The sequence below is a fragment of the Acipenser ruthenus genome, chromosome 26 (assembly GCF_902713425.1).
Source record: "Acipenser ruthenus chromosome 26, fAciRut3.2 maternal haplotype, whole genome shotgun sequence".
Lineage (NCBI taxonomy): Eukaryota > Metazoa > Chordata > Actinopteri > Acipenseriformes > Acipenseridae > Acipenser > Acipenser ruthenus.
The window spans coordinates 5212113-6293131 of NC_081214.1; the positions used below are offsets into that span (position 1 = coordinate 5212113).

Sequence of the window (1081019 nt, forward strand, 5' to 3'; positions counted from 1 at the left end):
AGTCAGGAGGCCTATGATGTCATCTTTGATCTTCACAACACTACCTCGAACATGGGGGGCACCGTGATTCTTGAGAGCTCAAAGGATGACTGTAACCTTCAAATGGTTCATTATGTTCAGGTAAAAACTGTAATTCAAGGTATTTAAAAGGGCAAATTATTAAATGAAAGGAATACACTTATTCTTAAAAAGAATACTTAAAAGGAAAACTTATTATCTGTTTAATATCCTATTATGAGTGTTTACTTCTGAAAAGACTCCTCAGGGCTGATTGTGGGGGTTCTTATCGGCATTGCACTGTGCACTGAAGACGGTGATTACTACAGTAGTACTGCAGTGTTTAATATCTATCAATATCTAGCTCCTGAAATGAGTAACGCATTGTTACTTTTTTCCCACTTAGAATGCCTTGATCCCAATGTCCTGCTCTGTGCTGCTGACTGAACACCCAACTCTGAAATATGCAGCATCACGATCAGTAGCTAAGCGTCCAGTAGGTCAGTATAAAGCACAGTGATCTTTGGAATTCTGTAAGGTGGAATATTAACTTTAAAATGACATTAGGAAGTTTCTCAACTAATCCCATACAGTGTCCCATACTGAATACAGATCATAGCTTACATGTTTTGAAGATATTTAGCTTGATCATTAATGAACATGTCATACCGCTTCTAAAAAAAAGTTGCTCAAACATGCAGTATCTCATTGCAAAGCAAAACTGTGCCAGGACTGTGGTGAAGGTACCCACTGGCAAGTATTGTATTTAATACTGATTACATGGTCCAGCAATCTCCCTATAGTTCTGTTTATGAAATGTCTCATATATGTGTTGTAAACTCACTCCACCCCCTCCAAAATGGCTTCTGAAGCTCTCTCTTAATTACTTAATTACTTTCCTGAAGAATATTCAGAAATGTTGGTAGAGTTTTATCTCAGAGTGTAAAAAAAGAATATTGAGATGCTTTATCTTTTTTTTTGTTACCGTTCAGGTGTGGAGGTTGGTCCGCAGCCTCATGGTACTATCAGAGGCGATGTATTGGACACTATGAAGAAAATCATTAAACATGCTTTGGATTTCATACAGCTTTTTAATGAAGGTTGGTAATTGTAATACTTTACTGGATTAACATTCCTATTCACTATTGACCTTTACACATAACTTGGCAACGTAGTGCGGAGACCTATTACTGAGAACTTCATTGTAACTTTAACCACAACAGAGCAGTCTGTATAGCAGCTGTAATACTGCACACAATACAATCAGTCTGATCCCAAGTTCAGCTGTCATCATTATCCCAGTGGTGGAGGGCCGCTAAGCTTAAAATCTTGAAGATATAATACCGCTAATTATTTCAACCATTTTCTGAATGTAATCAGATCTTATAACCCCTGGCATTCAAAAAAAAAGAGTCAAATCACTTAAGGAAAATCTTTGTGTCTCAACTTTGAAAAGTGAGAAATGTTTTTGTTCAGTATTTTTACTGACCACTGGACCAGTTTAAAATTGATTAAAGACCCAGAAACATTCATTCAAGTTTTGGCTGAGTTTCAGAAGTTTTTAATGAGATAAACACGCCTTTATTTTGAACAAAGAAGCTCTGTCAGGCATCCATTCTGTACACTTATTTGTTTGTGGGCAGTTATTTTGGCATTGGTTATGTTGGAATAATTCACCGGATAACAATTAACAATTTTTTTCTAACAGGTAGAAATAAATAAAACATCTTGCCAAGTTAAATGTTAAAATAAGCAGCGGCATGTTTGAAACTGTCCACTAGAGGTCAGCCTTGCACATTTGAAAGGTTCAAATGGTTCCCTATTAAACAACTACCAGTTTTCAATATAAAGGGCCCAGCACTGTGCACAGTTTGTAATGACTTATTTCTTCACACCATTATACATTACCAGTTTCAAACAGATTTGCTTAATAAAGGTACACAAACCAATACAGGATATGTTAGTAACTATTAAGAAATCAAAAAGTAAAACCGTGAGGTAATGCTGTGCAGAGGTGAACCATGTGACCTGTTTCATGATCATCTCTGTAGTATAGAAGGCCCAGAGCAGTCTGTCCTGAAATTAAGGCTTTGACATTGGCTTATCTAATTATTTTCTGATTCATCAAATGACTCATGTTTTGTGTCTTGTCTCGTAGGTAAGGAGTTCTCCCCATGCACGGTCGATGTGTACAGGATCACAGAGAGTGTGGATTACCCAAGGGATAAAGATGGGAACATTTCTGCTATGATCCACACTGATCTCCAGGTAACAAACAACAAGGAATTATAGTGAATTGTAAAACATGTAACATGACTGGTAAACACAGGCACAGGGTAATATACTTGGGTATACACAATTGTGTTACTCATATGCTTTCTTAAATTGTCCTATGTGTCTATGTCCAGATATAGTATAAGCACCCTCACTACTGAAAAGTCCACATGCAAGATGTGGGTGCTGAAACATATTTCCATTGCTATGTCATTGCATGGAAAGCAGTGACTGGAAATGACTATTTCAAAGGAGGTGGATTTCTAACAGAATGTAGCTTTTTATCCCCCATCAATGCATGCAAGCTCATACACTTATCTTGCATCTAAGTGCATTCCCCCCATACGTGCTTGCATGTGTCAATTTACTGTACAAGAAAATTTGAAATATTGAAGGCGGTGGATTAAGGAAGGGACTTCACACTGTGTAGGACATGCACTGTCAACTTAGTCTAACCTTGAATTAACCACATTTGTGAATGATAGTATGGTGAAAAAGGCAGGCAGAACTGTACTAGTTCATCTTGTTTTCTGTTTTTTCAGGATCGTGACTGGCAGGCGCTAAACCCAGGTGACCCAATGTTTCTGACATTCGATGGAAGAACTATCCCCTATGAAGGTGACAGCACAGTGTACCCTACCTTTATAAACGAGGCTGCTTACTATGAGAAACAGCAAGCTTTTGTGATAACCAGGAAAGAAACTTTAACTGTTAAAGGCATCAGGGTTTCCCAAGCATAGAAATGAAGTGCTACGGGGTTACAGTATCTAATCCATTAAAAGAAAACCGCCCTGCAAACCTTCCAGATATTATTAGGAAGAATAACAGGAACATACTGTGAAATTCTGTTTTTAGGCCACTACAATAAAAAGCTGATTTTGTGGTGGAAGGACATTTAATTTATGATTAATTTTTAAATTATGTGTTTTACAAACTTAACATTTCTGTGTCAATTTAAAAATGAGAAAGGAGCAGCATTTCAGTACCTCACATTAAAATACATTTCTTATATATTTAGAAACATGACACTAGACATAATTTTAACAAATCTCAGGTTGCATATTGCATAAGCACAGTCACTGTCTGGTCTGTTTGAAACAGTCCGGGTTTTTTTTCACAGTGTAATGCTGGAAAAATGGTTTGTCCGGATATACTTAAAAAAAAATTCTTACAGCTGCACTTAACATTAAATTGAAGAAAAGCCATTTAGATTTATAAATAGCTTTTTTTATGTGTTATACTTTTTTTTATTGATTTCTTAATAAAAAATATATTCAGTATGAATATTAGTGATACTGTATACATAGAGCTGCTAGTTTTCGGGTTTTATTTTTGATCACGTGATGTCCCTTTAAACATATTTTGAGCCAATTCGCTTCCTTAATCAAACACTAATTACCAAAGGAAGCTATTTCTTATTACCCTCATATCTTGATTGAGTTAACGAACGGCATGCATTGATCTCACCTGATTCTATTTGAACCTGCATTTCGTTCTGGCTCTAATCACCGAACTCATCTTATTAATTTCCACTGTGTTAGTTTCTAGTACTGCGTGTCTAATTTAAACAATCTGGCATTCAGTTAAGGCTTAACAACTATTAATTATTAAAAAACGAAAAAACTAGAAGCCCTATGTATACACCACAAACACTTTTAAACAAAGCCTTTGGAAACTTCAAAGTAAATATTAACATGAATACAAAGGTATATATATTTTTAATAGATGATACTTTATTAAGGTAATAGCTGTTTAAATTTTGAGTAAGGATAATATTAACATAATAACACCCCAGAGCTGTTTAATTGCAGGAAATTATTAAATTATTGATTCCTATTATTTTCCTTACTAATAGCAATAAATCTGCAAAAAAGGTAGCGTTTTTCTCAGGTTATTTGTTGATGTTCTTATCATTTTTAATCTGTTGTGTGTTTTTACTACTTGTACCTAAGAGTTTAATTGATGCATAAAATGTGTTTTGTCTAATGCAAATGACTTATTATTACATGTGGTACACAATCAGTATCTATTGTTTTTATTGAGCTTTGCACATTTTTAATAACATGTTTGATAAGAGTAATAAATACAACTTTCAAGTGTTTGGTGTCTCTTTGTGTATGCACTGGCTATGATTCTATATGATATTTGTCAATACATCAGCAATTTATATTTTTGTTCAGTATACTCTACACTCCCAAGAGGTCATTTTTGTTGATTTGGACTCACAAATTGCAACACACGGTTAAACCACTAAGGTAATGTCTGTATAAAGCTATAAAGTAATACAGGCTCATTTCCAAGGATGACTCAACTGCATAAAGTGTTTTTCTTTGTCACTAAAAAGCAATACTCATATCCCCGTGACAAAGTGGGCTGAACTGATGGAGACAGTGCATTCATTCACATTAATGAAACAAGATTAAGTGACTTCAGTAGTCTGTAAAAGACAGTGGAAAAGCTAAGTGCTTTCCTTTTAAAGGATACAAAATATTCACACTTCACTTTGGCTGTGGGGTGAGGGTGGGGTGAGGTGACGGTGGGGTGGATTAGGGTGGGGTGAGGGTGGATGGGGTGGGTGTGGGGTGAGTGGGGTGGGGTGGGGTGGTAGTTTCTGGATTGTAGATATCATGTCCTCTGTCTTTTGAGTTACATACTTCACTTCAATCCCTGAAATTGCAATAGCGCCATGATTTCATGTGAGAAGTTTTGAATCTACTGTAGACAAGCTCACGTCATCAAGGCATTATCACCAGGGTGCCCACCCTTCTGGGCATCCATTCAAAATAGCCAGATGGTCAAACAAGAACACACACAGCATTAGTCCGTCCATCTGTCCATTCAGTTAGTTGTCTGCATTTTCAACTCTGTAGAAACGGAATACATATACTTTGCAGTGCATTACTCTCCATGCTACATAAAAAAAAAGATTGCCGTGAAGAGAGCTAAGCACAGAACAGGAACACGCCGTTTAAACCAGTAAATAAACCTGTGTGATTACATACTGCGTAATTACTGTGTTCTTTTCTCTCATATAAAGCACATTGTTTAGCGAGTGATCACACCCATGATCGTCATGCTCTTTCCTTGCACAACACAAATCATGAGAATCACAAGGTGCCGTTCCCAGTTTCCTGTAGTCTTCCAAGTTGGCCTTAGGACAATACCTGTAAATGTTGTATTTGTATTATTGTTGTACATGTGCTACAGTGTCTCATTAAACATTGCCTACCAAAATATCATTGTCTACTATTAATGCCCTTATATCTTATACTATAAAACTCTGTTTAACAATAAACTCCCGCCTGCCAAGCTCATTCATTATTCTCTGCCTCCTGCAATCTTGAAACAGTCACGCTACACTCCTTGGTATACAGATGCAGTATGTTTTGATGGTATGTAAAAATAGATTTACTTTCAGTCAACGAAACAAGGAGGATATTACTGGAATTTGAAATACTTCCCCTTCCAGTTTCCCAATCTTGGCTGTATTTCAGAAGATGCAATCAGAATGACACTTCGATTGCTGAATTAAACAATTATGGAGGCGGCTAAAAGCCTTTGAACTTGTGCTCAGTAGATCCAGGGAACGACTCAGAGCTGCAGACTGAACCTTTATAAGGGGAGTATTACAGCTAAATCATTACAGCTAATAAAATGGCAGGGCATTTACTGGAAGTGGTATGATGTCTTGCTGGCTGCTTTTCAACCACCTGGCACTCTGAATGTATCAGATGACATAATGAGGTTTTTGGTGTATTCAAATGGGATGAGATGGGGGGGGGGGGGGTTACGCGCCAGTAATTTAGCTAAGTATAGTTTGGCCGGTGTGGCACAGGATACCGTTTGTCTGTCTGTCTACATAACCTTATATAGCTGCTGCATTTGCTCCCATTGCATTTGCAGCCATTGCAGTGTTTGCAACAGTTAATTTTTTGTTTTGTTTTTGGACAGATTGGTCCAGTAGCATAAAGCCGACTATGGCCATAAGCAAGAGATAAAGTCCATTATCCAGTATGAATACTGCAACTGGTTTGATCCCTCACCTTCTCCTACTGCAGAACTATGGGGTACCTACAGTAAAGACACATCGGAAATTACTGTTCATTTTTACTGTTTAATATGTAAGCAGATATGTACTGTAGTATTAGTGGGTGCCTCAGAAATACACTAATGTAACAATTTCAAAACAAATGCTACCTTATTTGATACCAGATGTAACACTTATGTGTACACACAACGTGATTAAGCAATCATACTGTTAATGTATTACTTTTTAAATCATATACCAGAGGCATAGGGCATGTCCACGGTTGTTATTTTGTTTGTTATATATTTTTTTCTTTTTTTTGCCTTCTCTTCAATGGTATCGTGCCTACGATTCATGTCCCTTTATTTACCATTTAATTCAGAGAGCAATGAAGTTTGTCCACATATTGTTTCTGAACTTTAAGGGTTAAATGAAAAATACAAGCGAGTCTTTCAACAGGAGGTGCACGAAGCCAAGCCCTGCTGCTTGAAAGCGACCGCATGCATGGAGTCGTTTAAACAGGTTGTATTTCTCATCTGCAGAAGGCAGTGCGCTCTGACAGAGAGAGCGAAGGCACCAAAGAGCGAGCTAGCTGACGTCACAAACCGGAAGCTAAAGCTTTTTTTTTGTATTTGTAAATTGAGATCAGTAAAACTAATGGTATGAGACATTTGCATGGAAAGTGTGGGTCTCAGGTCTGTGCGGGTTAAGTTAGCCGTTTGTCTTACCTGTTGTTGCAACAGGTATAGACATAAATAAACCGAACTGGGTCTTTGTATTGCCTTACTTTCGCAATGTGGGCTCCTGAAGAATTTGAAAAGCATTGGAAAAATGAATTCCCCGACGGGGAAGTTCCAAAGATGGACCTGAGTTCCATAGAAGATATTGAAAGAGAACTGGAAAAATGCAAAACCAACCTGAAAATATATCAACAGACCTTGTCAGAAGAGAAATTCAAAGTCATATACCTTCAGACGACTCTTGCCAGACACAAGAAGGCTTACGATAACCGGTGGGACTGCAGTGTGGAACTAAAGGAAAAGGTGGACGCAACGAACGACAAAGAAGCAACAGAGGAGAGCGGCGACAAAACGGGTGAAAAAACAGAAAAGGAGGACCAGAGATTAAATGAACACGACAGCACAGAAAGCGAAGAGCGTGGAGAAAACGTGACAGAAGAGAAGGGACGCACCAAGACCAGCAACAATGCAGCAGCAGGTAATCCCTACCGTGTCCCCTCGGGGTTCCGTTCGGTTCAAAGTGATGCTCCTCATCCGAACCCGACCGCCAGCAGTTCTGACCCGCACGGGCTGTATGCCACTGTGAATAAAACCAGTCATAGTAAGAACATCGCCAAACAAGAGAGCGCAGGGGAGGCAAGCGATCACGACTACGAAGACATCGATCTGAATGTGAATTTTGTCAAAAGTAACCTGATGACTCCTAAAATAAAACTCAGGGATACCCAGGTTTCTAATCCGCACAGGGCTGCGCTGAAGGTGTTCTGGGACAGCAGGAATTTTGACTCCAGCGATGATGGGAGGCTTTCCCCATCGGGCTGTCAGGACAAGTCGTTTGATCATCCCGACGGAGGGGGTAAGAAGTTACTGGCAGTGCCCCGCAGATCCCATCATCAGCACTCGAACCGCGGCTCCGGCTGCAGCACACCTGAGCGAGGTAGCGATGGGTATCTCAGTTCTGACCTGGAGGACTCGTCATCAGCAGGTAAGCAAAATACTACAAAAAATATAAATACAAAGTACAGCTGCCAGTCTTATCGTTTCGTGTTCAATACACTGCAAATGGATTTTAAAATGTTCAAATCCTTGTCGCCAGTGCTGGTTTTGATTTTCCCTTCAATCGCTTTGTGTCGATTAAAATAGCCTAAATTTCATATGACTGTGACAGCACAATGCAATTTCCGTTCATGAATCATGCATTTTGCAATACAGTCTCTTGTACATTTTTTATTTTTTTTTATTTTTGCATGACAGCATTATAACCATAGAGCACTTATGTGTTAATCACATGGACTGACATTTGCGATTGACAAATCATTTAAAACGTTGACTATTTGAATGCGGATGTGTTTATATAAGCCGTTCATTTCTTTGCACCTATGTCTTACTGGGATTGCTTCAGACTTTTGCTTTTACCGCACGGAGGTGTCAGATATGTACTTGTAAACGCATATAAGGCTGAAACATAGTTCACAGAAGCCTAATAAGCTGTTAAATGTTCTAGCTGGTTGATGAAGTCTAGCAAAAGATGCCTAAGAAATATTATTGCTTCTCTTATTACCGAAGAATCCAATACTACAAAGCAGTTAAGGGTCCTCAAAGGAACATAGAATTGAATGTGCCATTTTAATAGCATTTTTAGGTACATGTTGAATATTACAAGTTATTTTTAATCTAATTCAGATGTTTGGCATGCTGGACCATGTCTGTTTGGAGTGATGGGGTGGAAAGTTGGCTTAGGTGGAGGGGTGGCTGAATGAAATGTATACAAACTGGACTGTCAACCTTCAGATTGGGTGGAGTGCAGAGAAGGCTACAATGGAATGTGGTACATTAACGAGGAGCATGGTAGGACACGGCAGCTTTTAATGGCGCAAAAATCATTTGTAAAGGAAGACTTTTGATGATATTCTTTCTGTCGTGCCAGGGAGTCTTCTCTTTTCAGATATGTTTTGGCAGCCCGTATTCTGTTTAGTGTTTGCATTTGCATCAGATATAAAGCAGTTGTTTACACACATGAACCTTAGAGCAGTGGTTGCAGACAGTGATGCATAATATCTTCCTGGTGTATCCTGTTATTTTCCATGACAACCTTATTACTCCATTGAATAACAAACGGATTACTGGCATGTGTTGACCTTTTCCAGCAGTAATATGGTTATTTGTTTTATTCTAGACGGGGTAGATTACGTTGAAACTTCTGTGCTCCGAATATGCTGGTTGAAAGCTGGCTGTATTGGTTTTTGCTAATTCAACATTACTGTATATCCTGGTTTTCAGAGGGCTTGAAACTGACTCTGCTGTGGGAAAGACCCACAAGTATTCCTGAAATAGCCTTGCATTTATTAAAGCGGTTTCCTGAACTGTACCTGCTTTCATATCCCTTCTATTTTATGACGTGCTGTGTGTCAGACATGTTATGGTATTTATTGTACTTATTGAATAAAATGGTGGAAGTTCCAAGGAGTGTAATGTAACTTTAATTGCGGAATACTTCATGTAATTAATATAGAACTACATTTAAAATTCCCGTCCTATTCTGATAGCAGGCGCTTGGTTGGCAGGTGCTTCTGCATCTCAGAAATGATTACTCCATGGGCCATTCTGGTGAACAAACTCATAGATTTTCACCCATCTTCCATCTTGAGAAATGGTCACTATCCCTCCAGAACACATGGAGGCTGTGTGGTCCAGTGGTTAAAGAAAAGGGCTTGTAACCAGGAGGTCCCCGGTTCAAATCCCACCTCAGCCACTGACTCATTGTGTGACCCTAAGCAAGTCACTTAACCTCCTTGTGCTCCGTCTTTCGGGTGAGACGTAATTGTAAGTGACTCTGCAGCTGATGCATACTTCATACACCCTAGTCTCTGTAAGTCGCCTTGGATAAAGGCGTCTGCTAAATAAACATCATTGCCAGATATTAATAATGTACTTGTAACCCAAACCCTAACCCCTCCACTAATCACTAATTAGTAGTGCCATTGAGCCTGGTTGATGGATAGGGGGAGTGTAATTGTAAGAGATTTCAATTTGGTGGCCATTGTCGTAATTATTACATTAGGCTTTGGAGCTGTTTAAAATTCAAAGGGCTAAGTATGCTTCTTATTGGAGGCAAAAGGCTATTTTGTAGGAAATCCTAAAAATGAAATACTTGTTTTGTGTCTTTGGCTTAATAAATTGTGTACACAAAAAGCTTATTTACCACATTAAGTGCTGTATTTGTTCCCCCCCATAATGTTAACTTGGCAGCTAAATGATTGTCTAGATTTGTAATACTGTGTCTGGTTTTCAGAAATGATGCTCATTGCAATCAGCAGTGCACCGTGAAGCCACTAAGGTTTGATTTGTACACTACTGTACTGTATGATTAAAAGCACATTCCTCCCATGTGTGGTGTGGTTGCAGTTTGCTGTCAGGTGTTAGTTTTGGTACTTACATTGTTAAGCTTTCTGTGACTTCCTGCAGAATCTGCCCTCAAATCTTGTATCTCTGGAGAGCCACAGAACCCTGCATCTTGCTTACACTATGCAAAGTGTTTACCCAGTGTATAGCAAAGTGTTAAATACAGCAGGCAATAGACTCAAACTATTCTGGATGACCAGGTGAACCCTATACAGTGTTGCTAGTCCACCACCACTTCACTGAATGCTGTGTGTGAAGTTCAAAATCACACTGGTGCCATTATTGTCTACGAATAGATTAGTCTTTCCTCCGTGGCAGTCTGTCTGTCTTTGAGACTAGGTCTGACTTCAGCCTGGTATGTATGTAATAAACAGAAGTGCTTGTCTTGTGGCTATAGTGCTTGTTCTGGTTTATGGGAGTCAGACATGGTGGAAAGGGCAGCATGTCATATTGCCTTACCACTCTAGGGTTGCTAGGAGAACAGAACTCCTGGTTCCTAAATGTGAACGAGCTGCTATACAAGTTTATACAGATTCACCTAAAGTGACCACGGTAGGCTTAATGAAGCTACAATCCACATGGTTTTAAGAATGTTTTTGAATACAGATTGATATTCATGAAACTGTCAGACTGTTGTTGACTACTGGAACAGATTCATAAATACTGTGTCTGTGCACCACTGCAGGAAGTTTTAACTAGACAGAACAGCTGTGCTGTTAGAGGGTTTTTGGAATTCAATGAGTTGGGTTGACTGCTTTTTTTACCCAGCCCCATATGTAAACATATTTTCACATCACAAGGTGTGCACTGTGCAGTATTTAAATCCTAAACTATTTCATACGTACTAAATGCCGCTGTAGCTCCAGCTGTGTCTTTATTTATTTTTCTGTATCACATTTCTGCATCTTGTGCTTGGAATTTCTGTCTGCAATATACCGTATTCCTTCGAATTTAAGACGCCCTCGAATTTAAGACACGTCCCAAATCTCCCACCCTCAATTTGAGGAAAAAATAAAACAAAGATACAACCTCAGTTATGCATATGGAGGCAGTTTACGGTCGTCTGCTGTCACACAGAGCATTACCGTTATGTGCTGCTTCTCAATTCCAGTCGTGATTAATCACACCTGTTTGTGAACCACAGTATTTTTCCTTAGTCTCATTCCACACTCCAATACACTATAGTACAATGTGTTCTGGAGGGATACTGTTCCAAATTGCCAGCCTCTGATTCCTTAAGGGAAATCTGCAGTGGAGTCTGGTGTTCAGATGATCTCTGGAAGCTCTAGTAATTTGCACTGCCTTGGATACAGAAGCACATGCCAGCCAAGCATCGTCTGTCAGTGTCTGTCTTGCCCATCACGACTGAAAGTGCCCTGCGGCTTTAGTACTGCATATATTCCAGAATGCATGTTGGGGACGAATGTCCAGTGCTTAGGCAGGAGGAGATGTGAAGTGTGCCATGTGATTGAAATGAAAGCAACGGACATGCTGATAAAATATTGACAATGCATCATCAACTGTAAAATGGTATGCAAAGGTAAAGTCGCAATAAGGAACAGGGGCTTTAAACATGTGTACTACAAATGGCTGGTTATTCTAATGTATAGTCAAACTGTATCTAAAGCATAGCATAGCACTGAAGGTGTTAAAGAGGTTACTAAACCTGCTTGACTTCTTATTGCACAATTCCGTCTGTTTACTGTCTGCCATTCTATTGAAATCACTGATTTGGTATTATGAACAAATAAAGGACCACCAAAAACAATCCAAACCACAGAGGAACAGAAAGTAAAATACTGCCATTGTGTATATCTGCAGAGTTTGCAGCCTTATGAATAAGAGGAAGTTCTTAATTGTGATCTTCACAAGTTAGGCAGCAGCTTACCAAACTACCCTGCATGCAATCCACACTCCCAGCAGCTCTAAAACAATTCAAGCTCCAGTTTAACCCAGCCCTGTTTCATTTTAAACTAAATGCAATTGCTTGGTGCTCACTACATTACTTTATCGGTCAGCCTTCATTGCCCTTTTAGTATACATTTTACTTTTTTTAGTTCACCATGGTAGTTTCTTTTGAAACCTGCTTCCCACTACGTCACTCTGCGAGCCAAACAGATACTGGCTACTACTTGCTGCAGTAGGAGGTTATTATTAGGTATATCTTTCATTTCAACTTTACTTTTTCATCTGAGAACGGCTCAAAGGCTTTTATTATTTGCAGTAGAGTAACATTTTTACTGCAGCCCCATTCCATCATCATGTTTCTATGACACCACTAAGCCCTGTGAGCTATTGGATATTGTCTGTGGCTGCCGTGCCTTGGGTGAGGCGTTAGGTGGAGATTCACTGCATAGCATTAACCATTTCCTCTGTGTTTATGTAGTCTTGATGGAAATCCAAAAGATGCATAGAAATACAGTATGATTCCCCATCGAATACATTAAACTACATTACAGTAGCAATGAAACAAAGCAGTTTTAAGTCTGGGATACGAATCAAGTGCTCTTCTCTGCTTATAACTCACCTATGCTTTTGAATGTTGTATTTGAATGTAAACAATAACCCACAGCTTCCTTCGCATAAACAAACAAGTGAGGCAGAACTTGTTTGTGAAAATTAACGGTACTGAAAAAATCAACCGGTATTTGATTCCCTAAAACTGCTTCCCCATGACTGATTAATATCTGCTCATATCCTTTAATGCTAGAAGCCCCATTTTACATAATATACATTGAATTGCTTGCTGTAAGCATAGATAGTGACTATTTGTACTGTACATAGTTTAAAATGCTGTGTCCTTAATCACTAAAAATGGACTGTATCTAGTTTTGACAATACTGTGTGTGAGCATGAGAGCCCATTTTAACTGCTGCAACCTGCTTACCTTGATTGTAGTAGTGGCAATTGCTTCTGACTGATTATAATCTTTTATCATCTTTGCCATTCTGACTTCATGCCAATAAATCATTTCTGTTGAACTCACAACGCTTTAACTCGCAAGTAATTTCAAAGCCTGTTCTTATGAATAAAATACAATTTCATATTAAGAAAACCGCTGTACAAGAACAGTCCAAAAACTGTATTGTATTCATAAAAATCGAGTTAAAGATTTGTGAACAAGGCCCAATGATGTGTAATGATATAGCAACAAAAAGGCTGAAATGATGTGAACACCAAAGGAGAATTGAATCCCAGCTATTAATAGATAAGAGGAGAATAGCGAGCCATGCTGCACCTGAACTCAGTGTAGTGGTGACAGAGCCTTTACCGGAAACTGTGCTGTACATGGTTTCTTAGGGCCTTCTGTGGTCTGTGGATTCTCTGTACTCCTCATCCTTCCTGTCAAGCATGCTGTGAAGCTTGCTCTAAATTGACATTTAGCTGTCCTGAGAATTTACAGTCACACAATTGACCAGCTTCCGGAGTTGTTTGAAATAGTAAAATTTAAAAAAGGTTTAATAGTTTAGGTGGCACTAAAATGTGTTCTGGTGGCCTGATAATATATGCATCCCTGAGTAAACAAAAAAAAAGTAAATGTGCATTAGAATTAATAGACAAGAAACGTGGGAACATTAGAATCTAATTACAGGAAGAAGAAGCAGAGCAAGGGTGTCCAATCCCAGTCCTGGAGGGCTATTCCACTCCAGGTTTTACAGCTAAAATGAGATCATGAACTACTTCAGGGTTAATTGGTTCGATTAAACAATTTAGAACAGGGTTAGAACAAAGACCAGGAGTGGAAGAGACAACTTATTTTAGAAGTGAACCCTATATTTCATGTTGTGATCCCTAAACTACAAGGATTGTCAAAATGATGTCATCACTGTGTCTAGTTCAGTAATTGAGAGCTTAGTTGAAATGAAAACCTGCAGACACAGGGGGTCCCCAGGACCAGGGTTGGGAAACACTGCTGTACCGTACCGTACTCTATCCACACTACCAAAACATGGTGGGAATAATGAAGTATTCTACATAGGGGAGATGTGTGATCATATGTAGATCCACTGCTGCTTAGTTCAATAGAACAAACCTATTCACCTTCATGAGTCCTTTAATAAATCGTCTATTAATAATATGCTGTTTTTGTTGTAAAAGTGTTTTTTCCCTAGTTTTGAAATGGATGATTATGGCAACCTTTGCACAGACACAACATCACCACAATAGAGAAGTGAGTTGACATTTGCCATTGAGAGTGAAATATTGCTGAAAGAACAAAAAAAAAGTATTCTGAACTGCGATATTTGAGATTCAGTTAGTTTCTTGTGTACTGTCCGCCTGTTGTTTCTCAGATTGCAAACCCTAGTGGCCTCTTTAAGTGCTGTGCTAACATTTACATTGAGAGAATACATCTGTGATTTGGAAGTGAAACAATGAAGTAAACTGTGATGAAAATTCTAGCAACTGGAACACAGTGAAAAGACCTTGTTGGTTTTAATAGTCCACATACTAGGACAACCACACCATGACTTTTGTCTCAGTTGGGAGTGACAGAACTCCTTTAAGAAGGAGTTGGAGGGTTGTACAGGCCTTGCACAGGTTAGGGATGCTGGTGTTCTCGTTTCTGCAAATGCAGAGTCTGCAGCAGTTTTGAGTGGTTCAGCAGGTCATGCCTCACCCTGCCTTTTCTGTGGTCTGGCATATCAACAGCCCAGGTTACAAATGCAATGCTCAGCAGCCACACACTCACGGTGGTTGTTACATTCTGCCTCTGCTGGCATCTTCCATTAACAAAGAGGAGAGCAAGTGCCAGAACAAAGTTTTGTGCAGACCAGGAGAAGTTTTTAAATAGGCAATAAATTCCTGTTGATAGCCTTTTAAAAGCTTGCATGCATTATTGGCAGCGTGACATTTAAACATGCCGTTTGTGGTTTTCAAATGGCTTGAGATGCCCCTGTAATGCTGGTACAGGCTTTTAAGTGTGATTGAAATCAGACAACAACCTGAAGACAAACTGTTTGCAGCCTAATAAAGGCAAGTTCCGATGCTGTAAAACAGCATGGGATTGGATGTACTGCAAATGCAGAGGGACATTGAACCTAGATTTTGATTGGATGTACTGCAAATGCAGAGGGACATTGAACCTGGATTTTGATTGGATGTATTGCAAATGCAGAGGGACATTGAACCTGGATTTTGATTGGATGTACTGCAAATGCAGAGGGACATTGAACCTGGATTTTGATTGGATGTACTGCAAATGAGGACATGAACATGGATTTTCTTAGCTTTCCAAAAAAAATTAAAAAAAAAAAAACTTTGGTTGGAACTGAATCAGGTCCAATTTAAATTTTGTTAACATTTTTTTTTTAATTTTAATAATAAATAATTATCTTTCCCTCGTACATTACGCTCCTAATAGTATACTCACAATGAACATTTTATGTCCTTTTGCGTGAGTTGCATAGAAAGTTTTAAATATAATAATGCAGTGTGTTTTAAACACATTTTAATTTATCACTAGACCCTGTGAATGGCACAGCTAGTTGGTTTGTTAAAACAGCAGCCCCTGCTGATCAGAATTTCAATTGCCGGTGAGGATTTTGCTAAACTATGCTACAGTAGTGATGCCTGGTAAATTTGTGTGTGTGTGCGATTTGGTGTGTAATGACTGAAATAAATAAACACATTCTAGTCTACTGAACAGTTTCTCTCCTTTCTTTAATTGGTAGTTTGACGAGCTGTCGTGTTTATTTTTTACTCCTGAGTGAGTTGATACTCTTCCATGGTACAGCGTATACTTTTGTTTTCCAGCTAATTCAAAATGAACAAATATTTAAATATTTATTTAAATTTTGAAAGAATATTCAAACTCGAAAAACCCATGTTTTTAATTCTACTCTAACTCGATTGGCATTTAGACTGTTACATTTCCAACTGACTCCCACGTTAGCAAACCCCCCTGGGGGAAGATAAGCCTGAATGGAACTATTCAGTAACACTGTGAAAGCAGGAGCCCCTCAGACGATAGAAAGAAGGTCTATGTGTTGGCAGTTCAGAATTGAGTGTTCAGTGTCGCAGAGTCACTAAGGGAAAGGAACAGTATATTAGTCATTACAGGGATGTTCTGTATTGTCTTTCTCTGCAGTGTCTCACAATTGAACCACAGACGCATCTGAGGTGTAGACATGAGCTAAGGATAATGTAGGAGGCTTTGTGTGACTGAATGGAGAGGATTTATATGGTACTGCCACCCTATTGGTGATTAAAATGGACCTTCCTATGTAACAGGAGATTAACACCATAGGCATACCTGTACACACATGCCAGCACACACATTAACACATACTCACGCACACTGACACACACTCATGCAGTGTTTAAAATAAGCCATCCGTTGCATTGCAGTTTGAGACTTTCACGGTTTCACTTTTTTTTTAATTCTTTATAATTCCCCAGTTCTGTCTTTTCACGTCAGTGTGTGACTAAGAGGTGGGAAGTATAGCGGTTGATGCACTAGTTCTTTCCACATTATTTTAAATACAGAGTGTGTGAAAAAGCCCCCCGTAGCATGAAGGGCAATGTCATCACCCTCAGCGTTCCAGGGGACTGACTAATGTGTTGACTGTTCAGCAGGTGGCTACTGTCCTGACCGCACCAAAAAGGTTTAGAGGAAAGATTTAAAAATATGTCCTACTGAGATTACCATACATTTACTGTAATGTAATGTCACAAAAAACAACTTTACACTGTACTATGGGAATTGCAGAGAAGTGCTAACCAAAATCCATTATGGATCTCCATCAGCGTCAGCAGCATTATCAATGGTTCCTGTGTCTTTTATGTTGAAGGTAGTTTGATTCTTTGCTTTAGTTCACAATGTCCTGGAGGTACAGACAATAGTTAAGATAAAAGCAAACTGCTTCTCCCTGGTATATTCCAAACTGATACAAAGAGATAGCCAAACGATCTTCGAGTGGAAAAGGGGTACCAGTAATATTGCTTGTGCTCAGAGGTAAGGAAATGGCTAGCGCTCCTTTTGAAGAAGCTTTGGTGGTAAACTTTGCAATGCTGCTGACAGACAGTGGGCCCTGTTTTCAGTTCATCTGAGCTCTTTTGAAATGCTACTCTGGCGAGTGCAGTTGTCGCAGAGTGTAATGTGCTCGCTCTGTCCCATTGTTCTGTCACAGTGGCATTCTCTGCAGCAATCGAAAGATAATTTATTCCCCCGCTGTGCTGCTTTATATTAGAAAAGTCACGACTGGCTTTTTAAAATTCATGCTGTTTTTAGTGTAAGTATTCTTGAAAAGCAATCGTGACCATGCTGCTGTATTATTAAAAAAGAAAACACCTTCTTTCTTTTATTGGGATATTGTTCAGTTTTCTATTGTATGTGCAGCTACTGTAATTAGTTTGTCGTGTAGGGCTCTGTCTGTAAATTACATTTGAATTATCTTAATGATAGAGACAGGTTTATGTACATCACTGGAGTTAAAACAAGTAATAACACCTTAAAATGTGTTAGTTACTAAATTATAATTTCAGAAATGACATCTAGAATTTTCAATAAAGCTTTTTCTAAAATAACATTATGTAGATTATAGCTGAGAAAAACTGGTGTTATAAATGGTAAATACCACTGAATGGCCACTAAGGGGCGCCGTAGTGCTCTGTATTGAATGTTAATGATCTGCCTGGTTTTGTGAAACATACCATCTTTCATTTGAAATAGGGACTTGGTATTCTAAATTTTTAATTCAGTTATGACATTTGCAGTAATAATGCATACAGTGATAAATGTAATTCAAATATATATATGTATATATATATATATATATATATATATAGATATAGATATAGATATAGATATAGATATATATGCATAGAGTTGTTATATATAAGTATAACAAATACAAGCAAACGTATCTATTTTATTGCAGTGAAAGTTGTTTGGGACACCAGTATGTATAACCGCAAATGAAGTTTGATTATTTTGATTACTTATACGATATAGCATTCCATAGCCACAGCTTTTGTTGTTGCCATACTTTTCTCAAGGGAGCATGTGCCTGAAAGCAAACCGCGAAGGCATTGGTTTCTGTCACATGGTCTCTTGTTCGGTTTGTTTCCGTTCGAATAGCATCATGTTGATCAGTACAGCACATGCTGGGGTGGGGGGGGGGGGGGGGGGTGTTCAATTAACAGTGAGGCTGATTGAAAATCAAGCCCTGTCTAAATCATTTCACTAAGGCTCTGTGTACCAAGGCTACGACAATCAAAGAACTAACAGTGTATGGGAGTCTCTTTAGTGTATTTCTGTCTGTAGTCGTATATAGCGCCTGGGAGGATCTTATGTTATTGATTTAAACAACGTATTTAGACACCACTAAGTCCCATAAATGTGCAGACTGTCTTCCTGTAAAAACCATGATATTATATATTTTCTGTGTACCATATAGGTCTACCATAAATTAATTGAAGACACATCTTTACTGCTGAGCATTTTCCCTTTTATTAATATATTTATAATTAAATATCTTACAGGGTTTTTTTGCAGGCACTTTTTAAAGACACAATCTATGCTACCTAAAGTGATTTAAGGATGCATTTTCTTGATTTATATCATTTGTGGTCAACTGTGTAACAAACCTGAAATTTCATACACTTCCTAATTTGTATTCCTTTGTCTTGGCCTTGTGTGTCTCATCAGATGGATCTGAAAGACAGCAAGATGCCTGAGCTCCTCATTAAATACTGTGTGAAGCATAACATTTAAATGGTATGTGTCTGCAGAAGCAGCTTATAGCACTGGGTAAAGCTTTTGGTCTACATACAAATAGGTATAAAAATGTGTTCTGTTCAGTGAAGATGGAAGTATAATAACATTTCTGCGTTAGATTTTCCCCCATATATTTTAATGAAGAATACATACTGTGTGTAACTGAGAGAAGTTTCCATAGATAAGCCCTCTGAAAGTATAGTAGTCAGTGCAGAAAATGTGTGTCTGTGTAATGTTACAATGGAAATCATAAGTGTAATGAGGTCTGCTATTCAGTGTCTGAAGAATTAGAGAGTACTTCATGCATGCAACGTCTGACCTCAGTAGGTCAAAGTTATTTCAGACTGTGCGAAGCATCAACACGCACACACACATATGCACATACACACAGACACACGCAGACACATCCACAGCCTCATGCATGCACATACACACTGGCAGACAGCGAGGCCACACTCAGGTCTCTCTGTATCTGCCTGAGGTGGGAGCACTGGTTTTGTGAGATACAGCAGTAATACCACAGTGCTTTTATAAGATGATGAAGATGAATAAAGGCTCTCTGCTCGTAGCCAACTCTCAAGGCTACTGAATTGTAAGGGATTTGTACACTGGATGACATGTTTTAATAAAAACTAGACAATAATGAATTCTTGATGTTGATAAAGAAAAGAGAAGAGTTTCTTGAATTGAGAACGAGGGAAGACTAGAAAGGCTAGTGTCTTCGGGCGATGAGGGATACATGCTTCAACGGAGATACGACATAATTGGGTTGATGTGACCCACAGATTGCCTTGTAGTGCACTCTGGCTTTCCTTCACTGGCTGAATTAGGGAACGGAACAAATTCTGATCAGTTTAAACTCCTTCTGATAAAACAGGTGTTGTGCAACATGGTTCCGATGCATTGTTATCTTGACTGTAAGTATTGTTCTGTGATGAATTCTTGTGCTGTTATCTGCTGTGGTAACGCAGAGCAGTACTAAGCGGTCCTTTTGAGGAAATCAACATTAAGTGGTTCTGAATGCAATGGCTGGGATCTTTACTGAGGTCTGTGAAGGACAGCGATGTAGGATTAAATTAACTGTATCGGCGTACTCGAATAGTCCCTGGAGCCATGGGGGGTCGTTGCTTATCATTGCTTCAAAGCTGGGTTCCATAGTTACAACAATGAGCAATTAATATTGCATCAGAACATCTAATTTTGGTGTACAATCTGAGGCTTAGGGTCAGGTAGTTGAAACTAGGTTTAAAAGGAAACTTTTATACAGCACTTAACCACAGATTCACAGCAATACGATTTAAGCATATTTGAATTACCAGTATGTATGTTTGTATATATATATATATATATATATATATATATATATATATATATATATATTCTTTATCATTTATCCTCAGATATAGTACAATGGGCTATAGTTAATAAATAATAATAATAATAATAATAATAATAATAATAATAATAATAATAATAATAATAATAATAATTTAAAAACATATAACGTTTCTTTGTATTATTTTTGTATTTATTTTGGACAACCCTACATAATTTATCATTACAAAAAGTCCCCTACTGTGTGGTGTCTAGCCAGTAGAGTGAAAGGCTTTGTCCGAGCCAGCCACAGTTTCTTGTTGTATTTAATTTTTTTCAATATACAGGACTTGGCACAAACTGCTGCTAGTTTACAGTACAACTCCCTCAGCCCCTTGATCGGTTCATTTAGTAGCTCCTTCCAAGGTTGATAATTGACAAAACCCAATATTCATCTAAAACCTTGGACTTCAAACATGTATTTTTTCTATATTGTTTTCTCAGTATTATTTTTCTATTACGATGCCAAGGGCAGTTTTGGTAGTCTGCTGCTGAAGCCAGGATTGCGTTTGTGCTCTGAAACACTATTATATAAAGACTATATAAAGATAGATGAAGCATTGTGCACAGTACATGGCCCATCACAGTTGTGGAGTAAGTGAAGTTACTGCTCTGATGCCAGTTCTTATCATCTGGTTCAGGTCATCAAGCGTGCAGTACAGTACTGTAGCCCTGAATCTGGTCTGCCAGTATGTGAAAATCCATCCCACGCGTATTTCAAGACCATCATATTCAGACAAGCCTTTTTCTTCTCATCTGGATAAAGTCCATATGTACTGGCTGTCAATCGACTGAACGGCCGGCTCTGAATGACTCCCTTACTGCAAACTGGTTCTGGCACGTTGTGAATGGTTTCTAGTTACAGCCAGTGTGTGTTCGCAAAGTGCTACATTATTGACTAAACTGGTTCATAATGTTACATTGTGTCAGCAGGAACTTGACTGTGAAAACCATCTGCTGTTGTTTACTGTAAAAAATATACAGTGTCTGTTTGCTTTTGTTTCTTTTCTACTGCTGCTTCAAACGTTCAGTTGTTTCGACTGATCATACTTTAGGTCAGTAAATCCAATTTGCTATAAGTCTTACCCAAGTCATTTTCTTTTCTTCTTCAATGGGCTCGATCGCTCAGATCGCTGCCACTGACCTGATAATTTCAGTAAAAAAAAAATCTGATTCTGTGAAGGGCACCCATGTTATTTCACTTGCAACGTAAAGCTATTTTATAGCTGGGACCCCCATACAAGTGAGCTGGGTCTGGCATAACCCCAACCCCCCCATTCAAAAAAGCAATGTACTATTACATTAAAGCACTGCGCCACCTAGCCCTGAAGATCTTCTGTACTGACAGTGATTTACCTAGTTTAAAATAACCCATTCCATTAATAACAGTAACATGCACTGCAACTCTTCTGTAGCGTGCCCCACAGTGTTCATATCCTCAGACATTGAGCTCGATCAAACGAACGCAGATTGAAGCTCTCTCGACCTGCAATGAAACGATGAATTTAAATGTTCCGATAGCTGCCTCAAGGGATGGGGGATCAGGGCTTGGTACTGAAGCGCTGCGAGTTATTTTTCGATCACACATAGGCTGCACTGCGTAGGTTTCCTACACAAATTGCATTAGATCCATTTTGACATCTGTGATCCTTTTACCTTGCAGGCACTGACCATGTATGCATAATATTAGGAACCTGTATTAGCAGGCTCGGCACTCGGCCATCTGCGGAACATGCAGGGACTTGACTGGCGCAATCAGGCTTGCCCATTTGGATAATGACATGACATGGCGCGGCGAGTAGGCAACCAAGTAATGCTATTCTTATGCTTACATCTTAGAAGAAGTTAATCGAATTTTTCTAGGCTGCTTGAATAATTAGCATTTTTCTGATTTTGCTGATTGTGTTTTTTGTTTGCAGCCAGAGGCCTCGGATCTGTTACCCTTCAGAATGGTTAGTGGGGGTCTTTTGATAGACCTTCGAATAATAGTGTTGAGTAAACAGCAGCTAAAACGCTGGACGTTTTCCCTTGTTAAAGTGGACAGAAAGACAGACTCACGGTCACGCAGAAATTAGGTTTTTGTAAATCCCCGAACTGGATTTTGGAATACAGCTAAATGTTCTGAGAAAAGGTCTAGCACTTGTACTTTTTCGTTTTCTATGGAGTGTGAATGGCTTCCTTCTCCAGCTGGCTTATTAAACCACGCCATTGTCGTCAGACAATATGAGGATCTGTTTACTGACTGTGGGGATTAGGGGAGAGCCTCCTGTGTGGGTTTGTCTCTTAATAGATGTAGTTCTGCTTCAGTTAATGCCTGTGTCTCTTGTCTTCAGCACAAAGACACAATTTACGCTTGTGGCATTGAGCATCCATTTAGTCAAATATTTGACACCTATTTTACTTCAAATGTTGGTTTTGATGAGGTTAATAAGCCATGTTCTGGATTTTAGTGCAGTAGTTTAGATCTTGTGTCAATTAGCACGCAACGCAACCTCAGCCTAACACTGTGCGGCTATACTAGCTATTGTGTATTCGTGCATCACTGCTGCTGGCAACCTTGCCATCCGACAGATTTCATGTACAATTTGAATTTTGTACACTTCTAGTCATTTAGTTTCCTTTTTGATTACAACTTTTTGACGTGCTTCTATCTATACTGGGGCCATCTCTTTTATTTCCAAAACGACCATTAGAAACGACTGTTACTTTCTGATGTGAATATGTGTTTTACCCAGTGCCTAAACGCACTACAGTACAGTATGTAAGAACAGTGATGAACTGCAGGGTCACTTGTTCAGTACAGTTTTTTTTTGCCCTGAGGGGTTGGGTTACCATCTCTCGGCATATGTGTGTGTGTTTTTTTTCTGCTACGTCTAGCCAATCAGGGCTCCCGAGGGAGGGCTCAGGCTCCCAGCAGGTGCTGCAGGGACAGTGCTAGTATAGTGGACCCTGCTAATTACCATGTGAATCCAAGGGAAACCGTCCACACATCTGTCTCTGTCTTCTGCTACTCCCCTGCCTCCGTTACCACGCACAGCCAAACGTGAACTCATTCCTTTTGTTTGGCTTTCTTGAGCCGTACCTTCTTTTGATTGGACTGCTCATCTGCTTGATTGTTATGTCAAAGAGCAGGCTCCTGCTCTGGACAGCGTAGTAAGCGAACAGCTGACTGAATGGCACGGCTCTGAGAAATCACAAGAGGAAGTATTGCTTTCGGAACTTGTTTGGAATTGAGTTTTTCCTTTTTTTTTATTATTTGTGGAGCTTATTCAGCCGACACAGTTTACAGAAAAACACTGGGAAGCCTGTGACAGCCTATTAAAATAATGCCTCTCTGGAGAGAAAGGCTAATGCAGCATCACTTGTAAAAGACCAAGCAAGAGTGAGAGAGAGAGGAATAGAGGAAGGAAGGGAAGACATCTACTGTTTTTTTCCTGTTATTTTGGAGCATCTCTTGAAAAGACGGAGGAGCCTTCTGCTGACTGGAGAGTGAGAGAGAGAAAAGAAAGAGAGAAGAGATCACCTCCCTTGCTCTAGTACTCTGCTGCGTTGCAGCCAGACCCTCTTGTTTTTCGATTCTCGCTGGTCCCTGTGTTGGGTGATGTAAGAGAGCTGGGGAGTCTGTGAGCTCTTTCAGCTAACGGATACTCCTGCTCTTCCCTGCTGCCTGGTTTCAGAAGCTGGTGGATTGCTGTGCTCCACGGTCTTTGTGTTGTGAGATGAGTCTTGCTTTTCGAATCTAAAGGGAACAAGCGTGACAGACAGAAGGAACGTTGAAGCATGGAGCCTCCTAGTCACCGTGGCCTGCCCCGACTGTCCTGGATTGATACTCTCTACAGCAGTATGTGTAGATTTCTCTTTATTTCTTAATGTGTTTTGTATTAGGAGTCTATTTTACTGTAGGCAGTACTCAGAACAAATGTGCTTCATGAAGCATAGAATTAGGATTGCTGCAGTCAGGTGTGATTGATTCCAGAGGAAAACACAATACTGTTTTTTAGGATTTTCATTTCATTAGCTTTTGAAACTAAGTACTGTATTTCCTTTATTTGAGAGACACAGTTTTCTATTATTGAAAGTTTAATTTTTATGCCCAGTCCAGCAGGTAAACGCTCAGGGATTAATAGCAACTTCTATCTGCAGGAACGTTAACCTCTGAGTTGTATTTCAGAAAGGTAAATATTAGTGTTTGCCCTGGCTACACATTTCGCTATGCTAAATTGGCTTGCGTCGTATAAAGCTTCAGTAAATATACCTCATTCATTATATCTAGGAATTTATTTTGTTTCTGTTTTTTATTTATTTATCCTGGAATCACTGTAATGTTGCCAGATAGCATGATTGTGTTAGCTTACCTGTAAAATGAATTTCTGCTGGATTCTATGAGCTTGCCTGTATTTTACTGTAAACCTCTGTAGGTTACTTATGTAAACGGCTTTGGTGAACTATACTGAATCCACAATGGCACACTGCTATGCAGCTGTATACTGTAACCCCTTATGCCTTAACAGAACTCGTAGCACTAGGTTTTGGAATTGCTTTTATTGATACAGTTTAGACTGTGCAAATGATAAGTGTAATGGCACATTGTAAAAGAGGTAGATTGTGAAACAATCAAGCTGATTCTGAAGACCATGCTGCTTGCAACTCCGGTCTGAGGACATTAGGGTTAATCTTGTGTAACAGCTTGTTCGCACTTAATGTGTAATCTCTACAGCACAACGTGATGAGAGTTTGTGTATGGAGTTGTTTCACTTCTCAAGTTATCACAGAATTATAACCTCCTACTGCTGCATGTAATTGCAGCAGCGTCCCAGTCTGTGGCAGGCACTGTTTTAAGGCGAGAGGAGGCTGAGCTGCCAACAAGGTCAGTTTTATGTTTAAGTGGAAAGATAATCCGTGCAAGGATGTAGTACTGGAAGCAGACCCTGATGAATTATGTTTGCGTGTGAAATGGAACACGATTGTGGGACTCCTTTTTAATTATGTAATTTTAACTGAATGTCAATTCTGTCTGAGTGAATTTGATCAGTTGTACTGCTCTCTGTTGGCGGAGTTGCTGGTAAGTGTCCTTTGAGCAGTGAGACCTCAGTGCAAGAAAGGCTCTGTGGTATGTGGTTTTGTTCCGGTTTTTAAAAATGCCTATTTCTTTAGAAGCAGTTATTATACTGTTGAATATACACATTATAGAAGTAACACCTCAGTACAAAAAAAATCCAGGATCATGGGACTTTCAAATAAAAACTAACAAACAGGGGGCTCCCGAGTGGCGCATCCAGTAAAGGCGCTCCTCGCAGGATGTGCCCTATAGCCTGGAGATCGCTGGTTCGAATCCAGGCTATGTCTCAGCTGACCGTGACCGAGAGTTCCTAGGGGGCGGCGCACAATTGGCTGAGCGCTGCCCGGGTAGGGAGGGCTTAGGTCGGCAGGGGAATCCACGGCTCACCGCGCATCAGCGACCCCTGTGGCCGATAGGGCGCCTGTGGCTCTGCAGCAGAGCCGCCAGATCTGTGTTGTCCTCCGGCACTATAGGTCTGGTAGCATTGCTGTGGATCTGCAGTGCGAAAAATGACGGTTTGGAAGGAGCACGTTTCGGAGGACGCGTGTTTCAGCCTCCGTTTCCTGAGTCGGCGGGGGGGTTGCGAGCGGTGAGCCGGGGATACAGATAATAATTGGGCATGCTAAATTGGGGTGAAAACCGGGGTAAAAATAATTGGCGACGACTAAATTAAAAAAAAAAAAACCTAACAAACATAGTGACAGTTTACATCTTACTTGACCTAAAAGCGATTTTACAGAATGTTTGCATAACTTGCTTTCTGTCATAATTAGCCGCATAATTCAATATTCAGGATAAAACACCTGCTTTGCATTCTTTTTGTTTTTCTAGTTTCCTAATGATGCAGTTTAGTATATCTAGCCTGAAGCACTGTCTTCACTTCAGATTACATGCAGTTTGAGTGGAAATTGACCTTTTGGTCTCCCCAAGTGCAGTTTGTCCCTTTGTTACAAGTTAAGCTGATTAGCAGAGCAGAATATTTGTTAACCTATCTTTTGTACGCTAGCTTTGTCGCCACATTAAATGACTTAATTCATTCTGCTTTACGCCCCCTGTGTGCATGGATTAGCCAATCAATGATGAGTATTTTGACTGGTTTTCAGAAGGCTCCAACACCTGAAATACATGTGCATGCCCCACATCTTGGATTCGGATCTAGCAATAGAAATTCTGGGAGTCTGCTGCCCACACCTTTCTAGAGTCCATTGAAGCCATGCTCTGAGATCCCCTTACTCTCACTGTTAACGTCCAATGAATTTTAAATCAGAAATGTATTGGTGTCCAAATACAGTGCTTGATCTCTTGATAGCTGCATGCATTATGTCCCCAGTCTGACCCGTTCACTGGTGAGGTGAGTGGAGCCCTGCTACAGTAATCCTTTCCTCTGATGAAGTGGAGCTGCTGTTTTCGTGTAGATTTCATGGTGTGGGGATTAGCTGCCTTTCTAGCTTGCACTGTCAGCTGCTGGTTTAGAAGATCTAATGGACGCCCATATATCACACAATGAGCTGCATCTGAGCTCCCTTGTGCTGGGGAGACGGGGCTGTTACACTTGGAGCAGAATATCTGCAGGTGTTTTACAGCCCCCTTGCTTAGGTCCCCGGGGGTTAATAATTAACCAGCTGCAGCGTGTTTATTTGGAACAAATTGGAAATGCGTTCAATGTGATGTACCTGCTACAAATCAATTGTCACTTTGTCACTTTGTATGGCCCAGACTATTCATCAAAGTCCAGAGTGTTATACTGTAAGCATTATTTTCTCTGAAAGGGAAACCGACAGGGTTATATAAAACAAAAAAATAAAACAAAATGAGCTTTGGTTAGGACATGGGCATCAGCATTTTTTTTTTAGAGCAGTTCCATTTTTTTTGGAAGCCAAATAAATAACAACTTTAAAAGAACAGTAGAGGATGCAGCTATGGTATAGTGTTTACCATACTGACTTCATAAGGCCAAAAGCTTGACTTGAGCCATTTTTTTTCCCCAGCTAATATCTAAAAGATAAACAGTAGAATTATTATTAAAACGTTGTGTGCCCAAGTCAATGAACTCTTAGCTGGGTAAAGCTAAAGATCCACAATAACGTATTGTGCTGTGTGATGCTGGTTCTATAATAAGGTAATAAATTGGATTGTAAAACCTTGGTTAGCACTTGTTTAAAGGTTAAGTAAATCCAGCAAGTGCTGATCAATGAGTCTGTTGAAAAGTTCAACCTGATTGTGTTACCAAACACATCAATCCTGTGCAACCGTGGATTCCATCTTCCTTCCAGTGCAGCGACAGACTGCATGTGCTATGGAGGAAACAATTGAAAAGCTGTTCAGGACACTCCCTTGTACAATGTCTTATAGGTTTCTTTGTGCTATGGACCACCATAGACAGACGGCACAACAGTAGCAAGATCACTGACCTGCATAACTGTTGTTGTAGATCTTGTAAGACAGCACGATACTTAAATGTCCAATAGAAAATCAAACCAGGACCTGCGATCTTTAGTCTAGAGATGCAGTCCTTTTAAACAGTTACTGTACAGTATGAAGCTGGAGAGCCGGAGTACCTTTTTAAATCAGCTCTAAAGTAATAGCCTGTTGGGTAATTTATTTCTTTTGCTTTTTGGCTTACCTGCCAAGATTCTCTCATTGCTGTTCTGCCGGAACTGCCGGAAAACACAGAGGCAGCACTTATTTATGGTTCTGTTTTGAGCACTTCATTTGAGCACTCCGTGTTGGAAGGTTTTGACAGTAATTATGTTCAAAATTGAAGTGGAACTTTTCCTTTCTGACATAAAGGACAAGTGTCAATAATGCCTGCGGCTGGCTTGAAAACTGACATTTCTGTCAATTGATAGCTGGCAATGTTCCCTAGATAGAAAATAATCATTTGATGACTAGCTACAGCTGTAGCATTGTACTGTACTTGAAAGGTGGCGAGGCAACCTAGATTTAACAGTGGCTGTTTGGGGGTGAAAATGGCATAACTTTAAGGTGAGATTTGAAGCTGTCCTCTATTGATAACAGATGTACCGTTTTTAACAGACACTTTTACAGACAAAAAGATAATATGCATGCCATGGAGGATATCTTCAAATCTGAGCTCCAAGATAGGAAGGCATCCTTAAATCTCAAAGCAGATTCTGTTTTTCCCATGGAACCATTTTCCCTATATTAAAGTTAAGCCAGGTTCTACATAGCTAGAGAAAGGGATACATGCAAACATCTAATGTGAGATTTTCTACAAAGGGCATATATTCATCTTTCAATTGACACTTTTCACGCCAGCCTTCAGTTATAATTTTTTTTTTTATATTCCACTGCCATTTGTTCAGCAATAAAAATACATGAAAAGAAAGCAAAGGCACTGTACTCCAAACCTGGAGGAAATTGAGACTGCATGTAGGATTTTAAAGGCAGCGAGTCCTCAGCTGATAGGAAAGCGAGCGATTGCAATGGCTGGCCACATGAACGCACGGCTGCCTTTTGGAGTGCCTGTGTGGGACTGATTGTGGGGGGCAGCTGGGTTTATCTGTCAGGGAACAGAGATGGTGCTCGAGTTTAAAGCCTTTGTCATCCCCCTGCAAGGCGGACACTCTCTGGAAGAGAAGAAAGAGCAGCTGTCCCTCACCAGGGACAAAAAATAGCGCTTCTCAGTCCACAGCTGGTCAGGCCGCATGCCTAATGCACGGCAGGTGTGCGGCAGCCTGATCCTCTCAATGGGGAGGTAGCGAAATACAAAAGTAGCCTTTATCAGCCGTGTGATCCACTAGTACAGTATAAACCCCAGGACGGAACTGGCTGCTTCCGAGTTACTGTTCCACTAGAGTCCATGCTTTGCTTTGTTGCAGGGGTTGATCAGGTCATGTGAATCCGGAGTCCTTTAGGAGAGTCTTTTTAAAAGAGCGCTCAAAGCACCTCCTGCTGTAAAGAAGTCCAACAGCTCATCTGTTCGATCTGTCTGGCTCCTTGTCTAACACCTCACTCCATTAGGGAGGAAAGACCTTGCAGCTCAATTGGGTCCAGCGTCTGAGGAAACCGTAGCCCTGCCCTACACTTGTTTTAGTCAAAGAAGTCTAGCCTTTAGGTAGGGGAGCTACAGTAAGAGTTTAGCGTTTTAAATATTTAAATGATAGCCACATGTTAAACATTTAGAGTTTTGTCTGAATCGTTCATGAGAAACAGAGATGGCAAGTACTGTACCTGTTCTGCAGCCTGATCTGTTGTAAGCTTGGGTGAAAGATCAGAAGTAATCATAATGGATAGCTACAGTAATATATTAGCCAGTCTAGTTCTAGTGCATGGAAATGTGCTCCTGCAAGTGTACATTTATTTATTTGTTAGTATAATAATACGAATACAAAGCTGTGCCTTGACATTTACTTTTCCTAACATGCCTCTATTTTGACCTTTTGTACCAGGCTGAGAAAACAAAAATCAATAGTGTGTTGTTTCGACAGTTCTGAAGGAAGCCTGGTTAGATTCGAATGCACAGGTATGCACATCAGCATTCTGGTCTGTGTGTTTACCGTGGGCTTCTGAAGAGATGTCAGGTTGGGATCTGAACATCTGACAGGTTTCCTTTCTTGATTGGGAGTGTGTTTTTGCCACGACTGTACGAGAGGAATACATGATTTAAAGACAATCAAACGTGCCTTCTCTAGAGAACATCAAAAAGTAGTCGTCTTGTTTATATTAGAGCTAAAGACTAAGAATGCCTATTTGGCATGATTGACCCCCAGTATCTTCCTTCCAGTGATACAATATGCACTATTATAGGTCTTTTTAAAAGACACCACCAGAGTGCAATAGGGGAAACTCCTGGTGCATTGTGGGACACTGAAAGTGGTTCTCAAACTGGGGGTCGCGAAAGACCACATCACAAGCAAACATACTGTATAAAATGACTACAGTGCATTGCAACAGGTCTTTATAGAATATGTATATATAAAACTGCACGTAGTTGTTCAAATGTGGCAGGGCTGGTGTGTTAAATGTCTTGAACAGTTTTTGAACGAAGCAACCCCGAGGTACAGATTCCTCCTGGGAAATGGTAAACATTTTGAGCCTATATCTTTCCATGCTCTTCCTGACACTTGTTCTGCCACAGCTAACATGCTAATTGGCATATAGAGCAGCTGCCATGGTAACTGCGCAGCACTGTATATGTTCCATAATGCAAAGGGGCGGATTATCTCAACGTACAGGCAGCTTCTTTATCACAGGATGCCAAACGCAGGGGTCTTATTAAATCTGTCACTGGGACCAGCCTCTTGCTCTGCAACCTTCTACTGCAATGTATCACAGTTGAATTCATGTCTAATAAATGCAAATGTTAGCCTTTTTCCACTGAATCAGTCCTGTAACTGTTTGTTATTAGAAATACAGGCCAGGAACATTTGTAGTCCAGAAATAGCAATTACTTTGTAGTCATGGTTTGGTCATATTTCCAAACTTGAGTGTCCTTCTTCTTCTTCTTCTTCTTCTTCTTCGAATACATTGCCTGTCATTTTACATTTGGCTTTATTTTTATAGCAATGTGTACAAACTTACATACAGAATGACAGAGCACTGATGTCAAGCACTGGACACTGTGTAGCATATTGATTTGTTCAAGACAAAGGTCATTTTAGGCATATTGACAAAACACAACTTCCAGTGTTTCCAACACAGGGATGATCAATTCATTGTCAGTTAATCATTTTGATGACGTACATGATGTAGAATACTGTGATATCGGTGTGTATTGTGATCCAGGATCTAAAACCACAACAGTACATAGCTGGTTTATTATCTTGTGCCTTAAATGAGCATTTTACCTTGTTACGCATTATGACATCAGGACCCTCACCCGTACTGTAGCCTGCATGGTGGCACAGTATGTATTGTACTGAGCATGACCACCTCATTACATCCATAACGTAAAGACAGGCTAAGTGAGGAATGAAGATATTTTGCACCTTTTCCTTTTTAACAGGCGCGTAACCAACCGAAAGAAGGGTAGGTTTAATTTGTGCCTACCACTTTCTCATTGTGCTCCTTGTAACCATTGTGAAGCAGAGGGATACTTAATCTGCTGAACAAAAAAGCTTAAAAGGACCCGAGGGAATTGTATTCTCGCATTCACATAGCTGTTAAAAATGTATTCCAGGATGAATAGATAATTTTATGTTCTCAAAAAAAATGCAGTGTACCATATACATATTGGTAATTAAGAATGCATTGCGTGGTGCAGGTGTTCAGTTTCATTTAATCCATGTCCCCCTCCACTCTGTTAATACAGCGAGTATCTACAGTACTGATGGTGGTCACGATATCTTTCTAAAACTAGTGTGAAACAACCATTTACAGTACAAGTCCCTACATTTTGTATTTTTGTTTTGGTAACTTTATATTGTGTATTTTTTCTTTTCTGTTTAGCGTAGTGGATTTATCAGAGCTTTGTCTTGGCTTTAGTTCAGGAGGCATTGTAAAAGGGTTTTTTTTCTCATTCCGTCTCTTGCTGAAGATGTGAAATCTAGAGGTAATAGTTTAATGGATGGCTGGGCATTGGAAGCGAGGCATTAAATCAGTTGAGGTGTTTAGGTGATGTCATGAACAGCATTGAATTACAGCTTTGTAATATGTCAAGCTATCCATTATGGCTTTTGTTATATTCTTAAATAAAAAGAAAGCTGGAACAAATAGAATTAGCTGCTTCAATCTCGACTCATCTCCATCCAACTTCCTTGAGAGTTTTCTCACCCTCATGTTCTCGTTCTAGCAACTTTTTTGCTTTTTTGGGTGAGATTTGATTGGATCACAGAGGCAGTGCAGCCTCATACAGTACATGTCTAAAGTTGTTGGGCGGCCATAAACCTATATTCTTGCTTCATGTTCGTTACATTTTCCTTCCCTTGTATTACGGTTACAGTCCTATACTGAATTGAATCTGTTTTTCTCGGTTGAAGTTAGCTATTTTTTAGATTTGTTTTTGAGAGAAGAACTACTGTATTTGAAAGTTCAAATGCATTTCGAACTCTGCATTTCAGCGGCTTTGCAAAACCTTCTGATCAAAATAAAGATGCCGTTATTGCTGATGCCAGTGGAACATTTCAGATCTCCCGTTCATCTCTCTTACTGCTGCGCTGTTTCTGGACTCTAGCACTACTAATGAGCAAAAATAAAAAGAAACAGTGTGGCAGAATCTGTTGTAAGAGTCTACAGCTAGGGTCAAAAGTTTTGAGTAAGACTTATATATATATATATAATATATTTTATTTTTGTCAGTTTGTCATATGGAAAACTACAAAGCGGTATGTAATTCAATATGTTAACGTAACATTATTCAGCAGGTTTCATTTGACATTGTGAAGCAAGATTAGTTAATTCTATAGGGTGATGCAAAACTTTTGGCCAGAGCTGAAGTTCTGAGTCTGCAGTGATTGTTTTTTTATTCACATTCGTAGTGGATCTTGATTAATTTTTCATGTGTAATTGGTGATCAGCACTGTTGCTAAAAGGAATGCTAACGTAGCAAAACTGACGTTAATTGAAATAAAACAAGCCACCGTTCTGTGCTTCTGGGAATCTGCAACGTGGGTACAAACTCACATAGTGCTGCTGCTGCTGCTATGGATAAAACTGTTTCTAACTGAAACCAAGGATGCTCTTTATCAAGAAGGGTTGTGTGCTGTGTTCAGTTAGCATTGTCTTATTTAATGTCAGGGGTCCCCAAACTATCTTGTCAAGGCCACCCATGACATCCTGACAGAGGACCCTAAACGAATCAGTCCTTAGAAATGTGAAATGATCTTCCTTACAATCACCCCCTTTTGTACGACAGAGGTAGTAAGTGTTACTTTCAGAATACAATAACTGAACACCTACTGTAGGGGGAGCGTTTATGTAAATTAAGTTGATCCCCGCTTATTTGGGAGAATAAAATTAGCTGCGACCCCTCTGAAATCATCTTGTGGACCCCCTGGGACCCCCAGACTCCAGTTTGTAAACCACTGATCTCTTTGATGGAAGCCTTTCTCACAAACAAGATTGATGCTCACTTCAGTTTGTTAGTGCAGTAACACTGACAGGCTTCAGCTGCTCTGCTTCCCGCCTAAAATCTTGTCCTTTGGTGTCTCCACTATGGCGGTTTCCTTTCTCTGTGGTGAATGGTTTTATAACCACGTTATGCATTATACAGCAGGTTTATTCTTTAATACGCAGTTGATAGTCCAGGTCTTGATGGTATTTGACATAGCAGCAATTTGGTAGCACAGCTAAAAGAAATGAATGCGGGTTATCTCATGAAATCAATATTCATCTAGAGAACTGGAAAATGTAATCGTGCTGCACAACGAAAATAATCTGAGGAATGGACTTTGCAGTTTGATCTGCTGTGTGTTAGTTTGGATGGCAGATCATTTTAACTTGGATTTCTCTCCAGTAACATTTCACACATTGCTGATATTTGGTGCGTTTCACAAGTAACACATGCCCAATTTTATTGTTCTGTCTTCATTTCTCTTCTGTCTATTAAAATCATTATTTTGTTTCCACTGCCTTACCTCGGAGCGTGTTTGTAGCTTTTTAAAGCACCAATTCTTAATAAAAACAAATGCCTTGCTCTTCAAGTTTCAAGCATGTGACGTTTACCAATGTGTTCATTTATGGTACATTTGCGAAGCAAGCCTCTGCTTGCTGAGGCGCTGAAATCTTTGGACAGCTCCCAAGTTTGCCTCTTCAGTTTTCTACTCTTCGCACCGTACAGACATGCCAACACAACCATTCTCTCATTGATTTTTCAGTGTGTTGGTTTTGTTTTACATGAGTGTTTAAACGTTATGCCTTGGTTCCATTAACTAAAAAGGGACTTTGTTTGTACTTGAAGATAGCTGGAAGCTTACGTATCACTTTCTTAAAATATTGATACTGGCCTAGTAAGATGCTGTCTAATTTCACTTTTGGGATTCTAATTGCAGTAGAACCTGTCATATCCGATTTAATTGGTTCCAGGGGTCCATTAGATATGTGAAAATGTCATCTCTCAGTAGGAGTTGTTTTACTACATTGTAATGTCGAGGGCCTAATAAATTCACAATGTCAGGCACATCAGTGTGTCTTATTGCCAATTTACAAAACAGCATTCCGAAAACAGTTGTTAAACACAATAACAAAAAAGCACAAATTGGCTTTGGAGAGTAAAAATCTTGTTTTCAGTAATTAAATAAATCCTTTCGTTTCTTGTTTTCCTTTATTGAACATGGTTAAACTGGGCAGCTTGTTTTACGTAATGTGTCAGCTTGTAAAAAGTGAAACTGAATCCCCAAACGTACTGCAACTGAATCCATTCTGTCCTGCTAAGAGAGAGCTGAATGTAATGTGCATTGATCAGTTGCTAACCGCATGTGTAAGTGACACATGCCAGAGGTCTATCAGTAATTGCCACATTTTTACCACTAAGTGCATCATTCAAACTCCCACTTATTCCCAATTATTCTCCACTTAGAGCTATACAAGTCTCTTACTCCAGTTGCTGGTCCATTTAGTATACATGATCATCACATTTCTGTACAATCCAGTGAAATCTTGTACATCATATGCATTTGCACATTGTGCATAACTTGCCTTCCTATATGTACTTGGTACTGTACAAATGCTCTGTTATGTTTTTGTATTGATCAGTGTTGAGTTACAGAAAGAACCACACCTCCATTGTGTAGATTGGATGTACTGGGGTCTGGGAGTTCCTTATATGAAACTGCTTCAATTTTAGCAAAGTCAAACTTTCTGAGCGTGTAAAAAAAAAAAAGTAAAGCGACATTCTGTTCATTATTTAAAAAGCTGATGTAACTGTACATAATTCATAGAGCTGACTCAGGATGTCAAAAGAGTTTATTGGCAAAATGTTATCATAAATCATCCTTGAGCTGTCCCAGCAACATTGAGTCATGTATTATGTGTTTCCATGCCCTGAACAGTTTCGATATGCTGTCAGTTCCAAGGACTAGTACTAAAATCGTCTTAGTATCTAATTTTGGTGCAGTCAAATGGCATGAGCTGTAGGAGATTATAAATTAGAAAGCATAACAAAACTGCTGGTTCAGCCATAGAACTTGCAGTGACTCCAGTATGTGCTTCTTGAACACATTCTGCAGTGTATGGCATGTACAGTAACCTTTCTGAAACTGATACTTTCATTCTCAGTGAGAATCATCTTTTGCAAGGCTTATCTATAGAAGAAACCCTGGACAGAGTAAGAGTGTAAACCCACGGAGATGCCGCCCTCGTCAATTACATTGCACGCCATCCATCTTTTACTGTTGTGAAGCTGTTAACCAAGTCATAAAAAGCCCAGGACTTGTAACCAGAAGGTCACCGGTTCAAATCCCACCTCTCCCATTGACGGTCACTGGTTCAAATCCCATCTCTGCCACTGACTGACTCAGTGACTCACTGTGTGACCCTGAGCAAGTCACTTAACCTCCTTGTACTCCATCCTGCGGATGAGATGTTACATCAGTGTCCTAGTGTAAGTGACTCTGCATGTAATGCACAGTGCACAGCCTACCTCTGGAAAGCGCTTTGTGATTGTAGTCCACTATGAAAGGCGCTATAAAAATAAAAATAGTTATTATTATTATTATTATTATTATTATTATTATTATTATTATTATTATTATTATTATTATTATTATTATTATCCCAGTATTGAACAGCCTTATAATTGGTGCAACACACTATATTGCTGGGGTGAGATGAACCATCTAGCAGGCAAATAAATAACATCTAAGGGATGAAAAAAAAACCACCAGGTGCTTTTTTTAGCAGTGCGGTGGTGATGCTGGTTTCTGCTGAATGGCTTTCAAGCCCCATAAACCAGCCCAGCTCAGGGACTTTTATTGCTGCTGTAGAGTGACTAATATCATCAGGTGCCAGCACTCATTCACTCTCAAGTTAATTGAGAGCAGTTTAGAAATGGCAGCACGTGTAAACTGTAGACGCCTTGATATTATGAACATAATAATAATTCTGCGTCAGAAGCCGCAGTTACTTTGCACTGAAACCTCAAAGGTTTTATCCATAAAATAAGAGTTATAGGGGGTCTATTCAATTGATGTTAACTGCTGCATATCTCAGATACGGCACTGTTTGGATAAATAATATGGGACCCTATGAGTACCAACGTTATGGAAATCAAACATGTAACAGTGCATGTGAATCTCTATTGTGCACTTCAGTGTGTAAATAGCCAGGGAGGGCCCTAACTACAGCAGAATTTAGATCAATGCTATTTTTAGACACATATAATAAACCCCACAACATGAAATACCATATTGCAGCACACCTTTGTGTAAATCAAATTCTCAGTCTCCGACACTGTTGTTTAAAAAAATAAATAAACACCAGTAATACTGGTATAATAATAACTTCTAATTTTAATCAGTACATGTTACATGTGACATTTATAGTGCTGGGAAAATGTAAAGAAATATCTCATTTTAAATTGGCTGGAAAACAAAAGTATAAGTCTTACCATACAGTTAAAAAAAAAAACTCTCAAAAGTCAAATAAGCCTGTTACCCTCTTCTGTACAGTAGAATGTGTGTTTATTTCAGATGTCATTTGTGGATTGTTTTATGACGCACACAGTCATTTTTGTCACCAAATACATTTCAAGCAGTGCTTGTTTGAATATTCAAATATTTGGCCCAGCAAAAAAGATTAAGACTACTAATATGTAGAAGACGGTCGCCTTTATATATATTCATGGTTATTGAAAGCAGAAGCGATTTGTGCTTTTATTATTCAATAACGAGCTGCATGTTTCTAGGAAGGGAAGGGTACTCGAGAGCGTGAGGTCAGGCCAGGTTGCAGATGCGCTGGTGTAAATGGAAGAATTCAGTCCTTGATGGGGAAAATCAAAGACGTTTAGGGTCTGCTCATTTGCATGTAACATATCTCCTGGCGTATTACTTTGATGGCGTATTACTACATATTAAAAGTGCAGGGTTGCATGAATAATGTCTGAGACAGTTGTGTTGCTATGGCAGTCATATATACCCCAGGGGACATTGTATTTGGATAAAACACACATTATTTATTAAGATGTAGTACTGTGCAATACTACAATAGTTCATTAAACAGAATATTCTTACACCCCAAGTTTTTGTTACATTCTTTTAATGATTTCTTACACAGTGTACAGCAAAGGAAACATCAGCTTGTGTAATGCTGTGAACAGTGGACTCTTTCATAATGGATGCCCTCTGCAGACCATATTATAAATAATCTTGTGTCATATAGCATCTTGATACATCATGCTTTATAGTTCACAACCCCAACTTCCATTTGCATAATGTATCAATCTGGTAAAGTGCACAAATCCATTAAAAGCTTCCCTGCCCTTGATAAACAGATTAGAAAACATTCCAACCCATTTCCTGACTCAGCCATTACAATGGAAGGTTGCATTAGAGCAGAGAATAGACGCCTGCACTTGGAATAGGATACGTGCCCAGTTTCAAGAAGACATTTGGAACAGGGAGATTCACATTTTGATGCACACAAAGCTCTTGTAATGTATTTCAAGTCTTTTAATCTCCATTGCGCGAAGCATCTCCGAGTGTGTAGGCTCAGAGCTGGTGTTTCCTAAGAAACCGAAATCTAGACTTGGAAAGCTTTTCCAGGATTGGATTTAGGGATTACTTCATGCATGCAGAACCCCAGAGGCAAGACACACCCAGGAGCTGTAGGTGAGGTCGGCTGCATTTCTGAACACATTAGACCACTTCACTATGGAGGTACGCAGACCAAGAAATGAACAATGTAGGTACAACTGGATGCCTTTCTTCTTTTTGTGACATACTTTCTATTACTATTTTAATAATGCTGTCATTTGTTTTAAGCAGTGCTTTTACAGGTTTATCAGCATTCCAAATACATTCAAGTTTAAAATGTGTTTAATCTTGCAGTTTAAAAGATTAGGAAATGAAACACAATCTAACACCCATACTGTATGAACGTCGTTACACGTTGGACGCTGAACCGTGCATCTGTAACAAATAGCTGACATCTTTCCGTCACGTGTCACTGCTGTTTCTGTGCAGGAAAGGATGTATTCCTGCAGTGAAATAGGACTGATTCTCACCTCGGTGTTTCTCGCCCCATAGCTTCCTGTGGCAGCCGGCACGTAGCTGTGAGCTTGACTCATTGGACCAGCTGTCCACAGCACTCTGCTCAGTCAGTGGACTGGGCCCTGGAGACAGTGGCTTCAGCGCTTTTAAAGGTCTGAATCCAGACACTGGGGTACAAAGTAATACAAACTGTCTTGGTTTTCCGAGACCCTTTCATAACTGCAGATTAATTAGTCCAGTTACACAAGCAAAATGTTTTATGATTTGCTGATGCTCTCAATTGTCCCCGCTGATCAAAATGTGGAAAATGGCAGCACTGCCAAGTTTTAACTGGCGAGCAGATCCATGTGGGCCATTTAACAGGGTTGATGGCACAGTAAACCATTATTGATGAGCGCTGCTTGCTGATTGAACATCGGGCAAGGTAGAAAACAAGAATCTCCAGGCCATTTCAAATAATTTGGCATTTTATTTCCATCTTTATTATTTCACAACTGCAATGGCAAAAAAGGACAAGGTTAGGTGAATATTCTTAATTTTAAGTCACTGTTTTTTTTTTGTTTTGTTTAAACAGCTGAAGGGCTTTTTGCCCGAAACGTCCTGAAAATAAAATATTTTTTTAAACTTTTAAACCTTTTGTGTACGTATACATATACATACACACACACACACAGCTATGGCCAAGTTTTTTGAAGGTTTAAATCTTCAAAAAGCTTGTTTGGTTTCAGACTTCCATCACATACAGATTTTGTTTTGTATTCATGCCTTGTTTTAAGAGAGCTAAGCGGGCATTTTAATACATTTAATGTACATTGAACTGAAGTAATAAGACCCTAAAAAAATAAATCATAATAATGTTTCAACTGCAGTAGCAGCGCTCCAGAGAACTGTAAATGCACCTATTTCAAGGAGGAACACCATACACGCCTTCTTGCTCTCTTGTGCCACACAGTGAAGGAAGAGGCTAACCCACTGTGCCACTAACCACACTATGGTAAGCCAAATGGTACTGTGCAATACTTATTCATACTAATTCAATAGCTCTGGGTTGAGGTTCCCTTCACAGTGCTGGTTCTTCAATATTACAGACTACTCTCAATATCCAATATGCTTCCACATCCCCCCATAAGATGGGCCTCTGGCTCAACGATCCTGACTCGGACCACATTGAGAGCATTAGCTTGTGAGTTCCCTGGCTGGATCTGTTCACCTGTGTGGAGTGTGTGACTTGAGTACTGTTGTTTTGTATTTTACAATATACTGCAAGTGCTGTAAACAACATGCATCCAATAATTCTGCTTTGACTGCACCTGTTTGTGTTCAAATGAAGTAGGGAGGTGCTAGACCCTCTCCAATCCTGGAAAAGAGAAATATTTTTGTCATGGATTTCATGCTTAAAAAGTTACCTGAATTAGATTTTGCTCAGCAAACAGGACCATCAAAGCTAGATTTGATTGCCGCTCACGAGAGTTCTGAAGTCTGTGAAGCAGAAGACCTGTCAGCTGGCGTTCTCAAGGCGTATACATCCCGGTTCAATTACAACAGTTGTTTTTTTTTTTTACGTCCTAGAATTGTGTAAACAAATCATGTCTCGGGACAAACAAATATTCTTTCCTGTTGGTTCACTGGTGAGAAATCTGCGGACTGATCTAGTCGTACAGGAAAGACAACTCCACAAATAACCAGACCAGTAAACTCATCAAATACTCTAATATTGATATCCATGTCCATTTTAATCTGTTCTTCACTGGTAATCTATACTAACCTTACTAAACTCGGAACTGTTCAAATATACTTTAAAGTAGATGTACTGTTAAAAAAATTGTGGGGAAAAAAGAACTATTGGACATTATTTGCATAATGTTGTTTTTGTTGGTGGTAGTTTCGTTGTTGTTGTTTAACCTTGCTCTTAGCAATTTGACTAGTGTGTCGACCTACCTCTAGTGTCCACAGGCGTTTGCAAAGGATACAAAGGCAAACTCATTCTAAAAAGAAGTTTACACGCCTGTCTCTTTTGACTGCCGATCGCTACAGCATGGCTTTTTTTTTCGAAGCTGTTTGTTTCATACGTTCCCTGACAGCAGTGGATGGTAAGACTTTTCATTTTAGGCCTTTTCTGTTTGTATTTTACTATATTCAGGATTGAATTTACAGCTATGGCCAAACATTCTGCATGACCTAGAATTTTAAGTTTGAGAATATATAAAAAAAACAAAAAACTGTATGAACGTAATTTTGATCTTTTATTTAACGTCATGTAATCAAAGTACAAAATGATATCGCAAAAGTCTGCCGGAAGCCATAACAGTAGCACAGTATTTCATGTTCGATTTCAAAATGTCATATTTTTCAATTTTTTTCAGTGTTTCATTAAAACTACAAAGCGGTATGTAATTCAATATGTTAATGTGACATTTATTCAGCAGGTTTCATTAGACTTTATGAAGCGAGAGTTAATTCTATAGGATGACACAAAACAAAAAGATGGCAGGTGGCAGATCTTTGGTATGTAGCTTTGAATGATTGCCATACTTTCAGTGGACATTGAGCTAATCAAACTCTACTGCACTCTCTTTTTTAGCTAATAAGGACAACAATGTTTTTTTTTTTTTTTTTTTTGGTGACTAAAATACACTAGTTGTTTAGACCTCAAAGGTCTCTTCTTCAGTTGAGATGTGAAACTTGGGGGGTAAAGAACGTCGTCCTGTAGCTCAGATTAGCTTCTGCAATGAAGTAGTGGTAAACAGTTTTTGTTTTTGTTAGTAATGAACATAAATCATTTTCACAAAACAATGAGCAGGATGTCCTGGAGCAGAAACCGACCAGAGAAGGGAGGCAGTTGCGGTTTAATTCAGACTTGTTTCAAAGTGCTGATTGTGAAGGGAGATTAACTGATAGTTAAAATTATTAACATTTTCTGTTGACCAAAAACATGCTACTGTTCTTTCAATATTGTGTTCTAAATTGCTTATTTAATGGCTGTGCAAAATTAGCCATCATGTGTACATTTTAGAAAAAGGCCATATTTACTGTATGTGTTGAATAGCAATACACTTTGATTGTCTGAATCAATTTTACTAACGTACCTGTGCTTTATGACAAATATCATTAAAAAGTCTATTATGGATGGAGGAGATTGATTCACTGGGCATATAGAGTAGACAACAACATTCACGGTTCTATTGAAGGAATTAATTTCATTTCCAATAAAAATGCAATTGCTGTATGAGAAGAATACCTGTAGGGTGTTTCTGGGGATCAATGACTTTCTCGTGGTGCTATTTTTTTATTTTCAGTTTTTTTTTTTTTTTTAAATACAGTTTAAAGAGAAGCTTAGCATTCCAGGCCAACTGGACTGATGCATTGCAGGAGCTGCTGTTTCGCAGCAAAAAGCACAGTACACCTTATTACTGAATGGCTGTAAAAGTGATTCATTCCTCCTCACAAGGAGGTGTTGAATTCCAGTTTTTCATCTTGATTCACTGTTCTAAACCCTAATAGATGTGTGCTTCAATACAGTTTTCCAAGTAGGTATTTCTGAGACCGCTGGAGAGTTTCTGTGACTGAATGGGACCTTTCATTCTAGTTGTTAATCTAGGTTTGTTCCTTGTGGAACTCCCTCCCTCCCTCCCTCTCGTCCCTCCCCTCCCTCCCGCTGGTTTCCTTTCAGCTGTAATGGAACTGGTCCATTAATAACAACTTTATGAATTTACAGTTTTTAGACAACCTACTAAGTAATAAGTTAGAAGTCAGTTCAGTTTAGTATGAGGGCTGCGTTACTGGCTTGTAATGGCAGTTTTGGAGATGAAAATTCTGTCTACCAATCCAGTCCCTCCTCTTTTTGCAAGTATGATATTGAATCTGTGTGAATCTGGATTTCACATTATTATTTTCATTGACAGTTTTTTTTTTTTTTGACCATGTAACTGCACATGTGAAAACTCATTTCTTTGAAATACATATTTTATATAACTGAAAGTCAGTGTCCATGCATGTGTGTGCGGTCGAGGAGGAGAAAGGTTATCTTTTGCATATGCTTTGTATAATATACAGGCATCTTTGTTTCCTACTGCGTGTGTCTGGGATAAGAAGTTATAAATAGCACAAAAGATGTCCTGTTTACTGCTGTTGGCTTTTCAAAACACAGTTTTTCTATTGCATCCTAATAGTTCACCGAGTGCTGCAAAAACTCACTATTCTCATTTATGCTGTACCAACTGGACATGGCTGTTTTAGTTTCAGAAGTGAGGTCTACAATGTCACCACACAAGATAACCAGTGTCTATTCCTATACTCATGTTTGATTGGTGATTGATGCATTCCCCCCCCCCCCCCCCCCCCCGTCGGAATCTACTACCTTTTAATTCAAGCTCTTTCTCATTATCAAACACATGGCTGCTAATTGTTATGCTTCAGTCTGTACACATTTCCTTGGAGGGTGTTCTTCCGCAGATGGCTGCGACAATCCGAAGATGCAAGAGAGATGCTGTTGCCGAGTTTGCATTGACATGTGAGGGAGTAAAAACCCTGCTGGACAGTAATCTGCACCTGGCTTTTAATTTATTATGCTCTTCATCAACACAGAAAAACAGTGGGATTTTTCACTGGCTGACAAAGGAGAAACCGTAGATTACAGTGTCGTAATGTCAGTCGTGCTGTCCATGTGTGCACTAACAGGATACTGAGCTGTACAGAAATTGAATTGGAAAGTTTTAAAAAGGGTCCATTAGTGTGAGGTTTATAATTAATAGAGTATCGTATTGCTGGTTTATTAGTGGTAGAGAAAAACAAAAAAAAAGAACATCCTCTAGTATTATATGAATTACATACAGAACTTCAAAGCGTACTGTGTGTGAATACCTCTGTTCTGGCTCTATTCCATCTTTTGCTGATCGAGTGATGACTGATTTGTATTGTCTTTTTAATGGGATGCTTGTGTGTTACCATTACCGAATTCTGGAGATAATACTGGATCAAGTGGAATTTTATGCAAATGTGAAACGCAGGAAAAACAAATACTGAAATCTAACTGAATTTAATAGCTTTCATTTATCCAGCAAGACTGAGGATTACAAGACAACTAGATATGTTAGTTAATGATCCCTAAAAAAAGGGGTTCTATTGTCTGTGGGTTATTAGTAAGTGTTGATGGTACATTAGACAATACCCATTATGTTTTACTGCTTTCATAATGACCCAAACCATGACACAGATCAGACAGCAGCAAATATACTGCGATACAGCACTACCCTTATGATTGGGTAGTTGAATTTTGCATTTGTAATACATTGCAAATTCAATCCTTCCACCAAGGATATACTGTATGACTGCTTTAGCGTTTTTGTATCAGCCCTGTAAAAAATAAGTAGAGTGGGTCAAGTATATTTGCATTTAATTGCCTTATAGAGTATGTTTTGAATTGTGTTGCTAATGGTTATACCACAGTGTTACTAAGAGCAGTTGCATAAGAGGCATGTGAAACTACAGTATTTGCCTCAATCAGATAAGCTTTTGAAGAAATAGTTTATATAGGCATTCGTAGGTGCAAAAGTATACATAGGAAGACACAGTGTGGACTTTGCACTCGGTGCAGGGTGAGAATTATATTTATATATTGTAGGGGTACAGTATTTGGGCATTTATCCAAGCAGGGTTGGTGTCGCAGGACTTTGTGAAATGCCTTCTAATGACTAGTTTTTGTAGAACCCTGAATAGAGCCTGTTAGGGGTGCTAATAGTTAACAGTTAATAAACACTTTCCAAGTGCTAAACCTTTCACATTTTTCCTAAACAATTTTGTCAAAGATATGCATGTTAAATAGAGGTAGTGCTTGTAAAGTAGGATGTGTGCCGTGTAACGTTATTAAAAGTCACGTCCCCATTGCAACCTATTACCAGCAATTACACTTATGATTTCGCTGAGTGTTGATCTTGCACTCTTTGTATGACAGACACGTCTCTCTTCTCTTGTGGTCCTGACACGGCAGAGAGAGCCGGGGAAATGCACTCTCAGCTTGATTCGAGGAAGCCACCGAACACTTACAAACATACATTCAAATGGTGCAGCCGTGAAGTCTCAACCTCTCATCCATATTAATGTATTACGAAAGGTAGGTAAAGGAGTTTAAAATCAGGAGGTCTGAAAACAGCAGGTCAAGCAGTAACCTGAAAATGACATTGTCTGATAGCAGCCGGAGAGATGCCTCTGTGTTAGGCACCCCGCTTGTTTCTTATTACAGAACGCATATTGCCCTATTGCCTTCATAACCCTTGATCCATCAAGTGGGGGAAAAAACACATATTGCAAGTAACCAGCAAACAAATGGGCTAGGCTAGGTCATGCCCCTTAGCTTCCCAAGGAGGTTCTACACTACTTACTATTCAAGCAACACAGTAGTGATAGAATGCAATAAACTCCATCTCCGGTTGAGCTCTCCACTCTGCAGGCATGACAAGCAGCAGTGATGAGGGATGATCACTTATTTTGGCTTTACCGTATGGAAGTCCCATCTCATCCTCTGAACATACTGCTACATAATTCAAAGTGCTATTAAGCTTCAGTTAAAACTTACAGAAATACATTACAATGTAATTATAGCTCTTTAGAAAAATGCTTTAGCTGCAACACCAGAAGATTGTCTGGTAAGTATTATTTATATAGAGTATTTATTTGTAATATAGTATATAGTGTGTGTGTGTGTGTGTGTGTGTGTGTGTGTGTGTATATATATATAATCTCAATTAAGAAAACAACATAGAAAATGCAAAAATGAAACTCATGCAATCTTTCATGTCAGTTTACTGTATATTATTAGCATTACATTATTCTTATTAGCCCTGCTGTAGCTGTGTTTTGAGTAAGTAAAAAAATCAATATTGCAAGATGGATTTGGCTATTAATGATATTTTGAAATGGCTCAATTGATCCATGTGCTTGTATGATAAACTGGCTTTATATCAATGTGGGAATAAGACTACTGTCAATTGGTAATAGAATGATGGTGTCTAGGAAGACGCATAAATGTTAAACAGGGATCTTAAATGGGACTTTGGTGGATCAGGGATTGCCCGGTCGCATAACATCCAGAGGGTCTGAAATATCTCGCCCTTTGAGACAGCGCCACTCAGTGATCTAAATCTGTAACTGCAGCAAAAAAGGGAAAAGCCTAATGCATACTTTTCCATGAGGATAGCATTTTTTAAATGAAATGAATGTCCATAAGTACTGAATACAAATATATACATTTAATACCTTCTTTAAATTGCACACCGCACTGCGGTCTGCAGAGGGGGAAATAACACTGCCTTTCTGAAAGGATGTCTGTTATGTTCTGCCTTTAGCGCCATTCAATTCACAGTGGACTTTCAACCTGAATTCTTTTCACAGTGCATAAAATTGCTTCTGATAGCCTAGCTTCGATTCCTGATGCAGTTTTGCAGTGCACCAATAATACCTGAGCCTGCAACCAGAATTCACTTTCAAAATATTTTCTCCTACTGTCATGTCTAGTAAGATATGTTGCCTGTGATTCATAACCGTACTGTGGCCTAAATACTACAGAGCATGAAAGGGTTCAGTTTTATGTATAAAAACGCTGCAGGCTTGAGCTGCTTAAAGGTCTGTTTTGAGTTCATTACTTTTTTATAGGTGTGAAACACAGTGATAACAGTAGGTGTGTCTCTCTGTCCCCTAGACGGTTAGTGTCATACTGTATTTTCTCATTGAAAATTAATGATATCTCTCAGAATGGTTGCAAATGTTTTTTATCCACAGCAGCAATTAAAAAAATCACACAATAATAACAACAATAATAATAATAATAAACCAACACAAAATTAAATCCGGAACTGTCTTGGACACAATCTTAGGAAATGTTTCACTGCAAATGATTTCTTCTGTTTTTATACCTAGAAAGATACGAATACTTCAGTTTGTTGTAATATTATTGTTCTAGATGGTGTTAAACAGCAGGTTTCACTTTATTAACCTCCTGTCCTTGGGGCTACACTATCATGAGGGTGATTATCTCACATGCATTCTCCTTGGGAGCACACAGGTCTGAGATGAGTGGTACAAAATTATAAACACTGTCAATTCGGGAATGACACATATTTTCCTTGGGAAATACTGATTTCCCTTATTCTTTAGTGCGCTGGTGTAAATGCAAACTTTCTTTTGTGAACAGAGATGGCGAGAACATCCTGTACTGCAAAAAACTAAACATATTGGTTGCAAGTGAGCAAAACCTGCTTTTAACATGTGACCACACAGAGCGGATGTCTATTGTGTAATGTTTTTTTTTTTTTTTAGTTACCTGGACACTGCATTGGGAGATACTATTACTGGGTTTTAACTTTCTCTCTTGTTTTGTTTACAGTCTGATAATTCAAATCGGACTTTTGTAGTTGTAAATTCTCGCAATGTCTATTTCTGTCAAAGCTAAACTCGCAACTCCATTGTGTAAAATGATGCCTGCTATGGAATATCTTAAACCACTGTATCTTAAAACAGAGAAATAATAATTAAAAAGCAGGCTTCAGTGTGTCTGTATGTGTGCAGTCCACTGCTTGCTTTCAGTCTTGTCAAACAGCTCTATAATCTATGCAAAAGAAATGTTCTTTTTTTTTTTTTTTTTTAATGCCTTTTTATTAAATGAAGCAAGGCTGAGTTTGATTTAATCTCTGGAACCTAATTGGATGCTTAAGTGGAAATAAAGGCATTTGTTGGTTAATTGATCAATGAATGTGACTGCTGTACATTACTGAGCCTGTCAGTTCATTTTACACCTAAGGAAATGCAATGAGAAACACAATAACAGCTGTGAATATGCACCCAGAGGCATTTCTACATCTAGATTGTGTTCAGAGTCCAGGGGTCTTTTCAGGTATTGCTAACCTCTTCAGTGTCCTTAGGCAGACATGTAAGCATAGTAGTATCAGCAGCTTTAAAACTGACCAGAAGTTCTGCATATCAGATTCAAGCTTGTACAATATTAGGGAATTTATCCACCCACAATGTGCAAGCAATTGAAAAATAACAAATAAAAGAATTGCAAGATTTCCTGCTGTATACAGTTACATTTAATTTCAGTGAAACTAGAATCCAGCTGTTCGTTTGTGTTTTAATGTCTGGTGCGACACTCAATCTACACAGGCTTGGTGACTAATTTTCTTGCAGCCTTTGATTCTAGTAGAGGTGGGCTGTTGCGTATGAGGAAATGCACAGTACATGCAAGCAGATGACATTATATATATATATATATATATATATATATATATATATATATATATAATTTAAAATCCGAAGAAAGAAATAGATTAAAATAGCTTTTTTTGCAATGGAAATAGAGAATAAGAATGAGAGGCCATTCAGCACCTCAGTGATTGTCCATTAAACATGCCACATAGTTAATATAGATTTTAAAAAATAACCCCTTATGTTGCCAGGCTCAGGACCAGACCTATATTTCCTACATCTGTCTTGGCCGGCGGATACAATTTTATATTGTCTAGCTCCTGATATTTTCCAGAAAAGTGAAGGGCATTTATCATACAATAGGGATTTGAAGCGCTGCACCTTTTAATAAGAGTCCTGCAACACAATGGAAAAGATTATGAACACAATAAAACAGCCTTCAGAATAATTGAGAAAAGCCTGCTGACTAAATCTTAAGAAAAAACATGACCCTTTTTTCATAGTACCCATATTTCAGTTTCTCACCACTGCAGATTTTGTGTACTGTATACAAGTCAAGGATGGATAATTCCATTCAAAACAGCAGATGTGTAATAAATTCTATGTATTAGACCCTGACAATGTTAGGTATCCTGGGGTTGTCTTTCTGCACACAGAGCCCATTCAATGCAATTATAGCCAGGAAAGCTGGTACATGCAATAAAAAGAGTCAATGTGGACGACTTTTTATTTTGATTGGTTTAACACATTAGTGATGATAAATTAAAATCAGGTTAAGGTGGTGCAGTAATTTTAGTTTACAGCAGGGTAGCGGAATATCTACAGTCTTCGGGGCACAGACTCCAAACCTGGAACCAAATAATTCTACATTTATAATTAACAAAAGTTATAGGCTAGGTTTAATATTTCTGTTTTGCTTTGAATCGTATAATAGATTTGATTAGCTGGGCAAAAAATAGCTAAGAAGGGGGTTTCCGGTGGTAGCTGATGCTGATGCTGACATGATATTGTTCCTGCCGTCTCCAAAAAAATAATAGCTGGAAGAAAATCTTCAGGTCCCGACCAAATCCTTCGGCGCACATTGTGAGTGTGCACAACTATTGTGCAGCCATGGTTAACAGCTGAGTTCATATTGTGGGTTAGTGAAGTCATGCATGTGTCGTAGTGGTCAGGAGTTCTTTTGGTTTTCCACATGTTTCTTTCAAAAACAAAAAGCTTGCGCAAGCTCTTAACAAAGTTAGTTCCAAAAAAGATATGGCCAAGAAGTGCGTCCAGTGTTCCTTTGCTCTGAAAAGCCTTGTCAAAGGTACTCAGGCTCCCTTTCTGTTCCTCGTCACAGATTTCAACTACAACACTGACGGATACGATGGGGATGCCACAGACGAACACAAATCCCAGGACGGCTCAGAGACCATGCCCTTCATTGACGAGTCCCCCACCATGTCCCCTCAGCTCAGTGCTAGGAGTCAAGACAGCGGAGACGCAGTGTCCCCATCCCCGAATGACATCCTAGTGCCTGGGGTAGGTACAGTTTATCATGGGAATGAAGAATGGAGTGGCTGAGAGGTACATAACGTCATGAACCAGTGGCTTGCAGAGGGCTTTACTCCAATTACATAGAGATCTTAAACTGCTGTATGTATAAACATGGGAACTTTTTCAATGCTAGGTAACTTTGCAAAATGTTTAGGTTCTTACCTTTAAAGTTCATTACCTTCGACTGCTGCAAGCAGGTACCAGAACATGCCTGTTTGTCTGACTGGGTAGAAAATTGAATGTGATAGTGTGGCACGTACAGCTTTTAAAATGTACTGTTGTGTTCTGTTCTGTTTTGCTCAGTTAAGTCATTTCCATGTCATATGTTATTGGACTGTGCATCTTTTCTGTTCTTTATTTGATGTGTCTGCAGTGAAAATCTCTCAGTGTAATCACATTTCTACACCTGCATCTTGATTACATAAAGTGGTTGATTCAATTAACCAATGCAGTCTGTACTAGATGAATAGTATTGTTTTATTGCAATATGGCATTGACTCAGTTATCCAGTGATTTACATTACACAGTATTCACTGTAACATTGTCAAGGTAGACTGCTAGAAACCTGTCCTGTCAGTATAGCTGTAATATTTTTCTGTTGTGTCTCATATATACACTTGACCTACCACACACTGTATACAGGGGATGACTGAGTAAGTTGCATGAGGAATGTTGTGACTGAAGGAAACATATGTGATCATGAGTAAGGGTTATAAATGAAAGCCACAGGATTGCACAATGTCACTAAGCCATGTGAGCCCTAACCCCTTCCTGCACAATGATAAGGTCTAGGCTGCAAAGAGAGATTTCCCTTAACCTGACTGGTCAGCAGCAGTCACTAATGGCTAGTAAAGGACCTTAATGTTATCTTTCAGATACAGGATTGGGAATATTTCACAGTGAATGTCAAAGCAGTAAAACATGCTGATTTACATACTTACTATATTGATTGGTTGACGGTGGGTGGGTAGCTGCCTTCCACGTGACTGTGTTTAGGAGACTGGCACGCCCTTACCAGAGTAGATAAAGGGGTATTGCTGTATTGGCAGTAAAAGTTTTTGAGCTTCCATCGGTTCAATTTGAGCTGTCGTCAAAATAACAAACACACTGTAACAATTCCTTCCAACAGCTGCATTGCATGTTTTAGAAAAGTGCTTAAATATTTTTGGTCTCTTTACAACAGTTTATGAATAGTTTTAAAAAAATAAAAATCCAGTACAGTATCTGCAGATTATCTTATAGGTAAAAGAAAAAGATATACTATACCTGGAAGCTCATTGCATAACACCGGGTGCAATATTTAATCAGGGCCACAATAATTAATTATTATTCAAAACTACAAGTTCCTTGCAGGCTGCAAGTAGTTTTCAGTTTAATTGTTTGTCTTAAAACTGGTAAGGGTCATTTCCTGCTTTGAAATGCAACACATGCTTTGAAGACAGCAGTGATTAGCTGGCATACTTTGGTACATTTTAAGCAGGAAGTACTTGGAGCTGTAAGATGAGGGATGCTGTGGATTTATTATAATGTAAAGAATTTGACTAATCCCCTCAGACATGTCATGCAAGCTGAAGCCTTGTTCTGCCTGTATAGTTTTCATGTATTAAAGCAAGGGTAAGGGTTTGAAACTCCTGCATGCTACTGGATTTCATTCTGACAAGCTTTTCAAAGACACTTCAGCATTTCTTTGCTGCTTTTGTAGAATGTAACCAATGCAGTTGATGCTGGCACCATCTAGTGGAATACAGCAGACCTTACAAGCATTAATAAAAATAAAAAAAACAATGGTACAGGATATGCAGAATTACAGTACATGTGTGCAGTTATATATTAAAAGGGTATTTTGAAATGTTTTAGTGACATATATGAGTTTTGATCAAGCTGTACCTTTGTGATACAGTACAGCAGTGCATACATTTTGCAGCAGCATGGTGGTAGTTTGTTTTGCATGCACCATGCATTGCTTTTTGCAAAAAGGAAATTACCTTCTATTTATAAAATGCTGCTAAATGCTGATTGGTAACCAACAGTCCAGATATTACAAGTTTGTATAAAGGTCATTATCTTTTTTATCTTTGATCACAGTGAACTAAAAATCTACAGGCGCAATCTCAAACATGTCCTAATACAAGATTTGAGGTACGGTTCAATACAAGTTGTTATTGTCTGAACCTTTACACTAGGATTGTAGCAACGCTCTGACAATAAGATAACATTTAGACTTCGGACAGTGAACCGCATATACAGTATTTGTGCTTGAGCGTTATTTGTAAAATATGCATAACTTATAATCAGCATGGTAAACAAACAGCTGCTGTAGTGCAAGTATATGTTGAAGTAATTGATTGTGAGTGAGTGAGTGAGTGAGTGAGTGGGTGGATGGCTGAAATCCTCTTTAGTTGTATCCATTAGTGTATGATTGAACCAGCTGGTGAGAAAATGGCAGGATTTCTCAAGTGGGAAATGTATTGCGACCTGTCATTTTAATGAAAATAGCTTGCCGTGTAAGAGCTGTCATTCCTCTGGTCAGACAGGATCTTTGCTTATGTCTCAATAGCACTTTTCTTTGTGTTTCATAATCTTTTTTTTTATTGCATTAACACGCTTGACTTGTATTTAAACCCTAGTTAATGATTATTTTAACAGCGTTTGGTATACAGCACTGCTAGAGTAAGTCACCTGACAGGCCTTTTCATTAGCTGCTAGTTTATTTGTATAGTGTTCTTTCCACTTTCCTTGACCTTCCAACGTTGTAACACAGGGTGTTTTTATTATCGAAAGAGACTGGAGATAGTGTACAGTAGTGTGATTAAAATTAGCAAAGCCACTTACCGAAACCTGTATGAAACCACTAAGGTTGATAAGAAACGATGAGAAACGAGCAAGCATACAAACGGTTGCAATAAAAATATGCATGAGAATAGCTATGAGAAGTTGATTTATGTATGAAAAGGAACAGTGGCAGCACATCTTGTAAAAGTTGCCCCTCGCTTCACCACATCTCAGTCCTGACCTGTAGACCCCCTCAGACCTCAGCCTCTCTCAAGCAATCCTGGACTAGACCATACTTGACGATACTGTTACTTTGTAATCTCAAAGCACCAGTCAGTCCCAGTTTCAGAAGTAATGACAATTATACTGTATTGCTTATAGAAGTCAGCTGTGGGGATACTGCTGTATATCTCCAACCTCCTCTTTAGGACGTTGCTTTAGCTGAGAATCCACCAAAAGCTTTTCTTCTGAGGGCTGCCTGCCTGTCTGATAGCAGTTTACTCCCTGTGTTTGAAGTACAGACTTGTCCTGCAGTGCAGTGTGTCAGCTGACAAGGTGAATCATGATATAAGTTTATAAAGATTTGGATGTTTGTCACGTGTATGAACAAGTGCTCCGGATACGGAGTCAAACCTAAAAGTTGAAATAAAATGACAAAATAGTCAAATAAAATGATGACTAAAAGTATATAGTATTATTTAAAGAACGTTGCATGTAGGGTATGCTATTGTTTTGCTTTCTTTCTGTAAAGATTTATAAAAAAAAGTTCCTTGCTTCTCAAGGAACAGAAACTTTCCCCTTGACAAAGTATGTTGACGGTGGGTGGGTGCCTACCTTCCACGTGACTGTGTCTAGGAGACTGGCACGCCCTTACCAAAGTAGATAAAGGGGTATTGCTGTATTATTATTATTTATTTATTTCTTAGCAGACGCCCTTATCCAGGGCGACTTACAATCGTAAGCAAATACATTTCAAGTGCTACAGTACAAGTAATACAATAAGAGCAAGATAAATACAATGACTTTGGTTCAAGATGCATTGCAAGTTTTTGAGCTTTCATCGGTTTAGTTTTAGCTGTACAGTATTTAGTTAAAATACCAAACACACAGTAACAGTTCCTTCCAACAGCTTGTTTTTAGAAAAGTGCTTAAATATTTTTGGTGTCTTTACAACAGTTTATGAATATTTTTTTTTTATCATTTAAACCTTGTGTACATAAAAAAAAAACATAAAAAAACCCTCTTCATTTACATATACTGTGTGTGTGTGTGTGTGTGTGTGTGTGCGTGTGTGTGTGTGCCTGTGTGTGTATATATATGTCAAATAAATAAAGTTTAAGACTACTGTAGTGCTGTCATGTTTTTCCCATTTCATACATTGCCAATATCCCAAAAGTAGCAGTTTCAGTTCCTAAAATATGAAAGCTGTACCAGTTATTTTGTTGTCTTCTTCCTACAAGCAAAACACTACACTGTGTTCCTGTCTGTGTATTGGTGACTTATTTGATTCCCACAATGATTAACTGGAAGAAAAAAAAAATCCTAACAGATGTGTAATATATATATATATATATATATTTGCAATTAAACCCCCTTACAACATAAGACATGTGGTTAACTTTACAAGACAGACATTGTGGGTGTAGAACCATGTTGCCTTTAATTTGTCTCAAACTCCAACCCTCCCTCCGTTTAAAATAGCTCCTTTTAGAATTAGTAATGGAACAAAAACGTTGTACTCACACACAATGCCTACTGTACATTCTTTTCCCCCTATTCACACTCACTATGTTCCAGTCCACACGGGGTTAAGAGATTAAACACGCAGGGCTTCCACAAATGAGGAAAAGGCCTTTAAGGAAGTGGCTTATTTTATCTGACTGACTTCATGACATCTACAGCAATTTCTGAACACTGACAATCAGGAAGAATGTGTCAGTAGCTGCACAAGTAGCTGCAGAGAGTGAGGCAAGCCTGTTCATAGACAAGCTAGCTGTGCTGTGCTTTTCAAGGGAGACAGGGGGGGGTGTGTGTAAATATTTGCTGAGCGCCTTCTGAGTGACACGGAATATCAGAGAGAAAATCATAATAGGTTCTTTCATCGGGTCGGCGGCTGGCTTTCAATGAACTCGGGGAAGGCTCATGTGTTGGCGTAGGCCTCTGCAAGTGTAACAGGCTGATCACAAGGGAACACGGCAAGCCATGGAGGAGGAGGAGGAGGTGGAGGTTGTGATCGGACTCCTGGATAAAGTTCTGCAAGATGAAGATGTGTTTTATACGGGGGTCTATGACTTGGAAAGTCCCCTGACTCCGGAATCACCGTTTAAGGTGGGGAATACATTATAAAAAACTAAAAAAAAAGTTTTAAAGTTTTGGCAGCTGCACCGTGCAGATTTAATCCAGATGTAAGACTTGCATGATTGAGTTAAAACCAGAGCAGAATGAATGGTTTAAAAGCATGACCTGAATCCAGTTCTTTTATTTGTTTGTTTTATTTGTTTCTGCTTTTGTTTTGTCTTTTTAAACCTAAATTGTACTTTTTAGCAGGCTGATTTTTAACTTGTGTGGGGAAGGAAAAATCTAAATGCATTTTACATTCCGTTTGTTACCGGCTGTGCTAAAAATAAAGTTGTGCAGTTTTTTAATTTCTAGCTGTTTGGTTATGGAACCCACTGAGTGCTGTTAACTGCATAGTCTTGAACTGCATATCATTGGAAATGCAGACACCCGGCTTCAAGTCCCTTCTGATTTCTTTTTAGATTCCATGCCTCTAGTTTTGTCTGTTTTGTGCTGGTTTATTACTTGACTGTCCTAACATGTTGACACGATCCTATAGAAGAACCTGAAAACTTGTGATTCCACAGATAAGAAAAGCTATTTAGTCTTGGAGGTAGAAGTTAGCTAAAATGATAATGAAGGCATAAACCACAGTGTTTCTTTGCTTTACAACCTGTACATTACTCCAGAGTGTTACTGCTGTGAGTACAGTGAATACGGCATTGCTGTCTAAAAAACATGCAGCGGTTTCAGTAGCATTGTTATGAAAAGTAGAAACGAGAGCAGGGTGTGTTCACGCATGCTTTGTGGATTGAAAGAAGATCTGTTTTTATTATTGTTATTTGGCCTGTGTGGATTTTTCTCTGTTATCTCAGAAACATAACCCCTGTCTCCGCTTGTATCACTGGCACGCACATCTATGAAGATTATTAACCTAACAATACAAGACCATGAGGTGCATAAACAGGTATTATACTGTGTTAGATTTTTTCTATACTTTAAATAGAAAATGGTACTTCATGGATTGTATAGGTTCAAATTTATTAACTCGCCCAAACCACTTCCTCTAGCGTAACTGGATGCTGAAGGCGTGTTCATAGCCTCAAGGCACTAATTTTAAGTTTTGTCAGCATAGAGGAATATGTGGCAGACTTAACTTGGGCCGCTGCAGTTTCCTTTTATAACATCTTCTTGCACAAATTTGCCTAGCACAGTACTGGTGCCTGTATTTTGTCTACATTTGTCTAAAGTTTCAGTGTAATTGTTTAGCCAAGGTAAGTAATTGGAAGTGCTTCAGTGTATTACATTTCCATTGGCTTACCCCTTCAGTTGTACTGCTCAACGTGTCTGTCAATGGGATATTATTTATTATTATTTATGTATTTATTTGACAGGGACCACGTACAATTGTTTACATTTATGACATGTCATAAGATGTATTGCACCCAGATTTAGCAATGAGCTCATTTTCATTGGCAGTCCCTGGACAAACACAAAAAAAAACGGAAAAAGAAAATAATACAAATAAAGTAACATTTACAGAAGGGAATATATTGAGCATCAGATAACTAACCCAAGACAGCAGCAACCTCACCTCCTCCAAAACAACATCACTCCAAAAGACAATCTCATCACACACCCAATCCGGGATCAGAAACACCCACACCTCCACAATTCTGTAATGACTGTATACTATACAAAACATATATATTTAGATAACAGAAATACATTTTCTCCCAGTTATATTTAAAACATATTAAATTAAATTAAACTATCATTCACAGGCACTCATTGCTACTATGATGGCCATCTTGATTGTATAAGAAGGAAAAATAACATAGAAAAATAAGGATACTGAGAGAAATTGCAGATGAAAAGACGCAGCATACATATAAAAGCAAATGTGAAAACAACAACGTGCAGTGATGCGCTATGACACGCAGGGAACATGTGCAGTGACACGCTATGACACGCAGGGAACACGTGCAGTGATGCGCTATGACACGCAGGGAACACGTGCAGTGACACGCTATGACACGCAGGGAACACGTGCAGTGATGCGCTATGACACACAGGGAACACGTGCAGTGATGCGCTATGACACGCAGAGAACACGTGCAATGATGCGCTATGACACGCAGAGAACATGTGCAGTGATGCGCTATGACACGCAGGGAACACGTGCAGTGATGCGCTATGACACGCAGGGAACACGTGCAGTGATGCGCTATGACACGCAGGGAACACGTGCAGTGATGCGCTATGACACGCAGGGAACACGTGCAGTGATGCGCTATGACACGCAGGGAACACGTGCAGTGATGTTGTTATTGTTTGAATGATAATTGAAACAGAACAAAACAATAAACAAAAAAAAACACCCTTTTTGCCACCGGTCACTACATCCCCAATATAATTATATTAATAAAGGTGCTGCTATCCTTATAGCTGCCCTTTTTTAAAGCACTGTGATAAAAATCTGTTTTAGCTGTTAATTGCAATCCATGCAATACTTGGTTATGAAAGAAGCACATTTCCGGTGCGATCTTTTTTTTAGTTATTATTATTATGTTGGGGCTACAACAAGGATTAAATAAACTTTATATCATCCACATTTTCACGATATTCAGTTTCTTACCTGCTTATTATCCTGTTACTGCATGTCTGTCCTCAATGCTCATTCTCTATCGCAGTTTCTTAGATAATTATCCATCAGGCTCAAACACTGGTTCTGCTTCAGAAAATACTACTGAATTTATGAAGGGAATAAAATGCAATGACATGGATTATAATGACGGAATGCTCCTAGGTTAATTAATTTTCGTATGAAAAACATATAGTTTCTGTCAACACTAAACCAGCTCAACAGAATTCTTTGCACACCAGTTCTGAGCTGCAGGGTGCAATTTGGGTTTATATTCACAAACATTTTTTTCTGGTAAAGGTAGCATCTGCCTGACTGTCTTCCCCCTGTAGGCATGTTCACGTCCTACAGTGACTGTCACAGGCAGCGATACTAACCTGTGTGCTTCAAGGCCTCTGTGCAAAACAGGTTTTCCAATCGCAGAAACTCTTCCCAGCCTACACACAGTATTCCCCCGAGCAGGCCACTTGAAATGTGTGAATTGTCAATATGTTGACCTTTTTTATTGTTGAGTTTTTTTTTTTTAATCAAAATATTAAAACTCTATTTTGGCAAGGCAACCAGTAGGAGGTTTGTTTTAAACGCTTTGTGAGCCACAGGGGGACTGTGCTTCAACCCGTGATGACCTACAAGCAAACAAAATAGTTTCGTGGCGGTTGTGACCATTTCCAGCTTGAACCATTTTTCAGCAAGAAAAGGAAATTCCGTCAGCAGCAACTGTGACACCGTTGCACAGAAATGGCTGTTTCATGTCTTAGATTGCGATCTCGGTGTCTGCTGGGTGGATTTGTTGGTTCTGTCACAGTCACTTTATAATTTAAAGGGATTGTGTATACCATCTACATTTACCAAATATGTAATACAGTTTAATACCCTATTTTGTGTGTTCTGCATGATTCTCCGTTGTTGTTTCTGCTTATATGATAGATGATCATACTGATAAAACCCTCTGATAAAACCCTCAAGTTGTGGGGAAGCATATTGGCGTTGCACAGGTTTCAGTGCATGACGGATCACCTATTTAGCAATTTTTAAACTTGGCAAATGCTGGTCTATGCAGAAACAACATATAATATCCAATTAGAAACTAACATGAGGAAGAGTCTTATGTTAATGGCTGTGATCCTAGTTAACACAACGTGGAGTAATTAGGCCTGGATGGTGCCTTTCCGACAAATATTACTGCAGTGTGTGACTTCCTAATTGTGATTAAAAAACATCAACGTTTTGCTGTTTTAATAATCCTAAATCTTTTCACAAAGAAAACAAAGACATAATATGCTTTAGGAATTCGGTGCTGTGTCTTTAAAAAAAAAAAAAAAAAAAAGAACACTATTACTGATATTCTGTTTAAATGTATTCTATTTAGATATGATATCATTTGTAAGTAGTGTTTTGGTACAGAACACTAGGCATGAGAAACGCTATAGACCCTGAACTGGTTTGTTGTTGTACTGTAGGCGTGCCTTATTTGGGTGAGGGACCACACCATTTTCATATTGCTAAGAGAACAAAGGCTTGCTCTGAATGTTCAGTTGCATTTTGCAAAACGCCCGTCTAAGAACCACTGTTGGTTGTGGATTTAATCCTAGTTTACATGTATGCTGATTCTGTCACTGCAAGCTTTGAAGATACAGCCAAAAACACAATTTCCATCCTGAATATTCATCTTTGCATTTCGAAAGGGATTGACCTGAATATAATGCCAGCTCCCACTTATTCATTTAGAGGTGGAGTTTGGCTCCCACCTCTTTTGGCATTTTGGGACAGGCTGTCTGGAAAGGAAACAGAGATAGAACTGCACTGTTTGGATTTTTGTTATTAGTGTAATAGTGGTAGCTTTATTAGTTCTGCATATTTTTATATCGCGGTTATAAATACTACTGCATCTTTAAACTATGTGTTTCAAAGACATTGAGGTATTTACTCCAAATTGTCATTAGTATTATACTGTGAAATGCTATTTACAATTCTGTAGCAAATAAGATGTAACTCGGCACTACTCACAAGCCCCGGCACAAAGCTGATTGATTGAGACCCTTACTATCACACTGTACCAGTAATACGTTTTTTGTGATGGCTGTTGCCTAATACTGTTCATAGATTGAGCAACTCTGTAAACTGGCAACAATAAGCCTAGACCCTCTCCAGCATGGATTCTCAGTATTAAGAGTGCTTGAGAAGGGCCTGGTCTTCCTTCTTTTCAATATAACTGCCAGTTGAAAAGCAATCAGTTCACCCACAGATGGAGCTCTTTTCCTGGAATTTTCATTTGAATCTTATTTTGCGTGGCACCATTCCAGACAGTGTACCCCACATGCTGTAGCACTATTCTAAGGATCTAAACCAGTGGTCCTCATTGAAAATATACAGCTTTTAAAGAAAAACTGGAGCTTCGTAATTTCAGGCTAAGCCAGAAAAAGATCATTGAAATGAATGCGCTGCCAACCCAGTGGCTCGTGAGGTTGGGCACTACATGTTGTCAGTAACCTGCTGTAATAACCATTAACAGCCGATGAGGTTTGCAGTCAATCCCATACAACATACGGAAAAACATTGAAACCGTTGACCATTGTTCTTTTTGTTTCAGGGGGACACGTATGCAGAAAAAGGTCTGGAGATGAGAAAGTTGGTTCTGTCTGGGTTCCTGGCCAGTGAAGAGATTTACATCAACCAGCTGGAAGCCTTGCTCTTGGTAATGCCTCTGCTTCAGTCATTTGTACAGCGTACTCCTTAAGTAATTGTTATGTTGATTCCTCTATAGAAAAACGTACTGTAATCCAACACATGCTGAAGCATTTAAAACACCCTCCCCAGGATTCCACAAGGTCAACGATAGTGACCTCTCATTGTGAAAAGTAACACAGTATACTACTGAACTGTACAGTACTTACACATTTAAAAACACATGGCTCAGGAACAGCAGTACCAGTGTTTAAAAACTGTGACTTTCAAAGTGTGCAAATCAGCTGCTTACACAGAAAACAAATCGTCTACACTGTAGGGTCTTTACCGGTTCAGACTTGAAATAGGAAATCCCCTGTCTGACGTCACATCAATACCTTAATAGAGATATATTTTAAATAAGTAAGGTTTTTAATTTTATAGGATTTTTTTTTTTCTTGCTGAAAACACATTTTCTTTGGGATCCCCTTTAACCACGTTTCCTGCTTGCGCAGATGTTAGTAGATTTTATTTCAGCCCAGAGGTCTTTTTACATGGTCAGCATATCCACTTCAAAGCAGTTCTCTGGGGAAAATGCTATTCTAAGCAAACTACTGTGCAGACAGCAATACCCTCCAGTAAGAGACTTTTTTGGCCAATGCGTGGATCCATGAAAAACATATTTCCAGTAGGTGGGGAAGAACAAAATATATTTTTAAATTAGTTTTGCGTTTATAGACATGATACCATGCAAATCGTTTTCTATGTAGATATATTTTTCAGATTTTGCAATAAATATTTTCCTCAGTAGTGGTCTAATTCTTAAATAGTACAAGACAGATATGGCTTCTCTTCGCCGTCAGTGAAAAGAAACACATCTAGTTCAAGATAAAATGAAGGAGAGAGGCTTAACTTTCTATTTAAATGGAATAAAACAAAGTCTTTAGACCTCTCGGAATTTACTCTCCTCTAGTTTGTACTGGAACGTATTTCTGTCATCATGGCTGTAACCTATTTAAATAAACGGTATATTTAGGAGACGTCTTGTTTTCCATTTTATAAGATTTAATACAGGGTTTGCTGCTTGTTTAAATTTTAGAGAGAGAGAGAGCTGCTGTCTTGATCAGACCTAATCGCTCAGTCCTACTGGTTTACTACAGGGTAGACAGGCTTTGTAAGGCTGTACAGTACTGTTCCACTGAGCTGTATAGCAGGTGGCAGGCAAGTGGCTTGCCTATCAAGCCTCATTTTGCATGAACTGCAACACTTTTTCTAATCCCTAGCAGAATCTACAGAGCGAATGATTTTTCAGCTTACAATAAGGTAATACTGTGGGTCTCAAAGCCTCTGTCATACAAATACAGTGCCTTCCGTCTTTGTATCCTGTCTGTGTTGTTACAATGACATTAGCACCAATACACTGATTGGTAAAACATTTAGAGTATAACTTCAATATTGGATGTGACCACATAGCTCAAGGCGCATTGTGGCAATTGCAGTGCCTTATGATTTATGGTACTGTCGCGTATTACTATATGTTGCATCTTCTGCTTTCCCATGATCGTTGCTAAATAGTTGAACACAACTCTTGCACAGCTTATAGTATACATGTCCTGTGGATCACATGACACATGACCACATGCATTTCCATAGACGGCAGACCAGTAAAGTAGGGGGTTTTCTGATGTTCAGTGTATGACTGGACCCACGTGACCAATGCTGTCTGTGGTATGCACCTGGAAGCCCCTTGCATTGTAACTAGAGGCACACACACTATGCATGAGATCAGAGAGCTGATGTTTTTTCTAAAGCAGAACAACCCCACGAACTCAGAGAAATGCAAGACCACAGAACAGCCTTTCCGGTTTAATGTCTGGGGTTTCTCAAACGGCTAAAATACCGTTTTGTACTGTGAACCTGGAGCCAAGTAATAAATAATACCCAGTGGAACAATTAAGTGTCAATCATTGAGTGTTTAAGTTTCTTTTAGTATTTGTAAGTTTCTGTACCAGGTAAAGTCTAAATCCAAGACCTGGTCTCTGTAGAATGACCTGCATCAGTTTCTTTGCAGTTTTTTGTTTCCACAGTATAATTTCAGTTTCACATCTACATTGTCTGTGTTATTGTTCTTTGTGCTTTACCAATGACTGCCCAGGCTGCGTCTAAAAATAAGCTCTATTTCTGATGAGGTTACTGAGTCTCTAGAAGAGAAAACTGTTTTTTGTTTCAAGCTGAAAATCTTAATACCTAGCTCTCGCATAAGATTAGTATCAAAATCCTTCCTGTTAAAACAGTGGGCCTTGTGAGATAAATATTTGTAAATTAGGCTATACAATCGCAAAGGGTACATTTCCTTACCAGGAATGTGTATGTGATAAATGGGTGTCCTTATCTGAGTCTGTTCCTGTAAAAAAAAACAAAAAAAAAAACACATTTATATTTATTTTGTCATGAAGTGCAGGATTACAGGAGTGGTCCTAGTTCCGTACTCACTTGCCAAAGGGTGCCAACCCTAATATTTACAGTAAAATAAACTGTGAATGGTGTGGGATTTTAATTGTATGGTACTGATATGCATACAAAATACAAAAATAAAACCCCACTGTGGCTTCTCATGCAGCTCACAGAGAATTACTGAACGTTTTCTTTCATTAATCTGGTTTGGGGTTTTCAGGCGCTTCATGGTAGTAGACTATTTAATGTATGTTTTTTTTTTATTTTAATGCTCTGCGGTTTGCTCAACAATATTTTTTTATAATTTAAAATATTTTTATTATTTAAAAAAAAAAAATAATAATAACTGAATTGTATTTTTAAATGTAATACAGTAGGAACTGCCAAATTATTAATAGTCAGCTTTCAGCAGTTGGAAACAGTGGTGCCCAGCCTGCAGCTGATTTATCTTGCTTCCATTATAAATTATGAAAAGACACCTGTGACCTCCAGGCTTTTTCCGGGAGATGAGGTTGCTTGTCCATCTGAAAATATAATAACACTGAGGCATTTAAATTGAGCACATGAAAAGCATCTGTCATCAATTGTATCGGCCTATTCTACTCATGCTGCCCTGCTGGTGTGATTCCAGTATCTTCACTTGTGAAGTGCAAACTCAGGTTGCATTGGGTTGTGTGGTGCAGTTGCTGGTGACTCCAGAGATAATGAACAGGATCTTTTCTCATGCATTCCGTCATTAATGGATAATTCCAGTGTTACAATAGGAGGAATAAGAGAGATATTAATGTAGAAAGGCAATAGTAAAGAAACTAGCATATAGTGTTAGAGATGGTACACAAATGGCCATATTATAATGATCAGTGGTCTAGGAACCTCATTCAGTCATGTAGCTGTATTGAATGCACTGTTACAAGTTCATTAATTAACAAACTAACTTTCAATGACTGTACAGAATTGTTACAGTTAATAAGAATATGTTTAGGAAAGAAAAATAACAACACCCGTTCAGTGTCTCTGTCTTGTTTTCACCACACTCCTCTAGAGTGTTAAAATATTGAATCACAATCAACACGGATCGCATGCGGCTTGGGAAAATAGCATTACAATGAACAGAGGGGGTGAAACACAAGTGTTATTTAGAAAATGTGCCCTTTTTGCATTCTTTGTCGCATTAAAACTGGAGTTGATTTAGAGCTGTTTCTTAACACACCTGACCTTCCCTCACCTGCCTTGGGTTACAAGGTCAATGCCTGTCTCTGTGACAAAAAGGCAGGGCATACAGTACAGCAGAAAGGATTGATCCAGGAGAGGATCTGGTTCCCTTTTCCACTACGGATCGATGCCACCAGATAGATTGTAGTGTTTGTAGCTGATGAGTTACAGGACCTGGCAGTCTGTGACTAGGAGGAAGCGTGCAGGAGGCAGTGATCCTGAGTGCACCTCCATGCTGGTTTGCACTACCACTCAACGGGGGTTAGGAAGGCTGGTGGAGCTCTCAGATGTGTGTTCTAGAAGCAGAATTAAAAACGTCAAGGCGAGGAAAGACCGAAATTTGAAGAAGCGAGAATTCTGACACTTTTTTAGATTATTAAAAAAACTCTTTGTGTAGATTATGCAAACCAGACATCTATAGTAACTGTGCATGTGAGTCTCTCTTTAGTGTAATTCATTCTCGTATGGGAGGGAGGGGGCATATTGATTTGAAAAACAGTGGGATTTAGATTGATTGAATAGATACCTTAGCCTTTGATACCTTGTTGTACTGAATGTTGAGATCTTGAGTTGGGCCAGCGGAATACTGTAAAAGCATTTTTTTTTTGTGATGCAAGTAAGGCTATTCAAAGCTGCTTTTCTTACACTGAGACTGTGTCACTGTGTTTGGCTCAGCAAGTAGCACATGTGATTCGAGGTCAAATCCAACCTGCGATGTGGAACTGTGCGTGTACGTGTGCGTGTGCGTGCGTACATGCTTTGGTATCATACCCGCTGTTGTAAAAGGAGAGGAACATTTAAAGCAGCAGCACAGTCATCTTCAGAGCATTTTCCAGATAGTATTTTTAAGCTTGTAAATTTACAAAGCTTTTAGAAAATGTAATATTTTTTGGGACAGCTTTACGCCAAATCTACATGGCCAAATCTCTAGTCCTAGCCAACTCCAGAGATGCAGCAATTCTGAATCAGTTAGTAATCAGCATGTTTTATTGCTTTTTTTTCAAGCCTCAATCAAACATTAATTGATAGATTGTTAGCCCTTGTGCCATATTTGGAGGTAGCAGCTAGCTTACTTACATAGAGTAAAGCTCTTCCATTTGTGTTTGTTTTGTGATCAGAATTATACAAATCGAATGAATAAAAAAGTCTTCTTAGTTTTTAATGATAGTTTCCTCAGTGTATATATTCAGTTGTATTTGAGAGCTTTAGTGAAGTCATTTTGCTGCTGCTTTTTTGAATAAAATGTTCTCAGTGCATTGCCTATTGACAGTTATTACATGTCTGTGTTCCCCGCTATCAACTCCCAATTTTAACAATACACTGACCTGTAAGACTCAACCTTTTGCAAATGATATGCAATTGTGGAGACCACACTGCGGTTTCACAGCTAACTGACTTCGAAATTCAAATACCAATAGATCTTATGTGGATACCAAGCTTAGATACTGTAGATATTTCTGTATGTATTTTATGAAAAATAATATTGTTCCATAATACTTTTTTGTTTGAATATGAAACTAAATTCAAGTTTTTACTTTTATTTTCAGCCTATGAGACCCCTGAAGGCGACTGCCACAACATCTCAGCCCGTTTTGACCATTCAACAGATAGAGACAATCTTTTACAAAATCCAGGACATTTTTGAGATACACAAGGAATTTTACGACAACCTGTATCCTAATATTCAGCAGTGGGACAACAATCTGACCGTGGGACACCTCTTTCAAAAGCTGGTAAGCTTTCCATCTAATGTGCTTTATTACACCATCAAGCTGCTGGGTGTCTTTGCTTCACTTATCTCAATTACATATGGCATCTCATATCAAACTGGCCTACATGCGTTAAGCTGTTAGCTGAAAGATCCCAAACCCCTGGTTTATTAATGGTCTGTGCAGTGGTGCCTAATTAACTTTTTGGTTAGAATTAAAAAAGAAGATTAGTTTCTGTCAAGCAAAGCAGCACTTTCCAGTAACGGTGCATGTAAAAGGAGAATGATGATTTCTCCACTAAAAAAAAAGGACTTAAACCCTAAAGACTGGTTTCACAGACAACATTTAGCACTAATCTCTGACTACCTAATATTACGTTAGGCAGGGTAGTCCAAGACTAGTGCTAATCGGGGTCTGTGAAACTAGCCGTCAGTCATGGAAGATGCTAAATTATACAGACTGGAAAAAACAAGACTGCACGTTTCCAGTGACATGCATGGCTTTTCATCCTCTGATGCAGACTGACTTTGTATTGTTGTTGCTTGGTTCTAAGACCACAGTGTTTGACCACTCTTTCATTGCTGGCTTTTCTTTCTGTGTTAAAGCCTCTCTTTCCTTAAATCTCTGATGCACAAGTTAATCAGCATGAAAGGCATACCTGCAATGAAACAGCCCTTTTCAGTTCATTGCATCCGCAGATCTTGCGTCATGCATGTTAAGAAAAGTTGCTCAAAAGCTGTCTGGCCTGCTTAGCCTTGTGGTTAAAGGTGCTGAACTGGGAGGTCTTCAATATGAGCACATCTTCATACCATCCCCTCTCCTGTGCTTAGTTTGCATCAAACATTAGTGATCATGAAATGGTTATCTTTGAGTATTACTGTATCAACGATTCTTTAATCTGCAGTGGCATTTGAATGTGTCTCTAACAAGCATTTCCTTGTGCATTTCTTTTTGTCTTTTACATTTTACCGTTTGCATGCGTCACATTTATCCTAGACAGCCTTCTTTTTTTTGTGTTTAAAGATGTATTCAATGGGCCATATGGTATGTCACTGAAATGCAACCTGTTGCAAATTTACAGACATTTCATACGGCTCATTCATACAATTCACCAAATCAATACAAGCAATTTACAAATCAGTTTCCGTAGTAAAATTAATGCAATCAAAACTCTGATTAAAATGCAAATACAACCAATGCATGAATTTCAAATAAATTCCAAGAAGTAAAATTCTCATGCTATACATTAGTAGAATAACAGTATTCCACACAACACAGCTGCAGATTGTATTGGGATTAATTACTGTTGCTTTGAATGTAGTGGCATCAGTGAGGATCATGCATTCAAATCCGTTCTTTTGAGTCTCAGTGCTGCTGCCATTCCAAGTCTAGATTGGTTTATACAGTGAAGCCTCTCTTATCAAGCATCAAGAGACCAAAAAAATGTGACCTGAATAGTGGGGTGACCTTAATATTTACGGTATACTGTAGTAAGTCAGTGGAACTGGACTGTAAAACTAAGGCCTTAATTGCAGGGTTCTTTGTACCTAGTTGGCCTTTAAGCAAAGTTCCACTGTTTTTTAAGACACTGGTAGTTTGTGCATACAGATATCAAAAAAATGTAATAATTTTTTTTTTTTTTTAGTATAACCCAAGTAATGAGAGTGGTGTGAAAGTTGGGGTGTTAAATAAACCCTCTGGTTGAAAACAGTTGAGCATTTTTTCTGCTCGGGTTCGGCCCTGCTGTTTATCTAGATCCTCTTTTCTAAACAGGGTAGAGCTGGTAAATATTTCCCCAGCAGAGGTAATGTTTTGACAGCCCTGCTGAGCAGTCAGACCCATCTTGTGTGGTGCGAGTTGCTGTGAATAACTTACAGAAGAGCAACTCAAACCCTGCCTCCTTCCTCCGCTCAAGCTGAATGAAGCTTTGCTTGATATCCCTGGCATGGCCCTGCTGCCCGAGTGCAAACCATTCTCATTCCCCCAGGATGTAGCGACTGCAGCAGCCATAGCAGAATCTCTTCCTGCTAATACACTGGCAGATCAGCAAGCGCAGCCTGACTAATTCACAATCTTCTGCTGCCACTAGAGAGGTTGGGGATGGGGGCTGAGAAGAAATAAAGCTGTTCACAACCAAACCCCTTAAATGCCATTTTCCAGCTGGCAGAATTGCCGGTGTCCTTGCAAAGGTCTGTGCTGGGATGCGCTTTGTATGATGCATAGAAGAATCTAAATGCACATCACATAACCAGCCAAGATAGCAGCATTTTTTTTTTTAAAAACCAGACGAACGCAATAAATGAATGAATTGTAAACTAATTCAATTCATAAAAGAGAATGGGGCTGCTTACTACATGTGTAGCCTTCCACTATAAAGGAGCACATTCTTAACGTTCATACAGTGAAGTATCAATTTTGTGTTGAAACTATTGCAGTTTTAGGCTCAAAACATACACAGCAATGCATTAATGTACAGCAGGAGCTGGGTATCTACCATGTTCAATGTTTTTCTGCTTTGTCAGGATAACGTCATTAGTAAGGGTCAGGGATTGAGAGCAGTTGTCTTATTGATTGATGAGGTGTTGGGTTGAACGGGGATGCTGGAATCAATGGTGGCATTGCAAAGAGAGCTTATAATAGGGCTCGAATAGGAGATCATCTTTATGCTTGTTGCATGTATGTATGTATGTAGGTATGTATGTGTGTAGGTATGTATGTAGGTATGTATGTGTGTGTAAATGCAGAACATGGTTTGTATCTCCCAGTTTATATTTCACAGAGAGTGGGGATCATATTGATGCAGCAAAATAATTAAAATGACATTGATTCGATTAACCCTTTTAAACCATGCTTTAAAATGAATAAACTGTGGCAAGAACAGAGATGGAATTAAGACTCCCATTGCAAAGCAGTTTGAGTTTAATAAGACACACCTGAGCTTGTTGCCTATACACTGGAGCTAATTAAGCTCGTAGTAAAACCTGGAACAGGTTTTACTACAACAGGACAGTAGGAGTCTTATTTCCATCCCTGCAATAAGAATCTGGGGAGTGTTAGAACCTTCAACTGAATTTTTTTTTTTTTTTTTATAGGTTGTATTTGTCTGGTGTGTTTGAGCACATCATGAATACTGTACAGTCCTTGGGTCTGTTACAAACAGATAGCTGTGTTTCTACAGTGTAATGAAGTCAGACATGCAGTTTCTCTTTCTTGTTCTCTTATTAGTTTAGATCTGAGCAGAGCGGTTGCTAGGGAACCGCATACGTCACAGATACTAATCACTTCTGCTGTCTTAGGGGAGCCATCAAAGCATGGGTGTTACCTGCAAACATAATTAACTGGTTGAGCTAAATGGTGCTGAATCCCGTTTTGATACAGCCTGTGCCTTGAACCCTGGCATAAACAACTGAACTAAAATAGTGAGCAAATTGTTTTGTGCAAGAACCTCATTGGGAGCCTGTATAATATCTAGCACCATGAACATTGCGAATCAGGTTCATTTCCAATGCAGAGGATAGTGTTGTGTTTTAACAACACGGGCCACATGAAGAAGATTGTCCAGTGTTTATTATTGCTAAAGGGGACTTTTAGTAGAAGTGGACAGGGATGTTTTGTTTGCTGAAAGGACATGATGGAGCCCCTTGCTAATTGCTGTGTTTCTCATTATGAAAAGAACTGAGTCTTCATCTCTTAGACAAGCTACAGTAGTGTGTTTCCTTATCGAGGATGTTAGTTCATAAAACTGATAAGCAGGGTTATTTGGTTTTAGTTAAAAAATGAACCTGAAGTGTATTGAGCCTAAAAGTTGTAGTGAAGCTTGACATTATGGCAACATTAAATGGCACAATTTGAAAGTGATCTTCAGTGTATATGTAGTGTTGTGGAGGTACCTTTTGTTTGAGATTTGTAAGAAATCCTCACTCCACTCAAGCTGCATGTATAGTATGAGGTATCTTCAGTGCACTGTAATGAATTGGTGGTTGCTGTCAAGTTTGGGCTGCCTCGCCTGTATCCCTACATGTGTGTGCATGTTTCATACGCCATACCCAATATAGCAGCATGCCAAGCACTTCCCCACAGTGCCAGTACAATGCCCTGCAGGTTCTGTTGGGTCTGGAACCGTGTATAATTGCATACAGAAGACAAAGAGGCTGAACTGTGCCTCTCGAATTTCTTCTCTACTTTTCTCCTAAAACATTGATTTCTCAGTTTTGAGTTTCAAGATTGCATCACAAAGCAGAAGGCTGTTTAAAAAAAAAAAAAAAAATAGGTCACTTTTTATTACAGCTGCAGAAGGGATGCAAGCTTGATAATTAACATCACAGTAGCCAGAGAATCAAGCTGTGGCATTCCCCTCAACTCATTCTTTGTGCTTCCTTCCTTGCATTTAAGCTTAATTTAATCTTTGTGTTCTTAAACCAGCTGGTTGGACGTCGGCCGTGCTTTTTAATGAGTAAAAAATAATAATTTCAATGCTTAAACAATGCAAACATCGTGAGTTTTGAGATCAGATGGATTATGCACGTTGAACTTCTGTTTTTGGTTTTATAATTATCCAACCTATTTATCCCATATGTGCTCATAGGCCCCCGGTCGCACATCCCTGGTCTAACAATGATTGTGCTTACTCTGCTCTACTTCCATAGTTGGGTATATGTGTTTCTAATGAATGAGAAATAGCAGCTTACAAGTGCAAATTAGACTTGATTAAAGCAAAGTACACCACTCAATCGCATTGTTAACCAAACAGTATTGTATGCTGTACATCAGCCTCTTTTTATTAATCCAAGCCTTATGTATAAGCTTTGCTTTGATTTGTGTATTGAAGTACGTTATTAAATTGCCAATTCACTTACCTATGCTTGTCCCTATAGAAACTCTCAAGGATGTATGCTGAATTGGGGCTTATGTTGGTCACGGATGATAAAATTAAAATGACCCCCCCACCCCCATCTCTCCACAGCTGCATGTTTCATCCTGTCTGATTTAATATTTTATATTGTCCTTTTTTTATCAGGCCAGCCAGCTTGGTGTGTACAAAGCATTTCTGGATAACTACAAAGTTGCCGTGGAGACAGCTGAGAAATGTAGCCAGGCAAACAATCAGTTTCAGAAGATTTCAGAGGTAAGAAAACAGGGAGGTGGAACTTGCCATAGGGTATTGTTACTCTCCGGCCACCTAATTAATTCAAAATATTCTTATTTATTTTGATACATACATATACAGACACAAAGACATTTTATTTGACATAGATTCTGTTCTCCTGTTTACAGTTTTTGAGACTACTGTCTATAAAGATTGTTTGCGGGGTCGGGGAGGCATGTGGTCTGGTGTTTGTGTCTAAATAAAGGGATTATTAAACGCTTACGTGGGTTTTTGACATTTTTACTAAAGCAGTGGTGTGTGTTCAGAAAGTCTGGGAGATTTTATTGCATAGCACCACAGGACAGGGAGATGACTATTAGATTCCACAAACAAACATTATTCACATTATAGAAAATACCAAAGAGCATTAAAAAATGTAAACAATGGGGGATCATTAATCTTAATTCACCTTTCAAAGCATGCTTCTAATCCTTCTCCCTATTTCACAGTGTTTTGCACACATTTTGTGAAAGGAAAATACACCAGCAAAGTAACAACACTAACTAATAACAGATAACCAAGTCACTCTGTGTGTGTGTGTGTGTGAAGTAACGACTTTATCTTTGTAGAGAGCTTTGCCAACTGCAGGAAGGAAACGGTTAAGCTGGCTGCTAGCTAGTGCATGGCTGTGCTGTGTGTGAAAAGGGATTCTCCCATTCCGTCTGCACTGAGGTTTCCTCTATAGAATAATACTGTTGAAGCAGTATAGATCTGGAGATGTAGACCAAGACAAATCGGCTCATGGTTGGAGTTTAGCTTCCTGAACTGATCTCAACATGACAACTTAAACACAGGATCAGCTGCACAAATTGTGCAGATATTTACAGTATTAATTATCAACATTTTACATGAAACAGTAGATAAAGTCGACTTAATGCCTCTTTTCGTCATGAGAATGCAACCTTTTGCATGTACAGTATGCATGTACAGTAAAAGAAAAGAGAGAACTGTGAATGACATCGCCTCAGGTTCTTTATCTGGGGATTGTCCCAGTAAGGAAGCAGTATCTGCAATGATGGGGGGGGGGGGGGGGTTATTGTATTTAAATGCAGTTACTGAACCTCACTGCATTGCATTTTAATAATCTGCTAATAAAATTACAGTACACTAATATAACACAATCTTTTTAAAATAATAAAATAATAGTACATTGGCCTTTTTCTATTTGTTTTTTTGACTCCCATGTTTTTTCTATCACAGAACCTCAAAGTAAAGGGCCCTAAAGATTCTAAGGACTGCACCACCTCAGTCACAATGGAAGGTAAGACCCACACGTACACCACTGCCTTTGCTAGCCTGGCTTTTTAATCTGATGAGCCCCAAGCAGTCAGAGAACGGGAATGAGGCAGAAATACACTTTGCAGAAGGCACCGCACTGCTAGCAGCTCAGTAGATGGGTATTCCTTTGAGATACCAGCCCAGCCCCCCTCCCCTCTGTTTGTGTGTGCAGCGCTTGGTTGAGGTGGCTGATGTTCCGCTCCAGCCTGTGAATGTGGCTGCTTATGGAAGGTAGAGGGCTAGGAGAGATGGCTGTATCAGCGGAGGAGAGGTTGACATGGAAATGCTACTGATCCTGAGGCTCTGTTGTAACTGCACCTACGGTAAACTGAACAAGCCTTTTGATTTTACTGAAACGGACAGTATTGTTTTGCTTTTCTTTCTTTCTTTCTTTCTTGTATTTGTTAAGATTTGACTGCAGAGAGAGAGCTGTAGATTTATTTATTTATTTATTTATTTGGTAACCATCTCTCAGCTTTATTTGATGCTGTTGGTAGTCATGAATGGAGTCCTGTTTTTTTTAAATTCAAGTGGCTGTATTCTTTTAAAAGTTTTAAGTAGACTAGTCTTTTGTCATTTTTTATATAGTTTTTGTATCAATTTTTTCAGTACTTTGCATCTGGCTTTGAATGTTTTTACATATTATGGTTTTGTTAATAATATTCTGCTCTTCTCAGTTTGGGTGTAATGGTCTATTATTATTATTATTATTATTATTTATTTTATTTTTTTAACAGACGGGTAAAGAAAAACATATCTCCAAAAAGAATTGATTGATAAAATTGGCCACATGTTTCACATCTTCATTCTAGTGTCATGATAGATCCGGTATTTATTATTATTATTATTATTATTAGTATTTATTTTTTAGCAGACGTCCTTATCCAGGGCGACTTACAATTGTTACAAGATATCACATTATTTTTACATACAATTACATTATTTTTTTACACATTATTTTTACATACAATTACACATTTATACAGTTGGGTTTTTACTGGAGCAATCTAGGTAAAGTACCTTGCTCAAGGGTAGAATTTAGAATTACATGAATGATCATTTTGATTGTAAATATGCATGCCTGGGCTGTAATTTTAATAAGGGTGGAAACTGTCTAAAGCGGTTCTTTTAAAACCTCAACTGCCCTACAAAACAGATCAGCATGAGGAATGAGGTGGAACCCCAGGTGTGATCAGCCACAGCCCAGAGCAGCTTCCTGATCTTTCTTTCAAAAGTGGTCAAGTGCCACAAACAGATTTCAATAGTTCTAGAGGAGTGGATTAATGTCCCCCTTGCCAGTGCATGGGTATTTTCTTTGGATACGATTATATTTTTGTATTGCCCTGCTTGCCAGCAGCTCTGGTTAATGGGATGCAGACTGGGATGATTTAAAAACATAGTTGTTTTTGTGTATAACTTTTGAAAGTCATGGAAGTTCCCATTTGCAGCATATCTAACTGGATGTTCTCCAAAAATCTTTTTTTATGCCATTAGAAAACTAATCAGTGTTCTGTCTGTAATTTCATAGGGTGTGGTTTTCAAGATAACTATAATGTTCTGGGCAGAGCCATTTTACAAGCATTAACTGGAAGTGTTGTTAGTAATACCATTGTTTCACCCGCACCCAGAAAGTACAGGCGTAGGATCACAAAGGACTTCTTAGTCTAAACTGGATCTGTTCCTCCTATAGACACGGGATTTTTAAAATGAATGAAAAGCTTTTCATTTTGTAATGCTGGGTCTCCATTAGGATTCGTTTAGCATATTCTTTGTGGGAGGCACGTGGTCTGGTGTTTGTGTCTAAATAAAGGGATTATCAAACGCTTCCATGGGTTTCTGCCATTTTTACTAAAGCAGTGGTGTGTGTTCAGAAAGTCTGGGAGATTTGTTTGAATAGCACCACAGGACAGGGAAATGACATGTTTGCTGTGTTTTTGATTTTTGACCCCTATGCAGAAAATGACATCTCAATCGAAATGGAACCTCAATAAAATAAATGTACCTTTTCTATATTTTGATTAGAAACATTGCAATCTGCTATCCAAACCAAGCTATTTTATCCCATGAATGATAAAATAGAGGCTGTATGATAGACTCCTGGAGTTCGATACTGCGTGAAGTTTGGGAATGAAAAGTTGCAACATATATATTATTATTTATTTCTTAGCAGATGCCTTTATCCAGGGCGACTTACAATTGTTACAAGATATCACATTATTTTTACATACAATTACCCATTTATACAGTTGGGTTTTTACTGGAGCAATCTAGGTAAAGTACCTTGCTCAAGGGTACAGCAGCAGTGTCCCCCACCGGGGATTGAACCCACGACCCTCTGGTCAATAGTCCAGAGCCCTAACCACTACTCCACACTATATATCACAAACTAAAAAGTCAGTAACAGCTTGCTGGCACATATTTTGTCTTCAATTTTTAACATATTACCGTTTCTCTCAGACTACTCGGGCAGAGGTAACCACAACCAGAAGCCACACCTCTTCCCTGCCACCTCACCACTGACTAGACTGAAGAAAAAAATACATTTGTACTGTTTTACTTGTACAAAGGAATGCATTTTGCATTACCTAATATAGTTGTTTAGTAAAATCTGATCCCACTTTCTGTGATTTACACCTTTTTCATATTTTCCTTTCACTCCTAAATGACATTTATGGTACCTTCAAATCAAATGCTGCCATTAAACTCGGTTGTTTTAACTAAATTAAATGAACATTTTCAGCACGGCTGAAACCATTTTGGTTTTGCTTTTACCTTGTTTCAATCATTTAAAATGTTCCTTTTTCTGTGACTTAAACCTGAGTCTGCTTTCTCATTTCTGACTCCAAAAGTCTATGGAAGAAAACCGACACAAGAGATTCTGCGACTTCAGATATAGCAACTTCCTTTTCACTGTTATGCCACTGCGAACTAACTCTGTGATTCAGAAGCTGTTGAAGTCTGTTGTAGGAGGAGTGTCTTCTTCTGTCTCAAGACGATGTCACCATTTTGAGTACCATGTTTGGTTTAGCTTACAAGATAGCATAGCAAATGGTATGCTGCTGTTTTTTATGTGCTATTTTAAATGAATTGGATCCTGACTTAATTCTCTGCATGCTCATTAACTGCTGTTCAGAGGAGGGATGTGTTGGTGTACGCTGGCTCCTGGAGGTCTCCTTGAATGTATGTGTGAAGAATTCTCATTGTCAGAATGTACTGAGGTCATAACTGCAGGGGGCTCATTGACTAGAAGGGAGAGCGGTGCAGAGAGAAGTCAATACAGGGAGAGCTAATGAGATCCTTCTTTCATGTAACTCAAAGTGACCTTCAGAGCGCCCTTAAAGAGGTATTGTTTTTCCAATAATAAATTGCACTGCTCAGCAGAACAGCTCTTCAGTTTCCATCTCTTGTGGGGAACAGCCATCTACTTACCATTGAAAACCTTTTTTTTATTTTATAAATTCTTTTGATTGCGTCACAGTCTGCTACAGTATCATCGCAGGCCTCGACACACAGAACTGTAGAAACTCGCAGTGGAGGGTTACCCATCCCCCCTGAACGCGCTAATGAGCAGACAGCTTGCGATGAGAAAGAGAAATGTCTGCAGAGAAAGGAGAGATGCAGATCGCCTTCCTTCCAATAAAAACAATTTACAAAAACATCTTCAGAACCTGAGCTGATCTGCTCGTACTGCATTTTTATTACTACCAGTTTAAAGTTCACAGAGCTAAAAAAAAACGGATTCCACACATCTTGCCTCTAGCGCACTGCAGTGAATGATGGGGGCCTTCGTAATTAACTTATAGGCCTGCCCTTGGGCCCTCTGACATCCTGGGGCCAATTTCCCACTGTGGCCAGATTTCCCACTCCATACATTTGCTACAGGCCCCTGTGTCCTGCTTATTAACCAACTAGCTGTTGTCCCTAATGACTGACATGGCTGGAAGCTAATCGTTGAGATCTTACACCACTATTGCAGATGGCCTACATATCTTGTTATAATTCATGTTGGGAGTCAGCTGCCCTATACATATTGCTTCCAACTATAATTAATTGAATCAAAATTACAGTGTTAATGACTGTTAATAAGCAGACATCACCTGCATTGAGCCAAAGATATTACAGTGCTGATGTATTTACTGTATTGAGGCTTGGTACTGAACAAGTGTTTAAGAAAAGAGACACAAAATAAATAAGACCCCTTGCTTACTAAATACTCCGGTGTCTGAGTAGATAACCATCTCTTCTTTAAAAATATGCAAAATATTTTAATAAGCAAGACATTTCACAATCCTGAAATGTTTTCCTTTTTCTAGGAAAGCAGTACAGCTGGGGATGGAAAATTTGTTGTCAGATAACCTCACTCAGACTACTTGCTCACTAAATATCTTGGTAACATTCCAGAAAACCCCTACACCCACATACTGTACACACTGATTTAAAAAATGCTCAGCCTGAGGTGATGTATATAAATCAGAATGCATGACAGACTAGAGCTTCTGAGCTTGATAAATATGTAGGTATGTCTGGTATTGTGTGCATGTTAGGATGCTGACTGCCTGCTACATATATTTAGAAAAGAGATTCCAGGTGTTGATGGACAGTGTTGGCTATTGGCTATGTTAAATATTTGATGCATCACACATGACATTTCTACAGAAACTTACATTCAGCTGACAGCAATAGAATGATCTGATGTTTTTAAAGGGTGCCAGAATTCCCGTACAACGATTGAGTTGTTTTATAATCTGATGTGCGGCTTTGTAGCAACAGAAAGTAAAATCCACAGGTCTACACTAGCCACCACCTTTTGCCATCACATGGCCTCTGTTTCAGGGGTCTCTGATGGCTGTGCCTGTGCGTGGCATGGATCTAAAAGTTGTGAGTGCATTTGAATAAGTATTTTTTGACATCCTGCAGCAATGCTTCCTATGCAGGTGTGTGCACTCAGGAAAGTCACAGCTCAGTTTTCCAAGGCTGTGGGGCTGCTAAATTATGATTTAGAAAAAGCTATTTAACTGTCAGATTAATATGATTGCACACATTTTGGATTGACCTTGCAGCTGGCAAGCATATTAATAAAAGTATCATGTACCTGCATTATAAATTTGACTGTTGTTAATAGCTTTATTAAATGGAGTTAGAAGCCACTGGTCCTGTAACTGGTATTCAGCCATGAAGCGTGAATACATGAGAGGGAGACATGCTGGTGATATGAGGTGCAAGGATAGATTGGAGTATATGTTATTTGCATATGACCTTGGTTTCTGTTTTACTCATATCTGAGGAGCTAAGCATAGCTGGCACTGTATTATTATTTGTTTATTTAGCAGACGCCTTTATCCAAGGCTACTTACAGAGACTAGGGTGTGTGAACTATGCATCAGCTGCAGAGTCACTTACAACAACGTCTCACCTGAAAGACGGAGCACAAGGAGGTTAAGTGACTTGCTCAGGGTCACGTAGTGAGTCAGTGAGTGAGCTGGGATTTGAACCGGGGACCTCCTGGTTACAAGCCCTTTTTTTTAACCACTGGACCACACAGCCTCCCAGCACACAGATAAGTGACGTCCAAAGAAAATCAGCAGGGTCACACATTTTGGATTCAGGTATTTCATTTACAGTCTGGGCGGGGACTTGTGTGTTACTAACCGTACTTATTTATGGATTTCAAAGTCATGTTAATAAAGCTGACAAACACAAAGCTGCAACACTCATAAGTCATAAGTAAACCTAGCCAGTGAAAGCTTTAATAGGGATGCTCGTGAGAAGCCGTACTGCACTACATTAACCCAAACTGCAGAACTTTTTTATACTGTGTGGATCTGGTTTCTCTTCATCATTAATTCACTGACAGACACATGTCACAGAGGCAGGTTGTCATTTTCGTTATGGTGGTGCGGTGAGAGGTGATGTCATTTTCCATTTAATCTTCAGCCGCAGATGCAAGCTGGTTGAGCCGACGTGGCTGCAATCTCGTTGGGATTAATCTTTCCGTGGCTCTGTTTGTCTGAAGAATCGATTTGAAGCTGCACAGACTAGTTGTTTAATGCTGTGTTTTCTTGTCCTTCACAGCTTTGTTATACAAACCCATTGATCGGGTCACAAGAAGCACGCTTGTTCTTCACGTAAGTATATGACATTGTTGCAGGTGACTGAAATATAATACGAAACTGGTGCTGTTGAACGCTGTCTGCTGCGATGCAATTATCTTGCTTCTGCACGGGCAGCTTGGTAGAAAATTAAAGTAGAACTCAAACTGAGAGGCGTTCTGCTGCAGTTATTGTTGCAGAGCTCAAAAGTTAACATTCTTTTTTTTCCTTTGCTTTTTTTTCTTTGCATGAGTTCATTATCGTATAACATGTTATAAGAATAGCATTTCCCTTATACACAATGCCCAACATCTCACAGTTAACATGAGTACCTCCCATTTGATGAATATATTTTGTCTGTTTTCCTGATATCCATACAGTACCAAATAACAAACAGCTGTTTAAGGTCAACTGATTCTTTTTGGCTGTATATGCAGTGCTCAATAATTGCACACAGTTATCACAGTTGTTTTTGTATCATTTGGTATTTTTTTTTTCAATCTGCTAAAGGACAGCTGTGCCATAATTGAAATGTAATCCTAGGGTTATTGATAGACATTTACAACATTTTCATAAACTGAAGCAAGCAACCTTACACCCTTGTCCTGTTCAAAACAGTAACTAAAATGACCGTCAGCACCTTTGTAAAAAGGTCAGGTGGATAATAGTATCATTTAAATGCCAATATAGCAACAAGGCAGAACAACAGCTGCTTCACTATGTAATGTGTCAAAAGGTCATATGCTATCTGGGTTTGCTTGGTATCCAAATTGGATCACACAAATTCTGGTTGATTTCGTAATCTCCAGCTACTGTGTTATCCTATGGCAATAAAGGGATAAAAAAAGAAGGCAGTTGTGCATGCTACTGCTGAAAAAGTGCTTTCACTTTGCATCAGGAGCTTCAGCTTCAGCTGGTTCTATCCATCTACATGTGACTGGAAAATTGCTAATATTATATGAGTCGTAAAATAATGTGCACAGTAAAATAAATGGGTTTCAGTTTTAATGCTGAGCTTTTGTCCTACAACAGTTTCATTTAAAACTGTGGGGCAAGCCAGATTATTGCACACCTTTGGCCTTGGCATTGACCCCTATTGAATCAGACTGTGCCTGTCTGCCTATCAACAGCCAATATCGAAACCATTGTGGATAATTGGGTTAGTCCGAGAAATGTATATGGAAAAATGTGAATTCCCTGTATTCTGCACATACATACTGTACATTCATTGCACAGTATCCAGCCAGGTTTCTAGCTATTGAGGTTGTGTTTTAAATAATAATTCCATGTGATAAATGACTGCAATGGTTCTATGTTATGTGCATTGAATTAAACTCTTCTAATGTCTGACAGTGGTAAATTAAGCACCTTCAGCGAAATATTTGCCTTTGATGAATTAGTTACATTCACAGTGCCATTATTGTTCATGCAATGATTGCTACAGTGTGTTATTGGCTGAGCTAGCAATCAGGAACCAATGTCTAGGGGCATGTTACAGAAAATAATAATAATGTGTATTCAATACATGATGAAAGCAGGTATAGCCATTTTTTCACAAACAGATTAAATATGGAGTCGTCTGCCTTATCTAACGGAGGTCCAAACGAGGGGACTAGGATTCCTCCTCAACCTCGACTCTAATACGTTTCCCCCTCAAACTACTTTCGAAAGGGCCCAGAAATTCTGTAAACCACAGAGGCTGCAAGTGAAACCTGCCAACTAATATCCAATTTCTGAAGTGGTATACATGCACAATACTGACACTTCCTGGAAATAACTTCAGCGATATTTAACATTTAAACTTTGAAACAGTTTTTGGTATTTTATTGTTTCCTATCATTTTCTCACACTGTTCAGTGCATGATGCTAATCTTAGTTCCTGAGATGACGGGTGTAATCAGAAAGCACCAGATACCTGCAGTATACAGTCCCACCATTTAGCAAAACATGCCCCTGACTACAAAGATACAAAACTGAGCTTTGCAATACATATACTGGGTGACGAAGTGGCTTTCTAGAATCAGTGACACATGTTATTAGTCTAGTAATTTTTACTCATAAAGGGCATATACTGTGTAACATTTTGCATGCTTATCGTTTAATTAACTCCTTATACTTGAGATAAAAAGCAAGTTGATTTACATGTCCATATGTTCTATGGTCCCCTTAGCTTTATATGATGTTTGCAATCATTCTGATTGGTTCTTAATGTATTCTTTTACTTTTTGATAGTCTGTCTTAAGTGGACGTTGGTCATGATGATGAAAAAGGTTGCAGTGAAAAGGTCTTTTTTAAATACCCTGGTTACTGCATTACATGAAAATGTTTTGCATCGGTTACAGAGCAACACTTATCACGTCCATAAAGTGGACTTTCATTTTACTGTTTATAAAGGTGCTTTTTAAGATTAAGCTAACTTTGCATATTTGAAATAAGTGAGATTATCAGCAATTGCAGTTTGCAGAAGTACCAGTGTACACCCATCGCTAGGTTAATTGAGGGCTCGAACTCAGTACGGTTGCTGTGTCTATTTCTGAAAGCAGATTCAGTTATTTTCCAGCACTGATGCACTCTTTAACTCTGCACTTTGCGTTTCAGGACCTCCTGAAGCACACTCCAACAGACCACCCGGACTACCCCTTGCTGCAGGACGCTCTCCGGATCTCCCAGAACTTCCTGTCCAGTATCAATGAGGAAATCGACCCCCGCAGGACGGCTGTCACCACACCGAAGGGAGAGGTGAGTTCACACATGACCAGGGGGTCACCTGTCCCTTCAAGGCTAATCTTCAAGTAAGATGAAACCACCAATTTGTCTGGGTGTGTCTCCTAAAACCCCTGCTAGAAATTCAACTTGTTCAGAGACTGCATGTTCAAATGAAAGCTACCAGGTTATGTTACTAAGCCAGTAAATGTATGGATTGATCCAGGAGTAAAGATAGGCAGTTTGCAGATCCACATGGTTTAGATCATGAAAATGGACCCTCTCGTTCTTTGTGTTGAAAGGATGACGTGCCAGCGGTGGTTCACCAAGCTCCTCCTTTAACCCTTGTCTTCCTCTCAGGCCCGGCAGCTGGTGAAGGATGGTTTCCTGGTGGAGCTGTCAGAGGGGACGAGGAAGGTGCGTCATGTCTTCCTCTTCACTGACCTCCTCCTCTGTGCCAAAATGAAGAAGACCGCAGTGGGGTAGGTGCCTCTCAAACCAGGCTGAAATACACGTGATAGATCTGAGTTTTTCATTCATTTATTTTTTAACATTAAAAACATACATTATAGAGTATGGGGAATTTTCAAGTAGATAAGCCACTCCATAGTACATGTATGAAATGGGCAAATTGTCCACTTTGGAAAATCGAACCCAAGGTCTTCAAGAAAGAAGTCAAAAATGATTCCGCTAATAACACAATTTATATTTTTTACTAGAAATAATGAATAGTTCCCTAGTATCCTATGGGGAGACAAATACAAACAGGTTGTAAAGTCATATTTCTTAACTGAGAAGTGATCTTTCTAGTGACCTTTGGAATTCAGACATGCTCTAATGGAGCAGGCATGATGCATCTATTTTGATTAGCATGTGGACAGTGCCCTATTAAGAACAGAACACAAGTTTGTTTACAGGGAAAAGGGAAATAAAACAACAGTGCAAGCAGGAGAAAAAGAAGCATGCGGTAATAACTGCGAAAAATCAAATAAAAAAATAAATAATTGAGCCGTGAGGAATGGGAACGCCTGGCGGCAAAGAGAGTTGAAAGAAGCCCTCCGTCTGCAGGGAACACATGAAACAAGATGAAGAAACTGAGCTGGAGAAGGCTCTCTCCTTCGGGATGGAACGAAATCAAAAAGATTACAAAATAAGACCATGCTTTTTAAAAAAAGGACCAAATAACAACTCAAGCAACAGCTGTTAAAAAGAGCTAACCATTTATTTAGCCATTTAAAGCACTGAAATAATTAAAATGTATTACTGTTATTAAAATGTAACCCTAGAGTTTGCTTGCTGTATTGGGCTTGGTCTTGAAAATAATTCTGACTTGCAAAGAGTGTTGAACAGAATACAGATTTTTCTGGTTATTCCAACCAATTTCTGTTATCGTATTTAAATCGTATTGCAAGGACATATAAATAAAGAATGACCATGCATACTTTAAGACCCCCAGACAGTGAATGCTCTATCAGTACATTAGCACAAGATCTGCAATGCCTTATGTGCAGGTGAGGTGTTTAATATTGCTGGTTAGTCATTGTCCTATTGTATACATCATAGTGTTTACTGTAAAACATGTGGATGATGGTTTTGTAAATACCCATTCAACACTCTCTGAAATAAATTGGAGCGTTCAGATTCTCAAGCACAATGCAGGGCACCAGAGCCTACCATCCAATTGACAATAAAAGAGAAACATGCTACATATCTTTATATTTGAGGCGGTTAGCATCTAAGTGGGCTTTTTATAACAAGTAGACACTTACATTCATTCTCATCAAGGCCATACATTGCATTACTGGAGACAGGCCATCTGGATGCTAATATGGGACTGTGCAAACTTGGTAGTAAGAGGTTAGTTGAAGGCTCCAATATTCTGAATGCCCATTTTTATTCAGAATGCATTCCAGCTGACTTGACTCTGAAAGATAAAGCAAAAAGGCTCTGCAAATCCACGTTGTCAGAAAAGAGAGGCAAACGAACCGTATCTCCAACAGCTACAATACCAAATAGAAATCCACATTTTATTTTCCTAAGGAGACATTGACGTATATTAGATTTTTATTCCCCTGACCTAATTATTGCCCTGAATTCAAATGCTTTTGTTAACTCTGCTATCAAAGCTAATAAATAAACCTCTTGAGGGCCAGCTCAATAAAACTGCAGTAAGTCGAGAACATTTCCGTTTTATTGCCAGTGACAGAGTGGTGGGTTAATTTTCTTTATGACAGAGTGGTGGGTTGATTTTCTGTATGACAGAATGGTGGGTTGATTTTCTTTATGACAGAGTGGTGGGTTGATTTTCTTTATGACAGAGTGGTGGAGAGTCTGATTGAAACAAACCCAATGGCACATATGATCATAGTGTGGTTTTCTTTAAAGGGTGTTAAAGGGAAGCTGCTACAATAAAAAACATGACGGCCATGTTGGGTGACATCATCAACATACAAAACTGGCTTATAGAGTGCAGATAGGGCCATGGTTACAATGGAACACATATAGTAACCATGTATGCTCTATCAAAAAATGTCATTGCCCATGACCTTTAACCTCTCCTAAAGGTCAAATGTAAAACTGGCTTATAACTCATAATAGAGTGCACATATGTAAAAATAACATTTTGCACTATTTGCTAATGTGTTTGGTACTGTTACTGGCATTTTGCACTGTTTGCTAATGTGTTTGGTACTGTTACTGGCATTTTGCACTATTTGCTAAATTGTTTGGTACTGGTACTGGAAGCTGTAAAGTTGCTGGCAACTCTAGTTATAAATATAATTGATAGCAATACTGATACCAACACTCCAGTCATTTGAATTCTTAAACGATACAGTTGGCAGCAATAGTCTGCAATAGATATTACTGAACTGCTTCAGCGAGAGATGGGCAACTAATTACTCAGCAATCTGACAGTCACAGCTGCTGTTTCTGTGGGCTGAAAAACATTTGCAGCTAAAATTGGGATTTTAGTTTTTTTTCAATTGAAAATGCTCATTAATATTGGTGCTGTGCCAATCATGCATCTGCTGATAGATGCTTCAGGCATGTTCTACAGCTATGGCAAAACTTTTACATCAGCTAGAATTTTAGGGTTGAGACATAATAATACAAATAAGAAAAAAAAAAACTATAGGAACATAATGATATTTGATATTTTATTTAACATTATGTAATGTAATCAAAGAAACTGCAAAATGATATTGCAAATGTCTACTGGAATCCATAATAGTGGTACAGTATTTCATGTTAGATTTCGAAATGTCACAGTTTTTCATTAAGTATATGAAAAACTACAAAACGGTATGTAATTCAGTATGTTAACGTAGCATTATTCAGCAGGTTTCATTTGACTTCATGAAGCAAAATTAGTTAATTATATAGGGTGATGCAAAACATTTGGCCATAGCTGTATATTAATTGTGTTGCTTTCAAGACACTGTTCCTGGCAGCCTGTGGGATGCATCAGGGATGAACATAGGACTGGTGAACACTCCTAGTTTTACTGTGAGTTTAATCAGACACACCTGAGCTTGTTACCTATACACTGTAGCTAATCAGGCTCATATTAAAACCTGGACTGGGAGAGCCTTCTTATTTCCATCCCTGTGCATGATCACTGCTAACCCAAAGCTTTCTCTTGCCTGTTCAGGAAACAGCAGCAGTATGACTGCAAGTGGTACATTCCCCTGGCGGACCTGACTTTCCAGACCCTGGACGAGTCGGACACCTCCCCCCACATCCACACCATGCCAGAGCACGAGATCGAGGAGATGAAGATGAAGATTTCATGCATCAAGAGCGAGATTCAGAAAGAGAAGGTGAAAAAGGAGGGGGGGAGGGGGGAGTACAGCACAAGGGGTTTAAAATGGAATATATCAACATCAGTATTTTGCATTAAGTTCAGGGCTGATTTCATTAACCATTGTTACAAGAGGGAATTGAATCTGACTCTTGACAGCGCTCGCTGTCAGACCTCGTTCACGTTATCTCTTGAATTCTAATAAAACTGCGAAGCTGAATGTGCTTCAGTCACTGAATGCCATTGAAGCTCTTCTGTGAATTAATTTCAGACTTGGCTACAGTCCAGCTGACCCAGTGCTGGTACTTGGCTCCAACTACAGAGAGAACTCACAGTTCAGACAAGGAGGAAAGAGGAATTTGTGCAAACTGTGTATTGAAAAAAGCCAGTTTCGATTTAGCTGGGGGGTTCTGCTTTTAATGCACAAGGGGAAGGAACCGATAACATGAATTTATCTTTTTTTTTTCTTTTCAGTTTAAGATCACAGAGAATGTGCCACAGAACTGTTCTGGGAAAAGGCAAAACATCATTTTAATGAGTCAAGACATTGCAGTGATAATTTAAAGTTAGACTAAATAAATGCAACAGTAGGAACTTGATGTACTTTAAATATCCATGTGAATCAAGCATTTAATAATAACCTTGGAATAAGTTTAGTTTGTGGTTTAATAACTTTGATTTGGTGCCACCTACTGTTACATATTTTAACACATAATTGCACTAAGCTTTCTTCCCAGTGCATGATCCCATATGCAAGCAGAATTTGTTTCATTGCTACTGAAATGGTGCAGACGTTACAATCGGTAAACGTGGCCCTTCATTGTAACTTTTAACATAATGAGGTTTGGGCAATAGGATTTTGTCAATGTCCTTTCACGCTGAGCGCGATGATGTAAATCATTAGGACACCATGCTTTCTGAAATGTCACTGTCACATGACTGCAGAGCAATCCGGTTTGAATGCCACATGTTTGATTCATCATAAAAACTTGAAAGCGCTGCTCTTATGCTAAACCTTTTAAGCCAACAGATGGTTCTAATTTACACAAGACTTTGTCTCTTCATGAAACATTTGCTTGCTTTCTGTGCATCCACAATATTTCCAGTATGTTTGCAGTGGTTTCCAGCCCCACGCAGGAGTCAGTCTAGCACATCTTCAGTGTTTAATTCAAAGTAATTACCAGAAGGGCTTTGCTGTGTTTTTTCTTTTTATACATTTGTTCCCATGTCTGTTTAACCATGTCTCAAACGCCAAAGGAACCTCATACAAAGTGGAAACAGCTGTTTTGTGTTGCCTAGCAACAGTCAGCTCTCATCTTTGGAAGGTTTCTACAGTCTCATACAGCCAGCCTTATACATTATGTGACTTGATTGTGCAAGAGGGATCATGCAACATTTGTTTAGTGTGTAGTACTTTGCAACCCGTCACGTGCCATTTGAGATTTATTGCAGCCTTGTGAGACCTGTGTGTGCATGACATCAATCAGGTGCATATTGTCTTGTGTGTAAATTGCCATGAATAGTTTATGATTTACACTTTGCTCCTCCTATAGAGGATAGGGTGTAATTGAGTGATCTAAGCAGAAGCAAATCTTAATTCTTCTCATGCATTAATCCTGTCATTGACTTAATGACCAGCCTATTAACATTACTATGTACGATATTAAAAAAACAGTTAAATGGGGCCTTTGAAAAATCAGGTTTGGGCAACTTTTAAGTCTGCCTCGGTTTGATCATTAAAATAGAACCTATTATATAGAATGGTGACGTCATTGACTGTAGCATAGTAAGACGACAATATAGGATGCATAACTGTCATACAGTAGAGAACATATGCAAAAGCTGACTACATATTAGACAACTCATGTCTATATATGGATTACAAGTATGTGTCATGGCTACACATATGATAGTTTTCAGTACTGTCAGAGGTGAAAATCGCAGGTAGTTTCACAGGTGGTGAATAGTGGTCATATTTGTAAAGTGCTGGTGTCTAGTCAACTAGCTGCGCCACCTGCTGCCAAGGTGACTTTCAATTATTGTTTACTGCAGCAAGAGTAATTGGCAGCCCATTGTGGCTAATTGCAGATCTGTCTTTTTTTTCTTATTTCCCTTTACAGAAAGCATCCAAGGGCCAGAGCAGAGCTGTGGATCGCCTGAAGAAGAAGATGTTCGAGCAGGAATCCTATTTACTGCTGCACTCCCCGACCATCCCCTTCAGAATTCACAACATACACGGAAAGGTAGGCATTTTACTCCCCTGTGCGTTTCGAGGTATACAGTAAGGGTTCCTTTTCAAGCTTTTCTGTTTGTTTGATCTAAACAGTGCTGGTTCTTAAAATCCCACTGTGAGTCTCATCAATCAATAAATCAACCTTTTTTATATATAGCGCACTTTACATCCATAAAGGCGTCTCAGAGCACTTTATTTAATATAAAATAAAATGTGCATAAAGGAGAAAATATATACATAGATGTATACATCAGCCAGTCCATCGTACCTTTCTGTTCAATTGCATGATGGTGGGTGCATGACTAATAACAAGAAAGACATGTATTGCAACTGATAACAAAATGTATGTATTTCAGTATCCAGTAAGTACATACTTAATACTGTACAGGCATATATCCTAACGATTAAAGGTTTTCTTGCCCAGAGCTACTTGTTTCTTCTGTCGTCTGATTACGAGAGATCTGAGTGGAGAGAGGCCATCCAGAAACTGCAGAAGAAGGGTAAGTTATGGTCTGCGACATGCAGTATCTGAAGTAGGGGATCTCTAGCTGGCCTTTACTGTAGATCTGAAGTTCTTAAACTTTTTTTGCATTTTTTTTTTTTATTTGAATGGACAAATTCCATAAAAAAGAAAAAAAAAAAACCTGTACTCTCTTGAAATGAAATGTTTGGTTTATACAGCGATATGGTATAGCACTACCAAAGATACGGTAGAATGTAAATAAAAGCAGTTGTTTCTTGCAAACACTGTTGCTCGTGGGTGGTAAGTTTATTTCCCTTGAAAATAATTGATCAAGAATGAACCCAGGTTCTCGCTTCTGTTCCCAGATCTCCAGGCCTGTGTGTTGAGCTCCGTGGAGCTGCAGGTTCTTACAGGGTCCTGTTTCAAGTTAAGAACAGTTCACAACATCCCTGTTACCAGCAATAAAGATGGCAAGTAATCTCTTTTAAAGACCTAAGTGATCAATCCCCATGAATACATGCATTGTCATTAAAGGGAAATTGCAGTGGAAGGCCACAAGAGGGTGCTATAATCAAAGAAGAGCCTGTTCAGACACTGCATTAATAGTAGTACCTACTGTGTGTTTTTTCAGATACATGTTTTCTGCAGAGTACACATGTCCGTAGTAGACAAATAATGTATTTAAGGAACAGTCTTTTACAGCATGCATTGTACAATAAAACACATGCAAAAAGTGCAAAACAAAATACAATACCATACCCCATTAAAAATGCTCATATATTTTTTTTTTTCGTTATATTGAAAATCTCTGTAGACTTAATTGAAATCCTGATTGAAGGCAGTTTCATTGCACTGCTGTTTCCTGTTTAAGATACCTGATATTTCACTGTTTGGATTTTGTGGCATGGATCCATTTGAAACTGTTCAGGCTGTTCATAATATACTACAGTACCTGAATAAAAGCAGAAGAACCATAACTAACGGTCCCGTATATAATTTCCTAAATATCTGTTTCATTGAGGAACGAGGATGCATAGCGTCCGTATAGTACATGCCAATTACACCTTGAGATCTGCACTCAGTCATGATGAAACGAGGTATAGCACCCAAAATGTTCAACACAAACATGCAATTCAAGTGCAGGGATAAAGTATTCGAAAGAGACATATATCGGGATATAGTGAAGTGCGATAGTGATGTATTTTTAGCACAGAACAGAATATGGCATTTGCGATAGCAGGGGGCTGGTACTAAAAACACTGTCTTATATTCCTGTCATTATGCCTCAAACACATTTTTGATTAGAGGATTAGGTCACCAATGAAAGACAGCTGTTGAAAGAATGCCAGCCCGCACTGGTAGCAATGCCACTCCTTCCTATAAAATCAATTTCTTTTATTCCACTTGACAGAGGTGCGATTCTTTGAGGTGGACGATAAGGAATATGTTTTTTTGTGATTAAAACAAACGTGGGGATAAACTGGTACAATAATACAAACCAGCAATTTTACCGCAATTAAAAAAAAAAAAAAAAATGCTCTTCCTTTTATTCAAAATGGTGTCCTGTAATTAAAGGGAGTTCATTTTGTTAAGAATGTAAAAGCCACATAAGATAGTAACTGCATATTTGGTTCACGTATACAACAGACTTTTTGATGATCCTTTATTTTACAGCTGCAGTTTGTTCAATTCATCTCTCTCTAGGCTCTGTTATATCTTAGGAAGCCAAACAGGAATTTAGAAATGTTTCATAGTAAACACCAACAGAGCTGATATTTTAAACAAGGACTTCAACTAAGATAACGTCTTAACCCTTTAAGAGACGTTATCACATGAGCACATTTCATTAACCTGGGGGGAAAACACTCCAAACACGCCAGGTCCTTAAAGAAATATGTAAAAGCTAATTTGGGGGGCAATACTCTAATATTCTGTCAGATCTGCTGAGGTGCAGCATGTTGTTTGTTGTGTATGCATTTATACTGTATGTTTATGTATTAGCAAGGATACTAGGCACCTGTTTGAAAGAGAAAGGTCTTTTAAGACCTTGGCATAACTTCTCATGTAAAGCATGGCGCCCCCTAGTGCATCATAACAGATATTGGAGAGTTCTGACCCTGAGCAGACATCGCCCTCTGCTGAGCCTCCAGTAGAAAGGCTTCATCTGAAGAATGAGCTGTTGTGCAGTGCCTGCTTTGAGCGTTGTGAACAAGAGGGCAAGGTTTTAAATACCAGGAAAGAATCTGACTGTCTGATTTCAGTGACTGTTTACAATCTATACCGCATATTCTATAATAACTCACAGAGGTCTTTAGAACTTGACAAGGGACTCCCCGCTGAATGAAGAAAAATGCACTCAATTAACAGCGTAGTTGGGAAAGGTTTTGTAAAACTGATTGCACAGCTGCGTCTCCCCTCCCTGGGGGTCGAGAGTTCAGTGGAGGCCGACAGCAGCGAGAAGTGTGACGAGTGCATGGAGGCGTACGGAGAGAAACAGGAGTAAATAAGTTAAAACAACAGGAACTTAATTACGGGAGCCCTGACTGAGTTTGTATTGTCTGCCGTGTTCCAGCACCTTTGTCAGCAGGACTCGGCTTCTGTATTCTATTAGGATCTGGAATCCTTATGGGTAGCGACGCGCTTTGTACACTTCATTCAGAGGAGTGTCATTGAAAGGCAGGTCTACGGTAAAAGCACAGGAGAGGAAGTTTAAACTAAGCTAGAAAAACATGCAAACCCAACCTAAAGCGTTGATATTATGCGGCTCAAATTTAAAACGTCCCCACTGTGATGCGAAGGATGGTGAATGGAGACCACCCAAGGCTGTATTTGAACAGGTTGTGCGTTGTTTCTTAAATTAGCTAGGGTAATACATCCCAGATCTATCCAATTACATACACTAGCTGCGTATATTTACACACACACGCTGTCTGTGTGACACATGAGGAGGATAGAGTCAAAGTAGTTTGTCTTAATTCTTTTGCTACACTGGCAGGGCCTCAATGATAACACATCTGTAGGAAGGAAACTTTTTGTTTCGGAATGCAGGAGTGACATTTTCATACTCGGCCGATCTGGGTGTTCCCATCATTGATACAGTGCCTTACGAAAGTATTCGGCCCCCTTGAACTTTGCGACCTTTTGCCACATTTCAGGCTTCAAACATAAAGATATGAAACTGTAATTTTTTGTGAAGAATCAACAACAAGTGGGACACAATCATGAAGTGGAACGAAATTTATTGGATATTTCAGACTTTTTTAACAAATAAAAAACTGAAAAATTGGGCGTGCAAAATTATTCAGCCCCCTTAAGTTAATACTTTGTAGCGCCACCTTTTGCTGCGATTACAGCTGTAAGTCGCTTGGGGTATGTCTCTATCAGTTTTGCACATTGAGAGACTGAAATTTTTGCCCATTCCTCCTTGCAAAACAGCTCGAGCTCAGTGACGTTGGATGGAGAGCATTTGTGAACAGCAGTTTTCAGTTCTTTCCACAGATTCTCGATTGGATTCAGGTCTGGACTTTGACTTGGCCATTCTAACACCTGGATATGTTTATTTGTGAACCATTCCATTGTAGATTTTGCTTTATGTTTTGGATCATTGTCTTGTTGGAAGACAAATCTCCGTCCCAGTCTCAGGTCTTTTGCAGACTCCATCAGGTTTTCTTCCAGAATGGTCCTGTATTTGGCTCCATCCATCTTCCCATCAATTTTAACCATCTTCCCTGTCCCTGCTGAAGAAAAGCAGGCCCAAACCATGATGCTGCCACCACCATGTTTGACAGTGGGGATGGTGTGTTCAGGGTGATGAGCTGTGTTGCTTTTACGCCAAACATAATGTTTTGCATTGTTGCCAAAAAGTTCGATTTTGGTTTCATCTGACCAGAGCACCTTCTTCCACATGTTTGGTGTGTCTCCCAGGTGGCTTGTGGCAAACTGTAAACGACACTTTTTATGGATATCTTTAAGAAATGGCTTTCTTCTTGCCACTCTTCCATAAAGGCCAGATTTGTGCAGTATACGACTGATTGTTGTCCTATGGACAGAGTCTCCCACCTCAGCTGTAGATCTCTGCAGTTCATCCAGAGTGATCATGGGCCTCTTGGCTGCATCTCTGATCAGTCTTCTCCTTGTATGAGCTGAAAGTTTAGAGGGACGGCCAGGTCTTGGTAGATTTGCAGTGGTCTGATACTCCTTCCATTTCAATATTATCGCTTGCACAGTGCTCCTTGGGATGTTTAAAGCTTGGGAAATCTTTTTGTATCCAAATCCGGCTTTAAACTTCTCCACAACAGTATCTCGGACCTGCCTGGTGTGTTCCTTGTTCTTCATGATGCTCTCTGCGCTTTAAACGGACCTCTGAGACTATCACAGTGCAGGTGCATTTATACGGAGACTTGATTTCACACAGGTGGATTCTATTTATCATCATTAGTCATTTAGGTCAACATTGGATCATTCAGAGATCCTCACTGAACTTCTGGAGAGAGTTTGCTGCACTGAAAGTAAAGGGGCTGAATAATTTTGCACGCCCAATTTTTCAGTTTTTTATTTGTTAAAAAAGTTTGAAATATCCAATAAATTTCGTTCCACTTCATGATTGTGTCCCACTTGTTGTTGATTCTTCACAAAAAATTACAGTTTCATATCTTTATGTTTGAAGCCTGAAATGTGGCAAAAGGTCGCAAAGTTCAAGGGGGCCGAATACTTTCGCAAGGCACTGTATATACTTTGCTGTAGACTTCAGGAAGATCAGTGGTCCTTTGTGCTCTTTTACTTTACAAACTGGTTAGAAAGCATGCACCCTGAAAATTAAAACCCCAAAGAACTTGTACTCTGCCTGTGTTTTCATACAGTTGGTCCAGCACATGCTTTATCACAAGTCATGTAATAACACACTGCATGTGATACACTTGCTGTTCACATGCAGTTTTTGCAATAAAGCACTGATTCTATTCCTGAGAATCCCTGGAATGTATGAATCGTAGAAGTAGTGAGATCAAGCCTGTGCTTCAGGGAATTGCCGTCTTATTGACTGTCTATCTGTCGTTTGTGGTGCCTGATTCATGTACTAATAAATGAAGATCACACACAAGGATCCACGTGGTTTTCATTTTGGTACAGTGCAGGGAGATTAAAGAGATGTAGTGGTACGGTATACACACTGAGACACAAGTTTAAATGCTTTTATTCAAACTGCTTCCTCCGTGCCTTGTTTTCAGATCACGAATCGCCTGGGCTGTATGGATTCCTGCATGTGATTGTCCACTCGGCCAAAGGGTTTAAAGAATCAGCAAGTAAGTGAAACCAGTTCCGTTTGCATTCAGGAGTTTAAAGGCTTCCTATTTAAACTGGGTAGAGTGATTGTTTCCAGACTCAACAGCATAGTTAGACTACATTCATTTCCAACATTTCTTTAAAGGGATGGGATAACAAGAGAAATAGAATAACATGATATGTATATAATATTAAAAAACACAATTATAAAATAGAAATCTCAAATGCATCGCTGCATGCTTCAAATCATTCTGTGAATTACATCATTACTGAAATCCATTTTAAAGTGATCTATTGAAATGTTACAAGTGCAGAGGTCTAAAAGGCTGCACTCCAAAAAGTAGATTCACAGTGTAATTTCAAATCTAAAATTGTGCAAACAGATATGCTGAGCCCAATATGCTACCTCGTAAAATATATTGTGCAATATATTGAGTGCTGAATCTCTGTGCAATTGCATGTTTAAAAACAAGCAGTACTTTGTATGTAACTAGTCTCAGAAACCACATTGCATACTGCAGCAGGAGGCATTCAGTGGTATTTAAATCTGATCAGGTTTCACTTGGGAGTGTGGCTGCCAGCTATGGGTAAATTGCTGGTCTTTAAAACGACAAGCAGGGTTTACACTGTACAGTCAACAAAGGTTTCAGATTTACTCCCCACAGAAAACCGTTGCTGTATCCAAACTACATAACCCTATCAGTTTATATGTCTTCCAGGATGTGATATATGAAATCCTGTTAAGGGGAATGGCCTATGGCCTGCTGTTTATGAAACTTTAGCTTGACAAACGACCCGCTGTCAGAAAGGAAGTGGGGCAAACTTTGCAATGGAGAAAAAGCTTAGGAAATCCAGCTTGTATAGTGTTGTGTTTTTTTTTTTTTTTTTTTTTTTTTTTATGAAGGAAAAAATGAAATGCTAATGTTTCAGGACTTGGTTAGGCATGTGTATGAGCCTGTAAGTTATCATTCGTTTACAGTTATATCTTGTTCAGAAACATTAGCAGTTTTTTAATTCACTGAGACAGAAGCAAATCGACAAAATTCAGTAATACACACATTTCAGTAATAAGGGGCTTTTCAGTAATGTATCAGATAGCTGTAAACAGACTAGAAGTATTTTTTTAGAAGTATTTTTTTTTCAATTCAGTGAGATGTAATGTGCTAAGCAACCAGAAGGTGGCATAAGTGTATATTCTAATTCTGGAAACTGTATATTTAAAGACAAGCTACTGCAACTACAATGCTGTAGACAGTACTATATGGACTATCTGCAGATTAACAGAGATGTGAATGTGAATTCAAGGGCAATTCTTTCAGCATGATAAACCACGGGACTGATCAGGAAGCTCTTGTATATCAGTAGACATCACATAATATGTGAAATGATTTCTGCTTTCCATGGCCTGGGCATCTTCTTGTCATAAACCCTGCTTCCCACTGTTTTCATTTAACGCAATGCCATGCTAGCTCTCCCTGCTCCCTTGCTGGGAGTGGATACCTTTCACTTGTTCCTTGGAACCCCGTGTGTGTGAAACCCATTCAGAGCTCCAATCGTTGCACAAGCACAGGCTGACGTTTACACATTAGATATTTACACGTAACCTCCAGACTCAGATGTGCAGAGGAGTTATACCGTATTCCAGTCAGTTTGTGCTTTGTTAATGCCTGTAAGAAAATAGAAACCTGGTTAAATTAGTAAATGCTGGATATTTTATTTAATGTGTACAACCAGTATCCGTTCTCTCTTTTGTTGCTGTTGCATAAGGTTGCATTCATTGTTAATTAGGCAGGAGCTTTGAGGCATGGCAGAGAGTGCTGTTGATCTGTCAGTGATTTGCATCTCATCAAGTTTATTATGTAAATGGATCTAGAATCTTTGTAAGGAGTATCCACACAGTGCCTCGGCTATGAAGCAGGCTAGAAGATTGAGGAATATACTGGAGACTAATTTCGGTGTGGGGATGAAATAAAACAGATCACAATACTGGCAAAGTATGAAAAAAACAAAAAACAAGATAGCAATAATAAATCATACAAAACAACTGTAATTTTATGAGTAAAAAGAAATAGTATCTCACCCTATTCCCATACTTCCCTTTTTTTTTTGCAATAGTCTGTTTCACTGGGAGTATCACAGCCTAACCACATCCACCCCTATTTGCTTTATTATGTATTCCTCAAGTAGAACCAGTGCAGAGATACAGATAGCTTCTATCTATTAATCTATTAATCGATATCTATTAATACTGCTATTAATACTGCTTGACCATACATACTGTATTTATAGCAGCGTGCTAGATTAGAATTATTATTGTTATTATTTTTTAAAGTCATTTTTAAATTAGCTTTGTTAGTTTGACACCGGAGGTTGGATTTTTGGTTGAAAATCACCCAATAAAGCAACTAAAAAGGAGGCTTATCCAAACAGGAAAAAGTAGCTTAACCTTTCCCTGTGTAACAAAATGACCCAGGGCTGGAGTCAGGACAGACTATTTACTAAATTAGTAAATCATCCAGGTTAGTGGAGACGGGGATTAACCCCACATACCTGTGGTTAAATACCGGCTGTGCAGCCAAGCAGCCTAGAATAGCAGATCCATGAATACAGGAAGCAGTCAGGTTTATACAGCATGTATCTTGAATTCCCTGGCCCTGTCCTTTTGCTGGGGTGTCACCACCCATCAGGTAAACAGACACTCATTCTTAAAGCTGCAGTGTCCCTCGTTGATGTTCACTGGATCGGTATTCCCTGGTGTCTGTTACCCACAGTCCACCTGTACACGCCACTATCACAAAGCAGACCGTGTTCGTTTATATTCCCCACAAGTAGTTTTAACTATATGGACGCGAGCCTCCTTCTTTTTGCAATCTCAGTGCCTCAACACAGTGGCACAGACAGGTAGGCTTCCTCTACTGCAGTAGGAGGTTATACTCGATATCTTCATGATTTATTATAGCTCAGGAAGAAAAGGGCAATTAAAAGAAGCTGATTACAATGTATTAAAAAGGTGATATGCTCAACATGGGCACATATGTTTACAGCTTTCTTATTTATTTTTACCTTTTCGGAATTAAACCTAGGATTCAGGGGGGGAAAAACAAAAAAAACCTGTAAATGTCATTATTATAGTTGTTGTTACTTAGTACTTTATATGCCAACGTTAAAAAATAATCCTAGGGAAAGTAACTTTACAGGAAGCTGTGTAGTTTCAGTGTCTAATACTGAACAATAAAGAAAACATGTTCATAGAGTTAAGAGAAGCATATTAGTATATTCATTTACTGCTCTGCTGTCTTAAAGTTATCTTTCCCATACTGCAAAACTGAAATAGTTTTACTGGATTGGGACCTGGTTTTCAAGGACAAAAAAACATGACATTGTCTCAATCTGCTCCTCCAATTTGGCACGTCACTGAAGGGTTTAAAGTGAACTGCCATCCTGAATTATAAAAGAAGCAATATTGCGACACATGCAGATCCTTTTGAAGGAGACTTTGAATGGTCACGTGTGGCGTTTGAAATCTGAAGAGGGATACTATTCAAACTGGTAGTATACCACAGCTGCCTTGCATCAGTAAAGAGGGCTGACAAGAACACAGCTTAATAAAGATTAATACTGGACAGCAGAGAGCGGCAACCACACAGGGCAACATGAAGGGAAAATAAATAACAGCGCTGCTTTAGTTCCTTAAAAGACATTCCAATTCGGGACAGCCAGGTTTACTTCATGGAAGAAATGTTCCAGCATTCTAAAGAGCAGGGAGCATAAACACTGTCAGTGGTGCCTATTTCTTAAGGAACTGATATGCAACCACTGTGTCAGGAGTCTGTAAAGAATGTCAAAGTGTTGATCTCTGCACAGTCAGAAGCAATGGGTGAATAATGGGAAGGCTGCTGTCATTTTTTCTACAGCATGTTATTCAGTTAAACCCCCCTGGGGGGGTTATCCATACTTGTATGAGGATTCCCATTTTTCTGCAATGCATAGTAAGCAGCGAGTCATTAACGGCTTGACTTTATCCTCCAAGCCCCAAGGAATCATCCAGTACTCCGTCTCCATGGCAACTATATTGCCATGGTGATTATGCTAACACCTGACCCACCACTCTCCACAATTGTATTGTTACAATGTAATATATACACACACTTTTCCAGTTGAGATGAATCAGTTTTGAAGTGGATACATTAATTCTGGTTTGTTTATCCTTGGACCCAGTTTATGTTAGTCGAATACAGCTGGCTTATACTAAATCAAAAAGAGAGACTGCTTATGAATTCATGCGCCAAGCTGATGCAAAGCTCTCATTGAATACTTTTTTTTGGGGGGGAGGGGGGACCCTTTGGTCGAAAAGTTTTCCTGCTAAGTGTTTCACCACATTGTGCTCAGTTGGTTATGCGTTTTGAGTACTACAGCAAAAGATAAATTAGGTCATTGAACACAGTGTTGTTGGCTGGACTCACGGAAAACATTCTTCCAGGTTTAGAACCCCCAGTGGGTGCTTCGACCGTATCAAATATTGTAAATTTACTTTAGATACTGTCAGGTTAAGTTTGACTTATTGGATAACCAATGTTGTTTATAGCAAACACTGTACTTGCTTAGTCCAAAGGGTGTCAAACTAAGTTTTAGAAAGTTTCAGAAAAACTGTTAAGTTTCAGGTTCTTTGCATTGCAGCCACAGTGTAATTTACTTTCATTGCAATAACATGGTTTTGCTCTAGATTCAGATCTATTTACAGCAATTTATTTCCACTACATCACTTCTGTTCAATTGCTTCAGTGTCGGGTTGCAATATTATGTTGTATAGTTGTTTCTGACTAGCTTTCATTGCTGCAGTGTAATGCTAACTGACTGCACAGTTCCTCGTTGCAAGAAGTGAATTGATGCTTCGACAGTTCTGTACTAGTATAAGCTACACTATAGAGCAGATGGAACACTTCGAGTTGAATAGCCACAGCAATTCTAAAGGTCTCCTATGTACCTCCCGTATTCTGATTTGCTCAGTTTTTGTTTGACAGCTGACAGACCTGCTTGCTGCAGAGTTGATCCCAGGTAATTTCCTCCTTAGACCAGCAGCATGCCTAATTAACACGTTCGGTATCCACCTGTTAGAAAGAGTAGACCATCTTCCAGTAGCATGGTCTACAATATGAATCTGTGGAAAAGGTTGTTCACTGTTGGAATAGTGTTTTTGAGAGCTATACCAACCCCCAGCAACTGGATCTCTTGAGGTCGAAAGCACTTAAACAGAAACTTGAAAATAAACCAGTGCGAGGGCAGAAAGAAAAGCGAGCAGCTTTGTATCAATTTTAATGGCAGGTTGATGATTATAATTCACCAGGGTCCTTTACTTGTATTAATCTTGGAATAAAAATACAGTTACAAAGGAAGTTCCAGGTCCTATCCTGTGCTTTATTGTGTTTAAACCATACCAAAGAGCCCTGGCTCACACTGAGCTATTCATCATTAAGAAAGATATATTGGCTTTGGATCAGTCTGTTTAAACAGCAAAGACAAATGAGTCGTATTGAGATATGAGCTCAGATGAGGCATTCCTTATTGTAGATAATCTAGCTTCTATGGCAGCTTTTCAGCAATGCTTCTGTTTTCATTTAACATAAGCAAAACTCTAGCCTGACGACTGAGGCTGATGCCACACGATGCTGGCAGAAAGCACAACTTCCCTGTCATGTTGATTCTGCTGTTATTGTGTAACTTGATTTATGGTCACACATCAGTACTCTTTCATTTTGAATTCCTTGGAGACTGAATTTGCATCTGGCGCTGTTACACAAGGTCATTGTATGTATAGCTATGGTGAAAATTATGAACATAATTTAGATATTTTATTTAACATTGTGTAATCAAAGAAACTACTAAATGATATTGTAAAAATCTACCAGAAGCCATAATAGTAATACAGCATTTCATGTTAGATTTCGAAATGTCACATTCTTAAAAAGCGGTATGTAATTAAATATGTTAACGCAACATTATTCAGCTGGTTTCATTCGACTTTATGAAGAAAAATGAGTTAATTATATAGGGTGATGCAAAACGTTTGGCCATAGCTGTAGTTATGTGAAATGTTAGCATTAGAATTCATGTCGATATGCTTCTTGCTGTGATTTTGTAGATCCGTGCAACACAACCATTGTCAACATGAGAGATTGGAACCATGTAAAACATTATATTTAAAGAAACCTTTTTAAATCTTCACTACATGGTGTGATCCAGACTCTCAGAGTGGTGTTGAGCTATCTAATCACAATACATTAGGAATGGTCACACTGTGTAGTGCTGAAGGGTCCTGTGCTCATCGCCATGTCCAGATGTTGTGTTGTGCAGACAGGCTGTCCTTGGTGGTGATACCTCTGACATAGGTGGAAAGATCACCCCTTCCACTAATCCATCATTCTAGCATCAGGCTGCCATGGGTCTGACATCTGTTCTCCTTGCCTTGAAGACTGTTGCTTTGTCAAGCACATTAACCACAAGGAAACTTCCTGGCCACAACTAAAGCAACTCGTTCTAGCTGACCTGTCAAGCAAAGCTGACCTTTATTGCTACTAAATTACTTGACATCACCTGCAAATAGTTTTTGCCTGAAAGTGTTCTGTGGCAGTTAAAAGTGACACAAACCTATCAAATAAAACTTAATAGATCTGAATTGCTATTCTAGAACCAGCAGTGGCTTGTCGTATCTACTGCGTGGGTTCTGTCTGTGTTAAGCTTTGATGGCTTTCTGTAACTTGCAGCCTGATTTACACAAAACTATTCACATTCCCTATGATAAACCTGTTATCACAGGTAATACGCGCTTTTAGTCCCAGTGCAAGTATTTTTGTTCTTCGTTTTTTGCCTGCAATGGAAATAAAAAAATCAGAACCTCAGTATCTTTCTGTGTTTTTCTTTGTCTGCAGACCTGTACTGCACACTGGAAGTCGATTCCTTTGGGTACTTTGTCAGCAAAGCGAAGACCAGAGTATTCCGGGACACCACCGAACCGCAGTGGAATGAGGTGGGTAACCCAATACAAATATTCCAGAACTATACATGTACGGTATAGATTCAGATTCAAGATCAGTCATTCTTTTTGTTAATCCCGTTCTTCCCCCAGGAATTTGAGATTGAGTTGGAGGGTTCCCAGTGCTTACGGATCCTGTGCTACGAGACGTGTTATGACAAGTCCAAGTTAAGCAAGGACGACAACGAGATTGTAGACAAAATCATGGGGAAGTGGCAGGTTCAGGTAAGCACAGTGCAATCCTGTAGGATTTCTATTCGCTGGAGGGGATCGGTAGTGCTTGACACTTTTGAGTGGTATTTGTGAGGAATGTTAAACCCCAGGAATGGATGAGATGCACGTTTTGGATCATAAAAATCTGAACATTTCTGTTTTTTACATGCAGGTTGTGCGTTATGCATTATGCATGTTAGGGATTGACGTGTTATTGGGTTGTTGTACAGGGATTGTACAGGGAAGGGATGCAGAGCAGGTTCACCCATTCCAGGTTTTAATACAAGCTTGATTAGCCACAGTGTATAGGTAACAAGCTCAGGCGAGTTTATTAAACTCATAGCAAAACCCAGATTGGATCAAACTGCTATGCAATGGGAGACTTATTTTCATCTCTGTTGTATACTAAGGTGTTTTTGCAAGGTAGTGCTCAACAGGTGCACATTATACAAGAGGAGAGACAGATCTTTAAGCACAAATAAATATACCTTCCAGAGCATCAGTGTTTATTCATTATGAGCACTTCAGGAAATGCCTGTATGATGGCATCTTTGGATTGCATGCAGTTTTCGACAGAGCAGTTGCTGTACAGTATCCAAATCAGTTTACAGTGTACCAGTAAAACTGTTTGTCGATGTTGTCATGTTGTGAAAGCGCAATACAGTGTAAATTAAAATGTGCTGTTATTTACTTTAATTTTAATAAATAGATTTGTTTGATTTGAGTTGCATACCAGAACATTCCCAACAGTACCTGTGATCATTTTGAAAGCTGACAGTTGATACTTTCCTTTCATATAGCAAATTTAGCCTGACCCAAAGTGTAAAGCCTCATATTTATAAATGATAAGGAAAATGATGAAATATCTGCAGTGTGGTTCATCTGTGGTAAATCTGTAAGTGTTTTTTTTGTTTTGTTTTGTTTTTTTAATTTTAATTGTCTTGTATTCTCTCTGGTTATCTGTTTCAGCACAGAGTTACTGAATCAGAAAAAAAATTCAATAAAAATGCATTAGAACAGAGACTGTTTCTGTTGCCACACACGGTTTTAATCAAAAGGATAACTGAGGGGGCTTTGAGCATTGCAGGATAGCTTTCTTGTTGTTTATGCCACTAGTTTGAGTGACAGGGGGAATAATGTTAAACAATTCAGCATTGTTCAATACATTTGACTTTTGACTTTGTGGTATGACGAACATAAAAGCATCATGACAAAATCATAGCATTTTTTTTGCACATCATTAGTTTCGGTGCTCTATTAAAACAGAGAATTGTGTAATATATTCTCACAGGAGCATGGCTTCAGGGGAATCTACCATATTCAAACATTCACAAGTTTGATGTACCCAATACACACACAAAATACAATAAGGATGGGATTTCAGAGTGTAGATCTGTGCACAAGGGGTACTGTAAAAGCAGCCGGGGAGGAATAATTGTGAAAGGAATGTTATTTTAAATGTTTTTTTTTTATTAGTTATTTTACCTTAAATTATTGAATTTTAAAAAAAATGCTATCAATTTATTTTAGGAAGATATAATTCTTTAGTCTAACATTTTTTGTTTAATGAGAACCACAGCATTAAACTACTGTAATAGAGATGCAGGAACTCCCATTGCATAGCAGTGTGATCCATTCCTGAGTTTAATAAGACACAGCTTGTTACCTACTGTATAACACTGTGGACTAACCAAGTTTGGAGTAAAACCTGCAATGGGTGAAACTGCTAGGCAATAGGAGTGCTATTTCCATCCCTGGAGATGTCCTGTATTGCGACTTTTTTTTTTCTTTTTCTTCTAAATAAGGAGCCTTTGCCAGTAAACCTGGAATTCAGTGATCATTACAATGTCGTATTAATGCTACAGCCTTTTAACCACAGTCTTACTGCTCATGTAACACATGACTGGTGAGTTATTAAACAGGTTTTTTTGGTTTTTTTTCCCCTGAAAATCGTATGGTTCCACACACACGCACATGTTCATGACCGTGCAGTAACACAAGGCACCCTTGAAGTAAATGCCTTCCTTCCTGTGAATAAGTCTGTTTGGTGAAGCATGACTGCGAACGGTGAATTTCTCCTTTAATCTCAAAGTGGGGTGGGGGTGGGGGCTTCTCCGTCTGTAATTGGCTCCTTCCCCTTGGAAAGAACTTAGGGAGGAATGGTTGCTTTTAAAGTTTCAATCTGATAGCTCTGTTCTCCAAGCAGTTTTACTATTTTAAAAGGAGAGACCCCCTACACATAACTTTAACCATGCAAACCAGCACTGGTTTTATTTAAACATTTAATCATTTATCATGCGCCCCTTATATAAAAGCTAAAATGTGTGTTGTGTTGTAAGGCATAGGTTAGCATGGTAAAGAACTGAAGCAATGGGCTTCATTTGCTGTATTGTACACTGCGCACATTTTTAAATCGCATACTAATTTGTTGTCATGCTGGAATGTATTGTTTAGTTATTTAACTGTACTCTGTATTTTTTTTATTGTTTTGCCAAGAGCCTTTTTTTTGTTGTGGTTAGGACACACTGCGGGCTGTTCGGTTTGTGTTTTTAAATGTTCCTTGTTTACATCTGGAGTACATTGCCCATGAGGAGAAAAAGTGATTTTAGAATTCTGAAGTATTATGCATTTACATGGACTTACCCACCATTTATATATACAAAAAAAGTCCAACATGTTTGTTGCCATGTATTAAAGAAAATAAAAACCAGTTGCTTTTTCTGACTTCACGGCATTGCAATACATTATTGAACAATGGGGTGGTTAAAGGCATGATGAAATGTTTAAAGTAAGTGTAGCAAGCAACACAATTCCTTAATAATGTCTCTACCATGCAGATATTTTCATTTTACAAGGCTCAAATGTGCAGTTTTGAAAGAAACACATCTTATAGCAAACACGTATTTTCATTTCAAAACATGATATCTGGTAATACACTGGGTTAAAGAAAAGCCATGTTTTTAGACTGTCCTGTACTTCATAGGTCATTTCACCGGGAGAGTGAAATTGTCCCCCCCCCCTTCACTGGCTTCTTTCCTGTCAGTAACCAGTCAGCCCTGTTGACTGACAGGCTTTCAGCCTGTAACATGCTTTGACCCATAAGAAACCACTGAGCAGTTGCGCTGGAACAATTTGTATAGTAGGGATGCTGAAAGACATTTAACAAAACTGTAACCCCTGTATATGATGGAAGCCTTCAGTTGATGTTATGTTACAGCATCAACACCTGTTTATCTATTTAAGTAAAAAAAGAAAAAGAAAACGCTTTAACCACAGTCCTTGCTTCAATTTTTTACAACATTCTTAACATAAAACATTTAGAGCAAACAAATCGTAAAGTAGTGTAAAACGCTGTCATCCACTGAAGTACTGCAATTTAGAAATGTTTACTGTAAAAACAGGTTGAACAGTTGTATTTTATTTACAGTAGTCGTTGTACACAAGGACAGTCAGAAGGCTCCAAAGGTTGACTTGCGATGCTGATTATTTTTTTTCATGAGGCAATGGACATCTAGCATGTCCAGAATGTCACTTTGTCAAGCTGATTTTAGTAGGTGGTGCAAAAAAAAAAAAAAAATGGAATATTCTTTTTTGAGACCTTTTCAATAAGCCGCCTTCTTCTACTGTACACACTCGCAGTTCCAGTTGCTAATTAACTCTCGCGTGATTGCAACCGAATGATTTATAAAATATCCCGCCCTTGCTGTGACACTCGCCGCTGATTGCTCTGTCATAGTGTGTGGTCCAAGGCAATGTGAAAAGACGCAGTGCACTGCACACACACACAATACTCACAAGATTCAGAAACTAGCCGGGTTTATCACTGCACCACAGGTGCACAGCACCACTGTACTTCAAGCCAGGGGGGGCCCGCTCCCCCAGCACCCCTAGTGAAATGACACAGGACGTGCAAGTGCAAACAGATAATCCAAGAATAAGGCAGAGAAACCGAGAGCTACTTTTACCTGAAGTAGTACTAGGTATCATGTTTTAAAATGAAAATACGTGTCTTTCTTTTAACCCTGCACATTTGGACCTATGTGGCTAATCGAAGTGCAAAATGGCTAAGGGTTATGGAATTATTTTGTTAGCTACAATTACTTTAAATGCTTTGAAGACGTGCTCACCTATGGTTTATAATACATTTTCTTACCTCTTATTTGCTTAGTAACCTTATTGCTCTTACCCGTTTTTAATGTTTTTTTTGTTTTTTTAAAACATTTAATTTAAGAAATGAAAATGTTTCAAATGTAACACTACGGATAAACTTCTGCATCCTGGTATCTTTACTTTAGGTCACATGGTCTGTTGTCATGACCTGATTGGGTATCAGGAAGCAGCTGCAGCTTTTTATCTACATCTCTCTCAAAGTGTTGACTTTTTAAATAGTTGCATATTCCAAATAGAACTATAACTTACAAGCATAGAACTAAAATATCTCAAGCAGAAGAAAAGTGATAGTGTTGGCAGGACTAATAAGAGGTGAATCCTGTAAATGTGAAAGACGGCATGTTTTGGTGAATGGGTTTCACAACCAAAGGGATGTCTCAGATTTCAGATTGTTTGTCTAAGTCGTCAAGCTCCTTGGAACCAGCTGCAGGTTTTTGCTTTCCTCCCTTGGGAGTGTTTCTGATTTATTTAAATAGACGAGGTCGAAAATATAAAAAGTCCTTAAATGGTAATAATGCACAAAGATTTTTTTTTTTTGTAATGAAACATTTGGATTTGTGAAGTCAGCAGCAATGACATGGGATCTGATAACGGGTTTGACTGCTTCACTGTACATTTGACCACAGTCCTGAAGATCTTGATTAAAAATGTTCCCACATTAAAATTGACATTAGGTCAGTAATTAATAAATACAAAAAAAACAAACACGATGAATTATTATAGGAAATGTACATTGGTAAATGGATTTATTTGTTTGTGAGTAATTCTTAGTCATTTTAAATGCACAAAGTGCTTAGCAGTTAGTCATTCTTGTGTCTAGTTTGCTAGTCAATGCAATTCAAGATAAATAATCTAAGGTTCCTAAAGATCATGTTGTAGTAGAATAATGTATTACTGTTTTGGACACGTTAGTTGCTCAACCTGTAACTAAAAAGCGGTTGACAGAAGTCTGCTGTATGGCCTTTTAAATGAAAAGGTTACAAGTTTATTGCACAGCAGGTTGGTATTTTAAACCCTGTTAAGAGACGAATAGTGTTTCCAAGTCTTGAGCCACGGGTGACTAAGAGAAGGAGAGTCATCTGAACAGGAGCTCACTACTGATCTAAGGGCTTGAAGCTGATACAGGAATGGCCTTGACCGAGAGGAAGACCACGGGTACAGAGCTTCTCTTACAGTCTCCTCACTGCTTGAGGGAATATTGACTTTAGAGAAATGACCTGGAAACTGAACGCTCTTGTGACGTTCTTGCACCGCCTTCCAGTCAAGCCCCAATTGGTCACTACTACACAGCGGTCAAGCAGCTATGGTTTTACTGTAACAGTAAACACTTATCTGATGCATGAAGCAGTTATAATTGTTTCAACTGGTGTATGTGTTATCTACAAAAAGCTGTTCATTGCTTTTTAACTTGTTCAAGTGTGTCCTTAAATGACATTCTCTTCAACAATTTTACAAAAATAGCAGAGACTTCACCAAAGTCAAAATCTGCATTAGGCATGTTTCTGGACTCCTCCTGGATGATTTACTCAGACACTGCTTATAGTTTTAAGCCACAGTGTTTTACAACTTTTATGCGTTTGTCTATGCCCAGGAGAGCGAAGGGTCTCACGTCAGTCCATGAGAAAGTTTGTTTAGCCGATCTTTCCCGAGCAAACCTTCATAGTCATGTTGGTGACTGTTCCGTTGTGGGGGGTCTAGGTCCCATGACCACAGCAATAGCCTTGTCAAGATTAAGATCTGTTTATATCCCTGAGACAACCCTGAGTGTATCACTGCTGTGAGGAAATCGGAGGTGAAGGATCCACTGAACAGTGGAATTAGACAGTGAAAACCAAACCTGTTTCTTGGGCTTTTGAATGAGTATGTCATCTTTTCTAAGCACAGCTTTCCTATTTATTTTACATTTCATATATATATATATATATATATATATATATATATATATATATATATATATATATACTTATACTGCCACAAACCATAATTAGCTACATGATCTTAGTCATTGGCAAAGTCTGTTGAATCCTAGGCTTTCCTTTGTTTGAGACAAAGCACGCGTTTTATGTAATGTGCCTAAATAAGTATGCATTCAGTGTGCCTGTCAGTAATGGTGTTAAGACAGGGGCTCATCTATCATACAGTGTTTCTGATCAAACTGCATTGTAATGTGTCATGCCACTTTCAGACATTCCCCAGGGCCGGTGTCTAATGATAGTTCAAAAACAACGCTCTGCTTGTCAACAGTGATAGATGGGGAGAGAAACGGCATTGCAAGAGGTGGGGTTAACTCACCGCTTCCTCCACACAAGGGTACGTAAAAAAGGTGTTGCCACTGAGTAACTAATGGGTTCCAGAGCTCTCAGAGAGGCTGGTGGTAATCGCAAGGAACAGAGTAACAGAGGACCTGCTGGGCTCAGTTTTATTGCTGCACACAGGTTTGATTATGATTGTTAAACCCAGCGTGCCTCGATTCAATTCTAATATTGACTTTCCTAATGCGACAGCACATACTATCACATCAGGTTGTTCTCACTGCTGTGTTAGTTTCAGTTTGCATTGCTCAGAGGTGGTTAAAATGATCAAGACACTGGTATGAAACGCACTGAGTTTATTTTATTTAAGTACCAAAAACAGCATTGATTTAGCTGCTCCTGTCTGCATCTAAGGTGTTTAATATTAGCTCAATTTTTCTCTTCCTAAATGAATGCGGGTCCATTTTTCACATTTTTCACTGATTAGTTGCTTGCATGTTTGAATATCTGCTGTACATATAGAGATGTATATCTGACAAACTCCAGTCCCATGACCTAAACATTCCACATAGCCCAGGTTAAAATGCATTTGAATCACTATATTGCAATAGTGCATACAAAGCAGTGGATAATAAGTTACTTGTAAGCAGCATCTATGAAATACAAATAATTTACTACAAATGATTGTATTCTGTGACCATGGTGTTCCATACGAAATAGGGTGACGTTCACAAAGCTTTTAAACAAATGGTATTCTGGAAGAAAAAAAGAAAAAAAAACATGCTATTGTTTATTGGTAACGTTGCAGGAATGTTTCTATCGTCTGGAGCATTATACTGTGTCTTACCTTCACTTTTCAGACTGGTTGCTTAGCATGACCTTCAGAACGTTCTTACTAAACCTGAGGTTCATTTTGCAAAACAAAACCTATAAAGCATTCAGCTCTCTGTATCATACAACCGGGCTCCTTCTTCAGCATACATTACAAGAAATGAATTAGCCTGCTTGTGCAGAACACATGCAGAGGCCACGCTTAATAAAAGAGGCTGTCAGTGTGTAATAGCCCAGAGTCTCGCTCTCAACTTTGCCACCATCCAGCCGTGATGAAACGTAGGCGTCCCCTGTGTTCTCCATCAGTATCTGTATCCCTGAGGGACTCCAGGGCTACCTTTATAAAAGAGTATTGCATGGTCAAGAAGAACAGAGATCCCAAATCATAAAGGAGTTGACAGGCTGTGATGCCACCTGAATTACATTTAAATGTGTAGCCCCAAGGCAGAGAATATAGCTACTTGCTTGTAAATCAGATTGTAGGTTTGTTTGTCCTCCTGAGACTCAAATTGAAGACACTATCCTTGATGTGTGCTATTGGTGACCTTCAAGGGATACTTTATACCATCAACATTTCCCTAATATTTCATTTCTTACCTCTTTAATGTCATGTTATGTGCGCGCTGTATGATTCTCTATTTGTCATGCTTACAAACTATTCCAGCAAAAATGCTTTGAAAAAGACTCATTAGGGCTGAGTGTGGGGGCGTGAGGTGGGGAAGGGTATCAGTGTTGCACAGACTCCAGTGTTCAGTGTTCACCTGTGGGCTTCAGTATACTGCGCAACACTAATATGTTTCCCCACCTCACTTCTCTTAATGTAGCCCTGAGAAGGCTGTTTTGCTGGAATAGTTAATAAGCACATCAAATACTCATCTAGTAAGAAGAAACAACCATATAACGCCAGCAAGAAGAATATAATACATGTTGTCCCAACCTTCTGATAGCTTAATTTCAAACAGTGTGGGGCAGTGCTCGTCTACTCTCCAGGAAGTTGCAGTGTCCCAAATCTGGTTCACTTGTACACTGTAATATTATTACTTTTTGGCTGTGAATATTTCTTTTAAAAGCATGTGGTCACTGAGTCTTGTTCTTGTGCTCTCCATCAGAGACCTGTTGCCTCTACAGGCACAATGAGAAACCGTATTCCACGAGAGAGGAAATAGATAGCCTGGAGGACATTACCTTGTGCACCTGGAGTCCACATCACCTGCGTCTCCAAACGCTTGAGAGTCTGTACAGACTCAACGATGTCTCAGCGAAATGCCTGCAGGTGTTTGCTCTGTCTCTCAGACGCATGCCTTTCTGTTTTGATGTGATTCGTGGCTGAAGAAGCTCCCTTACTCATCCCATGGTTTCATACTCAGCCTTTATCCTAAAGCAAGTAAATCCTTTTAGCAGTCATTTGGTGCTTCTAGTTTGAAAACACATGGATTATGCATAGCTTCACGGCCATATGCACTTTATCTGTAGGAACACTTGTGCTTAGGGGCATGCTGACTAAGGATTACCGGATCTGTAGTGGTTATGCTTTTAAGATTTTTTTAAAGATTTTTTTCTCTGTACTTCTGGTAGAATTGATTACTGAGTCAATTACGTTGTTACAGTAACATAGGGCTATTGAAGTTTCTTCACTAACCCCAAGAGAATATCAGTTAATTATCATAGCGTCTTTTGAAAGTTCTAGTAGTATGTGAAACTTTGCATTCAGTCCTGGTCCTGCCTTCCAGCAATGCTGACCAACATATCTCCAGTAGGATCCTGGTATAATCCTTTTATTACTAACATTAGACATTATTATTAAACTGCGGGAGAACACATTTATTTAGCACCACTTTTATATACAGTAATGATTAATTTACACAAATAAATGATTATATTGAAAGAATCCCAAAAGTGACAAAGTGACTTTTATGTGATTGTATAGAAAAGAAAGAGGGTGTAGATTTTGCTGAATATGGTTATTTCTGCTTCACTGCAAACAAACTGCTGTCTAGTGCACACATCTAAAATATCCATACGTTCATTCTAGGGCAACTGTAGACCTGGGCGCACGGCACGTAATCTCAGTCAATGTTGGTGTATTGTGGCAGGAAGAAATTCTTATTAAGATCGAGCCAGTAACTTCTGTTCCTTATTTAATTCGAAACTCTGCCTTTCAGACAAATGGGTCTGACATCAATTAAATAGAGCAAAGTTCCTCATAACTATCACAGCTATATTATATCTGAAAGCTGGCAGCGAATGCTGTTTCTAATTGCACTCTTAACTTGGCAGCAGCAGTCCTGCCCACATGCTGCTTGTTTAATATGAACCTTCTGGATAAGAGATAATGTAGGAACTCAATAGCTTCAGTGTAACTGATGAAGCATCCTTTGTTGCAGGTACTGTAGGAGGAATTTAGAAATGTAAGAGATCTTGTATTATGGTTATTTTGCCTGACTATTTATTGAATGTCAGTAAAAAAAAAAAAAAACTGCTGTATAAATAATTCAACCACATTTTGATGGTAAAACTTACTGCCCGATGTGAGGTTATGCATAATGCATGTTCACCACAGTAGATGCTGTACCAAGATGATGGATTCAATAGCATGTGACAATCACATTAGACCAGTTTCTATATGGTGGATTTTTATTTCACGGTAACGGCCCTTTTGTCTGCATTGTCCTGGTGTTTGGCTCAGCAGGTATGCGTTTTCGGGTTGGAACACAAACAAGCAAGCCCTGATGATATCGTGCTGTACACATTGAAACATGTATCTGATTGTTTGCACAGAATAATGCTCTGCTCAGAAATAAACAATGCTGAGATTTGGAGCCTCGCTGTCCAGAACAAACCGAGCTATGGAAATTGCTGTCTGGCACCAGTTATGCTCTGATAGCAGGACCTTGGAAACAGATTATTCCTGGTTTTCTAAACATGGGAATCAAGATACAACAATCACAGCAAGTATAATATTATAAAAACACCCAAGACTGGAGACGATATTTATTTAAGCAATTATTTAATTAATAGCTTTTAACATTCTTTTTTATGTCCTCACTTTTAGCCAAAGCATATTCACCCCATATTGCTATCTATAGTCAGCGACAAAGTTTGGGAGGGGCTTATCATGAATACATCCTGTGATATACAAACTTCAGACAGTGCTATCATACACAATGGGAGCATGTTTTGTACAGTAATTATAATTTTAAAGGCAACTATATTTTAGTGCCTATATCTTGGGTATAAAAACATTTTAAGTACCATTCTACTAGTGTAGGTAGCTATTTAGCTACCTTATCTAAATGCCATAGCCTGGGTTTATTTTTACTTTTTATAAACAAAGGTGCTTGTTATGCTGTTGTAAAAACCCTGTCCATTCATTGAGCCTTTTGAAAAGTGAGAAGCAGGCTAGTAATTTGCCGTGGCTGTCTGTGCTAGTGAATCTAATGGTGCAGACGTAAACATTGTCATAGAAGCTGTGTGTGTCACCTCTGACCTGGAGGAATGCTGCAGTTTTGTAAACTGAGTGTGCTGCAGTCTTGGCCTGATTCATGATGATCTGGAGAACAAATTGTGCCTAAGGACTGTAGGAAATGACGGCTATGTTTACTCTAGGGTCCGCTGCAAATTAGACAGTGATTCAGAAATGAACCCTGACTTCAGACAGTTCACTATTTTTAAATACGAATGCCAGGAATTCTCTGTGTGTGAGCAGCTGATTCAGAACTCGTTTCTTGCTTCACTTCCACTTGATAATTCGTGTTTAACACAGAATTAAGAATGATTTTTTTTGTTTGTTTTTTATTCTGTTTTAGTAGGCTTGCTCAATTGTGAGTATACACATGAAGTTTAGAAGGCAGTTCTTGCGTTACACTTGAATTGAATGACTTTTTTTTTTTTTTCAACCAAGGGGACCCTTATAACCATTGGGGCGAACCTTTTTATTTAATTCATGTGCCTCATTCCATCCATCTACAAAGCTGGACTAAAAAAAAATACCAGTGAATTCAGATGGGTTATTAAAGGGTATATAATGACTTTTCATGATGCATGTAACACAATCTGAATATTTTCAGTTTTCATTTCAGTTGACTGATTGGAAAGTATTGCTGTAGCTCCCCTGGATCCTCGTTAAGCAAAATACAAACAGACCGCCAGAGCCATTTGCCTGAAGAACCCAGCCCCTTGTGAATTTACATCATTCCCATGTTTTCCCTGATCAAAGGAACACAGTCCCCAAATGCAGATGGAGCCCCCCCTCATTATGCTTTATTTATCAGTACTTCAGTGAAAGAATTCACTTATATAATAACACATTTACTGATGCATCTACATCCTGGCTCTAACAACACACAGGGTGGGTGGGTGTTATCCTTTTAACTGGAGGTCATATTTCTACTGTTTTATTAAACACGGTGCGTGGGTGTATTACACACATGCTGAATACTGTGTAGTACTATTCCAATGTATAAGAAAAACAAACACATTGATTTAAAGCTGTATTGCTCCACAGCCATGTTCAGTTCTAAACTAAAATATAATTTCTTGTTGCCTTATACAGTTTTATGTATTTCTTGTAACATTTTTCTGGAAACACCTATACAGCTGATATGATCAACATGGTACGGGTAAGAATATTTATGCAGCATCTTTAAGGAGTACAGGAGCTTCAAACATGTTTTGGTCTCAAAATATTGCACAGGCGATGGTTCTGCCAAGAAAAATGAACGCGTTACTCGCAGAGGGCAATCTCCGTTTTTGTATTCTGTAATTCGAGTCGCGTTCCTTCTTAATACAGGTAGAGAGGAGTGCATTAAATATGATCTGAAGCGTTGAAAAGCTGCATTAATGAAAGTCAGGAGAATAGTACTGGAGTCAGACTGTCTAGAGCTGGGAATCTTGGGAGGGGGTTAATTCCTTGTTCCTCAGTACTGAGTGAACTGCAGACTGCCTGAGGATGTAGCCACGCAGATCACCTTCAGGGTCCTAACCTGGGCTTTCACGCTACAGTGATTCCCCAGTGCCCCTGGGAGCAGCCCCAGAGCTTGAATATTCACAGGCAGGCCCCCTGATGCCAAGCAAACGCATTATGCTGCCAGCGCTGACATTAGAAACTCTAAAAATCTATTTGAATGTACTGTACAGATGGTGCCAGTTAGCTATAAAATATATATATATATATATATATATATTAAACCTGACAGGGCTTGATAGAGAAATAATAAAGAAGGTTGACGTATGACAATGAAAAATAGAAACTTGTTAACCTTAGTTCATTAATGAATGCAAATTGTATGCAGCTCTTTAGACATGAAACAACGCAGTGGGCAAAGGTTAGTAAAAAAAAAAAAAAAAAAGGAAAGATTAAGGTTGGCTTGACAGTCGGAGAGAAATATTGTTTTTGTATGATAATGCATGCAAATCAGAGGAAGCATACAGTTTCAACCAGCTACCAAGTTAGAAAGACGAGGACTGGACTTTTCTGCTTTTATTATTTCATTAATGTGCTTTAATTGCGCACAATAATGAACTGAAAGTTGAAGCTTGTTCACTGAGGTGTTTGTGGGGCAATGCTAAGGGACGTTCGGAGCATTGCAGGAGTAAAATAAACAGGGAACACCATCAAATTGCCATCTAAACAAAGGGGAGCTCTTTTGTTCAGTAAAAAGTCATACCATTTTGATACAGTGATGAATGCAAATATATGTTAATTTTAATCTCTGAATACATTTGCACTGTGTGTTGGAACAATCTAATATGTGTCCTAATGCAAGCTCAGTTACAGTATTTGTACAATGATAAAGGGATCTTCTTGTATGTTGTTCACAGTTCTGTCTGAATTTGCTTCTTTTTGTGTCAGTCTGGCTGTGGTGGATAATGTGTTTACTACTGCTTGTGATGCTTTATTAGTCAAATCTTCTGTGGTGCCTGTTCATAATTTGCTTTAGGTTAAAATGTCACTTTCATATCCCACAGGTGATGTCATGTTGGTTAGGTTTTACTAGAGATTATTTTTATTGAATTGAGATTGGATTGCATACAGTATGTTGCCATGACATCACAATAGGTTAGTTGGGCACTGAGCCTGTGGAATTAATGTTTAATGTTTTTTTTGCAGTTTGTTTCACTTCACTGAAAGAAAAAAACACATTTTATGACCAGTCCAAGAAAGTGTGCGTCTTTGGTGATGCAAGCTGTAGAAACACTTGCCTGATGAAGGCTTCAGTTGCCAACAAGGACATCGGTTTGTTTGTTTATTTTGGAAGAATTTTCGGGACTATGTAATGAAAGCCACAATTACTTCATATGATATGGAAGTAATTTAGCTGTCCCGTAACCCAGCCCATTAGCCCAAACAGAATACTGATCTGAGAAATTAGAAGTCGTTGTTTTTTGGGTTTTTTTTTGTTTGTTTGTTTGTTTGTTTTTTTTGTTTTTTTTTAATTTAGTCGTTGCCAATTAGTTTTTATTATTTTCTCCCCAATTTGAAATGCACAATTATTTTTTAGGCTCATCTCACCGCTACCACCCCTGCGCTGACTCTGGAGGGGCGAGGATGAACACACGCTGCCCTCCGAAGCGTGTGCTGTCAGCCGCCCGCTTCTTTACACTCTGCAGACTCACCGTGCAGCCGCCTCAGAGCTACAGCGTCGGAGGACAACGCAGCTCTGGGCAGCTTACAGGCAAGCCCGCAGGCGCCCGGCCAGACTACAGGGGTCGCTGGTGCGCGGTGAGCCGAGGACACCTTGGCCGACGTAACCCTCCCTCCCCCCGGACGACGCTCGGCCAATTGAGCGCCGCCCCCTGGGAGCTCCCGTCCACGGTCGGCTGTGGAATAGCCTGGACTCGAACGGCGACGTCCAGGCTAGAAGTCGTTGTTTTGGTTACATTTTGTGATCTATAGTAAAAGAGAAATACTGGCTTTCCAGAAGAAATGACTTGGAAAACATGCTTAATTTATGTTCTGAGTTATTATAAGATTTATATGCTCAGGAGGATGAGGCTGCTGTACATGCACTGTGTGCTCTCTAAGATATTTGTAAGAAAGGTGATTATTATAATAGTAATTTAGCAGACACCTTTATCCAAAGTGACTTACAGACAAGGGGGTGAACTATGAGTCAACAACTGCTGTTCCAACCACTTACAATAGGACCCTGGTTTTGCGTCTCATCTTGTATCACTAGAACACCCCATTGCCTCCATAGCTGTGACCCGCTGTGCACATGAAACCAAACCACCGTAACCGAACATCTTGGAAAACCACTGACTGTCCAATTCAATTGACGACTCCCAACAAAGGACTTTTTATTTTATTTTTGTGGTTTGTTATTTTCTGATGGATTTTGGCAGCACAGCGGCACTGGAAAAAGAAGCATGCTTTCCCCAGTAGTAAGTGGCGAGAGAGCAGCTCTGTTTGCATGTTCGAGTCCGTGGACTCTCCATAGACTGCCCAGGGCCCATTGTTCGTGGAACGTGCGGTGGATAACTGTCCACCAAGGGCTGAGTTGAGACCACCATGTCACACTTAACTTCCCAAAGCCAGATCTGAATCCAAGCATCCTGAGATGTATGGCTAGTGCATTAACTGACTGCACCACACAGCCCCCTTATGGTTGTCTTTGTTTCTGAGCTGTTTCATTGAATCTATCCTATTTAAGAGACCATTGTGTAGTGGAGGTGTCTGTACTGCATGTGTACTTATGTCCTATTTCTTAAGCACAAGTGATTTGCAGTATGATGGTAAATGCCTTGTCTGACCCTATTTGTCACACTTATATTTTCATATGTCTTTCTTTTGTTTGATGTTTTGCCCTTTCTCTTCGTATAAATAGAAGAATCCCATTCGTTTTTTTATAGGCCATCTGTCTCATGAGGAGGAATTAGGTCGCAGTTACAGAATTATACCAAATACAAAGCACAGGATATTAACAATACAGTTGAATCAATCGTTTCTTAAACAAGATTGTCATCAGAAGCACCACAACCCATCAGTGACCCATTTTAGACATCTTTCAAGTATTTATGAAGGTTTGATTACCAGTATGGTTTGGTGTGTTGCAGTGTTACTAGGCATAATTAGGAGAGGGTACAGTAAATACAATATATTAATCAGTTCAGCTGTGCTGTACAATATGGCAGCTCCAGGACATTTACATAAACGCAGTGACACAAAGACTTCAGTGGCAATGTTCAAAGAATATATTTGTTCTGCCAAAAAGATTGACAAGCCTGTGTTGAGTCTTAAAGAGATTTTGAAAACACTGATGAAAGACTGTGGGCTGTGCATGATCAAAGGGGTTGTTCTCTTGGGTATCCAGTGAATATTGTGCTTATTTGCATGAATCACATTGCCCTCCGATCACTAAATTCAGCACTTCGCCATGCATCGAAGAAACTAAACGCACACAGCCCTTATCATGCTAATGAGCACCTCAGAGCTATAGAGAATAACAACGGCACCCCCATTTCTATTAAAAGAATATACATACAGTATGATCACTAATTTAATTCCGGATATACCACAGGGGCTTGACATTCTTTACATATCTGGGCTACTACATAGGCTGATATTATGGCTACATTTTTCAGGTTTTCATTTGTCCGTCCTACTTCCTGGAAGAACACTCTCTTCTTATCATGAAAGAAAAAGTCATGCAGTAAAGGGTTGATTTAGAATAACATTAGTTCCAATGATTCCAGTCTCTGTATGTGAAGCTTGTGAAACCAATGGCTAGGTTTACAGAATGTGTATTGGGTCTTTTTAGTAAATATATTGGAATTGCTGTAGGAATTGTGAGGAGAAATGCAATCTGTCAAGTAGTCTAAGGGCACTGTGGGGGGAAGAATTTAAACCAGGTGCCATGCAAGCTTCCCCACAAAGCCAGTTGAAGTGCACTGGCTTTGTGAAGTGATCATGAAAAAGTCTTGGGCTTGCCAGTCGTTTTAATATTGATTAATCCAATGTAACAGTATGCTAATCTCTTCATTACTTCACAGTACATCTAGCACATTAACTGCATGATGTACACGCACCCTGTGCTTCCATTCCAAAAATGTATTCTTTAGCAAGACTTCCTATCGTAATTCTTTATATTAAAACAAATGCATGTATCCAAGATTAATTTAATATAACTGAATGTTTAAATAACTCTTTTGACATTCAAAATGCATGCCTAGGAATTCAATCTGCAAATTAGTTTGGTTAAATGTTTAAAGAATGCAACTGCTTTGAACTTAGTTTGTAAAACTCTTCTTGCAAAATAATACATTTTGATTCTAAAATGAATCCAGACATTAACAGAAAAACACTGTAAAAAGAATGCAATACGAATACAAAAATAAGAGTCCTTCTGGTAAACGTATCTCTTAATGGGGCAGTTTATATGTCGTAGCTTTGGTATTTGGAAATGAGGGCCCTAAACCCGAACACATTTCAGACATTGAACACAGCAAGAACCCCCTGGTTCTTAAAAGATCATTTAAATTCCTTGTTTTAAATATCCCTTCTGAATCTTAACCAAGAAACGGCTTTTGAGCAATCTGCCTTTCATTAAGGCCCCTTTCAGCACAGTAACGCATGTGTTCACTAAAGCCTAGAGTGAGCTGGGGGGGGGATCCTCAGGGATTTATCTATCAGTTATAAACTAGCATTGCGCCACCAATTAAGAGAGGTCAGCTCCACCGGGGTCTGCAAACAGGCAGAGAGGAACAAAGGTCTAATATGGGCTGTTTGCTTTATTTAAGAGCAAACAAAATAAAATAACTTGACCCACGAGTGAGTGCTTTTTAAAGTTAGTCTGGTTAACAGATGACACTAGGCTAGTTGCATTTTGCTTCCAGTTTAATTCAGTATGGATGGCATGGATTGTGGCAACAAAAAATCCCCCTTGCACAGAATTGGAATAATCTAATTGGGAAATAATTGAGAATGTTAAACTGGAAGCATTTCACGTGTGGCAAAATCTTTTTTTCTTTCTTTTATATTTGAAAGGCAGTGTGGTCTTGTGGTAGAGAAAGGTGTTTAGATCTTGGGTTCGCCCGTATTGTTTATTACTTGTTTTGCAACCAAAAATTGTGCAATTCACACCCTGGAGCTATAAGCTTTGAACAACATATCTTCTACCGCAAGTCTATATCACAAGAGAAATTATTTACATTATATATTAATCAAGGAGTTATATATTCCAGTTAGAGTATTTGAATGATAATACTGGTATACAGTACAACATAGCCTCAAGGTATTTGTTAAATATTATTTAAATTAAAATGAAAATGCTTATATTTGGTAGTATGGTGTGTGCGCTTTGTAACAATACATTCTGTTTTCTTTATGAAAATTGAATCTGTTAAACACAGAAAACCGTGCTTGTTGTGTTTGTCATGCTGGATCTCAAATCGTGCTTCGCAGTACTGTACTATGACAGAACAGCCTTTCAGAAGCCTTTGTTCTTAATCTGAAACTGTTATCCAGCTGATTAGGTTTGATTTCACCCCCACACAAGTCCCCAGGCGAAGACCATGTGAACTTGGTCTTGAAACACTATGGAAAGAGCACCCCATGGCCTGAAGACGTAAACAGTATAGCACAGATTCCATCAAAGGCCAGACCCGATACTGGAAGGGGAACCCTCCGTGCCAGACAGATTTATTGTTAACTGGACTATTGAAGCACCCAGAAACAAACTGTATACGATAAGGAAATATACATAATACCGAGGTCTCTGCTCAACATTTGATCAAATTATACACTGTGTGCAAGTGGCTCCTGGCAGTCTTTATCAGGCAGCTGTCACATGTCCTGTCACGGTTACAGTGCTTTTAATACACCATCTGAACAGTGCCTCATTTATTACAGTGTGGTTTTTGAATTTACTGTATTCTTCTTCAGTTGCTTTGTGTTGTTTTTTTTCCCTGTTCTGTTCAAGAATTTAAGAATTTAAGAAATTGCTTCTTAATATTGAGTTGATTCTACCTCTAAGGAGATGGCATGCTAAATAACTAACTGCATATTATTTTGTTTGTATAGGGACTAATGCATTATCATATCATTATTATGCTGTGGGTACGTCCAAATGGATACATTTTTAAATGCTGGTCTTGAAATAAAACATTTGAATAAGAAATAAATGATATATTGCAGTAACCTCATTGGGACTGGATTGCTAATAATGCTGGATCTATTGGAAGACAAATTGCTGATTGGAAAAAGTTGGTCACTCATTGTTAAAATTAAAATTGCTTGACTTGGACTGTATAATTCCACAAACGCTTGATTTATTAATTATAATAATACCTAAATGTTGCTAGCAGTGTTAGGAAGCAGGACACGTGCAGAAGGTACAGTACGTATGAGTGATTACTTAAGTCCTCTTGGCATTTGCCATCTGAACTGCCCGTCAAGAAGGAACGTTTTCTGACAACATTTAATGAAGCGTTTACTCCCCACTGCAGTGACGGGCCGCGCGAGGAGGAAAGCCTGTCTCGGGGAAATACGAAACTGTCAAAAAAGAGTCTTTTAAATGTTGCAGACAGAAAAGAACGTCTTGGATCAAGTGTTTTTCGCTAAGCTTTAATCACGTCTCAGAATGAAACGCATTTTAAGGCATCTCTTAAGGTCACGGTCTCTTTGAATCTGTGGAAACCCACCTCTTTAGATTCAAATGGAATTCCTTCTAAGACTGTCTTCATTGTTGTTGTCAAACCACAATTGCAATGGATGCCTAAAGGATTGTCAAAATATAGCGGTCCGTGCTTAATAGATGCACAATACAAAAGGATCTGTCAACTTCTGATCCCTAAAAAGGAATGAGTTGCTACAATGAATGCTGCTTGCAAAAAAAATATATATATATTCTAAAATGAAGCCAGACATGAACAATAACAGACAGCAAAATAAAAGGCATTATTCATTCATTTGTAATTATCAGATACAGATGCTTCATCTGGGATGCCTGTTTCCAATGCAAGTAAAAAATTGTGTAGAAGGTAGAACAGTCACTGAGACTATAATACCAGGGGCGCCCACACAAGTTATCATCCAGAGTACCATGAATGAGCAACCAAGCTGGCTTAAGTGGCCACATGTTCAGCCTCTGCGATGGCCAGTTAATTCAGGTGCTACTTTTATAAATGATTACATTATGAATATCATTAGCCTCATTTTGGTTTGTCATCCTAACATTGCCAAGGAAATCCAATGATTAATTGCATGTTTTGATGAGAAATAGTGATAGGTGTGACATTAAAAAAAGAAAAACCAGACCTTTTGAGCTTCCCATTCCACCTTCAGGGTTCTTCAGATCTGTATAATGAAGCATGTTTAAGAAAGGGGTCTGACTCTGTAGACCAATTAGCACCAATCCCCTCGAGACCTATCCTACAGGGCTGCCGTAGCACACACAAAATGCACTCCGACTTGCATAATGGGAAGAAAGTAGGTGAACTGTGCTCAGATTTGGTGGATGGAAATAGAGAGAGAGAGAGAAGGAGAAAGGAAAAGAAGGCTTGGTATCTGGATCACGACAGATCAGATCAGTAAAGCAGATTTTGAAATGCTATGAAACGATCAGGAAATGCGGGACTGTTTTAATTGCATAAGATAATTAGCAAATACTTGAAGATACAATTATGCTATGTTAAAAAAAAAATGGTGTGTTGAAGGGTTAAAAAAAGAGGTTAACATCTGGAACAGATTGACATCAGACCTGCTCTCCTCTCTCTCTCTCTCTCTCTCTCTCTCTCTCTCTCTCTCTCTCTCTCTCTCTCTCTCTTTTTTTTCCTTTTGTACTCACTTCCTCAAGTGGTGAGCTGTGAGTCTGAGCTAAGTCTGCTCCTGCTATCTGGTCATACACCACTGACTGTCATCAAACGCTTACAGACAGAGCTAGAGCAGTGAGTCTCTTTGCAGTAACACTACAGTACAGTAGCTCTCAAGAGTGTTATCGGTTCCTGGGAGTGTAGGAGGTGTGTTTGCAATCTCGGGCTTCAGCTGATTTCTTCATTTTCTTCTTGAGCTGGGAACAAGAGATGTTGGCAATTTACAGTGGAATTAACAGAAAAATACTGAAGAGGGGATTCCAGGCTGGTTTTATTTTCCTCTAGTTTACTGAATCATTTTAACACTGCTGAGCATATTTGTTTCCTGCGAGGGGAATAAATAGAATACATTTTAACCAAAAACTGGGTCATAAAGTTGGCCACAAGTTTTCTTTTTTTTTTTTCTGTTGCTGGTGTATATACAGCATTTGAGTGGCCTGCTGTTTTTCTTCCGAAGACAGGCTTGGGGATTTGTCCCCCTTTTTTTGTTCTCCAAGGCTTCCCCAACGGTGGGTGCAGTTGATTAAGGATGACGGATGTTCTGGTATCTGACTGTAACCTGAACTCTGTGTGCGAGCGTCTGGAGCATTGCTGTGTGGAGACGAGAGTCACAGAGCCTGAAACTAAAAGACAGCCAAACACCGGGGCCAAGCTGTGGGGTCGAGTACGGAACAAACTGCTCAGGCAAAAGGTCTTTATAAAAAATATCATTTTAATACAAATAATAACAACACTGGCACTACCTGACCGGGTCTTTGTTCCATCATGTTCTGAATTGTTTAATTGAGCCAGTTAATTTGAGGTTCAAAAGCAGTTAATTCATTCATTACAGTTAAACACGGCATAGAGTGGCCCTCCAGAACTGGAGTTGCTGATTATCAGTTGAGTATTGCCATATAAACATGTTGTGTTATTAACGTCTAGACTGTAGCGCTTAGGCTATTTATTTAGTGTGCTTTAAACACTACTCACTGCATTGCGATGTACGATGGGAGCAGTCAATTCATTCTTACTACAGACACATCTTGACTTGAACTTTCTCCAGCTTGTTTCATGGGGAAGTTGGGTTAACCCTGTACAGGGCTCAAATGCTGTATGGGACGAAAAAGGGTTTAATTTGTAAAGGCAGGAGGTCTTTTTATAAAACAGTTATTTTAAACTCCAAAAGTAGGACTAAGGCTATGCATATCTATGACATGTGGTTCTGAAAAATCATTTCTTAAAGCTTTCTTAATGTAAACTTGTGTTATTAATTTATAATGTTGCAAAAGAAAAAGAAACGTCTGTTGATTTGACATGTAGGCTTTGGATGAAGTGGTGGTCATGGTTGCTTACTAACCACCTGGGGTTATTAGAGTGAATAGTATAGTAATACAGAATGCCACAAGCGTATCGTAGCTCTCGTTAGGGATAGGATAATAAGGTGGGATATTAGAGCATGCCTTGGTAATGTTCTATAATTGCTATAATTGTGTTCAATTGTTGCCTTGGTAGTATTAAGCCTGACTGGTACGGTGTTTATGAGGCCCTGAACTTCTACATGCATGCATGCACATTATAGGCAGTCATTTCCTTCAGGAAAAAGGCTGGAGCTCTTGAATTGGACAATATAATAGGTTTAGGGCAGCTGAGGATGAAAAGGGTTAATTGCTAAATAGTATGTTACTGATCTAGTACAAATCTGTAGTTTTTATCATCAGTAAAGTATTGGGAATTAGTGGGGCATCTAAATAAACTTAAACGAATGAAAACCAAGCGTAACATTTCAGCCCATAGCTCTTACTGTCTTTCCATGGCTTCATTAGCTTCCAGGTTCATACATTTTATTTTTTTTTATTAACATATTACAATCATTTTTTTTGCATTATCAACCCATGTTGAAAATATCAGCGCTAACGTATCCTTTTAAGTTGTATTAGTAAAACCAAAAATGTTTCAATGAAAATGTCTGTTTTTCTTCCTGTTCTAGCAATGCTAGAGAATGTAGTGGCAGTAACATGCTGGACAGCCACTAGTGGACAGAACAGCTATGGGAAAAGGTGCCGACACCAATGAGCAAAGCCACCAAAATCAAGGACACCTCAGAGAGAACCTACAGCTTTCAGAACAATCAATACTTTAGAGACGTTTATTGCAAACCTTAATCCTTTAGCAGCATTATTTAGAGAAATCAGGGCTGTTGAGTAGCAATGGGTTTGTAATTTGGTAGCGAGCAAGCCTACTGACTAAACTGGAAGCGCACTGCATTCATTGTAGAGCGTCTGCATTGTATTTGTTAAGATCATTTTAACAGTTCAACCACATTATTACGTGATACTAACCACAGTGTAGTGCATTTCTGGCACATCGCCTGGTCCTGCCTAAGGAAACTAGGTATTTGTTATTATTTGCACCACCGCCCCTCAGTCTTAACTTTCATTCATGCATTTTGAATGTGACACTGTTATGCAAGCTTTTACATTTTTCTTTTGTGAATGAAAGCACTTGTCGTGACAATAATGATGCTTGATACTCAAAGGGAGTTTTTGTTTTTGAGAATTTGATACCTGTATGTATGTCTGTGAACTTGCTAAGTAGTTTGTAACTGAATTTTGCAGTAAAGAATGTGTGTGTGTGCACAGATATAGGGTGAGTATACTGTAAAGTCACTTTGCCAGTTCGCAATGCTGTTGTAGAAAAAACACAACAGCACATCCCCATAGAGCAACAGGATGTGGTAGCTGACACCTAAAGCTAATTTGCGTTAACTGTTATAACATTTTTAAAGAAGCTTAAGGTTTTATTACCTTTTAATGTTCGTCAATGCGGCCAAAACTGACACCAACATATTGGTTTATAGGTAATATACTTTTCCTAATTTGGATAAGCAAGTTAATAGGAGCAGGACTGGTGATATAAAAGCAAATCTGTTCAGCTCATGTGTTTTGAATGAAAAGCTGAATTTTTTTTTAAGTTATTACCCATAATTATGGGCTTTTTGGCTCAAAAGTTTCAGGTTCACTTAATTACATCAGCATGGAAAAGCCAGGAACGCATTGTGGTTTTGCTTGTTGGCGAGATCAAGTTTCATACGTTACATTTACTTTCGTCAGACACCATTATTGCATAAGTGTAGCCTTCAAGCCATCACCCCCTCCTACCATTCATTCTGCTAAATGTCACATTTAAATGATTGCAGATTGTTATGCAAAATAATGCATTCCCTTAGGAGGTTAACACAATGTCATTGTCCCTGGTATGCCTAATATTATGATTTACACTAAATAATTAGATGGAGTCTTGGTGCTTTAAATTTCAGAATAATTGCTTGATAAAAGACTCCACTTGCAGTAAGATGTCGAAAGCTGTCATTGGGGTTAATTCATTTTAAAGAAAGGTGCAACGGGGATTGGTACCTACAGTAGCAAGTTCAGACAGCATTGCTGTGGTGGAGAGAGAGTTATCTGCACTCCCAGTTTATTTATGTTAGATGTTGGGTTTGTGAGTGATCTTTTCTTGTAAGATAAACAAGAGTCTCAAGAGTCTGTGGTAAAATGTGAATTTTCTGGAAGTATTTGATAAGTCAACTGAAAATTCCAAAATCGAACGCTTGCTTTTGAACTTGGGGTCCAATTTTAGCCGTATTTTTCTTAGATTTAAAAAGCATTAATTCCGGATTACTTTCATTTTAGGATTCAATTTGTATTCAAATTGGATCCAAATGGGTGCCAAGAGGATAATTTTAATATGCAAAATACTGTACCAGGGATGTGAAATATGGCAGTATGACAAATTGGCAAGAATGAATGTTTAGTGAATCAATGTTGTGTGGAGTTGTGGAGTTATTTTACAGCTGCAAAAGAACACATTAATAATACAAACGTAATTCATCATCGTTTGTACATACTGAAAAAGAATGCAGAAAGAACCACTTTGATTTAAAACATATTTTTTCTTAATAATGAGTATGTAATGAGCAATACAATCCTCAAATCAATACGGAAATCACAAAGACTGCAAAAAGAATGGTTTATGAATGAGTTTGTGACCAGAAAAGTGCTGTTCTTTTAAGGACATCTTCAGGAAACTCCGGAGAGTTTCTTGCTAATTGAGTTAATGGTTCAGTAATTGCTGTGAAGTTTCCAGACCAGATCAAATATTCTTAATCAAAGGGATTCGTGCAGTCGCTGGAGGTTTGCATTTCCAGGAAAAGAAAGACCATGCCGCTGCTTTCACATGAGATCCATCTGCTGTCAAATATTGTTTTAAAGCTTTCTAATGCAAGACATAATGTTAAAACACTGACATGGCTGTAGGCACCCAAATTAGGTTAAATATAAAGCAAATCAAGACAGGAAGGGAGGGGTCATCATTTGGTCAGTAATGCCTTGACTCAGGAAAGAGTGCTGGAGGTGAATGTTAAATATGAGAGAGTGATTGAGGGAATGCCGAGCGGTGACAGATCAAAGACAGACGATGCTGAATGCACTAATTACATTCTTTCATTATTGCAGCGAGCGATGAAGAGAGTTTTTTTTTTATTTTAATATGCAAGAGACTGTCATCATATATAAATTACTGCAGAAAATGTAGAAAAATGTTATACAGCCAACCTAGCTTACTGTTTCATGCTACAAGTGTATACCTTCAGTTTCTGTAGTTCTCTAGGTTTTCAAAGTGTTACCAAATCCAAGGCTTCTGTGTATGTTAAAGCTAGAGCCAGACTGCCACATTTACATCGTTGTATTGAGCAGCACTTTTGGGCTGTGATAGTAAATAATATTTACAACAAATAGCTTTCTAACCACAAGTGAAAAAAATATTTTCTTTTGTTTAAAAGCTGTAAGAAATGTAAGCTAGAATCGGATGTCTCTGCCAGACTTGGCCTAAAAAAAAGAACTAATATTCCACTCATATGTCAGCTCAAAGTGCCACAGACGTTCCTGTTACAAATGTGTCAACTTTCTGAACTATTCACCTATGGAATAACCATCTTGATTTAAATCTGAAATGTATATTGGGCTGTATCAGGGTTTGATTAATTCCTAGTCTTTCCTAATCTTTTTTTTTTTTTTAACCATTTTATTTTATCAGAGAAATCCGTAATGGAAAATGCATTCCACATGCACAATTTTTTTTGTTTGTTTTAATATAAAATGTTGGAATTGTTCCCACTGTACTGAGTCATGCTTCAGCATTGAAAAGCTACCAGCGACCGACTCAGTGGTTACTGTCTGTACTTTTTCAAGATGTTCTTGTTCCATTTGAAAGAAACAAACAAAGTATTCACTGGGAAGGTTCAGCGCTGTGCAATAAAACCAGCTGAGACTCTCTCGTGAATATTTAGGGTGTTGTAAATTATAAGCTATTGGCTAGGCTGCACAGCAGGCTGGTTTAATAACCTTGCATGACTTTCACCTCTGGAAGTCTGAATCCAGCTCTGGCTTCAAGTGAACTTAGTTTTTGTGGTTTCCTTGCCTTAGTTTTTGTGGTTTCCTCTCCTTGGAGGCCAAGAATTAAATGTAAAACATTTTATGATGTTTTGAAGTTACTGCGAGTGGTTTTGGGTGTTGTTTCTTTCATTTTATTTTTTCTAAAATCTTCCTTACCCTTGGCTTTGAGCTTGTCCAGAGAATCCTAAAGGCAGGGACCTCATTCCTCATTCCATTCAAATACTCTTCCAAGCCCATCTACTTCACATGTATATTGACAGTGATACCAACTCGATTTAGGAGCACAGAACCCTGCATGAGTGCAAACAGCACGTAATAGTAAGGGCAATGTAAAGTCATTTGAAGCTGCTTTCCCTTTAACCTGTAACAAACACTTAGATCATCCGTAATAATACAAAAAGTTGTTGTTTGGTGTTGTATATTAAAATTTCTGTTTTATATCTGCTAAAGTGCCTGTTTGTCTTCATTGGAAGTGCATTCTTTTTTAAGCAAACAGAAGTGTTTCATGTCCGCATTCTTAGAATGTCTTAAATCCCTCGACAAAGTGATATGTATTCCAAGTATAAATTCCTTTAAGTTTTAATTGACTTACTGTGTCTAGTAACTGAGTGTGCATACTTTATCTGTCTCTTCATATGGGTCTTCTGTTGTATCACGAAAGATAACAAGTACCCTCATTATTCTAGTCCTATTTAACTGATCGTCCCTGGTCTTAAAAATAAATTAAAGTGAAGGCATCTTCTTATAATCGTCTTTTCTACTTCATCTTCAAAGGCTTTCTGTTGGCATTTTGTGTGTGTTGCTTCTCTTGCCAGCCTGATGATTAGTTTTTCAAGGTAATATAGTTTGGAATTAGGCTACTCAAAAGGCTTTTGTGGTCGAATCTTTTACAATTATTTTACAGGGGGGTAGAAGACTTCCTTTCTAAGACAATCTCAAAAAATCTAATTAAAGGGAATGATTTGAAGTACTAAGTGCATGTCAGAATGCGGTTCAGTTTTTAATGACCCTGTTGTACTCGATTTTATAGTTTCAACGGGAAGATTAAATGCAATTGGAAGAAATGACAAAAGGAAAATAAGAAGAAGTCTGCATAAAAGGTCTAGCAGGCCCAATATAAAAGGCTCCTGGCATCTTTCCTGAACTGTTCACAACAGTACAGGAATAGAAACTGTGTTCTGTTTCGTGTATGGGACTGCTTACGTCTACCTCCTGCAGTGCAAATCGGGATTAATAGAAACCGTGTCCGAGGAACTCATTTGAAATACTGTATAGTTGCAAGTTTAATAGTTTCCTGGCATGGAACAATAACAACACCTCAAATGTATTTCGGCTCTGAAGACCTGCTTGCTGTAAATAACACAGCCAGTTCCATAGGAGAGAGTGAGGCTGCTATCGGTTGCCATCTGGAGTCCCGCTTTTAAATCCTTCCATATCTAGAAGCACCTTAACTCTTTCTACACTGCAGAGGTCTAGGAAAGATAACTCCATTCAAAATAGCAGGCCAGTACATTAAACCAATATACCATGGATAAAAAACTATGCCTATTTATTATTTATTTTCCATTACTTTCCATACTTAGTGCCGAATAGAATATTTCAAAATGTATTTGTAATAAATTACTAACCATAAACCATCTGGTGCAATTATAAAACAATTTTCACATCTCTCTCTCTCTCTCTCTCTCTTGTGTGTGAGTCTGCTGATTGAATCAGCCCGGGGCTCTGGGAAGGGTTAAACAGATTTAATAAAGCAGCTTCTCTTTCCAAGCTTTAAGACGGCAATGATGATGAATTCCAAATGGTTTTGGTCTCTGCCTTTGGCTAGTGTTGGTGCTTAATGGCTCCCCAGGGTCCCTCTGTGTGCCCCTGGTCTCTCACCTCTGTGGCAGGGCAGTGGAGAGAGGAGTGGACAGGGAGGGGGAGCACAAGGGGCATGACCTGGAGCATTTAATTTGGTATCAATTTGCTAAAGCACCGTGGTGGACTTCAGACTTTGCAACAGAAATTCACTGAGGTTGCTACTTTTTAAGGCATATATTATGTGCATTCTTGCTCTCTTTCTCCAGTAATGTTTGACAGTCATGAAGTTACATTTTCAAAGTTGATGAAAATGTATTTGGTCTTCTCAAAATAAAGAATACAACCCACTTAGGGGGAGAGATTTGAACAGTGTGCTTTTTACTTTTATCTGCTTTTAGTACCCCGGAAATCCAATCAGGAAAATCTAGGTTCCCAAGGGTTATATATAGCCAGGCTTATCTGGGAAACATTCCCCCGACGGAAAATTGGTTCCCTTAAGCTGTGTTGCAAAAATAACCCAGATTCACTGAAGCGCTGGGTGGAAATTCTTAATAATCTCGCTTCCCGGCTCGACCTAAAACGCTGTGATAATGAAAGTTTCCAAAGATATTTGGCCACGATACATTTGGAAAGGTGCTTGCATAGAAACACATGGTCTTTTCAAAATATTTTGGACTAGGATTATCATATAGAGGTGGTGTCATTTTCAGATTATAACATGCACACATTGTTAACCGAGCAAAAGTATGAATACCGTAAAACGAGTAAACCTGTAGCCCAGAAATAGTGAATCAAGTAAAAATGTGCAGAACTGCAGTGTGGGTTTCATTCAGTTAGGACAGGAAGGGTTGTCGGATTATCAGTAGTGTATACACATGAGAAAGTTGCTAGCCATGTCTACTGAAGACTTGTCTTAATAGGACTAGGACCAGGACTGATTTGTTCCTTTCCCTCTCTCATAGCTGGACCCACAGACGGTGCAGTCCAAGAACTGGCACATGGACGTAATAGAGATGAACGGGGTAAGGAGAACTTTCATTCACTGTCAGTTTCTTTCAGGTAAGACGCGTTTTAAAGTGGCTGAACATGAGAAATGAATGATGGGGTTTGGCTTCATTAGGAATATGTGTGGAATTGGTTTCATTTTTTATGTACTGTAGGAACTCACTTAATGTATACAGTGGGTGTTAGTTTGCCATTACCAGTCTGCAGCTAACCAAGCAGAGCTCAGAAGTTTAGCAAGGGTGCTGCATTGGTGTTGATTGCTCAGTAGGGGGCACTCTTCCCATTGAGCCACAATACTGTACTGCAGTTTCTGCAGGAGGGTCTAATCTTCTGTCTACTCAGTGGACATTCAAGACCCTATTGACTTTATTAGTGGTGTTAAAAAATAAATAAATAAATAAATACATTTTGAATCAGTTTGATCAAATTCCTGCTGGGCTAACTCTCCAAAACAAGGCTTCAGTGTCCCAAACCCTGTAAACAGGGACCGGACATCCTTGAAAACGAGATCTCAGCAGATCGGTCCAGGTTATTTATCTGCAAAGAATGAAAAGAAGACTCTAGATTACTAATGAATATATCAGTTTGATTGCTTTCACAATATGCTCATAGAAGTCAGCGATGAGCCTAACCAGAGGCCTGAGAGCTGTTTGAAATGTTCTACTATTACCACCTGATAGTATTTTTGCCTATGTTGTCGATTTCGTGGAAGTAACCATTTATGTTTGTTTTTTTCTTTTCTTTAGATTAAGGTGGAGTTTTCAATGAAGTTTACAAGTCGGGACTTGAGTTTAAAGAGAACTCCATCGAAAAAACAGAGCGGAGTCTTTGGAGTCAAGATTAGCGTGGTTACAAAGTAAGCTTGTGCCTTTTCTTTCATTTTCTTTTATAGTTCCAGTCTGTAACGTATTTTTAGAAATGGGTTCTTGAGTTTTAAGCTTTTAAAGAATTCCCGCTTCATTAAAAATAAATGATATCCGTGCTGTTGTAAGTCTAACAGCTCAGTGTTAGGAAATTAATACTTTCTTTGGTGGGGTTTATTGAGCACCCATTAGGGGAGCAGTATACTGAGTGCTCTTTTCATAGCTCAATAGAGACGAGCAGTGAAACGTACATAGCCTGCCCTTTCCTGTTCTGCTGAAGCATGGAGTCCCTTGTCAACTTGCTTCATTCCCAGTTAATGCAGCTTTTCAGGGATGAGGCTGCTGGATAAAGACCCAGAACCTGAAGGTAATCAGACTCCCACTGCGTAAGGTTTGAGCCATTCTGCATTTTACTGGTAGCATATTTATGCCCACTGTATAAGGCAAACCATATAGCAAAAAGACCAAACTAAGCTTATAGTAAAATGTGGAATTGCTTAAACTGCTATACAACTGGAGTCATACCTCCGCAGGCTTGTCGGATAAGACATTAAACAGGGTCAAGTCTAAGTTAGCACTGGTGTCCTGTCCTAACTGCAAAATAAATAATAAAAAAACAACACCCTTGACACTGGTGCATTAAAATACTGTAAAGTATTCAATTTCCTTTAACTCAGTCTTGTGTCTTTCCATCCTTTAGAATTAGTATCTTCTTTCCTAGAATTCATATTCATAATAAAAACACATGGTCTTGGAAGTTGATCTTTCCCATTTTTTCCCTGTCGTCCTCAGACGGGAACGCTCCAAGGTGCCTTACATAGTCCGGCAGTGCATTGAGGAGGTGGAGAAGCGTGGAATCGAGGAGGTCGGGATCTACAGGATTTCTGGCGTAGCTACAGACATTCAGACTCTGAAAGCTGTGTTCGACACGAGTGAGTTCTGTTTCAGTGAATGTGCGCTGCAAAGGGATTTCAACTGCACGGCAGTTTTATATGGTGCTTAAACACTGAAGAAGAATGAACCTATATTTGGTGAAACGTTTGTCTTACCAGTTTCGTTTCGTATTACAATCCAGTGTTTAAAGCTCTCGACGGCAGATGGATCCTGCTGTAGGAAAAGCTTGACAACAGGGAACTCATTTTGGCAACAGCACGTTTTGTCAAAGCCAATATACAATTTACTATTATCCAGGTAGCTGTAAACTTTTTGAAAGGGTGCCTTCAAAACACCGCTCAGGTTTCACAGTAAAAGGCTTTATTAAATGCAAAGACCCACTGTGCTTTGTAAACAGCACTTACTCAAGGCAAGATTGTGTACCTGGGGAGAGTTAAAAAGAGAGAGCAACTGCTCAAAGCACAGATTGATGTGATATTACTGTAATTCTCTTCAAAGCAAATATGTTTGCTCTACGGCAATAGCTTTTGCAAATACAATCTTAATAGAAAAAAGATTTCATGGTGCTTATTTTTCTTACACATTTAGATCCATCAGTGATCAATGTGTAGCTTGTTAATAAAATCATTTCATTAATAAGACAGACATTGTTGTGGCTTAGATCAATAAAATAAGGTCCTTCATGTACCAAGCTTATACAACCAGGCCAAATAATTCAATATCCTGCTCTGAAGATTAATCAACACCCCAATATGTTAATAAGTGAACTGCAAACTAAACAGAAGTTTCAGAAGACACAGTTAGAATTGATCTTGCGTATTATATATATAAGCATGCATTACTCCAGTGTACAAATTAAACATTGATGAGGTCATGATTTATGCAACAGATCTCTTTTCTTCATCCTCTTCACCTGAACGGATAATAGCTATTGGAATGAATTAGATGTGTAATGCTCAAGAGACTTGCTCTGAATCATGCTGCTGCAATGCAGGGGCTGTGCTGATGTCCTCATATTTTGCTCATATAAGTCCACTTGTGCAACAGCAGGGTTCATTAAAACTTTCCATTGATACCATCAGCATTCCCGCTATAATGTACAGTACCAGGTATAATATCTACAGCTATACTACAGATATTTTAGTGGCGAAAGACACATAATTAAACTTATATTACGTAGTGTATGTTACATTCCTCCTCAGCAGCCGTTTAAGTTTGAGAATAAATGATCTCAAATTAATGGATAAATGGCACTCAAGGTAGCATTTTCTCATATACTAGTAAGTTATTCAGTCATTCAGTTGCTGGGCTCTGGCATTTTGAGTGATGTGGGTGATGGGCCCCTCTGAATGTGGTAATGTTGTGAGGTGTGCCACATGTACAGCAGTGCTGTGCTGTTCCAGTTGCTCTGTTCTGTGCTAATGTTCCTGTGTTCTCCCACTAGATACCAAAGATATCTTGGTGATGCTGAGTGAGATGGATATCAACGCCATAGCCGGGACTCTGAAGCTGTACTTCAGAGAGCTGCCGGAGCCTCTGCTCACAGACAGGCTGTATCTGGCGTTCATGGAGGGAATAGGTATGGAACTGCATTTCTAGTCCCAATGTTTTAGTACAGTCTTCTCTACCTCAACCTTTATTTAGGACCTGCTATTGACACGCGACAGAGGAGTATTTTCTTCCTTAAATCATGTTTTAATTGCTTTGCAAAATTGCCAATTGCCATTGAAATGCCATTGCTGGGTCTAAATAGGACAAAATGAGCAGGGGTCAAATGACACTTCCCCAGTTTGTTTTTGTGCGGTCACAAAGGTCCTGGGTAAATTAGCTTTCCAAAAAAAGAACCTCTTCAGACACCGGATGTCGTGTTTAAATGAGCACAAAAAATATTGACATTATAGTGTACAGCAATGTACCAGATTGCACATTAATTATAACTGCTAGACACTTTGCTTCCACTGGTAATGGTTAAACAGTCACTAAATATATCATACAGTGTTGTGTAAAGTACAAACGTTTGACATTATAAGCATAGACTAAACTTAAAGAATAGCACATGTGATCCTAATGTCGATCAAGGATTAAGCTGCAGTTATCAAGCCAGAATGCGGCTCCCAGTGCTGTGTTTGTGAAAGATGCTTTGCTGACGATCTGCTGCTTATATCCACACAGCTCTCTCGGACCCTGCTGCCAAGGAGAACTGTATGATGCACCTTCTCCGCTCCCTGCCCGAACCCAACCTCATCACGTTCCTGTCCTTGCTGGAGCACCTGAAGAGGTAAGAGAACAAACGGCAGTTAACAGGAAGAGTCCAGCTGGCCTGGCATCAAGGGTGCAACTCTCTGAACAGTCCAGTAGCCAGAGGAGGTAGGAGGCATTAGAAAGACAGCTGCTTCCTGGTACCTGATCACTTCATCTGTTCAGCTGAAGCTCTCTCTAATGGTCTAGCTGCAGTCAGACCGTGCAGATCTGTAGCAAAGGTGCCAGGATGCAGCAGTTTATCTGTAGCGTTGCATTTGAAACATTTGCATATCCTGAATTATTTATATCTGTGCTCGCTTTGGCAGCACACGCACTGAATTATCTAGATTCAATCCCAGATGTCATCCTGTTTAATTTGCTTGAGATGTAAATTCCCTGTGTGTTCTTTCCACAGCAGATACAATGAAATTGAAACTTGAAAGTATTTGAGTGCTGCAGTATTCCTTTATCTTTTATAAAGATTCCTGCATTTTTATATATACATTTAAGTACAATTTAATAAATAGCTGGAAGCTGTAGGATTTTTCGTAGCCTTTCAGATTTTGAGAGCAGTTCCTTGTTTTGGCTGGAGTGTATGTACTGGAAAAACTGAGTGCAGAGGGAAAAGCCATTAACTTTTCCTGTCTGGGAATTGGATATAGCATGTTCCCACATTGCTCCATTGGAACGACACCAGAAGATTATGATATACAAGATACGTTGCCATAGTCAATACATTGTATCGGTAAGAAACATTTTCATGGCAATCTGTTCAGATAAAGTCTTGGATAAACGATAAACGATACAGTGGAAATCTGATGAGGTGGATGAAACCTAATCCAGTGTACACACATACAGAGGGTACTCATAATCTGGGACTAAATCAGTCTGTATATCTTAGATATGTGAGAAGAAGAGCACAGTCACACATGAAAATACAATATTGTGTAAAATCAGGTTTATCGGATGGGAAGATGTAACACAACAAAAATAAAAAGGTCCTTATGTACCCTTTAATAATTCATCTTTTGTGGCAATTAAAAATGTAAATGAATTGCAATATGTTGGAAAAGTAAAGCATGCCTTGAAAGCAAACGTTTATTGTCTGTAATAAGCATATGGTTGGCTGTCATTATAAGCCCTTATAATCACTGAAGTTGGCTAACACCCTGAAAGCTGGTCTTCAAAGGGCTGGCCCGGATTCAACAGCCCCTGCTGTGTAGTGTAAACATGGCCACCTTTTTACCACAACACCACATTAACTAACTGAAACAACATGATGACAGATCTCCTGCACACATTGAGCTGAACAGTGCATATGAGAATTAACCCTATGCAGACAGTATACCCAAATATGTGATTGTCACATAAGTGTTGATTAGCCATTGGGATGACTAGTGAAGATACACACCTTTGAATTGACAAGCTGTCATTCACTAGATGGAGTTCCTGTTGGAGATAACTATTGGACCTAATAATACCAGGCAGCGGCATGAATCAGCTTCCCATCAGACAAACACTACCTAGTGTGGACACCTGCTGACAATGACTGGAACGCCACTAGTGCATTAATATCTAGTAATACCACGTTTGAGACCACTGTGTGTGATTCAGGAGGATTTTCAATGACATTCGGAGAGTGCTTTAATAATAATGTTACTTTTGAATAGCTGTCCTAACGCAAGCCGGCGCTGCAACTGTGTCTAAGGCCATTGCTTTGCAGTTGAGATTGCTCGCCCTAATGGGTCACTGCCCCAGTAACAATTTTGTTCCAAGGGCAGTACGTGCTTGGACAAAAGGTGGCCAACTGCTGCTGGAAAAAAAGTGTATTAATCGTGCTAAGCATGTGCAGCATTCGAATGGCATGAAGTAATGTCTGGAAAAGCAGGGATCAAACCGAGGCGTGGCAGCATACAGAACACTTGTGCTCACTTATTTTAGAAAGCCGCAACGAGGAAGATCAGTAAGACACAACGGGTGGAGCTGCCATTAAAATTCCTCCATAACAGTTGTCAGGAAGGCTGGACGCCACTTTCTTCTCTGTAGCCTAACATCTGCTGCCAGCTGTGCTTTTGAAGGTGGAAAAGGCAGAGGAACAAAGGCTTAGTGTATCTAACACCCCCTCCCTCCCCAACATACACTAACACAGTGCCCTCAAACAGCTGAACCCGCCTGCCTAGCCCAGCCTAATGAGTCTGCAAGGAAATGCTATGTTCAGGGAGCAAGGCTTCTGTGGATTCAGGACACTAAGGGGCTCAGAGCATCATAACACTACAGAGGCGTCTCTGATATTACAGGAAACGACTGTTCGTCATTAAATACAGCAGGGAGGGAAACGTGTTGGGTGTGCCGTAGAATGTCACGCACAAGTCTTTGGCTCAATGCAAAGTTTAGCATTTGTTTTGACTGAAATATTGCCTGATCCCAGTACTGTACCTGATCAGCACTTGGGTGGACATCAGATGCTATTGGGAGCAGTGTTGGTTGGTGGTCACCATGCAAAGTGGGCCTGTTGATCGTTTTGATTGATTTTTTTTTTTTTTTTTTTTAAAGATATTGAAATGAATAACGTTGTTTGTTCATTATCTCTGCAGAGTTGCAGAAAAGGAGCCCATCAATAAGATGTCCCTGCACAATCTGGGCACAGTGTTCGGCCCAACACTGCTCAGGCCCTCAGAAGTGGAACAGAAAGCACACATCAACCTGGCCTCAGATATTTGGTCACATGATGTCATGGCACAGGTACGCATTGTTCCATGTAAAAAATTTGTGTGCGTTTCAAGATTAATTTTTGAAAAAATGTAAATGTCAGTGACAACGCAGTCATAAACATATACTTAAGCATTCTTGACCCTTTTGTGATATAATAATGTGATTTAAAATGTATAAACCTAATGTATGTAGAGAGTGGGTTGAAAATCACCTGGAGGAAAACATCAGCAGGACAGCTATAGAGTTAAAAGTATTAAGATGCACTGGTGTTCATAGCTGTGGACCTCAGTGTGTCTTGTGATAATTTAATTTAAACACACACTGGTAGCCTTACAGGTGTAGGATTATCTCGTATAGCTTTTTAATGTTTGGGACACTGTTTATTGGGAAGTATGGAATAACAGCTGCGCCTTAAGTGACCACACTTTACATTTCTCTGGTCTGAAATCTAAACAGGAAACACAAAGATGAGTTCTCGCCAACATTCCTCAGCTTTGACTTTGATCGCTCTTGCTGTAGAGACCTCCTGCTGTCTATTCAAAGAAGTAGGGCTATGTGTCCTCCTCAGATCTATACACAATATCCAAGTATATCGTATACATCTGTCAGTACAGTGTGTGGTCAAGAGAAACTGTTACTGTTGATCTAGAGTGGAGGGTCTAAATGCAGCCTCCACCATTTCAGTATTAAAGTAGTACAAAAACTACACTTAAGAGACTCACACACACACACACTGTTCTAGGTTTTCTCAATGTTCCTTTCAGTGATTTAAATGTTTGCAGTATTTAGGTCTGCCACCTTTTTAGATCAGTTGAATAAACCCCATAGTCTGAGCCTTTTGAACAATTAAGGACTCTCTGAAAAGGAACTGTATGGTACATCCTGTGTGATTTTAATACACATTACATAACTCCAGACAGTAAAAACACTTACAACTTAACAGGAGATTTACAGCAGGGGAATGGTAAACGTTATTGGAGTGTAGCAAGGTCACATTATTGCAACGACTAGGCCTAGCAGCAGTTAACCTGTGTGTTTTTTTCTCTTCTTGCTTGTGATCCAGGTCCAAGTGTTGCTGTATTATCTTCAGCACGCCCCGATTTCCATCGCAGAGCTGAAACGTAATACACTCTACTACTCCACTGATGTGTAGACCCAGGGCAGGCTGAGAAGGGACAGCCCTCTCCGCTCGCACGGGCTCCCCGCCCGTTTTGACACATACTTTTTTGTACAGGTTTAATAGAAGAAAAAGAAACCGACACTGTGCTCCCTTTGCATTAGTCACGTCTAGTGTATTTTGTGTTGAAAGCACTGTTTCATGTCTGTTTCGTAAATGCCGAAGACTGACAAAAAGCAGCAGACTTTTCAGTTTCCTGCGGACATTATTGGCACTTGCATTGGTTTCCATCGTTCAGGAATCCAGAGTAGCTGAAGACATATGTTTTGGTTCCTGCTTTTAGCAGTTTGAGTTTTTCCATCCGATGTGTTTAACTCTGTAAAGATTTTCTGTGGTCAACTTTGAAGCCGGAAGTTTCCTACTCGCAGCTACAGCACCTGTAGCTTTTTTCATCTAACCTGGATCTTGAGGACAGCTGGGGGATGGCATTAAAATAAGGACCTTTTTCCTTTGTTGCAATGTCAGCGTTGATAACCGAGAATGATGTTTTAAACAGGTACAGTCATTCTCCCAAGATGGATGGGAGAGAATATGGTGTCTGGTAAATGTTAGTAGCATGGTGGTATAAAACCAGTTAGTCATTCCAGAATGTTCTGTTACTTGGTTTACTTCTGAGGCATTCCAGAAATTACATTTCATATTTTATAAATATTTTTTGTTAAATGGTTTATTTTGCTTTGTGCATGTGGGGTTGTGTGAACTGGTAGCCAAACTTGAGTTGTGAAATAATTCAAATCGAGTGGATTTTAACTGAGGAGTATTTTAACTGAAAATGTACGAGAACGGCATGGCTCTCTGTTGTGTATGTAAAAGCAAAATTTGCCCTATTTATTAATAAAATATTTGGATTAAAGGTTTTAACGTGTGCCTGTACAATCCAGAACTTCATTTGAAATCCTTTACAGAAACATTTCATTTTTTTTATTTTTGGTATTGAGTGTTAGAAGCTATTCTGAAGGTTGGTGATGTTGTAAGTTCAATATTGGCTGAAACGTACTGTAACATATCCATAAACAAACAAAAAGGAAATCCCAATTTAATTCAAATCTACTCCCTTATTTTTAAGTTTTTACAAAAAACATGATTAATGGGAGTTGTCATAGAAATGTACTCCCAGTCACTTCATTGTAATACAGCTCTTAATACTTCATAGCATTCTAAAGTAGCTATGGGGAACGATGGGTGTAGCTTTCCTCATTGCATGTACTGCTTCATTAGTAAGGGAGGAGGCTGGGTAACAGAAATCCTACAATTGTCTTGGTGTATCCTCATCAATGCTCTTTCACTGTAGAACCCTACAAAAGACTTTCTGATATCCAGCATCTGACATATCACAAAATAAGCAGTTAGATAGTAATACTATTTAATATTTTTTAATATAAGATTAAAGAAAACCAAGACTGTGCATTTTACTTCCATGGGAAACAAGAAGGATAAATGTTGATGTGAACTTTTTTTTTTTTTTTGGAAAATAAATAAAAATGTACTGAACACAAGTCGATATGATATTTTTGGATCTTGAGAATTTTCTTCTGCTTGCCATTAAAAGTATATCCTTCTCTTCTGTCACCGAGGCTTCAGTTCTTTAATTGCAGCGATGCACCGCACTGGAAGATGTTGAGACAAGGGTGCATTTCATTCATTTGTGATTATCTTGTGTACCTCTAGAATAGATTCATTTGGTAACAACTTGAATAAGATGTTGAGATATATTTTTTGTGTGATACTTCCAGTTCTGTAGATTACTGTAAGGCTTTGTGGACGAAACATTGTGAGTAATCGAGTCAATAAAGGGTAGCCCCTCAACATTTGTACAAAATGTCTTTTTAATCCTCCATATTCCAAAGTTTTAAATCTGTTAAATATGCCGCCACATTGGACCAGAAATAGGACTACAAGCAATCACATTTATAAGGGATATTTACTGGGTTAAGAAAACATCCATGGACACAAACTGCTTTGGAATACATTGAGCAGAGTTTATTTTTACAGTGGTATCTACAGTGCCTTGTGCAATATCCACAGGCCTATAGATGTCGTACAAAACGTCACAGACGCTTATTTGTCTTTCACAAGGTTTGTTATGCAGGGTCCAGGTAAATTGACCTCTGGTGCAGCACAAAGCAAATGCAAATATGGAATAGGTGCCCGTATTAGGCAAAGGATGCAATAACCCTTTCAGATATCAGCTACAGGGCCTTGTACTGTACTGTCTGACTTGTGGTGTCCCAGTATCTTTTTTCAGACATAATTTGGTGCCTGCACCTGCCAAGTTTAATTGATAAAAGGTTTCGACTTACCACAGTGCATTTCAGAACTACCATTGATAAGGTTACAAAGTGTCAGGCATCAACTTCTTACGTTTTGGAAAATAAGACATTCACAATAACTCAAAGATTTAATTTAATTGTAACTTCGACATTGAACACTTTGTTTTTGTTTAGGGTTTTTTTTTTTACATTTGGAGCTTTCCAAATTTTTCATATGCCTTTATATTCACTGACTAGTCACAGTAAATAAAATAAAAATACAAAAAGTTACCTTTCTGCTTTAGTTAAAGTCCAGTATTTTCTGTGGCTAAATCAAATCCATGAGTACGGAAAACTCAAGCCAGTTGCATACTTTTATACTGTGGGAACAGTGCCTGTATTGAACATACTGCATCCATGCAGCCGTAGCAGTGGGAATCTGTGTCACTGGAGACTGAACTGAAGGGACGTCAGCAGTGATATGCAAGGCGATTTCAGGTGTTCCGGCCCCAGGATGTCTCCGACACACTCCTGCCATGCGCTGGTCACTTCTTTTGAGCATCGCAGCAGAGAGAAGTCTATTCTGGATGTGCATTAATGCAGGTAATACTCAATTGCTGCAGAAAAAGCAGCAAAGCCTCCACATCCAAGGACTCCAGCTTTCAACCCAGCTGCAAAAAATATATATGGTTTTTAATTATTCTTAATTCGGTTTGTCTGAAATGTGACACTTTTTCGGTGCTATAATTATTTGCAGTCCAAGTTCACATTTCAAAAATAAGATCCTGGGGGATTTTGCAAAAAAATAAAATACACAGTTGAACCTCAAAATTATGAGCCACTTGAAACTAGAGACAGGACTCCTGTAAAAGCTGAACATCAGACTCTGGGGGTTTTAACAGTTAAACACAGCTCCCTTGGGTAACCTTTCGTTTGCTGTTTATTATTCTTCCACATGTTAAAGAAGTAGACGTTTTATTAATAGAGTACACACATGTTCAGTCATTAGACATAAAACACGTTTCACAGTTAAGAACCTTCTCTATAACTTTGGGACTCTAATGTATGATTCATTTGTTTATACAATTGTATATTCTGAAGGAAAAACATTAAAAACTACACCTGGGATTCCACCAAAGGTTTGTGACTCAATGAATGAATAACTAGCCTGTTGTTCTGCTCTCCCCTGTCATGTGGGAGAGTAGAACTGAACATGTGTTCTGCAAAAGAGCTTAGAGTAAAAAAAAAAAAAGCTTTAAAATCATTTGGATTCTTCAATATAGTCAAGAGACTTTACAGTTCTTGCACTGTCAAGGCAACGGTGAGAAGAGTCAGAAAAACAGTGAAGTCTACTGACAAGCTGCATTCTTAAAGACTTTGCCAACCCTTTGTAACTTTTCATACGCAATATTTATTTCTGTAAATACTTTGATCTTTCTCCCCCTTCATCTACATTTTTGCCTTGGTTCCAGTTTTCCTTTGAAAAGCAATCTGTTATTTTCTGCCCTGAAATATTCATCTCAATAACTCCCCCCACCCCCCCCTCTCATGTCTAATACCTTTTGATCATTTTTCAGACTCTCATGTGCCTGCAGGCACTGCCAAAAATCTCTAGTTTTAGTTTACATGTTTCTTTGTCTTATTTCCTCCCTTAAGTATCAATAGAGGAATGTGCTGTATTGCACTGACTCCACACTGAACCAATCTGGTCAAACTAAAATTATACTTGAGCGTGTTCATTTCCAATAGCCCCTCTCCACCATAGTCTGCAGTGAAGTTTGATAGGAGGCTTTTGTCGATCATGTTTAATAAAAAAATGGCTGGCTATGTAGAGAAGGCTTTGAGTCATTGCAATAAGAAGAGACGTATTTATTAGTAAATAAAAGCCAACTCTCTGGTTAAGGATATCAAAAAGGAACTTACAATAACTGATTGTTTTAAAAAGTTTCATATTTTTGTATTGTATATTAACATGTCCTTAAAGTGACAGGACTAGCTTTTTGCACGCCTATCTGGTTCAGAGACAAGTAGAAACGTGCTTTATTTTAAAAGTGTGCTCACTCACCTCTGAATCCAATGGCACCCCCTGTGACACATCCACTGAGAACAGCGTTCTTCCAGTCTGACTTCCCTCGGTACTGGACAGAAAAACAGACTTATTGCCAGGACTCAAGGCTGTACAATGTGCAATACTATAAGCTCATATGCAGATATTTTCATAGGATGAGCAATCTTCTACATGACCTACTTAGAGCAGAATAGAATTCAGAACATTTGGTCAAGCAGTTCTGACACCCTTCATCAGCCCAAGCAATGAGCCCTGAACTCAAGTAGGTCACAATGGCCTTGATTCTGACACCCTCAAGAATAATCTCATCACAATTGGAACCGTGTTTCTCAAGATTATATATAGTTCAATTCAAGAGTGACACACAATTTATTTCAATAAGCTGTCACAACATCTGCACAACCTGGGAAAACACATTTTGCAAGCAGGGCCACTGTAATTTGAATCTGCAGAAAGCTTGCAACATTGTTTCTGTCTGCAAACAGAGTAATGTTTTTATTTGTTTTTGTTTCTGTAACCTCCAATTGTCCAGCAGCTGTAGAGTTGCAGTCTATTCCATTATTCCAAATAGACACTGTCCCCATTAAAAAAAATTTGCAATACACAAAACGTCCAGAGGGGGGTGCTGTGTCCACATGAATTGGTCAGCCAAGTATACTGTTCAATATTCAAAACACCAAACCAATATACTGTCTTTCACAACACTCCCAATGCTATTCAATAATCATTTACAATTATTCATATAGTTAAAGTCACGTCAAATAAATATGATTGAAAAAATTTAAAAAATGTGGGCATTTAAATTTAAAATAGTGCCCCTCCTTGGTGTTTTATCCATGTTGATCACCCTAACAGAACCAGGCACAGTACTTACTGACTCTATCAAGCATTCTGAGCAGGAAAACATGGCGCCTACAATGGCAAAGTTTTTGGCATAAGACATCCCTCTTTGCCCCATGTCCTTGAGAACTTCCTTCGCTGTTGGTGTTCTTAACGGGTCCTTGGGGTCAAAGCCGACATTGGTATCAATACCAGCTGTAAACACACCAAACGCTCCGCCCAAAACAAAACCTGGAAGGACAGAAAGAATAATACGCAGTCAAGCGTGAGTTTAGTTTAGTCTGTACATTACAATTCATGTGCAAGCCTATACTTCTGTGCAATGTCAAGCATTCTTTTGACTACAGTAAAACATGTGACTGATGTCTGTTGCATCCAGATTGCATCTAGGGCAGAGGTGTCCAATCTCAGTCTTGGCAGGCCATTCCTTTCAAGGTGTATCAGGTGAAATGAGACTATGAACTACTTCAGGGTCTGGGTGCAGATTTAATTGTCCACCCCTGGTCTAGGGTTAGGCGCAGGAATCGAGCAAGTAGCATGCCAGCAGGGCTTTCATCAAAATGTTGTGGTGTAACACAGCAAGCTTCTGCAAATCAGGGGTCTGGTGCATGTATGGTGCTAACCAAAATCAGGGCTCGCTCACCAAAACTTAACTAACTTGCCATCCGTTTCCTAATAATCACACATGCCAAACCCAAACGCCACTTTACACAGACATTTATTTACAAACATAACAAATACACGGGCTGTTTATCACATGCCACTGTGAGGTATACCACTTAAGTTAAGCACAGGTTAACAGCTTTACTGAGATTCATAAAGAAGTCACACAGGTACCAGTGCGTAGGCATATCCTAGCAGACACAGGTGTGCGCTTAACGAATCCATACCTCGTCATATACTGAATGATCTGTGTTCTGTAACATACCAGACATGACGTGTCGTGTAGAATATGTATTTACCTCCGACGCATGCTAGTGCCGCTTTGAAGGCGCAGCTCTCCATGCCCCTCTCGATCATCTTTTGCTCCTCACTTTTGTGCGGATTTGGTAAACCCCCCATCACCGCGGGGTTCAGCTCCCGTGCCTGCCGCTTATCCCCGATCAGGTGATTCAGGATGAGGCTGTACTGCAGCGGGGCGTCCTCGGAACTCGACCCCATAACTGGGGGAGACTCCGGAGAGGTCGAAACGGAGCTGCTGCCTCTGTGCGCCGCCATGATGGTTATGCAGACAGTAAGCATTCGAGTAAATGTAGTTTAAGAACTGTGAATTCGCTTTTATCAGTATGCGGCATTTATGTAACTATAATCACTGGGTTTTATTCATGAGGTTTAAAGAGTCGATTTTAAAACGGCTGAGAGTACGAATCGATGGATTACTTGGAAGGAATATTCATAATAATAAATACCAAAAGATATTGTACACATTGGGAACTGCAGATTCGGCACAGCGATGCTGCATGCATGGGCGTATGTATCCTTATGCTGCGGTCAACCTGCAGTATGGAAAGCTGGGTACCAACCACGTCCGCTCAGTGTGTTAGTTCATTAAAAACAGTGCTTTTTACTACGTTAGCATTTTCCATTCACGTATGGTCTTAACGAATAGCGCATAATTAAAAAAAAGGGAGCAAAAATACTCTGAAGAAGCATGCTGTAGCTGTGAGCTGTTATTATTATTATTATTATTATTATTATTATTATTATTATTATTATTATTATTACTATTATTGTTATTATTATTATTATTATTAATCCACTGAAATAGACTGGAAAATGCATTTAGATGTATTAGAAGTCGTGTGTCCGGTAAGATACAAATCCATATGAACATAACCTTTACAATAATTGTTAGTAAACTGGCTTAATAAATAAATAGTCAAGTGTTGTTGTGTTGGGTTTTTTTTTTAAATTTGGCATTATAACAGTTTAAACTCATCTTTCATTGTATAAAAAACAAAGAATAGACACCAAGAATATATTGCCAAGAATGAACATGCTGCTGTTAGTGACTATTACTAGCGCAGAATTCTACGTTCATACACAATACACTGCGGGCACTGAGACCGTTGCAATGTGTATCAGCAAACTGTTATTAGAAAACAAAAAAGAGCTCTTTTAAACGAGATCAGACTTTGTTTCGACTAAATATGTTAAACCCATCAATCAAATCATAAATAAAATGGGATGTCATGACAGATTACTAAACTACAGTGTGTATTGCATAAGTAAAACGTATGGTTGCATTTTCACAGCTCCGCCTTACTCTGCAGCAAGCTATGCAAATCATACATTTTCTCGATTACGGTTTGGGTGAATTTGTCATTTTAATTTTGTTATTATGTTGGATAATTATACCACTAATCGCAATGCGAAATTGTGCGCCCCTGCCTCGTTCGCGCTGGATTACGGGAATAGTAGTCCAGAAGTACCTGTCGCATCGTCAATGAAAAAAGAAACCGAAGTTTAAAAGAACGTCATGTACCAGAAGCCTTTGCACCAGCTGCAGTCGCTGCGCAACCTCCCCCTGGTGGCCGTTTTGAAAACTGTCGATGATTATCAGAGAGCATCGCTGTAATAAGATAGCAGCTGGAGATACAGGTGAGTTGTCAGGTGTTTCGTTTTCAGTGCCTTCTGTTTATTAAATATATATCTCTGCATATCATTTTGAAGCATAGGAAGGTATTCTCTATATTTACGCCTTTAAAAAAAACCAAACGGAATTCATGTAAGGTGTGCGTTTCCTTTATGTCATAATACAAATTAAGTTTGGTACTGTATGGTGTAAATTTGTGTTATTTTATCGTTCTCGGAATGTTTTGCAGAATGTTTGGATTTGAAGTATAAACACACATAAACAGCGCGGTTCCACATTTGTGATGCTAGTTTGATTTTCAGTTAATATACAATTCCACAGTGCTGCCAAAAATCATAATGTATCGAGTTAAATATATACACAATAGATTGCGGTTGTACTGTACAATAATATTCAGTAGTCGTTCATATGCGCATCTGCGGGGCACCAGTACAGGAGACGGGGACATTGAATCATAATCATCAATTACTTGTACAAGGGGACGACGACAAAAATCAAATAATGTCATTAATGTACAGTTGTTAAAATATTTAAACGTGATATATCTAACGAGATACAAAACCTCATTTTCTGGTTTGCCCTATCTAGATGTATTAGGGCAAAAACACTTGTTGACTTATATTCGGCAGTGTCAGATTTGTTTTGAACTAATAATCAGCGTAAGCTACCTGTTTAAAACGTCTCTGCTCTTCTTTGCAATATGGTCATGTAACCTTCAATGTCCGCAGACTAGACGGGGTATTGGTTTTTGCAAAGAGCATTGTATATGCGAGACAGCGTTAAGAGTGAGATTGAAAACTTCATCGGTTAGTAGCCAAAATACTGTTCGCCTTTAGGTTTGGCATTACTTACTACCTACCCTTCTGTATTGTAACATCCTTACACCTTTTCCAGAAGGGTCCCAATATGCAAACTTGTGTCAAATATTGTACTTTTAATGTTACAAAATGCATTTGGTTAAATAGATTGGAGTCAATGCTTTGAAAACATGTACCAACTTTTTTTCGGAATACATGGGAAATATGTGTTTTTGTTAATTAATCAATTTTTTCCCGTGTACTGTACATTTTACAAGAATGTACTCCTTTCTGGCAATATCCTGGTATTTCACAGGGTACTTTTAGAATTCAAAACCAGAAGTGAAGGATCAACAATGAGATGACAAAAGACTACAAAAGTAGGTAAGCAGATCTGTTTAATGTAATTTAATTTAAAATCCCAATAAATTCTACCTCTCTATATATGATTGGGCCAAAAAGTATATTAAATTGGATTTCTTAATTTTAGGACATATTGACATGTTTGTTTAACAGTGGCACTTGTGTGATCCGCTATACAAAGTTCACCAGAACATATTGCTTTGTGAACTTGGTGCGAGACCAGTTGTTTTTTTTTTAGAATGAGTAAGAAACACATAGAAAATTTGAATAGACGGTATACAGAAAAGCTGGAAAATAGACACCTGACATTTAGCACAGGTACTCTGAACACCCCTTCATACAAACGTTTCCCCCATCCTTGAAGCAGGTTGGATAAAAATCCTACTGTACCAAAGTCAAGTCTCCATTACTTCTACCCACTGGTGAAACAGACAGCCTGTTCCCTGCAAGCTGTTCTGTGCTCTGTAATACAGTTCCAGTTTAAAAGATGATTTGTGAAAGGCATTTGTCGAGGAACCCCTTTTTGCTTCTTAAGACAGAACAGGTAAGCAAGTTAAGTATCCATTTCTAGAAGTAACTTACCTCTGGATTCATTCTATTTTGGATGCTGTTATTGATGTTGTGCTGCTTTTTGGTCAGTTATAACCTTCAATTAAAATGTCTGTGACATCCCTTTAGCGGTTGCATAAGTATTTCATTAAGGCAGGATTACACTGTGTGCTTTAACAAGTCACACAAGCATACAGCTGCAAAGTTAGGCTGTACTGAAGAACTTCACACACAAAAACAAAAAGATATATTTAGCCCGTTTTTAAGGTGAATTGGCAACTCTGTTCCATAATTGCAGTGCATGCAGCTGAAACTGTGAATGTTGCCAATTAAATACTGCTGGGAGTTTCTGATTGTAATGATTCACGTTCATTAGTTTACAAAAAGTGAGGTAAAAAAAAAGGAAAATCATAGAGAAGGGTACAGATCTTCAGATGACCCAGAATGCTGCAGCCGTGGTAGCAGAATATGTTCCCAAATAAAGACCACATGCATTTATGAAATACATTTGGCAAATAACTAATATATAGAAGGTGGTGCCACTTCATTAGAATACCTTGTATTGTTAAGGCTTCTTTCTTAGATTATTTTCAGACTTAGAGAATGTTTTGATAATAAGGAGGTCAACATTGGAGGCATAAGAGTTATAGTTGATTTAAATACTGTCTGTGTCTGTATAAAGATGATGGGGTGGGTGCCATTTAGTGATTTAAAGGACAGTGGTTTTCATTTAGATCAATTGAACAGACCGCTTTATGTTTCATTGACTGGGAATTTAAGGAACAGGACTAGGAGACCATCCTAGTTCATTCTGAGGATTTGGGTTAAAATGGCTTCAGTGCCAAGCGCTGGTGGTTTGCTGTTCCTAGGTAAGTCTCTCCTCGTTTTCCCATGTATTTGGAAAAGATTCTTTATATCATTTCAGTTTCTCATTGCTTGGTGTATTCCCGGGTGGATCAGGCTGTCCTAGAAATGGGACTCCCTGCCAGACCATGGATGAAGAACAAGTGTGTCAACACCGCACCAGCTCTGGCTGCAGTGAAATGTACTTTCCTCTGGAGCCATGTATAGAAATGGCTGCTTAGAACTGCATTCTCTCTATTGCTTAAGGTTATGTACAAGAAGTGAATCTATAAAACACTCAATAAACTATAGAAACGCTTCATAGTAGCACATACTGTGCAGCAATATCATCATTAAAGACAGTACATTTCAGAAAGAGTTCTAGTCAAAACGTTTGTCACAGAATTCAAGTTTCCTCTAGTATGACTATATGTAAAAGAAAAGCAACACATTTATACTTTTATTAATGACTTTAGGCTTTTACAGGAGTAGTCCCTACGGTTTTTCAGTCGGTTTTTATTTTATATATAGTATACTGTATTCCACGTTCATTCTTTAAAACAGGTGACAGATCATTAGGTTCACCTGATCTGGACCCATACAATGGCAGGAGGCTGGAGTGTTTGATCCTCTGAGAATATAAATGCTGGATTATGCAATATGCTTTCCGGTCACATAGCCTCCCACTGAACAGCTCATTTGAAAACCAAATACCGGGTGAATATAGAGCTGGAAATAGATCTCTTTCAAACGGCAGCACTAGTCCCGCTGATCCAAGCTATCGGAGTCACACATCCAGATGCTGTTTAGGCAGATCACGTATGTAACTGAAAATGGGTAGCATGCCTGGTCATCACAGGGATTTAAAAACGGGTGGCCGCGCTTCTCTATAGCATAGCCAGCCCAATCCAGAAATGTTATTTGTCAGGTTAAGAGAGGTGGAAGTATAATGCCGCCAGTTGAAATTAGGTTCTGTTATTTGCACAGGGATCGTCAGAGAGCAGTGAATAGCCTGGATGCTTGGATACACCCCCAGGTAAATGAAGGTCGATATAGTGTGTAGAGGGGTGAGGCAGATTCCATATTGACAGGAAATGAGAACACCTAATGTAATCCCAGCCTGTTTCACTTGAGTGTAGGAGTTTAAAATAACCATCTGTGCTAGTACTTTGAATAAATAAATAAATACAATAAAATACAATCTTCTGGTCTGTGGTTATACAGTACTAAGTTTTATTCTGACCAGATAGAATAAACACTGCTATGTGTGTGTGGTTTGATACTTTGACATTTCAGTTCTGTTCCCAATCCTTTTCAGGGATGGAATTAAGACTCCCATTGCATGGCACTGTGATCCATTCCTGGTTTTACTATGAGTTTAATGAGACATCCACGAGCTGGTTGCTTATACACTGGGGCTAATCAAGCTCTTATTAAAACCTGGCACGTGTGAAACTGCTATGCAATAGGAGTCTTATTTCCATCCCTGCTTTAACTTTCAAAGCAATAAGCTGCCAGTTGACATGAACTTGCACTGATGGCCTTGGTTATTTATTTATTACATTGTGTGTCAGGCACACACTTTGTGTAGTGCAAGCATGTGTGTTATAGGGCAGCGGGTGTATAAACACTTTGGGACTATAGTGTGCGATAGGCAGTGAAGGTCAGGTGCTGGGAATACACTGGACGATGTTTTATTTGCAGCCACCTTCACACAGATTGGTTACGCTCAGCAGCTTTTCCATATCGTGTGGCTCTGTCAGGTTACTGCCGTGGTGTATCTTAATCCTGAAGGGTTTTATCACTGGTTACAAATCAGGCTGTGTGCTCCAAGGGACGGTGATCACAGTATGAATTAAGTCACTTAAATAAGGGATTGTTCTTGATTTATCTGTCAGAGAAGAGGCGTGGCCTTTAAATATAATAAGCATTGAAGCAAGCTGTGCATCATTTTAAACCTTGACTTGCTTTAAATGTTGCTGGTACTGTATTTGAGTTCAGTACATCTGTTTTGTTTCATTCTGTGATTTTATTGATGCAGGGGACACTTAGGTTAGTGCTGTACAAGTCCTAACATATAGCATACAGTTTATATTTTACAGCATACTAACATTGTCACTTGTGATTGAAAAAATAGCAGACTGACTGTTAAGGGAGGTTCTGTGTCTCAGCTTGGCTTTAACCATACTGTTTGAATTAACCTCCCAGTTCCACCATATTCTGTTCCAGAACTATATTTCTGCTTGTGGGCAAACTCATGCTGTGTTCTTTAATGATAGCATTTAAAATGAGACGTTTTGCTGTGGGTTTGGTCCCAGTCCCAGTGGAACCTGTGAACTCAAACTGCCTATCCCTTCAGTAGCACGTCTCCTGCACTGCACTAATTGGGGAGATAAGGACAGCTACTGTTGGGAATCACTCAACTTTTGCAGCGTTTGATTGGATGTACCCATCCCCTTCGGGGGGGATAGAAGACTCATTGTGCACCTGAGAGGCATGGCTCTGTTTCCATGACAACAGATTTGTCCAGGTGCTCTTGTGATTTACTGTACCTGTACAGTATATGACGAGTGCTTTTGGAGAAACTGTAAGAAAGCTAAGTGGCTCAGTAGGTGTAGTTCTGTGTTTTTTTTTTTATTATTTATACCAAAGCAGTTTAGCAAACAAGAAATCATCTTTGACTTACACTGAAGGAATAGATTGTAGAGTTCTGCTCGCGACATTCAAAGCCCTAAACAGACTCTGACCTGACAATCTGCATTTATGTATCATCCTCCTACGCTCCTGTTTGCCAGCTGCTGTCTGCTGATGTTGGTCTGCACTTTGGCTCAAGTCCCAAGGTGACAAGAGTCTCTAGAACTCTCCTCCCAAGAGAGATATCTCTAAGTCCAGCCCCCGAATATAAAGTCTTCATTTAACCCTGTGTTGCACTGAATCCATATACCACAGTTAAATCACAGGGGAACCTGTAACCGGATGACAAAGGGACTGAACATTGTGTTTTTTTTAAGACCGGTGCTAACTGGACTGCTTAGGCAAGGTGTTTTTTTTAACCAGTATAATTGGTTTCCATGCTGTGTTATTGACCTTGCTTTAATGATGTTTCTCCCTTGTCACCTACATTTATTTATTGCTTGTCTAAGAAGGCGCTGTATAAGTACAGCCTTCTAGTCTATTTGACTTTCAGTCTTTATACAGTAAAGAGATTTCAAATTGCAGTATGTTAAAAACAAATGTGGAATTGAGTCTGTGTTTCACTTTATTACAAAACTTATCTACAGTAAGCAGCTCACAAATAGTGTTTGCCACTTGGACTTAATCATTAAAATATCCATACCGTTACAAATATCTGGTTTGTTTTAATGCATTTGTGGGTAAAACATTGTGCTCAGTGGTATACACTAGATAATAGCGTTTTTAAGAGCAGTTTGCTGTCGTTTTTTATGTTTGTTTTTGTTCAAGGGTTTATGGTGTTCCATAACTGATGCACCCTGGTTGCAGCACATGCAGAATTTCGTGAGCTTTAACGTAAAGGACTGGAAACCGTGCAATGATAACCATCCATCAGTTAGTAAAAATGAGACAACACCCATCCACTAGGAAATCTAATCTCCTTCCACAGCTCAATGCTGGAATCAGCCTAGAACGGTTTCCTTTATCACGTCCAGATCATGTCATTATACTTAAAATGACCAAGTACAGTAATCATCTTAGCTGCTGCCAATCCAGCCATGTTCATTTTCATCTACAGGCTTTAATGCAATTAACAATGGATTATTTTAGATAGTGCTCCAAATCCGTTTAGCTATTATACCGCCTTTAATACATCAACATAACATACATTTAAAATTGCGACTAAGTGGTATGTTATTTGTTATTTATAAATTGGACATTAATAATAGACCACTCGTCTATTACAAATCGCTACCTTTTCTGACAGCTGTTTCGGGCACTGTACTGAAGCCATATATCTGACAGGACAGCCAGTGTCTTGTCATACCATAGGGACATTAAGGGTTTGTTTAGTACTTAAAGATATTGCAGATGATAGTACAGGAAGTCTGTGGCGCTAGAGAACATTTGTGATAAGAAGAACAAGAATGTCAGTAACACACATACCGGCTACGCCTGTAAATACAACATTGGAGATCATAAAAAAGCAGCGCACAGTGGCCTAGGTTACACCCACTGCAGCCTGAAGCTAATGAAGTACTTTGCAGTGGTCTTGTCTTTAGAATACAAGAAACGTTGCCTTTAAAGACTTTTTTTTAAATCCACTTTAGTGTTTTTGGAGTTCTTTTTTTGTGTACCATACAATTTAATTTCTGTTCCATTAGGAGAAATGGAATGGTTTTCGGTCAGGTCAGGATCACATTGGAGAAAGAACGGTTAGGCGGGCTGTGTATTAACTTTTTGGAAGCCCCGTTGATGTAATGGTAGCAGAGATATGGATGCTAATGATGGTTTTTCAGCCATTAAAGTAAGCAAATTAAGGTATTAATAAATACATGTTTTAATGTTTGTGTGCATTAATGTATCATTCCTCGATAGCAGCGGTATTTATTTTAATTTGATTTAACACATCACCCCAAAGGTGTTCCACATTTGCTTCATGCATCTCATTGCAATGCAGTGGAGAACACAGCTGTAGTGAATTTAAAGTAAACCATGCTAGAGCCTTCATTTGATGGTGTGGAGCGGTTGCGTCACAGCCCAGATGGTAATGGCAGGGAGAGAGACTCGGACACAGAAGGCTGCAAATTAAATTGCGCTAATGTGCAGTTTTAATCACAAATAAGCAAAAATAACACAGTACAAACACTAACAAAAAACACACTTGGCCAAAGAAAGGCACAAGGGCCAAAATAAAAGGTTTTAAAAAAACTCACAAATGTAAACAGGCAGCACAACATGGACCGCAAAACACGGACCTCCACCTATGTCAACCTCATTAATTCTGTAATCCTCAAACACCCGTGAACACCTATTTTATACACCTGTGGCTGCAGCCTAATTAATCATTTGTTCAATTGTCAGCATTCCCCTGTGTTTTAGATAGAAATTTAACCCCCTCCCTGCCAACCCAATATTCCCAACGCAAACACACACTGGCAGGGCTTCCACCCTGCCACACTGCCACAGAGGGTCAGCCCACTCAAGCACCAAACACATCTGCAAAAAGGAAATGATTCTGAAACTGTCTGTGAAGCGAAGTTGTGTCTGGGGGGGGGGGGGGGGGGGGGGGTGAAGAGAATGGCTACTGCTTTATTTAATCACATGAGATACCCACAGGGCAGTTTCACTTCTGAAAGGTCTGTATTGAAATTACCGCACAGTGTTCCACTCTTGTAATCGGAAGCTGGTGACACAATGGTAGCCGACACCACAGAGTTCTCTAAATGAGGGTTCACTGTTCAGCAGCAACAGACAGGCATCATTTCACACTTCCTGATTCACTTCATCACTCGGCATCCATGACTTGGCAACTGTGATAAAAATATAGCTGATCTGAAGACACACATTTGTGCTACTAGTGGGCTGAGCAGATAGACAGAGGTGTGAGTAAATCATGTTTTTTTTTTTTTGTTTAGTTTTTTTTTTAATTAGAATGCACTGTAAAGGTAGTGGGCTAAATTACATTACCATAGAAGTCAGAGGTGCTTTAGATGTTAAAAACTATAGACTGTTAAAATAATGTTTGGTGGACTCTATTGTTTTGTATGCACTTATGCAAACGTCTGATATGAATGGCCAATGTTCCTGAAATGTATGTGTGAATGTTTTTCTATTTTGCCTGTGGTTTATTATTAGATAGCCTGTACCTACCCCACACTGTTGTACTTTGCACAGATCATGCATAATCATGGCTACTGGGTGGGCAATTCTCACTGGCTATGAAACTGAACCCACTACAGCATTAACTGTAAGTACTATAACTGAGAAGGTAAAGGGGATATTTTGTGGGGGCACAATACTGGTTGGAAGTAACATTATAAATATGCAAGAGAGAAGGGCCATTCCACGAAAATGGTCCATTTGTTATGCTGGTCAATGATATCAGACCGCTGGCAAGCCCAAGATTGAGGTCATGGGTCTACTCTGATCGTGAGAAAGTCTAGGGCTTGCTGGGAGTTGGATATTGATGACTTATCCATGCAGCAATCATTTCCAGTGGAACAGCTCTTGTAAAAAAAGTCACAAAAAGAGAAGAACCTCCTAATACAGAAGAGATGTGAGCCTATTTTCTACTGTACACTCACTCTTCTGAATAAGTGAAGGAGCTTTGCATTCCCAGATGTTTGCCGCTCCCTTCGTGTTTTTCATTAGCTGTGACAACTTAAATTTGCGGTAAATTTTGCTAAATGTGCTGAGTCTGTGAAGGTCGAACTCCAAGTGTAACTTTTTCCTATCGCACGTACTTAACATCTCCAAATTGCATTATGTGTGCTAAACCTGAGCAGTAAATATATGAGTTTTATAGATCTGTGGTTCGTAGTAAATTAAGACCACATATAATTAAACAGAAAAGGGCTTTTTTTCTGTGGAAAATCAGCATTCAAATTCATTAGTGCAGAATGTACTGTAGGTTTAGAGCTCTATAAAAAAAAGAAAATTAAAAAAAAGGCCAATATTTACTGAGTCAGAAAAGTATCAGTTTTAGAAGTTCAGAAAATGATTCTGTATGGCTAGACAAACATGACTTTACACAACGTCTTTATTAACATCAGTGTAAAGTGTACAAATATAGCTACGTATGTCACACTTGTGTATCTTCATAACCTGAGCTTGATGAAATGATGCATAGATACAGTATTTGTTACACACTCTGCCAATGGTGACCGGCCTTTTCAAGATACGGACTCTGGATTGGCTGAGCTATTGCAGGCTATAATCATGACTCTACTTGTCTGATTTTGATGAACATGAGCAGGATCAGTTGCTATGTTATGTAGACCTTGCCCTGGGTGTAGGTCATAGTGACCCACTCCTGCTTTGTTAAATGTCTCCTTGGCAGGGTTAAATCTGTCTTACTAACCCTGAGCATGACATGTGTCAATGTTTTTTGAAAAGTAACCATTTTTATAACAGGAAGCATAACGGCTTGGTGAGATGGAGAGGCCTTTATTTTTACATATTTCTAGAGAACTTTTTCAGAGAATCAATTGTGATGAAATTTGGTTTGTACATTCTTTTCTGCAAGTTATTGAGAGCATAGTAATCTGAGGATGCAGGTATGTCCGTATACCACTATTACTTTTTGCATGCGTTCTTTAATTTCCCTTTTTCATGCTGAGCTGTAACAGCGCTTCTAGATAATGTTTATAGGCAATCTTATTGTAGAAAGTAATAGCAGGAGCATCCCGTGTGCCAAGCTGGTTTCAAGGAAGGGAGAAAGCTGTACTTGGGGGATTTAAACAAACTGCAGTGCTGTCAACCAGGTTTGAAGCACAGTGAAAACTATAGAACAATGTTGTAAACAGGCACCCAATCGTTCTCCTGTGTGTGCTGTTTAACATGATTGCAGGACACTGAGGTTTCAACTTGCTGGGACACTGGCTGGTTTGACATCTGGAAAGGAAAGTTTAGCTATCTTTTTTTTTAAAGCTCGTTCTAGTAAGTTTGTATACATTTACCTCTGAGGGGAATATTAATCTATCGGTCTTAATAACCCAAAGTGAAGTCGATAGAAGTCGGTAGTACCTGGTGGATTCACAAAATCCAAATTGCTGGCAGAAATGTTCTATATCGCAGCCCAGTACTGAAAAAGCAGGATAGCATGAGAAAGTTTCCAAGCCAAGCAGAGGGTGGTCCCGCCGGTCCAGACTGCTAAATAAACAGTGCTGATATATACCTTGTCAGTAAATGAACAGCGCACTGAAAAGGACCCTCTTGTATAATAAAATGGCTTCAGGGATTGCACACATACACACAAGTTCAGTTACTGTAATAACCAATGCAGAGGAAATTGCCAGATTACAAAGATATACAGTTTTGATCAGCTATTGATTAGGGCTTGTTTGCCTATGGGTGCATGAACTACTCATAAGCAATGATCAGTTCAGGGCAGATATAACTGAGACGAAAGGCCATTTTAATAATAAACAACAGGGCTGGCTGCAGGACTAGTGTGAGTTTTTAACAGTTCCTTAAAAGCATTTGAAATATTGAACAGTTGTCAATTTTACTTTCGTTTGCTGCATTCTGCCCGTTTTGAGTCAATCCGGTTTCAGACAGGCATCAGCAAGTTATCAGAGATGTCTTCCTTCCTGTCTTTCAACCCACATCAATCCTTTTTATTTTTTATGAGACTGAATTTATTAACCTGTGTAAAGAATGCTGGTGTATATTTTTTATATACAACAGCATTGCTCTTTTCCACTAACCTTGATAATTCACGATTGCTCCATGGACCACTGCCACTGTCCTACCAGCTAGGAATATATGTTTATACACTACAAACTATACCACTATTGGCATCAGATGATGAGAGTTGTTTTTTTTTTACACGAAATGTAATTACAAATGTGATTGCATAGATATCAGCAATGAAAATATTTTTGAAGTATATACCCAGTAGCATGTTGCTAGGAGGCACTAAGTGTGTTGGTTGATATGCTGTTTTATTAGATGAGTAGCTGTAGCAGCTCAGTTAGATTTAATATTTGTTTTAATTAATAGAGTTGAAATACATTTTCCTGAGCCTGGCCAGTGAACAATACATTCCAAGCTCTGACATCAGTGTCTAAGTATGTTCTACTGCAAAAAAAAAAATAAAAAAAACAGATGTGCTGGTTCTGAACCTTTTTTTAGCAGTGCTGTTAAGGTTTGCTCGCTTCTCATTTGGAGAAGGTTTGGCCAGCGTTCATTTTCGTGGACAGGTTCGGGTATGCTGAAAACAGGTGGCCCTAAAGAATGGGAACTCTATAGTAAATGCGTAGCATAAGTATGGTCAGCTGTCGATTTTGATATGGGTTTTCTACATGTAAGTAATAACACCATTGACACCTATTGCAGTTCAAAGTAGAACAATTGCATCAGCAATTTAAATTCAGAAAGCAAAAAATAAAACCAGCAGAACGGTCTGACCAGTGATAGATCCGCTGTGCCTTTCTTGTTCATTTTCGATTCCTCAATCCTTCTGAAATAACAAGCCGAGCATTTTCTTCCCTTTTCTGGGTGTTTTTGAGGAAGAGAGCCTCACTTGCGCTCAAGCCAGCCTGCTTCCGTCTCTTAATCATTGCTGAAGCAGCAGCAGCAGCAGCAGCAGCAGAGCATTCTGTGAGTCTCTGTCAGAGCTCTGTGGTTTTCCTCTTGGAAAACACTCACCAGTCTGTGCTACAGATGCAGTCCCTGAAACCGGCAGTTGAAACTCACATATAGTCAATCACCAAGCCTGAGGCTACAACTTTGCTGTGAGTACTGTATTCTTTCTTTACTTTCATGCTTCTCGTTCCAGGGGAACGCTGCTCTGAAATAGCCACGTGCTGTAGATGAAACTCTTTTTGTGTGTTTTTTACAGTTTAGCAGATCTGTTCACAACCAGTGTATGGTAGATGGAAATTAGCAGTAGCTGAAGACAACGGTGTCATCATCTAAGGGTGTGTGGGCCTAGTATGGATTTAGCGTTTACATATTTAAGGTTATCTTATAAGTCAATGTGGAAAATATATTTTTCCATTGAAATATTTATAAATTGCTGTTATTTCTGACTGTGAATTCGATGAAGACGTAAGTTTCGATGACTAATGGCAGCATTTCAACCTAAAGTTCTTCAGCTTGCCTTGTGTAAAAGAAGCAGAAACATGCAATATGTAGCACATACTTTTTGTGAAAATCCTCTGCTCTTCACCTGACTGATTTGTTATGTCATGGAATCCCCAATATATGTTCGCTTCTTAATGTTGTAAATCAATTTCAGTAACGATGAGCATGACGGCAGATCTGATCAACTCAGAAAGATGACGAGCAGAAGGTTCTTGATTGGGAGGGGCTTCTGTATACAAGAATGGGCAAATTACTGTTGTTGTCTGTGACAGAGTTTCACCTTGTCCTTGATGCCCCTGGAGGTCCTATTGACAGTGTTATGGTGGGTGTTTCAACTTGCTGTTCAACCCCTGTATGTCTACAGCAATAAATGGCCAGCTAGATTTGGGGCAGTTATTTAGGGGATGCTGCTGTAGTTCAAAGCTTTTGATGTGTCAGTGCTTTTTAACCCTGTGTCCTGTTTTAAAATCCTTCCAGATGGAGTGGAACCAAACCAAACTGACAGAACCGTTTTATGTGGTGTGCCAGCAAGTTCTCAGATAGAGCTTTAGAAATGAAAAACCGTCCTTAATAATGCTTCGAGGCAAGGCATTTCACTATGAACATGCAAGTCGCAAGAGTTCAAGTCATGTACCGGTAATTGCTTAGATTGGGTTTGGCATATGCTCTTGTCATCTCAAGTAATCTGTGCTGAGTGAAACTCAAATATAGTCTTCGAGTGCACTTGTGCTTGCTTTGCAGTGACAAAGATTGTTTGAGGCACTATTAAGATGTAAGGCTTGGGTTGATGCCTGGTTGCTGCTACACTTGTTGTAGCAAAAAATATATGCAATGTGTTGTGCATTACTGCTTAAGGAAAGAGACTTTAAAAAATAAAAAATGACTTCATCATTGAAAAGAACAAAAATAACCAGTTCCTGTACTCATTTCCCTAAAGTTAACCAGTATTCACAACTGCCAGCTTGTTGTGGTATCACCTCTTAACAAAATGCAGTGTTAAGTCTGCACACGTTCCAGGGATAATTCATTTGCACCTTAATGTAATTGCAATGATCTCCCCTCCGTGCTCAGTGCCTCATCCTGTACATTGCACGCTTGTCATTGAGCCAGCTGCCAGGTTCATATGCAGGATGCTTCTCGTTTCCCTTCAGAGTGAAGGGATGCATACATATCCAGCTCCCAGGAGCTGCATGAGGCCGAGGCTTTAACTGCTCTTCTGGAATGATTCATTTTTGAGTAGCGCTGCGGTTGAACAGATTACACACACACCCTCAGCTCAGCAGGCACTTTGCACATGCCAATGTATTAAATCAGGACAAACCGGCACAAAAATACAATTCCTCCAGTGTTGTGCCTCCACAGACTATGAAGAAAGGGGGTTTAGGGTGGACCCTCTGGCAATGTTAACAAGCATTCCACTGGTTCAGTTTTGAATTAGCTGGGTCTGGGTCTCTGCTTACCTATGCTTTACCATGCTTTCACTGTGCTTTGTTACATCTTGCTTTTACTATGGGGAAACTTTTGTAAGTGCTGTTTTTTTTTCTTTTTAATCCATCAGTATTTTGAGAGGCTATAAAAGGATCCTTCTTCATTTTTCTTTTGAAATTGCTCTTTTGAATGACGGCAACAGGCAAGAAAGAAAGAAAACTGAATCATGACAAAGACATTTCAAAGCAAAGAGTGAGTGGGCATGTACAGTAGAGACAGTAGAATTTATAACCCTACACACGAGCTCAGGAAAAGAGGGTCAGACCCTTTTGGATAGTTAGGTAACATTACTTCTATTGAGCGGTGTCACTAGGATACTTGTAACTTTTTACGATTATTTCCCAAATCTTATGCTTCCGTTTGCAGGTTTTAAAAAAGCACATTTTAAAACAAACCTGTGTTTTCAATACTAAAAATTATATCTGATACCACGATATATTGCCTAACTTAGTTTATGGTGATTTCCTATTTGCACACTGCTAATTGCATTGCTAATCTCACAATACATGCTGTAATAAATATGCAGTTTGAGAAGGTTCCTGTTACGTTTATTCTTCCATAGACAACTTGCTCATTAGCATCTCAAATAAGCTAAAATAACTTTATATTCTAAGTTGAAATTTGATAGATCCTGCTGTTTTCTGGGGACCTGACTCAAAACTTTTACAGAATAGTTTCACATGGGCTGCAACGATATCATGCATTTAAAATATCCTTTAGCTTTCTAAACATTAGCACTTGTGGTATTTCTTGGCAGCTGGAAGAAGCCGGAATATTAATATTGTGTTATCCGTGTCTGCCAGGCGTGTGATTTGTGTGGATGTGGGTTAGCTGACAGGAGAGATGATGTATCTTTCTTTTTAAAAGCTGGGACAGCATTGCTCTCGGTGCAAACTGTGCAGCACAGCCTTCCTTAAAGCGTCACGATGGGTTCACACGCGGTGCAGGTCATGTCATTAAGAAAGAAGAAACCCCATACTTCAGGGTGTGGACGCTGGAGAGCTCAGCTGACATGCCACATTACCCACTTGCTCATTAAAACTAGAAGCTATGTACGTACAGGACTGAGTTTGTCCACAGCAACGTTTTTACACCGGGGCTGCTGTTTTGAAGAATCTTGTTTTCTGGCATTTCCTGATTGGGCAGGGATTGGTATTCTAGTTGGAGTTTCTTTGGGAGATATATGCACTGCCTAAAAAGATTACTGTGGAATAAATATTTGTAACTAAGAAAAATCTTAAGCCTACTTTTTCGTGGATATGTATTATAGTAAAATGTTTGTTACTCTTAAAACCGTGTAGTACTTTTAAAATATTTTTTGTTGTTTAGGATCCTCATTGAATACAGTATGTCTCAGTGTTTCCATCTATCTGTCTGTCATACTCTGTCATACCTTCTCACCAAACGTTTGATTCCTATAGGATTGCATTTGGGTACATTCCAATAAACCGTCGATTTTTATATGAATGTCACAAATATCACCGTGATTGTGAGATTCCTTTGTGTGTGCACTGACGTATCTCAAATTGATATGCATTATATTGCAGTAAACCAAAGTCTTCAACGTTGATCTAAGCAGGTTTAGCACTGCAGGCCCAGTTTATTTCATTTTTATTAAGCATGGGTTTGCTTTAAACAGAGATCCATTCATATATATGACAGCTAGGGTATGTTCCACCCACGACGGGTACATAGAAGTTATTTTATGTATTTGTAAAGCAGCAGAATCACATTTCAAATGATATTTGAATGCGCAGCTAAGCCATTTCAGTGTATTTCAGTGTACTCTTAATCTTAGGATTTAGGGTTTAAAGTCATGGATGAAATGCCGTCATACAGTAGTATAGTGGGCTTCTTTTTACTACAAACCGGCCACATGCCTCATAGGAATTGCTAGCTCTTCTGTTTTCAATGTACAAAGACTTCAGTTAATTTACAGCTTTGTTTGCAGTGTGCCGAGCCAGCACAGAGCAACCGTACCAGAATAATTCCAGTGTTGTTTACTTAACATTTCATTACAGGAAATGTCTCGGTCGAGTTGATGGCTTTACCTTACTGTTAGAGACTCGGCTGCATAGTTTGGCATCGGCAGCAATGCCATCAGCAACTTTAGAGATCGGTTTCATCTGACGGGGTTGCATGCCACTATGCAAGTGGCCAGAAAATAAAAATAACAACTCAATGAATAGATTGTAGGACCACTGTAGGCAGCCAGGACGACATGTGTGAGCATTCTTCAATGATAACTGCCTGGAATTCTTTCTGGGAAGTTTTGGATGGAAGTGTGTTCTAAAAAGTAGCCTGTACAGTTATAGCTTTTGAGACTTTTCCTCATGAGCGTTCAAGCTTTCTGTAAACAAGTACCTGCTAGGGTCAGCTGAGCATCAGACTGAAAGTGACTACACATAAAAACTGCATCTTTTATTTCATTTTTATAAGAAACTAATCAGTTATGGGGGGGGGGGGGGGGGAATTAAAAAGTACAGGCTACATATATGTTTTTTTTTGTATCATGAATTTAACTATTTAACTGTTACTGTCTATATATCCTGTATATATTAAAACCCTGGTACACAGGTTCAAATCCGGATGAACAGTATTGGGGGTTATGAGTCTGGTCCAATGTTAAATATACCTGTCTCTGTTTTCCAGGTTCATCGGGCTGAGCTGCTGAGACTAATAGCACAAGATGAAAGGAGCTGCAAAGGGAGGTCTGGCCAAGCCTGGGCTCCACTGTCCTGAGAAAGGGAGGCCAGTCCCTCCCACCACTGGAGGGATGAAGACCTCCAAATCATCCAGCTCGCTGTCTTCAGAGGTGCGGCTCAGCAAGGTACCCCACGGCCACGTGTTTCATGTAGTGCCTTCTTAGTGGTCTTTTCAGTTGTTTCATTTCTGTTTTAGAATTGTAATTGTTTGTTGAGGGATCAGATTACAGATTCATTTATTACAGAGCAGCGTTGGCACCAATTTTTTTTTTTTGTACAGATTTAGCAGTGAATAACAAATCTGTCTGGGGGGGTGGGGGCTTGGATAAACACACTGAATTATTTATTTAATGTTTTACAGCAATACCAGTTTTTTCTTTTTTTTTCGTTTTGAACAAATATGGTGCAAGAGTAGCACTGGAGAATATGTTTAGGGAATTCCTTTAGGGAATAGTCCTATTCACAAACTTTCATAAGTTTTTAAAAGAATGTTTGATAATCATGAAGCGAGATGACAGATTAGTATGCGTTTTTAAAACAGTTTTGAAAGTTAACAAACTTTTTAGAAAAAAAAAACACATTCTTTTAATAATGAGCTTTGTCAATAGAGCCCATTGATTCAATGTTTGTGTGCCTTAACTTTTGTGTCTTATCAGTAATGACACTGGATAAGTTCAGTTCATACTGGGGGGAAGAGAGTGCTACAGCTAACACCTTGCAGTTTAGGGGGTTCTTTCATAGCTTCACCCCCATTTTTCTTCCACAATGGCTTGGGTCTTTGAGGTGGCACAACTGAATCAAATCAGTAGGAACTGCAAGCACTTCATGGAGCAACAACTGATCTTCAGGCTTTTTGTCACCTGTTTTATCTGTTTAAATGCTATGGCCATACTTTTAAACTAGTATGGCCATAGATGTTTTTTCTTTTTATCACATCTTTTTATAGAAGTCAGGTAGGTTGGACTAATGTCTTCAACAGTGTAAATGTGTTCTACATTCTGCAGCTGAAGAGAGCCAGCAGTGATGACACGTTGGCTAAACCAGGGTTGGGTTCGGCACTGGCTACCTCCAGGATGAGGAAGACCGTCACCACTGGGGCGATCTCCGAGCTTGCTGAGGCCAGACCACGGGGTATCCCAGGTAAAGAGCCGCAAAGAGGGACAACTTATGGCCACTCAGCACATGTTTGTTATTTTGCAGTCTGACATATATTTTCAAAAAGGGAAAAAACAAACAAAAAAATCAAACCTCAATTGCACACTGTATAATATATATATAATATATATATTAGACAACAGGCCTCTGGCTTTGCACGTGCTTCAAATTAGGACCACATGTGGTGGTATAAATTGTGTACTGTAAGAAAATATAGCAGTGTGGTAAGTGGCCACTAGGGGGCCACAGTGCATTGCTGTTTCTCCACTGTTCACAATGTCAGAGCACAGTGCCTCTGAAACAGTTGGTAGATGTAGATTTTGCAGCTGGATCTGATCTAGTTCTATAGTAAAGGAGGTAGCTGGCATATGGATGCATCACACTGCTTCTATCCAAACCCCTACCTGCATTTTAAAGTTGTTTTGTTTTCAGTTTTTCCCAAGCTTAGCAATGCTTTGTTATTCAATCCCTGCACTTTAATACAATTTGCTATGATTTTACCATGGTGTCCAGTCATTAAACTGCTGTTGGGTTGGTAAGGGCGTGTGTGTCCAGGCAGTGTGATAGAGCAGGGGACTTGGTGTCCAGCATCAATGCACTGAATGCTAAAGAGAAAATTTGACAGCCAAGTAACTGCTTTATTTACATTCATGCCTTTAAGCTGGATGTGTTTTCCACTTGGGTGCTTTTACAAAGTAGATAGCATTGTCCTGCTCAAGTCACAGAAATCATATTGAACAACTGGAAAATGTATTTAAATAACTAGGATGTTAGATCTACTTAGTTCAAGAAACACGTTTCAAATCTGAGTAAGGATGTAAATTCAGTTGCCGTGGGTATGTGATCCCAGTCTGTACAGGGCTAAATAACAAAAGCATTGAGTAAGATTATATTTAGCTGAAAAGGCAATCTTATTGGTCTTTTTTGTTTGCTATAAGTCAATCCTTTGTCTTATTAAAACTGTAATTTTCTTGAAAGCAACTAACTTTGCACTGTGATGTCATTGGCACGCAGGCTGGCCTTTCAGTTGCTGTTAAACCTGAATAAGTAGTTTTGTGTTTCTGACTATTCCAACTTGACGAAAATCTCAAAGTGATTTTCAGAATTTCCATAGTACAGCACAGCACTTGAAAGTTTCTATGGTTTTTATTTCGGTCAAGTTCATTATAACTAGCAACACGATTGAACTGTGCAAATGTCAATGTGTGTCTGTTTTCACTAAGTAGCAGGCTTTGTGTTCTCTGTATTAAATTCCTTCTTCTAAATACAAAATATAATGTAACAACGACAACTGGTTCCTGAGTGACATCTCCATGGGTCAGCCACAGGGCAGTTTGAGTGAGGCTATGGAAAAATTGACAGTATTTGGGCTGAATTACACAAAGGCCAATGTGGTGAGCCAGCACGCTTTTCCTGCTTTCGCGATTTAATTCAGATGTATGTTTCCCATCAAGCCTCAGTCAACAAGGCAGGTTCATGACCTTTGACTCAATGCAGCTTGGCACAATTGAAAGCCAGTTGTTTTCCTGACGTGTGTATCAAAGGGGTTTCTAAATTGTTGTCCACCCCCAGTATATAGTAGTTTAGTCCCATGAACATGCATTTATTTCCACTGACAACAGCTTTCCTCTGTGATCAGCATTTGAAGCTGATGAGAAGCAATGGATTAGTTTAGAGATGCAATCTAGTTGCTGCAATTCCTTTTGTTTTTCACTAGGAAGATGTTGGCTCGCTTCCTTGAGTTGCATAGCCACTCTAAAGTGTTCCTGTGACCTTGGGATATGTACCCTTGGTGTCAGGATATTTCATCCTTTACACTGATCTTTCCTTCTAAATAAACTTTTAAAAAACATACCTTAACAATAAGAGATGAATGGGCTTACACAAAAACATCTTGAAGATTTATACAGCAGCTAGTTGTTCTTTTATTTTTGACATTTAGGTTGTATTTCTAGCCAGAGACAGCCTAAAGATGTTCTCAGTGGTGGAGCGATGACTCAGGATAAAAACAGTATTTAGGCAGTGACAGTATATAGTGGGGCTGCTATTAAAGTCATGGGGTGTTTGCTAAAGCTGTAAGTAATGGCCTGATATATGTAAGCAAAGTTAAGTCTTCCTGTGACCTTGGTGTTGGAGATAATAGATAGTTTCCTGTAAACAGACTGGGGTAATTTAGAGGTTCCCCTAAGCATAAATTGTTTTACTTCTACCAAAAAGGAATAAGATACTTCAGGAGCATAAATATGTCACTTCAATTCTTTAAAATTTCTATAGAAGGCACAGTTTCATACAATAACAATTAATCTCAATGACAGTGAATCTCAATGTTGCCATTGTGTACGAACAAAAATGCACCAAAGAGACTCTTCTGCATGGTTCAGGAGGGGAGGGGAGGGGAGGGGGGGAGGATCAACCACTGTTTATATCTATTAAATAGATCAGACACTCTTTTATATTCGTTTTAAATCAGCATCTGGAATTTAAATAGGTTCGTAATGTGATAGTAACACTTATCCCAATGGCAAGGCACCATTTAATGTTGATATATACTCTAGTATATTATTCTTATGTTCGCAGCATATTGCATTATGGGTTTGCTGTGTGACGATGCTGAATGCAGCTGATAAGGAAAGAGTTAAATACTAATGAAGGTTTTGCGTCCAGCAATCAGCGAGGGTGGAGATAACCACAAATATTTACAAAAGAAGATTAAAACAGGTTTTAATTTTTTTAGGGAGGGGCTTTTTATTGTCTTTCGGAATTTTGATTGCAAAACCAGTCCCATCACCTCTCGGGTGCATTGGAGAGATTAATGTAAATGATGCCCAAACTAGAACCCTACTCCACCTCCTGTACAGTACGCGGCTGTGCACCTGCAGTCACCATAGCTGTAGTGTGACATGTGAACAGTTAACACCATGCAGTCATTAAGCATTGCAGATTTCAGCAATCATAATCTCTTGTTCTCTTGCTGGAATGAAAATCTGTCATACCTGTTGGTTTGTGGTTCCATTTTTGTTTTATGCTTTCCCTCATTCCAAATGCTTGGTTACTTCATATCTTGGTAACCCAGAATAGATATTTATCCTGTCTTTGGATATATATAATCTGCTGTATTGTACCTCTCTGGGCTTTGCTGTGCTTTCACTATGCTTTTACTGTGGCAGATATTATAATTCTGCGTACCTTCACTTTAAATAACGATGACTGAGTGCAGCTAGAAAAGAGAGAGAGAAAGTGCAGCTTTATTTCAGTGCCAGTCACACCAGCACTGATGAATTCATATTGCAAACAGACATTATTCTAATCAAAGCACGCTTGTTTGTTGCTAGGGATGGAGAGAGTACAGTATTATGGTTTTCTGCTATGTTCCACCTCTTGGTTTAAGATCCAAAGAATGGTAATCATTAGCAAACATCACATCTGTGTGTATTGGGATTAAACAGTAAATATTAAAGAAGCATCAGCCGGATGAGTCTGTTTATTTTCTCACGTGGCTTGCTGTAGTCTTTCACACACACATTTACAGGCCATTTGGTCATTTAATCTGCCAACATTGTGTTGCTAGGCAACCTGAACAAAAAAGAACAAAACCAGAAATGAGTAATAGAATTCCAAAAGAACGGAACTGTGTCACGTCTCACATTCTTAAGTACAACATAAAAAATGACAGTGAACTAGAAAAACAATATAATTGTGTTTTTGCTTTTTGTACAATAACTTGTCAGAAGTAAACATTTGATATTCCTACCAGCTGCTTGCTTTTCAGCCAGTTTCTCATCTATTACTAGACTGGTTCTTGCAGCTATTAGAAGTTGATCAGACAACGCGACCAGGAAGAGGTGAGAAAATGTGAACTCTGGCGAACAACACTCCCAACAAGAGAGACTGATTGAAGTAGGAACCATCCTTAGGACTTGAGGTTAAAAGGTGTGGATTGTATGCTTTAAAACCTAGTTATTACACTGGAATTGTAGATTCTTGCATATGTTGTTGTTATTATTATAACAATTTCCAAAAGAACAAATGGCTAATTGCTAATGTCTGTTTTGTGTACTAGGCTACAAGCAGAAGTATTGGACAAGCAAGTCTGATGGACAGTCAAAACTAGCCCTTTAACTGTTGAAAGGCTTCGTCAAAATGTTACTGGGATGTGCTGACAAATCATTATTCATTTCAAATGCACACAAATGCCACGATCAGCTCTGAGAAAATGGTTCTTATCCCATATGTATAGAACATGCAATTTCAGTACAGTACACCCTCGCTATAACACCCTTCTATAGCAAACCTTCGGCTATAACTAATCTGGCCCCTGGACTCCAAATTAATAAAAACCAAAAAAGATAATATAAACACACACTGTCGGGTTGATTTGGAATAAAAGCTTATTTTGGGATTATTGCATGTTGGATTAAGATTTGGTGCACTTTGAAATGATTCACGTCAGATTGATTTTTGTATCAATTTAGCTTCAATTTGGTATTTTTGCTTTTTGTACTGCTTTTACGAATAGGATAAAGCAAAGGCAGGATACTGCATATTCTACTTTTATTCGCAATATCATCTCATTAACTTACTCCAACAGTTTATCGTTCATTTTGATTGTCCTTTCGCTATAACAAACAAAAGCCTTGGACCGCAACAGGTTTTTTATAGCGGGTGTACTGTGTTATGAATAGACTACCATACTACAGTACCTAATGAAATGGTTATCTTAGGCTAGGTTAGCACAAGGCACCTCCACGCCTTCCATTAAATTAATTTGGGTCAACAGTGGTTAAAAGCTGGAAGTGCAAAGAGACTCACTTGTCACTGCATGTAATTAATTGTACTCCGAGCCATTGGTTCACAATGCATCAACATCTACAGCAATGTTTTATTCAAATACTCATCCATTTTTAAACAAAGCATTAGCTGAAGAAGGACATCAGTGAACCAAGCAAGGTCCACGGAAGATTGCTTTTCGAACAAAAATAATGTACTTCACTCACTGGCAGGAAACTGTTCTGTAAAATTCATGTGCTCCATTATATTGAAAGCTCTGGTACCATATCGACTTTAAAACCTTCTACTGCTGAAGTAATAGCAGGCGCCAGTCTCTTTGGCTCCCAACAGTAGGATTTAAGGGGAGAGGTGAAGCTTGTGCCCCCAATCCTAAAACTCCCTTCAAGAAAAGTAAACAAACATGAAGGATGTGTTTGAAGAGTTGAGCAGTTCCAGACATTCATCATGTTCTCATGACTGTTAGGGAGGTCTGCGCCCTGCCTGCATATCCAGGCTGAACTGTGCAATTGAACAGACCCCAATGCATTTTAGTGAACACTGTGGGATGCTGTGTCTTTAAAAAGCTCTATACTGTACTTATAAAAGTATGGGCAAAGGTTCTTCTGGCACATGAAAGGTGAGTGAAGGACTGTTGGAAGCTGCCTTTCCTGGCTTTGGTCTCCCAGGCTTTTAAGCAAATGTTCTCAGAGCCTTTAATGTAACTGCGTGTTTGAAACCCAGCATTGCCGCATTCAAAGATCAATAGCCAGGGCTGAACTTTACGAGGTGTAAGCCTTGTTAATTACAAATACATTGTTCTGTATAAACTATTAAACAGCCCAGTAGGTGCTTTGAAGGGCCTGTCTGGCAGCCTGCCACGCTGGTCTCCTGGTCGGGCAGACCTGCGGAAATGCATTTGTTGTAGTTTTTGGCAAGTGGTAGTTCCTATTATAACTGCCTTGTTATAAAAACACAGACTTTCATAAACGTCTGCTATCGCTGTCAAGCCTTTGTGGATTCACATTCTTCCCTCCTGTGGTTTGTAGATTTGCATGCCAGCACCAGAAATCTGTGAGGGGGATCTTTTTATAACTTGAGCGGCCATGGGCCATCCTTTTCTATAGCATTTAAATGGCTTTCAACCTTTGTTTGAAATGGTTAAATGGTTGAGTCAGAATTTGAGCCAAAGGGATTGAATTGGTTTGATGCCAATGTTAGTGGTTGAAAAACATTTAACTCTGTACACGCAGTGCTGCCTGGAGATATTATTGTTTCAGTTAGCCCATTTATATCGACACATGAAGTGTAAGTTCAGTGAAACCTGAATTAACTGGGACTGGATAGGTGGTAGTTGTTTAATGAAGGTTCATCTGTCATTTACCTGGGGTTTAATGTATTATAATGGGATTTTTTTATAATATTTTTTTAGATAAAAGTGGGCTCACGCTATCATTGCACATATCGGCATGAAACCTAAACAGACATGAGTTTGTCTTGAGGTACAACATCTGCTGAACAAATCATTGCTAGCTACATTTATTACCTGTTTTACCAATACATCAAGAACAGGAGGTACTACGTAAGTAGGCAAATGTTTTGGATAATCCCCATACTGACAAAGGCATTGGAAGCTATTAAGCAAAGCATTTAGCTAAGGGGTTGATCAGTGTATAACCCACTGGGGAATCGCTCTGGGTTCTATTGTCAACCTATCCATGGTTATACTGGACAATTTCCAAGGCAATTTTCCTGGTGCTGTAAAAATTGTCTAGTTTTGCATAAGCAGGTACAGAAAAAGCATAGATAATACAGTATTGAATTTTCATTTCCTCTTTCTTTGGTGACAAGTGGCTTATCTGAAAGTTTTGTTTTAACAAGGGCAGCAGTGTGGAGTAGTGGTTAGGGCTCTGGAATCTTGACCGGAGGGTTGTGGGTTCAATCCCCAGTGGGGGACACTGCTGTTGTACCCTTGAGCAAGGTACTTTACCTAGATTGCTCCAGTAAAAACCCAAGTGTATAAATGGGTAATTGTATGTAAAAATAATGTGATATCTGTATAATGTGAAATAATGTATAATGTGATATCTTGTAACAATTGTAAGTCGCCCTGGATAAGGGCGTCTGCTAAGAAATAAATAATAATAATAATAATAACAAATTTAAAAATGACAGAAACCTCAAGGGGGAACATTGCAGTCCAGTTCCTGCACGTGGATTAAACGTGAGGGAGGGTTACCTTACAAAATGTGGAGTTTAAAACCCTCCACGCACCTTAATGCCAAAAGTCATAAGCTAGTATAAGTTTAATGGAATCGTGTGGGGAGAGACACATCAGCTAAAAGCAATGGTGCAGTGGGGGGTTATTCACCTAGCTGAATATGCCACATCAATTTATATCAAAGCTGAATTTCCGTGGCTTTTATAAGCATACATATTTCAAAATCCTGCATACTGTATGAAAGGAAGAACGCAGAACAGAGCCCTAGAGTACGGGGACAGTAATAATTCAGAGGGGGTTGTATTGGTGGCGCTACCATCTGAATTTTACGCTTCACAGAGAAAACACAGTGTGTAATTGAAGAAGACAAGTACTGTACAGAGAGCCTGTCTATCAGCTGCTCTGCTTCTCCTCCTACATGCAAAGTCTGCGGCTCTGTCTGCTTACCGTGGCCAGTGCAGAAGCAGCAGCAGCAGCAGCAGGAAGCCTCTGTGTGGCCTGCAAGGCACTCCCCTTTTCGTTACAGCACTAGTTGGCTAATTAACTACACACGGCTGTTTGCAGAGTATTGTCATCAGGCAGGAGGAGTGTCCGCAGCAGAAGTAACAGGCTGTCAGCAGTGCCAGAACAGGAAAGAATGTGCGTCCTTTTACTAAATCAGTAACTCTGTAGCCTACATATTGTGGATTATTTGATTCGATTCTCTAACTACTTGGGCAACTATTTACTGACTTACTTACCTGCTGCCCAGCAGTGTAGCCAATGGATTAACCTATTAACCAGATACAAGGTACAGCAACAGCAATGGGAAACCAAGCAGGAAGACTGGAGGAGCTGGAACAAGGTCTGGGATTTCTCTTATAGGCTTTTGATTTATAGAGATGCTTGTTGTAATGCTGTTTCGTTTGCTTTCAGCGAGACCTTTGTGTGTGTGTATGAATGTTACGTAAAATGCCCTTTCTCGAAACCATAAGAGAGGGTATTATTTTATACTGACACCTTTTTGTTTGACGATGTAAAAAAAAAAAAAAAATAGTGCATGAATTTGCCTGTAGCTACTTGATAGAGCTTGAAAGGCAATTGATTGTCAAGGTTCTGCAATGTAGTGTCTGGACTTGATTCTGTGGAAAACATATTTGCAAAACCTTCTTTATTGAGAGATGCTGCATTGGAAGGGATAATATCTCTGATTGCTTTAATGCCTGTGGATGTGTTTCTGAAATTGTTTTCCATTTTGAACTTTTTGCTCAGCCACCTTCCATTTCTAAGCAAGTCAAATTAGTCTGTCGCATCTGCCACTGTACCTCACTAATACCAGCAGCTTGTAAACTAGCTTTTAAATGCCAGTGGTGGTTCTCTCAGTCTGTCCTACGGCTCTCTTTTAATTTATGTAAAGTGAAGACTGATTCATTGTGTGAATATGAGCTTTTAATATTCTGAGCTCCACAGTATGTAAATCACTAGTCATTTTAATCGGGAAGTGATAGTTCTGTGGCAAGTTAGTTAAAAAAGTGTTAGACGGTGAGTATTATCAGCTCTGTACGCAGAGTGAACTTACACAGGCTAAATGAATACAAATCATTCCAGTCTGACAGCTGTATAGGATTATCTATGACATTCATATGGTTTCAGCCCCTTAATGTTGGCACTAACAGACACTCCCAAGCTGAAGGGAAGTGACAGACAGACAGACAGTCCTGTTCTGTCAGAACAGTGGCTCCACCTCCCATGGGAGATTAAAGGGATGTATTTTTATATCAGCTCTATTCTCATCTCTTTTCTTACCTGTTTATCTCCTATATGTGAACGATTCTCTGTTGGTGTTTCTGCTTGGAGGATTATCTGCAATGCTTACTATCTATTCCATCCAACATGCTTTTAAAAAGACTGCCCAAGGCTGTTTGTGGGGAAGCATATGAGTGTTGCACAGGCTTCGATGGACAGTGCTTCACAAACTGGCTTCAGTGGATAGCACTACATTAGTATGCTTCCCCTACCTCATTGTTCCACAACCATATTGGCTGTTATTACCTTGCGTGGTCTGTAAGTTTTGCTCGGTGGAGATTCACGTTGGAGTACATATTTGTGGCATCAGACACTTCTTTCTTCTGTACCAGCATGCACAGAAAAGTGAACATGTTCATGCTGAGAAGCTTTTTATCATAGCTCCATGCCACAGAAACTAACATTGGGACAAATACTCAATACTATTTTTTTTTTAATTGGCGGGATAATAAAAGTGGTGCTTATACAGCAATCCTTTATTTTACTTAAAATCTACAGGCTGTTGTAGCCCTAAAGGATTTATAAAGCGTGTACCAGATGTTTTATAAAATTGTCTGTTAGTCTACACATTTATTGTAATCTAAATAGGGAACATGCTATAGAAATGATATAGCCTGTACACTTTGGTTTTGAAGGCGTTCTATGTTGTGGATTCAGCTCATACAACATTCATAGATTTACACTGTTGGTTGATTGAGACTGCCTTCATCTGTAACTTGGGACAGTTGCTGAGAGAGCTGAATCATTTGCTTCCACTCTGTGGCTTTGCAACAAGAGTGGTGGGGAAGAAAATGGTAAGCTTAATTACAGGATTTAGCAACAGATGCACCCACGTATCAAACCAGTTGTGAAAATAAAGAAATTTCAAGAACACACACAAATACACAGCATGATGTTTTGTCATTCCATTGCAGAAGTACTACTGCACATCATATATTTCACACGGGAGATTTTGTTAGATATATGTGCTTCTCGTCGGAATTGTTTTAAATGCATGCATTATTGTAATTGGTTAATTGATTGTTCCTAAGCAGTTACATTCATTTGTGGCTAGTCAGCTTTTATTAGCAAGAAGATGTATTGATGATGTCTGATTTAATCTCTGAAAAGACAAACCATTGTATTGAAACAGTATCAACAGCTGAAGATCTTGGGCAGAAGTCCAGGGCAGGCTATAGAGAAAAGCCTTGTGTATGTAAAGGAGTGGAGGGAGGCTGACCTTTTAGCACAGGAAGTGATTGTGTACCAAGAAGTGAATGTGATACTTCCTGGGCGATAAGGATCTAATCACTGAATATTTTTATAGGGAATGGTGTGTGTTCTAACTGGCTAAACTGTACCTAATTCTATTGTAAACACCCTGCAGAACACCAGCATGCAAATTATCCACATATGCAGTAATTGTGTCCTCCCTGGCCTGTCATTTTCTAACAGCAAGGGTTTGTCTGCCTCTAAAACATGCTGTAACACGTGTAATAAGCTGCATAACCACTGTCCTTTCCAATAAATCAAAGCAGCGCCTGATTGTCAAATTATATACAAGCTACACACCCTGGTGCCCTTTTTAAATTATAATTGTTTTGCTAGAACATTCTTGGATCCATATGTAATGTGTACATGTACATCTGTGCATGTCATACGTACTTGTTAACTGTGTTGTTTTAGTTTTATGACTACATCCATGAACAAGTAATCTTTAGCTTTACACACAGAATTCAGAAGGCTTCATACAGTTGGTGTCCCCAAGCAGCTGTGTGCTCAGTCATATGCATTCTTTAATAATCTATACCTCATCTGTCTCTGTACATCATTTTAGGTTTACGGACATTTGGTATTTTTTGTATTTCACGTTTAACACATTGCATTGGCCATGGCTGTGAACCATGATTTTCATAAAATCTTTTTTCTTCGTCGTCTTTTTTTTTTTTTTTTTTTTTTGTATTGGCGTTGGCAACATTATTACTGCTCCCCTCAATCTTTCCGAAGGCATTTTTGTACCAAGAAGCCTCTTTTAATTCTGACGAGAACATTGGTTTATGTACAAAAAAAGATCCAAACATATCTAGCTTTGTTAACAAAACACAATTCATGTTTATTTAACATGTCCCCATGTGACTGTCTGTTAAGCTAATGATGAAGAATAGTTTTGTTTTGTTTTTAACAGGGAAAAAAAATTGCTGCAGTATGCATGCATATAAATGGCACCACATTGATCCAGGCCTCCAGATTTGTTCTTTCTGTTGTGCTTTCTTGGAAAGCTGAGGTCATTTTGCTGCCAAACCTAACATTGAAGTTCATGCTCTGTTTTTGCTTTATTAGCTCTCCTTCTTTTGATCATATGTGGCTTCAGATTTATCATCCCAGAACCCATTGAGAAATAATTAGAACGAAACACAGGCGTTGGTTACACTGCGGATTGTGTCTTAAACTTTTACTGTTGTAGGGAACACTTTTGAGGTATATGGGTTTGCAAAGCTCCTTGGCTTGGGTTGCATTACCATTACAGAGCATGAACTAACTGGTAAAGTGATTGCTATCCCTTCTTATTCATCTGTTCCCATAGCAGTTTCACAATCCCGCTTCCTTTTGATTGATTACCTGTAATATTCCGACATGCCTGTTCAGAACAGCTCTCAACACGGTACAGTAATTCTAGATTTGCCCCACCATAGAAAAGCCCAGATTTTCAGATTCCTGTTTTTGGGCTGAGCACGACAGTTGTCCAGTGAGATGCAAGAGACAGAATTGGAGCGCAACAAGAGCTAAAAAAGGACAGCCGTTATATTTGAACGCTGCGGCTTCCTGCATACCTGGCATGCTTTTAACGTCAGTAATACCCGAAAAACTGCCAACATTTTCTGGAGGATGCTAACTGTTTGTGGCAGCTGATTGAAAATTCAAGGAGAGCTAACTGAATGACAAAGCATATATAAAAAAAAACACTGGCTCAGTGAATTCTGTTTGAGCAGGTCATCCTTTCCAAGATTGAGGTCCTTAACAAAATTCAGAGAATTAGTTATGGTTATACATTATGTATGGTACTCAGGAGAAGAGAAAGACATAAGAATAACTCCTAGGAATTTAGCAGAAGCATTCATGGGGGTATGACCAAACTAACACAGGTGATAGTAAAACACAGATAAGGCAATCATGCAAATACAAGTAAATGTGATAGGAAATGGTTATAAACTCTGCTGGCTTATGAGTAAACTTGGGGATGTTTGTAATTGCAAAATTGGTTATTTAATAAACAGAATAGATGATTGCGAAGGACATGCATTGCAATCCCCTATGAAGTGTTGGTATTATGAATCTGCTGCCTCACAGAGCATGACAATCTTATTAGTCAGCAGATGTGCATGCTGTTATGAGCCACTATCCCTTATGACTGTCCATCCACATCCTTTTTTAGTCAAATCCTACCCCCGTTATCAAAGTGAGTTATGCTTGTGGTTTCAAAGTGCTTGTTTGAACACATTCATTTACAGTAGAAGGAACTTTTTTTGTTAAGACCATGAGTTATGATATGACGGAGAAACTGGAAGTAAATATATCGTGAAAGGCCTACGACACTAAAGTTGAACGATTGTGAAAATATTGAGAAGTTAAGACTCCATAACATCAGTATTCCACAACGGGCCACATATCCGAGCATGAATGTTGCAAGCTCATTATCTTTAATAATTGTGTTGGCAACACTCTTCCTCCGTGTTGGCTGACAAATCTTCTTGAGTGCTTTGGGGAGCTGAACATTTTGGCACCGTGCCTACAGGTATATTTATTACAGTCCGCAAAGAGGCACAGAGTATAGAAACGAAATGACGAAAGAGATAAATAATATATAATATGAAAAAACAGGAAACTCTATTCAAGTCTTCTTCTTTTATGATTTGTTTTGCATGTGAGTAGAGGGGTCCAGGGTTGGGCGAGGAGTGAGATTTCAGTGGTTCAGAGCAAACAGGAACAGCTCAATAGATCTAGTGGACTTGCTTTGGTACTATCATTTTCCTGGCAATACACAAGTCTGATTGGTTACTAGAGATTTCATTCCTCGTCCAAATATTGCTTTGCTTGTGCGGAACCCCGTACTCAAACTGATGGAGCGCTAGTCTTTTATTAGGATTAGCAGCAGTATCACCCCCACCCCACCAATTCTTTTCTTCTGTTGAAGATCTTTTGGTTCTTGTTTTTAATACTGATTTGAAGATATAGTTTTATATAAAACCTTTTTTTTTTCCTTCTCGTAATTGCTGCAAGACCATTGGAGTGAAACTGAACTCTGTACAGGGCTGGAAGCAACCTTTACTACTATAGCATTGTCTTTTGAAATCTCCTCATATTCGAAATTGGCGTACAAAATACAAGCAAATAACCAAAAGATCATTTGACTGAAGGATGGGGAGCAGTGATGTTGCTGTATTTTTCCTAACAGACTGACAGACGATTTAAAATCATTTATTCAAAGTGCTACCCACCTGAGGCTGAAGATCAAAAGGACATTCACGAGAAGTCTTGTATTTTTAATTACAGTGCATATGAATGAGCCCTTTTTATTTGTATTTTTTATATTATGCAAGACCTCTAAAGTGCAGCCGAGCAAATCCACATCATCAGATTTTTTTTTTATTCCCTCACCATTTTATGTTCAGTCATACCAAGTAATACTTGTTTCAGTTACTCAAATATTGCCTTTTCTTTTTTGATATAGTCTGAGCGAAAAGACATATGTAACTCTTGCTAGATCAGTCAAAGTTTAGTATATATTTAAGTTTCTGGAAGCAAAATGAAAGCCGCAGTTCAGAAGGTACAATAGGTAGTTTACTGTATAAAACACTCAATGGTGGAATATGTAGTAAAACTATCATTCTTCAGCCAAGTTTTAACATCATGACATTGAGAGACTTTTTGACAAAGAATCTCCTTTAGTTTAACTACATGTGTCTACTGAAAATGAAGTGCTGGTAAAAAGGAGGGTGGAACATAGATACAGATGTCGGATGGTTTTTTTAAATCTGGTGTTTAATATAATAACTGTTTGATTGAGACCAGACCGCATGTTGGGACAACAATTGGACCGATCTTGGCCTGCTAATGTTCTGTTGTGGATTCCAATGAGATGAACTTAACTTTTCTTGTGGTCTGGCTCAGACTGGGGTATGAAGGCATGATGGAACCGATACAAACAGTGTATCTCTCTGCTCTTTCCGAGGTCTTGAGGCTTCATTTACATGATATTGGAGACTGCATACCAGCTAAATGATCTGTTGCTTTAAAAGCCCCCTAAATCAGATATATACGAAATAGAAACATAATTGGACATTCCAAATTTGGGGGGGGGGAATAAATAAAAATATTAATTGGTCACTAATAAAAATAAAAAAATAAAAAATAGACTCATTTACTGAAGCACCAGACTAGCCAGTACAACACAAGCCTGCCATACTGCATACTGGAATTAATACCCTCTGCTACAGGCATTACCAAAGGTACACCTATAAATAGACAACTGTTATTATCGTGTTTAACATTGTTAACCATCTTGAAATACTCTCAGTACCCTGGGACACATGTCTGATATTCTACAATAGCACATCTAGCTGGCTTCCTAATTGAATCCCCATTGTGACCTATTGGTTGAGTGACATCACAATGGAGGGCTTGTCCAGTCCACTTGTGCTATCTGTCCACAGATAAGGTCTTGTGTTCTATCCCGGCTGGTGGGGGCCGACACAGGAAAGCACGCACAGGAGTATCCTGCTCCAGGAGGCATGGCTTTGGAAAACATGACTCTATTTGGCACTGCGTCCCAGCATGGCACTCCATCATGGTCATGGAGTAGGGAATTATCTGTAGTGTACAATTATAGAATTATGGTAAAGAACAAATGAATCTGCTGTTTCATGAGCACATAGTTTTTCCAATATACTGCTGTGGACTCAGTTGCGAAATAAATGGGACCAGGTTGTGTAATTTGCCTTATGCATACCCATGTACAAGTAGGTGACTTTTACCTGTGTGTACCAGTTTTTGCTGGCTTCCTAATTCTTGGAGAACAGAGATTTGAAAGTGTTAAAGTGTAACATTGCTTGTAACACATTAAGCATGCATAGAGGGTATGTTTTGTACGAGAGGTCTTGGCAGGATAGTCTAGATTAGATGGAGAGCATTAAAGCCACACATGGAATTTACTGCTTTTTTTAAAGCGGTCTCTTAAACAATGGTCGTGAAGGACTGGACTGAAACAGAAACCTCAAAAGATGCAGGATGCCATTAAATTAGGGCAGTACAATCGCTTGGTTAAGCTACAAATATCAGCTAAAAATAGGAGTGCCTGTTTATCAAGACAAGTCAAGGAAGATAACTAAAGAAGTAGGATGTTAAAATGGATCCTGCGTACAAACTGACAGCTCATTTATCTTTCACCCGTCATTGAGTTGAGGAAGAATTATTAACTAGCCTGTCTGATAATGTGTTTGTGTTTCTTGTGTCTGTTTTTCACATAATCTTTCAATGTCTCGGTCATTTAGCAGTTGCCAAAGAAAATTACTCAATTCAATGTGTTTTCCGTCTTATGTAAGTTTCATCTTTTTAAAGTTTTATTCAATTTCCTCCTAGAATAGCCTTAAGATCAAATGTTATTTTTTGACTAAAGGCACATAGAAAGTGCACTTTGGCATTCAATGTATTATAGATGAACAGGAGACAGCCACACTCTCTCTTCTTTAAGAGGAGCTCCTTGCTACTTGTTCTGATTCCATCCGTTTCATTCCGTCCCAACTTTTAGTTCCACATTCCAGTTCCTTCAGCCATACCATGTCATTATCTTTAAAGCAAATAACATTAGAAATCATTTAAAGAAGAATCGGTCTACCAAGTATGCATTGCAAATGCCAAAGTTAGTCCACGCTCCTTGATCCATATCCTGAAACCACCACTCAGGCAGCATTAAGAGTTCCTTTGTTATTTTTTTAAAAATCTTATATACTAATACTACATATTCTTTTGTTGAACTGTCCCTGTTCATGTCATATTAGTCTCTGTGACAGGGTGCGCGCTGCCAGGGAGACTCGGAGACCATAAACTGCTGTAGATAAGTGCTTTATTTACAAACATTTACAAATACAAAACAACAAATGGAGAACACCATCCACCTCACCATTCCATTCCATCACCAACACAATTCTAACTAACACCCGTGATCACCCTGTTTATACACCTGTGGCTGGAGCCTTAATTAATCATTTAAACATTTATTCAATTGACAGCTCCAGCTGTGTTTGCAGGGAGGATTGTAACTCCCTCCCTGCCACCCAGTACTCCCCACATATACACACCCATGCACTGGCAGGGCTCTCACCCTGCTGTGCTGCCACAGTCCCCCATGAAATCTGACCTAATGTGATGGATCACAATGGTGTTTACACTCATTCCTCTCATGATCCCCACCCTAATGTTGCAAAAAAAATGGTTAATAAGTTCAGTCCCGGTTTATGAATGGACAGTCCATTTTCCATAGGAAAGATACAAACATTTTAATATACACAGTATTATATGGATGTTAAATTGCTCCTTACTCTGCAGCTGTCAACCCCTTTGATCACCAACCAGAACCTTCTCATGTCTGTGATCCATAAAACTATAGAGGTTATTGTTAGGTGACATAACTAACGCCACAATGTACATTGATTTAATTGCTTTAATTGCATTGAAGCCATTTCACAAGATCGTTAAAAGAAAGGTATGGAAATGAATCCTTTATTAAAGGGAATCCTTTAGTAAGTCAAGTCCTGTTGCTGTGTTAAGCCTTGCTTAGTGATTGGCCCTGTCCTCAGAACATTCTGACCAATCAAAGAGTTCTACATAGACGTGCCTCTGTCTTTGCTGAAACATGAAGGTTACTTTCTATACCCTTCATTGTTTTCAAAATGTAGCGCTCGCTGTGTAGGAAGATTTTATGTATAGAAAGAAAGTATCATTCGAGTGTCTTAAAAACCAGCAGGTAACTTGCGTAGAGCTAATCAAAAGCAGCAGCTATGTTCTGAGCTAAGAGCTGGCATAGTGTAGACACATCTGCAGCAATCAAACCAGAATGCAGACCCCCTGGGTTACAAACCTGGTCTGCACAGTGTAAAACAAGAGTCTCCCGTTATCTGTCTGTGTGAGTGACTTCATTCCTTTATCAGTGTGTAACTACTAAGTTAGGTACTTGTCCAGCCACAGAAAGCCCTGCCTCGGTCACCTTAAATGGTTAAATACAGACCAGTGAATTCCTAATCTCGTTGTAAGAGACAGACGCAGTGTGTCATTGTTTGTGTTTAAATGTGATATGTTTAAGAGTGATGTAATGGCACAAAAAAAAGCATTGTTCCAAAGCTTTGGTGTTCAGCATATGTCTCTTTATTTTATTAGCTGCTAATAAATAGATCGGAGTAACATCCAAGGCAATGTAAAGGATTGTCTCCAGGTCTTGATCCAGGAATTAGTCAATCTAATGGCAACCAGTTATTTCAATAAAATCTCAATCCAAGTGTTCAAATAGTATTAAATATTGTGTTTCCTCTGGGAGTCTATTAGTTTGAAAATGCAAGAACTGCCCTTGTTTCTTTTGAGATGGTTATTCTAACACACATGGGGGCTCATGTTTCTTCAAGAGCTGCAGTAGTGATGCAAAGTCCATGATGCTAAGTAAATCGTTCTGAATATTAGCTATAGTTCACTGCCATTGCCTTTTGTAGGTGTTTAACTCTAGAATTTTAATGAAGGTTATTTTATATACATACATGCTATTCAGAAGCAATGTCATGGGATGTTTTTTGTTCTTCCTGAAGTCTGTTGCATCATGATCCAAGTTCATCTCGTGGATAAGGGATCATTAGCCACTAGATCAGCTTCAGATCATTTCAGTCAGAACTGCAAGAAATAGAATGCCACAAATTCCAAGACAGCTCATGGTAATCTATCTATGTCGAAACCTACGGGTATTTCATACCAAATATTTAACTTGCATATGAGTTCCAACCCCTTATCGATCTGAGGTAATAAAGGCTTTAACTTCAGATCTGTGAGCTCAACTTTGAAGTTATTCCCCACGCTGTGGGTCTCTCTGATCTGTTTTTTAACAGACTGCTGATAGTTAATCAACCCTGATCGGAAGGAATTCAACAGTTCTGAATGGGAGTGACATTCCTGCAAGAGCCGACTGGTCTCCTGGTGACATCATCCCGTGCCCGGAACTTCAATGGAGCTGCCTGTAGTCTTGAGTTCATAAAAAGCTGTTTTACACCTCAAACTGGAGCAGATCTTGCAGAAGTGTTTTTTAAAATATATAGGGATTTTCTTGTTGCCTTTTAAATGTAACTACCATTTCATTGTCGATGCAATCTAATGACAGTATCATTTATAATTACAAATAATTCACAGGGATCCATTAACTGCAGGCAGTTCGATCAGTCAAGACTGGCCCACTTTGCTCTGTGCTGTAGTTCACTGATGCTAAAAAAAGCTTGTGTACTGCCTAAGCTTCATGGGCCTTCCAAAAGTGTTCCGATGCTCTAAAAAACAAATGACATGGATTGCATTGATGTGAACATCACAGGATGTTCAAATTTAAATATTCAGGATTGCTTAAAAAAAGAAAAAGTAATTCATGTTTAAATTGCATCACCACGAAAATTAATTAGCATTTTTAATTCTTCTCTGTCTGCGCAATAGACCATACCTTAAAACTGATTAAAATTATATTGAAATATGAATAATTATAATTGAGAACTGTTCAGGTTAGTAATTTGTTTCCATCCATAACCAGACATGCCATCGTTCATGATGACAGAAAGCACTGTTAAAAGGTATTAGCCAGAATGTTGGTCTACTTGACTTGTAAAGCAATCATTTGTAATGTGGGATCATTTCAAATGTTGTTGTTGATAGTTTTGTAAGTCATGGAAGAGTACGATTAATCAAATTCTTTTGTGAGCTACAACAGTTACATAACGTGTACGTGTGTGTGTGTGTTTTTTTTTTTTTTTTTCAATTTAGTAATCGGCAATTGATTTTACCCTGTTTTTCTCCCAATTTGAAATGTCCGATTGTATTTTTAGGCTCAGCTCACCGCTACCACCCCTGCGCCACTCGGGAGCCCCCTCATAACATGTTTTAGTAACTTTCATATAACAAACCCAGTAAATAATGATGTAAAAGGAAGGATATAATATGTGTAAGGCCAACTCAAGGCAGCACGTGGTGTTCTTCTGAGAATTCTCTCCAAAGGAATTGCTGATAAGCTAGTCGTTTAAAAGCTGATTTATTAGAATTTAAATTACCGGTCTGGGGACTGGTGCTTTGGAATTAATTACTGTAGCTAAAAGGTCAGAGAACTTCAGTAAACACCAGCCTTTTTCAGATTTTTTTTTTTTTTACGTCTCTTCAGAACATGTTGCACTGCTGTCAAACTGTGGTAGCTGTTTATCTGTTTACAGTGAAGGGACACAGGCATGTGATGAATCCTGTTGAAACAGATACATTATAAGTTAATAAATACGCAAAAGTTATACTCATCATGAAAGAGTTCTGCACCAACAACAATTTCAACTAATTTCGACTCACCCCAGCACTTACACTGGGGTGTATGGACAATAGCACATTGTTATAGTACTTTTTCCATTCTAAAATTAGCAAATCAGATCCTGCCAATTCAAATATGATATTTTAGCTAAAAATAGAATCAGGAAACAGGCATTCTTGACCCTCCCGTTTGTTTATAGTCCACTAGCAAAACTGGCATACTTATGCTAGTACTCTGTATTGACACGAAGGCAATACTCATCTCCAATGTGTTCATTCTGACAACGCTAAAATATATGTTCCCAGCAGCGTACACTGGTATGGATACAAAAAGATCTGTTCTTCATCCTGTACAATAAAGCGACAGTCACCGCAAAGTGTGGTTTCAACAGGGAGATGTTTTGAGTGCTGCCCTGGGAGTAGCGATTCATGAGTGATTTCCATTTTGAACTTGACAGCTGTGTGTAACAAGCAGCAGAGGCCTGGCAGTGGGGGTCAGGAACTGCGCGCCTGGATGCCCGCTATCTCCCCTCACAGACAGTGCTGCTGATCTTTGTACTGCAGTGTACTGTGCTGCCTTTGTGTGTGGCTAATGGCTCTTTGTGGTGGATGGTTATGTGTGGCTAGGCATTGTCATTGTGGTAATAAGCCTGTGTGTGTGTGGTATGTGCTGATTACTGTGCGTCGCAATGAAGAATAAACCTTTGACGGACCACTGTTTACGTGGGACTTTTCTAAATGTACTGAATTCCGAAAGTACTGGAACACAAACATGATGGTGCCCACGCAAATGCCAGGCAAATGTCAGTTCCCATCTCGCTGTTGTGTTTCGATTACAGCAAAGGGATATGCTGTTAAATAAATACAATGCCAGATTTTAATTTAATAAGTAAATATTCAAGAACAAGAGACATGTTTCTTACCCAGCTCTAAAAAAAAATTAAAAAAACATCCTTCTTAAAATGAGACGAATATGCATGTTCATTTTTTGCAGACCAGTAAAGAAATGATCTAATTCCACTACCTTTACTACTCAAGGCTTTACAGAGAAACCTGAGTTATCCGGTCATGCAGGGGGACTGAAAGTCATTGGTGGATACTTATTCAAGGTTACTTGTTCATTCACCTTTTTACTGAAAAAAAAAGAAATCTGTTCTGGGAAATACAGCCTGTCGAGAGCAGGTGACCCCTTACTGTAGTCAGGCTCATTTTTGAATGAGGTATTAGCAGTGGTTTAGCAGTACACCAGTTGCAAGTCAGAAATACCAATGTAGAAGTCCTTGAGCCATCAATACGACAAGATTCAGTTTATTTTACTACTTGTACTTCTGAGATGGTGCATAAAGAAACTGTGCATCAATTTAATAGCACTTTCTGGTAAGGGAACAACTGTTGTCATTCAGTGATATGAAAGGTGAATCTTATTTGTTCTAATGATAGCTTAATCATTTTGGTTTATAAAAAGCATCTTTGTTCTACTGGCATTCAAATGTCTGTATAATACTTGAAACGGTGCAGCGAACACAGAAACAGGAATATAGTTTCTTGACAAGTTTAATTTAGAAAGCCTTTCAAAATTTGACTTGTAATCGGATAGAAAAGGTGACACTCTTGTCAGAGTCAGAATTATTATTATTATTATTATTATTATTATTATTATTATTATGTATTTTTCTTGTCATTTTCTTTTTGAGTTGATATTTTTTTGAGAATGACCAGAGATTTTAAAAACCAGATGGGATGACACACCTTTAAGATGCTGTTGACTTAACGGCTTAACGGTAGCACCAGTTGAGATGAAACTTGCTTTAGAATACTGATCTATCATAATCTGGGGGTGTATGAAAACTAGTCTGGTTAACAAGTCCACAAATCATGTGAAATATTGTACTGTTGTTGCAGTCATTATACAGAGTTGGATCAATAAATAAAACCTTGAAAAATGTTGACATGGATTATAAACTTTCTTTTTCAGGAGTTCCGTCTGCAAAGAGGTCTGGGATTCCAGCCCCTAGAGAAATACCGTCCACCATATCAAGGGACAGAGTTTCACTACGGGATCAGTTACGGGCATCTGGCACTAGGAAAATGCTGCCCAGCACTAGCACTTCAAGCATTTCATCACTGAGCAAGCACACCCGCACCCCCGTGAAAACGAAAGCGGACAACGAAGCGAATGACAAGTCGGTCCTGGAGTGTCAGGTCAAAGAACTCCTCGCCGAAGCCAAAGCCAAGGAATTTGAAATCAGCAAGCTGCGCACTGAGCTGAAGCACTTCAAAGACAAAGGGACGCCAGATGCAGAGTCCCCTGAGAGCCTGGATCAGGAGATGGATCAGGGTCTGTTGACCCAGCCTGCCGAGTTGCAGTCCCTGATAAAAATGCTGCGCGAGAAAAACAGATCTTTCCAGCATGAGCTTGCATTGCTCAGGGAGGAAAACCAGCGTGTAAAAGAAAAACTCTTAACGCTGGAATTGTCACCTCTCTCAAGCAGCGACGGTACCAACAGCTTCCCAGCCTCTTTAGGTAGCCCCACCAAGCATCCAGTAAATGGGGTCATTCTGGACAATGCAAGGCCTCCCGTCAATTGCAATCCTTTAAAGAACTCCACCTCTTCAAGCAGCGATATAACCAAGGGAACTCCTTCTCCCGATTCATCTGAGTTCGAGAACATAGTCCCATCCAGGACTTACTCAGTTAGCAGCGGTATCGGTAAGGGCAAATGCTCTAGCGGTCAGAATACGCCGCACTACTCCAGAGAGCTGTCTATGGAGTGCCTCACCGAGCAGATCCAGAAGATGGAAGAGAGCCACCACAGCACGGCCGAGGAGCTGCAGGCCACCTTACAGGAGCTCTCAGACCAGCAGCAGGTGGTGCAGGAGCTGACTGCCGAGAATGAGCGCCTGGCCACGGAGAAGTCCCTTCTACAGAGCTCTCTGAGCCAGCAGAGGGAGCGGGTGGAGCACCTGGCCCAGAAGAACGAGGGCCTGATGAGCCGTCTGCAGGAGCAATCCCAGAGCGAGGAGGCCGAAGCCAGAGCTGCAAGGATTAGCGAGCTGGAGCAGAGGTATTCCGAGCTGGTGGAGAGCTCCAGGTTCGAAAGAGAGAAGTTGGTTGACATCCAGCAGCAGCTGACAGGCAGCCTGAGATCTTTGGAGAAGGAGCACCAGGAAAGTCAAGGGCTCATCAAAAGCTTGAAGGAGGAGAAGGAGCACATTCAAAGAAAGCTAGAGGCAGAGGAAGAGGCCAACAATAAGGTTACCAGGAGGTTTGAGGATTGCACGGCCATCACAGAGGCACTGAAGGTGGAAAATGGGAAGCTGAAGGTGCAACTGGATGTTGAGAAGCAGAAAGTGGTGGAGCTGAAAGCGATGCGGAGTGCGAGTGATAATTCTGAGTTACAGAACCTGCTGAAGGCTGCGCACTCAGAGAAGGAGAGGTTAGACCTAGCTTGCACAGAACTGAAACAGGAGCTGCTGCAGGCCAGCGGGGAAGCAGATCGGGTGCAGGGAATGTTGAACAAGGTTGGCAATCCAGATTTGTTTTTTATAATTTCAATTGCTTTTTAATGCACCTATTGTAAATCTAAATTTAAAATGCACTGGGCTACGTTTAAGAATCATCAAGGGAATAGATGTTTATACATGTATAAATCTAAACACACAATACTATTATATCACTGTTAATACTATAATAAAACTCCAAGAACTCAATTACAGGCAGGAGCAATTACCTTATTGTGTTGAGGGGTTTCCCACTAGTCTTATGCTGTAGTTGTTTTATACTTTGCCAATGCATTTGAATTTACCATTTCACACTGCAGACCAGTATCTTAGTGTAGGTAAGGTAACTCCACTATAAGCAAACTGTTGAAACAATTTTGCTTTCTCTAATCTTTCTATGCACTATGTCTAAAACAGTTTGCACAAGTGGCATCATTATTTAACTACATGCAGACTGTCTCAATACTGTTGGAGAACCTGTAGTGTTCTCCAGGTCTCAAGCAAGGGTGTTGCACAGAGTAGGGAAAAGGTCATACAGAGACATGTGGACTCATTGTGAGAACATGCCTGAGGAGCAGTGCAACAGGATTCTTAGACTACCAGGGAGGGGTACTCTTCCTATTCAATAGGTTCTTGGGTCAGAGTTTCAGTTTCCCCTGGTAGTTGTGGTTAAAAAACAGATGTCTTTTTCCTCTGATTTCCGAATCTGGTAAACACCCCAAACCACATTTGAACAGGAGAGGAAGTGTCTTGTTTAATTTCTGTCATTCGTTCGTTCATCTTTGAGATTGTCCGTGGAATGCAGCTAATAATACAGAGATCGCCAGAACACTGACTTTTACAAACAGGACCATGTGCTTCAGCAGCTAATATCTCTGCACAAAGCAGGGACTCTCTGATGGGGGTCTAGAATGATCTCTCCTCACCATGCACCATTTCAGCATTCACCATTCATCAATCACCATTGTTCAGATAGAAACTCGTTTCGATGTGAACTCTGATGTTGAACTTTACAATTGCACGCTGCTAAAAACAATTACATTTTTAAGGTTTCTATAAGGATATAAATATATAAAAACTTTTAAGTATACAGACCACAAATATGTTTGTGGAATCTTATGATTAATTGATACTTGTCAAGCATTGTAATATCATTATTTAAAATAATCAACAACACAAATCAATCGTAAGGCTAACCTTTGAAACGAGCCACCTTGAAGTTTGATCTTGTCAGCTCTCAGAAGCTAAGCAAGGTTGAGATTTGTTCAGTGCTTGGATGGGGGTCAGGTATTGCTGTGCATGAGGTGGTGCTGGGTTCAGGGACACTCTTCCAAAGATCAGTTTAATGGTATCATGTGGCATCATGCTGTAGGAGGGGGCATTTTTATGTATTTGTCACTGTGACTGAAAATCCAAGGGTAAAGTGATGAGAGACTTGCACCAAAGTTACCTAATCCCTGTAAAAAGAGACTGGGCATCCCTATAAACTAGATGCTGCATTTCCGTTTATCTGCCCTTCCAGTAACTAAATGAAAGTCTCATTTTCAGAGGTGCCAGGACAAGTGGCAGCAAGTTACGACTCGGTGGAAATTTGTATCAGTTGCTTTGTGTCGTGTGGAACTTGGGTCCCAAGTTTACCCGTGCAGCCAGGCTAGGGAAAAGCTTGCCATGTGAGTCATTGTCTACATTTGCCATGTTCCAGCCATGCCTCTGCAATGTTATTTTATAGCAGCAGATTCTGAAATAAGTTTCAGGGATGACACAGAACCTGTAGCCACTGCTCAGGCAATATTCATCTCACACTTGGCAAACTGCTGATAGTTGCCTGAAGCCAAAAAGTCTGTTTTAAAATCAGTGCTTTCAAATCAGTTGTTTTGAATACCTGTTTAACACAGTTATTCTCCCTGTTTATAATGGCTGTCTTGTGTAATATTGAAATTAATCTTTCCATATATTTATTTTTCAGAAGTGCAAAACAAAAGAAAATCGACTGTGGTTCAAAAATCACTTTGGCGAACCTCACAGCACTTTTGACGTTAAGATTTATAAAAATAAATAAATTAAATAACAATTGGACTTAAAATCCCTTTTAACTGGGGTCCTGGCGGGTTGAAAGGATGTAGTGATTGCCAGTGGAAGTGAGCTCAGCATCCCTGTGGACCTTCATAGGTCTTATTCCATTCAGAGAGGTTCATTTTTCCACGCAGCTTGTTAGTATTTAAAAGGGTGTGGCAGCGTTGAGAAAGGGATAATGTCATACTTGCTAGAATGCACTGGCTGTGCCCATGTAAACCTGCTTACTGAAGGGTCAGCACATGGTTCTCATCACTCGGCTAGCTTGTTGGAAGTGACTGAGCAGGGCGTGCAAGTTGGAGGAGCGGAGGCTGCACGGGCAGTAAGCAGCTTAGAGGCAGTGTAGCCAGGGGCAGGAGAAGAGAGAAACTGCGCCTTAATCACGGCTATTATTTTAGAGACCCCTGTAGACTGTCTGGACGCCTGCCTGCAGGGTTGTTCTGTTTGGAACAGTGACACAACAACAATGCAGAATTAAGCAGAGATTGTATTCACGTAGCACGAGTGCAGTTGACATGTGTAATCAAATCGTGTCTCAAACACAGTGAGCACAAGGCTGGCTGCTGTGTTAGGTATCATTTTATTAAACTCAGCAGCTTACTGTTTTAAAAAATGGAAATGGAATAAATAGTTATTCACATGTTTTAGAGGGAAGTAGTAGAATATTGTAAAAATCTAAAATGAAGATCAGGAAACAGTTGGGTCAGAATAGCTCTAGTGTAGCCTCTTTCTAGTCCTGAGACTCCAGCCCTGTCTCTGGGTCTCCTGAATGTGAACTCAGCTGCATTCTATAGCACATTGTCAACAGTCTGGTGCACTAATGTGGTCAGCAAAAGCAATGCCTCTACTGACTAAGCATTCCTGGGGAAAAAAAACAAACTATGAAGCAGTTTTAATACCAATGTCATAAGCAAAGAGGGTTATTGCATGTGAAAGCCTTTTAATTTTCTGCTTATGTATGAAGCCAGTAAGTAAGTGGAGGAAATTAATACTACCGCTATTGAAAAAACAGCTCCCTGAAATGCATCTGTTGTAACAGAAAGAAGTATATTAAATGGGTTAACTAGCACAGTTGCTCCAGCATTGAGGAGTCCTTTTTGAGTGACTCGGATGGTGACGGTATTAAGATGCAACACTGAATTCAGCCTGCACCTATTACGACCACACTGGGGACTTTTGATCTGATTGTTTTGTGTCAGTTAGAACAGTGTTGCTTGCTGGTTGCTGGTGTGTGTGACTGTTTAGCAGAGCCCTGCAATTCTTCAAGGGCTTCTCATTTTTGAAATCCGATCCAGGCTCAGAGGCACGGAGGGCTAGTTCATTAACCCCTGGGTGCAGATCATTACTTGTGATTAATGGGAAAGCATGTGTCTTTATATAATGCCCGTGGGAGGAGCCATTTCTGCAGTATGACACATACATATATATTTAGTTTTCTGCTAAACATTTGGACAATCAGGCTTTCTCTGTTTTGACCTCCTGCTGTAGGTAAAATTAGCAGCAATTTTATGGAAATGTATTTAAGTACAGTAGACCAACTATAATTTGAACCACACTATCCTAATGAAATGCATGCTGATAGCAGATGTAGAAACTGAATTCCCACACAGATGAATTGTATCAGTGATAACAGTTGTCACCTCAAAAGTTATCTGAGAAGTCACCAACATTCCAAATAGGTTAAAGTTTAAACACATATTTAATCTACCAAAACATTTAGGAAATTATACAGAATCTAACACCTCTATTAATAACTCAGTGTTCTTGTTAAGAAAATTCCATGACATTTACAAACTGGATTCTCTAAATGTTCTCTAGAGTTTAGATTATATCTCATAATGCAAGTGCATACGTCTGCCCACCAGCGTGTCATTTCTAATGCTTTTTGCATCGCGTCCTACCCCGGTTGTTCCAGGTGGAGGTGGAGCGCCAGCAGCTGCAGCAGCTCTGTGACCAGCAGAGGGAGCAGCTGAGCAGCAGTGCCCACAAGCTGCAGGAGAGGACCTGCGAGAAGGATTCGGAGATCAAGGACTTGAAGGAGACCATCTTCGAGCTGGAAGACCAGGTGGAGCAGCACCGAGCTGTCAAACTGCATAACAACCAGACCATCATGGACTTGGAGAGTACGAGCCCTTCACACAGGAGGCTATATACACAGTAATTCAAAAACAAGAATACACATGGCTATATACACAGTAATTCAAACAACAATAATACACATGGCTATATGCACAGTAATTCAAACAACATGAATACACATGGCTATATACACAGTGATTCAAACAACATGAATACACATGGCTATATACAACGTGATTCAAACAACATGAATACAAAATGCTATATACACAGTGATTCAAACACGAATACATTGGTTAGATAACTGTCATATGGTAGACCTGACAAAAGTCAGCTGTGCTCCTGTTCTCATAAAATTAATAAATACATATCAGGAAAATGTAGATATTATAAAGTATCCCTTTTTAAATAAATTGAGTTTCAATAGTAGTCAATATGACTAAACCACAACAGTCATGATGACCCCGTCTTCACCCCATACAACTGCAGCATAACAATTGCTCCGACCTCATTTTACAACTGTACTCTGATAGGTCAATGCAAAAAAAAAAAAAAGTTCAAGATAAATCGAGGTTGTATCACTGTGGATTAATAGATTCTCCAGGAAAGGCTGCAGGAGAGCCGTGTGTGCAGGACTGGGGAATGCCTAACAGATGTGAAAGCTGGCAACACATTTGATTGATCTGCCATACATATTAATAACTTGCTGATAAAGCCCCTGGCGATTTGTTGTATATGAGTAACATTGGTTTCAAACATGTGTATGACATCATTCAAGTTCCATAAGTGCATGAGCTAGATATTCCTTTATCTAGACTAGTTGTACATGTCATTGTAAATGGTATGTACACTGTCTGTTCTGTTTTGTATAGGAGTCTCCCAGCTATAATTGTGACATATTATGTAAGTCGTTCTAGTCATTCTCAAGCTGTGACATGCAGAATGATGTGCTGTTACCTTTTAGGGTTGCAGGCTAATGTTCAATGCAGGCCACCTACAGTAACACATTACAGCACCTGTGCTAGTGAGCATTCTGTTTGGGTGAAATATTATCAATCCTCATTGCAATCACTCAGTCAATATTATTCCACCAGTCCGAAGCAGGGTAATGTACAGCAGTTGCTTCCCGCAGTATAAGTGATGAATGCCTTTGCTCTCTGTTTCAGATCAAGTTATGAAATTGGAAGAGCAAAAAGCGGATCTAGAGAAACGATTGAAGGCACTAAACAAACAGATGAAGGTACTGGGACCATTATTATTATTATTATTATTATTATTATTATTATTATTATTATTATTATTATTATTATTATGTTTTTTAAAAGATTCCAGGATGTAAATATTGCAGCTGTCTTTTTTTCAAGAATTTCAAGGGCGTTTAAGTTTGCTGTTTTTTTTTTTTTTTTAAATAATTGAATCAGTCTGTTGTCATAGTTGCACACTGCAGGTTTTGAGAGCCACCTGGTGGTGATATTTTGAAATGTCATTTTTTTCAATCAATATACTGACAGAACAGGAGAAAATTGGTGAAGTCGGTCAATCAAAATTTGAACAAACTGCACCAGAAGCTTAACGATCCCTGTGTGTATAACTGTACCATGTTAAGTTTCATATCTGTTTTTTCAAAGTCTTGGATGGGCAACTTCTCATAAATAGAGTTCACATACAAACAGTTTTTTAAAAAATGTGACAGAATCTGCAAATATGTAAAATAACTTTTAAAAGGATCCTCATCGGCGGTTTAAAATAGCCAGTTAACAGGGCTGAGGGGATCTGCCAGGTTATCTGTAAAGAGTTCAGGTAGAGATTGCTGAGCAGTGTCACTTTGTCTTGGGTTCCAGGAAGACGCAGAGGAGTGGAGGCGGTTCCAGGCTGACCTGCAGACAGCGGTGGTGGTGGCGAACGATATCAAGATCGAGGCTGCGCAGGAGGTGAGGGCACTGCGCAGGAGGCTGCAGGAGGAGCAGGACCACAGCGCCAGCCTGGCCCGGGAGCTGCAGGAGCTGCAGGGGAGCAGGTCGGTTCAGCAGGACTCCCGTCACACACTGCACCACGCTGCTCTCTCCTGTCTATTAACACTCTGACACACAGACGCACAGGGGCTGATTTGTAAATCGTTTTTTAAATCCAAAATGTAAATTTACTACATTTTTTCAAAAGTGGAAACCAACCTGTCAATTGGCAAAATGAGAAATATGTAACTTAATTAAACTGCTTTAAATGAAATACCTTCTGTGCCAATATTCGTGTTTTCCGAGTAATTGCCTTTTAAGAAGTATTTGTCTGCAGCTATTAAATAAATCCATTCATGTGTTGGTTTCAAAAGAAGAAAAGCTGACCTTCCATTGCCTTTACAATTAGCTTCCACTTTGAGTGTTTTAAAAACCAATTGGAAGCTAATTTGACTCTCTTCCTGGGCGCTGACATTTTAACTGCTGTATTGAAACCAGGAATTCACAATGAAAATATGTTGCAAAACAAGCAAATGCAACTGATTCGTCACGGAAATGTGACCTTTCCTTAAACCTAACTATATAAACAGCTACTGCTGTGGACACTGGGATATGTATTTCTTTGTAGAGTTTAATCAGATTTGATCTTGCCTAGGACTACAATCCCATAATTCACTGCAGAGATGATGCATTTCTAAGTAAGTGTGTATTAAATAAGTCATATTGTTATTTACTGATGCGTAATAATTGTGCAAACAAGAGAATTGTGCATTGTTTTGTGTTTACGTAATTAGCACGTTTTAATTAATATCCAACAACTTCACATTTCTTAAAGGTAATTACTCAGAGAATATGAGTACTGGCACACCCCTACTGTGTTTCTTTCTAGTTTTGTTGTTTTCTCCTTTTGAAAACATGGAGTACTCTCACAATGAAGAGAGTCGTTTCCTTGGCCCCGCAGTCCAGCCCGTTTTGTAGCCTGTGATGACTCTTTTCTTCCCTGCTCTGTCTGGCTCCCCAATCTGCCCTGTCTGTTTCAAAACTCTCCTAATCTATTTACAGACTGATGCACTTATTATCCTTTTTATATCTTAGACAGAGGGATTTATCCAACAGCGTTTTGACAATGTAGAGTGTGTCTAAAATTATTGATTGCAGGCATCTATTTATGCACCATTTCTTAAATTATTTGGAATTGATATGGCAGGTAAATTAAAATTCAATGACTTCCAAAAAAGTATAGTAAGGGAATACAAATAATCCCATTTTTTGTACACCCCCCCCCCCCCCCCCCCACTTTCCATGAAGTGTTCAAATAACTCAATCTAATTGTGAAACAAAAAAAAGGATATTTATGTCTAAAAACTTTAATATTAACACTGAACTGTGTGAATCTTGAAGCAATCAGGTTCCATGCATGTATCTTAGAGTGCAGTGGCCAAGGATTGAGCTTTGTCAGGAACACAAGTGTATGCTTTGGGACTTCAAACTAGTCTGGAATTCTACACTAGAATTCATCATTAGAGATGTTGAGTGTTAACAAGAATGGGATTTTCCTGTTCTTTGTGACATTGAATGAAATAATTTGCAGCAACAAGAAAACTGGAAGGGGTGGAGTGTACTTGACTCTCCAGGTGAAATGACCCAGGAGGTGGTACAGTCTACCTGAAGGTGCACCATACAAACTAAGATCTTTAACCTAGATAGTGAATACGCAAGCCACAAACATTCAGCTTAGTGACCGACTCATTCAGGTTACACTGTATATTAATTAGTGCTAACGACTGGTGAACGGTTATTTTTTTTTCAACAATGGATTAGTCGGTTTGCAACGTCCCCGGCTAAAGAAGTCTCCAAGATCCATCTTTAAGGATTTCTTGTCATGGCTCTACTCAATGGAAAGAGGTAAGTTTTACAGCTACTGCACGCATCCACTCATATGCAAATATCAGTGACATTAGCCTTTCTGTTCTTCATTTATCTGTATTGCTAAATCTTCTCTTTTACATTGCAAGTGTTTTGTGTGCGCTGCCAAAGTTTGCTACACTGCTTTTTTTTGTGTGTGGGTTTATTTTGCAACTGTGTTCACTACGATTTGTAAATCATTTTCACATTCTTGGTCAATCGGAAAGCATGGGGTGTATTTGTCATTGCTGGTGACTTTTACTCAAGACAAATGAGCATGTTCATGTTTTTCAAATGTGTTGCTTAACTCGGTGAGCACATTGAGAATAAAATGAAACAGAAGGTGGCTTATAATGTGAATGATGGCATGGTTTGGGGGCGAGGAGGTGTCTTCAGTTTGTTCAAGACCTGTACACGTTCCTGTTTAGTAGAACACAAATACATATACTAGCATGTTGTTATGTATTTTACCACTATGTAATCAAGCTCCCAGTAAAACCTGGAATGGATTAAACTCCCGTGCAGACTTCTTGAAAGCTGCTGTACGGAAAGCTATGTCAGAATTTAAATTGTGTGTTATATTAAATTGATATAAAAGTTGATGCTGTTTTAAAATCTATAAAATAGAGCCCTGTATGTTTAAAAAAAAAAAATTCTGAGTGTCTCTTGTGTATTTTGAAGCACAGTGCATGTACTGTGACAGAAGGCAGGGTGCTATTTACAAGTCTAAACTGTGGCTTTGAAATCTGCCCGTGTTTAGATTAATGGAATAGAACCCTGCGACTTTCTGTTCTGCATTTAACTACTTGTTTATTTTTTCTTTCAGATCCAGCCTCGGATCAAGTTAACCTGGAGAGGCGTGCATGTGTCTTATTACAAACTGAGCTGGTTTTGAACAGAAACAGCATTTTCACACAAGTCTTCATCAGTATTAAATGACAAAAATCATACCTCCTTTTATTATTTGTATGCCTTGTGGAAAAGACCACTGGAAGAGTAAATCAGTCTTGTGTGACTGTTTAGACTCTACCGAGTTTTCACTTTCCCCCGATGTACCTTTTTATACCAAATATATCTATTCACTTAAAAACAAACAAGAATTTTACTATTTTATATATTTTTGTGTATGTTACATTCTTCTATTTTTCTGAAACTCTGCTTATGTTTACTGCTTAAAAGTCACCTTAAATGATATTGTGTATGTTTGTGGATAGCCTTTCTAGATATACAGGGAATGTATACCATGTATATTAATGATGCCGATAATGCATTTTGTTCCATAAGATGTTGTGGATTTACCACTAGTGCTGTGACCCAGAGACACAAAGGTCAGCCTCTTAAAGCAGCTGAACCATCACAAAGGAATGCAGTGTGTGTTCTAAATGCTGACAGTTCACATAGAACTGTCAGGCTGATACTATGGAGATACTACCACTTGTATGTTGCTGGTTTCCTTTCACTTGTTGAATGTACAGTACCTGTGCTTATATACATATCTGGAATCAAAGTTAAAACATATCCATTCTTAACAATGCAGGTGAACATATATACAGTTTAAAAATTATGGTTTGTATTTAACTATCATTTTGAATACTATACTGTATAGAAAATGTTGCTCTTCTTAGAATATAACACCAAGCATTTGTGAATTTGGTGATGTAAAAATGTGTGTTCACAGGGATTGTTTGAACTAGTGGATTTCTTTGTGGTTTGTGACATGCTGCTTAAGAAACGATATTGTATATTCACTATATTAGGATAGACAGATATTACTTACTCAATGAAAAATAATACTTAAAGTATGTTAAAAATGAAAATTAAATTATTTAATTTATTGAAAGTACAATAATTATAAGAATCTTTTGAGTGTAGTATCAACTTATTCTGTTATAGTGACGGCTTCCAAAGCAGTCCAGTCTTTTTTGTTTGGTATACTTGTTGTAAACTTTATTAAGTGTAGTACACATTTTTTACCACTTGGTGGCACAGTCAGATAAAATCATTGCTAAACTGTATTAAACAGCCCTCCTGAAGGTTTTATAAGCCTGGGATGATACATGATGTGTGTTTTGCAGTTGTCTGAGAAGGAGAGCCACAAGCTAACTGTACTATAGATTTCAAACAGCTCCAAATTAACCCTGGGCACACGTCTTAAGTTATATATTTTTCTCTATATAAGCAACCCTGACATATGGCGAGGATCTCAGTCATCAGATCGTAATCGTATTTAATAGCTAATGAAAGTAATTTATCACCTAGCGCAGCCGTAACAGGTAAACAAATTAGGAGGATTAAAGATAGTACATGCTGTGACAGATTGATTATACACGTGATCAACTAGTGTAGCAGGGTATGACATGGACAGTCTTGTTTTTATCTTGGAATTGTACATGCAGAGGTGGCGGAACCAGTTTTTGCTTTATCATTAAATAGCTGTTTGTTGTTGTTTTTTTTATATACAGTTGGCAGATACGGAATCGATTCCCTGGTATATGTGCACAGAAATGTAGTAGCAGTAGCTGAATTGTATCCGATATTGGATATAGAATCATAACTGCCAGGCACAGCTTTAGGAAATCCTAGCAGAATTCATTACTGTTGCTGTTCTCCAGACATCATTGCTATAAAGCCCAGTACATGTGATGTAATTTATTTATGTAAAAGTATACAGAACCCTAAGGAGAGCCCATGTTGTAAAGATTTGAATAGTGGCGGTTTTCAGAGGTGCGTCCGTGTAAATTTAACAGTGGGTGCTGGTTCCTACAGGAGATTTAGTGCTGGCACACAGGGAATGGCTTTCAAATGGAGTTAATGACCTCCTATCTTTCACGTTAAGTCCAGAGCAACTAGTGATTAACGTGACATGGCCTGCCTCTGATCAGCTTCCTGTTGTTCTACCCCGAGCAAGTTCAATAGCTGTGATGTCTAGGGACTGCGGTGACCCTGTTATATACTTCAGCACAAGCTCCTTTTCTTCCTGTTCACATAACCTCTGAAGGGTGAAGGGTCATTCCCCAGAAAATAATTGGACATCCCCTTGAAGCTATTCTTGATGCACAAGAATATGATGCTTTAATGCACAAGAATAGGATGCCTTGAGAGTATCTGCTACTCAGTTTGATGTGTTAAAATTGTGTTTTATATACAGTGCTGTGCTTGAATGTTTCCTGCTGTAATTAATAATTTTTAAAATCTGTAGATGCATTTTTTTTTTTTTTTTTACATCGCCATTACTTGAGTGTTTCTTTGTGAAACGATTATCTGAAATGTGTAAGTTATACACATCTGCATTGTGGAATCCTTTGTGTATAGCAAAGTGTTATTGTGTAATGTTTTGATCATGTATTAATCTGTATTAATCTGTTTGTAAAATGAAATTGAAGCCCTCTGCGTGCCTTTAGACCAATACAATTGCACACAAGAGGCCCTCATTTTAATGTATTATCCAAGGACAGGGGTTTTGAAAGATTACAGTAAAGCCATATACCTACAAAGTTTGCTACCAATGTGCCACAATCGTGAATTGAAGGGTGAGAGAATTGTTTGGGCAGTTTGCCAGGGGTTGGCCAGTCCTTGAACTTGGAGCATGTGGAACCAAAGCCTTAAACTTGAAATCTATAAAGAGAAACGAAATCCCTGTCGACCACTGTGACACACAATCACTAGCCAGGGCTCTTACTGGACTACTCGAATACCCAATGGTTAGTTTTTATTTTTTTTTATGTTTTGCCAAAAAGAAATTTACAGGAAACAATGTTGTTGTTGTTGTTGTTGTTGTTGTTGTTGTTTTTTATCATTTATCGTTGTTATTCTGTACAAATGTGTACCTTTTTCAATGTAATAAATACGAAAATGTTTGTAACTATGTCTGTCTCTCTTGGTTTTTCTTTTCACAGTACTTATTAAAAATGGCCTGAGCCCTGTGTTATTGCGTTACACTCACACTAAAAATGTATTTTATTTAATTTCTGGGCAGCGGTGTGGACTCTTGACCGGAGGGTCGTGGGTTCAATCCCAGGTGGGAGACACTGCTGCTGTACCCTTGAGCAAGGTACTTTGCCTAGATTGCTCTAGTAAAAACCCAACTGTATAAATGGGTAATTGTATGTAAAAATAATGTGTAAAAAATAATGTAATTGTATGTAAAAATAATGTGATATCTTGTAACAACTGTAAGTCGCTCTGGATAAGGGCGTCTGCTAATAAATAAATAATAATAATAATAATAGCTTCTCAGTAACTACCAACACCCTCTTTTGTAGTTAGCCACTTAAAGCTTCAGTCTGTAGTTATGATTTGGCACTAATACAGTAATACTCACAAATAATATAAATACCTTTCACCACAAAGACCGAAAAGGTTTCTTGGTAATTCCATTGCAAATCTAGTGCAACCAGTTCAAAATACCAGGAACTGCACTGGCCTTTAAATAATAAGACTTTGTTTTATTATTTACATTTTTAAACATGTATGTCTGATTTATTTTATTTTGTTTTTTTTATACAAGAAACCATTAACTGTCCTCTAATAAATGATAGTCATAAACTTGGCTAGCTAGAAACCATGCCATATGGTCAAGGTCAATGAATAAAATGAGTACTGGATTTCATTATAAAGTCTATTTGAGGAAAATGTGTGTACAGAGGAAAACTCTGCTATAAATAGGGACTCTATGGATTATTGACCTTTTTATCCAGACAGAGCAGCCCTTAAGGGTCACTCCAGACCAGGGCAATTATTATAGTGAAATAGTTAACTTCTTTAGGACCTGGGTATATGTCTAATTGACGCCTATACATTTTGGGGGGAGGAAAAGGTCATTAACAACATAGAGCGACACAATACATTTCAGTCAATAGGTGGCACTGTGGTACTGCATGCTGGACACAAACATATACAGGATAGCACTGACATCACTGTCACTGTTGTGAATTTCACCTGTAAAAAGAAGTTTAGTAGAAGGGGTAGACATTGTTTTTGTTCATTGATTTTTGACGTTTCCTAAATAAAGTTTCTAGTAGTGGTAGTTTGTATAGACCAGGTCATTAGATAATTATGTTCTGAAAATGACTAATAGATTATAGAAGATTATTCATACTGCTATGATATTGTACCCTATGACCTAACAACTAAATACAATGTTGTCACCACATGTTTTGTTTTTGATGAGATTTGTACTCTCTTTCAGGTTGAAAATCGACGAGGAGGGCTCATCAGATGCAGACAGCAGTACTCACTGGTGTGGGATCTCACTCAGTCAGACACCAGTGACTTCCTCCGAACCCCCAGCCACTGTTAAATCACTCATCAAATCCTTTGACACAGCACCAAGTAAGAATGGATGAATCTGCTTAGCGTGGATTGACCTTTATTTATACACACTACACTTCCTAGGTATTCATTTGAAAGTTATATGACTCTTGAGCTGATGTTTGGTTCTGTTTTTTTTTTTTTTAAAAGAACATTTTAAGTTCAAACTGGAGTGCTTCAAAGACCTTGAATTATGTTACAGTAGCTTGTTAGTTTATTCCTACTGTAGTTTTGTAAAATTACAACATTCACCTTAAAAACAGGAGTTGATAAAAGGCAGAAATAATATAAACTCATAACTGCCAGGCACATCTTTAGGCAGTTGTGCATGAGATTATGTGAAGGGGTGTAGTGGTGCTGGACAAAGCACTGTGCTTTCCAGGGATGGTGTGCTGGATTATTCTGAACCTCGTTGTTAGGCCTTGCAGGTGGTCCTGGGCACCCAGTTCAGATCCACTCCATCCCCAGGAGCCCGTTGAGTGGGATCCCAGTGAGAACAGCCCCAGCTGCAGCCGTGTCTCCAATGCAGGTACATAACCACTCCCTACACTAAAGTAGAAATCACATCTTTCAGTCAGTCATAGGCAAAATAAGCAAAATATGTTTGGACCGTAACGTACAGTATACTGTCGTGACTGAGGGCAGACGACTTCATTAATTAACCTTTTCTTTTTTTCTTTTTAGAGACATTCGTCCACCAACAGTATCAAACCCCTCAGTAAAAATTTGGAAAAAAGAATTACCCTTGGGGATCTTCCGCATACCGGTAGGTGTGATTGTGTTGTTGCTTTCAGTTTTTCATTTACAGCACATTTAATACAGCCTCAGAGAGGTGTGAAGCACCTTTTATTTTCTTTACTTTCTGTTTGTATATAACGGTATTATTATGGAAATACACAAGTCAAGAAGGTGTATATTATAGCATCTTCCAAGCTGTGCGCGTTCAAGAGCTACACTTTAACACTAGTTGACTGCCATGGACATATGTAATACAGGCTAGATCAGTCAAAGTATATTAGTAAGCAGCAGCACCATCTAGTGCACAGCAGCGTATTGCCAGCAAAACAAAAGGAAACCTTTCCAAAGCAGCAGATCACTGGATGGCTGTTGTCTTACATCTAAACTCTGGGCACACTTTATTTAACAGGCAAAGGGTACACATCATCTTTGGAAATGATTTCAAGCAGTGCTCTCTGGCTTCATTCGCTGCTGATTCACTTGTTCCATTCTGTTCAGGAATAGCTTCTTAAAAACATATTAGCTCAGTCTTTTTGGTACACATACAGAACAAGCAGACCAATTCGATTTTATCAAGATAAAGATTTAACATCATTGGACCCTTGGGCTTTCCTTTAATTATCAAATAAAAGTCTCCCTTTTATCATTAAACACTGCAGCCACCCACCTCCTCCCGTAACACAGGCCAAATCCTTAGTCATTTCCCGTATGTTGTACAGTTTCAAGCTAAGCACTAAAGTTTAATCTGAGTCTGAGAGGAGGGGAACAGATTTAAGTGTTTTTAGGCTGTGTCAGTTGAATACTCTGTCCAGCCAAGAAAAGTTTCAGGGTTGTTGTAGAAAATAAATAGAAAAAAATATATATACATCCTCCACCATTGCCGTATATTCAAAATTAGATCTATTGATTTGTATAGAATAAGCATTGGTAATGAATAGTCTAATGAAAACTGGATACATGGTATTTAAGACCAAAATGTCATCAGGTAAGAAAATAAGATGTTCGAATCATGTCAAATGTAAGTGTGACCTAACCCCAATATATCCCCAGAATTGAATACTTCCAATAAATAATGCTACAAAATGTTTTGTCTCAATTGGATAAGCTGGATATATGGGGGAAAAAATATACTGTAAGTGTGCCTCTGCTGTGTCCATGTCACACCCTTTACACGACACACATCCATAACAAAAAAAACACTCGTAGATTATAAGTAAAATGTGTAAGACCCTAAGAGGTTGATTTGATCAGCCTTGACAAGCCACTGCCAGATTCAGTTTTTTGTTGCTCATTTTTCAGCATTGGGGGTCCACCTGAATTGCACACACACACATTTCCTTCCTACTCAGCTTAAGATAAGAAACAACGATCAGCTGATCGGTGTTTGAGGTCTATGCATACTACAGTCAGTAACTAATGAGGCGCTTTGGCCCTAGCAGCTCCAGTGATGTACGTTCTTTCAATAGGTAAACATTCAGTGTAGCTTACGGCTCTGGGGAAAAAAAAAAAAAAAAACACATCCATCTTTATGTTCAATAATAAAATAAAATCCTTTCTTTTCGACAAAATCTAATAATGCCTTTTAGCAATTTTACAAACATTGCTCTTAGATAGACTGCCATTACTGCCCAATGGATAACGTCCGAATTTTAAAGGCACTCAGTATTTCTATTGCTAGTTAGAAATAAAACATGGTTATTAACTTGCAATGCATTCTCTGAGACTACTTAATGGACTGTTTCATGTTTCCCAGGACACAGTGATAATATGAAACCAACTGGTTTAATGAGGAAGAGCCCCTCCTTGGAGTCTGTCATCAAATCCCCATCAGTGTTATCTGGGAGGAGCGCAGCAAGTACCCTACACTACCCCAAAGCCCAGAGCAAACTGAGGTGAGGAACTCACTATTTTAATAATTAGCTGCATTAAACTCTCCCTGGATATAGAGCTGCTTGCTGGTTTTGAATGATCTCTCTCTCACCGTCCCTCCCTAGCTGCAGGGGCATGTGGGCATCAGTTTAATGTCTTTCTTCCAGTTGATTTGTCAGGTTCTACGAAGTCTCTAGTAAGCTTTTTTTGATGATTGCCCCATAGTCATGTATATTTGCATATGATCTTCAAGAGTTTCTCAAACCTGTACAAGTGAATCATTTGGACTTTACACTGAGCTCTCATAGGGATGATTCAGCCCTTCTTAATTGAAACATTAGTATCAGCACAGTGTTTCAATCATTACTCTGATGAAGATACCAGCTGTAATTGTGACTGAAGTGAATGCGTGTTGATTACATATTCCTCTTAAACATTTTGCTATTATTTATATGGTAAACAGGAGAGGAACTGTCATAGTGACTTTCACTTGTTTCATATTAATAATACTCTCTCAAGCACATGCCCTCTGTGTCACCCATATTTCAATTGCACTTTTTCAACATATTTCCCTGATTATACATTTTTCCAACGATTCCTCTATTGAAACAGACCAGGGCTGCCATTTAGGGGGGTCGGGGGTCGGGGGGTTGGGCAGTTCTATTACAATTTCAGCATCAACATTGCTTTAGAAATTCTGATTATTGATAACGTGTTTATATACAGCAATAGTGTGCTCATTTCAAATAGAAGATAGCTGACAATGAAATGGTACTGACAGTGGTATTATTCAGAGCCCTGACTAGTGTGGGGCGAGTGAGGCAGATGCCCCCGGCGCGCAAAGCTGTGATGGGCGGAAAAATTACTGAAATGCATTGCCACTCAAGTAATAATTTTATTTTGCAGTTCTCAATGTTTTTTCTTGTCTGCTGTCAGCACCACCTAGCATAGTCTGAAGATGGCATGCGCCTCTGCACTAGAAAAGGGAATGCGTCACTTCCTTAGCAACGGTCTTAACAACCACTAACCTAGTTCTACACAAACCGTGCGATGTGAGAAACTTTCAATACAGAGTGAAAACGAAGAAAATAAATTACCAAGAGGCCTCCAAAGAAGCCAAATGGAGCCGAATTCAGAAAACAGAAGAGAGGGAGAGAAGAGGAAGCATGTAAGCTTTCTAAGCAGTGGCAGAATTGGCTGATAAAAGTCTCTAACTTGGGTGGAAGCTCAACAAGAACGTCTCTGTAACTTGGTGATTCTCTCCATCGAGCCTTAATAAACGTCGATGCTGTGATAGACGCAAATAGAATTGCCTGTCCTGGGCGCTAAAATGCCTAGTTACGGCTCGGGTATTATTGATCCGCCACATATGTGCAGTGTAATTAATAACGTTGCAATACCACGTTGTTGTGTAGTTTGGCTTTTTTAATTCACTTTTTTATGATGGACTTATTGAATTTAGAGGGGGGTTTTTGTTATAAAGTAGGTGCCATAGCTCGTCCTTTGATGGCAAGGTCAACGTGCAGTACCAAACTCAGCCTTTAGGTGTGCTGTGTGATGAAAGTTACAACGCCAATTGAGTATGCTTTGCTGTCGTGCAAAACCAACTACAGTGGACCCGTTTACAAAATATTGGCTGCTGCCAAATCAGCCTCCTACAACTACAGTACAATAAGAACCACAGGGGCCAAGAGAGAATTGGATTGTGAAGCATCTCATGGTTATTTTTCTGTTTTGATATTTTTTCTTTTTAAAGCAATTAGAAGGAGCCCCTTTTCACAGTCTATCATTCTACCAAGTAATAAAGTGGAATCGTTGTATGCCTTTGTCTTTTGTAGGTATTCACTTCAATTCAGGCCACTAAGATTTCCATTTACAAAAGCTCCCTTATTTTGAAACTCAGTGTTGACAGATATGCAGTACATATGTGTGATTTATCATACTTACACTCAGGAGTAAAACAAACGATAGGACAAATTGTTTTTTACAAAAAATAGCAATCTTGGTTTAATATTTGTTCTTAGTGTTTTTGCTAGTATTTTGACTGGCTTTTAGTTTGAGTAAACTAAATGCAGATTCAGTTTGTGTTTCTGACTCTTTCTGAGCACTCTTGTCTGATGTTACCAGGGGTGTGCTGATATTTGCATGTTCTGAGCAATTTGCCGGCAGGGATTAAATAAATCAAAACACACCTATTTGTTAATGAGTGGCTTTCAAAACCAGAAAAGCGGCCCTTCCCTCACCTTTACAATTGAGTACCAATCAATGGCAATTAACTTCAGCACTGAGTGTTTTGAAAGCCAGTTGGAACTGAATTTCACTCTCAGCTGGGGCATTGACATTTTGACTGCCATATCAAGGCCGTAAACTGAATGAAAATATGTAGTAAAAGCAACTGATTCGTCACCTCAGTGTGACCCTTCGTTAAACCGAATTCGTGCTACCGCTGTGGAAGCTGGGATATGTATTTCTTTGTCAAGTTTAATCAGAGATCACACCTTGCCAGAACTACAATCCCACAATTCACTGCAGAGATTTCTAAGGAAACTAAGTGAAAAAAAAAAAGATTTAATATCAAAAGGATAAAAGAAAGGCCAAAAATCTCTTCCAAAATATAAATGAGTTTTAGTCAGTTTGATAATGACAGGTTCAATATTATTGATTGATACCTGTGTAAACAAGGGAAACCAAAGCACCGCATTATTTTGTATTGAGTGATTAACACATTGTATTCTGTTTTTATTTAATAGCTGACCACTTCAAATCAAGTACTAAATACGGATTTCAGCACACCCCTTGACATAACTGTTTAAGTCCACATCCTGGCCAGCTCTTTTGTATATTAACTGTGACCTCTGTGTTTCAGTGTGGAAAGAAAGGACCCGTTAGCTGCACTTGCAAGGGAATATGGTGGATCCAAGAGGAACGCTCTTCTGAAGTGGTGCCAAAAGAAAACAGAAGGCTATGCGGTAAGAGACTGAGGCCAATGCCTTCCGCAGTGGTAGTCTTGTACAATAGGCTGTCCCACAGTTAAATGATTGTATCCTGTGAATGGAGATCACTGAGCCGAATGCAAAAATAGAGCGGAGAAGCATGGGAAAGGACATGAACTATAACAATTAACAGGTCTTTTTTCCATTCGCTTTGAGTTCTGCAATCCAGTAAGTAATGCAAAGGTCATCTACCCCAGAATAGCACACAACACAAAGTTTTGAATACATTTAATAAAGAGCTGCACGTTGCATTAATGCAGCACTGCTGTGTGTTTCTTGATCGGCCAGAAAGGGTTGCTTAAAACTGCTGAAAAGCTTCTGTTTGGTTTATCTGTCATGTGCAACTTGTTTGGGGATTTACTCTGAAGACAAGTAGAACAGTGTTCATGTTGTGTACTAAACAGGCGCTGAATCACATAGACCTTTGTACAGCATGTCGTCAATAGTATTAGATGAAACCTGGCCACTAGATTGTGCAGACTGCTGTTATAATGTCTGCTTTGAAAAAATGACCACTTGTTTAGAAGTTAAGGCTATTAACACGTAAGCTCTTAGTCAGAACCTTTGTTAATTCAGATAAACTAATAGTGTCATGTGCACATTGCAGAGCTGCTTCAAGTTTAGAAACAAGGGTTTCATTATGTTAAGTCCAGTCTTCGCAGCTGGGAATTAGCAAGGTTTTTACCCCAGAGGAATAGAGACTTGCTCCATTATTGCCTTGAATTGAGAAGTATAGTTAACAGTCAGAATGAACTCCTTGAAATGTTTCCTTAAGCTGTGGTTTCTGCTGTATGCAATTCATTATTAAAATACACATTTGTCTCGATGTTTCCCTCATTCATGTGTGGAAATGACTGGACCAAACCTGGTCTAAAGAAAAATAGGTTGGAATAAATGCTGTACATTAAATGAATCACTGCATCCACAGGGCTATAAACATATTTTCATGTCGCAAAACTCATAAACTTGTACTGTTCTGTGGCAAACATTGAGAAATACTACATTGTGTGTACCGGTAATGTTGTTTTAAAAAAAACCAATAACAGCTAAATAATAAAGATGTTTGGAAGAGAAAGGGGATCAATACCAGCACAACGCAAATGCTAATAAGAGTCATTGATGCTAGCAGCTTTAGTGTACATTGCAGACCTGAATTATGTTATTTACCCTGCTGTTGTCCAGTACATGCAGGGAACATGATTCATTCTATAACTCCTGCTTTCCAATATATTGGATTATTAATGTCTTTGCTTGAGAGACACCCAGGTCTGAAATAATGTAGACAGTATTGTTATCCCTCACCTTTCATGACCCAAAGTGAAAGTGAAAACTGCTTAATAGAATCACTGGTTAATAGAATGAACTGCATATTGTAATCAAAAACTGCATTTTCCTTCCATACAAACCCCACCTCTTTATGGTTTCACTGTTTTAAGTAAATTGCTGAACAATAAATTAGCTGTGAACATTTTGCCTCTTTAATATTTGAAGGGGCCTGCAGGCTGTGTCGCTCAAAATAAGCACAAATTCCCCCGCAAGGCCTTGCATAGAGAAAGGTTACCACCTGAAACACATCACGTCCGCCCTTAATTGAAATTGGTATCGGCTGGGAAAGGTCACAGCATGCAGAACAGACTGCTGCAGATTGAGTATGCCATTTAAAGAGATCCATCTTAGTTTATGAAGAAGAAATAATTACGGTTTATATAATACACGGTGGGGTTGAAAACAACAAAAAGTTCAACTACAGACTTCAGTGTCTGAAGAAACTGTGTAGAGAAAAAAGGACTGCTACAGTACAGTGTGGTGGCACCATCATACTTATATACCCTTATATACTGATCGTGTCTGTTGTCGGTTTGTCTCACTCTACATGGTGTGCATGATAACTTCCTTGAAATCCCACTAGTCTTGTCCAAATGTTTGGCACTCTTAGCTTTCTATAGACAGCATTTTACAACTATTTAAGCAATTAGAAGGGCTATTCATCTGTGCTGGCTCTGATTCCTTATTATATCAAGCCAATGGGAGCTTTTAAAATGTCATTCATGGTCCATCTTGGTCCCTATTGTGCAGTGCATTATCCTTGGCCCATCTCGTACAGGAAATTTCACAAGCACTTTGAAATGCTGTAATACAATTACTGGAAATGCATGTAACAGCGTAATGCATTAAGAGTTCTCATAAACCCAGTTGATGTCTTTATACCTCCATATGATTTGCTTTTCATCATATACAGTGTTTTAATATTTTAATTCACTTGAAATAAAAACATTTAAAATACAAACAAGTCCATGAGTTTGCATGGCCTCTGCTACCTGTCGCAGGATTCTATCATCGGACAGTACTGTAAACCGTAATCAAAATACGCAGTGATATTTTTAATAACGCAGTCACATTTGTAGTTACTGCACTTTGCTTTTGGTTCAATAATAATTCCACCAAAGTGCCCCATTCTTTACTCCAAGCAGCAGAGGTCTCGACATTGCTAGATACTGATAATAATCATCTGGCTTGTTTTCTGTCTCTTTTGGCCTTTCTCATCTCCAATTAAAATGTAATTACAAACAGGATTCCCTGATGGGCTCAACTAGAGGGTACAGACCTCAGGCTTAACCGTTGACATCATCAAAGGTCGCATAGACATTTTTGTTCTTTTATCTGGTGCTAATCAAGGGGATCAGTCTGTGTATTGACTCTTTTTAGCATCATGTAGTTTTCCTTTTCAAATAGGAACTGGTCTGTATTAATGTTTGAATGAAACAGTAAAAGAGCAGAGTGGGTTAGTCATTTACAGAATTATATATATATATATATATATATATATATATATATATATATATATATATATATATATATATATATATATATATAAAATATTGCTATTTCAGATTTATAAATGTTGTTGGATAATTCAGATTGACACAGTTTTACTGTGGCTGTAGGAATTCAGACTGTACTGGTATGGTAAAGAACAGTAATATCAGAAGGGGATAAGTTTTTAAAAAAAAAAACCCTACTAAACACTGCATGCAGTTCGGACATTCTTTTGAATTTCTTTCTTCATTGTGACCCCCTGGGTTTGCAGCTGTTCCTTTTAAAAGACATGCCAACCACAACAATACTAACTTAGGGGGATTGCAACAAGCGAGTCGGTTAACAGTGTCTGCTCTGTTATCTACACTACATGTCCTGCCACAAAAAAACAATGTGTATTTCCCTAAGACAACATTTATGTTATTAGCCACACTGACTATTACTGGCAATGACCTCTTTAAGTTGTGGCAGTTATCCCACAGACTCCTGCCCTGTCTCGATTTGACTTTGATAATTCGCACGAGCATCTCGTACAGTCACATTTGGTTTTGGGTTTCTGTATCCCTTTTTTCCCCCCACATTGCATTCATGCTATGAATGTTGCTTCTATACAGTGCAGAACTTGAGTTATTGAGCTTTTAAAATCATGCAGCATTATCATCTGGCAAAATGTATATTTTGTTACAACATTTGTCTAATTTTCTAACTGGATTTGTAGACACCCATAAAGGATTATGGATGCCTGTGAATATGAACCAAAAAAAATCTAAATGTTATTTAACCTTTATTTAACCAGGAAAGTCTCATTGAAATGAGAAACAAACTTTAGGAACTGAGAAACTTAAAACAGTCTGAGATCTACCAGAGGTAATTAACAATTTATTAAGATAATGTGGAATTTTGCCAAGGATAGTCTGATAAACAATTATGTACCAGTGTTTCAATCTTTGTGAAGATCAATGCAGTCTTCAAGAATAATAAATATTAGTACAAGTATTCATCTCATGCTTTGTCAGGATATGAGTCTTTTAGCTGTGAAGACGTCTGAAGATGTTTTGCTGATGGGAAGGTACAGTCAAACTTGCCAAGGAAAGCATTACAGTAAAGGTTAAACTTGCAGAAAACAAAAGCAGACGATGCTTTGTTGAACTTGCAGACACATCAATAAACACTACAGGAGGATACACTAGAACTGTGACCTATTTAATAAAAACAAATCAGATATTATTGACCTTTAGAATCACATTGCCTGCGCCATTTCATTTAAGGCCTACGTGGAAAGAATGCTCCACAGGGGAAAGAGGTTGAGGGTTCACATACAGATGTGCTCAAATTTGTTGGTACCCTTACAGCTCATTGAAATAATGCTTCATTCCTCCTGAAAAGTGATGAAATTAAAAGCTATTTTATCATGTATACTTGCATGCCTTTGGTATGTCATAGAAGCAAAGAAGCTGTGAAAAGAGATGAATTATTGCTTATTCTACAAAGATATTCTAAAATGGCCTGGACACATTTGTTGGTACCCCTTAGAAAAGATAATAAATAATTGGATTATAGTGATATTTCAAACCAATTAGTTTATTTAATTAGTATCACACATGTCTCCAATCTTGTAATCAGTCATTCAGCCTATTTAAATGGAGAAAAGTAGTCACTGTGCTGTTTGGTATCATTGTGTGCACCACACTGAACATGGACCAGAGAAAGCAAAGGAGAGAGTTGTCTGAGGAAATCAGAAAGAAAATAATAAAGGTAAAGGCTACAAGACCATCTCCAAGCAGCTTGATGTTCCTGTGACAACAGTTGCAAATATTATTAAGAAGTTTAAGGTCCATGGAACTGTAGCCAACCTCCCTGGGCGCGGCCGCAAGAGGAAAATCGACCCCAGATTGAACAGAAGGATAGTGCGAATGGTAGAAAAAGAACCAAGGATAACTGCCAAAGAGATACAAGCTGAACTCCAAGGTGAAGGTACGTCAGTTTCTGATCGCACCATCCGTCGCTTTTTGAGCGAAAGTGGGCTCCATGGAAGAAGACCCAGGAGGACTCCACTTTTGAAATAAAAACATAAAAAAGCCAGACTGGAATTTGCTAAAATGCATATTGACAAGCCACAATCCTTCTGGGAGAATGTCCTTTGGACAGATGAGTCAAAACTGGAGCTTTTTGGCAAGTCACATCAGCTCTATGTTCACAGACGAAAAAATGAAGCTTTCAAAGAAAAGAACACCATACCTACAGTGAAACATGGAGGAGACTCGGTTATGTTTTGGGGCTGCTTTGCTGCGCCTGGCACAGGGTGCCTTGAATCTGTGCAGGGCACAATGAAATCTCAAGACTATCAAGGCATTCTGGAGCGAAACGTACTGCCCAGTGTCAGAAAGCTCTGTCTCAGTCACAGGTCATGGGTCCTCCAACAGGATAATGACCCAAAACACACAGCTAAAAGCACCCAAGAATGGATAAGAACAAAACATTGGACTATTCTGAAGTGGCCTTCTATGAGTCCTGATCTGAATCCTATTGAACATCTATGGAAAGAGCTGAAACCTGCAGTCTGGAGAAGGCACCCATCAAACCTGAGACAGCTGGAGCAGTTTGCTCAGGAAGAGTGGGCCAAACTACCTGTTAACAGGTGCAGAAGTCTCATTGAGAGCTACAGAAAACGTTTGATTGCAGTGATTGCCTCTAAAGGTTGTGCAACAAAATATTAGGTTAGTGGTCCCATCATTTTTGTCCATGCCATTTTCATTTGTTTTATTATTTACAATATTATGTTGAATAAAAAATCAAAAGCAAAGTCTGATTTCTATTAAATATGGAATAAACAATGGTGGATGCCAATTACTTTTGTCAGTTTCAAGTTATTTCAGAGAAAATTGTGCATTCTTTGTTTTTTGTGGAGGGGTACCAACAAATTTGAGCACGTCTGTATATAATTTCTGCATTGTTACAGTCATTAAAACACTGAATTATGGACAAAGCCCTAAGGAATAGCAGTTCAAGCTGGAAACCGCTTCTAGACCTTCCTCTAGCAAAGCTGCTCTGCCTACGTGTTGAGTTCCACGTGGTGTCTTCTCTTTTCAGGTGGCCACAAATATTTCCACACACCTTGTCACCGAGGAGACAGGGAATGTGATGGTGTGTCAGGCCTCTTGTGTTGGTGTTATCTTCACAACACAATTGCCCTTTCAATTAGAAACAGCCACATTAAATAAGATAAGACTGAGGTCAGATTGTATCCAAACTAAACCTCATTCCGAGCTTTCACTCTCATGACTAGAGCAGTTTAGGACTAGATTCTCAAAACCATTTCTCAATAAGGACAAACCCAACTCATGAAATTATCAAACTAGAAATAAACAACTCAGACAATTAATTTAGGGCGTTGTGATTAAAAATAATAATACTACAAATCTTTAAAGAATTTTAATTGGTTTGTACTTCAGAAAAACAATTGTGCTAATGACACGTTCTGGGAGTCTAGCCCCTGATTTTTTACCCAATATAGCCAGCTATCTTTAAATATAATCTTATTAACAAAACAATTATTTGCTTTAGACTTTCACACAACAAGGCATAGTGCCGAATACTAACTTACTGTAAAGGTTGTATTTTTGAAGTGTTTTTTTTAACAATTCTAAATATAACTTGATTTGGTAACATTACAGCAAACACGGTTACACAGGTAGATTTTCAATAGGAACTTTGATGCACAATTTGACAGAATTGCTTGCTCTTTCCAGGCCCTGTAATCCATTCAATTGAGCTAAACTAGTGATAGTTCTAATACCATTGTCTCCTGAACCATTCAAAATGGCGTTAGACATATTTTTACTTTTTTCAGACAGAATGGAATACAATGGAATGCATGTTTTCAGCATCTACAATGTTGTTCAGTTTTTCCAGACGCTGCAAACTGGTCAAGGAAAAACAGAGTAATGTATTCAATAGTCAAATAAATAAATAGAACATCAATCCTCTTCTGTAGTCTGCCATACTGGTGAGGCTGGAAGAAACAAAAAGGTGTAATTCATTGGCATCATCTCGGTAAGAAATGCTAGCCCTTTTTTAACTGGTGCCTCTTATTAAAAGTTTCTGTGCATCAGTTCAAATTTCACGTAGTAATTCTTTTGTATCAAAAGCTATATTGAATAGTAAGTGATACTTTTTAAACAAACCAACTAAAAAGTTACGAAAACATATTTGTTGAACTACAGTACTATCTGTAAAGAAAATGCATCCGCAAGCTCTTTTGTTTTCTGAATCTGAACAAAATAAACGTTCATATTAAAGGTCAAAGGAAGAAAGCGGGGCTTTTAAAACTCCTTATTAGAATGGGTGCTAATCCAAGACAGGATGTACAAGAAAAACACTAGACTCTTCCAAATCCAACATGCTGCCCTTAAGACACTCTCTTAGTTCAAATGGTGGGAAATTTATCTTGGGGGGGGGGGGGAAATATGAAAGCATTTTACAATATTGTCATACGGAACATGCAATAGGTCACAGCAGTTGTTTATTATGCTGTCTCTGTGGGGTTTCTTCATAAGATATACATCTTCAACTATGCGTTCATAGCTATTAAAAACTATTAAAAAAAAGAAAAAGCAAGCAAGCCAAGTTGCAATCAGGTTGGATCCTATGGTTATCCAGTCTTTGTTATGGCGGGTGTTTTTGCTTTTCTGGAGTTAAACAGATTCCTACAAACTGGCAATGTCAATAATGTGTTTCTACTGGAAGAGAGATGTCAGATGTGCTTTCTTGCAGATCGTGACTGAATTACCATTTAACAGGGAGATGCACATTTTTTTTAGTGCCTTCAACTTATGTCCAACGTTGCGAAATTTAATTCTGTATCATCTAATCGTTTAATTTAACATCAGTAACCACCTTTTGGCTCATTACTGGCGGTTGTATACAATTCTTAAATACTCATTTCTAACTGTGGTTTCTTCTGGTAGTACCAGTATAGACTCTGGATATTCTGATTGCTTTGCAATCAACTGACAGAGGAGCAGAAATCAGAGGGGTTAGATACTCTGTCAGTATGCACAGTGTCTCTGGAAGAGAGAATAAAGGCCGGTAGATGTACCAAAGCCAAGAATGCTGTTTACACACAGCAGAAGGTTACACAGGGACCATGGGAGCCAAGCACATGTGCTCGTTTTTTGGTTCAGCACCTAGCACCAGGACAGGAAAAATACTGTGTTGTGACTTGAAAGCAAATGAGATACCTCTGGGAATGCAATGCAAGTGGCTTCAATTACTGGACAGTCAGCTGCAAATATTACATAACCAGCTAAGTTTGAATATTTCTCTCAAACATTTCCCTCTAGATGCTTATGTGTGTCAGTAAACCCACCACTTTAGAAACCCATCATTAAGAAACACCTGAGCTTGTTACCTATACACTGTGACTAATCAGGGTAATTTTAAAACCTGTAACGGGGGAAACTGCTATGCAGTAGGAGTCTTATTTCCATCCCTGCTCATGCACTGACCCTGTCTGTTTGTCTGTCACGCTCTACATGAACAGACTTTTCACATTGCATTATAGTTTTGTGTGTGATATTATTATTGCAATGGGGCAACAGCACTTTCAAATCTGTATTTGCTCACCACACTGTTGTATGTCTTTCAAACCACTTGCTTCAGCTCAGTTGATGCTTGAAATGTGCATTTTTGGTTTACTCCTAGTTTTCAATAAAACGCACACATCGCTGCTAGACGAAGGAGTCAGTCTGGCTGGACCCGGCTGTAATCAATAATCACTGAAGAGATGTGCGAGACGGCTAATTAGCTCCCGAAGACCGAGCTAGACGGATGAGGAAAATGCGACTGCTGTCGTCAGGAAGACATGTTGGCTCACTCTGGGTTGTTATAGCAGGAAATAGGCTTGAAGCCAGCGTGCATTGGGAAACTCATTTTGTTTCAACAGCAGGTGTACCTCAGATCATTGTGAAATGTGTTAATTGTGACATAAATCTGTATAGCTGTAAGGATGTGTGCAATGGACAGTTCCAGTGCAATAGGAAGGGGTGCTTTGATTAATGTGGCTGCATAGTGGTTGAAACGTTTAGTGGAGTCCTGTTGGTATGGTAGTGGTACTGATCATATAGAGACACATCTTACCAATGAAAACTGTTATAAACTGTCACTATATCTGTAACTGCAATAATGAAGTGATTTTAAAATCATCTATTTAAACACCCAGGTCAAAGTGAAAGAAACTTGTAGTAAAGCATTTAAGTTAAAAGTACTTTTATATATCCGCATGGAAATGATGTGTATTTTTGTAGGAGTGCGTCACTTGATGTTAAAAAAATAACTGTTCTGCGTAACAATTTGGGCAAAATCAAAAACGTGATTTTTTAAAACTTTTTTTGAACATTTTATATCTACAATCCAATTTTTTCATACTCACAAGACATCCTTTCTAGCAGTGTGAATTGTATTACGACTGCATTAGTCAGCTTACACTTTGAATAATTTCTAATGTAAATTAAGCAAAAACATATCTAAAATATATGTTAGTATTGGCAGTCTTGCTAACTTTTGTGGTCCCAGTGCAAACTTCCTTCCCTGCTATAATGACTGCTTGCACCCCTCCTGAAAAACTCCTCCCAGGCGCTTTATTGGCAGATGCTGTTAAATGCTGGTTTGTGTCTAAGATTAGTTTCTTGGAACTCATAAGACTTCAGTTCTGTGTGTGAGAGCCACACAATCAAATCGATTTTAGTAACATGCTTTTCCTTAGTGAATGGTAGTAAACCACATTAAGCAATTGCAAAACCAATATTAAATTTTCACCCAGGGACTGGAAGCCTATCACACTGGCTCTTGTACCTTTTCTGGATTACTCACATTGTCCATGACCTCTGATGAGGGGTGAATGTGCAAAGCTTTCTAAACACATGGTGTGGGATAAGCCTTGCTGATGCAAGCTGAATGATAATAAGTTGACAGTTGACTTGCTACTGACAAAGAACGGGGGCCTAAAGTAGGCAAATTATTGTGCCATCTGCCATCTGTGTTCCTTTTGTACGTGTACAGCACAATCCTGTGTGCCTCGTGGTCTGTGAACTAGCTTGGATTAGTGTGAATGGAATAGTGGTGTGAATCTGGTTCAAGTAAATTCTACTTTGGGGTGTTCTAAGTTTAGCCCCCAGTGGACATTAGTCATTAGTCACATATAAAGCTTCTGCAAAGTGTTGATAAATCAGAATTGAACATTGTGTTTTAATGCAATACCCAAGTTCCAATGGGTACTACCTAGAGAATACCATATTCCTAAAACCTAACCTTAAACCAATTCAAATGTTATTGATACAAAGTTGAGAGGGGGTAAAGATTTCTTAGGAAAAATCAATGGCAAACTGTAAAATAATAATCCTGGCTGACCCAGCCGCTTGTTAATGCAAAGACAATGTCCAGAGAGCGGGGCTCATTACAGCCTGGCAGGGAGGTCTGTGATGGCACTGCAGGGTACAGTAACAGATTAACAGCCAGAGGGACTAGATAATGGTTAGAATCCGGTGTACCAGCTGTGCTTGGTAATCAGACATGTCGTGTGAGAAACTGAAACTACAAAGCGGCTCTAATCAAGTTAAGATTACTGTGATATTTCAGACATAGCTTTAACATTTAACAGTCACATACAGTAATACGGTTGACAGCACTGTATTTATTTCAAATGTCAATGTTTCAACCTGTTACCAGAAGTTGGGGAATACAGTGTAATATTAAAGAAAAGGGAAACTGTTTAAATCTCTCAGAAACATCTGGTCAAATGCTGGCTTTGTAAAGAACCGTCTGCTTCCTACAGTTTGGTATTTAGTTTTCTTTGCAATACCCCGTCCCTGTGCACCCTCCCCTATTTAACATTTACTGCAGTCCCTCTAGGCTATGCAGCCAGCAGGCCCCTGTATGCATCAGACCATAAGAATGATACCTGACTAAATGAATCGTACTAATGAAAACGTACGCTTCTCCGTGCACAGCATTTGGCAGCGCTTACAACAATTCCAAATCTGTAATCGGGGATGTACAGTAAGACAGATACGGTTCCCATAGGGTCAATGGGAAATTGAGGAAAGAGCTGTCAAATGGTAATACTAACTGCTTCCAATGCCAGGGTATGAAAACAAAACACACATCTCATGCATTTGTCTTTTTGACAAGAACACATGAAAGGAGAAACCCTTGTTACTTGTTATTTGCTTAAGTTCTGTAGACAGCAGGACTTCAGCTGATGCACGTAGCATGTGGCCACCTGGGGAATGTAAGCACTTTTATCTGGCATTAAGCTTGTTTCCTCACTTCCGAACAATGTCCATGCATTGTGCATTTCTTTATATGTATAAGATATGATCAGGCATCATATCAGCTTCATAGACATAGCGCTTGCCTTACTGCCAGTAACAGTCCCCTTTACAGAATAAGCAGCTACTTGACATTATTAACACTGCAGTTACTTTTATATCAATCATTTCCTGCTGTATGTGGTTACTATGCATTGCAAATGAGGGATAACAGCAGCTGGGTTTAAATGATATGAACTATTGAACAGCATCCCTCTGTATCCTAGTTGTATGATGCAGTTATTCAGTGGATAAATGTATATTATGTTTGTTACTACTTTATATGCTTATTTATGAACTTTAGGAGGCTGTTTTTTTTAGGGTCCTTGTTAAAGAAATGGGGACCCTTATTGGTTGATCTTGTATGTCTGTCCGTCACACTCTTTACATTGCGAACATGATAACTCAATTTTATACAAGTGTTTTTAACTTTTCACGTACTATGTGCTTATTAAGACCCTCTGTACGTATGCGCGTGGCTGTGTAGTACAAGTGGATTTATGACCAACACAAATTTCTTTTGACCAGCAGCAGCTGTAGAAGTCTGCATTATAAATCTGTTTGTCAAGGTTTACTGCTGCTGGTTCACCTGGGGCTTTCCTGCAAAAACAGTTATTTTAATAAATAGCCCTTTTTTAAAATAAAATCTGGCATAAATGTAGCGTTCTTTTTATTTAACTTAAAACAATATACTGCTTCCTGGCTTTGCCTTCAGTTAAGAGCAGTGGTGTTACCCAGGATAGAAGTTACGTTATAGTAATCTAATTTAGATTACTGTATGTGTAGTATATCGGAGGACAAGAGGACACCGTTTCAAAGCTGACGTGGGATTCTGAACTTTGCTAGCTCTCTCTTAGCTGCCAAAATGTTTGTGCACCTGCTACTAATTGAGCACATGCTGACAAACAAGTGTCCAAAGCAATTGCAATGTGTTTGAGGTTTGGCTGTACCAAACAACCAATAAGAGGAGAAATGTCTTGTCATGATATGTATAGATTATCACCAAGTGAAAAAAAAGCAGCTTCTGTCTGTTACATACAGATAAAATCCTGCAGATTAACTTGACAAGGGTATTGACCTTAAAGCCATGGAGAAATTAGCCAAGAAGCTTTTCTGCCGTACTCAAGCGCAGAAGTCAGCAAAGCTCAAAGGAGCGAGAAACTATACAAAATAACTTATGACTAATAATGAGAACCAAGTTTGTGTCTGGCCATCTGAAGAATACCCCAAGGCTGCTGTGGTATTTTGGCCACTTTCCCGCTTCCCTCTTCCCAAGGAGAATGTCAGCCTCCAAGGATTTAATCCTGGTAATGGAAGTCTGTGGAATTAGTGAAAACAGATGCATCAGCCCATCTCGACGCAGCATCATGGCAATAACAGACATAATGGGAGAGATTCACAAAGCCTTTTACTCCGAAGTGTCATTAGCACCATTGAAAAACACCCTTTAATGTTTTCTAAAACCAGAAATGAACAACTCAAGAATAGCTAAGAGCTCTTGAATTAAACACCTTATGCTATATTTAAAGGTCTGCCTTTAAAAGATGGTGTTAGTGAACTTGATCCAAATACAATGTTCAAACTCAGAAAAAAGAAATCAGGCATTAATAACTTTTTTTAAAGAAGCATAATAAATGAATGCAAAAATACAACTGATATATGGGACTATTCACAGCTTTGTTTATTTTGTGTTATTTTTCTAGAGTTAAAAGGAAAAGACAAAGATATAAAGCATGCAGTGCTAGAATGTCTTTTTTTTATGTGTTCTAGAACATTGACGTCACTAACTTCAGCAGCAGCTGGAGTGATGGACTGGCCTTCTGTGCCCTGCTCCACACATACCTGCCTGCACACATCCCCTACCAGGAGCTGAGCAGCCACGATAAGGTAGGGCTCGGGCTGCATTCATACACTGCAGTGCTGTAAACTAAGAACTGTATGAGCTGAAGAAATGCTACAGTGCAAACCATGACTTTGATTTATTGGATCAATGTCAGGGGGGATTGTAATAAAAAAAAAAAATAATAGTAATTCCCATGTTATTTCCTTCATAACATTGAATATAAATAAATGAAGGCCTTTTTATATCCCTTTTCCTAATGCAGAAGTATGTTTAAAGAATGTTGTCTTATGCCCGGAATTTTGTTTGAATAGGAACATAAAAAAAGAAGTCTTGTCAGTCATATAGCAGCGCTGTATTACCCCAGCGTAAGGCTTTTCACAGACAAGCTTTTTAAATACAGTAACAGGTCCCTTCAACAGGTAACATGTGTTTTGAAAATAATACTAGCCCCTATGGAATTAAAGTCTTTGAAACATGATTTTATTACTGCACTGCCATCTTCTGTATAGCTTCCTATATGCTTGATGCAGCCTGCCCTTAACTTAACTTGCAGTAGTCTTGCATTCTGTGCCATTTTATTAAATCAGGCTGCACACAAATGAGTTAGTCTTTGCAAGCAGCTTTGTAAATGCGAAAGCTCTGAATTGTTTGTTAAACACTTCCGATGGTGCTGAAACACATTCTCATGAGCAAACAGCATTGTGTCTGTAAAGACAAGTGTCCAATCTGCAGCCAGTGCCGTAGCTAGTTATTTTAAGCACCACTTGAGGCAAAAGTCATTGTGTTTATGAATCATGATGAATTATAAAAAGAGGCCTTTTGTTTAATAGATTCAGCTGCTGGGTGTAGAAAATCAACATACCATATACTAAATTAAACACGACCATGGCATAGTCAAAGTAGTTTAACCAAAGTGGATTCATGACAAAGTACCTCATTTAAAAGAATGGAAAGCCAATGAGCTTTATTTTTAACCAGATGAACAGAAAAATGATTGCGATAAAAAGAGGGAGGTCTACATCGTCTCATCTTTGAACAGCTGCAAAAGGTTTTGAACTTCGACCACTTTGACCCACTTTCATTGAGATCTATTGGAATAAGCTTTTAGATAAACTGTGAGGCGACCCCCTTTCCTGTGTGTCTGTGCCCACTGAAAGCACAGCTGTTAATAAAAGCTGTGTTTGTTGTTTTACAGAATAGAAATCTAACGCTGGCTTTCCAGGCTGCCGAGAGCGTGGGCATCAAGCCGACCCTGGTAAGTCCCGTTTCTGGTAGGGCCGCAAGTTTCAGAATTGGTGTTTTTCCTTTCAGAACAAATAAATGGCGCTAATGACACCTTCGCTGTGGGTGGCAGAAACAGGGTTGTCTTTCTCACAGGCTGTTTGCGCTGCATGATTTTTGAGGTCATAATCTCATTCTGCATAAACACCATTTGAATAGTTTCAAATCCTAACTAATATAAAGTGAACGTGTTGGATAGGGAACATTCAAACTCAGAGTTCATGGGAATTGACTTTTTTGTGTTGCAGGGCCCCTATGAAAGCTATGTAAGTTAATGTCTCAGGCTACTGTAAGTTATTGACGTTGCCTCTGCTTCAGTCATTCCTCTTCCTCAGGGACAAATGAACAACAGATGCCAAAATACTGCACTTGGAATATCCTTACTGACATTCACCACTTGAGTTGATCACCCAATGTGTTTCACTTTCCATGATTTATTTATGTACATTTTTCACATAAGGATATACCATTGAAGAAGGAGCATATCACCATTTTAGTAATTGGTATGCAAGTTTGTAAAACGTTGCGTAAACCGGGAGTGTCCAATCACAGTCCTAGATGGCGATTCCACTCCAGGTTTAACAATTAAAATAAGATAATGAACTACTTCAGGGTCTGGGTGGAGGGTTAATTGGTTCAATTAAATAATTTAGAACAGGGTCGGAACAAAAACCAGGGGTGGAATGGGCAACGCTGGCCTTCCATGGCATTAATCATAATCGAAAAAAGCAAAAGGCCTCAGCATAGGTGCTGTTATAGTAAAATACTCTCGCCCATGCCTGATGTAGATCACACAACAGAGCAAAGCTCTCAGGGTCACTCGTTTTGAAAATGTTGTACCCCCCCCCCCCCCCCCCCCCGTGACATTTATGTTGATAGTCACCTTTGAAGTCTCGATTTGACCTTTTGGGAGACAGTTTCTCACCTCTGACCGTCATCTCGCTGATTGAATTATTACCATATCAACCATAGAATCCATAGGGACTAATATTGGTTTAGTGTTTTTTTTGTCTGAGCCCCAATAACAACACAAGGCTATGTGAGCCTGTATATTTTTAGTATTTCATATGTCCATACATCTGTCTGTCTGCCAGGCCTTGGGTTGGCTTGCATGCTCTTTTTCTATGTTAACGTTTGTTTGGTAAAAATGTTATTTTTTTTTTTTTTTTTAAATAATCTGTTGGTGATGAATGAAGATTTGGGAATAGGGTTTTATTCTAAGACTGTTAAAATCAATAGAATACATAATGGAGCCTGCATATTTCATATGATGTTTAGACTCTACGTACCCAAACCTCCTGGGACGGTCAACATAAAACCCTGGAAAAAGTTAAATAATTTAATAGCTTCTGTCTTGAAAAATCAAGACTTTTCTGGTACCGTATTTTACATATTGTAGTTAATGCAGATACAGATAAGTCTGACACAGAAAGTAAAAAGTATAGTAAGCCTACACATATGTGCTTTGGTTCTTAGAGGTCCCCATTAATTTTGTACCTTGCACAATGCTGGTATAATGCTTGCACCCATTGTTTGTTTTTTCAAGTTCAAATTTTGCAACTGCTTGCAAAACCCTTGCATGAAATCCCTCCTCATCCGTTTATCAACCTTACATGGTTCTTGCTTTAAACTGTCATTTAGGGTCTTGCATGTCCTTGTGTTGTGTATTGGTATGGGACTGACAAAACGAATCAAATACATTTTCACAAAGATTACTTGAAATGGTTTTAGCACCAAAGAGAGACACAGTGTTATCATTATGTTTGTTTTTTGTTGTTGTTTTATTTTATAAGCTAATGGAACGGATATTTAAAATAAAGTTTTGCTTTAGAGCAGAGGGGACATTTTTTATTCATACTGTTAAATGAATCTTAGGATGATGGAGCATGAGAATCAAACAGTAATTGAAGTTTGTTTATCGGGCTCAATGAGATATGCTCACATAACAAGGTTACAGGTCACTGTATTATAATCAGAGCCTCAGCCATCCTATAGATCGTTCTACCGTGTCAGTCAGCTGCCTCATTTAAAGATGATATTGTGATTCATGTTGTATTTTACTTGGAGCTCATGTGTTTTCATTACTTTGAATAAGATGAATCGAACATGGAATATATTGCAATCCAATCCATTTACTCAAACTTTATCCATTGGCCTTCTTTATTGATCTCAATGCGGGGCGGGGCAGGGGGTAAAATAGATTAATACAGAGTTTTAGATCCCCACTGTTCAAATCATTAAGAGACCTCAGAACTATACATGCTGTATACAGTGATATCTTCCTTCTGCTTCCATTTGCAGCCTGTAATGAACAGAAGGTTACAGGGTCACCCACCAGCCGTCTTTCTTGTTAAAAAATCTTTTATATCTAATGTCAGAGTGTTGCTTGACGCGTAATCTTCATGGCGCGGTTATTGATCTGTATGGCACATGTTTAGGAAAATCCATTAAGCTGTTCAAACAGAGATTGTTCGTCAAAAGAAAATTATTAGCATATCGACCTGTTTATTTTGTTCAGGATTGCTAATAATGTGCTTGTAAGAATCAGGGGTTAAAGTTCAGGTCTCCGAACATCAAAATACTGGATTCAATTCCAGCCCAGCCACTGACCAGCTGTGTGACCCTAGCACCAATCATTTCTCCTTGTGCCCTAGTACCTAATATGTTGCAATTAATTGGGTCGAAGCAGGAGCTGTATTGAAAAGCTCATCTTCACTTAAGTTCAAGTCAAGCTGATTAACCCTCGTCTGGATACAAGTTCAAAGTGTTAGTGGCCAATAATGCACTATGTCTGGTGGCTGGTAAACTTTAAGCTGGGGGCTTTCTGTAAAGTTACTGGTATAACAAAAAGAAGTCTATTAAAGTGTCCTATAAGTCAAGCACAAAGTTTTTTCATTACCAAGACTTGGGGAACCGTGCAGTCATTTTAAGTTACTTGCATACCAATTCAATAATAAATACCAGTTATCTGAAAATTCTTACTCTATACTTCTAGGGTTCTGAATTAAACACAGCTTCGTAAATGAATCATTTAGCTACCTTACTCCAGTCAATACCCTTATCATGAGGACATTTCTCAATAAGTCATTAACTAACGTTGCGCTATTTCTATACGGTGAGCTCCAAACAGCTTTCTCAAATTGCTGGTAATCTTACTTGTAAAGGCATTGCAGGTGACAGGAAATCAACTAAAGGTGCTCCAAGAGCTGTTCAACCTAATAAAGGAATTCTGTATTTTAAATTTACAACTCTGTTATAAAATTAGTATTTTCCATAAAATCTGTTAAGCAATAAAACGGACGTGGGGCCCAGTTCTCCAGTCTTTAGTTAACTGTTTTTTTTTTCCTAGACCCAAATAACTAAGTAATATAATTCAAGGGCCCTATTTTCCACTGTGTTCTACTGATACAGCACTGCTCATTTGATTTAGTAATGTCAAACGATACTATAATCACACATTTTAGTTTCAAACTTGATATTGCATGTCCCTTAAACTGGGATATTGAACTTAAATAAAGGGACATACCGGTATTCAACGCAGTTTAATAAGGAGAAGTGTAAACTCCAGCCTGGGGGGTGTACTCATGAGTAGTTTGCTTAATATTTTTGAAGATAGGGCCCTTGGATTGGTAGAAGTTCATGGTGATGTGTGCATCTGGAATGAATCATGGAATTCCAGTGGCAGTGTTGAAATGTATCATGGCTTATTAGAACCACTAGGGTGTGCTCTCACTGGCTGTTCCCAGGACAGTGTGGGTGGAGTGAGTGAGCTGCCTGATATAACCGAAAAATCTGTTATAGGTCCTTCAGTTTCACTTAATTACCCATGTGAGTAAAAATAATGGAAATGATTTACTGGGTTTAACCAATGCAGTGCTCATCTGAGCACGGCATTACTAGGCTGCAGCTGTAGATGGGTGGACAAAATCAAGCAGAAGCAATCACGTAAATATGAGCACAACCATAAAATATGTATGTGATTAGTAAATGTACTGAATGTAAGATTCAAATCAAGCAAGAAAAGGAAATGTGGGGATCCCCAGTGCAAGTGAGGTTCCAGTCCCAGTCTTGTAAGGAGCACTGTATTGGCCTTCAAGCTCCCGTAGATTGGGCATACACTAGTTCACCTTATTTAGCCACTGATCTTTAGTACTCTTAGATTGCTTAATGGGTTACAGTGCTGCGGTGACATGGGTAGAGAAACTGGGCTAAAATAGGAACAAAGAAAAAGACGTGCAAATGAATGTTCCTTGAAATATGCATTCTCACGTAACAAGGTGGGTATAGGTTTACAGTGATCTGTGCTTTACTGCAGTGCTTATTTTAAGCCATACACCTTATTGCTGGGACTTATCTTAAACATGTGACTCAAGCCTCTGCAAGATTAAGCCCCCAACAAAGCCGATTGAGAGGTTATCCCAGATGTGTCTGTTTTATATCCCTGAGCACTTGGATATAGATCCAGTGGTTTCATTAATTTATTTATTTGCCTGGTACATCTTATAATGCAGCACATCACTTAAAACAAATGGAACTAGGTTTGTCTTGCAAGGACTTTGTGACCCAATTCAATTCACTTTGTAGCTGGAGGGAAGCATTTTGGGGAAATGCTAAATTTGTAATCAAATTCTGGGCAAGGAGGATCAATATAATTCATGAATAGGTAAATGCAGGACGTTGGTTCCACATGAGAAAACAGAAGAGGTTTCTAACTGGAGGCGACTAGTCTCTGTGGTTTAATTGTGTTAGGAGCAGCTTTGTAATGCATTGGAAAGAAGACAATCCTAAGCATTGCACAGGAGATGAGAGAATGTTAGTTCTGGGAAAGAACTGGAATAAAATCCAAAAAGTATAAACTTGAAATCCCTTTCATGTTGGCTCACCAAAAGGTTTTTTCCGATGTAATGAGTCATCTGAAGAGTGGCTAGGTTAATAAAATAAAAAAATGTGCTTCTCATACCCATAAATCGGTGCTGGGATTAATGGTGTGATATGCAACCCATTTAAACAAAAGTATGTGCTGCATCGTGCATGTATATATTAATCAGGTTGCATAGGCAGCTGGTCCTCCTTTGTAGCTGGACTTCAGTACATGTTTGATGAGTTGATTGCTGTCATTTTGTTTACTCTGCACAGGACATCGCGGAGATGATGCGCACAGACCGCCCGGACTGGCAGAGTGTCATGCAGTACGCTGCTCAGATATACAAGTACTTTGAGACCTGAGACTGGCAGCCTGGGAGCGAGGGGATGAGGACTGCACAAGCACATTGCCACTTTCATAGAAGTCAAAGCTTTCATCACTGCCTTTCAGAGCATACCCAAGTTTACCATTAACTCTCTGTCTTGTGAAACTCTTTTGGAAGATGGCATTTGGTTTTATATTCCAAGGTTAAGAATTTCAGCACCTCCCGATCTAAAATAAATAAATAATACTAAAAATGCCACAAGACTGACGTGCAGTACTAAACAGGTACATGTATAGGTAGTTAAAGATGTTGCTTTTCAACTTAACTGATTTATAACTAGGGCTGTTAGTTTTCGGGTTTTATTTTTTATCGCATGATGTACCTTCAAGCACATTTTGAGCCGATTCGCTTTCTTAATCCAACGCTAATTACCAAAGGAAGTTGTTTCTTATTACCCTCATATCTTGATTGAGTTAACGAACAATGTGCATTCATCTCATCTGATTTTATCTGAACCTGCATTTCGTTCTGGCTCTAATCGCCGAATGCCATTTATTAATTTCCACTGTGTTAGTTTCTGGTAGTGCGTCGCTAATTTAAACAATCTGGTATTCAGATAAGGCTTACAACTATTAATTAAGGTTTAAAGGGAGTGAGGGAGATGGAAAATAAAAAAACGAAAACTAGAAAGCCCTATTTATAACCCACCATTTTTAAAGTGTTTGAACAATAGCAACTTCATTTACTAGCTCTTTGACATAGGAAGCATATATTTATTTATATTACATTGTATTGTTTAATAATTCTAAATATTATTAAAATATGAATAACTGAATGAATAATTGTCAGGTTTCTTGAATGGTTATTTAAAGCAGGAATTATACCTGAAGTCACAGCTGCTCAAAATGCTTTTGACCTAAACCTTTGTTAGCATTTCTGAAGGCCAATCCAAGTTGCAAGTTGAAGTGTAGTTTGTGTGTTTTGTTAGAGTGCTGCTAAATAAGAACCTTGCTTTGAGAGAAACCCCAACTAGCCAACCACACGGGGACATCTGCCAATTCTTCCTGCAGTTGCCATATTATTTTTTTTTATAATCTAGACCATCAATCTCTGACATCTTAATTAACATAAGGCCCTTCTCAGTCTGAGAGTCAGAGCCCAGATGCAAAAAGAAACCACAAACCACATAACCTACATTGCATACCACCCCTCACACAAAAAATAACATCATCCCTTCTCTCTCAACAGTGTTCACAAATCAAATAGAGAAGCAGCAGCAGCAGCCCTCCACCACTTCTCCCCTCTTCCACCTGGATTTTTTTATTTTTTTTTTAACCACCAGGGAGTTACTTGAGGCAACAAACCACAAAACCGTCTTCCATAATTGCACTCAACAAAACCCAGCACCCACCTTGAGGGGAATCTTCTGTCATCCACTACCCTCCAAGTCACGGGGTGGAACACAGAGAAGGGCTTGGGTGGGTGGTGCATTAGTCAGTCATTAATCAGCTCTCCACCTCAAAAGGGGGCTCCCCTCTAAATAGGAAGAAGAATTATTAGGCTCAAATGAGAATGAAAAAATCCCCAGTTTCTGCTCAAGTCAAACCCCACACAGTGTTAAGGGCCACTAGCCTGCCAGGATTGCTGCTAAATAGAGAGAGAGGATGGGGAACAGCTAGCAGCATAGGGTGGTGGGTTGTCAAACTTGTGTAACTGTCAAGAACTGTTAAGTGGTGCATTCACAAGTGTAGTACTATACAAAAGACACATGTAAACTCTCTCCTTCACTATATGAAGTCAAGAGCAATCTAGTGTGACACGGGGGACTAGTAAGAGTGGATTCCATAGAGTATACATGTCCATCTAGAGGCCATTGAAACTAAAATGGCCTGAGAAACAAATACACCCAAGTCCACAGATAGCACAGCCATAAATAAATACCTTAAAATCTGCTCCTCATTGCTGCATCTTCCTGTTGGGGTGACATTTGCCACCAATCTTTTTGGCTGGCAGCTTCTTCTACCTGACTCAGAAATGTCTTCATCTAGACAATGTGGGGAAGCTATAAAAAAGGCTAACAAGATGCTTGGATATATTGTGAGAAGTGTTGAATTTAAATCAAGGGAAGTAATGTTAAAACTCTACAATGCATTAGTAAGACCTCACCTAGAATATTGTGTTCAGTTCTGGTCACCTCGTTACAAAAAGGATATTGCTGCTCTAGAAAGAGTGCAAAGAAGAGCAACCAGAATTATCCCAGGTTTAAAAGGCATGTCGTATGCAGACAGGCTAAAATAATTGAATCTATTCAGTCTTGAACAAAGAAGACTACGCGGCGATCTGATTCAAACATTCAAAATCCTAAAAGGTATAGACAATGTCAACCCGGGGGACGACTTTGACTTGAAAAAAGAAAAAAGGACCAGGGGTCATAAATGGAGATTAGATAAAGGGGCATTCAGAACAGAAAATAGGAGGCACTTTTTTACACAGAGAATTGTGAGGGTCTGGAACCAACTCCCCAGTAATGTTGTTGAAGCTGACACCCTGGGATCCTTCAAGAAGCTGCTTGATGAGATTCTGGGATCAATAAGCTACTAACAACCAAACGAGCAAGATGGGCTGAATGGCCTCCTCTCGTTTGTAAACTTTCTTATGTTCTTATGTTCTTACCTGGGGTCTTAAGGATCAACACCAGAACACAAGGAGGGTCTTGAATTACAGGGGTTTGCAGGCAAGCAACCAACCAACCAACCAACATGTTTCTCTGAACTGGTGGATAAAAAAAAAACAGATTGTTTTAGTTTTACAGTATGTTTTCTCGGACCATGACAATAAATAAATATTATTCATTAAGTAGTTACTGGTAACTTCTATCAATACCAGACCTTGGAGAAGATTCACATTTGGTTGGGTTCCAAAATAGGTGAATAAGACACAAACACATTTGTGTAGCTACACTCCACTATCACAACCAATGTCAAGTAGAATTCAAGAGAAGGAAGGGCAACATAAACTATGATGTCACCCCCTCTTTCTGAATGATTGATTTCCTGTGTGCATAGCTAAATGGTTCAGTTTGTTTTTTTTACTGCTGCCATTCAATACAGGGCTGTTAAAGGGAATAAGAAAAAACAGACATACCTGGCCCCATTCACACTAACAGATGCAGTTTTCTCGTAGTCTGAAATATTCCAAGGTAAATGCACGGGTCAGGGTTGCCTTCAGGGTCAGGGCTCACTCACAGAGGCTCTATTGCTGCTGTTCTTTTTCACTTTTCTCTGTAAATGAAAAAACAACTCCATTCCAGTCAACAATTAAAAATGAACAAGCAAGTCAGTGATATTCACCCATTTGCCACAAGAGTAAATACAAAAGTAAGAGTGGTCAGTAACATCCAAAAGTCTATGCACACATGTAAAGACAGACAGCGAACTCTACAGAAACTGAAACCCTCAACAGCTTGTGCTAATGAAGGTCTAAACCATAACCCAACACAATTCAATGCAGCCCCCTCCAATATATCCCCATCACATAAGAAAAGATGACACCCCCCCCCCTCCACTCAGCAGCACCAGAACCACCTTCTACCCTGCAACATACATTCTTCTACAGGCAGGATGTCAGCTGTTGTGTCCTATACGAAGGCCTAAGACTCACTGTAACTCCATTCCCCCAGAGTCCAAGGCTGATTATTATTATTATTATTATTATTTATTTCTTAGCAGACGCCCTTATCCAGGGCGACTTACAATCGCAAGCAAATACAAATACATTCAAGTGTTACAATATAAGTCATACAATAAGAACAGGAAATACAATAATTCTCAAGTGTGACAAACCACAATTCAATAATACAGCAGATAATAGTGAAAGTTACATCAGGATATGATTAAATAGTGATAGTTACATCAGGATATGATTAAGTACAAAATACAGATTAAACACTTGGCAGATTACAATATTCTGAGGTACAGGATTAAATGCAGTAAAATAGGGGGCAGATAAGAGCATAATAAAGCATATTTAAATGAAGGGTGATAGTGTCCCAGGATACAACAGAGGAGTTCTACAGGTGCTGTTTGAAGAGGTGAGTCTTAAGGAGGCGCCGGAATGTGGTCAGGGACTGGGCAGTCCTGACATCTGTAGGAAGGTCGTTCCACCACTGCGGAGCAAGGGTGGAGAAGGAGCGTGCTCGGGAGGCAGGGGAGCGTAGCGGAGGTAGAACCAGTCTTCTAGTGCAGGTGGAGCGGAGAGGTCGAGTGGGGGTGTAGGGAGAGATGAGGGTCTGGAGGTAGCTGGGTGCAGTCTGATCAAGGCATCTGTAGGCTAGTACAAGAGTCTTGAACTGGATGCGAGCGGTGATCGGGAGCCAGTGGAGCGAGCGGAGTAGTGGAGTAGCGTGGGCGAAGCGAGGTAGAGAGAATTGTCCTGATTGTCCTGGCTAAAGTAAATCTGCTCCTGCCTTCAGTGGATCCTCAGACTGATGCTACTGCAATAAACCAAAAGATACATATACTTAAGAAAAGTCATTATTTCAGGAAAAGACAACTCGCCTTTAAAGTGAAACGTCACACCTGTAGATATTATTGTGCCCCATTCAGATTTGACATGACATAACTTTTTTTTTTTTTTTTTTTTTATTGTGGGAGCCTGTGCTGAACAGAACAAAAATATTATGGGTGGGCTGGGTATAAGAAAATTGAGTGAGGGGGGGGGGGGGGTTAGAAAATATATCCTGCTGTTGTCTACGTAAGAAAAAATGCTTCTATAAAATATACAGAAATACATGGAAGCCGCCTTTTGACCAACCATACAAGACTCAAGATTATTATTATTATTATTATTTATTTCTTAGCAGACTCCAGGGCGACTTACAATTGTTACAAGATATCACATTATACATTATTTCACATTATACAGATATCACATTATTTTTACATACAATTACCCATTTATACAGTTGGGTTTTTACTGGAGCAATCTAGGTAAAGTACCTTGCTCAAGGGTACAACAGCAGTGTCCTCCACTGGGGATTGAACCCACAACCCTCCGGTCAAGAGTCCAGAGCCCTAACCACTACACCACACTGCTGCACTGATTGATCAAACGGATCAATCATTTGAGTTGACCGCAAAATAAAAGATTGCTTCAGAAACTACTCAAGTTGAAAAGCGCATTCTAAACTTGGAAATACTTCATCATGTATATGGTATGCAATCTGACAGAAGAACAAATAATCTATACTCAGAACCCAAGAGGTTACAAATAGCAAGTGCTACTTACGACACTTGAATCGTGTTTCAAAAGCCATCAACAAAATCGCTGCATTTCAACTGATGAGCCAGACATAGGGGATACAAATTGTTCTATTGATTACATTTGAGAGTTAGCAAATAAATAACTACATTGATGTGCTTTGGAGACACTTCACTGGAGCTTTGGGAATTGCAATTCACAGCCAATATGCAAAAACACTATCTGTGCATGAGGATCGTGGTTGGATCAACTCCCACAACACAGTGTGCTTCCTGGATGTGGTTTTATGGTTAAAAAGAAATATTGGGTAATGGAAAAAAGCAAGCTTTCAATTTAGTATCTGTAGCAAAGGTATAATTGAAAGATGAAGAATTATGTTGCTATTATTTTACCCTGTTCTTCATAATGGGCCAAGATCAACCAATGCAATACAAATCACAAATTGCTTTACAATATATATATATATATATAAACGTGAACATAAGAGCAGGTAAAAAAGAAAATGTTTTAAGCCTAGGTTTCAAAACATTCAGAGTCTGCATCTCCAATAATTCAAACTTCAGGAAACCACAGGGAGACCAGACACCTGTCATGGATAAACTTTTAGGACCACAAAGTACTTTCCTTTGGTTATTCCCATACAAGTCTTATTTAGGTATTAAATAAAAAAAAAACATGGTCTGCATTGTGTCTGCCTGAGAGGTGAGTGAGGGAGTTCAGCTATTGGTAAAGAGTTGGCCCAGAGAAATCACTCAGCCACTTACAATTTTGCATAACTAGGAGTTTAGATACTGAAAATACTGTAGGTAATGTATATGGCTCACTGAATAGGAGATGCCAATAGTGCTGCAGTGCTTTCTTTATTAGGCCTTTAGGTAGCAGTGCATCTACATGTAAGCAATGCATGGATTGTTTGTTTTCACCTTTGCTTATATAAATCAATGCACTTTGAAATCATTAACCTCCAACCTACAGGAGTGACCATGAATATTTCACCACCTCAGATCTTCATCCATCCTGAAAAACAAGGTTCAGACAATACAATTTTGACTTTGGAAGATGTATAAAAATAAAAATAAAAATTCCAATAACCAGTAAAGTGCATTGCAATGGCTGTCTTATTGTAAATCAATTAGTTTATATGGCATTGATCACTGTGACACTAACGATGAGGAAGCAATAAGGGTTTCAATATTCTCATCATTTTGCAAAATACCTACAATCAGAGTCTCCTGGAGCCTTTATCTTCACCACTAGTTGTCTTTGTAAGTGTTCTGTTATATTTAAGTGATAAAACACAGGAGTATTTTATACATAGGAAAGGAAAATGTAACCAATTCCTAAGACCTACCCTACGTTTGAGCTGTCATCCTTCTGCCAGTTTGGAGTATGGAATGCACTACCACTTCTGGTCTGCAGACGGCTCCTCAGTTACTGAAGGGATTTCTAACAGCGGGCAGCCTCTCATTTACTGCAGTGCATATTCCATCCACTTGTTCTGTTCTCTGTTCTCAGGTTGGGATGGAAAGCACCTCCTAGCAATTTCTAGAAAGCCTCCAGGAACAAAGAGCACTACTTACTCTGTCTGCTTTTTAACTGCAATCCCATCTCCCCTGTGCTCTTGCAGAGGTGCACTGCAACAAGCTCTTGAACTGTGCAGGCTTTTGGACAGGTGACCGTGTGGTCCTGTGTATTTACATTACATTTCATGTCAAGGCGGAGACAATATTGTCAGGGGATTAACTCACACAACCTTACAGCCCAAAGACACCATTGCTGACCTCAAACCCCAGTGTTGTTGAACTGTGATCTTAAGTTTTAATAAAATTCCAATTCCCTGTATCCCTGCTGCTATAGTGCAAAGAACAAGAACTGTAATCAGGCATTCTGCAAGTTATATTACCGTGGTTTTTTTTTTTTCAGCATTAACTTTTTTTTTTCTTCAAACTACTGTACATTATAAGCCAACTCAATAAATTAGCAAGTGGGCTTGTAAATTCAATTGGAAAGGGCTATTGATTCACTAAGGCCAGATGTTCACTACCATTAATGTTACTATTCAGACTCATTGACTATCACTGATTACCACTGCATGGCTGAGCCAATTAAATAAATAAATAAATAAATAAATAAAAAGAAATGCAGTTTAAAAGAATGTGTGTAACTCTGAGCTTGCAAACAGCCACAGTGAGCTATCTTATCATTTAAATTTAAAAAAAAAGCAATTTAAATCCAATTCATCGTGATTGATTATATCAAATACCATGAAAGAGTTATCTGACCATGATATAAATATATATTTGGAGGTAATACACTGTACTATGCATCTATGCAAAGATAAGCTTTTTTAATTAAATTATGACGTGTAGCTATTACAGAGAGAGAGAGAGAGAGAGAGAGAGAGAGAGAGAGAGAGAGAGAGAGAGAGAGAGAGAGAGAGAGAGAGAGAGAGTGTTGTGGTTTTAAATTATAATACTGTATGTAAATCATCTGCTTCTTTGTGTGGTAATCAGAAAAAATACGGTACTAAAAACAGAAGAGGCGGGGTTATGTCGTTTTACGGAATATTTGACGCCTTGCTTTAAACCAAGTGCAGACGTGATAAATAGTGAGACAACTTCTGGCACACAGCAGGATCATCGGCTAGACAAGACTCCGTGGTGTATGCAGATTCAGATCAACAGTTGGATCTCTAGGATAAAAGTGAGTATATACACATCTGCCTCAAAATTTCAACAAGGTACTTATATTCAGACTATCATACAATACAGTGGTTGAGAAGTATTCTGAAGTCGTTCGGTGTTACTTATGAACTAAAAGCGCAATGAAAGCGTAATGTTATTCTGAGGATACCCGATTGTACAGCGTGCATGGCATGAAAACGGATTCATGTATAACTCTCACTATCTCTTTGAGGGCAGGTAACAAGTCTGCTGCAAACTTGTCCTTCAGTAGCTAAATCAAAGTATGTATATCTACATACAGTCTTGCAGCAGAAAGAATTATTTGCAGATTGCTAAGAGTTAAGCGCTCCTAACATTCTTCGTTGTACACCTTTGTATTTTCTGACAGCATGAACAAAATGTATTAATTTCCGCGTTTGCTGCTTTGTTTTTCATTAGTTTCCTTGTCACAAAGTGGGTACACGTGCCTTAAGATAGTACACTCTAATGTGCCGTTGCTTTCTTTCTCACAGATGACGCTTGGGCATTGCTGGTCCTTCAAGCACAGCAGAATGTTCCCTGTGGATAGAATGAGAACCTTCGGGATTTCAGGATACGAAGTCTAGCAACACAACATCAGAAGATACAGCATGGGTTTTATTTTCCACCCGACGGGATCCAATTTTTAAGAAGATTCATATCTGGCATGCACCACTTTGAAATGAATGCGGCTTACATAACTATTGAGTTAATTATTGCCGTTCTTGCCATCATTGGCAATGTCTTGGTGTGCTGGGCTGTGGCCATCAACACTACACTGAAAAACGCAACTAACTACTTTTTAGTATCACTGGCAGTGGCAGATATTCTGGTTGGGTTTCTTGCCATCCCCTTTGCCATAACAATTAGCATTGGGTTCAATACTGACTTCCACGGCTGTCTGTTTTTAGCCTGTTTTGTGCTGGTTCTGACCCAAAGTTCAATCTTTAGCCTGTTGGCTGTTGCTGTTGACAGGTACCTGGCCGTCAAAATCCCACTCAGGTAGGTTACTGAACTTGACCTTCGCATTCTTAAAATGTTTAAGAAAAGGCTGATGCTCATACTAGAATTGAAAACGATTTATGTAAATGTATATTATGTGCAGAGATTTGGCTTCAGATCTAAATGTTTTACTTCAGTGAAACTACCCACTTAGCAACAAAAACACCAGTAATGTTACAAAACAAGTAATAAAAAAAAGAATTAGAGATGTTTAACTACTGGTTTTAAAATATTATGATGACAAAAAACATTTTCCAAATCTGTAAATGCGTTTAGCTTCACACAATCCTGTTTCTCCATCTAGCCAAGATGATTTAGATTGGTATATGGTTATGCCATTCTTAATAGGTACGTCATTAACTAACTCGAACCAGCAAAAGGAAGCCATGGAAGTCTCAGAAAAAGCTTTAGTGACGCTGTATAGTAGCATCCTTGCATGATTTACTTAGGTGGTTTTCTTATATAAGGCTTTCCGTTCAGACACAGAAATACAGACCCCGATCTGAATACCTGTAACAAAAAGGAAGTTACCTTACGTGTGTAGCTGGGTTCAAAACCTAATTGTGATTACGCTCTTTGTTATCTCTATAAATGGTCAACGCGCACCTTCTTTGTATATAACAGCACTGTATGTAGCTCTTGTCTATAGAATGGATCATTAATAGTGATTACTTCTAGTAATTGATCCACGTTAAACTATTGTTACTGTATGAAGTCGAGCCTGTAGTTTTAGGTTGCTTCTGGCGTTAGGTCTTTGTTTTTTGAAGACAGTAATTATTTTCACATATTAATAGCGCTCTGTCATTACAGTAGCTGTAGTCAAAACAAACACTGCCCTTGATTTTATCCAGCTTAGGTTTTTTTTTTTTGTGTGTGTGATTTGCATGCGACACATTTCACTCGGTTTTCATTTCAATTTGAATAGTTTTGCTACAAAGAGATACCCAGTTTAACATGGGTTATTAAACTTCTCTTCTATTGCCATATTTTCATTATACTCATAGTCATGTATTTACCCAGTATTTGTGATATTTCTATTTGAAGATTTTATAATCGTTTACTGTATGACCTGGGACTGGTTAGTTTAAAAAAAGAATGATTCAGATGAAATACAAGATTTGGTCAATAGTGACCTATTCACTGTACACTGTACAATTACTATACCACTCTGGTTAAACTGGTTGTAAGTAAGATAGTTGATTTGTGTGGCTGGGTTTTTCATTAATGCAACACGCTCTTAAGCCATGAAAATCGCTAAGCTGTGGCAAAATACACCATTCCATCTTCTGTTGCAACGTCGCCTTTGTCGGATGTCATTTACAGTAATGTAACGAAAATTTTAACTACTGATCTATGAGTAAATGCAGATGTTCTGGCACTGTTTAGTTTGGATCTAATGGCTATGAAGATGTATGTTAAAAGCACAATGTCTTGTATAGGGCTTTTAATACAACTATAATCTCTACACAGAGAACATCAGCCATCATTAAAGCTGCACAGCATCGCAGGGCAATTCCATGTCTTTTTCCGTTGAACTGTGGTTGAATGAAACCTTTTTAAATGACCATCTTCTTAAATACTGCATACAAAAATAAGGATCGCTTACTAAATGATTATTGGAACTTTAAGAATCATTGCTTGGGTTAGGATGTTTTTTTGTTGAAAAGTTTCTGTTTTGTGCACACATAGGTTTGCACATGTTCTATATTCCATTGCACAGTTGTCTCATACACATAATATTGATATTATGTTATATATCACAGACCTCTAACAGAGTTGTCTCATGATGGCTTTTTTGATTGGTTAAAAAGATTCCCAAACATGTCAAAGTTTAAACACGTTAAACCTTAAAGTGTCGCCGTTTAGAAATGAAACAGAATTTACCATCCCTAATTTATTTATTTTTATTAAGATATTTTGTACCTCATGATGAGCACACAAAATATCTTTCAGCCAGTTAAAACGCTAATGTCAAACCTTAAATTGTTTCTTCTGGTATCGTGAGTTGATGCTCATGATCTCGCATGACATTTTATTCCCCCGTATAATTTTATGCAAATACACATGATGGGTTCATTATTTCTTTTGTGAATTTCACAATGGTATTAGAGGCCCATCATTCAGCCCAACTCCTGTTTACATATCATGAAGTGTTTATAACCTCGGCTTATGTTATGAGAGACAGCAGAGCTACATCTGTTGGATTAGTATAGCAAAACACTGAAACAACACCTGTGCTATATTTGTGCAGTGTTTTGAGACTCCACCGAAAGGATCATGATTTTTCTTTTAAACAAGGGCCAAAACAAAGATTTGCGTGGAAAAACTAGAAAGGTTTAATTAAAAAGTCTGCCATTTACACACGTGTGCACAATTATCCAGGCTGACAGTGAATCACATCTGGAATGGATATCCTAAAAATGTTCACTTCCCAGAACAACCAAATGTTTACATATCGTGAATGCTACAGATCACATTCCCACACTAATGTCACTAGGATTGGTACGAACAAGCTTGCGAATCATAAGTATCTGAAGCTCATTATGCACGATATGTGATTTACTGCATGCAACTAGGAGCATCAGATAAGTGTCTGGAGTGTACTGTACATGTATGTCAATGTCAAACAAGCAGCGTGCAATTTTCTGCATTTGAATTTAAAAGTTATGTTCTCCCTGGAGATTCCTACACTAAAAAGCCAGTTAGTGCTAAAGTTTGGTTAACTACTACTAAATATTTTCAACCACGCTCCTAACCACTTCATTATTTCAGTATAGTACATTAGTGTATTATTTATTTGCTTTGCCTTTTCTTGAACAGTATGGTTTTAAATACATTTGGTATGGGAGCACTGTTTGAATTACACATTTTACTCAGATCATCTGTCTTCTGCAGCGAGTCCCATTGCTGTAGCCTCATATTAAACCTCCCGAGTATACTGGAAAGGCAGGTTTGACTAATTGCAGCATAGTGTATGGTGGTTTTAGTGGTTGTGCCCCACAGTAGTCAGTAAAGAAAGGGCTGTCCCTTTCTTTCCCTTAGTCACTGATGGAAAATGGTTTAAAACGGTTTGTTGGACGTGCAGGTGCAGGTCATTAGTATTCAAAGATGCATAGTTTTATAATAAATTGTGCTGTGACTCATTTTAGCCTGTAAGGTACTGTATGGAGGTGGAGAGCTATTTTAGGTAACCACTATTTTATGAGAAAGCAGTGCACGCACAGAAACCGTGCTAAAGGTATTCGCATTAGTCAGCATCGTTGTCCTGGTCTCAGTTAACTCAAAGGCTGGAAGATACCCAGTCTGACGATATGTTAGTAAGAGGATGCTTGCAGATAAAGAGTACATTTAGTGTATTCTTGTATCTTTCCAAGCCAAACCTTGAATGAATTGCATAACTAATTGTATAATCATGTCCATTAGCGCACAAGCTTATGTATGAGTGGTGTGCTTAAACTCAAAACACATGTTCTTACATGCAGAGCTATTTTAGAAAAGGGATTTTTGTTTTTATCTATTAGAAAGGCTTTCAAGTTTCCGAACTAGTCATGCACATCTATAAACATCACAGCCTCTCGGGTGTCGCATTTGCACTCATGCATTCAACTACTGTTAGGTTAAGGTGTCCCACAATTCTTCTGCCACCTTGCAACTAGAGATTTGGTGCAACGGTTTATAAACACGGATTGGCTCTATTCTGCTCTTTTAAAGCTCAGTCCTTAAAGTCCTTTGACAGAACTGACAGTAAAGTAACACTTTTGGTAAGCAGTCCATCTTCACTTCTACACAAAATCGACCTGTGATAAATGTACAGACATTTATCAGTATTGCCCGCAGCAGTGCTGCTGCTGACTTGCTCCTAGGAGCCGTACTTTGTATATTGTTGAAATTGTTTTGGTTTTAAAAGCACCATCATGCAGCTTTCTAACTTATGATGTGTAAGATGGTATTGTTGCATAATATGGAAGTTCATGGGACATAAAATGCAGCAACAGGCAAATCCCCCATCTTTCTGCTTAGTGTGCAGTCAGCCTAAGATCGTGAATCCCCCCCCATAAATATCATGCCACTTTGTGTTTCATATTTAATGTGTGTTATGTATGAGTAGAGCGATAAAAAGAAATGTACTGGTGGGGAATATTAGAGAGGTTTCTGGTTGTAGTATAAGCATTTCATTACAAGTGGATTCTGCTCGAAATGGAAAGTGATTTTTTTTTGTTGTTTAAAAACAGAAGAAAAAATACTTTGTATGTAGATTTGGCAATTTGAAAAGTCTTTTCATTACTTTTTTAAAAATTAAATGACAAGCTATCCAGCAGAAGATATGCCTAGTATCGTGATGTTGTGTTACACATCCAGTTACCTGAATGCATTGTGACCGTGTCTCTGTGTGTTTAATGGCTGAGGTTTGGTTTATGAACCTGCTGCCAAGACTGACGTTCCCAGCGGAAACAGGAGAACAGTAGGGCTGTAAATGGGGATTATTGAGGAGTGTGAGGCGGCGTGCCAGTGTGTTGTTGTCATGCCATTATTAATCTGTTCATTCCATTCATCAGCCACTGAAAGAACCGGACAGGTTCGTTAAATAGCCATACCCGCCAACGGTGAACTGTCGGACTGCAACTCAACTGCGACATCACCATAGAAACTTGTGTTGTGGGAGAGCAGCCTTCTGCTGCAAGAGCTTGATGTCTGAGTACAAATTGAAAAGGGTTTACAGACAGTGTTACCAGTACCCAAAATGACAGCCACTAACAAATGTCAGACTTCAGACACTCCACATACCTTGGGTTTGTTTTTTTTTTTTTGGGGGGGGGGGGTATTTGGTAAAATGCACCCTTCTCAGAGTGATACTTTAAAAGCAGAACATGATCCGATACCATTTACTCATCCATCACTGTGGACATTAACAGATGCATTGAAGCAGTCTGGCCTGCTGAAAAGAACTGTGTACCAGTACATACCATAGTTTTGAACACTAGTTAAGGCTTTTACTTAATTTGCCTTTGTTCCATCCAGTTATATGCATGAATACCACATACAAGAAAAATACCTTCTGTAGACTACTGTATAATTTACTATACTGCACAACTCGCACAAACTCAAATGTAATAGTTTAATGGCTGCGGGTTTGAAAAATCGTATTTTCATTAACCGTTGCTTCTGGGCTCAGACAGTTAATCACATAAGTGCAAACTATTATCAGCACACATGTGACGCAATAACTATATGTGGGTAGAATTAACACATGCTCGGTGTCAGTCGGAAAATAAAAGAATCTTCAAACCTATTAACTTAACAGTGATTTAGTGGGGGGAAAAAATCAGAAAAAAATCTCTTCTATACATCTTTTCTCAGTATTTCCTTAGTCAATTATTTCCTGCCTATGCCACCACTTGTTTTGTGGCTTTGCCAGCGCACAGTACGGGCCAGCAATAGGCTGTCACCTTCCCGAGGTGCCTCAAACAGAGGGGCTTTTCATTAGACTTTTTCTCCAGACATCAAAAACCTGGAGATGTGCTTTCTTCTAGCATTATGAAAGTGATGAAAAGAGAGAGACCCTGTACAGCGAGCGACTGTGTGGAAAGCTCTATGGACAGTGTCAGACAAGTACAGTAGCAGCTGGCCAGATACTCTCTGGCCAACAATTAGGTTGTGAGGTACTGCAGCTGAATGATTTATTCTTAAACACAGAACTGACCAATTCTTACAGCTGCATGCAGTGTAGCTTGGAATAGCAAATACTGACAAATAAATTAATTCATACATAAATACTGTACATGCAGCCTTTATTATCCTAATCAGAGGAGCGATTACACCAGCGGCAGTCTATTTTTTCCATGTTCCCCCGACCTTGGTATCCAACTAAAATGGAATGTATTAAAATTTGCCAAATTCAGATATACAAATTGCGACATATTTTGAAATGTATGCCTCAATCCATGTGTGCCAGTACTCTTGCTTTGCAGATGGTGTACACAGTTCTTACAATTGCAGTGTATGGTACAGCAGCTCAGACGGGCTATTCTGGGAAAACATAGGCTTTCCTTTACACAGAACTGCATAAAGTAGAACCAACACACTGTCTGATCAACAGGAAGCAAAAACCACAAAAAAAAGAGGTGAGCTCACAGACTGAACATCACTGTTTATTAAGAAGGTAAAATTGTTAACCTGTCACACAGGCTGTGTGTCGTTATTGTAAAAATGGAAAATATAAATCAGGGTTGGAAATAGCTAGCCAGGCATTAGTCAAGCACACCCCATGCAGTAAACCTGATGAGGGTCATGACCTCACATGCACTGAGCAATGGGCGGGAGCTGACAGGTCCAGGTATTTTGTGCAATGGCCCTTTTTCTGTTCTGTGTGATTGAAGATGTAGGTTATCAAGGATGGAGTTCGGCCGAGGCATACATACAGTTTACACTAATGAGATCACAGTGACTTTTTATCATTTACATGAACTGTATTTAAATGATTGTAACAAAGAAAAAACAAAAAAAACCTTTTGAAATCCAATATCTACAGTGGTTTTGATTGTTTGTGTTGAGGCTTTCATGGACTGCAGAAAGGAAGCCAGTTAAACAGATACTTATACACAGTAAGACAGATAGACTAGACAAACAAACCATTGTCCTAAAAAAAAAAAACAGAGATTGTCTTTAAAGCTCATCTGAAGGCTTGTAAGTAAAAGTATATGCTGGATGTACAGCTGCAAAGACTGGGGAGTATTTAATGTCCAAGCCAGCTGCTAATGAATATCAGAGCAGGGGTACCATAGTAGCCTTGCTTTTACTTTTAGAAATAAATAAATAAATAAATAAATAAATAAGTACAATGAGATCCTAAGTTGCATTTATTGTGATAAAGTAGTTTAGAGTCCTTCCAAGTATGCCAGTTTGTTTCAGTTCAGTTTGTATTGTGTAATTCACAGATTACACTGGCATCTGCTTGATAAAACAATATTACTGTATAATCTCTATAGCAGTGCGCAGCACTGCCATCTGTGAGCAGCAGTAAAACCAAATATCTTTAACCTTACTCACATTGAACTGATGGTTAGCCAACATATAAAGAAATCCTTGAGAGAAATGTTTCAGATTTCTAGATAAGACAAACACAGTCTATTCACATCAATGGTTAGCTGATATTCAGTAATTACATACCAAACTCCATCTGCATATCAGATTTATCTTGCATTGCATCATTTACCGTTTAGCCATTCTAATCCAGGGCTCCGGAGGTGAAATTAACCTGCAAGCCTTCGTATTTATCTACTTAAGAAAAATTACTTCCATGCAGACCCCCTCCAAGCTGCCAGTTAATACATCTAGCATGTGCTACTCTTACTGCCACAGAGTCTGTCATTAAGGGTTTTAGATTGATTTGAAACTTCATAATAGGATACATAATACCTCCAACCCAAAATCCAAGAAAATTACCCTCTCTTCGCATTTGGAAAGTATACAGTATACCACGCTTACATACGGCGGCTGCATGATTAAACCTGAAACCCTGATGTAAAATAAAATTGATTATCTGCAACAGCTTAATGGAAACCTGTGGTTACATTAACTTGGTTTTTTTTGTTTCACTTTTCAAGTCAAAACAACATACATAACTTCAGCTGAAAGTACATCTTATCTGCAGGGCGCTGCTACGGCACTGTGCCTGCTCTAAACACTACTTGTGCAATCCGAACATTACTTTTCATGTTAGCATTTTTAGGAGTGACGAGGAACAGGAATTGAAATCTGTTGAATATAGCAAAAAGAGGATGCCTCTTGTAGCAGTTCTAAATACATAGAAATGTAGATGCATTTAGGCTAGGGAACACATGCCTTTGTGCCCACAACTTTCTAGTTGTGTCAAACTTCCTCAGTGCTCCAACAGAAGGATTTAAGCTCGATCTTGGATATACAGTCCAGTTTTACTGTATTACTGAAAGTATAGCACTTATGTTGGTTATTAAACCTGCTTCGTATGGCAATACATATACTCATATATATTTTTGTTTTCACTTCTGCAGGTACAAGGAGCTGGTAACCGGGAAGCGGGCCAGGGAAATCATCGCCGTCTTGTGGATTCTTTCCTTCGTGATTGGCCTGATCCCGTTCCTGGGCTGGAATAAGAAAGACGAGGCGTGCTACTCCAACACCACAAACCAGACCCACAGAAACGAGTCGTCCCACAGCAACGTCAGCTGCCATGTCCCGTGCCTCTTCGAGAAGGTGGTAGACATGAGCTACATGGTCTACTTTAACTTCTTGGGCTGCGTCTTGCTGCCTCTGCTCATAATGCTGGGGATCTACATCAAGATCTTCATGGTGGCCCGCAAGCAGCTGAGGCAGATCGAGCTCAATTGCATCAATGGGGACCACTCGCGCAGACGGCTCCAAAAAGAAATCAACGCTGCCAAGTCCTTATCCATCATTGTGGGCCTGTTTGCCCTCTGCTGGCTTCCTGTCCACATTTTAAACTGCCTCACCCTGTTTTATAAAGACTTTGTCAATACGAAGCCGGAATTGGTGATGTACGTGGCCATCATCTTCTCCCACGCCAACTCTGTGGTGAACCCCATCATATACGCCTACAGGATCCGTGATTTCCGCAACACCTTCCGCAAGATCATTTACAAGCACATTCTCTGCCAAAAGGACAAAGTGTACAAGAGCACCAATGGCAGTACATACAACAGAGACGGGATTGAGAGAAACACGACGGTTCTGTTACTGTAGTAAACCGTGACAACTAAAAACTCGTAACATCGTTCCGTGTGTTGTCGCTAAATGTTTACAGGAGAAAAGGCAGACATCAGGTGTCGTTTTGAAATAATGTGACGAGCTCAATGCCTTTTACTGATGGGTTTTAGTTTGTTTTTTCTGAAGTCTGAAAAACACAGCACAGACCCGTGGAGACGAGGAAGACTTTTTTTTTCTTTTTCTCTCATGACAACTGCATGTAGTCTCCTTTACATAATCTACCCCCAGATTCAGAGAGTCAGTGGTATGGAAGCTGGTGGTTTGCCCAGTCTAATTCGTTCAATGTTCATTCTGCCAACCCAACACTATCAAATTGTGTTGGGTTAATTAAAGGCATCTGTTTTTACTCTGAGCTTTAAACGTTTCAACACCCATTATTTCCAATGGGACCTAATGGTTCAATTCGAATGGAAACCCTGGCTGCCTTCCCCTATTCTTCAGTGTCTAATGACAGATATATTCAGTGTGGCTGCTGATCTGTGGCTAGTTAAAGCTGCAGTATCCCATAACCATGTTCAATTGTATACCAAAATATGATTCCATTGTGTCGGTTTACTACATTCTTCTGGGCACTATTCTTCATCAGAGAGCACTTCCTCCCTCTTTGGAGCCCAAACTAAACAATACAGACACAGTCCCGGCATCACTTGCAGCAGCACTAAGATATGGATATCATCTACCAGCTCTTCTGTTGCTCAGGAAAGCAAAATAAAAATCTAAACAAAAAGCAAAAATGGTATCACGTTTTTTTGTTTTTCCTCCCAAATGTTTTACATGAAGTGCCTACAAAACTAGTAAGGTACTGTCCATTAAAAAAAAAAATAATAAGAAATTGTAATATTGTGTTAAAAACAATTGGGGATTGAATATTTTAAAACTTGTATTATTTACTTTAGTACTTTAGAGTCCAGATGATGATATCCTTTATCTTCTTATAAGAATGTAAGACAGTAAGACTTCTTGGAATGATTCAGGGTAAGATTTGATGGAATCACTGCAGTAGTGCCATTTAAATTCCAAACGCATCATTATCTTAAGTCGTGGACTTAGAAAACCTTTGGGATAGACCCTTGACACTGCCGTATTACTGCAAGTCCTTCCAGTAAAAAACCTAAAACATAAATAAATACCTAAAAACATAAACTGTACAGCTTCCAGAATTGAGTGACTAAGCAGTTGCTGTAAACTTAGATGCTGCAGCTGAAAATTCCAGTTATAGAAAAAGTAAAACAGCATCACAACCTGTTAAAATGCGTGAAAGATCAACTGTTTTATAGGTTAACATTTAATTTCAGGTTATGTACTAAATTCAAGCCTTTCTCATATTGCAATGGTGGAATGATCTCCTGTGTAGCCAATAAGACAATAACCACGGCTGCCTTGTGGTCACAAAAATGAGTTCTCCTGCCAAGATCTGCAGTCCTTCAGCTTTCATTACATCTGACCAGAATACTTAATTATAACCCCATTATTCAACGCCCTAAAGCCAGTAATTCAGCGAGATATGCAAGAGTATACAAGAAGTTTTTTTGGTTTTTTTTAATGATTTACCATTGTACCACTTAACAGTTGTACCACTAAGATTCATATACTTTGTTTCGAATAAATGCGATTTATATTTCAATATATTTCTCTTACTCTACGCTAGTGTAGCAGTACAGACACGTCAATCCAATCTGTGCAAGACACATGCTTTTCAGTAGATGGGAAAGTGCTCTATTTTCCACACTCCTGTTTGAAACACACCCCTCTGCTGTCCAATACAGTCTGGTAGCTTTGTGTAGAAAACAGACCTGATCTGTGAATTGAAATGTCATTTCTGATATAAATATAACCAGAACAAAAAGGGATTTACAAATGAACCTGTGTCGACAGTATAAATGGAGGTGTTGGGCTTATTTTGTCGTCTTTGAGAAATGCTTCACAACTTTATAAAACGGTATCTATTTAAGAACCAACTGTCAGGAAACCAGAAAGCCAGAACTTCGTCCTGTATTAATTGAACTAGTCGAAACCAATACACGTGTCATACATAATACATAAATATTGTGAAAAGACACCAGTGAGGACGCACAGCTACTGCAAACTTAATCACTTTCAACATTACAATAAACATTAAATAACATTATTACTATTCCCTGTAGCTGTATGTAAATACAGGCCAGAACATTATATCATAAAAAATAAATTACACTTTGTGAGATTGGTGAATATCGTGCTAGACAGAAATTTTTCCTGTGCAAATGACAGTTTGAGTTTTCACCCGCTTCAGTCTTAGATCTCAGGGAGCTGTTGAAGACAATACAATATTGTCAATAGCTATAGGCTTGTGTTTTAGACAGTGCAGTATTATGAGCTGCACAGCTGTGCCTGTCACTGCATTGCAAGCTCAAGGCAATAGCTGCTAAATGTGTCAGCCCAGCTGTATTTTGAGGGGTATGTTTGGGTCTGGTTGCAGGCTCAGAACTGGCCCTGCCAGGCTTTACTGATATTGAATTTTACCAGGATACATACAGTAGGCAGTCATTCAAGGACAGCAAAAAGAAAAAAAACAAAGGCTACTTTTTCCACTTTTAAGTATGAAATTCAGTAGGTTTTCAAAAGGATCTTTTGATTCAATTACAAAAATCAGTATATTCTGAAAACTACAATATTGCACCAAATATAGTTTTGTTAAAAAATGTATTTATACTATATATGTATAGCCATGATTACACAGCTGTAAATGATGTTACATTGGTCCAATCTAAGGAAAAATAAAACAAAATATTGTGGCCCTCAAATGGCAACATTCGCCTAGGGATGCATATCAGAGACATTTCATGACCACTGTCAGGCTTGTAACTACGAATCACTTGGAGCTGTTATTACCCGTTCTTCTCTGGAAAGCTGCAGCTTCCCTTTCGGATACATTGTCTTATCTGTTTGCTTGCTGCTTGCTGGAGTGTAGTGGCTCTTAAGCCAAAGGGGGCTGAAATCCTTTTTGTGCTAATGATTTCCCGGGCTTCAAGTTGTACAGTCTCTATTCTGAACACTTCTTTACTCTAGTCTCTCTAGTTCAGGGAAGGAAATGTATATCCATTTTGTGCCTATTGTTGTCTATTGTTTCCCAATAATAATAGTAATACTATTTGTGTTGCTAATTAATTGGTATAATTCTCATTTATATGTGGTGACCGTTCACAACACAGGGCAGAGATCTTACTTTACCTAGTTTGGTCAGTTACTGGTTGGTATTAAAACAGAAGAGAAAAGGTTTTGGGGAATGTGTTTAAGGCACAACATACCACTAATGGAATAACAACTATAACTATAACAACTAGGAGTTTATGTTGACTCAGAAATGTCTTCATCTAGACAATGTGGGGAAGCTATAAAAAGGGCCAACAAGGTGCCCGGATATATTGTGAGAAGTGTTGAATTTAAATCAAGGGAAGTAATGTTAAAACTTTACAATGCATTAGTAAGACCTCACCTAGAATATTGTGTTCAGTTCTGGTCACCTCGTTACAAAAAGGATATTGCTGCTTTAGAAAGAGTGCAAAGAAGAGCAACCAGAATTATCCCGGGTTTAAAAGGCATGTCGTATGCAGACAGGCTAAAAGAATTGAATCTATTCAGTCTTGAACAAAGAAGACTACGCGGCGATCTGATTCAAACATTAAAAATCCTAAAAGGTATAGACAATGTCGACCCAGGGGACTTCTTTGACCTGAAAAAAGAAACCAGGGGTCACAAATGGAGATTAGATAAAGGGGCATTCAGAACAGAAAATAGGAGGCACTTTTTTACACAGAGAATTGTGAGGGTCTGGAACCAACTCCCCAGTAATGCTGTTGAAGCTGACACCCTGGGATCCTTCAAGAAGCTGCTTGATGAGATTCTGGGATCAATAAGCTACTAACAACCAAACGAGCAAGATGGGCCGAATGGCCTCCTCTCGTTTCTAAACTTTCTTGTGTTCTTATTCCAAAACTGAAGCAGCATCAAGAAATATATTCAAATACTAGGAATTATTGCATCGTGTTCAGCAAGATGTCTACACGTTTGTGTTTCTAATTTTATGCAGCTTTTCTGAACACACAGGACCCTACTTTAATGATCTGATACCGTGGCTGATCTAAATACATGCCATTGTTTTATAGAGACTTGTACGCACTGAGATTATTTAATTAGCAATCCCACCTACAGTATCCTCTTCTATACGATTAAGATCAGACTGGACTATAACCACAAAAAGAAACGGTTCATTAGTGAAAAATCCCCTTGTAAATTCTATTTAACTTGATATGTATCATTTAAATGTTTAATATGCGCAAGCCAGGCAATTTTATTTTTATTGGCTTTTATGGAAATATAAGCCACGGACCGAGCTGTACTCCTACCTAAAGTGGATCCCTCATCTTAAATGACTTTGTTATGTTTAACAAAAAAAACAGTCAAACTCCACCAAACATTGTGAGCATCACAATGCATGTTTTACATGTACATACAGTAGGTGTTCTTCATTCTTCTTGTACAGAACAAGTTCTGCAGTTACAGTACACTATGTAATGTGTGGGTATATTTGCTTGTCAAATAGTATGGAGCATTGACGTTACAATGATGTTAATGAATAAGATCATTTATTAAAAATGTTGTCCGATTCATTATCTGCATGTAAAATTCTTCTTTTATTTTATTTTTTTTAATGAATGCCATTCAGTAAATGTACAGGTGAACTGCAAATGACCCGTCCGGCAGGAAAGTATTTTATATGGCCTAAAAAGTACAGTAAAAACAGAAACTGCAAAGATTTCATTTCTTTGTGTAGTTTGGCTTCTGAGCGTTATCTTGATCAGTTATCCTAAAGATGCATTTCCTTTGCAGACATTTTAACTGGTATCACTCCAGAGACAGATCACAGAAGCCAAGATCAGTGTGGAGGACTGTGAAAGGGCAGCGTCACGGCCCAAGCTGGCTACCAGCAGGAATTAGACCCAGAGACAGAAAGCTGCAGTTTTAAGAGCGCACAAGGTCCAAAATAAAAGAATAACTATGTGTAGGCTGGGCATTAGCCTTCGCTAGCATGTTGATAAACAAGCACACTCACCCCCACCCAAAAAAAAAAAACTCCAAACAAATGCTTTTGCTTCTGTTTCTACATGTGGCCACACCCCAATTAGCATCAATTACCAAACTGGAGAATGGCCACACCTGTGACTGCTGGCAGGGACAGATTTAACCCCATCACTGCCTGCCTTACATTCCCACATGTACAACAGCAGGGCTTCTGCCCTGCCACAAGGACAGTACACTAGACATACACTAATTGATGTCAGTGAAATATGAATCATATTAACAGTAGTTTCTCAACAAGTATATATGTGGCTTTGTTAAGTTACCAGGAACATGCCACACGATTACTAAAAAACTACTCCACAGTATTACTGTACATACAGGAGATCTCATCACATTTAAAATGTTTTTCTTTCTCACCACATGTTATTTATCTGAATGTTCTTGTTTTATGATACACAGTCTGTTAATGCTCTAAACCAAGGTTGAGCAACCTCAGAACTTCCAGTACAGATCTTTATTCCAACCATCTCCTTAATTATTTAAATTGAAGTACTAAAGTAATTCATCACTTAATTATACCCATGATCGAAGTTACCTGTCTCTGATCGAAACATTGGCAGATCTAAATGCTGATCATATACAGACAGACATCTTTCCAATGTATTTTTGTACAGTATTGATGTTAATAAGAGGCAATGAATCACCAATGCTAGGGGAAAGCCAAGTGGATTAATATTGCATTCAAGGAAGGCAGTACTTAGAAGTTCTGAAGCTGTTTCGATAATTAAAATAAACCCTATCATAGATGCTACTGTGTAAGGGATACAACTAAAGAATAGTCTCTTTTTTTAATAATTACAAAGCTCCACTTGTTTTATTTTTCATAAAACTTTATGATGTCATTACTTTGGACTGTATCAAATGGTAAATTTTACAGATAGCGTAGTATGTATGTATGTTAAACTAGTAATGTATTGTTATGTAACATTTCAATATGCAATGGGGACTTATTTTGTTATTAAAATGTTTTGTATATAAAAAGAAAGTGTGTGTGTTTTTCTCTTAATATACTGAATGAACCAGTAACTAAAACAAATAAATTATACCATACACTGTATATTAGAGAATGAGACAGTTTTTATATGCAAATCTGCCAAAAACGGGGCCTTTATATTTAAAACAGGCTATTTTGAAAGGGTCGGCTTACTAGTTCCTTGTTCCTATAGCTTGCCAATGTTGTTTAGTCTCCACAAGGTTAATTCACCGAGTTAAATAGAATAGCATGGAAATGAACTGTATGCTGGCAAAAAATGTATTTAATAGACTGTCAACACTGCATGATGTGATGTATTGGCGCTTTTCCTGTTTAATTCATCATACAATTTAAAACTGTGAACGTTACATTATTATTATTTTTTTTAATAATGAAAAAAAATTGACTTACCCCAAAAGACTTAAAGCTGTTATTGCAGCGAAGAGTGCTCTACCAAATATTAATGTGTGGGGGTTGAATACTTATGCAAGCAAGATATTTCAGTTTTTTATTTTTCTTAAAAATATTTCCCAACATAAAACCAATGTCACCTTACAATAACTGATTTTGAGTTTCAGTGTTTTAAAATAAAATATCAAACAGAACGAAATTTCAATGTACCATTTGTAATTCAGTAATATGAGAGAATTGGTCAGGGGTCTGAATACTTTTGCAAGGCACTGTATATATATATATATATATATATATATATATTCTTTTTACAGGTTAAAAGTTGCCTTTGGTTCGTTCTCTGTAAACACATCCATTTTAAATTGGACAGTATGCAGTTCACGCTGTCCTCATTTCAGAGCTATTTTTATTGGGCTCTGAGTATGCAGCACATGAGCAGGAGAGAAATACAGAGAAATCGGCCTTTATTTGCCAAACTGTCAAAAATGCAAAGAATTTCCAGTATGCCGGTCACTGAAGACTCATCCAGCAAGTTAAAGTAAATAAAAAAATAGGTTTTGTAGAGGGTTTGCAAATGCAAAGTGGAGGAGAAGGCAAGTACCGTAGCCTTAATATGTATTCGATTGAGGACGCCCACTGTGTAGCGTTCACAAAACACTCACCTTCAAGGGGCTAGTAAACTACATGCTTTCCAAATCACCCACTTTTCATTTCGTTAGTAAAACAAAACCAAAAAAAAGTTATCAAAGACGGCTTAAAGCTGATATGACCTAAAGTACTTTGAAATGTATTTACTGTGCAATAAAGAATTAAGTCTTCTTCAGCAATAAACTGAAGAGCCATCCACTTAAAATTAGGATTTTTTTTTTTTTTTTAATGAAGTAGATTCTAAAAAGATGACCACAAGCACAACGGAACTGACACACACTTTCTGGTTACATGTTTATTTTTCATATTAGAAACATCTGCAAGTTAAAGCTGAAAGAAATAAACTGAAAAAAGTATCGCTGCTTTTGCCCCTATACACACTGGCTGTATCGGATAACACTAAACCATTATATCATTTATCAGTGGATTACAGTGTATCTATACACTCTCTTGGACTGGTAGTAGATTGCACAAACAGATTGTGTGATAATCAGGAAAGAGAATGTCATGCATATATAAAAACAAAATCTAATTTAAAATACTGTAAATTAGTTGTAAACATAGCGGGCATTGAAGATTTAGGATTTAATCTGTTTCAATGCCAAGCCTGTGGAATTACAGCTCTACAGGATTGAGTTCAGTCTTAGTTAATCTGATCTTTTTGAGCTAAAAAAAAAAAAGTTGCACAAAGGAGACTTAAAAAAAATAAATGTTGCACAAAGGAGAAAAAAAGCTTCAACTGTGATCAAACCCTGACTTGTAGCCACAACAGATGTGCATCACCAATTATTTTGCATCTGCATTTTGAAAATAAATCTAATTCAGTTTGATGGGTATTTCCTCTTGGAGTGACACACACAGAACAGCATTTCACAAGTAGAAAGTGACAAAGACCAAAACGGCAAAAAGTCATTCTGTTCCTTTAATAAGACAAATTATTGATAACTTGCTATGAATCTTATTACATTGAGGACACCTCTTACTGAGGACATATGAAATCTGATTAAAAGTGATATTTTGTTTGCATTGGCTTCTTTCTGGAGTCTGGTGTGATTTTCATTTTTTATTTAAGCAACAAAGTAATGTTTCGTCTTGACACTGTCCTGCAAACACATACACTGTTGTGTAATCCGACCGGGTAGCTGTCACTAAAACCACACAGCCACAATCAGTGAAGTTATGTTTTGTAAGACATCAGTAGAAACTGCAATGACCACATCATGCGAGGCCATGCCCAGTCTAGTTTAATGAACCCACTTTAAGAGGATAAAAAAAACCCTTCCAAACGAAAATATAAATATTCTGTCAGGTAATACTTTCAAAAGTTAATTAGATCATACAAGTAATACATAATTAAAATTATAGGTAGTGTCCCCTTCATATAAAACAATATCCCTGAACTCCCCAGTGCGGCACCAATTCCTGTTCAGGCTTCTACCTTTTCTCCTGTTTTCTCTAAGAGGATGTCAGTCAGCTGCTGATCCGACAGAGCTAGCTCCTGGCAGAGTCCCATTGCTTGGCTGAGGTAGGTCGCAAGAATGTGTTTGCACTGTGAAAAGAAAAGGGCGACATTCAGACAACATTTGACAGACGCATTGTTTATCTGTTATTCTATGTGCATATGGTGGGGGGGGAATCTCCAACACACCACCCCAGCTCAAGAATAATATTCAGGGGAGCTAGAATTTAAAAGGAGATCAGTCCAAATGTTTTCACCCTATAGAATTAACTAATTCTGCTTCATAAAGTCTAATGAAACCTGGTGAATAATGTTACGTTAACACACTGAATTGCATACTGCTTCGTAGTTTTCCATATACTTAACGAAAAAACTTAAATAAAAAAAGTGACATTTCGAAATCACTCTTCCATTACTGTACTACAATACTACTATGGCTTCTGGTAGACTTGCAATATCCTTTTGTAGTTTCGTGATGTTAAATAAAGGATCTAAATTATGTTCATTCATTATGTCTCAATCCTAAAATACTAGACGATGCAAAACTTTTTGCCAGAACTACAAATCAGTAGCAGCAAGATTGTTTTAGAAAACAGCCAATAAAGTTACCAATCCAAAGATGAAGTAAATATAAATTAGGGGCTGGTAGGTAGTTATTGTTTGTTTCCAATTATATTTTAATTGTTTTAGTTTTTTCCTTTCCGATACAAGTTGTGCTAATATGGACCTGGAGTATAACCCTTTGAGAATCTTCCCAGTCTAAACCAGGTACTGTATTCATTTGGGGGCCAGGCTGCTATTAATGTTGGTATTACTGTCAAAACTGGTATTACAGAACACAGATCAAAGACCTGCCTAAAGCTAATTCAGAGAACTGCCAGATTTTGTATCAGCTATTGCTTAACAGTTCATAGGTTCTCAAGAAACTCCATTTGAGTTTTTTCTGTGCAACTCCAATCCTAGTTAAAGAAAGAATAGGCTATTCATCAAAACTGCATTCAGGGAGATTATGAAACCAGGGTTGAGTCAGACCTCAGCTTTCTGCCAAAGGTTCTAGGAATTGTCATGCTGCACTGTAACATCCAGGTCACCCGTTGTGATGGAGCTGCAAAACATCTTTCATTATTACAATACCTGACCTTTAGCCTGACACAGTCACCTTGGATCAATTCACTACTATTCTGCATCCTAATGAGAAAACCGTACCCTTTTGGAAATGGCTTTGTGTCAGGGAGCCCATCATCTGAGAATTAGAGATAATATAATGAGGTAAAAACAAGTTGTTACCAGCAAGCTGTCATTCCTTCTCAGCACACAGAAAGCAAACGCAGGGCAAGGGCAGTAATGACAGGAGGAGTAACATGTGTATGACCTCCCAGAGCTTCCCACTACCTGAAACATGAAGGGATCACAAGGTAAATAAGCAACAAAGGCAATTTACACTGCTGTTTAAAAAAAAAAAAAACACCACACACAAAAGCCTTGCTGATCAAACATAACCTCAGTTAATCACAGAATCTTGATACGCAAACATCAAGTAGGAAAAAAAATGTTAAAGCTTTCTTCTTTTTTTACACTCACAAAACGTCTTAATCTGGACACTCACAAATCTAAAATTTTAGACTAAATGTCTAAATTGACTAACATTAGGGCTTGATACTAAAAGCTCTTCTCCACAAGTCAAGCCAGGTAGCACAATCTTTTTTTCAGAAAGCATAAAACCACTCAATAAGTTTGGTCTTTAGGAATGCAAACCACGTGTTGTAAAAACAGATTCATTCACTCAAACTTCCACAGGTATGCTACATGTATACTGTATCATGTTTTTTGTGAAGTATTTCAAGGTCACTCTTCCAAACTCAGCTGGCTTGACAACTCAAACCAAAAAGAGGAAATCGGAGTGCACACAAACCACTGCACACAAACCAAAATCTTTTTTTATTAATTTCTAATGACAAATTTTTGTTTTCAGACGAACCTTAAGAAGAAACAGATGTTTCCTCCACAGTTACTGTACTTCCCCATAATTAACTAGAAGACACAATAGTACAGTAGTACAGTATTTCATATTTTCGCCAGTTCTTCGTTAAGTATATGAAAACTACAAAGCGGTATGTAATTCAATATGTTTATGTAACATTATTTAGCAGGTTTCATTTGGCTTTATGAAGATCGTATTCCTTGTCATAAAAATGATTTTGTAATCCATCCTGGGGACCAAACAGTAATACAGAAGTCTTCTTCAGTTTTGTCTAAACGTATGTTTAACTTTATTTAGTTTCTTTAGTATTAGTGAATATTTTATTATGTGTGTTTGAAGTTATGGATGTATTTACATTCACATGTTATTAATATGCTTTACCATATCTTACCACGCTTTCACTGTGCTTTATTATAGTTTGCGGTGCAAAACCTATATAACAGGGGGTTGTGTATGCAGAAGTGCAGCAAGCTTCTCAGGCGTCTGGCATCATTTCAATATTACAGTTAGTCAGTTTTAAAATAAATAAATAAAAAAAAAGAGGGGTGGGGGGATCTTTTTATTTTTTTTCTTACCCACTGGAGACCTGCTGCTGTATCACAAAGTTTGAGAACCCCTGATTTGGAGATTTTTGCACAAAAGAAAGTTGATAGGTGTGTTAATCTTAGACTCCTGCAAGCACGCCATAACCCTGACCTGTACCCCTCTGCCTTTCAAGCTCTCCCTTGAGCAGAAGAGGATGATTGTGGAACGAAGTTACAGTGCTTTGAAACTTTACACACTTTCATCCCTTCCAAAAATGTGGAAACCCAACCCTACAGGATTGGCCTGACCATTTCTAAACAGTGTTGAAAGGAGAAGTGCAAGGTCAGTCAAAATTCAGGCAGTTTGTACAGCAGAATATACCAGGAAAGTGGTACTGTAGCTGAATTACTAAAGATGTTTGATAAAACTGAAACTGGCTAGATAGCGGTTTGTAAGAGAGCCCAGTATTCTATAGGGTCTGATGTTATTTGGCTTCCAGCACTATGATAAATAAGATGGAGAAGGGTAAAAAATTAAGCAGAACAATAAATCTAAAATGACAGTGATTAAGCAGCTGTAAATTCCAGCAGGGTTTTTTTTTTTTTTCTTTGCAAGCCAAGATTCTCTGCTAAAATGAGGATATATGGAGAAAACAGTTGTTTTACATTCAGCTCTGGGGAGGCAGGATTTGTTCCAAATAAAATAATTTAGAAACTGTCACACAACCTAATTCCATCTCTTGGTTATTCCTACATTTCCAGTTACGATTGAAATGATGAATTGACAAACGAACATTTTGATTGTATTCTTCTAGTTTTTGCATTATGCTTTTTAGTAAACTTCTGAGAGACCAAGCAACAAATGAAAGACGGAGTGGTAGCGAGAGCAAAACCTGATATTTTTTATTCAAGTGCTAACATATGCCAGCAATCACATCCCTATTAACACAATTGTCAGATCACCCAAACAGACACTTGAAATGATGGCACTGGAAGGCACAAGAACTAAACAAACATGTAATTGTGAAGCTAGTTTACTTGATCAACAATGCTTACAATATGTTCTCGCATTATAAGCACTCACGCTAAATAATGCAGAAATAAATATGACACAAAACAAACCAAGCCTTAGCACCAGCCTTGGGAGGCACTATAAATTAGCACATACTCATCGGCAGTGGCAAAGTCTGCAAGGTTCTGAAAAGTTGCAGTATCACAGTTCGGGTATCCATTCCCTTCCTAATGCAATTTTACCACCGCAGTAAGGGCATTTTCACACCTATTCACTTGCAAGTGATTCGAATCGTGGGTTCACTTCCAAACAAACACATTTTTTTTCCAGGTTTGCTTTGGTTCGTTTCACACTAGAAAAATATTTTCCCATGGAGTGTATATGGCACAATTATAATAAAGCCAGACGCAACATATGCGCTAAATAATTATTACATTTTCATTTCATATTTTCCCAATCCATTTTCTTTGAGTTGTGACAGTTTTGCTACGCTGCTTAAAGAACGCAATGCTGTAATAGTACATCTCAACCACTGGTATTAATTATTAGCTTCATTTCACTGAATAAGCCCAGAGTTGCGCCAGTTTGTAGATCAGCCCCACAAGTATTTTTTGTGATGTGCTGTTGTGTACTTGTGACATTATGGTGTTGTTGTCTGGTGTGTATGTTTCATTGTATTGTGTGTGTGTGTTTTGACAAGCCCTGCGTTGCGTATGTGCGACAGTGGCAAGACACTTTCTTTGGTGCTTGATGAAGTACGTCACTTCTGCAATTTGCTTCGCTGTCTGGAGCGGGTTCGTTTCCAAGTGAACTGGAATATATTAGGTTTCACATTGCAAAAAGTTTAAATGGAGCAATGTGGCAAACGTACCGGTCCAGTCCAGTTCCAAGCAAACCGAGACCTCGGTTCACTTGGTTTGATGCGCATCCTGGTGCGATTATGTGGTTCAGAGGTTTCACATATAACTCCAAGCGAACCGAACTGCACTTCAATCCACATCAAACGAACGAGGTGTGAAAGTAACCTAAGATCCGCTTGGATTTCTACACATGAATATGAATATTTTGCCAAGAGCAGCTACAAAGAATACACTACCCTCCAATAAAAATGGTTCCTGTAAGGGAGCGCTAGTGTATTGTATTTTGTTTGACCAAGCTTTAAAGAATTATTATACAAAACATGTCTATTGCTTACTTATATTTTCCTCTTGTAATGCACGTAAACTAATCCCTGGTGTCTTTATTCGTGAACACATACAGGAATAAAGACCATCTTGTAATGTGCGTTCTCAGGAAACCGCTTCCCCTGCAGTCTGACTGGTCTCAGTGAATAAAAATAAACCTACTGCAAGTTTATTATTAAAAACATGGGTTGCTTTGATATTGTTGCAGAGAATGATACTTTTGAAAGGCAGGTAACAACAGATTTCTGATGTCACTGGCTAAACTAGCTCAGTCTTGCAAATATTTAAAATCTGTAGACAGATAAATATAGATAAATTGCTGCATTCTGGTATGTGTGCCGTAGGCTACATGGTATGAAATGGTTAACCTTTCTCAAACATCCATGAATTCTAGCAAATTAAGTTGTGCTGTCTGTCACGCTTGGGGAGATGCCAAGCAACACTTTACAGCATTTTGGTTGTCTTTGTTTTGTTGTTTTTTCTTCTCGTAATTTACATTTCAGCAAAAATGTATAAAAGCCAAACCACATTCAAAAGGAGTCCGGTGGCCAGATTCCTCTGCCAAGCGTGAACGATTTTACTGTGTTTGTTCTTGCAAAGAATTTAATGACACATGAACTGTAACACCTGTACGTAACAATCAAACTGAAGGCTGAACTGACTTCTTTGACACCACCTCGTCTTCTGAGCGGTGTAAAAGAAGTGGCTACTCCCTTGAAGGATAATCATGTTCTCATACTGTACTACAGTACTCTGGACTAGCTAATCTAAATCACTGCTCCGATTAGTAATTTGTTCAGAGTACTGCTGGTAATCTGTACTACAAATGTTATTGGTTTATGTTTTAGATAGTTAGATTTTATCTAAAAGTCATTAACTACAGAGACGTCGGTTTCCCATCATGTGATACTGTTATATTGTTAGAAGGATGTTTTCAATACTCTAATGCAAAATGTTCTTACTGTCAATCTAACATCCCATTGGTTTCCAGTAAACCACATTTCAAAGCAAAAGATCATAAAAAAATAAACACCCTGCATCAATGACATTCACTACAGCCATTGGGCCATCTGCCAAGTACTACTTGCTGACATATTTATAACTTTCTACAAGGATTACAGTTTCGAGTTTGTTCCTATTTGGGTATATCTGGCAAAATAATCCTTCAAATTGCATGGTCTTTTGAAACAAGAAAAGTCGATTAAAATAATTTCCCACAGAATTCCACTGGTTTGTTACTCCTGGCCTGTGTGAATGAACTGGTAAACACTGCGCAACATGGCTGCAACCGTTTTTTTTTATTTTGTTTTTGCACTGCTTTACTTTATGCAAGGTCTTAAATCCCACTTCATGACCTGTCATTATACTTAAACGTTCAGAACTGATATTTAAGAAAAAAAAAAAAAATATATATATATATATATATATATATATATATATATATATATATATATATATATATATATATATATATATATATTTTTTTTTTTTTTTTTTGCTTTAAGCAGTGTTTTCATTAGGTAATGTATCATATTCTCATAAGGCCAGACATTCACCCATTCAACAAATAACATACAGAATAAAATGTAGTCAAGAATGTACAGATAAAATAGTCCACTTGCCTGAAACGCCCTTCTTCCGCTAGGAGATGTTACAGAAGTCACTGAACGCTGATCTACAAGGTCCAAAGCATGGAGAGCCGAAGGACCAAACACAAACTTCAACCTAGAAAATGCAAAATACTTAGAATTATCTTAAGAATATATAGTTTAAAAAACCTACATATATCTTTATATTGTACATAATGCATGAATACAAACCAACATACAATTTAAACATAATAAATTGTGGGTGATTAACACCCTGATTTAAATTTTTTACAAAACTACACTTGGTGTTTTACTTATTTTTTCAAACAGAAATATACTGTTAGCTGTTTGATTTGCAATACCTTGCTACACAAACAGAGTTAGAGCTTCCAGCCCAGGTACTCATTCCAACAATGTACTAAATTGTTCAATGTAACCAAATAAACCACAAGGCAGGTACAAAGTAAATTAATTCTGATTTTTTAAATTATTACAGAATGAATGTAATAGCCTTACATGGCTGCAAATAACAAAAACAAGAGGAATAATTACAAGTAAAGCAGAGGAAGCGACTTTTAACTGCGGTAACTTATTTATTCTACTTGCTTGGATCCTTGTGACTATCACAGCAAAACTATACTCAAATATTGATTGATTATTTTGTCATAAAGCTAATGAGAAGTAGCCTACTGGACAGATACCGTTATGACCTCATTTACGAAAATATAAGTGGATTGCAATGCCTTAATCCCTAAAGCGCTTAGCGAAAACATTGTGTGTGCTGTAATAACAATTACACATGCTTCACTAAGCTACAGGGAGGACATATAAATCTTTGATCCCATTCAAACAGCAGTTTCCTGGATGGTTCCCAAACATAATGTGTAGTATATCTGATGAGACCTACGCATATTTTTTCTCACCCACAGAGTAAATCTCCTCTATTTTTCCAGTTGCAAAGTACAGGGTGATTAGAAAGTTTACCACATCAACGCACCATATCACTGATATGATAAACTTATGTTCTATTCGTCCACGAGCATGCGGACAGGATGAATCATAAAATATTCTAGCCTGTTGCTAGACTGAAGCTATTACACTTAAAGCGGGGTTCCTCCAAAATGGCTTAATTTGACCACGTCGCAGATTTTAAGTTGAACATAACTGCTATATTTGTGTTTGATCATAGGCTTAAAAGACACAAAGAGGGATGCAGTGTTATTTGTCTTAAATTACTGTTTCAGAAATATATACATATTTAATATAATATAATATAATATATATTTTTAAAGCAGCCTCTTACAAAGAACCTGAACCATTATCCCTTGTTGACAAAAAATAATTATCTTTGGAATGAGAGGGGTTACTATTTTGAAATGGCACAAGGCAGCATTTGAAGTGATAAAGTGTTTTGAGGTAGCAAAGAATAAGTGGTTCTCAAACTGGAGGCCCAAAGAGAAATATCTTCCACTGAACATGACATCATCGAACAGCATATAACAAGAGGGGGGTGACTGTAAAAAAGAACAAAAATGTCTATACTCATTGCGTGGGGGTCTTGTGTCAGGATACCAAATGCATGAAACCCTGCTCTATATTACTGTATTAAAATAGAAACAAAAAACATCTGCAAGTTATACAAGTTTGTTTCACTGGTAATACTCAGCTTGAGGATGGCAAAGAGATCAAAGTTTATATCATGAAATACAAGCATCCTGGGACACTCGGACAGTCTGCTGCTCAGCTGAGCTTTAATGGGGAACAAGGGAGGTCGTACTTGGCTGTCCAATTCTGATATTGCTGGAAGCGGAAGACATTACCAACAGGAAATTAGCCTCATCCTGACTTGTTTCCAGCACCAGATTTGTTTGTGTATTGATGCCATTATTTATGTCCTAGAATTGTGTTTATTTTTACCCTTCGACATAATGAACTGGATACTGCACACCATTACCATTAATAACATTAATAATAACTTTGTATATCCCCAATCTAATTTAATAAATAGTAGGGGTTTTTTTTGTTTGTTTTTTTTAAACAGAAATGATTCAATCCCTTTTTTATGAATCACAACTTGTGTATTTGGTCTTAAAACAAATGAGTATTTCTTTAGGCTGTCATAGACACAAGTGTTGAGGGTTTAGAAAGCATGACATCCATTACCATTAAGGTTACTAAATCATTAAAAAGATCTGAGATAAAAAATACTTACGCTAACAGCAGTTCATCCGGAACTGTAAAAACAAGAACAAATACATTAAACAACAATAATTTATTCAACACTTTATAACATCTGTGAGTTATCTGGATATGGTTATTCTGAGATCTCCACCAATGTAGGAAGGTCATCTTTTATTTTTATTATAATACTGAATTCTTAAATATCAGATTTTTATTATATTATATATATATATATATATATATATATATATATATATATATATATATATATATATATATATATATATATAAATCCAGCTCAATTAGACCAAGGGTGGTTGCACAACGTCTTATGTCAATTCATGATGTTGGAGAGCCCTTGAAACACGCTTTAAAAATGATAATGTTATTGATCGTGGTCAGCTGCCACATTAAAAAAAAATAGATGAAAGGTCATCAAACTGGGCATTTTCACCACATAGAGACAGTGTCTGACCAGATGGCAGGCATACATTTGTGTTGTGAGCTATTCATTTGCATATGTGGTTTTTTTTATGGCCAACCACAAATGAAGGAAACACCTCTAGAGAGGTCAACTTGAGCTGGAGTGACCCATGAGCTACATTACAACTTCAATACACATACACTTGATAAAACAATGCGTAAACCCATGCTGTTACAACAAGGGACTTCCTCATTTCCAAATTTCCACACGGATGCTGCAATATTCTTTGTAATACTGTTTCATTAATGGAAACTTTAATAATCATGGAAACTTTAAAAAGTAAACTCCAGTAAAACGCATACCAATATGGCTAACTGGCAAGAAATAAACAGGAACAGATACAATTGTTAATTTCTGAGAAACTGCAGTCACGGACAAAAAAAAAAAAAAAAAAAAAAAAGCATGCTGTGCCCTTTATTGTTTTGAACTCTGTGGGTTCACACAGTCTGCTCCACAAGTTGAAATCTCAGCAGATCTTACAGATTTCCAATAAAACCCATGTGGCCTCCCAGGAGGGATTGAGTCCATACACTGAAGCAAACCCTGGCTGTGTGGAGCTTCCCGGCAACTTTATTAACATAAACAAAACAAATATCCCAAAGGATGGCCCCAAAATAGGCTTCCTCAGCTGGCACTGTTTTTACAATTGTACTCTCTCGGTTAAAATATAAGAGCACTTATCCCTGCCCTTTTATGTGCCCCATAGCTTTTTGTACAGCACCCTGCCCCTTCAGTGTCACTCTCTTATGATCACTGGATGTGTCTTTTACTGTTTCTGATTTACAACCAAACATTTAAACTGAATTAAGTCACAACTGCCCTGTCAGAAAACATCTGCATTAGACATTCCTAGAATAAAAATATGATGGAAAAATATAAAAACAAAAATGTGTGTGGAATAAATGTAAGTTATTACAAAATAATCCTATTTTGCTTATTAATTTGAGGGGAACCCATACTGTACATTTTTAAATGGTCTTCCATGTCTCCTGTCTTTGAATTGCACCAAAGTGACCTCTGCTGGCTGCTATGCCTTTTTCAAGGGCACTGTTTACACAGAATAACCTGACCAGGTTTACATCATATTCAGTCTGCAAGGTTTCAAGAAAGCTTAGTCTAAAACAGAATTTCAAATGGTGACAAATATGCCATAACACTGAATAGGGCAGCCAGGACAGCACTGATTCAATGGAGTCTGCAAGGAATTTAAACTGTTCAGGACAGAAAAGTAAAACTTTTGCCTCTGATGGTGTAGAAATCAGCAGCTAAGCCAGTCCTCCAGAACATCCCATAGCTGATTCTATGGCTGCGTACATCTTTGGGTAGGTGCAGTATGACCATTTCAGACCACCTATTCATTAGTTTCTCTGTAAGCCTAAAACGTGTCTGAAACTTTCACTGTAGTACAGTACTAGCACTTTAATCATCAACTACTCAAAGAAGCTACTGCTATAAAAACTGTATATACAGCACATACAGTACTTACAATTATAACATGTGGAGATGTTTAAACAAAGGAAATCAGCTTCAGTATGTTTATTATGAGCAGACTCCTCGGTTACATTTATTACCCACTGCAACCGATTCATGTCGCTGCGAATATCCAGAGGCAACGTTGCTCACTGGGACTTACAGGAAGTAGCATGCCTGTTTCAAACCACTGCAGGGGATATAGGTCATGTCTGTTTACATACAATAAGACAGATGACGCATGAGGTTCTAGCTGCGTCTTGTCTTTATATATACATCATTCCAGCTCAATTAGACCAAGGGGGGCTACGCAACATCTTGCGTCAATTTTTCTATTGCCGTCTGCAACTGACGTAGCTGCAAAAATTACTTTGTAGACCAGGGTTAGGCCCACAGTTGCTACAGTATCTGTACAGAGCAGTATATTGTATTGAGAAGTCAATCTGATGTGCCTTTCTAGTGTTCATTACATGGGTGGAAAAAAATACTGGGCCCCTGTCAAAATGATTTGTGAATATCGCAGCTGTCCGGTATGTGTTCCTTCATGGCTTACTTTGTGAAGTCTCCTGATAGGCTTTCTTAACTTCTTTTAAAAGTTCTTCAGCTACATTAGATAAAACTGGGGCCATCTCATCAGCCTGAAAAAGAATCGAAATTAAATAAATATATATAATAAAATATCTGGCAAATGCGTTCTGTCAATAACATAAAATTGCTGTAAATACAAAATTAGAAGTATCAAGCAAGCAATTAGTATCAAGAAAAGAAAAAAAAAAACTAAATTGCAAACTATTTTCCAAAATAGGATTGAATTATTATTTTTGAAATGTATTTTCATCCAAAATATGTTTACCATTAGAATTTCACTTAAAGATTATGAATGGAATTCCCAATATTTTACAGAAACAAAAGTTTGTCAATTATTATTTTTTAAACAAAACGATCCTGTGTTTTCTTTAATGTTTTACTACATGTTTACACTCAATCACTGTGCAAATGGATCATTGGACTAACAAAGTCCAGTATGCACCTGAAATGCAACATTAGCCTGGGTTTGGCACATTTCAAGCTGTATCATTTTCTTTTACTTGTTACTGAATACAACATTACAAATACTTTTTATGCAACCCCCAAATCTCATGAACCCACATTATTATCAAAATGAACACCGCTACCGTTGTTTTTATTAATTATAGTCCGGGGGAGGACATAAACAAACACCATGACAATTTAAAACCTTATTCACGTAACTGTTTACTCTTAACAAAGCAATACAAACGGAAGAGTTACACGTGTACATAAAAATCACGAATGTTAATTGTATTATGCAACAAAAAATACATCTAGAAAAGGTCTCGTATGTAATGTTTTCCATTAAACCTCATAGCTTTTAAATATTGTTATGGCTGATATTTGTGTGTTGCTCACCATAACCAAAAACTCCAAATAAAAAGGCGTTGTTTGTTTGTTTTCTTTACACAATTTAATAATATACTCAAATATTTACAATGTGCTTCGATACTCACCAGGAAGAATTTTGTTTTCAGCGCCCTATACAACTACGTATCTGTCCCCCGCAACTGCTTCTGGTGGTTGAAGTCTTTACGGGCTGTGTGGGTTGACAACTCTCTGAGGGACCTTCAATGTCAAAGAACTACAACACCCGTCGGGCTTGTTACTCTGCAGCTCCTAGGGTTGGACTGGAAGCGAGTGGTGTACTGAGACAGAAAAAACATTAGAGGTCCTCGCTTTTTTATAAATAATACAACAGAATTCTTTGTCCATGAATATACGTTTACACTGTGGTTTATTTTGACCTAAAAGCATTAAATACCCGCTATGCTTCTGTAAATAAATGGAGATATGTGGTGTACGGTAATTATTTACCATGTACTGTAAATAAATGCCATGTAGTAATTTACCAGTAATACTGTGTATATAAGCATCAGGTAATTATTAACTACTACCGTAACCTTGTAACATGATGACACACAGAGCTCCATTTGTTCAAAGTACTGCAAAAATCTAATATATTATTCCAGTTTTAAAGTAGGTATAATGTCTGGCTCCCTGTTGAACATAATTAAAGTTTTTTATAAGGTCATACTACCTGTTATCAATGATCTGATGCATACTGTCCTCTATTAATTATTGGGTTCTGTTTTACAACTTGAGATGTTATAATAATAATAATAATAATAATAATAATAATAATAATAATAATAATAATAATAAGCAGGCACTTCAGTTAATATGGTCAAGTTTATTAAGTTCAAAGTGTTACACAATATAAAAGAAGGATTTAGCACAGCTGTAAACAATTAATTCTAATAAAGGTTTTCTTAAAAGTTAATGAAGGAACACTATTTTAATAGAGAGGAGAACTGAAAGGGGAGCTATAGAGTCAGACATACAACAGCACAAGCCCTTAATTAAACTTTGTTAATTGTTTATCCAGCAGTCAGCAGTATTTAATAATAATAAAGCAAGGTTGAAATATAATTAAATGAACCATCTAAAGATACAAAAAAAAAAAAAATACACTTATAAACACATGGGAGAGTCAGACAAGCCCACTTGGTGTCCCCAAAAGAATTATAATAAAAACAGAATTAATAATCAAAAAGGCCAATAGTCCAGCAAATGATTAAATATTGCTAAACTGCACAACAAATCTAATTAAAATGACATGGTAAGTCCCCATGGAGAAGAGGCTTTCTCTATTTAATGTTACAACATTTTCTCAGTTCTACTAAGAACTAGTACATTTTGAGTCTATAATTCAGCATATATTACACTACTCCCCAAAAAAGAGAAAGTAAGACCAATATCCCTTTTACAAGTATTGCAATATTTCATCAAAAATGCTGAGCTAGTAACAAAATAATACATCACCATCATCCATAACAAGAATGACACTCAATAAGGTTACACTTGGAAATACCAAAAGAATCTAAATACATTCAAGGACAAACATTTTTACTAGAGTTGGTGTTATGTCTTGAAGACTGGTCAACATTTTTGCTGTTGAATTTATTTTGTTTCATTTTGTATTTCTAAAAGCATAATCCAAACGGTTTATTTAAAAGGCATGCTTCTGGCAACATCACATATGTGGTTATTCTGTTGTGGTGTGGTAAACAGAAACTGACATCTACAATGATGGTTCACTAAGATTATACATAAGAACATTTAAAAAAAAAATGAGTTGCTCTTGCAAAGGTTGAAAGCTATTACATTAGAAAACTTATTTTCTTACTTTAGCAGATAGTTTGATCTTATTTTATTATTCAAATAAGTATGTTAGAAAAACAAAGGATGAGACATGTTAGCGAAAGTAAAAAGGTAGTTACATTTTTTCTTTGATAAAAATTGAAAATCAATTACAAGCAATAATGTATTTATGTCAACATGCCCATCTTGTTTGCCTCCTATACAAACTTGACAAAGATGAATCAATAAAAACACTGAATTCCTTGAAATGTAATATAAAACACATTCTTAGAATGAACAGCAGAAAGCAGAGAGCAGGATACAGTTTATCATTGTAAAGACAGACCACATCATACCAGGGGACGCATCAGCAGCTTCTAAAGGAAGACCTGAAAAGATACAGCATACAATTAGAGTACAGGCAACTTTGCTCATCATCATCATTGCAAACTGTTAGTAACCACATGCTGCATGAAAACCATCAAAACACAAACAGGATGTCACCTTTTTAATCAATGAGAAATGCTGAAAGACAAAAAAATCGGTTCTTGATAATAAGAAAGATAATTGTCTTGAGATACACGTTTACCAAACTTTCATTGCCGACGCAGACAGTGGCACCAAAATGGTAATGCAATGGTTCACTCTCAATGACAATTAAGAAAGTGAAGAAATTCATACTGGCAAGCCACTGCAATACCATGATACCAGAACTACATTGCACGAATGCTTTTTTGGCTAGTATTGATTAAATAACTCGTATTAGATATATTATTTATCTTCATTGCATTTATAGCAATTTGTGAGGGGAAAAAAACGAAACAAAATACAATAAAACGATTTAACTAAGAAGACCACTCACTTTCCAGGAAATTAACTTGACGCACATAGAATAAAAAAAGTTTATATTTAATCTAACCACAAGATGAATGTGTTATTCAACTGAAAATCAAAGCAATTGTTATTATGTTTAAAAATATATTACATGGAGGCTATAAGATATTGCAGGAATACTGAACATGGGACCTCATCAGAATGTAATAAACAGAAACTAAAATAAACTGCTACTAGGTTCCCTAAAGCACCAGGGTTTTATAAAAACAGACATTTTTCATTTACTGTACCTGTTATTGTGAATTGAATCTCCTGCACTCCCAAACTGCAGTTAACACCATCATACAGCTCACACAAGTATATCCCTTGATCTTCTAACCGTGTTCTGTTGAGAAGTATGGAAAAGTTTCCCTCTTTCGACAGACCTGCAAAGGGGATGATTCTGCCCTGTCGTGCATTCCAGAAGGTGGGTGGTTTTGAAAATCCAATTTCGACTAGGTACTGTGATGTTGTTGTGTTGTTTTTTTTGAAAGTCCACACAACAGCTGTATTCCCCTGTGTGGCTTGACTGAGGAGGCTGCTGTCAAACTGGCATGGCATGAGGCTCTTGGAATCAAGAGTTCCATTGACTTGTGTCTTAACAGTAGCTTCCCTCTCACACTTACTGCTAGCTGGAAAAAGAACAAGAGTTACCATCACCATAGTGGATAACATCCGAAAATACCAGAGAAGAAAGCTAATATACTGCCTTTTGGGGGAAAAAAAGCCTTATATTTTCAGCTTCTCAATAATGAAGAGCTGGTAGCCTAATAGATATTTTACAGTAGGATTTTTTTTTTAACTAGAGAACAAAGAAATTTCCACTCGTAAGGGTCTTTACAAATCATATTGACTTTGTATTTGATTATTCTTGTTGTTTAATATTATCAGCATCCAATTATTTTACAAAGACTGACTTACATGAAAAACATCTCGAATTGCTTTACAACAGAGCAAACAGTGTAAAAGAGACAGCCTTTTGATTTATATACCACCCAAGTTTGATTCCATATCCCCAGAAAACTGCAGCAATAAAACAAATTATTAATTATAATATTTTAAATGAGGGATCAATGGTCAGGATCATTTTTGTACAGAAGAAAGGGTATTTTAAATAAGTGTTTTAAATAGAATAACTTAGAATTTGAAATGATGTTTTATTTGTTAAGAATATGATAAAATACAATTTCGTTTTTAAAGTTTTAGTATATTCATACCCTGATGTACACAATCTGGACGGACAGTTATCTACAATCAAACCCATTTTTTAGATAATTTTTACAGTAATTCAAGGACCCTCCACCCAAGCTGTTTCCTTACTAATTTTGTAACTCCGTAACTGTGTGTTTTCCCGCCACAAATATGACAAAAAATAATAATTGTTGATAGCTAAAGGCCATTGTATCAATTTATGTTTAATTTAGTTTCAATTTAAAATGTAAAGAAAGTATTAAACAAAAACAACAAAAATGAGCCTTCAAACGTAAACCAAGGATTTCAAGTATCAAACAGTCCTTTGCACATATGTTGTGTGTATTTGTCTTACCCTTCCAAAAGCATACTGCGTTAAACCTGAATAATATCATGGCATAACCTGGAATAAGAAATAGGAAAAGAGTAGTATTGTGTTAATCATAGCTAACCATGATACCGCACTGTGCAGATACAGCTTGCTCACCTTTTCCAGCCATCAAGCTTAACAACATCCATGCAACAAAAAGTCTGATTTTGTGAAGTTCCATTCTGGAATTCTGCAAAGCTGTAATATAAAGTTTAGAAGGTAAAACCATGAGCATGCCACGCATAGATTCAAGAAATGGTTAATCTTTGGTAACTAATACATCAACACAAATGTAAGCTATGAGAGAGTATTGTTCAAGTCATTTCCTGGATTTAAAACAAAAGACAGCTTCTGTATCTGTGTGGGTTTTTGTGAGGAAATATGTCATTCACCAGCAGGTATATAGTTTCACTGAAGAAGCAAAATGGCCCAGGCTATACAGCTCTTATTTCTATGAAGACACTGGCTGATCTAGCCTACAATATGTTACATACAGCTATGGCCAACAGTTTTGCATCACCCTATTGTAAGGTTTTATGTCAATTGTAATAATTGTATGTGCCCCTTTAAATGGTAAACTCTGAACATTGTGTGATTTTCCTGTGTTTAATGTAAGTTTTTATTTATTTTTTTAATCTACAAGATTTCCATCTATAGAGACCTGTAGGTTTTTACCTGCAGCTTTGTTTGCTCAAAATTGAACCTCCTGAGAACTGTGCTTACAGTATTGCTGTGATTGTGTTCTGTACTGTCTTTGGATTGGCTTTGTTCCTGAATTAAACTGTTTTGATTGAAGATTACCTCAAGAAGACTGAATTGTTATTTTTAAGAAGTAAACAAACCTTACAAATTACCGAGCCAAGCCCGGTGGAACTGAACCCCGACCGGAGGACCTTCAAAAGAGAGACGCACTTCAAGGACACGAACCCTGAAAAACCCTGGCTAAGAGACAGACTGTAAACCAGCCGTTCAGACAGTGTGAGTATATGGTTGCTTGCTACTGTACTTAAATAGAACGCTGAGATCTAAAGGGAAAATTGCTGTGTTTGAGTAGGACACGACCAACGCTTCCTGACTGAACAATTCCATCAGAGAAATGAAAAGACATTACGCTTTGATTCATAATTTCAGTCTGGTTTAACAATGGAAGTCGATCAATTTTTGTAAATCCTAAAGGATTCCTCGTAAAAGGGGGAGAGTGCACGCCCTGAATTAAACAAATAATTTGTACAATTGAAAAATATGTGATAATTAATAATGGAGAATTTTGTAAAGAAGACTGACTTACTATTTTTAAGAAGTAAACAAACCTTACACTATACAGTTAACTAATTTGGCTTAATAAAGTCGAATGAAACCTAGCGAATAATGTTACATTAAACATATGGAATTGTATACCTCTTTGTATGCAATTCCATATGTTTGACTGAAAAAATCAAAATATTTGATTTGAGTAATTACATAATAAGAACCACTGAGAATGATTGCAAATATCACAAACTAAGAAAAGGAAATTAAAAGCTACTTAATTTGGCTGCATACTCAGCAAAGAAAACGAGGGGGACTTGAATAAACATGGAACAAAATATTTCCATTAACATTGAATGATATTCCATACTGCCCTTACATTACATGGAACACAGTGCTGAATCCTGTAAGTGTTGCAAGGATCTTAAAGGATTTAAAGCAAAAAGGAAGTGAAAGTTTTTTAAACTTGTATATTCAGGTTGTAGCTGGTTGATTGATAATCAAGGGGAAAAAAATCACAGTCACGTGACTCATGGGAGACATAGCGATTGGAAAAAACGAAAGTTTCTGCTAGCTATAAGGAAAAAATGAAAAAATATAACCCATTTGCCAGTCAAATAGCTGAGATAAAAAAAAAAAAACAATCTAAAAAACAGACTATATTGGTGATTTGATGGTTACGATGCACCCCCCGCCCCCCTGCCCCCCGCACCCCGCCCCCATGCTCTCCACTGGAAACAGGGTTGAGCTGTGGTTATGCAGGCATTGTGACGTGTGTGTCTAGCAAAGTACTGATAAGAAATGTAGCAACATCTTAGACAAATATTTCAACAAGAAGTCTTAAAGGATATTCAAGATTTCTTTATAATATATATTGGATAGGACAGTATTTGAAGGTTCTCTGTTACATCATACTGTGCTTATAACATTTCAGAAGTACTGTAATGTAGTATGCACTTTTTCAGATTTTATTAAGTTATTTAAAATTAACACAAAAAACAACAATAGTGCAAAAAAATCATTAAAAATAGAAAAATGCAAATATCAACACTATACAGGGTGATTAGAAAGTAAGTTTACCACATCAATGCACCATATCACGCTGCACATCAAGCACGCAGTCCATTCAATAGGTGATTATATGTTAGATATATTATTATGATTCACAAAAATAACTGATGTGATGAAGCAGTCCAGTTAAATATTACAAAGCTTTGGTGGCATATTAGTTAACAGAGCAAAAAAAAAACGCCTTTCAATGCAATGGTATTCACATGAACTTACTTGCTAACTAAAGTGACTAGAGAGCAACTGTACCTGCTGACTGCATAGCCCACCCATTGTCTGTAGCACCACTGATTTTACTTCTATAGTTCCCTTTATCATGGTGAATGCACCAACAAGAAAATCCATTGTACTTTAATTACAGAAATGCATAATACATGCTATACAGAACAAAATGCATAATACATTAAATACAGTGGAAAGTGCATAATACATGAAATAGTAGCAGCAACACAGCAGCTAATAGCAGAGATCAGGCTTAAAGAGCATGGAAAGCATGAGAGAACAGGTGGGTCTTGAGAGATGATTTATTATGGCATTATGCTGTAACTAAATAGATATCATGCTTTGTAAACCTCGTAAGGCAGGGGTGGAAATAAGATTCCTGTTACATAGCAATTTCACCCATTCCAGGTTTTACCACAAGCTTGATTAGCCAGTGTATAGGTAACAAACTCAAGTGTGTCTTATTAAACTCATAGTGAAACCAGGAATGCATCAAACTGCTATGACATTAGACAGCCTGACTGAGGACCTCCACCCACTAAATCAATAGAAATGTGATTGTTTTTGGTCTTTACAATCATCCCCTTTTGTTGTACGTGGTACACACTGTTAGAATGAGCATGGAAATGAAGAATGATGTACGATGGGGTTGAAGTCAAGGCACTTAAGTGTTACATTCAAGTGAACCCCATTGCCTTGTCAGGTGTCAGGGGTAAATTGAGAGAATTAGTGCTCCAGCCTTTCGGAAACCGTCTTGCGCCCCCCAGGGATGCCCTGGCACCCCAGTTTGGGAGCCACTGATTTACACAGCTGTGTTTGCCATCCCTTCTTTCTTCCTATATTCGGTCAAGATGCTCACAGCTGTTGGCATAAATTGGATTTTCATAATTGTTTCCTGAAAAACAGATGAAGAGATCTATCAGAAAATGTCATGCTAAATATTAAATGGTACTGACTAAGCGTTGGCCGTATACAGCCAGAAAAACGTGATGTGATTACTAGCCTCCCAATGTATGGTTACGTATATCCTGAGAGATGCCTGGTGTTTCATGTTACAGAGAGAGCAAGCCCTTGATCCTATTATAACAAATGTTCCCTTTATTATTGTATGTGTGTTATCAATGGTGATGTGAATGGGTTAACACATTCAGATAAAGTGTCTTTATTTTAAGCGCCAGCGCCATCTAGTGAAAAGCAGGACACTGCCAGCAAAAAGAGAACTTGATCCAATGGGGCAGATTACTTACTAGATGTTGCTGGCTCTTCCAAAAAGACAATTTTGCTGATCTAGCCTACGTAGAGTATGTCTATGGCAGGCAACTACTTTTTATCAAACTGCTTGCATCATAAAAAGGAAAGAAAAGGATTGCGATCAGCTGCCCTCTTAAAGCACATGAACCAAAGCTGTATTGAAGCGTGAGTTTGCGCAATTAGATTTAAATAAATTATAGCGACTGTATATGCTTTAAAGGACTGAATGAAACCAAAGGTTATTAGGGCTACACAAATAAGTGAAATTGAGGTATTGATCTGTTAGGATGAGGCGAAAGAACAACACACTCACAACTTGGAATGATTTATTATATTATTCTTACTTGAGGGTTTACTTCGCTTCTTGGCAGCTTTTTTAACAGCATTCGTCTGGTAATCAGGATCGTGCATCCGATTTTCTTAAAAAAAATAAAAAAATAAAAATATTGTAGCGTGCACGGGGGAAGGCAGCAGGAGGGCTGGTAGGTGACGTAAATACGGGTACGCTATTTAAACTATTTAATGCACAACAAAATGATATGATCGATCACAATGCTTTGGGAAATGCATGTTGGGAGTGCATGCAGTGAATGCATCTGTATTCTGAAGTGTAGATGACTTGTCTATATTCTTTGCTGCTGTAGCATGTGCCACTGTTGTAAATAGGAACTCTGATGAAGATGACAGATCTTATTTGATAGGCAATGTAAAAAAAACTGCACATCGTTATCACAGTTCTTGTTAACTGGTACTTTAGACGCTATAAGGATAGCGCTGCCATAATTAAAATTGCATGCCAGGATTAGTTAACACGCATGACATCAGATACAGATACTAAGCAGTACTGTGTTTTAAAAGCATTCACTTGTCTTACTGAACATACGCAGTAATAACAATGTTACTCACCATACTCAACTTTTTCCACTTTCAGCTGTTTTTCTCCATCGTGGAAATGATTGTCTAAAAAAATGTTTGACATAATTCAGCTGTGGTTTCCTACAATCAGTTCCACACTTAATATAATTCATGGTATATTTATAAAATAATATTTTACACTGTGATTTGACCGTCCCTATTCTAGTTGGTTGTGTATTATACATTACGCAGGGTATAACACTGCTCCCCTTTAAACCGTCATTTTTTTCACATGATCCAAATACCATTAGGTATGCTCTCCTGCTACATCTGGCATCAGCAGGCGGTTCCAGCATTACAACGTCAAGATGCTAAAGACGATCAGATACTAAAATGCAATGTCTGATAATAAAATCGATAACATTGGATTTTTATAAGTATTAAGAGAAGGACTTACGTTGTGCAAGGCTGTCATTTCTAGGGACATCCAATTGATAACCTGCACCATGTAGTCCTGACTGATTTTCTAATGAAATGAAAATAGAAATATTAAATTCACTACAGTGTGTAGCCCAATGTGCTTAGAAAAGAAACCGAATATGAATTACTGTACTACTGTTATGGCTTCCGGTACACTTTTGAGATATAATTTTGTAGTTTCTTTGATTACGTGATGTTAAATTTTTTTATATATATATATATTTAATTATGGCTCAATACTAAAATTCCAGGTGATGCAGAACTTTTGGCCATAGCTTTAGGCTTGTGGAATCAGATATTGATTCTTTCAACCCACAAAATCCACCCTCAATTCAATGAATATGAAATGTAGAGCCACTCTAGTTACACATACAGTTACAGATCTTGCAAGGGATTCTATTCCAGTATAATAATATACAGTAATTATTATTAACTTTACCCACCAGAATGAGCTTTTCTGACATTCAGCTGCTTTTCTCCTTTGTGGAACCGACTGCCTTAAATAAACAAGGTTAGTATACATTTAACTTCAAAGACAATTCCAAATCTAAAAGTGGGCTCTATTCATAAAGCTTTGACTTAGGAGCTACTTAAATATATTTCTGTTAATGAAAATATTATTCATAAAAGCAGAGTCATTAGTTAAAGCTTTGTGAATTATTGTTTAATTTTAAACATACTTTATGAAAAGATTATGTCAACATGCATGTTAATATAAATCATGTATATAATGTTATATATACATAAGATAACCTAATATGTTTTTTTTTTAGGTACTGTAAAAACTTACTTGGATTCTCGTCCACTTTTCTAACATCCTGGTTTGATGGATTTTCTTAAAAAAAAAAAACCAAACACACTGTGAAATGTAAATCAGATTATACACAGGAACAAAATAACTATGGATATTCTATACTGAGTTTCCCATAGAGTCAGACATCATAGGTATAATTATTAATATTGCTTGTCTGTTTATTTCTTTCAGATGTGAAGCATCTTTAAAGGAGGAACTCATTCACATTTTGTTGGTGTGTGGTGCAGATAGGATATAGCGCCTGATTCAACAGAGAGCTTTCTGATCGGCATAATACATGAGACTATACTGTACTTATGGGACACCCTGTACTGTATGTACAAGGCTTGAATTCAAGCCATACTTTAAAATGGCTATGGGGCTGCCATAACGTTGATTAAATCCTGGCCCTAATTGAAGGGAAGACTAATGCGACTTACTTTGCTTATGATCAGCTTTTTTTAAGTCCACTTGGTTAATTTGAAACAGCTGATTTTCTTTAGATAAAAAAGAACAAAGAAAAAACAAACAGTAAAACACAGGTCAGTCATGAAGCCTGAGTATCTAGTAATTATACTGTAGAAATGGAATCTATTTTCAGCTGAGTTGAAATACGTATAATACACTCTAGACAGGGTTTCACTAGCTGATTAGAGACATTATAGAGGTATTGTGTTTCTTTAAACCAGCATGCAGGGTTCACTGAAGAAAAGCCTTGATGCTGAAGGGGGAGAAACTTGACAAAACATCCCTAACAAAATCTAAAACATATAAATATCCAACCTGTGTGATTTTACAACTTAGACAGCTGGGACCAAGAAAGAGGACTTAATACGCTTATCATTGAAAATACTGTAATGCTCACAAGGAATATTGTGCCACTAGATAGTACACATTATAGCATCGCCCTCGACTTTCTTTATGTACTGTAATTATTATTTAGCAATTCCTAAATTGCTCCTTCGGGTAGAATTGGATGTTGTTTTTGATTTTGTCCCTTTTTTTTTTACTGTACCATGATGTTGCATATCGGTTTCTGACAACTGGTGGGTGTAGGAGTCAGGGATATTACAGTAAGAAATATTATTTTTATTCTCCGAAAACAGTATTTGCCAATCAAGGGTTCCGTTTTTTTGCTTTCACTTCCATATTTGGAAATCTGGAATCTGGCTATCAAGATGAGAGGTTACTGTTGATGGTAATTTCAACAGTAGTCTGGAACTATGGCAGTCTAAGAAGTGCGATCTGGAATCTGTAATTAGAAGTCACCTCTGCTCCTTATTTGACCTTGACCTTTTTTCTAGAACAATAAAAAAAACGAATCTGCAAAGCTTCTTCCAAATGCACATAAACAATACACAAGTCTGATATTAGTCCTTTTTCAAATTACTGATTCAGTTGGTAAAAACCACATGTTCCCTTATCTTTGAAATTGTGTACTGCTAGTATACTGTTTTATATTAGTAAAGGTGTCTATTGATATAAAAAGTGCCGCCACTGAGATAATTCAACTTTGTGGAGGGGATCCTATTTAGTGTTTTAAAAGGACCGCAGTATTTAAATCTACCACTGCAAAGATCTGAGTTAAACATGAAATGATACATGCAATGAATAATTAGTAGACAATTACCTATGTTGTAGGTCACGTTGGCATAAATAGGTTCTTCAGCTTTGCGACCTGAAGTAAAAACAAGGAACTATTAAACAGTACATAACGTCTTTAAACTTCTCGAGAGATTTTTGGTGGATCTTGGGGTAAATCTGAACAAGCATCAACACATAAGCATTGCCCAGGTTTAACAGGGTTGCGTATTTAAAAATTATAATTCCTGACAATTAATACATAGAAAGAAAAATGACATTAATTCCAAACAGTAGATGGCGCTGATAACTGTACTCTGGCTTTCATACCTCAGTAACCATAGCAACAAGCATCCTCAATGAGTTGATTCATAGTGTAGTTTGTGTTTGGTGGTTTCAATGGATCGCTTTGTTGTGCGAGTTACAAAAGATGGAGGAAAGCCTTCTGTGCCTTCCAGTAGTACCGATTTGGACGATTTGATTTCCAATATGTGAGAGTAGGTGTTACAACTTCATGCTGATATTGGACTCAGCTCTCGCCAAGATAAGCACCAACTAAGACATAGCTTCTTTTACTGTAAACCAATGTGATCCATCTGCGTTTCCTTCCATCTGATGATGTAGATATCCTTCTGCCTGGAGTGTGCCACAAATCCTCGACAACCCATCTCCACTGGGTAAACCTGGACTCTCCATCCTCGCTTCAGCAGCTAGTTGAGCGTACCGAAGTTTACTTTATTGTACTCTTGTTCACTTTGTTGCTGGTGGATCACGGAGCTCATTGAGAGCCACCAAATGGATCTCAATACTTTGTGTATTGGCCATCACTGGTTTAATGCGTAATAACTATTCCTCATTTTGCAATATGTATTTATCTCTCTCATAATAGTAGAAAAAGACAGAACAGCCACTACATAGTTAATGGATACATTTGAAGCAAAAAAATTATGTAAACAGATACACTCTTCGAAATAAACAATGTTGAAAGCACGTATGATCATGAGAAAGGCATGGGAAAATTAACACGCACATTAACCTTGGTAAACGTTTTAAGGTGAGGTGGAAAGACAGCTGGACGGACAGACTGGCAGACAGAAAGACAGAAAGAGAGCGATTACCTTTTTTCTTCTTTCTTTCCACAACAGTAGGATCACTAAAAGAAATGAAATGCACTAAAATGATATAAGCTCTATTGGACATGTGAATAATTAATACATTACACTGTTTAACATCTTTATTAGATAAAAAAAAAACAAAAAAAAACACCTGGGCCTTTTACAAACTTAGATCCAAACAACTTTAATTGAGGGGCTCTTAAGCACGCTCTAGTTATAGTCTGGAATATTAATTAAAAACTGGAGAAAACAATAAAAGTATGTCCCAAGTGTCGATAATATATTTCACCAAAATAATACTTTATATATATATATATATATATATATATATATATATATATATATATATATATATATATAAATCAAATACGATACCTTGGTACTAATCCTGGGTCTGTCTTACCTTTAAAAACAATAAAACACTGCTTCATTAATATGAACAGCCACATAATTCCCGTTGTAATGTCTACATTTCAAAATCAATTTTCTTTTAACATGAGCTACATTATTCATTACCACTGGATCCACGTTTCCATAGAAAACACGCAAGCAGCAAGATCAGCAGCAGAATGACCCCCAGTCCTCCTCCTCCTCCTGTGATAATATACCACCTCATTTCAGAACGCACGACAGCAGCTTTAAACGCAAAAACAGGAAAGCACAATAAGAAAACCTCTCAGAGGTGTGATCAAACTGATGACCGTAACTTAAATTCAGAAAACATCTACTACAATGCAGGCAGAAAGAGACTGGCCTTTGCATAAAACAAATATAACACAGGATGTCACTATTTCTCTCTCTCTCTCTCTCTCTCTCTCTCTCTCTCTCTCTCTCTCTCTCTCTCTCTCTCTCGCCAAAAGTTTAGCATCACCTAGAATCTTAGATATTTAATAAATACATAAATAAACTACATGAACCTAATTTATGAACCTTTGATTTAACATCATGTAATCAAAGAAACTACAAAATGATATGGAAAACTACAAAGTGGTATGTAATGCAATATGTTAACATAACATTATTCAACAGGTTTCATTCGACTTTATGAAGCCCAATTAGTTAATTGTATAGGGTGATGCAAAAGTTGCAGGCAGTGGCAGCACAATGTCAATGCAATGGCTAAGTACTGAAGGGCACTACTGTTTTCTACAGTATGTTATAACAAATGCAGCCAATGCACACTGGAAATCCCCTGTCATCGTGCCGCATTAGAGTCCTACATGACCATATGCATTATTTGTTCCATATCCAATGGGCACATTTTGTAAGGGTTACTACACTAGTATAATGAATAGTATACCCTGATACTGATATGATACAGCCATCTGCAGTGTTGAGTAATGGTTAGGGCTCTTGACTCTTGACCGAAGGGTTGGTGGTTCAATCCCAGGTGGGGACACTGCTGCTGTACCCTTGAGCAAGGTACTTTACCTAGATTGCTCCAGTAAAAAACCAACTGTATAAATGGATAATTGTATGTAAAAATAATGTGATATCTTGTAAGAATTGTAAGTCGCCCTGGATAAGGGCGTCTGCTGAGAAATAAATAATAATAATAATCTGAAATGTCTTTGTATCAGATGGCTTTTATCAGCTAATTTGCATCCAGTGGAAGTTACGTCACATTAGGATTAGCTATCCAGTTTATTTATTATTATTTAACTATATATAATAAAAACTATAGTATAGGATACTGTAAGGTGGAACTGTTTTTCACCCACTCATGACCTCATGTGGGGTGGATAACAGCTTGTATCATATACAGTATTCTACATATAACACAGGTATCTTGATATTGTTCACATTTTCTATGGCGGTGCTTTCTCTGTAGAAGTCGTTCTGTTCCTCTCAGTATTAGTTTCATACAAGCACAGTGTTGCGTGGAGGAGGAGTGGTTTATAGACTGTGTGGTTGAACTTCCGAGAGCATGGTCAACAAGAGATTTGTAACCACTGTTTCACAGTCATTGGAAAAGATTATGTGTGTATCGTCTGTGCTTTTATATTCAAAGTGTGTTTTCATCATGTTTGCTCTCTAATACCCCTAGCACTTACACCAGCTCTGCAAGACGAAGGGTAGACTTTGTAAAAACGGAGCACTGTAACCAGTTTACAGCTATGGCCACAAGTTTTGCATCATCCTATAGAATGAACACATTTGGCTTCATAAAGTCAAATGAAACCTGCTGAATAATGTTACATTAACATATTGCATTACATACCACTTTGTAGGTTTCCATATACTTAACGAAATAGTGACGAAAATTGAATAATGTGACATTTCGAAATCTAACATGAAATACTTGGTAGACTTTTGCGATACCATTTTGCAGTTTCTTTGATTAAAAGAAGTTAAATAAAGTATAGAAATTATGTTTTTTTAATTTTTATTATGTCTCAATCCTAAATTTTAGGAGACGGCTATAGCTGTATACTATGTTTGTTAATGGAAACTAACATTTCAGTCTTAAAGGTTAGGATTCATTTAGGGACAAAAGCAAAACTATGATTTAGGTTCATGCGTAGGTGCTCCTGAAAGCAACGGTGTTCCTTGAGCATTTGGACAAATCTACAATGCGTTGGTACAAAAACAGACACACCAGAACTTGATTTGTCATTTACCTCTTATTGTGAGTTGAACCTCCTGCACTCCCAAACTGCAGTTAACACCATCAAACAGCTCACACAAGTATCTCCCTTGATCTTCTGACCGTGTTCTGTTGAGAAGTATGGAAAAGTTTCCCTCTTTCGACAGAGTTGGGAATAGGATGATTCTGCCTTTTCGGTTATCCCAGAACCTTGGAGTTTCTGATTCTCCAATTTCGACTAGGTACCGTAATGTTGTTGTGTTGTTTTTTTTGAAAGTCCACACAACAGCTGTGTTCCCCTTTGTGGCCTGACTGAGCAGGCTGCTGTCAAACTGGCATGGAATGAGGGTCTTGGAATCAAGAGTTCCATTGACTTGTGTCTTAACAGTAGCTTCCCTCTCACACTTACTGCTAGCTGGAAAAAGAACAAGAGTTACCATCACCATAGTGGATAACATCCTAAAATAACAGAGAGGAATTTTGAACTTAATGATTCCTGATTATATTGAATGTTGCATTTTTTATTTATACAGTACTGCCAAACATCTGTGACGTTCATTTGGCATTTGAAACCTTGCCTCTGCTTTCCTCTTCAGCGTATTCTGTAACGGAGCACACAGTCTAAAAGGATTCGTACAGGAACGAGGTTTCTGGTGGTAGAATACTATTGTGTAAAATCTAACGTGTGCTGCATTTGCAAATGGCAGCATGTGCTGTTGTTAGCCGTGAATGACTCATTGTAGAGCGATTGATATTTTATCATCTGTGGAATGGATAGATTGTATAGAAGGCACAGTGTCTGCTTGTTGAGATGCTGGGTTAGGTGTGTTATAGCAGGGTTGAGTGTGATCCTAGGAAGCTGCAGTATCAAAACTGGGGTACTTTTTCAGGACCCACCCTGGTTTCACTCACAGACCACAGGGCTCCCCAGATTGGAAACCTTTTTAACAGAGTTTATAATTCAGGGGTGGCCAAAGTTGGCCTTTTCACTCCTGGTCTTTGTTCCAACCCTGTTCTAAATTGTTTAATTGAACCAATTAAACCTCCATCCAAACCCTGAAGTTGTTATTTATAGCATTTACCTGTTAAACCTGGAAGAGATTGGCCCTCCAGGACTGTGATTGGACACCCCTGTTATAATGGCTTACATCCTGCATTGAGTTTCAAGTGAAAATGTGAAAATTGATATGCCGAAAAGCAGAAAGATATATCATTGCAAACTAAAACTAGAAGCCACCTTTTTTATCGGTTATTTTTAGTTTACATTTCCGGTATTTTTTTAATTGTGCTATTTAATTTAACAGTATTTTGAATGTACTCCCCTATTAAAATGTAACAATATGTGTTACTTTACGGCTTCATTTACTTTTTACAAATATAAATGTTTGCTCCTAAATGACAAAGTTCATCATATTTAATATGTAAAGTTTATTGAAGGCTACTACAGTATTTCTGGTTTGGGATTCAACAAACTCGATTGCTGCAGTATGTTTTAAATGTGGATATTATATAGCAGCACACTGCATAATCTTTTGTTTGGTGAATTATATTGCTTAAATAGTAAAAACAAAGAAACGTACAAAGGACCAGTTATCCACAATCATTTGAATCTTTTTAAAGTGTGTGAAACACCCGCAAAGATTCAAGAACCCTCCCCACCCAAGCTGTTTTCTTAATAGTTTTGTGTACTAGTATATTTCGACAAATTAGAAAAAGTAAAAAGCTAGTTAGCAGACATTTTATCTTTTTTATTTTCTTTTTTACAAATTTACTTTGTTTAAAATTTCTAAAACAAAACAGAAACAAGAAAATTCCCTTTTTAATCTGAATTAATAAAATGAACCTTGTGCAGATGTATTGGCCTGTAACAGTAAAACATGGATTTCAAGTATCAAACTCACAGCACATATTTTGTGTGTATTTTTTTCTTAAAGCCAACAGGGTTTTGCCTCAATAATAGCATAGCATAATCTAGTATATTAAACACTAAATTCGCAGTGCTGTATTAGTCATAGCTAACCACGGTATGCTTACCTTTTCCAGCCATAAGGTTCAACGACATCCACAAAACAAAAAGCCTGGTTTTGTGAAGTCCCATTCTAGACCTCTGCGAAGCAGTTTTACAGAATACAGTTCACAAGCCCCTCGTTGACTCAAGTGGTTCGTCAATTATAATAAGAAAACAGCAACCACAACATAGACCAAACAGAAAAGGAAGAGAGGGTTGGTCATGTCACTTCCTGCATTAGCAGAGTCAATCTCATTGTTTCTTTGTGTTAAAAGAAGACTGCACTAATTTAAAAGATGAGATTACCTTTATGGGGGTTTTGCTAAACTAAGAAAACCACCCCCCTCACCAGCTTGGTGGGAGTAATGCTGTGATCCAGAGTACCTGAGAGATGACGGGCCCCACCGAAAGGAAATCTGTAAGATACAGTTTCACTCTAGAAGCAAAATGACACATATAGCATGTGTTAAAGAGATGGCTCTTACTTCTATAAAGACATTGTGTTAGGCTACAAAAACATGGCAGGCAAATAAAACTGAAGAGCAGGCCCCGATCTCAGGTTAAAGAAGACCCTTAACACAGACTGCTCTTCTTTATTCCAGTGCAATAAATATCACTCAATGATTGCATACATCGAAAACCAAGAAAATGTAAAGCTAGTTATGCTAAAAGTGATCTGGAAGTGTACTCTCTCTCTCGGTCTGTCCAGCACAGAAAGCGAGGCAGACAAGCAGACCAACATGGAAGAGAATGTTGCACCTACAAGCAACTTCCAGTAACCAATATGTACAGACATGAGCGCAAAAATCCTAGAAATAGCATGCACTGTAAATGAACAATATCCACTTCATGGGGGAGGTTTCTGCACTGCTTAAAGGTAAGCAGTGCACAGTATTATATAAAACAACAAATGAATGGTGTTAACAGCATCAATCTTGATGGAATTACTGTAACATCAAATATATTCTATGATCAGTATTTCTTTGATTCATACACAGTAGTTTCCTGTTCTGCTAAATAGAGAACTGTGGGATTGAGTAGTGGGAAGAATGATACATGCATAGAATATCACACATGGTTTAGTGTTCCACTGCCTGCCCACATGGTTAACCTAAGCTATCAAAAAGATTGACTTGATATACAGCAAGTCCTACTCCACTTTATCACTTTTTAAGTTATGGATGATGCCCAATTACCTGTATAAATCAGACATTTTAGAGACGACACACTTAATATCTCTCGCCAGTGGATATTGTGGCAGTAAGCATATGTACGTCACACTATAGTTTTGTATTTATCTTTATCCGTCTGTCCTGTTGTAATGAAGCTGGCTTGGGACCTCCTTTGTTGTTAGCAGTTTAAGACCCTGATTAGCACTACTCTTCATTCAACATGATTAAAATACATTGTATATTCCTACTACAGGTGGTTTCACTGTTCCTTGATTAGGATGACACTCGGACAGGTCAAATTAGGTTGTCCTTGTTTCTTGGAATCAAGGGATAATCAGATTATCACTTGGCTCGTAGGAGACACAGCGACTAGAAAGATCTAAAGCTTCTTCTAGCTAGGATTTAAATATTTTAAAATGGTATGTACCTCTTCAGGTATGGCAGGTGTCATTTATTCCAAACAGAATACAAGTGTAATAATGTCATGAAAAAAATATAACCTAATTTGCCAGACAATTAGCCAAGATACAAAACAGAATTATACATGTGTTTGAATGAATATATACTGGTGACTTGATGGTTAAACTGCAGCTCCCCTCCACTCCCTTGGAAACAGGATGGGGCTGTGGTTACACAGGTTTTGCGATGTGACTTTAACACATCTCTGCAACCAAGAGACTTATTTCACTGACCACCATGCCAGTGTGAAATGTATTTTCCTGTGTTGCACTATTTTAACCCTCCTGCTATTTTTTCTCTCTCTCAGAAGCTATTTTAGATGTAAGGTTTTTCAGGTCTCATACATGGCTGGTTTCACAGACCCCATCTGTTTAGGGCTGGACATTTCTGCTCTAGAGCAATTTGTTCTTTAGTAGTTCTGGTTTTGTAACAACCGTTCCCAGGAAAAGAAACCAAAAACAAAAAGTCAAATAGAAACTAGAAACCAGGTGGAGAACTGATCCACTTTATTGATTGGTCTGAATTCTTGTCACTGACAACTAAAGAGAGAAGTGTGCGATACAAACTGAATTTCAACATGTGATGCATGTGGTTTTAATGTACCCAACTTTAACCACTAAAATTTTTAGCAAAGACGGAGGTTCAGTATTAATGCACCGAGTATTATGATCATTATAATTATCGATTTTAAGATTTCTGTTTTGTAAAGAAGCTTTTTTTTTCTTCCATGTTGTAAACAACATTACACTTAACACCCTGCTAAAAATACAGGATAAGATTGAAAGCGAGAAGGGAATTGGAGGTTACAGAACATCAGCTCTGGGGGTTTACAAAAAGAAACAAAACCAGTTTGATCCACAGAAAAGTCAGGCAGCAGGCACATGAATGCGTATCTAGCTTTTCCACACAACAAAGCAAATCAACCACTACCAAAAGCTAAGAAGTTTGGTTTTTATCATCTTGTACTAGTAACTGTATCGAAAAACAATATTTTAATAAATGTGACTTCTTCTGAAACAAAATAAGTTGCCACAATTCAAAGAGACAATCAAGGGATGCATTAAAGATAAGCAGCGGCACTACACTTAACTGTACCAGAGAGTTGCAGGTTATGATCATGTATTACTATTATTTATAGTAGCTATATTTAACGATGGATTTGTAGCAAGAGAAGTTGCTTCAATGCATGTCCAGGTGGGCTTTAATGCAACATAATAACTATAATATACTTGACGACCTTATCGTACAGGCAAGCATTACCTGTATATATTTTCTGTGAAAATAAAGCAACGAAAAAGTGCAACAACGGTGCATCGGTTTAATTTAATTATACAGAAATATTTCGACAGGAATCATCTGCTGTACAATATCAAATACATCTATCCACCCAAAACAACATTCGACCCTTCCATCAGCTTCTCTTACTTTGGTACTTCAAAAATAGCCCACATGGACAAGCCAAAGCTTTATATTGAGCTTGATCAGAAAACACAGGAGTGAAATTTTAAACAAGCACCCAGAGCTTCAGTTCTCAAATGTTGTCCGCTGTGTTCACGATTACATTCTGTTTCAATGTACAGATGTATAGGCTAGGGGGATGAGACAGCTTCTTAAATGAAAACTAATTCAAATAATAATTACTCAGCTCATAAATCTTCACTTTGGACAGTTCATGCCCAGTGTGCAGAACAATGTGGCAAGCCTTTCCTTTTTTCTGATAAAAAAAGAAACATAATATACCCATGCATTATTATTTCCACAGTGTTGCTAAATAATTTAAACTGCATTTCAAATTTACAATGAAGCTGCAATATGCATTGTGATTTGCTTTTTGGCAAGTAGGTGGCGCTGGAATGGCCTGTAATATCCACATGAAGAGTCCTGGGGGGCTTCTTGAAATGTGATTCGTGCCAAAGTCTTTTAAGTACTCTTTTGGGGTGCCGAAACCCCTTGTTGAATGCACCGATTTCCATAACAACAAAAAAAAAAACACACTGCAAAAAAAAGTACTCTCTATTTACATACAATGTTTTAAAGACATTAAGGTTTTCTTTACAAACAGAACTGGAACAAGTCTTTTTTTTTTTTGTCTTCCTTTACATTCGTTTTTTATAACAGTTCTTTCCACTGGCTTCCCATCTCCCTCAAGTTTGAGCTGAAGAGCTCCCGTTTGGCTCAATCTGTGTCCTGTCATCTCCCTTGCTTTCCCATCCTCAGGCCTGGTCACAGCGCCTCCCTCCCTGCCTCCAAGGGGTGTTTCCTGATGCTTTCCCAGCGGCTCAGTCGTCGCTGTCAGACAGGGTCTCGTACTGTGCGGAGAGGAGAGGTGCTGGCTCGCGGTCCCACATGCGATTCTGCTGCAGGCTCTGTTGGAGAGAGGCTGGCTGGGCCTGTATGCTGGGGGGAGCGCAGGCCATTGAGGTGGGAGGGGTGTTGCTCAGCATCCGCATGGTCAAGGGGTTGTAGAACTGAGTGGAACCTGGAACAAAAACAAGGATTTTGGGTGAGCCGCTTGTGTTTACCAGAGGTTTCAGACAGTTATATACAGTGTTGAGAGTGCTAGCTCCCGAATAACTTTTTCATATTTCGATACTGCGCTGAGCGAATGGTTTTTTACACTGGATCTCATTTTGGAATCTATCTGGATCGATCACCTCTCATCTATCTTTCATGATAAGGTTTGAAACTTAGGTACAGGAGGAAAAAAATGCCTGCCCCACACTTTATGTGCACCAGATACAAATAGGTAACTCATGTTTGATTCATTCTTATACCTCCATGTCCCCCATCTTTACCTCACGGTCTATCTAATCTGCTCAGGGGGCTCTACTGCCTTGTCCAGCTGGCCAGGGGATGGGCCTGCAAATAGGCTTGACCGAACCCGACCAAAACTGTGTTGAACACTCACCTGTGGAAGAAGGTCTATCCTCCCAGGCCCAGGCAGGGGTCTGCCTGTGATAGTCTCCCTCTGAATGGACCGAGGACACGGAAGAAGGCCTTTCAGCATAAGCCTGCCCAGGATTAGGCGACTTCGACTTTCTGCTGTTTGCTTTCCCAACTAATTTCTGCTTACCCACACCTAAGAATGAAAGTTCAGAATAAAAAAAAAAAAACACATTTGTTTGAAATAACGTTACAGTATGTTTCTGTAGTTGTACCTGTGATTACTGCTTGGTAAAATAAACAGAGTAAACATGTTAATGTGTGTAGCTATTTATGCATTTATAATTGCAATTACTGCAGCAAAATTGTAACTAACTGTAATTGAACAAAATAGCATTGTAACTGTAATTTCAGTAAACAATTATGTTGTAATTGTAAATTATAATTGAGACCATGTCTGGCAGTCAACAATCTGTACACGGCAGTGTAGTTCCCTGCCCCCCTGAATGATGAGGCTCTGACCGGGGTTGGGTGAGGGGTTGGCCTCCTCTCGTCGGGCCTCGTTCATCGCTGCCATGGAGCTAGGCGGGTGCTCCTCCTGCTTGTCGTCGAAGTTGCCCATCAGAGCTTTCCGGATGATGTCTTCCAGACCCAGATTGCTGGCTGGATCTGCAAAGGAATGACCCCTAGAGCTGACGCTGCCTGGGAGCAGGAAGAAATGAAACAAACAAACAAAAAATCAAGGGTATCAAGATGGGAGGGAAGGGAAGAGGGGAGAGAAAGAGAAAAAAATAAATAATGTGAGCGTTTCTGGACAAGCTGCATCCAGCATGTATCAAATTAAACATGTCAGCATTATTGAACATTCATTAATAAGCAAAGCATTGTCTACAAAGATGCAGTTCAGTATCCATGCCACCCTGGCACGGCCTTCAACTGTTCCGCTAGCTACTGCTCTCCTTTGCAATTTGAAATGCTGTTAAGATTACTACAGATTCAAACTAAAATTCAATTTTAGCTGGCTGGTTTATCGTCACTGATATCTGACAGTTTTATTATTAAAAGTGGGGAAACTCATCAGTTGCATTACAGGCTGGCTTCATCCTTTAAGCAGTAAAAGCAGCACCTAAAGGAACTTTCTGTATGTTAAAGCCCATCTATTCAACTTGCAGTGAGGTACGAATGTACAGAACCAACACGACAATGCAAGAAAATAGGCTTCATATATAGTGATGGTTTAGCAACTGAAAAAAAAAAAAAGGATTTAAAAACTAAAAATGTGATTAACTTGAGGTGTCTTACCTGAGGTGGTTACAGCTGGTAGATTAAATATTTCAGTTCCAGGCTGGGCACTTCCTGTAGAAAGACAGTGTGCTGCATTACTAAGAGACAATGTAATAGTAATACAGAAATGTACACAATAAACTTATCAGTTTAAAGAAACAGGGGCCTATTTCATAAGTGTTTACTCCAGTCTCCACTCATTTCTTTAAAGGAATAGAAACAAGCTTTCTCCTGTTGTTTGATCCTTGTTATGTAGCATTAACATGAAAACTATGGATTTAATTAAAGACTGGAACAAGTGCTTTGAAAATATGAACAACAGCGTTCTTGTGATGTAGTGTGTGTATATATTTTAGTATTACAACAGAACCAACAGTTCTGTCACCTCTATCACATTAATTACTTATGACAAGTTATATTCTTTATAAGCACAGCCAATGAAAAAATAATAATCCAAAACATGCCAACTGCAGGCAATACATTTTTATTAAACTGTTTACATCCTATGACATCCTTTTGGGGGCCATTGCATTTTTACAACAGAGCCACAAAACAAAATATCCATCTAAATGTGCTTTTACATAATTTCTGAAATTTTGTTTTAAAAGCAACAGTAAGTAACACGTTTATTCACTCAATGTTATCCTTTTGAGAAATGTTAAAAGAAACTTAATAAATCCAATGAGAAAAGTCATTGAGAAAGACTTGTAGTCGAAACGTTGGCCATTGAATTTATATATATTTTTAAATTCAGCACTATTGAGTGTTTAATAGCTATAGAGAATACATCTGCAATCCTGCAATTTAAGCCTTGTACTGTGTTGTCTTAACCTGGAACTTCAACTAATGGTCTAGCTGAAACAGTACATGACCTACAGCAAAGGCCCCAGGAAGCAGCTCACAACATTGTATTTGAAATATATGCATCCTCAATTAACATAACAGCACAATAAAGGGGGATCAGCAATACTTTTAGTAAGAGGTATGATTTATTAGTTAGCACCCATAACAGATCTTAAAACCCACACAATCTCATTCTACTTTTATTATTGATCAAGGTAAAAAGGAGGTAGCACCCCAGCATTGATACAGGGTTAAAAGGCTGCTGCCATGAGATTTAACATTAAAATCCACAAACAACTTATCTTTTTAACTTTCTCTGCAATGTTAGTGGAAATGAGAAAGGATGAGTAGAACAGCCCCACTTACCCATGTCAGAATCACCACCATCAGAGGAGTTCAACTTACGAAATATCTCCTGCTTTTTAGATTTCACCATTGGGGAGGTGTTTTCAAGTTTGGTAAAAAACGAGGGAAGGTAGCTTACACTGCCAGGAGAGCGAGAATCAGTCCTGAAATCAAACAACATGGGTCAGCAACCTCGCAATGAAGAGCCCTACCCTTCAGCAACACCTCTCAAAACGGCATATGGATACATTCCTAATTGTTACAACGTGCTTTAATATTTTAGCATGTCTATTCAGTATGCTGCTGATCCCAAATTAAGGTAAAGTTGCATGGAATCACATTAAAGAATTAGAAACAATTAAACAGGCATTACAGAGATTAATGTGTGAAGATTTTCACCTCTAATAATATTTCCGACTGACAATGGGGTTATTACAGTACATGCAGTTTCTACTCTCTTAGTTGCATTCCATTTGGTCGGCCTTGTATATGTGGTTGTGTGTGACGTAACTATGTGTGATGTTTGTCACCCTTACAGGGCTTTATCTGTGTGAAGCAGTCTGCCGTCTCCTGCAGCCCTGTACCTGGGCTCTGCATTCTCTGCATCTCGTCTCTGTGCTTGTTGCAGCAGGGCCTCCTGTTTCTCCATGGCTGAGAAGGACTGTGGGGGTGAAACGGGTTCATAAGACTCCATGTGCCCGCGATCAGGTGACTTGCCAGGCCTGGAAACAACAGGGACACAGACGTTACAAACAATTACAGACTGGATCGACGTGAACTTAGACAACGAGGAGCCTGAAGTCAAGATACTTGCCAATTTCTTCTTCCAAGTATCGCCAGTGTAGCGGTGCGTGTTGCATGCAAAAGATTTTATTACTTAAATGCAAATATGTACTGCAAATCAACAAGGGATTTGTATAATCTCATTTTGCCAAATGTCGTTAATGTCAATTAAATTAGACATGTATCTCATGTCTTTTTATCCAAAATATTTTAGTATATGAAATGTACTTTAACTTTTGTTATATTAGGATTGAGACAGTTTGCAAATATAAGTTTGCCTTTGTAAATCATCTCTTCAATTCAAAAACATTTCTGAGGGAACATTAGAAAATTATATGGAAATAGATACCAAAGAAAAAGAAAGTACCAATTACACTGATGGCTTTAAATAAAAAAAAATAAAAACAACATTAGGTCGCAATCCCTAATTGACTGCTGGGCCTACCTTCCCCTGGCTTTGTCAGAGGCATTCTCTGAGGAGACCCTGGACGAGGGCCTCTGGTGGTGGACTGGCTGTGCTTGTGATGACTGGCCCTGGTTCTCAGGGTTGTAGCGGCTTGGCACCTTCCCCCTGGAGGTCGAAGCAGGGGCCGCGGGGGCCGCAGGGGCTGCGTTCTGGAATGTAGCTACAGAGGATGTCTGTGGAGCTGCCTGGCTTGCGGACTGACTTCGGGCAAAGTCCTGGGTGATAATATGCTGCAAGGCACAGGCAGTATTTGGGTTAGATAAAGCTAAATTTTGCCTTGTATTTGCTGTAATATGGAGGTGATTTTTTTTTCTGCCACAAGTTGGCAGTGTTATCAAAGCTGTTTCTGTTTGATACCCAAATAAATAAATATATATATATATATATATATATCTTCATTGGGTCATCTTACATTACTTTAACAGATGAAGCAATCATACTGATGAAGAAAACAAAATCGTGTTTAAATAGTGCCTGAAGTAAAAGGGGCAACAACACAATGCCAGGAAGGCATTAAGAAAAGCATTCAGCTCAAACTTACACAGATATGGTCTGCCAAGGTGATGAGCCTGTGTGTTTTGGGGACCTGGCCGTACATCTCTGGCTGAGATGCAGGGGGTTGTGGAGGGGAGGGCGATTCCTGCTGGGCGCGGTACCGGCTCATCTGAGACTCAAAAGAACGCTGCTCACCTGCAACACAAAGGGTACCATCACTGCCAACAAAACTCAATTCAAAGACACCTTTTCTTGTTTTAGATTTAAGCACAGCCAGAACTGGACAACCCCACTAGCTCTGTACGCACAGTTACAGTTTACTAGAAACAAGCTGTTGAGACAGGAACGGTATAGCTTATAAGAAACTAATACACCATTTCTGCTAGTGCATTGTTCTGCACTAACTGAAATGGTTGTCTGCTTGGGGGGATGGGGGGGGGGGGGGGGGTTATGGGTGAGATTTGTTTATAGAACATCTTTATCTGCTATGACATGGTTATGATAAACAGTATTCCTCCCACGGTTTCCTGGATGCTGATAATTCTGATCAATTTTAATTTAGACACACCTTATATGATACATCTGGCTGAATGAATGAGAACCTACTTTCTGCCTGAGCGGAGTTAGGCACATCTTGCTGTAAGGATGTCTCTGGTTTCTCCTGTGTCTGTGCTGGAGAGCTGGCTGGACTGATGACATCAACAGCATCTCCACCCTGCCCTTCATAGCGATTTGAGGACACTGCAAAAAATACAAAACACAACACAATTATAAAAATAGAAAAACACAATAATTACCTAAACAAATTCTCTCAAATTATATATATATATATATATATATATATATATATATATATATATATATATATATATATATATATATATATATAGATTCATTGCATGTTTTATAATTCCCCTCGTTCTAATCAACTCCAATGTTCAGTAAAATCAAGTCTCTAAAGGAGACCAGAGATATTAGCACAAAGTCAACAAAAGCATCAGTAATTTGCCTAATTTTTTATATATCAAACTGTTTAAAGTGCTGACCATTTTGTATTGAGGGTTTACTTAACTACATTCAGTAAATATTTTAGTAATCTATCTTGTAATCCAGGGATGGATATAACTCTTATTGCTTAGCAGTTTGACCCATTCCAGGTTTTAATACAAGCTTGATTAGCCACAGTGTATAAGGTAACAAGCTCAGGTTAGTCTTGTTAAACTCATACTAAAACCATGAATGGATCTCTGTCACGGGAGTCTTATTTCCATCCCTGTTATCAATTACAAAGCCTTATCGGTATCGGTACTGTATACACACTGGTTAAATCTCAACGAGCAGTGAATTGAAACGGTGCTCACAGCTGCTGGAAGAGTCCGAGCTCTGGGAGCCCCTCTCCCGGTTGTCTTTGTCCGAGGTGATCTTGCGAGTGATGATGACGTCAATGAAGTTGGCCGCCGTGATGGTGGTCTTTCCTCGGGTCCTCAGCTCCTCTTCGATTCGGGACTTCGTGGGGGGGTCCTTGTCTTTACTGCTCTCCCCATAAGAGGAAGAAGATGAGGAGGATGAGGGGCCAGGGGGCTTTCCTCCGGGCAGAGAGACAGGGGGGTAAGGGGACTGCATGGAGCGGCGATCAGCTTCCATAGCTTGCTGCTGCTGCTGAAGTTGCTGAAGTTGAAGTTGCTGCTGTTGATGTTGCTGCTGGAGCTGGTGTTGCAGTTGTTGCTGTTGCTGTTGCTGGAGCTGCTGTTGGTGGTGATGATGGAGCTGCTGCTGTTGGCGGAGGTGCTGCTCCTGCTGCTGCTGCTGCTGCTGCTGCTGCTGCTGTTCACTCAACATTGCTGCCCGTCGGGATGCCAGCTCATCAATGCGGCCCGAATCCTGTTTGCCCTCTTTGGCTTTGGCCACATCCATCTGAGGGGCTGAAGCAGCAGCGTCCACCAGGGCAGCCAGGGCGTCGGCCGCAGTGCTGTACCGGGAGGTGGGCAAGCCCTGGGCTTGGGAGGAGGGAGCACTGGTAGCCATTTGCCAGGGGAAAAAGGGGAGACATTTATTTATTAACTTTCAAGTTTTGGTTTTGTTTGTACAGAGAAACAGAATTAGGTTTCTGTATGTTTGGGGGGGGGGGGTATGGTGTTCACCTAGGGAAGTTATTTGCTATAAAACTGATTAAAACACAAGATTCCACCTGGCACATAGTTTAACTTCAGGAGGTATTTCCTGGATTTTCCGTATGACAGACTGAATCTTATTCAAACCATACAGCACAGCGTCTCAATACAGCACCAGAAGTATGCTTTATACCTACAGTAAACTAGGACAATAGATTTGGCTCCTTTGTTTGATTTTGACGTCAAAACCATTGCGTAAAAGTTAAACCATAGCTAAGAAAAGACAGTATATAGCTATTTGTTATCCACCCTCTTATTAAGCAGCTGGTATTATGCGACTTAAATTTTTGCCTTCTAACAAAATAGTCTTTAATGAAGATTTTATCTCATTACTCCTCATCTCACAAAGTAGCCCATTATATGTATCGCAAAGTTAAATGTTCACAGATAGCATTGAGAAGCATTACTGTTCATTAAGAGATTATGCAGTCTTTACATAGCAATAGCCTGTTAACAAATGTTAATGATGTTTGTAGAAATGCCTACCGCTGGCAGAATTTATTTTTTTTGTCAACCTTGTTTTATGAGCGTTTTTTATAGGTGTGCTTATATCTTTGGGGGAAGAGTAGTACAGCTTGCAGCAGCATGATGTTCAGAAGGAAAAGACAGACAGCAGGAATTGGTCAAACTTACATGATACGTGAAGGGTCCAGTGGGGTAATGACACTCTTGCCATTTGTTCCCTGGAATATACTGGGTCTCTGTTGCACCATGCTCTCCTGTGACCTCACAGAGGGGGAGGGGGAACGCACGTACCCATGGCTACTAGGCCTGCCAGGCTGCTCAGGGCCTGTACAAAACAAACAGCAGCTTTTAGTACAAAATGGCTCTGAAGAGCTCTTGCAACAGAAACTATGAAAAACACACTGAATGTTTGCGTTCAATTTAATAACATTTGTGCGTAAAGTAAACCACCAAAGCACTAATGCCCTGGAGCCTGTGAGCCCGCACACCAAGCTTGATTGCTCTCAGGTCAGAGTGGTTCGCTCACCTGCCCGCATGTAAGCCATTTCATTTGAAGCCGCAGTGGCCACAGCTACCATCCTCTCCCGATCCCTCTGCTCTCGATGCTCTCTCTGCTCCCTCTCTCTCTCTCTCTGCTCCCTCTCACGTTGCTCTCTCTCCTTCTCCCTCTCCCTCTGCTCCCTCTCGCGTTCTCGCTCGCGCTCCCGCTCTCGTTCCACGCTGGCCGCGGACACAGCGAGATGGGCGGGGTGTCCTGCAAACCAAGGAAAAATAACTCTTCTTACTTGGGGGTAAAAGTCAGTGCAAATCGTTTCAAGTTGATATAAGCCCAGTAGTTTTATATATACAATGTATAAAACTCTACTGAAACGTATACTGTTTCAGTAGAGAATCCATTTAGCAAATGATCCCTTGTATACAATGGGATTACAATCAAAGTAGGCCCTCACTGTTATCATTATATTGGCGAAAGATAATGCAGGCCTTCATTCATCAGAAAGATGCTTTCAAAAATGCAGAACAGTTCAGTATCCTTTCCATAGACCTTTTTTTTACTTTGGGTTTCACCAATACAGCAAAAATGATTCCAACCTCACAAATGATATGGTATCTGCTAACAGTTGTTCTGTGTTTATCATACTAATGCAAACAGCTGTCACAATCTTATCTATGAACTTCCCCAGCTTGACTGACACAGTGCTTGCAAGGCTGATTTCTCACCTGGAGAGATGGAAGCTGGGTTGTAACCCCTAGGGGGGAAGGGGGACTGCGCTCCAGGGATGTAGCTGATGCGGTCCATGGGGGGAGTGCTTGTACCCCCTGGGTGAGGCAACATGATAGTAGGAGGCATCTGGGCTAGATCAATAATGCCTTTTCAGACAGAAGCAAAAAGGTCAGAGGTGCAAAAATTCACAAAAAAATTGTTAAATATGTACTATTATTGAGACTAGTCTGAATTGTATATACGTTTATTTTATATACTGTTTTTATAGTAATGGGTGTACATTTATCTCCCCCCATTAAAAACCAAAACGCTTGAAATATTTTAAATTAACTAAAGCAAATAGGCACAATTAAAACTAAAGTTTTTGCCAGTGGTCATTTGCAGCCGTAAAAGGCAGTGGCTATTCAGTATAATCCTGAAAATCAACATAATCCCAGGTCCTGAAAATGATGAGAAGCAGCTCTACCTCTCGTTCCAGGTGCATAGGGAAGAGAGATTTGCTGCTCCCGTGGCGACAGTCCCCTAGCAACATCGGGCCGTGGGATAACCTGCATCTGCTGGGAGGTGATGTAATCGTTGAGGATGGTCTGCCTCGTGTTCTCCATAGCGTACAGCTGATATGTGTTGTGATAGCCTGATGGGGAGGGCTGCCTTGGGAACAGGTATGCTGCTGGAGAAAACAAACACTTTAGAGACAGGCAGAACTTGATTGAACAGCCGTGGATCAGAAATCAAACACCGACCAATTTAAGATTCCTCTTCTTTACATTACTAAGTGAAACTGCCAGCTGCGTTATATGTGTGCCGTTCATTTTGTTGGAAGAACTTGTGCTTAGGGTGGTAAAAATGAAAAGCATCCTGATGATTATTAATGGTGGACAAGCAATAATATAATATACAGCAAATATTAATAAGGGTCAAGTACATAAAGAAAAATCTGAAAATCCTATAGGATTAAATGTGGGCAACAAGAACATGGAATATTTGTGTTGACTTCCAAAATAGTAGTATATGTAATTGAACTTAAAAGAAACAACATTTTTGTGTAAGGAAGGAGGATGAGACCTCAAACTTCAGGGGCAAACCACTGGGGAGCTAAAATGTATCATGGATCCCAGTCTGCACAATTCATTAAAATTAAAAGGTTTCTAATGAATGTTCATATACAATGCACTTGACTGTATAAAGTTGTATAATAACAGAATTTCTGGTGTGGCGAGATGGAGGACAGCCCACCTGGGTCGAGCCCCCTGTGGAATGCGATGGTGGGGTCGAGGTGGTGCGGGAGGTGGGCTCGGTACACCTCTCCTGGCACCCCCCCCCTGTGGTGAGGGTCGAAGGGGCTGTGCGGGGGCCCGGGCTCTCCTCCAGACACAGGGGAGTGGGCAGGGACACTCTCCCGCTGCGTCGGGGTCAGAGTGCTCTTCCGCTCGTGGCTTGTCTGCTTCCCAGACGGGATTCCACCTGAAAAAACAGAACAGTTATCAACGATTACCAGCCATTCAATGAGCGGGTCATTCACCTGGAACCCCAAGTCTACTCATGTTAAGAGCTGAACAATGCTTTAAAATCAATTTTATTATCTTGTTCACTTTAGTACTGTTACCAGTCCCTCCTTGAATTGTGCTATTTTGGTTCCTTTTTTATTATGTTAACTAATTTTTTAATAAACAATGCTGCAGATAAACTGCTATATCCCGGTGGTGTAGGTTACTAATTGCAGCTAAACCATTTAGAGAGACTTTGATCTTCAACACATGACTAGGTAAAAGAAGCAGCAGCAGCTTTTCATCTGGACATTTTTTTTTATATCTTACTATGAAAAAGATTAAAAGCAAATAAAGATTTTTAAAACCTAGTTTAGCATTAACACTGTACGCAAAAAAACAAGCACACTAACAAATCTGTATACGTTTTGCACAGATTGACCATTTGCATGAAAAACTAAAAGCTCAAAATGTCTTTCTGGCACCAATTAAAGCACAGGCTGTCTCTGTTACGCTATAGGAAAACAGTCTCCTCCTGGCCTACAATATTATAATTTTGTATATTCTATTACCTCCTACTCAGGATATAGTGCTGTTACTTTTTTACAATGCAGTACAATATTAATGTGAATGAGACGACATGTGTAAGGAAAAGAAATAGTAAAGACAAAAGGTTACACTGTACACATTCTACAATATAAACGCTACGTTAAACAATTAGCATCCCTGCAATAGACAATTCCGCCAGCAAGCATGAGTGAGCTTGACTCTATGAGCACCCTGTAACATGCTGGGGGTGAACAGGTACCTTCTTGCTGTCTGCCCATCATGGGCGAGCCCCTGGAAATGGAGCTGTAGCTGACAGGAGTCCTCCGGGTGCTGGAGTCTTCGTACATGCCGGGGCTGAGCTGGGACTTGGGGGCTTCATGCAGGGTGGAGCGGAGGACAGAGGGGCCGGAGCGCGCTCGCACGGGGTCCGACGTCTTCATGTCTTCATACTTCCCCCTCTCCGCCACCTTCATCCCCTCAGACATCATCTCCAGTTGAGGCATGCTGTGGCCCAGCTTGCTGGGTCCGATAATGAAAGACTTCACATTGTGTTTGATGGCCGGCTGGCTCACTCCGCTGCTTTCGTACTTGATTGGTGTACCCTGTCATTTGTAAACGATTCAAAATTAGTTTTGAAATAGTTTCACTAACACTTTGCCAGCTATGGCCAAAAGTTTTGAACCACCCAATAGAATTAACACATTTTGCTTCAAAAAGGTTGAATAAATCCTGCTGAATAATGTTCTGTTACATATTGAATTACATATCACTTTGTAGTTTTCCGTATAATTAAAAACGAACATGAAATACTGTACTACTATTATGGCTTCCGGTAGACTTGCGATATCATTTTTTGTTTCTTTGATTGTCTCAATTCTAAAATTCTAGGTGATGCAAAACTTTTGTCCATAGCTATACACATCCACCCTACACCAGTACACCAGGTGGGCAGCTGCAATAGTAGACATAGGACACGTATGAGATTGCTTGAAGACTCCTATGCAAGCTGGTTTCTAGATTGCTTGAAGAACCTACTTCTATGCAAGCTAGTTCCTAGAAAGGAGGTAACAAAATCAGGTACATGTAGAACTGGCTTTTAAAATACCCATGAAAATAAATCTTCAAGAGGGACAGTGAACATACCAAACTATGGAGGTTATTAAAATAATGGGCAGTGGTTACTGTGTTCTGTGGCCAAAGACACAGTCAGGCTTGGAAATCACTGCAAAACAGTTTGAGGTTTGTACTCCACCAGAGCTACAAGCCAACATCATCAATTGACCCACATTGCAAAGACAAAGACTCCTTTCACCCAATGGGGTCCATTGCCCTTTCAGTGTATGTTACATAACCAAAATCTACCCCGTCATGCACTGCTTGACCTCTTCCGAATTCAATAGTTCACTTTTTCTTCTGTCTTATTGATTACGATCTCCAGTTCTTACCTGGGAGATGGATCCCTCTATGACTGGCCTTGTGTTCTGTACGCCATCGGGGGTCTTGCGGTTATCCTGGCCCAACAGGTCCTGCCTGGGGATCTCATGGATGGAGCGGCCCATCTCTTTAATGGTGGTCACTCCTTGGCCCTTGGAGATGGGAGGGCTCTCCCGTTTAATCTGTTTGCCGTATTTGTGTCCTTCGTCAAAAGCTTCAACTGATGCCCTTGGAGTACCTTCAAACAGAAACGGATTATAGGACTTGAGATGCCGTCTAGTCTTAATGGAGGGCACGGCCTCAGAGAAACAAGCGCAGAGTAAACCCATTGCTTACCGTTCCCAGAGACTTATTTATCTACTGTAAGTTAATTACTTATTTTTATGCTTGATTTAGGCACTGGTAGATCACAGCCTTTCCTGTAAATAAGAAGCAGATGTTCATGCACGTACCTTGCATTATAGATCCAGTGAGGACTGTCCTCTCTTTTGACTCTGGTGCGTGTGGGCTGTCTCTTGGCAGCGCTCGGCTGATCAAACCTATAGCGGAAAACAGAAAGGATTTGGCAATTGGAACAGGAATGGCAGCTTTTCCACTGAATCCCAATATAAAAGGGGAGCAGATTTTATTGCATGTTAAGGCAAGGCGATTATTACCTTCGTAAGGTGCAGAGACAGAGGATTCCCTCACTGCGTGGCCTCTGGGTAATCCTCCCTCCATCATATCATAGGAACGCTTCACCCCAATGAATTCCGGGCCTGTTCTTGGGCTCCTTGTGCCTTCTCTTGCATTCTTAATAGCTGAGGAGGTGAAACAGTTTGATTACACAGTTATGTTGCATTATTAAGACCAGACAAGGGACCAATGTTATGTGGCCTTAGTCAGAGGCTGGACTTACTGGCAGATCTATGGCAACTGTGCATAAATCAGTTACAGTAAGGGCCTTATGGCACCCGGAATAAAAAAAAGAATGTTTTTGTTTTTTATAAATTTTGCCAAAAATGAGCCATTAAACGAATTCAGTGTGTTTTGTTTTTACTTGTACAGTTTATTTCAGTACTGTACATTATGTTTTGTTTTTCAAATGAGGCCAACGCAGATTTCAATTACACATACGAGTTTTGAACTGACATTCAGGAATAGGGCGACTTAAGTTAATGTTGCTATGTAATAAAACATAAAAAAATAATTAAATGGAGCGGCTAAAGCCTCTCATCTCAGTATAAATATTCATGGAACAGCAGTTGTAGCTCACTTAAAGCAGGGCAGACATTTGGATTAGCCAGCATGTGGATACTTACTGTCGTAAGATACGATGTGCCCACTCTTGCCTTCATAGATAACATGTCCTTTGGAAAGAGCATCCTCTCTGGCCTTTTCTGGGCTGCTGATGTCCTCAGTAGCCCGTTTGGTGATGGTGCCTTTCAGAAGCACATCAGAGGGAGTGCCTGAGTGGGAAAGAGCTGGAGTACCCTGTTGAATAAAAAAAAGAAAAGAAAAATGTAATCCAAACATGTTCAGCAGCCAAAGAACACCGTGTGACACTTACAGCACTCTCAGTTTTGGCATTTCTGGGGGAAGGTTGCAAACGTTCATTAAATTTCACTTGTAGATTTTTTTAATTTTGCCCTCAATTCCAAACAATGGATTTCAGGCTACTGGCAAGCTAATGGTGATGAGTCTATCCTAATACACAGAAGCAAAACAAGTTGCAAGCCATACTGAAGTACAAGGCAAAGCTGTCAAGTGCTGAAGTGGAGACCCAGGTTTACCTGAGTGATTGAGCCCCGGAATGGGAGGTCTGCAACCTTGGGAGCCCCTCGTGTGATACTTCCTTCCTGGATGGTAGACACTGGATTACCTACAACATCAAGAGGAAATGTATTGAAGAGGATCCACATTGTAACACACATAATATGTTGTTTAAAAACAGAAAGTATTTTCATGTTCAATTGTTGACATTTTTTATATATGGTCACTAGCAAGACAACTGAAAGGACCGTTTTCATCAAGGTGTCTGGAGCACAGAAGATGCAATCTGAAGATGACGCTTTCACTTTCAAGAGAATGCAAGAATCCTGATGAATGTTAATGCTTAAATGCTGCCAGGTGGCAATGTAGTGCAGGGGAGGTCACTTTAGCACAGAGTGAACATTTTTAGTATTCTTCACGTCAGTGATGTGCTCAAGTATTGTGGTGTCCAGTTTAAGGGAGCACCGAATGACGCAGAATCTTACCTCTCACCACTCCTTCATACTGCGCCCTGGACAGCAGGCCTTCTGGCTGTGCACTCTGACCTCTGGGAGAAAACTCTTCCTGCTTAATGTATGGCATCAAAGGTACTAAATATAAAGAAACAAGCCATCGTCACTGGGTGCACTCACACATGGCAACACAAAACGAATTCTGTTTTCAAATCCCCTGCTTACCTGTCTTTGCTGAGTCTTGTTGCTGTCTGGGTAGTCCCAGCGATATGGAGCCCACAGAGCTTTTGGCTGTCTCTTGACAATAAGCGCTTTGGCTGTGAGAAGGTAAATACGTTCCAGGAGTGCCCTGAAATTGAAAAACAGCAACAGCTGATCACTGACGCTTCAACAGCTGTAGAAGGCCCTAGAAGGCCCCGGTTGTTTATAACATGTTATGGTGTACAAAGGCAATGCACAGTGTGTACTGTACATGGGCACGAAATACGGTTCAGATAAGAACATTGTGTAGTTGGATCACTTTCAGCAAACATAACTAAGTACTTAAGAGGAATCTCCCCCCCCCCCCCCCCCCCCAATTCATTTTAAATTGCGAGAATAAAGTGCGCTTGGAGGAAATTAACAAGGCTTACTTACTCGTAGGTTAAGTAACCCTTTTTAAATGTTATGACGTTATTACCTTTGTCCTTGCCAACGCTGGCATAGAAATGGAAGGTCTTCATAATTAATAACCTTCCCTGATACCAACTGGAGGTTAAATCAGGTTGCTCCTAGCTGCTCAGGTTCAAGCCTAATCAACAAGCTGCCCTTTGCATTTCAGCTATAAAACATCCTACCAAGATTAAAAGATGTAGAGCTTCATTTTTTCCCCTAGTAACATTTTCACTACTACCGTTATCAGTGCAGTAGAACTTTTGAACATTTTAGTTTAAAAGAAACTGCATAGTTTTTTAAATTGCAAAACAATTTAAACAATTTAACAATTTCATAAAACGGTTGATACAAGCCATGAAAGCCACACAAGTTATGGTACACATTTCCTGTCATTATAACAAGTGCCAAGTTAATCTATGGAGTAGGATTCAGAAAACCATAGGTTACAATTTCTGTCAAATAGAAACTTAATTTGACATTCCTTTGTGAAGTTTGGTTCTTTCAGAACAACTCCTGTAGACAGTATCTAAGCGATGAGCTTCTGAAGACTTTCACGCAAACCTCCACACTGGAGCTCTTATCAGCTCTCCTCCTGCTCGGCCCTGCACTTACCTGTGAAATGGATCCTCCCATGATAAAGGACGGCTTGTCGGAAGATTTGGAGGATGGTATTAGCGGAGGAGGGGAAGGAATGTTGGGAGGCCTCACGTGTCTGGAAAACGGCACTCGTGCACCATCCGAGAGATTCTGAAGAACGTGATTTGGAGCAGGCTGCAGAACTGGGGGGGATGGGGGATGAGACACATACACACAGCATTACAATAAAAGAGAAACACAGAATATCTTCTCTTGGGAAACTTTTCTTCCAAGACCGTTTGTTCCAGTTGTAAAGGCCTGTTTTTAATTTAACATTTGGGAAACTTCACTTTCCAGAGCTATTCTAAATGATTGCCAAATGATTTTATATTTACAACTCATAACAAATCGTATCTTAAAAAAGGGGGGGGGGGGTTTAATGACAATGTTCTTGTGTTCAGCCAATGATTTACTCTTTTAGAATACATGGAGGGGTCAGAAAGTTAGAACACTGTTTTTTAAAACAAAACATTTTTTGCACAAGGAACTGACTACATAATAAGAACATGTTTAAGTCTTAAGAAAAAGTAATGCAGTATTACAGTGTTATATCCTCTTTTAAAGTATTTGTAGGTTGTGCTACTCGATTTTAATTTTAAAATCAGGAGATATCTGATACTGCATTAGTTTACAGAAAGTTCTCAGTTTCTATGCCTTATTCTCAGAAAGTCTGTTACTGACATATCTCTGCAGTGTCTCTAACTTAATGTCGTGCCAGTAATCAAGTTTTAAAATGGAAAACATGTTTGCTACATCTTTTATACATCTTTATACGTTTCATTTGCGACCAATATAACGGATGTAAGAACACAACAGGTGAGATTCATGAAATTATTTTGTGAGCTACAACCACTTTATAAATCATACACCAAACAAGAGGTTGCACTTCAGTTTTACCCATCCACTAAAATAAAACACAATGAATCAGCACAAGAGACAACACAGTGAGTTACGAGGCTAGATTACAGTGAGATAAGAGATGGGTTTAAAAGCACCTGTGTGTTGAGGGAAGGAGGAGGTGTCAATGGCTCGGACATCGTGGGGTAGGGGGTACCTGTGCCGGAGGTAGTTACCTGGTGGCACGCTGTAACGAGGGGCATTGACGTCAGGCTGAGGGGAGGCCCTGCTCCTGTAAGGGGACGCAGACCTGGCTGAGTTACTGAGGACCTGGGCTTCCTGCTCCATTGAGAGCTTCATCTCATAAGGCATATAGGCAAAGGGTTTACCTGCAACAAAACACGAGGCAAGAGGAAAGTCATCACAGGAAAGTGGGTTGGATCATCTGTTAGCACTTTCTATAGCCATAGCACCAGCCGTAGACAAGAAATCATAAAGAATAGTAAAAAAAAACATGTGGTCGTATTGTTCAAACAGAGGTTCAAATATGTGGCAGTGATAGGGTTCACCTAGACAATCAAAGAATAAAGCTGTGCCCCTTATATGGCAGCCATCTGAGCGAATGCTTAATAAATGGCCTGGAGCACTGGGTATGGAGTTTAAGGAGAAGCTCGCGTGTCTCACCCTCCCGGTCCACGATGCTGGGGCTCTTGGTACCGACTCGCGGGCTGCTGGCCCTGTGCCTGTCCTGGGGCTCCTGCTCATGTCTCTGCCGCTCCTCTTGCTGGGACGACTCCAGCACTGCTTTGATTTGGCGCTGGAACAAGGCCAGGCCACTCATCGGGTTCCCAGCCTGGACGTTGGCAGAGCCGTAGGTGCTCGATACCTACAGAGAGGGGGTGGAGGCAGCAGTCCACATTACCAGGGAGTAAAAAACACAAAGATCACAGGGCTCTAAAAACACCCGCTCCCAGGAAATATATTACTCCTCCCAATGAGACCCTCCTTTGATCACACTGTCTGGCTTGAAAAAAAATGTTCCAGAAAAGAATGGTGGATTTTTTTGTTGTAACAGCCATAAACGCTTCGCTAGCAGAGCAAGGGCAGTATCCTACTGTTTAAGATTCCTACCTAACATTTCTAACAGACCCTGATGACCACCGACTACCTAACTTTAGGTAAGGTAGTCTAAGATTACTATTGAATCAGGGTCTGTGAAACAATCCCCTTGTGTTTTAGCTGATCAGCTATTTCATAGAATCCACCACTCTCCACCTAAACGTTATGTCTACTGGATTAAGGTTCGAGAGTTATAATAGCCATTGATGAATTACTGAGAATTGACTGTTTGACTGTCCATAATTTGACGATCAGGACAGGGTTTAAAACCTGCACAGCTCACAAAACTGTAACATACTACATGCGGTTGTGAACATCGGCTATAAATTACAGTTGAAACATTTGTCAGCATTCTTGATTTTTGGGGGGGGGGGGTTATACACCAATCAGGGCAAAATCACATATACAGTATATATATATATTTTTTTGTTGTCGTTTAAACATCACATATCATCTTCAAATCCTTTATTCATAATCCTGTATTTTGTTATGTATTTAACTCACGTGGTTAGATGGTTGGTCTAAATAAGACATGATATTTTCACCCTGCTGACTGCTTCCACTTTTCTCCGATTTTGCAAATCTGATATGAAACTGGGGACCAGTATAATGACTGACCATGGGGGGAATCATGGCTGCCCGCTGCTGCAGCTGCTGCATGTCCATGTGTCCTTGTTTCACCAGCACTGACCCGGCAGGGTTGAGCAAGGACGGCTTGTCTAGACTGAAAATCCTGGAAGACACAAGCGATTTGAGAAGACAGTCACAACACACACACACACAGTACAGTCAAACCCTTTCAATGAAAACTTCAAAAAAAGACCCTGACGTTAAATGGACTTCACCAGGAGTTCACCAATAACCTGACAAAATACATGTGGACAATATTTGACTGTGGGACTTGATATATAGTACAGTACTAAGTATTCCACTGATAACAACAGTGTTTAATAATAAAATGCCTTGACTAATACAGCCCACGACATTGTATAAGTGGAACACATTGTGTTGTTTTGTCATTTATATCTGGGACATTTCAGTCCTGTACTTGGTTACGCATCACTGTGGTGATAATAAGTGGAGGTGACATTAAAAGGACTCTTATTATGTAGGTTGCACTGTACTTCTCAAAGAATACTTCATTCAGTTAGACACCGGAAATTCAACCTTGTGTCCGTTTCCTAATTTTCAACATCAGCTGCCTACTTGATTCTGTTTTCTCTTGAAAAATGTAAATCATAACAGTTGGCTTACAGGACATTGTCAAGTGGGGGAGTGAGTGCGCATGTTTTCATAGTCAGCAGTGACCTGACAGAGCATGATCTACTTTAATGGCCCTGCCATTTACTCTAACTTCATGGAAATATATATTTTTTTAGCAACAATGTCTTGGCAGTGCTTTGTTCAATTTCCATTACAAAAGGAAGCCTGGCTCCTGTGTTGAGACATGGCTCTGAGCCCTGAAGCTTTTCATACACTTGGCAAGTGGTCTGACTTTTAGCTTTGTTTAAGGGTGTTCTTTTTGTTTATTTTTTGGAATGTGCCAACAAGCTTTACGCATCAGTTTTATAACTGGAGGGGGGGAATGGCCTTTTATAGGCCGACTGCAATGTCCCCAAGAGAAACTTTAGTATGAAACATCAGTTTTCTAAACTGTTTTCTTCTTGTTCAGTCATCCCATCTTGGTGACTTTGTAAAACTCCTACATTAAAAGCCCTCCAGTGGCCTCAATATAATTCTTTTTAAAGAGTAAGTGGCGGGGTTCCGAGAAATATAGTGTTACACGTCCCCACATGTTGCTACAACTGTTTAAATAACATACCTGTCATTTTTCTTTTCATTGTTAACATCCTGACAACTTTTTACACTTTTAACTTTAAAGTCTGTTTTGAAGCTCTTTTCAAAATGTCCGCTGTAGTGCACTGATAGTGTAAGGATTAAAACAGGTAACAGCAATAACGGTCAAACAATGGTCAAACAGGTAACAGCAATAACGATCCACGATGTGGTATGGAACTGAAAAGCCAGAGCACTTGTTATGTTTTTTTTATTTTAAAATAAAATCTTCCTGCAGTGATTTAGGAGGACAGATCTCAAACCCCAGTACACTAAAACAGACTTAGTAATTTCTCTTCGGGGGGGGGGGCTGGTTTGATACATTTTGGGGGAGTCTCCAGTAACCCTCCTTTAGTCTCCGAGTTGCAATCACACCCTTGTCACTTTCTTAGCTTCATTGGGGCACGTCTCGTCAGGAATACGGGAAGGAAAAAAAATTACGCCTCCAGGACTAATCTCAAATCCGAGTTCACTAAGCAGACATCTTGAAAAGACCATTGAAACAGACTTTAAAATAAGTGTAAAACGTTTTCAGGAGGTTCAACAATGAAACAACACGTGGGGACGTATTTTTCGGATCCCCACTACTTACTCTTTAAGACCATCATTCCATTATTAAAAGGACCTTAAAAGGGATTTTACAGCAACTATTAATGTTACACCCAGAGCTGTCAGTGTACTTTGCATCTGTGTTGAAACAGAGCACACATTTGCAACGTAATTGATGGCAAACACTTCTAGCTATTACAGCTCCACAAGTGAACAGTTTTGTGTGTTTTACTGTGTACAGTCTGGCTAGGGACAGTCAATGTTATTACCTTTACAACTGGTACTGGCTGTAAAAGTTTATACTCGTTTTTTATCTGCTGCTGACTGGAGAACACGTCATCCAGCTGCACTTATGAATCCTGAAAACACACACCACAGGTGCAGCTGGGTTCAGTATCTCCCTGGCCTCATGCCTTTGTGTTTAAAGCTGTAGTGCCGTATACGGCTTGAGAAATATATTTTACATATTTAAAAAAGATATCTACAAGCCATGTTGACACTATTGTCTACTGAATAAGCATTTCCTTTCAAATGTTCGTAAAGCCGTAACAAACACTTATAAATGAAAATATTCATATAAAAATGCCTTCATAAACGATAATGTTCATTTTGGAATTAACATCCTGCATTTTCTTTTTGAAAACAAATACTACACAGTGTGGAATTGTAATGTAAAACATATAAGAAACAAAGTCAAGTAACTGGAAACAGTACACTGAAGGTACTAGCCAAAACATGTGTTTACTTGACTTTTTTACTTAGAAGTTTCTGAGTTTTTTAAAAGTTAAAGATGATATGTGGTAGTCTGAACCAGCATTTTTTTAAATGAATCATTAAAAAAAAAAAAATGTTATGAACAAGCCAACCTCTGCCTGTCTGGCTCCCCGTCCACATCCTCATCCGCACTGCAGGTGGCGCTGGAATCGTTGTCCGAGTGGGACTGACGCCTCTGCCCTCGCTGGGACAGGTTGAGCCCCATCTCCTCCAGCTCTCCCTTCTCCCAGTGCTTCTCCAAGTCCTTGTCTTTGGTATCAGCCTCCACTTTCACCTGGACGTCGGCGGTGGGCTTCATGTCCACGTCCATGGGCTCTGCTTTGGTCTGCACTTGGGGTTCGTAGGGGGGTTGGGCCCCCCTGTCCTGCCCTGAGCACTCGGCTGCCTCTGGGCTGGTCTCCTCCTTCACTTGCAGCTCACAGTACTGGCTCTCGTTGGGTTTAGAGGCTGCTGTCGTCGAGGGCGAGGAGGGGGTGCTTTTGGAGGCAGAGTCCTGTTCAGGGGGGGCCTCGCTGTTGGGGAGATTGTTGCTGGAGCTCTGCGTCGTCCCCTCGCCTGTCTTGCTGGTCTCCATTTGGGAAGGGGATGGAGCGCTCTCTGTGTCGGAACTGTTCTCAGCACCTGTGGGCACAAGAGAGAACACGTTTTGAGATTGGAGTGGTGGGGCAATTATTTGAATACTTGAACAAACACTGCTGGAAATGTATTGCAATAATGACCGCGTTCGTATTCGTTCTCATAACAATTAATAAATGACAGGATCAAAAAGATATCATGTAAGGGAAATCAATGCATAAATGACACCTGAAAAATGTATTCTACTGCACAGAACATTTTTTCTCTTCTTTCTTCAATAGGTCATTAGATGGGGTACCGTTTTTTTTTTTTTTTTACTGCAATATGGTACAAAATATGCCTTTGTTTTCCAGCCAATTCATAATTAAAGATTATCATCATATACGATTACATTTTAAAGAATATTCAGAGTTCAAAAACAAGACACACTGTGTGAGATTGGCGCAATTTTGTTTTTCTTCTCAGTGTCAGAAATGATGTGCTTAGTATAACGTTCAGGTTTTCTTCAAGTGCCAAGTGCACAATGACCTCCTTTTATAGTCACAAGGAAGGTCTGCTAATTCAATACGCTGGTGAAAACTTGTCATTCGGCGTGCCAGGCTGTGATGACTCACCTTCACTGTCTTCTGGGTTCTCTTCCTCATTGGAGCCCTCGTTCTCATCATCCTCCAGTGCAGACACTGTGGAGGCCATGCTTTCACACTGAGACACGTCACGATCCTCCCGGGACCTCCTGGAGCCCTGCAGCGGTACACACCCACACACATTAGCCCCATTCGGAAACTGCATCAAGAATCCTCTACATCCAAACCCCAGTGTCCACTGCACACTCGTTTTCTTAAACCCTCAGTAACTACACAATAGGCGCTTTGCACCAAACTGCTGTATTTGGGGTTGAGCACGCTGCTTTGCTAAATACGCAAATATTTCAAATACAACACGAGATCTGTGGTTCCCAACTCCAGTCTCCTTAAGGTCCATCAAATCCTAAAAATTAGCAAATTGACCCGGATCAAATTTAGTAATTTGGTACTTGGTTGGAATAAATATCTGGGCTGGATCTCAAGGGCCGGAGTTGTGAACCACTGGCAGAGATAAACTGCTGTATCCCGGTACCTTTGCTGTAGGTTACATCAGAAGGCAGCTTGACCACTGGAATGAGTTTGAACTCCGCTGCATAAAGTGATTAGGTACCACGAAGCAGCAGCAACGTTTTATCAATAGGATTGCATTTGGAATACGTGTTCAAAACTGAAGTGTAAAACACAAGAAAAGAACCAGCACAAGAAAATGGAGGTGTGATAATGTTAAAAGCGCGAATAAGAAAAAGCAACACCTTTAATTGGCTCAGACTGCTTACTTGCTTGTGCTGCTGCAGCAGGTTGTCCAGGTTGTGCCGCCTCTTGTAGTTGAAGTAGAAGTTCTTGCACTGGGCCTCGCTTTTGGTGCCCACCATCTTGGCAATGGATCCCCAGTTGCGCCCATGCTCCACCAATCCTGTGAAATGGAATATGTAGGTCAAGAGCTGTTTTGATGGGAGTTAATTAACCAAGCTATTTGTAATTTACCAACAACCCTCGGAAAATAATGAGAAAAAAAACAGTTAATAGTAAATGCAATCGTGTATAACGGTGTCAAATAAAAATACTAACAGCAAAACCAAGAACCTGAATATTGAGACTGTACGGGTAACCAGAATGCAAGTCATAGGCCTGCTAATTCATTACTGATGCTAACCCTTTTCCTCTTCAGATGGAATAGAATCGCAGGCTGAAGCACAATGAACAGGTTAATTACAAATCAGAGAGCCAGTCAGAGGTCAGCTCCTTCAAAACATTAGGTCACTCGTGACCTAGATTCACAGTATGGACAAATAAATGTCCATGCAAAGTCACTAGATTATTAGTTCTGAAGTTATCATAAACAAAAAACCGCACTGTGCAAACGGGCAGAAAACTTTGTGCGAACCCCCCTTCAGACAGCACCTGTGTCCAGACAAAGGACATGGCTCACAACCCACTGTCTGTCTCTAACCAAGACAGCTTTCAAACTTGCTCTGCTTGCCAGCATACATTCCTAAATCAGGTTTCAATAAACTGTTAAGAGCAGCTTAGCAACAGCTATCCAAGGTGGGGATTTGACTTGAGCTGCAGCTTAACAGCAGAGAACTTTGTGACCCCAACTCTTCCCCCTTGCATGGCTTCTCTCGGGAGAGTGAAGGATAAGAAGTAACATGTGGAGCTGTGAATTGGAGCACACAGTCCTAGGCGACAGCGGGATCTATGGACGTGTTATGAGACAGGTGTTTATTTTACTTTGTCTTCCATTGGTTTTTAGAAACGTATTGATTTCAGCACTGCAGCCCTGCATGGGGGTCTAGAAAAGACCACTCAACACGACAACTAACCAGTCTCGGATAGCCCATCTATAACAGTTTCATGACAGTGCTGAAAGCAAATGCAACAAATACATTGACAAATCAATGATTGCTCGCTATGGCTTTTATTTTGCAAGCCTCGATAAACATTCATGGATCAAATTTTCCTTATTTGGTGAAACCTATATTCAGCATTATATTACTAGCAAATGCATCTTTTCAGCTTGTTTTGAATTGATTATTGTTCGTTATTATCTGTCTGTAATCTGTGTGTTTCCCTTAAAAATAGTGTTTATAAATTCAAAGAAAACCACCTGTGTGTCCTTCACATTAGAGTAGTAAACAGCAGCATGTACATGCATACATTACTCTTAAACTAAAACATAATCCAGCATAATGTTAAGGAAAGACTTTAGTGCTGCTGTAAATCTTATTTATTTGGACTTCTCTTCCATCATAAATCCTCTTTATTTACAGTTTGTGCCATAGCCCCTCTACAGTTTGTGCAAGAACGTCAAGCGACTTAAAAAGGTAATGTATACAGCCTCCCACGGTTTCCAAGACACTTGTGTTGAAATTGTCTACAGCCACACTGGCCTCAATATCATCCCATTAACAGAGAGAGGCATCTATACCATAAACAGTGGCAACTCAACACCCTGGTAACCTTTAGTTCTGCATAATTGGCTCGGAACCATTAATTACAACTCAGGGAATATGCAAACCTTTCTCTGACCCCCACACTGCTGCTAACGTAACATTAACAAAGCCCCCCTCCCCAACATAAACCAGACCTCTTCTGTGAGGTTTTCACATTCTTCTTACTTACAGGTAGATTTCAGCATAAAAAGGAATGGCTTAAATGTTAAAATCCATTTTGTTTGCAGACATAAGGGCTCTTAAATAAAACCTGTTGCACCCAATTGAATTCCTTAGTGGCTGGGCTCCAACGAAAGAACCTAAGGATTTTAATAATAGGCAGTTTTTTAGACCAGTAGTTAAGCCCAGGTCGATAAAGCAACCCGCAAAGACTGCTGATGAAGAGTTTGCACTTTAAACTTTAGACACAGACCCAATTTGATATATGTGATGTTAATCCATACCAGATAAAAATCAGGTCTGCATGCAAGTCTAAGCTAAATTGCTTTAATTTGCCTGAACAAAATGAATTCATGGGAAATGCAAGCTCTTTAAACCACAAACCAAATTTCCAGTACAGTATGATTAGAAATTAGATTTCACTTCAGCCGTGAAAACTTGGACTGCATGTAAAAAAACAAGAAAAATCTACCTTTAGACTGGTCTATACAAAGTGTGTGAAGGTTGATATGCAAGTTATAAAACACAAGAAAAATCTACAGCATAACATTACAGTCCCCAACTCTTCATATCCGCAGTGTTCAAAGTGAAGGGAACGGCAGACCAACAGCATGTCCCAGAATAAAAGTCCAGTTAAAAAAAAAAAAAAGATAAAGAGCTGCTACAAATTGCTTCCATAAATTATATAAGAAAATCTTTCAGTGCAACCAAAACTGTCCGACTTCGTTATTTCCTAAAGGGGCCAGACAGGGCCAGTATATCAAGCAGCATGCACAACAGAGACTTCACAGCACAGCTCAAGTTAAAAGGCCAAAGACACACACACAGGAGTAAACCTGATTTGCAATGTGCCCCTTTGGTTTCAACTGGAAATTCCAGGAACATGCTGCACTAAATAATAAAGTGAAAAAACAAGCCGGCACATCCAGTGCAAGGACTGTGTTGAAGGGAAACAAGCCTACCTTTCTTGGCCACTTCCATTTCTTCCTCTGTCCAGCGGGAGGTCTCCACAGGCTCTGCAGAAGCTGCAATTACAGCAACAATCCCATCAGACAGCGAAGAGACCTCTTTCGCACTACTTACAATCTAATAATCTGTTTACACTGAGGGCTGCTCAGGCCATTCCTGAAAGCAGCAGGAAGCCGTCAGCAGATCCGTCTCCAAGTTTGGAGACAGAGAGAGAGACAGAGAGAGAGAGAGAGAGAGAGAGAGAGAGAGAGAGAGAGAGAGAGAGAGAGAGAGAGAGGGGGGGGGGGGGGAGACGACTGTTTGGAGAGAGATATGAGATTGTACTGTGCTGACTTCACTGTTCTATACTAGTAGCCAGTCACAAGATTTCAACCCAATACAATATACCTTTCAGCTATTGAGGCCGCAGCAAAATCAGTTTACAAAAGTTAAACTGTAATCAAAATACTAAAGAAATACATTCTTTAAAAATGACTCCATATTAAATGTGTTTAATCCTGAAAGAAAACTAAGTTCAGTTTCAATGCCAAACCACTCACGTCAACTCCTTAACTCGCCCACCCGAAACTTTTAAAACTCCAGCCACGGTTTTATGCACAAATCAACAACGACTTTGTTTTGGAAGATTTGTAAACTTATCAAACAACAGCTGAACAAACTATTTGTCTGAATGGACTGCAAAGCAAAACTATGAATAAAAAAACAAATAAAAATAAATAAAAATACTGCCCCACAAAAATGCTAGAGATATGTCTATGCAATCACCAGAATTATTTGGCAACTTCATTCAATGCATCATCCTCTCACGTCTAATAAAAGATTATTCTTCATATAGGAAAGCAGCAGTGGCCAGGGACAAGGGTTAGGTCGGCATGGGTGTACTTGGCTCACCGCGCACCAGTGACCCCTATAGCCTGGACGGGCGCCTGCGGGCTTGCATCAGCTGCAGAGTCACTTACAACAATGTCTCACCCAAAAGACGGAGCACAAGGAGGTTAAGTGACTTGCTCAGGGTCACACAGTGAGTGAGCCAGGATTTCAACTGGGGACCTCCTGGTTACAAGGCCTTTTCTTTAACCACTGGACCACACAGCCTCCTTCTCACTGTTAAAAGCATTCAAATAAAAGTGCTAACAAGTTTATGGTTGTCATTCGCAAATCCTATGCTGTATCTCAACGGTTTCAACCCATTACAGTAAATATTTGAGCATTCAAATAAAACCAGACGATTACTTGCTCATATATTATATGCAATGTCTACTATACGCACACAGATTATTTCAGGACGAAAACATAATGACGTACAATGAAACAGCAGCTGGCTACTCATTGACAGCTTTACACAAAGTTCACAGTCAAATACAACAATAGACTTACTGTTGTGAGCAATGTTTGAAAGGTTTGAAATCGGTATAGTTCTGTAAATGGCATTGTGGGTTTTGTACAGGAACAGCTTCAAAGCTGTGTAAAGGTGCGCCCTGTGTTCTGAACACTGCCAAACCGGTATCTGGGGGTGGGTATTGTATCTAGGAGACGTGCCAGAATGAAGAATCAACTGAGTTTATTTAGTACCAAGAAGTCAAAATATAATGTGGGGGAACGGCAAGAAAAATGAGCTTTACAGATTCCAGAAACACTAAACAAAACAAAAACAAAAAAAACACACATCAGATTCCAGGAAACCTGTTTTTCACTGTATTTGAGGATCTGGAGTAGGTTTCATTTCTATTTCAGTGTTATACTGTATAAAGAATGGCTGTCTTTGTGCATACAAGTTATGTAATATCCAAAGATATAGAAACCTTGCAATGAATTTAAACCTAAAAGGCCTCGATATAAATCGCTATTTCAGGTTGTAAACAGGTATCTGTCACCTACGAGAAATACTAAAAGAAACTAAATACATGTAATGCCAAATGTTTGGACTAGTCAATCTGTTGCCACTATGATGGACACAGGAGATTTACTAAGCTTAGCACTGTACATCTGCTAAGGTATTGTGAGGTCTGCGGTATTAAATCTATTATTAACTTAAAAGTTACACTGCAAGGTTAAGAATACAGGGTACTGAGAAAATAACCCAGTTGGGGACTTAATGACAGTTACCCTCTCCTGAACTCAGGTTTATTGAGTATTTACTAGAGGCTTGATTAGCCCCAGTGTGTATAGGTAACAAGCTCACGTGTGTCTTATTAAAAACTCTTAGTAAAACCAGCAAACTGCTGTGCAATGTGAGTCTTATTTCCATTGCTGATATTCCATGTATTACTCTTCACATTGGACCCTATTTACTGTAGGTGCTTATTTCAGTGACATTGAACACAGAAGTAATATTACAAAACTAGTGGACTTCAGACTTAATAAAACACAAATCTTCTCAGTTTTGTATATTATCTTGACTAACCTAGCAAGAAAATATATTTTCCCAATAAATAAACCTTGTTCTGAGTCGTTTTTCCACTCTAATATTATTTTAGAAAAAAATAGTATTTTGTCACTGGACTTACAGAGGTAAAAAAAACAACTAAACTAAATAGATGCCGTTGTGAATTGCTGCTGTTTCATGTTACAGTTACAGGAACTCCAACTCTTCCAATAAAAGAGGCTTCTGACACAGCATAAACAAAGAGAGTATATGTTCTAGAATATCTAGCATTCAGCATCACAGTATCCATTCCTGCTTTGGTTTGGTGAACCAGATTTGAAATTCAGATGTACCTCTGTGTGCCTGCATTTCCATGGCTCCCAGTGGAGCCTTGGGTTGATCCCGGGTGCACTTCTGCACTGGCTCAGTTTTGGGTGCTTGAAACATGTTGCTTTTAATTTCTTGCAGCACTGAAAAAATCAACAAGGAGAAAAAAATAAATAAAAAAATCAGGCACGAAACAAAAGAATCCTGCGGCCATGAAAACAGAGCAGCTCAGTATTAGGAGAGACAAAACAACAAAGAGCACTTTGAAAGAAAAGGAAGCTGCTCCATTAACAAGCATAGCATTTTACTGCAAGCGTGATTGACTATGATATATCCCTACACTGAAGTTTCATTACAGTCCAGTTCGCTTTTGGCACTTTGGGGTTAAAGAGTAGTAGCGGGGTCCGAAAAATATGGCGTTATACAGCCCCACGTGTTGCTAAACTGTTTAAATAAGGTATCTGTCATTTTTCTTTTCATTGTTAACATCCTGACAACTTTTTACACTTAGAACTTTAAACTCTAAAAACAGCTTTGAACATTTTAAAGTTGTAAAGTGTAAAAAGTCAGGATGTTAACAATGAAAAGAAATGACAGGTACGTTATTTAAACGGTTGTAGCAGAACGTGGGAATGTATAACCCTTTATTTTTCAGAACCCCGCTACTTACTCTTTAAGCTCCAGGTGTGCTGATACAGCGAGTGCAGTGATACAGTGTGACTCAGTCAGCAGTGTTCCTCACCAGGCTCTGGGGCGGGAGGGGGTGGGGGAGGGGGGGGCTCCTCTGAGGCCACTGCAGCTGCCTCACTGGCCATCGATCGAGTGATCCTGCCTTTGCGACGGCCCTGGCTGTTGGCGGTCTTCCTTCCTCGCGGCGTGGCCTGCTCCTTCCCCTCCTCTTCCTCTCCGGCACCGTCTGACTTGTCTTTGTCTTTGTTGATGTCCCTGAGAGCGAGTGAGTGAGAGAGTGAGAGAGAGAGAGGAGAGGAATAGGGATCCATTTTAGAAATGTTCTATAAAACCACAGCCAGGTGGCAGCATATTTTCATCAGCAGCACACTGGTTAAAATGTGCCTGTGCAGGAACCCACAGTGATGCTAACAAGGTAAGAGCAGTCACTTAAAGGAGCGCTTACCAATGCTTTAAAAATCTATTTTCTCACTTAATAGTTAAACTGGATTTTAAAACCATGGCTAGCACTCTTCAGAATTACTAACCTTTTGAGGTTATAAATTGCATTTTGGTAAAGAGTGAAATTCATATAGAAAATGGTACCCTAACACTTTTTGCACTTAACACTATAAATTTTTTTTTTTAAAAAAGGAGACCCAGAGACTGTTTTAAAATGCATTCTAAAGCAACCAGAGTTCACGTTTGCCCACTGATAGACAAGGCTTTGAATCGACATGGATCACAATTTAAATAGAAATTCTCGTACTTTGATTCCTCTTTATCATCGTTCTCCTCCTCTTCCCTTTTCTCCTCTTCCTCTCTCTTCTCGACTTTTTCGGATTTGTCCTCCTCTGTTTTTTCTTCTGCTTTTTCTTCTTGCGAAGGACGTGTAATTTGTTGCTGAAACACACAATGAGTTTTACAATGGATATACCAGTAAAAGACAGACCATTCAAAACAAGGGGTGGAGAAATCCATCCAATTTACTAAAACGATCTGAATCCTGTACTTGCAAAGCAGGCCCTGTTTTCCCTTTGTGGTTACCCGAGGCTTTCCCCAGCAGGTGATCAAGCAAGTCACTGCAGATCAGATTCAACAAGAGCTTGATTGCTCAGACTGGGGGTGTCTGATAATTTTAGAAACAAAGCACTTCTAATAAACAGGATGGGGTGGAGAACAACTGGATTTCCCCAAACTTGCAACCTGAGTAAAAGTAACATCTTCTGTAGACCTTGATCTTGATCAAAACATTTGGGCAGCTTCGCATACAGATGTGTTATCGCATCATACTGCATTTGTGGGTTTAAATTCCTGTGGGTTTGTGGGTTTAAATTCCTGCTCAGTGATGCTGTTTCATTTACCTTTTTTAGGAAGTGTAACGGCTAATATCAAAAGAATAAGAAGTTAGAATCATTAAAGAGTAAGAAGGATCACATGTCACTGAATAATTGACAACTATTGGAGCGACAGAACCCAGGAACACTCAAAATAATTACAAACTATCATCAAATAGCAAAGGAAATACAAGTAAGTGAAATTACATTTGACAACTCACTCTTTCTAAAACAATATTTACATTAGACTCTAAGCTGCAAAACGCCTGTCTGCGCTTCAATTCCAATGTGTCAGAAAAAGGGAACGTAAATTAAAATGCTCTTAGAAAACAATCCTGCAATAAAGACAAATATAATCGTGTTGCCCCGTGACTCCATGTCTGAGAAACTGGGGGCTCCACTTGCTATTTTATTAAGATCACATTATACATTTACATAGTGCCAGCTCAAAGAAGAATATTCTGATTTGTGACATGAAGACAAGCGAGATCACTGCGTAATTAAACAAAACCTTGACAATGATCTGCATTTATCCTAAGGAGTCCCCTCCCCTGAAAGGCATGTCGATAATACATCACCTTTGAGTCTAGTTTCAGATGCACTGTTTTACAGTACTTACTGTGTTAATCTCTAGTGGTGAATGAAAACATTTTGATCAGTAACGTATAGCAGTAAGTAATGCCAACAAAGGTTACATTATGTAAAACCAAGAGGCACTGTGTTGCTTTAGTTCAGAATGAGGAATTGTGTGCATTTTAACAAATTGTGCATAAGGCATGTACAGCAGTAATCAACGCATGCTCTAATTACAATCGATTTTTGTATCTCCTACTAGTGACCATTCTAGTATTGTAATTCTATAGTGCATCAGGGAAGGCAGGGACGACAATTTGTAAACTAGGAAGCAATCAAAATGGAATTTAAGCACATCACAACTTTCAAAAGGTTACATTGTTCTGCATTAAGGGTGAATAGGTCAAACACTTACGCAATGCACACACAAAAATTTTTTTTTTTTTTTTTTTTTTTAAATAGCTTGACTAATTACCCCAAAATTTGGGACTGCAGAGGAGGCATTTTGCATTCGCAGCTATAGGTAATCGGTTTCAATAATCTGTTCAATAATCAGTTTTGTAACTATGCTGTCAATAATATGGATCCGTTTTGATGAGCTTTGACTTCGGGTGACTGAGTGTTGAAAGTTATTTGAAGATGGCTTAAATCAGGATTTGCATCATAAGTCTAACAGCTGCTTGGGGATAACCTGGGCATGCTCAGTATAGTATCGAGCGAGGTGATCAACTGTTAAGAGGCCATTTGTGGCATATAATCCAGAGTACCTGCTTTGCAATTATTAATGAACCACAGGCTCTTACCAAAGCAATGCTACTAATTCCTGGTGTTCTGAATCCAAAATGTATTAAACTCTTACACCTCCTACAGCTGGTTTCACAGACCCTGATTAGCACAAATCCTGGACTACCCAAATAGTGCTACTCACGGTCTGTGAAACCATCTGTAAGTGTCTCAGATAATATACTTGTGTAAGTTGCATCCCCCAGAGCTACAATCACATTGCACAAAATGGCCACAGCAGAGTTCACTGAATCATTTAATAACGGACAGAAAGATACAGAATGATTTCAGCTATTAAAAGAATGTTGAAAGTGCTGTGCTGAACTTGTCAAGAGGGCACAATATAGTTTTTCTAAAATACTGGGAAATACATATTCTGAAAATAGACCTTTAAAATGAGCTTGCCACTTAAACCTAGCACTCGGTTTTTTTATTTTTTATATTAAAAAAACTAAAAAAAAAAACACACAACAAATGTGTCCGTGTTTAAAGCATTATGCAATAATATTACTGCCCCCATAAATGTGGCAGTCTAGCTCTGGGAGTGTGATATTGTCAACAGCAGACAACAGTTTGTGTCATTTTCTACGTAATGACACTACTAAAACAAGTGGGTCATGCCTTCATAGATTATGAGGAGTCCTGTGATATTTTCCATGTCAGGGGCAACCTCAGTAAAAGTCTCCCAAAAGAAAGACATTTGTTCTAATAAAACTTGTACTCTATCTGTGACATCGTTGGTAAGGAAATCTCGAATAAAGACCCCTTTTAAGCGGGCTCGTCAGCATCATCTTGTGTAACATCTCTAGACCCTTGAAGAATTAGAAATCAACAGTTTGTTTCACACTTGCAGTGGTCTAAAAGTGAGCTTAAAATTGATCTGTACTTGTCTTGTATAATAAAATGGGTCAGAGGTCATCATACATTATTTTAGCATGACGTGACTATTTCAGGAATTGGGCTGCTTTCACTTGGGTCTGGAAATTGGGAGTCGCTTGAAGACTATATTTACAAAACGTTCACTGAACTTTGAAACCTCTGGGGGAGTTCTATAGCAATGTAAGGAAAATATTAGGGGAGATGTGAAAAAGGGTATTTGAGTGAATAAATGGTGCTGAAGCGAATACTATTCTGGTTTAACAGTAAGCACATAGACATTCTCTTGCATTGACAGGCACTATGTTGCTAAACTATATTTCAAAGATTAAAGCGATCATCATAACCAAATGCAAATTAATTACAACAGTATCCTGTAAACAGACGCAGCTTCTGAGGGTGACCCAAAAAGGTTATTGGCAGGTGACAACAGTTTATCCCTGTACGGTATGTGACAAACTCACCTTGGCAGCAGGGAGAGACCCATGCCATCTTAAAGAACAGATTATTCTTTCCTAGTCCTCACCTTGTACCCACTTTTGGAATGCAAACATATCGAGCAACATTCCACAGGTGGTTCCAAAAAAATTTAAAAAATAGTCAAACTTTGTCAGTGGAAACTAACTCTTGCAACACACTGATAGCATTAAAAAGCTGCATTAGAACTTAAGCAAAAAGCTATACTGGCTAAGCATTAAATACTGTATTGTCTTGTGTGCTACAAGCTTTGTGCGCTATTCTCAACACAGGGCTTAAATAAAGGAACAACTGTGCATACATAAAATAGATCATCTTTGAAATGTTCCCCTGCTTTTAGAGATCATGATATAAACAGCATTGAAAGTATTGAGTTTGGCTCATTTTAAAGTGAGGATTAAAGATTGCATCATTTGTTACAGATTTTTGTATAGCTGCCCCAGGGCCATTGTTTTGTTTAAATCTGCCTGCTGAAACTATCAAATGCTTATTGGCGTAAATTTCAAAAACATTAACCAAGACTAATGAAATAAAAGACATCTTGTATTTTGGGGGGGACTGACGGAAGGACGGACGGACAGACCAGTCTCTAATGATATATAGACACCAGACCTTATTAAGCCCACAGTAAAGGGCTATGTGGTCTATATTCTCTTGGTGGGCTACATCCCACAGAGCTCCCAGAGGATAATGCAGTTTACCATTCTATCTGACTGAATTTGTGCTAATTTTGCCACCTGGGCCTTTTCACCACACACAAACACATATACTGAGAGATGCAATTCTAGATGAATAAAAAAGATCTAGATCCATCTATATCACATATATATGTTAGTGAGCTTGCATGGTGATTGGCACAACGACAAATACAAAACGTGTCTGCAATGACCCTGCTGAATTCAAAATACTCTACCAGTGCAAACGAACAGAGTACGAATACGTGATGCGAGGGAGCTAGAGGCAGCCTGTGAACTCAGAATGAATTTCAATGCAAGCAACTAACACACAACTGCAGTTTACATAAATAACACACAAAAAAAATGCTGGTATATGAGAAGATAAATGGGAATTACTTTCGAAGAAGGAAAAATGTATCATCACTGTTCCCCCAACTAGAGTGGGCTCAGGCCTTGCCAATGCAAATATCCCATCCTGTTACCAGATGGGCAGAGGAATGTGAAAACCAAATTGTGAGAGAAAGGAGATGTGCCAGGACCTGAGTTTGTAGAATAACATTATTACAGAAACAAAACAAGTGTCTGTATCCAAGCACAGGGCACAGATGCATGGGTGCCCTGCACCGTAAGGGAGCTGAAGGCTGTTCAAAAGGAATGAGAATCAGACTGTCATTTTTTATTGTGAATTGGGACTCTCTTTGGTATTCCAATAATGCATGTGACATTTATTAAGAACTGCACAGTGAACGCTGCATTTTAAATAAAATAAATAAATTCCCTGTAGGTTTTCAAACTGTTTTACATCCTTTCAAATTTCCAAAGGGGGAAAAGTATCTAAAATTAGCTGGAATTGGCAAATGTGTTCATTCTGCTTTATTTAATTATAATAAAGGTTCCAACCAAAGCAACATTTGTGTTTACTCTGATGACATTCAGTAAAATAAATAAATAAAATAGGATTACTTTTTATTATTAATGTTAAAAATCAGGACCCAACATGAAAATAGTCTGCACTGCTTGCTTTACACAAAACCAGTTAGACTCTGTCTTCACATTCTTCACCTATTTAAAGCAGACTCATTGTGTGCTATCATTGAACTCTCACAGCAGTGCTTAAAACCAAAACACTTCTAAAAGGAGCATGCTAACTGAATGACCGAGGAAAGGGTTAAGGTACACACACACACGCACACACTGCAACTTCAGTGTAGAGTGGCCTAAACTTTAGCCTACTGCATTAGTTAAGGTATGCAAGTCAAAGATCAGCAACAGCTATCACCGTTCACTGTGCTAAATATAAATCTAATATGCAGCTAAATAGTAGGCTTTCAGCTTGCTCCGGGAGAGTTAAATCATTTAATGAAACCACCCGGTCAGCACTGGAAATTCAGACTGCCACAGAGATCCATTTAGACGGCCAGAGTCACCTTTTTGTTTAGCCAATAACGTACCTGTACGCTCATCAGTTGGTTTCAAAGCACTTTGCCCTGACCAGCCCGACTATCTGCAGTGCCCAAGATAAAGCTCCAGAGGACAGAAGCGAAGCATCGCCGAGCTCCTTAGGAAGGCTGCACCCAGCACCCTGCATATTCCAGGAAATTGTGTCATCCTGGCGCTTAAGATGCCTGAAGAATCGCCCATCTCACATGCACACTCTAATCTATCAAGGGTCACTCAAGGTAATCCCTGCAGAGTGCTCCGTTTGATTGGCATTCACAGCAGCACAACAAGTTTTGGTCTAGTCAGATCACTGGGCCGTACCACCAGCTGCAGAGCTGAAGGGGTGGTCGAAGAGCTGCAACTAACTAGCAAGTGCAGGGGCGACGCAGACCAGATCCTTTCTGTTCTGTCCTGTCCTCACTCTCTGTGTGTGCTCTCTCCTCTGGCAGTATAACACACTCTTCCCTGGATTTCAGAGAGCATTTCATTTAATCAGTCTGCAGTCTCGCTCTAAAAGTGGATTACGCAACACGCAATTTTAGTTTAGAACGGATGTCTCTGCAAACAAGGGAAGCCTTTCAGAATTTTTTTTTTTACTTAACTCTTTGTGTGCAGCCTTGCTTGCTTGCAAGCAGTGCTTAATTATTAAAATGATGTTATTTTTAACTATTTAATAGGTAGAATTACTTTAACTGGCAGATGATGTCACAATTCTACAGGGCCAGGTCAGATTTCTACCTTATAGTTAAACTAATGAGCGTCACCATTAGGTGCACTTCAGATTTGCATTTTAGGTTTCTAACATTTACACTTCTAAATTATATTCAAATTAAACCACTGACAAAAAAAAAAAAAAAATAAAAAAATAATGTAAGCATGACCTTTTCATTTTATGCCTCGGCTGGTATAGGTTTATTTTAATTTCTCTGTAGCCAAAAGCATCCTAAGTAAACACAGTACTGCTACAGTATTATCATCTTTGCTAGCTTGATTCAGTACAAAAAGATTTTAGTCCCAAGACACATTTTTATAGTCGTCACTTCTTACTCTTTGGTGTTTAATAGCTGGCTGTGCTATTCTGCAAGCACAGATTTATACTACAAATCTTTTTAACCATTTTTCATGAGATGACCTAACTCTCCCCGTAGAGCATGTGTGATTTCTCACCTCTGCAAGACAGAATACCCCTTACTGGGCAGGATTCCAGAAACATGATGCAACTCCATCCCAACCTCAATACAAGTGCACTGGTACAAAGACATGCAAAAGATCACAGTTCCTTAACCTACTGTTATAATGACAATGTATGTATTAAAATACTGATGTCAAAAAAGTACATTAAACACCCTGCATTTGACCAAGTTGTTAATAACTACAACAAGCTTAAATACTCGATCATTTCCTTTTAAATTAAACTGACAATACCGCCTACAGTTCATAGACCACCTACACTGATGGTGTATACACTCACCTTCACAGCATGTAATCTCAGGATCTAAAACAAATCATTGCTAAAAAATGTGTAAACAGTAGCATGAAGAAATTTCTACTTGTATTCAATCTTCTGTTTTGTCAGGATCCCCTTACAGTATTCATCTTGTAAAATGGTCATATTTAAGAAACACAGGGGCTGCATAATTTAACCACTTTTCGGTCCTGTGTAAAAGCTATTACTAAAATTAGAGAACTCAACCAAGTTATACTTTAAGGGTTTATTGATGGAATCATGGCACAATCAAATTCCATATTATTCTTTTCCATAGAGTATATAGCTAGAAAAAAATATACATTTAAAAAAAAAATGGTACATTTAACACAGTTAAAAAGCTATGTATTACCATAGTGAATACAGCTTATGTCAACTAAAAGGCTCTCCCCTTGACTGTAATGTGAAGCTCCATAAAACTGCTCCTCTGCGGCAAACATCTGCTTATCTATCTCTCTGTATGTACTGAGCGAACATGGTGTAACCCAGACTGCCTCGAAACCATCCTCTCCTGTACCTCTCCGCTATACCCACACATGCTGGGAACCAACAAAAAGGACAATGTTTATCATCAGCTTCAGTGAAAGACACAACAGGAAGCTTGGCATGAATGTGGAGGAGATTCATTTCATTTTGAAATAGCAGCTATTGGAACACTTTCGTTACTGTAATCCTGACATAGTACAAAGCTGACAACCGGGATGCAAATAAGACTCACAATGCATTTACCATCGTTCTGAAACATTTTGAGAAGCAAAACTGGTAAATGTTATAGAATAGTAAGAACCACCTAACCGATAAAAGGCTTTGCGGTGTATGGCACCATTTCCCCTTTATGGCCACAGACGTTGTTTAAATGTGTTGTGGGACTCAGAGCATGCATCTTTGGAATTCTTAGAGCATTTCTCTGCTTCAAAGGAACTTTGGAATTACTAGCAACTAAGTATACAGTATCCAGTTTCAGATCAGATTAGAGATATCTCTTGCAAATTATACTACTGGCTGAGCAGAAGTCTTTTCTAGTGACAAGAATCAAGCACATATCCTTACTGCAGGTGATCCATTTTTTTTTAAACAAATAGAAAGCTAAAACTGTTGTACACTAGATGGCCACCAAGAGTCAGGCAATCAAAATGCTTGCTTCTCTACAGTGAGAAAAACAAAGGTTGTCTACATAATAGCAAACCGTTGTTTATTTTTTTAAACAAATTCTGAAAAGAACAGTTTCACACGTGATCAAATTAACCAATGTATTTTTACAAGACAAAAAGCAACAAATGCATGTATTCATCGCACTGTATATGCAATATTGTTGTTTATCTTGAGATACTGTGGTAATGGCTCCACGGTAAAAGTTTTCTTTAAAAATGTCCTTGTAAAAAGTATGAATTTATAAAATCATACTTTACACAGTGAGAACTGTAACACAGAAAGGTGTTCTAAAACACAAGTAGAATTCTTCACCTTAAGTGTGCGGCACAAAAAAAAAGTTAAAATCAATCAAAATAGAGCTGTCTAAAACATAGCAGTTTTGTATTACAGTATTAATATTTTCAATCCAACATGTTGGAAAAGACTAGGTTTACTCACCTGGTGGTTCCTTCCTCTACGTCGTCCATAGTTACGCCTTACCAGGGTCTTATAATTCTCATTCTTCTTTGTTAAGTAGTAATATAAAACACAGTCTGCTACGTTCTAAAAACAAATATAAAAAGAAGGCAGCGTTTGTGTTTAAACACAAAGGAAAAACTAAGACTTGAGACACACAGCCCAAAATGATGCTTTACAAACCAAGGATCTCAATTTACAACAATACAAACATTCATTACCCAAAAGAACAGGTTTATTTCATCTCCCCTCTTACATTTAGGGAAGGGACACTGCCACAAACTACAATACAGCACCATGCTGTATTTAATTTGGACACTTTTCAGTGCATTAAAAATGCATGGCTTGTACGGGTCCTTTCAAAATACTGCTGTAAACGTTGTGAAGGGTCAAACTAATAGCAATTAAAAACGCTTTGCAATGTAAATTAATTAGGTGTAAACATTTTAAATGTTTAATAAATAGTAATTAATGTTAACCACTACCCAAGCAACAACTAACTTATGGAAATGTACTGCCTTTAACTTTCAATATGGGATAAAAGCTTCTTCTGCTAAATCTTTTTCCTCCCCCAGAGTACATTTGCTTGTGTACCTGAATGGAACTGTTAGGATTAACTGTCACCCAGTGTCTGACCGAAAACACTAGTACTCTGTGTTCAGTAGCAGTAAATATCAAATTGAATTAATATTTTCCTAGGAACGTGTGAATTTGTTAGTTCCGATTTCCTGCCCACCTTTGGCTCCCAGCTTGGGGAAAGGAATGATTCGAATTTTAGTTTAATCATTCACCAATCAGTCCCAAGATTCTAGTAGTATCATATTCCGAGGCCTTGGAATTAATCAAGACTAAGTGCAATAAAACATGTTCTAGTTTATATAATCAACGTACCTTCCTCTCTAAATAAGAAGCAATGAGACTGAAGTTCTTTGGATGTTGCACAAACCTGGAAAACAAAACAGATTTTTCAATCAATATACATGCTACAGCAGCTGCAAACAAAAATCTAGCAATTTGGGGAGCAGCTGTTGCCCTTTCATTGTTTAAAATAAATATATCTTGCTACAATATTAAATAGACTAACTTTACAAGAAAGACAAGAACATGACAAATCTTGCTAAAAAATTGGTGTTGAAAAACAAACAAACTCCTGGGTACCAAATTATTATTATTATTATTATTATTTATTTCTTAGCAGACCAAATCCAAACCTTAAAGAAATACAGTGCTGCCAGACAAAACATATAATACAAAGTCATACACTATCCCAGCATATTTAACACATACAGCAAGGAGATAACACAAGCTAAAACAGCAGATCAGTCAACTTCTCTACTAATTTGTATATCTACACTCATGTTATTGATGGATAGCACAGAGGACAGTTTCACAACCCGGATTTGCACATATTCTTTGACTACTTTTTAAATGAGGTAGTCCAAGATTGGTGCTCATCAAATTCTGTGAAACCAGCCATATAGGTTCCATAGGTCAGGCAGTCTGTGGCACTATTTAGTTATCCTAAGATAGGCATTCTGTAAAGTTACTAAATCTTAATTAAAAGGAACCTATGACATCTTCATTCCATAGACTTTCAAACACTATACGCACTTTTCTTTAAAGATCTCCTTCTCGTGATCCGTCCAGACGTTCATAAAGTGGCGTGCCTTGTAAACCTTCATGGGATCCTCCATCAGTCCGTTCATGTTGATGAACCGGACTCGTCTCTGCTCAGAATCGTACATCATTGGGGGGATCACAGAGAGCTGACGCATCTGCTTCTCATTGTTCTAGAAAACATTTGGTCAACACCAATCAGTTTCCCATCTCCATTCCAGACCCATTCTTTTTATTAAAGGTTCATTTTCTCCAACAGCAGAATTAGTTCCAAAATATATAAAAGATGTATAAAATGGGCAATATATACTCGCCACCTACAGCCAAAGTATAATGCTGCAGTCTGGCTTTGTAGTAACGCATTAAGAACTGGACAGATTATAAGGCTCTGGAAAAGGAGCTATGATTCACAGGGGGCGGGGAAAAGATATACCTAACTAATCACAATGTGAACCTACACCATTCATGTTGAAATTATTGTCAGTAAAATAATGCAGTTTATGAGCCATTAATGTTAAACAGTACCATCCAAAATACATGGAAATCATACCTCCTGCTCAGACAGTCCATCGATGATTTCTGAAATCTCGTGCTCACTTCTAGCGATAGTTGCAGAAAGCCCAGTGCCTCTCTGGCCAACCCTAAAATTATTTACAGATAAAAAGTTTAAAACTTCAGTGAGACTGTACTGCGTTCACAGTTGCATTTCTTCAGAGTGTAAAACTGCACAAACTTAGCTTTTAAAAGATATATTTAAAAAAAATGCATAGCTACCGGTACTTTATATTTTAAAATATTTTAACATTCCTGAAACTATTTCAGAATACACAATGCAAAAAGCAATAGTTAAACTGGCCATTTTCATTTTAGTGTGTCTTTTTTTTTTATATCATTGCAACACCACCAATGCAACAAATAAATACTACTACGTACAGTAGAAGATACTAGCATTGAGGGATTCCCTCACACTCAGTACCTACAGTAGTTCTATATAGCAGAATAACTCACCAAGACAATGCCATTACAGTTCCCGGCTACTTAATACAGAGCATTACATTTATGTATATTGAGCTTCTTTCTTAGAAAGGGTTACTGTGCACATAATCAAACTGAATTTCATCTTTGTGTTAACTCATTTCGACTCCCTCCCTTGTTCAGTTGTGTCCTTGCCATCACCTCTGCAGCGTCAAAACCCCAACTTCCTGAGTAATTATACACAAAGCAGGGGAAAGATCAGGTCAGCCAACTACAGTCTTCCTTTTAAAGTCCAAATTTGGTGCTTTCTTCTCTTTCACCTAGTTTCCACAAGTTCAGTATTACACAGACTATTTTCAACAAGGCTTTTTCAATGGCCTTTTTAAAATGCACAGGAGAAACTTCCTGGTCTCGCATTAAATATAGTTTTCAAGAGCCCCTGTACAGCTTAGCAGGTTTGTCTTTATAAGCATCACTGAAAAAACTTACAGGCACAATTCTTCCCACTGCCCTTGCTGGGGATGACGGGAAGGGCTATTTTTCTGTAGTTGTGGTTATTTACCCAACGCATTCGCAAAGCTGGGTGTAGCTATTTGACCGGTGAATATAGACTAGCTGCGAGCGCACCTTTGAAATCGCTCCTGCTGTTCGCGCTGTTTTCTGATTTCAGGGAACTGCCTCTCGTAGTACTCCCTGGTCCTGCTCTCCTTGGCTTTCCTCCGGGGGTTGTTCTCAATCCGCTCCAGTTTCTTCTCCCACGCATCCATGAGCTGGTCGTAGCGCTGGCAGATGTTCTGCTCCTAGTTATAGGATACCAAAACTTAACATGTACCGTAGCAGCAGAAAAAACAAGCATTCTGTCACCTCTCGCTAGTAAAACAGCATTCTATTGGTTACTTGCTACCCCTTTGAATGTACAAAAACAAATACCGGTTCTAAAACAAGACAAGACAGTTATGTTGCTCCCAAGCATGATTGCAAACCACAGAACTTTATCAATTACAATCAAATGAAAGGTGCGGTTACTTTATTAGGATAAGCATTCATGTGAAAGTGATTTCTCTTTCTCTTCAACAAAAGCTACTTGGTAGCATGCAAGTGTCAGAATCACTGAAGAATTTTTTTTTTTTTTTTTTTAATAAATGATCTCAGTAATCACTTTTGGTTGCTTTAAAAACACACAGTTAAACCAGTCACTGCTCCATATAAAAACTTGATTTATAACTGTAAATCAAGTGCTAATGAACACTGTACCAGTCCTACCTACCTGCTTAGACTATTCACTGAATAGTACTGACAGTATGTTTGCACAGCTTCATTTACAACAGCGCCAGCATTTGCATAATATAAAATCAATAGCTCACTTACCCTTTGTTTCCGAGCATGATTCCTCCTTTTAAAGAACAGAATAAGCTTCTTTCGCATCACTTGGTTCCTGAAACAAAACACACATAAAAATTGTTTCCCAAAAAATCACACATTCTATTTATCAGAGAGTAGATCTCCTATGTTAACTGCCTTTTTACACCAGGGGTCTGGCAATACTGGTGCTTCTTGAAATGACCAGAGACAAAGAGACTCCCTTTGACATTCAGTGTTTTTGGTACCTGCTACAGGATAGCTATGGAAACTTTTGTTCTTAGTCAATGGGAGTGGGTTCAATCATTTTGTCATCCAAAAATCTGGATTTGTGCTACTAGGTATGAGAAAGAAATTTTAAGAAAGAGTGATTCTACCACACACACACGTTTGCTCATATTTTCTTATTATAAGTCTCCTCCTGTGGTTTCTACTATCAGGGTATACTTAAGCTCCGATAATAGATGCATGCCTCTCAGAGTCAGTGATGTAATGTTTAGTGACAGACTAATCTATCCTGAAAGCTTTTCATTGAGGAGCTGGGGACATCATGAAATGTATGCCATTGTTCTAATTTCACTACCAGTATACGACTCTTTCAGAGCCAGCTAGCTGTGTACCATTAACAGCCCACGCTGTTATGTGATTTACATGTTTTTACTTTAAAATGAGAAAAAACAAATAAAAGGCGGCTTAATCTCCATGCTACTAAACTCTGCTATATTTACCATCTTCTACGCCAAAAAACAAGGGTCACCAGGAAATGGTACCACGCCCCAGTGTCCTGCCCTTTAATGACTGCACTTCAACACAGATGTTTTGCTGCTCGCCAAGTAATCCTTTCATAGTATGCAGTGAAAGAAAACAGAATACTCCCACTGCATAGGAATTAAAACCGCTGCCAAGTATAGACAAGTTATGGGGCTAAAAACATAGCACTGTACTACATAGCACGCATCTCAATATTTGTGCAACATGATGTCTGTGCATTCCGGAGGACATCAGAATAGGCCCCCCCCCCATTCAAGGACACTGCAATATGACTTTACATTTAAGCAGAGGATCAACTAGTGTACAATATCTTAGCTGTGTTCCTTTCAAACAGTAAATTACAGAATTTGTATACTAGAATACTAAATGAGTTGTTTCTATTGTGCCGTGAATCTGAATAAAATCCGCTCAAGACTTAAATAGAAATCTATCCATCTATCACAGGGTCACATGGCTCTGTAGTTTTTATTGCATTCAACCCCAGGAATGCAATCGTTTTTTGATACACTAATTAAATAAACAGAATCCAACAGTAAAATCGAAAACATGCCTTGTAGTAGACAGAGCTAGTGTTAAAAGGTTCCGCTCTGTGAACTCTTTTACCTTGCTGTTTCTGCCAATGCACTGCATTCCCACAGCACAGGCTTTTGATAGCAATGTGGTTTGACGTGTCTTTATCTCATGGTATGCACAGATAAGAACCCCCCCAACCACATACTGTTTTTTTAACACTCTCAGTTATGGTAACTGCTAAAGAACTATGGCGCATGTCATTTAAAAACAACACCTGCATGGCAGTCCTCTGTCTTTTTCAAACTGACGTCTCATTGCAAAACCAAACAATACAGAGTAATCCCCACCTGTAATGCATACCATTTTTTTATTTTTATTTTTTTCAATTTCGTAGTCGGCAATTTTGTATTACTTTCTCCCAATTTAGAGTATCCAATTATTATTTAGGTTCAGCTCACCACTACCTCCCCTGCACTGACTCGGGAGCGGCGAAGATGAACACACGCTGTCCTGCGAAGTGTGTGCCGTCAGCCGACCGCTTCTTTTCACACTGCAGACTCACCATGCAGCCACCCGTGAGCTACAGCGTCGGAGGACAACGTAGCTCTGGGCAGCTTACAGGCAAGCCCACAGGTGAACGGCCAGACTACAGGGGTCGCTAGTGCGCGGTGAGCTGAGGACACCTTGGCCAACCTACCCCCCCCCCTCCCGGTGCGGTGTTCGGCCAGTTGTGCTCCGCCCCCTGGGAACTCCCGTCTAAGGTCAGCAATGGAATAGCCTTGACTCGAACCGGCGATGTCCAGGCTATAGGGCGCCCCACAATTTATTTAATTTTTTTTTTTTTTTTTAAACTTCAGCGGACTTCAAATTCCTTTTCCCTGTAGTTCAAGAGACTCTGACTGACCAAAGCAAGCCAGCACAGCTAGCATACTGAACAAAATATTATTATTGTTCGATCTAGCTTTCTGAGGAGTCTTTGATACACAATTGCCACCTTATACAGTATGCTTCACCCCTTAAAAATAATGTTGTTGTCCCCCCCCACTAAAAAGAACAAGTTAAATTTTCTACTTACGTTTTAATGTTGTCATGGTATACCTTGGTATCTGATGGCTGATTATAGAGGGGCTGAAATATAGTGGTTAACAATTAGTACAATACGGTCAACTTAAAGTAGCTTCTCTGAATTGATTTGTGTGTGCGTGTGTGTGTGTGTGTGTGTGTGTGTGTGTGTGTACGTGCAGGGGAAATCAATTATGAATCAACAATTTAATAGGATGTTTCGTTACTTACCAGCTCAACTTTTGGTCCCAGGCCTTCAAATATCTTATGAGCTTCTTCTGCTTTTTTCTACAAAGAAAAATATTGAGAAATGTTGAATTAACAGATTTCTCATATTCAGAAACTTTCTTTCAAATAATACCAAAAACAGAAATGTCAAGGCTGACTTAAACTCTATATGCCAATTAATTTACAAAGTACTCTTCTGTACTGACTACCTTAAGGTAAGGTTAGGTAGTCCAATATTAGTGTTAATTGGGGTCTGTGAAAGGTATGGATGACATGCATTTTAAGCACAATTTATCTACATATGTGCTACAATATCCTATGACTTATCTTTTTGCCTAGAGATACCTTGCTTGCAAATGTTATTCAGACTATGTCTGTTTAACATAAGCATTGCCATAAAGCTTTCCCTTCCCTAGTGCATTATAAACAATGTCCCAATTTTCTTCCAATATTCAGCATTATCTGATTTCCCTTTAGCCATCATGGGGTGGATAAACATTTTATTTGCCAATGCTTTCTTTTTAAATGCATGACTAAGTGTTATATGGCTTCCGTTATTTTCTCAGAAAACACTGGTTTGTTTTGTCTCCAAAAAAAAAAAAAAAAAAAAGGTCTCCTAGATTAATATTTCAGCCTTTTTAGGCCAAACCGTCTCCCAAAGACGCTGAACTTTGAAAATAGAAGTCCTTTTCCCAGGCACAGTATTCTAACCTTGGAGAGGAATTGTTTGAGACACAACAAAGCCAATTGGTCAGCCAAGGCAATGAGATTTTAAAAAATATGATTTTAACAAGCTCTACTTATATGCTAAAATCACAAAGAAAGAAAGAAAGAAAGAAAGAAAGAAAACAACGACTTGATATATCAATTCCTGATCCAGGATTGAATTCTTCAAGATCAGTAACACATGCAAATACTACTGGAAGAAAAGTTGCTTGAATTGTGAAATCTCTGTTTACAAAATAAAGCTGAGCTGTATGTCTGCTATTCAGTTTCATTGGCATGTGAAACACCACCTCCAGAATAGATGAACAACCCTCTGTCAGAGCCACATGACTCTGAAAGAGCAATGTGTGTAATCTGCATATGGCAGACAGCAAACTCAGCAAGCCCTCCCCACAAGTTGTGCTGTCACTCTATTTTTGTTTTCTACGATGCACTGCTTGCTGCTCAGACAGATTTGAATAACGGTTCCTAGTGTCAAACAGAAAGCACACATGCAAACCGTTGGTAAACACATTATCGTCAATAAATCGTGTTTCTGACAGTCATCTAAAGCTGAAAAGGTTTGGCTCCACTGCTGCAGAGATGTTTTGTTCCTCTCACTTCCTGTAAACTGATTTTTTCTATAGAGATGCTTGGAGGTATGTAATCAACTGGGGGACTTCTGCTGCGGGAGACAACAGTAAGCAGCCAAAAAAAATTGAGAGAAAGAACTACTAACTAGGGACAAAGTCGCAATTAATGGGTTTGAGTAATAAAAAATGTTTTAGCTTATCATCGATAACTGGACATTTTTATTGTCATCTAACCAAACAATCTTCATTAAACAACTCCCAAAATTGTATACTATTAAAAGTACAAAAACACAAAAAGGGTAATGCCTAGCTACCTGGAAACCCCCCAGCTGAAAAAAATATTACATGAGCGCTACTGTACTCAAACTAGAGAAACTGTTTAAAATAAACGGAACAGTGTTTATTTTAAAAGCAAGGAAGGGTTCCCGGAAACCAGCTAAAAACAACAAGTCAATCCCTTCAACAGCAAGGGGTTTTCCTGACATTTCTGCCCTCTTCCTGCATAAAGGGTTAAAGGACTGCTCCAACAGGACGCTGCTCCTTAATGACCTGTAAGCAAGGGCCTCCTGTGCCTTGACAGGCAGACTGAGCCAAAGCGTGAACTCCAGTAACCCCTGGTTGTGCTGTCAGCCGAAGGAGACATCTCTGTCCTAAATGTATTAACCTGGCATTGGCCTCAGATCTTGTCTTGTACATCCCTAATGGAAGAGAAGAAGTCGGAAGAATCTCTTATATAAACCAGAGGACCTTGGGCTACAGAAATAAGTGTCGGTTTCTTTATTGATTTAACATAAGCTGGAATATGCCTGCAAAAGCAATCTGAACTACATTAAAAAGTTAGTCGCCATCAGTTATATCTGCATAACAAACAAGTGGTTTGATGCAAAGTTTCTGTTGACCAAAAAAAACTAATATTGGGAAGAAAAAAAAAACAGTAAGGCAATAAAAATGTCAAAATTCAGTTATTCACAAATTCTGTTAATTTGCAGTTAGGCACTGTACAAAACTGCATCTGCTTACATGATTGTGTATGAATAAAGCATACAAGGAAAGTAAATGACAAAACAGCTGATTATTTTAATTGCCAATTATCATTTAGATTAAAAAAATACAACTTAGTGTTTTACTACACTGGAAGCTGCAGTCTTGAATCTCTCTTTTTTCCCCCCTTTTCTCTGCAGTCCTAACGTGTGTGGAATACACAGATCCGATCTCTCTTTCTGAATGAACGTTCAGCTCGTACCCGGTTCTCATCATAGATAATCTGAACAATGCTGCGGTGCTTCTGCTCCACCGGAGGCGGAGAGACGGGCTTCTCGGGCTCAGGAGGTTTAGCTGCTTCCTCTTCTAGTTGTTGCTGAGAGACAAGGATGGAGAGAAAAGCAGAACGGAATAAATTGCAGAACACATCAATCAGGCCTATTCTTGGCTTTGCTACCTGTATGTTCTACTTCACAAGCACTATCTGAACTGCCAGAAAAATAAAAAAAGTACATTCAGTGCCGATGAACTCCTTTTCATACACCAACGTCAGTTATATGTTGGTTTTGTGGGTCACTTTTCATTGATTGTCTGAGAATCTGGTGGTATTCCTGTTTGGAGTTGCTGTTGCTATACAAAATGTTAAAAAAAAAGACAACAAAAGGTTATAGCAAAAAGGCCATCAGCCCTGAAGATCCTAGCTTCATAAATCTTTTTTTTTTCTTTTTCCTCAGTCATGTGCATTCAGCACTAGAACTCCTGCCAACAAGTCTACATTAATTTAGTTTAAATAGTTTTTACAGATTTTCATAGCAGACAGGTTACTGTACAGCATCAACAATAAAATGGACACATATTTCCTTAACTCCCTATAGTCAAAGTGAAGTGTCTGAGTATTCAAAGGTTACATCTGTACTTTTAAGACAAGGCATAATTGTAACATGTTATCTTGCACCAGGGGTTCCCCTGGGTTCTAGATTTTTATAGTCACTAGTGACTAATATTTTCTAAAAACATTAGTCACTCCAGATATTCAGTAGTCACTACTGGCGCACAGCTCAAGTCTTCAAGGGTGTTATGAATCCTGTTTTTATTTTATACCTTAAATCACTGTATTGACCAAAACAATTATTTAATTAAACCATTTTAATAATGCTCTACAGTTTATGCTTACAGCTGTAAAGTTTTAGAACATTAAAACTCAAGAACCAGATTTATTTGCCCTGAAAAGCTACATACAGACACAGAATGCATTATGAATTACTTATACCATGTATGTCTTTTTACAATAAAATATACATCCCATGGAAACAGAGTTTTGCAATAAGGCTGAAACTTTGCTGCTTGTTTTCGATTTCTTTTATCTGACGCTTGTGAGCTTTGTTTGTTCTTTTTTTTCTGGTGTTCCGAATCCAAGTCTTCATTTTCTACAACTTGTTGTTCTGTTTGTTCTGTTTCACTCTTGCTGAAAAAACGAGTGGATTTTCTTCTGCGACATTTTACAGTATTGGCTAACAGTTTTGTTTTTTAATTCGCGCGCACAAGTTTACCGCAATCATGTATTTATATTGATGATAAAGTTATAGAAAAGAAGGCAAAGAAAAGTTCACTATCCACGCATCTCTACAGCTGACCTCATTACGAAAATATATTACTGGCATTTTTAAATTATTGCTGACTAAAACGTACAGCACCGATGCTAATTAAATAATAATAATAAAACACTTACCTAGTATCAGTGTAATGGATGTCCCTGCTTGTTACCACACAAATCACTGATGATGGCAGGGAAATTGGAGAGAGCTTCAGTCGCAAGACATTTTTGGCGTTTTTAATCTTTGATGGTATTTCGTCTTGATCGCCCTTTGTTAGTAATGTACTAGTATTGAGCAAACAATCCACATTTTTTCACTGGATTGAAAGCTAAAAACTCTTACTACTCTCACACCAGACGTAATGGCATGTCAAACTAGAACGCATGACAATACTGCGGTTTCTGACTGGCCATACATTCATTGAAACAAATAAATATCGACTTGCAGGCATGAACGCACACAGGAAATAAAATGAGTTAAAGACTAGGCTTTTAGTTTTTTAAAATGTCTTTTTTTGTATCCCAGACAGACTGCAGTAACCGCCCAACTGTTTATATTAAATTTAAACAGGGCTTATTTAAAATGTACATATTTAATATGTAGATTAGCCATGTGTGCACTGAACACTCTGTCACAGCACATCAGTCTGATGTTAGCGATTAAACATTGATTACATGACAAAAGTTTGCAATAGATTGGGAAGTGGTACTAAATAAAATGCGTTGTCTGCCATTTCAGAATTTTTCTCGAGTACCCCCAGGGGTACGTGTACCCCAGTTTGAAAACTGCTAGAAGAAACCACATTACCAACAGATACAGTTTAATAGTAGTAGTATTTAAATGCCGTTGTCCTGACTGGTAGATTCTTCCAGCTTCCCCTTTTAGTTTGACAATTTCCATATAAAAAATGTCATTTTTATCTTGACATTTTTCATTCTTAGTCATCAAGTAAATATTTTGGACAGTTTTCAAAACAATTGTTGCTTTATTTTGATAATATGTTGCTTTGTTGATAATATGATAAACGTGTATACCTGCTTCCAGTTAAACGATAGGCCCGTGTTACACAGAACACTACAAATAAAATGTCAAATATACACTATGTATTTCGTTGGTTTTGTGGATTTGCTATGTTTTTAACTTATTTTAATACTGCACATAATGATATAGTTTAGAAAATGCAACTTACCAAAACCATGCTGCACGTGAACTGTATTACATAATAATTTCCTTTATTCCGATTCCAGTGGTGTTTTCTCAATGCAAGATGTATTGTAGGCATATATACAGTGCCGTATAAAACCACATACACTGTATATATATATATATATATATATATATATATATATATATATATATATATATATATATATAATTTTATGGTGCTCGTTATAGGCCTACTGGCGAAATGGTCAAGAGACAGTTAGTGCTTAACACATACGGAATAATTTTGGCACTGAATTTTAGCATTTTTGGTCATAGAAAAGACACATTTCACATATTTTATAATGTTACCGTAGGCTACTTTTTTTTTTTTTTTTTAGTAAAAGATGCGTTTTCGTTTCACAAATCTTCTGCACACAGTATTTTTAAGCACAACTATAATAACCTCTATTTCAACAGTCATTGCTGAAGCTTATTACTTATTCTTCCTGAAGTAATGGACGGGTGTAACAGGGATACGAGTTTATATTTGCGCCGGGCCATATTGTTAACAAGCCTGATGACGCTGTCGTCCAGGATTTACTATGAAACTGACTGTAACCGGGGAGGGTGTGAGCGCATTCTTCTGGACTGGAGAATAATGGCACGGGAGTTTAATTATGAAAACGCAAGTGTAAACAAACAAGTAAAAAAAGATTAGCCTGTCGTCAGACATGTCATGGTAATACAAAATGCATTAATTTACTGCGTATTGGTATTGATTCCGTCTGGTCAGGGTAGGGGGACACACGGGGGCGTTAAGAGAATTTCAGCGGGACATTGGCGCAATGGCGCGGCCTAGCGCGAACACTGCGGATGCAAAGGTTTGAGCAGAACTCTCTGTAGTCGTGAAAGCGCAGCAGCAGAAGCTGTCAGATTGCAAAGAATAATGTGAGGCTGAAAGCTACAGCAGCTCCTAGTACAGCCTCGTGAAGCGGTCTGGGTTACCATGGTAACTGACACGCAACATGAAACTGAGGCGCTGAATGGCTGACTGCATTTACATCATCTACCACGGGATGAGAACGTTGCAGAGTCAATGAATCGAGAGGCTGAGGCGCTGATGGTTTAGCAATCCCTTCTTTTGAAGAACGAGACGTTGTGTGTGACTTTAACAAAAGGGATTTTTTTATAGTACAAACAGAAACGATCGTCACTAGTGACGGTTCCACATTTTTTTTTGTCGTCACTTTCAAAAAACATTCGCAAATTACGAGAGTGACGAGCGACAGTGAAACCCCTGTCTTGCACGATGTTCAAACTCATTACAGGTGCCAGTACCACAAGAATTAGTCACCGTGATCAAGGGTCTGTACAATAGCGTCTTTAAAAATAAAACACGTGCTTTGCTTTCATCAACATAGGACAAGTGGTACTCAACCTGCAATTAAAATAAGGATGCTATTTTGCAATTTAAATTTCCATGTTAAGTTTCATATTCAGGAGGAGCTGGTTTTACATTATTTTTCAATATTAAAATTTAATGGTGTAAAACAAGATTAAAAAGTACAACTAGAACCAGGGGTGGATTTATGAAACAGCATCTCTGGAGGCATAATGAAAGAGGAATTTCATCTCTGGCAGAATGGTTGGTCAACATGATGTAAAGTGGAGATGTGAAAAAGTATCCATCGTTGATATGGCCAGAGGGTGGAGCAATGTGGCAGTGCCATGGGTCATTCTTTACCTGCTTCTTCTTGAGTTTGAAGATCTGCTGCTCCACCTTGGCGATCTCTCTGTCCACACGGTCCATGCTCTGAATCAGCTCCTCCTTGGACAGTTTTGATGGAGAGGCATCTGGTTCATCTATCGGCTGGATTCCTGGGGAGGAGGGCGTCTCTGCTTTCAATGCAAATAAAGCCTCCTAAAAATGATGATAAAAAGTTTGGTTAGCTTTATTAAACATTATACTGATCACAAAGAACTTTGACAGAAGAGGGTCCAGTGTTAAAACTGCGAGCACTCCTTTCAGGAACACTGGGCTCCCCTGCATGGCCAGCCTACCTTTTTCACATCGCTGGCAGTCCTTAGCCCGTCTGACAGAGTTTGCGCCAGGGGCAGGACCCCAGCAGCAGAGGCCCGCTGGAAATGAGCCTCTGAAACCTGCTCGATTCGCGGGCGCTTTGACTCCAGAGCTTCATGGTCAGACTGTGAGGACACCACATGGAACTGCTGCTCATAGCCATGTCTCCTTTCAGGGGGTCTGGAGGAAACAAGCCAGCAGGGTTTACAATTCTCATTGTGTTTAGAAAAAGGTCACCGCGGTTTGTCCTTACAGTTGGAAGGAAACCAATACTGATGTGCTTCTATTTAAAGCAGACCTTGAAAGGCCTAGAATGTACATATGCAGAGCAGGAAAACAAACTTTTACATAATTATTTAGATGCAGAAAGTAACCAGTGGCAGTAAAACCAGCAGAAAGTTTGTGCTTACCTGTCAGTGCCAGGGTGGAACTCTGAGAGCAGCGAGGGTCTTCTCCGAAGCTGCTGCTGCTGCTGATGCTGGAGAAGCTGGGAAGCGTTGCTAACTTCCTGCAGATGAGGGCGATAATCTGGAACCGCAAAGTCCTGGAATAAACAGAAACAAGCTTTGTTTTTACAGAATAAGTTGGACTAAAAAGGGCTGACACAAACACATGGGGTTGTAGTTTAATGATCTAAACATTGGTGGATTTTAATACCACCTCCTTCAAATTTGTAAACCAGATTTTTTTGTAAACTTCACTTCTCTATATTTTGATATTATCCAGTATTAAGATATTCCCAAAAAAACCACTAAAGAGTTAGAGCAGCAGTATTAAGATCTGCCACTGTTTAGATAACTAAAATAGAGGTCATGCTCCAAAACAAAATACATTATAATAACTTATTAAAAGATCAATTATCTGGGAATAAATTACTTTGTTAATCTCCAAAAAAAAATACACATTGAACGTAACTGTGCAGTGTGTCTTCTTTTTAAGGACTCCATTACTGTAAAATAATTCCATCTCAAAACAGGCCCAAATTGAGACTAGTTTGCATGTTCCTTTATCTCCAAAATCTGTTTGCAACCAAACCGTAAGATCCAGGCTTATCTTTGGCAGGTCGAATTTTAGGATAGGTTTGAACAGACAGGATTCTTTATTAAACATGAACTCATAAGAGAAAGCATGGCCTAAATCCTTTAATTCTAGTTGCTGCTAAACTGTAACCAATGATCTGAAACGTAATAAAAAATGTATTGCTGTAACAGAAGATCTTCTTAATACTGGATACAATTTGACATGCAAAGACCCAATAGATTATATTCTGTTGCTGCACATTGTATAAAAGACTCAGTCAATGATATCGTTGAGTGATTTTTTGTTCTTGTATAATTTTTTGTACATTTCCTCAGGCCTAATTAAACTGAAAATTATCTCTGATCTTACATGCAAATTAAAATAACTATTTTCCAAGCTACTGTTTGCATCAGTTTTGCTTTTTTTGGGTTTCAGCAGAAGCAAGTGATCCAAACTGGCACCTGAGAATTCCATACACCCCAGTCAAAACTGAGATACGCGGAAAATAAAGCAAGCCAAGGGTAAACCAGTGAATACAATAGTGAGGCACGTACAGACAGTTTAAAAAAAAAAAAAAAAAAAGTTAAATATGGACACAAATCAACTTTACGATGCATCGCAAAATACATGGACTAAATTAGCTGACCTATGTTAGGTCTGGGATCAACACCTTTAACTAAAAACACAATTCTAAGTTAGCCTCACAAAAAACTTGCTACAGACACAGACATGAACATTCCCACAACTGAGAAAAAAATGAAACAGAGGTTGGCCAAGAATAATACATCCATATCATAAGACAACTATTAGAGTAATACAATTAACTCAAATAAAAGCTTCATCTGTAATTCTGTCTAGACCTGAAATACACACAGTCTTCCTTTTCATTGTCTTGTGCAATGCATTTACTATTTTTCATAATACAATACACTGGAATTAGAATTAATTTCCCCCTCATTAATATCCCCTGTTCTGAACTGTGATAGAGAGCCACATTTCTCACCGAATGTTCTGACCTTTTCTGTCTGGATGGGAAGTTTCTCACGGCCCGAAAAGGTTATCACTGAGAATTATCAAAGAACCATTCCGCCCAGTACTAATCTGTACTAAAAAGCCATGATCTAGGAATATTTGTATTTCTTTAACCTTGCAATAAAACACTACATTACTGAAGCACTTTCAATTCTGCAAGGAACAGACTCTGTGTCTTCCCTGTGGGTCTGCAGTCGGGCTATCCCAAATAAGAATGCACTGCAGAACAGTGCAATCAATGTAAATTATATTAAAATAAGGACTATATCCAGGAACTTCCAGAAACACATTATAGACGACACACTGAGAGAAGCTGAACAGCAAACAGACTTCTAAGAAAAGAACAGCATCATAGCAATATTGAGGTGTTTATTTTTAAAAATTCACTTTTCATTTCTAAGTCCCACTGAGAAACCAGGATGTTCAGTATAGTACAGTACAGTAGGTCACTCAATGGCAGTAGTCCAGGTTTTTGCTTCCTCTGCCTGCAATGGAAATGTTTGGTATGCTTTTACCTGTTGGTGCCGGGAGGTGGTGAAGGTGTACTGGACTGAGTGGGGAGGGTAGCGGCTCTGTTCTGTGCTGAACGCTCCCTGACTTGGAGGGTAGCCTGAGCTAGACATTATCAGAGATGTCTTCTAACACAGTCGTGAGATCAAGGCCACCATGTGATCATGTTTCCAGGAAACCACCTGGTGGGGAGAGAACAAACAAAAACAGGATTAGATAATATCATTCAAACCTAGTGAACTGAGATCACCATCCACTGTGCACTTACTGGTACTCCATTCAGCCAGTTAAAAGTCATTACAAAACAACAGGGTAAACATGTTTTTTTCCCCCCATTTACGGAGTTGAATGTCTAAGAGTCTGTGGACTCGGGATACAGCAAAGATAAAAGACTACAATCATCACTTCAAAGTGAATATGCACCCAAGAGTAAAGCAAATCCCAAATGTTTCTTTCTGTACAAATCGAGTACAACAATAGGAAATAGCAAAACTACACTTCACAAAAATAAAGCCACAAATACATATTATGGTTGCCGTGGTATCTGTCCACCTGCGCTGTGCAGAGTTCTGCGCATGATTTGCATACCGCCCCAAGAAGCATGTCATTGCAATGACTCAGCTGTTTCTTCCAAGCCTCTCAGTGGAAGCTGTGATTCCCCAATGCACTGTGGAGACCCCGGGCTATGCAGTGTCAAGCCTTTCATTCATATTAATGCAGAAAACAAAGCCAGTCTGTTAACACCCTTTGTAATTGTTGTACATGAAATTGCTCCATAGACATGCCGGGGAATAGGACCACACAGTACAGTACTGTAATGATTATCTGATTACATTTCAAAGCAGATTTTGTAGAGTGATGATATCATTGATGCTGGGTCATTCCAGATTTCTTACGCCAATTCGTAATTTTTTGTTGGAAAGCCCCTGAAATATGCTTTAAAAAGATCACATTATTTGGTCATCCACCCCCCCAACCCAACCCTAAATAGTTAAAACACCTGCCCTGTATTATCAACCTCAAATGGAGGATACACTTAATTTTGAATGGCCCTGCTTTTTTCTGTAAATACAAATGGTTATACGCACAAAGGTTCCTACTAACCAAGAAGACTGTACAGTAACTGAGAAACATACTGCCTTAAACTGCAGCAATTTCAGCAGAGGTGATAACACATGCACATAATCCAATATCACCACAAAACCAGAACTTCAAACCTAGTTAAGTACAGCAATGTATAGTCCACTGCAGCTATAAATACTGTACTGCTTCACCATGAGGAAACGGTTTCCCCATATATTCAACCAGGCAAGCACTGAATCAAACAAAGCATCTTTAATTCAGCACTTATCTGGTTGGCTATTTCTATGCTTTAATAAATAGTTCAGACATTGCCTCATCATGACGGAATGCCCTTTAAAGCCCTGGATCACAAGCCTGTGCCCAGATTAAGCCAGCTTCAAATCTCGGCCAAGGTACGAAAGGTCAGACACCGATCACGTACTTGCATATTATTGTGTATGTGTTTTTTGGACAATTCCCCCAGCAAACTGTGTAGATCAAACCGATAAAGAAGACTGATTTGCAATGCAATCAAAATTGGCATTAGGCTATTTACAACAAATGCTTAGCTAATCTAGAAACACCATAAAATCTACAGTGCTGGAAAAAATTCACCAATGCAGAGGAATCACAATGCTTAAATGTTAGAAAACATTTTGAACGTCTTCAGTTATACAATAAGCAGCCAGTAAGAATCCCCACACATGGCACGTAACAGGAGATCATTAAATGAAAACATTTACTTTTTTTTAATTTTTATAGATGAGAAATTATGAGGATGTGGTTTGACAAACCAGAAAAGAAACATAAAAACTACAGCATGCAATTCACCCAATGTGCTGAACACGGTAGGGCGATTAGATTAGTGAATCATACTTTACAACAAATAGAGAAAAAAATGATAGGCACCTGCCAAAACATTGTCAACAAGGTGCCACTGTGGGAAGCACAGCTGTGTGTCAATCAATTGTGTCTATTATCAATGTATGTCACGTATACTGTCTTGTCACCCTTGACTAACAAGACTTGCAACAGAGAGATATTGCAAAGAGATTGTTTAACAAATGAATCAGTCACATGACGTACAGCTCATTACAACACCTTAATGCACTGATCTTGCCTCCGTGTGCAATAGCTTTGAAAAATACATCCATTGGTTGCATAACTTTCTTGGCCATGAAAGCAGCCAGGCAGCAGTTTCTATTTTCTTGTTGTTAAATAGGAAACTGTCCTTGGTACAGCAAGGCAATAACTGGTAAAGTTATTGCCTTTGATTAGCATTCAAAAACGCTGAGGCTTCGTTCGACTCTTAACTGCCAAGATGCTCTGACGCTTAACAACGATTTCTCATAACATCTGCTGCACGAATGTTGTTGTCCATTACTTGGTAAGGCTATTGCTTAGTAAACACTGCCAACTGTTTAATTGAACTTACAACTGGGAGGAATAAACACTTCAAATGGCATACAGTATAATCCAGGAGGAAGAGAGATGAAACATTGAAGACTGAAGAAACCATAGTGTATATTTCATTGAATACACATTTTGGTGAATGGACCAGCAGGAACCAGGTGTTCTTGTTTACAATAAATAAAAGGAATCAAAACTAGGACAAAATTAGCATTGAAACTCTAACTCGACAGAACATTGTACCTGAACATTTTAACATTAAAATAGACAAAGAGAAGGAGAGGTGATACCTTTTATTGGACTAACTAACCAATAATTACATCACAAGCTTTCAAGACATTCGAGGTCTCTTCTTTTCTACTTTCTCCTTCTGTTTATCAGAACGTTAAAATATGAAAGTCTCTTTTGTTTCAACCCCATGCCTAATCAGTTTTGAAGTAAATATTGTATATTCTGCTGACAATTAACTCAGTAAATAGTGGAGATGAGAAACGGTCAAAATAGCATTAAAAAAACAACAACACCACCACCACCACCACCACACAACACTAACAATTTCCAATGCCAGAGCAACCTCAGTAGGGTTTGGGGCTAGTTTCACAAAACTACTGAGGTGATCAAACTGTCCTGACTGCTTTGAGGCATTCTTTGAAACCTTCCTTCCACCAGGATACTATAAGAGCCACACAATCGAGACATACCGTAAGCATGAGCTTGTTACCGATACACTGTGGCTAATCAAGCTCATAGTAAAACTACTCTTACTACACCATAATTCAAGGTAATAGACTAAGGACCAGCATTTAGTAACCTTTAACCACTTTCTAATAAAACAAAAATGCAAAATACACAAATAATTCATGACAAGTATTTGCACCCCTGCTTTAGTATTTCGTGTGCCCTCCTTTTGCTTTTATTACATGGCTATCAGACGTTTGTGATAATTCTTGACCAGTATGTTACATCTTGTTGGAGAAATCTGGGCCCATTCTGGTTTGCATATTTCCTTCAGCTGGATACACAATGCTTGGCTACAGCTTTTTTTCAGATCAGTCCAAAGCATTTCTGTTAGACTGAGATCTGGCGATTGAGAAGGCCATTCCAGAACTTGTATCTTCGTTTTCTTGATGAATTCCAGAGTTGACTTAGCCGTATGCTTTGGGTCGTCGTGTTGGAAGATAAACTATCTGCCAATCAGCCTACGAGCAGATGGTATGATTGTACTTCGCAGAATGTTTTGATACATGGCTGCATTCATTCGATTTTCAATCACATGAATGTCTCCAGTCCCTGAACTGCTAAAACACAACACATCATGATCGAACCTCCATGTTTAACTGCAGGTACAAGGTTTTTTTTTTCATTGGAGGCTTTCCTTTTTTGTCTCCAAACATACTGTGGTCATATTTTAGTCTCATTGAACCAGAGAGTTTTCTTTAAAAGTGGTTAGCAGCGAGGTCTGTGTCCATACAATTCTTCTGTGGTCACGCGTCTTTGTACAGTTCTTTCATGCACTCTTATGCCCAATGCTTCTACATCTTTCTTGAAGTCCTTGGCTGTTAATCTTGGAATTTTTAAAGACTTTTAATGTAAAAGTGCCAATTCTTCTGTCATAAACAAATATTTGAAATTGCATGCTTTGGTCTTTGTTATTAATTAGTGGCTAAAATGTTCACTTACTGTTTGCTTGTATTTAACATGTTTTCTTGAATTATCTTATATTAAGTGTAGGGTGCCAATAATTTTGTCTGCCACTTGCATATGTAGGCAGCCTCCACTACATCCCTGTCTAACAGGGTAAACACACAGAGGCCAGATTAGCAGTCATGTGCGTAACAAAGGTCAAAAGGTGGCATGACAGTAAATTTTTTGTTAGGCACTCTCTGACATTATTGAAATACAAATGCTGTTACGCAACTGCAGTAAATCCACGGATGTTTACTAATTCTTTATATCTAAGAAGAAACATCACATCCTGAGTAATAAATCAAATGTCTGGAATAAAAAAAAAAAAAAGATGACCACCAAATCAACTGTTCCTTGTCCAAGATTAAGAAATATTTAATTTCAGCAAACTCTTTTGAGGCTTGGTTTTGATTTAATAGTGTGGCCTTCAGCTACAGTACAATACAAATAAGTTCCAAATAGTTTTAGTCCCACCCAAAACATATCAAGGCATAGCTGCGATGATGCAAATGTCCCCTGTGTCACAAAGTCAACTGTGCCAGCGTCCCAGAAGCTGCCCACATCACGCCTCTGTAAAATATTTTCAATCAGGCTGCATGCTATGGATCCGTGCAAAAGTGTAAGCTGCCTTATTCAACAGTAACATTACAAAAGATGTGTTATGATCCAACATGTTGGCAGTTTAATATTTCTTTCTGTTTTTGTTCCCACTGGCAATAAAACATGGTTTCCTCATTCAGTTGTAACGCATTTTACTAGTGTGTGTGTATCCTGTATTTCGCTGGCAGGGTACTACTGCACTGTCTGGTCCGATTAAACTTCCTGCCCATATATCACCTTGCATTAGCACGCACAGCCCGTCACCATCTAAACTACAGTTTAAATTTAAAAAAAAACAAACAAAGTGTATGGATGTTTACATACGTAGAACTTACAGGATACTGTTATTATTATTACAGCAGTACCTTCTCAGTCAAATCAATGAAGTATAGTTAATTCGATAGTCTTCAGACAAGGTTAACTACCTCGTAGTTATCTGCTTGGTCACGAATCAATGGGACCACGACGTTTTAAAAAGGTGATCCACATACTTATATTTTAGAGAAAGCAGGCTTATTTGTCATAAATAATACATTCGTTCATCGTTTTACATACTGTACGTAAGATATTAACAATGTCTGTACTAATCGTTTGCATCAACACCTCTCCTTCAATGCAAAGACCAACAAAGAATTGAGGCACAACACAGCAGCAGTGGTTTTAAAATTAAATAAAATACTCCCCAATAATAGGACCCCTTAACTACCAAAATATTGCAATCCTGGCAACATTTTTTAGTCAAAAGCAAGCAAATTTCACCTTCTACATACAGTCTACAGCCGCCATCTTGCACAAACTGAGTGATCCCCAGTCAATGCAAAGCGACATTTGCACATCTTCATATTTTAAAGGCAATTACATTTATTTAAAAAACGCAAAACTCACCTCATTGCCGGACAAACTGTTCCTCTTGCTAAACGATTCTCTGTGTCGACTTCTGAGGATGGGGGTGTGTAAATCCGTTTCAATATAACGCCGTATCCCTAGCTGCGCTACAGTCCCCTCGAACTGCGGCACTAAACCCAGCGCTGTACGCGTGAAAGTCCTGCCTGGGATAGAGTACAGTAGAAATATTTTAAACCACACAGGTATAAAATAATTATTCCATGTTTTTAAAAAACATACTTATTTATTTTGTAATTTATTATACTCCAACATTTTACATGTTATTTTCGCTAGGAATAAATAAGGGGCGCTATTTTATTTTATACAGCAGACAGGACAAGGTAGTGCAACAATAAAGTTTTCCCCAAAAATATTTTTCTTTTGCTCTCCTCAATGTTTGTTTTGCCTTTCAGTGAATTCATCCTACTTCTCCACAATTTAACGTTCCGTATTATTTATTTAAAATATAAGCTGTATTTCTTTAAATTGAGTTTTATAGATTTTCTGTTTTAATTTAGAATTAAAATGGTTTATGTTTTGTGTTTTATTTCTTTGCTAACACTTTTGTTTTGGATTGAAACACAATACTGTACATTTTACATCCACATACACACAGCCAGTTAATTATTTAGCATTTAGAATACAAATATAGCTATATAAAACACAACTAGGCATATATAAAACATGATTAGCATTAGTGGGCTGTAATGATTGTAACAAATAATATTTCGTTGGTTTAGAGGACAGGGTATTGCTGAGTATCGTAATGTTGCTATATTGTTTACAATATGAATGCAGAACCTATGGTAGATCAACTGTATTTACAAGGCTCGGAACGTAAATAAACAGAGAGCATGTAGCCACCCGGAATGTTTACTATCTAGGTCGATCATGTTGTCAGTTGGGCTTGCTGTTATTCTGTCAATTGTTATTTATTTTGTGTGGCTAAAAAGAATATATCGTCAATACCGACAGTGCGTAGCACAGAATGGGACTGGATATATTGTATCATTAATCCAAAAGGCTTCTATTGCAAAAGACCCAGACGGAATTTGTTCTCACGGTAAACATAGAGAAGATGGATTACCATGGCCACACGCTGACGGGCAGGACCAAGTTTCCAAAAATCTCCGAGTGCTTTTTGTAACGGCGCATCCCGATGACGAGTGCATGTTCTTTGCTCCGGCTATCATACATTTTGTGAAGTTAAATGTTTCGGTGTACTTGTTATGCTTGTCGGCAGGTATGTGTGTATATATATATATATATATATATATATATATATATATATATATATATAAAACGCATCTCATGCACAGTAGCGTTACTTGCAAGCATCACTGTCGGTTTTGGGATTCCAAGAAACGTGCCTAAATAAAGAGATGGTCTCGAGAACTGGGCTGTCTGTCTCACAGTTAAGAATTAATGAACGCCTACTTTATGAAAGTGTTTTAATGGAGTATTGTGTGTCTTATTATTTTAATTCTTGTATATTAAAAGTCCCATGCTGACACCCTGCTGCTACACACAATAAATGAGATACACTAGTTATAATAATGTAATATATATATGTTTAGTTCTCAATGATGCATCTGAATGCACAACATTTGTTCTAAATAAATCTGCCTTGACTCGTCGATAAGAAGGCACAGATCTCCAGCACTGTGTAGTGTTTTACTGTATATGTCGTAGTAGGTCATTCATTCACAAATTCAAAACACTTATCATTAGAGAAAGAAAATGTAGGCTTTCTTTCTTTTTTCCCCCCCACAGCAGCAGCATGCTGTTTATTTCATATTATATTTATTCTCTTTTAGGAAATTACTACAATCAAGGAGAGATTCGGAAGAAGGAACTTCTCAAGAGCTGTGGTGTTCTAGGAATCCCAGCAGCTCATCTGACGGTCATTGACTGCAGGTAGACATATCTATTTCATAAATATCCTTGGTTAATCCAGTGCTAGACTCACGGAGCCTTTGATTTGTCACCCCCTCCTCCTGCTGACTGATGTCATAGATACTGCATTTAGCTGCTGTCATTGAAGTCACAGCACTACGCAAAGTCACCCTCTGGAGATGTCTTGTTTTGCAGGTAACCAAAATAGCAAACCTAATATGCTTACTGTACTCCCATCCGTACCTCTCTGAGAGGTTAAATATAGGTTAATAACGGGGCTGGGTGGTGCAGCATGCTAACATCTGAGTCCCGAGACGAAATGTACTAGATAGAACTGGATACTAAAAAGCAAACTAACATATAGATATGTGTGGTTCAGTGGATTACTGACCAATATTTTAAAATGCATTTTCATTGACTATTACTGGTGCCCCTTTTGTGCAGAGAACCTTTGGGTTCTTCACTTTTTAATGTTGATTCAGGATATGTATATTTCAAATACAGAATTCCCGGTAAACGACTGCATTCTTGCCCCTTTGCCGTAAATCACGTGGTCTGATTGCAGCTAGAACATTGGTGTACATTTAAACTACTATATGAATTTGATAGAATTGTATATGCCTTTTATACCAGCACAGGGTGGCTGTAAGTGGAGATGTTATAAAAATACTATATATTTTAACAACAGCAGACCAAAGCATCTGACATTATAAACCAGCCTGTATAACTCCCTAAAAAAAAGTATAGTCGGTTTAAAAATAGCCCCTATTCAGATTTCTGCATTAAAAGTGAATCATATTAAGGTTAGCAATATTCAGACCTTTGCTACATCTAGTCCTGGAGGGACTACTGAACTCTTAGTATGTTAGCATGGTTATCTGGAGAGATGAGAGAATGCAACAACACCATTGCATTTTATAATATTTGAGTGTAGAGATTATATATTTTAGTTGCAGAAATTGCAATTTGTATACAGAAAACACTCCACACTTGTAAAGATGTGCTGTATGGAAGAACATTACTTTCCTTTGTTTTATGCCATAAAAAACATTTTTTATTGCAGCAATGTTTATTTTCTTTGGAGAAGCTGGGATAGGTCTATTGGTAATTTAGACCCAAGCATAGTTAATCCTGTAATCCGTGTATTCTTCAGCATTCAGGATAACATGAAAACAAATCTTGTGAACTGCTGAAAAAAGGCCAAATCTGTGGCGACTATGCTTCTTGTTGTGTGCCATTGTGGCGCAGACACACATCCCTGTGCGTGGGTTTCTCTGCTCAGTTTTTTCACACAGAACTCCGAGACTTGTTATTTTAGCCTGCAGACTTAGGTCTGCCAATGACACTGCCATCACAAACAGGGCAAGTGATTTGATCTGGTCTAACTATCTTCTCACACAGAACCTTCCAGGTCACAAGATTCATTATCAAAGCCAGAACAGAATAAGAAACAGTGGTCCCCAGCTGAAAACACAAAGTATGTTAAAAAAACATTTAGTTGGGGAATTTACAGTGAACTCTGTTGATTATATGAAATTGATGTTATGTATGACTGCAGTGTTCCATAATTATGTTGGATCTTCTATGCACTCTACCTAATAGACAGTCCAGTTTGTTAACACTAAAACTTCACCAGTGCAGGGATGAATATCAGTAGCACCAGCACCATGTAATACATCTACTGTTTCCTGATGTTAGTGAAATATAACTAGCACTGTGTCCATAAGTTCTGTGCGTCTTGCAATAATTGACTGCTCACAATATAAATATAAAAAATAAGGGACACTGCTGCTGTGAATCAATAACAGACCCTTGCTGGATGTTGTCTTCCTGTGTCTTGTGCTGTCGTGGACTAGCTTATGTCCTGCAGCTGTTATAGAACATGTGTTGATTTAATAAAGCCTCTTATGCAGTGTTACGCCCTTGTGTGGCCTGTTTACTTAATCTTTGTAGTTTTGTCCGGCTGTATTCGGGAAAAGCTAGGCAATGCAGAATTTGCTGAAGGTGTTTCCTTACCCTTGGAACATATTCTGTATCTTTCCATGCAAACATGCTTCAAATGAATGTCATTATGATCATTCATTGTCAGTGTTTGTCCCTTTTCATTCAAGAATGAAACTCAACCCCTTTTGTAGTAATTGAAATGAGTTTGAGTTAACATTAGCATGTCGGATTTAAATACAGATTTTTGCGCCACTATCCTTATGTAGCAAATAACAATACTAACAACATGTGTGATAAAGATAACTGATGGCTTTACCATTAATAGGCCTACATTATAGTTTCAGCTATTTGGCACTTTTTAAAAACCATCATAAGGATAGCAGAGCCATAATTAAAATGTAGTTCTTGAGCATGCTCGTCAGTTATTAAGGGCAATAATGTTAGTTAACAAGAAAGGGTTTAACAGAGAGAGCCTATATTGGGTTTAATTACAGATGACTAGTATCTTATTTTGATTGGCAGATGTTCCTCAGGATTTCACTGCAGCTTTAGACTTAGGAACTAAAAGGTATGATTAAGACCAGATTGTAAAATAAAGACAGCGCATTTAAATGGAAAACAGAAAAGGTTGACATGAGCTGCAGAGGGTTGTGCAAGAACTGTAGCCTTCGTTTGGGGGCCGCACAGCTGAAGGTCTGGAGATCAAACAGGCAAACTGCTCCTGATTCACAGGCGGATTGAAAAAATGGGCTGAACTGCCTTGCTGGTACGAATCCAGGCCACCCCGCTGAACATTAATCAGGCAACCCTTTAACACCACAGGACTCCAGCTCCAGACATAAACAAAGAAAAGTGAGAATCTTTGTCTGAAAAGGCCCAGCGGGGACTGATGAAAAAAAACTCACCACAAAATTAGAAGTTTTCACATTTTTAGTACCGGGAAGGACCACAGCATTAGATGTTCAGGTGGTCTTTTTAAAGGTCTCAATGTGTAACCCACCCTGCTTTGGATTGTTGTCTGTCTATGTTTCAGATATTTTTAATGGCTTTTACCACCTAGAGAGCAGTGGCTATAATATTAGCTGAACAGCTATTTACACAGTCCAGGGAAGCAGCCCTACAATACTCACTGTATTACAGTACACCCATTATATGGAGTGCGGTTGCTAATGTGTCTGAGTCAGTAGATATTTGTATTGGACTATATTGTATGGGGTTATAGGATTCTAAGGTTATATATGTTTTTTCTATACATTAGAAAGCTGGGGAGCTGTCATTTTCAATATGGTTTGGATGGATATAAAAGGAGTATGTGTGTTTCTGTTTTCTATTAATGTTATATATATATATATATATATATATATATATATATATATATATATATATATATATACTGTATATGTATATATTTCTAAACACAATATATTCCAAGCACAGACACTGCATGCCTGTATGTAAAACGTGTCAAAATGTACACTACCTTTGCTAAACTATACAATATGGAAAAAAAACAAAACAATACTGAAATGTGTTTTATTGGGCATTGGGAATACTACAATAATTCACCTTGAAACTGTAAAACATTTCTTTTCTACAGGAGTATCTATTATGTATGTGGACTAGCTTCTATTTTATTTCCTTGCTGGGTATGTATAATTATTATTTATTCATCGACTCCAGTACTGTTTAGACATTCTGCTGAAGACGTGCACATCAGGTGAATTGTGTTATTGTGCAGTTTGAGGGGCTCTTTGCCTAGCATGTGGGGGAAGGGTATTACTGTTTCAAGCCAGTCACATGGATATGGTTTGCATTTAGCTATGAACTCCATTGACATGTAACATCGTCAATATCCTCAAACCAACATTTCCAAAGCCCAGGGGTGTGTACATTAGTCTGGCTTATGAAATAACGATCCATCAAAGGTTCTCGTGAATGATTAAGCTGCCTTGTTCTGAGGGCTGCTAAATAATTTGTAGGGTAAATGAGTTTCCATAGAAGGTGTTATTGCTTCGTCCAGTATGAACAATGTCCCCTTTGATATAACTAGCTGTAAACATGCAGACAGAGGTGAAAATAACTATCATGCTCCCCTGGCCCTTGTTGATAAACCGAAACAAACATCTGTCTAATTATAGTGTTATCTGTGCAATCTACAGTAATGGGTCACTCATAAACAACTCATGATTTGAGTTCTGGTACTTATAACCTCATACTGTTGCAAGTTATTAGCAGGATTCCAGCACTTCTCTGTACCTATGCATGTCACACTTTACATCTTTAAACTTTTGGGTTTTTTTTTTAGCAGTGAGCGCAAAATTCCTACAAAACTCTGTGTGCAAATAGTTATTTCAAACAGCAGTTGCATCCTTCTAAATGCTTACCACACACTAATGCATAGCCCTGTGGCAAGCCATTAATGGTGAGTAAGGTTCATTTCTGTGTACATAGTTGCAAAGAATTTGCCATGGATGAGCTTAGCGTTGCTTGGATAGAAAAACATTAGAAACCAAAGAAGCACAATTATTAAAGTATCACATTCCTTTTTATATTGCATCCTGATGTCAGATAAGCTTAGGGCATCATTTTTAATGGCTAGCATTATCCTTTCACTAGAGTATTCAGTCAGATGAGAATTTGGTTTTGACATATTACAGAATGCAATATTATTTCTATTATAAACTATTGTATTTTTTTACAACAGTACAAGAAACCCAGGCTTTATGAAAATAAAATAAAAAATGCTTTATATGTTACAAAATCTAAATGTTAAAAAGTGTACTGTGATGTTTTAAATACACACTAGCATTTTAATTATATTAATATATAATGTATATGCCAGTATTTGAAAACCAGAAATAAATACAACCGGATTTAAGGTGGTCTGGTAATTAGCATTGTCTACACCTGATTGCTTCCCCACCTCACTTCTCCACAATCAGCCTTTAGGATTCTGGAATAGTTAATAAACATAGCACATAAAGAGCAGCAGTAAGCATTAACATCAATACAGAACACACATAATGGGATTTTAAACAAGAATTACATTTTATACTTGAAAAATATATCATCTATAAAGTATCCCTTTAACGACTAGTGTTTGCACAGAAAACAAACCAGCTCTCCGATAAGGGTAACCCCGCTCGGAGTGTTTGGAAACTTTATTCTAGTTCTCAGACCGCGCACAGTGTTTGCATGATTGATTACTGAAGGTGACCTGTCAGAAGGGGCATGTGAACTTTACCATTGACACACAGTTCTCAGAATAAACTGGCTGCCATCCCAGACCGGCAGTCATACTTTGTTTTGTTGTTTTTTTTCATCCAGATGTTGAACTTTGTGTTAAGACAGCACTGGCTGCCTGTGCGCTGAACCCCTAACCTTCTGACTGTCTGGAGGGTAGCTTTCCAAAACTCCTGCATACCCAAAGCAACATTATCTAGCTCTTATTATTTGTGTGCAAAAGAGGGAGGGCTGACTGGCGCTCTTAGTACAGTGTATCTAACTCCTGAGAAAAGCCTGCCAGACTTTTTTTTTTTTTTTTTTTTTTTTACCAGAGCGATTTGGATTTTAAAGCTACAGTGTTTTGCACAAAAAGATAATGTTATGTGCACCTTAGCTTTATCAGAAAACAGACCAGTTATTTGTACCAAGCAAGGTAGTTTCAACTCAGGGATTTTAGGCTTGTATGTTTCTGATGTTTGAAAAATCCTAAAGGAAAAAAAAAGTACCCTGGTTCTCATTTTACCGCCAGCAAGATACATAGCCAGTTAAAATAGCTGCTAAATAGTAACTTAATACTGTATTTCGTGATCAACTGACTTTCCCTTGGCTCGAGACATTTATTCTAATTTAGTCCCAAGTGAAATTATATTGGTGGTGAGAGCTTAGCCCCCATTAGTTCACATCATAAAACCACCACAGAATCTGGCACAATTTGAGTTCTATGACAAAAGACATTGAACTGCTACTTTTATAAGCATTACATTCACACAAAAAAAGAAAGATAAAAAAAAAACATTAAAAAAAAATCTTAGTGGCAAGTTCAAGAACAGTCCGAAATGATCTTGTTGAAGGACAAGAAAAATAGAATTAATAATTATTTTGCGCACACAGTGGAGACACAGAGCACTGAGAACCTTGGCTTTTACTGACCAATTACACAAGACTAGGGATTATTGTGATACACAGTTACACACATGACCGCCTACATGTGACTGATGGCAAGAAATAGATCTACAGATTAAAGCAATAGCTGTTTTGAAAACTCCAAGGGGTATGTTAATCTGTGAGCAGGCCAGCAGACGTTCCAGCCCCTTGGGGATACCCTACCAGGGTGCTGTGGGGGTCATTGAGGGATTAGGAATATCATTTTTCTCCTTAATGAAACTCTGTCACTGGTATACAGAGCTCCATTGTCCCATGCTCCATGCCAGAGGAGTGCACAGGGTTACAGCGCATATGAATGAATAATGGGAAGGGCTTTGAGGAACCATCAAAGTAATGTATATCAAAGACTGTGGAAGTTTAAGATAGGAGATGCTAAAAGAAACAAACTCCTTGCATAACTTGCAGCAAACCAGTGTGGTCTGACTTACAGCCTTTTCATTCAATCTTAACACTGGAATCCTAACATATCACTCGTTATATGATAAACTGGGCTGGAGTTTATAATACTGCTTGGAAGGTGTGCTCAGGTGGTCTAGCCTAAATATATTATCAACAAGTTTACATTTCTCCTGGCCATTGCTACAGTACTGTAACATATACATATCTATCAAGTTTTATTTAAGAAATAAAGATACAAAGATACAATGGACCACACAAAATTAAATTATATTTATATTTTTATTTTTTATAGTACACAATGTTCAGACCACTAGATGCTGAAAGTCAACAGTATTAAAAGAGGTCTTTTGCATAAACCAGTTGGTTGTCTCATTTTAAAATGTTGTAGAAATGTACCTGTGCTTGCAAATGATATGGTTAAATTCCCTTTTTATAGGAGTGTAAATCAGTACTTTAAAATCAATGTCCTCACCTCTTGTTAGCTTTACATTATTATTACCAGTCCAGCTCAGAATCAGAATCTTTTTTTTTTTTTTTTTTTCTTTAACGTTAATTCAGGATATGCAAATATTTCAAATACAGAGCTATAGATAAACTGCTGCAGGAAGCAGCTGAAACATCTCATCTAAAGCATTGTCTTTAAAAACATCTGCATATTCCGAAATGAAGTAAAAAAAATATATGGATACGAAGAAAAAACTAAAAGATCTTCAACAGAAGAAACCAGTGGTAATGTTGTTTATGCAAAAAATGGATTTTAGATTCTTATAGATTTGAGTTAAAATTAGAACCTCAAATGAATCTATTTGGGAAAATGCATTCTTTGTATTTTAAGGGGCCAGGACCCTAATACTTTGAAGAAATATGGTCCACTTCTCCCTCCCTGAGTGCCTGATTCTGTGAGGACCTGGCAGGAACACATCAGAACTTAGTGTCAGCTCTGAATAGGACAGCTGTGTTGACAGTCACCCTGCCCCAAGGCAATGTGGGCTCTTTGTAATCAGCAGAGATCTGACCGCGCTCCAGTGCTTCAGCTATGAACTGACATGACCCTGGCGTGTTTTGCACGATAAAGGAAGTAAACGGGTTCAGCAAGCTGGCTACAGACCACGAGATCCTGTTAGTGCTCAAGCGAGGAGTGTGTGAGCCTGCTTCTACTGTGTCAAAGTTCACTCCAGTGTCAAATGCAAGAGATTTAAGATGGTACTCTTTATATTGTAATGGCTTGGGCTTTATAGAATTAAAGAGATATGTTGTTTTTCTCTAGTCCACGAAGCAAGAGTAAGCCAGATTAGTACATGTCGTTTTACCAGCTCTCTGCAGTGTAATATTTCTGTATCCACCCTATCCCCCTCCCCATAAAACAAAAGAAACAGGAAAGAGATGTGTTGTTTTTTTTATATCCAGTTACCTGATCTAAACACACAAGAATCTTCATGCCTTTGTAAGCTGCTAGATTCTGCACCAATGGCATTGTAGTTCACCAAGGGTCTTGTCAGACAAGCAAATCATGCTTCAGTAAAAAAAGGAAAGAGAAAGTATACATTGCATCATATGTGTGATTGAGGCTTTTATAAGCATTACATAACATGATGGAAAATACTATACTTAAAGTTAACCTATAGAATGCATAATATTAGAAAAGTGCATGGCAGTGACCAAAATTGCTATCTTTTGATCACCTTTCAATGAAGCATAACTTTTTTTGCTAAGATAGAAAAAACTGAGAGGGTCTTCTTTACACAGAAACGCACTTCAACCTGACATTCATTCAGAAGACAAAGTGGAGCGTCTAGCATGTAAGAGATGAGTAACGCTTCCCATGTTCACCAGAGTCTCTCTTTGGGAGGTGTGTCTTCTGTAAGATTAAAGCATGGCTGCATCTAGAGAATAGTTATGCCTTTCTTTTTTATCCTTTATCTCTGTCAACTCTTGTTAACATTTCTGTAGACCTCTTAGGTTAAAGTGATCTTAATACCATGTAGCGTTTTGAGTAGACTCCTTACTATATCTCTTGTATTCCTGCAATATATATTGTTGACATTTTATATTGTCAGCCACATAAAGCCTGTCCATCCGTACAATTACACAGTTAGATACAAGCTTGGCCCCATTCATTTTCAAGGGAATCTGGTAAGCGGCCTCGACCACTATCTTTCACAAGGCACAGGTGCCATAATGATTCTAGCATTCACATGTTAGTCATTTAACAGCTGGGGAATGCAGCCAAACACATTCCATATATGGAATCTTTAAAAAAAAAAAAATATATATATATATATATATATATATATATATATATATATATATATATATATATATGCAATGCAGTACAGTTTCTGTACTGGAAGAAAAATAATGCGAAATAGTTTGGCGCTCAGCCTGACCTAACAGTGATCCCACTTATATGTGGAGCCTGAGGGCTGAACATGTGCCTGCTAACTCAGTCAGTGAAACAGCTGAGTGCGGTGTGCTCTGAAACAAATGAGCCCCACGTCAAGCGCCATCTGATGGTCTCTTATGTCCCCTTACATTGTGGGTAGGAGCCTATATAAAACACTAACGCTGTTGATATTGCTTAGGGTCGGATTCATGTCGTTTTAACGCATTAATATTGATTGGGTGAGAATGGAAAGTTGATGGAAAAAGTCTCTTGAAATTTATGCACAGGACAACTTGAAATGATTCACTTTTATGAAACTCTTGTAACTAAAGCTCTTATCAGTTTTTCGACCATTAATAATTGCATTGATTTGGAACCCAGCTGAGTGAGTGTTTTTGACGCTAAGCAGTTTCTTCAAAAGTCAAACTGTGCTTTATTCAATTCATCTTGTTAATTGAAACAGTATCAACGGAAGAGAAAGACATTCTGTGAAAGATTAATTGCATGTGATTGCAAAAGAATGCAGACCAATAATATGTAATTGCAGGCTTATAAAATAACACCATCCTGTTTGTGAGTAGCTAATGTTTAATAGCTACTGCAGCACTATAGTTTGTATGACCTATAGAACCTGCCCCACAGTCGTTCTGGATCAAAGACTCACACAGTCATGGATATTAACCACGTTTCTTCAATATGTGATTTGATGTGTTCTTTTCCTGGTACTGAACATCAGGTAGAGCAGTAATTGTTTGTACAACAGCACAGCTTAATCTTAAGGACTGAGCGCATTCTGCCCACAGCTTGTCGCTCAGACCTTGTGTCTGTTTTTGTTTTCTTGGCAGTCATACGGAATGTAAATCATAAAAGCAAGGCAACTGAGGACACTGCATTTGTATTTTTTGTTGAACCCTAAATCCCTGTCCTAATTGATTTCTCCTCTGGATAAACAGTGCTTCTACTCAAGAATTAACAACGGAAAACAGCTCCCCACTAGCAGAAGAATTGAAAAACTTACAGTACTGGTATTCATTGGCATAGATTAGGCAATAATGTCTATTTCACCTTCGACTTATATCTGAGTGAACTAGTTCCTAACACATGGTAATACCTTCTGCATCATTGATTAGGACTAAGAAATATTGCACCCTTAAATTTCTTTAATATTGTTTGCCCCTTTCTAAACCTATGTACCTAATTGTTATCTGCAAAGAATGTTCCTAATATTCCATTTGAGTATTCCGACAATCCTTGCTCATGAGCTACATAGTAAATGTCAGTGGAAAATCAAACCCGCAGAGTTTGACAGGTGCCAGACGGAAATCTTTTTATTATGCTGCAGTACACTTGCGTGGCTGCAAATATTTATTTATTTTTAAAATGATAAAAAAAAAAGCAAATGGAATCATGTCATCAACAATTGCCAAATACTTATATTTTAGTCTAGAATTTGCCATGGCTATTGGACACTGGAGGTTTTAATTGTGGGCCGATAATGCAGCACCCTCAGACTTGCATCACATTACCCTCAAAAGTACATTGTGTATTCATTCTACACTCGCAAAAGACTCCATTGCCGTAATCAAATATCCATGGAAGAGTTAAACGGATTGTTGCTTTCGCCAGTCTACCGTGATCTAAGTAAACCAGACAGTATCTGTTTGGCTTCCATAGGCCTGAGCCCATGTGACCAGTACAAACAGCCGTTGTCAACCAAAACATGCAGATTCTCTAGTAGGGCAAAGTTCAAGAGCTGCCTGCAGAAGCCTGCAGGCAATTAGACATTTCCATGTGAAGCAGCAGGCAGCGGGGAGGTTACTCTGGGGCTTTCAGACTGTTGCCATAGCAAAGCCACTGCAGCATGACATTAGTGAATGGTACCTTTATAGATTGTTGCTGCAGGGCTATTACTTGGATGTCAGGAGCAGCTGAGTTAAAGTTAAAAGACAAATGCATTTGTTATTGTGTGGGTGGATGTGCGGACTGCGAAAGGGTTGTCCGGACTAGTTCCACTTTCACAAGAAAATATCATCTTTTCTTGAATTGCCTTGAGTTACAGTACTGTAAACAATACAACAGATATAGTATATGACTCAAGTTGAATAATGTTAAGTCGATCTGAATCCCCTTGTGATCCGTGTTCAGGTTTTATGTTTGTTTGAGTATAATCACAGGTTTCCGGAATTTTTTTTTTAAATTTTTGCTTCTACTTCCATTGACTGTTTAATGTTTATTTTCCTGTGGAAGCCATTCCAGGAAAACCTGACTAAAACTAATAACAATAATACACTGGGTGCACCCCATGAAAATAACATTAACTCACCCAAATAAAAACAATCCATCAAAAAACTTAAGCGAATTAAAGTAGAACAACATTTGGCTGGATTACATTGAGGAAGCCACTAGTTGGACCATGTGTCAGCTTTTTTAACATAAAAAAAAAAACGTGGACCTTTTTTGTTTTTATTAGAAGCAGACAGTCATGATGGGCAGGATCATATACAGTACAGTGTCTGTATGTAAGTCATGGGCAAAGTGCTCTAGTGCAGAAGAGATCTTCCAGGAAAAGCATCCAGACAGTCCGAAGCCAAGTCAAAGCAGTTAACTTACACTGTGTGTGTTCCTGTCCTCCGGGACTGTCTGCTTGTAACCCCGAAATCAAACAAATAAGACATGCACTTTCATAATGTTTTTATTAACTAGGGCATTGCTTATAAATCACTAAGTACATAGCTTTTTTTATTGCAGTGACATATCTTAGAGCACTTCAAAAAGTGGAACAGATCCAAGAAGCTACAGTGTATGTTATATAGCAGCAGTCACTTGATAATCCCACAGAGGGAACACTGGCAATGGGCAGCACTGATTCAAGTGATGTTTCAACTATTCTAAAGGGTTACTGCTTCTAAACCCCAGCAGTCCTGTCCATACAGTGTACAGTAATTACTCATCAGACATCTTCACCTACTGCCGTCGCTCCCGTTGTGACTAAAACTGCACCATAGTACAGAAAGGTCTTATAACAAATTATCCATAGGGGATCAAGCTATATATCCCAGGTGTCTCTGATCCTGTGTCCCTTTAGAGAGGATTTCATTTCCCTGGCTCCCCCGACTCCCCTCCTCCTCCTCCTCCTCCTCCTCCTCCTCCATGACCCCAGCAGCATGAGATTTGTACCCTGATCTATCGTGCAGCCTGGCAGGGGTCCCTGGGGGGGCGGGCTCTATTCATGCAGACTGAATGTGCTGAATTTCATTCCATTACACTCCGTTATTTGGCCCTGTGACCTTGTGCTAGAACACAGTGTTCTGCTCTGCACTGCGCTTTTAACCCCTTCAGTGCTGGGCGCTGATGGAAGTGTTGTTATTTTGAATAATAAATCCAGTTAACACCTAATTTAATTATTTATTTTTAGATCGGAAAAGGCACGTAGGGACGTCTATGCATTAAAACAAGTCAAAGTGGATTCTGTCTATTGAATTCACACTTACCATTGTACATACTGTGTATCTCAGATATTGATTAGCTTATTGCAAGGAAACATGATGAAAATGTATTGATCTGGGGAGACATGGGGATATGTCACTTATCCAGATGGAAATCCATTTTAAATTAGTTATTTATAATTTCTATAAATTAATGACCCTTTATGAAAGCCTCCTGAAATCAGTCTGAAGATGCAGGGATGGGAATACGACATTGCATAGCAGTTTGATCCATTCCTGGTTTTATTACGAGTTTAATCAGACACACTTGCGCTTGTTACCTATTCACTGAGGCTGATCACGCTCCATTAAAACCTGAAATGGGTGACACTGCTATGCAGAAGGAGTCTTATCCACCCCTGAGATGTTCTAGTTAGACAATGCTGATGCAGCCATGATAAATATTGTGAATTTATTATAAGCTGAATTTATGGTGGAATTGGCCCATTTCAACACATAGCAATGAGTTACAGTAATAGGAAAACAAGAATCTGTGACAATTATTGTGTGCAATTTTCAAATCCGCACTGTATCATTTACTGCTTATACAGCTCAAGCATTAAGCCTGTTGATCCAAAACAGTATTAAAGCTACAGAAGGAATGCTTTTCAGCCAGCAGTAAAGAAAGACGATATGTGGCAATAGGATCTCCTGTTAGCGAGTCGCAGTAGATGCTCCACTAAGAACAGAGCTGCTTTCTCTGAAGTGGTGACACTGTGTAATTCAACAAAACAAGCCTCTAGACCCATTTACTGTATATATGCTGCAGGATGATAGGGAATAAGAAAGATTTTACAATTACAGGGTAGTTTAGAAACCTGTGCTTTTTCTGCATTAAGCTGCAAGCGTGCCACCAGGGCTCAGCTAGGCATGAAATGAATGGAAGGTGGTGGAATTGTGGTGAAAACCAAGCATTAACGTCAGCAGCTCATTAAAGATTATCGTTGAACGTGCTGATTAATGTATTGAGGTATTGAACTAGAGGACTGTGACTGAGAGTCAATACGAGAGCCCTTATCTACACTGTTGTACAAGGTTAGTCCCATGTAGGAGGCAATACAAAAAACAGATTAGGAAACCATGGTGACAGATCTAAAACCTTCTGGCACAGGAACTGGCAGATTTTATTTTACCCCATAAGGACCAACTGTACTCTAAAAAAAGAAATGTTAGTATATCTAGGCTTGCTGTACTGTTGCTATAGAAACCGTTCCCATATATTTGTGTGTGTGTGTCTGCTGTCTCCTGTTGTTATTTTTTAGTTTTCTCATGTGGAAAAACAAACAGTAGCAGCTCTTAGTGTTTAAGGAATTTGTGAATGTGGCAGACAGAAAGGTGATGGCGATTAAAAAAGGGATATGGAAATGATGACTTTATATTATACTTGTGATAGTTTCATGTCAAATCATGAAGTAAGAATAAGGTTTCTAATACGATGCCTGAGCGCATTACTTGAACATGTTGCTGTCACATGCTTCCATTTTAATGCTGTTTCATTGTTTTCTCATTTCTTGAGTGACGTAAAGTAAACTACTTTACAGTTTCTTAACCTTTTTTTCTTTTTTTTTTTGCAATCCTGCGAACACGTCCGTTCTAGGGTGTCATAATGGTTGATCATTTCCTGTTGCACTTCATTCAGAAGGAGAGCGCGCTTGAGAAAGAATTTGATCCTGGCACTAAAAGTGCGAACTCACAAGAACAAAATCAAGCCATAATAATGTATTAATGTCATGAAAGCCCTTTTCACAAAGACGAGTTATTACGGCTGCATGTTGGGCTGTGTGAATTGCATGTAACGTATTTTATGACGGCTCTCGATCACGTCAGAGACAGTACAGACCCGTCTTAACTGTGTGAAGAGCTCTGCCAGTACTGAAGAACTATAGTGAGTGTGGATTAAAAGGCACAGTCCCATGTGACTGTATACCAGAAGCAGATAGACTGTAGTGTGTAGAGGATATGTCATGACTCATGAAAAACCAGGGTATATGGGCAGATGGGGCGATAACATAAAATGCTGTATGTCATGGTTTTTCATGACATATCTTGTTTATAGCATGAATGCTTACATCAATAAGAACATATTGTATACTGTATGCATATTTCATTTTGTTTTAACACATGCCATTGCATAAGAATTTGAGACATTTCTGAGATGGGCCAGTAACAGCATTTGTGTGTGAAAATGGTTTAAGTCATTAACAGGAGATTTTAATTCATGGAGCTGATCTTACAAGCAAGGAACAAGCAAAGAACTATGTCTGATATGTAGCCTATACTGTAGAACTAGAATTCTGACACTTTTCTGGACCCATGTAGGACACGCTGTTCGGTGTGTACGGGGTTAATCATTCTCACAAACTCAGAGGCTGCCCTGTGTCTAACGGTGCCAGGGCTCTGGGCTGTTGTTTTCATTTGAACTGTCATGACCTTTATCTGACTGAACTAGTTTGAACCTGCTTCACTGCCTCTCTTTCATAAATCATTGATGCCATTGGAGAAGAAGCCTTCCCCCAAAGCCTATAGTCACTGAAGGCATTTAAACTTTTGTCACAATGAGATATTAATGTGGTCTCCTGACCTCCTGTAGCCTGGTGGTCCAGCTGTTGGTTTTAGATGAGATTTTAAAAAGAATATACAAATAAGATAACCACGAAATGAATTGGCCAAGTTATTTTAAGGGAGGTTTTTAAATCTGTGATATATTTTGTTTCTCTGTCAGGTATTTGCTATCTTGTTTTCATTTCATTTTTATCAGCGACTGTAGGCTTCTCTTATAAAAGTTTCCAGTTAATTTGCACTTAATTGTAAACTTTTTCCATGCTATGCATCTACCATAGTTTACTATAGTTTGCCGTGTTCTTTTAATATGCTTCACCATATGTCTCTGGGCTTTATGATGCTTAACTGTGCTTTACCATGCTTTCAATAGGCTTTATTACACTTTATTATGCATTTGCTATGGCAAACTTCTATACAGTGAATATTGTAAAAAAAATGACAGCTACGTTCAATGCTTTCATATTTACATTTTTTTTAAATCGTTTTAATGTATGTTCAACCCTGTAAATTATTTATCATTGTGCCTGTAAAATGTTAACTGAACAGAAAAAAATGAAATTCCTGTGTGCAATACAACTGTAAAGCGAATTTCAATAATAATTAGGTTTGTGGTGCTCAAAGACTGGGAAACTTGGCACTGCAGTGCAACAAATTGCAAAGGAATCATGCAGTATCACCCATTAAATTGCAGTTGTACTTTGGGGAGAGATTTTGTTCCGAGTCTGCATTTTGTTGCCAAGATAGAAAAAAAAAAAGGCAAGCCTGGTTCCTGGAACTGATGAGAGACCAGCAGGGTTTATTGATTAGCAGATTGATGAACGCCAGCCTGTCTCACTTTATACATGTTTCAAAAGCAGACGCTCATATATAAAACGCTGGTAATCAAGTTGTCATGAAGCAACTGAAAAGGGTGTTTCAGCCCCTTGTGTGCCGTATGTAATAATTTTCCCCTGGTTGAAGTTTTTAAGCAAAAGCTATATTACCTTTAACCCTTCCAGAACCAGGTTCACACAACCCAAAGCAAAGCCTTTTAAAAGGGAGATTGAAAAGCATGTCTGATTACGGTCACAGTTATTTTAAGCAGTGCAGTTCAATTGTTGTTAGATCCTTTACAGTGTCAAAACTTTAACCCACAAAACTTTAAATCCAAAAGTTTAAGGACCAGCTTTATGAAAAAGTAATGTGTTATACTGAAGGTTGATCAGCTCCTCAGCACAACCCTACAGAGAACTTCTATAGTATACTAACTTTGTAGCAGCATAGATACCAGAATGCAAGGTGCCTTGTTTGGAGGGAGAACATATTAGATTACATTAAAAAAAAAAAGACTGTTTTACTTATAATTTAAAGACATGCTAATACCTTCAGCAGTGTCTCCGGGGTTTGGGGTAAAAAAAACGTGAACTCAGTGTTTACACTAGGAAATGACTGTCAGGCTTGCATTATGCTTGTCATGCAAACCAGAATTAGTCAGCCCCCACTATTTTGTGCAGTGCTTCAACTTCAAACGAAGAACAAAATCTTTAGGTCTGCAACAAGTTAAAGAAAGCCCTCTCCTCTTAGTCCTCTAATTCTTTAAGTATAAAGAGCAAGGCTATTTGCCTGTTGCCACCCACCTAGTCATTAAGATTCACAGGCACACACCTGTTTCCAATTTGGAGAATCCAGTTAAGTACTCTTTCAATGTATCAATAATTGCTCAACCTTTCCAACTCAACCCCTTGCGTCAGTGGCTTACTCCAATCTATTGTTTTTATGGTGGAAAGTCCTTGAAACAGGCTTATGCTGTGTATATAACACATGCATTGACACCCCTCTGGTGCAGTCCTGTTCCTATTGATAAAGCGTATCTGGTTTACCCCTTCACAGCGAGCTTCCGGACCATCCCAGAGTGCAATGGGACACAGACCTTGTCTCAACGCTGATCCTCAAGCAAGTAGAAGCCAGCGCTGTTAACCTGGTAAGATCAGTGCTCAGTCTGTTCGCAATGTTCAATCCCAAATTTACAAGAAATGTAAATTATCTTCCGAGGGTGCAATATGTTAGTGCACTAGCCTGGAGTTTGAAATCCAGCTCAGGTCTTGTGTTTGGTGCCCATAAAGAAAAGTGTGTCTACACCCTCTGCTGTGTTGACAAGATATGGAAAGCTGAAACATATACCATTGGCTTACTTTTATCTGTTGCTAGTTAGTTTAAATTAGTAAACAACTGAGATGTGCAAATATCCTACAGGATTTATTTATTTAAAAAATCGATGATATTGTATTTGCACATGCTATGTATTAAGGCACACAGTATACTGAGAAGTCTGTTATATCCCAGGTACAGAACTAGATAATAAAGGTGGCTGGTTGGGAGACATGCACACAGCTTCCTCAAAGTGACCTCTCTTGGCTTGGCTGGAGCACTCGATAATGATTTTCTCATATCAGCGAGGAAGCCATGTCATAACACTGAAGTTTGCCATATTGTGTTTTTTGGATGGCCCACTTCCTCGGAAGGAACAGAGAATCTGTCAAGAGGCAGTGTTATTCAGAGAATCTTTTTCCAAAACTTGGGCCTCTCCGGAGTTTCCCTTTTACAAGTAATTGAGTAGATTTCCTCCGCCGGCACTCTGGAAGCGATTTGGCATTTCTTGTTTGTTTTGGCTGCATTGCAGACTTCCAGCAATTAACGTTTTTGGGTTCCCTGGACCAGAGGTGCTGTAAATAACTTCTGCTGGCAAAAAAATCAGACTTGTACAACAAGGTTTTTAAAATGGGGCAAGGAGTTTCCTTTTATAAATGAGGATGGGCCACCTTTTGCTCTGATAACAGCCTTGACACTGGGATAGTCTCCACAAGAAAGGTGGGATGTTCAAGGTCAAATGGATTGAGATCCAGGAATTGTGGAGGCTAAGAGGGCTGAAGTTTCTCTCATTGCTTGTCAAACCATTCCCAATTCTAGCAGGTTGGATAGGGGCAATATCGTCTTCAAAGCAAGCATCGCCATCAGGGTACAAGTGCAACCTTTTTGGACTTGGTCCTTAGCGATGCTTGTTTCGTATCATTTAAGTAAAACTTATGAGTCATTGCAACTGTGAACCCCAGTGATAAAGGGCTAGATTTTCCACTTCCCCTTATTATGTGTTGAAAATGCCCTTCATTTAAGTAAAACAAAATAAGAAGCAGGAGTATTTACAGAATATGTGATTATAACATCACTTACTAAATTAATGGCTTTATTATTACAGCACATGGCCCATTGTTAGCAACTGTATATAATCAAACATATTTATGCTGAAAAATAATGGGGGTGGCCTGTGGACAGCCCTTTTTGTTTGGGGAACTGGCCCAAGCGTACATGCAAGAGGTAAAAATATTTTATTTGCAGACATCTTTTATTGATAAATGTAATGTGATGCATAACTGTATACAATTTTTTTTTTTTTCATAGTTTTTAGTACTGTAGCACTAAACCGCAGCAGCTGAATAATGTGTTTGAATCCAGGCTTAAAGCTGCAAAGTCATTTGCAGTTTACTAGCAAAACAAAATGGGAACAGCCTGGGCTTGTAATGTACAAGATGTGAGATGTGCTGTTTTATCAAGGCTCCAGATTCTCAGGACAGCTCACTCCCACTGACTTGTAATCGTAGCTCCAGTTTACAGTGGAGCCGTTCCATCGTTTTAAATCAATCATGATTGACACAAATAGACAAAGCATTCTGGAGGACTTTCCTTAACAACAGACCACATGTATCAAATCATGATTAAACAAGTGCTGCACACTGACAGCAAACTTGCCCTTCATGTTGACTGACAGTGTTCAAATGTTTACAGTAAAGTCAGTATTTGACTTGTCTTCGCAGGATCCATGGTTTATTTATATTACCCTGTATATACAGCAATAACAATTTTAAGACTCCCCCTTGTGTTTTTTATTCCACTGAAATGTACAGTAGTATCGTATAAACTTGAATTTAAACTTCCTTTACGTAATGTAAACAAACTGGAAAGCTGAAAAGGCTTCTTACGAACTAGCATTAAAAAACAACATGACCATGGGGCACTGCAGCTCAAATTATTATTTTTGTCTTGCCTTGTGCCAGAACAGTTGAAACATGAAACGTCTCTTTGCTTTTGCAGCTGCACCCCCCTCTCAGTGTATGTTTGCATTAGTTTTGTTTTCCTGCAGGTGCTGACTTTCGATAAAAATGGAGTAAGTGGCCATGTTAACCACATCACCCTCTACAGGTCTCTCAGTCTCTCAATACACATCAAGTGGTAGAAAAACAGGACTCTGCAGTTGAAAAACCAACAGAGCATGCTGAAATCGTTGTGTTCTTTCGAAGTTACACACAAAGATATTAAAAATGAAGTACCTGTAGATTATTTGTCCATTACCTTATCATAATTTTTTGAAGTCTGTGTTAAAAGTGCTGCTCTTTAGTTTTAGTTGGCTGCCATCGATACAACAGAGGTTTGATCAGCCAAAGTGTCTTTAGTGAAGCCAGCGCCATACTGGTTGTAAACTAAACACACTGTATTTGAGTAATTGCAACAAGAACCACTACATGCAAGCTTGTGCTGTAGCAGAGCCCTGACAGTGTTAAAGTGCAGTCATCAGGTTGGTTTGAAGCTCTCCTCTGCAGTGCTGGGTGCCTCTGCCCTGTGCAGTTCCTCCATGCAGTACCTGTTCTGAGTCCCCACTCCTGACGATCACCACCTTTACTCCAGTGAGATTTCACACACTGCGAACAGGCCTGCTCCAGCACAGCAGCCTTGCGTTCCATCAGAGTTAACAAAAACAACCCTCAAAAATCAATAGTGAATATGTCGTCTCCTCAGAGGAGCTGCCGTGTATTGGATTCGTGCGAGGATTGTGATGACTAAGGTAGCAGAAAATAGCACTTGAGCACAGCGTGACCCCCTTTCCTTAAAGCAGACGCGCCATTCTGTGAACATGATTGTTACATTGGATATTTCATCCATACCAGAGGACTGGCGTGCCCAAGACTTTTTGTTGGCCAGGCTTCTATGCATTAGGATAGACCCTTCATCTCAATGGCTTGCTATTAGTCTGATATCAATGACTTTACAAACGTACCATTTTCATGAAATGGCCCAGGTGCCCTAATTATGAAAATCTTACGCAGACTGATTTTTTAATTTGTTTTGGTAAGTCGCTTGCCATAGACGTATATTACCAAGGCTAGATCGGCCAATAAGCCAGCGCCATCTTGTGCGCAGCTGTGTAGTGTTAGATCAGCCAAGTGTCTTTGTAGAAGTAAGTGCCAGGGGAAGCTTTTCGTTAGATGGCTCTTACTTCTAAAAGGATCTAACGTTTGTTACATAGATCTATGGCAGGCAAATAGAACCAAAGAGCAGCTCCTGAACGGAAAGAGCTCAACACAAGCATCAAAATATTACTGGGACTAACAAATTGAAATTGGAAGGTGCTGGCCCTTTAACGCTACTCATGAGAAATAATATTGAAATGAAGAGAGGGTATCAGTAAATTATGGAGCACTATGGTGGTAATTCTTGAATCGTGTTACCCGTCAGTTGATGCTCCACTGGCTTCATGTCTGTGCAGTGAATTGTTTTTTCCCAGCAGTGACAGTTTAGCCACACTGTACACTTTTCAAGCCCTATCACATTACAGTGTCAGGGTTTAGTTTTTATTCTGTTTGGCTTGGGAACCGCCAGAAGTTTCGGCAGCCGCTGTCTGAACAGCGGCTTAGTATTATTTATTGTTTTTATACTTTCCATAAACGTAACCCCCCAAAAGGCTTATCATTATACCCTCGGCAGTCACACATGTGCAACTTTGCTTAAAAATGTTCACCTCCGCCCCACTTGGATCTGCGCCAGGAAAGCACATACTTTAGATTTCATAACTTGGTGTTAGTTGGCAAACTGTATACACATTGATTTATTCTTTGTTGTTGTTGTTGTAAAATTGTTTTATCAATCTTTTTTTAAAACCTTGGAACTACATGGTTACATGTGAAAGTAATTTGTGTTCATGCCCTCTAGTAATAAACCTTCTGCTGAAATATAAGCTGCGATATTGTTTAACATTTTTGTGTCTTTCCTTCAGGTATCTTTCTTGTGCAGGGAAATTACCAGAAGGTATATATTTACTAAAACCGTAAAACAAAAGCAATCACATCTATTCCAAACTTTCTTATCATCATTGTCTTGACGTCAGTTGATGAAGGCCAGAGATGTTTTGTTCTTAGTCAATTAGATTCCACTAAATCTCAGAAGAATGCAGCTTTAATGTAGTTTTAGTTTGTTTGTGTCCCGTTACATCATTGTAAAGATGGGGAACATGTTAATGTTAGCCTAGCCACCTGCCTGTCTCCCAAGACATTTAATTAAAAACAACAACAGCTAGCCTACACAGATGTTTTATTTCTCAGTATAAGGAAAGTAGTTATCTCCATGTGACTGGAATGTAAGTCAATAATTGTCTCCCTGTAAAACTATTAAGTTAAACATGAAGAAAGCTTGTCTGAATGTTCACAACATTACCAAATTCGTATTAAAGCATGGAATCAAATGGTTATTTTAAAATGAGTACTAAATCCTGTACTATACACGTGAAAAACTAATCATTCTCAAGATTTATTTTAAATAAAGGCTTTGTTATTTAATAGTAAGATACTGCTGTCACCAAGTCAGTGCCACATTTCAGTGTGATGCGCCATCTGCTGGATTACTTGGCACCACTGTTTTTTTTCCAGAAAATTACTTGGCACCAAGTAATTTTCAATATCCATAGTTTAGAAATTGTTTATCAAACTGTGGTACTATCTATTGCAGGTTACAGTAATTCTAAAAAAAAAAAAAGAAACCTTTTGAAATGTTACACCCTTGTGGTATATTTTCTTCAAAGTCTGTGTGTTTTTAATTCTTTATCTGAAATGAATGATCACTGTATCTAACAGATCTTTAACAGTAATCCTCAGGTTGACATTAAAATACTAACTTTGCATTGCTTAAAAGTTTCTGAAACAGATTCACACCCTGTATACGGCAACTCTTAGACGTGTGAACCTCCACATACATTAAAAAAAGAGTGACGCTTGGATGATTTTTTAAAATGTTCGTCCAAGACAATCTAAATAGAAAACCAGACTCAATGTTCCTTGAACCCTGATAATAAATGTGATTCTCATCACAAGAATTTTATAAAGACCAGTCATGCTTTTTTAACCGTGATTAATATTAATATTTTTAAGTCAAAATCCGACATCATTTTGAAGTTCAAATTCCCTCTTGGCTTTATCTGCAGTACACTTCTGACTGAGGGCTGAGAGCACAGAAAAAAAAGCCTTTTGTGGTATTTAAATGTTAAGGGCCAACATGAAAGCTGGACAGTCCATCATTTTAAACGATCCAGGGAGTGACAGCTTAATTAATGCTCCAGATTCCTCTGCCAATCTACAGGGTGATGGCAGCGGCTTGACCAGGGAAGCGTGTCTCTGGGATTGTACAGAGAGCACTATGGCAGCACTGTTCTTAATAGCTGGGTTTGTCTGTGGGCTTTTACACCTGAATCTCCACTTCCTCCAAATGGAATGGTTTGTTCACCGGCAACAAATAACTAGACAATTAGATCATTTCCGCTATTGAGAACATCATCTTCAAGTTAACATACTTTGATGTGAACTGTTTCTTGGGAAAATAACCCATTGACCCCCGGGGAAAGGTTGAACTGGTATCATTAAAGAGTAAAAAGCTACAAATTGGGCACTGACCTCATGCCCTAGCCAGGTTCTAGATCACTAAACTGGCCCATACTTACCACTAAGCAGAGTCTAATCCAATTCTCTAATCTCCAAAGAGGTCAAAAGCTTTGTGCTTGTGAGGAGATGGGTTATAAAAACTGGCACAGCGATTGGCTGCTCTAATCACAGTAACAGCCATCATTGGTAAGAGTCAAAATCTAGGGAGAGCGTGGCTTCAGTGCATTTCACAATCTGCATGGAGCTTTTTCAAGTATGATTTTGTTTTCAGGATGCTGCGCTCTTGCCTTGGAAACAGTGAATATCTTCAGGAAGTACGTCTCCATCTTCGAGCTGCCCATTAGCTGGTTCATTGCCTCTGACTTTATTTCCATCATATGGAAAAGGGAATACGGGCAAGCTAAGGTAAGAGTAGTAAGCGTATGCCTGCCACTAGATCTACAGCTGATAATCAAGACAACATAATGGAACATACATGCTAAGCATTGCTCTGATTTACTGAATCTGAAAATCACTTGGTTTTTATAACCTATCCATTGGCTAAAAGCTTGATAAATGTGGTTCAAAATCTTTAGTAACTGTGCGCTGCTGTGCTAGGAGAATGACTAGAAGGCGGTTTGATATAATCAGGAGTATTGTTTGTTTGCTTATTTCCCAGAGAGCCATGTGTTGCCATGACAGCCAGATGCTGTGGTTTCGCCAGGTCTACCTGCTGTTTTCACGCTACATGTTCATTAACACATTCCGGCTGATCTCGGAAGAACGACAGCGCTAGAAAACCGGAAGAACTGGCCTTTTATTTATTTTTTGTTAACACTGTACTGTTTGAATTGGCACACATGTAGTATCAGCACCCGACAGAATATTAGAAACATCTGCCATATCAAGTGAATCATTTGAGGGACGATCAGTTTCCAAAGCATGTGTTAAATATGGCAGGTGTTTCTTTTCCTGCTTTTATCCATCCCCTGTATATCTTTGTATCTTTTATTAGTGTGAATTTACTGTGCAACCATGTATACAATCAAATGACATAGTAATTACAGATCTCTATCAATTAAAACAGTAGTACCAAACTTTTCCTTTATGGAAGGATCACGCAGTTAACAGACTGTCTGAATGCCAACCTGCTGTACACGAGTGGTTTATACCTGTGAACCTTTGACCCAAAAAAAAAAAAAAAAAGCTTACAGCGCTAGAAGCTCTGAGCAGCACAGTGAACAGCCAGCATAATAACTATAGTGTATGCTCCATATCACCCCCAAAGCAGTTTCAATGGCGCTACTCATTACTTGGAAATAAGTTTTCTTTTCGTAGGTCATCCCAGGTTCCAATACGAGCTTTGCTAGACAAAGTATACACTGTGCATAGTAAAATCTGGACTGGCTCTATGAATGCTGCTGTACATTGTGAGTCTTTCATCCAATCTGTGTTGAAGGAATTGCATCACTGTGTGTACTATATGTACCTATCCTTGGCCTATGAGTGGCTATGAATCTCCAGTTCAAAGGAGGACAGATACAGTGTATCATATCATGTACTGTATTGGTGTTTAAGAAAACACATTTTGTTATATTGAATAAAATGTAGACAACGATTGAACTGAAATATGCATTTCTTCTTTTTTTTTTGTTTGTTTTTTTTGTGATCTGCATAACTTACAGGTGCTAATTCAATATTACCAGGGAATTGAAGAGTTTTGTTGAGGAATTCTTCAGACTGCTGAGTGGTCACTTTTTCTGCACACAGGCAATTACACAGGGTGATTAGAAAGTAAATCAATGATATGGTGCATTGAGGTGGTAAACTTACTTTCTAATCACCCTGTATATCACAGTTTCAAGATATAGGGACCTTGACATGAAAGTGGTGGCATTCAGAAAGTGTACTTTGGCCTCCCTTTATAAGCTGCCTGAAGAAATCCTCCAAATTCAGTTTTACTTTAAAGGAAACTTCAAAGATCAAATAGACGCACAAGTATAACAGTAACGAGGTTAGTGTAATAATAAAAACACTGTTCTGTATCTCTCTATTAGACCCTTGATTTTTCAATGTGTTTCGCACACAGTACAATGGCAGAGTGAATGAGAGGTTCACACTGTAGCTTATCTTCAGAAGCACTGACTAACTCGTCAAGCTTTGAGAGGTTTAGTGGACAAGCCATACAGCCAGCGTTTAAAATGGATTTATGAACTTGGGTATCAGAGTTGAAGCATTTTAAAGCATTTTTAATTACATAGCTACCAAGTCTGACAAGAAATAAGTATTTCTGATTCCTCTTGTATTTGATCTTCTATCATCATCATCATCACCACCTCTATCTGGGGTAGTATATTTCGATTTTTAAAAGAATTAAACTTTAAAATGCATTTATTTCAAATTTCCCAAAGGTACGAAAAGGTTAAGACTGGCAGTGAGTGTAGTTCAGTCTCCATGCTCATGCTCTGAGAGACTGCCCACAGAGGGGGAAATGGGTCCAGCACAACACATTTCACACATTCAGTTCAGGTCTTCGACATGCTCCTGATCGTCTGGTGCTGTCCCATGGCATTCTCCCACTCCTTTCCATTGAACTCCTCCAGTCTGACACTCCGCACTGTGCCCTCATCCAGGCAGTGCGGCATTACACCTGGAGACACACACAAAACACACACAGCGCTCAGGAGCTTGTGAGAAGCAAAAGGGTTTGGTCGAGACATTTGGAGCCCAGTTGAATTAAATATGTATTTCCCCAAACAATGTAAAAAAAATATTTGAACTCCCAACACTGTACACCTGTGGCCAAAAGCTTTGCATCACCTAGAATATTAAGATTGAGACCTTAATTTAACATCATTTAGATATTTTATTTCGCATCAAGCAATCAAAGAAACTACCAAATTATATTGCAAAAGTCTACTGGAAGCCATAACAGTAGTACAGTATTTCATGTTAGATTTCGAAATGTCACATTTTTCAATTATTGTCAGTTTTCGTTAAGTATATGGAAAACTACAAAGCGGTATGGAATTCAATATGTTAACGTAACATGATTCAGCAGGTTTAATTTGACTTAATTCTATAGGGTGATGCAAAACGTTTCACCATAGCTGTAGACAGTCACCAGCCCAGCACTAATAGAAAATGACATCCAAATCAAGTAGCACAGAAGCTGACAATTCCTCTCTTTCCCTGCTGCAGACCTGGCCTAGGAACGATAATGTCACACACAAGTGCTGACAGCTACAGTAGTTGTACAACATAGCCGGGCATTCAGAAGGGAGCGCAGCTCTTGGCTGCTTCTGCGCTCCTCGATTTGGATGTCATTTTCTATTAGGACTGGGCTGGTGACCCGCACAGCAGCCTGGCCTCTTCACAGCAGCGGGTGTTTATTAGTGATGTCACTTACCATATCCATCAGGGTTGGATCGAGGCCTGTAGAAGCTCTGCACGCCACATGTCTTGCAGAACATGTGTTTGGCAATGTGGGTGTTAAACGTGTACGTGGTTAAACTCTCAGCTCCCTACAAGGGAAAAAAATAAGCTTTTCAAATCCTTATATTAATCATGAAAGTAATTTCACTCCAAATAACGGAAGACATTTCAGATGTATTATTAATATCAGTAGCCAGTCCCTTAATAAATCATTCAGATGAGGAACACAACAGTTTTCTTTTCAAACTCTTTTAATGAGCTCCTTTCTGTCCGTTCTTTACACTTCGGAGCTCACAAACTAGGTCTGGCTTTCAACCTTCTCACAACAGGAGTAGAACCAATGATTTACTATGACTCAATTGTACAGTTACAGAACTGAATTCTAACGTGGTTCCCACTGTAAAATATTGACTTGAATAAACCAATTATTTATCTTTCTTCTTTTTTTTTTTTTTTTTTTACCTGTAACAGACTGAACCTTGAAGCTGGAACAATGAAATGATGGTTCTGTTTCTTGGTGCAAATGCTGCAGCTGTAAAAAGAAAAATGGCAGTCCATGTTAGCTACCACGTCAGAGAAATACACACATTCTCCTTGCTTCGCTCTCTTTGACCCCACTATAAAAGAAGCTTGGCATCTCACATGCTGGGATGTCACCATACAATACGTATCACGATATGCAGGTCGCAATACAATGCGTATCACGATACATGCGACGGCTCTCATGGGCTACTTGTATGACGCACAATAAGATCAAATTATCAATTAATGACAGACTGTTTTGTTAAAAGACAAAAATATAATGGAGTTAGGGAGAGTGTGTATTCATATCAGCAATAAACACAATTGTTCTACATTCGAGAACCGCTTGGTGATCTGGAATGAGTTGTGTTTAGCTTTTATTCTTTTATCACAATAGAAATGATTCGTACCTCTATTGCTAAACCTATACGATGTACCGTGTACAGAAATGCCGGGAGATAAAGTATGCTGCTCACCTGCAGCTGAAGATGTGCAAATCTGGCAAAGCCCACACCTGGAATCGGACCGCACCACAGTGGCAGCCTCCTGTATGCTTCACAAGTCCTTCATCATCACTGAAAGCAAGGCAGGGGGCAGAGGAAAAGTCACCTCTGATTTTAACTTTAAACACACATCATGCAGATTGTTACCATCTCAGCCCAAGAAAGAAAAACAGAAGAAATCCTAAAGGGAGCAGTAATACTATACATAATAATGTTTTCATTTACTAACTTTAGATATTAATAACACAGACTGTACCCACTTAGGAAAAGGTCAGTGACCACTCGCTCACTGAGAGTCTATCCTGCATGCAATAATCTATGTTATTGGTCTGGAGCAGTTCATAAAGTTTCATAAGTACAATGGGTTTCACGTGAAAATAATGCCACCTTTTGCCTGAAATGGTGTACTGACATGACAGGATTTTTAATTGGCTGTACTGCTTTTTGCTATAAAATTTGTAGCCACATATTTTTCAATTTCATTTCTAATTAATGATGCAGTTATTTCCTTTATTCCTTGAAATTTAGCTACAAGTCGCCATGACACAAACTATTAATTTATTTTGTAAGAACTAAACACATACATGTTATCGGTACATGAAATAATAACATACTACCGTAGTTATCCTTTCGTGCAATGTAACGTGTCTTAATTTAATAATAAATACTGCTTCATTTAAAAATAAAATCTATGTACGCTATGTTTTTTCTCCAGAAGTCCACCTGGATGTTTCTCGTCTTTCTCTGGTTTCGTTGTATTTTAGTGTAGTGCTGTTCTTTGCATTCTGTGTTTTCTCAATTGTGTTTTTTTTTTGTTTGCACACTAGTATTCTGTACCGCAATTGTATATTTAAATATATTTATATTTGCTTGCGTCTTTCCCGAGTATTTTCAGAGTTCGCCATATTTGCACAACTTTTACAGTATCTTACTGGTGTTTTAAACAAGACTCCTAGACCTAATACAGTTAAAATGACTTTTACTTATACCTCAGCATCATTAAGATTCATCAGGAGCAGTTACATTAAGGTTACTTTTTTTCGTTCCTGAAAAGCACACGACCTTAGCCCGCTGCGCCACTGCGCAGTTGTTTATTTAATAAGTCTCAACGGAAGTACCACCAAGTTGGTCAAAGTCTGATTTTACTGAACTCTCCAAACAAACAATGCTCAATTTTACCTGCAGGGGGCACGGTTGTAGCATTCCAGAATATAACCAAGAGACTTTTTTTTGTTAGTTTTTTTTACAGCGGTATGCTTATATGTTATTATTTTTCGTGACGTTTACGGGTGGATCAGAAGGTTAATTTTATATAATTATGCATTAGACGTAATGAAAAAAAAACAAAAAAACACAATAACTAAAAAGTGGATGTGGTCTCTTTTGTCAAAATGATGATCCATTTGTTGAGTAATACATTTAAAGGTGTAATTCCCAGGGTTTTAAAACCCTATGTTATCTCCAGTTACATTTTCACTGCTCCCCTGAGTTGACATTATAATTTCAAATGTATTTTCTTCAATTTGAAGGAAGTCTCTGAGGGCAGAACACTGCAGCTGTTGTCTGTTTATGGCTCATGGCGTCTCACCCAAACATGCCTGTGAATCCGTCTCAAAAGCCTGTGACAAGGTCAGACTGCTGTCAGAAGTCAATCTGAGTTCTGAAAAGTCTAGCTATGATTAAAACCTTTGCCATTAAAAAGCTGCTGCAGTTTATAGATCATGTATCTGCAAATACAAATCTAGAAGGTCTTCCTTCTCAGTACTACTGTGTGGATTCTACTGAGACAACAGCTGATTTTCAGACAAACTAAACTCCCTGTAGGCACAGAAGGGCAACTAGTCTGATCCCCGGTCTTTATGAAATGAGCTATGAAGACAGGTTAAAGAAATAACTTTTCAGCTTGGAAAAATTAAGGGAAAGAGGGAACTTTTTTCATGCTCTTATATTCTTATGCTTCATGTGTTTTGAAGTTAAAATGTAGGGTTACAACATGGTTAGGGGTTTAATAATGATAAGGGGGGGGGAAAAATAGCTTGTTACAACTTTGAATGTCAGTCACTTCAAATAGGTTCTGCAGAAAAAAATAACAGCTGATCTACAGATAATATGCAAGTTTGCAAGTTGGAAATGCATGTTGTGACACACCCCAAGTTCTGTTGACAAAAGCAGCTCGGGGTTTAGCTATGTGCTACAGGACAGTGAGAGCCCTGTATGGGTCATGTGAGGATCATATCATTAACGAGGCAGTAGGGAACAGTGATGCAACTGTAAAACAGCTTCGACCTAAACCCAAGAGCAACAGCATAAAGGAAATGTTTTTTTCAGTGGAAGGGCAGTACAAAGTTCAAATTCAAACAGAACATACTGTTCATATATCCTGCTAGAGTTCTGTGATGTTCAAAATTGATTTCAACCAGTTACTCTGGTGTTGCAATTTTATGAGGGCATTTGTTAAGGGTTATTGAACTGTGAAACCTGATGTTTCATAAAATCAAATGTAGTTTACAGATAAATGCTTCTATAAAACTAGAACAAAGCTTTTTTGTGGCATTGTTAAATCCTGTTTGAAAGTGTATTTTTGCACCATTTGTTCTGAAAGCTGGTAAAAGCTGAGGTTACTCAACTAACTTAGAAAATGAATTGCTTTTATATTTTATTTTGTTTCCTATTTTTTATTCTCCTTTCAGGTAGTTAAAAGCTTTGGAAACAAGCCTGTAATAAAGATGACACGACTTTCTGGAAATGGCCCACTTGTATTTCATGCTGAAAATACCTACAGTCATATATTTACATTGACCTGATCTTTTTTCTTTTTTTAAAGCCATGGCCACCACTTGTCTATCCCACCGAAATGAAGGCAGGATCTAGCTCAGTCAACTCCTCAGCATATTACAGGAGGCAGTGTGGTCTAGCGGTTTCACTAAAGGACCAGCGACCCAAGCTCCTGGGGGCCATTCACAGTTCATACATATGAGACCTCAAGCCGGTCAGGTGACCTCCCTGACCGTGCCCCAGTCACAGGGTTACACCTGGCTGACGGAGAAGGGCAGAAGCACACCACACCCAGACACAGGAGTTTCACTTAGGGTTGGACCATTTTGAATTTGCTTTGAGAGATAATGCCAAGCGTCAGGAAAGCAGTGTGCCATGTGCCTCAGTACAGTCTCCATGCCATAGCTGTGGGATGGGAATCACTTGACTAGAAAGACTGGTGTGCATGGTTTTCTGATGATTAGGAACAGACTGCAGCAGCAGCCTCTCCAGTCTGGTCAATTGATCGAAAAGGTGATGGATCTAAATAGCACCATTCAAAGAAGTAACACCAACATCTCCTTTCAATGTGTCCCAGTCTGTTTAATGTTTTTTTCTTTAATGTGTAAGGTTTGGTCCTAAGTTCACAGACCACACTGCCTTATTAGCAGGTGTTACAGTACCTCTGCTCATGTCTTTAACAAACCAGAAAGGATTTATTTTGCTACAAATACCAGTACCAAACCACACCATTCTCAATAATAATAATAACTGTGTTTACAATTATACCAGGCTGGTAGAGTACCAATGCTTGAAAGTACAGCTGCTTTGTAGTAGCATATCTTTCTTTTTTGCTCATATAAGGGTGCATCCTGTATAACTGTTCTTGATATAAGGCTCTGATACTCATGGTACTCTGACCTAAATTAAGAATCCCTAAAAATAAACCAGGACTCCCTCTCCCGCTGATGATCAGCCTTCAATACACAGCTCTAGCTGTCTCTGCGCTCTGTATTACAGATACATGACAGAAATTCATCTCATTGTAAAAACTGCAGTGTCTCACAACCATGCTCAATTTTACATTGACCTGAGTGTTATATTTTAACTACGTCACTGCAGCTGCAGCTTTTAAAAAGGACCTGTGACAAGGATGACCGAGGTTTGAGACTCGGAGACAGTTTTAAAGTTCAAAATAAAGCTTTTTAATAAACAAAAATACAAAATAAATAGGCACAAGGGCCAAACAAAAAGGTTTCAAAAACACAAAACAATCAACACAAAACAAAACTTACAAAATAAAGCTTCCAGGCTGGGCGTTGCCTTCACTGGTTTCAATAACGCAACACAAACAAAAACACTCTTCTTCTCCTTTCAGAACTCTGTTCCCAAGTGGGCGGCTGAGGCCTCCTTTTATGCCAGGTGGCTAAGTCCATAATTGAATAATTAATTGACTGATTGCTCCCACCTGAAGCAATCAATCTGGGCAGGGAGGAGAATTTAACTCCTTCCCTGCCAGTATTTCTAAGGGCAGAGCCCTGCTCTGCCACAGGACCACATAACAAAACAAACTGTGATATTTTCATACAGAGTTAGCATTCAAATAATTGCACCCAGCTGCCCCAGGGCTCACAATAACCCTATCTTCTAACATTGTGGATGTTATTGCTTGCCATTGTAGTGCCATTGCATTCAAGATCATTTGGTACAAGATAAACCTCCACAATCTCTGGATTTGAATGCAAGACTGGCAGAGTTAGTATACAGTAAACTAACATCTACTGTTCGTTTGTAGTAAAGCCATTCATAGAATCGTGTTACTGCCCAGTTTTAGGACTAGCTACAGTAGGTATTTGAACTGAACCATAATTGATGAATCCAATAACTGATTTTCCAGTTGAAAGAATTGTTTTCAGTTTTTGTAAAGATGTACTGCAAGGGTAAAGGAATGCTATCAAGCCAGTCTGTTGGCATTTGTTTCCATGGAAACTAAATGCAAAGAAAAATACTTAGATACCAGTATGTCGATAGCTTAACACTAAGGAAAAGAAAAAATACTTTTCACGTAGTTTTAGAAAAACGCCCTTACAGTAAAAACAAAAACAATACCATAATACCAGTGTTATACCCTGAAGAAACCCCAACAGAACCATCGCAGAGCACAGCATTACCAGCAATTGCAACACAATGGACTTGGGACAAATATGGCACATTGGGCACTTCAATTGATTACAGCTGTATTTAAACACTGATAACAGTAGCATTTCAGCTCTGATTTTTTTTACAGAATATAAAATATAAAAAAAGAACAAACTCAAAGTGAAATGTAAATTAAGATGAGGAAGTGAAACACGCATGTTAAAGTTTTTCCAATAGTTTTATATATAAAGAAAAGTGTAGAAAATGTGCTTTTAAACAGCAGTGTGTCGTACTGTATTTACACATCAATACAACACGGTCATCTATTGATCTTTTCATAACGTGGCTCAGAAGTTAACTAAACCTGCTCACTGATGAAACTAAACCCTGACTGAGATCCGTTGATCTTTCTGAGATCAGCCAGCTACTAGTCACAGGGCGGATGCGCACTAACAAGCTGAATCACCCCCTTTCATTCGATCATTTAGTTTTTTAAACCCCTGTCGAAAGTAACAAGCTTTGTAGGCACTCTGGTTCAGGAAGGAGGAAGCTGAAAAATAGACTGGAAAATCAACAGGGTGTTGTTTTTGATCAAGTAGAGAGCATAACAAGGTATTATATGGCAACAAATATAATAATAATAATTATTATTATTTTGTCCTGCTACACTTTCTCCAGTGAATATGCATTGGCTTGAACTCCAGCCAACTGACCTACTTAAGCAAGCAAACCTGCTGACTACATATAACATGTGACACGTTGCATTGTGTCTGAAGCTGGTGTGATACAGTACACTCAGGAAACAAACAGAAAGAGCCAGTGAATCACAAGTGAAACAGCAAGTGCTGTAGGTTATTATTTGTTTATTTAGCAGACGCCTTTATCCAAGGCAACTTACAGAGGCTAGGGTGTGTGAACTATGCATCAGCTGCAGTCACTTACAACTACGTCTCACCCGAACGACAGAGCACAAGGAGGTTAAGTGACTTGCTCAGGGTCACACAATGGTTAGTGGCTGAGGTGGGATTTGAACCAGGGACCTCTTGGTTACAAGCCCTTTTCTTTAACCACTGGACCACATTGCCTCCTCCTAAGGTTAGGCCTTACTGATAAAGGGCGTAGGTTCGTTTATCTAATCAACACAAGGTTGTTTCAACAGTTGGATCTAGAAGCTGCTGGGTCTGTTAAGATAATGACAGGGTGTGCTGAGTTATACAAAGTCAAACAACACATAACTTATGGTGCCACACGTAAACGCACTTTGTTCATTGCCATGTAAGGCATGTGATTTTTTTTTTGTAAGAGTAACTGGGATGAGTTTTGTAGCCATTTTACATAAAGCAGTTTGAAGCCCTTGGATTGAAGCACAAGCACAGACTCAACAAAGCAATACATTTGTCAATTGCATGAATCACTATTGACTCAATTTTAAGACAAAATAGTGGGACTGTGGAAGATGCATAGCAACTGTGATAAAGACGAGTAAAATCATGGAAAACCACACACAAGCAAGGTAGTCACGGAAACTGTGTAAACAAGACAGTAATACATTAGCAAAATTTCAATTTATTGCTAAAAGCGGTTCATCATTTTCCTCAGTCAGACACATGACATCCTAGGTTCAACACATTACTGTATTGAATTAATTGTGGGTACATTTGAACTTTTCCAATACTTCAAAACAAGACTTGAGCACTTAGGAAGTATATCATCCCAGATCTCTCTCTCTCACACACACACACACACATATATATAATGTACTATATCTAAATCTATAATCTATGTCTGTACCTGGTGTTTCAGGTTTCTAAAACACAAATAAAAACAATTATAACTGCTACTGGTCAGGTGTATTGGTGGAGTCTGTGTTAGGTTAGTATTTTAAACAGCATTGTAACAGAATGTGTCAATGACGTATGGCTAAATAAATGCACGATAGTTGAATCGTTCGTTAAATCTAAAAGGAAAGGTACTACTGATACAGGCAGTGCAGCAATGACAAGCACTGGTGTTAATGCGGGTCGAAACTGGTGGTTTGCTGTTTTTCAGCTGGTCGTGTTGATTCTGGAGACTTGTTTCAGTGAGTACAAGTAAAATCAGAGCCATTAAAAATCTCACTATACCTACCAGATGATGAAATGCACAATACGATTACAGTATGCCATCCATTTTAAACTTTGTGAACATGTAAAAAGAAAATCATATTAAAATAACAGCTAATCTAATTTTATGATGCAGCTTACCGTACAAAATACTTGGAAAAAGGACGACGTGTTATTACTTTACTCGTATATTTACATCAGTATTTTCTTAATAATGATATAATTAAATTAATCTCGGCACACCTAGAAACTGCGAGAAAACTGCAGTATTACTGGAACACCTACGAGTTACATCATAATCAGCCACTGAACATTCAGAAAAACAACTCTTTTGACCAATCACAGCTTGGGAGGCGGGCTCGCTTAAGCAAACAAGCCAGAACCTTCCAGACCTTTCTGTTGTAAAATGTACTTTTTCATATCAATGCGCGTCGAGTATTTTGGAAACTTCTTTATATTTCGAAATGATATGTTAAAAAAAATACCCATATTAAATATAGCACAGCTGTAGTTGATTTACATCACGCTGCATGAGTGAAATGTTGCAAAGGAATGTGAATCTACTTTTCTTAGCGGAGGGATTGTAGGTCATGTGTAGGGGGTGAAACGTGGCTGACGATAAAGCTATAAAAGTAAAACGCAGCAATCAGTGCGGCAGATTGAAGCAAGAGTTCAGCACAGCTACAATAAGAGGACGAATAATATTTTCGGAAGCTTCCCGAAACTGTAAGTTTTCTTTCAAGTTTATATAGAGATATATATATATATATATATATATATATATTTATTAATTAATATTACTGTAAGTTGGATAAATCACTTTTATTTATTTTAGATTTGAATGTTAACTAAAAATTGGATATCTCTCTGCCGCTGGTAGTTTGTCAATAAAACTACCGGGAAATTACTGTAAATGTCGCTAAAAAATGTATGAATGTTACATTATATGATAATAACTTTTACATTTGGACTACTTAATGGCAACGGTGTATTTCACCATCCGATTACTGAAGCCGTTGTATTAACTTGTATTTATATTTAGTGGTGTAATCGCTTTGATAATGGTATTTTTATTTGAAATGTACATTTTTCATGTTTACGCGTCGTTGTTCCTTTGTCGACTTGCTGAGTTATAAAATGGAAACAAAGGGACGGCCATTTTACAGCCTTGCGCCTCCTGTTGGCCTCGTGCTCCTTATGTAAACTGGTGGTGTTCAAGCTTTGAGTTTTGGCGAACCCTTTCACCGACCTTTTCTGGACTGAAGATCCAAAACCCTGTTCACATTGAATAAGCCTAACGTGTCCAAATTAAGTCTTTTTAACCGTTTAGAAGTTTAATTTATTTTTTGGTCTTTGTTACTTTTTTCATAAGGCTGGAGGAAGTTAGTTTTGTTATTTAGATTTTATATGTAGGCGTATTTAAGCCTGTTGACAAATGTTCAGACGATTAATCTTTACAATATTTTCACTAACACACTAACTAGTGTAGTCCCTAATGCGATTTATGCAGTGTGTTATATGGAATCGCAGGATTAATGTGAAATTACACGGTTTTGGGTATTCATAATAATTTCTAGCCATATATTTGCAATGGATTTGGATAAGAGTTTTGTGCGTTTAGAACTTGGCTTGCATCTGAACTGGTAACTTTTTTTTTTCTAAATATTGTCTTGTGTAATGAGTACATAACTTAAGAATATTCTTTTTTTAATAAAGTGCTGTTTAATATTTATCTACCTACTGCAGCTGAATATTGACTGTCTTGATAAAGTAAACTTTATTTCACTTTCTTAGACTGAAAGATGCAGATCTTTGTGAAAACACTCACTGGCAAGACCATCACCCTAGAGGTTGAGCCCAGTGACACCATTGAGAATGTCAAGGCCAAGATCCAGGACAAAGAAGGAATCCCCCCTGACCAGCAGAGGCTGATCTTTGCAGGCAAGCAGCTGGAAGATGGCCGCACACTGTCTGACTACAACATCCAGAAAGAATCCACTCTGCATTTGGTTCTGAGGTTGAGGGGAGGTATGCAGATCTTTGTGAAGACCTTGACTGGCAAGACCATCACCCTAGAGGTTGAGCCCAGTGACACCATTGAGAATGTCAAGGCCAAGATCCAGGACAAAGAAGGAATCCCCCCTGACCAGCAGAGGCTGATCTTTGCAGGCAAGCAGCTGGAAGATGGCCGCACACTGTCTGACTACAACATCCAGAAAGAATCCACTCTGCATTTGGTCCTGAGGTTGAGGGGAGGTATGCAGATCTTTGTGAAGACCTTGACTGGCAAGACCATCACCCTAGAGGTTGAGCCCAGTGACACCATTGAGAATGTCAAGGCCAAGATCCAGGACAAAGAAGGAATCCCCCCTGACCAGCAGAGGCTGATCTTTGCAGGCAAGCAGCTGGAAGATGGCCGCACACTGTCTGACTACAACATCCAGAAAGAATCCACTCTGCATTTGGTCCTGAGGTTGAGAGGAGGTATGCAGATCTTTGTGAAGACCTTGACTGGCAAGACCATCACCCTAGAGGTTGAGCCCAGTGACACCATTGAGAATGTCAAGGCCAAGATCCAGGACAAAGAAGGAATCCCCCCTGACCAGCAGAGGCTGATCTTTGCAGGCAAGCAGCTGGAAGATGGCCGCACACTGTCTGACTACAACATCCAGAAAGAATCCACTCTGCATTTGGTCCTGAGGTTGAGAGGAGGTATGCAGATCTTTGTGAAGACCTTGACTGGCAAGACCATCACCCTAGAGGTTGAGCCCAGTGACACCATTGAGAATGTCAAGGCCAAGATCCAGGACAAAGAAGGAATCCCCCCTGACCAGCAGAGGCTGATCTTTGCAGGCAAGCAGCTGGAAGATGGCCGCACACTGTCTGACTACAACATCCAGAAAGAATCCACCCTTCATCTTGTCTTGCGACTTAGAGGTGGTCACTGAAGTTCATAAAAATGAACATTTGTTCTTGCTAATTGTATGCTTTATGTGATTTACAGTTCTGTCTTGTCTTGCACTGTGAGTTAATTGAACTTTTATATATTCATAAGTTGCTTGGACTGTCTAAAATGTACTAATAAAGAAGTGCAGTTAAACCTGAGTATGTCCCTTAATACATTTTGTAGCTTTAGGTAATACATTTACATACACTCAAATCACAAGGTAAGAAACTCGGACATGTTTCCACTAATACCATCACTGCAGAACTTGCCATGATATTGTCCAATTCATTTAATTACATTGTACCAGAAATATTAAGAACAGACTAGTCTAACTTTGCAGTAAGTCTGTATAAAAACATACATCAAGCAGTGTTTTTATTTAAAATAGTTAAAATACATTCCTGTAACATATCATTTGTAGAGTTTAAGAAAGTCGCACTTTAATATAGTTTAGTATAGGGATAAAAAAAAAAAAAAACCTGGAATAAGAATTGTTAATCTGTTGGGAGAAATTGCTATCTAAATGATCAGTATTTGGCTATTCTTTTAATGGTTTACTTTCACTTACTGTTTGCTTGGAATGAAGTCACTCTAGTGCTAAAAGGTACAGCTTCTATTAACTTAAATATTAACCAGAGCGCAATAAAACCTACACGTTTTAGAGTGCATAGTGGCAATACAAGGTGATTTATCCATTGTGAGCCTTATGCTGAAGTCAGTTTCTTTGTATCCTAAACTTTTTTTTTTTTTTTTTAATTATTAATCTTGCCTAACATGGGAAACAAAGTCTAAAAAACATTTGTGTAAAAGTAACTAGCAAGTATTTTTAAACCAGTTTGCACACTGTATTTCAAGTAACTGTTGCACCCATGTAGGCAACTGTCTCTGCTAAAAGCAGCCTTGTGTGATTCTGGCTCTGTATCTGGCCTCCACTCTTCTGACTGCTGCTGCCAGCCTTATCCGCTTTTCTGTTCTACTTGGCTCTGGCACGTTCAATTCTTCTGGATCAAGGTATCGACCAAATACTTCAAGCTGTTGGTAAGGGTAAAATCAAAACTTTAAAGATATTCTCAGAAAACCAAATAACACAAAAAAATCAATTCTACATTTTGTGTACCTCTGCATTTTGTACATCTTGTCTGTAGCTGTAAAGATGATCCCTTGTCACTGAATTGAGTTTCTCTCGCTCTGTGTTTTGTCCATTGATGACTAGAAAAAAAAGAATTGCATAATACCTTCATCAAGTGAGTTATTAATATGCAAACAGCTATATAAATACTATGGCCCCAAAATTAAAATGAAATAACTAAACTGGTAGAACTTTATATATATATATAAAAGAACAATATAAACACATTGTAAAAACAGTATCTATTACAAATACACTAGTAGCAGTATGTAAGGGAGGACTTCTAAAAGTACCCCACATTACAACATGTCTTAAATCAATCATTGTGGCAACACTTTCATTTGAAAAAAAACATGAGTGTTTCTGATCACTGTTTACAGAGAATTCAGACTCACTTGTATCAGCTGTTAGCAGCATTCGCTGGAGCAGATCCTGGGTCACACTTTCTGCTGTACGTCCATTAATTTGTCGAGGTTTGGACATACCGTCAGGTAAAGCTGTATTGTCTAAAAAATACAGAATTACTGAACAGGTCAGTTACTCAAAATGGCAGACTCGCATCTCAGAAAACTTCCCAAAACTTGTGTATGACATTTCGTATTTGACATTTAGTTTGTCTTGAGTTATTTTTCTATATACAAAAGTTCACAACGTTCCAATGATCATTCTGTGGTGAAATTAACTGGTTCTCCTCACCTTGTGTTGTATTTTGCTGTGTTAAAGGTGATGGTAGCTGGCGGTCTTGAACAGGACTCTTTGACTCAATGGAAGGCGATGGGGTTCCAAAACTTTAATAAATGTGAATGACAGGTTAACAGAGGTGTGGAAGGAAACACTTTGAAGAAGGGTTCCAAAGTTGGATGCAGTATGGGTAGTTACTTTTAACTGGGAGAACTGCTGTGTATACACCCCTACATTATGCTATCTATTACATAATAATGCATTTCATAAAATAGCAAGCATCCCAAATACAGCATTTGTCAAACCTTAAAAATATATATACTGTATATGTATATTGTCTTACTTCCTATATTAGGTAATGTTTTGATTGTAATTAATGTACAAAGCTGATGTGTGTCACACTAAAAAGTAGTGTATTCTTTGCTTGTTATAAGCAAGCCTGATTACCAGCAAAATGGCAACAATGCCATCACTTTAAATTATGTGCCGGTGATTTTAGAAAACACATTACCTGTTAACAGTGAAAACATCAACAGAAGGCTACAAGAAAGAAAAAAAAGCAGTTAATACCAGTACATTTACATACCTGTATTTAAAGCTATTTCCAATTTAGCTGTGAAAATCCACTAGTACTCAAATTTCAAAATAATTGAAACCCCCTGATTACACAGAAGCCCCCTTTTTACCTGATCAAAAAGCCAATGAGGTCATTCTAACATTGTGTGCTCTGCTCATATTGGCACAGAGCAGAGTAGAAAGGGAGTGTTGCAGATTGCTTGTAATAATCAGACTGCTGCAGGGTTTTACTCGTCTGTCTCCCTTGATCTTCCTGATTTCCGCTTGCAGCAGGCCGATCTGCTCCTCTGCTTTCTTTTGAATGTCATAGCGATGCTGCCTTTCCTGTTGAAGACACATTTTACACGACAAAGTTATCAGACTTTCCTAAAATAATCGTAAATCTTAAAGGTTTTTGATATGCAGAGGATAAGGGGAAATTACTCAGTACTGTCAATATTAGCTCTGCATCTAGTTATGACTGGTATGAACTTAAGCGACAATGCAGAGGTTACAGGAAATGTTTTTATACTAGCGAGGGAGTTTTCAAGTACACTCATTGCATCCTCTAGTTACAAATATTATGTGTACTGCACCGTTTCCTGTAATCGTAGGATAATAGAATTGGGAATCCCAATGAAAGAGAAGATTCAAATCTGAGACAACTATAACTTGCAATAGAGTGTTAGATGAGGTTTCCTTTCTACCTCTGCATCTTACACAATGAAATGATAACTCTTTGCACAGGTAAACCCGGCACAGGTAAGCTATTCTAATGTCCCTCACCTCTGCCAGCTGTTCTTCAAGGTACAGCCTCTGCTCGTTATTGATCCGTTTCGTTTCTTCCAGCTGTCTCTGCAACCTTTCTTCCTGCAGTCTGCAAAATATCACAAGTCAATTATAATGATAAAAAAATGTGTTGCCATTCTACTGTAGATATTACACAGTATACAGTACTCCCTGTATATATTATTATTAATTTATTAGCAGACACCCTTATCCAGGGCGACTTACATTTGTTACAAGATAGCACATTATTTTTACATACAGTTACCCATTTATACAGTTGTTGTTTTTTTTTTTTTACTGGGGCAATCTAGGTAAAGTTCCTTGCTCAAGGGTACAGCAGCAGTGTCCCCCACCTGGGATTGAACCCACGACCCTCTGGTCAAGAGCCCAGAGCCCTAACCACTGCTCTACACTGCTGCCCTGTATCTATCAATGATATATTGTCTCTCTTGGCTATGGTAGATCGTTATCAGCCTTATGTCTGCATTTGGTTGTGCTCAATGCTGGAAAGTTGGCAAGCTGCAGAGTCAGAGCTGGTAAATCTCATACATTGTCACTGTGTAATTTAGACTCACATACAGTACAGTGAGTTTTATACCTGATCTCTTCTTTCTCCTTTAGTTTTCTATGCCGTTCCTCTTGTTTCATCTTCTCAATGTGAATCGTCCTCAGAGCCTCTCGTTCTTCCCTGGGAGCAGCAAAAAAAGACCATAATACTGTATTATACTGCAGATAGATCCTTTTTATTTATAATGTAATACATCAAGTACACCGCTAGATGGAGCAGTGTGGTAATGCTGAGTACTGCACTGAAAACTTCAATGTCCCACCATTATTTTCACATTGAAATGGAAGTCTTTTGTGTGTCATATACTACATATGTTTTACCTCAAGGCATTTTATCCACTTGTTTTAAGCTGAGGGAACACAAAGCCACTTTTTCAGGAACAGTGGCTTGAAACCTGGTTCCAGGAGACAAAGTCTGAGGCAACTTTGCTGTATCAAACCCCAAGTCTCCCCTGGTGTGCCATGTAGTGGCCTGAAACCTAGTCTCCTGAAACCAAGTTCCAAGCCACAAAGTGGCCTCGTGTTCCCTCAGCTTTAAAGTGTCTTTATATTCCCCTTTAGCTGCTGGGACACACACTTCCTTGCCACCAATCTGCAGCAGCAGAGGACTATAGGTGTAGTACTAGTCTGGGGCTTGTGGGGAGTAATTCTTACCTTGCCTGTCTTCTGTCTTTAGGTCGGGTTCTCAAAGGAATTTCATTGCTTGACAAGTGGGTCCACGGTGGAAACAATGCTAAGAAAATAGAGGGAATTAGGAACAGTAATGGAACTGGCACAGTAACGACATCAACAATACAGGAAGAATCCTTACTTTGAGTTGGATCCAGAACAGGGAAGCTCTCCACATTGTCTTTGGTTAATGTACTATAGAGGTCTCCATAAAAATATTTGCTGATGACACTCTGAAACTGACCAACTGTTAGCAGGGGTCCTTGAGTTCGCAGCGCTGCGGCCAGCTCGTCTTTCTACAAGCAGCAAGACGAGTAGAATTGTAAAATACATCGGTAACTGTTCCAGCCCAAGAAGCGAAACAAAACAACCTTAGTAAATAATGCCTTCTAGATTTTGTTTTGAGGGTCAAATCAATATTTTAATATATTCTCCTTTTCATTACACTGATTAAAAAGGGCATATTTGTATTTCTGTTTACTGGATAATAACTTTTAATACTGCAGCTGCATAACATTAATGAAGGGATCTGACAGGTTCAGAATTTAAAAATCCAATTTGGGTGTCAAAAATCAGGTTTTATTAGGTAAACAACAAAATCATGTTAAAAATAATATAGATTTTTAAACAGTCTGTGGCACTACACCTTTTAATGAAGCACATACGGCAGTCAGTAAAAACCTACTGTGCTACATTTCTGGAGATGGTCTCTCAGAAGATGCAGAAAAGCGAAACTCAATGCAGGCACGCAGTCGTAGGAAGGCTTATCAAGTCCGATGACATACTGATCCCAGATGTACAGTAATGTGGTCATGTTTAAATAGCCTGGCACAAAAAAAACACACATGAAAGGACAATCAAGAAACGTTGTTTACAACATTCCTGTGAATAATAATGATCGAGAGAAAAGAAGGACATGTCTTACCAGTATAAAATTACACATTTTAACTGACTTTCCTAAAGGAATAGCAAAGAAAAATAAAGTGCGTGGGACCAATTCTGAAGCCAACTTGCGCTGGCTTTAAAACCATACCGTTTTATAGCAGGGATTTCAATACACGACAAACACAGTGTAAAAACTCTTAAGCTTTGATTTCATTGTGTTTGATTTCACAGTTACATCATCAGGAAGCCTGAAATACTTCACACATTAGTGTTTCATTTCTCATTTCCTGAGATGCCAGTTCTTTACCTTAGGTAAAGGTATGCAACTAGAAATCAGCTCAAAAGAAAATGAAAGCATTGTGTCTGTCAATTTGAAACCAAAATTGAAGTCAAGCGTTGTACAATTATATTAGTAACATACAGTACAAAGAACATCCTACATCCTCACTGCTTTTTTGCTGTTAAGAATCAATTAACTGTATAAGGATGACACAGTAATGAAACCATGTGATGTCAACAGACTAATAACTGAGGTGGACTTTGTTCTCATTTTGTAGAATGGAAACTCCCTTCTGGCTGTTTAAGAACAATAGTCCTGCAGAGGAACTGAGAAAACACATGGTCCCATTGGCCTCAGCTTACTTGATCCTGCTAGTCCTATCACATGATCGCTATTCACAATGTACAGCAGACTAAGAGCAGTTGCCTAAACATCTGCAGGGGAAGTATATAGTATTTGATTAACCGTTTGCGCGCTGCAAGATAGAATCTGGTTAGGATGCATGCTGTTATGTGCATGGCCCAGCATTTTGTAATTCACATGCCTTACCCACAAACAGGACTCCTAGTGCTGCCTGCAGAACATTCTCTACACCTCTGCATAAGGATTCACCAGGCTCGTCACTTGTCACCATACAAATAACAAGGAAAATGATTACTACAGTACTTCGCCATGGATGCAAAATCAGCCGTTGAATATCTGAGTTTGTGTCTTACCCCTAAATATGTAGCACTTGTTTAGCATAGTTTGGTTAAGCTATATTAATATGCATTTGCATGCTTCAGTCCACATATCCTCATCTTGTTCCTAGTAGGTGATTGATCTAAAAACTTTGCCAAGTACCCCAATGAATCAGTAACCTCACCACTCTCTGTGTAAAAACGTGTCTCCTGTCCTCCACCTCATTTCCATCTGTGTCCCTTGGTCCTAGTTTCTGTGCTGTGCTTCAGGTACTGGCTTGGGTTTCAATGTGAAGAGTGTAAAGGCTTCTATAAAGTCTGCCCTACTTCTTTATTCTATATGCAGGTGCTCACTCTTCGCTTCCCTTGTGCTCTATTTCAATATTCCTTGACTTGCTTCAGTTTGATACCTTGTTGTGTGTATATTTTCTGAATCACATTGGACAGTTCCTTGTCCTTTTGTCCAAGCATCTGAGCCACTTCTTCAAACACAACAACCCCTTCAGTGTTAGCAGAAGCCTTGATGAGAAAGACAGACAGACAGACACGTCACTGTACTTTGGTGGCCTTCACATAACTGTGACTTTGGCCCTTCCACTCCTGGTCTTCATTTTAACCCTGCTCTAAATTGTTTATTTGAACCAATTAAACCTCCATCCAGACCCCAAGGTAGTTCATTACATCATTTTACCTGTTAAACCTGGTGGAATAGCCCTCCAGGACTGGGATTGGACACCCTGGGTCTATCTGGTGTCTTCTGTTGAGGTCATTAATATAGACCTCATTGTCTGTCTCAAAAAGTAACTTAACTATAACTGTTATTAATCTCTCATACAGTATATTCTCGGAATGAAGATAAGTAGTTTCAAAACCCCTTTTTCCAACTGCTGTCCTGTGGCTAGCTGTCATGCAAAGCAAGTTCCTTCTCTTGAATTAAAACCATGACTATTGTAAAATATATATATATATATATATATATATATATATATATATATATATATATATATATATATATATATATATATACTGTATATAGAAACTGTAATTGAAGAAATATGCTTACTATCCATAAATCTACTAAATTGTGGTGTCTAAGTTCCTCTCCAGATAAATCTCTTTGTGTGTTTATTTCCTTATTCTCTTTTCCAATGCTTTTGTTCTCCCTGCATAGACTGCAAGGCTCTCCATGTGGCCTCAGAGCGTGAGCCAAGTCTGACCTCTATCAGTAATCCAGGGAGACCTTAGTTCGTCCTGTATCCTTCCTTAGTTTCCCCTTGAGGGAAGTTCCTTGCTTCCCGGCCTTGGAGGTTGATCGGTTCAGCCTCACCTCAGTGATGGCGGTTCTCCGAGTAGTCAAGAGGAAACCCCAGTGCTGTTGCTAAAGTCACAAGCACTTAGTCTCTTCTAGTAGTTCCTTTATGCAGGCCTGGCTCCTGCCTCCTGCCTCGTGAAAGAATATTTAATCAACACATTTCCCTTTGCACTACAGTACTGTATGTTAACTATGCCGTTATCAAAAGATCTCTCCTATTCTGTGTAGAAAATGCTTGAAACAACAAAGTATATTTTTATTTTATTCTCTTACCCTTTGTGTTGGACAGAAAGAGTCTCCAAGCAACTTTTCTGATTTCTGAAGATAAAGGGTGATTGAAGAGGGCATGAAGTTTGTATTTCATGTTAGGCCACTTTTGTAAAAGATTGACCTTAAAAAATAAAAAAGACACGCCAAGAAATATATAAAAATAAATGCATATGTATCTCAGTACATTCAAATAAATTACATTACTTCAGCACTGTTCCAGCGACTGTTTTACATAGACCCAGTTTACCACAATGAAGTGTTTGCTCCTTTTGAATCAAAGTGAGAAGTCTGAAAAACTAACAATCTGCAAGAATGAGAAGGGACTTAAGGTGTTCTGCTTATGACAAGTAAAAATAGGGTTTTTAAAGCCTTACTGTAGTTATGAGCCATTGACAGGATGGCACCGCATACCAATACTGGTTAACTTATAGCGGCAGTACTCTTTTCAGAAACAGTATACTAGAGATCTACAGGGGGCGTGGTCGGAAGCATAGAAACCAACATACCATTCCATCCCGGACATGACTCTGAAAGCGATCTGATTTGGTAGACACGCTGCCACTCTCCTGCATCTCTATGGCAACACAGCTGCTCAGCTGATCCTCTAAGCAGGAGCTGATCTGAAGCACAACTTCTTTGTAGGTGATGTAACTTAAAAAAGAGGATGGTGAGTAAGTAGATTCAAGAAACTGCACAGAGTCCTTTTCTTCAGTCAGTTGTTAGGTTTATTGAAATATGCAGGGAGTCTGGTCCCAGGTACAGGACAAACAGAATACTCGTTCTTACAATTGTTGCATGACATTAAATACCCTTCTGCATAGGTGTCTCTCTCCTCCTCTTTCTCTGATACTTAACCAATAGAAAAGGTACAACTCATTATCATTATGTGTGTGTGTGTGTGTGTGTGTGTGTGTGTGTGTGTGTGTGTGTGTGTGATCTAGTGTGAAGATCTCTGAACTCAGTGCATTCTTCAGACCCTGGTGCCACAAAGGTCCATACATCTGGTTTTTGTCATCTTCCTTGTTCCTATCTCTCCGATTTGCCTAAGACCCTTTGATCCCAGTGGCACTATCTCTTTGGATCTCTCTGAAGTCTTAGAGCCTGGTCTCTTCTTTTGGTCCCCTTGAAAACTAGCTTTATGACCCCCTCATAAACCAGCTGTATTTTCTAAGCAAAAACCTGTTTAACTAGTTTTATACCCCAGTGGACTCCCCGAAGGGCAAGCTTCTTTCATGTCAGGGCTGGAGATCAAAGGACTTGTTTGTACAGCCGTGTGCTGCTGGCCAGCCATTTGCTTTGACACAAAAGAATCTTAACTTCTCTACCATATTGCAGCTTTCATCTATCACAGCAGTGCTTGCATTTTTGGAACTAACAGTTTTTTCTATCCAATGTTAAATCACTTTTCAGAAAAATAACATGAATACAGCCGTCATTCCTCATGCGTAGCAAACTGCTATTCAATACTTGTTCCATGTTTTCCAACAGTAGGCATTTCCTAAAACAAACACACTCACAGTTTACAAAATAATAAAGTCGTGGACTCTCAAAACACTGGCTGTGTTACACCAGGGTGGATGAGGGAGACAAAATTGTTCTTGAGTATGTAGGTTTTAACCACAACAGGATGTCATGTGCCTTTCCTATAACTGTTTTCACAATGCTTTGCTACACATTGCAATGCTTTTAGCATGTAGGTCTAGTGCATTGGGCTGGAGCCTTACCTCTGCGGATAGCTTTAGCGGCTCTCTCCAGAAACAGTGTTTTCTCTGCCTCGGAGAGATCAGTGAAGAAGTTAACATGACTCTCCACTAGCTGCTGTTGGACTGCATCAAACAGCTCTGCAGTGAAACCTTTCCACTGCTAACAGAAGAGAAAATAACACAGTAAAAACCTTGGTGTGTACCTGCAATATACACCAATCTAATACACAGTGTCACAGGCAGAAAATAAGAAGAAGCACCAAATATTAGCCCCTACAAAACTATAAAATATCAGCTAGCATCCAACAGGGCCGGCAGGAGAAAGCAGTTTATCTAAGTGGAGAGGAAACTGTGGTCAGGTCATGTTGTTGAGATTTAGCCTTAAAACAGTTCACCCCTGTACATTTGCAGGGTAATGTTTAAGTTTTCTATGCATTTTGCATGGTTGTAGTATGCATTAACCAATGGAGGTGTGTTTGATAAACGCTTTTGATTCAGAGACTTGCACACACAGGCATCAGACTTCACAAAAGTTTACCACGTTACTTTTACACGGTAATAACATTATTACAGCTTCCCCGTGAGCTTCCAATTGTTATGCAATGTACCATAGAGTACTATCGTTTGCATGCTTTTTTTATTTGCTTTACCACACCATCCATGCTTTACCATGCTTTCCTTCAACCTATACTTTGCTATATTTTACTGTGGTTTATTTAGCCACACACACACACAAACACACACACAGCCCTCTACAACAACCGTAAAAAGATGTCTGCGCTGTCAGTTGGGTGTTTGAGACTTAAACAACACTTTACTACAATTTGCAAGTTTTAATTTCGTGACACAGAATGCCACAGTCAAATGAATTCTGATACCTGTGAATGTTCAATGTTTTTTCTAGCGTTTATTATCCAATGTGGTGTGGCGCTGATGCCCTCCATTGCTCGAGATCGAACTAACTAACAACAACTCGTTGCTAAGCGCTGTATGCCAAGAACAAATATTGCAGTGGTCTGAGTTCGCATGGGGTTCATGGGACGCATTTGGTGGAGATGTTTCGGTGTTGTTGTTGGTTTTTTTTTTTTTAAATCAACTCACCTTGTAAATATCACTGTACATATTGTAACGATCCGTGTATTGTGTTTGTGTACTGTATTCCCTCTTGTTTCTACTGTCTGTTAATGCCGCTGTATTGTGTTCCTCTCCCCCCCGTCTGTATTACCTGTAGCTGCGGGTTCGCTCTGTCTCTGGCTGTGCGAGCTGCCCCTGTCATAGGCTGTTTGTTGTGTGTGCCCATTGGTCCTGGTGTGCGGCTGGGGACCAATGGGGTAGCTGTTCGCTCTGGCACCCGATTAACATAAAGGGGCGGGGCTCAGCTATAAAACTGGTCGTTGCACGCTCATTGGGGCGGTGGAGAGCAAGTGGCGAGAGCAGTGGGCTACAAGAAGTTCATAAATAAAGCATTAAATTTGAAAGCGGCGTGTTGTCTTTGTCTATCCTGCGCACTGCGAGGAAACGCTACAATATTATCAGACTTTAAACAGGAGCGCCTGGTAGCGGGGGAAACTTTCAAAACAAGGTCAACGAGTGAAGAAAGCGTTAACATGCCGATCTGTTCTTAAAATTGCAGTATAATAAGTATAATATTGCAAAACATCATCCATTTTAATATTTGGTAGGTATTTGTTTGCAATGCTACACATTCGGAATTAATCCAATATTATTCGTATACTTATTCTGATAAAATTGTGCCTGTTTAGCACTGGTACTACTGGAAGTAAAATATTTAAATATTTAAAATAACGAAGGCAATGGTGAAGATATTTTTTTATAATCAAAATACAAATTTTTAAAAAAAAAAAAATCATATGCAGACTAACGACAGTGGAGCAGGGAATAGGGGTAACATGATGGAAATGGTACGGTAATGAAAATGCTTTTCTGACAGCTACAGTAAATCATTGCATTGTAAGTCGGACTGCATGTGGTCAGTACTTCTGAAAACTAGACAACAGTGAAGCATTGAAATCCCAGCTTTGTGCAACATTTACAACGACGATTTAAGACACACATTACAATAAACATAACTAAGCAGAACATATTTCTTCTGCTTCTACCTCTGAGTCATCGTAATATATATATATATATATATATATATATATATATATATATATATATTGTGAGACAGCAGGGAGGGGGTTAAAACCTCTCTGCAGTAAAAACATGTGCGGAATGCACATTTGTCTTGATTTATTTGATTTGTTAATTGTTTTATTATTAATTATCCCCTGCACCTGGTAGCCATTGTTAAATTAGTACCAGGTGCAGGGTATTTAAGAGAGGCAGCTAGTTTTGCTCAGGGCTGCTGAGTAGAAGGAGGCAGAAAGAGGTACTCTGCTTCCCAGCAGTCGTGCAGAAACAGCTTAGCTGTCCCACTCGTAGTCTGGGTGTTCCTGTTTGTTTAGTTAGTGCTCGTAAAGAGCTAGGTGTTTGTTTTGTAGTTTGTTTATTTTGGTGTTTATTAAAAATAGCGCACCAGCGCTTAAAAATCAATTTCTTGTGTGCTGGGTCAATTTTTAAAGGGGCATCGAACCCGCGAGTGGGTGAGTTCGTTTACAATATATATATATATATATATATATATATATATATACACACACACACTACCGGTCAAAAGTTTTAGAACACCCCCATTATTCCAGTTTTTATTGAAATTTAAACAGTTCAAGTCCAGTGAATAACCTGAAATGGTACAAAGGTAAGCGGTAAACTGCCAGAGGTTAAAAAAAATAGTTTAGGTTTCCAAAAACTGAAAAATAATGTACATTTCAGAGTTATACAAAAAGGCCTTTTTCATGGAGCAAGTAATGGGTTAACAACTTACAGCTGTCCTGCAGCAATGGAAGTAAATTAAGCCTTGAAAGTTGATGCTAACAATTCCTACAGGTGTCCCAACTTTTGTTGATTACTTACAAACCCTCTGTCTGTATAAAAGCAGTGTTGGAACAGACTGTGTTACTACACCCTCTTAAGCATTATTTGGACAGTATTGTCCTGCAGGAAGTAGTATATTGCTCTCATAATGGTGAGAAAAAGGCAATTAACAAAGGAAGACAGACAGACCATTATAACCCTTAAAAGTGTAGGTCTTTCCTTTAGAGAAATTGCAAAGAAAGCCAAAGTGTCAGTGAGTACAGTTTCCTACACCATCAAAAGGCACTTGGAAACTCTGACAGGAAGAGGTCTGGCAGACCCAAAGCCACAACAGAATCAGAAGACAAGTTTTTTGAGAGTCAACAGCTTGCGTGATAGGCGGCTCACAGGACAACAGCTTCAAGCACAGCTTAACATTGGTCGAAGTAAGCAAGTCTCAGTTTCAACTGTGAAGAGAAGACTTCGAGCTGCAGGTTTGACAGGTCGAGTGGCAGTAAGAAAGCCATTGCTAAGATGGCAAAATAAGAAAAAGAGGCTTGCCTGGGCCATGAAGCACCGCCAGTGGACTACTGAAGACTGGAAGAAGGTCTTATGGACTGATGAATCAAAATTTGAAATCTTTGGTTCATCACGCAGGGTTTTTGTACGCCGTCGAGTAGGCAAAAGGATGATTCCTCGGTGTGTGACACCAACTGTCAAACATGGAGGAGGAAGCGTGATGGTCTGGGGCTCTTTTGCTGGATCCAGAGTCAGTGACTTGCACAGAGTGAGTGGCACCCTGAACCAAAACTGCTACCACAGCATTTTGCAGTGCCATGCAATACCTTCTGGTATACACATAGTTGGTCAGGGGTTCATCCTACAGCAAGATAATGAGCCAAAACATACCTCCAGGCTATGTCAGAACTACCTTAGAAGAAAAGAACAAGACAGTAGGCTTCAAATCATGGAATGGCCAGCACAGTCTCCAGACTTAAACCCCATCGAGCTGGTTTGGGATGAACTGGACAGAAGGGTGAAAGAAAAGCAACCTACAAGTGCAACACATTTGTGGGAACTTATGCAACAGTGTTGGGAAGAACTTTCCGAACAATATTTGATTTCCATTGTAGAAAGAATGCCACGAGTGTGTTTGGCTATTATATCTGCAAAAGGTGGCTACTTTGATGAGTAAAAAATTTAGATTAAATTTTGTTAAACAAAACGATTCCATGATTTCTTTTTTATCTCCAATTGTTTATTTGTTCTATGCTTTAATTTCAGAGTACATTGAGACATTAAACTGCGTAAATTTCAATAAAAACTGGAAAAATGGAGGTGTTCTAAAACTTTTGACCGGTAGTGTGTGTGTATATAAATATATATATATATATATATATATATATATATATATATATATATATATATATATATATATATATATATAGCTTAAGTTGCATGTTTTAAATTATTACTATTATTATTATTAGGATTATGAAGAAGCTCTACAGTATATAATGCAGTAACGCTGCGTCATAATATATTGTAATGCAGTCCAATGCAGAAATAATAATGTACCAGTAGTAGTTTTAACACCATCCATTTTTGGAACACACTTCAACAAGCAGGCTACAACCATATCTCCCAAGGTAGAAATATACACAAAGAATTTTATATGTAAAGACCTGTTTCACTTTTCACTGTAAAGTACAGTAATTGCTTTTCGGTGGCTCGAGGTTCATGGTTCATGAGCCAGAATAAATACACTAAAGAGGCTGTAAATATAGGTTCCTTCCTGTCTGAGTTGAGATGTACCACATCCTGTCTTCTGGTTTATCTGATTCACACACACCATCCAGCCCATTGTCTAGACGGCTTTAACGGGTAATTAACATCCTGATATGGCACTTAGATATATTTGTATTTGGATAACAAGTAAGTATATATATTTTTTAATTGATTTGTTATTTACTAGTTATTGTCTTTAGATTTTTTCTCTAGTACCAGAAATATAAAGTGTCACCATTTGGAAATGAGTATAGTCTGAAATGTGATAGGCGTAACACCATATGCATCCTATGACGTGAAATAACCTTAAAAGTACAATTTTTCCTTTTTTCCATTTCATAGATTGTGCATCAATTTTATAACCTGTTTGTATACATATTTATTTCATTTTATACTTTTAATTACTTTATTTATTTATTTGTAATATTATTTCCGCATTTGTCTTTATATATGAAGTTATTCTGTGATATCTGTATAATGTGTATAATGTGTATAATGTGAAATAATGTGATAACAATTGTAAGTCGCCCTGGATAAGGGCGTCTGTTAAGAAATAAATAATAATAATAATAATAATAATAATAATAATAATAATAATAATAATAATAATAATAATAATAATACCATTCAAAGGAAAACCTAAAATTAGATAACATGAACAATACTTTTTAGGCCAAGAAGACGACAAACCTTTAGGCTTTGTCTGTATAAGTATTGTATGTTAAAAAAAGGAAACACCCAAAGTGAGTTGTTCTTTGTCTTGGTATTTAACACCAGAATGTGTTATCGATAATTATTAGAGATTTGTATTTTTGTCAATGTTTATGCTTAAGCTATTTAACAGATACTAAATCAAAGGGTTCTTGTTGAAATAAAAGTTGATGGAACATGTAAAGGGCTGCTGCGTTCATGTGCGCTGAACTTTACTGCAGCACACCATCTCCATATAAGGGTCTGCAGCTGCTGATGGGGCTTGTGGTTATGATGTCTGTTTCAGAAAAAAAGTCACTTTTTAAATGGAAGTGTCTTCACACTATATCCCTTATAAAGTTTACTATAGTAACAGTTTGCAGTTGACCATGGTGCTTACCATGCTTCACCACTTATCAGTGATTTAGCACATGTGCCCGTGCTTCGCCATGCATTCACAATGCTTTTACAAGTGTAAGCTCCCCTACACTTTGTAATGTTTTTACCACTTGAAGCGTGTCATGAAAAACTTTTCTTATTTGAACTGCACACACAATTTAATATGACTTCAAAAGACAGGGATATATTTATTTCATATGTAGTATGCTGGTTTAACTGGTCTTAACATTTAATTTCACAGTGTAACTTATAATTCATTGCTGTTTTTATCACTTTCATAGCTTGGTTGGCTTTTTTTTTATCAGAAAACAGCCCTTGTTCACTGCCCAGTTTCTTAAAAGGTAGTTTTCATTTTACGGCTACATGATTTCCTACCTTGTAGTGGCAGGAGGTTAAAATGATAATTTTAAGCTCAGTTAAAGCTTAGGAGTTAATCAAATGTTTAAAAGATTTCTTTCTGACTGCAGGGGCAGACCAAACTGGAAATATTTTGACAATTGTCAGTTTTATTGATTGAGAAATATTGATACATATTGTCTTATCTTATTTGATTAGCTGTTTTGGGTGCTGTGGAATGTTTTAACATTTACACCAAACCCCAACACACTCTCCGAAGAGATGAACGCACATTGTATGGACAAACAGTCCTTCAGTACAATGATGGGTAAGTAAATGACAAAATACGAAGGAAAGCATCCTTTAATCTCTGTCTACACATTATTTCCTCTATATCTCTGTGTCCAGTCTGGATTTTGTTTCTGTAAATATCTAAATATGTATTGCAAAGAGATGTTAGTTAATGGTAGCTATAGTGCAATCCTTTACTGTGATTTGTTGAAATACTATTTAGCGATGATAATTACCAAATGAAAACACACTAACAAAAACTACAGCATTGACTGGTGCACAGTGACCCATTCAAATCAGTTACAGATGCATATTTCTTTTGCAGACAGATAACTGTTTCCTATTTTCACAGCTGCTGTATATTAACTTGTATTTACCTTGTTTTAACTACTGCGCAACAGGATTTTGGTTACAGCTCCATTGGACACCAGTGACAGAAAGCAGTATGGAAAGCTGTACCAGTGTGATTTGAAATCAGACTGTAACAACGTGAAGCTTGGAGGTACAAAACAAATAGGATTTTAATAAACCTAACCAAGGCGATTGGTATTGGGGGCTCCTATTCAAAAAAGCTTTAACTCAAACTACTACACTATTATTATTATTATTATTATTATTATTATTATTATTATTATTATTATTATTATTTATTATTATTATTTTTAATAAGTCTTTAAATAACTAAAGTTAAAGCTTTGTGAACTAGACCCTATTTTGTAAAATACAGTACTGTATTGTTCTAAACTATAATCAAATTCTAAAGTGCCTTGTTTCTACTTGATCTGTGTCTTTGTGTAGACGTTGGCATGTAGATTGTGACTTGCTGGTATCTGGCATCTCTTATGCATACAGGAAGCGCTGTGCGCATTCCCCTAAAGGACTAGCAGCAGGGTACTGTTTATATACAGAGATAAACAAAACTGATCTGACTGCCCGAGAGCATTAACTTGAAAACCTTTGATCCACACCTTGTTCAACTGCAAGTCAAATCTATTTCCCTTTTTTAAAATCACGCACTTGTTCCAGTGTATCACTTTGGCTACAGTCATTTAAACCACATACATCGAATGTAACTCAATTTGTGATTGACTAAGCATTCCAAATTCCATATGCCATAATCTGTTATGCTTGTTTAATGCCTTATTTTTTTTTAGTCCACTATATACAGTATGTGGTACCCTAAGTATCAATGTGGAGGAGTAGCTACATGTATAATCCTTCATAATCGCTTTGAAAATCATCACATGTATGTAAGCATTCATGAGATTATTTCATAACATGAAGATTCAGCACATCAGTGCATGTCTGTGACTCATAGCCATTAACTCTGCTACTAGATTTATAATTAAATAGTTCACGTCTGTTCATTTTACACCTTTCCTTTAATAGAAAGCGTGAAGGACTATATTCGACCAATCCTATCAGCAGCTAAGAGTTCGGAGGGATTGAAGTTCATGGTAAGAATGTCACTCTGTTCTCTGCATGGTTTGTTTAATTTTACACTGTGTGCGATACAGCCTCCCCCAAGACACTTGGCACATATTAGTTAAGCACATCTGAAACCACCAGCTGAGCCACAGTTTCCTCTTCTTTCTCTTAGTGACGGACGTTGCAGACAACAAAACATGATGCATTTGCTTTCAGCTCAATTTTGCTTCATAGCGATGGTGCTAAAATGTAGGGCAGGGCGGGTAGTTGGTAGAATCTGCAAGCAGCACTTCATATATCATTTAAGAAATTGCTCTTGCCATTGCACATGCTTCGGAGTAGGGCTTTTAAGTACTGGCTCTTTGATGGTACAGTGAATAATTGGTATATAACAAGTTCAACAGCCACAAGCACCCCCTGTCTCATTCGTAAATGTAATTTTTAATATTGTACACAGCAGCAGGTCCCAAACTGGGGCCACTAGATAGTTGCAGGAGGGGCACAGCACACCCAGAAACCTCCTAAATGACCCTGACACCTGACAAAGCAGGGTTCAATTCATTTGCATGGATGGGGCTTGGGATGGATTTGAAATCTTCCTTTCCAGTACCTGCTAACAGTATGTAGCATTGAAATGAGTCATTGAGAGGGGCCATGAAGTACTAAAAAAAAGAGAGCACAGCACAGACTGGACTGACGTGTTTCCAGTGGTGAGGTTACAGGCTGAACCGTCACTGCATTCTGAAGCACTCTTTACTGTCTCCCTCTGCAGATTTGTCAGCAGTACAGAACACATAAAGGAATAAACGAGGATTTGAATGGAGTCTGCGCTTCTTTCCTGTCCACTAACTTTGAAAAACCTCAAACATTTGCTCCTGCACCACTGGGTACTGATGAGTATTACGTGACGTCACCACAATTATACCACAATATATATATATATATATTAATCAGTAAAATTATCTTCAGTGTTTAGGATGCCCAGTGATTTTAACTGAAGCAGTTCCCTTATAAAGTTCTACTGTGGTGTGCACCATGTTAAAAGCAGAGCACAGTGTGGTAAAGGGCATACGAGCTTGATAAATCACAGATAAGGGAAAAGCAGTATAAGAAAAGTTCTTACAGTAAATGCACGGCATAGTAGAAGAACGGCAAAAGCAAGGAAACCGTAAATGACAGTGCAAATTTACCAGATTTTTTTTTTTACCCCGTTTTATATTTGTTTTAGTTGTGGAGCTCATGAAGAGAAATGATGCTAACAGCAACAATAACAACAACAACAACAACAACAACCACATTCAAAAAGTGGAATCAGCTACAGCTAAGTTAAAGGGTGTGTATTTATTATTATTATTTATTGGTATTATTTATTTCTTAGCAGACGCACTTATCCAGGGCAGCTTACAGTTGTTACAAAGTATCACATTACAAAGTATGACTTATAAGAACAGTTATAGAATACAATAAAATCAGTAATAAAAGCAAGTTCAAATGAGAGAAAATAGAAATGACAGTAAATAATTACGTTTGAGAGTGATTACGACTAACTTAAGTATTTATTTATAAGAGTAAATTCCATGAAGAGAGCGAGTAGGAAGTGCAATGAATGGATAAGAACATTTTCAAATATGAGCCATTTCAAAAAACCTGATTTGAAGTGATGGGAGCATATTTAATCACCGATAACCAACTCAGCAATATGTGCCAACAGTGCCCCCAATTCCTTAACTATATCTACTATATGAACATACTTCAAAGACACACGGTCACAGATTAGCCAGCAGTCCCGGTTTAGCACTGTGGGGTGCACAGGACCCTGGCCCAGTCTTGCAACTTAAACTTACCTCAGCAGTTAGGAGTTAGCACTCTGTTCCAGTGAATCAGTATCCCGCGGGAGCAGTAAAGGCACCCCCAATCCAAGGCAAAACTATAAGTAGCTTGAACTTATCAATATGTAAATGTGGGATTGAATTTGATTTGATTTGTGTTGCAGGGTTCAACAGTCCAACGGGCGCAAACAGTAATAACCATAACAATAATGCTGAAGATTTGTATCCTGATGAAGAGGAAGGTGAGATAGATAGGGAAGCCATGGCTGTCATTCGTGACGCTTTCTCAGTTTAAATTGCTTTAACACTGTGTGGTGTTAACCACCAATTCTAAAAGATAGTCATACAAATCTAAACAGGCTTATTTGAATACAATACATTAAAACACAAATATGGTATTAATGTGCTTTTTGAATGGTCTTTAAAATAGTCACATATGATGATAGGATAAATGTTTTATGTATTCTGGCCTAAACAACCTTATATAAAATACTGTATACTTTTTTAATGCATTGTAAATACTTTAAAATGAGGCTGGTTGTTATACACCTTTCATTGTTCAATTGAATTATTTGGTAAAATGGCCCCGTGATAATGGTGACTCTTGCAATGTTCACAAAACAAAACTGTTTTCAGGAGTGCTTTTTTAAAGACAGGGATGAACAATGCTTTGAAAAATGTACCGTCTCTAAAACCATTGAAAAAGGTTTCGTGAACAGCAAACTTGATTGAATTTATCAAAATGGGTTTTAAATAAACAGGCTCTAAAGTTTTGTGGACATCGGTCATTAGATTAAGCATCTCATGCATGCTTCAGGAGCTTCAGTTTTCTCATTGAGGGTTTTCTATTTTTAAGATGGTGGGACAGAAATTGCTTTTGTTCTGGATGGATCTGGGAGTATTGAGGCAGGCGATTTTCAGAGGGCAAAAGACTTTATCTCAAATATGACGAAAAATATATGGGAAAATTGTTTTAGTGTAAGTATTGGAACCAGTTCTATCTTAAAGACTATTTATTATAAACCAATCCCTGTTAAGGGTTTGTCAAAACGACTGTAATCTTATCTCATGCTTGGAACATACAACACAATTAATTTATTTATGTTCAATAGTAGTTCAAGATATGTCTTTCTTTATGTTCAATAGTAGATCAAGATCCATCTTTGTGATGTATAATATGCTCATTGTCATGTAGGTTGTATCTTATTATAAGAGACTTCATTTCGCAAAGTTTAGACAGCAAGCTTCACTTTGCAGTCGCCCGAACTGCACAAAAATCTTCAATACACACAACGCATGAATTTATATAAAATATAATTCTCTTACCATGTATTTATATATACCATTTATATGACAAAATTGTAATCAAACCACTACAACTTTGTTCTTAATTGTTCATTATTAATATTATTATTATATATCATATTCAATGTTAAATATTAAAATGGAAATTGCAAAAATGTAATTTTCTTACTAAACAGTGTGGATTTGCCATTGTACAATACGGAGAGGAGATACAAACTGAACTTACCCTGAATGAAAACAATGATACTGAGTCTGTACTGAAAAAAGTTCAGGATATAAAGCAACTTGGAAAGATCACGAAAACTGCATCAGCTATCCAGCATGTGCTGTAAGTAGAGAGATTCAGATGACCTGTGATTCTTGAAATGCCCTGGATAATAATAATAATAATAATAATAATAATAATAATAATAATAATAATAATAATAATAATAATAAAGTTTGGATACAGCTTGTCTTTAGATGTGTCTGGTCTCAAATGTTCCTGGAGCCTTTTTCAGAGGACGAATTGATAACCTGTTCACCTTGCCTTCTTAATGTGAAGTGTGGTCAATAGGAAATATATCTGAATATAACATGTCCTGTTTTTTTGACAGTGATCACATTTTCATTGAGGAAAAGGGATCACAAAAGAATGCAAGGAAGATTATTATTGTAATCACAGATGGAGACATATTTCGGGATCCGCTGGATATAGAAGACGTCATGAAATCACCTAAAATGACAAACGTCACTCGCTTTGCTATAGGGGTAGGTCCTTTGAGATCCAAAATCACTTAACAACATTTTTAATGAATGCATTCAACATGTAAAACAATATTTCATTCTAAAAGGAAATGACGGAAACTGGAAACATGAGAATTAAAAAATATGCTCAATCCTTCTGTAGTTTACATCAACTGGATTGTATTTCTCAATTAAAAGGTTGGAAAGGAATTTGAAACTCCCAAAATAAAAGAGTTGCTGCATAAGATTGCTTCGGAGCCAGATGAAGAACACGTATTTAAAGTGGATAACTACGCCGCTTTGGATGGTCTGCTTGCATTGCTAGAAAAAAGCATCACAGGAATTGAAGGTACGAGCAGCTATTTAAACCATGAAAACATAAATGGACACGACCACACTGCCTGGAGGAGCATTTACATTCATCTGGGTTAAGTGAAACTATGAAAGAGTTGGTTGAAACAAGATGTATGGCACTGTCATAGATGTGTTAGAGTAGTCATACTGTGCAGAAGTCCAAGTTCACTTAGGAGTGAGGACACGAAAGTTTTGGCAGTGGTTTAGCTGTACTTTTGAATGGCACTGGTGCTGCCATCATTTTAATTTAATCCAGAACTGAGTCATGGTTTGTGGCTGCCATTTTGTATTACAAAACCTGTTCATAAAAAGGTGCAGAACTCAAGAGATTGCATGGAAGGCTCATTGAAGCAAGTTCCAATAATTGACAGATGAAAATGAAACTGTGCCACATTCTTCCCTTAACCCCTGAAGGTACACAAGGAACTGAGCACTTGTGCAAACTGTTTCTTATTAAAATACATTTGAGAGCGATTCAAGTATCACGAGGAAACTGACAATTTGGATCCAACCTGTCCCTAAAACCTGTTTTGTGCATAATTTTTAGTTGTGGGACACATGTCCCTTGTACCTTAAAGGGTTACTGTCCTATTACAATTTACCCACCCAATATACTATCATAATATACATCAACATGTGTGCATGCTTAATTACTATTCTATACAATGTGTCTTATATGTTGACCTAATTACACATTTATATCTCATTCCAATATATGCACGACAATGGGGTGCGCTGTAAATGTATGTCATATGGGAAACGATGGTTGGTTATTATCTAATTATGTGCACCCCTCTTTTTAAAGGGACACAAAAGGGAACTGCTTTCCTGTTTGAGATGGCACAAGCTGGCTTCAGTACTCGGTTTGCAGCTGATGTAAGTTAAAGCGTTGTATTCTGTGCTGTACTTTAAACCCAATTAGTTCATAGACATTACATGACCGTTTTCTCTCACTCCCTTGTTCACTACATTGATTGAAGTGTTTTGATGTTCTTGGCAGGGAACCGTCCTGTTGGGTGCTGTGGGAGCCTACGACTGGAGTGGCGGATTAATCTTAAAAAGTCAAACTGACGGCAGCGTAAGGTTTCTGAATGAGTCATCGGCAACAGCAGCCAAATACTCCTACTTAGGTGAGACTTTAGAAAATTTTACACACACACAATGTTATAGTAAATCAAATAGACTTTTAACACTAGATTTACAACAAATTAGTTCAAATGTTTTCCCATTAGTTCAAAATGAAATCAGTAATATTCTTCGTAAAGTCTTGATTATAAGTACTGGCGCCCTTCTAGAATCTCTGATGCATTTGGTTTGACCTCTTTTGGATTTTGCACAACCTGTAGAAAACTTGTCACAGGATTACAAGCGTTTTGCACAAGTATGAGTGATTTTATTTGACAGTCTTCATAATCATAACAGATCAGTGTCTTCAATGCTCGATTGGATTTAGAACAGCTAGTGTTATCTGGCTGGTTTCACAGACCCCAAGTAGCACTAATCTTGCACTGCCTAATGGGGTAGTCCAGGACTAACTCTAATCAGTCTCTGTGAAACTAGCTGAAAGAAACAAACCATAATTAGCATTCATTACATACTACTCCAACAATATTGAAATTCATAGTCAATACTGTAAACAAATGTATAAGAGATACTGGATACACTTGCTACATTTATTACATGTAGTTTTCCTGTAGTTGCAGTTTACTTAGCACGCAATTCTGTGAACATGTATTTCATTTTTTTTCGTATTTTGTTTTACGTACATGTGTTAATAATGCAGTAGCAGTGTAAGTACAGTGTCACTAAAGTGTATTTTATGTACCTGTTTTCTGAAGAGTATCTGAGATACTGATCAGCAGTTCAGCAGCATGAAACGCCCATAATGCCATATTTTCAAAGCATTTACTCCTGTCTTTAATTAAGTCCTGTTTAATGAAAGGGGTGAAGCACCTGTTATTTCTTTTTCTTTGTTTTATACAAAACTAGAACCAAAGAATCAAGTAATATATTTCAAATCCTCTTAAGGACTCTCAATGTGCTTTGCTCTGTTTTTGCACATTAACTTGATTTTTCCTCCTTTCAAGAAGTAGAAGTTAACTAAAGAATGGGGGAAACATTTTGAAAATATGGCCCATCAGTCTTTATACCTACAATCAGATGGGGGTCCAGTTAGGTTGCATTGGAGCTATTCTGCATTGAAAAGTTGGTCTTACGCCTTGTTAGCAAGATGATAATAAGGGTTCATTCATATTGTGTCCTTCCACAGCATGCACTCTTCTTATGCATGTGCTTTCTTCTCAAGGCTACAGTGTAGTTGCTGTGAAGGGAACAAGTGGCAATCTGTTTGTGTCTGGAGCCCCTCGTCACAGCCTCACAGGGAGGGTGCTGGTGTTCGGTGGAGACACGTATGAAATTAGGCAAAATCTATCAGGGACCCAGGTGAGTGTGCTGAGCATCCTGTCCCTGGGCCTGGAGGCTTGGTAGTTCAGTGCTTAGAGAAAGGGGATTGTTACCAGGAGGTTCCCAGTTCAATCGCAGCTCAGTCACTGACTCACTATATGTGACCCTGAGCAAGTCACTTAACCTCCTTGTGTTCTGTCCTTCGGATGAGACGTAAAACAAACAAGGTCCTATTGTAAGTGACTCTGCAGCAGCAGTTGTTGATGCATAGTTTGCCCCCTAGTCTCTAAGTCGCTTTGGGTAAAAGATGTCTACAATTATTTATTTCAGCAATTATTTTGCAAAAAAAAAAGCTAATTCAAAAGTATTCATACCCTTTGATGCTATGATAGTATTATCTACAAGGTGCTAAAAATTTCAATATGATAATGCATATTCTAGAAATTAATTCTAGAAAAGTCTAGAAAATGCCGGATTGTAGATAAACATTCTTGGGCAAAAAATTATTTATTGTTATAAAGCTGGAGAAGGATACAAGAAGATTTGCAAGCATTTGACAATCCCAATTTCAACTATTGTTTCTATTAGCAAGAAGTACAAGACTCATGGTATTGTCACTACACTCCCTCGGTCTGGAAGAAAGAAGGTCCTTTCACCAAGAACAAGTAGAAGAATTGTGAGAAAGGTTAACAACAATTGACTGCCAAAGATATTCAAAGTGAACTGGCTGCAAGTGGCTGGGGTTTCCATTTCAACCATAAGTCGAGTATTGCAAGGTGAAGGTCTCAATGGTCGCAGGCCAAGAAAATTGCCACTCTTAGGAAAACGTCACAAGGACAATCACTTAAAGCGTACAAAGGAAAGAACACCATACCTACTGTCAAGCATGGAGGTGGCAATATCCTTCTATGAACACCATACCTACTGTCAAGCGTGGAGGTGGCAATATCCTTCTATGAACACCATACCTACTGTCAAGCGTGGAGGTGGTAATATCCTTCTATGGGGCTGTTTTTCCTCCAATGGCACAGGAAATTTAGTTCCAATACATGGTAAAATGTATTCCATATCATACCAAAAGATATTGGCCAATCATCTGAAATCCTCAACTGGACGTTCCAACACAACGATCCAAAGCACACATCAAAATCTACTTCAGAATGGTTAAAGAAGAATAAAATCAATGTTCTGGAATGGCCTAGTCAAAGTCCTGATCTAAGTCTGATTGAGAATCTTTGGTATGAGTTGAAGAAGGCTATGCACAAGAGAAGTCCTCGAAATTTGAAAGAACTGGCACAATTTAGGGTTGAAGAATGGTCAAAAATCACTAAAGAATCATGCCAAAAGCTCATTGACAAATATCTTAATCGTTTAAAAGAGGTTATTATTGCTAAAGGTACCTCAACTAGCTATTAATTTAATTTTCCTTGTCAGGGTATGAATACTTTTGAATGAGCATTTTTGGAGTTTTGTAAAAAAAAAAAAAAAAAATTGCTGAAATAAATAATTGTAGATATCTATTTTTCTATTTCTATCTTTATTTCCTCACACACAAAAGCAAAACTTTTGCTACAAAAGATTTTTCCGGAAACCATAATAGTAGTACAGTATTTCAGGATAGTCACATTTTTCAATTTGTGTCCTTTTTTTGTGAAGTATATGGAAAACTATAAAGCGGTATGTAATTCAATATGTTAACGTAACATTATTCAGTAGGTTTCATTCAACTTTATGAAGCAAACTTAGTTAATTCTATGTGGTGATGTAAAACTTTTAGACATAGTTGTAGCTTTTTCATTCTTTTTCCGAATAAGAATTTGGAGACGTGTAACAATGACTTTTTTGTTTTCTTGTGTGGCTGCAGGTTGGTTCCTATTTCGGCTCAGAGTTGTGTGCTCTAGATGTGGATCGGAATGGCATAACAGACTACCTACTGGTCGGGGCTCCGTTCTTTCACATACACGGAGAGGAAGGGAAGGTTTATGTGTACAAACGTAACAATGATGACATGGTAAGGCTCCATGCTGCTGCTGCTGCTGCTTCATCAAAATGAATTTATAAAGAGGGGCAGCAATGTAATTTCAATGTATACTCTCTTTATCTGAACACTAATGATATATCCATGGCATCAGAAAAGATGTTTCTATTATCATAGCAATAAAATATAATTTCACGTGTACAAGGCCATTTCGCATCCCAAAAAATGCAATACAAAATGTGTCATGTTATACATCTAGAAGACAATACCGGAACACAAAATATGTATAAGACCAAATTGTATTTAAAACGCAACATAAATTCACTAAGAAGAATACGCTTGTAACTACAAATAAAGGTTTTACAATAGTCCTGATTTTAGATTTCTTTTTGTTATTTGTGTTGCAAGTCTGGGGAGGCAGAATGATGCTGTGATTTGTGCTTGCAGTTTGAAGAGCCACAGCTGCTACAGGGAATGGAGGGCTATGATTTCGCAAGGTTCGGCATTGCCATCAGCAACATAGGCGACGTTGATCGCAATGGATACAATGACATTGCAATAGGAGCCCCCCTTGAAGTGGACTCCCCTGGATCCTCTGGCAGTGTCTACATTTATAACGGTTTCAGCGATGGCATTAGGATGAAGCACTCCCAGGTTGAGTCCTTATTATTCTTATTATTAACAAAATCATTCAGTGTGGCGACCTGCTGTATTTAAAACGCAGGCAATAGCACCACCTGGTGGCCAGAGGCTGTAGTGGTTTGTTAAAATAAGTTTATAGTATGCCCTCCTTATTTACCTATCTGGAATATCAAAGGGCAATGCATTAGTGAAATATGCACCATAGCACAGGGTATACTGTATATATATACAATTTGCCATCAACATGGCCTGACTGAGCTCTGCTGGGATGTTGGCTGAACGTATAGAGCAGGGCTTCTCAAACTCGGTCCTGGGGACCCCCTGTGTCTGCTGTTTTTCATTCCAACCGAGCTGTCAGTTTCTTAACTAGACCCTTAATTGAACTGATAATTTGCTTAATTAGACTTTTTTACTTGTTTTCAGCTCTTAGTCAGTTGTCGTTCAAGTTACTTATAAAATGGTATAGCCAACTTGAAATCTGCAACTGTTTAAAAGCTGAAAACAAGTAAAAAGGTCTAATTAAGCAATTATCAGTTCAATTAAGGGTCTAGTTAAGTGATTGAAAGCTCGGTTGGAATGAACACCAGCAGCCACAGGGGGTCCCCAGTGAGTTTGAGAAGCCCTGGTATAGAGCAAAACAGACTTCACTAGAAACACTAAAGTGTTGATTTGAACAATCTATACACACGCAGCAATAAGCAACAGCTGTTTTAGCGCATTTTACTGCACCAGGGAATGCACCTGGATAGCAACAACCCTATCTGTGGTTTTCCAAGGATTCCCACTGAAGATACGTGGTTGATGCGATCTAGGTGGATTCCCGGGTGTAAAACACTCTAAAAACCCAGCTGTGGATTATAGGTTGATCAAACCAATTCAAGCTGCTATCACTTTAATAAGTGCAATCTTGAGAGCATAACGAGTATCGGTTTCTTCTCATGATCATCTGATCTTGCTATCCATAGGTAACCTCAAAAACACTCGATCACTAACCGAAATGTGTGTCTGCTTGACCAAACCAGCGACATTAACTGTAACACTTTCTCTCTGTTTGATTTAGAGAATTGCGGCTGTTGATGTCAATGTAGGACTCAAGTATTTTGGCCAATCAGTTGATGGAATGACAGACCTCAATAATGATAGCTGGATTGATATCACAGTGGGGAGCCTCGGGACGGTCACTGTGTTTCAGTATGTATGACTGGGATTCCAGAATGTACTAGATGATCATGAACTAGTCATGATCATGAACCCGTCTCAGAACACTGGCTATGATCATCACAAAACTGGGCTTAAAATTAAATGGTGTGAGCCAGTTAAAATAATTTGTTTCTAATTATTTTATTCCGTTTTCCAGTACAATGTTCAGTTGATGCACACATGTAACATATAATGGTTACAGTACAGAGCTCAGTGATCAATTAATAATAAATCAGAGATACATATTATATAGATATATTTGAATATATGCAAATATATACATATTTTAGTTCCATATATTGAAATGGCTGTTTTTAACTTGGGGAGCTGGGTAAAAGCCCTGCACGTTTACATAAATGGTCAATTGAAAGTAAAATCCTAGATTTTGAAACAGCTGTTTTTGCATGCCACTGTTGGTGATGATCATTTGCCACTTAAGTTATTAATTCAAATCAAATCTTGATGGTTTTCCTTGCAGATCTTTGGTTGTCGTTAATATCACTGCTGTTGTGAAATTCGATCCTGAAAGGATTCCTTTGTCTTACCAAAGTAGCATGAACAAACCAAGCGACCCAGCAAACACAGTCGGGTTAAAAATATGCTTTCAAACCAAGTTAGACTGGAAAACCTTTGGTAAGTGTGCACCCGAAGGGGGTTCTACAGATTAAGAGAAGCCACTAAAGAAGTGTTGTAATATATAGTAGAGCTAGTAGCAACGTGGTACAGCCATCTGAAATGTCTTTGAATCAGTGTTATTATGAAAAAAGCAAATATGTATTCCATGCATTTAACTATTTGCAACCCTTCTCCTCTGCTCCTGGTCCAGTCTGTTATGGGGGTCTGCTGGTTAGGACATGGACCCCCTAACTAAGTCACATATTCCTTTAACAAATCTTTCTATTCAAAACTGTGTCTTGTGGGGTTGAACTACATCTCAATACACCAACACATAGTCCGACATGAGAAATACATTCAAGTCATTGATAGTATTTCACAACCTTAGCTAATCCTCTTTGGATATGTGACATGCACTGCATATCTCCTAGTATTCTCACACCATCTAACAGCGATATGCTAGGCAGACCTGAAGGCACATGGTTCCTGATGTAGCTGTTGTTTCAGGACACGCTGGACTGGCTATTGAATACAATGTGTACGTGGACACTGAGAAAGAGAATAAACGGATGAAGCTGGCTGATAGAGAGTCACACACCACAGCTTTTAAGATTACAGAGAAATCAGAGTGTTTACAGCAACTCACCCTGCAGTTCTTGGTGAGTAACATAATACAGTAGCATATCTGTTTTTCACAGTGAAGGGAAGGCTTTAGGGAAGTTCAGGGAAAGACAGAGTTAGAGAATTCTAATAACTTTATTGGAGCAACGCTAAACATTCTAAGATGATTATGTATTACAGTAACGTGAATGTTAAGAAACATTGGGGGACGTTTATGGAAGCATGAAGGCTCATGTGGCTCCAAGGGGTGTCACCTTTAACAAAGTGATAGAATTCAAATGTGTATTTCGTTGAAACAGCTCTTGCTGCTCTTGGCTTGAAGGAATAGTGTCTTTGTCTTGTAACAGGGCTGCCATGATGACTGTTTTTCACCTATAGCGGTCAAGGTTAATTTCACTCTCCAAAACAGCTCTGCTGAGCCCCCGCATGGAATTCTCAATGCTTTCAGTGACAATGAAAACATCGCACAGGTACTGTGTTGTGCAGATCTGTCTCCAGTGTTGTGATGAATTCAGTATTTAAAAATCTGTCTCTCCAGCCACAATATATTGTATTCATGTTTAGCACGGGTTGTATTTATTGATAAACTTCCACATGGTTTCAACAGGAAAGCCTGGTTTATTCAGCCTGTGCACACTGGAAGCAGTTATATCAGTTATATTGCACATATATGTTACATGCAGATGTCAATCTTTTATTTATTTTTTTTAGCTTCATTTTGAAAATAACTGTGGAAAAGATATGAAATGCATTCCTAATTTGTCCTTATCAACAAACATGACAAAGTAAGCATGCCTTGATTCATTCTTCCTTTATTTAACTAACAGTTTAAATAATGCTTGCACTTGGTATTCCCTTGGTTTTCTTTTGGGTTTTACTTTTTTTTAATATAATTTCCCTTTGCTGGGAGGATGGTTGTGTGGGTACTAGCATGCCTTTCCTCTCATTAAATTATTTGATTCTTGCCTTGGAAGAATAGTCTGTTGTATTTGCTACTTAAGCACAGAGCTCTTCAATGCCACAATCCAACAGTGCCTCCTGGTGGATTCAATTGGTACTATCCGGATAGCTTGTTGCTGTGTTTAATAAATGACTGTACTTTTTCCACTACAGTACTATGATCACATTTTGTTGATGTATTTTTGCAAATCCTGAATGAACTTTAAAAAAAAAAAAAAAAAAAAAAAAAAAAATTCTGAACCCAGGGCAGTAATAATGTTAATAAAGCTTATAAGAGGCTGGAAAGTGAATTTTAAAGAATTGTCTTGCGCTCTTTTGATGCACATCCAGGCCTTTAAAAGGCCATTTTTTATTTTTCCTTTTTTGATATAAAAATCTTTCTCTTTTTAACAGTGATCTCACACTGATTGTCGGTGGCAATAAGGAGATGGTTATAGCTTTTAATTTGCAGAACTCAGGGGAAGACGCCTACATGACAACTATGGAACTGATATATCCCAGCATTCTGCATTACAACAAGATCTCTTTGTTTCAGGTAACGTAATGAAAGCCTGCACACAAACAGCTGGGATTATAACACGAACCACCTTGACAAAGTCTTCTTGTTCAAACGTGTTTTTTTTTTTTCTTATGTTAGTATTACTGAGTAGAACGTCTAGCACTACCTGACTCGGCTTGTGTTCTTGTTTGCTTTTTTTTTATATAGGAAAATACAGGTACTTCCTGTGAAGATCCTGATTCATTAGGACCTTCGTTAACGAGATTACGTTGTAAAATAGGATTCCCGGTATTCAGAAAACAGTCACATGTAAGTCACTGCATACTGAAAGAAGAGAAATAACTTCACTAAGCTAGTCTCTAAAAGTCCATTTTAAACAGTGTTGCGTCTAAGTTGCCTTTTATTGCTGTATGATTGTATATTAATCAAAAAGGTGTCTAAACCAGGCATTCATCTTTTAGGGAGACAATCCTGGTAAAATCAAGGTAAATATTGTTTAGTCATTGAAAGAGACACTTGTTACGGGAGAATTAAAAATAACCTAAATGGGTCAAAACAATATTACAAAACTTATGCAAGGGCTAATGTATTAGTATTGTCTTTGTTTTGACCTCACATTGTTATGCATTGGTAATTGTTTTGTGTGTTAAACAGAAAAACTTCACCATCTCTTGGCAATTAGATTCTATGAAATCTGAGAAGAATGTAGCACTGATAAATATCAGTGTTAGCTGGTAAGTATCCTACTACATATGGATTTCTGTTCATTCAAAAATGTGTATTTAATAAAAAAAAATCTCAGCCCTGTATTGTAAAGAACATTGTTAGCTACAGTAATAGTATATGTTAAAAGCATGGGGACAGTAGTAACCAATCTTTTTCAAAGTGATATTACATTCTCTTTCCTTTAGTAAAAATGATGGCCTGAATCTTCTTGTGCAAGAAAACCACAGGATTTATGTGAAACATTCCCTGAAAATGAGTCTAACAGGGTAAGTATATTTGGACTGGCTAAGCTGAGGTTGAAATCACGGACGCTGCCCCAGTCCTGTGGTAAACCCCAGTGTCCAGCTTATCAATAGTGACCTCCAAATCCCTTTGAGACAGGGAACCACTGGTCAAAAACCAGTGACATCACTAATACCTTATAGAGGTGGCAGCAATGATTCATTCAAATTAAAAGTGGTTTTACTGAATCTTTAGTCTCAATATCGTTTTACCTAAGAACAAGCATGGTTTGGACAGTTTCAATGAAATTGTATTAGCATACTAGAGGCAATATTGTATATTGCATGAATCATGGGGTGTTAGTAATTCAATTGACAGGGGGACAGATAGGATGCTGTGTGTATTTTACATATATTAATTGTTTACTTTTTTGGTTTGTTTTTTCAGGGAGGCCAGTCCCTTGTTTCTGAATATAACTGAAGACATGAAAAGCAATAAACACCCACTGAAATACGTATTCAAGGCATGTAAAACTAACACTGAAACTACAGGGCCAAAAGTAATTCTCAGAGATGGATAGCAATTGTTATTCCAATAGACGCTGCAGTGCAGTTTAACATACTGTGCAGCAAGAAGTGTTCAGGCTGGAATAATGAATGGCAGAGTATAGATCGACCTCAAGTCAACTGCACTGTAGCTACATCATAGCTGCTGTTTAAGATCAATGCATTTACTTCATGAATGTAGGTACAGTGTTGTAATCAGGGATACAATGCACCTTATCTGCAGTCAAATAAGGCATTGCATAAGCAACATATTTAGTAGTTCCTATATAAAACCACCATACTGACTTAGTAAACCACACCAGGATAATATGCTGTGCATTTGAAGTATAATAAAATTATATTATATTATTGGATAGTAGCCACTTTTATCAAACCTCATATCTAAATGTAATATTGTGGATGAATAACTAATATTATTGTTTTTTTTTTGTAGATAAATGGTGAAAACCATTTTGGCGCTGTAGTTAAAGTAAACATATCAATTCCTTTGAAAAGTCAAGGTGGTGGAAAATTAACCATCACGAAAGTCAATTTCACAAAGGTAACTAATTCCAATTTTTTTTGGTTGCTCATTTTTGTATGCATAGAATGGGTTGTTCTTTAATTTATATCTTTTTCATATTTTCCAGAAAAGCACACATTGTACCTGGCACACAATCTCGGTAAGCTGACTTTTTTATATTACATTAGGAAGTCATTATTTGCTGTAATCACTATCCTGTGAAGATGCTGGAATGCGTGGGGCAAAACTAACCTCGCTTTCCTTTTGCTAATAAGAGGTAAAAGAATCATTTGAAAGCATAGATTAGCACTCCATTAAGTGCTGTTCACAAATCTGTCCATCTTCATGACAGATTGATGACACAAAGATTTTTGAAGGTTGTCCCCTCTCCTGATCACCACAAAAGAAACCTAAAGTCCATTTTTTTTTATTAATGTTTATAATGTTCCAGGAATTGATAACAACAAATATACAAGTAAAGCAGAAGACGTATACAGCATTAAGCTCATTTGCCATGAGCGTGTTTTAACATTAGTGTTGCTGCTCCTCTTTTAAGTATTTTCAAGCCCAGCCTTAAATGAGAAACTTTTCCTCTAAACCAAAAGAGCTGTCTTAGAGCTCAATAAGAGCCATGTATGGGTCAAGGGCCTTCAGTTAGACAGCTTTAAAACTTTCTAATATTGAAGAGCTGTCACTGGTCGAGCTCTAGCTATTAGGAATAATACCTACAGTATATTGACAGTGATTATGAAAAGAAAGCCGGCAGTTTGTATTTCTGTTTCTAATTTCACTTTGTTTTCAGCAAACAGACGTGCACACTACTGATTGCACTGTTAGAGATGAAGAGGAGGACATTACTATTGAGGCTGAACTGTTTATTGATGTTGAAAAGGTGAGACAGTGGGATAGTCATGCAGTATTTTTCCGATGCAGAAGAAACAGTATTATTATTATTTGTTTATTTAGCAGACGCCTTTATCCAAGGCAACTTACAGAGACTAGGATGTGTGAACTATGCATCAGCTGCAGAGTCACTTACAACTACATCTCACCCAAAAGACGGAGCACAAGGAGGTTAAGTGACTTGCTCAGGGTCACACAATGAGTCAGTGGCTGAGGTGGGATTTGAACCGGGGACCTCCTGGTTACAAGCCCGTTTCTTTAACCACTGGACCACACAGCCTCCTAGTGGGGGCTAATCGCAGCTGAATTAATACATTAAAGACATGTAATTGGATCATCCTCTAACATTAAATGTGCTTTGATGTGCCGTAATGAACTTGGTTGTCAAACCAATTAAAAATGATTTGTGATTGGATCATACCTCGGGGTCTCATTGCATGTGTAAGTCAATAAACATGTGGAATGTGCATTTTATCATTTATTTTGATTGATTTTACTTTTATTTTCATGTTCTTCCATGTTTTGGTTCGGTCAGCCTTTTTCTCTTATTTTATAGATAATTGTGGATAAGATAAAGGCTACCGCTGTTCTTGGTTTTGATAAAGATTGGTATGTCGCAGAAGAAACGGATCAACACATTAAAGAGGTGCAATATTAGCATTTCACTCCTGTAGCTTCTAATACAGCTCTGCTTGTTGTAATGTAACTTACCTAATACATAAAGCTCCTTCTTTATTGTCCAGTCGATGTCTCTGTCTCTTTTTGATTGTCACATTTTTATATGTAGGTGTCTGTCACTATTGAGAAGCTGACAGCGTATCAACCCATGGGCTTGATTATTGGTAGCTCCATTGGAGGATTTGTGATTCTGGCAATTTTGGTTTTTATCCTGTTTAAAGTAAGAAGTGATTTCTGTTCTTCAGTGTTACTGTAGGCAGTGTGAGTCAGAGATGCTCTAGACAGGAAACTGTAACGTCGCCTTGCAGTGATATACAATGATAATCACCTTGGTAATAAATTGATAATAAAGTAAAAGTAAAAATCGAATCACATTTTTGCATCATTACTTCAGCAATAAGCACAGTGGAAATGTCACAGTACTTGGTCAAATGCATTTTATAAGCAAAGTAAATGTACCACTGGCCAGGTCAGAATGTAATGTTAAAGAACTTTACAGATTGATATACTCAAACATAGCCATTTGCTACAAAAGGTTAATTATTTTCAACTGGATATTGACATAACACATAGCACCATCCGCTGGCTACATATTGTAATTTCTCTTAAATTGAAATGTGAAAATTCTGTCCACACCCTAATAAAAATCATTAGCTCCAATGACTTTTGAGCATCACTATTAAAAATCAGAATGCAACAACATTCTTACATGAAGACGCAGTTAATTTATTGTTTTGAGATTTTACTAGCTATTCCTTTCTGAACAAAACCAGTGCAAACTTTTCTCCTGGTTTCTGTATTTAAGCCATTTGTAATGTTAGTATATTTATGAGCGTGATTTTAAATCAGAAGCTGACAGCATTATGATGTTACACAGAGAAGCTGGGTTCGTCCCTTGATCCCAGGATTTTAATATTATTTCCTTTTTTCTTTTGTGTGTGTCATTAGTGTGGCTTTTTCAAGAGAGGTTACAAGCAGGACGTTCCAGAAGAGGAAAAACGATCGAGAGGAAGGAAGCCGTCCTAAATGTGTATCTCTGCCATGAAAAGAGTTACGAAGCAGAGGTTCTGAAGCAGATACAAACCCTGTCCAGTACAGCTTGTACAGGCATTTTCACAGAACATGTTTATCCTGCTCCAAATTTCTGCTCAATGTATCACAATATCCATTCGATTGGTTTCTCTTTAAAATGATGCCGTTAGTTTCTAAAGTTCAAACGAGCATAGCGCCTTCTCCCTTGCATTACTGTCAGCAGGCTGTAATTGTTTTAATACAGTATTTTATTTTCATTTTATACTTTTTTTTCTATAATCTTGACACTTCGCACATATGAAGCATATTATTATGGTTGAGTGTGAAAATGTTCATATTCTTTTAATAGACTCTAAATGACATAAATACAGCTTGTGTTGTGATTTAAAAAAAAATAAATATTAACTTGGTACTTAATGGGTTAAAGGGGGAGGTTTGTTTGCTTAATACTTGAAACAGCAAGAGGACAGCTGTCAACAGGAATGTGGAGAAGGGAAGAGCCCTGGATAAGTGGCCTCTTCAGCTTTGACTGTCTGTCTGACCCCTGGCTATATTCAACAGCTGATAACAATCTCTTGCTCTTTCAGTGTCACAAATGAATGCGCAGGTTTCCCTAGTTCAGCAAAGCCAAAATTAAAACCATAGCAAGCCACATAGAAACACCTAGCTCAGCAACGAAAGCCTTTGCCAGTTCATTTTCTCCTGAAAAAAAAAACAAGAAGAGTCAGAAAACCCCAGGAGCTGTTTTTTTTTTTATTTCTGGAATGTGAAGTAAGGTTAACCAGATCTACCCTTCACTATGGAGACGAATCTCTGATTACAAAAAATTTCAGTGCATTTAATAATATTATGCAGCTTTTCCATCTGCGCTATGAAACCTGTGTGGAAATTCGTTCCAATTTCAAACGGGGGCTGCAGCCGGTTCCATCTGCAGTCACAAAACCCGCCTCTCGAGTCCTTCGCATTGGACGCTCATTAGGTAACTTCAAATATCAGTTTGAGTTGGAAAGATGCAGTCCTAAATGGTCCCAGTTGAAACCTCTCTACTGCTGAAGGAGACAAACAAGTTCTAAATTCAGATCGCTTTCAAATCAATCCAAGTGGCAGATGGAAACGTGCGGCTTGTTACAGCGTCTGTGTTGGATCTCACCTGCTGATTAGCGGGCCAGTGTTGCCCGTTTCACCCGGCTCAGAACGCTTGCTGAAGTCTTGCTACCCTCGATCATTCTTGACTGGTTATTTCACTAACCGCGGCTGCTTGTTGCCTGTGCTGTGGCTCCGGTTTGTGTTGGATTGCAGTGTGACGTTGACCCAGGCAGCTGTTGTCATGAATGCTTATTCATCTTCATAGCTACCAAACAGCCACCCCCCTGGGACAGTGTCAGGTTATTTGATATTTTATTTTTAACCGTGCTCATGTGGTCAAATATATGACAATAGTCCTAGGCTAATAGTGACAGAGCAAGGCGTGTGGCATACTAAAATTAAAATCACAAAGGAAAGATGAGCAAAATAATTGACAGTCATATCAAATCCAGCTCGGTTAGTTTATGATCTCTTATTGCAGTGCAGTCCCCGGCTGATCACTGTGCTGACACAGTGGACGATGGCAGAAGGCACCTGGAAATCTCGATGCCTCTCAGTGTTCGACTACAAAACTGAAAAATATGTCATTGCCCAAAACAAGAAAGTGGGAGTTTTGTTCAGCTGGCTGTTTTGGGGTACATTATCGGGTGAGACAATTTCCAATGTGCTGTATTTCAAATATCCGACGCGTTTTAATCTAGACAGAACGCTGTGTCAACATTGTAAATCTTGTGACTTGTGCGGTTAATACTAAACCTGTTCATTTGTAACTAATATCTGTCAGATGCATCAACTGTTAAAAACAGGCAATGCGGGTTTGTCTGACCGTTAAAAGAACAGTAAACTTTTAGCTTAACAATAAGGACGATGAATGTACTTACAAGTAAAAGCAACAAAATACTTTTTTTTTTCAACAGTGTGTTGATTATAAACGAGTAGGCATTGATAATTATATAAGAATTAAGAACCCATCAGTGCATTGTGTCTGAAGCTGGTGTGATAGAGTACACTCAGGAAACAAACAGAAAGAGCCAATGAAACAGCAAGTGCTGTAGGTTATTATTTGTTTATTTAGCAGACGCCTTTATCCAAGGCAACTTACAGAGGCTAGGGTGTGTGAACTATGCATCAGCTGCCGAGTCACTTACAATTACATCTCACCCGAAAGACAAAGCACAAGGAGGTTAAGTGACTTGCTCAGGGTCACACAATGAGTTAGTGGCTGAGGTGGGATTTGAACTGGGGACCTCTTGGTTACAAGCCCTTTTCTTTAACCACTGGACCACACTGCCTCCTCCTAAGAGAGTAAAACAAGAAGAAACTGGGATGAGTTTTGTAGAGATTTTACATAAAGCAGTTTGAAGCCCTTGGATTGAAGCACAAGCACAGACTCAACAAAGCAGTACATTTGTCAATTGCATGAATCACTATTGACTCAATTTGAACTTTTCCAATACTTCAAAACAAGACACTTAAGCACTTATCATCCCAGATCTCACACACACATATATAATGTACTATATTTAAATCTGTAATCTATATCTGTACCTGGTGTTTCATGTTTCTAAAACACAAATTAAAACAATTATAACTGCTACTGGTCAGGTGTATTGGTGGAGTCTGTGTTAGGTTAGTATTTTAAACAGCATTGTAACAGAATGTGTCAATGACGTATGGCAAAATAAATGCACATTATAATTGAATCGTTCGTTAATTCTAAAGGAAAGGTACTACTGATACAGGCAGTGTAGCAACGACAAGCACTGGTGTTAATGACCTGTGTGAAGGGAGCAACAGTTGCTGGCAACAATATGCAACTTCCGGTAAGTCAGTCGGAGAGGGTCGAAAGCGTATTTCAAAATAAAAGTCCCAAATAATCTGCTAAAAGAATGCCTTACTGTATTTATCTTTATTTTTGTTTATATTGCTTATTGTATTTCTATTTGTTTATGTTGCTTATTTTATTTATATTTCTATTCTATTATATATGTTGTATGTAAAAATCTGTCATGTGTATATTTCATACATTCCTGAAAAAATTAAGGATTGTAACTCAGTAAAAAGGGGTGAACAGACTCATAGTGAATAGAAAATGAGGTTGGTTGTGCCAGATTTACGTCGCTGCTATTGTTGCTGGGGTTTTAGTAGTGTCAGGGCGCTGAAAACATGACATTTTGGCTGGGAGGTTGTGTATTTCAGTCAGTCCTGAAAAAATTAAGGATTGTAACTCAGTAAAAAGGGGTGAACAGACTCATAGTGAATAGAAAATGAGGTTGGTTGTGCCAGATTTACGTCGCTGCTATTGTTGCTGGGGTTTTAGTAGTGTCAGGGCGCTGAAAACATGACATTTTGGCTGGTAGGTTGTGTATTTCAGCCATTCCTGAAAAAATTTAAGATTATAACTCAATAAAAGGGGTTTAAATGTAATTAATTCACTCAAAAATAAAATAATGATTTTAACTGAAAACAATAAGGATTTTTTATTCCTTGTATGTTATTATAACCCTGTTTAAGCTCCCTGTTGGTAGGTGCCAGGAATACCATGGCTGTGCATGAAGGTCCGATACCTCTCAATATCTGAACACTTCCCCGTCACATGCTCAGATCTGTGGTGTACTGATGGTGTACATCTCAGTGATGACTGTGGCATGCCTCTCCTTGCACAGCTCATGTGGTGTGCAGCTTACCAGCAACTGTTTGCTGCACAAGAGACCAAACCAGCAACAACAGGTTTGCAGAGCAGTAAACCTGGCCTCACTCCACGTGTGGTTGTGAGAGGGTCAGCACCAGTGATCAGCAGGTTTGCAGAGCAGTAAACCTGGCCTCACTCCACGTGTGGTTGTGAGAGGGTCAGCACCAGTAATCAGCAGGAAGTAATCAATGGAAGTCTCTGAGGGCAGAACACTGCAGCTGTTGTCTGTTTATGGCTCATGGCGTCTCATCCAAACATGCCTGTGAATCCGTCTCAAAAGCCTGTGACAAGGTCAGACTCTAGGAGCTTCTGTCAGAAGTCAATCTGAGTTCTGAAATATCTAGCTATGATTAAAACCTTTGCCATTAAAAAGGTGCTGCAGTTTATAGATCATGTATCTGCAAATACAAATCTAGAAGGTCTTCCTTCTCAGTACTACTGTGTGGATTCTACTGAGACAACAGCTGATTTTCAGACAAACTAAACTCCCTGTAGGTACAGAAGGGCAACTAGTCTGATCCCCGTTCTTAATGAAATGAGCTATGAAGACAGGTCAAAGAAATAACTTTTCAGCCTAAAAAAATTAAGGGGACTTTTTTCATGCTCTTATATTCAAATGTAGGGTTACAACATGGTTAGGGGTTTAATAATGATAAGGGGGGAAAAAATAGCTTGTTACAACTTTGAATGTCAGTCACTTCAAATAGGTTCTGCAGAAAAAAAATAACAGCTGATCTACAGATAATATGCAAGTTTGCAAGTTGGAAATGCATGTTGTGACACACCCCAAGTTCTGTTGACAAAAGCAGCTCAGGGTTTAGATATGTGCTGCAGGACAGTGAGAGCCCTGTATGGGTCATGTGAGGATCATATCATTAACGAGGCAGTAGGGAACAGTGATGCAACTGTAAAACAGCTTCGACCTAAACCCAAGAGCAACAGCATAAAGGAAATGTTTTTTTCAGTGGAAGGGCAGTACAAAGTTCAAATTCAAACAGAACATACTGTTCATATATCCTGCTAGAGTTCTGTGATGTTCAAAATTGATTTCAAGCAGTTACTCTGGTGTTGCAATTTTATGAGGGCATTTGTTAAGGGTTATTGAACTGTGAAACCTGATGTTGTTTCATAAAATCAAATGTAGTTTACAGATAAATGCTTCTATAAAACTAGAACAAAGCTTTTTTGTGGCATTGTTAAATCCTGTTTGAAAGTGTATTTTTGCACCATTTGTTCTGAAAGCTGGTAAAAGCTGAGGTTACTCAACTAACTTAGAAAATTGATTGCTTTTACATTTTATTTTGTTTCCTATTTTTTATTCTCCTTTCAGGTAGTTAAAAGCTTTGGAAACAAGCTTGTAATAAAAATGACACGACTTTCTGGAAATGGCCCACTTGTATTTCATGCTGAAAATACGTACAGTCATATATTTACATTGACCTGATCTTTTTTCTTTTTTTAAAGCCATGGCCACCACTGTACTATCCCACCGAAATGAAGGCAGGATCTAGCTCAGTCAACTCCTCATCATATTACAGGAGGCAGTGTGGTCTAGCGGTTTCACTAAAGGACCAGCGACCCAAGCTCCTGGGGGCCATTCACAGTTCATACATATGAGACCTCAAGCCGGTCAGGTGACCTCCCTGACCGTGCCCCAGTCACAGGGTTACATCTGGCTGACGGAGAAGGACAGAAGCACACCACACCCAGACACAGGAGTTTCACTTAGGGTTGGACCATTTTGAATTTGCTTTGAGAGATAATGCCAAGCGTCAGGAAAGCAGTGTGCCATGTGCCTCAGTACAGTCTCCATGCCATAGCTGTGGGATGGGAATCACTTGACTAGAAAGACTGGTGTGCATGGTTTTCTGATGATTAGGAACAGACTGCAGCAGCAGCAGCCTCTCCAGTCTGGTCAATTGATCTAAAAGGTGATGGATCTAAATAGCACCATTCTCAAAAGGATCATTCAAAGAAGGAACACCCAACATCTCCTTTCAATGTGTCCCAGTCTGTTTAATGTTTTTTTTCTTTAATTTGTAAGGTTTGGTCCTAAGTTCACAGACCACACTGCCTTATTAGCAGGAGTTACAGTACCTCTGCTCATTTCTTTAACAAACCGGAAAGGATTTATTTTGCTACAAATACCAGTACCAAACCACACCATTCTCAATAATAATAATAATAATAATAATAATTATAATAATAATAATAATAATAATAATAATAACTGTGTTTACAATTATACCAGGCTGGTTGAGTACCAATGCTTGAAAGTACAGCTGCTTTGTAGTAGCAAATCTTTCTTTTTTGCTCATATAAGGGTGCATCCTGTATAACTGTTCTTGATATAAGGCTCTGATACTCATTGTACTCTGACCTAAATTAAGAATCCCTAAAAATAAACCAGGACTCCCTCTCCCACTGATGATCAGCCTTTAATACACAGCTCTAGCTGTCTCTGCGCTCTGTATTACAGATACATGACAGAAATTCATCTCATTGTAAAAACACAACCATGCTCAATTTTACATTGACCTGAGTGTTATATTTTAAATACGTCACTGCAGCTGCAGCTTTTAAAAAGGACCACATAACAAACCAAACAAACTGTGATATTTTCATACAGTGTTAGCATTCAAATAATTGCACCCAGCTGCCCCAGTTTGTGTTATTTGGTACTATTTAAAAGCAGCTATAATAATTCAAATGTCATTCTAGGTTTGGAGTCTAGAGACTGCATTCTTCTATTGTTTAGCGTCTGGAGACAGCCAGTGCAGATTTGGATTGCTTTTGGGTCAACTCACCTCACCTTGTATTGATTCCCCTTACGCTGTAAAAGGTGCCCAGAGTAAAAGCATAGCAAAGAGTGATAAAGCACAGTGAAAGCATGGTCAAGCATAGGCAAGCATTGTAAAGCACAGAGAGGTTAATGCGTTTGGGTTCAGTTGGGTGTGGTGATCATTATTGATTATGTATTTTTTTCCCCCCAAAGGATATCCTTAAAGGGCATGCTGGTGCTTGTGTGTGATGCGCTGCAGTGAAAGAAGAAATGCTCTCCAGGATCAAATGTTAAGCCGGGAAGCGTATCATGAAACAAGGATTTGGAGGAAAGGATTATATCAAGGGGGGACTTTGAAGAAACCTACACGCCAATCATAGTGAACCCTCATAGTTTTCCTTAACAGAATGGGATCACAATAACCCTAGCCATTGTAGCCATAGCCATTGCATTTAAGATCATTTGGTACAAGATAAACCTCCACAATCTCTGGATTTGAATGCAAGACTGGCAGAGTTAGTATACAGTAAACTAACATCTACTGTTCGTTTGTAGTAAAGCCATTCATAGAATCGTGTTACTGCCCAGTTTTAGGACTAGCTACAGTAGGTATTTGAACTGAACCATAACTGATAAAACCGATAACTGATTTTCCAGTTGAAATACAGGAATTGTTTTCAGTTTTTGTAAAGATGTACTGCAAGGGTAAAGGAATGCTATCAAGTCAGTCTGTTGGCATTTGTTTCCATGGAAACTAAATGCAAAGAAAAATACCAGATACCAGTATGTCGATAGCTTAACACTAAGGAAAAGAAAAAAATACTTTTCATGTAGTTTTAGAAAAACGCCCTTACAGTAAAAACAAAAACAATACCATAATACCAGTGTTATACCCTGAAGAAACCCCAACAGAACCATCGCAGAGCACAGAATTACCAGCAATTGCAACACAATGGACTATGGCACATTGGGCACTTCAATTGATTACAGTAGCACAGAATTACCAGCAATTGCAACACAATGGACTATGGCACATTGGGCACTTCAATTGATTACAGTAGCATTTCAGCTCTGATTTTTTTTTTTACAGAATATAAAATATAAAAAAAGAACAAACTCAAAGTGAAATGTAAACTAAGATGAGGAAGTGAAACATGCATGTTAAAGTTTTTCCTCCAGTTTTATATATAAAGAAAAGTGTAGAAAATGTGCTTTTAAACAGCAGTGTGTCGTACTGTATTTACACATCAATACAACACGGTCATCTATTGATCTTTTCATAACGTGGCTCAGAAGTTAACTAAACCTGCTCACTGATGAAACTAAACCCTGACTGAGATCCGTTGATCTTTGTGAGATCAGCCAGCTACTAATCACCGGGCGGATGCGCACTAACAAGCTGAATCACCCCCTTTCATTCGATCATTTAGTTTTTAAAACCCCTGTCGAAAGTAACAAGCTTTGTAGGCACTCTGGTTCAGGAAGGAGGAAGCTGAAAAATAAACTGGAAAACCAACAGGGTGTTGTTTTTGATCAAGTAGAGAGCATAACAAGGTATTATATTTCAACAAATATAATACTAATAATTTTGTCCTGCTATACTTTCTCCAGTGAATACGCATTGGCTTGAACTCCAGCCAATGGACCTACTTAAGCAAGCGAACCTGCTGGTGGTCCAGTGGTTAAAGAAAAGGGCTTGTAACCAGAAGGTCCCCGGTTCAAATCCCACCTCAGCTACTGACTCATTGTGTGACCCTGAGCAAGTCACTTAACCTCCTTGTGCTCCGTCTTTCGGGTGAGACGTAATTGTAAGTGACTCTGCAGCTGATGCATAGTTCACACGACCTAGTCTCTGTAAGTTGCCTTGGATAAAGGTGTCTGCTAAATAAACAAATAATAACATGTGACACGTTGCATTGTGTCTGAAGCTGGTGTGATAGAGTACACTCAGGAAACAAACAGAAAGAGCCAGTGAATCACAAGTGAAACAGCAAGTGCTGTAGATTATTATTTATTTGTAACCCTGTTTAAGCTCCCTGTTGGTAGGTGCCAGGAATACCATGGTTGTGCATGAAGGTCCGATACCTCTCAATATCTGAACACTTCCCCGTCACATGCTCAGATCTGTGGTGTACTGATGGTGTACATCTCAGTGATGACTGTGGCATGCCTCTCCTTGCACAGCTCATGTGGTGTGCAGCTTACCAGCAACTGTTTGCTGCACAAGAGACCAAACCAGCAACAACAGGTTTGCAGAGCAGTATTATTATTATTATTATTATTATTATTATTTATTTCTTAGCAGACGCCCTTATCCAGGGCGACTTACAATTGTTACAAGATATCACATTATACATTATTTCACATTATACAGATATCACATTATTTTTACATACAATTACCCATTTATACAGTTGGGTTTTTACTGGAGCAATCTAGGTAAAGTACCTTGCTCAAGGGTACAACAGCAGTGTCCCCCACTGGGGATTGAACCCACAACCCTCTGGTCAAGAGTCCAGAGCCCTAACCACTACTCCACACTGCTGCCTGGCCTCACTCCACGTGTGGTTGTGAGAGGGTCAGCACCAGTGATCAGCAGGTTTGCAGAGCAGTAAACCTGGCCTCACTCCACGTGTGGTTGTGAGAGGGTCAGCACCAGTGATCAGCAGGTTTGCAGAGCAGTAAACCTGGCCTCACTCCACGTGTGGTTGTGAGAGAGTCAGCACCAGTGATCAGCAGGTTTGCAGAGCAGTAAACCTGGCCTCACTCCACGTGTGGTTGTGAGAGGGTCAGCACCAGTAATCAGCAGGAAGTAATCAAAGGAAGTCTCTGAGGGCAGAACACTGCAGCTGTTGTCTGTTTATGGCTCATGGCGTCTCATCCAAACATGCCTGTGAATCCGTCTCAAAAGCCTGTGACAAGGTCAGACTCTAGGAGCTGCTGTCAGAAGTCAATCTGAGTTCTGAAAAGTCTAGCTATGATTGAAACCTTTGCCATTAAAAAGGTGCTGCAGTTTATAGATCATGTATCTGCAAATACAAATCTAGGTGGTCTTCCTTCGCAGTACTACTGTGTGGATTCTACTGAGACAACAGCTGACAAACTAAACTCCCTGTAGGTACAGAAGGGCAACTAGTCTGAACCCCGTTCTTAATGAAATGAGCTATGAAGACAGGTTAAAGAAATAACTTTTCAGCCTGGAAAAATTAAGGGAAAGAGGGGACTTTTTTCATGCTCTTATATTCAAATGTAGGGTTACAACATGGTTAGGGGTTTAATAATGATAAGGGGGGAAAAAATAGCTTGTTACAACTTTGAATGTCAGTCACTTCAAATAGGTTCTGCAGAAAAAAATAACAGCTGATCTACAGATAATATGCAAGTTTGCAAGTTGGAAATGCATGTTGTGACACACCCCAAGTTCTGTTGACAAAAGCAGCTCAGGGTTTAGATATGTGCTGCAGGACAGTGAGAGCCCTGTATGGGTCATGTGAGGATCATATCATTAACGAGGCAGTAGGGAACAGTGATGCAACTGTAAAACAGCTTCGACCTAAACCCAAGAGCAACAGCATAAAGGAAATGTTTTTTTCAGTGGAAGGGCAGTACAAAGTTCAAATTCAAACAGAACATACTGTTCATATATCCTGCTAGAGTTCTGTGATGTTCAAAATTGATTTCAACCAGTTACTCTGGTGTTGCAATTTTATGAGGGCATTTGTTAAGGGTTATTGAACTGTGAAACCTGATGTTGTTTCATAAAATCAAATGTAGTTTACAGATAAATGCTTCTATAAAACTAGAACAAAGCTTTTTTGTGGCATTGTTAAATCCTGTTTGAAAGTGTATTTTTGCACCATTTGTTCTGAAAGCTGGTAAAAGCTGAGGTTACTCAACTAACTTAGAAAATTGATTGCTTTTACATTTTATTTTGTTTCCTATTTTTTATTCTCCTTTCAGGTAGTTAAAAGCTTTGGAAACAAGCTTGTAATAAAAATGACACGACTTTCTGGAAATGGCCCACTTGTATTTCATGCTGAAAATACGTACAGTCATATATTTACATTGACCTGATCTTTTTTCTTTTTTTAAAGCCATGGCCACCACTGTACTATCCCACCGAAATGAAGGCAGGATCTAGCTCAGTCAACTCCTCATCATATTACAGGAGGCAGTGTGGTCTAGCGGTTTCACTAAAGGACCAGCGACCCAAGCTCCTGGGGGCCATTCACAGTTCATACATATGAGACCTCAAGCCGGTCAGGTGACCTCCCTGACCGTGCCCCAGTCACAGGGTTACATCTGGCTGACGGAGAAGGACAGAAGCACACCACACCCAGACACAGGAGTTTCACTTAGGGTTGGACCATTTTGAATTTGCTTTGAGAGATAATGCCAAGCGTCAGGAAAGCAGTGTGCCATGTGCCTCAGTACAGTCTCCATGCCATAGCTGTGGGATGGGAATCACTTGACTAGAAAGACTGGTGTGCATGGTTTTCTGATGATTAGGAACAGACTGCAGCAGCAGCAGCAGCCTCTCCAGTCTGGTCAATTGATCTAAAAGGTGATGGATCTAAATAGCACCATTCTCAAAAGGATCATTCAAAGAAGGAACACCCAACATCTCCTTTCAATGTGTCCCAGTCTGTTTAATGTTTTTTTTCTTTAATGTGCAAGGTTTGGTCCTAAGTTCACAGACCACACTGCCTTATTAGCAGGAGTTACAGTACCTCTGCTCATTTCTTTAACAAACCGGAAAGGATTTATTTTGCTACAAATACCAGTACCAAACCACACCATTCTCAATAATAATAATAATAATAATAATAATAATAATAATAATAATAATAATAATAACTATGTTTACAATTATACCAGGCTGGTTGAGTACCAATGCTTGAAAGTACAGCTGCTTTGTAGTAGCATATCTTTCTTTTTTGCTCATATAAGGGTGCATCCTGTATAACTGTTCTTGATATAAGGCTCTGATACTCATTGTACTCTGACCTAAATTAAGAATCCCTAAAAATAAACCAGGACTCCCTCTCCCACTGATGATCAGCCTTTAATACACAGCTCTAGCTGTCTCTGCGCTCTGTATTACAGATACATGACAGAAATTCATCTCATTGTAAAAACACAACCATGCTCAATTTTACATTGACCTGAGTGTTATATTTTAAATACGTCACTGCAGCTGCAGCTTTTAAAAAGGACCACATAACAAACCAAACAAACTGTGATATTTTCATACAGTGTTAGCATTCAAATAATTGCACCCAGCTGCCCCAGTTTGTGTTATTTGGTACTATTTAAAAGCAGCTATAATAATTCAAATGTCATTCTAGGTTTGGAGTCTAGAGACTGCATTCTTCTATTGTTTAGCGTCTGGAGACAGCCAGTGCAGATTTGGATTGCTTTTGGGTCAACTCACCTCACCTTGTATTGATTCCCCTTACGCTGTAAAAGGTGCCCAGAGTAAAAGCATAGCAAAGAGTGATAAAGCACAGTGAAAGCATGGTCAAGCATAGGCAAGCATTGTAAAGCACAGAGAGGTTAATGCGTTTGGGTTCAGTTGGGTGTGGTGATCATTATTGATTATGTATTTTTTTCCCCCCAAAGGATATCCTTAAAGGGCATGCTGGTGCTTGTGTGTGATGCGCTGCAGTGAAAGAAGAAATGCTCTCCAGGATCAAATGTTAAGCCGGGAAGCGTATCATGAAACAAGGATTTGGAGGAAAGGATTATATCAAGGGGGGACTTTGAAGAAACCTACACGCCAATCATAGTGAACCCTCATAGTTTTCCTTAACAGAATGGGATCACAATAACCCTAGCCATTGTAGCCATAGCCATTGCATTTAAGATCATTTGGTACAAGATAAACCTCCACAATCTCTGGATTTGAATGCAAGACTGGCAGAGTTAGTATACAGTAAACTAACATCTACTGTTCGTTTGTAGTAAAGCCATTCATAGAATCGTGTTACTGCCCAGTTTTAGGACTAACTACAGTAGGTATTTGAACTGAACCATAACTGATAAAACCGATAACTGATTTTCCAGTTGAAATACAGGAATTGTTTTCAGTTTTTGTAAAGATGTACTGCAAGGGTAAAGGAATGCTATCAAGCCAGTCTGTTGGCATTTGTTTCCATGGAAACTTAATGCAAAGAAAAATACCAGATACCAGTATGTCGATAGCTTAACACTAAGGAAAATAAAAAAATACTTTTCATGTAGTTTTAGAAAAACGCCCTTACAGTAAAAACAAAAACAATACCATAATACCAGTGTTATACCCTGAAGAAACCCCAACAGAACCATCGCAGAGCACAGAATTACCAGCAATTGCAACACAATGGACTATGGCACATTGGGCACTTCAATTGATTACAGTAGCACAGAATTACCAGCAATTGCAACACAATGGACTATGGCACATTGGGCACTTCAATTGATTACAGTAGCATTTCAGCTCTGATTTTTTTTTTTTACAGAATATAAAATATAAAAAAAGAACAAACTCAAAGTGAAATGTAAACTAAGATGAGGAAGTGAAACATGCATGTTAAAGTTTTTCCTCCAGTTTTATATATAAAGAAAAGTGTAGAAAATGTGCTTTTAAACAGCAGTGTGTCGTACTGTATTTACACATCAATACAACACGGTCATCTATTGATCTTTTCATAACGTGGCTCAGAAGTTAACTAAACCTGCTCACTGATGAAACTAAACCCTGACTGAGATCCGTTGATCTTTGTGAGATCAGCCAGCTACTAGTCACAGGGCGGATGCGCACTAACAAGCTGAATCACCCCCTTTCATTCGATCATTTAGTTTTTTAAACCCCTGTCGAAAGTAACAAGCTTTGTAGGCACTCTGGTTCAGGAAGGAGGAAGCTGAAAAATAAACTGGAAAACCAACAGGGTGTTGTTTTTGATCAAGTAGAGAGCATAACAAGGTATTATATTTCAACAAATATAATACTAATAATTTTGTCCTGCTATACTTTCTCCAGTGAATACGCATTGGCTTGAACTCCAGCCAATGGACCTACTTAAGCAAGCGAACCTGCTGGTGGTCCAGTGGTTAAAGAAAAGGGCTTGTAACCAGAAGGTCCCCGGTTCAAATCCCACCTCAGCTACTGACTCATTGTGTGACCCTGAGCAAGTCACTTAACCTCCTTGTGCTCCGTCTTTCGGGTGAGACGTAATTGTAAGTGACTCTGCAGCTGATGCATAGTTCACACGCCCTAGTCTCTGTAAGTCGCCTTGGATAAAGGTGTCTGCTAAATAAACAAATAATGACATGTGACACGTTGCATTGTGTCTGAAGCTGGTGTGATAGAGTACACTCAGGAAACAAACAGAAAGAGCCAGTGAATCACAAGTGAAACAGCAAGTGCTGTAGGTTATTATTTGTTTATTTAGCAGACGCCTTTATCCAAGGCAACTTACAGAGGCTAGGGTGTGTGAACCATGCATCAGCTGCTGAGTCACTTACAATTACATCTCACCCGAAAGACAAAGCACAAGGAGGTTAAGTGACTTGCTCGGGGTCACACAATGAGTCAGTGGCTGAGGTGGGATTTGAACCGGGGACCTCTTGGTTACAAGCCCTTTTCTTTAACCACTGGACCACACTGCCTCCTCCTAAGAGAGTAAAACAAGAAGAAACTGGGATGAGTTTTGTAGCCATTTTACATAAAGCAGTTTGAAGCCCTTGGATTGAAGCACAAGCACAGACTCAACAAAGCAGTACATTTGTCAATTGCATGAATCACTATTGACTCAATTTGAACTTTTCCAATACTTCAAAACAAGACACTTAAGCACTTATCATCCCAGATCTCACACACACATATATAATGTACTATATTTAAATCTGTAATCTATATCTGTACCTGGTGTTTCATGTTTCTAAAACACAAATAAAAACAATTATAACTGCTACTGGTCAGGTGTATTGGTGGAGTCTGTGTTAGGTTAGTATTTTAAACAGCATTGTAACAGAATGTGTCAATGACGTATGGCAAAATAAATGCACATTATAATTGAATCGTTCGTTAATTCTAAAGGAAAGGTACTACTGATACAGGCAGTGTAGCAACGACAAGCACTGGTGTTAATGACCTGTGTGAAGGGAGCAACAGTTGCTGGCAACATTATGCAACTTCCGGTAAGTCAGTCGGAGAGGGTCGAAAGCGTATTTCAAAATAAAAGTCCCAAATAATCTGCTAAAAGAATGCCTTACTGTATTTATCTTTATTTTTGTTTATATTGCTTATTGTATTTCTATTTGTTTATGTTGCTTATTTTATTTATATTTGTTTATATTTCTATTCTATTATATATGTTGTATGTAAAAATCTGTCATGTGTATATTTCATACATTCCTGAAAAAATTAAGGATTGTAACTCAGTAAAAAGGGGTGAACAGACTCATAGTGAATAGAAAATGAGGTTGGTTGTGCCAGATTTACGTCGCTGCTATTGTTGCTGGGGTTTTAGTAGTGTCAGGGCGCTGAAAACATGACATTTTGGCTGGTAGGTTGTGTATTTCAGTCAGTCCTGAAAAAATGAAAGATTGTAACTCAGTAAAAGGGGGGTTAAATGTAATGAACAGACTCATAGTGAATAGAAAATGGGGTTGGTTGTGCCAGATTTACATCACTGCTATTGTTGCTGGGGTTTTAGTAGTGCCCAGGTGCTGAAAACATGACATTTTGGCTGGTAGGTTGTGTATTTCAGCCATTCCTAAAAAAATTAAAGATTATAACTCAATAAAAGGGGTTTAAATGTAATTAATTCACTCAAAAATAAAATAATGATTGTAACTGAAAACAATAGGGATTTTTATTCCTTGTATGTTATTGTAACCCTGTTTAAGCTCCCTGTTGGTAGGTGCCAGGAATACCATGGCTGTGCATGAAGGTCCGATACCTCTCAATATCTGAACACTTCCCCGTCACATGCTCAGATCTGTGGTGTACTGATGGTGTACATCTCAGTGATGACTGTGGCATGCCTCTCCTTGCACAGCTCATGTGGTGTGCAGCTTACCAGCAACTGTTTGCTGCACAAGAGACCAAACCAGCAACAACAGGTTTGCAGAGCAAGAAACCTGGCCTCACTCCACGTGTGGTTGTGAGAGGGTCAGCACCAGTGATCAGCAGGTTTGCAGAGCAGTGAACCTGGCCTCACTCCACATGTGGTTGTGAGAGGGTCAGCACCAGTAATCAGCAGGAAGTAATCAAAGGAAGTCTCTGTGGGCAGAACACTGCAGCTGTTGTCTGTTTATGGCTCATGGCGTCTCATCCAAACATGCCTGTGAATCCGTCTCAAAAGCCTGTGACAAGGTCAGACTCTAGGAGCTGCTGTCAGAAGTCAATCTGAGTTCTGAAAAGTCTAGCTATGATTAAAACCTTTGCCATTAAAAAGGTGCTGCAGTTTATAGATCATTTATCTGCAAATACAAATCTAGAAGGTCTTCCTTCTCAGTACTACTGTGTGGATTCTACTGAGACAACAGCTGATTTTCAGACAAACTAAACTCCCTGTAGGTACAGAAGGGCAACTAGTCTGATCCCCGGTCTTAATGAAATGAGCTATGAAGACAGGTTAAAGAAATAACTTTTCAGACTGGAAAAATTAAGGGAAAGAGGGGACTTTTTTCATGCTCTTATATTCAAATGTAGGGTTACAACATGGTTAGGGGTTTAATAATGATAAGGGGGGAAAAAATAGAGTTCTGTGATGTTCAAAATTGATTTCAAGCAGTTACTCTGGTGTTGCAATTTTATGAGGGCATTTGTTAAGTGTTATTGAACTTTATAACCTGATGTTGTTTCATAAAATCAAATGTAGTTTACAGATAAATGCTTCTATAAAACTAGAACAAAGCTTTTTTGTGGCATTGTTAAATCCTGTTTGAAAGTGTATTTTTGCACCATTTGTTCTGAAAGCTGGTAAAAGCTGAGGTTACTCAACTAACTTAGAAAATGGATTGCTTTTACATTTTATTTTGTTTCCTATTTTTTATTCTCCTTTCAGGTAGTTAAAAGCTTTGGAAACAAGCTTGTAATAAAAATGACACGACTTTCTGGAAATGGCCCACTTGTATTTCATGCTGAAAATACGTACAGTCATATATTTACATTGACCTGATCTTTTTTCTTTTTTTAAAGCCATGGCCACCACTGTACTATCCCACCGAAATGAAGGCAGGATCTAGCTCAGTCAACTCCTCATCATATTACAGGAGGCAGTGTGGTCTAGCGGTTTCACTGAAGGACCAGCGACCCAAGCTCCTGGGGGCCATTCACAGTTCATACATATGAGACCTCAAGCCGGTCAGGTGACCTCCCTGACCGTGCCCCAGTCACAGGGTTACATCTGGCTGACGGAGAAGGACAGAAGCACACCACACCCAGACACAGGAGTTTCACTTAGGGTTGGACCATTTTGAATTTGCTTTGAGAGATAATGCCAAGCGTCAGGAAAGCAGTGTGCCATGTGCCTCAGTACAGTCTCCATGCCATAGCTGTGGGATGGGAATCACTTGACTAGAAAGACTGGTGTGCATGGTTTTCTGATGATTAGGAACAGACTGCAGCAGCAGCAGCCTCTCCAGTCTGGTCAATTGATCTAAAAGGTGATGGATCTAAAAAGCACCATTCTCAAAAGGATCATTCAAAGAAGGAACACCCAACATCTCCTTTCAATGTGTCCCAGTCTGTTTAATGTTTTTTTTCTTTAATGTGTAAGGTTTGGTCCTAAGTTCACAGACCACACTGCCTTATTAGCAGGAGTTACAGTACCTCTGCTCATTTCTTTAACAAACCAGAAAGGATTTATTTTGCTACAAATACCAGTACCAAACCACACCATTCTCAATAATAATAATAATAATAATAATAATAATAATAATAATAATAATAATAATAATAATAATAACTATGTTTACAATTATACCAGGCTGGTTGAGTACCAATGCTTGAAATTACAGCTGCTTTGTAGTAGCAAATCTTTCTTTTTTGCTCATATAAGGGTGCATCCTGTATAACTGTTCTTGATATAAGGCTCTGATACTCATTGTACTCTGACCAAAATTAAGAATCCCTAAAAATAAACCAGGACTCCCTCTCTCACTGATGATCAGCCTTTAATACACAGCTCTAGCTGTCTCTGCGCTCTGTATTACAGATACATGACAGAAATTCATCTCATTGTAAAAACACAACCATGCTCAATTTTACATTGACCTGAGTGTTATATTTTAAATACGTCACTGCAGCTGCAGCTTTTAAAAAGGACCACATAACAAACCAAACAAACTGTGATATTTTCATACAGTGCTAGCATTCAAATAATTGCACCCAGCTGCCCCAGTTTGTGTTATTTGGTACTATTTAAAAGCAGCTATAATAATTCAAATGTCATTCTAGGTTTGGAGTCTAGAGACTGCATTCTTCTATTGTTTAGCGTCTGGAGACAGCCAGTGCAGATTTGGATTGCTTTTGGGTCAACTCACCTCACCTTGTATTGATTCCCCTTACGCTGTAAAAGGTGCCCAGAGTAAAAGCATAGCAAAGAGTGATAAAGCACAGTGAAAGCATGGTCAAGCATAGGCAAGCATTGTAAAGCACAGAGAGGTTAATGCGTTTGGGTACTGTTGGGTATGGTGATCATTATTGATTATGTATTTTTTTCCCCCCAAAGGATATCCTTAAAGGGCATGCTGGTGCTTGTGTGTGATGCGCTGCAGTGAAAGAAGAAATGCTCTCCAGGATCAAATGTTAAGCCGGGAAGCGTATCATGAAACAAGGATTTGGAGGAAAGGATTATATCAAGGGGGGACTTTGAAGAAACCCACACGCCAATCATAGTGAACCCTCATAGTTTTCCTTAACAGAATGGGATCACAATAACCCTAGCCATTGTAGCCATAGCCATTGCATTTAAGATCATTTGGTACAAGATAAACCTCCACAATCTCTGGATTTGAATGCAAGACTGGCAGAGTTAGTATACAGTAAACTAACATCTACTGTTCGTTTGTAGTAAAGCCATTCATAGAATCGTGTTACTGCCCAGTTTTAGGACTAGCTACAGTAGGTATTTGAACTGAACCATAACTGATAAAACCGATAACTGATTTTCCAGTTGAAATACAGGAATTGTTTTCAGTTTTTGTAAAGATGTACTGCAAGGGTAAAGGAATGCTATCAAGCCAGTCTGTTGGCATTTGTTTCCATGGAAACTTAATGCAAAGAAAAATACCAGATACCAGTATGTCGATAGCTTAACACTAAGGAAAAGAAAAAAATACTTTTCATGTAGTTTTAGAAAACTCCAGCCAATGGACCTACTTAAGCAAGCGAACCTGCTGGTGGTCCAGTGGTTAAAGAAAAGGGCTTGTAACCAGAAGGTCCCCGGTTCAAATCCCACCTCAGCTACTGACTCATTGTGTGACCCTGAGCAAGTCACTTAACCTCCTTGTGCTCCGTCTTTCGGGTGAGACGTAATTGTAAGTGACTCTGCAGCTGATGCATAGTTCACACGACCTAGTCTCTGTAAGTCGCCTTGGATAAAGGCGTCTGCTAAATAAACAAATAATAACATGTGACACGTTGCATTGTGTCTGAAGCTGGTGTGATAGAGTACAAACAGAAAGCCAGTGAATCACAAGTGAAACAGCAAGTGCTGTAGATTATTATTTATTTGTAACCCTGTTTAAGCTCCCTGTTGGTAGGTGCCAGGAATACCATGGTTGTGCATGAAGGTCCGATACCTCTCAATATCTGAACACTTCCCCGTCACATGCTCAGATCTGTGGTGTACTGATGGTGTACATCTCAGTGATGACTGTGGCATGCCTCTCCTTGCACAGCTCATGTGGTGTGCAGCTTACCAGCAACTGTTTGCTGCACAAGAGACCAAACCAGCAACAACAGGTTTGCAGAGCAAGAAACCTGGCCTCACTCCACGTGTGGTTGTGAGAGGGTCAGCACCAGTGATCAGCAGGTTTGCAGAGCAGTAAACCTGGCCTCACTCTACATGTGGTTGTGAGAGGGTCAGCACCAGTGATCAGCAGGTTTGCAGAGCAAGAAACCTGGCCTCACTCTACGTGTGGTTGTGAGAGAGTCAGCACCAGTGATCAGCAGGTTTGCAGAGCAGTAAACCTGGCCTCACTCCACGTGTGGTTGTGAGAGGGTCAGCACCAGTAATCAGCAGAGCTGATCCTTTCCAGTGGGCAGAGGTGAAGCACGGTACCACCGAGAAGGCAGCGGAGGAGCTATTCCTGGAGATGATGTCTGTAAGTATTAAAACTTAATTTGTGTTGTTTTAATTTGATGTTCTTTGGCATTAGACAATAAAAAATGCAAAACAATCTGAGTGATTGTCAGTTCTGTGCTATTATCTGAATTACATTTCCTCAATGTGTAGCTGCATTACATTACATTAATGTGGATTGTATATTAAAAATAAAGTGAAGTAAGGGTGAACGGTCTTAGAAAAAAGGTGTCTAATAAGGAAGTAGGGCTGATTACAGATGAGGAGAAGGAAGTAGGTAGGACTACAGCTCAAGTGAAGGAGGGAGGTAAGACTACAGGTATGAAGCACGGAAGTAAGACTACAGGTGTGGTGAAGGAGGGAGGTAGGACTACAGGTGTGGTGAAGGAGAGAGGTAGGACTGCAGGTGTGATGAATGGGCAGCAGTGTAGAGTAGTGGTTAGGGCTCTGTACTCTTGACTGGAGGGTCGTGGGTTCAATCCCAGCTGAGAGACACTGCTGTTGTACCCTTGAGCAAGGTACTTTACCTAGATTGTTCCAGTAAAAACCCAACTGTATAAATGGATACTTGTATGTAAAAAATAATGTGATAACTTGTAACAATTGTACGTCGCCCTGGATAAGGACGTCTGCTAAGAAATAAATAATAATAATGAATACACTAAATATTACACTGAATATTACTAAACTTAAGGGAGGAAGTCCAACCCCAACCAAACACAAAAAATATAAAGGAAAAAAAGCAAATACATTAGATTATACAGTAATTGCAAATGCCATTCATGATGTTAAACAAAGCAATAAAAAAACAAACACATTTCAATTTTCAGGACTGACTGAAATAGACAACTTACCAGCTAAAATGTCATGTTTTCAGCACCCGGCACTACTAAAACCCCAGCAACAATAGCAGTGACGTAAATCTGACACAACCAACCTCATTTTCTATTCACTATGAGTCTGTTCATTACATTTAACCCCCGTTTTACTGAGTTACAATCCTTATTTTTTTCAGGAATGGCTGAAATACACACCCCTCCAGTTGCCAAGTACCATCACAAACTATTATTATTATTATTATTATTATTATTATTATTATTATTATTATTATTATTATTATTTATTTCTTAGCAGACGCCCTTATCCAGGGCGACTTACAATCATAAGCAAATACTAAAAAGAGATATATACACATAGATAATACATTATTAGCAATGCATTTCTGAAGGTATGTAAGTCACATAGATTATTTTCGTGTTTTCATTTGAACAGCTATACTGTATGTTTGTACTCATTCACTACATACCTTAGTATGTGTTAACAGAATCCAATAAGACACAACTTATTTCCATTAATATGCGGGTATACACCAGCAGTCATTAAAGGTACAAACTTGAATGAGATGGTTTAAAAAAAAAACATCAATACTAAAAAGAAAATGACCTTTTTATTTGCTCCAGCATCACCAGCAAAAATGGTTTTGTGGTGGTACCCAGTGAGTGATGTGGACCACTTTCTTGGTCTGTGGCGTGAACCACTGCCGTATAATGCAGAATCCATTGCTTACAATACAATAAGTTACTACATTATTTTCTTTTTAATGAGATTATTTAAGTGAATGCACTTTTAATAACAAAGGACCCACATTGTTATTTTTAAATCTTGTTTAAAAGCGTTTTTATATATATTATTTATTATTAATAGTACATTTTTCTATTATATATATATATATATATATATATATATATATATATATATATATATATATATATATATATATATATATATATATATATATATATATAATACAGGAGACCTTGGTCATTAATAATATTCTTAAAAATAATATTAATAATTAAATTAATAATGAATGGGGAGCAATGTATTAATGTACCTTCTTGCTGCAACTTTTACTTTCTCTTTCAACCGTTATATGATACTTTTATTTTGGAAAATAACAGCCGGTTCCGACATCGAGATGCGGAAGTAGCATTCCCCAGAAGTTACGCCAGAACTTGCAGAAGTTAAATTGTTGCTAGCTTCACGGAGATAAAATATAACGAGGTTCCTGTCTGAGTGGGGTTGAGTTGAGATGTACCACATCCTGTCTTCTGGTTTATCTGATTCACACACACCATCCAGCCCATTGTCTAGACGGCTTTAAGGGTTAATTAACATCCTGATATGGCATTTAGATATATTTGGATTTGGATAACAAGTAAGTATATATTTTTTAATTGATTTGTTATTTATTAGTTAAAGACAAAGCCTAAAGGTTTGTCGTCTTCTTGGCCTAAAAAGTATTGTTCATGTTATCTAATTTTAGGTTTTCCTTTGAATGGTATTATTATTATTATTATTATTATTATTATTATTATTATTATTATTATTATTTATTTATTTATTTATTTCTTAACAGACGCCCTTATCCAGGACGACTTACAATTGTTATCACATTATTTCACATTATACAGATATCACAGAAGAACTTCATATAAAAAGACAAATGCGGAAATAATATTACAAATAAATAAATAAATAAAGTAATTAAAAGTATAAAATGAAATAAATATGTATACAAACAGGTTATAAAATTGATGCACAATCTATGAAAAGGAAAAAAAAGGAAAGGAAACATTGTACTTTTAAGGTTATTTCACATCATAGGATGCATATGGTGTTACGCCTATCACATTTCAGACTATACTCATTTCCAAATGGTGACACTTTTTATTTCTGGAACTAGAGAAAAAATCTAAACACAATAAGTATTGTATGTTAAAAAAAGGGAACACCCAAAGTGAGTTGTTCTTTGTCTTGGTATTTAACACCAGAATGTGTTATCGATAATTATTAGAGATTTGTATTTTTGTCAATGTTTATGCTTAAGCTATTTAACAGATACTAAATCAAAGGGTTCTTGTTGAAATAAAAGGTGATGGAACATGTAAAGGGCTGCTGCGTTCATGTGCGCGCATTGTGCTGAACTTTACTGCAGCACACCATCTCCATATAAGGGTCTGCAGCTGCTGATGGAGCTTGTGGTTATGATGTCTGTTTCAGAAAAAAAGTCACTTTTTAAATGGAAGTGTCTTCACACTATATCCCTTATAAAGTTTACTGTAGTAACAGTTTGCAGTTGTCCATGGTGCTTACCATGCTTCACCACTTATCAGTGATTTAGCACATGTGCCCGTGCTTCGCCATGCATTCACAATGCTTTTACAAGTGTAAGCTCCCCTACACTTTGTAATGTTTTTACCACTTGAAGCGTGTCATGAAAAACTTTTCTTATTTGAACTGCACACACAATTTAATATGACTTCAAAAGACAGGGATATATTTATTTCATATGTAGTATGCTGGTTTAACTGGTCTTAACATTTAATTTGACATTGTAACTTATAATTCATTGCTGTTTTTATCACTCTCATAGCTTGGCTGGCTTTTTTTTAAATCAGAAAACAGCCCTTGTTCACTGTCCAGTTTCTTAAAATGTAGTTTTCGTTTCATGGCTACATGATTTCCACTACCTTGTAGTGGCAGGAGGTTAAAATGATAATTTTAAGCTTGGTTAAAGCTTAGGAGTTAATCGAACGTTTAAAAAGAGTACTTTCTGTGTGCAGGGACAGACCAAACTGGAAACATTTTGACAATTGTCCGTTTTATTGATTGAGAAATATTGATACATATTGTCTTATCTTATTTGATTAGCTGTTTTGGGTGCTGTGGAATGTTTTAACATTTACACCAAACCCCAACACACTCTCCGAAGAGATGAACGCACATTGTATGGACAAACAGTCCTTCAGTACAATGATGGGTAAGTAAACGACAAAATACGAAGGAAAGCATCCTTTAATCTCTGTCTACACATTATTTCCATGGTCTCTATATCTCTGTGCCCAGTCTGGATTTTGTTTCTGTAAATATGTAAATATGTATTGCAAAGAGATGTTAGTTAATGGTAGCTATAGTGCAATCCTTTACTGTGATTTGTTGAAATACTATTTAGCGATGATAATTACCAAATGAAAACACACTAACAAAAACTATGGCATTGACTGGTGCACAGTGACCCATTCAAATCAGTTACAGATGCATATTTCTTTTGCAGACAGATAACTGTTTCCTATTTTCACAGCTGCTGTATAGTAACTTGTATTTACCTTGTTTTAACTACTGCGCAACAGGATTTTGGTTACAGCTCCATTGGACACCAGTGACAGAAAGCAGTATGGAAAGCTGTACCAGTGTGATTTGAAATCAGACTGTAACGACGTGAAGCTTGGAGGTACAAAACAAATAGGATTTTAATAAACCTAACCAAGGCGATTGGTATTGGGGGCTCCTATTCAAAAAAGCTTTAACTCAAACTACTACACTATTATTATTATTATTATTATTATTATTATTATTATTATTATTATTATTATTATTATTATTATTATTATTATTATTATTATTATTATTATTAATAAATCTTTAAATAACTAAAGCAGTGTGGAGTAGTGGTTAGGGCTCTGGACTCTTGACCGGAGGGTCATGGGTTCAATCCCCGGTCGGGGACACTGCTGTTGTACCCTTGAGCAAGGTACTTTACCTAGATTGCTCCAGTAAAAAAAAAAAACCCAACTGTATAAATGGGTAATTGTATGTAAAAATAATGTGATATCTTGTAACAATTGTAAGTCGCCCTGGATAAGGGCGTCTGCTAAGAAATAAATAATAATAATATGAACATACTTCAAAGACACACGGTCACAGATTAGCCAGCAGTCCCGATTTAGCACTGTGGGGTGCACAGGACCCTGGCCCAGTCTTGCAACTTAAACTTACCTCAGAAGTTAGGAGTTAGCACTCTGTTCCAGTGAATCAGTATCCCGCGGGAGCAGTAAAGGCATCCCCAATCCAAGGCAAAACTATAAGTAGCTTAAACTTCATTATATAAATGTGGGATTGAATTTGATTTGATTTGTGTTGCATGGTTCAACAGTCCAGCGGGCGCAAACAGTGATAACAATAACAATAATGCTGAAGATTTGTATCCTGATGAAGAGGAAGGTGGGATAGATAGGGAAGCCATGGCTGTCATTCGTGACGCTTTCTCAGTTTAAATTGCTTTAACACTGTGTGGTGTTAACCACCAATTCTAAAAGATAGTCATACAAATCTAAACAGGCTTATTTGAATACAATACATTAAAACACACATATGGTATTAATATGCTTTTTGAATGGTCTTTAAAATAGTCACATATGAAGATAGGATAAATGTTTTATGTATTCTGGCCTAAACAACCTTATATAAAATACTGTATACTTTTCGAATGCATTGTAAATACTTTAAAATGAGGCTGGTTGTTATACACCTTTCATTGTTCAATTGAATTATTTGGTAAAATGGCCCCGTGATAATGGTCACTCTTGCAATGTTCACAAAACAAAGCTGTTTTCAGGGGTGCTTTTTTAAAGACAGGGATGAACAATGCTTTGAAAAATGTACCGTCTCTAAAACCATTGAAAAAGGTTTCGTGAACAGCAAACTTGATTGAATTTATCAAAATGGGTTTTAAATAAACAGGCTCTAAAGTTTTGTGGACATCGGTCATTAGATTAAGCATCTCATGCATGCTTCAGGAGCTTCAGTTTTCTCATTGAGGGTTTTCTATTTTTCAGATGGTGGGACAGAAATTGCTTTTGTTCTGGATGGATCTGGGAGTATTGAGGCAGACGATTTTCAGAGTGCAAAAGACTTTATCTCAAATATGATGACAAATATATGGGAAAATTGTTTTAGTGTAAGTACTGGAACCAGTTCTATCTTAAAGACTATTTATTATAAACCAATCCCTGTTAAGGGTTTGTCAAAACGACAGTAATCTTATCTCATGCTTGGAACATACAACACAATTCATTTCTTTATGTTCAATAGTAGTTCAAGATATGTCTTTCTTTATGTTCAATAGTAGATCAGGATACATCTTTGTGATGTATAATATGCTCATTGTCATGTAGGTTGTATCTTATTATAAGAGACTTCATTTCGCAAAGTTTAGACAGCAAGCTTCACTTTGCAGTCGCCCGAACTGCACAAAAATCTTCAATACACACAACGCATGAATTTATATAAAATATAATTCTCTTACCATGTATTTATATATACCATTTATATGACAAAATTGTAATCAAACCACTACAACTTTGTTCTTAATTGTTCATTATTAATATTATTATTATATATCATATTCAATGTTAAATATTAAAATGGAAATTGCAAAAATGTTATTTTTTTTACTAAACAGTGTGGATTTGCCATTGTACAATACGGAGAGGAGATACAAACTGAACTTACCCTGAATGAAAACAATGATACTGAATCTGTACTAAAAAAAGTTCAGGATATAAAGCAACTTGGAAGGATCACGAAAACTGCATCAGCTATCCAGCATGTGCTGTAAGTAGAGAGATTCAGATGACCTGTGATTCTTGAAATGCCCTGGATAATAATAATAATAATAATAATAATAATAATAATAATAATAATAATAATAATAATAATAAAGTTTGGATAGAGCTTGTCTTTAGATGTGTCTGGTCTCAAATGTTCCTGGAGCCTTTTTCGGAGGATGAATTGATAACCTGTTCACCTTGCCTTCTTAATGTGAAGTGTGGTCAATAGGAAATATATCTGAATATAACATGTCCTGTTTTTTTGACAGTGATCACATTTTCATTGAGGAAAAGGGATCACAAAAGAATGCAAGGAAGATTATTATTGTAATCACAGATGGAGACATATTTCGGGATCCGCTGGATATAGAAGACGTCATGAAATCACCTAAAATGACAAACGTAACTCGCTTTGCTATAGGGGTAGGTCCTTTGAGATCCAAAATCACTTAACAACATTTTTAATGAATGCATTCAACATGTAAAACAATATTTCATTCTAAAAGGAAATGACGGAAACTGGAAACATGAGAATTAAAATATATGCTCAATCCTTCTGTAGTTTACATCAACTGGATTGTATTTCTCAATTAAAAGGTTGGAGAGGTATTTGAAACTCCCAAAGTAAGAGAGTTGCTGTATAAGATTGCTTCTGAGCCAGAAGAAGAACACGTATTTAAAGTGGATAACTACGCCGCTTTGGATGGTCTGCTTGCATTGCTAGAAAAAAGCATCACGGGAATTGAAGGTAAGAGCAGCTATTTAACCCATGAAACATAAATGGACATGACCACACCGCCTGGAGGAGCATTTACATTCATCTGGGTTAAGTGAAACTATGAAAGAGTTGGTTGAAAAAAGATGTATGGCACTGTCACAGAAATGGTTTGTGGCTGCCATTTTGTATTCCAAAACCTGTTCATAAAAAGGTGCAGAACTCAAGAGATTGCATGGAAGGCTCATTGAAGCAAGTTCCAGTAATTGACAGATTATAATGAAACTGTGCCACATTCTTCCCTTAACCCCTGAAGGTACACAAGGAACTGAGCGCTTGTGCAAACTGTTTCTTATTAAAATACATTTGAGAGCGATTCAAGTATCAAGAGGAAACTGACAATTTGGATCCAACCTGTCCGTACATTTTAAACCTTGTTTTGTACATCATTTTTAGTTGTGGGACACATGTCCCTTGTACCTTAAAGGGTTACTGTAGAAACGAGGATTTGAATGGAGTCTGCTCTTCTTTCCTGTCCACTAACTTTGAAAAACCTCAAACATTTGCTCCTGCACCACTGGGTACTGATGAGTATTACATGACGTCGCCACAATTATAACACTATATATATATATATATATATATATATATATTAATCAGTCAAATGATCTTCAGTGTTTAGGATGCCCAGTGATTTTAACTGAAGCAGTTCCCTTATAAAGTTCTACTGTGGTGTGCACCATGTTAAAAGCAGAGCACAGTGTGGTAAAGGGCATACAAGCTTGATAAATCACAGATAAGGGAAAAGCAGTATAAGAAAAGTTCTTACAGTAAATGCACTGCATAGTAGAAGAACGGCAAAAGCAAGGAAACCGTAAATGACAGTGCAAATTTACCAGCTTTTTTTTTTTTACCCCGTTTTATATTTGTTTTAGTTGTAGAGCTCATGAAGAGAAATGATGCTAACAGCAACAATAACAACAACAACAACCACATTCAAAAAGTGGAATCAGCTACAGCTAAGTTAAAGGGTGTGCATTTATTATTATTATTTATTGGTATTATTTATTTCTTAGCAGACGCACTTATCCAGGGCAGCTTACAGTTGTTACAAAGTATCACATTACAAAGTATGACTTATAAGAACAGTTATAGAATACAATAAAATCAGTAATAAAAGCAAGTTCAAATGAGAGAAAATAGAAATGACAGTAAATAATTACGTTTGAGAGTGATTACGACTAACTTAAGTATTTATTTATAAGAGTAAATTCCATGAAGAGAGCGAGTAGGAAGTGCAATGAATGGATAAGAACATTTTCAAATATGACCAATTTCTAAAAACCTGATTTGAAGTGATGGGAGCATATTTAGTCACCGATAACCAACTCAGCAATATGTGCCAACAGTGCCCCCAATTCCTTAACTATATCTACTATATGAACATACTTCAAAGCCACACGGTCACAGATTAGCCAGCAGTCCTGGTTTAGCACTGTGGGGTGCACAGGACCCTGGCCCAGTCTTGCAACTTAAACTTACCTCAGCAGTTAGGAGTTAGCACTCTGTTCCAGTGAATCAGTATCCCACGGGAGCAGTAAAGGCACCCCCAATCCAAGGCAAAACTATAAGTAGCTTGAAGTTATCAATATATAAATGTGGGATTGAATTTGATTTGATTTGTGTTGCAGGGTTCAACAGTCCAGCGGGCGCAAACAGTAATAACCATAACAATAATGCTGAAGATTTGTATCCTGATGAAGAGGAAGGTGAGATAGATAGGGAAGCCATGGCTGTCATTCGTGACGCTTTCTCAGTTTAAATTGCTTTAACACTGTGTGGTGTTAACCACCAATTCTAAAAGATAGTCATACAAATCTAAACCGGCTTATTTGAATACAATACATTAAAACACACATATGGTATTAATATGCTTTTTGAATGGTCTTTAAAATAGTCACATATGAAGATAGGATAAATGTTTTATGTATTCTGGCCTAAACAACCTTATATAAAATACTGTATACTTTTCGAATGCATTGTAAATACTTTAAAATGAGGCTGGTTGTTATACACCTTTCATTGTTCAATTGAATTATTTGGTAAAATGGCCCCGTGATAATGGTCACTCTTGCAATGTTCACAAAACAATTCAGGAGTGCTTTTTTAAAGACAGGGATGAACAATGCTTTGAAAAATGTACCGTCTCTAAAACAATTGAAAAAGGTCTTGTGAACAGCAAACTTGATTGAATTTATCAAAATGGGTTTTAAATAAACAGGCTCTAAAGTTTTGTGGACATCGGCCATTAGATTAAGCATCTCATGCATGCTTCAGGAGCTTCAGTTTTCTCATTGAGGGTTTTCTATTTTTAAGATGGTGGGACAGAATTTGCTTTTGTTCTGGATGGATCTGGGAGTATTGAGGCAGACGATTTTCAGAGGGCAAAAGACTTTATCTCAAATATGATGACAAATATATGGGAAAATTGTTTTAGTGTAAGTACTGGAACCAGTTCTATCTTAAAGACTATTTATTATAAACCAATCCCTGTTAAGGGTTTGTCAAAACGACAGTAATCTTATCTCATGCTTGGAACATACAACACAATTCATTTCTTTATGTTCAATAGTAGTTCAAGATATGTCTTTCTTTATGTTCAATAGTAGTTCAAGATCCTTCTTTGCGATGTATAATATGCTCATTGTCATGTAGGTTGTATCTTATTATAAGAGACTTCATTTCGCAAAGTTTAGACAGCAAGCTTCACTTTGCAGTCGCCCGAACTGCACAAAAATCTTCAATACACACAACGCATGAATTTATCTAAAATATAATTCTCTTACCATGTATTTATATATACCATTTATATGACAAAATTGTAATCAAACCACTACAACTTTGTTCTTAATTGTTCATTATTATTATTATATATCATATTCAATGTTAAATATTAAAATGGAAATTGCAAAAATGTTACTTTTTTACTAAACAGTGTGGATTTGCCATTGTACAATATGGAGAGGAGATACAAACTGAACTTACCCTGAATGAAAACAATGATACTGAGTCTGTACTGAAAAAAGTTCAGGATATAAAGCAACTTGGAATGGTCACGAAAACTGCATCAGCTATCCAGCATGTGCTGTAAGTAGAGAGATTCAGATGACCTGTGATTCTTGAAATGTATTTTTGTTTATGACTGTAAGTCGCCCTGGATAATAATAATAATAATAATAATAATAAAGTTTTGATACAGCTTGTCTTTAGATGTGTCTGGTCTCAAATGTTCCTGGAGCCTTTTTCAGAGGACGAATTGATAACCTGTTCACCTTGCCTTCTTAATGTGAAGTGTGGTCAATAGGAAATATATCTGAATATAACATGTCCTGTTTTTTTGACAGTGATCACATTTTCATTGAGGAAAAGGGATCACAAAAGAATGCAAGGAAGATTATTATTGTAATCACAGATGGAGACATATTTCGGGATCCGCTGGATATAGAAGACGTCATGAAATCACCTAAAATGACAAACGTGACTCGCTTTGCTATAGGGGTAGGTCCTTTGAGATCCAAAATCACTTAACAACATTTTTAATGAATACATTCAACATGTAAAACAATATTTCATTCTAAAAGGAAATGACGGAAACTGGAAACATGAGAATTAAAAAATATGCTCAATCCTTCTGTAGTTTACATCAACTGGATTGTATTTCTCAATTAAAAGGTTGGAAAGGAATTTGAATCTCTCAAAACAAAAGAGTTGCTGCATAAGATTGCTTCGGAGCCAGATGAAGAACACGTATTTAAACTGGATAACTACGCCGCTTTGGATGGTCTGCTTGCATTGCTAGAAAAAAGCATCACGGGAATTGAAGGTAAGAGCAGCTATTTAAACCATGAAACATAAATGGACACGACCACACTGCCTGGAGGAGCATTTACATTCATCTGGGTTAAGTGAAACTATGAAAGAGTTGGTTGAAACAAGATGTATGGCACTGTCATAGATGTTTTAGAGTAGTCATACTGTGCAGAAGTCCAAGTTCACTTAGGAGCGAGGACACGAAAGTTTTGGCAGTGGTTTAGCTGTACTTTTGAATGGCACTGGTGCTGCCATCATTTTAATTTAATCCAGAACTAAGTCACGGTTTGTGGCTGCCGTTTTGTATTGCAAAACCTGTTCATAAAAAGGTGCAGAACTCAAGAGATTGTCTGGAAGTCTCATTGAAGCAAGTTCCAGTAATTGACAGATGAAAATGAAACTGTGCCACATTCTTCCCTTAAACCCTGAAGGTACACAAGGAACTGAGCGCTTGTGCAAACTGTTTCTTATTAAAATACATTTGAGAGCGATTCAAGTATCTCGGAAACTGACAATTTGGATCCAACCTGTCCGTACATTTTAAACCCTGTTTTATGCATCATTTTTAGTTGTGGGACACATGTCCCTATCATAATATACATCAACATGTGTGCATGCTTAATTACTACGCTATACAATGTGTCTTATATGTTGATCTAATTACACATTTATATCTCACTCCAATACATGCAAGGCAATGGGGTGCGCTGTAAATGTATGTCATATGAGAAACAATGGTTGGTTATTATCTAATTATGTGCACCCCTCTCTTTAAAAGGGACACAAAATGGAACTGCTTTCCTGTTTGAGATGGCACAAGCTGGCTTCAGTAAATGTAGTTTTCCTGTAGTTGCTGTTTACTTAGCACACAATTCTGTGAACATTTCAGTTTTTTTCGTATTATTTTGTTTTAAGTACGAGTTAATAATGCAGCAGCAGTGTAAGTACAGTGTCACTAAAGTGTATTTTATGTACCTGTTTTCTGAAGTGTATCTGAGATACTGATCTGCAGTTCAGCAGCATGAAACGCCCATCATGCCATATTTTCAAAGCATTTACTCCTGTCTTTAATTAAGTCCTGTTTAATGAAAGGGGTGAAGCACCTGTTATTTCTTTTTCTTTGTTTTATACAAAACTAGTTGTAATATATTTCAAATCCTCTTAAGGACTCTCAATGTGCTTTGCTCTGTTTTTGCACATGATTTTAACTTGATTTTTCCTCCTTCCACGAAGTAGAAGTTAACTAAAGAATGGGGGAAACATTTTGAAAATATGGCCCATCAGTCTTTATACCTACAATCAGATGGGGGTCCAGTTAGGTTGCATTGGAGCTATTCTGCATTGAAAAGTTGGTCTTACGCCTTGTTAGCAAGATGATAATAAGGGTTCATTCATATTGTGTCCTTCCACAGCATGCACTCTTCTTATGCATGTGCTTTCTTCTCAAGGCTACAGTGTAGTTGCTGTGAAGGGAACAAGTGGCAATCTGTTTGTGTCTGGAGCCCCTCGTCACAGCCTCACAGGGAGGGTGCTGGTGTTCGGTGGAGACACGTATGAAATTAGGCAAAATCTATCAGGGACCCAGGTGAGTGTGCTGAGCATCCTGTCCCTGTGCCTGGAGACTTGGTAGTTCAGTGCTTAGAGAAAGGGGATTGTTACCAGGAGGTTCCCAGTTCAATCGCAGCTCAGTCACTGACTCACTATATGTGACCCTGAGCAAGTCACTTAACCTCCTTGTGTTCTGTCCTTCGGATGAGACGTAAAACAAACAAGGTCCTATTGTAAGTGACTCTGCAGCAGCAGTTGTTGATGCATAGTTCGCCCCCTAGTCTCTAAGTCGCTTTGGGTAAAAGATGTCTACAATTATTTATTTCAGCAATTTTTTTGCAAAAAAAAAAGCTAATTCAAAAGTATTCATACCCTTTGATGCTATGATAGTATTATCTACAAGGTGCTAAAAATTTAAATATGATAATGCATATTCTAGAAAAGTCTAGAAAATGCTGGATTGTAGATAAACATTCTTGGGCAAAAAATTATTTATTGTTATAAAGCTGGAGAAGGATACAAGAAGATTTCCAAGCATTTGACTATCCCAATTTCAACTATTGTTTCTATTAGCAAGAAGTACAAGACTCATGGTATTGTCACTACACTCCCTCTGTCTGGAAGAAAGAAGGTTCTTTCACCAAGAACAAGTAGAAGAATTGTGAGGAAGGTTAACAACAATTGACTGCCAAAGATATTCAAAGTGAATTGGCTGGGGTTTCCATTTCAACCATAGGTCGAGTATTGCAAGGTGAAGGTCTCAATGGTCGCAGGCCAAGAAAATTGCCACTCTTAGGAAAACGTCACAAGGACAATCACTTAAAGCGTACAAAGGAAAGAACACCATACCTACTGTCAAGCATGGAGGTGGCAATATCCTTCTATGAACACCATACCTACTGTCAAGCATGGAGGTGGCAATATCCTTCTATGAACACCATACCTACTGTCAAGCATGGAGGTGGCAATATCCTTCTATGAACACCATACCTACTGTCAAGCATGGAGGTGGCAATATCCTTCTATGAACACCATACCTACTGTCAAGCATGGAGGTGGCAATATCCTTCTATGAACACCATACCCACTGTCAAGCGTGGAGGTGGTAATATCCTTCTATGGGGCTGTTTTTCCTCCAATGGCACAGGAAATTTAGTTCCAATACACGGTAAAATGTATTCCATAGCATACCAAAAGATATTGGCAAATCATCTGAAATCCTCAACTGGACGTTCCAACACAACAACGATCCAAAGCACACATCAAAATCTACTTCAGAATGGTTAAAGAAAAATAAAAAGGTTCTGGAATGGCCTAGTCAAAGTCCTGATCTAAATCTGATTTGAGAATCTTTGGTATGAGTTGAAGAAGGCTGTGCACAAGAGAAGTCCTCGAAATTTGAAAGAACTGGCACAATTTAGGGTTGAAGAATGGTCAAAAATCACTAAAGAATCATGCCAAAAGCTCATTGACATATCTTAACCGTTTCAAAGAGGTTATTATTGCTAAAGGTACCTCAACTAGCTATTAATTTAATTTTCCTTGTCAGGGTATGAATACTTTTGAATGAGCATGTGACAAGGATGACAGAGGTTTGAGACTCAGAGACAGTTTTAAAGTTCAAAATAAAGCTTTTTAATAAACAAAAATACAAAATAAATAGGCACAAGGGCCAAACAAAAAGGTTTCAAAAACACAAAACAATCAACACAAAACAAAACTTACAAAATAAAGCTTCCAGGCTGGGCGTTTCCTTCACTGGTTTCAATAACACAAACAAAAACACTCTTCTCCTTCCAGAACTCTCCCAAATGAGAGGCTGAGGCCTCCTTTTATGCCAGGTGGCTGAGTCCTTAATTGAATGATTAATGGGTTGAATTTAACCCCTTCCCTGCTATTTTTTTGGAGTTTTGTAAAAAAAAAAAAGCAAAACTTTTGCTACAAAAGATTTTTCTGGAAACCATAATAGTAGTACAGTATTTCAGGTTAGTCACATTTTTCAATTTGTGTCCTTTTTTTGTGAAGTATATGGAAAACTACAAAGCGGTATGTAATTCAATATGTTAACGTAACATTATTCAGCAGGTTTCATTCAACTTTATGAAGCAAACTTTTAGACATAGTTGTAGCTTTTTAATTCTTTTTCAGAATAAGAATTTGGAGATGTGTAACAATGACTTTTTTGTTTTCTTGTGTGGCTGCAGGTTGGTTCCTATTTCGGCTCAGAGTTGTGTGCTCTAGATGTGGATCAGAATGGCATAACAGACTACCTACTGGTCGGGGCTCCGTTCTTTCACATACGCGGAGAGGAAGGGAAGGTTTATGTGTACAAACTTAACAATGATGACATGGTAAGGCTCCATGCTGCTGCTGCTTCTTCATCAAAATGAATTTATAAAGAGGGGCAGCAATGTAATTTCAATGTATACTCTCTTTATCTGAACACTAATGATATATCCATGGCATCAGAAAAGATGTTTCTATTATCATAGCAATAAAATATAATTTCACGTGTACAAGGCCATTTCGCATCCCAAAAAATGCAATACAAAATGTGTCATGTCATACATCTAGAAAACAATACTGGAACACAAAATATGTATAAGACCAAATTGTATTTAAAACGCAACATAAATTCACTGAGAAGAATACGCTTATAACTACAAATAAAGGTTTTACAATAGTCCTGATTTTAGATTTCTTTTTGATATTGGTGTTGCAAGTCTGGGGAGGCAGAATGATGCTGTGATTTGTGCTTGCAGTTTGAAGAGCCACAGCTGCTACAGGGAATGGAGGGCTATGATTTCGCAAGGTTCGGCATTGCCATCAGCAACATAGGCGACGTTGATCGCAATGGATACAATGACATTGCAATAGGAGCCCCCCTTGAAGTGGACTCCCCTGGATCCTCTGGCAGTGTCTACATTTATAACGGCTTCAGCGATGGCATTAGGATGAAGTACTCCCAGGTTGAGTCCTTATTACTCTTATTAACAAAATCATTCAGTGTGGAGACCCTCTGTATTTAAATCACAGGCAATAGCACCACCTGGTGGCCAGAGGATGTAGTGGTTTGTTAAACTATGTTTATAGTGAGTATGTCCTCCTTATTTACCTATCTGGAATATCAAAGGGCAATGCATTAGTGAAATATGCATCATAGCACAGGGTATATATACAGGGTATATATGGCTGAACGTATAGAGCAGGGCTTCTCAAACTCGGTCCTGGGGACCCCCTGTGGCTGCTGTTTTTCATTCCAAACGAGCTCTCAAGACCCTTAATTGAACTGATAATTTGCTTAATTAGACCTTTTTACTTGTTTTCAGCTCTTAGACAGTTGTCGTTCAAGTTACTTATATAATGTTAAAGCTAACTTGAAATCTGCAACTGTTTAAAAGCTGAAAACAAGTAAAAAGGTCAAATTAAGCAAATTATCAGTTCAATTAAGGGTCTAGTTAAGTGATTGAGAGCTCGGTTGGAATGAAAAACAGCAGACACAGGGGGTCCCCAGGACTGAGTTTGAGAAGCCCTGGTATAGAGCAAAACAGACATCACTAAAGTGTTGATTTGAACAATTTATACACACGCAGCAATAAGCAACAGCTGTTTTAGAGCATTTTACTGCACCAGGGAATGCACCTGGATAGCAACAACCCTATCTGTGGTTTTCCAAGGATTCCCACTGAAGATACGTGGTTGATGCGATCTAGGTGGATTCCCGGGTGTAAAACACTCTAAAAACCCAGCTGTGGATTATAGGTTGATCAAACCAATTCAAGCTGCTATCACTTTAATAAGTGCAATCTTGAGAGCATAACGAGTATCGGTTTCTTCTCATGACCATCTAATCTTGCTATCCATAGGTAACCTCAAAAACACTCGATCACTAACCGAAATGTGTGTCTGCTTGACCAAACCAGCGACATTAACTGTAACACTTTCTCTCTGTTTGATTCAGAGAATTGCGGCTGTTGATGTCAATGTAGGACTCAAGTATTTTGGCCAATCAGTTGATGGAATGACAGACCTCAATAATGATAGCTGGATTGATATCACAGTGGGGAGCCTCGGGACTGTCACTGTGTTTCAGTATGTATGACTGGGATTCCAGAATGTACTAGATGATCATGATCATCTAGTACACTAGTCATGATCATGAACCCATCTCAGAACACTGGCTATGATCATCACAAAACTGGTCTTAAAATTAAATGGTGTGAGCCAGTTAAAAGAATGTGTTTCTAATTATTTTATTCCGTTTTCCAGTACAATATTTAGTTGATGCACACATGTAACATATAATGGTTACAGTACAGAGCTCAGTGATCAATTAATAATAAGTCAGAGATACATATTATATAGATATATTTGAATATATGCAAATATATACAAATTTTAGTTCCATATATTGAAATGGCTGTTTTTAACTTGGGGAGCTGGGTAAAAGCCCTGCACGTTTACATAAATGGTCAATTGAAAGTAAAATCCTAGATTTTGAAACAGCTGTTTATGCATATCACTGTTGATGATGATCATTTGCCACTTAAGTTATTAACTCAAATCAAATCTTGATGGTTTTCCTTGCAGATCTTTGGTTGTCGTTAATATCACTGCTGTTGTGAAATTCGATCCTGAAAGGATTCCTTTGTCTTACCAAAGTAGCATGAACAAACCAAGCAACCCAGCAAACACAGTCGGGTTAAAAATATGCTTTCAAACCAAGTTAGACTGGAAAACCTTTGGTAAGTGTGCACCCGAAGGGGGTTCTACAGATTAAGAGAAGCCCCTAAAGAAGTGTTATAATATATAGTAGAGCTAGTAGCAACGTGGTACAGCCATCTGAAATGTCTTTGAATCAGTGTTATTATGAAAAAAGCAAATATGTATTTCATGCATTTAACTATTTGCAAATCTTCTCCTCTGCTCCTGGTCCAGTCTGTTATGGGGGTCTGCTGGCTAGGACATGGACCCCCTAACTAAGTCACATATTCCTTTAACAAATCTTTCTATTCAAAACTGTGTCTTGTGGGGTTGAACTACATCTCAATACACCAACACATAGTCCGACATGAGAAATACATTCAAGTCATTGTTAGTATTTTACAACCTTAGCTAATCCTCTTTGGATATGTGACATGCACTGCATATCTCCTAGTATTCTCACACCATCTAACAGCGATATGCTAGGCAGACCTGAAGGCACATGGTTCCTGATGTAGCTGTTGTTTCAGGACACGCTGGACTGGCTATTGAATACAATGTGTACGTGGACACTGAGAAAGAGAATAAACGGATGAAGCTGGCTGATAGAGAGTCACACACCACAACTTTTAACATTACAGAGAAAGCAGAGTGTTTACAGCAACTCACCCTGCAGTTCTTGGTGAGTAACATACAGTTAACAATACAGTAGCATATCTGTTTTTCACAGTGAAGGGAAGGATTTAGGGAAGTTCAGGGAAAGACAGAGTTAGAGAATTCTAATAACTTTATTGGAGCAACGCTAAACATTCTAAGATGATTATGTATTACAGTAACGTGAATGTTAAGAAACATTGGGGGACGTTTATGGAAGCATGAAGGCTCATGTGGCTCCAAGGGATGTCACCTTTAACAAAGTGATAGAATTCAAATGTGTATTTCGTTGAAACAGCTCTTGCTGCTCTTGGCTTGAAGGAATAGTATCTTTGTCTTGTAACAGGGCTGCCATGATGACTGCTTTTCACCTATAGCGATCAAGGTTAATTTCACTCTCCAAAACAGCTCTGCTGAGCCCCCGCATGGAATTCTCAATGCTTTCAGTGACAATGAAAACATCGCACAGGTACTGTGTTGTGCAGATCTGTCTCCAGTGTTGTGATGAATTCAGTATTTAAAAATCTGTCTCTCCAGCCACAATATATTGTATTCATGTTTAGCACAGGTTGTATTTATTGATAAACTTCGACATGGTTTCAACAGGAAAGCCTGGTTTATTCAGCCTGTGCACACTGGAAGCAGTTATATCAGTTATATTGCACATATATGTTACATGCAGATGTCAATCTTTTATTTATTTTTTTTAGCTTCATTTTGAAAATAACTGTGGAAAAGATATGAAATGCATTCCTAATTTGTCCTTATCAACAAACATGACAAAGTAAGCATGCCTTGATTCATTCAACTAACAGTTTAAATAATGCTTGCACTTGGTATTCCCTTGGTTTTCTTTTGGGTTTTACTTTTTTTTAATATAATTTCCCTTTGCTGGGAGGATGGTTGTGTGGGTACTAGCATGCCTTTCCTCTCATTAAATTATTTGATTCTTGCCTTGGAAGAATAGTCTGTTGTATTTGCTACTTAAGCACAGAGCTCTTCAATGCCACAATCCAACAGTGCCTCCTGGTGGATTCAATTGTTACTATCCTGATAGCTTGTTGCTGTGTTAATAAATGACAGTATTTTTCCCACTACAGTACTATGATCACATTTTGTTGATGTATTTTTCCAAATCCTGAATGAACTTTAAAAAAAAAAAAAAAAAAAGATTCTGAACCCATTGCAGTAATAATGATAATAAAGCTAATAAGAGCTTTATTTTTCATTTTTTGATATAAAAATCTTTCTCCTTTTAACAGTGATCTCACACTGATTGTCGGTGGCAGTAGGGAGATGGTTATAGCTTTTAATTTGCAGAACTCAGGGGAAGACTCCTACATGACAACTATGGAACTGATATATCCCAGCATTCTGCATTACAACAAGATCTCTTTGTTTCAGGTATGTACTAAAAGCCTGCACACAAACAGCTGGGATTATAAAATGAACCACCTCTTCTTGTTCAAACGTGTTTTTTTTTTTTCTTATGTTAGTATTACTGAGTAGAACGTGTAGCACTACCTGACTCGGCTTGTGTTCTTGTTTGCTTTTTTTTATATAGGAAAATACAGGTACTTCCTGTGAAGATCCTGATTCATTAGGACCTTCGTTAACGAGATTACGTTGTAAAATAGGATTCCCGGTATTCAGAAAACAGTCACATGTAAGTCACTGCATACTGAAAGAAGAGAAATAACTTCACTAAGCTAGTCTCTAAAAGTCCATTTTAAACAGTGTTGCGTCTAAGTTGCCTTTTATTGCTGTATGATTGTATATTAATCAAAAAGGTGTCTAAACCAGGCATTCATCTTTTAGGGAGACAATCCTGGTAAAATTAAGGTAAATATTGTTTAGTCATTGAAAGAGACACTTGTTACGGGAGAATTAAAAATAACCTAAATGGGTCAAAACAATATTACAAAACTTATGCAAGGGCTAATGTATTAGTATTGTCTTTGTTTTGACCTCACATTGTTATGCATTGGTAATTGTTTTGTGTGTTAAACAGAAAAACTTCACCATCTCTTGGCAATTAGATTCTATGAAATCTGAGAAGAATGTAGCACTGATAAATATCAGTGTTAGCTGGTAAGTATCCTACTACATATGAATTTCTGTCTCAGACCTGTATTGTAAAGAACATTGTTAGCTATAGTAATAGTATATGTTAAAAGCATGGGGACAGTAGTAACCAATCTTTTTCAAAGTGATATTACATTCTCTTTCCTTTAGTAAAAATGATGGCCTGAATCTTCTTGTGCAAGAAAACCACAGGATTTCTGTGAAACATTCCCTGAAAATGAGTCTAACAGGGTAAGTATATTTGGACTGGCTAAGCTGAGGTTGAAATCACGGACGCTGCCCCAGTCCTGTGGTAAACCCCAGTGTCCAGCTTATCAATAGTGACCTCCAAATCCCTTTGAGACAGGGAACCACTGGTCAAAAACCAGTGACATCACTAATACCTTATAGAGGTGGCAGCAATGATTCATTCAAATTAAAAGTGGTTTTACTCAATCTTTAGTCTCAATATTGTTTTACCTAAGAACAAGCATGGTTTGGACAGTTTCAATGGAATTGTATTAGCATACTAGAGGCAATATTGTATATTGCATGAATCATGGGGTGTTAGTAATTCAATTGACAGGGGGACAGATAGGATGCTGTGTGTATTTTACATATATTAATTGTTTGCTTTTTTTTGGTTTGTTTTTTCAGGGAGGCCAGTCCCTTGTTTCTGAATATAACTGAAGACATGAAAAGCAATAAACACCCACTGAAATACGTATTCAAGGCATGTAAAACTAACACTGAAACTACAGGGCCAAACGTAATTCTCAGAGATGGATAGCAATTGTTATTCCAATAGACGCTGCAGTGCAGTCCAACATACTGTGCAGCAAGAAGTTTTCAGGCTGGAACAATGAATGGCAGAGTATAGATCAACCTCAAGTCAACTGCACTGTAGCTACATCATAGCTGCTGTTTAAGATCAATGCATTTACTTCATGAATGTAGGTACAGTGTTGTAATCAGGGATACAATGCACCTTATCTGCAGTCAAATAAGGCATTGCATAAGCAACATATTTAGTAGTTCCTATATAAAACCACTATACTGACTTAGTATACCACACTAGGATAATATGCTGTGCATTTGAAGTATAATAAAATTATATTATATTATTGGATAGTAGCCACTTTTATCAAACCTCATATCTAAAATGTAATATTGTGGATGAATAACTAATATTGTTGGGTTTTTTTGTAGATAAATGGTGAAAACCATTTTGGCGCTGAAGTTAAAGCAAACATATCAATTCCTTTGAAAAGACAAGGTGGTGGAAAATTAACCATCACGAAAGTCAATTTCACAAAGGTAACTAATTCCAATTTTTTTTGGTTGCTCATTTTTGTATGCATAGAATGGGTTGTTCTTTAATTTATATCTTTTTCATATTTTCCAGAAAAGCACACATTGTACCTGGCACACAATCTCGGTAAGCTGACTTTTTTCTATTACATTAGGAAGTCATTATTTGCTGTAATCGCTATCCTGTGAAGATGCTGGAATGCGTGGGGCAAAACTAACCTCGCTTTCCTTTTGCTAATAAGAGGTAAAAGAATCATTTGAAAGCATAGATTAGCACTCCATTAAGTGGAGTTCAAAAATCTGTCCATCCTCATGACAGATTGATGACACAAATATTTTTGAAGGTTGTCCCCTCTCCTGATCACCACAAAAGAAACCTAAAGTCCATTTTTTTTTAATTAATGTTTATAATGTTCCAGGAATTGATAACAACAAATATACAAGTAAAGTAGAAGACGTATACAGCATTAAGCTCATTTGCCATGAGCGTGTTTTAACATCAGTGTTGCTGCTCCTCTTTTAAGTATTTTCAAGCCCAGCCTTAAATGAGAAACTTTACCTCTAAACCAAAAGAGCTGTCTTAGAGCTCAATAAGAGCCATGTATGGGTCAAGGGCCTTCAGTTAGACAGCTTTAAAACGTTCTAATATTGAAGAGCTGTCACTGGTCGAGCTCTAGCTATTATGAATAATACCTACAGTATATTGACAGTGATTATGAAAAAAAAGCCGGCAGTTTGTATTTCTGTTTCTAATTTCACTTTGTTTTCAGCTAACAGACGTGCACGCTACTCATTGCACTGTTAGAGATGAACAGGAGGACATTACTATTGAGGCTGAACTGTTAATTGATGCTAAAGAGGTGAGACAGTGGGATAGTCATGCAGTATTTTTTTTAGTATGATTCGTGATTGGATCATACCTCAGGGTCTCATTGCATGTGTATGTCAATAAACATGTGGAATGTGCATTTTATCTTTTATTTGGATTGATTTTACTTTTATTTTCATGTTCTTCCATGTTTTGGTTCGGTCAGCCTTTTTCTCTTATTTTATAGGTAACTGTGGATAAGATAAAGGCTACCGCTGTTCTTGGTTTTGATAAAGATTGGTATGTCGCAGAAGAAACGGATCAACACATTAAAGAGGTGCAATATTAGCATTTCACTCCTGTAGCTTCTAATACAGCTCTGCTTGTTGTAATGTAACTTACCTAATACATAAAGCTCCTTCTTTATTGTCCAGTCAATGTCTCTCTCTCTTTTTGATTGTCACATTTTTATATGTAGGTGTCTGTCACTATTGAGAAGCTGACAGCGTATCAACCCATGGCCTTGATTATTGGGAGCTCCATTGGAGGATTTGTGATTCTGGCAATTTTGGTTTTTATCCTGTTTAAAGTAAGAAGTGATTTCTATTCTTCAATGTTACTGTAGGCAGTGTGAGTCAGAGATGCTCTAGACAGGAAACTGTAACGTCTGATATACTCAAACATAGCCATTTGCTACGAAAGGGTAATTATTTTCAACTGGATATTGACATAACACATAGCACCACCTGCTGGCTACATATTATAATTTCTCTTAAATTGAAATGTGAAAATTCTGTCCACACCCTAATAAAAATCATTAGCTCCAATGATTTTGGAGCATCACTATTAAAAATCAGAATGCAACAACATTCTTACATGAAGACGCAGTTAATTTATTGTTTTGAGATTTTACTAGCTATTCCTTTCTGAACAAAACCAGTGCAAACTGTTCTCCTGGTTTCTGTATTTAAGCCATTTGTAATGTTAGTATATTTATGAGCGTGATTTTAAATCAGAAGCTGACAGCATTATGATGTTACACAGAGAAGCTGGGTTCGTCCCTTGATCCCAGGATTTTAATATTATCTCCTTTTTTCTTTTGTGTGTGTCATTAGTGTGGCTTTTTCAAGAGAGATTACAAGCAGGACGTTCCAGAAGAGGAAAAACGATTGAGAGGAAGGAATCCGTCCTAAATGTGTATCTCTGCCATGAAAAGAGTTACGAAGCAGAGGTTCTGAAGCAGATACAAACCCTGTCCAGTACAGTTTGTACAGGCATTTTCACAGAACATGTTTATCCTGCTCCAAATTTCTGCTCAATGTATCACAATATCCATTCGATTGGTTTCTCTTTAAAATTATGCCGTTAGTTTCTAAAGTTCAAACGAGCATAGCGCCTTCTCCCTTGCATTACTGTCAGCAGGCTGTAATTGTTTTAATACAGTATTTTATTTTCATTTTATACTTTTTTTTTCTATAATCTTGACACTTTGCACATATGAAGCATATTATTATGGTTGAGTGTGAAAATGTTCATATTCTTTTAATAGACTCTAAATGACATAAATACAGCTTGTGTTGTGATTTTTAAAAAAATAAATATTAATTTGGTATTTAATGGGGTAAAGGGGGAGGTTTGTTTGCTTAATACTTGAAACAGCAAGAGGACAGCTGTCAACAGGAATGTGGAGAAGGGAAGAGCCCTGGATAAGTGGCCTCTTCAGCTTTGACTGTCTGTCTGACCCCTGGCTATATTCAACAGCTGATAACAATCTCTTGCTCTTTCAGTGTCACAAATGAATGCGCAGGTTTCCCTAGTTCAGCAAAGCCAAAATTAAAACCATAGCAAGCCACATAGAAACACCTAGCTCAGCAAGGAAAGCCTTTGCCAGTTCATTTTCTCCTGAAAAAAACCCAAGAAGAGTCAGAAAACCCCAGGAGCGGTTTTTTTTTATTTCTGGAATGTGAAGTAAGGTTAACCAGATCTACACTTCACTATGGAGACGAATCTCTGATTACAAAAACTTTCAGTGCATTTAATAATATTATGCAACTTTTCCATCTGCGCTATGAAACCTGTGTGGAAATTCGTTCCAAATTCGTTCTGCAGTCACAAAACCCGCCTCGAGTCCTTCGCATTGGACGCTCATTAGGTAACTTCAAATATCAGTTTGAGTTGGAAAGATGCAGTCCTAAATGGTCCCAGTTGAAACCTCTCTACTGCTGAAGGAGACGAACGAGTTCTGAATTCAGATCGCTTTCAAATCAATCCAAGTGGCAGATGGAAACGTGCGGCTTGTTACAGCGTCTGTGTTGGATCTCACCTGCTGATTAGCGGGTCAGTGTTGCCCGTTTCACCCGGCTCAGAACGCTTGCTGAAGTCTTGCTACCCTCGATCATTCTTGACTGGTTATTTCACTAACCGCGGCTGCTTGTTGCCTGTGGTGTGGCTCCGGTTTGTGTTGGATTGCAGTGTGACGTTGACCCAGGCAGCTGTTGTCATGAATGCTTATTCATCTTCATAGCTACCAAACAGCCACCCCCCTGGGACAGTGTCAGGTTATTGTATTTTTAACCGTGCTCATGTGGTCAAATATATGACATCAGTCCTAGGCTAATAGTGACAGGGCAAGGCGTGTGGCATACTAAAATTAAAATCACAAAGGAAAGATGAGCAAAATAATTGACAGACAATACTTTAAAAAAATGCGAATATGATGAATCGCGCGTGTGATGGTTCGATAAAGTGGCTCCACCTTTAAACGTGTTTTCACTTTCAGTCATATCAAATCCAGCTCGGTTAGTTTATGATCTCTTATTGCAGTGCAGTCCCCGGCTGATCACTGTGCTGACACAGTGGACGATGGCAGAAGGCACCTGGAAATCTCGATGCCTCTCAGTGTTCGACTACAAAACTGAAAAATATGTCATTGCCCAAAACAAGAAAGTGGGAGTTTTGTTCAGATGCATTCAGCTGGCCGTTTTGGGGTACATTATCGGGTGAGACAATTTCCAATGTGCTGTATTTCAAATATCCGACGCGTTTTAATCTAGACAGAACGCTGTGTCAACATTGTAAATCTTGTGACTTGTGCGGTTAATACTAAACCTGTTCATTTGTAACTAATATCTGTCAGATGCATCAACTGTTAAAAACAGGCAATGCGGGTTTGTTTGACCGTTAAAAGAACAGTAAACTTTTAGCTTAACAATAAGGACGATGAATGTACTTACAAGTAAAAGCAACAAAATACTTTTTTTTTTCAACAGTGTGTTGATTATACACGAGTAGGCATTGATAATTATATAAGAATTAAGAACCCGTCAGTGAATGGAGTGTACATGCAATCATAGGTTGATAAATGACACACTAAAGTTTGTTTTTTTTTTGCATCACCCAAACGGTGATCTTATTTTGCGGGTTGTGCAATGACTGTCTCAGGTCTGCGGAGTTTAATGTCAATTTGCCGGTAGCGCGCCGCTGTTTTTTTTTTTTTGTCATATTCCATTATTCTGTATTTTTGGGTATTTCAAAATAAGGTGGCTGCACCTTTAAAGTTTACTGCACCTACACTCTGACAGCCGTGCTTGTCGGATCTTGTTTTCAGTGCCAGTCCCTGTCTGATCACTGTGCTGACGGAATGGAGGATGGCAGAAGTCACCTGTAAATCTGCATTTCTCTCAGTGTTGGAATAAAAAACTAAAAACTATCTCACTGTCCATACCATGAAATTGGGGATCTTATACAGAGCCTATCAGCTGGCCGTTTTAGTGTACATTGTCGGGTAAGCCCAATGTTCCAGTGCCGAGTGCCGACTATTTATATATCGTAGCGCCGTGTTAACCTTGTAAGTTACTTGTGGTCAAGCAAAACCAGATATTGTTTACAAACAATTCTCTGACAACTGCTGGCCAGTCACGCATCTTGATCAAATAAGCCAATGCGTTATTGGATTTAACAGTGAAAATAGTAATAAACCTTTAGCCTAAATGTTGTGACAAGTAAACGCTGAATTATTAAACTAGTATTGCACTGTAAGAGCATAATAAACACATATTAAATACTATTCCTGCAATACCGGTAAGCATGTTTTTGTTATTGTGTCTCATACTGCTGTTTCTGCACGGGAAATAATTTAAATGCAGGACAGTACAGTGTGTTGATTATAACGGAATAGACGTTGATACTAGGATTATGAAATATCTGATGATATAATAAACTAGATTTCTTGTTGAATTGGTAATATCAATCTACTGTATTGTAACTGTTTTCTATCCTGATGATATTATACATTTTAGTAAGACTGAAATAAAATGCCAGTCCAAACTATTTACGCTGCAAACATTTTAGACAATGATTTATCTGCCCTAAATGATTAAAATTACATTTCGAATCAATAAAAAAAGTAAACAACATTGGTTAATCTAAAATTATATTATTATTAGTTTATTTAGCAGACGCCTTTATTAAAGGTGACTTTCAGAGACTAGGGTGTGTGAACTATGCATCAGCAGCAGTCACAACAACGTCTCACAAGGGAGCACAAGGAGGTTAAGTGCCTTGCTCAGGGTCACACAGTGAGTCAATGAGTGAGCCAGGATTTGAACCGGTGACCTCCTGGTTACAAGCCCTTTTCTTTAACCACTTGAACCAAGAACCCATCAATGAATGGAGTGTACATACAATCATAGGTTGATAATGACAAACTTCAGTTTTTTACATCACCCACATTATTTTGCAGGTTGTGCAATAACTGTCGGAGGTCTGAGGGTTGCAATGTCCTGTGCTTTATAGTTGAGCAATGTGTATTTAAAGTACATGATGTCAGAATGCGGGAACAATCAATGTTGAGAGGGCTATATGACTATATTTGTCAAATAACTTTGGTATTTGTGTAATTCATCACTTACCATTTATTATTTTCATCCACCCTTAACATATAGTTGACAATATTTATTAAAATGGCCCTGTAGAGAATTTTCATTGAACATAATATGAATTGATTTTATAAGCTTTATATAGTAACTACCAAACTGTAAAACAGAATGACATAGGAATAATGGTCATCCCATTCCATTGCCAGTGAAATTATGGTACCTAACATAATGCTTTAAAATCCATTTTCTTACATTATTATATTATTTACCTTTCCATTGAGCAACCCCCTAGTTGTATAATAACCCAGCATCTAGGGATCAAAATATCAAAAATCATGATACTGTTAAATGGTTCATTTTTTTTGTCTTAGTTTTATCTCTTAGGTGGAAGAACACTATGATAAGGAAGCAACTGCTGTTTGAGATTTGTTAATTAAAGGCTGCTTTTCAGTATTGGTGAAACAGTACTGGAAACAGTACAGTGCATATTGTGAAGTCTTACATGACGCGGCTGCTTTGCTTGCATGCAGATGACACACAAAGGACCAGCTACCAGTAATACCATTCCTAAAAATAGATTGCTGGACACGTTTTATATGCTGATACAGTGTTTGAATCTGAAAAAAAGAAAAAATAATACCTGAAAGTGAGAGGGAGTCATTATACTGTAGTTGTTTTGTTAACATCAGGGCATTATAAATGAACAATGTCAGGTACATCAGTGTGTCAAAAACACCAAAGTATGGAACTGCGTGTAAAGAAAATCAGTGAACATGACTGCAAAACAAAGCACAGCAACTCAATCCATTCTGTCCAGCTAAGAGCTGCATTTACTGTTTTATACCCCTAATAAAATGTGCATTGATCAGTTTCCATGTGTACCGTTCAGCTGGTAGCAGCATGTGTTAATGACACCTGCCAGATGTTCGTCGGTTATGGAGGATAGCGTATCTTACAGGATATTCTAGGTTCTACTGTACATAGAGGTATCAGAAATCCTGACTAGTGAAAACAGTAAAGGGATAGGCTCTTTCCCTGAGTGTACATAACTACTGATCTTTACACAAACCTAATGCAAATACCGCATTATGATCTGCTACTAACAACTATATGTAGATTACCTTTTCAAGCTATTTGCAACATGTGCGAAGGTCAAGGGGAAAAAAACCCTTAACAGTCTTGCGATAAGCAGCTTGGTGAACTAATGAAAACGATGCCTCAAAGTTCCCTTCAGTTCCCTGTCTATCAAATGTTCATTTTTGCAGGTGTATTTAGAGTCTCCTGCATGAAACACCTACATTTGCACATCGTCTCCGTCCTGATCACACTCATTTCGCTGTGGTGTTGCAGGCACGTTGCATTCTGCATTGATTTTGCAGTGAAGTAGAAAATCTGAGAGATTTTTCAAGGTCTTTACACCGAAATGCTATTTGTACTTTTTTTTTGTTGAATTAAAATCAAACTCCTACATCTTACAAAACCAGTTACGAAAAACTTATACATTTAAGGACGCAAAAGTGGTTGTTTGCTGATAGTTATGTAACATTTACAAAAATATGTTGATATTTTTGGAGACGCCAGGACTCTCAAAAAAAATTATTCTATATTCTTTAATACGTGACCACTGATGTGGTGTAGCAAAATGTTTTTCTATTTGATTTCCTTAAAAAACATTTTGATTAGCACAATTGCAATTGTCTTCTAGCTACACCTGATGAAGACACGCTGTGTGTCAAACCACGTCCGGTCCTTGTTGTGATCAAAATGATTTTACGGAAATGAAATCGCAGATACATCCTGTGACAGGATAGCGTGGGTCCAGGTGTTACTGGCAGGGAAGGAGAGTAAGAGGCAAGGAAACTGCAGTTTAACTGCTGGTGCACACTTTCAATAAACAACCAAAAACAAAACAAAAAGGCACACGGGCCAAAATAAAGGGTTAAACACCACCAAAATACTGTTCAGGATGAGCAGAGTCTTCACTGAACATTTACAAATAATACCAGAGGGAAAGCTCCATCCACACTGTACGCAAGTGCATAATTTAGAAGTCACTTCAGTCAAATTGTCACGCGACTGGAATGAAACTGACCAATCAGAAAAAAGGTCCCGCATTCACACAACTTGAACATGTGACTTAATTTTAAGATGTTTTTATTTTTGGTTTGTTTGTTTGTTTTTATGGTAAATAACGTTCTGTTCGCTAAATTGTTTTGTGCCACAAATCCGTGACAAGAAGAAGGTCTTTACATACGCATACATCGAAGTTTTGTGGAGATTCACCAAACAAACCAAAATATTATCGAGGTCCAACTATTCTATACGTTGTAAAACAAAGCCAGCAATACGTTTCTATGTGACACATCCCAACATTACCAAACTCATACATAGTTTTGAAGATTATGAGCTATATTTATAAAGCATTTTCTGTCACGTTCACTGGACTGTTTTAAAAGGAAAAACTAAATACAAGTAAATAATAATACAAAGTAAGTGGTCACCTGCGCAATTATATATAATTGTACCTGCATTTTACATACCGTATCTCCGTAGAATGGCATCTAAAAGCATGGTCTACCTTGCGTCACATAGAAGTGGGATTTGATTGGAGCTCCCCCCTACCACCCATGTTATAAACTGAACCTTCATATTCCTATTTGCTGTGTTTGCAGGTGGGTTTTCATTATAAAGAAGGGCTACCAGTATACTGAAGACTCAATACAGAGCTCAGTGATGACTAAATTGAAAGGAGTGACTTTAACCAACACTTCAGCTAATGGACCTCGATTGTGGGATGCGGTCGACTATGTTTTTCCTCCGCAGGTTAGTATGAAGATGCACATGGCTGTATATCAGCTTACTTTATTAGGGTTAAAGACTTTATACAGTACTGTGGGGAGCCACATTAATCGCGAGATTGTAGAACATATTTCCATAGTTTAGCCTACCCTGCACTCCAAAAAGCAGACCTTGTTGATCGTAAAGTTAGTTTGCATCGCATAACTGACTGGGAGAGAAATTACAGGCAAACTATAAAACTTTACAAATGCATGAGAAAGTTCTACTCTGCAAGATCACAGGTTATGAAGAGTTGACAGAAGAGGTACATTAAAACCACAAAAGCTGTTCTCATGGCAGATGTGAAAGCGTTAGATAAGTGCATGAAAACCACATACACTGTTCTGCTAACACAATGCATGTTTGGTTTAACACAGCGACGTTTTGAAACTGAGACCTATAAGGGTTATGGAAATGTCTAACCTGAGAACTAAGCCTACATTTAGAATGAATGCCTAATTCAGAAATTCACTTTGAAACTAATAGATTATACACCTGTTTCTTACTGCTGTGTCGTAGTTGCACAAAACACATTATAAGGGTTTCAGATCACCACAAACATAACATCTTCATATTACTACCATTGTACACTTTTTTTTAAGTCTGCCACTGAATACCTGTTTATAGAGAGACTTGATGAAATAGCAAGGAGAGATAAATTAAAGAAAGACACAAGATTTATTTGAATTGCATCCTACTGCTGCCAGCTTGCTTCTGAAATGTGACATATAAATATACTTGGGAAGAGTAGTAAAAATACAATACTTGGTTTAAGACCATTGCATAACATTGCCTTATTTCATTTAATAATAGTTTCTAATACAATAGCTACCCCCGTGTCTATGCTTTATATGTACAGTGTACATTCATGAATTTCTTTCTACTTTCATTTTTAGGGTGGCAGTGTCTTCTTTGTCATAACAAACCTGATTCAAACTCCAGATCAGAAACTTGGCCATTGTCCTGAGGTAAGAGAGACATATACTGAAGCTTGATGGATCTATGTGTTGAGCCACATCTTCTTTTAGGAGATCTTATCAAGTCTTTCATTTTTGCGTCTCAGTTGTACCGCTGTTTTTCATGAACTTTCTACCTCTCTGTGACAGGGTAACTGTCCCTGTTAGAAACTAAGTCATCTTTTGTTTCACACATCTGTGTGAAAAGTAAACTGGGGTAACTAATGTTAATCATTTTATTTTTCATGAGTACTGCCATTTCCCATTCTAAATCTGTTTGAGTGTATACACTACAATCAAATACATGTAAACAGCAATACTTGTATAATACGGTGTATACAAGACTGGACATGCTGGTGATTGTAGGGTGCCCAGACAGGAACCTGACTGCTTAATTTCAGCTGACCTTCAGAGCAGTTTTGTAATCTTGTGTTTTCCATTGCAGCTGATGTACCTGAGCCAGTCCTGATGTTTCATGCTTATTTTCTTCCATAATACAAAATGTCTTTTGGCGGCTCACTAGGCTTTTCAATGGTTATACTACGCATTTACCATAGTTTACCCTGACTTTATTACACTTTACTATGGTAAACTATAAAATATAAAATACAAGCAAACAGAGTCTTTAACAGAAGACCAATTCGAATATTGCCAGTGCTAATACCCTTGTTTAGTGCTTAATGGATTTAGGGGAGGGGCACAGTGTGAATAGCAGCTATATTTGTAACCCAGTTTTGTGGCCCTGCCTCTGAGTGTGTGTTTTGACCTTGTCAGAGTTCGAAGGTACCAGATGGCAGGTGTAGAACAGACGATGACTGCAACCCTCAAGAGGCTGTAGTAGCTGGCAATGGTAAGCAGTGTTGGAACCCTTGTGCCTATCGCAGCTCTATCTGTTTTTATTTGAGCATTTTAGAATGGCAATGTAGCTGAGCAAAGCACAGATGTGTGTTACTACTGTATTGCAAATCTAGATACAATTTGAAATGCAGGTGCATTAACTGTGCTGTAGCTACACTTTACACACAATTGTGTCACATTGTTTAATACATGTACCTACAGTAAAGTCGAATGAAACCTGCTGAATAATGTTACGTTATCATATTGAATCACATGCCTCTGAAAGGATTTGAGATTACAATATCCTGGCTTTGATGACCGTGACATATATCAATAGTATATACAGACTAGTACAGAACAGTTTAACAGAAATTGGATAAGTGGTAGCGATAGGTGTTAATATTATGGTATATTAAAATGACTGATTTATAGTATGTGGAATAACATCTTGTGTTGTCAACATACATGTAAAAATGGAAGTGTGACATACATACATACAGACAGACAGATGTACAGACAGAGAGACCTTCGTTATCCCCAGAGCCTAGAACTCTCAATAAATTATGCTAAATAATGTTAATTCCAGATTCCTTCCCCTACAGGAATCAAAACAGGCCACTGCATACATGAAACAGGCACCTGTGAGATATATGCATGGTGTCCTATTGAAAAACCCAGTCCTCCAATGTAAGAATCCCTTTTCTTTACTAGTTGTTATTGCTGTGAAACTGGAATGAAGCCAGGTAGCTTTACCCATTCCCTAAATAATCAAGTAGTTCTGCATAGATTACAATGGAGTTGTGCACAACCACTGTTTAGCAAATGAACACTGTGAAGAATCATGTATGAATACTATATACACAAGACATTAAAAAGTCACTAAATAATTATATGTGGGACACTGTTTTGAACTTCTATTTATGTTGCCTGCACACAATGCAAATCAGAAATTTGAGTTAGCCTTTTCCTGCCTGTTGAATAAAACTACTGACATTGCATTTCTTTATTCCAGACATCCCATTTTAGGTCAAGCGGAAAACTTTACTGTGTACATAAAGAACTCTGTGAAGTTCTCAAAATTCTCTTTTTCCAGGTAAGAACGTTTTATTTGTTTAAAAAAAAGCGTACCCACTCTAAAGTCACTTGGGACGGGTGAAGATGAACACACTCTGTCCTCCGAAGCGTGTGCCGACAGCCGCCCGCTTCTTTATACACTACAGGCTCACCATGCAGCTACCTCAGAGCTACAGCGTTGGAGGACAGTGCAGCACTGGGCAGCTTACAGGCAAGCCCGCAGGCGCCCGGCCAGACTACAGGGGTCGCTGGTGCGCGGTGAGCTAAGGACACCCTGGCCAACCTAAGCCCCCCCCGGGCAGCGCTCGGCCAATTGTGTGCCACCCCCTGGGAGCTCCCGTCCACGGTCGACAATGGAATAGCCTGGACTCGAACCATCAATGTACAGGCAATCGGGCGCCTTTACCGGATGCGCCACTTGGGAGCCCCCTCTAGTGTCAATCTTTAAAATATGTCCCAAACTGAATTTCTGTGTCAGGCTTCAGTTTAAACATACTGTAGCACATCTTGGTTTTGTTACTAAAGCTCTATAGCTCAGCCTTCAACCTGAGCTCACATTATCTGTCCTTTATAAAAGCACGCACTTTAATATTCAAAGCGGTGCATAAATGAAATAATCAAGCAGCCTCTTCTGGAAACTCTGGGAATGATTACACATGGCCAGCACAAAAACTCGCCTTTGGCTTCTGATTACCAGTGAACTCCTGGATATTCTTATCTCCTGCAAAAGGAGGACAAGCACAGAAATGCTAGTGCTGTTGTCTCTATGTGTATGTGTGGCCTGCTTCACAAGTTCAGATCCCTTGAATCATCCTTAATATCCAGCAAGTGGGGCACTGGTCCAGACATCCAACACCTCGCAGGCGCTGTAACCGGAGGGATTGTGGGTAATTAAATACAGAGTCACAGTCAAATGTTACTCCACAACAATACCACTTTTTAAAGAGATACTACACAAGGTTTTTTTTTTATCTTTATGTTTTCCAAACTTGTAATTAGAAACACAAAACAAAAAAGGAATTAATCTTTAATGCACAGAGTGTAAGGCATTTCTCAGGAACTGAGAAAATCAGAATTTTGTGTTTCTTTTCAATCGGATTCCTGATAAGTTTCTGTTCTGCGTATTCCATTTGCAGGTCTAATGTCAAGGACACAGGTGTTTATTTGAAGAATTGTACCTATGATGAAAGCAATCACCCCTACTGCCCTGTGTTCCGATTAGGAGACATCGTCAGCCGGGCGGGTCATGACTTTCAGGAAATGGCGATTAAGGTAATGGATCCAGACTTCTTAACAATTAGACTATATAGCTTACTGTATATATACTGTAGGTTACTGTATTATAAAAAGAATATCAGATCTTCTCTCGCAAAGGATTGGAATGAAATACAGCCATGGTACTGCACTAGGAGGTGTGCTGATAAATGTAAACAACAATAGAAATAAATAAATGAATAAATAAATACATGAATTGGGTTCAGACATTCATGTCAGAAACTGTCGCTATTTACTTCCTTTCTGGAATATTTGGTAGAGCTTCAGTTTCGAGTTTTGCTGCTGTGTTCACAGTACTATATAATGCTGCCACAGCTGTTCAGTGGTATAAAGAACGTCCTTTACTCACCTTGTTCCAACTGTTCCTCCCCCGACAGCACAATTTAGTCAGCACCAGATCCAATTCAGTCTCACTGTACACAGACTGTGTGAATACCTATGAAGACTAGAGAACAAGGACCCAATTTGGCTGCTATATGGTCGTCTAATGAGGTTTCCAGAAAAAATACTAGTTTGATATCTTAAATATCTAAATGTATCTTTACCTCAGGGGTGATTTATTGACCCACGTATTAACATTACAACATACAATAAAATACAGTGAAACTGAGGTTTATAAACCTTGCTGCTATGTCACTGATGGTCTTTGAGAAGCAGCTATCCAGATGTGATTGTGTGGTCTGTTCCAGGGTGGGGTGATAGGCATCCTTATCGAGTGGAACTGCGACCTCGACAGATCTTATTCCAAATGCATTCCCAAGTACTCCTTCACACGGCTAGATGACAACTCTAACAACACATCAGGGTATAACTTCAGGTAAAGCTGTACTGGAGATGGCCAAATAGGCATATTAGTGACTGTCTAATTTAATTGTTGACTTTAATAGGCCTCACATGCAATTCATTTAAAATAAGAGATTCAAGGAGGCTGTGTGGTCCAGTGGTTAAAGTCCAGGGCTTGTAACCAGAAGGCCCCCAGTTCAAATCCCACCTCTGCTACTGACTGACTCACTGTGTGACCCTGAGCAAGTCACTTAACCTCCTTGTGCTCCATCCTGCGGATGAGATGTTAAATCAATGTCCTATTGTAAGTGACTCTGCATATAATGCACAGTTCACAGCCTACCTCTGTAAAGCGCTTTGTGATGGTGGTCCACTATGAAAGGTGCTATATATAAAAAAATAAATAAAGATAAGGAACACATAGCCACGAATGGTATAATGCATGAGACTTTTAGAAGTTGTTTAAGATGCCTAATTAAAGCACAGAGTGGTCTAACATTTTCCCATGAGTGCCTATGGTTTCTATATCACCGGTTACTAACCGCAAATGTAAATTCTCACACCATCATGCAGGTAAGTATATAAAGGATATCAATGACAAATCTTGAGGTGTTCTAATAAATATGTACAATACTGAAATGTTTTCTTGTTATCTTTCACTTGCCTGTGTGTGATGATTGCCATTGTGTTGAGTGGTTTTGTCTGTCTAACTGTCTGGGACTGAAGACTTCCTCATTCCATTCATGTGGCAAAATGACCTTTCATCTTGGTTGCTCCTCCCTACTCACTCTCTATATATGTAGGCAGGGTCAGTTGAAAGGTCACATTGAATGGAATACAGAAATCTCTTCAGTAGAAGCACTTAGAACTCCCCAGACAAGCCAGACAGACTGATATAGTGAAAAATGATACTCACATTAGTATTTGTTTATGGGGCTTCTTGTAAAGTGACTGCTGAAAAATACCATTGTGGTTTTTTTGGTGTGTTTTGTTTTGTTTTTTAGATTCGCCAAGTATTATAAAAACATATCTGGAGAAGAGTACCGAACACTGACAAAAGTATTTGGAATCCGATTTGATGTCATGGTGAATGGGAAGGTGTGAATGCTGTACTATTTTGTTTATTTTTAGGTGCACTGAAATGATATAACCTAATTCTGGCATCAGTCTTCTGCAGTAGTTGATGTCTATACAAGAAACAGTATACTTATCAACTTACGATATTAGGAAAGGAGGTGAAAATCCATCCTGCATCACACCCACTGTGCTGTTCCGGTAAATCCCATGATTGACATGTTTCTGATGTCACAATCCACTGCAGCTGTTCTCTTAACCTATCAGCCGCCACTCGCTCCGGACAGCACACACCCACACCAATCAGCAAATGTCTTCTGGAACATTCCTTAAAGAGACATTCAGGGATACAGATGCTTCATATAGCCGGGTACCCACTGTCACTCCCATTCCAACCATTTTACAGCCAACTATTTAACAGCTAACTACACAAAAACAAGTGGTCCAGCTTCTTTCAATGAACATAGCCTACCTTATTTTCTAATAATACTTAACTTTTACCATTACATTTTCATTCCTGTCATTTGGTGTTCAATTTGAAGCTAAATACAGCATTATTAAATGATATAAATAATGAACTGCAATTTCAACATGTCTATAGAAACATTTATACAATCGTTTTTCCAGTTCTATTTTTGTCTTTTTAATGTGTAACTAAAAATACTGAATAGCTTTAAAACTGTGTGTACAGTATCACCAACATATTTGTTGTATTCTTTATTTAATCGAATCAATATTGTTCATTTATCTTTGGTTTCAGGCAGGAAAGTTTAACATCATCCCAACAGTAATTAATATTGGCTCAGGCTTGGCATTATTGGGTGCTGTAAGTATAAATCACAATGGCTTTTTAATAAGGAACTAACTTCTTTATAGTACAGTAAGACAATTGTCACAGCCTACTACAGATGTACCGTACTGTGCAATTGATAATTGTTTTAAAACATTTACAACAGGCTAAAAGGTAATTCATACCATGCTATCATAATGAAACGCAGGATCCACAAGGGGGTGCTGTAACAACATGGTCATTAGTTGGGTAGCATCAAGGGGACCTAGGGAGGAGACTGACAGTATTTCTGAATTGAACTGCACTTGTCATCTATGTATTACTGTGTGATACAGATTTTAAAATCACAAGTAATGAAAAGCCCATTGTCAAATCATTTGTATTGCCTGATCTTCTTACAGGGTGTGTTCTTCTGTGATCTGGTGTTGCTGTACATGATGAAAAAGAGCACAGTCTACAGAGCAAGGAAATTCGAATCAGTCAAGTATGACTCACTTTAATATTGTACATGAATATGCCTTACTGAAGTGGAAATAAATGATACAAATAATTTCACTTGTTACACACACCAACCTCCCTATTGCATAACTTCCTATTGGATAACTTACCAAATAGATACTTGGTACAATCAATATGTTGACAAAAATAAGATAAACATCAGATACTAAAAAAAAAAAAAGTACTTTCTTTCTGGATATTAACATAGAATGCCTATTGCCTATTATATACTTGCATCATAAAGTATAATTTTAAATTCTTATATTTTTGCCAAAACATCACAACTGTATTAAACACTTATTTGAAAGAATGGCTGTTTTCAGAACCCGACACTGTTTCAATCAAAGTGAATAAACCCCAGAATCTTTTATCCTACGATTTGTCTGACTTTATGCCCACAGGAAGGTAAAGAAAAATGAAACTGGAAAAGGGGATGGAAAACAGATCGTAGAAACCCAGAAATTAACAGACGTCCCAGCAGAGACTTAGAAGAAGAACTCAAAGTGTGCAACGCAGACTGCTAGACCGTATATAAAAGAAAGCTGACCAGACCCTGGTGATGATCAACAAAGCGGTAGTCTGAAAATGGAGGGAGCTCAGCATATCAGGCTGCAAGATCTCTGATTTATAGCCAGCTGAAAGGTGCTATGAGGAGATAACAATTTGGGTTTGCCGTTATCTGTTCCAAGCTACTGCAAAACTGGACAGAAGAGTCACCTTCAAACTAGTGAAATAAATAACTACTAAAAACATACTACGAACTCCTAATCAAATGGGACTCCCAGGGTGCTGTACTAATTATTTTAACACTTAACATACTATGAAGACAAATTAAAACTGCACTCCATGCTTTTGCAAGTAAATGCATGCACAAATTGATCTGAATTCATTTGATGCAAATATCTTGCCACTAGTCATGTTGTAACAATGCACTCAATGATTTTAAAACCTTGCATATAGCAACCTACACAAGTCATTCAGTTATAAGAAATTAGTAGCTTCTAAAAAAAATGGTAATTCTATCTTTTTTATGAATGTTTCCAAACACGTTCAGGCTATACTGGTAGCTTTGTGCCATTTAATTAAGATGCTTGCACTGTTTGGTACTGTATATCCTATACACATAATGTAGCAAATAAGAAAAACTCATAACATTATTTATTCAGACTTCTTAAAAGCAGGGTGCTTCAAAACAACTAAAGTAGGTTTTGAAATGATCATACATTTCTTAAAGTCCCCTGGGCCGGTTTTTCAAAACTCGTAATCTGGATAAATGTAATCCAGCAGTGACATTTTCTGAAAAAACAGATCAAAAAACGATCCAGATAAAAGTAATCTCGATCACAAAATATAGGATTACAAAATCCGGATCACCATTATCCAGATTACAAATTTTGACAAACCAGCCTCCGGAGATGGCAGATTCAACACAGATGCTTTTTGGAATCTGAATAGTCATTGCTTCTATATTCAGCAGGTACTGAAGGAGATGCTTGTATCATACAGTTGTTACTGTTTAGCTTTTGCCGTTGATTGATAGGAGGCTTTCAAAGCAATGGTTTTGTATTAATAATCAACTATAGTTGTATGATAGCCTTTGTCTTGCTATTCTAGCAGAATGCAGTAAGTACCAAAATGCAATCAGGCTGATTGCTTTAAAAAAAATTAAAAAGTGAATGTATTAATATTTGTATTATTATTTTAGAAGTCTTATTATAACTGTGACACAAATTTGTTCAAGAGTATTTTCTACCTAGGTGCTTTTTAAGACTTGGAACTGTTTGTTGTATTTTGTATTCACCTTTATAAATATAATTGTCATGTGTTTACTGTTGTTTTGAGTTGATAACTTTCATTGTTCATTTCATGGATGCCTGGTTTCATATCATAAAATTAAATACCTCAGTTGCTGTGGTTTCTGGCAGTATTGATTACCCAAAAAGTACATTTGAATTTTTTGGTGTGTGTGTGTCTAAAATACAAACCGGTTTTAAATGGAATTCTATACCCATGTAGAATCAAACCTGCTTCGATCTAATCAGTTTTACTCCAGGATATACACCAATTCGATTCTGTTAAAGAGGTTATTACGTTTCCATATTTAAGTAACCAGTCTTCTACTACCAACCATTGCATTTTTATTACTCATCAACTAATTGATAAAATATAACGTGCTATTGCTTGTATGCAAGTAAAGACTGTGTGGTCGATTAAAAGGGTTGGGGGTCATTTCCTGTTTTTCAATTCCAATTCCATTTCCTTTTTAAAATCGCTTTTCAATTCCCTTTTAATCAATTCCACCACATCACTGATCAAAATTGCAATTAGCAGTGTTCTGTTAAAATTAGCTTCTCAGAGTGGCAACAATCATTTAAATTGAAGTCACTGTTAGTCAATTAAATTGGCTTCAAATGAAAGCAGTTGAACAATGATGTCTCTAAAATATACATTCCAATTCTTTTGAAAGAATTGGATTTGAAAAACAGGACTTAACCCCCAACCCTGGCAATTACCCTGGAATAAATACTACGCTAAAGTTGCAGATTTAAGCAATTCATTAAAGTTTTGATTCAGAGTCCTCTGCTTGTTCACACTTTTTTTCAATCTTTTTTTTTTTTTTGTCTTTTCAATCAATTTAGCTTTTCAAGCAACTATACACACAGAATCACTTTGTATAAAAAAAGCATCATAGACATCATAAGCATTTATTTATTTCTCTTAATTTTACTAACCTTATTATTACTGTACTACTGCAGTTTCACATTTGAATGTAATGCACAAGATCAGGAAAAAAAAAAAGACAAAACATGTCAAGTTTGGTTTTAATTAGTAAAACCTACATGGAATACCTAACATATTATGTACTAGCAATTACAGGCAGTAAAAATGTACTAAAATCCCAAACTTAACGTGACCAACTGTCCTTACATTTGGTGAAGCCTGTGTATTTAAATGCTGTATGATTAGTACACGTGCACCATGCCATAAAGGAAAGTCCAGAAAAGGACGTAAGTGAAGAGGCCTCCCACAAGCCCCCCGGTGAACAGCAATCTTCTCGATTTGAAAGACTTGTTCCACTTTCGACCAGCTTTGAGTATAAGGAGGAGGGAGAGGAGGAACGAGGCAAGGAAGTAGAATACAAAACCGTACAATGCAGTCAGACCAAGAATGCCCGCTGTGGCTCCCGACAAGGCAGACACCGAGGTCCTGCAGTAATCCAGCACTCCGGCATTCCCCCTGACAGCCACCTCGCTGATGAACTGTGGTCCTTCACGTTTGGCTACCAAAGACGCCATGCTTTACTACGACTATGTTTCTGTAACAATAAAGGAAATATGTTAACTTGGGTCAAAGCAGTAACATTCACTAACCAATACAAATTACAAGTCGCCCCACGTTCCCGACATGAGATCTAGAGAGACTGAAATGTCTTCTGTTTAAAATCAATATTACATAATGGAACACGAGTCATAGCAGGAACCATTTGTATAGGTTACCAAAGAGATATCTGTACTCTTAAATGAGATGGGTGATGGGTCTGTACAAAATTCTAAATATTTAAGTTAGAACGACGTAGACAGATGTTTTCAGAAATGCAAAAATCTATCAATCTGTGGAATCTATGGAAAGGATATATGCAGTACATTAGCATTTCCTACAAAATGTTCAAGTTTCACAATAGCCTTCTATCCAGGCCCCCCTGGGGTAAGTAATGTCATATAGACATCTCGTTGAGGGGTTCAGTACATTTATTTTAATGTATACTGTTTCTCCACTCCTTACAGACATTAGAAGCGTGCTTGTTTTAATTTAAGACAGCAATCTGCGCTTTAAAGAGAAATTGAATGACAATTATCTGCAGGTTGGAACCGGGAAGGTACGAAATACTACGGTAACGGTATAATGATTATACGGCTAATGTAGTTTTAGCGTATTGTCTATTTTATACATACCATTTTGTTAATTGGTTCATGAAAGATTTCGATTAGTAAAATTAGGCCTAACTGCTGAAACCAACAAACCGCGCTCAGCGTAAATTATTACACTACACTCTTAATAAAAGCATAATTTAAGTGCATTGCTTACCGGTTTAAACAACAAATATAGTCGAATTAAATGCCACCACTTTTCGTTCTTCGCAAACAATTCAAATTGCCATGGTAATTGTAAATAAAACACATACGCTTTGTTTATGTAGTTTTTTTTTGACACAAAAAATATATATATTTTAAAATTGATAACGTTGTTTCTAAACGTAATTCAATAAATAGAAAATAAGATCAGTAACACTGAACCGAACACAAAGATTCGGCCATTTTGTGCTGCATTGAATGATGGGAAAGGGATGCTAAAATATTTATTTTTAAATATTTTAATTTGTTTAAGTATTAGTAATCATCACTTTACTTTAAAAATATATTTAATTTAAATTATGTTTTCCCTCCGTGTAAACAAATACTTTTGTAAAGTGTTCGAATACTAACCTTTGACCATGATACGGTGGCCTTTCAGGCCAAGCTTTGTTTTTCGCCCCGGTGTCGCAAGCTAAAGGACGTGAGTTTTATTTTAATACATAAAATTAATTTCTTACAACTTGTATTTATTGTATTAGTCTTTTGTCATTAAAAAATGAGCTATCTGATTTAGTTCGTAATATATTGTTTCTTTCAGTTCAAAATCGATTACTAGTAGCCTACATTAAATGTAAAGAAATATTTAAAAAAACTTCAGCAGTGGTTCATTGTCGTGGGCGTCCTGCCAGTGCACCTGGAGCCGAATATTGCAGAGGCTTCAGCGGCAGTGCCATTCTGTTGTCTAATGATTATACCCTTTCATTTTGAAAGCTTAACTTCCTGGAAATCTTGTGTTCTTGCACAAATTAAGGAATTTTCCATTTAAAGCAAAATTCGTAGAAAGGACATGCTGAATGCTCCTGAATAAAATAATACATGTTTAAAAATTGGGCACAATCGTTAATAACACTTTGTGGAATAGCGCGGCTATAAGTTTAACAGTAAAATGTCTTTGGACAAAACAAACCCAAACTAATGAAGCATACTGTATATAGTTTTAATTTAAAGCACTGCATTAAAATTTGCCCTAAATTTGTCTAACATATACAGGTTGGCCGTGGTTATTTGAATTCAAATACGCACAATGACAGTGTCTGGCACTGCCAACTATTGCAGCATACAAAACACAAATGAACACCTTAAAAATACATTCGTTTTATTTGGACCAGGTCCTTGACTCTGTGCTATACCTGCATGTTAAACTGACAGTTACAGTTCAGCACATAATAATGCACAATAGTTTATCTTATGTAGACAACCAAGTGGTGAATTCTAAACTTTAATACTGGAAAATAACGTTCAGTTTGTATATCAGGCTAATTTGTGCATATTATATGAAAGAAAGACTATTTAAACAAGACTCTCATTGCATAGCAGTTTGTTCCATTCCTGGTTTTGCCATGTTTAGTAAGACACACCTGAGCTTGTTACTCTACCTATACATTGTGGCTAATGAAGTTCATAGTAAAACCCTGAATGGGTGAAACTGCTATGCAATAGGAGTCTTATTTCCATCCCTAGATTGTGTAGCTGACAGGCTTTTTCGACTAAAGCATGCTTTCCAGGGAAGTATTATCCACAACCCTATTCACTTCAGTTGCCTGAATGTGTGGGCGCTGAATCCTGTTTTTGTTGTATTGGTCTGTTTCCCCAGACAGGAGATAATGGCCCAGGGCCCAGTGTCAGGCCAGTATGTACTGGGTATAGATCTGGGAACCACCTCAGTAAAGGCTGTGCTCTTGGAAACCAAAACCAACAGAGTGACCAACAGCCAGACCAGACAGACGAAAGCAGACATCAGCAGTGACACTGGAATACAGGTTCGTGAAGGACTGGCAATGCAAAGAAATATGCCACAATTATACCATGTGCACAGTCATCTTAATGGGCAGTGGTTGAGGAGAACAGATGAGCCATTCTGGGAAAATGGTAGATGTTTGTTACAGTGAAAATTAAGCCAGATTGGCTGGTTGGACATTGAAAAAAACAAGTCTTAGACTTTCCAGTAATGTCTGCTTTCTCTTGTCTTTATAATTGCTAATTTAGGCTAAGGAGCAAGATGCTGGGAGGATAGTTGACGCTCTGAATGAGTGCATTGCTGCCTTACCCAAATACAGGCTCCAAGGAGTCATCAGGATAGGTGTCTCTGGACAGATGCATGGGGTGGTGTTTTGGAAAGCAGGAAAAGGTAGACGTTTTGGATTTGAAATCACTAGCAATCAGAAATCGGGGAGAGGGGGGTTCTGAGACTAGATGTTGCAATGGCATCAGTACCCTATTGTCATTAACTCAGGTAAAATTCACTATTAAAATACAGGGAATTAAAAAGAATATGGCAGGTCAGATGATGGATTTAATAGATTTTTTTAAAGTGTGTTCTTGATCATAATAATGTTTTTGGTTTTGCTTTGTGACATACAGTAAAGGCTAATCTAAACGTTAGTGATGCTAGGTACTGCTAGGTACAAATGGACACGCTTCCTTTAATACAACCTGTTTAATTGTATTTCAGGCTGTGATTGGCTGAGGACTGGAGAATGTCACATGTTCCAGCCAATAGATGTCAGCCCTCTGATCACATGGCAAGATGGCCGCTGCACCAGAGAGTTTCTGTCTTCACTGCCTCTACCTGACTCCCACCTCAGCCTGGCCACTGGCTTTGGCTGTACCACTGTTTTCTGGTACCTCAAACACAGGTACAACCACCTTCACACTGTACTGTATATTGAGTATCTGACTGCTTGTAGAGCATTGTGTCATTCTTTCAAAAACGTTCTGTTACTCTTTTCCTGCCACATCATTTTAACAGGACATATAAATGATAGAGCTCTTTTTCACACTATCAATTTGACTTCATGTTCCCAAACTATTAAAGTTGATATGACATTCCCCTTTGATGTGGCTGTGTGAGCTCATTTTGTGCAACGTGATTTAAAGGCAGCGAGAAAGACAACCTTACCTTTTGACTAATCCATCAATTGCGTTTCTCGTTTCAACGCAGGCCTGATTTTCTGACCCCCTTTACTGCAGCAGGGACCATACAAGACTATGTGGTCACTATGCTGTGTGGCCAGGAAAGACCCATGATGTCTGTCCAAAATGCTGCCAGCTGGGGATACTTCAACACAAAGGCTAACGAATGGAATGAGGAAATGTAAGTGGCTTATGTTACATTACATTTGTTGCTGCTTGTTTCAGGGGGTTTCCAAAAATAGATAACATGCCATAACTATGATTACACCTCTTTACAAGAGCACATGAGTATAATACAAACATCTGAGAAGCAGCTGAGATGTTTTACTTCCTTCACCTGATTGAAGAGCTAAATCCAAATAATCGGTTCGCGCTGCACTACTGTCTAGTAAAAGCCTGCCAAGCTGTTAATATCACGCTCCAGTTTCAGGAAGGCTGGTTTCAAAGTGAAGAAACAGCTGCTTGGGTTTGTGTGGATTGCTGTTCTCCAGAGTCTCAGAAAAGCAGCAGTCAAGACAAACCCAAGCAGCTGTTCCTTCACTAGTTTCACTTGGAATGGTAATTGAGCCCAATCAACACCAATGCCCCTTGCCTGATTGAAAAGCTGAATCCCTATAATGGAGTATCCGTGCAGCACTGTTATCTGGTAAAAAGCTGTCATTGGTGTGCTCCAGTTTAAGGAAGGCTGGCTTCCCCGTGCGGCTGCTCCCGAGGGTAGTGGAGTCCGGCAGTATTGCAGGGGAGACCTCTTCAGAGTGGCACGGCGTCCCGGTACACACGCCAGTGGGAGTGGCACTGGGGGATTGTCAGTGTTCAGTCTATTCCTGCATGGTGGAGAAGACTGACGCGGGTAAAACATGAAGCAGTTTTGGCCAAAATTATAACCTAATGTCAAAAACGGTGTCTCATTTTTATAGATATTGAGCAGCAGGTGGCAGTAAATGCTGAATTATAATGCTTAGTTCAAGGCTCCCCACCCAGGCAGACTGATTGATCTCTATGGGAAGACACAGTCAGTCATCCCCAGAGGTTCCTTGGTTAGTTTTCTTTGACATGTAATTATCATGACTTTAGCAGTGTAAGGTGGGGTGAAATATTAATTTTTCCAACCTAAAAACAGATTCCTGACACATTGCTAAATTGTTACAAGGTTTTAGCAAGTGTAGGTAACACCTTAAAGTTTTCAATACTTTGGTATATTTCTTAGCAAGAAGCTACCGAAATAAATGTTGAAACTGTTATTTAACTGCAATTAAAAAAGAAATAGGACACACGTGGAACATATTTAATATGATTTTAACTGCAGTTCAATTTCTGTTCTTTTTTCTCCATTTAAACCCACTCACTAGTCAGTGTGTTACAGCACTACTGATTTGAGAAACTGATTGCTGTTTTGTTTGTTCTTAGTTCTCAATGTCAGCACCTCTGCCCAGCTGACCTTTGCCCTGCCCCCTACCTTCCAGCCTCCACAGAGGCCTGACCCCTCCTCCCCTCTCTCTTATTTCCCGTACTTCGACGGCTGTTATCTGGCGGTAGCTGCGTCACTCAACGGGGGCAACGTGCTGGCAACGTTTGTTGGGATGCTCACAGAATGGATAAGAGAATTAGGTAACCTGTTTTTGACTTTGTAAAGCTCTTACTAGTTTTAGCAGCTGGATACAAATAGATGAATAACTAGATTCATGTTAATTTAACTCAATAAAATATGAGAAACCTGAGTTTTTATATTTTAACAGACAGATATAACCTATAGAGTCTAGCATTAACTGTTAGATGGTAATCTCCGTACCCTTTATTAATCATGAAAACAGTATATATAGATCGACCATTATTTAGATCAATTGACTGCATACTGTGCTAGGTGTTTGGAACCAGCACAATTGTTACACTGCATTTTTATAACAGTATATTAAAGGTGTGTTGTCCTAAATGGTTATGTATCTATTTATTGTAAATGTTTAAGAATATATTGCATTGAATTTGCAAAACAAAACTCTCCAGCTATCAGTACTGGAGCATGCCTATGTAGCTCACAGATAGACACGTAGGTTTGTGTCACTATTGCTAAAACGACCTTTGGGGAATGTAAATAAACTGGAGTGCATAGAAGCTTAAACAATGTAAACTATTAAACATTATTTTAAGCTATGTCAAATTCAACCAAATTACAAAAATGTTCTGCTGTGGTATCTAATATTCTAGATTTCTACAAAGTGTGTCTGTTTGCTTTCCCCGTGTTTTTAGGCTTGGATATCAACAGTTCCAGTATCTACACCCAATCAATCCAAGCTGCCCTAAATCAACACAGAACCGACCTCCTAATATCCCCAACCATCTTTGGTGAAAGACACGCCCCCGATCACCTGGGATCAGCGTCCAGCATCTCTGCTGCCAACGTCTCGCTCGGTCACATGACCCGGGCGCTCTGCCGCGGCATCGTTCAGAACCTGCTGTCCATGCTGCCGCCGCGCAGACTGCAGGAATCAGGCGTGCAGAGGATCATGGGAAGCGGGAATGCGCTGTCCAGAAACGAGGTTCTAAAACAGGAAGTGGAGAAAGCATTCCCACTTCCTGTGGTGTATGGGAAGGATGTTGATTCAGCAGTGGGTGTTGCGATGATACTCAGTGACAGGATCTGATGAGTGTAAGATATGAGTTAATCAGTACATCACCATAGAACAGGGAAATACCATGGGCAAGTTTTTGATTTAATCCATCTACAGTGAATGCTTTAATGAGGCAGTTCTTCAACAGATGACACTGCATCCACTATGTAGAACCATTGTATATAATCGTATGTTGATCATATGTAATCGCATGAGCTCTCACACCTAGATCAGAATTATACAAAGCGTTTCAGACTGTGTTTGAATTGAGAAAGTGTGATGGAATTCGCCTGGGTTGGATGACAGTGGCATGGAGGAGATTAAGGAACCGCCGAGGGAGGAAACTTCTGTTCTCATTGTAACTTGCATTGTTTATTTACGACTGACGGTTCTCCAAAGATCTGCAAAAAGAGAAAAACTCAATCTAACAGTAAACATGTGACATTTTTTTCATAGCAGTTTCACCCATTCATGCCAGGTTTTAATAACAAGCTTGATTAGCCACACTGTAACAAGCTTGGTTGTCTCTTATTAGGCTCATCGTAAAAACCAGGAATGGATCAAACTGCTATGCATGGGAGTCTTATTTGCATCCCTGTATTGCTCTGTCAGTTAATAGCAATTCAATATCTGTGCATGTTTGACATATGATCAGGGTTATATAAAGCATGTGGCATTTCCAAAAATTCCAGGTAGTAAGACCATGGTAACCCATACTGGATCAAGAGATTATTCAAGGGATTTGTAATTTCATTAACCTTGGTTTGTCCTTTTGTTTGAGCTGTGCAGAAATGTCTCACTGAGTTTCTGTAATTCAGCGTAAATCAAACAGTTCCTTCCTTAAGGCAGATGGCTGTGACTCATCAATGTAATGGCATCCCTTCCTCTCATTGCCAGTAACAAGGGGAGAGTGTAGCTGATTGATTGTAGCATGATGTAATCCTGTGGTCTAGTTTGTGTTTTCCCATACACAATTCTGCATCAAGAGAACCCTTTTAGGATTTCATTTACAGGGGCCACATTCAGGATCTTAATATCTATTAATAGCCTAATAACTATTGATCTAGTTTGAGTGTCTTATTCAAACAGCTATACAGAAATGCTATAGGAGCATACTCAGGACTGGTTAACTGGTCTGCTGTGTTCAGTGTAGTTGTTTTGTTTTTTTTTTCCCAGAGATTGCACTAGCAAGCTGACATTAGGAGTGGAGTAAAGGTGACTTCCTTATTTTAACAATCACATTTAAGAACACACTTATTTTTCATTATACATTTGCATTATTCTCATCTGTCTGGGCAGCAGTGTGGAGTAGTGGTTAGGGCTCTGGACTCTTGACCGGAGGGTCGTGGGTTCAATCCCCAGTGGGGGACACTGCTGCTGTACCCTTGAGCAAGGTACTTTACCTAGATTGCTCCAGTAAAAACCCAACTGTATAAATGGGTAATTGTATGTAAAAATAATGTGTAAAAAATAATGTAATTGTAAGTCGCCCTGGATAAGGGCTTCTGCTAAGAAATAAATAATAATAATAATAGGGAACAACCTTGTGGTGAAACAGATTTTTCCCATTGTAAATGCTCCACCTAAAGGAACAGGAACTTCATTTAAAAGAACACCTTTTTGGCACCAATAGCAATTCGTTGCTCACCGATTCACAGGTGATACAGTACTGTTTTGTAACCTGATAACTCTTCATCATCAAACTCAAATTCAAATGTTTTATTTAATCTGATCATCATGAGAGTAACTTAGAGCTGCTGCTGCATTTTTTAACATGTGTGTGTAGGGCGGTGCTGTGTTGTTAATCATTGTGTTATAATTCATTCTCGTATTCATAATTACTGTTAGAGCCGCTGCTGCATGTTTGTCACTTAGTTTATTATTATAGTTTATTAACTTAAGCTTGCCTATTGCTTTTCTCTTATTCTGTTGATGCACGTGCGTCATGACATAAGTAATAAATACGTTTGTATTGATTCATATTGTGATTGTCCTTGTCATATTGTGTCTGGTGGTCAGCTCCGTCTCAGACAACACTTTGGCTAAGAGAAGACTTTGTTTGCTTCCCAAGGAGTGTCCTCTTAGCCAGAGCCTACTGTACCTGTATGTGCACTCCACTTTATCAGAAAGCACAGACCCTGTTGCTTGTGCAGCTTGTTTATATTCCATACAGGTAGTTTCAGCTGCAGTTTCCTCCTTGAAGCCTTCTCAACTCTAACCCATATAGGCATGCTCCTGATACTAACTGCAGCAACAGGAAACACCGAATGGGTATTTGCAAACTCAGCTTTTGCTAAGGGAAACAAAACAGAAATGTAAGCAAATGGGAAAAAAAGACGATCTTCTTCAACATGGTGCTTTCTGGTATACTGATAACAATAGATGTGTAAAGCGGCAATGTTTTTACCATAGACTCAGTGTAAAAACCTTGACTCTAGCCTGATCTCCTGTAAAGCTTTCAAACAACTGCGCTGTCTATATAATAGAAACTGTAATCTGTTTCAAACATAACTGGGCTGTGTTTGATTTGATTTGCCTGGATTTGTAATGCATCACATGGCAAAGGCATTGTTAATGCAGTCTCCCACAACAGATGGATTTCTAATGATTTTTTATAAATGTGAAATGCTAATGACAGAAAACAGCCTTCAGTTGGCAGTAAGTAAAAAGGGAAGCTGTACTGAGGTTCTCTTGTATAAATATCACACTTGGGTGTGGTCTCAAAAAGGAAGTTGTTAACAGATTTTTGAAAAAGAGAAAAACCTTTTGTATATTTCCGGTTATGCTGCAGAGAAGCATTTAAAGTCCTGTATAAAGTTATATGAATGTGAAAATGTATTAATAACTCATTCACATTTAGCTGTAGTTATTACCAAGTAATTACTATGCAATACATGTGTTATAAACATAGCTTAAAGTGGTACCCATATTGTATAATTTATGCAAATTAATCAGATGAAATATCTGATGAAATTAAAATGAAATGCTAAAAGACATGAGTTTACTTGGTAAAGAAGGATTTTGTTGGATAATATTGGAGATCCATGAAAAATATTCACATTGATATTAAAATGATTTAAAGGATATATTTTAATCTTTCAAATCCTGCTTTCAGGTAGCACACTGTATTCCATTGATTTAAACAGTGGCATAACCATATACCGTTTAAATATTCAAAATAGGAACAAACCTGGCATTTTAATTACTTTTAAAAGACACACATACACTAAAGCAACAAAAAGCATAACTGAATTAAAAATGTATGTTGCAAGTGTAACATGCCTCCATTATCAGCTCCTCACTCAGCTACACCTTACCAAATGAGTCAGAAACCAAGTTCTGGGGCATGGTACGGTAACATAAAGAAATAGAACATTTTGCTGTTGGGTTAAAGACCCTAAACTGCTTCTGTAGATTTTGCAGTATCATTTTGAGATCACATCCTGTGTGTGGATATCCTGTGCATCTATTTGTATGATGCCTACGGTGCCCACACATTGCAAGAGAACTGTTAACAAGACAACGAGATAAAACATGCAGCAGTTAAAATCTAAAACGATAAACACAAAAAACAAAAACGTTTTTTTTTATGCACATGGTACAAACGCATTAAGCGCGTTGTAGTTTTTGTAAAGAAGAACTGATCAAAACTATTTTACAGCTTTCTTTTCGTCTTCTTCAGAAGGGAAAGGTGCTTTTGTGTGTGGGTACCGTAACGTACTGCAGGTGTTAGGAAGAGAAAACCGCTGGGGATCACAAGCTGTGCGAACCTCTAGAAAAAAGGGTGAGGATTTTTATTCCCAACTTCATACTGTAAATGCAAAGCTGCTAATCTAGAACCATGATTCCAATCCGTTAGCATGTCTGTGATTTAACATTCTGTGTCTATTACACTGTACAGTAATAAAGTAAAGGAGAGACAGAAATATATCAAAATAGTTAGAAATAGATGCTCAAATGATACCAGCTTTGAGTCTCAATAAAAAAGGACTTCTGTTCTAGGGTAGGCAGGTGGAGATAAACCTACACAATGATTTGCATAAACTGTGACTCCAAAAACTATTCAACCAGTTGCCTAAAATGAATTGGCTATTGTTTGTAATTTTGTTTGGGTTTTCAGTTCAGGCTACACTGGGAGTTTATCGTCCTCATTTACTCACTGTCATTTCACCATTATTATTATTATTATTATTATTATTATTATTATTATTATTATTATTATTATTATTATTATTATTTATCCTTATCCAGGGTGACTTACAGTTGCTACAAAATACCACAATACAAAGTACCACATTGTAGATAACGGCAGTTATAAAGTACAGTAAAATCAGTAGCAAATAAGATTAAAATAAGAGCAAAAAAAATCCAGTAAATAATTACATTTAAGAGCGAATTCGTCTGAGAGCAGTTAAACTTACAGTAAAAATATTTGCTTCCCATGAATAATGAAGCACGAGTGATAGTGTGTATTGTATGTGGATGAACACAATCCCAGTGCACATATGTATATGCCCACCTGCAAGGAGACAGGGACCACTAGCACAGACAGCGGGTTGATTAACATGATCTCAAATGGATTGTGTTAAGGTCCCGTGGGACAGCATTTCTTGGAAAGCAGATCTGATGTACAGCACAGTGCTGCTTATTGAAGCACTGCCAACATCAAAGTCTGCTTTTTAATGGCACTGGATTTAATATGGATTAATTGCAGGTAACCGTTTTTTACGATATAGTTTAATGACACGCAGCTAGTTATATAATTCCGTCCAGAATATCAGTAACACATCACCTGCATCAATAGCACCATGAAAAAGTAGGTCAGTCACTATGACCTGTATCCACAGAGTGTGGGATAGCATTACATTACAAGTGCAGACCAAGCAGACTGTAATTTAATCTAAATCAGATCAGGGGTTTCCAGGTATAGATTAGGTGTGAAAATTGTGGAGGTATTGGGTTATGAGGTATAACAAGCAATGATGTCAGTGCATTGTGATGATGTCATTTTTGTGGTGCAGTGATGTCACTGCATTGTGAGTGGCATCATTGTTTTATATACAGACGTGCTCAAATTTGTTGGTACCCCTCCACAAAAAACGAAGAATGCACAATTTTCTCTGAAATAACTTGAAACTGACAAAAGTAATTGGCATCCACCATTGTTTATTCCATATTTAATAGAAATCAGACTTTGCTTTTGATTTTTTATTCAACATAATATTGTAAATAATAAAACAAATGAAAATGGCATGGACAAAAATGATGGGACCGCTAACCTAATATTTTGTTGCACTACCTTTAGAGGCAATCACTGCAATCAAACGTTTTCTGTAGCTCTCAATGAGACTTCTGCACCTGTTAACAGGTAGTTTGGCCCACTCTTCCTGAGCAAACTGCTCCAGCTGTCTCAGGTTTGATGGGTGCCTTCTCCAGACTGCAAGTTTCAGCTCTTTCCATAGATGTTCAATAGGATTCAGATCAGGACTCATAGAAGGCCACTTCAGAATAGTCCAATGTTTTGTTCTTATCCATTCTTGGGTGCTTTTAGCTGTGTGTTTTGGGTCATTATCCTGTTGGAGGACCCATGACCTGCGACTGAGACAGAGCTTTCTGACACTGGGCAATACGTTTCGCTCCAGAATGCCTTGATAGTCTTGAGATTTCATTGTGCCCTGCACAGATTCAAGGCACCCTGTGCCAAGCGTAGCAAAGCAGCCCCAAAACATAACCGAGCCTCCTCCATGTTTCACTGTAGGTATGGTGTTCTTTTCTTTGAAAGCTTCATTTTTTCGTCTGTGAACATAGAGCTGGCTTGTCAATATGCATTTTAGCAAATTCCAGTCTGGCTTTTTTATGTTTTTCTTTCAAAAGTGGAGTCCTCCTGGGTCTTCTTCCATGGAGCCCACTTTCGCTCAAAAAGCGACGGATGGTATGATCAGAAACTGACGTACCTTCACCTTGGAGTTCAGCTTGTATCTCTTTGGCAGTTATCCTTGGTTCTTTTTCTACCATTCGCACTATCCTTCTGTTCAATCTGGGGTCGATTTTCCTCTTGCGACCGCGCCCAGGGAGGTTGGCTACAGTTCCATGGACCTTAAACTTCTTAATAATATTTGCAACTGTTGTCACAGGAACATCAAGCTGCTTGGAGATGGTCTTGTAGCCTTTACCTTTACCATGCTTGTTTATTATTTTTCTTTCTGATCTCCTCAGACAACTCTCTCCTTTGCTTTCTCTGGTCCATGTTCAGTGTGGTGTACACAATGATACCAAACAGCACAGTGACTACTTTTCTCCATTTAAATAGGCTGAATGACTGATTACAAGATTGGAGACATGTGTGATACTAATTAAAGAAACTAATTAGTTTGAAATATCACTATAATCCAATTATTTATTATCTTTTCTAAGGGGTACCAATAAATGTGTCCAGGCCATTTTAGAATATCTTTGTAGAATAAGCAATAATTCATCTCTTTTCACAGCTTCTTTGCTTTATTCTATGACATACCAAAGGCATGCAAGTATACATGATAAAATAGCTTTTAATTTCATAACTTTTCAGGAGGAATGAAGCATTATTTCAATGAGCTGTAAGGGTACCAACAAATCTGAGCACGTCTGTAACTGCATCCATTAAGTTAGTGGGGGCTTATGTTTATTTTCTCCTGAGGGGAAAAGGGTTCTTATAATACATTACTTACATGTTTTTATGACACTGAATTGCTATTAACAATAATCTTTTTTAATGTCTTTAGAACTAGATGTATACTTTGTTATTTATCATTTCTAGTTTGTGATACGGCTTTATACAAAAGACAAAAGACAGTGGCTATCATGAAGCAACAATGCTAGCCTTTCAAAATAAGCGTAGTCATTTAGCAGCTTGACTAAGTGTAGTCATTTAGCAGCTTGACTAAGACCCAGAGCTAACTGAAAGTATCATTAGTTTATTAATACATATTGTGGTCAGGAAACCATAGGAGATATATGCTTTACATAAAAGAGGTTTTATTGCTTGTGTCTCAAAAGCCAGCCTCGCCTCGGGTACATAAACCACACATGAGTTTTGCTTTGTGTTTGTGAGTCACATGCATGGTAAAGAACAACGACAGAGGAACACGTTAGGCGTTGTTTAAAAAAAAGGACTTAAGCAGAAGTTAGTGTGAGAGAGACAAATGGTTTGAAATAACTACAGGGGTAAGAAAAGAGGATTCGACAAGACAGCATACATGGGTAAGTCAGTTATTTAAAAAAATATTGTTGAAAAAATATCTACAACTATACAGCTAATATGGGTCACAAATAAACACTAAAAGGAATTGCTAGTTTGTAGGACTTCTCCAATATGAAATTACAGAAGGAGGCTTCCTTTACAAGCTGATATTAACCAGACCCAAGACTCAGCTAATGTGCTCTGATATACTCTGGGGAGGAATCGCATGCCTCCTCCTCTCTCTCTCTCATTGAATTATGGAAGTCCTTGCCCTTTAGAGTGGCCATCCTCAGAATAAAGACAAACCCAGGTTAGCTCACAGCATCCCTCACCAGGCTGCCTGTATGGATCCTTCTCTTATCACTTCCACTTCGCTGTGGTCCGGGGAATGGATTGTTACTCTTTATATTCTACGCATGGACACGCTGTCTGCATTGGATCTCCTATGTGATCTATATGGATAATGCATATCAAATGATTGGAACAGTGCCTAGATTTTAATGTAAGTAGTTTTCTATTTAAATAAGCATGTTTTTTTAATTGCAGAAATGATGATAAAATATATATAATACTGTCACACTGTCACAGTTTCAGCCAATTGATATGTATTCGATCGGAATGCTGTTTGTTTTATTCCCAGTAGAATTTTCCCTCACTTGGCTATACGGACCATCCCTTTTTTTCCGTTCAGCTCTAACTGAGTTTACTGTCTTGTCACGAACACATCAGGCACTTGATTAAAGGAGATATGAAACTGAGAACCTGAGTTGCAAATCTGTTTATTCTAACCCTGAAAGAGCATTGAGACAGTGTTGATGATGATGATGCTTATTCTTCTTCTTCTTCTTCTTCTTCTTCTTATTATTACATACATATTGAATTCTTCAAATGCTGCAGACTTGTATAAAAGTCTAGGAAAGAGAGCCTCTCAAAACTGCAGACCACTCTAATACTACAGGGAAGGTTACTACACAAAACAGCAGTAAACTACTCTTATTTACATATATGTATATATTGTAAATGCACATGTTATTTGTTTTTCAGTACTAGACACTGAAACTATTTATTTTTGATAGCAGTTATCCTAAGGTCATATTACTGAAAGTTAATTACCCTTTGATTAAATTGTAATTATAGCGACACAGCGTACACCGAGAGTCCTGTCCGTGCTGTTAATTTAATTTGAGGAGTTCTCAGGATGTCGAATCTGATCTAGACTCCAGTACAGTACTTTGGGTAAATACTAAAAAGACCCTGTCAATTCAATCTACAAAAACAGAAATTATAACAAATAAAATACACCAAAAACCATTTTGAGATGTTATTTTATTTAATATAGGGTCACAGATGGTTACTATGGAGTCAGGTGACACCACAACCCCAGTGTTTCTTTTTCCTTTCATATATAATGGTTCAAATGCCAGTCTGAAGTAAACAGCTTTGATCAATAGAAGCCAGTTTTTGGTATTCATTTCAGTAAGCCACAAAAACTGCTAACCATGTCTGTTATTTCACATGAACTTTGAAAAGGGAAAATACAGCGAAATAATTTTAAACGATCCTTGTTTATAATAATACCCCAGATATACACACATTAGAGAACTGAGCCCCATGATTTAGAAGATAGTACATACCAAAGGAATATCCCCTTGAGCTCAGCTGAAAGGCTTGTTCCACAGCTACAGTATCTTTATGACTATAGTGTGTGGGGAAGCATGACCAGGGGAGGGGTCTGTCAGACACTAAAAACAAACCCAGACTAATAGACCAGTCGAAGGTTTCCTACATTGTACCGACATGGAAAAACATCATCTAAATCTGTTGAAAAGAATTATTATAAACCTCAGCTTAGTGAATGTTTTTAAATGCCCACATGACCCTGTAATTTCAGACCTTTTAAAATCACTCGGAGGATTACTTAGTTACTGTAGAAAATGCATTTTACCATCATTGTGGTTTTGTGTCTGAATGCAGCGTTGGCTATTATTAAATGCTAAATGCTTTGTTAAAGCTTACAATATTACAATTTTTCTCGCCACATCCTATTAAGGGAGTTCATTGCGGTTAGTAAAAAATAATGAGAGGCTTTGTTTGGAAGCTGTTCAGTTTCAGGTTGCATGCACAATAAACAGATAATGGTTCATGTTGATGTTACATTTGATAAAGTTACTATGTTCAGTTAACTAGCGGGCAAGGCCTGCTTAGTCAGATTGTAACAAAAACAGTAAAACCATGTGTCCATTCTGCAATTATTCGATGTAGTTACAGTGAGCCCTTGGATTTCCTGATCACCAAAGAGACTAGATATTTGCATCTAATTCTTCTGCTTCTGTATTTCTGCTAAAGGAAAGGTTAGTTTTTTATGCTAAAATAAATCCTGATATAAAAAGATTGTGAAAGAGGAATCATAGTGGTTGCAAAAGAGTCACCTACTGCAGGAGCTTCTACCCCTTTTCTGTAGCCTCAATCCTTCAAGTCAGGAACATATATATATAGTATTTATGTAAATAGCAACATGCCTTATTTGTCTCTTAACAGTTGCATAACAGCTGTGAAACCCAAAGCTCACTGCAAGCCATTCTTTCCAGGTGCTTTTGTAAAGTTCAGATTGGTGTGTAAACCAGAGACAGAACTTAACACAATTCCTGTACCCAGTCCTATATGATCACATGGTTTTAACCAGCTGTAGGTTTACTTTTAGCTGTTCATGCAGCTATAAGAGAGAAACAAATTATTGAACAGGGACCTGATTGATCAAACTGCTGGGTCGTGATCGTTTAAATAACGTACTCAAATAGTTTAATAATGTCCTTCTTCCTTTTTCCTTCTGCTCTTTTAATTGAGACATGTTTTAATGCAACAAAGGAACGTAGAAAATCTAGGCCTTTGACCAAACAAACCTTGTACAATATTTTTTAAGGTTGCGATCCAAAAAGCTTTTCCTCGTTAATGGAAACATGGTTGCTCTGCAATGGCCAGGAACAACTCTTAATACATGGTAGAACAAAGAGGCAGCTACAACAGTATGAGGCTGACATTGGTAGAATGGTACCTCAGTGTTAATGGTATCATCAAAGACAATGTGCAATATCCACTGGTAATGTCAAACACAAACTCAATGCAGAAGGCTTAACTTTTCTAACACTCCCAGGAATCAGATATTAGTATAAACTTGAGCATGACTGTGAGTGAATAATATCACTGTTTATAATATAATAAATAGTTGCTTTGTTGTACTGTTCTCTTATAAAATCACAAGACTGGCTGTTACAATGATTCCTCATGCTCATGATCTGGTCTGTGTGGTCAGACCTCCATGACAGTGTCTTCTTTATATAGAATATGCCTGCCACATAATGAGTCACTACAGTATCAGCCTTTTTATACCAGACTGTCATGTGGACAGTATTTGATAGCATGTGGTTCATTTTGCTGTTTGATATTAACACGCATTTGGTAGAAGTGGTTTTGATTATGCATAGTAACACAGACACTGTGTTCTATTTACAACATGATTTTCAAAAGGGATAAAACACAGGGTCATTTATTTATTTTAAAGGGTACATAAGGACCTTTTTATTTTATTGTGTTACATGTTCCCATGTGTTGCTACAACTGTTTACGTAAGGTGTGTGTATTTATTTTATTTTATTTTGTCCTTTTGACCACTTTTTAAAACTTTTAAATTGCGTTCACTACCTCAAGATGGCTTCCCATGTACATGCATGGACCTCTCAGAACTACATTTCCCATCATCCTCCTGCTCACATATGTAACTGAGATGGATTTACCAGTGAGCAGGGAATGCAATTTAAGAGTTTAAAAAAGTGGTCAAAATGTAAAAAAAAAAATAATAATAATAATTTAAAACAATACACACACCTTACGTAAACAGATGTAGCAACACATGGGAACATGTAACACAATAAAATAAAAAGGTCCTTATGTACTTTAAAAAAAGTGTTTACATTGTACAGCCCATAAACACCATGTAAAGGCATGACACAAACATGAATATTTAGTTTTTTCACTAACTTCGCACTGGAGTTGATGCTTGGATCATTTGCCACTTCAAGACTACTAGAGATCTTGTTTAAAATTACAGATACTTTTTTTTAACCCGTTGTCTCAGGTCTTTGGGTTACAAATATCCTTCAGGATCTCTCCTTGTTAAACTATAAAGCACACTACCTTGGAGTCATATATTTTAATTTCTGTATTCAAATGGATGTTGCTGTTCACCTCCAACACATACAACACATGTAAATTTCTGATTCTGTTTGCGATTTCTATTGCCAAAGTTTGAATTCCAACCATGAAGAGGTGTGATAGTGCAGACATGGAGCGGTCTGTCGCCTCAGAGACCACATTAACACTGGAGAGTGAGGACTACCTGAGCGAGGATGAGAATTCCCAACCGGCCAAAACCCCCAAGAACAAACCCAAAAGCCTGCTCCTGGGAAACGCCTTTGGGAATAAGGAGTCCGACAGCAGAAAAGCACCGATGGATACAGTTTGCCAAGAAGAAACGGCAGCAGTGAGAGTGAGGGTTAACAAAAATTTCGACCGGTAAGAGAAATATTTGAGATACAGCAGTGTGCAAATGTATTACAACACCTCAAGATTTGTCAATGATATTCTTTATATACATAATTATCATAAACAGAACTATAGAACTGAGTTGTTCGGCTTGGTTCGGTTTAAAGAACAGATGTTTTGTCTCCTTCAAAAAGTCGGAGTTAATTAAAGATGGCGTCAAGGCTTTGAAAATGTGACCCAATAAGAAGTGTCATGTGATGGGATGTGATTGTTTGAGTTTCTAAATATTTTACTGATACAAATGCTTGCTATATTAAATTGGAAGCATTTAACCCAGAGATTGTTTGGTATGATTACGTTTACCTGATTTACATTTTTATCAGCCAGTATTAATACTAACCACGGAAGCTGCTCTGCAGAACACACCGCAGATATCTATTCAAAATATCAGCAGTTTTTTTGCAGAGCTGGACTGCCTCCACTTATGGTACTTCATATAGTTTCTTCACTTCTGTGTAATTAATACCATCATTAATAACAGCTGTGTCTTGTTCCCACTATGCTGACCCAATCTGGAGCCAGTATTCATTTTAGGATGTTGTATTATAGTGGTTTCCGTCTTGAGCTCATGGCACAATGTGTATGTTTGTAATTAAAGGATGACTTCCGGGGATGCTGATATGAGCAGTAAGGACCGCTACCCACATGGCAGATTTGTTATGAAAAGACTGTTTGCTGTTGTTGCCTCTGGAGACGTGTCCCAACTGGATGGTTTGTATGATTACCTGCAGAAGTACCAGAAACACCTCACAGATTCAGACTTCATAGGTAGGACAGATTCATGTATCTAAGTGCCACCATTGAGATACTGTGCCAGAGCCTTACCAGCAAAGACAACACAATGCTGGAAGTAACACTGCTGTCTTGATATGCCTTATAAAGGTTTACCATAGTAAAGTGTAATAAAGCAGAGTGAAACCATAGCAAAGTGTAATAAAGCACAGTGAAACCATAGCAAAGTGTAATAAAGCACAGTGAAACCATAGCAAAGTGTAATAAAGCACAGTAAAGCATAGCAAAGTGTAATAAAGCACAGTAAAGCATAGCCCAGAAAAGTATGGTAAAGATATTTAAAAAACATAACAAACTATGGTAAATGCATTGTTTAACCATGGGAAAAACATGGCATAAATACTATGGTAAACTTTTATAAAGGATGGTAACACAATTTAGCATGTATATCATTAGAATGTCAAACAATGAAAATGTTACCACTGTGTTACTATTCTAGAAATGGCTCCTACCCATTGCTATTGCCATTAAACAGTACTTGGTAAAACAATTTGCTGGTGCTTTCTTTTACATGGCATCTGCATTTTATTGATATGCTATTACCCATGTATTGAACTTTAATTCCATGTTAATAAACAGTCAATAGATAAGAACAAGGTAACTGTAAAATGATAAGGTATCAGTAACATTCAAAACCTAGTACCCCAAATGATATATAGCATTAGCAACGGTTTTATTTAAAAGTTTATACAAGGTCTTGAAATGACGGCATTAGCAATAAAGGGCTTGGAACGGAAGATAATTCTTAGGCATAAATAGGGATGTTGTAACACAATTCAGCCTGGTCTGCACGGTGTTGAATTTGACACTAAATCAATAATTATGGGATTTCTTTATGATCCGGAATCATTACAAATTAAACAGAGCAGGCTTGTAATTCTGCTCATGAGAACATGAGTTTCTTTGAACTGGAAGATCTTTATTTAAAGTATCTCGTGATTTTAATTGGTTTCCTTGTGTATATATATATATATATATATATATATATATATATATATATATATATATATATATATATATATATATATATATACACATATATATATATATATATACATATATATATATAAGAAGGTTGTTACTGCGTAATACTACATTGAAAATATTCGCTCTATTAGATGGTTACTGGTTTTAGTTTGTAATTGATTAACACAGATAAAACACCCCCCCGAAACTAAATCTGAAAACATTGAAACACCACCAAAGACTGCTTATTGTGTCTTCCTTCACCACTGTTTTTGGTGCAGTTCAGGGTGCACTGTGATTATGTCAGAAAATCCTTCAATACTTAGTCTGTTTTGAACAGGTTGTAGATGTTGTTTACTGTATATGCTGTTACCTGTAGTTTGTTCTAATAAATGTCTTTTAGATCGTAGCAATGGAAAAACCTGCTTACTAAAGGCTCTGCTAAACTTAAAGAACGGAAAAAACGATACCATCAAGGTTCTTCTTGATATCGCAGAGAAAACAGACGACTTGCCAAAGCTTGTAAACGCAGTATATACTGACTGCTATTTCAAAGGTAAGATAGAGCTCAGAAATGTTCATTGTGCTCTAACAATATACAGTACATAGCAGACCCTCGTATTGATGTGATAGTTCTTTGTATTGGATAGTTTGCCTCAGATGGCTTGTAGCAGTTTGTATCACATGGAGATCGCATTAAGATTACTTATACTATTTAATTATTAAAAACAAACTGAAACTTGGTTCTGTCTGGAAAGTATATAATAAAACATGGGTCCCAAAATGCCACCCAAACAGTCATCTTACATATCAGTTGTATTTTGCAGGTTGTACAATGACTGTCGCAGGTCTGCAGGTTTTAATCTCAATTTGTGGTTCTGAGCTGTGAAATGCGGGTCACTTGGGTGCTCTGTAAAAGCATGATTACACAGGTTGAATTTGAATTTTGAAGCAGGGTAAATACTTGTGTTAACATGGTGTGCATCTTGGTGTAACATGCGTTTCTTCTGAATCACGCAGGACAGTCAGCAATCCATATTGCTATAGAGAGAAGGAGCAAGTTCTATGTGGAACTGCTGGTGACAAAGGGAGCAGATGTCCAAAGCAAGGCCTGTGGGAAATTCTTCCAACAAAAGAAGGGAAATGGCTTTTATTTTGGTGAGCTCTAAACTATTCTAGTTTTAAAGACAAAGATTTACACTGTAGATACTACAATACTAATATACAACCATACTTTTGTATATGCATAATGTTATTTTATGGAATATACTACGATACCCACTATTATAACTGTATTGCTATAATGTATAGTGAATTGTACATAAGCCTTTTATAGATTTTACAACGGTAAAGGGGCTAATATAACACCATATATGGTGATACACAATTAAATGTACTTAGGAAGCTATTTATTTCAATGCAAATTTGGCCGCTCATGTTTTTCACAATTCACAAGTGTTTTCATTTCTGGATATCTGAAAATAGAGCAAACTGACACTATGCAAGGTTCCCTACTAAGATCCACAAATAAAGTTGTATACTAAACCACCATCTAGAGCTAAGCCTGTCTTGCAGTTAATGGGTTAAAACCGATTAAAACCTGGATCCTTCATATAGGAAAGTCAAGGGATTTTGATAGTTTTTAAAAGCAAAGCATACAACAACATATTAATTTAGTATTATTGCAGTATAAAATATTGTAATGCATATAGTACACCACAGAGATACTACAGTATATACTAATCTATAGTAAGTACTATTGTATTCCATTGATATTTTTATGCATGTATATCCCATTATGTGTATGTTATGCTAAATGCGGTTCAATGTATGAATTCATGGGTTTCAAAGCGTCTTGACTGCACGATCTGCACATTGCCACAGGTGAGTATCCCTTATCGCTGGCTGCCTGTACTAACCAGCTCGACATCGTGACGTTCCTGATGGTAAACCCCTATCAAAAAGCCGACATCACCGCCCAGGACTCCATTGGGAATATGGTTCTGCACGTGCTGGTCACCATTGCTGACAATACTCCAGAGAACACCAGCTTCGTCACCATGATGTACGATGCGATTCTGTTGCGGGCTGCCAAGCTTCATCCAGAACTCAGGCTGGAAGACATTGCCAATAATGAAGGACTGACTCCATTAAAGCTTGCAGCAAAGACCGGGAAGATTGGGGTATGTTGATAGTTTTTACAAATATGAGCTTCTTAACGTTAACCCTTTATCCAAATGAATTGGGACCAGGATCGCGTTGGTAAAATTATTACTGTAAGATCAAATGACCTCCAAAAATCTACTGTAGCGTTAAACATGAAGAATGGGAAGGTACAGTACAGCTTCGGTTCGACAGGCGACAGAGAAGAGTGCGGTTTCTCATTCAACGACATGCCATCTCTCCATCTCTCAGATCTTCAGGCACATTATCAGGCGTGAGATTGACGATAAGGAGTGCAGACACCTGTCCAGGAAGTTTACAGAATGGGCTTATGGACCAGTGCACTCATCTCTGTATGACTTGAACAGCATCGACTCCTACGAGGACAACTCGGTGCTGGAAATCATTGCGCACGGCTGTGAAATACCAGTAAGACCTGGCATTACTGCTTTATATAAAACCTGTTACGCTGGTCCTGAAGGAAAGTGATTTCCTATAGCCTATAGCAGGTGGTCTTTTTGTGTGTAGATTCATACCCATATACTGTATATGTTTACCAGGCACATGCCATAATGTAGTTTACCATACTTAGTCCAAATCTATAATGAAATTCCTCGGAAATTGTGGCATTTACAGGCTCCCATGGAATTCGCAGTCTTCCACAGATTTTACTGAAAAAAATCTTTGATATATTAAATTGGAAGTACTTAACCCATGCATTGTTTGATATGATTATGTTTACTAGACTTACATTTTTATAAGCCATTGTTAATACAAATACTAAACACATAAAACACAAATATCTACTTGTAATTTTCAGCAGATCTGGACTCCCTCTAACCATACATTATCATACCGCTCTGTTATTTAAAACAGTTGCCTTTATAATTGTGCTTCACTACAAAAAAATGGTATTACTGCCCGTTATCTAACAGTATATTCCTCAGACATGTGTTGAATCAACTGGCCAATTCCAGGTTCATGATCAAGGACATTACATAGAAGCGCATGTACTGCAGATGAGATGATCAATGAATCCACTGAAAACATCCAGGAGAATCTACTGCGCATGAACAGCTCATTCTCCCCTCAGGATACCCCTGGAATCTTTTCCCCTTAAGCTAAATAATTGTAACAAGTGCAAGTGAAAAGGAATTAAAATGAACTCGACCCCTTCGTGACATTCAGTTTTTGTGTGGATGCCCCCGGAGTCGAGGATCCCTTCTTTTTCAGAGGATGAATCGATGGTCTCGCGATTCTATATGCTGTAAAGGTGCCTCTGATTCCAGTTCACTGTGTTTGTATCCTTTGTTTCAGAATCGACATGAGTTATTGCAACTGGAGCCTCTCAATAAACTGCTGCAGGAGAAATGGGACAGATTCGCTGGCTTTATGTTTTACTTTAATTTTTTCTGCTATTTTGTGTACCTGGTCATATTTACCACTGTTTCCTACTACAGACTGGAAGGAAAGGTAACATGTATTTAGAAATATGTTTGTTTTGAAATATTGTGCTAATATTTACTGTGGGGAGGTGGAAAGACCACACCTTAACATCTGTACCCCCCCCCCCCCATATAATCATACAGAAATGTTATATTTCAAGTACTGTATTTGTAAACTATGCCTTTTCAATTCATGTTTACATAATTTGTTAATGAGTCATACCTTTTGTTTTTCATTGACCCACAAACTGATGAAGACAAAATGCTTGCCTACTTGACTTTCTTTTACAGTAGTTTTAGCGCAGAGCTTTAATGAATTATTATTGTATCAACTGTTCCGAGCTGCCTTGCTCTGTTTTTTTGTATTGCAGCCGCCGTTTAAAATCGAGGCCACTGTGAATGGAAAATTACGTCTCACTGGACAACTAATAAGCGTTGCAGGAGCACTTTATTTTCTCTTCAAAGGGGTACGCTGATGCACACACACACACAGTATAAAACTTGTTTTGGGGGATGTACACTAAATATTTAAATGATTAAAAAAATATTTATTTCAGGACATTTCTAACAAAAACCCTTCTTCAGCTGTGTAAGATTTTTCAGCCCCTCACAAGACTGAGAAAGTACTGCTAAATACTTAGAGCTCAAAGAACATGAATGGAAATGTCGATTTGAAAGGGTAGTCTTTAGAGACTACAGTATTCAGATTCGATCAGGGTCTATGGATAAGAACAGCGTTTTTGTTAAATATGTTTTTTTTATCCTTATATATAATTTTTTTTTTTTTTTTTTTTTACAGATTAAAGACTTTGTGATTAAACGTCATACATTTCAAAGTTTATTGCTGGACGGCTACTGTGATATTCTTTTGTAAGTACATTTCCCTTGTAACTTAGTCTATTTTGGACTGAGGAAGCACAGATAGAGGCCAAGGGGCAAGCATTCCCATGGCTGTTGTGACAGCAAGATAGAGAGCGCTATGGAGAATATTATTAAACTCAATATTGGAGCACTGAAACCTAGAACCTCTCTGTGAGTTTGCACACCTAGTTAAAAAAAAAAAAAACTGCGTGGTTTACCCCCCTCCCCCCCCCTCATAAAACCAGGTTGTCAAGCTTAGTTTCAAGTACAGTAATATAGACAAGCATAGAATTCTTATTTTCTATGAAGGTCACATTGTCACCGATTCCTCCCTGTTGTCTAGTTTTTTGCAGGCAGTCATGTTCCTCACCTCCTCCGTGCTGTATACCTGTGGCATGGAGGAGTACGTCGCTCTGCTGGTCCTCTCTCAAGCTCTTGCCTGGATCAACTTGCTTTACTTCTCCAGAGGGTTTCAGCACATGGGCATCTACAGCGTTATGATACAGAAGGTAATACAAGTCTGTCTGAAAGTTAATCAAGCTACGTGTAATCTGTTACTCCCCAACACTGATCCTATCCCACATGCTTCTGTCTACCACAGATGATCCTGAGAGATATTATGCGCTTCCTGTTTGTCTATATGGTGTTCCTCTTTGGGTTTTCTACAGGTAATTCTTCTTTGTGTTCTTCTGTACTGAAGCACAGATATTCTGCTACATACAGTAACACTGGCCTTTGAGTTCCCGACTGTAATGGTCAGCATTCAAGTAATTTGTTAAGGGTTCCTGATGTTTGCCTTGCATTCACCTGCAGCTTTGGTGACCTTGATTGAAGACGATCCACCTCAAGGACAAAACGCAACTGAGGGAAATAAACAGGAAGACTGCAAAAGAGAAACGTACAACAATATCTATTTCACCACCATGGAGCTGTTCAAGTTTACCATTGGAATGGGCGACCTGGAATTCACAGAACAGTACAAGTTCAAGTTAGTCTTTTACTCACTGCTCATCTGTTACATCATCTTGACCTACGTTCTCCTGATCAACATGCTGATCGCACTGATGGGAGAGACTGTGGATAAGATTTCGAAGGAAAGCAAGAGCATTTGGAAGCTTCAGGTTTGTAACGTTAGGCTCTTGCAATGGGGTTGAAAAATGTGCAAATGTTTAAAATACAATCACCCTAGTGGTGTAGTCAAGGGTAAACTTAGTTTAACCCACTGCTCATATGGGGGAAAAAAACATTTATTATCTGCTCTCCTATGATAAGCAAATGTATATATGTATACTATGTATATCAAAGGTTAAAGTCAAGACATATACCAATGTATTATATAAAGCAACTTCATCCTTCAACCCACAATTCTGCACGACCACCACAAATGACATCAGGGAATAGAGTGCTTTGTGAATTCCAAGTATGGATACTGATGGTTTTGCGGTATGTGTTTCTACATCTAGAGAGCCATCACAATTTTGAACCTCGAGAAAAGTTTGCCAAACTGCCTGAAGACCAAATTGAGGTCAGGAGTGATAAAGGAGCTTGGTCACAGCGCTGGAGAAGACAGCAGGAGGTGTTTCAGGTAATTCCAGGTTGATCACTTCGAAAGCGGATTGGAGAAATCACATAGTATTTTTTTTAAAGCTTGATAAATAAAATTAGTTGTAATTATAAAAATAAATCAAAGAAAATGTAATGCATTTAGGCATCAGATGGTATACTTTTTCCATTTGTTCTTATCCCATCAGCAACTTTCTATGAGTTGTTTAACCTGTGTGGTTTTAAAAAGGTGAACTTCTAAATCCATTTCGAAAATCTTATTGTATTCCTATAGAATTACTGGTGTAACCTTATTTTTATTTAACTTATAAATAACCATGAAATAAGCATAAATCAGACTGTACAACTGTACAGTAACAGGATGCAACAGTTTATTTGAAATAATTGCAATCTTGAACTAAAGTTAAAATAACTTTAAGTAAAGAACCAAAATATTCTTAGCACAACAAAAGGCGCACAAGCAAAAATGTTAATAAGAGGCAAGAAACTGGATTTTAAAGCCGTGGTTAGCATTTCTTTAACTAGTACTATCCTATACGTAATGTCAAGTTTTCTTTTTCCTAAAAGCCTGGTATTATTATTATTTATTTCTTAGCAGACGCCCTCATCCAGGGCGGCTTACAGTTGTTACAAGATATCACATTATTTTTACATACAATTACCCATTTATACAGCTGGGTTTTTACTGGAGCAATCTAGATAAAGTACCTTGCTCAAGGGTACAGCAGCACTGTCCCCCACCTGGGATTGAACCCACAACCCTCCGGTCAAGAGTCCAGAGCCCTAACCACTACTCCACACTGCTGGTAAATATTAGAATTGCTGTTTGCTTTCCAAATGGTTTCATTCACCTCTGCATGTTTCTTAAACGCCTAGAGTTGAGGAAGTGAACTGGACTCGCTGGAACTGCAATCTGGGCATCATTAACGAGGATCCTGGACAGGGGACTGTTCCGAGTATCGTTTATCCAGAACCAACACTTAGAACTAGAGGTAACGGATTTCTTCTCAACGCATTGATTGTAGATTTATCATCCCACTCACTGACCTCATTAAAACATCACATTCTGATGTGCGATTCAGATACAGAACTGAGGAGGGAGTGCTGCAGTCACATTCAATGTTCCGTTTTTTGATTTTCTCTTTCAGAGCGGAGCTGGCGCAGAATAGTTCCACTGTTGAGGCAGCTGAGTCACCAGCAGCGCCCCCCTGGGAACCAGCAGCAGCAGCAGGAGGAGGAGGAGATGCTAACCATCCGTGCCTCCTCATCACAGAGCGAGCACAGAGACTAGCAGAGACTGGGTTTCCACTGCGCAGTATAACTGCACCGTCTCAACAGGTTTTGATGCACCCCACCATCCTTAAGACACTTCTTGGTACCACTATGTTACTACTGTACACACACCCAGTAATCACTGTCAAATAACTTAGAAGTACCAAGTTTTGCATGACCTGAATGGACCCATGCGCCAATGTAGGCGATCCAGGAGAACAGTTTTAGAAGGTGTTTTTAATCAGTGCAAAAATAGAACAAAGCTCTGCTTCAAATGCCACTTTATTTTTATTTTTTTTGTTTTACTGTTTTATAGTTCTGGTTTCTGTTGCTGCAATATTGAGTTCTTATTACCTTTGTCTTTACCTGGCTTTGAGCCGGTCTGAAGAATCCCAAGTGGTGGGATTCATATTATGGGACAATGCCACTGTCAGCCCCACCTACTTACTCACCAGAGAGCTGGGACCAGCAGCGTGCAATCACATTGTCACTTGATTTGAACATGGAAGAATGTTCAATACAGACACTTTGGATACTTCAGACAAGCTCAAAGCCAGCCTGGTATTTACCATGTTTGAAATAGAGGATGGTCTCCGGTTCACATCCATTCAGTGTTGTATGTAAAAGGACAGTATGTGACATTTTTACTTACCACTCAAATCCAGTTAGGTTGAGGTACATCTTTGGCATTCTATATAAATTCAACACAGCTGATTTCCCTGCAATAAATAATAAAACTAACATTGTATTTGCACGCAATTACCAAATAACATTTGATCTGCTCGTAATTCTATCTAAATAGGAAATGTTTATGTCTGCCTGTATATAATAATATGCAAATAAAATGAATAGGACTGAATACATCTTTGTTTATTTATTTTTAATCTTCTGTACCTCATATAGAGGATATCTAGATGTATAGAATGTTCATGAAATCATATGGCATGGCCAAATAAAAGCAAAACAGCACCCTCTCCTGGTCAAGTTCTTTAAATACGAATACACTTACATATATTAGCAAATACTATACTTTGATTTAATAAATTTGTATTTTTTGGCTTAAAACAATATTGCCTACCAGAAATGTCCTTGGGATTAAACAACGAAAAGTTGTCCTTGCTTACAACATGTTAGAGCTGGCTGCTGTGTATCGCTTGGCTGTTTTACTAATTTTAACAGCAGTTGTTCTTAATACAACCATCTTTAGATTTCCAACCCCTGCTATTATTTCACTTAGCTAATTCCATTGTATATTGTTTTAAATTATTATTACCTTTAGTGATGTTAAATTCAAACAAATTGCAGCGTTATTGATTTTTTTTCCCATTGTAACAATTTAACCAGCATTATTATTTATTTCTGTTAGAGATGTGGCAGCTTCTGCATTTTCGCAGATTTAACCAGAAAGCATTGAGCAGTAATGCATTCTCCATTAGTATTGCTTTTTGCATACAAGCATAAAACATATAATGTTTAAAATCAAACCATTTATTAAGAAAATATAATTGCCTACCTCAAAATGAAAACTTTTTTTTACTGTAATTATTTCCTTTACGGTTGTAAAGTGCAATAGTTCATGGTTCCGGGATCTGTTTCTGCAGTAGTGAGTTACTTTAATTTTTCTCTTATCTGTGTCCCAGCACTTAATATTCTTCAGACAAGCTCACAGCTGATATATATGGCAGCAACAGAACCCAGAAGCACTCGGAGTGGATGCAAACATCATAAACTTGCAAGTGAAATGTAAAAAATAAAAAATAAAAAAAAGATATATTTCAATCAGGCAGTGAAAATAGTACAGAAGCTAAATCAAGGGAATGGATGCTAGATGTTTTCTGAAAACTCCTCTAGGTCCAGCTACTAAACACACTTTCAAGTTTGTAATATAAGATTGAGACTGTGTTAACAATACATTCCAATAGCAATCCAACGCCCGGTGTAAACGACACCTTTCACGTGTCTGTCCTTTAAGCTGTTCATTTCAACAGCAGGGATACGGTTAAAATATTAGAAGTGGTTTATAAAACACCACAAAAAATGCAGCTTTGATTAGCTTTTTTGGTAAACCGCAGGCTGCTGCAGATAAACATCCTTCAGATTTTAAAAGTGAAGAAAATGAGTAAGAAATAAAAAGTACAAAAGAGCAAAATGATCAGGGACGGAGTGGAAATTAAGCTAATGGAAAAGGATTATAAAACCCAAAGGACCACTGTACATCTTTAAAAGTCACTCTGCCTAACCATGCATGAATCTATTCTTTATTGAAATAATTCAAGCAGGGATTCATGAATACGATATAGACATTTTGTTCTAGGCAGGTTAATGTGATAGTGTAACCTAAGTCTGATTGGAAGTGTGCTTAAAATAAACAAGATGTAATGATCCTTGAAATTGACCTGGTTCTTGGAACACAGAATCCATTAAGCAGCAAGGAATAAAACTCCCACAAGCTTCATGGCAGTGGATAATTTGTCACGTTTTTTGGAAAAGCTTTTTGTCGTACTTAAGGATTCTTAACTTGATGAGAGGTTGAGGGCAGAGTTATAAAATCTCAATAATGTGAACTCATCTGGCCATTGCATAAAGAACGGTAAAGAACATTGCAAAGTGTAGACCCCTTTGATGAGCACAATTCATATCATCACAGTGCAATATACTTAATAATGAAGTCCGAGAGAAATTAATTTAATTGAACTCTATATAAGCATGGGTGGAATACTCTTGGGCCACATCAAACAATGTCCCGCTTCAAATTTGCTTGGGTCAAATAATCAAAACAGTTTCAGAAAATATTTACCATTTGGTGAAGGCATTACCCTTTGTCTCAGCCAATAATGGGCATCTTCTTGGCGGTGGTCTAATCCTATGTGGTCCTTCAGAAAACCCATCTTGTGGACAGGTTGCTGTCAGCTGTGGTTCTGAGCAATTGCTCAGTGTATTAATTCTAACATTTAGCTATGAGTATAAAAAATACATTAGAATTAACTGATGTATGAATATGCATGTTACTCTATGCAAATGTATAACTAAATTAGAATACATGTATTATTCATGAATATTCATTTTAAACACTCAGAAAGAGCAAAGAGAAGCACAAAACAAGAAACTTACACAAGTTTCTTCTCTGTACTATTGTAAACACTGTCAAAACTACAGGACAAATGTAAACAAAACAAATCCTTCAGTCTCCAAAACTTTTAATTGATTTCAGTGGTTCCTACGGTTTCATCTCAAACCACCTGATTATTAGGAACACAATTCCAAATAATGAGGTACCACCCTTTATGACTGCTTTCTTCTGAGAAACGCCACAAGCACGCTGCGTGGGAGTGTGAATATTTAAGGGGCACAGCAGCTATTGCCCTAAGGAAGTTTAAATGTATTAGCGCACCAGTTCTACACCTACAGTAACCTTGAGATCAGATGGAGCTTGTCAAGGTGTGCAGGAAAAGAACCTGAGAGCTGGAAACACACACAATTATATACTCAATGTCAAGCTTAACACAGCCTTTGAATTGAGACATTCAATAAAATGTGACACTGGATCTAATCAGTACAATGACTACTGGCAAGTACAAGACTTATCAAACTGCCTTGTACTACAGTAGGATATTCATCACTGCATTAATAAATCTGATATCCATGATTTATCACTGTAAAAAAAAAAAAAAACACTAATTTTATGGAATGCCCCAATAGTAAAAACTAGAGAGAAAAAAAAGTAGCACCAAGGCCAGGAGATGAAAAAGTTTATAAAAGAACAGGTAAGATTTATTATGAGGTGCTTAAAAAGGGATGGTGTTTGTTCAACACAGCATGACCTTCTCAGACAGGGAAAATCATAAGCAGCAAGGAATCATTGTATGAAGAAAACATTTCATTTAATAGTCTTGATTTGGCAGAACAGAATTAGCACCTTCTGATGCCCTGGACATGTCTGTGGATGCTCTCTCAACATACCTGAAAATACATCAGCTCCACAACCTCAAGAACAACATAAAAAGAATGTGCTTGGATACAGACCACTGAACCCCACCCACCCCCTCCCTCCTCTTACAAGCCAAGTGCTCGAGGGCACTTCAGGGTTTGCAAATGGCCCACTTCCCCAATGGAACAAGGCTATTAACTTTGCAGTCTATTGTTAGTTTTATTTCATGTTCTTTTTATGTTTCTTTTTTTTTTTGTTTTTACAAAAACTGCCAGCGCATGAATCTGCGTCACTGGTTTATTTCTTTCTCCTGCAGACAAATAAAATTTACCCGTAGCACATCAGAAGCAGCTATATACTATTAACTGTAATTCTGTTTAATAAACACAGCAGCAGCAGTTAAGTATTTTTCTCCCTCCACAGTGGACTTTGCAGCAGTTTTTTCTTTTTTTCTTTTTCAAACAATGGTTTTCAGTCCAGCGGAGGCACTTCTTTCACATCATAAGCAGAAAACAAGTAGGTGTCAGTCTAACTATTGTTTCAGGCTGTAACAAACCTTTATATATTAAAAAGAAAAAGAAAAAAAAAACACACATGCTTCAAAGCTTTCAAATGGCAAACATGTACATAACAGTTTTTAGCCAACTAGTACAATTATTTAAAACACAACCCCTGTTAAATTTTCTCCAGATAAGTAACACTTCTATACTGTTACATAGTGCTTTAGAATCATCTCTGCAGGCTTGCATATAAAATAGATTTTAAAGGAGATAACATATGCATAAATAGGACATCTGTATGGCACTGCCTTCAAAGCATAAATTAGAACTTTATTTTATTATTACAATATTACAAAAGGGTAGCACAAACCTCACTCTCTCATCTTTGTTGACATAGCCACAGGCTTTTGCCCAATGCTGCTGCAGCAGGTAAGTCCCTATTTTAAAAAGGATCTCGTGACAGACAGCAATAGCAAAAAAAAAAAAAATCAATTTAAATAAGCAAATCAAGTAATATAAATAGTCACAAAATGCAAAAATGAAGCTTTGAAACCTGAAAAGATATTTGTTACAGCCCAGTACTACACATATCTATCAAAACTTAAATTACAATAAAATATTACTTTAGTCTTTTTCATTTAAAGAAACTAAATCATTTCTATCCAACTCTAGCGTCACAAAAAAAACAAAAAAAAAACGCTTGTTCCTTTTATACCATGCTCGTTTAAGGAAAGTTCAAGGAGCAAATACTTAAGGCTTCTTTTAAGGGCTGTAACAGAGGCATAGAGACTGCAGGTGCCAGTGGGTCCACTCATACACAACGTTACTTAAACCCACACCAACAGGCAACATTCATACAGAATTATTACACTTAAGTTACAGTAGTATAGTTTTTAAGCCAGTGTACAATAAAATAAACAATGCATGTTGCTGTTTTTACCCCCAAACCTGCATGTGATCAACACATTTCACAGATAACAATAAACCCTTCATTTGTATCATCAAGGGCAGGGATACATGAATAAAATAAAGAGACTTCGTAAACATTCAAAAAGCTTGGAAGAATTGTAATGGTATTAGTAGTGTTTTCCCCTATCCCTCTGCAAGAGTTTGTGATTCAAGTAGTAGCAGTAGTTGTACAAGCAGCTCTGTCTAATGGACTAGAAAATGCCAGTAATTCCATTTATTACCTTCAATTGTTCTCATCTTCAGAGTTTACTTTCCTCCATTAGGTCTCTAAATGGGAAATGAACAATCATGCATTTACTTGACTGGTGGCCATTTGTTTGGAGGTCAGCAAGACTTAATGGAATCTAATGAATGCAAGTAGTTGTGCTTGCATTATCCCAGCCTTCTATAGGCAAATAAAACGTCAGCATTTAAGCTTCTATTACCTACACATCACTTAAGAGGTTTCAATGACTGACAAAGCTGAAATTCTAAGAGCTATACAGAATTAGACACTTGTTAAATAGACCCACTTCCCAATTTTATATTAAATAAAAAGGGTGGGTTCCACTCTCCATTAAAGCAGATTAGGTTCTTAAACATCCATGTCACAGGGGTCATACAGCGTGTCCATATTAGAGGTGTTAACAGTTCAGTGTTTAAACGGTAGTAAAGAGTCCAACATTTTTAACTTGGCTTGATCGTTTAAAAACGTTGTAAAATGTGCAGGTGAAATATTAACAGGGTGTCTGTAAATAACGGCTACTCAGTTTTTTTTGTGGTCTACTTTCTCCCTTTGTCACGTAGCATCCTTGCCACTGGATATTCACCTCCCAATGTCCAGCATGCTTTTGCTCACGTGACTAGCAGTCATCTTTGAGAGCTCTAAGTAAGCAAAGCCCTGTCTGGGCATATTTCGATAATGTAAGCTGTGCAGAACTTCGTTTCAGCGGCAGTACGGGAACAATGTTAAAGCACATGATAATAAAGCTTCCTGTACATACGATATCTGCTTCTACTACTGGTGCTGGATCTAGCACAGAGGATGTGGCGCCCAGACAAACAACAATGCAAGTGTATGCTAGTAGTGCAGGAAATGAGATCAAACTCGGGCTGAAAACATATTTTTTGGTCTTCTTTTTTTTTTTCCTACTGCGGCCAGTCAGACAAGTACAAACTATTGCTATTAGTAAAATGATTTTTTGTATATATATATATATATATATATATATAAAAATAAACAGAATATTGGATCCTACAAATGTCACAAGTCTTTCTTTGAATTAGCGTGATACTGTAATTGGAATAGTCAGTTTGGTGTGAACATAACTAGTTATTGTCTCTTGTATACAGTAAGCAGGATAGGATTACAGATTTTAGCAGTGTTTGAAGACTGCATAACTTTTCTTTAAATAATGCAATTCATGCTCGCCCTCTAGTCAAAACAGACCATTATCGTACCCCCGATGCTAGTATTTTGTCACATTGCTTCACTGTTTTTATACATTTATTTATATATAGGGCTTATGATTTTTGGTGTTTTCCCCCGACTTTTCTTCTCAATTAAGAATTCAACTGATACCTGTTAAATCAATTTTACTATCAATGCGTTTCTCAGTTGTGATTGAGATACACAAATGGCTTAACAGATATCAGTTGAGAAAAGTGTGGGTAAATCAGAAGCCATATTTATTTTTAAAAGTTAAAACGTTTAATAAATTAAACAGACTCTAGCAGCCCTAGTCCGTATGTGTGTGTGTGTGTTTACACACACGTGTAGTACTAAAATCACTAACATTATGTTCTTACACTAGTGCAAGAGTTTAAAAAAAAAAACAGTAAAGAATTAACATAAAATATTTAAAAATAGTGCAGTTACAAGATAATCTATAAGTAGTATTCAGTATATTCAGGAGTGGGAACACAATTAAAAGGTTAGCAAGGTGATACTGCAAAGAGAAGTTGCTGCTCAGCTGGTGAAAGCACTGGAAATATTAAATGACAACATACCAACAAATAAAAATCAAAACAAGGATGCTTACACTATTACAACCAAGTAAAAGCAGATTTAAAAGATAAATGCAAAGCAAGTTCTATAAAAGCACCTATTGCCCTTATTCAGTTTGTCAAGGGGAGCAGGGAGAACGCAAAACAAAATGCCCACATATCTTCTGACAAACAGCACAGTACAAAACACCCAACATCACAGTCTGCTGTTCAGCAAATGCAATATTGATCACATGCAAGTTCGACAACAAAAACAACGCTACTAATTATAAACTTTTAAGACCAAAACAGATTGAGATTGTGTAGACGTGGCTGTAGCTTATCTGTACCCTGGATGTTGATGATGAGTATTTCTATTATCAGTTGGTTCTGGCGCCCTACTCATTGGAGGCCTATGCATTTTGCCCATCATCCCTAGATTTTGATCCCTAAAGCAAGGCTGCTGGTAGTCCCCGCCCAGGTAATCCATGGTCTGCATCACATTAGTCTGGTTGGAGGAACCTGTTCCAGCTCTGTAATGAGTCCCCGGGACGCAGTCTATCGAAGGCCCAGAGGGGCCTCCATGGAATGGCATAGCCAGATCCAGAGACCCGGAGCTGTCACTGTTTGGCGTTGGCAGAATGTTATTCCAGACAGGTTGAAAGTAGTGCCCGTTCGTGTAGGGCATGGCGCCAGGCATTCCATTGACTGGTGGGGAAGGCGTGGGCTTGTCCACCGGGGGTTTCAAGCTAAAGGGCTGGCCCAAACACAGCTCTTGGGGGTAGCCGAGGGTCTTGCAGGGAAATCCCCCTGGGAGATCCCTCGGGTGGTGCTTGCCGGGGTGCTGCCCCAGTCCATTTTCAGACATCTGCTGCAGGTGGGGCAGCAGGTGCTGGTTCCAGGAGCGCTGCTTCATGTCGTTCTGGTACCCGGCGGGCACTCTGTTCATGGCAGCCATGGCAGAGGGAGGGAGAGCGGTGGCTGTAGCAGCAGCAGAGGCGGCCGCCGCCTGGTCAACGGAGTTGATGATACAGGACGGCATGGGGGTGGGCATGTGGTGGGTGGACACCCGGGAGCTGGCATGGATCAGCAGGTTCCTGCTGATGGGGCTGGGGTTCGCTATCTGTCCCTCACAGACCGAGGTAGAGCCGAGGCCAGCCCGGGCCTGGCAGAACTGGTTGATCTGGTGCACGATGCTGCTCAGGTCGGCCGCTCGGTTTTGGTGCAGGCTGGCAGCCATGGAGAGCGGAATGGTTGAGGTAGACACGGTGACGTTAGGCGGTGCATCGGCATCCGGCATCTTCCTGTTCCCATGTAATCCCAGCGGTGGCTGCTGCAGTATCACATTTGGAGGGGCGTGGCCCATATTCTGGGTGTGGGAGTGGGGGTGGGGGAGATTTTGCTGTGGATGGGTTAGTGTCTGAGCTTGGGGCAAGCCCTGCTGTGGGTGTTGTAAATTCGGAGGCTGAGACATAGTCTGGGGGTGTCGCAAGCCTTGGGATTGCTGCTGCTGCTGCTGCTGCAGCTGCAAAGTCTGTTGGTGCTGCAAACTCTGTTGCTGCGGTAGGATTTGGGGGCGCATTAGTGCCTGTGGGTGGGGATGAGTCTGAGGGAGGTTTAAAGTGCTCGGTGTCATGTAGGGCCCGCTGGGGGGGTTCATGATGACTTCGGGTAACAAGCGTGTGCGGCTGCCGTCAAAGTCTTTGATGATCCCTTTTATGGGAACCTTCACGATGGCAAGCAACCCTGCTTTAGTGCTAGCCTGAGATGGGTAAGGACTGTATCGCTGGCCAGAAGTGTCTAGTCCGTTCACAGTCCGGCGAATGTGTTTCCTCTGGGGTACTTTGACGCTGTTTGGAAAGATTTTTATAGTCAGTGGATTGTTGGCAACTTTCTTAGCATAAGCATCCAATTCTGCTGGGGTTGGATATTGTGCAGATCTCATCTTCTGTGTAGTGTCCCCTGAGAAAATAAGACAAAGGAATCATCAACACCACCTATGTTAATGCTGGTAAAGGGCTAGTCAACACAACAAGCCTTTTTAGCCACAGTGATGGCATAAAGAAAAAAAATAAAAATCTGCTCTAAGTTCAATAAATGGTAACATGTTAAACATGATTTCGGGAGGCATTTTAAGTGGTCAACAACTCAAGGAATACTGAAATCAAAAGCAGCAGCTATACCACGGTGCAAGACATACCTTCAAATGCAGATAAAACTTTCTTTTTTTTAAGAATTTTAAGGAGAGAGTTTTGTTAGCAGTACGAAATAGTCAATGCAACTAGATATCACCTGGCTCAGCCGTGCACCACTGGGTTCTCAGTTGTACCTCCATAGCACCAGGTGTTTGATTTTATTTATAGCGCACACACACATACGTTCAAGGAGGTTAGTGCCATTATTCTGAAGTGCCAGGCTTATACTAGTTAAATCCATAATGCAGCTAATGTGGTTTTATCTAGGAGTTTGCAATACATGTTTTGCATTAATTTATTTTATTTATTTAATTATATTAATGTCAAAACAGTATATGTAGTATTTGCTGGACACACAGAAAATATTTAAAAACAGAAATTAAAATACCAACTAATTTATATTTAGGTGCACAAAACAATTCATTTAAATGAATCGCACAAAAAGGCAAAATGTCTCGTTACAGTATGAGCTACAGCTATAATCTCATTTACAAAATGGCAAAGAGACAACATTCAACAAAACCCTGGGCACCGCACTGCTACATTGCAAAATCTGAAAACAAAAGAAAAACTGCATCCTAATTTATTAAAAGCAGCTCAGATTAGTGCAACCATGCATTGTTTTGTTTTTAACACATTAGATGTTCCTGTAATACTGTTCCAGGACTAAAGAGATATTCTTTAAATTAGTTCTTCTTCCGCAATTACTGTAAAAACAAGAGGCAGGTTAATACTCCACTCGAGCCTGAATGCTGCCGAGGGGGGCAGGACTGAGATGACCCAGTGCTGGGTTGGCTGGAGCAGTGGAAACATGCCGATGAATCCCCTCTGTATTTGCAGTGAGGAGAACAGTCCACAAAATGTTTCGACTAACAACTTCACATACTGACTGGAGTCATTAGCACGGCTGTATTTTGGATGAAAAGGTCTTCACAAAGCATTTAGCTGAATGCTCTTGCTCAGTTTCTGACAATGAATCCAGCAAATACTTAAAACCTTGCATTCGGTGGTGAGCAGGTTTCTCGAAGCTGTTCACTGCAGACTCACGGCTAGTAAATAAGTCAGGATCTTGACACTTGAGCTCAGGGAGCATTTGAGAATGGGTTTAAATCACCCAAAAGGTTAGGGTTCTGGGGATTAGCTCATCACAATATAAATAGAGCTCAAGAGAAACCTAAAGGTTCCATCAGGGGAATGTTACCTTCACCGTTACACACAACCTCAGTCACAAACTCAAGTCTCACTTGGCACTACCGTCAGGAACATGTTAAATAAAACATTACCGTTCAAGCGAGGGAACATTTCCAGTCAGCTTTGAAATGCAGCTGAATGCCATCATTTCATCCCCGACACAGCCAAAGGGCATTTGTATTTATTTACATAACATTGTTGTTTTAACAGGAAAGAAAAACAAATGTCGCGTCCTCAAATCTCTCTGAAAACAAACAGTTCAGGGAACCTCTTATCTCAAATTTTGGTTGAATAAATATTAACATTTATATTAATAATAATATAAAAAGACAAACTAATTGAGAAGAGCTTTTTGCATAACAGCCTTGTTACAAAACAGGCAAAGATAAAATATGGTTGATAGGGCCAAATTACATAAACGTTGCATTTTTTTGGGATAGCTCCTGTAACATGATGTTGAGCGGTGGTGCATTTACTTTAGCAAAAATTCACTCCATAAATGTTAAGTATTATTGTTCTGCTGTAAGCATTTTTAAATCCCACCTACACACCATAACCTTTAATTAAAGACAGTCAATATGGTGCTATCTATGAAGGCACATAAATGAGTGTGATTGCCTTAACTGCTGACTATACTTTAAGTAAATGCTAATGTAAAACAGCCAAAACACTGAAGATTTAAGACTTTGACACTCCTGATAAAGCATTGTTAAATTTATTGAGAGCAAACACACTTTCATGAAGGTGCATGCAGCCCGAACAATACAAGTTAATTGAAGCCTCATGAATTCCCTGGGGAAGATCTTAAGCACCAAGGAGTGGCTGATATAGATTAAGAGATTATCTCTTGGGAACAGGCACCTCAGATGCAGCGGACTGATGAAAGATGTGCACAATAGGTAAACATGTACAAAGAAATTAAAAAAAATAAATAAAAAAAAATCAGAGCTCAACATATCATTAATTAAACTGTTCCAAGCAATATACCAACAATTTACTTGCAAGTCAGCATTTTATAATGCAAACAATTTCAAGCAATAAATTAACTTGTGCTTGCTGAGAAAACAACCCTGAGGAGATCAAGTGACAAACGTACGCTGCCAACAAGTTAGTTTGAAAGAATAAAACCTTCAACATAATCCATGCTGGAGATCTACAAATCCTGTATAAACAACACGCCCAGATCGCAAAAAGAAATCTGTCTTAAAATGGTTAGGGCAATAAACTCTAGGTCTAATTTTCAGAGACAAAAAGATGAAAAATTGAGCCCATCAGCTTGTATTAAAGGAATTGAAGCCTAAACCACATGAGCGCCCAATAAAAACTTTACAACCCGATATTAACTTGACTGAAGTTACCAATTATATTTGCATGTATTCTTCCGAGCTAAACAGCTTTGCTAGAAAAGCGAAACAATGCACTAAGCAGACGCTTTGGTGGCATTTCAAAAGGACCATGTCTAGATAATAACAACAGACTGTCAGTACAGAAGTGACTCAACAGAAGCATGGTCTTACTCGGCTTTAGCGCTGCATCTTTCTGTCTCTACGGATTAATTGTGACCTGTGAATACAGGAACATGAAGTGAAGTGTGTGTCCTCTTCTCAGGTTACAGCTAAATGATTTGCCACCGTGTAGCAACCTATTCCAACGCCGTTCTCTATGATACAGCACGACTACACACTTTTTATCCGGTCCACAAACATGTGCTCAGTTATTGCAGCTAACTGCCTGGTTTCCAAAGTGGTCTTTAAATTGTGTAGCTGTACCAAGGTGGACCAGGTTGGGCCAGTTTGCAGTTCTTTAAACTCTGAATAGCAGGTACTAATAACAGTGGAAAATGCAAAAGTAGAATTTGACTAAAGCTGAAACATTAAAAGGTCATTTTTGGGTTGAAATGTATTTTCATGTGGAAAGAAGTACCCTGGGTAAAGAATTTGGGTTACCTGATATTGAAATCGTTGCATCAATCCCATTAAAAAGATATCTCCTATCCGTGCATGGAGCTATGACAGAATTGCAGCCAGCCAGAGAATAAATAGATTAACACAGATGCTTAAATTAGAGTCTTTAAAAAGTGGAAATTGGTTAGCCAATTAATTTTAATTAGAAAGTGAGCCCCATTCTCACATTTGTCCATTGGTTCCATGAGACTATTTCTCATACTGAGGGTATTACTTTTCATTTCTTAAAGGTTTAGTAATACTGTAGCTTAAAACAAAACAAAAAAGACTATTTCCTGCCTTCTTTTTCACGTCGTTCGTATAAATCGCAATTTCTGAGGCCATAAAAAGAAAGTAATTACATGTCTGAATTGACCGATCACTTCAGGCAGGAAATGACTATTATAAAATCAGCAAGGGCTTAAATCTATGAAGACAGGTAAGCACTACCTTTTAACCGGCAGGTGACAAAACAGTGTTGAAGGTACTTACATTTCTGAAGTCCAGTGTTCATCTGCGAGTGAGAATGAAGCGGGAAGGATAGTTCACCTGGTCCTGGCAGACAGGCCAGCATTTCACAGAGGCACTACTGCAACATGGGACATTCGCTCCTCCTCACACTGCAACAACAGGAGTACAGTCAGGGTTAGAACAGATCAAAATGGACTCAGGAAGCAAAGCCACGTTTCTGTTTGCCTAGAGCAGTGGTTTACAACCTTTGGTACGTGACAGGCTTGCAACTGGTACACCGGCAGTTCTTTATGACGATGGGATTCCTCAACCACAATACTCCCTTAATCGGAATGTATCAATCTGTTTGTACCACTGAGTCACAGAGAAATTCTGATGAGAGGCATTTGTCGTGAACTTTCAAAGTTACCGACGGGGAAACAAAGCAGCCACTCTGTGTTGTTGATTGTCGTTACATTTTCAGTGAGAAAACTGGTTGTAATGGGCTAGGTGTCTGTTTCACAACAGCCATTTAAGATTGCACAGTTACTGGTACACCTGGTGGTCCCTGCTGGAAACACTGGTACTTGAGATGAAAAGGTTGAAAACCACAGACCTAGAGTATCAAACTTCTATGACCACATTGGTTCTGTTAACACGGAATCAGTGTCAAACTGGCACTATGATCGCAATGCAAAAAACCTAAAACACTTGAACAGCATTTAAAAGATCACTGGTTAAAAGCCAAGAGTCCACTTGCCATAAAATCTCCTGACACATCCCTGCAAACTTAGATCTAATTTGCCATGTTGTATCTTTTACAACTGAGCAGCCGCCCAAGGAGGTAGTCTGTAGCAGTTTAAATTTGTGAAAGGGCTAACTTTCTGCTTGTAATAAAATATCTGGCTGTTATTGAACCCTCCCCCCGACCCTGCATTAATGTACTAGATTATAACCTAGGCATAATGCAGTACCTTAAAAGTGTTCAAAGCTGAGTGCATTACATTGTCTAGAAGGGAGAATGCAGTGGACTCAAAAACCTCAAAAGGTCAGGTTGTCAGCTCATTTAATCCTTCTATAAAACACCACATGGATTTTAATTGTCCTTCTCACAAAGCTGTACACAATCTTGGTCCTTCTTATGGGATCCATATACATAGAGGGCATTAGAAAATGTCTTAAGATTATTCGCATCTCTGGGAATCCATCTTTACCTCTGGAATACAGTAGTGCCTTGCTACAAAATGTCAAAAACATTCATTCAAAGGAGAAACAGCAAAGGTCAGCATATGGTAATTCAGAAGACACCTTCACTGCTTTAGTTATAGTAAAGGTTAATTAACTGCTGGACATGAAAACCATGGGAGGTGTCCTGTTAAGAAAACAGCTACTATAAAGCACCATGTTGTTACCCCCAGTGTACAGTAGGCTATATATTATAACAATTCTAATCCGAGAGAGGTTTATGATACAGGAAGATAAAATAAATAATAAAAACTGGAATATCTACAGTGACATGTCTGTTTTTGCAGGGCTATGATATTTCACTATAGACGACTCTGAAGCCAAATGCTGACAATAAAACCCTTTTAAGGGCAGGTTTTACTGTCATTCCACATCCCTGTCAAAACTAACACACTTCAATAAAGCTGTCTTTAATGTGATGACTACTGAGTTTCCATCGCAGCTCTCTGCCTAGATACCAAAATGCACCCTCCAGGTTAAACTCTACTACTAAAAGCAAGAGCGAGTGCGAGAGAGAAAAGGAGGTTTCCACTTGTACAGTACAGGTATTCAAACCTTTATGAAGATTTGTGACAAATCCACATATCAAGAGAATTGTATAGGGTTATAAAATGCACCCCCACCACTCAAGCCCTCACCCCTAAAAACAAATTGGTCACACCCCACCCCCATTATTAAGTAGGCTGTGAAAATACCTTTGAAGTATCTTCTGAATGCGAAATGCAATGTAAAACTGAATTTGTATGCACTTTAGGGAAGATCATGATTTTAGACACAGCCGTCTTCCAAATTATTCACATTAAAGCTGGCCTGTATTTGTTATACTCTGGGTCCCCCTAAAACTACCAAGCAACTTCCTAACATTTTAGGAAAGAAAGAAAGACTGAGGACAAAAGGCATGAGTGCGAAGATATGGATCGCTTCCGTTTAGTCTTGCATTACATCCTAGAATTAAGGAGATATTATTCGAGATTACTGCTCTGTTTATTCAGATTACAGTAAATCTTCAAGTTTAGCACACAAGGCAGTCTGAAAAGAAATCTACGATCTTAAATTATGCATTTAGCAGGAGATTGCAGGGCTGTAAAAATGCACATAATCCACACCCAATGAATTTCTATACAGCACTTACATCCTTAATGGAACATTATGCCATTTTAACATCAAACGGCCCTCCTTCTGCATTCAAATGAGTCCATTTTATAAATTCCCTGCTTTGCAAGGCCTTTCAAATGCAAGCTGTACATTCTAATGTCAATTCCACCCCTACAGCATGAAGCCATAAATCTACACAAATAAATTAGCTGTCATTTGTTATATTTGGTTACCAACAGAAGCCTTACAGGCATGTAGCTGTTACTGTTCAATTCACTAACAAAGATCCTGATGACTTCAGCAGATCTGGAATGAAAGCTTATCCATGACTTTACCATAGGAACTCTCATCTATCAGGAATGTTATTTTTAAATGAACAGGGACTATATTCAACTACACAACACAAAAGGCTGCAGAAATAAATCTGCCAAACGAGGAAATTGCTTTTGTGAGACGGCAAGAGAAAAATACAGCACCCGTTAAAAAAAGAAATGCTGTTAGATTTAAATGAAATCAGATATCGTTTACAGGAACTGCATTCCAAGAGATACCAAAATACAAATCTAAATTACCTGCTAACGAGCTACAGCATACCTAGAATTGTAACAGGACAGATTTACACCTTTCTGCAAGGACCCGACTCTGCTAATTTGTTTTACCACAGGTTTCAGAGCAGTGTTGTGACTTGGCAGTTAATTGGGAACAGCACACAACTGTTTAAACACAGATTGGGGATTGGGGGCTTGTTTATGGAAACTGTTATGCTTAGAAAGAAAAAAAAATAAAAAAGTTCAAATTAACACATTGTTGTGTGCTTGATTTGGGACATTGCAGTTTATTTAAAAAATAAGTGTTAAATTAAACTGTTAAGATTAATATAAGAGGTGTGCAGCATATTTCGGGTAATATTCTAGCATACTTTGATAGGATTGTATAAAAGGGTTATATATTGATATGACTCTGCTCTGTCTTGCATATTATACAAAGGCTGTGCTTTTCATTACTCTAGAACTTTACTCATGTACAGTAATTGGATGACAGGGCAGTTTAGATTTGATTTGACTCAGGAGCAAAACCACCAGGAAGTAACACTCCCAAGAAATGTGGCCACATGTGCATTTCACAAGCCCCAATATTTCACATACTGTAGCTACACATCTGTTCTGCCAAAGACATAAACAGATTACTTTCTGTAACTAGTTTTCCAAGAATACTATGCATAATACATTCCTTTAAAACCTCCAGAATCCTACAGAAGGATGCAACAGAACATCTGCCCATCCCTCTGCTTATCTCCATGTGTCGCTGCTTTTCTGAGATTCAAACTGGAAATACAGGGTTGTAATAAACCGCAAAATGAACAGGCTAAGCAGATTTTACTGCAAGGTAGTCACGTGAACAACCAACTGGGGACAAAGCCAAGAGATACTGGTGATCACTGCTTGCATGTTAACAGCACCTGTCACCGGGCAGCAGTGTGGAGTAGTGGTTAGGGCTCTGGACTCTTGACCAGAGGGTCGTGGGTTCAATCCCCGGTCGGGGACCCTGCTGTTGTACCCTTGGGCAAGGTACTTTACCTAGATTGCTCCAGTAAAAACCCAACTGTATAAATGGGTAATTGTATGTAAAAAAATAATGTGATATCTTTTAACAATTGTAAGTCGCCCTGGATAAGGGCGTCTGCTAAGAAATAAATAATAATAATAATAATAATAATAATAATAATAATAATATGGGTTTCAACGACTTTATTAGCTCAGACTGTATGTGAAATAATAAAAAACGTCGGTTTAAAGTTTCATCAGTTTTGGGAGAGCGAATTCTGAAAATATAGGCTTCAGTAGCCCAACCAATTAGAGGCCAGACCTCGTGGTGTCAGTTTAGCACAATTTGCTTAAGCTGTTGTCAAGATTGAAAAAAAAAAAAAAAAAGTACAATATACTGCAGACATAATCAAAATGACGGTGCCTGTGAAGTGCAAAAAACAAAGAAAAACACACAAATACAAAAAGCACACAACACAACAGAAGTGATTTCACAACGGAAATATATCATGATGGAGGCCACTTCCCCAGATACCCCCAGCAGTCTCCACCTGTTTCGGGAGAACCTGAAGCCGTTTAGAAAGCACAAGTTGAGTCTTTAGTAACTTAGCTGGCCGTGGTATATTATTTATGTCAGTGTTATAATTGGTATCGAGTCAAACTTAAAGAAATGTTGTCCAACTAAAATAGTAGTTTTTAACCGCTATTACTGTACACAAACTAATTTATGGTAAACATGATACTTACCGTTGCAATACCAATTATAACAGAAATATACCACGACCAACTAAGTTAAAGACTCAACTTGCACTTTCTAAACAGCTTCAAGTTTTCCAGAAACAGTGGAGACTGTGCTGGAGTATCTGGGGGAGAGGCCTCCATTGTGATGTATGTCCATTGTATTGTGGGCATTTGTATTTAATTTGGATTTGCACTTCAGGGACACTGTGCAAAATAACTAAATACATAAATATTCACTTTGGAACAGTGACGAGCTTCTGTTTCCATCATACCATGCAGGAATCACAGAAAGCTGACTGAAAGCGAATGAGTAACTAGGGATACAAGCTCATGAATATTGGCTTAGTACAGATGTGTCCTCAATTGTATAATTCAACCATCATATGAGCTTTAAGTACGACCGTATCTCAAACCAAATACTGCTTTCAGCTTGATATAATGGCTTATTTAGCCTTGTCTCAAATCTCTATGACAGACAAAGATCAGCATCTGCTTCAGCATCCTGGAAACAAAGATTTCTCAACAGCAAGAACAAAAAAAAACAAAACAAACATCTGGGGTTCTCATGTTTGTGCCATCACATTCCTGCCAAACCATACAGCTGTGTTTAACGCAGCTCAATCCTCCTGCTGAAATCTGATTAAACTCTAGATGGATTCATCACAAAAAAGAGGTTTAACTAAGAGCTAGAAGGTGTTGTGGCTGATGTAGTTTTATAGTAAAAAAAAGTAATAAAAAAAAGCGACCTTGCAAAAATAAGCTGAAGAGTTTCCTGTAAACCTACACCTATAAAAACACCAACACCATTTGGAAAAGGAATCGATTTCTTCTTTCTAACTGGATGTTATTTATACTGCTACTGCTGGTAGTTGTAGAAGCATGCTTATTGTTCTTCTCATTTACAAGTCTGCCTTGTAATTATGAACATTCACAGTGCAGATTGTTTAAAAGAGCAAAAGTACTAATTTCCTTAAACAAACGGTAGGAATGTTAAATATTATCATTGACTTATATTATCACTGAATTACCTGGTGATGTCCTCTGTGCCAGGTATTTCTGCCTATTTAAACTCAATTTGGAATAGAGTACCTACTGTACAGAAAGAACATGAAAAGTAATGGAATACTACATGGAGGCTGTCAAACAGTGCACAGGTACAATTTGGATATGCTGATGCAGTTATTTATCAGTGCAGTATGCGCCGACTCCAGTTCTCATATCCTGCGGTAAAGTACAAATAAGAATTACCAACCCCCTGTGACTATCAGAACTCATTTAAAAAGGGTAGGTCATTTCCTAAAGGGGTCATGACTACATCAAGGAAGTTAATTAGACCCTAACTCAGGGCTGCAGTGTCTTCTCGCTTTCGTACCACCTCAGTTACTTAATTGGTCTAATTATTTGATTAATTGGACACATTTAACACTTCTTTCCAGACCTCAATATTTTAGGAGGTAGAGTACCTTGAATCAAGTGCACTTTTAAAATTAACTGTAAAGAACCTTAAATATATCCAATTGAACAAATAATTAGATTAAGTTAATTGAGCACTTCAAGTTGGAATGAAAACCAGAAGACCCTGCGGGCCCTCGAGGACTGGAGTTTGACTCCGCTGGCCTAACTGAACTGCTCTGACAGGGAAGAAGATCTCGCTGGAAAACAACTTGTTTCTGCTTGCGATGTACAAAAAGAAAAATGCTGACAATTTTGACGCAGAGACTGAACACACACCTGTGGTTTCTCCGTTGTTTGAGAGCACATGGTGGATTGCAGCAGCACCTGGACTCTATTTCAGCTTGAGCTATTTACTATTAATTATAGAAAGCTGACATGCACGGGTCTATGAAATGCATTACAGGCTCAGGAAAGTCAAAACAGAAAATGATGAATTGTACACCCTACATGCACATGAGAGATTGTGCTCCCCGTGCTTCCCCCTCCCAACACAGATGACAAATCTAAAAACCATGCATTTTTTCCCTCCGAAGTCATAAAGCACACATGGGAGCACATTGTTATACAAGTAATACAAGAGTGTCAGCACAAAGATAAAACTTGACATTTTCCCTTTAATGGTCCCTTATAAACAACCCCCTTTATGCGCATGCAGCAAACGGAATGGACAATTTTATTATTCACTGCAGAGAAGGTATGAAGGGAAATGGCCAAAGATATTGTAATCATGGATTGCTGAAAGATGTTGGGACAAAAGATGCTGAGCATAAACATGGCATACTTCCCCCAATGGCATCCATGTGTCATTCAACTCACAGGCAGCAGAAACACCCTGGAGACTTTAATGTATAGAAGAAAGAACACACTGCACCTTTTACAAAAGTCAGGCAACAGTCTTTTCTCTCCCCAGAAGAAGCTATTAGCAATTACCAACAGTAGCGTCAAGTGGAGCCAATCCACGTATGTGAACCATGCTACCATTCTTCTAAAGAGGCCATTATGGTAGCAACTTTGCAGAATAATGGATTTGACCACAGGGAAGACGTGGGCTTCTTATTAAACGTCAACCCAGGGACTGTGTCGCTGACATTCAAGCATTTTGGCAGCAAATTACAACTAGAGTGGTCATTCACATAATTTGCAGTAAAATGAGGCTACAGACCCAACGGGGTCTAATTTGTAACAGTGGATCTTTACTGTAGCTCTTGTAACTTTGTGATGTATTGACCCCCTTACATCACTACAGTATAGGCAATATAAAGTTGAAAGAGGTTTGATGTTCTGAGCATTTAACTGCTGTTTTGACCCTCTAAGCCCCTTAATTAGTTGCACTGTGTAGAGCTGAATCATGCAGCCAAAAGCAAAGTCAAAGATGCATTTAAAATGATCCGATCTAAACCCGCTACTGTACAAACTGCACTGCGAGATCAGTATATACAGCAAGAGCAGGGTTAATGGGTTGAAGATCATTAACAACGACCAAGGTGAACTTTCTGGACCTTCCACAAAAACCAATAACCATAGGAAAATACACACACAAAACTGCTCAGAAAATCTGATGTGTAATTCAATGGGAAAAAACGTCAAATAAACAATTAGTTTAATCGTCAAAAAAAAAAAAAACTTTTAAAGACGAAGCTAATTAAATGAAATATTGAAGCAAAAAAAATATGCAGGCACTAAACTTTCAGATAAACTGTCTGTAAACAGATCATAGATACTTCAAAATAGAGGCTGCAAAGCAAAACGTATCTGATCCCGCCTTCAAATCATCTGACACAGCTTCACCACCTTAACTAAACAGGAAAAAAAAATGTACAAAAGTATGCATTGTTCAATGGTTTCAGTAAAACGACCCTTGCCTGTTCCAGCATTTCCTTAGCATTGTGATGCATTGCTGGCTTGGTTAGCATTCAAAAAAGTTCCCGATTTACAAAGCGAGCAAGTTGTCAATCATTTCGGTTTGAAATCTGTGGCACAGCATTCCTTGATTGAAACTGAAAAAGAAAGGGTGGCAAGCAAAGTATTGTATTGTAGCAGTCAAGTTATCCCCTGCTGGCATTTAATACATCACCTGACCTCGCTCTACTATTCACTAGGAAAGTACTGTAAAGCCTGCTCAAGTATAAGCAAGCATTGTGACTTGATCTTAGACAGGAAAAAAAAAGAAATCAGGCTACCTTTTCTGGATTCATAATGAACCGGTGAACCCTTCGGCCTCAGGGATGAGACATTGGCAACTTGCTAAATTATTTGCAGTCCCGCCTAGTAACTCTGCTTCGAATACATGACATGAATGATTGATTTTCACCTTTCTAAATAGGTCAGGTACTCACTCTGCTAGGAACATCAATCTAGCTGCCCTCCAGCATTTCCCAGCTTATTTTAAAAGCTTCTAAATTAAGTCCGTCCTGTGTGAAATTAAAAGCTGCAGCATGTTATTTTAAGTGTATAAAACCTCCCCCATCCTCCCTACAGTACAGCCTAATGGTCAATCTGAACTGTGCTAGTTGTGTTAAATAGCCCTTTGCTTCTGTTTGCTTAAATGTTTTTTTTTTTTTTTTTTTTTAAACTAGGGGGTGAAGGGCTCAGAGTAGTTTATGGCAGGGCTCCCGTTATCACTTAATCTCGGAGTTAACAGATCTGCATGAAGTGCAGTCCTGTGACTCCAGAGTCCTGATGGGGCCAGACACCAACACCAGCTCTGCGAAAGCTATTCCAGTGTTGCTTTGCCAGCACGTCTCTGTATCAGCTCACACCGAGTTAGGGAACACATACTGCAGGTCATCCCAAAGTGCAGACCTGTAAAGTGAGATATTAAGGATTAAACTGATTGAGATACAATTTGCCTAGCAACCACTCATTACGCAGGGTTCAGAAACAGGCCAGCGATCCATTTTGCCTGCTTATCTGTGCTGTAAACAGATAACAGTCTCCGCCATGTCCTCTATGCTCCTTTCAGACTGAAACTGTAAACAGCTTCCTCAAAACTTCAGAGCCTAAGTAGCTAGAAAACAAACAAAAATCAGATTTACCATGCACTGATACGGGATCAGTTTCACATGTCTGCAACAAACTCCCAACGAGAAATACCAAAATGATCACTTTTTTTTTTGTTTGTTTTACTATCTGCAACTTTTCACAACATACCCCTTAAATATGGGAACACATTTTGCACTACATACAGTATTACAAAAATAAAGTCCAATAATACCCATCATTTTATTTAGCAATAATCTACTATTTTAACCAACTGCAGCTTGTATGAACTTCTCTAGAAAATATTTTAAACATGCAGAGTTTGCAAAATTTCATGTGATCTGCTACTTTTATTTTTTAAAAGCTATCAAAACCATTCCATGGATGCTTTTCCCCTTGTTTATGAACTACAAAGTTATCTGTACTCAACACCCAAAGGGGTTTTACTCCAATAAAGAGATGCACCAATTTGCAAGACATTTACTTCAGATAAATAGCTGCTTTGCAGAACACAAAGCTGTAATTATATTAGAATGCATATTTGCTCTGCCACCATCTTCTGTGAAAACCTTTTACAGCTTGCATGCTTCAGCTTGGTTGAACACAAATACAAAACCAGTACCCTGCTGATGAGTGACAGGACAGGGCTACATAAAATAAAAATAACAAGCAGCATCTCAAGCAATGCTGCTTAAAATAATACCCAATTAAACCTTACAAGACAGGTGGTGTCGCCGTTCACCACCCCCCAATCCATGTCAATGATGAATGACACTAGACAGGCTTGTTTGAACTATACTGAGAAATAAAGGCTGCTGCAGCAACACTCAGAAACAGAAATACTGACAGTTATTATAATACAGCACTAGCATGGGGCTATTGATTCTGCCAAGCATAATTGCCATTTGGGCAGGATGACCTTCTTGTACTACATTTAGTTCACATAACCAGCCAAGCACTTTAATTAATATTTACTAAAGTGCTTTGCAAGACTAAAGTGCCTTGCAAGAAATGTAATGGCAAACTCTCCTTATTATGCATTTTTATCTGCCCAAGTGATTAGTCATGCTAGGTCCTGGCTAATCAATTCAAGATAAACTGGTTTCAGACACTCAAAGGAAATGCCCAGTTACAATGGGGCTGTAGATAGCACAGCAATCTAATTAGCACATGCATTACAGGCCCCCTATACCAACACGGAGGCTTTGTGTTTGAAACGCAATTAAATTGAAAAATGTACATAGGTTCTACCACCCGATGATTAATTGAAAAACCCTGTTAATTCATTTCTATATATTAGTGTTTAGTAGATAAAGCATTAACAAGGCTACTTGTAATCTTATGATCAACAATCACATGCCCAAGACAGGGAGCTTCTAGAGCTAATTTGCTTGGGTCGCCATTTAAAATCTGATTATCTAACAGTTTACGTTACTTTGTTGCATTTTGTTAATCAACATGGCATTCTCCTTGTCAGCATTTTCAAAGGTTAAACCAGAACCAAAGAGAAAAAACAGTGGATTTCAGTGGTTTCCCATACCTACAGGTTCCATTTTTGCCATCCACAAAAACACTTTCTGAAATGAAATTAGGAGAATGGACTTTCTTTAATGAGCAGCCAATAAATACAATGTGAAACCTCATAACGAAAGTACACAATACTCTATACAAAGCTAAATAGACTAATTGAGGGTTATAAAAACAGCAGCACCTGTCCCTAGTAAGATATGCAATAAACATAAGCCTGCACCTGTTTGAATTACTAATATGTACTAGCTAATAGTTTACCCAGATAATCACAGATTAGGGAATGGCAACTGGTTAAAAGTAACTAAGGCTCTTCTCTAACATTTTATACACATACTGTACTAGTATTACTTTTAAAGCTCTTGGTCTGTTCAAAGAGAACACACAAATCACAAGCTTCTGTACACAAAATTCTGAACAAAACAAACAAATTAGCATAATTGCCATCAATTCCCACTGTAAGGTAGGTTATGTTACTCAGTAAAGTATGTTAAAATAATGGAATTTCATATGCCAAGAACTACACAGCACCTTTTATCAAAATAACCATGTTGCAATAAATCAAGTATTACTCCTAATAAAACAATACAGCGATGCTCTAAAATGAACACGGACAACATTAACTAGCAAGTACTGTACAGCAAGATGCTTAAAAGCTTTCAATAATTTACAGTATATTGCATTATATAATGCAATGGAATTATGGCGCTTTCTATTTGCATGTACTGTACTATACATTGTGAAGAAATTACGGTCAGTAATAAAAAGGAACGATAAGGATGAACCACGTTTCAAATATACCTTAAACACCGCAGAGATTAAATATTCTTTTTTTTTTTGAGGTCTTCAACGATCATTGAAATGAACGTGTCATTATAAACAAGCAGCTAAGCTATGCATGTGAACTCGTCTATAACAGATTAAATGTAGATTTTGTCAAATAGCTGCATAGCACAGCGATCGCGAACAGCTCGATTTAAAACCAGACATTCACGCTCGAAGTAATTACCTGAAATAATTACTATTTAATTATTCATCGTAAAAAAGCCTACACAGTACGGCCACCCTACTGCCTCAGCAATACCACCGATCAGCAAGACGAATCAATCGTTTAAGAGTGAAACACCCAAATCAGAAAACATATATGAAAGTGCAAACAAGTTATCTTTCTCAAAAGCAACCTTAACCCAGTCAAAATAATCTTACACAGGAATAATTACAACGAACAAAAAGCATTATCCTTACCCGCTATTGTATATTTTTAGGAGACAAACATTAAACGGAGGATCGTTTAACAAAATCCATTAAAAAACCATCGTTTCAAAGGAATTCCATCGCACCACTGGATTATAAAATGTCACTTCCAGAGCACCGTAACACCCTAAACCAGTTTGATCCTGGTTTAGGTACACTGGGCTACACTCCCTGCAAACTCAACCCACCGATTCTCCCTCAAGCCGGAAACCGGGAACAGGGAATGTTCCTAAACCCTCCGAGCCAATCGTAAACTGAGGCAGCGCTTCTGCCGGCTTCCTTCAACCAATCGGAGTTGGAGGCATGAGTTTAAGAGGAGGGAATTCCGCAATCGAGGTCAGACGACCGGATATGCAGCATGACGTCACCCTTTGTTACCTTGCCGACTTCTCAAATGAATTTAGGCAACTTGTGTTTCCCAAGAAACGAAAATCGAGTATTTCCAAGGAGCTGTGCTTTTAATGACAACAAGTATGGGGAATTTTTGAGTCACAACGCACGATCGGCTTCGGTATCATCCTCATGAAAATATACACAGTACGAAAATAAACAGCAGACCCATCAATTCGCAATATCCCCCCAGAGAACGAGAAATCGCAACGCACATTTAAATCTACTAAACCAATTCCTGTCGTTCGTCAATGCTTGTGATCATTTAAAAATTACCGTTAGCCATTGTTATATGACGGTAATTTAAATATTACATGAACCAGCACAAAACAGTCAACATGGTTCCCAGCTAAACTTAACCCAGAACGTAGTTTCCCGAATAGCCTGTAAATTTGGAAAACCAGAGAGAAACAACATGATCAGAATCATATTATACCCTTGCTACGAGGCCTAAATATCATAACACAACCAAAGCCCACTGCCCACCCATGCAGTAAAACGAATAGGCCTAACAGACTGCCCAGATCTCAATTGAGTTCACCGTGCGACGACACCCCCAGATGAATATCCATTCTTATTGTCTCAGTTCAAGAAATAAAGCCACGGTATGGGGTATGTCTGAATTAAAATGCCCTGTCTGTAAGAAGGCACCTACCTCCCACACATCATTTTTCAATTACTTGCCTTACACACAACTATCCGTGTTGTAAAGGTCAGACCTGCTGGAAAAAGACTAGATCCTGTGCGTCTCATTAACCAGACCCAAGACCCAAATGTCGCAATTTGTGTTTTGTAATGAAAAAAAACGAGGCAGTGTTAGTTGCATACCGATAGTTTCATATTTGCTTTACATTTGAAATGCCCAGACGGGAATTGCTTGGAAATCACTTCGCATTAGCTGTTAATATCAACCACGTTTTAATGCCGAAACCCTGACAATAACGTTTTGATCAACTGCGTGTATTCATGGAAACAGCATACATGGAGTTTACATATACTTAACACTGATAGTGTATAGTATTTGCATTCAAAAGCACACGTCATCGAGAATGTTACGGAACAAAATTTTAGCCTCAAAATTTGAAACACTCCAATAATTATTAAGGCACATGATTTAACATCTAATTAAACGGCCTTTTAAAAACTCAGTAAGTCATACACATACAACAAGCTAGTCACCCGTCTGCTGTGTGACGATTTCTTTGTTGCTGCCTCCCGGCTTCATAAGATAAGGTAAAGAGACCAAGCACCCGCGAGAATACTGCAATGTTTTTTAATGTATAAATGCTTTACTTACTCTCCATGAACCTGGGGAAAAGACATGCCTTAAAACATCATTAGTGTTCATTAATTTACTACGTATTTTTCTGTTGTTGCCAAATCACTGGCTGCTGCTGTCTGCGGCAGCAACTTCCGGCGCATGCGCACTCGTTCCAACCGGAGGAAGAAAAAAAAAAATCAGGCACCAAATTGGCCTCCCCTCTTCTGCAAAATTCAGAGTGTCTGCGCATCGCCTGACCAAAAAAAAACCCACAGATGATCAAGCATTTCATTATCTTTTGGTGAAAGTGTTTACAAAGGATGTCATTTTAATGCTGCAATCCTGTGATTCATGCTAGATCATTATAACAACGATACCCTGCAAATCAGTTCAGTTGTTGTTATGAAACACATTAAAAACATACTTACTTGTCATTTATTGAAATTATAACAGTAGTCCAAAATGGAATCCCCTGTCATTTTCACCCGAATCCACAATTTCTATTAGTATCAAATTTTAATCTATCTAATTATATTGCAATAACTTTATTATCTTGGACAAATGAATCAACACTGACAATATGTAGCAAATACCTTTTCCTAAATGTTTTACTTGTTAGGCATATAACATCCCTAACATACTCTGTAAAAGTTACATATCTCTTGTTAAGTTATTTGTAGTCACAAAGACCAAGACTAGGTGAGGGCTCATTGTAAGTGCTCTGTTGGCAGATGCTTCCCTTTCCGAGACAACACAACATTAATAATATCTGTCAAAGAACAGTCTCAAAAGTGACGACTGTGCCACTGCACAAATGATTTACACCCTGTCTTCCATAAAAGAAAGCTGTGAGGCTGTCTATGAGTCTAGATTTACAGCCTTACTTGAATCCAGCGTTCAGTTATTTTTCAATAGACATTGTTTTTTTTCTTTGTAACTATATAGGCACGTGTATGGTTCATAAGAAATGGACATTTCTACATATCCAGTTTGTATCTGAAAGAGAGAGAGATTAAAGAAAATAAATGACGATTGAGAATAGTCTATTTTCAAATCGTAAAACTAAAGAAAATTCATGATACTGGATTAGCCACATTGTATTACGGTTGAGCATGGACTTGATTTTTTATTTGTATTTCTATCAACATATTTATTGTATGTGCTTCAACCGGCTGGGTCAATTAAAATGACCTTCAAGTGACTTGCTTTTCCTATTGATTTTTGTTTTTTGTTACACTAAAATGACAAATTGTTACTGTGTGGAATGCATGCCATGTAGTGGGAGGCTGAAGGGGGCTAACCTTTCATGATAAATAACTGCACGCAAACTTTGTAAAAACACCCATTAATCTACATGGAAATGCAAGTCAACAAGGGTAGAGAGGTTACCGTCACACACTGCAAAACTGGAATGACATACTTTTAATCTCCAACATAAAAAAGATGGATCTTGTATCTATAACAAAATAAACCCCAGAAATAATCCACATTAAATCAATTCATTCAAGAGAATGGACAATGGATTGAAATAATATGATGATAAAGACAATACAAGCACACTATTGTCTGGGCCAGCTAAAGCTTTTTGTCTGTATAGTAAATCGTGCCATCACACAGTCCCATCACAGCCATTCCCATGGCAAAGGTTATAAAAATAATGAATGTAAAACTACTTCCATTGTTGTTTTTTCCCTCCAATAGAGTAAATGAAGAAATTCATCTTTTCGCACTCAAAATGCCTGCCAGGGAAGTGAAATACATACAAATTATCTCGAATGAATATTTTATGTATAATGTATAATGCAAAACAATTAGTCCACTTCAGCTTACTGTACAAGAATGTACAAAGAATCTACTTTGAATCAAAGCTAAGTAGGCCATTTGTATTCTAAGAAGAGACAAACACTGCAACAATAATATATATACTCTGGGCGAGCTGCAGGCAAATTGCCCACTCCATATTAAATGTAGGACATGGAAGATCAGGTCCTAGGAATGCAAAAACAGGATTCATATCTGGAACAGGTTAACTTATCTTTCAGATGATTGTTATTGCATACCCCAGTATTTCTGTAATTGCCTCCAATTCAAATATACTGTTGTTTGCATTCCATGGGCTTATCCTCCATGCAATATTATCTCTGCTGTCACTCGCAACTGCTCCCTAAACATCTTTAAAAACTGGTGAGCAGTTGTTAATGAAAATGACTTTGAGCTCTCAGTTCAATCATCAAGTTTAGTTTAGCCATTTATAACTTGCAGAAACACGTCACTTGTATGGCTTCACCAATTAATAAATGATTCACTATTTATCCACGTGTAACTAATGAAACAAACCGATGTTATACCCCTGAATGGTTTTTGCAATGCAATATGTAACACTCTGCCAATACTGTCATGTGTCTTGTGATTTGATGTAGTGTTTGCTGGTCTTTTCTGATCTGTTCAAATCTTTGGTCAAGGACTTATGTTTTTTGGCACACTGAAATAAATGACATCATTATAGTGCTCCACCAGGCTATTTCTCAGTATTGATTTATCTATATGTTCAGAACCCATAAGGAGAATATGGGTAAATTGTTAGAATATTCAGTTAAGGTGACTCCTAAAGTACACATTTTATGACATATTCTTGTAATGTGTGGATTAAGAAAAATTGTTGCAGTTGTCTACACTGTAAAAGTAAATGATTTTAAAAAACAAACATAGCTCTTTAATTTTAAGATGTAGTACCCCGAAAGGTATAAAAAATAGATTTTACACATATCAGGATGCAAATATCAGATTATCAGATTCCCCATACCTGAACCCTGACCTGAACACCCTTGCTTGCCAAGCTAATTGTAAAAGATCAGTGTTTTTAAGACCAATAAAGTATCTACGGTTCTGTTTTTAAATTGCCAAGGAGCTGCACTGTTCAGTATAATTATTCTCATTTAGTAATGCATAAATCAATCTTGTAAAGCAGAAAGTGACATGGTTTATGTCCGTTCCATTTAGAATGATGGTGCTTTGACAATGAAGGATTGTTATGTCCATTCCACACAATCACTACCAGCAGCTGATATATTTTATTATGCTAAAAAGCACAGCCACTTTCCAGAGAGGGAATCTGAAGGCCAGGAGGACTAACGTGCAATATACATGTCTACAGCCCCTTTAATACCAAACATCTGAAACAACGTCATATGAACCAATAGCATTGCAGAAAGGGAAGACTAGAAGTGCTCATTTTAGCATTGTTTTAGCTTGCACTGAAGCCTCATCTTGTGCAATTGTTCCGTGCTATCATAATCTCAATCCCAGGGAAGCATGCTGCAGCGGTTCCATCAGGTTAGAATACAAAGTTAATGATGCAGAATGGTGTCTTTCTTCATCCCTGAAAGAAGTCAATACAGGATGTTTAAGAACAGCATTTCTAATTCTACCATTTATATTCAACACTGGCATGATTGATGATTTTAAAGGAAAGTATTATTGATCCACTTCACAGACAAGTCACATTGATTCTATGTCTGGATGGAGCTGCACATTTTTTTTTGGAGTGGACGGGGTGGGGAGGAAGTGGGGTGCAGAATGATAAATGTGTGCTCCAGAAGCAAAAAGGAAGACATAATAAAATAGGCGTGAAACATGGCCTGGACACAGAGCTGCATACTTGAACAGGGGTCTGGACCCAGACATTGAACATCACAACTTTAAAAGCTTTTGGGATGTTACTCAGTTCTCTGTGCAAGTTAGGTCGTCTTAATTAGAGCTGGTCTTAACAGAATTCATCAGAATGGTCTTAATATTATGAGCTGGTCTTTATATCAGGAAAGAGTTCACTGTGCATTAGAACTTAGTACTGTATTGCACCCAGTCTGTTTTTCAGTCGAATGTTAGGAATTGCTTTTAATTTTCAATCCTGAGTTATCCAGAACTAATTACAGTATATCTAATAATATACAACCTCTGTACCTTTATGAATATAATACACAGACTGTATGTTATATGTTTAAAGGAGCAGGGCAGGGACAGGGGTTTGTATTGTAAAGCACTGTGCTGTAATTAAAATCGCATTCATTTTCTCTATAACACCACGGCTGGTTACTAGGATGATGTTTGGATAGTAGAGGTCTTGTTAAATCCGAAGGTCAGATCACCGTGGTTTTACTGAGCACAGTTAAACTGATGGGGAACTGTATACTGACATCACAATATGTTGTAGGCACTTGGATGGCAGGTGCTTCTGTAACCAATTAGTAACCTTTAGTATTACTTTATATACTGCCATTGAGAGTTTTTATAGTGGAGAAACGTACCCAAGTCTAATGACTGATGATTCACGAGGAACTCAAATTAGTCTATGTGATGGGCCGCTCTGGAGAGATTCTGCAGCAGATTTCCATCCCCAACTTCCCCGAAAGGAAATAGAAGCAGTAATTACTGAGGAATTGTCATGGTCTCATACACCTCCAGTACAATCAACACACTAACCAAGGGCCGCCCGGGCCCTATTGACAATATTACAGCAGATTTCTATTTTCTTATCCTCTGCTGTACCTTTTCTTCATGTAGCAATGCCACGCACGTACCACAAATACTTTTATTAAACAGTGGAACACATAGTGGTTGTATGTAAGGTATTAGGAGATCTTCAATGGTTAAGTGAGTGTATGGTGAGCCTCCCCCAGCTCAGTTCTATCATACTTATGTCTAGTGCAGTTGTCTTTCAATACCACTGTAGTTTCTTCCCAGCTGCAAGGCTGATGTGTTAATATAGCAGCTGTTTTACTGCATATCTTTTTGTATCCCTGAAAAAGCATGTGTAGAAATGAGACAGACCTCATTATCACTATATTTATAATTAGACAACAAAATTATAGTGCAGGGAGATTACAGTTGAATGGTATTGTTGCGGTTTGCTTGCTCTGTTTTTAGATAAGTAAACGTTGATTTAATTTTGTTCTGGTGAGTAACAAAAATGCTTCAAATTATTCTGTTCAGACTACCGGGAAGCAGTTGTCGAACAAGCGTTATAAATACATATTTAATCATGGCTCTGCAATTCTAATTCCTGATTTGTACCCCTGCTACACTGCCTATTAAGCACAGAACATGCCTTTTGTTCAAAGTACACTATTTAGCTTTCAAAAAGGATTAAGCTTATATGGGGAAATTAGCATAAGGACAGCTGAGATAGTGTGACACATGGAACATCCATGTGACCCGACAGTTCTCATATTCAGGAACGTTGCTTTGTGTCCCAGAAACCTGTGATATTTATTCCTGTAATGTGACTTGCCAAAAGCAGGATAAAGCAAACCTGGTACTGATCTGGTAATTACTCTGCATAAATCCTGTTCAATTTTGTCTTTTATCAGACACTTTATATAATTAGCCCACTGTTGTTTTACATGAGTCAGATTTAATGTAACACTACATTAATTTAACAAAAACACCCAATATATCTCAGCCTGTTCAGACTATTAAAAAAAAAAAGTTTTATTTGGGTTTTAAAAATAGAATTTTTATATATTTTTTTAAAAAGTTGTTTCTCGTGAAAATGTCAGCTTTATTGGTGTCTAAAATGTTATCAATATAATAAATAAACACAGCCTTCAGAGACAGAAAGCCTTCAAGAGGGTTGAATCATGCGTGGCTGCAGATTAAATTTCCTGTAGATGCTGTAAAGAAACTGGATAGTCAACAAGTCCATTGAAAAATATAGTGTACAGATGGGTAAACTATTAAAGAATGTAGTAAACACTAACCCAAGAATCAACATTTTAAAAAATAAAACTGAAAATGGCAGTGAGCTCTGTAGCTATAAGTTCAAGTTATTGAATGCAAGTCCGATCTCCCCCGCAAGTGTATGCTGGTGTCCACACGCAGCACAAAGTGTAATCACATACACTCCAATACATGTATGGTGGCCTTCAAAACAGGCATGACATAAATATCTTACACTTCTGTGTTTGTCCATCTTGGCTAACACTGCACCGTATTAGCTTGAAAGGTCAAGCAGAACGACACTGGCATTTTAATCCCATTTTCTACATGTAACCACTCAGTGGCACTCTGTGTGCTTTCTATTTGTGTTATGTATTCATGTCCTTATTGATACACATTCAAGTTATACCTCAGAATTTATGAGTTTGAAGTTCTGGATAGAATGGCCCATTATTTTGTCATATTTGTTATATCAAAAATATAACTGTTGATACAAAATGTTATTACTGACATCAACAAAATATTACTGACATTAATAATAGAATTGTTAATATCAGAAATAGAGGATAGAATGTTAGAATGGCTTGCTATTTATACACATTCAGTAGCATATCCAAATCCAATATGGAATATATTTTCTGCATGTATGTTGCTTTCACTAAGGCAATCTTGTCGTGCAATAACATCAAATTCTTCCTTCCTGAAACCTTAATGCTTTAAAGCATGTGTGAAAAAACACAGACGACAGCACCATCAGACTGACCCTTTTCACTATCACTGCAGTAATGCGCCTGCATTCAAAATGTAAGTTTACAATAACTGCAGTTTCAGCTCTAAACAACTCCAAAAGGTAGCATTGCTTTCTAACATGCTGTCTGTACCATGCACTCGCTATGCTTTCCTCCACTTTGAGTAATTTAAGTGTAACATTATTGTGCACGGTTTATACAGTTGTACTGCAATCACTCGCCATATACAGGGTTTTGACAGTGTGTACAAATAATTAACGCACAGTTTAGCCTCATCATAAAAGTCCAATAATATTGTGCTTACGCACCTCTTCTCCACTTGGCTGCGCTGTAGATTTATAGTGTCTTACTCGAAGTAGACTCGTTGTTTAAGTCAGCCCTTCTTCTTATAATATCCCCAAATCCTTTGCAAACAATATGGCTGCGTCGTGGTAGAAAACGTGAATGCATATATAAACAAACACGACAGCTGCACTAACCTTGGGGGGGAAAATATCTTAATCTGAAGTAAATGGCCGGAAGCCTTTGTAAACGCCCAAATAACAGACTCGAAGAATGGCTTTAACGCTGTGCAGCTCAGTGTTCTGTAGATATCTGCGTTACGCTGTGTCGCAGCGACTTGGCAATGCTTCTGCAGTGTTCCAATCGGGTCAGTAGTATGGATTCCTCGTAGGATTCGAGTAGATTTAAATGACTTTTTTTGTATTGCTTTTCTTTAGTGCTGCATGCAAAAAAATAAAAATAAAAATCTATTGTCTCCTGTGTTCTAAAATGGTCAAATAGATACTTTCAACCTATTTAGCAAAACCTATCAAATGTAAGTTATTAAATGTCTTCGTTCTTTAAGGTACCGTTTCCAGTCAGCTTAACAGGAATGCACAGCGTGTCAGGCATTTGCCAGCCTGTTTTATCGCAAGTGACTCAATGCTGGGTCAAGTAGTCGGTGGCAACAGAAAAGAAAAGGAAGACAGCTTTGGCCAGCACCCACCTGCAGTCTCCACAAGTAAAGGTACATGTCCTATGGGCTGTTCTCAGAAACTGGAACAGCAAATATAATTCAGTACAATTAAACACCTTCAAAATATACATCAGGAACACGGAAATGTATCACATCATGATCAGGGTAATAGGAGTCTTATTTCCATCCCTGTCATATAAAATTGCTGTTGAAGCTGCGTTAAGGAAAGCTGAAGCACAATTAAAATGAAATGTCACCCTGGTTGTTCCTTTAACAGTTCAATCACATTGAGGTGAATCTGTCATATTTACCTGGTTTTTCCTGTTCAGCTGAGCAGACCTTCTTGTTGATAAACCGTCCCGATCAGCCAGAGAACGCCAAGGTGTTGAAAGTAGCCATCATTGGAACACCAAATGCTGGGAAATCAACTTTATCTAATCAGCTCCTGGGAAGAAAGGTATAGTGCTAAACCAGTGCTGTGAAAACATGAATACTTAAAAATAAGTCATTCGCTGCAGAATAATGATACAGCAGTCTGTGTGCTATTTCAGTTAAAAAAAAGGGCTTTAAAGTGAAATCATTCTAATTTAAGCATTGATTTTACTTTCCCAGGCTTGCAAAATTAGCTGGAAGGATATTGCTTGTGTCAGTGTTGTCTCAATAATGTACGCCAGCCTCTTCTTAGCTGACCAAATATGGTACGAGCTGGGAATCAGTAAGTATTTCTTCATTGCATTTGGTTGAATCCAGGTGTTTCCAGTCTCTAAGAAGGTCCACACAACTCGGTCGCGGGCTCGGGGGATCATCACTGAACAAGACACACAGCTGGTATGCAATGAATGTACTGCCATGTCTCCATAGCGCTGCTGACGCAGAATTACCTGCACACTTCTTTACTAGCAGACCGTTGAATGCATGTCATGATCTCTGTAAAGAACATTCATGGAATTGTACTAAAATAAATGGTTACGTCTCAATACTGTGTATTCTAATTGTCATGGCTAGGACATGTCTCCACCATGTGTTGATGTTGAAGTTCAGTAATATTGAAATAGTCACTGTATATCGTATATATCAGTATGCATGTGTCGATCATGAATCTCCTGTTGAACTGCCCTGTCTCTGTGCAGATTTTGTTGGACACCCCTGGACTCACTAACCCTCTTAAAGGAAAAAGGTAACAACTGCCTCCTTTTAATGTCATTTTCTTTTATTGAGGAAACGTGATTGTTCCACGTGAAAAATAGTCAATGAGTGACAGAAGATGTAACAAAATGTGCTATTCTAGAAGGTAAAGGACTAGCTGTTGTGCAGTGAGGTGAGCTGTCCACTGCTGATTTTCCCCTCTAATCTGTGGAAATGCAAACTCTGCACTATCCAAGATGAGCAACTTGGCACAACCAGGATTCAAACCAGTGAGCTCCTGATCGTATGAATCGCCCAATACTCCTCCAAGCATTAGTGCCTTGACAGGATGGGTCACTGGGGAATACTAAAGCTTATAATCTAGTCAAGTAGACAAATGCATCGGGCCCGGCTAGTGCCTTCACCAGTGTTAGCCGAAACGTTTGTGTGTTGCTGAAGCTCTCATATTCCTATCAGAGCAGACCAGTATGTTTGTAAATGTGAAAGACAAGTGACCGGACATATCAGAGACTTCCCCTTTGTTTGTGCTGCAGGCATCAGCTGGAGAAATCCCTGCTCTTGGACCCATGGAGCTCGGTCCAGGAAGCTAATTTAGGTGCGTACACTGCCACAGTGCGGAGCTGACCCCTACTCTTAACCCAGTAGTGAAACACATTCAGGATTGTAGTGTTCACTGTATATTTGAGCAAAGCATTGTTGGAGTAACACTACATCAAACACGTCTGGAATAGTGTATATAGCCTTTCTGTTTGTTTGAGTCAAGCCAAGTTTCCCATTCACCATACATTGAAGAATTCGACTCTGTAGAAGCAGAACGGTGCAGTCTTTCACTTGTTTGTTTTAGTGCTGGTTCTAGTGGACGTCTCGGACCAGTGGACCCGCAACAAACTGGGTTTGGAGGTGTTGCAGTGCCTTTCCAGAGCTCCAGATATCCCTGCTGTTCTTGTGCTGAATAAGGTAGCAACCCAAAGCACCTTTATAGTGCATTTTTAATACATCAGTCTATAAATGGCTATAAAACCATTATGTTTCAATTCTAAGGGTACCACATTTAAACATGTACAAGCTTCAGTTTACTTTAATACCAAATCACTTTTATCTGTTATACCTAAACACATCTTTAAAATCTTAAATGGAGTTGACATAGTTAACCCTGACCATTACTTTAAGTGCAGTACAGAAACCAGGACCAGAGGAGTCAATAAAGGCTAAAGAGAAGTTTAGTTTACTCTAGTTAGTGAAAATGTTTGTCAGGCTTAAAACATTCTAGAGGGTTTCATAACGTGCTTTTGAAAAGCTGTCCTTTTTTTTTTCGTTTAGGTGGATTTGTTAAAAAACAAAACCCTGCTTCTGGATATTACAGCAGAACTCACAGAAGGGACAGTAGGTGGAAAGAAACTCAAAATCAAGACGCCTTATAAATCTGGGAAAAGGGACTCTACCAAGAGAGCAGACTGCAAAGAACCTGAGCTGGGACCAAAACAGCCTGTTCAATGGGACAGCATGGAGGGCACTGCCATGGATTCAGAGGGGCAGCTCAGCGACCAGGCAGGGAACCGAGAGACAGCAAAGAGCAGACAGGAAACGCAGGACCAGCTGAACAAAGAAACGCTGAAGGAACTGAAGGCCAGGATTGGGTGGCCACACTTCCGTGAGGTCTTTATGCTGTCTGCAGTGAATGGGGAAGAAGTAGAAACACTCAAGGTATCATTTTGAAATCTACAGCATTACAGGAATGTTCCATACGAGCTAGAAAGAAGTCTGGATCCACATTTCAATGACATGAAAGTCTTTTAAATACCCCTAAGTTACTGGTTGTAGCCAGCTCCTTCTGCTAAATTGCTTTAAAAGTGAATTATATCAATTGTTTCTAAGGAATGTAATAGAGGTTTGTATTCAGGTACTGGATATTTATTGAAATGCTCCAATTCTATTAACTGATTCAATATATTACAGTTCTTTGTGTTAGTAGAGAGAGTCTGATTTCCTCTCTGTTGCAGCGTTACCTGGTCACTATGGCTCAGCCAGGCTGCTGGGAGTTCCACAGTGGAGTGCTGACAGACCAGGACCCCCAGGAGATCTGCAACAACATCATCCGGGAGAAACTGCTGGAGTCCCTGCCACAGGAGGTGCCTTACAACGTGATCCAGGTAGCCTTCCGACAGCGCAGTGTGTGCACTGACTCCCCCAGCCTAGCTGAGTGTAGCGTCTTGCTTTGAAGTATCTGTCGGTTTTGCTGGGACACATTGCCCTTTTTGATTCCATGTCCCTAAGTGAATGCATTGTTATGTTCTTCTGAGGTACACATACGCATACGTAAGATGTCTGATAACATAATTGTGCATACACAGCTCAATCAGTGTGATACTGTGGGACTGTGTGACTCGCTGGAAATTGACCTTAATCTCTGGAAATTTATATAGTACCAGGAATAATGAAACTTTCTTTTTCTACAGTGTGGTGCTTGAAAAATCTACATATTCCCAATTAAATATAAAAACAAGTGAAGAACGTCTGTATAATGATTAGGGGACTATCGCAAATGTTTCTAGGTTTCCAATCCTAATTAAAGTGATTATTTTATACTGTTTTTACCTTAGTTTTAAATACTCTCATGTTAGGAATTGTAATTGTTTTAAGTATGTATTATGTATGTTACGCATTGCTGTGCAGAATTTGTCTAATTTTTTTACTTCATTTCTTATTTTTAGAGCATTGAGATGTGGGAGGAGGGAGAGAACGGAGAGCTCATAATTCTTCAGAAACTGTACATGAAAAAAGAAAGCCACGCGGTAAGTGAACCATTCAGACACCAACTATAGCTCTCTAGCCACAGTCATACACTGCAAACTAAAATGTAAAATCTTCCTGAGAATTATCTTGTCCCAATGTCGGATAATACTTCTTAATTCGGATTTAAATGTGTCTTTTTTTACTTCAAAGAAAAAAAAATATTGAAAACTAGACTTAAAATGTAATTCAAGAAATATAATGGCAGGGTAACTTTTAAATCAAATAAAATCAGGAAGATGCTACAGTCGTTTCTTTATGCAATAGTAAACAAAAATGTTGAAAGTTTTCTAAAAAGTAAAAGACCCTGTAGTGTTCCTGGCTAGCCTGGGGGGATGTAGCACATGGGCTGAGGCTGGCTCATTCATCCAGCACACACAGCTCCAGTTCAGCTGGTGTTTTTCACACTGCTCTGTCAATGGGTCTCCACACTGTCATCCCCACAGAAGAGTCCAGGCATCATGCATTAACCCTCTCCCTGTCTGCCTGGAGGTCATTAATCAAAGCGGTGGTTGTGGCAGGGAACTCGCTTTAACCCTAGATCAGATCACGTAAACGAAGCATATTTTAGGATATTTTGTCAATCGAATAGCAAGTTTGTTATTTGTCTTTTAATAAAAATTACGTCCAATGATCGGCAAGGAAAGGATTTATATCTTGCCTCAATCCATTATGCTGTCGTGCACACCCTGCCTATGGCTTCCCTACAGTCAGCCTCTCCACTTATCTGCAAGCTAATTTATGGGCAGGGGTACCTGGAAAGGCGAGTGTAAAATATGTATAATGGTGTGGTGCTGTCTAGTCTGTTGTAATAAATAATCTATTGCATGAGTTTCCTGACTGAAAGTGATTGACTGACGAGGGATTGAAATTGCTTTTTTGTTTTAAATGAATTAATCAAAGCATCTGCACAGGTCCCTTGTGATATTTGGATTTGTTGTTGTAGTAATAACCTACCTTGTAAAAATAATTTCACAGAATGTTTCTTTTAAAATGAAGCTCTGGTTAATACCAGGACAAACACAGCAGTCCCAGGAAATGCATTTTAAACTGATTTCAGATTTCATAATTTGGTGCCTTGAATTACAGTTAGACAGACCTGTAGAAACTTCAAGCATGATTTTCTTGGTTTGAAAAAGTAGGACTTATCAGTTACTGACACTGGTGTTTGTGTTGGTTTTAGAAAATGCTGATTGGACAAGGAGGTCAGCTGATCGGCAGGATAGCCCGGGAAGCTGGAGAAGACCTGATGAATGTGTTCCTGTGTGACGTCAAGTTAAAACTCTCAGTCAAAGTGAAGAAACAGTAAACGCTTTCCGTGACAAGGTTTTTTTTTGTATCTTAAAAGGGGGCTAATAATGGCTGTAAAATAACACTGGAAAACCAAGCTTTTCTGAAAATGCTTGTGTGCTAATGAGGCAGACATGTTCGTAAAGGTTATTACCCCCTGAAAGAGCACCCTCTGCTGGTCAAATGGGGAAGCTAAATACAGAACCGCCCTGACACACACTTGCTCAACAGCGCATTATTACAGTTTGCAATTTTGTGTTGCAGCATTTTTTTTTTTAATATCATAATATATTGTTACTGCGGTAAATGGCCGTCAATGCTGTTGTATTCAATTGATTTACGCAGTGACTGATCTAAATACTCACTTATCACTAAATAGGACCTTGCCCTCTGGCATTTTACACATTTCTACAGATAGAAATTCACAAAAGAAACACACATGCACTGTTAGATGTTTGATTTTCATAACCTTGGTACAAATTTGCTCAGTAGCAGCATTTCAATCTGCTGTTGTGTGGATCTAGACCCCAGTATCTTTTTAATGGAGTACAATCCAGTCCGATTCTGTATCGTACTGTTTCTGAATACAAAATAAGGCACTTACAGCCGCCAGATGAGGAAAGAAGGTTTAATAGAGAGCTGGTTATAACAGAGGCAATCTTTGATCTCCAGTTTGCAAAGAACTGACCTAGAGTGTGACCTTTTTTTTATCAAGCTTGGAGTTTAATCTGAATTCAGTTGGTTACTGTACTCCATTGAGGTTGTCAGCAGCTAGTCATTTAAGACCCTGTTTAATCGGTTTCTATTTAAAATGCTGCCTTTAGTGCTTGTAAGGCATTCGGCGCCCAGAGGGATAAGGGCAGTGGAGGCTGGGAGATAATTCTGTAAGGTGATTTTGTTTTATCTGTCATGTAGCAGACCTGGGGTTGATCCTGGCAGTAATAGCATCCAAGGGGCTTGGATGCCTGTAGATAAACCCGGGAATGACGTGGGGACTGGACTCCACCTATGTGGCCCCTCCTTGTTTTCAAAGCTTGCACGAGCTGATAACCAGCCAGGGGCGGAAAACTTGAATTCCTTTTCCAGCACGGCAGGGCTCTCTCTGAAACTAGGTCAGGTGGTTTTTGTACTGGGCTTTTGTCTCGATTGCCATTGAGATTGCAGCATCCCTCCCTCCCCACATGCTAGCAAGGTCATCCTGGTAGCACAGCAGCTTAATAGTCTGCTACAGCAAAACCGTGTGTACATTGTGCTGGCTGAGGGACTTAGTAATACCAAACATTGGTTCTTCTCCATCTTATTAAACACTTGCATCAAAAAATTAAAGAAAAGTTTGGTGAATCGTTTAGTGTGTAGTCGCTTACACCATATAATGTTTCAGGGCAAAACAGGACATGGGGGTGGAATTAGAAAAAGAAAGGTTTATGTTTTTAAAAATAACTCCCATTGTCTTTGCCAGTTTTACCGCAGCATAGAGAACTAGCAAGGAACTGTAGGTGTATGATGTAGGACCATCTGATTTGAGTCATTTTTTTCAAAGTTTATAACCTGTTTTCTAACATTTTGAACTGGGCATCCAGGCAAATGCTTTGGGAATCTTGCCAGTTGTATCTCAGGAGCTGGTCATACAAAACATTTTGTTGTGTGTCTTTAACACAGTTTATGATGATTAACTCCAGCAAGACAAAAACCTGACGGTCGTAAGTTTTGCCTCAATGTCGGTTTCTGCTGATGAAATAACCTTTAATACAGAGCAAATGCTTCATCATATCCTGCTTGCCTCATTTTATTAATTAGGGCAGAGCAGGGTTTATCTTGTTTACATATACAGCAGCTTAACCAGAAGATGACACCCAGGGCTGGAGGGAGGAATAAACCTGAATAGTCAAGGGGTAACACAGCACCACAGTGTAGCCTATGCAGCGACACAGTATCATAACATCACCATAGTACTTTTGATTATATTGGTTACTTTTAAGGTAACAGATTCTGTAAGTCTACCAAACAAAACACATTTCATTAAGGTGATTGCAATTTGAAGCAACAATCTTTGAGAATCTCATACTATAATAATGTATATCTGGGAAAAAAAAAAAAACATGCAGACGAATTATTGAAATATTAAACTTTAATATTTTGTTGTCCGAGTTCAATAATTTTTTTTTTAACAGACATCAATTAAATACCTTGAGGTGTTTCAATGCTACTGTTATTTATGCTTGGTTATATGTATTTTTTATAACATAGCTTTTTCAAATGTATAAAGAGTTCCGTCTGTATGTTACCTGTAAATAAACAGAATGACAACAAATAATGTTTGAAAAGTTTTTATTCCGTACAGAGTAAGTTTCTTGCATCGTAAGTCGTAGCCAACTCCTATTTGAAAAACATGCCTAAAGCTTTTCTACCCCCGTTATTAATGACCAAAATAGACTGAAAACTGGATTGTAAAATAAACTACAGCTAATGAATCAACGTTAGCCATGTCCACCGAAGTTTAATACATTCATAAAAAATAAAAAAAAAACACAATTTCAGCAAAATTTGGAAGGAAACAGATAACGCAGGTATCAGGACTTTGTCATGCCGTCGCTGTGAGAAGAAGCAAAGTAACCCTTACCATTACTAAAGCTCAGTAATGGTAACGGTTTGATCACAACCCCCTGAGATCATCGCCGCCTCTCTGTTTCCTCCGCACTGCGCTGCACTGACGCTGCTGAATGAAGCCCAGGGTAGTACATCATCTATACTGTAGTGTCGATATAGCAAACTTACAGTATAAGATGATATCCTATCCGGAACACAACGATACCGCAGACACGCTGTGCCTGAAAAAGAAAAGAAAGTCACTTCACTGGCTTTGCAATTCAGTGTTGCTTGAACTAGATTGGTCTCATCGCCCTGTTTGTCTTTGAAGACATTATTAATTATTACTAATGTATAATTACTGTTAATATATTGAAATGATTTAGTTGCCTGCTGACTAGTTTTTCACAGCATGTAACATAGAGGGTACCTTGCACTTCTCAAAATGAACGTCAAAACAGTAATAGACCTGCAGGGTGTTCTGTTTTTATGGATGCAACTCTTCTGGGTTCGCTAAATGGTGAAGTGCGTGCTTATTTCGTGTTGCTAAAAAGTGTCAAAACTAAAATAAATGACTAAAAACAAAAGGCTGTTAAGTGGTGAGTAATGCTAAAAATCAAGGGCTTGCAACAAGATAATGGTAACCCACACTTTTACATTAGAATTGAGATTATACAATCAATAACATGCCGATTGCAGTAGGAGGTGGCAATGTTGCACAATAATTATTTTGATTCCATTTTATGGACTTGCCGTTATCCGTTCAAATATTAAGATCAAGAATATGATTTGTAAGCAAAACAAAAAAGCCTTCTCAGCATAACCTAGTGTAATAAGAAACTAAGTATAGATCAACGCGAAAAGTCGTGTGTTACCAGCTTTTAACGCAATATAATGAATGTGAGTGCTCAAAATGGTGTTTAATCTAAATCTTAAACACTCACCCATTATCTTCACTTTAATTATTTCAATATTTTTTTAGGTTTTTACAAGAATGGAGAAGTGAAACCATTCTAACCATAGCCAAAGCCTAGATTTGACATATGCAGCCTTGTGGTAAAACTGTAAGACTCAGCCAAAATGCATGCAGGAAAATATATTCTTTCTTATAGAATTAAAACATCCTTTCCGGTCATCAACCGTCTCTTAAGCTACCGTTTTGAAGTGACGAAATGAGAGTATAATCTGCCTTTGTGTTAATGCCATATACAAATGCATTTATTTTTACAAACAGGAGTGCAGCTGTGAAAAGCTCCTTAAAAAAAGCAGCAGTTTAAAGAACAGAAGTGTATTACCATTTGCAATTAGGCCTTTCACAGGTTTCCAAGTTCCATTGACCATCTTAAACTGCTTAAGCCACTTACCCCTTGTTCTGTTTTTGTAGTCTTCCTTTAAAGGGTGTTAATGGCAGCTTAATGACACTTTTATAATGTGCTGCACCTTCACACTCCCGCTGGCTCCTTGACACATTGCAAGCAGCACGTCCCAAACCTGCCTTATAATGCTGCTGCTTCATTTGCATATTATGATGCGTTCAAAACCAGGCCTTCCCTTTTCAGCTTGCTATGTTTTTTTTAGCCAATGAGGAACCCTTTTAATATCAGTTGCTAAAAGTGACTAAACCCAGGCTCATCTTCTCTAAAATGCTTCTATAGTTCTTATATTGCACAGCCTTTCTGTTACATTCATGTTTTGTGAGGTTACAGTATTTATCCTGGGATGCAGTTTTATATCACTGCTGCTATAGCCAATGTGTTTCATCTACAGCTATGGCCAAAAGTTTTGCATTACCCTGTAGAATTTACACATTTTGCTTCATAAAGTCAAATGAAACCTGCTGTTACCTTAACATATTGAATTCCATACCGCTTTGTAGTATTCCATATACCATATACTGTGGAGTAGTGGTTAGAGCTCTGGACTCTTGACCGGAGGGTTGTGGGTTCAATCCCCAGTGGAGGACACTGCTGTTGTACCCTTGAGCAAGGTACTTTACCTAGATTGCTCCAGTAAAAACCCAACTGTATAAATGGGTAATTGTATGTAAAAATAATGTGATATCTGTATAATGTATAATGTGATATCTTGTAACAATTGTAAGTCGCCCTGGATAAGGGCGTCTGCTAAGAAATAAATAATAATAATAATAATAATACTTAACGAAAAACTGACACAAATTGTAAAATGTGACATTTTGAAATCAAACATTTTTTTATGTCTCAATCCTAAAATTCTAGGTGAATTGTATTAAAATATACAGGTAAACAGACTCCTATTTTGGCCCCCAGCCCCAGAAAAGATTTGGTAAAACAGTTTTTTGTTGTCTTAATAAAATTAAATAAAATAAAATATATGTTTTTTAATCCTAAGGAAAGCTAAGATACTGATTTGGGACCCACACAAGTTTTTTATTTTTTATTTTTTTTATTATCATTGTATTACAGTGTACATTTAACAAGTTTACTTTTCTTTAAACAGGATTTTGTGTTTGCAGGTGTGCGTTTTTGTTGCATGTCTTTGGATCACTTGTAATGAAAGATTATTATTATTAGTATGATTACTAAAGACAGCAATTAAGAAACTGTGCTGTGGTGCACACCATTATTTGTGAGTTTACCTCTTATTGGGATCATGTCTGTACACTTTCATTTTGATCACGCAAAGCGCTTGATTCAAAGAAGCATACTGGTTGAACAACATAGAGAATTTTTTATTACAATATGCGGCAGATTGAAGTAACCGGTGATTCTCTAAAGAGGTTTTCACTGTCCCAGTAACATTGATAAATGTGTTATAGATCCTACCTGGAAACAGTAACGTAGTGTTTATCACACTGTTTCGAGTTCTGTTAAATGGTTTCATTCCTCCCAGTAAATGTGTCTTTACACCACAGCCCATTGTCTTTTCAAATGTATTATACTGTGAGTCTGATTTAGAAGACTTGTGCCTTATTTTATATTTTAGAAAGTCTTCTGATAAAGTGTTAACATGTTAGGGAATTGTTAATGTCTTCCACTCAGCCTGATCAGATATAATAAGAACTCTTACACATTCTGACCTGGCTTTAAATGGCTTTATCATAAGTAGGACCTTAGTCGCTGTATGTATAATTGTATCATGTTAAATTTCTAGCTATGCAATGCTTTATAATGCTTTTTTTTTCTTGACAGGACAAGAAACCCTGTAGTGTTCACATAAACAGTCCTAAAAATGTAATAAATAAAATAAAAGCCTGAGCCAAACTGTGTCCTGAGATGGAGCTCCGGTTCAGTTGCCAAGGAGACCAGGGTGGGGTCTGCCCCTGTATCAATATGCTGGGGAAGGGCACTGATAAAAAATGGCTCGGTCTTATATCAGGGTAACCCCGTCTGCTCTCAGCCTTGCTTTTTATCAGCTTCAAAAATAAATGTCAGTTTCTATGAAAAACATAAAGAAAAACATTCTCAGAATAAAATTCGAGACCCTTTTGAAGTTGTTTTTTTTTTTATTTCTTATTTTACATTCATTGCCAGGTAAGCTATAAAGTTATGCAATTTTGCTGATTTTAAGGTTTTTTTTTTTTCCTAATTTGCATCTATTTTTTAAATGAGTGTAATATTTAAACAACTCCAGTCTTCAGTATGGTTCATTATAAATCATATTAAAAGATGACATTGTGCTCCCATTAAAGAATGGATGCAAAGCAGGAACATTTACCTTTTAAAATGAGCAAAACCGCATAAGTGGACCTGCATAGAATTCGATACACATGGGAAAAATAAGACTGCAGAGTAAGTTAAGTGAATTTCTGCAAATGTACCCGTGCGTTAGCTCAATAAAGGTCACGCTGTCTATAGGGAGAATTCCTGTCTTGTAGAACCTTGTCTCTTGGACTGGGCCTTTTTAATGTTTTTATTTTTTCAATATTATACATTTTACAATTATAAAACCACATTTATAATCTTTTTTTGTATTATTATTTCTGTTTTTATCAAATTCTGCATTGGCCTGTTTTTCATTTGAATGGTTTAATTATTCACTTTTTGTGAGAAGCGCTTTGGGGTCCTTGTGATGAAAGGCGCTGTAGGAAGGTGAATCGTTGTTGTTGTTTAATATTCTGTGATTTTTCTATGAAGTTGGTATATAGAAGCCTCCTGTAATCTGCAGCTGCTGTTTCCTCTTGCAAGTTTCACAAACTGTATTGAATATCCACACAGGAAGAGGGTTTGGGTTCTCTCCCAGGCTCTTTCCCTGTTCTGTTGCGCAAAGTATTTGAAAGTGAAACATAACCCGATTCACATACACAGAATGAGTATTACCCATTTCATTTTCACAGCCTTTATATAGCAAAACCATTTTCAATGTGTGACACCGTACTGAAAATCAGCTGCTACCACAGCAGGGAGAGGCAAGAGGGTGCATTGAATATTCTGCATCCTGCCCCTGTAAGTGTGCAATGGGCTCTATTCACAAAGCTTTAACTTGACTGGTCTGATCTGAATTAAGTTTGATATTCATGAAACGTAATGTAGACTGATGTCAGTTTCCTTACCAACAGTCTAAAAGCATTATGAACAGAGCCCTATCTTTTATTAATTTACCTTTTTTAATTATATGACACTACATGAATATTAATTCCCACTATGCATTATGTAAGCAATATAAAAATGTACCCCAGTAGAAGATAGTGTAAAAAAATGCAGCTTTTTTTTTTTCAAGCAGTAAACAAACACGTCTTATCGCATTCTGTCTACTTTTTTTATTAATAAAATACTTTTAAACCAATTAAACTGTTCAATGCTCTTGTTAGGAGTTTAAAAAACCATTCTTGAAATAACGCATGAGTAAAATCATTGCGTTCCCTGTTAAAATTGAAAAAGGGCAATTTTAAATGTACTGTATGCTAAATGCAAACTCAGCAGCACCCTCAAACTTAAAAAAAAAACAATATTAATATTACATGTGAAAGATGCATTCGATTAAGTGTGACTTGTGGGTAGAGCTAAAGGCAGTAAATACATCTTGCCTGGTTATCCTGTGTTATCTTCTCCATCCCATGCTAATGTAAAACAGGGTGCTTTCAAGAGCCTGATCATTATTACTTATTGCATCTCAGCTTGTCCATACAAAAAGACCAGAGACACTTCCAAACAGAACATCTATCCTTATATTTGTAGCACGAGACCCTGGCACAACCTCTATAAAGTACATGGTTTTCACTCCAGTAAAAACAGTTATGATAACCATGCTTAAACAAACGAGCATGGTTTAGAGTAAAATGTCCTATTTATATACAAGTTAATACAAAATAAACTATGTAAAGTGTGTTTTTGCTTTTTACATAGATGTATGCTACATATTGGAAAGTCAGGATTGTGTTGGCTGTTCAATTCAAAACTCAAGCCATACACACAGTCCTGTTCTTCAAAAGCTAAATCTGTGAGCACTTAAAAAATCACTAAATACAAAAATAAATAGAGACACACAAAAAAAACCCCGACTTTGTTGAACTGATCAGGGAAAGGTGGCATGGAATCCGTGGCTGCTTGTCAGGCTAATTCATTGAATATACACTCTGTCTCCACACCATTACCTGCTGTCTAGCCACTATGTTAACTTCCCCAGTGGAGCTACAGGCCTGCTTGCTTCCTGTAGTAATGTCAGGACAACTGTTCAGGTGATTAGCGCCTCTGGGACGGGTTTGAAGTGGAAAGGATACAGCCTCTGAAGTGACATGACAAGTGCCCATCCCACATGGCCATCAACACAAGGAGAGATCAAAGGCACTTCAAGGTAGGACTCGCATATACTTCACCTTACACCACAGGACCCGGAGCTAGTCTGGGTTCCAAAGCTGAGGGGGTGACACCACTTTTTAGGCCTAAAGACCGAACCCGAGCTGGGACCCTTCTCTTGGACATGTTTCTGCAGGACACAAGGCCGTTTTGTGATTTTCCGTTCCCTTTCACCCCTACGATGAAGAATTATTCATTTTATCCACCAGGTAAGGTATTAACATTTACACAATGATTGCATGTTTTGTTTATATGATCTCTGGTAAGATGTATGGCATCAGGTACAATCTTACAAAATGTGTTCATGTGTATCTTCTGAATTCAAGCATTGTGACCCTTCAGGTATTATATAGTTACATTTTACACGGCTATTCCCTTTGATTTGATGAGATTTAACTGTAAATTCAATTGATATTGTATTTCTTTATTAGAACATAGTTCTAGATCACAAACACTACTAAATCACATTATTACCTTACATTAAGGGTCATATATATCTCTCTCTATATATATATATATATATAAACTTAAATCAAGAAAAATAAATCTTAAATTTAAAAATATATGTTTTAATGAAAAATATATTTTTATTATAACAAAGACAAATAAACTTCGGAGGAAGACTTACAAATTCCTGTTTTTTTTTTTTTTAAAGCTTTAAACTGTTTATAAGAACAATGTAAAATTAGATGAAAACAAAAGTGAATGTGGTAGTACAGATTATTCTTGGCATGCATGTTAATGTTGCCTTTAGTCCTTTAAAAGCATAAAGTGGTCCTTGAATTAATGGTGAAGAACTGTAAGTATTTGAAAGCTCCACCTTGTGATTCTACCTTGTTTTTGTATTACAAGTATACAACATACTTTACATTCACTTACATTTTCATTATGCATTGCATATCTTGCCTAAAACTTAAATATTTTTGAGGTACAGAATAACCAGCTTGAATCAGTTTTACAGTTTAATACTACCCATTAGAGCCATTTCTAAAAGAAAAATAACCTCTCGGGCTGTGCAGATGTAATTTCTGTCCCCTCCACTGTGAGTTTGTACAGAGATTTTCTATTTTCTGGCTCGCAGTTCCAGGATCGAGTTGTTCTCAAAGTACAGCATGGCATACTCTTGCTTTACAGATTGTAAAGAGGCTGCTGTGCGGTGCCCAGAGATGCCAGCCCTGAACAGAATGCCACAACTGCCCATCACTTGCCCTTCCATCGAAACAGAGACAGAGGCTCAATTCTCCTCCGAACACATCCGTGTTTCCCTGCAGGACAGGGGGCTTTGGGACAAATTCGGGAGCCTGGGTACGGAAATGATTATCACCAAGTCTGGAAGGTAAGGAGCAAGAACAGCCACATGGGAATGCAGAGTGAACGGCTAAGCAGCAGTGTGTCTAATCTACTCCCTCGATCTGTCTGCCTAGTCATGATCGGACTGGCTGAAGCTTTTGCGAAATTGCATGGATGCTCCATCTCTTCTCTAATTTCAGATGCTGTGAATGCCATGTTATATAAATCTCCTTGGCTAAAGGTTACAGTTGCCATAGAGACAACTGAAGGTGCCCCATGGACATGCAAACCTCATTTTACACACGCGTCTCAAACTTGACACTTTAACTGGTAGGCTTTGTGGCTAAATGGCTGTTCGCTTCAGTTTAGGTGTTGCAAGCCAAGCTTTATTAATGTATGATTGACGCTCAATTATTTGTGAATAGCATCTGTATGAATATTTTATTAGATTGTTATTACTGTTTTGCAGGCGGATGTTTCCAGCGTGTAAAATCAGCGTGACTGGCCTAAATCCCAAAGTGAAATACCTGATGATGATGGACATGGTGCCCTATGATGACCATAAGCACAAGGTACACAAATCCCTAATCCCAATCCAGTCATAATGTCTGGAAGAAAGGGGGAGGCTGAGCCAGAAACATCTTCCACATGTTCCAGACTGCCAAAGGAAAAATCACTGATATTTGAATCACAGGACTCAAACATTGTGTTAAAAAAAAACATACTTTTCCACTTTAATGTGTTACTGTTTACCTTGTCTCCCAACGTTTTTCACCTGTCACAACTCCACTTTTCCCAGGAGAATAAAACTGATCTTTATCTCTAGGATTATATTTTATTTTGTGATACTAATTTCCTTATAGAAGTACCAAATAACAAAAACTATAGTGTGCAATTATGAACCTGCTGTAAGGATAGCAGTGCCATAATTTAAAGTAAGTCCCAGGGTATGTTCTATTGCATTTTACACTGCTAATGTGCTGTAGTTTCTATATTCACTGTGAGTAAAACTTGTTTGTCTGGTGGACACATTTCAACAAGTGTCTTTCTCGGTATCTGTTTCTTTTATTCATTTTTGGATATATTTGCACTTCATCTAAACACATCAGTTAATGCAAACTATTTGGTGTGTATATACTGTAATAGGTGTGTGTGTATATACTGCTGTATTAGGATTCAAACAGGGAAATGCTGTTTCTAATTGTACTCCTTGTGTTCCCAGTGGAGCCGGAATAAATGGGAAGTGAATGGCAAGGCTGAGCCACACCTTCCCAACCGACTGTTCATCCACCCGGAGTCCCCAGCGCTAGGGGAGAAGTGGATGCAGTACCCCGTCTCCTTCAACAAGCTGAAACTCACCAACAACACACTCAACCAGAACGGCCTGGTGAGACAAATTGACAGCACACGCACAGACAGACACAGACACACACGCACACAGACACACAGAGACACAGACACGTGTGCACACAGACACACACAGGCATCGCAAAGATCTGAAACACTGAGATACTTCACTCTGCTTCACGTTACCAACTAAGAAGATATTATTGTGACAAAATTGTCTTCCCATTACAGGTGTTATTCTTTTCCTCTATTCAATTCAATTCAAATATTCAAAATAGTTGCGAGATAAAAAAAAAAAAATACTGCAATTACTTGTATTGTTTGTCTTATAGAGGAAGTCCAAATCTAGTGTATATGTTATTTGATATGCAGGCACTGTAATGCATGCATCCAAACTGCTGCAGTGCAACAAGAAGCAGTACTAACGTACAGTAGAAGAGATGTTCCAGCAGAAGAAACCAAACATGAGAATATACATCTCTTTGTGATCATTAATTTCACTCTGAAAAATGAACCCATCACTGCTGAGGATTTGTATAGACATGGGGCACAGTTCAAAAGTTTTTCTTATTTTTGATAAGCGAGTGAGGTCTCTTATTATAACACAAATCAAATAATTTAGCAGCCCCCCCAAGCTGCACGAGATGACATCTCTTACAACGAGAGACGCCCGACACGCAGCATATTCACTTCTGAATGCACTTCTTCCTCCTTTCGCAGGTTATTTTGCACTCCATGCACAAATACCAGCCCCGCCTCCACATTGTCCAGGCGACCGATCTGTACAGCCAGCAGTGGGGCCCTTACCTCAGGTTCACTTTCCCAGAAGCTGCATTCATTGGAGTCACGTCCTACCAGAACAATGAGGTGGGGAGCCACCAGCACTTAACAATGATCACTGGCACATACAGACGCCCAATCAATCACCTAGAACTCTGAAAGCACTGTAGTTTATTAAATAAGTTAATTAATTAGACATAACTTATTATCTTTCAATGAAATACTTTCTATTGATAATTAATCCAAAAGTCTGCGTTAAGGTCCTACTTTTTAGTTCTAGTTGCCTGCCATAGACATATGTGATTTAGGCTAGATCAACCAAAGTGTCTTTATATTAGTAAGCGCCAGCGCCATCTAGTGCACAGCTGTGTATTGTCAGTAGAAGGTGTCGGCTCTTACTGCTATAACTAAATAGCAAAATAAATTTTCCTTGCTCAGTTGAAGTTGTTTCAGAAAATACTAAAACTGCTGTCAACACTGCCATCTTGTGTTCAGAAGGTAGAATGATTTCATAGGGCTGTCTCTACAGCTAACAATAACTTGGAAATAGAGAACATGGTTCTAAGTATAAAGATGGTAATTTTCCCTAAAAGTAAAAACTATCGGGAGTAGTTAATGTATATTTAGCTCACCCTTTACCTAGCATAAATTCATAACCTAATGTTACATGTGCTTTTTGTCACTGTAATAAATACTTTTTAAAAATATCATATTTTTCTTCTCCAGATAACAAAACTGAAAATTGATAACAACCCGTTTGCCAAAGGCTTTCGTGATTATGGGTTGAACAGCAAAAGGTAGGTGTCTCTTGATCTTAGAATGCAGTTTCTTTGCATTGACTGCACTGAAGAAAGAAACTTCATAGACTTTATCGTCAGAGATTTTAAAGTGAATTTTAAAGGGACTTTGTATCCCCAAGATGTTCTTAACATATCCTTCTATACGTTTCTGGTGAGAATTATTTAACATGCTTACTAATTATTCCAGTAAGTATTGCTTCTGGAAATTGCTTGTGGGGATGTGAGCTGGGTTATTAACATATATTAGCGCTGTGCTTGAAACTGAAGCCCCTTTGTAAAGGATTGTACACTGAAACCTGTGCAACAAGGATATGCTTCCCCAAGTGACAGTAATACTAAACCAACATGAAGAATGGATATCCTTTTCTAACTAATGAATAACTTGACAGTTCAGCAGCTGTAGGTTGTGATCTCATGTTTAGAATCCTGCATGGGAAATGGCCACTAAACATCACCTGTAATTGAATTGCAGGCAACGGGAAACAAGAGCTCAGAATTCCTGCAAAAGACCTTTAACAAGAGAGGATGAAGAGCCCTCGGAAAGCAAAGCTGGTAATTCATTTTTAACTTTGTGTGCTGGAAAATGATATAGCACAGCACTGCCAGTTATCTGCAGCTCAGTGACACCGTTGGGCTTGAAAATCTATTGGGAGTCAACATTCACACTGCCTTTCTTAAACCCATTTGAGTGTTTCCAGTTAGTTTTATAAAGCCAGGTGGATCATTCCTATTTATCTTTTTACAAGAGATTGTGTTACTGTTCTGGGTCATTATGTCACAGTTGTTTTTAAATCTTTGACTATTGTATATGGTGAGCTGGCTAATCAATGAAACTGCTTTAAAACCGTTGCTATATATGGAGATGATTAATTGTTATGTGTCTTTATTATTATACATTTCAATGTACTTGACCCATTTGCTTAGTTTATGGGTATAATTTATTAAGAAATTCCCAATCAATTCTTTATTGCAGTAGACTTTAGCAGAGCCTTGATTCCTCCTACAATCCAGTGCTCAGTTTAAGAGCCCTTGTTTTGTTCTGTATTACTGTGCTGATTTCTCCTGGAATAATTCAGTTGTGTTGTTTTCAGGACCAAGGCACTGGGAGGGTGTTAAGGGACAGCTAACTCCTCAGACAGATTTTGTAGTCTCAAGTACACAAGAGGAACCTGACAAAACAGGAACCAACCCCTTCATCGCCGCCTTCATGAACAGGAGCCACAGGGAGGCTGCGCGTGGTCTGGCAGAATGGATAGACGAGGACATTAAGGATCCATCTCCTGATAGCCCCAACCTGCTTACAGTCAGGCAGGATCTCAGGCAAGACAATAACCGAGTGTCGAACGTATTTGTATTTGAAGTAGCAGCAGATCACTCTAAAGTCTTGGTGAAAATCGCATGTCACCAGGAGCTAGCAGCTTCAAAATGAATGGTATAAGATTTTGTAGCCCTTTTGAGTGAGGTTTCATATATACCATGAAAGAAAGGGTCAGCCAGACATATTTACTTTGCATCTGTAAGTCTGCTTTATTGAAGTCTAGTAAACATTTTGGGTAGTGTCTTCGTGAGCGAGTTTTAAAGCACAACAAGACATACTGGAACGTTTGGGGAAACAAGCATTTGGATATCCTAAAAGCAACCAAAAGATCTTGAATAATTCTATCTGTTAACTCTTGTTTCCTCCTGGGCTCTGCTTATTGTGTACTTCTTTGTTTAAAACAGAACGACACTAGTGCTGTTTTTCTTTCTGCATGTCCTGGATATTAAATCACTGGGACAGCAGACATACCTCACTGTCGGCTTGCTATACTGGAGCCCGCTGCGTTTCAGGTTGCTGCGCTCCATTGTCTAAATGAAACCCCCCTGCTGTTTTTCTGTTTCTAAAAATGTGTTGCTTGCAGAGGGATTCTTTCCAAAACAATCCCGATCATGTTTCTAAAGGAATTGAAACACCACGCAGAGCACAGCAGGCAGCAACAGTAACCAGTGGGGATGACGTCAAGATTGAAGTGTTCTCTGCCCTCAATAAAATCAATGACACATTGTGTGATTAGAGTATGTAACTGACTTCCAAATAACCTTGTGGTCACTGTATTGTAAAGCTATGCCCAATAGTTCTGCATCACCTAAAATTTTAGGATTTAGACATAATTTAAAAAAAAACAATATGAACATAATTTAGATCTTTTATTTAACATCATCTAATCAAAGAAACTACAAAATGAGATTGCAGAAGTCATCTGGAAGCCATAATAGTAGTACAGTATTTTGTGTGGGATTTCGAAATTTTCAGTTTTTTGTCAGTTTGTTCGTTAAGTATGTAGGAAAACTACAAAGCGGTATGTAATTCAATGTTAACTTAACATTATTTCAGCAGGTTTCATTTTACTTTATGAAGCAAAATGAGTTTATTCTATAGGATGATGCACAACTTTTGGCCAGAGCTGTATATACAAAAAATAATTGAATATTATAGGCACCTGTTTTTACTTTGTTCCTGTAGTGCTGGTCATTACGAAGCAGCTAAACCAACACATCTCCAGTGTGTAGAAGAAGCCATGTCCAGGAACTCTTCAAGCTTCAACTCTGAGCAATCCCTATCTGAAGCCTCATCAGGTGGTCTCCTGCATCTCCCGCAAAGCATCGGGTCTCACAGAACCAGAATGAACGATCCGCAGGCCACAGTAAGCAGCTTCCCTCTGGTTTCTGAGCCCACCACTGAACCTAAGAAAGGCCATCATCAGCTGTCCCAATCGGCAGAAATCCACCACCCCCACCCTCCCAAGATCAGCAGGGTGAATCTAGCGGAAACCACCCTGCAGTCTCTGGAAAGTCTTTGCCCCAGGCCGGCACAGACGACCAGCTGTGCTCGACCGCTGCAGGATATTTTAAATAAGATCCAAGACAGAGCCGACTCCACCGAAGCCAGCCCAGGAAAGTTATTCCAAAATCAAGGGATCTGGCCCTCCATCGGTAAGGATTACCCGCTGCTTGCTTTTCACCAGGACAGCAACACGGCAGTTTTGAACCCATCTGGATTCCTGGGGTATTTGAGCATGAGGACAGGCAGTACTGGTAACCTCCCTATTGGTATGGACTCTCGATCCAAGCCTAGCATAGCTGGCCAGGAGTATCTCTATAAAGCACCACACGTGGACATGTATTCTGGGAACTAAGTTTTGAGATCACTAGTCATCCTCACTGTCAACACTATAAACCAGGGGCTCCCGAGTGGCGCATCCAGTAAAGGCGCTCCGCGCGGAGTGCAGGATGTGCCCTATAGCCTGGCGATCGCAGGTTCGAATCCAGGCTATGTCACAGCCGACCGTGACCGGGAGTTCCTAGGGGGCGGCGCACAATTGGCTGAGCGCTGCCCGGGTAGGGAGGGCTTAGGTCGGCAGGGGAATCCACGGCTCACCGCGCATCAGCGACCCGTGGCTGATAGGGCGCCTGTGGTTCTGCAGTGGAGCCGCCAGATCTGTGTTGTCATCCGGCACTATAGGTCTGGTGGCATTGCTGTGGATCTGCAGTGCGAAAAATGACGGCTTGGCAGGAGCACATTTTGGAGGACGCGTGTTCCAGCCGCCGTTTCCCGAGTCGGCGGGGGGGGGGTTGCAAGCGGTGAGCCGAGGATACAGATAATAATTGGGCATACTAAATTGGGGAGAAAACCGGGGTAAAAAATTGGCGACGACTAAATTTAAGAAAAAATAAATAAATAAATAAATAATAAAAAAAAAAAAAAAAAAAACACACTATAAACCAGACATCCTACAACCTCATGTCTGGGCATTGTGCTTTGACAATAGTGTGTTTAAAAGGTGTATATGTATATATTTGACATGTCCATGTTGTATTTTCTTGTTTGTAAGCTGATTTAAAATATCTGTAATACCTTTTTTAAATTGTATAATTTTTAAATTAAAGTCTTCATAAATTCATAAGCCATACTGTGTTTACACAAATGGTCCCAAATTACCATCAAAGAATGGTGAATGCTTTGGTTATAGGATTGGTATGCCTGATACGCTGATCAAACTTTCAATACGGGCAATAGTTTTCATAGCATTCCAAAATAATTCTGTAATTTAAAGCTACAGTGGGTCCCATTCATAAAAGTTTAAAGACTGTTTTTGTCTAATATTAAAAAAGGTCACAACAGCATTTGGAATTAAATACAAAGACAAATTTAGACCAAACTAGTTTGAAAGTAGTTTTTTTTTTTTTTTTGGTGGTTTTATACAGTTACAATAGTTTCTTTCAGAGAATTTGCACCAACCTTAAAATAAGACCCACAGTATGCCTTGTAGTTGGCATGGATCAAAGATGAAAGGAAAGAGCTGAATAGGTTTGGGGCACTTTAGGTGTTAGGCAAATTGTTTATGGCCATCCCAATTAAGCCCAACGACACCAGCATGTCTGCCTGTTAGGTCTCACAGAAGCAAGGAGGACACAGTAGTAACAAAAGGGTAATTACTGGAGGTGAAATCTTGCACTTTAGCTTATGGGCCCCGGAGCCGGTACACTCACTATCCTTTGAAGGTTAAAAACAGAACTGTTTTATTGAGCATTCTGGAACACGCCGAGCAGCTTGTTCCAGACAAAATGTGTAACAATTCTAAAAAGCAAGTAACTGGATACAAACATGACAAATATATCCTTGATCCTAAATTGTATTGGTTACCCACAATCCCTAAGTGCACTACCCAACCTGTAATTTTTGAGAATTTGAAACTTTAGGACAAATAGCCTTGGAAAAAGGATTTAAAATTCTCAACAGAGTGGGACAAAAGTCAGTATAAAACCATTTCAGAGCACGTTTAACACACACCTCCTTCCAGTACAGTCAGCTGATATTCTGAAGTGGGAAACCCCTCCAGCATTTTGTTTAAGTAAAACATGTAAATCAGCCATTAGCACTGTAATGACAAAAGACACAGCAAACGGGACAGGCTTTTCAACAAGCCATAATTTGCACAGACAGAAGACAAAAGCAGCCCTGATGTACTGTGATATGCAAGGAGCTGGCATGCCACCTTTTCCCCAGCCTTACCCTTCTCAATCAGCACACTAGATCCTGCTCGAATCAATACTGTGATGTGAGGTGGAAGAGACCTGTACAAAACAAGGGCCTAGTAATGTATTTTAAACTCTATAAGAGTGCTTCTTGTTGTGGGTTATCTGAGTGGTTAATAAAATGCAAAATATGTTTTTACACCACTAATGTTCAACCGTGTAAGGTGATCGTATTTTGCTAATAATAATAATAATAATAATAATAATAATAATAATAATAATTCCCCATAAACAGACTCAGAAGGTGATAGCAGAACATTTATTCCATGTATGTTATGTAACATTCCAATATGTCAGGGTAACAGCTACAAATCAATGAATGAACAACACAAGAGGCACAAGCAAATAGATGTACATGCAGGAGAATGATGACTTGAGTACATAACATTCTTCTCCATAGCGTTCACTTCACTGATACACATTTAGAATTACCTCAGTGCGCAAAGCAGACACAAACTCCTTGCTATGCCTAATTGTTTAAAAAAAAAAGAAGTGATTGACAAAATGTACTGATGGTCGTTCCTCCACATCCTTAAGCTCCTATATTGAACAGCTCGCTCCTTCTGGAAAGCACGAGTCTCTAAATACCACCCTCAACATGTAAGCAACGACACTGTCCAGTCTGTGTTCCGAATATATTTTGGTCAGTTTTTGGCACTAATATGAGGTCAACCAAGCGCACAACCAAAATAAAAATGAGTCTTTAAAGTAAAGCACCTATACAGACTAATAACATTTTGGATGGGACGCTTTAACAGGATCCCATCGCCTTACTCAATTCGCTTTTGAGAAAAGCTTGTAAAAAGCATATTTTCTGCAAATCAGATGAAAAACATAAAAGGCAAAAAAAAAAAAAAGGTGACACCCGTTCTTAAGGCGAACTACAATAAAATTATTTCAGCCATTGATTTAAAAAAAAAAAAAAAAAGAGCCAGAATGTGTGGATGGTGAGCGATTATTCACTTGCATGTGAAATACAGGTTCTGGATGATTAAACAACTGATTTACAAAATACAATACGATATACTAGTATATGCAGTATAGTATATGATAATCAAGTTTAAAAAAAATATATATATACACATTTAGAAACAAGCACAAAGTTTTCTTCTACCAAACTTGTAAGTTTTCCGCACTGCTTCAGTTTTTTTTTTCTTCATTTCATGATTGTTTTGGTTTTGCTCCTCTCCCGTGTGAAAGCCAGAAGGAAAAGGGATTAATAAAAAGCACAACGGTTTCGGAAGATTGATAGTAAAACAACCCTGGCTAGAAAAGAAGATCATTTTCATCCCGAGGCACTTGAAAAAACTGAGACCCGCGGTTTGATTGCTATGTTACAAAAGATAATATAGCACGACCGGTAGAAAAAAAGAAGTTAAATTCAAAAGACAGAATGACCCCTAATGATTCCTATCAGCCCTCTCTGCAGCATCAGTCTAGTGGCCACGGTCTGCTTTAGTGTTAACCTCTTCCTTGGGATGCTCGCCGGAAACTATTGGCTTACATAGTTCTCGTCTTTTTTAATTTCAAGGAGTTCAAACCTTGAGAGGAATATGAAGATAAGGAATATGTCACAGAATAATCACTGGTGTCTTAACCCATGTACTACTCAAATTATAATTTTTTTTATAAATGTTTAAAACATATTTTACTCTTACACCAATGCTACAGCCTCGGTCGTTAGTGGCAGTATATAGTTTATGTAGAGGCTCATTATAAAGACACCTGGCCACCATGACTAATGTAGAGAAATAGTTCTAATCAGACTGGACAGCAAGCGCTGCGTGGTCCCTATGAGAAACAGACGAAAGGTGGCTGTTTTTATTAGTAAACGCTGACACAGTAAGTGCTGGTCGTGCTCGACTCTTACTGCACATCTTTTGATTCCTGTCCAATATTAGAGCTTTGCAATGAAAGGTATTTCCACGTCAGCAGCACTCACCAAGTGGTCAAGCGACCGTGTAAAAAATGACAAACATTTGTAGTATTGATTGAACGTTTTCCCACCTACACGAACACTATAAATACTGCAAGACGCTATAATAAATACTCTGTAAGCGATAAAAAGTCACTAAAACAGTGGATTAGAAAGTTAAAACCCTACAAATTTTGTCCATGTCAAGTTGTAGTACTGTGATCCCAGTTATGGGACCCAAACCAATATACAGGATATAAGGGCAGCTTGAGCAACATTACAGCATACTCACTGGTCTGCTCCTTTAAGGCCGTTGAAACATTGTGATATGGCTTTACACATCGATATATCTACTGACTGGCTCTGCTATTTCTGATAATGTAACTGTCTTTTTAAGTTTCAGCAAATCGATTTTTTCCACAGAGATTTAAAACAAAAGCCTTGTGGTGGCCTATAATCTTCAGTGCCATTTTGTGTTTCAGAAAAATACACTGTACAAAGCAAACTTCTATCCTAAGGGTGACATTCCTCTTTTAAAAAATCTGCTTCTGTACATAATTTATTTCTGGAAGCAAAATATATATATAAAATTTTTTTAAAAATTCCACAATGGTGATAATGAAACCGTGACAAAGAAAGAAAGAAAAAAAAGGTTAAGTTAATTTACAAATTAGAAATCGTTTCTGTGTATCACATGCAATTTTGAGTTTATATAAAAAAAAGCTGCAGTGTCGTTTTTCAACCACCAGGTGTCACGTGGATCAAAAGGTACTGCAGAATCTTAAGAAATACAAACTGATAAAACAATAATAATAATAATAATAAAAAATACATAAAAATAACATTAATAATGGCTCATAAAACAGGCTGCCAGTTTTTTCACCAGTACAGAGTCAAAATAGCATGCCACTTCCACAGAAGTTAAACAAATCACTGCCCATGTTTTTTTTTTTTTTTTAAATGTAGAATCATGCTTTCTCAGCGGTAGTTGCTGCCGTTTTTAGTTTTCAACTGGCAGTAACATAGGTTGATAAGGTTGTCTAGATACATTTTATACAACAGCTAAAAGCAGAGATTGAAACAGTCACATGTACCTGGTTCCTTGGTTGCTCCACCAATAGATGACAGCTCTGATCTTCCATTGCTGCAGAAGTTAGAAGTAGACCAAGGAAGAAGGCTAACATGTATTCTGATCCCTGCAAAGAACACGCTTTTAACAGCATTTAAATCTGAATTTAATTTAAAAAAAAAATGAAAAAGGAGAAGTGTTGCATGCATAAAGTCTGGTCCTAAAAAATAAGGCACCAGAGGTTTTAAAAAAAATAAAAAATAAAACCACTTGTCTGTAGAAAAAACTCTATTTTCAAGTGTTTGAAGGCAGTCGACGTGAGAGTGCATAACAGACATATTCTCTAGTTGGTTTTGAGTTTTCATGCTTGTGGATTGGTCATTTTCTGGAGTAAGGGAATCTGTTGAGTAAACAAAAAATGCTTTGCATAAGTTGCCTGGTCATGCACAATTTTAACAACAGTGGTGCATGTTGCAATGATAGAAAATATGAAGCCCAGCAGCCCAGCTTTGTAAACTGCAAAAGTCTGGCTTGCATGGATACAGTTTTGGAGGGCCACAGGAATAAAAGTTACGGTAATAGCTGGAAATAGGATTATAAATCACATTAATACAGCAAGATCCCTGTATCTAGAGCTCCCTTTATTATGAAAAAAAGAAAAACCTCAATACAAGACACCTTCTGTTTAAGCAATGAAGGACAAGCAGTACAACTGTTGTATTGTACTGTCCATTCACTGCAATTTAAGTAAGATATTTAACAGACATAAGGAAATGATCTAAAATGAAAACCACTCGATTGAAAGGGTGTTTATGGTATCAAAATGTGGTATATATATATAGGCTAACAGACCATGATCATAGATCCTTTGCTATAGACACTGAAATCATTAATCCACACAACTATTTTAATTAAAATGTAAAACACACACAAAAAAAACAAACAAACACGCAGACAATAGTTTTGGCTAATGTCTTCATCCACACAAATGAAGGCCCAAGTCGAAAACATTTGTTTTACATTTATAATATAATTTTACAGATAAATTCCAACTAAAAACACAACAAAGCAACGCTCAACTCAAAAGGGTCAGTTTAGTCATTCTCATGGGTCACACAAGTAATTACACAAACTGGTCTATATTCTCAGCTCTTAATAGAGAACTGCAATACCAATGACACCGGGACTCAAAATATTGAGCTAGTGAAATGAGAGATGTGGGAATGGTATATGAAAATGGATTTTGACAGATATTAGTAGTTGTCTCTGCCTCATGTTGTATTACACAAATATTGAGTGGTGTTCAGTTGTGGAAAACCTTTGCCCCAAAAGTTGTTTCTTCAACCCAACAGGAACAGTTTTTTCCACTACAAGATGAAAACTGCAGCCAGTATCTATCTCTTTTATTAAACCGATGTCAGAAGGCTATTGTTCTTCAACTATCTGGCTACTGCTAGTGTGACTACTGGGCGGTTTGCAAGGCAACAGCACAAATTATTTTAGATCACGTGACACTGTATTAGCCAACTGGATTTTAAATCTGAGTGTTTAATAAGAATCAGGAGTCATGGGAGACCGGAGATGAGAATCTTACCTTCATCAAGTCTACGCCAGTGAGAGCGTGGACTGACACGGGGAGCTCAGCCAGTAAGCGGTTAACCTCTCCAGTCATACGGCTGCTGTCTCCACTGAGGATCACAATCTCATCTATCTTGGCAAGAGGAGCAGCAATCTTGGCAGCAATCTGCAGGGACAGAGAGGGGGAAGAGAGTTCACAGGCAGCCGCTTACTGTAGGAAGTATGGCACACACACACAGGAAGTTTCTTTAGTGTGAGAATAGGCTGGTAGATGATTTGTAGACGTGTGTGTGTGTGTGTGTGTGTGTGTGTGTGTGTGTGTGTGTGTGTGTGTGTGTGTTCTTCTCCATAACCGAAGATCATTTTGTCCTCCCAGTTGTAGAAAATATAAAAATCTATTAATAAAAGTTTGCCTTTTGTTAAGGAAGCAGGTTGAGATGCAACATCATCAGTGGTAGGCAAGTATAGGAGTTATTTTCATGTTGTGCCCTGTAAGTTATGCTGTTTAAGTAATTATGGAGTCATTTTTTTAATTGCTCTGTGAAAACAACCCCCAGTATGTATAGGTTCATTCCGTGTTCCTAATGACAACCACATCATCTCTGCTCAGAGGGCACTGCTACTCATTAATTTGAATCCTGAAATCTAAAATCTAAGCATCTTATTAACTAATAATGATGCATATCCAGTGTCTGTGTAACCCCCCCCCCCCATCATGGCTGTAAATCAAAAAATGTAAGTGTGCTGTATTTACAGAAACATTCTAATAATATCAATAACTTAAACTTGCTAAAATATCCTATCCATGATCATGATTCATCACAGCTGGATAAGCAGTAGTTATTTTATATGTAAAACTCTAAACTCGTACAGGTACCTCTTCCCTATATCTATGTTGCCTATTGAGGGATATTACATTATTTGTAAAAAATAATTATGGATGGTTATTTGCTTTATATGAATTCAATAAGAAATGTATTGAAAACTATAAGTTAGTCTATATGAAATCGTAAACCACAAAATGACAGAAGATAGCAGAATAAGCATAGAAATCATGATGCAATCACCTTTGGAAGAGCCTCCAAGACGAGGGCAGTCTTGGCTGCATCTCCGTACTGCTGATAAGCTTCAGCCTTCAGCTTCATTTTCTCTGCCTCTGCTTTGCCAATAGCCTCGATGGACGCAGCTTCTGCCTCACCAATCCGACGGATCTTTTCAGCCTCAGCTTGAGCGATTAGCACCTTTTTAATCCTAAAAAAAAAATTAGAATTAAAACAAATACATACATAAATAAATCACACATCACCGACTTATGAAGAGAGCTGGGAATCGACGCTCTTAAAACAGACCATATTCACTTCAATATCTTTTACTTGTACCCTGATCAGTGCAGTGGGTTCTGGCTAACATTTCAACATGAATCAACAGTCCATCGACCCAGTAATATATTTGACAGGTCATACACTGTATGCATTTTTTCTGCTAGTCCTAGCACAGTCTTGCTGCTACAATAAAGACTAGTGTAACAAACAGCAGTACTGTAATAAAACAGACTGTTTGCAATGCAAGTTAATATGTATAGTTGAGCCTGGTGCTTATGGTACAGTCTTCTTGTGAGCACTTTGTATTGTGGATCCGGTTTCTTGCCCACCCATATTGTAATTAAAATATGATTTATAATAATTCAAAAAACAAAAGAAAAAACCCAATGCTAATGCCGTTATCTGTGTCTTTAGAATTTCGGTCAGCTGGTATTCTACTGTGCTCTAGACAACACTTCTAGGTGTTGAAATATATTGAAAAGCTGGCGTTTTGACTGGCTGAGGCTTCATGATTAGTACGCTAAAGACAGACTTCCTCTTACTTCTCTCCTTCTGCTAGCTGCTGCATCTTGTAGGCCTCAGCCTCTGCAGGTCTCTTGACCATGGCGATGAGCTCCTTCTCTGTTCTGGAGATCTCCTTCTCCTCGATGGTGATCTGCTTCTTACGCTGCACCACCTCGATCTCCATCTCCTCCTGGCGAATCTTTTGCTGTTCCTTCGCTGCTTGCAGCTCGTAAGCCAGCTGGGCCTCCGCTTTCTACTCGGACAGCAGAAAGACACGCATATACATCCACACACATACCAAATCGAAAGACACGCACATACATCCACACACATACCAAATCGAAAGACACGCATATACATCCACAGACACACCATGTCGAAAGACACGCATACACATCCACTCACATACCATATCTAGGAATATTGGATTGGTTTTGTAACAAGTAATGAAGGAGTTTTAGCATCAAAATATTGATCAACGATTGCAAGTGAAGCATAAAGTACTTGCCACTTTGTGGTTTTCCTGACGGGTATAAAACTGACATTTGATTTGTCAGAGAATCAAACCTCTTCCAGCAGTACATATGACATTGTAATAGCATTTATTTATTTGTTTGTTGGGAGTATTTTAGATTCCTTTATCTCTTTAGTATCGTTGACCTTACAATTTAATAATAATAATGCCATACCTTCGTATTAACTTCTTGATTGAAGGACGCTTTCTGCATTTCTAATTCTCGCTTAGAATCTGCCATTTTAGTGTCAGCCTGGAACTTGATGTCCATCATTTCCTTCTTGCATTCTGCTTCCTAGAAAACATTAAAACAGAAAATTAACAGAGAACAGGTTGACTGGCTCATTGTATGTCTATGGCTATTACTATTACAGGAATGATAATGTCGTATTATATGTGACTGACTGCCTTTGCAGACTTAATCCATGAATCCACTATACGTAAGCTTGGGGCCTCAAGAATGTGTCTGAGCTCTTTGTAGCATGAAATTCATTAGCAGTCTGATGCTTCACATGATTAGGATATGGCAATATTTACTGTTTGACTCCCTCCATCAGGCAGGCGAATGTGGCTGCACTGAGGGAACACCAAAGAACGTGATCAAATTTGACCATAATTCATGCAGATTTAACCTGATCACATGTAGGCTTGGTGGTCCAGTGGTTAAAGAAAAGGGCTTGATACTAGGAGGTTCCCGGTTCAAATCCCGGCTCAGCCACTGACTCACTGTGTGTGACCCCGAGCAAGTCACTTAACCTCCTTCGGATGAGATGTAAAACCGAGGTCCTACTGTTAGTGATTCTGCAGCAGCAGTTGTTGATAGTTCACCTCCTAGTCTGTAAGTCGCTTTGGATAAAAGCGTCTGGTAAAATGACTAAATGAATTAATAATGTATAAAAGGCTAGTCCCCTTGTTGGCTCAGACAGAACTCCAGGTTAGGAGGATGTGTTCTTTGATATAGTACCTGTACTACTACAGTAGCTCTCAATCTAAGAGGCTGGGTAAAGCCTGTTATTATTATAAGAGTCCAGAGCCCTAACCACTACTCCACACTGCTGTTATAGGCAACTTCTATTTATTTTGGGTTCTGTCGAAGTAAATAAAAGCACTGAACTGCAGTGCTGCCAAGACTGCTTGGTCACGCTGTTACAGACTAATCTGTTACCCTGCAATGAGTTTAATGAGCAAGTGGAGCTGGTGTCTTACCCTTATTCCTGCGTCCCTCTCAGCCTCGGCCACACCAATATCTGCATCTCTCTGCACAGCAGCGGTCTGAGATTTCCCCAAAGAGCTCAGGTACTCCACCTTGTCATAGACATCCTATGGGAGAAGAAAATAAAGGCTTTTTCAAAATATATCAACATCAGCTCAAAGATCTGACAAGTTCTGTTTTTTCTTTGTTTTTTTTATTTTTATTTAAAAGACATCTCCCTTCCAGTGGGGTCCATTGTTCCTATTTTTTCATTTATTTCAAATGTTACCTTCATTTTCGTATACATTCAGTAACGGTTTACAATGCATCAACGTACTATAAATAATGAAACTTAAACTTTATTGAAAGTCTATGCAAGATGCTCTCAAAATAGTACCTATTACGGTTGGTTGAATACTGTGCCATTTAGCATTTTTATTTTTGGTTACAGAGCCTTTACATCCTTTTACCTAAATATTAATAACAGGCTGTGAGACGAGTACACACGTGGGTGTTAAAGGCTGGGACCCACCTTGATGGTGAAGCTGAGAATCTCAATACCCATGCGGCCCACGTCTGGAGCTGCCACCTCCCGCACCAGCTTGGCAAACTGGTCTCTGTCCTGATAAATCTGCTCAACGGTCAGCGTGCCTAGAAAGCGAGGGAGATGGTAATACAAGACTTGTACATTGTTTGTAAGGTGTCTTGTATTGTAGGAGAAATTATTTTGCATAGCTTGAGCAATAAGCTTTGTGATTCTAGCACCCCAAACCCCAAATCTACACAATGAGACATACAACATATTTACTTACAGGATGGGTCAGGTTGGCTAAACTGGTTAGTTGCCACCCCGTATAGTACGAATTGTCACTAAATGCTACGCACTTTTAGCTTTCAGAGCAACCCCGCTTGGTCATTATCCTTCAGCACTTACCCAGAATTGAACGAAGATGTCCCTCCAGCGTTTGCAACACAACAGCTTTGATTTCTTGGACATTTTTACCCAAGAACTGTTCACAAGCAACTCCTAGCAGCTCCTGGTCAGTCATTATTTTTACCTGCAAATAAAAAAGCAAAGCACAGCAATGGTGAAAGTGCAAGCCCAGGGTCCGCTATTCTAGCTCTGGGAACACTCTTTGATAAGCCTTGTAACGGCAAAATGCAATCTATGGAAGTAAAAACTAAAATAGCTGTAAAAAAAGATCTAACAAACCTACTACAAGGCGTCTGGGGTATAAATCTTTGCGTCAGCAGCTTTACTTACTTAAAAAGACATGGGATTATAAAACGGCCAAAATGTTTATGCGTTTAGGTCTATTTAGGCCAAGTTTTAGGCTTATAATAATGAGTAAAGAGTCAATGCCATGATTGAGCTGTCGATAATACTTTACATGGTTATACAACATGAAACCACCAATGTTTCTGTTACAGATTTACATTCCTTTTCTTGCTAAAGCTAACATCGTAGCTATAGTGGCTGAAGAGAGTTTTATCTTGTAAAAAAAGGTCAAATGTAAATCTTTTTTTAGGTAAATATTAGTTAAAACATCAAACAAGACAGTGATGTGGAACATAATAAACTAATCAGGACACATGCAAAGTATATAGAAAACCCTGGAATAGGATTTTAAAAGGACCAGTGGGTATGGGCAGAAAATATCAGAGTTAACGAATGTTCGTGTTGTTTAGATTTATCATTGGCTTTGTTCACAATGGCTTTCGGCACCTAGAACGTTCTTTTTCTGTAATTCTGATATTTTCATCAGCACACTATATTTTTCTAGATTTTGGAAATGTGGTGGCGGTAGGCCAATGCCAGTTTGATACAATTAACATCTTTCTTTTGTGGATCAAAATCTTTCAGGTTCAAGGGAGAAATTGAAGAATCGTCATTTTAGTGAGTCAGAAATACACTTCCTAATCTAAACCTTTGCTTTTGTGCTTTGAGGGATTTTTTTTTTATTTGTTAATTTAATAGTCGCCAATGATTTTTATTATTTTCTCCCAATTTAGAATATCCAATTATTTTTAGGCTCAGTTCACCGCTACCACCCCCGCGCTGACTCGGGAGGGCAAAGACGAACACACGCTGTCCTCCGAAGCGTGTGCCATCAGCCAACCCCTTCTTTTCACACTGCAGACTCACCATGCAGCCGTCTCAGAGCTACAGCATCGGCGGACCACGCAGCTCTGGGCAGCTTACAGGCAAGCCCGCAGGTACCTGGTCAGACTACAGGGGTCGCTGGTGCGCGGTGAGCCGAGGACACCCTGGCCAGAACATTTCTGTAATGCCACTCTAAAATCTTACACAGTCACCCTTTTTAATGCAATGCACGCTGAATTGAACTGTTCTTATGGTGTGTGACATTCAAAATATTAGCATAAACACTCCTTAATTACCATAAATTGACACCCACTGGCGCCAGGTCAAAATAAAAAAGGGCCAGGGTCAAGTTTACAGTACTAATAATACTAACCATCATAGCGTGCTACTTCTATTTGTGTTGTAAACATAGCCTTTGTTTCAGTCATCCACATCAATACCACATTTTCTCCACTAGGGGCAGGTTGCAGAGGGACAGATTAACGGTAACACCCACGATTCTGAGAGATCTACTGAGGACACAGGGGTGCTTATAAACTTCTGCGTTTTTATAAAGTCACCAGGACAATTGATTAAAAAAAGTAAATCTAAACAACATGAAGAATGTATTGGTTAAAATAACTGATATTTCCTACCTTTAAGACATGGCCATTCACAAAACAAAGGCATTTCAGCACTGTAATGTACGCTATCAATGCAAGCAAATTTGGCAAAGAACACCCATTACCTTTTGTAATGCATTTCTACTTCATACCAAGGCAGTACTCACATGTATACCCGTTGTTATAATTAAGCAGGGTCATTATTTGGACAGCAAATTGCATTTACAAACAAGTGTACTTTAGAAATGTTAAAAACATATGCCAGTACTTTAAATACCAGTAGACATTTTTCACAGCTCTGTATAACACATATCACCAGATTTAAAGAATCCTATTGTAATTTTTATTTTTTTATTTTTTTTACACAGTACTTATAATTTGGGTAAAAGGTAATTAATTGTGATTTGATAAACATTTGACGCAAGAAGGATGTTTAAAAAAACATATATATAAAAAAAAAAAAAAAAAAAAAATCTGTTGCTCTTTGTCACAGTGAATTAATCCAATTCCTCTTAATACAGGTTCCTATTGTAATAAATGAGCCATCCAAAACAGGCCAAAAAAGAAAATGGAGAGATCATATGAATTGAATTGCGTTTTTAAATGTCAAATGTCTGGACAAACTCAAGATGAATGAAGCCGTACAGGGTGCACTTCGGCAAGCAGAGCTGCAGGCTACTACAGGAAGAGAGGGCCAGTGCCAAAAAACACCCGTGCAAGCTTGAAACACGGTATCTTTCTGCAGACATACCCCCACCAAAGGAACTGCACCACAGAGTTTTATACGCTGGTTTTAAAGTCTTATCGACACAGAGACATGAAATATTTATAGTGAAATTCATGCTAAACAGCTTCAAGTAATTCATTTAATTTTTGATCCTGATTGATATCAGCTAGATACAGGAATTGCTTTGATGGAGATTACTAAATCTTTCGTTTTCTTCGATTCAATGAAACCCACATAATACCTAAATCCTGCTTTATTGCTGTCAAAATAATAGATGCAGCCAGTGAACTAATAAACATCCACGAAACTGTTTTAATTTGAGTTTGTCAGAAAAATAAAAAAAATGAAACAGATTGTTAAGTAAACATTCCATTGCATAAAAACAACTAACAGAATGGATCCTCCAGGTGGCTTAGTTCACCTTCACGAAGGGATGATTAAACTTCATATGAAAAAAACAATCAAATAAAAACACCAAACAAACTCACAAGCCACCAGCCTAAACCTGGTGCACGGTTGCTTCACAGCGTTGCATTAAAATAAGCCTGTAACTTGAGAACACCACAAAATGAAAATGATACTGCTGCACCCTTATCACATTTTATTAAATTAAACTTAGAGCTATAACTGTAAGACGGCCAGCTCAAGATACAAATTTGAAACTAATCGCCAGGCTCCAGTGAATATTAGGGCATCCCTTAATCTTTTTATTTTTAAATGTACACAACTCTGATCAGTGACTCCCAAGAGTCCAGTTTTAAAAGTTTTTATTTCAGATGCCTATTTATTTATTATTAAACCAGCATTGCTTTACAGTGCATAGAACATTTTCTACAATGCAAATTAAAAGGGGACACTCGACAAGACTTTAATAAATACTATACTCAAATCTCCCTTGTTCCTTTTAGAAGATTCACCGCATCAGGAGCTCACAGTGAACACTAAGGGCTTAACTTAGAGATGAGGTACAGAAGATCTGACAGAAGATATATTTTGACAGTACATGTGAGGATATGGTTACAGGAGGAGTTGGGCAGCTCATACAGTTTAGACTGGACTGATGGCCGGATCTACAGATCAGACATGAAAGGAACTGATTTATGGTGCTGCAAGGTGACCAACAACGAAGAAATGACTCAGGAAAATCTTCGACAGAGACAAATACACTTCACTGCCGCTGCGTCCCAGAGCTATAGATCATCCTTTTACAAAGCCGAATGGTAAGCCTTCATACAATTAATAAAGCTTATTTTTAATAAAGACAGCTGTTTTGTTAATTCAGCAAGCCACTGGTTATTCTGCATTTAAATTAGATTACATTTTGGGTGCACTCAGACAGCTTGTTCATATCTGAAGAGGAGACACATACCAGCGATCGGAGTGAGGTACAATGGGCAACAACCCAGTATGATCTATATTTAGATTAGTGTAAATGGTATGGAATGAATGTAACATGCGGTCTGCACTAGAGATAAGGCAGATTCCTTGCAGACTCATGAGCGATTCTTATATTAACAGCAAGGAAAGCCACAACAGTTGACAGCTCAATACTGTTTTCTCCCATTGGGGTTACATGGCGTGACTCCAAATCCAAGAAGATTCATAGGGCAAAAATAAAACTGAGCAATGCATGTCCTTGTCTCTATTCATATCCCTACTCAGTGCGAAGGATAGACGGGTATTTATATGACCATGCAGCTGCAAGTCAGTGTTCATGTTGATGATGAAGTATTGATGAAGTCTTCCATGACAACTTCATTTTTAAATTACTGAAAAGAAGTAATCTTTAAAGAATAAATAGGAATAGATATTCACCAGTTCTATTCCCACAAGTTTTAGACATGATTCAAGTTGTAGCTGTAATTGAAATGGTTTTTTAAATTGGTCAGGGTGATTTTTGGAGGCATTTTAAGTCAGTTAATAACATCCAAAAAAAAAAAAAAATAGGGTTCCCGGTATTCAACGTTAATTTTGAACGTATTTTTTTAATATTCGGTTTCTAAAGGATATGCTGAAAACTGAACAAGCCCCCAGTTACATATAAAACAGATCAGCCTTTTAATGGTTCAGGCCATGAAGTGCTTCGCTTGCCACCACATCACGCTGATTTAAACCCGACTGAATTTGCGTGGACGGATTTGAAAAAAGATATGGTTAAAAAAAAAAAAAAAGTATATTCAAAGTTGAAGATGTGCAGAGTCTCTGTGCTGATCGATTTGTCAGCTTCCTTTCCTGTTGAAGAGATGGAAGAGTTGCTGGCAGCATGTCATAGACACTGGAAATGCTTACTGGTAAAAAGATTGGGTTGTGGAAGATCAAACTGAAAAGATCATCGGTAGTCTTGGTGGAAGTGATAGCAGTGACTCATATTCACTGGTTTCAGATGCTTATCAGGACAAAGCAGAGGAAAGTGATCACGACAACAATGAAACCAAACGGTAAGTTACCTGTATTTACTGTGTTCTATTTATAGTATCAAGCTACAAACGAAGTAACAATGTATCCGTTTATCAACCGTGATTTCATCGCAAATGTCGTTTATGGGGAAATGCATGATTATGTTTATTAATAGTGTGAGCTGACATTGAAAACAGCGCTCATTCCAGAAATAGCACCCCTACAGAAAATGGAACAGTCCACCTTTTGTGGAATGTGACCAGAATTCCAGAGGTCGTGGACCATTTAAGTTAGGCTAGTAATATATTTGAGCTTTATCATCAATGTAGAGCTCAAATAATGGGTGAACGAGGACAGTTAAAATTAACGACTATTTCTACCAGCTACCTAGATTTTACTGTACAGACACATAGACAATATGTATTTACGATATTCATGCCAGGGTTTTCCCCCGTTATTTATTAATTTATATACAACATAAAGGTCATCTCAAGACTCTCAAGTACCTTTTCCATGCAGTTCAATCTGTAACAATTCCCCCCATATAAATTGAAATATTTACTCATTATAAAAGGTCAATTTTTCTCATTAAAAAATGTCAGTTTTGTCATCGAAAATCAATTTCTTACCCTTTTTTTTTTCTTCTTTTTACTCATTTTGTATTTATAAGATGATGCCTGATATTCATGAGGACTGTTTTGGGCTCATTTAGCAACACTTTAAAAGTGTTTAATGAATAGCAAACAGTATTTTATCCATGCTTTATATAACTCCTAAGCTAAGGCTTGGTGAATAGGACCCTATGTTTTTCTATTGGAAGAGTCTGTTGGTATACTTACTGACAATTATTACATTTATTCTCCTTGTCCATATGAGGTTCAACTTCTCTCCTTGTCCTTACCCCCTTCATTTATAAAAATCAGGATGGGATACTTCATTCTTGATTCTGATAAAAACGATCAATTAATATTTTTAAATCATAATCCTAAACACTGTGTTCCTGTATCAGCCGATCGCTTTAGACAAGAGACTGCAAACACAGGGCAATTCAATTTGGATCAGTAATAAAAACATTAAGAAACCAACAGGCAGAATAAAATGCAAGCATTTAAAAAAATATATATATATACGAACAAACTCATTTTTCTGGTTGGTAAAGAACATTTTTGTGATAAAGATTGACCTTTGTTATTATGAGTTCAGCTAAACCAAAGTTGATCTGCTATTTCAGCTTCCCAGGAAGCCTGGTAAAGGCTAAAGTTGAGTTATCTGCAAAATGCATATTCCCAGAATGTTTGAATTACCTGTGCCACCCCAGTGACAGTTAGAGCTACCCCCTCAGCAGTCTCTACATCCTCACACTTGGGCCCGAGGGTCATTATCTCAAGGGTAATCCTGTGAAAAACGTAAAACATTTGCATATTCTAGGTAAAGAAATGCATTTATTTTTCACCCCGCAACCTTATATCCTTGTACATTTTCAAGCTAAGGTAATGTACAACTTTCGTCTTTCTTAAAAACAAAACGACTTCTTAGTAAACATATTCAAATTATGAATGGGTTCACATCGCATTGTAATTTTGTACAGAACACTTGTAACTAAATATTACATACACCTACCGCTAAGAGCTTGGAAAAAGTCCCAGAAAAATAACCGGGAATGTTTCATGCAGAATACTGCATTACAAAAACTCTTTATTGAGTGGTACATTACCAATAATGCTATCAGTGCACTTGGATAGTGTTGGGAGGTGAAAGTGGCTGAACGTGTTGCTGTTGGTTAGTAACAGCTTCCCAGTCGCCTGGGCAGAGAGGGGAAAGGAGGGTGGAAGGAAGAAAGAGGAACACTTGGTTAGAAGCTTTTATTGTCTTATTTACCTGAGCGACCCCTGTCACATCCAAGGGGACACCCTCCGAGGTTTCGATATTCTCACAGCGACATAGGATGGTCATTACCTCCAGAGTCACTCTACACAGCAGAAGGCAGAGTAGGGAAGCAGGACAGCAAATACACAGAGCAGTTATCAGACACAGAATGGGTTGGCTTGCAGTAAAAGGAACCTACATTGCCCTGGGTAATTTGAGATCTAATGCTAATGTTTGTCATAGTTTTTATTCTCGATAGCACATCATTCTGAGCCATGCGTAACTTATTATATTAAGTTTCATATGATTTGCTTTTTTATATTTTGAATGATCTTAAAAGTTTATTTGGACATCTACTATATTAAATATTGAGATATTCAATTTGTTTTTATAAAATTGGCAATTTCTTTATCCCTTTACTGTATGCTGACCCAAATGCAACATATTTAGCCGCCAAAGAATGTAATAAAATCATTTTGTTACATAGTATGATCTTAAAAGCAACACATCTCTAAATCTCAAAGGGTAGATTATGTTGTTTTTTGTGTAAAAAAAGTGGTCTATGCACCTCCAAAACACTCTAACTTTGGTCAAAAGCATTTTTTGTTGATGATATATATATCTCATAATTTTCATACTAATATTATAAGAGAAAGAGAGTAGGACTCTGTTTTAAATTTAAATGTAATTATTATTATTATTATTATTATTATTATTATTATTATTATTAATTTCTTAGCAGACGCCCTTATCCAGGGCGACTTACAATTGTTACAAGATATCACATTATTTTTACATACAATTACATTATTTTTTACACATTATATTTACATACAATTACCCATTTAACACTTGGGTTTTTTACTGGAGCAATCTAGGTAAAGTACCTTGCTCAAGGGTACAGCAGCAGTGTCCCCACCTGGGATTGAACCCACGACCCTCCGGTCAAGAGTGTAGAGCCCTAACCACTACTCCACACTGCTGCCCGTGTGGAATGGTTTGTATTTTTATTTTAAACAAGCTTAACAAAAGTGAGAACTACCTTTTTTTTTTTTTTTTTTACTGCAAATCATGCGTGAGCCTGTTCCATTCACAAAATGGATTTCAGGCTTTGCACCTACATGAGTAAACTGTTTTTAGCTTCATTTTTTAAATTGCATGCAGTCGATTACGTTATGCAGCAAAATGGTATGCGACTGAAATTGATACAGCACATCCTCATAAATCAACTGCCCTGTCAACAGTCTCGATTTTAACACCATCACAAAAGCTTATACAAAAAAAAAAAAAGAAAATATTCATCTTGAATATTACGTTCCTTGTTCTTTGCTTTGAGGCGAAATATGTTTGGCAGCAGCAGTCAATTATTATGGCCTTGTTAATGACCACGGGTTATTTGAATTCATTGAAAAGAACCAACACCCACCAAATCTGTATTCCAACATAAGCAAGTCACTCTTCTCTTTGGTGGCCAAGCAGTTACTAACATACTGGTTAGTTACAGACAAATACAAGGATGGTTCACAAAGTTCATGCTGCTGGGTCTAGATTTTCAAATCGTACAAATACAGCAAACAAACCCCACCCCAACTTTCTCTTCTTCCTCTTTATGCAGCACTCGGGCAATTCCTGATCATATTGAAGCAGCCCTCATCACCTAAAGCAGCCCTGCTACAGCAGCTTCTTCTACTGCATCTAATCAAAGCCACGATCAGGGATCCACATCTACAGCACCACCCTAGAGCTGTCTTTCAGGGCATCCTTGCCTTTGTGCATCACACTGCTTTGTGTTGAGGGCTAATAAAGGTATTTCTCACACACCTTAGCACATCCAAAAGTGTATTGCTAGTAAAAAAGGAGGTCTACTATTAAAGATATATGTTTCTATCATAGGAACTACCATACAGACACAGCGCTATTAACTTTTTGAACCACCCTTGTCCTGTTACTCTCAAGCATGAGCTAAGAGGCAGCAGTGTTTTGCAGGAGCTTGAAAACCACTGCTTTTAGTTTTAAGTAGAAACTGAGCAGTAGATTTAGAGCAAAGTTAAAAATAATACTGTATGTTAGTAAACCAGCAGGCAAGCAAATTGTGTTAACATTGTGCAGTCAAAAGGAAACCATTTACATGTATCAATGTGACTAGTATGAACTAAAGATTTTCAATAAAAAAAACTACAAAAAAAAAAAAGATATCCTGATGAAACATAAAATCAAACACATACATGTTTTCTTTGGTTATTTTTTTTTCTTAAGATACTGGGGCAAAGTATGAAGATAATATTTTTGTAGTGTCAACAAATAATTGTCAACTCAATGTCTACTCACTTGATCTCAACAGCGGCGGATCTAAACACTGCCACTGTTAAATAATTCATAACAGGCTCAAATGTTATAAAGAAAATAAAAGTAAATAAACATATTCCAAAAATGCATTGTAGTTCATTTCTACCAGCAAACAAATGAAAATGAAACCCAGGAAGGTTCACATTTCAATTTCAATGATGGTGGTACTCAGATCCACAGCTGTGTAGATCAAATGAATAGACAACATTGTGTGCAAAGACATTCATTTTTATTTTTTAAAAAGCAGTTTGGACATTTTTAACACCATAATTGCATTGTTTTTTCATACCTCCATATCTAGGTAAAATTGACTGATATACAGTGGCCTCAACTGGAAGATTCCTCTTGCACAGGGATGGCCAAACCCAGGCTCGTGGGCTAGTGTGATCTTCTAGACCTTTAAATCCAGCAATCACATTTCTGTGCTAAGCTATGGTAAACCACAGTCGTTATGATGTTAGCAGACCACTTTGCATTGCACTATTATGCATTATTGATTGTTTATAATGGATCCTTAAACTAAAGTGTTTCCAAAACTTATAGGCAGCTGTACATGCCCCCTTTCTAAATGTGCCTTCAACAGCAAAGTTTAATTGCAAAGGGGACTAATGACTAAGGATCCTGCTGTATATAAAACGAACAATGCCTTTTACAGAACATTTCACACGATCCAGGGTTCTTCTTGGGCCAGTAAAAGCCGATACCCTTGGGCATAATGTTTGGCCACCCCTGTCTGTCTTTGCTAAAGCATGGACTGGTAAGCTGGACAGACCCTGTCTTTCTCCCTGCCTCACCCATCACAGCAGGGTAGTGAGGTGCTGTGTTCTCTAAGCAGTTCTGTTAGAAGTGCACTCAGGGTTCCGTGCTGCACTTTCCTATAAGCAGCATTTCCTAAGCCAGCTGCACATGCATTGATTCGTTTAGCTATTGCGCCACATGCTCTATTTAAAACAGTGAGATCCCTGCAAACCTAAAGCATATCAGAGGACCTACCTGAATTAATAGTTAAAAATAAATGAATTAATAAATAAAAACACCAAACCACAACTTTTAATTTAAAGCAAATATTTTAAATATTACCCCCAATATTAAACTATGACATTGCATAAATGATAATGCATACATGTTAGGCTACACAAGGTTCCCCACATTTGCATGAGAAAGGAGCATTTTTCTGCAATGTCAATGCACTCATAATGTAATCTAATACTGAAAGACATTTGTGTACCAGCCAGAGATTAAATTTGCTGCTGGTTCATCTAATTTAATACATTAAATGGCTGCTAAAAATAACTTGCCATGAACGTCTTCCCTGAAACATACCAAGATCTATTTTATTTAATTGGACTGCTCTGGCTAGTGTTCCAAGCTCAACCATTGAGATCTCCATGACAGATGTTTTGTAAGCCAGAACTAGGGGTGGGGCTACACTAAAGGACAAACACAGCAACACAACATCATCCTTTTATAAGCAGCACAATAATATGGCTCTGTATCAGGAAGCTGCAGCACAGAACCTGTGTGTGTGCCTTCAGTCCTGGGATCTTACCTCTGTGTGTCTGCAATGCACCACCAGGCCCAGGCCCATCCTCCCACCACATACTGTTTGTTGTCAGAACTACAGCAGCCACCTGAGAAAACAAAAACAAGATCTTAACGAATCCCTCAACACACAATAAAGAGCAGCAGAGACAACGATCCGTAATCTATTCATCTATTACTCCAATACTGATGGCCACGGCTTTTCTTTTCTTCTAGTCTCAATTAAACATTCCTTGATTGATTAATCTCCCCGGTGTCGTATTTGGATTGATTATTTTGCTCGTACATGCACGTTTTGAGGTGTCTTTTTCTTGCTTTTGAATACAATGTTTTCAATGCATTGATTATCGTTGATGATGATTTTTTGGGTTAGGAAATCGGTTTCAGATTGCACCTCTAAAGAGTAGATTGCAGGGCTGATTACTGTAACAATGCCTTAACATTTCCATGCTATGCATCCCCCTCACATTAAAATACCCAGATTATCCTAACATCTTCATTTTGGAGTACTTTCCCTCTAGCTCAACCGCCTACATTTAGAAGAAGAAAAAACTAAAAACTACCAATGATGTACTTGAACCAATGGCCATTTACCCTAAACACACACCATACATATATTTTTCTACTTTTTAAACTCCATTCTACAATGGGAGGAAAGTGGTTGGGAGGTGGTCAGGAATACTCCACAGTAATTGGCTCTAAGCTGACCTCTTTAAGGAGGAGAAGATGTATTAATGTACAAACAGTGACTGTTGAGAGGATTTATATTGTGCTAGCATTATTCTCCTGTTTAGAAGTGCAGGCTGACGAACAACCCCAGGATGGGGATCACCTGTTAGCACGGACCCTGGTTTAAATGGAGCTGCTGCAGGCGACTCCATCCATTTAATGTAAAACATTCACTTGCAGGACTGAAGAAACACACTACAGACATGTCTGTAAAAATGCAACAATTCTTCATTCCTTTTTAAAAAGACTTTAATGTCAATCAGCATAAACTACTAACATTTAGTCTATAGTCTTTGACATATCCCCTTCAGTCACAATCTTTAACTGTTAAGAGAAGTTGCCGTGCAAACCCTGAGAAACATGCATTTTAAAGTCCATACATAGATAGGCACATCACGGTACAATCTTACATGCAAGTCTGTACTGCTGAATAAGACAGTGGTAAACCATTTTGTGTTCTAGTTCTAAATTTATGAAACACCCACAGGTTGTGAGCTTCTGTTTCCCATCCAACTCCAAACCACACAAACAAAGCATTGTTACCATTCATATAGTTACTGAAATCAACAAACATAAAAGAAAAAAACCTTTTAAAACCAGTTATTCCAAATAATAGACCCAAGAAAAAAAAAGAAATAAAAACACTTTTTTTTTGGTGCTGCATTAAAGTCATACATCACCTTCAGGGCAACTGTTCAAGTTGTTAGGTGGAAGAGGTGCCACTGCAAAGTGCTAGTCCAATATGATTTAGCTATAGTATGCATGAACTTTGTAACACGTCTTTCAAGGGAAAACAATGTGAACTACAGGACATGCATGCTCAATGTACATTGGTTTCCTACATTTGCAATGCAAATATGCATGGTCAGTCAATTTTGTGGGTTATGTTCCTCTGCGCCAGGTGTGGCCAATCACGTTCCTGGCCACTCCATATTTAACAGGTCAAATGAGATAGATAGCTACTTTAGGGTGTGGATGGAGGTTTAATTGATTACATTAAATAATTTAGAGCAGGGTTGGAACAAAGGCCAGGACTGAAATGATCAACTTTGGCCATCCCTGCTCTACTGCAGCTGCAAAGGAAGTCAGGTTCAATAACCAGAGATGAGAAAACCCACAGAAGCCATTAACTGCAGCGTAAACACAGGAAATAATTCTGATGCTGGCTGGTGAGACGATGCCCCAGAAGCCGTGGGAGTGCCATCATTAACAGCAGATGAAAGAAAGGTGGTCTGCAGAGCAGTGAGCTTATGGTAAAGCTGCAGTCTCCCACATTCAATCTTAAAAAAAAAAAAAAAAAATGTAGGAAGACTTTTTTTAAGAATATCATTTTTACCTTGACATAGTATTTCTTTTCATTTTAATACCTGAAGTGCACAATTAGCTACCTATTTTGAGGAATTAAATCCTCTGTATGTCATGTAATAAATAATGGAAATTATTATTAAATTATTGCCCACCTGAGGGGTGAGATGCTACATTATCCAAGCATCCCACCCCGAGGGTGGGCATTAAATCATCATTTATCACACACTAGCGGTACCTCTTGCAGTACTTTTTATAATCGCTGCTAAGCATTTTTTTCCCCGGCTAAGAAGCGAGCGAGAGAAGACAGCAGCTATGCTAGGTACGCTTGGAATTCCTTTCAGTTTGAATGCTTGCTCTGAGGTTGTGCTCTGTTGCTGGACTTGAACGCCTGTTTCCCATAATAACCAGTCAGTTATTACAGGAAATATCAACTGGATGAGCCCATTGAAAAAAATGCTCAAATTATTAGTTAATAATGACCAGCTGCTTCATTGACCATGTGAAAGAACAAGGTACAAACTGACTGTAAGCCTTGTAGTGGGGCTGCTAGCAGGCACAACAGAATCTTCAGTCTTCTCAATGAAGGGAGTCAAGTGCAGCATCTATCTCTGCCTGTCCCTATATCACAGCAATACACAATGCCTTTCTCTTAGCCCAACCAACTGGAGGCCAGAACTCAGGCAAATACAAATACCAAGCATGCATCACAATTGGATAGGAGGTTCCCAAGGCAACAGCTGAAAATGGAAGCGTGTACAGTACCAGTTCACTATATTCCAGTCGAAAGGTGATTAATGGGAGGGTCAATCAAGACAAGAACACATGTCAAAAGTGCATTGTTCAATATTTAAGCCAGTACAGATTTATTACAGTGATCTCTGCATACTGTATGGCTGACTGGTCCAATTTTAACTGGATAATGAGATCGGGCTATACAATAAGCCTTTGGTAAAGGTGGGGGGGGGGGGGGGCATTCGGTAGCCATGTGACCAAAATCCAGCCACAGATTGCCATTCTTACTAAGAGTGTGTGAATAGGCTAAAGATTGCCTCTTGGAATGTGCAACACGAAGCAGCAGAGAGAAGGAGCAGAGATTTAGCCAACTGTTGTGCAATAAACAGAAGAGGGAAATATATATTTTTTTAAAGAATAAACACAAATTAAAATTCTAAAACGATTAAGAGGCCATTTAAGATTACTTGCAAGCCCCTGAATGACATGTCTGGATTATTCCTTTCTGGTTTGGTAACATATGTTCAATGCTTTTTTTCACCCCAATTCTGAAAAAAAATATGCTAAATGACGAGTTTGGAGTAAAAAGCTTTGATCCAGCTCATTGTAAATTGCCTGGTACAATACAGATTATTGAGCTTGAGATCTGTTTTATAACAGTTTTGAGTGCAATGTGTCCTGGTCTACTGTAATTTTTATTTTATTTTTTAGCCACTGCAGCCTAAACTACCATTTCATTTAGTGGAATCTTCTGCAATTGGGAATTGGCAGTAAGGAAAGAGATCCTAGTTTAGAAGGGATTCAAAGGGAAAAGGAGTATATTTAGGAATAGATTTGTACTGCAAAAAAATCTTTACAGTGTGTGCTAAACCATCCTTGCTCAAGATGTCCGAGTACTGCATCAAAACTATTCAAAAATAATAATAAATAATGGAACACCACAGAACATGGTAAACAATTGTAATCACTGCACCTATTAACCATGACGGACATTAAAACGCTGAAACACGCAGAAGACCCCATTCATTTTACTTGTAGCATTCTGAGACAATTACTTTATCAAAATGATGATCACCTAAAACAAAGTACTTGCACTGCCCTTTTAGTGCTTTATAAAATCAAAACGACATTTTACTGACCGTGGTTAATTCTCCACCAAGTGCCTCTTTTGCAAGGGCATCCTGTCAGTTACTGCACTTCAATAAGCAAAATGCAGAACGGAATACTATGTGGGCAGCGAGAAGAATTTATGATATGTGTGAAGAGGTGGCATCACAGCCAAGGAGATCTGCGGTTTAAGTGCCAGTGTTTACTTACAAAAAAACAGGAACAAAACAAAACACGGGAACAAAGAAAACTGGTTAAACAAACAAATCAAAACCCAAGCTTCGGCTATCAGGTGAATGTTACTGAACTTTCTCCCTCTGTTTAGGCAGGGCATCAGCCTTCACTGAACCCTCTCTCACACAAAGGATTTGGCTCTCCTTATATAACACGTGGCTGGGGCTTGATTGACCATCAATTAGTCCATCAAGACCCAGCCACATCCCACACGTGGGTCTGGCAGGGATGGAATTAACCCCAAACCTAAATTTAAAGTAATCAAACACAAAACACATTATTTACATGCAGGGCTTCTGCCCTGTCACATATAATAAAGCATTCTCATTGAAAACAAGTAACAGGTATATGCATATAATATAATGAGGCAATAAGTAGGTCATATGACTTGTCAAGGTAGCATGTGTTGAAGTAACAAACAGCACAGGAAGAGGTCTTCAGTTGTGGTCACTGAAGAAGAAAAAAAAAACACTGTACAGACACGCCAGTGTGAGGGGAAGTTAATGCCATTCCATATCAAGCTGCAACATTAAAACTGTACACAAGTACTGTACAGCACAGAGATGCAACAGCTGCCCCCTGCATAATACCATTTAGGCCCTGTCCACACTATGCCTTTAAACCGTATTAGTTGCATTTAAGCCGGCTTAAAAGTGCTAAATACCGTTTGCGTCCACACTACGCAGCATTTAATACCGTACTCGAGACCACCTCAGGAGTTAATACTAGTCTCGAGTCCGGTTCTAATTAGATCGCATCAGGTAGCGCGGTTTATCAGAAGTGTGAACGCTGTAATACCAAACTACATTTTTTATGTATCCTCCAATATCCCAAAATGCTTTGTGGTATGTTTGGCGAAATACTCAAGAGCAGGCGCCTGATGAAGGACTTGCTATCAGTGTACACTCCCTACCAGGTATTCATTTTTATGCTTCAAAAAATCTGTCAGGGCATCTCTGTTAAACTAGTGGTGAAAATAACAAAAACACAACGTTAAATTAGGCGACTGCAGAAATGAAATGCGAGTTAAAAGTAGGATCGGAGATGAACAAATTACGTAATTTGTCAGCTCTGTTTGAAATAAAATTAAGAGGACCCGAATTAGGCTCAGGCAAGATATGAAGGTAAAAACAATGATTGTTTTGTAATTAACAGCTTTTTCTGAGTTTAATTATGAAACAGAATCAGCTCAATTTGTTTAAAGGGACTTCACCTGATTAAAAATAAAACCTGAAAACTTCAAGCCCTACTTGTGTGTGTTCGGATTTACTTTTTCCGCAATACTTGTTATATTTCATTTATGCAATATGGACCTCTGTTAATATGGGGCATAACACATTATTTTAAAATAAAATACAGTGCAAGTTGGGATACTATCGTATTAATTTTCACGGTTCGTTGCGCTGCTGGGAATTGTAACTGAACTATTCTAATGGTGTGTGGACGCAATGGAAAAATGGAACAGAACTTCAGTGTGGACGCTGTGAGCTGGATTAATTAGAGCGGTTTCGATCGGTTATGTGTGTGGACAGGGCTTTAGTCACATGATATATGTAGCGTCACAATTGACCAAGAATCGTACTCCTTTCCCTTTTTAGACACCAGACCCCCACCCCTTATCACACTGATCACACGGAAGGCGTCAGACACGTTATCCACTATTACTATGCTATCAATTTTAGCCTTATCAAAAAAGCTAGTTGCCAGCTGTACTATGACTCACATTGTGAAATGTTACTGGCAAAAAGTGAGTTTCCACTTTGGTGTCTTCAGGCGTCAGTAGCAACTCCTCTGACTCGAGTGTTGTTAACGAGTACGACACTTACAGTACTTACGCCATTGACTGTCACGCGTTGCATTCAGATTGTGTTGTATTTGTTATGGCCCACATAAATCTTGTCAGACAGTACAACACTGGCAAACCACAAATACTACCATTATACTAAGCATACCAGCATTGCAGGTTGTAAAATAACATCGTTTTCTAGATCTTAATTTTTTTTTTTGGTCCGAGTTATTGATTTACCGTACTAGATTTTTTTTCCGCCACGAGTTTAAATAATTAATTTTACAGGAGTTGCTGATCCAGTCATACCCCAAAACAATCTTACTGCATTTACACTAAAACAAAAACAGTCTCGACTTCAGTATACTATATACACTTAACACACATTTAGCTACACACAATGTATCCCCATATAGATGTAAATGTTTATATATATATATATATATATATATATATATATATATATATATATATATACATATACACACACGGTTATATAAACATTCGTGTTTACAGTACCAGGAATAAAACAACACACCCCTTTTCCACAGCAAAGGATAACAGCAGTACTGTAACGCTAATGTGAAAATATCGCAATTTAATACACTTACCTGAAACAACCAGGGCTTCATTTGGTCCAACGGTATGACAGTTCCCCATAGCAAATGTTGCTTTTTTATGTGTATTTTTGTAATATTATGATTATATTTTGTCTCTATTTGTCACGACGCTATACTCCACTACAATACAAACCGCTTGCTACGCACAGCCTCCGCCCCGATCAGCCTGACGAAATACTCCAAAACACTGCGTATCCTGCTGCATCATGGGATGCCTAGTTCAGGGGCCGTGAGAAGAGCATGGAAGTTGACATTTCCAGTAAACCGTGAGTGAGGGCGTTGCAAATCCCAGAGCACCATCGTTAAATCGCTGAGGCTGTGGCCTCGTACAGATACAGCCAACATCATAGCTCCGTGTGTGTCAATTTCTGCATGCATGATTCCGACAGTATTTACTTTATAGCAAAACATATATTACAAAGGTGTCACAATACACATCAAAAATCCCTACAAAAAACAAAAAACAAAACTACTAGAAATTAAGAAACCCTCAAAAAAATAAGAAACCCCCAAAAAGGCAGCCCCCAGTCGATTTTCTGGTGCCTTGACTCTGGTGCATTACCTCAAGGTAATCCCATAATTCCTCCATAATTCCTTTCCCCTAGAATCTGAACACCCAAAGAGTACTCCTGTTCATTGACCTGAAAGCATGCCCATCTTAATGCATGCCCTGGGACTCCACACTGCTGGGATTTCTAATAGGGACCTTGCAGTAACGAAAATGATATGTATATCAATCAATCTTTCTCATGTCAACAGAACTCCATAACGGGTTTAGATCAGATTTGTTTCCGGTTCTTTGATTATCAGTCAGAGATGGAGTTGGCTACTTTCACCATGGATATGGAGTAAGTTAAGCAAGTTCAAATATTAGCATTTTAAATCCATACCTAAACTTTGGCCTGCAACATTTACATTTCAGGAACAATCAGATGACTTTCTATAAATATTGAATTGAGATGATAACCTTAAATAGACATCATGTTGTTTTAGAAGACGCTGTCAAATTTATTCCCTCTCGCCATTCCTGGGTTAATGCTGACATCTTGTGGAATAAAAAATGATTTGACTCCAGCATACATTTCCCTTAATGATTCCCATGAAATGGGGTGACATGTACCAATTAGAATAAAGGACTGATTCCTTATTCATTTTCATTCTTTTTATTGGCACTGGTCTCCTTCTCTTGTGTTAAATAGCTTGGATTCTTTGTTTGTTTTTTATACTTTAGTTCGGTTTCTGCCGATTTTTTAAAAATAACTTTCCAATTAAAAGTGGCCATTACTTCCTGTTGCTGTCAGTGCTTTTCTATTCAATGGTCTTTCTGCAATCAGGAAGTGACTAGATACCAGGAAGTACTTTAGCCTAGTCCTTCAAAAAAAAAAAAGTGAGAAACCGGATTTTACTGCAATACAGGGTTTGGCTAATTTCTTAGGACATATCAGGAAATGAAGATAGTACATCACAAGAGAGAGTGCGAAGAAGAGCAACCAGACTGATCCCAGGACTTGAAGGACTGAGCTACAAAGAGAGGCTGAAAGAACTCATTTAGCCTGGAACGAAGAAGAATCAGGAGGGTCATAATTGAAGTCTTAAATCTTAAAAGGAGTTTGTTACTTAGTTAACCCAAACCATTACCTTAAGTACAGGACAGAAACCAGGACCAGAGGACACCGTTGGAAATGAAGTGGAGATAGCCTTAGGACAGAGGGAAGTAGACACACAGAGAGGGGTGAGGGTATGGGCTACCTAGACAAGTTCTGAGATCAATCAGCTACCAGGAACCGGACAAGCTCAGATGGGCCAAATGGCCTCCACTCGTTCAAAAAAAACAAATGTACATATAGAAATGGGTGTTACGATGTACATATAAAAATGGATACATGACCAAATACATTTGTTCTGTTTTTCTTTTAAATACACCTCATTTTAGGTCTATTAAAACCATTTTCTTTTTCTTTGCTGACCCTCTTCCATAATCATTTCTCTATCCCACCTGTTGGGACAGATCACTAATGTGCTGTCTACATGTATATTTTCCCCTGGGGTTGTAAGAGGAGCTGCATTTGTGCTGCTTCAAATGGAAACTGCAACTGATATGTGTACAGCTCATGTGTTCATGAAATATTTCCTTCAACATTCATATAATCGAAGACCCATCCAATTGGCAAACAAAGAGTTTGATTACAGTGCATTTAACCTACAAATGATCTTAGAAATGCAGGACATTCATGGAATCAGCTATCGGTAATGCTGCTACACCTCTTCAAAGTACCACGCTATGTTGATATCAACAGGCCTCAAAACTCTGAAAGCATTTCGCTGCCAACTCTGCAATTATATAGAGTATTTCTCATTTGGAAAATAATCTCGGGGACAAACTGTACATACAATATCCAGGGCAGCCATTAAATGTCAGGAATGAAAAACACAGTTAAAGAAAGACCTGGTTAAGCTTGACCACTACAAGTAAAGTTTTGTAATGCAGGATAAAAAATATAGTCTAGTGAAATGATGGGCCTTATTCACAAAGCTTTTACTCATTAAATACTGTAAGTATGTATATATAGTATTATTTATTTCTTAGCAGACACCCTTCTCCAGTGTGACTTACAATTGTTACAAGATATCACATTCTTTTTTATTGCATACAATTACCTATGTATACAGTTGGGTTTTTACTGGAGTAATCTAGGTAAAGTATATTGCTTGAGCGTACAGAAGCAGTGTCCCCCACCTGGGATTGAACCCACATCCCTCCGGTCAAGAGTCCAGAGCCCTAACCACTACTCCACACTGCAGTTAGTTTACTGTTTGTAGTTGTCTTTTAATGCATTAACTTTTTTAAAAAAATCCTTGATGGCTGTTCAGTAAGGCAATTGTGAAATAATGTGGCTGGGAAATGTCTTCTTTAATTTACACAGTATTATGTGGTCACATAGATACCGAACATTGGCCCATATTTTCTGTAATTATGAGTAATTTAATTATGCTAAAAATACCCTCATAAACATTTACCATAGTAAAAGCATAGCAAAGTATAATAAAGCACAGTAAACGCATGGTAAAGCACTGTGAAGAATAACAAGGGTAGGTAAGGGTAGATGTATAATCTCACTTTCTGTAATTACACCTTCATATTTTCCCACAAATTACACATATTATATTGCATGTCTCATAAAGGAGGATAGAAGCAAAAAATTAAAATAAAATGAACACAAACTAGCAAGGAAAAGTGTAACATCCGGGTTACTGATAAAGCACAGCAATACCATGTGTTTTAAAACTTACTGCCCAAGCAGACCAGAAGAGGTCATTGAAGCTTGTATCTGAAAAATTACTTTGAACTTTCAATACCCTGAGCAAAATGGCATCAAGGACCACCTATTCCCTGTTGTAACTCATGTGTGAAAATGTGAAACCTTCATTTATTTAAACTATATTTACCTTTACAATTACGCCGTGGTAATCATTAATAGCAAAACAACCTTTAGCCTTGTAACCGTCTTCTCACTTATTCATTTGTAAGCGTCTTTGCCTTGTGAGCATTTAAGTGTTGCTTGCTGTCTGGTGGGCACAGTTACTAGTGCAGCTTTTACACCAGATGATCACACTCAAGCAAGAGGGACGATGGAAACCATTGAAGTTAAAGAAGGGGGATCCAATAGGCCCAAATGGAGCAGGCAGATAGAGTTCACACTGGCTGGGATCGGCTATGCTGTTGGGCTTGGAAATGTGTGGAGATTCCCGTATTTGTGCTACAGGAGTGGTGGAGGTAAGAAGATAGCACACAGCGTTCAAACTATACCAGACCTCTTTCCTTGATATATCCGTCAGTGTCTGTTGGTGTCAATGAGATTTCAACTCGCTGCTTTGGAGACGTAAAAACTGTCTGGCATTCTTATTCATATATAAACATTACAGTGAAACATCAAAAAAAAAAAACCAACAAAACATGACCTTCATAGGGTAGAGAGAATGCATTGTAAAAAAAATGGATACCATAGGAATTTGACTATTTAAAAAATAGTTTAGCCAATTTATATACGCTGATTATAACTTTAATTATTTTCAACAAAACTAAAAAGCAGCAGACTATTGTTATTTTAGTTCATCTTTAAAATGTATTCGACACACTTAAAAACGTAGGTACATGTAATTATTTACATGTAATTACACTGTAGTTCCCATTTACCAATATTTACTACATGCACTCAGCACACAACTCCAGGATTATTAGAATGGAACTCTGTACATTAACAACATTTTTCTACGTCTATCAAATAATGTAAAGACGTTTTAGCAGTATAGCTACTGGGTAGTGAATGTTCCTGCATTTTGAAGCGCTTCCAACATTTTTCTAGTTGATAAATTCTGCAAAATAAGTTTTCATTCTTTTTCAAAAGGCCAAAGTTAATGAATTTTTGCATCAGTAGAAAATGCACTGAACATAAACACTGGACTCTTCTAATACCCATGGAAAACCAGGCAACTTTCAGACAGCTTGTGAGGCAGGTTGTGACATTTTAAAGCATTTTTTTTTAAAATAGCCATAATATCTAAACAAGCATGATCTGAACTACTTACGGAAAACTGCTTGAAAATATGGTGTTACATGGGCTTAAAGTGATAAAGGCACGTTGTGTTAGGATCTGTCGACAGTATTGCTGTACAATCAATGCACACACTTACTAAACCCCTGGAGCAATGTCTATCAAACAGAACAACAGTTGAATTCACCCAGTTTTGATTCAGTTAACTTCAGTCCAGCTGGCAGTATCCTTTCATACAGTATGGAAATAAATCACCATGAAAACCACACACCCATGTGACAGGAAACTCCTCTGCTAGTGATATTATTGGTTGCAAACTAGTACAACCAGTCTGTGTACACAAACTATCACATCAGTGGTTATTATCAAATGTTTATTTAAAGTAGCCTCTTAACATGAATGTTGTTTACAAAAGTCAACATTTTACTAAACTAGATAAGAATGAATCAGGCCACAGTGACCGCTGTGACAGAAATATATACTAATAGGATTTTATGTAATGTGCTTTACGGTTTGCAAAATATTTTATTGCTGTGAAAAAGGTCTTTCTTTTAAAAATGTTTTAAAGAAAGATCTACTTTGTTCAGAACACTGTGCAGAAATGTTAAAGATGTTTATCTCTGCACATGTAAAGTTTGTTTTTTCTTTTCAAAATAAAAAGTCTGATGAGATGAGTACCCTGCTGCGAGACACTGCTGTTAATGATTAAACCTGAGCTTGAACCATTTTCTTTTTAAGTGAATGGTTAACTCAATGGTGAAAATGACTGCTTTAAAAATACAGTATGCATTTAACTGAATTAAACACAATTGGTCTGTTTACTTCCCCAGGAGAAATACATGCATTTAGCATACAGCTCATCTCAACCATGGTGATGAACAGTACCTGTATTAGACTTCATTGAGCCACTGTACATGAATGCTTTGGGTTGTCCACTTTAACAGTGCTAGAAAACATATTGTTGTTGTTATCCATAACTATATCTATAACTAAAGTATAAGGGCTGGTTTCACAGGCCCACATATAGGTTTAAAGTCTCGAGGGCTGGTTTCACAGACCATCATATAAGTTTAAAGTATAAGGACTGGTTTCACAGACCATCATATAAGCTTGACATCTAAGGCCTAGTTTCATAGACTGTTGTATATGTTTAAAGTCTAAGGGCTGGTTTCACAGACGCTCATATAAGTTTATCAATAATTTTAAACACTTTTCGCAAACTAAATACAAAAAAAATTTTATTAGACAAATATTTCAACATCAAGGGGTCTATTTTGAAGATCTAAAAAATCTGCTTTATACATTTAAGGGCAAAAGCTGTGCAGGTATTGTCCATTGTGGCTGCATGGCTGTACCATTGTGATCACGGTATCCTGTTTTTCTTCCCACAGGTGCTTTTCTCATCCCTTATTTCATAATGTTGGTATTGGTCGGAATCCCTCTTCTTTACATGGAGCTTACTCTTGGACAGTACTTACAGCTGGGACCCATTCATGCCCTGGCTAAAGTTTGCCCTTTGCTTAAAGGTACGATCTCTCTTTGCTTAGGCAGTCTTATCAGTCCCAATGACTTTTTAAACGTAAGGCTGTCACCACTCCACAGAAAAAAAGTCTTAAAGCTATTCCTGAGTGAAATTTTCATTAGTGTGATTTATAATAAGGTAATACGTCATGTGTAGGGCTAAGAGTTGAGCAGCCAGAACTGCATGAGATGACTTACACAATAAGAGACACTATTCACTTACATTGCATTGCATCAGCTCGTTCGTACTGTAAAGAAAGCATTTCCTTTGGAGGGGCTTATCATTCAGACCATTTCAGAACACACGGTTGGATTAGTTAGAGGATTATCTAACTTTATGTAAGGTTCAGCTGGAATCTATTGCCCCATCAACATGTTTACTGTGCCACATGACCTTTGTGTTAGCTTTGTGGTTACCTGCAACTCATTATAAAACAGCTGGATGAAATCCAATATCCTGGTTCCCTTGCATAAAAAAAGCTTTCCCATCAAATATGCAAAAGGTAAATGCAGGGGAGACCACGTTTTGTATTGCTTGTAAAAGCACCCGTCCCTTAATTCGTGTTATTTGATATCATCTTCAGTTTTATAGTTCTGTATTTGCTAACCATGACTATTCCAACAAATGTCTTTTTTTTTTTTAACCACTGGGTCTAAAACACATTCCTGGCAAGCTCAAAGTGATGTGGTTTGAAAAATGACCACTAAGAGTATGCAGCTGTAATTTCTGTCCCCTCTGTGATTTTATATTGCCATTGAACAGTTGCTGAGTGGGCAGACCTAACGGTTGCACACCTCACCTCATTCAGCTTGAAGATGTCTTCAGAAGTCGTCTGAAAAATAGATCTAAGCAGAAGCATCAATAGGGAATGATAGCCAACACACATAACAGGATATCAAACAGATAAGAAATGAAATATTCTGAAAATACAGGTATTGTACAGTATGAAGTATCCCTTCAAGTGGGTTGTGAACCCACCCTTCAAGCCAAGTCATGCTCAAGTTGTGAACCTGTGATTTCTCTCCTCAGGTGTTGGCGTGGCGACGGTGGCTATTTCTTTCATCATGTGTACCTATTACAATGTGGTCATCACCTGGGCCCTCTATTATCTCTTCAGCTCATTCCAGAGCCCGCTGCCCTGGCAAAGCTGCAACAACACCTGGAACGTTATGGAAAACTGCACAGACCATCTCTCCAACAGGAGCGCCGGCACAACCACAGCCAGCCAACAGTTCTTCAAGTAGGTAGCACCTGGGATCTTTGAGAGAGATACCACAAAGAAGCAAAGTTTAGTATTTACAAAAATCGCTGAATGAATGTGGAACCACCCTGTATATTCTTTTGTGTCTCTCTGCAGCTACAGAGTGCTGGAGAGGACTGGGGGTGTGGGTGAGGCCGGGACCCTGCGCTGGGAGCTGTTTTGCTTGCTGTTCCTCGCCTGGGTTCTCATTTATTTCTCTATATTCAAAGGAGTCAAATCTACCGGCAAGGTAAAAAGAACAGGAACCCTTGAACATAGACATATATCCTTTCTTACATAATTCCTGTTAGAGCTGTAGATTTTTTAAAAGGCCAATGTGTCACTTTCAAATTGAAAGGTTGCCTATTTACAGCTTTTATAGGTTTTCAAAAGGACACTCAGTAGGCTTTGGAAGAAGCAACAAAATCGATTTTAGGCTAGCAACATGTTTAATAAGCTTAATCTCTTTTACCCAACCAATGTAATGTACTGAGAGTAAGACATGATGTGCAGACTGCATGGCTTGTTTTCTGCTTCAGAGTTAAGTCACACTCGAGCGGTGTGATGCTATGGCTCTGTGTTTTGTCGTTTGTGTGTAGGTTGTATATTTCACGGCACTCTTTCCTTATGTGATATTACTGGCCCTGCTGATTAATAATGCACAACTCCCTGGTGCTATTGAGGGAATTAAATTCTTCATTATTCCTGAGTGGGAGAAACTTGCTGAAGTTGAGGTAAGAGATTTATTTTCTTAAAATTGGCTTTCTTTCCAAGCAAAGTCTCAAGAGCTTTCCCTTCTTGGGTTCTACTAGAACAAAGGCAGGGGTCTGGCATGTATATTATGTAAGCTAGCATGGTGTACAGTCCTTGTGTAATGTACTATTCCTCAGGTGTGTATATATTACACTGCCTGGAGACTGTTAGGTGCTTATTGTGCTCTTATTGGCTAAGAATGGGAAATTAGGTTGTGTAAACCAATCAATGCAATGGTGAGGTTTTTAAATTGGTCATGACAAATTAGAGTTCCCGGTTAGTCAATACCTTTACCATAATTTCTAGAAAGCAAGCCCATCCCTTATGAAAGCACAGCCAAGTGTAATAAAGCATAGCAAAAGCACATGCAAGCATCATGAAGCTTAAGAACTGAGGTATGATAAAGTATAAAGTACATGTCATGGTAGAGAAAAACAAATGATAACAAAAAAATGGTTCACCTTATTATGTGAAGCAATGTTGAGAAAACAAAGAAAATAAAAAATAATAATTTATAGCAACACCATACAGACCTGATCATTATAAATATGCACCATGCTGTTGGTTTTGTCAACAGCAACAGCATTGCAGTTTGGGAGCTTTGTTGTATCTGTTTTTTTTCTTGTTATTGAAGTATGCACTAGATCAAGTTTACCGTGGGGTTCATCATTGCTCCATGTGGTCTTTGGACCCCACACTGGTTAATGGGGGGGCTGTTTCAACCCGCTACTGTTGAGATCATTACTATAGACCCAACACTGCTGGGTTCAAGAGGCGACTAACAGCCTTACCTTGGCTCTGGTTTGCAGGTTTGGGTCAATGCTGCGGCCCAGATCTTCAACTCCATTGGAATATCCTTTGGTTCCCTCATTTCAATGTCCAGCTATAACACCTTCAACAACAATATTTTAAAGTAAGAAAGCTTGTGCATGCTCTGCTTGGTGGCACAGGTACTGGAGGAGGGTAATCTTCTAGGATGATTGCATGCTTGTTTTCCTTTAGGAGGCACATTTTACAGTACAAGCTTATGCATGCCTATTTACATTTGAATTGAATCGTCAAAAGCTATTTAAATAACATTGACATCATACTTAAGGGAGTTCAAATAAAATGTGTCATGCAATGAGGGCTGGGTTTATTCACAGAGGTAAGGGCTGCATTTTGTTTTTGTTGGTGTTCCTAATACATAATGTTTTCCTTCCCTTCAATAGAGACACCCTGGCGATCTCCATTACTAACTCTGTTACCAGTATCTTAGCTGGGTTTGTTATCTTCTCTGCATTTGGGTACATGTCCTACCTTCAGAATGTCCCGGTCAGTAGCCTCGCTGTTGATGGTGAGTGGACTCGGACAACACTTATTTGTTTATTAACTGTTTATAAAAGTGTCCCACAGTAACAGCATAGCAAAGTGTAATAAAGCACACTGAAAGCATGGTAAAGCATAGGCAAGCCTTGTAAAGACACGTGAGTTATGGTAAAGCATATTAATCAAAATGGCAAACCAGGGTAAACTATGGTAAATGCATAGTATAACCATGGGGAAAACATGATAGAACTGCAAAAATGACGTTTGGCCATAGCTGTAGTAACCTGTTTCTAGACTGTTAGGTGTACTGCTGTCTTTAAATATCCCTGCATTCTGATTAAACCCATAACCTCCATTAGTGCTTGTCCCTGCTGCTCTGCTCCTCTCCTCAGGCCCGGCACTGGTGTATGTCGTTTACCCACAAGCCTTTGCCAACATGCCGGTGGCTCCTCTATGGGCTGTGCTGTTCTTCATCATGCTGATCTGCTTAGGGCTGGACAGTCAGGTGAGCGCTCTTATTAAATGTATTGTTAACATGGTTGAGATCAGTTGCACAACTTGGACTACCTTCCCTTATCAATATCAAATGAGCATTGTTTGCAGTAATTCAGGTTTCCTACCTGAATGTAAAGTTATGTGAAGTTGCAGGCAGGGCACTAAATACACCTGCAAATATAACAGGATTGGCAGGAAAATCCTTGCAACCATCAGCAAAAATTAAGCAGACAGGATCTGTCACTCTCACACATATCCACCTTCAGTCAGTGGCAGCTACCAATCATTTTCAAGCCAGGTAAATGTAAACCTGCCTCTTTTTGCAGTCTGTGCCGTGCTTTGAGTTTACTTCCTCTTCCCCATCCTCAGCCTTGAACGTAACTTTACATTCACCCTCTTTATTTATGTGGGATTCATTCTAAAGGTCTTAGTATCAATATATTCCAACCCTGTATAGATCCCATTCATTTATACAGTATATACACCACAGTGGGGATGTCAACCCAGCTAGAGCTCTTTACGATCACATGATGAACCCTGCGCTGGGATATTACTGGGTGCTTTCCTTTTCTGTTTTGCAGTTTGCAATGGTGGAGGTGATGGTTACCAGTCTTATGGATGGTATTGGGAGCTGCATACTGAAGTATCTGAAACGTAAAGAGTTTGCTGTTCTACTCGTCTGCACCACAGCCTTTTTACTTGGCATTCCTCATGTCATGCAGGTAGCGATTAAGGTTTAGATCATGGAAAACTGGGTGGCAACAAATGCAAAATCCCTTTAATAGGGACCAGATCTGATTATGTCAAAGATAATATTGCAGCGTGCTAGTTTTTGGGCAATGGATGTTTAGAAACTAAATAGGATTTTGGCTCACTACAGCACAGTATGTTTAACAAATTGCTTTGCAAGCAGGTAAAACACATAGCACGGTTCAGTAAATCTTTAAGTATTCCACCGTTGCAAAAAAATATACATAGAAAGTTGCTTAAAATGTATTTATGCTATGCACTTACCAAAGCACTTACCATAGTTTACCATGTTTTGCCATGTTTATTAATGTGTTTTTACCATACCTTTCAGTGCTTTACAATGCTTGTATTTGCGTTACCATGCTTTCACTGTGCTTTAATACACTTTGCTATGCTTTTACTATGGGTAACCTTTATAAGTGAAGTACATTTTCTACCTCCTGAGAATGTTGTAAACTTCATATTAACCTCCCTGCTCTCATGGATATGAACAGCGAGAAAGAACAGTGAAAAGCAAACATACTGTCTATGATACAGCTTTCTGTTTACAGGCTGGGATTTACACCTTCCAGTTAATGGACCATTATACTGCAATAGTGTCTGTCATGTTCATAGCGTTCTTCGAAGTGGTTGCGGTATGCTGGGTTTATGGTAAGTGGTTACTGTATGTACAGTCGCTTTGCAGAATATCATATTTCTTTGTTTGTCACTGTACTTGACTATGTTTTACTGTCAGTGCCCTGGAAGAAACTGGAAAGAAGTGGTTCTGAATTTCAAATTATATTTTTTTACTGGTTTGGGGTTTTTAATTTTTAAGAAGCAGGTTTATTCTGGCTTCATTCCTGAACACACACCCAGTACAGGGTGAAACCTGGTTCTGTTTTATCAAGCAAATAAAACATTTACCTTTTAATATACATTCTATTAAAAACACCTATATTTTGACTAGGGGCGTGCCTCGGAGTTGCCTTTAATTAGCAGGTATTCAATAAATCCATTCATTAACGTATTGCTTTCAAAGCAAGAACAGCTGTCCTTCCTCACATTTACAACTGAATACCAATCAATGGCAATTAACTTCTGCATTGGGTGTTTTAAGATGTTTGGGATATTTTCCTCTCATCCGGGGCCATGGCATTTTTACTGCCATACCATACCAAGGCTGTAGGAAAATATTCTTCCAATCTCCTTTTAAAACACTTGGGCCGCTAATTGGTACTCAATTATAAATGTGAAAAGCTTCGACCAATTGGTTAGCTTTTTTTCCATCTCATGCTTTTACATTTTCCAGAAAATATTCCTTTGTTATTAAGTTTTTCCAGGACACCCGGTCTGACTTTCTCCACAGGTGTTCCGAGGCTCTCTCAGAATGTGGAGGAGATGTTAGGGAAGAAGCCGAATCTCTTTTTCAGGATCTGCTGGATGGTTGTGTCCCCTCTGTTTGTCACGGTACAGCATGTTGAATAAAAAACACTCTTCTCCCAATTCTAAGAATCTGATTCTGCTGCAAAATGCTGATTAATAATATGAAAGCAAATGGCGCGAGTACAATTTACATATAAGAAATATTACTCAAGATCATCAAGGTCCCGTGTTCTGAGAACAGTCAAAACTCTTCAAAAATTCAATGCAACATATGGGCTGCTTTTATATAAAAAGAGGACAGCACAGTGCCATCTACTGGGCATACTGTGACAAGAACATTACCGAATTAAAGGATGCAAATCTAAAACTTGACTGTTTCTCAATTATTCAAACCCAGCTATGCTATTGAAACACCAGATGCATCCGATAAACCTTGCATTACAAAACAAGACTATAATACAGCATGTTATTGTTTCTGTTCTGTTTTGCAGATAATCTTGGTTTTCACCGTTCTGCAGTTCAAACCAGCCCGCTATGAGGGTAATGTCTACCCGCCCTGGGCTCAGGGGATCGGCTGGGTGATCTGCATGGCGTCTATTATCTGGATTCCACTCGGCGCTGTCCATACACTGTGGACACTTAAAGGATCCTTCAAAGAGGCAAGTGTATTGTACTGTATCCAGGCATATTGTATAACAATTACAAATAATGATCCCCTTCAAAATAGAGGCACACTAGCTACACAAACTTACACTGGAGTTATGTTTTTGCTAATATTTACAACATGCACTCGGCACACAATTCTGTTTGCGATTGAAAGGCAGGAACTCTGTACATTAGCAACATGTATTTAAAAGTTATTTTCCTGATCATATCATCTGTATGAGTGTAAGCACAGTGTGGTTAATGCACCGGTATCCACTAATAATCATAACAACAAGAAAAGCTGTCCTCCCATTTAGAATCGAGTACCAAACAATGGTAATTAACTTTAGTTAATTGAAAGAACATTTTCCCATGGTGCTGACATTTTTAGTGCCATGAGTAAAACAGCTTTAGGGATACAATATGTGGTTTAATTTATTTGACTTTTTTCCAATGCTGTTTTATTCATTGGATTGAGATAGAGGGCTGTCAAGAACCAAAATAACCTCCACAATGGGGCAGTATCTCACACACACACACACACACACACACACACACAAACCAATGCTCTTATTAGGAGATACTTTTAAAGGAGTGAGAGCCAGGCCTTTAAAATCTTACCTCTTAGCATTGGTCCCTTATCCGTTGTGCTGAAGATATTTGTGTTTGTTTTTTCTAGAAGTACCACACCATAATGTTTAAGCCAGTGCTTCCTGGCCCCAGTGCTTTTCAGTACCCTGTGGTTTATGAAGAGTGATGTTCAAATGGGCACATGAATCCAGTCATTCTGGAGTGTGAAGCCTAACGAAACCTGTATCCGTTGTTTTCTTTGTCTTTCAGAGACTCATTAAGTCAGTCACTCCTTTCTCTCTTGACAAGTTCTCCAAATGGTCCAGAGAGTACTCAGGGCTGCACTCGCTGTACCCAGACATTGCTGTGATTTGCACATCATTCTCTGGGCTGAAGAGACCATCCAAAGACACGCATTTCTGAATGGAAGTGTTTCATGATAATAGGTCCTATTTACAACTGTGACGGATTTGACATGATTCCTGTGTACTGATGTTATCTCATCAGGACATGTTTTTTTTTTTAATATAGTGTTTCAGATCTTGCAGATGTGTAATATTGTTGTTTCTGTTTAGATCGTAAAAAAAAAAAACTATTCTGAAAAATGTGACGACATAAAGTATTTCTTTACTTATACAGAACATTTGTCACTGTACCACATCCTTTTATCTCCAATACTTTTTGTATTGTATTGTAAAGACAAATTGGATTTAATTCAAAATAAAGCAGCCTCAAACTTGTATTAATAAAACAACACTACGTCTTACAACAACGGAAACACTGAGCACGTATGTAACTGGAAGTATAAATTATATTCTAAAGGAGACAACATTGGCTCTTTAATGTCAGTATTAAGTGAGGTTTATTCACAACTAATGATGCACAGACTGAGTTGTTATTCCCTAATGAATTCATATGAATTGATTAGACCTGGCCCCAGGCATGAATAAACAGGGCTAATAAATTATTAGTTATTTAGATTTATTTTCTCAAACTCATACTGAAAAAAGACGGATAACAGAAAAAGGGCCACAGAATTACAATAGGGTTGAGTTTCTGTGGAATTTCACTGGATGTATACTTTTCTGTTAGTCCTAGTTATTTTAGTCTTGTGGATTGCTGTATTCTGTAGGTGGTGAAGTCACTTTGCATTTTATGCTTACTTACCATAATGTGTTCTAAAAACAATAAAAATCTTTCTTTTTTAATTTGATTTTTTTCATCTTGTTTGTAAGCCTGTTTTTATTATTTTGTGTTGTGTGAAGTGCCTGAGTTAGCAACCACCATTACAACATGCCTATCTACCCACTGGTGTAGGGCATGTGAGCTCACCAGCACCTACATCCACAGTAAAACTCCTGTTCTGTTTATCACATGTGCTACTGATTATACTGGGATAATCTGAGATTCTCCGCAGGCAATTCTCCATATTCAGCGCTTTCATTTCTGGTTTAAACTTCCTGGACTCTATTCTAAACAGTGATGTTATTAAAATCATTAAAAGGGGACTTCATGAAAAACAACATCTCTAACACCATGTGTGAGTCTCGGTAGTCCAGTGTCTGTTTAGACCAACTGAATAGACAACACTTTCTTTAACATGCATCGCTCCAAACAGAATACTCCATAAATGTGTTTTTGTGTTTATTTTTTATAGTTCAATGTAGTTTGGCAGGGACGATGTTTGCTTCTCGTCTCTGTGAGAATGCGTGGTCGACAGCTAATGAATTATTGACAAATTGGCTGTCGACCTCGCTCATTAAAAAACCTGTGCGGGATGTGGTCGAGGGATAAACGAGGTAATTGACAACCAGTTAATCCCTCGACAACTATATATACCAGCAGCTGTGTGCTGGAAGGGGTTGGAGAATATCACACACACACATATACATACAGTATAAACAGAGTTGAGTGTAGTGCTTCAAATGTAGAAAATATGTTTTAGTAGGTAAAGGATATGCTCTTGACTGTATTAGTTTATAGTCCAGTTATGGGATTGCAGTTGCTCTTAGTGCTAAAATTCAGCTTGCTATTATCTCTCTTTATCAAAATAAAGAAGTGACCTTTGTAAGGCATACTCCAGAGTGCAGTTAGACAAGAAAAACAAACGCTAAAGGGAACAGCATGCAACTACCAAGGCCTAAGAGAGCCACAGTTAAAACACAAGAGCCCCATTGCTTGCATATCAAATTAGATTAAATCAGATAATGGCTGACAGTATAGAAGGAGCAAATGGCCATTTCGGTGCTTTCAGAAACGCACATGGATTCAGAATTGCTGTTGTTGCATATATGTAGTTTTTCATTTCTTTTCCTTTTTTTTTTTAAAGCAGAAGCTGCAATTTGAAAAACAATTACAAGAGCTGCTCCACTGGCCTGATCATTATTTCTCCAACCTAGAATAATAGAAACAAAGTAGAGATCAATAGATCATACAGTTTGTTATGAGAAACACAAATTATGATCAGAAGTGGAATTTTTCATATGATCAGTTATGTTTTTTGAGCAGGGGATACAGAAGATTTTTTTGACATTGAAAATGCATGCCAGAGAAGGGCGATTTTGAAATCTCATTGATTAGTATTATTGTTTTACCAATGCAAACAAATGCCCTTACATTCTTTGCATTCTTTTCCGCAAGTCAAAATGGTGCAAAGAATCACTTTCAAATCAAAATTTTGCTAAAATGAACGCTGCTTGCAAAATATCCATGCTGATTCTGAAATGAATTCTAAATGACTTCAAAAAGAATGGATTAGCAATGCAAATTATTGCTGTAACAATGTGTAATCTTGGATAGCAATCCTGAACATTTCTGCATTGCTGACCACACTAAATAAAACATAAGATAATGTAATACCTGGACATGGGAGGGCGCTCCAAGTGCAAAAATGACAGCATTGGCAATATCAGTGGCCTGAAGACACTGCGAGAAAAACAATAGTCATTTACTGTAGCATCAGAGAATGAAAAGGAGTGTCTCTACTGCACTGCACAGTGTACGATTTAAATAGAGAAGGCATGTAATAGTTAAAACAAACAAACTCATTGCATTAGATACCTTTCTTGTATTTTGTTTGGTTCGGTTGAGTTTTGTATTGAAAGACAGAGGCTTGTTAGTTTAATCGTTTACCTTCAGCTTGGAGTACATTTGCACAGCTTTGTCAGGATCATCAGAAAAGGTCCTGTAAGCAAACTCAGTCTCCACAAGCCCCGGGGAGATGCTCTGGAAATAACAAGCACACACACACACACAGGTCACTTCAGCACCACAGCCCCTTCACAGCTCATCACAATTCCAGTAACAGAGACCACAGGCGCTGCCACACCAGGAGAAACACAGTCATTCTTCAGGAAATATGGCCTCTCCATACACATTCAGTCCTCAGTTACTGTACAGCACATGGTACTTTGGCTGAGCTTGGTTTAACAGAATGACTGTGACATATGTACTGTAAAGCCTACACTGTAAAATAAGTTTTTACATATTTCAAAAAGTTTACATGTTGAACATGTCAACCATAAAGGAGTTTTGAGAAAAAGGTAATCCTGTTTTTTTGTTTGTTCGTTTTCTTGTGCTGCAGCCGAGCGACAGCTTACTGTTTTTACAGCACATTGCTGTGGTAGCAAGAATATGCTATTATACAGGAGTGGAAGTTTGTGACCCTACAGCTATATCATTAGGCAAAAAAGTAAACCAACCATGTACAGAAGACTAAACTATGGCCTGATTTACATCATGCCGTGTATTGGGAAAGTGCACAAACAATATTGTGGCCTCCCACTTTAAGATGTTATTGCTTCCCTTGATTACAATGACAGCTAAATATAAGAGTTTCATAGTCAATGCATCTTTGTGAGTGTGGGCGGCCAGCAGGAATCATTCAATCGCAGGCTTACCGTCACCCTGATATGTGTCTTCTGATCCCGCAGCTCCTGTCTCAGTGACTCAGTCAGAGCAGTCACCGCGTACTTGGTTGCACCGTAGAAGTGGGCTCTTGCGTCAGGGTGGGACTTGTGACCCAGGACACTAAGATTCAAGAAAGAGACACTGTTCATGTGCATTTAGAGCAAACAGCAGGCGAGCCAATGCTTTACAAACCTTCTTATCAATTCCTATTGTGCTTAGGATCGTTTGGCCTAATTGCAGCTAGTCTTTTGGAAGCGAGTCTGAACTAAACCACCACACAAAAGTGATCAGGTACCAAAACTTGTCATCTACAGGATAGCATTGACTTCTACATGCACATCACAAAAAAAACCATACATTGCCGATTTGATGAATGTTAACAGATTTTTGCCAGTTCTTGGGTGTGTTTGATTGAGTAGCGTCACATGAGGCAAGTAGCACTGTGCATTTTTATTGAATCCAGCTCCTTTTGTCCTAGGATTGGGGATCCCCAATGAAAGCTAATGGCACAGAGATACCCCTTGTCATAGGATATGATCTATAACACAGGACTCCAGGTAACAGCAATCGGAATAATCCGTTGTTAAAACAACGTTGCACCTGCTATCTGTGCTTTACATCAAGTGACATTATCAGGTGGTGTAAAATACATTGCATGAATTCTGTTGGCTGCTAGAGAAGCCACTTTAACAATACTGTACTGCTACAGCAATAGGGTTTATCCACACACACTGCTCTCTGGGAATATACAGACCATTCATTTGTCACTCACTTTTCATACCCATGTCAAGTGCCATGATACTGCTATTTTAAGATGCCACAAAACGTAGGTCATGTTTTTTTTTTTTTGGAAATGCATACATTGATTCAGCACCCATAGTGAAAAATGTTACAAGATAAATCATGTCGTCAACTTCATTCGCAATACATTTCACCCTTGAACATGACAAACGCGCGATCCCTTGTTTTAACATATGCTAATATTTTTTTCCCTAGTTTTATATTCCATGACCGTAATGTTTTGTACATATATCGGCAGGTGATTCTGCTACAGTCATCAAGATTTATGAAAAAGAATGTCCGTACCAAGTTTAATCAGTGTTGAATACAATTATACAAGTGTGACTTCCATATGGGCAACAGAAATTGCGGAGTATGTATGTGTCTGTGTGTATAAACATGTACTGTATGCACGCATGAATGTGAGTGTATGTTGTTATGTATTTTCATCTCTAAAACAAACCAAGTTGAACAAAAACAGAAGATGTTCCAAAAAAAAGGAAAAAACTTGAGACAACAGGACAAAGCAGCAATTAAAAAATGTATTAATAATTATCATCATCATTACAATCCACAATTAAACAAAAAGTAGTACTTTTAATCATACAGTTGCCCATATGTGGGTTAGAAACAGTGACTAAATGAAAAGTTAGTATTGTGCTAACTGTCCAAACTGAATTAAAATGCAAGTCCATTATTATAAATTTTTGAATGGATGATTTACTACGGAGAAAAGGCAGGGGTTTAATAAACGTCTCTTCCTTTAATATTCAAGTTTATGAGCTGCATGAGACTATGGGGCACACTTTACACTTTCATACCGATTTCTTACAGGAGTATCAACCAGAGCGGTAGAATCAAATTTCTAACTTCTTTTTGTTTTCTATTGTATGTTGTCTACAATCATTCTAAGGATCTGGGTTCTGCTTCTCCAATATTGAGTTGACATGTTCTCTCTAAATCTGCCTTTACCTGGCTTTGAGCAGCATAGAGCTTGTCTGGCGAACCCTAACTCCCAGGATTGAACAAGCTTCCTCGTTCCATTCTAATCATGTGACAATCTGGCGAACCCTAACTCCCAGGATTGAACAAGCTTCCTCGTTCCATTCTAATCATGTGACAATGTGACCTTTCAACTGTGCCAGTCCCAGCTACTTTACATTTATACAGACAAAGATCAGCTGGAATGAGGACGTCTATTCATTCCCACCACTCTGGGCTCTCTAGTTCGAAGCCAGGTAAAGGCCGTTTTTTTTAAAAATAACGATAACAATATGGATATAACAGGACCCCAAATCCCTCAGAATGATTGCCGACAGCATAGAAAAGTAAGAGAAATGGTATTTGAAGCCCTTGACTCTTAAAACTGGCATTATTTGGGGTCCCAGTGTCTCCACTTGTAAAGGCGTTGACTCGCCTCACTGTATCACTCTTTGAAAGGACTAGAGCCCATACTGCACACAGCGGCAAATTCAATTTTAGAGTTTTAGATTTTACAAGCATTTCTATTCAGAGTGCCTTTGTTTAAATATTGAGCTTCATCTTTCATCTCGCTCACATCTCCTTCAATAAGGCAATACAAATGTAATGTTTGAGCAGCAAACCCTCGGAGAGTTAATGTGGCTCTGAAGCCATTAGTGTTTAATCGGCATTACGTTTTAAAAAGCAACACTGTAGGTAACCTATGCTGATCATAAACAAAAAGGAAAAGAATATTTATTAAACCCCTTCATTGATTTTATCAATACCATTAAGGAATAACCCACATCTAACAACACAGAAGGTCTAATATATGTCAAAGTTTTATGAACAATCAGTTTCATATAAGATATTATTTCATAAACTAAAAAAAACACACACCACACACACACACTTGTGTGCTTTACGGTTGTAATCGTTGCTGTCATAGCAACCGTGTATCACTCAGGAGCAGCAGCGAAACAATTTGTTTAAAAATTAAAACAAGGCTGAAAATACACCAAATTTGACATGTTCGATTCCAGCAGCATATCAGAATTACACTGTAGTGTTACGTCCTTTCCTTTCTTAAATCAGAGGGGCGATGAGCCACCTTCCAAGACTCCCAGAGAAAGGGCTTGCATCTCCCAAACGTGATCATAGGTTTTGTCCAGTAGAGGTCGCTGGGGAGTAACCTATACTGCTGGCTCTTCCTGCCGTTCCAGCTGCTTCCTCCTCTGTTGCTAGGACACCTGCTCTGTAGGTCTCAACTGAATGTCTCCAATCTAGATGTTACAAATAAAAAAAAAAAAGGCTGTGCTTCGCAACTGTGACATTCCACAACTTTTGAAAGCTCCTCACCACAACTAAACATGTCCAACGCACATATTTCAAGCATTTCTTTATTTTTTTATTTTTATTTTTTATAAACAGTTTGCTGTTGATTCAAAGAGACACAGCTACTTACCTGCACATGTGGCGGTGCGCTAAGGACATATGTGATGGCACTGGCTATATCTTCTCCTTTTAAACACTGAGAAACACAGAACAAAGAAAGAAAGTCAGTATCTCGTCAAAGTGTCTTAGCAGAAGGACAGCACTACTGCAGGCAAAGCCATGGACCGCTACACTAAGTTCTTGTTGGAGTGCATGTTTGACATGCATGTTTTTGACACTGGTTAAGTGCTTGAGAAAAGTCTGAACCGTTTAACACTGAGCTAATGATTAACCGTTCAAACTCTGGACAATTAACAACCCCAATCTGCTAGGCCACACTGCACTTTTGGGATCGAAGTTTAGCTCTGATTATTACACCATGTACTCTGAAAAGCGGTTAAACAAGACAGCTTTCAGAATTACGTTGACTGGTATTTGTCGAGTTCAGTTTTGGGGAGGATTTGGGGAGGTAATATACAGGACTGCTGACTAGTTAACAAAACTGTTTAACTTCAGAGTGATACTGTGGCGGAGTGTCCCGCCCCTATTTATTATTATTTGTATTTTTGTTTGCGGCGCGGGTAAAAGCGCCGCGTCTTTTATTATAATTTAAAAACCCCGTGAGGATGCATGGCTGATCAGCTACTGATTACTTAAATAGCTGACAGTCATGCATCCTTACCAAACGCGTGCAGACTCTGGCCGGGGGATAATAAGATAATTACCAACTAGTTAATCCCTCGGCCAGAGTATATAAACCTGCAGCTCTCTGCACTTGATGTTGGGGTGTTGGAGTAGAGAGTACGGGGAGCGGAGAGAAGGAATAATATTTAAAAAACAATTGCTAATACGTGCTGGATAATCCAGCACGGCACTTACTTGTTTGTTTATTTATTCGTTTGGCCCTCGTGCCCTTTTGTTTGTATTTTGTTTAAATATTTTGTTTGTTTGTTATTAAATACGCTGAGTGCTTTTGCACTCAGTTTCACCCGCCCATCCACTGTTTGGAGTCAGTTACTTCCTGGTCCGTGACGTCATCCATCCCACCGCTGCCACCATATGTGACAGTCTGGCTTGCAGTGGTGTGGTGGATGACGTCACGGACCAGGAAGTAACTGACTCCAAACAGTGGATGGGCGGGTGAAACTGAGTGCAAAAGCACTCAGCGTATTTAATAACAAACAAACAAAATATTTAAACAAAATACAAACAAAAGGGCACGAGGGCCAAACGAATAAATAAACAAACAAGTAAGTGCCGTGCTGGATTATCCAGCACGTATTAGCAATTGTTTTTTAAATATTATTCCTTCTCTCCGCTCCCCGTACTCTCTACTCCAACACCCCAACATCAAGTGCAGAGAGCTGCAGGTTTATATACTCTGGCCGAGGGATTAACTAGTTGGTAATTATCTTATTATCCCCCGGCCAGAGTCTGCACGCGTTTGGTAAGGATGCATGACTGTCAGCTATTTAAGTAATCAGTAGCTGATCAGCCATGCATCCTCACGGGGTTTTTAAATTATAATAAAAGACGCGGCGCTTTTACCCGCGCCGCAAACAAAAATACAAATAATAATAAATAGGGGCGGGACACTCCGCCACAGATACTCATTTAGTTTAGTAAATTAACTGCAGTGTTAGGTTTTAACAAGCGCTGATCAAACTGAATGTAGTGAATATCCATATTTATGGAGATATAAAATATATATATATATATATATATATATATATATATATATATATATATATATATATATATATATATATATAAAGGGCATCACCAAAATGTTGTTCTAAAATGTGCTTTAAAAGACTGTGGTTTGGTAGCAATGGCTGTCTATACAGTTAGTAATAGACAAGCATGTGCATTGCAGACACTGGTTCACAGCACTTGAACTGCGCTGTACTTGCACTGCCCTTCACACACTCCAGTTCTGGATTAGCTGTTTCCTATCAGAAGGAAGCACAAGGGCGATATTTTTGCACAAAGCTGGTTCAGACTTCATTCCTCACCCTAATGCTCTCGTATGTAGCAGCAGCTTTCTCTGGGTCATTGTTGTGCAGTCGAAAAGCAAACTCTGTTTCCACCAGTCCAGGGGATATACACTGAACAAAGAGGAAGAGGAGACTTAGTGTGGAGTATCCCAGGAGACAGCAATAAAGCAAGGGTCTGTACTCATTGTACACACGCGGACATGCTCCCAGTATCTCTGACTGCCTACGAATACTGGAATCTGGGTGTCACTATTCTCTGTGAATAAAAAATACCTTGCATGCAACGGCCTTGTAAGAGAGTTAGGACCTGTTTTCTGTTGCAGTAAGTTTTCATACTGATCTGAAATTCTCATAGCCACCTTCTTAAACTATACTGTATTTCCAACTCCTTATTAGTTCATATTTGTCAGTGCATCATTCGACAAATGCAATGAAATGTAGTGAAATCATCAAAGGCTCACCACTGTTTATTAAATATAATACAGTATGTATTTATCTGCATACTAACAAGAGATGATGCTTAGAGGTTGACTTGAGCATCTTATAGCCCGCTGCGTTAAGCCACAGCTGACTAATTTAACAGTACCTGGAATCCCACAGGGTGCCTGGCCGGTTAGGGGTAATCTCAGGATAAGCACGCCTAGGAGGCTGATGCAATCCAAGAAGACTCCCCCGTGCTGCCAGAAGGTTTTTCATTAATTCTTACCGTGGCTCTTATATGAGTTTTGGCTTCTCGGAGCTCCTGGCGGATTCCCTCTGTCAGTGCCGTCACAGCAAACTTGGAGGCGCAGTAGAAGTGCACAGCAGCTTGGGGAACTACCCTGTGGCCACTCATGCTGAAACCGGGACCAAAAACAACAGCAGACTGTCAAAAACACAGAGGAATTCATGCCAGAAACAGAGCTGCGAAAACAAAATCTCAAAGAAATATACATACCTAAAAGAACTACAGGATGGGTAATTAAGAGAATTATCCGTGGGTTATGAGATGGTTTGTGGGTTGAAATCAGTGTTTATTGGAAATGGAAATGAAAGAAAGTAAAACAAAAGTCCATGCGTCTTCTTAAAAAAAATGAAATAAAAATCATCGTCCTCCATTCACCTCAGAAATGAAACAGCCTCCAGTTTTTGTGGTTGTCTTCTGTGTGGATGTTATTAGCTGCCTTACAAAGTCATGCGGTGCCACATGCAAACTGAACCATGCCTACAGATAAACACCGCACCAGGCATTAGAAAATGGTTTAATTATAAACACGGGTGGATTTAGTTGCAGTTTGGTGAAAGAAGCCTAAAAGTGCTATATATTCTGGCTGTAAACCTATATTTCATAGAAGAAACCCTTTCATTTAAGTAGATGGTTCATTACTGTTTAAATTATTGTACGTTTTCAAATACATGTTTTAGCATTTATGCTAGTCTTTAGATTTCACTTCAGTGGTGTACAACAACTCAGTACACTATAATTAGGGCTTGAAGTTTTCAGTTTTTCAGTCACTTGTTTTTACCTTTATATCCTGACTGAGCCTGATTCCCATTCTGTTTTATTTCAAACAGATGTGACAAATTACATTAATCGCTGTTCCTAATTGCATTTCATTCTTGCAGTCGCCTAGTTTATCGTTGTGCTTTTGTTATTTTCACTCATTTAGTTGTCCCAACAGATTTTCTTTTCAGCATAAAATACCCAGTATGGAGTGTACACTAATTGCAAATCCATCCTTGATTTGTAGCGAAGAAAAAATTAATCTTAAACCCAGTTTTTAACTAATAGTTTTCTCTTCATTTGGATGCAGAGACAGCTTACCAACAACTAATTAACATTTAAAAAAGGGCGGTAGAGCATTGGAAAATAAAAACCGAAAAGTTCAAGCCCTAACTATCATGTATTCCAAAAATCTCTTAACAAAACAGAGCAATTGTTGGTTCAACATTTAGTAAAATATAATAGTGTTTAAAATTTTTATTTTAGTTTTCTGTTTACAGTACTAGTTTTTAGGGACATATTACAGTATTTAATTATGTCCGATATTTTGAAAAGAGACCAGGTATTTTTAATATAAACATGGACATCTCTCATCATCAGCACTAAAGATATGACCCTGACTAATGTCTTTAGCTGGAAAGGCTCTGTCTTATTCACATGGATCCCAATGTGCTTGAATTACCAAAGCCTTACACAACAGGAAATTTGATCATCAGAAAAAAAAACAGAAGTAAATTGCAAAATCTAAAATGTAAGAACATGGGCAGATAAGATAAAATGAAACCAGTGACCACCAAAAGATGACGATCGTGGTCCTTGGTCATATTGCCCTCTGATTTAGCAAAGTGATCTCAGGAAAGGACTAGTTAAGATTCAAAAGAACACGCAGTGATCCAACATTCTCCCCACTTGTACCACAAATCTCTGGTAGCAAATCTCCAGCCCTTCAAAAACATCACACTGCCTCAGTTTTGTGTTGAACAAGAACAGTGGTGGTGAGGGACTCACATATAGACAGAATCCTGTCGCAGTAAGACACAGATTTACTACAGACACTTAGAGCTGGCAAATCGTGTCTGTTTTCCAATTGATTTGACCAAAACAATGATGGCGTGCAGCCAGCAGCTAGAATCCAAGCATGTTCACCAGCCCTGCATTATAAACCCTACGACCAGGGGAATCCCAGCATGTTCACCAGCCCTGCATTATAAACCCTGCGACCAGGGGAATCCCAGCATGTTCACCAGCCCTGCATTAGAAACCCTACAACCAGGGGAATCCCAGCATGTTCACCAGCCCTGCATTATAAACCCTACGACCAGGGGAATCCCAGCATGTTCACCAGCCCTGCATTATAAACCCTGCGACCAGGGGAATCCCAGCATGTTCACCAGCCTTGCATTATAAACCCTACGACCAGGGGTGAAATTCTCAACAAAAAAGTGCAGGTTCTCGTATGCACAGCCGGGTGTAAACATTTTAAAAATGGAGACAATTTGAGTGAACAATTACTTTAAAGATGTATACATATTGGTACACGATACATTTATAAATACAAAATAAGCCTTAAAAAATAACTTATCAATTATAACCAATTCACCATAAACAAAGAAGCTGAAAATACTGAAAGCTTTGTACCCTCTGCTTGTATCACTCAGTCATGTACTGTAATATAACACTTAAATGACAAGCATTAAGAAATATTACACTATGCAATAACTGCTGTAGAGATGGAGTTTTGTTTCAAGACACCCTAAAAAGGGATGATGTTATAAAAAATGGTATAAAAAAAAAAACTGTGCTATGAAAAAATGATACAAAAGTGGTCTAAGTCAAATAATGCACAATAGGGGCTAAAATGCCGCTCAAATGTATTATGTAACAGACACTACTACTACTAATGGCCATTTTAATCTCCATTAGTATCTCTGAAATCATCCCCATACTTTCCAGACCCTGGGTACTCACCTACAACAGGACCTGGCCATGCTACAATAATAGCCTTGGATTAGAACATATATCCCTGTTTCTCTTATTTATTTTGTACTTACTTTACAATAATATATTCTGTGTGCTTCTCTGTTGTGTTTCTGTGTAGATGAAGCACCATGATCTATTCAGGCAGAAACAGTGTAAAAGTAGACTTTTTATTTTATCCCTGGTATTGTGGTAGACAGAAGTATGACCATGGTTCTGGGGTGTGGGGAGACCGTTAGTAAACTTCACCGGCCTCAACTCTTGAAGAAATATTTTAGCTGCAGCTGATAAAATTGTTAGGAGATCTAAGTGGCGCGTGAAAGCGATGCCCTAGAGAAAGGCTATTCCCTCAACTCTCACCGTTTATCAAATGGAAGAAATTGATTCCGTCACAAATGAGTGAACATCCAATTAGTTTCACGACTCAGAGCATCATCTTTACAACTGGATTTGATTTAGTGTCGCAGGCTATTTATCCACATAGTTAAATTCTGTTTCATTGCTGGTGTCTAGAATTACAGAGAAATTGATCAAATCCTAGGTCCATCACACCCAGCTACAGATTAGTATTAACACCATTAGGAGCACAATGAGAAGCAATGCAGTGTCCCCTCTAACTGAAATGAGCATGTGGGTGTGCATGTGTATTCTTAGATCCTTATGTTAAGAAGTCCCCATCTGGAAAATAACCTCATTAAAAGTGCATCAAACGTTTACCTAGATTTACATAGAGTTAACGACCATACAGTAAATAGAATAGAACGAGTCGCTGTATTGTAAGTGCAGACGGATGAATGTACTAAATAGGCACCAAGGAGTTTTTGGGACACTGCAGAGAATATAGAGATATAGAATTCTTCTTCGTGCAGTTTATGGACATGTCAGATGTTGGTTACCATAGACTATATTCTCTTGCTTTCCTTACAGGTTAAAAACTGACAGTAAAAATAGTAACCCATTAGTAATCCATTCCATTAACACAATGGATTTTGCATTAATAGGTGAGCTAACTGCTCCACTGAATAATGTGTTTGAACTATATAGGAGGCTGTGTGTCCAGTGGTTAAAGAAACACACTTGTACCCAGGAGGTCCCCGCTTCATATCCCGGCTCAGCCACTGACTCACTGTGTGACCCTGAGCAAATCACTTCACCTCCTTGTGCTCCGTCTTTTGGGTGAGATGCTGTTGTAAGTGACTCTGCAGCTGATGCATAGTTCACACACCCTAGTCTTTCTAAGTCGCTTTGGATAAAGGCGTCTGCTAAATAAACTAATAATAATAATAATAATAATAATAATAATAATAATAATAATAATAATAATAATAATAATAACAACTATTTAAAGATTTAAAGACTGAGCTGTTTTGGATGTGCATCATTGAAACAATGCGCTGAAACAGCTTTATTGGACAGCCATCCTCCATTGCCACTGAATACCTATAGCAGACTAGGAATATCAAAATATAACCACCCCAGCGCAACCACAATGCCGATTTCTACATGGGTTGAACTCCTCACATAGCTATTTATGAAAAGTCACCCCTTGTGACTGGATCACCATTAAGCCCACTCTCTTAGCCCCCTTCTATTGAGAGACAGTCAAGCGACCGTAATGAATTCGGTGATAGAGATGATTCAGCTCACTTCAACTATGGCACAAACAAGGCAAAGGCATGCAAGGGTAACATGATCAGCAACAATCAGTCATTAGGATTCATTAGCAGGTGGGTGGATGATGCAGTAGGCGACTCAGTGGCCTGACACCCCTACCTATTAATGTTAATGATATGGCCATCGTCGATATTCCTCTCCTTCATTGATTGGTAAGCCTCCCGGGTGCAGATGGACAGGGCGAGGACATTCACCTGAAACACAGAACAAAGAGCACTGTGAACGACACCTTTCAGAGACGCATAGTGCTGTTTTAATATTGCAAAGTAATGAAACCCAAAGATAAAAGGATCCTGAATGTCTTTTTAAATACTAATGTACAGTAATTTGTAACCTGTAATTCGTCTGGGACAGTCATTTTCTGGTTAACACTCAATAAATAACTACATAAATCAATGCAATGGTACTGGACTAAAGGGCAACAATAGCCCAAAGGCAGCTACAATGGGGTGACCCTCCCATTGGTAGGATGGTAGCAACAATGGGTTAATCAAGGCGTTGAAGACTATGGAAGTATAAGGAGACAAAAATGAATGTCTACTTTACTGTACATTTCAACGTGGTGGGATTCTCCAGTGCTAAATCATTGTCAAGTGATGACGTTTTGGAAATCAGGCTCATTTTGCTATGCAGTTCTAATGGCATCCCTGCTGCACAGCCAGCGATCCCCATCTCAAAACTGCCTGTCCTTGAGAGCAGCTTCTTTGGGCCTGTCTGTGTGCTACTCTCAGTAATCCCCCCAGGTCTTTGAACAACGTGACTGCGCCATTAAATTGACTCCCCTGCTGAGGAGATCTGCACTTACTGGAAATAAGTGTAACAATTTGAACTTTCTGGTAGACAGCATTATTAAGACAGTGTGTGTGCACGCTGCAGGGTGAGTGATAATTACCAGCAATGTCCTGCCATTAAAACAGGCTTCATAATAGTTACTGGCTGACTAGATCCAGCTCTGTCTGACACCTGAGTGATGAGAAACATGATGGACAGCACAGGATAACATTCTCATTTGAAGCCGAGGTCCCAAAGGCACCATTTTCAGGGCTCCTCTTGTCATTGTGTAGTGGAAGTTGTCACAATATTGACAGAGCTCAGTGTTTCTTGTGAAAGTTACACTGCCTTGCACAGAGAGCATTGGGGGAGTCCAATATCAACAGAGCTGATATTGGATTCCCCCAATGTTTCAATGTTAAAGTTGCTTTAAGATTGAAATTCTTCGAAGTAAGGTCACCTAGTGATCGGCTTTAATAAAATGCATGAAACCTTACCGTGGTTTCTGTACAGCAACATTCCTGGGTTGTTGGAGCTTTTCAGTTTCCATCGAGCAGTTTTAAAATGCAACCGGCAGTGCCCGCTGGGTTTGTGCATGCAAAGAATATGAACTTCAGTTACCCTTTAATCCTCACTGAGGGTGCCAAGGCATTTCCCTCACACAAAACCGTACTGTCCTGCTGTATAAATCCATCCCAGAGGCCTTCTGCAAGGGCCCTGAATCTTCCCTAACAAGGCTCAGTCTTAATTCAAGTTGTCAAGTGAACAACTGGCCGAGTCCCCATTACAAGAAGCGTCTCTTTAATGGAAATGAGTAACGGGTTATAGGAATCCTGTGCGAACACGTGCATTTATAAGGTCTGAAGGACTGGGCCTCCCTACTGCTAGCTCTTAGCAATATGAGCACTGGAGTCATTTACAGTATCACACACATGCAGTATCAGGGATGAGGAAGGGGGTAGTGATATTCATATACAGTAATCTTAATACAGACTGGCCTTACTACTGAAGGGGCATTTCATTTCAATTTCTTGTAACAAATGAACAGTACCATAGGATTTTCATTTATTTGACCAGCCAACATTTTATTGAACAGTTGATCCATTTTGATAAATGTACGTTTTTAGTTTCTAATTATTATTATTTTTTGCTCAAATTCAAATGCGCAAAGGAGTTACATCTGTTTTGTTCAGATTGTTTAAAAACGAGTTGAAACCTGATTAAAAAAAACTGGAAATCTGTCCCTATCTCCTCTTCACTCTCTCACAGCTGCTCTTGTATACAGATATTAAAATCGGCAAAAAGATTAGCAGCTATTATCAGAACTGCTCCTGCCAAGCCTTCTATCAAGTTCTATCCATCATATCCTGTAGCCCCAATCTCAACTCTCAATCTCCTTATCAAATGTACATGGGGTGGAAAAAAAAAACAGAAACACCTGCCATAACACTGTCAATATGTTGCATGCTGATTTCTTTTTTTAATTTAGTGTGTCAAATTATTAATTCTCCCAATCTGGAATGCCCAATGGCTTTTCCCCTCACCGCAGCAATTCCCCACATGGCTGAGGAGACCTGAAGGTTTAGTGGGCGTCCTCTGATCCCACAACCAAGCCAACTTCCTCTTTAACCCACGAACTCGAGAGCAAACGTCAGCTAGCTACCGACTGCTAGAGGACAAAGGCCAGCTCTGCATGTGTCCCTTTTTGAGCTCACTGGACGCCTGGCCAACAGGGTTCGCTGTAGCGCGATGAGACAAACAGTCCCTGCTGGTTTTGCATCCCTAACCCACGGGAGCGCCAGAGTCAATGTGATGTTCCTTTCGGCACCCCCAGTGAGTCCAAACCATGCACTGTCAAACTGACAGCTTGTGGTGTGACTCCCACAGTGCAGCGATTTGTCATTTTTGGTTTTCTGATGCTTTTATTTAGAGCACGAAACCTGATCGCAGGCTGTCCGTGCCCATGGGCCCAGCTCAACAGTGATTTTATACAATGATGGCTCTGGGGTTACATTAATTGTTTCGAGGACAGATCTCAAACCCCTGTGCACTAGAGCGGACATTTTGATAAGAGATTTGAAACAAACTGTGACAGGGTACGTTATTTAAACAGTTGTAGCAACACGTGGGGACGTGGAACGCTATATTTTTTGGAACCCCGCTACTTACTCTTTAACACAGACTCATCATCCCCAAACACAACACGCAGTTTCTGAGGACGACCAATGGGAACCACATCTAACAAGCTGGAGGTTAAGGGGTTAAATACAGAATTGGAACCAAACATGCTATCATTTTGGATTGTAATGGTCAGATAAAAAAAAAAATGGCTGGAGTTTTTACAAAAGGTTCAGCAGCTTTCAGTAGATTTGATTTCTGTAAGCAGCTCTGAAAAGCAAAACAAGCCTGGGAGCCTAGCAACATGGATAATAAGGTCCTACTGGCTGTCTTTTCAGTGCGTGTTTCCTTCTGTGGCAGTAGAGCGAACATGAAATGTGTGAGTGAAGTTTCTACTTTGTCCTTGACCTAGATCACTTTCTGTAAATGATATACTTTGAATGTTCCTCGAGTTCTAACCTGGAAGTTAGGGTGTCAAACATATTGCCAAAAAAAAAAAAAAAAGAAAAAACATTCTTCAAAGTCCTCAATAAGCTCAGCCACAGCTTCCTAAACAAAAATAAACAAACAAGAGCAGTCCGAAGCAGGTTAATATCAGATCCTACAGCATGCCACAGCACCAGGCAGACAGGTTCAAGCTAAAAACCATTGCATATGAGGAAAACAAGGTCAATGTGCAGATTAGGCTACTAAGAATACTTCAGTACATATTCCTCCCCGGTATCCATGGCAACAGAAGGTCTACAGAAAAAATGCATCGCTGAAGTGATGTGCTTTTAAGAAGTTCAATGGAACTGGAGTGATGAATCAGACGCTGTGTAAAAACACCTTATTGTGTGTGAACAATAGCTCTGCACAAGGGGTCCTCCCTGCTCTATTACTCCTCACTCTTTCATTTTAGATCATTAGCAACAAACCGAGGGGTTTGCAATTACTTCGATTACAAAAGACATAAAGCACCACAGCGTTTACTCCAGTCTTTAATTGACTCCTATTTTTTGGAAAATATTTGTTCATTTTTACAAAAATAGAACCAAAACAATTAAGTAATATTAAACCAAGTTATTTTAAGCACTCAAGGTGTTTGTTTCTCATTTTGTAACTTTTCCACGATTTATTTCTCATTTCAAAAAATAGGGGTAATTAAAGCCTGGAAAACTAGGGCCCAAAGCATTGTTTTCAGATACTGTGTTAGGGGGAGCGCAATTGTTGGGACAAACACAGAGAAATACCTGCCATCGCACTATCATTGAAATGCAGGACTGCACTGATTCAAGGTGACAAGTCTCCATGGGGTAAACTTCTTTTGGAGGGATATTTGGCAAGGATTGCAGCCTTGAATACATAGAGGGATGTTTCATATGAAACATCACTTAGTTTAGGAAGCACCTTCCAACTGATCTCCTGCTATCATGTTAAGTTTGGGATTTGCAGCTTTAAATTCAGCCTTGTGAGGAACAGCCAGTTTTTTTGTTTGGTTGGAATGAGCCCAAAGTATCAGACAGCTTTGGTGTAGGGATTCAGTTTGTCTTCCTTTCCTGTCATACTGTAGCTGGCTTTCTGTCTGTGTGATTTGGCTGTCTTTATCCTCTCTTTCTTGGTATTTTGCACTAAATTGTTTTCTTGGCAGTGGCAAGGACATTTAATCTGCATAGCCATTTTCTTCAAATTAATCAAAATAGCATCTAGACTACCAGTCACCCAAACAGCAACTGTTTTAAAGCAGGAAACATCAGTCCTGACAAACAGCTATTCTAGTGTGAAAGCCCAAGAGTACAGCAGATTAGCATGACCTGGGGAGCGAGGGGACTGCAGTGGTTAGAGAGAAAAGAGTTTTCATAGTGGAAGAAACGGTTGCCGCATTGTTCATGTTTGGGTGATGCTCGCTGAAGGAATTGTCAGTTTCAGCAAACAAGGTAATAAAATAAAATGAAGAAAAATCAATGCACGGAAGGGCTAACAGCGATCTCATGAGTTTACAGTCATTAAACACAGAGCTATTATTTACTCCGTTTGCATCAGTGCGTTTTTGTCGGACACTGCACTCAAGAACGTGCCCAGAATACTACTACAACTGCAGGAGAAGCGTGGGCAGACCGGAGCACGCCACTTAACTAAAGGACAGGCGATAAAGTGCATTTCATTTGCTGTGTCACAGTCCATTTATCCCTCTCCTTTTGACACCAGCCTGCTTTTATCTGACTGATGCACAGTGAACCTGAAGAAGTTCCTACTAGTTGTGGGAGTGGGTTAATGCAAGCGCTTTTCATCTCTGGAGGCTCAGGTTTGAGTCCTGCATGCTGTAGTTCACAAAAGGGCATGGCTGGTGTCAACTTGGGTGTGAAGGCAGTCTTCTCCAGGGGCTCTTTCAGTAAAGGCACTACAGCTGGGAGTGCAGAGCGAGTGATACCGTCAGACCGTGCTGTGCGCTCACTCAACCTGCCCCTGAGAATGCTTGCAGAGGGAGTGGAGAGTAATCATTGGAACAGTGTGCTGATGGGGAACGGTTGAAAGGTGTTGAGAACAGGTTTGAAGCAGTGGAAACGCAGCTCAGGAATGTTGTCCCTTCAGAGCAGGCATGCTTGTGGGCCCATGTGGGGTAGCTTACATTGCCACTGCTTGTGCAATACCTCTGTTTACAACATTTAGTTCCTACATTTTTCTTAAACTACACCAGAAACATCAACAGATTAGCTACAGTCTTTGCCAGCTGGAGTCTGATTAGATGTCATCTTCAAAATCCTTCCAAGCTCTAAAATGTGAGACATCAAGAAACTGAAAAGCAACAAAACCCTTGACGAATGCAATGACACATCCGAGTTAATTAATGACTGACTTGAGACTGCCACATGCCTGGGACCATTATTAGCAGAACATATTAACTAAAGCAGACAAGCTTCCTCTTGAAATCAGGTTTTCAGATTGTTTAGGGGGTGAAAATGTCTTGTAAAAGGCTTCTCATTTAAACTGTACAGTGCTACAGTGTCACTAAATGGATTTCATTGACCCATTTATGCAACTATCAGTTTATACAAAAGATTATATTACAGTACTGAATGCTTAATCACGTTAATGTATTCACTGTACTGTGTAACTTAAATTAACCATTAATTGGAAGTGTTGTCTATTTTTGTAGCGGTAACATCTTGACACATTTTTAAATGAGTTCTACAGCTTAATATACAACTAATTAAAGATGTGCTCCCAGTCGATAAATGCATTAGGCATCAGCATCAAGCCATAATAAAAAGGGGGTGGTGTTTGATTACAAAGGCTGTTTGATACAATGAAGGAAAAATGTGGGTTCCAGTTATCTTTAATTGGATTCCAGCTTCTATTAATTCTGGTGGCCACCAATTAGGACCAATTAGAAACCAATGCAATATTGCAATTTCAGTAAGAAAGGTCTCTAACCTTCCTGCTGAGTAGTGCTGGTATTTTAGTGCACATTTATTAATAGATAAATAGTTTAGTTATGCATACATTCATTTCACGCTTGAGATAGATTGGCCATCCTTATTAAAAAGCTTATCATGGTATTTGTGCTTTTCCCTACGGCTATTACTATGCATTTTGAATAGTTTACCCTGGTTTGCCATGTTTTTTAATATGCCATATCTTTCTGGGCTTTACATTGCTTACATATGCCTCAGCATGCTTTCGCTGTACTGAAATCCACGTTGACTTTGACTATGGGCAAGCTTTACAAGGGTAAAGCAGATCAGTTGTAGTAAGTAAAGGGATGCTCACGTCAATCATGTTCCTCCAGCCCTCGGTCTTGCCAGACAGCAGGGGCTCTGCTCGGGCCAGTCCGGCGTTGTTGATGCACACGTCCACCCCCTGGTGCAGGGTCTTGATGGCTGAGAACATGGACAGGATCTCCTCCTCGTTGGACAGGTCACACTTGTAGGGAATCAGGGTCCCGGTATAGCCGGCACTCTGGCACTCCGCCGCCAGCTTCTGAGGGGGCGACAAAGCAAAACAAGAGAGACGTCAAGGGACTTGTGGACTTACTCCACGTTCCCTGCATGACGTTTCCTGCTGGAACACAAGAAATGATTGAGCGTAACGTGTCACAGAACACCCTGCAGCGTTTAGAGGAAATGTACAACCTGCGCTGTACCCAAGCACTGGATTTGAAACAGAATCCCAGCGTGGCTGCAGGAGGGAGCGTGATCTGGAAACACTGCGATATTTTTAGGTGAAATGTTCTCTCTTTCTTGGCAAACAGTTAAGAAATGTACTCCCCAGCTGACCCATAATGTGTTTAAATAAATAAATATAATGCTCGAACAGTGCAGGAACAGGAATAAGACTCCTTTTTCACTGTACTGTACAGCAATCCATATTTAAGCTAACAGCAGGAGTCAGGTATAATTAACATTATTTTCACATGCTTGGGTAACAGCAAGAAAAAAAACAAAACACAAAACAAAACTGGTCTGTAAATTTTGATAACTGCTGAGAAACCAAACATTACACTACAGTACTACTATTACTGCAGAAGTAAACTATATTTATAATGTCTAAGTCATATAAGCTTGTAATGAATAACCAAAGGTCAACGTCAGTACCAACAATTGTGTGGCTCCAGTGTGCCTGGGGCCATCTCAGGAAAGTGCATCAACTTTTCTTTTACGCCCTCCCTCTCCTACAGAACTGTTCAGCAGCAAAGTCAACCACAGAATTAATTTTAATTCAAAGATCTCTATCTTGGGCAGGGAAGCAAGTGAAGGGACTTTAGGGAGGTTACTATTTCTTTACTCCCATTAAGGCAAAAGATACATCTGAAATGTGAAAACCGCGCGGCCCTCCCTTTGAAATCAGATAAACTGAAGACATCGGTTTCTAAAAACAACCCTAGACTTCGCAGACGTAGTTCTTTTCTCCCCCCCCCCCCACACACACATACCCCCCCACCACACACATACACAAACACCCACACACACACACAGCCCTGAAGGTAAGCCGTGCTTAAAACTGGTTGAAGCTGAAAGCTCCATTTTTTTATGAAAACATAATTCCTTAGTCTCGGTTTCATTCATTCACAGTTTGGCTTTCTATGAAGTCCACTTTATCAGAAAACAGTTCACTTTGTTATACTTCCATTGGTAATTTTGTGGGCAAAATGCACCAAATTAGTGATTTTGTAGTTTCTTTGATTACATGATGTTAAATAAAATATCTAAATTATGTTCATATAGTTTTTTTTAGTTTTTTCTTAAAATATGTCTCAGTCCTAAAATGCTAGGTGATGCAAAACTTTTGGCCAGAGCTGAAACAGTGCAGTTTACACTGGATGGTGCAAACCTGCACACTGGAGTCCACAGCCTGGACAGATTCTGTTCCAGATTCTTCTGCTAATGATTGGGGTTGTGCAAGGTAACTGTGATCCCAGGCTAAATGTGATTAGTACCTAAAATAGAGCTTTAATAGGATTTCAGAAGAGCTAGTCTCCCAATTAGTCCTGTGGATATCGAACTATTTAGACAAGATCATAATCTTAGCACAGCTTCCCCGAGCTCTTGAAATGTGTACAGTGGTGTCTATTTAAATGTATTTGTTTCAATGTTGGCAGAATCTGGCTCACAGATGGACAAGTAAGCGTTAAGTTTGTGTCCCTACAGCTACCTAAGCAATGCAAACCAACTGGACTGGCTTTCTGATAAAACAAAGTGCACCACCTCCTCTCCCTGTCTCTGTAAATGAAGAGTAGGTGGGGCTCGTATAGTTGAAATGTCAAGAGATGATTTGATTTCAGTCCTGGCATGTAGGATTCTCCAGACAAGCTCAAAGCAGCTCAAGTAAAAGCTGATTTAGAGATATGAGATCAACAGAACCACTTACAAATTATTACCAACATTGTAAAATAGAAATGGTGGTGTAAGAAATTAATGGCATTTGAAGCTACTGCAACAGACACAAAGGAATCAGATTTTAGAGAAAAAAAACAGAGGAGTGAATAATCACCCCGCCAGCAGCACTGCCTTGAAAAACAAGAGATGTCGACCTGCAGTTTCAGGATTTCTCTGGGAGCTCTAATGGGAAGCAGTGCCGAGCCCCTGACAGTGCGGCAGCCTACGGCACAGAGTGGCGGTCACATGATGTCTGGCTTGTGAAGCACCAGACGGAGGATGCGAGTGCATGCCAGGTCCCATGTGGCTCCCACACAGCGATGTGACATTTCGGCTGGTACAGGAAGCGCTCCGATTGGGCACAATTGCCACAGTTTATGAATAAGGAGGAACCTGCTGTAATCTTCAGTCTAACACCACGATTTGATGTCTTAAAATAGCTCAGCTGTCAGATGCTCTGATAAATCATTACAGAGATGCAGAGGCTTGCTTCTGCTGGCTTTTTTTGGCATTGTAGGGGTTGAACAAAAGAAAAACACCTGTGACATGCAGAACACACGTGTGTTTAACTGGGGTGTCACGGACATGGTATTTGCTATGTAAATGCAATATGCAAGGGCTGCATCTCCCTGCACAGATACTTCATCTCCTGCATTAAGTTTGGTGCAGACTAACAGAAATTTGAGATAGATGCATCAGAAATGTTATTAATTTAAGCAGTATTTGAAATGCACACTAGCCCTACACCCAGTCCTGGGTTTCAGAACGCCCCTTGTGTAGATACATTATTAAAAAAGAGTTTGAACAAATCAGGTAAATGTGCTCTGCACTGATCAGAGTTATCACAAATCAGTCTGTAGGTTTACCAATATGAGTTGTTCATATTGGAACAAGTTATTTTTACATCAAACCCCCGGCTGCTGATCACTTACAACACACTTAGCTGAATACTGAAACCCAGGCGCTGGGGTACTGCTAGCTGCAAGCCATGATGTTAAGCGAATAAAACCTTCTGAAACCTAATGTGTTCCTACACTTACTGGGCAGTGTTATAGCAACGTGGCAAATCTCATTTACGACACAATGGAGAGTTCTAAGCTCAAAACAAGGACAACACACACACACACACACACACACACACACACACACACACACCAGCATGTGGATGGCAGCCTGACAAAGGTTAGCTCTGAAACCCCACCAAGACTGCATTAATACTTCCAGAGTTCAGGTATTACCTGCCTTTACAGACAGAGCTGACTGTGCGCACAGCTCAGAACACGGAGAGGCTGGGCACTTCACAGGCAAGAGGCTTACTGCCAGGACCACAGTGCTGTAACTAGGGAGGCTGTCCCCAGGGAACAATCCACAATGACAGGGTGCCCTTTCAGGCTGGCAGGGGCTCAATACACTCAGAGAGAGAGAGAGAGAGAGAGAGAGAAGAGAAGAGAAGAGAAGAGAAGAGAGATGTGTGGCTATTCAGTGCAGTGTAAGAGTGTTTCAAAGCGCTTTCATTTCTTATTGGCTCCAACTGCCTCAACCTCCCTGAGGGACTCCATTTATAATGCCGCAGCCAAAGGGCAGGCAGTAAGGCTGGCATATGCAGACCAGGGCTTGCCCCTTAGGACTACAGTAAGTAACAACTATCCAAGTAACACACTGGTAGAGTACATAACCCTGGCCACTGCAGTAAATACCAAATCAGAGATGTCAGCATGCTGAAAAAGTACTGCAGATCACCATGCATGCAGAGCATGTATAGACGAGTGTAACGGGCAGTGCTGTGCGATACACTGCCATTACAGATCCTGTCCGGTCTTCTGTCGGGGAGATGAGATGAGGTTAAAAGCTCCAAAAAGGAGCTGTCACTTGAGTTCAGATTCTGCTCTTAGTTATTTGTTTATTTAGCAGACTTAGTTCTAGATGTCTGCCCTAGACTTATACAACCCAAGCTAAATCATCCAAAGTGTCATTTTAGAAGCAAGGCAGACATCTACAATAAAAACATAAGATCTGAGAAATGCAATCACAACAGAACACTATACAAAAATAATTATTTTTTGTTCAATGGCGAAATCAAAATGCGTCTTGCTTCGGAATTGAGAATCTAGAGTTATTTATTATTTCTGGAATATAAAATCGCTCGTAAGCGCTGGTAATGAAATAACTTCCTCCTATTATCTTTACTTCCCCAGCACCTTGAATGCACATTTTAATTTGAGCTGTCAGAATGGATTTCTGTCTTCATTACTGCATCCACTGAAGAGAGGTAATGAGGTAATAAAACATGTGACCAGGCAGGATACTGCAGAGATTATAGTCCAACTCATTTCTGAAGCAAAGGAAGAACACTGTGTAGCAATGGTAACCTCCACAACCTGTAAATTAATGGACAAAAAAAACCAAAAGCAAGCCTACTGTAGCTGATATAAAAACGCTCAACTCACAGCTAAATACCGAATGCTGCAGTTTTTATAAAATAAGATAAACAGAGCGCCCTTTAAATAATAAAGCCTTTATTTGTAGACACTTCATTCCAGGATACATAAAATGGCAATCACCAACTGATTGAAATGCACGAGACAGAAACTACAGAAAAAAAACTAGATTATATAAGTATATAACACACCAATCCCTGCAATGACATCAATCATATTTTAGGGCTGTGTTTTTTTACACAGTAAAAAATGGTTTATTTCACTGTCTAAAAATGGGTATTTCAAGATATTTCACTATTAAACGTAGGCACTAAAGCAGAAAAAAATAGCGTTGTCACATTCACCATTTGTGATAAGCATGAAAAAAATACAGCCTTAATCATATTCCATACAGGAATAGGAATTTTCCTTGCACAGATCTATAAAAGTACTTCGGAAAATTTGAGATTTTTTTATGGCATGTTGTAAACTTTATTCTCTGTGATTTCCTTGCATGTCTTAAAAACCTCTCAGTTCTCATCAATACCATGTTACACCTGTGGTGTAAGTCATCAATCAGAACCACCTTATATTTATTGTTGACCTAATCTTCCTGGAGATAACGCACTATTTAGAGAGCGCTGTATAATCTGCACTTTGGGGTGTGTGGCAGGGCAGATCCCTGCCTGGAAAAAAATGTGTTGGTGGTTGGCAGGTATTACCAGGTTTTACCTGCCAACCACCAACTCATTTTTTCCAGGCAGTGATCCGCCCTGCCATAGGTGCTTGTCGTAAAACTATAAAAAAATTATTATAATCCTGAGCTGCACAAGGAGTCTCTTGTAACATGTCCCCAATCAAGTCTTTTCTGTTTTGCTTCAATACTTGAAGTACACTTTCTTTAAGAATCCCATATCATTTGAAGGAAACAGTAAACCAGTGAATGGAAGTTCTGCCAGTAAACAGGAGCATGACAGTTATGCAATGCTGTGAAGTCCACCATTTTCCATTAAGTGGTAAGAGGAGCCAGAACCCAGGCACGAGGCGAGTGAATTATCTTCACGGCGCACCTTAACCCCTTCACAAACCTTTTTTCTGAACTTTCCATTTTACCGACAGATCTATTAAAATCCTATTAGCAGCCCCTTTACCTTGAGATAGATGATTCGTGCAGGGACACATGATACTTTCATTGACGTAAAAATGGATTTAAACGCTGAAAGCTTTTAGTGCAAAACACATGCGGCTGAACAGGTTAGTATTGATGAATGAAAGAAACTAATTATCAATTGGAGTCTTGAACGGCGGCTTTTGATTTTTCCAGGTGGATGTTTTTATATCAGGAATGTCCTTATAAAAATAAGAAAGTCCTCATAAAACTGCCTGCCATTCAATTTCATAAAAATGCAGAGGGCATAATGGTTTACATTTCCAGGTGGCTCTATAATATAGGACTGAATTAACTTGTTGTTTATGGCACTGCCATATCTGCAATTTTAATTATGGTGCAGCTAGCCATACAATTTACACAGTGTTATTAAATAAGTGCATACAGTTATTACAATTAAAATGTAATCCTCACTTTAGCAATGGGTTTGGCCGTGCCATATATTTGATTGATTTAATTCCAAATTATGAAAATATTAAGAATTCCAATTTGATTAGGCTAAAAAAAAAAGCCTGTAAAAAAAATTATCACTTGGCTGAAGTTATAAAATGACCACTTGTCATAACAGCTCATCATGCTTTATTAATATCAGGAGTAGAGTTACAGGCTCCTAAAATAACAAGAACAAACAGCTGGAAGCTTGCAGGAGTCAGTGTGTGCTGCAGGTGATCCCTGTGTATCGAAGCTCAAACACATCTCCAAGGATGTGGTAATGCAGTGGGGTGAGCCTGAAGACAGTTGTCCAGAGTGCTTGTAAGCATGATTGATGGTCCCCACTGATATTTAAAACTGGTGACAAGGGCACTTTGAGTTTCCAGTTACAATAACACAGTCAGGTGGAGTCCAGCCCTTCGAAGAGGATGAGTGGTCTACAAGTCATAGGGAGGAGCAGGCCTCTGTCCCTTCTGTCAGGCCGCACTCAAGCTGTCCTAATGGGGCTGTGCATCACAAGAAAGACAATCCCATCAAAGTTGAGGGACAATGGCACTGGCTACTGATGGACACATCGCTACCCCCTATAAAGGGCAACTGACCTGAACACCTCCTGTCTTCTCTCAAGCCAATTGTAACAGGGGTGACCCTGCGCACCGCAAGTGAGCATCTTAACTAACATGCAGAAGAGCCGGGCTGGTCTGCATTCGTGGTTTAAGAGCTTTTAAACTCATCTCACCGACAGGGAACAGAATCTGTAACGGCACACAGCACTGCCCGTTACACAATCATGCCGAATTGTATAGTGGTTTTGTGATAAACATGTGTTAGGTTGAGACTGCCAACACACGTTTCACTTGGAACGTGATTTCCGATTTGAAACCAGGCCTCCAGAGGAAGGTGAATTAGCCTACACTTACTGTACTGTAGCTGCATTTGTTATTTAGTGGAGGGTGGTTTTAAAAAGGTTACCTGACAGACACAGCCTAAAAGTCAATTGATAGTTCCTGTTGTCACAAATGCTAAACATGTTTCACTAGACAACGTAAATCAAAACATTACAGTGTGTAAGCTACAGCAGGATCCTTAGAGTAACCACTGAAGCAGAAAAAATGCTCTGTATTAATCTGTATTCATTTTTAAGGAAGGTAAAAGAAAACAAGATAGCTCTGTGGGTTACACACACATCCTCCTTTAACGGAGCGTGCAGAGGCTTAATGAAGACTATGCTTAATAAAAACGCATCTAAAATTCCTCAAGGGCTATTATTGTTTTAATTCAGCTTGATTTAAAAATGTTAAATCTATTTCAGGAGCCTTCAAAACAAATAATCAAAATATATTAAAATCAGGTGTTGAGAGGGAGAGCAAAAAATATTCGACTAGGGTCGACTCAACTGCATTCCTCATTAAAAAACACTTTTGACTTCCATCCCAGCCGATTTCAGCAAGAACAGTAGAAAATGAATATATTTTTCAAAGCTGAACTGCCCGGTCTTATTATTCTCCACTCTAGTCATGGATTTCAATATCATGTTGTCATTACAATGAGCGGCTTTCATCTGAAATAGGGCAGCTTTCAACACATATCAGCTTCAAATGCTTCACTGTAGTTTTGTTTTCCCAATAATTACAAAGGGATGTTTTTTTCTTTTCTTCATCAAACTTCAAACCGGCCATCTTGTTTTATTTACTGTTCCAGTCACTCTAATAACAGGATCACTAATGCAAACTTTTGGGTATATCTTAAGGCAGTAATAACAACTGGAATTCATTTTAGGGGAAATTGGACAGTGTCTACAAGACTGAATCCTTTTCATTACCGGAACGTTAAGGATTTCATGTTATCAGAGATGAAAAAAGCATGCGAAATATAGAAGTTTTTATACAGAAGTAACTACAGTATACAGTGCAAGGTAATGGATTTTATATTCTGTTTTTATTCATAGTCCAGTCCCTACACACACTAGTTTGTACATTTGCAGTCTACACTTCATATTGGAGTCAGAGTCATTCTTTATGGGTTATTGGAGTAGTTACCAACATTCAAAGAGGTTAAAGTTTAAACATGTTTAAAATCCTAGGGAATTAAACAGCACAGTAAGTTTAATGAAATCCAGGTTTTTTTCTACATGCTTGACCGAACCATATTTTCCCAATGAACTGCTTGATCTAATTATTGCTGGGGTTTCTCAGTGCACGACACTGTCAGAAATACTATAATCCCGCAGGACTTTTGAGTCAGTTTTTATTAGATTTCCTTCAAGGGGGGGATTTGAAATGTCTCAAAACCATTTTGGCGGGTACTGGGAAAAGGCTGTTACAGTGTCAATACGTACATGACTGCTTTATCAGTGCAGTGTTTGGATTTGCAGCTGTACTTTTATTACATTTTAAAATATAGTGAAGAATGATAGATGTGTGAAAAACATTATACCACCATCAAATGCACAAATTCATAAAATCCAAACTAATCTTTTATTTCTGTAACTATGGAGATTTTTTTTTTTTGTATACAGCTTGTTGTCTTTTACGTGCTTAAAAGTAGCATGCTGTATTGTCATGTTAAAATGGGGTGAAGGGGGGGTCATTTTATTTCCAACAAAATTCAACAAAAGCCAAATATGTTCAAGTGTACTTTCTATTGCATTTTCAAAAACCCTACCAAACCATTCAATAACAAAACCCAGGCAGCAAACCACCACCAACCAACATTCCCCGGTACTTCAAATGCTGCTGCTGAGTTGACTTTTGGGAACAAGATTAAAACTGTAAAACAAACAGAAATTAGTCAAATTAAAACAACTATACTAATTGCCCCAATATTAGAACCCCCCCCCCCCCCCCCACTATATTTTTGGTATAGCCGACGACATGCAGCAGAACTAGAAGATTAGCATGTTTGATCAGTCATACAGTACCTGTGTTGAATTTCATGACCAGCTTGTTTGTAATGTACAGTATGTGTTCCTCATACTGATATGAAGCTGAACTAGCTGGCAGGATTCTTCACACACTACAGTACTGTGCGATCCTGTTCTGGCTCTCACTGTTTTGAAACAGACTTTAAAGTTGTACGTGTAAAAAGCTGTCAGGATGTTAACAAAATGACAGGTACGTTGTAGCAACACGTGGGGACGTGTAACGTTATATTTTTCAGTACCCCGCTACTTAGTCTTTAAGGCCTTCTGCTTCAGGGTAAGAACTTTCGACAGGAATAGACCACCCTGAATTAAAAGGTGTTCTTGGGGAAAGCAGGAAGAGACAGGTCATACCAATTCTCCAAAGGATTTCAGCGCTGTAGTTATCATAACACACTTTGGAAAAAAGGTCATTCCTCTGTTAATTCCATTTCCTAAGTTAGAACAGAGCTTGAATAGGTGAATATTGAATATTGACAATAAGGTTTCTAAGCTGTGGGGGGGGGGGGGGGGGGGGGGCATTATATTTACAAAGCTGGGCAACAAGGCAAACATATATGAAACACATATGAAAGTCAAGCAGACAATTGTTCCAGCTAGTGCCTTCAAAGTGGGAATAAAAACAAACCCTAGTTCTGAAGCACAATGCATCGTCTGAAGAAATAGTGCACCAATGCGTTATATTAAAGAAATGTATTTAAAGAAAACTGGATTGTGCAATAGGTTTTTACATGACCCCTAAAAAAAAACTGTAAGGCATTTGTGAAGTCATTAAAAACAATTATGTTTCTAAAAAAAAAGACACACTTGACTAAAGCTGTTAATACTCCCACTGCATGCATTTATCACATTGAGAGCACAGTCTATCAGCAATGCCATTTGAAGCCATATCTTCCATTCTTTCAATGGTTACGGTTTTCAATCTAAAATGGTTGGATTTTACCATGACGAATGTCATCAACGTCCTTTTTTTATTTAAACATGTATACACAGTATAAGCTTCAGGCTAGTGGGGAGCAAGTAGACACTACAGAGAATGACAGAACTGACAGTCAGGCAACGTTGCACTGTCTCAGTAAATGAGAAGAAGGCTCCTGCTTCATGTCAGTTTAGCAATGAGAAGTGGCATGCACTCTACCAGCGCAGGAGCAGCACAGGGACAGAGCTTGTGACAATAGCAACACTGATCTGACACCGTACAAGGTAAACGACTGAAGAGGCTGTAGGCTAGTTAGCTGGTTGTGACTCTCCTTCCAAAAACAAAAATGTGAAGGAGGCATTTCAAACCTGAGTGTTGCTGAACTTTGGTGACTAATAGCAACCCTGCATAGGTGACACACCACTGGAGTGCAGAATCAAAATTAATCAATGGATGAGAACAAAGCAATTTATTTAGTGTGCCCAATTATTTTACCCGATTGTCTCCCCAATTTAGACTGTCCAATCATTTTCCCCCTTCACCACAGCAATTCCCCACACAGCTAAGGAGAACTGAAGGTTCAGTGGGCGTCCTCTGATCCCACGACCAAGCCAGCTTCCTCTTTCACACCCAGGAACTCGAGAGAGGATGGCAGCAAGCTACCGACTTCTGGAAGACAAAGGCCAGCCCTGCTGGTGTCTGCTCTGAGCTCACTGGGCTCCTGGCCAGCAGGGTTCACTGTAGCACGATGAAGGGAAACAGTCCCTGACGGTTTTGTCTCCCTGTTCCACAGGAGTGCCAGAGCCAGTGCGACTCTCCCTTTGGGATCCCCAGCAAAGACCGGTGATTTCACACAGCCAGGGCACGAATTTAGAATAATCTTTAGCCTGGACATTCATTCGCAGCAATGAAAAGATACCTCAGATACATCTATGTGTAATAAAAAAGGGGTGATGAAAAAGCTGACGACCATGTACACCAGCATATGTACAGCAGGAAAAAGAAAACAAATCAATAGTTTAATAAAAATTAGAGAAGTGGGATTTAAGACCTAAGATGTTGTTAGGTAAGCAAATGTGGTGTTAGTATCACTGTTAAACATTTATTAAAATTAGACTGATTTACAGTATGTGGAAACACTTTATGTGCTCTGAAGATGCATATAAAAAAGTGCATGTACCTTCACCTACGGATGATTATACAACATGCTGTAAAACTATCAAATCCTGTGTATTTTTAAGTTATGCATTTCTTTTTAACTGTGTGTTAATGTATCTGAGTCCAGGAGGTGCTCTGTAGTTAGATATATAAATGCTGTAAATTTGAATTTCGTACTTTTTAATGTTTAAAATGAAGCTGGTACACATGCCTGAGCATGGCACTCAAAGGGCAATGCATTATCAGATGTCAGGACTGCCCAGTCCCTGACCACATTCCGGCGCCTCCTTAAGACTCACCTCTTCAAACAGCACCTGTAGAACTCCTCTGTTTGTATCCTGGGACCCTTTATGTAAATGTGCTTTATTTTGCTCTTATCTGCCCCCTATTTTACTGCATTTAATCCTGTAATTTAGAATACTGTAATCTGCCAAGTGTTTAACCTGTAGTACTTTGTATTTAATCACATCCTGATGTAACTATCACTATTTAATCATATCCTGATGTAACTATCACTTATCTGCTGTATTATTGAATTGTGGTTTGTCACACTTGAACAAAAGTTATTGTATTTCTTGCTCTCATTGTATTACTTGTATTGTAACACTTGAAATGTATTTGCTTACGATTGTAAGTTGCCCTGGATAAGGGCATCTGCTAAGAAATAAATAATAATAATAATAATTATCAACAGGGTATTTCCTTATCTAACTATTTAAGGACTTGTTTCCATGAGAAGCAGATACTGTAAGAATAGAGATAAGGACTGCATTGTTATATTGTGAACCTGTGCTATACGGGTCGATATGCAGGAGGTGGCTTATTCTAGTTTACTCCCCTTTTCTTTTGCTTTGATTTCGAATGCATATAATCTATATGGCTTCCTTAGTAAGCCCCTTTGTAAACTTTTACAAAACACATAAAGACAACTTTACAGCTGTAATACTGCAAGGTTTTTGCAATGCCCTTATCATTTAGTTTAACCTTTTCTTCATAATGTTAACGGGTATTGTATTAGAGATGAGGATCCATTGTTAAAAAGAAAAACTACTGGGGTAAAAATGAATTGTTTTGCCCTTTTAAATTTACAAGTAAAATGCTGTTGAAATATTATGATCAGTTTTGAAATTGGGGTTCGGGTCATTCCATTCCAGATCAGCAATTCCAGACCAACTTTCCTGGGTCCGAATCACAGAATGTGACAAGCCTATCATGGCATGGAAACGAGTCCATCAGACTGTAATCCCAACACCGCAGTGTCCTTGCATTGATGGAAGGTATATGTAGCTGCATGAATACAGGAGCGTGGATGCTTAAAAAAAGAGGGGGGTTGAAATGGTAATTGCGTGTAAATTTTCTTATGTCATACTTGCACAATTCAACAATGACTTGAGTTGATTCTGCATAAAAATGCATGACAATGTTGTTAAAACATTGATAAATCAGGTAGGAATGGTGCAGGATATTCACATGTTTTAAACAGGTTTTCTTCATATACCTGCAAATTGTGCCAAGTTACTTTATAACTAGCTGATAAGAGACGGAAATTTGAACAAGGCGGATATGACCTACATAAAAGTTAATGTTCATCCTTAATCTTTAATAAAATGGCAGGAATGGTTTACAAGTTAACAAAATATAACACAGATAACTGCTTTAACAATTGGTCAGGTTGGTGCAAATGTAAGGGCCAGTGTATTTTCACTGTGGACAACTTGCAGGCAAATTGCCCACTTCATAGTAAATGAATGAAAATCGGTTGTCCCAATACTGCTATAGGCTCAGTCGAGTCTATTAGGTAAGCCATAAAGAAAAGAGAAGGGCCGTTGAAAGTGCTGTTTCAGGATGATTTTCGTCCCTTTCTGCTCTGCTGAAGAATCGCTTGTAAAATGCCTAACCTCTCTGCTCAGTTTTGTATCCCAGCCCCAGTGTTTAACTGGCTGCGTGTCCTTCTACAATAAAGCTGCCGTGTCTCACAACAAACTATAATTCAACAGGGATAGTGTCCTGCCTCCAACCCCAACTGTACACTACTTAATCACAAACACAGACACTGTTGGCTTAATCAAATAATTTTAAATGTTTCAACACTCGAAATAAACAGCTCAGGACTTAACTTTTTCTTATTTCTATTTTGTTTGAAGTGAAGCAAACTGGGTAAATTTAATGAAGAAACAGAAGTACAAAAAACTCCTTAGGTAAACAATAAATCATTACACCCATACAAGAAGTAATGGTTCCTGCATGCTGCGTTTTCTCAATGGATGAATGTGTTCACTAAAAATGCTGTGTGTTCTCAATGGATGAATGTGTTCACTAAAAATGCTGTGTGTTAAACAACGTCACATAAACGGGACAAACTTACTAACCATTTACTCCAGGGCAAAGTTTGCATGCAGTTTTTTTCAAGAAGGAAAAACAAAACGTCATGTGGATGCTTCTTGCTAGTATACCCGTTCTACTATTCCTTAAAAATACAAATGCAAACTTTGCACAGGAGGGAATGGCTGGGGAATCCTGCCCAAAGCCCTATACGATACATACAGTACATGGTCTTTAAACAACGTGACACACATCAAGGAATCCCTCCGAGGTTATGAAGAGGGTGCCGGGGAAAGGTGGGCCATAGATGTGTTACAACACGCCAGTGCTGCTGTAGTTTTGATTTGTTGTGCGTATGAAATCAAACCACTGGAACTGAAAATCTTGGAAAATTCTCAAAGTAGGCAAATTAGCGATTGCCTCATTTAATGATGACTTTAATAGGCCTCACATGCAATTCATTTCAAATAGTAAGAGAAAAGAAACACATTGCCACAAATGGTAAAATGCGGGAGACTTTTTAGAAGTTGTTTAAGATGCCAATTTAAAGCACAAAGTGGTCAAACATTTTCACACGAGTGCCTGTTGTTTTTGCATCACTGATTACTGACCGGAAATTGAAATTCTGCAACATTACATTCACAAATGTTAAGACAAAATGGTATAAATACTTAAATGCATGGGCTTTTAAAAGTGTAGGATTACGCACAGTTACACAGTGTTATGTAACCCTTGTGTTATGTATGCTGCATTGTGTTACATTGAAATAAAGTGCTTTGAAAGAGTAAAGTGGAGCTGCCTCACAATTTGTATCAAGTTCAAAATTTTTTACCTGTTTAAAACAAAATGGAATATCACTGAGAACGTGACCGAGCAGCAGAAAATCGCTTGTGATCTCTGCTGTTACGTAGCGATTGGGAATCTCTTGCTGTTGTATTAGATTCCAAGAAAAAAAAAGTGATGCCCTCCTCTACTTTACAATTTTAGAAGCATTTCACAAGCTTGTTATTCATAACATAAACAGCCAGCAACTTTAAACATGCATTGGTTTTATTTTTAGCACAGCCTGAAGCGAGGTGTATCTAGAAACAACAGTATTAGCATTCTGGTCAAGTCAAGACCTCGTCCAAATTCATGAAATAACTCAACCAGCATAGGTCCTTCCTTTCTGCATACCAGTCAATGCCAGCATAACTCATCACTCACCCATGGCATTGTCTCTAGATAAATAATACTGACTACAGAATAATACACTGCAATCAGACTAGAATATAAACACAGAAGATGACCCTATAGGCAAAACACACACATATATGAGTTTTAGTTAGTTCTATTTTATCATGCTGTCTTGCTAATATAAGCTGACCTGGACTAAGTGCAGACACAGCAGTGTATTGCCAGGAAGACTAAAGGAAACTTGATCTTAAGTGGTAGATACCTGGATGGCTTCTATAAAAGGCACGTTTGTTGATCTAGCCCATTATGACGACCGACTAGAGCTAAAGAAACAAACAGATGGTGTATCAGTAATTGCAACAACAATAACAGCAAACGCCCCTGGCTGGACGGACCAGTTCTGCCTGATATCCCCATGGCAACACAGTCTAGGTGCTTTTCCAGCCCTGCCTCTGCATGCAAGTTACTGGGAGGTCATGTCACAAATAATCTCTCGACATCAGCGTGTAACTGAAAAGTCATCCCACCATGACTTCCCCTAAACTATGGTAAGCACACATTAGTCATACCACTTCCTCAGCCTGACCCTCCCTTCTTATTTCAGCGACATTATTGGTTTGAGTCACACGACTGCTTCCACTTATTAACCTTATTAAAAGGCTGAGTTGCTAGTAAATTGAATGATAAGAACATATCGTGCATAACGTATGTCACTGAAATTTGATTACCTTGTGGTTGAATTAAGGGAAATGTTTCCGAAATGAATAAAATGAATATTTGCTTTCCATGAACCCACTAAGAAATGAGTTTATAATATTACGCAGTGGCAATTTGACTGCAGAATTAATCCTGTAGATGGTAATCCCAAGCACTCCGCAGCAGCTGTAAAGGCCAGTTCTGGTCAACTGATCCATCAGGAAGCGTGATCTATACGGGTGTTTCAACTTAACCAGTACGTCCTGACGTCTTTCAACGCTATGAAGCTGAGTGTGTATAACATAGCTGTCTTCTTACAGTAATGCAAGGCTTTACGTCATTGATTAAACCATTTGGCCACTCCCTTATTCCTGTTCATTGAAGTTAAAACAATATTTATCTAAATCATTGATCTATTGGGTGATCTTTGATCAAACATTTGAAATAAATAAATAAGGAAGTACAGCTATGGCCAAAAGCCTAGCATCACCCTATAGAATGAACATATTTTGCTTCATAAAGTCGAATGAAACCTGCTGAATAATGTTAACATCCTGAATTACACACCGCTTTGTAGTTTTCCATATACTTAATGAAAAACTGACAAATTAAAAAATGTGACATTTTAAAATCTAACATGAAATACTGTACTACTATTATAGCTATTATGATTTTCAAATTCTGAAATTAATTTGCCCAGCAACTTTGCATTTTAGCATGCTATTCCATAGGCACACACTCAATGTGTACTTTCAATTGAACATGTACAGTTTAATCAGTGAAGAGAGGACGCATACCTTACAAACACACAGCATCTTCCACCAAACAATTAAATACCACAGTAATTACCCGGACTTTTTGAAAATAATTAAACAGGTTTAAGCCTGCAGGGTTTTTGTTATTCTGCCTAAAATGAAATTGAGTAATTAACCATCAGAAAGAGAACATCAGCATCAGTAAAGAGAAAAAGCATCAATTGAGTTTCTAGAACAAAGGGAATACTGTCTGCCTATACGACTCCCTCTTGAACTGGAGGCTTTGTTTGCAGAAGCCCAATGACTGTTTAAATGATATATGGATGATGGTACAGAAAGCAGCGGCTGAATAGCTGTGATGGAGGAAGCAATTGTGAAGACATAGCTTTTTAATATAGAGTGATAGACAATGCATTAAATTGCTATATAGGATGACAAAAAATGTAAATATGTGACCATCAATGTCACATATTATTAATACAACACATTCACATTTTTCTTTATTTCACAAAAATAAAATGGAGCCACCTTGGCTCCCTGTCTTCTGCAGATTTATAATCTAACTTAAAAATGAATTCTGCTAGCACTGAAACTATATTCCTTTACACTTCAGAAATCTAAACCTAGTTCATTTGTAGCACCAATAAATACGTCACGTGCTGTACAGTATGTGATATTTCTGACTGATGTATTGCTTATGTTCACTTCCTGCAGTGTTGCAGGGGGGACAGGTTAGTGGTTGCACTCTGGTGTACCAGCTGCACTTAGAGAGATGACATGCTTGAGAACCCTTTTGAGGGCTCAGGGTTGCTAAACATTTTTAAGAAGTCACCAGGATGTGAGGAGTGAAACAGAAATTGATATGCAAAGTGATTGTAAACAACAAGACGAGTTCAATAGTTTAGATAACTGTGACAGTTCATCCCTGTGCTAGGCTGCTCTTTAACACAGAAGGGAGCAGAGTCACAGTCAGTATTACTCATTAATGAAGGGATGAGCAGTCTCCCCCATTCTGGAGCCAGTGTGATAACACTATCAATAGTAGTATAGTAAACCTTACCCACCCTGTAAGGTTCCTCTGTTTTCCAGTATTGACTGGAGTTGATAGCTTACAGTGGAAATCTGTTACACTGAGCATTAGAAATAAGTGAGCAATAACAACCAAATCCACCAGGCTTTATTACTCACTGCTGGCTACCTTTTCAACCTAGGGAACATGCTATCACAATGAAACATGTACAGACTTGTAAGGAGCACTACTTGTGTTGTGTGAGCACTGCTCCGCTGTGTCCCTGGATCACACTAACCCTGAATGAACCCAGTCCCAGCGCGTCCATCTGCAGCAGGATTACAGCGGTTTCTGATGCTGCTCCAGCATTAATCTGTAACAGCAGGCTTTGTGTATTGGTGGCATTGCTTCTGCTTGATTCAGCAGAACCCCAGTAAGTCATGCAGGAACACTTTTGGGCTGGTGCTTTCGCCAGTGTGCAGCGTCTGTTTCCACTTGCAGGCAAACCATCCAGAACTTTAAAACCTTCAGTGAGAATTATAAACTGAAACTATAAATCAACGGAACTAGCTGAAACATTGGTCTATTGACTTTGGTTTCTTATAGTTACCCTCGCTTAATCAACCCTGCCATGCAACTTTCATGAAGCCCATTCCACTGCTGTTGTCACGGCTAGCTAGCATCTCTCTTACTCCTATCCTTCCTGTTACCTTATATTGGCCAGTATAGAATGAAATGGGGCAACTAGTAAACCATTGAGAACCACCGTTCTGGACTAATGTGTTTCCACTGTAGGAGATTAAGCGGTTAAAGAGACTGGGGGTGGAGTTTCTCCTTTTTTATATAATGTTGTAGGATAACACTCAATGTCCTTAATAAGTTCAAATAAAGCAGTGGGTTTGTGAAGACTATTATTATTATTATTATTTATTTCTTAGCAGACGCCCTTATCCAGGGCGATTTACAGTTGTAAACAAAAATACATTTCAAGAATCACAGTACAAGTATTAATACAATTAAGAGCAAGATAAAATACAATGACTTCGGTTCTAGCAAGTACAAGTATGACACAATATGATTCAATAACGGAGCAGATAACAGTGTCAGTGATAGTTACTTCAGGATATAATTAAATACAAAATACTACAGATTAAATAACACTTGTGACAGATTACAGTACTCTAAAGTACAGGATTAAATTCAGTAATATAAGGAGCAGATAAGAGCAAGTAAAGCGAATTTAAGGAAGAGTGATAGTGTCCAGAGGGAAAAGACTACAACATTTTCATTATTAAGGATTATAGAATATCTATTTTATGAAAGTCTCATGTTGGTCCCACCACTATTATTCAGAGAAGTTTTCTGTTATTACAAAATATAAAGCGTACCAATCTCATTCTCGAAATGCGTGAAAATCCAGCTATCTGAACTCCAGAACCAACACTGTGATTAAATCTCTTTGGCAAGTTATCTTGCGAATTACTTTATAGAGCACTGATTAATACATGCCAAACAAACGGTTACAGAATGCATTCAGTTGATTTCAAACTTCCTATTAAGCATTTCAATATAATCTGTGCCTACAAACATTACACAGTGTGGTTACTAGCATTAACAGAATCGCCCTGGTAACACTGCAAACGCATACAACACAGCACAGCCAATGTATTGCATATGGTAAGCCAGGAACTTTGGGACTAACGTATTTTTACTTTTTCCTAAATAATTCGGAGCTTTAGGAATTCAATGACTTTAGCATAGCATTCATGAAAGCAAAGTTAATATTCGACTGTGCTGTGTTAGTTTAAAATTGGTCACGCTGTTCTCATTACAACGTATTACACGGTTTAAAATGACGAGCATTGCTTACTCTGTCAAGGGACCTTTGAACCAACCTAGACAATCCACAGGCGACACTTCACTGAAGAAAAAACGCCTTTGATTTATTTATGCTTTAAAACCAGCTGATCACATGGGTGTGACAATTACCATTGCGTATGTAGCACCTTGATAAATTCGGAAGTATTGCAAGTCAAAATCTATTGGTTACATGTTTTATCAACACTCAGATATCCGTACTTTCTCACCAAGGATATGTGCACAGTCTACTCTTACAGCAATATTAATATTTAATATCAAATATTAAGAGAATCATTTGTCTAAACATTAAACTTATTTCACCTGAAAGCTTGCAAACAAATATGAAATTGTGATGTGTTCGAATATTGTCTGATCTGAGTCTTTCAAATTTGATAGAGTATGAATTTTATTTTTCCAATCTGAAATAATCAGCGTATTATCGCACTATTACCATTATAAGTTGACATATGATAAAGCAGTTCGTTTGGTATTAGGATAATCTGCCACAAACCATACTTGAGCGAGAATATGCAAAAACAGCAAAACGATAGTTCCAGGTTCACATTGGGAAGACGCATTTGAGAGCTTGGGTTTCTTGTGGTGTAATTCATCATTGTAAATATGAAACAAAGACATTGTGTAAGGATTCAGGAGTAAAGATCACATGTCATTTATCTATCTGTCACCGTTGACAAGTCTGCCTCAGTTACTACGCGCCTTTCGCCTTGCATTCGGTTTTATTCTGTTTTGTATGAATTCCTTACCGAATGAAAATATACATTTACATATGTGGGCGGGATTACTAGGAAAATATAGTTCTCCCAAAAAAGGGCTTTAATCCATGCATTTGATTAACGACATGGCAATTAATAATGTCTACATGCACATTAGTGTGTGACGAAACAGAAACACTGAATTAAAGAGCGCATACAAAAAAACGCAATGCATTTTGGTTTGCATGATCGAAAGCGTTGCACATCCACTTTTGCGTGCTTCATTATTGCTATATTTAAAACAGTGTCTCCTACCTCTATTTTGTCCACACTCCTAGCACAGCCGACTACCTTCATACCGTGCTGGACAAGCGCTCTAGCGATCGCAGCTCCAATCCCGACCGAAGCGCCGGTCACAAGCGCCACTCTGCCTTTCCAGCGCTCCATCTCTTCTCGGGGAGAATACAACAAAGGAAAACTTTCCGATTCGAACGTCAGGAGACGGATTTGTTTCAGCTTTAAGTGTGTATGACTTGTGTTTTATAGGGCGGGGAATGCTACAGTACCCCCTCCTTCCTCTTGTCTCAGAAACGACACTGTTTTGAGTCAGCCCCAATACCGGCGCTCGGGATTAAATATTAAATGGCACGAAAACTGCAACTGTATGGTTAGAGTGGCCGCCCGCTTCTTTCTCCCTCACACAGCAGTGGTCCCCTTGATGACGATTGCACACACACACACACAGCATGTATTGTGCAAGAACATAATCATTAGGATCCTTCGATAGTTTTCTTTTTTTAATTTCCCAACCGTTTAGTTTGTAGTGTATGCACCCAAATGACACTGCGTCACTGTCTCTGTTTCAGCATGTACATTTGGTATCAATAGGAAAAGTTAGCTTTCTTTAAAGACGATAACAATAGCCTATTAATAATAATAATAATAATGTACCGATTACTTTATTGCATTGTTAAAATAATCCCTAGGTAATAGATGGTGGGGCATCAGAGAATGATATTTAGGCTACACTGAATAATACACATTTGTGTACAGATACTGTAGTGTGAAGATACTTAACCTTCGCTTACAAGAGTTCATCGTTGTTTCATATTTCTGGTTTGAATCACCATGTAGCTAGGTAGTTAGACCCATTGAAAATAACGCATTATATATATATATATATATATATATATATATATATATATATATATATATATATATATATATATATATATATATATTATATATATTTGCAGGTCTTATGGGATTAAGATGTACAACCCAAGCAGATACCACATCCTGCATAGTCATTCATTAATTTCCATAACAAAATCTATTTTTAAAAAGCCCAGAAATTGCTATTTTACTATATCCAGTATTCCTAGTGTTTTGCTATGCAGCAGTATACAAGCTCTATAGAGTCACATTGTGCATATGGTTATAAAAACCAAGTCTAGTAAACATTTTTAATAAAATTAGTTAAAATGGACACCATACTGCACAAAACCGATATCAACAATCCAAAATGGCAAGAGTTTAAAATTGGAAGTCCTATATATATATATAATGTAGTTACTTTACTATGCTGAATGAATTGGCATTTTACCATTTATGCTACTTGACTAGCATAAATATCTTCCAGTTGCCAAATAAAAATTAAATAAAGAAATCTTTATGCTTGAAAGCTCTCCACCACCACACAGCAATCCTCCCCTATGGGGTAAATACTGGTCAAGACTGTCCCCCAAATCTCAAACCCCAATACAGTAAACATAAGTACGCTATGTGTTAATTAAAAAATTGTAGACTAAACTCACTTTTCGATGTTATATATTGCCACCTAGTGGCTAGCAAAACTGCAACGTCCTACAAGCGCTGTACTTCAAAGGAATGACATACTGTAATGTGTTAGTTTGCTACTTTCTTCCATAGTTCAGCATTCCAGAAAGCAGTGTTTGTTCAACGGTATTTTTAGCTTAATGGACACAAGCCAATTCCCCTTTCACAACCAAAACTGCAAATCAATGCTACAGAAGAAAACAAGTTATTAGAGTACGTTGTGCAGTCTCCTGTTTTCCAATTTTGAAGTTGTAGAACACACACCCCCGAGGAAATCATTTATTTGTGAATCAATTCCTAGTCTCCACAAACACTAGCTTAGCCCAGTTTCAATCCTGGTTTTACACATTGAAAAGCTTTAAAAATCTCAAAACAGACTTGGAAGGTGTCAAAGATCAGTATGAAGTAATGTGTCTTTCTGTAAATTACTGGAATATGTTGTGGAGCTGCTTTTCCTTGAATGGAATAATTTAGATGGCAATGTTCTAGTGAAACCTCACCCTGCCCACCACTGAACCATATAACCATCGCCTTAGAAAAACAAACCAAAAAAAAAAAAAAAAATGAATACTTAAATTATTGCATTTTGGCAGAATGATAATTGTATAGAGTTGTACCGACTACCTTCTGAATTGTTTTTGTACAGGTGTACTTTTTTCTTTAAAAAAAAAAAAAGCAGTAACAAAAAGTCAAGTAGCATAAATGGTAAAATGCCAATTCATTCAGCATAGTAAAGTAACTACATTATATATAGGACTTCCAATTTTAAACTTGCCCCGTCTTAAGAGTAAACAACCACTCAGACAGACTTTAGGTATAACTAAAGGTCTAATAAAAAGCCACAAATTTTGATGCATATTAATAAATATTCTTTATTTTGTAAATTTTGCACAATGCGCTTTAACATATCACATTCCATATCTCTCTATAAATGGATGTCTTTGTTGTAAAATCTTGTATTTGGATCATTTCTGTACACATTTATTGGTTGAACTTTTGCTACTAAATTTAAGTGTGTCACAGTCATAGAAACAATAAAACAGAAAAAATGACTTAAAGTATAAAGCTTAAGGCAGGCTACCACATCTACCCAAACGTAATAGTTTGAAGGTCAAATTAAATTGTGCTCTCCACCACCAGCCTGAAAAAGACATTAGAAATAAAGGGGGATGGGGAGGGAGGGAAATCACATTTATTTTAAACAAAATTATTGAACAAGACACCAATGTACTTAAATCTGAGAGAAAAGGCGCAGTGGTCATTATGAGTTTCCATAAAAAGACAAGTCTGCTTTTGTTTAACATTAGTTCGCCCCAGCTGTGGCCAACCATCCACCATTACAAACGTGTTTCTCCTGCTCATTTGAGTGGCAGTACTTGGTAAATCGCTCTTTCAGGTGCAGTCGATACTGATCTCTTCTGTTGTAGAAAGACTGGTTGTTTGCCACAAATGACTGTATCTCATCTTGAGTTAGACAGTTCTCTTCATCTGAAGTGCCTTCAGACTCATCCTATAAAATTAACAAATGAAACAAAAGCAATGAGTGAAAGGATGGAAAGAAAAAACAAACACAGGAAAGTACATTTTAAAATCAATCATGGCAACTACATTTAAGTAACTTGCCCATTAAGATAATTATATTTATAAATCAGGTTAAATTGTGGTATGGAGATTTAAAAAAAAAATGTGGTAGGTGTGTCCTACTTAACACAGCATATACTTACAAGAAGTTCCATCAAGCTCTTCGAGCCTCTGTCCAAGCGAGGACAAGATGACGATGCTTCTGTGAGCACACAGAAGTGGCTCAGTGCTTTTCTACGTTCTGCCCAAGGCAACTGTAGCACAACGTTTGCAAAAGAGCTGCAACAAGCATCAGCACATCTTTCTTTGGTTCGGCAGGTGTGCATTTCATTGTGCTCGTTCCCGGAAGTATCTCTTCTGCTTGCATCCGCAATACAGCCTCCCAGTTTGTGACACTGAAAAGAACCGAAAATTCAAAGCTAGTGTGCGTTTATCATGAAACATCAGTACCAATGGTTTGGCCCCTTATGTCAATTGTGCAATTAAAATAAAATTACACTTGTTCAATGTAAGCCTAGTTTTCAGAAACAAACAGCTATTTCAATGTCTATTACAATGGGTGTTCCTACTCTGCACTTACATGATCATTACCACATGCTGAACCTTTATTTTTCTTTTTCTTCTTTTTATTTTTGCCCTTTGTGTTCTCTTCTGAATTGGCCCAGCATTCGACACAGCTGTCAACCCCATCCTCCTCTTTATCCTCAACACAACGATGAACACAGGAGTCATCTTGTCGAAAAGGAATACATAAATGTAAATAAAGTAGGGTTTTACATGTTTTAAAACTAGCAATATATTCTTGGAAAAAAGTAAAGCTCAAAAAGTTAACAGCCAAAATCAGCTTTTGCACCTTAAGTTGCTGAAATTATTCAATTATACAAAATGAAACATTTGACAGATTTTTATAATTAAGTCTGTGATGAAGTTGCCAAGTTACTTTCTCACATTTTACTTAAACAACAACTACTACTACTGAAGAAACCCAAATACAGTAGAATAGCAAACATCTTAATGTCACACATTTGTAAAGGGCTTGGTATACATTGGACTATGAACCTGAAAGTTTTTTGGAGTCTTCTAAATAACTCTAAAGGAAATGGCAGTGAAGCAATGTAGCCAAATCTGGAAATCTATTCAGAGGTCTCCTCAGCAATTGGTTTAATGATCCTCCACCTGGGGCGCTCAAGCAGACAAAGATGCAAGATTTCTCAAGCCATCAAACTCTTAATTTGGCTTGCCAGTTTACCATTATTTATATTACACATACTTACAGACGTGCTCAAATTTGTTGGTACCCCTCCACAAAAAACGAAGAATGCACAATTTTCTCTGAAATACCTTGAAACTGACAAAAGTAATTGTTTATTCCATATTTAATAGAAATCAGACTTCTGCACCTGTTAACAGGTAATTTGGCCCACTCTTCCTGAGCAGACTGCTCCAGCTGTCTCAGGTTTGATGGGTGCCTTCTCCAGACTGCAAGTTTCAGCTCTTTCCATAGATGTCTGATAGGATTCAGATCAGGACTCATAGAAGGCCACTTCAGAATAGTCCAATGTTTTGTTCTTATCCATTCTTGGGTGCTTTTAGCTGTGTGTTTTGGGTCATTATCCTGTTGGAGGACCCATGACCTGCGACTGAGACAAAGCTTTGACACTGGGCAGTACGTTTCGCTCCAGAATGCCTTGATAGTCTTGAGATTTCATTGTGCCCTGCACAGATTCAAGGCACCCTGTGCCAGGCGCAGCAAAGCAGCCCCAAAACATAACCGAGCCTCCTCCATGTTTCACTGTAGGTATGGTGTTCTTTTCTTTGAAAGCTTCATTTTTTTCATCTGTGAACACAGAGCTGATGTGACTTGCCAAAAAGCTCCAGTTTTGACTCATCTGTCCAAAGGACATTCTCCCAGAAGGATTGTGGCTTGTCAATATGCATTTTAGCAAATTCCAGTCTGGCTTTATGTTTTTCTTTCAAAAGTGGAGTCCTCCTGGGTCTTCTTCCATGGAGCCCACTTGCGCTCAAAAAGCGACGGATGGTGCGATCAGAAACTGACGTACCTTCACCTTGGAGTTCAGCTTGTATCTCTTTGGCAGTTATCCTTGGTTCTTTATCTACCAGTCGCACTATCCTTCTGTTCAATCTGGGGTCGATTTTCCTCTTGCGGCCGTGCCCAGGGAGGTTGGCTACAGTTCCATGGACCTTAAACTTCTTAATAATATTTGCAACTGTTGTCACAGGAACATCAAGCTGCTTGGAGATGGTCTTGTAGCCTTTACCTTTACCATGCTTGTCTATTTTCTTTCTGATCTCCTCAGACAACTCTCTCCTTTGCTTTCTCTGGTCCATGTTCAGTGTGGTGCACACAATGATACCAAACACAGTGACTACTTTTCTCCATTTAAATAAGCTGAATGACTGATTACAAGATTGGAGACATGTGTGATACTAATTAAAGAAACTAATTAGTTTGAAATCACTATAATTCAATTATTTATTATCTTTTCTAAGGGGTACCAACAAATGTTTTAGAATATCTTTGTAGAATAAGCAATAATTCACCTCTTTTCACAGCTTCTTTGCTTTATTCTATGACATACCAAAGGCATGCAAGTAAACATGATAAAATAGCTTTTAATTTCATCACTTTTCAGGAAGAATGAAGCATTATTTCAATGAGCTGTAAGGGTACCAACATGTATATACATACATATTGGACATGCTCTCATTTAAACAAACCACAAAAGGCAGCAAACGTAATATCCATGTTCCAAAATCCAAGCTTATTACAAATCCTTACTGGTCAGTCCCAGCTAGTTCAGATTTCACCTTCTACTGTAACTTCAGGGATGGTTTTCTAATTTATATACAATACTTATTTAAAATGTACAGAACTTCAACACACCTGCTTCATCGTGGTTGCAGATCCCTTCAGTACAAGCTACATCAGAGCCCTCCCGGGACCCAGTTTCACTGCCCTCCATGCTTGAGGAGTAACCACAGTCACTTCCGTTACAATGTGGCGATAAACCTATAGAAGTAGATTTTAAAAAATAATAAAATAACCAGCCAGTGGTGTAGCTGAATGGGGATATTGGGCATTTACTCTGCAAAGTTTCAATGGACAGTAAAAATAAAACAAAAAAATACCTTTCTTTGTTTTAGGTGAACCCAGTATTGCACTGCCAGGGCAACAGCAAGAGGTGCTTTCGTTTGTCACAATTACTTCAACACAACCGTTTGTTTCTTCTGTGCTGCCGCAGGCTGTACAGCTACTTTCTAGTGTCTCAGGTGAACCCTAAAAGAAAAAAAAGAGTCACAGAACTGTTAACAGGTAGGAGAATCAAAAGTCATCTTTTCTTTATATACAGTCTTATAATTGGATACGCACAAAATTGAAAAGCTGAAAAATTCATTTCAGTTTTAAAATAGACCAATAACTAAGATTACTTGATAGAATAGCCGTGCTTTACACCATAACCTTACTAGTATATGATCTGTTGCACACCAAGATATGTATACATACATGAATCAACAGTTTCCAACAATCTATTTTCCTGTCTGTTTATGTAGTGTAGATTGCTACCTGGTCTTGGTTTTCCTCCTTTTCTTCTGTATCTTGTCCAGGTATGTCAAAGCCACATTTGTTTTTGCGTCTATTCTTGCGCTTTTGTCGCTTCTTTTCCTGTTTCAGTTCTCGCACCCTCTCTTCTTCAGAGAGCTCCTCACACAGTTGTTCCAGACGACTGATTCCTTGCACCTTTTCTACCGCCATCTAAATTGTTTAAATAAAGAGGCATCTTTTAATGGTGAATGGCTTATAAAACTTAATTCTGCAAAGTTAACAGTTAATGATATACCTACCTCAAAACTCTTGCGTAATGCATCAACACCAAGGTAAAAAAGCATTTGCCAAGTCTGTTCCTCGGCTCTAAGTTTTTGCCAGATACGATGCAGACGCTCATACAAGTGAATTCCAAGACAGGTTAAAACTTCTTCTTGGGCAATATCAATTGTCTTTGCATGCCTTTCTCTGCGCCTAGATGAAGAGAACACATCAGTTCTACATCATTCAAATCAAAGTTGAATGAAAAGTCAAATCCATAATTACACTTTACATTCAAAACACCTTGTAACAGAACAGCTTTTTAAAAGGTAGTACAATCTAAGGATGTTAATGGAAGTTTTAATATATAAAAGACACGCCCAGAGTCTTGAGCCAGACAAACAGATTTAGTGATGGAACTCAATTAAAATATGGTAACCAGTGAAAATGTTGTATTTTTATAAAGCAATCGCATTCAGCCGAATACATGCCAGAAGCAGGTAACATTTTAAAGATCATATGCGTTGTTCTTCATGGCTTACCTGGAATCGATGCAATCACATCCCAAACACATCCCAGTCCCAAACACCTGTCTAACAGAATTATGTACATTTTATGGCAACCAGTTTTTCTTTTTTTTTTTTTTTAAATAGATTTACAAAAAACAACTGTTAATGTCCCTTCAGTCAAAGAAATTTCAAATCAGAAGTGGAAACTGTAAAATGACACAATTTTCATGGCTACCCATAAAACAGTAAACAGCACTGATCCCAGCACTATTCAGTTGACAAATTGTGGCATTTGTTTTTTACTTTATTAGAAAGATATAAAACAGAAAAAAGGAAGTTCAACTGCGGCAAACTCCTGTGTTTCAAATACCTGGCTGACAGCTAACCATTGTGCCCAGCAGGGATCGTGAACTCCCCCCACCCCTTACGCCAGCAACACGGATCTAATGCAGCACAAGCCTACCCATCTCCATCAGTAAAATAAAAAAGAAATGTGAAACAAGGTGACTGAAAAGACATACCAGTTGTAGAGAACACATTTGGTTGGGACTGAGATATTTAAATATATACTATTTAATTGTTTGGCATTTCTTGTGTATATTGAGGCATATGATCTTTAATATAAAACTGTATAACCAATCGCCACACAGCAAAAATATATACAGCGTTCAGCATAAAGGACAACTCATCATTTATCATATTGGAACACACAAATGTATAAAAGCAACTATGACAAAAAAAAAGCGCTAGATAGCCCACTCTAGCAAAATACATACTCATACCCTCCAGCAAACTCAGGCTCAGCTCGTCCCAAAAGATGTGCAATAAAGTCTGTTTCACAACAGACATGGATGTGTCGCTCATGTGGGCAGCAGCGCAGTCCTTCATAGAGAGCTGCACAGTAGCCTTTCTCCTTGCTACAATCCAGTTCTCCAATGAGAATATTATACGCTCTCAGTACTTTGTTTTTGCAATCTGTGCAAAATCTGCAGAAGTAAAACAAGAGTAATTAAAATCGGCACTAAACATACTTTACTCAAATCATGAAACTCCAGACTTCTAACATCTTTAAAATAACAAACTAGTTTGACTGGACTTCCTGGACTTGAAAAACACAAGAGAAATCCTATAGGCCAGTTTAGACATCAATCATCCACTACTTAAATGATGTAACCGATACCCCATTCATGTATTGAGAGATTAAACCCTCCCACACACTCAGTACAATTTGTGAAGCCAGCGGTTACTCAGACTGCGTGACACTGCAAAATATGTGATGAGGACGTACACTGTAGTCACCTAGCACTGAAGGGGTTAAAAGGTGGACAAACAATAGTCTACAATTTAGTATATACCGTTTCAGATAAGTACTTAAACTTAGGAATATCTGTTGTATAATAACTTGAAAATGATCCATTTTTAACATGAGGGGTTTTTTTTCTGCTTAAAATATTGCTTAATCTTGAAATCTGTTTTTAGACCATGAAATGCCGTGAAATAAGACATTTTCTACAGCAAAAAAAACAGCCCCAATTATATCTGACGGTTTAAAGTTGAAATGTTGTACGTTATCTTACCGATGTTTCCTCAAATAGGTTTCTAAAGTTTCTAAAAGACAAGTCGAGTCAATTAAAACAACTTCATCTCTGCATTCCTGCGACATGAGCTCCCACACATCCATCCAGCAGCCACTGTGAAGTAAACAGTTCAAATGTCAAAGGTTTAGTGTCAAAAGTAATATTTCCTGTATTAAACATTGCTTAATACATTTTTTTTTTTATATATAACTTATGAAATACTACAAGACATAATGAATTGGTTTGGACATTACAGGCAGCCGAGAGATTTTTACTGAACAGGTTTCTTGTGATAAAAAGTGGATCATTTAAGTAACCTTAAAATTCATCCAATACACTCTACACTGAATACTCTTTCCTGTTACCTGCTGGGGGTCTGAAAAGGTCCAAAGTGATAAAAGATGCTACATCTGACTTCTTTCTTGCCTCTTCCACAGATTTTCTTATCTATAACTTTCTCTGTATTTCCTTCTCTGCAGTTTAAGAAACTTATATAAGCCGACAACGATTTTTTAAACAAAATCTAACAAATCTGTGGTTGCCAATCTCCTCAATGTCACAAACAAAGTCCATGGCAACAGACCACTTTTAAAACCAAAGTTCTACATTGAACAACAAAGCCTAACTGTACTCGAAGACAGGTTCAATAAAGTTGGTAGATTTGTAATATAAATGATTCATTTACCCTAAAGGCTTGGGTTTGTGTGTATCCAGAGAGTGCAACTGACAACGTTTGTTCTTTTTACTTTTAGGAATTGCATCAATCATGTCATTTAACTTTGACCTGTAAAACAAAACATGAAGGGAAAAAAACTGTTGATAAACAAAGCAGTTTCCAAAAAAAATAAACTAGGAAAAGTTTACAAACACTGCTTTAAAGTGCTGAATTAAGTTCACTGTCATTAAAAAAAAACAAAAAACACAACACTTACCCATGCACATAAAACAAGGTGTAAAGTTTTTTTGCATCTGCCATACAAGTTCGAGTTACTGAGAGGACACCTGTGGATCCTACTGTAAGGGGCTCTAAAGCTGGGTTTCCTGATTCTACAAGCTGGGAGAACAGGCGTTCAACACTGCGCCGGCATCCAACACATGGGACAAGCTGTGAAAGTGCATTGAAGACTTCACGGGATGTAACCATCATGGCAATGTTGAGATCCTGCTGCTTAAGCATACTGTGATACTGTAATAAAAAACATTAGGCAGTGTCAAACAATGAAAGAGTATGCTTTAACTTTTCACATAAGCCAGTTAGTGATTTTCAAAGATGTGCAGGCACAAGTCCATAGAAACTCAATTTAGGCAATTTTTTTTTGTTTTTTAATATACACGACTAAGCTTCTATTCAGGTGCTGCAAAATGTTCACACATTACTACATCCATTTATAAAATTGTGTTAATTAAAATGTGTAGTATATGGTTAGGGAATATTAAAACCTCTAAATATGTCATACCTGTACAAACTGTTTCATCTGTGCACTGTTAATCTGATGACCTTCAAGGTTTAACATGTTATCTGAAAACTCCATAACCATCTGAAAGACATAAGCGTTGCATGCCATAAACAGATATACAGAATAAACTCATCAAAACACTACTATTCCTATCCACTCACAAATCAGTGCTTACATACTATATGGTTTTATTCTGATGCCAGGGTTTGTTCATTGCCCTAAGCATGCAGAAATATAAGATGCACTGCCAACACACAGATGTATACATTTTCAAAGATGTTTACATCGGTATTAGTGGACGTGAGCTTTTCTTTTTAGAAATCTGGGATTTTCAGGTATAACAGGAGGGTATCAATATAACTTGCTTTCTGATGAATGACGTTTAGTGTCATCTGCACCAAATAACGAAAAACACAAGCAATTGAGGAAAGAATCATGTCACACTATAGTCTACATGAGCAATGCCAATTTGTAGAAAAGATCATTCTGTCACTGTTTGAGGCAGGATGCCATTAAACATTTCATAGGACGATGTATACAGTCTTCGAAATCTTATTTCAGTCTTGCATTTACAATTTACTAAATTGGTGAATGACAATTTATTTGATTAGCTATACTGCAAAAAAATATATATATAATGCTTAAAAAAACATAATTGACTAATTGCTGTCTATGACAAATAAAACAAATGACAAAATGAATATATAAAAAGCCTGCTTAAGTACCAGAATTAAAGACATTCATAATAAGGATTCAATAACAAAGCCAAAAATTACGTACTATTGTGATACAGTTGTTTCACATTTCAAAGTATTATGAAGCTTGCATAACTAAAGTACTTTACAACAAACTAACCATCAAAATACATTTCAAACAGCGAAAGATACCATTAATATTTCCAACGAAAATGTACTTTTGATTTCAGACAAGGCCCAAATCAGGAACTGCGCCTTTCTAAAGCAATTCCATAACTGGCGAGGGAAAAAAAAAAACTACACAATGAGAAAACATCCTTTTATTAAACCGACACCATCATTTTGTCTCTTTTTCTCGAAGCAGATCGACAGTTTTTAATAAACTTGTTAATGTGGCCTGTTGACCGGGGAGAGGCCTAGCTTTGCAGATTTACCACCAGTAACCCCCTGTATATTTGTTTCCTGTTTACAATATCCATATACGTACCACAAAACGGCATGAAATCGGTAAAATTATACAAATTCAGTTAAGAAATAATCTTAAGAGGCTCACTGTGAGAGTGTCATCGATGTAGAGAGGGATCTGTCGTTCGGCGAAGGGAAAATCTTCTTCCCCGTCCCTGCAAACAGCAACCAGACGCGCCATATCTTCTTCTAGAACTCCTGCTGTACTACTGCCAGTAACAAACAGGGGGAGAGATGCCGAGAAACTTCAATAACACACTCACGGTTTCACAAAAACCAGTTTCACCACACACACACAAACAGACAGGCCTAGGTAACTGGTATTATTTTACTCAAATTGGTTTTTCTAAGATGCATTATTAAGAAATAACCACAAACGTCATCCACCAATGCTATAATATAAACTGCAAGACAATGTGTTGATTAGGAGCAATGGTTAATTTCGAAATTTTATAGGACAACATAAGATTACTGCTATGCTAGAACATACCACTTCGACCTCAAATACTTATTTTAAATATACTCTTTATTGCATAAAATTATGTATAGTTGAATGTACACAGCTAGTCGTGGTATATGTACGCTAATAAGGGTATTTTAAAATAATCTTAACGAAAAAGTCAGATTGAAATCTACAAATGCAACAACGTCACCCCACAAGAATAACACGGTTATTCCTAAGTAAACATATACAAGTAGTAGTATATAACCTAAAATAATAATATTAAAATAATACGTTGATAAAATGCATCATACATTATATAGCAGCGTTACACAACGCAACATGGATAGCAAACTAAAGTTATGCCTCGATACAAAATAAAATACCCACTCTCCTCTAAGGGTTACAACCCGCTTCAATTTCTTAAGTTTGAGACTTCAGAAACATATTTATCCAAAACATAATAAACACTGGGTACATTTTGATCCACCTTCTTATTGCGAGACACGCACAAGAAGAACTGACTCAAACTGGTTTATCAGTTTCCCAAACACCAAGTTACATAAAAACATCTCAAAATAGGTTTTAGACATTAAACACTACCTGTAATTTAGACAAAGTATATTTCTATTTGTTTTGTTTTCGTCCAGCTTTCCCCTAAACACAGAGCGAGAGAAAATTCAAACAAAAATGGAATCGTCAGAAAGGAGCCGTACTACTGTGATGTCTCTCCGCCAACAATGAACTATTCTGTCTTATCCAAACAAGTTATCCCAACAGACAAGAAGCAGCATAATACAATCACCTGATATTCACTGCAGAGTTCCTGACAGATTTTTCCAATCGTCGTTTTACAATAAATACACTTAATATACAAACAATTAACACAAAATACAGTGACTATTACGTGGCGATGGGATCTGAAGGCAACCTTTGACCCATCCCGACGAACGTTGCAGGGAAGTAGTTCTGGCTGCGCGAATGTGACGTTGTATGGGGAGGGGCGCGCGAGAGACAAGCGGGGAAATTCAAGATTTGTTAGTACCGCATCACAGTATATGGTGTGCAGAACTGCACGTCCCAAGAATAAAACTGACTGGAGGTGTTTAATAAAGGCATAAAGCACGACTTCAGTGATCTGACTGTGCCTTAACCTTTAGAAAGTGTGCACTGTTTTGTAATATTAATGGATATTAGATTAGACTAATCAAACAGGGACACCCATGCCCCTGCTACAGTCGCTAGAGCATAATATACCTCGAATAGTTTTTATTAGGGTCATTAAAAATGCAGAAAATGATCACGTCAATCTGGTTGTTATAACTACATTTCGAACACAAAAATTTCCTTGAATTTTCACCAATGTTCTGCAAAATTTGATCATCATATCATAGATTTTTCAGACTGAATTATGGTATAATTTGAGTATAATGCAACTGAATGTGGATGCAATATTTTTAAGCAGGTTTCATAATTAAGTTAAACTGAGTGTATTTATTGCATATCATAATTATATATATATATATATATACACACACACACACACACACACACACACACAATAGAAGATCAATTATACGAATGACTGTGTTAATCAAGACCAATTGGGAAAAAATAAAAAAAAAGCAGGGTCCGGAAAGTCAAACAGAATATTAATTATTAAACAAATAATCCATAAGATTTTAGTTTTGAATTGCGCTAAAACACAACCTAATAAATGACTCTGCTGTTAATTAATATAGTGAGCACACTGGTACACTTTTGTACTTTAAAAATAAATGTGAATACAACAGTAGAACCAGGACAAATTAACAAATGTATTGTTTCCGACCGGGACAAAAAATTAAAACTGGGACGTCTGGTAACCTTGGCTTGGCTGCAGTATTCACGGTCTCCCTTGCAGTGCTCCGCTTGCTGTGGCTTATGAAATAATTGAAGGTATGTTCATTCATTAAAGCAATTTTGATTAGCTGTTTTAGCCACACATATCCCTAAAAAGACCAATATTCTTCACTTTTATGCAGAGGACATTTTGCAGTAAATAAATGTATTCAAACTGTTTTTGCTTTGTTTCAGTTTTTAAAGTTCCAAGTCTTTATTTGCAGGCACAGCACTAATAAACAATACATTTAAAGCACAGTTATTCAACTGGGTTATATTACTAATAAAAACAACCTTTAATACAAAATACAGTACAGGTAATGGAATAATTTGATCAAAATAATGTGCACTTAACTGCATGCATTGTTGTTGCATTACATTTAACTAATGTATATGCTGGTCCTGTTATTTTTTAGAGAAATGTTATCATATTGGTAAACGTTTATGGGCTACAATTTAACAATAATGAGTAAGATACAGTTGATATGGTACATGCACCGACCAAAAAATAAATAAATAAATTGCAAAAGCTCCATTGAATAATGTATTTATTCAAGCTTCAGCAATGCTTTTTCCAGTAGTGAACATTCAACAATTTTTCATGATTTATAATGTTGAAAAAATGCCTTTACAAAATATTACAAACCAAGTTCAAAGTTGAAGAATAGTAATCACAATGATGGAAGGAGGAAGTGACAATGGTCCTCCAGCTATTTAACCCTAACCATCTGATAACTGATGCATCTTGCATTTTTGCAATATGTTAAAATTACCAGAATTTCAGTGTCATTTTTTTGATATGCAAAATATAAATGACAGAACAATTAGCAAACATGTAAGACACAAGGACACAAACTGAAAACCAAGGGCTGCTATTAACAGTATCAAGCATCACATTTGTTAACCCAGTCATAACATTCGACAGCATGAAAAACAATAACTGATTTCGGTTTACAGCTTGAATAAGACAAAGATCGTCAATCTTTTTTGTGGTTTTATCTTCATCCAAGGGGGTGCCAGTATTTGGGTCTTGCGTAGTTGTCTCTTGAGCAATAATCCAAGAGGACGACACTGGAGAACATTTGGATAACACTTTTGAAAATACTAAAACAAGATCAGCAGTGATTAAACAACATAAGAAATACAGGGACTGGGCCATTGTCCATAGCAAATAAGAAAGATTTGCCATTCTACGAGACACTGGTTCAACGAATGACTGGCAAACATGAAGAAGTGTCCATAATCCAAAACTCGCCAACAGAAGCCACAATATTGCTTTGATCCAGTCCTTCACCAAAGTTCTTTTCTCCATCACATATAAACCCACCTGCACTCCAGCCATGTAGATGGCCACGTACCCAATGACAGAGAACACCCCTTCTCTATTGGCACTTAAAAATCCACCTGTTCTGTCGCTTCCATGCAAAATAAAAGCTTTGAGCTCTGTCATCTCAAGCGTTGTTTGATAAATTGCACCAATTGCAAGTGACACAATCCACGACTTATTGGCTGGGAAGAATGTTAAAAGCAGTGAGGCTACCACCCTCACTATTGCCAGGGTGAAAAAGAAATTCCAATGCACCCCATACTCTGAGACATGCTCGTGGTAGCCCAGAGCTTTGATGCTGATTAGTCGCACCATTCCAAGCACAACCAGCGGCCAAACCGAGAGCAACTGTTTGGTCACGTGACTGAATTTAGAAGCTGAAGCTTGCTTTTGCCTTGCTTCGGGACTGACAAGTGAGTTAGCCAAGATGAAGGATCCTACGCCAAAGTCCATGACTCCAGTCCCATAGGTTTCTGTTTTTGCATAACGTCTTGGAAATATTGCAAAGTCTACAGCCAGAATGCTAATTGCTGTTTTCACATTGACAAGCACACGGAACACTGTCACAAAAGGGGTACATTTGGTCTCTAACCTGGTTTCCAGAAAAGTCTTTAGAGTTTGATGAAACTGCACTGGGATAGTGTGCTTCCTCTTATGGTATATTTGGAACAACATGCTGACGTCAATGGCAGCTAAACCCAGAATTACCAGGAGAAGGACGTCACTTAGTACAGTACAGGACAAAACAAGAGGCACAACCACCATAGTGAAGTCAAGAAACAGATGAACCTTCCAGGAAAAGGGGTACACCCCCTTTCCTAGGAAGTACAAAATCAATACCAGTCCTCTGCTGATTAGACATAGTGGTGCGAGTACTGAACCCAGTGATATCTCGCCCAAGCTGGTCCCATTCAGGTTACTGACGAATGCTTCCTTCAGTTCTTTGTCATGCATTTTGCTTCAAACTGAAATGAAATAAACATGTAATAAATAATTAATTGAATGTATAAAATGTCATCCACTACAGTATTAGGAATGGGAATACGAGTCCCATTGCATATCTATCTACCTACCTACCTATAGACAGACAGATAGCTAGAGAGACAGACATAATAGTGGTGTTCTCATGTACAAGGCAGTTATAATTTGACTAACAGCATTTCATTTTCTGCCTTAGAAAGAAACATGTAATGGAAACATAAAAACAGCTCCTATTATTATGGTATTGTCTGTCCTTATAGTTTAAGTCCGTGTCATTGACGCACAACGTCGAACCGTTTTTACTCGAAAATACAAAACAGACAACAAATAGTACTACCAACTCCTCAAACACAAAACACTACGTTACATCGACAAACGATGAAAAGCTTATTCAAAAACATGCAAATCACTCATTTGAAATCACTTTAAAAAGACGTTTTAGCTTGCAAAACCTGTATTTACCTTCACTTCCGCGTTTGGTAACGAAGCAGGTGTAAAACGTCAGAGGGACGTGCTGGAATACGGTGACGTTTATCACAGAACCTGGAAACCGGGCTGAGTTTGAGGAGAGATTGGCTTCACTGAAATTCCAAGACTGGAAGGGCGAGACTGACTGACTAGCTGAGAATATGATATAGCTTTAACAAGTCATAGCGGAATAATAACGCAGAGATTTGGAATCCAGGTCACTTTATGTACAACCATGGCTGCTAGTTCTAGTAACAAGTCCTGGAATAACAGCACGTTTACCAATGGACATGAGGTCGGGAGCCGTGCCAAGCCCAGCAGCCGGGACTCTGAACTACTGCATGGTCAAAACTCTACCTTACAGAAAAAGGTACTTGGGACTGCAATGATGTTTTTGTTTGCTATTACGTTGTGTTACCTAGACAACTGTTTAAAATGATGTGAATGACGTTAACTATACCGGTGTGCAAAATTCATAACTCAACACTAACACAATCAGAGATCCTGGATGTTATTATTTTAACGTCTGATGTTTAAATCAGCCAATCAAAACGTCTTTCTGTTGACCACGTTTTTCCATGTTTATCTCCTTCACCCCGCAGACGAATTGACAGACTATATAACTTTACAGTAAACTGTAATAGTGTACAGTACTAGAAAGCGATGATGATTAAATAAACATGGAACTAGAACCGTTTGGTTTAGACTAGACGGCTTTTGTTTTACGTTAGGAATTAAAATAGGCTACGTGTCAGCGCTTTCATGACCACATACATAGCACTGAATTACCCAAAGGCTCTTTTAACCTTTACTTCATATTTGCATCGTCATATCCCGAAACCATATCCACTTAGTGCTCACTTAGCGTGCTAAATGTTTTTTTTTTTCCAGTGAGAAAACGCGCTACGTATCCATTTGCACTCGTGTAACACGTGCATCTGTCCCAAAGATATCTTATAATGAAACGTTTTACTCGGTCAGTTTTTATGCTGGCCACTTTCATTTTGGTTTATTATTTTTTTAGCCTGTGCTGATGGGCCAAATATTCTAAACGTGCCCCAAAAAGAGAGCAGGCCAGTACAAGTTGTTTTCTTTTTTCTTTTACAGTCAAGACCTAGTTCTGTATTTTTAAATCTGCACTTCTTTCCATTGCATACAGTAAATTAGGTTCACTCCGCTTGCATAGCAGTTTGAGACTCCAGGTTTTACTGTGAGCATAATTATACCTGAGCTTTCCCTTCCTGTGGTGTGCCTTATTAAGATCAGTTGTGACTAATTTAAGCTCACTGTAAAACCTGGACTGACTCAAACTGCTATATAATTATGTCCTTCCCTTGCCATTTTTTTTACTTCAAACTAATTTCCACAAATATTTAAATGTCTCAGTATTTGTCCCATGATTCCGAATCTGTCACAGTTCCATATGCATGTATACAAAATAAGGAGGCCAGAAAACTCAACCTCTTGTGTATTGTAATGACAACATAAACCATCTGTCAGCTGGTCTGAGTTCCCCTTAATCATGATCTACTTCGACTACAGAGAGTGTCTGTTTGATCCTGTAATTTCCAGTTGACTTTTCTACTTTGTTTCAATGCACAACTTTCCTATTTCAACCCTACAATACACAAGAGGTTGAGTTTTCTGGCCTCCTTATTTTGTATACATGCATACGGAACTGTGACAGATTCGGAATCATGGGACAAATATTGAGACATTTATATATTTATTTGTGGAAACTAGGAGTGAAGAGTTGCCAGTTGTGTTGTGGGGCTCGAAGTGTAGCATTGTCTGCTTAAAGATCACTGTAAAAAAAGCAGCTTTTCATTTCATCTTAGCCTTGGCAGGCAGTGGTATTTCTACAAAAGGGATTACATCTACAGTAGATGGGTAACATTAAAATGTCCTTGAAGTTGAGGCAAGGTGAGTTCAGTGTTTAAATTCTGCTGAAGCTTGGTGAAGCCAGTGAGCACAGAACGCTTATTCAGCAATGCATGAAAACAAATCAAGTGAAACAGTGCAGGAGTTATCAGTCAGAAACTTCACTTGTACATACTTCAGCTGTTTTAAGGGCATGCCAGATCCCCAGTACCATCACCAACTTTCACCCTTGTTCTTGTCGTAGCCCTGACCCCCAATTTGAACACAAACCCCATTAGCGTCCTCTTTATATCAGACCCTGCAAATGCACATTTCAGGTCCAGTATTTTCAAATGCATAATAACTTTTCCCATCAGCTTTGTAGATTCTTATTTAAAGATGTGATCCTTCACATTTTCTTGCTATGATGCTATTCAAGTTTCCGTTGCATTTCTAAAACAAAATACTTGTAAACTTGCTTCCCTTTTTGACAGTATCGTCACTTGAATAATAAGGTCCTTTGTATGTTTGTAATTGTTAAAAATAAACCCTGCATGTTATTTTGAAGGTTAATGGTTTCAAGAATCAGGCCCAGTCCCATCACACTACACTTGACTTGTTGGAAGGTGAAGTCAAAGCCTTCTTGATTGATGAAGATGAGCTGCACACGTTTGACGATCTCACCAAAGTCAATCCCGTGACCACTACAACAGGTATGTTCTTCAGCACCTGAGCATGTTGTGTTGTGTTTTCGGATTGTCGTTCGATGCACTGTGCTTTGTCTGATGCACATTTCTTCCTTGTTGTTCCAGTTCTGAAATGTCTGCATGCAAGGTATTCTGCGGATGTGTTTTACACTCATGCCGGGTGTACACTTGTCGCTGTTAACCCTTTCAAGCACATTCCCTGCCTCTACTCTCTTGAAGTGATGAAGGAGTATCATGTGGACCCTCAGCCCCAGGTAGATGCATTTATTAAAATAATTGCAGTACCCTTTCAAGTCTAAAATAACCATCAAGGTATGGGACATTGCTGTCAGGCAGTAGGGATTGGCTGAGCTTTATGTCAAAGCTGCCTATAGGCCTCCCGCCCGCCCCCCTGGGAGCTTACTATACGCAACACGCGGAGAGTCACTTCATCTTTTGCCTTCAGCCTCAGTAGCGGTAGGACTTAGAGCTGTTAACTGATTGTACTCAATAAGCTTAGGCTTGAGAAGCTGGTTTATCCCCTTCTCCGAGTTTATTTCAGTTATACTCTTCGGAGTAATTATTATTATTATTATTATTGTTTTAGGATTATATATTATTTTTACGTTATATATTTCCTTCACGCTTTGCTTCGGCATCGCGTTTCTTCGTGGTCTCCCCGTCTTTCCTCTGTTTATTATTATTATTGTGTTTTTGTGTTTTTGTACTATATTGTGTGTAATATATATTGTTTATATATATTGTATTATTTGTTTAGGACGCGTGTTGCGTTGGCCTTAAGCCACGCGCATATCTGCAGCCTCGGTCTCGCTTAGGCTAGACCGTGTGTGTGTGTGTGTGTGTGTGTGTGTAGTCTGCTCTGCAGTCTTCCTTCCCCACCGCGATGCGTTCTACCCGCCACATGGTAACTGTATACTACAGTCCCCTCTCTTACACATTTATATATTATATTCTGTATATTGCTGCAGCGTCCAAACACACACAGAAAAAAAAAAAAAAAATTCCCATTCATTATACAGAGGAAGATAACCACTAACGTGCAAAATCCCCAGCACCATCAGGTAAGTATTGCACAGCATCAGACACTGTACCAGCACTTAGCGTCTCCGCTCTGCGGGTCAGCTGACGCTTAGGCGTCTGTGCTAGCGTTCCACGCTCGGTACTTGCGCTTTGGCGCTCGCGCTCGGGCGCTTTTGGTGTCAGCGCTTCTGCGCTTGGTGCTTAGTGCTTCTGCACTTGGGGCTCGGTGCTCGATTCTTCGGCTCTCGGTGCTCGACGCTCGGTGCACGTTCCATCGACGCTCGGTGCTCGACGCTTCGGTGCTCGACGCTTCGGTGCTCGACGCTTCGGTGCTCGACGCTCGGCGCTCGACGCTTCGGCGCTTGATGCTCGGTGCTCGACGCACGCACCCTCGACGCTTGGTGCTCGACGCACTCACCTCGGCGCTTGACGCGGCGGCGCTCGACGCACGCACTTCAGGTGCTCGACGCTCGGTGCTCGACGCTTCGGCGTTTGACGCACGCACTTCGGTGCTCGACGCTTCGGCGTTCGACGCACGCACATCGGTGCTCCTCGCTTCACTACTGCTCATCAGTGCTTGCGAGTGCTAGGCACGATGTCTGTGTTTTACCGATGCGTGACCTGCTAGGCCAAGTTGCCTGCCAGCGATCCACACGAAGACTGCGTAGCATGTTTCGGGCCGGACCATGCCGCATCTGCCCTGGCAAATAGGGCATACTGCCATCTATGTGCGGGGTTCCAGACACGCACCCTTCGCCAGAGAGCAAGGAAGGCGGTTGGGGGTCGTTCCCCATCCTCAGGGTCATCCCATACCATCTCGGCCCTGATTTTCCCTGATTTTATTAAGGAGGTGCAGTCCACCTGGGGGGCCCCAGCCTCCGCCCCTGCAACTTTTCGCAAGGCTTCGGCCTTCACCATGCACGGGGCGAGCGAAGCTGGGTTAGCGTCCTTCCCACCAGTGGGCGCTGCGTTCGCTGCGTTGGTAAAGGCGCCAACATTATCGGGGCTGGCTAAGGACCCCTCCTGCCCTAACAGGCAGTGTAGGATTACGGAGGCCCACCTAAAAAAGGGGTACGCCGCGGCTACAGAGGAAGTTAGGCTGTCTAACGTGGCCAGCCTCCTGACGGTCTACCAGGCGGCGCTCTTCCGTGATCTGCCTGAGTGCCCAGTTAAGCTGGCTCAATTGAATGCGCAAGCACAGGGCAGGAGCATTGCTTCTCTTGTGGTGGCAAGAAGGCAGCTCTGGCTCTCGCAGGCGAGGGTACAGGAGCCTGATAAGGCCCCATTGCTAGATGCTCCGATATCACCGGGGCACACGTTTGGCCCAGCAGTTGAGGAGATGCGGCAACGCTCCGTCAAGGCGCATGAGGCGTCACAGCAGTTGGCAAAAATGTGGCCAAGCAAACCCTTCCAGCCAAGGCGGCCACAGGAGCGCCAGTGGCGCAGGGCACCACCACAGCAGCAGGCGCAACCACAGGGCAGTAAAACCGCCCCTTTGGGTGTATCAGCACTCAGCCAACCCGCGTTTGCAAGACCGCAGCGTGGAGGGTGGCGCCCTAGAGGAGGTGGCAGACCGCGTCCTCGTGGCTCTGGCCAGGCCCCTCGTGAGCGAGCGCAGCCTAAGCAGCCCTGAGAAACCCAGGCAGCTGTTAACCCACCCCTACACTGTTCCACAGCTCCTGTTCTGGCAACAATGCACCAACGACATCTGGGTGCGCAAAACTATATTCACCGGGTACACCCTTCAGTTCCGGTTAAACCCCCCCCCCCCCCTTCAGGGGAGTGGTGGTAACTGCAGTGAAGGACTCGGTTCAGTCCTCAGCTCTGAATGTGGAAATACAGGCATTGCTCAAGAAGCGTGCCATTCAACTAGTAGACCCTGCTCTGACCGACCAGGGGTTCTACTCCAAGTACTTCCTAGTGCCAAAAAAGGACGACGGGCTCCGCCCTATTTTAGATCTGTGAGTACTGAACAAATACCTACGGGTGTTGTCGTTCAAGATGCTTACGCACAGGCACATTGTCCAGTCTGTCCGGCAGGGCGACTGGTTTACCACCATAGACCTGACAGATGCGTACTTTCACGTTCCCATCTGTCCGGCTCACAGGAAGTATCTACGATTCGCATTTCAGAGCAGGGTCTACGAGTTTTGTGTCCTGCCATTCGGCCTGTCTCTAGCTCCTCGAACCTTTTCGAAGTGTATGGATGCCATTTTAGCTCCCTTGCGGGCTCAAGGCGTCAGACTGCTGAACTATCTGGACGACTGGCTCGTCTGCGCGCAGTCAAAGGAGCAGTTGGCACAGCACACAGTGATGGTTACAGACCATCTTCAGCGGCTAGGTCTGAAGGTCAATTCAGAAAAGAGCCGCCTCGTGCCGAGCCAACAGACCGAATTCTTGGGTCTGCATCTGGACTCTGTGTCCATGGAAGTGACCCTGTCGACACAAAGAGTTGCCTCGCTGGAGCGGTGTCTCGGTGAAGGACCTCGACAGCCCTCTTGGAGTCGATGCACTGGCTCACGAATGGCCGCCAGGGCTCCTGTATGCATTTCCACCGATTCCGATGCTCCCCGCCTTCTTGGAGAAGGTCAGGGTAGAGCAAGCGACAGTGATTCTGATCGCTCCTCGGTGGCCTTGGAGAATATGGTTCCCGAGTCTGGTGCAGTTGTTGCACGGTCGCCCGAGGGAGCTTCCTCTGCGAGCGGACCCGTTGTCCCAAGCCCAAGGAGGGCTATGGCACCCAAACCACAAACTCATGCAGTTATGGGCTTGGCCCCTGAGCGGGAGCGCCTGTCAGCCTTAGGGCTTTTGACTGCAGTTATATCGACCATTCAGAGTGCGAGAGCGCCCTCTACTAGGTCGCAGTATGCGTATAAGTGGCAGTTGTTTCAAAGTTGGTGTCTGGCTGAGGGCCATGACCCAGTCTCCTGCCCTATGGCAGTGATATTACAGTTTCTGCAGAAGCTGCTAGATGAGGGGAAATCTCCCTCTACACTTAAAGTGTATTTAGCCGCCATTTCGGCTTGCCATGTACACATTGACGGGTTATCACCTGGTTGCCATTTACTGGCATCTCAGTTCCTGAAAGACGCAAGACGCTTGCGGCCTCCAAGGACGACCAGTTTACCGCCATGGAGCCTTGATGTGGTGCTAGAAGCCCTTACCAAGGCACCGTTCGAGCCTCTCCACAGTGTGGATATGAAGCTCGTGTCTATGAAGACTGCGTTTTTGCTATCGGTGGTATCAGCAAAACGCGTGGGCGAGTTACATGCACTTTCGGTGCATTCATCATGTACTCGTTTCGCAGGAGACGGTTCTAAGGTCTCCATGTGTCCAAATCCGGCCTTTTTACCCAAGGTCATATCCCCGTTTCATATGAACCAACCAGTTGAGTTGATGGCGTTCCATTCTTCTCCTTTTTCTTCCCCAGAGGAAGAGCGGTTACACATGCTCTGCCCTGTGCGGGCATTGAGGTGTTATATTGACCGCACAAGGACTGTGAGGCAAAGAGAACAGCTGTTCATATGCCATGGTTCTAAGACTTTGGGTCAGCCGTTGTCTAAGCAACGCCTTTCCCATTGGATAGTGGATGCTATTAAGTTAGCATATGATTCTATGGGCCTTCCGCCACCAGGGCAGTTGAAGGCACATTCCACTAGGGGTATGGCAACATCCTGGGCCCTCTTTAGAGGGGTGCCGGTGTCTGGCATTTGTGCTGCAGCCAGTTGGGTTACACCGCATACTTTTACGAGGTTCTACCGGTTGAATGTACTGGAATCCTCTGCTCCGTCATTTGGAGCATCTGTGTTACACTCTATGACGCCTCAGGTTGCGGACGTATAGAGTGGTTGACAATATGGTGTGACTATTCCACCTTAGGACAGGTGTCATTGCGAGCATAGACGCTGAGGCGCAGCTCCGCATATGCGTAGATGTACTGCCTACGCAGTTGCGTTATGACGTAAGTCTGTCCTACTGCCGAGAATCCTCCCTCGCGACGGCTTGGGTACGCTGTTCCCATACCTTGATGGTTATTTTCGACTTGAAAGGGAACGATAGGTTGCAGATGCAACCCCGGTTCCCTGAAAGAGAAAATAACCATCAAGCCGCGAGGTCACTCTGGAAGTCTTCATGGCCTGAAGGGCAAAAGAGGAAGTGACTCTCCGCGCGTTGCGTATAGTAAGCTCCCAGGGGGCGGGCTTACACGGCAGCTTGCGCGGAGGCCTTTCGGCAGCTTTGACATAAAGCTCAGCCAATCCCTACTGCCTGACGGCAATGTCCCATACCTTGATGGTTATTTTCTCGTTCTAGTGCAGTGCAGTACAGTACATTACCCTTCTGTAGTATTGATACAGGTCAATTTAACCAGCTTTACTTGGTCAGTAGCATTTACAGTGATAGAAGTAACCGCTTTTCAATAACAGATCGACATTTTTGAAAGCTACTTTTTAAATTCATCAATAGCTGAATAATATAGTATGTACAAAAAGCGATAAAAGGCTAGATTTTACATAGGCTGACCTGGCTAACTGAACTGCGTATCTGGAGAAATAGAAATATATTTATTTGGCATGTTTTATTAGCTGTACAAACAGACCTGGGGCTGATCTGGGTGCTTTTTTGTTCTTGTTTTTTAGGAACTCAAACCTCACGTATTCATTCTTGCTGAACAAGCTTATAGGAATGTCCAAGGCCAGGTGGAGCCGGTAAACCAGTCGCTAATAGTGAGTGGGGAGAGTGGAGCTGGAAAGGTAAGAAGTCACTAACCTTGATTGTATTGGTTCCTGTACCCATATAGCTGACTGAAGTCACGCAGAGACTAATGAATAGGTACTGAATGACGGACATGAGCAGCTTTGATGGTACTGTAAGAGTGAGTGGTTCAAATGCTGCTATTGAAACCAGGTGAAATTGTATAAAGAATCATTTATTATATCCCTTTATACAGAAGATAAAAAATAATAATAATTCAAAAGTTGTTTTCGCCAGCTTTAAACATGATTGAGTCAAATGGAAAATGATTGATCTCCCTGGTGTTTGGCAGTGAAATGGATCGCTATTGGTCTGTTTTGCTCACTTGGCATTTTCATCTTGGAACTTAACATTCAAAACTGCCCTGGTGTTGTCCTGTGTATTGGCAGCTATAACATGTGCAGAGATGGTACAGTTTTATACTGGCCTTTCCTATTATGTTTACTTGTATACAACAGAGATGAGAATGCATCCAATTCTCAGCTTATTCAATGCTTGCATGTTTTTTTAATATTGAGAATATCAGAGTCTCTATGGGTATTTGCATTTACAGCTGTGGTGTGGGGGTGGTATGCTACTAACATAACCCTAACCCTGAACAGACCTGGACGTCTCGCTGCCTCATGAAGTATTATGCAACAGTCGCAGCTTCATCATCGTCACAGAAATGTCAGGATATGATAGAAAGGATAGAGAGGAGAGTGCTGGAGTCCAACCCAGTCATGGAAGCCTTCGGTAAGCTATAAACAAAACAACAGCTAAACTCTAGTAAGGGGTGTTATTGCTGTGTGTGTGTGTGTGTGTGTAGGACAGACCCCCTCTCATCTGGTGATAGCACTTACTGTAAGTGATCTCAAAAGTCCAATGCAGCTGTGTTTTATAGGCAATGTAGTATCACTGTTCAGTTTCATATCATTGCATTGTAAAAATGTTGGATCTCTTTGTGCTTTTAATTAAGCATCTTAAACAACTTCCAAAAAGTCTCGTGCATTTTACCGTGTGCTGCTATGTGTTCCTTTTCTGTTACTATTTTAAATGAATTGCATGTGTGGCCTGTTAAAGTAATCAATAAAATTAGACAATCCCTTATTTGCCTATTTTGACAATTATCCAAGATATTGGTTTGCTTTCATATGCACAACAAATCAAAACTACAGAAGCAATGGGGTGTTCTAATACATTTGCACGCTGCTGCATAGAGGGATTTTTAAACCTGGATGGGATGATTACTAGTATAATTCCAAACACTGAGATATGTAATCTTAGTTAACACTTAGACAGCAACGCAATACAACAGGCAGCTAGTTCAAATACATGTACATTAAAGGGTTTGTTTTTACTGTACTTGATCCACAGGAAATGCACGCACCTTGAGGAACAACAACAGCAGTCGTTTTGGAAAGTACATTCAGCTCCAGTTAAACAGGTAAATACTCAGCATGGACTACTCTACAGCTACGGCCAAATGCTTTGCATCACCCTAGAGAATTAACTCAATCCTAAAATTATAGGTGATGCAAAACTTTTGGCCATAGCTGTAGGTCTGCCACTGTTAAGTACACTGTATGATCCCATACTCAATTACAGCATTTTTTGTTTCTCCTTATTTATTTTTTTTGGCGTCCAGATCACAACAACTAGTTGGGGCTTCCATCCAGACTTACCTGTTGGAGAAAACAAGGGTCACCTGCCAAGCTGCCAGCGAAAGGAATTTTCATATATTCTATCAGGTAACTCTACCATTAAACTAACATACTGAGAATCGGCTTATTTAGTGTCTCGAAGACACTGGACTGCACTTCACCGTGTTAGAACAACACATAGGAGGTGCGGCTACCTCCTTGATAAGTGGGGAATTAAGGAGTCGCCTAATTGTGACTGAGGTGAAGTGCAATCCATCACTCACATCACCAGCACACGCTTTTGCAGGAGGTACAAATGGAATCAATCTGGCAACCCCATACACCATCAAATGGCTTTCCAAACTCAACCTACAGCTAGAAACATGGTCCGTTGCTTTTCAGATCCCATATGAAAGAGAGAAGGAGTTGTTAACATGTGGTTTTATTAGGTTGAATGATTTAACAAACACCAATCCATATATAAAGATGAGGCACTTTGTTAAACAGTGTGCGAAAGGAGAAAGTGAAATGATTTTTATACCTGCTCTGCAGCTTGGAGCTGCTTTCTAATTTCTTTACAATCTGTGAGTTAGATCATGATGGGAGCCACTGAGCAGGAGAGGCTGCAGTGGAAGCTCCCAGGTGAAGCGCAGTTCTGCTGGCTGCCAAATGCTGATCAAAAGCTGGAAGGTAAATAATAATGGTCTGCAGAACATTCAGGTTTTTCCCTTCAGAGCACTGCAGCATGTCTTTTTACATAACTTCTATTGCTATTAATTTTGCTAAGGATTATTTGTCTTTTTAGATGTCATAGCCTTCACTTTTTTTATAGTGAAGGCTACAACTGTAGAAATCCTCTGGGTTACATTCTATATGCATCAATTTGGTAATACTGTCTAAAGTTCCCAGATGTTGCAGATATTGCTGAGTTTAATAAAATCTATCAGTCCATGTGAGGACCAAAAGAGAGACTAAGTGATTTTTTTTTATTGCAGAAGACTGCTTGAAGTAACCAAAGACGCCATGCTGCACCTAGGTATCACTAGTTGAATGCAGAGGCAGATATTCAGGGTAAGTGAAATCTCCACTGCCTTTTAAACATTTACACTTTTCATGCAAAATGCATCTATTAAATCAATGCTGTGTGCTATAACAGAGCAGTTGTTTAACCCTGATTCAGGTCTGTTGAGAGCTTTCAGATGTCTGAAACATGTGAAATGCTGTAAGGCTTGAATGCTGGTTTTAGCTTGTGTTTTTGTTAAACACAGATACTAGCTGGTCTCCTTCACCTCGGTAACATCCAGTTCTCAGCTCCAGCTAATGAGTCTCAGCCGTGTGAACTGGACGCGCAATCCAAAGGTAAGAGAACAAGGTATTCAGACTCGGCTAATGGTGAGCTGGCAACCTCTCCGAAGAAGGGAGCTTACTGTTTCTGATCCAATTCCCTGTAGGCTACCTGCAGACGATGGCAGTGCTGTTGAAGGTCCCGCAGGAGGAGGTTCTGGCTCAGCTCCTGGTCCGTACCATCAGAGCTGGGAGGCAGCAGCAGGTGTTCATGAAGCCTTGCTCACAAACAGAGTGCGGCATGAGGAGGGACTGTCTGGCCAAAGTCATCTATGCCAAGTGAGTGACGTTGTCTTTAACTCGTTCAACACTGCTCTATACAGGTTTCCCACAGTAAAAGCATGGCAAAGTGTGATAAAGCACAGTAAAAGAATGGTAAAGTATGATAAAGCATGGTTAAGCATAGGTAAGCATTGTAAAGCCGAGAGAGGTATGGCAAACCGTGGTAGCCTATGATAAATGCATAGTGTAACCATAGGGAAAAGCATGGGAAATGTGCAAAACTACCATGCAAAAATGCCATGGTAAACGTTTATAAGGATGTACACAATGCAGCTCCACTCAGAACTGCAGACTGCGCTAGTAGTATCGGAAAGATAACTTTGGTCAAAACTGCAGACCAGTTAAAAAAAAAAAAAAAAAATCTACATAACATTTATCTAGTTTAACATTTGAATACATTTATTCTTGATTCATACAAATGCCGGAAACTGTCACCCAAGATGAAGCTTTTCCTGTCATGTGTTTGTTCCTGTCTTGTTGCAGGGTGTTTGACTGGTTGGTAACATTCATAAATGGAAGCATCTGTGCAAACTCCTCCAGGTGGAGCAGTTTTATAGGTAAAAGCTGTATATTGTTTATATGAAGGATCCACAATTTCCGTACAATTTACCGATTGCGGTGTAAATTGAATTTTCCAGTGAAAATTCCCAATTTTGAAAGATACCAGCTGCATCAAAGATTGGAAATGTTTCTGATAAAATTATACTTTTTTATTATTAATGAGTCCTTTAGCAGATGCTTTTATCCAAAGCGACTTGCAGAGACTAGGGGGTGAGCTATACATCAACAACTGCTGCTGCAGAGACACTTACAATAGGACCTCAGTTTTAAGTCTCATCCGAAGGATCGCTCTGTCCAGTACAAGAAGGCGACATTTCACTTGTCTGTTGTTATATTTACATGTATTTAATTTTGTTTGATGGTGAAAATACTGTAGAATGTCTTTTAAAAGGTGGGCATTAAAAAACGAAATATTCTACAATCTAGCATTTACTGTTTTTCAGGTAAGCATTTAAATATTTAGTAACATTTGTTGTATAGTAACTCTTGAGAAAAAGATCAATTGACAATGCTGTTTTTCTGCTTTAATAAATATTATATTTAAATCGTGAAATATCTTGAAATACCTATTTTTAGAATGTGTAATAAGCAATTTTTTACCATGGAAAAAAACACAGCCCTAGTGATCATTACTCTTTCAATCACACCTGTAGGTTTGCTGGACGTCTATGGCTTTGAATCATTTGTTCTTAACAACCTGGAGCAGCTATGCATTAACTATGCCAATGAGAAGCTGCAGCAGCACTTTGTGGCACATTACCTCAAGGCCCAGCAGTTAATACAGACACTGTGAAACTGCACAATAAATATACAAGATCAGTCTTAAAACAGCTCCTTCCGTTGAAAATGCAACGGCAGAGTAAATTGTACAGCTGTATATTTGCTGATAGACATGTACTGTATTTATCCTGAATAGATGGTTCTGAACATCGAGACTGGTGTTGATTTATAACATAATACCATGTTCTACACCTGCTTTTTTTGTCTTTTTTAGGAGGAGTATGCAGCAGAGGGACTTGAGTGGTCCTTTGTCAGCTACCAGGACAACCAGAGCTGTCTGGACCTAATCGAAGGGAGTCCCACAAGCATTTTCTCCTTGCTTAACGAGGCAAGTTCATTTTTGTATGTCTCTGATTGTGATTCAGATTTGTATCTATTATTAGGCTTGAAGTACCACCAACAGCTAATGATTTTTTTTCAAAACATGCATGAATTTCTAGTGCATACAAGACAGACAGTCTCTAAAACTGTACGTTGTGCAGCTACAGTGATTTACTGCAATACAAATTAGAACGAGAAAAAAAGAAAGCTGGGTGAAACTGTTTTTTAATATTGGAGATGGATATGTAACCTTTCCTCCATGACTTTTTCACATTTTTAGGTTTAAATATTCAATTATAATTAAGTAAACACACCTGTAATTGACCTTAAGATCTAATCATTTTGGAGGTGAATAACTTTGATTTGGTACCACAAATAACTTTTTCATTTTTCCAGGTCGTGACGTGTTGAGAGAATTATGCTATGTGTTTCCCCCCCCCCCCCCCACCTAAAGAAAACAAACATGCTTATCTTCCAAAAACACATTCTGATTTAAAAAGAAAAACATTCCAGTTAATGATATTTTTCTTTCCATTCTATTTCCAAGGAGTGTCGTCTGAACCGTCTTTTCGATGCCAAGCATTTTAAAACTCGTCTCGAGAAAGCCCTGTCCAGCAATACCTGTCTGAGCTGGGACAAGTTCAAAGAGAGCCTTCACTTCATAGTGTCGCATTACGCTGGGACTGTCAGCTACCAGATTGAGGGCATGATGGAGAAAAACAAAGTGAAAGTGAAGCAAAAGGTACAACTGTTGGGTGATCTTTTTAAAGTTTTTAAATTCTGATTTGTCTTTAAAAAAAAAAAAAAAAAAAAATTAAAATTGCTGTCTGTTTTCAGCTTTTTGTTGTATTGAAATATAAATTAAAAAGGTTAAAGCATTCCGTGAGTTTTTTTTTTTGTAAATGAGTGATTGACAGTAGTATTTCTCCATTTTTAGTAAACCTTGATTTTATAACTTGCATGATGTACTGTATACTGTGATATTAAGGTGATCATGGTACTTCACAATGACTGATGCATGCCACCTCCATACCAATTCATGCACTGTTCTTCTTAAAGCATCATACTGCAAGAGCTTCAATGAGATTCTCCTAGGCTTTAGAAATTCTGTTAATATAATTGTCATTGTGTTTTTGTGCTATGCATTGTGTGAATGCTACATATATTGCATATAATGGCTTCTACTGAAAACTAAAATCACAGGCAAGTAAACCTTTGCAGCTAATCCCAGCTGTCAGCAGTGTGTAAGAATGCGTCTCGATCGTTCTCCTCCAGGACCCTGTGCCTCTGGAGCTGATTCAGCTGCTGCAGAAATCGCAGGATTCTCTGCTGCAGGATCTGTTTGTTGAGCAAAAGGAACAAAACGACAACAGAGGCCAGAGCAAGGTCATCACCGTCGTCTCCAAGTTCAAAGTCTGTATTCTTGACAGAAGAGCCAGATGACAGGCCTGTTTTTCACGTCTATTGAATCTTATATCGGCCATGACCACATGCTACAGCATATGTGATTACATGTACCCATCATTTCTGTGTTCAATGATAGTTCAAGCTATGTAATACACTGAGTATAGTACATAGTCACATTAATGTAAAATCCTTTTACCCTGTCATTATCTATCTTGCATCTAATGTACTGCTTCATCCATATTCAGCAAAGAGGGCATTCATCTTTTGTTTCTCCTTGTGCAGAGTTCACTGGAAAGTCTGATGCACATTTTGCACAGCACCACTCCACACTACACCAGGTGTATCAAGCCTAACTCTGACTGCAGACCAATGACCTTTAAAAAAGAGGAGGTACAGTATGTGCTACTTTTAATAAGTGTTACTTTGAAACAAATGCTTTTCAATCATACAGGCAACCTGGGCCTGTTTTTCAAATCTTAGTAACATACGTTGAGTAAGATAAAGGTGTGGAACTGCAAAAAGCAAATTTAAGTTATTACTTCAGTGAGCAAAACAAAGCTTTTTTTTTTTTTTTTAAATGAAGACTAAACAGTATAAAATCTTAACGCAAACTTTTAAAAATCCTTTTCAAAACAGGTGATTACTCAGCTAGAAGCCTGTGGGATAGTCGAGACAATTAATATAAGTGCAGCTGGGTTTCCTTTAAGGTATGTGTCTATTACTAATCTGATCATCATGTAGAGGTTCCACACGGGTTATGTATTAACTGTGCTGTGTACAAATGCCACACAGTACATAACAGTGTATCATATAAACATCCATTTGAATGCATATTGATAGGAAAGCAGTCCTGCTGATTTGCTTAAAATAACTATTGCATCTGAACAGAATTAGTTTTATTGTTTTTATATATATATATATATAATAATATATGTTTGGGTTAGATCTTTCATAAAAGTCAAATGTTAATTAAGATTCGTTATAAGCAGTAGGTTGATTTATGCTTGTATGTTGATCATACAACTTTCTGTTTATATTTGCAGGCTACCTTACCAAAGTTTCATGGATCGGTATGGCCTGATCCAAAACCCTCAGCAATTGTATCCAGTGTCAGGAGTTAACGGCGCCTCTCCTGCTAAAAAGAAAAGGGGTATGTTCTGATTCAAATCTTTTTTTTTTTTTTTTTTTTACCGTTTTTATATTGCTACTTTACTAAAAAGCACAGAAATTGGCATTCTTAAACACAAGAATTTAAAACAAATACAGAGTAACATGGTATCCATGTTTCTGGCACTATGCTGAGCCTTCTCTAATTGGGGACTGTTATATTAAGTTTTCTTAAGACCTGCATCCAGTGATATAACATTAGAATACATTGGTATTGCTCTTATGCTTTAGTATTGTTCAGATATGGCCAAATGTTTTGCAGCACCCAGAATTTTAGGATTTGAGACATCATTTAAATCTTTAATTTAACATCATGTAATCAAAGAAACTACAAAATGGTATTGCAGTCTACTGGAAGCCATAATATTAGTACAGTATTTAATATCAAATTTTTCCATTTCTGTCGGTTTTTCATTTAGTATATGGAAAACCTATAAAGCGGTGTGTAACTCAATATGTTAACGTAACTTTTGGCCATAGCTGTAGAACTCTTTCCTTCCTCGTGTGTACTGATCATTTCTCTCCCTTTCTGTTCTGTCTCCTGGTCTCTTCTCTGCTCCCTAACTGGACGCTTTCATCTTTTTGTCCTGCTCTCCCTCTCTCCTGTAACTGCCCGTGCTGGAAAAGCTTTGTATTGGCGATCACAAAAAAATTGTTCAAAAGCCAATTAGAAACGTTATGGATGGTATTGATCTAAATGAGAATCTGAAGGTAAACATGTTTTGAGTTTCCATTTTTTTCAAATGATCTGAGCTTCATTTTAATTTATATTAAGTAAAAATGAAAGGATCCTTTAAGTGACACATTTATAGACCGATACATTCTCCACTCCTGTTTCCACAAGAACTAAAATAAGCTTGCTTTGTCTGGGGAATTGTAAGTGCCTGGAATGAACAGTCTTCTTCGTTCCTTTCAAATCATGTTCTGATATAACCTTTCAGCTCTTGTCAGCCCCACTTACTGTAAATGTCAAAATAAAAGCAACAACGCTAATGAAGATAAATCAGCTTTGTCACGTATAATCCAATATACAGCAGTGTGCACATTTATTAGAACACCCCATGCTTCTGTTTTGAATTGTTGTGCATATGAAATCAAACCACTGGAACTGAAAATCTTGGAAAATTGTCAAAATAGACAAATTAATGCTTGTCTAATTTAATTCATGACTTTAATAGACCACACATGCAATTCATTTAAAATAATAAGAGAAAAGAAACGCAAAGCCACAAATGGTGAAATGCAGTTGCTTGAGATGCCTTATTAAAGCACAAAGTGGTCTAACGTTTTCACACAAGTGCATATTGTTTCTATAGCACTGATTACTGACCGGAAATTGAAATTCTCACACCCTGCGTTTTTCATGCCGGTAGGTATATAAATGAAAAACCTTTGAGGTGTTCTAATAGTTTCACATGACTATATTGTGGTAAGTCACCCCCCCCAACCTCGCTCCTCCCCTGTCTCTTAGGATCAGGTTCTAAGCTCCTCCCTTCCTTTCTCTCCCCTAGGGCTGGGTGCTGTGGAGGCTGGTGAGGATGCCTTGGGTTCTGCTGTCCGTGACATTATCAATGTTGCCACGTCAGGCCAAGCTGTATCTTCCACAGTCCGTGGCCAGCCTGAGAACAAACCTAGCAGCAGCTTATTAGTGCACTGTGGGAAAACTAAAATATTCATGACTCATTCCATGGTAAGCACAACATTAAACAGTACTCTCTGGAATGTACTTCTACTGGTTGGTTTTCATGACCTTGGTGCAGAGAAGCCTATTTTGGTGCAGTATTTAAATCCTCCATTATTTATATCAATTGGACTCCACTTTAATTTTTAGCATTACTCCACTTTAATTTTACACCATATACAAATTAGTGTTCTACACATGCAGTCTCATACAGATTTAATATTAGTCATTTATTTTAACTCTGTAATACCCAAGTGTTTTTTGCAATGAGAAAAGCTACTTTTATTTATGCAACTAGATTCTGTTTTTTTTTCTTGTACAAAACACCTAATGTACAGCATATGAAAAATTCCGGCTTGGGAGGCTGGATTTCAAAAATAATAATGTAGAGGGGTGGCTAAGCATTGTATCGGACGTGATACAGGGTTGAACTGGCGTGGTTCTTGGAGTGTTTACCGATATATCAAATATGTATCAATGATTTAAACATGTTTAATCTTAAAGTTTAAACATTTAGTAAAATAAACAGCGTGTGGTAACCCTAAACAAAGTATGCGCTTAGTGGTGACCTCCCGGTACCATCCCTACTATCCTGCTCTCACCTGTAGCTGGAGCTGTTGGAGAGTGTCCGAAGCCAAGCCCTCTCCCGGAGAGCCTTTTGCATCCAGCGCTGCTGGAGAAGGTACCTGCGGAGGAAGCAGGCGCGACAGCAAAGAGCTGCAAACAGAATCCAAGCAGGTAAATCCCTTGCAAAACCCAGTCATGTCTTACCACATGATAACACTGTCCCTACTCTAAACACAGTAAGATATCAAACCGAAGATTAACACTATATAGATAGCTTAAACTACTGTTTGAAGGCTTTGTGAGAGCATTTTATATACCAGTTAGTACCAGTATAAATGTTTGCATAGTTATATAATAGTATTAGTGTCTATATTAGTACTGTAACTCCCTGACACTGTAGCCTGATTTCCTTTCCTCATCCTTAGTTGTCAGGTCTTGGTTAACAAGAAGATGGATTGCAAGAAGGCACAAAGCAGCTCAAGTTATTCAGCGGGCTTGGAGAACATGGAGAGTAAGTTCATAATCCAAAAGCACTTGCAGCACTACTTATAATATGCCCACCACTCGGTTTCAATTTTGTGGGGGGGGGGTTCCTTGCTACCCAAGTCATTTCACTGTACACTATTCCTACAACAATACTGTACGGTGTAAGTAAATGTCCCTGAAAAGACCAAACTGGTATGGCTAGGGCAGGGGTCTCCAACCATGGTCCTGGAGAGCTACTGTGGGTGGTTATTGTTTAAACCAATCTCTGTTACTTAATTAAACCAATTATTGGCTTAATTAGTCAAGATTAACAGGTGTTCCAGATCCTTAGCCACTGATGATGTAAAGAGACCTATAAAACCTGCTGGACAGGGGCTCTCCAGGACCAGGGTTGGAGACCCCTGGCCTAGAGGGACTTGAGTTAGACAGAATACACAGAAGTATAGCGTTCAGAAAACTGTTCAGACTTGAATATCCATGCATGTTTCAGTGGATGAAACGACTGTTTCTCTGTGTAGACCCTGATGGATGCCTTGGCCGCAGCAGAGCTGGACGACACCATGGAGCTTGAAGAGCAGCTGGTATCTGTGCAGGGGTCTCCAGTGAGAGCTGTTAAAGGCTTCACACAGTCATCAGCAGGCACACCTCAAGCCCGGGAGCCTGTGGTGGTCCAGTCGTGGCCCTTTGGCTTGGCCCTTTCTTCAGCCCCCTGCCTCAGCATGACTGTCACTGCCAGTGGGCTGCAGAAAGTCATGTCTCTGCTGGCCTGCTTAAAGCTCTCATTCAGGAATGCAAACTACAAAGTGGAGACCAACCAGTTTAGTCAGGGAGTTGCATCAGTAAGAGCACAACCACAGGTAAGAAAGTGTTTTAGATCACATATTTTTAATGAATGTATTTAACTGTATATGATATGTACACTTATCCACCTATCAAGAACCTTGTTTTTACCTCGGTGAAAAATACAGATGAAATGATTTGCTGAAGTTGAAATGACACACACTGTGACCCAGTGTGTGTTTTTAAAATATATTATCTCAGGGGTAAAATGTATACAAGTGGTTTCAGTTGCTAACCTGCTTCCTGTTTTTTGCCCTTTAGGAAACCATCAAGTTGCATCTCAGGCGATCCCCCTTGCTTTGGCTATAACACTGGCTATATCACTGGCTATAACCAGATTTTACTTGAAAAAGCATGATTACTGCCTACACTACAAGCTGCCTTCCTGCATTACTGCCTTTTGATAAATATATTTATCACTTTGCACTAGCTTCCTTTTGAAAAACACTATACCAATTAAAACTACAGTATTTACTCTTCAGATTCAATCAGGTTAAATCAATGTTTTACCAAGTGCCTTCACCTCAGGGCCATTGATTTGAAGCAGTGAACTTGAAGTTATTTATTTTAGTATTAGCAGCTGAAATTATGTTATACACATATTTTGATATTTCTGTTCTTTTGTTTAATTGAACCCTGATTTGTTGGGTTTTCAGTTTTTGGGAAGTACTGCTTCTGCATGGATGACATCTGAGACATGAAAGCTTATGTTTAGTTTTTAAAAAAAAATGACAATACTACAGCTTACTGTTTGAAATGAAATCCTTTTGTAGATATATTCAATGGGGGGGGGGGGGGAAGCATAGTCGATGCATGAGAAAAAACTACATGAGCATTAAAAAAACAAAACAGAAAAAAACACAGGAGCATGGCAATATTTTTTCAAACCGCTGCTTTTTTTTTTATAAGAATTTTTTTGGACGAGGGAGAGGTTTGTTTAAATCTGTATCTGACACTAATTCCCTCTAGCGTGCCTTTATTAAAACATAACAGTTAAACCCTGATATAAATTACATAGTTCCTGAAGTAATTAAACTGATTTTGCCTTATTACCCATCAAATTATATTCAGTTGTTGTATCAGGGTTTGCGTACACTTGACTGTGCACTGTAACTGTAGCTAATGTTTTCGGATCAGGTCAAATGCATTATACCATTCACGTCTATAAAGCTGTTGTATAGAAACACTAGTCACATTTTCAGACCAATATTTGGGTATGTATTTGAACTGGAATTCATACAGCTTTGATGTGCTTGATTTAAAGTAAACTGATGTTTAAATACAAGTCTTATTGATTTGTTTTATATGTAAAGGGAACAGCAATAAATGTTATTAGTAAACAGTGTTTTTTGTTTTGTTTTTTTAAAGCTACATTTCCACACAGTACAAACTCTCATAACTCTAGTTGCAGTGTTTTGCTAATAACAGCAAGAAAGTCAGATTAGAAAATGCAACACTAGAGACAGGAGACCAGTGCAAATCCAAAACTGAACTCCTAAGACAAGACTGGGCGAGCTACAGTGTAGCACTCCGAGACGGGATGTGCAGCATTCAGTATAACCTCATTATGTATTTAATTAAATTACTTAACAAATTAAAGTGTTTTTTTTGTAATATTTTTTTATTGTAAATATACAAAATAAAATGAATAAAAACTGATGTGAAGCTTTTTAGCATGCGAGTCGGTCAGTGGGAACGGCGTTTTATTTTTCCGGTGGCTCAATGACTCTCAGACACTGATCTGCAAACTCCACAAACAGAGGCTCCTGCATGGCTACCTTCATGGTGCTTTCCTTACCCTCGGCTTCGTCTACTGTTCGCAATAACTGTCTGAGATGAGGGTTATAGAGCAGGGCTTTCAGAGCTTCACATTCACCTGAGGGGGGAAAAAAATCCACACCTTTAGTTGGAATCATTTAAACCTTCAGTTACTAGCAAGGACATAAAAACAGCATGGGCAAGGATGACCATTCGTCAGTTCGAACTTTAAGTCTGAAAGCGGTATCTGGATATTCCACCACACTAGATTACATTAAAGGCATTGCATAAAAATGATGCTTTCACTTTAAGTGACAGTTGTCACACAGCAAACCAAGTAGCCAGATCTATGGTCCCAAGTTTACTTTTGCTATTGACACTGTTGTTAATTATAACATGTATAATAACACCTAAAATAAAACCTACTTAAAACCATGTGGTAGAAACAGGTTTCTGTGTTTTACCAGTTTTATATGAGGAATTACCTTTTATAACACCACTCACTCCTTACCATTTGTACCATTAAATCGATAGTAGACCATGTTCTTTTACTATATTTACACACACAAGGAAATAATCAGTTTTGAATCCAAAAACAAACGTGCAGCTTTTACATGCCAAGCTCAACAGGGTTCACAGGAACCCGTGCTTCTGAATGATGCACTTGAATCCCAACTTGTAACTGGTTTACATGCAGGATGAGATGTATTCTATAAACACAGAAACGGTCTCTTTACATACCTAAACGTGCGAGCTGCTGTAAAGGAACCCTATCCGATTCTTCATTTTCTTCAAGGCGATCTTCAACAGACCACCTGCTTTCTACAATGGGGAAGGAGTGGCTAATCAGAACAGTTTTGAACAGTACAGTAAGTACACTTTTAGTATAGCTAACATTGGGCAAATACACTGCATCACATACATGCAACTATTTTAAAAGACTTCTGAAATGTATGTCAATAGTATAGAGTAAGAAAAAACAGTCAATTCAGCTACCATGCTTCAGATGATATCTATATAACAAGGTTGGAAATACGTACTGCATGAAGCACTGTAAATGTAGAATGTTCTGCTTACCTGTACTCCCCGCTTGTCTCATTCCTTGTAGTGCGGGGGACAATTCCGGCTTTTCAGGCTTTTTCTCAGTGTCTTTCTTTGGAATACAGCCATCTGTGTAATTGATGGGATTATGATTTTCAATTAGATCATATATTAGACACATCATACTATTTATTTTGTTAAGTTTGGGTAAATCCACACGAATGGCTCAATTCTAGTAATTTTGTTTCAATTCACATATGACCAATGGTCCTGTTTACACATTAAGTCATAGGATACTTCAGATCAATATAGGTACTTTACATTTATTTATTTATGCAACATGATATACATAGTACAAAAATGGCAACTGTGTTTCAAACAAATGTAACAGCCAGTTAGTTGTTTGCATGGTACCTTTATGTTTCTTGTAGCAATTCAGCGAGCAACTGTAACGAGAAAGGGCAGCAGGACACATTACAAACCAAAAATATAAAACACTGTGTATGTAACAGAATTTGAAGTTTGATTTCTTATTTTAGTGATTGATTTCTTATGTATTATATTTTATTCTTACAATAATGAAAACATTTGCCAATACTACATAGGATATTTCCTGACACTAAAGCTGAGGGAGACTACAGGAGGTTACAGGAGACTAGGTTACAGGCCACTGCATGGCACACCAGGGGAGACTTGGGGTTTGATGCAGCAAAGTTGCCTCAGGTTTCAAGCCACAGTGTTCTTGAAAAAGTGGTTTCTTGTTCCCTCAGCTTTATGGTGTATTTCAATTCTACAAGAAACAAAACTAAAAATGAAATGTTTCGTTCTTCAGGCCTGATGTTTTGGGGGTTTCTTGTTGCCTTCGGGATTTTTATTAAAGGAACACCTACAAAGTGCTGCCGCCAGTAGCTCTGCAACTGGTTCTAGTCGAAAACATTGAGCTGTAACTACAATTCAAACACGTGATGGAAAACATTGAGCTGTAACTACAATTCAAACACGTGATGGAAAACATTGAGCTGTAACTACAATTCAAACACGTGATGGAAAACATTGAGCTGTAACTACAATTCAAACACGTGATGGAAAACATTGAGCTGTAACTACAATTCAAACACGTGATGGAAAACATTGAGCTGTAACTACAATTCAAACACGTGATGGAAAACATTGAGCTGTAACTACAATTCAAACACGTGATGGGGACGTGTATCACCGTTTCATGTAATTTTATACTTTAAAGTTACAAACATTACTGTATATAAATGCAAACCTGATTTATATAGATTTCTGTTGACGTGTAATAGGTGGTTCTTTAAAGCCGACACAAACGTACCACACGTGTTTGTAAGCTACTGCTTGGATATGCCGTGCCCCAAGCCAGATCCCGCAGTCGGCCTGCTTTTTAGGCAAGTCTGAGGCCACACACCACACTGGATAAAAACATGAATAATAGTCAACATATGGCATTGTGCTTACTCATACTTACTATCTGATCAAACAACCCGGGCAGCGATATTTAGGAAGCTCCTCGTTACAAACACTGCAGAGCTGCATGGCGAAAAATAAATGTACACAAACAGTAATCTTAAATTCTCTCTACGTGAAGCACACCCATTCCGCTCGCTCGCTGGAGTCGAGGACTGGCTGACTGACTGTTTGCTCAACTTCAGCCCCCCCCCCCGTTCGCATTTTTCACTGGTAAATTGGTAACTACGTGTAGCTCACAGTCTGTTTCATAAAGCGTGTTGATATTGTCTTGCTTTGAAAGTTTTAAACATACAACTTGTTATAATAATAGAATTATCTTTATTTTTGTAAAAAAAGCGATATATTATATATTTATACATCTAAACACAAAGGGCAGATCTAACTACTGCCACACATTTTACCCTGTATTAATCCGGGTGGTGTATTGTTTTTTTAAGGTCGGACAGTATTTTGATCAATAATAGACCCTTGAAGTGTGTCCACTTGGGATGTAATGGGAGGGAGTACATTGATGTATGATTTATGACGATCTGAGCAGTTTCAGTGCCTTGTCCGTGCCCTTTTGTTCCAGGCTTTTTATCCACTCCCTCTACTTTGTTTCAATGTTGATTAAAAAAAATAAGTAAACTCGATTTATTTTTATTTTCTTGTTGCTTCAATGGCCCTTAATAAAAATACGTGAAAATAATTGGTCCCGTTTTTCTTCGAGGAAATGAAACCATATGTTCTGTTTATTAATGATATATTGTTACATTTATCGGTTGCTGTACTTTAATCTAAAATCAACACTGTGTAAGCATAGCAGTGTAGCTTTGCAGACTTTGATACAAATATGATTTTTAAAAGCTTCATATTTCTAGAAAGTGTTAAGGGAACAATTTTAATATCGTAAGTAAATAAACCACGAAGACAAACAGCTTTTGTAAATGAGGCCTACATAGCCGACAGTGCAGTCGTTTTGTTTGATTTGACCATATACAGAGATAGGGACACGAACATTATTGTGTATCTTCTCACACACACACACACACACACACACACACACCTGTTTCCTATAAGAAGTGTCCTTCCGGCTTTAAACACAAACATATTCTCGAAAGTGTTGTTTTAAATGCTTTAATACACGCAGATTTACATAACCCGTTAACTAATAATTTGCTTAATTATACCTCTGTAATTGTTTTCGGCTCTTGAACAGTTGCAGATTTCAACTTAGCTATAACATTTTATAAGTAACTTGAACTCTGCAACTGTTTAAGATCTGAAAGCAATTACAGAGGTATAATTAAGCAAATTATTAGTTCAATTTAGGGTTTAGTTAAGTGATTGAGAGCTCTGTTGGAATTAAAAGCAGAAGCGGGGTTTGAGAAGCCCTGGTCTAGCTGTAATTAGACCACGTGACTTAAAGCAGACGTTACAGGATGAAGCAGCTTATACTGTAGCTTTAGATTTGAATCAGGTGAAAATCATGAATTAGGAAGGAAGGATTCACCAACCCCTGCTAGTAAAACAAGGATTCCTCCTGGACATTTACACATCTGCCAAATGGGAATAGGAAACAAAATGTTATTTCATAAATCAATAAAGTCATATCTGTATAAAACAAACAAAATGGGCCAACATTAATACTCGGCCTTCTGGTGAATATGCCGTCCTTGCCTGCTAATTATCCTTAATTTGCCTTTCATCGTTTGTTGCACCAGTGTATGACAGGGAAGGCTACATATAAGTTTGCAAGCATATAAACGCACATTTTCCAAATCATAACGACTTCAATTCAAGCGGTTTTCAATAATAATAATAATAATAATAATAATAATAATAATAATAATAATAACTTTAACAATGAAGAATACAGGGGTAAATAATTATCAATAGAGGCTTTTAATACAAATCAATCAGTAGTCAACAATATTATGAAAATGACATGATAAAATGAATTGTCTCCAACTCTACAGTCCATATACAGCAGATACGAAGACTGCGTGTCATTCAGCGGTCGCTGACCAAGGTTCTGAAGTGTCGAGCGTTTCTGTCCACGATGAGTAAGGTGCTGAAACATGTGAAATCGTCCAGTTTGTTCAAAGCTGGTCTTGATTCAGAGACAGTGGCAGCCCGCCATATTAATTACCCTCAACAGTACGCACATGAACGCGGTTGTCTTTGGATGCGCATCGCAATGAATTTAGAGTGGTCCTGAAGCTTTTTGCTTTTAGAGTATAAATAATTGGATTTCCAATCGCGTTTACCAGAAACATGAGGGACGCTACATTTCTGAAAATAAAAACGCCCGAGTGCAGTTCTTGAGGACAGACAGCAGTGAACGCATCCCACAGGACGCCAGCGATAAACGGCAAGTAGGAAACAGCGGTCAGGATCCAAATAGCGATACTGGTTTTCGTCACACGATATTCAGCCAGTCTGTAGGTAGGCTTATTATTGTTTGGAAAATCGTGTGCGGCGATTCTGGTTTTCTGCTTTTTCAGTGTTGCTATTATTGCAACATAGGTAACGAAAATACACATAAAAGCAACCACGCAGGTCGGAACTGTAAGAAAAACCAAGTAGTCCGTACAAAGGGGGTTATATAAATTGGAGGCCATTCCTAGCTTACGACAGTTCCATCCTAAAAGCGGCAGACTGCCAAAGAGGATGGCGAGTCCCCAGTTAACCAACACCGCAGTAAGACTTTGGCATTTGGAAACTTTAAATCTCAGTCTTGCCCAGTTAGAAACTGCTAGGTAGCGCTCGATTCCAATGCTCATCAAATTGTAAATCGTTGCCAGCAAAGCGATTGCAAATATCGAATAGGCTCGGAGAAGGTCTTCAGAGCCAGAAATGGTGCTTTCTGGTTTTGCTATGAACAGCAAAGAGGCCCATAGACCCGATATACTCGTCAGCAGATCCGAAGATGCCAAACTGCAGAATAAAATGTAGATGGGTCGACGGGAATGTTTTCCATACAGTATAATGATTACGCCACAGTTGCACACCACTGCTGTCATGTTAGTTAAAGCTTGGGATATTCCGAGCGCCAGAACCAGCTCCGAGCTCCAGAGATCAGTCGTATTCCTGCCAGTGCAGTTCATATTTATACGCTTCACTGCTATACAGATTTAAATGACATATTCGAGGATTTATTAAATTGCTAACAGACAGGCAAACCCTTTTTATAGCTTCATGTGTTAGGTATAGATAACTCCCCATAATGGTGAGGGCAAATGAGATTAATTGATTATATAGCGTCATATACCGCCTGTTAAACATTAATCCGTTCTCATGGATATAATGATTTTAAATGATAAAAAAAAAAAAAATCTATTAAACCAACATGTAGGCTATGACGTTTTAGAAAAGCTCAATTTACAATTTATATATATAACAAACCTGATATCAAACTGTGGGTTTCAGGGAGACGAGGAAATAAATTAAAATGAGCAATTAATAAATAATGAGCTTTCTTTAATTTAAACAAACATTTGAATCTGTTATCTTAAAAAAAAACTTTAAATATTTACATAGCACATGTTTTGCTGGGCGAATGGAATAAATTAATAAAGCCTACATTTAATGAGAGACCAGCATTATTAAACAACCGTAATAAAGGATATCATCATCTTTATTGGTACTTAATTCTACACGGTTTTAATAGAGGAGACTATACAAAGTTAATGAACACTTGGATTCAGTAGAAAGTAAAATGGGACGATTAAATTGAGCGCTAATATCTTTGTTGATAGTCGTATCTATAGGCCACTAACTGAACCAAATAACGAATGTATGTTTCTCATTTTCTAACACAAATGTTCTCTTAAAAAGCTACTCTGTATAACCAAATGTTTGTAAATGAAAAAATGAATTGTATGTAACATATCTTAAACATTTTCAGTTTTTTTATTTGTTTGACAATTGTAGACGAACACCAGCGTTACCGAAATAAACGTTACACTGTGAACTATGAGTCCCACCATAAAGTGTTCAGTTGCTCGCTTCCTCGCTTGAAACATTTGGCTAAATGTATTATGATGACTCAAAAAAATAAATAAATGAAAATAAATAAGGATGAGTTACAGATACCGTATTCACATACGAAAAAAAAAACTCTATGAATTATGATACATAACCTTGCTAGCCACTAGGTGTCCCTCGTTATTTTAAGATCGTCCATCCAGTACCTCTTAACTGAAACGCCTCCTTTCATAGGATGTATCAAATTATCGAACGCCATATGGTTATTTTTTTTATCAATGGAACATGATGCATAATATTAAGTTGGAAACTAAGAATGTACAGCATCTAGGTAAGGCGTGCGTGTTTGAATTACACTATGTAACACAATTTTTGTTCCTGGGTAGTAAGTGTTATTTCCTAATTGCTTATGCCTCAAAAGTATAGAAAATGGCTATTATTCCCCACAAACTTTGCTTTTGTGACCAGGACTGTGATATTTTGAAATTTACCTATTTCCAATGAGAAAACGGGCGAATTTGTGTCTTTTCGTTCACATAAAGTCAGAAAAAAACAACATATGAATCCAAATTAACATGTAGTTATACTAAAGTAATACAAAAATGACTACAAAAGATTTAGAAGTGAGTAGTTTTTCGAGATTTATCACTTTCACGAATCAGCCCCCAAATGTAGTCTCCCATCATGTTCTCGTTATACTGTCCTTCATTGACAGCTCATCCAGGAGCCTCAAAGCCGTGCTGCTCCATAATGGTAACAAGTACCCGTCTCTTCCCCTGGCTCACTCGGTGCACCTCAAAGAGGATTACAACAGCATCAAGACCTTGCTGGACGCCTTGAAGTATGATGAGTACGGCTGGGACCCCCGGAAGGTACTGATGCCACCACTGCACATCAAATTGGGCTTTATGAAACAATTTGTCAGAGCTCTAGATAAGGAGTCGGCAGCCTTCAAGTACCTTCAAGACTTCTTTCCTAAGCTGTCTGAGGCAAAGGACAAAGCCGGTGTCTTCGTCGGACCACAGATAAAGAAGATCCTGGAGTGCAATGAATTCCCCAAGAAGCTCAATAGTATGGAGAAAGCGGCTTGGAACAGCTTTGTCGCAGTGGTTCGGGGCTTCCTGGGCAATCACAAGGCCGAAAATTATGTGGAGCTGGTTGAGACTCTGGTGAAGAACTACGGCACAATGGGCTGTAGGATGTCCCTCAAAGTCCATATCCTTGATGCTCATCTTGATAAATTCAAGGAGAACATGGGAGCGTACTCGGAGGAGCAAGGCGAGCGCTTCCACCAGGATATACTGGACTTTGAACGCCGCTACCAAGGACAGTATAACGAGAACATGATGGGAGACTACATTTGGGGGCTGATTCGTGAAAGTGATTTACAGTATAATCGTAAATCTCGAAAAACTACTCACTTCTAAATCTTTTGTAGTCATTTTTGTATTACTTTAGTATAAATACATGTTAATTTGGATTCATATGTTGTTTTTTTCTGACTTTATGTGAACGAAAAGACACAAATTCGCCCGTTTTCTCATTGGAAATAGGTAAATTTCAAAATATCACAGTCTTGGTCACAAAAGCAAAGTTTGTGGGGAATAATAGCCATTTTCTATACTTTTGATGCATAAGCAATTAGGAAATAACACTTACTACCCAGGAACCAAAAAAAAAAAAAATAAATAAATAAATTGTTACACGGTGTTATAATTCAGAAGCAGAACCAACTACTGCATTGGACTTGACAGTAGAGGTCGCTGTTTTCTCATCTGGACACCCGCTTGTAATAGCATTTATTATGTAACTCAAGTTGCTCCGTTCATTCTGATTATTGTACTGTACCATTAAGATATGTCATTAGTGATAAGAATCAGCACTGGCAAAAAGTACATTCGTTTTGGTTTATTGATAGTAATTATGTACCAGGAAGCATCCTACACTTCTTGCGTTTAAATATCTGCATGCCCCGTGTTAAATTCGGGGCAGATATACTGGCTTGTGATTTTGGTCATGCCAGTGAAGGTCATAAATTATAAATTAGAGTACAATTTAGTGCAAACAACACACACACACACACACACACACACACACACACACACACACACACACACACACATATATGCACATACAATCAATTTATAGATAAACCAAAGCATGATCAGACAATAACAGATGTAATGTGTGCAATATTTCAAAACGTTTTAAGACAGAGAAAATAAACTGTAGCTCATTCAGGGGTATTTCATAATATAGTTCATATGATTTATTCTAAGGTAGTATTATAACACCAATGTTCTGGAAAAAAAACAGGTTTGTATTGTATGACAAGTATATCGCGTACTTGATATATTTTATAGGACAATTCAATTTATTAATAGCACTTTCAAAGAACTGGTTATCAGAAAGTCTTAGCTATTAGAAACAAGGCAAGAGGAGGAGCTACTTTGCATGCAACCAGGTCAGACCTTGAAGATATAAAAACCTCAGCAGAAATGTGAGCACACTAAACAACTCAATCTGCCCTTGCATTGAATCGATACAACAGAGAGAAATAAAATATGAAGCAGCTACTTCTTGTGCTTATCTTTACAGTTCTACCGCACATCACTGTGGGGACAGGTAAGCTGTGTACTAGTTTGCGTTTTACTTTATTTAGAGTAGAAATGTATGATTTTTTTTTAAGGTGTTCTATTATTTCAACTTTAAAATGACATGTTGCATGTAGTGTTGATAATCGATTGCATAATAAAACCCTTAATTATAAAAAAAGTTATGTGACTGCCAAATTAGATATCCTTTAATGTAATTGCATCTTCTTTCCATTCTTACTTGTGGCAGTCGATACCGATGCCAGTTATGAATTGAATATCAATATTATTAAAGCAAATCATTTCCTTCATATATTATTGCTTCAGATGTAAAATTTTGGGGGAAAATTCTGCTAAATAAACAAATAAAAAATGGCAGTGGATTCATTCTTACTGAACCGTTGCAGAGGATCAATGAGTTCAAACGGTATATATATATATATATATATATATATATATATATATATATATATATATATATATATCGCTGGTAATTAGCCTCATCTGCTGAGCATTGGTGATCTCAAAGGACTCAGATGCGCTTTTCTAATCCCAGCACCTATCCATCTATAATTTGATGCCGTGCACACATTTATTGTGGGCTACTATAAAACATACTGTAACTCCTGTATTACTTATTCAAACTGGAAACTGTTTATTATCTGTATAGCCGTATACGTATTTATTCAGCCATTAGCATTTTTGTTGTCTAAAAAATAAAACTGTATTACAAAGCTAACGACAAACCATTTAGAAAGTAAACTCCAAATGCAGTACGCGCATGTTTATATGGGTAACGCAGCCTTTGATAAATAAGTTCAGACATGCCGAGCTATGCGTTTTGTCTCTTACATACACTGAACGCGTTTGATTAACTTGTTAAATCAATATGACCTACTGCAGCTGTCATTAAATTAACTTCGCCAACCTACTAGCTAGCGGTGATGGTCTCCGATTTGTGTTGTCACGCTCCCCCCCCCCCCCCCCCCCCCCCCCCCCCCAAGGAAAGGTACAATTGCTCATCCATTTGAAAGCGACCCCCTTTTCATAAGAAAACACAATTACACCCATTTGATTGCATTCACATTACACGGGAGACATCTTCAGTGAAGTCTCCGACATTCCCTATGCAGATCAGTACAGATCTCAAGCATACCATCTCCTGATCTCGGAGATACAATTCGGCACAACTTTTGACGTTTTCTGTCTTCAATTGACTTAATAACAGGTATCTTTCCCTCTTCAATACGTGAAATTTTGTTTAATATATAAAGCACCCCTGACCCCCAGACATGCTAATTATTTGACTCAAAAGAACTCAATCAGAACACCGGCTTTTGGATGATTTGTGATTTAGTTTTTATTTATTTATGCTTTTTTTTTTTTTATTTAACCAGGAGATTTGCCCACTGAGACTGAGGCTTCATTTACAAGGGGGTCCTGGGAAACAATACACAAGTTAATTGCAATGTATAAAAAACAATTACAATGTACAAACAGCATAATATGTGGTTCAAACTTAATCAGCAGCATGCGGAGATCAGAAAGAATGGAATATCTCGTGTTAAGGTTGCTAATACAAACGCCTGTTATAGTAGCTATTGTTTCTTTGAAATTGAATGCTTTTTTATAATTACATTCAGTGTTTATTTGTTATAGTCCTGACATAAGGAGATGGAGATTCAAGTTCTGGATAAATACCAGAACCAAAGAGACTGCTCCTGTTTACCACTTCCGGTAAAAACATAACAAAGCCAGCGCTCAGTGCACTTCAATAAAACACCTTTCATCTGTCTTAGACTGGGGGAAGTGTCACTGTATTTTGTACATTTGAAAATATAAACTTTACTTGATTATCAAAAGCTTCGGTCAAAGGTCAAAACAAATGTTTCCCGCTGTGCGATATTTATAAAGTAATAGGCTTTAAAGGAGGTATAACAACAGCAGTGTACAAAAAAAGAAAGGTTAAATGATAAATACATTTAAAAAATCCCCTTTAGATCTCTGCGAGACAATTACAGGGTTCCTCTTCCTGTCATTTTTGGTTCATCTTTTCAGCTTTTGATTCTGTATTTCGGGTGGTTATGATGACTGATTGAATTGTTTATTTTGTATTTTGCATCACTGTAACAGCACCATAGGCACTGGCTACAACCTACACCCCAGTCCAAACCCACATTGAAATATGTATCAGTACAGAGCTCACACATAGTTAACTGCATGTTTGGAGGGCGTTAGCAAAGGGAGAAGAAGGAAAAGTGGAGCATGGCTTTCAAGGGTTTTATTTTTGTCAGCTCTTTTGACCTGTTTCTATTTGCAGACAGCTGATGCTCCTGAATCCTACACAGCCAAGTAATATTAGGAGAGATCATGTTGAGTAAGCAAGCAGACTGCATATATAAAACCTGACCTCTTTTTTTGAAAGGCATTGAAGATTTAACATCAAACACAGCTAAAGGAATTGAAAACACACCCAAAATATTTGTAGAAAAATGCAAAACAGAATTTACCATGAAACCTCTATTAACTTCAAAATCAGCTGAATAATGTACATTTTAAAGGTTCTAGCAGTCACCACCTACAGGATTTAATATGCTGCTAGTGCAAGAAGTCTGTATAGTGCCATTTAATAATCTGCATATTCTCTTTTTTCAGGTGATTGGTGCTACCAGTCCCAGTTTTCATGCAGTGGACAATGCAGTTGTAAGTCTGTCCTTTTTGTTATCGTTTGAAGAATTATATGAAAAGTTTCCTCCCTCTAGTATTGACTATCATTAGGATTTCAAACCCACCCTGCAATATACAGGACACTGTCCAGTTGTGATATTCAGGGACTTCAGCTTGTAACTCAAATGTTTTTTCTTGTTCTATAGTTCCGAGTAATTGGATTAAAATATCTGCAAAATGTGGTGAAAAAAAGCAGTCCCCAATTAACATTGTGACACGAAAAACTGTTTATGATTCGAAGCTGAATTCATTTACCTTTGAAAGCTATGACAGCTCCAATACTGTAACAATAAAAAACAACGGCCACACTGGTAAGTCCTTAAAGCTCTTCCTATCTGTTTCATTGCTTTGTGTACTGCCATTCAAACCATGTTTAGGCACCTTGAATCTGGAAGTGTCCCCTGTGGGGCGCCACGTCTGACGTGTCTTTTGTTTGCCTTTGTTCATTGTATCAACTAAATAGAATACAACTTTTTAACTCACCTGTAACTCACCCTACATTTACCACTGTAAATCTGCACAGTAAGTTTGCACTTTTCTTATGCTTTTTCCATGGTTATACTATGCATTTACCATAGTTTACCATAGTTTGTCATGTCTTTTTAAAAATGCTTTACCATACCTCTCAGAGCTTTACAACACTTACCCATGATCTGCCATGCTTTAACTATGCTTTCTTTCACTAAACTTATATAAATGTAACTATGCACCCCGTCCTGGGTTTCAGAATGGTACATTATTGAAATGATCACGTGTAAGGAAGTTTAGCTATCAGCACTGTGCTACCCTTGTCCAATACTGTCCACGCCTAGCCTTGAACTGTGGTCAATCATTTCAGCTAATCCCTTCTTCAGTCCAGCTATTTAAAACTCATTAGTTGAAACTCCTGTACACTTTATGGAAGGAGGTTTATCAAAAGGATACAAGCACTGTACCTTTTTAACTTTGTGATAGTTTCATACCCTTTTGCCTTTTACAGTTCAAGTTGATCTGGCGGATAATATAACGATCAGCGGTGGACGTCTTGATGGAAAATACAAAGCTTTGCAGTTGCACCTGCACTGGGGCACTGATGCAGGCCCTGGCTCAGAGCACACAGTAGACGGGGAGCAGTACCCCATGGAGGTAGGCAGGCTGGTATCTAAGTGTAATGCTGGAGAGAATCCTGGTCTGATCGAGTGAACTTGTTAGGGAAACTATGCTTACTGTATATCTCAGTGATTGTAATAACAGTTAACAGGTCATGGCAAGGTACATGATAAGCACTGCTGGGAGGGGTTTGAGAACTTGAAACACTCTATCCCTGCCATTTAAGCCATAGATATGCAAGTCTTTTATAACACAAGTTGACATATATCTGACATATACAGCAGCTATGGCCAAAGGTTTTGCTTCCAGAAGACTTTTTGCGATATCATTTTTGTAGTTTCTTTGATTACATGATGTCCCTAAAATTGTAGGTGACATGATGTCCCTAAAATTGTAGGTGGTTATGATGATTGATTGAATTGTTTTGGCCATAGCTCTGTGTGTGTCTATATATATATATATATATATATATATATATATATATATATATATATATATATATATTGTATTTAGATCGTGATTTAGTGTATGCAGACATACAGTTAACTATATCTTTTTTTATAAAGCTACATATTGTCCACATAAAAAGGAACTATACTGACATAACTCAGGCGCTAACTGATCCAACTGGCATTGCTGTGCTTGGATTCATGTACGAGGTAAGCAGATTCAACACATTTTCTGAATTTAAATCAGAATATTATACACTGTACAATGTTGTTATTTTGGTTGTCAGCAATACTTGACATTATGAAGTTACAATCAAATATTTAAATCAGCTGTACTTTCTAGATATCTGTAACGCAACATTTAAAAAAAAAAAAGATACTGGACTGGCAATTTGTTACAATGTTACGCAGTTCTGCTTTGTAATTTCTACCTCTGATTTTAAAGAGATCTAAGTGATATCAGTCCTGTTCGATGTCCATTAGGTAGCAGATCAAAATCTCAATGATAATTGGGATACTAGTGTCAGCCCCAGTTAGCTTGCGCTTGGCAGCCAGAAATCAGTCTCTCTAAATCACTTTGATGGAGGAAGTGACTCACCAGGGGGGGGGGGGGATCAAAACTTTAAGAATAAAACCAGTGTTGACTTTTATTGCTTCAACTTGCAGGAGGCAGCTCAAGATAATATAAAATACAAACCTCTAATTGATGCCTTATTAAAAGTTCAAGACAAAGGTAAGGCAAATTTGAATGATTTCTTGAGACTATAAATGACACTGGAGTACTTTGTTTTAAATGCTAATAATTGCACAGCAGTTACACATATAGTTGTACAATTGCTGCATAATTAGAGCATGCACTAATTAGTGAGTAGCCATTATAACAATGTAATTACACTAGAACAGTAATTACAATTGTTATGCAGTAAATATAGCTGGGAGTCAACTAAACATGGATTGATCACTGAATCGCCCTGGTGTGCTATTTGGATCCTCACATATTTATTATATTACCATGGTGAAAACACATGGCTGTTTTCATCATTGTTTTTATCATATTTTTAGGCACGTACTCTGCAATCCCTAACATGAAGTTGACCGACCTCATTCTGACAAAAGAAAACCTGGCTAATTATTTCCGCTATGAAGGATCTCTGACGACCCCCTCGTGTGATCAAGCTGTGGTCTGGACACTTTTTGAAAAAACGATTCCTCTCAGCAAAGCACAGGTATGGTTCTAGATAAACAGAGATACTAAATGAAACTGTAAATCCAATTACACATGTAGATGAACACCTTTTAAACCTACCACACATTAGCGTCCCTGACAAACTGAATTTTGTTTATGAAAGTGAAGAGTGGCTCAATAATAACTGCCAAAAAAGTACTATAGTATACTATAGTTGTTAACCACCAACCCATTTTTTCTCCTCTCCAGCTTTCTGCTTTTTCACAGAAACTCTTCTTCAAAACAAACAAAACAATGAGGGGAACGTTTCGACCCGTTCAGCCTCTGCACGGCCGCACTGTGTACAGGTCTGGGAGCAGCGTTACCTTTGCCAGCACTACAGTACTATCAGTCTCTGTTATATGTGCCCTTGGGTTGTCATCCTGGATTCACTAAGGGCATATACAGTTTATACCTGCTTGTAGTAAAATTTTGTTAACAGGCCAAGAGTAAATATAACAAAATAGCCTTGTGTTAATTCAAATGCATTATGAGGCAGGCATTTGAGGAATGCGGCATCTGATTGCATCCATAACTTGAAATCCTCGTTTGTAATTTCTTTGGTAAAAGTCAACTAGACAATCGTTTATTTAGACTATAATTAAACTGGCATTAAGTCAATTTGATTAAAAATAATGAAATACTGAAGAATATATGCATAATATAGGCTGCAATAGCAAACACATATACACATATACATTTTTGGTATTAAACGTTGTAGATGAAACTGTATTATATATATATATATATATATATATATATATATATATATATATATATATATATATATATATATATAATCAAAAACATTTTGTGCAATTAATTAACCTTTCTGTACACTGTTTTCTTCCGTTGAAACAGATATATGAAAAAGCATTGTATGAAGGACATCAATTAGATAGGAAAACTGTATCACTGAAATGTATCATTTTTCATTTAAAAACAGGTACATTTTAGCAACCTATTGCAGCATATGTCATATTTATTTATTAATATGTGCAGAACAACATCTACACTAGTCAATCAGCAGATTGTACGTTCTGCCCACGTGCGTTTGGAATAAGGCTATATTTATTTATCTACCTCGAGGCTTCTATTGTCTGTTATAAATGTAATTATTGTGATTGTTTCCCGGGATTATGGAACTCTACTGAACCGATTATGAACTGTGTCGTGTACTGTATATTTGTACTGCATTGTAGGTATAAGAATGTTAACTATGTTTTTTGAATTACACCAACTCACACATTTTAATTTAAAAACCTGCTAGGGTCAGGTTCAGAATTTAAAAAAAATGCAGTAATTGAAGAAACTGTGATATATTTATATACAATAGATTTAAGGCTTGTTTGAAATGGCAATGCAGATGGAGTGACCCTCCTCAATGTTATGGGTTACTGTGAAAACTATTTGTAATGATACACAAGATACAAGATTATGAAGACTATGACATATGATATATATATAGAACCAGAAGTGGACATTGCCTATGTTGTTTCTGCATTTGTTAACTTTATAATACATCATTATGAGTTCTCAAATGTGTTCATTTTTACATGTGCATATGGAGCTATGCATATTTATTAAATTAAAAGTTTTACATCACATTATTTTTGAATTGGTTGTTTATTAAGTCAGGACACAGAACCAAATGGAAGCTGCAATTGGTATGTTAGTTTTTGGACACAGAATGCTTTACAGATAAGAGCAGTTATAAAGTACAGTAAAATCAGTAGACAATAAGATCAACTTCAAATAACAGCAAATAAAGAATCCAGTGAATAATTGCCTTTTACAAGCGAGTTCGACTAAGAGCAGTTAAACTTAGAATAAAAGTATCTGCTTATAAAGAGTAAAGTTCATGAAAAGCAAGGAGTAAGTACGATAGATGGATAAGAACAACTTCAAACTAGAGCAATTACAAAAAGCGTGAACACGGATACCATAAGGAGCAAAATCAAGTACAAGACACAGGAAATAGTTATAATTAAGAGCAGTAGTAGAATCCCGCAAAATATGGACAATTAGATGCCATCGAATCCAGTAGAGGATAGCAGATGATATATGTAATATAATAAACCCGAGGAAACAATAAGGTCACAGTAGATGATAGATAAGATGTTACAGCAGATATTAAATATCACCATAACCCTAACCCTTATGCAACACATATTTTATAATCAATATTTATTCTTTACGGCTGTTACTATTGCAGCACATTTTTATAGTTATTGCAAACTTAGTACAGATACCGGAGGAACATGGACATCAAAGCTGAGGACTGTGTGAGTGGATGAGTACAGAGTATTAACTCCATATCAACTGAGCAAGGACACAAGTAGAAACTCGAATAACAAAGACATGGATTTCTTTGTCTTCGTGCACACAACACCTTGTGTAACATGACATTAAAACACAGGTGGACTTGGTACCAAAACAAACAGAAGAGCTGAGTTGGGCGCTACGGTACTGCGTTGGTAGCACTAATGATGCGCGCCCTATTAAATGGACAGTGACACGTATGGTTGATTTTTTTCACTACAGTGATCACTAAACAAGGTTTAAAAGTGTCTTTTTAGTTTGTTTAGAATTATTTTAGTTCACGATTATCACAAAACTGTATGTTACAACGGGCCATGTTCACAAAACTTTAAAGACCGTTCAAATGTTTCTTTTTAAGAGTGTTTATAAATATATAGCAGAAAAATGCAGAATAACCCTCTAACCCTCTCTAAAACAGCTGGAAATAACCTTCGATGATATCCACAGACTTTTAAATACAAAACTGTCCTTACAAAAGATTCCGTTAAGTTTATTTAATAGGGACCAATGAGTGGGATTTGTGCCTACATGTAACACCTGGCCAATTAGGCCTGTATAAACAGTTATGAAAACAAAGAGAGAACGCGCTGATGACAGCAGCACCTGACCTCAATAGAGCGCATCTACAGAGGTGTGACACAGGCTCAACATATTTTATTCACACATCACGCAAAAAAAAACAACACAATATAGGCCTATATCAGCTTATGGAGTAGGCCACACAGGTTGATACAATTAACTTGTGCCATTCTATCACTCTTGCAGTTAACCCTTTTATGGCCAGTGTAAATGTTTTCAAGTGGGAAGGACTATACAGTAAATGACTGAAGGGCACATTTTTACACATTGCTTGTACTTTGCACAAGAATGTCTATAATCTCTCACTAGATAATCTAATAATATATACTGTAATCTCTCGTCAGCTATTTGTGATGTAATAAAGAAATTGAGCTGGTTTAACAATGTTAATTACAGCTTTAAATGGCAGGTCGAGAGTTGCAGGCCTAATTATAAACAACCTGTCTTGCATTTTGTGTTTACCCACAGCTGAGTTTGAGATAAGAACGTGCTAAATAAAAAATAATGAAATAAAAAAAACAACAAGAAACTTGCTGTGCCCTCTACCAGCATCCCAAATTGGGCACTTAGAAACAATGGAATGTCCATTTTTTTCACACAAATGGAGGGTTCTGAAACTCCCAGAGCAATGGGAGACCTGCTTATGCTGCCAGCATACCACATTTCAAGAGAACCCTTTCTCACCCTTTTGAAGGTGTTTGACCCAGGGTCTTCAAACACTTTGAACTCCCAAGAATTACCAGACGTACCCCTAGTTTAAAAAAGCTCTTTATTTAAATGAAAGATAATACTTGGGATTTATAGAGCGCCTTTCATCCTGTAGGATCCCAAAGCTCTTTACATGCGGCAGCTATTCCGTGCCAGCACACTGACGCAGCAGTTAAGGTGGGAGGAGTGAGGAATTGCTCAGCCAATTGAACTACCAGGGGACATTTATGTTGGAATTTAGGAATTGTAATTTAGCCATTAGATTTGCATAGTACAACTGTTTAAACATTATCTACATCCTACAGTTTAAACTATCAGGAATAGCTAAGGACTATTTGACAAATACAATACAATAGCATTTACGTTAAGAGCACTGGTCTCTTAAACCCCATACGTGAAAAAACTGATATATACCTTTATTGTGTTGGTACTAAAGTGGCAACAAATAAAATAAGCACCTGCTTGTTACATACAAATCAAAATCAAATCTATTGTCTTGACGTATGAAGGGTTTATTGGTCACATTTGTCAAATGTCAAAATAACATTATGACTAAATAGTTTTGTTTATCAAGACAGTTTTATTCGGGGGGTCTGAAGAATCAATGACACCTAGATTCGCAAAGCAGAAATGTGATAATGATCATTTTACTTCCAGACCACCCTTTAAAAAGATTACCACGGTCATTTTGCAGGTTTCCTGTGCTTTTCCTATGATTATACTATCCATTTACCATAGTTTACCATGGTTTGGCATGTTTTTTAATATGCTTTACCTTACCATACATTTCTGGGCCTTACAATGCTTACCTTTAACATGCTTTCACTAATATTTACTATATTACACTTTGCCATGCTTTTACTATGGGAAACTTTTATATAACTCAAAATCCGAAAGAAGAATACAGATATCCTGTTTGGAAATAACAAGTTCACAACACTTTGCTTTATTGGCACTGCTCTACAAGCTACACTCTCACACAGATATAACACCCCTGTTGAATCACATGGCAAAGGTCCCAGCCATTTTCAGTCAGCTGCACTCTTACCTTTGCGTTTAACAATGAAGCAATGTGGTGTTAGTTCTGCCAAACTAAATTCAGCACAACAGCCATTTTCTCAACTCAGCTGTGCATCAATCATACCAGGGATATATCTTCAACCATTCTTGCAGTTTTATAACCTCAGAAAGAACTATAGCACATATTTGACATTTTCCAACTGTGACTTGCTTTAGATTTGAAAATGTAGGAAGCCTTATAGTGATTTACAGCGAAAACAGATACTGTATACAGAAGATTGCATTAGGCATACACTGAACATGATGCTTAGGAACAATATTCTCAGAAGACAAATGGTCCAACCACAAGGCCTAGAGGTGTGTATGTTTACAAAACAATTTACATATTAAGTGTTTAGAAACAAAATAGATGAAATTCCCTCAACCTGTGAATCTTACACAGACAGTGGTGCATGGAATGGGTTACTGAGCCACATTGTTGATGCTGAATCACTGGGCTCCTTTAAGACCCGATTGGACAAATGCTTTAGATTAACAAGCTTCTAGGACCCAGAGGAGCACTGTTTGATCGATCGGCCTTCTCTCATTTGTACATTTTCTTATCTTCCTATGTAAGAAGATAAAAACAAGTGAAATCAATAGGATACTGGTAATGCTGGCTCCCTAGACTATGGGAGAGAGCTTTATTAGGACTGAGGTTTTGTTTTCAAGCCAGGGGATTTCATGATGTTAAATAAAAGATCTAAATTATGTTCATATAGTTTGTTTTTTAAAATGCTGTCCCAATCCTAAAATTCTAGGTGATGCAAAACTTTTGGCCATAGCTGTACCTGCATGAAAATGTGAGAATTCAAACAATTTCAAGTGTGAATTGTGTGAAAACGCCATTCTATCTAATTAAACCACCTGCAACCTTTATTCCCAGATGCCTAGCCTATACCTGACTCCTAAGGGCTTGAGTGATTACCGATCTTCGTGCAAGAATAATATCAGGTGGTGTCCATTTACCATGGGACTAGAACTGGACTATTGATTACCAATAATTTGATTTGTAATCTGGGTCATTTTTACAAGTTACTTATTGTTCTGCTGGAGTTGAGACAGGTATAGAAGACAAAGGCAGCCACATGACCGAAATGACCTTTGGTTAAGTAAATATTTGCACTCTCCAATAAGCACAATAGTACATTGACTAGGCAATGAGAGGTTTGACATGCAAACAGTTGAGTCAGGTTAATTAGTTAGCCAAAGCAGGCTTTCTTTAAGTAAACCGTTCAAATATGAATACAGCATTTTCAGAATATGTTAACGATTAATAACATAAAAGGTAATTCATGCAGTACATGTTTCTTGAAATATTTAAAGGTGGTAAAATGTACAGTTTCACTGTATTTATTATGCACTACTGTATTTTAGTAAGGGTGTTCCCTTATCAGTACCAACTGAATGTCCTTTATAGCTAGAAATACTTCTTAAATGACTAGGCATGCAAATCTCCATGACACAGCTGATGCATAGTTCACTCACCCTAGTCTCTGTAAGTCGCCTTGGATAAAGGCGTCTGCTAAATAAACATAATAAATTGATACAAGGCGCCCCCAATCCTAACACAATCCACACTTAATGATACTTTCAGTGATTAAACTGCAAACCACGTGCAGTGCTATAAAATCCAAGAGTGCTTGGAGATGTCTTCCTTGCTGGCTGTCATCAGTAGGTGTTTCTCCCATAAATCTGCTACCTAGATGTTCTAAAGGTTGAACTTGAACTTCACAGGACAACTTGCTCTGAAGACATGCCAATACCATATCCCTTATAGAGAAATTTGGTATGGGACTAACATATGTGTTGTTTTCTAACTAGCTTTAACAAGTTCAAACAAATGATTGATCCCCTTGTGACACTCCTTTATTAACTGGCTACGCTACCTTTGGGTAACATTAGTTAATTTGTGCCACCTACTGGGTTGTACTCTGTGGACTATCTCTTAGTGGCAAGAAGGGCAGAGAGCTGTGTAGGTGTGCTTCGGATGTATCCAGAGTAATGAGTGTTAAATAACAGAAGTACTGACTCTGTGACATGTATGTTATAGAATGAAAATGTGGAACTAGGGTCTGTACAGTCTGAAGCATTTCTCTACTATAATAAATGTGCTCTGTGCTTGTACCCACAATCCGTGTCTGGACTACTGCCTGCTGGCCTGGAATAACATCAAAGCATCCTGCTTAGGATTCCACCCCTATTAGGAAAGCATCTAAGAATGTGACTGGTGATTGTTCTGGCTGTAGCTGAAAACAGTGAAAACAAACAGCTAATTATCTGTATATGGAACAAGGTTAAAAAAATAACAACGTCCCTGGGGTTTTTTTTTTCCTGCGAGGAAGTGAGATGCAAGCTAAAGGCTAAAGGTTGATTTCCTGTGGTGTCCAACAGCTTAAACATTGAATTACACACATTTATACCAATCAGTCAAAAATAAAAATGTTCATACAGTAAGTAAGGACGGACACACCTTTGTTCATTGTAGTTGGTTGACGAGGTTTCGTTTGGCTATTCTTGTTCAATAGACTAAAGGTTGGCTCCAGAGCAGGATGTTGATTCAATGGTAAAATAAAATGGTTTTATTGTAATTACACAGTGACTACTTAGTAAATACAATGGGATTAATAATAACACTATGTAACACAATTTTTGTTCCTGGGTAGTAAGTGTTATTTCCTAATTGCTTATGCCTCAAAAGTATAGAAAATGGCTATTATTCCCCACAAACTTTGCTTTTGTGACCAGGACAGTGATATTTTGAAATTTACCTATTTCCAATGAGAAAACGGGCGAATTTGTGTCTTTTCGTTCACATAAAGTCAGAAAAAAACAACATATGAATCCAAATTAACATGCATTTATACTAAAGTAATACAAACATGACTACAAAAGATTTAGAAGTGAGTAGTTTTTCGAGATTTACGATTATTCTGTAAATCACTTTCACGAATCAGCCCCCAAATGTAGTCTCCCATCATGTTCTCGTTATACTGTCCTTGGTAGCAGCGTTCAAAGTCCTGTATATCCTGGTGGAAGCGCTCGCCTTGCTCCTCCGAGTATGCTCCCATGTTCTCCTTGAATTTATCAAGATGAGCATCAAGGATATGGACTTTGAGGGACATCTTACAGCCCATTGTGCCGTAGTTCTTCACCAGAGTCTCAACCAGCTCCACATAGTTTTCTGCCTTGTGATTGCCCAGGAAGCCCCGAACCACTGCGACAAAGCTGTTCCAAGCCGCTTTCTCCTTACTAGTGAGCTTCTTGGGGAATTAATTGCACTCCAGGATCTTCTTTATCTGTGGTCCGACCAAGACACCGGCTTTGACCTTTGCCTCAGACAGCTTAGGGAAGAAGTCTTGAAGGTACTTGAAGGCTGCCGACTCCTTATCTAGAGCTCTGACAAATTGTTTCATAAGGCCCAATTTGATGTGCAGTGGTGGCATCAGCACCTTCCGGGGGTCCACCAGTGGCTCCCACTTGACGTTGTTCCTCCCCACAGAGAACTCGGTCCGCTGTGGCTAGTCCCACCTGTGGTAGTGCGCCTTGGTGTCCCTGCTGTCCCAAAGGCAAAGATAGCAGGGAAACTTGGTAAAACCGCCTTGGAGACCCATCAGGAATGCCACTATTTTGAAGTCTCCTATGACCTTGATGCCATCTCAGAAAAATGCAGATATGTATCCAATTAGGCAGCTGGAACTAAACTGAACTGGTGGGCTTAAGGCACCTGTATTTATACTACCATTTATATTACTGGAAAGTTCTAGAAAGTTCTAGAAGTTACTCCAAGTTTACTCAGCACTGAATCTATCTGGAATGTTCTGGAAAATAGGTAAATTTCAAAATATCACTGTCCTGGTCACAAAAGCAAAGTTTGTGGGGAATATTGGCCATTTTCTATACTTTTGAGGCATAAGCAATTAGGAAATAACACTTACTACCCAGGAACCAAAAAAAAAATAAAAAATTGTTACACGGTGTAATCCATACTTTGAAACCAAATATGATTTTTATAAGGGAGGGGGGGGATGTTGGGTTGTCAGGGAGGGGGTTACATTCCTTCCTGCCAAAATACATGTGAGAATGTGGCTGGAGACTTAATTCAATGATTGATGGTTAATTAGGCTCCAGCCACATGGTATATAGGAAAGGAGAAATGCTTTGCCTGGGGTTGGGTGTGCTGGTGAGTGGATACACGGTGTGTTTGTGTAAAGATACGCAGACTGTATTAGTGAAGGCTAATGCCCAGCCTAGGCAGTACTGGTTTTGTTTGAACTGTTTATTTGTTCCAGTGTTTAGTTTGTTGCTTTGTTAATTAAAAGTGCGCAATAGAGCTTAAACTGCAGCTTCTTGCGTCTGAGTCTCTCTCCCTGCTGATAACGAGTCTTGTCAGTGGCGCTACCCTTTCACAGAGGCCAATGACAGTTATTGTTTTAATGAGAGGCATGAGATCATGTGTGATAAGCATTCCTGTAACAAAAAACTGGCACGTTATTTATAATGTTGTGTGGTGCAGCGCTCCCAAGGACAAGGCTGGTCAGCGTCAAGAATAGCAACCCAGACGGAAAACTGCAATTCATCGCTTTCTGCGCACTTTTTATACTTTCACAACCAAAACCAACCAAAAACAATCAAAAAAACTTCAAAACGAAGCAGCACCCAAGCTACAGTAATCCCGCTGTATCACCCAGGAGCGCAACCTCCTGCTCCCAATCTCCTCTCTAAACTCTTACCTGTTCAGGCTTGACAATAGGCTTCACTAAACTATCTCTCTCTGCTGGTAGTCGCTGCCCAAGCAAACATTTCTTTGTTTTTTATATAGCATGTGGCCAAGGCTTAGCTGACAATCAGTAAATCAGTTGACACCTGGCCACATTCCACGCTTTTCCAATTTAACTATGCAGCCATGTCACAGTTTTAATTCTGATTTATCGAGTCATAAACATAAATTGCAAAAAGATAAGGAGACATTCATATCCCTCACAACTCGCCACCAATCTGTTAAACTTCAGACAATAGTATTTGAAATAAACTATTTATTTTGTGCAACAAATCAGTCACATACAGGAGCATGCTCTGGAGGGGGAATTTTTACAGTACCAGGAAATCAACCTGGATTGCATCAATCACTATTTTTGTAATCCTGGGATAACCACGGATAGGTGGTTGACAAAACCCAGAATGATTCCCCAGCTCTGTAAAATGCTTGTAAAAGTCCAGCTGAGCGGGTAACAGGTCGATCAACTCAACCCCTAAGTGAAAACCATGTTAAACCAAACACTACAGCAATACACATGGTTAGAAAGTAGTTACAGGTCTGTTTCCTAGTTGTAGAACAAGTTTATAGAACACTATAATGGAAGCAGAGGGTTCTACTTCCATAACACAATGTTTTCATGTTGTTTTACTGTTTCTACTGCTCGGCACGTACAATCGGGTACCGGGTGCGTGATTGTGCAACGTTCCGTGTGAAGAAGTCCCACACCAGGGGTGTGTACTGCAGGAGCGGATCCAACACTTATCCTGATACATTCATGATTGATAACAGGTTTTAATTTAACTTTAAAACAATAAAATATGCAATGCCAACAAGGCAGACAGACACCAGTGCAACAACAGATGGAGACTGGATGGCCAGGGCTTCCTTTTAACTCATTGAATCATGATTTAAATCACTGACTCAGATAGTTCCTAACTGGAAACTTTACAGTAGCTTTGTGTTTGTTTTTTAACTGCTCGATAGTGAATTCAAATTCATGCTGGTGTGTTCTCAGCATGGGTCACCCAGACCCTCAGACCTTCCGCTCCAACCACAACACCACACTTCTTCCCTCCCTCTGCCATAATTACTTACAGTCCCTTCATTCTAAGTGGTCCTGGGTTACTAGGAATCAAAATGATATTGATGACTGCCTTTCTTTCCTGCAGAGAAACCAGACTTGCCCTTTCCTTAAAATAGCTTAAAACCCCATTTTAATGACATTTTGTACGTGGATAATTTTGCTTTCATTATCCTTTGTTGGAAAAATAAACTTCTATTTGATTGTACTTAAAGTACCCGAAGTTGCAGGCTATGGTTATTTATTTAAGAATGCTCCCGTTTGTTAGTGCTGGTAGTAACCATTGCTCAATGCTTGTCCATTCAGACATTTAGGTATGAAGAAAAATTAGCACTATGTGTTTCTAAAAGAAAGCATCCTGTGGCTTTCTTGACGACAACTGAGAAAAGCTATTTCCCTGTCTGTGTACCTGGAAACCACCAACTGAAAGACAGCTGCTTAAATCACAGCAAATAACCTTTTCATTGATACAGCAATCATTGACCTAGCACCCTGCAGCTCTGCATATTGAGTAGAGTTCACTAGAGATGTTTTTCTGTTCAATATTTTTCTGTCTAAATCAGTGGTACTTACTTGTGTCTCTTTCTGTCTAATATTTACTGCAAGCGCACTATTCTGTGATTGGGAGGATGCACCTCAACTAACTCCATGTATTTAGTTATTTTGTTCCTATTAGTATTATTTTGTTGTAAGTACATTAAATGCTGTAAGAAAAGTACAGTCTAGCTACAGTGCAGTTAATGAACCTGTATGTACACGTGTATGCAGACATTCTCCTGGTAGCAACTGACCATACAAAGGCTTTTTTTGACACTGTACAACGTTCAGAATACCTTGGTAAAGGTTACAAACACTATAGCTATGTCTATAATCCTTCAGAATGACTTTGAAAAACAACAATGTGCCTACTATATTTTGTCAAATGTACCACAAAATGATATTATTTAATAGATCTCAATAACTACTGTAAAAAAAAATGATGGCAGATTGAAAATGCTGAATTTTCCGCACATCTCATAACAAATAAGACAAAACCCGCGCATTGTAAAGTCCTGTATTTTTAGTAACGTGTGCTAAAGAATTGAATGGGCGGTGGTCGAGTTATAACAGCTAACGCAACTCCATTACACTCATGACTGGGAAATACGCCCCCGCAGGGCGTACACCCCCGCAGGGATATGATTAACTTGAGAAAACCCTGAGGAGCTTTCAGAAGCCACCCCTCACTGCGGATGTGTGAGACACGGACAAACGTACTGGGTGCCTCTTGTAGTCTGACCTCCATGTTTCGCGATCCTCTGCACTTGAAAGTTCGGTACAGGCGTAGGAAAGTTACCAGATAAAACGGAGGAAATGTCAGCTAAAGGACGGGTCGTTAAAAGCAAGACAGTAAGCAGATTAACAGAGCACAGGAAAGAAAGCAGAAGTCATAGGAGTTTAAATGGATATCAATCATGTTTGTGGTAAATAAAACCCGACTATCAGCAGAGACCGTCTTCCTTTTGAATGTATAAATAGCGCCAGCCACTTGGTGACAAATACAAATAATAAGCATGCACATTATTTTGCCATTTAGGGCATACAGGACTGTCCTTGGATGCAACAGGGCAAAATGCAAACCATAGACTTTAAGCATTCACTAGATATGTGGAAGTCGATGTTTACTGTAACATAAGAATGAGTGAATTGGTTTGCAACATTGACTCTCATGCTATAGACGCCATTCAAGGTTATTGATCTCTTGCTGCTAGAATACAGATAGGCTGATACAGCTTGTCTAGGTTTAGACATTTTTATATAAAAAATGAAAAACACGTACAGTACTTGAAGATAACGTTTGGGAAATTTGTGTTAGCCTATTTTACGACAGAGTGTGTACTTTGTTTAAATACCATGTTAAACCCTTTAAAGAGCAAAATCCTTTCAGTTTTGATCTTTACCACGAAAAGTGATTATTCATAGTTTACTAAAAGTTCATTTGTATTTTGTTCTTTATGCACAAGCAAATCCACTTTAGTGATACCTTGCGGTACTTCATCATTCAAATAAATAAATAAATATTAAAATCACTGCAGAATAAAGTTTCAGTAAATTTGGCCTTGCAAAACGATACTTGAATGCATTGATGTTTTTGAAAATGTATGGAACTGTAAACTACAAGGAAGCATTGTATTCTATAGTTTCACTGTCATAGTACCTGTAGATAAAATACATGATGTCCTTGATTCTATTTTGGTGTCCCCAGGCAGGTACTAAAAGGTTAAGAGAACCCCCCCCCCCCCCCCCCCCCCCCCAAGTAAAAACGTGTGAATATGTACAAGCTGCATCAGTCTTATCTACGATCCAGCAGTATAAGGTTAATGACCTTGATAAGCACTTATTCATAATCTCAGCATTACTCCTCAAAACAAGTGCTTGATGCAATTCAGGGGGTCCAGCATGGTTCAGTTGTGTCTAGAGTTTTACCAAATGGCAGATCCATTCTGGTTAGTGCCTTCATCCTTTCCTTTTAACTTGGAAAAACTTCTATCTAATGAAGGCACTGGGACCAATGGTTAACTGTTCTCTAGTTGTACATCATTAAACAAGGGTATAACTAGAGGCAGTCCAAATTATGCAAAACAGCTGCTGACATTTTAAGCAGATATCTGCAGAGTGTTCTGCTGAGCATCTTATGTGCGTCCAGTTTAATATAGCAAGCATTTCTAATATTTAGAAACTCAAACAATCACATCCCATCACATGAGACTTCTTATTGGGTCACATTTTCAAAGCCTTGACGCCATCTTTAATTAACTCCGACTTTTTGAAGGAGACAAAACATCTGTTCTTTAAACAGAACCAAACAACTCAGTTCTATATGTCAGGTCACTTTAGCTGTCTCTTTATGATAATGATGATGACAAACATAGACTAAGAATATGCTAAATCTGTGGGAGACTCCAAATTCTGTGGAAGCCTGCAAATTCTGTGATTTCCAAGGAGGATTTGGACTGCCTCCAGTTATAACTTACATTAATAATCTGGATCTCTTTAAACACTTATTCATGAACTCAAACTTGGCAGGACTTCTTCAGTTGGTGGTGGTGGTGGGGGGGGGGGGGGGGTAACTGGTTATCAGATTAAATATTTAGAGTTTTTCACACTTTATCATTTGAGGGAGGGAACCAAAAACAATTTTCTAGTCCAAATGTTTGGCATGGAATTGCGTTTAGGTATTAGTAACAGGGGTGTACTGTTACAGTGTGGGTATCTGCTGAGAGAGTGTGAGAGACAGAGGGTTTGTATTTGAAATGCCACTCAGGCGTCCAGGTTTTATTAATTACAGTATTGTAGGCAATTGCAGTGGTTGGTGGCCGCCACTAGGGTAGCAGGAAATGGTATCCCTAGTGCAGAAGGATATATATATATGTATATATATATACATACCTACATATACACACACACAATCACAGTGTACATTACAAAAATACAAAACACAGTTCAAAAACAGCTAAGAAATAAAAGGTGGCCAAACTCAGGCTGTGCGCTACTCCCACTACACAGGGAGGTCGTGCACCAGGAATCTTCTTCCTAACATAAACTCAGTAAACTGTGGTAGGATTACAAAATCCCCTAAAATAATCTCTACCATAATGTCCACGATCCCAGTTAAATATGCAGTGATCGTGCTGAAGCTCACCCTAGTTCCACACAGTCGTGAGGGTTCTCCTCCTTAACCTCCAGACTATGCAGCCAAAGCACCAAACAGTGACAAGAACAGCACAGAACAAAGAAGAACCAAGAAACTGGCTTTTCAGCCTCTTTTTAAAGGCAGGTGACCATTGGGTTTCAAATGGGCAGGCAAGGAGGTCTAACCTCCCAGCCCTGCCATCCAGCACACAAAAGTTATACATTTTTATTTACAAACCAAACCAAACTATATTTAATTTACAAACCCAACACAAATATCTTATTTACAGGGGCAGGCCTCCACTCTGCCACAGTATTACAACACATACCATCATTAAGAGTTTTATAGTTTTGGCTGACAAATACAGGAGCAGTAAAGCTCTGAATGATAGTGAACATCATAAAAAACAAAGGGAAAGAACCACAGCCAGCCGTTTACCAGCAATATATAGTTTCCTGCTTCCCTTTACCTTTGTTACAAATTAAGAACGCATCACAGACACAATAGCTGGTGGTCAAATCATCCCACGTCAAACACAGAGTCCTGCCGATGACCCTAAGCTCTGCACAGACTTGGCCCCGATTATCTCCACAAGATAATCTCTATGGCTGCAACTGTTCCACCTGCGGAAGTCCCATAGGAAGAGACGTTGTCCTTTTTAAGATTAGAGTTCTGTGGATCAGCTCAGCTGGAGGCTCAGATGCTCCCACTGTATAGAAAGGGGATGTGAAGGTCCGGTATAAGCACACATTGCATTGTATTGTTTCCAGAGATGACATCATGCATTTCCGTAGATTATTATTTGATTGATCTCTGGGGGGCTCAGGTACTGTAAATGAATCCTCCAGATTCTTGTAAGGTCACATAAAAGGCAAGGTTTTAAAAATGCAAGCCATTAAAACGTTTGAAGAGCAAGGACTCCAAAAGCTGAAGGAGGTTGGAGGTTCTCAGATAAACTGCATTGAGTTAAAGTCAGCAATCAGGGGGAGCCCATATTGTGTTAGAAAAGTATTCAAACTGAAAACCACACAGAGTTCAAATAAAGTGTGTTCCCTTCATGTACTCCACTGCCCAGATGCATGCAGAAGATTACTGCAATGTGAAACTTACTTGTAGATCCTGTGAACACATGCTTCATTGTGGAATATGCAATCCCCCTGGTGAGGGGGAATTAAAAAAAAGGAGGGATGGGATGTTTACTTCCCTAATGTTTCTCAATAAGATTTTAGAGCAGATTTCGAAGAACTCCGTAGATGTAAACTAATGGAAAGAAAATCCCCAGGATTTCAGTGTTGAGACTGGTAGCAGGCACTTGCCACACCATCTCCTGGCCATATTTGCAGAGACAAGGAAATGAAGTAATACTAATACAGTTTAATCCAATTAATTTAACCATTGTGTCCCAATAGCAGCACCCTCTTCTTACTGCTAAACCCTAACTCAAGAGCTACCGCTGTGTAAACTGGGATTTGTATTTCTTTGTAGTGTTTGATCAGGGATTGCATCTTGCCCAGGACTACAATCCCATAATTCACTGCAGAGATGACGCATTTCTAAGGAAACTAAGGAAAGTTACATTTTTAAAAAAATATATATGTATAAAAGAAAGGTAAACCAAAATATAAATGAGTTTTAGTTTGACCATGACAGATTCTGTATTAAATAAGTGTCAGATTGTTATTGACTGAAACTCAATAATTGTGCAAACAAGGGAAACAGAGGGACTGCATTATTTTGCATTTTTGTAATGAATGCATTTTACTCCATTTCAATAATGCCTAACAACTTCAAATTTCTTAAAGGTAATTACTTGGAAAATATGAGTAATGCCACACCCCTAGGGGCGAGGCAATGCAGGATCCAATAGGGAATAAACCAGCATACTGAATCTATTTAATAAGAGGTTAACCACCTTGAAAAACAAGATTATAATTTAGATTGTACTGCTTATATTCTGGCACAAAAAAAATTGTAAGCTTGAATGACTGCGAATGAGAAACATTTGTGTGTAGATGCTTTCGACACTGTATAAAACCACACAGGTACTAAAAATTCCAGAACAGCATCAACAGAACTAAGAAATGGAAACAACCACAGCCAATTTCAATACAGATACCAACTTTTCTTTAGAACCACTTAACAGGTTCAGCTTCTGAAATGGAACAAATGAGTTTGAGTCCCAGTCGACCTATCAGGTTTCAGGTCTCTAGTCACAAGAATTTAAGGGCTGATTTAGGACACTTTTATTGTTTTTTTTTGTAAGGACTGATATTTTAAAGCCATTAATCCAATCAAGTTTTAAAGTTCATGAAACCCTTTTCAACTGTTTTAGAGAGGGCTTATTCTCCTTTTTTTTTTTAAAGCACTGTGTAATCGAATAGATTGTTTCTAAACACTCTTCAAAAGAAAGTCCTTAAAAAAACATTCTTTAAAAAAGAGTTTCGTGTTTACGACCCTTAGTGTCTCACGCTGTCAGTTGTAAGCAGTTCTGTTTGCAGCAGGCAAAGCTCTTGTGACAACATCATATACCTTGATATAGAGCAACAGCAACTAAATATACAGAATTGTATCTAAAACCAATAACTGTTTATAACTAACTTTTTAGTAGAGACATAATTTTGCTTCAGAAATGGTAGATCACACAGGCTGTACTGTGTTGCTTTTGTCATCAACCTAGACTGTGATAAGCTATTGTGTTACTAGTTTTTGGTTGTCCTGTCATTTTTCACACCAACTGAGAGCTAAAATAAAAAAAATGCTTTTTTGTACACCATAAAATGTTTTTATAAAGGATGTTCACACGAAGTGCAGCTCACTGTGTACAGGAGTGTGTGATGGGTTCTGAGCTCTTCCTTCAATCCCATTGGGAGCGTTTCTATTTGCTATGGCTTACGAGCAGTGAGTTGCCTGACAATACACTGATACTGTATGCTAGCTGGCTGGAACACACAACAGGATTTCCATAGAAAAATGCTGCTTTGAGTTGTCAACGATGAACGCTTCTTTAAAGCATTATCACTACAACACAGGACATGATTAGTTACCAGGAAGCAACAGCAACAGCGTATTCAAAATATATTATAATAACCAGGACCTAGAAATATGAAGCTGCCATTGCTAGAACGAGCCCACAATGGTAATATTTGCATACTTTGATATACCAATGGCATCACAATGGTATGAACCAATACACGCTGGCTATCCATTGGAGTACATTGGTACCATATCTGTACCAGTCTACTCCTGTCCCACTGGTAATGAAGTGGCATCTCAACCCCATTGAATTGAATGGAAAGACAAGGGCTGGATGCGAACTGCAAAACGTATGGATCAAAGACAAAAGTCTTACCATTCAATGATGAGCAAGGTCTGTATACCTCTAGATGAATGCAACAAAACCTATGACTCAGACTATGCAAATGTGTCTGATAAATAACACTGGTGTATATTTCATTTTGTTAATGAATAAACTACGGCTGTGAAGTTGGTTGCCTATTGCTTTTTCAGCTTGTACTTAAGGAAGCTCTGTCCAGCAAAACAGTTCATGATTGATCAGATCAGTAACCACAGTCTTTACTTTTAGCCACCCTTCAATCATATTTATAGCATAATAGTCTGTGTATGTGTAATGATGGTACAAGGCTTTCTTTAGTATTAGCCACCCCAGGACAAACAGAACTATCTAATAAGAGATAAACTCATTTGTATTAAATGTGACTATATTTGCATTTTGTATTTGCAATCAGCAACCAACTTTACTTCACAATACTTTGCATTGTTTTGTTTATTATTGTCATATTGAAGTTGAAAAGGTATTTTTTCCAGTCAGTCACAAAACCAAATTCAACCGACTCCTGGGTCTACCCCAGGGCGATGCCAAATCCAAGTGAGAACCTGAAAATAACGCTGAAACGATATGTTACCCAGCTGGAAATTTACAGAAATGCGATAACAACTAGGAAATCAGACTTCCATTTACTGTTTTATGACAGTTAAACCAGCTGATCTATAAAATAATAATAAAAAAAGTTTAAAAAACAAATCGTTATCTAAATTACTTAAGATGTTCAACTGATCTTAATTACTTAATCAGAGATTCATGACATCCCAGATAATTACAGAAATACTGCACTCACCTTCCGCTAACAAAAAGAACAGAACGCAGACCTTTAGATTTTACAGGTCAAATAAAGGTAAGGTTGAATGGAGTATTTTGCCTCATTGCAATACAGTGACCCCTATTGGTCAGGCTCTGTAACAGCCATTGCTCAGGTTTGGCAGGTGAAAATAGAACTGTTATTCGATCTTAAGGCTGTCCTGACTGGCAAGTGGGTTTGCATTGGGCACTTAAATTTGGGGAGAAATTGATCACAAATTAATAAATGCATGCAGAAAGTTGTGCACAATATGTGTATAATTTTTATTTGAACTGTCTTGATTTGTGATCACTGGGTGAATTGTTTTGCAGACATGTATGTAAATACCACCCTGTTCCAGTAGTCCTCATGACGAGTACTATACCACTGGAGCTGAAACTCACAAACACTCTGAGAACAATTCAAGAAGCAAGACTAGATGACCTCTGTCAAACCTGTTTATTTTAATGAAAGGGTTAGAAGGTCGAGGTTTACAATCGTCCTTAAAACAACCTAAAGCTGTTTTATTAAAGAACTCAATATAACCTGATGAGGCATAAGACTGTGTTGTGATTTGCCATGTCACTAATAATAATGATACTGTCGCATTAATCATTAACAATGTAAGGTGATTTACCTTTCATTCTGACAATAGTTACTGAAGTATAAATATCTATATATTAGAGTAAATGTGTATTACAGTGTATAAAAGCCTCAGATAGCATTATTATAATCCTTGTTTGTATATATATTGCTACAATTATACAGTATATGTATCACATTTAAATGAAACTGTATAAACAGTATCCTTGAGCTTAGAGGAAAGTCCATATAACCTGGTAACATCAAACATACAGTCTACCTTGTGAGAAATACAGTTGTATATTCTTTTCAGATATTTTACCTACTGTGCTATTGCAGATAGATTCTGGAAAACTTGTTTGGCACTAGGCTGTTGCGGAATGAAAAAAACATTCAATGGTTGCCTTTACATTTTTTGGTTTTTGTGACGGTAGCCTTGTGAATTTATTCGGCCTTACAAACCAAATCCCATTCGGATCAATGCAAACTATACTCCCGGGATCCCTAAGGAAATACAAGCCTGTTCCACGACTTGTTTTATCGATGATAAAGCTTTGAGATTGCATTTAATAGATTTAACACCAGGGAGAAGACCACAAACATTAGAACATACTTTAAACACTATATATTATTCAGCACCAGTGAGGCAACATTTTGTCGTTCAATATTCAATTACTTCAACATGTCTGACTTCAGTAACCCATACAGTTGCCCCATAAAATGCAGATTCCTTTTTCTTTCACCCTTTTTAAAGCTAACCCTTAAACAGTTAAATGCATGCTCTTGGCCTTATGTAACTGATCCCAATCCCCAGTTTTATTTTGCACGCTGCTTCCTCAGCTGTAACAGAGCTTGAAGACATCATTTCTAACCTCCTAAGATTGCAAGTACTAGCAACAGAATGCCTGTTTGGTGACATACTGGAAGGCAGCTTCCAGCAAGGGAGGGAGCTGTAACTTTGGGGAATGTAAAAAAAACTGTAAAACACAAACATAGGAACTTAAAAAGTGTATAGTATAGATGGCTAAACTGACCAGGACTGAGGGAAACAGAAGCCTCAAACCAGCCTTTATAAAAGTTTATCATAGTAAAAGCATAGCACAGTGTAATAAAGCATAGTGAAACAGGGTGAAGCATAAGCATTGTAAAGCATAGCAAGGTATGGTAAAGCATATTAATAAACTGGCAAATTGGGGTAAACTATGGTAAATGCATATCGTAAACCTTTCTATGGGAAGTCAAGTGTTTGTGGCGTACAGCTTGCCCTTTTTCCCCTTTTTTTAATTTAGTCGTCGCCAATGGTTTTTACCCCGGTTTTCTCCCAATTTGGAGTGCCCAGTTATTATTTTTATCCCGGTTCACCGCTGCAACCCCCCGGCGACTCAGGAAACGGCGGCAGACACACGTGTCCTCCGAAACGTGTCCTGCCAAGCCGTCTTTTATTTTCGCGCCGCAGGTCTACAGCGAAGCCACCAGACCCATAGTGCCGGAGGCTTGTACAGCAGACCCGCAGGCGCCCTATCGGACACAGGAGTCGCTGGTGCGCGGTGAACCGAGGATTACCCTGCCGACCTGAGCCCTCCCCACCCGGGCAGCGCTCGGCCAATTGTGAGCCGCCCCCTGGGAGTACACTACCAATCTTTTATCTTTTTGTTATGTTTCGTTATGAAGGGGGACCACAGGGATGCCAGTTTGATGTTTTGCTGTCCAGAAAGTGAAAACCCAGGGGTACATTTTAATGACGAAGATCAAGTTGGAAATTAAAGCTGTTTTTACTGTTTAGTGCTTACCAGTTATGAATGAATATTCTATAGAAGAAATCTCAGACTTTGTAGTTTATTTTTTTATCATTATTATTTTATTTATATAATGTGTTTTTTTGTGTCCTTTTATCATTATCTTCAACCCAGCAATAAAGTCTGGAAAATGAAACAAGGAACTTGTATAAATGACAATGCGAGACTGTTCTGAGCATACCTGTAATAGATGGATTCATATATCTCAGTTAAGATTATAGCATCATTTTTTACCTTACTAAAATAAATCATGCATTACCATTACAAAAATAAACTTTGTGTGTACCCTACCGTGCCCATGTCTAGCTAACCATTATCTTTTAGAGGTGTCTTATGAAGCAGAAGAACCTAGGAATGTTTACGAATGAGAGGAGGCCATTCAGCCCATCGGGGCTTGTCCAGTTCATAGAAGCTGATTTCTCTCAATGTGATTCAGCATCAACAACACGGCTAGGTAACCCATTCCATACTCTCACCACTCTCTGTGCAAAGAAGTGTCTCCTATCCTCTGTTCTAAATCTGTGTCTCCACTTCATTTCCAACTGTGTCCTCTGGTCTTCGTTTCTGTGCTGCAACTAAAGCATTGATTAGAAATTGCTTTTATTATGCAAAAGTGGGTTTTAAAAGAGAAGAGAAGAATTATGTGGGCGTTTTGCTGTAGATAAGGGATCTCATTTGAAATAAGCCAGAGATGACAACGTCTTCTTCAGAGGGGCTTTGCCATAATCAGATTCTCCTACTGAAGTTCGCTGGGTCAGTGAATGCAAACGCTAAGGAGTTAAATAAATGTCATATCCGCAATATGAAATAAGTGAACTCTAACAAAGTGTGTTGTCAGCTACCCCTCAATTCCTATTAAACTGTAATGTCAATTATTAATAGCATCCAATGTGGTACATGCTTTAACTAAAGTACGCCTGCCTTGCACAGGTTACATAAAGCCCTCAACGATACACAAGGGAGGCACACCATGCATTTTTAAAAAGCTGTAACTCCTAAGAGGCCCTTCAGCTAAGTTTTGCATCACCTCACATTTTAGGATTGAGACATAATTAAAAAGAAAAACTTAAAAAAACTTTTGATCTTTTGTTTAAGATCATGTAATCAAAGAAACTACTAAATTATATTGAAAACTACAAAGCTGAATGTGTTAACATAACATTATTCAGCAGGTTTCATTCGACTTTGTGAAGCTAAATGAATTAATTCTACAGGGTGATGCAGAACTTTTGGCCATAGCTGTATATTAAGCACTTGCTTCCCTGGCGTGTTCCACAGCCAGGCAATGTCTTCTCATCAGGGTTCAATTGCAAATGCAGGGTTCTAATAGATACTTACTCTGAGCGGTCATGAAATCACAGCACTAGAACTGCTCCAGCTGTAGACAGATTGTAGGCTTGCAATGGCAGTGCCAAGCCTGTGCTGTGGGTGACCGTTCCTAATAAAAAATGTTTGGCAAACTGGACTGTTTGATTTCCTGATAGAACTGATTCCTGATAGGCTGCAAGAACAAGCAGTTACTCACGCTGTGTAACCCCGGGACGACGTCAGCCCCGTACTCGCTCTGAATGATCGGCTTCTGGTACTTCTTGTACCAATCCTCAAACTGAGTGTTCAGCTGGATCTGAATGACCTCCAGGTGTCCCGGGTCGTGGTACCAAGAGAAGTAGCTGTTCACACAAATCACATCTACATACGGGGCCTGCGACGCAGCAAACAGTCAAGCATTACTTAACAGAGCCAGGCACCACAATACAAAAGCAATGCCGATTTATACTGATTAACTTACAGTGCTCTTGCCAAGTAGTAACTCCCACTGGGGGTTGTTTTCAAAACAGTGAGCTTTCAGCAATTGTACTCACTTAAACCATTTTTTAAAAGTTTAAAATGTGCTTTATTTTTGTAATTCAACTTAAATATTCCTGGTAAAGTTTTTAGTTCCAGAGCTTTATCAGCAGAGACTTACTCAACGCAAGTCTTCAAGATTTGGAAATAACTCTCTTAGCGTGAAAAAGAGCCTGTTAAGACTGAGCAGAGGAAACACAGATTAATGAGGGGGATGCAAAACCTTTGACCATAGCTCTAGTTTACAAAACAAGCTATGTTCCAGGCCATGCCATTTATAATTCAACAGCACTGTTAATGCACATTGTTAAATATTTACAAATTCACAATAAAACATTTTGAATTTGTGCTTTTCATTCCGGAAAGAATACTGGCTTTTCACTCCCAATATGGAATAGTGATGTAACTTAAAACGTGAGTATCGATGTTTCTTAAGAAACTGCACAGACGCCATTTCTTAATCAGTGTTAAGTTTATTTCATACATGCAGAGAAACCAGTCCAAGTATAGAACCGATTACCAGTTGTTACATCTTTTACATGACATTAAATACCCTTCTGCATAGGTGTCTCTCTCCTCCTCTTTCTCTGACACTTAACCAATAGAAAAGGTACAACACATTATTCTGTTACCATATATTTAATTTTGTGTGTGTGTGTGCTTGTGTGTGTGTCTGTGTGTGTAATCTAGTGTGATGACCTCTGAACTCAGTGCATTCTTCAGACCTCTGGTGGTGCCCCAAAAAGGTCCATACATCTGGTTTTTGTCATCTTCCTTGTTCCTATCTCTCCGTTTTGCCTGAGACCCTTTGAGTCCAGTGGCATTATCTCTTATTCTCCCTGTGAACCTTTGGGTCCAACGGCAGTCCCTGGGAGCCATTTAGCTCCTTTATGCTTTGTATTCCCAAAAGTCTTAGAGCCTGGCCCCTTCTGGTCCATAGCACTGTTATCTTGTTAGCTTGCAGTCACAAGAAGCTTGTAGACGCAAGGTCTCTTATCAATTGTTAGCAGTAAATGCAATTTGAACCTAACAGTCTGCTATCTACAATATTAGTCTCTTTTCAGAAAAGAACACCAGTATAGCTCTGCCAGTCCACATGCGTAGCAAACTGCTAATCAATTCTCGATCCATGTTTTCCAACAAATAGGTTTAAAAGCCTTACTGAGATAGAACGAAGCACATATTTAATACATCCTGTGCATAAAGAAAATGTAAGCGGCACACACTTTTGTAAATCTGTTAAGCAAATGACATCCCTGTGTTCTGTAGTTATTTAAAGCGGAGTCACTTTCAGTCATGATGGGCAGGACAGCAGACATGACTGACTGCAATATAGTGCAAATAGGAGACAACTGTCTCTGTATCCCAAGTCAGGACACATTAGGAGCAGTTTGAAATGAATGGGTGGCATTTTTAAAAAAACAGGTTTAAAAACAGGCAGTAGAGTTTCACAATTTCCCTGAATACATTTGCAGCGGTATTTTTTTTTTTACAGACATCCCCAGTGGAAATATAAAAAACATACATTTCTCCCTAGGTCATTTTGCATTTATCCGACATTTTACTGCATGTATTCGACTTGTCTATACCATTTCCCATCATATTCTGTTATATACACACCTCTGCTAGTGTTTTCCAATATGAAAAATTATTTAACCTGAAATCAAATATTTCATACATCTACTATATCTATGTTCTTAAGGGCCAATCCGGAACAAAACCAAACTAATTTGGATGACCTGAGAAAACATCAAGGGAGACAGACCTCCATCCTTATTAAAAACGGTGTTCTTACGGAACATTAACAGATGTAGCTCCTGGGGGACCATAAAAAGTACTGTATTGGTCTCTGCTGCCTCCTGGTGGTCGTTAATTGTAATTGAACTTAATATGGTGTACAAAATAATTTTTACATACAATTCACAAATCACTCTGCCACAGTAAATAATAATAATAATAATAATAATAATAATAATAATAATAATAATAATAATAATCACAGACGTGTATCAATTCTCATGTCAAGCTTGCAAAATCGCCAAGGATTTTTGTTTTTCCGTAGCACTGCTGACAGCATTATATATATATATATATATATATATATATATATATATATATATATATATATATATATATATATATATATATGCACAAAAAAGAAGATACAATATAAGTTGTATACATGTCTTCTTTGGAAGATGTGGGAACCATTGCGAATGTGGCAGTGCGCTCCATTTCCTATCATGTGACTGGCGGTCATATGATTTTACAATTCGCCACTGAATCACGTTACCAGTGGAGGTAGCTTTTCCTATGTGGGCATGCAGGGTGATAGGAAGATGGGTAGAGCCTGGAAGATTATTTTCTTCTCTCTGCTATGGAGCTCCTGCCTGGCGTTGGAGGGAGGGATGTTAACTCCGAAGGAGTCCCGCTCTAGAGAGATCAAGGAGCTGAACGGAGTGTGGATGTTTCGGGCAGATTTTTCAAAAACCAGGAACACGGGGTTCGAACAGCGGTGGTTCACAAGAAGACTTTCCGAGGTAAAATAAAGAAATACTACATACATAGCAATGACTTTTAAGTTGCATAAGAAAAAACAATGTTAACGTTATATGTTATCGTTATGTTTTATTAAGTAAGTAACCGCACCGTTCATTTCAAAGTTGCAACATAACAGCAACTCTTCTGTGCAATGTCTCTTCCCTTGTTGAGTCAGCAAAAAAAAAAAAAAAAATGCGGTCGGCTCGGTCAGGTTTTTCAGCATACTTTCTAGAAAGGCTAAATAGCATATTGCTTTACAGAGGAAATGCCCTCGTTTTGTTTCAATACAAGAATACTGTAGTAAAAGTGTAACTGCGTTTGGAAGACCGTTGCCTGGAAGTGCTTTTTGAAACTTGATTTTGAACGTCAGTGGCAAAGCTGCATACACAGTATTGTATGGTTGGAGCATAGGCGGGATTACGGTGGAGTATGTAAGCTTGGTAAAAAGGTTCCAAATCGCTTTGCAAAGAAATAGTCCATAAAGGATTAGTATTCTTTGTCGATAGCAAATTGACAGTAACACTTTATTAGTGATTGGAAAGTGTTTTTACAGGTCATCTCTGTGAATTTGTTTTGCCCCACACCACTCACACATTTTGGACCCAAATCCAGCCTAAGGGTTCATGCCACAGCTGTCTCAGCTTCTGTAAATACAAAGGCATCCCATTGTTAAATGGGTACAGCAGTACATCATGCAGACAGACCAACCATCAACATATGCATTCCTGTGTCAACATAATACTGCTGGGAATGTGGTTGGTAAGGGGAGATCATGTAGAATGTCGTATTGACTCTCCCTGTTCCCCCAGAGTGGCCCTGTGATTGACATGCCTGTCCCTGCCAGTTTCAATGACATCACCCAGGACCCCAGACTGCGGGATTTCATTGGCTGGGTGTGGTATGAGAAGGAGGTGTGGGTTCCTCAGCGCTGGACGGCCGTTGATTCAGGACAGCGCGTGGTTCTGCGCGTTGGCAGCGCTCACTATAACTCCATTGCTGTGAGTATGGTTCAATTTCAAATCGTTACAAAGGTACTGGGGTCTGTTTTATAGTCTACTTTACCAACACTGTATAAGGCGTAACTTGATATATGTTGTTTGTGTTGTGTTGAATTTCAGCCTTAAAAATGTAGTTATGCTTATTTTTTCAGCACCAAGTACAAAAAGACTACCGTAAGCTAACTGATAGTATAGTTTTAGCGTCTTATAGAAACGTATATATTTTTTAAATGGCTAAGTTGTGCCTGGAGTGGCCTGCTGTTTACTCAAGCTACATCCGCACTATTAAGAAGTTACATGGAAAATGTTTCTTTCCTCATTTCGCTTTATCAAGCAGGAAAAACCTTTCTGCTGAAATAAATAAAATACAAAAACCCATGGTAGCCTATTTCCTAGACCAGTATTGAAAGTTAAACTGTAATTGCACATGTAGATGGATAGTTCATGTTTAGTGAACTGGCAGTAGCTACAGCTGTAATTAATGCCACCTCAAGTCAGGTATCTCTTACTTGTTTATTTGCAGTGGGTAAACGGAGCTCAGGTTACACAGCACGAAGGTGGGCACCTCCCTTTTGAAGCTGACATTACCCGGCTGGTTCAGAGCAACCCAAGCCAGCCCTGTCGCATCACCATAGCAGTGAACAACACCCTGAGCCTGCACACGCTGCCTCCGGGGAGCATTCAGTACATGAGCGATGAGACAAAGTAAGTTTTTGGATGTTGAGGTCTCAAGGTCTTGAAGTTTATTTTCAGGGGTAGGGAGATTACATACAGTAGGTTAATGCACTGGTGTGTTAGCTGAGTTTGAAAGGTATTTCGTTGACCCCCTTATTATTCTCCACCTCGGAGAACGCATCATTAAACTACCACACTCTTCAGCACAGTACAAGGGGTCAGTGATAGGGACGGTAGACTGGGCACCCTTAAGTCCAGGCAGATCTGCTTCTGTGTGGTCTCGAATTTAAAATGTTTTATCTGTACAGGTACCCCGCGGGATACTTTGTTCAGAATACAAACTTTGACTTCTTTAACTATGCTGGACTTCACCGGCCAGTCCTTCTGTACACTACACCCAAAGCATACATAGATGACATCACAGTTACAACAGACTTTGCAGACAGTACAGGTAAGTGATGTTCTGGGTTAGAGGTGACACAGCACGCTAACTTAAGCCCCTGCCTTTTTTATTTGTTCAAAGTGTTTATTTTTAGATAAGGATACAGGGCAACAAGCATACATTTTTTGTTATGTAATTGATTTACTTTGTTGATTTACAAAGTCTTCTGATCCCCTGTTTAATGATGGAGCATCCAAAGGACCAAGTGGCAGGACAGAGCACCCTACTGGTAGGATGCAGCAAAGTGGGTTATATTATCACTCCCCATACTGCAAGCAGAATGCAACTTCTTTCTTCTGGTTGAGCAGATTCCAATATCTCAGTGATCGAATGCACAGTGCTGTTTCGAACATGGCATCGGTTTTGCCCATTGGCAATCGTAACCTGCCAAATACAGATAAAAAAAACGACATATTTTCATGATGATGTAACTACCGTAGTGGGCTGAGCATGGCTCTGAATCTGACAGGGATGGGAACAGTGTGGTAAATGAAAAGCGTATCATAAAAGCAACCACAATGATATGCTTTTTTAATACAGAGATGTGTTTTGTTGATACAATGTTCAAGGACACATGCAACTCAGAAAAGGTTCTCCACAATCCCTGGTGAGTTTGCCATTATTTTGCTAAATTGCTTGAACAGCCAGTCGATAAAATCATACACAAATTACAAATGGGCACCAAAGGACACTGCTTATGATTTGGGGGAATTTATTTGTCTAATTAGTAAAATCCAAAACCCTTTTAGTGTGTTAGTCAGAAATAAACATTATAATGATCATAGAATGTACTTCTAATGTTGCAGGATGTAATTCTCTGTTCTAATATGCTACCAGAAGAGGCCTTCAGCTTGACAATGTGCTGGGTGCTCTAGAGTTAAAAACAAATGAAGGTTAGCAACAAATTCGATATAAAGCAGGTGATATTTACAGGGATGAATTCAGGGGCCACTGACACTGCTGTGAGTTGTGTTATTTTTTCCACAGGCATTCCCAATACAAAGGGCTCGTGACCTCTAACGCCTGCTTTATGTTGTAGGAGTGGTGAACTACGTGGTGTCTATCAAGGGAAGCTCAAACCCTTCCGTGATGGTGGCTTTGTCTGATAAAGAGGGTAGCGTTGTGGCAACAGCCAGTGGACCTGCTGGAATGCTTAAAGTCGTTGATGTGAATCTTTGGTGGCCCTACCTGATGCACGAAAACCCTGGATATTTGTACTCCCTGGAGGTACGTTACTTTTACGACTGATATATTTCTCACATTTCATTATTAATTAGTCATTTAGCAGACGCTTTTATCCAGAGACTAGGGGGTGAGCTATGCATCAACAACTGCTGCTGCAGAGTCACTTGCAATAGGACCTCGGTTTTACGTCTCATCCAAAGGACGGAGCACAAGGAGGTTAAGCGACTTGCTCAGGGTCACACACAGTGAGTCAGTGGCTCAGCTGGGGTTAGAACCAGGAACCTCCTCGTATCAAGCCCTTTTCTTTAACCACTGGACCACCAAGCCTCCTATTGTTATGTCCTTTCCATATGTTTGATTACAAGACACTTGTTTAGTTACAGCACGGTGTTGGTTTTTGCTTTGTTTTTCAGGTGCATATGACTGCTAAAAGTGGCAGCTCTCAGTATGAGGACTTTTACACAGTGCCTGTAGGAATCCGCACAGTCCGGGTCACGAGCCATCAGTTTCTCATCAACAGCAAGCCTTTCTATTTCCATGGAGTCAACAAGCATGAAGATTCAGATGTAAGTGGAAAAGGCAATGCAAAGAACAAACACTCACGTCAACCCTGTTTCTACATCGTAGAATCGACAGCCTCTTTATAAGGGGCTAAGAGGAAATAGAGTAGGCGCTTCGTGAGGCACTAGACCAAGTCTTGCAAACCGCAAAGCCAGGTTAAAGATGACATGTGGCTTGTGTGTCTAGCTTTCACAATGGACCCTGTGCTGCAGTTTCAGCAAAGCAGGTATTCCACTTCTGATCACTTTCAGTATCGTATAAAGAGTTAGTAAATGGGATGGTTTCTCCTTTTAAACAGATCAGAGGGAAAGGTCTTGACTGGCCGTTGATTGTGAAGGACTTCAACCTTCTGCAGTGGCTGGGAGCCAACTCCTTCCGCACCAGCCATTACCCGTACGCAGAGGAGATTCTGGACATGTGCGACCGGCTTGGGATTGTGGTCATTGACGAGTGTCCTGGAGTGGGCATCAAGGACATGTGAGTCTGCCTGTTAGTTTATTCCACAGAGTAGGGCCAGCACAACAGCAGCAGGATGAGCTTAACCCCCATTGCCCTTTGGCAAGCATGTCTCAAGAAGCAGTTAAGTGTCCAGGCTGTGTGGTCCAGTGGTTAAAGAAAAGGGCTTGTAACCAGGAGGTCCCCGGTTCAAATCCCACCTCAGCCACTGACTCATTGTGTGACCCTGTGCAAGTCACTTAACCTCCTTGTGCTCCGTCTTTCGGGTGAGACGTAGTTGTAAGTGACTCTGCAGCTGATGCATAGTTCACACACCCTAGTCTCTGTAAGGCGCCTTGGATAAAGGTGTCTGCTAAATAAACTAATAATAATAATGCCAGTTGTGTGGTGGCTAACCGGGCCAATCTAGCTAAACCCTCCGGAAGTGTAACTGCATTAGTCCACTGACCTCAATAGTCCATAATAAAACTGCAGTAGCTTTTGTGTTGTTTTAAAATCGTGTATTCGTTGTGGCTTGCCAAGCTATTGAAAATTGGCAATATATCTTAGATAATAAACAAGCCAGGAAGCAGCTTGACATTCAAGCACACTGCCAGAACCCTCCATGTTAGCTTCATGGATAAGACACTGAGCTTCTGTTGCTGTATCTGTCAGCCGGAGTTTCGGGAACGAGTCTCTCGCCCACCATTTGATTGTGATGGAGGAGCTTGTTAGACGGGACAAGAACCGCCCCTCAGTCGTGATGTGGTCCGTTGCGAACGAGCCCAACGCGGAGCTGGCCCCTGCTGATTACTACTTCAAGTGAGGACAGACCGGGTTTGCATTTTGTTTCTTTTGCTCTTTAACTGATTTGACGCTGCAGACACAAAGTCACCATTATTTGTGAAAGAAAAATAAAACTGCTAATGTTCCATAACCAGGTACAAACAGCACAGTTGAAAAAAGTCCTTGTTGGGTAACAGTGTTATCTTTATCAATATGGCCCTAAAACATTGAAGTTAGTTATTTTGGATGTTCTTGGGCCATTTTAAAGTACCGTTTTCTGAGAATGTTGCAAGCCGTAGATTCAGGGTGTAGATTCTTTGAAACACACAGAGGGACCTTTTAATTGTGTGATAACTGCACAGTACCTGAAAAGTTTTATCGGATTATAGCCAAATGCAATCTGAAACCTCTCTAGGAGGCTAGGACTGTATGGTAAAAGTGATCTAGGCTGCAGTCTCCCCAGCTCATTGTGTAAATGAGTAACTGTGCAGTGTTTGATTTTGCAGGTCTGTGATAACCCACACCAAGTCTCTGGATCCCACCCGGCCTGTGACCTTTGTGTCGAACAGCAACTTTAATCGAGACAAAGGTGTAAGTATCAGTACAGTGCTGCTTATGTCTTGCACCCACACCCCCTGGTGCATGGAGTGTGTGATCCCAATACAGTTAATCTGTGTTCCCTCTGCTCAGTGTTAACAGGCTCTTTTGCACACTGAGGGGGATATTTCCAAATCTTGTAGACCTGCGTTTCCATTTTTCAAAAATAAAGCACATTTTAAACTTTAAAAAAAAATTGAGTACAATTTGTAAGGTTAATTTTCTTAAAAATAACATGCCAGTCTTCAGGGGATTTCAATCGAAAGAGTTTATTCAGGAACAGATTAAAGCAATACTGTAAGCAAACCTGCAGGTCTGAGGTGGTATTTGAGCTGCCCTGGTACAGAGATGGTGTTTCTGTGCAGCAGAGCTACAGGTACTTTTACAGGTCTTAGTGTGTTATTATTTCTTACAAATTGCTGAAAGCTCACTTGCCACGTTTTGAAAACAACCCCCAGTGGGAGTTATTACTTGGCAAGAGCACTGTAAGTTAATCGGTATAAATCGGCATTGCTTTTGTATTGTGGTGCCTGGCTCTGTTAAGTAATGCTTGGCTGTTTGCTGCTTCGCAGGCCCCGTATGTAGATGTGATTTGTGTGAACAGCTACTTCTCTTGGTACCACGACTCGGGACACCTGGAGGTCATTCAGATCCAGCTGAACACTCAGTTTGAGGATTGGTACAAGAAGTACCAGAAGCCGATCATTCAGAGCGAGTACGGGGCTGATGTCGTCCCGGGGTTACACAGCGTGAGTAACCGCTTGTTCTTGCAGCCTCTGCCACTGCCTGTTAAATTCAGTGCAAGGGTGGAGTTTGTTACAGCTAGCTCCTTGATTAGTATGCGGAATGCGTTCTTCTATAGTCTAGACGTCTGTGCACTCTTACATTATCAGGAAATCAAACAGTCCAGCTTGCCAAAGGATACATTTTTACAAAACACCTATTGAGCTTATACTCTTATCTGGTGCTCATTTCTGGGGTATTGAATATTTTTATACAATGCTAATATTAGGAACGGTCACCCACAGCACAGGCTTGGCACTGCCGTTGCAGGCCTGCAATCTGTCTCTTGCTGGAGCAGTTCTAGTGCTGTGACGCCTAATTGCTTTCTGTAGGATCCTCCCATGATGTTCACTGAAGAGTATCAGAAAATTGTGCTGCAAGAATACCACGCCGTCTTTGATCGGAAAAGAAAAGAATATGTCGTAGGAGAACTTATATGGAACTTTGCTGATTTCATGACCGCTCAGAGTAAGTATCTATTAGAACCCTGCATTTGCAATTGAACCCTGATGAGAAGGCATTGCCTGGCTGTGGAACACGCCAGGGAGGCAAGCGCTTACTGTACAGCTATCGCCAAAAGTGCGTGTGGCGGAGTGTCCCGCCTCTATGTATTATTATTTGTATTTTTGTTTGCGGCGCGGATAAAAGCGCTGCGTCTTTTATTATATTTAAAAACCCTGTGAGGATGCATGGCTGATCAGCTACTGATTATTTAAGTAGCTGACAGTCATGCATCCTTACCAAACGCGTGCAGACTCTGGCCGAGGGATAATGAGATAATTAACAACTAGTCAATCCCTCGGCCAGAGTATATAAACCTGCAGCTCTCTGCACTCGGGGTTGAGTGTACAGAGGAGAGTACGGGGAGCGGAGAGAGCGAGCAACATTTAAAAAAAACAATTGCTAAAACGTGCTGGAGTATCCAGCACGGCACTTACTTGTTTGCTTGTTTATTCGTTTGGCCCTCGTGCCTTTTTGTTTTGTGTTTTGTTTAAATCTTTTGTTTTGTTTATTAATAAATACGCTGAGTGCCATTGCACTCAGCTTCAACCGCCCATCCATTGTTTTGGTTTCTACTTCCTGGTCCGTGACGTCACCACTGCGAGCCAGACTGCCACAGTGCTGCATCACCTTATAGAATTAATTCATTTAGCTTCACAAAGTCGAATGAAACCTGCTGCATAATGTTACGTTAACATACTGAATTACGTACCGCTTTGTAGTTTTCCATGTACTTCATGAAAAACTGAAAAATGTGACATGGAAATTACTATTATGGCTTCCGGTAAACTTTTTTGTGGTACCATTTTGTAGTTTCTTTGATTTACATGATGTTAAATAAAAGATATAAATTATGTTCACATTTTTTTTTTTTTATTAATGTCTGAATCCTTAAATTTGTTGGTGATGCAAAACTTTTGACCACAGCTGTACATGCAAGGTGAACTACCTGGGGTAACACTGCTTCGTTACCCAGGGTGCAGTGGGGCTCAGCTGCTGTTCTGTACTGGGATTGCACAGAGGGGGGTGAGTTCTGTATATATTTAATAAATATTTTTATTTGCAGGCACAACTCGCGTTGTTGGGAACAAAAAGGGAATCTTTAGCCGCCAGAGGCAGCCCAAGACAGGAGCCTTCATCCTGAGAGATCGATACTGGAAACTAGCGAATGAAACAAGGAGACTTCCCCTTGCAGCCAGATATCCCTAGAGATGAGCCCCTGGCCAGACTTTCACTTCACATCTCAGCAGTGTACTCTGTGCCTTACTGCTTCTGATCTGAAGCCCAGATACAACATCTTTTAAAATACATTGTAAAATAACCAGTTTTTTACTTGGAGATTACAGTGTCACAGTTTTTTTGTAAAACATGTGTGCTAGATTGTTTAAGCTGCTAGAAATGACCTCATCTGTAATTTATTACAGGCTCCTAACTGAGCCCTTTATACAGTTGAACATTTGTGCTGCCAAAACATATATAAAAATGTATATATTATTTTTTTTCCCCCACAGAAGAGCTGAAAAAAAATGTTTTTTTTTTTTGTTATTTTTTACAGAAGCGCTGAATTTATTTATTTTTTTTTCTTCTGATGTTTAGAATTTTTTGGGATATTTTTCAAAATTATTAGCAGTAAAAATAAAATAAAAAAAAATGATATTGTAATATATCCAACATTTAAATCGTGTATGATTGTTACTTTTCTAGTCAACAGGTTTGTAAGACCTTCTGTAACATTTTTAATAAAGAATACTGATGTTTCTGACAAGTGTTCTTGAAGACTCAAAGGCATCATTAAAATGTGTATTAAAGATAAACAATGCTGATATTTCTATTCAAATGTATGGCCATGCATCTGTGAACCAGTCTGTAAGACTGTTCTCTGCATGAGCCTCACCTGAACAGGCTGGGTTTGAAACAGTAATACGTGGTTCAACATGTAGGTGTAAGTGAGGCTCTCACTATCTGTGTTTGTACTGTACAAATAAGATACACAGGTTATGAAAATAGCTGAGTGCAAGGAAAACAAACTTTGCTTGTTGGAATGGGACCAGGAACCTGGCAGTGTGCGATAACACGCAAACGTGAACACACTGGTAGAGCAGGCTAATTATGTTGTGTGTGAATTTCAAGGCTTCCTAGAATAGGGTAAAATATCACATGTTTTGCAATAAAGACCAGTCGCCACAGGTAATTTCTACATTTATTTAATACCAAAAAGTTATGTGCAACGAATACACATTCATACATATTTACATGTTTTGTTTTTGCCATTGAGCAAAATCATATTGAAATGTTGCCTGTGACGGGGGGTGGGGTGCTTTCATCCTCAGTACCTTATGTACTCCTGGGCTACAAGCTGTGCTAATATCTCACAAACACACACTCTAGTCAGATCATGCTTTGTATACCGAACAGCCTCTTTTTAAATAGAATAGACAACCGTTTCGATTTTTTCATATCCACATGTCTTGAGCCATTAATTGGCCGTGGGGCTTCCCCTAATGTTTTGTCATATTGCATTTAAATAAAGCCTGACGAAAACACTGCTATTTTTTATTTCGGCAGGAAAGCACCAGGTGCAGTCTCCCAGTTCATTAATGAGCCAGGACTAATTGCAGTGCGTACAGCTTTGCAATGATGGAAGAAGCAAGAAAGGGGTGTTCGCTCCACAGTTTTAGAAACTCCTTAGTTCCTTACCTCCTGGTAACTCTTGATTCGTATTTCAGGTCAGTATTTTACCTCCCAAATGAAAGACAGCCTGAAGACAAGGCTGGTTGTTTTATTTATTTTTTGCTTACATGCCCAGACTAGCAGGAGTATGACACTGGAGCACAGCACACTGAACGTTACAGATCATCACTGAGACTTCTCTCCCAGCCCACTACATAGACACTTAAAATAAATACAGGATTTACAGCATTCACATAACATCACTAAGCAATAATAAAATAAAAACACACACACACACACACACACGAGGCACCTTCAACCCAAACAAGGATCCCCCAGAGCTTCACCACCCCATAACCCCCCCCCCCCCAAAATAAAAAGCAATTCCAGATTCACAAGCTAGCATAGTGATAATAAACCGTGTACAATTCAAGATTTAGTATACGGAGACCAAATTAGGGACCAGTTACATGAAATTCAACTAAAGAATCACATTTAAAGAATTTGGCAACTCATCTACAAACATAATTCAGGCGATTTTTTAATTTTGTTTAATCTTGCGGAGACAAGGACAGTGAACAGGGTCACAGGAATGTGCGTAAAGTACAATTCTCAAAAGTGGTTCTTCAAAGCTCAGGAAGAAATGGCTGAGGTCACCCGTGTCTTTATGAACTTACACAGTGTCTCTATGGCATTCTCTACAGGACTGGACAAGCTTCAACAGCACTCTACACTGACAGGACTAAGAAGACAAACAGCAGACTTACAGAAGGACTACACATTCTCAGCTAAAACTGAATGTTTTAATGCTAGCTGTTCCACTGTGCACAATGACAATGAAAGACATGCTTCAAATGCTCTGTGGTGCTATTATCACCCTCAACACTGCTCATATACAGGATCTAACAGCTGAATCCATAGTTGTTCTACCTTCATGTAACACTTTTATATAGGAATACAGCATAGTTATTTGTCGGACTTCTATTTGGCAAATAATACAGAAACAACCTTTTAAAAGGCAGTTCTCCCAAAGGACTCTGGGTATTGTCATTTTCTGCCCCAAACCTCAATTTTTTATGGATATTCATTTTCATGCGCCACATTCCAAGTAGTGTCAACATTCTCTGCACAAAAAAAAGGGCATAATACTTCAAATATATTATCGTATGGACAAAATAAAAGCTTCTGGAAACAAAACACAAAAAAACAAAAAAAAAAAAAAAAAACATACTGTATAAATAAAACACAAATCAGTGTAAAAACTTGGTTTTCAGAGCGTGCAAAAACACCCCAAAAAAAATAAGTTAGGATATTTAAAATAAAGGCATACCAGTAATAATTCAGAAAATGTCCTTATTGAAAGAAAAAAACAACATTCTGTATACAAAGACTACACAAGATGCCAAACCTTTAACTGTTACAACAGCAAGACAGGAGATCTGCAGGCTGTTTACTTCACATCGCAACTTCAGACCTATTCAAGAAATAACCAGTTGCGTTTTATTGTTTAATAAAATGGAGGACTGGCCTATTGAAGGCCTAGTGCTCAACAGAAGGCACTTTCGTAGTCACATTTAATAGTCAGGTTTACGTTCTAGGGCTTGATTAACAGGTTTTTGTTTTCTTTCAATAAAAACGTTGACGATGTAGTATAAGATACAGACATTTAACACGAGCTGTGCCCTGGGCTGAATTTATTGGTCCACTTTTCTGCCGGGATGATCCAATTGGACAATTTGAATGTACAAAACATACAACAATACGCTGACACAACACTGACACCCTAACAATAGTAATAATAAGAATATAGAACTGGTGTCAGGCATTACTGGGGTTAAATGCTATAGGAATTGATTCATGATTGTTCATGAACAGCATACAATAGACACAAGCCAGTTTCTGAAAACCGGTTGCTGGTACTGCAGACAAGAGATTAATAACCCAGACATGATTAGAATGCAGTTTCTACCTTGGGCTGCAATGGGAACGGGTGTAATAATGCTTTAACAACACAGAGCTCTCTCACAGGTCCATGGTTTTCCACCTTTTATTTTCACCTGGGTGAAGCCAACTTTTTCCTGCTGCACCGCTCTGTTCTCTTGTTATGGAAGAGGCAACAGGGCTTCCCCCAAGCCTTGCACACACGCTCCAGGATGCACGAAGGAGACTATGTGGGGTCAGATGGGAAGAGAATAGGGAGAGCACTACTTCCATCAAACTTGAGGGGAGGGTATATGTGGGGTTCCCCCCCAAAATCAAGTCTGAAAAACAAACGACGACACAAAGGAGGCAAGACAAAGCCTGGGTTACCAGACCATAACCATCTTGGCTAAACAAGTGCTTGTTTCTTTGCTATATGGTATTCAGGCCGTAGCTGCCACCAGCTCTCTTTAATTGTCAGATAGAGGTTCTATATTAATGGCACCAACGGCTTGTGGTTTAGACTAGAGGGATGGTGTGAAAACAGACCCCCATATGCAGCACAGCTCTACAGAATGTATAGGAATTAGTCAAGTTTGAAAGAAAGAAAAAAAAAAATAACTTATTGTATTGCTTCAAGCAAACTGAAGCAGTCTGTTTGTTCTCTCAGAAAGTTTTGCACAACTCCCTCATTAGCTAAGTGTTATACAATTGAAATTTTGCTAAACCGTTTAACCAGTTAAAAACAGCCATGAGAAATATTAGACGCCTTACCATAGGACTGAATATTAATTATGGCACCAATATCCTTGTAGCTGTAAAAAATAATAATAATTAAAACTATGTTTAAATATTTAACTTAAAATGCCCCAAAACAATCAAGTTATCTTGATCACGTATAGCTTGTCTTCTGATTTTGACAACAGTGACAAACGAATACATGCTGCGGTCACATCTACCTGCTTCTTAAACACCAACTCTTTCAAGAGCTGTTATTGTTTATTTCCTAGAACCAGACTGATTAAAAACATTCCAAACAGGGCAACGTTTAAACTTTCTAGCGATTTCTTTAAGTTTCGTTTTAAAAGTTCAAACATGTAATAAATTAAAACCTTAACAGCTCCTGGATACCATGGCTGTTATTTGAAGATATGCAGTACTGAAGTGCAGCAGACAGTATGCATTCATTCCCCATCCTAGGTCTTTTGTTATAACCCATCATGTCCATTCATAAAACACCTGTTGTCGAATCTTAGGCCTCATTTTGTAGTGAATCACCCTTGTTCGAGGCATTAGCCAAAATATCTACTTGACTTAACTTGGATGATTATTGTGATTGAGCGTGTGACGTTGCTGATAAGTGATTATCATCAACAGGCACAGCATTGCAATCATAGAAAAGGGTGTAGGATTTACTAGGAGAATCTACTTAGACAGGCGTCCACAGGCTTAGGCTCCAGAGGGTTAGCACAATAACAATAACATCATTTAATTGCCAGAACAATTGTCCAACTTGGTCCTTTATCATACACATTTTATCAACAATCTTAAAAAAAAAAAAACACAAGGTTCTACAGTACACCACCGTCCTACAACTGATCAGCCGCTAGAAATTGCCAAAATGCTACTATAATTCACCTGGCTTCTTAGAAGCTCCAAACCCTATTCTGAATATCCTAGACCCAAGATTTTAAAGTTAGATGGCTATTACTGGTGTTAGGCTTATTAAATAGCTATCGTTTATCTTATTGCTGTTTCAAGAAAGCATTAATCATCTTTAAAAAGGTGTCTATTTTAACATCACTTTTTAAAAGAACTCACTCCTTTTAAAGTGGCCGCACATGGGTCCCATTTGACCCTGTGGCTTCACAAAGGCAAGTTTTTTTGTTTTTTACCAGGTCCACCCAGCACAGATTTTTTTTTTCCATGGGTGACTGAAGGGAACACGTTAACACAGTTGGGAATACAGCTTTTACAATTCTGCCAGATTAGGAACAGTGCAGTCCAGTTTTAGACTCTGGAAAACACTAAAACATAAAGACCTCCTACCTTCTAAAACACTTAAGAGCAGCTATTTACACAATGCATAAGGATACCAACTTGTCTGAAAAACAGACAGATCTAAACTAATAAGCCACCTGTTAGCTCCTACTAATTATTAGTGGTCCTTTTTAAAACATATTGTAAACATAGAAAGTTCTTAACTCTGTATTTGGAATTTGTGAACTGTACAGGAACTTTGCAATCATGCTTTTTTTTCATAATTATTTTCTTGTAAGTACAGCTCAGGAAAACAGGAACCGGTTTTTGTATCTTTTTCAAGTAAACGGTTTAAAAGTTCAATTTTGAAAGCTTGGGCTTTCCTCAGAGTCCAATGCAAAGTACAGTTAAAGCTTGTCGGTCCTGAGCTCAGATCCTCTGCTCATAACCCATTGGAAAGAAAGGACAGTCCGTTGGGGTTAAAAAAAAAAAAAAAAAAAGAAAGAAAGAAAGAATTAACTTTGATATCTTCCTTTGTAATTCTATTTCTCGAATCCCCTCTGATTTGTATTGATTTTTGTACTGCAGAATAAACATAAGAGAAGCAAGTTCTCCACGTGGCAAGTCAAAGTGCAGAGGTCATATTTACTCCTGCTTCACGCTGAGCTGCTGCTTCCAGGCTTCGTTCAAGTAAACCAGTCGCTTGTAGTTGAGCATGAAGAGAATGACGTTCAGCACGTATGTGGTGACGCAGAGAATGCAGAAGTTCTTCAGGACAAAGTACAGTATGTATCCCAGATACAAGGAGCCCAGGACTGACACAATGGAGGTGGTCATTAAGATAAGGGCTGCCATTGCACTCACTGTCAAGCCTGCATGAGAAAGAGAAAGAGACAAGCATATTAACTGGTATGAACACATTTCAGCTCTCTAGAAATAAGAAAAAGTCAGGCAGAATAATAAGACCTAAATGGAACCTCTCTTTGTAGGCACAGACTGCAGAATGACATAAAATCAATTTCTGCTCTATTCAAATTGAAACCAGCCAGCTTTTTATTAACACCGGACGGTTTTGTTTTTCCATTCTGATTTTCTTTCTTTGTAGAGTTCGCCTACAGACCGAGACTAGGGGAGGGAGAGAACCCCTCTCAGTATGATCGGTCTTGACACAGGGTCTTGCTGTAGTGTAATATTTCTCCTGTTTAATAAGCACTTGTATGTAATTCTGTTAAAAATGCATTCTACTTTAACATTTGTACCGAGCAATTTCAGATGTGTACGTCTGACACCGTACAAATATAACTATTTTTTCCCCCCCGAGTTACAATCAAGGAGGAAGACTGCTTCTGTTGTGTTATGTTGTATTGATAAGGATCTGATGCACACACACATTTGTTTTACACAAGTCCTCAAACATCACAGATATTTTGATACCATCAAAGCGTGGATGAAAAAGTCAGTTCATCCGAGTAAGTCAGATGATTTTATGAGCATTTCTCCCTGATCAAGAAAGGGGGACAAATGAGATCCACCTGAATTACAGTACTAGTTAGCTGACATACTATTCCCAAGTACAAAGCCACTTCATGATTATACAAATGACTGTCTTTAAAAGTGTCTGAAATGCAGGTCTGAAATTGAGGAACTGCCCTTGAGCCTTCTGTACAGTCTACCTTATCAGAATGCACATGTTGTTTCAGACAGAGGTTCCTTCACCCCTTGAAAACTGCTTGCCTAAAAGGAGGTTATGAAATCAAATGCACACAGCAGGCGACACTGTCTGAAATGTCTGTCTACTTCACTTAGATTCCCCATAATCAAAAACATTTAGAAATCAAAACAAAAAGGAATAATCATCCTCTCCCCAAATGTTGTTTGATAACAGCATAACACAAAACATGCTATGGGCCAGTAGGCGCTTTCATGTAGTAAAATATTTTTTACATGACTCACAAGGTTGTTATATCATAAACCCCTGTTGAAAATATTGGCTCCAATGTCACAGAACACGTAGAGCTTGATTAAGAGTTAAAGGAATGTGCCCACGCCCTTCTGAAACCTTACTGTACAAAATACACCAAGACAACCATAGCATGCAAAGCACCTCTCTCCTGTATGTAACTACTAGACTTTTCACAGAATTGTGGTTAATGTAAAACTTGGTTATCCAGCTATAGATAAATATATTTAAATATATATTTGAGTGAGATATTCATAAACCCTGGCAGTCAAAAGGCTCTTTGTGCTAACTGCACCACTTCTGTCTATTCAAATGCAGAAGTACAATAGATTTGACCCTTTAATGACAAGGCTGGTTCTCAGTTTGCATGAGGCTGTATTGGGCGTATTTGAAAATCAAACACAGGGAGGTTAAAATGTGGCAATAAAAACATGTATTTATTAATGTAGGGTTTGTAAACTACTTTAAATAAAAGACAGTATTGGAAAAAAACAACAACATGGAAACAACCTGCCAGGAAAGAAGTCACACAGATTATTAGAGCATTTTACAGCACCAGGGAATCACCCAGGTTTGCATTCTTTTTAGCTTGTTACTCATGAAACTAAACTGCATACAAATACTATCCCAAAACGAGATGGATGCAGCAAACAAAATTCTAAAACTGTACTTTAAAAAAACCTTTACTGCGTAACGTTCCCTTGTAAACTTCCTTATAGAATTATTACAGTATAAAAACAAATATCAGTAGCTAAATCGGTCTGGATAATGCATGGCTCTGTCTGTAAATCGCACTTACGCTGAGTGAAACAGTACAGGGCTGGGCAATAACTGCTTTAGAGAGGATTATTGTATTTCACTGTATTCAAATGATTCGGGTTGGTGGTTAAATTGGCTGACTTATTCTACCCTCTCCCACCAGCACAACTGAGCTAATAATAACCAAATCTACTGCACAGCAGTTAATGAGAGCCGCTAAGCAAACCAGAGAGGAGATTCCAAGGAGTTTTGAAATAGGGCGTCGCCTCACCTTTTTTCTTTTGCAGTACTTACCCAGTAACATTTGAAACACATAAAATGCAAGCCCATAGACACTGTTTGGCTGGTTCATTGCACTGGCTTTACCAAAGATGGAGCCCAGCACCCCAAATCCTCGACCCCATCTGAAAGAAAGCAAACGGGTACAGTTATTGTAGCAGGGTCACATGACCCAAAACAGGTGGGGTGTATCTCACAACAGAATTAAAAAAAGAAGGGGCTCCCAAGTGGCGCAGCCAGTAAAAAGCACTCGAGTGGAGAGCAGGATGCACCCTATAGTCTGGAGTCCAGGCTATTCCTTTGCTGACCAAAGACGGGAGCTCCCAGGGGGTGGCACACAATTGGCCGAGCGCCGCCCGGGGGGGCGGCTTAGGTCGGCCAGGGTGTCCTCGGCTCACCGCGCACCAGCAACCCCTGTGGTCTAGCCGGGCGCCTGCGGGCTTGCCTGTAAGCTGCCCAGGGCTGTGTTGTCCTCCAACGCTGTAGCTCTGGGTGGCTGCATGGCGAGTCCGCAGTGTGAAAAAAAGTGGTCGGCTGACGGAACACGCTGCGGAGGACAGCGTGTGTTCGTCTTCGCCCTCCCGAGTCAGCGCAGGGGTGGTAGTGGTGAGCTGAGCTAAAACAAAAATAATTAATTTGACACTACTAGATTGGGGAGAAAATAACCCAAAAAAAATTATTGGCTAACTAAATAATAAAAATAAAAATAAAAAAATGTTAATTTAAAACAAACAAAAATTGCAATAAACATGACATTTGCACCACACCAGTGGATCTTGTTCAGCAGTGATGTTTGACAAAGCCAAATAGTGAGCGATCTCCTTTGAAACTTTGATTTAATGTGCAGATTATGCACATTATGACCTAATAGCTCAGGGTAGGAAATAAAAGTGAAACAAAATTAAAAGCAGATTTCTGAGCTGGACATCAGCACTTGGTAGCAATAAAACAATCCTGTATGTGTATCTGTGGAGATAACTCAGAGGAACAGGTTAGTCCTATGAATAGAGGAGTCATTGCACCTTCAATCACACGATGAGGTGTATATATGTGAACGTAACATTAGCAGGTTTATTCAGCAGGTTTCATTTCTTTACGAAGCAAAATTAGCTAATTCTATGGGGTGATGCAAATCTTTTGGCCACAGCTGCATTTTGTAAGAGCACAAGGGCATGCAGGTTTCACAATTAATAATAGGATTATTTAAACTCCAGAACTTAATACCTGAACCCACAGCACCCTACAACCCTGCTGCACTAGTTTATATAATGCAGACCTACACAACAGGAAGTTATCAAGTAGAAGATTTCCATGCAGCACAAGTTATACAACAAATGTGTGTCTTAAAAACAACGTAACTGCAGCAGCAGGCAGGGTTTCAAATCGCTACCAAATAGTTTTTGTTTTAAAATCCCACCTGTTGGTTTTCTACCTCAATGACAAACAGGAATAAGGACAGTCATGCTGACTGCAATAAATCTACATGTGCTGTAACCTTCCCTTGATAGGCACAGTGCAGCAGCAGTCACCCACACAATGCCCAGGGGCAATCCTTATAAACAACCACTTTTGAAAAGCCTTGTGGACCCCTAGTGAGGCATGCTTTGAATCCCATTGCTGATCTTATCTGGGGGCCACAAGGGACGATTGCATTGGGCTTTGTGCTCCCATCGGGAAGAAAATGGGCTAGGGATAGTTCTACTCATCACTGACCCCCAGAGACATCCCATAGGGATTATAATTTATTCAAAAATACATACATTAAATGTTAGGCAGAGTGCACCCACATCATAACACTATGCAATGTTATCCACTTTACAATGAGAATGCAAACACAGCAGCATTGATGGTGCAAACAGACATCATAAGCATACCATCTTAAAACCTTTCCAATCATAAAGAGCGCTGCTTGATAAAGAGGGAACACTCTATTTATACCTTCCCAACAAGAAATCAGGAAAGCATGAGTCATGGGACTTGCAATTTGCTGTGATTGGTTTCCTCTACATTGGGCACCCACTCATCAAAATGATTTTGCTCTCAATAATGATGACTCAAACACCTTCATTGTGCCCATTTCATACGGAATGGCCCTGACACTGAGAAAGGATTTTCAGAGAGGACCCGGGCAAGATGCAGCAAACTAGAAAGCCTGACACAATGCAACGATTAAATAGCTGTCACCTCAAAAGGTGTGATCACAGTACAATCTGAAAGGGAGAACCCAGTCATCGCCAAATCCACAAAAACCGAAAACATGGGATCTGCAAGACATGCAGTGATGCTGACAACGGAAAGCTGGGACTTGAAATCAGGACTCGAGAAGCACTTGTTTGCAATGCCAGTCTGCACTGGAGGCTCTACACTATTAAGGCTGACTTTCATCGTTGGTATAAACTCAGCTCTGCCTGTTTGTTCAAACAAAAGCGTGGGCATGCAAACAGTACTGCTGCATGAAACAACACATTTCCTTCCTGGTTGCAGGAAGCTGAGCAAGGCCAATTTGGGTAGGAAGTTACATTTCTTCAACATGCAGCTTTCTCCATTGACAATGGCCAGCGTCTTTTGTCTGAGTATTTTGCTAACGCACCGTGTTAGCTACACTTTAAATACTGCATCGCTTTACGTTTTCAATAAAAAATCAGAGTAGGTTCAGATATAGGCCTAAATACAAGACCATTTTCACATCTTTGATATATTTCCATCAGCAATTCATTCAATAATCTAAAGGATCTTAAGCATGGGGTGAAAATAGGATAGCCCAGATTAGAAAATTAGACCATCTATTATCACAAGATAACATATTACAATAACTGACCCATTTTATCTATGTATGGATTTTAATCATTTTCTAACTTTTTTGTACATTAAGCACCGCGGTATCACTTTGCATATCTCAGTTACCCATGACACTATTTTTGTTTTAGCAATGGTTTTATCAGCCAAATACAGGAATATACCACAAATAAGCCACCTAGTACAGGAATATACCGCCACAAGAGACTCCGATTTCTGCATGCCAAGACCGTGCCAGCTAGTGATCAAGGATTAGGGTTAAGCTGCATCATCTCACAGTCACTTTCAAAGCATGCCCCTCCATAAAGAGATATGACTATCTACAAGCTCTGATGTTACTCAGGGAAACTAAACGAACAGGTGGAAAACTTTTTTCCATGCGGCTTGTTTGTAGGAAGGGACAGCGTTTTACAGGAAACGCTTTACAGTGCAAACATTTTTAACATGGGCTTATAAATGTGTTTTTGAATATATAAAAACATTGTTAACTGTACAGGCACTACACCTTTAAGTTAAGCAAAAACTTCCATCAGTGTTGTGGGGAGTGTAAATCTCAATGAGCTGTATGATGATTTCTGGGTAGATGGGGAGTTACTTGGTCACATGCAGTAATACAAGGCGATTGATTGAAGGGATGATTAAACTGGTTTTGGAACACTTGGCAGTACTGTCAAATAACAGGCAGAATTCTAGATGTTGTGTATGTAATGCAGTAGCCTATGGCTAAGAGAACAACCGTAGGGAAGCAAGCTTAATTATTCTCTACGACAGAGTTGACCACACAACACACAATATGTCAAGGCCAATCTCGATATGAATCAATAAATACAAACGTATGCATTACTTCTGTCATTATGCACGTGCAACAACATATGAAATTAACAGACAAAGAAAATAGCTAGTCAAGCGTCTGTTAATAAACAATAATAATAATAATAATAATAATAATAATAATAATAATAATAATAATAATAAAGTAACCGACAAACTAACATTCATAAAATACCTGACAAACTAAATCAACAAAATGACGGTAAAAATGCAGCAGTAATTATGAAAACGAGAATTAATTTTAACACAGTGGTTACAACACAGCACCGCCTTACACACGTTAAAAAAATCCAGCAGCGATGACAAATCAATTTTAAAAAGAATGAATAAACCATTTGAATTTGAGTTCGATGAGGAGTTATCGGGTTACAAAACAGCAGTGAATCGCTATCGGTGCCAAAAAGGTGTTATTTCAATAGAAGTTCTTGTTTCTTTAGGTGGAGCATTTACAATGGGAAAAATCTGTTTCACGACAAGGTTGTTCCCTAAGCCGGTGTGTTCTCTTAGGAGGTGTTCCTACAACAGAGACTACTGTCTTACAGTTAATATCACAAACGCAATAACAGTTAAAAAATAGTCAAATAGCTTGCTATAAAACGATATGCAAGTTACATATCTTGCTAAGACAGCACAGGGTCGGTAAAAATAAATCAACAATATAACGACAACATCACACTGGTCCACCCCATCGCTTTGTGTGATTAAGAATCAACTAATCATGTGCCGGCTTATTGAGAATTAAAACCCACGTATTAAACAAGAACTACCCAATTTAATTCACAACAATAAGCAGCCCCCGTCTTTGTGCTTCTTCAGCCGCTACAGCACTCTGCACCCCCGTACCGAGTGAGGTGTCCACTCCTCCTTGCGTACGTCCCAGCTGGTCAGACACACTGACGGGATCAAATCGATGCATCGATGAATCATCGGAGCATTAGGTGCTGAGCAGACCAACTCCCAAATGCGAAAGAATATTGTATTAGGACAAATCTTCCCTATTTGCCGTGCCCGCTCACTGTACACCCCGATCTCACTCCCTCCCCTGTGTGGTCAGTGCTACCGCAGCCGATGGTACATTACCTGGAGGTGAACACTTTGGAGCAGCTGACCGAGTCGCTCACGTCGCACATGGCCCGATAGCCCGTATCCCTCTCCTTTTCCGTTTCTACATGGTAGGCGTAGAATGATACGAGGATGCCCAAGATACAAACCAGAAGCCGGGCTATTCTTTCCCACCGAGGGGTGGACACTTTCAGTACGGGCGCCGCCATCTTCCTCCGGATTTGCTCGCACACTCAGCCTCCTTCCATTGGGCTGCGGGAGCGGCGACGCGAGTTTGCGTCAGGACGTGCCGTAGCGTGATGGGCGTGGGATTCCACTCCGCACCACGTATTGGATGGGAGTGGGGTAGTATGAGGAAGTGTGTTAGGTGCCATGGTGACGCTGTACCGGCGCTATAGCGTTGTAATAAAATACTCAGCAGGCTTAAGAAGGTGGCAAACCCACTGTTTTGTTTATTATTATTATTATTATTATTATTTATTTCTTAGCAGACGCCCTTATCCAGTACCTTTGTACCTTTGATTTAAAATAGTTCATACTTATTTTAAATAGCCTCGTCCATGAAAAAACCTTGCCTGTTTAAAAAAGTAAATACAAAAAAAAAATAAAATCCTATTTTGGCCTAGTACTACTAATAAAAAAGAAACCTATGTGTTGTGGCCAATCTGGTATCAATTTGGAATTGATGCGCAATATTGGTCTCTGATTGGTGTACGTCATAGCATAAGTATGTACCAGCATCTGCAATTATTATTATTATTATTATTATTATTATTAATTTCTTAGCAGAAGCCCTTATCCAGGGCGACTTACAGTCGTAAACAAAAATACATTTCAAGGATCACAGTACAAGTAATAATACAATTAAGAGCAAGATAAATACAATGACTTTGGTTCAAGCAAGTACAAATATATGACAAAATACGATTCAATAACAGTGTCAGTGATAGTTGCATCAGGATATAATTAAATACAAAATACTACAGATTAAATAACACTTGACAGATTACAGTACTCTAAAGTATAGGATTAAATGCAGTAAAATAGGGGGCAGATAAGAGCAAGTAAATCTTATTTAAGGAAGATACTTACTAATAGATCGACTGCCACAGAATGACTGCGGCTGTTCTGGTTTATTCTCGTAACTATGTTTAGTTTTGTTTTCTGTGCTATTGCCTGCCGTATGTTAAAATACCTTTAAAGCATTAGTTTGTATTTAATCAATAAGGATGACGAGTTCGCTGCAGGCTGCTGTAGTTGCCTGTAGTATAACCGAGTTCCCCGATGTTTGTGTTGAAACTTTCTGCTGTACACTTTTTACCTCTATTGTATCCAGCTGCTTGGATTGAGTGTCTCATAGTGGTCTGTAGATGGAAGTGCCTCATTCACGACAGTTCACCCGTTTGTGTACAGAATTAAAAATACGGTATCCACTGATGGTAAAGTTGAATCCGTAAAAGTATATTTCGTCAGTGTTTATGGAGACCCCACTGAGTTTTCTTTTTTTGAGAATGCGCAGAAGATGTAATGTTGGGAAGCAGAGTATTCATCCTAAGAGGAGCTTATTCAGTCAACTCTGCCCGCATCACTCCTGGTATAATGAAGTCACCCTCCATATCTTATGAGTGACCACATTGAAACGTTGTGCCCAGAATATAACGAGTCAATGAGGACAAGCACCTGATAATATCACACTTCTTATCAATCCGCTTTAAAAGAATTAGTAAATAACGCCGTGTAAACAACATTGAAGTGCACAACACTGCATTGTGTGGCTGTTTTGAATAATTTGACTATTATATTGTACAGAACGGTAGACACTAGTGATTACAGAGAAATATAATTAATTAACACAATTTTAATTAATGCAATACTTAGAAGTACTATATTGGAAGTTCAAGTTCCACTGCAAAACAAGCCTGTGTTGTAATAACACATGTGTGTTCTAGTGCTTCTTGTGCCAGGTTATTATTGGTCAGCTTGGCTTCTTGCCCCCATTTCTTTGCAGTGATATTAAAAGGCTTTGCCTGTCATATGTTTAGGGTCCTGTTAGCACAATCATGTCTGTCTTTCTGTTGCATGGAAATCCCATAAAGTGTTCTTTTAAAAAACAAACAAACAAAAAAGTGTGTCCAATTATTTTACCCCTGTTTCCTCCCCTATTTAGAATGTCCAATTATGTTCCCTCACCACTGGAACTTCCACAGCAGCTCAGGAGAACTGAAGGTCAGTGGGTGACCTCCAGTCCCTCTGCCTCAATGTTCTACAGATGTGAGTTACCAGCCCCTGGTGGACACAAGCCAGCCCTGCAGGTGTCTGCATTGGCAAAGATAAATAAATGTGGCAGTCAGATTGCAAACCTGCACTCCCTGACTGTATGGCTCACCCTGCACATCACGCAACTGTTCCTTTACAAGGTGAGCCACTCATGTTGCTTTTCAGTACAGATGATTGTAGTCCCCCAATAACATGGACCCTCTATATGTATGCATGATTGCTCACATTGCTTGCACATTACTCTTTGAAAAAACTAAAACGGCCAACTCAAATGGTCCTATATTGCCATAAGGACCAGTCTTCTAAAGAGATGGATACAAATAACATTTTGCCAAACTGTATATACTACTGTAGATACTGTACATAGTTGTACTGTTATTTGCTGTCTAGATGCACGTAAACCTTGCTAAACTGATTCATTGTAACAAAACACCATTAGTGGTACAGTTTCGCAGACATCAAGGCCTGAATGTCTGCCTTGAACCTCAGAAACTGTCTGCCGCTGCCTTCCCCCGCTGTACGAAGCCTTGGTGTATTTCTGGATAGTAACCTCTTCTTTGATGCCCAAATCTCCTCTGTAGTCAAATCTTCCTTCTACCACCTCCGAAACATCTCAAAGGTCACTCCCTACCTTTCCCTGCTGGATGCTGATATACTCTGTCATGCATTCATCTCCTCTCGACTCGACTACTGCAACTCCCTCTATGGTGGTCTTCCGTCACACGCCATAAACCGATTGCAGCTGGTTCAGAATGCCGCTGCTAGGCTCCTTACCAGATGTAAAAAAACACGATCACATTAACCCGTCTTGCCTAAATTCAGGATTACTTTCAAAATTGTCTCTCTTGCTTTCAATGCTCTCTAAGCCTGATATCTGTTATTAGCTGTTGTCTAAACTGCTATTTCAGGTTTTTCACTCCATCTTATTCTTATAATTCTGCTTGACACACGCATCCACAATGTTTAGAAATCACATCCTAGCCTTTTATTTAACGTAATATGCCTGTAATTAATGTTTTTTTTTTTTTTACTGTTTGTATTTAATGTACTATGCCCTGTATTTCACTGTATTTAATGTATTATGCATTGTTCCTCACTATCTTGTAAAGCACTTTGTGAGGGTGGTCCACTACGAAAGGTACTATATAAAATAAATATTGATTGATTGATTGTGAGTATACAAAAGTGTGCTATTTTTAAGAATACCAATAGGTAATATGTTGACACAGCCAGTTCTGCATAAGTGGATAAGCAGAACCAATGCAATTAAACTTTGTAGCTGTTACCAAGTTCCGGAACGTCTACAAGTGAGCTGTGGCTTTGCCATGGTGGTGGTGGTGTTGTTATGGGAGCTCTTCTTAGCAGTATACAGATAGTGTACTTGCTTTGCATCAGATCTCCAACGTTTCTCATTTGCTTCTGTTGTCAGCATTAGATTGCTAGACTCACCGTTTGTCACGTCTTGGCACCTCCTCCTTTGATCTTATTTCTAAAAGAATGCTGGCAGCAAGGGAGGGTTTGAGCCCAATCTGAACTCTAACTCAAGTTCAAATCTCTGGCTCTTTATATTGTCTGCTAGTTGCTTTGACAGCTGGTGGCACTGTGTTGTGTCTTTGGTAGACCAAGGGACCTTGTGTCTCATTTATTTATTTCCCCTGACACTTACCTGCTCATGACCTCCTTTACAAATGTCCCCTGCTTGTTTGTTTTGATCAGGATGCTGCTTCCCCTGCCTCCTCCTAAAAAAGTACTGACTGAAGTAGTTGGCAGGGTCAGGGCTTTCTGTTGTTAATGTATTGGGGATGCTAACTCCTCTGTGAATGTTTGTATTATTCGACTTATTTACCCGTCTTGTTTTGAGCAACAGACATCCAAACAAATAAATATAAACTTTGAAAAAAAAAAAAAACACACACAGACACACCACCACTGCGATTTACAGTTCAATTGCTACCCCAAAGCCAACGCCTACCGCCATATTAGCAACCGATCTTGTCTCTCATCTACAAACACGTTCCTCCTTCAATTGGTTGCTAACACAATTAGGAACCTCATGGTGTTCAAGACAAAGGGAAGCTTATTTAGATATTTTAGACACGAACTCCCTTTCCTGGTGCTCGGGGGAGTGGAAGTAAACACTGAGCAGGAATCTAGAACCCGTTTATATACTGCAAATAAAAACAAAAAGAACCGAGCAAAAATGTGAAAATGGTGCTCCGATCTCGGAGCGTCAAGTTTGTACACGGACTGGCACCGCCAGACGAGCACAAGAGGGAGCCAATCGGAAAAGACAAACAAGGGACCACATGGCAACATACCACGCCCCCTCTCTCTGACATCATCTGTTTACATACAAATCCAGACGAAGGAAGGAGGAGAAGGTTTTGCGCAACAAGACAGAGCGAGTCGAAACAAAAAAAACAACACCCGTATTAACAAGCCCCCAAAACCCAACAATGTCCAGCGACTTTGAAACTCTCGCCTCTTTTGAAGAGGCGCACTATGACCAGTACGAATACTACAACATGGTCGACTATCCCCGTCACGCCGCGGGGAAAGGGAGATCCAAGCGAGAGATCGGCTTGAACACGAACCGCCATATCCCGGCTGGACACGAGAGGAAAATAGCAGAAAAACTCCACAACTCAGAAATCAAGCGCAGGCGCTCAAGAAGCACGTCGTCTTAAAACTGCTAAAAAGGTAAGGTGGTTTTTATTTGTTTTCTTTCTTTCTTGACTCAAGTGTATGTCCCATTGTCTTAATTCCTAGCTCTACTGGAATGTGTCGATTGCAACTGCACAACAACAGCTTCCATTTTAAGTCCAGTTTTGCGACTGAAGAAGTAGGGGGATGGGGGGGGTAGCCTGTTATTTAAAAAAAAAAAAGTCAATTCTTATTATATCGTATTTGGAAAGCAAAATATTTCAGCCATATGTGAAGCTACGGTTTTTTTTAAAACTAGAAATTTAGTTTAGAATTCACATTTCGATTTTATAACAGTTTCTCTGTAATGTTCCCAACACAAAATAACCAGTCCTTTAAATGAAACGCATCTGTTTATTATTTTTATACGTGTTCTCGGAATATCAAAGTTTATAAAGCAGTAGGTTCCATTTTCTTTCTGGCAGTGAGGGGAGGCCTCCTTACTCTGGACTAGAACAAAAACACTGTCAACAAACCCCGCCCTCTTTGCTATTGGAAACCTGGCCGTGTGCTCTCGAGTCTATCTACTCACTGTGTGTTAAGGAGGTGGCTTTGTTGGTTTTGCTACCTCACTGTGCAAATATTAAACTAGCACAAGGATTTGTAAACTGTGCATGCGTAGGGAAGACAGGGATGTGCTTTGTACAAGAACTGCTTGGGCATTAATTACAGGGTCTAAACGTATACTGTGGAACAACTTCAAGACAATTTTTTTTAAAAAAGCAACAAAAAGAACCCTGTTGCATCATTTCATAACTAAATGTGTCCTTTCCAATTGCCCTCGCTTACCCCGGTCTCTATCGGTACACATGCATAAACCCATTGGAGTGCTGCAAGGGAAAAGAAAAGGGTTGAAAGGAGAGCACAAGCAGGCTGGCCTTTCTTGTGGTTAATTGCTTGTTTTTTCTAATATTATACAGGTTTCTGATTTGCACCGAACTCAATCCCAGTGGGAACCCCACAACTTGACCATGGCCTGGAATGCGTTTCAAATGGTTGCTTTTCCCCCACAAGTGGAGATGGGGAAGGATCTCTCAGGACTGCTTGATGGCCTCTAAGCCCCTTTGGCACCTGTCGCTGGTGGCTAACTCCTCAGCTGGACCCTGTCAGGTTTTTTAGTGTGTTTTAATGTACAGCTCCAACAGGTATCTCTCATATAAGACCTCCACATTCTGCAGAGGACCAGTCATTCAAAATTCAACCAAGGTGCTTCCCCATAGCTGCAAGGCATGTGGTGAGGAGGCTTTTGGTCTTTGCTTTTTGTGGCATGTCACACACGTGCCCTAGAATGTAAAGAGAACATCCTCTTTGCTCTGTATGAGCACTCAATTGGGTACAGACTGTATGAGAGTGGCCAGATGCACTTTGGAGGCTTTTCCGTTGCTGTTGGGCAGGCATCCTATGTGGTTCCTGTCTGTGATGTGTGCAGTGTCTAAGATTTTATTCCAAATAAAAAGTGATGTCTGCTGATGTCTGCTTATTCTGGAGGAAAAGTGTCACATGGGACAGGGGAAGGGGAAGGGGAGGAACACACACACACACATGCATCCTCTATCAAGTAGTGCAAGAACTAAATGCAGAAAAGTACATTTCTAAAACTTACCAATTTTTTCATATAAATAAAAAAAGCAGCACAACACCACAGATGATCATGGTTATCCTTTATAGGCTAAAACAGTAAAACATATGCAGAAACAGAAAGAGCAGCAATGCTTGTTACCTTCTAGTGGAAGATGGCATAAACTGCAATTCTAAAACAAACCAGAATGTACTCCAGACACTTGTCTTGGGTGCTACATTTCAGCCAGCACTGATTTACACACACACACACAGTACTGTCTGGTTATTCAAAACACACATTTGGCACCTACAGGTGGAAAATACTTCTTTTCATAGGTGGTCAGCAAAACAGGAACCGTGGACTGGAACAAAAATGAAGTTCATATAAAACACCAGCAGGAAACAGGCAGCAGCTTTGAAGCTTATTAGAACAAGGCTGTGGAAGCCATAAACATTAAGGTTACAGGAGCATTTTTGCTTACTCTTAAAACTGAAGACAAAGTACCTCAGAGGTATTTTAACAACACTCCTTTCAATACAATTTCATTAACTTCTCTCCAGGAACAAAAAAAAAAAAACATGGAATCAAGGTATGAGCCACATTGTTAGCTTGGTATTAGAAGTAGCTTAAGAAAATCAAATCTAATTGCATTTTGCAAACAAAGGAATAACTATACCTTGATCAGAGACCAACAATCCAAATGAATTACACTTGACTTCAAATATGAACTGCTAATTATGAGCACCATATCATTAAGCACACACCTTTTCAAGCGGAGTCATTCCAAGTTCCAGTTGTGTTTCACATTGAGCGATTATTTAGAATAAATAAACATTAATATGTGTAGTTTGTTATTTAGTATCCTTGTAATTATAATTACTGCAGCATTATTGTAACCATGCTGCTGATATTGCAGTTCTAATTGATCCAAATTCTGCTGTGCAAAGTGAAAGGGATCTTCTTGCAGGAATGTGGCACAGCATCTGTCCTGCATCAGTTCTAAAAGCCGCGTTCTCCCTTGTGGGAGTAAAGGAGGATTGTGTGAAGTCATGCAGGCACAACAATAATCAAGCAACAAGGAAAACCACAGAGGAGACCAAAAGTCCTGATGTATATCTTTTTGTTTTAATGAACCCATGGAATTCAACTTGTACAGTGCATTTCTTTACAACAATTAACAGACTAGGTGATGGGTTCGGCCACTTGCACAGATTTGATAACTACAGAATCTATATATTACATTTCAGGCTTTTTTTTGCCTTCACCAGCACAATCCAACATTATCAGGGAGATGACAACCACAAAAGGGCCAGTCAAGTTCTTTCCAGTTTGCTTGATTTTCTTTTTAAAATCGCATTTTTTCTCAGGTGAGGTACACAACACAACTCATCCTTGTTGAGCAGAGAGCTAAAAAAGCACCTTTCAACAGCAAGCACTTTCCCATTAGTTACCTGGCTTTCATCCAATGAAAACAAATAAAATGATAAAAGGTAAACAAAACATAGAATGGCACTATTACTTCAGTAACAACCTTCCCATGGTACAGTTTACTGTGGAAACCCCCAAAAAAACAACACAGACCTTTAACAGTATTTTCTTCAGGGCCTACGGTAGCCTTTGCGTAATGTTAGTTTGAGAAGGAAAAAAATGCATCAGACAACGAGGCACTACTCTGTTCTAAAGAGGTGATTCACAAGCCATCCACGCAAAGGACTTGGCAAGTCCCACTTTTTAGTAACACCCCTTTTCAAGAGTGACGGCTCTGTGCCATTGGTGACTTCAATTGATTGTAATACTTTCTGCTATTATGAAAACTGGGACCCACAAAGACATTTGGATTTTGAATTGTTAACTCAAAATTTGGAAATCAGAAATTACAAATTAAGTGTATTCCCTCTATCCCTGCCTCACTACACCTGGACATTAAATATCAGCTTGACAGCCTTTTGTTTTTCAATAACTAGTCCTTGTCAATGTCAGTATCTTCCATTCTGCAGTCCCCCATAGAAAAGGTCACAAATGGTGCTATTTAGGAACTAGCTTTACAAAAAAAAAAAAAAAAAAGCATTGCTGGATAACTGTGATTTGTGATACATTTAAAAAATCCCATCAATATACACACACAGAGGACTCTGGAAAAACATAAACCGTGTCTGCTTCTCAATTTTAATATTGTTTGTTTGTTTCAACATTACATTCCGGCTCTAGCAGGCCCACAAGATAATACAACAGCACTAATGATAGATTTTTCTCCCTTTTGCTTAAAGTAGTTTGGCCTCAGTCCCCCACCCCCCCGCCCCGCTCCGCCCCCTGCCCCTTTTTACAACAGCTTCTAGTGCACAAAAAAAGTTCACATACTGTAGCAGCATTTAAATATTAAGCCTCTGATATACCGAACAAGCCTTGGATTGCAACACTCCTCCAGCAGACAAAATAAATTGTCCTCCAAAGGTCTAGTGTTGAAAGATGCACTAATCTGGGTGCACAGGTTGAGATGAAGGGCCGGAATGAAGTTGAAGTTATTCCAGCCAGTACAATTCACGCAAAAACACTCCCTGTATTTCGCTGGATGCTGGATCCATCTTTCGACTAAAGACAGTCGCCAGGGGGTCCTGCAGAGCGTTGGCTCAGGATAAAATCCCCACCGATTATAATAGATCAGTTGCATAGCCAGCTTTGGCTCCAGACCGGAATCATCATCCTCCTCCTCATCATCATCATCATCATCATCATCATCATCATCATAAACCCCCCCTTGGTGTGTGTCAAAGCTTGGAGGCGCTTGGCTCATCCGGTAAACTGGCGGGTCAACAGATCCAACCCGATTCAATGGATTCTCTGTTCAGCTGGAGGCCGCAGTGATCGGCTTCTTCAGCTGCTGGCTCATGATCTCGCGGGCTCTGCAGACCTGGATGTGATCATAGCAGGAGTTGCACACCAGTACAGGGTCGTACAGCTGCTGGTCTGGGATGGGCTGTTTCAAGTAGCAGCAGCCCCCGCAGAACACATTCCCACAGTTCCTGGGATAAACACAAAAACACATGGGAGATGAGTTCTTTGAAAGTGTAGGAGCATCACAAACATTCAATCGTTGAATTGCTTTGGAACACCATTCATGCAGTTTATTCTGTTAGCCAGTAAAAGGGCCGGGAGGCATTCATCTTTATCTCATGTTTATCTGTCACTGTTGTGTTCCTTTGGGTGGTTGGCTTCATACTGTTGTTCCTAATTAAGCATCCTGGATTGTGGGACTCACCTGCAGTGGTGGCGGCGTTTGGCTAACCAGAACTCCGAGTCGCAGCTGAAGCAATGAGATGCCATGTGATCAGGGACCCAGCGCGTTACCTAGCAAAGGAAATAAAACTTCAATACTGTTTTTCTGTTTATTTGAATCCAACTACCAACATTGGAGATATACACAATCCAGCATAAAATGTATCCGATCAATGTGTCTTTGTGTGTACTTGATTTAAATGCAGCTCGAGTAAGCAGTGAAGATTTTTATTTTAAATTTTATTGCAGTAACATTATTATTTTGCATACAAGTTAAATATATTTCAGGCAATTCAGGATTCTGAAACTGTGCCATCAGAGCAGCTCTGTTCCATGTTTTAATACTTGAAATAATCAGCGACTTGCCTGTGCTGGGTTTATTCAAGGTTCTTATGCAATAATAAAAATGTGTCCAACGACAGTTATCAAAACAAGTTAGTTACTGCGATGTCTGTTGAAAAATGAGCAATTGCTTATCAGTGAAATGATAAGCAATAAACCAGATAAGAGCTGGCGAGTTACACCAACGCTTTGCACTTTTGCACAAAACAACAACCAAGCTTTGATAACATCTTAAAAGGGCTGACTCTGTTTTTTGTAGTCCACTCTGGTATATTAAGAGTGTCAGTAGTTTTTCACCACTTATTTTATTCCAGCTTGGTCAGAGCCCCTAGTGTCTCTCTAGATAAAACATGCATTGTGCATGAATAACTCCACTGTGATCTGGTTCCTGTTTCTAATGGATCTGCTCATTCAAGCAGCAGGGATGTGCAGTGAGGGGATGCTGTATTATTTATTTATTCTTTTTAACAAGGGAAAAATTTGGAAGTAAAGGGAAGCAAAGAAACCTGTAATAGGCAATCAGGGAAGCTGACCTCTGTGTCCTTCCGGTCAACAGGCTCCCAGCTGGCCTCAGACAGCCGGTCATCACTGTGAACCGAGAGAGAGTCCTCCTCATCGCTGTCATCAGACTCTCGCAGACATGTCTGAAAACAAAACAGAAGAGAGTCTGACCAGCCATCCCTCACTGAACTGGATAGGAAATCAGGCTTTGTGCATCGTCTACAGTACATTTAAAATGAGGGGGCTCCCTCATTACTCACAAAGTCATCCTGGTAGTCCTCGTCCGGCTCGGTGGGGGGCGCGCAGCACTGCCTGCTCTCCAGCCTCATCTGCAGCTCTCTGACCTGCCGTCTCAGCAGCTCCACCTCCTGCTTGTATCCGGCCTCGATCTGCCGCAGCCTCTGCTGCACCGCGTCCACCGGCACAGCCAGCCCGTCATCGTCCAGGTAGGCAGGGGGGGAGCAGGAGGACGAAGTGCTGACAGAAACTTGCCTGCTGGGAGCTGCTAGTGCAAAATACCCGGAGCTCCTCCCCACGGAGCCCGTAGAGCACCACGCTGCCTTGCTGGGCGTCCGCAGGCTTTCTCTGTTGCTGGCCGCTCGCAGGAGTTTACCGGCCAGCCTTCGGTTCTGGTAGCTGGGCGCCCTGCGGAGACCCGCTTCCCCGTTGCATGCCGATTTGACCAAACCCTGCATGCTGCTTTCCCAGTTAGATCCCAGTAAAGAAAGCTCGCTGAACTGGCTCTGGGAAATGAGTTTCCTCGCAGTCCTAGCACAGTCAGGCTGCGCTCTGCTGAACCGTGAAAGCTCAGCCACGTTGCTCTCGCAGCTCGGGACCAGGCCGTTGCTTTTCAGAGGCTGTGCTCTCTTGGTGCACTTGGCTGCCAGGGCAGCACTGTGTTCTGTCAGCGTCTCGGTCGCGCAATCCAGTTCCAGGGATGTGTTTTTTAACTGAAGCAGTTCCACTGCCGTCAGCAGAAGGCGCCGCTCGTCACATTCCAGGGTTAACCCATTTTCCGCTACCTGTAGACGTGTGTCTGTGGAGGGGGGCAGGGGGTTTTCTGAAGCCCGGTAATCGCTCTCCTGTATCTCAGCTGGGCACGGCTGGGCGCCGTCGGGTGCCTCCGGTGTTGTTTTCAAAGGCTGATTCTCTGATAGGTTTGCCTGCGCGTTCTCTGCGTTTGATACTCTGTGTCCTTGCAGAGCGTTGTGTGGGTTCTGTACAGGCTGTGGATTCAGACCGTACTCCTTGACAGAGTTGAAGTTCTCGTCGTTGAGCTGCTTCCTGTCGGGGGGCTGTGTCTCACCCTCCCTCTCCCCTTTTTCAGACTTGCCATGCTTCCCGTTGGTCAGTGGTGTGATTTCAGACATCTCGCTGGCGCCCCCTGCTGCCCCAGGCTTGTGTTCCAGCGTGGGCCGCCCCTCTTGGCAGTGCTTGTTCAGATTGGGGTCACTGGAGGTGCGAGTCAGAGGCGCCCCACTGTCGCAAGCAGAGACGAGGTTGTCCATTGATCTCGTTTTGGGAAGCCTGTGGAAAAAGTACGTTTAACTGAAGTCATTACACGGTTACGCTAAAATCACCAGCTCTGAAGACAACTCAGTAATGATAACTTTTGAAATGGCAGGACAGGAAAAGAGGGAAATGTAGCAAAGGAATTCTCAATTGGAAACATGTTTTTAGACAGAAAGTTGAACATTCCTGACAGTGTTAACGCACCTACTCTAAAAAACAAAAGTAGCTTTACTTGTAACACCAACATAAGCAAATTATATGAGAGAGTTAACATTATTTATAAATGTATACAGTTACCCGGGATGGTTCAATTATTCAGGGACCCATGTAAAATAAACTGCTTTTCTATAAATACGCACCGATGTAACAAAACCACAATCCACACAAATGAACACTTTTCTCAAAGAATATGGTGAGAGGGGCTGTAGCTGAGCCTCCCTATGTCTCCACAAGAGAGCGCCCTCTCCTTACTGAGGTCGAGGCCTGTTCTATGTTCTGTATGAATCCGAGAAGAGTGTGTTGGAAGGCTGACAGGCAGTGATTGTAACAGGAGTGAGCAGGTACCACACACACTGCCAGAGGGGCCTGACCCCTGGACTCACAGAGCCTCAGTGTGAACCCTCACCTGTCCAGAGATCTGGAGGTCAGCTCCTCAGGCTGTGTGGCAGGACACAGGTACATGTGCATGCTGTCCTCTGCAGCAGTGCAGGGAGAGGACGTGGGCAGATACACTGCTGTCCACAGCTGGAGGGCCCTCACATGACAGACTGGCTGAAGCACCTGAAGGGAAACCACATCAGTTAGTATTGAGGTCAAGGGTAACCATACCCAAAACTGCAGACTAATAAACTAATCTGATATGCCACTATGTACAGCTATGGCCAAAAGTTTTGCATCACCTAAAAAAAAAAATATATATATATATATATATATATATATATATATATATATATATATATATATATATATATATATATATATATATATATATATATATATATGAACATATCATTTATCTTTTATTCAACATTGTGTAAATCAAAGAAACAACAAAATGATGTCTACTGGAAGCCAGAATAGTAGTACATTAGTATTTCATGTTAGATTTTGAAAATCTTTTAATTTGTCAGTTTTTTTGTTAAGTAGATGGAAAACTACAAAGCAGTGGTATGTATTCAATATGTTAACGTAACATTATTTCAGCAGGTTTCATTCGACTTAATGAAGCAAAATCAGTTAATTCTATAGGGTGACGCAAAACTTTTGGCCATAGCTGTATATCTATGGATTTTCTGTTTCCATTTTTTCCCCCTATATTCTAGAATAGCCTTTTTGTAAAAGTTACTTCTTTAGGATTTCATTTTGTATTCCTGCACTGCTATTCTTATAATCAGCTTTTAAAAATTGGAACAAAAACGAAATGATTAACATGTAAATGATTAACACAACTATTTAACAGTGCATTAAAAGAAAAACACATCCGTCATCTTGACCACAGCGTATCATGTTATTCATCCTGCTGAAATACTTTCAAGCCGAGTAGCCCCACCATGTCGTGGCTGGCCATGTAGAGGAAGTTCTGGAAGTTCTTGTTCCCTGTGCGCAGTAGGGACCACACGGAGCAGGCTCGCTTGTAGATGTTACGGGCTTCTCTCTCGCCGGCGTTGTTACACAGGAAAGTCCCGTAAAGGCAGGAGTAGGTGTGCTGGACCAACTTCACCTGGAGCATTCAGACAAAGAAACAGGCATGAGGCAGGCAGGAGCTACAGCAGCGTGCACATTTATTAGAACACCTTCACCTAATTTAACTGATACCTTTAACACGCCACACATAACATTTTAAATAGCAAGAGTAAAGGAACACATCGCCACAAATGGGAAAATGCATGAGACTTTTTACAAGCTGTTTAAGATGCCTGTTTAAAGCACAAAGTGGTCTAACATTATCACACGATTGCCTATTGTTTCTATAGCGCCGACTACTGACCAAAAACTGAAATTCTCACACCCAGAGGTTTTCATGCAGGTAGGTATATAAATGACACATCTTCAGGGGCTCGAATACATTTGCTCACTATAATGATCTAGAGCAGTCACTGTAGCTACACACTGTTTAAAGTCTCGGAGGATGTCTATACAGGAAGTGCTGTCTTATGTGCACTGGAAAGTAATGCACCTTCTACCCAGAGTTCCTGGTTGAAAATCTGTTCAGGGGCACATGACGACCAGGGTTCAAAACCACCAATGTAGATTACAAAGTTTGTCTCCTCTGAGCAGCTGCCTGACAGGCTTGTAGCTCAAGGGCTGTTCTCTCTCCTGAGGAGATCACACCTTTCTCTGCTGACAGACTGCCTTTAAACCAGCAGGATTGGTGCCTGGAAACACACCAAACTCTAATAACACGTTTTAATGCCACTGACTTTCAACACGGAAGCCCCTGAATTGCAAAATCAGATTGAAAACGCTGGACTCTCTTTTGATACAAATAACCATATGCTACATTGCACATAGCATGCTGTGCATTTAATTGCGTAGATCCAGGAGCTTTGGAACTGTTCATAATACAGTGGGATTTCTATATTCGTACCAAAGGGGCCGAGTAGAATGATTTTAACTGAGAGCTGGACCTCAGGAGGAAGATCGTCAGGCTGTTTCCAAGCTGAAAAGCGACCGACAGAATGTGGTCTTAATAGGGAATGAGGAGTTTACTGTGCTTGAGTATGGTTTATTATTCAATACAAGTATTTCATGTCCAGTTTATTAAACCGGATCAATTAAATTGACCTTCGGCTGATTCAACAGTGTGTCAACTTGAACAGGGAGCGAGCAGGAGTGACAGTCACCGTACACAGAGACACAATGCTTACCAGAAAAGCCTCGTTAAACTCAAACAGGCAGGGGAACTGCTTGAGGAGCTGGTGGATGCAGTCCAGCCACTGCAGGAACACTGGGCACTGCTCGCTCAGATCATCAGAGTTCTCCTGGTGTCCACAGCGATCCCCAAACTTGTGGCCAAAGTCCAGCCACTCTGTCTCCACCAGGACCTGAAACCCCTGGCACACAGTGAGCCAACGTTAATCACAGCATTCGAACAGACACCCACCCAAACTCTCCAGCATGCAGCTATGGCCAAAAGTGTTGCATCACCCTGCAGAATTAATACATTTTAATTCATAAGGTCGAAACCTGCTGAATAACATTACGGCTTTGTAGTTTTCCATATACTTAACGAAAAACTGACATTTCAAAATGTGACATTTCAAAATCAAATATGAAATACAGCATTACTATTAGGCTTCCTGTAGACTTTTGCGATCTCATTTCATAGTTTCTTTAATTACATGATGGTAAATAAAAGATCTGAAACTGTTACGATAAAATAAGAAAGACAGAAACAAGTTTTGAAGTTTAAATTAGGTGGCTCAAGGATATCTGTCCAGGTGAAAAGGCACTTATGCCGGTACTTTTTATTTCCTGGTCATTGACTGAAAGTAAATGTACCCCTCTGCCAAGGGTCCTGCCAATGACATGCCAGGAAATAAAAAGCACATTTTCTAAGTTCAATAGTTAGTTTTCTTTTCTTTCTTTTTCTTTTTTTTTTTTTTTAAATGAATGTCTCAATCCTTAAATTCTAGGTGATGCAAAACTTTTGGCCACAGCTGCACAATGTTAAGCAACGGTACTAGAAACTCAGGACTAGATTCGTAGACTCTTTCCTCAGAATTGTCCCCAGCACAGAAAGGAGAAATGCAGCAGATAGTTACCAATACAGAAATAAACATCATTTAATTGATGAGCTTATACATAGGCTGTAGTTGCTTCTTCCTTACATAACAAAAATGTACTAATAACAATTCTGAGAAAACTGGATAATTGGCCCTAAGCGCTTTGAAGATAAAACGTCTAGCTTCCCCGCATCCTAATTACCTTATCTAAACTTATTAAAAGGGAGGCCAAGATTAGTGCTTCAGCATCTGTGAGACCCACATACAGGGTGTCCAATAAATCAGGCACCAGAGGCATAATTGTTAATATTATAAAAAAATGGAGCAAATTGATTGTCATGTGTGGTGCAGATAGTCAACGGGGTGTGGCCACCTGATTTAACAATGAACCCCCTAATCGGAATAAAATATGCCATTGCCAGTGATGCCCAAATGACGCCACAGCCTGCAGATTAAACAGGTTTGAATCCTGTTTGAATTCCATCTTCAACAGCACAGTCAGATATAGTATAGTGTTAATGCAGCAGTGTTTTTTTTGGGATGCGTGGAACAGGGCCTAAGGTAATGGCCCGGCTGGCAGAGTGGTTCAGTTACCTCTATGGTCCTGTAGTAAGGGTCCAGTAGGATCTTGGCGAGCGCTACGATCTGTGGGGTCCGGTCCCAGCCATCTGAGCAGTGCACCAGCACGGGTCGGCCCTCCCTCTCCACTGCAGAGGAGACCAGCGTGGCAGCCTTCAGCATCACAGACAAGTGCTGCAGCCATTTCGTGCTCTCCAGAGCAGACAGCCAGCTGGGGAGAGACAAGAGTGCAAATTAAAAACCAGCAGCATGATCTATGACCGTCTGAGCAGTACGTGCAGGGAGGACACGTCGGACAAGGATCCGTAACAGAATCAAGTGCGTCAGAGAGACAGGTACAGCATTCCATACAAGAATACAGAATCACCTCTCAAACAGGAGGAGGAAAGTAAATGAACCAACAGTTCAACACTTCATAAAAAATGAACAGAACACGAATGACCTACAATTTGTAGTTTTAGATGAAATACAATTAGATAATGTACAATACAGAAGAATAACTGGAAATAAATGGATAGACTCAATACCATGATGCCTGAAGTTTTACATAGAAAGGAATAGTAGATTGTTGCATCATTAACTATATAGGCATCAAAAGCCTGTAACCACCTCTACTGTTCGTTTTCAAACACACTTTCCCTTGACAAAGGCATGCTAAACATACCGAAACGTCGGGAAGCTGGCTCTTTTGAGCAAAAATATATATATTTTAAATTCTATGTTGTCACGGCAAAAGGCAGATGCTTCTATCGAAGGAGGGGTAAAACTGGTCAGGTTAATATTTGATTCACAGCCGATCGTTGGATAACGAACATGATGATAATCAAAAATAATTTATAAAATCTTTTTTTTCTCCAAGCTCTTACGCTTTTCTGCCTTCATTTTGCTGTTAGATGGCACTGTTGCCACCACACTGTATCCAACTTCGATTAGAAAAGGAGCAACTTCCTATTTAATAGCAAACAGCAGCACATCTGAAATGGCATCTTGACAGCATCACGAATGCTGGTTGCTACCAGCGCCTACCCAAGTCCAGTAAATGGCACGAGGCAGAGTGTTTCCTCTGCCATGCTAGAGGTAGGCATGGGGAGCGTGCTGTGCAGACAGCGGCAGCACTTACTTTCCGGGGTCTGGGATCTGGCCACACACAGCCCGGAGAGACTGGAAACTGTTCCGAATGGAGTGGATGTTTGCCATTCCCATGAACATCACTTCACAGTTGGGGTAGTACTCTAAATGTATCCATTAAAACAAACACAGAAAGAACAAAGAGAGTTTCTATCTTGCCATTGTAATTAAACACTTAAATATACATAAGCACAACCTATATCAATCATTTTATCACTCTCACTATCAGCACAGTGCCATAGAGAAACTACATGTCATCTTTGTCTGATTCAGGAAACAGAGAATAATAACCCAGGTGCTGAACATGAATATCACAAACTATAGCCTGTCTCCTGAAGCAGAGCAAAACCAACACATATTACAGATAGTGTAATAATGTATTCTGACCATATTCTCAGGGATGCTTCTTAATTTGTGGATACTGTCCAAAAGACAATTGTTTTTCTATTTTTTTTTTATATTGTGGATCCTTTTGTTAAAGAGCCTTAGGCTTTTACAGTCCTGTGTAAACTCATTGAGGATAGAGAAGTATGGGATTAGGTAAAACTCTAGATACATGGGGGGGGGGGGGGGGGGTCACTGAGGATAGAAAAGTATGGGATTAGGTAAGACTCTAGATACATGGGGGGGTGTTGGTTAATTAGTTCAGTAGAGCAGTCCACTGTTGTGATTGCAGCCGGATTCTAGACTCACGCCTGTCAGTATTGTAAATGAGGAAAGGGAAGTTCTCCTATCCACCTGTACTGCCTATTCCAGGTGAGGCCAGCCTACCTTCACACTCACAGCCCCCCCCCTTGGCTCTGTTGGCGACGGCCGCAGCGTAGGAGCGGGCGTCCAGGATCAGCAGCTTCTGAGGGGCCCCGGCGGCCTCTGGGCTGGGGCAGACTGTCAGGGAGGAATCTGGGGACCAAAGACAAAATGAGTACCACAAAATCGGGTCTGCACGCACAGGGAGTGCTTGGAAACACCATCTCTCACCTAACCTCTCCAGGAAATTGATCCTTTCATTTCATACAACATAATGGGTAAGGTCCACTTGTACACTACGTAAGTGGGCGAGCTTTATGGCAGGGGTGATGAACCAATGTCAGCCTCCAGGCAGTTATCTGTGCAGGTACGTCTCACTGCAGTTTTTAGTAACACAGTGTCAATTCTGCTCGGGCAGTTTTGATTCCTTGACACATTGATTGATTCAATGGTGATCCACTAGCCCTCCAATTTGCGTTAGTGGTGAGCCGCTACAACTCAAGCTGTGAGCTTTGTCAGCATGAAATGAAATGAAGCATATAAGATTATCTTAATCCTAAATGGTTACTTGTGTCATATTGCATTCTAGTCACATTTGCACTTACTGTAAAAACTACTCTGTATTTAAATATTGTTCTTGCACTGTAACCAAATAAATTGATAATATTACATACGGAGCCTGCACATCCGGCATGCAGAAACTTAATAACTCTCATCTGTCTTGAGTACAGAAAGCCACAGATAAACCACCTCTGACCATCAACTGTTGCTGCTCTTAACCCAGAGCTGGTTTTAACCTTCCCCTTCACCATATAATTCCATTCTTTGTTTACTAGACAAGCTTCCGAGACTCGGTTGTGTGGCCTCATTCCCACTCTTTTCAAAGCTGAGCTCATTCACAACGACTCTGCTCTGCAATTACACAATATTCTGGGCCACCAGCAAGTAAACAAACAACCACCCTCACATCGTATCACACTCACAATGTGACTTTGTTTTCCTTGCTTTGGCAATAGAGGATTGTCTATGGTACTGTAATTGAAAATGGCACTTTCCCAAGGATGTTCATCTGGATGTCATGTGTACAGGGCACTAGAGGCTCTGCAATATTGCACAATGCAGCCCATATTCTAAGTAAATAACTATTAAAATGAAGCTATCATTGCTGTAGAACTAACCCTATATGACTGACTATGACGTAGTAGCCAACAGGTGGTATTTTATTTTGGTGAGAAAAGGGTTTAACCTGGATTTGCCCAAATTATTGTTAGTGTAATCTTTTCTGGCGTTTTTAAACCAGCTTTTGCTTTTAGCAGTTTTTTCCTTTAAGCGCTTGGTTTAGAAACTGTGCTGTAATATGACCAACGGGTTTCAAACGATGAGCCACACAGGAAGATATTCTCACCAAAGTCACTGTCGGAGGCGTCGCCCCCCTCGCTCCTGCTCCGAGGGTTCGCGACGCCCCGTGTTTTCACCCCAGGGTCGAGCGCGCAGGCCTTGGCGATGGACGTCACCAAATACTCATCATCAGTGTTCCGCCAGCCCCACCAGCTGATCTCTGGCTGGCTGCAGCGTGCAATCACAGAGCCGTTCCGCTGGTGTCTGAAAAACAGTAAAGGACAGGTCACTCAAAACTGCAGCGCACCACAGCGATAGCAAACTGGACTTTTAACACTGGATTTAAAAAAAAAAGTTTCTAAAACAGAAACATCTTGTATTTAAAATAAATCATAACTGCAGAGTCCAAGATTAAATGTAGTTGTGATCATTAAAATGGTCTGTATTACAGTATGTGTTTCATCAGCCAAAACAAGCTGCATTTATTATTAGTTGTTGTTACAGTAACGCACACATATCTATAATATTACCCGTGTTTTATCTCCCTCACCTGTACACCACAACTGGAATTCTCTTCCATGACCTGAAGGAGGCAACGTGCTCTAGCTCTTTGTCTGTGATCCAGACAGGAACCATCAGCTTTTGGGGGTAACTGGAACAGAGCCTGATGAGATACAAAACAAGACCTTGTTAATAATGATAATAATGGAATAAACTGCTCCTAGGGACAAAAAATACTTTTAAACAAGTATTTATTTTAAAAAAAAGATCAGTGCTTTTCACAAAACTTTTGCACTAGAGAGTGGAGGCTAAGACAGATGCTCAATCTGGTAGATGCTCCATATCTCACACACATTCCTATACCCATCACTGCTCAGGGTCATGTTGATCTGCTGCATAGCTTGTATGCATGATTATAACATGGCTCAATCAAGACACAGAATGTTTCATTTCAACCAGTGAATCACAGAGAGAATCAGAATGTGGATGAAGATGTTGTTATACTTGGAAGGTTTAAGGAATGCACTTAGTGAAATACAAAAAGAACAGGATGCTCTCAATTCACTGAACTATTGATTTCATGTTTTCTGTGCACACGGCAATACATAGTTAATGAACCGGAGGTCACATTTATATTCTCGATGTGTAATCCGTGGACAGAGACTTTAGTTGCAAGATCCCCTCTCCTCGGGTTTAAAGAGAATAGAGCGAAACATTCACATTTTTGAATGTAGCGTGCAGCCTTGAAAACTTGTAACTAAAGCAGAGCCTCTCTGTTTTAATACAGAGAGATCTGGACAGAGATGGGTAACAGAGAGGACAGTAGGCTGGTCAGAAAGACTGCAGTATATTAGATGGCTTTAGAACTACACTGAATGTGATTTACAAAGGCAAATACATACAAGAACATTACCTGGAACAGTCACTGCAAAGCCAACTCAAAAAGGTCCAAAATTAGGATTTATCCCATATTGCCAAGGATTGGTTCAAATGTCCAATGCACTGTGGCCTACACCCTAACTCTGGTCTCCCTTGATTTCGAAAGCAGTTTTTCCTCCACCGCGAGGTCGTTTTCACAATTCTACTGCTGTCCCCCTCCTGCTGCTTACTGTATTCTGGCAGGTTTTCAACACCAGTAACTCCTGCTCTGTTCCGCTGATTCATCAGGTACAGAACTTCTTGATCTGATCTAATTATAGCCCAGCCAATGTGCTGCTGCTCAGCAGGGAGACCAACTCCAGCAGATCAAGGCATGTCTCCACGGCCCCTACTTTATTTACTTTAACTGCACAGCAAGTGAAGAGGACTGAAGGTGGTGGTGGTGATGGCGCAGGAAAGAAAAAACAAAAAACCCTGCAATGTGGCACTGGAGAAAAGTAACAGCGTGCACTTCCACCAGCTTGCAATTGTTTAAAATGAAGAAGAAACAATGATGCCTTTTTCTATGCACCAGGAGTCCCTATGGCTCCAGAGCAGCCAATAGCAGACACCCAAATGTAACAACTTTAACAGTGAGAAGATGGCTGAGAATCTCATTTTAGCTACTATCCCTTTCCACCGCCCTCCAGCCTATCTGCCTCGTCATGATATCGAAGTAGAGTATGAGACCAGTACAGTTGCTTAACCAACATGGATTGCTTTGCTTTAGTCACCCTGAGGTATAGCAGGTTTAAGGGACGACACTTACTTGTAGTTGCTGTTGATATCAGACACTCTCCAGGCGTTCTGTAAATCAAAGCCCATTCTCACCAACTCCATCTCAAACCTGTGACGCACGTGATCTCCTTTAAAAACAGAAAATCAGGAGCAATTTTAAAACACACATTTTTGCAGTGGACCCCATAGTAGGACGTTCATTTCCTAGACAGGGATTGGAGCAACAGCGGGCTCGACCCCTTATCCACAATCATTTTGGATACAATTGAAGGTGTAACATTCCATGGCTCGTCCTGTCCCCCCAGAGGTTGTGACAACCTTGATTCAGCAAGTCACAGGACTGACAATATCCCTCAAGCCTTCATCTGGGTTCTCAAGCCTACCAGTCCACTCACCGGGACGGCACAGGTGTACATGCTGATCCTCCTCGTCGGCACAGGCTCCCAGGCACCAGGCGTGATAGGCAAAGGTAAACAGCTCCTCCAATCGGGCCGGGTGAGCAATGGCCCTGTTCAGCCTCTTCAGCCACTCCTGGCCCTGTTTAAAGGTGGAGAAATGGCACCTGGAAGAGGAGCAGTAAAGAACACATGAGCCAGCATCTTGAAGTGTGTTTGAAAACAAACAGCGGAGGTACGTGTAGGCTTTTGATGCCTTCTATTAATTGATGTCAGTTACTACATAGTTAATGATGTAACGATCAACTATTCCTTTCTATTAAAAACTTCAGGAATAGTGGTATTGAGTATTAATGCTGCTTCATAAAGTCGAATGAAACCTGCTGAATAGTGTTACGTTAACATGTCGTTTGCCATAAACTGACAATTTAAAAATGGGACATGAAATCTAACCTGAAATACTGTACTACTATTATGGCTTTCGGTAGACACTTGCAGTTTCTTTGATTACATGATGTTAAATAAAAGATTACAATTATGTTCGTATAGTTTTTTTTAATTACGTCTCAATCCTAAACTTCTAGGTGATGGAAAACTTTTGGCCATAGCCGAATGATAATATCCCCAAAATATAGCACCTCTCAAGCACAACTGCCTAGTTACGATGCCTCGATAGATAAATACAGGCTTCCTAACCAACACAGATAATTACAGTTAAAGAAACCCAAGTCTTAAGGGACGGCATCACTGTTTTAAAACAGTAAGAAAAGAGAGATATGGCTTTCTATTTGTAGTGTCTGAAATGGGTTGAACAGAAAAAAGGTTTCAAGCCCTTGTCCGTACCTGACCACTTTGGAGTCTTTGCAGATGATGTGGAGCTGGAACATATCCCGGCACTCCACATAATCAATCAGCCTCAGAGGCACCTGGAAAGAGGCAGACAGAAGGCATGAGTCATGCTTGCAAACACTGGGCTTGCTGCATCAGAAAGGGCACGAAGAGCTTGCTGTGGAGGGGATGCAGTTCTAGCAGACTACACCAGCAGTGACATTTTTTTTTTTTATTAGGAGGGAACAAAAAGCATCAGGAACAATCTGTGTGCCTTTTATAAATAAAAAACAATTCAGAAAAAACACTCTGCAAAAAACATGACGATGTGTGCTTCATTTTATAGGATTCTGTTTACAACATGCAGCCTGTTTATTTCAGTGAAAGCCACACACATCATCCAGACTAGTATGAGCAATTCCTTTTGCATGCTACAGGAACCCCACTCTGAGCTACATGTTTGAATGTTTTCATTTATTATCCCTTGTTCAGGGAGGAATGAGGCCCTTCATTGTCAAATCAGTAAATACATAAACAAACAAACAAATAAAAACAATTCCATGTTTTGTAGTCATTCTGAATTCATATTTTGTCATCGTTCTTAATAAAAGGGCCATTACTTTTCTACCTGCAGAGTGGCGTTGCTAGGACTCAGGCCACGACCTTGAAAAGGTTGTTCCTTTTAGACAACGGGGAGCCTCGATCCTAGCAACAGAACTGTATATCCAGGTTCTATCACACCAAAGAGGTTGCATTTTGGTGCAGGCCTGTGCATAATTTTCTAGGTTTTATGACGGCCAGCCCTGATTGAATGCATCAATGACTGAACAGATGGGTCTATTTTAATGATCTAAAACAGTGGCGAATCATAATACCGCCACCCTAAAATCACAAACCTGCATACAGTCATGTTAATAAGTGGTTCTATAATTCACCCCTGGAGGGTAACTGAACACTATAGTGCTCCCCCTTTATTGCGCTTTATTCAGGAGCCATCGTTACAGCTGTTTGGGTCCCACCGTATAATGGGAATACAAAATAGCGGAATTGCATTATGTGGCAAACGGGAGCCAGGCCCATACTGCCATTAAACATGTTCTGTGGTATAAAAGATGGTCTTATAAAGGGGAAGCACTGTATAGTGTTTAAGAGCATTTAGATTCTCCACCGCCGAGGTCATTAAGATAGACCCTGCAGGTAAACCATCTTAGACACACAATGCCAGGGTTAGAGTTCTGTCAAGGGGAGGGGCGTGCCACTACAGCAAAAGGGCACACAAGTTTGTGCAAGACCTAAAACTTGAGCAAAAGTTGAGAGTCAGCAAGAGCACGACTGCACATATAATGGGTAACACGTAGGGTCCCTTCTGGACTGAAAAACAGAATCCAGGGGCAAGACTTGGAAGGAGCCTGGCGGTTTACCCAGTCCTGTGCGTCGAGCTGAAAAGCAAATTTGAGGGCGCTTCGTACTCACTGATATCTCACTGTCCACCCCCCACGGAAGGGTCTAAAACACAACAGTGAGGGAAACAGAAAGAAAGGAAGAATGAAAACAATGAAAAAGGGGGAAACAAAAAACGGAAAACAAAACTCTACATATGAAAAGGAAACAAAAGCAAGGATAGCAAAATAATTTTAAAAGGTTGAAATTAAGCCGAGCCAAGCAAGCCAACTCCACTAAATGTATTTGATACACAGTCTAGACCAATTCGTCTAGCATCTCTGGTTTGCACTCTCTGCCCCTAGCCTTAACCTCCATAACATCTGCTCTGAATTCTACAAAGTACCCCTCTAAAAATACAGCTTCTTATAGATCAACCACTTTCATGCAAAGAAGAGTTTGATAATGTAGCTTCTCTCTAAAGGGAGAGGATTAAGCATGCAGAACACTAAATATAGTCGGTTCCATTCAATTCACTGATCAGAGTCAGACTTCTAGTACGTTTGCATTTAAGAAAAAAGACCCAGAAGGGCTCAGCATACAACCTGTGGGAGACTGTTCCGAATTTATTTATACTTGTATACATATGTATATCTATTTTATTTTTCAGTTTAAAAGGCACCGGTGGCTGGTTAGCACTAATCTTGAAGAACTGGCCAACAATGCCCCTGTCCCCTGCTCCCTATTCAACCAATCAGTCAGATACAGATCTACTCTCCTCATGCACTCAGGAGTATTTCTATCTGCACACTTCACACACTCACTCAGTGTTTTTCAACCTGACTAACAGCGTATACGGCATTTATCTACTCCCAGAACCATTGCATGTTAAAAGCCAGCCTTTCAGTACAATATTGATCGTAGCTATAAAGTAAGAATATATTTAAAAAGGTAAAGAGAGCTCAGCTTCAACAAATGAACATGAATCTATACATCCTGCCCAAAACAAATGAAGAGGATGTTTTCATAAAATGGCCAGGATTTTTCTTCTTTATGTTTTTTTAGACCGATTGCTTATGTCAACACTAATCAGCTTTCTCATTTTACGATGGCAGATTTGCCAATTATTGTGCATGTGTCATGTTTACCCATTTATTTAAATAATTAGTCCACACTTGCTGGAAGTCATAAACACACACTTGTAACAGGAAACAATTCAAAACGCAATAAAACATTTATCAGTGTTGCTTGTTTCAATGTTCACGGCCGTTACAAGTAAATTAGAGGCACAGTGACGACCTGCAGGGCATTGTGAGTCAGGAAAAAAAGTGTAACATTTAAAATCTACAAATCAATGTGAAAAGTAATAATTTTCCATTGGGGTAAAAAAAAAAAAAAAATCACGCAACATCAAGACTACAAACAGGCCTCAGAGATCCAGGAGGGTCAGAATTTAGTTCTCCCATTGTTTCACTGTGCACGTCATTACTACATGTCCTGTGCAGAAAGATGCATGGTGTGGCTTTAATAAGCTTAAGTATATCTCATTAAAAACTCACACCAAACCCTAGAAAAGGTTCAAACTTTTATGCAATCCTAAAATCTGCTCTCGATAGCCACTGGCTGGACAGCCCAGGCCTAACCCGAGACCCAACAAGACCAGGGCACTGGCTGATACAGCTGCTGATGCCACAACTCGTAGACCTACAGATGTATCCCATTCTGTTGCCCTTGATCGTAAAGTCTTTTATCCCTGTGCTCTGCTCCATAGGCCATGCTGGGTATTACAGTGTGACTGTCTTTAAAGCCAAGGCTAGGTTGCCCTTCAAAGCTTCCCCCACTCACAGCAGTTCTAAATGAAGCCAGTAGCAGCTTGAGCAGAAAACTAAAACACTGTTAGCAAGCAATGAGACAGCATCCTATTAAACAAAACATTAGTCATTTTAGAAAAATATAAAAGGGGGCCGTACTTGGGTAACTATTAACACTGCAGTGCTCGTAATGTTATTGCTAGATCCACAAACCACTATGGTTTTATTTCACTGTGCAGTGCAAAGCTTTGCCAAACAATCCTGCTTTTTAAATCCTGGATACATAAACAAGCAAACAGTGGCCATAACAACCCTGCTGGTACAAATAACAACCAGACCCTGACACACTGTAGGAGTGGGCCCTAGAGGGACTACAATTTATTGGGGTGGCATTATTAGCCGGTACTGTTAAAGCATGCTTGGTGAAACTTACTTTTTAAACATTTCAAAAAGAGGATCTAATTTGAAATTAGCCTCACTAAGTCTAATTGCTAAACATGCAACTAGAGTGTTAATATTAGGTCTTCAATCAGTAACGGCAGAGAAGAAACATGAAATGTAAATGGCATTTAATAAAAGATGTAGAAAAGGAAACAAAATATCCCTTTAAAAAAACATGAAGCATGCAATTGGAAAGCATTTTTCTTTTTTTTTTTTTTTTTTAAAACAGCCTTTTTTTCTTTCCTAACTTTTACTTACATTGATGACTGAGTCTTTGAACTTAATGTGAATCCTGTAATTGGATATCGCAATGATGGCATCGTCAGCACGGCCGAGATATTCAACCCCCTCCCCCTGGAGTACTGGGAACGGGACCTGGAAAACAGTAAAGACAAGGTTGCGGACACACGAAACTGCAGAACGAAGCCCTCGGAGCTATTATTTAATGTCACAATCAATCCCACCCAAAGGTCAAACGGACAGCCAAGCCCCTTCATCTAGATAGACTGTGAACTGGAATGAATCCCAGTGTCTGCTTGTCGGACACTCAAGAAGACACAACAGTATGGGGCCCAAAGGTGTGGATCTCAAGCACATTTTCTAGAAATGAAAACAAGAAATACGAACTATTCCAAGCCCCTGAATCAAATATCTTTATTTAACCTATTTATTATTAGTCTTAATTGGTCAGACAAGTTTTTATGTTTTTCAGCAACGTAAGTCTTTCATTTCTTTCATCAAGCAGGAAGAGCATCTACATAGAAATGTATTTTCAACTGCAATTAAAAACCTACAATAGAAAGTCAGTCCAGTAACTCGGCTTAACAGCACCACCACCTCTAATATCTTAGAAAAGAAAATAGAATGATTGGGGATATTTGAAAGGCACTAAGTCTTTTTATATTTCATGTTTTTCAAAACAAACCATTTAATCAATAACCAGTTTAATATGGTGATGCATCACAAGTCAGCACTGTCCATCAGCTCAACCCCTTTCCTCATTCATATGCAATCAAATCCACTTTGATTTCTTTTACGGCTAGCCGCAGGAAGCCAGCTATACAGCTCAATTTGGTCTCACAATGCTCTTCATCTTTAACAGTGCCCTGGTCGCTCTGTACGGACAGCTAGTCTGCAGAACAATAGGGCAGGCAAGCTTTGTGATTGGTCACTCTCCTCACGGCATCACAGAATTGGCTGAGTCAGCTCTCCAGTTTAAGCCTCAGCAAAATGCTAAATATTAAAATGACAAAGTGCACTTCAGTAAAAAATAAATGAAATGCAACTGACAGCTGAAAAACACAGAATCCCCATGCAAGGGGGTTGGTGACTTCCAAATATAACCTATTAAAGTGAAATATTGGGAACTGATTTGAATAGACAGACAAAAACATCTTTGTAGCATCCTCCTTAGTAATTGTATCTAATTAAGAGATGGATTTTCATTACACAGCAATTTTTTTTGGGGGGGGGGGACCAAGAAGTGGAGGCATCCTGCATTTCAGGGTCCCAAAAAGGTAGCATTTAATGTATACATCAACATTCAAAATGACTAGATGTACACACAAACTCAAAACACTGATTAGTGGAAATATTACATAGCATGTATTTGCACGACTGGAGTTGACATCAGTTTCTGAACCATGTTCCATAAAACTACCTGTATATGTTCTTAGAATCAGCCCTTACAGCAGGTATACCAACAGTGAGCCAAGGGGGGTGTGCAGTTGTTTTTTGTTTTTTTTTGACTGAGGCAATTAGATCTCTGGTTTGTAGTGGTCAGGGACTCATTAATTCAGGTGCAATTAAAAACCAAAAGGCAATCTGAGTCACTTGTGTGTCAAGATTTATTCAGTTTGTTCTGTCGACAGTCAAACACGCTGCACATTAAAATTCAAAAAGGACCGAGACGCTTTTCCAGCAAGGAAAAAAAAAGGCTTCAGGCAAAAGGTTATGGTTTTGTTTAGGGAATGCTTTCGTTTATTCCCCTTATCAAGCTTGCTTATATATTTCTGAGGAGGTTTATATTTCGACTGAACAATAATATAGAAAAAGACATGGCGATTGTGCTGTCAAAACCAGAACTAAAACACATGCGCGGAATGTTGAAAAAACCGACTAGTCATGCCGACAAAAGGGTTCACTATGAAAATAAACAAGGGTTAAATGAACAGGTTTACTTTGCAGATATACTGAGGTTGGAAAGCACACCCTTTTAGGTAGATTCTCCCCAAACAAAGTTTGTATTTTAGATACTTTAACATATTATCAAAATCAGTAATAGCTTTTGGATAAGCTTTACTGACCAAACAGTTTAAGAATTAATTCCAAAGACTATTTGTGTTGCCATAGTGCATTGGTTTAGCAATTACAGAACCATGGAAACTGTCAGAGGGATGTTTTAGACCATCTGAAAGTTCCATAATAAAATAACCCAAAGAGAACTGCCAACAAGTGGAAAAAGACAAGATAAATCTTCACGATGGCCGGGAGTATGTAAAAAACAGCAGAAAAAAGGAGGCCGGATCTGCAATACAAAGATGAAGTCTCTAATAGATTATAGATTTTTAAATACATATGCCTGAAGGTTTAAATAAAAAGGCATAGTAAATCGTTACATCATTAACTATGTAGTAAATGACATCACACACACATTAATAGATTTAAATAGAAATAAGTGAGTGTGGTTACCATGGCATCAAAAGCTGACAAGTACAAACTTTAAAAATATAAATATATTTTATATCCCTGTTGAAATGTGTAATAGTGCAGAAAATCTATGGTATTTCTCTCTTCTGTTTAAGTTTTTTTTTGTAATATGCAGTGCAATGCATTGTCCTGGAGCAGGAGAGCATGGTATAGCATGTGCTTCTCTCCAAACAAACACTGTATTAAAGTAAACGGGCTGCTTTTTCTTCCTCATTAAAACGAAAGCTTTGAAAACCATGAGAAAAGTCAACAAGAATAAAAAAAAATGGTTTGTGTTTTTTTAAAGCACGTCCTCTATAATGGAGTTCAAATTGAAGTGAATAATTACAGTCTTTACAATTTACTATAGGTGTACAGAGAATGCACTTTCTATTTCCATTGTCATGGGTGGGGCAGAGTTCAACCCACTGGGGTCACCTGTGCCTGTTGATACAAAGGTCTCTCTTGACATGTAAATCGAGTTCTGAGTATATATGGAACAATCAGATTATTCTTGCCAGAGCCATGCCTGCTATCTCAGATCCATTCACTCTTGATTAATAATATATCTGAATTCTAACTCAGCATGGAGAGGCTAGATTGCTAGGTTGGTGGCATATCTTAAGTGCCTCCTGTCTTATTGTTCTGCAAACTTTTGACTAGATAATCACATTTTGTAACACGTAGGCTCACTCTTTGCATGTAAATGGAAGCATGATATATTTTTCCTCGTGAGAGATTTCAAAAAAGGAAAAAAAAATAGAAAGACTGCTCATGCATTTACCATACTTAATCTAAAATTTAATCTTAATACCACAACCGCTATTAAAAAACGACTCTTAAATCACAAATAACAGCTCTAACAGTTGAACATTCTGTATTTAGTGTATAATTTCAGTAGCAACATAAAAGAAAACTTCAGGGTATAGTTTATTGATTTGAATGGCTGCGGTCTTACAATTCGCCACTGTTAAGATCAAATGAACAGAGCCCTATGTATTTAGGGTGCAGTTGAAACACTCTGGGCATAATCCACTGTTTAAGGAATGACACAATTTCCTGCCTACTATGACAGACCTCTTTCTACCAGTTTCAGTAACTACAACAGTATGTTTTCACACACATACATGTTTATCATTTGGAAAAATACATTTATTTTTAACTGTTTACTGCTTTTAAAATACTTACACAGGGCACATCAAAAAAACAAGTAATAAATGATGAAATCAAACAGATAGTTTCCGCATGAATCACTTTAACACTGTCTGGTATGAAGCTCTAATAAAAACGGTGAGTTTTGAAAACTATTGATAAATGGTATGTGGGGTTCTCCCAAGACTCAGTAGCCTGGCAGTAACTGAAGCCGTGGTCATTCTCTGCATATAGCGAGTCTTGTTAGCTTAATAGCAGCTCTCCATACTGTGCTGTTAATGATGCCGCTTAGTTCACGGACTCCACGTCAGGGAAGGAGGGAACCAGAATATTAAACAGCTCCACAGCAACAGGGCACCTTAATGAATCCCACCAATGAATACATCCAGCAAGAACACCACAGGGCCACAACTCATTATTCATCATTCTGCAAACAATCCGGTCATGGGAAATCGACCTTGTTAAATCCCTGATCAATGTTTGCCATAAGTGCTTCTGAATACGACAGGACCCTGTGTATTTCAAACAGGCTGTAATTGTGACTCTTCAATGGTTAGATAGTACGGTAACTTGCTAGGTCGGATGCCGACTAGCCATTAAATGCAAACTGCTAAAACTACCCTTTAAGAAAGGATCACCATATAACATCATCCGCATGCTAACTTATTCGTTCCCAAAACCAAAAGGCAGAAACCTGCAGAACACGTTGCTGAAAGTTATTACTACACCACCTGTCTGCCAACTTTCAAATGTCAGCCGAGTAATACGGCATGCGTCATCATTGTGCATATGGAGGTTCTGTATTTGGAAATAGAAAATATTTTTTGCAATAAGAAAATGTTGGCTCATTGATGGAACAGACTGGCTGCCTGGTGATTAACAGCCTTTGCATTTCTCACCATTTGCAGGTTATCAGATCTTATTAGAGGTCCCATTCATTTACAGCTATGCAATGCAGAGGGAGGAATCTAAAACTGCACATTCAATGCCTAGTCTGCAAACATGCAGAGCATAAAAATACATTAGTTGTTTACAAGCACAATGTTTTAACCCTGCAAGTTCAATTTGAAAGTGTTTTGTAACACTGCATTTTTTGTATTTTTTAATTTGGTACATTGATTATGAAATCACTTTCATGCATCGACTTTGCATTTGGCGATTTGGATCTATAGCATGTATAACACTGGCACTGGAAGTGTCCATTCCCGTTCTGTGTAACAAGACGAATGACGAACAAGCCACACACGTCAGCCCCCATGTGTGTTCTGAACATGGTTGCCTCCCCACTCGCTTCACATATGACAGCACTCAGAAGAAACAGGACTTTAGGGCAGCTCCTTGACCCTTTCCAGTCTGCCATGCGGACACTTCCACAGCACGAGCTGCAGCTCTCAGATGGTTCACAGGAGACCCTTCATCGACTCCTGCTTTCAATTGAAAACCAGATCTTGAGGTGACAGGCCAGTGCATTAATATCATCCATCAAGATCCACTCTGATGGCACTGCTTAACTGGCTTGGAGAGGGGATAGGGGGTGGGATCAATATGTGCCTGCAGCCATGAAACACAGCTAACCGCGCTTGCAGGTGCTGGGCTTATTAATTTTTTAATCTTTATGGGTCTCAAGAGTCATTCTCTAAATGGCCTCCGGACACCTGCTATCAGCCATCAATTTTGGATAAATTCAGTTTGAGACGTGGAGACGACTGTGAAGACGAAGCATCATCCCTCATCGGATGTGTTCTTTTTTTTTTATATCCAGACACTCCCTGAAGTATTCGTTTGCATGGTATGATTACACCACACAACACTCCCCCGCAACAAATGTGGAGTTCTAACACCGCCCTGCATTTCTCTCACTGTGATCTCCAACCTGGAATTTAACTGTTTCACACCTGACAAATCACCAACGTGCTTATTAAGGGAAAACTATACTGAAAACAAAATCACCGACAACTTGGTCAGTTATTCTAGCTTATTTGGAAAATTACAAATCTAACAGTGTAAACTGCTCTACAGCTCATGGGACACAGCCAATTGCAGTCCAATCGGAGTCAATATGAGAAATAAAAACAGCGAGTTTATCAGCCCTGTGGGCTTCCTAAATCAGGAGTTTCATTCTGATTGAGGGTATGGATGTGGTCTAAGGTTTCTGATTCCGCTATTGAAGTCAGGAGGCAAGCTCTCTCACGGATGTGATTACTAAGCCCTCCCCAGGTTCTGCTGCCCTGAAGGAAGCGGCAGCAGCAGGAAGCAGGAAGCACTGGGAGTCAGTCAGAGGTGAGCCCCCGAAAAAGCAACTGCAACTCTGTGAGCAGTTCACCAGGATGAGGGCTTCATACCTGCTTTAATCCAAGCCCTGTGTCAGTGTACATGTGAATGCACAGCTGTGGTCACCATGAACATTGCCTTTACTTACATTAAACAACAGGTCTTTATAACCATCTTATGAAGTTATCAGTTTATATGACTTCTATAGCAAAAAAAACAAAACAAAAAAACTATTTGGTGTGTGGTAAGAGGTGTCATTTTATGGCCAAGTCTTTTTGCAAAAAGAATGTTCTGCAGACAGCTCTACAGGAGAGAGAGTATGTGTGTGTGTGTGTGTGTGTCAGTGTGTCAGTGTGTGTGTGTGTCAGTGTGTGTGTGTGTCAGTGTGTGCGTGCGTGCGTGCGTGTTGCAGTACCTGCAGGCTCTCCTCTTCCTTCACCAGCTCCTTGTGAGGGAACAGGTCCTTGGCCTGAATGTACTCCAGGCTGGGAGGTCCCTCCTCACCCTGAAACAGAAGAGAGATGGTCACTATCCAGATCATACTGTACACAGCAGGGACGGTCACCATCCAGATCATACTGTACACAGGAGGGACGGTCACCATCCAGATCATACTGTACACTGGAGGGACGGTCACTATCCGGACCATACTGTACACAGGAGGGACGGTCACCATCCAGATCATACTGTACAGGAGGGACGGTCACCATCCAGATCATACACAGTATGATAACCGTCAAAGAAAATACCATGGCAACCTTTATATCATGGTATACAGTACATCATGCAAGTTCTAAAATGACAGCTTACTGATAATGGAAAAATACTAAAATCAGTAGTAAAATACATAATATCCAAAGTTTAAAGCATTCCGTGAAAGGAAGTGGGATTTTTTTCCTTTTGTGACTGTAGGGAGAATGACCTTTGCAAGTGAAATGGCACTGATGGTGTAAATGGGAGCTACAGCACAACCATACTGCATTATAACCAGTTCTATGCTTTATAAAGGGTGTATCAGTTATACCCAGATTTCAAAAATTCTATTACAAAAGTCAATTAGAATCTGCCAACTCATGCGGTTCTTGAATAAAAAATAAATAAATAAAATACACTTTTGCTGTTGTTACACTATACAATACTGATGCAAGTTGCATTATTTTGTGTATCTTGTGTCCTTTTCTAATCTCTTTCCCAATCCAAAACAAAATAATCCACTTTATCAAATCGATCACTCTTCCAATCAGTTGACTTAAAAACACAGCCTAAGTGAAGCACAGTGATCTCCTGCATCACTGCAATTTAGCACTAGATGAATGTGCAAATCATGAAACACAGATTAAACATTTACTCTGTGCAATGCAAGGCATTTTGTATAATCACATTTGTACTGGGTAACGTTGAATCTAGTTACCTGAAGATTAATACAAACACACATTGCTGGAAAACAGCTAAAAATACAACACTAGTTAGCTTTAGCTCGAATTAAACAGAAAAAGGTTTTCTAGTATGTTAGTCAAGTTAATTATACAGCAATATTCAAGTGAAGTACTGTGATCTCCTGCTTCATTGTAACTTAACACTACAGATGAACGTGACAGAAATCATGAAAAAGAGATTAAACATTTACCCTGTGCAATGTAACCAAAATTCGGAATTTGAAGTGAAGTGAAGGACATTTAAAAAAAAAAAAAAAAAAAAAAAAAAAAAAAAAAAAAAAAATCAGCTGCCAGCTTCAGATGTAAAAAAGCTTGTTTCGCAACAATGACAGCGAGTAACCTTTAGAATGACATTTCTCAGGCTCTGTCTGATGAGTGAATAAATGACAGGTTACATTTTAATATACGTACATAGATTGTATATTTTGAGCACTTAGATCTTTAAAACGCTATTCACAAAACTTCCAAGAACTGTTTTAAAGGAATGTTTTTTTGAAGGAGTATTCATAAAGATTCTTTCACCACAACTGAGGGATTACACAATATTACTTAAAACCTTTGAACTAAGAAAGACCATTACGATGAGTAGCTATTTCATTTCAATATGTTTTGTGAGCACAGTTAGTAAGCAGATAACACATTATTCCTGTAGCAGATGCAGTGTTGCTGCTTCCGTTACCAAATTAAGAACTGAAAAGTCTTTTCTATAGCGTTTCTAAACTTGTACAAAAGTAACCGGACTGACTCATAAATATTGGTTGTTTACATCCAATTATCGTACCAGGGGACCCTTAACAACTCAGCTGGGTAAGTTGTACTGTGTAAAGTTGAATCTATTTACCTGAAGACAATTTAATACAAATAGGCACTGCTTGAAAACAGCTAACACAATGCAAACCAAATTGGCTTTGTTATTCATTTATATGAAAGAGCAGGAATCCTGCTGTCCCTTCCTGATTTCAATGTATCAAATTATATTCTCTTAACTATGTATTAGGAGTTTAGTCCCAAAAACAGTTTTCAAAAAGCGAACAGATGCGCAACAGCAGCCATCAGTGTGTTCCCCAGAGTTTCCTCCTCACTGCTTGACTACTGTGCGTGTCTAGTCTACAGTCTGCAGCGGGTAGCCAGGGACAATCAGAGACCAGCACAGGGTTTTATTGATCTGCTCTGTCGCAGTCATGGGAGTCAAGCCAGATAAGTAAATTAGACAAACAGGCTGCAGAACACAATGTACGGGCTGACAAATGGGTAGGTCAAAAACATGGACATTAAAAAAAGGACAGAAAAAGTACATTTACGCATCCTATTGAGATTCCAGAGCTCTCTCAAAAATCAGTCGTATCTTCCTGCACAGCACAAGTGGAGAAGTAGTCACCACAGCACCACCTACTGACTGAAATCTACTGTGCCGCTGTATCTGCAACATTGATCCTTCACCTTGAATAGCTGTCTGGAAAAACCAAACCATGTACCCACAAGCAAACACACATTCTATTTATTCAGCTGTTTCAGGAGTTATTGTGTGCCAAGAAAACGTTTAAGCAGAATGTCGACGGAATATAATATACTCAGATGTACGTAATACAGGATAATACAGATTATGGATTTACCCAAAACCCAATCTATTCACTGTTTCTGTTCCACTTACCACTGACTCAAGTGCCCAGCACTCCCTGCTTCACATTGCACTGCAGTGGGGCATGTTAAGATGTTGGCAAAGTTTGCCTGTAATGCAGACAGCAGGTGCTGGGAAATAGATACGTTATGTGGTATGATGATGTTAGCCAGAGTTGCTCATATATAATGCAAGATTAATACTGCAGATATTTTTAAAGCTGTCCTACAGAAAAGGATCAGTAGTGGCTATCTGCAAAGTGATATTGTTCCCTGAACCAAACACTTCAAAGCACGCCGACAGAATGTAGGACGTGATAACCTAGTTTTGCATTCGTTTTGTTCTTTGATTGGTTGGGCTAATTTAATTTGCATGGAAATTTGTAACAATAATTTATTCCACATACCATGAATGTGGGTCACAGTGACCGCATCTTTCAAGTATAGCGACCTTGAGAGTTATTGAAGGCTGCAGCATGTCCTGGGAACCAGGGGTATAACAACGCAGGGAGATTCCAATCAAAATGTAACTTTTTTTAAGTGATACCGACTCTGTAAACGTTGAGTGAATCTTGCAATGCTGTAAAGGTACGTATAGATAACTTGAAAAACACATGCGGCATGTTTGAAATTCTTTCTACAAAGCTGCGACACCCGCTAACTCCTGTAGGACTGTAGACCCCAATCACACAATTATCATCCCCAGTCCCTGTGCGATTCCTAAACACAGCAATGATCAGTGCCAGATGTTCAGCAGTCTCACATTCACACTGAGTGAATCTTAATAAGAATCGTCCAGTAAGGAATTTGTGACAAAACAATGTGCATTTTTTAAATAGTTGCTGCATTATCCACTGAACTACTTTCGTTCTATCTATCAATCTATGACCAAATCTTACTATAAAAAAGTGAACAAAATACAGAAGTGTGCATTAACACAAAATTCAGTGTTTAAAAATGATGGATGGATGTATTCATGTTTTTAATTTACCTACATCTACAGGATTTTAATAAGCATCTTCTAATGAAATGTCTTGAATTGTACTCAATTCTACATGTGTCCCATGATATGGGATGATATGTGATTAATCACTCAATCCCTAATAGTAGTACAGTATGTAGAGTGTTATATCCAGCTACTCCATTTCACACTTGCCATTAGGCTGGGAGTTCATTGGCAGGGGTGTGGAATTCTTGAAAAGAAAAAAAAAAATCTCATCCAAGGGATGAAATACTAGAAAAATCTACTTGCTCCCTCCCCTCCTCCCTTTATCAATGTCATATTTTTTAGCTTTTTGTACAGTCCTGATCATCTTACAATAGTACCACTTCTCAACATGGCAGTTGTAACAGCCAGGAGGTGTGTGCCGCACAAGTGAATCCCTTCTCCCTACACGGCTGGGTTTTCTCAAAGCAGGGCACGTTTCCTGGGTGGATGAACCTGCAGTAGACCCACGGCACAATAAAGTGCTGTGGGGCAGGCTGTCAGCTTGTCTGATGTTGGCACTGCAAATGCTGCTTGCTAAGGAGATCAAAAATCAATTTAAAAAGAGACACGCAGGCTTGATTTGCTGAACAGGAGGTTTAATAACCCCTGCCTGCAGCAGAAGTCTTGTGACGCTGCGTAAAGGAACTGAAAAGTACCAGTGCATGTCCCTCCCATTCCTTCACAGGCACGATCACGCTTGGGCTTAACACCCATCTGCAGAGATATGGGCAGGGCTGTCACGACACTGACAAACACTCAGGAAAGAAGATAAGCCTTTCCAGGATTAAAGACATTCGAGCTCAGAGGAAAACAGAGGCTGAGTCATCCTCTAGAACAGTACAAAGTGTAATTTAAAAAGTAGTGACAGTGAATCAGCAAGCAGGCAATCTAATGTTACTGTCACAAGCAGAGGAGCCTCTGTTCCTGCATTGTGTTCTGCACCATTAACAGCAGAATGCCCTTAGATATGAACTGTTGCTATTATTACACTCTTAATTATCCAAATAGCAGAGCACTTTTTTTCTCAGCTTAGATCCCCCCCCCCCCACCTTGGTTCTTAGTTCTTTTGTTTCCTGAATATAATCTTGGCTACAATGCACATGGTGCTTAATAACTTCAAAGGGATACCACAAGAAACTCAGATTTTCACACTAAATTCATCAGAAATTGGCCTTGAAAATCTTGTATTGACCCAGGGAACTACAACAGAGTCACTGTGCTTAGACCTCATCAGGGGTGAAGCGGTTCAGAACCATCAAACACTACGCAAGTCCTTTGTAATGCACCTAATGGTTTATGGGTGATAACTCTATTATTGATACAAATGTATGTACCTCAACACAGCTCTTCTTAAGTTTTCCATATAACAAAACAGTAACTGGGTATCACTTCAACCTCACATCATCCATTAGGACCATGACATGCACATCTGTATCATTGACATTAATGTACCCTTATCTTAACAGTTTCACCGCCTGTTCTAAACAGCAACATAACTACAACATTTTTACAGAGCTGTGCACTCTGGTTAATATAATTTGACGCATCTCATTAGACGCAATCCAACTGCTAATCAATGCAATACGTTTTAAAAACCCCTGTGCAAACAGGGTGGAGGCTGGAGCCCGAGGTAGGTGGTGTAGCAACAGCGCTCTGCAGAAAGCACAGTGCTCATGTCACCTCACATGAACCTGTTGGGATGGATCTGCATTGCAGCAACGGGACCAGCTGCCACTGCTGAATGGACCGGAGAGACTAATGCAAAAAAAAAAAAAAAAAAAAAAGGATGCATTTAAAGTCTTTCCACTGTCAAGGGTACTTCACATCCCAGCTTCTGTATGGCTGTCAAGTATGGATTAGCTTTGACAAGTATCATTATGGACCCTTTATAAGCTGCAGTGCTGAATAACCCTGTTAAATGCACTGGTTCAAGTGTGTGTGTGTGGTCACTCTGCAAGGCTATCGGAAACTGTACTCATACTGTGCAAGAGGTATTGCTCTTGGCAGGTAGTGAAAGCTGGGAGGCTGATTGTAGGTAATTAACAATTGAGATAAAAAAGGGGGAAACCTGACAAAAGGGAAATAGGGAAGCTCACACTGGGAAGCATGAATATAGACCTCGTGGGTACCAGCTCAGCTGCAGGAAATGTCCTTTTTTGTTTCCCCCATTGAGAATCCCTGTTAGACCAATCTTTCGTTCCACCTCGCTGCCTTTGAAACTGTAGTAACAGCAGAGTCACGAGAGGAGTCCATGCAGAATTCATAATGAGCTCAAACCAGAACAATATGCTGCTGTATATGAAACACACTGCAGACTCAGAGTTCTAGCAATCCTGACTCTAAACACACAGCATCTCATTTTACAGAAAAATCTAGCATTTTAAATCACCACTGCAGGTAACAAGATCTGGTCCAGTTTACAGAGAGCTGCTTTTGCCTCCAATCATTTGTGTTGTCACGCTAGTACAAAGAATATGTTTAGCTGACAGTGTTTCTCCCCCCTTTAACCCACCCAAAGGACCTCTAACAAGATATTAGCTTTAAGCCAGCTTGCCAATTACATTACCTTTACCACACTATTTATGAGGGGCTAGGCAAACTTGCATACAGCTCTAACATTCATTATTTTGACTATAGCTTCTGGGTAGTACCATCTGTTGAAAAGCCAAGCTCACAAATGGCAAACCGGTTATCAAGAGAGCCAAAGTTATTATTGAAAATGATTATGGTCCGGTTACAGCAGTCCTTTGTGGTCTTTGTTTAGATATTCACATCACGGGTCATAAATGAACCTGGAGAAAGAGACAAGTCTCTTATAAACATCGTAGTGCATCCACATCCCTCCTGCAACAAGCTCCCATTGTAATGACGGGTGTATTGTGGGAACACGAAACAGGAATCGTTGCAGGAGGGAACGTGATCTGGATACACACGCTCCTGAGAACAAGTTGGGAAAAGAATTCCCCGGTCGATCAGGACCCATGATGTGTGAATACAAAAATATCAAACCAATTTGCGGTTAAGTTAAAAAATACACTGCTGTGATACGGACAACACAGTAAATGAATGTGTTTCTTGTAAACAACCCAGTATGGATTTTTATAATTGACAGCAGTGTTGCAATACTTAAATATGTGTCTTTCTATATCTTTATATTTATTAGTACCACACAGCCACATCATTTTGCATGCAGCTCATGCACAATAGAACATTATTCCTAGCTAATTATATCATTCCATATGCCCCCCCCCCCCCCCCGCCCCCCAAAAAACCAAAAAAACACCTTGTCCATGACAGCAAGACGAGTAAAATAAAGCCATACATCAAACACAAGGCAAAACGACTCGAAGATTTAATAACACAGTCCTTTGAAGACAGCCGTTTTAAAATGAATCTCAGCTCACTGCAATATATCACATGCTTCTAGTGTTAGCGTCCCTCAAGCTTTGAAGCATTCCCATTTCAACACCCATCCCCTCAGGCACACACAACCCTTGTATATAAAATGGTCACTTTTACTTCTTTATTTTTTTTATTTACTTATTTATTTTTAATTACCCAGCTCTTAATCTAGACAAGTGCTTTTCATCTTTCACCTTTTCATCTCAAGTACAGTGTTTACAGTGATATAAAAGAGAAATTCAATCATTTCACCTTTTTATAAACACATAGTTTTACTGATAAACTGGGCACTCGAAGTGAGCATTCCAGAGAATACAAGTGGTTCCAATAAAATATCTGTGAAAAAGGAGAGCAGTTCAGTCTGAATGTCTTTTACTGCCTGGATTGTGCTTAGTCACTCTGCCTACAGCAATGCCCCTCCCCCACCACACAATCCACTGTCATCCCCCAGCCCCAGAATAAAGAGCTCCTTAAAATACTCTTCTAACCAAGCACACAGACACAGACACACTTGAGAGCAAAGACTAGGACATTTACAGTACCAGAACAATCTATCTACGATAGATTTTAAAATCCTGTAATGCATTTCTCACCCTGTCAATATCTGACAAGCACAGGAAATTTAAAATCAAGCAACAAAACGTCCAAAATAAAACACTGAGCTTTTTAGTAAATAAAATTACATGCAAGTATTAATTGTCTGGCAGGTACTGTAGGTATAGGTTTCAGGGACACAGCCAAGGAATCGAATTACATTTCTGATGCATTTATTTTGGCTTAAAAATACAGTAGCGTTACATTTCCCAACAGTACGATTATAAAGATGTGTCCTCGATGTTTGTATGGTTGTATTGCATGGCACTGTACCGTGCTGGAGAACAGGCAGGCATTCAATTTGGAGTAAAGGTCACGGCTGGAATATGTTTTAAATGCGCTACATTTGCGGTGATGTTTACAGGCATTCATAACTTAAAAGGAATGTTTTGGTGTTAATATTTTTTTCAGCGTGCAAAAACTCAGTAACCTGCTTTGTTTGCGTGTGGTCCATTTGTCTCAGAGAAGAACCAGACATGTAATCTCTTCCTTACAACTGCTTGCATTCGCCGTTTGTTCCAATGCTATTCACAACCTTTTACTACACCTGGTTGCCATGGTTAGGAGACCTACATTGGTATAAAAAGAGCCAAAGGAAAGCTCAGGGAATAAGAAACAGGAAGCTTGCAGCAGGGGTGGGTGGGTTATGAATCTCCCTCTCACGTGTAAATATTTTTAAAAGTTTCAATATTTAAAAACATCGTGTTGGTGCGTGATCAAGCCCTAACAAAAAGAACACAGCATCGACGGGCCGTGCTTTTCTATACACTGATACAATTCTGCCACCGACACACAGATACTCACCAGTACAACACCAGACCTGTAATGGTTACATTCGACATCTGAATGTACCGCAACCGAGCCATAGCTATCTTTAACAACAAAAAGAACGGCAATGAAATGAAGCCTGGCAAGTCTTTGGTTTGATGTACACAGTATTATAGATGCAGAGGAACGCGTAAAGCTGGGATGCTTCTATTCCTCATTTGACCAGTTGGGCTGCTGCCACTGTATGAACAGAGGTCTGCTAGAGAAAGCAGTCCGATCACACAGGCTCTTCCACACTGGTCTGTCAGCAGTGAGTGCCTAAAACACTCCATGTCCAGCACGGCTCTGTATTTATAGCTGTATGGTGTCAGCAGAGAGGTCTTAACATTCTTGAGGGCTAGTTTAGGAAAAAGAAAAAAGACCAAGTTTATGAACACCTGCCCAATCTGTTGTACAGCTGCAATACAGCACAAAGGACACACATTAATAAGCATATTTAACACTGCTTTAAAAACAATGGCATCTTCACTAATACCGCAGTGTAGAAGTCAGGTCACAAATCCTATTCCAAAACTACTTTGTAGTTAAATTCTTCCCCTAAGGATCACACTATGAAACTAAAAGAGAACATTTCTACAATTGTGCAGTTTGAGGAATTTCAAGTTAGAGGTTTATATTTTATGCTGGAATATAGGGAATAAGTAACTGAATGCTAAATCCCACTGCAATTCATGTTTCACGCAAAGTGTAATAAACGCACAATACTTGTTATATTAGGTGGAACCCATGAATCCCTGTGGGACCATTCAAACACCAAGCTTGGACTCCCCCCAGGGACTGGAAATGCATAGAGACAAACACACACTGTGATAATGTAAACACAGAGATAGGCACATATGGTTTCTGGTTCATTATTATTATATTTTAATATCAAGCCAGTCTTCCTGTCTAATAAAATGACAACTGATTATGGGACCTTTTACGAGCCAGAGCGCTTTATTATCATGTGTATATTGCACTTATTCAATATAACCTATAACTGAATGTTTAGCTTCCATCACCTTAAGTCTTTACCACATATTTCAGATTTTAACTGAATGAGATCAGAGTGAATTCCCCCCCGACAAAACTACATTGATCTGCTCATATTCATATTCAGGGACAAAAACCTTTTGTTTAAATCCTCCCCAAGCACTGGAAGAGTTAATGCAAACCTCAACTGGATTTCTAAAACTAAAAAGGCATGTCTTAAATCATTCTATTCAAGCTTTCAGACATTACTAAAACAGATTTTTTTTTTCTTTAAAAAAAAATTATACAGTAACAGCAGCAGCAGCAACAACAACAACTTCTTTCTGCGTTAAAGCCACACCTTCCCATTGCTTTCAACCTCTGCAACAACACACAAGAACTACAATTCCAGGATTATTTCTTCAAACTCTTTGCTAGGCAACAAAAAAAATATTATTTATTATTTATTATTTATTATTAATAGAGCTGCTAATCCAGGTTAGAACTGTCTGCAGTGAACCTGTTTTGATAAAGTAGTTGCTTCCAGGAGGGATGTTCTGCAGCGCTGTGCTTGCAAGACAACTGTCAAAAACCAAAGAGAGGGAGACGAGACTTACAAAGCAGTTGAGCATGGAGCAGGAAACCCGCGCTGCCAGACTCATGTTCAGAGGAGGAGGATGGGCTGTGCCGGGAGGACAGGCAGCCGAGGAAGCAGCTCTGATGGAGCACACAGTGCCGGCAAAACCATCATCATCATCCACCCCCGACGCAAGCCCAGTCCCACACCAGCACTGATCCCCAGCTTAATGTCAAGATCCCACCGTGCACACAGAGCAGGGTCTTCAGGTACGAAAAGCAGGATAGTCCATAAGAAAAAGAAGCAGATTTCCCTTCAGTCAGGCAAAAACAGGAGCAGGTGCACGGAGCAGTGGAGATGTGGGGGGAGGGGACAGACTAATAGCTAGGCTCCACCTACAGCAATCACACTCTCTCTCTCTCCATCCTTTTCTCCCCTCCATCCCTCCCTCTCTCTCTCCTGCCTGCCTGCAAAGCAAGGCAGATTCCAAAACAATAAAAAAACACAACTCCCTCTACAATGGTCTACGCCAGACTGCCTCTAACTGTCTGCAAGATGACATTTGGAGCAGGAGGATACAGAGCAGAATTGCAGTGTTTCACATGTTGCTTCTGCTTCAAACATATTAAAGACATTTCAAAACGGAATAATACCCTTAATAAACTGTGCTAAAGAATGTCCTTTGAAAGTGTCATCACAATTGGGCAAGTAGTGCAAAAACGTTGACACACAGTCCAGATCCATGCCATGCACTCCCAGTGGGAGAAAATAAAACTGCTAGGATCTGGTTATGTGAGGATGTGTGGGGACCCACAGGATGTATATTTCACATGCAATAATCTTCCTTTAGCCATCACTGCAGGAAAGCGTTTTAGAAGGTTGTTTCCTGAACAAAACCCACAGCCTTCAGACTGTATACAGCACACAAGGTGCCTTTGCTGGCTGTCGAAATGATTTCCTGTTGCTGTGTTTTTTTACGTTTCAGTTTTTTTGATCTTCTTGCAGCTGCACTGGCTTCTTTAGCATGCCATGTCACTGTGAAAGAGCTCTCAGGAAACACCACAGCGCTCCAATGACACAGCACTCTGCTGCTTTCTTCTCGCTAGCCGATTCGTACTGTACTAGCCTGCGGAGCACCACGTGACTCACTGCCTCAAGAGATCTACATTGCATCAGCATCCCTGCTATACAGGAACTCTCTAGCAGAGAGCAACTGTGACTACTGTGTCACTGCCACAGCCAGAGTGCAAACAGAACAACCACTGTGGATGCTGGTTTCAGGCTCCTTGTATTTGTAACAAGCTAAGGTTCAACCACCATCAAAGGATAAGACATAATGCACATCCAGTTAGAAATATGCAGCACAGTCTAAACATCCTTTAGCCGAACAAAGACCAAGTTCCAGATCAAAACTGGGACAGAAATACTAGAGGATTAGTTACAAATTGTCATATGTGCATTGCACTAAATCCTAATTAATTAATGCCAGCAGTCTACAGTAGTTTAAATACACTAGTCTCCGGCTAAGAGAACACCCCTCGGGAACAAGCAAAGTGTTCACTTAGCTGATATGAATCAATAAATAAATCAATATTTATTACTTGCCATGACGCACATGCATCAACATATAAAATGAACAGAAGTAAGAGAAAAGCATTAGGCAAGTGTATGTTAATAAACTAGAATGATAAAAGTAACAGACAAGCTAACGTTAATAAATTAACTGTCAAACTAAATTAACACTGCATCCCTATAAAAAAAAATGCAGCAGCTCTAGATTAATTATGAATACCTGTACAGGAGCAATACTCAATAGATGCACAAAATCATTTAACATAATGGTGAAGCAACTCACCAGAACGGTAAACACCAAATTGCTCAGCGACTTGTGTCTGATTCAGGTTTTTTGTTCAGGAGCTTGAACCATTTTCAACTTTTTGTCTCAAGAGAAACAGTGGTGCGTTTCACTGTTTGTTTACATGCCATTTTGTAGTGATGAGGTGCACTTGTGGAAATCAAAAAACGAGACAACAATATGACGGCGGTTCTGGAAAGATTGAACCAATCAGTGTGCCTCAAGACACTCTCGCCATGACAAGTCACATTTGAAAAGATTGAATAAACCATTCGAATTTAAGTTTGACGATGATGATGATGATGAGTTATCAGGTTACAAAACAGTACTGTATCAGCTGTGAAGGAATCGCTAGCGGTGCCAAAAAGGTGTTCTTTTAAGAGAAGTTCCTGTTCCTTTAAGCAGAGCATTTACAATGGGAAAAATCAGTTTCACCACAAGGGTGTTCTCTTGGGTGAAGTCTTCTCTTCAGAGGTGTTCCTACACACGGAGACTACTGCATTACATCCTTGTCAGTGATGTGCACTAAAGCACTAGGCATTAGTTAATTGACCATTTGTGCTCTAGTGCTGCCAGTGGGTCGTCCCAGCAGGGGGGCTCTACACAATATTGTAAATGCAACACAGCAGGCTTCAGATCTCAGTAGGGAGGGTCTGGGAAACACACACAAGCTACAGATGTACAAAACCCAGGACTCATTTATTCCACCAAACCTGTCGGAATTCCATTACAGCGGCGAGATGGACATACACCAAGCAGCAAGGCTTTGAGGAAATTAGATGAACTGGCCATTTAAACTGTGGTGATTACACTGTTGGGCTGCCCTGTGCTCACACAGCTCACCTTCTTGAGGAGTCTCAGAGCTGTAAATCGATACCCCAGGTTAATGCACCACCAGCACATCTAAAGATACACCAGGCCACACAGCAGAAACACAGAAATAGACAGTCATGTTCCACACGTCTACAAGCTCAACAGCAATGGACTGCACTGGATGAAATTCTACTATTAATCTATAACACACTGTGGTCTACTCCATTACAATGCACCTTATGCAACTTAGAACTATACATTCCGTAACCAAAATAAAACACACACACCTAAGTTGTGAATTAGTGAGAAGGGTTTGAAAGATGTTCCGAATCGTTGAGTTCGTGGATAAAGCAAAAATAATAATAATAATAATAATAATAATAATAATAATATTTCTCTTATAAAAGGGAATGCTACTGTACCTGTATGTTAATACATTCTCTACACAAACAAACCCCTGTTCGGACACGATACTTTTGTAAATGAAATGTAATAGATCTAATCATCCCAATGGAGTAAACCCCTTCCAATTACTAATGCCATTGTGAACCGTTTCTCAAGAGAGCTGCCGTGTCATCATGCACGCTCTACACACTGCTCCTGAACCGTTTCTCAAGAGAGCTGCCGTGTCATCATGCACGCTCTACACGCTGCTCCTGAACCGTTTCTCAAGAGAGGTGCCGTGTCATCATGCACGCTCTACACGCTGCTCCTGAACCGTTTCTCAAGAGAGCTGCCGTGTCATCATGCACGCTCTACACGCTGCTCCTGAACCGTTTCTCAAGAGAGGTGCCGTGTCATCATGCACGGTCTACACGCTGCTCCTGAACCGTTTCTCAAGAGAGGTGCCGTGTCTTCATGCACGCTCTACACGCTGCTCCTGAACCGTTTCTCAAGAGAGGTGCCGTGTCTTCATGCACGCTCTACACGCTGCTCCTGAACCGTTTCTCAAGAGAGGTGCCGTGTCATCATGCACGCTCTACACACTGCTCCTAAACCGTTTCTCAAGAGAGCTGCCGTGTCATCATGCACGCTCTACACGCTGCTCTTGAACCGTTTCTCAAGAGAGGTGCCGTGTCATCATGCACGCTCTACACACTGCTCCTAAACCGTTTCTCAAGAGAGGTGCCGTGTCATCATGCACGCTCTACACGCTGCTCCTGAGCAGTTTCTCAAGAGAGCTGCCGTGTCTTCATGCACGCTCTACACGCTGCTCCTGAACCGTTTCTCAAGAGAGGTGCCGTGTCTTCATGCACGCTCTACACGCTGCTCCTGAACCGTTTCTCAAGAGAGGTGCCGTGTCATCATGCACGCTCTACACACTGCTCCTAAACCGTTTCTCAAGAGAGCTGCCGTGTCATCATGCACGCTCTACACGCTGCTCTTGAACCGTTTCTCAAGAGAGGTGCCGTGTCATTATGCACGCTCTACACACTGCTCCTAAACCGTTTCTCAAGAGAGGTGCCGTGTCATCATGCACGGTCTACACACTGCTCCTGAACCGTTTCTCAAGAGAGGTGCCGTGTCTTCATGCACGCTCTACACGCTGCTCCTGAACCGTTTCTCAAGAGAGGTGCCGTGTCTTCATGCACGCTCTACACGCTGCTCCTGAACCGTTTCTCAAGAGAGGTGCCGTGTCATCATGCACGCTCTACACACTGCTCCTAAACCGTTTCTCAAGAGAGCTGCCGTGTCATCATGCACGCTCTACACGCTGCTCTTGAACAGTTTCTCAAGAGAGGTGCCGTGTCATCATGCACGCTCTACACACTGCTCCTAAACCGTTTCTCAAGAGAGGTGCCGTGTCATCATGCACGCTCTACACACTGCTCCTGAGCAGTTTCTCAAGAGAGCTGCCGTGTCATCATGCACGCTCTACACGCTGCTCCTGAACCGTTTCTCAAGAGGTGCTGTGTCATCATGCACACTCTACCCACTGCTCCTGAACCGTTTGTCAAGAGAGGTGCCGTGTCATCATGCACGCTCTACACACTGCTCCTGAACAGTTTCTCTTTCTTTGATTACATGATGTCAAATAAAATATCTAAACTATGTTCATATGGTTTTTATAAAAATTGTAGGCGATGCAAAACATTTGGCCATAGCTGTACATCCTGTAACATGACGCATGACCAAAATCCCTGCAGATCTTTTAATGATCATCTGCCTAATATTTTACCAACCAGGATTAGCATGAATCGTAGACCAATGAATGTTACCTTTGGTAAAGTACTCTCAAATTAGTGTTAAAACTGGCGGCCCATCAGCCCTATAAACTTTATAAACTTTGTTAGTATCGTGATATGCAGCGTTACACTAGTGGGAGCCAGAAGCAGGGCACTGAAGTAACCGGTCAGCATACAAATGCACACTTAAGCTCAGGAGCAACCAAATAAGCACCTAGTAAAATCTGGAATGGCTTGAACTGCAACACCAAGTATCAAATGTCAAATGTCAACGAGGAGCAGTCTTGCTTCTCAGATTACTTAGACTTGGCATGTTCTCAAGTCCTGGCCATGTTCACAAACAGGGTTGTGTTTCATGTGCTTTCTGTGTGCTTCAGATGCCAATTCTATTGTCGCTGCCATCCTTCGCAGCGTGCCGACAGGACAGTTTCATTATTTTTAAAACAGGCTTATTTTAATTCAGCACAGAAAGCCTAAACTCCACCCTCCTTCTATTTAAAATCATGCAACCGGCACAACTTTCAAGTTGAAGGCTTTAACCACTGAGCTTGTTTTTGGACAGACTGAAATCAACATGGCATTGGATAGATAGTGGAGTAACAGTTTATTTTTTTATCTGCAAATCCCAGCTGCTCACCTGGGCCTAAGTGATCTCACCTCTATGATGACTCATCAGTCACTAAAGTCGTCAACAATGGTTTCATTATAATTAACCTTGTCCCCAAGTACGAACTCCTCAGGGTATCATCTGAAATACATCGTACAGTACGTGCAGCACATCATATATGAAAGAAAAACAAAACCAGCTCTCGTTATGCAACTGACTTGCAACGTCCACAAATCAACAACCAAACACTTCCATTGGCAACTGTGATGAGGTACACCTCGCCCGCCCCTGTGTATTTTTGTATTGTTGGTGTTATTGTTTGGGTGTATTGTGTGTTATTATTGGTGTAGGTGTGTGGCAGCATGGCAGGGTGAAAGTCCTGCCAGAGCATTGGTGTGTTGTGTGGAGAGTATTGGGCGACAGGGAGGGAGTTAAAATCCTCCCTGTAAACACACATTGGATTGTGGCTGGAACAGTCAAGTGAATAAATGTTTAAATGATTAATTAAAGCTCCAGCCACAGCTGTAAAAATAGGTGTTCACGGGGGTTAGAGAAAACTAGGGCCGAGAGTTAATGTTGGCGACAGCTGGTGAAGGTATGTGTGCTGTGCTTAAACGTATCTGTAATTACACAGAAGGAGAAATTATCATTGGTGTATAGGGGAGTTTTTTGAAGCGGTGTTGTGAATGGAAGAGGCGGCTTGGCTTGAAGCCACAGTAGTTAAATGTGTGTTGTATTGTTTTGTTTGAATGTGTCAGTTTATTTTGTTCCTGTGTTTTTTGTTTGTTGTTTTGTAAACTGTAATTAAAGTGCGCGTTTGCTTTTAAACCTGCAGCTTTCGCGCGTCCGAGCCTCCTTCCTGGTACAAACAGCTTGCCCGTGACATCATCCTGTCACAGAAACCCTTTCAGTTTACCTTATAATGCAGCTCTGAGGACATACAGTACAGCATGTTGCCATGCAAGCATTTGCTGTCTATATTTAAAAGCCCTACAGAGCTGAACGTAGCATATGGCTGATAATGCCTCATAATCGAGACTCACTTTGTAATGGATCTCAGACAGCACAAAGCAGAAACAGTACGTAATGTCTTTATTTAAAAGAAACAGGAAAGGTCACATATAACTTGACTCCAAAGTGACAACAGCACCAATAGTTAAAATACAAAAAGGGAATCGTAGCTTTTATTGAAAATGCAATTGCTAAGGTAACACAAAGGCTTTGATTGCAAACTGTATGCACTTTTAAACTCTGCATTTGAAAGGGCCTATTCACTACTTATTCAATAATGCAAACAAAACAGAACTAACCTGGGAGCCTTTAATTAGTCGACGTGAACAGTTTATCTTGCTAGCCTGTCCACTAACCATGCCACGAAATGACATACGTTCAAAAGTGACTTGGAATCTCAGAGCCTACTTGCAAATACAATAGAAGGAATCGGTATTGTGAACGTCGCTGTGATTCGGTTTGCTCTGCCCTGTGTCCCTGTGCCAGGACTCCCCAGCCCAGGAGCTCAGCAGCAGAACAGTATTCCTCTCTGGGCACAGGCGCCGCTTACCAGCATCTGTCCCCTTTACAAATGGAGCTCGGCAGCCAAGCAGCTCTCTCACAAACCCGCAATATGTTACTTGTAAAATGCGTAATCTAAACATTCTCATTTGACTCTTAACAACATCACCCCCTTATTGTTTTAGAGTTAGTCTGTGCCTTTCACTTGTGTTCCACGCATCAGCACATAGGAAACGTAGAGGAGTCTAGGGGAGGGGGTTTCATTAGGGTTACGCAATTGAACTCAGAGTTGCGACAAGATAAATGGACTTAATCTGATCAGAAAAGATCTGCAGCAAAACAATACAGACCTGTGAGATGATGCCAAGAGGTACGGAAATTGTATTTTTAAGCCTTTGTTATTTTTCACCAAGACAGAAAAATACGCTTCCCCCTGCTCAGTAGATTTAATTATAAATCATCCCCTTCTTTACAAAGACATACAGAAAATATCAGCGCTGTTACTGTTTTCATTTTTAAAGCTATGATATAAAAGCAGATGCATTGGTATATCAATTTTGGTGGATTTTCACAAAAAAAACGGTTTCTACATACTATGGTTAGGATTTGACAGATTGAATAAAAAACAGTGGAGATGCAAGTGATAGAACAGGAGTCTTCATAGCCCTCTATACTCCGTCACACATTACATTAATTACCCATCTGTGAGATCCACAGTGTCATTGGAATAATAAAAGCAATGAGTGTCATTTGGAGAATTTGATAACAAAAACGTTTAAAACTGCAGGCAGTCTAAGATCACTTTACTGCTATTAGGCTTCTGATTTAACACAGATCATGTCTTTGGTTAGCCTAATTCATTGAGAGCCATTAAACAGTTAGGCAATACAAATTAAGAGGCGTACAAAGAGTTCTTTCCATGGCTATTATCACATCAAATCAAATCGAACTGGAAACAGGGAATGCATCTTACTCTGCATCGGGTAAGAAGACTTTTACTAAGAAATAAAGTATTGAAGCGGTGAGTATGGAGCCGGTTCATTTCGGACCTAACTTCAATTCTTGATACGATGCACCCTGACATACCTCTGTATTCCAAAGCAGGGCACAGCATGTCACACTGTGCCAATGCAGTTACACTAGAGGGTGCTGTTTGGATTAGTATGGATTACGTGACAAGGAGAACCCTAAATGCCACATATCACTAGATGCTTACTTGACATAAAAATCTAATTGATTTTGAAGCTCCCCCAATTGGATCTACAGAGACAATATAATAGAAGCATGATGATGCTATTCCTGAGCAGATCTGTGTTTCTATACGATAAACTGTTAAGATGGTTGTTTCCCAGCAGCTCTACATATACAAGAATCACTTGACATTTATTTCCTACAGGGACAGTCTGAAGCAAAGAACTGCAAGGATGATAACATGTACATTTGTTGTTCCTTTGTCTACACCTTTATTTCTACATTACCTGCTGAAACACACCAGAGAGATCTGTATCGCCTCATAACCCTATCTTGGTATGCACTGTATTGCACAACCTTAAGAAGCTGTAATTGCAAGTTGATTTCCAGATCCCTGGTGCAGCACAACAGTGAATAATATACGTTTATCATACAGCCCCCCACATTCTTTCACAACTTGTCAGTTCATGAATGTGGTTAATTCATGCTGACAGTAGATTGTAAATGTACTATACTTCACTATTCAAGGACCCTTCACTAATTTACTTCAGTCAGTACGTTGTGTTTACGGTGTTATAACAAAGCAAAGCTGTGTAAAAGTTATTATATTAAGAGACACCCTACACACAGTGTATTAACTGAATATAAATCACAGAAACAAAGACATGAACGACTGTTAAACATACATAAAACCTTGCTTAGTTCTTTACACTGGATAAAATGCACTAGAATTTTGATAAATCCTCAACACTTGGCTGGAGGATTTTTTTATTACACAGCCCCCAATAGAACAGGTGTGGCTAACTGGTCCTGGACAGCCACAATCCTGCAGGTTTTCTGGGTATCTTTAAAATGACCAATTAAGAAAATAATTGGCTCAATTAAGTGCGAACGAAAACCAGAACACCCTGCAGCTCTCCAGGGCCAGCGTTGTCCAGCCCTGCTATACACCAGCACAACAAAAAAAAAACCACTTGTGGAAGAACACTCACCATCTTTCAAACTGGACTTCTCTGCTGATGACTTCTAATCAGCTCCTGCTGGCTCCTTCCTATTTCACTCCAGTGTCACCTGTTGAAAGAAACCAGAAACTAAATATTCAGAATCTTCACAGCAGTGCCAAGAACACTTAGACATAACTTCTGTGACTCTGGTCACACTTTATTTTTTGTTTATTAACTGTTAAAACAGCCAATAAACATATTAATGTACATTATTTATTTTCTGTTAACTGTTAGTTAACTGTTAGCTAAAACTGCAAAAACGCCAGAGCCCTATCAATGATCAATCAAACACCAGAGCCCTATGGATGATCATTACCCAGTCGATCATATTTGAAATCGGTTCAAATTGTTACTGTAGTAATGTTTAGCAAATCAAATCAGGTTTTTTTTATTAACCCTAACCCTTAGCTAAAAATTAACAATGTTTGTTAACCGTTAATAAACTAAAAGTAAGGATGCCCCTTACTGTATCAAACAGGCGGTCTCTCTCTTCATCCCAAAAGGTGAATGATACAGCAGGTACAGCACACGTCAGTTTTATAACACTATGTAACACAATTTTTGTTCCTGGGTAGAAAGTGTTTTCTCCTAATTGCTTATGCCTCAAAAGTATAGAAAATGGCTATTATTCCCCACAAACTTTGCTTTTGTGACCAGGACAGTGATATTTTGAAATTTACCTATTTCCAATGAGAAAACGGGCGAATTTGTGTCTTTTTGTTCACATAAAGTCAGAAAAAAACAACATATGAATCCAAATTAACATGTATTTATACTAAAGTAATACAAAAATGACTACAAAAGATTTAGAAGCGAGTAGTTTTTCGAGATTTACGATTATACTGTAAATCACTTTCACGAATCAGCCCCCAAATGTAGTCTCCCATCATGTTCTCGTTATACTGTCCTTCACTGACAGCTCATCCAGAAGCCTCAAAGCCGTGCTGCTCCATAATGGTAACAAGTACCCGTCTCTTCCCCTGGCTCACTCGGTGCACCTCAAAGAGGATTACAACAGCATCAAGACCTTGCCTTGAAGTATGATGAGTACGGCTGGGACCCCCGGAAGGTGCTGATGCCACCACTGCACATCAAATTGGGCTTTATGAAACAATTTGTCAGAGCTCTAGATAAGGAGTCGGCAGCCTTCAAGTACCTTCAAGACTTCTTCCCTAAGCTGTCTGAGGCAAAGGTCAAAACCGGTGTCTTCGTCGGACCACAGATAAAGAAGATCCTGGAGTGCAATGAATTCCCCAAGAAGCTCACTAGTAAGGAGAAAGAGGCTTGGAACAGCTTTGTCGCAGTGGTTCGGGGCTTCCTGGGCAATCACAAGGCCGAAAACTATGTGGAGCTGGTTGAGACTCTGGTGAAGAACTACGGCACAATGGGCTGTAGGATGTCCCTCAAAGTCCATATCCTTGATGCTCATCTTGATAAATTCAAGGAGAACATGGGAGCGTACTCGGAGGAGCAAGGCGAGCGCTTCCACCAGGATATACTGGACTTTGAACGCCGCTACCAAGGACATTATAACGAGAACGTGATGGGAGACTACATTTGGGGGCTGATTCGTGAAAGTGATTTACAGAATAATCGTAAATCTCAAAAAACTACTCGCTTCTAAATCTTTTGTAGTCATTTTTGTATTACTTTAGTATAAATACATGTTAATTTGGATTCATATTTTGTTTTTTCTGACTATGTGAACGAAAAGACACAAATTCGCCCGTTCTCTCATTGGAAATAGGTAAATTTCAAAATATCACTGTCCTGGTTACAAAAGCAAAGTTTGTGGGGAATAATAGCCATTTTCTATACTTTTGAGGCATAAGCAATTAGGAAATAACACTTACTACCCAGGAACCAAAAAAAAAAAAAAAATTGTTACACCGTGTAATCCATTACTGTGTCGCCACACCCGCTTACAGCAGTTGGAGAAGTGTTTTTAACATTGTTTGTAATCAAGCACTATTCTAAATTCACCACTGACCGAGGACAGCTTCAGGTGAGTGAGCATCACTCCTCCAGGCAGAACGCTCCAGTGAGCCACCTCACTGTGCACAAGCAAGCACACACAAACAGAAAGCTGCCCATATGCAATGCCACTGACAGCCCTAACAAGACTGAGAACACATTTAAAGGAAAGTGAAACTGAAAGCACAAGCCTGCAGAGCATTTAACAGAAACCCCCCTTCCCCAGGACTTGAAATAGGAAAAGGAAGTAACAAAATTACACCAACAGGCTTTCCAGTAATACTATACAGCACAGCGTCACCAGCATTCTTCAGACAATTATACTGGGTCTGCAGCACCGATATGGTAAGAGAATGTATTCACACAGAAATACACATTAAAAAAAATAAGTATAAAGCAGCACAATGGCTAAAGAATTCCCTTTTTTTAGTTCCAATACAAATTATATTGCAAGTATGGAAGCCCATAAAGACAACTGGCAGTAATTTGTCAGTTTTGTTAGTATAGTTGCAAACTGTATTTACACTTAAAAAAAGGTTAACAACAACAACATAGCTGAATTTGATAATTCTCATAATTTGTACTCTTGCAGATCGATTCACACACTGATGTAGAATATCCCCTGATGAATTATAACAGCAAATCCCGGTTAGAAAAAACTGTTTTTCATGCTGCAGTAGGTGTATTTCTTTCAGATAGCAACGGAGGCATTATCAAACAAACAAACAAAAAAAGATTAACAGAAGTTTGAGAGCCCTGGAATTAGTGACCCCACCATCAACCTGTCCGCGATTTCCACTTCGCCGTTCACTTACTAACTATAGTTATGTTGCCACGACATCGAAAATCGGCGTTCTGTCCAGTTCCTTCAGGTTGTACTATAGTAATAATAATAATCTCGTTTATAATTCAGATAGCGCAAGTGGGTTGGACAGTAGCCTAATCTTGCTTTTGAGCCACACGGATTCGTGAAACTTTTAAATAAGAAACTTGAATGGAGAATAATTATCCCTTTAAAAACAAACAGTACAGACCAGTGAAAAGAGCATGCACGCTGTAGAGTATGTACCAATTATACTGTACTGTACAAAAGACAGACACCCGCACACCTACAAAAAAGTTACGATTCCTCCGAACTTTAAAAACCACACAATCTCAAATAAAAGAACGTTATTTCGGATTAATTAGTAAAAGTAATAACTGTCGAATTACCGTTTCCAATGTTTTTTTTTCACAGATTTGATCACACACGTATTGCCACAGTTGTAAACTCATTTGATTTTTGTTTTTCTTTTTACCTGTGAAGGAGTACACTTCTGCAGCCCCGGTAAACGTTGCTCGCTGGCTAGACACGACTTGGAAATACAAACAGAGCAGCCCAAGTTTTAGCCTGGCAAGTTGGCGGTTCTTTTACAGCATATATCCCGTTTGCCTAAAGGCTGTTGATGTTGCTCGATTTATATGGGTTAGGTTTTAACGTGTCTGATGTGAAGGGAATGCTTTTACCAGCAAAAGGCGTGGACACGTCCCTGCTTTACTAGAACTGAGCGTACTGAACACAAGCGTACGTGACTCCTCGCTCCTTCTCTACACACACACGTGTGTCAAACTGAATTAGCGTCCGCCAACAAAGGACGACTTTTGTTTCAGAAAGTTCATTCACATTCCACTTTTCCAACAACGCTTATATCACTGCCAAGTATTCCTTAAAATTGTTTTTACAGGAGTTGCAGACTTAGCTCAGTGTATAATAATGTGCAATATGTTTTGCAAAAAAATTGGCGTGTAATTAATCAAGGATATACATACACTACTAAATGCATTGTTTCTGCTTTTAAATCGTTGAAATTAATTTATTAAATGAAACCACACACTGCATACGTATTTTTTGTTTGATATGCAACTATGCGGTGACCATTTGTATTTATTTTAGTTGCATTTGTTACGGTGTTTAACGTTTTTTCTTTTTTAAACCTAACAATCGGTAAATCGCAGAAATACAAAACTTCATTCTGGCTTCGAACTGTAGAAAGGGGCGTGGCAACTTTTGCAGCGCTGTATCCCACTACTAGACTACAAAACAATACGTCATCAGAAAAAAAATAACTGCTAGATTTCATTCAAGCCTTTGAAAACCAAATATGAGGTTTAAAGTAATCAATAATCTATTAAAAGCAACAGGACTTTTTTTTTAAATCCAGAAAGTACTAATTATTTGACAGAATAGACTAGTGCTTTTCCCCTCAATTCAAATGTTTCAAAATGTCATGGATATTGAACAAATTATTAGGATACAGATAATTACTTTAATACAGCAACAGGAAAAAAAAAATATTGAATCTTTTTCAAAACCTGAATATATTATGTTTAAAAACAAAATAAAGATAACAGGGTATGTAAACATTGCCTTAACTCCGTAGTAATGGTGCTGTGGTGCAGTTTGAGCAGGCTGCAGAATACATCAGCGCTCTGCAAATGCCTGGACAGAAGGTGCTGTACTGTGCAAGGTAAAGCAGCTGCTGTTCAGTGCAGTTACTCAATGTATTTCTTCCCATGATGCAACCCTAAAGAGTTCCCTCTAAATTACATCCGGGACAGTTGACATTCCTCCCTGCCATTGAAACAAAACAGCCAGACCAAGGTGAGCAGAGAGACCAGGCTTTGACATTCCATAGCTACTGCACTGGAGTCTCGAGTCCCCATCGAGCCTTGTAGGGAAGCTCATTTGTCCCGACTAGAGTACGGACGAGAGAAACAGGATGAGAGCGGACCTTGTCGAGGCTGAACTGTGTGTCAAGTCAAGAAGTCATGCTGCTATAAATTCACTCGTGGAAGAAAGGACCTCTTGAAAGCTGTGCAGAGCAACACAAACATATACCTTTAAAAAGCAGTCCTCCAGACACTCCTCATACTGCAGTTCAGAGGCAAGAATCAGAACTCGGTTATTTAACATTACGTTTTTATCCGCACAGACTTTATTAAGGGTCGTTCTGTTGTGTCTGTCCCTACTTTAGCAAACCAAAAGGTGGCAACCCTACAGCTATAGCCAAAAGTTTTGCATCACCCCGCAGAATTAAATTTTGCTTCATAAAGTCTGAATAATGTTACGTTAACATATTGATTTACATATCGCTTTGTAGTTTTGCATATACTTAAACTGCTTCCGGTAGACTTTTTCTTTGAAGATCTAAATTGTGTTAATGTATTTTTTTTTTCTTTTTTAGCTGTAGTTGTAGATTCTCATAACAAATTACAGTTCTGCACACTTTAACCGCTTTTCTTATTGCCACCTTTGTTTGAGGAAGCAGTGTCTCTACCAGGATTGTACCCAATATTAAAATACAGTGTGGTGGACAGCTCCGTTAAGACACATTAACAGTAGCTACACAGTATTTACTTCTCCTAGCGTTGTATTTTCTTATTTGTTTTTCAAGGAATATAATTCTCTTGACAGAAGAAAGCAAGGGAGCTCATAAGCAAGACTGGTGATGGTGCTTAACTATAAATAGATGGCTTGTCTTGAAATTGATTTATAACTTTTACTTCTCAAAGCACACGTGGCTCTTCATCCCCAGACACACACCCCTGCCAAAGAAACATTTACAAAATCAAAAGAACGTCAAAAAAAAAAAACATACCCGGACCGACTGAGGCGTTATTCATTTACATTCCACCTTCGATTCCGCACAGCGATTTCACTTCACTGTATTGTGTTAATGTATAAAACTTTGCGGTATACAATCTCGCTGCTCTCTCAGTACAAGCTTCCTCTTGCACTTTGCCAGCCCTTGTTTTAACTCCAGACTCATGGCGTTACGTTTGAAATGGTACCAGGTTCTTTTGCCAGTGGAACTTTTTTACTGGACCACAACCACAGGTTATATTTAAATCTACCCCTTGCAGCTTTCACAGTTTTAAACAAACAAACAAAAAATCACATTACCCTATACTTGTAGTGCAAAACCTGCTTTTCTAGCCTTCCTTGCGTTGATGGAGGCTTCGCTTGGATGTTTGTTTCTAAAGTTTGGGACACTTCTAGCTTATAAACGAAGTGTTTGATTGATTTGAAAACCTGCATACACCTTCATACAGCAACAGTGTGAAACGAAACCTGTACAATGTATGTAGTTGTAACAAAGAGTTTCCCATAATCCTTTTCAAGTGCCCATTGAGACGGTTTGTGCTCATTACCAAGGCTCCTGGAATGCCCCGACACTACTTCTGTGATGCAAGGAACACACAGTGGCTTCTGGTGCAATAGAGAGCTGTGATATGGAATGAAGAACCACATAATAGAATTGCAAAACATCAGTGTGAGATTTTCATGTTAGATCTAGCCTCACATCAGATTTGACTTTCTGTACCTTTGTATATTTTTGTGGCAAAGAACAGAAAACAATTTAAATGCAAATCTTGCACCTCGTGCGATCATTGGAACAAATGTTTATACTGTTGCACGCTAAATGTCACAACCTTAAATCTATATATCACTGAATGTGTTTTAATGTGAACTTGGGGTGGGGGAATCCAATACATTCATCATTTTTAAGGCAATAGAACACAATAGTTTTGTTGCCACATTTTACAATTCTTTAAAAACCTACTCCAAACAATGATTTAAAACAAAAAAATTCAAACCTCAGACAAAAATCAGTATTTAACAGCAACGCATTCCAAATGTACAGACACACCTAATGAAGGCAGGTAGCTTCATGTTCTTTAGATATCAGCCCTGAACAATGAAGTGCCTTGAGAACAGAGTTTAGCACATGCAGTACAACACATACTACTTCAATATTAACAGAATAAAACAAAAAACTACACAGCATGTGTATGTGTGTATTTATATATATATATATATATATATATATATATACACACACACACACACACACTGTATATATAATTTTATTTCCATTTACTCCTCAATTCAACTTTGCGGTAGTGCCTTTACACTGGGTATAAAATAATTTGTTTTTCCTTTATTTCAAACTTTGGCAACATTTTTTTTTTTTATAGGTTTAAGCTTTGTGATTACAGCCCAGTGCCATTTTGACTTGCTGAGGTGAACTGACCTATTCGGTTCATGGTGGTATAGCTGCTGTTCATTTTTTTAGTTTTTCAGTTCCACATTCTGTTACAGAACAATAGTCACAAAGATGCTTTTTATTTTAAGAAACTTTCCAAATCCTTTGCTTTTGTTCAAATGTTGACCAAGAATAAAAGCACCTTTCTTTGTTGACTTCGAGTACAGTATGCACACAATTAAACTCATTAATTCAGAAATTCTTATTGTTTCAAGGGTTGAACAGGGTGTACGGACTTAAAAATAAATTAATAAAATAAAAAAGGACAATTTCCCCAATTAACTTGTTCTGTAAAACACCATTAGTAAACCTCCAACTTTATCATGGAGTGCTTTTGCAGCTCTGTGTACAAATTTGATATTGCGTTCTCTCAAACTAAAGATGTAAGTGTCAAAATCTCTTCCACTGCTAGTGTTTGCTGGTATCCCTTCCGGAAAATGTATTTTATCATACACCAAAGTATTTTCTCTTAGAATATATCATTCATTTAAATGTTAATGAGGTTGAACATACAAAAAACTGTTCTGTTAAAGATTTTTATAGAATGATGTAAACTTGCCTTTTTTTTTTTAGCCTGGTAGAGCCGGGCGCCAGATGGAGCCTTCACAACCTCACCCAATTAAAGGCCAGACCATGAAAAAAAATCATGATTAAGCTAGATAAAGATAGCCCATACCAACTCCCTCACAATAAGATGAAGGACTCTAAGATATGACTAAAAATGTGTGACATTTGGATAGACAGCTTTACCTCTGTACCACCGAGCCGTGCCGAGACAGCCCACGGCAGCTTAGGAGAAGCCTGGTTGAGTTTCCACTGCAGCGCCCAAGCTGTGCAGCTGACGCCACACGCAATGAACGAGTCGAGTCACGTGTAGAGGATGCGGTATTAAGAGGCGTTGTGTTTCAGTTGAGAATGGCGGCCTGAAATGTAGGCCTACTTTTCTCTCCTCCGACTCACAGCCAGTGGAAAGGGGTACTTTTCTACTCTTAGAAAAGGAGAATAAAGAAGTTCTAACCTTGACCAGAAACACACTTTTGTTTTCAACCACAAATCAGAATTTACAAACAGGTGTTCCACCCACACTCCCCATGTGTGGAACGAAGCACTTAACGAAACCTCTGTTTTTTTCCTATGCCAGCTGGGTATCCAAACTACTACGGGCAGAGGTTTGCACTCCTCTCAGTGCCGATCAGATCTGTAGGATGTTTAAAACACAACATCAGTTTATTTGCATTTTGACTGTACATTCTGACAGATTGTCCTTGCAGTATTTTTAAACCCATTAAGAGGCTGGAATGGGATACTCATAAAGGAGTCCTCGTTTAAACAAATCTCCATGTGATTCTCAGATCTCCCACATCAAATGCACTGTACTTCCAACCTTTTTTTTTTTAAATGTAAGACTAATAATAAAAAATGATAGCCAATGGCATACAGAATCTACACTGCAGTACTTCCACTATGACGGCAGGGTTTCGTACTGTAAAGAGTTAGACATGAAAATAAATCAATAAATTAAAAAGATCAGAGTCCTCTCATTGAACTGATGACGAGCATGTCCAGTATTTTCAGTGATAAGTAAATGACAATTACCTTATTACCTAAAACCAAAACAAACACACCATAACGATATCACAGATTGAGGGTTACCGTACAACAGAAAAAAAAATGACAGTATGTAAGCAACAAAGCAATAATGAAGATAACCTATGATGCTCATGAACTTTGCTCATTGGCACCAGCAAGAGAAAGTCCTTGTGGAAACATACAAAGTGCACAGCAAGGCACGTGTTACACTTATCATGCTGTGCGGAGCTTATCTATAGTTTGCGTGCGATCATTATTATTCAGAGGGTACTGGTTTAGTTTTTTGTGCTGAAGTGTGAACACTGCATCTGCATGGTTTTGACATTCGGATGTATGCTGCACTCATGTGCAGCAGGACAGCCTGTGGATCAATAATAACATCATTAGTGACTCGGAGAACAGGCCCTGCTACTCTGCGACTAGGGGGTTATGGATTTGTGCTAACTACAGAATCAAAGAATTGCAAATAGAAATCCTTTCATGAAAGCAGGCAATTTAACCATATACACCGATGTTGCAAATCCCCAAATTATTTTTGCATATTGTGTGTTTTGAAAAAAGCAAGCTTAAAAAAAGTTACCGGTCAATTGAATGAAATACTGTCAAATACAGCTATCATTTCAATATTATAAATAGGAACAATATTTCAATATTTCTCAGAATAAGAACTGGATTGTTAAGTGTTGAACTGGTGAGTATCTGCACCTCAGGTCTGTTCCTCAATGACACGGTGCTGCTCGGAATAGGAATGCATTATTCATTTTGTCATCATCATTGGCATACAGCGCACAGCACATGGTACGGCTTCTCACAGCAAACACACAGCGAGAGAGAGCAAATGGGAATTTTCTGTTTCAGTAGCTTCCTTGTTTATGACTAAACTGAAGATATTTACTAAACAGTCTTTATCTGTAGGAAAAGGATCTTCACTGAAATGAAATATTTACTTCCCTGGTCTGCACAAACATGTTTTGTTACAGAGTGTCTGGGGAAAACCAAATCTATACGAAAGGAATATAGCTTTAAATCTGGCGAGTAAGAACAACCTTCTGTTTAAAATTGTAATCTTGTTACAGTTACAATCCTCCAATAGAAATGTAGGAATTTGCTGCCACTCAGTAGTTGGGGTGGGTTTAAAGTATTCAGAACGAATCAATGCGAGATACAAGTCAGGAAGGAGGGGCATTGCCCAACTGCACTGGGGAAGTTTGATTTTTGTAGGTTATTTTATTTTATTTTTTCACTGGGAAAATGAGTCAAAGTCAACGTGAATTGAGTAACCATTTCTGGTGTTTATTGGATATCCACCGATTTCATTTTTTTTGTATTGGGAGTGTTTTATCGTTTAACAGAAATCAGAAGCCCAACCTGTAATACAGCAGTCTGGCGCTTTTCAGCACACCTACGAAATAAATACCATCAAACATATTATATTCATTTTGAAAGTGAAATAAAATTCAGTTACATAAAACATGAAGCCAAAAAAAAAAAAAAAAACACAACCACATTCTTGTAACACAACACTACTTCAAGGATTTCAATGAACTTGCCCACCATTGTCAAACAGCTGTCTGAATACATTCCAAAACTAGACAGGCCAGGTATTTTTTGCAGTTATAAGAATAAACTAGCAAATAAACTAATAAGCTAAGCTGCTGGTAAAGAGACAAAAAAAAAGTGTTTGAGGCGTAGGCCTATATCACAAGAAACCTAAACTCTATTATATAAAAATATGCTTCAGGTGTTAGTGCAACATTGTGCTAAAGCATTACATTTCTTAAATATAGAATGCGTTGGGCGATTCTACAAAGCGTAGATTTACAGCCTTAGAAACAAGGCTGGCTTCATTCAAAGTGCTCACCGAAGACATAAACAACGCATTACAGGTACCAACAGCGTCCACAAAAAGCACAACAGCACCTTGTTTAACAAATGCCACGCATAGTTTCAAAACCAGACAAGCTGTTCCCAAGATCCTGTAAACCCCAGCGTACAGCATCAGATTGCACAACAGCAGGAGGGGTGGTGGGACCAGACTGTAGGCTGCCAGATTTCAATACAGTACACTCTCCCCAATCTGAACCAGTTCATTTTAGTTATCTGTTTGGAGTACCGATCATAATCTGTACCATTCTATAAATGCACCATCTAGCTCCACGTGGAGTGCAGGATGCGCCCTATGGCCTGGAGATCACAGGTTCGAATCCAGGCTATGTCATTGCCGACCATGACTGGGGGTTCCTAGGGGGTGGCGCACAATTGGCCGAGTGTCGCCCGGGTGGGAGGGATTAGGTCGGCAGGGGAATCCACAGTTCACTGCGCACCAGCGACCCCTGTGGCTGACAGGGTGCCTGCGGGTCTGATGGCTTCGCTGTGGATCCGCAGTTTGAAAAATGATGGATTGGCAGGAACACATTTGAGGACGAGTGTTTCAGCCTCTGTTCCGGGTTGCTGGGGGGTTGCAGCGGTGAACCGGGATAAAAATAATAATTGGGCATTCCAAATTGGGGGGAAAACCGGGGCAAAAAACCACTGGCGACGACTAAATAAAAAAAAGAGACACATCTGAGCTTGTTACCTATACACACTGTAGCCAATCAAGCTTGTAGTAAAATCTGGAATGGGTGAAACTGATGCAAGAGTCTTATTTTCATCCCTGAGCTGTATTAAGATCTGCCACTGAAAAGATGCCAGCTACTAACGTGTTCAAGGGAATGTCCATACCAAGTTTCAACACAATTGGATCAGTGGTTCTGAATATAGAGTTAAAATCCCAATCACAGGGAACATAAAAGTTAACTTCTAGAAGATGTACCAATATGCACTGTTAATTGATTTGTCAGTCTTTCAATGAAAGCAGCACTGTATCGCTGCAGGGGGTTAAAACAAAGTTGTTTGAAAGTAAAAGCAATGGTTGGTATGTTTGGTATAAAACCCTCTAGCAATCAGTAAAAGGAACTAAACCACCTGATTATCTTGTGATCTTGCTGAAAGAGGAAACTGCCATGTGGGGACTTCTGAAAGTGCTTACGTAACCCTTTAATATATGTTCCTGTGACACTGAGATACACAGAAAATAACACTGTCAGTACAGTTTCTTTTTGGTGCCGACGATGGTCAGGTACTTTGTTGTTTGTTGGGAGATTAGTCTTCTATTCAGACTTGTCACTAAAGTCACAAGGCTATTATTTAGAAACTGGGTCACTGTAATTCCAGTCCAATTCAAGTGACAGGCTCCATGCAGGAGACACGTAAACTGGCAGACAATATTAAAGCACTTGCAGGTTGTGAAGAGGGAAGAAAGCCTACTATTTCCATTGTTAGTGATGGAAATCACCATGTGGCAGAGGCAGGAATCCAATTTGTCTCGGTTTTCAGGAAACACAAAAGAAAGGGGCAAGTTATATTGATTGAGAAAGATAAATGAAAGTAGGTTCTATTGTAAATATTTACTTAGACTATTTCTTTTGGCAAAATATAACATGCAAATTAAAGAATGTTGCCTAGCACCCAGCTGCTCACACACACATCCGAGCCAAAAAATTAATAAATAATAATAATAATAATAATAATAATAATACAGAACCCTACCGTCTTCTCACAAAACTACCCTCTTATCTTAACTGATGACTTCCAGACGACTCGATGAAACATATGGCAAGAGACACAGATGCTACTTTCTTAACTCACATGCAAACACAATGGAGAGCTCTTCACATCTATCAAACGTAAAGTCCCGTGCTAAACCAACATGCAAATCCTTTGGCCACAAACCTCTAGCAAAACAACCTGTAAATCCCCCACATTATACCATTATACCATCTGCAACAAAGTGCTGTCACTCTGTTGCCCCAAGCACCTACAGTAGCCTTGGAAGAGTTGCACAAAACCAAACTGGACATGCCAGCTACTTAAAACATGTTGAACACACACACACCTGCAAACGCTAAGAAGCAAAAACCAGTGATCCGTTTCCCACTGTAACACAACCAGCAGAATGCTATTGAATTACTGTGTTGGTCATTTATTTACGTTTAGCAAATTAAGTCAATCTAATGTGCTTGATTTGTGTTCCGACTTTCTCCTGCCTTAACATTGTTTAGAATATATAATGCATGCAAAGTATGTTTGTGACGTGGTCTTGAAATGGAAATGCTATATTAACGTTGCACACAGTGCTTTTTAAACATACGCTGGCAGTGTGTGGCAGTTAATTTTACTACTGTTACAGTTTTCTTTCCTCTGTTGGCTTGTGGAGAAAATGCGTTGAACAGCAAAACTGGGGTAAAACATTGAGATAAAAGGTGTTGTCAGTCAGAATACAATAAGATTCCCTCTGCCTTTTTCCTGCCTCCCAGGGGTGCTGGAACTAGGGGTGTGGGGGTGCGGCAGCACCCCATGGATTGAAGTGCTGTGCTTCCATCATATGCAGGGCTTACAGTTTTGTCAATGGCTTTCAGCACCCCCACTATAAAAAAATGTTCCAGCGCCACTGCTGCCTCCCCATTTAATATAATAACGATTACAATAGTAATTTAAGCCTGTTTTGTTGGACTCATAGTGGTAACCACGACAGAAAAAGCTTGAGTCCCAGCAGCTCTATCTCAGAGACATACTATAGCTGGTCTGCTTTCTGAAAATAATATGCACAGAAGGCGGCCATGTAAATAGTCACTGAACCCATTACAAGGAGTTCATCCAAAGCACCCAGACAGACACCATGTGATAAAGCAATCCTGTGCTATAACTGGATGAAGATGCTAACACCAAACCTGCGCCAATCCTGTCAGCTGCTTCCAGGGGGATAGGACACAGACACACAGCTCCCCCAGCCAAAAGAGACATCACACCTTGCACAAACATGAACTTCAGGCATGCCATTATAATAAAGCAATTGTATAGCTCACCTAGATAGCCAAATTGGGCAATGTTATACTCTCTAATAATATCTGCAGGTATTTTTTTACAGCCAAGGATTGGCCTAATGGTTAGCTTTTCATCTAACATTACCAAATCAAAAGGAGGTCTTAAACAACACACACACGTTTAGATACTCCCAAGACATTTTCAGCTGGGCTTCACAAACCCTGATAAGCGTTACTTGTTTTCCTACTGACCTCAGCTGTTGCTTCACCTCAATACGTGACTAAAAAGAAGTCTCGCTTGACGGGCTGGTTGACAAGCTCGCTGCACTGGACAGGCCAGAACGGGCCAGTAGGACAGTCCTGTCAGGTGAAGACATTTATTTGACCTCAGCCTCTGCATAAACCCAATGAACTGCACTCGTACACAGTTGACGCCTTGACGGTCGTGTTGTTTGTTCCGGTTGCAAACGTCTTACATATTTGTATTGTACACGGGTACCAACCATCAACCTATGCATCTGCAGAAGCTTACAAGTGAAAACTAGCTAGCCTAGTCAAGTAGCCTGTTAGTATTACTATTATGTAATGGTTGAAAATGACAGCCACAACACACATTCACATGGACCGTACACTGTAATTTCTCCCAACAAAGGCAAGGCCCACTCCCACCCAGTCTGGGAAACTAAAAAGAGAGTCGGGATGAAATACCAACTCTAAGGCAATTCCCCATTACCGTAAATTTTAACAACTGCGATTGTTATTGCTATTTATTTTTGTTAAATACCTGAATGTACAGTAATATCTGACTGTATTACAGTTCTAGCACTACCCTTTTTTGACGGGGATATTTTCTCAACGCACACTAGCACGCTGCCTCCGCCCACCTGCAACCGAGAGAAGCGTGCAGCAAATGTGCCACTTCACCGATTTCTTTACATATGCTGGTGCACACCTGTTTTGGTGTTTGGTTTAGACCTTTTTTGCAAATTGTGTGGTTATTTTTACAACTGCACCCGACTCTAACACGTTGGACCTAATTATCCACATATATTAGCACAATGATTTTCCATTTGAAGTAAAGTATTCCTATGAAATGGAGTACATTGTATAAAACAAACCAGATACATGACCATATGATACATCGCATACAACGCAGAAAAATGAGGGGGGGTTTCGGGTGACTCAACGTGAAACTGATAGCAAAACGAACCAATGCATTGCACTCCTACCCAGATTTAGATTTGAAGGAGTATTCATGTTAAAATCCTTTCTTAGCAAAATAATCCCTAAATGAAAGAAATCGCGGACTTGCATAATAACAACACAAACATTTCAATGGCTTCTTATTCACGTTTTTTTGATATACAACAAGGCAAAAAGTACGGTGAACGTATATCAGACTCTAGCATATTAATGTTGCCCTAATTCACAAAACCAAACCAGCAGCGACAGCATCCGTATGTCCATTTGTAATGAACCATTCATAAAAATTTGAAAGAAATAAACACAAAGAATTTAAAATAAAATTCAATCCACTTACTCACTAAGAATCAATCAGCTGACGGCAGTGACTCAGGAAACTACACCCCTTCCGCATTCATTTGCGATGAACAGAGCATTCGCCAATCAGAAACGAGATACGATTTAACACACCAATTATTAAACAGTCGACTCGCTACAGCCAATCCACGGGGGATACAGGTAAAATGCAACAGTGTCGACTCGATTAGACCAAACGCATCATGACGCACACCCACTGCGATAACCAACCAGACAGGAGGCGATATTGAAGACGCTGCCCATACAGAAACAATGTAAACGGCGGGGGCGAACAATAATGTGAAGAGCCAATAAAAAGTCACAGCGTGGCACCGATTTACCAATCATATTATCTGAATTAAATGCCCTGGAATTAATTCAAACGTTCTGTTTGGAATGTACTGTTGAACGGGACAGGCTGAGAGTGAGACGGTTTTAGATTAAGGATGTCGCGTGGATGCAAGTGCATACGCGTCCGGATCAGGATAAATACACTGTACGCATTCAAAATATGATGTGTTTTATATTGGTAGCCCTGGTAAAGTAAATGACGGTGCTCGAGTCAAAGTCCCCGGCTGCATAGCTGCATGAATCACTTGCTTCTAACTGGCTACGTACACATGCGGACAGATTCACTAATTTCTCTTCTAAATGAGCGAAATCAATGTAACATTTCCAAGTCAACGTACAATACACTGAATTATTTTTAGTCCCTGATCTAAAGGAGGATAAAAATATACCGATCCTTTTAATTTCTGCAAAGAGCTTCCAAACCAGGTATCGGACGATTCCTGCAGATAGATTGGAGCGAAGCCCTGCTCCCTTTTTTTTTTGTTCTTTAAAATATGTGCCCGCATGTAAAACAATGTTGCATACGTGTGCACCGCACAGCTATCTTGCTTCCTTCGTATTTTAAACGTTATGTACTAATTATGAACCCTGAATCATGCATTGTGTTCAACGTGGTAATGAAAGACATCCTGTAGCTGTACGACACCATCTTGCTTGTGTCTCCTCGTTGCTGTTATTTTATCAACAGCACTTTCATGTTGGATAGTGAATTAGCATAACTTTATATAGTTGGGTCTCAAAAGAAACGGAGCCGTCAAATAGTCCACCCTATACTCACTGTATTCCGAAAAATAGCCCCTTGAAGATTGGGGCGTAGTGATAAAACAGATCACAATGCATGGTCATGTCATGCGATCACTAAAAACCAATCCGAGCTCTTCGTTTGTCTATTACATTTTATAACTACAAATATTCACCAGCATGTGCAAATCACCCCATGCACATTATCATGAACACCCGCAGACCCACGACTGACATTGTACAACCCACAAAATAAAACGTGTGCATAGAAGCTTGCAAGGAAAACTAGATGGCCTAGTAAACAAATTAGCTAATTAATATAACATAATGTTTGCAAATGACAGCCAGAACACACATTCACATTGCTATGAACTGTACACTGTAGTTTCTAAAAACGTTTCTCATTATCAACATATGATTGTGTACATTCCATTCATTGATGAGTTCTTAATTCAAGATGCAAATTATAGAATTTTAAATTAACCAATGGTGGTGTTTTCTTTTTCTTTTACTGATTCGAAATGTCATTTTAATAATTTAGGTCAGATGTCCAAAGTTTTCTCGAGGAAGGAGGATACCCCCTCCCCTCCCCATGAGAATTATAACCCTTATATTTCTGTGAGATCATTCTTGACATTGTTAGTTTTATTTCCTGTACAGCTATGGCCAAAAGTTTAGCATCACCTAGAATTTTAGGTTTGAGACATACTTAAAAAAAATATATATATATATATATATATATATATATATATATATATATATATATATATATATATATATATATATTTATATATATATGTGAACATAATTTAGATATTAGATATTTTATTTAAACATCATGTAAATCAAAGAAACTACAAAATGATATTGCAAAAGTCTACCGGAAGCCATAATAGTAGTACAGTATTTTATGTTAGATTTTGAAATGTCACATTTTTCAACTTGTCAGTTTTTCTTAAGTATGGAAAACTACAAAGCGGTATGTAATTCAATATGTTAACGTAACATTATTCAGCAGGTTTCATTCAACTTTATGAAGCTAAATTAATTCTATAGGGTGGTGCAAAATGTTGTGTTGTTGAAGCTGCAGTTCCCTGCTTATACTTCTTGCTACAGAACATCAAATTTAGTTTGGAGCTAGGCAGGGAAAACATCTATCAGTTAGCAACCATAGCCAAAAGAACAGCTTGATCAAGTTTTCAATAGCTTTTAAAAGAAAAAAGTAGGTCACTGACAGATCTTTAATTAAGACAACAATATGTGTCAGTTCAAAGCACTCTGCCAAAGACATGTTCCGATACAAATTAGCTGCCAATGAGTCCAGATATGACAGCCAGATGTTCTCTGGAGAAGCCTGCATCATAACAACCTTTTCATCAGACAGCCTGCAATAAAGAGAAAAAAAGACAAGCAGCAGTGAATTCATTTGTGTAATTAAATCTTTCTCTGCGGTCTAGAATCTTCAAACCACCTATAGTCATAGCACACTTTCATACTAGTCATTTGATTACTAAATTCTGAAGACAACCTGCAAAATAAATCAATCAAATGACATGTACATGTAATGCCATGGCACGGTTTGTCCGAAACAACAAATTATATATCTGTGACTCGACATATTTGTTGGTCAATCTCTGAAAAGGAAGAAAACAAAAATACAAACGAGAGCTCCCATAAAGCATTAAAGGCAGAACATTTATACAGGTAGGAAATAATGTAACAAAAATGGCTGAACTGTACAGTTATTATTATTATTATTATTTATTTCTTAGCAGACACCCTTATCCAGGGCGACTTACAATTGTTACAAGAGATCACATTATTTTTACATACAATTACCCATTTATACAGTTGGGTTTTTACTGGAGCAATCTAGGTAAAGTACCTTGCTCAAGGGTACAGCAGCAGTGTCCCGCACCTGGGATTGAACCCACAACCCTCGGGTCAAGAGTCCAGAGCCCTAACCACTACTCTACACTGTCCTTAAATTAACCTTCAAAATCAGGCACCGTAATTCATCTGATCAGGCCCCTACAGTATCTCAATGGCAAACCCTTTTCATCTCAGGAACTAGTTTAGATACAGGCTTCATATTCAGGAATGTGCTGGTGACCTTGACCTCCATATAGAGTCCAAAGGCTTTGAGGTATTGGCTTCAAATCGGTACGCTGCTCTGTTTTATTAGTCTCTCAGTCAAGTTCAATTATTGGTCTTGTAAGTAAAAACAAAATCACAGTTTTTCACAAATCATTTTAGACAAACCTTGTATTTCCATGTTTATATAAACATCTTACTACGGTTGCAATTTTGCAGTCTTATGACCTTCAGCAGCATTCTAAAGTAATGGCTGGATCCATGGCTATTTGCTTGTGAACCAAGCTACATAGTCTCCACCAAAAAAAACACATCCAGGTAATAACATGAAAATTATGAATTTGATTTTTGCTTAAGGGTTTGTTTCTCGGTTCTGACATTTGAAATGAAAAAACAAAAACAAAAAGAAAAAAAAAACACCTTTAGGCTTTCACAGGCTTGTTAGAAAGGATTTACACATCCTAAACCAATCTGTTTTACATAAATTATTAACCATTTGTAATACAGTTTACACAATCAGTTGACTTAGGGGCACCAGTGGCGTTGCCACTTTCCAGTGCCACAGTGATAAAAATAGAACCAGACTTCACCCACACTGTCCCTGCTGCTGCCCAGCTGTGGGGGGTGAGTGGGTGGCTGGAGCCCCTAGCTGCGTGATCAGAAGAACAGTCTGAATTACAAAAGGTAAGGCGCTGTTGGACTGCAGTAGTGTAGGTTGCATTTATCCCAGAGGATATCTTCAAATACTAACCTGGAATCAATATTCCAATGAGTTAGTGACTCCTGCAGCTTCCCTCATTCACGTTTCACTGCCTCCTTATGGAAGAAGGTATCAGACACCACGGTGTGATAAGATGGATTACTGTAACACAGGTAAGATGGAACTGTTTTTAAAGCACAGTCCTTGCAACACATGTGGGACCTCTCTCTCTATATATACAGCATGTGTAGATTAAATCAGTTAATTCCCAGCATGAAAGAGGTTGAAATCCACCCCTGGTATCATATAAGAATACATCATCTGTTTAATTTCAGGTTTATTTTGATATTACTTTTGAGGAACCAGTTTTTCTATTTCAATATCATTATTGGATTTTAGGTAGATTTGAGGGAAGGATAGAAATGATAAAACTGTTCATATTGGTTACAATGAAAAGTCCCAGGTAAGCATTTGTGTCATTATCATATTTTAAAATCCCATTTCTATGAGAATTGGCTTTTATTCCAAAGTTTGCTGACCATTCCCAGGTCATTTATTTGCAGAGTTTGTACAAGTCAGAGCTGTAATGTGTTGTAGCCTCAGAGCCCTTTCAATGCAGCATCCACAATGAGGAGGAGAGCAGTCAAAATCGCACTCAAGCTAATAAAAGAGAAGCGAAACAGATCATAAAAAGATTTCCATAATAAAAACAGTTCTGGAACACTTGAGAGGAAAAAAGTAAATAATTGTTAGCTCAACGTGAATGATGACACCACTTGGTAAACACATATTTTTCAAGGCCGTTTGCACTGATATAACGAGCGGACCTAGGAGGGGCGTGACCTTCAGGTGACCAATCACACGGGGACTCCTGTCAGTACATATCTCTCCCTGGCAGAATCCTGGCTCTGGATCTGAGAGTGGGCATTAGTAGTTTTGGAAAACAAAAAATGGTGAGTTTGAAAACTTGAATGTATGGGATTTAAAATAGGACTTTTTTTTTTTTTTTACATAGCAAATTGGAAAAACTATTTTCTTTTTGTACATAACAGCAAATGTTTTTCAGTTGTGTTAATTGTTAATGTATTACAATCTATCTGTAAACAGTTTTCTGTTAAAGAAATGGCTAGGCTGTGTCACTGAAGTACTGTAACTTTTTATTTATTTTTTTACTCATTGCAGACATCATATACAGACAAAGGAGAAAAGGTATGTTTCTGTCCTCGATGATAACTTGGTTCCTTGCTGCATATAGTGTATTTTAATTTATTTCCAAGATAAACCGGCAGTATTACTTGTAGACATGCGTTACAATATGTTATTCCACATACTGCAAGTCATGGTCATTAACGTTACACGTGCCAAAGCCTGAATTGTGTAATTCATATCCATGGCAGGGTGTTTGTAACAAGCTTGTTATTAGTTCTTTCATAAGACGTGTATGTAATATTCCTGATCTGATTTGTAATTTCAGCTCTGGGTGGAATGCTTATTACCAAGTAATGGTTCCAACACCCAACTACAAAAGTTTAATTTCCTGGAAAAGACTCTAACATCTTTATAACTGTAACATATTCTCAAACACCCGATTATAGAGCAACTGTGTTGTTTTTCAGCATGAAAGGGGTCGATTCGTGAAATTCCACCATCTCACCTTTTGGGTAGGAAACGCCAAACAAGTAAGCTGATGTGTAGTTCATTCTTTTGTTTTTTTTGTACTTCATAACTGGACATTTTCAGTGACCTAACGTTTCAAAGAGTAAGCTTTACCAAGCGTTATCGCCAAGCATGCACCACATCGAAGTGGAATAAAAATGTTTCAATTTACAAAAAACAGCCCAAAAATGTGCATTCTGCGTAGTTTAATGTTTGAATGGTTTTATTACTTTGTCCCAAAGTGGCATCTGTATGGCTTATGCTATTTCAAGCCCTGCTGTTTATCAAATGGACAATCAAAGACCAATCTAATTGCAAAAACAAAAAGAATGCATCCTAATAAATAGGTTGGTAAAACCATTATTCATCAATACGGTACAAATATGTTTAATACAGTATCTATCAATAAAGGTTTTTCCGTAGGTTAACAAATCTATACATAGTATCTATACAGTTTTTTTTTTGGCGTTACTAGAGTGCATGAAATCCTGGTATCTAAAAGTTCATTCAACCTTTGTGTATTGACATTCTTTCATCTGGAGACTGAGCAAGGTCATAAACAATGTTAAATCATAGAAGTCCAATGGATAAACGTATTTTCCATGTAATTTTTTGGTAACAAGATATTTTGCAGTGAGGTTTGATATGGCAAACTGTATTCATAATTTATGTATTAATACCATCTAGTTTTAATCTGTACACTGATGAGGGCATTAGCCTGCTTGACTTTGTTTTATCCTAAAATGCTTACTGTTCATCACACAGGAACATAATTAGGTTTTAACTTCTAATCACTGCCTTATAATGCTCAGGTGGATGTGCATTATTTCTATTATAATTAAAAAAGGCAGCGAAATATGTGACTCGTCATTACAAATTCAGTTGCATGTCGCAGTTTAACAAGAAATACAACAAAAAAAGGAACCTTGACTCTGTCTAAGTTTGAAAATATCACCTCATTTTCTTGTCTTTTGTCTTGAGTTTTAACATAAAAAGTCGTCCCTGGCAACAGCTGTTCGAAGTAGCATCACAAGTATCATTTTGTGATCTGATGCTGGATGTACAGTGCATCACAGTATTGCAGCATGAGCGGTTAGTTTGCACATTGCATACTGAATACTGTGAACACTGCACACCACTATTACATATACATCATGTGTAACCGCACAATAATTCAAAACGCTGGCTGTGTATGTCCTGTCTGTTTCAGGCAGCAGTCTATTACTGTGACAAGATGGGGTTTGAGACTGCAGCCTACAAAGGACTGGAGACCGGGAATCGAGATGTAGTATCGCATGTCATCAAGCAGGACAAGGTTTGGAAACTCACTGCTTCTAGTCTAGTCATCTACCCCAGATCCCAGCCCGGGACTGGGAAGCAGATTTGGGCAGCCCCGCCCCCACCTGGTACAACGAGAACCAGCTGCTACATGTGCATGTGGACAGCATATTCCTATAGTCCCAATCACACACAGTATTTCAGGTTTAACTGTAACTAAAATATATCTAGTGCATTCACATCCATGACCATGTCCCCAAAGAACTAAAGTTGTTAATACAAGCACTATACTGTATTTAGTACTGAGACCATTCACAATGTATAGGAGTGACTACATACCTACAAAAACTCGGAGTAAACCCAAAATCTTTATTAGAATCAACCTGAAGGATTGACTGAAATGATCTGGTCCTCTCTGTCTCTTTTTAGATCACGTTTGTTTTCCAGTCTGCACTGAACCCTGGCAATGAAGGTAAATACTTACACAACAGTACTTCTCTTCAAGTCTAGTCTAGTTGTATCCTGCAATTAAAATCTAGGCGAGGCATCATTTTCAGTTTACTTGCCTGATTCCTCTAAGCAGTTATTTGTAATGTCAGTATATTACATCTTTCTTTAATTAACACCGGAAAAGGAATGTGCTGCAAACTTCTTAAAGTTAGGGCTATACCCGTCACAAGCTAGCCAGCTTTTTTTTTTTTTTTTTTTAATAAACTTGTGGAAAACTGCAAAAAAAAACCCACATTCCCACACATTCCTGATTTACCTTGATAATAATTCTTAAGCAGTTAATAAAGAGAACATGTCTCATTTTTTCTGTTTCTTTATTTTTTTTTTTTTTAAGAATTCGGAGAACATCTAGTAAAACATGGCGATGGAGTTAAAGACATCGCATTCCAGGTAGAGGACTGCGACTACCTAGTGCAGGTAACTGACCACCTATTTTTGAATGAATAAGTTAAAAAATGTATAGGGACATATAGACAGATCGACAGATAGTTTTTTGTTTTTCTTTAATGCAGAGCTACAGGTTAAACAAACCCAATCTAGTTGAACCTCAGTTGGACTTTCACGTCTGTGGTTGCTGTTTAACTCAGAGGGCTCTCCAATAAAGGAGCCGCTCTGTTTGTGAATTCTGTTAGTGCTGAGTTCAGCAGACACGCTGTCCAAACTCAACAGTACTGGAGGCTGGTGAGGACGTCTGTCTCTTGCCACAGCTGATAGTATAATCTCCTCTTGAGCGCAGCGCACGGGTCGGACAGCAGGTCAGGCTTTTGAACTCTTCACATCCAGGTTTGATCTTCGGCAGACTCCTCAAAAATGTGCAAAGAATAGGGGGTACTTTAACACCCCACAGAAGGGAAGATATTCAGTCTGTCACCCTGATATTTTGCAGGCAGATATATTTTTATTGGATGCAATAAAGTTAATAAGTGGTGAATAAATCACCCTGAGGAGAAACACCACTGTTAAAGGGAGGTGGGATTCAAATCCACCGCTGTGTGCTGGAGATCATTGAAATAAAACAACAAATAATATTCTTTCAAATAGTATAGTGTGTATATATAAAAAGTTCAAGAAATCTATAATGCCATTATTACTATTATTATTATTATTATTATTATTATTATTATTATTATTATTATTATTATTATTATTATTATTATTTATTTATTAGCATATGCCCTTATCCAGGGTGACTTACAATTGTTACAAGATATCACATTATTTTTACACACAATTACCCATTTATACAGTTGGGTTTTTACTGGAGCAATCTAGGTAAAGTACCTTGCTCAAGGGTACAGCAGCAGTGTCCCCCACCTGGGACTGAACCCACGAATGCTAACCACTACTCCACACTGCTGCCATGCTATTTACCATAGTTTAGCCAGTTTTTTTTTTTTTTTAAATATGCTTTACCGTACATATCTGGGCTTTACAATGCTTACACTATGCTTTATTACACGTTCCATGTTTTTACTATGGTAAACTTATGAGAGAAGATGTATGCATTTTACATGTATGTAACAGTTAATCTGTTGAATGCCACAGAGAGCCAGAGAAAGAGGTGCAGTGATCGTCAAGGAGCCCTGGGTAGAGCAGGATCAACATGGTGAAGTGAAGTTTGCGATTATACAGACTGTAAGTGACTCCATTCATACACCTTTACATAGTACTCCAGATACCGGATTTTATAACTTGTATCAAAGGCAAATACACTTAAAGATTGTTACTTGAAGATGCTGTTTAGTGTTGTGCTTAATTAGCCCAATTGTTTTAACAGCGTGCAAAGGTTTATTGATCATCAGGTCAGGACGCTAAGCATAAGTAAATGCCTCCTGGTTGTATATCGACAGGCAGAGTACTACAGCACTGGAGGAACCCTGGTATCTTTGTGGTGTTGCAAGTACAAATAGAAATAGTTTTACTCAGAACTACAGAATAATATTAAAAAGGCAGAAAGGTGGCAATTTAAGCACAATTTGCTGTTTATACGTAGAGTAAGAATTGATAAGCAGTGAAGAAAAAGAGGGATAAGCATGTGTACTTTTACAACCCTGGTTGTGGGTACCTGTGCCTCCATCTAATATGCAAGTGCTTGTGTTTTCAGTATGGAGACACCACCCACACTCTTGTTGAGTACCTGGGGCCCTACAAAGGCCTCTTCCTGCCTGGGTACGGAAAGCCCATGTTCACAGACCCTCTTCTACCCAAACTGTGAGTAGAACACGACTCTCGCATCACAACCACCCTGTTCTCTACAGGACTGTCTGAGAGCACACGAAACAAGCTTTCTCAGGGGAAAGGTAGACAAATGGCTAATGGCGGATTGACTTTTATTATGGCTTTAATATAGTTAATCATTTATGAGTCTAACTTTTGCATGGACTGTCTGCTGAAACTGTATTAAGAAATTCCTTATTTCAGCTTTCACTCGAGCTGCATTAATCAGCAATCCAATTTGTGGCATATTCTATTCATTACTACCATTGTTGTTTTATTACTGTTGGAGCATGCTTGGTATTAAAAAATATAATATATATATATTTTTATTGAAATTGATGTAACATTTAATGCATTGCAAAAAGACATGCTAACTTCATGTGTATGTATTTACACAGAGCTTTTGTTTAAAAAATCAATACAAATAATGGATTACTAAATAGAAAGGGCTTTGCTTTTTGTCCCACATCACTTACATATTGTTTTTTTCAGGCCGCCAGGTTGTCTGAGTTTTATTGATCACGTTGTTGGAAACCAGCCCGACAACGACATGGTGCCGATATCAGACTGGTGAGGCTCATTTACTTCTGTCGGAGTTCCTCTCGGAACACGTGGGTTGAGAAACCTTCTTGCAGCTTTTCAAACTTGATAATCACTAAACATATTTAAATCGTAGGTCTGGCATTACTAAAACTGCACTGAAGTATTGATGCTGCTCTGGTGAACTATTATTGCTACAAATTCAAGTATTATATTTTGATAGATCAGACTTATATGGGAACTAGTACATTGTTTTGAATGTGAATTACAATGAATTAGCTGGGGGCCTGTTGGATTTTTTAGCATAGGTGTTCTGAAATGGCTTTCAACGTGGCCTAACCTTTCTTTTGCTTTAGGTACCAGCAGTGCCTTCTCTTCCATCGGTTCTGGTCCATAGATGACAAGCAGATCCACACACAGTACAGCGCCCTGAGGTCCATTGTGGTCACCAACTATGAAGAGACCATTAAGATGCCAATCAACGAACCAGCTCCGGGGAAGAAGAAATCTCAAATTCAGGTGCAATAACACAAAGAACAACAACAACTGAGTGACAGGACTGTTAAACAATCTACCCAAACTAAAACTCCCTCTTTATTTTCACGAGACACTGAAACTATTGCAAAGTTTCCAAGTCTGCTGGAACAGTAGCTGTTTCCGGAATGTTTTTTAAGGACAAATAAAAGTATACGAGTTTTTTTCTATATTAAAAAAAAAAAAAAATCTAATTATAAAATCCAGCAACATATAATTAAGTTTTGACGACAAAGATATTTCAGTCTGTTTTCAGAGATCACTTTTCGAATGTAGTGTGCTCCCTGGAACAAGTGCGACATCTAGTGGTCTCTGTGGTATAAAACCATCTTCTTGCTCAGTTTACCACAAGAAGACAGTGTTACAATATACTGTACCTTCTACTGCTGCCCTCACTCATGCCATATGTGCCCCTCTCCCCAGGAGTATGTGGATTATTATGGAGGACCAGGGGTCCAGCACATCGCCCTCAATACCTCAAACATCATCCAGGCAGTAAGTTCAACCCTCTGTGCTCAGTCTCTCTGAGTTGGCAACCTCCACGTGTCATTCTTGTCTTGTCATATTGGGCCCTATTCACAAAACTTCAAGGACTGGTTTAAAAGAATACCAAGAAAGGTCCTAGCATTTCCTCTGCATTGCTTATAGATGTTTCTAGCTAATATTTATATTGTCACTGCACTGTTGTATAACCTATACATGATGAGAACGAGCACAGCATTCTCTTTCAAGACCACAGTTCTAGACGGAGGATTTAATGTGCCAGGACACTCCCGCCACTGACCACTGAATTCTGTTTTTAGATAATCAATCTCAAAGCCAGAGGGATGGAGTTTCTCGAAGCTCCCGACAGCTACTATGATTTGCTTCGAGAAAAACTGAAAACGGCAAAAATCAAAGTAAAGGAAGACCTTAAGAAATTACAGGTATGGCATCTCTCTCTCTCTCTCTCTCTCTCTCTCTCTCTCTCGGATTGTTTTTGTGCCACTTTGGAAATCACTTGTCAAGTCATTTCAAATTAGGAAATTCATTCATTGCACAAGTCTACGAAACTAAGTGCAGTTTCAATGTCCGGGTCCCTTGTGAACCAAAAAGGTTTGGGAAAACTGATTTTAGTTTGACCTACATATGACCTTAGAGGCAAAATGTGTAGCTAATAACGATCCCTGGTTTTCTATGCATGTGTGAATCAATCGATAGTGTCCGATTTCAGGTCTATGTTATAGCATGCGTACTGAAGTAGACCACTTTGCTGTCACTCTGAGGTATGTGACCTTCTGAAGAAAATGCTAAGCCCTCAGTCTAATGATTAATTTCCTGTTGAATTCAGGAGCTGAAGATCCTGGTGGACTTCGACGACAAGGGGTACCTTCTGCAGATCTTCACTAAACCAGTCCAGGACAGACCCACCCTCTTCCTGGAGGTCATTCAGCGACACAATCACTTTGTAAGTGTGGCCAAGACAACAGATACACCTCTATACAGAGTCCAGCACTTCACTTAAAACCATGCTGTGTCATTCTGCTACTTAATACGGACTAGGACTTTTATGCTGCACCTTCCTGGCTAGCCATTTTAAAACTGCCTCGCTGTCCACAGGTATAATACTAGTTCTTTCACACTGGTCGGTACAGGTCTGTTTTGTTTCTGTTTTTCAAGCAGATTCCCTGCTACTGCATAGAGAAAATATCCTTTTCAGCAAAACTCTTCAGCATTCAGTTCAAGTGGGAAAACTATGCAAAAACTCAAGCATCCAACTCAACCAGCTAGTATGACTAAATGTTATCTAGTATTACTGTAGGCTTCTAAATATTTATTTATACAGTACTACTATCACCCCACAACACACTTGAATTCCTTTCTCTGTAGCGGTACTTGTTTCTTAGGAAGTCTTTAGACAGAGTAATAAAATGGCACCTCTTATTACAGTCCAGTTCAGATATATAAAGAAAACTACTTTAAAAACACACAATACTGGCACACTCACACCCGCATCTCACGTAGCTGGTTACCTTTTTGTCTTTTCTTAGGTCAGGCCTGTCAATGCATTCCTTCAGGCTGCCTGGTCATGGAAGATTGCAATCTGTATTTGCATGCTGCTAAACAATTGCACGCTTTCAATCCAATTCACTAACCAAACAATGCTCCAGTGGGCTCTTTAACTTGTCCATTCTGTGGTTTGTGAACCACCACTTGCATTCTGATGACCTGTGCGGGCAATTTTCCTCACAAAAGACCTAGCAAGCAGAGTGGAAAGTGAAACATTCAGTGACCACTACTGATTGACTACTGATACACTGCAAAAAAGAAAAAACCAAAGCAAAATCTTAACTCTTTCAACACTGGAGAACTGTATAAAGGACTAAGAAAGATCCACTCAAAACTGCAGACTGCTCTAGTAGTATATTAAAAGAGAACTCTACTCAACTCTACTAGGATAGGAAGTGCAACTCTAAAACAGCAGACCTAAAATTATTCTTTAAATAACTCAGGAATTCAAGCTTAGTGAATATTAGCGTTAAGAACTTTCTAGTTATATCCTTAAAAAAAGTAATTCAAAATATTACTCCTTTTCAGGGCTTTGGGGCTGGCAATTTCAAGTCTCTATTTGAAGCGATTGAGAAAGACCAAGATGCAAGAGGGAACCTGACAGTTTTAACTTCGGAGGGGCAGCCCAAGGCTTTCAATTAACGTCGACCACAGCGAACACCTTCTATAGCATCAGCGTTCACCCAGGTCATGTAAACAGGTCTGCTTTGAGGAATGATCAAGAAGCGTGATAATACAGGATTCTCTCAATTATTACTGTATTCATATTCTGTACAATCTCAATGGGTTTAGAATTCATACACCCTCCACCTGCAGCCTACATGTACATGGCGGCATTAAATTGCTTCCCCACTGATTTACTAACCTGTGGTGTAGTTCCACATTTTAGTGTTGTTCATCCACTGCTGCAGAGGGGAACAGTTTTGCTATTGCATTGTACCTGGAATGTTTAATTGCAGGCTGAAGAAAGAAAGAATATGTGAATGTGTATAAAAACACTGCAATGCAAACTGAACCAAGCCTGTTTCAATCAATCACTACCCCATTAATATAGTAACACCCATAGAAATATATTAAGTCAAGCAATCCCAGGATATTTTTTTTGAAGAAATAAAGTCATTTTATGGTTTAGACAAACAGTAAACTGAAACATATTTGTTATGTAAAGGAAAATGGTTTCTAATCAAATCTTTTGTTTTGTCAGCAACTTAAACACATACAGGTCCCAAGTTTCATCAACTGCATTGCTAGTCCTGACTATTTGCAGCTTGAATTAAGAACCCACCAATGAATGTAATGTACATACAATCACAGGTTGATAATGACAAACTTCAGTTTTTTACATCACTCAGTGATCTTACATATCAGTTTTATTTTGCAGGTTGTACAATGACTGTTGTGGGTCTGCAAGTTTTAATGTCAATTTGCAGGTCTGAGCCGCGAAATGTGGGTCACGTGGGTGGTCTGAAACATGGTCTATTAATAACAGCTACAGCTAGTTATGATTGAAGCATCAATAATAATTTTTGACATTTTCTTCTGCTTTATCCAGAACAGATTTTTCTTAACAAAACAAAATGTTGGTAAAACAGCTTTTAAAGCATCTCTGACCCCAGGCATACAGATCACTCCTGTTCCCTGCCCAACTTCCTCTGCACAGTTCTCTTACCTTTTTGAAATTCTGATTGAACCTTGATCCATCACTGTCCAGTCAGCAATCCCTGGCTTTTTAAAATGCTGCTGTAGAAAAATACAACCCTAATGGATCTGAAGAATGCCACCTGTCTCCCTGTATACCCAGAGGTTCCTGTCAAGACAGCCATGCCCACGTAAAATAGGTTGCATAGTTACACCAATGATGTTTAAAATTCTGTTCAGAAGTCCTCCAAAAATACCCTGCTCTGTGTACACCTGTACCAGATATTCAAGCATTAAGACAACAGACAACACAGTGAGTTAGAGGAGACACTAGTTTCTACTGGTAAATTCACAGCTTGTGTGTTGGTGGAGCTTACTGCTATTCTACTTTTCAACTTGACATCTATAATGTAGTGCCTTCTATGCTTGTAAAGTTCCAGTCTTTCAGTGGGTATTGTACCATTTCAATCCGCTCCTGTTGGGTTTGACCCATACTGAAGCTCCGCTCGACTGCACTGCACAAACCTTTCAAACATTATCCTCTCGCAGTTTAATCTGATTCAGAAACCCATTTAGGAGGACAGGCTTCGTTGAAAATGCTCCGATCTTAAATCATCCGTATATCCCAAAGGCCCTTTCCATATACATCCCAATGCATTTTTCTTCCATTGTAAATTATTGGAAAACAACGTGTGCTGTGTTTTGTGGGTGCTTTTAATTAGCAGGCAAGGATAAAGCTATAGGTTGGTGCTAACAAGAAGACAGCTGGCCTTGGCTTCAATAAACAGAGTGCCAAGGAGGACCAGATCGAATAGGACACAAGAATAACTGCATTATTCCACAATAACAGCAGATATGATTCAACAGTTACAGAGGTTATTTTAGAATTACATTACAAGTAAAATAAAATCCAAACCGTAGAGATTTCTTTTATTGCAAAATAATTTATTTGTGTATAATTGGAATGCAGCCAGGCCTTATGTCTGTGATGGCAATGATCATCTTTATACAAAAAAACAACAAACAAACAAACATTTACAGACCTGGCAAAAATGGATAAATATATTAGTAAATAAATATATTAACGACATATTACCATATTGAAATGTTCTATTATATATAAAATACAACACTTTTCTTAAAATAAAAAATAAAAAAATGTTTTGTTTAGTTTTTTTTTTTTTTTAAACAAAAAGTACCCAAAATATAATGATAGAACCTTGCATCTATAAAATATCTCATTCTATTACAAAAAGGCAGTTTCAGCTCGTTTGGAAAATTTGCAGCACATGCTTACTTTGTAAATCAAAGCTGTGTAGTGGTTTGGTCTCTGCTAATGGAAGTCAAGATCAAGAACTTCTTCTGCTCAATGATTCCGAACAGGAAATCACGATTTAAAGCGTTAACCCATTCGGATTCTCAAAATGGAAACAATGTTGCGCTTACACTGGGTTCCATGATCACATGATTTCATCCTCTGAATGAACCTGAAATGCATTTTAATAATGTACATTAGAGCCACGATGCGGTAAGGCTAGTTAACATTGCAAGCTGTGCTGATGGTAATAGAAATTCAACATGGGAAGAGAACACAGGGTCTGCCGAGCTGAAACATCTTTTTTTTTTTTTTTGTAACGTTACTTGATCACCAAGCTAAGTGCTATTAGATCTTTTCAACACACTTCCACTGTCTGTAAGAATGCTGGTTCTTTACAAAGAAGATGAACAACAAGCTTTTTGTTCACACTGTCTCTCCTCCGTGTATTTTTTAAAAAAAACTTTCTCGTATAACTTTTGAAAAAAAATATATTAGAAATTGACTTTCAACAGAGCTTTGGGACTGGTTTCTGCTAGTTTCCAGCAGACTCCAATAGTGTGGTTCCTGGTACTTTCTCAAGTGTCCATTATCTGATTGGTTAAGCGGTGAGGGGTTATGGAACATATCATTGTACTGCTGTTGATAGAAGTAAATCAAATATTTTCAATACTGGTGTATTTTTAGTACAGCAGTCACCAGTAGAAACCAATCCAAGCTGAACGTCTGGAAGTTAAAGGAGATCCTGCATTCATATATTTACACAGGAGTAGGCTGAAACAAGTACTCAGAAACAAGTTTTAGGGGTTTTAGGGGTTTCAATAAATAAAAGAAAGAGGGTTTATAATGGGTTAAACATTGGTAAAAATTGGGCAAAGTTAAATGTTACAGCAAGTGTTTAAACACTGTAGTGCCATAACCTTCTAAAGAACATGTCAAACATTGACTGCAATTTCTGCCAATAAAATTAAGTTTACACATATGTGGGTGGACATTGGACTTGAACGCCCTGTACAGATAGATCTGTGAATGGGATTAACACTGCTCACGAACTGTGTCTGTAAAAAAAAAATACTATCTATCACATTTCATTTGACTTTTATGTATGTGGTTTAAGCGATGGAATCATCAGATATTGTACCTGCTATGCGAAGTCCAGATATGTACAATATATAGGGTGACGCCTTTATGCTAAATGTACTCCCATACATTATATTCTCTCTGGGCACTCTGAAAAATAAACAAGCAAATGGCTTCAGATGCTATTTCTTTTTAGGATGTTTGAAATCATTCTGTTGTTCCTATAGTTTTATTAACATTTGCCCCTTCAGCCAAACCCCCCTCTGCTGTTGAATGGTACGTGCCTGGGCAGTGAGCATTAACCTGTGTTCTCATCAACCGACTCCGTGTTTACAAAGTTGTTGAAAAGAGCAAATCAGAGGCCCGCACACCCGCCACTCTCGAGGAAAGAGTCATATTAATTTGCAAGCACGATCCTTGTCAACATGAAAAACTAAGTAGCAAGGTACATATATCTTTTTTAATTCAGTTAGATATTTTCAGTCAAATTCTTTTGTTAACAATTGAATAAAATAAAATAGCTGCCTTAAGTGAATTACTCCAGCACCCCCCCCCCCCCTCCCCCAAACACACACACACACACACACACACACACACACACTGATACCATTCTGAACATGCCCACTAGCACTGCATTAGCACAGAGCTGGTGACACAGAGAGGATCACCTGCATAGATCCTTCAAGTAAAACAAAAAATGATTAAAATAAGGTTGTTTTGTGCATTAAAAAAGGTCATTCATATATATATACTGTGTATGTATATATATATATATATATATATATATATATATATATATATATATATATATATATATACATATATATATATATATATATATATATATATATATATAATGTTTAAAAAAAGAGAAGTGACAAAACTGACAGTAAATTGCCAATGAAATTGATGCACCCCTCCAAACCCCCAAAAAGATCCACTGAATTTGATTGTTTCCTCATTTTTAAGCCTTTTCTTCATCTCCGTGTTTTTAAAACACCCCGGGTACCAAAAGACTTGACGGGGCTAGGGAACGGTGCATCAGAGTTTGGCTATCCTAGGCAGATGAAAGAGCATTTTATAAGTAAAATAACAGGCAGAGGATCAGGATGTGGGATTGCATTGACCTACAGTGGCAGGCACAGCGGCCAAATAAAATGAATAAATCTTCTCGGTCTGGTAGACACACGTTTTGATAAGTGTATTTTTTCAATGTCTGTTTGGCCTTCATACACTAGCCAGATTTTAGGACAATCTTCACTGCTAATGGTCACACTTGGTTGTGAGGAACTAGGACACGTAGTGGCCCATCTCATTGGTCAAGTCTTTCATGTGTATGAAAGATTTTACCTGGTTGTCATTTTGTGAGATTTCCTGCAGTCTGTAGATGACCACAAGCTGGGACAGTCACTTGACTTGAAGGTGCGGCCTTTGGTCACCTACTAGGGTGGTGGGGGGGTCCCAATCATGGTCCTGGGTTTCATTGGTCAAAAAAAAAATAAACAAATGTAGGGTCTTGAGGGAGATTTAATTTAATTCAACAGTGCAGAACATGGCTGGACCAGGTAAGATTGTCCTTAAAAAGAAACTGCTAGCGTGCCACGGCATCCACACATATATGCAATGTTTACAGTGAGAAGCCAGCACTAGAAATAGCTGCAGTGTCTCCCTGTCTGGGCCAGTGCTCAGTCAGAATGGTTTACTGGGTTAAAGGGGATCTTTACTTATCATAGTGGGATTTGTATATTACTCTTCCAATCTCCCTTGTGCTACAGATCTCACCATGACAGCCAGGCTTTTCATCACAGCCCACAGAGACAGGACGCCACACCACACAGAGAGCTGTACATAGAAAATGTGTCGGTCTGGCTCTGGAAGACTCAACCTTGATTCAACAACTATTTTGCCCTTTAAGGGTTACACTGTGTGCTGACCCATCGTCTCGGCCTCCTCTTCTGATCCTATGGAAAAGAGAAGGTCAAAACGGTAAGCAATGATATTGTTAGAGAGCATGAAAATAATAAATCAATATATACGAAAAGCGCCGCCTTCATAACTATTGATTCCCTTCACTTCAGTTTGGAACCAATATGTACAGAGCATCTCAATCTCAACCCTTATCGCCTTTCTGTATTGGACTTACCCTGATTACTGAGCGAGTCTGGGCAGTATAAACAATCTTCCTGTGCTGGCTTGGGCCCCGACCCCCCCCTGCTCTGATCCCTTTCCTCAGGGGGTCTAGGCGCCTCCAGCAGGGGCTCTGACCCTGCCTGCTGGAGCTGCCGCTGCCACACGACGTGGTGCCCTGAGCAGCAGGGCCAGTCCCCTGCCTCTGTAGAGTCCAGGATGAGAGGGACCGGCACCAGCGGCTGGTTATCCGGGGGGTATCCTGAGACATGGCCATAGTGAATGTGGATGCTGCAGTCCTCCTGCATGTCCACGCTCTGGTGGAACTGCACCATGGGTGGCGGCGGGTCATGGTGACAGATGCTCTTTTTCCTCCGGTGGTGGTGGCGGCTGTTGAAGTCGCAGCTCCTGTGGTGGCAGCAGGGCAGAGGCAGCATGGCAGGAGCCTGTCCATTCTCCTCTGCATCTCGCCCCTCCTCTACTGCTCTTGGTGCTGGGCTCTCCGAAGGGTCATGCCCGGCTTTGGGACAAGGACACAGGCTGGGTGCGTCGTGCTGCCCTTCAGAGCAGCTTTTTGGCTGGCAGTGGTGCACTTCACCCACCCTGGATTGTAAACCGTCCGTGACTGGAGACTCGGAGGTACACAGCTCCCTGTCGGAGCTCCTGGCAGGCCTATGGTCGCTGCTCCGGCCCTCTCCATAGTGGTGGTGTCTGTGTCGGTGGAAGTGGACATGGTTGAAAACCTGCTCCTCTGGGCAGGAACCAGTCCGATTGACCATGGAGTCCAAAGACCTGGGTCTGCCTCCGCTCTCCATTCCTCCTCCACTCTCACCGCAGTAGACAAAGGGATCGTAGTCACTGCTCAGGGAGCTGCGGAAGGTGGACCAGCTCCCGTAGACGGCTTGGAGGCTGACGTCGGTGCAGTTGAGAACAGAGTCACTGGAGGAGCCGTGACAAGGCCCTGAGCTGGAGTCACTGCCAGGCCCGTCAGCCAGGTAGCCGCTCTTCTCTGTCCGAAAGCTGCCCCCCGAGCAGCTCCCGTCGTCCTGCCGGCTGTGCCCACCCCCTCGGCTGTGGTGCCGGGAGTTGGGGGCACTGCGTGGGGCTGACCAGGCTGATCGGTGCAGAGGGGCGCAGGGCCTGCCTTGATAATGCTGCTCAGGTGGAAAAGGGGGCCTGCAGCACATGTTGGTGTACTGCCTGATTGGAAGCCCCTCGCCGTGGCTGTAGCTGCACCTCTGAAGGACTGGTACCAGCTGTCTGTTGGGCAGATACCTGACAGTGGCAGGGTCCAAAGGAGGAGGTGGAAAGTAGCGGCCCATGTGGGTGGGCTGCCTTGGGGCTGAGTGGGGGTAGGGCCGCAGGGGGATGGCAGAGGGGTGCTGCTGCAGGTGTCTCCCAGGGGTGATTTGTCCGGGCATAGATTCTGCCTCTGTAAAAAGAGTAAAACAGAACTCTATAGTTGAAAGCAGTCATTATCGTGAAATAGTAACCGTTATTGTTACTACTGAAAAAAGAATAATAATAATAAACAAAAAACACAGAACAAAAATCTACAAAACACATTTCACAAGACCGTTTCTTCAATGGTATGTGGAAATGACTCAATTGGATTGCAGGTAATTGATCTCGTTTTTAGAAATAAATACATCATGTGTAACCAGGGAACAATTCAATCTGCTACCGGACGTTTCTGAATCCGCTGATGTGAACTCCCAAATCACAGAAATGTACTGTTGCGTTTAGCTTTTAAATAAAAGCTCAACTCTTTTCTTGATTTGGACCCCCTTGAGTCTCGTCGTACTGGATGTCACTGTGCACCTTTGGCACACGGTCACCTGTTATATCAATTCCTCCATCACAGCAACTGGGACGGAGTAAATTCTCTCCGTTCCAAACACGTACAGTCAGATCACCGCGATATTCTTCTGCTGCCAAAAGAACTCAATCCCAGTGGCAGATGCAAGACTGGGCTTTGGAAAATGTAATGAAGCTCTACAACTCTTAGTCTCAGACCCTCCCCAGCCACCCTTACCCATTATGTTGTGCAGGCAGAGCGGGCAGGTACGATGCTGGAGCAGCCAGGGGTCCACGCACTTCTTGTGAAACTCATGAAAGCACGAAATAACACGCAGGTTCTGAGAACACAAAATAATTGAATTGAAATACACAAATAAAGAAATAATACAGTTTCCCATTTCTATGCCTATGTCAACCCTTCTCTATAACACGTCTCTTACACACAAGGTCATCATTTCTGCCTGTGTGCTTATTGGACGTCACAGCTGCAGCTTGGTTTGCACGTTATCAAACCTGTGTCCGCCCTATCATGATCAATGGGATTCCAGAACATTCCCTCTCAGAACGGTACCTGTCCATCGGCAAACTCCTCCAGGCAGATGACACACACAGGGCTGGAGTTGCTGCTGCTGGCGGAGTCCCACTTGCCCCTTGACCTCTGGCTCCCCGAGCGGCACTGGGATTTGTACATCCGGGTCTGCAGACGGCTGATGGCACGGATAGTCTGCTGCTGCATGGAATCCTGGGTTTTCACAAAACAAAACACGAAAGCAAAAGAAAAACAGGTGAAGACTAGACTAAATCACAGACAATCAGAGCCTTTCCAGTTAACTACTAGGAATCTATCAGCTTACACCAAGGTAAACATGGAAATATAATTCCACTTAAAAGGCAACAGGAATAAGCTCACCACTATACCAGCTCTTCTACTTAGTCAATAAATGTATTTTAACTGACACACTTCCCAATTGCAAATCTAGCCTGTGTCATTTTATTGATGTCTGTTGATGCAACAGTCCATGTCAAGAGATTACACAAACACCGTAACATTTTGTAGCATTGCAATGCCAGGATTGCTTTTTTCACCATCTACCAACATACAGTAAGTATGTAGGATGCCTTTATGACACAGTGTGTTGATGTTATTTGAACCTTTAGTTGTGTATACAGTACATTTGTAGCACTCGACACAGTTATGCAAATCAAGAACGTTTCTTACCCTGTTCCTGTTCTGTCTACACCTGAAGCGAAAGGCAAAAATCAGGATGATAACCAGCAAGGCAGTAACCACAGTGAGGAGGATCCCAACATCATAGTGCTGCTGGAAAACATTGTAATGACAACAACAGAATAAGTCCACAATGCATTGAGTTAATTCTGATAGGGCCATGTGGTCCAGTGGTTAAAGAAAAGGGCTTGTAACCAGGAGGTCCCCGGTTCAAATCCCAGCTCAGCCATTGACTCATTGCGTGACCCTGAGCAAGTCATTTAACCTCCTTGTGCTCCGTCTTTCGGGTGAGACGTTGTTGTAAGTGACACGTAAGTCCCCTTGACAAAGGCATCTGCTAAATCATAATAATAATAAATCACTAACTGTGGAATGTAATGCATACTGCTTGCTTTAAATTGCTAAAATGTATTGCGTATGATTTTCAGAGATGTTTGAGCAAGTGTCTTATTCATTGTGTGACGCTAATGAAAAAAGTGAAATCAGGCGTATATTTTATTTTAGTTTTACTTACATTACATTAGCCTTACCTCACCTTGTAAAAATCTGATTCTTCTACTCAGTTCAGGAATACGATAAAATGGAAAATGTTAGCCATCGAAACTGTTTGAAGAATGTAACACTTCTCTGGAAGGTTTCCAGAAGCAAACATTTCTCAGTAGCGCAGCTGTTGTAAGAAATTTTGTAGTTCTAGATCCAACACATTGCTCACTTGCTGATCACTACGTTCAATTCTCTCAGGAAATCATTTAACCACAGACAATGAGGTAAATGTTTCAGGAACACACACATGCCGGTTTCAGGCCATTTTCAAAGCCAGACTCAAAGACATTCTGTATTTAGTACTTGGTCAGCAGTGTAGATTGAAGTGGAAGAAGAATATTTTGTAATTTTATAAAATATGAAAATAGTATAAAGACACAATGTAGTTGCAGTTAGAATCTGCTTTTGTTACTTCTTTCTAGTTCTGTAAAAAGTTATTGTGACCCATGGTGTTTCTGTTTAACGTTTTACAGGAAGGCGACACTATACCTGGATGTGAAACTTCAAACCTCAATTTGGGTGATTGGTTAAGAAACTGCTAGGATTATGTATCAGGGGGAGGAGCCTGTGTATCAGGGGAGGGGCCTGGTAAATAGGGAGGGGCTGCGAGGGAGACAGTACCCACCCCTTCCTGCTCGAGCCGGACATCGATCTGCACTGTGGCCTCCTGGTTGTTGTTGACGAGCTCCATGAGGGTCTCGGCATCCTTGGCCTGGACCAGCACCACCGGTTTGAGCAGATCATCAGACTGACGCAGCTGCAGGTAATCCAATACAGCACATTAGAGAGACCTGCTCTTAAATAACCTGCACCTAGTTTAATCAATTAATACCCGGCAATCTGCCCAGCATAAAGTCCAATATGTCTGTTTTGGTTCACTGATCAAATGCCCTAAAGCCCCTAGACGAAGCACTATCTTCTGAAGCCTGTACACCACTAATATGCTTCCCCACCGCACGTCAGAAAAAAAGAACCCAGCCCTGAAGTCTTTTCAGAAGCATGTTTGCAAGAATAGTTAGTCAGCATGACAAATAATGATCAAAGGCTGAAACAATAACACATTTAAAATAAAATCATACAGAACACGCATAGGAAATATGTACATAAAGTATACCTTTAAGATATTGAAATATCTCTCTATATTTCCTATGTATTTTGTAAGAACCAGCAAGGGTGCAATGACAGGGAAGCGCCGGTACCTTTTCAGCAGCTGTTGCATCATCAGTAACGTCGAAGATGACAGCTTGAGCTCCCCGATCCAATGCCAGGCGTGCCTGTGGGGGGGAGGGGAGAAACACGGGTGAATGGGGTGCAATTCATTCAGAACACCAAGGCAGCCTTCATTCCAACCAGATCCTTCATTACCTAACTGACCCCTGCTTAAGGAACTAGTTGGAACACATGATTCCAATGGAAGCAATGGAATGGAACTGGAGAGCTCAGGTTGCTACCCCTGGAATACCTGCAGAAGGAAGACACTTGGGGGGGGGGGGGGGGGCACTGACTGAAGCATTTGTCTCTCATTGTTAGTTACCTCAAATTTAAAGTGTTTAAAAATAATGCTTTTTTATTGTTTGCTAATTTCTTAATACATTAAATTAAATGTACTGCTTATTTCATGCAGTTCAAAAAGTCATTATTAGTATTTCTTTGATAGAATGATTAAAGTACACACATTATCCAATCCAATGCTACATACACACACACACACACACACACACACACACAATATAAAAGTAATTTATACAAAAACAGCACTGTAATCTAATTTCCCACAAGGTGGCAGTGCAGCACTGGCAATTACTGCTTTGGAAGCAAAAAAAAGGTGATGATTTAGAAATGATGTCAAGAGGAAATGTTGTGTAAACCCAGCAATTATTGCAGATTAATCAGTAAGCACTTCAGACCAGAGTGTGAACCGTTTCAGCCACGCGGTTGCTGTAATACACCCTCCCTACACAGCCCAGCCAGCAGCACGCAGAAGGAGATCACAAGCACATCTAGGTAGGAGAACAGCTTGTTAAACCACTGGAGCTGAAGTGTGCATCTCTCTCTGCATTGTTAAAGTGACATCAGGTTATCTTAAACAGTAAAACTTCCATTTCAGCTCCGGATCCTGTAAAGATTCAAGCTTTCGGAAACAGCGAAATGAGCAAGATGTTTAGATTTCATTTTATTTGATTAAATCGGCTATCTTCAGGTCTCCACAAGAGAGGGCAGCGTACAATCTAAATCGCAATACAACGCTTTTTCAGTGCCACAGGTCATCCATGTGCAGGTAAAGCTTGTGTCTTTAAAGACTGGTCGTCATCAGAAAAGAGGCGGCCACAACCCCTTTGGAGCCCCTTTCATTTTTTTGTCTAGGACAGTTGTACCGGTTTGTAAATGTGGCACAGTGGAAGCCAGACTTGTAAGTAGTGTATAAATAAATACATTGTTTTGAATTTAAGTTTGGCAGTGATGGAACTAACCCCATCCCTGCCAAAACTAAATTCAAAACAATTTATTTACACATATCTACACTATTTACAAGGCGGGCTTCCGCCCTGCCACAGAAATAAACAAAACAGAATTGTTTTTTTATGAAGCATTGGTTTTAAATGAGGCTATGAACGGTTTACTTTGAACAGAACCATATAGCTAACAGTGTGGCCTTGCCCATCAAGGGAGACTTCTACCAGCTGACTAATAGAATAGATATGAACCAGCTCATTTGTTGCATAGATTCCACTGGGGATAGGAGCTAATGAAATCCCTATTCCTGTTTCAGTTAGTGAGGAAGTTCAAATTTAGGGCAATTCATCAAGTTCAAATTCAGGACAGATAGCAGCCCCCCCAGCACAATTTAATCAACTAATTACTCTTTGATGTGGAGCATTGTTCTGTCCTTTGTAAGTGAGCCCACCAACAGCTCTGATCAGCAAGAGATATAAACACGTTTAATAGCTTTCCAGTCAAGCAGATCACAAAGGAGTGCACTCAACAGCAGGTAGGGAATCCTCACTGTACGCTAATGTCAGGTCTTGCTGTGATGTAAACAGTCATAATAATGCAGATTCATGGAAACCACAGCCTGGATGATAAACCAGGCTTCTTTTGCTCCTAATAAGGCAGCTCTAATTCCGGGAAAGTACCAGGTACTGTTGATGATGCACTTTAATGGGGTTTGAAGATTATTTACAAAATAGACATTGGGGCGGTAGAGAAAGGGGAATCGTTTAACCTTTGATGTATTTCAGGACAGACCTGGCTGACAGCCATAATGAGAAATATTTCCAGTTGTGAATAGGGCACATCACATTCTATTCAGCTTTTTACTTATTTAACCTAGACATCAAAATGATCTGGCAAGTCTGGCAGCCCGCTTTGCAGTAGAATGACCTTGTATTCATGTACAGTACTGTGATAGCCCAGTCATTTTAATATCTTCTTCGTGATAAAGACAGTGTTACACAGGGGCAGAGTGGCGCAATCCTTTACTGCCTCGTTTGCACAATGTTCCATCCCAGCACAGGGCAGTACAGCGCGTCGTCTGAACGGGCTGCTCCTGCTGTGTACTGACAGCATGGTTTTACAACAACATGTGCTCTGGCTTTTCTGTTCCGTACCACATCATGGATCGTTATTGCTGTGTTACCTGTTTGACAATGTGGGCAATAATCCTGACACTATCAGTGCACAAGAGCTGACATTTTGAAAAGCGCTTTGAAACAGACTTTAAATTTATAAGTGTAAAAAGTTGTCAGGATGTTAACAATGAAAATAAAAATTACAGGTAAGTAAACAGTTGTAGCAACACGTGTAATGTTATATTTTTCGCAACCCCGCTACTTACTCTTTATATCACTATTATTAAATTTGGAAAAAAATATTGTACTCTAACTTCTTTTTAGAGCAAACCAGCACATACAAGGGGAAAAAATAAATTAGCTGTATATTTTAATAATACCCAGTATTATTAAAATGTTTTGGTGCTAGGACAGGTGTTCGGACACAGGGTGTACAGCTATTGGCAAAGGTTTTGCATCACCTAGAATTTTAGGGTTGAGACGTAATTAATAAAAACAAAACACAACTATGAACAACTTATTTTTATTTAACATCAAAATTGAAGCTATAATAAAAAGTACAGTATTTCATGTTGATTTTGAAATGTCAGATTTTGAAATGTGTCCGTTTTTTGTTTAGTACACGGAAGACTACAAAGCGGTATATAATTCAATATGTTAATGTAATATTATTTGGCATGTTTCATTCAACTTTAAGAAGCACATTTTTTTAATTATATAGGGGGTTGCAAAACTTTTGGCCAAAGCTGTATACAAGGTATCATACAGTACTATAGGTTATGGCTCGGCTTTCTAGAGGACAGCTCCTAAAAACTTGGAGCATGTGGTTTTCAATGAATTATTGCAAATGGATAAAGGGACTGAGAAGGACATTGATACAATTAAAAAAATCTTGGCCAAGTTTAACAGACGAAGACAACTTGCGTCTGCCTTTCTTAATCCAATTTGAAGTTAATCTGCCTCTTTAATGGGCCTCATTGCAGTGCAACGATGATCGAAGTCAACTAGAAAAACATTTCTGTCCTCCTCAGTGCGGTCTTAAGAGTTTTTACACCACGAAGGCACGGTCCCGTCTGCAGGAGTAAGTTTTACATCAGAATATATGCATGGGTATTTGAAGAGAAGTTATGTTAAAACAAAAATAGTCTTCACAAATAATATTGCTGATGATTCTAAAACTAGCAAATGAAAGAGAGATGCTTTCAAGAAAGAAAAAGGGGACACTGCTGCTGCCACCCAGCAGAGAGGTTTCAGATTAAAAGGCGGATTGTTTTGAAAACTCTGAGCCTGTAATCAAAGAGGAAGAGACTCTGATCTCCACAGGAATGATCCCAACAGCAGCTCCTCCAGGCACTAAAACATCTTACCCACAAGGCTGCTGCTATCACAACACTGAAATCTATCCCAATCACTGACACTGCCTCCAGCACTCTCTCCTTGTGAGATCGGATAGGATCAGCCCAGTGAAAACAACTCAGGATTAATAAAAGCATGTTATACTTCATCAGTAACTCTTGATCAGAACATAGCGATGTGGATCCCAAATAACTTTCAAGACAGCAAAAAGCAAAATCTCTGGAAATGGGCAAGTACAGTCTGTAAAAACATTTTTTTTTGGTTTGTTTTTGGTTCGGTAACTTTATTGGGTATTCTTTCCGAAAACAAAAATCTTGCAAACTAGACTGAAAAACTTTGAGAATCTAGCCCTTATTTAAACGTTTGCCTGCTGTGAATTCTCAGTGTTACTGTGTGCATCATTGAACACTTTGCTGAAGATCTGTTTGCGTGCTGTCGTAGACACTCACTCCCAAGTGTTGAATGCAAACTGAATGAATCCCTCAGAAGACTGTCTGCCTGACAATATCACTCAAATGTGCTGAAAGGTTTGTGACAACCTGAAGAGTGTGCAGTCTGCTAAACAGCAGCCCGTATTTAATTAACTTCAGCTTTTGTAAGCATGTACAGGACATTTCAACTTAACTACAAAAACAGTAATATTCGCTCTACACTAAAATAGGACTGCTTTTGTTTTCAAACAAGGGATTTTTCATGTCTTATGGTTCTTCGTTGTCCAGGAACACAGACAGATAAGAGAGTCATTGTTCCTTTATTCAAGTACAGCATATAGTTCCAGCGAAGTGGAACAAAAACACATCAAATGAAGTCATATCAAAGCAATACGTCAGAATCCAGGTATTCATGAGCACTTCATAATAAGATAGCAAGATAAAGATGAGCAATACACTCAAAACTAAGCAATCGCTTAAAAAAAACTAGTGGTGTCAGAGTAAAGCACATGGTAGTTAACTGTATGACTTCACTGCTACTCACTACCTGCGATAACATTGCCAACAAAGGTGAGTGGCCACCATAGTCTGCAAGGTGTTTAATAGCACTACTACACTGTTTTATTAATGTTTCTTGCCCTTCATTACTTAACTGGGAAAAAACACACGCAAACATGATATAATGAATAAAATATAAAACATGATATACAAAACCCAACATTTCCCACTAAAGTGTGCTTCTTAATAAAAACGATAAACTTCAAAACAAGGTAAGTTGTTGGTTAGTGTTAGCACACTGCTATGACCCATTTTTAACCTCTTGGTAATGGAGGTTCACTTCAAATTCCTCACTTATGCCAGGCTTGTAGCTAATTTATCTTTATTGCCAATGCTATAATTATTATAAGCTTTCTTGGGACTACGCCCAAAAATCACCATTTTGAAGGATCCTTTCGAGATACTGCAGCAGAGCCTAAACACAAAGTCAGGGCCAGTGGAAGGACAGAAACATCATTCACGGTCAAGGCTGGGAAACAGACAGTCACTTTATAAATAAACCCCACAGGATACAACTGATACAGCTAACGAAAGGCTTTCAGTACATGTTTTGTTTAGTCTTTGCACACAGTGAGTGTAAAGAACATGCTGCAAAATGAGTTAAATTCAAGGTGAAATATGGTGTTTAGTCTGTCTTACAAAAAAGGCGCCACATCATGTTTGATAATGTTTTTTAATGAAATGCATACAAGTCCCCAATAAATATTTAGATGTTGAAAACAACACAGCAAAACCTAAAACCAGAAGAGGTAGTCCTACACAAAAAACCTATTTCTCTACAAGAAACCGCCCTCAATTTAAACCCTGTGTGCTATTCTAAGATAGTAGTGATTCAACTTGAAGGGGTTTGAAATTCCACCTTAAAAACGGTTTCACCAGCGATGATCAAAGTTCCACTTTTAACTGAAATCTGCTGCAACCTGCTACCTTTGAACAGTTTCTGTGCTGAAATGACCACTAAATATCAGTTCAGATTTCTCCATTTCATTTGGAACTTATCTCCATGAATGAGCATCTTGCCGTCCAACTAGCTCTGGACTGTGGCCAAGACCCCAGCCCCACCCTGTTGCAACCCCTACCCCAGCAGAGCTGAAAGCACTGCCAGCAGTGATAGCAACCCAGCTCCCCGACTGTCCCGCGCACAGCCTTCTATTGAGTGGGATCAGGGTGGGCTTCAACAAAATAACAGCTGTCAGTAACCAATCTACTGATTAAAAACACCAGAGATGACTTCTAAAGGAACGTTAAGCACTAGACTCCCTTTCCAGCTTATACACACGAAGTCAGGAGTTCACCAACTGCCATAAACTGTGAATGATTTTTAAAAATGTTCCATGAGTATAAAATACATGCCATAATATATGTATACAGCATAGTGGAACTCTAGTGTTTCTGTGAGAACCAGACATGTGAGGGTTTAAAGTACTCAGCCAGGCATTTTCAATAAGCTACACAAACTCGAAATGACACTGTAAAATAACCTCCCGTCTCTCTAAAACTCAAACCTACAATAATATTTTCAGTGAAAACAGCAGAGAATGCAATCAGAGCTACTGTTAAACACCTTGCTGGGGTTTCCTAAGCAAGAGATAACTCTACTGTAATTACTATTTACGAACGAATAACTTATCCCTGTAATTTCTTTTATCACTATGTTTGAATGTTTATGAGGTACCTTCAACGCATTTAAAAAAATAAGTGTTGTCAATTGTTCATACCTCTTATTAGCACTGAAATGGAGGTAACTGTAGATCTTTCGAATCTTTTTTGCTTCAGTTTGGAATTTGTAGATATTTTGAAAGGCAACTCTGTAGATGAAAGGTAGCTGCTGATTAAAGTTTTGCATCACCAAGAATTTTAGGATTAAGACAGAATTAAAAAAAAATAAATAAATAAAAAATTATATAACAATTTATTTAACATCATGTAATCAAATAGTACTACAAAGCGGTATGTAATTCATTATGTTAACATAACATTATTCAGCAGGTTTCATTCGACTTTGAGGCAAAATAAGTTAATTCTACAGGGTGACAGAAAACTTTGGCCATAGCTGTATAGCGTTGGGTCTGAAATATTAGCAATCCCGAATTAACTTTAAAAAAGTGAAGAACTAAAAGACTTGAGGCACAATAGAAGGAGAATTTACTAATGTTACATTCTCTATCCATTATACAAAAGGTCCCCTCATGGAGAGGTAAGAAAATAGATTCTAAAGCATTGGCCAGCACTCCTTTAAGTTCGACCCCACAAACACAGCTTTTAAGTTTGTAAAAGAACACAAGATCATGGTGGGGCCTTTGATAAAGGCAATTGTGAGTTAACTCAAAGAATAACATGGGAAGTCAAAATGGAACTAAAGCTTATTAATGAATAGGAAAATGTTTTTTGTTTTTTTACCCTACCTACTCTAACATAAATGTGCTGGCTTCTATTGACAGCAATCCACAGGGCTCAATACAATGTAATTTCCATCAGCATGTTAAAGTTCCACAGTTCCGAGGTGTATTCGTCAGTGCAGGAGACTGTGCCAGAAAAGCAGAACATTCAACAAAGCTAGTTTTAGCTGGAGGGACACAAACCTGCTGATCACACAAGCTTTAAAAAATCACAATCCTCCACCTCCTCCAAGCACTGGCATAAGAGGTTAAAAATAACATCTGAGGAAGCAGAACTGTAATTAGAAAAGCACACCAGCTTTTTTCTTTTCTAATGTTTTACAGATAACATTAACAGCACACACCTAATGAACTAGCTAAGAGTTGCTAGCTAAATAAATTGCAAAAAAATAAGAAATAAATAAACAAACCATTACGTTTTTATACCATGGGAGACCTGCGCAGGTCACCTATTCAGGTACTTCTAGCATTTCATAATGTTACACTAGAAAATTATTGGGCTAAAATTATGAAAGGAACTGTATTTTGAAGCACGTGCAAAGTAGAAAGAAAATATTATTAAGGTTTTTATATATATATATATATATATATATATATATATATATATATATATATATATATATATATATATATATAAACCTCATAATTTTATATAATTTTTTTTTTAATAGGATCCCCAAGTCAAGTTAACAAAACTTTCTGGCTAATCCATTTAACTTTCGCATTTAGTCCCAAACTGTTTGTCTACTTCACTTAGTGCTATATCCTCGAAGATTTTTTACTCAAAACTGTTATTAGCACAAATTTGTATCTGAAAGGAAAAGACAGCAATTACTAAAATGAATAAGAAACAACTTTACATGTCTAAGTTGTGGTGTTTTTTCTGGTTTGTAAACTTTAGAGTGTTTTTTTTAATCTAAACAACTATTAAGACTAAATAGCTCTGAGAAGCCAGTACTAAGTTTTAACACAGTGAGAAATCATCTCAGGAGAAGTAATGCAGGAGGGTGCCTTTAAGAGAATGTGTCTCCTGTGAGTGCGAGACTAAGTGTGTTAATCTGTGAGCTCGCTGAGGCTTGGCTGGCCCAGTGGCAGAAGGAAGGGGTGTAGCTGACTAGAATATACATTACTCAGCCCCTCTTTGATCTCGGTGCTGCAGGCGAGCGTGCCAGCCCAGGTAGACAAGAGGTTCTCAGGGAAGCAGGAGTGGATACAATACTGACACAGACAGCACTGGAACAAACCATCCACTCTTTATATGGAGGGCGTGTGTGTTTTATTGGGGGGGGAGCTGTATTCTTCTGTTTAATGAAAACAATCTCTTTTTATTCAAAAGGGTTTTGATAATTGTGGATGAGGAAGCTTAAAGAGTGGCACCGCTCTCCAGCTGCACTGTGATACCAATTTGAAATGCAAAATACAGGGGAACCTAAAAGGCACCGACATCTGATACACTATCACTTGTTAAACATATCCACGGTTCAGACTTTAAAACAGTCGATTTGCCCTTGGGCTGGACAGCTACAGTAAGGGCTATCTGCTGGCTGCTTTTAGATTTCAATTCTTTTTATTCAAATTCTCCAGCAAGATATTCAGTTCATGCACAAATGCAGCGCAACAGATAATGACTAAGCACAGAGATCAGTTAGTAACTAAGTTAGTTAATTAACATTTGGAATCCAATAATCAATTATTTAAATAGATTGTAAACACTTTACACACTTAATTACAGAATTTAAGCTATATAATAGCATAGCTATATAATAGTATGAGAGATATATTATACCAATGTGTGTGTTTGTAATTTGTTTACATATCTATTCAAATATGTATTTAACACCTTGGAAAAAGTTAATTCAATGCATTACTTATTCAGTACTCAATGTCCTTGACATACTGTATTACATGGTGCACCACAATTCTTTTCAAACACAACGTTTTGATATATATATTTTTTTCTACATTTCTACTTGAACGCAGTTTACTATATACAGTTATGCATATAGCAATGTAACCTGGCAGTGTTCTGCGAAAGACAGTTCAAATGGTACAGTAGGAAGTGAAATTACTTGGGGAGCAATCCTCCAGTTGACAAATCAAACCTATAAAATAAATATCAAAACAAAAGACTTTGCTGAAGACTAAGGGCTAGGCACTCCAATTACAGGTCTGCGCGATCCCTCAGTCAGTGTGCCAGGAGCCTTTTTTTAATCTGTGTGATGCAAAATGGTTTTGCATGGAGTTGTGCTGCCAAGACAGTACCACTAGATATCTACTTTTATAAAGTTTTAAAGAGCATTGCCTAAGCTTCAGGCAAAAAGAGAAGCTTTTTATGGGAATGCTTGCACTAATCTAACTAAACCTCATTTTGTTTGCACAGGGTAGTTCAAAGGGAGCTCTGCATGTAGCTGCACGTCGATCGTGGAGACTGCATTCTAATGCTGATGTTTAGGGCCAAATTTTTTCTCTTAATACAAAAAGAATTAAACTGAGCCTTTCGAAAGGGGGGTGGGGGTGGAGATAATGCAGCAATTAAGACAAGTTTCCTGTCAGCGTGCTTCAACTTGACTCTGCGACCTCAAAACCGCCAGAAAGAAAGAAGGCAACATTCCTTTTCATTTTACACTAACCAGCGAAAAGGGCGAACCAGCTATGGTGAGCTCTGGTTCAAAACAAATTGATGTGAAAACGCACCAGATGTTAAAACGTTTAGGCGCGCGACAGTACAAGCATCTCTCTGTATTTATCCTCTTTTTCATTTCATGTATAACTGTTCTGCTTGGATTGATATCAGGTATCTGACAGAGCTAAATGTTGGTTTTCCTTTAAGTCTATACAGAAGAAAACAATTTTTAATCAACACGTCGTAGGCTGATATGCAAATGGGTTTCAGCCCAGATTATTATTATTATTATTTATTTCTTAGCAGATGTCCGTCAGGTAGTCTGTCAGTTGTAGAAAGCTGTTTTACCTGGCCAGGAGGTGGTTAAATCATACCTTGCTGTTGCAGACCTGTGAAAAACGCTGTCACTCTCTTTAGCTGTGGGACCAGAACTGGCTTCAAAATATTTTCCTTTACTTTGATTTAATGCCAGTTATCTGGCAACATTCTTAAGGCATGCGACCGTGTTTGTTTCTATGTTTTAGTGATTTGTTTTTATTTCCTCTATTGTTACACTTTTGACAACCCGACGAAAAAGAATCATGGCATTTGTTTTGATTCCTTTGAAGTGACAAGTGAAAGATGCGTTGTGCTAATACGGCAGCGTCTGAATATAAAAAGGATACCTTGTTACCTGGTGATGTAAATGCAGAACGACTAGGCAGCTCTGATGGGAATATCCAGTACAGAACAGCACTGATGCAGCAGAGCTTGCTTCTATTATTTGATTTAAAAAAAGTTTGTGGTTGTGCCGCATCAACAAAGCCAAATTTCCTTAAAACCAGAACATGTGATGTAATGTTGGCAAGTGAGCAAACAAACAAACAAAAATAAATCAGCCTAAAAGGAAAACATTGTGTGCGCTGGATTGGACAGTTGGATTAAACTCCTACCGCTCTCACTGGTGGTTAGCGCTTAGTCATTGCAATGCACTTTCTATTTTCATGTGGACACATTTTGTTAAATGTGGTGCCCAGATGTGTATGCTTTCATTTTGTAAAAGAGTCAGAATTAGCACCACAGATCACGATAAACAGTCCCTGTCATATTCAGTAATATTAGGAATCTGCAATAAGGCTTGTCGCTTATTGTAAACAGTTTTATAGAATTGTAAAAGCGTCACAAAACTCAAAAAGCACTTGTATCTACAGGTCACTCAGGAAGCAATCCACATGACTACAATAACAGTCAAGATACTGATTCAGGCAGACGTCTGCAATGGCCCTAAATAGCATCACTCAATGAGGGCTTCAGAAGTCTCTTTGTTATCACACAGCTGTGGCTTCTAAAGGCAGAACTACAGTGCACACTTTGTAGCAGTCTCGAGATATTGTATGCAATGTTTCTCAAGGTCTTGAACCATTCACCCTGCCAATCAATACAAGAAGAAGAAAAAAACTCAAACTGATAAGGAACTGGCTGTATTTTCAACCCTAGTCAACCCTTGAATGAAAATGCATGCATCTTGTTTGCTTAATTGAAAAACACCATCAAAACAAAGCATGAATAAGCTGCTTGATATAGATGTACCGGTAAATGTTGTTACCAAATAAGGCGGCAAATGCCCGAAATTATAAAAGAAAAAATGCTTTTCTGACATTTTACCAAAGCGTATTGGTAAATGTCAGAAATTAGGAAGAATTAGATTGCTTTTCAGACATCTACCAGTTAATCTTATGATTTACTGAAGCGTATTGGTAAATGCAGGTATAGCATCGATTGATGTATTTATTTCTGCATACACATTTTCCATTAACAAAATAATCATCAATTGAGCAAATCAACATGGTACTGAACAATACCATGATCCACTTATGTAGAAAAACCAACATTCTGGTAAATTTGCGTATAAAACAATTCACAATGGTGTTGAATGATATTGCACTCCAAATACGTAGTACTGTAGTTTGAAAAATAACATTCTGTTAAATGCAAATTAAAATCATTTAGGACCTTTGTTTTTTCAACAGAAATTCACACTGGTTATGACACAAAACGTGACAAATACAATGCAACTCTAGATAACCAGAACTAACAGTGCAAAATGCTTGCTGGGATGTTAAAGGTTAAACTCTTAATGCAAATGTAAAAGAACAAAGTGCCTGCCCTGGCGTCTTTATTGCTCACGCAATGTTTTGCATTTTGAGTTGCCATAGTGGCAGAACATTGATACAAGCGAGTTAAAATGAGGACATCAGTCATTGTGGTGGAAATTCTTTTAGCGTTGTATTTTGAAGGTTATTTTTTTTTTTATGCCATTTGGTACTGTATGTTGCAGAAGTTTTTCCAGCTCATTTGAAGTACTGCATTCTTACTTGGATATATTTCATGAGTCAGCCCTCAGTAGGTGCGCAAATCGACATTTATGCAAGTGGCAAGATGCATAATAGCATTTATTTCTAAAATCACACTTGGATCCAGAATCAAACACAACTACATAAATATCAACAAATATTGTGGTTCCTGTTTAAATGAAAGAAAAACATCACACACACAGACACACACACACACACACTCCTAAAAGTAACGAAGACCCTGAGGCTACGTGCATGAGCGTGCGTGTGTAAGTGTATTCATACAACTGATCAAAGGGAAATAGTTTAACTTGGGCCTCTTTGTGTCTGTTACATTTTTAACCAGTTAGTTAGTTGTGACATATTTACTGACCCCTGTCTAACTTGAGCCATCGGTCAACTACTATAACTGACGCCTCATTAGGCACGGCTCTCCACATAGCCAGTTTCCATCTCTGTCATGACTCCTTGCAGGCCTAATGTTTTTCATGATTTTCTTCAGGAGAGTCTAGCTATGAACCGTCAATTGCTAACCCCAAATGACAGAAACTAAAGCATGGCTGTGATGAACGTTGGAGCTTGTGAAAAGTGCTGGGTGTTCAGCACTGGAAAATGAAGTCCTATCCCTGCCGGAGTTGGGCACACACTCTGCAGATCAGGCTCCTGCTATATCTGCTCTGAACGGAGTTATCCAACAGGTAATACTGAATCTCAATGAGGAGTTACTGTAAATGATAACTGCACAGTCACAGGATGGGATTTAGGCCTTGGAGGGCGGTCAACCATTTACCTGACCATTTTAGTGACGCAATTCAACAAGGTAGTTCTAGGAGAAGGGTCCAGGGCATGTGGACCTGTCCAGTCCTGAATGCTCCACAAGAATGCCTCAAGCCTGCCATTGATGAATCGCCTTCTAAGGGGGTAAGGGAGCAGATCAGTCTCCTTGGCCTCCATTTTTGACATGGGCAGCAAGGGTTCTCAGTGCAAATTCTCTTTATGGCGTGGCTTTTTAATGTTTGTTCAATACAACTGATTGAATCCAGCATATGACCACAGAATCTTTAGGGCTTTTCCACAACTACAAATTAAAGAACATTTTTTCTCACTGAATAAGACTTTTCCGGCATGAAACAAGATGGTTTAGGAAAATACAAATAAAGCCTTCTTACAATAATATACATATGGCATGTAATATGAAAACAGGCCAGAGCTTTTCAAGAAGCAGCAAATTTAAATTAAGCTTGGTACATCTATGTTGTTTTAAAAGCATGCAAGAGACTTCATAGATTTTTTTAGATTCAAATTCTTTTTTTTTTTTTTTTCACATTGCATCATGGAGAACGAGTGTTATGGTATGGATTAAATCCCAGTCTGAAAAGAAGCTTACTGCTTGGTTGGCTGTGCAGATTAGCTAGATTTAGTCTATTCTTTATGAATGGTTGCCTTATTGGAAGCGTGCACAGTGCTGACAGACCGATGGCAGGATACGTGCATTCTGGGCAAGTCGGTGCACTGCAGAATTTATGTCTGGCTATATTCAGTGGATTACATGCTTTGTGTAAAGTATATAATCAGTGCAGCGTTTGAAAGACCCATTACAAAACTAAATTGCTATGACTGAAGACTCAAGCGCTGGCACAGCGAGGCTATCTGTGATGTCTGGTTAATACTTCAATGTGAAAGCGGTGTTGGTATCAGAATTCATCCCGAGCTGCAGCAGGGTGTTACTATATGGATGCAGTTGTGAGGCCATGTCTATAATAAAGATCCCAGGCTAATCTCAGTCTACACCCCAATAAAGGTAAATATGTGGGCTTTGCTAACTTCCTAGAAGGAAACAACTAGGCTGCAAGTACGGAAGCTCAATTGCTGCTCCGAGTTGCTCTTCCACTTGCAAAAGAAACAGGTTTGTTACACTGAAGCTAGACTAACGGCAAGCACAAGGTTGCTGTTATATTATATTAGATAAATCAAAACATCTTAGTCTTGCTTCTAAGTGATTTTCCCCCATACACCACTTGGAGGCTGTGACTGTAGCACAAACAAGTAAGATACAACGTTTAAAGTTTAAACTGCCATTACTAACATCCCTCGTGCTGGCACATCATTGTCCCTTTCTTACAGTATCCAACAGGAATGCCTGTTCAACAGGGCAGCCTACCTGTAGGCTGCATTTAGCGCTATAATCGAGTGAAGGTCATGTTTTCTTACAGAGAATGCGTTCCTTGAAGTTGCAGAATCAATCGTTCCATCCTCTGCATTGTTGAAATACTTTTAATTTCACTCTGTGAAGTGACTTGTGCTTAACTTGTAACTCTTTACAATAGTGCTCATTGTTCACGTTTATAAATAAATAAAAAAGAACTCTACAAGCATGGCTCGCTTCCTTGATAAGATCTCCGATTAAAAAATAAAAAAAGGCACAGGAATTAAAACAAAACAAAGAAACAAATTCATCTCCACCACATTAAAAGACACACGCCAAGCCCAAGCAGATAAAAATCAGCTAAACCAGAACAAATTGATTGTGAAATCCAGCTCTGATCTTTAACTGGTTATGAAATCTACATCTGTTTCTTTTTCTTCAAAGTCCTTTTAAAAAATAAAGTCCTATGAGGTTGCTCATAGAAACAGGGACAAGGATAGATTTTATTTTAAGCGTTTCTCCCTTTAGAGATTTGACTTGTGATCACATTGCTTTGACATGCAGCTGTACAATTCCATTAGGAAGCTGCCTCACTTGAAATGGTGACTGTTTCAGCTACTTATCTCTGTCATATACTGCACTTATTTATTTACGGTATATATACCTGCTCAATTTGTAATGCCCAATTTGAATGCAAAGCTCCCTGTTGGTCCCCAGTCCATTAACGTAATTATGCAAGTATTGTATTACACCGTGTAACAATTTTTTTTTTTTTTTTTGGTTCCTGGGTAGTAAGTGTTATTTCCTAATCGCTTATGCCTCAAAAGTATAGAAAATGGCTATTATTCCCCACAAACTTTGCTTTTGTGACCAGGTCATTGGTATTTTGAAATTTACCTATTTTCCAGAACATTCCAGATAGATTCAGTGCTGAGTAAACTTGGAGTAACTTCTAGAACTTTCTAGAACTTTCCAGTAATATAAACAGTAGTATAAATACAGGGGCCTTAAGCCCACCAGTTCAGTTTAGTTCCAGCTGCCTAAGTGGATACATATCTGCATTTTTCTGAGATGGCATCAAGAGGCTGCAATGGTGGCATTCCTGATGGGTCTCCAAGGCGGTTTTACCAAGTTTCCCTGCTATCTTTGCCTTTGGGACAGCAGGGACACCAAGGCGCACTACCACAGGCGGGACTGGCCACAGCGGACCGAGTTCTCTGTGGGGAGGAACAACGTCAAGTGGGAGCCACTGGTGGACCCCCGGAAGGTGCTGATGCCACCACTGCACATCAAATTGGGCCTTATGAAACAATTTGTCAGAGCTCTAGATAAGGAGTCGGCAGCCTTCAAGTACCTTCAAGACTTCTTCCCTAAGCTGTCTGAGGCAAAGGTCAAAGCTGGTGTCTTCGTCGGACCACAGATGAAGATCCTGGAGTGCAATGAATTCCCCAAGAAGCTCACTAGTAAGGAGAAAGCGGCTTGGAACAGCTTTGTCGCAGTGGTTCGGGGCTTCCTGGGCAATCACAAGGCCGAAAACTATGTGGAGCTGGTTGAGACTCTGGTGAAGAACAACGGCACAATGGGCTGTAGGATGTCCCTCAAAGTCCATATCCTTGATGTTCATCTTGATAAATTCAAGGAGAACATGGGAGCGTACTCGGAGAAGCAAGGCGAGCGCTTCCACCAGGATATACTGGACTTTGAACGCCACTACCAGGGACAGTATAACGAGAACATGATGGGAGACTACATTTGGGCGCTGATTCGTGAAAGTGATTTACAGTATAATCGTAAATCTCGAAAAATTACTCACTTCTAAATCTTTTTGTAGTCATTTTTGTTCATTTGGATTCATATGTTGTTTTTTTCTGTCTTTATGTGAACGAAGAGACACAAATTCGGCCCGTTTTCTCATTGGAAATAGGTAAATTTCAAAATATCACTGTCTGGTCACAAAAGCAAAGTTTGTGGGGAATAATAGCCATTTTCTATACTTTTGAGGCATAAGCAATTAGGAAATAACACTTACTACCCAGGAACAAGAATTGTGTTACATAGTGTTATCAAAGAGCGATAATACTGCAGGGGGAGATACTGGAGACTCAGACAACCAGAGTAATGCATTACCTGGTATAATAACGTGGTGTGGTGGAGTGTCCCGCCCCTACGTATTATTATTTGTATTTTTGTTTGTGGCGCGGGTAAAAGCGCTGCGTCTTTTATTATTATATTTAAAAACCCAGTGAGGATGCATGGCTGATCAGCTACTGATTATTTAACTAGCTGACAGTCATGCATCCTTACCAAACGCGTGCAGACTCTGGCCGAGGGATAATAAGATAATTACCAACTAGTTAATCCCTTGGCCAGAGTATATAAACCTGCAGCTCTCTGCACTCGAGGTGGAGTGTTGGAGTAGAGAGTACGGGAGAGCGGAGAAAGAGCACGTAGAAGACATAGAAACAATTGTTAAAACGTGCTGGTTTAGCCCACGCCACTTACTTGTTTGTCTGTTTATTCGTTTGGCCCTCGTGCCATTTTGTTTCTGTTTTGTTTAAATATTTTGTTTTATTGATTAATAAATACGCTGAGTGCCATTGCACTCAGCTTCATCCACCCATCCATTGTTTGTGATTCAGTTACTTCCTGGTCCGTGACGTCATCACACTCACCACTGCCAGCCAACCTGCCACACGTGGTCTAAGTTATTGGTCCTAATCTTCTGAGATTTTTACTGCATCACTGAATATTTAATATTTTTTAACAACAGTCAGTATTCCTTCAATGGATGATGAAGTCACAAGGTGACACTGGGGTCTGAGTTCAGGAAATTCACTTCTGTGGTTGTAATAAACAAATTCAAAACACACTCTTTTGACTACATGAACATCATACTGCACACTGAAGGCATACTGCACTTTTAAGGGGTGTGAAGTTCCCAGCTTTTGATATCCATGATTAAACCTACGAAGAGAGACATATTATTTTACGTTCTGATAAACTTTAAAAGGAAAAAAAATAAAAAGCCCATTCTGATGGTTTGGAAGCAGATGCCCACACTGGTCTCTCTTTAATTGTGCAGTGAATCTTTTGAAGGATCGTTTGTTTTTTTTATTGCACATTTTAGGCAATTATCCAAAAATGTAAGAAATTTCTATTTAAAAAAAAAAACAAACCTACAAAACATTTCTGAAATACTAACGCACAAGCTTGGACTTGCAGTAAATAACTTGTTCACTCACTTAAATCAATGAAGCAAAATTATTAACACAGCAGGCTATTTTGCAAATGAAATCCACAGGTATAGAAGAACTACACCAAACTCTAGATGTGACCTGAGCTGTGTCACAGCTGCACATACAGCTATGGCTGTTTTGCATCACCCTATAAAAATGAACTAATTTTGCTTCATAAAGTTCGAAAGAAACCTGCTGAATAATGTTACGTTAACATATTGATTTGCATACCGCTTTATAGTTTTACATATACTTAACGAAAAATGTGACATTTCGAAATCTAACATGAAACACTGTACTACTATTAAGGCTTTCGATCGACTTCTGGGATATCATTTTGCAGTTTATTTGATTACATGATAAATAAAAGATCTAAATTACGTCCATATTTTTATTGGGTGATGGGCAGCAGTGTGGAGTAGTGGTTAGGGCTCTGGACTCTTGACCGGAGGGTTGTGGGTTCAATCCCCAGTGGGGGACACTGCTGTTGTACCCTTGAGCAAGGTACTTTACCTAGATTGCTCCAGTAAAAACCCAACTGTATAAATGGGTAATTGTATGTAAAAATAATGTGATATCTGTATAATGTAAAATAATGTATAATGTGATACCTTGTAACAATTGTAAGTCACCCTGGATAAGGGCGTCTGCTACGAAATAAATAAATATAGTTTTTTTTTTTTCAAATTATGTCTCAATCCTAAACTTCTAGGTGATGCTAAACTTTTGGCCTCTATAAGACCAGGACACATTTCCTGTTGAAGACCCACTACTGCGAATTATGATATTAAAGTTTCTACAGCCTGGATTACAGATCGGTTTGGACGGCAGGGGGTTGGAGTTTGCAGTATTTAATGTACTGAATTATTTTTATTTTTTTTGTGTAAATGGAAGGTCTGTTTTTGAGGCAGCAAAGACCCTCGGAGGTTATAGAAAGCTGAGCATAAAGTGCCTCAATCACCCAGCTTTGAGAATCAGTTTAGTGTCCTAATAACCACAGAATGAAGAGCAGGCAAACCACTGGAGTACACTTCTTAATTGAGAGTAAACTGGACAAGAAATTAAAAAAGCACTCATTGGAGAGGCACCCTCAATTGTCAAGGGTTCTACAGTCTTACAATTCATTTTGTAGGTTAATAGCACACTAGCTGAGTGATTCATATTTGAAAGGAACATTTAAATGCTAGACAAAGCTACTTTTGTACCCTTTTATCATAAACAAAACTGTAACACCACTTTTATGGCTTTTTTGGCTGGCTGATAGCTTGCCAAACTTCATGCTGCCTTCTGCTGTCAACGTATCACCAACACCTGCGATGCGTTTGGATTCTAGTCATGCACTTTTGTTGATTTGGGCAGGTTGCAAGCTGAGGATGATATTTCCAGAGAAATTTTTTTAAAAAAGGTTTTCTTTGATTACATGATGCTAAATAAAAATATCTAAATTATGTGAATATAGTTTTATTGTATTTATTATTATTATTGTCTCAATCTTAAATTCTAGGGTGATGCAAAACTTTTGGCCATAACTGTAAATAGAATAAAAATATTTAAAAAGTTGGTAACGATAATTTCAAAAGAGGTTGCCAAAGATAATCAACAGAATAGTTTTGAAAAAAAAGTGTAATCATTGCAACCACCACAAGAAAGTTATTTATTAAAGTAGCAGAGTGAAACAGGTTGGAAGAGGAGGGGGAGGCAGTATGCATTGCCTGAGGAGAGGAGCCACTCCTCATGAAGCTTTAACTGAAGGTATTCAAACAATGCAAAGCCGCAAGTTAAAGAGAGATCATGAAGTGCAATATTAATATCATGGTGGTGCAGAAGCTGTTTTTCTTCTTGGACAACAGTGAGACCGGTTGGAATACATTCAATATAGTGAGTAAATGCTGCAATAGATTAAACCCCACATTTTAGAGTCATAAATTCATATTTTAATGATCAGCTCCCAACTATACAGTACACCAGAGGAGGATTTCACCAGGAGTGACAACAAAAGGGTTACACAAACCCCCAACAGGAAACATCCCAAAACACCAGCCTGGCCGCTGTCATTTTAATTTCAATTTCAATCCATTGCAGCCGACGGCTATGCACTGTAAGAGTTAAACTCCTCGTCACAGAACAACCTACACCTTTAAAACCGCATATTCTATAAATTCTCCCAAGCAACCACTCAAAACTAATTAAAAAGTCAAACAGATAGAGGAACTGCCTGTGTCTGAAGTGCTGCCAAAAACGAAACAATGTACCCAACTCTGGCACACACAGCCACGTTAAGGTCATTCTTGCCCGCTGACACAGAGCGCAGGCCTGCAGAGAAACAGCCTCACTACTGCCAGCCCACTTGGTTGGAAACCACATTAGGGACGAATGACTGACTTAAAAAGGGGGTGTTTTTTGCATGAAATTTATTCCAAGGCAATTCAGCTAGGAGACCACAGCATTAATCAAGTATTTGGCACAGCACTACGGTTCAATCGAGAAAAGAAAAGGAAAAAAAAGGAGGGAAAATAAAGCAAAAGACCAGATTTAAGTAAATCAGTCTTTTTTCAACAGAGGTGCATTGAAAGCCAAAATAAGCAGTGTGTGAAGTGATTGCAGGTGTTGTACATTATGTACTGTATGTGTACTGCTAGGCAAGGGAACATGGCATAGCCATGCAGCACGTGTATCCTCACCTTCAGTTTTGTGGTATTTTCACATTGCATGGAGCACTTCCCTTATATGGTTTTAAAAACAATGTCATTTTATACATTTTTTTAAACATTTAAGCCTTTCATATTAGTTATAACTTCCTATAAGTATACTTTCTTTGCAATGTACAGGCACATGTAAGAGTTCTGTAGTTGCATAAAACGTACCTACAAAAACATCCTCCTTTAAAGAGAAACTATCTGCTAAAATACATTTAGGAACTGATATATTCATCTTGCAGAGGATTTCCCCTCCTTTAACATTCCTCTGACGAGCCACTCTTCCTGAATCACAGAGGACAAGGGGACACACAGGCAATGGGATAAGCGAAGAATTGGAAACTAAAATAGGTTACTCTCAATCCCTACAAGCATGCAGCGTTTCATGAAGATCCATCTTCATTAACTGCATGTGCAGTATGAGTGTTTAGATCTGTCCAGAAACACGGTTGAAGCAAGGACATGAACGGACGGATGCCTATCCTAGTAGACAAATCTACAAGATTCTGCACTGTCCTGGTGGAACGGTTTCTAAGGGGGGTGGTGTTTGGTGGAGAGGTTTGCGTGTGTAACGCATCCCTACCCATCATGAAAAAGACCCTGTACCCAACCTTCACAACATGAAAGAAAGCACATCCCTCCTCACCCAACCCTGAGGCATCACGCTAACTTATTCACCTTGAATACCTGGCATTCCTGTCACGAACAAAAAAAACATTAATTACTGCTGGAGCAGCACACAAGCACGCTCTGAGGTCGATCAGCAACATTCAGGACTGCAGCAAAGACAATGCAATAGAAGTCCTCTCTCCCTAACAAAATCATCACCATCTGAAGCGTGTTTGTAGGTGTATGCACCTCATCTGTTTTGTTGGCCCAACAATATATATTTTTTAAAAGCCATTTTGATGCTGCAAGCCTAAAAATGACATATATCAAATCAACGAATCATCTGATATTTCTAAAGCCCATTTCATTCCAGCTGTCACGCTGAAGATAAAACGCAGCTCAAACATTTTTAATAACCATGTAGTTTGTTGTTAGGAAGTACCACATAGAAACAACAAACACTTGGGATACAGCAAGCCATGAACTACCTCCTTGCCACCTGTTCTTCCTTGGGCAGACCTTTTAGTATCAGCAGGATTCTCCAGCGCTGCTCCTCTCTGCAACAATGGCTACAGAAGCTCTCGCCTCTCATTAAATGCCAGCCATGCACAAACTTGGAGCTCCTTCAGCTGACCACAAAGCAGTACAGAGAAAGCCACAGACTGGAACACTGCAGGCTGTGCCCAAACCGAGCTCCATAGACCAGAACCTTTGCAAACACTGGGGCAATGCTGCGGAAGCACAACGGCAATAATATAAATTACTTTGCACTGGTGTTTGCTGCGCCACTGATGCAATGTACAATGATACAATGAAATGGAAGTCTTTACTGAGCCCAGGCAGAGAATCCAGGGACTGTGATCACACAGTTTACTTACCCTTACCTAGGCCCCCTTAAGCTTGGAACACATTGCCTGTTTGCTTGAGGCTTTTTCGATTGCCCAACTTTACACAAGGACTTCATTACTTGCAGAAAATTACTTCTGATGTTATTTTAGATTAAGCGTGACAGTGTGCGGCTGCTGACCCTCTTGGAAATCAGATACTCATCCCAATGGGTTTTCATAGTAACACTAGTAACATTTAATTTTACAGGAGTCGTTACATTTGTAAACTATTTTGTTTTAATATACAGGTGCAAAATCCATTTCTTCAAGGCAATGACAGCACCTTCTAGGCCTCCAAGTGGAAAGCTGTCAAAGCAAAAATGTAACACTAACTTCTACACAGATATGCACCTGCCGTTTCTTAAACTGCAATGCTTTTTGCTTAGTTTTTTCAACATTCTCTTCCTGTTCTTAACGTTCAGCGTTAAAATGCTTCCACTGTCAAATTAAATCAGAGAACCCTGTCAGGTTTAACTTTAATATCTACAGTAATGTAAATCACAATCAGCCAGTGGAAATCACCAATGACATTTTCAGCCGCTGCTTATCACAATGTGGTTAAGCTACTCAGAGGCCTGGATTTATAACGACTCGAGATATTAACTTCATAAACAGACCGTGGGCTTTCCCTGCAAGTAGTTTAACTGCTTAACCCCTTAATCCATCCAGATGCCAAGAAAAAAAACAACCTCACATTGAATTCGGTAGATTTGTGTGTTTTTCAGTTTTAGTTCAGCGGGAGGCTCTCTGTTTAATGTACTGTAGTACTGATTGCAACATTTACAATTTGATTTTAATGCCACAAAAAAATTTCATTCCGGGGGGGGCCCGATAGAGCTGGTCAAATGTTGCGGTTTTCCGAGCCAGTTTATCAGCACCTCCCACTCTCAAAAGGGCCGCTAAGGTTATCTGCTCCCTGTCAAACTCCGTGCCCTGTGCATTAAACTAAAGCGTCTGTCTGTGGGGATAATGCTGAACTTGTTTTGCTGCCAAGGATGTCCAAAGAAGACTGCTAATCTGATCCTCAGAATGCCCTTTCTCCCAGTTTGTTTATAGATGTTCTCTTAAGACACACACACTTTCACTCCAGTCTACCAGGCTTATATTAGCCTAAAAAAACCTCAGACAAGCCCACTATTACCAACTGTGCAATGGACTATTGGAAATGTCTAACAAAACAGCTACGGTTTTGGCTTTTAAAGTTAAATTTAATTTACTAAAGCATAAACTGCCTGCGTGTCCTTTCTCTGTTATCAAACTGACGGGTTATTTTCTGAGTTTGCCTATTATTTATATTGCCGGTTTGTGCCAATGATAATGATCTCACCAAACATTTTAAATAGCAAAGCTCAGTGGGTAAATGCAAATGCACAGGCTGTAACTCAACAGGACTAGACAGTTACATTTTCAAAATAGGGCCTAGAGCAAGTGATGACAACATAATAAACAAGGTAGTTCAGTAACATGCTTACCCCCCCATCAAAGCATAAATAATAATTACAGATAAGCCGGGTGTCAGTGATCTGAAGTGCCTCGAATATTCATTGAGTTCAATCCAATTCGGGCACATGGATCTGAAATTACAGTATAGCCTTCATGAAGCCAAGTTCCTTTCATCACAATTGAATGGCTTTCCATTATGAGCTTCTCAAACTCTTTCTAAGTTACATTGAGAACCGGAAATACATACAGGAGCTCACATACAACAGGCCTCTGAATTAGAACTCAATGGAGAATGGAGAACAAGCATATACTATTGTTTTCTACTTTAGTCATGTAATCAAATCAGAATTAGTCTTAAGAACTTACTACTGTATTGTGCGGGGGGGTGGGGGGGAGGGGAAGAAGTGTACAGCTCTATAGCTCCTACACATTAAAAAAGAACTGGGTGCAGGACACACAGATTTCCTCCCTGATGATATGCTTACAGCCTGAGCTTTACTACCAACAGAACATCCTGTAAAACAGCAATGCAATAGCACACATCAATTACAGCAGCAGTGTGGAGTAGCAGGCAGCAGTGTGGAGTAGTGGTTAGGGCTCTGGACTCTGGACCAGTGAGTTCAATCCCCAGTAGGGGGACACTGCTGCTGTACCCTTGAGCAAGGTACTTTACCTAGATTGCTCCAGTAAAAACCCAACTGTATAAATGGGTAATTGTATGTCAAAATAATGTGATATCTTGTAACAATTGTAAGTCGCCCTGGATAAGGGCGTCTGCTAAGAAATAAATAATAAATCACGCTTTGTTGTCATTCAAGGAATACCGGTACAGGTAGTTTAAAGGGTTAGAGAACAATAGGTGAGACAGGTGGTAAATTAAAAAGGCAAAAGCAATTATAAGCTGCTCAGGACAAATGTGCCAAGATGAAAGTCAAAATCGACAAGTTTTACATGGATTCTCCACACTGCACAGCTTTTCACAGCACTGGCTTTTGATGTGGTGAATGGAATAATGAGCACAAGCCATGAAATGATACCTCAAATGCTGATACAACCACACACTGCCTTTAAATGCATACTGAGAAATGCTTCTGAATCTAAATTAGGTTAATGTAGCCGTGCAAACATCTGGTGGCACACTGGGTAGGAAATGCACCAGTAGGAGAGAAAGGCAGAGTTTGAACCCATATTTGGAGGGCAATCTTAAATGGAAAAACAATGGAAACACTAGTGATGTGTAACATTTACTTGTGTGTAGCTGGGGCTGTCAAGCATCTATTCTGTAATATACATAGAATACTAAATTACTGTTGCCAGTTTCCTGGAGCAAGACGGCAGGTGGTGTTCAAGGCAGTTTGATCCAATGTGTATTCATTGCAAACAGAACAAAACAAAACCTTTTTTTCTGGATAGCAAAGGCAGAAGACTATTAATAGGCCAAAGCAATGTCTGCAGAGATCAGTGTTAAATCTCAAAATTGCCCTTCAGCTGTTAGCAAGCGTAATGAATGAGAGGCATCATGTGATTGCAGTATACGTACTGTGTATGTCATCAAGACTATTTCCTGCAATACAACTACAGTAGAATTGTATTACTTTGCAGCTTACTGACATGATTGTATTAAAACATTAAAAAAACATATCAAAACTGTTCATACCAGTGTTGTTCACAGCAAATTATGAAAACAAAAAGTGTTTTAATATAGAATGTTAGAGTAGAAGGTATAGGTTTGGGTTTTTTTGTTTTTTTTTGGTGAAGAGCAAACAAACAAAAAAAGCTCTTACTTAGTTTACTTATGAGGTTTAAACAGAGCATTCAGTGTATTTAGAAAAATGCCGAAGGTGAAGCATGAATTCTAGACAACCTTATTGAAGTGCTAGTGCGCTGGTTTTACTGTGATCATGTGTGAACAAGCTGCCACTCAAAGCCACCAGAGCCAGCCTCCTGGTTCAGTCCCATCACAGAGTCAGGCTAGGCAGGGATGCACACTCTCAGTGAGACTGTAAGCGATCGCTTTGAACTATAAATCAACCCCAGTGATGCCTTCAAATCACAGAGAGAGAGAGAGAGAGAGAGAGAGAGAAAGAGAAATGAGAATGCCTGTTTCCAATTACAAATTTGGTATTTTTTTTTCTTTTTCAGTTGGCTGTGGCCTCTTATTTGAAGGCTGGTCACCACAAACTCAAAATGTCAGTTGTTGCCTTCAGCCCAATGTGGAAAAAAAATAAATCTTAATTTTTTTAAAAATGTAACAGAGGCAATTGATATAAATTGAAAAGGACACACAATTGATAATCAACGGCTCTTTAATCGTAAGTAGATCCAAATTTCCCTATTTAAAAAAAAAAAAAAGATTGTTACAGCTACACCTGATGAAGACATGCTATGTGTTGAAACGCGCTGTGTGTGTTTTTAGTTTGTTCTGGCTGATATCAAAATGTTTTTAAGCAAATAAAATATAAGATTTTACAGCACAACAACGGTGGTCATGTCTGAGTGAAGGTGGGACCAGTCCCGACTCCCGACAAATATCAACAATTAGACGAGGTATGCATGGATGGTTAACTCACCATTACTAAGAACTGCTTTATAACTTTGTGCAGACATTCTTTAGAGTACAAAGTGCCTTATAGTCAGCACTTCTTTTGATTATATATATAGTGAACCTGATGAAGACCTGTTTTGTTTGTTTGCTTGGTTTAGTAAAAAACATGTTTTAACTAATAAAACGAAGAAAATCTTTTTTGAGTGTGTGACCAATTGGTCTTTTGGACTTCAATCTATAAATCAATAGTAGAGAAAATAAACATTAGGTCATTCATGTTATATTTGTAGTTTGAGAAGAAATTAAATTATATAAAATGTACAATATAGAAGAATAAAGGAAAATAAATGGATAGACTCAATATCATGATGCCTGAAGTTTTACATAGAAAGGAATAGTAGATCGTTACATCATTAACTATGTAGTAAATGACATCACACACACATTCATAGATTTAAATAGAAATAAACGAGTGAAGTTACCATGGCATCAAAAGCCTCCACTGTTTGTTTTCAAACACATTTTCTCTTGTCAAAGCTATGTGAAACATACCGAAACGCTGGGTCTATATATATATTTTTTTATACTGTCTTATATGTCTGCCACATATTCAGTTTTACATTGCAAGATAAATTCATAACAGGACTTCAAATAAGTAACTTTTAATAACAAGCAAATAAGTAAACATTAACACGCTGTACTAAACCACACCAGGTCTGGAATTGCTGGCTCCACTCACCTTTTTGAGCAGCGACAGGCAGGGATGCAGCTCTCTGTCAGGACTCTCCAACTTGACAATGCTGATAAACAGCGCCTCCTGCTGCTCGTCGTCGCTCGTGTTACACAGGGACAGCGGGTGGGACTGCAAACAGGAGACAGCACAGATTAGTTTTCATTGCCAGATTGACAGTTCTTTCTAGAATGCCTTTTTCATGCAGTGTAGCGCTTTACAGATGGTGCAAAAGCAGATAATATGAACTCAGTGCAGCCGATGAACTTGTGTGCCAATAGAGAGCATGTCGGAGACCAGCAGCACACTCTGACTGCAGCAGCGTTTCCACTGCCTGAGCTTTGTTCTGGAAACCATTCCCCACGAGCACTCTTCTGTTCCAGTGATCGTCTGCCCAGTCCTCCCTTCACAAGTACTTATTTGACTAATGATCACGCAATACACTAGGACTGGTTTGATTAGTTTAAAGTTGTGCTTGCGTAACACAGGACTACATTGAAAAGTACTATTGTTAATTTACTGTAAATGTGACCCCTGGGTGGGTATTACCTTGCTGCTTTCCACCTGGTAAAGCGGCAGTTCTAGATTAAGATATAATCCCTCAGTGCTTATTTATCTTCCACTCTACCTCTTGACGGCTTCTCTATTGATGTGCGTCTCCTACGGTGCTTGCTTGTACAATAAGGGAAATCAAGAAGATAAACCAAGGACACATTAAATCATACTGTATCCTGCAAGATGGACATTTGCATGATCAACACAAGTGTTGCTATACAACATAACACACTATTTACTATGATGTGTTTATCATTCAATTTATCTAGCTTGTATACTGTCACAAGACTGTCATAATACTACTGAAAATAAATACTTTAAGAGGTCACCCCCTTTCTCTCAGGACAATACCATGTTTTTCTTGTTATGATTAGCGAACCAAATCACTGTGCAGCATTTCCAAGAAACAAAAAGGGCACGCCATATAGGGTGAGCTAAAGCTGGTTAGACAAGTAACATCAAGATCTAAAATTAGTGGAAGAGGGTCAACAGTGAATAGAGTAAGGTAAAGGTACATTGTAGAAACATCATTCAATACCCCGCCCAGGAAATGAAGCACCTAGTACAGGTGTCAGCAGCATGAAGGCCACAGCATGATACGCATCCTCATATATGTCATGGTCCTGAGGGCCTGTTTTGTATGGTGAGGTTGGTTTTTTTGGCTGGCGGCAGAAAGATTCTTCTTCTGGGGGTTAAGTCTTTCACTCCTTTAGCTCTGCAGTCTATTTGTGATCCTTTCTGTGCGTGACCCCCGTGCCATCCACATGAGCGGGCTGTTTGTTCCTCATATTCCACACTAGCATTTTATTGTGGCTCTACAATGGTTGTACGTTTAGGGGCTATACATTTAAGAAACCGTCAGTACAAGTACTGTTCACGTCATCTCAAGTTTAATCAAAGTCTTGTCAGTGGGTATATAGAGCTGAAGTTTCATGAGTCAAACCCTTTGTTTTTTTATTAATACTACACCACTCCCTTCTGTGAGCTTCCTGCTCTTTCAATCCATTCAATGATGCCAATTTTTATCTTTGTGAAAAGGATCGTGTGATATGACCTGTGATGCATGTAGGTCTCCCTCCTTGCATGCAGTGCAAGAACCCTTTCACTGTTTTTTACAATTACAGCCAATCTGAGCGTTTAAAAAAATAAAAAAAGGACGCTTGTTCACCTTGCCCAAGACATTTTGCTCCCTTTTATTATGTGATCCGGACTGGAGTTCAGAACTAGAAACTCTTGGCGCCTAGTACTAAATTGATTTTGGGAAGAACAGTTTTCTGCTGAGCACTACTATCTTTAAAAAAAATCTCTCAAAAAGATCTGAGACACTAGCTTTCCAGCTTCAGCTGTGAACTATCGTCCCGTTGTTCCGACCTCCTCGTTTCTATGTTTGATGCAGGGGGCAATCCATCCACACAGTGGAACTCAAAACGTCAAATGATCCAAATCTGCGGCTGTCTATTTGGTAATCGCTAATTTGGGTATTTTATCTATCTTTGTCTGCTGAAATTAGATGCAGTTAGTTTTATATTAAAATAGTTTGGGCAAACCTTGGAATTCATGTAAACCCTTTACCCCCTCCCTCCACTGAAAGACACGTTGCCTCTCGCTCAGAGCCGCTGCTCAGCCGCTTACTGGACCTGTGCCATCACTCTGGATCCAAACCACACTGACCGCACCCCTCACCCCCCCCGCAGGGCAGCGGGCAAACACATGTGCCACAGCTGGATTCCACTACTACTTATTCAAGGGCTGTTTCTGTTTGCCCTCTTCTGTGTTGGGAATACAGTGAAAACATTAGCACACCCTTACTGTATTAAAAGCATGATATTATAATAATAATAATAATAATAATAATAATAATAATAATAATAATAATAATAATAATAATAAATATGCAAATACTTATCTGCAGTAGAACTTCTTTATGTGTGTATCAGACACACTGTACTATGTCAATACTGTATTACATTTGCAGAATTAAGGACACAAAGAATGTACCTTGAAGCTCCTTGATAACTTCTACAACTAAACCATAAACTATAAGGCATAAGAAGCCAAGTACAGCTGTATAGCGAAATTGCTTAAATCAGTCTATTAGTACCTCGAATCTTACCCATTGCTTATTTGAAAATACAAGTCTTTTGTACACAGTACTTTTGTACACACAGTACAAAAGTACTGTGTGTATACCAGGATTGTAACACCACTTTACTATACTGTATTGTCTGTGATTTACTATGCTTCTATAGTAACTGACTGTGCTTTACAATTACTTTCCTTTGCTTTATGCTTTGTTGTTTGTACCATGGTATACCACTCAAAAGTGCACAGCAGATTTAAATCCAGGCTGATATTATTAGGATTCCTAATTATCAAGTATTACAGAGAAAATGATGGGTTGTTGAAGCAATTATTTATCTGCGATTCTTGTTAATTATTTCACAGTTACAAAGCATGATTATTAAAATATGTTTACATAAATTACAGGACTATAGCAGAACAGCTATGTGAGGCACTATGTCCATTACAAACAGCATTGTTTCAGTGCCGTTCTGTAATTGCAGTAAACCAGCTTCCTATCTGAATTGGCTGTGCCTCCCCAACCAAACTTACAACAGCATACAAAACCATATCCTTTATATAGTGTGTTTGAGAACACGCTTCCAAGTCAAAGAACTAAATGTCCTCCTCCCTCTATCGCTGTAATTAAGTTTCTGGAATCATCAAGAGACCAGTTTGTAAGAGAGAAGTTACTCACAAAAATAGGCAAGACCTAAACCATAACTAGCCTTACACAGGACCAATGCGAGTAAGGGCTGATGTTTTACAAATCAATATAATGCTTCTCAACATCGTGACATAAAAACCACTAAAATCGAACAGATAGACTTGGTAAGTATGCCGGCTACAGAATTTTGTACTATCTGCAACTTCAACATTCAATGAGACATCAACTTCAACCTAGCAGTATTTCTCCATATCAAAAAGAATACTCAGTAATTGAACGTAATTGTTCAATCATGAATTCTGAGGTGCAACTCAGGGATGGAAATAAGACTCCTGTAGCAGTTTACTCCACACCTGGTTTTACTACTGTATGAGTTTAATAAGGACACACCTGAGCTGGTTACTTATACACTGTGACTAATCAAGCATGCATTAAAACCTGGAATGGGTCTTATTTCCAACCCCGCAACTAATTGAAACTTTTCAGCTTGTGCCTTCACAATTAGTTTCCTATAGACGTGCCTCTTAATTACTGCTAAGGTATCACAAAATATGTCATTACCTAGCAATGTTATTTAAAAAAGAAAAAAAAATGTATCACTTCCATTCTCAACAGCAGTAACACTGCTAGCCTGAAACATGATGCCATCATTTACACTTGAAGAGATCTGCTCACAGTGTATCGCATTGAAAACGTCAACTCGTCTTAATGGCAACAGCTGCTTCTAATGAAACACTTGGAACCAGATTCTATAGGGTTAGCAGCTTTATTACGTCACCCCCTCAAAGCATCCCTTCAGATATACACTTTTCATCACAGTAAACATTACACGTTTTCATAAAGTAATAACATACTTGTGCCTTTTTGTAGCTGAACAAGCAAACAAAAACTGATATTTAACTTTAAACACTTCAAATAAAACAAAAACTTTGGAAATGGCATTGTAAAGTGAAAGGGAAAAAACTCACTGTTTTGGTTGTGGTTTATTACATTCCACTTAACAGAAAGTCACAATAAAAAAAAAAAAAAATATATATATATATATATATATATATATATATAATATATTATATATTATATATATATATAAAAATTACAACGTAATATTTTCAGGAAGTTGGGTACTGTTTAAGGGAGGCATTTCAGTCTCATGAGATTCTGGCTCACTCTAAAGCAGCACAACGCATTTTTGTCCCAGATGGCTTTCCATAGAGATCACCAAGGGTGCGCGTGCATAATCTGGTTTGATTACTCCCGTCCATGGACGGCAATGGAATAGCCCGGACCCGAACAGGCGACGTCCAGGCTATAGGGCACATCCTGCACTCCACGAGGAGCGCCTTTACCGGATGCGCTACTCGGGAGCCCCTGAACATCTGATTTTTGTATCCGAATACATGTCGCAAAATATTTGTTTGAATATTTCGGATATTTGTCCCAGCATTAATAAATATATATATATATTATATATATATATATATAGATAGATATATACACACTGTATATATATACACACACACACACACACACACACACACACGATTTGTGCAACATTATCACTTAAATGTTGTCAAAACATTCCGGCGTCAGATTTCAAGCCTGCCACCCTAGATCATGTCATCTTTACCACAGCGAATAACTCAAGAAACCCAATCCCATAATGGCTGCAATATAATTACTTCATGCTTTTAAAAAATGCAGCTTCCAAGACTGAAAGGATTGGGTTTCAGATCTTCCATAAACCATTTCCTTGCAGTAAAACGTCCCTTTCTAGTGCTGTACACCAGCTCTCTTCAATAGGAACTCTCCAGGGATGTTAAACTTTCACACTTCTAAACCCTCTTTACAAGGTTCTCACCAGTACGACCAGCAAATGTGAACAGCACTAAATTGTGATAGTCATTCAATAGTACAGCTGGGAATTCAATAGAACAGCTTTGATGGAATAGAATCATTGGAAGACTACAAACTGAGGGAGTCACAGTTATTATTTTATTTTAAAGAACATGTTTTGATGCCGGTTGCTTATCAAATATCAGAACTACAAGGATCACCAGGTTTTTTTTTCTGCTACAGTATGCATTTTTTTCTTGGCCATAAAATACTTGAGTTTGCCAGGATAGTGGATCCGATTCCAAAATACAGCCGTTGGTGTGTTTTTCTAGTATTGTAAGAAACCACCTGTCCAGCCAATTTATCCCAGTGCAGTTTCAATTCAAAACCCCTAAAACAGAAAGCGCAATACATTATACCTGCAAGCAGCTTTTACTCAATGTTTAACTTGTACTAAAGTTAGAAGTTCAAAGAGATCAGTAAATAACACAAACCCAGAATTCAGGTAGAGAGCCATCTCCACCAAAACAGTGCACCCCCTGGGACACAGCAACACCTCCTCCCTAATAAAGTGGCCACACCCTGTAGCTTTGAAGGAGGCTGATGTGATGCTTAGAAAACATGCAGACAATGTAAATAACCCCTTTTTACTGTGAGTGAGAAGCATCACAACAGCCACCGGATCAGCGAGGCGCCCGACTGGACGGCAGGTTTATCTCATGCTGCGAGTTTCTGGAAAGAAACACCTGGATCTCACAGAGATAGCAAGACTTCTCTTCGTCAGATTCCTTTTCATTTCAATTAGATTTTGCTTTGGAACTTGCACAGGATTTATTTTGTTCTATTATTTACATTTCCACAGGCTGTCACTGAAGCGCTGTAGCTTCTGCCTGGATGTCATTCATCAACAGCAGGTATACCTGGAAATAACACTCTGGTGCCATTGCATTATGCTTTCTTGAGAAAAACGGACACAGTTTATTTCTCCCTGATACACTTCAAAAAAGATTTCAACTCTTTTTCTAACTTTTATTCAAGGCTGTGTGGTGGTTAAAGAAAAGGGCTTGTAACCAGTAGGTCCCCGGTTCAAATCCCAGCTCACTCATTAACTCGTTGTGTGACCCTGAGCAAGTCACTTGTGCTCCGTCTTTCGGGTGAGACGTTGTTGTAAGTGACTCTGCAGCTGATATATAGTTCACACACCCTGGTCTCTGTAAGTCGCCTTGGACAAAGGCGTCTGCTAAATAAACAAATAATATATTTATTGTCTTTACATGCATATGATCAAGGGATTTGAGATTTGTTCACGGGACAGGATTTAATGTGTACAGTACAGAATTACTAAAGGGGTTGATTTGATCAACCTATACCGCTCCATGAAATACACATCTAGAATCTAATTATTTTCAAATCAACCCCTAAATTTACTAATTTTGCATCACTGTCTTCCTAAAAGGAATAAAGACTTCAGAAAGTTTAAACTTAAGGGATCCTACATACATGACCCAAAGTTGTTAGTTTAACATTTACAGTTTGTTTTCAAAAGAAGAAAAGGTGTGCTCAAAAGTAAGTATGATCCATCCTATTTTTTAAATTGCAGCTGTGGAATGCCATAAAATCTTCCCAACTATTTAAACGTATCCATTAACACGCGTGCACAAAACTGTCCCTTTGTATCCAACAACTGCATAGACAGTCCTGTTTCTTATTGCATCTTTATTCTTCATAAACAGCAGCCAACAGAAACAACAACACTGGCAATAAAAGCACTTGCTACAGCTCAACGTCACCAATGAGCAACCAGGTGGTGCTGCGTTAGTTACAGAGCAAAGGAATTAATTGTCTGTGTACCAATTTTTTAATCTTATTTTTAAGTCTTGGGGGAATCGCAACAATACATATATAAAACACAGCAGAAGCATTCATATGATACAAAATACAATTTCACAAGTTATTTGTATAGAATAAAATATTTACACAATCTCAAAGCAGCCGGCAGTGATTTGTCAATTTAGTTGTGAGCAGCAGAGGTGTTGGGTCTTCATATGAAAGGATTTCAAGCTGCTGATGTTCCATAATAAAGTACATTTAGTTTAAGAAATTGCTTGACATAACATGGGGTTATTTGTGTACAGTGTGTCAAACAAAAGAGAAAGTGTCTTTCTGGCAGTTCAGATCTGAGATTAAAAAATGAAACAGGGTTTTTTACAACAACAAAAAAGGAAGCACACACTTTTGTGTTATTTGGCTCTCCCCCCCCCCCCCCACCCCCATTTACATTTGCCCCATGAAAGAGTTTTGGATTTGAGAAAACTTGATTTAAAACTGCTTGAAAATGTGACCGTCAACAAACTGCATTAACAGTCTCCAGAAAAAAAAAAATTCCTGATACGTCATGACCTTAAGGACTTTAAAAGGGAAAGTGATATTAGCTACATTCCTCGCTGTATTTTCCTTTAGGAAATCTGTATCATCATCATCATCATCATCACCACCATCATCATCATCATCATCATCATCATCATCATCGTCAACCAGGAATCCTATAAGAAAATGTCCACATAGTCTAAAAATCTAAATCAAAACAGACATATGGAAAACGTTGGAATGGGTGGATCTGAAGAAGGCATATAACTGCCTGTAACCAGTGCCTTTTTCCGATCTGCTCAACTCATATTAATCTCCCATTTTCCACTGCCTTACTTCCCCCAAGTTTCAACCACTAACCGCAGCACATAGGAGAATCACCCCAGCATTACTCAGCGAAAAACCAAAATCCGGACTAGCGGCCTCCCTTTTGGGAGCACGGAATGCAGTGCAGAGAACACAAATATCAGACATGAATTTCACAAATGCCTAACTATTCCGCACGGTAATTTGAACTTAAGGCAAGAGTGTCCCACGATAAGGACCAATTTAACACCAGGTCATTGGTGTCTGTTTATTACTTTCTCCAGCAGTTTAGTCTCCAGTTTGGCATCTTGCTGCTATTACTTGCAGCAGTTGGTGGTTATGAAAGACACCCACAAGCTCTATTACAGCTCAGGAATAAAATATTTTACAAAGAGACACCTATACAGCTGACAAATGAGCAAAGGTTGCAAACTTCTGAAATATGTGAAAACGTCCTGCTTACTTTATTAAGACCGGTACCCAATATTGGGTTGGGCCACCGTTTATCCTGATCACAGCCTTGACACAATGTGGCATAGACTTCACAGGGTTCTGGTCTCAAGGGATGCTAATCTTTTAAGTCAACATTTCATGCAATTGGTGCAGACAGACAGGCAGAGGATCACGATGACCTGTTCAAGTTCATCTCAAACATTCTCATTTACAGTGAGATCTGGAGATGGGTGGACATGGAAGATGCCTGGTTTCCATCATGTTCACACGCAATTCTGGCATGGCGGTGAAATATCGTCTTGGTAGCCACTAGTGCAGCTTTTGCAGGTGGACTTAAAACTACAGCAATTGTTCTGCCTTCCAAATTACTCACAGGACCCCGGGTATAGCAGGAGAACATGCACAAAAACAAAGGCGATGCCAAATCCCTTTTCACCCGTCCTTATAAATGGCCAGGCAGTGTATTTTCAAAGCTACATGGGACACTGCAACTTTAAATAAAAAAAAATACTATATTTTTAAAAAAAAGACATCTCACCTCATAAAAGCACACACACGGAGACAGGTGTACTTTATAGATAATTAATGACACATACAAATAATAACTGGATTGTACGTTTAAATGACAGACAGGATGTAATTTAAAAAAAAAAATATATACAAAAACAAAAATGAGTCTAAAGTTCAAGGTGATACAAACTGCTTTTTTCATCGATCTTGGTGACCAAATCATAAAGAAGCTGTAAAACTGAGTTCCGTACCTTGTGAAATCATCTTGCTAGTTTGCGTTTAATTTGTTGAAAAATGACTTAGATCTCTTAAAGCATGTGTTGCATTATTAAAGTAATATAAAAAATGCAATTGAAAAAGTTACAATATTTATTTGATATGTTCTGACACTGGGGTCTACTTTAATTATGTACACAGCGGCAGATCGATATAGCACTGCTGTTTCTCTATTTACCCAGGGGGGATTTCTGTGACTTATTAACATTACTGCATACAATAAAGATGCAGTAAATACAGGTTTGAGAAAAAATCTGGTTGATAGATTTTATGGAGGTGGTATCAAGATCTTGCATAGTTTACATCATTAAGTTCTTCCTGTTTGCACTACAAGTAGTGTTGGGAAAAATATCCAAACACTTTTTTTTTTTTACATGTATCCGAACACAAAAATAAAACGTCCGTGTTCGGCAGAAATTACAGTTGACAGAAATGAGAAATGCGTCTCGCAATGAGTTTTGCATTGTACTGATATACCGTACCACCCTGCCAGAATTTGCACGACAATTACTAAAATAGCAAAGTAATAATGCTTCATCTGTGTAATCGAAGGTAAAAAAAATGAAATGTTAGTGTCTGCCAGAAATGACATCATTGAAAGAAAACGGAAATCCGCACTGCAACGTGTTGTGTCTTGCACCTATTCACCACGTTACCAGGAGTTGTGCGATCGCTTCAATAAGTGGAAAAAGGGCTCAGTCAGATGTCAGGTCTCGGGTGCTGTTTTGGATTTGGGAAGCAAGACAGAATCGGGATCGGTTTCTGTCCACGACAGCGATGCACAGACCTGAAAAATACCTGTGTCCCAAGAAAGCAGTTTGTTTGGGGATGAAGATGAGGAACCGGCGTCCATGAACTATCTATCTGAATAGGATTGTTTTTTATGAAGATGAGGAACCAGCCTCCATGGGACTATCGATCTGAATAGGATTGTTTTTTATGAAGATGAGGAACCAGCCTCCATGGACTATCGATCTGAATAGGATTGTTTTTTATGAAGATGAGGAACCAGCCTCCATGGACTATCGATCTGAATAGGATTGTTTTTTATGAAGATGAGGAACCAGCCTCCATGGACTATCGATCTGAATAGGATTGTTTTTTATGAAGATGAGGAACCAGGCTCCATGGACTATCAATCTGAATAGGATTGTTTTTTTTGAAGATGAGGAACCAGCCTCCATGGACTATCGATCTGAATAGGATTGTTTTTTATGAAGATGAGGAACCAGCCTCCATGGACTATCAATCTGAATAGGATTGTTTTTTATGAAGATGAGGAACCAGCCTCCATGGACTATCAATCTGAATAGGATTGTTTTTTATGAAGATGAGGAACCAGCCTCCATGGACTATCAATCTGAATAGGATTTGTTTTTGCAGGAACACAAACTGTCTATCACAGAAGACACGCTCATGGTGGAAGCCACATGCCTTGCGTTTTCCAACACTGTCCCAACTTGCAAAGGAAATGTTATGTATACAGGCAACATTGACTCCAGCAGAGAGGATAGAACTGCTTCCATCCCAAATTAAATGTATGATAGAACCACTTTAAAAGCTCATTTTGAACACATATTAAAGCATCAAAAAGTCTAATGGAATTCCTTAAGAAATAGCTTTCAATTGCCAAATTAGGCAAAGGCAAAAACTTCAAAAAAGTAGGTCACCTTGACCTATGCTATGGAATGCACATATGTACAAGCGCCTTCTCTGTACCCAGACTCTTTTCCCCCATGGGGGATACTTTGAAAACTGTAAAACAGTAGAAGCATTGTTGCCATCATTGTCAAAGGAAACCTCATTTACCAACATTTGTGACGGTCTCAAAAATAATCTAAAATATGTACATACGTGTACACTATACAGATTAAGCAGAATACATAGAGTACAACACCACCATTGTGATTTTAGTCCAATTGCCGTCCTATAATCTGTGGTGGCGATCTTTACACAAGTGATGCTATCAGGGTTCAGCCCTATTTGACAGCCGGGATTATAGCCCTGAGACAAGAATCTCAATGGCTGCTTGGAATTTCATGGAAAAATGATTAGGAGGAATTCAAACTGCTCTGTGCAGAATAAACATCGCCGGGGCCCCGAGATGTTTTGTTTTCTTTGAAGAAGCTGATCTCTCTCTATCGGCGGAGATCCCATCGAGATACTCATTTTATTCATTCCACGATGCCAGCAGAAAAAGCATCACTGTTTACTTAAAAGCACGCATTTGCCCTGCAATAATATTTTTCCCAATCACAGTTGAAGGGGTCGTTGTGATTCTGAGAAGCTGAAGCTGGGCAGCGCTATGAGAGATTACAGCGAGTTCAAGACTGTAACAGGCTGGGTTCTGTGCGCTCCACAGTGCTAATTCTGGAAGAATTGCTAATTCAGAGTGAAGCCAAGCAGGATAGAATAACTTTGATGAAAGTGAGGGTTAGCCTTTGTTCCTCTGACTCCTTCGATCTCTGGCTAGTGCACCCATAGGTTTTGACATTCTCCCTGGTTTTTAAATAACTGATCTACAGGTTCTGTGAATGCACTCAGCCTACTAGAGCAGATCTGACCGGCAGCAGCTTTATCAAAGCTGATTAAATGGAAAACAAAAAAACCAATCCACTTTCTCAAGACTGGAATCCAGGCTTAGAACTCCTCTGATCATCCTGTATCTTTCAACATCTTTGTTGAAATTAGACAGACTTCCGTTTCTGAACTGGAGAGAGAATGTCCTATACATAGACGAGTCATTTGTATGCAGGCACCGGCTTATCGGACATGGCGGGACTGAATTTAAAAACAGTTTCACTACAAGGCAGCATGTGCAGGAGTTCAGACTCCCATTGTGAAAAATAAAAGTGCAGATCAATTAAGAAATCAACCCTGTATTTTACACTGTATCAAGCGTAGAGATTTTCAAAAACACAACTTAAAACACATTTCAAAAACATCTGTGCAAGACCAATATATTTTTACATGGGTTTTATTACAATATGCAGTTTTCAAAAAAAAGTAAAACTTAAAAGAAGTCAAGCAGACAAGAATTTCAGCCGGAAAGTTTGTTCTTAGTTTTCAAACATAAAAAACATGCGACCCACGTAGAATGCACAACCTCTGTGGTGGTGAAAATTTTTCCAAAATTGAAGGTAATTAAGAATGCTGTGTAAATATCTGAAAAGTGGATAAGAGCAAAACAACACACCTCAAAAGCATGATTCCACCACTTTCTTGTCTTTTCTCAGTTCTCTGATAACATCCCCCTCTTTCTACCATATTTGACGCCATGTCTTGGGCATTGCCCTTCAGCTTTCATGACATGAGTTTTATCCATGGCTGCAGTGCCACAAGCAAACACTGGAATTGGATCAGTGTACCCAACCTCAATACGAATGCAATAGTAAAAATACAATAAACATCAATGCATGACCATTTAGTCTCCAACCACAACAAGTGCATGCAAACAATGAAACTATCACAGAACATTAGGAGTATGGTAACGAAACCGGTTAAAAGTTACTTTTGTTTTTTGCACAGGACAAAAAAAAAAAAATAATAATAATAATGTCTCTATGTGTCCGTTCATATTCCCCGAAAATAAATATGGAAAAATTTGCTCATTAGTGATTTTAATGTTCATCCTGGATCATCTAATTAGGGAACTTTACCCCTGGAGTAATCGGATACGTCCCTTTTGGACAAATGGACAGCAAAGCAGCTGTTTTGGGGGTTTCTTTTGACGGAATTCAGAGCGTTTCAGTTGAAAACTGTTTGTACAAATCCTCATTAAAGATGTGATCCTTTCAGCTTTTTCAGTCTGTCAACAAGAGGCCCGCCCAATGCTGGCACTGCAACCGCATGAAAAAGAGCAAGTCTGGGTGAGCCTGGTTAGACTCTGTGATTGTTCTATGGCAGCTGTAAAGTCAGTGAAAATAGTCTGTTTGTATTTATTAATGCAGTCTAATCACACGCAGCAAGACAATAAGCATTTCTAAAAACAACCCTTTCTTTTTTATTATTATTATTGTTTCTGAATACAAGTTGGTTTCTTTTACAGCGATAGTTCTGGAAACGAAACAACCATTTCAGTTGTGCGTCCAGCCAAGTCGTGGTTCTTAAGGACCCGTTATGGCAAAAACCCATCCTGTGACACATGCCTCCCTCATTTCTTTACAGAGTCCAGACTGTTTTTTTTTATTGAATTGTGTTTTACAGGTGTGGCATGTGAAAGCCCTGCTGGTATAAGGTGTGTGTGTGTCTGTGTGGGTAGAAAACACGTGGGAATGTGTCTGGAGCCGTGAATTGAATAAATGATTAATTAGGCTCCACTTACAGGTGTATAAAAAGAGTGATCATGGGTGTTAAGTTTTGAGAATTACTGTTTCTATATACCATTGTCATTCACACTATCTTTGTACACAAAAATATGCACATTATTATATTTTGTATTACCATATAATGCCCTTAACAGGTAAAAAGTAAAAATTCTGACAGCTTTAGTTAGCAGCTAAATAATCCAATAGAAACAAATTGAATCTATCCCACTAATTGAATCTGTCTCAGATATATATATGCAAAGCACAGACCTCCCCTCCCCTCCCAAAGGGGAATCATGGGGGCTGCAGGGAATGGCTCTTTGGACGCTGTCCGAGCACCTTCTACATTATTATTGCGTCAATGCAAGCTGTAAAGAAAAGTGAACTTGCAAATGGCTATACGAGCAGAAAAATATCCCTCAAATGCATGTATTTTTATCCTTACACTTAACAATTAAATAGACCGCACAAGAATGCAATGTTAAGTAACGTACTATAAAAAGTGACACGATGTTCTGCAATGCTTTGATACAGCAATTGTAAGTTATTATTATTTATTTATTTTTGACCATGGTTGCAGTGCCATTCCAAAGAAAATCAATCCCAAACAAACACAGGCCATTTACACAAAGCTCATAAAAGGAACAAAATGCCTTTGTATGCAGTTCATTTTTATTTATATTTTTATTTGTCATTAAATTTATTTTTGACATAATTACAGAACCAAGAACTAAGCTTTCCTCAAGGCCTGACTGCTGTGCCAGCGCTTTCAATAAGAAACACAGGCCCTGACTGGCAGGAAAGACTGTCATGTTTTCTGTAGATTAAACCTGGCAAGTACAAACAGCACAGACCACAGATTATCCAAACCCCCAAATTACAAGCCAAACAGTCCTCACCTTTACTCTCTTCCTGTGGTTCCAGAGCTATGGGTTACAGCACCTTTCAGCAGCCTCATGCCTAGAATCCCTAGAGCTTTCAATTAATTGTTATAATATAATTTCAGAATGGGAATTCACTGATCTGTAAATTATTGTTTTTTTTACTTAATTTACAAATGGAAGTTACATTAGTGTGGCGGGAGAAGTTTAATTGCCAATACACTGGGTTGATGAAGGACAAGGATTTAGTCTTCAAACTCATGCCAATGAAAGCAGCTGGTTTCTGATATGATTTCATGGCTGGTGTAGTGCTGTTTTGGGAAATGGGGCTAGAAGAAACCTCAAAAAACACACACACACACACACACACAATTATGTCAACACAAGGCCCCTACATTGTGAACAAGCAATAAAAAAGGACTAAACACTAGAAATCTGTACCTCAGTTTGTGTTCATTTTACACACCTACCCTGATCATTATGTAGTTGAAGTACTTTTTTATTGTGTATTTCAAGAATACGTTTCTTCTGCAGCTGCAAAAAATGTGAGAAGTGTCACCAAGCAGTGTGGGGCATTTCCAATGCAAGGTAACTAATGTTAAGTAAATCACAAGCTTTATTTCCTTCAAAGCAACATAATTGTGGAGATTGAAATAAGCAGAAAGAAGTACATGCTCTGATTGGAAGCTTACTTACTTAGATACCAAATCAAAGCTGTCTGTGCCTGCCATCTCCTCTTAATCAGTTTCATGCTACAGGTACCCACTGTGAGTCCTGACAATTCTCCGGCTGTCTGTCAGCAGCGCTAATTCGAACACTTTGAAAATATAAAATTGCGTTCTTTCTTTCATCTTGACAAATAGTTTTTGACATATCTACTCCGAGACTGGCGAGCATGAAACACAGGGGTGCGCTATCAACTGTTTTATGCAGCGGTGGGTCCAAATACCCTCACATATGCCATATATTACGTATTTTTTTAGACAAATGCACTAGGTGCACTGTTAGACGTTTGATGCTCATAACCTGGGTACACAAAGGGCTCTATTTTAATGAACTACACATTATTTAGATCCTGAAATGTACAATATTTTTAGATCACAGTCTGGGGAGTTTCCCTTGCAGTTACCTGTTACTCTACTCAACCTACTCCAAAGAAATGAATAAAGTAAATCCCCTTTGATTTGAATGCTATTTTTTTTTTTTTTTTTTTTAAATCTTATTACCTACAGTACCATGCAATATAATGCCAATATTTTAACAGTATGCCTGTACCCTTGCATTCATTTTTCCATTAATCAATCACGTTTATTCTTGAGCTGAATTGACTGGCCAATGGCTTTTTATTTTCTATTTTATTGTTTTTATTCTAAAAGCGCCCTGGGATGCTCTGCATGAAGAGTTATTGCTTTGTTCTACCTACTGTAAGTTCTCCAGGCATGTTGAATCAATCCCTGCCTATCTCTCTGTACAGCTCAGTAATCACTCCCCGAAGACACTTTACTACACTCGGGTCTCAAAGCTGGGTATGCATGAGGAATCACAGTTTACAATACAATTGAACACGATTTTGGGACGCTGCAGACTCTGAACCCAGGAGCGCGAGATCTTTATGATTTCTCTGGCAATGTGCAATCACAGGAAAACATGAATGTGTAACTGTTTCCCTATAGATTACAAAAACAGCACCAAATAACACAGTTCCAAGCACTTTTCATGTAACTTCCTAGCCATGTATTCATTTCAACCCCTGCCTTCAAAGAAACTGGTTTGTAACGTTATGTTATCTCTCAAGAGTTCCCTTGCTTAACATTACTGCTTATTTACGTGGGCATTTTCCGAACCACAAGATCAACTGAACCTACATGACTCCCATGGATCTAAACACTAGATTTGAGTATACTTATTTATGACTACAAGGTACCAACACAGAATGTACAAAACAGCCACAGGTTGCCCCCTCCTGGAACTGCACCCATTTCCAGTGAATGCCCTTGCTATGCAGAGAGTTCATATATTTCTCACACACACATGCAAAATCCAATTTTACATTCTAACCCTGTAACCTGATCCAATCTCAGTTCCTGCAGTATCACTCAACAGGTTTACATTATCACAATCACTTCCGTTCTGTCTGAGTGTTTTATTTGGGTTTTGTTTGGTTTTTTTTGCCCGTTGGCAACAAAGCTGGCAAGTCTTACTCGTTGTATAAAAGTCCACTGTGGTGAAGCGGACTTGAAAACAAAGGGATGACCTAAAAAAAAAAAAAAAAAACTTAAACAGAGACACATTCAAAGCATTGCCAAAGAGAGATTTATGACAAGTTTATAGAGTTCAACCCTGCTTGGTGGCATATAAACCTCACATTCACATTCAACATAACACTTCTTATCAATCTTTTTCAAAAGAACAAAACACCTCTGATGTAATAATGCCGCACTTGATGGTATACACTTTACAGACACCACGCGAATGATAATTCATTCCATTATGTATTTACTTTCGAACTGAGTTTTCAAAGTGCAATACCACAGCAGGACTTAAATAGTCAAACGTCAGTGAGTGGATGTAGAATAAATCAGAAGCAGTCACAAAGGCACTGATTCGAATAAACAAGTTTGTATGTGCTTACATTGTCCAGGAGTAATATAGGGCCATTCCTCGTATAATGACACTTGCCTAAGTATCAAACCATCGTCCGTCTCGCCCAGCATACATATTTATGAGGTATAGATATATAAATAAATAAACACTGAACTAATACCTCACAGGCAATAACACACCCGTTATAAAATGTACAAAAATGTTGCTGGTGTAGATTATAAATAACAAGTTGCTTTGGGTTCTTCTCTAATTGGAGGGATTGCATCTTATTGAGACTACTAAATGCCTCACTGTAACTCGCACACAACACCACTGCCAACCAGACAGGCGGTGTGTTTGCAGTTCTTTGTGGGAAAAAAAAAGGACACAAAACTCTGAAGTATGAAATTCCTAACCCATTTTTAGCTGCTGCTTTGGCAGATAGCTCTGTAGACTGTCTGACCAAGTACAAATACACCTGCCTGACAAACATCTGAGAGTAGAAGAGTTTCACCGTCAACCACAGCAAATAACCGCAAAATAAGACTGCAGGCAAATCGAATGACTATTTGGGGAAGATGCTGCATTTTTGGGTTGCCTGATGCACTGCCAAACAGGAGGGCAGAAGAGCGTTTCGGAGGGTGGCGCCCTCGATGTTGTGCTGCGGGTGAAAAAGACTCTTGATAATGTTTGCAGTCATTCTGTGCTTTTCAAAGTCCTGTTGCTTTAATACTGAGGTGCATTCACACACTCGCATTGAAATTCAATGAACTAGAAAAAAAGACTGAACCGTTAAAGGAATGCAAACCAAGGTTTGAAAAAATCTGTTTTCTTATTAGCATTACAATATTATCGTTGGTCCCCCTTTTCACCTGTTGAAGATCTTCTGGTCTTCTTTTTGATCCTCTGTTGATGATGGCTTTGTATTTTATCCTTCAGTTTAGAATATGCAGATTTTTCAAGGACAGTATTATGGATGAAAAGCAGCTGCAGTGTCCTGGTACTTAATTCACGTCCATAGACTCACTGCAAACATGCAGTAGTTTGTCTACAGCTATAGCCAATGAGACAATTTATAAAAATATTTATAAATATTTATAATATAAAAAAACAACAATACATGAACATAATTTAGAACTTTTATTTAACATAATGTAATCAAAGAAATTACAAAAAGATATTGCAAAAGTCTACCTGAAGCCATAATAGTAGTACAGTATTTCGAGTTGCATTCGACTTCATGAAGCAAAATTAGTTAACTCTATAGGGTGATGCAAAACTTTTAGCCATAGCTATACAATCAATTGTTGGGACCTTTCTGAGCGAGACTGTTCCCTTTGAGGTACCACAATACAGCCGAATAATGCCGTGCATTTTCATAAGGGTGTGTCGTGCTAAACGGAGACCTCACACTCATTATGACTGGGACCAAGGCCGTACTGGAACCCAGGCCTCCAGAGGAAAAACCCTCCAGTGCTGCTCCGAGTCTGTAACAGACTGCAACGAGACCCGGCACCACTTAAAGTATAACCATGTGCAATTTCACTGCAGAGTTTCAGCTGAGAACTCACAGCTGTCAGGATAATTAAAAAAAAGGAAACGATGGAATGCCAACGGCTAAAAACTGTCGCCGTGCAGTCTCTATGTTAACAACCCCTTGCTTTCATAGCAAACAGATAAAGCACTGACAAGAACACACTATAAAATATGGAGCAGGGTGCAGAATTGCCAACTAAAAATAAATCATTTACTGAGCAGCTTGAGCCCCTTACACACTGGCATGCTCTACCCGGGCCGGAACCTACCCGGGTCAGGACCTGGTGTCATGCGGGTCGGCTACGCGACTTCACACTGCTTTTGATAAAGCAGGGTTGACCTGGGTGACAGACGCAAGTCCACGACGCGTGTATCAATGCCCCGGAAGCAGTTTGTTACGGACGCTTCCATCCAAGCTTCTCTGGATTGAACCGTCGGCCCAAATGTTGATTAGAGCAAACGTTTCTTCATCTCTGCTGCAATCTGGCTCATGCTGTGTCTCAAATCAACAAAAATATGGCTAGACAGAAAGGTTCCTTGTGGAAGTGAAACCTTCACTCAGACGCGGCTCCGTATTATTTTACAAACGGGCTTCATGCATTTTGTCTCGCTCAACCCGGGTCAAAGCCTGTCGACCCACATCCTGAGGTGGGTCCCTGGGACCCAGATCAACCCGGGTGCGACCCAGGTACACAGTTCCTGACTAAGTGGGATTGTGACCCAGGTAACCAGAACCTGGGTCTGGACCCAGGTAGGAGTGCCAGTGTGAAAGGGGCTTTAAGATGCATTGTATGCGTTTTAAAGGATGGACTGTGGCTAGCAGACCCTGATGCTGATCTGTTGTTGTAGCTCTTTCCACACAGGAGAACATGGTGGTCACAGGCTTCCCCTCCCAAGTCTGTTGTGGAAGTTGATCCTATCTAAGGTTATTAAGGGTTTCATGACTTCACTCGATTCAATCCAACTGTGGTAACACTTTAGTTTAGAGCTCCGTTTTAAGTGATTATAAACATGTTATTAACTATGCTATTAACAATTAGAATATGATTAGAAATAAGACTAGTATACACATTTTATTTTTTTTTGCTATTGTTTATAGGTCTGTTTATCTTTCTATGCCTGTCTCACTAATTGTATGGGGCTGCTTTGCTTTTAAAATAGTTATTATACACTTTTGCCATTTTTTTTTTTGCTTTTGTTTATAAAGGATACCCTAAACTAAACTAATATATATATATTTTTTAATTAGGGTTTAACCAAATACCACCAAAAAATGCAATCCAAAATTTAGTTATTAACTTAGCAGATGCCCCCAGTTATGTATTGTAGATTAGTTCATATCAAATCAGGCGCACCAGACGCGATGCATATGTATATTAACTAGCAGAGCAGAGTGCAAAGACAATAACCTAATCGTGCCCAAAAACTACAACATGTCTGCAGAATCACAGAACCCTCCATCCATGCTACATCAGCTCCCTAAACCCAGGACAATGAATCTTCCAACCAATGCCATTTACTACCACTCCAACTCCTTAGATTTTCAAACCTCTGATAAGTAGAAGTGGACTTCCCATATATCTGGGTGTCTGCTCGTGTCTGTTCTGGTCAATTCATGCATACTCTCCTGGTGCAAATGGGCAAACAAAAATGGCCTGGGGTGTACTAGGGTTTCAAGCTAACGTACCCGCTGCTTTTAAGTATAAAACAGAACATGCTTGCTTGGCATGGCCATGGAATACTTGCTCAGCCGACTAGCACAGCTCACGTCTCAAGACTTTATGAAATGTCATAACCCTGATATTTATGGGCCCCTCGTCACGCAGGCCAAAGCCCTTGGAGTTGTGGAGATGAAAATCTGTAACGCAGATGATTGTATCATTGTATTTTAAACTTTTGATACCAGAGCCGGATCTATGGTGGTCTTGCATGACACAGCCGTGTGTCCTGCCCTGAGGTCCGACTGAGATGTGTGGAGACTGTGTGTATACAGCAGAACAATCCCTGATTGTGTGTGCTCTTGCTTTGCTACCCTTAATGTGCTGCCGCAGTTGGTACTCCATGTGGTGCAGGCAACATGCCTCACTGTAGCCTGTGACTGCTCTCCCTCGCCTTCCAGGAGCACTGGATTCACAAAATTAACACTATGAAACAAATAACCCCCAACCCCCAAGCTAAAACTGACAATATTTGGCAAGTTTAAAAGGGTAAATGTTCAGGGAATGAAGGAATGCAGACTGATAGATATTTTAATTACTGTACAACTTTTTTTCAAGCAGCAAGCCGTTTGGCAGCTGGAGAGCTGTATGTGTTTAGGGAAGGGAGGTACTTATTCTCTGTCTGTCTGTCTCTCCCTCTCTCTCGTTTTAAAGTAGGCTGTGTTGTTGCTTTTTTTGTTGTTTTCGCAAATGTAAAGCCTACCAATTTTTCTTGGTTGCATTTTTTCGATATGATGACAATTTATTTCAGTCCACAATCACATTTAAAAACAGATATCCTATTCATTCTGTTTTCTGATCTCTGTATGCTGCTGATCAAGCTTACCCGCACGTTTTATTGTGTCGGTTGTATTGGTAATTTCTAAATTATTGCCCTAGTAAATTTTGGTGACTGTCTCAATGTGTACATTTCCTGGTTAAATAAATATATTTTTAAACAATTTTATTTACTGTTAATAATAATAATAATAATAATAAATAATAATAATAATAATAATAATAATAATAATAATAATAATAATAATAATAATTAGAGGTCAGCACGGGTACCCAAAAACCTGGGTACCCGTCAGGTTTTAAATTACCCGACCCGGGTCTCTTTTTACTACCCAGGTATTGATTTATTAATTTGAGAATTTAAAGAAAATGCAGAAAATATGACAATACATTTGTAAGCGCGTGTCTCTGGCCGGCGTAATAAAGACAATGTTAAAACAAGCTTTGCACGATTAAGCCTTTTCATAATTGACAGGATATCAATGTTTTACAGAGAACAGTAACACAGAGCGAGTGGCAAGTACAACTCAATAACAGTAAATGGGGCGACTATTCTTCTCAGGAACTAAATTGGAAAGAAAACAACATAACATCCTGCTGGTTTATGTCAGTGATAACTCTGTGATCCATTAATAATAACCGTGTGGCTTCCAAAACGGAATGCTTTATCTACAGTTAATGCACAGATATAGTTTCTTACCAAAAAGATAAAATGAGTAGCCTTTATTTTAAACTAAACAAATAAATAAATAAAAATAAAATAAAATAAAGTGGTGCACATTAAGTAAGTGTGCTTCCTACTTTGAATGAAATATCTCCTTGGTAGGGTTTTCTCCTGCTTGGTAAAGAAATTCCACACACTGCTTTGCTTGGATGCCATTGTTATGTATTCACAAGACAGAATTTAGTGATCAGGAATGGCACTTTATTGTTACAACCAAACACAGACGCACATGTACCACTAACTGTTTTAACATGGCTGTTATGTTCAGTTTTAAAACTGAACATAACAGCCATGTTAACAACAACAACAACAACAACAACAACAACAACAACAACAACAACAACAACAGTGGAATATGGCCAATATATGTCGCAATGTATCGCGCAGCACGATGCGCATTTAACATTATTCTTCAGCTTTTAGGAGTTACAGGAGATGCAGTGACTAAAAAAAGAGTGAAACACGCATATAGAAAGAGCAGTTGTTATTTTTTAACCCCTACTAGTCCCATTTAACCCTACTAAACCCAAGATAAGGCAATCCCTGTTTATCCTGTCTGGTGACTTTTTTATGCACACTACGACCAACTAAACAAAACAGAGCAGTCAATTTCTGAAATATTACCTTTTAAATGTTACCCACGTAATTAAGATGATGCCAATGTTTCCACAGAACCTGTCAGTGAGCTCTTCAGACTGATGATATCCGACAAACCTACAGAGTGTGAATCACCGACGTGTTGATAGAGTTAATGAATTTCCCTGACGCGTGTCCCGGTGAAGCTGTCATCATTAGCAGAGCAGCGCTGACATTTTGTGGCTTATGGCAAGTTTGTCGAGGCTATGAAATCAAGTACCATACTACTGAATACCTGCATGTACAGATATCAGTGTATGCGTTTGGAACTATGTTTTTTGAACAAAAGGAGAAATGTTTTCTTCAGTTCTGCCTGGTAGAGATTATTATTTTAAATCTGTTTGTTTTGTAATGGTTCTCCGGTATGCATGAAAAGTTGGTGGGTAACCCTCATTGCCCAACAAGCCTGCAGTGGACTGGAGGAGCCATCCTTTCTCTTATGAGGTGAGGGAGAGGGAGCGGTTCAGACTCCACAACCCTGCCCTGTAGTGGAGGGGCCATCCTCTCTCTAAGGGGTGAGTAAAAAGTTCACTCTCCGTGCATCAAGACTGCCCTGGACCGCAGGGGTCAGAGGATTATGCAGATAAACTGATTTTGTTCTGCCTTTTTTAGATTTCACCTAGGGCACCATGGTCAATTTGTCGCAGGAATTTAGGGCAGGTGGTAGAGATGGTTTGTGGCTAAAATATAGAAGACGCAAAAGATATAGAAGCAAAAGAAAAGAAAACCGAAAATAATTTCTGGGACAGTGGCTGCATTAAAAAGGAAAAGCAAAAATCAGCTTTCTTCCTTCCTTGGGCCAGTTCTCATTTTTCATTTGAAACATTAAAATTAAAAACCAATGAAAATTAACCAACGGCCAAGATTCCTTGGAAACTGAGACTGCCTTGGAAACAAACAGGAAGCATTCGGACGTGCAGTGGTTAATAAGGTTTTGTTTTGTTCTCAGAAAAGGAAGGGATGTCCCTTAAACTGCTGTCTCCGGATCTTTTTTTTTTTCTCCAAGTGCCTTTTATTCACTTGAGAACTTGATCCTCCTTTCAGGTCAGTAGCAGCACCAGGGGATACTGTATCTCCACCCACAGCAAGATGATTCCATGACTAATCACTTTCAAGGCGAGACTGGGTCTGACTTATCGCCTCTAACCCTTGAAACATTTTGTTCTTCTCTCTTTGTGGCCGCGGCTCGATTGAAGCTCTCGGCCTCGATTCAGCTCGCACCTGGCTGCTAATGTCAGTCAGAGATGCAATCAGCGGTCTCCTCGGAGACTGGGAGAGGAGTTCAAAGGCAGCACCCGTGAAAGAGCCATGTGTATCAGAGTGGGAACAGGAAAGTTTCAGCTTGCATCCCCTCTGGCTATTGGCAGGTGAATATCGTAAGTTCTTTTATGGCTTTTCAACAAATCCCTTTTTTGTAGTCGGTGACAGTAAAAAAAAACAAAAAATAATTAAAGTGACACTGGGCCTGGAATGGAAGCTAGGAGTGGCAGCATACATATGGGGTTTCAAGGCCTTTTGGCTGCTACCTTGATTCCAGCAACTACAGGAGTTGTTCAATAATGAAATCCGGTTTGGTCACAAGTGCCAAATCAGGAAATCAAGATAAAGTTCACTAGGTCACTATCTGAGAATTACTTTTTTTTCAGGACATATACTAATCCATCACTCTAGAACCACCAAAATCAGTTTCCAAGCTACATTATTTTGAGGGATATGCTGTTTTCATATTGTATGCCAACTGGTAATAACCTCTGAATCGCATTTAGCATGGGCACCATAGTTGCCCAAATTGAACATGTGTGGGATGACTCTGAATGACAACTGTCTAAGGCATCTCATGCATAACAATGAACACATGAGGATGAATTATGAAATATGCAAAGCCTGCATAAGCAATCCCCTTACACCATCTGATTCATTACAACCCACTGCCAAATCAGTTTCTCCAAACTTCACTGTAGTGGTTCTAAAACTATACTGTGAACTGATCACAATACAAGGGTCGTCCCGGTGCACATGATAGGCAGACAATCATATTCATGTTTTTACATCACCGAAACACAGCACAAGCAGACAGGACATCAGAGGGCAGCGATGGCTAACTAAAGTCAACTTTAAGCACTGGGAAGTTCATCAGAGGGACGAGATGTAATTCCCTCTGTTTCATAGACGCTTCGAGACACAGAATTCCTAATGACGCAGAACGTAGTCTTGACGAGGTATTTTGTCTGCAGTCTACTCTCTATGGATGGTAAGTCATTGCTAACTCCTTTAAAATATAATTTTTTCCGTCTACTTGGCCTGTAATAAAAGGCAGTAATGAAAATAAATGAGCACATTGAAATCAAAAACCCTGTGTTTTCCACAGTACACCTCTCCCATTATCAGCGGAGGCAGCAATTCCAGCTGTGGAATGAGAATGTCATCTGGAAGAGTCATTCCGTAAGAGGGGAGGCGCCTCTGTTCTATTACACACCAACTAAAGACGTTCAGGCTACTGTGGATTACCACACATTGGATAAGAAGCATACATACTTTATGCAGTATACTGTTGCTTCAAAATCCTTTCCTAGCTGATCCCTTTTGTTTTGTTTCTCCATTTGATGACAAATACCAACAGACCTTATTCGGAAGCACAAATGTAATGGGATATTTTCTGATGATTTCACCAGTTGAACTCTCGAAATAAACACTTTGATCCTCTTTGAAACGTTGCCTGTGCGTTTGCTTCAAAACAGAGTGTTGTGAATTTGAGCAATCAGGCTCTTGTAAAGTTTGCTGTGAACCAATCACAGCAGTTTCAATTCAGTAACAATGTTTGTCAACTATTACATTTTACAGGTGTTAGTTTCATGAACAAGAACATCACCATTTGCACACAGAATGTTGCTTTTCAGAACAATTCTCATCTTGCCTGGTTTCATTGACTCAGCCAGTCAGGCACCAGTATTTTAAAAAAGTACAAGTTATAATGAAGTAACTTGTTACATAATTGGTTTGAGATTAATGCAATTGACTGAATTTCGACTGAAGAACCAGTATCTGTATATCCTTAGTTTTCTTACTTTATATCATTGTTAAAACAAAAATGTTGCATTTGTTTTATTAAAAAAATAAAAATAAATAAAAATAAAAATCAAGGAACAATTGTTGGCAAAAGAGAAAGAAAAGAAAAAAAAAACATAGCTAACTGTGCTAGTGAATCTGTGACTCCAGACATGCCAATTATAGAGTGCATGCTGGGTTCAACAATCTGAATAAAAGCTAAATCTTTAAACATAATTAGAGACTTTAAACACTGCACGCTAAAAATGCGCTTCAGGCATATGTACCTTTGTGATTTCATGTTCTCTCCTTCAGTTCAATAAAGATTCCCCAAGCCTGCAAGCCAAATTGGCTAACCAACCTCAGCGTTCATAGTACTTTGCCCAATTATTAGTTCTGCAGCTCAAGGGGCGTGAACCAAACCGTTGGGAATCTGGACCCTATTCAGAAGGAAGGATAGAAGAACCTGTGCAGGAAGCTTCTTCCCATAGGCCTGCAAGTTAGCCCAGAAACAACACAGGAAATAAGTCTGAATGAGAACCTAACAAATAGCACAGATGCAAACATAGTCCCCATTACATCTTTAAGGTAATTATCTTCCCTAGCCCTTCTGTGGTGGAACCAGCTACCGAAGAACAGGACTGCTTTGTCTCTCACTGCCTTCCGCGGCCTCCTCATCTGTTTTGATCTACCCCTCCTACTAGGCACTGGACTTCCATGACCTACGCATCCCATTACTGGATCCTCAGCTGATGCACTATCCTTGCACTATTGCACTGCTATTATGTCATTGTAGATATAACTTGTTGTAATCCTAACTTGCTGCATCCCTAGTTCATATTGTATTTTTATAGTATTATTTGCACTTACTGTAAACTATACTGTATTAAATATTAAGCTTGCTTCGTAACTCTGTTCTGCCCTGCAACACGTGTAAGTCGCCTTGGATAAAGGCATCTGCCAAATAAATAAAAGTAATTCATGTGCTTACTTTAACTGCTCCTATCTCCTACCATGTTGTTTTTTCTACTATAACTGTCAAATGTAGCACTGTTACAAACCGGAGGACAATGGGAAACCAAGTCAGAGCATGCTTAAAGTGGGAATAAAAATTCAGGAATTTAAATACTTTTTGGAAGCAAACGGTTAAACAGGGAAAACTGTGATTAATTGTTTTCTCGCACAGCTTGCAGTAAATGCACGTTTGCATTTGAAACATAGTTAAGTGGATAAAGCTTACTGTACTGACCTAACCGTAATATTGAATTTAGAAAAACACAAGTTATCTGCACACTGGTTTGGAAATCTGAAATATAGATTGTCAGCAGCCACTATAATAGCTTAACTGAAGCTGTGAAGTACTGTACACCCAGTAAAAATGCAAGATGTGCATCAGCTGTCGGAAATCTGGCATCTAAATAAAATGACTGAAATACACGATTCAGTATCAGAAACAAAAAAAAAAAAAAAACTGAACCATAATCTTTAGTAACTTTGCACGTTTGCACGTATGGTCTATAAAATCCTTAAAATGGTGAATGACCAGTATGGCATTACTGATACCAGTCTGTGAGCCTTGGTAATTCCCTTGTACAGTTTTATTGCTTCGCTGCAATAGCAGAGCCTTTGTTGTACCGTTTATAGATTTACAGATAGGATGCTGTAAATTACAAAGACAAGAATGCCACTCCATAAACCACAAGAGTCAAGTTGAAAGACCCCCACCCCCCCAACCAACCATAAATTTTATACTCCGAAAGAAGAAAGTCAAATATTGCATTGAAAACCAGGAGTTTTGTAATAGCATTTGATGCACTTTGAATTGTGGTGACTGTAAATGTTGTCATTTCATCAGCAGCTTGTGTGAATTTATGGAAGGCTTGAGGGCAGCAGGTATGAGAGAGGAAATCTGTTCATTCACTATTATGACATCAGAACAATGAATTATTGCATGTTTTTTGCACGTGTGCAATCATAGGAAGTTTTATGTATTATCATACAATGATAGCTCTGTTTAAAATAGCAAATTAGTGTTAATGGCACTCCAGAGATTATTGTTTTTTCACTGTTTCTGAAAGCAGGAATGCTTTGCTGTACCAGTCCTGTTGAATATTCAGTGTTTTTGCAGGCTCAGGCGCTTCCCTGATATGTCTTTGTGACAGTGCTATTGTAATGCTTGGTGTACAAACCGTTGTAACACGAAGGCTTTATGCTCAGTGTTTTGAGTGCTTCGCTATAAGGAGCGATGATTAGTATAATTACGACCGTGAATTATTCAAAGACGAAGCCCTACCAAAGCCTTGCAAATTCCTTGCATTAAAAAAAAACAAAAAAACAATGTACAGATGCAAGCTAGTTAAAATAAATTGCTCATCTGGTAAAAGCATAAAAGGTGATGAAAACACCCGAATGCAGCTACCTTCTTCTCAGGGTATTAAACTGTATCACAATGGCACCCTCCACCTGTCAAGAGACGTGTTGAAGGGGGCCTGCTCTTGATCTAGGGTTTATTTTGATGTTTGGTGCAGAGCGCAAAAAAATAAAATGCTTGAATATAAAAGGAGCCCGATAAACCTTTCTGGTTCGGAAGCAGCGGGAGATTGTACGTGTAGGAACGCGCCAGCAGTCGGGAGATTGAGATGAGAGATAAGAGATAATACATGGGGAAGAAATTTCAGAATCCAATTGAGTGAAAACGAAAAGCAATCCCTTTATGACACTGACCTGCTCATTCTCTGCACCTGCAAGAAAGATTTACAGATTTTCAAAAACTTTGGTGAAAACACAACAGGCATCACTTCTTTTCAAAGGCCCAGAGCAATTTAATCTCTTTATTTTCATCTACATTGACTCTATTCATACTGTATTCTTTTTCTCCTCCTCTCCAAGTCTTTCTTTTTGCATCATTCAGGAATCACAGAAAGGAACAGGGATGGGCAAAGGTGTGGGTCCCACAAAAGGGATATTATGTAGAATTAATTTGCGGAGATCGCATGTCATACCATTTCTCTGTGTAACCTAAATACAGGTTAGGTGTGCATCTCCTGCCTCATACAAGGGAATGCGAGGGTCTTAATGTGTAATAACCAAAATATTTCCTTCCCTCTCATTAGCGAAACAAGATTCTCATACACTTGCTGATGTTTTTGTTGGAAGAATGTTATGTGAAAGTTATTACCCCTGTAAATCATGATAATATGTAACTTATAACCACCTACAGTTGGAGGTAGTATCAGGTAAACTAGCAGCATTAAAGTGATTGTAGAAAACCATGAAGTAACTACATCTACATAAGCTGCAAAAAAAAAAAAACACAACACTAAACTGTGGCGACAGGCCCTTCTATAAAGTTAATCCTTCTTATATAAGGCCCTTAGAGTTCAGAGCCTGTTGTTATTACAGAAAAGCGCGGCGTCACAGAAATGCACTGAATGCAGATTGTTATAGAGAAGATATACGGGCTGATAACGGCTGATGTTTTGACTATAAACAATATCTGCTAATTCAGATAAATATCTGCTAATTCAGATAAAAAGTTCCGAACTCTAGAAATAACAACTACAACACACAGAGCTATAAATCAGCGGGAGAAGCAGGCACTGCAGGCAGATGGAAGAGCTGTATTGAAGCTGTGCCCACACAGAGGTGATTTAGAGACGCACCCTGTTGCAAGCAAACAACTTGTGCATGAGAGGAAGTTGCAAGTAGCGGCGTAAACTACTATAGTTGCACAGAGTAGGTGAGGGAGTCTACTTTTGAGTGATCGGATCAAGCAGCTTGTATGAGTCCAGTTCCCGATTAGCTTTTTTCATAAATTATCTCAGAATCAAGCAATCAGGTGGAGTAGAGCTGAGCTGTAATGAGTCTGAATCTTAGCGTTTCAGTATTTGTGAACAAAATCCAGGGTTTGAAAAAGTTAGGGTCTTGTGATTTCTGTACAACTTGAAGTGATGCTTAACACACTGCCAAGTGGAGAAGCATTCTGGCATTCAGGCTGATATTCTAATTGACTCAACATTCATACAAATGACCGCATTGGCCTACACTGTCGGGTCGTTGATGGTGTGATGAGTACTTAAAACTGGAAACATCTGCCAGAAAGTCAGGGTTGTGTCCTTTAAAAATATTTGAACTGAACTCAATTTTCAAATAATATTTTTAAGCATGATCACTTTTACATTCACAACTTCAAAAAAAACTTAGGGGTTGATTTGATCCATGCCTATCTTGGGATTACCCCAAAAAGTAAGTGGTTGATGCATTCCAGAGTGATTCCCTTGTGCTGTAAATTACTTGAAAAAAACATCCAGCTGTGGCTTATTGCTGCGTGTCAAAGTTGTTTAAAAGTTTTTCTGGAGTAACCCCAATTACAGCGCCTCCTTTTATCAACCCCCAGAAGCAATAAGCAATGTTTACAGAAAAAGAAAAATTCAATTAAGTCTGCAAGGGAGAACTGAACAAACGACAGCTGCAGGAGACTATGGCTGGAGCACTCAGACATCTTCAACAATGAGCTCCCTTAACTGCAGGTGATGTGCGAATTACATCACTGGACTTCTGTTTAATGATGTTTAATGATCGTCTCCATATGTTCCAGCACACTTGTGTGCAATCATTGCATTTCGTTAGCCCCGAATCCTCTTGCCATCTAACCTCACAACAGGGCAGTAAGTTGACAACAGGGGGAGGGGTGGGGGTATTGACGGTTCGTGCTGCAGAGGTCCTAGAAGCACTGCAAAAAAGGGCAATACATTAGCAGCCTGGTTGTTACTCTATATTGTAACTATAGAATGTGTTGTGCCAAATATGTAGGACAGCTGTTTGCAGGCTGCAGCTTCTTAAAACAATGGAAGCCTCTTATCAGACCTATTCTCTGGCCCAAATGAAATATGTTCTTTTAACCAGACTGCACTTTTTTTTAAATTAAAATGTTTTATTTTATTTCAGCAACATTTTATAGGAGGTGACTTATCGGCTGCACAAGTGATGTTTTGTCAAATCGACGCACGTGTCTGGCAACGGGAACGACAATACCGAATATAAAAAGGAGACTGTTCTATAGTTACAACTCTACAAAATTGAGATGTATTTTGTTGTGGCCAAGTTACACCCCGCAAAGACAGCTAGTGTCAACAGCTGAGGAGAAGTCTGGTTTAGTCACGCCCTCTGTTTAGAAAGCACAGCGAGTATTCCAATGCCGCAGCATTAACAACAGAAATATCCAGAAGCTTTAGGGAATTCATAATCTGTTTACATAGCTGGAATCCTTATTTTGAATACTAGAATGTGAAAAGGAGTGACAAACCTCCACCAAACACATCAATAGCACCGTACTGGTGTCAGAGTCCAGTTCAATTTGGTCAATCAGAGGTCATGTGAAAGCAGTCTACCATACAGATCCATATTCTGTAATTTCAGGGTTTTTTTTTTTCAATTTCAAAAGATTCAAGGCCAAAAAACAAAACAAAAGAAAAAAAACTAAAACTGTCTTTGTGTCCTTTCTAATTGGTTTGTTTCTGCTGATAAAGTGCTTTGTACAGACTGTGTATGAAGACAGTTTAGTGCTCCTGTTGTTTGCAGACTAAGACCTGCAATTCAAGGCCTATTAGGCAGGCACAGATCAGGCTGGCTTGCCCACAGCATTGTTTGTTTGTTTGTTTGTTATGAACAGGGTCTTGAGTCACTGCCTTTCAGAAGTCACAGAGCCATCACCTTCCCCTACAATTCATCAGTCCTTTTGCCTACATGAAGACTGATGGGTATAGTAGGTATATTTTGCAAAGTTTGCTGAAGGCGTGACACAGTGGACCACACAGTGATTTCCCGGTTGCAGCTGCTGTCTGGGTTACAGATACTGATCATGCCTCTTTCTACAATCCTTTTATAGTTCTATACATTTTTCAACAAACAAAAAAAGAGCAAACTACACTAAGCCTTAGCATGACACAATACATGGTTCCCATTCTGCAAGACTACTACCTTAGGAAGGCCTAAATACAGCCATGTTCAATGTTCTTTATAAGCAGTAAGGACAAGACTTTATAGTCTTCCCTACTGGGATAACATTAGATAGCTAATGCGAGGCCTGTGCAGTGCAGTAAACAAATTAGTTGGGTTTCCTGTGATCCTGCAGTAACCCCAGTCTTTGCCACGGCAATAACCCACTACCAAAGAATGTCCCAGAACTCAAACCCGCATTCTGGGCTCCTCAGGAAGCCGCTCACACTGATGAAACATTTCCAGCTGCTCTATATTTCTGCTGCCTAATCCCATTTGTCACTGGAGTATTGGAAAAATGTTGCTGTGCGCCTGGGCTGGCGATTGCACACGGCGTGGGTTAATAATGAAAACTGAAACCGCTCAAGATACGATGAGCGACGGGGGTTAGACAAACACCATCCCCGTGGCGCGCAGCCAAGGAAAGCAAGCCTCTGACACGTGAAACTGAATTTCTGAAAACAGCCAGCCAAATAGAACTATTTTGCAGTTCTACTCAAGGTCTATGAAAAACTGTCTATCAGAGGTTCATGGATGGCTGACGTGCCTTTTCACCACCTTTCTTTCTCTTAAGAAACGGAACACCGGGGGGGGGGGGGGGGGTGGTATTAGGTCAGCCAGGGTGTCCTCGGCTCATCGCGCACCAGCGACCCCTGTAGACTGGCCGGGCGCCCGCGGGTTTGCCTGTAAGCTGCCCAGAGCTGCGTTGTCCTCCGACGCTGTAGCTCTGGGTTGGTTGCATGGTGGGCCTGCAGAGTGAAAAGAAGCGGTCGGCTGACAGCTCATGCTTCGGAGGACAACGTGTGTTCGTCTTCGCCGCTCCCAAGTCAGTGCAGGGGTGGTAGCGGTGAGCCGAGCCTAAAACACTCCAATTGGACATTTCAAATTGGGAGAAAAAAAACGGGGTAAAATCAAATGCCAATTACTAAATTATATAAAAATAAATAAATAAATAAATAAATAAATAAATAAAAAGAAATTTAAAAGAAATCAAGGGAGCAGTAAGAATTGTAATGTCAAACAAAAATGTTACATTCCTTTTATCTACGTCACACCCCACCAATCTTCAAAAATAACCGAGGCAAAATTAAGATACAGTATTCTCAAAAATCGGTAGATAAATCATTTATGCAGACAAAAAAAAAACATAAAAACGATCTTGATTGTGTTGAAAAATAAATCTGGTGACAACAGTAAGTAGTAAAAATATATATATATATACATATGTCAAGAGAGTTCCAACAACTTTCTAAGTAATTCTGTCTGACTAATTGATCTTTTTTTCTTCTACTCTAGCACGTTTAAAAAAATCTTCAAAATACGTACCTGGGTAACAGAGATAGTACGTTCTGTGCCTCTAGAAATCTTTCTTTGTGTGTTGGGGGGGGGGGGGGGTTACAAAACAGTACTTCGATATTAGCAGCAAGGCACCACACAGCTGGCATTTCATTAAAATGCCTGAAATGCTGAGAATTAAAATGTCACTTGTAAAATGTATGCAATTCCCATCTGTGTTGTTCTAATAAGGGGGGAAGCTAAGCCTGAACACTGCGAAAACACATACTTTGTTTAGTTCCAGTGATCCTCTGAGATGTTAAGCAAGACTGAGGGAACTAAAGCCAACATTTCTCAAGACCCCCAGAGAAAAATAGTTTAGCTTCCTCTTGGCCTTTTAACGAAGCCTGCTGCTGGGATTGTGCACACTGTTACTGGGAAATCTGTTGCATGAGTAAGCATGTGTGTGTTTGTGTGAGTAAGCATGTGTGTGTGTGTTTGTGTGTTGATGGCAACTTTTCAGAAATGCCACGCAGAACGAATATGCAAAAAAAAAAAAATCGCTCTCTGGAAAAGGGAGAGTTGGTGTCAAACCCACTTCCATTACCTCACCCCCCCCCCCCCCCCAACCTTTCCATGAGTTCATCTCATCTATTATCATTTCACAATCACAAGTAAACAAAGCATATTTTTGTTTATCCTGTAATTCGTTTGTTATATACGATTTATCATTAAAACACAGAATGACAAAACCGAGGCCTGCCCGCGCAGTCCACAAAGCGCCCCCCCCGACAGTGACCTCATTATGGATGCTTTGCCATGCATCATACGCTGTCTGTACACTATAGATATCTATTGGGACCTGTGGCAGGGTGCCCTGCCCCGTGCGTATTTTGTGTTTTATGTTGTATGTGCCAGGTTTCATGTTGTCTGTTATATGTATTATTGTATTGGTGCACACAGTGTGGGCTATGTAGCACAGGCGATGTAAATTGTATAATTGTATTTAGGAACAGGGATTGCACAATCACTTCACATGCAGATTAAAATGGGTATTTGTATGGAGGCACGAGAAGTCCACGTGCAGTCTGTGACGAGATTCAAATATTGATTGATAATGAAGAAAATCCCTTTGCTCTTAACAGGAACATCCATTTGCTGCAGATAATTAACTACGAACAATCGAAAGCCTCCCTGCGATAATCTCCAGACTTCAGACTTCTGCACACCAAGTAGAAAAAGGAGATGGAGGGACGAGCTGGCTTTTATAAAAAGAAGTGGCCCAGGTACTACCCAAACTAAAGCTGCTCAGTCATATAAAGAAAGACTAGTAGTAAGATTCTATTTTTTTATGAAACATTTTAGTGACGAGTTATATGCTACTGTAAACTGTAGTGTAATGTCTACCGTCCACTTCAAGGCCTCTTTTAGACAGCCCTCCTTATGAGCAGACGGGCTGCCTCAGCCGATGCTATTCATCCTCAGCCCTTCCTTTACCATGATGACACAAGACCAGCAAACATTTCAGTAACAGCTTCTTTGCGTGTGGGAGCCTGCAGCGGCAGTGCTCCCCCACTCCCGCACCGTTAGACAATGTAATTGAAGAGAAGAAGCCTGGAGCTGGCAGCGCGGCTGAGAGATTGACCTTGTATTCACAGTGGGAGCATGAAGCGCTTGTACTGATAAGAGTGTCGGCCTGCAGAGCCGCTGAGTGACGGCAGCGTTGGGCTGTTCCACCAGACGACACCCTTATCACTCGCTGAGTGATCCTCACTGTCTCCACGCATATACAGTATTGTTACAATCCGCCTGGGCTCACTGGCTGATAAAGACTTTGATCAAAGGAAGCAGATCATAAATGCAATCAAACCGGTTTCCAACTCCAAGAAAAACACGGCTATATATATACAGTATATTATATATATATATATATATATATATATATATATATATATATATATATATATATATATATATATTATACACACACACACACACACACACACATATATATATACACACACATATATATTTTGCACTACCATGACAATGCAAGATATTAACTTTAAAAATGGAAAGAAAAAAAGGATATATTATATTCAGAGGTGTAGTGCTTAGTCAAAAAAAACAAAAAAACAATATCACCCACGCAATGGAAATAAGACTCCCTCCCATTGTATAGCAGTTGTATCCATTCCTGGTTTTTCTTTAAGTTTAATAAGACACACCTGAGCTTGTTACCTATACACTGGGGCAAGTACATATTAAAACTTGGATTGGATGAAACTGCTATGCAGTGGGAGTTTTGTTTCCATCCTTCGATCTACGAGAGCACACTGGCATGATTAGTTGTGGCAAACAGGAATTCTGATTGACTTTCCATTAAATTCCTACATGATGTAACTGTACTGCAGAGTGCCATGCCAGACACATGCTCTTTCAGCTTTAATACATTTTAACATACTTGTGGAAGCACTTTGGCCGACTACTGTTTGATTACAAAAGAATGTTTTATAATCAGTTTAGGTTTTAGTTCAATGCAAGAGATACCTGAAATATGACTTTTCCTAGCAGGAGACTGTGAATTATATTTAACTTTCCCAGGGTGATTTGTTGACTTTCCTTGGAGCCTGCATTTATTTAGTCCTGAACTTGGTTCCGATCCAAGTTTACAGTAGTAAATGTTTTTTTTTTGGTCTTTTGTGTGCGTGTGCGTGTGCGTGTGTGTGTGTGTGTGTTGCCATCATTCTTTGCTGCTGGCACCTAAAGAGACTCCCTAAAGTTCTGACATCTATATCCTGGTCCCCATTGGCTGAGTTAGCAAAAGCCATGCCAAGGCTACTGACCCACAGGGAGCGCTGCATTGGCCCTGTGCTCCTGCAAGTTAGGGAGTAAAGTTGGGGCTATACAGATTCAAGCGCAACTCATTTTGTAATGCACTACAAATGAGGCGAATGGTCTCGCATCATTCACATTCAGTGCTAGTTAGAGGGAACTGGGGCTGACAAGAGTCCCAGTTTACATTGTATTGATCTCCATCTGCTGATGAAAATGAACAGGACTGCTTTCACATTGCTTTCAAGTCTGGCAGATTGAAACGTGGCACTCGTTTTTGGAACTGTGGAATCGTGTTCTTAAACCACTTGTGTGCGTTTTCTACCTTTTTTGACCTGCAGCAACGCAGCCTTCCAAGTGGGATTCTGCAGTTAATACCAGCACTATAACGTGACCCTCGCAAGGCTGCATATAGATCTATGAACATCAATGAGCAGCGTACATTTTTTTTTTAAATGGCGAAATGGAATTACCTTTAGTTACTGTAAAAACCTTTGTATAAGTCTATTTTCTAGGTATTTTTAGGGGGTCCTAAAGGGGGGGGGGGGGCAACTTATACATCGGTGTGACCTATAGGCTTTTTCCTGAAATTGTCTCAAGGGGGGAGACAGAGGGGACTTATACACCTAAATTTGTCTATTTTAATGCACCGCATGAACTTTCATCAAATAGTTGTCTGTCCAAGGAGACCATAAACCCCTGTAATAAATCTTAGCAACATGCATGTTCAATTGCAGAACAGCCTTTTAGTTCTCAGGCCGCCTAACCTTTGAAGATCAAATGGGTCCCCAGTTCATTACAGTGGACTTATCTGTTTGTTATTTTCAGTTCCTCTATGTAACGTATATGCTTGGTACAATAAGGCTTCACGGTGTCTCATTTCGGGTTTTGAAAGCTTCAGGAAGTGAGTCGGGTGAAGTTATTATAATTGAAAACAAGAAACCTTCCTGTGTCTCTCTTTCATATAACCGCGACACATTATATGAAATTAGCTTTCTTTCAATTTCAATCTACTATTATCTATGCACACAATCTGGTAAACATAGATGTTACTCAGTGCTTACAATGTTTTCAATGAGAAAAATAATGTTATGTCATAAACTACCAAGCGATATGTAACGTCAAATGTAGTTTATATTAGTTTATATGTTTTTGTTTTCAGTATTTTTTTTTCTTTGTGGGTTTCAGAAGAAATGTTAAAATAATATTAAAAGGAAAACTTTATAAGCTGAAATTGCATGACATTTTTTAATGTGTTCATTACCCCACGATAATATTCTTAATCATCCTTTACTAATATTTCTAAACTCATTGGTATCTGGCAAATATTCACTTTGGAGCAGTCTCTGAGCAAGCCTGAGCAAGGTGGAATTTGTGTGACAAGGCCATTACAATAGTGAACAAAGAGGGGAACCCCAGTAATTTCTTCAACCACGAAAACAGTTCTTCAGAGATGTTCATTGCAAATATTCAACAAACTTTTTTTACTGGCTTTATTATACACTTTGCTTAGGCTTGCTCAGGGACCCTAAAAGGCTAAATATGCTGATGTTTGGGAAAAATTCAGGGGGTATAAAGTATCCCTTTTAATACTAACAACATTATATGCCAATAATTAATGTTAGACACTTGCCATTGGCTGGTAAAAACAGTGTTGGCAATGGATCAAGTCTCTATATATATCTTGATTACTTCACCCTGTGGTGTTTTTGAGTTCTCAGTTCAACAAAGGTTTCTCCAGCTCTGCTGTTGTTTGGTAAAACACTGTTCTGCTTCCTTTACCATCTAATCCAAGCTCCACAGAGCAATGCAGGTGTATTGTTTGGAAACCTCAAATGAAGAGATAAGCAGCTATCCCAACCACTTTTATTTCGACTTACTTACGTTTGGCAGTGAATTGTGTATTCAGGTCACAGATAAAAGAGCTGGGAGCTGGCATTGTCTCAAGTCTTTTTTTTTTCATGAAAGTTAAGACGAAAATGGCAGGGGATTACAACCCTGTGAATCAATTCTTATAGGGGAACAGATAAAAACCAGTACTGCTGAACTGTGCCAACAAAAGACGCCCAAATCTGGAGGTTCATTGGCGTGGAGCTGTGTTCTTCACATTTCTATTGTTGAAACAGGTATATTATAGCTAGGGTGGCGTAGCAGAAAGGTGAACTGTGGTGCACGATTTTGCTTTTAAGACTTGGCCCAATGCCCGAGGTTGGTAACACAGCTGTAGACCCACCAAAGCTCTGCCTGTAGTGGATAAAGAAAAATACATCAGTAAAGAATACCACAGAGAACAACAACATCTGCTAGGGGCAGAGTGTTGCATGTGTACCAGATGTATACAGCTATGGCCAACAGTTTTGCATCTCTATAGAGTTAACACATTTTGCTTCATAGTCCTGCGATTGGTTATAACCTCATCATAGGAGGAATATATTCAACTGCCCCAACATCCTTACACCACCGGTCAATAGTCTCGGTCTGTCATGTGATTGGTTCACATCACTGTCAGCCCCGCCCCTTTTTAAAGGAACCCCTTTCTCCCCTGCACTCTTCACAAGAGAAACTGGCATACACCGATTCTGTGAGTTGACAGTAAATTAATTACTAAACATACTAAAAAAAGAAAGATGCTCCAAACACTAAAATGGCGATTAAAACGTCACTGTCACTGTTTTGTCGGGATATAAACTGGATTATGCAGCAGACGGAGACAGAGAAAAACTTTGCTATCTATACGGTATGAACTTCAAAAACAATTTCTGTTATTTATTTGTATTATTATTATTTTTTTTATTTACTTATGCTGTATCAGCTATATTTAAACAAAATATATAAAGTCGTATTTACTATCCAACCTTGCCTCACTTATCTTCTACTCTCATATATATGTACTGCAGCCATAGTGGAGAATGAAATGCCCCTCGGGAAGACTTTTGTTACCTCCAGGGTGCCTGCGGCTTCGGGCATTATAGCCCCCTGTCGGTAACAATAGTCTTCACTCGGGTCAATAATTCTACTATAGCCCTCCTCTCCAGTCCATCCAGCGTCTACATTATCATCAGGTGTCACATTCTCTGTTTTCCGCATATTCTACATGCTGTGAATTTTTTATTTTATTTAGAATGTTCAATTATTTTACCCCCGATTTTCTCCCAATTTGGAATGCCCAATTATTATTATTATTATTATTATTACTCCTTCACCGCAGCGATGACCCACAGCTCAGGGACCGAGGCTCAGTGGGCGTCCTCCGATCCCATGGGCCAATCGGCGTCTTTTTACAGCCAGGATCTCGAGAGCGGATGTCTGCAGGCTCACCTGGCCTGTTGGGGTCGCCGCAGAGCAGTGAAGAGAAACGGTCTAATCCGGATCCCACCTCCCCAACCATGGGAGTGCCAAAGCCAATGCGGCGCCCCCATGGAACCAGGATTCGAACCTGTGATTTGTGGCACGCGGCAGTGCTTTACGAGATGAACCATTCGGGGACCCTGCTGTGACATTAACAAAAGACAAACATTTCCAACATGAGTTGCTCATGCAAATGCCTGTTTTTAGTTGTATTTGAAGGCTTCTGTGAAGTCCACACGTTGTTTTTTGCCTCTTGCTTTTGGATAATTAGGTTTTCTTAATGCAACGACAACTGTCGATTATTACTGACTGGATGCAGATTGCAACTCTACTGTTTTTTTTCCAGGGCGTGCGTGGTCAGTGAAAGGCTTAAACATGTTCCTGACCTGGTTTAGGAGGACCTGTCCAGTAAGAATAGTTGGACTTGGGCGAGGTCTGCAGTGCCACCCCTGCGGGGGCTTTGGAAGGTCTCCAGCCTGTGTTGCACTCTCCTTTGATGTTCGACCGCGTGTGTGTAACAGTTTTGGGATCACTGCCAAAGTACACAGTGTTGGTAATATTTAACAGAGTCTGCAAACAGTTGAGGCAGCACCGAGGAGGGAGGTCAGGCATTACACTAGAAATAGCCTTTCATCTTTCCATGCCGGATCGAGCTGGCGTTTAGTGTTTATTTTATTATTCTATTTATTAATTTTCAAATCTCGCACTGCTAGTTATGGGCTGACTAACACACAGAGCTCGTCACCACTCAGGCCTTCAGCACACATACAGATTTGTATTTCTTTCTGGTTATAGCCAGTGCATTCTGCCAATTGCTTTACAAATAATTGAATACATTGCTCATAAATAATCAAATATCCTTTTTTTGTTTTTTACTTAAATATTATTTATTTAAACTAAATGGCACTGTATTGGTTAACACAAATACAGTTTCAATGTTATTACCCTGGGTAGCAGGTGCTAAACACCAATTCTGATTAGATTGAGAAATGCTAGATAGATTTGAAGAGGGTGGTGAAAAGAAGGACAGCCTTCAAGTACTGAGCAGCTGAAACTGATCTGTGCAGAAGAGTGGCAAAAGAAAGTCAGCTATCTAGAGTAGGTAACAAAGAAAAGTACAGCTGTGCCTTCGTTCACATCTGCTGCCCAAAGTAATACGCTGTTTGCCTTTACAGTTAGAACAAAGAACCATGTGAGTAACGTGCTCTAAATAGCACCATTAACAAAACCTCCCCACCGCTGTTCCCTGATAGAGGCCGTTTCAAAGTTCAACAGCATGGTTCTGATTCTGCATGACGCACTCATTAAAGCCACCACAATATGAAGTGCAAGCAGAAGAAAGCATTTAAGATAACTGTAGGCATAGATTTGTTTAACTTGGCTACAGGAAGGACAGGAATTACATGAGGGTGACAGACACTTGCCACTCAACAAGGGCTACCACTAAATGTAAAGTCTGTAGCCAACAAGGAATTCCAAATTTCCCTGTAAACAAATCCAGCAGAGACATCAAGCTACTGGAGATGGATTTGTTTATAGTTTTACCTTAACAAATCTGCAGTAAGTGGTGATATCAAGTTCAACGATTACTTAGTCACATTTTTATCCCATAAAAAATAAAAGCTCAAACAAATTGCAATAGAAAGACAGATCAGCATTGCTCTTCATTGTCAGAAAATGTTGTAATACTGTTTGACCACTGAACAAAAGTGGAACACCAAACACCACGACAAACCTCTTGTTCTGTATTACTTGCAAGCCTTGACCAAACAGTGTACATAGAAAACTTGTTAAAACAAATGAGTTTCGAAACATCCAGCTTGAATTATGTAGGTACAGCACAGAATTAGTGATTTGTAAATATGCAAATCCCAATAAACCACAAAACCTATCCCATGGTGCATCATTGTCGGCCACAGACAGGACCCTGTAAAACCGGCTGTGGTGGACTTGTACTGAGAAGGGGTCTTTGACCGCAGTATGAATAATGGACAGTGCAAGCAGGACTATGCAGTTATGAGGTTTTATATGTGGGTTGCAATCTACTGCCAAGGTATTTATTTCAAACAAAGACATGATCAATGGCATTTAATTGAGAAGAAGAGGTTGAGGTCAGTGCTAACTGAAAATACATTAAATTGAAGCAAATGCTACAGACTATCAGGAATTCTGGGTATGCATTCTGTAAACACATTTCTGAATGATATTTTGGTAACAGGGCCAATAACATATACCAAGTACTGTTTACATGATTGGATAGATAGAAATGTATACAGAGTGGTATTTTATTAAGGATGTGGATCTGCATTAGGCTTAACAGATGTTTAAACATTTTGTGCAAACAGGTGTTTACCGTTTAAACTACTGTATACACAAAAAGTAGATTTGATTTAGTATTATATATATTTCACATTTCAAATTAAGTTCTTCTTACAGTACATAATTACAGTGCTTTGTCATTTATATTATAAACTTTTTGAAATTTTTTTTTTTAAAATTAACACAATCCATAAAACTGTACATTTCTGTTTTGTTTAATGAAACACAGGCAGTTTGAATGACAACCCCCTCCAATGTCGAAAGCGGTGCGATTGCAAGCATGTGAAACTTTAATGAAACGTACTGGCACGGTGGACATGTCTCCATTTGTAATGCAGGCTTGAAGTGGAGGGATTGTTTATGTTTTCCGAGATGACAGCTGCTAGATTAAAGTCATGCATTTCAGTGTGGGGCCTTCCTGAAGACATACTGTGCCCTGGTCCCCCATGGACTGTTCTTCAAATTCCACAGTGACTTGAGCATTCAAATTCATGACGGATAACAAAAGATTACAGATTGCTACAGATCTGAAAGACGCCGGGTCTATTGCTAATTTCTTTTTTGTGAATGTATAAATACTGTAAAAAGAAGAAAAAACAATCAAGTCGAACTGAAGGATTTTATTTATTTATTTAAACTGAATGACCTTATTGTGGAACGTGTAAAAAAAAAAAAAAAAAAAAAAGACTTTTACAATTCTACAAGTTAAAAAAATTGCTGTCAGTTTTTACAGTAAATAGTTTATCAATAAGCTCAGCTAATAAGTCAGAAAGTCCTATTTCATGAAATGCAAATAAGGATTTCATACAGATAGCTTTGTAATTTTCTTTTCTTTGAAAGCACTATGTTATAATTTTTAAGCCACACAAATATTCAAGTGCAAAAACAAACCAGACTTAGGCTTTTACCAGATGAAACCTAGCCACGTGCAAGTGAAAGGCTTCATCAGTCTGGCCCACTGCTGAGTGACCGCATCTTTCAGAACGTGGGTGTGTGATTTCATTTTTTTTTTAGCACAACAGACTGGTAAACAGGACGCTGTTTTCACACAATTGCGCTTTGACTGATACCTCCAGCACCAGATTTTTCATAGCTCAGGCAACCCAAGTGAAATCAAATGTCAACACACTATTCTCCTGAATAGCCACGTAGTGTATGTACAGTAAAGGGTGAAGCCAGACTTTATTTGTTCTCCGAGAAACCTGCCTAGCAAGATTAAACTAAAACTGGAAGCAATACAGTCTCTGCAGGGTGTGCCATCTTGGGTTGGGGGGTGAGCAAGAAGAGAATTTTACACTACAAGGATGTTCTTGTTTCCACTGCCAACCTTGTTATTCCCATTAACTAATGCTTGAGGTTAGATAAGGTCATACCCAATAGAACAAAAATCTTCTTGAGAACGAGGCTGTGCTTTTATACTGCAGGTCGTTCATATCACGTAGTAGAAAAAATAAAAGAAACAACACATTCATTGACTCAACGTTTCAAAAACTTTCAACTACGATAAAAGTCATTTTCAATGCCTTCATTAAGTTTCTTGTAGTATTTCTACATTTAGCACTACTGAGTGTTTTATAACATGGATGAAAATGTTTCGCAGTATAATAAAGGATCAAGATGGGGTCACCTTGAATAAGGACCATCGGATGAATGCTGGGGATTGGAAGCATTCAATGACTTGTCTAAAATGAATAATGAAAAAAACACTAGTGTAGGCAAACAGGTATGAAAAGTGTATTGCACTATGCATCTGGGGAAAGTACTAAATTTGTCCATACCGAGAACACGCCAAGGATAAACTCTCATTGAAGTTTGCCATTCCCCAGACACACAGCGCTCAAATCAGCTGACCCCCTAACCATGCTGCGCTCAATCAGCTGACCCCCTAACCATGCTGCCTTCATGTAATGGATGTTATAAACACCTTGCCAGCTCAAATCGCTTTGTTGAGTGAGCGCATCTAATTGTCAAACCGGGATACATACTGTACAATCCACAGACTCTTCATAGTTAAAAAAAAAAAAGTTAAATGCTTCCCATCTCCAGAATTTGCATTTAGGCTGCCATCATGTTTTTATTTAGAATTTACTCTGAACAGAATGAGATATATAGATTATATATTATCTATATCTATATATATACAAACGTGCTTAAATTTGTTGGTACCCCTCCACAAAAAACGAAGAATGCACAATTCTCTGAAATAACTTGAAACTGACAAAAGTAATTGGCATCCACCATTGTTTATTCCATATTTAATAGAAATAAGACTTTGCTTTTGATTTTTTATTCAACATAATATTGTAAATAATAAAACAAATGGAAATGGCATGGACAAAAATGATGGGACCGCTAACCTAATATTTTGTTGCACAACCTTTAGAGGCAATCACTGCAATCAAACGTTTTCTGTAGCTCTCAATGAGACTTCTGCACCTGTTAACAGGTAGTTTGGCCCACTCTTCCTGAGCAAACTGCTCCAGCTGTCTCAGGTTTGATGGGTGCCTTCTCCAGACTGCAAGTTTCAGCTCTTTCCATAGATGTTCGATAGGATTCAGATCAGGACTCATAGAAGGCCACTTCAGAATAGTCCAATGTTTTGTTCTTATCCATTCTTGGGTGCTTTTAGCTGTGTGTTTTGGGTCATTATCCTGTTGGAGGACCCATGACCTGCGACTGAGACAGAGCTTTCTGACACTGGGCAGTACGTTTCGCTCCAGAATGCCTTGATAGTCTTGAGATTTCATTGTGCCCTGCACAGATTCAAGGCACCCTGTGCCAGGCGCAGCAAAGCAGCCCCAAAACATAACTGAGCCTCCTCCATGTTTCACTGTAGGTATGGTGTTCTTTTCTTTGAAAGCCTCATTTTTTCATCTGTGAACATAGAGCTGATGTGACTTGCCAAAAAGCTCTAGTTTTGACTCATCTGTCCAAAGGACATTCTCCCAGAAGGATTGTGGCTTGTCAATATGCATTTTAGCAAATTTCAGTCTGGCTTTTTTATATTTTTCTTTCAAAAGTGGAGTCCTCCTGGGTCTTCTTCCATGGAGACCACTTTTGCTAAAAAAGCAACGGATGGTGTTCAGCTTGTATCTCTTTGGCAGTTATCCTTGGTTCTTTTTCTACCATTCGCACTATCCTTCTGTTCACTCTGGGGTCAATTTTCCTCTTGCGGCCGCGCCCAGGGAGGTTGGCTACAGTTCCATGGACCTTAAACTTCTTAATAATATTTGCAACTGTTGTCACAGGAACATCAAGCTGCTTGGAGATGGTCTTGTAGCCTTTACCTTTACCATGCTTGTCTATTATGTTCTTTCTGATCTCCTCAGACAACTCTCTCCTTTGCTTTCTCTGGTCCATGTTCAGTGTGGTGCACACAATGATACCAAACAGCACAGTGACTACTTTTCTCCATTTAAATAGGCTGAATGACTGATTACAAGATTGGAGACATGTGTGATACTAATTAAAGAAACTAATTAGTTTGAAATATCACTATAATCCAATTATTTATTATCTTTTCTAAGGGGTACCAACAAATGTGTCCAGGCCATTTTAGAATATCTTTGTAGAATAAGCAATAATTCATCTCTTTTCACAGCTTCTTTGCTTTATTCTATGACATACCAAAGGCATGCAAGTATACATGATAAAATAGCTTTTAATTTCATCACTTTTCAGGAGGAATGAAGCATTATTTCAATGAGCTGTAAGGGTACCAACAAATTTGAGCATGTCTGTATATGTGTATATATATAACACACACACGCTAATTATGCATACTTTCATTATTCATTGCATGACAATTTTAGAAAGATGGCAATTAAGAAATCTTCTCTGTATCCAGAAGTAATCTAAATGAAAACCGATGTTTCCACATCTTAACTCTTTGGTGTCCATTTACTACATTGTTCTATAACAGATCTGTTCACTTTTTTAAAATAAAGCTGTTGAGTCCAGTTTGAAGTGACATTATCCAAAGGTAGTTTCAGATGTAGGGACACTGTGTCAGTCTGAGAGCCCAATCGTCGAGCTGTTGCAACAACTTCAACCTCATAGGTTATAAATGACATCTTCAAGCTCTATTAAACAGGAAGGTGGGTTGCAATTGGAGGGGTGGTGGGCCTTACAGCTAAAACAAACTTCAACATATTCAGCAACTATGGAAGATCACTCGAAACAAACACCAGCAACAACCGATTCATTGAACATTCAGAGTCTCCAATCGATCAATTTTCTGAAAAAATGACACCTGCACTAATCAGTTATGGAGTGTGCGAGTGTGACTGTTGCGTGCGACTTGCCTGTGTGCACAGCGAGACCTTGAGAGGAGCAGGACTGGGACTGTACAGTATGCCTGCTGCCGTTATCAAGTTTACAGCAGGGCCCCCGAGGTCATGGCCGGCCGTGCCAACATTTCCCCTTTATCTCTCCGATGGAATCCGTTCCCAATACACAGAGAGAAGGAGGGAAGGCTAGGGCAGACTTTATCAGACTTTATGATGCAATATCACCTTTCATTACAGAAACAAAAGAATATTAACAGTCTGTGGTTGGTGAGATCCAATGAAGTTGCTGGACTAGAAAGAGATATTCCCTAGCCAAGATCAGGCTGCAGATAAAATGTTGCTTGCTTCTGCATCATACCATCAATGTTGGTTTAACATTAATTTACCCCATGATCACAAAGCTCTGATCCAGGCAGGTGCAATAGAAGTATTTCAGATCTGTCCTTGTTTAGATAAATGTATTTACATAGCCAGGCTCCTGTTAAATATGCTCTGACCTTTGATCAGTTGTGTTAATACAGCAAAAAGTAGTTTTGAAACCCAGAAATGGGTGCCGGCCCAATTCTAATTGTTAACCCTGCACTAGCTTTTGAAAGAAGTGATGATATCAGGTTTTAAACACTTGAAAGAACTTCTGCATTTCATCTGTTTTGGTAGAAAGTTTGTTGTTATTCTCCAACTATTCTCCAAATTTCTCAGACTGGAACATCGACTCGGGGACAGGGAAAGGTTTAAACTCCAAACCTACGTGGTGTGAAAAGACTGTGTATACTTCGTGAATGCATTATTTTTCGGCTGGCCGATAACCTGTCGGAAAGGAGCCCCTTTGTGGGAGGGGCTGGGTTTGGTAATGTTGTTTGTATTCGAATCCTCTTCTCCTTGGAGGCAGAATGCTTCCAGTGGCAAGTTCAAGGATACAGGCTTTTAATGCCTTTACCACATTGTGTCTTGTAGTGAGACAGATAGCTGAAAAACAGGAGCCCAGGCATTGCTGGGAACTCCTGGCAGATGGGAGGAACTTGAAAATAAAGAACCAGGGAGGCGGCATTTGAGCTGCTTGTGTCATGAAAGTAAAAACAGATTATATAATGGGTTTCATAAAATGGAAAGATTCTATTGGTCTCTCAGAGTTCAAGGACATGATTTAAGCTATGCAGTATTGGATTGACAAGATTAAATATGTAATGTGTTTGGGGCTGAGTTGGGCTCCTTCTACAGTACCTGTTACAGAGGAAGTAAATCTAGTGGCAGGATAAATAGACTTTACATGTGTTAAAGTGAAAGTCTAGAAAAATGTGCAGAATAAAATGACAAGGGACATGCAAGGAAGTGGAGACAATACACGTCGTTTTAAAAGCCTTCATTAGTCCCCCTTTAAGAGAGCCATCTCCAGTAATTACAGCTGCCGCTAAGACTATAAGAATGTACTTTGATTTGTGAAAGCTGTACCCAGGGCTGTATACAAACCGTGGATAAACACTATGTCCTGATGTGATCAGAGCAGGGGGACTGGGAGTTGCAGGGACTGTTATCTGCGCACTTTCAAAGGCTGTTCTCAGGAAGTCAGGCTAGAGAAAGAGAGCTCAACTCGGGGAATCAGAAGCTCAGTGTAAACAGTCCTGTTTAATTACTCCACCTCACGGTTAAACTTTACTCACTTTGATCACTCTCAGCTTGTAAACAAAACTACCAGCGACAACGACAACTTCCACATTTAACTGCAATCATCCTCCTCCAGAGTAGTTGTTTGTGCATGAAAAAGCACACTACATGAGATTGCTTGTTTTAGTAGCCAGAGATCTTTGCCGTCAATCGCCAAAGTCCGACTCCCGGTTTGAGTAAAGCTCGCTCTGTTACAAAGAAAGCACGGGGGACTCTCGGAGAAAGGAACTTTGCTGTAGCACCTTAACAGAAGTGCAGAAAGTGTATTGTACACTGCACAATGATGAGGGTAGCAGTGGAAATGGTCCTGAAGCTAATAAAGAGTTTTAAAAACCTCTTGGGCTACTCCTTTAAGCACAAGGGATTACCCCGAGTCCCATGCTCAAGCAGGTCGTCTCTTCAGGGCAGCCGGGACGGTGCTTATTAAATCAGTGATGAGATGTCTTGCATTGTTGACTGTCCCAGAGGGCTTATAAGATTCCACAGAGGTCAACCCTACTTTTCAGCAGCATTAAGTTCCTCATGCAAAATGAAAGGGGTCGTAGCAGAAGGGCTCTCTTTAACATCGTTTAGTTGGTTTTAATTGGACAGCGGCCGGCCAGAAGATTAACTTCAAAGCTGCACCAGTCTGAAAATTGTTTAAAGCCAAGACAAATGCTGGGTGTCTCTTCTCATGTTCAAAGCAAACCTGGATTCCAACTAAATCTCTGTGCCAGTCGGTCAGTGACTTCACAAAAATATAATAATAAAATATGCATGTATCTTCACTTGGATCACACTCAAACAAACCTAGTGTATTTTTTGTATTAATTCTCAGCCTGTAGATACTGGTAGAGTACTTTTTTTTTTTTTTTTTTTGCAACAAGTAACCTGCAATTATATTCCAAAACAAAATTTTAAAAAAAGATGAATTCCAATAAAGGGAATTAGTTCAGATATAATTGCTGAGGGTTAAGAAAACCTGCCGTCAGACTTCAATAAGGTGAAGGGAGCTGAATTCTTAGTAGCCTCGGGTCCTCAGAGGATGACACACCTTTTTGAATTTAAAATGAACCTCCGTCAGTCTCAACACTACCGATTCACCCCCGACATGTATCCAAAACATAGACTTAAAAATTCTAAAAGAAACTAGTAAACACAACGACAAACATTTTGATGACTGTAAAGCGCTCTCAAAAGTTTTACTTGAAATGTTGCTTGTTTTGTTTTTTTTCTAGTAATTTTAAAACGTATCACAAGTGTACCTTAATGAAAAGCTGCCAAAACAAATTAACTAAATAAAGACCTTTAGTAAGTATTGCCACTCTTTGTTGGTGATGAGTAATACCAAAAAATTGCTTGGTTAAAATACAAACAAACAGTCTCCTTTGTTTGAGAAACTTTCTTTTGAGGGTGTGACTGGAAGATGAACAAAACGACCTCTGCATTTCTAAATCAGCGAGATTCACCCCTGAAGACAGGAACATAAAAACAGTGTGTGGAGTGAGACAGACCTGCCTCAACAGGCAAGCCAGCTTTAGAGCTCACAGGCACCTTGAGGGAAGGATGAGTGGTCTACCTACAGTACCCACCCACAGCCTGGTCTTACAAAGCATGGGCTGTAGGGCAAAGTTTACACTCTTTATTTCTGAAAGAACAAAGTTCCTCTTAGTGCAAGAATGTCCAATAATGGACTAAACCCCAAACACTGGAGTGCTTAACAATGGTCTCAAATCCCACAAAACTTCATCACCAGATGCTAAATGCAAAGAATCTGTAAGAACGAAAGGGCAAATACATGAAGAACTGCTTTTTTGTTACACTAACCCACCCACCCCCACCTCCCACCAGATGTAAGCAAAACTTACGATGAAAAAATAATCCTTACTGCCTTGATATCATAAATCAGCCTGAACTGGAATACAATTAACAAACTCATCCTTATCACACTGGTGTTCCACTCTGTTTAAATGTAACTTTTTCTGTTAAGTCTTGCATATAAAGGAGAATTCAAAATGCACACAAAGCCCCTCCTATAAACCATAACATCACACCTTTTTGAGACTGCCAAACAACGCTGACATATTCAAACATTAAAGCAGACAAATGCTAATGTCTTCATGGGTGGTGTGACCGACATGTTTGTCCATTAGTTTCTTATAGTTATATCTTCAACAGTCACAGCAAGCATTTCTATATAGTCCCCCCCACCTTTCCTTAGTAGTGGGTTTTCCTGTTAGAGGCCCTGTAACCACTGGTGGCTTTCCTGGTTGGCACGATTACAGTGTCTTTTTTTTTTTTTTTTCTTAGGAACATGTGCTCGCACCTGGCAGGCAATTAAAGAAACAGATATTACCGTGCCTCTGTCTACATGCAGATATTTCAAACCTAATAAATCATTTTCTCCTCTCTCATCATTCAACACAACAGCACGGGGCTTTTTATTCTGCTGTAGCTGTGCAACATGCTAGTAGGAGGCGTTGTTTTTTTAATAAAATGACCTTTATTTTAAGTTCAGGTTTTATACCCAAAAATTTCTACTTTTACTGATTTTCAGCCACAATTTAGCCCACTCAAGCAAATACTGACTTATACTAAGAAATAACATGACTTAACATTCGACAGATACATTATGAGTACTGATACAGGTCACCCCATTGCTTCTATATATAATATAGTAGTGTGTAAATGTATTAGAACACCCCATTGCTTCTGTTTTGATTTGTTGTGCATATGAAATCACCCCACTGTACCTGAACATCTTGGAAAATTGTCAAAATAGGAAAATTACTTATTGTCTGATTTAATTGATGACTATTAGGTCACACATGCAATTCATTTAAGATAGTAAGAAAAAAGAAACACAGCCACAAATGGTGAAATGGTAAGATGCCTAATTAAAGCACAAAGTGGTCTAACATTTTCACAAGAGTGCCTATTGTTTTCATATCACTGACTGAACAATTCTCACACAGGGGTTTAAAAGGATAAATGAGAAATCCTGAAGTGCTCTTGATAAATGCGCACACTACTGTATACAATAAAAAAATATGAACAATTCAATTTAAAAAGAAGACTGGAACGACTGAAAACAACATAACGTAACAGATTTGAATGGGCGCTTCCCTGCTTTTAGTGGAAGTTGTTTAAGCATGCGCACGCAAGCGCAGTGCGCTGCGTATCACTTAGCGCGTACCTGCAAACAGCACTTGACCGGGTTTACATCTTACTGTAGGTTAAAATGATCTTAGCCGTCCTATACTACTGTCCTCTCTGTGGAAGCCTTCATTTTGACCAGTAACAGCCTGGCACATTGAGCCATGAATAAACTTACTCCCATCCCAGGTAATAATTTAGTCACACCTGCCTACACCTTAAAAAAGGAATACACCAAGTTACCCTTAATATACGTAATTTATTTTAGTTAACCAGCCCTTCCGTATTATTACAACTGTTGAATGTTGCTACATTACCTTAGTTTAGCCATTTCTCTCTGTTATTATTGTTAAAATAAACATTCTAGACAACACCAGTAGTTGCTTCACAATAAACAACGAATGTATTTGTATTTGCTTGCGATTGTAAGTCGCCCTGGATAAGGGCGTCTGCTAAGAAATAAATAATAATAATAAAATAAATAATAACGAGCAAACAATAATAAAAGAAAACTAAACAACAACATGCTGGCAAAACATTGAACAGTATGAGGGGGGGTCTTATAATTAATATATTGTGTGTGTGTGTGTGAGTGAACAAATGTCCGAAACCTCGTTATCAATTAACTCATTATCATTCCTACCTGCATCAGCTTCCCTTCGGTTGAACCCCTTCCGTTGCTTCCCGCGAACACCCCCTCCACTTCCATGTAAGACTTCCCCGCCGAGTCTGGTTTGAGAAGTGTCACTTTGATGACAGCTTTGGTCGCAGACCGTTCCGACGCCGCCGCCGCCGCCGCCAGCTCCAGTCCTGTCTGCCCGAGCACTACCTGAAGGGCCGCCATTAGCAGCCACGGCCAGAGCCCGGCGAGTTGCCGCTGAGGAACGGTCATTGCAGCGGCGGGCCCCGGCCGCACATTGTGCACTGGGAGGCTGACTGACAGCGTACTCAAGCTAGCTAGAAAAATATATATCCAAAAACGAAAAAAAAAAACAAAAGGATTGAGGGGGAAAAAAATATATCACTGCAACCTGTTGGAAAAATCAAGCCTTTTGAAATTGTATCCAAAACACTTTTTGCACGTGGGTTGCCTGGAGAAAAATCTCACGTTTAATTGCAGGTTTATTGTTATTTATTCCTTCTTAAAAAGTATGGCTCAAAGTTATTATCTAAAATTCTACAGCGTTTTAACTTATGAGAGTTTTCGGCTGATAACGTGCAACTTTCTTACTTTCAAAAACATGAAATATACGTGTGGTGTTGTACTGCATTACATAAACGACTCAACGAAAAAAAAAAGTTTCTACAAAACGCAACACCTATTATTAAACTGTCTGCTGAATTCGTTGAACTGCTACAGAAACCCTCAGTAAATTCGACAGCAGTGGTAATTCGACAGGACATAAGGAAACATACTTGTACATATTTTTACAGATCTTGCTTGTTTTTCGCTTTGTGAACACTTCCAGCCTGAATGGATGCAGGAATGGGGACGCTCTCTTTGACTGTCCACATTTTAAGATTCCAGATTTCCCAAGGGAAGTTTTAATCTCATTTGCGGGCCCTACTGTGTTTAATCCAGGGAGTTTAGTGTGTTTAAACCGAGTCCAGTTTGGGGATTCCCTCCAGTTAGGAAACCCAGCTTAACTCGGCTTCTGCACAACATTCAAAACTTTAACAAAATAGTCAAGTCTATTTGAACTCCGCTGGACACTTGTAACATTCAAGGATTTAAAAAAACAACGAAGATTCCAGTTAATCCCCAGCAAATATAGAATACCAAAAAATATCAGCAATATAGTTTGAAGTATATAAAGAGTTAAAAAGAGATTTTCCAAAGCGATCTACTGCATTGAAACAACGCTGGGAACTTTAAAATTACCATTTCAGTACATTACAACAATGTATATATCAAACTCTGAAGTCGAGGGTTACTGGCACAAACCACAGGAATAAAAACAGCGTGTTCATGTTGCTTTAGAAGTTGTGTTTTATACTAAGACGGAACGATTCCAAGCAAGCGAAAGAAATGTTGATCCCAGATCCTCAAACATTACTCCATGATAATGAAGGTAAAAACATTGTAGTTACCCGAACTGCCCATAAAAATAAAAATAAAAACTTACACTAAGACAGACTCGTAGAAAATGTATATATCAATAATATATAGAATTTATAATCCATCAGCCTTTTACCCACATGTACGTTTTGTAATCACTCCACGGGTTGGGTATACAAAACTTTTTCCAATTAATTTTCAAAACAGTTTCCCTAGCTGCCACTTCCAGCACATTCCAGCTCAGGTTTCCATAGAATCAAAACGAGCTCATTTAAGACACGAAATTCAAACCCGTTGGTGTAAATTATGCACAGAAATCCAGCAGGGATCGATACGTTTGAAAGATGCAATTTAAAAAGTTGTGTAACAGCACGAGAAGACTTGTAAAACAGACTTCAAACGGAGTCCTGGAAAGTTGTTCAGAGAAGAGGAAGGCTGTGGATTGCAATGTTTCGTTCCCTGCTCTCTGCTTCCCTCCCCTGGGATCTCATTTACTGTCTACCTGCTGACTGTCACTGAGGGTGGAGCAGCCACAAGCGAAATAAAACCAACACAGCGCACCCTCTGCTGGGGGAACGAGATAAAGGTACACGATGGGGTTTATGAAAATCCAGCAAGAGTACAGTATTCTATATCACTACAAGGCATGTTCCTTCTGTTTGCACCAGTGCAAAGTGGACGCCTATTATGTACAACATAAAACAATGTGAATAAAACCAGTAGGAAAGAATATTATTCCTGCCTGTTATTTCTTAATATATACAGTGTATATTTAAATATAAATCAATAATATGCTTTTTTTTCTGCCTGTATACATACACAGCTGTGTGACACTTTGGGGTTACTTTGTGAGGGGAATTCAACTTTTTCATATTACAAAACATGACCACTGTGTCATTATTCTTCACATTGCTCCATAAATTCCACAGATGAACAGTCTTGAGGTTGCATACCATTCCGCATCACACTGCTTCTTGCTTGAGTTTTCTTCATGATGCCCAACACAGTGGTTTAAAATTGCTTGCTGACTATACCTCCATAATCATTAAGGAATGATCACAATGGTGACTCATTGACTGGCTGTTCTGCAGCCACAGAGAGAAACGTTACCATATAATAACTGGATACAGGAATTCAGGCTAAATATGTAAACAATTCCCTTATTGTTTGTGTTGATCGCTCATATACAGTAATGAATCAAAGCTCCCTCTAGGGTCATAATGGGCACACTACATTGGTTTTTAAGAAGCCAACAAGCCTAAAGCAAGTTATGTGTAGTCATGTTTTGTGAGGGAGAATCTGTGTACCTTGTCCACAAATTAGGGCATCTCCTTTGCATTTTAGCATTGCTGGTGACAGAGGCCAAGCACAAATCCAAGGTTCCAAAACACAAAAGCAGGCTTGACTTTGTTTAGTAAATAGTGCTATAACTGCATCTCCAGCTGTGGCCAAAAGTTTTGCATCACCTACAATTTTAGGATTGAGACATCATTTAAAAAAACCAAAACTATATGAATGTAATTTTTATCTTTTATTTAACATTGTGTAATCACAGAAACTACAAAATGATATCGTAAGTCTGCCGGAAGCCAAACTAGTAGTACAGTATTTCATGTTAGATTTCAAAATGTTACGTTTTTCTTTCTTTAAGTATATGGAAAACTACAAAGCGTTATGTAATTCAATATATTAACGTAACATTATTCAGACTTTATGAAGCAAAATGTGTTAATTTAATAGGGTGATACAAAACATTTGGCTATAGCTTTACATGAATATTAATTATTGCAAACATTATACATTACCGGTATTATATGAGGTTATTTGTGGAATTTAAAAAAATCTACTGTAAAAATCTAATGTTACTGGAAGATTTTGAGCTTGAATTTCTGGTTTCCCAAGAAAAATATTGCCCAATGCTTGGTGAGTAATGGATGCTGCTAATATTATACATGGATTCCCTGAGTCTCTGAACAAAAGACTCAGCAGGAAATGTCATTGAAGAGGATCCTTCCTTTAAATGGTCTTTGATCAGAATAGATCTATTGTATTAGTTCCTCAAGCTATAAGATATCTACCTTATTCATCCCTTAGGCTGACTTCCAGCTATTCACATACAAAATTATTTCACAAACAAAAAAATCTTAAGATCATATTGATTACATTATCTGGTCTGCTACATGACATCATTAAGAATCAAATTACCACATTTGCTACTACTCTGTTAACATAGCATATTGCTCTACCCAGAATTCACTCAAAAAACTTTTCTATGCTAAAATAAAAAAAAAACTAATTAAATACTACCTATACTTTTTTGTTATGTATCTTAAAAGGTACAGTGTCCACCAAAATTGAATTCCTTGGTTCCTCTGCACTTTGTTTTATGAAGAGACACGTTTTCTCCAAACTGAAACGTGCTTCGGGCTAGTTCTTGAACACTGGCAACATGCAGCACTTGGGTAAATGCTTTGTCAATATGACCCTAATCCTTTTAGCAAGTACCCAAACATTACTAAGAATTACTTACATTTGTAATACTGTATGAACTTAAATCAATCAACGAATTAACTGATCTGTCTTTCTTTTATATATTGCATATTCCTTGTGTTTCAATTTGCCTTCGTCTGTCTTATGAACCACCTGACAATTGCTTTAACATACCAATTGTTCGTGAAAATGTCCACATTTAAATAATTAAATTACACACATTTAGAAATGACTTCAGAACAGATACATTTATTTATCTTTTACTTACATAAAGTGATCAAATAATGACAGAAAATGTCAATAATTTTAATTGAACTGATCTGGAATGCAAACAATTGCAAATAAACTTTATACAGTACTTACACAGTAAAACAGTGCAACATTGGTAAAAACAGGCTACTGAGTATGTAAAAAAAAAAGCATCAAATAAAAAATAATTTAAGAGTTAGGATTATAAATTACTGGAAAATTACATGTTATTTGAATCCCTTCTTTTATGAATGGCAATAGTACAAAGGGATATTTTTTTAATAACCTCCAATTATAAGGGTGACTTGTTAATTATAAAATAATAACAAAAAGGATCTGCACATTGCATCGCACCATTCTTCCTTTTAATTCAGTTCTGGCTAGTATTTACAAAAATGTTATTATTCCTTGTCATTAACCAACTCATTCAAACTTTAGAAGTCCTAGAAACCTTTTTATAATGTAGAATTCTACCTAGTGGGATTACTCATTAAGCTACTGACAGTTACTTTACAACACACACTTGACCATACCATATTATGGTATTCCATGCTAACATACTGTAAAATCAATGTCGTGGGGTCAGTTTTACCATATGGATGAGGGGAACATTGGATCAAATTTGTATTTGAGACTATAAAGCAGTTTACTAATGGCGTTTCTAAATCTGTAGGTAAAACTTCCATCTTATTCTGTCACTTCTCTCATCACTTCAAATCACCGGTTTGTGTATCTAAGTAGGAAGAACGCAGAGAGAAAGTGATCTACTGCAAAAGATACAAACCAGGGCTCTGTAAGCTTTGCTAAAGCTGCAAGTAAAAATAATTCATCCATTGGCATTGTTGACTCATAGGTACAAGATCAGGAAATATGCAAACAAGGAATAATATTTGTAATCATTCTTTTAAAATGAGCCACTTGTGAGTAAATTATTGAAAGACCATCTGGCTGATTAAGACCTTCAAAACCAGTGCACACAAATTGGTCCCGGATGGTTTCCTGTGTACAGTAAATTATTTTAGTAAAAAATGTGTTACTGGTACCACACACATGTACAATTCAATTGAATGCAATTAAAATATAGACTAAAACAAATGACATTTACAAATAAAAGTTGTCACCAAACTCTAAATTATTTCAATTTAAATAACAAATAACACATCTTATGTTCATGTATTTGATTAAATACTTCAATAAATTAGAACTATGAATATATAAACGGTAAGCACATTTGGATTGTCTTTTTAATGTACTGAATGCTGTATACAGTTGTCCTTGTCACTATAAATGTATTTCAATAAAAACTAAATTAGAAGCTGGGTTTCATAGCTATGCTTGCTATACAAAAAAAAGAAGACAGGATTTAGCAGTGTGCTAAATCTTAACAACTTTCCAGTACTTTTGCACCTGTGGATGACTTGCAAAAAAATATATTTTGCATTAAAAACCTCACAGCTCATGAAGTTCTCTCTCATTATCATGGTAGATGCCCAAGTAGCTAAGATTATTTTACAGGTCCCCCAGTTCCCATACATGTAAGTTTTAACAAATCAAGCTCTGTGCCAAAAGCCATGCTTAAAGCCTTCTGAATCCAGACCTCGTGTGAAAAGTGACAAAGGCAGTGCTTGGCGCTTCAATATCAGTAGTGTAGTGTGGTTATTCTGTGCTTGTGTCTACAGGGCTGTAGTGTTGAGACTGGGCAGCGGGATCAGTCCACACATAGCCCTCTTCCTCCTCCCCCTGACAGGGCTCTTGCTTACAGGCCACATCAACCAGGAGGTTAAGATCTGTACAAAATACACCACTGGTAAAATTCATCAATGGAACTGTTTCAACTGGTCTGTAGCAAGAAGACAAATTATTTTGTCATGACAGTAGACAGCAGCTAACCTGAACCAGTTGGGTGATTTGTTTAGTTTTGAAAGTAATCTGTACCATTCGAAAAATGACAGTTGTTTTGTTTTATGTTCTCTCCCAACTTGCATCACAAATCAGTAATAAACCTATTATAAATAGACAGCACTGTAAAATGATTTCCCCATTTAAAATCATAGATGAATGATATATACAGCTGCTATATGTTTTATTATGATAGCATGGTTCACATTACAGGTCAATTTGGAAAGAGGTGGTTCAGATTAGCGAGAGTCAACTTTTTAAACATGAAATATCCGCTGCATGCAGTAATAATTATGAACAGTATTTGTACAGGGAGCTTCATAGGAAGCCTCTACTAAAGTATTGAATAGCGTAAGCACAAGAGCATGGAAACCTGTTGTGTGATGCCAACAAAGGGTAGGAAAATTGATTTTAAAACCTTTGCGACTACACCTGAAAAGCATGAGGCAGCCACTAATATACAAGTCATTTAGTTAAAGCCCTATACGATATCACATTTCCATTTTTTACACAGCACACTACAAATGTATTCTTACCAGGAGACTTGCTCTGCTGTCTGCTGCTCTTGCACGCGCTGGGTGTGGCAGGAGTGGATGAGTCGGTGTCATTCTGACCAGCTTTGGGGGGTTGAGTACCTGACAAAATATCTGCAGCAGTTTCAGACCAGCGGGCTACATTCTCTGTGTTGTTGAGAACCTGAAAGAAATGCATGGACAACATTAAAGAGCACTAGTTTACTGAGAAATCCAAAAAAAGGTACTAGAAGCAAAACAAGAATAGACTCCCAGATATATCTACTTTAAGTAATAAACAATTATTATAATTAATTTCTTAGCAGACGCCCTTATCCAGGGCGACTTACAATTGTTATAAGATATCACATTATACATTATTTCACATTATATTTTTACATACAATTACCCATTTATACAATTGGGTTTTCACTGGAGCAATCTAGGTAAAGTACCTTGCTCAAGGGTACAACAGCAGTGTCCTTCACCGGGGATTGAACCCACGACCCTCAGGTCAAGAGTCCAGAACCCTAACCACTACTCCACACTGCTGTGAAGTAATGGTGCTCATTCACTAAAGTGAGTCTGGTTGGAACCCTGGGCAAGCAGAGTAAAGCACAGTCAAGTCACACTGCAAAAAGGGTTTCTAAACACACTCCTGGTGAAAACCAATAGTTTTATGCAAGCCATTATAAAAGTTGTTCACAGGCCATAAGAGGCCACAGCAAATAAAGCAACCTGAACTTGTGACTATAGCAAATAAAAAAGTGAATGAATTGGAGACAAGAGATGCCTTTCCAACATGACAGCTACAGTAATAATGTATAGAACTCATGAATCCTTCCAAAATGAAGTGCTCCCTTTTGAAGGGCAATTTAGATTTTCTTTATTAAACGAATTGGAATTTATGTCTCAGTATGTACAAGTACAATAGGGCTCACTGAAACTACAAATTAAGCACCTTAGTCAAAAAATGGCCAATGGTGCTTTTTGACACATACACAAATTTGGGGATATATGGACAATTGACAAGGGTGGTCAATTCTGACTCTTGCCACGATCATATTGTGTGGTTTGTTTCAAGAAGACCTTACCTTCTGAGATATGTCCAGCTGTGTGACTGCCACAGACCCTGAACAAGCTTGACCCTGGCTTTGATTCTGCACAACAGGGACTGCTGTATTATCTAGAATTGGCATTGCACGTGGGAGCAAGGTTGTGGAAACTGGATAGATGAAACCAGCAATCTGGTTCTCAGAACAGGTCAACTTCTGGGCAGCATCCACAACTAAGGATGAAACATCAGAGATGACTGGAGTGAGGGAGCCCAGCTGGGCAGATGTAGCCTTGGCAGTAGCGCTCACAGCTGAGAAGCTGTTCCCTGGGAGCTGCTGTTCCACTGTGGGCTGTGCTATCTGTAGCTGGCTTTCAGTGGGCTCCACTTTAACCATACAGGGCTTGGGGGAAGCTTGCAACTCGTTTACCATCTGAAAGACAGTTTCCAGGTTGACATCTGTCTTCTTGTTGTCTTCATTGGAGACTGATGGCCAGTTTTGATTGCCAGGGTACAGGAATTCCACTGGATAGGAGGGCTGCATAGTTAGATTAAAGCAAAAATGAAAACAAATACAAAAACAGAATTTACTAAAGTTATATGGAGCAAACAGGGGTTAGATGTAAATAACACCGCCATTGAAATCAATAAATTCAGGGTTATAATGTGTGATTAATGTGTTAAACAGGTACTGCTGATTGCACGTTATTTAGCTTTTATTTTTCACTCACCTGATAGTAGTTGTAATGGGGGAGGGTAGAAGTATTTTGGTGAGCACATCCTGTCATAGGGTCCACAGAACCAGGAGAGCAGCACTGACACATTGCTGGCAAAAGAACATTGTATTTATAAAGTCTTATTTAAAAGCATTATAGTTTTATTGTTGGATATTTATATTCTGAGGTTCTAAAGCAATAGCCAGTAATGGCATGTGGATGATGGTCTGCACACACACACAAGTACCACAGAAAACGTGTATTTTATCATAAGCCTATATTGTTCAGTTAGTAAGCTATGTAAACTGGAGAACAGCTTTGAGCTCTGCACAGCAATGCATTACAAACTAGGAATATAACCATCGCACCACATAGTTTGGAGCCTTATTTATAAATATTAGCTATCCCAAAGCAACTTTTGTAACAACTTTGTAAATGAAGATTTTAAAAAAACAAACAGGACAGAAAACTAGTCAATACATATTAAACCACTAGAGGTTGCCCAGCATTAGCATAATGCTGCAAAATTGTCATTATACTGCAGTTGATAAAATGTGGGGATTTCTGCACTAAACCTAAATGCAGATAAAATAACACCTTACCTGCAGGGTAATAGGCTGGACGGAACTGTGCTGTGGAAGTCATATAATTGCCAAATTTCTGCCCAGAAGGTCCCACCCCTTGGGAGCCCTGCTGCATGTGCACAGTGGTGGGACTGGACTGCAAAGCACAGGTAACGTCTGTGGGGAACCTCTGTAGAACAGAAACAGGGATCCCCTTATCCGAGAAGGGTGAAGAGCCATCCATCTGCCCCATGATGAGCCCTATGGAGCTGGGCCAGCCGCGCTGTGGAATCGGGGTCCGATCAAGACCTTTCATGGGGTATAAACTGCCAGGGTTGCATGGGTAGGGAGCTGCACTCTCCCTGTGAAACGCTCGATGGATCTGTGCAGCACTCACTGAACCTGAGTAACAAAGTTAAGGCATTAGATATGTGGGTAAAGCCTGTCTTAAAAACCTGCTGATGGATACCACTTATTTCTTCAAAGACCGGTTGGGCCATTCTACCTTGAATAACTCACCAATATCAGAATACTCACTGGCAAGCCCTAGATGGTCTCATTTACTATTCAGAAGTTAAACAAGAACAAGTGAAGAAACAGCTGCTTGGATTTGTGATGATTGTTGCTTTTCTGAGGCCCTGTGGAGAGCAGCAGTTCACACAAACCCAAGCAGCTGTTTAGTTTGGAATGGTAAATTACAGCCCCATCAAAACCAAGGACCCTGTCTGTGCAGGATTTGATCGAATAATTGCTTTATGCAGGTCTTGTTAGAGTATCAGTCAACTTTTACTTATTTCATAACCAGGACAGGTTTACCAAAGAATTTTTATTTGACTTTTTTTCTAGTTTACCATTAAGGCACAAACATTGTAGTAGGTGTAGTTTTGAAGATGATTAATTCAAATGGCAGTTTGTTATATGAATGTATTACTTTAAAAGTTGTTGTTTTGATCGTATAAAAATCATGACACTTATTTTTTATAAAAGAAATCTTACCATGATTCTCCATTTTCACTTTTTCCACTGGGTCAACTGAATTAGTAAGGAGTCTCCGCAAACGATTGGGAGGTCTGCAAGTCACTTCCAGTCCAGCTTCTAGCTTTGCTTTGTTGGCGCTGGTCAACCTCTTCAAATTAACCAGCAGTTCTGGGTGGTCCTTCTTAAAATGGGGGTTATGGAAGTGATGAAGGATTCCTTCCGCCACAACGAGGTCTCCTCCGGGGTTAATATTGCCGGCGCTCCCGCCGGAGCCCAGTACAACCTTTCTGAATCCATAGAGGTTTAACTGTCGAATGAAACTGGTAAAGTTGGTGGTCTTGAAAAGATCGACTGGTTCCCCCGTTGGTTTCAAGGGAGACAAAAGTTCGCATTCAAACAGTTGCTGGTCGATAATCACCCCTTCCCCCCTCGAATCCCAGCGAATTGATCGATTTTCAGGGCTGTTCACCAGTCGCCAAAGTTTCGCGGGGAAGTTATTGGGGTTGATGGGAATTGTAATAAGTGCCTCGTCCAACTCGACGTGACGTAAAACACCTGGCGTCTCCATTTATAAAATGTAAAATCGGTAACCTTGTAAACACGATAATATGTTCTGCTCCGGAATGACATTAACGAGTAAACCAAATAAATCGTGTTTGTTTCTTACGGATTTAAAGATAATTTAAAAACACATCCAAATCTTAATTGACTTTTCAGACCTACAAATTCTAGAATCGAATCTGACAGATTTCTGAACAGATTCAATAGCTACATATCTTGATAAATTCTTACATACACTTTTAAACGAGTCCAGATTGTATTTAACAAATACAATGTATTGAAAAATATGTATTTTGAATCAAATACTTTAAATAATTATTTTAAAGTAACGTAGAGGTCAGATGACTTGCCGATGGGTTTTCAGAACCGTTGAAGTGTATTCCCGAACCGTTACAGCACGTTCCCAGACAATGCATTCAAATTCCACCCTCGAGCCAGTGCTTTCCCTTCCTGCTGGCTGCAGCGACTCACACGCGTGCAAGAGCAACGTCCACCTGCAACTAAGCGCTCGCACTCAATCTCGCATTAGCACATTAAAGAAACGGAGCCTCATCAGTCCGGGCAGTTTTGTAGTTCTTTGCTGCGCATGACTCTACTAAACTTGTACTGTATAAACAAACTGGAAAGCCAACAAACTACAGTTTCCGATTAAGTATTTGACTCAGTAGTACACAATGTACCATCTGATACTCAAATAAATAAAAGGAAAAAAAAAAATAAGCAGTTCATGTTTTCCCTGTATGATACCTAGCTTTCATATAGTACAAATTCTCAATCATGACACCGACTACTAAATTGCTGTATATTTTTAAATAATAATAGTAATAATAAAAATACAATACTTCATCATTTTCATTGTCTTGGTTTGGACCAGTGTGCTTCAGTGGGTTGATTTTGATGTAGCCTGTTGATACTGTCTAAGTCACAGCTGGATTTTTAAAGAATTTTACATCACCAACTACTAAACTGGTTATTTTTGGATTATCCTTTTGTTCACATCCAAATTGATTCACTTGTACTGTTGTAACATGTTCCAGAAACCCCATCTCTGACTTATCCCACTTATCCCAAGACCCACCTGTTCTCTCTTGCTTTCCATGCTCTTTAAGCCTGATATCTGCTATTAGTTGCTGCTACTGTACTCATGTATTATGTTACTATCATGTATTATGCACTTTTCACTGTACTTAATGTATTATGCATCTTTTACTGTATTGTTTTATGCATTTTTTAAAACTGTATATCATGTATTATGACTGTCTCTGTATTTAAAGTAGTATGGATTTTCTTGTTACTGCATCTTGTAAAGCGCTTTGTGATGGTGGTCCACTTTGACAGACGCTAGATACAATAAAGATTGATTGATTGATTGATTATCGTGACGGAGTATAGGTCGATCAAATAAACCCCTAAGCCATCACGCTGTTGATATACTGGATGTATAGAAAGTACCATTTCCAAGCTGTACAAAAGCATGCATGGATACTGTATGCCATTATAGATATTATCACCTTAATAAATGTCAAATGTGCTAGACATTATTGTACACAAGTTAACAGCCGCAGTACAACTTTAATTAAAATATTATTTTTTACTGCTTTTATAGTACACTTGCATAAATAAATTGGCTTCACGTAGACACACAGCATATTTGAACTGTTCCTTACTTTAGCCCTCATATGAGCAATTAAACCTAGACTCTGTATGTCAATATAATGGCTAAAAGTTGGTAAACTTCATTCATTGTTATACATTTCAGCACCCAAGTAACGCCCGTGCGACACCCCGATCACGTGACAATTTTACTGTTGCGACGCACTCTGATGAAGTATGCCACTCTTCAGCAGGACTTCGGAAGTAATCATTTTGAACGATTCAGGTGTGTTGATTTTCTGAATTCAACTAAGAAGCGTTTTTATTTGGGTTCCTGGTTGTCTAAGAAATTTTCTGCCTGGTAATGGCTTTGGAGACAGTACCGAAGGATCTCCGGCACTTGCGGGCTTGTCTCTTGTGCTCTCTGGTTAAGGTAAGAAATCTGTTTTGGGGATCTGAGGCCTCAACGTTTTGCTTGCATGGAAATGTTGCTGGTCAAAACAAAATGTAGAACAATAGAACACCAGAGGTAAAATATATCATTTGCCGGTTTCACTTCTAAAGTGGCCTTTCCTCCTGTCTAGTATAGTGCCAATAGTACTAGTTTTCTGAGGTTAGTGAGAAAACCGAAGAGATGGATGGGTTTGTTTTAATATGGGGGTCAGTTTTCGGTGAGTTCATGGAATATTAATGAGAGAATACATTCATATTGAACTTTATAGTCCCAACACCAACCTAATATTATTAATTCTATAAAGTGTCAGCATTAAAAAAAATCACCAAGAACGGTGACTGACCCTTATCGCCAACTTATGTAAATATTCAGCAACCAACATTAGACTCCCTCTATTAAATACTTTTAATCTGTAATACATACAATACAGTGTTTTCCCTAGCCCCCTTAGCATTTTATGGTTAAGTCCCTACTGTCTTTTTAATGTGCCAATTATTGAAACAAGGTTCCTGCTTTTTCTTAGACAATTGATCAATTTGAGTACGACGGCTGTGACAACTGCGAAGCTTACCTCCAGATGAAAGGAAACAGAGAAATGGTTTATGACTGCACAAGTTCTTCCTTTGATGGGTAGGTATTCGTTTAGTTTCATAAATGTAAGTTCAAATAAATATTATTAGTTGGCCAATTGATGCACAATGTGTTTGTTTATTTGTGTGGGATGGCAGTGACATAATAATACCTTATTACAATTAACTGCTTAATGAAGCTGAAAGGTAGACTTCACCAGACACACAAAACAATCCTGTTTATATAGCAGTTCAGTCTGGACATGTTTTTCATGTGATATAATTTTTTGAAGGAGACTAAAGGCCAGGTTTTAACCTGTAATAGGTGAGCCTGGTGCTCTGACGGCACAGTTTAGGTACATCTTTCATTTGTGGTTTCTTCTTTTCAGGGTCATTGCAATGATGAGTCCAGAAGATAGTTGGGTTTCTAAATGGCAAAGAATCAGTAAGTTTGCAAAAGCAGTTTACAATGTGCATTATTTACTTAACATGTAAACCAGGAAACACCAAGCTGACATTAATGTTCAGTATCAGAACGTACAGCAAACAAGTGAATACAAAGGTAATTCTAAAAAAAAAAAAATAATAACATGATTCCTTAAAATAAAGTCCTGCTCAGAAAACTCAATTTGGTAGTTGTATCCAATACATCAGGTGATAAACAAGCAAAAGTTAGTCTTCCATGATATATTTTATCATTGGTGTTCTGAAATATGGTGTTCTCAAGGAGCATAATTACAATGTACAGTTCATCATATCTTGTTACTGTGAGGAACAACATATGCAGATCTGCCTCGCCTAACCTTGTAGGTACTATGTGTTCTCAGTCTAATCAATAAATAAACTTATACCTAAATGCTAAACCTATGATTTGTTGCAGGTAATTTTAAACCAGGTGTCTATGCAGTGACAGTCACAGGACGGTTACCTCCAGGTATGTGCATATGTTTAATAGTGTAGGATTTCTAATGTATACCAAGCCCTTATCACTGACAAATGCAAACATTTCTCCACCCTTTACTATAACACATCTGCAGAGAAAGATTTCTGTTTCAGATTATTTACAGATCGTGTTTGCTAATCAGATAACTATAAACATTGCTGATAGTTGTTGTATATTGGGCATGGTTTTGTAATAAACAGGTTGTCTTAATGCTGATCACTGGCAGTGAAACTAGATGATGGCATGCAAGATATTTCTGTAGTTCAAAGGGAATTGATCCTGTCTGTTTTTTCATTCCAGGTATTGTGAGAGAGTTGAAAAGCAGAGGAGTGAATTACAAATCCAGAGATACAGCCATCAAGTCCTAGCAGAAACAATGTTAAACCTGTGTTTAGACAGGCCATAATTCAACTTCTTACTTACCACAGACTCTAAAACACCATTCCTGTCATAGCAGCTATGATTTAAATACACATGCGTTGTTGATTTTTGTTCAGTGGACTGCCTCTAATTGAGAAGAATGTCTGTTTGGGTTCTGAACTTGATTTGTAGGAAAGCAATGGTTTGTGTGTTCTACAAATCTAAGTACATTTATTTTTGCATGAATCAAATAAAGGTTTCTGGGTTTTTTAACCTAAAGACATTGCGTTTGTGTTTAGTAATCCAGTTTATTAACATTTGCACAATACACTTAACAGGAATCCTGCCTCTCGGAGGATTTAGGTAAAAAGAATACTTACTAACTCTTATGAAATATCCAGGTGACAAATTTAGAACAGCTGCAGTAGATTGAAGTGGTTATTCTTTTTTAAATAGTAATAACCTGTGTATACCACTGTGTGGTGCAAAAGAGCTATTTACTGACTTCATGTGTATGCTTATGGAGCAGTCCATTAAGGCCCCTACTGCTTGTCTAATCAGACATAAAAGTGCAACTTAAATGAAAATTCTTGTAATTTAACTTTTATAAGAATGAGGACTCCCCAAAAGTCTAACAGTTCATGGATATGCCAGAAGGGAAAAAGTGTGTTGTAGCGGTATTCCGACCATAATATGAGATGAAAAGCATGCAATGTGAAAGTCAAATAGTCTGACTTTATCTTCAATCCATTAACAAATACAGCATTGATTTAAAAGCTTGTCCTGCAGCTACAGTCTCTGTACCTCTGTATTGGGCGCAGCCACTCTGCTAGGTAATTGTTAAGAATTAGAGAAGAAATCATCCAGAAGTCTCCATAAATCACCCACACAGATGAAGCACAGAATATTAAGCTTAGTTCAATAAATGAACACAGATTTCAGCCTCTTCTTTACAACCGATATCTCTTCAGGACGTGTAGTGTTTTGGTTCACACAAATTATAGCATTATACATTATTATAGCAAATCTAGACGGATTTCAAAGAAGCCATGGTTTTTGTGTGGCCTCTATAATGTCAATGTTGAAACTAACTTCCTCTATTGCTAATGCACACATCTTTATAGGGCAAATGGTAGATATCCTGTTAGCTTTTCATCCAGTTTAATTAAAACCCTTTACCACTAGTATGGGTTCAAAGTCATTGTATTGTTTTAACCACATTCGGAAGGGGGTGGTATTTGATATTGACATACAGTTTCACCGTTTATGTCAATTTTAATCTGTTAAGTAAAAAGTGTCTGGGGAGAAGAAATAACATAGTGTTCTAATTTGTAACTTCAACACACTTGAGGCAGAGTGTTGCAGGGGGTCAGGTTACACTGATGTAGTTGTAAGATATGAATGAGAGCTCTCTTAAGGCTATAGGGGTGCTTTAGACTGCAGAGTCTTAATAAATCAGCAGAATGTCCTGACTGAAACAGAAAATGAGATACCAAGTGATTCTAAACAAGAAGACATTCGTTAAGAAAACTCAGCTGTTGCATATCTGTACTGAGTTGCTCTTTAAATGGCCTGTAATTGCACTGCAGTGTATGTTACACATGATATGTATGGCGCCTAATTAAGAGTTTATTTCCCCCCAGAGGCTGCAATGAAACAAGCCTGAATGACCTGACTCCAGTGATTAAACTTTACCAGGAAATTGCATCATGCAGGTGTCTCCATGCCACTTTAGTGCTCTTTAATATATAACTAGCTGCTGGAAAGTCCTCAGAACACAAGAACGTGATATTAAACGCCGTTTTGAATCAGGATACTGACAAAGGTACTAGCTGAAACATTTACCCTTTTGACCCAGGGTTTGATTTGATCAACCTGTCGTATACCCCATAGAGATAAAATGGATTTAAGAGCATTTAACAGCACTGGCAGATCACCCAGGAACCAGCAGCTGCACATGGTTATCCCAGGCTTATCCTGCTGGGAGAGACAACAGCTTGATGAAATCCTCCTTTTAGCTTCTTCTAGGTTTTACCTTTTCTTTTTTGAAGAAAGCAGATTCCAGTGGCATGTATTACAGTGTAGCTCCAGTGTATTTCAGACCTTCCTCACATGCTGACTCTACATACAGTAGCAAGCACAGATACTCATCTGGTTAAAAAGTGTGGTTTTAAGAGGAAGCTGAAGACATTTTCTCACTGTGAAAGATTCGAGTGATGGGAAAGAGGTGGTAAAAGAAGTTAAAAATAAGCTTGTTTTATGCTCTATAATGGCTACACAATCTTCTCAAGCAATTATTTACTTTTGCATTCATAATTGAAAACGGATGCAAACAGTCATTGAGCCGGTCTGTAGTCATGGCAATGACAAAAAAAAAAAACATTTTAAAACATCAGGAATTTAACCTTCAGCTGATGATCTATTAATTCACCATGCTGCACACTACACACAAATATTCATAATAAATCCAAATAGCTTACTAATATTTCATTTCACAATTAGCATATCAATATATATATATTTATTTGGATTTTGTGCTCTTCACTGCTATTATTATCTTTGATAAAATATAACTCCAAAAAATATCTGTTGCATTCTAAATATTTTGCAGTGAAGATGGAACAGTATTTTTGGCACTTTTCCTATGCATTTACCATGGGTTTCCATGTTTATTAAAATGCCTCTTTGTGCTTTACCTTGCTTTCACAATGCTTCTCACATTTTAAGTCTTCCATGATCAGTATATGAAAACTGGCTAACGCAGATATCGGCAATTGTTATGTCACAATAAAATTGGCTGTGCCACATATTACTTTAGCCTGAGAAGGTACATTTAAAGAAATCATTCAATTGCTATAAACAGACAATGGTGGCATGTGTATTAATACTAAAAGAATCTCTATTCTAGGATTGCCATGTGACTGAAGAAGGATGAGACAGTGCTATGGTCTTTCTCTCTCTCTTATGGGTACCTGGGTCTGGTTCATGAGTTACTGGGGGACTACAAGGTTCTGGGATCAGTGATAATAGTTCCACTACCATTGAAAGAGTCACTGCCAAAAGCAGAAAATACACAGGGGCACCAAATGGTGTTGGTCTAACTTGGTTATAGTGTTTGTATTAGATGTTTTAAACCATAATTAATTGAATCCTATGTAAGTAGTTTAATGATAAGAACTTGTTTCATTTCTGTTTAACATGTAAGAAAACATTTCTCCTTGGAATCAGCTCCTGTTTGCCTGTTATTTTCAGATAGCACAGGGAATCGAAAGGGAGTATGTGGAGGCTGCATCAGCAAGCAAAACAAACTGGAGAAAATTTATTCACACTGCAAATCTGAATAAAGAACCAGAGCTTAGCTGTGTCTGATCATTTAGGTTCGGAAAACCAAAAAACTGTATAAAATGATTTTGTCAAAATGTTTATTTTCTGATCTGTTTTCCTTTGTTGTTCATGTAGAATTTGTTCAGATTATCAACGATCATAAAAAGACACTGGATTATGAACAGGTCAGATTCATTTAGTTTCAATGGAAAGTTCAAAAGCAGGCAAGAAACAACCTATACATAAAAGCATTGGAACTGCTTTTTTGTTTGATAGCATTAACAATATTTTAAGTATTTGTAATTTGAAATTGGAAACATGGTGCAACATTTGAACTGGTGAGAGCACAGTAAATCTGCCCCCGCAAACTATCAAGAATGTTTAAAACGTGCTGCAGTCTCCCAAAAACGATGCTTCAGGTGCAGTAACTGAATACAAAAAAATCCTATTTGTGATGTGTTGGCTGTTTTTCTCAATTTGTGTCTGAGTCTGATGGTTCTCAGATAAGGCGGTCATGTGCTGAAGATGGAAACATTCATTTCAATACCACAAACTGGTGAAACAATAGAGAGATCTAGGGTGAACAGCTTGCACATTTCCCCCATCACACCTCTCCCCTCTGCACAAGCACAATCAACCTCCAAACCAACATTGTGACAATCTTCACATTTGAAAAGCGCTGCTAGTCAGGTAGTTACCTCCACACATTACGAGAATCAGTTGCATAATTGAACACAAGGAGTGGACTGATCTGCAGTGCGGTTTAACACGCTCGGTTTAAAACAGTACACTTTCAGGACCAGGACTGGGTTGCACATGGGCTCAGATTTCAACTTTCAACTGTCAAGAGTTTTTGATTGCCTCCTTCATGCATCTGTAACTTTTTTTTTTAGTACTTTTTAACAATGTGCAAATTCATGAAGTTCTTTGATAAATGAGAATAACCCTAAACAGATTATTTATCTCACACATTATCTTTTTCACATGAGAAATGATAATAAAAACCTACTTTGCAAAATGAAGCATCTCCCAAAATAACACACTGTGAATCTTAAGATTGATTAATACAGTAAACAGACTATATTTGGAATGCAAAAATGGATTCAGGCGTCATTAAACATGAATTGGTTCAGCCTATGAATTGAATCAGACACACGTTCAAATACATGTGTAATAAAAGCAATGCAGTTTGACCATAGTGTTCTGTTGTTGTGACAGTCCTAAATATGATCCTTTATCATGAAGATTGCAGGGGCTGCTAATTTCAAGATCTAGGGCACGTGTGTTTTTTTGTTCCATTGATATTTTAAATGAACATGCTGAGGGGTAACCCCTTCACGTTGATGTGACCTTATTTACAACAGTTTCACAGAAAACACTTTGAGTTTGTTAAGGTTTAAAGTCAATGACATCATCCTTAGTAGTGTAATTTGGGGAATGTGGAGTTTACCATCTTCTCGTTGAAGGAATAAAACGTTCACTCACTCCCACTCTCCTGTGATAAACAAGTCCTGTCTATACCAAGGCTTAAAGCCAAGACATATTCCAGTTTATTATATAAAGCGACTCAGGTGCATTTAATGATGGGCAAAATCTCATCTGATTAACCTTTAACCCCAATTCAGCACGACCTCCACAATTGACATGTGTATAATCTATTAGACATCTCTTGCCTAATTTTTCTGCTTGATCTGTGCAAAGAAAGTCATAATTCACATTTCTGACATCACAATGTCAAAGTCATAATTCTCTATTATGACATCAACACAGATGACAGCTAGCCACAATGCTCATCTCCCATTAGTTTCACTTCCCCTGCCAATAACCTGTTGGTATAAAATATACTGTACCACAAGCTGTGGATAAAATATTTATAGTTCCGCTAGGTATTAAAAAAATTAAATATTCATTACAATCCTGCTGTCATTCCAGTTTAATCAAGTAACACATACTATTGCCAATGTTCTTGTTCATCTGCTTTTTATATAGTGGATATATAGTAATTTACCAACTGTAATCATTCATCTAGGACTACTTCACCTCATGTAAAATACCAAGATTAGTACTAATCAGGGTCTGTGAAATCAGCCATATATATATATATATATATATATATATATATATATATATATATATATAATTAACTAATCCATCCAGAACTTAAACACTCCAAATATAAAATCTGACAAATCTGAAAACGATCAAGTACATTTGCTATCTTTTAACAATGCATGGTAACACTGTTTGTTTATGAGCTAGTTAATAAAGCAAAAAGTGACCCTTCAATCTAAAGTGACATTGTGCTGCCCTTGAGCCCAGCATGTGTATTGCAGCCAGGCTGGAGTAACACAGAACCCTGCGAAGCAGCTGGGATCTCAGCTTCTCCTTCTCACTTAAGAAGGTGGTTCGGAATGGTTTGCATAATCATCAACTGTTACAAGAAAGGGGGAACCCCTTTTAAAAATACTTCTTATAACCCTCCAACCCACCCAGACTAAAAAAAAAACAAAAAAACTGCTCTTTGGAAATATAGTAAATAAGAAGTCTTGCACAGTTGTATATTTTTGTTTTACATATTTAACAGTTTTCACCCTATCAGCTTCACACTTTGTGTGTTACTTTATAATGAAAACACCCCTTTGAAAGAACATGCCAGTTTTTCCTGTGCGGTGACGGTTTTAAGATGCCATGTGTAACCCCATGTGTAAGCAGTAGCAAGAGCACCCATGTGTCCTTACAGCTGTAAACCACCTTTAAGGATTGGAAGCAAGCTGAACTGGCTGCTTTCTTATAATGTCGAGCGCTGAGAAGGAAGCGTTATGGAGGAAAGCGGTGAATGTAAAATGGAAGAGAATGGAGGGGCAGATTTAAATTGTGCTGTTCAGTGCGTTTGTACAGCTATGGCTAAAATTTTGCATCACCTAGAATTTTAGGATTCAGATATCATTTAAAATATTATATTATATATATATATATATATATATATATATATATATATATATATATATATATATATATATATATATGAACATCATTTAGATATTTTATTTAACATCATGTAATCAAAGAAACTACATTCTTCTTCATAATAACCTGTGGCTTGTAACCGCAAGTATCAGGCAGCGCTGTAACCTGATCAGTATCAAGCTAAACGAGCAGCCTTCTCCATCTCTCCACCTTCGAGATGCTCTGCACCACAACTCAGCTGCAGATAAACACTCACACTGTTAAAGGGTCCGCGTCACATTTCAACACCAAGCTCAACTGCGGCAGTCTGTGCATGTGAGAATGACCTAGAGCTCAGAATTCCAGTGTACAATGCTTTCACATCAGCGTTGTTATTGATGGAATTTCTTTTCTTTGATTTTGTAACACACAGCTCTTCTGCATGTGGGTCGAGAGATTGGTGCTCCAAGGAAAGGTCAGACCGATGCTGTAAACCTACACAGTTCATTAGCAATATTCAAAACACCTCCACAACCAGGCACACAATCGTTTCTTATTTTCTGACCTGTATGCAGATAGCTATCACATGTTTTATATTTCCCAAACCTATGTCTGCCATAGGGGACTGGGTCACTGGGCCCTGAACAGCAGATAGAAATCTCTCACCGGATGATACACTTGCACTGGACTGTCGTAACATATTTGATTATGATTTTGAGGTCTGAAATACACTACAGGCTTTGCTGTTACCTTTGTAATAGATTCAGAGATGAGGTTATAATCTCTTTCAAGCCTTGTCTCCCTTAGAACCTCCACTTACCACTATACTTCGAAATGTGTCGAGAGTGTTATCTTGTGCACAACCCCATAAACCAAACAGTTCACTACCAGGGAAATGGAAGCAGCTAACTGTGAGATCATGATCTGCTAGCTTCTTCAGTCCCGAATAGACTGCTGTATCCAAAATAGATAAAACTGAAAGGCAAGGTATTTCAAAGTTAGAATGCAATTTAGTTTACATACAGTGGTTTACAAATGCCCCTGCTTTCATGTTTAGTAGTGGATTGGTAAAAAGGAAGTTCGTAAAGAGTGCAAACACACTTGCTTAACATCATGTCCTTGGCTCATTGTGGTCAACATTGGCTATTTGTAACACTGCAGGGGGTGGGGGGGGGTTCTACAGTAAAGCATGCCCAGTTTCCTCTTGAAGATCAAGCAGCTTTTTACATCTCAGCTCACTGCAAAAACAGCCTACTTTTTAGAGACCTTCCTTATTTGTTTGCCTGCTCGTTTTTCTCCCACTGTGTGTCGTACCTAAGCTAACCACAGTAAATGTCTATATTAATTTTACACACATTACCTTACTTTTACTGTCTTTTGCCACATTTTCACTCTTTTACACTTATTCTCTCCTATCTTTTCTTTTCTCTACCTTCTTACCCATAAAACAAAAGTCCATGTTTGACTTTTTTCTTTGCCTTCGTGACCTAATGTATCTAGCAGCATTCACATCTATGCAAGGTGAACGTCCAGCACATGCAAAATCAGCACACACATATTCCTCTTACTGGACCACTTGGGGTCAGACAAAAACATAACCCAGTGACGTAAATGTGCGAACCAAAACTCAAGACACTGAGAAAGGCTTTTAGGAGAAACGTCTTCTCATTTGAATTTAGTTTCTTCTAGTAAATCAACCACTTACTGGAACTGTCTAGGTCATGATATTATTATTATTATTATTATTTATTTCTTAGCAGACGCCCTTATCCAGGGCGACTTACAATTATTACAAGATATCACATTATTTTTACATACAATTACCCATTTATACAGTTGGGTTTTTACTGGCGCAATCTAGGTAAAGTACCTTGCTCAAGGGTATAGCAGCAGTGTCTCCACCTGGGATTGAACCCACAATCCTCCGGTCAGAGCCCTAACCACTACTCAACACTGCTGCATGAAGATTTTCAGTTACAATTTTAAAACACAAAGTTGAAACCAGTTTGACCCCTTAGTCAGTTGTCAGTGTGGAAGAATATGGGTTCCCTTTCTAAAATCTTTTTAAGCATGTCAATGATCATGTCAGCTTGGGTGCAAGCCAGTTTAAAATAATGCTGCATCTTTTACAGAGTTAATGATCATATCTGTGTTGGTCTTTAGAGTGTGTGTGTGTGTGTGTGTGTCAGGAGAAGATCACAACCGATATAAATAATGAACTGACATTTCAGCTGTTGTAACTGCCATTTATTGTTGAAGGTGCTACTGATGTGTTGCAAGGGGCAAAGCTGCAGTATCAACTTGGCTTTGCAGCAAGTTCTGGGAATTATTCTGTCCCACTGGATCTAAACTTGCTCCTAACTAAACTATTACAAGCCCAGTCTGTCAGGCAGTTCTCTCACTATCAGGAGAGCGTCTCTGAAAATGAGTCTGTCCTGCAGTAGCTTGTACAGGATCGGTTCCTGAAGAAGCCATTCTTTCTGGTAGCCAAGCTGAAGTTGATGGTGCTGGTTTGGCAGGGACTGTAGGTCTGGCTCATCTCCAACTCCCCTCTCTCTGGTGGGTGTGTTTCTCTGCGTACCCTGTCTCCGAGTCCAGTCACATAGACTAGCGGTACACAGCTGCTCAGGACAGTTACCATTGTTCCTTCCCCTCCTGGAAACAACATGCTCTTACATGGTCTCCCTTCCCTGAGCTTTGGGCTTCATCTGGGTTTAATTTAAATCATTACATTGTGTGCCCAGGTTAGGAAAAGGATTTTCTTTTAGTCTTCTTAGTTTCATTCCCGTTTTATAAATGATGCAGCAGTCACAACTGAAAAAGAGATCCAGGATATGTACTAGAACCACCTGTGGGGGGTTGCAGGATAAAAAAAAAGGGTTAATGCGAGTCACTGAACTACCGATAACAAACATCTGAATAAAATACCACTGTTCCATCCACCTACATTCTGGAATTATGTATTGTACATAGTTGACCCTGAAATAAGAGTTTGGGGGACTCCATGGTTTTCTCAAGCCATGCTTGAGTGGATGACCTCAGTACAATCTGTTATATATAAAGTAATACTTTCACTGATCCCCATCGACGGTGAAGTGATTGCTGTGGTTTAAAAGCCAGGAGGGTACTAAGTGAGTAAGGGAAAGTACACAGACAGACAGACAGATAGACAGACAGCCTTCACTGCTGAACTTAAGGAGTGTGTTAATGTTCCATTTCAACATGTGGTGTAAGAGTAACAGTAGAATGAAACCGCTAGGCACCATAAGCTCTCTAATCACCTTTCATAAGCGGGGGGGTAAGTGTTAGGTACTGGTTCCGCGCCCCAGTCTCCATTGGGAAGCTTCACCCTGTCAATCCACAGGTCACTAAAAATAGTTGTCTGATTGCGACTATATCAGGAATTGACAGCACAGGAAGTGAACAGGTACCCAAAAACAAGTGTTAATGTTACCAGTTTTATAAAAGGGTAAGAAACATTTTCATTTACTAAAAATATATCTTTTTTTTTTAATACAGTTACATTTTACTATACTATTTACTGTCAAAAACTACGTTCAGGTGTTTTTTATTCCGATTATCCTGGGGTGAACTCATTGCAAGATTGAAATGTGTTCCAGCGCCACACATTTTAAAGCAGGGGAGCCGCAAGCCCGTAAACAGGTAACAGATAAGACACAGCAGCGCCTGTGCTCACAGGATGAGCATTTCGAAAGGAAGTGGTTATGTGCCTTACATCTGGGTAATAAACAATCCCAATTGACACAAATGTAGTAGCTGTCTAAGAGTTGCGATCTGCTTGCAGGTGACCAGTGGCTCTACTGGCCTGGTGGGAAGCTATTAAAACCCACAAAAACATTCAAAACCACTGCAGAAGAGAACAATCTCTACCATTATAATCCCAGTGCATTGCCCTGAAACAAAGAACCATTAGAAGACAGCATCGTCAGCAATAGCAACACAATGCATTTGGATACGGTACCACTCTATCTAGTACTGCTATGGTAAGACAGTACTGCAATGGATAACCAGTGTGGATAGAACCCGAAGAAGAGGGCTTCTTGCGCTGTTAAATGTCCAAGCGAAAGGCTCCGACTTGTCATTCAAACCGGAGACTCATTGCTATTGCTGCTGACAGCAAGCAGCATTCTCGATTTCTATTCCTGTTCTCGATAGGTAACAAGCTCAGGTGTGTCTTATTAAACTCCTAGTAAAACCAGGAATGGATCAAACTGCTATGCAATGGGAGCCCCTGGATTAAACATAGTTTAAACGATAACATTCAAAGTCTTTGGGGACCTCATGTTGACCCATCAGGTTACAGGAAATATCCGGTCCATTTTCTAATTCTTATTAGTCCGATAAGCCGTCTTACAGACTGCTCAGCATCTTTCAGCCAATCAGAGCGCACGTTTCACCGTCTGTATTCCACATCACAGAGAAACCCAATTCAGTTTTTACCCCGCTCTGTACCAGCACGGTTGACGTCACCTGCTTTAAGAATTCCATTCAACTGCAAAGTCCTAAATGGTGATGTCACAATCGGTTACGTAACAAAGCCACTTCATTGTGTTCTCTTCAGCCTTTTCCCTCTTCAACGAAATTGACAATGGGCTTAATAAAGGTTGGTAATGATTAAAAAACAAATATAGATCGATTTTTAACTTGTGTATTAATCATTAATCAGTATATAGAGTTATAGGACTGAGCGTCCGTGTCTGAATTATATTGACACACAGCACTTAAATGGGCCTCGGCTTTCAGTCTCAGTCCATTCACTTCTCCTCGTGTTGGTATTCCGCCACACACAGACGCTCGCTATATGATTGGTCCCATTAATTCAGGTTTGACAGATTTTTCAAGTGCAACGCCACAGATCCCTGGTATCTATTCACTTCCTGTACTGAAGAGCACATGGTCTAATTGCTGCTATACCATTGGACAGAAACTGACAGGAAGTGTATAGCTACCCAAAAACCTGTTGTAAAAGTTATATTAAGGAGGTGTTTAAAGTATTGGTTATCACTAAAAATCTGTGGTACTTTAAAATATAAATTATAAAACAAGCTTCTACTTTGCTTTAAATTATTCCTTGTGTTCAAAAACAAACAGCAGCAAGTGACTGTCTTCTATAAACCTCTTGAGTTGAAAGGGAAACCAAAAAAAAAAAAGAAACTGCCCGTGGAACTTCTGTCAAAACCATGAAGACTGAAGTGAGTTTATTATTGACACAGTGAAGCGGAGGCGATTATTACTTTCTGAATGCAAGAGGAACTGAACCACAGCTTCAAACTGCAGCGCTGTCCCCTCCCCTAAGCTGAAGCTTATATGTTCGTTAAAAACTTTACTCTATAAATGACTGAGCACTTTCAGTGTAATACTCCCACTGCAGACTTGCAGCTGCAGTCCTCATTGGTCCAAATCCTCCTCGTTTGTCTATATATGGCAATGACTAGGCCCCCTTTACCGTAATTCGGAGAAGTAAGAATAAAACCCAATGCTAATTGATTCACATGTTTCCAAGGCGTGCAAAAAATCAGCAGTTTCCACTTCACTCTGGATCCTACTTTAATGTCAGGCACTTTTAAAACTAAACTAAAAGTGCCAAGTGCACACCTTTTCTGAATAGTTTTAAAAAATACCAACAAATACATTGGTTCCAAGTCTCATCAATTGTTATGCTGGTCCAGACTATTTGCTGCAGATGCATATCCCTCTTCCTTGATAATAATTAATCTGACCTATATTATTTCAAATCAATAAAGAAAAAGAAAACAACAACAACAACACTGGTTAATTAATAATGCTAAAATGTGCAACTTTAATGGAGAGTACATACAATCATACTATGCTGCTAATGACAAGCTTCGGTTTTTTACAATCACCCTAACACTGATCTTACATAGAAGTTGTATTTTGCAGTTTGTACAATGACTGTCGCAGGTCTGTAGGTTTTAATGTCAATTTGTGGGTCTGACCTACGAAATGCGGGTCACTTAAGTGGTGTGAAATAAAAAATTTAAAAAATCGATTACAACCTAATAAACAACTTGCTTGTTTGCTTTTTACACCAGAAAGACGCTGTGATCTTTGACCCAAAACATGCTTCTTTTTGTGCCAGAAAAGAAATGCTGCAGTTACGTTGCTTTTGAAGAGAACTCAATTGTTGTTAATTAAAAGTGCAAAAGAATATGCATTAGGACTTAACCTCTGACACATGCTCCAAGATGATGTAGCTACAAGAGGAAGGGCTGATCATAAATCGCCTTTTCGTTTTCACAGGCTTCATAAATTTAAGGAACAGCCATGCCAGAAGACTTCCATGTCTTTTTAAGCAGAAGTTTACTCATTTGAAAAAGTACACCCATTGTTTTCAGCCTGATTAAAATCTCCTTGGTTCTCTTAATTTCACATTCAAAATGTATGGAATTAAACTCTTGAGATATTCATATTATTTTCAAGGGGGCCGTCGAGGCAAAATGGCAGTAGAACTTGCATATTAAAATACAAAAGTGACAGTACTCACTTAAAACAGACACTGCTATTGACAAAACCAATCAACTTAAATAACAATGACACTTCAGAGTCTGGAAGGCAAATGATTACAGTTTGTATTGTTTTTTATGTATTCTTAAATTGTTTCTCTCAATTACAGGTGCAAAACCCAACATGAGAATCACCCATGTAATACTGTGTTGGAGGAGGAGCAACTGCTGATGCATTCAAGCCTGCTCTTTGACTCCAGTGCTGTTAGCAGTAAAACCGTTTCAACTGGAGCATGGCTTGCAGTTCCAGACACAGGTGCCTGACTACACAAGGAGGCAAGGTTCCTGCAAAAATGATCCAAATACAGAATCCTTGAGGCTGTAGACCAGCAACATTTAAATTCCTAGATGCTGACTTTTTTAATGAGCAATATGTGCTGCTTTATTGTCTTGTGATAGAAGATGCTGCCGGTACAGTAAACACTGTCCCTCTATTACAATGAATCGGTGGCAATATCAGTAAGATTTCAATTTCAAAATGATTGCACTTGTAGTACAATCTACAAACTGGAATAGTATGCCAATAAATAACACACACATCCAGATGTAGCAATATACTAAAGCAATATACTAAACTTTTTAATTGGGGTAAAAATCCAGTTACAGGACTGTTTCTTTTGATGGCTATTTAGAGAACTTGGACTGATACAATTGTGACACTTTGTTAATATAAAGCTTGGTACCCCTGGGAGCAGGACAGTGTAGGGATGGTGCTCAGACCACAGCCCAGGGGCGGGAGGGGGAAGTATCTGTGCGTGGAGATAAGGCCTATCAGCAGTGACAGAGTGGGCTCTACTCACACTCCCTTTCATTACACAGCTCCAGACCACAGCTGGACCAGGCTCCGAAGTGGCTTCCTCACTGAGCACTGTGCTAGAGTTACCACAGAGAGGCGACTGCCCAGCCCCTTCATGGGGGTGACTGCAATAGCAGGGATCAAGTTGCGTTGCCTTTTCGTGTGAAACGATTGCTGTGTTTCCGGTGATGCGATGGCTGCAAGCCACTGGCATCCCACGACGCAATGTAGACCCGTCCCTGTGAAATTTAAAAGGATTTAAAAACGTCCACTTTTCTAATGTCAGCTTTCATCCTTGATTTTCAAATTGTACAACAGAAACTCCAATTAATGTTTTTTTTTCAAATTGAAGCTTAGTTATGTGAGCACTGATATGTGTCTGTTTCTGAATATAGCTCTTACAGCAATATCGCTCTGACCAAGTTGCGACATGGTTGACCGGATGCATCATTTTGCAGGGAAGGAATCCGCTGGCCACACCTCCATGCTTATCGAAGAAGGGATCTTATGCATTTCCTTTAAACAAGAAAAGACCTAGTTAACAAAAAATGACACGAGTTTGGCAACCAACCCACAGCAATCTGCTGCCCTTCACCTGATGGTAAAGCTGTGTGTGTAAACTTGGCGCTGCCACATTGCTTTTACGTCAGATGGGGCTGAATGCATTTCACTTTCTCTCTCTCCCAGTATTTTAACACATTGCTCAACCCCATGCTAAATCTGATAAATAACTAAACATTTCCCCATTAGCGCTGTAGCAGCAAGACTACATTTACAATCAAACACACACCCTTTTCCTGTTTGAAGTATTTTTTTTTTTAAAAGCAATGTTACACCTTTGAGTACAACTGCTGTGAAATCTTTACATCGCAATATAAAATAATCTGCTTTTCCAGACCCTGTTTATCCAAACCATCCTCAAAAAACAAGGAACAGTCACCAGGAACACAATGTACTGTCAAATATTGTGCAATACCTGCATGAACACACACACAGGCACGATTTTTGATATGCAAAGGAAAAGGCATGTTTTCAGAGAGGAATTTATCAATGGTAGGGGTATTAATTAAAAGAAACTACTAGCAACATAATAAACCACGTAAAAAAAATGAACCAATCACCATTACTGATTTGTCCAATTTCCAGTACATTCTGTGTACAGATGCCAGCTCATGCATAAAACATACAACACAATTATAAAGTTAGAAAAAACAACACTTCTTTTTTATTTGTATTTAATAGAGCTGTTCTCAAGTACAAGAATCTTCATAGCTGTGATCTATGAATGGAATAATGGATGGGCTGCAGGGAATTACAAGGTTCTAATTGCGTCGAAGATTCTGAAGAGTGAAGCTCGGGTGGTTTATTCAATTAGATCCTAAAGTAATTCACTTCAGCCTCTTTATTTTATTTTATGGATCCCACAAGTTTTCTTTGTTGTTTCTGTTTCTCTGTCTCCGATTGATTCTCTAGTTTTTATTGTGGGAATTTCAAAACTGGACATTTTAATACTTGGAATTATTTATTTATTTATTTTTAACAAGATAGTCACAGTTTGAAAGACGTACAGAGAATTACAAAATAAATAAGTTGGGATTGATAAATAGGCTATGTGTCGTAACATTGCTTAATTATGACTATTTTTTTTCATATGGGCCGAGATGAAATGATAGTGCTTCTCGATATATTATAATAATTGAATGTGTTATGTGTAGGGTCTGCTCTTATAGTAACACATCCTTTTGCACAGTTTCAGTGGATCAGATTTATTTTGCTTTGCTTCAAAACATGTTATCAGATTTTCATTAACTAATTTAGTATGTTCATATAAGAGCTCATGCATATACATGGCATTTTTTTTTCTACCAAAAAAATAGTACAAGCTTTGCACTGGAGGCCCTTGTCTGATAGACCCGTGTTCGTCACAAGCTGTTGCACATTACTATGGCTCAATTTTAAATGCTGCTTTGAAGCCTGTGGGTGAGGAGAGTGTGTGCTGAACATTTCCTGTGTTATTTATCTAGAATGGAAAAAGTTGTGAAACTTCAGCATTTGTAGATCATTGCGCTCCAGCGCTTTAAATATGCAGGGGTCCGTTTTAATGATATAAAAAGCAGAGGTTCAAACTCCAGCCTCTCTTCAGCTCTGTATTCATCCTGCTGGCATTTTCCAATTAATATTGTTACAGAGGAAAAAAATAAAATCAGGTTTCTAAATCTTTAGGGTGTAGGTATTAAGATCTGCCGTTGTCACTACAGTTCTAAAATCTTTTTACACTGCTCCCCTCATCATTGTGTATTTCAACTTTTTATCTGAAGTATCTCGTCGAGAGCCTCTCTCCTCTGTTGGTTCCCCAAGTTTTTTTTTTTGGACAGGTCTCCCCACTAAGATATGCTGGGCCACCCCGCTTTGCTGTGGGGGTCAGTGAATGAACCTCTGTCCACTACAGGGAGCACTGGGGGACACCTGTTCACCAACACAGAGGAGAAGGCTGCAAAGTCAAAAATAATAATGTATTAGAAAATGCAGTCCTTATAACTATACATGCTCGACTATGCCATGTTGCAATATTTCAAAATCCATAAACACATTCCTATTAGGACGGTATTTTGTACTTATTAAACAACACAGAACATATCATAAACGCCAATGAATTTAAAATACATTTTCCATTTGTACTTAAAATAAATAAATACATAAAACACATTTATAAGCCATTGATGGGTCGGTACTCTAAACTCTAGTCATTCTGTAGTTAAAAGGTTTATGTTTAAAGAATAATTGCTACATGTATATTTATGTACAGCATGTTGGAATGAAAGTGTTAATTTATGAAATATTAGTTCTGTGAATAGTGCCCTATAACTAAAAATAGTGAAAACATCTTTAAACATTAAGAAAGCAAATGATTTAGTATGGGGTTAAAATATATATCTTGTGTAGGACTGAGGTTTAAGTCCAAAGGTAAATCCAATTATTTAAAGTTCTTCTGAATGAAAGAACGTATGGAAAGCACTTTCAAATGACGATTGTGCTTGCCACGTGCAGGCCCCAGCTCTAGAGGATTCAGTTAGAGGACAGCAATGCTCCTTCACAGGTGTCTTAACATCCTGCTCTCAGAGTCTCCTGACACGGCACCCGCTTTGTTAGCTGGAAGTGCTTTGCAAAAAGGAAGAATGAGTGGGAAGGGCTGTGCTAAAGTAAAACACACAGCATCAGTGCCAGTAATCAAGGAACCTCTTCTTTGCACTCAAAGAAATAAAACGGTCAGTCGTCTCCAAAACAGAACAGTGCAAAGGATCTTGGGAAATGTATTACGTTGCATCCAGATTAGTGCCGCCGCACTGTATTTTAGTGCTGTTTTGTAACTACTGATCCTATGATGCTTGTCGAGTTGCCATAGACACTGTTTTCAAGTTGCCATCGTGCCCACGCATCAATGCTGTTTCCATCTAGCAGTGCAACAAAAATGCATTATCCATGAAGACAAAAATGGAGGTGATGCTGAAAACGGTGGGCAGTGCACCCGCAAACACTGCATCGACCATTCTGAAAAACCTACAATACTACAGGGCTATGGAACAGCAAACTGTGGGTTCAAGTCGTCAGCGTTTCCGATTACAATGTGCTCAATACCCTGATGTTGAGTATGGCGTGCTTTTGTGGTTTAAAAACGCCCGTGATCAGAATGGGACATGCAGATGTCAAGTGCAGTTCATTGGCAATGTATACTTTTTAAAAGTTCACTTGAATTTGATCCACCTGCCACCTCCCCCCCCCCCACCCAAAAAACAATGTTTTGTGTTGCTCTGCTGGTGAGAGTGGGAAGGGGAAATGAAACTGGCAAGCCTTCCTGGTCTGGGACAAGAGAGACATGCAGAAATATAACAACGGAGTCAAACAAAAAAATAACAATACCAAAAGAAAAAAAAAAAATTGATTTAGAGTTAAAAAATAATTTCTTTCTAGTTGACATTTATGAAGTAGCTTTTGCGGGATTTTAGGTACTAACCAAGAAGGTGTAAAGGCCTAATTCATGTTTGAAAACAGGTTCTTTTTTTATCGTGGCTGAATCCCTCACCCCTCCCCCACTTCCTCCTCTCGCAGTGCAGCGTGACACTGAGGTTTACGTTGCCTAGAGACCAGCAGAAAATATCTTTGTGAACGCGGGTGCAAGGTTCCTGCTGCGGCTAGTGAAAACCTTTCTCTTCAGTTTCAAAAAGCTTTGCAATATAAAAGCAGTTCCATGAGCTTCTCTGCATCGTCTTTGAAAAATTCTAAACTACTAATTTCATACCACGTGGCCAATTTTTTTAAATTCTTTATCCCCAATGGAAATCTGGACACAGATATTTTTTATGTTCTGTAATTGTCATAGAGTTTTTTATCTTTCTGTTCTTTTTTAAATAAGGGTTTGTTATTCATTAAACTATTTTAACAACAGCAAGTAAGACCATCAGACTTTAAATAAACATTCTCTAAATAACTTGCAAACTTGTAACTTGTGAATAGTGTTCAGTCTGCAAAATGTGCAGTATTTTGAAAACATAAAAAAAGTTTAAAAATGGACAAGTCTATACTGCCTATTGAAATGCAATGAAAAAAGCAATATTCTGAACACCCTTTTATAAAGCATTATGTGCTTCTTTCAAACGCACATTATATATTTTGCTTGTGATTGCACTGAATCCGTTGTCCAACTTACATGCTCTGATAAAACTTGAATGTTCAGATCAGAAATGAGTTTAGCTTCCTGTCTTTAAAAGAACTGCATGCGTCTTGAATATCTTAGACAAATTCACTATTAGGGGCCCTATTTACAAAACCTTTCCCCATTCACAGCACAGACATCAAAAACATGGTACCTCGCATACTTCAAAATACAGGTTATTTACTAGTCTGCCCCAATCCCAGATATTTATTTTGTGCTTTAATACTCGTTTGTGTTAAACGTCTGTGCTGTGCTCTGTCCTGAGGAATAGCTGTTCTGGTGTCTCTAGGTTCTGTTTTTTACGGGACATGATTTCTTTATTAAGGTCAAATTGATGATTCTGTAGTCACAATTTTTCTGTAATTACATGGGTTTCACTTTTTACACTTACACGACAATTTGTTTTCCTATTTCTCGTCTCAAACTGGACTGTTTAGCAAAAGGGAATTTTTTTTCAAAACAGCTTAGTTTTGGAAAATGTTAGATTCAGAAATTGTCACTTACTTGCAATTCGTGGGCTCCATATTGATAAGAGTGGGATAAAAGTACAGAAATAAGTCATAGTGGATATATATATATATATATATATATATATATATATATATATATATATATATATATATGCACATTTTCAACGGAGTATTTTGAAGGTCAAGTTGTTATTTTTTACATTATGTTTTCGCACTGAATTTTAAGTCCATTTTTGTTTGCGTTTTTGAAATCTTAATAAAAAAAATTTCTAACATGTGTTTCATGAGATCATCCAAGTAGAAATAATTTTACACAATACAAACAAGTACACAGTAACGGAAGGCTTTGTACAAACCAATCTTCAAAATAGAACGATTCTTACAATAATTATTATGACTTCTGTTATTTTTTATATTAGGGCTCTGTCACACTCACATATTTGTTTGCTTCCCTTTGGGAAGGTTTATCACCCCCACCCTCCAAAGCTTTTGAATCAATCGCTGCTAGTGCTGTCGACTATCCCATCTGCTCATAACCTTCCACTCCCCCCAGCACAGCACAGCGCAGGTCTGGTTTAAACTGGCTGGAGGTGGTGTGCAGCTTTACTCTGGTGGTTGCTAGTTCATGGGACACAGTCATGCTGGGAAAACAGCCGATTAGGCAATGAGAAAACTTTACATCTAGACAGAAACAAACAAACAAACAAACAAACAAACAAACAAACAAATCAATCTGAGAATAATCCTGGTTTAATAACCCCCCTGTGTAACCAGTAAAAAATAAAATCCATGTCCAATTCACAGCGATAACTGGTCACCAGCAAAACAGCAATTGTTGCAATTTTGATCAGAGCTGTTATCAGTGCAATTACATTTTTAAAAGGTTCATAGCAATATTCAAGAATATTATCAATACTAAGCATTCAGTTGTATAGTATATATGCATCTATTAACTTAACTTTGGTATATTTTATTGTGCAATGTTGTTATATTTAATTTAGCAACTTTATTACAAATTGGATTATATACAATTAAATAATAATACAAATATTAAATAGCTCTTATAAAAAACAAATACTGATAAGCAGTTTTTCTTAGAATATTATTTTTATAATTCAGTGATCTCTTTACTAGTTTTGTTGAACTGTCATAATCATTCCTGTACGCTATAAGAGGACCCATAGCTAAATAGAGAGTCATAGCCTATAAATTAGTATCTAAAGTAACACTAGTTTAGTTTTTTATTGCCATAAAAAAGGCAGAGAATATCTTCCCAAACCTATTAAATGTAGGCTAACTTTTCCATCCTTGTACTAAAGAAAATTCATTACCGACTTATAAAAACTGAATATAAAAAAGCCATGTGGCACGTTATTCTCAACTTTCATACTGGTTTCTTTCAGTATCTGAAACAATTTTCCGCCACTCAGAACGATTATCATCAGTGAGATATCCTGTGTTTTGGAACCAGATCATTTTATATATCTATACATATCTCTCTCTTTTTTTTTTTTTTACTAAATACACAATTGGGTCCAATTCATATTCAATTTAAAACCTTAAATAACCTAATATTTTTTTAATAGTTTTAGATCTGAATCTATGCTTTCCTTTGTTCCTCTATAACAAAGGAAATCAGGTAGTTGTATGGTACCTCCAAACAGCATTAAAACCAATTAAGCACAAAAACACTTAACAACTTGGTCTAATAACTAACACAAAGTTACAAAACCAAAACATTTCTTGAAGAATACTCTCTCTACATTGAAATCCTGGACTTGTGTGTGTGTGTGTGTGTAAAGCATGTTACTGCTTAATCCAAGGTAAAACTAACAACAACCAAAAAACACAGCCTCCTCCAATTCAGGTTTAATTCCAAACAAGTATTCTAACTCATTTACTTTAAAATAACATTTTGTTAATTGCTGATGGAGTGATCTTGTGTGATTTGTTTTTGTGATACGGTTACAAAGTTTCTAAGGGCATATATCAGGGATTATATCCCTCTAGCTCAACCGTATTTAGAATGTGTGGAATCTTTCCATTGAGATATATATATATATATATAATCAGTGCAACTATCATCAGACTTTGCACACTTTCAAAATATCAAAAGCTAATGTGTATATGAAGAGCAAAAACGCATGTATGGTGGAGAGCATTTGTAGTTCTTTAAGATAACTCAGAAGGAGACAAATTCTGCTCATTTCACAAAACATCTATAATTCATCTATAGGAATCATTTGTGCATCAGTCTAAGAACCGGCCACTCTGCACACTTTTTATATTATACTGCTCTGATACCCCAAGCTTTTCTTTGGGACATTAGTGCAAAGGGGGATTATGAAGAAAACGAAATGCCAATACCTGCATGCATTCTGGCTGCTATGTGGTTGATGTTGGCCCCTTACTTTTTATCCAGTGTACCTAGTTTGTGCATGCAAGTAAAAGAAACCAGAGAATGCTACAGAAAATCAGCAAGTTAGGCAGATACCAAATTATCAGCAATACCCAAATTAAACCGAGCTAATACGGCACATCCCTGCTAGCTGTCTACAATGATCAAAAATACTACATGTCCTCAGCGTGAATGTGGACAAGACAGTCTATATATGCAGACAAAGATATTTTGAGAAGATTAAAATTGATGTGTTCATGTTTGGGGGGGGGGGGGGCTCTTCCAGGAAATAGCTTGCACGTTCTCTCTATAGGTATTTCCAGAGCAAGCCCATTCAAACAGAACATGTATTTTAATCCAGTATCCTTTAATATTCCCTTCACTTACACTACTTGCACCTCACCCCAATGAGGCTTCCTCTCTCCCTCCATCCACCTCTCTACAGCTATGGACTAAAGTCTTGCATCAGCTAGAAATTTAGGATTGAGACCATTAAAAAAAAAAAAAAAAAAAACCTACATGAACATAATTTAGATATTTTATTTAACATCACAACATGACAAACTACAGAATTATACCGCAAAAGCCTTCCCGAAGCCATAATAGTAGTACAGTATTTCATGTTAGATTTTGAAATGGCATTATTTCATGTTAGATTCTATAGTTCTAAAGTTCTAAATTCTAAAGTTACCATAGTTGTATATTGATTCAGCAAACATATCAGAATCTACTCTACTTTTTTTTTTTTTAAAGCACAGAGACTTGGATACTGTTACAAGCCCACTACCGAGTAAAAGACGGCTAAACCTGTCAAGATTTCTCTGTAAAGAATGATCATTATGCCCCTGAAAGGTGGCAGGATGACTCAATTGTAATGTCCACTGATGTGTTTATTAAGTCTCTCCAAGTAAACCAGAGGCCGTGTTGAACTGGTTAACTCCCCTGTGTTAGTGTGCTGGTTCTGTGGGGCACACGACAGCAGCCAGCATGCTGTAGTTTCATGTGTAGCTCGGGTTTTTCAGGGTGGTCTTGCAAGGCAATACTTTTAGTCATTCAGCAGAGACGCAGACTTCACCTTTCAGTCTTGTTGAGCACAGGTGTGGTGCAAAAAGTCCAAATGTTTGTCTACTTATAATAAATAATAAATTCATGTAAGTCTTACAGCCTTACATGAATTTATTATTGAGTGTATTGCACTGAATCTTTCTAAGATTCCTCCAAATCACCCAAATAAATCACCCAAAATCACAATAAAAAGAAAAACTCACTTAAATAGTCTGCAGATACTAACAGATCAAGATTTTCAGAAAATAAATCAACAACTAATTAAAGAAAGCCATGCTTTGAAGAAAGTGCAAAAGCAGAGGAATAAAGCAATTGAAATGGCATAAAACTAGCAAGCAGGAAAGAGCAGGTAAAATCTTAATCTGAACTAATGGAGTGTATGTGTTCATGTTTATATATATATATATATATATATATATATATATATATATATATATATATATAAACAGAATTATTTTTAAGATAGCATGAACAGCTGATACAATTAAAGCTCTCACAGGTTTCCTTGTCAAGCTCAGGGTGTATTTATTTAAATCAACCAGTAATGGAAAATCAAAATAAGAGTTAAGCTAATTCAGCGTTCTGGATGACGTTGGCCGTAAAAACAGTTGAGAAAGCAGCTTGAATTTTCAAAAAAAAAAACCACCCCCAGCGCTACAAATAATCTGAAGAACAGTCTATGGAGTCTGCAGCTTTCTATTTCTCACATCGCTCATTTGCACCAAAAGCATATTTTAATCACATTTCCTCCTTCTATAAATAGATGAGGTACCAGTTACAAGAAGGTAGAAAAGCGACATGCAAACGAGCTTGTTTTTACCTTTTACTACTTCACTGAACGGCGCTCTCTCCTGTCAATTGTAAATCTCAAAAACACTTTTTTTACGAACCAAAAAAAAAGAAATAAAAAAGCCATTTGACTAAGGTCTTCATGCATGTTTTTACACACTTCCTTTGGTTAAAGTCACTCAGTTGAAGGTCTTTACCTCAGACACAGCCGTCTCTATTATTCTTAACCAGACAATGTGAAACTCTGGATTACCTGAGCATATTTCATATGGCCTTTCACACTATATTTCCAGTTCACTTTGTATAACTGAGTTTCAGCTGTCATTTCACAACTATACAGAAACTCAAGCACAAAGTCTTGTGCTTGAGTTTCTTGAGTTTCACAAAGTCTTGTGCTTGAGCTCAAGACTGCTCCCAAATAGACGTATTTAAACTGCAAAAGGGGCCAGTAACTAACACATGTCACAATCAAGACATCCATTGACAAAGAAGCTTCTTTACTGTGGCTCCTAACTAAACCTTTACCTAAAAGACCTGAATACACCTGAATCAGGTGAGAATGCCCCCAGCAGAGGCAATGGGTGCAACTCTTTCTTTTGTTGAATGATTTATTCACCAGGATAATCAATGGGCCACGATATTGCAACATTACCATTACATTTCTATCTGTGCATTTCTGGTGATAAAGGCCTTTGTTTTAGTTACAACATGACTAGCACTTACAGGAGCAGGTGTGTGTTTCCGATAGAGACTGGATTCTTATTTATAAACCCCTTAAAAAGTGCTCTCTTTTCTTCGCTGTCTGACTTACACATAAACTGTAAAATATTGAAAACAGTGAATCGGTTGAATGGCTCTTATGCAGTAAAATATAGTACCGTCTGCATGGATTAACCAAGAATTAACCACATTTGAAACAAAAGCAGGAAAAAACACTATTTAGGGTGCAGTGAGCAAGCATGTCTAGGTCAGCTGCCATGACTTTCTAAAGCCACCATGTTTGAATGAATTGTCACTACGCCCTTACAAGGCGACAGTATAAGATTGCGCAGTGATCTGAAATTGAAACTGTCTTGCTGGGTGTGTAGAATCTCTCTGCTCTGAGACAGTTAGACCTCTTCCTGTGGTTAAACCACGTGGCCAGAAGGGGGTTAAAAGGAGGCAAGCACTCTGTAAGCGCCCTATTTCTACAGGGACAGAGAAGGGGTGACTGGTAAGAACACTGGAGTATTGCAAGAGCTTTTTCTTCTCTTTGATAGTTTTAGTGTTAACTTAACCGACCGATGCAATGAAAAAAAAAAATATATATATATATAATGTGTGTTTTTATTATATATGGTAGTTAATTTATTAACTGGAAAAAAGCCAATTTTGAGGGAAAAATATATATTTTTGAATTCTACATATTTCTTTGAAATTTCTGTACTTTAGATCTTTCGGATCATATTGAGATAGATATCTCGCAAGGCATTGTGTGAAACACGTTAATTAAAAAATAAGCTAAACTAGATGCAGCAAAGAACAAAACTGTCTACATTTAAAGTTTTGTGGAACAATTTAAACATGAGCAAATATTAAACAAGATTAATGTTTTAAAAAATCACTAATACAAAAATATTATAATATTGGGACAATTCAGCAAGTAACATTTTTCTTGTACTATAACTCATCATTAGGATTACAGATAATCTTGTGTTTGAGAACTCGGGTAGATCATTGTTCATTGCATGGGTTGTTTTAAGTGGTACAGGTGTTGAAGATTAAAAATAGGTTAGAATTAGACTATTTAACTTTTATTTTAATGAAGAATGAGGTAAGTTTCAGAAATTCATTTCTCAAAAGTATAGACTTATGTAGTGGTGTTACAGGGACACACATTGCTGGATGTGTCATTCAAAATGACTTCAATAAATATCATTACTATAGATACGTTTGGGTGCGGACATTTTGTTAAGCGTCTCTGTGTAGACAGAAACTGGGTTCCTGCTGGTGACTGATGATCTGGGTGTGAAAAAGCAGAAGTAAGTTTTACTGTAAAACAAGACTACTGGCAATATGTTAAAAAGCAAGTTTTAAATTATAAGTTATATCTTTGTACGGTTAAACATACAGTTATTAACTGCTGTCATTGATGGCTTATATGTGGAATCTAATGCAATTATATGCAGTCTAATGTAAGTCTTCAGTATGACTGCCATTTGGGAGCAATTAATTATTAAATATTATGCAGGGTTAGTACCATTATATGCAATGCGATAACCAGCATGCAATATGCAAATTCATTATTGGCTATAAATGATCATACATTTATTTCAAATACAAAATAGTAATGCGCAGAAAAGAAAGAATGTTATTTATTTATAGCACTTAATAGAAAACTCATTAGATTAAAAAAACAATGCATCATATTTAAATATTATTATTTTTTTTTTTTTGTTATCAGTTTGAAAAAAAAAGCTAGATGTACATTTAAAAAAAATAGAGAGAAATGTTTAATCACATAATACTTTTGGGCAGCACACTGCAGAGGCTAGAAAGTGTTTGCATTCCAGTTTAAAGTTTTGAAGTGATTTGGAGTTTAAGTACTGTAATGTTTGTACTGACAGTTATGAAATTGAATTCCCTGTGTGTCTTTATTGTTTCTTGCCAATGTGGATGTGGGTGGGAGTGGATATGCAGTAAGATGGCGGACGGAAAGAGATGGCGGCGATGACTGGAAGATGGATCTTCGGATGTACAGTGCAGTCATCCATAAAGTAGAAAGCACTACTAAACTCTCCAGCTCAGTGTAGTGTTTCCTACTTTATGGATGAGTGTACTGTTGGCTACGAGAAAAGAAAAAAAAAAAAAACCACACGACATCAGCTTTGCAATGACAATCTTTGTTTCAGACCTGCATTAGCTGTTTATGGTGTTATATTTCTGAATTCACATAAACAGTGCATGCAAAACGAAACAAAGCAAGGTTTATTTGTTGTATTTTTTTTATTATATTCAATATTTTACACATTTAGCATATTCCATTTGTGAATTTTATTTTTGTTTTAATTGTTTTATTTCATCTACAGGTTTGGGGCTTATTTAATTTGCATAGTTTAAGCTATTTTAAACCTTCTACAATTTTGCTTGCTGTTATTTATAAACTGTTTTATTACACAAGATTTGTACACTTACAATTCAGAAAATAAAACAATTAAAAAATGTAATGGACGCGTTGTCTTCTCCTCTCCACAGTGGATCCCAATATGAGAAATGCATGGTAATAAAAATATGGTTACACTTTAAAATAATGGCAGCAAATTCCAATTCATTTTAATGCATTACCTGCTAGTCGTCTGGTGTTGCACTTGCATTCATTATGAATTTGTGACAATGTCTTCAATTATCTTCAGGACTAGAAAGCATCATTATAAAACAAGAACAAAACATGTGTTACTCGGATGTTACTCCAATGCAATGCTATGGAACTATTGAAATTCATATGAATTTACAGCCATTGTTTAATGATGGAAAACAAAAGTAACATAGCATGAAACTGGGTCCCAATAAGGATTATCTTAAAAATCATTCAAATGAATGAATGAATGAATGAATGAATGAAACAAAACATGCAAAACACATGACATTTTATACATAGCTGTAAAGAAAATCCCCCAAAAAACACAGTAAACAAAACCTAAAAATGTTTGCTTATGTATTTGGATTATTCCAAAACTTGAAACGTTAACGTATTGATATTTGACTACAGCATTTTGTCATTTTAAATAATTATGTTAAAGAATGCAGATTCAGTAATGGGACACCTTTAATAAGATATTCTATATGTAATATTCCCTGCTTCCACAAGGGGCAGCGGTGTCAGTTTGTGCATTCTAACTGTTGGAACAAGTGTGTTGTACGTCAGACATCATTCCTTTTGAATACATTGAAGATATTAATAACAAACAAAAACTTTTCAATACAGTTATACAGGCAAATGTATGAAGATTCTGCAGCACCATTTCATTGGAACAAAATAATCTTGTAAAGTTTTAAAACCAGAAATACTTGTCCTACAATAAAAATCAAATAATACGCACTTAAAAAAATAAATAAAATAAAATAAAAATAAAAGCACAGAAATGTTAATTTAACAGTCCCTTACTGCCTCCAAGTTGTTTCTTGCCCATGTAACACAAATCAACTCTACAGGCAACTTTTTCTGGCAACATTTCATGCAACTAATTGTAGCAGACATTTTCAAGCAATTTCCACTAAAGTAGCCCAAATCAAGACTGCTTAGATGCATAGCTTGAACTATTCACACGGGGTGAAGAAACTTGCTTAGAAATGTTGCCTGCAACAAGCTGCTTCATAAGCTGTCCAAAAACAACACAACACATACAATAAAACATAGTGCTCTTTACAAGAAGACTTTATAAAACATCCAATACACTGTAGCTGTTTTTACTTTGTGATATGAACTGGGAGCTGTGGGATCCGGGGTTTCTATCCCAGCACGGCTCACTAGATTACTGTACTGATTAACTGTGAGAGCCGAATGCAGCACTGAATCAACTCCCTCCCTGGATTCATTAGCATGCTTCTTGATACACAGCAGTGTTTGGCCTGCAATCAGCATAGGCTATACCCTGTGTTGGTCTAAAGGGTTAAATGCATTCTAGATCCCAGCATCAATAAAACCACCAGGGAGAATTTATATTCTAATGAAAATCCCAACGTCCATTTACAGAAATGCAGATTCTGAGCAGGGAATACAGTACCTTCTAGGCTGCATGCTGGAAACAGCACTGTCATGGAGATGCACGTTTCCTGTGTAAAAAACAAACAGATACAATGTTAAACTACCTGTGTTACCGAATTCAATACATTCGTGTCTACACAGTACTACAATAAGTGCTCCCTATACTTTCAGGTTGTGTTAACAATCGTAATCCAATTAAAGCGGTACTGTATAGGAGAGTAAATACAGAGCTGGTACTGTATATGACCCTATTTACCAGATGTGGATTATGCTTGAGGATTACATTTCACGTTGCAATGTCCATAATTACTTTAGGGCTTTGTCTAAACAATGAACCTTTAGAAACATGCTCCAAGTGGTTAGTTGTTAGCTGCAAATTCACTAGAAGATTCAGAAAGGTAATAAATAGCATAACAGTAGTTTGCAATATGAGGGTGGGTCAAAATGTGCAATTGTAGAAAGCCACCTATCTTACTGTACATTAGCGGTCTTATCAATGTTAAAGCAGCTTCAGCTAAACCCATCAGCACCAAACAGGTCCGATGCACTTCTGTCTAGGGGACCACAATGCAGCTCACCTTCCAGCACCAGTGATTCAGGATAATATGGTGGATTATTTCATAATACCCATAACGCCATATTCTGAAAAGCTGCTTTTATACAGTAATTAGTACAACCATCCATACACAAACGCAAACAGCAAAACAAGGACTTATGTGAAAATATACTTTTATTCCAGTACAAAGTTTTTTCTCCATGAAAGACATCCTCGCTCCTCCAAGTCAACGTCTCTGTGTATTGTGCCCACCAATCGCAATCGTTTCCCTAACGATCAAAACATTTTTGAACATTTTTTAATGAAACATGCAAAAAACAAAAAACAAAAACAAAAAAAAAACAATACAAGCCTCCAAAACGGTCGTAACAACATTAATATACAAAAAATAATGTTTTTGAGGTGTACAGTAATGAAAAAAATATCAGATTTCTCCACGCCCTCATTCTTTTCTGGAAAGCAAACAGTTTTACAGTATATACAGGTTCCAACTCATTGCTACTCTCACACACCCCCTACTGGGTTACAGCTGTCTTTACAAACAAACAAACACCGAAAACCATAAACGAGAAGTATTTCAATTAATAAATAAATAAATATATATAGCAATAAATAAGGCAAAAATAGTAATTACAATATACAATATGCATGCAAATAATACTATTACTGTGAATTAAACAACAATTTACCACTAAACAGAGGTCATGTAAGGCTACAACATGTTACCAGGTATCTACTTACTAAGGAACTAACAGTATACCTGAACTGTAGGCAATATACTACAGCAGCAGTGCAGTGTAAACTGGGCCTGCTGGGTTTTGGCAAGTACTCTCAGTTGAATACTGTACTTCCAGCATTATTCCAGCCAAATGTTCCTTACTGTTGGTGTGCAAGGGGGGCAGTGGGCAACATTATGCATAAGATGCCACAACAAAGTTTCCATCTGTCACTGAAAGGACTATTACTACATTGGTAATTACCAGGTACTTATGGTTGCTTTTATTCATTGTGTTTAATATTCAAGTTTCATCATCATTATGGTTTTTTAACTCTGCAATACAGCCATCACACTGGAGTATTGAATTCCGTGGTCCAGAAAGCAAATATATTTGTTCTGGTGGGGGAAAAAAAAGCGTCTTTATATACGAGATGTACTTAATTATTTCAAGTTTTCTCATCTCATCATTTGCCTTTCAGTACATTCATGATTTTGTCCAGTATACAGGACACAACCGCATGGTAAATGACAATGACCTTCAGATCACTAGGGTTAGTACAATATTTTTCTAAAATATATGAATGAATTAAATACATTCAGTAGTACAGCCCTGCCATTCCATTTTGCAGTCTCTGCTGATGCAGTCTCTGCTGATGCAGTCTCTGCTGAGCTGTTCAGCCACAGTTCTGCAGTGTTACAGCAATGCTCTGTGTATACAGTACACACACCGTCATAAACTAAAAAGGACTACATTTTGGCATAAATCTTGTTTCCTTGTTTCCGTTCATCGGAGGTGCCATAGCTTCTTAACAATGGTGAAAGCCACGGCTTAAACCTGAGAACTAACCTTAAAAATTCCTTAAGCGCCCTTTTTAATAGTCCTCTTACTCATCACAATTAGGGTCATTTGTAGACAACAGATCAATACTAACATAAGCAACTAAAAACCGACTTCATATTTTATATAAAGAATCAAAAAATAAAGTAAACAAACAAACTAAGATCACAAACTGTTCAACTTGGTTATGTGTTTGGCAATTGCCAGTTCAATAAATCAGAAGTTACCTGGCTATCACATTGACATTCTCCAACGTTCAAAACAAGGCTTGCTATTCGTTCCTTTGGAAGAAGTCTATCCATTTTCACTAGAATTATTTTGGATACTTTAAGTATATCCCAGACTCCTATAACGGAGGCGCTTTATGTTAAAGTAAGAGACTATAGCCAGCAACAGACAGATGTTTTAACAGTTTGCAGTGACCTTGGCCCAAAATCAACAGTACCAGTGCCTTGTGTAACAGTGCATTTTGTATTATAATCAACACAAATAAAGGAAGAACATTACCAGTTTCGCCTGCAAATGTTTTTCAAGATACGTTTTTAATATCGTGTATAAAATAATGGGAAGAGCAACGTTAGCTGCAAATGTGTTAAATTACTTAACAATGTCGACATTTGCCAAGTAAAGCTCTAAATGTCCGAAATAAACATAACACGTTACTTCAGACATTTACCGGTAAATCTCAAGAATAACCAAGTGCCTTTACCAATAAGCTTCGCTAATTGTCCAAAAAGCAATATATTTCTTCATAATTACAGACATTTACCAATAGGCTTCGATAAATTATAAGATTTTTCAGACATTTAGCGGTTAAGCAATATATTTCTTCATAATTCTAGACATTTACCACCTTACTTGGTAAATGTTGACAGTTATGGTTAAACTTATGATTTACTAGATTCTTTACCGTAACATATATAAAAAATATACACAAGTGAATCAACAATTAAACATACTTGTCGTATTTGTAATGGGGTACAGTTATGTAAAATCCCAGTTTGTTTCCGTTTTTATCCATGTATATATTTATAATAAAAAATAAATAAAAAAACATCATCATCATCATCATCATCATCAGGCCAAGCTGGTATTTGTGTTTTGGGCCTGGTTGACTTGTCCCTGTTCTCAGAGTTCACAGCCATATACTTCTCATAAAGCTTGTTATTTGTACAATTCACAATGCAACCAAATTCCGAAGCAAACTTTGTCAAGGTGCACCATTAATCATTCTAAGGCATACAGCTGGCTTTTCTTTAAATAAGAGAGTACAAACAAAAATGCATTCCAACTTCTGTTGTATTCCCATAGCCCGCAGCGTTCAGATTCTATGCAAAATGAAATGTGTCCGGTGCAATCGCTAGAATTTGAACACGAGCGAAACGTTTCTGGAAATGCTGTGTCTCTGTGAAAAACAGTGCCCTTGCCTTGGGTTTCTTAGGTGATTTATTTTTTATTTCTAATATAAAAACAGAAAGCAAACCCTAAAAATTGAGTCAGCCCTATAAAATTTAAAGAGATTTGATTTCACTCCTTCTTGCTCGATCCCAGTTTTTTAAAAAGTTTTTTTCCTTTGGAGAAGAAGCCCCTTTTCTTCTTTCCTGGGGGTGATGTGTCACTTTGGCCAGGGCTCTCTGGAGAAGGGACCTGAACTTGTGGAGGAGCCGTGATGCCAACCGTGGGACATGGAGTCAAGGGTTCTTCAAACGAGGTTACTGCAGAGTCATTCTGCTCTTCAGAACCCTCCAGACTCACCTACGGGTAAAGGGAACACAATCGTTCACTGTTAATTCTCCTCAAGAGACAGTCTAGCTGTATGCAGTTATACAACAGTAAAGAGGCTGCGATTGTGTTGAGCAGTGGGTTGCTAAAAGTCTGCACAGTTAAATTTACTTCATAATACTCCAAATTATTTTAGACATTACTAATATCAGGAGCACAGAGTCATCATGGTCTTTATTTGGGTATTGATCAGTAAAATGAAATAGATCAGTGACACAGCGTTTAAAAATCAACAAAAACTAAATCTAAATGGTTAAACCTGGTTGCTAAGGCAAGGACTAAGGGGAAATAAGATTTTTTTTAAAATCACAAGGTTCCAGAAGATACCCAGTCTCCTAAGTTCTCAATGTTAGCTAGGTCAATGGCTTGATCACATCATTCAACCTTTACAATTGGGGGTTATTGCCAAATGGGTTATTAATTGTTATTTGTTATTTTACACACACTTGTCAAGGTTGAAAAGCCCCTACTACACCAGACCAGAAGGTATAACTCTTACACTAGACTGCTATATAAATCAGTCTGGTTCTGATCAGATGAGATCAAAGATCAAGCCATGTTGAATATCTCAGATACATCCTCTGTGCAGCCAGCACTTAAAGCCATTCCTTCTAGGGTTGCTGAGCAACAGTGACTATGAAATGTGCTCAAATAGTTAAACAGCAAATGCGTTCCTCACACTAAATCTTATGCCAATTAAAAAAAAAAACAACTAAAATTGCTTCAGGTTTCTTTTTGTAAACGTTCTTGTACAAATCATATATGACTGGGGCTGATGCATATCAAACAGTATATAGATACTGCTGTGCTCGGTTAGTCCATGTCCCAGGTAACACTGAACCTAGTTAGCAGAGTGGCTGTAAGAAGTGGCTTCTAAAGGCTGAGATATCCACACTAATAAGAGAGAGCGAGGCAGGCTCCAGGCCGGGTCTCTTCCCTCGCTGACAGACTTACACTTTCTGCTTTGAGTGCACACTCCTCCTGTGCCTCTGCAAGGACAGTGATCACAACAAAATATCAAATTAAAACACAGGACACAGAAAATAGATATATACAAACAAAAACAAAGAAATGTTTTCTTTGTATACTGCATTGATGATAATTAAAGGCTGCTTCTTGAGGATACAGGAGATATTATTTTTAATCTAAATGAAAAGCACACAGTATCATCTAACTATTTTAAACAATTATCCCTTTTTTTTCAAGCGCCACAGCTTGAACGGTAACATAAATTTTATTATTATTATTATTATTATTATTATTATTATTAATAAAACATTAACTCTAAGCCTAACATTTGCTCAGAATCAGTCTCATCAAACTACATGAGAATCTGCTCAAAGCTCAAACAGATATCTGTAATTAAATCTGAATCTGAAAAGAAAATACAGATAAGTGATAAAATATGACCATCGCCTATGACTGCATCCTTAATTACAAAATAACAGCATTAAAAAAAAAAAAAACAACATTCTCCATATGGTCCAATCAAGATATCATATTTTAACAACCTTCATTTATCAATATGATTAAGGTGTGCTTTCATGCATTAGGTACAACAGTTGGCAGCCACACAGCTGGATTTGAAGATTTTTATTATACTGATTATTGAACAGACCAGTAGATGTACATTTACATGAATCCAGACTAACATCACATAATTACCAATACTGCGGGTACAGATAGTACTTCCCAGGCTAGTTCATAACAGCGTGTACTAACCCCAGACTATTCAACCCTATTGTGAGTAAAGTGCAGTATTAACAGTATTTGCAGAAGGAATACAAACAGCAAGCCAGTAGCACTACAGTGGAACACAGGGTGAAGTGAATAGGCTATACCATACCTGCAGTAACAGATCCCAACTAGTCACTGTTATAGCAGGTAGCTGGGAACAATTTACATTACAAACCTGTAATGCATGCAGCGCTGTAATTAAATTCAGTTATCACAGTAAGGTAATGTGGGTACTAAACTGAACACATTCTTTACTGTGTAAACTGCTCTCAATACTTAATGTTCGATGTGTAATAATGAGAGATAATTGATATGCAATATCATTTCTGGTAATGAGTAGCTCCTGTCTCTGTTGACTAACCTGTGACTCTCTTCTGCTTTCCACCGGCAGCACTTTCTCTTCTGAAAGTCCCCCAGCAGCCTCTGCTCCATTCTCGGGTAAGGCTTGCAGAAAGTTAGACGGAGCCAACCCTTGCTGTCCATTCAGGTCTCCCTGTTTTCAAAAGAACATTTACAGACATTTTCAGTGGATTCTTTTGTTTCCATTGCCTGTCTTTATACTACTGTAATTCCTGATGAAACCATCTCTGCATGCAGTTTTGTGCACACATCATATTATTGATGTTTTGTCATGCTACAAAAGTAGGCACACTTTTTATTACCAGGAATATTTAAATATGCATTGAGATGATACAACCTGCAGGTAAACAATCTACTACGAACACAATCCCTTCTATAGGAGCTTCTATGAACTGAAAGCGCTCTGTTTCAAAAGACAAGAATCCTTTGTAGCCTGTCCTGAAACCGTCAGGTCTATAAATAGCTGCTACGCACCATGCTTTTGCTCAGTGTTTTTGCACGTGTGTTCCTGCACAGATGGTAAACAACTGTCTGACAGTCCATTTGAATATCGCACAGTTCTTTTATACAGTACACAGAGCTGAGATGCTGGGGATATATGTTCATACCAGACTCTGATAGTTTTTTTTTTTTTTCTAAGCCCTCCAAAAAAGGTTCCTGTTTCAGCAAACACTTACATAAAAGAATCCGTCATCGTCCATATCTCCAAATACAACGATGACATCTCCGGCACTGAACGTCAGCTCAGCCTGTGTAGAAATGCAAACGTTGCTGTGTTAGACTTCTGCTACCCAGCGGCCGTCAATAAACGAAAAACGCTCCACACAAACATATCAATCACCTCAACGTCCACATTTGGGGAGCTCTCCCGCGGATCATAGTCGAAGACAGCAACCATCCTCCGAGGACGAGTCATGCACTGAGACCCACTGCTGGGTCGGCTGCACTCTGCACAGCGATGGAACAAAGTAATAAAAAAAAAAAAAAAAAGAAGGAGGATCGAAAAACAGTATGATAGTTCATGACAAGCGTTTTTGTCTTTATTTGATTGTCAGAAAACAGATAACCTGTTGTGTTTGATTTTTTTTTAAATTCTTTATTCTGATCAAAATCATCTAAAGATTATAGATACATACTTATGCTACCAGTCTTTGATCAAATAAATTAAAGTGGCAAACTGGACCTGAAAACAACATTACTCCACTTTGCATCATTTGGGCAAATTCCTCACCGATTGTGCAACTTTTACAATATGATATGACATGAAATCTGATTTCTGATATGAAAAAAACATGTGTGGTCATTCAGTCGGTATCGTTTTAGTATTGATTGCCACTTACAAAATTGGCAAGTTACATACCTTTGTAGATATACTCACAGATGTAATGCATACACCTACCAAAATCCACCAGAAGTGCAGCACATAGCTACTTTATGTATGTAGACTATGGAAATGCACACTTACATATACACACACACACACACACACACACAGGTAATGAATAAGCTGTGTTTATACACATAGTTAATGCACATGCGTATTAAATTACAGACTTGACACACACACAACTTTATACCCTTTGGTAAAGCACACATCCATGCATATACCATGCGTAAAACTAATGCACAAACAGGCAATGCACACACCTTTCACATGCACAGAGGAGAGGCTAAGGTAAAAACACAAAACAGAAGGCTTGCCTAGATACTGTATTCTGAATCAAGCAGATGAGGCTTGGTGGTGAAAGAGATCGCAAGAGCCTTGTGCAATGACACAGTTTTCTAAAAAATAAGATCAGATTAGCATTCTTGTAAGGCTTGCTGATGTTAAAATATGTAACCTAGACACAGGTAGGTGGGGATGTCTTATAACGTCATGCATGTAGTCCTTAGATGAAGTGAGCTCTAAGAGTTTGTAAATGATAATTACCTAAATCCCACAATTTAAACCTGTGATTCACATACGGAACCAGCTGCACAAAAAAAAGGGCCTCTAACCTCTATGTGAGTTTACATTTTCCTCCCAGACACCAGCAGATTTAACTAAGAGAAGGGGAAGGAGAGGGAGCTCGTTAGGGTTAACTGCTGTGCTTTGAAAGCAGCCCAGAAGAAACTGCCAAAGTAAAAGCAGCAAGAAGTGACATTGCAGAGACACAGCAAATATAAACAAAGAGATAAGAAATCGAGATGGAAGCTTTATCAGAGAGGCAGGGTGCTATTAGTAGCGTGCGATGTGCTAGTTGATAAGCTGCGGCTCAAGTGATAAAATTAGTACATTGTGTTGTGAAGCAAGTCTTGGTATCATTAACTCCTGGTGTAGGGTGAGGACTGTGCAGGCATCAATGGTTTCAGTGACGGATCACTTAGAAAAGGAGTACTGCGTTTAAGTGAGTGATGAGAAAAATGATTTTCAATTTCTCACTGATAGTTGAATGAACTACTATTGTGTAGCAGTAAAACAATTCTGATTATTTCTAAATCGATTACAAATTAACAATACAAAAAGAGAGCTGCCACGTGTTTGTTTGATAACTCTTGGAAAGCAAGGGCAAATTAAGATTCTTTAGTGGGTAGTTTCCCCTTCCTCCCCTTAGACAAAGCTTCCTTCACTTCACTGCAAACTGGCAACAGAAAGAGACAGAGCATGAAGTGAGACACACCTTTCTTGGATCGCCTCGGTTTCGGCGGTGGAATGGGCCGGCGCGGAAGCTGAGCATGTGAACGAGTGCCTTACAAGGTCCAAAAAATAGAATAGAGAAAGGAAAATAAAGAAGCAGACAAGAGGCAAAAAGACAGACAGAATGAGAGCCAAGTAAAAAAAAAAATAATAATACAAAAATAATAATCAAACCAATGACTAGTAACACAGCAGTATGATAGTGCCCGTCCTGTATCTCCCAACTGAACGTGTGTGTTATTACTAACCACCTGTCAAAGGATCAGTTGAAAAAAAAAAAAGAAATGGTAATCTGCAAAAACATTCTGAACTGTGCTCAGGTAGAAACTGCAGCACCTTAAATCGTAACACATGCTTGAAACTGATTTTGAGTGTTGAGGAGTGAAATGGTAAACTAAAGTGCTACTGGGTTTTGATTGTTGTATTTATGGTCAAGACTTCATAAGAATACATAAAAAAAAAAAAAATACATTTCTAGCTAGTGACCCTCAGGGACGACTTGCATTCTGGAACTCAATCTGCATGTCTAAAACTCTAAAGAGCGGTTTAGAAGATCTACAGCAAGTACTCTCTGTAGCTCTTTGTGCAGTTATGCAACTATAAACAGCTGTTAATTATGCAGGTCTTTTTGACGTTGCTAGACTGTAGTATCTGTAGATTTGAATCTGTAGAATTGTAAGGAAAAAAAATCATAATCCAATTTCCTAGAAAACTTACTTTAAATAAATGTAAGAAAAAAAAACACATAATAACTTTCTGTATGTTATGTATGCTCCAAAAGTATAGGTCACAGATCTCACTTTGACACCAACTGTAATGGTCAGTATTGGGAAGCATCACACTGTGTAACATTGTCAGTACCAGTGGTTTTATGTTCAGTACACAAGCTGTGAACAAACAGCCAATCTGACAGTATTAAGTGCACCCAACATTCACCTTTAAGCTGATGTTGCAGGGCTAAGCTTTTTGATTCTCATCACTAAAAGGCTAAATCTGGCAGTCAGTCCGACATCCAAATCTTAACTGCTTTTGGGAATCACGGGATAACTGGACATTCAAGGGGACCCTTTACTTCACACACGGTCTATTGAAAGCGGATCACACGGCGACCCCAATGATGTATTTTGTGAGTGCTTAAATTCTTAATCTCCAATCAGAGTTGCATTACGGATTAAAACCGAGGCCAACATCTGTTATAGTAAAGGTTTATTCCTTTAGAAAATATCAAAACAAACTTCATAAAAGAATAAATTAATGTAGTAATAAACAAAACACTAAGAATAATAATAATAAAAAAGAAAACACATGGATCATTTTAAAAAATGGACATCTATGTAGATAAGAGTAAAGATTCGTAAAAAGATGGTTTTGTATATCGCTGCTTTTGTTAATAAGCTGTTTTTGGCCACTGGGCACTTTTTTCAGGTAAATTGGGTGAGCAGGGTTTTTCTCAATTCTACACTGTTGCATCCTATGACACCCTGTCTGTCATGCACTCATCTTAGGCTTCTTCTAGAGTACAGTGCCTGCTGAAGTACTGGATTCAGGTACCTATTTTTTCCACAGAGGCCTCAGCTGAGAGGTAGCCCTGCTGAAGCAGCTGGTCCCTGGTTTCTTCGTCCTCCACCTGGATTTCAGACACCATGTTGCAGGGGACGTAGCCAAATCGACCCCTGGACTCTCCGCGGTAAAACCCGTCTGCGTCTTTATCACCATGGATCTGCAAAAGAGGACACGTCATCTCGTCAACTCGACATCACAGCCAGAGCTCCGTGAATTAGCCATACCTTCAAGCATTCACACATTCAAAAGTCAAAAATGATAAGACACTCAAATGACTGTCTGAAATGTCTGGCTACAGCTTGACATGTTGCATTATAAAGTACCCTCCAAGTATGTGTCACTTTCTGGTATGCAATAATTCATAGGTGTAGCAATACTAAAGCAAACTTTACATTATTATCTTTTTTTTTTTTTAAAACAGATGTCTTTCTCATTTTCTTCAATGGTGAACTAAGTTTTAGGTCACATTATCATACCACAGGTTTTCAGATTGTCTCCACTCCCAGGTGGTAAGACGTGAACATTTATTAACGGTATACATGTTATCATGCTTCACAGTTAGGTGAGAAATGTATGAATGTACAACATTTAAAAAATAAATACATAAAAATGACAGGACTGCAATACACTTTTTTACCTTTATTATCTGTCCTTCTTTAAACGGCAGTTCCTCTTCTGCAGCGTCAGGGTTTGGAGACATGCTGGCAGGGTCGTACGCAAAGAGGGCGACAAAAATGCGGACAGCATTGTCCTGGATAATCCCCTCTGCCTCTGAACCTTCACTTATGCCCGGGTTCCCAGTCCGCAGGGCTTCTGCATACAGGTACAGTAGAACACTCATCATTACAGCTCTCATTGAAAGCTCAACAACTTCTGCATCGAAGTACACGTACGGTACATTAGATCTTAGGTGTGTGTCCTTATGCGGGGTATTCAGACTAAGCTCTTCTAAACCATCTTAAGCCTGTAAAGCCTGAAGGAACTCATTTGAACTGTAAGAAACTTGGAACTGCAAGCAACACAACCTTTTAGATCATTTTCTATTGACCTGCATTTCAAGAGCAGCTGCTTGGCAATGTCTGCTTCTGGATTAGTTATGGTTGAGTCGGGGTGAAGGCAATGTTATCTCAAATTAGAGATCTTTACTCAGGTCAGTGAATATGTGGATCTTTTGGAACACGGACACGTACAGTACTGTACACTAACATACATACATACATAAATAAATAAATAAAAACGTATATAGTGCAAAAAATAAAAGAAAACAATTATTTATGGAAAATGTTACTCAAAAAGGATTCAGTGTTTTTTTTTGTTTTGTTTTGTTTTTCTTCAGTGTAGCAACAGTCAATTTGGATGCATAGTGCATTAAGCTCTAGCTGGGATTAAAGCTTGCAGCTCTGAGCTTTGATTAGGGCATGGCGGTCAATACCCATGCTGTTCCTCCACAAGTGATGAGATATACCTCCAACAGAACAGCAGCGGAACACACTGCGCTGGGACGACATTGAAAACGTCATGTTGTTATATCCCAAGATACTGTTAGTATTACCTTTTGCTGGCCTGGTTTCTGCTCGGCCTGTCTTTCCCAGGACTTCGGCTGAGTGCTGCAGTCGAGGGTCACCGTTGGCAACGGTCTCCTGACGGGGCAAAAACTTCAGTTTACATTATGGTATCCGACAGCAACCAACCGAACTATACAGCCAAACCTGGGCATAAAGACCACTCAGTGGTCATTCTATACAGGTACCAGTTCTGAGATTCAGTTGCATCACAGCCATTACAGAATGAAAGTTCATGCTACAGAGTTGTATACAATGGAGCTGGGTCATTCCATGACAAATCATCCAAAAAATATTGGATTTAACACTACCATCTCCGATTTACACCGAACTCAAGATTGCTCAATTTGGATCGGAATGACTGAAAACCTCTCAAGATTTTGGAGACTTTGATTTATTTCTCAAATCCATGCACCCAGGAGGGATATCAGGGCAATATCTCTGGCTAGAGAAGGATGAGAAATGCTGGATACCCCATGAGAACATGTTATGCAGTGTTTAATGCCCAAGTCACATCAGCTTCTACAAGTTGTAGATTTGAAATCCAACATTTCAAAAACACTGAGAAAGAAAAGTGTAATTTACTGGTGTGACTATGTAGGGATATGTTTATTTATTTATTTATTTTTAACAACAAACCAAAAAATTACCTTCCTGTAACTTTGTATATGTGAAGCAGAGAGAATTACCTTCCCCTTATTTTTTATGTTTTTATTATTGGTGTTTTCCCCCCAAAGGTCTGAGGTCAAAGGTCAAAGACCAAAGGTAAAAAAAGTTGCTAAGGGGTAACTTTCTTATTTGTTTTTTTAAATGTGTCCTTTTTGGATTCCTCGTGCGATTTCCAATACAACAACACCTAACACAAGTCTCTAGCTCAAACAGCTTTTGAGTTAAAGCTCTATTAAAAGATGGGGGTCCAAAATCAAACAAAATGTTGACACCTCTTACCACCTTGACTAGGCTAAAAACATACATTTCTATTTTTTTTTTTGTTGCTTTCAACAACCCTGACCAGTTGTACATCGGTGAGGGAGGGCGTTATGTGTTGGGTGATTTGTCACAGTTGATCATTTTGATCCAGACATTTAGAGGGTGACTAACTCTACTGTGGGAGACGTGATAAAACATACTAACCACAGCCACTGGAAAGCAGGATTCAAAAGAGCTACAAAACAGAAATGTAATGACAAAAAAACACAACAGAATGGCAAAAGATGACAAAAAAGGATGCTACATCTACAAAACACTGGTGTTAAAAAGCGGACATCCAGATCAAAAGGAAACGCACCCTCGCGTATGAATCATCTGCAGGGTGCCCCTTCGCCCCATGCTCAGGTTTTGCCCTCCGCCCTGCTGTTTTTTGTAAATCAAGCCTCAGTGTTTCTCCAGCTTCTGTGCCCCCTTTCCCTCTCGAGTGGGGGCTCAGTGTCCCGGCAGTACCCCTGCTGCGATGGTGGTGATGGGGCGATTTAGCGCCGGACACAAACACATCGTCGTACACCACGTGTTGCCTCTTCAGCTCCCTCTTGGGCCCGTTTGACTGCACAGAGTCACACTGGCTGGAGCAGTCGCTCAGTTCCTCACAGCCCTCTGACTCAGGGCCTTCCCCACACCAGTCGGCCCGCATCTGCCCGAGATGGACCACCGCTGGACCACAGGGGAGCGTGTCCTCATCGTCCTCAGTACCGTATTCTATATCGATTTCAATCCCATTAGCACTGGAAAGCGTATTCTTTCTTGAGCCTTTGGTATTGTAATATTTGTTCTGTGCCAATTTCGTCTTTAGCAGTTCGGAAGAAATTATGTCCCTTTGGCTCATCAGCAGAGCTTCTTGTCTCATCCTTGGGCTACAGCCTAATGTCTTATCAGCACTTTCTTTTAAGAAATGCGTCCCCTTTTGTTCCCTGTTGTGGGCTCTCCTAACCCTTGGCTCCCTGTCCTGGATGTAAATGCTGCCCTCTGAGTCAAAATCTTCCTCTGGAAACTTGCAGGCTTTGCTCCCAGCTTCAAGGGAGGTAGAGTGATGGTCCTTGTGAGTGTGAAGCTTGTTCCTGCCATGCGAAGTACTGTAACTGACGTGGTCTTGCGCTTCGTTTTCACAGGTCTGACTCAGAAGATGCGAGCTCCGCTCCCTCGTGCGGTGTGGTTTGTGATTAAAGTGTGTTGCTTCTTCGGACGCCTTGATGCTTTTAGTGTCGCACACCTCGCTGTGGGTAATGCAGTCTTCTCCTGGAAAGCTGGGATTTGCTGATAATTTGTTTGCACAGTTATAAGTCTCTGGGATGGAAGCCCTTTCTTCCAACCCATGGTCTGGCACCTCTGCGCTACTCTGCTGCTCCCCTTCCTCCAGCTCCTGGCTCTCGTCCTCTTCCTCGGTGACCTCAAGGATGCTGAAGAGCTGCTTGCTGTGGTGGGTCTGCAGGGGAAGCTCCAGGATCTTCTCTAGGATCTCCTCGTCGCTGTCCGTCTCCCACATGTCCGACTGAGCGTCCGGAGGCAGCAGAAGGGACAGAGCAGGGGAGTGTGTTGTCGGGAGGACATGAGGGGAGAGGGAGGGTTGAGTGTGCATGCAAAAAAAACAAAAATCAAGAAAAAACATAATAAAACATAAGATGAAAATCAACCAAAGAACTCAACAACTCAAGAAAATGAAAGAGAAAACCAACATAGTATTCAAAAGAACAAAAAGCAAAGGGCTTTATTGTACCAACTTAGAACACAATATAGGACTACTGCAAGTCATTTATGGTTAGAAGACAGTCAGATTAATCTTTTGTTGTCTTGTATGAGGTGGTCCGTGGTGAAGGCAGAAGATGCCTCAGTTTCATTTCTGACTACAATTTTATGATGGGGAAAGGAGTTAAGAAAACACACTACTTTATTGCGATAATTTAGGTGACAGTGTCTGCTGATTTCTCTATTCACTAGTCTGAGTCAGATGAAATCCTCATCACCAGAAGCTAAAGTAATACACCATGTACAGTTCTTACTTCCTACCCCCAGCAGCAGTACCCAAACCCTAGACTGTTAAAATGAAATGCAGCTATTCCTCTGTTACCTTTCCTGTCTCTCCAATGCTGTGGCCGCTTGCTGGCTCCTCTCCTTCCTCGTTAACTGCCGTGTCCGAGCACAACTCCTCCTCATCCTCCTCCAGGATATCGGACAGGTCAGAACCGCGGCTGCTCTCGGCCCGGTATTCATTTAGCCGATGGTCTCTCCTGGGCTCCGGCAGCTCAAGACACTCCTAAATAAAACAAGTTAAGTTAGGAATACGCCTCCAACGATATGTGATCATTCAAAGGAGGCACAGCATACACAACGATGGCGTGACGGAAGGCTTGTCTTTCTTCACACGTTTATTTTTGTTTTACCCACACTAGTTTTTTGTCAACATTATTCCAATCAAAAATGAATGAAGATTGTTTTCTTCTGTAACTATTAAACAGGCAATAGTGCTGAAAATAAATTTAAAAAAAGACTTCTAGTTGAAACATTTTTCATTAAAAAAATTTAGCTTTTTTTGTGGTATTTCTAGATTTTTTTTTCTGCTTAAAACAGGTAAAAAAAACCAAAACAACCACACCAAAAAAATACTTTGACTATTTCCATCCTAGTGCTACAATGCAAACTTCCTACACTATACGTCAATCTGGGCGGAAATAAAAAAAAATAAAAATAATAATCTATCTGTTGGAAAATATTTATCATTAAAAGCAATTATTAAATCCAGTTATAAGTCAATGGAAAACAAATGTTCAAAAACAAAATCTGGTGACTAACAGATGGTATTATTGTTGGGAGGAAAATTAGCTGTTTTTAAGACCTACTCCCTGGCATATTAGTTAATTAAGTGATTAACAAGTGGTTCTAACCTCCTTTTCTTTCTCGGGTCCCTTAAGGCGACTCTCTTCCTGCTCTGGTTTGCATATGAGTTCAGATTCCTCCTGGGTGTCGTCCAGGAACTCTTCTACAGACACCAGCCTGACCTTGCCCCTGGAGCTCTCCTCTTCTGCCTCTTGCTCCGACTCTATAGCTTCCAGTGTTTGGATGGGGCTGCCTACAAGGGCAGCAGTGTCTGCACTAGCCTCATCCATCAGCAAGCTGTCAGAACGGTCCACAGCCACGTCAGCCGCAGAGCTGTCAGCAGCTTCCGTCCATTCAGCCTCTTCCAGAAAGTCGGCAATGGTGGTAGTAGGGCGTTTCACACTGCTGTTTTCAGAGTCTTTGGTTAAATCTTCTTCGGGGATGTCAGCCTGTTGGGAAATGTTTTGTGTTACACTCAAGTTTAGAGATAAAGAAGAGGGATAATTCTGCTTCCCCCCCATGAAGGAGATATATGAGTGTAAACAGATCTGGATCTGAGCATGCAAAAAAATCAGCAACTAACACTGCTGCGATAAATATTCAGACAAAAACAATGCTCAGAAAACAAAACCTGTGAGAGAATTCATAATTTAAATTTTGTTTCCTGGGATCTACATTTACATAGGACTTGTATATAAAAAAAACAGTACATCCAAACATAAGCTTTAACAAGGTAACCATCAATATACATTGAATGTTTGCAAGCAGAACTCCTTTATATGCAAACAGAATTAAAATAGAAATCAATGACCTCATGGAAAGATGATCTTGCTGCCGACATCAAGTCCCCATCTGCAATAGTGTTGGATACTGACGTAGCGTCCAATAAAGGATCAGTTCTTGCATTTATGTGCAGAGTCCTGTCCTCCTTGCAGAGGACACTTGTGTTGCTACTGAGATCATGGAGTTCAGCCGCCTCAGAGTTGGGGGTGGCACCTAGTGGTGGAGACTGGAGCATTGTAGTAAGCAGTGCTGGGGTTTTGGCAGTAGTGTTCTCCAGAGCGTCCCTATATGGTGGTACAGTATGGACACACACATCAGAGGTGCTGCTGGCACTGGGGAGCATTTGCAGAGGCTGGCAGTGGGCTGTGGGACGAAACAACTGTGATGGGATTTTGACAGGCACGGAATCGACCGATTCTCCGTACGGAGACATTGTCCGGATCGTTAGTTCCTTGGCCACCTGGAGAAAGTGGATTTGGGATGGGCCCACCAGCACGCTCCCAGCGGTAGGAGAGGCAACTTCTAAAACCTGGAAGAAATATATTATTGGATATTAAAAGTAAGGTTTATTATACTAAAAAGCTCAGCACCCTAGACTTAACATAAGACAATTTACAAAAACATATTAAAATACAAGCATTTACTGAACATTAGCCACTAATTAATATGACAAAGATCAAAATACAACATTTCTGGTAGTTCAACAAACATTCTTTAAAACAAAAAAAACCCACAAAAAGCACTTACATTTCAAACACTTGTCCATGACATATTGGCACCTTTACATTAAAAGTCTATAAAAATGTAATAGAACTAATTTAAAAATATATTCATTGATTGAAAACCATTACCCGGTAATTAAGCTGCATTATAAAGTCAATAGCCAAAAAAAAATATTTCCAACATCTGTTAAAGAAGAACGTTTTGGCAACACAGTAGATGATGGTCAAGACAAAGGTGTTGGATTCACATTTGAGAAAAGCACTACAACAAAGGAAAAGGCTACAGAACAGCATCAAAGAAATATAGAATCACTTGTAAGAAGTAGACGTCCAAAGAAAATTACAGAAGTAGGAGAATCGTCTGAGCGGACAATACTTGAAACGGACGTTCTGACAGCGTATGAGAGTCCTCCGATCTCACAAGCCTAGAGCTACAATCGCTTTTACGCCGAGCAATCCAGAACAGAAGTGGGCGGGCTACCGATCCCAGAGAACAGAGATCAGCCCTGCTTCTTAACGAACACTTTAAATTAAATAAGTTTTTTTTTTTTTTTTATTTATTTATAAGATTATTTTTTAAATTATTAGAAATTGTGTATTTTGCTTTTTGTTTTATTAAAAACTGTTTAAAAAGTTTACTAAATGCGGTAGTCCTTAATCTGTTACCTTGAATTATGATATACAGTAATAAGCATAGGGTGCCAATACTTTTGTCTGCAACTGTATACTTTAAAAAAAAACATCTACTGCTATTTTCTTTGGAGAAATAAACTGTTTCTGTGCATGTATTTAAGTGTTATTCAGAAAAATTCATTAAAAAAAAGTCTTTGCAAATGTCAGTCCAACAGATGGCAGAAATCCTAAAACAGCAGGTATGAATATCTTGGAGAAGTTAATCTCAGTTTGAGATTGGCAGTTTCATTTGATCTAGTCTGCCCAATTCATTGATCTTCAACATGTATGAACTGCAAATGCAAACTATACATATTTATTTTTATAACTCCCATATGCCTCAAAGCCTAAAACCACTAAGTACATGATGTGATTCAATAGGCACGAAATACAGCGTGGCTCTTCAGATGCAGTAGATGCAACTTTACTCTAGGGGCATAAAAGGACACAGCACAAGAAATGTTCAAACAGCATTCTGTGGTTCCCTTTTACAAGTTTACAACTGCATACTATGGTAACGGTGCATTATAAAATCTTCAATGACTCTTACCTTCTGTGTGTCTGCGTAGACGGCATATCCCGTAACACGGACCCCGTTAGACGTGCCTGCTGCATCAATGGTCACCGGTAACCAGCTGACTAGGACTATCCCAGGGGAGGGGCCGGACTCCACCTGTATGTCCAGGGGGGCATCGGGAGGCCCTGCAGAGAATCAACAGCAGCACCAATCACTCCACTTTCTGTTACTGTAAGTGACTCAGAAATCAGACAATGACTGGGTTTGACCTTTTAACAACCGGTTGTAGTAGAATTATTATTATTATTATTATTATTATTATTATTATTATTATTATTAATAAATTATTTCTGTTGCAGCGCTGGGTAAAATTAGATGTCTCACGGTTTACAACACTAGTGTGAGTGAATCATTTTACACAAGGCAGCTGATTTGAGCTTGAATTTTTGTAACTTTTGTCTGGAGGATGCCTTTTTATGAATGGCTTCCCCTGCAATTCATATTTACAGTCCTGATAGAGACTGTAACCGGCAAAACTACTAAATCAAACAGAGGTTAAAAGAACGCACTGTTAACTGTTGATGTTGTAGTTTAACTGTTAGTCCAGTTTAATAATATTTATTGACAAATCATTCCATGTTCCATCATTTGCAAATGTGTCAATGTAAAAACAATCTGACACACCTGTTTAAGGTTATACTAGAATGGTGGCTTAGCTTCCACCCAAGCATGCTCACCTGCCATCAAGGTAGTAAACGCAGTCACGGTACATTTGCGCTCCCATCGTTCCAAAGGTAACTCCCATGGTGTCTGCAGCGGCCTGGCCTCCACTTTCACTTTGTACCTCATGTTTGGCCTCAGATTACTGAGACAGTACGAGTAGCACCCGGCCTTCACTACCTCGTATTCCTCCTCATTTAAAGACACTGCGTGCACATAGTTACTGTTGCTTGGCAACCAGGTGAGGTTGGCTGAAGTTGCCGTCACATTCTCTACTTTCAGCTGCGTTGGGGCCACACAGACGTTCCGCCCCACCAGAAAGCTGCACTGCAGGAGATCTGAGTTCCCTTTCTCCGTCAGGCTCTGTACAGAGATTCGATAGGTCTTGAGGTTGACGTCCAGCCGTTCTAAAACTGCTTTGGTCTGGGAGCCGAATGGGACATTCAGTCTTAACTCTTTATCCACGTAGACGTTGTAACTCCAGACGTTCCCCCAACCAGCCGGCACCAGTGGAGAGTCCCAGCTTATGATAATGCTCTTAGCAAGCTGTTTGATTAGAGTCAGCCGTCGTGGGTAAGGCACTATGTCATCCCCTACCTCTTCCATGTCTAGATCATACCCGTTGGCCATCAGGCTCCCTGCTTTTCCCAGGGATGGGCCCATCTCCTCCTCCTCCTCCTCTGGCACGGAGAGCTCTGTCTTGTCCGAGCTGTTCACACTCAGGCGGAGGTTCTTCTCGCTGCTGCTGTGGAAGCTGCTTTCCTGGTAGGAATTGTGGGAAAGGTCGCTGACCTCCGGAGGGTGAAAGCTCATCATGTCATCGTCGGACACTCGCTCCACAAAGTTAGATGGGACCAGCCCTCTGCGCCCGTCCATCAGCTCCCCTGGGGAAATGTTAACAGGCAGAGTAAGTGTGTGTGGGAGAACATGCAAACATCCCTCTGCAATTAAGCTACTGCTTCTGTATTTCCCAGTTGTGAATTTTGCAAATTACAAACTGCTATGATTAACCCAAAGATGTGGCAATTGTGGGCTGCCAATTGTAATAACTAAACCCATGTTTCATGAGAATGACATTTTACTTGTATAAAGTAAAGTAGATTAACCTTTGACTTCTAATCCCAATTTGTTTTAAGACCATGAAACACAAGGCCACTTTTTTACTGCAACATTTTCAAGCAACTGTTTACTGCAACATGTTCAAAAAAACTTTCACGTCGTGTATCGTACTTCAAGTTTAAAGGGTACAACTGGAACTTTACATATACTGAACTGATCTTGCCTTCCTCACCAACTAACTAATGAGAACAGCCTTTGATACAACCTTCATAAAAGCCATCCTCGTCCATATCTCCACACGCATAGATGTACTCTCCAGCAGTGAGGGGCAGCTCAGCCTCAGGGTTTTCATTTGGACCATCAAAAGGATTGTAACTACAAATAAAAATAAATAAATAAATAAATAAATAAATAAATAAACAAACACAGGCTTCACTGATGTTCCCATAAACCGATTCCAATTGTATTTTTCCTCCCCAGTTGGGATGCGGCTACCACACAGTTTTACAGCTGGAGTCAAGTCAAAAGCAGGTGACCTGCCAAGTATTCCACCCAGCGTACCCAGCTCGGATCTGAACTATGGAGCCCCTTGTCCTTGTATCTTAGATCAAGCTGAGACACATATCAGTGTCATTCACCAGGCAGATTGCACTTCCAGTCCTTCTTTCAGACCCATCTGAGAATTTCAGTAACCAGATATCAGTGTTTTTGTGAACAGAAACAAAAGGATCCCACATGGCTCAGCATGCTGATGAAGGTCGCCTCGGAAGATCATATTTATGTGGGCAAGGTACATGTATGCCACTAGTTCACATGACTGATTCACATATAGCAGCCACAATGGTCAGAGTTCAAGGTCAGCAGAAAAAAAAAAAACAGCCCAAGGTGTATATATACAGAAAACCTGCAAATATCAAGTCAGCATCTCCGATCTTTGACACACAAGGTGTTGAAAGTTCTGCTGCTGACCTGCTAACACATATAGGGGAGTCTTAAGTATACTGTATTTCCTGGTCAGTACTTCTAAAGAATTAGTAATCAAAGCGGTAATCTGGATTGCACTGTGCAATGTTAATGTACGGCTTGCTGTACTATGGATCAATGCTGTTCGTACCTGTATCGTGCAATGAAAACCTGCAGTTTAGCAGGGGCTCGGCTCTCTGGTTCAGGTATCGGGGACACATCGATATCCAGCTCCTCAACTTCACTCGCTGTGTCCACCTGGGAATAAACCACCAGTAAAAGGGGTACAAAGTGATATAAGAAAATTGAGTCCCATTCAAATACCAATGGTTTAAAGCAAAAAAATAAATAAACTATTGTTCTATGAGTATATGCCACAGTATATAACATAGCATATACTGAATTAGCTGCTGTGGTATGTCCCAGGTACCAGTTCACTTCTGTAAGGGTTTTGCCCCGTTTGTTGTGGCAAATACAAATGTTTCAAAATTTACCAAAATACACAAATGTTTTCAGCAAAACCTTTTACGGTTAAGGATAAATCCTAAAAACTAGTACTACTAGCAGCATAATCCAGGGCTGTCATTGGATTTTCTCACTAAATACGACATTGGCCCAGCTGTTTTCCAGCCTGGGGTTATTCCACAAAGCAGGGCATCACATTTTGCCTTTCCTTGCTACTGCAGTGTATCTAAAAAGTTGCTGACCAAACAAAAAGCAATATATATATAGGAGTGATATTTACCTATTAGAAAGTAATTTACACCTTAGGCACTTTTTGAACATTCTATGGCAGTTCTTATTAAACCAAAAGAAGGAAATTGAGTGTGATTCTCACCTCGGGTGTAGGGCAGGACTTTGGGGTGCTGTGCTGAAAGGACTCCGATTTGGGAGTGACTTGCTGCGATTCAGATTTGGGAGTAGTGGGAGTCGGTTCCTCTGCTGATTCCGTGCCGACCGCTGTGGACTCTATGTGCTGAACAGACACCTCCTCTGAAACGGGCTCTTCCTTAGGAGTCTCTGCTGCTGGGGAAGCAGGAGCAGACAGGGGAGCTGCTTCCACCTCTGTACGGGTGAAAGAATCATTGGTCACAAAGATTCCATTTAAAAAAAGAGGTACAGTGCTACGTCACCACAACCACCATCGGCTCCAAGCCATTGGAACAGATGGGGATGTTTCTTTTGTTTTGCCTCACACTGAAATGCAAACCAAAAGATACATGAAATGTAAGCGAGTACAAAAATTCAAATAAATAAATGTCCCGGTGAACATTGATCCTGTACCACCATCTCCAGTGCATGTAAAATAAACCTGTGCCTCCCGCTGTTTAAAGTGTGGTCCCAAGGCAACAGCCCTCTATAAAGTGAAAGAGATCTTCTCCCTTTGATTCATATTGAAAACTGTACCCTGCGAAGATATTTCAGAAAAAAAGCTGCTGTCCAGTTCCAGGCTCGTCAAGCTGACATCCCCCAGACTGATCACAGTCCATGAACCACATGAATCTATAAACAGACGTTAGAAAATGGAAGTGATTTTAAGATCACACGATTTTCTGCATGCTAACACTGATCAGTGCAAATACATTGCACGAGAAATTCTCCATCAGTTGTGTATTAGACTGCATCAGGAGGTAAAGACAGAATCTAAAAACACATTGCGTCATTGTTTCCTTTCTCAATAGCAGTCTTTGGTACTGCCTTACACTCTCTCCCCAAAACAACTTGTTCACAATAGTATACCTTTCTCCTCTGGCACTTCCACCCCATTGTAGAGGGTCAGCTGGGGTTGTAGGTCTAGCTCTGCCGATACGGTGTTCTCCGGCTCGGAGTTCAGGACACTAATCTTCCCTGCCTGCAGACGGAATCGCTCCAGTTCATGGCACAGAAGGGCGAACTGTTCACTCTGACTACGACATTTCCCCTCCAGCTCCCGAACTTTCACCTGGCAGGGAGAAGTTATCCATTGGAGTGTCACTCTTACAGCTTTCTATTCATGAATCGGGTTTCAAAGTGTTTGTAATATTATTCACTTTACCTACAATTATAGTGGAAATAGAAGCTTTTGTTTTTTGAAGGCATTACAGAGATTACTTCATTATTTTTCTTCCTATTTAACTCGTTACTTACCATAATGTCACCGATAATTAAGTTTGTATAGCTCTCACATTTATCATTTTATAATCACTAGGAAAAAACTTACATGAAAAGGGCAATAAACAAATAAACACACAAACATGAAAACCTCATTAAATTCTAAATAAGAAACGAAATAACAAAATTAATAAACAAACAATAATGGGTGAAACAGAGAGACAAGCACACACAATGCAGAGTGGAGGGTTGAGTACGAGTTAAGCATGAAGCTTCAGAATTGCTTTAGTGGGAACTCAAATGGACTACAAACATTTTTAAAACCTGTCGGGTGAAAGAGGGGGTTTATCTTTGTTCCCCTCTTGTGGGGAAAGTTACTTTTAAAAAAGTAATCCAAGTTACAATTTGCTTGAACAAAGTTGTAATAGATATATTAGTTTATTGCCTTGAACATTTTTTACTAGTTACAGGTAGAAATAGTTACTTCTCAGGCACAGTTTATATTTTATAGAGATATTTTTTTTTTGGACAGGCTGCAGCTCAAAATATTCTTTGAAAATCCAGCTATCGAAATCGCTAATTCCCTCTTTTTGACACCATTTTCTAGCAAGATGATGCAAATAGTGCGTTGCTGTGACGTGTAAGATTTGACTTGCACTGTTAAGCACTTTCTGATTTACATGTTCTGCATTAGCCGCAGTCTTTTTTTTTTGTTTTAAATCTACTAATTTCGTTTTTAACATTAAATGAAAAAGGAACCATTACAGTTACTCCCCACACCAATTACCAATATGACAATACATATTCCTATTGATAATTAAATACTACTAGTACTAAGTCTATACAATATGCTATCATTTCAGGGGTAGTAATTTTCATAAAAGCCATCAGCCAAAAGTATATAACTATTTTACAGCCAAGGGCTAACAAGAGAGGAAAATAGTAATCTTCTGACCGTTAAATGATCAAATTGAATACATCTGCAACACCCTTTTTTAAGAAGTAAATGGGGGTAGAAGAGAAAGCTGCAGACCAGCTTTAATGCTGCTTCCTAAAAGGGTTCAGTTTCAGTTCCCAGTATAAACACCACTGAACCACAACATCCTGTGGGGGGGGGGGGGATTAATTCATATAAGGGCTGAAATGAAACTCAAGTCCAATTACTAAATATAGCTACAGTACAGCTGTTAGCCCCAGACTTGGTAATTTTTTATTGCAATTTAATGAGAAAATATATACATCTTCTGCCACATGGTCTACAGTTGCATTTCATTGATCAACGGTACATATTGTAGTTTCCCCCAGGCATGTTTCCTTAAAGTGGCCACGTCAATACCAGGGTTACTCATTTCACCCAATGGCAGTCTAGAGGTGAAGTGAGATCAGTTTTTTTACCCACTTTTTCAGTCACAACCTAAGACTTGATACACAATGGTGTTTACAAGGTTATCTTTCCTAGATTTGCGTCGACAGTGTTACCGTTAACACCCGGGACCACTTACAATGCACATCTAATGATAGTGAACTTCTGAAAGAGAGTTTAAAAAAGCAGCTTAGCCGCATGTATGAGACCCGCCCGTGGAGTGTGCAAACTAACAAGAGGGTCTAAGAGGTCAATCTAGAAAGGGATGGGGTTGGGCTAATACACATATCTGATACCTGCATGCTGTCCAATGTGTTCTGGTTAGCAGCAAGAATAAAAATCACAAAAACAAACTGTAATATATATATAGATATAAAAAAACAGTAAACATGCGGATAATCCAAGCCAGAGAAAAGGTTAATAGATTAAATAAGAAAGGGCCATTGACATTCAGAGCTTTAAAGGCCACAATGCATCGCAAATATGTTTTTTTCCCCCTCTCGCTCTTAAAATAGTCTCTGTTTATTCATTCTGTTAGGACCAGGGACACTGCTAAAGCAAAACATGACGTCAGGATCAACATATAAAAATAGAAGTCTTTCCATATTTAAAAGGTACAGATTTAACTTCCGTAATAATTTTGGTACCTGTTTAAGTATTTATTGCATTTTTTGTGAATGTCTCCTTATACAATCTAAATTATACAATCTAAATTATAAAACTGGTAAACAGTTAAACTATTCAGGTAGAGTTCATGATTTCAAAAACCTTGTCTGCGGGGAAATTAACATCAAGACACAATGAGAATGAAACCCTTTCTCTATTTAAAAGAGCACAATACGGATGACCACTCCTGTTGCTTACATATTACATATATTCCTAGCTATTTACATTTAGAATACATATCTTAATATCTTCTTATAACCCTGTAAATGTGAAATCCTGAAAATGTATGTTAAAAAAGACATATTTGCGATGTATAGCCTTTAAAATGTAATGCACAGTTCAAACGGAACAAAAATGACAATACCATCTCCGTCCGATACACTAGCTGGATCAAGTCCTACAATGAAATACAGGTTCAATTTACCAAAATGAAAAAAACACACACATATCTGTAAGAAAAAGGATGTCACATTGAACAAATTTAGCCCCACAGTTGCACAGTGGATGAGATTTATAAGTAAAGAGCAGACAACCAATGAAAAATATATATATATAAATCAAACATTTTTCTATTTGATTCAACATTTTTAAAATGTGCGTATTGCATCACTTCCTTACTTTGTAGATGAACATCATAACAGGAGGTTGTGTGTGCTCTAGCAAATGATACCCCTGGTTTCCTAAAGGGACAGACCCACAGCTCAACCACAGGGACCCATTACTCCAGGCTAAAGGGACAGACCCACTGCTCAACCACAGGGATCCATTACTCCAGGCTAAAGGGACAGACCCACTGCTCAACCACAGGGACCCATTACTCCAGGCTGTCTCAAAAGGAACTTGCATTTTTAATGGGTAGAAAATTAAAGGGATTCCAGCTGTTTGCAGCTGCATGATGGTATAGTTCTCTCAGAAGAGGATGTCCTCCTAGGCTGGATTGTAAAGCTCTCAAATGTATACAGTAACTAGGGATGATTGGTAGCTTGTAATAATATGTCGTTATAGGTTGTGGCTACCATGTGTGTCAAAAGATGTTAACACATAAAATGTAAAAAATAAAAACGAAAAATACATTTAAAAAAAAAAAAAAAAGAAATAATGAAATCAAATCCAATAAAAGCTGGTATTCTCTACTAACCTCAAGTAACTGCACCACCCCCTCATGTTCCCTCTTAGCCTCCACTTGAGCCTTTGTTCAGAGACAAAAAAAGAAAAAAAAGAATAACAGTTAATAACTTTTTAAAAGCATCGGCAGCTGATGCTAGTGGCACACAATTTCAGGTTTCGTGTCTGTGTTGTAGGTAAACCTTTGCTATAGTGATGCATGTAAATGGCACAGTAACTGCAGGCCAGAATCAGGTTGCAGGCGATCACTTCTCATACCTTCTGCAGCCGTTGAACCTCATCCTGCTTGAGTCTGAGAACGTTCAGCGCCTCCTCATGTTCTGACTCGAGATGCTGCCGTCGCTCAGCTACCTCTCGCATTTGCTGAGGAGAGACCAGGAAACATGGGACAAGCATTCTCAGTCACTTCATGACACATAGCAGATGCTTCCACATAGCCCCAATAACTTACATAACTAGAGCTAACTGGGTATGCGGTTCCATAGATAGCGTATGCAAAACCTGTGTGGAACATCCGCATCGACAGACGTACAGCCCTCTGCACTGTATCCATCAGGGATACATAACATGAAGATCTTCCATGCATTTTTACCAGGACACTATCTACAAACAGAAACCTCACCAATTACATACTAAAATGGTTCAGTTTTATGTCTGGATTGCCTACCTTTAGGACCTGCTCTAGGTTATCCAGTTTGGCTTGGAGTCTCTGGTTCTCCTCTAGAGCTGAATTGCGTTGGGCAGTTACTGCAGAGAGATTATCCCTCAGTTCATCGTTCTCAGACTGGACCTGGACAACAAGAGAAACCAAAAAAAAAAGAGAAACATTTTGGTTCAGCATATCTGCCAGGCTTTGAAAGTGCTCGGTTATTAGATGCTTATATATCCAATTACTGCACAAATTACTGACGTTTTATCAGGAAGAGTCTGAAAAGTGACGACTCTATTGGCCATTTGGAAGACTTTACGGCAGTTTACCACCCCCAGGTTTCTAATATCTGCCCAAAACAATTTAAATGCCTTATCAGTGCTGTACTGTTGACAGTTTTATGTCAGGTAATTATGTCCACTCACTGCACTCACTGTCACAAGAGATTTCTACACAGCTGTTGAATCGATATATAAACCAAGGGCAAAAATCTAGGAATTAGGCAATAGTAAGCCAATATCTGGATCTGCACTATGAAAACAGACAGTTGAACTGCATTATCTTTTTTTGTATGCCTAAAACCACAGCTAATGTTTATGGGATGCTAAAGAGCTTGCCATATGCACTTTAGTTTATTAATTTTTATTTAATCCAGAATCCTTTTTGTTATAAAATAGTTAAGGAGGTCATTGTTCAACACGTAACACTGCAATGCACATATTTTTCCACTGCACTTCCCTGTCTGGATACGGAGTAACTGATACTGTGTATAAAAATCTAATACACACTTCAGTTGCAAGCTGTTTTGTAGCCCGATGCTAATAGCATGGCTGACTGCTCAATCTCCTGGCTCATCATAATCATTTAAGTAATATACTTAAATCCAGGACTGGGTGCAGGACTACTGGGAGTTTCTAACCCTGTAAACAGACACCAAGCAACTATATGTTAATATAAATAACTGTGGAACACTACAGCTTTTTTTATTGCTGTGTATGACCAGACCGTGAAGCGAGACCATGAAGAAATACCTGGTCTAGTAGCTCTGCCTTCTGGCTTAGATGTCCGGTTTCCTCTTTTAGTCGTGCATTTCTACCTCGAACATCGTTCAGCTCGCTCTCCTGACAGACAGAAGAAAAATAAATAAATAAAAAGAATCACAGCCAGCACACCATTGAGTATGGAGCAGTAATATTTTTGTGGATAAGCGTTTCTCTACATAAATGTCAAACTGGCCTTGACAGGACATGGCACAGAAGGTGCTGGATGTTGATCCATTCAGTCCATTAACATTTAATGTAATCGGTTCAGAGAGGCATGCAGAGGATCACCAACTGTCAAATCCAATTGGGTAGACAGGTCCCAATAAAGCGGCCAGGCAGTGTATGTGGGGTGCCTCCTCTGTATCCCTTTCACCAAGGGTAAGCTTTACCAACGGGACAGTAAATGCCTTGAACAGAAGGATACGTATCCGGGTATTTCGCCTGAGAGATTGTGAGTTCATTATAATCAATTCAGTGAAATGTAAGCCAATTAAAATGGGTCTTGTGCGATCTCAGAATGAATACAGAGTCAGAGAGAGAGAGAGAGAGAGAGAGAGAGAAAGAAAGAAAGAGAGAGAGAGAGAGAGAGAGAGAGAGGCATCCCCTATCAGATTATTTAGTGAAGATAGATGCTATAAACTAGCAAGAATGACTCTTTCCATAACGTCTTGCCAATAAGAAAGGATGTGTTTGGGGCTCCCTAGTGGCGCATCCAGTAAAGGCGCTCCGCATGGAGTGCAGGATGCGCCCTATAGCCTGGAGATCGCAGGTTCCCAGGGGTCGGCGCACAATTGGCCAAGCACCGCCCGGGTAGGGAGGGCTTAGGTCGGCCCACCAGCGATCCTGATAGGGTGCCTTTGGGTCTGCAGTGGAACCATTCAGATCTGTGTTGTCCTCCGGCACTATATGTCTAGTGGCTTCGCTGTGGATCGGCAGTGCGAAAAATGACGGCTTGGCAGGAACAAGTTTCGGAGGACGCATGTTTCAGCCTCCGTTTCCCGAGACACAGGTTACATGAGACACAGGTTACATTTTGGGCTTGCAGTACTTTAGTAACCAAGCTGCATTTTCAAACCTGCTGTGGGACCAATTTTCTCCCAGCCACAGTCAACTGCTATTACAGGTTACGCTGACATATTCTTAACAATGAAGTGAGCATACTGTATTAATAGAGAATATCCAACCCTGATTTAATATGGGACTCCATACCTAATCTGTAATATTTTTTTCTACCTGTTTTTCAGATCAGCTTTAATATATATAATTTAATAGGCATCTACCAAAACAATCCTGTAGATAATTATGTACTCTTACAATCCTCCTTGATGCACAGCATGCATTACAGTAGATTGCACTCCCGACATACAGCTAGATAACCAAGTCTTCAAATCAACAACTTTCTGCTAAAAACCATAGAACAAAATACAGTGATACAATAAGAGCAGAATGTAAAATTTAAATAGAGTAACATTTTTGCAATGTTGTACAAAATTTTGAACAACCTTTTATTTTTCACTAAGCACTATATTCCTGTGTTTGGGAATGACGAAGTAAAATAGGGAATGTGGGGAAGAGCCGGAAACTTTCTTACCAAATCCTGACATCTTTTCTGTCTTTTCCGTACTTCGTGCTCAAGATTTTCACATTCTTTTCTTTTTTTGCAAAGCTCTGTTTCCTTTGGATAAACCACAAAGTTCCAGATTAGTTGCGATAGATCATTGCAATTATCAATGAAAATGTCTTGTAGGATTCTTTAAATGTAATACTTGAATAATGTCTTTTTTTTGCACACACACTCGAAATAAAATTAACATCCGTGTCAGTTCCTTTATAACTGTAAATCTGACTATGATAATCCCACACAATTTGTTCCTAGAATCAGACACGAAAGGATATTATAAAATGTGCTTACTTTAATTATTCTAAATGCATTTCATATAGGTCACTGACCAGGGGAATCTGCTTATTTGAACCAGGTTACCAGAATAGAAAATAATCAAGTATTATAGGAACATTAGAGAAGTGCTGTATGGCACTGGCTAATTCCACCTCAGCATCATCTTAATCCTGGCCAGGCTAGGTGGTATAAAGAGCTGCAGACTTTCACACAGCTTTGTGACCGCAAAGGGAAAATTAATTATTAAAAAGCCAACTGCTCAGCTTCCATCCTGGCAGGCTCTGAACTCATCCTACTGACACATACACAGAGGTGTCGGGTCGACAGGGTTTCAGAGCAATTGCCTTGGTACTGCATCGCTGAATTTCAAAAGAGCAAACTTTTCAAAACAGCAAATACTTTAAATGGTGTAAACAAATAAATAACAGTCAGTTAGTGAATTTATCGACTTAACTGTTATTACTAACAAATGTTGTTTGTTTTTAAATAAACTGCCAAAAACGTGTTTATTTGTGTACTATTTTATTTATAAAGTCTGAAAAATGATCTGACCGGTTATTTCTGGTATTACTCAAACCTTTCCTTCTAGAGTGTTGTTGTTTAAGGAGCTATGAGACTCGCTCACCAGTTGCTGAAGTCGCTGGTCCTCCTGTTCTAAAGCAGGGTGTTCAGGAGATAAACTCGGTTTATGCTTCTCGCAACCATTGGTCTTTTCGAACCTGCCTGTCTGAGGTTCTTCATGAACTAATGCATTCTCAGTTTTGGCCTGGAATAAAAAAAAGGGGGGGAGATACAAGTGTTAAATTTCATTGATCCATTTAATGTGTGTGTTTAAATATACATAGAATTTGTAGACACATTTTACAACCTCAACAAAGAAAAACAGTAAACAGATGAATCATCTTATCGGAGACATTCGAGATTGCAATCATAACAGTGGCAGCTGTTGCACATGAAAACATCGCTCATAAATAATACATCTTAAAAATGAGATAGCGAGAATGCAAAAGCAGATTTTATCATTAAAACTATATTAAGCATGCACCAGGGCAAATAATGATGCAAGTGATAAGGTAGCTGATTTAACACTGCAACTGACAATATTGTCACCTAGATACCAATATCCATTACAGACATTGTGCTGCTAAGTTAAATGTAGAAACCCAGAGCACAGCACAATTCTGCAATGGTGTCCCAGGCCATTAGGAGTAGGTGGCATTTAAAAAAAGCACAGATGGCATAATTGTGTATTAAAAAAAAAAAAAAATCACACTATAGCTTGCAATTAATTAACAAAATTAATTTGAAAAGCAGAGCAAAGCAAAAAGAATCATCAATCTGTTTTTTTTTTTTTTTTTTTTGTCTCTTAGGAAGCTGCTTTTCCTATAAAACGTGACCCTGTGGTTTTTGTGCATGTTGGTATAAATTACATTAGAGATAAAAAAAAAAAAATAATAATTCTGACAAGGAAACTGAAAAATCTACAATGGAAAATGTCTGTCAGGTTCACTACCAGTCATTGGCAAAGGAGATGAGAATGACTTTTAGCTGAATAAGAGCAATAAAACAAGTCGTTAGCTGGCTGGTGCAAGCAAGAAGGTCTTGACTTCACAAACAACTGGCACTGTTTTGGGGGAAAATCTGGATTCTTTTCAAAAGGCAGCCTGCAGCTAAATAAGCTGGGGGCTAATACATTTGCATAACATATTGAAAACCATCTAGTTAATAATTTAAACTTGTAGTGGGGGAGGGAGGGGATAATGAGACCTCGACTAGCTTGTTCATGAATCAAACTACCCCTGACACTCTCTGGAAGGCAGGGAACCTCTTGGGGTCTGCTTTACCACTCATATGAACATTCCCATCAACACTGTTCAACCCTTTTCAGCTGATTGTGCTAACTTGCGCCTAGCTTTAATCAATATTAGGTCTCTAGCAAATAAAATTTATTTAAATGAATGATTGTATTCTAAGCAAACTGCATCACAGGTTATCAGTACCAAATACAAGATGAGAAGAGAACCCCCTTTGTTCATTAAATATTTTGGAAGATAAATCAGCCTTCTTCCAAATAAGGGCAAGCAGTTTTAATATGCAGCAAGCCTCACAGTGGGAAACAGGGTCCAACATCACTAGGACACACATACTGTTCCAGTTTCTTATATTTGCATAAATATATATTTAATTTCGTATTTTCAATACAAAAAAGTTCAAACAGGATTTCCCCCATTTAATTCCCAGGTTCAGAACAGGCTTCACCTGCCAACCTGCTGCTACTGCTCTGGAGCAGATCAAACTCTTAAGAAATGTGAAAGAGGGAATTTCACAGCCAGGCGTAACAGACAAACACAACAGCCCTGCATGTGTCCTCTAATGCTTTCATGAGGGCTGCACTAATACCGCCTTTTGATCTCTCTCTCTCTCTCTCTCTCTCTCTCTCGCTCTCTTGACCCAGTAACAGGATAAAACACTTAACCGTACAAAGGAGAAATGCTGATTCAAACACTGTAATGACCTATGTCTTTTTCTCATTGATTTGATTGGATTGATGATAAACCAGGTATTACATCTTCGTAAATGACACACATGACTATGACTCCCTAAGCATGGCCTACATGGTATTGTGATTTTAAAATGTGCAGGTCAAATTTGAATTCACAAAGTTCACATAAGTTTTTGTCTTTTTTAAACTTTCAGAAATACAGTGCTATCTATTTATATAGAAAGACAAAAAACAATCAAATTTGTTTCATACTCCATCTGTTTTGCTTCCTAACTATAACAGAGCTTGAAGGTGTCATATATAACATCCTACTATAGTAGAAATAACAGTGGCTGATATTATTATTAGTTTATTTAGCAGACTCCTTTATCCAAGGCGACTTACAGAGACTAGGGTGTGTGAACTATGCATCAGCTGCAGAGTCACTTACACTTACGTCTCACCCGAAAGACGGAGCACAAGGAGGTTAAGTGACTTGCTCAGGGTCACACAATGAGTCAGTGGCTGAGGGGGGATTTGAACCGGGGACCTCCTGGTTACAAGCCCTTTTGTTTAACCAGTGGATCACACAGCCTCCTGATATATGGGTAGTTTTCTCTAGCAATCATGACTAAATATTATTTTGGATAAACATCTGCAATTGAATGTTGTTGTATATTATACCCAGTTAGTTAGGTCTTTCATTTTACCCGACTTGATTGTCATTTCAATATGTTTAGATTTACAAAAATTCTAAAATGTTAAAAGGGAACATTTTCTTAAACAAGATGAAACAAAGAACCCCCTCCCTTAAACTTTAAATAGGGTCTGCTCTCCTGCTGAAATGCAGATGCTGCGTCTCTGTCCCGGGATGACCTGTCCCAGTGCATCCCAGAATCCAGCAGGAAGTGCTGGACCAGCTTCCTGGCACGCGCACGGCACAATGCATTTCGTTAGTTTTGTTTTTCTATTCTTCTTTTCAATCCCGCTTGCACCTTTTCACTGGATTATATCTTCTTTCATAAAGTTATCAAGATGGATTTGACACCCTCAACACAACAATAACCTGAAATACACACAAACACAACTTACTCTAAAATGCTCCACAACATACAAATACTGGATCCCCTTTGCATTCAAAACAGCAAACACCCACAGGGGCATCATTAATTCTGTAAGATCACGGATTTACTTGAAACTCATTTCTGTTACTGAACCCATTCTATACTATTACAAGACCAACACCTATTTGCTTTGTGCGCTGTACACAAAAAGATATTATTACTCCTCACTGACCCATCCTTAAAACAATACAAATTGATACAGGTGAGAATTGATACCTGTATTCTGTTCACACGCTGAATTCATAAAAATAAATAAATAAATAAATAAATAAATAAATAAATAAATAAAAACACAATTTCTAGATGTTCATTAACTAGGGTTTGGCTACTAAACAAGTTAATCAGAACTCAGTCATCTGCAGGAGCTCATGAATAGCAAGAAAAAAAACACAAGGAGATTAAATCTATTTTTTACATGTTCCATTTTCTATTGACTTAGTCACATAGGTGTTTTTAAAAAAAAAAAAATAATAATAATAATTCTGTTGCATCTTGTACATTCCCATTACTCCCTACTGGATTTCATTTCACTAATAAGCATTTGCACAGATCGTTCCCATCTATTCTTAAATGGACCCTGGAAAATACATTATGACCTACCTTGCATTTATTTGCTTTATCCAAACCATGGAAGCTGGAAAAGTCTTGGTTTGCTGGCTATGTCTTACCTACCGGCCAGAACCTTCTCACTGCTGCCACGGCAACAGGGAGAGGATTTACCAGACTGTACCACTTTTCAGGCAAAGGGGTTTAACATCTACAGGACATTTTCCTTTAGTAAATTAAATAGGTCAAAAAAGGGGGGAAAAAAGTAATACAATAATTATATTGGTTCTATGTGTAAGACACTGACCATGCTTATTTGTTTTCACACAAAGAAAGCATTTCAAATACCAGCCATGCTCCTTTTTTTCCCCCCAATGAAGAGTGGTATAACCCTAATTCCATATTACGTCTTACCAGGTATCATCATCACTGCTAGCAATTTGGATCAAATCCTCTCATGAATATTTTTCACTGGAGTGAAGGGGGGGGGGGTTCTAGGAAACAGGATGACTGTAATAAAAGGATACGACCCAGCAAACTGCTGACTACTGTATATGCTGTACCAGTTTCCACCGAGATAAAAGTACTGTCCTTATAATCCTTCGCAATCACAACAGTGTTCTTTCAACTCAGACAGGTTGCACCTTACACATCAATGGAGTTTACTGGAATGTATGCATTATGCTTGCTTAATCAATCAATCAATCAATCAATCAATCAATCAATCAATAAATACAAAGTAACATTAGTAGTTTTTCACTAAATGTTTATAAAAAATAAATGTTCATGTTTTGGGAAAGGATTAGCAAGCATACAATAAAGAGTTCATCTTGAATCCATGATGAAAATGCATTTCTCCTCGAGTCCCTTGCATCACTGTTTTTCCACTCAATGTATTATCCCTTTCAGCTACTGTCAGAGATTTTAGCATGATCATCAATTTTGCACATGATCTGTGCTATAAAAAGGTTTAAGAGTTTTATGGTGGCTGCATTTAGACCTACCAGTATTTAGACAATCACTGCATAAATGAGAACTCCATGCAAATCGCTCTAGTGGTTTAGGAAAGATAAAAAACTCCACTTGAAACAGTGGACAAGTAAAATAATGTAATATACTAATATTTATATATGTCAAATTGTACATATTTTCAGTACAAAGACAGTGAAACTATTCCATTATTTATGCTAGGCTAGCATAGTCTTTAATTAAAGCCCAGGTTATGTTCATGTTTTATGAATGCAACCCAGTGTCTGGTTACACAGACAGCATTGAAGTTAGCCTCCCTTACCTTTCCCTGGCTATTCACCACCTCTGGCTCTCTTGTTGACGATAAGGCCAACTGTCTCTGCAACCGCAACACCTCCTTCTGAGACTCCCGCAGCAGCCGCTCAAAATCACCCCCACCCGACTGCCCTGGTGCGCCCTGCACACAACAGAACAGGAACATCAAACAAACCACGCAGGGGGTGCAACGCTCAAACCATGTGCAAACACACTCAATGCATTTTTTCTTGGCTTATCCAATAAAAGGCACTAATGTTGGTTCAGATCCAGGCCACAGCAAGTGGCAGATCTTGGCTAGGGGTACCACATGGAACGCTGCAGTGACCTCGACGGGGAAAAGAAAAAAATGTATAGATCAGAAGCTGTTTATTGCCAAGTCTGCCAGTGATGATGTTCGAGAATTTGCCCTTGTCATTTACAAGTAAGAAGCATTAAGAATGCCTTCTCATTTTCCAGCTGCAGACTTAAACAGTGGTTATGGTTTATTTTATCCCATAGCTATCTAATATATGCAGTACATGTTTTAACCTATGGTGCAAATAATTGGATGCTCAGGGGCGGATCCAGACTTTCATGAAAGGGGGGGTGGCAAGACTGTCATGAAGGGGGGGGGGGATACCTGATAAGAAACAATATTTAAAAGTAAACAATATTGCCCATGATGCTGTCTGTGGGTATTTCCTGTAGATTGAGTTTTTTTTGTATTTATTTATTTTTTCCAGCAGGGGGAGTGCTTGGATAAGCAGATACATTGTGAAGCAGTAAAGTGAAGCTTCTATGCACCTTCATTTTTCAGCCCTAGTGAGCTCTAGACCAGACATTGTTCAATGAATGTAAAATTAAGATTTTTATATATATGGAAACAAGCCAGACAACATTTACCACTCGATCAACTGAATTAAAAATCCCCCCCCCCACCACCCCCAAAACCCTGTGCAATAAGCTGGAAATCTATGTCGCGCTTTAAGATTTTAGGTTTCCACAATCATGCACAAATAAAACGAGCTGGTTAAGTAAGATCCATTAGCCATGGGGTCTCCCTGGTAACAGAACATCTCTATAGCAGTGGAATGCAGTTGGTATAATCCCTTATCAACATGACTCTCTCAGTAGGAGATGTTAAATCCCTTGACCATTCACAGTGCTTCAGTTACAACACTGACATACAGCCTTACACCTCTGGAGGCCTGGTCTCAAAACAAGAGAAACGAGGGTGGCGGTCTGAACTTGGGCAGTAGTGTAATCCATGTCTCCAAACCAGCATTGTTATTAATAGACACTGATACAGATACAGGCAAAGAGCTGGGTGGTCATGGAGAATTAAGTCAGTGCTGATAATGTACCAACACACCTTTGAATGGAACTTAATAAAATATCTTAGTCCAGTAGTCATACATTTGGCTTCCTGCTTTCATCAGTGTATACACACCCTGAAACAAACGACATTGGTAGGGATATCACATTTCGCCTCTAGTAGGGAGAATGGCGTGCCAACAAGGGGATGAGCCTTGAGGGGTCGAATGGCCTTTTCTCGTTCCCAAACTTTTCTTATGTTGTTAATAATTTACGATGGTTAGTAACGGTGTGTGTGTAAGGGGGAGCCTCGTAGCTACCTTTCCTTTCCCGAAGCGAGACTGGAGCTCCCTGCACTCCACGCGCAGTGCTTCGATCTCCTTATCCTTGGCAAGGAGGGTCTCTGCTTGCTCTGCCAGGTCGTGGGCACGCTGCCTGGCAAACGCCTTCTTGTACTGCTCTGCACTGGATCCCTTCAGTGGCACCGGTGTGTTCGCCTGCAACAAACAAAGAGACCATCACACTCGTCACAGTTTATTTAAGGACGGCTTGCTGAAAAGCACCTGTTCATTATCATTTTATTTCATTTGTATAAAACTATTCCCAAGTGCAGAAACCCATGGGTATCTTGCTGTTGTCAGCAGTCTCCTAGACATTTGCAGAAATGTTTGTCAGCTAAAGGGCTAAACTGATTGTGGCACAGGCGTGTTTTAATGGATTGCATTGACCATCTGCTTAGGGTTAGGGTTAGTGATGACTTCACTGTGACAAAATTACCTTCTCTTCCACTAAAAGTTGCCCCCCTCAAAGGCAGAATTGTTTTTTTAAAAAATCTAGAATACAAACATTAAGTAATGAGTTCAGTATGTATTCTGTATTTTTTTTTCCCCTGACAAAAAGGGAACAAACATTTGAACATTTGATCAATTGTTTGTGTGAATGCCACATGATTGTACAGCAACTGTATTATTACACCTCATTAGGATCACTCAATAAGCCCCGATGCCAACACAATTCCCCACCATGGGTGTGTCCTTCTTACTGTTGCTCCACTTAGAAGCCTAAGCTCATGCTATTTATATCTCTCGTTGCTAGCAGCTGCAACAATCAGACCAAATTATCTATCCCCCCCAACAGGCTTCCTCTGGCCCCCCCTCACCATCTCCCGTCAGGGTCTTCTGTTTCGGATACCAAGCACTGCAACATATTAACCTTGATCGTCAATCTACACTGATTGAGTGCTTTCACAGATTGCTTTTACAGGAAGCCTGATAATGCCAGGCCACCAGTGATTACCACTGGTGCTAAATTCAGGTTTCAGCTGTTAGGGGGAAGGGGGGGCGGGGAATAAAGATGAAAAAAACAATTGGTGGAAGTAAGCAAGTATGGAAGTAACTGGTGCATAAACCTGTTTGAAGATATTCTCACTAAAAAAAACTCAGGGTTTAGGGAAGCGCTTTTTAACAAATTCAGGGCTAGATGAATATCAAATTCAAACTGATAATCTGACTTCTGTTTACAAGGATATATCCCATCACTGCATAAATATTTTAAACAATATTACACATTTTCCATAGAATGGACCTAATGGTTAAAACGGAGCGCTAAAAAAACTTTGTAATACAACGAGATGAGAGCCAGTGTGCTGACAGTGTGGAGCTCACCACTTTGCAATACAACGAGATGAGAGCCAGTGTGCTGACAGTGTGGAGCTCACCACTTTGCAATACAACGAGATGAGAGCCAGTGTGCTGACAGTGTGGAGCTCACCACTTTGCAATACAACGAGATGAGAGCCAGTGTGCTGACAGTGTGGAGCTCACCACTTTGTAATACAACGAGATGAGAGCCAGTGTGCTGACAGTGTGGAGCTCACCACTTTGCAATACAACGAGATGAGAGCCAGTGTGCTGACAGTGTGGAGCTCACCACTTTGTAATACAACGAGATGAGAGCCAGTGTGCTGACAGTGTGGAGCTCACCACTTTGCAATACAACGAGATGAGAGCCAGTGTGCTGACAGTGTGGAGCTCACCACTTTGCAATACAACGAGATGAGAGCCAGTGTGCTGACAGTGTGGAGCTCACCACTTTGAGGTTGGCCTCTTGTAGTTTCCGAGCCCTCTCCTCTAGGCGCTTGGCGATGACGGCCAGCTCGGCATTCTTCCGTTTCAGCCTCTTCACCTTCTCTTCTGTTTCAGGGGAGCTGCTTTTGCGCTGAATTGAAGAAAATTGAAAATAGAAAAGACTCTGTGTGGTCAAGACTACCTGGCAAACAAATGGACATCTGTCTGTTCTAATGGTCTCTAGTCACATAATTGAAACAATAAAAAAATCATATGCAGAAGAACCAAAAACAGGCTTCATAAAACTTTAAATAAATCGGAGTTTAAAGTTTTATGAAAAGGGCAATATAAAAAAACTATGGTTATTAAGCTAGGAGTGGAGCCTCCCATTCCTCACCAATAACACATTTTCCTGTCGCAGAGATGCACAGGTCCTTTCCAACTCATCCAGGGCTCGCAGCAACTCTGAATTCTGCCTCACCAAATACCCATAGTCTGTGCCATTCTGAAACACACAAAACACAACAATGAGAGGTTTGCACCATTAAAAATACTAAGGAGTATGTTGTTTTGTACTGATCTGTTTATTTAATTTTAGTTTTTCCTATAGGGACTAAATGCTTTGTGAATCTGGCCTATTCAAAGACAGTATTCGCTGTATATGACACAGTATAATAGACTTTCCCCCAACCGTATCCAAGATAAAATTCTAAGGATTTGATTTTATGATGGACACCCATGGGAGGTTTCAGATCCATTTCAATTCAATTCAAAAGGAGGCATGAAAGATCAGTGAACACACTTAAATATTCATTCATTTCTTCTGGTATTTTATGATCCTGGGCTTGTGAAAGGGTTACACATCATAACAACTGCACCAACCACAATACAGCACATATAATATAACACAATACAGCATGTTTTGTAACAGCTCAATTTTTTCACTGTGTTCACTGCCAGTTGAATTCTCTAGGTGTTTTTTTTTCTCCAGTTCAGTGCTCTTCAGATAGCATTCCTGAGGCAATATCTGAATGCCAAGAATCAGATTCAGACAGATCCACATTTCATTGCCCCACTCTGCAAGCACAGCACACTCCTGCTACTTCCTGCTGTGGAAGAATGGTAGAGACCTGCAGCCTTCTCTCTTCACATTAGCCCTTTTGTGCTCCTAGCTCTGATTCGTTCTCGAATTACCCTATCCTTAAAGAAAACAATACTAAAATTCCTTGTATTTTTTTTTTTTTTTTAATGCAGTACAAAATGTTTGTTGTGATCATTTTGAATTGCAACTCAATTCACCATATCTTTAAAAAAAAGCTTCTTTGTGCAACAGGAAAAACAATCCCTCAGTAAAACCAGGACAGACAGCAAACAATAAAGTGATTTCCTGAAATACTTATTCATAAGGATACTGTGGAGCTACTAAGGATGATTGCTTAATTCTGTAGTCGTTCTTGAGGAGCAATACGCATAAAGAAAGCAAGTGAAAATAAAGCTTTTAAAAAAGACAGAAACCAATGTTGATCACTATACAGGGCTGCAAATGAACACATTACACTTTATTAGGTGGTTTACATATTAGTTTTATTAATCCTTCATAAGCATGTTTGGCCAGTTAGATTTTCAAGATTTACACTACAGCTGAAGTAATTGTATTATTTTTTTTTTTTAGCAATTATTCCCATTTTTGTGTACCTACATTACCTTTTTGCTCCTTTTGGTACTCAGCAGTTTTGCTTTTTAAAATAACAAAAATAATTTATATATATATATATATATATATATATATATATATATATATATATATATATATATATATATATATATATATATATATATAAGCCTAAAATGCTTATCCTTTTATAAAAAGGTCATAATACTGGAAACAAAATAGCGCCCCTGCCGCAAGGCCAATTCAACACACTTAAAAACATTATCAGATTATAGAAACGTGTAATTGCCAAACTCAGCTACATTTTACAGGTTTCCACCCCTGGGGAAAAATGCAGTTTAAATGTTTTAGCTGCCGGCAATTCAGCCAAGTCCTGGTTACAGAGTTCAAAAGCAAAACTGAGCTTTCACACCGAGCATAACATTATATATTATTTATATTTTAAAAAATGAATTATGGATCTGAGCGCCATGTAAGCATACTTGATCTGTCTGATGAGCGAGGCACGCCAGAGAAAGCGATCCCTCAGTGCCACGAGCGGGAATGCTTCTGGGTTGCTTTTCTTTAGGAGTGGGATTAACATGATATCTCTCCACAGGGCCAGCACCCCCTTCAGCGCACACCAATATAAATATTTATCAAAGGATATCAGCAGACCGTGGAGCTGGTATAAAAGGATGTTGAATCTCATAGTAAAATTGTCATTTTTCTTCCCCTCTGCTTTTTTTCTTTTTACTGTATTTTTTAAGTTTAATGATTCCTAAAGTTCAGTGATGTGTCCAATTTGTACTGAATTGTATTCTTTGATGATATTCAGAGGTCCCAATTAGTTTGGATAACCGACTCTCTACTGTACTAACACATCTTAACTGAACGAAACATGTGGTGCACGTAGATTACAGTCTGGAATCTTGTGTTCAATCAGTTTTAAGCCACCAAGTATTAGGAATGACCAAATAATGAAAAGTATGCATTAATATATCAGCCAAAAAACAAAACAAAACAAAAAAACTGAGAGGAAAACACCTGGCTTGTGCAATAAACATCCCATAATAATACAATGAATATGCAATTGCTATCCATAGATGATCCAGTAACCATGACTTCAATGCACAGGGTGTTCTTCGAGTGATTTCACTGTTCAAAGCGCATAGGGGTGAATTAGATACGCAGTACTTTTACATATTATAAAAAGGGTCTGGGGGTGGAGAGTGGCCAGGGGGGCATCTCATTCATAACAGTGCTTTTATTCCATGCTTCCTTCTGGTTCAGGGACCGCACTGAAATTGCTTTGAAAATCAGTCCTGTTCGTTTCCATTGGCAGTAGACAGAGATCAAATTGGTTGAAATGAAATCACACTGAGATTTACATGCTGGTTTTGTGTTGTAGATGGAAATGTACAGCTGTGATTGAAAAAAAAGGCATATACTGCACCACTAGATAAAATATCCAAACTTGATTTCCACTACAGTGAGAAAATATCATATGTAGATTTATTCTCATCTTTAAAAAAAAAAAAAAAAAAAAAAAAGATTATTATTATTAATGCCAGTTTTAAAATAAGTGAGGACATTCAGGTTGTTCCCTTTTAAGTATAGCTAAAAATAGGCATTTGGAAATAATTCTGGCAGCTACAATTGAGAGTGAACCTTCATCTTAAGCTTTGGGCTTGAGCGCTCCTAAATTAATCGCCTGACAATTCTGGGGTGGCAGGATATCTTGCTCCACACTTCAGTTAGTGTTGACAGAATCAGCACACTACAGGAGTGCCAAGTGCAGCTGCTTGCTTTATATTTATTCTTTCAGACACAAAACATAAGTTTATGAGTGACCTACCTTATTAAAATCTACATCCATAGGCTTCTTTTTAATCGCCCAAAATACTGTCAGCAAGTATAAATGCTATAGTATTCAGAAAAATCATGCCTGGCTGGATTTGAATACATTAATGATACTTAAAATCAGGATAAGAATCATTACTTAGTCTTATCTTATCAGTAAAGCTTTTTAACCCTGCTATAATAAACTGCTGCCCCATTAAATTAATATGTGTACAGCTGTATATAACACCACAGTTTTTAAAAGACATCAGAGCTTTTCTGTAACTATCAGACTATCAATATTGACTAATGACTTTTTTTTAATGATCAAACCTCTGTATATTAAACCCAATACCAAACATAAAAGTGCTTCAAGTCCAACACAAAGTATTTTAGGGTGGTGGCTTTAATGTGTTATAAGGCAGCTGTAGAGCATCTTTCAGTGGGTTAGTAGATATGGTTTGGGGTAAATCCTAACAGGTAGTGTGCATCTGATTTGGTTTGGTTTGGTTTACATGGCAGCTACTGTACCCTAACTCACAAACCTTGTATAGCAATACCATAGGAATCCCTAAAAACAACAAGAAAATAATGTGATGATGATAATTTGGCCCAATCTTTTAACATGAGCATTCACACTCAACAGATCCCACAGTACTGAAACTCAAGGCCTGCACTGCAATACAAAACACAGGCCTAGATTCCCAATCTTCTTTTAGTTCAATTCCACAATATTTCCACAAACTTAAATTTATAAGAAATCTATTTTATGCTGTACCGTGGAGTTTTTAATCTCGAAAAACCAATAACGCAACCATGCAGTTATCCCCCCAGGGTCGATTTCTCCTCAAATCACAGAATCAGAATCGTTACAATTCTGTTTAAAAGCTGTTATCTCCATGAATGACAGGCCCTCTTCTATTAAATTAAAGACTCTGGAGAGCAGCAGACTGGTCATGAGGATCCCTGGTGACAATCAGAAGTGAATGATACCTTTGTTATCCAAGATGGGTAGCAACCTATATGAAATGGGTCTTATTCCGTCTACTGAGTACATGGCAAATAATAAGACTGATACATTGGTACTGGTTAAGATTCAGTCCTTGTGGAGACTTCTTCAGCTTTAATTGTATGATACATTGTTTTGAGACAATTCTAATATAAAAAAAGAGAAGGGCTTTAAATTATGTCACAAACCACAAAATGATCATTGTTTGGTTGCACAGTTATGGTGGACAGATGTAAGCCTTACAAGGGCATGCTAAACAATACAAAAGCTCATTTTAGGGTATAGTCATCACCAGCAATCTGTTTCTGCATACTTATTAAAAAAAAAATATATATGTTCAAGTTGAGGAAGAGAACCATGCAACAAAGGTATTCTAACTAGGCCAGTTATTTGTTTAGTTAATTCTAGGACTTTCAGATAATATAAAAGAAAATGCACCCATGCTTGCTTACAAGTGGAAAAGATCATCAAGCCAAACGGCATCCATCCAAGTCACTAAGACGGCTACAAAAAGTTGCTGGGAAAATTCTTAAAATGCTTTAACATGATAATAAAAAATAAAAGCCAGACAGATTGAGGCTTGACTACATTAATCTTTCTGGGCTGTACAAGCTTTGTGAAAAAAACTAGGGTAAATCAAAGTGAGTTCTAGATCAGGGTCACCCAACAGTTTGTTTTATATATAAATGATTTCATACTTGGCTGGATCCCGACTTCAAGCAATCCATCTCCAACAAGCCCTAAAACACGTTCTCTCTCTCTCTCTCTCTCTCTGCAGAAAAAGAAAGAAAACACCTTTCTATTTCTGCACTACTGCAGGTAGCACTGTCAGTTTTAGCACTATACCTGGTGATCAGTATTTATGTAACCACATTCATCTCATTTACTTCATTTGCAAAACCACCAACGGGATGGATTCCAGCAGTGAAAGCATGACAGAAAATGTGCTCTGTATCTTAAAGCTAGAATAACAGCGAGGAGGCTCACCCCTAACTGTGTATGGAAATATTAGAACAGCTGCATCTAGAATAACTAGTTAATGTATCTGCTTAGGTCTGGCAGAACACAAACTACATCAATACATTATGAACGTGTAAAAAAGTCTGAATATGACGATCACTTTCCCATTACCATTGATTTTGACATGGCACACAGTGTCACCAGGTGGCCAAAACAGCAGCTTCTTAGGATTTTTTTAAATTGCACACTGCTCCAGATTTGCTTATCTTTAGCGAAAAAGTCATTAATGTTAATGAAATGGATGAACAAAAAGAATAGCTGTACCTGTAGCGTACATCAATGGGGATGTCACTTCGGATTACTGAGTCTACAGTAAATGCAAGAAGAATACGTATGTCAAACGTCACTTTGCTGCAATATGGCAATATTAGCTTGATGGTATGAGGTGGTATGAGGTGTTTGGCTGCAGGCGGACAGATAACAGACCTAAGGGAGGTTGATAAATAATACAAAAAGCTAGGTACATGTATCCAAGTGTGTTCTGCCTGAATTAACTTTTCCAGTTGGGACTCCAAGAAGAGGCTTTCAACAGTGGTTGTCCATGGCTAGGCGGTTGTGATTTATTTATTTTGCATACACGAGACTAGAAACTGGGCGGAGATCACTGGAACTAATTTAACAAGGGTGTCGGATGACACTATTAAATCACTGGTCTACTTGGCTGGAATCAAAATGGTAACCTTGAGGCAAGAGACTTTAAGCGTATGGTAATGTATATCCTAGCGCAAAACTGTTTAAAATCAATTGTATGCTTCACAATTTCCCATCCGTTCTGTACAGCACGTTTGACATATCTACCAAAGCAGCCTGCTACATTTAGAATTGCTCCAGGAGATCACAGTAGATTAGGAAAGAAGGCGATTACTTCTGAAATCTGTAGACCACAAGACTGAAAAAGCATGCCTTGCAGTGGGAAACAAAATGCAGTGTTGTGAAATCTAAAAATAAAAATGGCAGGATGCTACCAAACTCAGCAATTTACATCAATGTGATGATTCAGCTCTGGGGAAGCATTATACAGAAATGTCTGTTATTACCAAGCATTGCACACATTCCACATTCTTGACTCACTTCTCATATCTGCAGCTGAAGCTTTCCAAACTTAAGTAACCACAACTTAAAAACAGAAAATACATGGTTACAAAAATTCAGTTGATCTAAACGGTGGAGGAACTAAATACTGTCAATGTTTAAATACCAAACTTTTTACTGACTTTTATATAAAATACACAAGAGAGCTGCATTGTTACAGATGACTTTGTTAAAGAGCACGTAGCAGGGTTCTGAAAAATATAGCGCTCCACGTCCCCACGTGTTGCTACAACTGTTTAAATAACGTACTTGTCAATTTTCTTTTCATGGTTACTGGCAACTTTTTACACTTAGAACTTTAAAGTCTGTTCAAAGCTCTTTTCAAAATGTCTGCTCTAGTGCACTGGGGTTTGAGATCTGTCCTCTAAATCAATGCAGGGGAAAAAAAAAACACAAACATAAGTGCTCTAAGCTTTTCTGTTCTGTACCACATCATACATCATTATTGCTGTGTTACCTGTTTGACAATGTGGGCAGCAGAGTGGCCATTTTGAAAACAGCTTTGAACAGACTTTAAAGTTAAAAAATTGTCAGGATGTTAACAATGAAAAATGACAGGTACGTTATTTAAACAGTTGTAGCAACACGTGGGGATGTGTAACGCTAGATTTTTCAGAACCCCACTAGTTAACTCTTTGAAGTCCCTTTCTTTAAAATACTTTAAAGACGGATGTTTTTAGATATGTCACTATATCAATTGAATAAACCACAAAGAGTTTATTCAGGCACGGTTTAAATCTAAATAAGTACTGTGCTCCACCTCTGCACAGATGTTAAACAGACACAGGCAGACTGCCAAAGGCCTTGCTACAAGGGTCTACTGAATATCTTGTTTAAACCCTTTCCTTCAATTCTTCAGAAAATATAAGACGTCAGCACCAAGGGCTTGGAAAAAATTAGTTACCTTAAAGAAAGCTACCTCATCTTAAAAACCCAACAAGTTTGCATTTATCACTTTTGGTTTTGCTCTGGCAGTTTTAAAAAAGACAGTACATGCATGCTTTTTATTAGAGTTTGAAAATGTAATTTTTAACTTTCCACTTTTGCTAGCAGTAGCAGCTGTTCTGATTAGGCTCACAGACAGAGTGTGGCAAACAGGTTTTTCTGGGACAGCGTGTGAGAATATTGAATATTAACAGAACTACTGAATGCATTTCTATTTTATATACCCTACATAACCACTTTACTGGAAAAAAATATGACAGAGCCCCAGAGGTGTATTGTGCCTAGGGCCCCAGAAGCCTACTTCTGTCAAGTGGGGGAAATGATATTCATCAGGCTTAAAATAATCTACTATGACTGGAGATGCAACGCACTGTGGTTACCTGTCAGTTTACAGCACCCGATACATTGCTGAAACCTTTTCAGTACAGAAGTGACATTAAACTGTTGTTATTTTCCAGCTATTGTTGTCATTTGATTCACAAGGACCAGGGGTCTGGATGCTTTTTTACAGCTGTCATTAAATCATACAAGCAATATTTTTTTTTTATTTTTTTATTTTAAAAACTTACATGAGAATATCAAGATCAGGCATGAAAAGTTAATGAAATGTAGGTCAGTATTGCTCGCCGCTTTCAATTACATTTTTGCTGTGTACAGTTACATTTTTCTGTTACTGAATGGGATAATTGGTCAGTGCTTGTAACCCCATCCCATTCTATTGACTTGTAACCATGGGGAAGGAGTGGAGGCTCCTGCACGAAGGAGTTAGTCAAATGCAACACTTAAGCAAAGCTGCTTTGCATACGTTTGGATAGTGGGACACTGCTATACATTCAATAATTTATATTTATTTATATTATATATATATATATATATATATATATATATATATATATATATATATATATATATATTTATATTATATATATATATATATATATATATATATAATCAAATTAAATCCTTCTAAATGTCATGTTTGTTCAACAGCATTATTTTACCCCACATATTATCATCTCAGCATTTGACTTTTAGAATTCTACTCTCTTTTTGTTGGTGCTTTGAACTAATTGCAATAGAGTAAATATGGTGACTTTAATACAGATGGGCCATAAGATTCAATACTAGACACTGCATCAAGAGGACATGATCAGGCCTTTCTGCTGCAATTCAGCCATTGCTTGGTAGGGATGCTATAAATTCAAAAAGCACTTTTGTCACAGTAAGTAACAACAGCTAATCATTCAACTAGACAGATCCAAGTAGACAACAACTTTTAAAAGCAGGTCGACTCATAAATCATCCTAGTTCTATTCTGAAAAATCGATTGATACACATTGTTTTTTTCCCCCACAGTTTAAGTGCACTTGAATCGGGAGCAATGTTACCCCGGCAACCAGTGATGGCTGTTCCCATTAAGTGGAAAGTTTTTTGTGTGATTTGACTTTTAGTGCATGAGAGTAGGACACAAAACAAAGTTGACACACAGTTCCAGAGACTGTCGAACACAATCAGCTGTGATGAGTGGTGAAGCATACTGAAGAGTTTATACAGGGGACATTTAACTAGGGATTTCACTTTTTTATATAAACAGCAGTTTCAAAGGGACAAACAAAGATTCAAGCCATGTACACAATGCATGCAAAATAAGCAGTCACCTCTGTCCTGTGTTTATTGCATAAACCCAGGATTTTTTGGGATGTTTTATCTATGTCCAACAATTAAAACCTAAAAATTAGAAAACACAATTATTATTCTTTCAATTCATTAACTAATTGTATTAATTGAATCCCCCAACTCATGCCTGTAGCCCTCAATGATTTTCACGCTTCACCAAGTAGGATTTAAATCAGGCTTTACTTTTAGGAGTGAAGAGTTTGAATATATAGACCTATTCAAAAGATGATCAAATCAATGACATGCAGCCAGAAAAGGTAACCTGTGTTCTGCTGACTGTTCAGTGTGGATGTATCTTCAAAGATGCAGCTGTAAATTGATATTAGCCACGTGACAAGCTGGATTGGGTATACCCATTTAGCTGACTGATAACAACTTGTCTTTTTTCTGAGCTCTCAATTAAACTTTAGAACTAGCACAGACACATTAGAATGGCAACTGTTGCTCAAAATGACACTGTGTGTTATTCTTTATATTTAAGTAGGGTTACCATAAGACTGCACATATAATATACCAGAATGCATTGCGATGCGAGTTGAAAAGCCGGAAGGAAAAAGGAAAAAAACCTGCAATATCACAAGGCTGTAATATGCAATTGTGACAAGGATGACAGAGGTTGAGGCTCAGAGACAGTTTTAAAGTTCAAAATAAAGTTTTTAATTCACAAAAATACAAAATAAACAGGCACAAGGGCCAAACAAAAAGGTTTCAAACAGAAAATACACACAAAACAAAACTTACAAATAAAGCTTCCAGGCTGGGCGTTGCCTTCACTGGTTTAGCAAAAACGAAAAAACAGCACACACAGAAAAAACACAATTACTTCCTCTCCTAAAACTCTCTCCCCCAAATGGGAGGCTGAGGCCTCCTTTTATGCCAGGTGGCAGGGTCCTTAATTGGATAATTAATTAACCGATTGCTCCCACCTGACACAATCAACCTGGGCAGGGAGGAGAATTTAACTCCTTCCCTGCCAGTATTTCTAAGGGCAGAGCCCAGTAATGCACATGAAGTAAACGGCCTCTTGTGAATACACTCTCAACAGAAATATTATTGCCAATGAGCTTATCCAAAACATAATTTGTGCGATGCGAGTTACAGAATGTTAATTACTGCTAAATGTGCAATAGCAGACAGTTATCAGGCTTTTTGTTGGGTTGTTTAACCATATGCATAAAGCAGGATTTTCAGATCACCTTAAGCAAGATATATATTCGCGCACAAATGTGCTGAATACTCTTAAGAGACATTTAAATCATGCTGGGCTGAGCTCAAATTAGATGTTGATACATTGGCTGGATAAAAGAAAGACATGAATTAAAATGTAAAAAGGCTATCCAATTTAATCTCACAGACTCGGTAGAATTTAAAGCGTGTTCTCTTTACTGTGTTTAATTAAAGTCTGTCAGTCCTTGCTCCTCTTACAGAAATAATGAAGGAGGGTTTTGCAAAGGTGATACACAGTGCAACTGCTCACATTCATTATAACTAAATGAATTGAACGCTTTTATTTAATCTAAAATAATAAGCGTCCCAATTTCTGAATAATGAATGTTTTACAACAGATCACTGCTAACACTTTGAGAACAGATTTTATACAATGAACTAGAAAGGTTTTTCATTTAGCAAAAAAAAAAAAAAAAAAAGTAAAGATGTAGAGGCTTATATAACATCAGTTCTTTGCATAACAAGTGTTGAGAGTTTTAGCGTTGAATAACTTTTTTTGCATTCAACATTGCAGATACATATTTTATTTTATTTTTCTGGGCGAATCGCACAGTTCAAAACCACACCTCTTGCAAAGCTGATGTAGTTTGATCTGAGGATGGCTGTTAACAACCCAACACAGTACTCTGAACATCCATGGAGTATCCTTCCTGTAAAATTCTATTACTATTACAAAACACCACATGGGGAAAAAAGGCAATGCTATGTACTGTATATTTGAGGTGCTTTCTGTTTATAACAGTTTCAATAAGTCATTTATAAACTCCTACAACATTACAGAAGTCTGCTTGTTTGGCTTGCAGGATTACGTAGTGGCAAGCAGATTTTCACAGAGGAGGAAGCTAGTGTCGCTGCAGTTTTAGAGTAAAAGTAGAACCAACCCATTACAGGGGAAAATAATTAGTAAAACCTCCATTACACATTTCAAACTTACAAGCTTCTACATTACATACTTGTGCATGCACCAAAGGAGGCCAGTCTTTTTTTTTTTTATGATGTGTCATTTAAATAGTGGACAGCTGCATCTCAGTATATTTCTAATTAAGCTGCTTGCTCCTGACAACAGGGAAATGTGAGCTTTCCTTGGAACATGACAGCCATGGTCCTTGGAAGGCTGCTCGTTTTGTTAATTAGGGATTAGACTCAAACAGACGAGAATAATTGCACTCAGTTAGACTGTACTACACCATACCAAAATCCTTCAATATTCCATAATAAAACCACTACATTCAGAACAATACCCATATTAATAGCTCTTGTGCAACAAAAGAAACTCTCCATGACTAAATCACTAGCCATGCATGGTGTGCCTCCCTTTACATTGATACTCAAATACGTTGTTGTTCATGGATGTGTTGCATATGATTAAAAATAAAAATAAAACTATGAGATATTGTTAGAAATGGTAAAGGTTTTAAAGCATTGATATGAATAGATTAATTACACAAGATAGCTTTGTCTGCAAAACTGTATGGAAGTTGTTGAGGTCCAATTTTATATTATAAAACTGTTAGATTCAGTTCTTGTTAATGACAGGCTCAGAGCTAAAACTACACAGCACGGCACAGTAAAAACAATATTCTGAACAATTGGACAGTGGCACTTATTTCATGGAATAAAAAAAGAAACTGTAAATTGATGGAAGTCCACTTTCAAACAATTTTAGTACTACTACTACTACTACTACTACTACTACTACTACTAATAATAATAATAATATGATGATGATGATGAAACAGTAATGTTAGGGCAGTCCTGTTCCTTCCACAGGAGATGACATTTCAAATGCCATGACATTTGTATGTCACTGAAGACAATAACCTAGTTGCTGTATGTCTTTAATAAGCAGATAATCCTTTAACAATGCACAAGGAGGCGTTTAGCGATTCTCATTTTGTAAAGCCAGTAATAAAGGGACTCAAATTAGCAGGAGTCACAATCCTTGGAGACTCCACTGTCCATGAACCTGTTCTGCACAACATGCTAAACTCGTGTTGCTCGGCCACATTCCACAGAACACAACACTGCATAACAATAGCAGCATTTCTCTTGTAAGAGTATTTACTGCATTTATGAAGTAACCTTATTCTGCCCCAATCTTCATGCCCTTTCACTCATTGGCCCATTTGCACATTCTCATATTCTCATTCTCATCTAATTCTCATATGTAAATCAATTCCTGCCAAGAAGTGTTCGGTCAAAGGGATCTTCAGAGACACATTTCAAGTCTGTGGAGCTGCACAGTTATTTAGGTGCAGGCAGGAACCTGTGCTTGGGGGCATAACAAAAAAGAAACAACATTTTAAATTTTACAATTCCACACGATGAAAGGGAAATCCTGTCTGCCTGTCATTTTGAAAATTAGCTTTTTGGAAAGGCTAGACACGGAGACAGAAAATAAAATGATAAAAAAGGCAAACACACTTCTATTTCTTCCTGGAACGATCCCTTATTAACATTTAATGCGGCTCCTGACAAGCTCCTGACAAGCTTGTCTTATTTAAAGCAGCATTTTCTTTTTCCTTATTAAAGTATTATCCAACTTTAAAGCTGGTGTTTCTGGCTGCCATCATTCTGTCTGTTCAATATTTCACTTCATCCTTTTCTTTTTTTGGAAGAAGTGATTAAATGATTAACAATACAGAATCCTTCCCGAATGTAAAGTGAGGCACAGTGGTAATACGAGTAACTGTATGAATTATTTATTGCAACATCATTTATTTTTAAATATGAATTATAAAAAAGGTCTTCCAAGAACATAAAAGGCACAGTATCCTAAAAGATCTGAAGACTCGAGCATTTCCTTAAAAATTAATCTTCAATATAAAAATAAAATACATACATACATACATACATACATACATACAGTGCATGCATATGTACATATTCCCAACTAAGGGGGAAAAAACCCCATGAAAAGTGTGTCGGTCACCATTTTATTTTTTTTTATTTTAAAAAAATGTTAGTGCGCAACAGACCACTAGTGGTTTCAGAGCGCTGTACATGACATGAATATACATAAAATAAAAAATAAAAACACACACCTACACATATACAAAAACAGCACACAGCGTAAAGTATCAGTGTCAAAACATTTGACAATACATTCTCCCGATTGAATTAGCATAACTTGTGAAATAAGAATGTTTTTAGTCTCTTCCTAAAAGGGAGAATTTCAGTGGTAAGGCGGAGTTCTACAGGCAGAGCATTCTAAATCTGTGGACCAAGGACCGAAAAAAAGCACAAGTTCCAAAGCGTTTTTGTTTAAAACGTGGCTGACACAGGGACATGGTGTACGAGGACCTCAGACTCCTAATAGGATTATAAACCTGCAATTTCTCAGTCAGATAGTGAGGAAGTTGCTGATAAAGTGCTTTGTGAATTAAGCACAGTAATTTGAATTGTGCACAAAGCTCACATGGGAGCCATGTAAATCCAGTAAAATTTGGGACGTTGGATCCCAACGGGATCCAATCAAGAGTCGAGCTGAGGCATTCTGAATGCCCTGGAGCAGTCTGGTTCGACACCGAGGCAGACCCACATACAGGGCGTTGCCATAGTCAAGATGAGATGTTACGAGGGCATTCAGAACAGTAGCACATGACCTACTTCTATAGAACGTGGAGTAGCATCTCATAACAAATGCTCTTGTACAGGTTACAGATATCAAGCCTCAATAGCCGAGCCAATTAGGTGTCATCAGCATCCACAGAATGTACTCGTGACCATGCAAATCAAATCAAACACTTGCAAACAGTTCACAAGATATGGCTTTCAAACAACTCAGAATACGAGGGGTCACTCGGTGGAAAACTTAGGCCCCCTTGTACTGCATGTGCAGGACGCAGAATAACTTCTTGTAACCCAAGTCTATGCAGTGTTTCATTAAACTGGACAGGCAGTTCTGAACATACATCTCCCATTTACTGAATATAAAAAATGAATGGTCCCTCGTATTAGGAAAGCACACTTCATTGGGCTCCTAAGTGCTGTTTCAGAAATTGATTGTACATCTTCAGTGGCCAATTGTGCAGAACAGCTTGGTGCATTCTCACAGTAATGTGTCAGTACAAAATGTACAATGCTACTGTATACAGTTAGTAGTATAACTCCAAGAGACAGAACAAGCCTGCTCCTGTTGTTCCTGCTCTTTTCAAAGCAATGATATATGCAGCAGCTTCAATAACAAGACAGTATAAAACTGCAAACATAATCCAAAAAATTATTTTAAAAAGTCTAAAAAGGATTAAGACATGGTACATTATAATTTCTAAAAGGATATGTTTAACATGCTGTTTTTGTTTTAGGATTGATAATTAGACCCTGCTTAATTACCCCAATCAGTTCAACTAAACTGAATTATATTCTGTGCCTCTTGAGCTTTAGCTGTAAAATGCATGCCCAGCAAACCATTATTTTTGTTTTGGAACATACAGACAAGTTGCTAATTCTGTGGCTGCAGAAATATTTCATTTTAATACCACTTTTATTTATTTATTTATTTATTTTTTAACTGGTCAGGGTTTGTTGAAACTCTGATCATCAACCCTGTCATTAGGGAACCAATCCATTATTATTGCATTTCTTTCTATTCCCCATTGGGAAGAGAGAACTGTCCCCCAGCCAAGATACATGTATAGGCATGACCTAGATGCATACATTGCCTTCTGCTGATCCCAGCATTAATCTCAAGAAATGATACCACTTGAACTAATCTCTCTAAAAATGTAATTTATAGAAGTGGATGAGAATCATTGTTATGCTTTTGAAGTGGTCTTGAAGCAGAGTCATTTTCTTTATGAAATGAACTCTCTGGAATTACTAAAAAATAATAAAACACTTCAATAGAGACTTGCAGGCATTGTTAGAGACTGACCTTGGCACACTTGAGACTGGTTTCACACAGATTAGCACTAGTCTTGGACCACTTTACCAAAGATTACATTAGGTGTCCAAGAACAGTGCTAATCGCAGTCTGTGAAACCAGCTGATAATCATTAGTATAATATATTCACCAGAAATTCCTTTATCATACAAATAGCACACAGTTCATACAGAAACACACGCACACACACACACATACATATGCAATCTATGTAGTGTATAAACACACAAGTATACAACCTGCTTACAGTAACAGGATGTCTTCCTCTTTTCTTCTTAGCAACATCTTTTGACACAATCATCAGCATGATTTTCAAAAGGGGATTAATGTAATCACATCACTTGATTATATTTTTAATTTCATCTAACCCATTTGAAAGCCATATACTTAGTGACCCAAATCAGCCTAGTTCAGATTTTGCCTCTTTTGAAAATCCTGCTGAAAGTAGCAAATCTAATCATTGCAACCTAAAAAGCAGGCCCTAGAAAAATCTAGAATTGCTCCTTGCTGCCAAGGGGTTTAAAAAAAAAAAAAAAAAAAAGTGTGACTAAATGATTAATGTTTGGAGTCACTCTGAAAACAGCAGAAGATTAAACTCAAAAGGAAAAATAAATCTGCAGCTAACAGCAAAGTGCTGCACAACAAATTAATTTGTAAATGACTCTGAATGGACACATTGACTGTCAACGGAGATACAAACTTCTGGAAAGTCACAGCTGTAAGCTACAGTATTAAGCACCAGGACAGTGTACAGTGTATTGCATTCTAGTATGAGGCGATTCTTAAATCCATTAGAGTTAAGGGAATTCAGCTATTTAGCTTTCTTTAACATGGGCTACACAAAGGAGACTTGGAGGATGGCACCTCTATTAGCATCGTTTTGTTTCACATGTGCCACAGTACCACTTCCCATTGCTATTTGCTTCTACTGTTAAAATGCACCATTTTGTTGCAGCTGGTGGGAGGTAAAAGGAAGGCCAACGCATTTGGAAAGCTGTCATGACCAATCCCTCTGGTTATCTGTACTTCCTATTCCCCCATTGCCAGGCTTCTTCCTTTTGAATATGGTTCTTTATGCACAAATGCTGTAACTGTTCAGACTGCCATCTTTACATGTTTTTCCTTTTGCCATTTATTACAGTTTCTTGTTAAGATGAGGCTGCAGTTTCCCCACTGGCTTCTAATCCTGCCTTCTACTCCACTGCTGGTGTAAGTGATATACCAGCCTCAAGAGGATACTGCAAGAAGTAAAAACATTACTCTAGATTCTTAACTACACTAGCAACTCAAGGAATAAAAAAGGGTGCTATGGTGCCCGTACTGCCTTTATTTTATTTTCTTGTCTTTTGCAAAGGGTGGTGGGGTGTGGGGGTGTGGGATAATCCAGCCTTAAACCTAACTAGCTGTGGATCGCAATACTCTGCATAGATCATTAAAAAGGGCTCTTTGTGTACAAAGGTGATGATAATATAAAATTGTGTATACAAGTATCTTGTGTATTTTTTAGCCCTGTATTAGTTATTTGTGATAAACTGAACAGACCCTTTTATGCTTTTCCTTTCAAAACCTCCCATGCCACACAATCTTCAGGTTGTAATCCCTCATCATGTTTAAAATTAGACTTTTAGATATCTGAATTGTAATGATTTTAGCTAGCTGCTGTAGGTTACTGTCACAAGCAACCTTTCCTGTTTGGTTTGCAGTTTTGTTGTCCTCCAGCAGATTTGCCATTTTCTGCGGATACAGTAGCAGTAGAAAATGGCCAGAATTTCAGATTTATACCTTGTGTCTTTAATGCAGACACCGTTTATCCATCATCGTCTGGCCCCTTGAAATGACCCCATTTCACTATTCTCTGCACTTGCCTCAAAATAGTACCGAAAGTCTCAATGTCTAAAAAGGTGATAGATAGAGGCCATGGATGCTCAAGAAAAAGAAAAAAAACTCAAAACACTGGAATGTGAAATCACAGAACCGAAATCCAACTCCAACTCCAAGACAACGCGGGGGAAAATGGGCCTCCAAATTCCTTATAATCCAATCTGGAGTGTATGAACAAACAGATTAACCAAATCCTAATAAATCAACCCCCACGGGCCTGGTCCCCAAGCCATGAAGCAGTCCTATTAAATGCCATTTCCAATTTCATTTCACATTCATCAATGATTTATCGCCGCTGCATTACTGACACTGACAGATTGCGGGGATGAGGTGGTCGGAGACAAAGAATCCCCTCAAACACATTTTCTTTTCTACATACAGAAACTAACACTTGGTTTTACAGCATTATTCTTCTGTTATTTGCACTCTCTAAAATCATGTTTTTCCAGGATTCTATACAAATGATAGGGAGCCAAGTTTTGGTATAATAGAATTGCATATAACCTTGACTGCCTTTTCTCCCATTAACTCAGGATCCTAGTTCTGGAAAATCACCAGCATGCTGTTAAAAGCATGATGTATCACAGTGAGTTTATCCTGGCTAATTATTTTGACCCCTTCAATGTAAATCAATCCCCTCTGACACTGTTACTGTACTGAAGGTTGCAAAATAACAATGACAGCTTGGAGGTTAACCTACAAACTCTTCTTACCATTAGGACTTCTTCAGCTCTACTGTACAGCACAAAGCAGCCCCCATAGACAAATTCTGTTGTGCCCTTTCTATTAGTAATAGGGGGAATGGTTGAATACATAAATAAGTCAGTTAAATATGGAAAAATAAGAAATGAGGCATTACAATTTGTTAAATCAAATTGTAAATCAGATTTCACAAAATGTTCATTTGGAAGATCACTGTATCATTAAAACACTGCAGAAAATGCTGCACAAATTATCTGGGATTTGAAAGAATATTTTAGCCAGATGGGGGTGTGATTAAGTAGAAAATTAGTGCCAATACAGTTTAATGTACATAACAGTATATTAGCATACACATAAGCCTTAAGTCTTATCTACAATTCTTGAATGGTTTTCTTTTTTCATTACTTTGCATGTGGTGAAACATGCAGTACTTGATAATGTATTTATAACAGCCAAAGGAATATAAAGTAAATGCAACTTATTTATTTTCTAATTTCACAAATGTGGATTAAGATAAAAAATAAAAAAATAAAAAATAAAAAATAAAAGCAGCACAACCCCTACAGCCACCCTCCTCCCCAAACAAATTAAACAGACACAGCCATTCCAGATACTCAAAAAAGTGATTTACTGCATCGACTGGCAGCTTGATGGCTCGTAGAGAAACTACAATAGATGATTAAGTGCAAGAGAAGAGAACCGGCACTCCAGAGCTGTGGGTTTGAGCCCTGGTAAGGGATTTAAATGACTCTCTGAATCTCAGTCATGCTTGACATCCACAGAGCTGGAGAGAGAGGGTGGAGGGAGGAAAACTGGAAGTGGATATTCAAATTTATAAAGGGGCATTCCAGGCTACCCTAACCTAGGAGAGTCACTCAATTGTGCCATACAGAAGCACATGTGGTTGAGGCTTACCAAAATAAGACTGGTGCTGGCTGCATCCTACTTGCAAAATGTAATTTCAGAAATGTATGAGTTGTAGCCCAAAGATGCAGTACTTTGAAACTGCCAAAACAAATCCTCTAGCAATTACTTTTTCCATATCGTTCTTTAAAATCAGACCCCTATTACTTATGTCTTCAGATACTGTAGCCTTACAAGGTGATTACCTGTAATCAATCTGCAATTACAACTACTGTCGGTTCGATGGTGCCATTAGTTCAGCCTTGTGTAGCTTCTTCTGGCAACCCTGTGTCTTGCAGGTAACATGTATACTGTGCAGAAATATCAAGGGGGGCCATGTGACATGTCATGCAGTTACATGGGTTGTGCTCCACTTTTGCGATTGTTGTAATAAAATCTTATGCTATTGGCTTATTTATTTTAAGGAGACCTCGCTGCCTTGCATCACTGATTTAGTCTTACAGGGTGATTGGATTGTACAGTGTGATGCAATCGTTTCTCCTTCCCCAAATGAAGTCACTGAAATTCGGTAACATCTACTCAAGGTTCTCAAGTGGAATGAAAGATCTTATGGACACAAAGGGCAAGAGACTAGATATATAAATTAAGCTTGAATCCTATTAAGGCACTTCACGGAAAGCTTTATTTTACGCTAATTGTCATCTATTTTCCAGCCAAGCTACCTTCGATACATCTAATGAATCTTCATAAAAAACAAACCTCCATTGATCACTGTCACCAAAAGACTGACATGCAATAAGTGGCCATTTCCCTAAAGGGAGGTTTGAAATACTAATTTCAACTCATCACCATCTCATCCCTCAGTATAACTACAGTATTACAGTGGCAACAATAGGCTACATGCAGTAGCTGTTTAACTATGTTTTGGCTTAACATATTAGTACAGTAAGTGCGAAAGCCCTTGTAATGCTATTGTGACTTATTTATGCCAAGCACTACTCAATTGTAAGCAAAGTAATCATACAATACAATGCTGGAAATTGGAAGGAATCAAAAGTGTTGTACTGGACAGTCAATTATGAGCCACAGTGAAATATTACGGGGGTTCAAATAAAAAAAAAAAAGTGGTGAGCTGGGGTATGGACCTATTTTTTTAAAATTGTTTTCTATATAAAGTCCAGTGGGTAAACAAAGGAGGTGGGAGACTTGCATCCATTATATAACGATTACTGTAGTTTAAAATCACTGGGCCTACTCTACATGTACAGAGTCTTCTAACACGAATAACAGATTATTGACGGATGTGGTGCAAGCTATCAATCGCAGTTTGGTGCATTTTGAATTTTGATAATCATGACTTCCAAAAAGCTCAGGCTAAAACAGCTTGTGATCATGACACACTAATACACATTTGTGTGTGTGTGTGTGTGGGGGGGGGGGGGTTAGGTGGGGGCCACAAGCTTTAGCATTCTACTTGCTTAGATTTTGACAAAGATGGCATTTCTAATTACTGCAAGAAATACATATCGTACACGTACAGTGGCAGAACAGGCAAGACTTCGTGAAATCAACAATCATTCTTTTGCCAGTTTATATGTAGGAAAGTATTTTAATTCTAAACATCTCACACGAGTGATTTGTTAATTACGCAGGACATTTATTTTTTTACAGAAGCTACAGACAACTTCACTCTCCCCTGAAACCTAAGTGCTACTATGGGAGCCACAGAGGCCTGTTCCTGCACAGCACTGTTTTACCTAATGAATAGCACGGACATTAAAAAATAATTTATTCAATGGTGCTGCTGTAATAGCATTTTAGATGTTACAGTATAATAATTACAAAATGGAAAAGGGAAGCCATTGTGTGCTGTGCAGAGGGAGCTGGCAGTAAAATGGCAAAGAGTGGGCATCAGCTCTTCATAAAACCTGGGATTCTCAGTGTTTAAATATTAATTGGAGAGGGACTCCCAGCTCCCTCACTCAGCTCAGTGAACATGGACATGATTAGTCTAAATTAACTTTTAACTGGGATAATGAAACTTAGACTGCTTCTCAGAGGGGAAAACACACACACACACACACACACACACACACACACACACAGAGAGCACACTATCCTCATTAACTCTGCAATATCCGTGCCTATTTTTATGGTCACATTAATTCAACCAATTTACTTGTGGGTTCAAACATCAGCAGACAATTTTAACAATGTGCATTCACGACAGTGGGTCTATTATAAGGATATAAAATAATGGCATATCTTAATTCCCCCTCATTTTTTCGAAAACCTTATTTCACTATATTCCTATTGTGTGTTAATAAGTGGGTCTATACAGCACCCCCGGGGAAAGAGTTAAAAAGTGGTGGTATTTAGATCCGCCATTGTTAAGATCATTACAAAAAAAACTCTAATATGGTGTTCTAGTGAGAAATTATCATGAATTTAATTGATCAAGTACGCACTTTTATGTGAAAGTAGATAACCCATTCGACAAATGTCTTTTTAATATATTTGCTGAAACGTCTGTCTGCCTTACTATACTGCAGTGTTACTGAAGATCTTATGAATAGCTTGGTGGCACTCCAAGCTGTAACTCTTAACCCCAGGGTGCAGAGCCTTCTCAAATGACTATAACTTGCTAAAAGAGCCATTGACCGTGAACACCTACCAGTTAAATAAAACCCTGCTAATCTCTTCAAGCTTTATGCCCCTGGATATTGTCCAGGGCTGGCAGTAAGTTACCCTAAAACAAAATGCTGACACAATCTAAACTTGGTCATTTCTTACATTTCTATTTCTGGAGCTGCCAGAAAGAGTAACATTGTAATAAAAATGTACAAAAAGAATGTTTTTGTTTTTAAATAAAATAAATTAAAATGATATGATTGCTTTGCTATATCTGACTAATTATCAAGCTGGAGCAACATTGTGACAATATGTTTGTTTGGAGTAAAAGATTGCACAGCTGATGACCTTTTGCATTTGTATTCCCTTGGGGACAATGCTGGTCTGTTATTATGGGAACGCCAGCAATCCAAAAGCAGCTATGCAGACTCCACAGGGACTCTAGATCAAGGTAAAAGGCATAAATACCTCCTGATTACAAACAAGTCAACCCTGAGGCTTAGGGCCACCGTGTTTTTTATACCATTTTTAGATTTTTTTTACCAAAACGTAGATCTCAACACAAAAGCATTTTCCAATCACATTTTTACAGCCTTATAAGGTCTCGGAGTGCCCATCTCATTCACTTACACCAGGATCTCAAACTGCAAGCCGTATCTCAATTTTGTTTTTTTAATCGTGTTATTTATTGAACCTACTCTGTGCAGTTCATCTTACTAAATCAAAAGGACAAGGTGGGTATCCTAACCACAAGGTCATGATGTTGGACACACAAATACATGTATTTTGTTTATGAATTAAATGCAGTTCAGTTTGTCTTCAGAAAGTCAAAAAATAGCCAAGCTAATGTCCCTGTCTTTGCTGTGATTGTGTGGATTTCTCTTCTGCCCACATTAAAGATTATTTCTATTCTTCAGGCTCCCTTTTGCAGCTTTTTCATCAGTGTTGTTTTCAATCGACCCTGAACACTTTGGGGGAAAGCCCTTAGCTCTGCCAGTCCGGCATGAGACTGGGAAACTAGGATTTCACCCCCATTAGCCACCAACGGTCTGATTTATTAAACAGCACAACATGAAAAACAAATGGCATTGCTTTCAATACAAAAGGAAATCGCATGAAAAGGTCATATATTGAGTACATGTCTACTCTTTGAACAAAAAAAATAATTAATTAAATAAATAAGCGCCGCCCAACTCCTGCCTCAGAAAATAATGAGAAAATAAATGACCTCTCTGAACTCCATTCTGTTTTCACAGAAATGGAATCCGGACCGACTCAAGCATGGAATACTCTTCAAATTAAAAAAAAATAAATACATTAATTAAACATTGCAGGGAAGCTCAGCTGTTGTGATTTCCAGTGGAGTGACACAAGACACAATTATATACACACACACACACACACACACACACACACACACACACACACAAGATCAGCATTACCAGATTCATTTCATAACCAACTATATAGCTACAGCAGTAATTATATTTAACATAAATGTATTTTAATATGGGATTGTTCAAATTACTTTTCTAATATGGAATATATTAAAAAGCAACACAGAATACAATCCAAATCACAAATACAAAGCAGAATTACAGGACATTCCTTAGCAAGGCAAGGTAGACAAATCTATAAAGGCAGCAGTGTGGAGTAGTGGTTAGGGCTCTGGACCCTTGACCAGAGGGTTGTTGGTTCAATCCCAGGTTGGGGACACTGCTGCCGTACCCTTGAGCAAGGTACTTTACCTAGATTGCTCCAGTAAAACCAAACTGTATAAATGGGTAACTGTATGTAAAAATAATATGATATCTTGTAACAATTGTAAGTCGCCCTGGATAAGGGTGTCTGCTAAGAAAAATAATAAAAAATAATAATAATAATAATAATAATAATAATAATAATAATAATAATAATAATAATAATAATAATAATAATAAAGCTTAACAGTAATTACAAAATTAAATTAGCAATGATTTTTGCCTCTATTTATTGCCTTAATCAAACCTTTTTTTCCTTAAAGTCAGGGCACAATTCAATATTTGCACTATTAGAGAACCAGTTAATCTGTTTTAAAGTCCCAAATGAAGCATCCTGGATACATTAGTTTGTAAAAAAAACCCCAAAAAACACAACAACACATGAATTCAAATTAAAATGTCTGTATTAGTGTTTGTCAAGATTACAGAGGGCAATACACTTATCACAGCGCAGCAATGCCCCTCAATCAGCATTACAAACTAGTAAGAAGAAAACCAAACTGATCTATTACTCCACTGTGGCCAACATGAGCTGCCTCACAATCCATCCCACCTCACCCAACGGGTGATTGCTTCACCATCACCAATTATTTTACTCGCCAATAGATATTACTGACAAACTAATTTTCTTAAGAAAAAGGATCACATACATAATGAGAGTCGCTTATAGTTTATCTAGACAGTGCCAGATATCTGAATGGAGCAACATCACCGAACTGTCCGCGTGAACAGATGTGAACGGAGCTTTCATTACAGCAAGTCAAAATTAAAAAGCTGGTACTGTATTTGTGAGGATTGATTTTAAAATGTGATTCACAGTTGATGCTGTTGCGTAGCAGCGGGCATCTACCGTCCGAAAGAATTCTGCTAGAGCTGGATGACGGTACTGAATTTTTTTTTTTTTTTTTTAAATATATAAGTAAATGTCTGAAACGTAAAGGAAGCAGAGATCATATTTTGGGAGGCTAGGAGGATTAACAGTGACCTTTTTGGATGAACTTTACACCCCCGCCACAAAATGCCAGTGCATTCTGCATAATCCGATGTAAAATTACTCTATGGCACTGTATAGTAGATTAAACAGATTATTCCTAAAAGTATTCCCATGTTTTTATATACAGACTTGGGGCGCTTTTTTATTGCTGAAATTCCATATGATATCCCAAGGCGCTGCTGTTAATGGAATACTGTACCAAGGGCTGAACAGAAAAGAGGCATTGTTATTTATCAAGGGATAGAGTATGTGCACAATGTCGATAATGCTCACACACTCAACCACCCAGAAAAATCATTGCAATATTTCTTGCATGCAGCCAGTTTACTGTGTAGACTTTATCGTGTGGTTTTAAAAGGTGTAGCATTAAACAAGAGTTTTAAAAGGATTGTGAATGTTGTATAATTAGTTATGGCTATGAAGCACTCCATTGCCAGTCATTTGAAAAGTTGGCTAAACTAGATGTTTTCACACTTCACTGCTTAACCTAGTGTAGTCATTCACAGTTCATTAAGGTATGATCTGCAAAACTGGCTGAACAAATGACGTTTAATGTGAAACTTAATACAATAACTGCTGGAGTGTCATGATCTAGATAGAACAAGTTCTGCTACAGTAGCTATACAATTACAAACACATGGGGGGGAAAGAAAGAGGATTCTACCACACAGTTTAAAAAAAGAAAAATATTTCAATCACATTACAGAACAGCTTATCAAAACAGTTATTCATGTATCACTTTTTCAGCATTTCTTTCCCGGGGAATGGAAAGGATCTGACAAGTCACACTAAATACTTTTCGACTGAGACAACAGGAGAACAGCAGCTCAATCACCGATTGTGTGTCAAGTCACTAATGTCTCTCTGACACCATAGGCCAGAGACACTGATTTCCTGCTCTGTGTCAGGGTGACAATTGCTGCAATCCAGTTCAAAGAGTGGTGATTGAAAACATGATTTCCATTACACGAGAGTAGATGTTAAAACTTCATGCTGATTTGAACTCGGCTCTCGCCAAGATAAGCACCAACTAAGACGTAGCTTTACAGTAAACTAATGTGATCCATATGCGTCTCCATCCATTTACGTTTCCTTCCATATGATGATGTAGATATCCTTCTGTCTGGTGTTAATGGCTGAAGTGTAATGCTGGCTCCAGGGATTAGCTTATTTTGCCTCCCTGGCGCATCAGCACACACAACGGCTGCGATGCTGGCTCCGGGGATCAACCAAAGTGCGGCCTCCCCAGCGCATCAGCATGACAACCGTCTGGATTGAGCTAAGTAGGGTACATCTCTGGGGTTTTCAAGTGGGCACCTTCCATCCTCAGTGTTTCGTCGACTAGCCCACGACACCTCAAGAGGGCTCGACGGTGATTCTGGCGTCCCAGCATCACCCCCCTCCGTCCCCCACTCAACTCAGCCCAGCTTACTTACCTGTCCCCAGCCAGAATCTTTCCGTCTCAACCACAGCCAGTTGCTGCTCCTCTCTGCTGCTTCAGATAAGTTCTTCACTGTGCGACGCAACTCTTGGCCACTGAATCCGACGTCTCTGAGAAACCGGGTTGTAGAGTGTGCCACAAATCCTCGACAACCCACTTCCACTGGGTAAACCCGAACTCTCCATCCTCGCTGTTCCGCTTCAGTGGCTAGTTGAGCATACCGCAGTTTCTTCCTCTCATACGCCTCATCTACAGCGTCCTCCCATGGCACTGTTAACTCTACCAGGTGAACAAGGCGTGCTGATCCAGACCACAAGACAATATCTGGTCGAAGGTTAGTGGTGGCAATCTCAGGTGGAAAAATAAGCCGTTGACCAACATCTGCCAGCATATTCCAGTCTCTAGCAGCTTCCAGTTGTCCTGGGCGAGGATTGGTTTTAACACCTTTTCTTGGTGGTTGCTCTCCTGGGCGGAGGAATGTTGTCTTTTGTGTGTAATGTTTTGATGGAACAGGTGGCAACTTATTGGTCATGTTACGCTTGTCTTCCAATGCTAAGGCCAAACATCGCAGCACTTGGTCATGGCGCCAAGTAAACCGTCCTTGGCTAAGAGCCACCTTACATCCTGTCAAAATGTGCCTTAATGTTGCAGGTGATGAACACAAAGGACATGAGGGATCCTCTCCTACCCAGAGGTTTAGGTTCTGTGGTGATGGGAGAACATCATATGTTGACCTGATGAGGAAACTGATCCTGCTCTGTTCCATTGACCATAGGTCTTGCCAGCCAATCTTGCGTTGTTCCACACTCTCCCATCTCATCCATTCTCCCTGTTTGGCCTGGGAAATGGCCTTTATACACCTCATCCTCTCCTCCTGCTTTTGCACCTCGTTGACTACCAGCTTCCTTCTTTGAGCTGGGGCCGCCTTGTGCCATGTAGGAGGAGTTGAACTGAAACCAAGACCCCCTCTTCCATGCTGAACTTGCCCCATGATATCACCAATTCGAAGGGCAGCCTTTGCATCTTCCACAGCTTTCTTTGCCGCCCACTTTCTTCCAGTTTTCAACACAGGTGCTGCCTCCCTTACGCATATATCGCGTGACTCTACTAATGTCATTTCCAGTCTGACCTTGGCGCACTTAAACTCCTCGGTTAGAGCAGAGACTGGTAGCTGCAGTATTCCTTTACCATAAAGTCCCACTCTGCTGAGGCAGCGTGGAACTCCCAACCATTTCCTGATGTATGAACTGATTAAAGCTTCCAGCTTCTCTACTGTTGTCAAAGAAACCTCGTACACAGTCAGTGGCCACAGCAACCTCGGCAGTAGACCAAACTGAAAGCACCAGAGTTTTAGTTTACCTGGTAGAGCGCAGCTGTCTATGCTCTTCAACCCTTCCACTGCTTGTTGTCTAACTTCTCCCACACGAACTGTGTCCTTTAGATCCCCGTCGTACCATCTCCCAAGACTCTTCACTGGCTTCTCAGATACTGTTGGTATTGCCTCACCATTAATGAAGAATGTTTTATCTACTACTTTGCCTTTAATTATAGAGATGCTCCTTGATTTAGTGGGCTTGAATTGCATTCGTGCCCATTCAATGTTATTGGTTAATTTGCCCAATAATCGATTAGTGCAGGCTACTGTTGTAGTCATGGTTGTCATGTCATCCATGTATGCTCGAATTGGTGGTAGTCGCATTCCAGAAGCCAAGCGCTCTCCTCCTACTACCCATTTTGATGCCCTAATGATTACTTCCATTGCCATGGTAAAAGCCAGTGGAGAAATGGTGCATCCTGCCATTATTCCAACCTCTAGGCATTGCCATGTAGTGCTGAATTCTGAAGTTGAAAAACTGAATTGCAAATCTCCAAAATAGGCTTTCACTAAATTTGTTATTGTCATCGGTACACTGAAAAAATCAAATGCTGCCCAAAGTAGTTCATGTGGCACTGAACCATATGCATTAGCCAAATCCAGGAATGTCACATGGAGCTCCTTCCTCTCCTTTTTAGCTGATTGAATTTGTTGCCAGATCACATTGATGTGTTCTAAGCAACCTGGGAAACCTGGAATGCCCGCTTTTTGTATTGAAGTGTCAATGAAGCAGTTCTTTAATAGGTAAGCTGACAATCTCTGAGCAATAATGCTGAAGAAAATCTTGCCTTCTACATTTAATAGGGAAATGGGACGAAACTGACTGATGCTTGTAGAATCTTTTTCTTTAGGTATAAAGACTCCACCTGCTCGGCGCCATGCTCTTGGTACAACCTGTTTTTCCCATGCCACTTTCATCAATTTCCACAGAATTCGTAGAACTCCTGAAGCACTCTTGTACACTCTGTACGGAACTCCATTAGGCCCTGGAGATGATGAAGCCCTTGCTTTTTTCACAGCTTGCTCTATTTCTTTCCACTTAGGTGCACAGTCCTCCATTTGGTATTCTGGTGGATTGATAGGTGGGATGTCTGACGGAATTGACATAGGCTCCTGCCTTTTTGAATCTGTATGTGTTTCCTCCAAATATCTCTCCAGCTCAACCTTAGATGCTTTTAGTGTGCCATTCTTCTCACTGGTGAATAACTTCTTTACAAATTTGAATGGGTCTTTATAAAAGTTAGCTCTCGCACGCTCCTTCTTTTTGTAGCGTTTCCGTAGGCGCTCAGCTCTGCGCAATGTTGCAAGCTTATCTTTTATGACCCTTTGTAAGAGATTGAGTCCCTCCTTCAAACACATGGGGGGGAAAGAAAGAGGATTCTACCACACAGTTTAAAAAAAGAAAAATATTTCAATCACATTACAGAACAGCTTATCAAAACAGTTATTCATGTATCACTTTTTCAGCATTTCTTTCCCGGGGAATGGAAAGGATCTGACAAGTCACACTAAATACTTTTCGACTGAGACAACAGGAGAACAGCAGCTCAATCACCGATTGTGTGTCAAGTCACTAATGTCTCTCTGACACCATAGGCCAGAGACACTGATTTCCTGCTCTGTGTCAGGGTGACAATTGCTGCAATCCAGTTCAAAGAGTGGTGATTGAAAACAAAGCAACATGTTCATTTCACATGTTATTGAACCTTCCATCCACTCTGTCATGCAGCTTGTAGGTTAAATTCAGTTATGTGTCCCCAGTGTCATTTTCAGTTTTTTATTCTACCACTGTTTGGCATTCTGTGCAGTCTACTTCAAGAGATACTGAATCACTTTTAGCTACAGTACAACCACGCAAGCTTTCTCCTTGCATTGAAACCGGCTTACCTTCATGTCACTCCGCGAGCCAAAAAGGCATGCTCTTGCTACTGCTTGCAGCATCAGGTGGTTATAAATCTTCAAGCCCAATGGAATCGCCTTTTTTCACAATGGTGTTTTCATTACATGTCCACTGTTTTACAGAAAATGTCCAGCGGATATTCAAAATTAGTTTAATATGAGACAACAACTTTCCTAAATATCTTTCAAACTATAGGGGCGACCCTACCTTCAAAACGAAAGGTGGTGTGCTACAAATCAGATCAGAACTGTGTAATGCTGAATCAGTGTATATGGAGAGTGTTACTGGCTGTAATAGGACAGAGCATACCAAATGCAGCTGGATGTTGGGTCCCCTGGATGAAATGCTTATTTCTGCCCCCTTCGGGATATAAATAAAGAAGAACTGCCTTCACGTGATGTGAAGGATGGTGGGATAGCTACAGGGAGTTCACTGTAAGCCTGCAGAGTGATGACGAGATGAAAAAAGGGCAACTTAAAAAAATGTGAAGGGGTGGAAAAGACCTCAGAAGTCAACACAATGTGAAAGAATGGTATGCAAACAGATTCCTTTGACCTAACGTAGTACCAAATATCAGGTTTTAAAATATAATAAATTGTGGTTTGTTTGATTTTTTTTTTGAAAATGCACATTTGAGACCTATAAACGAATGGAAGTGCATAACAGGTATGATTTATATAATTATTTTGTTAGCAACAGTCAGTTAAACAGCACTGGCTGGCAGCCAATTTATATATGCATGTGGACAGCAATTACAGAATGTACTATCTTCTGGTTATTTAAAGTAAATCGACAGTTACAGTACTATGCAAAACCACATTAGCACAGCACTTTCAATTAGTGCCCACAGTACAGCAGCGTTGGCTCGGTTTGTACACAACGGACAAGCCTTTTGCCACCATGCTGCCTTCATTCAATTCTCTCGTCGTCTAAATTCAGGGGACACCATTTACATTTTCAGAATATTTATTTGCTCATCTGTTTAATATATCGTGTGTGTTCTAGATTCTCTATTGTTTTCTATGCTTAGATCATCATTTACCATGCTTACTCCCTACACAAACAAAAAACAAAATCATTTTTTCAACTACTTCTAAAATCTGAATTTCTGAAGCAATTTTCAGCCCATCTCAAACTGCGACTTTGGATATGGATATTCCTTTTACTAACTAACAGTTGCCACAGATGCTGAGGGGAGCAGAAAATACCGTAGTCTGACAAAAGCCTTCCTTCTGAGCAGCATCAAAGGCAGATAAACCATTGTATGGTATTTATAGTAAAGTGTCCCCAGACGGATTTAAATGAAAGGAAATAAGGCAAACAATCAAAAATCTATATTTTACACAAAAACAACAGACGCTCAGGGAGTTTTCAAATGAAAACAAGTTGAGTGCTGGTAATGGTTATGCTTGGCTGGGAGTCTCTCAGTTGGGGTCCTCCCCTTTAATTTAGGAGTAGGATACCACAGATCAGAAAAGGTGATTCATGCTGCTGTTAATAATGAGCTCCTGTGGACCCTGCCCAGTAGAGCAGCTCAAACCAGTCTACAATACAGACAGAAGGATGCAGCTTGCTGTTTCTTCCCTTCTAGTCCGGATGGTCCTGCAAATCAACATGTTGCAGTGTTGCAGCTAGACAGCAAGGGGGTCTGTTGTTTTCTGTGGTTTCAATCGACAATTACTGTATTACTTGATGTTGCTGTATTAGAGTATTTCAAATTCCAGGAGAGGAATTTTTATGGTTTAAATGGGGGTATTTTTTACTCTTAGGATCATTCAAATCCAATAGGAATTAAATAAAAAACTGATATCCATACTGGCAGAAAAATCATTAAAAAAAAAAAGAAGAAAATGTGTCGTTTTTTAGCATGTGTAGAAATTACACTAAAACCCAAAGAAGCAGAATTACACATATGCAAGATGAAGAAATGAAAATGCATTGCTAGTAACCATAGTGTGTAGGCTAATAGAAAAATAAAGCTTTTGTACCAAAATGATAAATAGTACAGCCTTGAGAAGCTTTTGCACATAATGATCTATTATTCATTAGGAAATAATCAATGAACCTCATTACAAAAGTAATTTAGCGTGTTCAACATAAAGTGATCGTTTCTTTCACTAAATCCTTCGGTTTTACTATTATGAGCTATCTCTGAGGGTAAGAATTACAGTATATAGCGATTGATACATTTGCTGTTTATATCCTTGGAGACACTTAAGATCTAGCAATATAAAATGGTCTGTCAACAACAAAGAAAAAAAGAAATAAAGTACTAAACTAAAGAGGGTTGATCCAGTTTGGAACAATATGGAGCCAGAGGCTTCCCAACTGTTAAAATACATCAAGGGTTGCTTTACTGTCAAGAGAGAGGGTCCCAAGGATGAAATGTTTTCTCACAGTTGCCATCAGTTACAAAAAAATAAATAATTGGCACTTTAAAAATCCTTTTGCAAATTAGGGGGTGGACATGTTGTCAGATCTTGTATCGTCCTTTAGGGGCTTAAAATGATAACTCTCAGACAAGCTGGCCAACCTCTCTCTCTGGCTCTGTCCACATACAGTCCAGTGATGCAAAAACAAGACAGACCCTCACGTCAATAACCTCATCTCCCCCAAACAGGGCAATTCAGAGAGGTGCTCCTTGTGGGCAGTCCCCTGTTTCTTAATTTATAATGTCAACTAGGCCTAAGGGGAAGCAGTGACAACTAGGCGACATCATCTTCATTATAAAAGGCTCATTGGGTTCAAATTGCATATAAAATCAGATGTATGCTAATCTACTTCCAGTGTTTTTTTTTATATGTCCTTCCCCCACTGGAAAGTGCTGCTACCAAACATGTTCCATCTTATAAAAAACAACTGTTTGTAGTATTAATGGATAATTATTAGTGCAGAAAAGATTTTTTAGAACCCAGAAAATCATACTGGATAAAATAGGGGTAAAGACATATCCTAGTGTGTAGAAATATAAATACAAAATCAGTAAATGCTTTAGCCATCTTGGGTTGCGCAAAATTCAAGCCCTAGCTAAAGACTGTAGACAGCACCATTTTAAAATCATCTCATTTACATCAGTGAAAAGTTCCAAGCTTGCAACAATAACCATTTTTTTTGGGGGGTGGGGGGATTCAACAATTTGTTTTTACAAAAGCTTTAATAAAAATCAGATGGAAGGTTGAGTGAAGGTATAAAGCCAAAGGGTCTAGCACATGTCTGAACACCCCCAAGCACAGCACCAAACAATCTACCATATACACTGCTTACACACAGAGGTCTACCTATACTCAGGGCTTCTGATTTTCTGTGTTTCTCCTTTAAGAATTCAGCTGATACCTATTAAGCCGTGTGTATCTCAATCACAACCGAGAAACATGTGAATAGTAAAATTGTAAAAATTATTATTTTTTATTTTTTCTGTGAAACAAAATGGGCTTTTAAATCGCAACTCTTGTTTTTTCATTTCAAAGCAGAAGTGACTCATCTTTATTAATGTAAATACAGTCACGCAGAACGATTGTAATAAAGTGTGTTCAGCATAAAATACTTTATTTTTCATTACAGCTTTAATAGAGACATGTAGCTTATTAACATGTTGCGATCTCGTTTGTAATTTCTGCTTTCCATTGAAAAATTAAGGCTTGGCCATTAAAAGCCCATTTAGTTGTTTCACAGAAAAAAGCTGTAAATTAAATCAAATGTACTAATAGTATTAACATGTTCCTCAGTTGTGATTGAGATACACAAATAGCTTAACAGGTAGCAATTTAATTCTTAAAGGAGAGTATAAACTAAATAAGCCATACCTATACTATACAGTAGTTACTTTAAGCCAATACATGAAGGTGCACAGTACCAAATCTTAACAGACATATTCAGTATCAGGGTTCAAGTACATAACTATTTTACATAGAATCAATCAATGGACAATTAGGATTTATACAAAGCTAGACAGGCCAAACAAACACATTCAAAATCTCACTATCTTTTCCAATTAAAAGGAATTAAGGTTGATCAATGCCAGGTTACTACTTTATAGTTCAACTCATTCTAACAGGTTGGCCTTAAAGGATAAGCGGTTAAAAGCAAACTTCCTTTGGACAAATTGCTGTGGTTAATGTAACCGAAACATAGCCACACTGCCATTTAAGTGCTTTATGTTAAAGATAAATAAATAAATCACCTGGGGAAGAATATGGGATAATTATTAATAAATAAAGCCTGAAAAATGCCACCACAGTAAAATAGCAGTGTTTAAAATATCCTAGACGCATCTTGGAAGCACCTGCAAAATTCTGCCAATTATGCAACATGACATTGGTCATGTCAATCCTATAAAGCCTCAAATGGACCGAGACATGACTAATGGGCAAGTCAGGTCAATACATAGTGTAAAGTTCATACAGATAATCAAACAACGAGTGGATTAGGGTGCTGTTACCCTGTTTCTTCAGTAGGAGATTCATGCAATGCAGGCACCCCTGAATCAGGCATGACATTTGAAGGCAATGTAAAACTGGCCTGCCCAACAGCTAGGTATCAATCCATTCCGTTTTAATAAATGTGTGGAGCTTGAAGGTCACCAGCCAATGGCAACTACAATCTACATTCTTCACATTCAGTTTGAGGTCTGGAAGATGGATTGTCCCCCCATACAGTACATCTGGAGGCCTTCAAGCTTCTTGTAGACTCTGCTTCTCTCCTCTATGGTATTGCTGGAGTAGACGATGCAACTTAATCTACAGAGTACAATAGCTGACCATGAGGGAAAGGATGAACATCACATGGAGCTCATCTTATGGTTGTCTTGTGCAATTGGGAATAGGTGAGAGAACCATTGCCTGCGTGCTGTTCTTTATCAAGATTTACAGCAGCATGAACAATGTATCCGACAGGCCATGGGCCTACCATGTCATACAATCTCTTAAAATTCAGCACTTGTATAACCAATTAAAGCTTAAAATGGAGATGACGTTAAAATATGCATTGTAGCCTTCACTCACAGTAAAAAATTGAAATTTGCGCAATTTGCCCAATGGGCCCCAGTCAGAAAAATAAGGGTTGCCTACGCATGAATGATTTAATTATGTCTACTCCTACATGCAATGTTCACAACAGCAGCTTGCATACTCTAGCCATACCAGTATATTCAATATTGTGATAATCAGTTCTTGTAAGGATTGGGACTATACCGTAATTCTAAAAGAACGACAATCAGGATAACTGTCTATTGTGATATATTTATTTTTGTAAATGTTTACAAACTTGAGAAGATCAATGAAAAACCAACTACAGCCACGATAACCATTTTCAACAGACAGTGCGAAGAACGTATTCTTTTAAATGATCATCATTAAAAATACATCAACAATGCATTTTAAATGAATGAATTTAAAGCTGTCCATTTGCCTACCCTAACAGCTTCAAATGCAGTGTGATAAAGGGAGCAGTGCTGAAGCCAACAAAAGGATAGGAAACATATCAAAGTTGAAAGCTTTATTATAAAAGCAAAAAGCTAGCAACTAACTTATAGAAACACTCAAAAGAAAATGGACCTATTTGATCTTGGTAAACAGGCTGAATTTAAACAGTGAGCATCCTGAATAAGCACCTTCAAAAGAAAGGAGTTCAAACTGAAAAAAAACAAAACAAAAAAATAACCTTTGAACTGCATGTCAGCAGCCTCAGCACTGGGGCCCCATAACAGAATAAAGGGTCACTAATAAAACACAAATTATATTTAGAGGAGGAACAACTGTGCCTACAAAACACTAACCACAGAATGCGCAATATCCTGGCTGAGACGTGGACACTTATAAGCTTCCCCAGGTTTGATGAGATTTTTATAAGTGCAATATTGCTGGGATGCAAGAGGTCACTGCCAGGTCGGCGCTGAATCACTGTGTTCAAGTCAATGAAGCAGGCAGCCCGGCACAGCATCATTATAATTCCTTAGATGCCAGATATGAAGCAGCAGCTGGTCAACAAGGGCTCTTAAAAGACACAGGAAAGAACACTCCCAATTAGTCCTAGTTTTGAATAACTTTATTCGTATTCAAGGACATTCATTTTTTTCTTTAAACCGGCACCTCATTTTGGAATCCAATGACAGAATGACTGGGTGCATTGCACTGTTTCAAAGTGAGGCGCACTGCTACAAGAAGATGCGGAGCTTGATCTACAGAAAGTGATTCTCAGAATTCAGTTATTTAATTTAGTTTTAAAACACGCTTCTTTTAAATGTACTGTACTAATATATAGACCCTATTAGATAGATAGATAGATAGATAGATAGAGAGATAGAGAGATAGAGAGATAAAATACTCTATGAACACAGTGCTGAATTTATTCCACACTCTCGTGGGTTACTCCGAAATCCTAATATGCAGAATAACTACAGCACTCTCAGAACGTTCATGAGTATTCTCTATGTACATTTACATTACTTTGCGGTGATATAAACAAGTACATTTAGAATGGAAGGTACTTTTATTAAATGACCTCTCTCTCACCATTAAATTGAAAAACACCCGGGGGTGTCATTCTCCTGAAGTAGGAATCTGACTTGAATAGAAAACAGTACATACATGCAAATTACAGCGGTTGGGTCTTGACTACACTTGGACCACGTTTGTGATACAACAACGTAGTTGCAGCTCATGTAAAACATAAATGGCATTTAACAGCAACACAATGATTCATGTCTACAATCTTTGGTTAAAAATAGTATTATCCTTCACAAATGATCCATTATACAAAGTATAGGCTTATACTATAATATAAGAAAATATCACTAGCCATGGTGAAACAAAATACATTCCCTTAGAAATATGGGTTAAGGTTATTCAGACAAATGTAATAACTGTTAGTGCCAAGTGCCTGACAGTATTGCTATAACAGTGCATAGTGCCCTAAATAAAAGCCTTATGGAATAGGTGTACTTGACACATAAAATTCAATAACGTCGCCACCTCATCTATTATACTGCGAATTACCCCGTCTGTCCCCCAAAATATCAGAAAATACACTTACAGGTCCAGCTTTCAAAACACCACCATTGCTATTATTGTTACGAAATTCAAATTCTACAGGCTGCAGTTTTTTTTTTCTTCATTAAATCAACATTTAATGCTAACCATGCAAGATGAGGAGAATATCTATCAGCTAGAATCTTAGACACCTTTTACAAATGACCATAAAATAAAGAAATCAGTGCTAACTTTAATGATTCACAGGGATGTTTCCTGGACTGTTGAAGTAATTCTAGTCATCCTACCTTCCCAAATCCTGCCATTTCACAGCCATTCAGCCCCTCATACAGAGAGTGGTGCCGTTTGCCCAGTATAGAGGTTCGGAGTGCAGCAATGCCACTGCCTTGCGTTACAGCAGACATGACCAGTGATGTGTCCAGCGTCTTGGCATTTAATTCCTCTGCTTTATCCCTTTGTGGTGTCAAGGTTTCTCTTTCCACTTGGTTCTCCATCTCTCTATCTGCAGCAAATTGCTCCTTTCTTACACAGAGATCGTACATCACTTGCAGTCTCTGCTGGCTCACATCAATATAGCCGGCACATCGCTTTTCATGCGCACACTGGCACACTTTTATTAAATAAATTAAATACAGATCAGTGACGCAAGGCAGATTTCTGAAAAAGCGATTTGTCTGGATTCCAGTTTCTTAATGAAAAAAATTGGAGAATTTGAAATTTCCAAGGAATGCCTGCACAGTGGAAGGTACCTGAAATAAAAGCAGTTTGCCCCTCTGGTTCTTGAAGTGTCCTGTGTTTTTTTTTTGTGAGGATCAGTGCCAGCAATGCCAGTACAAGATTTAACAGCACCTAGGCAAGTTTGTCAGTTCCGATGACAAGAGACACATTATTGGGAGATTGATTGGGAATATCACCATGTCATCGAGTTCTGCAAAAATAAAGGCAAGCCACCAAAAAATCTGGTTTACCCTCACGAAGTCCAGCTTCTTCAGAGATTACATTATAAATCTGAGCATTTAAAAATAACTTCTGCACAACTAAAGGGATACGAATTTTTCATTTGAATTATGTTGCTGGCAAAACAAACAAATAAAGAAACTAACAAACAAACAGCACAGTGGCATCATTCACAGTCTTGTTTACGGAGGTTGTATGATGATGCATCTTTCACAGTTTCATCTGAAATGCAAAGCTTTAGAATCTAGAATAAAGAAGCTATTTTAAAAGGGTCTACAAGCACCCAGCTGGAATGAAAAAAAAAACAACACACACACGACGAGAAAAAGCCATTCACTGTTAAAAGCTTTTGCTTCTGTGTCTTCCGATAGCCGCCTTCAGCTGTGCTGATACACGGGCGCCTTCATGCCGTATGTGCCGTGTTCCCCACAGCAGGGTCCCTGTCACTCTGCCTCCAGGTCCTCTGAATCAGATGCAGGCCCCGGTTTTTTATTCACCCCTGCAACTCCCTCTCTGATGCTCATTCAGCAGGACTGCTTCATCAATCTCAAGCTGCAGTGGTGCATGCCGACATTGAAGGACTCAAATGAACTGCTCCTCAACCTCATCCCTGTTTCAGAGGCATCAAGACTGAAACGGGAGGGGGTCTGTACACCTATCAACCAAATGCAGCTTCAGAGAAATAGACCAATCGGACTGCAGAATGAGCCTGTTTCCATGGCAATGATGCTGGAATGGTGTGTTTGCTCTCTATTGATTGAAGGAGTGTAAGCACACTGCAATACAGAGAACAGCAGCGATTAACTGAGGTAAACAAATTATATCCTTTTAATTTTGCCATTGAAATTTGTGGATAACAATTCAATTATCAGTAGTATAAGTACCACTACCAGTATCTTATAATATGCTTAATACAGTATGTATTTTTTTTCCCCCCAGGCAAGTGAAAACAAGGCAGGTGGAATAAGTAAAATATCTCATTAGTAAAGATCAGAGACATAGGTTACAATGACCATAAAGTTAAGAGTGCACTCCAACTACAATAGTTGATTATTTCAAAGACATTTCATAATATAGCCTAGTTAATAAAGTCCAACTGAGAATTCTACACAATACTGTACCTTCTTGATAAGGTAGCCCATTTGTCTTTGCTACATTATTGCATTTTCAAATCACCAACATAAGACAGTGTAATACGGTGTGCAGATATATATATATATATATATATATATATATATATATATATATATATTCCTTTAATTCAATACAGAAGCAAATCTTTAGAGCTACAGACTATCTTGTTGCATCAGTTAATATGAATGATAACAATCTTTGCATTGGAGGGAGGCGGCACTGAAAAGTCAACCAGCGTTCTCATCAGAAGCAACAAAGAGACATTACTCATCAATTGTTAAAGCTGACGATAGTGGTATACAACCGCCTGCAGCTCCCAATGGCCCATTAGAGGAATTTGTATGCCAGTGCAGGCAGGGACACAGCCATTGTTAGTAGAATGTTGCAACACAAGATATTGCATTGCAGCTATCCAGTTTTCTTTCCCCCCCCCCCCCAGAAAATGTAATTGTGAATACATGTATAACCTTCTACTGCTGCAAGTAGTAGCAGTAATAGCAGATGCCTTTTTGGATCATCGAGGGACATGGCTGTAAATGGGTTCAACGACAGAGTTATTGTCTCTACAAAATCTTTTAGGAAGATAAACTGGACTGTAAACAACTTCTGTTTCTTAAAAGGCTGACATCAGAGAACTGTAATTTAGTGTACAATTACTGTTGCAGATTTACAATCATAGCTAATAACTATCAAGCGTTTTCTCTAAGGGGAAACTGCAAACTGAATCTAATCGAACACAGAACAATTTGACATTATCGAATGTGTAAATATATATTTTTAATCAAATAGTTAATGTTATGTTGTTAAACATCTAGTATAATTCTTTCTGTCTGCCTGCTGTTTGTTCAAACTCTATTAACAGACAATAAAAAAAAACAAAAAAAAAAACACATGACCGCAAAGCATACCGAGTAAATCATGGAAAGCCTGCCTGGTTTCCAAAGTAACCATGTAAACAGTGAGCACATGTCTGTGAAGCCTTCACTAGAGGTGAAAGTCTTGTTAGAGGTGCTATTAACGCCACATTCTAATTTAGAATCTATTCAATTACAGTGTAACCCTTCACCTTTTACAGCGTGCTAGCCTACAACACACTGGATTTCCAAGAAAAGTGTACGGTTGCATAACAAAGAGCTGCGCGGCGCTACTGTATCACTATGGGCTGCTTGGCTGGGCAGTGCTGCCAGTTAAGTGTCAGTTAGACAGGCACCACACACTTATGTTACCAGTGGAAATGGATTCCAGGTTTACAACCTCTAGAATCAGAAGCACACAATCACGCTCAAAACATGTAACAAATAAATCAAAATTACATTGTTAAAATGACAACTAGTATGGTGTATGGCACCTCATTAAAAAGTCTTTCAATTATTTATGTATCCCCCCCATCCCCCCAAAGATATCTTTGCTAACTAATGTGAGGCACCTTACAAAAGAATAAAGTGCATTATGAAAATTAAACTGGTTGATTATAAAGAAGCATCCGAACGCATGCTACAGTATATCCGAGTCACTGACAGAGCACGGGCTGCATTTAAGAACACCCGCAAGCCTTTAAAGTCTGCCACTCTCCTGTGTTTGTGATTCTGCCCTTACGCACCAAAATCTGCACCATTATCACAGAGAATGCAAACTGTACATGGGAAGCAGCAAGTGCATGCACTTCTAGCTAGGGCACCTGCATTAATAAAACATCTACCTTGCACTGCAGTACAAACAGCATGGAAGATAATAAATCTACAAGGTGCAAAACAGGCAAGATGCACATTGTCTGGGGAGAACATGCAGCTGCTTAGAATACCCGGCTATTGCTGGCATGTTGAATAACAATGGTGAATGACATTAACAGCGCGGAAGATAATGAGTTTGTTCAGCAGCAGCACAGCAGGGGGCATATCCATTAGGTCTTCTAAATCGTGTTTTTTAATAACTGTCCAAATGAAAATGGTTAGGGCACACACAGTTAAAATGTGTTCTCCCTTTACCTGTACAAAACGTGGCGTTTATAGCCAAGGGGCACCTGCTGAGAGGTGCGGAAATGGAGCATCTGTCATGTTACCAGTAGACGCTGCTGCCTGCCAATGCTCAGTGCAAGACATCTCAATCTTGCTGCTCCTAACAAGTCAATCATATGCACAGGTCTCACTAGTACTAGACCTCTTTTTGCTAACCAACCCCTCTCCCCCTTATTGATATTTTTTTTTTCTTTTTAATTTCACCTCATTGCAGTAATGACAGCTTGAAATGAACATGCAATTAGTGTCCCAGAAAGCAACCCTCAAAAGATGACTGCTTCTGTTCAGAGTATTCAGCCTAGATTTGACATGTAGCCTGACAATCAACTGTTTCCCTTCATGTTGCCTCTGTTGGCCAGTATAACATGGGAGTGCGGTTACACTCTTTGGCAACCAGATCTGTTTGCTTGAGATGCGAGGAAAGGTAACACAGCCTTCACTTACCTGCCTGTTATACTGTAATGCAAAAGGGAATGTTTCATATGAAGCAATAACACTGGATGACTTGTTACTATCAAAATGATTGATCAAAATAAAAGGCTTTAAAACTTAAAAGACAAAAGGGATATAATCCATGTTTGGTATGAGCAAAACAAATCTGAATTTTCTGCTACGGGCTATAAAAGCCTGCTATAAAATTCTGGGAATGTAAATGTTTAAATCAGAGAGACCATGCTAATAAGGAGCTCTTGTGCAACATATTGTACTGTGGTTTGGAGGATACACAATAGGCAGAATTATACAATTATCTTCCATTTATGGCTGTAAATGCAGTGAACCTCTACATGGCTTCAGATATTATTAAGACCAGAAATCTTGGAGATGTTGGATCTACGGTACAATAAGCTAGCTAGAAATTATATCCATGTACCATTCTTCATCTTTATATTAATTTACAATAATAGCAGCATTTACTGTACGCTGTAATTGGCTGTTGAGGTCACCCATGTCAAGGAAACTGTCTCAATGGCTCTCAACCTTCTACATTAACTACATCCGTCACAAACAGAAGAAAGGCTTTTGCAATAAGATCAGTCAGTCAAGGGCACATGTTACAGTAGTTTTACAGTAAATTGCTCCTCAATGGGAAAATGAATGGAATGCTCATCCTCTGAGGTGACATGCATTTTAGTGGAAATCATCTAATTTCTGAAAGTCACCGTTGAAACACTTTTGGAAGAAACTCTAATCCCCCCCCCCATATCAAGGACAGCTAGTAATTATGTTTTCACTAGCATATAGCATACATAGATTGTTACTGTATATAATTTTATTTTTACTTTTTTGCATTATGATTTTGCATTTGTGAAGTGCGAAAGGTTCAAAACCAATAATTTAATCCACAGCGTCACAGGCCCCTCGACGTTGACGTTTTTAAGTATTTTCATTTGGGGTTTGTGACTTCATACATTTGAGAGCAGAACCAAATTTCTACACCTATACCAAAACATTGTTAATAATTGGAGTCTGATTAAGTATCCCAGTGTACTGTGTACTGCAATCTATTGCAAGATGAGGTCATTCACATTATACAGAGAAGCAGTCATCAGTCTAAATGAATTCCAGTCAACTATAGGGATGTTTGTTTTCATGCCAAGCCGAAATTACTCAATGCATTAGTGGGCTGTGGATTCCACAAGGGAGTACTGCAGGAGGAGAATTTTAAACTTTCTCAAGGTCAAGTCCTGCTCCTTCCTCAGCTGAGGAGCTTTTTCCTTTTGAATAAGCTTAAAAAAAAAAAAAATCTGCTTTCTAGTCATGTTTTGTATTATGTTTTCAATACATAAAGAAGAAAAAATTAAAAAAAGACAAATTTGTTTTGACACAAAGTAATCTAATCTCTTTAAAAGACTGGCACTGTATTCTATCTTTCCTGTTTTAAAATCCATCTTATTTAGTTAGGAATTTCATGGAATTTCATGTATCTGAATCAGTCTGGACACGTTTGCTGAATAAAACATTTTTTAATAAATAGCAAACCACCGACGCAGCAACCACTGATTTTGTAACGGCACACTGAATATATCTACGGTCTGGATCAGAGGGAACAACTGATTTGTCATGCTCCAGCACTCAGAACAGACTGCTGCTGTACTTCTTACAAGCACAATAAGGGGTATGTTCCACTCCTTTAAACAGCGCTGTATCCAAATACCGTAATCCTTTAACTCCGATGATCCTACTGATGTTCTCCCACCAGGGTGATGTATTGATCTATATTAAACATCCTAAATACAAATGGATTTGTAAGTTTAAGGGCAGCGGTACAGGGTTCCCCTAAGAACCCATATCCACAGGGTAGCATTGTTCTCTGCTTGGTATTTTCTAACAGCCCCAAACCAGGTGACTACAGTAACAAGCAAATCACTCCTTACTGTGAATGAGCACATTCTCAATTACTGCCATCAGCCATATTTGGCATGGGGCTCAAATGTAGCTCTCTGCTTTTATGTAAAGAGTTTACATGCCAATGGGGTTCGGAAGAATAAATGGATTCAAGACGGTTTACATGCAGAATATACAGATGATTATGGAATCAATTCCTCAAATAGGTAGCTTGAATCCAATTAGAGCCCAAAGGGGTCCAACTGTGAAGCAAATGGAAAGCTTGCCCCCAGGATTTTTTTTTTTTTTAAAAGATCAAATGTTAGCAATTTTGCACTGGACCTGGGCAAACAGCTATATGTGGACCCCAATATGATAATTCTCTGATATTTCGGTGTATGAGCCACAATTTGACTCTATTGGTGACTTGCATTCTAAAACTATTCTGACATTAATTTTGCTGAACAAGCACTATAAATGTATGTGTTTTATGCGACTGGACAGCACAAATTTATGCAGATCTGACTGGCAGGAATTTTTTATCTACCTATGATTTCAATGAAGGCACGACTGACTGATTGCCTGAGTGAGTTCTTGTCCCCTTCCTCTTTGTACCTGCTCTTTCCAACCTGCAGTCAGCTTATTACAGGTGGCATCACACTGCCCTCTGCAGCCTCTGCCAAGATCACGACTGACAGAGGTTACCCATTCAGCCTCATTCCAGTACCAATCAGAGCAGTAGACTCTGAATGCAGAGGAATGCATTGGCACATCACATCTACAACACTATACCTACCCCACTCTTAGGTTATTTTTGTCTATTGTTATTAATGGGTATAGTTTGGGCACTATAGAAAGATGCAACAACATGGTTGTTTACTAAACAATAGCTCCTGCACATAATGTAGCTTTTCAGATCTGCATTCAAATGGAAACCAATTATAGTACAATGCAGGGCAAACAGAGTGTTCTGTCGTATGATCACGATTCAAACCAAAAACAACAAAGAGCAAAAAAGTCTTTGTTAAAAAAATTAGTTGGCAGTTTCAGAACATCAAGATGTGTTGTAATCAATGGCAAGGCAGACAGCTTTAGCACTCTTTGCAAAATCGCAATCCAAGGGTGGACTTCTCAACTCGACAATAGGCATCATTCCGAGTTGAAGACTGGATTTACTCTATTTTTACTACAAATGCAACATTTTGGTTTGGGTCTAAGCAAAGGCGACACAAAACACATCTGAATTGTCTGCACTTACTGTAAAATGGTTACCAAAATAAACAAATGCATTGATGGAATATGGATGATTTAGTGAGGAAATCTGAGCTGTGACATGTGGCAAAACACCTCAGTCATGCATTCACCAGTATAAAAGATGAACCATTGGAATGCAAACAATCTTATTTCTCTGTGGTCACTGCACAAGGTCACGTTTTATGCCAAACTGTTCACCCACTACCTTTTACTGTGCTTTGTATAATAATCTGAATATCACAAAATAATAGGCCTATATCGGGTAATATAATACAGTCATTCTTAGGGTAATGCACTAATTTGCCAGCTCATTAACATTTGCAATGAGTGCACCTGACTGTACGAATAACAGGTTCATTCTCCTATGTCCTTAGTAACCTTGATCATTTCTCTGAGGGACAGGTGAACAGCTTGCTGAAACAGTGATTACTAGCAGTGGAGACAGGGAAGCAGTAGACGCTCTTTAGTATATAATCCTCTCCCAATACAGGCTGCAGCCCACAGCTCCATTGGGAATCTCCCAAAAATACTGCGCAGTGAGCAGAATACCAAGCAGCACTGAGCAGGGAAAGTAAATTAGGACTGAACTTGACCAAATACAGTACGGTAGTTTTTTTTTTTCAAACAAATATATGCTATGTAAATGTGTGTGTTTTTTAATTTTATTTTGGAAATGAATGTATTACATGTACACTATTTTTTTATTATGATTGTTATCTTTGTTTAGCAAACAACAAAAAACAATCTTCCATTCAAGCTCAGGTTTTCAAATAGTGAACCTGTTTGGTTTGTTTCTTGTCCATACTGTCCGTACGCAGCATCTTAGCCTTGTAACAGCAACAATGCAAACGCAAAGGTAACCTTTTCTTAGCGGGGCTGTATTACAGAGGGCTACGTGCACTTTCCCTCGAGTGTGTCCACCTGCTCTCTCGTGCCACTAGATCATTTCCCAGTAGGGGAATTACACTCTTGATGGGAATGCAGCAGGTTTCTAGGTCATGATGTTGCTGGCTTAGAGGATATTTGTCTCTGTACCAGGGAGCATGGGTAAGCCCCGAGAAGAGAAATACAGGACCTTGAGAATTTAACTCAGACATTTGAGCCCAGGGCTTGTCAGTGGTGGTTTCTTACTCATTTTAGAACTGCAAATGGTGTCGCTACCCCTCCCAAATAAATCTTGAATAAATAAATAACACTTCCCACATGGAAAGAGCTGGTACATTCCTCCCAGCCCTACCAATGCAGAATCCCATCCCTATAATTAATGAATACCGGTCATTCAACCGGTTTTAATGAATTCCCAAATTAAATCGCTCGTTTCCAGAACCTGCTTTTTTCAGTAAATCAACTCCTCTGCTGCCCGATTGCCTCGCTTATCTCAAAGTCACAACCTGCTGCAATTATCCAGCCTCGGGATTCAGGCCCGGAACTTCTTATCGGAGATGCAACAGCACGCCTGCTCCAATTTGTTCTTTACAAATGGACGGCAGTGAGAAAACAACATTGCCCCTTTGACACCCTTTAACATGCTTTCAAAAGGAACACACATTTGCATATAGGAAAGCAGGCCAATTATGCCACACTTTAATTAAAAGAGCGTGTTCCAGCAACTCCTCTTTGTATTATTCTGTTTTATCTCGACAGGCTTTTTCATCGGACATCATGTTTTCAACATCCCTTTTGATGTAAATAAGACTTTTATTTAGGTTTGGCCCATTCCATGTTTTACTGTGAGCTTAAAAGAGCAACTGGTATGGACCTGAAACATTTTTTTATACATGATAATGCATTGACAATTGTGACATGCTTCTGAGTGACTATAAAAAATGGTTCTTTCCATTATTATGCCGCGGAAAGAGGCCTTGACATGTAAATTACTGCAGATGATGGGAGACAGATGCTACTGAACAGGATTGTTAGAATACATGTTATCCATTGTTTGAATGCAAATGCAACTGACACAACACAGCAAAATACCATGCAAGTCAAATTATACCATGACCCCGCTATACCAGCAGAATATTGCTGGGATAATTATAAATGATGTCCTGTGATGATAGACATGTCGGAAGATATTTTTGAAAATAACAATTAGAAAATGACTTCATTTCAAAACTGCAAAACACGCCACATATTTTCCAAGGCTTCACCTGAAGAACAACAAGACAGGGTAGGTGTCTTGGTGTGTATGGTGTGGGTCTCAATACAGGTACTGCAATTGTTAACACAGCCCTAAATCAATATTTATGTTGCAACAGCTCATTAATCCAGCAAATTTAATATCACAAAGAGACTCTGCCAGCATGCGGTACTTTACTGCACCATATTGCATACTGTATCCCAGCTGAATTTGGAGGTACCCTTTTCACATAAAACATCATGGCTGACTCCCCTGCAACAGGGCCGCTGGGCATAATAACCACAGAAGTGCCGTCTGGACTTCTCCAGTGTCTTAAGAGAATGCTGCTTTAGAAACTCTCTCCTATCCCAGCTGCTCTGCTGACCAGCCGCAGCTTATAAATGAAGCTATTTAACACTTCTGTGATCACGTTACAATCCCTTGTCAGCTATTCATTAGCATTATAATAGAATAAACAATGGAGAGTCAGGGGACTGCGGAGGAAACACATGGGAGGGGTACAGAATTGTACACAATGCGGTACAGGAAAATAAACAAAAAGAAATATCCCACAAGGATCAATAGTGTGCTGGTCATCGCAGTGAGCGACAACGAGGAGTCCTTTTAATACAACTTGAGTTTCATATTGGCTTGTACCCGGAACACTACTACTCCCTATAACTCTCATCTTGAAACAGCATGGTTCATATCCTTATTTTTCTTATTTCTATTTTATTTTTCCTTCTTATACAATTATCTGATGCTCGATCATATTCCCTTCTGTAAATGTCACTTTATTTGTATTATTTTCTGTTTTTGTGTTTGTCCAGGGACTGACAATGAAAATTAGCTCATAGCTAAATTTGGGTGCAATGCATCTTATGCATGTCTTGAATGTTAAAAATCGTATGTTGTCCCTGTCAAATAAATACATAAATAAATCTTTCTAATGGGTTCAGTGTTGTGTTGCTCCAACATTGAGCTTGTAGAATCCTAGATGCCTCCTTTTAAGCTTTCAACTTGGCTGATTCCACTGAAATCAGACACACATACTGTAGCAGCTTCCAAAAATACACAGTGCTCCCTCAGTGTGGCACCAATTGTGAGATTTTTCTTTTGGAATCTGGAAAAAGGAGCAACTTGGATTCCACTTGGACTATCTCTAAGCCTCCAAATCACTAAGGTTACAGTTCAATTGGACGAAATATCTTCCCATTTTCAAAGTAGGGGTTGAGGCACTGTCCTAGGATGCAAACTTAGGATCTCCTGTCTCTCTGTCCTTTCCACCCCATTGACGACAATAACTTCACCACATGTTATTTTCTTTACATACAGTACAATAAAGAAAGCTCAGAGAGTATGACTTTTTAAATGTGTTAGTCTTTTTACTATACATTATTATTATTATTATTATTATTATTATTATTATTATTATTAATTTCTTAGCAGATTCCCTTATCCAGGGCGACTTACAATTGTTACAAGATATCACATTATTACGCATTTATACAGTTGGGTTTTTACTGGAGCAATCTAGGTAAAGTACCTTGCTCAAGGGTACAGCAGCAGTGTCTCCCGCCTGGGATTGAAGCCACGACCCTCCGGTCAAGAGTCCAGAGCCCTAACCACTACTAAATATTTTCTTTTGATTATCATTCTGGGAATGCAGTTCAGAAACAAGACTTGAGGGTTAGTGCTTACTGACACCGTGTTACAAGTTAATGGGTCAGATTTTCAAAATTGCCCAGATAATAGTTTTATTATGGAGTGGGCAATTTGCCTGTAGTTTGCCCACAGTGAAAAGATATAGGCCAATGGTTTTTTTTACTCATTGATAAAGCACACTTAAGTTAGCTTGACTATGTTTGTCTTAGCTTGTTTCATATGTTGAGTACCAAACACATGATATCCATTTCTTATACTGAAAAGTGATAGTTTTGACAGCTCAGAGCTGTGTGTCAGGTTTTGGTATTTCCCCCAACATGACCTCTACAATATGTACATATTTTACATTTCTAATAACAGGAAGAGGATGCAAAGAAAAAAAAAAAAATCCTAGTCTTCAAAGAATGCAGAAATGCCACTTTAGTGGTACTACATGGCAGCTAATTCACATGAGACCTGGTTCATCCAATGCACCCGTCCAAGCTCATTTTTAGAAAGAAAAACATTAGTATTTTCTCTTGTATTTATATATTTCTTGAATTAAAACTACTAATGTTAACAGAATTCAGCTCTAGAATTCTGTGATGAACACCGGTTCATTTGGTAATTAGCTCCATTGGTTCATTGGTTGTATGGCCTTTTCCTGTAAAGCCATGTTAAAAAAAAAAAAAAAAAAAAAAAGATTAACATTAATCAAGTTTCACTATTTTTTCAGACTGTGTCAGGTCAAGGTGCAAGCATCAGTTCTGTAATGAAGCAGTAAGGACAGTTCTGAGACTGAAGTCTGTGCGTATCTAGTCACTGTTTTTAGTTTTTTCCCCTAAATATTAGTTATTGCTTTCAGAAGTATTATCTTGTTATTGGGCCATTCTTGTACAACTGGCAAATAATTATTAAGTCAAAGTTTCAGTCAATCATTAGTATAATGTAAAACTCCCACTGCATAGCAGATTGAGTCATCCCAGCTTTCAGTGCGAGCTTAATTAGACACACCATACACCTTTCTGGCAACTTACTTCAGGACTCACCAGAAAACTTGAAACCGCTATGCAAGCAGAGTTTTAAAATATTCCCTGGGCTTAATTCCAGGACCAGTATCAGGCGCAGAATCAATTACTGCACCATCATTTAGAGAATGGAAAGAGAAAAGAAAACCACTTACCATCCAGTCCATGTCAAAAAGCAAGCACTTAGACGGGGAAGGCCCTCCTGAAGTTACCGCCCCTGTGGAGCAGCTGCGTCTGAAGAATACCTGGTCATCTCTTGGAGTCCATCGCAGGGACCTTGGTGTTGAGGTACATTTCTCTGGGGACAGGTTGTTACAAAAGTACTCCTTCCCAGGGGATGAGCAAAAAGACCCTCTAGAGGCTGAAGTACCTGAGTCTCTCTTAGATGGCTTCTTCTCCTCCTCCAACGGAGAAACGCTTTTTGTTCTGGTAGCTCTGGAGGAGCACTCTGGCGATCCTGGCACAAAAGCCAAGCTGTTCAATGATTCTCCAGAAGACCTGCGTCGGATTGCTTTGTTCTCCTCGAAAGCCCAGCTGTGGGTCTCAAGCAAGTGCTTCAGGAACAGGTTTTTCTCTAAATCCAGCTCTGCCTTCAGGCGTCGGATGAGGGCAGCCTGCTCTCCATCCGTCTCCCATCTCAGTTTCAGCAGGAGCTGTTCTAGTTTACGGTAGGCGACCCTGTTGCTCAGGCAGCCCGGATCATTGGTTGCTTTCTTGCCCACCACTTTGCAGGGGCTGCCCTTGCTCACCAGCTCCTCAGCCAGCTGGCGCTGTAGCTCTCTGGCATGCTTGATGGCAATATCCCGTTCTTTTCCAAGAGAAACCCCGACCTCCTTCAGCTCGTTGCCTTTCCACCGCAATAGCTGTCGGATTTCAGTCTCGCGTTCCTTTGCAAAAGCCTCCTTCAGGTTCCGCACTTCCAGAGCTTTCTGCTGCTCGTGCCTGGAAGACAGATCCTCCACGACTTTGGTTTGCTCTTTTTTAGCTGCGGCTCTAAATCGATTTAGGTCAGTCGCGAACTTCTTGCGCGCCTGCTTGTTTTTGCATTTCTCGTTCTCGAGGGCAGTCTTCAGCTTCTCTATCTCCTTCCTGTATTCCCCAAGAATCCCGCTGGTGTCTTTCTTTGGGGAAATATTAAAACTGTTACTTCTGTCCTTGCCCATTGTTTAGATTTCAGTTTGTACAGCAACGCAGGGAAGGTGGGGAGGTCAGAGCTCAGTTCAGGGGGACAGCATGCAATCGACAGTTCAGTTGGGCTCATGCAGGAAATCGGGGGGGTTTAACTAGCAGCATGCACACATGAAGCTGGGAGACTGAAAAGTAAACAATACAGTTAGCAGCTATAGCTAAGGTAACTTGCTGTATGCTACTGCTGTAAAGTTAAAATGAATGGGTTATAAACGTGCATGTTTAGTGGTTATTAAAAGGTAGGGCTGGGACAAATGCTTGAATATTTCAAACAAACGTTGCATGAAATGTATTTAGAAGCACAACCAAGTTTGTATTCATTGACGTAATTGAAGTGGCTATTTCAAAAAGATATCGTGTGAAGTAAACCAATGCAAAAAATGACAACTTAAATATTATGCACTATTTTTTCAGTCTGATCAAACCAAGTAGACAGATATACGGTGTCAGCTTTCGAAGTAAATCATACTTCTGTAGTGACAGTTACATTTGTCTCCTGGACAATGTCGCAGAAGCATGAACAATAGTCCTTTATAATTTATACACAATACTAAAATACAAGAACAAAAACCATGTGGTAAAGTTGCTGCTTGGAAGTTCACTGTAAGATTCCAAGCAGTAACCTCTACTGCTCTCCTTCGTTTTGTAGATAATTTGATGTGGTGCCACTGGGTTTATGTCGGTCCAGAGAGACTTCTTTACAGTGATGTGGAATTTGAATTTTATTTCAGCTAATTAAAAATGTTAGAATATTTGAATTTCTTTGACTCTGAAAGAATATTGGAACATGAAAAAACAGTTTGTCCCCATGCTAGATTATGGATACATGCCTCTGATGGATTTGGGTGCCAATATACAGTTCAGAAAGACTGTAAAAATACATTTTCCTGTTATACACAGTAGTGTGCAAATGTATTAGAACAATGTATTGTGCATTTGAAATTAAACCACTGTAACTGAAAATCTTTGAAAATATTCAAAATAAGCAAATTAGTGATTGTCTCAATTAATTGATGACTTTAATAGGCCACACATGCAATTCATTTAAAATAGTAAGAGATAAGGAACACATTGCCACAAATGGTAAAATGCATAAGACTTTTTAGAAGTTGTTTAAGATGTCTAATTAAAGCACAAAGTGGTCTAACATTTTCACACGATTGCCTATTGTTTCTATATCACTGATTACTGACTGAAAATTGAAATTCTCACACCCAGAGGTTTTCATACAGAGGTATATAAAGGATATAAATGACAAATCTGGAGGTATTCTAATATATTTGCACGTGACTGTAGCTGCGGACATCTGTTACAAAATACAATGTATGCATTAAAGCAAGGATCTTTTCAGGACAGGCACATTGACATCTCAAAGATACAGAGATGTTTGCTTGTTATTGTCTCAATAAGGAGGGTTTGCATTGTGTGTACAGTACCACATCCTTTGGCAGTGAACATGAAATATTTTTCAAGGGCACTTCTGTTCCTAAACGTTTTCCAGAATCTTCATAAAACTTGTATTCTGACAACACCTGGGGCGAGAGGTTAATGATCCAATTATCCCAATAATTAACCCTAATTCCCTAGAAAACCCAAAGGGCTTTCTGAATGGAATTAAGACGGTTTAATGATGTAAAACTTGCAAAAAACAGTTTAGTTATATCTTGGAGCAGGAGATTTACTGGGCTGGGCAATTCCTGGATAGATTTATTGAGCTGTTTTATTTTTACAGCTATGTCCTTTGCACTTGCTGCTAACTAGGTACTATAGGCTTTTAAATTTGAATTGAGATGTCAGCAGGAGTCAGCTTGTCAGAAGCTCATTTGTCTGCCACATCATTGCAGTCTACCTGCTGTTTGTTTTTTAGTTGCTTCTTCATCTTAAATAATGTTGATCATGTTTGTCTATTCCAGTAGTGGTAACATAAAACTTGGAGTTAAGAATCATAATGTAGATGGGGAGGGTGGGGAGTACCCAATAAAATAACATGTATTAATCTTGTCCTGGTATAAAATGCTTTTACAATAAACCTTTTTATCTTGTTTAATAGCCACAACAATGTTCCACATTACTTACATTTACAAGCAGACTATATGCGATTCCTGTAAAGAAAAAAATATAGAGAGAGTTAGGCATTTTATGTTTACTATCTGGGTAACAACTTAATGCTCATTAACTGTCCCAAATGGACTTAATCGTTGGGTTTGCAGGCTTTATCTTTAGTACTGTCTGAGGTATTCAAAGTGGCATGTGAAAGAACCAATAGTTTAAATACAGATTGCTCCGTTGTAATATACCTAAACCTGGCTACCATTGGTGGCAATGCATCAACATGTGTGGACTTCATCAACAGGGGTGAGCTGCTGTCATACTAACAACTGTCCCTGTGCACGTAACCCTTTCAGTCCTGGCGGGACCCCATGCATACTCAATAACGGAGTTCAGGACTGAAAGGGTTAAAGCTGCAAAGTCCCAGGGTGCTATTTCCTGCAGGCACACAAACTGCAGCGCTTCAACATCTGTGAAACCCATGTTATTCTCTTCTGTTTCAACTAGTTGCTATGCCCACATAATACGCTAGCGACTAGATTAAGGTTGCGATTCATCCACTTGCAGATGTGACACATTATATAAACTGTAAAAGGATTGTGCACAGAAAGTGGCGACATTAATGCACAGTTAATACAAGATTTTTTTTTTTTTTTTTTTTTTTAAATAGTTAGCCCCTTTCAAACTTTAAAAATTCCTATGAATAGGTCAGGTTAGGCTCGACTCAAAAAAGCACGTATTTGTCGTTTATCAGCCTTAATTGTTTTTTTTTAGGGGTTTTCCTATATAAATATATTTTTCTAACGTCTGAAAACAGAGAAACTTCTGAGAATGTTACCTAATTGCGCTTAATTACAACATTTACACAATAAACACATTTAAAACATAAACAACACACAATACCGAACAACCCGTGTCGTTGCAAACAAACACAGCTCACTCAACACATTAAACTTCGAAAATGTTATTAAGTCATCAGCTGGTGTTTAATTTTAAAATTAAATGGAAAATAAACAAAAACTTACCTCAAAACTCTGAAATAAGAAACACTGAACCGGAACATGAAACTATTACAAGATTAAAGCGAATCTGACTTTATGAAATCGTCTTTGAACGACAGAAATACGACTATGCATGTCATGGGCTTTGTTTACAAATGAAACCGACAGTCGTTAACCCCAATCCGGATAAAAACAGGAAAGAAACCGCCGCATTATAATCGCCACAAAACAACCATCCACGGCTTCTGTTCTGATCGCCCCGTCACCATTCAAGCATTAGCAGCGCACTAGCAGCTACTAGCGGTCAAAATAGAGAACGACAATTTAAATTGCAAAACACTTGCGTCATACCACTGACCCTCCGCGCGTGTTGTATTAACAAGCTTTCTTTCTAAATGAATAATGTAACACTGTATACAAATTATTTCTTTTAATGTATTGAATGAAAACAAACACAGATGCTAGTTTTCTCACAAAAACATATAAATCTGACGCAATAGCAACACCTAGAGGGCAGAGGTTGAATTTCAGCCAAAAAATGTTACAGTATTTTGTAAATACTGTTTTACATGTGAATTTTGCAATAAATGAATAAAAAAATAACTGTTGTGTGCCAAAAGGTGCAAAATAAATAAAAGGTCATGCAGGTACACAAAAATATGGATAATTGCTAATATGTGTGTGTATATATATATATATATATATATATATATATATATATATATATATATATATATATATATATATATAATGTTACTGTACAGATTTAAGGTTCACTATGAAATATGAAATAACATCTACTGATATCGAGTGTATTGGAATTTGAGAGTTCTGCTCAGTCATTGGATTGGGTGCCTGCTGGTGTATACAAGGTATATATGGATAATCTGTACCAATGCATTAGTAAGACCTCATCTAGAATATTGTGTTTAGTTCTGGTCACTTCGTTACAAAAAGGATATTGCTGCTCTGGAAAGAGTGCAAAGAAGAGCGACCAGAATTATTCCGGGTTTAAAAGGCATGTCATATGCAGACAGGCTAAAAGAATTGAATCTATTCAGTCTTGAACAGAATTCTAAAAGGTATTGACAATGTCGACACACAAACTGTATATTCTAGTTACGGAACAAATATCTGGAATGTTTCCCTACAATGGCAATGCTTCTTACGCAGTGGGTGTAGTTTGGCAGCAGACTGTCACAGTCCCTCCCTTGTCAACGCACACTCTTCTGAAACATGATGCTTCCCCTTTCCTAAACAGTGTTTTGATTCCCAGCTGCCAACACCAGCATATATGTGCTCTGACACAATAGTGCCCGGTGTCATCGCAGGTATTCGCCACAGGAATACTTTTATATGCTCACATTTCTCATGCTGTACCTCTTCTCTCTGCATTCTGTCAGCACTGCATCACAGCCCTGCCCTTTACCGAAAACATTTGCATAAAGACCAAGAACATTTTCCATTTAACACTTTGTTTGTGTGTCAGTGTGTGTGTGTGTGTGTGCATGTGTGTGTGTCAGTGTGTGTGTGTGTGTGTGTGTGTCAGTGTGTGTGCGTGTGTGTGTGTGTGTGTGTGTGTGTGTGCGTGTGTGTGTCTCAGTGTGTTCAGGCCTCCTCTGCCTGACTCTTTGTGAGGAGTTTGTCAGCAGGGTTGTTCTTGGGCTGCTTCTGGCAGCCTGGCTCACTCTGCTCTCTCTTTACAGGGGGAAGCTTCAGTCTGGGAACAGAACACCTGGGTCAGCCAGTGGCTTTCCAGAGCCAGGCAGCGTGACTCCCTTTTACCATCAGCATCAAATCAATGGGCACGTTTACCGCAGGTTATTATACCAGAATGGAATGCATTCATTCTTTCAAACCACAGCTGCAGGGTGGCTGTTGTTTTTGGGTGGAGTAGGGAAGCTAGTTCAAAAGAACAAACATTCCAGGGCTTTAGTCCATAACATAAAAATGAGTCCTTTTTTCAGTTTTAAAATCTATTTTCCTACCGCTTCCCCCTTTTCCTCAGTTGAATAACGTTTGGGTTCTTTGCTTGTACTCTATCCTTCAATTTGGAATATGCAGATATTTCAGAAACACAGCTAAAGAAATAAAAGTTGCAGCTGCTTCCTGGTATAAAATCACTTCCTGCGTCATTCCAATGTTTCACTCCAATGGTCTAGCTTGCTGCAATCAGGTAACGTGAACAGGAAGTGCTCTACAGAAATGTGAGAGCAGTCATAATGCTGCTATTGATATAAGAGATAAGAGAGTGCTTGAAGACATGGCATAATATTATTGATTAGCCAACATGGGAGTACTCATAAGAGGAGCCAGAATTATAATTCAACGTTTTAGAACTGCACCATTTTAAAGGATAAACAAAGAAAAAAAGAGGAGTCAGACAGTTCCTGTAAGCCCGGTAATTGAGTTTCCACCCAAAATAAACTTTTCCTGGAACTATATTTAGTAACCCACATCTAATTAACATCGGTATTCCTCTAATGGAAAATAACAGAGTGTTTAAGAATTCAATTACATACTGCACCCATCCCCACCAAGGATTACACTGACTCACGGTTCCCAAGATATAGCCTTGAACGGCAGCTGTCAGAACAGTGAAAAACGTAGGTCAGCGTGAACAGGAAGTTTAATAAATTCCACACACCATAACAAGCAAGAAATATTCTCAAAACAGAGATGAATAATACCTTTAAATGAAGCTATTGAATGCCAGATGTGTGGACACTGTTAGACACTGCTTCCTCTATACCTCATTGTAACCAGGAGTCATTTAGCAGTTACAAATCCAGCTATTTCGACACATAGTTTTAGTATCTATTATTTTACTTCTTACATAGGGTTTCTGGTATTTAGTAATATAAACCTTCCTAACATTCCCAGATAATCAGACTCTTAATTGATGACCCTATGCAGAAGCACTATAGCCTTGCCAGAAAAGAAAGCTCTATGAATGTCTAATTACAGCACCTCTATTTTGTACCCTGTGATTCAAATCAACATAACAGCATCGTGCTGCCTACTGGAAGCTAGCATTCCAAACCAGATATTCCCGTGGAAAAGATCCCCACAGTTTTCCCATGCTTTCTCCGTGGTTATACTATGCATTTTCCATCGTTTACTCAGATTTGCCATGCTTTCACTGTTATACTTTCACTAGGCTGTATTACGCTTTTATATGCTTTTACTATGGGAAAGGGCTATACGGGCTGGTAGACATTTAGGTCTAATTAAGTTATTTCATTAAATTTGAGAAAGTAATATCAATGACATGCTATTCTACAGTGTCTTCGTTGTCCTGTGCCCACTGTCAGAATACACCAGGAAGTGGCACTGTTTTGCATGTCTGCTTGTGCTGCCTGCCACCCACATTATACTGACTGTCCGTCATTTATATATTGATTTATTTATTTATTATTGATGGGTTAGATTTGCTTAAAAGAAATTAAGCCTTTTTCTTTTCTGTTTTGTTAAGAAGACTGGACGGGACTCTATGATTAAAAAAAATACAATCCGATATATTTATAAACCTGCTGCAATATAACACTGTATTGGAGTAACGGGTTAATAACTGCTTAATACCATATTAGTTATCGGTATGTAACTATCCTTGAGTTATCACAGATGCCAAATTAGTTAATTGTTATAATAAAAAGAACGAGTGTAGGCATGCGGTTGTTCCGCAACGCTATGCCTTTACAGTTCCGTAATGATATGCCTTCAAAACCTTTAAAACAATAAAGAAAAAAATGGAGCTTTCTTTGTTATGGTTGGTAAATAATTGTAAACCATTCACGTAATAGGTAATTGAACCACGTTGGTCCAGCTGGAAGATTGTGGATTGATCGTTACATTTAATGTGGAAAACAAAAGCACCGACTGTCCTGTGAATATTACTTTTGTTTGGCGGGGGCTGTGCCAAGTAAGTCATGGGAACTAAGAAATCAAAAAGATAAGCGATCCCAAGAGTAGTGCCCAACATTAGGACAGGACTGTGCTATCGCTTGTATTCATCGATACGAAGGGGAAGGAAATGTGAGAATTAGGGCATGTGCGAAAACACGGCCCACAAGTGTAAACCTTGTGTTCTAAAATCCACTACCAGGGACGCACAGACTCACAATGCATAATGAAAGGCTTGCTGTTTGACTATCGCTATTAGTCCCACAGCTTAGCTGAGGTTTGTCATTGGCTATAAATATTAATATTAATCCTGGACTGTCTTACTTAATATAACATGCGGTAGAACAAGATTAGTGCTAATCAGGGTCTGTGAAATCAACCACGTAACATATAAACAGTGAACAGGATTTAAAGACCCCCCCCCCCCCCCATATTGAAATAAGGTTGAATGCAAAGACTCAGGTCTAAAGTTAGCATGTATACAGGTATTTAGAAATAGATGCAAAACCCGTGTCTACTGTGACAGTGGTTCCTCTAATAATGCTCCCCCCTCTGCAATTCTGTTCTGTTCTGTCTCAGGGAACCAAAACCGTACCATCAACCAGCAACTTGAAACCTGAGATGCTCGGGTACTGTTATACACGGGCTTTTCAGCGTGTTATTCCTTTAATAAAGCCGTACCCGGGGTGTAGGTGAGGACATTAACATACAATGGAATTTGTGCCTGACCTGTGCCAGTGAATCCCAGTACTTAATTCCCAAAAAAGTGAAATAGATAAACGAGCCTCTGAGCCTCCAGGCTGCCGGATGAGGATTTTTTTTCTCTCTCTCTCTCTTTTTTTTTTTTTTTGCACAAAGTTCTTATGTTTGTCTCTCTGAATCAGTGAACTGCTTCGTGAGGAAAACTGGCACATGTTACTTAAAATCTCATGAAAAATATAACAGGGACAGTTTGTGGATTTTTTTTTTTTTTTTGTATTCTGGGGAAAAGCTGTCTTGTCTGAGGTATGTTATTTACCCTTTTAAAAAAGTTGTCTATCCATTTTTAGCAGCTGTAAATAAAATAAAAATAACAGAAAAAATACATAACTAAATACAGTTTTGAACATCTGTATCATAGTGAAGGCTTTTATAAAACTAAATAAATATAATGAGAGAATTATTAATGACATTATGCTGGTTCAGTTTTGAACAAAATACATGTTTTAATGTAACCAAAAAGCGTGGAGATGCTAATAATACATGTACATGGCTGAAAAGTTATATTTTATATTAGTAATGTTTTTCATCAGGTTTAGAAGTTATGAAAACTAAAATGAATACAGACTATATTACATTTTGATATTGTATGTGTGTAATTCCTGAAAAAAAAATAGTTTATATAAATAATTCCAGGTTGCAAAGCAATAACTATAAACTTTTGAGGGGAAAAGGTGTCTAAGCTGAATACATTCTAAACAGATGTTTTATTCATACATTTCTACAATGCATTTTCTAAGAAAAAGTCTTTCTTGCATTGTGTTATTCTTATAATAATACTTATTTTGTTGCAGTACTCGTTTTTTTTATACAGCAGATAAAAAATCTATACGAAAATGGGTAATATTCATGCAATTCATATAAACTTGAGACTTCCTCTCAAATGTGGAGAGTTTGATAAAAACTCAATTCCTGTTTCCTATTGAGAGAGTTGTATTCTTTCAGTTATCTCTCTGACTTTTAGGGGTATTTGCAAGGCTGTAATCTTTCAGCTATTCTCAACACGAAGAGAAAGAGGAGGGAGGGGAAGCTGCAGGATACAAAAGACAACATTATTCCCTCAAGGATCCTAGCTACATCCCACATGAATGGAGTATTGAAAAACACAACATTAGGGACGAGATTATTTTTCATCCTTCATAACTGAACCATTTGTCTGCAAGGTTTCAAGTGGTTTGTTAGCATGCTTTTCAAATATGATGGCCCGGCTGCACAGGTTTTTTTTTACATTTCAGCTCCTAATTGAGCATCGGTTGCACAATATCGTGGGCCTGATGTCACATGGCTCCTTTCATATTCCCATCTTTTAGAATCAAACATTATACGAAAACATATGTAAAGGTATTTACTCAAGAGACAATGTGAAATTCAGACTGTCATACGTTCACTATTGGATTATTGGCTGTAATCTAGGATCATCACTGTTAGATCCTCATACATGGCTTTCAAAAGTGTGTTTAATGGCTCTATTTGGGGGATTATTATACTAGAACAAATGCCATTGGTTGGACCTTTGGCTGAATTGTTATACTGTTCTCCATCATCAGTCTTCCATTAACATTGACCAGATCCCTAACTGCAGCAAGTGACTAGCTAACCCATGCTAGGACAGTACCAGCCGTCTGCTTTTTAAAATTCTCTCATCTGGATCAACAGGCAACCACTCTCTGAGAACTGCTGGAGTTTGGTTTTGTGAGTCCACAGTTCCTGGTACCATTCCCTTTCCAGTCTCCCCGGCACCCTTCAGCTTGTTTTTTCCTGGACAGCAATGTTCTCCTCCTTACTGCATTGCATTTTTGGGGATGTTTAGCATCGTTTCACTTTGGACACCCTCTGGATGATCCTGTCATTATGTTCAGTGGTTTCTTTTGTCCACTCAGATCATTTTTCCCACATCCCACAATATACAAGCCGGTCGATGTTCTGCAATTTTTGAAAATGTCACATTTCTTTGCCAACTGAGTAACCTTCTTGGTGGCTGCTCTCAATCCAACTATACATAGCTGCCTCAAATCAATCGAGATGTTGAATGCTCCTGTCCTTACCTGGCTCTGAGTTTCTTATTAACCACAAGCAGACTATGCTCTGACATACTCGTCAAACCACAGTGGGTACAAAAAGAAAGTCATCTGCAGGAAGCATGCTAACCATTTACTTAAAGTCAATTTTATTACCTCTGATTAACTTTATTAACTTTATTACTGGTTTCCCCCTTTATTGGAAGAAATATGCAATTATTTCAAATGCTGTGAATGAACATCCTGGTACCTGTGCTGTATGTCGCATGGTTGGATTGCAGCTGGACCATTGGAGGGAGTTTGTAGCTCCAGCACAAGAAGGGTGTGGGTACTGAATGTGACAAAGTTGTATTGCCGTGTTCAGTCGCTGCTTTATCATTGTGTAAAACATCTTTTTAATTTCCACCACAGGAGTTAGAGCTGTGCTTCTTCTAGTCCTCTTCCAGAAGGAGCACCACTGCTGAAGCTGTGTGAAAGGAAATGAGAAGAAATAACAGTGCAGATAAACTGCGAAGGGGCTGGAGGCCTGTTATCTGGCTACTGGCTGCTTTCCTGACGTCTCTGCTCATAGTCCTTCTAATGAGCTCAATTATGCAGTTTGGTAAGTCCAGGACCATGCTGAATAGAATCAGAACTGTGGGGGGTCTCCACTGTGGAGTGCAGGGGGAGACAGGCTGGTGATCTTGGTGAGGGGTCCCCTGTGGAGTGCAGGGGGAGACAGACTGGTGATCTTGGTGAGGGGTCCCCTGTGGAGAGCAGGGGGAGACAGGCTGGTGATCTTGGTGAGGGGTCCCCTGTGGAGTGCAGGGGGAGACAGGCTGGTGATCTTGGTGGGGTCCTGTCACACGGCTGGCTGAGTGGTGCCGTCAGATCCATGAAATGAATACACAGAGACAGGACAGATGAGGTGAAATGATGAAAGCGCTGTTGTGCGGTTTATTACAAATAAAAGGTTTAAACAAACAGAAGACAGGACACGGCACTTTACGCCAAAATAAATAGGCAAACAAAACGGACTAACACTTAAACAAACGGTGGACGGACAGACAAACAAACACGGTGAGTCAAACAGTTATTATTATTATTCTTTTTGTTATCATTTATTTTACCTCCTTCTCCACACCCGTTCTCCACTCACCGAACACACAACATACAATACAGAAATGCACACAGGGGCAGGACACATTGCCACAGATCCCCAGTGGAGTGCAGGGGGAGACAGGCTGGTGATATTGGTGAGGGGTCCCCTGTGGAGTGCAGGGGGAGACAGGCTGGTGATCTTGGTGGGGTCGCCTGTGGAGTGCAGGGGGAGACAGGCTGGTGATCATGGTGGGGTCCCCAGTGGAGTGCAGGGGGAGACAGGCTGGTCATCTTGGTGGGGTTCCCAGTGGAGTGCAGGGGGAGACAGGCTGATGATCTTAGTGAGGTCCCCCCAATGGAGTGCAGGGGGAGACAGGCTGATGATCTTGGCTGGAGATCCACAGGTTGTGCTGCACTGGGTAAGGAATAAAAAGGCATCCGATGACTTCCAGACTTGGTAACATCCAGTGCACAGGTTCAGCGGGTGAAAGTAGTGATTGGCTTACAGCAGGAACAGAGGTGTGCTGTTCGATCTTCTACAAGTGCAAACTGGGCTTTTCAAATTTGGTAGAAAAACAGGGTAAAACTGTTAACATATCTATATAACTTCCCAACGTTTTTGTGTTTTTAAACATATTCTGCACAACTGAAAGTAGATTACTGATGGGAAAAGTAAGAAACGCTGCAGTAAATCCAGTGGCTACAATGTAATAATATTTGGAAACAGTAACATATTTGAAGCACGTTATTAATATGTTGATATTTTCTTTTTAAGGTTATCTGAATGTATCAAAACGAGCAGCTCCAGGTGAGTACTTCTTTGGCTGATTTCTATTTAAGCACCCATGCTGCTGTCATCGCTTTTATTCAGTGAAAATGTCAATGTCACTTTGACTTGTGACCTAAGATGGCTGCCATGTTGTGTTTGTGTGTCTTCTTTGAGTCTCACAAGTCATCATTGCTGAATTTTGTTGTAGCTTCCAACTTCCATATCCAAGACACCATTTGAGATCTTCAGATTTGTTACATTAATGAAATACAGTTACCAGCTCGACCACTGAGCAATATGGCTGCCATTATGTGTCTTTTCCATTTCCAGATGTTAAACATTGCAGACTTTGAAGATTTAAAATTCAAGTCACATCGGTATTCTAAGATTCTCGCTCGGTCAGAAGGTGCCTGTAATGCTACAGAGTTTGGATGATCATATAATACCGTGAACAAAAACCCTGGCAGAACCATTAGCTGACCGCATTATTCCATGCACTGGCAACACAATAGATCTGGAACGAAAGAATTGCAGCGTGGTCCTGATAGCACGCAGGCACTCATATCAGACCCCTAGCCTCCTTACTTGTTTGAAAATAAGGCCTATTGCAGATCTCAGTTTGAGATACTAATACTGGGCTAAACTTTGCAGTTTCCCTTTTTAAGAAGTGTTGAAAGGATGCAAATAACATCATTTTCTGATCTTAATAAATTCACTGCAGCTTGGATTAACCCAGGTCTCCAGGGCTCCTGCCACCCTGCAGTTTAATGTTCCATTCTCCCCCCGACACACACACACACTTCTGCATCTTAACGACTGTCTTTTCTCTATCTTACACAGCCAATGGGACCACATCTACACCCCCACCTCCTTCACAAGGTTAGTGCTGCAACCTGTTTTATCAAAAGCAACAGCAGGTGGTATGTCCCCTTAAGGCTACGGCAACCCGATTCAACAAAAACAATTCTTGACCATTTAATCTACTGTACATTTTTTTTCCCTTCAATTTTGTGTTCAAGTTTCTAAGCTTTCTACTCCATCGTCTCTCTCCCAGTCCGTCTTGTCAATGGCCGCAGCCGTTGTGAAGGTCGTGTGGAGATACTGCACAATGGCACGTGGGGCACTGTGTGCGATGATGACTGGGACATGAAGGATGCCAATGTGGTGTGTCGGCAGATTGGGTGCGGCCTGGCGCTCACAGTCTCTGGGAGCACAGTGTTTGGGCAAGGCACCGGTCCCATCTACTTGGACAACGTGGACTGCAAGGGCAGCGAATCAGGGCTGAGCGACTGCGGAAGTCTGGGATGGGGAGTCCACAACTGTTACCACTACGAGGATGTGGCTGTGACATGCAATGGTGAACGGCTTGCTTGAAATCTTGCACTGGGACTAGTGGGAATGAAATGTTGAGTTTGTGGAAGTCATTAGAGTAGGGTTGTGATTGCCAGTCCTCCTTGTGATGACACAACTACACCAATGTATAAACTTATAGTAATAGCTTTAATTAATTCTTTTTTTTTTTACAGATATGTTTATCCCAGGAGCAAGGGAACATAATCACACTACTCCCACTCCACAAAGAAACGGACATGGTAAACCACTCTTGCTGTCTGTCTCTGCCTGTCAGCATCACACACAGCAATATTATTTTAAGCAGCCCCAAGGTGATCTTTCAGACTAGATTTGTATTTATTCCTTTTTTCCCGGATTTAGATTTAGATTGATGAAACTTGACAAACGTACGGTGTCTGCTTCTTAAAAATCGGTTATGATAGGCACCCTGCTCCCTCGTGAAGGTAATCGTGGTCAGAAGTCATTCCAGAAACTGAACAATCTGTTGACGTTTGACTTAAAGTCATACAGAAGGATGGCCAGATCAAATGAAATTAGTTACTTTGAGATGAAATACAGCAGCTAACCAATACATGGAATAAATCAATCAGACGGACTGCTCTTTGGAAACGGCTTTTCCTGAAACATGTATTGCACTGTTGTTGAATGTCCTGTTTCTGTCACTTCTACTGTTGTGTCCTTTTACTTATTAAACCGCAGCAGCTGGGTTCATAACGCTGTTCCCTACTCTACACTCTTAACGCATCTCTCGTCTGTGTGGCTTGATGGAACTATATTGCATGGTAGTATTGTGTGCCTTCATCTTGTACTTGCTCTTCTCTTCCAGGAGAGGGCAGCATCCGCTTGGTTGGTGGTGCCGACACCTGCCAAGGCAGAGTGGAGGTGTTCTACAGAGGTAGCTGGGGGACTGTGTGTGACGATGACTGGGGAATGAGGGACGCCAGCGTGGTGTGCCGGCAGATCGACTGTGGCCCGGCCCTGGATTTCACCACCAACGCCTACTTCGGCTACGGCACGGGGCTCATACTCCTGGACAACGTGAACTGCGACGGGAACGAAGCCTACCTGTCATCCTGCTACAGCCTGGGCTGGGGAATCCACAACTGTGGCCACCATGAGGATTCTGGAGTGGTCTGTGCAGGTATCAGCCATGACTACTAAACACTCAATAGAAATACTAAAAGGAACTTAATACATTCAGTGACAAATGTTCAGTCTTGAAGACATTGAAAAGACCTCCATTTGAACCATTTGTCATTGAATTTATTAAGTTCCTTGTAGTATTTCTGTGCAGGTGGCAATGCGTCCACATCCCTAATACAGGTCATTAATGTTAAGGAGCACTTTTTTTGTTTATTAAGTGTTTACTAGCAAATATTGACACTGTGGAATTGTTCTCAATATTTTACACATATACTCTATGTTTAGAATTAAACAGACTTTTTAGTACGACAGCTGTATGTTTACTGTATGAAAATATTTATTTTCAATATTGTTGGTTCACACAGATCTTTAAAATACAATTTGGTGCAAAATAAAGACCTTTTTTTTGTAATAACAGTTTGTATTTTTTGCCTTTTTGGTGAACCACAGATGTTTTTAATTACATTTTATTTTCTACCTACTGCAGTTTATTCAATCCCATCTGGACTTTCCAGTTCAATAAAAAAAAAAGCCGCTCGCTTCAATTCATTACTTCTTCCCTCCACGTACTCACCCTGGCTGAACCTTTGTGCTAAAAGCCCTGTCTCTTCTTATTCACTTTGTTTAATCGACCAAGCTGGTTACCTGACCACAGAGAGACGGGAAGAGAGAAACACCACTTGCATTTCTAACTTATATTGTGCCATTCTAGGCTCTGGGACATCAACAGCTGCTTCCAACATCCCTTCAACGATGGGCGGAGCCAAAGTGTTTTTACCAGACACTACTGCAGGTATGAGACCATGTGTACTTACATATATTGTGTTAAAAGATGTACAGCTTAAGTACATTGTAACGATGCATAATAACATTGTAATTATGTGTAAGTACACATGTATTTACTATGTAACTGCTATGTAAATACACAGTAATTAGAGACACTTAATGTAAAGTGTTACCACAAATATGTTGTTTCTTTAATACTTTTTTGAAAGGGGATATGCAGACAATTTGAATATAGTGCTACAGATTAAAAGTTGTTTCCAGGTACAAAATCACTTTATGAAGTTCAAACTCAGTCCAATAGTATTGCTGCAATTACACACCATGTGACCAGCAGGTACCAATATAGCATGATATTTGAAGTAGAAACATAGAAAATAAAAAGCACGTAAACAAACATCTTTTTTTTTTTTTTTTTTTTTTTTTTTAGTTACAGATATCACTGACTCAGTGACTCAGGAGATAACGCTGTCTACAACTCAAGTGGTACCTGCAGGTAAGAACAAGAGTGCTGGAGTGTGAGCTCTGAAATGAACCTGCTTGGTCATTCACCTGAAGCTTCGGACCTTTTACCAGCTCAGGTGGACCAAGGGAGGGTGCTTGACCCCTTACATCAATGACCTACATTCATTAATCAGTTATTGCTGGCAGGCCATTGAAACGTTATTTGTCTAGGTCACTCATGGACATAGGGTAAAAATATTTCATACACAACACAGACTCGCAAAATTATGGGTCCGACCTGGAAACCGACACTCAAACCTGCAGACCCACGACAGTCACTGTACAAGCCAGCAAAATCAAACTTCTGTGTGTACTCACTGTTTGGGTGGTGTAAACATGTTTGTCATTATCAACATATGATTGTATGTATTATTATTAGTTTATTTAGCTGACGCCTTTATTCCAAGGCGATTTACAGAGACTAGGGTGTGTGAACTATGCATCAGCTGCAGAGTCACTTACAATTACGTCTCACCCGAAAGACGGAGCACGAGGAGGTTAAGTGACTTGCTCGGGGTCACACAATGAGTCAGTGGCTGAGATGGGTTTTGAACCGGGGACCTCCTGATTACAAGCCCTTTTCTTTAACCACTGGACCACACTTAATTCAAGTTCAACCAGTGTTGTTGTTTTCTTTTTCTTGTATTGATTCGAAATGTAATTTTAATAATTTAGGTCAGATTAATCATCCGCATAATTCCCTTTAATAATAAAACCAACAAAAACGGTGCAAACTTGGGTAAATGCTTTGTGAACGTCCCAAAGAATCACACATTTATACATATACTTGTTGGTGTGTGTATATATGCTTTATATTGTTCAGATATGTTGTGACAGGGTAGCGTCACGGCCCAAGATGTTACCAGCAGGAAAGAGACCCAGAGACAGAAAGCTGCAGTTTTACACGCAAAGCACACTTTAATTAAAGAAAAAAAAACCACACAAAATAAACAAGGCACGAGGGCCCAAATATAAGGCTCACACAAAACAAAACAAAACAGGCTGGGCATTTGCCTTCACTATAAAGCTTCCAATCAAAGTGCAGTTTCCCACAGGTACACTCGCTTATCTCCCTTTTGAAATAAAGGATTTTCTCTCCCTTATATACAGAGGGCCACTCCCCAATTAGCACTCAGTTATCTAATTGAGGAACGGCCACACCTGTGATTGTTGGCAGGGGCAGCTTTAACCCCATCCCTGCCAACTTTACACTTATTTACATAAGACGTGATGGTCCCTATTCCCATTCTAATAAAATACAGTGAAGCTGCTCAAGACTGCTAAAGAAGCCAACAACAGTATTGAACAGTTTCATATCAAACTTGATCTTATTAATAAAAAAAAAACTATTGTATATGGATATTTAAGGGAACAACCATAAAGGGTCATTAATTTACCTGTATGTAGAATTACCAAGTAAAACAACACTAGCTAACAGTGTTTAGTTCAGTGGTACTCAACTTTGGCCCTTGAGATGCACTCCAGTCCTGGTCTTTATTCCAACCAGGTCCTAAATTAGTTAATTGCCTCTTAACAGCTTCAATTTACTACATTATTACTTGCTTGGAGTAAAAACCTGGACTGGATTGGATCTCGAGGACTAGAGTTGAGTACTACTGGTTTAGTTTTTAGTTTTTTCTAACCACTATGCAGACCTCCTACCAGCAGGGGGCTCTATCCGTGTGGTGAATGGGAACAGCAGCTGCCACGGCAGGGTGGAGGTGTTCTACGACAACGCCTGGGGGACGGTGTGCGATGACGACTGGGACATGCTCAACGCCAAGGTGGTCTGCAAGCAGCTCGGCTGTGGCGCTCCCGTCGAAGCCAAACTGGCCGGCTACTTTGGCTACGGAAGCGGCCCCATTCTGCTGGATAACGTGGACTGCGACGGAGACGAGGCGTACCTGACTGACTGCTTCAACCTGGGCTGGGGGCAGCACAACTGTGGCCATCACGAGGACGCAGGGGTCATTTGCAGAGGTACGGTTTTCAAAAATCGGTCTTCACCTCTGCTGATGTTATACTGCCAGCTGTCTGATAGAGGCAATGCACTGATTCAAACAACGTGCTCCACGCTATACTGGAGTGATTGCAAAATGACCATAGCAAGTCTTTCAGCAATGCCCTCCACATGTGTAGGAAGGAAAACTGGATTCAAAACTGCAAACCATCGGGAGCTTGTCCCTTCTATTCCAGACAAGGTCAGCAGCTGACCATGATTCCCTCTAATTTGAAGTTACGTTCCTTAAAGATGCTTTCTTTTCCCTTACCTTTTTTATGGTATGTGCAATTATTCTGAGTGGTTTTTACTGCAATTTCTCAAATATTCTGCTTTTTCTATAAGTCTGTGTTGAGGTGCTCCGAGCTCAGACTCTGCGCTCCAGTTCTGTTTTGTTGCCACAGACTTATTTCCGCAGCAGACCCATCGAGTGCACAGCAGTGCATTACCTGAAAAACAACAGGACCCTTAAACCAAAGTGGCTTTCATGCTGTGCACTCTGTGGTATGCTGAACCTGTTCTTTTTTATATCAGGTATTGAAACACCCATGAAGCAGTCTAAAGAATACCTCACAGAAGTCACCACAACCTCAACCCAAGCCCCTAAAGAAGGCGAGTGTGCTTTTGCAACAGAAACATTTTCCAGCTCACCATAATAAAGGGGGAGATGAAATCAAGCTTTTTCGCACCGCAATAGAGGGCACAGTAGTTTGCATATTCATCTTGGTACCAAATCTGATTTATAGTGCTGCTAAATATTTTCGTAAGGAATCGAAGTCCTTTCCCTACTTTTCGCTTCAGATTCACGTATCTTCTAGAGCAAATCAAACAAATTCAGCAATTATAATCCTCTCCAAACCTTTTGCAGGTTGGGAGTTTATAATAAATCCAGCAGATGTCTAAATGCATCGTGGCATGGTTGTTGATTTTGATAGAAATTGATCAATTGGGCAGAATTATCTCTACAAAGTAAAATAAAATGATATACACTTGATGTTTATTGTTTTATGTTATTATCACATATTATTTCCTCGCTTGTATATTATATTATTAACACATAACAATATAATATATACATGTTTTCAGTTGTATTAGAAGTTTTTTCAGAGAGTCCACACATGGAATAATAAAGTGTTCTCAACACATGGTTTGGGTTTGCTGATTTTCTCAGCCTGTGAAAGCCTCAGCTCAGACAGGACGTTGTCTCTGACTTGCTCCCCTGTGCTCTCTCTCTCAGGGGCGGTGAGGCTGGCGGGTGGCAGGCATCGGTGTGAGGGCCGTGTGGAGCTGTACATGGAGTCCCGCTGGGGCACGGTGTGTGACGATGCCTGGGATCTGAAGGGCGCCCGGGTGGTGTGCAGGCAGCTCAGCTGTGGGGACGCCACTGCGGCCAGGGAAGAGGCTTACTTTGGCCAGGGCAGTGGCACCATATTCCTGGACAATGTCAAGTGTAGAGGCAAAGAGAGCTCCCTCCTGCACTGCTCTCATATCCGCTGGGACGCCCACAACTGCAACCACTCCGAGGACGCCGGGGTGACCTGCGAGCGATCATGATGAGCTTCAAAACCTTACAGGGCTGCAGAACACCCCACAGCGTTGACAAGAAATGCATTACGCTTTACTCCAATGCCCTGTGTTGTACTGCAGCCCCACAGAATATGCAGGTTCTAAGAGAAACTTGTTTAATATCTTTAATACGATTGTTTTGAGATTTTTATTTGCACAGATCAGCCAGGGAATTATTCTCGGTGGGGTTCAATGCCTTCAATCTGCCCTTCGCAGCCTGCTGTGTTTGTATTACAAACCTTTCCCATTCCTGCAACAAAGCTGCTGCTTTGGCTATTGTCGGAACAGAAGAATGGCATGAGCTTTGTTGCAGGAGGGAGCGTTGATCTGGGTACAGAATGCTGTGACGGACAAAAAGTAGTCTAGGAAAACTGCTAGAGGAAGTGTAAATAAAAATATCAAAACAAGAAAAATGATACCACTACAAAATGTACAACACAGGAAAGAGCACAGTAATGTTTTTTTCTTGCAAGCACTTGGGGGTGTTCTGTAACCCTTTCAAGGTGTAGTAACTAAGGTTTTGAAATCAATTTTCCAGCTCTTGACTGGCTTCAGCAGTCTTTTCTCTGCCCCTTTTATGATTTGGTTATTTTTTTGGGGGTGTTTTCTTAACTAATGCTTTTGAAGGTACTACACAATTGAGCAACCCTGTCCTCCATATCAGTCTGCATTGAGAAGGCTCTGTGTTGGAAAGTGGGAACTATAACATGGACCAACGTGAGCGAAAGGAGTGCTCTTTACTGTTGTGTTGTGAAATATTCCGCTCCACCGTGATCAAGGGAACAGTGAAAATGGCACTGAAGCTAAAGAAAGCCTTAGGGTCGACCCCTTTGCTGGGACCCTGAACATCTGTAAATCTATACATTGTGTAAATAGCCTTATCAATTACTATTATGCACTTTATAAATGTCAAAAAGATTTTGCTCTAAAACGTTAGGCTTATAAATAGTTACAGTTCTTATAAAGCTTTTTATTGGTGTTTAATAGTTGAAGGTTTATAAATAATTTATTTAGGATAAAAAACAAAGAATTCATACAGCTCTCGAGGTCAAATTTATATATAATTCAAAATATGACATTACATGACATTTCTATGTAGTTCCTGTGAAGTTCCCACAATCCTCATATTATTGAAGTCTGATCCTAACCTCCATTTACATAAAACAAGGCAGGAGTCTGGAGGAATTTGCCCTTGAAAGTAACAGGGATTCACTATCATACTCTTGTATGAATGTTTGCCCAACAAACTGAGAGAGCTAGCTCCATTTCTGTTGAGTTTTGAAATAATCTATTTCATCAGTGCCTGTTTGATATCATGTTTCTTAAACTTCAAGTAGGCATAACCAAAGGTTCCAAGTCTAGCATCGTATTAGCATTACCACCTTAATCACTTACAAAATGGTTCTTTATCGCTTACGGTGTTGTGGGTCACTGTAGGTGCCAGGAAGCAACAGTTCAATCTGCCTTGTAGCTGCTTTATTGTAATATATACACACACCACACAATAACAAAATAGCAAACGATAGGAAAGAAAAGGGAAAGGAGAACCAGTACTAATAGGAGTAGAGGAAATTGATTCTAAAGTATATGTTATCTCTCCTCTGAAGAGAAATGAACATGAACAATGTAACGCACAAGTGCCAGCACGCCACTTCTTGCCCGTCTTTGTGTTTTCTGGATGCTGCATAATGATTGGTAACCAATGTTTAAAATGTAATTAATGCTGTGTATTATCAGTAAAAATATTATAATGCAAGATTGCAGTGCAGGCGTGTTAAACAGAATGAAAACATCCTATGCACAGGTGTGTGGATACGTCGCTTCCCAATTCAATGAACTGAGACCTGGCTGGGACAAGTCTGCCCATATAAAAAACACTATCGTTCCCAACAGTAATTAATAAATTACTGCTGCATGCCTCTATTGCACCCCTAGTGGTCATTTTTATACTGACCTCATTGTAGAATGTCCACCTTGCACAGTCTTGATCACAGATTGCCCCAAAGGTAAAACATGCCGGTGACTTTATTAAACATGCAAAACACCCATGAGTGTAGAATCAGTAATAAAAGATGATTAAGAACACATGAATTAATAAACAGGTAAGAATGAAATTTTGTGCAAGCCCACCGGGTATAGAATTCATTCAATAGCGAGAACATCTTTTTTTTTTGCTGCTGAAAATGCAATGTTTTCCTGGAATTTCAGTTGACATCTTGACTTGTTTAATTATTTAGTTTCTCCTGGTTTTGTGACTACAATACAGGCACTTAAAACACAACAGAAAAAGGCAGGGGAAGACTTTGTGCACTGCATTGCATCACCCATAACTGAGAGCACTAGAGTGTACTTCTAGCTTAAAGAAACTGGTCACAGCAAACTGAGAAACACTACCTTTGTGTGAAATTTCATTTTAAAAAATGGAATAATGCATGCTATTTTAGGATCTATTGAAAACTAGTACACACATATGGAGGGTCCTCACAACTGTAGACTACATTAACCTATAGATTATATATTTGTAAGAGGACAAGGTTCTATAAAATGGGAATTTTGCCTAGACAGACAAAAATGAAATAATTATTCAGGAAGTTCTTTCTTGAAATCCAATAGCTAGTGCTATTGTCCCTTAACGTCACGAGCACTAGATTTACACAAAACAAATGTATCAGATTTGTTTTATTGGGTTAACGTTGCAGGAATAAGCTGCTAGCGTTGAAGGTTTCATGGGTTTGGAATGTACCCATCCATCCTCCCTTCTCACAAAGAAAATCCCTTCACCCGTTCTACTGTCCGTAATAACTGTGCTGACATTGGTTATTATAGATGTCCAATTGAATGAAAACAGTGCAGCACTGATAATGCTGGAAGTGATAAGACTGTCTACGGGAAATTAAGAGCCAGTGGTTTTAAGCCAAGTACAGAATGGGGTATGCTTAGGATCAGGCTCAGTATAATAAGAGATGTGTCATTCTGGGTGAAGGAACAACTCATTCATATATTTTCTACAACAGTCTGAACTATGCAGGTCATCACAAAGATGATTCAATTTCATGACTATAAAAGCAAGGAGTTATGCTAAGCTTAGAATGGGCGGGCAAAATATAGAAACAGCTGTGATTTAAATCATGTCCTTTTGTGTAAACGGACTGTCCCTCACATGACTGATTCATTTGTCCTGCAGATTGAAGCTCTGGCATGTACTGTATTGGGCAATACATAAAAGCTGCATCTCCCAGGTTATTTTCAGTCCCACTGGGCAAGGCAGCAGATCTGACTGCTTTGATAACAGAGCTGATTGTTTTAATACAGAGCTGGTTGTAGGTTGATAGTTGCCTTTTATTTTTTGTGAGTCACAGTCTCAACAGTGGGTTATTCGAAAGATCAGAATTCGCTGCAGATTTTCAGCCTCAAGTTTACTGCAGGAAGGCAGTAATCACATTGCAGAACTGTAAGGTCAGATCAGGGCTGCCATGGCTGCTCATAGAGTTACACCTTCTTATGAGCCTCATTTTTTTTTTTTTTTGTCCAGAATGGAATTTTGAATAGAATGGAATTTTAATCTCCAGAAACTCTACACAGACAGGCACAATCTATGCATGTTGTGAGAAAGAGCAGGGCCATGTCCTGTTTTTATGGCATTTTATAAAAAATACTGTACAAACTGTACAATGTAGCAAATATGTCCATGAAAACAACATGCAATACACAACTTGGATATTGTTGATTTTGTCAGCATTGTTCAGCATTAGATACGTTCCACCAAACGGGTTTACTACATGGTATATCTGTTAGTCATAGTAAATTGTAGTACTGTACTGCAGCACAGAATATTGCACTACATCCAGATAACAATTCCAATCACTAACGGTGTTTCTCAAGAAAACAAAAAAAAAATGGTGCAACGCCTTTTTATATAATTAATAGTGCAGTTCCAAATGTCACTACAACAGCACAGACAACTTCATTTTAGAAGTGTTCTAGAATATCTTTCTTTGCATCTAATGCCTATGTAATATGGGAAATGTAGTTCTCTAAATTGGGCGTTTCCTCGCTTGTCTTTGAGAGAAAACTCTATTTTAGGAAAACAACTCCATCTCCCAGTCGCCACTCGTGCAGAAAACTGGACAGTAGACTCCTCTGATTCGCTACACTGTTTCCATGCAGGTAGGCCTGGTTTCCCTTATAAGGGTTGTTACGTCACGCCCAGGCGACACGCCTTCTTTCAGCCTGGGTGACGTAACCGCGGGGTAGTGTGAGGGGGGGTCGAGAAGGGTGTCCCGTCGGCAAGCGCAGACAGCAGGGAGCAGCTGCACCGAGCAGATCGCATTGCAATTTCACTGCATTGGGAGCGACATTTGAACATTTTCTCCAAAATTTTACAAAAGCGTCATCAAGAGAAATAAAAATGGTAGACCGCGAGCAGCTGGTGCAGAAAGCCAGGCTGGCCGAACAAGCAGAACGATATGATGACATGGCAGCTGCAATGAAAGCGGTACGTTTCTTCTTCAGATGATCGTTTCTTTTTCAAATGATCGTTTCTTTTAATTTGTGGGGCTGTATAGGTATCCATCTGTGAAATCTCCATGTATCTATTGGTATCACTTATTCTAATTAAACTGTGCATAGGGCATGCAAGGTGCATGTCAAAACCTTATTGTACTGACGTAAAAAAAAAAAAGCTAAGGCATGTTGTATTTAAATATTTGGTGTTTTTTTGTTTGTTTGTTTTTTGTAAAATATCCTTCCTGTCATATTATGGGTCATATTATCAAACCGCTAATACAATATTGGCAAACACACAATACCACCTCCTGCATCTGTATGTGTTGCCCATGAATTTAGGTCAGGCAAATATATGACAGTGTCGTGGGTGGTAATTAGAGTAATGTAGTATTAAGAAAACTTTCATTTGTTGAAAGAAAAAAAAAAAAAAAAAAAAAAACAGGCGTCCAGTGGATTCAAAGATAACGGGAAAGGTGCCCGATTGCGGACTCGGTATTTGATCTTGGGGCGGTGCCTTCTGGTGCTCCGCTTCTTTTCATTATTCAGCATTTTTTTAATACCGAATAATCGATGGTCGGCGTCCAGTCTGCCGTACTACCGCTATTCCATCAAAGCATTGACTGCATGTGCAATTTCATTTAAAATAATATTTTAATAAAAAAAATTGTAACGTAGAGTCATGAATTAACATAATGCTATGACACTCGCACACACACATCGCTTCTATATAACGAATCGTTGATTTTTGTTGCAGCTGCACTAGTATTAATATACGCAATAACATATATTGTGCCCCCCCACCTAGAGTTTTCATTTACGAAATGACATTTTGCAGATTTATAACAGTCTATTCTCATTATTAATATTATTATAATGAATTATGCTACAGCGCAAAAACGAGGATCCAGATGATCTGGAGATCTCACTATATGCTGTTTTGTCTTTTTTAATACATCAGATTCTTAAAAAAAAACATCGTTTACACATTTCATTTGCATGGGTTGCAATATTAAGAAGGAGGACGTTGTCTCTGATCTTACACAGTGGAAACGTGGGAGGCAGCAGAAACCCTTCCAGAAGGTTCTGCGTTGTCGTATTGCAGAGAAAGGCTTGGTTCAGTATATTATCAGACAGAATCACGTTTGGTTCCTGCTGTCATCTCAGTTCTTCGCCGCTGGTGTGTTTGGGGGGGCTGGGGGAGGGAGTTACCTTCCCGAATGGAACACGAAGGCTCTTTCACAGGAGGCGTGTCGTCGCAGTCTGTGCCAGGATGCAGATGTGACTGTAGTGTATTGCACCATTCCTCCTCCACGCCAGCCCGTATTTCTTTTTCTCTTGAAATGGTCTTAGCCATTAATAACATGTGACATTCTCTTTGTGGTTGTGCAGCAGGATTTGGAACTTGAGTGCGACAGGAATGTCAATGGAAATAATTAAACATTGCATGCAGTGGTGTGGTTATTCTATAAACCCCTTTAAAGGTCCTTGCCACTGGTGGAATAATAACACACCATGTACTGGAATTTGCACACAAAAGAAGTATGCCAGCTTAGTTCAAGCAATGCATTGTGAGCATCTGAAAACAGAGCAGACTGGTAGGACTACAATTAGATGATCTTACCTTTTAAAGGCAGCAGGGCCTAGTGTACCGACATTAGTAGCAGAGTTGGCAAGTACAGAAATGGTGAGACATTTATCATTATATATATATATATATATATATATATATATAATCAAAAGAAGTGCTGACTATAAGGCACTTTGTACTCTAAAGAATGTCTGCACAAAGTCATGTGTGTGTGTGTGTATATATATATATATATATATATATATATATATATATATATATATATATATATATATATATATATATATGAGGAGGAGTATAATGAGGAGTTTTAATGTCTTGACAAAAATCTTAAACAGCCTCGCCCTGCTGTAGATATGTGGAGCATAGAAAGTGGCAATTGGGTCAAGGAGTTGCCCTTTCATAGTGTCACTGTGCTTGCATTCGAGAAACAGGGATTACAGTAGAATGCTTATGAGAGGAACTGGAAATTCTCGTGTACTGGGGAGTCTGTCATCCTGAAATCAAATGCACAGTCATCGTTGCACACTGATTGTAGGGTGTTGCATGTTGCTGACTGGCTCTCTGATTTCCAATGCAGACTGCTCTCTGCACCTGAGGGTAAAGAAAACCGAAAGGTAGTTAGCTAGCTTCATGGGCTTTATTGCAGCAGTGTCATGGAGAGTCGGTTTCCTTTCTGAAAGGGATCTACGTTGTACTCCTTTTAATAATCTATCATGGCTGTTCTGTATGATTCTCTGTTATTGTGTAGGTTTAGATCAGGGTTATTATGTATTCCAGCAAAAGTGCTTCTGTGAAGACTCTGCAAAGTGAGTGAGGTGGGGAATGACACCAGTATTGCACAGGATTAAATCCAAAATGTTTCACATATGGGGTTCAGTGCACAGCGCAACACTAATATGCTTCCCTGTCTTCTATATTGAATCATATAAAAAAACATGATATATTAAAAAAAAAGTGAGAAATTACTTAATTGCAATATATAGACAATTTGCCTTTAAGGAGAACTATAGGACAGTGTACATTCCTTGAGTGAGCAAGTGTGTTGATTTCATTTTACATGGGTACATAGGAAACTGGGGCCGGGCTGATTCTCTGAGCTATTCCTCATTGACCTGCGCAGTGGCAGCACAGCGACCCTTTGGGTATCATAATGGATTCTGGGTGTGTCCAAACCCTCGCCCACTCAGTGGGACTGTGGGGATTCCCCTGCACTTCTAATCCCAGCCACTTGTGCCACAGTCAGCAGTATAGAACACATGCACTACACAGTACAGTACAGGGTCATGTAGGCTACATTGACTTAAGCCCTAACCAGCCATTTGAAATATGAAGTCAATTATTAGGTTACTTGTACATCGACCTGGCAGGTCACTGCCTAAGCAAGTGGGTGTGTTTTGCACAACTAAGACCAGTATTCAGAAGTTTTATTATCTAAATAGGACTCAAGCAGTTACAAAGGTACACGGTAAGAAGATGAAGCTCCAATGCAACTTGGGAAGACCGTTCGAGGATATCGAAGCCCATTCTATCACGGAGCTAAAACATGCAGACAGTGACCCAGGACAAGGCTCACTAAAGCAAAATTGTTAATTGAAAAGGCAGTTATTTTTAAACCTTTTTAAGCAGAGTTGAATATGTTATTTTTTGAATATAATTATAAAGTGAATTTAGTTTAATTGTCTTAAATGTTAATGTAGTAACAGTATTTTTTTGGAGCACAATGGGGATTTTGAATGTAAACAGTCAGAGGTAGGTGGATTCAAATGAGATCTAAATTCCATTAACAGCCTGTCGTCAACGATCTTATTCATACAAATCTGCCTGCTGGCAACACCTCCCATCACTGCACAAAGTCAAAGGTCACCTGTACGCATCCCGATTCTGTACTGTAGAATTGCTATTGACGAGTTAATCAGCCAATCTCCAACATTTCCCTGACAGTATAATATATCCACAGCCTTCATCTTTAGCCAGCATCATTTTTTTTAAAGCAGATTTTAAAACCCAGCTTTCTGGTTCTTTGCATTGGCTGCTCAATAGGTAACTTCCACCATTGGTGCGGGTTGGACAGCTCGAGTTCCCATTTGAAACCGGTTTGATCTCGATCTGCTGTTGATGGAAATAAACAAGGCTGATTTCAAACCACTTTCAAGCCAGTCCCAGTGACAGATGGAAACGTAGCTTTAGTCACTACAAACCCAAACCCACCAAAACAGATGATTTTGCTGTTGTAATTGCCCTTGTTATATATCACAGTACAACTCTTTGTGAATCTACAATTAGAGGAATTTGTTTTTAACTTCCATAGAGCTGGCAAGGCTGCTGTCCACCAGTAATCCTGAGCAATCACAATACAGAGCACATTGGGGTTTTAACAAGATGAGGATCTCTGATTCAATCTGAGCACAATGAATGAAAGAAAGTACATCAGCTTGGTCAGTGGACACTGGGTTTTGTTCAATGCATGAAGGCTTTTGTTTGTGCCTTCTGAAGCTTCACTTCCGAAGCACTAAGCACTAAGAGTCAGCCCTAAGAGCTCACTGCAGTTTCGTTCCTCTTAACAGCCTGAAGGTATGGCTAAGGCTTGGCTAAGTCACTTATTCATGCTTGAAAGCACCTGATGATGTCATTCTGATGTCATCTTGGTTTGCAAGCTGTCTGTAATAACCTAATTACAGCGCTGGATAAGTAGGTTACCCACGCTTACTGTAATGATGTCATCCCAGTTAGTAATAAGCCAAGTGTTATCTCAACCTGCCACTATAAATCTTCCATAGGACGCTGCAGGGTTTTGCATGTTTCAAACCATGCCTTTATTAGGAGCTCTGGGATCCGAAATGGTTTGTGCACCCCGTCAAATGAACATTGCCATATCTATCATACCTTCGAGGATTCTCAAAGCCAGTAACAGCATTCAACCTCTTTCATCTCAACTAACTGAAAGTGATCTGTTTGTTCAGAGAATCACATTATTACTTTCAAATTGCTCCTATGAAACCACTAGAAATAATTACGCTTGCTTATATAATGTACACCTGTGATTGAATTTGTTTATGAAGGCTATATCTTGGGAACCCCTCCTCTGAATGTGTCTGTGTTATTAATATTATGTGGTTAAGAGGTGCCGTCAGCAAACAATGGCTTTTGCAATAATTCCCTTTGACCTACCCATTTTAAATAAAAGGTTCACTCAGTAGCACAGTAACTCTTAAGATAATCGGATATTCCATGTTGACTATATTTTTCTGAGAATTCAACAAGTCCGGGACAATTCAACAAATAAAGAGCACTGAGCCCTTTCACAAAGCTCTAACCCCTTACTTAAAGACTGGGAGACATGTATCCAGATCGACGACGCAGCGCTGAATTGGCAGGTAAAGTAGCGCTCGCCGCGGCACAAACTTTACCCCATCCCGAATGTATTAACTGGCCCAAAATGAATGATTTAAATGTGAAAATTCTGCTTCGCCTGTGTTCTGAAACCCTCAAAATGGGCTACGGCAGCACAGATTGACAGCCTATATATGGTGTTAAATATCTGTTTTTGCAGGGTAGTCTTTTTAATCTGTGTTTTGCAGCAAGCTGGTGTTCTTGGGATTGACGGCAATGAAAACTTGTTTTATCGAGCACTCCTGTCTTTTAGCTGGGTGCTTTTTTTCCTTCTCTTCTTTCAAAGAGATAACATCAAGGGATGACCAGGAGCTAGAGAAAAAAAAAACTTGAATGCAGCAAAATTGCAGCAACAGGGGAAAAAAACCACAGCAATAATGTGTGCCTTGAATTTGCATTTTTGCCCATTCGCTCTGTTAATTGAATGCACTTTTCATTGATGTTTTTTCTGATTGAATTTGAGTGTGCTTGGAATGTATAAAAACCACAACCCCCATGTCTCTGTCATCCTCTCGGATCGCTCCTTGTGCACGAGATGCCCTCCAGTTCTTTATAGGAAGAGGCCCTGTTCTCCCAGGCTTGTAAGTGACCTTCTGTTTTCTAAAACAACTATATTGTATGAGGGACCAGGGCAGTCATTTTGGTTTTTTTAATGCCCCTTGAGCTATAACGTGCTTTTATGTGCTTTATTTTTAGAAGCTGCTGCAACTGAGAAGTAACAGCTGCTTAAGGTTATATAACATTAAAAACAGTTTGAAGTCTGCTAAGTCCCAATCTTGTTGAATCCCAAGTAGCTCAGCACTGCACACACCTTCAGTATACTGTACTGGTTTCAATGTGGCCACTGGAACTGGACATTTCAAGTCAATGTGAACAGCTGGACCTTCCTTGCAATAGCATTGTAGACCCTGAGGTTTATTCCACTGCTCTGTATGGTGGTGGATCTAAATGCTATTGTCTAAATCTTTTAAGGAGAGCACGCTGTGAAACCCGAAATCACTATCAGTGTGTGTCTGGAGTCTCTCTGGGGTATTTTTTACCTTTTAAAGAAAGTAAAATGGCAGGCTTGATCCTATTTTAATTTTTAAACAGTCTTAGTATTTAGATCCGCCAGCGTTTTGGATCAATAGCATTGACCCCCTTTGTCGGTCTGTGTGGATTGAGTAACTCCACCCACACCCCCTCCCCCTCCCTCACTCTCCGCCAGTGATAAATACAGTATCACAAGATTATCTGTTTCCATGGAAACTACGGAATTGCACATTATGAATTTCTTCCTTGACTCCTTAAGGGAACATAGAAAGATCCCAAATGGATAACAATTAAATGTCAAAAATATATCTTAAAAGCAACACTTTTCATATATTCGAATTTATGCCACCAAATGTATAACTTTCCCGGAGGCCTGTTTGTTATAGCCGCAACCGCCCTGACATAAACACTGCAATTAATGTTTTTTTCATGACGCATCCTCATACATCCCTTCCCCTTCACAAAACACGTTGCTTCAGAGTGCATCTGCATGACTTCTTTTTGAAAACAGACAATCACCAGCTAATGGTTAAGCAAACATGTTCTTGATGTTATTGACACTGGGGTGAAACCCAGAACCACGGTCTTGTCTCTTGATTCTCTCTGGCTGACAGATTGAGGGAGTCTGAGGGGATGAGAGCGGTTTAGCTGAGATCAGAGACTTGATCTCCAGAGGATCCCGGGCTGCACAATCCTGCACTCAGATTGTGTTTGTGACGTGTTGCATGTAAATAAATAATGAGCCGAGCTTCAAGACGTACCAGCTTTAACTGTAGTTTAATAGCATCCCTCGCATGCCTGAGGTAAAGCCTGGGGTGCTCCAGTCTCTGTGCTCCCCTTATTCTCTCCCGCTGGGGGGGCGCATGTAATATGCAGCTTGTCCAGATTTGATGAAACTTGCATTCTTTAATTATTGCCTCTACACATGCAGGCATCTGTCTGTTTGTCGGTTCAACTCTCTGTATACAGCAGTTTGCAAATGTATTAGAACACCTCAAGATTTGTCATTTGTATCCTTTTATATACCTACCTGCATGAAAACCTCTGGGTGTGAGAATTTTTTCGGTCAGTAATCGTGTGAAAATGTTAGACCACTTTGTGCTTTATTTAGGCGTCTTAAACAACGTGCATTTTAGTGTTCCTTTTCTCTTACTGTTTTCAATTAAAGTCATCAATTAAATTAGACAAGCACTAATTTGTCTATTTTGACAATTTTCCAAGATGTTCAGTTTGAGTGGCTTTATTTCATATGCACAACAAATCAAAACTACATCTTAGCATGTATCTATCTATTCCTGCTTATCCAATTGGGAAGAAGCTAATAGCAAGTTATCAGGGGGTATGTAGAGTAGCCTGTCCATCTGTCTATACGTTACTTTTTTACAGAATGTAGGTCCTGGTGCTCTAGTTCTCTTGCTGCCTGGCTCTTGTATATTCCAAAGCCCTGCTCTCTTTAGAAGGTATTTAGCATAATTAATAGAATGAATAGAATAATGCCTTCTCTACTTCAGACATAATTAGCTGAGATAATGAGTGAGTTTAACAAATTCTGGCTATAGGTTCAGTCAGTGAGACTATATACAACTATGGCCATTAGCATCACCCTATAGAATTAACTCATTTTGCTTCATAAAGTCAAATGAAACCTGCTGAATAATGTTACCTTAACATATTGAATTACATACCGCTTTGTAGTTTTTCACATACTTAATGAAAAAATGACAACAATTAGAAAATGTGACATTTCAAAATCTAACATTGAACTGCTGTACCACTATTATGGCTCCCGGTATACGTTTGCGATATTTGCTGTCTCATAATTGCTCATTGAAATGTGTTATACAGTGAATGTTCAAAGTGGTGACAGGGTATTCCACAGAAACCCAATTGGAATAACATTATAAGAGGGTATTAAAGCCATTGAAAGGCATTACACAGCTGCTGCTTAATGAAAGCAGCATCCCCACAAGGATAAAGCAAGACTATAATGCAAATTGAATGTAAGAACTATGCAAGGGTGATTAGGATAGGGGAATATTTCATGGATGCCTTGCACAAAAAATGCCAGATGGAAGATTCATGGATAACAGAAGGAATTTGCAAGATTTTGAAGTACAAGTTTGTGCAAGATGTGCATGAAATCCATCCTTATCCTTGAAACATACTGGCATGTTATGGTCGTCGGGGTCTTGCGTGATCCTAGTGTTTTTTGATATCGATGAGGTGTCTTGGTGAATCCTCCCTGGAACTATCTGTCTGTTTCAGTGGCAGTATAGGCTTGGATATCCTCCATGTCCTGGTACATTATCACCATATCTTTCTATATATTTAGCTGACAACTAAAAACGATGTTAAGAATGGTGTTGAAAGCAGTGAAAAAGACCAGGTTGTCTTGCTGTGATAAAACCCTTATTTTACCATCAGTGAAAAGTATCATCAGTGTGGGATATGGCACTGTTATACATGGGACTGCCATTGTGATACCATCATATAAAGACGATGCCACTACATTACCATTCGACCAGTGGTTTGTACCATTGCAGCTTAGGGTTGTCACCTCTGAGGTACAAAAAAACTGGGACATCCAAACAATTTCATGCAAAGTATGAAACAACAAACATCAGATTGTATGATGTCACCAATGCCAAACCGTCTGTATTATACATGTAGTATTCAGCAAGCTTTAACAGAACACTACCAGTTCAACTTCCTGATAGTGGAGGTACCGGCTGACACTTCTGGATGGCCTTTATCACTAAAATATATATATAACTATGTAATTATGTGATTACGAAACAATTGTATAGGGATGTAATAAGATACTACATAACGAACCCCCTCCCCTGTAATCATGGCCTTTTATTTACTGGTTTTAATTATGAGCGACTGTGTAAAGTTAACATGCATCAGTACTGAAATACATTAAACAGACAGTCTACAGTTGCACTGCCACAGTATTAACATGAACATCTCTTATCCAATATAAAGCCATGGATTTCTTTACTGTAGTTTTTACTAAACCTGGGAATGTTTCACTGACAATTGGTACAAACTGAAAAGAATGTTTTTTTGGGGTTTTTTGGGGTTTTTTTTTTGTATGGTACACCACAGCAGACTTGGAAGGGAAACGCTGCGTAGTGAATGGAATATGTCATTAGAATATCGAGAGGTGCATAACCAGAGGATACACTTAGCAGCACGAAAGACGGAATGCCCACAGTATGCGGTTAGCAGAAATAATTGCACAGGCTTTCAATTGTTTGAATATTTCAGGTCATGAGAGCGTATGTGTTACTTCTAACTAGAATTCAAGAAAACACTTCATTTTAAGTGGTACACATTAACACATTAACTGTTTACTGACTGAAAATTCTACCCTTTTCAGGTCCGCCTGACATGACTTGACTGTAGGTGGATATTTGCACTGATACAAGCCCTAAAGTATGACGCTAAAGGTCTAAAGATTTATTTATTTATTTTTTTAGTCACAGATTTTTTATTTTCCTACAGAAATGTCTTCAAGTTTAATTTAGTGATTTCCTAAATTTTACCCAAAATTGTTTGATGGGTGCACATGTTTATCTGCTCGTTCTTTATTAGAATCGGTTTGAAGAAGTTTATTGTCCGAGATCTTCCTCTCCTTCTGTCATTCAATCACAACTTCTGTAAATATATATATATATATATATATATATATATATATATATATATATATATATATATATATATACATATTTTGGGTTGGTAAGCATTCTTGGTTATGTAGCGAGATTTAGTATGGTTTCCAGTAATTTATGCTCTTTGAAGCCATGGTATACAGTAATTGAAACCATAGCTACTATGGTTTCAATTACTTTGTATCTGTATATGTTTCATAAATTCATCCCTGGAGTTTATCCTATGGATGTTTCACAACAGTAAATATTTAGTTAATTTCTTTTTTTGAACATTTTGGGCGATTTTTTAATATGATTTCAGGTAAACTTTGTACTTTTGATTTGCTGAATCTCCCAGCAGAAAGCAAAAAAAATATATTGCTTCAGGTTTATTGACCGACTAACTGTGTTTTGGTTGATTGTCTGAAGTCTGATGAAGGCTTTTATGCTAATTTGAAAAACAATACCACTCTTGTCACCGAGTGTATGCAATACTGTCATCGATCTTAATTCGATCTGAATTATGATGGGCCGTCTGCAAGGGGTTAACTACTGTGTAGGTACAGCAGTATTACTATTGTGACTAACATGAAAAGCCTTGCACTTGCATTGTACTTTAATGTTTTACTATACTAATTGTAATAAACCGGATGGCAATCTAGATCTGATATTGACTAGGCCACCTTCCCGAATCATCTCTGAATACCTGACCCTAATCTCGAGTGTCTCGTTTCTCGCAGGTGACGGAGCTGAACGAGGCCCTTTCCAATGAAGAGAGGAACCTGCTCTCTGTGGCCTACAAGAACGTGGTGGGGGCCAGACGTTCATCCTGGAGAGTGGTCAGCAGCATCGAGCAGAAGACCTCCGCCGACGGCAACGAGAAGAAGGTTGAGATGGTGCGGGCTTACCGCGAGAAGATCGAGAAGGAGCTGGAGACGGTGTGCCAGGACGTGCTCAACCTGCTGGACAACTTCCTGATCAAGAACTGCAGCGAGACGCAGCACGAGAGCAAGGTCTTCTACCTGAAGATGAAGGGAGACTACTACCGCTACCTGGCCGAGGTGGCGACGGGGGAGAAGCGGGCGACGGTGGTGGAGTCCTCGGAGAAGGCTTACAGCGAGGCACACGAGATCAGCAAGGAGCACATGCAGCCCACCCACCCCATCCGCCTGGGCCTCGCCTTGAATTACTCTGTTTTCTACTACGAGATCCAGAACGCACCCGAGCAAGCCTGCCACCTGGCCAAAACCGCCTTCGACGACGCCATTGCCGAGCTAGACACCCTCAACGAAGACTCCTACAAGGACTCAACGCTCATCATGCAGCTCCTGCGAGACAACTTGACACTCTGGACAAGCGACCAGCAGGATGACGACGCCGGAGAGACCAACAACTAGGCTGGTGGACTTGGCAGCCGCAGCCAACGCTACTACCGCAGTCTTTTGTTTTTCCATGAAAAAAAAAAAAGTGAAGGGAACCGATTCCGAGTGGTAACCTCTTCTTGATTGCCTCTTGACATTTGCCAAAACACCACTTGCAGAAATTCAGAGTGGCTGTTGCTGGGTTCGGATGGCAGCCTCACACTGGCGTATGGACTGTTCTGTAGTACAAAACAAATAAGTGGAGCTGCTTATTTAAACAAAAACAAAAAAGCTAGGGAAAAATGTTACAACTTGAATGTGAACGCCTCACAAAAAAAAAAAAAAAGTTTGTAAAGGTTCCAGTAAGTGCGTGGGAGGCCAAAAATTTTCCTTTTCAAATTAAAATCAATTTTTTTTTTTTTTAAATTGGAATTTTAAAAATGTTCAGAATGTTTTAATTAAAAATTAATAACTTTAGTCATGTTTTCTAATGGGAAGTAACCGTGGAATAAAACACGCTTAATTCCCTTTCATGCAATGTTAACATGAAGGTAGGGATCAATTATAGAAGATTGTCTTGGCCAATTAAAACTTTTCCTGTTCTACCAAACCTCTTTATTGAGTTTTTAAAATAATATGGATTTAAAATCACTGATATTCACTCCCACCCTGATTTTAAAACGTTATCCTACCTAATAAGAGATTTCCGAGCTCGTTTAAAAGTATTAACTGGAACCTTACACTCGTTTTGGCTAAAGGCATTATTAAAGGCAGGCTATTCAAAGTGTAAAATGGGAACTGATCTTAAAGCAGCTTTTTTTGTTTTTATTTTTTTATTTTAAAAGAAATGCACTTGCCTATGATACTGTTTCTCCAGTGTAATACGATTACTCCATTAATCTCAATGATACAATATTTTGCATGCTGGTGACGTATTTATATACAGTAGCTTGAATTTATTAACTTATGCTGTAGGTGTTATGTATTCCTATGAGAAAGAAAACTAGTCTTCAGACAAACTGATTTATTTATTTTTAATTTGCTAAAGTACGCTATACTGAATAGTGATCGTTAACAATTCATTGACCTGTTATTGATGTTGCTATAGTGACATGCAATTCTATACATGATTTGTTAAACAAAAAGAAAAAAACACCAGTGTTAGCTTAATCTTACTGTCTGGTGTTTGTCATGGTGAAATTATTATAATTAATAAGTGTATGTTGTTCTAGAATGAATCTTTCCGTTTTGTGTTTTATTTTTTTTTGTCATGTTATGCAGTGAACAGTTTACGGTTTGAGCAGTGGTTAATTTTTCACTCCGTGTTTCTGTAAGGAATTATTTCACGCACGGACCATTTTTTATCCTCAGTGATGGAATATCTTGAGTCATACGTAGCGGTCGCACGTGAGCAAAACGACCTGTTCCACTGCACAGTTTCACTGCTGTTTTGGTGTTATGTGGCAATGTCACTAATTCCTTTGAAAACGTGGTAGTTTAGTGCTGTAAAATCAGCTCCATACAGAAGTTCCAACAAAACTATTTTTTTTCTCCCTCAATACATTTAAAGAAGAATATGTATATAAAATACACTAGCTTTAAGTGGAAACTGGATGTAGAGAAAGTTCACAGTGAGTAAAATAAAAATAACTGTAATTGAGATTCAGTTGACCTGGAGAGGAGACCTGTGTTGTCTCAAATCTAGTTTACTTTATGTACATATTCTGCTTATCCTGTTAAAATGCATTAAAAAAGAAAACCTTTCCTTGTAAAATAAAAGATTACATTAGAGAACATCAGGGAAACAACCCAACAGCGACGACAAAGACCATTATTTTTGTATATTTATCTATTTATTTAATTATTTATTTATTTATTCTTATTAAAGCCAAGGATCTTGTCCTGAAATGCAAAGCCCAAAACATAAACCGTTGTTGCATTTATTGTGTATTGCCAATTTTTTCACCTAGCTTACCCTAAAACTTAAAATGAGCGATTTATTTCCCATGCTGCATTCTGTTCATTTCCGCGTTGTAATGCCACCAGGAAACACCTCACTTAGATGAATCATCTCGTTTCCAAGAGCATCCTGGGTACAGAACAGGGCAACAAAACTTACAAGATACAAAAAACACACAGACAAGAATACAGCACCATACAGGCCTCACATGTAACAGCTGAGAGAAGCTGTAAAATCAAGAAACAGCTATCTGGAAGCTTTGGACCACTAACTCCAATCAGACGTGAACAAGGTCCAGTCAAATTAGTACAGGGCGCTGAACGATACAATGTCCAACCTACTGTAGGCTTAGGAAAAAAGACTGCAGAAGATGGCAACAGTAATCTGTTTATAGTAAATGGACCATAGTATGATATACCACGGTCAAATACAGTATCACTATAACTGCTAAACAAGGCCTTGAGTCAGTAGCAGTTTTTTAGGACAATTCTAACAATGCATTTGTGCGCCCAGTCGTGTGGCATTGACAGCTTAGAAGCATGTGCATCTAGGATTGGACTTTCATTCTTTCTGTGAGCTCATGCAACCCGTAGATAATCACCTGCCCATAGGCTTGATCTAGCTGCGATTTGATTGGAGATCCATGGTGACCTGGTGGGAGGAGCAGTGATCTGCATAGACCAGACAAAATGTAGCGGAAAAGCATTGCCCTTCAAAACTGCCAGTTTCTAAAGTAGTTCTGTACTGCCAGTAAAATAATATTACTTGAAAGCCAAGGTTTTACATTTCTTTTGTATTATTTATAAAACACATAACATGACGTCAAATGGTTTACAAAACTGTGCTTTTTTTCTCTCATTGCTGTTGATTAAGATTAAGAAAATAAAATGCACACTAAAACAGGTAAAGGAATTTTGTGGCAGTTTACAATTATATGCATGTCCTGCTGCACCATTGTTGAAACATATTTAGTTAACCTGGGAGACAGTGGGACTGTTGGGGAGGCACAATGTGAGCCTAAATGAGCCAAGCCAGATTTCCTGTGACTTCACCGGCTGTGTCTGGGGCTGGGGATGCTCTTGGGTAAATGTAAGATGGGTGTGGGGGAGGGGGGAGCTACAATCAGCAGGTGAGAAAGAATTGTTGATCAAATATTATTGCAAAAGCATGTATACATTTTCGGAGAGTTGGTTGCCTTCTATTGCTCATTAAAGTTATTGGTTTCTTAACATAAACATACATTTTTAATTGTCATTTATTTCATATTATTATCCCGACTGGTGTGTGTGTGTGTTCGTGCGTGCTCGTGCGTATGTGTGTGAACAGCCCCCTCGTAACCTGTCTTGTTGTGTGCTTTTGCCCTGTTGTCATTAATGTGCTAACCAGCCCCCTCTTTCTTGTATATACAATACAGTAAGTTGTGTATTATAACATCTTTTCTAGGTGGTTTCTTAATTAAGAAAGTCATATAAACAATGCTGCACTTGTTATAATTTGAATGCCCCCAGGCCACAATAAGTTTGGCTTCTAGAGATTTTACTGTACTGTGAAAGAAGCTCACAGGTACTGTGCTTTGCCACAGACAACAGCTAGGCTGAAGACAATCCAACATTCAACCCTGAGGACAAAAAAAGGGCAAGATAAGAACACAGAGGCTACGGTTGTCTGAATGCAGGAGTCAGCCGAGGCAGGGTTGCGGGAATAAATAGTCATTGTTTTTTGCAATCAGGCAAGTGTCTGTTTTGAAAAAAGACAGAGGCTACTGTGAGCTGTCACAGCAAAGGGCATTGTAGGACAAAACCTTGGTAAGCTACCAAAATTGAATTCATGTTTAGTTCTGTTTTCAGTGACTGAACTGAAAATGTTTTTTGCCCTGTGACTGCTAGACCAGACAGCTTCTCATCCAGCTAGCACACAACTTCCACTGAATGCACCTTTAAAAAAAGAAAAAAAAATCTGGTGCGGGCAACTCGTTGTGTTGATGGAGCCTACTAAACCAACAGCTGAATCTGTTACAATAACTGAACACATTGTGACAGTTTGGCTTGATGTAAATTTGGGGTTCTGCCTAGCCAATCCTACCAGACCGTAAGTGAATCTGTGGTGATGGCCCAGGTTTACAATGTTAATCACAAACAACCAGTATTAAAAATACAGTCTTTAGGATAATGTCAATGACGTTTGACTGTAGTGATGGAGTGTGTTTCTCTTTAGTTTTCACTCTGTCACACTGTCTCTGAATAACCACATCAAAAAAGAAAGTTTTTCCAATGTTTTTATGAATTAAATTAAAATGGAATTTTCAGCCTTGAACAGTTTCACAAACATCAAGCTGTATTGCATTCATAAAAAAACAAGGCTATTACTTTCATCTTGCTGTTACATTATTTCCTCAAGGTTATTCTCACAAGTAAATGCCCTTAATTAGAATTAGCTTTTTATTACTCATGAATAAGACTTTTTTTTTCACAGTTATCATGGATTTCATGATTTCTGTGAAATGTACCCATTTCCGTATAATATGTGGTTCCTGATGAAAATTCCCATAAGAATATTGTAAATATACATATTTTTATCACTTAAACATTGATTGATGCACTACCTATTACACTGCATTTAGGAACCTGGCAGCCGGTAAATAATTGAACACACCGCATAGAGCTGCATGATTTCTTTAAAATGTCTTCAACGGAAAAGACACCAGCTGCATCAAAGATCAGAAATATTTCTGCTAAAGATCGCTCTGTCCAGTACAAGGAGGGGAGATTTCATGTGTCTGTTGTTATTTTTACATTTATTTATGGTTTTCTTTTGTTTGATAGGTTAGTCAACGGGGTGTGGCTGTCCTATTAAACAGAGAACACACTAATCAGCATATCAGCAACATACACTATTGCTTATGATGCCTGCCTTATGCTGCACCCTGTCACTCCTCTCCTAAGAAGCTGATAGATGTATTTCCCTTTTTCCATCTGGGATTAACATCAACAAGATAATGATGGGTAGTGGAGAAAAGATATATTGAATTTTTCAAGTGAGAGGTTGAGCTACTAAATTGAAGCTCATCTGGCATGGCATGGCCCAATACGAAATAGAAAAAGGCAGCATCCTTTAAGAGCTGATTCCCTTTGATAAGATCACTGAACTACTCAACTCTCCCCAAGGAACTGTGAATCAACCCCCTCTTAAAACAGCTGTTTGCAGTATTGAGTAAGAGCCACTGTTGTGAATAAGGGACATTCTAGAGTGTCTGTGTGATCTTTCTTTGGCTTTTTACAGTGTCTCCAAGGATGGCCTAAGTGAAACAACCTCATTACAGTGAGGTTTGAGAAATGCTTTGAAATAAATTACTTACTTTGACCGGCTGCATACATATTGATCACAGTGTTGAACCGGATGTGCCATACGATGCTTCATAGCGTGTTATCAGAACATTTTTAACATGGATTGCTGTCAGGATAATGACACAGATTGGGATGAACTGGGAATTGAGATCTTCATTCTTAAAAGTAATCTGATTCTTTTGCAAAAAAGAACCAGGGACTGTATTAGGGTTAGTGGATTTGAATTTGTTACTCTTTGTTTAAATGCATTTCACACAGAAATAGAGAGACAACCAATATTAACAATAATACCTGTGATGCCTGATTCCAGAGCCTCGGTATACCCTATATACAGCATCTTGTGTTTTCTACTTAGGTTTCTGATTCATTCTAATCTATTTGAAGAGAAAGCAGAGCCAGGTCATCAACCTTCCCATTAACTGTACAAAATCAAGCTCGTTAGCTGCCTGCGTTCACTGCTCACTGCTCACTGCTTTGGTACAATGATCAGTATTTTCAATGCAGAAGACAAATCATATTCTACAATTGTGTTGCAGTTCAGATGAAAACAATACAAACCAAACGTGAACTGGTTAACTAACTCCAAACTGGAAAATACTCAGCCAGCATTGCAAGCTTACTGTAAGATATAACTTACAAGTCAAGGAGACAAATGTGTTGTTCGGTGCACTGATTCACAGCTCTGTGGGTGGATGTTTTTATATCACTTAGGCAGAGGTATCCCTTCCTGGCAAACTGCACACAGTATTAGTTTACTGTAACTATCTGGAAGTACCAGCATTACAATTACAGCCCAGTACATCAGTACCAATGTGCTCTCACCCCTGGAGAATACTGCACCCACCCATTGGTAAAGCAAAAAGCAGAGAAAGCAAGAGTCTGCTGTAGAGGAGGAGGGGGGAGGGGGCAATAGAATGCATTTACAATACATTCTGCTGCCCCCCCAGGGACATATAGAGTAATTACTGCTACTCATCAGTACAGAGCTGTCAAGCTGCAGTGATGATGTTGGACAATCCTGAGCAGCTGAAATAGCCTCTATTTTCTAGCTATTGCTATGGGGATAGAGGTAATCACAAAGTCCACAGCAAGGTGTTGTACAATACAAGCTAATTTCAGCACCACGAGAGCTTACAGCCAAGTGGATTTGCCATTTACATTTATAGTGCTTTTCAAATATTTGCAAAAAAACCTTGCATATTTTACACCTAGTTCTACAGCCATGATCAAAAGTTTTGCATTACCCTATAACACATTTTGCTTCATAAAGTCAAATGAAACCTGCTGAATAATGATACATTCACATATTTAATTACATACCGCTTTGTAGTTTTCCATATACTTAATGAAAATCTAACACGAAATACTGAACTACTATTATGGCTTCCAGTAGACTTTTGTGATAACATGTTGTGGTTTCTTTGATTTATGGCCATAGCTGTACAGTTTTTACAATGTAGTGTAGACCTTTTACAGCATCAGGGAACCTCTTGGAAACACTTTTGTTTTGAGATAATCCCAGTTTAAACACAAGTAGGTGGGTGATGCAATAAAAGGAGATTCCCATGCTCTGGGAAAATGCTCTAAGAATATTCAGCTGTAGCTTATCCCGGCATGCAATAGGATGATCAAATCAATAAAAAAACAACCTCTATTGAGTTATAAATGAAATTGGAGGTACCTGGTTCAGTATTTCAGATTTCAATTTGAGATCTCTTCTCTTCTGCTCGATCATGAGCTGATAAATGCACAGGTTTCAGAGCTGAAGAATAAGACAAAATGGGGGTCAAATATTGAATTCATGTCGTGTTTGGAGGTACGGGTGATGAAAATAAACCTGCTTAACTATTTGTCTCACAGGTACAAAGTTTCAGCTTGTGCCCCTTACAGCTACCTATTAGGAATGTAAACAGACTGGAATGTCAGCAAGGCCTGCTTTCTGATAAATATAGTGTAGAACTGAGCTATGATTGTGGGACTCTGAATCTTTAATTAAAGGCTTTGCTGTTATTACTGAGGATGACAACCCCACGTTCACAGCAGCTTTACCTGCTGCTGCAGTGCTGTAGTGCTGTTCTGTTGTGTTATACAGGGGCAGCCATTATCATTGCATCACTTCTAAACCGTTCTTAACCACTTTCACCATTATAATGTAAATAACTCTATTTCAATAAAATTATATGCATTAGGAATACAAAATACAAAACAAATCACATGTAACACCACCCAAAAGAGGTGCCACACAGATTGCATTTTTCAGAACATTGTTTTTATATACAGATGTGCTTGTTTCAAACGAGTCTTGGTGGACTGTCTGTTTTGACGTTTGAGGCGATATCGTGGGATTGGAAATCTCCTTACAATGCATCTTTAACTGGTAATCAGGTTAGTTAATATGTTGTTTTAAAATGAAGTTAACAGTGGCTGAAAAAGATATGCATGCTACAATGCATAAGTCGGCAGCACACATCCCAAAACAGACTTTTTCAAACAGCATGGGCTAAAGCATTAAGCGCAATGGCATGAAACCTAGCCTCTACTGAACTGAAGCTACAGTAATTTGACAAACCAGGGCAACGCTGTCTAATACAGAGACAGTGTGGTTTAATCAATTGCCTATGAATATTCATGCACATCTGTTTATTTCCTGCAAGGCATTGACTTTTTGCTTTTTGACAAACCAAAGTGGCAGGCTGGAGGTTCTGAACACAGCCCAAACAGACAGCAGCCCCCTGGAGTGTCTCTTTCATGGAGTAAAATGCTGCTGCTCGAGCCATCTTGCAGGCAGCCAATAGCAGCAAAGCTCTGCCCGTATGACGGCCAATCCCCTCCTTGTTGCTAAGGCTATAATAAGCATGCCGTTATTAGCATATCTCCCAGCTGCACCCTTCCGACACCTATCACACCGTACAAAAGATTACAAAGCCTCCATACAGATACAGGAATGACCTGACTTCATAAGTATAATGCTGGTCTTCCACATTAATATAGAGGAATTGCCCCTTGTAACATTGTCAAAGGAGAGAGAGAGATGTGCAAAGAAGAATGCAGTAGACTGTTCTTCTGCAATACCCAGGTACAGATTTAATACAGATAAATTAAAGTAACCTTTACCATTTACAGCAATTCCAACCTGCTTATTTTCTCCAACTCTGTGTTGCAGTTCAGTTCTCTTCAGTTCTCTTTCAAAATTCAAAACTCAACTTGATTCCCCTTTTAAAACACCTGTCTGTGGTTCGAATTCACAACTGAACTCAATCAATCAATTCATTTGAAATAGGAAACGGTACATAAAATAACAAACATGATATATATGATAAAAGCAAATAGACATAGTTTTATATTGGCATAAGAAAGAAATTGGATGGATTATTTCTTGGCGATTAGAGTGAAACTGAAACAACAGACACAATGAAGAGAAACACTGACGAATCTAAACAGTGATCAATAAAATATGGACTCTTTAATTCCAACTAAATCAGTCACAGTAACCTAGTTATTAATCCTTAGAAAATGATC

General features: G+C 38.8%; 38 protein-coding genes, 3 long non-coding RNA genes and 1 pseudogene across 117 annotated transcripts in view; 21 read left to right on the forward strand and 21 right to left on the reverse strand.

Moving 5' to 3' along the window:
• Positions 1–4385, forward strand: part of LOC117963352 (aspartoacylase-like) — a 6516-nt gene extending 2131 nt beyond the window's left edge. Inside the window, exons 2-6 of the mRNA XM_034903209.2 lie at positions 1–120; positions 404–497; positions 990–1097; positions 2156–2265; positions 2814–4385. The exon at positions 1–120 is cut by the window's left edge and continues 76 nt beyond it. Coding sequence (XP_034759100.2) covers positions 1–120; positions 404–497; positions 990–1097; positions 2156–2265; positions 2814–3011 — 630 coding nt within the window. The 3' untranslated portion in view covers positions 3012–4385. The remainder of the gene's footprint in view (positions 121–403; positions 498–989; positions 1098–2155; positions 2266–2813) is intronic.
• A 2480-nt stretch (positions 4386–6865) lies between these two features.
• On the forward strand, positions 6866–137157 carry LOC117430827 (active breakpoint cluster region-related protein-like). Of its 6 annotated transcripts, none has more exons than XM_059001012.1 (23): positions 6866–8023; positions 49233–49414; positions 59713–59817; positions 65000–65185; positions 70179–70286; positions 71508–71568; positions 77658–77710; positions 80273–80413; positions 80738–80859; positions 84030–84198; positions 86300–86422; positions 86837–86912; positions 87241–87345; positions 92101–92175; positions 99082–99179; positions 99279–99410; positions 127659–127718; positions 128448–128557; positions 129357–129496; positions 130903–131037; positions 131631–131736; positions 134294–134441; positions 135475–137157. In XM_059001012.1, exons 1-23 carry the CDS (start codon positions 7093–7095, stop codon positions 135562–135564), a joined length of 3456 nt encoding a protein of 1151 aa, XP_058856995.1. In that variant the 5' UTR covers positions 6866–7092; the 3' UTR covers positions 135565–137157. The 6 variants fall into 6 exon arrangements, with proteins under 6 accessions (XP_058856995.1, XP_058856996.1, XP_033907219.1 ...); XM_059001013.1 differs by lacking the exon at positions 6866–8023 and adding an exon at positions 23667–24374; XM_034051328.3 differs by lacking the exon at positions 6866–8023 and adding an exon at positions 38245–38390.
• A 386-nt stretch (positions 137158–137543) lies between these two features.
• On the reverse strand, positions 137544–142049 carry LOC117429268 (mitochondrial import inner membrane translocase subunit Tim22-like). The gene is made up of 4 exons (XM_034048597.3): positions 141708–142049; positions 140780–140976; positions 139903–139975; positions 137544–138508 (listed from the first exon to the last, which is right to left on the reverse strand). The coding sequence occupies exons 1-4, from the start codon at positions 141985–141987 to the stop codon at positions 138432–138434; spliced, it is 627 nt and encodes a 208-aa protein (XP_033904488.3). The 5' UTR covers positions 141988–142049; the 3' UTR covers positions 137544–138431.
• A 1184-nt stretch (positions 142050–143233) lies between these two features.
• On the forward strand, positions 143234–223150 carry LOC117430373 (cytospin-B-like). Of its 9 annotated transcripts, none has more exons than XM_059001017.1 (15): positions 143234–143346; positions 159799–159976; positions 160856–160991; positions 182312–183858; positions 187826–188033; positions 189156–189229; positions 189831–190006; positions 197035–197177; positions 197576–197685; positions 197841–197922; positions 199648–199786; positions 202630–202732; positions 215710–215826; positions 216978–217037; positions 222200–223150. In XM_059001017.1, exons 2-15 carry the CDS (start codon positions 159836–159838, stop codon positions 222287–222289), a joined length of 3126 nt encoding a protein of 1041 aa, XP_058857000.1. In that variant the 5' UTR covers positions 143234–143346; positions 159799–159835; the 3' UTR covers positions 222290–223150. The 9 variants fall into 9 exon arrangements, with proteins under 9 accessions (XP_058857000.1, XP_058856999.1, XP_034758528.2 ...); XM_059001016.1 differs by lacking the exon at positions 143234–143346 and adding an exon at positions 144450–144522; XM_059001015.1 differs by lacking the exon at positions 143234–143346 and adding an exon at positions 155155–155306.
• Positions 223151–223667: 517 nt separating this feature from the next.
• Positions 223668–225529, reverse strand: LOC131701677 (uncharacterized). Its single transcript, XR_009308943.1, has 4 exons — positions 225397–225529; positions 224926–225024; positions 224194–224275; positions 223668–223788 (listed from the first exon to the last, which is right to left on the reverse strand). It is a non-coding gene; the product is annotated as an uncharacterized LOC131701677 (long non-coding RNA).
• A 298-nt stretch (positions 225530–225827) lies between these two features.
• LOC131701695 (zinc finger SWIM domain-containing protein 7-like) lies at positions 225828–260723 on the reverse strand. 2 transcript variants are annotated; one of them, XM_059001170.1, is made up of 7 exons: positions 260542–260723; positions 259569–259653; positions 257093–257114; positions 254914–255016; positions 249878–249982; positions 248570–248680; positions 225828–226744 (listed from the first exon to the last, which is right to left on the reverse strand). In XM_059001170.1, exons 2-7 carry the CDS (start codon positions 259642–259644, stop codon positions 226742–226744), a joined length of 420 nt encoding a protein of 139 aa, XP_058857153.1. In that variant the 5' UTR covers positions 259645–259653; positions 260542–260723; the 3' UTR covers positions 225828–226741. The 2 variants fall into 2 exon arrangements, with proteins under 2 accessions (XP_058857153.1, XP_058857152.1); XM_059001169.1 differs by lacking the exon at positions 225828–226744 and having other exon boundaries at positions 247331–248680.
• LOC117430733 (adenosine receptor A2b-like) lies at positions 229945–243656 on the forward strand. 2 transcript variants are annotated; one of them, XM_059001168.1, is made up of 3 exons: positions 229945–230251; positions 230708–231215; positions 239246–243656. In XM_059001168.1, the coding sequence occupies exons 2-3, from the start codon at positions 230881–230883 to the stop codon at positions 239952–239954; spliced, it is 1044 nt and encodes a 347-aa protein (XP_058857151.1). In that variant the 5' UTR covers positions 229945–230251; positions 230708–230880; the 3' UTR covers positions 239955–243656. The 2 variants fall into 2 exon arrangements, with proteins under 2 accessions (XP_058857151.1, XP_033907003.1); XM_034051112.3 differs by having other exon boundaries at positions 229945–230214.
• A 6069-nt stretch (positions 260724–266792) lies between the features above and the next one.
• On the reverse strand, positions 266793–270340 carry LOC131701656 (uncharacterized). Its single transcript, XR_009308936.1, has 5 exons — positions 270230–270340; positions 269764–269832; positions 269358–269411; positions 268796–268870; positions 266793–268095 (listed from the first exon to the last, which is right to left on the reverse strand). It is a non-coding gene; the product is annotated as an uncharacterized LOC131701656 (long non-coding RNA).
• Positions 270341–270372: 32 nt separating this feature from the next.
• On the reverse strand, positions 270373–279830 carry LOC131701785 (uncharacterized). The gene is made up of 9 exons (XM_059001707.1): positions 277897–279830; positions 275897–276277; positions 273792–273911; positions 273651–273678; positions 273279–273313; positions 272210–272257; positions 271020–271076; positions 270564–270621; positions 270373–270388 (listed from the first exon to the last, which is right to left on the reverse strand). Exons 1-9 carry the CDS (start codon positions 277958–277960, stop codon positions 270373–270375), a joined length of 807 nt encoding a protein of 268 aa, XP_058857690.1. The 5' UTR covers positions 277961–279830.
• A 142-nt stretch (positions 279831–279972) lies between these two features.
• On the reverse strand, positions 279973–341889 carry LOC117964310 (nuclear receptor corepressor 1-like). 13 transcript variants are annotated; one of them, XM_059000817.1, is made up of 48 exons: positions 341730–341889; positions 336092–336268; positions 333935–334068; positions 333506–333704; positions 333189–333365; positions 328966–329079; positions 326428–326484; positions 326210–326262; positions 323860–323926; positions 323119–323291; positions 322067–322157; positions 321511–321689; positions 320791–320845; positions 319882–319986; positions 311412–311545; positions 310716–310918; positions 310000–310116; positions 307275–307337; positions 304477–304613; positions 303731–303857; positions 302633–303161; positions 300000–300114; positions 298947–299148; positions 298499–298651; positions 297402–297568; positions 296361–296484; positions 296169–296273; positions 295704–295792; positions 295233–295404; positions 294588–294731; positions 294384–294470; positions 293943–294169; positions 292757–293099; positions 291698–291925; positions 290928–291131; positions 290458–290607; positions 289763–289990; positions 289405–289561; positions 287962–288614; positions 287207–287341; positions 286647–286795; positions 286085–286335; positions 285441–285578; positions 284878–285020; positions 283687–283740; positions 282907–283086; positions 282410–282580; positions 279973–281980 (listed from the first exon to the last, which is right to left on the reverse strand). In XM_059000817.1, exons 2-48 carry the CDS (start codon positions 336197–336199, stop codon positions 281781–281783), a joined length of 7791 nt encoding a protein of 2596 aa, XP_058856800.1. In that variant the 5' UTR covers positions 336200–336268; positions 341730–341889; the 3' UTR covers positions 279973–281780. The 13 variants fall into 13 exon arrangements, with proteins under 13 accessions (XP_058856800.1, XP_058856796.1, XP_058856801.1 ...); XM_059000813.1 differs by having other exon boundaries at positions 285393–285578; XM_059000818.1 differs by having other exon boundaries at positions 285393–285578; positions 290928–291128; positions 298421–298651.
• Positions 341890–342135: 246 nt separating this feature from the next.
• Positions 342136–367912, forward strand: LOC117430253 (N-acetylglucosaminyl-phosphatidylinositol de-N-acetylase-like). 8 transcript variants are annotated; one of them, XM_059000821.1, is made up of 5 exons: positions 342182–342972; positions 343547–343646; positions 364651–364682; positions 366576–366709; positions 366963–367912. In XM_059000821.1, exons 1-5 carry the CDS (start codon positions 342621–342623, stop codon positions 367077–367079), a joined length of 735 nt encoding a protein of 244 aa, XP_058856804.1. In that variant the 5' UTR covers positions 342182–342620; the 3' UTR covers positions 367080–367912. The 8 variants fall into 8 exon arrangements, 5 of the variants coding, with proteins under 5 accessions (XP_058856806.1, XP_058856804.1, XP_058856805.1 ...); XM_059000822.1 differs by having other exon boundaries at positions 342200–342792; XR_009308937.1 differs by lacking the exon at positions 364651–364682 and adding an exon at positions 360438–360528 and having other exon boundaries at positions 342205–342972.
• A 372-nt stretch (positions 367913–368284) lies between these two features.
• Positions 368285–371889, reverse strand: LOC117430255 (centromere protein V-like). Its single transcript, XM_034050116.3, has 5 exons — positions 371733–371889; positions 370717–370815; positions 370181–370250; positions 369693–369807; positions 368285–368933 (listed from the first exon to the last, which is right to left on the reverse strand). Exons 1-5 carry the CDS (start codon positions 371741–371743, stop codon positions 368809–368811), a joined length of 420 nt encoding a protein of 139 aa, XP_033906007.1. The 5' UTR covers positions 371744–371889; the 3' UTR covers positions 368285–368808.
• A 6421-nt stretch (positions 371890–378310) lies between these two features.
• On the forward strand, positions 378311–380843 carry LOC117430252 (polyubiquitin-B). Its single transcript, XM_059000819.1, has 2 exons — positions 378311–378464; positions 379533–380843. Exon 2 carries the CDS (start codon positions 379541–379543, stop codon positions 380684–380686), a length of 1146 nt encoding a protein of 381 aa, XP_058856802.1. The 5' UTR covers positions 378311–378464; positions 379533–379540; the 3' UTR covers positions 380687–380843.
• Positions 380844–381428: 585 nt separating this feature from the next.
• LOC117430927 (uncharacterized) lies at positions 381429–386410 on the reverse strand. Its single transcript, XM_059000820.1, has 10 exons — positions 385761–386410; positions 385218–385371; positions 385061–385139; positions 384438–384527; positions 383837–383927; positions 383007–383395; positions 382511–382602; positions 382210–382320; positions 381803–381894; positions 381429–381717 (listed from the first exon to the last, which is right to left on the reverse strand). The coding sequence occupies exons 1-6, from the start codon at positions 385920–385922 to the stop codon at positions 383186–383188; spliced, it is 786 nt and encodes a 261-aa protein (XP_058856803.1). The 5' UTR covers positions 385923–386410; the 3' UTR covers positions 381429–381717; positions 381803–381894; positions 382210–382320; positions 382511–382602; positions 383007–383185.
• A 911-nt stretch (positions 386411–387321) lies between these two features.
• Positions 387322–391164, reverse strand: LOC131701782 (uncharacterized). The gene is made up of 6 exons (XR_009309003.1): positions 391084–391164; positions 390227–390365; positions 389009–389153; positions 388506–388623; positions 388138–388360; positions 387322–387439 (listed from the first exon to the last, which is right to left on the reverse strand). It is a non-coding gene; the product is annotated as an uncharacterized LOC131701782 (long non-coding RNA).
• Positions 391165–394933: 3769 nt separating this feature from the next.
• LOC117430565 (integrin alpha-E-like) lies at positions 394934–416180 on the forward strand. Of its 2 annotated transcripts, XM_034902505.2 has the most exons (32): positions 394934–395056; positions 396554–396662; positions 397027–397127; positions 398015–398082; positions 398826–398940; positions 399282–399386; positions 400047–400124; positions 400739–400860; positions 401364–401515; positions 401784–401937; positions 402112–402262; positions 403073–403143; positions 403268–403397; positions 404573–404709; positions 406535–406681; positions 407096–407302; positions 408351–408481; positions 408969–409123; positions 409613–409764; positions 410074–410196; positions 410438–410511; positions 411080–411221; positions 411393–411494; positions 411840–411919; positions 412097–412177; positions 412581–412656; positions 413133–413240; positions 413329–413361; positions 414004–414093; positions 414661–414750; positions 414892–415002; positions 415731–416180. In XM_034902505.2, exons 1-32 carry the CDS (start codon positions 395023–395025, stop codon positions 415806–415808), a joined length of 3507 nt encoding a protein of 1168 aa, XP_034758396.2. In that variant the 5' UTR covers positions 394934–395022; the 3' UTR covers positions 415809–416180. The 2 variants fall into 2 exon arrangements, with proteins under 2 accessions (XP_034758396.2, XP_058857665.1); XM_059001682.1 differs by lacking the exons at positions 403073–403143; positions 403268–403397.
• Positions 416181–416295: 115 nt separating this feature from the next.
• On the forward strand, positions 416296–474627 carry LOC117430567 (P2X purinoceptor 5-like). 3 transcript variants are annotated; one of them, XM_059001685.1, is made up of 12 exons: positions 416296–417547; positions 465348–465498; positions 466410–466481; positions 467244–467319; positions 467909–467993; positions 468319–468399; positions 469517–469652; positions 470345–470472; positions 471443–471536; positions 472273–472338; positions 472704–472786; positions 473202–474627. In XM_059001685.1, exons 2-12 carry the CDS (start codon positions 465409–465411, stop codon positions 473287–473289), a joined length of 999 nt encoding a protein of 332 aa, XP_058857668.1. In that variant the 5' UTR covers positions 416296–417547; positions 465348–465408; the 3' UTR covers positions 473290–474627. The 3 variants fall into 3 exon arrangements, with proteins under 3 accessions (XP_058857668.1, XP_058857666.1, XP_058857667.1); XM_059001683.1 differs by lacking the exon at positions 416296–417547 and adding an exon at positions 460497–460797; XM_059001684.1 differs by lacking the exon at positions 416296–417547 and adding an exon at positions 461398–461582.
• LOC131701779 (integrin alpha-E-like) lies at positions 437685–459364 on the forward strand. Of its 3 annotated transcripts, XM_059001679.1 has the most exons (32): positions 437685–437890; positions 439387–439495; positions 439866–439966; positions 441351–441472; positions 441977–442128; positions 442394–442547; positions 442722–442872; positions 443775–443870; positions 444531–444608; positions 445216–445337; positions 445835–445986; positions 446244–446397; positions 446572–446722; positions 448158–448294; positions 450462–450608; positions 451020–451226; positions 452219–452349; positions 452848–453002; positions 453492–453643; positions 453962–454084; positions 454326–454399; positions 454878–455019; positions 455180–455281; positions 455627–455706; positions 455851–455931; positions 456337–456412; positions 456889–456996; positions 457085–457117; positions 457761–457850; positions 458046–458135; positions 458277–458387; positions 458914–459364. In XM_059001679.1, exons 1-32 carry the CDS (start codon positions 437857–437859, stop codon positions 458989–458991), a joined length of 3693 nt encoding a protein of 1230 aa, XP_058857662.1. In that variant the 5' UTR covers positions 437685–437856; the 3' UTR covers positions 458992–459364. The 3 variants fall into 3 exon arrangements, with proteins under 3 accessions (XP_058857662.1, XP_058857663.1, XP_058857664.1); XM_059001680.1 differs by lacking the exon at positions 443775–443870; XM_059001681.1 differs by lacking the exons at positions 443775–443870; positions 444531–444608; positions 445216–445337; ... (1 more) ...; positions 446244–446397; positions 446572–446722 and having other exon boundaries at positions 437686–437890.
• A 979-nt stretch (positions 474628–475606) lies between the features above and the next one.
• On the reverse strand, positions 475607–477307 carry LOC117430569 (ER membrane protein complex subunit 6). 2 transcript variants are annotated; one of them, XM_059001686.1, is made up of 2 exons: positions 477285–477307; positions 475607–476116 (listed from the first exon to the last, which is right to left on the reverse strand). In XM_059001686.1, the coding sequence occupies exon 2, from the start codon at positions 476094–476096 to the stop codon at positions 475764–475766; it is 333 nt and encodes a 110-aa protein (XP_058857669.1). In that variant the 5' UTR covers positions 476097–476116; positions 477285–477307; the 3' UTR covers positions 475607–475763. The 2 variants fall into 2 exon arrangements, with proteins under 2 accessions (XP_058857669.1, XP_033906622.1); XM_034050731.3 differs by lacking the exon at positions 477285–477307 and adding an exon at positions 476887–477138.
• Positions 477278–484430, forward strand: LOC117430566 (sedoheptulokinase-like). Its single transcript, XM_034050727.3, has 8 exons — positions 477278–477354; positions 478528–478693; positions 478920–479061; positions 479386–479569; positions 479875–480027; positions 480521–480696; positions 481254–481454; positions 482091–484430. Exons 2-8 carry the CDS (start codon positions 478538–478540, stop codon positions 482483–482485), a joined length of 1407 nt encoding a protein of 468 aa, XP_033906618.3. The 5' UTR covers positions 477278–477354; positions 478528–478537; the 3' UTR covers positions 482486–484430.
• A 1537-nt stretch (positions 484431–485967) lies between these two features.
• LOC117429521 (transient receptor potential cation channel subfamily V member 1-like) lies at positions 485968–504306 on the forward strand. Of its 3 annotated transcripts, none has more exons than XM_059001667.1 (16): positions 485968–486236; positions 493973–494240; positions 494869–495038; positions 496432–496584; positions 497049–497186; positions 497913–498211; positions 498444–498620; positions 499509–499664; positions 500008–500103; positions 500436–500506; positions 500841–501006; positions 501099–501165; positions 501311–501618; positions 501961–502082; positions 502937–503052; positions 503209–504306. In XM_059001667.1, the coding sequence occupies exons 2-16, from the start codon at positions 493987–493989 to the stop codon at positions 503349–503351; spliced, it is 2436 nt and encodes an 811-aa protein (XP_058857650.1). In that variant the 5' UTR covers positions 485968–486236; positions 493973–493986; the 3' UTR covers positions 503352–504306. The 3 variants fall into 3 exon arrangements, with proteins under 3 accessions (XP_058857650.1, XP_034759109.2, XP_034759110.2); XM_034903218.2 differs by lacking the exon at positions 485968–486236 and adding an exon at positions 489534–489691; XM_034903219.2 differs by lacking the exon at positions 485968–486236 and adding an exon at positions 489717–490173.
• A 2772-nt stretch (positions 504307–507078) lies between these two features.
• Positions 507079–530210, reverse strand: LOC117429286 (protein FAM222B-like). 3 transcript variants are annotated; one of them, XM_034902641.2, is made up of 3 exons: positions 530001–530210; positions 516516–516643; positions 507079–512656 (listed from the first exon to the last, which is right to left on the reverse strand). In XM_034902641.2, the coding sequence occupies exons 2-3, from the start codon at positions 516595–516597 to the stop codon at positions 511035–511037; spliced, it is 1704 nt and encodes a 567-aa protein (XP_034758532.2). In that variant the 5' UTR covers positions 516598–516643; positions 530001–530210; the 3' UTR covers positions 507079–511034. The 3 variants fall into 3 exon arrangements, with proteins under 3 accessions (XP_034758532.2, XP_058857651.1, XP_034758533.2); XM_059001668.1 differs by lacking the exon at positions 530001–530210 and adding an exon at positions 529883–529973; XM_034902642.2 differs by lacking the exon at positions 530001–530210 and adding an exon at positions 528305–528493.
• Positions 530211–536795: 6585 nt separating this feature from the next.
• Positions 536796–545144, forward strand: LOC117429857 (GTPase Era, mitochondrial-like). Its single transcript, XM_059000969.1, has 11 exons — positions 536796–537077; positions 537276–537437; positions 537716–537843; positions 538137–538214; positions 538517–538563; positions 539066–539127; positions 539377–539489; positions 539853–540236; positions 540533–540682; positions 541244–541324; positions 542506–545144. Exons 1-11 carry the CDS (start codon positions 536984–536986, stop codon positions 542629–542631), a joined length of 1425 nt encoding a protein of 474 aa, XP_058856952.1. The 5' UTR covers positions 536796–536983; the 3' UTR covers positions 542632–545144.
• A 5534-nt stretch (positions 545145–550678) lies between these two features.
• LOC117430929 (T-box transcription factor TBX6L-like) lies at positions 550679–556814 on the forward strand. The gene is made up of 8 exons (XM_034903307.2): positions 550679–551181; positions 552107–552308; positions 552732–552834; positions 553485–553649; positions 554330–554476; positions 555116–555186; positions 555662–555741; positions 556281–556814. Exons 1-8 carry the CDS (start codon positions 550932–550934, stop codon positions 556616–556618), a joined length of 1356 nt encoding a protein of 451 aa, XP_034759198.2. The 5' UTR covers positions 550679–550931; the 3' UTR covers positions 556619–556814.
• A 3696-nt stretch (positions 556815–560510) lies between these two features.
• On the reverse strand, positions 560511–586746 carry LOC117430649 (flotillin-2a). 4 transcript variants are annotated; one of them, XM_034050941.3, is made up of 11 exons: positions 586451–586746; positions 579951–580032; positions 576068–576158; positions 569294–569417; positions 568892–569010; positions 568374–568487; positions 567343–567462; positions 566692–566906; positions 565895–566078; positions 564844–564993; positions 560511–563649 (listed from the first exon to the last, which is right to left on the reverse strand). In XM_034050941.3, exons 1-11 carry the CDS (start codon positions 586497–586499, stop codon positions 563611–563613), a joined length of 1287 nt encoding a protein of 428 aa, XP_033906832.3. In that variant the 5' UTR covers positions 586500–586746; the 3' UTR covers positions 560511–563610. The 4 variants fall into 4 exon arrangements, with proteins under 4 accessions (XP_033906832.3, XP_033906831.3, XP_058856891.1 ...); XM_034050940.3 differs by lacking the exon at positions 576068–576158 and adding an exon at positions 575494–575584 and having other exon boundaries at positions 586451–586745; XM_059000908.1 differs by lacking the exon at positions 576068–576158 and having other exon boundaries at positions 586451–586745.
• A 3197-nt stretch (positions 586747–589943) lies between these two features.
• LOC117430510 (sodium- and chloride-dependent GABA transporter ine-like) lies at positions 589944–600873 on the forward strand. Its single transcript, XM_034050586.3, has 13 exons — positions 589944–590234; positions 592404–592538; positions 593564–593774; positions 593892–594024; positions 594374–594508; positions 595337–595440; positions 595739–595863; positions 596228–596340; positions 596912–597052; positions 597632–597731; positions 598429–598529; positions 598937–599104; positions 599931–600873. The coding sequence occupies exons 1-13, from the start codon at positions 590090–590092 to the stop codon at positions 600081–600083; spliced, it is 1764 nt and encodes a 587-aa protein (XP_033906477.3). The 5' UTR covers positions 589944–590089; the 3' UTR covers positions 600084–600873.
• A 1085-nt stretch (positions 600874–601958) lies between these two features.
• LOC117430868 (dehydrogenase/reductase SDR family member 11) lies at positions 601959–640858 on the reverse strand. Of its 2 annotated transcripts, none has more exons than XM_034051416.3 (7): positions 640479–640858; positions 620514–620723; positions 613974–614068; positions 603560–603689; positions 602793–602885; positions 602520–602585; positions 601959–602055 (listed from the first exon to the last, which is right to left on the reverse strand). In XM_034051416.3, exons 1-7 carry the CDS (start codon positions 640608–640610, stop codon positions 602014–602016), a joined length of 768 nt encoding a protein of 255 aa, XP_033907307.1. In that variant the 5' UTR covers positions 640611–640858; the 3' UTR covers positions 601959–602013. The 2 variants fall into 2 exon arrangements, with proteins under 2 accessions (XP_033907307.1, XP_033907305.1); XM_034051414.3 differs by lacking the exons at positions 601959–602055; positions 602520–602585; positions 602793–602885; positions 603560–603689 and adding exons at positions 604878–606592; positions 606775–606840; positions 608759–608851; positions 609447–609576 and having other exon boundaries at positions 640479–640845.
• Positions 640859–642848: 1990 nt separating this feature from the next.
• Positions 642849–653512, reverse strand: LOC117430207 (gametogenetin-binding protein 2-like). Of its 8 annotated transcripts, none has more exons than XM_059000959.1 (16): positions 653360–653512; positions 652201–652321; positions 650953–651033; positions 650428–650681; positions 650181–650279; positions 649861–649968; positions 649496–649609; positions 648695–648904; positions 647952–648002; positions 647448–647622; positions 647170–647358; positions 646734–646881; positions 646489–646614; positions 644164–644315; positions 643727–643978; positions 642849–643512 (listed from the first exon to the last, which is right to left on the reverse strand). In XM_059000959.1, the coding sequence occupies exons 2-16, from the start codon at positions 652291–652293 to the stop codon at positions 643306–643308; spliced, it is 2259 nt and encodes a 752-aa protein (XP_058856942.1). In that variant the 5' UTR covers positions 652294–652321; positions 653360–653512; the 3' UTR covers positions 642849–643305. The 8 variants fall into 8 exon arrangements, with proteins under 8 accessions (XP_058856942.1, XP_058856943.1, XP_058856941.1 ...); XM_059000960.1 differs by lacking the exon at positions 653360–653512 and adding an exon at positions 653158–653322 and having other exon boundaries at positions 648701–648904; XM_059000958.1 differs by lacking the exon at positions 653360–653512 and adding an exon at positions 653158–653322.
• A 1454-nt stretch (positions 653513–654966) lies between these two features.
• LOC131701668 (phosphatidylinositol-glycan biosynthesis class W protein-like) lies at positions 654967–657293 on the reverse strand. The gene is made up of 2 exons (XM_059000968.1): positions 657206–657293; positions 654967–656727 (listed from the first exon to the last, which is right to left on the reverse strand). Exon 2 carries the CDS (start codon positions 656714–656716, stop codon positions 655205–655207), a length of 1512 nt encoding a protein of 503 aa, XP_058856951.1. The 5' UTR covers positions 656717–656727; positions 657206–657293; the 3' UTR covers positions 654967–655204.
• A 133-nt stretch (positions 657294–657426) lies between these two features.
• LOC117430516 (unconventional myosin-XIX-like) lies at positions 657427–678207 on the forward strand (annotated as a pseudogene).
• A 1-nt stretch (position 678208) lies between these two features.
• LOC117430823 (zinc finger HIT domain-containing protein 3-like) lies at positions 678209–681092 on the reverse strand. Its single transcript, XM_034051320.3, has 5 exons — positions 680897–681092; positions 679822–679853; positions 679444–679536; positions 679108–679188; positions 678209–678484 (listed from the first exon to the last, which is right to left on the reverse strand). The coding sequence occupies exons 1-5, from the start codon at positions 680962–680964 to the stop codon at positions 678312–678314; spliced, it is 447 nt and encodes a 148-aa protein (XP_033907211.3). The 5' UTR covers positions 680965–681092; the 3' UTR covers positions 678209–678311.
• A 6281-nt stretch (positions 681093–687373) lies between these two features.
• Positions 687374–694558, forward strand: LOC117430404 (carbonic anhydrase 4-like). Its single transcript, XM_034050400.3, has 8 exons — positions 687374–687492; positions 690117–690164; positions 690335–690499; positions 691168–691313; positions 691844–691936; positions 692393–692459; positions 692789–692952; positions 693162–694558. The coding sequence occupies exons 1-8, from the start codon at positions 687432–687434 to the stop codon at positions 693345–693347; spliced, it is 930 nt and encodes a 309-aa protein (XP_033906291.2). The 5' UTR covers positions 687374–687431; the 3' UTR covers positions 693348–694558.
• Positions 694559–717705: 23147 nt separating this feature from the next.
• On the forward strand, positions 717706–726765 carry LOC117430604 (beta-glucuronidase-like). The gene is made up of 12 exons (XM_034050839.3): positions 717706–718031; positions 718842–719030; positions 719554–719735; positions 720014–720156; positions 721187–721374; positions 721746–721898; positions 722192–722370; positions 723004–723150; positions 723621–723705; positions 724284–724460; positions 724827–724962; positions 726062–726765. The coding sequence occupies exons 1-12, from the start codon at positions 717813–717815 to the stop codon at positions 726202–726204; spliced, it is 1941 nt and encodes a 646-aa protein (XP_033906730.2). The 5' UTR covers positions 717706–717812; the 3' UTR covers positions 726205–726765.
• A 418-nt stretch (positions 726766–727183) lies between these two features.
• LOC117429891 (vitamin K epoxide reductase complex subunit 1-like protein 1) lies at positions 727184–739585 on the reverse strand. The gene is made up of 3 exons (XM_034902934.2): positions 739271–739585; positions 734579–734688; positions 727184–732437 (listed from the first exon to the last, which is right to left on the reverse strand). The coding sequence occupies exons 1-3, from the start codon at positions 739459–739461 to the stop codon at positions 732211–732213; spliced, it is 528 nt and encodes a 175-aa protein (XP_034758825.1). The 5' UTR covers positions 739462–739585; the 3' UTR covers positions 727184–732210.
• An 8517-nt stretch (positions 739586–748102) lies between these two features.
• LOC117430748 (myotubularin-related protein 4-like) lies at positions 748103–806777 on the reverse strand. Of its 7 annotated transcripts, none has more exons than XM_059001703.1 (20): positions 806683–806777; positions 791611–791689; positions 772477–772566; positions 766209–766325; positions 763792–763824; positions 762334–762416; positions 761491–761657; positions 761127–761223; positions 759489–759602; positions 759006–759202; positions 757625–757753; positions 756846–756957; positions 755741–755936; positions 754289–754474; positions 752971–753141; positions 752047–752201; positions 750170–751436; positions 749915–750052; positions 749050–749138; positions 748103–748813 (listed from the first exon to the last, which is right to left on the reverse strand). In XM_059001703.1, the coding sequence occupies exons 2-20, from the start codon at positions 791611–791613 to the stop codon at positions 748636–748638; spliced, it is 3522 nt and encodes a 1173-aa protein (XP_058857686.1). In that variant the 5' UTR covers positions 791614–791689; positions 806683–806777; the 3' UTR covers positions 748103–748635. The 7 variants fall into 7 exon arrangements, with proteins under 7 accessions (XP_058857686.1, XP_058857684.1, XP_058857685.1 ...); XM_059001701.1 differs by having other exon boundaries at positions 806679–806777; XM_059001702.1 differs by lacking the exon at positions 806683–806777 and adding an exon at positions 794895–795198.
• Positions 806778–808675: 1898 nt separating this feature from the next.
• LOC117430302 (E3 ubiquitin-protein ligase RNF43) lies at positions 808676–909277 on the reverse strand. 4 transcript variants are annotated; one of them, XR_009308999.1, is made up of 11 exons: positions 907378–909277; positions 856649–856771; positions 830278–830352; positions 829704–829835; positions 828527–828628; positions 827879–828049; positions 827543–827645; positions 825524–826939; positions 824731–825341; positions 810615–810725; positions 808676–809154 (listed from the first exon to the last, which is right to left on the reverse strand). XR_009308999.1 is itself a non-coding variant. In XM_059001674.1 (9 exons), exons 1-9 carry the CDS (start codon positions 907624–907626, stop codon positions 825298–825300), a joined length of 2412 nt encoding a protein of 803 aa, XP_058857657.1. In that variant the 5' UTR covers positions 907627–909277; the 3' UTR covers positions 824252–825297. The 4 variants fall into 4 exon arrangements, 2 of the variants coding, with proteins under 2 accessions (XP_058857657.1, XP_058857656.1); XR_009309000.1 differs by lacking the exons at positions 808676–809154; positions 810615–810725 and having other exon boundaries at positions 824252–824853; positions 825163–825341; XM_059001674.1 differs by lacking the exons at positions 808676–809154; positions 810615–810725 and having other exon boundaries at positions 824252–825341; positions 828527–828625.
• Positions 811429–820362, forward strand: LOC117964276 (4-hydroxyphenylpyruvate dioxygenase). The gene is made up of 14 exons (XM_059001675.1): positions 811429–811516; positions 811746–811772; positions 812180–812242; positions 813430–813534; positions 813927–813969; positions 814342–814424; positions 815553–815642; positions 816112–816218; positions 816717–816794; positions 817121–817283; positions 817722–817793; positions 818102–818224; positions 818629–818745; positions 819876–820362. Exons 1-14 carry the CDS (start codon positions 811514–811516, stop codon positions 819987–819989), a joined length of 1188 nt encoding a protein of 395 aa, XP_058857658.1. The 5' UTR covers positions 811429–811513; the 3' UTR covers positions 819990–820362.
• Positions 909278–911641: 2364 nt separating the features above from the next.
• On the reverse strand, positions 911642–918316 carry LOC117430930 (heat shock factor protein 5). 2 transcript variants are annotated; one of them, XM_034903308.2, is made up of 6 exons: positions 917273–918316; positions 916316–916678; positions 915729–915823; positions 915428–915535; positions 913968–914127; positions 911642–913319 (listed from the first exon to the last, which is right to left on the reverse strand). In XM_034903308.2, the coding sequence occupies exons 1-6, from the start codon at positions 917820–917822 to the stop codon at positions 913189–913191; spliced, it is 1407 nt and encodes a 468-aa protein (XP_034759199.2). In that variant the 5' UTR covers positions 917823–918316; the 3' UTR covers positions 911642–913188. The 2 variants fall into 2 exon arrangements, with proteins under 2 accessions (XP_034759199.2, XP_058857552.1); XM_059001569.1 differs by having other exon boundaries at positions 915038–915535.
• Positions 918317–919633: 1317 nt separating this feature from the next.
• LOC117430835 (transcription elongation factor SPT4-A) lies at positions 919634–922020 on the forward strand. The gene is made up of 5 exons (XM_034051347.3): positions 919634–919841; positions 920386–920492; positions 920821–920876; positions 921312–921365; positions 921675–922020. Exons 1-5 carry the CDS (start codon positions 919773–919775, stop codon positions 921740–921742), a joined length of 354 nt encoding a protein of 117 aa, XP_033907238.1. The 5' UTR covers positions 919634–919772; the 3' UTR covers positions 921743–922020.
• A 25642-nt stretch (positions 922021–947662) lies between these two features.
• On the reverse strand, positions 947663–1041084 carry LOC117430313 (RIMS-binding protein 2-like). 12 transcript variants are annotated; one of them, XM_059001533.1, is made up of 35 exons: positions 1040808–1041084; positions 1039810–1039835; positions 1036701–1037858; positions 988585–988692; positions 988210–988338; positions 986442–986618; positions 984833–984967; positions 980015–980155; positions 979084–979167; positions 977481–977570; positions 976468–976590; positions 976059–976163; positions 975814–975864; positions 975040–975072; positions 972296–972497; positions 971963–972058; positions 971394–971620; positions 970707–970813; positions 969858–969967; positions 968551–969417; positions 967847–967998; positions 965931–966431; positions 965188–965568; positions 964374–964559; positions 962604–963797; positions 961306–961393; positions 960391–960566; positions 959742–959910; positions 958174–958242; positions 957512–957556; positions 956355–956461; positions 956191–956262; positions 955515–955646; positions 954371–954405; positions 953251–953389 (listed from the first exon to the last, which is right to left on the reverse strand). In XM_059001533.1, the coding sequence occupies exons 3-35, from the start codon at positions 1037706–1037708 to the stop codon at positions 953386–953388; spliced, it is 7104 nt and encodes a 2367-aa protein (XP_058857516.1). In that variant the 5' UTR covers positions 1037709–1037858; positions 1039810–1039835; positions 1040808–1041084; the 3' UTR covers positions 953251–953385. The 12 variants fall into 12 exon arrangements, with proteins under 12 accessions (XP_058857518.1, XP_058857510.1, XP_058857511.1 ...); XM_059001527.1 differs by lacking the exon at positions 954371–954405 and having other exon boundaries at positions 950235–953389; XM_059001528.1 differs by lacking the exons at positions 954371–954405; positions 975040–975072 and having other exon boundaries at positions 950235–953389.
• Positions 1041085–1047882: 6798 nt separating this feature from the next.
• LOC131701769 (scavenger receptor cysteine-rich domain-containing group B protein-like) lies at positions 1047883–1058498 on the forward strand. The gene is made up of 10 exons (XM_059001638.1): positions 1047883–1048064; positions 1049319–1049351; positions 1050153–1050191; positions 1050367–1050669; positions 1050839–1050904; positions 1051492–1051806; positions 1052521–1052601; positions 1053022–1053087; positions 1054749–1055112; positions 1056276–1058498. Exons 1-10 carry the CDS (start codon positions 1047944–1047946, stop codon positions 1056646–1056648), a joined length of 1761 nt encoding a protein of 586 aa, XP_058857621.1. The 5' UTR covers positions 1047883–1047943; the 3' UTR covers positions 1056649–1058498.
• Positions 1058499–1060914: 2416 nt separating this feature from the next.
• On the forward strand, positions 1060915–1075391 carry LOC117430789 (14-3-3 protein gamma-B). The gene is made up of 2 exons (XM_034051267.3): positions 1060915–1061155; positions 1071576–1075391. The coding sequence occupies exons 1-2, from the start codon at positions 1061069–1061071 to the stop codon at positions 1072230–1072232; spliced, it is 744 nt and encodes a 247-aa protein (XP_033907158.1). The 5' UTR covers positions 1060915–1061068; the 3' UTR covers positions 1072233–1075391.
• Positions 1075392–1081019: the final 5628 nt, after the last annotated feature.

Excerpts from the sequence above, each read along its gene's own strand:
- LOC117430827 (XM_059001012.1), top strand. The coding sequence starts at position 7,093 with ATGTGGGCTCCTGAAGAATTTGAAAAGCATTGGAAAAATGAATTCCCC. Across the intron at positions 77,711-80,272 it reads GAAGCACGCTTGTTCTTCAC|GACCTCCTGAAGCACACTCC; the intron begins GTAAGTATATGA and ends TTTGCGTTTCAG. Across the intron at positions 92,176-99,081 it reads AGGGTTTAAAGAATCAGCAA|ACCTGTACTGCACACTGGAA; the intron begins GTAAGTGAAACC and ends CTTTGTCTGCAG.
- LOC117429268 (XM_034048597.3), bottom strand. The coding sequence starts at position 141,987 with ATGCTTACTGTCTGCATAACCATCATGGCGGCGCACAGAGGCAGCAGC. Across the intron at positions 139,976-140,779 it reads CAGAATGCTTGATAGAGTCA|TACCGAGGGAAGTCAGACTG; the intron begins GTAAGTACTGTG and ends TTTTCTGTCCAG. Across the intron at positions 138,509-139,902 it reads GGGTGCCATTGGATTCAGAG|CTGGGTTGAAAGCTGGAGTC; the intron begins GTGAGTGAGCAC and ends TATTTTTTGCAG.
- LOC117430373 (XM_059001017.1), top strand. The coding sequence starts at position 159,836 with ATGAAAGGAGCTGCAAAGGGAGGTCTGGCCAAGCCTGGGCTCCACTGT. Across the intron at positions 199,787-202,629 it reads AAAGCCCAGAGCAAACTGAG|TGTGGAAAGAAAGGACCCGT; the intron begins GTGAGGAACTCA and ends TCTGTGTTTCAG. Across the intron at positions 217,038-222,199 it reads TGGGCATCAAGCCGACCCTG|GACATCGCGGAGATGATGCG; the intron begins GTAAGTCCCGTT and ends TACTCTGCACAG.
- LOC117430733 (XM_059001168.1), top strand. The coding sequence starts at position 230,881 with ATGCACCACTTTGAAATGAATGCGGCTTACATAACTATTGAGTTAATT. Across the intron at positions 231,216-239,245 it reads GCCGTCAAAATCCCACTCAG|GTACAAGGAGCTGGTAACCG; the intron begins GTAGGTTACTGA and ends TCACTTCTGCAG.
- LOC131701695 (XM_059001169.1), bottom strand. The coding sequence starts at position 259,644 with ATGGCCCCAGTTTTATCTAATGTAGCTGAAGAACTTTTAAAAGAAGTT. Across the intron at positions 257,115-259,568 it reads CTATCAGGAGACTTCACAAA|TTCCGGATGAACTGCTGTTA; the intron begins GTAAGCCATGAA and ends TTGTTTTTACAG. Across the intron at positions 248,681-249,877 it reads GAAGGAATGACAGCTTGCTG|TGCAAACACATTCTTGCGAC; the intron begins GTAACAACTTGT and ends TTCTTTTCACAG.
- LOC131701785 (XM_059001707.1), bottom strand. The coding sequence starts at position 277,960 with ATGGGACTTCACAAAACCAGGCTTTTTGTTTTGTGGATGTCGTTGAAC. Across the intron at positions 273,912-275,896 it reads GGTTCAACTCACAATAAGAG|CTGCTGTCGTGCGTTCTGAA; the intron begins GTAAATGACAAA and ends TTGCGTTTAAAG. Across the intron at positions 273,314-273,650 it reads GACCCAGGATTAGTACCAAG|TGATCCTACTGTTGTGGAAA; the intron begins GTATCGTATTTG and ends CATTTCTTTTAG.
- LOC117964310 (XM_059000806.1), bottom strand. The coding sequence starts at position 336,199 with ATGTCTAGCTCAGGCTACCCTCCAAGTCAGGGAGCGTTCAGCACAGAA. Across the intron at positions 296,485-297,401 it reads TGGGAGGATCCATTTCACAG|GGCACTCCTGGAACGTATTT; the intron begins GTAAGTGCAGGG and ends TTTCAATTTCAG. Across the intron at positions 283,741-284,877 it reads TGGTGGTGATTCTGACATGG|GAAGTGCCCAGCCTGGAACT; the intron begins GTAAGTGGGGCT and ends GTCTTTCTACAG.
- LOC117430253 (XM_059000821.1), top strand. The coding sequence starts at position 342,621 with ATGTTGTCAGTTGGGCTTGCTGTTATTCTGTCAATTGTTATTTATTTT. Across the intron at positions 342,973-343,546 it reads CTTGTTATGCTTGTCGGCAG|GAAATTACTACAATCAAGGA; the intron begins GTATGTGTGTAT and ends ATTCTCTTTTAG. Across the intron at positions 364,683-366,575 it reads TGCAGGGAAATTACCAGAAG|GATGCTGCGCTCTTGCCTTG; the intron begins GTATATATTTAC and ends TTTTGTTTTCAG.
- LOC117430255 (XM_034050116.3), bottom strand. Across the intron at positions 370,251-370,716 it reads TTGCACATCTTCAGCTGCAG|CTGCAGCATTTGCACCAAGA; the intron begins GTGAGCAGCATA and ends TTCTTTTTACAG. Across the intron at positions 368,934-369,692 it reads ATCCAACCCTGATGGATATG|GTGTAATGCCGCACTGCCTG; the intron begins GTAAGTGACATC and ends GTGTGTCTCCAG.
- LOC117430252 (XM_059000819.1), top strand. The coding sequence starts at position 379,541 with ATGCAGATCTTTGTGAAAACACTCACTGGCAAGACCATCACCCTAGAG.
- LOC117430927 (XM_059000820.1), bottom strand. The coding sequence starts at position 385,922 with ATGTGTGTTTTTTTTGTGCCAGGCTATTTAAACATGACCACATTACTG. Across the intron at positions 385,140-385,217 it reads TGTTCTGGATCCAACTCAAA|CATTGTTTCCACCGTGGACC; the intron begins GTAAGGATTCTT and ends CTATTTTCTTAG. Across the intron at positions 383,396-383,836 it reads TTGAAGAACAGCTGGCAGAG|GAAAGGCAGCATCGCTATGA; the intron begins GTGAGGGACATT and ends TGTCTTCAACAG.
- LOC117430565 (XM_034902505.2), top strand. The coding sequence starts at position 395,023 with ATGGCACTTAGATATATTTGTATTTGGATAACAA. Across the intron at positions 397,128-398,014 it reads TAACAACGTGAAGCTTGGAG|AAAGCGTGAAGGACTATATT; the intron begins GTACAAAACAAA and ends TTCCTTTAATAG. Across the intron at positions 413,241-413,328 it reads CGAAAGTCAATTTCACAAAG|AAAAGCACACATTGTACCTG; the intron begins GTAACTAATTCC and ends CATATTTTCCAG.
- LOC131701779 (XM_059001679.1), top strand. The coding sequence starts at position 437,857 with ATGGCATTTAGATATATTTGGATTTGGATAACAA. Across the intron at positions 454,085-454,325 it reads ACAATGAAAACATCGCACAG|CTTCATTTTGAAAATAACTG; the intron begins GTACTGTGTTGT and ends TATTTTTTTTAG. Across the intron at positions 457,851-458,045 it reads TGTTAATTGATGCTAAAGAG|GTAACTGTGGATAAGATAAA; the intron begins GTGAGACAGTGG and ends CTTATTTTATAG.
- LOC117430567 (XM_059001683.1), top strand. The coding sequence starts at position 460,661 with ATGGCAGAAGGCACCTGGAAATCTCGATGCCTCTCAGTGTTCGACTAC. Across the intron at positions 468,400-469,516 it reads TCAAAATTCTCTTTTTCCAG|GTCTAATGTCAAGGACACAG; the intron begins GTAAGAACGTTT and ends TTCCATTTGCAG. Across the intron at positions 471,537-472,272 it reads ATGTCATGGTGAATGGGAAG|GCAGGAAAGTTTAACATCAT; the intron begins GTGTGAATGCTG and ends CTTTGGTTTCAG.
- LOC117430569 (XM_059001686.1), bottom strand. The coding sequence starts at position 476,096 with ATGGCGTCTTTGGTAGCCAAACGTGAAGGACCACAGTTCATCAGCGAG.
- LOC117430566 (XM_034050727.3), top strand. The coding sequence starts at position 478,538 with ATGGCCCAGGGCCCAGTGTCAGGCCAGTATGTACTGGGTATAGATCTG. Across the intron at positions 479,062-479,385 it reads GTTTTGGAAAGCAGGAAAAG|GCTGTGATTGGCTGAGGACT; the intron begins GTAGACGTTTTG and ends ATTGTATTTCAG. Across the intron at positions 480,028-480,520 it reads AACGAATGGAATGAGGAAAT|TTTAAGGAAGGCTGGCTTCC; the intron begins GTAAGTGGCTTA and ends GGTGTGCTCCAG.
- LOC117429521 (XM_059001667.1), top strand. The coding sequence starts at position 493,987 with ATGAAGAGGTGTGATAGTGCAGACATGGAGCGGTCTGTCGCCTCAGAG. Across the intron at positions 499,665-500,007 it reads ACTACAGACTGGAAGGAAAG|CCGCCGTTTAAAATCGAGGC; the intron begins GTAACATGTATT and ends TTTGTATTGCAG. Across the intron at positions 502,083-502,936 it reads GACAGCAGGAGGTGTTTCAG|AGTTGAGGAAGTGAACTGGA; the intron begins GTAATTCCAGGT and ends TTAAACGCCTAG.
- LOC117429286 (XM_034902641.2), bottom strand. The coding sequence starts at position 516,597 with ATGCTGGCCTGTCTGCCAGGACCAGGTGAACTATCCTTCCCGCTTCAT. Across the intron at positions 512,657-516,515 it reads GAACACTGGACTTCAGAAAT|GGGACACTACACAGAAGATG; the intron begins GTAAGTACCTTC and ends TTATTTTCTCAG.
- LOC117429857 (XM_059000969.1), top strand. The coding sequence starts at position 536,984 with ATGGCTTTAACGCTGTGCAGCTCAGTGTTCTGTAGATATCTGCGTTAC. Across the intron at positions 537,844-538,136 it reads ATCAGCTCCTGGGAAGAAAG|GTGTTTCCAGTCTCTAAGAA; the intron begins GTATAGTGCTAA and ends GGTTGAATCCAG. Across the intron at positions 540,683-541,243 it reads TGCCTTACAACGTGATCCAG|AGCATTGAGATGTGGGAGGA; the intron begins GTAGCCTTCCGA and ends TCTTATTTTTAG.
- LOC117430929 (XM_034903307.2), top strand. The coding sequence starts at position 550,932 with ATGGCCATCAACACAAGGAGAGATCAAAGGCACTTCAAGGTAGGACTC. Across the intron at positions 553,650-554,329 it reads CACTCAACCAGAACGGCCTG|GTTATTTTGCACTCCATGCA; the intron begins GTGAGACAAATT and ends CTCCTTTCGCAG. Across the intron at positions 555,187-555,661 it reads TATGGGTTGAACAGCAAAAG|GCAACGGGAAACAAGAGCTC; the intron begins GTAGGTGTCTCT and ends ATTGAATTGCAG.
- LOC117430649 (XM_034050941.3), bottom strand. The coding sequence starts at position 586,499 with ATGGGGAACTGTCATACCGTTGGACCAAATGAAGCCCTGGTTGTTTCA. Across the intron at positions 568,488-568,891 it reads TTCTCAGCTTCACCATCAAG|GATGTCTATGACAAGGTGGA; the intron begins GTGGGTCCCAGC and ends CTTCTCCCATAG. Across the intron at positions 567,463-568,373 it reads AGAGGGACGCAGGAATAAGG|GAAGCAGAATGCAAGAAGGA; the intron begins GTAAGACACCAG and ends AATGTTTTCTAG.
- LOC117430510 (XM_034050586.3), top strand. The coding sequence starts at position 590,090 with ATGGAAACCATTGAAGTTAAAGAAGGGGGATCCAATAGGCCCAAATGG. Across the intron at positions 594,025-594,373 it reads GAGTCAAATCTACCGGCAAG|GTTGTATATTTCACGGCACT; the intron begins GTAAAAAGAACA and ends GTTTGTGTGTAG. Across the intron at positions 597,053-597,631 it reads GCATTCCTCATGTCATGCAG|GCTGGGATTTACACCTTCCA; the intron begins GTAGCGATTAAG and ends TTCTGTTTACAG.
- LOC117430868 (XM_034051416.3), bottom strand. The coding sequence starts at position 640,610 with ATGGAGCGCTGGAAAGGCAGAGTGGCGCTTGTGACCGGCGCTTCGGTC. Across the intron at positions 614,069-620,513 it reads GCTGGAGGAACATGATTGAC|GTGAATGTCCTCGCCCTGTC; the intron begins GTGAGCATCCCT and ends TCTGTGTTTCAG. Across the intron at positions 602,886-603,559 it reads AGACACATATCAGGGTGACG|AGCATCTCCCCGGGGCTTGT; the intron begins GTAAGCCTGCGA and ends TGTTATTTCCAG.
- LOC117430207 (XM_059000959.1), bottom strand. The coding sequence starts at position 652,293 with ATGGCGCGTCTGGTTGCTGTTTGCAGGGACGGGGAAGAAGATTTTCCC. Across the intron at positions 649,969-650,180 it reads CACAAACCCAAGCCTTTAGG|AGAAGGAAATACAGAGAAAG; the intron begins GTAAATGAATCA and ends CTTAAACTGCAG. Across the intron at positions 648,905-649,495 it reads ACCTATTTGAGGAAACATCG|ATTTTGCACAGATTGCAAAA; the intron begins GTAAGATAACGT and ends TTACTTCTGCAG.
- LOC131701668 (XM_059000968.1), bottom strand. The coding sequence starts at position 656,716 with ATGCATGACAAAGAACTGAAGGAAGCATTCGTCAGTAACCTGAATGGG.
- LOC117430823 (XM_034051320.3), bottom strand. The coding sequence starts at position 680,964 with ATGCAGCTCTGCAGTGTTTGTAACGAGGAGCTTCCTAAATATCGCTGC. Across the intron at positions 679,537-679,821 it reads TTGCTACAAGAAACATAAAG|ATGGCTGTATTCCAAAGAAA; the intron begins GTACCATGCAAA and ends TCAATTACACAG. Across the intron at positions 679,189-679,443 it reads GAGACAAGCGGGGAGTACAG|AAAGCAGGTGGTCTGTTGAA; the intron begins GTAAGCAGAACA and ends TCCCCATTGTAG.
- LOC117430404 (XM_034050400.3), top strand. The coding sequence starts at position 687,432 with ATGAAGCAGCTACTTCTTGTGCTTATCTTTACAGTTCTACCGCACATC. Across the intron at positions 690,500-691,167 it reads AAAAAACAACGGCCACACTG|TTCAAGTTGATCTGGCGGAT; the intron begins GTAAGTCCTTAA and ends TGCCTTTTACAG. Across the intron at positions 691,314-691,843 it reads GGGAGCAGTACCCCATGGAG|CTACATATTGTCCACATAAA; the intron begins GTAGGCAGGCTG and ends TTTTTTATAAAG.
- LOC117430604 (XM_034050839.3), top strand. The coding sequence starts at position 717,813 with ATGCAGGGTGATAGGAAGATGGGTAGAGCCTGGAAGATTATTTTCTTC. Across the intron at positions 721,899-722,191 it reads ACAAGCATGAAGATTCAGAT|ATCAGAGGGAAAGGTCTTGA; the intron begins GTAAGTGGAAAA and ends CCTTTTAAACAG. Across the intron at positions 723,151-723,620 it reads CCTGCTGATTACTACTTCAA|GTCTGTGATAACCCACACCA; the intron begins GTGAGGACAGAC and ends TTGATTTTGCAG.
- LOC117429891 (XM_034902934.2), bottom strand. The coding sequence starts at position 739,461 with ATGGCGGCGCCCGTACTGAAAGTGTCCACCCCTCGGTGGGAAAGAATA. Across the intron at positions 734,689-739,270 it reads TCCAAAGTGTTCACCTCCAG|ATGGGGTCGAGGATTTGGGG; the intron begins GTAATGTACCAT and ends GCTTTCTTTCAG. Across the intron at positions 732,438-734,578 it reads TGTGTTTCAAATGTTACTGG|GCTTGACAGTGAGTGCAATG; the intron begins GTAAGTACTGCA and ends TTTCTCATGCAG.
- LOC117430748 (XM_059001698.1), bottom strand. The coding sequence starts at position 782,539 with ATGAGTCTGGCAGCGCGGGTTTCCTGCTCCATGCTCAACTGCTTT. Across the intron at positions 755,937-756,845 it reads CAGATCCCAGACCCCGGAAA|CTGGCTGTCTGCTCTGGAGA; the intron begins GTAAGTGCTGCC and ends GTCTCTCCCCAG. Across the intron at positions 752,202-752,970 it reads ACATGGCCAGCCACGACATG|GTGCTTCAGCCAGTCTGTCA; the intron begins GTGGGGCTACTC and ends GTTTCCCTTCAG.
- LOC117964276 (XM_059001675.1), top strand. Across the intron at positions 813,535-813,926 it reads ATGTCATCAAGCAGGACAAG|ATCACGTTTGTTTTCCAGTC; the intron begins GTTTGGAAACTC and ends GTCTCTTTTTAG. Across the intron at positions 814,425-815,552 it reads ACTGCGACTACCTAGTGCAG|AGAGCCAGAGAAAGAGGTGC; the intron begins GTAACTGACCAC and ends TGAATGCCACAG.
- LOC117430302 (XM_059001673.1), bottom strand. The coding sequence starts at position 907,626 with ATGACCGTTCCTCAGCGGCAACTCGCCGGGCTCTGGCCGTGGCTGCTA. Across the intron at positions 856,772-907,377 it reads CCGAAGGGAAGCTGATGCAG|TCCCACCCGCTGTCCCTGTG; the intron begins GTAGGAATGATA and ends TCCTGTTTGCAG. Across the intron at positions 828,050-828,526 it reads GTAGACAGAACAGGAACAGG|GATTCCATGCAGCAGCAGAC; the intron begins GTAAGAAACGTT and ends GTGAAAACCCAG.
- LOC117430930 (XM_059001569.1), bottom strand. The coding sequence starts at position 917,822 with ATGGAGACGCCAGGTGTTTTACGTCACGTCGAGTTGGACGAGGCACTT. Across the intron at positions 916,679-917,272 it reads AGTGAAAATGGAGAATCATG|GTTCAGTGAGTGCTGCACAG; the intron begins GTAAGATTTCTT and ends TTTGTTACTCAG. Across the intron at positions 914,128-915,037 it reads AGCTGGACATATCTCAGAAG|GTTCTCAACAACACAGAGAA; the intron begins GTAAGGTCTTCT and ends CATTTCTTTCAG.
- LOC117430835 (XM_034051347.3), top strand. The coding sequence starts at position 919,773 with ATGGCTTTGGAGACAGTACCGAAGGATCTCCGGCACTTGCGGGCTTGT. Across the intron at positions 920,877-921,311 it reads TTCTAAATGGCAAAGAATCA|GTAATTTTAAACCAGGTGTC; the intron begins GTAAGTTTGCAA and ends GATTTGTTGCAG. Across the intron at positions 921,366-921,674 it reads CACAGGACGGTTACCTCCAG|GTATTGTGAGAGAGTTGAAA; the intron begins GTATGTGCATAT and ends TTTTCATTCCAG.
- LOC117430313 (XM_059001527.1), bottom strand. The coding sequence starts at position 1,037,708 with ATGGGCAAGGACAGAAGTAACAGTTTTAATATTTCCCCAAAGAAAGAC. Across the intron at positions 972,498-975,039 it reads TAGTGTATCGGACGGAGATG|GTGAAAGTTCGGGAGCTGGA; the intron begins GTATTGTCATTT and ends TCTCCCTGCCAG. Across the intron at positions 955,647-956,190 it reads ACGATGACGGATTCTTTTAT|GGAGACCTGAATGGACAGCA; the intron begins GTAAGTGTTTGC and ends TTTTGAAAACAG.
- LOC131701769 (XM_059001638.1), top strand. The coding sequence starts at position 1,047,944 with ATGAGAAGAAATAACAGTGCAGATAAACTGCGAAGGGGCTGGAGGCCT. Across the intron at positions 1,050,905-1,051,491 it reads TCCACAAAGAAACGGACATG|GAGAGGGCAGCATCCGCTTG; the intron begins GTAAACCACTCT and ends CTTCTCTTCCAG. Across the intron at positions 1,055,113-1,056,275 it reads CGGTCTTCACCTCTGCTGAT|CCTCAGCTCAGACAGGACGT; the intron begins GTTATACTGCCA and ends AGCCTGTGAAAG.
- LOC117430789 (XM_034051267.3), top strand. The coding sequence starts at position 1,061,069 with ATGGTAGACCGCGAGCAGCTGGTGCAGAAAGCCAGGCTGGCCGAACAA. Across the intron at positions 1,061,156-1,071,575 it reads TGGCAGCTGCAATGAAAGCG|GTGACGGAGCTGAACGAGGC; the intron begins GTACGTTTCTTC and ends CGTTTCTCGCAG.